The 1,114,989-nt window shown below is 34.5% G+C and overlaps 15 protein-coding genes and 7 long non-coding RNA genes across 54 annotated transcripts; 10 read left to right on the forward strand and 12 right to left on the reverse strand.

Moving 5' to 3' along the window:
* Window positions 1–337: 337 nt before the first annotated feature.
* LOC111506175 (glycoprotein-N-acetylgalactosamine 3-beta-galactosyltransferase 1) lies at window positions 338–28,462 on the forward strand. Its single transcript, XM_023161178.2, has 6 exons — window positions 338–425; window positions 15,156–15,492; window positions 15,950–16,088; window positions 20,117–20,276; window positions 21,660–21,782; window positions 28,232–28,462. Exons 1-6 carry the CDS (start codon window positions 381–383, stop codon window positions 28,397–28,399), a joined length of 972 nt encoding a protein of 323 aa, XP_023016946.2. The 5' UTR covers window positions 338–380; the 3' UTR covers window positions 28,400–28,462.
* LOC111506176 (uncharacterized) lies at window positions 3,782–6,657 on the forward strand. Of its 2 annotated transcripts, XR_002722231.2 has the most exons (4): window positions 3,788–5,174; window positions 5,284–5,585; window positions 5,742–5,855; window positions 6,094–6,657. It is a non-coding gene; the product is annotated as an uncharacterized lncRNA (long non-coding RNA). The 2 variants fall into 2 exon arrangements; XR_012466767.1 differs by having other exon boundaries at window positions 3,782–5,174; window positions 5,284–5,855.
* Window positions 11,908–12,509, reverse strand: LOC141484735 (uncharacterized). Its single transcript, XR_012466768.1, has 2 exons — window positions 12,411–12,509; window positions 11,908–12,345 (listed from the first exon to the last, which is right to left on the reverse strand). It is a non-coding gene; the product is annotated as an uncharacterized lncRNA (long non-coding RNA).
* Window positions 28,463–34,892: 6,430 nt separating the features above from the next.
* On the forward strand, window positions 34,893–198,362 carry LOC111504042 (uncharacterized). 9 transcript variants are annotated; one of them, XM_074180043.1, is made up of 11 exons: window positions 82,704–82,845; window positions 82,928–83,128; window positions 120,780–120,998; window positions 140,452–140,588; window positions 163,812–163,928; window positions 165,451–168,930; window positions 175,879–176,519; window positions 178,931–180,459; window positions 189,157–189,201; window positions 194,357–194,464; window positions 197,554–198,362. In XM_074180043.1, the coding sequence occupies exons 2-11, from the start codon at window positions 83,030–83,032 to the stop codon at window positions 197,632–197,634; spliced, it is 6,456 nt and encodes a 2,151-aa protein (XP_074036144.1). In that variant the 5' UTR covers window positions 82,704–82,845; window positions 82,928–83,029; the 3' UTR covers window positions 197,635–198,362. The 9 variants fall into 9 exon arrangements, 8 of the variants coding, with proteins under 8 accessions (XP_074036149.1, XP_074036144.1, XP_074036147.1 ...); XM_074180044.1 differs by having other exon boundaries at window positions 82,709–82,870; XR_012466769.1 differs by lacking the exon at window positions 197,554–198,362 and adding an exon at window positions 185,756–185,837 and having other exon boundaries at window positions 82,708–83,128; window positions 194,357–194,449.
* An 836-nt stretch (window positions 198,363–199,198) lies between these two features.
* On the reverse strand, window positions 199,199–201,922 carry LOC141484736 (uncharacterized). Its single transcript, XR_012466770.1, has 2 exons — window positions 201,584–201,922; window positions 199,199–201,502 (listed from the first exon to the last, which is right to left on the reverse strand). It is a non-coding gene; the product is annotated as an uncharacterized lncRNA (long non-coding RNA).
* A 1,617-nt stretch (window positions 201,923–203,539) lies between these two features.
* LOC111504040 (uncharacterized) lies at window positions 203,540–253,862 on the reverse strand. Of its 3 annotated transcripts, XM_074180051.1 has the most exons (10): window positions 253,582–253,861; window positions 246,559–246,702; window positions 241,733–241,921; window positions 238,426–238,582; window positions 235,310–235,512; window positions 228,296–228,549; window positions 225,270–225,523; window positions 219,266–219,397; window positions 217,242–217,449; window positions 203,540–203,813 (listed from the first exon to the last, which is right to left on the reverse strand). In XM_074180051.1, exons 1-10 carry the CDS (start codon window positions 253,763–253,765, stop codon window positions 203,598–203,600), a joined length of 1,941 nt encoding a protein of 646 aa, XP_074036152.1. In that variant the 5' UTR covers window positions 253,766–253,861; the 3' UTR covers window positions 203,540–203,597. The 3 variants fall into 3 exon arrangements, with proteins under 3 accessions (XP_074036152.1, XP_074036153.1, XP_074036154.1); XM_074180052.1 differs by lacking the exon at window positions 219,266–219,397 and having other exon boundaries at window positions 253,582–253,862; XM_074180053.1 differs by lacking the exons at window positions 235,310–235,512; window positions 238,426–238,582.
* A 14,785-nt stretch (window positions 253,863–268,647) lies between these two features.
* LOC111507286 (uncharacterized) lies at window positions 268,648–763,651 on the forward strand. The gene is made up of 10 exons (XM_074180055.1): window positions 268,648–268,770; window positions 376,765–376,826; window positions 477,926–478,013; window positions 637,311–637,512; window positions 703,500–703,757; window positions 711,417–711,626; window positions 735,918–736,183; window positions 736,238–736,688; window positions 747,756–748,097; window positions 763,275–763,651. The coding sequence occupies exons 4-10, from the start codon at window positions 637,414–637,416 to the stop codon at window positions 763,581–763,583; spliced, it is 1,935 nt and encodes a 644-aa protein (XP_074036156.1). The 5' UTR covers window positions 268,648–268,770; window positions 376,765–376,826; window positions 477,926–478,013; window positions 637,311–637,413; the 3' UTR covers window positions 763,584–763,651.
* Window positions 350,258–351,787, reverse strand: LOC141484737 (uncharacterized). Its single transcript, XM_074180054.1, has 3 exons — window positions 351,307–351,787; window positions 351,026–351,247; window positions 350,258–350,968 (listed from the first exon to the last, which is right to left on the reverse strand). Exons 1-3 carry the CDS (start codon window positions 351,655–351,657, stop codon window positions 350,321–350,323), a joined length of 1,221 nt encoding a protein of 406 aa, XP_074036155.1. The 5' UTR covers window positions 351,658–351,787; the 3' UTR covers window positions 350,258–350,320.
* On the reverse strand, window positions 447,132–511,988 carry LOC141484738 (uncharacterized). Its single transcript, XR_012466772.1, has 2 exons — window positions 509,531–511,988; window positions 447,132–447,373 (listed from the first exon to the last, which is right to left on the reverse strand). It is a non-coding gene; the product is annotated as an uncharacterized lncRNA (long non-coding RNA).
* Window positions 522,950–784,683, reverse strand: LOC111510262 (uncharacterized). 5 transcript variants are annotated; one of them, XM_074180062.1, is made up of 10 exons: window positions 784,550–784,683; window positions 610,730–610,797; window positions 601,988–602,088; window positions 592,988–593,173; window positions 573,779–573,893; window positions 573,666–573,726; window positions 572,622–572,754; window positions 540,868–541,054; window positions 535,519–535,614; window positions 522,954–523,139 (listed from the first exon to the last, which is right to left on the reverse strand). In XM_074180062.1, the coding sequence occupies exons 2-10, from the start codon at window positions 610,793–610,795 to the stop codon at window positions 522,975–522,977; spliced, it is 1,110 nt and encodes a 369-aa protein (XP_074036163.1). In that variant the 5' UTR covers window positions 610,796–610,797; window positions 784,550–784,683; the 3' UTR covers window positions 522,954–522,974. The 5 variants fall into 5 exon arrangements, with proteins under 5 accessions (XP_074036164.1, XP_074036163.1, XP_074036162.1 ...); XM_074180061.1 differs by lacking the exon at window positions 784,550–784,683 and having other exon boundaries at window positions 610,730–611,134; XM_074180063.1 differs by lacking the exons at window positions 535,519–535,614; window positions 784,550–784,683 and having other exon boundaries at window positions 522,950–523,139; window positions 610,730–611,140.
* On the reverse strand, window positions 661,887–687,434 carry LOC111507283 (uncharacterized). The gene is made up of 2 exons (XM_023162573.2): window positions 686,586–687,434; window positions 661,887–662,440 (listed from the first exon to the last, which is right to left on the reverse strand). Exons 1-2 carry the CDS (start codon window positions 687,357–687,359, stop codon window positions 662,012–662,014), a joined length of 1,203 nt encoding a protein of 400 aa, XP_023018341.2. The 5' UTR covers window positions 687,360–687,434; the 3' UTR covers window positions 661,887–662,011.
* Window positions 775,916–835,313, forward strand: LOC111507287 (glutathione hydrolase 1 proenzyme). Of its 2 annotated transcripts, XM_074180056.1 has the most exons (10): window positions 775,916–776,171; window positions 791,914–792,141; window positions 815,154–815,374; window positions 823,410–823,593; window positions 826,356–826,553; window positions 826,611–826,857; window positions 832,398–832,588; window positions 832,647–832,887; window positions 834,051–834,164; window positions 835,142–835,313. In XM_074180056.1, exons 1-10 carry the CDS (start codon window positions 776,026–776,028, stop codon window positions 835,283–835,285), a joined length of 1,914 nt encoding a protein of 637 aa, XP_074036157.1. In that variant the 5' UTR covers window positions 775,916–776,025; the 3' UTR covers window positions 835,286–835,313. The 2 variants fall into 2 exon arrangements, with proteins under 2 accessions (XP_074036157.1, XP_074036158.1); XM_074180057.1 differs by lacking the exons at window positions 775,916–776,171; window positions 791,914–792,141 and adding an exon at window positions 802,774–802,793.
* Window positions 795,798–801,621, reverse strand: LOC141484739 (uncharacterized). The gene is made up of 2 exons (XR_012466773.1): window positions 800,887–801,621; window positions 795,798–800,739 (listed from the first exon to the last, which is right to left on the reverse strand). It is a non-coding gene; the product is annotated as an uncharacterized lncRNA (long non-coding RNA).
* On the forward strand, window positions 801,906–802,589 carry LOC111507284 (nuclear protein 1). The gene has a single exon (XM_023162574.2). The coding sequence runs from the start codon at window positions 802,045–802,047 to the stop codon at window positions 802,246–802,248; it is 204 nt and encodes a 67-aa protein (XP_023018342.1). The 5' UTR covers window positions 801,906–802,044; the 3' UTR covers window positions 802,249–802,589.
* LOC141484740 (uncharacterized) lies at window positions 821,329–822,379 on the reverse strand. Its single transcript, XR_012466774.1, has 2 exons — window positions 822,088–822,379; window positions 821,329–821,745 (listed from the first exon to the last, which is right to left on the reverse strand). It is a non-coding gene; the product is annotated as an uncharacterized lncRNA (long non-coding RNA).
* A 1,148-nt stretch (window positions 835,314–836,461) lies between the features above and the next one.
* LOC111507285 (ovarian-specific serine/threonine-protein kinase Lok) lies at window positions 836,462–853,843 on the reverse strand. 4 transcript variants are annotated; one of them, XR_012466771.1, is made up of 9 exons: window positions 853,359–853,625; window positions 851,347–851,607; window positions 851,168–851,298; window positions 846,784–846,909; window positions 845,491–845,694; window positions 844,595–844,830; window positions 844,139–844,316; window positions 838,026–838,160; window positions 836,462–837,319 (listed from the first exon to the last, which is right to left on the reverse strand). XR_012466771.1 is itself a non-coding variant. In XM_074180059.1 (8 exons), exons 1-8 carry the CDS (start codon window positions 853,652–853,654, stop codon window positions 838,080–838,082), a joined length of 1,239 nt encoding a protein of 412 aa, XP_074036160.1. In that variant the 5' UTR covers window positions 853,655–853,843; the 3' UTR covers window positions 836,462–838,079. The 4 variants fall into 4 exon arrangements, 3 of the variants coding, with proteins under 3 accessions (XP_074036160.1, XP_074036159.1, XP_074036161.1); XM_074180059.1 differs by lacking the exon at window positions 853,359–853,625 and adding an exon at window positions 853,633–853,843 and having other exon boundaries at window positions 836,462–838,160; XM_074180058.1 differs by having other exon boundaries at window positions 836,462–838,160.
* A 3,758-nt stretch (window positions 853,844–857,601) lies between these two features.
* LOC111503564 (calpain-7) lies at window positions 857,602–902,848 on the reverse strand. 2 transcript variants are annotated; one of them, XM_074180066.1, is made up of 8 exons: window positions 902,200–902,846; window positions 887,671–888,404; window positions 884,198–884,428; window positions 881,003–881,244; window positions 880,740–880,945; window positions 880,479–880,687; window positions 863,949–864,181; window positions 857,602–860,018 (listed from the first exon to the last, which is right to left on the reverse strand). In XM_074180066.1, exons 1-8 carry the CDS (start codon window positions 902,645–902,647, stop codon window positions 859,877–859,879), a joined length of 2,445 nt encoding a protein of 814 aa, XP_074036167.1. In that variant the 5' UTR covers window positions 902,648–902,846; the 3' UTR covers window positions 857,602–859,876. The 2 variants fall into 2 exon arrangements, with proteins under 2 accessions (XP_074036167.1, XP_074036168.1); XM_074180067.1 differs by lacking the exon at window positions 880,479–880,687 and having other exon boundaries at window positions 880,903–880,945; window positions 902,200–902,848.
* Window positions 874,472–875,381, forward strand: LOC141484579 (uncharacterized). Its single transcript, XM_074179544.1, has 2 exons — window positions 874,472–874,768; window positions 874,953–875,381. Exons 1-2 carry the CDS (start codon window positions 874,628–874,630, stop codon window positions 875,379–875,381), a joined length of 570 nt encoding a protein of 189 aa, XP_074035645.1. The 5' UTR covers window positions 874,472–874,627.
* A 3,283-nt stretch (window positions 902,849–906,131) lies between the features above and the next one.
* On the forward strand, window positions 906,132–929,627 carry LOC111503565 (uncharacterized). Of its 13 annotated transcripts, none has more exons than XM_074180078.1 (14): window positions 906,132–906,242; window positions 906,659–906,735; window positions 906,802–907,046; window positions 907,446–907,608; window positions 909,717–909,926; window positions 915,546–916,082; window positions 916,142–916,256; window positions 921,126–921,261; window positions 922,130–923,129; window positions 924,320–924,465; window positions 926,605–926,809; window positions 927,084–927,322; window positions 929,054–929,234; window positions 929,341–929,627. In XM_074180078.1, exons 2-14 carry the CDS (start codon window positions 906,662–906,664, stop codon window positions 929,564–929,566), a joined length of 3,477 nt encoding a protein of 1,158 aa, XP_074036179.1. In that variant the 5' UTR covers window positions 906,132–906,242; window positions 906,659–906,661; the 3' UTR covers window positions 929,567–929,627. The 13 variants fall into 13 exon arrangements, with proteins under 13 accessions (XP_074036179.1, XP_074036183.1, XP_074036184.1 ...); XM_074180082.1 differs by having other exon boundaries at window positions 907,464–907,608; XM_074180079.1 differs by lacking the exon at window positions 906,132–906,242 and adding an exon at window positions 906,534–906,603.
* Window positions 929,628–964,258: 34,631 nt separating this feature from the next.
* LOC141484742 (uncharacterized) lies at window positions 964,259–966,461 on the reverse strand. The gene is made up of 2 exons (XM_074180068.1): window positions 965,264–966,461; window positions 964,259–965,200 (listed from the first exon to the last, which is right to left on the reverse strand). The coding sequence occupies exons 1-2, from the start codon at window positions 965,413–965,415 to the stop codon at window positions 964,462–964,464; spliced, it is 891 nt and encodes a 296-aa protein (XP_074036169.1). The 5' UTR covers window positions 965,416–966,461; the 3' UTR covers window positions 964,259–964,461.
* Window positions 966,462–984,350: 17,889 nt separating this feature from the next.
* On the forward strand, window positions 984,351–986,578 carry LOC141484743 (uncharacterized). Its single transcript, XM_074180069.1, has 3 exons — window positions 984,351–985,443; window positions 985,503–985,724; window positions 985,782–986,578. The coding sequence occupies exons 2-3, from the start codon at window positions 985,545–985,547 to the stop codon at window positions 986,427–986,429; spliced, it is 828 nt and encodes a 275-aa protein (XP_074036170.1). The 5' UTR covers window positions 984,351–985,443; window positions 985,503–985,544; the 3' UTR covers window positions 986,430–986,578.
* Window positions 986,579–1,065,255: 78,677 nt separating this feature from the next.
* On the forward strand, window positions 1,065,256–1,067,963 carry LOC141484744 (uncharacterized). The gene is made up of 2 exons (XR_012466775.1): window positions 1,065,256–1,066,394; window positions 1,067,751–1,067,963. It is a non-coding gene; the product is annotated as an uncharacterized lncRNA (long non-coding RNA).
* Window positions 1,067,964–1,114,989: the final 47,026 nt, after the last annotated feature.

Below are 1,114,989 nucleotides of genomic sequence, written 5' to 3' on the forward strand. Positions count from 1 at the left end.
AGAACACGAGGCTGATGACCAACGTAGTGGATGCCGCTGACAAAAAAATCCATCTGTCAAAAAAAGTCAGAATTTGTGCGAGCTAAGGATAAAGATCTCACATTTCAACGTGCCATTCCATCAATTCATATACAAAATGAAGGTTTTGATTTGAATGATTTTAATCATGCAAATAACAATTTTATTTTAAAACTATTGTTTTACCATCACTTCATTTTATGGGAGTTAACTCATCTCACCCAGTACATTACTTTGGAAATGCTCAGTATTTAAACTATTCGACAATATTTGAAAAGTGATAATGTCTATACCTAAGTGAATACTTGGCAAAATATTTCAGTTGGCCTACTATCGAGGAATGAACCAATGTCTTTTTTGTAATGGTGAATAATGGTATCACAAAACGTTCATATGCAAAACTCAAGGTACGATAAGAATGTTTCAATAGTTTCCGTATTACTTTTTTCACATAATTTTTCAATTTGTCAATCCAATCTATGTTATTTCTGAATGTATTACTGCGGTACAATATATGACTAGTCACTAGCAATTCGGATTCAGTTTGACATTCAGAAAATCAAAGCTCGAGTAAGATGTACTTATTTGAACATATGCAGAAAACTTGAGACTAAAAATGCGAGAAATTACAAAATAGCTATTTATGATATGAGTGTTAAACGTAAGGTTCGTGAAATTGCTCAACTCGCTATGCTCGTTTCGCAAACTTTTTCACTCACAAAATAAAACTTACTTTCAACACAAATATCATACAAAATTTTTTGTACAATTGTCCTGTTTTCATAATGAAATAAATGAATTCAACATTTCTATAAAAACACATTTTGACATCTCTTGTCAGTTAACTATTTTAATGTTGTCGCATTTGCCGTAAAGTGGCCGTGTCAGGTGACGCCGAAGAACTTGGTTACCAACAGACAGTATTGTTAACAGCTCTCGCGTTTTATTTAAAGTCACATTTGAAGTTCTTGCTGATGATTAATGTCTTGCATAATGAGGAACAATAGTGAGTAATTGTGTGTTCCTGACGATATTAAAGAGGATGCAAAAGGAGCCAAAAAGTCGGCTCGGCAGTACGACATCGCAAATTCTAATTTTCTTAGCTGGTGTAGTCTTGAGAAAGCCGAAGGAAATTTCAGCGAAACCATATTCTTAGCCTATCTAGAAGAGAAATCAAAAATATGGAACTCGTCAACTTTGTGGAGCAGGTTTGCGATGATAAAGTCGAGTGCGCTAGTTAATGGAATGGAAGTTATAGGCCCAAAAAATTAAAAACTCTTACATTTGAACAAGTCCAGAGGTTTAAAATGAGGCACCAAATGAAAAATATTTCATGATAAACGTTACCACTATTTTCGGAATATATAGAACCTGCCGGCGCCCTTCTGTTATCAATCATCATTTTTTTTTCCTGAAATACTCACATCATAAATGCAGTTCCAACACAGTTCATATAAACACGTTTGGGAAAATGCCTCAGACCATTGCTGAGTTTCTGAACCTCCTGGAACCAAAGGAACATACAGGTCACTGTATGCTGATTCTGCTGCTTTGCTAGCAGAATCAGGAGCAAATATAACGGATGTTAAGAAGCACCGAGGATGGAAGTTTACAACTGAGGGTTACATCGATTAATCTATATCCTATAAAGAGGCTATTGCTAAAAGAATAATCCCAACAGCTAACTCCCGCATTACAGCATCATCCTCTTTACTTCAAGAATTAAATGTTAATGCCCATGAAATTGTCAACTTAGATAGTTCAAATATTACAAGGCTCTTCACCATCGCGAGGTATTAATAACAGCAGTTGTTCTAATTGTACTGTTCAAATTATTGTTGATGAATGATAATAATAATGTAGTTAATGAATATAATACATTTGTAACAGAATTCAATTGTATCAATATCTATTGTTAATAATAAAAAAATATTGTTAAAAATAATGAAACATTATTTTTATTTTTTAAATAAAGTTTGTGAAGATCAAATAGTAGGGTACAGTTTATGAAAAAGAATGGCTTTTATTCATCTTCTAAAAAAGAAACGAATGACAAGAAATCGATATAGAACTGAAGAAGCACCCAAAGAGCCAGAAAGAAAGGAATGACAATCACAAAGGAAGCCTTGAAATGAGGATCGGAAGTTGGAAAAAGGAAACCAATGGTAGATATATTTTCGTTTTCGAACTGCTGTTGCCATTGCTCAAGAGATGGCAGTAGTGCAACATCTAGATTTTCAATGTCAAAACTAAGTTCAGCACAGACTTTTGAGGACTGGTGGCTGAAGTACTATATAAAAAGATACGTTGTTGAAAAATATAGTAGATGAGTTAAAACAACGATAATAATAAAAAAAACAACAATGAAAATTAATTGGCGTTCCGTGGCGACTTCGTTGATTCCAGTGGCGCATTTGCTTTTTCAGCTGCAGGAAAACCCGGAAAAACCTGCAGCACCACATCATCTGAAGATCTTGATCTAACAATGTCCTCTCTCTTATAAAACAAAATGTAGGGTGTCTCCAGAGGATCCAATAAATTCAATGCATCGCCAGAACACTTCGTGACACGACTATCGTCGAACTTAAACCAGTCCGTTTCGTCTTTGAACAAGGCGTAATAATGACCAAATTCAACGCCAGAACGTCAGTGAACAATGACTGCATGAATATTAAAATATGAGTCATGTTTGAAGATTATCAGTGTTATTATTAGATTGACTGGTGTCTCAGCTATACTTGTTTCCTTATAACAGTCAGTTAGGTTAGCGCATGTTTGGCAATACAGTCGATCATCACCTGTTGAAAATTCCATTATCAGATGATTTAACAATAAGCTTTGCACGGACTGGTTATTAGTCATATCAGGAAAAGCTAGATGAAGTTCCAGAAATTCACATAAGTTTTCGCTACTTCTTGAACATTTACTACAAAGTAAACAAGTGAGGATTTTTCCAGCAAAAGATTTACAAACACAAGACGAGACGGGCTGTACGGAATCATTCAATCCAGAGCGGTCAAGAGTATTGATTTTGCTATTGTTTTGGTCACGAAAAGTATTCAACAAGAATCCCAAGAATTCGGAACAATCATCTTGTTGTCCTAACGAGTATCTAGTGGACTTCAACTGCAGCTGCATGAACAGGTGTTTGAGTTTGATGAATAAGTAGGAAACATTCCCGTTCTCGTTTCGTAGAGGGTTTCGTAGAGAAATCAATTCGGCTCTTGCTTCATGAAGCTCTTCCACTGAAAGGGAACCAGATCTACGAGGACTGCAACTTATATTTGGTGGGCAAGAATGACCTGAGTCCACTGACCGTACTGAAAAAGTAGAAGGTGGATCAATCACTTGTGAATTAACCTTGATAGGAGACTGATGAACGTGAACGTGAAAGTGGTTCTCAAAACTTCTTGTATACTTCAACAAATGTTAAAGACAAGATACGAGAGATGAGAATAGTCAAGGATATATGGAATGTGCTGTTGGGATTGTGACAAAAGTATATTAGTCAAACTATAGAGGCTATTATTCATATTCGTTTCAAAAAACACTAAATACATATCCGATTTCGAAGATCAGAAAAGTATTGTGTAGGTCGGGACCAGAAAAATCGAGTTAACAGCTCAACGTGCTCTGAACACCAGTCTTTTGGATACTCTCGAAGGTCTGAAGATAGCAAAATGTGGCATGAGAACTATGAACAGTTACAAAGGTACTGTTTTAAGCCTCCTATTGTTTTATATGTGGTAGCGCCCGTACACGAGCCACATTTTGCGATCGGATCGACCACACAATTGCAGTCGCGTTTCAGCGAACTCGCGCCGCCCATAAGAAATACTGTACTACACGTACACGGGCGTTCACAAAAGTCAAAACGGACGTCTGCAGTCAACTTGCTGCTGATCTCCGCCGAGATGTCATCGCGGCATTCGCCGTACACTAACCACAAACTTGCAGTCGTACCCAACCGCGTACACCGTGGTGTACTTTTTCTCGTATTGGTCTCACAGCATTCAATTTTTGATGTCAGTTGCCTCAACTGCAAGTGCGGTTTATATGACCGCAAGTCGACCACAAAAATGTGGTTGGCTCAACCGCGAAGTGCAGTCAACGTGACCACAATGTTGTGGTTGCCTCGACTGCAAATATGTGGTCCGTGTACGGCCGGACTAAGATATGAATAGGGGACGTTTAGAGTTAGGAATTAGCCTACTTCATCTCCTGAAAACGACAACCTGATTGGTGAAAGGCGCATTGAGAAGAGAGTTGCAGTTCTGGTGTTTGAGAGCAGTGCTTGTTTAAATGTTGATGAAGTGTGATTGAAGTATTTTGTGAACTAAAATGTTGTTCCTCTTCTGAGAATAGTAACAAATAAAGGAAGTGTATTTCACATAACAAGTGTACTGTCATGTGTACTATTGAACGTTATATATGAAAAAATCATGTTTCCATCCTACCTTGAGTATATAGGCAAAAATAGTTATTTAACTAATATTTCAATATATAACATTGATAACGCTCTAACGTCAGATCAATCACTATTTATGAAAGATATTGTAGTATAAATATTACATAATATTCATTCACGATGCCTTCTTGCATCAAGAATAGATTTCCTGTTGTCAACTGCATCGACTGCAATGGTCTTTCTGTATAAAAACAAAATATATTTATGTTTCTTTGTTTGATATGCCATATTGAATGCCTCCGAAATTGTAAAATCCAGGGAACAATGTCATTTATTCTGTCAGTAGTGCTGACGTTGAGGTGTTTAAAATAGTGTTTCGTTTTTCCCCGTGGGTTGACTAATGATTGACTACACTGAAAAATAATGAAACTCTATTTCATTTCACTTTAGATACAACAAATACTTTAACTAAAGTTACGTATACACTCAGCCACTTTCGCTACTACTCGCGCTACCCACAGTCCTGCTCTAAATACTTCTGTGGAAGCGTCGACGCGAGCGTATGTTTACATTCAGCCTTTACTTCTCTACTGACAGCAAGCAATGGCGGTCAAAGAAGTTACTGCGGCGACAGCTCTATGTTTGATGATTATGTACGATTATTTGAGTGTTTTGAAGAGAATCCAAAAAAAAAAATACCGCGCATAAGGAGATGGTGGATATTATCAATTCATCGTTATAGAACGACGTAAGTAGTACAAATTTTTCTAAACTTTTGTACAATGTTATTTTATAAAAATACTTTAGAATTTATATTAGTAAGTTGATGTTTGTGAATAATGACTTTTTTGTTACAGAAGCATTATGTATAATTTTTTCGAAGAGTTGACTTGTGAGGATTCTGCAGAGTTTTATAACTTTTGCAGAATGTCACCTAGAGATTTCCAATTTTTGCTTAATAAAACCAAAGAAAAACCAAACTAGAATACGATTACCTATACCATCTAAAATACGTTTGGCAATAACTTCAAGATTTTTAGCAACCGGAGATAGTTATCGAAGTCTCCACTACTCATTCAAGGTTTCCGCACCAGCTATTTCAAAAATCGTTTCTGAAGTATACAAGGCTATCAACTCTGTTCATGTGAATCAAATTAAGGTAATAAAAATAGGGATCTAATTAAAAAATATGTTTTATTCAATGTCTAATTTAGAATACACCAATGATCATTAGACAAAAAAACAACATAATACAAATTTTTACTTTGGGAAGCGTCCCAGAATGCATTTTTTATGATATCCATTTCGTTCACAGGCATATATTTGTTACCGGAACAGAAGTATCTGCTACCAATGGTTGCATATATTTAAAGTGAGGTTCTGGAGATTGCGTAATGACAGATGAGTAGGCACTTGATGGCCGTTCTGAGTAGGTATTGTGTGTATGTTGAGACTTGCTTTTTTATTAGTTTTCATTTGTTTGTTTTGTGGTCGTGACGAGACTGATTGTGATGGTGATGACTGTGGAATTACGACAGCCTGTTGAAACTGAATTGGCATTGGTGATCGGGATCGTATGTCTTGTCTGTGTAAAGTCTGAAAAAAATATTTTATTGATGTTTTGTTCATTTATTTTATTTATGTTTGTGATATTTTCTTTGTTTCAGTTACCACAGACACTAGAGGAGTGGTAACGAATAGAACAGGGATTTAAAAATAAGTTTCCACGATGCGTTGGATCTCTAGATGGGAAACACATTGTAATTATTTGCCCAAAACACAGTGGTTCAACATATTATAACTTTAAGGGTACACATAGCATTGTACTAATGGCTTTAGTTGATAGTGATTACCGCTTTATTTTTTCTGATATCGGCGGCCAGGGACGCATTAGTGATGATGGAATTTTTCAAAATTCTTTACTTTTGAAAAAAATTGACACAAATACTATCAATTTGCCAGCAGATGCTCCATTACCCGGAAGAGAAACAGATGTTCCTTATGTATTTCTTGGTGACGGAGCCTTTGCTTCACATAAATATATAATGAAACCTTTTCCAGGTGAATCATAATATTGGTACAATGGAACGTTCTTTCAATTACAAACTTTCAAGTTCTCGTGTCATCGTTGAAAATGTCTCTGGTGTTTTAAGTACTGTTCTTTGAATTTTTAAAAAACCAATCAAAATTTACATCGAAAATGTCCCAGTAGATGGGAGAGTGTGTTTGAAAGAGCCGATGTGATTTTCTACCACTTACCAAAATCTTACCATAATTTGATTTGAATGTTTGTATAGCAACCTGAATAGCTGTCATCCACAAACATTTAACAGTTCTGTAAAAACGAATGGCCTCGGTACACCGCATCAAAGATTTTAGGACCAAAAAGTATTTTTTTTGAGTTCACTCAATTTGTTTTACGAAGAAAAGTACAGCCTGACTTGATAAAATTGATAGGTTGTATTGTTAGGCATATATTTAGCATTATTTTACGATAATATTGATGTCATAATGTTTCGAAAGAGCCACTTGTGGAGGCTTTGAAAGAGTTGGCTCCAGGATGCAGCACTGTTTCAGCTCCTCCTAAATTCATCGCTGAAAAAGGGTAAAAACAAATTGGACAAGTTACTTCTGCTGATATTTCCACCTCATTCTCATTGCAGCCTTAGACTCCAACCTCTGGATATCGCGGTTTACGGGCCTTTCAAAACAAGTTATTGAATAGTTATGAACGAGTAGATTGTGATTTAAGACCAATAAATAACTGATTTTCACAGAAATGAGCAATTTTACAGATTGATAAGATTTATATAACAGATAAATAGGTTATTATTACGTGATTTTATTTGCTGAACGACTGTTTTTTTGTAAAGAGAAATCCGGCTCTATCATAGCACATGTTGCTTTGAAAGAGCTGATTTCTATTTTTTCTTCAAGTTGTCATATTTCTAATTTATGTCATGGTATCTCATTTTATTTCGATTGGATAAGCATGACTATTGAACTAATTATTTAAAAAAAGCAATTTTATTCAATAACTATCACCTGACGTTAACTTGTGGATGGCTCTTGGAGACAAATACAAACCAACCCAGAGACTTGCCGCATCAGGTATTGGCATTAGGCCAATACCTGATGCGGCAAGACGCTCGTCAAGAATTATTTGTGAAATTCGAACAGAATTTGTTCATTATTTTCATAATTTAAATATAGTAAAAAATATTCAATGAATAATATATAAATGAACTTACCATGTCTTCCGTGTTTATGGCCTCCTCAACGTCATAAATAGCAAAAAGCTCTCCATAAATTCGAAAGCAAACCATATTGGCTGGAACACATCATCGACACCTGCCGTAGAATAAATGGAAGCTTTTTTCTTCTTTGATAAAGGTCGAAACGTGGCCATAAGGGATATCTTTTTTGACTTCAAATCATCTATTGGAGTATTCGCCAAGCTATTGCTAATGCGATTCCATGCATCGTGTACTTCATGTTTCAACTTGTGATTTTTATTCACTGGATCCCATTTCACGCGCTCAACTGCGTAAAGTTCCAAAAATTTCATTATTTTCTCATTGTTTCACTAAGGTGGCGGCGGAGAAGCTGGCATTTCACAAAAATCACAACAGGTTACCGAATGTAAACAAACGCTGTTGCATCCACAATTGAACGAGCAAGACGACTGAATATAAACACTCACTCCTATTCGCGCTGCCAGTCCTTTGACTTCCGTCAGAAAAACCGACAATCGAGAAAGCACTGGGCAATGGTACCGTATATAAGTAAACAGAAGTAAATTCACTCCCGGTCGGTATCTTTGATGTTTCGGGTCGAGATTTTATATTTTGCTGGCATCTAGTGGGGCAGGAGGGTGTAGGCTAAGAGCTGTTGTGCACCTCTGCACGAGGTTCGATCAAAAAATATGTGACCATGATCTGACTTCATCATTGCTACGCCAAGCTCCCAATAAATGTCTCATATTCGTTTTGAAATAAAATATCAAACACTTCATCCATTTTTTCAATGAATGTAGCCGTTCCTATTGCTGCTTATGGTATTTGATTGAAACTGGCATACGTATTCATCGCTGTAGCTACCAAATGATTGAAAACTTGAGTGGCTAATTTATACTTCATCCTTTGAAAGTTAGTTGGAAATAAATGAGAATCAGTAAGTTTGGGTGCTAGTCTATATTGCTTTTCCTTATCCAAGTTGTAAAGTTGTTCAAGATGACTTTTGTTAATTGTATATTCATTAAATTTCAAAAAGTCATAAAAAAATGGTTTCTGCTACATTTCAGCAAATGAGGAGTATCAAAAAAGTAAAATATTTTTTTCTCATCAACAAAGAAATATGGCTACTCTACAGTCACTTCGAGATCTTTTCTGGCAAGTTTATAAAAATTAGAACCTGAATCTGAAATGATACCCCTAATTCCCAATCCAATTTTTGATAATTGCCTAACAGTTTCAATCACGATACTTTTTATATCCAGTATTGATGGTATAGGTAAAAAAGATGCAACAGGCTGTTTCCAGTTCGAATTTATACCTTTTGGCATGACTACCAAGGCATATTCTGCTATAGAAACCATTTTCTTGTCAAATAATTCCTTAAAGCCAACTATTCGAACCTTTCCTATATTGTAGAATAAGTGTGACTTCATGCTCATTTCATCGAAAAAAAATATTGCAATCCTTATCTTGATTACTGAAGTAATTGATTTTTAATCACTCCACTATATATGGTCTATAACAATTTATTTTATGATTTTTGTTATATGTTCATTATTTCATTCTAACATAATGAATAATAGAAAAACATACCTTTTTTCATCAATTAGAAATCGAAAAAAATAAATGCCGACATCATCCTGCAAATCACAGCAACCCACAGCTCTACACTTGCTCATTTTGAAATTAGACACAAATTTTTCACAAATACAAAGCCACCACTTACAACGACTCACTTTGTAATAATATTCCATGCCTTAATTTGGCTCGCCTAATAAACGCCACAGATTCAGTCAGTTGCGCTGTAGTTCGGCCGCGCATAAAATTCGAGGTGGGGAATCTTGACCCAAATATGGCGGAGAGCATGAACCAGCATGAACAGTGGCAGCGCGATGGACCCGTTTACATTCTCACTGCCCATTTCACTTCACACTTTCCTTTCCAATTGGGCTGAGTGTAAACCTGGTATAAAACTTCAACTATTCCTCGGAATTCCATCGAAGTCAGTAGCATTATTCTCGCTACACCTACAATGACAGCGAACGTTGAATATTCGCGCGCTCTTAAACTGGAGCCACACTAGCGGCTAACGTCAATGCCCATTATCGCGGTTATTATCAGCTATAATATCCCAAGGACATTGATAACTAACGAAATAATTTTATCACAGTTTTCGAAAGCACGTTATTTGGTAACATCCCGACGCCGAAGGCGGAGGGATGTTACCTAAAATAACGTGCTTGAGGAAGTTGTGATAAAATTATGAGTTATGAGTTCGAGGGATATTCGGTGAGAAAATTTTTTGCAATTCGAACAAAATTATTTATTGAACACACAGTTATTAAAAGAACAATTCGTATAATGATATTCCGTTGATCTTGCTGTATTTGCCTCGGTTACTGCTTTGAACACCAAAGGGAGGAAGTGACATTTTCGAAATAAATTGAATTACTGAAATGTCAAACAACTTTATTGTGTTGGTTGCTTAGCAATGTCATGACATAAGTGATAACTAGTTATCAGTGTAATTATGGTTTCATTGGTTATTTCGACACACATGACTAGAAATAGACAAATTTGATAGGATAATTTTTTTGGCAAAAAATTTTCGCGGTAATTTTTAACGCGCTAAAGTGGTTGGCTACACTTAATACGGTCAACGTGGCGATAAAAACGGCGTTAATTTTACTTGGAAGATGGAGGTTGACAGAGCTCTGTAGTTTATGAGCGTACATTTTTATTATTTGAATTTATTGAATCATTACCGAATGAAGAAAAAAAGGAAACAAAGAAAAAGCAGATGGTGGATGATACAAATGCACAGGAATCGTGCACTGTAAGTCTTTCTATGTTTATAAGCTTAAAGTTTTAAATATTAGAATGACCAGTATTACCATCTTAAACTGTCTATTTTATGCTGTTATGTTGTTTTTATGTTGCTGCCAGTTAAATACAAACATACCATGGACAGGCAATAATATGTAAAGCATAAATATGTTTGTTTTTTTCTCCTGTCTATAATATAGTTTTGAAGTAATACAAATATTTCTTCATTTTTTTATATTTTGAAGGAACAGTATGGAGGAAATATTCTCCGAGCTACTAGCTGAACCAAGCAACCAGTTCGAGGGATTCCTTCGAATGTCAACAACTGATTTCGAATTAATTTTAAGCAGAGTTGGGTCTTTGATAGAAAAACAAAAAACTAAATTTCGTGTAACTATACCTGCCAAAATTCGACTAGAAGTTACTTTACGATATCTAGCTACAGGAGATAGCTATAGAAGCTTACATTATTTGTTCAAGATGTCTCACCAAGTGATTTCCAATATTGCAAGGGAATGTTGCAGTGCTCTCATATCTGTATTGAAAGTTACCTGATAATGAAAACGAATGGCTACAAAAGGAATCTGATTGTGTCACCGATGCACAGTAGGTCTGACTATTTTAATTATAAGCATTCGTTTAGTATTGTGTTGATGGCGTTAGTGGATCGTAATTTTTGTTTTGTGTTCTGCGATATAGGCAGCAAGGGTAGAATCAGTGACGGTGGTTTATTCAGAGTTTGTATTTTATTTGAAAAACTTCAGACAAATTCCTTACATTTACCATGACCTGAACCACTTTCTGATGGCGACGTAAATATGCCTTACGTTTTTGTTGCTGACATTGCACCCCAACATTATGAAACTTTTCCAGGAGACCACCCCCAAGGAAGTATGCAACGAAACTTCAATCGTAAACTTTCTTCTGTTCGTATTATTGTGGAAAACGCATTTGGTTTATGTCAGCACGGTTTCGAGTACTTAGAAAACCTATAGCTTCACAACTAAACGAAGCTCCAAGAGTCGTAATGGCATGTGCTTTATTACATAACTTTTTAAGAAAAAGTTCAAACTCGCGGTCAATTTACACCCCATCGGGCTACACTGACACAATCGTCAACGGAGGAATAACAAATCCTGGAACTTGGGGAAAAGACATTGGAGAAGGCGAAGGCGCTTTCAGGTAAATGAAGAGTATTGCCCGACGTTCAGCTTTAACAGCAATTCAGATTAGGAATAAATTCACAGAACATTTCAGGACCATGAATAATTTGTAAGGTGGCGACAACATAAAATGGGCACTTCCTCGTGCTCCCCCTAGGCGCAGATCAAGGTTTTCAAATATTTCGTTTTGATTAGCTGATTACTTTGGAAAATAAAACAACATACTCTGTATTTATGTCTTTCATTTATTTGTTCCTTTAAGTATTTTTTTAAATCTTTAATTATCTGTATTTCACCGGACTTTGTAATTAATATTTGTGAGGAACGGGTTGGCCGTGGTAATTCTAAGAAATTTTCTTGGAGATTTGAAATAAGAACTGATCTGGAGGTAGACTTTTTGTATCGTGAGGTGGAGGCGGCTGGTATGTTCGAGGATTTGGCGATGGTCTGAATGCTTGATGGTGTGGAGACAGAGATGTGGAGTGGCCTGGAGGCGACTGGTATGTTGAAGAATTTAGCAATGGGCTAAATTCTTGATGGTGTGGAGACAGAGATGTGGAGTGGCCTGGAGGCGACTGGTATGAAAGAGGATTTGGTGATGGGCTGATTCCTTGATGGTGTGGAGACAGGGTTGTAGAAAACTGAGGTACTGCAGACTGCTGCTCAAGTCGATCTGCCATACATCCACGAAATACTGAATTGTGAATATCATTGATTAATATATCACGCGTGTTTGGATTTCTTATTTTTTTAGTTTACTTGCGAGCAGTCTTCCGAACATTTCATATTCATCATCTTTCTTCAATTCAAAAGCTTTATCCATTTGACGTCGCGCTGCTTTGATTTCTTGAGGCAACTGTCTCTGGAGGAAACCAATTCATACAAGAGAAAGATTAGCCATTTGTTTAAGGTAAGTACTAAAAAACATACACTTTATGTGTGATATACAAACTACAGTTTAATTAAATGTTATGAATATTACAATAATAGTTTATAGAGTGTTTAAACTTGGAATGGAACAAAAAAGTAAAACTCAAAATTCAAATTCAAACCGAAAAATAACATTAGGGTAAGTGTATTCATCCCTCGAAAAAGATCGTGAATGGGATGTGGATGCCTTTGGGGCTGATGTTGGGTGTGCTTTTAGCTCCTCAATTTCGTTTTCTGCAAATAATGTGGCAAGCTTTATTTTCATTGTTGCTTGAGTCAATGGATTGAATTTTTTGAAGGTCGCAGCATAACTTAAAATCAAATGATCAATCCCATCAGGGCCCTGTTTGCTTCTTTTATTTGATAAAAAATCAATCACTTTGTCGACATCATCTGGGCAGTTTTCAGTTGATGAGTGACTATACGACTTCCTTTTTTTCTTTTTTTGTCGAGCTGGTAATAGTAAAGTCGCTGAAGAATGTTCGCTAGATGCATTTGTTTGTTGGGTATCGTCAGACATCAACAAATTTTCTGTTTCAGATAACCTGGTTTCTTCAGTTTCTGTTACATCTTCTGGTGGTATATTGCTACTATGCGAACGTCGTTTGAGGGTATAATCAAAAAAATTCATGTGGGTACTCCAATGCCCCTTATGGTACTTCTTGGCCTGACCTGTTTCACCCTTTTTGAACTTCTTGTATTTCATGTAGGAATCACGTAAATTTTTCCACTTTTATTTTGCTGTTTCAGCTGAAACAAAAATAAATTATTTAGATAACGTAATTAGAGACCTCTGAAGGGTTCAAAAATCAGTTTTCAATTTTTTTTTTAATCACATCGCCGTACAGCAAAACTAATTGAACATTTTTCTTTTTCTTTTCAGATATTTGGCGACAGACAGACAGACAGACTATCGCTTTTTCTTATCGAGTGGGACGATCAACTGTTTCCAAAATTGTGAGAAATGCCTGCCAAGAAATTTCGAAAACCCTACAGCCAATTTATTTGCCATCACCCACCAGACAGATGTGGATACAATCTGTTGAGGATTTTTTGGAACTTTGGGGCTTCCCAAACTGCCTTGGAAGCATAGACGGAAAGCATATTAAGTTGAAATGTCCTCGTCGTAGTGGCTCAGCCTATTTTTGTTACAAAAATTATTTCTCCATAGTTCTCCTTGCTATCGTTGACCCATATTACAAATTTATGGTAGTGGATATTGGCAATTATGGGCGTCACAGTGATAGCGCTATCTTTGAAAACTCAGCTTTCTACCAACAGTATATTGAAAATAAAACTATTTTACCCCAGAAACCACTTCCAGGAAGAGAGGACCCAGTACCGAATGTATTTGTAGGAGACGAAGGATTTGCACTGCAAACTTATTTGATGAGACCGTACCCAAAACTGGAGTTATTAATAACACAAGAAAGAAAAAATTTAATTCACAGCTCAGCCGAGCGCGTCGTGTAGTCGAAAATGCATTCGGCATATTGGCCATGAAGTGGCGAGTTTTCCTAAGAGCCATAGAAACTGATGCTCAAACTGCTGACTGGATTGTGAAAGCAGCATGCTGCTTGCACAATTATATCATTACAAAAAATAGGACCAAAGAATATACAGCCATGGAAACGGAAGAACAAGATGAACCAATACAAGCATTATCAAACACAAGACCGACAAACAGAAGATCAAATACTGCCGCCTTTGAAATACGAGAAAAATTTGCAGATTACTTCAGTACATAATGAACCATAACCTTATGTTGAATCTATAATAAAAATACACATATGTACTTACCCGTCATCCCTATCGTTTTTGCTATTTCGTTCCATGCTTCACTTTTTTTTAACATATTCTTATATTATGCATGTGTATGGTCATACAGGAACACATAACTTCTAACAGTTTCTATAAACAATTCAGTATCGCGCCAAAATCTGTAAATTTGTACAAGTGTATCGCTCGTCGTCGCGATCTAAACTAGATTGACCGCCATCAGTGTGACTATTATAATATACTTTTGTGTAATATAGAATTATCGCTTTCCCGCCGCGTTCCAGTATCGCATCCCGCCGCGACAGACCGCGTTCTGTGTGCCAAAGCCTTAAAATGTTACTGCCGTTGTCAAATTATCGCGTTAAGTCGTAGCTACACATACGGTTAACGTCCATTATTGCAATAATTATTGGCATTTCTCGTTAGTGTGGCCCTACATGGCTATGTGGCTATGTCTCAATTGGTTTATGGCTACTGATGGCTGCAGGCGTTATTTTCTTTCGGGCATGATTTACAACAATAGAATCTCTGATGTAAGTGAAAGGGCCCATCTTCCGAACTAGCAAGTACATTCCAGAGCTGCCAAACCGTAAGTTTGACAGCTCTGTCATACCTTAGGTTTGACAGCTCTGGAATGTACATGAATGTCATTGAACATCAGTTGAAGATTCAATCATACAAATAGTTGATTTACGTTATAAATCCACTACTTATCTTTCACTTCGAGAACTCAATTGACCGATATATAAAATTTATCAATCAATATTATTCCTCATTCGATACTAAATGTTGCAGTATCAGGCGCATTTTTGTCTGGTGACTGGAATGGCGATTGGCTTTACTCTAGCATATATTGTCCTAATTCCACCTACTGTCAGACATACTTACTCAAGAATCTTTGGAGAAGAATATCTAGAAGTCTCCGGACCAGTAGGAGAAGTTGGTGATCACAACAGAAATGATACTTTTCATAGAATGATGAATACTGAAATAGCAGACAATCTCTACAAAGAAGTTAAAATTTTGTGCATGGTAATGACTAGCCCCAACAATCATGAAAGCATAGCGGTTCACGTTAAAGCGAGCTGGGGAAAACGTTGTAATATTTTGTTGTTTATGAGCTCAAAAGCAGGTAATTTTGAATTTATCAGTCATTTTAATTCAATCTGAAACCACTTTCAGAAAGTTCAAGGATCATTATATTCGAATGCAAGTTAGTCATAGTTACAGAAACAGATATGTCACAAATTTTATAGCTTAAATGGTTGAAAAAATATCAGTACAAATACATTTCACAGTCAGAATTATATCGAAAGAGCCCCATTGACTCGTATTTTGAATTGCATTGAATTGTGTAGCAAACATTTTTTTTATTACTCAATTCCCTTTAGCTCCCACGACCGATTTTTGACCGTTATCGGTAATTGTAGCCATTTACTTTTCAACTCCTTTTCTAACGAGGATTTCAAAAATATAAACAATTTTGGAATCGGTCGTGACTGCTTAAGTTATTACCCCTCAAATTACAGTGTGAAACAATGTCGACGGTAAAATGTATATTCACATCTCAGGATTCATAACTTTTTTAGATAAAAACCTACCTGCGATTGGGCTATCAGTACGGGAAGGTAGAAAGTTCTCATGGTTGAAAACAAAGGAAGCATTGAAATATGTTTACAAAAACTATTACCATGAGGCTGATTGGTTTATAAAAGCAGATGATGACACGTAAGTCATTAAATAAGCTCTCAAATTGATTATGGTGAATGATTGTAACGACGGAGTTAACATATTTTGAAGCTGTTAATATTTAAATTCAATAATTTCGACACATTTCCTGGTCTTTCTATAGTTTTTTATATGCAAACTGATAAAACTGAACTACATTCATCGTATATTGATTCAGCAACTCTTCAAACTGGTTATGAGCGCTACTTCTTCAGAATGATACCATAGAGAAAAAATTAACAATCGAAACTTCCTTATTACGAGACCATTAAAGAGACTACCCCCCGTGCTTAGTTATATTCGACTTCTCTCTTGACCTCCTAAATGTTGAACCGAAATTTTAACTTTTCTAGACTGAATTCTAGGAAAATGTTAATATCAAGATTTAAGTCGAAATCTCAAGAAAGCATTCAAGATCAATAGAAAAGAATTGAAATAAAACAAAAATAGAGTATGCCTTCTCAATACGCTTGTTCTGATTTTCAATAATATATATACTTTGAGTATCAGCCTTGAATACATACAATAGCTCCATAAAACTCTGAGACGTTAGGACAAAATACAAACACTACAGAAAAATCCTTAAGGCGCTTCAAAAATGGTGCCTGTGCAAAAGTAGGATTTGAATCGCTGGAGATCCATTTGGGAAAACCTTCTCAAGAAGTTCATTCCACATAAAGGCCGTTCTCCAAGTTGAACCTCAAAATTATGAGCAGCTGCAGTCCGTCGCGTATTTCTGATATGCATCGCTCTTGGTGGACTCGAATGAGCCGAGTCACTTGAACACTAAATATAAAAGAATCTATAGAAGAGAGACACATCCCCAACCTTTCTTCGATGTTCCAGACTGTCAAGGTTGCAAGTGATGTTCACGTCCCCAAACAGGCGGATGACTCTTATCTGAATGAAATCCAGCAGCTTCAGGGTATGCTTAGGGGCGGGGATCTATACATGAGAAAAGTACTCCAAAGAAGGTCTAATCAAAGCTTTATAAAGCATCAAAAGTTACTGAGGTGTGTACATTTTTCTGGTTCGGAACAGTGTTTTGAGAAGCGGCATTTGCAATTCCAGCAACATGATTGTGCCAAGACATATCGGTGTCCATTTCAACCCCCAACAAACTTATCCAAACAGGAAGCAAAATTGTCTGTCTTGACATTATTATATCCAGTTCGGAGACATTAATCTTTTTGGAGAAAACCGATGCCTGAGTTTTTGTAGTATTGGATTAAACCTGGTTACTTCCCATTTCAAAATCACCTCTGGATCCTCAACAAGATATTCAACATCCTGCTGTCGGTGGAGATGTGCATCCGCAACCGACATCCTGGAATCCAAATGAAATAACGAGACAAGTGTGCTGTTGTCAAAAAAACAATATTTTGGATTCTTCGTTTATTCCAATATGGATCCGTGGGAACACCAGCGTTGGTGGAAAAAGCATTGGAAAGATATCCATCGACGTCCACTTGCAGGAAACGTTCTTAGAGGAGTCTGGAGAGCCATACACAAAAGTTATTCGACAAGCCCTAGCATCGAAGTTTGGTCAGCAAACCCTCATGCCACACAAGGTCGAATGACTCAGAAATATCAAGCGTAGCAACTCCTGACTCTCCATGCTTCTCGATTAAGTTATTCCAAATATGGGTAATATACGATAGAAGGTCGCCTGTTGATCTTTGTTTCCGAAAGTCATATTGATAATCGCTCAAGATGTTGACGCCTTTCAAATATTCTCCATGATTTTTGATATCACCGATAGCAAAACGACTGGCTTACTGTTATTTGGAAGATTTTTCTTGCCCTTTCTGGCAGTAGGCTGAACGCGAGCAATCTTCCAACAAGAAGTAAAAATCTCTTCCTTGCTAGACAGGTTGAAAAGTGTGCAAAATACTGGTGCGAGTTTATTTGCGCACTTTTTAAGTACGATGACGGGCACTTTATCAGAACCAGACGCCTTGTTGATATTGAGCTGTTTCAAAATTCGCCTTACTAGACGCTGTCGAAAAGTAATTTTCGGCATTGTGGATTCCAGTGTAGGAATGGTGGGTGGTGCCTTTCCCAGAAAATCGACTGTAAAGTGGGACGCAAATTTAGCTACCAACCCAAATGGGGTATTTGTACTGAAGAACAGCTGAAAGTGAAATCACTAATTATTTTTTGAATTCGTCATTCCAGTGAAGATACAGAAGTGATTAGTTATTTGAAAGATAATGGATTGAATGTTTTCGCTTTTCTGGAATGTCAAACGGAGAAATTCACGTCATTTGAAAAATACCAAATCAGCTGTTCAAGTTGTTACTTCAGTACTCTTACACTGAATTGATATAGTGAAAAATATTCCCAAATTTTTTTAAGACAAGAACTGTAGCAATCATTTTTGAAAAAAATCTGTCAGCACAAGTTATCAAATATTTGGATGAAATGAAAGTAAAATTTAGGCAAAAATATTGTATTGATATTGATTTCGGAAGCAGCGATCCATATGGCCCAAACCTTGAATGAATTATATTGCACATTTCATTTCTTTTTTTTGTTGATTACTGCATTGTATTATATCTTCAACGATGAAAGTTATAAAACAGTCGATTTTGGTAAAATCGGTGACACGTGCCAATGTAGGGATGTCTACAGTATTCTGTGTAATGTCTGCTGTAAGAAGATCCACTGAGAATCGAAACTGCATATAGATTATAACGACAAGCAGTCACATTGTCTGCTGCATTAATGCCCATATTTAATTCATCTAGAGAAAATTTGATGTTAACATTCAACTTGCCTTTAAATCTTTCCATTAGAGAGAATCTTTTAATATAAATTACTAAAATATGTGAAAACTCATGGATTAGTAGACTGAATTAGAGCAAAGCATTTTATTTGATGAATCTCATATTGCTGATTGCGAAAACATTATCTTGGAAAACCTGATGCAGCTTAATGTTAGTTTTCATACTTTTGATACGGAAGATAATAAAGAGTTAGGATTTATAATGATTCTATTTTCGGTTTGGAGAAAAATCCTTTGGAATACCCCAAGGTAGCCTTTTGTATAAGACCAGAGAAACAGAAATAAACTAAATGTAGCTTTCGCATCTTGAAACCAAATACCTAGGAGTATTTTTTCACAATAATCTCACATAGATGAGCATGAAAAATCGGAAGTACTTAGAGAGAATTTCACTAGTTCGGACTTCCATTGTCTACTATATAAAATGATTTGAAATCCCTGAAACAACTAAAAAAGAAGAATTAAAAATGAATATCACCCGAAGACGATTGTAGATCGAATAGAACAATCGAAACGTCGTTAACTAACGTGACTTGGAATCTCTCAACTTTTTTTTATTTTCTTTTTTCATTTCTTCATTTTTATTTATTTTTGTTCAATTGTTCTATTTTACTTGTATTTTGTTTCACTATTATTTCATTTCAGGTATATTTTGCTTAATATAATTATTATTTTCAGCTATTCATTTTTAATTCTTCTTTTTTAGTTGTTTCAGGGATTTCATATCATTTTATATAGTAGATAATGAAAGTCCGAACTAGTGAAATTCATCATGAAATATTGTCAATCACCTTCAAACATACTTAGAGAGAATTCTTTTCGCCAATTTCATTTTGGAAGAAAGAATTCAATATAAACTAATATAATGCGAATCGAATCAAAGTATGTAATTTCCATTTTTTGTTTTTTTTTTTCATTTGTGTGACATCTCTAATAATCACATTCAGAGATATTCACTGAAACAAGAACATTATTCATGAACTTCATTAGTTCTGACTTCCATTGTCTAATATTATATAAAATGATTTGAAATCCCTGTGAGAACTGATTGAAAAATTAAAAATGAATAACTGAAAATAATAACTGTGTTAGGAAACCTAACCTGAAATGAAATAATAGGGAAATAAAATACAAGTAAAAGTAGAACAATAGAAGAAGACAATGGAAGTCCAAACAAATGAAATTCATCATGAAATACTGTCAACCACCTTCGAATAACATTATACGTCGTTATTCACAGATACGTAATTATGGAAAATCTGAGGTACATGGTTTCAGACATCAGTCCCCAAACACCAATTTACTTTGGCTTTAGATTCAGTCCATTCGTCAAACAGGTGTACATGAGTCAAGGAAAAGGATATGTTCTCAGTAAAGAAGCTTTGAGGAGATTTGTTGAGGTGAGTAATAATAATAAAAATAATGATTATTATTAATATGAGGGTGGTGGTACAAGCATGTTATCGGTATGAAATTTGGAATAGACAAATGTGCAACGGTCCACCTGAAAAGAGGATGATGCGGGGACTACGGAAAGGATGTGAAGATCGTAGATGAAAAAGCATCCTGCACCATCTGAATGTCGAAGAGACGTATAGTAACGTCGAGATGGAACAGCGCTAGGCAAAAGAGGTAACAACTGTGAAGAACTCTCTCCGCAAGTATCAGCACAAATTCCGACATATCGGGTCATTCTGAACTGTCGGGGTCGAACAAAGTTGTTGCAACAAAGATACTTGCTATTCCAATCTTACCCTACTCATTTGGAGACCTGAAGTGGACTCAAAAGGAGCTGTATCAGCTCGACTTAAAGACCGAAAAAATGATGCACCTTCATGGGAGTTTGAATCCCAAATCGTCCGTTTCACTGTTGTACATGCCCCGGAAACAGGGAGGCCGTAAACTTTGACTTTGGAGTGTCTGCATGAAAGAATGGTATACTGGATGTAGCCTGTGAAGTCCTCAGGATTTCGGATCCCCTTCTCTGCACGGTCCGAACCATAAGAGAGTAGGAAATGGATCATTTCTCTTTAGGGCAGCTGCATGAGCAGCTGGTGAAGTTGTTTTAGTTTTTCACACTCAATGAGGTAATCACAACTCTGTCACCGACTTGGAACCCGTTCAGCAAAAGGCTCATATAAAAGCCACAGAGATCACTTCACTTCTGCGGCAACAGAAAGATAGTCCAATGCTTGGAGTCTTCAACAACATTGAATACTTTGGCTTATTAAACGCCTGACTTTTGCTGGGCTGAAGTCGGAATCTGAGGGATTCATCACGGCTTGCCACGATAGTGTCTTCAACACTTCAGTCTACCATATTCGCGTGATGGGTATAGATGTTCCTGACGTAACGGGCAGGACCTGCCGCGAGGCGACCGAGACCCTAATGCACCTGCTGTCACTATGTCCTGTTTATGCAGTGTCGGCCTATATCCATAGACATAACGCGGAAGAGTGCTTCATTACCACCTACGGCACTCTTATGGTATTGACGAGACACCGGTATTGCCCTACGCTCCGAGTGATATTCGATCCGTTGTAAGCAACGAGAAGTGCCGAATTTTTTGGAACTATTCGTTCTCCACCCTCAGGCTCATACAAGCTAATGACTTATGGTTGATAATGCTGAGGCTTCGAGGAATAAGGCCTGACGGAAAAAAAATAGTATTGCTCACAAATGGTGAAAATACATAACTGACAATCATCTTACCTTTCAGAATCTACGCGAATACATTGACTTTCTCTGTATTCAAAATCAGTTCATGATTTTATTCATTTTAGGAGGCAATTCCAAACAGAGAAATTTGTAACCCACCCGAAAGTGGAGTTGAATATGTAGAAATGGAAATATGCCTGGAAGCAGTTAATGTTGAAGCTGGTGATTCGAAGGATTCCAATCAAAAGGTGAGCTTTTTCTTCCACATTGGAATATGACACTTCCATAAATCTACCTATAAAGCGTTGAATTTTATCTTTGTTGTTGATTCTGATGATAACTTGATGATTAGAAATTAGAGTATCTTGAACTTATGACAAACACACAATGGAAAACCTCTTTTCCAGTTGATTTTTTAATAGTTTTTTATCGCTGAAAAACTCTTCAGAAAAAATACTATTGTTCTAACAAGTCACATTATTCAAGAGACGAATCACAACTCATGTTTATGCGATTGATAATAATTGCGTAAATAAATTATTATTAAGATGTGATGTGAACTGTATATAAAAACTCACCCGCTTTTATCTGTCGGCATCAAGCGTTCTCTCCTTTCGTCTTTCTCTCTCGCTCTGGTGAGGTAGGTGATAAAAGGTATGGAAAAGAAAGGAAAACAAGATGAGATCTTCTTTTCATTACTTGTTGACCGAGAATCAGATGAATAATCGAGCACGATTCAACGCGTTGGAACCAAGTAATTATTACTCTTCGTTGATATTTTGAAAACATCTCAAACACTGATTTTGGTATAATTGTGGGGAAAAAGCCTTCCAGTTTTCTCTTTATAACGTGCGATTGCGATATATATTTTGTTTTACTTTTCACAAACAAATTTTTTATGCCAATTGCCTTGTTTTTTCATTCAAAGTGTAAAGCCTGGTCTACACAATCATAAGGCTTGCGCTTCCAACTCATGATTATTTGTAACTGAATCTCCTCGACTGCTTTGTATCTATATAGCAAGATTGAAGTTCTTTTTCTCTTTTCTCACGCGACTTATCTCCATCAGTTGGTCTAAAAAATCTGATATAAAACTTTTTTCAATTACTACAATATTCTATACACGATAATTCAATTTTCGGTTATGCCTACTTTGAATAAATATAATTTCACCTTAATTTTTTTTTAAACAAAATATCTGACGGGGAAAAAACAGGATTTTTGTTGGAATACTGTCTTTCTTTTCCAATTTAATGATCTGGTTGGGTCTTATTCAATAACTCCGGTACAAATTTTTATTGAAAACTTGTCTTTCATCGTTATAATGATAAAAACAAGAAGTGGTTCGTTTGGATGCAGAGATTCGTGATGGTTTTACAGCAGAGGCTGAAATAGATCAAATTAACACCACCATTCAATCGTTTTCCGGATCGGAAGGGAGGAATACCGGTCTTTCCAAAAACAAAGATTTGTACGTTCCCAAAAACTACATAACGATAACATGCGTGAACTTGAATTGACTTAGTTCATTAGCAGTTCATACACACGAATACTTTCTGCAGCAGACCGAGTATTCATAGTTCCTAGTTGTAAGGAGAACCTGCTCATCGATAGATGTGAAACGCAGAACTCAATACATGATCTTTATGGTCTGGATTGATTGCCCTTAAGCTCATCGTGCCCAAATGCCTTGCGGAAACAACAAAATAGTAATATGCCTGGAAAAAATAATACCAAACTCTTCAACGTAACAGGCTAGGGTCCAAACAGAATTGATCACTGTGTGTATTCCAAGGCTGTATTTCAAGAATATTCCCTCGGCCCCTCTTTTTTGCGTCTCACTATTGCCATTATCCGTTGAGCTCAGAAAATATCTAGGATACAACTGAATGGAACTGGAAACCGGAGTCTTGAGGTCACCCATTTGTTTTATATGGACGACCTCAAACTTCATCACAAAATGCAGGACGAGATACATTACAATCGTATCCTCTATGACCTGGATTGATTATCCAAGCCTTGATGCTTCGCGATTCCCAATAAAATACTGAGATACCTTGAACAACTGATTCCACTCTGGCGGGCTCGTTTCACCATAACATCCAAAAATTAAAAGCAAAAGTCACCCATTTGTTTTATATGGATGCACCTAACTTCGAGCCTCTGGAGAAAAAGGTCTCCATCAGCCCTCAAGGGTATTGGAAAAGTACAGGCATGGTATCCTTATAGAATTGGGAATGGACGAACATGCAACGGTCCATTTCAAAAGAGGATGATGCGAAGATTACTGAGAGTATGTGCAGTAATGTTCAGCTTGTAGACGAAAACATTTTGCAGTATCTGGAAGCCGTAGAGACGTATACTCACGCCTCTCTCAAGAAGTTACTGCAGTGAAAATCTCTCTTCGCGGCAAGTATCGACACAAACTCTGACAGATATGGTTATCAAAACTGTCAAGAAAGAACAAAGTTGCTGCGACAAATGTGCTGAAGGTTTTGATCTCAATTTTTCTTTCGAAGTGAATTCTAGAGGAAATATATCAATCCGACGTTAAGACTTCATATGCCTTTCAAGTCATCAGGAGTTCGGATCATCTTCTCTGTATGGTCCGTAGCCAAGAGACAGCTTCAAGACAGCTATCCGAGCGGATGATGAACTTTTTTTTTTCGAAACTGAACGAGGTTATCACAACTCTGTTACCGAGTTCTTCTAAGAAAAGCATCTGATCTTCAATTTCCTTAGGTCGAGTGGGCTGAAGTCGACGAGGGGTTCGTCATGACCAACTAGGATAGTTTCAAAACAAGCACTTTTTCCAAACTCCAGAATTCCAATACTCTTTTCGACGCGAGTTTCACCAACTAAGTTGGCGTCTTCAGGGGATGAAGAAAATTGGTTAATTTCTTTCATCTCTTAACAAGCACTTTTCCCAAAGGCAGAAAATTCAGTACTCTTCTCGATGCGCGTTCCACCAAGCAGGATGGCGTTTTAAGATGAAGAACACTAGTCAGTTCATTCCACATTAGATGTTCCAGTTTCACCTTTTATTTGGATAGTGTTTTCATCATTTCAGTCTACCTCATTAGACGCGTGATTTCTATAAAGGTGCCAGATAACAAGTGCCAGGCATGTGCATATTGTCGACATGTACAACATATGCTGTCGCTTGGAGGTTGAAATAGACACCAACATGTATTGGCACAATTATGTCGCTGGAATTGCAAAGGCTGCTTCTCAAAGGCTTGGAACAGTGTACCGAACCAGAAAACTGTATTCGCCTCAGCAACTTCTGATGCTTTATTGGCCGCGGTGGTAGTGCGCCCGACTCACGATCGGAAGGATCGAGAGAATTTATCTGGTTGAAGCTGGGATGATTCTGCAAACGTGTTAGGAATCACACGTTGAAGGGTAAGACCTCGTTAGTCCTTAGCTCGCACAAGTTTCTCAACTTCTGAGAGTTGTCGTTCGTATGGGGGCGGAAAAAAGATTTTTAAAAAGATTTTTTTAATAAAGATCAGCTCAGACCTTCTTTGGAGTATTGTTCTCATGTATGGAGCTCCGCCTCCAAACACACCCCGAAGCTGCTGGATTCCATTCAGAAAAGAGTAATCCGCCTGATTGGAGACGCGAACATCACTTACAAGCTTGATAGTCTGGGACATCGAAGAAAGGTTGGAGATTTGACTTCTATACGTACTTCCATGGGAAGTGTTCAAGTGACTTGGCACAATTGTTTCCACCAAGAGCGGTACCAAGAGCGGTCAAAGCACAACCAATGAAAATTTCATATACAATGACATGGAAATTCCACCAAGAGATACATCACAGTATTTCCCAGGGTTCTTTGGCAGTGTGTACGCTACCAACGGGAGCAATTATAAAACAACTTTTAAAAGTTTTCAGGACGTAACTAACGATACCTTCTCAATAACATCTATAACTAATACAGATTTTGATGATGCAGTTAATGAATTTAATCCAAAAAAATCCAGGTGTAGATGGTATACCGTCGTATATAGTGAAGGGTAGCCATAAATGGTTACGTCACCCATTACTTTACATATTTAATATCATAATCAACAATGCTAATTTTCCGACGCAACGGAAAACTTCAATTAGCACACCAGTTCATAAAACAGAAAAAAAAAGTGATATAAAACATTATAGACCGATATCTATTATGTGTGCTCCTTCCAAACTATTTGAATAGATGATCCTTACTAAATTGTACGGCTATGTAGAAGGTGCTTTACTTGAGCAACAGCATGGGTTTATGTCCAACAGATCTGTCAACACAAATTTGCTATCATATACTAACGAAGCAAATAATTCCTTAGAAAATAAGGTTCAAGTGGACACAATATTCATGGATTTTAGCGAAGCCTTCGACAGGGTGGACCATGGTGTTTTGCTGTTTAAGTTATATCGATTTGGACTCTCCGACAATATCATTAATTTTTTTAAAAGCTATCTTCAGGATGGATATTTTGTGGTTAAACATGATGGAAATACCTCCGGCAAATTCCATGTTTCTTCAGGAGTACCCCAAGGTGCAACCTTGGGGCCCTTGTTCTTTTTGTTATTTATTAATGACTTGCCAGATTACATTGAGCACTCCAAATGTCTGCTTTTTGCCGATGATGTGAAAATTTTCAAACAGGTGAGATTTTTCGAATAGTTTGTTGGTTTGGAGTGTTCGGAGTAAGTTAGATTTTAACCTAAAAAATGTCAAGTTATGACAATTACTCGCCAAAAGGATCCCATTTCTTTTGACAATTATTCGCTAAAAAGAGTGCATGAATGCAAATACGGTAAAAAACTAACAAGTAGTTAGTTTGAAAACAAAATCGGACCAATTTTAGGAATATTATTTAGGGTTATAAATTTCATTTCGTTGAAATATCTCAAATGTAATTTTGATTGGTATATTCAAATCTACAATATTTTATTTCAATTTGGGGAACATCTAATTTATCAATAACTAGTTGTTGCCCGCGGTTTCGCCCGCTTCGAATTTGGTAGTTGTAGTAATAATTAGTACAATGTTGATGTATCGCTGCTGTTTTGACAGAATCAGAATCAACGAACTTAAGCGTGCGCAGCGTATAGGACAGTGCTGTCAAAAAATTGTTCAACAGCGCCATCTGGTGGCAAGTTACAGAAAAATTGATAGCCTGAAAATCTTCTCTATGAAAAATTACTCATACATGTCAAGTTTCATTACGATCGGTTGAGCGATGTAGAAGTTTATCACTTACCAACCAACAAACATCCATTTTTATATATTAGATAATTCCTCTCAAGAGGCTGCAAAATAAAATAATAAAAATGTATATTCAAATCACCATATCTTGAACCAACGTCGAATTCATATATACCACGTGATCTTTTAGATATTCAGTCCATTTTTCAATTGAAAATTTTTTGTTTCATTCATTCTTTAAAAAAAAAACATAAATATTCGAATTTGGATTTCAATCTAATAAATAACATCCATGATTATGATACAAGACAAGCCAAAAAACTACTAGTTAAATTATATCGCTCAAAATTTGGGAGAAATCAATAATTCATCCAGGAGTTAAAATATATAATAATATCCCAGAGAAACTAAAATAAAATCAGAAAACAAAATTCGAATCGGAATTGAAAAAGTTTCTGTTTTCTTCCTCTAATTGAAATTTTGATCTCCATTATATTATATTTTTTTCGTTTTCAATTATTATTATAATTATTATACCTATATTTGTATGTATGTATGTATTCATATTCATTATTTAAAGTGTATCCCTGTTATGAACGTTCTTGTTTCTTGGGATTAATAAAGATTATTATTATTAACACGGCAATTTTTAACAAATACCTATAAAAGAAGATGGATAGGAAAAGATGTAAAAATATTTCGACTATATCGGTCACGGAATCTGAACCATGAGCTAGGCTCACGTAAGAGCGTTTCTATTAACAAGAGTATAATAATAAACAGCAATCATGTGAATTATTTTATCGTGTAGTGCAAAAATTCTGTCAACATTTAGAAATCTTCAAAGATATATTATTCTACACTGCAGGTTTTGCATCAAAACCCGAGGAAGACATTTCGTGCATTCATTGTAAATATTTTTCTCAAATTGTATCATGCATTTTCCTTCAGTTTTCATCGAAAGTAGGGTATTCTCATTGAACCAATATTTTTAATGCAAACCTACTGGAATATTTACAAATTAAAATATCATTCAGTAAAAATATGAATTTCAAGATCAGCAATTTTGATACCTACCTACCTACTCCTGATATTTCATCATTTTAATACCTATTCATAAACATCTGATGTTTCTTGGGATAATAAAGACAATAAAAAATTAGAAAACAATACTGAAAATGTCCTTGAGATGTTTAGAATATTTTGTTCGGAACAATCACAAGGTAATTTTTCGAAAAAATTATAAAAATATGAATTAGTCGAAAGCAGTGAGAAAATATGGGACTCTATATTTTATGAACATTTTTATTAGAAGACAAAAAGAAGACAGAAAAGGAGAAGTGAATACCTGTTTCGAAGTTTCCATTTGAAAATATCATTAATATGTGTCCAATATTTATTACGATGTCAATATGTGTGCTTGTATGTCTCTATTGTCGACAAACATATCTGCTGACTATAGATCAAATCCAATGAGTTAATACATTCGTTTTTCAGGGTTTAGGCTGCTGCTTCGACAATGCCGTTTCATTTCAGCACCTGACACCGAATGCAATGTACGTCATGGAATATCTTTTGTATCACCTTCATCCATTTGGTAGAATTATCAAATTCTCAGAAGTCCTACAACAACGTCTCATGAAAAGAAATGAAAGTAGAGTTTGAAAACTTGATTTACTATAGAAAAATGTATTTAGGGATCGAAAAAGAATAGTAATTTACAGTATCTGATCGATACTCTTCAGTCGAATATATTCAAATAGATATTGTAGTTATCTCCTTGTGAATTATTCTTTCGATATCAACATTAACTGTTAGAAGAAGAAAGCATGGAGGTATTAGTTGAAAAGCCCCAGGAGTCTTTGAAAGACATGATGTTGGTAAATAGATACTACAACCAAATATGGCACAAACTATAGTAATGCAAAGTATATTCCTTGATTTTTTTCTGAAAATTTCATACAAGTGTATTTCGATTAATGAAGGCTTTTTATAAACTTTCACAAAAATTACAATGAATAATCAATTTCTACAGTTGAACAATGGAAATAAACTGTTCCTGAATATTACTGGAGTTTTTTCCCAACAACAAACCGTTATTTTAACACTTCGCACGTGTTTCGATCGAAACAGTTTTGATCTTCCATTGAAGATGATCACTTGGTGATGGAAACACGTGTCGAAGTGTTAAAATAACGGTTTGGTGTTGGGAAAATATTCATTACTACACCAAAGGTTTCAAACAGTGCATCACAAATATTAATGAGTGATCAGCCAAACATTTAAATATATTTCGTACAGCCTCTACCCGCGACTTCCATCGCGTGGACTTCAGCTTTTGTATTTTACCAGTTTTGTTCGTTATAATGTCATTTGTTTCTACTGTGCCGCCGTGGTATATATCGATCGATAGAAAATTTTGATGCTGTTCATTTTTTTTCAAATTTCAATTTTTTGCTTCTTTCGTTGACGTTCAGCGATTTTCGGCCAATTTTTGTCTACGTATTGAAATTGAACCAAAGCGTTGCCGAAACAGCCCGAAAAACTACCCGGACATTTGGCAATGTTAGTGTAAATGAACGCAACGACGTTGGTTTGCGAAAATTCGTTCTGGAGATGTTAGCTTCGAAGATAAGACCAGAAGTGGTCGACCTACAGTAATCCAGGACGAGGATCAGAGGACCCTCGTGGAGACTGAACCATCACAAACGGTGCGTGAAATGACGGAAGATCTCGGTGTCAGCTCCCATGTGGTTTTTGATGATTTAATTTTTACATCAAAATGTACAAAATGTGGGTGTCTCGAAATTGTCACGCTTCGAGGTCTGTCTTTCTTTGCTTTTGCGCGACCAAAATGATCCTTTTTTGGATTGTATCGTCGCGTGTGATGAAAAGTGGATGCTATACGACAACAGGAGACGTTCAGGGCAGTGGTTGGACAACGATGAGCCACCCGGCACTTTCCAAAAGCGAAAACACACCAAAAAAAGACCAAAGACCATGGTTACTGTATGGTGGTCAGCAGCTGGTGTGTGGTTTTTTTCAAGGACAAAACACAAGCACTACAGGAACATGCTTAAGACGCTCTCAGATCGGTGCCTGTGTGTGTTCGAAAAAACATTCTCAGGAAGTTTATTCCACATATACGAAGTTCTCCAAATGACAGTGAAGTTCGAGGTGTACTGAGTTGAAAGGATTTGGAAAAGCTGAATACACTTATTTGAATTAATGAATCGAAGAGGTTTTGTATTAAAGTGTATAATATATTAAAATTCTTGACAAAAGTCGAAAGCGCTTTGCAAGAATTTTAATATATTATACACTTTAATACAAAACCTCTTCGATTCATTAATACTGAGTTGAACCTCAAAACGATGAGCAGTAACAGTCCGTCGCGTATTTCTAATACGTACCGCTTTTGGTGGAATCAAATATGTCAAGTCATTTGAACACTTTTCGTGAAAGTATCTATAGAAAAGAGACAAATCTCCAACCTTTCTCTGATGTTCCAGGATATCATGTTATCAAAGTTGCACATGATGTTCGCGTCTCCGATCAGGCGGATGGATCTTTTCTGGATGGAATCCAGCAACTTATGTTATGGGTATGTTTGGGGGTAGAGCCCCATACATGAGGAAAATACTCCAAAGAAGGTCTGATCTGAGCTTTATAATCAAAAGTTGCTGAGGTGTGTACAGATTTCTGATTTGGAACAGTGTTTCAAGCTTTTGAGAAGCAGCCTTTGCAATTTCAGCGACATGATTGTGTTATGATATATTGATGTCTATTTCAGCAGCCCCCAACAAACTTATCGAAGCAGAAAGCGGAATTGTCTGACCTGCCATTATTATATCAGATTCGGAGACATTTATCTTTCTGAAGAAAACCGATGTTTGGGTTTTTGTGGTGAATTGAACCTGGTTACTTTCACTCCAATTCGAAATCACTTCTAGATCCTCATTAAAATTTGCAACCTCCTGCTACCGGTGAAAATGTGCCTTCGTTTGCAAAGGAATTACGAGACGAGTATGCAAAGCAGAATATTGGATTTTTGGTTTTTTCCAATAAGTCAGTGATATGAAATAAAAAATGGCTTGGAGACAATGTGGATCCATGGGAACACCAGATATTCGAAGATATCCATCGGCAGCCATTTGCAAAGAACGTTCTCTCAGGAAGCTGAAGAGCCATATACAAAAATGATCCGACAAGCCATAACATCGAAGTTAGGCCAGCAAACCATCCACACACGGTCAAAGGCTTTAGAAATATCAAGCGCAACAGCTCTTGATTATCCATGTTTCCCGATTGCGTTATTGCAAATGTGGGTGGCATACGATAGAAGGTCGCCTGTTGATCTTTGTTTCCGAAAGCTTTATTGATGATCGCTCAAGATGTTGAAGTCTTCCAAATATTTGAGGATATGATGGTTTACGACTTTCTAAATGATTTTTTATATCACTGATAGCAAAGCGTCTGGTGTATAGTTAATTGTAATATTTTTCTTGCCCTTTTTGGGAATAGGCTGAACTTGAGCAATCTTCCAACAAGAAGTAAAAACCCCTTTTTACACGATTTATATTAGCTTCACCTGAATGTATGTATATTTGTAACTCTCCTTTTCATTTAATATCGGGATCTGTATTTGACAGAATTATCGACATTATTATTTGATCTATTCGCGGGCAGATGTCGCTGTACGTAACCTTGATATATTGACATTATTGCTTGATCCATTCGAGGGCAGATGGCCCTCTACGTAACTTCCTTGACAAAATTCGAACTCACTTTACATGTATTTCTTCATTTGGAAAAAGTAATTTCCGGCATCATGGATTCTAGTGTGCGAATAGTGGAAAGTGCCTCACCCACCATACTCCTCAGACCTCTCGCCAACCGACTACTAACTTTTCAAGCACTTCGATAACTTTCTTACCTGTAGAATCTCCGCCAATCAGGGCCAGGCAAGAACGGCTTTCGTCGACTTCATCGAGCCTTGAGCACACAATTTTTATGCTGATGAAATCAATCAACTTTTGATATATTATAGTTCAAAGTAGTCCCAAAAAACAGAGAAAACTTTTGAAACATCCCAATAATGATATATAGTTTCACAAACGTTAAATATAGTAAACCGATATAGTATTTTGTTCCAACTGATATTTGACGTGATTGTTTGACATTTTTATATATGGACCAATTACAATAAATAAATCACTGATGTTAAGTTATCACGAATCTCAGTATATATTCCAAAGCCATAAAAATATAGGCGATGCAATCTTCTCTTTTATGGAAAATGTATACATTGGTGTAAATAATAACGAATCTATTAGGACAGTATTCTATGATTTCTCAAAAGTGTTCGACTGCGTGAACCATGAAACACTATCATTTAAACTTCAGTGCTATGGCTTCACAGGATTGTCATATAACTGGTTTTACAGTTATCTAACAGGCAGAAAGCAGTTAGTAAAACTCCAAGGAAATACATCGCATCAGGTGTACCACAAGGTTTGATTCTGAGTCCTATCCTTTTTCTGCTTTATCTGAATGATCTGGTAACCATTGACATCAAAGAGAAGTTCAAACTTTTTGCGGATGACACCACGATCCTTTGGCGTGGGACAAATAAAGATAATCTCAGAGACATCATAACTCTGGATCTATATAGTTTGCTTCAAACTCAATTTTGACGACTTACTTATAGAACTTATAGTTAACAAAACTCAAACAAAAGTTTCAGGGTTATTTATAGATGATAAATTGAAATTTGATGAGCACATAACAAATTTATACAAAATCGAGTTGTTTCTAACGAACTCGATCAATCCTCATCCAGAACTGTGTATTTTTCCTTGATAGAGTCGCACTTGAGATATATATATATATATATATATATATATATATATATATATATATATATATATATATATATATATATATAGTATTGTAGTCAGCAGTTACTGAATTCAGTATTCGTTCTACAAAAAAGGGCTGTCAGATACATATGTAGGGCAAAATCACAAGACCACTGCAAACCACTTTTCATCGGTCAGGAAATTCTTACTGTACCTTTGGAAACCCTTTTAGAAACCCTTTTACCCTTTTAGAAACCGTTTGCCTGATCCACAAAAAATACTCCAATTAAGCAGTAAATAATGACAGACGTTACCACACGAGAGGAAGTCGGAATTTACCCTTGCCAATCTCAAAATCAGCAATTACAAAATTTTCTTTGATATATGAGAGCACGAAAATATACAACCATCTTCCAATGTGCTACAGGGCATATATATATATATATATATAACAGAATAATTAGTGACTGGATTAACTATAAATCGATTCAATTCGTGAGGTTGCAGTCAATAGCTGGGCTGTTACAAAGAAAACTCTTTGTTATATGTCAAGCTTTCGGTATATTTCACACCTTCGTCAGGACAACTACAATAATAAGATTATATATCTTGTAAAAAATATATAAATATGGAGAACTTACTAACGTGAGAATAAAATATAAAATGGTTCAAAAACAGATAGAAAAACATCTGAGTTATTGTTATGTTCTTCTGTTACTCAAAGACAGGTCAAAAATAATTATCAAATATAAGTCATAAATAATATTACTGCATGTTTTTCTATCTGTTTTTGAACCATTTTATATTTTATTCTCACGTTAGTAAGTTCTCCATATTTATATATTTTTTACAAGATATATAATCTTATTATTGTAGTTGTCCTGACGAAGGTGTGAAATATACCGAAAGCTTGACATATAACAAAGAGTTTTCTTTGTAACAGCCCAGCTATTGACTGCAACCTCACGAATTGAATCGATATATATATATATATATATATATATATATATATATATATATATATATATATATTATATATATATTATATATATATATATATATATATATATATATATATATATATATATATATATATATATATATATATATATTATGTGTATTCGTATATGTAGATTTTTTAACCCTATAATGAGTGTTCACTGCTTATCATAATCTTAATATTTAAAAAAAAAATTACATTGTTGACTTCATAAAGTTTCACTAGTTTTGTCAATAAGGATTTCTTGGGCAAAAAAGCATGATTGATTGATTGACTTTTGACTGACAGTTCATGTGATCAATATAAAAAAATTTTGAGATACATTATCATTGGCTATTTTCCTAAAGTGTTGTATTGTGCTAAATAAATACAAATTTTTTCTGTTATCTTTTCTGTCCTATTTTGTTACATATACATTTATTAAGTATCTATTTGAAATTGTATATTCTTTTATAGTTTACAGTTTTACATGACTAAGTAGCGATAGCTAATATGTGTAATTTTGTTTGTTTTTTTTTTATATAATTATTTTAACCAAGCTTTGTCGAAAAAATATGAATGGCAACAAATTAGGGAGAACCGCACCAAACTATTGTGCTGTTATACTTTTGTTATATGTATGACTGGCACTATCCTGCAGTAACGTCAGAAAGACTATAGTTGGTATTTCTGAAACAAAAGCGCTTCCCAGCAAACACAAATGTGAGTCTTAATATGACTTATATTTTACTTGTGATGCACTGTTTGGAATCTTTGGTGTAGTAATGAATATTACTGGCGTTTTATACCAACACCAAAACGTTATTTTTAACACCTCGACACGTATTTCGATCACCAAGTGATCATCTTCACGAGGAAGATTGAACTGTTTAATCTACATCTTGAAAATGATCACTTGGTGATCGAAACAAGTGTAGAAGTGTTGAATATAACGGTTTGGTGTTGGCATAAAACTCCAGTAATATTATTTATGACTTATATTTGATAATTATTTTTGACCTGTCTTTGAGTAACAGAAGAACATAACAATAACTCAGACGAATAAAACGTGCTTTTGAATTTACCGAATGGCAAATTCATCACCAATCATAAATTGCTTTCTGCAATAAAATTGTTTTATTTATTTATCAGTTGATTTCAAGTTTGTTAAGCATTTTATTATCGAAAGACACAAATAACAATGACGGACTGTAGGCAAGTTATAATTCAAACATTGAAGAGTTAGTCAAATTTCTGCTGACTCTTTAAGTTGAACGTGCGGGGAGGATGTGAGTTGACATAAAATCGGTCAGTGCAGATACTGGCGCAAGGAGCCACAGTCGGTTTTTGGCAGATGGAGTACGAGTAGTTAAAAATGCAGTTTCCGATGTTTCATACCTCTTATGTGTTTTATAATAATGGTTATGTTCCTTACCAAGAAAACTTTAACGCCACCGACTACCAACAGTATCAGGTAAGTCTTTCATATATTTCCATTTTGAGTTGATCTCATACATTGCAGGTAAGTCTGTCATTAGAGTGTTCTCAATGAATATTTGAAAATTGTGATATGTGTTGAATGTAATGAAATTTATTACACATCAACCTCGAGTTTCATAAAGAAACATTCTCTAGTGTTTGAGTTTTCAGATTTGTATTGACTTGTGTGAAAACTTCTCACCTGAAACGCATAACAATATCATATTTAAGTGAACTTAAATATGATATAATAGTATCTTCAAATGCGTTATATTACAATATTTTATTGAATTATTCAATATATCACTACATAGTCTAGTTCACGAGCTGAAAATGGTGAAAAATAGAGATGATGGTCAGAAAAATACGTGCGATGGCTCATTCGATGTGGATTGATACCTATACAGAGTGTTTCAAATTCGATCCTCACTATTGGGATCTCGGAAACAATTATAGATACGAAGATGAATAAATTGGGACAAAGTTGCGCATTTACCTGACTTACAAAATGCCGTTGAGAAAGTTATGATATTCCGGGTATATCCGGAGATATACGGAAAAAACAGAAATTTCGGAAAATGAATTTTATTTTTTCTGCCTTTGTTTTTCGAAGGATTCGAAAATGAATTGTACTTCAACATTGCCACTTTTTCCCTGCTACATAATGGTGTTTTCAGATTGGCTATCCGACGTTTCGTCTTCCAACCACCATCATCAACTTTATTGTTTTCCTAGAAGATGTTATTTAGACATATGAAAGCACTTTTACGAATTATGGGATATTCAACCGAAATAACGAACACATTTGGAACATAAACAACCCCAGGCAGTTCCGAGAAATTCGAACACAAGTGCGATTTAGTATTAACGTGTGGACAGGAATTTACAAAGATATAATTTTGAGTCCTCATTTATTTGACGGAATTCTGAATGGGGAAACCTATCATCAGTTTTCAATGTCGATTTTCGAAGACTATTGATGATCTCCCTTTGGCTAAGTGAGGTGGCAGCAAGGTCTCCAGACTTAGGTGTTATGGATACATTCTTATGGGGTACACTGAAAAATGGGAATATCAAAATATTGAGGAACTCCAACACAGTATTGTTGGAGAGTTCGAAAGATTGAGGAGGGGGGAAATTAATCGTGCAGTGAATAATATTCGAATAAGGGCACAGTTGTGTTATCATGAACAAGGCCAGCATTTTGAGCATTTGCTGTGATTAACTTTTGTCTTAACATTTTAGTTAATTGTTGTTATTTGTTCAAAGTTCTATTTTCATTGAAAAAGACAGAATGTCTAATTTACCTCATACACACCTCATTTATTAAATTTCGATTGTTGATTCTCCTTATTTTTTTTATTGGCTTCTCATACGAACCAAACTAGGTGAGATTTTGATCCAATAACTTGAACATAGTTCTATGTGGTTATCATCTTTTGAGATACAAGTTTAAATACATTTCTGATGACCTAACACTGTTTCTATCGCATTTGTAATAAATTTGTGTCATATCTCATTTTTCTTCATTCGTGCCAAAAATTCAATGCCTTGTACAATAACAAAATGTCATTGAGTGTAACAAATTGAAAGTCAAATTTAGAAACATCATAGTCAAAGCCTATTGTGATGATAAATATTTTTTTTCAATATCTCCAATTTTTCGACAAAGAATGATAACTTATGATACATCATTGAAAAGCTAAAATCTGGTTCTATTCAAAATAGAAAGAATCTAATGTAGAGCCCATAAGAAAAAATAAAGTTGATGATGGTGGCAGGAAGACGAAACGTCGGATAGCAAATCTAAAAACACCATTATGTAGCAGGGAAAAAGTAGAAATGGGAAAGTGCAATTTATTTTCAAATCCTTCGAAAAAATAAAGCCAAAAAAAAATAAAAATCATTTTCCGATATTTCAGTTTTTTCCGGATCTCCGGATATACTCAAAATTTCAGAACTTTCTCAAGGACATATTGTTAGTCAGGTAAATGTCCAACTTTGCCTTAATTTAACCATCTTCGTATCTCTCATAATTTCCGAGATCCCAATGGTGACCATCGAATTTGAAACACCCTGTATGAAATGTGTAAAAGTTATATTCAAATTAGGATTTAAAAAAAGGTGTTTAGGTTTTTGCAAATATTTCAGAAACTATAAAGAATTAAAAAATTAAAAAAATAAAAAAAAAGATCTTCAAATAGAAGAAAATTTCCGAAAAACAAATTCGACGTCCCGAAAGTCTATCTTTATTATTTATAATTTTAATTTAACGGCAAAAATAGGCCTCCGCGGTAGAGTTTGGGTATGCGGACGCGGCATTTGAAGCGAGTACGTCACAATTTTTTTTCATCTATTGAATATTAATTAAAAAACTGAGGGAGTAACAAAATATAGAAATAAAAAATTCCACTTAAACCAACAAAAAATCGTAAAAAATTCGACTAATAGATTCTTTACAAACCCAGACGTTGGGATTGGAGGGCGTTTTTAGGTCAGTCGTATCGCTACGCCTCGCCTGTTGAACAATAAAAAAGAATCTCGCCTTCTTTGGGGCTTCAGCACGTGTTCACAGGATAGCTAAAACCAAACCAGTAGTATCACTCTTGTGTCACTTTAAAGGTTTGTGTCTCACAGTTTGATTTTTGTAGGACCATTGCTCATCCATAATTACCCATCACGAATGGATTTGTCAGCGTTTGACATTTCATACACTGCTCAACAAGCGATCAATAAATATAAATTGATCGACAGTGAAACGAATTTCACGGAAAATTTTTTGCCAAAAAAATTATCCTATCAAATTTGTCTATTTCTAGTCATGTGTGTCGAAATAACCAATGAAACCATCATTACACTGAAAATTTTTTGCCAAAAAAATTATCCTATCAAATTTGTCTACTTCTAGTCATGTGTGTCGAAATAACCAATGAAACCATCATTACACTGATAACTACCCATGGATAGTTTTCACGGGTAGTTATCACTTATGTCATGACATTGCTAAGCAACCAACACAATAAAGTTGTTTGACATTTCAGTAATTCAATTTATTTCGAAAATGTCACTTCCTCGCTTTGGTGTTCAAAATGATGCGGCAATTGACAGAATCATTGAAGAAAATACACCAAAAAATACTGTCAATAGTAAAAAATACACTTGGAAAATATTTATGGAGTTTTGTGACGCCAGAAAATATGAATTGGATGGAAATCGTACTCTCGAAGAGCTTGCATTAATACTCAAGGATTGGGCGATTAATATGAGAAAAAAGGATAGCACAGAGTTTAAGGAGGCTACTGTTAAAACCGTATGGAATATAACAAGCAAATTATTACAAGAAAAGTATTACAAGGAGTATAATATCATGCTAGACCCCTTTAAAAGTGTTGCATTCAAACAAGCGCGGAATGCACGCGACGCAGCACGAAGAAATTTACAAACAGATCCCACTAAACGCAAAACAAGCTCAGTACCATTAACTTCAAATGAAATGAGTAAAATTATAAACTTTTGGGATGAAAATACCCCTATAGGACTCCTACGCAAATTTTATCACATAGCAGCAGTGAAATTGGCTTGGAGAGGTGGTGAAGGTGCTGCTTGCTTAGTTGATTATTTTCATATCGAAAAGGACAACAATGGATCTCCAACTAATAGGATAGAATATAATCCAATTTTCAGTAAAACCTGCCAAGGGGGTTCAAAGAACTGCGCCTCTAGCAAATGGTTAGTTCAAAATAGTGATTACAATGCTTGTCCTGTCAGATTATTCATTAAATTATTATCAAAACGAGGCACAAATATCAAGACAAATAGACTATTTTTAAGGCCAAATCGTCACTGGAAGACAGGAAGCGATAACTTGTATGACAATATGCCTCTGGGTAGAAATATAATCAACGGATGGACGAAATCTGCTGAAGCAATTGGCTTGGATACGAAACAGAGGAAAATAACCAATCACTCTAATAGAGCAACTGCAGTCAGTCAACTAGCTAAGAGTGGAGTTCAAGAACAGCAATTGTTGAAAATTACTGGGCACAATAATGGAAATTCCATAAAACCTTGTTTGAATATTGATCAGGAACATCATAACCAAATAATCAATAGTATGCGTGGAAACACCTATGCAGTAACCGAGGCAAATACAGCAAGATCAACGGAATATCATTATACGAATTGTTCTTTTAATAACTGTGTGTTTAATAAATAATTTTGTTCGAATTGCAAAAAATTTTCTCACCGAATATCCTTCGAACATTGATAAATAACTCATAATTTTATCACAACTTCCTCAAGCACGTTATTTTTGGTAACATCCCTCCGCCTTCGGCGTCGGGATGTTACCAAATAACGTGCTTTCGAAAACTGTGATAAAATTATTTCGTTAGTTATCAATGTCCTTGGGATATTATAGCTGAAAATTCAATGGGTATTTTGTAGTAATGTAGAATATTGTGAAACGCTTTGCATTTTTCATTTAAACGTTTTTACTCTCTCCTTGTCTGCTTGTCTGTCAGGTTCAAATTTTGCAATCAATTTGAAAATAAGTTATCGAGGAGTTAAAGGGATTTGCAACTTCAAGCATAGCTCAGAACTCGATAATATGCAATATTTTTGCATACTGTATGAATAAAATAAAACGTATAAAATCGAACAAAGTTGGATAGCGTGTCGTAGAGTTTCTAACGAATGAAAAGAATTGATTTGCTTATCCAACCCAGCCGGCCCTCTTGCGATGCGACAACATTGAAACATACGCAGGTGGTTATTCTCAATTAAGTAGAGAATAATACTTATTGCTTTTTCACAAGTACCACTGCAAAAGTGTCCTACAGGTGGTCACTTTGCCCTTGTCACTCGATTCCTGTTCTCTGAGAAACATTGCACAATATTTTCTTGATATAATCCAATACCCGTCCTGGCAATAGAAAGGGAAGTAATTGATCAGACAGGTGTTTGCCATAACAGTCTACATAGGGATTAGAAATGGGTAAAACATTGGACGGCAACAACTATCGTTTTAAACGATTTCCCAAAAGATATCTGAGCTTGTTGTCAGAGTATGAATATAATAATAATAATCAAAATACACATAAAAAAAATTAACTGATGAAATCTGATAATCTGATTATTGTTGGAAATGAGTATTGGCATATATTTTGTTTGAATAGTGACATGCAGAAAATGTGCTACAAATAAGAACAAAACAATTCATTGAATAAATCATACATTTATTCATTCATCAAGCCCTGGATGAAAATATATAATTTGTATCTGCTACAAATAGGCCACAAAATTGGCCACAAACTGAGGAATGCTGAAGTCGTTAATTGCCGTCCCTATGCAAACTAAATCATATTAGTAACATCTTCGTGGTTTTCTTTCAAAACATCCATTTCTTTGAACATTGTTTTCATATCTTTCAGAATACAAAACAAAAAATGAAATAAAATACAATTGTGAACAGAAATAGTCCAAGTTCTCAGGAATATTTCTTTTAATATATCGATTATATTTTATCATAAAAGCCAGGGGTTACCAACCTCTTTGCACTTGCGCTTGCGTACCAATTGACGTTTTGAGAACTTTTGGCGTACCAGAGCTAAACATTTCAATGAACGTACGATATTTACTTTTCTGAAAGTGTTCAAAGGCATTTTGAATTAAATTCCTGAGAAAACTTCATATTTAATGTTCAGACATTTGCTAATTTATAACATACCTATAATAAAGGAAAAATTAAAATATCAAATTGGTAATTATTTACAGTGGTCTAAAAACATACAAATAAAAAATTAGTACAAACTCAGCAAAAAATTAATCACCATAAAACATATACTTCTACAGTCTTTAGTTTGAAACTTTTTGCTTGTCTGTGATTAAAATATCGATATTAGGATTAATAGAAGTTATCTTTACAACACGTATTTTTCTTCTGTTTATTTTTTTATGCACAAGAGTTCAAAAAATCCCCTCTCACACAAGTAACTCATAACAAATGGCATCGAAGGAGAGCTTGCCAGAACATACATAATCTTTCATGGAACTGTCTTCTGTGAAATGGATGAAATTTTCTTTTGGTTCTAATTCATTTGGTGACGTTCCCGATAAAGGATTATTTGATCTGGTCCTCTTTTGAATAATTTTCAGAGAAATACGTCTTAAAGTTGAGAAGTATTTCTCTGAAAATAGGAGAAAATAATTTTTGTGAAAAATTTTTTTGACTTTCTACTTCTCCATTTTGATACGAAAAATGTGGGAATCTTCCAAAGAATAGAAGGAAGCAATGAATTTTAAAAATTTATCAAAGATCCGTAAATCATGCAAAGAGGTAACTTTCAGACACAAATCTGGAAGAAAAAGCCCTCTCGAAACAGTTATTTTCATATAAACATTGAATTACACGAAAACGAAATTGAAAGAAAAGCTTTTTTGAAGGCCTTCCAAGTGAACAATAATATCTGCAACCACATCTGGCATTGGAAATATTTCGTTTTCTACAAAAAATGATAGTGGGGTGGGAAATGCTGAGAAATTCTTTTCCTGTATTTGTGAACAAAACAGGACCAACTTTCTCTTGGAGGAGTTCATTTCGTCACTGGCTGTGAAAACTGATGTGTTTGGTCCCTGAAGTCCCAAGTTCAGTGTGTTGAGTTCGTCAAAAAAATCGGCTAGGTGAGCAAATAGTGACAACCATTCTTTATTAGCAATAAAACATAAAAACTTCTGATCTCAGTTCAAAGAGATGGTTCAAAATTTTCCTCCGAGATAACCACTTTATTTCTGTGTGCAGGAATACAGTCTTGAACTGCCAGCAATTTCTTCAGACATCAAGGAGAATAATCCTGTGGGTAGAGCCCTAGACTTTATGAAGTTGATACATTTTACAGTGTTTTGACGTTCGATTGTTTTATCGTCCGTATTTGAGTTACACACAAGGCTTGTACTAAGTCTTGTGTCAAATTAAAGAAATGCGAAGATAGCACAGATAAATATTTATTGCAACTGTTCTATACAAAAGTTCAACTTATGCTACTTCATTTCTAAAATTACAATATCAACTTGAGATTTGAGTAACTTTATATGTTGGGAGAAAAATTCGAGGGTGAAGGCACGTCATTGGTCAGACATTTGAGTAGGCCCACCCCATAGATCAGAAGATTCACAAATACCAACCTTGAGTTTCTACAGCTAGATGTAAATATTCTTGAAAAGAATTAGTACCAAACCAGATTTTATCCTTTGGGTAATCTCAGGAAAACCCAAGAGGACAGATACAAAAGGGTGGTTTAATATTTCTATTAATTTCAAATATTTCTTGAGATCTGTGATGGATTACAGAGCAATAAGGTGAACTGACCATTTATAATTCTTCAAGGATTTTGAGGAACACCATATTGGTAAATATTTTTCGGTATACCTTAAGCAGCTAATACTTTTCGATGAATGACACAATGCATACTTTTGCACTCATTATTTTTGCTGCTAGCCGTGTCAATCTACCTGACACACGCCAATACATTTGGACCAAGGAAAACCTACTTTGACCACATATCCACCAATTATCTTAAAAATGAGTTCCGCTGTGGCATTTGATTCAACAAAAACTCTTCTATCACCTTTTCATCATAATCAAATCGCACGAAAACAAGTAGCTGCGCCATGTTTGTAACATCGATGCTTTCTTCAACTTACAGTGCCAAATAAGTGACTTCTTGGAGTTTTTAAGCCAGTTGTTCTTCAATAGTATTAGACATATACACAGTTCATCTCTTTGCTGAAATATTCGACAGTAATATTTTTTGAACTTCTTTGGCTGCCTTTTCTCGCAACACGGCTTGGGCCAAATCCACAGCGGCCGGCAGTAAGAGCGTGTGAGGCTTTCCATCTTCTGCAATTCTTGAACTAGCTAGGTATGACGCCTTCATCAAGTTAGTATCAGTATTGACAAACTTCGTCAAACATTGGGTTCATTTCTTGAAAAAATTGTGATTGTGAGCCGGAAGAATATAGGCGTAAGGGGAAGAGGGGAAAGACAACTCTCGTTGCCCCACCCCAGGGCCGTCACTCCCCACGCGTACCACCTGAAACGTTCCTGCGTACCACCGGTTGGGAACCCCTGCATAACCTTCCACTCGTTACTTAAATCATTGTCGATAGCAGATTCAACAAGAAGTTTTCCCTCTTCAGTGTAATATGTAACAAATCCAATTACTCTTACATTCCTGAATACTATAATGAAATGATTGGCATCGAATGATCGACGTATTGTTAAATTTTTTTATATCTAATATCATATTCCCGATTTTGTATGATATAAATACATTCGGTAAGGTGAAAAGAAAATGTTGAGCGCCATTGGTTCATGAATTGTTTATCAACAAACAGATTATGTAAGTATTTTAAAAAATGTTTTACAAATGTGTTGTCTTTATATTATTTTTGTAAAAAACTGTTTTTTACAACGAGTTTCAATTGTGCATAATCGTTTTTATATGTTTCAAATGTTATAAACAAATTCCCTACCATGATAAATTTTTTTCTTAAACTGCTTAAAATCATAAAAACAATCATATATTTTAAACTTTTAAAAATTTTTTTTTTCATTGTACTTTTGAAAATTATGTGCTACAAAAGTTGCACAAAACACTCGATTTGTAAACTGAAAAATGTATATAACTTTTGAACTGTTGTAAATTGGATATTGGATATATTTTTTTAAAGAATTGGTAGATCGTTCGAATGAGTGTTCCAACAAATTGGTAACTAAGATGAATCGATTGTTATTTGTTTATAAAAACAACCGGCAAATAATATCATGATGAATAACGCAAATATGATAACATACCTTTCAGGAAATGTCATTCATTCTTTCGATCTGCAACCGATGCAGTTGTTTATTTAAAAATAACTTGGTTTTTATCTATTGATTCATTTTATCGCAATTTTTTCAAATTCTCATGTTTGCAACTGATTATTCATTATTACTTGGCTATATTCGTGATAATTTCATTCACAATTGATTTGAACTGCGAATTATTGTTATATAAATCATTTCAATTCGTTTATTAATAGTGTAAGGTTTGAATAGTAATGTTTAATATACTTTGAAGTATGAATAATAATGAAATGTATTTAACCTGAATTACAAAAATCGAATTCAATAAATAATAATTCACAGTTGAATATTACACATTAATAAAATAAGTTGTGATAAGTTGAAACAAGGCAACGGACGAAAAGATATTTCCAAAGAAAATGGTTTTTCAATTTGTAGAGACAATGTACTTAAATAAATTCATTATCCAACAATTACCAAAATTGTCCCTACATACAAGTTTCGGAGGTAGAAAAGAAGTTCAGCAAGATATTCTCAAATATCCTTTCTTTGAGTTTAGACAGGATCAAGTTGATAAAATTAAGTCATTCATACATGAAAGAATTGATATTTTTATGGATCATTATATTGATTCGTTTGAAGGTGGTTGACAATGTTTCGTGGTGTATTTCATCAGTTCGGACTTCCATTGTCTAATATACCTACCTAATATAAATTGATTTGAAAAAATTAAAAAGTTTAACTGAAAATAACAATTTTATTAAACGAAAAACTGAAATTACAAAGAAATAACATACAAGCAACAAAAAAATTTAAATATTATAGAAGCTGAAAATTAAAAAATTAAAAAAACACCACGTATAATGTGTGTAGACGATTTTTAAGAAAAACTCGAGTTGGATCGAATTCGACCAAGTTGAAATCGAACGAATGAAATAGAAATTTGTGTATTGTGTAAACTTGAGAAATCAAATAACATTTCTCCCTCACATTTTGAATATGAGCATAATTGACATTTTTAGTACCAATTAGGGAACCATCCATGAATTACAGCACATGAATTTCAGGATTTTTTGACCCCCTTCGTCCTCGTCACAGCTGGTCACATTTGTGAGACCCCCTTCCTAGTGCAACGTCACATATTTTACAATTTTACATCTATAAATAATTACTAAATTGAAACAGCAGTTCCGAAATTTGTTTTATTTTCATGTAAATTATTTTTAATAAAATTAATATCAAATTAAAAAATTCAAGAGATCAACAAAAAACGAAATATTTATTAAACATCGAACTTAATCATCTTGAGTCCATGGACTTATAACTCACTTATTTATAACATTATAACAACATTATAACATCTTTATCATCTAACCGTACATCATCATCGTCATCATTCAAACAAAGAATTTCCTTGGCACGTCTAGCAGCAATTTTTCGCAATAGGGCAAACATTCTTGTTGTTCCTTATGTAATTGCTTGTGTAGATTAGTGGCCTTGTTTAATGCAAAATATAGATCACAGATGCCACACGATCGCTTAAACAACAACACGGGTTGGTTGTCAGAGCGGCCATATTGGCAAATTGAACGAACGAAAGAGTTTGTCGCGAGACCAATTCCTCCATTCTAACGTCACTTCAGTTCACCATGATACTCTGTACATTGATTTTTTTTGGACCGCAAAATAAATTTTTGTGCGCTTGTTTTGAGTCTCTTAAGTATACTATACTTTTCCGTAGATACATATTATTTTATGTATTTTCAATCTGTGGTTCATGATATAATAATAATAATAATGTCTTTTATTTACCAAGGTAAAAAAGAAAGTACATAAAGGAAAATTCAATGGGTTTGGTAAAATCCTGGAGCGGAATTCAGGAGACAAGCGTGTGCAACACGCCGAATCTTGCTCTTCCATTCAATTCCTTTACAATATACAAAACTCAAAAGTATTCATCGAACATATGATGTACAAAAAATTATAGTACCTATGTAGTGAGAGAGAGAAAAAAATGAAATGAATAAAAGAAGGGTAATTCATAATGCTTACAGAATGACTTGAATTTTGCATTTTATACGAGACTTCAGTTGCACGATAGCTGTTTTTCATATAGCCAGTTACGAGCCTGAAACTTGAAGTGTGGTAATTTTAATTTTTTCAGATGTGTGGGAAGACTATTGTAATGAGTGTAGATAGAAAAACTGAACGATCTCTCGAACAGTGCTGTGCTGTCACTATGAACAAATATTGATTCAGAGTTATTTAGGGGGTTATGTTCTGTAATGTGATTTGGGGCTGGTGGTCTCAACTTGACGGGGGCTGGTAGTCACATGTAACAACCAACACCATATATTTGTGCTGCATTTTTTGTTGGCTTTTCGAGCTTGAGTTATATATAATTTTGTTTGTTTTGGAGCAGATCATAGAAATGCCAAGGCTTGTTTTATACGAGTGAAGCTGCGTATTGCAAGAGAAGTGAGAAACCATGGCAAATTATTTCGAAGGATTTCGGGATCAATTATTATCGCATTCTGACGCGATTTTGTGAAAAATACACTATCTGAATAAGAAACACCATCAACAAAAATTGGTTATCAAAGAAATGCAAATATTCACCGACGAACAAAAGGAAGAATTGGAAAAATACATACCTATGGCTTCAAGCATTGATTTTGGATTGTCTTCCGAAGTTATTTGAAGAAAAGCGTTCGAATTTGATGATGATTCCAATAATTTGGAATTCCAAAGTGTTGGGAATTGAATAAGCTAGCTGGCCCTGATTGGTATACGTCATTTATGAAGAGACGTCCTTCTCTGAAACTACCAGCTTGACCCGAGCCACGAGTTTCAACCCAATCAAGATTAAAAGATATAATTTGAACCACCCGAGATATAGAATATAAACAACGGTGCAGAAATCAAGGTTGTTGCAAGAAAATGATTTGTTGAAAAGTTGGTGCTGTTACATCATTCGAAAAGGGCACACTAGTCACCCTTGCTGTTGCTGTTTCAGGTACTGGCACTAGTGCTCTTCGGAAACAATTTCATCAAAGATGGACCAATTGGCTGCAAATAAGGAAGTAATCCTATTTATCGTTTTTTTCAAACATTTTCATAACCACGTGAAATCAACTAAGGAAAATCCATCTCTTTTGCTGTTATACAATCACAGCTCACTCTTCCATTGAAGGACTGAACTTTACGAGAAAATAGCATTGTACTGCTCTCTTTCCCACCACATTGTACTCACAGCTCACCAACGATTATGGACATACAGGATTGCTTACTTACATATATCGCCACGTTAAATAAGCGCCGAGCAGATGTGACGTAACACTGGTGATACTTTTAGTACCTGCCATAAGAATGTGTGTTATTCTAACATTTTTTGAGGATTATTTTCAGACAGTATTACATTGTTTTTGTTGATTCTGATTATATTTTTATTCAACTATACCAATTAGGTTTCTGAAACATTGTTATTGTGAAAGTTGTATTTTTTGTGCTTTTGGGCATTTTTTAAACTGGTGTAACGAGTGAACGCCATATAACACTCTGAAGCTCATTTTCATCTAGTAGTTTTGATATTTCTACTAACATTCCTTCAACTTCAAACACAAATATTCCAGAAATAACAGAGAACTTTTTAGAATATATCGCTGGATATATAAAAATAAAAATGATCTACCTGGTTTGAGCAATTATACTTAGAAAATAAAAGCAGAAGATCATAATTATAATAAACCTTCTTCGGTCCAGCAACTTTTGTTGGTAGGTCTCATTGAACCAATCAATAATAATTGATTAGAAAAAATTAAAAAGTAGAACAAGCTTTTCGAAAAACATCATTCAAATGGATTAAGAAAAGAGCCAGGAGCTGTTAAAACTCTTAAAAAAATTACGAAAACGGAAGATTCCCCTTTAAATATTATTTTTCAATTTTGCAAACTGAGAACAATTATCAGAATGAAATATGATAACTTAAAGGCCGACGATAATAGGTTACTTAAAAAAAATTAAACAATTCTGATAATAGAAAAAAAATAATATATTAAATTGTAGATTTATCATGTATGATGTTTAAGTTAAATTATTCTATCTAACTTTCTCATTTTCTCAATACAAAATAAAAACCGTATCGTGTATTTTCTGTCAGATGAATAAAAAAATGTTACACCTATAAACAATTTATCAGTAATATAGATGGAACAAAAAGTTATGAAAAAAATGTTTAGGTAATGCTATTATCTAAAACAAAGTTTATTACAAAATTTTTGTGGAAGTTACAGTTTTCACGAAAAAAATAAAAAACTGATAAAACCTCTTACTTTTAAAAAGGGCAAAATAGCTCACCCTATCATTCACAGAAGAAAGATGTTTACTTAGTATTTATCCATTTATATTAAGTATTTAATCTTATATAAAAATTATATTTTAATCAGGGATTTACATGAAATTTGTTTATTTTATTTAAAAGTGCAGTACCGAATCAATCCAGAGTCACCAATGTTACGTCACGAGATCACGTGACGTGTCCAACAAAATCGCAAAAGTAAGCAATCCTGTATGTCCATAATCGTTGCTGCTCATAACCTCTGAATAAGTCAGTTTGAGGACTTTTCAAAAAATACACCAACAACGCAATGAATCAGTGGATGCTAAATTATCGAGAAAACAAATGGCGATATATGGAATACCAAAATTTATTGCATAGGCTCTTCCATCAGTAGCAACTTCATAATCTTGAAGGGTTCGAAAACTGTGTGATTTGTCACAATTCAGACATTTGAAGCTAGCTAAATTCCCACCAAGCTGATTCTTTTTAACCTTTGACATTGAATACATTTTTTCCATAGAGGAGAAAGATGGGGAACTTTCAAATTTTATTTATTATCATATTTTAAATAATCTTACTGATTTTCAGCTTGGTGGAAATTCAGGTAGCGTTACTTTTATTTTTTGGTCTAATTTGACCGGACCAACTGATAAGTTACATGCATGAACGCCATTGCATCGCCGGAACATAATTTCTACCGAACCACATGGCTGGGCTGTGCCTGGAGTGCCCACCGAAGAAATCTCGCTGACGGTGTTTTTGCCGATGAACCCACTTCGTGTAGAATTATAGTTTCTAACCGAACTTTATCATAAACAATAATTTTGCTGACTCTTCATTCATATAAATAGTTGTTAATGAGATGAAGTATTAATTGGTGAGGAACTATTCTTTGCTATTGTTGTTACTATATGAAATTAACAATATATCTTTTTCATAAAAATTGTTATAAGTATTTCCTTCATGAATGATGTTGAAGAGAAAAATATGTTATCTGAGTCTTAAAAGACTACCTGTTAATGTAAAAATGTCATCGATAAACTATGAAAAAGGACATCAAAAATGCAAAAGACAAAATATGGGACTTCCAACTCATATCTCCCCTATGCCTCGACACTGAGGCAATAGCTATCATATGCAACTCGCTTGAGATCCAAAGCTAGCAAAAGTAATAGTGGAGCGATTTTACTTTCGGAGACATCTTTTTCTCTGGTTACAATACTCGCTTGACGTCTGATTGATTGAAACAGGTGGTGGTAAAAATTCACTCGTAATAGTCGCAGAAGGCTAGATCGTCGCACATCACAACATGAGACAATCTCGCTTTAAGTATTTGCGATAAATTTTGATGATTTGCGCACCAGGTCGCAACATTTTTCCATTCCTCATCCTGTTTAATATTCAGTCTAGTATGTGTTGGCCCAGTGTATTCGGCAACCAAAGAAAAATAATCAATGACCAATTGGCTTCAAATATTAGCCAGAACAATGAGTACACTCCAAATAAGTAGTTCCATTACTGCAAATGTTTTTCAGTTTTTCGTTAATAGTTTAAAGTCCCTGTTTTAACACACAGATCAAAATAGATTTTGAAATATAATGTCACGAAATTTAGAACCCATCCCACCCCCTTGTCACACAATGTCACACTTCGTTGACCCCCTCTCTCCCTCCTAACGTGTGACGTAATTGATGGATGGGTTCTAGTACAACAAACAAAAGACTGAATATTACTGGAATTTTATCCCAACACCAAACCGTCATTTTTACACCTCGATACGTGTTTCGATCACCAAATGATCATCTTCAAAAGGAAAATTAAACTTCCTCTTGAAGATGATGGAAACACGTGTCGAGGTGTTAAAATAACGATTTGGTGTTGGAATAAAACTCCAGTAATATTCATTACTACACCAAAGGTTCCAGACAGTGCATCACATCTTATTGGAATACAATTTTTCATGAATTGAATTTTTTGATGGAACATGATGAAATGGCTATTGGCCTATCAACAGTGTTAGATTAGGTCTAAAGTAAGTGGGTTTATTCGACCCTTCACCGCAACCTGCAAGGGTTTATTGTGGCTCACACCTATTCACACTCAACCAATTAAACCAATATCAGCAGAGTACGAAAGGATGTAATTTTTTTCTTCATACGGACAATGCATTTTTGGGATTGCTGGAGTAATTCTGTGAACGGTCCTGTCTTATTCTGTATCATGAGATGATCATATCAGCCTATAAACTTTACTTCTCAAATAACGCCTTGAACTAAGCAGTTTTTTTTCAAGGACAAAACACAAGCACTACAGGAAAATTCTTGTGGCGCTCTAAGAGCGGTGCCTGTGCGAAAGTAGCGATTCACATTGGATTTGAATCGCTGGAGATTGAATACATTTGGAAAAACCTTCTCTGGAAGTTTATTTCACATGAACGCAGTTCTCTAAATGAAAAAGTTTTTGAACAGTGAAGTTCGAGATGTTCTGAGTTGAATCTCAAAACGATGAGCAGCCACAGTCCGTCGCGTATTTCTGATATGTACCGCTCTTGGTGGAATCAAATGTGCCAAGTCACTTGAACACTTCCCGTGAAAGTATCTATAGAAGAGAGTTAAATCTAACCTTTCCATATTAAAGTTGCAAGTGATGTTCGCGTCTTCATTCAGATGACTCATTTCTGGATAGAATCTGATCTGATCTTTATAAAGCATCAAAAGTTGCTGAGGTTTGTACAGTTTTTTAGTTCGGAACAGTGTTCCAAGCTTTCGAGAAGAGGCTTTTGCAATTCCATTTCAACCCCCAACAAACTTATCAAAGCAGAAAGAGGAATTGTCTGAACTGACATTATTATATCCGGTTTGGAGACATTTATCTTCTTGGAGAACACCGATGCTTGGGATTTAGTGGTATAGAATTTAACCAGTTTACTTTCACCCCAATTCGAAATCACTTCTAGATCCTCATTAAGATATGCAACCTCCTGCTGCTGCTCCAAATGGAATAACGAAACAAGTATGCTGTCGTCAGCAAAGCAAAGGAGTCACATGAATTGAAAATGCTATATGGAATCAGAATTAACTGAAGAAAAAATTGTTTAGGTGGAATTTGAACCTCTGGTGTAAAACATTTTTCCAAAATAATGAGAGACCGTATTTTTGTTCAGGTGTAGAAAAACTCGAACTTTGAAATATTCTTCATACTATTTATTTGTTCATTTTTACTCTATTTTTTTGCAGAAATAGATAGTAAATATTTTAATTTCATTCAAGTTTATATATAAGGTTATTGAAAATGGCAAGAGAAAGAAAGTGAATTAAATTAATTATGGCAGAGTATGCTTAATAATGAAATGTATTCAACGTAAGTTACAAAAATCGAAATGAATAAAAATATTATTCACAGTTGAACATTATAGAAAAATGAAATGTCTGTGATAAGTTGAAACAACAGACGAATAGGGACTAATTACTTTCCGATGAATCAGAATTAATTGATGAAAAAGTTGATAGAATTAGAGACAGTATTTTTGTTCTGGCTTAGAGAAAGTTGAACCTTGAACTATTTTTCATATTTTTTTTGTTGACTTTCGCTGTATTTTTTTGCAGAAATATATTATACTGATTCTAATTTCCTTAATTACTTTTCAATTCAAGTTTATGTATGAGGTTATTGCAAACGGCAACAGAAAGAAATTGAGTTGAATTCATTATGGCAAAGTTGCCTATTCACGGGCACTGTTGAATAATATTGAACAACCGAAACCAGCTTTTATGACATCCGAAATATACGAAAAGAACAGAAAATTCCGAAATTCTTATCTTTGCAGTATCTTCTTTATTAGCAGGAATATTAGACATCTGTTGATACTTTGCCATAGCAACTGCCGTTGTACGGTGTTGAAATAAAAATGCTTTGTTTTTGGACTCCTGTTTCAAACATTGAATAACAAACTATTTGAGAAAAATGAGCTGGTAGAAATTTCGTCACATAAATGGATATATTTTTCCAATTTCAAGCTTGTACATAGTTCTTGAGAAACTTGGGATATTATCGGAACATTCACCAAAATGAAAAATATCAGCAAGTGATGCAGTTTGTCAAATCTAGGAAAAGGGTTGGGAATTATTCTTACAATTAATTACAATTAGTGATCCAATGATTTAATTGGAAAGTGGTTTCCTTGTGTTGAATAGTCAGACATATTAGATACATAATAAAAATAAAAAACACTGAAATTTTCGAAACAACAAAGACATGAAACAAACAAGTTCTTACAGTTTGCGTATATAGAAAATTAGAAAGCTCTACTCAAGATTACTTTTCCAGTATCATCAAAACTAAGAACTTATATGAATTTTTATTACTGCATGGTTTCCAGAATATGCAACTGCTCTCAGGTAGATGAGAACGAGATATTGGGAAATATTAATTCATTCACAGTTCGAATTTAATATTAGCTAATTTTTCTTAAACAATGGCTTCAAGTTTTTCCTAAATTTCTTGAAATTATACGACGCGCGACGCGATGTGGAAAATCTAAAGGTAGTTGATGAAGTTTTTAAGAATCAGCTGTAGTACAATAAATATAGTTTGAAAAAGTAAAAATCACGCTTTTAAAGAACATCGAACTAAAAAGTTGAAAATATTTTTTTAATAAGCTTAAAACAATAACGAAAGAGAAATACTAGTATTATTGTGAAAAAAGCGTGGGCGCTTTGTGCTATATTTTTTGTTTATCAAGCGCCCGTGTCAGTGACTTTGACTGGGGTTTCATTACGGCCACCTAGACATGATGTTTTGTTTTACTTTTGAGTCGTTTTTTTATGTTTCATTTTGTTATTTATTGTTTCTAAAAAGTACCTTATTAAAAATTTTAGAAAGTGTTTCTCAATGGATAAAAAAATGTTTAATTTCAAGTATTTTTATATTTCATACAGCCTTCTTTTTGCACTATAGGAGGGTCTCGCGAAATGTAGATTGCCCACATTAAATTCAGGTCTTGCACCGCCACTGAACATAACCTATATGAACATAACCCATAACTATAAATCGAGTGAAATATTCATTAAGAAAGGTGACACTTTCCAAACTGTTTGAAAGATGTTTGTTACAGACTATCCTGTCAAATAAATTAATTTTATCAAGAGGGTATATCGGTTCAGGTCACTAGTCGGTAGATAAGGAGGGTCTGGGACTGAACGGTTCATAGTAACTACGTTTAATTATGTTGAGCTTTTGGTTGATTCAATGTGAAGAATATTTCTCGACCTGTGGTCTTTCCACAAATAGAAATTTCAGACAAATAAATTGTAATTTTTTCATTTTCACTTTGGTTTCAAAAACCCTCGTTCTCATTCTGAAATTTGAAACAAACTTTCTTTGGTATTGTTGAAAATAGATCGAGATTTTTTTTTAAAGAGCTGGGTAATTTTTGCGGAATGGATATTGTATCCTTTCCTGATTTGAGGGTGATGTAATAATATGGTCTGTTTCTGAGGACAATGAAAGGGGAAAGAAGAAACTGGAGGTTTCAAAGTTTCGAGTATAGGAGCTTTCTAGCTCGTTTCTCCTTCATTTATTTTCTGAAATGAATTTTAGCAGGGCTGTCACTAGATGCAGATTTCTCCGCATCAAATTTTGAATATTAAGGCAAGTCCAAAAAAGCTGTAGAGTTCGTGCCGATCGCACGAAGGCCGGTCTTTTTTTTAAATCTGATCATTTGGTATACTTACTTATATTCTCTCTCTCTTTGTGTGGTTCCAGAACTGAATTTTAATCTTAATTGAAATGCTTTTCACTCACTATTCTCTTCTCGATAGATTGACAAAAGGTCTCTTATTTGTTTGTGTTCTCTTAACTTCACATTACTCTACTAGGATGGTATTTTTCTCAGTCCAAGAGAAAATGAAAGTCCAAAGGTTTCAAATATAAAGTATAATAGTAGAAAAATGACTCCATGGATAAAATAAAAACAACGTGTAAAATATTATATAAAAGAAAACTGTTAACTTCTATAAAATGAAAGAATTAGAACAAAAGAAATGCCGCCAATTTTACCATACTATTTACTATTAATCTAACCTATTTAATAATTACAAATGTGCCAACTCGGTACAAAAATACTCTTAGTTTTACTTTTACTTCAGGGAGAGTGGTGTATAACTCTAAATTTTCACCCCTTTTGTAATTGTATTAACAACTTTATCTTTAACAACAACAATTAGCGCTAGGAACCCCACAATATGCAACTTTCTGCAAATAGGAAGTGGACTCAGATAAAATATTATGTGAACTCTCTCTAAATATCAACTGGTTAGTAGAAAAAAAAAATAACAAACACTTACATAACGCCTCTTTGTGTGGTTTGTGGTCAACCATAGGTTTCGTTGACCCGGTGTGTCTTCTACACCAACACTTTTAATTTAAACTCCCCTGTACCCCATACCGGCTTAAGATTTCACTATCGTTTTCACTTAAATTTCGCCCCACGCGCTTACAAACAAAATATCTCCCCTATTTAGGCCACCTCCCTCAGCCTCAAAGGCTGAGGGATGAGACCCCCGATCTCGTCCCGACGAGATCCGGTGACCGACCTTTTCTGTCTCCCCCAAGCAACTCCCAAGCCCTCGCGTCAGCTACGCAAAAACCTCATATCAGCGTTTTTTCAACCTTCCCAAGTGTATGATCATCGGCAGGATGCAATACATTTAGTTGTTTAGTCTAAGTAAATTTTAACATGACCACAACGACGCTCGAAGGTTCGACAGTCATAAAGTAATTCAGCGCTTTTTCAACTGGAAAAATATCGACACCGAAGAAACGGGTGATCGACCTCGATCTCAATGAATAAAATGATATTTTATGTTACTCTCGCAATGGCCGTTATTACACTACTCCCCCCTTCGTAAAAGTTCTGGGCACACAGTGCCATAACTTTTCAATCAAATAAAACAACAATATGATACCAAAATGAAAATTCGTAATGTATACTAATGCTGACAAAAATTCTGTCACTTTTCGGCGAACAAAGATTTCGCGTCTGATCCGCGCACTGCACTCGCGAATACTCGCGTTTGTGCGTGATTCACTTCTGCAGTCAGCGAGGCTCCCTTGCCTGCTGTAACCTGATGTGGTGTGGTGTGATGCGGGAAGTAACCTTTCTCACGAGTCCGGGAAGTCCCAGGACTTTCCGCAACTCTGCTACTCTGGAACGCTGCTACTACTAGACTCGAGAGTTAGCGATTATAAGTTTCGCAACCCTCACCAAATGATGCTTACATTAATATTCACATGATTCTCGCTAAAAGTTCTCTCGCGCACTGGCGACAAATTCAGTCCATCGTACTGTGACTAACTATGGCTTGGGCACTACAGCTCGCGATAACTGGTCCTCTATACTTGGCCGAATGCGTTGGCCACGGTTCATACATATTTTCGATGAGCCTACTTGCTCTTCTGGATTCCTTCGCAATATATTGATTCGGGGTTGACCTGACTTTTTCTACAATGGTGCAATTATACCAGCACCTCTATAGTGGGGTATGTCCCTGAACAGTCAAGACGTTACTACTACACCTCAATCAAATTTGAGTGTACGCCACTCCTGCTTCCTGATACAACGTCAGCGACGCTACTGGTTCATTATATATAAAGGATCCCTGACCTTTTTGCCTTCATCCTGGGTTGGGTATACCACTGTTCAAATACCCTCGTGGCACTCATACTGCAATTTATCTGCCGCTCGCGGTTCACACTGCAATTCATTAAAAGTCTAAAGTCTATTCACCGCGAACTATTATTTGTCGCACTCCGATACTGTCGTGGTCTTCACCTGGGTGATGAAGCCAGACATCATAAGCAAGGTTACTTCCACAATCTGCTAGGTTGGCAGCTCCCTGTTGCCTTCTCCCATAAGCAAGGCGATTGCCTCACTCCGGTTGCTCCTTCTCCACCATAATTGTTCATATTATCCACAAAAGTCCAAATAAAATGTTCACAATTATTCAAAATAGTGCAGAACATCATATGTCAACCATATAATCAATTCTATCGAATCAAATTCCTATCAAATCAATTATCCAACAAAACATAGAAAAATTCAATCATACTACGCATGGTTTCAATCCACAACTCAAGTCGCTAACTAATCCTACTCTTATACAATCTAATATAAGCGGCTCAGGCAGACTTCATGACCAACAAAAAATGTCTTTATAGGAATATGATCCTGCCTACCCATATCTACGGTAGATCATTTTCTCGCGATATCCAATATCGGGAGTTCAGACCCTTTCGCTACCTTTCCCTTATTATAACCTTTCCCTCTACTCTCGCGCCCTCCTTTTTCGGTATTCCCTACTTCTAATCTCATGTCCTATTGACATGATCATCCATTTTCGCTATGAAACTAGCGGTTTATAAATCGTGGGACACGATTTCCTGCACTTCTCAGGGTCGCTCATAGATGAGCACAAGTACTTCATCCGTAAATCTCCTCTAATAGACACTATGTGCCTTTTCCTAGCAGCACGTCTCCGAGCCATAATCTCATTACACTTGACTCTGAGGTCTATACTTCGTTGTAGCAATGGGTTACCAATCACCCGTTTCTGAGGCTCCCAGCCACAATCTCTTTCTAGGATGGAGGGAATATAGCGTCCTCACATCATATTCCTCTAAGGTCAATGCCTCGCTGTAGTCCGAGACTACTATTTACTCAATTCCATCTCTCTGCACGTCTCCTAGCCATAATTTCATTCCATTTGGCTCTGAGGAGTATACTTCGCTGTAGCAATAGGCTACCAAACACCTGCTTCTGTGGCTCCTAGCCATAATCTCTCTATGACGGAGGGGATACAGCGTCCTCGCATCATATTCCTCTGAGGCCAATGCCTCGCTATAGCAATGGGCTATCAATCACCAGCTTCTGTGGCTTCTAGCCACACTCTCTCTATGACGGAGGGGATACAGCGTCCTCGCATCATACTCCTCTGAGGCCAATGCCTCGCTTTAGCAATGAGCTACCAATCATCCACTTCTATGACGGAGGAGATACAGCGTCCTTGCATCATACTCCTCTGAGGCCAATGCCTCGCTGTAGCAATGGGCTATCAATCACCTGCCTTTGTGGCGCCTAGCCACAATCTCTCTCTCTATGACGGAGGGGATACAGCGTCCTCGCATCATATTCCTCCAAGGCCAATGCCTCGTTGTAGCCCTCGGCTACCAATCACCCGCTTCTGTGGCTTCTAGCCACACTCTCTCTATGACAGGGAATACAGCGTCCTCGCATCATACTCCTCTGAGGCCAATGCCTCGCTGTAGCAACAAGCTACCAATCAGCTGCCTTTGTGGCGCCTAGCCACAATCTCTCTCTCTCTATGACGGAGGGGATACAGCGTCCTCGCATCATATTCCTCCAAGGCCAATGCCTCGTAGTAGCCCTAGGCTACCAATCACCTGCTTATGTGGCTCCCAGCCACAATCTCTCTCTATGATGGAGGAGATACAGCGTCCTCACATCATATTCCTCTGAGGCCACTGCCTCGTGTAGCAACGGACTACCAATTTCCTGCCTTTGTGGCGACTAGCCACAATCTCTCTCTCTCTATGACGGAGGGGATACAGCGTCCTCGCATCATATTCCTCTGAGGCCAATGCCTCCATTTTGTTCTCTATCGTCGCCCCTGTCTGCAGAGCGTCATTCCTTCAGAGCTCCAACAACCTCTACCACCGTATCGTGTGCGATGAAAACAAACGATACGACGGGAGGAATAGTATCCGTTTATTGGGACTCCTACCCCCACGGTCGATACTTACCGGCAGTAGTATTCGAGCGCCCCTATCTGCAGAGCGTCTAAGCGCCTGCTACAAATATAAGCGCCTGCTACAAATATAAGCGCCTGCTACAAATAAATCTACCCCAAAATTCCTGGCTATATACCAAAAAAAATACTTTCCTCCAGAAATATAATTGACCCAAATACGCCTAGCTATTAGGCTTTCAACCAAATAAACATAAAATGTCCAAAATCGATAAGCTTAGCAAAAATAAAACTTTTCCCGTTATTTGAAATTTAAATTACTTCAACCTCTGATCAACTGACCACCCGTCTAATTACGTGTCTATCCACTGTTCAGAATATTTTTTCACATTTTCCTTTGAAAACCTTCCTATATAGCTTTTGTGGATACGTCACTGGTCCCCACACATTATGGTGGAATTTCTAACGTCACGTCCGTGCCACCTCTCAGTCACTGGTCTTTTTCATTACTTGGAGCGTTAGTAAAACCATTGGAGAGAGTTCAGCATTTTGCAAAACATTACATAAAAATACCAAAAAAAAACAAAAAACCTACCTTTATTGGCTTCTTTAATGACCTGAAATGCAGCCTGAAGCATATTTTTTCTTTTCAAACCAAACAAAAACCTACTTTTTCTTTTAATTATTTTCCAGGCAGCAATGGCTTTTTCCTACCCCTTAAAAATTGTACAACTATTCAAAGAACTACCTAGCTTATTTTATTCACTCTAGCTTCTACCCAAGGCTCACTTATTATCTCGTTTATTGCTTTATCCCATGAATAGTAGCTCAAGACATATGAAAGAATAATTCTCTCAGTTGACAAAAATTTACTCTAATCACCCTGTATATGTATTCCTCTACACTAATTTGAAAAACACAAGAATTTCCTCTCTATATACATCCCGCTAAAACAATGAAATCACATAAAAATACGAAGCAAAAACCGCTTTTATTCGTACCACCCTCTTCTTTAATAACACTATAGAACCGACTGTCTGGGTTCTAAAATAAGATAAAAAAATTATCTAATCCTCTGGTCCCTTTTTCTCTTTGTCCCTATACTAAATCAATTAGCATACTAAAACGAATAGGCAAAATAAAATTCACCCTGAACTTTTCCTAACAGAATGTCATGAATTTTGAAGTTATTTGCCAATGCTGCTGGGACACACAAATGTTATCAAAAATTAACTGTTCAAAGCCACAGAGAACTCTTTTGCTTTCTAACTTTTCAGTATTTTAAAATAGTTTAAAAGTAGACTTTCAAACCCAAAGTGGTTTAACATGACACTAAGACACTCAATGTCATTTACAAATGTATAGTCAACTTATTTAACGCACCCTGTATGCGCTACGCAACTCAATAAAATCATTTCTCCCTTTGAGACCTATCGGACACACCCAGTATGTGTCGCTCACACAAAGTTATTTATATCTTTATAAATTATTACCTCTTGCAAGTATTAACTTTACACTTGCACCCATCTCAACGAAAAACTCAGGTTAGGCGAAGCGAACTTCGCTTGCTTAAGCTCCTACTTTGCCATTACTATTTTCCGTCGGCAAACGCTACAATTGAATTTACCTTATTTCTCCCTAACACCAACTTTAGAAAATAAACTCCCTGTGGCTACTTTAAGTTTCAATTTCTTCAGACTGCCTACACTCCAAAAATTCCTTTTCTTTCTATAAAACCTAGCTATGAATCATATTTTAATCCACTTCCCAAACTAATAAGAATGCAGATACTTCCAAAATACAAAACGGAAATACAGTGTGTTACTTAATTAACCACTGCTTCTTCACTAACTACATTGTCCACTATCTATTCAACACAGAATCATAGTTATTTCAAAAAAAATTATTTCACCTCTCAGTTAACCAATGTGATCAGATTTATAGACAAAATAAATCATCTATTTATCCCACCGCTAGGTCACCAGTGTAATAATATGGTCTGTTTCTGAGGACAATGAAAGGGGAAAGAAGAAACTGGAGGTTTCAAAGTTTCGAGTATAGGAGCTTTCTAGCTCGTTTCTCCTTCATTTATTTTCTGAAATGAATTTTAGCAGCGCTGTCACCAGATGCAGATTTCTCCGCATCAAATTTTGAATATTAAGGCAAGTCCAAAAAAGCTGTAGAGTTCGTGCCGATCGCACGAAGGCCGGTCTTTTTTTTAAATCTGATCATTTGGTATACTTACTTATATTCTCTCTCTCTTTGTGTGGTTCCAGAACTGAATTTTAATCTTAATTGAAATGCTTTTCACTCACTATTCTCTTCTCGATAGATTGACAAAAGGTCTCTTATTTGTTTGTGTTCTCTTAACTTCACATTACTCTACTAGGATGGTATTTTTCTCAGTCCAAGAGAAAATGAAAGTCCAAAGGTTTCAAATATAAAGTATAATAGTAGAAAAATGACTCCATGGATAAAATAAAAACAACATGTAAAATATTATATAAAAGAAAACTGTTAACTTCTATAAAATGAAAGAATTAGAACAAAAGAAATGCCGCCAATTTTACCATACTATTTACTATTAATCTAACCTATTTAATAATTACAAATGTGCCAACTCGGTACAAAAATACTCTTAGTTTTACTTTTACTTCAGGGAGAGTGGTGTATAACTCTAAATTTTCACCCCTTTTGTAATTGTATTAACAACTTTATCTTTAACAACAACAATTAGCGCTAGGAACCCCACAATATGCAACTTTCTGCAAATAGGAAGTGGACTCAGATAAAATATTATGTGAACTCTCTCTAAATATCAACTGGTTAGTAGAAAAAAAAAATAACAAACACTTACATAACGCCTCTTTGTGTGGTTTGTGGTCAACCATAGGTTTCGTTGACCCGGTGTGTCTTCTACACCAACACTTTTAATTTAAACTCCCCTGTACCCCATACCGGCTTAAGATTTCACTATCGTTTTCACTTAAATTTCGCCCCACGCGCTTACAAACAAAATATCTCCCCTATTTAGGCCACCTCCCTCAGCCTCAAAGGCTGAGGGATGAGACCCCCGATCTCGTCCCGACGAGATCCGGTGACCGACCTTTTCTGTCTCCCCCAAGCAACTCCCAAGCCCTCGCGTCAGCTACGCTATCCACAAAAACCTCATATCAGCGTTTTTTCAACCTTCCCAAGTGTATGATCATCGGCAGGATGCAATACATTTAGTTGTTTAGTCTAAGTAAATTTTAACATGACCACAACGACGCTCGAAGGTTCGACAGTCATAAAGTAATTCAGCGCTTTTTCAACTGGAAAAATATCGACACCGAAGAAACGGGTGATCGACCTCGATCTCAATGAATAAAATGATATTTTATGTTACTCTCGCAATGGCCGTTATTACAGTGATGTCATTACTCAAAATTACACACAATTGTTTCTGCTTTTACGTTTATTTTCCAACTGCCATATTAAACAATCCGTTGCTCTTTGAGTCTTCTGTACATAAAAAATACATCAGTATATAAAAACTAAAACTATTTCTTATTGACACACAGGATGATTCACACTAATATCCTATATTTCCCCCTTTAAATAAACAAGTATAATATATTTGAAAGCCTTGAATGTTATGCATAACTGAGCCGATCTATGACAATTCTTTTAGGTCTTGTAGGTATAGCTTCATCGACCGAAGTAGTAGAAACGTCATATGAATCCTTTTTTATATTTTCTGAGCTATTGACTAGAGATGGCAACTCAGAATTTCCTACATGAAACTTTTTAATCTGCTTCAAATGTCTTTTCCACTCAATGTTACCCAATTCTGGAATTTTCACTACATAAATAACATTGGCTATTTTTTTACTATTGCTCTGATCCATTCAACGACACCTTTCCTTCTGTAATCACGAACGATCACATGTTCACCTAATTCAAAAACTAAAAATATCTCACCTCTAGAATACGTTTTTTCTCTTGAATAATAATAATAATACCCTTCTCTGCATGGTCCGTGACCATGAGAGATCAGGAATTGGAGCATTTCTCTTTAGGGCAGCTGCCCGACCTGCCCGAGCAGCTGCCCTAAAGAGAAATGCTCAAATGCTCCAGCTCGGTATAGTTTTCGACTCTGAACGAGGTGACCACAACTCTGTCACCGAGTTGGAACCTGTTTAGCAGAAAGCTCAGATAAAAGCAGCAGAAATCACCTTACTTCTGCGGAAACATAAGGATAAGCCAAAGCATGGGGTCTTTTTCAATAACATTGGAGACCTTGGCTTATCAAAGCGCCTGACGTTCGCTTTTCTCAGGTCGAGTGGGCTGAAGTCGAAAACTGAGGGGTTCATCATGGCTTGCCAGGATGATGTCTTCAACACCTCAGTCTATCGCAATTGCGTGATGGGTATAGAGGTTTCTGACACACGGTCCAGAGCCTGCCGCGAGGCGCCCGAGACCCTAATGCACTCGCTATCAGCATGTCCAGCATATGCGGTCTAGGCCTACATCCATCGACATAACGCGGCCCTAAGAGTGCTATATTACCATCTACGGCACTCTTACAGTATTGACGAGACACCGGTGTTGCCCTATGCCCCGGGGGATATTGAATCCGTTGTGGGGAACGAGAAGTGTCGAATTTATTGGAACTATTCTTTCCCCACCCTCAGGCTCATACAAGCTAATAAGCCTGATGTAGTCCTTCTCGACCACCAGAGCACAACGATATTTGTCGTGGAGTTTTCAGCTCCTTGCGAGACGAATATCGTCAGAAAAGAGGAGAAAAAACGGATAAAATATCGAGATTTCCTCTTCGAACTCCGCAGACTCTATCCAGATCACTCTGTCAAGATGGTTGTTCTGATTATTAGAGTCTTTGGTGGAATGATGTCCTCTCTATTCTCAAATCTTAAAATCATACCAGTTGGCTGCACTAAGGCAGAAATCTTAGCCGCACAGTTGCAGAAGGCTGTCATTTTTGGCTCACTGCGCTTGCTCAGGGCACATGATTCTCGGACCCAATGATCACTCACCCCACGGTGTGGGGAGTGGTCATTGGTTGATAATGCTGGCGCGCCCTCTCGAATGTATCGGGGCTTCGGGGGATAGGGACTGACCAGCGCACACTACTGTGGAAAATAATAATAATAATAATAATTTTGCTGGGCTCATCTTGGTAGTTGAGTGCTGTGTGGAATGATAATCAAATGAAAAAATTATTCAAAATCAAATTTAACTTTTTTATTTTTTCCCAATGCATTTTTTAACGCATTCTTGTCTGCTTTCACCGCGTTTTCCGCCGGTCCATTAGATGATGGGTGAAAGGGTGGAGAAGTGATATGCAAGATTTTTCAAAAATGTGTCGAATTCGTTAGAACAGGAAGAAGTATCATTGCCTGTAACAATTTGCAGAGGTAAACCAAATCGTGCAAAACATGATCTCAAAATCTCTATTGTGAAACTTGATGTAATTGATTTGATAGAAAATACCTGTAACCATTTACTGTGCGCATCTAAAATTATAAGAAAATATCTATCATGGAATGGACCCATAAAATCCGAATGAAGTCTACTCTATGGTTGTTCTGACCAAGGCCATGGGTGTGAAATCGATGTGTCTGGAAATATTTCATTCCTAAGACAATTTGGGCATTCTCTACAAATTTCCTCTATTTGTGTTTCCAAGCCAGGCCAGCAAAAATAAGAATGCGATAAACTTTTTATTCAAACTACTTCCATGTGTGTCGAATGTAACTCTGTCAAAATTGCTTCTCTTAAAACTTGAGGAATAATGACGGTTATTCCAAATTAAACAATAGGATTCAATCGATAAGTCATGTTTAATTTTATAGGAATGTTTTAAATTTCTATCTCTGTGAAAGTTTTTCAAATTTGGTAAACCTTTTTCAACAAAATTCAACATTCTATTCAAAATTCTAACGTTAGCTGTGTCCTGTCTAATTAATTCAAAATTTACTGAAAAGTGTTCAGCATTCGCTAAATATTCAATAAAATTGAAATCAACATTTTCCTCTGAATTGTCCTATTGCGGAAATTTAGACAAAGAATCTGCTGGGTTATCTTCTGATTTCACAACTTCTATGTCATATTGATAACTCGACAAAATAATTGGCCATTTTCGCAATCTATTCGTAGCATATTCAGAGATATTTTATTAGGGTGGAATATATATGATGAAGGTTTATTATCGTTCACCAATTAAAATTTTTTTCCGATCAAGTAATAATGAAATTTGTTCAAACAGAAAATAACTGCTAGAGCTTCTTCTAAAATACAAAACTCTCTCTCTCTCTTTCTGAAAGTGTATGTGAAGCATAAGCTATAACCCTTCCTATGTCATTAGGCAATGTATGAGATATCAACGCCCCAATTCCATAATTACAAGCATCAATAACTAACTTTACAGGTAGTTCTGGGTTAAAATGAACTGAAACAGGAGGAGAAATTAATTTTTCTTCAACTTCCTCGAACGCTTTTTGACAACAATTTGTCCATTTCCATACCGTATTTTCCTTCAGTAAATTGTAAAGAGGTTGTAACAAAATGGAAAGATTTATTATAAATTTTCCATACTAGTTCACTAAACCCAAAAAAGATTGTAATGAAGTTACACTGAATGAAATTGGTGCATTAATAATAGCGGAAATTTTATAATCAAAAGCAGGCATTGGACATGTCTAGTTTAGTAAAGTGAACACCACCAGCTAGTTTACTGAATAAATGTTCAATTTTTGGTAATGGATAAGGGTCAATTTCTATGAAAGGATTTATCATAACTTCGAAGTCCCCGAAAATGCGTACTTTATAACTTGTGATTTTTTAAGCCGATCTAACTTCTTTTCCACCTTCTCTTTCGGACTCACCTCCATACCTGATTTCAGTTTGATTGATATTTTCCCTTTGTTAAATTTACCTATGCCTGGAACAAACAGATTCTTATATTTATCTCCCAAATAACTCAAATCTCAAGGTAATTTTGATGGATTCTCCATACTAAAAATTGCCAGATCGAACGAATTGAAAAAATCACGTACCAGTAAAGGAGTTCCGCCATTTTCAATAACATAAAAATTCAAGTTGCCCAGTTTTTCCTTATAGTCAATTTCACAATTAATAAATCCCAAAGGTATAATCTTATCGCCATTATATAAACTAAGAATTTTGTTTGTTGTCTGCAAAATTCAATTATGAAATGATTTCGACATTACAGAAAAACTAGCTGCCGTATCCAAAGTAAAAGTGTAATTTTTTTATCCACAGATGAATTTATTGAAACCGAATTGGTTTCATTAATCCAGGTAAATAATGAATATTCCCAGACTCTACAAAATTGTTTTTATGAATATTCCTATTTTTACTACCTGAATATTTATTTGGGCTCATTGGCGTCAAATGACCCATTTTATTGCAAGAATGGCAAAAACAGTCACGATATGAATATTCATCTACCTTGTGTTTTTTCTTCCGCAAACTGAACATTGGGTTTGGTTTTTGCCTCCAACATTGTTTCTTCTGGAAAAGCTGCTTCGTGACGCCGATGCCGCAGATTGTGGCTGGTTACCTACTCTGGATTTAGGTGAATTTGCGCCGACGAAATGAATCCCCGGTTTTTGCTTAACTTCGGCTGAAAGAAAGGTGCGGTTGGTCGATTTGGTGAATGAGATGTCAATCACTTTGGAAAAATTGACTCCTGCAGTCTCTTCATGAAGTTGGTCTTTTACTGCACCCTTGTCATAACCGATAATGAATTGATTGACTAATGCTTTTTCAATTTCAAAGAACCCTCCAACTGACAAACGGCCACTAAACTGTGTAACCGTGCTCCCCAGTCTTTCGGACTTTCATTCGCTATTTTTCTTGATTCAAAAAAATTTTCTCGGTTGAAAAACACTGATTTTATTGGTTTGAAATGTTCATTCATTAGGGAAATTATATCCCAATATTTAACTGTATCCGGTTCATTCGGTAAACACACGGTATACTCACTAATTCATATGCAGGTTCATTCAATAAGCTTACCAGTGTTGCTCGTTTCCTACTTTCATCGCCAATGCTGTTAGGCATAAAATAATTGCCAATACGTTTTACATACACTGATCAGCTCGAACACATATAATCAAATTCCTGGATTTCTACAAAATCTCAGCAATATGGAAACATTAACTGAAGTTAACTATTTGACACTTGAAATTAACTTGTCGCCACTTGTAATGTATCCTTCCCTACTTTGAGGGTGATGTGAATACTCAAAATTACACACACTTGTTCCTGCTTTTACGTTTAATTTCTTTTCCAACTGCAATATAGAACAATCCGTTGCTCTTTGAGCCTTCTGTACATAAAAAAAACATCATTACATAAAAACTAAAACTATTCCTTCTTGACTTACAGGATAATTCACACTAATATCCTGCAGGTATCAAATATTCGAATAATTTACTAAGAATGCATACTCTTACTAGAAAAAAGGATACAAATATTAAATGAGAAAAAATGTACAGAACAGAGATAATTAGGTAAAAAATTGGAAATATTGACATTTTTGTAAATAATAGCAATAATTGTCTAACCATTAAATAGTTAAAATGCCTGGTCGTATATTTGGCAGTGTCAACTTGCAAAAGCAATCAGTTGACTTTAAAGGAAAGTGGTGTTACTGATGTAATATTTCACTCTTTTCCTATTGCTAAGGATGTGGTTTCCACAACTTTGCAAAAAGAATGGATTCACCGCTGCAAAAGAAGGGATAAATTCACTCTCAAAAATGAATTTTCTCAAATTAGAAGCCGTGGTCCAAATGAAATTGAAATTAACGCAAACACGATTTTAGAGCAGACAACAGGATCAAATTGCAGTAGCTCATTTCCATCTAGTAGTTCTGATATTTCTACTAACATTCACTTCAACTTCAAAAACAAATATTCCAGAAATAACAGAGGACTCTTTAGAATATGTTGCTGGATACTTTGCTAAAAAGCATAAAAATGATCTACCTGGTTTGGGCGATTATACTTATAAAATAAAAGCAGAAGATCATAATTATAATATCTCTCTTGGGTCCAGAAACTTTTATTGGGAGGTCTTATTGAACCCACAGATAATTGGTTAAAAAAAATTAAAAAGTGAAACAAGCTTATGGGAAAACATTTAGAAAAGGGCCAGGAGTTGTAAAAACTCTTTCAGAAAGAATTGCAAATATTATTTTTGAATTTTGCAAACTGAGAACAATTATCAGAATGAAATATAATAAATACTAACTTAATGGCCGACGAAAATAGGTCACTTGAAAGAAAAAATTTAAAAAATTCTGATAATAGAAAAAAAATCGAAAATTGAATAAAGTAATACATTAGTCCTATACATTAATTTTTTTACATTCATGAAAAAAAATTATATCAAATAAATTTAGTGAATAAACTAGTTAAATTTTGCTCTAATGTAGTATTATAATTAATTGAATTGTAGATTTATCAATTTCATCATTTATGGAACAAAGTTTAAGTTAAATTATTCTATCTAAATTTCTCATTTTCTTGATGAAAAATAAAAATGTTATCATATATTTTCTGTCAGATAAATAAAAAAAGTTGTTACACCTATGAACAATTCATTACTTATATATTTTTGATTATCAAGCGTTTATTATAAAAGATGGAACAAAAAGTTATAAAATTTTTTTTAGATAATACTATTATCTAAAACAAAGTTCATTACAAAATTTTTGGCGCAGTTACAGTTTTCACAAAAACAATAAAAAACTGAAAACCTCTTACTTTTTAAAAGGGCAAAATAGCTCGCCCTATAATCCACAAAAGAAAACATTTTACTTAGTAATAATCCATTTATATTGAGTACTTGATCCTATATAAAAATAATATTCTAATAAGGGATTTACATGAAATTTGTTTATTTTAATTCAAAAGTGCAGTACCGAATCAATCCAGAGTCACCACTGTTATGTCACGAGATTACGTGACGTGTCTAACAAAATCGCAAAAGTAAGCAATCTTGTAGGTCCATAATCGTTGACCTAACCTAACCTGTCATTCACTCTTGTATTCCTTCACTTTTATTTTGAATATTTAACAGGTGTTAAATATTCAAATTCTCGTCTGAAAAGACATATTCTTCAAAAAAATAGAGATATTGTATGTGAAAAATATTTGATCCCCATAACACTTCCACTTTACTGTTGTCATTCTACTTTTTCCTATTTTTGCGGAGTGGGTGCTAAATACTCAGTTTCTGGCATGCCTATTCTGACTAGAGAATGGATATATTCTATAGAGATAGATGTTCTATGTTTCATCTTGTAATTTTTTTAAAATTTCTGCCCAATGAGAGTTCAATTTTCTAATTATTTTTCCCTTTTTCAAATAACTTTTTGAGAATTTTAGAGGAATATTTGGGAGTATTGAATATTCAAATTATTTTCTAACAATATGACGATAGAGATATTCTGTAGGGAAAAAATGTATTCAATCCTTCACTCCCCCTTTAATCTTTTCTTAATATTGGTGTTCCTTTGTTATTACATTTTACTTCGTTATTTGTTATTGTTTCAACTTGGATATTGGAATTGAATGTTTTTTCAAAAATCGTTCCACAATAAATGGGTCAGTAATTTCTACATATGTACAAAATGTTGGTTGAGAAAAAAATGAGAAGAAAGCTGATCTAGAAACTTATTGCGCACATATTGCTGATCTCATTGATATTTAGGATATTTCAGATTTTGAAAAAAAGTGATTTAATAGCTATTCATCATCAGATCTATTGTTTCGGATGAAGTTTAGATGCTGCTGGAGATTCTAAAATGAAACAGATCGGAAGCAAAGAAGAAGGAACTACACTTTTAATTCCGACTGTAACAGCGGGTCGCCGCTGTATCACCATTTGATTGAGAATAATTCCGTAACATCAAATCCTAAATCAAGCAAATCTGGTTAATAATATAATACTTTTTTACATTACATAGATGTATAGAGATAATATTTATGATTCTAAGATCGACATAGCACAGTCAGTCAGTCAGTCCATGTTGAATCATTCATTGTGAATAATATCTCGTTGAAGAAAGCGAATAATGAGGTAATCTAATATATAAAAATGAATGTTTGTTGGTTGGTTGGTTGGTTGGTTGGTAAGTGATAAACTTCTACATCGTTCAACTGATCGTGATGAAACTTGACATGTATAAGTAATTTTTCATAGAGAAGGTTTTTAGGCTATCAATTTTTCTGTAACTCGCCACTAGATGGCGCTGTAGAACAATTTTTTGAAAGCACTGTTCTATAACGCTGCGCACGCCTAAGTTCGTTGATTCTGATTCTGTCACAACATTGGAACAGCAGCGATACAGCAACATAGTACTAGTATAATATATTTTTTTCAATATTCAGTCTTTGATGAAGGCATTATTTTGTTTCCGCTCATCACAATTGATCACTGAAGGTTCGTTATAGTCTCAAAAAATCAAAAGAATCTTGATAATCCAATTGGGTTCAGTACTCCACGTACTCCAGTACTAGTACACTTCAAGTTAGCAGATGAATGGCTTCAACGTCAGTTACAGGCTCGTCTTTGTTTACATTTGAAGATATTCCACGTTAAGCAAATGGTTGTGACTGTATAGTATATGTTTCTTTTTTCGGTGAAATAATCATCAATGGAAACAAAGGCATAATTAGATATCATAGTAGTAGCAACAACATATCAACAATAGCAACAGTACGGACAAATTTGTACTATACTAGAAAATGAAATGGAGAGTGATAAAGTTTTCTCACCAAGTACAAAGAGAAAATTTCTTAAGAAACTTAGAAACAACAATTTCCAAGCGGATGAATGATGTATTATACACAACGTTACATTTCCTTAGTGAGGTGGAATATTTAGTATATTCAATAAACACCTATTGGAATGAAAAACTATTTCCGTATGTGCACTTGGCAAATTGTTTGTTTGATCAAACAAATCGCGGTTAACAACGGTTATAAGGTAGATATTATAGACTATATTCTTTCAAAAAATCTACAAAAGCAAGCCATGGACCTGGTCTACCCAAATTCAAGATCCAATAACATCAATTATAGGACATTGTCATATTTGGGTGAACCAACCAATAATATTGCCCGTTTTTTGAATAAAGAATGCGTAAACGTAGCTCACAGAACGAGTAATAGTTCAAGTAAATCTATTAAAAACAATGAAGACAAAACTTTGGAGCCAGATAGATCAGGAGTGTATCAGCTGACCTGTTGCTGTTGTCCAAAACTGTATATTGGCCAAACAGTGAGAACATTACCCCAAAGAATTGAAGAGAATTGAAGTAGTTTTGTAAATAGAAAGGCCAATTTCACATTTGCAAACCACCTTTAAGCAGAAGGACATGAGTTCAATCATGAATACGATGTATTACATTTAGAAGAGAAGAGTTTGAAACTCAATCTTCTAAAATGTTTAGAAATCAATAGATTCAAGAATTCGGGTAAATTACTGAATGATCAATCAGAATTGAATAACTCCACGTTACTAAATATTTTTTCAAATGTGGAAACTGGGACATAAGCTCAGGTAATTTAATTCTTTACACACGTGTATGATGAAACCCATTAGAAAAGGAGAGAGAGAATATCATAAAAATGAAATTTGTATTCACAGTTTTTTCACATAACCCCAAAATGTATGTGTTGAGTTCAAATACCCAAGTTTTTGGTTTTTTATTTTTATCTTTTTCAAAAAAAAAATTCCTAAGATATTTGGTGAAAACTTACCTTTTCATGTCCCAATTACACTGTAATTTATTTGCTTTAAAATACTTTCACCTTATTTTGACGTAATATCATAAAAGCACCCTAATTTTCAATCGAAAAATTCTCGCGTTAAAGTACCAGTTTTTTTCAAAAAATCGGTGTGCTTTTTATTCGTTATAATCTCTACTTTCTGATGGTGTTAAAAAATATACATTACTATAGTCAGTCAGAAAATGCAAATAATCGAAAAAAATTCGAATTCAAAATTTGTTTTTAATCATTATGTACAATTTTGAGCTATTTATTAAAATTCACACTGTATTTACTCAAAAAACGTAAGAGATAGGCGAAATTGGATTTGTGAAATTGAAACGTTTTGAGAACCAAAATTCCGATGGATTGAAAACAGTTCAGACTGAAGAATTTTTTATGTCATATTTCATAGTTGTCCGTACAACTATGAAATTTCTTCGGCAGATTTCACATGGCCTTATTCCAAATTTGTTAACAACAAATCCGATGGTTGGAATGGGTTCATGGAAAAGGTTCACACTAATTTAACTTATCATACTCGAAAAGTATTCCTGTGACGTTCATAAAAAAATCCACCGAGTGATTATGATACCATTTCTACATCGTTAGTAGAAGCGGCTGAACAATGCCAATAACAAGAGTAAACGTGTTCGTAACGTTCGACCAACCACTATACCCCAAAGCTCGTGAAATCTTTGCCAGTATTGATTTAAATAATGATCCATCCCTACAATTTACCCTCAATCCAAGTAAGACTTGGGGGATTTCACTTATTGATGTCGTTTCTCGGAGCAATTGGATTCATCATGAATGGTAGTGGGCTTGAGGGGGCTTATTGTGAAATACAGGGTGTAACATAAGTACATTAAAATATTCAAGTGACGTATTCCTAAGGCAATTTTAAGGAAAAAAGTCTATATGAACTTGTGTCCGAAATTGCTTCGTTTCGGAGATAAGAGGTGTTGAAATTGAATATTTTTGTTCGCTTTTTGAAAATAACTCTTTCAAAAAATAAGTTATTTGCACGAAATTCGGTACCCGGGTTTTTTGAGGTGGGAAATAATAATTTCTTATTAATTTTCATGTAACATCTAGAAGGCGCTACGTACGCTGTCATTATTTATTTCAAATTGCCCTTACTTTTTTGACAGTAAACTTTTGCTGAATGTGATCGTTTTCGAGATATTTACAATTTTCTATATCGATGCATATTACTTTATAGCCAAATTTGATTTCAATAATTTTTGTCACTCTCCGCTTGCAAATTGAGTTAATTGAATCGAGTAGGCTATGAAAGTTTGTTTATAAAAATAGAAGTTCGCTGTCACATTTTTAAGTATTATTTGACAAATTCGCACAGTTCGAAGTTTATAAAGTGATTTTTTAGTACCATGCTCGACTTTGCGAATGCTGAAATGGCCTATATGGCTTTTGCATACGGCTTGACTGACGGAAATTCAAGCTAGGCCAGACGCATCTATCAGGAAAGGTATCCCCAACGCGTGACTCCTTGTGCAGCGAAATTTGCGAATCTTTTCCGGCGACTTTCCGAATCTGGAAGCTTTGAAACAAATTCTGCAGTAGGACGGCCACGGACTACAAGAACTGTAGAATTGGAGCAAGCGGTTCTCGAAGAAATTAGTCCGGAGACAAGTAGAAGAAAAATTAGTCAAACTTTAAATGTGACTCACATGACAGTTTTGAAGGAACAGCAATTATATCCTTATCATATTCAGCGTGTCCAGGCACTTAAGCTACGTGATTTCCAACCACGTATTGAATTTGCTTAATGGCTCCAAAGAAAAGTCGAACAACATCCGCAAATTTAATCGAAAATCCTTTTCACAGATGAGGCAAATTTTTCAAGAAATGGTATCATGAACTTCCATAACAACCACATCTGGGCGGAAGATAACCAACATGCGATAACGCAAACTCATTTCCAAGACAGATTCTCTTTTAATGCATGGGTAGGCATAATTGTGGATTATTCAATTGGGCCCTATTTTCTCCCCTTACGTTTGAATGGAGATGACCATCACTAGTTTATGCTAGCCCCATTGAAAACGAGGAAATATTGAGGGATCGCATCATAGCTCGCTGCGAAACAATAAGAAACATTCCGGGCATTTTTCAACGGGTGCGGAATTCTTTGATGAGGAGAGCAGAAGCTTGTTTGACTGTTGGGGGTCGTCACTTTGAAGAGTTGTTGTAACAGTTGTAATAGTTGAGAACATTTTCTAGAACAGCTCGCCTTGTCTGAATTAATTTTATCATCGATGGAGTTATTGGACACAGAAAATAGGCTAATGAATACATTTTGGTTGGATTTAGGAACAGAAACAGATTGCATCACGAAGATTTTGAGGTCATAAAAGAAAATTTTATTGAGCATCTTAAATAGGTACAAAAAATAGGTCCTACCGCAAAACTTTGGATGCAATACTGGCAAATGATCTCATTGGTTGAAGATTTCATACGGGCTGAACGTACAGGTAATTGGGAATTACATTTAAAATGCATGGAAAGAATGCTTCCCTATTTTCATGCAAGTTGGCACTTTTTATACGCAAAATCTGCTCATCTTCATCTCCAAGATATGCGTAAGCTTAAAGACACAATAAATGATGATTATGAATTTATTATGTTTTTCAAGTGAATCTTAATTTTTTTGGATTAAGCCTAGCTCTAGAATTTGTACAACAAAACAGATTGTTTTGTGGCATTATTTTTATTTTATGTATTGTTAACTAATCTTGTTCAAGGGTTTCCCAATCGGAGTTTTCCAGTTGGTCTTTCAATGCACGGGTCATTTCTAATCCACTTATTCTCATGAAATTCAATATATTCTCAAATATCTTTTCCCAAGCAACCCGTATATTCAAGTCTATTTCACGTAAACATAAACTACAAATTGCTAGATTTTTAATTCCTCAACTTTTTCTTGTATCCCTTATCTTGGAAATGATCCGCTATTATGACCTCTCCTACCTATGTTATTCCAAACCTCTGCTATGACTATAATGACGAGTCTGAAAGCCCTTCTCTGACTACCGATGTGGAACATTGCAATTTTGTAAATTCATTCATTACGTTCCAGACCTTGTAAGAGTACACTAAGAATTAAATCTTGTCTTGTCTACAGTACATCTTGCCAGTTATTTTTCTTATCCTATCTTCTCACAAGAGTTATTGTAATTCTTGTGTGCATTGAGCATTCATACTCACGATAAAATAATCGTAGGTAAAAACATTGGTCCTTCGAGCTGGATATTTTTCTCATCCTATCTTTTCATGAGCGTTATTGTAATTCTTGTGTGCATTAAACATTCATACTCACGATAAAATAATCGTGGGTCAAAACATTGGTCCTTCGAGCTGGATATTTTCTCATCCTATTTTTTCACGAGCCTTATTGTAATTCTTGTGTGCATTGAGCATTCATACTTACGATAAAATAATCGTGGGTCGGAACAGATATTCACCGAAGGATTCTTTACAATTTATATTTAATGAAATTTTGTATGACATATTAGAATAAAATAAATAAACTTCTTAAGTGAATAAAATTGCAGTAATCACATTTTTTTGATGGAATTGTACATAATGATAAAAACAAATTTCGATGATTTTTTGCATTTTCTGAGAACTTTTACTGAAGTAATGTATATTTTTTTACACTTTTTAAGCTGATATTTTGATGCGAGAATTTTCGATTGAAAATTAGGGTGCATTTATTGATATTGAGTCAAAATAAGGTGAAAAAATAAATATTTCAAATCAAATAAATTACAGTGAATTTGGTACATAAAAAGGCTATTTTTCACCAAATTATGTAGAATTTTTTTTCTTAAGATAAAAATAAAAAACAAAAACTTGGTTATTTGAATTTTTCACATGAATTTTGAGGTTATGTGAAAAAAATTTGAATACAAAAGTTGTATATCTTTTTATCACCTACAACTTTGCTCTCAACTGTTTTTCCATAGGACTTGTAGTTTTTCCGGAAATCGAGATAAACCATTTTTTACCTTTAAAAAGTTAAATAAATTAGCCCTCCCACTTTCCGAACTCAGATTGCTCGTAATTCATTTTTCCTTTAATTTTTATCATTTTTTTCTCCTTTTCCAATGGGTTTAAACGTACTGTTATTTTTTTTGTTTCAAAAATGATTGACCCTGGTCTACTAATAAAAACGTTCAGGATATAAGAACATGGTCAATAAAATGAATCAATTTCAATCAAATCGAATCAAATCAATAAAATACCTTAGATATTACAGTTAGTCATACTCAATTAAAATTTTCATCGTAGAATTCTGTCAAGCTGTAATACGGTCTCACAAAAAGCAAGTCTTTCAACTCTTTCTTAAAAGCGCAATAGTCATTTATGGTTCTTATAGCTTGAGGAAGGTAATTGACCATTTTGACCGTTGTAAATAATGGGATCTTCACCTAATAGGGTCGAAGAAGGCAGCGGTAATATAAAGCTGAATCTTTGCCTGGTTTGATATATTTTCTCGTCCAAGTTGTTGAAAAAGTTCCTATTTTCAAAAAGAAGGCAGATTGTTTTATATAAGGAAACCACAGTTAGGATTCTGTTAGAGGCAAAAAGAGGCCTAAAAGAGTCCCTAGCCTTGGCATTATACAGGGTGTAACTAAATAAGTGTAAAACATTCAAGGTGGTGATTCCTCATCGATAAAAATATAGGATCTTTCATAAAAAGGAATTTCATTGAAGCATCCCTTGTTAAGATACAGCCCCTTATATATAATATATATATATATATATATATATATATATATATATATATATATATATATATATATATATATATATATATATATATATAACAATTTTTTTCACAAGCACTAAAGAAGTAACAATATTGAAATTAACTTGACGTTTTCTACTACCAAAAAGACATTTAGCCAGAAATTTATTTATTTGGTTTACACCAGGGTTGTAAGGGGTGGAAAACGCATCCCCTAAAATTTATTTCCAATGTAACTTTTTGTATTATTATTTGTTTACCATTTGAAAATTTATTTCCGATAGCCTGTTTCATTCTAAACAAAAATGTCTCTTGGGTTTTTTGCCGAAAATATAACAGTTCGAAGCAAAAAATTATTTTACGAACAACTACAGAGAAACATCGTCATAAATGCGAAAATACCAGACTAATCTATCTAGTAGGTCGCTATTAGCGATAGTGACAATTGAATTGGTATGACGCTGTCAGTTTGTGAATTTTCGAAATTCAATTAATACTAATTGTGTGTTGCTGTTCTGTTCTTGATTTGTTACTTTAATAATTCACTTGTTATTGAAATGGCATACACAAATGAGGAAATGGCTGATATGCATTACGTTTACGTTCTGTCGCAGGGTAATGGGTTAGAAGCTTCTAGAAGATATGCTGAAATGTATCCTCAACGGCAGCATCCTTCACATAGAATATTTGCTCGACTTCATCAACGATTACGAGAATACGGTTCATTCGACGAAAGAACGTAGGATTGTGGTCGCCATTGAGAAGTACGAACACCACAGCTTGAGGAAGCAGTACTTAATTTGATTGAAGAACAACCTACTACCAGTACTAGAAAGATTGCTTTCCACCTAAATGTTGATCATATGACGGTATTTCGAATTTCAAAGGAACAACTCTTATACCCTTACCATCTGCAACGGAGGAGGAGGACCACATAACTGGCCCGCTCGATCCCCGGATCTCAATCCTCTAGACGCATGCGTAATGTCTTAAGGTAGACATATTGAACATATACTATGATTTCTACATGTTGTTTTTTCATTAATAAATTAGTTTTGTGTATTACTCTTCAATCGTTTAATGCAGGTACTGACTACAAAATAACAATAAATCCAGTTCGCATTTATGACGATGTATCTCTGTAGTTGTTCGTGAAATAATTTTTTGCTGCGAACTGGTTTATTTTGGGCAAGAAAACCCAAGAGACATTTTTTGTTTAGAATGAAACAGGCTATCGGAAATGAATTTTCAAATGGTAAACAAATAATAAGACAAAAAGTTACATTGGAAATAAATTTTAGGGGTTGCGTTTTCCACCCCTTACAACCATGGGGTGAACCAAATAAATTACTTGCTGAGTGTCTTTTTGGTAGTACAAAACGTCAGGTTAATTTCAATATTGTAACTATTTCAGTGCTTGTGAAAAAAATTGTTATACAAATTGTATGTACCCCCTTTAAGGGGCTGTATCTTAACAAAGGATGCTCCACTGAAGTTTCTTTATATGAAATATCCTATCTTTTTTTCGATGAGGAATCACCTCCTTAAATATATACACTTATTCAGTTACATCCTGTATATGCATCGTATTGCACGTTTTTGTATCAGTAATACTGATTGAAGACATGTGGTAGAACACACACCCTAAAAGCAAATACCATAACGAAGATGGGATTCAAAAAACTACTGCGGATCTGAGCCCTAATGCAGTTACTCGTATTGCATATCATCTAAAGGGAAGGGAACAAGCCAAGGAATTTAGAATATTATTTAGATGTACAGCTGGAATCTGGAAACGATAGGACACTACTTTCGTTTTCAATAAATTCAAGCTCAAGAGATTTGAGTCAAACCAGTATTTCTCTTTCGTGATGTCACTCTCAATAACTTTATACAACGTATGGTTGTTAGGGGTATGCCATAAAATTGTGATTTCATCAGCAAAATTTTCGTTGGCTTTTAATAGACGATAGATCATTAATGTAAATTAAGAATAAAAGTGGGCCCAGAACCGAATCTTGTGGGACACCGCAAGTAAGTTTACCTTCATTTGAGTATGAAGTGGTTTCGATCATTTGAGTGCGATCATTTGAGTGCGACATTGTAAAGAAATGAAAGTATGGCATCGAAAGTGTTTTTTTGGTTTTAGAAACCCAACTGGCAATCACGTCCAATTTTGTTTTCATTCAGAAAGCAAACAAGTCTTGTTTCAACTATTTTTTCTATCAATTTAGCCATTGCAGAGATTAGGGAAATTAGACGAATACTTGATGGACCATTGATATGTGTTTTGTTGATTTAAATTATTTATAAAAACTAAATTCACTAAAACTTTTTTTCACGTACAAGGACAGTAACAATGATAAGAGAAATTCATTCACAAGCAATGTTTCCAAAATTCTTGGTTACGATTTCCTACGGTGAACTCTATGCACTCCATACCCATGCCATAGTATACCATATACTATATATGCAATACATAATCATTTGTTGAAAAATGTACCTGAAATAAACCCACATAAATGTCTGAACATTCATAGTAGCCGCCCTGGGCTTCCAATTTATTAAGTCCTTCACTGTGAGAAGTGGATTTGAACCATTCCCCCATCCTTCAACAAAACAATCCTGGATTGTTGTCGTATCATGGGTACCTATAAGTCGAAGTGAAATAGTCATGAATTCCGTAGACATTTCCACTTCATGTTTATGTGTCCTTCTAGCATGAGTTTATGTATTGGCATTATTGTTGAATGGCCAAAATAATAACAATAATAATAAAAAATGTACAAAAAGTAAAATTATTCATTAAGGTTTTTGAAAGTAAAAATAAATTATAAAACAACATTTTGGAAATGAAATCATATGACAGATTGGAAATAGAAATTTCGAAACATTCATCTCTCCCGACATATCTACACAGTAAATTCTAGTAGTTGCCTGTTGGAAAACATTATAGGGTCTTCAATTAAGTACTTCCTATCTTAAAATTTGAACAAAACAAAGTTTGTGTGAGATATCGAAATTTCTCATTCGTTCGGAAGACCTATTGATGCCATTATGTACCACGACTTTTCTGGGTGGTGCGCATCTGAAACGTCCAATTTTTCATGGCTCTGGCGCATAAATCAGGCTGAATTTGACCGATGGCATTGATTATGGTAGCTTTGGGGACCGCTGTGGTATGTGGCTTATTCGCATACACCTCCGACTTGAGAAAATCCCACAAGAAAAAACTAAAGGGGTCAAATCGTACGATCTTGGTGGCCAGTTCACATCACCTCCACATGAGATGACCATGCTTTTAAATTGCTCGACCAGAATATCCAAACTGGAATGAGCTTTGTGGCATGTTTAGCCGTCCTGTTGAAACTACATGTCGTTGGTGTTCAGATCATCTAATTCAGGCCAAAAGAAGTTGGTAGTCATCGACCTATAGTGCTCGCCATTGACATGGTCTGGCCAAAGTCGTTCTCAAAGCAATATGGATCGATGACGCCGCCAGCCCAATATCCACACGCATTCATCCAGAAATTGCCAACTGCTCTCGCGCCCATTCAGCGAACACACGTCGTTGTCTATGGTCGTTTACCTTCAGTTCCTGGATCAGCTGAATTTTGTACGAATGCAAGCCCAAGTCACGACGCAAAAGTCTCCAAATTGTGGTCTGCGAAAGGCCGAGTTCTTGTGAGTGATGCAAAATCGACTGTCTTGGATCATTCTGCTTACTCTCACGGGCAGCGGCAATGTTTTCGGCAGATCTTGCATTTCGTCGAGGTATGAGTGTTGGTTGAACTTTTACTGAACCAGTGGACTCAACAGAATACCCATTTTGATGGAACAATTTTACTTTCTGAACGTGTTATTGACTGCTATATCCATCCATGGTGATTTGGCAAAACAAAATGAATGAAAGACAATCAATTCACAAATCAATTGTCAAAGTTTGGAAGTCCTTGTTGGAAGACCCTATAGTTTCCTGGCTAATACCACGTTGAACATCTAATTATATCCGACAGACATGTATGCAAGATACCGCACAGAGGTTAGTGTTGCAGATGTTTCTTGTTCATTCAATAGCAGGATCATCTTGAAATCAATCGAGTGGATCACCTACAGACCGGTTTCGAGATATTACATATCGTCAGTGCAGGAAAGATCCAACCGAAACAACCTGGATTCATTTCAACGATTCATTTCAACGCGGCTCGACTGCATGTATGAAACCTTCTTCTGAGAGATTGTTATCTAGTTACAGCTCCATCTCGTGAACAAAGCCCCAAGCAGGGAAGAAATATCCCATCTCTACACAGAAATCAAAATAATTTCGAAGACAGTATCAAGGAGAGATAAATACATAAAAGAAAATAAAATATTTCTTTTATTTGTGAAATTATAAAACAACGATGAAAATAAAAACAACAATAAAAATTAATTGGCACTCCGGGGCGACTTCATTGATTCCAGTGGCGCATTTGCTTTTTCAGCTGCAGGAAAACCCGGAAAAACCTGCAGCACCACATTATCTGAAGATTTTGATCTGCCAATGTCCTCTCTCTCTCTCATAAAACAAATGTGGGGTGTCTCCAGAGGCTCCAATAAATTCAATGCATCGCCAGAAAACTTCGTGACATGACTAAAGTCAAACCTAAAGCAGTCCGTTTCTTCTTTGACCAAGGCGTAATAATGACCAAATTCAAAGCCAGAACCACAGTGGACAATGACTGCATGAATATTATAACAGTGGTTTGCTAGATTGAAATGTTCACCTTTTTCGAACCTTCGAAAGAGTTTCTTGCTTCCATCAGAGGTTGAGTCTTATTTGAAAATCATCAGTGTTGTTATTAGATTGACTGGTGCCTCAGCTATACTTGTTTCCTTATAACAGTCAGTTAGTTTGGTGCACCTGTAAAAATTCCATTTTCAGATGATTCAACAATAACCTTTGCACGGACTGGTTATTAGTCATATTAGGAAACGCTAGATGAAGTTCCAAAAATTCACATAAATTTTCGCTACCTCTTGAACATTTACTACAAAGTAAACAAGTGAGGATTTTTTCAGAAAAAGATTTACAAACACAAGACGAGATGGCCTGTACTGAATCATTCCATCTAGTGCGGTCAGGAGTATTGATTTTGCTAAGGAGTATCTAGTAGACTTCAAAGACTCCAGGAAATCGGTTGGAGAGAAAGATGATACATTCTTACGAAATTGCAGCTGCATGAAGAGGTGTTTGAGTTTGATGAATAAGTAGGAAAAGTTCCCGTTCTCATTCATCATTAAAACCTCGTTCTTGAAATTCTTCGTTATGAACAACACTTGTAAAATGCTATTCATGCTATTCAATCCAATTTCCTTCTCTAGATTTTCAGGACAACTTTCTACTGATTCATAAGGAAGAACATGTTTCACAGAATCTCTATAAGAGCCATTTCTCAAGCTGCGATCGATCCGTCTAAGTGAAGAAGGGTTTCGTAAAGGGATCGATTCGGCTCTTGCTTCATGAAGCTCTTCCGCTGAAAGGGAACCAGAACTACGGGGACTGCAACTCATATTTGGGGGGCAAGAATGACCTAAGTCCATTGACTGCACTGAAAAAGAAGAAGGTGGATCAATCACTTGTGGATTAACCTTGATAGGAGACTGATGAATATTCACATATCTCGGCTTGTTTCGAAGAGATTTCAGTTCCGTACTGAAATTAGGGCAATGCATGATCTCGTCAAAATTATGTGAAGGAGGAATAGTTCCAAGGACCGAAGCAGCATTGCCACGTTGAATAGCAATAATAATTCTTTTCATCAAAAAAGAAGTAGAACGGTGATTTTCCGTTGCTTGGCCTATTCTCCTTCCCAGTTCATGAACGATTAACAGCGACTCCGGGCCATAAATACCAGTTGTTACCAAGATTTTGCTATGTTTTTTCTTTTCTCGCCAGACAATGCTGTAGTTCCGGCAGACTTCGAACTTCTGGCTGGATGGGAAGCCGCGACCGTGTCAACGCAAGTGAAGTGCCATACCACAGGTTTACCGTATTCCCATGGTATGAGAGAAAATAAATATTTCGAAATAGAAATCTCGAAAAATTCATATCTCCCATCGTACCTAATATACACAGAAGGTTCTGGTGAAACAAAAAACTGACACACCTCAGCATATTTTGATGTTTCATAAAGCTCAAATCAGACCTTCTTTGGAGTATTGTTCTCATGTATGGAGCTCTACCCCCAAACATTCCCTGAAGTTGCTGGATTCCATTCAGAAGAGAGCCATCCACCTGATTGGAGATGCGAACATCACTTGCAACCTTGATAGCCTGGAACATCGAAGAGAGGTTGGAGATTTGTCTCTCTTCTATAGATAATTCCATGGGAAGTGTTCAAATGACTTGGCACATTTGATTCCACCAAGAGCGGTACATATTAGAAATACTCTACGAACTGTGGCTGCTCATCGTTTTAAGGTTCAACTCAGTACACCTTGAAGGACTCTTTAAACTGGTGAACTACGTTAATGTGGAATAAACTTTCTGAGAACGTTTTTCCAGCTATTCAAATTCAATGTTAATCGCTGCTTTCGCACAGGCACCGCTCTGAGAGCGCCTTAAGGATTTTTCAGTAGTGTTTGTGTTTTCTCTTAAAATAAATCCTGCAAGACTTAACTCTGTAAGGTACCTTGCATGCATGTCTGTCGGATTTAATTCAATGTTCAGCGTGGTATTAGCCGGGGAAGTAGTTGTTTTCCAGCAGGCATTTACCAGAACTTACTGTGTATGTACGATATTTAATTTCGAAATATTAATTCTCTTATATGATTGTATCTCCCATCGATACAGTCTTCGGAATCATTTTGATTGCAGTTATATATGATATTGTTTGCAATATCAAGTTGGATTGTATCAAAATACTTTTTCAGATTTTAGATACCTATCTGAACAGTACCTACTAGAATCTTCTCGTAGATGAAGAACCAAGAATATTTCAAATGTATTCATTTCCCATTTACTTATTCTCAGAAAGGTACCAAGTTTTCAGTCTGAATCCTACCCTGTGTGGTAATAAAAACCAAATAACGTTTTTTCCAACAATGCTAACATTCTGCCGATCTTCCCTTCGCCTATCTAAAAACATGTGTCCAAAAAGAAAGAACGAATATTTGACATGTTTTGTTAGTTACTCTGATTTCATTTCAGTCTTGTGTTATTTGTGCCGGTGTTCTATGATTCAATATTCATAAGTGCCATTGTTTTGCCATGGTTAGCCAAACAACTTTGTTTAGTAGTACATTTTGAACGTGCAGTAACAATTGTCAATATCATCATCTTATGAAATTTATAGGAGGTACAATACAATTCCGAGAGAAATCACTTGGAAGATTCGAAAAACAGCGACAAGCTGCAGTTATAATTTCAATAGTGTTTGGTCAGAAGAATATTGACAATGAGTCCATGGAATATTTGGCAAGGTGTTAACCAATTTCCATTTTTACCTTTACAAGTTATTGGCTCTTCCTCTCATGGAATATGGAACAGATTGCAGGTGAGTTTAATGATTTTACTTTTATTATTTCTCTCAGCGGAGAGTGGTGAAACAGTATCATAAAATTGTTAGATGTTCAAAACAAAACTGAAAACAGAATATTTGACATTCCAAATATTGGAGCGATCTGATATATTGACGTGATAAAAATTAATTACTTATAAATATATACTTCATTGCACTGTCATGAAACTGCTGGTTACAGTGTTGCCAGACTGTTGTGGATTTCTCTGAATAGAAAGTTTCCTGAATGCTTATCCGAATATTCGCATTTTTGTTGTGAACCGCAAAATAAAAATCCAATGAGCAGTCATACTTGTACGGCACTTGTAGGCAAGTCTGAAAAAATTACTGAAAAATGATTCGGAATGTTAGAGCCAGCCTTTTTGTTGGAGGTATGGGTTTTGTAATATTAAAGGATTATACCATTAATAACAGTTGTACGATAATTGAACACAAAAAAGAAATTGCTGAATCAACAGTGATCTAAACATAAATTTCAATATTTGTTCTGGTCCTAAAAGTAAGGAAATTTGACGTTTAGACCATTGACAGCGAGCTGAAGGAGAATATCCGTACACAGTTGCCAAGTTGCACAGAACTCCTAGCTTAGAATTTCTATTTTGGTGATATTTCGCTTAATAGTTAATGATCATTGATGAGTTTCACCAAAATGTTGCAAATGATTCATAGATAACATACGCAAGCTCAAATTGATTTGTAGTGTCGTAGTAGAGGGAGGGAAAAATAATTGAATTGTTTTCGCTCAATAGTAGATGATCTTCAATGAATGTTTTACCAGATGTATTTGAAGAAGTTGGAATAAATTATTCCAGGCATCTATAAGTATCTGAAACCAGTATTAATAAAAAATTACTTATATTCTATGATTCCATGAATTTTCCTATTCGCAAGTTGAAATATTTCAACTTTTTTGCGGTACTTGAGGCAACGGTTTCAGTCGAAAAACTTTACAAAATTCGGACAAACATACTATACCTTTCACTATGATCTCAATCCCACATTACGGAATATCAATGTTGAATATATACCTTAAATATAAAATATATTCCCAAAAAAATGGAACCATCAGATTTTTGGGTACTCACCAATCACAAATATTTATCGACAGGATTAGTGTATAGAAGGGGTTGCGAAATTAAAACGGACTTTGAAAAAGTAGGTGGAGAATTCCGTGGCGGCATTTGAAGTTAATTTAGACATTCTTGAAAAATATTTTATTGAGTCATTTATGCGTTATCTGGCAGAGAAATAGTTCAGTTATTTGTTATTTTTTCATTATTGAGAAGTTTTTGGCCGTTTTCTATTTGAGTCGGTAGTTTTATTTGGAAAGTGTTAACCATCCTCATTTGTGTGAGCTTGATAAATTGTAAATATGTAGAGGTTGTATGAAGGCTATTTTCCGGGTTTTCTGGCACTCAACCCCCGGGGGGGGGGCTATTTGACCGGAACCTTTTTAAAGAAAATTATAGAATTACTCACTATTTGCTTATCTCAAAATGATTTCCAACTACTTAGATGTTGAGTTTTATTGTAGATAATTTTGTCACAGACAAATAGTGAATCCAAAATTTTCTGATCTACTACAGAATTTACACAATTCAATTGATGGAATACATTGAGCTGGTTGGTTATTTATAAATATAGTGATAATAAAAACGAAAAATCAAACGATCATCTTATCGTTCCTGATCGTTTTTTCCTCCTTCTCTGAAAACTTTCACGATGGAACTGGTGAACATTAATTCATTATTTTCGACTATAAATTGTCTCATATTTTGTAGGTAGAAATTGTTTGCTGAAATGATAATATCCATGAATCTAAAAATTGCGATTTTTGTGATTTTTCTACTTTAATCGCGTTCAATCGCTATTCAAATTCGTTTCTGTACATGGGGATCTCGTAAACGATAAGAGATAGAGTGTCGGTTAAATTGTGGAAAAGTTGCGTATTTTAGAGACCTATTAAATTATGTGAAAAAATAGAATATAGCTTTTTTGGTCCTGGAGATATACAGAAAAAACCAAAAAATCCCAAATTATTTGATTGCCTATATTTTCTTTATTCGCAGACATATTGAAAATCTGTCCACATTTTGCTTTTGGCACTCGATATGGGCAATAAGAATATGTCTATGAAGCTTTAATACAGGGTGTCATCTGACTTGGGCCACCCCCATCTTTGAATTTTTAAATACGGACCTGTATTTTTTGTTGTAGTTTTTGGATCGTAGACGTTCACCAAATACTGAGAAATCAAATTTTATTTTATATTTCGAGATTTTTCAGTAATATTTGATTGTAATTGGTTGAATTATTCCCTTTTAAATTACGGCCCTGGAAATTGACTGAGTTAAATAAAATCACAATAGCAACTTTCACGTCTCCCTATGTACCGTAGAGTTTTTCAAATTTTTTTTTTTCATTTTCAGCTACCTATTCATATCTTCTCCATTGCTCCCAGCGTTTTCTACAATGAACTTCGAATAAGAAAACCTTTTATGATTATCTGAAACATCTCTACATATATGTGTTTCGATGAGCAGAAAAATAAATGATAGCAATGATAACATCCCAAACGAACATTATAATTGTAATGAAAAATGAAATGAAGTAATTTATATACACAAAAAAATTAATGGCGCAATAAATGTTCGAATTGGAGTCCTTCCATTTCGAGACAAATAATGGGCCAATAAGATGGCCTGCAAGATCACCAGATCTTATCATTTTGGACTATTGTTTATGGAAGACATTGAAAAATAGGATTTACGCTCGCAGAGAGATAGAAAATGTGGAAGACTCGAGATTGAGGATTTTGAATGATTTCGCAACAATGCAGCAAATAAGTGTGTTAAGGGCAATAAATAATATGAACAACCGAGTTCAAAAATGACTCGAAAAGGAAGGACTCCAATTAGAACATTTATTATGCCATTATTTTTTTTTCATTGTAGAAAACGCTCGGAGCAATGGAAAAGATATGAATAGGTAGCTAAAAATGAAAAAAATCTTGAGAAACTCTACGGTACATAGGGAGACGTGAAAGTTGCTATTGTATTTTTATTCAACTCGGTCAACCAACTTCCAGGGCCGTAATTTGAAAGGGAATAATTCACACAATTATAATCAAATATTACCGAAACATCCCGAAATATAAAATTTAATTTAATTTCTCAGTAGGAAGTGAAAGTCGAGGATACAAAAACTACAACAAAATATACAGGTCCGTATTTAAAATATCAAAGATGGGGGTGGCCAAAGTCAGATGACACCCTTTATAAAAAATTAATGGGCATATTCTGATAGTCCACATCAAGTGACAATAGCAAAATATGGAAAGATTTTCAATATGTCTGCGAGTAAAGAAGATATGGGCAAAAAAATAATTTGGAATTTTTTAGTTTTTCCGGTATATCTCCAGAACCAAGAGAGCTATATTCGATTTTTGTACATCATTGAATAGGTCTCTTAAATACGCAACTTTGCCACAATTTAACCGACACTCTACCTCTTATCGTTTACGAGATCCTCATGTACAGAAACGAAATTGAATAGCCCTGTATATGATGAATAATGACCTCCGTCTTTTGAATACTGATAGTCCCAGAATTTGTAGATCGTAAACTTCTTGTTGAAACAATGAAACAAAAATCTAACGATCATTTTATTTGTGTTTCTGGTAGATTTTACTCCGCTTATGAAAAAATGGTGAAAACTGATCCTCTTCTTTCGATTACGGGTAGTCTCCAATATTTTGTGGGTCACAAATTTTCTGCTGAAATAATGATAATGATGAGCAAAAACCTTAAGTTCATCATTTTCTTGTTTCTTATACAATTATTCCGTTTTGGAAAACAAATCTATTCTATGACTGTGATTATGAATGATCTTCTTTCGAATGCCGTATTTCTCATATTTTGCAGGTCGTAAACTACTTGTCAAAATAATAATAATAAATCTGCCCATCATTATAATTGCGTTTCTGGTATTTTATATTGCTTATTCAAAACTTTTCATGATGAAAATGGAGCATATTCATTCTCTTTTTTTATTACACGCTTTATATTAGCTTCACCTGTATATATGTTTGTAACTCTCTTTTTTATTTCATATTGGGATCTGTATTTGACAGAATTATCGACATTATTCCTTGATCTATTCGCGGGTAGATGGCGCTGTACGTAACCTCCTTGATATAATTCGAACAAACTTTACATGTATTTCTTCATTTAAAAAAAGTATTTTTTTATTAACACGCGCTTGCCGCCTTACTTGTAACCCTCCTTCCTTTCTGGAATCTGAAAATATCAACGGTCATTTTTCTAAACAATATACGGCTGATCGACCCTAAAGTTAAGATAAAATAAATATAGTTTAAAAAGACTAAAAACACGCTTTTATAGCATACGAAACTAAAAAATGAAAAATAAAAAAAAAACACGCTTTTAAAGAACATCGAACTAAAAAGTTAAAAATATTTTTTTAATAAGCTTGAAACAATAACGAACGAAAAATACTAGTATTATTGTGAAAAAAGCGTGGGCGCTTTCTGCCCACGCGCCCGTCGCTTTCTTTACAATAATACTAGTATTTTTCGTTCGTTATTACTTTTAGCTTACTTAAAAAAATATTTTCAACTTTTCAGTTCGATGTTCTTTAAAAGCGCGTTTTTTAGTTTTTTAAACTATATTTATTCCATAACAGGTTGTCCCTCCACCTTGTAAATCACAAATTGTCTGCTAAAATAATGGTAAAAATGACCATAAACTCAACTTTCATCATTATTGTGTTTCTGGTACAATTAATGCGTTTCTGAAAAAAAATCCAATCTTCTTTCGAATGGCGACTTTCTCATTTTTTTATAACGCAAACTAGTTGTCAAAACAATAATAATTTTTCATATTTTATAGTTCATAAATTGCCTGCTGAAATAATGATAGTAATGACCATACAATTTACGTTCATTATTTTTAAGCATTTGGTAGCATTATTACCTGTTCGAAAATAAGTCTCAAGAGTATGATGAATAACATTTTTTTCTTTCGAATATGTGTACTAAATTTTGCGCGTCATGAACTTCTTGTTGAAATAATGATAATGAACACCAAAAGTCTATGAGTCATTATATTGACGTTTCTGGTATTTTTTATTCCGTGTCTGAAATTCATCATAATGAGAATGGTGGATATATATTGATTCTCTGTTTTCTATTACACTTTTCCCATATTTAGTAGGTAATTTTTTATGGAATAATGATAATAATAACCATAAATTCAAAGATAACAATTTATGTGTTTTTTTACTATTGAATTTAGCAACCTTCATGAAGCATTCAAGTGGGTATTCCTACTTCGATAAAACGCAATGCTACTACGAAACCAAGGACTGAAAACATTCTGAAAGGCTGAATTATAATTTATAGTTATTAAGTCGATGGTTTATAAAACGCTTATTATTTTCTATACATCAGATATCTTCAAAAAAATATGTCAGATGTTCTACTCATGTCAGTAACAATATTATGTACTGAGTAAACTTCAATCAAAATATATATGCGTGTTGGTGGAATTATATTTTTTTCTAAAGGTAGATTTTCTCAAAGACAAAAACAAGCACCACAGAGAAATCCTTAAGGCGCTCTAAGAGTGGTGCCTGTGCGAAAGTAGTGATTCACATTGGATTTGAATTGCTGGAGATTAAATCTATTTAGAAAAACTTTCTCAGGAATTTCATTTGACATAAACGCACTTTTTCTAATGAAAGAGTTCTTGAACAGTGAAGTTCGAGGTGTAGTGAGTTGAACTTCATAACGATGAGCAGGCACAGTCCGTCGCGTATTTCTGGTATGTACCGCTCTTGGTGGAATCAAATGTGTCAAGTCACTTGAACACTTTCCGTGAAAGTATCTATAGAAGAGAGACAAGTCTCCAACCTTTCTTCCATTATCAAGGTTGCCCGTGATGTTCGCGACCCCAATAACGCGAATAGCTTTTTTCTGGAGGGAATCCAGCAGCAACTTCAGGGTATGTTTGGGGGCGGTGCTCCATACATGAGAACAATACTCCAAAGAAGATCTGATCTGAGCTCTATAAAGCATCGAAACGTGCTGAGGTGTGTACAGTTTTCTGGTTCGGAACAGTGTTACAAGCATTTGAGAAGCGGCTTTTGTAATTCCAGCGACATGATTGTGTCAAGACATGTTGGTGTCCATTTTAATTCCCCAACAAACTTATCGAAGCAGAAAGTGTAATTGTCTGACCTGACATTATTATATCCGGTTCGTAGACATTTATCTTTTTGGAGAAAACCGATGTCTGGGTTTTTGTGGCATTGAATTGAATCTACATACTTTCATCCCAATTCGAAATTACTTCTAGATCCTCAATAAGATATGCATACTCCTGCTGTTGGTGAAGATATGCATCCGCCGCCGATGTCCTGGGAAACTCCAGCGAGCAATCTTCCAAACCCCCTTCCTTGTATCGTCTATCCATTGCCAATTGGAACGGCAATAAAAATAAGAGTACAGTCATAAACATTTCTAGCCTGTGGCCCCTAGTCGCCCAGATAGTTAGTTAACGTGCTGAAAATGTAGTTGAGGAGTAAAGGCTCGACTAGCTGGACTGACTGAATACTAATTATTTGTCCGTTTCACAATATTTCTTTATCAGTGCCTTGTGTTCGTGGGGTTAGGTGAGATATTGAGAGGTTTTGTAAACCGATTTTTGAAAACTTCTTCTAGAGATCAATTACCCTAACACCAAACTGATATTTTTGCACTCGACGCGCGTTTCGCTAACAAGGTTACCATCTTCAGGAGGAGCAAATTGATACTGAATCTGAAGACAAGGGTTAGCTGTTTATATACCTGATGTTTTTTGGTCCGATGTGGACTTTGTTTGTTGAATGATGATTATTCTAATTGATTTTTCGGTAACTAACTAGTGAAACCACTACCTGCAAATTAATATATCAGCAATAGATTGAAAAGCGAACAAATTAATTTGCAGGTAGTGGTTCCACTAGTTAATTACCGAAAAATCAATTAGGATAATCATCATTTAACAAACAAAGTCCACATCGGACCAAAACACTTTAGGTATATAAACAGCTAACCCTTTACTTTAGATTCAGTATCAATTTGCTTCTGCTGAAGATGCTTACCTTGTTAGCGAAACGCGCGTTTTTTCGTTTAAACCATTCAAAATCGTTTTTGGGTACTTTCATCAATATGGGTTTCTGGAGACATTTTGAAACAAATGATAACATTATGTGTGAGGAATCTGTGTCAATCGACAGGGACCCGGAGTTTGAAAATAAGGACTTACATGTTCAAGTTCAGCGAGTAATTTTAAATATTCATGAATGCTTGAAGAAAGAAAACTGTCAAACTTCACAGAATGCTATTGTGAAAAGAATATGCGAGTTTACGAAACTATCTCGATCGACAATTCTTCGAGTCATTAAAATAGGGGATGTCATTGACCATGCAATGAAACGAAAACAAAGGAATAATAATGATGGTGCTACAAAAGATGTGATTCGGCGAACAATTTATGGTATATACCAAAAAAATTAAGTACCAACCTCGGAAATTATTTGCTATAAATTGCTCGACTATCCCACAAATCTTTAGAAACTCTACGATGTGTCTTATTGTCTTGTGGTTTCAAATATAAAAAATTGAATAATCGGATGGTCATAATGGAATCGACACGCATTGTTCAACTCCGACAAGAATATTTGAGGCGAATGAAAGCTACCGAGAATCCAGCAGACATATAATCTACCTCGACGAAACTTGGTTTGATACCCATGATGTTGTCAAATATGGCTGTGTAGACGAAACCAAGTATTGTGCTTTGAAAACACCTTCTTCAATGGGACAACGTGTTATAATTTTACATACCGGAAATGAAAGTGGTTTTGTACCTAACGCTTTGCTTCTGTCGGCCAAGAATATAAAAGATTCGTCTGCTGATTACCGCGAAGATATGACTGCGGGATCAGGATCAGACGCCTTGTTGATATTCAGCTGTTTCAGAATTTGTCTGACTAGACGTTGTCGAAGAGTAATTTCCGGCATTGTGGATTCTTGTGTGAGAATAGTGGGTGGTACCTTTCCCAGAAAATCGATTGTGGAGTGGGACGCAAATTATTCAGCTATCAGATTTAATTTTTCTATGGCTGTTGTTGCAATTGAAGCATCCGCTTGTGTCAGTGGTGGAATTGTGGATTTTGTAAAGTTTTGATCATCAGCTTTAGCTACCGACCAGAAGGATCAACACCCGTTGGGATTGGTAAAGGGTTTATTCCTAATTCTGTTAAGTTCTTTGCTTTCATTCATCCTAAGTTTGCAAGAATTGACAAACCTAGTTCGGTTTTCGGAAATGGTCTTGAAGATCCTCCCACTCAGTAGATCTGTAATGTAAAATTTTCCGCGGCTTAGATTGTTCGCCAACATTTATCGGCTGAAGTGAGTTTCTGATCAGAAGATCCCAATGTAGACCTTACAGTGACCGTGTGAATTTCAGGATTGGTTGTTAGATATAGATTCAGAAGACTAGCATATTCTCCATCACGGTCAGGAATCTTAGTCGACTCATTTATGATCTGAGTAAGTCCGCTGCTTATTGCAAAAGCCTCAGCTTCGCGACTTTGTTCGTCGTTGATATTTGTGAATATTGAAGTCACCGAAAATGGAAATTTCGGCGTTGGGATAATTGGTTTGCAGAAAGTCAATGGTGTTTGGAAGTGAAGAGAATAGTGTCCTATATTGTGTATCGCTTGGTTGTCGATAAACGCAGCATATGAATTTAGTTATCTCCTGTGATATCATTTTCAACCGTATAACATCAAAGTTTTGGGATTCCAGCATTTCTTTTCGTTGACAGGAGAGATCGCTTCTGATAAAAAGATATATATCAAAGTTACGTCTGAATCGAGAGTAGAAATCATAGGGATATAGATAATTGACAGGGTTTGTTGAAGCTCTGACTTTGGTTTCTGTGACTGCAAGAATATGAGGATTTGCAGATGTCGGTGCACTGAGTTTGTATTTGAGTTGAGTCCTCTGATGTTGCAGAAATCGATTTTGAAGTGATTAGTGGGCCTCTTAGCAATTGCATTTACCATTAGCTGATGTTAGGAAGATCCTGTTGACTGTCAGAAATAGTGGTTATCGAATAACTTATGCAGGGTGATGCCCTCAAATCATCCCCCACCCGGAGATCCGATCAGGGGGCTATTCTACCTCCGGAATATTCTGACACTAAGAGCACTATCATGCAATTTTTCCTTATATCCTCACCTTTGAAACCGAAAACAGCGGCACATTAAAGAAACGTTATCCCAAAAGAAACTTCACGCTGCCCAAGCCGCTGTGATGGTATCAAACCGGGCGATGCCGGGTGAGACCAGCATCCACCATTTATAGATTTGAAAAAACTTGAATCCATATGAAACTGTCACAGTTATATATTTTTATTATAACCTTATATTCAGGCTCAGCAAAATTTCGGTCAAATATCTTCAATTATCGTTTTAAAAATTTCACATATTCCAATTTTACATAAAATGTTAATATCAATTCATATACGTTAAAAATTTTGAATCTTTGTAATATTTATTTTCTCGATGTACCTATGTATCTTCCCGTGATATACAGTCATCAGACTGATTTGATTTCTATTGGACAGATAGCTGCCTCTTTTGAAACAGAATTAATCTACATCTGATCTCGATTCATATAGACTTATTTCCCTTATCTCCGCCATGTGTAAGGTTGTGTAAGATTCTGAACGCCAGACTATAGTTTTTCCTAGAGCAGAATTACCAAATAATTATTCAACAAAGTGGATTTCGAAACAACCGGTCAATAACAGACAATCTGGTTATCTTACAGTCAGTCACCCACATAGCAATAGATATTCCAGGTATATTTCATGAATATACATTTAAGGATATTGTATTATGCTATGAATATGCCATGGATATATATATATATATATATAATATATATATATATATATATATATATATATATATATATATATATATATATATATATATATATATATATATATATATATATATATTCCAGGGAGAATATTCCCTGGAAGTGCTTCTGGCGAACCTTTGATATATTTTAAGAATATTCTTGGAATATCTTATAATATTCTCAGAATATCTAAGGTATATTCTATTAAGAATATTCCAGGAATAGAACCCGAGGAATATTCATAAAATATTCAGGATATTCTTAGTTTATTGTAGGAATATACAATAGAGAAACACCATAGAATATTCTTTAAATATATTTTATGAATATTCTAGGAATATTTGGAATATTCCAAGAATGTGACGAGTAACCGCTATTAGGCATGATACAAGATTCACACAAGTAATAAAACACATAATATTCATAAACAAATATATTTTAAAAACAATATACACTGAAATATTTGACGTTTCAACCAATATTAAAAATAAAAAATCTAGTTCAAAATATTTATTCACTGAATAAAATATTCCTGAATACTGTCATATTACAAATATTAGAAATGTATTCAAATTAGGATGTTCCTACTCTCAAACAAATGTATACTAAAAAATATACCAAAATAACAACTCTGTGAATTCATCAGCACTAATTAAAAAATAATAAATATATCATTTCATTGAAAAAGAAAAAGTGTATTACATCAAGAAATAGATTAGGTTTCTCACTTGAAAAAATAAATCCACAAATGAAGTATTTAAAATGAGTGGTATGATGGGTTCTCCAATGAATTTCACTTACTTAAAGTTATCCAAACTTTGCTCACCAGAATAGTTTTCCTTATATTTGTCCAACAATGCATCAGCCAGTGTTTCAATAGTAATACCTGGAACAAAATGTACATTAACGTTCATTATCACTATTTGAAAGTGGCACAATAAAACTGGAATAAAAATCAAATAGATATTTTTCGCATAGGTTACTCATGAACATTTACAACATTTTATGACTTGGAGAGCAACTTGCATTGTCTTGTTGAAAAGTACTCATTACGTTTTCAGTTCCTTGGCGCACCTGCCTGTACCAGGTACCACTCTGTTTCCTTTTGGGCAAATTGATACTATCTTGAAAAGAGTGATAAAAATTATGAAAACAAATGATACAAAAGAATGTGTCATTCACTTACTTTTCTCTATTGAAGATACACAACTGAAATCACTCTTGTTCAAACATGTACTTAATCAAACCAACAAATCCCACATACCAACTCTCCTCGAACCTAAAATGAGGTAGAGTAGGTTAATCACCATGATTTTACTATCGATACTATTGCATTTTAATTACTTTTCTTGAAGACTGAATCTATGCAATTCTCCTGTTTGAAGATCCAAAATCAAACTATTCGCTGTACTGCAAATTGGACAACCCCAAATTATAAATGGTACACTGAACGTGACAGAATTATACTTTGATAATAACACCAACACACCATGCATTACACACGCGAACCTGCCACGTCAACCGCCATGTTGAATCAAATGTCGAATTTAACGCAAATGTACCATGCATTAAGGGACAGCCGCTTTCACAGAGCTTATTCGACTGTCGCGCGCTACACTTCAATTGACCAATGAGAAACGTTTACTCCAATTCTTCACTTCCCCATTTCTCTGTTTCCAGCATTTTTCGCTTTGTAATTAAATAATTTCAAATACAAAAAGGCAAATAGGATGAGAATTAACCAATTCATTGAGGCAATTGGTTCATTTATTGGCCCATTCAAATTTTTTTGTCGTTTCCAACAGTTGCTGTTGGAGCAATTCATCCAGAATCTTCGCGTTGAGTTCAAAAATTGGTTAACACTATCAGGGTTATATACATTAGGTTATGCATTCGATTGAGATCTTCAAATATTTTAGTTTTTAATAATATTGAATTATTTGAATACGTTATCATAAGATAATTCGAAATTCCATTGTATAGAATATTCCAAAATATACCGTGGGGATATATTCTAAGAATATACCATATGGTATATTCGATCGACAATATTCTTAGAATATTCAAGGGAGAATAATCCATTTATAGACATTCTATGCACATTCTTTCGGGAATAATCCTGCCATATTCATTCAAGCATATTCTATGAATATTCCAAAGGCATGTATATATTCCAAGAATATTCTATGAATATTTGGAATATATACGTTCGTTTTATGATATACAGGGAATATTCCATGAATATCTAGTGCTGTGTGGGTCCACGAGTCTTTCGCAAATCGACACAATGTTATATACATCTTTTTTATATGTCGAGCATTTGAATCGCAACGTATTGGAACAGATGAAAAAGTGTAGCAAGTAGGAAACCTACTTGCTTTTATGGAATATTTCTTAAAAAACAGATCCTTTTCTGTGAGAGCTAGTGGCATAGACTCGGAGCGAAGAAACCTCAAAAACGGAAAGCCTCAGGGATCATCATTGAGCGACACCCTCTTCCTTATAGCCTGTTTTAAAAAATCTGGTTGAAATAAGTTTTTCCGTTAACCAGCTGTCGCACCCCTATGAATGACAACCCTCAGAAGTCGAAACTTGTGCGAACTAAGGACCAACGAGATCTTACCTTTTAACGTGTGATTTCTAAGACATCTTGAAGAATATCAAATTCCCCTGTCAACGGATTTGTATACACGAATGATCTAGTCCTATTTGTCAGTAGCAGGACTGTCAACACATTGGAGTCATTTTTTCCGGAGGCGATTTCAAGTCTTCAATTATGGGATTCCAGTTTTCATCAACGAAAACCAAATGCCTCCAATTTTCCAAACAGCAAGCAACTACTTTATCAAACTTTACGCTTAATAGCCAACAAATAGAATTCGTTGAGGAAACTAAATATCTTGGCATGACATTTGACCATAAACTGAACTGGAAGACCCATATTTGTAATATTGAGAAATCTTGTCAGAATTGTATGAATCTGATGAAGGTTTTGTCCAATCACACCTGCAATACCTTGTTAACCATCTATGATCCAAATTAGACTATGTGTGTATTTCCTACTCTACTGCAAAAAAGTCAGCTCTTAAACACCTTGATGTTATTCAGCATGTCGCCATTAGGATAGCCTTAAGAGCATTTCATAGTAGTCCAGTGGAAAGTTTACTTATTGAAGCAGGAGAACAGCCCCTTAATCTTCGCCGTGAATACATGACCATAACTTATGCTGCAAGAATTTCCGCTGATAAAAACAACCCCGCGCATCACTATACCTTCAATAACAGATTCCCCCATCTTTTTGCATTACCACTCTACGCAAAAATGTCAAAAATTCTTAAAAACGTCATGTCATCTGGTGTCTGCTCTTCACCACCATCATGGACCATAAAGATCTCATCCTGTAACACCCAACTCTTCGCTCACAGGAAAAATGATACCCCATCAATTCTTATTCAGAAAGCTTTCTCCGAATTAATCTCCAACTACAAGGAATACAATCACTTATACATAGATGCCTCGAAATCTTCAAAGTGTGTGGGAGCAGACGTCGTCATAAGAGATACGGAGAATGCTTTTCGTCTGCCGCGAATCTGTAGTGTTTATAAATTTGAATTGTACACCACAGTCCAAGCCGTAGCACACTGTTAAAGACTGTAAGATAACTCTGTTATTTTAATTGATTCTCTCAGCTCAATCTACGGAATCGTATAACCAAGCAATGCACTGCTTGTTCGTATTAAGGAAGAGTTAACCAAGCTAATGCAGGATCAAAAATGTATTGAACTAGTCTGAATACCTTCCCATACTGGAATCAAATGCAACGAGAAAGCCGATGCAATATCACCGTTACTCCTTCCGTAACTCTGTTTGAACAAATTCCCCACAAAGATAACTTCAATACAATAAGGAAACTACTAACAAACACTTGGAAAGAAAGATGAATGGCCACGAAAACAAATAAATTACGAGGGATACATCCAGACATGCGCTCCCAGAAGTACCAATCGACCCAAAGAAGACATCAAGTCATTCTTAGTCGTCTCAGAATCAGACACATAGGACTAACCATCAACACCTTATGAGGAAAGAATATGCTGCGGAATGTGATGCCCGTGGTATGATCAACAGTGTGAAGCACTATTCGTGAAGTGCCCATTTTTTGAATATGAAAAGACAAGAGACAGGACTTTCCAGTGATCTCAGTTCTGCATTAGAAGTAGGGAACTTGAACTCTTTATTATCTTTTTTGAAATATATTCGTATAGATTAGGAATCACACGTTAAATGGTAAGACCTTGTTAGTCCTTAGCTCGCACAAGTTTTTCAACCTCTGAGAGTCGTTCGTATGGGTGCAACAGCTGATTAACGGAAAAACAGATTTAAAACAGATAAATAGATTGGATAGAATATAATTATATCTTATTGTTCCTCCGCTAATAACCCCTCGCGGTTGATGCGGTTGTTTAAAAAAAAAAACTATGTGCTATGTGCTGACAGCTGACATTGTCAATTGTTTTGTGTCTCTCTCTTTGTTCTTCAACCACATGGCTTTTACCGGTAATCCATAATTTTAAAACAAATAACGATTTTTAGTAAATTTCAATTCAATATTATTCTTTGTATCCTGTGAGGAGTCAACATCTTTGAATTTAATGATTTGTTTATTGTATTGACATGTTTCAATTGTTCAAATGTAACATTCTTTTCGACACGGCCTACCTCACTGAAAGTAAGTTGTGACCTTTCATATTAATAATTTTTATATTGTATCACCATCATACAAATTTTGTAGCTTTTTCCTGAAGATGATAATAAATATTGGAATAACTTGTGTTATAAGAGTACACTTTCGTTCTGCTGATCACCCAAAGATAATTCCCAAGTTTTGTTCTTAACTACTCAGCAAAGACTGAGATATATATATATATATATATATATATATATATATATATATATATATATATATATATATATATGTATATAATTTTATTTTTACATCTTTATACAGTGTGTAAAAGAAAATGGAATAAATTCATTATTTCGGTTACTGTACATATTTAAAAGAAATTCCGAAACACTTCGAATGTAAATTATAATTTTATATTCTTCTACGCAAAAATGTCACCCCTGCCTTCAACCCCCTTTGAATGACAGGTACAACCCACAATTTTTTAAATGGGAAGTATAGGTTTGTGATATATCGTTTGAAAGGTATCTTCATCCTGTATTCAAAAATGTTATCGCTTTTGAATTTATTGCAACAATTAAGATGAAATAAATTAAAATCATGTGGATACCGAAATTCGATAAAATACACTCAAAAACTGAAATGTAATGCAACATCCTATTCTCAAATAAAACTGTCTTCCAACATTATTTAACATATCAGACGTGACCGACCTAATCGTGAATCATTTAAATCTGAAAGTTCAGTTTTGTACATATTGCTCTTTACATATCCCCATAAAAAGAAATCTAATGATGAAAGATCAGGTGATAGCGCTGGCCATTCAATCGATCTTCGCCTCCCTATCCACCGATTGGGAAATGTTGTATGGAGGTATTGCCGGACATTAACTTGGTAATGTGGTGGTACTCCATCCTGATGAAACCATATCGTATTCACTGGAACTTGAGGGTTTCCTGGATCAGTATATAAATTTGTTAAATTTGGAATGACATCATTTTGAAGTAGTGCCAAATAATTATCGCTATTCAAGTTGCCCTGGGACCAATGATATGGTTTTCTACAATCCCTGCCCAAACATTAACCTTTTGAAAGTATTGCGTGTGTTCTTTTCTCATCCAGTGAGGATTTTCCGTTGACCAGTAGCGGAAAATTTGCCGATTAGCATGACCGTTAAGAGACAAAGTACACTCATCAGAAAACATAACTTCTTCTAATTGGATGATATTGTTATCCAACATCTCCATCATTTGCTCACAAAAATAAGTTCTTCTATCGTAATCGTCTTCCATGAGCTTCTGAGTAGGTATCATTTTATACTGATGCATTTTATTTTATTTTAATATGGTTACTATCGATGTATTGCTAATATTGAATGTAGTGGATGCCTGTCCACTCGATGTATGTGGGTTTTCCTCAAACTCCAGTACACATCTAATTTGAGTTAACCACTCATTGCATTGGCAGCTGCTTTTTTTATCTGCCCCACATGACCAAGCTCGCGAAACTGCTTCTCTGTTTTGCTTATTGTTCCTTGAGATATGGGCAGTAAATTAGGAAATTTCTCATGAAATAGGCGAGCTAATTCCTGTTGTGTTTGGGTTTTATTTCCGTAACCAATCATTTTTAAAACTGTTATTTTATGCATTTCCTTTAATCTAACCATTTTTCAAACTTGAAGTTAACAAACTCTAAACTTAAATTAAAATAATGACAACTGATGTTCTAACATATAAAACAAGTTGACAAAGGCTATTTAAACTAACGTTGCTACGGAAATTATTTGCAGTTTTTTACAGGATTCCATCTAAAAAGAACATTGTTATGGTTTTTGCTCACTTTCTTATTATCAATACCTCAACATGAAATAAGTTTTGAGTATATTGCAATAAGTTTTGAGTGTACTTTATCGAATTTCGGTAACCACATGATTTTTATTTATTTTATCTCTATTGTTGCAATTAACTCAAAAGCGATAACATTTTTGAATACAGAATGAAGAGACCTTTTAAACGATATATCACAAGCCTATACTTCCCGTTTAAAAAATTGGAGGTTGTACCTGTCATTCGACGGGGGTTGAAGGTAGGGGTAGCATTTTTCCGTTAAAGTATGTCAAATTATAATTTAAATTTGACGTGTTTCGGGATTTTGTTGAATTATGTACCGTAACCGAAATAATGAAATTATTCAATTTGGCTTTTACACACTGTATAATTCAACTGTTTACTTTATATTTTATGTTTTGTTCAAGTATGTTTGATATTCACATATTTACATCTGTTTTCCCTACCACAACCTCCTCAACATAAAACCTCAAAATAGTTTTCAAAGTTGAGAAACAAGATGGCCCATGCGCAACCGTAAATTAAATAATTAGTCTATATTAAGGTTAAAAACCAAGCGAGTAAAATAAATGTGAATAAACGGTATTATTATTATCATTACCCCAAAGAATCTTGTTCGTTATATGACCAGGCCATCGTATAGAAGACTTCTATATGATGACCAGGCGTATGTCTGAACCTACCGAATAGAAGAGTGGGGGGAGGATATTCTCGAGTTAGTCCATTCCATACTCCGCCATCTGTGTAAGATTATTTATAAATATACCTGCTTTATCCAGTTTCCGCTCAGACTGAATGAATGTGAGCAACGATGTATAGTAGTTGCGTATAAGCACTACTTGTTATTGAAAGTGATTGTTTAGTGAAAAAGAGGGGATCGAGAGTCGAAAGATTCTCTCCTCGTTGAAGTGTTATGGCATATTATACCTACGACTATTATTCATGTGGTGTATACTATCAGTATCAGGTATTTCATTCAATTTTCCCAATTTATTTGTGTTTATAGTCAGTGCTAAGGTGCGTTGTTATTGAATGTGGGTTGGGAGATGAAACGATTTTATTATTCGCGCCTTTTTTATTGTAATCTCACACGTGTTTGTGGTTTCGATGTAATGTTGCCATTGCATTTGATGTTGAAACAAAGCATGTTCTGTTTGTCGGCTCCTATACGAAATAATTAATGGAATAATTAAATTATATTAGCTGAAACAAATGAATAAGTGAAAGCAATACAAACGTATACAGAAGTGACATGACTTTCTTTTATTTTTTATATACGGAAAAGGATGTAATTACTTCCGTATACAGTTATATCTGACTTGCTCAGCAATGATAGAGGAGAGATACATATGTATAAGAAAATGAATATTTCGAAATTAAATCTCAAAATATTCATGTGTTCCATGTGTCATGTAGGTAGTTACCTACACTATAGGTTCTGGATATCCGGAAAACAATTTCCCTGGCTAATACCACGCTGGATATTGAATTATTATCGACGAGACTGAACTCTGTGAGGTATCTTGCATTAATGTCTGTCGGATACAATTCAATATCCAGCGTGGTTTTAGCCGGAGGAGTAGTTGATATCCGGCAGTCATTTACCAGAACCTACGGTTTCTACTTTCATTTATTGTTTCAGAGTTTTATTCAAATAATTGCATTACTTTCTAATAGTTTTGTTTGTTTCCAACAAAAGTCCTTATAGGACTAGCCAGATAAGTAGTTATAATTTCTAATATAGGTGCTATTTTGAATTATTTCCTCTTTAGACACTTATACATTTGATAGTAATTTATTTTTATTGTCTTTGTGATAGTTATGAGCGTAGTGTAGATTTATTATACACTTTATCTTTGAGATCCTGAGGAATGTTATGAGTTTTACTACTAAAGTACCTTATTGCAGAGAAGTTTGTTTCAATTGTATGATTCAATAATATAAAAACTAATTGTATTTTTTAAGAAACTAATTTTTTTCAATTGAGTACATCATCTCAGTACACTTTAGCAACAGCTTGTTTTTGCAATAATTTTTGTTATGTTATACTATACTAAATATACTGAAGAATGTTTTTATTTACAACGTTCACAGCTTTTTGTCAATAGACAATAAAAACACGTTTTCTCTAGAAGTTACTCTTGAATAAGCGACATACAATTGGCCCGGTACCGCCGCAACCGCTATGTCCTTACATTTTGAATCTGTAAATATTTTCAAAAATATTTAATTACATGCTATATATCGATCACATGGACAGACAAGATAAAGGATACCTATAATACTATTTATTCAATGCATAGATAAAGTAATTATTTAGTGATTATTATAGAATAGGAAATATTAATGATTCCCAGAGAACTTTATTTTGCTCATTAGGATTTCGTTTGTATTCTTGGTAGATAAAAAGGGCGGAATAGAGACGTCTAAGACATTAATTGATTCATTATCCATACTTCAACATCATTTCGTTCATATACTACAAAATTACCAGTTCCTGATTGTATATAATCGCAAAATATATACATAGTTGTAAGAAGATTCAGTGTTTTCCTGCAGTCCATTACAGCACATCTGAAACATGAAACTTACTTACATACAAAAATTCAGTCACCAAAAATTAAAGGGTATGGAGAAAGAGTGATGAAAAAGTATTTTTCATATGCAAACACGCCCCTTCTACCCCTGCGGGAGGCGCCACAGTTGGAATATTCGAAAATACTTTCTTAGTGCGCATCTAATAATCCGGTTAATCTAGACATTGGAAGGTACATAAATTTACAACAAGCTGCAAACGCGTGTTATTGTTCAAAACAGTTAAAAATAAGATTTTAAAATTACGAATGATTGCGATGCCTGGAAAAAAATTTATTCGAGGTCAAAGGTCAAAATTTTCGAAAAAAATTGGTTTTTCCCGATTTTAAGGAAAACGGTAAGTTTTATCACAAAATAACGTCTAATCAAAATTGTAGATCATAAAATTCTCTACAGAAAATGTATCAATACTTTTTTTCTTAGAGCCACCGTTTCTGAGATACGACGAGTCAAAAAGTTGTAATTGTCATTAAATGCACACGTTTCCATGCCACCTATGAGGTAGTGTATGTACTTAGCGCGTTTTTTTTAACGTGGTTTCTCCAGTAGGCCTATTTCACATGTCTGTTGTGATTCTGTCAAATTGAACACTTGCATAATAAAATATATTAGGAAGGGTTGGAAATTATAAAAGCGATTGAAATTAAAAAAATTGTAAAAATGTATTCATCTGAGTCATAACCTTCTTCTTGTCGTTCTTCTTCTTGGTCTTCTTCTTCTTGATCTTCTTCTTCTTCTTGATGTTCATCCTGGGTGTAGGTAAACTGCGTCAAGAGTGATGTATCGCATGTTTCCTTGTTGGTATCAAATTAATCCTCCACTATTGGTGATTCAGCATTAGAACATGACTGGCCTTGACAATGTGTACATGCCAGAGAACATAACAGTCCAACTTTTTTTCAACCACATTTAGCGCTGCATCCCTTTTTACAGTTGCAAAAAATTGTGTTCAGCAGTTTTTCCGGCACAGGTGGGAGTAAAGTCTGAATAGGTTCTAATGTATTGTCGACCAACTTCCAACCCCAGTCTTTTGGGTCTAGCTGATAACCAAGCCACACTAGAACTTGGTAATATACCCGAAAAAGATGTTGATGAGCAGCAACTGAGGTTGGAGGAAGACAAGCTAATTGCACCTGTTTTTTATTTTTAGTGTTTTTTACGAAACATGCATATCGATACTTATCTAAGCAGGTGTTTTTTTTCCGGAGCTTTGTAAATAGAAAGAAGAAACTGAATCCCGTTGGTGATAATTTCTTGTCGAGTCGAATTACTTTTTTTGAAAACTTCAGCACATTGAACTGAATATTGTTTACTTATGATGCACTATTTGAAACCTTTGGTGTAGTAATGAATATTACTGAAGTTCTTTCCCAACACCAAATCGTTATTTGTAACACCTCGACACGTGTTTCGATCACCAAGTGATCATCTTCAAGAGAAAGATTAAACTGGAAACTATCCTAAGCTAACGCTATTTTTGCTATAGAGGTATACTATACAGGTAAACCATGCAGGTATACCACCCATAAAGGTATACCTGTATGGGTGTCTTGTATGGGTTTCAGTTCAATCTTTCTCTTGAACACGATCACTTGGTGACCGAAACACGTGACGAGGTGTAAAAAATAACGATTTGGTGTTGGGAAAGAACTCCAGTAATATTTATTTAAATCTTGTTATTCAAACATTTAAACAACTGCTGCTTTACCCCTCCTGTGAAATGCAAACGTCGTATCACAGCCAGTTATTGCGTGTATAAATAGTACATGATTTTGACTCTTTGCAAAAGTAGATAAACTTTTTGACGAATATATTTCAGTTTGACTTTGGGCTTTTTCTGGCTTTAGAAAGAAAATAGTTTGTTTTCAGGTGGAGTTCGAATAGTAAGAAGTACGAGTAAGTCTACATCTTCACCAACAACAATAGTATTTTGACACAATAGTATTTTGTCAACAACAATAGTATTTTGACAAATTGAATTGCTCTATAGCTGTTTCAATAATCAGTACGTCGGCATCGTTATTAGCCTGTTTAACCAATATATTTTCGCCAATAAACTTATTCTTCAACATTGAAATGAACCGAGATTTGTTGTGAGTATTTGTAAGAAATTTCTGTGGACTGGTAGGAACTGTCATAAGTTCATCAAATGGAATATCGGAAGATGAAGATGTTGCTAAAGTTCGATGACGTTGTTCTGCAGCTATATTTCTCGTGCAATCATCATAGCCATCAAATACAACCGTAATTCTGGCACCAAAACGTCTACGTACATACTGAACGTATTCATCTAAAATGATGCTGAATATTTCTTCACTATCCCACACCACACGATGTAGTAAGTATCCACCGTCAATGATGTATGTCGTATTAGTATTGTTAATTTCAATATTGACCTGTTGGAAACAATCGTAAATGGCAGACTTCTGTGTTTTACGCATCCCGAGGTTATCAAACAACGATAAAGGGTAGGGAGCCAATTCATATTCAAAATATTTCTCAATATATTTCAATTTTACAACTTTTTGACTCGTGTATCTCAGAAACGGTGGCTCTAAGAAAAAAAAGTATCGATACATTTTTTGTAGAGAATTTTATGTTCTACAATTTTTGTCTGAGGTTATTTTATGATAAAACTTACCGTTTTCCTGAAAATCGCGAAAAACCAATTTTTTTCGAGATTTTTGACCTTTGACCTCGAATACATTTTTTTCCAGGCATCGCAATTACAAAATCTCATTTCCAACTATGTTTTGAACAATTACACGCATTTGCAGCTTGTTATAAATTTATGTACCTTCACTCTTATTTTTAATCTAATTTGACCGGACTATAAAACCTAAAAAGCACCTATTTATCAAATTTCAGCTTCTTAGAACTTATCAGTACGGTGAAACAGAGATGAATGAGTGAGTGTCAAGTCGGAGACTTTCGCTTTTGTAAGTATAGATTTTAATGAGTATTTTTCATTAAATCAAATCTAACATAACCTTATCGAAGCAGTAAATTTGATTGAAACTAGAGGAAACAATAGGTATATGGTACTTTGTTCAAAAGTGTAATTTTCAATGAAACCTAATCTAACTTGCCAATACTGGATGAAATAAATGCCCGTAGACATCCAGAATAAACATATATTGCATTCGGAATATAGTTTGCTAGGAAATTTTCAAACCAAACCTAACATCTAACCCTAGATATTCGAGAATCTGAAAAACAAAATATTAATATTATCCAAAGAAAAGGTGCATTTTGCAAGGCAGAGCTGTTATTATTCATATTGAAAAACTTTTGAGTAAGTAAACGTAAATAAATAAATTTTTTGTTGTTACAACAGTTACTAAAACTCGGTATGCTTTGTAAAAAGTTCAATTATGCCTGTTTGAAAATGAATGAAACTTGATCCGTTTTACCGAGCACCCTATATATTATTTCCGAAAGTTGAGATCCCAGAAATTATCGTAGTTATGTTGACCAACTGTTCCTAAGAAAAATCCACTTAATTACTGTAGACATGCGGGTGGTGAATTAAAAAAATATTATCTGCAAAATAGGGTTTTCTGGAATAACTTGGCAATGTCGCAATGGAAATTCGAAAACAAAAATTCCTTAGAGAGCTAAAAAAATATGGAATCGAATGACTTATTCATATACTGGGTATTCTAGTAAAAAAAAACATTGGTTGGCTACGCACGGCTGAATCACCCAATATGCGAGAAAATAATTTCAAAAGATGATATTTATCGATATGACTGCAAAAAAATTGAGCAGTTCGAAAAATTGTGTCCTCTGATAGCAATGGACCGAGGGAATCTTGTTGACTCATCCTATATATGTCTTTTCATACTGTGAATCTACAAAATTCAAAATAAAATATAATAAAGGGATATAGCATAGTGTGAGTCATTTAGGAAGCAGCAGAATAGGTATCTGGCGTATCAGGCAAAAAAATAGGCTGAAGGTAGGTCAAATTCCTTGCCTTCGAAATTATTTCTATCTGTAATAAGTTATTAAATTTGAAAAATATATTTATGGTTTGCCAGATGTGAACCTGAATACAGGCAAGGCTAAAATAACGAGTGTACGTTGACTGGATTGGAAAAACAATTTACAAAAATTAATATTCTTTCAGAAGAATCTGAACACATTCAAGAAAAATGAGACGAGTTGAGTTGAGAGAGATAGTTCGATCAAAGAAACTGAACTTTCATAACATAATATTATTCGGTTGTTTTCTCAGCCAAAAATATTGTAGTGGTCAATAAAACAAAAACTCTCACTTCGAGTGCAAAATGAGGATCACGCTCAAGGTGTGGGTTTAATAAGCAACGTTAAATTACCTGTTATGAATGGACTGACCCACTACTAGATGAAAATCGATAACATAATTCATGATACCCAAACAATTTTCACATTTTTTTTAAATTCTAGACGCGTTTTGCCAACACCGTAGCTTCATCAGTAGTAATAAATAATACAACCCCCATGCCCCCTCCCGGGTTGAGTGCCCTGAGTTGAAGTCTTCCCCACCCGGTTAATGTGTGCAGAACATTCCACCTCGTCCATCCACTCCGCTCCTCCGGTGCGGTCCTCAACTTACTGATGGGCAACTTCAGCAAGATTGGCATCTGACCTCTTTTAGTCGAATGTCAGCCTTTAGGTGCTTTTGCTTTCTGATCTGTTATTTGCTTTTATCTTGGCTTTCCTAACTGAATTTTTAAATAATACACACTGGACTACAATTCTTATATACAACAGCAGGTAAATTTTGAGATCTCGGGTAGAATTTCTGAAAACAATTATACAATCTCAGTTCTCAGATACTAGGTAAATATGAATATGAATAAAATGTTTGGCCTTTCATAAGGCCAATTACCTGATGTCTTTGAAGAAATTTTGGGGATCTATAAATGCATGGGAAGAATTTAGGGACTCCTTTGTTTTCGTCATTAACGAAAACAATAAATCATCAAATATTTGGAAATTTCGATAGCCAAGCGTTACCTACGTGCCATTTACAACAGATCAGAAAGTAAAAGCATCTAGAGGCTGACTTTTGACCAATCAATGTCAATCTTGCTGAAGTGCCCATCAGTAAGTTTGAGGACCGCTCTGGAGGAGCGGGGGTGGATGGATGAGATGGGATTTTTGCACACATTAACCGTGTGGGGAAGATTTCAACTCAGGGCACTCATCCCGGGAGAGGGCATGGGGGGGGGGGTGCCATTTTATCAATTGAATTGGGTACGGCTACTTACAATCAAGCGTGGAAACATGTATGTGACCGGGACAACAATATCAAATTGCTGGTCAATTATCAAAATAATGCATCGTAAAATTTGGGTGGGTAACACATAGTCTATTCAAAAGTGTACTTGAAAACTGCAAGAGAATGGGAAATTTCAACTATAAACCACAATTATTCATATTCGACTGATTTTAATGAATTTCTCGTGAACAGGGCTGATTTCATCAGTTCGATCTTCCATTGTCTAATTGATATAAACTGATTTGAAATCCCTGAAAGAATCTTTAAAAAAATTAAAAAGTTAGCTGAAAAAACAATTTTAATAAGCAAAAATCTGAAATTGCAATGAAATAACATACAAGCAACAACCAAAAAAAACGAAAAAATTTAACTAATAACAAGAGCTGAAAAAATTAAAAATCCAAACCAAGTAACTTGGTTTTTGGAATATTTTCATTTCTATATTTTTAATTTTCATTTCTTTTTAATATTTTTTTTTTATTTTTTCAGCTCCTGTTAATATTTCATTTTTTTTGTTGCTTGTAAGTTATTTCATTGTAATTTCGTGTTTTTGCTCAATATAATTGTTTTTTGAGCTAACTTTTTAATTTTTTTACAGATTCTTCCAGGGATTTCAAATCATGTTAATTTTTTATTAGACAATGGTAGTCCTAACTGATGAAACGCACCACGAAACATTGTCAAACACCTTCAAACAAAGGGTTGATTTACTAGAAAGAATTGAAGTCGAGAGCGATAAGCGAGGTCATCATAACTCGAAACAGAAAGTAAATCAATTTTCACGAACAGTTAGGACATAAAAATAGTCGGGACGTGGGTAAATCGTTGGCGTGCGTATATTGTAATAGAATAAGTAAAAAAATGTTAAACGGTTTTATTGAAAAAAAAAAAAGATAATCATGTAGATAATGTACTAAAAACTATAAAATAATTCGGAGTCTTAGGTAGCAGTCATCACACCACTCTCCTCAGCAATCTACGGTATTTCTCAGATAAAATATTAATGAAATTGCTGGGCGTAGCGTAACCTGAGTAAATATGTAGGTACTACGCCCAACGATATTATTATTTTTTATCTGATCAATGCCGTAGATTGCAGAGGAGGGTGGTGTGATGACTGCTACTTAGGACTTTTCGAATTATTTAGTTTTTAGTACATTATCTATATCACTTTCATTTTTGTTTTTCAATAAAACCGTTCGACATGAAATTTGTTTTTACTTATTTCATTTTCAAGTTTTTAGTTTATAATGTTGTTACTCAATTCTTCAGTTTTTTATTACAAGATAATATGTAATCCGCTATATTTAGCTGGCTGCGGCCATCTTGGATTTACAATGATACAGAATTCATCGAATTGTATTGTCATCAGAACTAAATGTGTGTACTTCCCAAATTTCAGATCAATCTATCAATAGAAAGGGGGTCAATCTTCAATTATTTTTGACCCAGTGTCATGAATTTCAAAATTTGCTTTCATCTCAACGATGGGATCAGGTTGAAACATTGAAATAATGCCAAAATTTTCTGAGAGGCGGTCACCGACGTAACACCGATTTGGACCATGTTATGTGTGTGAATAAAATGCATAATAAATTGAATAGAATAAAATTAAACAGAATAGAATAAGATTAAATAAGACCAGAACTGATCTATCAGTTTCCGGGTTGAATAATTCCGTATCAAAATTGAAAGGTAATTGTAATATCACTTTAAAGTGACGCTATAATGATTCTGAAACGGTGGTCACATGCTATTTCGTGCCTTACATTTCAGGATATCTTCCTCATGTGAAAATAAATGAAAAAACAGCAAGGAACTTCCATACTCCAAAATTATCAGATCCAGAATTTAGCGATCCTGGTAAGATAGTTATTTTATTGGGCGTCGACGAGTTTCGGTTATTATTATGCGAAGGGCATATGCGAACTGGGGAAAATAAACAATGATATAAGAAACCGTTTTAGACTCTTAATCCCCTCGCAACAAAAAACAAGTTAATTTTAACTCCTTTTTTCCCAAATTCATTTGATAGGTCGCATTTCGGATTACAAACCCATGCAGTATACTAGACTTATTGTTCTTGGACATTTTATTCTTCATATCAGTGAATACTAACAACCATAAAAAATTGAACTTTCACACCGCTCACACAGAAATGCTAAACTAATGGCGATTCCTAGACGGCTCCGCACTTCGTATATCTGGTGACGTCACGCCTCATTTCACCGTACCACTTCTCTGAGAAAATTACATGTCAGTTTCATTTTGAGAGCAAACAAAAATTCAAAATGAGCCTATTTCACCAACAGAATAAATATTGATTCTGAAGAAAATAGGCCTATGAACTGCAGGATTCAGTGATAAAACTGTTATTTTGCGTGAAAAAAATGAAATGTTTCTCTAGCAAACGCTTTATTAAAAAGTATTAGTAAAAAATTACAAATCTAGCAAGTGAGTTCAATTAAAATGTGTGAGCCCAAACTCAAAGCGTAGGAGATAAATACAGAGGATATATAACAGTAGGGGAGCCCACGATGCAACATGGGGATTTACTCGAGCGTCATAGAGACATATTAGGTTGCAAAGCTTAGTTGATAAGAAGAAAAAAATGTTATATAATATATACCTTTTCATCGGTTGGGGAAGCGGCTATACATTTTTAAATATGTAAAAAAATACTGTTGCATAGACATACTCGAGCGCGTCAGATATTGATAGCATCAATGTCCTACGTATTTTTAATAATGTTCGTATGTTTGCATGATGCGGGTGGTTGTACGTAAGGGTTGAAAGATTTCATAAGGGGGTGTTAAGTGCAACAAAAAAAAAGCTATCATTCAATAATCTGACGCAAACTCGCGGCCATTATTATAATGGACAAAAAAAATCGCCATTTTGAAATACTCAAGCGCGTCAGATTAAGATATATATCGTTCATCTTTATATTCTAGACGTGCTGTCTCATAATCTGATGATTATCTAGAGGGATTCGCCTAATCTGACAAAAAAAAAATATTTTTTTCAACCATTGAACTTAATTAATTGAAAAGCTCCAAAAATAGTATGCAAATAAATAAGTGAATGTTTTTTAAGTTGAATACTTGTTGTTATGAGAAAATAATTTTAAAAAAATGCTCACAAAAATTAAACTTTTTATAATCAATTGATTAATTAATCATCATCTTCATCAAGAACGAATCTCTGTGATCAGCTGTGATGCCGTTATGGCAACAGAATTCAGAGTGGGGACGGAGTGAGAGAGTAATAGATAGAGAGAAAGTGAAAGAGGAACAGGAACTCGGAGAGGAAAATATAGGTATCACACAACTGCTCGCATTAAACTTCATCGACGAAATTTTGTTACGTCGGATTGCGGAAAATCGTCAGATTATATATTTTTCGTTATCCTTGAATTATATCCTTCAAAATGAAATAAAATTAGCTACGCTCGAGAATGTCGAAATGACGTTATTTTTTTACAACTTTGCTGCCCTCCCCTTTCTTTACGTCACTCTCAAACTGTCAGATTACTGGAATATACACTTTTTAGCATGTAATTAACTCACCCTACCTTAATCTGACGCGCTCGAGAATTTCTGATAATTCTATTTTTTTACTAATCTGATCCTTCATTCTTCACGGACGGCCTTATATATGGGGCTCATATTTGGTGGAGGTACTTAACTGGGTGCAAGGTATATATATTATATAATTAATATATTATTAATCTGCCGCGCTTTAGTAAATTCCGAAATCCCCGCTTGGGCTCCCCTATTATAAATGTCCCACAACAAAGTGCATTCATTGGGAAATGGCATAATTCAACATCCTGTAATGCAGGAAATAATGAGATGTCTTTATCTTTCTCGCTTGAAATATCACATGGAGTAAGCATGCAGCCCACATAATCTTTCAGGAAAAATGCAGCCCATATAATCTTTCGGGAAAAATTAATTGAAAATCAAATAAGGAAAATAAAATTTTATGTTGAACGGTTTTATTGAAAAAATTGATGATAATAATGATGAAGATAATGTACTACAAATCAAAAAATAATTCGGAAGGTCCTAGGTAGCAGTCATCACACTATTCGCCTCAGCAATCTACGGTATTGATCGGATGAAAAAATAATAAAATCGTTGAGCGTAGCGTAACCTGAGGAAATATACATATAAATACTACGCATGACATGGTGTCATGCGTGGTAAAAATGAAAATGTTCTTACAATTTTACAGGAACTGATCGTAAGAATGTGAATATTCACATATAATTTTCTGTTTAATCGGAAAGTGATGTATATACCGGATGTGTTGATTAATCGGTCAAAGTACGTTCCTACAGAAGTTTTGTTATCTTTTTTTCTGGTCAGTTCTCATACATTTCCTTCGATTTTTCATAAATTGAATTCGATTATAGTTTCAGTTTATTTCTCAGTGTTTCACAATTACGGTTTTGGAAGTCTATAGGCCTTGGGGCAAGAAAGTAGTGGTGACCCCTAATTATTGATTATTTTCCAAACAACAAACAAAAGATATATTTTTTTCTATCAAGTCTTCCAAAAATGTATTGTCAGCAAATAAAATCAATTCAACAAAGAAAGTAGTAACCTGTTAAAATCAAAACTAAATTACCGCGTTAACGAATGAAACTTCGCGAGCTTTTTTGACGAAAAGTTCGCTGAAATTGAGCTCACGGAGCTGCAGGATGATAATGATAATTCAAGTCCAAACGAGGCAAAAATGAAAAACTCTCATGACGAAAATTAAACTGTCGATATTTCAGAATAATATTGACATAAACATCAACCACGGTTTTTAGAAACATTGCAAGGTTAGTATAATTCCATTTCTCAATATTTTGGAAAGAAATCATTATATCACTTAAAAATTTTTTTTTCAAAGACTAATGAATCAAATTAAATAGTATCAGGATCATATTCACACACCTGATCATTTGGATATTCATTGAATTTTATATCGATTACTCAGCCTAAATTTGATTAGTTTTTTAGTCTAAATCTTTTTATTTATTGATTTCCTCATTGCTCCCATACTCACTAAAAACTAGTTCACATCAGTTCCAAGTATGAAGAACCGATATTCATAGTCTTTTGAATTTTTCTGGCAACAATTTCTTCTGGTTCAAAATTAGTTATGATTTTGATATTGAAGGAATAGTATATTTTTCAACAAACGAAACATGTTGCCATTACTCGTGAGAATGGAGTCGTAAATCGAGCAAATAATGGCAGGTTTTCGCTGGTATGACTACGACTTGACTTGAAATATTTTCAAATGAGATTCATTTGGGAAAAATATATTGAGAAAAAAAATTGAATTTCTGTTTTTCTGTTTTTGTTAGTTTATTCAATTTTCGTAGTTTGAATATTGACTGTTTGAAAAAATGGTAAGATACTGAGGTAGGTGAGACTTAAATTGAAACCTGAATCACTATCACTCTACTCCGGTGTTTGTACGAAATACTCTAAGAAGAAGCTTACAAATGGCTGAGATATATAGCTATTTGAGTTCATTGTAACTTTCATTTTGTTTGTTTGCAGGTGATTGACAATGTTTCATGATTAATTTCATGAGTTCGGACTCCCATTGTCTGATATTATATAAAATTATTTGAAATCCCTGAAAGAACTAATAAAAAAGAATTAAAGATGAATAGCTGAAAATAACAATTATATTAAGCAAAAAAAAAACAGAATTGAAATAATAGTGAAATAAAATACAAGTAAAAATAGAACAATTGAACAATCGTCTTCATGTGATGACAGTCATCACCCGAAGACTTTTGTGGATAATAACAATCGAAACGTCGTGAAGTAACTTGGCTTGGAATCTCCTAACTTTTTATTTTCATTTTTTGATCAATTGTTCTATTTTTACTTGTATTTTATTTCACCATCATTTCATTTCAAAGTTTTTTTGCTTAATATAATTGTTATTTTCAGATATTCATTTTTATTTCTTTATTTTTCTTTATTAGTTCTTTCAGGGATTTCAAATAATTTTATATAATATCAGATAATGGAAGTCCGAACTAATGGAATTCTCATTTTGTTACCAAGTGAAAAACTATTCAAAAAACATCAATCTTTTGGCTACATTACAAATTTCTGTTGGTTATTTTGTGTATTTGAGTTCATTTCTGTTATTTCCATTAGTGTCATTCAGTAGTACTCTTTTTGAAAATGAAATAAGAATTTCACAGAGTTGGGTTGAAACTTAAAGACCCCCAAATGAAGTGCACAATAGGAAATATGCATAAAAAATAAAATGGTCTGTTTTTTTTCTCCTGAGCTTTTAAGGTCCTAGTATTACATTCAATTCGTTATTTTCTAATTTAATATGTATTCAATTATCTAAAACATAAATCAAAAAGTGAAAAATTTACGAGCGAAATTTAAATTTGTAAAATGCCCCACCATTGGTCGAAATGAAACGTGACGTCATACGGCATGTCCTGTCAGTCGCCTGTGATTTATTTTAATACATTCAGGTTGTGTTGGAGAGAAAAATTGGTTGTATTGCTATTCTAGCTTAGTTTTCTAATATTTCAATGTCAAGAAATACTAAGCGTCATCAACAGCAATGACGGACAACGGTTTTGTGAAAGCAGTCGGATAATCTTTCAAAAATAGATGCATTCATGATGACCACATATTTTGCGTCAAACCCGGATTTTATATCTGCTGAGGTTAAGGAAGTAAAAGCTGCAAGGTAATTATTGTAAAACATGGTATTTTCAATCTAGTAAATCTGTTTTTATGCATACATGCACCTATAACATTATTTCCCTCAATATAACCTCAAATGTTGTTTACATTCATTGTATGACATACGTAAATAAGGTTATGAACTTTAAGGTTATGAAACTTTATCTGGTGTACTTTTTATAGTGTTCGGACACATTGGTACCATGCAATATCTATAAAATGGCTTTTTTTCTTCTTCCATGATTATTACGCGATATTCAAACTAAAACACCTTGTTAACTATCAAACTAAGTTCGGCCGTACATGGACCACATATTTGCAGTTGAAGCAACCACAACATTGTGGTCACGTTGACTGCACTTCGCGGTTGACCCAACCCCATTTTTGTGGTCGACTTGCAGTCATATAAACCGCACTTGCAGTTGACGCAACTGACATCAAAAATTGAATGCTGTGAGACCAATATGAGAAAAAGTACACGACGGTGTACGCGGTTGGGTACGACTGCAAGTTTGTGGTTAGTGTACGGCGGATGCCGCGATGACATCTCGGCGGAGATCAGCAGCAAGTTGACTGCAGATGTCCGTTTTGACTTTTGTGGACGCCCGTGTAAGTGTAGTACAGTATTTCTTATGGGCGGCTTGAGTTCGCTGGAACGCGACTGCAATTGTGTGGTCGATCCGACCGCAAAATGTGGCTCGTGTACGGGCGCTCTAACTCTCAATGTAAACAATAAATTGACAGGACGTGCCCTATGACGTCACGCCTCAAGCGCGCGAGAAATAGTAGCGTTTGAACTTGTCAAATTAAACCAATATATTTAAGACTTTATGAAAAAATAATTATTACTCTTACAGCTATGTTTATTTTTTTTCTATATCAAAATGAAGTGAATATTGAATAAAAAAAATTAAAAAATTGTCTGCATGTTCCCTATTATACTAATTCTGACACGTTACTCTAGGAAGAATAATAACACTATCCATTATAAAAATTATATAATTTTCACTATAAATTTTATTTGAAATGCTTTTTGCTATATGGCAGCTTCTACAGTCGTAATTACGAAACTTATTAGATGAATGAATTATTCCAGTAAAACAGGTAGATCTTGAAAATAACTATCAGTGCAATATCACTTCTACGAAAATAGTTAATATATTGTCATTTTATGTTGAAACGTTTTTTCTCTAATTCTGGCTTCCCAGGTAGATTTTGAAAGAACAAAAAAAATGTTTAAAATATGTTTTTTCGTTAACCAGCTGTCTCACCCCCACGAACGACAAGCCTCATAAGTCGAAACTTGTGCGAGCTAAGGACTAAAGAGGTCTTACCTTTTAACGTGTGATTCCTAACACAATTACAATACAATATTACTTCTACGAAAACAGATGATTTACAAATATGTTATTGAAATATTATCAAAAAAAGTTGAATAATGGGAAACGAATAACTTCTTTTTTTCATCCTTCAGTTTCTGTGTGCAATATGTCGTAGTCCATGTTGAACAATCACGGGTTTGCAGAACCTCCATTGCCTGCAAGAAATGTTTTATTGCCTCACAAAATTTTATTATGATCAGGCAAGATGGACACCAGGTCAGATAACAGGGACTGTACATTAAGAAAACTGCTGACAATTCATTGGTTGTTGCATTATACATCATCGGCACTTTTATATCTCGAGCCAATACATTTTTTCTTCGAGTATCACCTGACAAAAACATGATAATTTTATTTATAAATATCTTGCTATGTCATTCTAATGAAAGTGATACATTGGGTTATCCTTAAATGACAATACAAAAAGTGTGCTTTAATCAGTTTTGAGAACATTTCATCCACCATACATCAAATGATTCGTACGTACATGCAATTTCAAATTAAACTTGTATTTTCGTTTTCCGGGACTGTTTGTTGATTGTCTTCCGTTAAAGTAAAGGTTGTCATCTTAAGTACACAGAGTTATTTCCTTTCTTCAAACTTATTCCGTATTACGTTTTCGTGAGGAACTAGAAGAAAAAGCCCTTTCGAAAAAACAAATTTTATATGAGTTAATTATGCAAAATACATTTTTCCTATTCAGTTCTTCTATGCATGATCTAAACATATTTGTGAAGAGTTTATTATGAAATTGTTTCATCCCGTCTTTTGGATATCACTAACTTTTTGGAGAAAGACGAAGAATTAGAAATCCAAAACCTTTCTTTCCCAGAAGCTGATCTCTCCTATAAATATACTCCTTTCAATTCTTGTACTTTATTATTCCATTGACTGTTTGCCCTCTATCTGACCTTTCATATATCATTTACATATTTTTTGAATACATGGTAGTTTTTACAGGATTTACTATGAAAAATTCAACAAAAACCATTCGATTTTCAGAGTGCTCTTACATCGCGAACTAGTGTATGATCTGTTTAAAAAAATATGTTTTTCCGTTACCAGCTGTCGCCCCCATACGAATGACAACTTTCAGAAGTTGAGAAACTTGTGCAAGCTAAGGACTAAAGAGGTCTTACCTTTGAACGTGTGATTCCTAACACGGATCGGTGATAAACTCCATCGTTTCTATATTCTGGGGATCGTACGTTGAAGGAAAAGACCTTGATACATTGTCAGAACATTTTTATCGAACAGACGTAACATTATTTTGTGGGTGGAATCGTAACTGAATCCAGTTACTAGCCGTGTTTAGACAATTGACAACCGAACAGAAGTGAATCAGTAGTCCTGCATTGTCAAATGAGGAGCTAAAAATTGTTATTTTCCAGTTTATTTGAATGCTCTCGACGAAATCACAAGAAATCAACGTCGTAGAATAAATAACAAGAAATAATGCACTGATTGAAAAATTTTTGCTAATCCATTGAGGTAAAAAATAATGATTTGTTTGACAGGAAAAACACTTGACGAATTTGGTTTTTGACATAGCTCCCCAGCTTTCGCTAAAACAGATAAAATAAAACGTGTAGATGATCCCTGAATTCGTTTCAGTCTCAATTTCAAGTTGCAATTATAAAAAAGAGTTATGCATAAATCAGGTAGCCAAAGCAAGCACTTCTCCCAATCACCAGAAATGCAATACTATTTTCGATGCGCGTTTCACAAGCTGAGTGAATGTATGAAGAAAACTAATGAATTCGTTCTCAAATAGGATGAAAATAAAAAAAATCGTGTCATCAGAAGTTCAATTTGTACACGTACAATATTGAGGTATAACTTCATTTCCATGGGTGTAAAAAATAATTTCTTAATGAGTGTGTTTTTTGATTCTTCATCCCAATTTCACCCTGGGAAACACTAACATGATGTTTTTTCGGTTGAATCAGTCACCAGAAATAACTCAATTTTATAAGATCATAAATTCAATTGTCAATGATATATATATTTTTTTGAATTCCTCCCCATTTCGACCCCCTCAGACACTGGAAAATACTGACGCGATGTTCGCCATGTTGAATCGAGGGTCAGAAATAGCATATCTCAGAATTTCTTGTGGATGCACAAATTCAACTTTTGATACATCTTCATTTTAATTTCTCTTTCCTTTTCTACTCCCTCGAACATGATATTCATCTTGTTGAATCGGTAATCAGGAGTAACATAGTATGATTTTGAAGTTGTACAAATTTTATTTTGAATTGAGTATATATGATTTGTCGGAGGTACAGTTTATTTTGTTCACTTTATCAATAGGAATAACATATCTCAAACTTTCAGATGTACAAAGTCAATTTTTCATGGCACAAATTCTTCTTCAGAAGACCTGGAAAATTAGTACATTTCAGTTAATTCCCTGAGCCAATCAATAAGTGTATGATATAACTGACCGATTTCACAACACAACAAAAATGAATGTTTCCTGCACTAAATTAGTCAATTTCTACTAATTTTGGGGTGATAAAAACGAAAATAACAATGGAAAATTTTTATTAGCTCTGGTTTTTGAGATACACAGTACTTAATCTTAAAGAGTAGTTATACTATACGTGAAAAGTGAAAGTACATAAAACAATATTGTTATGTTTCTTTTAGAATATTTTAAGTACAAAATTAATAAAAAAAAAATATTATTCTTAGTGGTTTGACAAATGAAAGAAGTTTGTACCACCAAATCTCAATTAAGTCCATCCGATTCATTGTAAGATCGGTGTCGTTTAGCTTGTCTTTTATAAAACACTTCTGGAGCATCCCTACACACAGACCAGCAGTAGTCTGCAAGCATTGCTTCATTCCAACGGCCCTGATATCTCTGTTCCATTAAGGCAATGTCTTGATGGAATCTTTCTCTATGTTCGTCACTCACAGCTCCACAGTTTTGTGGGAAGAAATTAAGATGAGAGTGAAGAAAATGAATTTTTAAGGACATGTTGCATCCAAGTTGGTGGTAAGCTTGAAGAAGCTCTTTAACCAATGCTGTGAAGTTATCATCTCTTTTGTTACCTAAAAACCCATGTACAACCCCCTTAAAGGCTTCCCAGGCTCTTTTTTCATTTCCTGTTAAAATCATGTCAAAAGCAGGATCATTTACGATTTCACGGATTTGAGGCCCAATAAAGATGCCTTCCTTGACTTTAGCATCACTCAACCTGGGAAACTTTGCTCTCAAGTACTCAAAAGCTTGTCCTTCCTGGTCCATGGCCTTCACAAAGTTTTTCATTAGTCCCAACTTAATATGTAATGGGGGAAGGAGAACATCCTTAGGATCTACAAGAGGCTCGTAAACTACATTTTTCTCATCAGGGTTTAGGTCTCGTGTAGGCCAGTTCATTTTTTTATAGTGAGATTTTCTATCCCGACTGTCCCACAGACACAAAAAACAACAGTACTTGGTGAACCCTAATTGCATTCCTAGGAGTATAGCAATGACTTTCAGATCACCACAGATGTGCCACTTGTGTTGTTCATATTTGATTGATTGGAGAAGTGTTTTCATATTTATATACGTTTCCTTCATGTGAACTGCATGACCTATAGGAATAGAGGGTAGCTGATTTCCATTATGCAGAAGTACAGCTTTTAAGCTTAGTTTTGAAGAGTCTATAAACAGTCTCCATTCAGATGGAGTGTGATCCAAATTCAAACAGTCCATCAAACCATTAACATCAGAACAAACTACGAGGTTTTCTTTTTTCTCAAAAAAAGGAAGCAAATCTTTTTGACGCTGTCTGTACTGAGATATTTTCACATCATGTTTTAGAAGATTCCACTGTTGTAGTCTTGACCCTAACAGCTCAGCCTTTTCCTTAGACAAGCGAAGATCTCTTATAAGGTCACTCAACTCTGCTTGACTAATTCTGTGCGGATCACTAGACCTATCGCTTACCTCAAAATCAGGGTCATAGGATGTAGAAGGATGGGTTGCTCCTTCTAAACAGTCTTCATCACCTTCCTCTAAAATTTCATAGTTTTGGGGTGGAGAAGGGACTGGCAAATTGTCTGAGTGTGGTACAGGCCGAAGAGCAGATGGTAGATTAGGGTATTTAACCGTTCCTCTTTTCTTCATAGATAAACCTTGCTTAATGGGAGGAGTTAAGCAGAAATAACAGTCGTCTGTATGATTGGTAGGCTCACGCCAAACCATAGGTACTGCAAAAGCCATTGCCCGGTTTTTATTTTTCAGCCACTCTCGCAATATGACGGAACAAGAATTACAACATATATGAGGAGCCCATGATTTATCTTGGTCCCCAACTTTCACACCAAAATAATGTTCATAGGCTGTCTTAACGATAGGTGTCATTTTACGTTTCTGAGCCTTAAATGTTATTTCACCACATATATAGCAAAAGCTATCGACAGAATTCACACACTTTCGAGGCATTTCAGATCAGCACTTAAATTAATTTAAAAATCAACTTCACACGATAATTTCAATAGCAACCACGTGCGTACAATTGACAAAGTCACATAGGTTATGTTTACTACTTAAGAACAGCTGATGAGAGGGGTGTTATGTAAACAAACATGTGTACCAACTGTTGGTGATGAAATATTTCATTTGTTGAAAACTCAATATACATATATATAATATAATGATACTATATCTTGAAAACAAGAGCTAATATATAATTTTTATGGTCACTTTCGGTTTTAACACGTGGAAATACATTAAAATCATCTAATTTCAACCCCGAAACAAAAACTTTGTTGTGTTGTGATTTTCTCTAAAACATTGCAAAAACAAGCTCTGAACCAGGTCTATTCAGTTTCTTTCTCCAGTGACTCTAACTTACTTTTGAGATCCTACAAATAATATCGTTTTTACAAAAACAAAGAATTGAACGTAGCCTACAGAACAAATAATTCATTAAAAACAATAAAGACGAAACTTCAGTTTCGGACTGATCTGGAGTATATAAGTTGACTTGTGGTTCTTGTCCTAAATATTATATTGGCCAAATCGGAAGAACTTTCTCCTCAAGAATAAAAGACCATAGAAGTAGTTTTTTTAATGGAAACACCAATTCAACTTTTGCGAACCATCTTTTGACAGGATTTCAAGTTAGAAAGTGAATCGGAAGAGGAAAGACTTCGCGAACACGTGATACGTCGTAGCCAGCCAAAAAAGGTGACCATGGAAATAGCCACTCGAATTCATGTGAAGGAGAAACGGAGAAAAAAGCGAGTGCGTAAAAAGAGACATAGTGATAGCGCAATTTTCAGAAGGAAACAAAAAAGGCAACTTCAGGCTGCCCTCAAGGCCATAAGAGAGGTCAGTGTATGGTGGATGATTGGTGTGGGTGTCAACAATAAATTTTAAGTGCATGTCGCTAGTAACACTTTTTCCTTAAAGGTTGAAGCTTTTAGTTTGAATAACAAAATTCGAGAAAGAAATACTACAGATTCACAACACGGGTTGAGGATTTTCAGTATTTATAAAAAATTAGAGAACACTATAGCTATTACCATTGAAATAACTTCATCATTTTAATATATATTTTATGGTTCAGCAAGTGAAATAAATATAAGAACACATCCGTGTGCGAAAAAACAAACCTTTATAATTTCACAAAGTGAAATCTCTCTTAAAGGTTGTTTCGTTACGTTGAAAGAATATATAAAAAAATCAAAAGTGAACACTATCGAAGCCCCAAAGCACAAAGCCCCGCTTGGGGCTTCGTTCACGAGTTGGAGTAGTTACAAGTTTTTCTCAGACGAGGGTTTCATATATGTAGCGGAGCCGTATTGAAATTAATCGAGTTCTAGACACTTTGCTGTCTGGGTAGGACCATTCCTGCACTGACGAGAGGTATTAATTCGAAAGCGCGGTCTGCAGGTGATCTACTTGAATAATTTCAGCATGTTCCTGCTGCTGGATGAACGAGAAACATCTGTGAGACTAGCCTCTGTGAGAAATCTTGCATAAATGTCTATCGGTTATAATTCAATATCCAGCGTCGTAGTCGTCGGGGAAGTAGCTGCTTTTCGACAGACGTTTACCACACCCTTCTGTGTAGGTAGTTGGGAGAAATTGATATTTTGAAATTTATTTCGAAATATTAATTTCCTTGAAAATATAATAATTAATAACAAAATTAATCAAATCATTCATTTATTCAAATAAGTTTTTTAATATACATACTAAGTTAACATGGTTGTGTTGATGGCTGTCTTGTAAATAATTTGAGTTATTACTAGACAGACCTATACATTTTTGGATCTCTATTGCTCTGCCAGTACACATGTTTGGATTTTTTTTAAAAAAGTAATTAGATAGGCCAGCTAGGTTTGAATGACCCGTTCAGGTATTTATATATTGAGGATATCATTGCGCCCACTTTACCCACTGCACTTGAGATAATATTATAATTATATAGATTCTAATGATAGCGAAGTTTATTATCAATTCATTAGATTAATCAGGTCACAGTTTGATAGTCATTTTGTGTCTCAAATATTCAAAATTGATTATGAAGTAACTGTTTCAATGAGGTTTTCGAAACTTTTTGATAATCTTTCCACTCTAATTTTGCTGACTTTTTCTTCCGCTTTTTATATCTTTCAGTAAATCGAGTTTTGAATAATGTTCATTAAATTTTTTAATTTTCTGTTTATTTTTCCATATTTTTTCATAAACTACACATCACGATTTGATATCTACAAACTTTATTCGAAAAATATATCACGACATGTTTCACTAATGTATCCTTAGGTGTATATTGGTCGAACTGGCTGAACATTTAGGAATCGAATCCAGGAACATCATATGAGCTATGTTAATTAAAAAAAAAGTTCGACTTATTCAAATCATCTTTTAGAAGAAAATCATATCTTTAACGAAGAATTTGAAATGTCACAGATAGAAAACAAAGGTTTGAAACTGAATCATGTTGAAGCAATGTAAATTTAAACATTTAAACTTAAAAACTTAAACATTCTAATAGGGGAACCCAAGCGGGGATTTCGGGATTTACTAAAGCGCGGCAGATTAATATACAGGGGGATACCTTGTACCCGGTTAAGTACCTCCACCAAATATGAGCCCCATATATAAGGCCGTCTGTGAGGGATAAGGGATCAGATTAGTAAGAAAAAATTGATCATCAGATATTCTCGAGCGCATCAGATTAAGGTAGGGTGAGTTAATTACCTGCTAAAAAGTGTATATTCCAGTAATCCGACAACTTGAGAGTGACGTAAAGAAAGGGGAGGGCAGCAAAGTTGTAACAAAATAACGTCATTTCGACATTCTCGAGCGTAGCTAATTTTTTTTTATTTTGAAGGAAATAATTCGAGGATAACGAAGAATATATGATCTGACGATTCAAAAATTCGTCGATAAAGTTTTATGCGTGCAGCTGTATGATACCTGTATTTCCCTCTCCGAGTTTCTATTCCTCTTTTACTCTTCTCTATTTATTACTCTCTAACTCCGTCCCCACTCTGAATTCTGTTGCCATGACGCCATCACAGCTGATCACAGAGACTCGTTCGTGATGAAGATGATGATTAATTAATCAATTAATTGATGGATGTAGCCGCTACGTGGTAGGAAATCATTATGAAGAAAAGAGAAATTAAACTTTCTATGTTTGTACCACTTTTATTTGTAACTAACGTTACTGCAGTTTCGTCCTATAAGGACATTTGTCCTTATATATAAGTAACGTTAGTTACAAATGAAAGTGGTAAAAAAAAGTTTCATTTCTTGCTTATTCATTAATTAATCAATTCATCATAAAAAATTGAATTTTTTTGAGCATTATTTAAAAACTATTTTCTTATAAATACAAGTATTCTACTTAAAAAACATACACTTATTTATTTGCATGCTATTTCCTGAGTTTTCCATATGATGAAGTTCAATGATTTAAAAAAAAATTAATATTTTTGTCAGATTAGGCGAATCCCTCTAGATAATCGTCAGATTATGAGACAGCGCGTCTTAAACATAAAGATGAACCACATATATTTCAATCTGACGCGCTTGAGTATTTCAAAATGGTGAATTTTCTTGCACATTATAATAATGGCCGCGAGTTTGCGTCAGATCGAAATCGTCAGATTATTGAATAAGAGCTTTTTTTGTTGCACTTAACACCGCCTTTTAAAATCTGAGGCGCTCGGTTAAATTTTTTTTCTTTTCACTTTTAACCCTTACGTACAACCACCCACATCATGCAAACGATCAGATTAACATACCAACATTATTGAAAATACGTATGACATTGATGCTATCAATATCTGACGGGCTGTCCATGCAACAGTATTTTTTTACATATCAAAAATCTATAGCCTCTTCCCCCACCGATGAAAAGGTATATATTATATAATATTTTTTTCTTCTTATCATCTAAGCTTTGCAACCTGATATGTCTCTATGACGCTCGAGTAAATCTCCATTTTGCATCGTGGGCCCCCCTGCTATTCTGATGAATGACCAACTGGATTTGAATAGATCACCATTATTGAACTTGTTTTCTCAAAAAACCGAGGAAGTTTTATTACTAATGTAGAAGTGAAGTAATATGCTTCAGGTAATCATAATTGAAGAGGTACCTCAGGTATTCAAAGGTTGTAAAAGTTCAGGTAATTTGATGGAAGTAGTCCCAATTGTAGTTACCTGTGGTATATAAATATTAGCGTAAGAAGCAACTTGTAGTATTCAAATCACTGTTGAAGAAGTTATTGTGTTAGCGAAACTTGTCGTGATATATTATTCAAATGAAGTTTGTGGAGATCAAATCGTGATGTGTAGTTTATGAAATTACTTTAGATCTTCATCAAGTAACGGCCGAATCAGAAAATATTTTTCCATATTGTAAATTCACGATACGCTCTGGATAACTCCTATAAATTTTTGCAGTGAACTTCATTTAGACACCTGGTTACATATTGCTTTCAAAATGAGCTTTCCGAAATGATGATAATCCAGATATCATTTAGATGTTGGATTATTTTCTGAAGTTCCAATTTTTATTACACATGGAGGAGCATAAATAGAATTCAATTTTCTGATTGTTCAACTTGTTATGATTTTTTTTTATTGGTTATCACATAATTGAAGTTATTCTGTAATCACCGGGATTATGAGTCTTTAGAAAAAAACATTTTTACCTGAAGTAGTATTATTTCGTGGGTGATTACACTAGCCTTTAACAAAATTTTCGAAAAATACCTCATTAAAAAATCAATCTGCAACCAACAGCTTCCTAACAAGTCAACCAAAAACAATTTTATAAGCTATTTCAGTATATGTACGAGTACTTCAAAAAATACTTGGGAAATGAAAAAATCAGACTCTCATAGACACTTGTTCGCCAATAAATCAGATAAAATTATTGTCAACTTTTCATATTCTGAGTTGAAATAGTAGAATTGAGAATGAAAAAATTAGAAAAATTCTTCTTACCTTATATCACTTAGATATCAGCATGTTTTTATATCACAATATTCCACAGGAATATCTTTGAAACCAAAGTTGATCGTCGTTTATAGATATTTGAAACTGCTTAAAATAATGTTCATATCAAATATAATTTTTACTCACTAATTTTATTTTAAAAATTTACTAAAAATATGATCCAAATTAAAAAAAATTGTTATTTTGTTCAGCTAAAATTTACACTGCCCATATTCTTTTTGGGATGGTTTATTGATAAATACGACCAGGATAAATTTCCATTGTTCATTTTTTTCCCATGTCACATTTTTTATTTCCAGGAGAATAGGACTTACTCTAATTTCAGGTATATTTTTTCAAAATAACTTGTCCCTTTCATGTTCGTTACCTAAGATGGACATTCACTTCCAGTTGATCCTACAGGGACCAGGCGCGACAGTATAATTCCGAAAAAAAAACATCAACCCGATACATAATGAAGTCATTGTTGTCTGGGAGACAGACTCCTGATGGCGTGGCAGTAAGTTACCGAAGAACAAAAACCCTTTTGCTTTCTGCTTTTCCTTAATAAAATAATGTGGTCCATTAATTGGGAAACACTTTTTCAATAGTTGCACAATTGAAACTGTAATACCCCCAAAAGTTAGAACATGTTCGATGATCTTATTAGATGAACTTAAAATGGCTTCAGGAAAGATTAAACAAATGGCCATCTGGAACAGTTATTCATAATCAAAAGTTGTGCTCAGTTAGAAAGTTTCCATCTTCCATTATTATGGAGAGATTTTTCAAAATATACTTGTATTTTTTACATTTTATTTTAGACCAAGGTCGATAACTTTTGAAACCAAATAAAAAATAACAGTGGAATGAAGCCCATTAGAAAAGGTGGGGAATATGATGAAAATGAAAGGAAAAATAAATTACGGGCGATCTGAGTTTGGAAGTGGGAAGGGGTGAGATTTGAAGAGTAAAAAATGGGTTATCTCGATTTCCGGCAAAGCTACAAGTCCTATGGAAAAAAGTTAAATGGCAAAGGTGTAGGTAATGAAAAGATCTACAACTTTTGTATTCACAATTTCTTCACGTAATCTCAAAATTTATGTGAAAAATTCAAATACCAAGTTTTTGGTTTTACATTTTTCTTAAAAAAAAAATTCTACGAAATTTGGTGAAAACTCACCTTCTCATGTCCCAAATACACTGTAATTTATTTGATTTGAAATATCCATTTTATCACCTTATTTTGACTTCATATCAAAAAAGCACCCTAATTTTCAATCGAAAATTCTCGCGTGGAAATATCAGTTTTTTTCAAGAAGTCGATGCGCTTTTTGTTAGTTGAAATCTCTACTTTCTGATGATGTAAAAATATATGCATTACTGTAGTATATGTTCTCAAAAAATACAAAAAATCGAAAAAAACTCGAATTCTTGTTTTTTTCATTATGTAAAATTTCATAAAAAAATGTGGTTGCGGCAATTTTATTCAGTGAAATTTTTTATCATATTCTAATTACACTCGTGTCATAGAAAATCTCATAAAATTTAAATATACATGTAAATCGTACTATTGAATTTAGATACTACATTCTGATTATGTTATTAATTCTATTTTTCAAAAACGTAAATCGTGTTAGTTATAAATACCTTATCTTGAATTTCAATAACTTATCCATTAGTTTGCGTTGGTCTATTCACACTAACAAATAATTCGTGGAGTTGAGATTTTACATTTTTCCTGATGTTATTTTCTGTAAAAGTGGCTGTGGAAATGGTGCACACTCGTATTGTAAATAAGTTTCCATATCTTTTTTACTGTCGATAGTTAACGATATCCTTTGAAATAACAGTAATGGATTGATGGCTATAATATCTCCGTTTACTTTACGGAAGATTGAAAAGTTTATAGAGATAAGACTTTGTTTTTCCTTTCAAATTCTACACTGCCAAATTTCATTCCAACAATAGCTTGCAAAGATTTTTTCCCTTCCATACGCTTCGTGGTAATTTACAGAATTACTGCCAATGATAATAATTTTTACAGCTACTACGAAATAACAGGTATGTAGTAAGGCCCAAACCCTCCCAGCTCCTTACTCACTTCTTTAAGAAATACCTTTCAATGGGCTAAAATTTTCCGAAGGTCACTCAGGAATATACATTTTTTCAAAACAGCAATGAATAGGTATCTACAAATATTATTTTAGGAAGATTCAATAACCTCTCGAAATATTATTGTTTTATTAAATATTAACTTTATTAACTATTTGTTTGTTAATTATAGTAGTATATTTTGATTTGCAACTTTTTCGTTTATCAATGTAATATGAAATCTTATGTTTGTTGAGTAATTGGAGTGTAAATTTTAATAAATAGTTCAAAATTGTATATAATGATTAAAAAAAAATCCCAAATTCAAGTTTATTTTCCATTTTTTGCATTTTCTGAGAACATTTACATTTAGTATTTTTTTCACACCATCAGAAAGTAGATATTTCAACGAACAAAAAGCACACCGGCTTTTTGAAAAAAAGCTGATATTTTGATGCGAGTATTTTCGATTTAAAATTAGGGTGCTTTCTTGAGATTGAGTCAAAATGAGGTGAAAAAATAGATATTGCAAATTGAGTAAATTATAGTGTATTTGGGACATGAAGAGATGAAAATAAAATACCAATAAACTAGAATTTTGAATTTTTCACATAAATTTTAAGGTTATGTGAGAAATTCTAGATACAAAAGTTATAGATCCTATTCTGACCTTCAACATTGCCATTCATTTTTTTTTCATAGGACTTGTAGTTTTGCCGGAAATCGAGATAAACCATTTTTTACCCTTAAAAACTTATCCCCTCTCATTTCCCGAACTCAGATCGCCCGTAATTTATTTTTTCATCCGTTTTTATCACATCCCCCTTTTTTCTGATGAGTTTCATTCTATTATTATTTTTTTTCACTTTTTACCACTTTTGAAAACTTAAGCCCTGATCTATTTTGCAAACTACCAACTTCGTGTTGCAGCAATAAAAAACAGCATTCTGAAATTTCGCATATATTTTTTTAAGGCTTGTGCTTTCAATACTCTGAGTACAGAAAAACTTTGAATGAAGTATTTTCATTTTTCAAATTCTTATGAAGATGCTTTAAATACTCACAAAATATACCACAATTTTTGTGAATAGCAGTGAGGGAAATTGATGTGGGCTTGGAAAATCTACATTTTGACATTCAAGCTTTTTGGAACTTTTCTGAAAAGAGTTCTTGTTCATTAAATGTCTGTAATTATAAATGCCCCCTCTAGTAATAATAATAATAAAGTTTATAAACCATACCAGCACCGGATATTTACAAGAACAGTAGAAAATATGTGACATCAATGGATAAAACTACAGAAGTTCTCGAAGAGCTTATTTTTGATATCGAAGAACTTGTTAGTTATATGTTGACGTTATCTAAAGGGCAGGTCAAATATTTTCAATGAATGACAGCCAGAAAAGCGGTATCATTCTAATTTCAATGTCTTCAGCATCGATGAATATTTGAGGAGGAAGGTAAATTCGACGTCTTCTCCATGCAAAAAGAGGAATATATTTAATTACTCAACCGGAAAAACATACATGTTTCGATTACAGCTGTGATCGAAACATGTACAAAGTACGAACAAATTATAGGTTAGCAAAGACAAATGGAATCAAAGGCAGCAATAATTATAAGTACATTTTTAAATTTCGGAAAAATGCCTGACAGTAGGTACAAAGAATAATAACATCGAAACAAGTAGTTTGTTACTATCAATTTGTATTGATGGACGCTGATGGCAACGAGAGAAACTATACAAGATGGAGATGTCATTCCGTTTCTCTTGTTTTGATGATGTTATTATTCTTTGTACTGTGGGATATTTTCCAGAAATTTACAAATGTACTTACTTATAAATAAAACGATGACTTTGATTCCATTTGTTTTTGCTAACCTATAATTTGTTCATGCTTTTGTTACAGTGAAGATGATCACAGCTGTGATCGAAACATGTATGTTTTGCCGATTGAATAATTGAACATATTTCCCTTTTTTGTGTCGAGGACAGTTCGAGTTTACCTTCCTCTCAGAATTTTTATACTTCACTTTGAGTTATGGACTGTATCCGTCGATCGATAAATATGAACATTAGCCACGTGTTTTGGGTATGTTTTGTTAATTATAGTCTGGATCACAAGATCATTTTTCTGGAACTTCTGTCCAGAGGCACCGAAAATTATGATCCAGGGCTCATTCGATTCGGAATGACCTCTAGCAACTTTTTGAAAAATTTCAAGAGGGGCTCGCAAAAATTGCAAAAGTTATAAACAATTCAGTAAAAAAAAGGAGGGGTTTGGTTTTTTGCAAATATCTCAGAAAATATTGAAGATATCCGAAATTTGAAAAAAATCCTTGAAGAGAAGGAAATTTACTAAAAAAAAAAGTCTCACACGCTGACCGATACGAACCTCTGAACAAAATAAAAATTATTTCAACCCATTAAATATCATAAAAAAAATCAAATATGTTTTAGACACTTGAATGAACGAAAATCCATGAAAGAAAATTCATTAGATATACATTAGATATACAGTTAAATAACAAATTTTTACAAGTTACATAAAAACCCTGATAATTTTTAAATTGAAAATCTCAAATGTTGTTCAATTCTTGAAGCTCTTCTTGCCTTCAAAAAAGATTCCCGGCGGGAAAATTGAAAACTTTTGATTTTTCACTTTGTTATTAATAATCAAAGTGAAAAATTCAACTAATGCAATGAAACATTTTTTTGCAATAGATAATTCGAAGTTACATAGAAATGATTTTTCATAATTTTTAGCTGTATTTGTTTAAATATTTGTTATAAACAAATGTATTGTTTATAATATATTCATGATTTTTTTGGGGAGATTTTTATTAGTGATGAATATTATGATTTTCAGAAATGAAATCGTTTCTTGAAAAAATGTATTGCTCAAAAATGCATTTGTTGAATAACAATTATTTTTGTTACTAAATATGAATATTAAAGAAACGATTTTTTTTTTAATTATAATTTTTATTTCTCTTGAAAAAACTTTGAAAAAAAACTTATTTTCAATTTGTATTTTCTTTATTTATTTGATGAACTATTTGTTTCAAACAAATTAATTTTTACGATAACATTTTTTTAAAAAACCGAAAAAATCAAAAACAAACATGAGTCAATTTTTGTGTGATAAAAAATGTTTCTTTATTTTCTACAATTTTTTTTTATTTTTCTTTTTTATACAAAAAGAAAATATGATTTGAAAATGATTTTTTTTTCAGGATATCAAAGAGAAATAGAAATTATGAATAAAAAAAATCGTTTCTTGATATTCATAATTGGTACCAATAAAATGTTAATCAGCAAATACGTTTTTAAGCAATAAATGTTTTTTTTAACGATTTTGTTTTTATAAATCATAATATTCATCACTGATTGATATAATTCCCCCCAAAAGATTGCAAATATCTAATAGACAATACATTCGTTTATAGCGATTTTTCAAACAAATAAATCTTAAAGTTATGAAAAATCATATTTATGTAACTTCAAATAAAAAAAAAAATACGAATAGGTTTGAATAAAAAAAAAATTTTGTTCTTTGCTTCGATTGAATTTTTCAATTTTTAACGTTTTTGCTTAATAATAACTAAGTGGAAAAATCGATATTTTTTAATTTTTCCAACGGGAATCTTTTTTGAATGCTTTCAAGAAAAGCTTCAAGAAGTGAACAAAATTTGAGGTTTTCAGTTTAAAAAATTATCAGGGTTTAAATGTAAATTTACAACTTCTAAAAATGAGTTAATTAACTAACTACCGGTCACTCGCTACCGTCCAACCCCTGTTAGGAATCACACGTTGAAAGATAAGACCTCGTTAGTCCTCAGCTCACACAAGTTCAGACTTCTGAGGGTTGTCGTTCGTTGGGGTGAGATAGCAGCTGGTTAACGGAAAAAATATATTTTAAACATTTTCAAATATATCCAATAAAATGATCACGCTAAAATTTTTTTCCATGGATTTTCGTTTATTCAAGTGTCCAGAAGGCAAGTGAATTTTCTTTCTCAATAATAATATTTAATGGGTTAAAATAATTTTTATTGTTCAAAGGTCCGTATCGGTCAGCGCGTGCGGGACGCGCATTGCCCGCTTTTAGCGCTATTTTCGCCTCTAAATTAAAATTATAAATATTGGTGATAGAGTTCCGGAAGGTGGGACTTTTTTTAGTAAATTTCCTTCTCTTTGAGGATCTTTTTTCAAATTTCAGATATTTTCAAGATTTTTCGAGATATTTGCAAAAAAACAAACCCCCTTTTCCTTACTAAATTGTTTATAACTTCTGCAATTTTTTCGAGCCCCTCTTGAAATTTTCCAAAATGTTGCTAAATGTCATTCCGAATAGAATGAGCCCTGATCATAATTTTCGGTGCCCTTGGACAGAGATTCCAAAAAAAGGATCTTGCGACTCAGACTGTAAGTCCTCGAATTACTTAAGGACGAATATAGCTATTCCCAGTCTTCTCAAGCACTTTCAACAAGATTTGACTGTGAATTGGGTACACTACTATTCTACAACACTCTGTCCATCTAAGCAATAGAGTGCTGCAAAACATCATGCATAGTGCACGTGATCTTCCCGACAAGGCTGTTTGTACAGAGTCGCACTAAGGAACAGCAGGGTATAGGAATATTTTTAGGTGGAGTGTGGGGACACAAATCAGCAGTTTCTTCAGGCGTATCAGTACTTGACATTCGAAAAATTTAAAACTTCAAATACATTACCGTATATGTACACATCATATGCGTTAAAACTTGAGTAACCACTCCGACACTGTAACAATGAATTCCGCCAGCCGATTGCAGTTAAATCTGTTTGGCCAGCGTAAGGAGGCTTGTTTATTTCACCCACTAGATCACTAGATGCAAATGTGCGTGGAGATTATGCTTTGATCACGCGTTTGTTTGGGTTACTTTGTTGAATGGATATAGGTTAGTTCGCCGGTCATTGAATGGACAAATATCACTCGATTAAAAATGATACAGTTTTCACCTGTAGTGATTGTGTGTAATTTCACAGAGTTCTATCGGTAATTTACTGAATCATCAGTGGCAAATTCATCAGTTCAGTGTCGAACACAGAGAGGATGTTTATGTTTCAGCAGATCAATTATTTTTGATAGAATAACATTTGACTTATCATTTGTAAACAAACTCGTGTATAAGCAAATAAACTGGATATCTTGTTCAAACCTCTTTAGCCAATAATACCAGACGACTGACGTACCTATTGATTTATTTTGCATGAAGGAAGTTGATTCAATTGAAAATTTTACAGTAATCAGAATTGGTATTTATCTTATAACATACCAACATTAAGTGAGAAAAAGGGAAGAAATTTGTTGTTCAATATGTCTTGTCTGTAGCAATGTCCCAAAAACTGTATAGTTGGGGACATCGCTACAGACAAGGCATATTAAACAAAGGATGGGTTTTTTCAATTTATTGTTTGAGTTTTGTGACATTGAATTTGTGACATTATTACCTGAAAAACATATGAATATTGTTTTCTATCCTCGTATTTGTGTTAACTGAAGTAGTTATGTCATATTTCGATTTTCCACAGATAAAATTGAGCTGAAGAATTTCAGAACATTAGTCGAAGTTAATGATTTATATGAAGACCTACTTATTCATAGTTAGTTTTTTTTATGTTATGAGACATTGAATCAATCAAATGACATTTTATTATGAAACCGTAGAAACGACTCGTCAAACAAAATAATTCCACTCTATTATCGCTCACGGTTTATATCTTAGTCAAAAATATAGAAAGTAACTAGAGTATCGTGTTTATATTTATTGTCATTTGTCATATGTTTATGTTTTTTGATGAAAATAATAAATTCTGGAATTTTTTCATTATTATAAAAAACTATTTCAATTATGTATTTTTTCAATGGCTACAGTTGAAATACTATTACGGCGTATTTTTATATGGAGCAATCAAAATACATTAGTTTTGACCCACGATTATTTTATTGTGAGTATGAATAGCTAGTTAGACATATACTTCATTGTCCAAGAAGATACGATCTTATTGAAACAGCTTGATAAAAAATCTGGTATGTATAGCACAAAGAATAAAAGAAAAGAAACAATTCAAAAACACAAATACCCAGAATCACAATTTGAGCAAAACTAAGTTCACATATCTAATAGATAAAATATAACAATGAAAAATAAAATTTAACAAAGTTTGTAGACAAAATAGTTTGTATAGTCCCTTTCAAAAAATGTAAAAAACAAATATACACAGTTTGAAGATAAGTTCACATGTCATGGCAATAAAATAAGATATATCCCAGTATAAAATATAATTTGAAGTATAGGTGTCAATATAAACAACAAAAAAACACATATATTGAATCACAACAGAGTTCTATTGTATATTCATCAAAATTGTAGTACGCTCTTATTGCAAGAACATCTTTAACAATATTTCTAAACTTTTTATAGCTTTTCTCCTGCCTAATTTCGTAAAGTATGTCATTATACAGCTTTTTTCTTTCATACATTAAAGAATACTTTGTCTGACTTGCTTTTGGAACAGGAAGATGTTTTTTATTTCCTGTTACTTGCAAGGTTATGCAATTTATATGTTCGGGAGTTCCAACCATATTATGATTTTTGTAAATCAAGCAAACAGTTTCCAATATGAAAATACAAGTAACAGTGAGAATTTTTCTCTCAATAATAATGGTCTGTCTACATGACTCACGCACTCCCATCTTGCATAAGTATCTAACCGCTCGCTTTCGCAAAACAAACACTGAATAAAAAAGTTGTTGACTGCAAAATCCCCAGAAGGCAACACTATATCTCAGGTGGGACTCAATCAGGAAATGATATACCATTTTTGTTGTTGTTGTTGATATCAATTTTTATTCAATTGTTTTATCAAATATTAATTTGTTATCCATGAAGATTCACAGGAATTTGGATTGATTTTTATCCTCAAGAATTTGTCCGTTCAAGTATAAATTGTCAATATTACAGCTGAAGGTGGGTAGGTTTCTTTTTTGTTAAAGCACAAGTGGTTTGCGTCACACCATTTTTCACAACTTCTGAATCACTATAGTTTCTTTCATATTACAAGTATTTTTTCCATGCCAAAGGAGCGTGGTGTCATCTGCAAAGATCGTAAAAATTCCTTGAATTGAGAGAGTAACAAGGTTATTCACATATATAAGGAAAAGAACCGGGCCTGAACCACACATTCCTCTGAAGCCATAGTAGTTCAACTTTTGTAAAAGAAGTACATGATTTACACAATCAAAAACTTTGGGGAAATCGCAGAATACTGCAGCTACGACCTCACCATTGTTGAGATGTGTGTAGACATGTTCAAGAAATAATTAATACACACAAAAATTATATTAACTCTTGTGGAAAGGTAAGATGGGATAAATAACTGGCGAGATGTACTGTAGAAAAGACAAGGTTTATTTGACAGTACTCTTACAAGTTTCAAAATGTAACGATCGATGAATCGATAACCCCCATTTTCAATGAAAACCTTTTTGAAAAGTTTGCTCTGTAATGACGATATTCAGAAAATCTAGCGTTTCCTTCATCGAATAATAATTTAATCACAATATTTTTTCTAATACCTGGTGATTCAACACTTCAAAACATTTTTTCTTGATTTTTTCGAATTGACCACTACTCTATATTTCATTCAAGATGTAATTTTCCTTTAAAAAGTTTTTTTTAAGAATATGGGGTATGAGATCGTGTATGTAAATACCTATTAGCGGTTCGAAAGTCATATAAAAATAATTTCAAAGAATATATTATTTTGCACAATGAACTTTTTCAGAAAAAAACTTCAAAAACCAAATTTCGGAGTGAAATAAAAGTTTTCGAACATTGAATTCCAAGGTTTAATTAAAATTATTTCTCAATAATGAAGAACGTATAGTGTTCATTCTCAGGAAACTTGAAAGGTAAATATCCACATAAATTATAGGTTTTTGCAGAGAGAGTGCAGAATTCAGGCAACTGTAAATTCCTAGAATTTATACTTCAAACTTTCTGAGAATTTATGCCGACCATGTTGGTTATCACATTATTTCACTACATTTCTGATTCTGGGTTTGCGGTTTGTTAGTAAATCTTCAATAGGTTTGAAAAAGAAGTCATTCCATAACTGTCTAGGCAATAATTCAACGATTGTTTTAATTTTCTACAGGCCAGGCATTATTTGCAACAATTGTTAGAATTTTCTGATAAAGTTATGCAATATGAAAACAGAAGTATATCTAATGAGAAGTACGAGGATGTATTGAAAAAATCTCAACCCACTATCAAAAAAGTCAGGCCTCCATACTTGTTTTAGCACTATTTTGTTTTTCAATTGAGAAAAGACTCGATATTTGGACGAAACTAGTGGTGAATTGTTTAAGAAATATCCTCTGTAAACATGATAATTATTTCAAATATAGGAAAGGTCATGTTCAACTTTTTTATGTGATTCTTTCAATTTCTTTTTGCTTGTGTTTAATGATTTCATTTTTATCCAGAAAAACCCAACTTTCAGTAATGGTCTACTACCTTGAAAATGTAAAAAAGGAAATAGAATTACCTGTGTGATTATATTGTGATAATTTTTTCATTTTCAAAAAAAATATTTCTTGAAAATTACCCAAGAAAAAGGAAATTTTCATATGAAAAAATATTGAATTGATTGAATAAAATTACCCAATCTACATTTCGATCAAATATTTTTTTTTCACCTGGGATATCCCAGGTGCACATTTAAAAAACAATGATATCTGGTTGGTTACTGATAATATCGACTGAACACCGACATCGAGTTTGGTGTTTGTGAGTGAATCATTGGTCGATTTATGAAATAGGTTTGCGATGAACTCATATGACTTGTTATCTTGAACGCATCTGGCTATGGTTATTCATTACACCGTTTTAACAGAAACAACGTTTGCATTGTACTACATCACTACATATGAAACACGAAATCGCTCGCGATACACTAGAAAGCTACTGAACGAATTTTCATAAGGTTTTCACCAATGGACATAGTAACGCAAGAGTTTTTTGTCTGTTATTCATTAATGTTCCGTATAAATTCGTTGAAAATTGACTAATTTCAATAATTTTTTTGAAAGGTTTACCAGGTTTTCGGTAGAACCTTGTTCTTTGTCTACAACTTCGTAAAAAGAAAAAGAACAACCTTGACGTAACGAATGTAACGTAACAATGGAAAATGGATGCAAATACAACTAATAGAGGGTTTAATTTCGAAGTTAAATTTCCTGCTGTTACTCACTTGATAATAAAAACTGTTTAATTCCTCTTACAACTTTATTTTTCACTTCTGACCTTCAATTTGCCTAAATATATATTCATTGAGTCAATTGTAATGAATACCAATATTCAATTAAATTGAAAAGGTAATATTTTTTCAGGAGTGATCAGTTTTTTCCCAAAAACTAAGTTTCAAAACATATTCTCACTGATTTTATTATGATTTCAATAGGCTTTTTATATTCATTTGTTAATATATATCCTAAAGCATATTTATATTTTGAATTCAGTTCTGCATTTTTATCTTTGTGGTGCTAGTTCATCACACGAGTTTCTCGAGCTATAATTACAGATTTGTGGTAGCTCTTAGAATATATATTTTTTGTACAACTGTCAAAAAAACTTGATATTTCTTATTTCTCTATCGATGCTTACATGTTCACTTTTTTCATCGTAAAAATTTTTCACTGCCAAAATAATTTTATTTATTTATTTTCAACAGAGTCCATTATTAATTGCTTATTCATCATAAAACAATTCCATTTATTGAAATAATAATTGATAGTGAAGTTTGAACAAATATTTCATACATATTTTCCAGAAGATGTTCCATATTGCTGCCGATCAGAAACGTTGGATTTTCATGAAGAGTTGATCCCAAGATTTTATCAGATATTTTTATTTGTTTGGAAGAAGATGGAAAATTCAGTATTTTGTTAGAAATCTCAATTTTGTTATTTTGAACTTATTTTTTTCAGACACGAAAAACAGCGATAACTTATCGAGACGAAAAACCACGTCAAGATGTATTGGAAGTATTCATTTCTAATATATTGTCACATTTGTAGAGACATTCATTCCTTTTCAGAGTTATTACCTCAATTTGGACCTGGTTGACCCCTAAGATCACATAATATTATGTTATAAGAACCAAAATGGTTATGAAAACCTTTAATACTTTCTGATATAAAATAGGAAAACCACAACTAACATTGATGGTCATCTTCTGCTGACTTCACCTTTGTTGCTGAAATAGGCCTTCAGAAAATGACCGCAGTTCGTGTGCGGGGAAAAGAGTTTATGTTGGATTCGCAATATATAAGCCACATAGAAGCGAAAAAGTTATCTGAACTTGATTTCAATCTTTGGCTGTATTATCGTCTGTTTTTTGACGAGACCTTATAAGAAGAAGTGAAATTGATGTTTTCTTTCAGAAAATGTGCTGAAGTTACATTCTAACTACAGAATGGAACATATTCGAAAGTCAAATCCTTTAAGAAGAATGTTTTCCATCTACTCTGAAATGTTTTCTGATATACTGATATTGTTTATCAGCCCTTAAAACTTTCAACAAGCTTTCCTAATACTTCCAATTAATTGATTCTGATGTAAAAACCGTCGATATCAAAAATAAAAGGTTGTTTGTGTTCATACCAGGCGGTTCGTGAGTAATGGTGAGGTTTATGTCACAAAATGGGTTCAAGCAACACTTGAAATCTTCTACCAGATCGAATAGAACGGGACATTTTTTCAACAAAATAATGTATTCTCATTCCCTTTTCCTAATTTCACCGAGTAGATCTTTTTATATAGGGCAGTCAGATCTCGGAATAACTTTTTTTCAAATTTTTCACATGGTATACCACGTCCATACCAGAATACTTAATAATATTGATATTTATTTTCCACAAGACATATAAATGGTCGATATATAATGCAAAAGCACTAAAACAGAGTACAGTCATTCAAGAATAAAGATATATGAAGTCAACAAAAAAATACATTTACACACATACACTTACACTTATATACACATATGATATAACTAGCTACTAAAGTATTCTTCCAACGAAAAGAAATATTTTTCAGTCAGGAATTGTTTGAGGGAGCTACTGAATTTTTTTTAAATATTTGGCTTCTTTTATACTTTTAGGTAAATGATTGTATATAGACAGACCCATAATTGTAGGTGCATTGTCAGAGACCTTATATTTTATGAAAGGAATGTACTAATTTTTTCTTTGGCGTGTATTTACGGAGTGAAAATCTCGCGTCGAAACAAATTTTCGTCTATGTTTATAAATAAAGACGGATAATTCATAAATATAGACAGATATGAGGGTCAAAATTCTAAAATGTTTGAAAAGGTCCCTACAGAAATGTGTACTAGGAACTCCAGCTATTTGTATAGAAAAAACATTTTTTGCCAAAGTGGTATTTCCGCACAAACATATTCCATACCTAATTCGTGACACTCAGCCACTAGCTGAGGTATTTCAAGTATATGTTTGAGATTCCTGAACATGAAACATACAGAATTTAATCTTTTTATTGAGTCTGTACAGTGACCTTAACAGCTTACATTTTCATCCACAAAAAGTCAAAGGAAATTGGTTTCATCTGTCAATGGATACATCAATACTCATCTTAATTCTGAGAGGATCGCATTTTCTTTGATAGTTATGAAATCGAATATATTGGGTTTTATAAGCGCTCAAATTCAAAAAATTTGTATTGCACTAGTCCTGCATCAGTTCTTTTTGCATATCAAATTCGTTTTTTTGTGTAATTATCAATGACGTGTCGTCTGCATACATTGTTACATGAACGCCTTTCAAGAGTTTATTCAGATTGTTAGAGTACACCAATATTAATGGCTTTACTTTTAGAATTGACGTAACCAACCCTTTCAGATTGGATATTTTGAATACATAGGTACTGATGACGGTGTTTCAGAAAAGGGGAAATTCATTCTAATGTTACACCCCGTAATTCATAATTATACTATGAACTTATTCTATCTTCAGTTTCTTTTCAAACGTATGTCAATGCTTATCTTGTAATAGAGCGATGGTTATGTTTTAAAAACAGCTTGCATCACTCTCTAAAACTTTAGTATGAAATATTTTCACTAGAAAAGCATTTATTGTCCACCCACACATCATTTATTGGAATTCTAGTCTTTTCTATCAGATCGTTGACAGTATAAAAAATAGTTCAAGCCCTAAAAAACACTAACGTTGGTGATTCAGGTATCTGACGAATTAATCGATGGCTACTCTTAGGGAATGAAATGGTTGTGACAATATTAATACCGCCAAAATAGCAAGTTTTTTGACCATTGTGATTCCTTTTTTAAAAGAACGAATAATGGCTAAGGAACACTCATAAAGGCGAACATTTATCAGAAAAACTGAATAATCAAAATGTACATATGTAATTTGTCACATTTTCAATGAAAAGTAATTCTTATTCGGCAGATGGATAATCAATCGTTAAGAAACAAATAAACAAAGTCATAAACTAGATAAATTCGAAATCATGAATCACTTTTAGCCAATTACTGGTTGATGAGTAATTCGCCGATTACATAAGGCGTAGTTAGCTCCAATTTTGATTAGTCTTGATTCAATTGTTTTGAAAAACATATACGTAGACAAATCCAATTTCGATAGTAATGCCAATACGCAGAATATTGTGCACCAACGTCAATTCATTAGTCAAGTTTTCAAATCTGGTCGTGAAAAAAGTAGGGTCCTAAGGGTTGGATCCTAAGAGAAGGAAACCCTCGTCTTCTCTCCCGTTCATTGTAGCACATCAATGGGCAACCTTCCTGGGAAATTTATATAAAATATGTATTATATATATCATATATACATACGCACCCATTATATTAGGCTAGTTGACACATTGAAGAATGCTCATTTTACGATGATTGAATAGCTCTACATTTCTGATGAAGATTTACCTACATGAGTGACTTTCATAGGTTAATCAGTTTCAAACACAAAATCACGCAATCACATAAAATGTTTCGCAAACTCACATCATGCATGGACTAATATTCTCATGGAGTTGGTATCATTCTAATCTCTTATAAATTTTGTCTACAATTTCGATCAACTCATTTGTGTTAATTTATTAATGCTCCATTTTTTCTTGCAGTATCAAAGTGGAGTTTATGCTGGGCAACCAAATCAAAATGTCGGATCGATGCTGCACCAGCACCAACCGAATAGTTTTCCCAACAGGGTTCCACCAACAAATGCACATTTGGACTTTCGGGATAGACGAACATCATGGTAAATGATAATTTTAGATTCTCCATATACTACTTACTTCCATACTGTTCACCAAAATCCCCTCCAGTCAGAGATTGTGAATTTTCCTACGGATGATAATGGAATATTCAAATATTTTTGAAGTCCAGCAGTTGATAGATCAAAGTGAAAAAAATGTTCTTTTGATGTTAAAGAGGTGAGTGAGGTGACTGCAAAATTAGAGCAACTTTAGGAAAGGAACACGGCGTTGGTATGAACCTGCTGCAGTGGAAATTGGATAAACTGGGCTCAAAGACAATACGAGAAATGAGTACGGGGTTTGAAAGCACCTCTGAGCACTATTGACTTGAGCTGCCTAAAAAATTTGGGAAGACCATAAATGCTAATTGATCGCTCAAAAACGACTTGGAGGGGAGTTGTTGATGAGTACTGCTTATATTTTTCAAACCTTTTTCTACAACTTTTCAGAATAATTGAACCTCAGTTGAAATTTGTTCATGAAGGGAAATTTTCAAAATAATTTCAGTGATGACGTCATCACTGGTGTATCAATAGAACCCATACTCACTATCCATTTTCGGGGCACTGGATGTGAAACAGATCAAAAGGTGTTTTGAAGATTTAATTGGAATGTTATCAGTTGCTGTAATTTTTACAGAATAATACGCCAGGAATGAACGTAATGAAGGTTTCTGATGATTATGAAACTACACTATCAAACATAAACAATGACCTACTCGGGAATAAACTCGTCTCTAACATTTTGTAGCGAAGCGGAGTTTATGTTTTGGATTTTTTGCCTGATTCGGTCTCCTAGGTCATTGACATTACCAGGTCGATAATATTTCAATTCACGCCTTGAAATAAGTATAGTGGGATAAGATCAGGTGATTAAACGGATCATTCCACTGTTTCCGTTTCTTCTGTTCATCGATATTTGAAAGTTCTGCTTACAAACTCGAACACAGTTGCAGCAGAATGTGGCGGTGCACCATCCTGATGAATCCAGCTCTTATGGTCTGAAATATTGGATATTTGAATATCTTAAAAACGCTAGTTGAATCAAGAATACGTACATTTCAAACTCAAATACAATATGGACCAACAATTGTATTTCGTACAGCACTATTCCATACATTCACGCTTTGTAGACGTTGTGTAAGTATTCTTGCATCAGTGTATTGTGAATTTTCATAAGATCGTTAACAAATGTTTTGTCGATTATTTTGCCCGTTTCAATAAAATTTTGCCACGTCTGAAAATAAAATGCAAGCAATGAAATTGTTATTTCTGTCACTTTGGAGCGTCATGTACTGGCAGAATACAGTTCCTGTGTCAAAGTTTCCAATATTCGAAACCCTAGATAGTCTTGGTACTGTACGTTTGAATTTTCAGATGTTGAAAGAATTGTGGCCTGTTGAATATTTTCAGGAATTCCAAAGTTGAAATTTTAATCTTTCTTTTTGATGATTTAATAATCACACGCCGTTTATAGAATCGACAGAAAACTTCGAACACGCAAGTTAGAGATGAACGTGGATCCAACGGCGATCTGTTGCAAACACAAGCACCCCTACGACATCACCCCAGTATGAGAAATCGATGTTTGCCTCTTTGTAGCCGTACTGTAACCAGGCAACTAAATGATAACAGAGTTCAAAACGTTGTATTTCTGATATTTCGATCTGACATATCATCATTGGTTCTAAATCTGGTAGTGGATGAAACATTCCAGATAGTTCTGTTCTAAAAAAATAACACCAATCACGAATAGAAGGTCAACGATTGAATTAAAAGCTGCAGAAAGAAAGGAATAAGAATACAAAAAGTGATTTCATTTGGCGGTCGATTGTAACACTCCTCGAACTTAGTGAAAAAGTGTGTTACATTCTTGAAGCTGGAATTTGAATGCCGGAGCTCATCGGAGAGGAATGCTGGGTAAAATAATTTTCAACTGAGAATTGTATAACATATTCCCTTCGACAATGTAAACATATGTGAAGGTGATCACAACAAGCTTGTGGCTCAGAAGTATACTTTTGCTCTACAGTGATAAGGTAGGTAACCTAAGTTGGTCGCAAACTAATGAATTATTCACGGTTTTTCCTTCAGCATCCAAGTTGCTTCCTTTATTGACGGTGACAGATTCAGTTTGGTTCCTGGGTTCTATGTCTAGTATGAATATATGAGAAAAGATCTTACTTGTGTACTGTCGAACTGCCAGCAATACGATATAGGTTTTTCGTAAATGGTTTGGCCAAACAGTAGCACTAAATGCCAATCATACCCTGCTCCTGGAGTGGCATAGATGTCACCCATTCCGCAATGTTGACATCAGAGGATGATTGAGGGTGTAAATAAAAAAAAAATCTGAGATACCCTGTACAAAATTGTATCTATGTGAAAATCAGTCGGGGACAATTAAGAGAGTTTGACCATGACTGAGTTCGTGGTTGAACTGATTCCAGACGGATTTGGGAGCTCAACCCTTGAAATAGATTGCGATATTCCTTCTGCTAGGTTGGCCGTCTCGAAACAATTGGTTCTTCCATGGAAGTCAACTGTTTACTCAGCGATGAACTGACCTATGAACTTTATGTAAGGGGTATGTCTATTGGGAATACTGTTGCCGAGAAACGGTTGATTCTTCGTGATGCATTGAAGGATGCGTTGATGGCTTGGCAAAAGTCTTTTGTGCATCCTTATTCTACTGGACGTTCATGAAGAGTCGGTAAGAGGGGGAGCATCTCTTTCTGATATTCCTAATCCAACCTTAGCACATTCTCCTATTGAACAGCATGAAAACACCCCGGTAGTAAATGACCTGATATCATTCGAAGATATTCCAGCTCATCGTCCACAAAAATTATTACTGGAAAATTACAATCTATTTCCAAGATTCAGCTCGCAAATTTGTCTGGATCCAGTTAATCCGCAAACTCAGTAATGGTCAAATATCTCTCGAATCACCGCTCTACTCTGTGCATTGTCCTCGACTGATTTTCGCATAGATAACATTTTGTACAGAGTAGCTCATATTTTTTTCATTTCTACCCTCTATCTTCCTTATTCTGCCTCCGGCAGCCTACAACAGAAATAATGTCAATATTATTGGGAGAGTGACATTTATACCCCTGCAGGAGCAGGCTATCTTTGGGAATTAGTGCTACTGTTTAGCTGAAACACTCACGATGTACCTAAATATATCGTATTGCTGGCAGCTAGACTTTGTTCACTCTCTCAAATCGACCGCCGTGTTAGTCGGTGGTTCAAGCCCCAGGCTGAACGATCGATTTTCACTTGTTATCGTCCAACCCGTGTTAGGAATCACACGTTTAAAGGTAAGATCTCGTTAGCAAGATGACTTCCTTTACTCACAGAATTTTCGGCTTATCAGGGTTGTCGTTCGTAGGGGTGCGACAGCTGGTTAACGGAAAAACAGATTTTAATAACAGTTTTAAAAAAACAGATATTCGTACGCCTGTGCTGCAGCACAAAAGCACAAAAGAATTAACCAAGAAAGGAATTTCTCCCAAAAACATAAGAATCTGCACTGACAGCAGACAAGCCCTATTAGCCTTGAACAGGCAACGTATAACCTCAGGGCTGGTACTAGAGTGTCACCAAGATTTAGCCGGTAGATGATAACATTATCCTGAGGTGGGTTAAAGGGCACGACAGGAGTAAAGGTAATCGCAATCTTTATCCACGGAAGCGGCTGGACTAAGAATTTTAGGACCAGTGGCACCTACAGCCTGATGACTTCCACAATTGCGGAACTAGTTAAATGTTACCCCCATGCTCAATCCTTAAAGAGATGGGACGAAACCAAATGATGTAATCTTGCCAGGATCACCTTGGGTGAAGGGGAAGCTGGCGCCAAAGAAATATTTGGCAATGACCAGGAAAAATCTACGCCTAACAGTAGGATTTCTAATTGGCCACTGTCAACTGAGGAAACACCTCCATAATATGGGGATGGTGGACACATCTCTATGCAAAATGTCCTGTGCGAGTGCCCAGAGTTATCGTCAATAAGATAGTGTGTGTTCGGAGATGCTTGGCCTACACCTGCCGATACAAAGGAGATGTCTCCCAGTGACCTGTCCACCTTTCTCGAAAGGACAGGATGGACGATGACCTGTGTTCTAAAGAAAACAAGGTAAAATTTGTCTACGTGCTTCGAAGCTATGTTTCGAGATAGTAACAAAACCATTACAATATGCCCTGGGTACAAATAAATCATTCAGATTCATATTCAAGAGACAATTGCTGTTTATGAGAGCTCTTCACAAAGTAATCAATTCAATATACGTTAATCATAAACATTCGCTTCCAATCAGCACTTGAGAATGTTCACCGACGCCATAAATCAATGATAATAATAACGCAATCGCGTCAATTGACCTCAAAACTTGAAAAATAAAACTACTTTGAATGCCTAATAGCATCCATTGCTTTTTGATACTAGAACAGAAGATTGGAAAATGAGATAAACATATGGCAGCACGCTATAACAATTTCATTTTAAATTCGGTAGTCATTTCAGTCAATGGAATCGTCAAACTTCAATCATTATAGATCGGGTACTAGATTCAGAAGTCAAAGTCATAATTACAATTTCAGTCATCATATACAATGTATCCCAGGTGAAAATTGTCACCCCCCAATCTGCTATCTCATGAAAAAAATTGAAAATCGCTCAGACCCGTTGATTTTTATTTCAAGGTGGAACACACCAAATACATCATCATTGTGTTGTCAACCCCCACATCCACAGCACCCCCTACTTCAGAATTTTCAATGGGACTACTATACTTGTGATACATCATTTTGAAGGAAATTCAATCTCAAATACATCGGTGTACCGAAATTTAGGATCGATGAAGTGTTGTTGAAGTTTCAATGGAAACTGAGTTTTATCAAGGTATTTCAATTTTTTATCACCTAAAATGTTATCATCGTAGGAAAGGTTCACTGTGGGTACGCCACTGACTTAAAAAATAATATGCTTTGAAAAATAATTGTTTGGAAGGTGAGACAGACGTTTTCATGAAAAAAAATTGTCGCCATGTGTTTTTGTATACGGATATCTTTTTTAAGCCTTGGTATATTGATGTATTCGATTGACTTCATTCAACAATTTGAAAACTTCCAAAAATGGTTTATACCATACAAGAGAGAATATCCATTGTAGCTGCGTATTCAGAAAATGAAAGATGTGTTAGAGCTACGGCTCGAATTTTCAGATTTTCTTCCAGAAAAAACCACATCATATCAGTACGTAATTCAATTGATGAATAAGTTCATGGAGTTGGAATCAGTGCTGAATAAAAAACATGAACGAGAGAAGCCTATGAGAAATGAAGGTGTCGCTATTGCAGTTGTAGGACATGCAATGATGGACAACATTCAATATTTAAGACAACTTGAGATTGGTGATAGTAATTATCTCTACAATATGTGCTTTTCTGACGAATCTTCTTTTAATTAAAATGGACATGTGAACAGGCACAACTGCAGATACTGAAGTGATGTAAATCCCTATTGGTACAGGGGAACTCGATTCACAAACTCCACGAAAATTGAATAGTTGGGCTGGTATTCTGGGAGACCATATTGTAGGTCCATATTTCATTGATGATAACCTCAACGAACAAATGTATCTTGAACTTCTTAATACAACTGTGAACCCCAGATCCACTCAGTTACTTGAAGACGATGATAGTCTACTTGAAGATCAGCTCACCTTTCAACAAGATGGAGCTACTTCACATTTTGTTGCACCTGTACGTCAATTTTTAGATGATAATTTGGAGGACGAGGACCAATAGAATGGCCGGCTAGATCTCCTTGTCATTTGAAATCCATGGTTTATATTACTCAGCCAAATTCTTTTGATGATCTACGCAGGAGAATTGGTGTGGAGTGTCGTGCTGTGACGCCAGAAATGTTGAGAAATGTGCGAAAATCGCTTATAGTTCTGTATGGTTCACAAATTGAAACTTTCATATGATGATTACATTTTAGGTGATGAAAAATGAAAATATCTTGATAAAAATTAGTCTTCATTAAAACTTCAATAACACTTGATCGATCGTCAATTTCAGTACGCCGATGTATTTGGGATTGAATTCTCTTCAAAATGATGTATCACAATTATAGTAGCCCCTTAGAAAATTCTGAAGTACGGGTGCTGGGAATGAAAGGGTTGATAACACAATGATGATGTATTTGGTGAAAGTGTCCCTCTTGAAATAAAAATAGACGGGTCTGAGGGATTTTCACGAGATCGCAGATTAGGGGGGTGACAAGTTTTAGTTGTGACACACTGTAGTATCCATTCAGTCGTCGATAATATTCAAAAGTAAATGATCATTTTGATATGTTGAATGAGTTGATGTTATCACGTACCAAGGTAAACTGGGCGCAATATCATTGAGGAAATTTGCAAAACACGTAATAGGTCACACATCTATGAGTGCAGGTTAAATGCATGTACATCCTAACAACTAATCAAGATACCCACATGAATAGTAAGATACGTTCATTCATCCTAGTAACTATCAAGAAACCAAATCAACGATAATACAACTGAATAGTATTAGAGCTCAGTTGTATTTGTAATTCAGTTCCAGACACAGCTGTTAGTATCTGGTATAAAGTTCATGCAACGTAAAGTTCATGGCACATTTGGACTCATACTGTCAATAACAACCTTGAGTAGGTATGACGATGAAGGACCATCAATAAACTCTTCGGCTACCAAAGAACAGAAATATGACAGGTACCTATATAGATCGCATTACCATTCGTAAGCTCCTCTAAGTCAATTGTTTACACACCATAAAAATGGGATAGCTGCTGACTACATGCAAGTACTATTCAGAAAAAAGACCCGTCGACTTTTATTTTGAGGAGAGAGGAATTTTTTGCGCATATTTTCAACTTTGTCACTTCCATCTTCTAGGTGGGGTGAAATCAAACCCTCAAACAATAAATGTGGTTGGAGATCAAGCGATTCTCCCTTTCAACTCTCCAAATTAGTTATATCTTCAACGCTTCCTACTTTTTTTACACGCTTTATATTAGCTTCACCTGTATGTATGTATGTATGTATGATTGTTTGTGTGTAACTCTCAAGATCGGGATCTGTATTGACAGTATTATCGGCATTATTGCTTGATCTATTCGCGGGCAGATGGCGCTGTTCGTAACCTAATTGATATTTCATGATCTATTCGCAGGCAGATGACGCTGTACGTAACTATCAATTATTGCTTGATCTATTTGCGAACAGATGGCGTTGTACGTAACTATCAATTATTGCAATCAAATCAAATCAAAATGTATTTTATTGTTGAAGATGAAATCTCATTGACAAAGTGTTACTATTCTAAGAAATATAAGATATACAACTTGAAAGATATTGTCGAAGATAAAATATTATTGTCAAAGTGTTATTATTTAAAGAATATAAGTTATACAAAATGAAAGTAATATTTGAACATTTGGTGATTTCAGCATTTTGGGATGAAAAAGTAGTCAGAAAGTCATAATATTCATGCTACATATTGAAATAAATAATAATAATAATAATAATGAATATTCTCATGCAACACATAAATGTAAGTATGAGAATATAAAAACTATAAAGCATAAAAATATAAAAGTGAATGGATAGAAAATAGCAGTAAGAATCAACTTCGCTTGAGCCATTCGCGGGCAGATGGCGCTATACGTAACCTCCTTGATTGGTTGTTCAAAAGAAAATCAAAATAAAAAACATATTTTAAAAATTAGCGTGTTAGCAAAATTTTGTACTACAGATGAAATATTTAAATATTTTCAATTACCCGTGATTCAGTATAGAAAAAAGTTTTGAACGAAACGGAAGATACATTTTAAAATCTAATTCGATTATTTGAAAGCAAACCAGAATATGGATTTCAACAATGAAAACTATCGTAAATTGTACACCTAAAAAATTCAGTTACTTAAATATTTCAAAAAATCGAAAAATTAGAATTAAGGTGCTTGACATACATATCAAATGATTCAAGAAATAAAATTATTCACTGAAAAAATATTTTTAGCCCATTAATATTTTGAATGAAATTTCAAATCAAAACATCAAGACTGAATTGTTTTTTGAAATTATTACTGCAAATTTTCTCTTTACTTCGAAACAAATTTTACAATTGTCCGCCCTCTGTTGGAGACTTACTGCATCTCATTATTACTATAGAATTTAAGACCTCAAACCAATGCTCAAACTCTGTTATGTTGTTTGAGAGGAATTTTACGCCTCTTCATGCGCCGTCTGTTGAAGATTTATAATACTAGTGACTAGAACTTAAAAAAAAGTATTTTGACAATAAATCGGACTAAAAAGTGAAAAATAAATATAGTTTAAAAAAACTAAAAAACACGCTTTCGAAGAACATCGAACTAAAAAGTTACAAATATTTTTTTTAATACGCTTAAAACAATAACTAACGAAAAATACTAGTATTATTGTGAAAAAGCGTGGGCGCTTTGTGCCATATTTTTATATATCAAGCGCACGTCGCTTTTTTCACAATAATACTAGTATTTTTCGTTTGTTATTGTTTAAAGCTTATTTAAAAAATTTTTTTTAACTCTTTAGTTCGATGTTCTTCAAAAGCGTGTTTTTTAGTTTTTTTAGACAATAAAGGTTATGAAGAAAATCTGGCAGAATCTGTAGCTAGCACGATTTTCATCAAGACTTGCTTGTTTACTATCCACTGCTTCGTTAATAGTAAATGTGTTCATTTAGTATGTATCTGCTTCGGCTTACTATTTTTTTCAATGATTTATTCAACTGCGGAACGAGTATCGATAACTAACTGAACTTTATTATGAAAACAGTACATCAGTTCATATTACACCAGATTCATTTTCGTTGTAGGTATTTTTGATTTTGATGGCAAACCTGGTTTTGTTATACAGTGGATTCCATTCAAAACGAGCCACCCTGAATAACTTTTGGTACAATGATTTGCAGGACAAATAAAATAAACACGTCAACCATAGTATACAGGAGGAAGGACACATTTTGACATATTCACATTTGATGTTACTTCCCCTATCGCACCCCCAGAGCATGTCATCAATTTTTTTTTAATGGATCACCCTATATTGTTTCGCCTTATCAGATGTTCCATGATGAGCAGATTTCAACAAAGTATAAAACATATGGTCTGAAGCTTATGGTTCGGGAGCTGCAAATTATTTGAGTTGAAAACAAGCCACCCTGAATAACTTTTGGAACAATGATTTCCAGGAAAAATAAAAAAACACTTCAAAAATAGTATACAGGGGGACACATTTTGACATATTCACATTCGATTTAACTTTCCCTATCGTACCCCTAGAGCATGTCACCACTTTTATTTTAAATGAATCAATTGTTTTGCAACATCAGATGTTCCCTGATGAACATATTTCAACAAAGTAGGATACATTATGGTCTGAAGATCATAGTTTGGAAGCTGAAAATTATTTGAGTTGGAAACGAGCCACCCTGAATGAACTTACAATCTGTCACCTAGGTTTCATAGGTGTTTTTGTGAAGTATACATCAAAAAAGTCTTATTTTGCCTAGCCGAGTTTGAATTTGATATTCTCCTCATTTCGTATTTGTCTCTTTCTACAATAACGATTACCTACCAGGTGAAATAGTGAGTGTACTACCAGATTGGAAATAGTGCCAGACCTACACAAATACGTTTCGGAATTATTAAACAAATTTATGGAAACTGGATCTGTTAACAATAAAAAGCATAACCGTTCAGGAATTGTCAACGATGAAGCTATTTATACTACAGTTTTAGGGCACGTTGGACTAATGGAAAATTCGCATTCTCTTACTAAGTTATCTCGAGAATCAGGAATCAGTCGTACAAATGTTTTTAGGATCCTACATAAGTACAAATGTCATACATATAAGATTAGACTAGTTCATGAATTGAACGAAGCTGATTTCGATAGACGTATCAAGTTTTGTGAAAGTCTCACTGAACGGATCAACTTGCATCAGAATGTCTTCTATAAAATTTGTTTTTTGGATGAATGTACGTTTAGTTTGAAGGGAGAGGTGAATCGGCAAAATTGTCGATATTGGAGTCGTTCATACCCAACGACCTCAAAAAATGAATGTTCGGGTAGGAATTTTAGGTGACCACATCATAGGACTTTTTTTATCGATGATAATTTGACTAGTGATAAATATTTGGATATGTTGGAGAATCGAATAATATCGTGCATCAATAGGACAATTGAGGATATAAATTTATTCGAAAACGAAAGAGTTTTCCAGCAGGATTGTGCACCTTCCCAGTATGCAGCTCCAGTGCGACAATTTTTCGATGATCATTTTCCTGGTCGCTGGATTGACAGAATATGTACTACAGAATGGTCACCAAGGTCTCCGGATCTCACACCTGCAGATTTCTTTCTATTGAATCATTTGAATTCTAAAGTATATGAGATCGAATCCAAATTATAAGAAGGTTTGATTGATGTGTGGGCGGCAATGGGTTCGTTTGTACCATTGTATGGAAGTTGGCAGAAACGTTTTTGAACGTTTACTATAAAAACTTTTTTTCTTCTCATTGTTCAGTCATTAGATTTTGATTCAAAAATTGATAAAAATTTTTTTTTCTGATTTATTGCTTTCATATGCGACAGCTGGTTAACGGAAAAACAGATTTTAAACAGATTTTAAACAGAAACAGATATTTGTCTCTAGAACGAATATTTCAAAATGTGACCTCCTGTATACTATTGTTGAGGTGTGTTTTTTATTTTTCCTGTAAATAATTGTTTCAAAAGTTATTCAGAGTGGCTCGTTTTGAAGTCAAATAATTTGTAGCTTCCGAACCATAAGCTTCAGACCATATGTTTTATACTTTGTTGAAATCTGCTCATCATGAAGCATCTAATAATGCGAAACAATACAGGGTGATGCATTTAAAAAAAAATGGTGACATGCTCTGGGGGTGCGATAGGGGAAGTAACATCAAATGTGAATATGTCAAAATGTGTCCCCCTGTATACTATTGTTGACGTGTTTTTTAATTCTTCCTGAAAATCACTGTACCAAAAGTTATTTAGGGAGGCTAGTTTTAAATGGAATGATAAATGTGTATCCTACTTGAAAATATATGTCAGTAGAAATGTAGAGGTTCAGTTGACACTGGAAGGGTTGTTTTATTATTTTTAACAGGGTGTTCTTTTTAACATTGGAAAAATATATTTCTAAAATAATGTTTTCGACAAAGAGAAAAATCTCACGTGCTCTTCTAACTCACCTTCTCATATCAGTTATGTTGTGAAAACAAGTGGAAAAATACAACACAGATTCTAATAGTCTTTAGATTATTTCCTAATTAACAGTATTAATTTACAAATTGAGTAATAAATCACAGTAACACTCAACAAACATAAACAAAATATCAATTGATCTTTGAATACTTGATATTCACTTTTTGATAACTGTACTCGTTCAAAACACTGATCTTAAAACCAGATGTATGGAAAATTACGTGGAAGTATTTAGAAAATCTGAAATGGGAAGGCGTATCAAAAACAAGCCTTTAATCAGATAGTCTAGCTAGAATCAGTAGCGATTCTTTAAGAAAGTGTGAAGGACCGAGGCGTCCATAACAGCTGACCATATCCCATAACTGGACGGACATATGTACCGAAATTTAACTGTCGATTTGGAATTTGAGAGCCGTTAGATTATCAGCTTACCATACAACAGTTGAGATTCAGATGTACTTCATGAGTTAATGATTCAACTTTGATAACACACTAAAGGTCACATATCGTATGGTTCAGTGTTTTTCAACCTGTAGATGTTGATGCACATTGAATTAAAAAATGGCGAGTGACATAAAACTAGCGTCCTTTGACAAATTTTAATAGTCTGATCTTCTCAACATTCAAAATCGCATTTTATTTTTCCGTATTGCAGTAAAACTTCTTTACGCGCGCTTGACTTGGGGAGTAAGCTGGTGAATGCGTGACGAGCGCGTTACGAAAAGTGTGATCGGGCGAGGCGAACGGAAGTTGAGAGGGAAGTATGAGTTAGTGAAGATAGAAAGTTAGAGAGAGTAACATTTCGTATATTACTGTAGGAGCAACGGTGAAGAGAAATTTCGTAACTATTGGTTTCTTTGAGTAAATCATTTGAGAAATACGTGTTTCTACTTCATTTGATTTGTTTCAACAATAACTAATTACTTACACGACATTTACATTATTATATATAACCTTTTAAGAAATGGTAAATGATATTTCCGAGATCTTTAATGGTTATGAATGTTGACTAACCTGCATGCACCAAATTTTTCTCCGTAGAAGTGGACTCTTGGTTCCTGTGACTCAGGACATGTCTCATGGAAATAGGGGTCGGAAACATGGTGGTGTTTTCCAAACCTTTATTCTCTCATGATTCCATTCCTATGTATTCCTATTCATGTTTTGGTATAATTTTAATCATGTATTGGTACATCATACTAATAAATATAAATATATCATACGGCCTATACATAAACAATCTCTGGCTAGTTCACCATATGAGGTGAACGATAAATGATAGATCAATGAAACACATTTCTCAAATTGTGTTATGCAACAATAACATAGGAGCAATATCGACTATTTCATGTCTGATGAGTCATTCGAGACATTATTTATGTAATCGTTTTTAAAACCCTTTCTACTATAATATGTGGTGACATGCTGTTCAAAATTACCTCCATGATTGCATTGTGAGAGGATACAGGTCTGCCGATAAATTCTCAATCCACCAGAATCTAAGTAAAGAGTAGTTGTTACAGTAATGATTATACGATTGATGTTAGCCTCATTTAGAGACGATCAGAAGGTATGCCAGATAGTTTAAGTTATACCAGAAGTCACCTTGTGTTGTAACCAACTGATTGCTGATCGCGAGAAATGCTTGCATTACCTCCATTCTATACTTACTTCCTCCTTGACTTCAATGAAATGAATGAAAACACTTTTGTCCACTAGTTATTTTATTTTTACGACCGTTAGTTATTTTATTTTTTTATTTTGGGTTTTATCCCATTATGAAGTATAAAAACTAACTGTGAAAATTAGTTAGTTTTTATACTTGACTATGTGATAAAACCCGAAACAGGTCGTAAAAATAAAATAACTAGTGGAAATTATACAGAAGTGTTTTCATTCATTTGAATAAATTGATCATGAATTTCCACAAAAATAGACAAGTCATCAATTACACAAACTTCATCTTGATTCAGAGCAAGAAAGTAGTATTTGTGCCTAGTTAGAATGACTTGCTTTGATTTGCGGAGGCAAGAGCCCAGGTCAGTTCTTGATTTTTTTTAAATTCAATTATGAGTGCTGGGGCACTAACACAGAATCAACAACATATCATACACAGCGAATCAGTCGAACCAGTTCAGCGAAAGAATCATCAACTTGACCAAAGTAGAATTTAACAAAGAGGAAATTTCAACAATGTCCAAGAGGCCGAAATATGTCCGAAATATACACCAGCAATAATTAATAAAAATAGTTTGGATACTTTTATAACAGATACAAGATAAATGAAGTTATTCAGAATCATCCATTCTCTTTATCAAACAGTAGAGAAACCGGCATAATGAAAACTATACAACAAAAAATAAGAAATAATGATCTTGTTTTTACGAAAGCTGATAAATCGAATGCCATAGTTATCTTTGAACGAGAAGCATAGGTTCAGAAAATTGAGTCAGTCATTCGATATGAAAACCTTACTGTCATCAAGAAAGACCCGATGAAAAATAGTCAGAATGAACTGAAAAATTTCCTCTTAGATACTAAAATCATTTTCACGGAATCAGAGAAACGGAGAATCACCAACATGAACCCCTCTTGCCCTAAACTGTATGGCCTAATAAAAACACATAAAGAGGATAACCCCATAAGACCGGTAGTTTCGTATATAAATAGTCCGGTAAGAGAACTAGGAATACGTCTCAACAAGTTGTTCAAAAATATTACCAATTTCGTCCCACCTCACACCATTAAAAATTCACTGACTTCAGTAGAAAACATAAGGAACCAAACCACTCCACATAATTCAATTTCAGTTTCATTCGATGTAAAGAGTATGTTCTCCAACATACCGTACAACGAGTATAAGCTCCTCATTTTAGACATATTAGATCAAGCCAAAGTAGACCATATCACTTCCTTTGAAGTTTCAACAGCTTTCGATGTGTGCCTGAATCAGAGTTACCTACAGTTCAACAACAAATTCTATAAACAGGATTCAGGTTTACCAATGGGCTCACCCCTTAGTCCACTTTTAGCAGACATATTTATGAACATCTTGGACACTATAGTAAATTCCGACCTGGGTAAAAAACATATTCATTTTTGGTATAGATATGTAGACGATATTCTTGCCTGTTTCAGAGGTACTACACGACAGCTGAACCAATTTGACATTCATGAACAATCTCAATAGCAACATTCAGTTCACACTCGAAACAGAGATAGAGAAACAAATAAATTTCTTAGACCTGGCCATTACACACAATCAGAATAAATTCGAGTTCAATGTTTTCAGAAAACCTAGCTATACAGACATCACCATCCCAAGCGATTCTTTCCATCCAGACAGTCATAAATTAGCAGCCTATAATTCAATGCTGCACAGAGCATTCTCACTGCCTTTGTCTGCAGACAATCTAGCTAGGGAAATTGATACAATTACACAGATTGGTCATAATAATGGTTTCAACGCAGATACTATCCAGAAATTAGTCAGGAAACAAAGCCGGAAATTCACTTGCAGATTAATATATCCTCAGGTCAAACAACCAGAAATCAAGAAATGGGTAACACTAACATATTTTGGAAAAAGAACAGAAATTATCGCAGGTTTCTTCAGAAAAAACAATGTGGAAGTAGCATTCAGACCACATGCCAGGTTATCTCATTTTCTTTTCAATGCCAAAGATAAGGTCGACAAGTTGGAAAAATCTGGAGTCTATAAGCTTAAGTGTCCGGAGTGTAATAGTGTTTATGTGGGACAATGTGAACGAAATTTCCAAAAACGGTATGCTGAACATGAAAGGTCTTCCAGACTGGGAAAAAATTATTCGACGTTTTCAAACCATTCCTTGGCATGCAACCACAAGTTTCCGAATCTAAACGATACGGAAATTCTGCACTATGCAAGGAAGGGTTGCAAATTCAATTATTTAGAATCCTTGGAAATTCACAAGCATAAACATTGAGGGTGCAACCTGTTAAATGACCAAATCGATTTAATTTACTCTCCGGTTTTTAAATTGGCACATGCGCATTGTGAACTGTAAATTCAGGTACTCAATCAAGTACCTGAATGGTATATATTAGCGAATGTAATGAACATTAGTTTATTGTTTAAGTTTGAAAATGTCCATATAGGACGAAACTGCAGTAACGTTAGTTACAAATAAAAGTGGTAAAAAACATAGAAATTTCCATTTCTCTTTTCATCATGATCTCCTACCACGTAGTAACGGCTACATCCATCAATTTATCAAACCTCTATATATTCAATGTACTTCACATTCGTCGAGTTTTCTTTCTCAGTAGCACTTGTGCTAAGTGAGGTGAACTTCACCTTTTGATATATCAGCTACTAGCTCTGTAATTTATGTAAATATTTGTATGTAACTACAGCTGGGAAACAATAAAAACTATTATAATTCTTATTATTATCTTTATATACCTCAAAAGTTGAAATTTATCCTGATGAATGATTCTTACAAATTTCAACCTAAATCGCCAGTGTGTTCTCAGACGATGCCAAGCACAAAAATATTCTGTTAAAAATATATCCTTCACACATGGTATCGGTTGAAAGTTCCGGCAATGCTACCACCTGTTGTATCCGTCCCGTCAAGCATGTACACAGATGACGCCCATATATTTCAAGTATGGCATTACTGCTGCAGATTGCTCGGAATCCCAGATCTGTAAAAAAACAGGGTGAATCTCCAGGAACTGCATCGATTGAGTGAGAAAACTATAATTAGGAAAAATCTGAAAATTTGACAATATATTAAAGTCGATGGGGGAAATCGTGTCGCAAATATATTACATGTCCTTGAAATAATTTTATCACCTTCTCCTTAAATAATGAATAAATTTAAATAATCTTCGTTTGTGTAATTTAATCGTCCAGGCTTGCTTTATTATTGAGAATTTGCAAATGACAAGCAGTAACATCATCATATCAATTGATTAGTTTCTAACGTGCATCGTCATGCCCAACTGACATGATTTAGAAACCGTATAGTAAGTATTATGTCGATAGAAAAATATTAAATTGCAAATATTTCAAAAACTACTAACATTCGGAATAAGTATCCATATACAAAGTTACCCTTATTTTTGATGCTTTATGCGAATAAATCATAAAAATGGGGGGTTTCCTTTTGAAAAAAGTCACTTTAGACGGTTTATTAAATTTCATTTATATTTCTCTTTTTTGACCATCCTGCATTAATAATTATCGAAAATTCATATGAAGTCTTATGAATTTGGTTCTACTCTATAAGGAACCCGACTAAAACATAATGATGAAGGTTTTCTTTTAGGAAAAACTGATGATTATTGTTAGGGTCGGCAAACATCATTTTTGACATAAAAACATAAATATATCAAAAACGGTTTGACTTAGATATTGGATTTTATGCGCAAAATGTATTTAGATTCTGATGTAGAATTCAGAAATGTTATAATATATAGGGTGTTTCATTTGAAATAACGAAGTTGACAGCAAATTCTGGTATAACCGGAAGTGCCGCTATTATAGTTTTTTTACAATCGATCGATGCAGTTCCTGAAAATTCATCCTGTATAATGTAATGCAGATTGATAATACTGAAGCTTTCTGAACTAAAACTATACTGAAGATGTAGCACAGTGCTTTAGAGATGAACATCGCCCCTCCCAAAAGATTACCGAAAAAAACTTGCTGCAAAATCAGCTGAAGTAACGAAATGTATTCGGAAGAAGGTCGCTGCCAGTGTGGCATATCTTTTCAGGGTCCATTACTAAGTTTAACAAAAAATATACCTGTTCGTATTGAGGATTTCAACTGAAATAAAAACCATACCACATATAGCAACACTGAAAGTTCGATTCTCTTCAGCTCAAGGTCCACAATGAAAATCTGCAGAAGACACTACACTTATACTGCTAAATAAACCAAATAGCTCTGCTCATAAAGCAATTGAATCTTCAACTTTCATAGATAAAGTGAACCTTTTACTGAGGATACAAACATGATTATTGAATTCAAAACTTCTACCTATGAAGTGCCCGATATTATTTCGCACCATATTGCAATATTTTGCACACATTCCAAATAATATTCATCAATATGCACCCATGCATCAATATGCATGAGCACCCGTAGTATTAAATATATTTCCATTACCCTTTTCTCATTGTAGCCAATGAATATAACGTAGTTCTCATGTCAAAGGTAAGGCATATGTAGCACTGATCATTAGTGTGAAGTTATCCATGAATTTTCATCCACAAGTTCTGATGTAGAGACAACCAATGGTGGGATAGAACTACATTATTGCGCAGTGTTACCAAGTCTCTAAGAGTTCTACAGAAGTCCGTAAAAATTGAAATAGTTGATGATATTATGATTGGTGGTCCTATATTCACAAGTGTCTCATGCTGTTTTTTCTCGACATCTAGTGCAAAATAATAATCAATATATACGTAGTTGATAAAACAAAAATATGTTTAAGAACACAAATTTTTAGAAAACGCTTTTTAATGATCGATAATTCATGAAAATAATTTTTCCCACAGGAGACTTAGAGTGCTCTGTCTTAAATTATAATTCATTATAAATACTCATATACGAGGTTGAAACGAAAATTTATGGAAAACGATTTCTGATGGAAGATAATGGAAAATACTGGATCGTAAATTATAGAAAATAATTGTTTCTCAGTGAACTTAGACACGTTGACAGTAAGTGCTTCAATGTCATTACTTCTTAGAGTGGCGTTGAGGTGATTATACGTCTCTTTGACATCCAGAGAGTGCGGGATGCTTCCATCTATGAGTAGCACATCCGCTTCTTAGTCCCCGCTTCGTTTTTCCTTGAGATAGACCATTGCACATGGTCTTCATACCGATAGCATGCGTGTACTCTGCCACCACCCTCAAAGACTGATGGAGGTCCTTTTCTCCAGAGGCACAAAGTTTGAAACCATATAAAACAAATGGTCGAAGCGAGTCTGCCAGAATGGAATGAGTTGTTCAAGGCATCTCAATACCTTGTCGGGTACCGCAAGGTATCTAGGCAAATGAAAGATGAGCCCAAGAGATGTTATATTAAGTGCCTTGCGATAATGGATCCAGCCCATAGAGAGGCTACGATTATACTGTATCGAGTCCCACGTTTTGTTTCAAATGATAATGCCTTTCCACTATAACGCCACAGTTACTATTTTTCCAACAGAATTTATGCTTTCATTTGTATTTGGTATTTCATTCAACGCTTCCCATCTTCAAATTCAAATGAAGCAAAGTGTGTGTGTGAGATATCATAACATCGTTAAAATGTCTACCACGGCTTCTCTGGGTGGAGCGAATCCGAAGCGTCTAATTTTTCATGACTCTGGCGCATAAATCATGCTGAATTTGACCAATGTCAAATTATGTTGGCTTTGAGGACCATTCTGGTTTGTGGTTTATTCACATACCTACACCTGCAACTTGAGAAATTCAGATAGTAATCATCGATCTATAGTGCTTGCTGTTGGCAGTGATGACCTGGCCAACGTCGTTCTCAAATATCAAACCCTTATTAAATTGCACAGCAATAGGGGAAATCTGAAGTTGAACTCAGACTTCCACAACTATCCCACCCGAAATAATAGTCAGGTGAAGCCAAACAGGTTCAGACTGAAAATGTCTTCTTCTCTCCCAACTTGAATTTGTACAATAAACTTAATCAAGGCCTAACAAAGCTCAGCATGTATCTTAAAAAAACATTGACTGAACATTGCTTCTATTCAGTAGAGGAATACATGAACTCCACAATTCACTAGTCCATTGCTATACATTCACCTTCTTTTTATATATATTTTTCATTAATTTTACATTTATATGTGTATTTACTAACCTACTACTCGTGTAAGTTATTCACAATGTATTCAATAAAGTTTTCTTATTCTTAGTTTTATTCTCATTATTATTCTCATTCTCATTCTCATTCTCTTTCCTATTCCTATTCCTATTTCTATTCCTATTCCTATTCCTTTTCCTATTCCTATTCCTATTCCTATTCCTATTCCTTTTCCTATTCCTATTCCTATTCCTATTCCTATTCCTATTCCTATTCCTATTCCTATTCCTATTCCTATTCCTATTCCTATTCCTATTCCTATTCCTATTCCTATTCCTATTCCTATTCCTATTCTTATTCCTATTCCTATTTCCATTCCCATTCCCATTCCCATTCCCATTCTCATCCTCATCCTCATCCTCATCCTAATCCTTATCCTTATCCGCATTCTTATTTATAGACCGATGATGCCGCCAGCCCAAAATCCACACCAAACAGTGACTTTATCGGGATACATTGGACGCTCTTGGATCTCATGTCGATTGATATCGTCTGTTTGTTCAGTCGCCAACTGCTCCAGAGCCCATTCAGCAAACATCCGTCGTTGTTTTTAGTCGTTCATCTTTAGTTCTTGGGTCACTTGAATTCTAAACGGACGCAGGCCTGTGAAAGGTCGAGTTCTTGTGAGCGACGCGAAGTCGACGCAGCGACGATGTTTTCGGCAGATCTTGCGTTTCGTCGTCGTACGGGTGTTGATTGATCGTTTACCGAACCAGTGGACAAAAATTTATCCATAACATTGCGAATAGTCCTCTCGGTAAGACGATTATGGCGACCGTAAAATTGGCAAAAGCGCGCGGTACGTCCCTGTTGGAAGCCCTATACAACTATATGTTTTAATCAGTTGAAAATTTCAACTTCCCTGAAGATTACATGAGTTGATTTCCGTGATAATTATTCTTTTAATCCTAGTGTTGTAAATGGAAATATTGGAAATTTATGAACGTACCTTGGAAATATTGGAAACATTGAAAATATTTGATAAAATATTGAATTTATGTCATGAATAATTCAAATTTGATGTTTATTAAGCCATAAACTCACAATAGAAGTATTTATAAATATGAAAGATTCATTAGTTTTGAAAATATATTGAGCGCCGATCTTTCTTGACATCTTGACTCTTCATCACAACACGCAACAGTCGAATTTGTATGGCTGGCGCCGCTGCCGCCTGGGAAGTCCCGCGATCGTCGGGAATTCTGGGCGACATAAATATTGTATTATATATTATACTTCTCACTTCGTTTTCGTTTGGTGATTAGTTTATGTAGCAAGTAGCAAGTGTTTCAGTTTCCAGTACGATATTAGAAGATATTATTTTATACAGTGTAGTGTATAAATGTACGTAAAGGTAAATTATGTTAGTAAGATTTATACGTTTATTTTTTATTTGTATTATGGTGTGAACCGTAAGTGAGCTTAAAAATAGGGAAAACAATAGACATTGTTCGGAAGTATTGCATTTCTAAAGTTAACAATATTTACCAGTACATGTATTGCAGTAAAACCTTTCTCAAAAATGCGTCCAGGATCAAAACTTATTTGAGTAAAGTTTCTAAAAATACTCGTAAGCAAATTAAAAGCAAATTTATGCAATCTGGCGACGACAAAAATGCGTCATCAAGCGACGATGAGAACGAATGTGTGTTAGTAAATTAAACCATTTTGGGTGATAACTCCACTATTAATGCTCCTGAATCTGAACGGTTAGTGCCAGAAATATCACCGCAACAGTCAACCTCAAGTTTCACAGCTACTTGTAGTACTAGTTCTATAGGCAATTCCAGTTTTGCATTGATTCTGAAATATCGCATCCTTCTACTTGCAATGTTTCGAAAAAACCCATTAAGCCTGCGACTTGTTCAATGAAACCCGCGACTTCTATCAGAGTTTTTGAGTTGGCCGAATTGCCAAAAAAGATCAAGTAAGTATAGCGTGGATTTTCGATACAAAATATAAATTTGGATTAGAAATTGCACTTAACCCTAAACCTATGCTTTTTTTTGCATGAAAAAAATCGAAAAGCAGCTAGCTCGTGCAATATATGCTAGTTACTGTCCATTGTCCATCTTTGAGAACCCCGAATGGATTAAATTCTTCAAGATGATTCATCCAAGCTTTGTACCACCAAGTAGATATAAACTGTCGAATACAAATTTGGATGCAGAGTTCAATCGAGTCAAGGAGAAGATTGAAACTACAATCAATGAAAGCGAAATTCTAGGTCTTCAGAGTGATGCTAGAGAGAGCAACATACGAAACCAAGGAATAATAAATTGTATAGTAACTACACCATCACCTCTACTGAAGGCTTCTATTGAAACTAAGTTGCAAAGACAAAGTGCACAGTATATAGCTGAAGAAATGCGTAAGATGATTGAAAAATACGGATCAAACAAATTTTTAGGATACATATCAGATAATTCAAAAAATATGCAACTTGCTGGAATTAAACTAAGGGAAAAATATGGTATTATCACATATGATTGTGATAATATTTGTGATAATTTGTTATGTAATGATTTGCTTAAAATTATTACTATATCGACTCTGATTTATAAAGTTACAGATATTGCAAAAGAGATTAAGAATAAACAAGTTTTGTATGAACTTTTGCGGATTAAACAAGAAGAAAATAAAAATGTAGAGCCAAATGCAGGTGCCGTACAATTGCCCGTAAAAACTCGTTGGTCTTCAATTTTTGAAAGTTTAAAAAGTGTATACAATACTAAGCTCAGTTTACAAGTAGTTGCAGTTAGCCAAGAAGCAACACAAATTTTTAATAAAAATGTTGAACAGTGGATATTAGATGATGAAGTATTTTGGAGTCAAATTTCCAGCCTGATTAACATCTTTGAACCTATTGGCAAATGACTGATAGTTGTAGAAGAAGAATATGGCACTATTCACTTTGTTGTAAAAGCATTTAGCGATATTGAAAAGGTAATTCAGAACAACCTTTAATTTTCTCCACTCAATGATAAAGAGAAATTTAAATTGCTAGAGTTTCTTGACAAAAGAGAAAAGTTTGTTATTGAGCCTATACATTATGCTGCAGAATTACTTAGTCCAAAATCACAAGGTTCTGAACTTGATGAAACACAAATTCTTCTAGCCATAGAGTGCATAACTAATATAACAAAAACTAAGCTCAGTATAAACGAGCAAGACAGAATAGATGACATAGCAAATTACCGTTGTGAGACTGGCAAATTATTTGGAGATAATTTTATATGGAAAAGTACCTTTGATAACCCAGTCTCCTGGTGGAAAGGACTTTGTTCTCCATCTTTACTATCACAAATAGCGACACGCATCTTCGGCAGCAACGAAACGCAGTTTTAGCGTTTACAGTCACATTTATTCGAAATAAACAGACTTACTAATGACAGAGCTGCCAAACTAGTATGTATCCCATAATCAAAATTTGCTGAAGAAAAAGGAAAAAGGCGTTAGGTCAATTTTCATTTCGGAATCTATTGAAGATTTTGAGGCAATAGACGTGCACGATGAAGATGTTGAGTGTGATAATAGCGATGGAGATATGCCTCTGGCTCAACTTCTTCATCAAAAATAAGATTTTTTTTCAACAAGTTTAGTATTATTTTTCTTTGTTTGTGTTTAAGTATGAAGCATTCTGTTTCGTTTTGTTTTTTCGTTTTGTTTTTTTGAGAAAGTTTGACATTATTTTATTTTGTTTGTGTTCAGGTATAAGCATTCTGTTTATTGTTTTGTTTTTTTATGAATAAACATTCCATTTTCTTATATTTTTTAAAGTTTTTTTAATGTTTTCAATATTTTCATATATTTCCAATATTTCAGGAAATATTTTACAACACTACTCAATCCTGGTATATTTCAATTTGACAGTGGCCCTAGTAATTCCAACGGTGAATCACCTTCTTCAATCATAACTGAATATTGAATGTATGATTGTATTCCGTCTTCATTTTGTGAAATTGACTCATTGCAAACTCTCATCAAGAAGACATTAATTGAATTTTTTTTTATAGGCATACCGAATCACACCAAGAGCCATTTTCTCACAGAAGTTTGAAAAATCAACGCCGAAGGAAATCCCATCTTGATGATATTTATGGTCCAAACTTTGAAGAATTCCAGAAAAAAGAGTGAGTAGTAACAAAAACCTGAAAAGTAATAATCGCTTTCCTCAGTTGAATTTTTTAAGGCTTTCGCCAGTTAGTTTGTCATACTATTTTCATATTACATTATTTTGTAGATATTTTGCCCGAACTGCCCAAACATACATATTACCGTTTAGTTTCATGATAGTGAATATCATGAACAGATGATATGTTTTTTGAAAATGGTGTAATTTGTTAACACTTAGACTTCTCTAATCTGTTAATAGGGGTATACTCATCACAATTGAGAGTTGGCACTAGTAATGAATAATGTTTACATGTGATACATTTTCAAATGGCTACTATTTTGTTATTAATAACCATGTGAATAACACATATTCCAATTTCAATTCTGAAAATAACTCCAGTAACTTGAGAAACTTCCATATTCGAATTGATGAAATCAAACATAGTTTTTATTAAAGGAAGCATATTATAACTGTGTTGAAAAGAATATATAATACAATTTGTATAACCATTAAAATCTCTATGGTGTCTGTATCTGTAGAGTAGGGAGTGTGAGTGTAGGCCCACATCCCTTAGGCCACATGTGATCCATTGTACATCCTTCCGAGGAGTTGTCCACCTAGGTCATCGTCCATCCTGCCCTTTCCAGGAAGGTGTACAGGTTACTAGGAGACATCTCCTTTATATCGGCAGGTGTAGGCCAAGACTCACCGAACACACACCCTCTTATTGACGATAATTCGGGACACTCGCATGGGACAATGCTGACAGTTTCATTTTCCTGTTCACACATCCTGTATAGAGGTGTGTCCACTAGCTCCATATCATGAAGGTGTTTCCTTAGTTGCCAGTAGCCAGTCAGAAATCCTACTGTTAAGCGTAGATTTTTTCCTGGTCATCGCCCTATATTTCTTCGACGCCAGCTTCCCAGGGTCACCCAGGGTGATCCTGGCAATTCCTACTTCGAGGTTAGTCGTGCGCAATCGTAACATTAACACAGCTCCCTTGAACTACAGGTTCAGAGGGGTCAGACCAGTAATTAATTCCATTGCCGCGGTTGGTGTTGTTCTCATGGCTCCGTACGTTAACATAGGTCTTATTATTGCAGTGTAGATCCAGGTGACCACACGGGGTGAGAGACCCCATGCGCGTCCCACTGTCCTGCGACATTGCTCATTAGCCACATATGCTATCTTTGCTCTACTACGTAGGTGAGACTTACATGTTATTTTCGGGAGTAGTACCAAGGTATTTCACCTCTTCAAATGAGTTTAGTTTGCTTTTGAAGATTTCGGGAGGTTTTAAGCCCGATAAACTCATTTTCCTGGTGAAAAGGACCATCTCACTCTTTTTGGGATTGGTTAAAATATACACAGCCATTGTTTCATTTTATGACACAGATGAATTGTACAATGTATACATTATTAATATACCAATTTTTCGAATTGGATATTATTTTAAAATATGTGAGAGATAGGTTGCGATTCATATTCAAGAGAAATCGATATTTTTGAAAAGTAATCAATTCCGTTTCTTTCAGATACCACAGAAGAAGGTATTCTAAATGGGACCAATCGGACCACAGAAGTTCAGTTCTGCGATCAATCAAACAAAGCTCTTCGCAGAAATCTGAAAGTGATAGTAGGGATTGTCACTCTAAGAATGATAATAAAAAGCAATTCACTGATGAAATTGACAATAATAAAAAGGTGGGCTGTGATAATGACAATAGTCGGGTATCGGGCTTTTCAGAAAAATCCACTTTACCAAATGCAAACGTTCCAAATGAGACAATACCCAAAAAAGTAAGTGAGGATCTAAAAAGCACTACAAAATGTGTTAACTTCGAAGATAACACGGACCAAGTCAAACAGTTTCGTGAAAGTACGAATAAAATGATTAACATTATCAGTGATGAGAAAATTACAAATTCTACAGAAACAGTCAACATAGTTGACCGAAAAAAATCAATTGAGGTCGATGATGAAAACATGTCTGAAGAAAAATCTGCCTTAACAAATACTTCTAACTTCCATCTACGAGAGAATTCATTGGAAAAAACTTTTTCCTCTGATAGAAAAATTGAATCTGATGAGGAAACTGTATATCACAGTGATTTGATAGACATTGACAAAATTGATAAAACCAAATCATTTTTACCGACACTGAAAAATATTGATGAAGATGGCTCATGTCGTGATAAAAGAAGGAACATTGACAACTCAAATAATATGGTTCAAATGCCATCAAATAATTTTCCGGATATAAATTCTGATCGATTGTTAAGTGAATTGACTGAAGCAATACAAGATAACACCGATAAAAAAACGGTAGAGGATGTTACGAATGATCGAGCTTTATCTACCGAGAACGAGCTCGTTATTCATTCCGGTATACATAATGAAAATAATAAGCCCTCAAAAACAACAATAAATGGAAATAAATCCTCTACAGAAAGCTCTTCGCCAGTTGACCGCTTAAAACAATCGAAAAACTGCAGTGAACATACCAAAACAAAATTCAAAAAACAATGTTCTGAACAGAAGAAAATTATCGAAAAGAAAAAGTCTTCTAACGGGAAAATGTCGTCATTATATTATCCCGCGTTGGCTAATTATACCATCCCTAAACTGACAGAAAAGCCAAATAAGTTCTCAGGGATCGACGAACCATACATGAAAAAAATGGAATCTCTATTTGGAATTGATGAGGATGATGAAAACAACCAAAGGAAGGTGAAGCCAGTGAAAACTAATATTGATTCTGAAAACAAGTCTAAAAAAAGGCTCAGTGCTATAAACGAACATTCAGATTCAAAAAAGAGACGTACAGATGGTGGTGCTACAAAATTTCTTAAGGAGCCTATGGGGGATAAAATTGGAATAAGCAAAACAGCAACCGAAGAAGAAAATAGAAAAAATAAACATACTTCCAATATCTCGAAGACCTTGAAATCGACTAATGGTTCAAAATATAACGTTCACAAATTGAGCCGACATAAAACTAATCACAGACATGAATCAGTACAACCGTCTACCAAAGTGTATAAGAAAGTTATCGAATCAGAAACTCAAGATATGAAACCATCGGCTGCAAGTAATTCAGAAGTAGTTAACAAAGACAATACAGCAAACTTTAAAAACCGTGACAGAAAACATATGAAGATAATTGATAATAAAAGACGTAATTCAGAAACTGTTACTTCAAATAAAAAATTGATTACAGAGAGGCGACATTCTTTGCAACTGTTCAATTCTGATGGAGTCAAACGAAATAATAATGGAGCGAAAGAAAACAGTGAGTTACAAGTAATATTACAACAGAAAAATATTTCGAATGAGATTTCTATGAATAAATCAGTTACCGAAAAACACAACTCATACCGAAAAGGTGTTATAGAAAATGATACCAAGTTTAACATTCCTGAGAAAAAAAAGATGCAAATTGAAAATTCTAAAGATTTTGATGAAATATCGAGTGCATTATCAAAGATCTTCGAATGCGAAACACCTATTACAGAAAAGTATTCAGAATCAACAAAAACTTCAGATGAAGTAACTATAACTGAAATGGATATTGTTTCTGAGTCTGTTTCAAATTCAAACAGAATATCTGAGTCTGAAATAAAAACTTCTGTTGGACCAATAACTTCAAACAAAATATCAGGCTTTGAAATCAATCCTCATGAAAACTCGTCTGCGTTGCCTTCGTTAGAGTCGCTGACAGAATTCAATTCAGAAACGGAAACGACTATATCTGATTTTCCACAGGAATCTTCTGAAAAGGAAACATCTCTCCAAGTTGACATCTCTGATGAAGTAGCAACCAAATCTTCAGGTGTAGAGGAAAACACTTCCAATTGTTTGGAGTCTGATAGCTGCAAAAAATCTCTTTTCCAGTTACCCCAAGATATCACATTTGAAAAATCAAATTCAGATACGCCTATGACAAAAGTAACTGAAAAAGATCAACTTGAAGTGAATGGAATAAAAAATGAACTGAACTCGTTAGTTGAAGATGATAAAAGTGCATCGAAAGCGCAGAAAAGTTTATTCTTAGTAAATACTGCCATTAAATGTGAATTGTCCCTTCCTAGCGAAAACTGCAGTCCTCTTGATGGTATATTCATTCCTGAATGTCACCGAATTCACAGTTTTATAGTTCTCAATGATTGCAGCGAAATTGCATCTATTATGGATAGTCCCGAAGTTGAAAAAGACATTATAGTTATTAAAAATTGTTCAATAAATTCTGAAGTGATGGAAAGTGAAGTGACAGAAAAAAGCACTGATAACGATTCTTTCGATGATGTCATTGAAATTAAGCCAAATATACCAGTTATTGATTTAACTAAAGATTCTTCTGATGCCAATATAACACAAATAGACTCAAAAGAAGATTTATTGGAATTATTACACCAGGTTGACACAAGTGGTGAAAAAATTACAATCTATCGAAGTGATGAGACTTCGAACGATTTGGCAGAAGTTCAAACAGTGTCTGTCTCAATATCACCAGCAGTACTAGGAGTGAATGTGCAGAAAGAAATCAAAACTGATGATGAATCTGCTGAACCCATTTCAATTGTTGGAACAAATGGATCAAATGAACAAACTGTTTCTCCAATGGAATACGATGAAATCACAACTTCAATTGATCCGATATCCGAAAATATAGAAACTACATCAACATTATCCACACAAGTGGAAAATGGTGGAATAGCCGAGAGGCTCCTTATGGAAAAAGAACAACCTGCCACAGATAATCTCCATATAGCTTCACCAACCCCTGTTGAATCCAATGAAGTAGAGTTTCTACATCCAAAAACTTTGGACCAAAATTCAGTCAGAAAAGTAACACCGAGAACAAAGAGCCAACTGAATAATACTTCATTGGACGAAACGCCTCTTCACTCAACACCACAAACAATAGGACAAAACTCAGATCACTGCGATAATATTGCAAAACTTACAAGATTCGTTTTTCCACATTACCTACAAAGAATTCCACAGGGAAATAGGTATGTATACTTTTCGAAAATTTGTTTTGACTTGATAGGGAAACTTTTAGGAAATCGTAGGTGGTTTTGAATATTATAAAAGACTAGTTGTTGCCCGCGGATTCGCCCGCATAGAATTTGGTTCATCACATCAAGTTTCGTGACCGACCCCTTTGAACGAATAGTTACGATATTATTTTATCAACTCGAAACTTCAGGTTTCCAACTTCAAAACTGACTATTTTTTTCCATGGGGGTTAAAATTCCTGATTTCTCTCTTGACTCTTATTTACGCTGTACAAAGAGCCTACCTGCATATTTCAAGATTCTAGGTTCAGTAGTTTCGGCTGTATACGTTAATATGAGAGTGGGCAACAGTAGTAGTTTATAATTTCACTTTAAAAATACAGTAACTGAAAAAATATGCTGTACTGAGTAATGAATAGCTTCGAGAATCGAATTACGTTACCTATAAAGAAATTCGCAAATCTAACACAACCGTCTGCCCTCACGCGTCTGCCCACGTTCGGCTCACGTTCTGTGCGATGGCGCTTTATTACTAAGACCGCCCATCTACCTCGGCGCATCGTCCCATGTTGTCCTACAGTGGACGCGACCCGTAATGGCTTACTGTGTTGCGTCAAGTTATTCTTATCATGATAACTTTTGAACGATTCGTCCAAATTACTTAGTGTGAAAAACAAACTGAATCTATATCAAAAAAGTATATATTAAAAAAAGTATCTTAATTTGCTGAAAATTTTGTGATGAACAATAAACGCCATATAATTGAAATACACTATCTAACAGGTAACTTTAAACGTTCAAGCCAGCCTCGAATATACCTACATATCCCACAGTAGGTTGAGTGGACTAACGCCTATCAGAAAAAATTGGCTTGAACGTTTAATGTTCATTTCTTTAGATTTGTTTACTGTCAGTCTTCAAGCATAGCCCACTGACTAATAAGAATGTTTTTCTTCCTCATTCAGAGGAATCGGGCAAATTTCGGATATGCAGTTGGTTAGTACCTCGTCCACTAGATGGAGTGACATTTTGTTGTTCGCTCCAACTTAGGAAGAGGAATGAAATACTCTGAAAGAATTCCGATTTTCAATTATGGAATATCATTGACTTTAGGTCGATGATGACAACTATCTTGCACTGATGAGTGGCTAATGAGCCCGAAACCGGTCTTCAACTGTGCCCGTTCCAAAATTGAAGGTCGACTCTTTCAGTTGTATAGTAATTACATATGCAGAATTTTTTTGTGAGATTCCTGCACTGACGCCTGTCGGATATAATCCAACGCCCTTCGTGGTATTAGCCAGGGAAGTAGTTGTTTTCTGATAGGCGCCAGTTCATTCAACGTACTGTGTAAGTATACTCGAGACTGGCTTGAACGTTTAAAGTTCATTTCTATAGATTTGTCAATATTCATAATGATATGAATTGATTCGTTTGATTATAAACGACTTCTTTTTGTTCTGATATAGGAAGAGTCCCTGGAAAAATTAGCTCAACCCAAAAGTTATTCACTTACCCATCGTTCTGAATTATAAACTCGATAGGTATTCAAGAATCAAAATATATTATTGTAAATACTTGCGGTTCTGCAAATGATCTGGGAAATTACTTTAAAAATATTCCTTAACCTGCGTATTCATTAAAGTTGATATATATATATATATATATATATATATATATATATATATATATATATATATATATATATATATATACTGCAACAGTGGCGCGGTGTTCCATATCTCTATATAGGAAGCAGATAGGAATCTAATTTTCTATAATATTACCTTATTGCTCGAGCTCGACAAAATAAAAATATTGGCGGTCACACAGGGTGTTCGATTTTTTCTGGGCGGATCCCAACTGTGTCTTTTTAAATGGCAACCTATATTTTTTATCGCTTTTTCGGTTTCTTCATAGAAAATAAAATAAACTTTATGTATATCTGCACTTCGAAAATATTGACGGTTTTCGAGATATCTAGCCTGACAGGTTTTTTTTTTCCAATATTCGTCACTCAGAATATTTGAAATTATAAAGTGGTGCCAAGTCCAGTTGAAATTTTTTTTTGGTCGAATATTCTACATTGGTAACTCTCTCAAACGATATATCTGAAATCGACCTGTGATATACAGGGTATGAAAAACCGCTTGCCAAATATTGTAAATAAAAATTTGCAAAATCTTCCTTATATTAAATGGAACACCCTGTATATTATTGATTCATAAGAAGCGCCAACGAAACCTCTACAAATTTCATAAGGTATTCCCTATGGTTAAGTTCAATAGTTTTTCTTAAATGAGCATTTCTTTCGAAAAATGGTCATTTTTTCAAAGCGAAATCCATTTGACGACTGATAAAAATATACGGAAGATATCTTGTTTCAATTTTGTACATTAGAAGGTGTCCAAACAAATATTTTTTAACGAAATAAATGTATGTACCTATCACTTTTTGCTAAATGGAAAATTATTTTTTCATTGGATGCAGAATTTCACTCATAAATCGTGCAATATCAAACCAAACAAGTTAAAAGAAAGAAACATTATAAATAACTATTTTTTTCATGTTATTATATTCATTCAGAGCTTGAGTTCTAGATATTCAAATTTGTCAACTGGCAAATTACAAAACTACAAAAGGGAGAGTTTAATTAAGGTTGATAATGAAACTTTTATAAAATATGTTCAACATGTCTTCCATTTTCTTGAATGCAGAGCTGAAGTCTATGTTTGAAAGACCCTGCGCAAGACAGCTGGTGTAATGCTGCGAAAAGCATTCGTTATTCTAAGTCGCATATTTTCGGGAGAAGTTGGTGGCTCAACGTAAACCATATTTTTTATGTATCCCCATAAAAAAAATCTAGTTTCGTCAAATCTGGTGATCTAGCGGGCCACCGTACAGGCCCATTCCGTCCTATCCATTTATTGGGAAATACTTCATTTAGATGATCTCTCACTTCTGCCGAATAGTGAGCAGGTGCACCATCATGTTGTAACCACATTCTATTGCGGAGGTCAAGAGGAATATCATCTAACAAACCTGGTAAATCATTTCGTAAGAAATTGAGATACATTGCACCATTCATATGTCCCTCAAAAAAGTATGGACCAATTACATATTCTCCAATGATGCCTCCCCAGACATTTATCGACCACCTATGTTGATAATCCACCTGTCTCAATAAGTGAGGATTTTCTGTCGCATAATAATGGTAATTATGTCGATTTACAAATCCATTTTTATGGAATGTCGATTCATCCGACCATAAAATATTATTGAAAAAATATTCGTTTCGACGAATTTTGTTCATGGCCCAATTGCAAAATCTCACTCTTTTCTCGAAATCAGCATACAGTAGTTCTTGATGTAACTGAACGTGGTATGGATGCAAGCGATGTTTCTTCAATACTCGTTGCACTGATCTCTCACTTATATCCACTATTTCCCCAATTTGTCGTTGACTCCTACTAGGATCTTCTTCAACAGCAAGAAGAACTTGCAATTCATTATCTCCATTAGTAGCTGGCTTGATGCGCTCATGTTTGGAATAATGAATAGATCCAGTTTCAACGAATCGTCCCAAGACCTTTCGGAAAGATCTTTCATCTGGATGCCTTCTATCTGGATACCGTTGAGAATAAATTCTACTTGCCAATAAACAATTCCTGTCTGATTCATCTAATATGAAAATCATATCAATCAAATCACTTTTTGATAACAGCATTCTGATGAAATTATACCGACAGTTCAACTTCACGATTGACTAAAAATTTCAATATTCATTTGCAGCCAAATATTTTGTTCTGTCATTTGCCAGACTACTTGATTTCCAATAAATATTTCATTCGCTGAAAGGTTGTTTTAGACCGAAAGAATATGGCACAAATTCCGAGATTTTTGAAATTATTGTAACTATTCAAGAACGTCCATTTTGTGGTGTAATTCGCAACTTGTTTATCTAGCAACAGGTAATTTTAGGAATGGGCGATATTTTAAGGAAAGGGTATTTTTTGTATATTCTTATCAGTCGTCAAATGGATTTCGCTTTGAAAAAATGACCATTTTTCGAAAGAAATGCTCATTTAAGAAAAACTATTGAACTTAGCCATAGGGAAAACTTAATGAAATTTGTAGAGGTTTCGTTGGCGCTTCTTATGGATCAATAATATACAGGGTGTTCCATTTAATATAAGGAAGATTTTGCAAATTTTCATTTACAATATTTGGCAAGCGGTTTTTCATACCCTGTATATCACAGGTCGATTTCAGATATATCGTTTGAGAGAGTTACCAATGTAGAATATTCGACCAAAAAAAATTTCAACTGGACTTGGCACCACTTTATAATTTCAAATATTCTGAGTGACGAATATTGGAAAAAAAAACCTGTCATGCTAGATATCTCGAAAACCGTCAATATTTTCGAAGTGCAGATATACATAAAGTTTATTTTATTTTCTATGAAGAAACCGAAAAAGCGATAAAAAATATAGGTTGCCATTTAAAAAGACACAGTTGGGATCCGCCCAGAAAAAATCGAACACCCTGTGTGACCGCCAATATTTTTATTTTGTCGAGCTCGAGCAATAAGGTAATATTATAGAAAATTAGATTCCTATCTGCTTCCTATATAGAGATATGGAACACCGCGCCACTGTTGCAGGACCCTGTATATATATATATATTTGTTTCAATTTGCCATGCCTAACTAAAAATCTGTAATGTTTCTGTTCATGCGGTTATGTAACGAGACATTTATCACAAATGGATACGCGCCTTACGGGTAACGTATTGGCGGTAACGTTACGCGTCATTTGTTACAAACGGATATGCCCCTTGGAAAGAGATGATCAATAAATACTAAACTCACTCACCAGGCTCTGGTGTTACAGACACCATTCTGACAGGCCCCTTCAGTTCCCGACTTCAGCTCACTTGACCTGAGCAAAGGTAAGGTGCTTTAGTTAACCATCAACAATGTTGTTGAAGAATACCCCATGCATTGGCTCCTGCTTGTGTAGCTTCAGGAGTAAAGTGATCTCTGTGACTTTTTCTGAAGGGGTTCCAACTCGGTAACATAGTTGTGATCACCTCGATCAGTGCGAACACAAAATCAAGGTCAACAGCCGCTCAGACAGCTGCTTTGAAGAGAAATTCTTCAATTCTTGCTCTTTTATGGTCGCAGATCATGAAGAGAAGGGATTTCCTGATGACTTTACAGGCTTTATCTAGTACAATTCCGCCATGTAGACATTAAGAATCCACCGCTTTCTTGTTGACGGGGGAAGTATGAGTGTGAAACGGTGCAAACTCCTATGGAGATGCGTCGTTTCTCGGGTCATTACGGTGAGTATATAAAACAAATATGTCCACTCCACAAAAGAAGTACAATGAGACGAAACGGCAAACATATTTGTAGCAGAAACTAGCATTCCAGACAGTGCTGCTTGGTGGTCAAAAGCACCCCTTAACTCGAAGTGTAATGGATACGTTGTAGTTTGGCAGCTATTCGCCGTAGAAGTGCATCACACATTGATACAAGTGGCGTGTTGTCTCTCTGAATTGATCTAAGTTTCTATCTAGTGCACTCATCATTCAATCTTTCGAAGCACAAGTTCGGTATTTCGATCTTCCGATTCGAAAAACGACTGAATGGCGTTGTACATCGCGGTGTTGATTTGTCAGAACATCATTAAACTTCGCATCTGTTGTAGCTTCAGGGACCTAATTTTGTGGAGCGCGGAGGGTGTATCGATTGTCTTCACTGGTGGCATGATGCGTGGTGAATGGAGATAGATCTGCCAATTCGTCAGCAGGTTGAAAGGAGTTACATAGCACTGCCGCCGAAGATAAGATTCATCAAAGATTTTCGGCGAAAAAGGCGGCATGCTCCTAATGTCTTTCACATCATAGAACGTCAATTATTGCCACTATTCTCTAGCAACGCACAAGGCTACTCCTGAACTCAGAGCTTGTATTGGGATAACGTTCGTCGGTTGTCGGCAAATCGTGGTGTAAACCACCACGTCAGTAGAAGCAAGCTGGCTAACTCAGTCGAATACTTCTGGTTAAAGTATCTTTAGAAAAGGGGAAAATTCCCAATCTCCCTTCGAAGAAATGGAAATGGATCGGATCGAAATTCATGCAGTGGTGAGATATTCGTATGGAAAACTGAGATTTTCTGGAAATCTCAGCCACTGCTATCTCGACATGCCTGAAGATTAACTCATTGATGTCTGCCCTCTTTGATAATGACAAATTACAAATAAAAGAGAACTCAAAGAAGTCATTTTGATGACATATATCACGACATTCATAAAAAGTGGGCTAGTAAAAGGGCTAGTGGGATCGATAGAAGACTCCTTATATGAATATCAGATGTGAACGAATATTACAACGGTCCAAAGTTAAACTCCGACATAGGCCGCTGAACAAGATTCACTATAAGGCAACTTATTGAAACCAGAACCCAAAACAAAGTATTCGTGAGCAAATACAGACAGCACTGTTTGGTCATTGGCACACAGTTAGATGGTGAGATATCTGAACTCTATTTCGATGTGCCCGAAAAACAACTCGCATGGGTGGTAGCACAAGCTCTACCGTATTGTGCTTCAGCAGATTTTTGGGAACAGAAACTAATAAAAAAGAGAGAGAGAAAATTCGAAATGTTTCCGAATGCCTTATGTACCATTTTCAACTTGATCGAAAATTTTCTTTCAAACATAATATACATTTATATGTATGAAATTACATGTTTTATTATATTTCAAGGCATGAATTGTTGAATTGGTTCAATTGATCCATAACATTACCTCTCTTAAATGAAGTAGAAGAAAATTTCATGGCGGAATCACCTTCATTTTATATTTTGTTAATAACTTCAATAAAACTTTATTTTTCTTGTGATGTGAAAGCTAATCTATCATTGTATTACAGATTGAATCGAGCCCAAGTGATGCAGCCTTCTGTGCCTTGTGGGGAAACTGTTTTATTATCCCAAACTAGTGAGGAAGGAACAAACGTACCAGAAGTGGTCATTGGAAACATATCTTCAAATAGTAATGTGTCGCAGGTTCCATGTCGCGCAGAAATGAATAGAAATTTTCTTTTTTCCAATCTGACTCAACAAGAATATTCAATGGCAACTGTTCTCATACCATACATTCACCTCATGGTATGCGTCAGAAAGGATCTGACAGTTCACACGAATATTTTAAAGAATAATCTACATTTTCTACCAGCATTAGTGAAACAAGAGATTAAACTGAGCGAATATGCCTACTCATCTAAGTTGGAAGTTTATTCAGAACAAATTACGAATGAATTGAAGACACTGAATTTAATGGGCTCCATGAATATCGTTACTGCTCATGCCATGATAGAATTGATTTTTCAAAATGTCTCAAATGTTAATAAGAATTTCACTAAAACCAGTATAATTCTCTTTCTAGAACATTTGATGGAGCCACGTAACTCGTTTTACAAACGCTTTCGTTACCTACAGGCATTTTATGATTACATTAAATTTCTTAGCAACGAAATTCAACGACGTGGCCAACAAATAGGATTGACTTTAGGTAAGTAACAGTGGCTTTGGGGTAATTTGTAATGACAATGTTACGATTGTCACTTTTATATTTCAATTTGATTCATAAGACCTTTTAAAGATCAACTCATTTTAGATGAAAGTATATAGTTTATATAGCATTATGCAATCTTTCCGGTTATTTATCTCTGTTGCACAGTGACTCTATCACTTGTTTTTCATTCATCTAAGAGGGAAAGATGAATTGGTCGATCTTTAAGCCGCATTTACACGATGCCAGTTGAGGAGACAATTGTCGGGGACAGTTGCGTTAATGTCTGAGGCCAGAATTCAATGAGAACTTGTTCACACGGTGAAACTATTGTTACGGCAGTTGGTGACGAAAAATGGCGGAGTCCTCATCGTCTGTTGTGTCTCGTGGTGAATTGAGACTCCACTTACAAAGGCAAACTGGTCCAAAACGAGATATCTACTGCCCTACGACATTCACACGGCGCCAATTGTCAAGATAACTGCCGTGATAGAGTGTTAGGGGATGTCACTGCGCCCAGTCAATTGTCCTCTGCCTACTCCTGGAGACAGTTGAATTTCAGGACAACTGGTAGGTCAGTTAGCACGCCATTTGGCCAGAGGTGTTTACACGTAGCTAATAATTGTATATCAGTTAGCTGTCCTCTGTCAATTGTCTCCTAAACTGGCTTTACTGAATTCAATAATACCATATAATAATACTTGTATTTGTATAAAAGTATAATAGTATAATAGTACTTGTATGAAAAAAATGAAGCCTGAAATTGATGAAAGTTGTCAAAGGGATGTGATAGTTCAAATAAGACATATGATTGGAGAAAATTCTGCTCCAATTTGCTTTTTCAAATGTACCTACATCAAAACATTTCACCGCATTCGCGAAGTTATTAGAAAGTTATTAGGAAAAATACATAGGAAATACATAGCAGTCTATTGTTCCTTATTGGTTTTCGGTTCATTCATATCCAATTTTCGTAACTAGTAACAACGTAACACTAATCCACACGAACCTTTTTTTTTTGAGCTGATGCAAAATCGAATTCATTGCCTGTGACATGCGAAGGGAATCTTTCATGTCACATTATGTCATGTTACATTATTCTTCAATCATTATGCTTATGGCATAGATGACTTTTATAATCTCAATCAATCAGCGAATTGTAAACAGTTTTTTCAGATGGTACCGTATCAATAAGATGTATATGGGGCAGTTTTGTACATTCCTGTCTACTCAGACATTTTTCAAATTATAAAAAACCATTCAACAAAAACCTTGACGAGTGATATCCCTCTCCATTTTTACCCTACTCCAATCCAGCTTCTGCTGATTTGAAGCTAATGAAAGACTAGTTACTTCAACGTGATGTCACATTTCCGGTCGTTTGTAAAAACATAAAAGGAAACCTTCGAATATACTATCAAACGAATATTACTGGAATTTTATATCAACATTTTACCGTTATTTTAACACCTCGACACGTGTTTCGATCACCAAGTTATCATCTTCAAGAGAAAGATTGAACTGAGTTTAGTCTTCCTCTTGAAGATTATTACTTTGTGATCGAAACACGTCTTGAGGTGTTGAAATAACGCTTTAGTATTGGGATAAAACTTCAGTAATATTCATTACTACAAGGTTTCAAACAGTACATCGCAAGTATACTGTCAAACAATAACATGTTGGTTGTTAATTAATGTATGTTGAATGAATACTTCATTTGAATAGTTTGAGAACACTCAAACTTTGTAACCTAATAAATGAATCAATATGATATTAGGGCAGAAACATAATAAAGTTGAATCACGTCAAGAGGATAATACAAATTGACTTTAGTTGATGACTGCAGCAAAGAGACACAAAGAGTGGCTCAAGAAAAAATATTGGACCTAGATGGTAAAATACATACAACTGTATGTAGTGTTTTCAGCGTAGGTGACAATTCCAATAATTCAATTGAACAAAAAAAATATTGACACAGTAAGATATGAGTATGTTTCAATTCACGTTTCTTATTATTTCCAAAGAGATACCTATAAAATAAATAGACTGAACAAGTATTTCTTCAGATAGTTAGAACGGTATAGAGAACAGGAGAGCCAGGTTCGAATCCCAGTCAGGTCACATTTTTTCAATTGAGTTTCTCATTCATATATTTTCGTACCGCAAATTTAATATTTCATGTCTTATATTCAGTACAATTTCTCACTTGGATATTATACTTACACTTAACTTTTGAGTAAACTCCAATTTACACCAATTTGATATATGTGAAATGAACAACTATAAAAAAATTGTACGAAAAAAAGTATTTTTTGCGGACTAGTATATCTTGATGTATAAATTCAAGATGGAGTTCACATTTTTAAAAGCCACATTTTCAATGAATAATAACTCGACTTATTCTTTCCCAGGACAAAGAAAGATTCTAGAGAACCAGATTCGACAATATCAGCTTATACTCGAAACCGAAAGAAATCAACTCCGTAGTGCAGTGAATCAGAAAACTACCCTCTACAATTCTCGAATAATTCAAACATATTCATCAAATAATCGAGAAGCTGAAAAGATTAGTTTATCGAAACCAGCCGGCTCTGGTTCCGTTGATGCCACAGAGTTACCAGCCAGTCTTAGATCACCTGCTCACAGACCTGCAGGTTTCACAGATTCCTTGAGACAGATTTTCGGTCAACCAAACCATAACCAAATGAATTGTGCTATACCCAATTCTCCAGCAATAGTCCAGTCTCCCGCTTACAGATTTGAAAAAACACCTCAAAATCAGTCTTCAGTGATGCCAAATCAAAGTAAAATAAACGATACTACACATATGCAACCAATAGCGACTTCCAGATTACCAGCTCACAGACCTGAAGAGATGCAGTCACCTACAATTCCCTACACTACTTCTAACATAAGTAACGCTAGTGCGTTGACTCCCAGCCGTTTCACAGCACCTTTGAGATACCAAGGTCGCTCACGAGGAGAGATGCAAAAGCAACCACCGACATATTCTAGTAATGCCAATTTCAGCAATAGTAATACTCCCATCACATCTCCTGCTCGTGTGGGAATACCCGCTTTCAGATCCGAAGGACCTCAATCCAGTCAATTACCAGCACCAATGACGTCGCTACTTCATACTTCATCTGAGAGCCCACCATCACTGCCATATTCCAATAGAGGTCAACCCAACAATTCATACCAAAGTTCACTAGTTCAGACACCTGAAGGTCTGCATAATGCATCAATGCAGTCCAATTCTAATATGGCCTGTTATTTGACACATGCTGAAAAATCACCAAATCACAGATCTAACAGTTCTCCGGCTAGTTTTTCACCAGTTTTGGCATCCATGAGTACTCCAGTACACCCTTCTGATGTTGCCAATGGACGCCAACTCAGGTTTGTGGTACCAAATCAATCTACCATCAGATCTACTATCACGAGTTCTCCGGCGAGAAATTCACCAATTATCTCATCTCCTTCTCAAGTGGCGAATCAAACTTCGCCATATAATGCACCCATCATTAATAGTCCTTCAACGAGACCAGAGCAAGATTCTTCAACAAATGATACAGTTAATATTTCCCATATTGAGTCTTCACCGAGGAGTACTAATATTGAAAATTCTCCACATGTAACACCTTGCCGTGCATCAATGCCGAATCTCATCAATATAAAACCTCCTGTGTATGCCCCAATGCCATTCAGTCCTACGAATTACATCCAAGATAAACCTGATAACTCAAATGATGTAAATGAGGAAAGTACCCAAAATCATTGTGAAAAGGAATCTGATACTGAGGCTCAAGTTATTGACTTGACCTGGCTAGATGAAGTTGATGAGGAGCAAATTCAAAAAGAACTTGATTTTATTGTTGTGAAAAAAGAAGAACTGGAGGATGAAGAAGTTATAGTCAATCGAGAACAGTTTCCTGTGGTGAGTGTTAATGTAATTAATACTTTTTATTCTTAAGTTTGGGTGATGGGAGTTGTGATTGCATAATTCCATTGAAATTTGAATAACTCTCATTTGCACAATTCTAACATTCAGTAGAGTCAATCACTATCAATAGAATCAATAGAAACTTTATACCATATTATGTACATATTTGAGTTCAATACAATACAATGCCTCCATTTCATTTTATCACAAAATTTAATTATTCATATAAGTAATACTTTACATAAAACACAGACCTAGTGATTTTCTTCTCCAAAAAATTTGATCTATTATAATTGTCTACTCTTCACGACGAATGGTTCAAGGTACACAAAAATGCTTATTTAAATGCTGATCATATCATTAGTCGACTCCAAGGCTGTTTCGACCCGGGATGTACAAACCCCAATGTTTCGAAAAAATGCTTGAAATATATGCTCTTGAAGAAACACATATTTTATGCTCTTGATGAAACACATCTGATTGATATCTTCTCGATAAACCTTTGCTGACTTCTGTTTTTCATTGGTTCTTTGTCTGAAATAGTCTTCAATGGATTATAAAATTTCACAGAAATGTTTAAATTGGTGAATATATAGTATATTTTCTTTTCTTCTTGCACTTCATGGATTGATATCAATATGTATATTTCAACGCCAGAATTTAACTATAAAGGAGCTAATAGTTTTAGAAGTGATTAGTTTTAGGAAAAGTTGTTTGGATTTCTACTTTCCCATCATTAAACAAAAAATATTGGAAATACTCCAAAAAAGAAAGAAAGAAAATGAATACATCAAAACTGTTATACAAATGTGTAGAATGTGTAAACTCGTACACGTTAGTTTATTTCCAATTCAAACTAGAAAAAACCCTCTCAATACAACTTTCTTCACATGAAAATTGACTTACACGAAAGAAAATGGTTCTTTCTACTTTTATATGAAAATTTAAATGAAAGAAAATCACTTATTTCCACTAAAACATTCGTTATGGAGTCGAAACAATTATAAATCATTGGAATGCTATAAAACGTAATATATGAAAGAATATTGATTCAAAATTTCACTTACACGGAACACTACCATCCTCAATTATGTAATGCAAAGTTTCGGGACAAGACCGGGACAATTCCCAAACTCGTGGCGAATTTCTGTAGTTTCACTTGAACTCTCATGACATAATTTTGTTTTCACTCGACCTAAAACTTTTACGCCTATTGACTACAACTCATAGACATCTGATATATGAAATTCAGAAAAACTAGGAAGTATAGCAATGTTTCCATTGCCCCATTGTACTGCCCTCTCGAACATTTTCAAAATCTTATTTCAAAAATATTAATTTTCCTGATTAGTACACATATTTATCAATGGGTTTTCAGTTCCATCTGTTGAAATTACCTTTAATTTGAACTTCTACATAATAGTTTGTTAAAATGTCTTTGTGGTAACGCAAGTGATAATATACCTACAACACTATCGGTGTAATGCTAACTTTGTTGGTTTATTTCGATCACTAACTTGAAATGATGTTTTACCGCTCTAATGTTATATAATTCCTATTATTAATCACCATAAATTTGATTTCATATTTTCCCAATGCCACAAATCAGATCCTTGAACCCCATTATTTTTACGAATACCTATGTTAGTTTGATTTGAAAAAATATCAAAATGAAATGGAGACTATGGACTTGTACACATTCATTTTTGTTTTTTTCCAATTGGACAATAGGAAGTTATTATAAAGTTCGGAAGTACCTAATACATTCAAACTAATTGAGACATTTGAATATTGTCTAAATATCTAATAGCTCTGAAGGAAGGTTTGGTTACAGGATCAATTTTTTTTAAAAAAAATTTTTTTTTCTTACAAAAAAAAGAGCATGTTACCCAACCAACTTCTCTTCAGAAAAATTATTAGATCACTAAACTAGATCACTGATATCTAATAGCGTTTTTCTTTGTGAAACTAGTGTACATTTAGTGTACTTATTTCCTTTATTAATTTATTAGGAAATTTAAGATTGAGATACGCTATAAAACAACTACGATTTCAAAATTACCCTTTTAGCAAGTCAAGGATTTTAAATCATCATTACCAAAAACAAGCAAAAGTATCCATTAATTTGCTGAAATTTCTTTAAACGTCCTCTCTTATTCTCTTCAAACAAACCACTTTTTGTCTTCTGTCTAAAATTCATACATGTGAAAAACAACATAATCAATGAATATCCTTCCTTTAAATATTTGATAGTTACATCGAATATAATAGACGTAGATCCCATATAACCAGGGTTTCCATATCGATCTCTGCATTGCTAGTTTCACTTATTCACATACTCATTAGAAATTATTTGCATAGTTCAAGTAAATGATTTAGTGCAACCTATCTCTCAACAGCTCCCCTATAATAATATAATATAATTTATTAATATTTAATAATATAATTTAATAATAATATTTAATAATAAAATTTAATAATAAAATAAAAATATTTATATATATATATATATATATATATATATATATATATATATATATATAATCGAAAGCTTCTGATAATTTCTCTTCTTTATTCTCAGTTTCACTATAACTGTCGTCATTTAAATCAATAATGAATTTATTTCCACCATTAATATGGAAGTGTCCAATCTCCATATAGTCTTTTCCAACTAAAATTACTTTTTCAATCCTTTTCTGCCAGTCTCATTCGGTAATATTAGATACTTCTTCTTCAATTAGCCCTATTACCCTCTAATCGAATTTTGGAAAATAATTTTTACGCCTGATGCTTTATTTCAATTTTCCCCAAATCAACTATATGGGATTAAAAACACAAAAATACGGGTGAAGTCTCAATATGGTGTGTGCATACTTTTCAGCAATACTCTCAAGGGCATACACTTTTTCAAATATTTTTGTCTGTAAAACTTCATATAATCGGTTTTTGGTATAGTAATCTTCAAAATACAAATTGTTATCCATTGAAAAACTTTGTATTTCATATTTCCTCGAATTCATATGCGGTACTTTGACGAGCTGTCGCGAATGAAAGGAAGTGTTGTCAAGAACTATTATCTATAACCATCCAAATTTGGGATCAATGTATTTTGAAACCATTCCTCGAAAATGTTACCTTCCATGTCCTTATGATAGTGAACATTGCAGTCGTCAAGTTTCTTACCACATAATTTCAAAGAATTCAGAACCCATCCTCTATTTCCTCCGCAATGCACAATGATTAGTCCCGATTCTTTGTTTGCAGGCATGTTAGGCGTATACATTCTCGAATTATCAGTCCCCCCTTACGTAACTGTGTCATAAGTGTCATACCACGATTCGTCCAAATATAAAATTTGTTGTTGTTCTTGTCTATATTTAGGTATTTGTTCTAAGTATTTGTTACGCCATTCCACTATTCTTCTGCTTTCCTTAACTGATTGACCTTTGTTTATTATTTTAAATATAAATCCTAGTTTCTTCATCCAATTTTGAAGAGTTTTGTCACAGCAGCTCACAGAAGTATTCAATTTCTTTATTATGATTTCAGTTGTAGGATCTCATCGCTTTTGTAACAGATGTATATTGTTTTTTTCAATGATTTTATTAGATAAACATCTAAAGGTTTTGGTAATCCTATTTCACATCGGGTCTGGCGTTTATAAGGTTTGTTTTTGACTATTTTACGTACAGTTGAGAAAGGAATTTCGATCAAATCTGATGTTGCTTGTAATAGTTTTTTTCCTTCGAAACCAAACTTGATATATAGATTCTTATATACATTGTAATAGTTTGTTTCCCTCGAAACTAAAATCAATATGTAGATTCTTATATATATGGAAACATACTCGCTGTGTTTCAATATTCAAATGCATCCGCATTGTTCACCATCCCTATTGGAATCACTACTCTGGAAAAAGTATGTGTTATCACACTCGTTATTACTATTAGTACTTGTCCAAGGACGCCACACTTTAAACAAATAAAAAAATGTTAAGTAATTATAACTGCACTAATATCGAATTTCATTACTCCGCGATCAGTTCCTGAACTGAACATTGATGAGACGACAGCGATAACCATTCCCGAATTCCCCGATTTCTATTCGTCACCGTACCATGAATTCAAATTCAATTTTATGACTCTTTAGCCAATCATAAAATTCGGTTAGTACATAAAAATAATTCAATACGAACCGCCAATTCTACAGTCCAAGTGGACTTGTTCGCAGCCGGTTTATTTTCATGTATTGGTTTTTTGGCCTTTGAGAGTACCGCAAACCTTGAGTGTGCAGTTTATCGTTTACTTCGAATATACATATTCGAAAATTATTCTAGTTCACGTTGGTTCCAGGGATATAGCCAAAACATGAATATTTTCAAGAAATACTTTCTTCATAAATTTCAAGTTGTTTTTATTGATCATGAAAAGATATACAGTTTGAAGTTCAGTTTTTCTCTAGTAATATTAAAAAGTTCGGCTCTGCTATATCTTTTCTTTCAATGATATTGTAAGAAAAATTAGTCAACATTTATTCATTCTTCAGTCGAACATGGGAATTGTTGCAATTTTTTATTATAACAATGATTCATTTTCTCATTTTTTGTACAGTTTGAAAAATTTTTCATTGCTTTGGTTGAGGTTTCATGAATGTTCATTTAATATATTATTGTATTGTTTCTGTTGATTAGAATTCTATTCAGCGTATGTACGTTTTTGTAGTGGAAATAATTTTTTTAAGACGTATTCAGATGGTCAACTACACTTCACATAAAAGTAATGTTTGAAGCTCATCATTTAAGGACTCCATAGAGGAGATAGATAGGTACATTTTCTTTTGAAGCACCCTATTTTACAGTTATGATTTACCCACTCAATAAATATTCAAGCACTGTATAATTAAGAACAGCATATAATTTGTGATGAGTAATGATTTAATGAATATTTGAAATTTTTTTTGAAAGGTTTTCAGTGTTATGTTATAATCCTAAGAAAGTTTCTTTCAGATATCATTAACAATCTTCAAGAATATTCATTGAATATATGAACTACTTCACCCCATATACACTTCTTCATATTTCATGTCAATAGACTGAGTCGGAAATCAAATAATCGAAAATTGATAAAATACAGATTAAAACCCACCACTGAAAATATTCAAGACACCAAAGATTTGAGTTTTATCAACAGAAACTAATGCAAACTCATATATTATGTGTCTATGGCTGTTGTTTAATCACGAATTAAATATTTATGAATTTGATGACAATCATGTGTCTATGTCTGTATAGGCTTACATCAGTGGACCAACTGGATCAATATGGGACTCTTCATAATGGTTGTCTGAAACTACCACTTTATCTTCAAAAGAAGGTTTGATTTATTTTTGAATGAAAACAAATTATTTACAGAATGCTGTTATATTTGGACATCAGAATGTTTGAATTACTGAATTTTAACAAAATGCGGTACAAAAAATTAACGATTGAAGAAAGAATCATTATTCAGCTCCTTACAAACATTTTATAGTTGAATAATTTCAGGACATCCTAATTTAATCACTTTTCAATTCACTAAAATTATTTTCACTTATGGTTAACTTTTTATTTGAATCGAAATAATTTCGGTAATTGTCATGAATATCAAATAATTTTAATTCAAAATTTGGTTTTATGCTTTATTGCCCAAAGAACATTGGGTCTTATTGACAAAGCTGCAAATTTTCATTTGTCATCATAAATATAAACATATATACATACATACACATATATATGTATATAGGTATATATATATATATATATATATATATATACAGATACATATATTCATATCTATATACACGCATACACATATATAGGGTACACATAATATTGAAATAGTCAAACACATATAAATTAATTGATATCAAACAATGAAAATAATACCAAAATATTTGAAATGTTGAAATGCAGTATACCATACTTTGTCTATTCATTCAAAATACAGTTGGTGAAATAAAACAGAGAACGCTGCCCTCATAGAACTCTTCTTAACTATAATAGGGTTTACCACACAATAAGTCTCTTACTGATTTTCGAAATACACAGTAATTCCCTGAAATTTTAATATGATCAGGTAAATGATTAAACATCTTGATACCATTTTAATATATAGAGTCTTTGACTAGAGTGGAGGCTGGTAATCTTAGGTCGTTAGTTTGACGAAGGGCATAATAATTGGAGTAACCGCTAAATATCAATTTATGTTTGTCGAATAGACATACTGTTTTTAAACATAGGAGACTATGAAAAAAAATATGTTATCGGTCCTTTGAGTTCAATCAATAGCTTAAGAGATGATGACGAATCTGAAGATGGTATTTTAGGCAAGTTGATATAAAAAAAAATTATTATTGTTAGTAGACCTGAAGTCATAAGTGAGGGTGAGTGGTTTTGGATAGAGTGAATTATGAAAAAAAAATCAGGTACAATAACTCAGAATTCTCTAAACGCGCTTCTTGATGAGATACGCCTCGTGGCGTATGATGAGCGTTTGCTTGCTAAAGCGTGAATAGTTGTTTCAAGTTTGATAAGATATATCACAAAAGTACGAAAAAATAATTATCAAGAACTGGTGGTAGAGGAGTCAACGACAAAATATAAAATATTCATACACTTCTATAGAAGTATTCTGGGCAGGTGCGGATCTAGAGGAGTTAATGGAATATTTACTCCTTCCTCAGATGCTGAAACTCTCAGGAACAATCTAAAAGGCATCACAAAACAGCTAATGTCAATGGATAGAGTCTGAGATAAAGGAAGTGTCGAAAGTCGAAATGATAATTACTGTTGGTACATTTGACATACCAATTATTCAAAGGTTACCTGTCCCTACAGGTAGACAATTTTTTCAGTTATAAAATGATTTCATGAATTGTAAAATTACAGTAGATTCTGAAAAAATTATTATCATTATTAATTTCACCTAAAACAACCAGGAAACCATTGCCAGAGTTGCTGTTTCGCATTTCTTTTCGCCGATAGAACGCAATATGAACATGTGATTAGAAATACATTAACAAGTACCTGTTACTCTGAGTATCCTGAAGTACTTTTATGAACAATTCAAAGTAAGATCATCATTTCTGAGTAAGCTTATTGAAGCAACCTGAATTGTTTTCACTATAGTGGCAGATTATCCTACTCTGGAAAGCTAGTAACTTATTGAGAGAGGGCTAAGTATTCCCATTTTCAAGGTAAAATTCTTACCTATGATAATTTCTATTCACTTTAGTTCAGATTATTCGTGCTTCAAAATTTATAGATTTCCTACTTCAGTATTGATATTTGATTGAGTTCATTTAAGGAGAGAAGAAACATCAAACATTGATTTACTAGACAGCATGGACTCGTAAATGCTGCATTCATAAACTTACTTCTGTGCTAGTAGAGTAGACTATATTCACTTTCCGATATTTGCCATCTAATACTCATATTGACCCAAAAACCAGTTTAAATCTGTTTGAAATCTGGTTTTCCGTTAATCAGCTGTCGCCCCCATACGAACGACAACTCTCAGAAGTTGACAAACTTGTGCGAGCTGAGAACTAACGATGTCTTATCTTTCAACGTGTGATTCCTAACACGGTTTGCACACAATCAATTCATGATACCGAGCTTAGCAATTATATGGGTAGATAGGTACGTCCAAAGTGAGTGTATGGATGTTTTCGGCCATCCACTCCTCATTCAAACTCGACCAAATAACTCCAGCATCTTAAGAAGCGGGTTACTACATTTGGTGACTGATATTTCATGTCAGCTGGCAAAAGTTAGGACACTGCCAAACATTAACAACTCAATCCGGTCCGCGGCAGGATAGACATATAGTATGTGCTCTACTATATTATGGCCAGAATTTCCTTATAGTGAAAAATAATTCACACTAAGGTGGACAGACCATGGTCCATTTTCCTCAGTCTGGTGAGGCTTGTAACTGAATCTCCTGCATTCAGAGAGACACCCTCCCATCACTGCAAGATATAGTATGGGGCATATTTCATTGAGATCAATGGGTTATTATTGAACGTTAAGCAAAAATGAATTCCACATAAAAAAACAATCTGATATAGGAATTTTTTGTGCTACATATATTTAACATCAAAAATGAGAAATAAAACTTTTATTTGTAACTTTCGTTACTGCAGTTTCGTCCTATGGGTATAGACTTGTTCAGACTAATACAATAAAACTGTTTAAAACTGTTCATGGAGAACGAAACTGCAGTAACGATAGCTTAAAATAAAAATGGTAAAAAACATAGAAAGTTTCGTTTCCCATTTTTCATGATAATCTTCTACCACGTAGTAACGGCTACATCAATTAATATATGTTTAACATAATCATCCTTCTGTTGGTCGCAATTTAAAGTACCTAGTTGTACAGAAGGGTACATCTTTATTTTTTCTCTTTGAATATATCATTTCATGGCTTCGCCTATTATTTGATAACGTTACACGTAATTTTTTTAGAGATTCTGCAGTTTCGTTCATTAATCTCACGGTACGTTCTGATCCCTAAATGCAAGTTCACTTTTTTTCCATTTGGGACTGTTTAATGATGGAAACACATTTTTTAAATTACATTTGTATCGTAATTATGTTTTTCATGAAACATAATAGATGTGTTTGCTTAATTTTTTCTCATTTTTTTAGGTTTCTTCTCCAGCAGATAGTGGAATTGCTAGTCCAAGTCTTCAGGTATATAATATAGTTTTAGTTCTTGTAATGAGGGTTGAAACATTAATTTCATTCTCAATCTAATGAAAACATTTGCTAGATATTCCAATCCTACCGTCAAGCAGACGAAACTATCCGTTCAGTTTTCAAAATATAGAATCAAACAATTTTGATTTTGAATAAGATAAGGGGCGAAACCTCTAAAATAACTGATGAGTACCAATATCTGAATATGAAATTTGGAAAAAATTTAAATTCTTAAGCTGGGTTTTTTGTCACCATTCAACTCATACACAAATAAGAGAAATATATTCATTGGAGATTTCAGGGTTCTTCAGTTATCTTGGCTCACGTTTCTGAATGAAACAGGATAACATATTCTCTCTAGTAGAAGGATCAGCCTTCACTTACTCTTTGGATCAGCTCCTAAATTTATTTGTAATCATGCCAAGTAACGTATTACAATCATGCAATTGCAAAATAATATTTAATTTACATTTTTGTGGATAGACATTCAAACTGGAACTGAAAAATATCTAAAAAAAAATGCATACTAGCAGTATTGTATACTCTACATTTTTCCAATTCAAACAATTGTATTTTTGAATGATTGTGATGTTGCTCCTGATCTATGACAGGGATGTTTATATGTGAGTTCGGTTCACCGCAGCATGGAAAGTATAATTTCCACAGAAATACTCAACCCAAACTCTTCTTCAAGTTCAGCAGTATTGATGTTGAATTTTTTTAAGAATACTGAGGTCGAGTCTCCGTTTTTTAAGTGATAGTTGTGACAATATGCTTTATACTTCATGAAGTTATTCTGAACCATTTCAAAATTCTGGATCTGACAGAGAAAGCGACCGATCTATGGAGGTACTAATCTTTCCTATAAAAATTTCTCTCCAATCAAATAAATAGAAATAATAAGAAAGGAGTATTGTTAAAGATATATTCGAAGTCAGAGATAAATAATTCAAAGGGGATCCCTGAAGAATTCCAGAAGTGACCGTTACTGTTACTGGGAAATCAATTTACTATTTATAAAACCACCAATATGATTTGAAGAATAGCTCTCAAACCAATTTTCAGTGACTCCATGTACGCATGCAGTTCAGCAGGAATCGATTAGCTGAACGAAATGATTTGAAATAATTTTTGTGTATATAGAATCAACTTATAATTTGTCATCTAATGCTTAGCAATGTCATTTTGATAATTTAATAGCAATGTGATTAATTCAATTTGATTAATTTTTTTGAAATCCCAAGTTCATGTCTGTGTAACTAACGACAAGTTTAGAAATTCAGATAGGATGCTAATTCTTCTAGTATTAAATATCTTCCTCTTATAATAGGGGAGCCCAAGCGGGGATTTCGGGATTTACTAAAGCGCAGCAGATTAATATACAGGGGGATAACTTGTACCCGGTTAAGTACCTCCACCAAATATGAGCCCCATATATAAGGCCACCTGTAAGGGATAAAGGATCAGATTAGTAAATGAAAATTGATCATCAGAAATTCTCGAGCGCGTCAGATTAAGGTAGGGTGAGGTAATTACCTGCTAAAAAGTGCATATTCCAGTAATCTGACAATTTGAGAGTGACGTAATGGAAAGGGAGGGCAGCAAAGTTGTAAAACAATTGAAGGAAATAATTTAAGGATAACAAAAAATATATAATCTGACGATTTCCGCAAGCCGAAATAACAAAAATTCGTCGATAAAGTTCAATGCGTGCAGCTGTGTGATACCTATATTTTCCTCTCCGAGTTTCTATTCCTCTTTCACTTTTTCTCTATCTATTACTCTCTCACTCCATCCCCACTCTGAATTCTGTTGCCATGACGCCATCACAGCTGATCACAGAGACTCGTTCGTGATAAAGATGATGATCAATTATTCAATTGATTAAAAAAAATTTAAAATTTTCGAGCATTTAAAAAAAATTATTTTCTTATAAATACAATTATTCTACTTAAAAAACATACACTTATTTATTTGCATGCTATTTCCTGAGCTTTTCAATAGATTGAGTTCAATGATTCAAAAAAATTATTTTTTTTTTGTCAGATCAGGCAAATCCCTCTAGATAATCGTCAGATTATGAGACAGCACGTCCAGAACATAAAGATGAACGATATATATCTTAATCTGACGAGGTTGAGTATTTCAAAATGGTGAATTTTTTTTGCACATTATAATAACGGCCGCGAGTTTTCGTTAAATCGAAATCGTCAGATTATTGGATGAGAGCTTTTTTTTGTTGCACTTAACACTTCCTTAGAAAATCTGATGCGCTCGATTAATTTTTTTTCTTTTCACTTTCAACCCTTATGTACAACCACCTGCATCATGCAAACGATCAGATTAACATACGAACATTATTAAAAATACGTAGGACATTGATGCCATCAATATCTGACGCGCTCGAGTATGTCGATGCAACAGTATTTTTTTACATATTCAAAAATCTATAGCCGCTTGCCCCACCGATGAAAAGGTATATATTATATACATTTTTTTTTCTTCTTATCATCTAAGCTTTGCAATCTGATATGTCTCTATGACGCTCGAGTAAATCCCCATTTTGCATCGTGGGCTCCCCTACTACTTGTAATACATTATACAGCTTTGTTGGATGAAATAGTTTGATCAACAGTAAGTTCGATTATCATAACTCCTTGTTTAATTGGAACCGATTTTCCAATTCTTTCTGAGTTATCATTTTGTAGCTGCCCCCTGAATCACTGATCCTGTTTTGAAGACATGGAATGTTTTCAATATGCTCAGGACACAATGACAACAAAAAAGTAGCATTACAATTCGGATGACTTGGATAGTGTTCGGCTGTACTTTCATGACTTTTCTCCTCGAAAAAAATAGAATTGAGTCATTATGATCGGAGTGGAGACCTAGAATACCAAAAGTGACAAAATAGACCAAGAAAAATTTCAACATAACCGTGAATTTTTCGGCTTTTTCACAAATGTTTTTGTATACTTCGACAAGAAATTCTGGAAATATCTGGGACATTTGTGAAACATTTGACCATTCGTGGAACTAGAGACTTCTCTGGAAATTTCTTGGCTAAGGCTCATTCGTACTGGGTTGGTTATTGTTCAACTCTCTTTCAGGCAAGTGTTGAATTATCTTGTGATACATGTATCATCTCGCAGCCTTGTTCAGATTCAATTCTTGCACATACTCTGTTTCTGCCTCACACAAATAGCACCTTCAACGATACCAAGCGAAGCAATGAGGGTTTCATATTTGAAATTTCAAATTTTATATTATTAGAATCAGGTATAAAATTCATTCGAGAACTTAAAAAATAACGAATGAATTCAGACATCGTAGCTTGATTGGTAGAATTGGAATCTCTAGCGTAAAATGAATTCTTTAAAAACACTTTCCTAACAAAACTACAAAGTATATCTCATAATCATCATTATTTGTTTGAATTGGAAGGGGTATATTATCAGGGGACATTAGGTTTTGAATTTCTATACAGTCATTCTCACACTTCCAAATGGAAGAAGAAAGCAATTGATTTCAAAACAAACTCTTCAAAAAGATGTGTAGATCATGCAAAAAAGATACTTTCAGATACATACTGAAAGAAAATGCCCTCCCGAAACAATTGCCTCAAATGATTATTGAATGATACAAAACCACTTCTTCCTTTTCTGTTTGTATTCCAAACATTCGTTTAGAAATTGAATAATGTATCTTTATATACTATACTATAATTAAAATAAAATGTTCAAGGGACGTACTCCTGAGACAATTTCAAAAAAGTCTATGTAAACTTGTGTCTAGAAATACTCCATTTCGGATATACAGGGTGTTGAAACTGAATTTTTTTGTTCGTTTTTTAAAAATAATTTTTGCAAAAAACATGCACGAAATGTGGTACTCGGGTTTTTTTGACGTGAGAAATCATAAGTTTTCATTAATTTCCATGAAACATCTAGAGGGCGCTACGCACGCTGTCATTATTTATTTCAAATTGCCTTAATTTTTTTGACAGTAAACTCTTGGTATTTTGCATGAAAAAACCTAATTGTCACACCTTTTTCAAGTAAAAAAGGTACACCTTCCCATTAACTTCGTTTTCGATATATTTACAATTTTCTGTATCGATGTATATTACTTAGCTTCTTGGGCGCTAAGTGAAGTTGCTGAGAACATCACAAAAATTAAGAACAAATACAGATACAAATACAAATTTTTGAAAGTTTTCAAACATGGTTGGTTTTTGTCATAAGTTTCTTTGTAATTTTAGTCATTTGTATCTCGAAAACCAATTTTTTCGACAAACATCTTGTAGAGATCCACCACATACGTAGTTTTTGTAATGTTCAAAAAAGTTAGGGCAATTTGAAATGAATGATGACATCGTACGCAGCGCTCTCTAGACATTACATAAAAATTGATACGAAATTATGATTTCCCACCTCAAAAAACCCCAGGTACCAAATTTCGTGCAAAAAATAAGTTATTTTTAGAAAACGAACAAAAAAATTAAATTTCAACACCCTGTATCTCCGAAACGAAACATTTCCTGACATATATTTAAATACTTTTTCTTAAAATTGTCTCAGGAATACGTCAGTTGAATATTTTAACGTATTTATGTTATACCCTGTATAGTATTTACTATATTATGTAGCGTTCAATTCCATAACAAACGTTTGTGGAATACAAACTGGATAGAAAAAACTGTTTTTTGTATAATTCAATATTCATATGAAAGTGATTGTTTTGAGAGGGCTTTTTCCAGTTTGGCTTTGTTGATATATTTTCATTGCGCCTGTTATTCATAAACAAGCCTGCATCTTTTGCAATCATTATGGATGGACTGACCCGTAACTTGATGAAAATTAATAACAATATCCGTGATAATAACTACACAATTTTCAAAAACTTCTGAGAGTTGTCGTTCGTAGGTGTGCCACACTTGGTTAATGGAAAAACAGATTTTGAACAGATTTTTCTAGATGTGTTTCGCTAATAGCGTAACTTCCTCAGTAGAAAAAATAATGAAAAAAAAAAGAAATATAGGGAACATATACATATATTTCAATTCTGTGTTCTACATCAGTGATTCACTTATTATTTGATTGTCTATGCTAATTCAATATTATTAATTATCAATTTTATGTAATTTCAGGAAGAGTGCAGTGAACTTGTTTATGTAGATAGACTGTGCATTTGTGAAAAGCCAGCAGAATATCTCTGTAAGTGCAGAATGGTCATGTACTGCAGTGCATCATGCCAAGTAAGTTAAAAACATAATTTTACTTATTACATGCAGGTATATTGAATAACAAACGTTTTTATATGAACCATTTGTTAAATGAAAACCATTTGAGAAGCGATTTAAATGATGTTTATGTATGAATGTAGAGGACATCAGTTACAGATAAAAAATTGATGATGGTTCCGTTAATAATACCATAAAATAGAGATTGTTCCAAAAGTTTTGTCTGTTTTTATGAGTTTATTTCAAACTGTAATATATCAGTGAATTCTCATTCAATTTAATCGAACTCATTCAGAACTTCGACGCTCAATTCGTTTGAGTTTTGTACGGTGATTTGTAAAACGTGCGGACAGGCGTTGTTGTAAAGCAGGATCGGACCTCTTCCGTTGATAAGTGCCGACTTTCGCTGACGCAATTTTCGTTACATCTCGTTGATTTCCCCACAATAGGACTCTTCTGTGATGGTATAGCCTGGTTACATACAGAAAGTTATAATGAATCACATCAGTCGCTGATCACCATTCAGTAACCATGGTTTTTTTTGCTGGTTTTCTGTCTTTGGGAAGTGCTTTATCGGTGTTCAATCACTCTCCTGAATCACTTCTGTTGTCGTAGAGGATTCACTTTTTATCATACGTGGTGATCACATCCAAAAAAGGATCGGATGACCTTTCCAATACGTTTCAAACCATCAAAAACCGCATAGGAATTGACCCACACTTTTTTCGCCATCCCACGCACCGTTGGTAATGGGTCAGTCTCCACCAGGTTACCCAAATTGTCGTCCTGGATTACTGTAGGTCGACCACTTCGGGACTCATCTTCAAGGCGAACGGAACGAAATTTCGCAAACCAAATTCGAACAGTGCATTCATTAACACTATCATCATATAACTTTAGAATGTGGTTCTGAAGAAATTAGTGAATCGGGTAAAATTGCTGAATCATTCGGGAACTACTTCTCCACGATTGGTTTAAACAGTACTCCCAAATATATGGGCAACATATGGCTTGCACCAACATCCCCTTTGCTAATATTACTGGTCCTTTCAATAATGATCCAATTACTGAAAATGAAATCTGTCACACCCTAAGCTCAATGAAAAATAAATTGTCAACAGGTATAGATGATGTATCTATAGTAAATATTTAAATATTTCATCTGTAGTACAAAATTTCGCTAACACTTATAATTCTTAAAATATGTTTTTTTATTTTGATTTTCTTTTGAACAACCTATCAAGGAGATTACGTATAGCGCCATCTGCCCGCGAATAGCTCAAGCGAAGTTGATTCTTACTGTTATTTTCTATTCATTCACTATTATATTTTTATGCTTTATAGTTTTTATATTTTCATACTTACATTTATGTGTTGCATGAGAATATTCATTATTATTATTATTCATTTCAATATGTAGCATATATATTATCACTTTCTGACTACTTTTTCACCCCAAAATGCTGAAATCACCAAATGTTCAAATATTACTTTCAATTTGTATAACTTATTTAAAATAATAACATTTTGACAATAATATTTTATCTTCGACAATATCTTTCGAGTTGTGTATCTTATATTTCTTAGAAAAGTAACACTTTGTCAATGAGATTTCATCTTCAACAATGAAGTACATTTTGATTTGATTGCAATAATTGATTGTTACGTACAGCGCCACCTGCCCGCGAATAGATCAAGAAATATCAATTAGGTTACGAACAGCGTCATCTGCCCGCGAATAGATCAAGCAATAATGCCGATAATTCTGTCAATACAGATTCCGATCTTGAGAGTTACACACAAACATGCATACAAATAATCATACATACATACAGGTGAAGCTAATATAAAGCGTGTAAAAAGGGAATAGTAGTGATATCGATAACTACAGGCAAATCTCACAGATTAACGGATAACTTGGAAAATAATATTTTTCTCTGCACAAATCAGCATGGTTTTAGGAGAAACCGTTCAGTAGAAACATCATATCAAAATCTGATCAATTATATCTACACAGAAGTCGAGTCTAGCCATTTTGTATTCGCGACTCAACCATGGCTTTCCATATGGTCTCATAGAAATTGCTAATGGAGAAGTTGACGGTGTTTCAACTTCCACAAAACCTAGTCAAGTGGATAGAGTCCTACATGAAAAATCGCAACATGATTCTGAAGTATCATGATGTTTTATCCAAATCTTTCAACTTAAACTCAGGTGTTCCCCAGGAATCGGTATTCGAACCCCTATTGTTTCTTATTTTTATCAATGATTTGCCGGCACACTTATCAAATTGTCAAATCACAATGTTTGCTGATGTTACGACTATCACTGTATCAGGAAGAGATCTCAAAATATTGATAGAAGAAATCAATTGTTTGATTGAAAAATTCTCAGAATGGTGTCAACTCAACCACCTCATCGTAAACACTACCAAATCTGTTTCTATACGATTCTATAACAGAAGGAGCATCACTTACTTGATGTTGATGTTGTAACTGATGCTAAATTTCTGGGTACACTTTTGGATGAACAACTCACTTGGGATTTACATATCAGTAGTGTACGTTGTAAATTAAACAAGGCATATTTTGTAATAAAACAGATGAAGAAATAAGTATAAGCAGGTCAAGTCTTCCGTGTGTCTACTATGCAATGGCGTATTCACACATTTCTTGTCTTGGGGAAGTGCAAAAAACTTCACCAGGATCTTTGTATTACAGAAACGACTAGTGAGACTGATATTTGACATGAACTACTTAGAAAGTTGTAGGCCAGTATTCATTAGAGAAAGGCTTCTGTCAGCTCCCTGCATATACATATATAAATATGTGAACTACACCAGAAAAAACGCGTCACTGCTTGAAAAAACCTCATCATGTCATGAATATCCAGGAAAACTATCGAGTCGCCGCATGTGTATGTACGAAAGAAGTTCATACAATTTCATTTTCTGACAGTTCTTCAATGATTTGTTTCAAGTAATTTAATATTCAGTCATTTCAGTTTTTGATTCCAACTTCTTTATATTGCAGAAATAATTTGAACATTTTTTCTATTGTGAAAGGGAATAAATTAATTAGCTAAACCAAATTTTTTTTTTTCAGGCCAGGGATTGGAAGGATCATAGATCTATTTGTCTAAAATACAGCATCAGATTCAAGGACAATAATCAAATTGTGCAATAAGCCTGCCTTGGTCAGTTTTGTTATGAATAATAAGTATTATTAGTTAGTATTATGTTTGAAGGAAACTTGAGAACATGTACAGTTTGTTAGGAATTTTATCCACATGTGATATTTTCTCATATTGTTGTATTATAAAATTGTATCTATGAAGTATAGATATAGGTTTTTTTGTTACATTTATATTTATATATATTAATACAGAATCCGATTTCTTATGACTGATTCAATATCATTTTATGTTGAAATTTGTTTCAGAATTGTAGATGAATATTCAATTTCTTTGGAACTTAAAACTGAGGAATTAACATTAATTTTGAGTTTTATTCGAAAGTTATACTGAGAAAATGCAATATTTGCAAAAATTTTGTTATTCTAATAAAAAAATTATATGTAATACACACAGTATTGAAATCATGTTATTCATGTACATGAAGTTTATTGTTGTTTATGAGAGTGATGATTATATGCAATATTATTAGAATATAAGTACTTAATTTCATTTGTACTAGAATTATTACCAAAAATGTTTTTTATCATCCAGACTTCTTATTTGCAAGAGATATTATATGCCTCAGAAGTTTTTCTAGTTGGTTCCAAACTTCTCAACTTGAAGTTTTTTGGTTGGTATCAAATTTGTGAATCGGTAACACTAAAAATAGAGCACAATTCAAAAGAAATACATATTATTCTAATTGTTGGTTCCCAAAGAGTAAATTTATTCTGAGGTGTATGTTGTTTTATTTATTTCATCTTCCACTTTTATTTCCCAGAATATTTCGTTTTACGTTCGAACTTCAATTTTTCACCCCCTTAATTTTTTCATTAAATTTTCAATATTTAATTCATTATGGATGTACCTGAACATTTACAATTACTTTGTTTTCTCATGAAACTTCATTTTTGTTTTGTAACTAGAAGAAATTAACAGAATATAATTGAATTTATAGAATCGATGAAAACAATTTGAATAATATATCTTGTCACTGGATTTTACTGTACCTAGAGTTTTAGGAAATATATTACCTCCACGAATGCCCTACCAGCTTTTCAACAGTGGAGACGGAAGTGGTTACAAAGAAAGAAGAAAGGAGTAAATTAATTTGCCAATCTTTTGTTGAAAGTTATGGGAAAGAGAGCGTCGGTCAAATACAGGGTGTAACTGAATAAGTGTAAAACATTTGAGGAGGTGACTCCTCATCGAAAAAAATACAGGATCTTTCATATAAAGAAATTTCATCTCTTGTTAAAATACAGCCCCTTGAAGGGTGTACATAAAATTTGTATAACAATTTTTTTCATAAGCACTGAAAATATTGAAAATAGTGAAATCAACCTGACGTTTTGTACTACCAAAAAGACACTCAGCCAGTAATTTATTTGGTTTACCCCATGGTTGTAAGGGGTGGAAAACGCAACCCCTAAAATTTATTTCCATTGTAACTTTTTGTCTTATTATGTGTTTACCATTAAAAAATTATAATTCTAAACAAAAAATGTCTCTTGGGTTTTTTGCCCAAAATAAACCAGTTCGCAGCAAAAAGTTATTTTACGAACAACTACAGAGATACATCGTCATAAATGCGAACTGGATTTATTTTTATTTTGTAGTTAGTACCTGCATTAAACGATTAAAGGGTAATAAACAAAACTAATTTATCAACAACAAAACACACAATATGTAGAAATCATAGTAAATGTTCAATATGTCTTCCTTCAGATATTACGCATGCGTCTAGACGTCTGGGCATTGAGCCACGTATTCGCTCAAATATTCCTGGAGTCTCTCTGATGACCCTGCACGCATCGAGATGCGGTTTCTTAAGTCCTCTACATCGCGAACAGGAGTACGATAAATCAAATGCTGTAAATGGCCCCAAATTTTTGCATATGTTTCAGTTAATTGCTGACATAAAATGGGCGGGAGCCCCATCATGCATAAAAAAATATCCCTTCTGACGCCCAAAGGAACTTCCTCCAGCAGTACTGGATGCACTTCTCTTAAAAATTGAACGTATGCCTCACCATTTAATCGAGGAGGTAGAAAATTAGGCCCAATTAAATCATCCCCAATAACTCCGAGCCACACGTTAAGAGAAAACTGTTCTTGATGGTTAGTTTCGACAATAGCGTGAGGGTTTTCATCAGCCCATATGTGGTAATTATGAAAATCAATAATCTTGTCCCGAGAAAAACAACATTCGTCTGTGAATTCTATCGTCTTCAGAAAGTCACAAAGTCACAATTTTTTTCTAATAATTTCCAGCATCCAATTGCAAAATTCAAGACGGTTCGGAAAGTCTCGCGGTAACAGTACCTGTACTCGTTGCAGATGGTAAGGGTGTAAGAGTTGTTCCTTTAAAATTCGAAATACCGTCATATGATCAACATTTAGCTGGAAAGCAATCTTTCTAGTACTGGTAGTAGGTTGTTCTTCAATCAAATTAGGTACTGCTTCCTCAAGCTGTGGTGTTCGTACTTCTCGATGGCGACCACAATCCTGCGTTCTTTTGTCGAATGAACTATTTTCTCGTAATCGTTGATGAAGTCAAGTAAATATTCTAGGTGAAGGATGCTGCCGTTGAGAATATATTTCAGCATATCTTCTAGAAGCTTCTAATCCATTCCCCTGCGACAGACCGTAAACGTAATGCATATCAGCCATTTCCTCATTTGTGTATGCCATTTTAATAACAAGTGAATTATTAAAGTAACAAATTAAGAACAGAACAACAACACACAATTAGTATTAATTCAATTTCGAAAATTCACGAACTGACAGCGTCATATCAATTTGTCACTATCGCTAATAACGACATACTAGATAGATTAGTTTCGGATTTTCGCATTTATGACGATGTATCTCTGTAGTTGTTCCTAAAATATTTTTTTGCTGCGAGCTGGTTTATTTTTGGCAAAATATCCAGGAGACATTTTTTGTTTAGAATGAAATAGGCTATTGGAAATAAATTTTTTGATGGTAAACAAATAATAAGACAAAAAGTTACATTGGAAATAAATTTTAGGGGTTGCGTTTTCCACCCCTTACAACCATGGGGTAAACCAAATCAATTTCTGGCTAAGTGTCTTTTTGGCAGTAGAAAACGCTAGGTTAATTTCAATATTGTAACTTTTTCAGTGCTTGTGAAAAAAATTGTTAAACACATTTCATGAACCCCCTTCAAGGGGCTTTATCTTAACAAGGGATGCTTTAATGAAATTTCTTTATATGAAAGATCCTATCTATTTTTCGATGAGGAATCACCTCTTTAAATGTTTTACACTTATTCAGTTACACCCTGTTTAAAGAAAGACAGTTATTTTTTTTACAGTAATAGAAGGTAAAGAAAAATTGTAACGAAGATTGTCAGATCTAACTTCCGTGACCAATCTACAAAATTTGATTTCTTCACAAGGAAAAATAAATTATATCAAGATGAACGATTTTGTCACAATAATTTTCTTGTTGTCTAATTCGATGGATAAATTATCTACCCTTAAGTATTCACCATCGGTTTACAGCTGTTTAAAGGTAGCAAAGGTTTTAAAATTCCAATTACAACACACTAAAATAAGTAAAAGTACTTTATAGCTAGGTGAAGTGGGTAACGCCGTAGCACTGACAGTTTTGGTAGTGCTATTCCTGTGATGCCAATGCGTCCAGTTCAGACCCAAATGAACGATAAAAAGGAACAATATTACCTTCTTTGAAACATGAGGCTTACGATCATCCGCTTTTATGTCGCTACAAACAGTGGTGAGTCATCCAGGAGTCCAAGAAGTGGAGATTCGCCAACCGATATTCTCAAAGTTGGGGAGATTTTAAGGGCGTTATCAATTAACAACGAACATGCAAATGGAAAAGGGAGGCCTAAAAATTCATACATGTCTAAACATAATTTCTTGCAAGCAAGAAGGTCGTATCAATAAAACACAAAATGTTTGTTCATACCTGAGATGGAGTGTGGGCCTTTTGAGATGTCCGAGTTCTTCGACAAGGTAAACTTCAATTTGAAAGTTTCAAGTAATTCCTACATAAATCCTACGACAGTAGGATTTATGTAGGAATTACTTGTAGGAATTATTCAGGAATACTTTGAAACCTCCTTTAAAATCCGCAAAATTGCAATGTTCTTTCCGTGTCGGGTCCAAAACCAAGAAAAGAAGGAAGAGACGTTTTCTTTCTGAAGTTTCGAAATGTCGAAATGACATGAACTGTCATAAAAGACAAATGAATTATTTAGAAAAAAAACGATATCTTATAAATAAACTTTGTGAATCTGCCGATTCCAGCAAATACGAAGACTCGTTTCATATTCCTGTCATATACAGGGTCATAATAAATCGTAATACGAAATGAGTTATTTTTGTTATATCTCAAGTAAACTATGAACTATGTGGAATTTTATATACTTTCCTTATCTCCATTATAAAATCTACTGGGGGTTCACTAACAATTGAGGTAGTGATTTCTAAACCGTAACAAATAGTTTTGATGTACATGAAGCTATCAACTTTGATGAAGGAACTTTTGTTAAAAGAGACGTCACAGTCAGTGCACGGATGACTGCATTTTGCACTGTAAGACAATCTACTAATCTTTCAATTTCCCCAGGGGTCCATATTGTCTTCAACCCTCTTTTCATTGTATATCAACGACTCATTGGAAAATACCAAGAATCCAATATATTGTTCTGCTGACGACAGCATACTCGTCTCGTCGTTACATTTGGATTCCAGGACATCGGCTGCAGATGCACATCTTCACCAGCAGCAGGAGGTTGATTATCTTAAGAAGGATCTAGAAGTAATTTCGAATTGGGGTGAAAGTAACCTTGATAGTCTAGAACATCGAAGAAAGGTTGGATATTTGTCTTTTTCTACAGATACTTCCATCAAATTACAGGGCTTAACTAATAGACTAGTAGCATACTTTGAAAAAGATGCAAATTCAAGATGGCCGCAGGTACAAAATTATAGTCAGTCAGTACTGAATGAACTAGACAGAATGAGAAGAATTGAGTAACAAAATTAGAAACTAAAAACCTGAAAATAAAATGAGTAAAAAAATATGTTGAACGGTTTTATTGAGAAAAAAAATGTTGTAGGTACATAATGTACTAAAAACTAAAAAAGTGATTCGGAAGGTCCTAGGTGTATTTGCCTATATTCGATGTATAAGAAAAACATTTTGCAAACTACAAATCCGGTTAACCAAATTTCCAGACGAATCAACTGAAGAGTATTTTTTAGTATATTTTTATCCAACAAATGTTTGACGTGATTCTTGGAGTCGACATAAAGATCCCATAGATGGCGTCTTTGTGGGGTTATATGTCATCGATCGGGCTTACTTACTCGGGCTTGTTCTTCAAGGACAGTTGAGTCCAGTAACACATTTGGGGTTCAGTATGGCACCACTATGGCAGGTCTAAACAGCGCTATTTTGTGTTAATCATAAATGCGTTGTGTTTGGTCTCTGGTTTTCAAATAGGTGCCTTGCAGTGAAAGACAGAGAATGAATCTTGTCGGAGGTCGATGCCGAAGCCTTGCTCGGCATCTGCTCGCCTATTTTATCTTTGGTACAACCAGACAAATTCTCAAAATCAATGTTACGGTTCCTATTGCGTTAACAAAAACGCCCAATAATAGTTTTTTCAAATATCTTTCATATATGAACAGCGAATAGTTCAGTTTCATTATAAAATTTGTTGATATTTAAGATTGATGTTCAAATATATCAATATTGTATGGTTCCAACTTATTTTCTTGAGTTATCACAAAATAGCGAAGTAATTAACTGCCCGCTTTTATTTTCATTCCTGACAATGATATCTTGGGAGAATTATTTTGTATTTTTCTTGTAAGAACGATGTTTTGTCCATGAAATTAATCATTCAACAACGAATTCAGTGTACTCCTTTTTTATTATCAATATTTACACTCTCTGAGGAGTTTTTATGCTATTAGACCACTATACTTTTGCGATGAGCGGTTTTTTTCTTGGTCCTGAAGCATTTCCACAAACCATACCGTGCTTCCCAGTCTTCAAAAAACAATTCAGGCTTGTTCCACAGTACATGATGTTGGGCATATTCATAGTGGGCTTTCAAGGGTGGATTCAAATGTGGAGCCCATTCTGCTCTGCGTTCCATGATAGTGTTGACGTAATCGTAGAAAACCTGAAAAATACTCATTTAAGTATATACGTGTGGTACTCAGTTTCATATTGCTGCATCAAAAAGTTGAATGACTCCCAACATTTTGAGAGTAATGAAGTTCAAGTTTTTCACAATTTCAAGGTACACGGGGTACAGTGTAACGTTCGGTTCTGCAAATGTGTACGATGTAGCAAGGCACTGGAATAGAACTCACTTTCGGCTGAGCTTATGACCTGTTAGGTACTGTACGGACACTTTTTGTTTTGTGAAGTGCCGAATACGTTGAAAGTAGGTTTTTATATTTTTTCAAGTCGAAAGTAATTTTTATGGTTGATTTGAAAATTGTATTTTACTGCTTTCATAATAAAATATCATGAAAATTTGAGTTTATAGCTTAAAAGGCATGTTCGTGGGTTAGTGTTACTTATGAAACATAACCTGTATCTGTAGAGTAGGGAGGGTGAGTGTAGGCCTACAGCACTTAGGCCACATGTGACCCCATTGTACTTCCTCCCGAGGAGTTGTCCTCCTAGGTCATCGTCCATCCTGTCTTTTCCAGGAAGGTGGACAGGTCACTGGGAGACATCTCCTTTATATCGGCAGATGTGGGCCAAGACTTGCCGAACACACACTCTCTTATTGACGATAACTCCGGACACTCTCATAGGACATGCCTGACAGTTTCATTTTCCTGTTCACACATCCTGCATAGAGGTGTGCCCACTAGCCCCATACTATGGAGGTGTTTCCTTAGTTGACAGTGGCCAGTCAGAAATCCTACTGTTAGGCGTATATTTTTCCTGATTATCGCCGGATATTTCTTTGGCGACAGCTTCCCAGGGTCGCCCAGGGTGATCCTGACAAGATTGAATGCTTTGATTTCATTCCATCTCTTTAGGGATTGAACATGAGTGTGACGTTTGGCTAGTTCCGCAATTGTCGAAGTCATCAGGCCGTAGGTGCCACTGGGTCCTGAAATTCTTCTCCAGCCGCTTCCTTGGCTGCGGCAATACGATTACCTTCATCCCTGTCGTGCCCTTTAACCCACCTCAGGATAATGGTTCTCTATCGAGGCTCTGGCAAAATCTTGGTGGCACTTTAGTACTAGTCCTGAGGTAGCTCGGTGTCTGTTCAAGGCAAATAGGGCTTGTCTGCTATCAGTGCAGATTGTTATGTTTTTGCCAGAAATTCCTTTCCCCTGGTTATTTCTTTGGTAGCGATTGAGATGCCAGCCAGTTCTGTTTGAACCACACTGGTATTTTTCCCATTCTACACCCAATCCTTAAGCTTAGTAATCGGGAGTACACTCCATATCCTGAGCCTTCTTTGGTTTTTGAGCCGTTTGTATAAATGCGTATTGCATTTGTAGCATCTGACTATATGTTCTGTTTTATTTGTATTTTGTAGGGTTTATAAAACACAAATCTGGGTTCAATTGCATCACTGGTTGCCTACAGCAGAGGTGGCGCAGTAAGCGCTTCTCGCCATAGGCTCAGCCTCAATTGACCTACTTCGAGGTTTACATCAGTCGTGCGCAATCGTCACATGGCCATCAACGCAACCCTCTTAACGTACAGGTTCAGAGGGTTCAGACCATGAAACATAACCTAAAACATTTTTGAAATCGGCATTTGATGACGAAAATTCGACTGGGGTACAGTGTTACACTTTACTAGGGGACACAGTATTACATGTAACACTGTAACGTTCTTTCAGAAATGGTACGAAATAGAGAAGAAAATAGAAAAATTTCCAATTTCCATAGGAAATCTATGGCATGGGCTGTGTTAAACGTCATTAATAATGGAATTTCTATCCGATCAGCAATACGGAACGAAAGATTAGTACACATGACACTAAAAAGGTACGTTGATGAATACAAAAAATGTTTTCGATGCAGACCATGCCAACTCACGTTTTAAGCCTAATTACGAGATGAATAAAATATTTTGTAATCAACTCGAACAACAATAATGAGAGTATCTTTTTGCTGCCTGTCGCATGCACCAGGGTTTAACTGGAAAAAAATGTGATATCTTTGGCTAATGACTTTGTCAAGAAAAATAATTTAAAATATCCGGCTAACTGGGACAGAAATCAGGAAGCTGGTGTTGATTGGTTAAACGGATTTATGAAGCGGAATTCAACTTCAGCTATACGAAATCCAGAAGCTACCAGCCTAGGGCGCGCAACAAGTTACAACCGTCATTCGTCAAGATAATATTTTTTTATAAAGAAAATATAAATATTTCAAGAAACAAACATTCACGAAGTACCATGCCCCTGTTCAAGGACTAGATACAAAATGGAATCGTTATTTTGTGTAACACTGTGCCCCTACTTTCCCTATTCTATGTTTGAATAAGTTCAAAATATGATTTTCCGTTAACCAGCTGTCGCACCCTTACGAACGACAACCCTCAGAAGTCGAAAGTTGTTTGAGCTAAGGATTAACGAGGTCTTACCTTTTAACGTGTGATTCCTAACACGGGTTGGATGATAGAAAGTGAAACTCGATCGTTCAGACTAGGGCTTGAACCACCGACCAACACGGCAGTCAATTCGAGTGAGTGAACAAAGCACCCCCATCGAACCGCCTGGCTACCGACCGTCCAAAATATGAATATTAATTTATGAAAACTGCTACTCAACGTAATTTAGTTAGTTTGAAATTGTTTGAAAATGTTTTATGGTGAATTTCATTAGTTCAGACTTCCATTGTCTAATATGATATAACATGATTTGAAATCCCTGAAAGAACAAATAAAATTGAAACGTGAATTGAATAGCTGAAAATAACAATTACTTACATAAAAACCCTGAATATAATCACAATAAAAGAACAAATAAGCAAAATTGAACAATTAAAATGTAATATAAGTTAGAAGATTTCAAGCCAAATTACCTCACACAAGTCACTCCACACAAGTAACAAATTTTATTTTTATTTCATTATAATTGAGCAATTTTGAATTTTTTGCTCATTTTTTATTTTATTGTATTTACATTTCAGAGTTTCTGCTCAATATAATTGTTATTTTCAGATATTTATTTCAATTTTTAATTTTATTTGTTCTTTCGGGTTCTATCAGGATGATATAATATGAATATCATATTAGATAATGGAAATCTGTCCTAATGAAAATTCGTTAGTTAGTTAACATACGAAATATTAGTTTGCAGAAGGATCAATGACCCTGTGGTCAGAAGACAGCGTTCATGTTCTGATGAGTAGAAAGTGTTTTTGAGTGGATTCATTTCACACCCGAGGTTTCAAATTCTACTCAACGAGCAACGTATTATTATGCTCATAGGTTTTTTGTGGACCATTTGTTAAAGAATATGTTCCATTGAGTATTGAAAAATATACAACATATGTTCTTAGTTTAATAACACATTACTCATTCACTATTATTATTTCATTGGAACGTTTTCGAAAAATTCGAAGTAAAATATAGTCTTGTACAGTAATCAATTTTTCTGGTCTGTTCCATCATAATTCGAACAATCCATATGTGTGGTTCATCCTTTCCAGAAAGATTTCGAAACATGAAACACGCGTTTTTTGTCAACTTTCTGGTCCACCTGGAAAACACATCCAATTGATTCTGACGTTCACAAACATTTTTAGCATTACATGTGTTCGTTTTTTGCAATTGCATAACTTATTGTTTGCATCATGGAATTAGTTGAATATACGATAGAATAAGTTTTATTTTTATTGATTGAAACTCTTTTCTACTGAGTAAATCCAGGAAAGTATGTCGTATGTTTACATATAATCAGGTATTTTCCTGTATTCTTTGGAATTACTTTAGTTTACTTCTCAGAGTAGTTTTTCATATATCATAGTGACCCATGAAAGAATGTCGATTTATTATCAATTCTCAAATCAGCATGTCACTTGCTATATTTATTCTAGTTATGAACCCGAGTTTGCTGACCCAGTATCGCCCACGGATAGAGTTACATCCGCTGTTCCAGACGCGACTTCATGTTAAGTCGACAAAATAAAGATTATAACCCGTGGGTTGGGCTACCTATCGGGCGCGTCCCCAGGTGGCGGATAGGGGAACGGCCAGGGGACTGGAGGTCCTATCCGGGAAGCCAATGTGGCCTAACGGACGGGGTTGACGGACTCCTGGTCAGTGGCAGAAATAAGTAGGGTGAGGGGAACTGAAACCCCCCAAAAGCCCTGCAAAACATGCCACCGCGGACCAGCCTACCCAAGCTAAGATGTAAGGAATCGTGTCGACAGCTGAATGGCCGCAGGGTTATATGCGGTTACGAACGATCCCCTTGAGGAACCGGGCGAAACCTCATTGTAACTAGCCTTCCTCTGGTAATGCGGGGCTCTGCTAGAGGTGACCAACCCTTCCCTTGCTACTCGTGGGAACATACATGGACACTAAAGGAAAAAACAAAAAACCAACCAATCCCGAGGCTGGACAGCAATGCTCACCTCAATTTAGGACGGGGCTGGGGATGAACAGAAATGCTCACCCCAAGCTACCGCTCAGAAAGAGGCTGGACATAGCAGACCACCTCGCGATGCAATGCAAAGGACAAGGCGTAAGCGAATCAGCGGCGCCGAGGCCAAGAGGAGGAAGAGAGCGAAAGAGGCAGAAGTGGCAGCAACTATGAGTGCACCCTCCACCTCCTCCACTCCATCCTCAACAACAAGGGCACCTCTTGCGGAGGGCGCCAAGAGCTCCGCCTTGAAAAAAGGCAAGGAACCGGCTGCCACCGCAGGAAAGCGCCCTCACGCGAGTACCTCCACGGAGGGAACCCCAAGAAGGTTGAAGAAGCTGCGCAGCGACAGAAATGTCGCTGCACCTTCCAAAACCTTCGTGGAGGCCGCCTTGAGACACCTCAAGGTAGCCATCATAGATGAGACTAACCCGTACGGTAAGGTTACCGCAGAACGAGAGAGTCTCATCAAAAAACAACTGTTGGAGGAGCTGGACAAGATCATCTTCTCCGCCTCCAGCAACAACAGAAAACCGCCCACGTTCAAGTCGTGGACATACTCCGGTGAAATCATCAGAGTGGTCTGCGATGACGACGTGACGTTAGAGTGGCTGAAGAAAGCCACAATGAATATCAAGCCATGGGAGGAGGCATCACTTGCGGTCGTCAGTGTGGATAAGCTCCCGAAGCTTACCAAAGCCTCACTCTGGATCCCGGAGGACGTCCACAAGACGACATCCGGTGAAAAGGAGAGGGTGCTGGGTCGGCTAAAGGCGCAGAATCCTGACCTGAAGGTAGCAAGATGGTGCACCTTCCATCATGAGGTTAAGATGAACCCACAAGGACACCTCTTCGTCTTCGGGATCGGAGAAGATGATATGGCTGTCCTGAAGAAGAAGTCGATGAGGTTAAGCTACGCGTTTACCTCACTGACTATTAGGGCAACAGTAAAAGAAACAGAGGGTACCTCGGAAGACCCTAGGTCCTTGGGAGTTGAACCACCTAAAGTGGATATTGACCCCAAGGCCACCATGGGTCCCGAAAAGGAAATCGAAGCATCTGAACAGATGACATTCGATGACCTGACGGAGGAGGCACCCAAAAACAGCGAGGCCACCTCCCCCTTAGCAGGGGAGCAGATGGACCTCTAAAGGTAACTTTGTATCCAACAACTGTCTCATGGGCAAGGACGTTGGAAAAAAAGTAAAAATAATACAATGCAACCTCCAACACAAAAAGGCGGCAACGGCAACACTATGTCGCCACCTTGATGTATTGGAGGAGGCAATAGCTTTGATCCAGGAGCCCTGGATAATAAAGACCAAAATTACTGGTTTCAGTAGTTTAACTGGTCAAATTTTCAGCTTACCAAGCAACCAGCAACCTAGGACGGCTGTCTACGTTCCTAGGAAATACAGAGCGTTTCCGATTGCACAATTCAGCACCTCAGATCTCACTGCGGTCAAAGTTGAATGTCCAGTTGGGAAAGGCAAATATATGGCGTTGATAATCGCATCGGTGTACCTCCCTTCAGATGCAGCCACCCTACCACCGACCAGAGAAATGGAAGTACTAGTGGACCACTGCCTCAACCAGAGAGTGGAGCTCATATTGGGTTGCGACTCAAACTCTCACCACGTGCGCTGGGGCAGCAAGGATATCAACGCCCGAGGTAAGTCACTATACGAATATATAATACAGAAAGATCTAAAAATCTTGAACAGAGGCACGGAGCCAACATTTATTAATGCCCGTAGCCAAACGTTAATAGATATCACGCTCACGACAGCCGAAATATCAAACAAAATCCAAGACTGGCAAGTCTCGGACCATATCTCTATGTCAGACCACCGCTGGCTGACCTATACGATAAACCAGCATCTCAGGACTACTGTAAAATCCCGTGACCCGAAGAGGACGGATGTAGCTCTCTACAATCGACTCTTAAGAGGAGCTCTGCGGGAAACAGAGGTCCTGACTCCTGGCAACAATGAAGAACTGGAAAGGTACACAGTATCTATCCACAACAAAATAGACACTGCCTATAAGGAATCCTGTCCAATGAGGATGGTTCAAACGCATGGCACAACCAACACATGGTGGTGCCCTGAATTGGAACACCTCAGGAGGACATCGAGAACGACCTTTAACAAGGCAAAACGTACAAGACTCGAAGAGGACTGGGTTATATATCAAGCCAACCTCAGAGAGTTTAAAAAAGTCTGTAGGCGAAAACAAAGAGAAGCCTGGAGAGCCTATTGTGAGGCAGTCGAAGATTTTCCACTAGCTTCTAGGCTACAGAAGGCACTCTCAAATGACCACCATAAGACTATTGGCATCCTGACGAGGGAAAATGGCGACAAAGCCGCCAACCTCCAGGAGAGTGCTGAGATTCTTATGGAAACTCACTTCCCAGGTTCTGTCTTTCCTGGAACGGCGAACTGGACGGATGTATCAATAACAGCCTCACAATATGACTGGCAATATGCTAGTACAGTAATTGATGAGGACAAAATAAGATGGGCTATATCGAGCTTTTCCCCCTTCAAGTCACCAGGGCCTGACGGTATAAGACCAGCCCTACTTCAGTGGGGACTGGACACTCTTATGCCACACCTGGTTGGAATATTCAGAGCCTCTCTAGCTCTGAGGTATATTCCCAGTAAGTGGAGAGAAGTAAGAGTAGTATTTATACCCAAACCAGGTAGGATGGACTACACCCTACCAAAAGCATTCCGACCAATTAGTCTCACATCGTTTTTCTTAAAAACCATGGAGAGGCTATGTGAGCGGTACATAAGAGATGAAGTACTTGTTAACAACCCACTTCATCCGAATCAGCATGCATATACCCCGGAAGGTCTACTGATTCGGCCCTTCACCATGTGGTTGGCAGAATCGAGAGATCATTGGACAACAAAGAATCCACCCTAGGTATATTCATAGATATTGAGGGAGCGTTTGATAAAACAACCTTTCCAACAATTACCCAGCAACTACACTCCAGGAATGTACCCCTGGTAGTAGGAGAATGGATACTCCAGATGCTCTCTAGCAGAGCAATAAGTATTAATGTAGAAGACATCACAGTTAAAGGACTGGTCATGAGGGGATGTCCACAGGGAGGGGTCTTATCACCCCTTCTCTGGAACATAGTTCTGGATACCCTAATTAATTAACTTAACAAAAATGGATTCTACACAATTGCATACGCAGATGACATAGTTATCTTGCAGACTGGCAAATTTGTAAACACACTGTGCGATAGAGCGCAGGATGGGCTCAAATTGATAGAAACATGGTGTAAGGAACACTCACTGTCGATCAATCCCAAGAAGACTGAGATGGTCCTTTTCACCAGGAAAAGAAGTTTAACGGGCTTAAAACCTCCCGAAATCTTCAAAAGCCAACTAAACTTCTCTGAAGAGGTGAAATACCTTGGTATTATCCTCGACAAGAAGCTAACATGGAACTCTCATCTACAGAGTAGAGAAAAAAGAGCATACGTGGCTTATGAGCAATGTCGGAGGACAGTGGGACGCGCATGGGGTCTTTCACCCCGTGTAGTCGCCTGGATCTACACTGCAATAATAAGACCTATGTTAACGTATGGAGCCATTGCATGGGGACCGAAAGTTCTACAAGCAACGGCCATCCAAAAATTATATCAAATACAGCGACTGGCTTGTTTAAACATCACAGGAGCCATGAGAACAACACCAACCGCGGCAATGGAAGTAATCACGGGTCTGACCCCTCTGGATCTGTTCGTTAAGGAGGTTGCGTTAATGGCCATGTTACGATTGCACACGGCTGGTGTAAACCTAGAAGTAGGAATGGGTCAATTGAGGCTGGGCCTGTGGCGGGAAGCGCTTGCTGCGCAACCTCTGCTGCAGGCAACAAGTGATGCAATTGAACCCAGGTTTGTGTTTAATAAACCCTACAAAATACAAATTAAGCAGAACACAGAGTCAGATGCTACAAATGCAATACGGATTTATACAGATGGCTCAAAAACCAAAGAAGGTTCAGGATGTGGAGTGTACTCCAGATCACTAAGCCTAAGGATCAAATGGGGAATGGGAAGAAATACCAGCGTGGTCCAAACAGAACTGGCTGGTATCTCAATCGCCACAAAAGAAATAACCAAGAAAAGAATTTCGGGCAAAAACATAACAATCTGCACTGATAGCAGACAAGCACTATTAGCCTTGAACAGACACCGTGTTACTTCAGGGCTAGCACTAGAGTGCCACCAAGATTTAGCCAAAGTCTCGGTAGATAATAACATTATCCTGAGGTGGATTAAAGGGCACGAAAGGAGTAAAGGTAATCGCATTGCCGACGCTTTAGCCAAGGAAGCGGCTGGACTAAGAATTTTAGGACCAAGTGGCACCCACGGCCTGATGACTTCGACAATTGCGGAACTAGTCAAATGTTACACCCATGCTCAATCTTTAAAGAGATGGGATGAAATCAAAGGATGTAATCTTGCCAGGATCACCTTGGGCGACCCTGGGAAGCTGGCGCCGAAGAAATATCTGGCGATGACCAGGAAAAATCTACGCCTTACAGTAGGATTTCTGACTGGCCACTGTCAGCTAAGGAAACACCTACATAATATGGGGCTAGTGGACACACCTCTATGCAGGATGTGTGAACAGGAAGATGAGACTGTCAGGCATGTCCTGTGTGAGTGCCCGGAGTTATCGTCAATAAGAGAGTGTGTGTTCGGCGAGTCTTGGCCTACACCTGCCGATATAAAGGAGATGTCTCCCAGCGACCTGTCCACCTTCCTGGAAAGGACAGGATGGACGACGACCTAGGAGGACAACTCCTTGGGAGGATGTACAATGGGTCACATGTGGCCTAAGTGCGTGGGCTTACACTCACCCTCCCTACTCTACAGATACAGATAAAGATTATAAATAAGTGTTAATTTGATAATCAGGTATATTTGATGAACTGTTGATGTTATATTAGTCAAAAATGAAGCCTTTTTATAAAAGTATTTTCGTATATCGCATATGTAACATGCTATACTATTTTTCACAAAAATTCCAAATTTTCTAACTTTTTTTGTTGTAATGAAGAAAAGAGAATTGAAACTTCCTATCTTTTTTACCACTTTCATTTGTAACTAACCTTACTGCAGTTTCGTCCTATAAGGACATTTTCAAACTTATACATTAAACTAACAATGATTTATTACATTAGCCGTTATATGCCCCTGTTTACAATCTGTTTTTTCGTTATTCAGCTGTCGCCCCCATACGAACAACAACTCTCATAAGTTGAGAAACTTGTGCGAGCTAAGGACTAACGAGGTCTTACCTTTTAACGTGTGATTCCTAACACGGGTGCAGAATCATCCCAGCTTCAACCAGATAAATTTTCTCGAAGAAAATATCTGGTCGAGGCGGGAATCGAACCCACGGTCTTCCGATCGTGAGTCGGGCGCACTACCACCGCGGCCAATTACACAACCTATAGGTAATTATACAGGTACTTTACTTGATTTAGTACCTGAATTTACAATTTACAATGCGGATGTGCCAATTTGAAAACCGATGACTAAACTAAATCGATTTGATCATTTAACAGGTTGCATCCGCAATAATTATGCTTGTGAATTTCCAAGGATTCTAAATATTTGAGTTTGTAACCTTTTCTTGCATAGTGCAAAATTTCCATATCGTTTAGATTCGGAAAGTTGTGGTTGCATGCCAAGGAATGGTTGAAAACGTCGAATCATTTTTTCCCAGTCTGAAGGACCTTTCATGTTCAGCATACCGTTTTTGGAAATTTTGACCACATTGTCCCACATAAACACTATCACACTCCGGACACTTAAGCCCCAGATTTCTCCAACTCGTCCACTTTATCTTTGGCATTGGAAAGGAAATCATATAATCTGGCATGTGGTCTGAAGGCCACTTCCACATTGTTTCTTCTGAAGAAACCCGCAATTATCTCTCTTCTTTTTCCGAAATATGTTAGAGTTACCCATTTCTTGATTTACTGTTGTTTGACCTGAGAGTATATTATTCTGTGAGTGAATTTACGGTTTTGTTTTCTGACTAACTTCTGGATAATATCTGCGTTGAAAGTATTATTATGACCTATCTGTGTAATTACGTCAACTTCCCTAGCTAGATTGTTAGCAGACAAAAGCAGTGAGAATGCTCTGTGCAACATTGGATTGTAGGCTGCTAATTTATGACTGTTATGAATTTATGACTGATGGATGGAAAGAATCGCTTGGGATGGTAATGTCTGTATAGCTAGGTTTTCTGACAACATGACCAAGAAACTGAAGGTGAACGACTATAGACAACGATGTGTGCTCGCTGAATGAGCTCTGAAGCAGTTGACAACTGACCCCCTAATTTTCATCGAAAAATCATCTTTATGCATTTTGGGATAAAGTCACTGGTTGGTGTGGATTTTGGGCTGGCGGCGTCATTGATCCATATCTCCTTGAGAAGACGGTGGCCAGGATATCACTGTCGAAGGTGAGCAGTATAGGTCGATTATTACCAACTTACCTTGCCCTGAATTGGATGCTGTCAACACCAACGATATGTGGTTTCAACAGGACGGCGCTACGTGCCACATAGTTCTTGCCACATTGGATATTCTGCACGAGCGATTCCAGGGAATGGTCATCTCACGTGTGAAGGTGATTTGAACTGGCCAACTAGATCGTGCGATTTGACCTCGTTAGAGTTTTTCTTATGAGGTTTTCGTAATGCGAAGGTTTATGCGAATAAGCCACAAACCACAGTAGTCCTCAAAGTCAACATAACCTATGCCATCGGCCAAATCCAGCCTGATTTATGCGCCAGAGTAGGTTCTTGAGGTTCGGAAATAGGGAGGGCATCATTCCACTAAAGACTCCATTAATTAGCCAATCAAACAGAGACAATGGTATTCAGTCAGTATTTAGTAATTAATAAATACCCGATAGGAATATGAGCATGTAACCACAATTCCTCCCAAATGCTTCAGATCCATCATAATTACATATATTAAACAGAAATTAAAGATCAATGTCATACTTATTAAGTAAATATGTGATGTTCAATACTGAGTGAATTGGATTTTTTTATTATTAATATGATATATGTTGTTGTTAAAAGTTTCTAATTTCGTATAATATAAAAAAAACATCTGAATTGAACTTGTTTTTAAGGAGTTTCGAGGAAATGATTCTACTAGGTGTCTACTGTCAGGAACCTCTACACCCATTACGTAACTACAGTAGATCAAGTTATTGAAGACTTTCCGAATTCAGAACCCACTTGACCCAAGGAAGAGAAATATATGTTCTTGAATAGTTTGTTTTTGAGGGCGACCAAGTACATCGGCTCATGTTAATGTTGTCTTATGAGTGAATTCATATTTGTTGATTTTATTCCGGCTTTCTGCTGAACGAGTTACCACTTGGTAACGGAGTTCTGATCACATCGTTCAGTCTCGGAAACCAATCCTAAATTCATCAGCCACCGAGCACCTGTCTTCATTGAAAGTGTGCTTTGGTGGCTCTAATCTTATTCTTGATTGAGTTGTTTTCGCCAAAAGTTTGGAAGATCGATTTTTACTGCCCATCGTCCAACCCGTGTAATGAATCACACGTTGAAATATCAGACCTCGTTAATTATAAGCTCGCATTAGTTTCGACTTTTGAGGAAAACGGAAAACAGATTTTTACACACATGTTTCACTTATGATTTTTTTCCATGAGTGAATTCCTTCTACGATTTTTTAATGATGTTAGCAAGGTTTTCAGAGAGGAGTGTTTGTAAACAGGATAATTCATATTTGGAATAAAGCTAGTATGATCTGTAAAAAATTTAAAAGATAACCGAAAAATGACAATTTTATCAAATAAAGAACTGAAATTACAAAGAAATAACATATAAGCAACAACCAAAAAAATAAAAAAAATGAAATATTAATACGTGCTGAAAATAAAAAAAAATGGAAAAAAATTATTAAGAAGAAATGAAAATTAAAAAGATTACAAACCAAGTTATGTAACGACGTTTCGATTGTCAGTATCCAGAATCGTCTTCGCGTGATAACTGAACTTATTCCTCCGAGATCTGACTATTTATAGGTTCTCTCCGCTTCATGGTTTCAGCGGGAGATGACCGTTTGGCGGTCGTTTTCCGCTTGATTAGAGGATTCCATATGATACGTATATCTACGCTAGCTTGGCTTAATGTGAACAACATTTACGCGGCTTTTTTGAATTTTCTGCTAAACCAGTGTTCCTCCTTGTGGATGATTCAAGCTTGAGCCCAGTTGATGTTATGTTGATGAGTCCAAACATGCTCTGCTATTCCGGATTTGTTGTTTTCTCCTCGCTGTGTGTGTTTCTTGTGCCCAGCAATGCGAACTTTCAATGGCCTCTTAGTTTCACCGAATTATGATTCTCCGCACTCGCAAATATCCGGTGAATGCAATTCTTGGAACTGCAGTCCGCGTTTGGTGGCCTGGTTTTCGTGAGGCTGCTACGGATAGTGTTCCCAGATCCTGATGTTATATATACATGGACCCAATCATTCATATCCTATTCGATAATCCTCTGATGTAGGGATGTACACGTACAAGTACAAGTACTGGTTGTGGAGCTCTTGCTGTCTTCTAGCTGTTTTTTTATTTTTCAGCTTGAATTATTATTTCGTTTTTTTTTTGTTGTTGCTTGTATGTTATTTCTTTGTAATTTCAGTTTTTTGTTTAATGAAATTGTTATTTTTTGGTTGATCTTTATAATTTTTTACAGATTCTTTCAGGGATTTCAAGTCAATTTATATTATATTAGACAATGGAAGTCCGAACTGATGAAATACACCACGAAACATTGTCAACCACCTTCAAACAATCATTCACGTTACATATAAATAAATAATAATCTTTTAATTTAAAATACAGAATATGTAACGAATCATAATTGAACGGTAGTATACTTACAGTGGCATTGTGGATATAGCAAACCAGTGTCAATAGAGATAAAATTGTGGCATGCAGGTGATGAGAAGTCACTAAATTTTCTTGACTGATACTGAATGCATATTCCTGCAAACTCATCGCTACCGTTATAAAACATGATGCTGTATAACCACATGGAATTTCTATCAGTGTCAAAGCTACGACTTGATACATGTTCTCCAAACCTAGTCTGAAATTAAAGTGTATTCAGAGAATAATTATTACTTCGTATCCAACAGATAAAGGTCAATGTACAATTTTAGTTCTTTTAGACTTCAATAGAGCATTTGACACTATAAATATAGACTTGCTACTTAACATTTTGGGCTATATAGGTTTTTCTGATATGGATTTTCTTTTACGAAATTATTTAAGTAAGAGGGAGCAGTGTGTAGAAATTGAAATGGTTCAATCTGAATATTTGACACTGAAATCAGGGGTACCTCCGGGCTCGTTACTTTTTTCCAGATACACTATCAATTTGATCAAATCTCTGAAGTTATGTAAGATTCACGTCTATGCAGATGACACCCAAATAATCTATTACAGTTCCCCCCCCCCTAGTGGATAATGCTTATGAAATTATAAATTAGGAATTAGCGACCTTCATTGATTCAGCTGCTGATCACTGCTTATTGATCAACTCTACTAAATCAAAATTATTGTTGTTTGGTTCTGCATATAATCGTGCTATAACACAGCAAATAAACGTTAAAATCAAAGATAATTTGTTAACTGTAGTAAATGAATCCTAAAAATTAGGAATTATTATATTAGAATCAGATCTAAGATGCGAAAAACATATCAATAAGTTGATACAACGTGCATATAGCTCATTAAAATTGATTTATTGGAACCGGCAATTTTTCCAAGAAGTGTTAAAATAAAATTATGTGAAACATTAGTTTTATCAAACTTCAATTATGCGGATTCGTTATATGGTCCAAATCTGACTACTGTTTACAGTAAAAAAATCCAGAAAGTACAAAACTCTTGTTTGAGATTGATATATGGCATAAGAAAGTTTCAAAGAATATCACACAAATTGCTTGAAATCGGATAGTTGGATATGGAATTTTCAATGCAAATTAATTATATCATCAAATTATCCTTACAAAAATTTCTTTATATCTCTATAGAAAAATAAAATTTAGAACGGATGTGCACAACTTGAATTTGAGGTTTGTTATCTCCACCGACATTTAAAACAGAAACATTCAGACGTTCCTTTACATATCAAATTTATAAGTTGCGCAACTCCGTTCCTAAATCCTTGCAAAATCCCAGTGTTACAAGTTTTAAATCAAATTATGAAAATTTCTTACTTAAAAAATAAAAGTCAGTTATGTCATAACTTGCTCTTCTGTGTTCTCTTGTAACCTTACTATAGCTATTTATTAAAGTAATTTATGTATTCTATATATATTGTCTATACTCACTACCCTATCATTATTGAGGAAAAGTTTGCTTAGTTGTTACAGGGATTTCAAATCATTTTATATAGTAGACAATGAAAGTCCGTATACTAGTGAAATTCATCATGACACATTGTCAATCACCTTCAAACATAGGTGTTTGAGTTGTACCAGACTTTTATGAGTTTTCATTCCCTTCAAGAAATTAGAATTTGAACAATGATTTACAACAAATTACAAAATTGAACAATTTTGAAGTGCAATCTGCAAAGTTTTCAGGGATTTGAGAAGGAAGTACTTATATTCAATTCTAAAATTTATATGGAAGATGTTGGCGACATTTCTTTTCGAATTGGTTTTGTTAGAACGCGAATATTCAGGCAAGATGGTTTTCCTAATTTCATGGAAGTGAAAATTGATAATTGTCGAAGACAACTCGAGGTATCTTTTCAAAATGTTCTCGTCACCATTCTAAAACAGGTTTTAATGAATCTCTCATATCTTATGTCAAAGTTTGGCGAAGCAAAATCTAATTACTCAATATAGGTACATTTTTTGTTTCATAGAAAACATTTTTTCATCTGTACTTACCGAGAGGTGGCTCTGATGAATGTATTCAGTGTTATTTCATAAACGAGATGACGCATTGATTTGAAAAAAGCTTTATCCCCTTCCCGACAATGTGTTATTGTCAAACCGTAGTTGCAGTCCCGGAGAAATATCCTGCGAACAAAATTTATTTGAAAACTTTTTGTATAAGTTACGAAGAAAAAATTGTTATTGGTATGAAGATGTGTCAAACATTTGAATCAAAAGTATAGTTTTATTGATAAAAAGTATAGCAATATATGACCATTCTTGATCATACTTTCAAAATTTTTACGAACATTTTTATTTGTAGACGCATTCCGCTGACACCGTAGCTTCTTTGGTAGAAATGGATATGAACCACGAAATGAATGGGCTAAAAACAGGTGAAATTGTTTTTCGGCTTATTCACATCTTGAAGACAATATTTGAATAAAAAATAGTGAAGCATCAGTGAAATAGTAAATTATTATTATAAACTAAAGCGGAGCACGAGAGTCGGTGCAGAAATAGGGAACTTGCAGATTTTTTTTACATCGTAAATGTGTTCTGCTATGATAACTATCAACTAGGTACTGCAAAATATGAGCAATGAAATATCAATAGTCAGTTTATGAAAAATATAAAAAGGTTCTTGCGTTGAAAACCCAATTCGAACAAGCATTTGAAGGCGCGAACTGTCATTACGCCATACTGTATCATTCCATGTGATGAGGTACTGTTTTTTTATAGATTAACAATAATATAGTTATGAGAGTACCTGAAGACGATCATAATCGTCGAACAAAATGGTTAAAAGCATGCGTACTTCACCAAGAGAAAAATGTTCAGCTCCTTTAATGAATTTCGCTACCATAAACTTATCAACAACTGGCAGATTATCGGATTGATCTTTTGTAAATCTGTCGTCGAGCATGTTTCTTTGAATTTACACACTAAGTAGTAAATAATACTGTGTAAAATTAACTAAATGAAGTAAAACCCACATATTTGGACATAAATATCACGATAAAGAACAGAAACTCCGAACCAGCAAACGCAAAAAGTTCAACATAAATGGAATGGCGACTGGCAAAATACAGTATGACGTCACATCCAATGGCTGGGCGTTTTTAGTCACGTGACAAAATTCAAATTTTTGGTAAACTTTGATTGTTTCTCTAGAACGAATAGCATTTTTTTTTTGTTTGTAATAAAGGCATTATTACAATGATATCTTCTGATTCTTAATGTAATTTTCGTGACTAAATTTTTATGCATGTTCCCTATTGATGAACATATGTTCTTGAATTTTATCTGGTATAGCGACATTCGCAGAGTTTCTTAATGAACCGATGAGAGACCCACAATATCATCGATGAGCCTACGATATCACGCTTGTGATAATTGAATGAAAAATGGTTGACAATGGATATGAAGGTTACTAGACAAGAACTATCAATGGAACAGAAAGAACAAGCAGAGAGATGCCCAAAAGGCGAATCAAGAATAGGCAAATACTCATGGACAACCTCATATGGAATGCTGTGCGGAAACCATAATTGGAGGTGAGTTTACTGTCAATAATATTGGTGTCAATAATACTGTTATTCAAAATGATACTGATAACTCACTTTTTGATAACATCAATTCTGAAATGAAGGTATTGCGTCAAAGTATTCCTAATTCAATCCTAAATGGTGACCCTCTCAGTCAAATTCGAATAAGATGATAGAAATACCGGCATTCGAAAACTGAAATGCTCATACCCAAAAGGCGAATCGAAAAGGTGCAAATACTTATAAACAATCTCATATGGATAGCTGAGCGAAAATCATAACTGGAGGTGTATTTACTGTCAGTAATATTGGTACTTGCGATGCACTATGCAATGGATCTCGTTATCTCAGGGTTGTAGGAGCAAATGAAACAACTGTGCATCCGGTCGACTTGGCCAATTTATTTGAGTGGTCAAAGGTGTTCATCAGATATGATACCAACGGGAGTACTAGAGTATGACAGAAGTGAAACTATATAAATTGGTAATGTCCAGAAATACATTTTGGAAAATAAGTTACATTTTCCTGTACCAACTAATTAAAACCTTCCTACATAAATGCATCAGATACCCTAAGGAAATATAAGTTTGTCTCATATTTCTGGATTACTCCCAAAGTCATTCAAAATAACTTTAGCTTTTACGAAATGTAATAATTGGAAACGTGTCGATAGCAACGACTTGTTTCCCACTGCATACCTGAGTTTCATTTCGCATAAAATAAACGATATTACAAAAAAGGGTAGATAATATTTTTATAGTCCTGCCAGTGGAATGCTCCGGATCCACGTGAAACGTAGTTTCTTTGCCAATACTGGCCTTTTGGATATGCAGCCAACAATATTGAATGCAATAAAGCACAAAATAAAATATTGGTTGCTGAACAACAACGGCGTTCCAACCGACAAAAATGAACACTTATACCACAACAAATAATTCTTGTAAATACGAACGACGTGAAAGAAAGGAGAATGGTTTTGTTACAGTTGATTGGAAACTTTGATGTAGTAAAGTGACTATCACTGAAGTTTTATCCTAACATCAAACCGTTATTTTTAACTCCGTGACACGTGTTTCAATTACCAAGCATAATTTAGCCTCTCAAAGTTACTATTAATTCACAGATTATTGAAAGTGACTGTCAAATATTTCGAAATAATGATTGATAGACATCTAGAAGGAGACCATCAAAAGAAATATTTTGACAAAATAAGAACCCTTCTTCCAGAAATCAAATTTTGTAACAATGTTGTAAAGGAACATTTAAAAGTTTACGAATACTTTTTAGAATAATAAATGATGAAAACTGGAAATTAACTAAATTGTTTGAAGAAAGTGTAAAAATCTACGTAAATTCATTTTATATTTATAGAGATAGAACAATGACACACGATATAAAACTGTATATTTGTAAAAATTAAATTAATGAAACTTCAATATATTACCCTATCTTGATGATGGAATACTAGATAAACTTATAAAGATAACGTTTGTTTGAAGGTGATTATCAATGTTTCATGATGAATTTCATCAGTTCGAACTTCCATTGTCTGATATTATATAAAATGATTTGAAATCCCTGAAATAACTAAAGAAGAAGAATTGAAAATTAAAGAAGAAAAATAAAAATGAATAGCTGAGAAAAACAATTATATTAAGCAAAAAACCTGAAATGAAATAATAGTGAAATGAAATAGAGGTAAAATTTAACCAATTGAACAAAAATGAATAAAATAAAATTAAAAATTCGAAAGATTCCAAGCCAAGTTAATTCACTGGCTTTGCTTTCGGACTTTGTAATACGAAGAAAGGTCTCAAAAAGGAACTAGACATCATCAAAAATTATCTTCAACAAATTGGCTACTCCAAAACGATAGTGGAACAGACTTTTGCTAAAAGACAGAAGGAGCCCCGAAAGGAAGAGAAGCCGTCACAACTAGTGTTCGCACTTCCCTACATCAGAGGATTATCGGAAAAGATACGAAGAATTGGATCCAAGTAAAACATCAGAACCTGCTTCAGATCCGGAACCACTATCCGTAGAAGCCTCACAAAAGCCAGGCCACCAAACGAGAAGTGCGATTCCAAGAATTGCATTTACCGGATACCCTGTGAGTGCGAAAAAACCTATATCGGTGAAACTAAGAGGCCATTGAATATATTTTTTCCTTTCTCACATTGCCGAGCACAAGAAACACACACAGCGAGGGGAAACCAGCAAATCAGGAATAGCAGAGCATGTTTGGACCCACCCATCAACATAACATCGAATGGTCCCAAGCTGAGATCATACACAAAGAGGAACATTGGTTTAGGAGGAAAGTCAAAGAAGCCGGATACATGTTTTCCAACGATGTATTCAGTCAAGCTAGCTTACAGATACACAACATATGGAAACCCATAATCAAGCGAAAAATGTCCAACTCCCGCCAAACGGTCATCTCCCACTGAACCAGTGAAGCGGAAAAAGGAAAGTCAGCTCACGGAGAAATAGGTTCATTTTTCACCCGAAGACGATTGTGGATACTAATAATCGAAACGTCGTGAATTAACTTGACTTGGAATCTCCTAACTTTTGAATTTTTTTTTTGTTTAATATAATCGTTTTTTCTCAGCTATTCATTTTTTACTTTGTTCTTTAATCTTTAATTCTTTTTTTTTTAGTTAGAATACATAATATGTGAATTCTGGGTTTGCAAATGTTTATGAATTGGAGAATGTATTGTTCTATTCGTAATGTTCATACCTTAGTCTATCCATAATAATGTAGGTATATCAAAAAAATATTGTAACATAACATATTCAAAAAGCAGACTTTAATGTGAGATTTTCACGACACGTGTTTGTCTATCTCTATACGATAGCGTCTTATGGCGTCACAATAATCCAGATGCGCCAGAAAATGATATCGCATAGCGAAACACGTATGGTGGTTTTGTAAATTTTCAATTATTAATCTCATATTGGGTTTTCTGAATACACTATTGTATTCATCCATGGATGAGCTTATATCATTTTTATCGACCTATTTTGGGTATTTTCACCTTCCACAACTTGAAAAGTTTGGAAATTTTGTGTAGCGAAAAACTCGTTTCACATCTGTCAAAAAAGTTGTGAAATAAAAATACTCAGCAAAGGAAAAACTAAGAACAGACTTGAATTTCGTACATTTCTGAAGACGGGGAAAATTTTGGCTTCCGAAACGTTAAGATAAGTATTGTTCGATTTCTTAGCTCTTTTTTGATACCTAGGCAAAATTATTGAACACGATGAGTTACTGCTAAATAGCGTTTTAATTACGCAGTAACTTATCGGGGTGAACTAAAAAGTTTGTCCTTTCTACACGTGTGGAAGGTGGAAATATCCAAAAAAGGTCGTTAAAAAACTGATTTTCCTCCACAAAAAACGACTTCCGTTCAATACTTATTATATTATTATTATATTTGCTGAAAGTTGTTATTCCAAAATTACTTCATACGAAAAGGGTGATTTGAGAAAATTCCCAGCTTGATATCTTCCACACTTTGCCAGCATCAATCCGAACAAAATCAGAATGACATTAAATGCGGCAGCAGAAGCTAATGAAACGAGAATAAAGTAATCTCTTTCCAGGATCGGATTTGTTGAAATCACTAGTTTTTATATTATTAAAATTCAGGAAAAGGATGATTGGATTCTGTGAAGATACTTGTGAAATGATTTACCAGTTCGCGAAGGTCAACATCTACTTTGGAGGAATCTGATCCCTGACGTGTGTACGAAATAAATGTGATGACATTTGAAAAGTCACCTGCTTGACATCCCGAATAAAATAAAGGGATAAATGAGAGGTGCAATGAGATGAGAGAGCATTATTGAGAGAGTTCTTCAAAGACGACTACCAGAACTAAACAAAAAAAGAGGCCTTGGAACGATTTTAGAAGTTGTACGAGTTTAATGCTTCGGCGGATTAGAGGTGGTGAGTTGGTCATGAATCTCTTCAAGGATCATGTATTGAAAACAAATTTGGTAGATGAAAAATTTTCTTCAAATTCATATCCAACAAGTTCTTGGAATGTAGTAGGACTTCGACAATTGCAAATTTCGATCCGACGTTGAAGATGAATATTTCCCAGCTGAAAAAGCAACGGAAGAACGGATATTGAAGTTGTTGATGATAAAATTTGACTCATTTGGAGAATTTCAGTATAGTTGCAATGATATTTCTGAATTATACTAGAAGGAAGTATTTCAAGAATTTCAAAAGAATTTCAAAGTTTTTCGACATAGTATCAAGATTGAATGATAAATCAGAAGTGAAAAATAGTTTTATTGGGATAAAGCAAAACAAATGATATGAGGAAAGCAATAATTACAAAGATTACAAATGAAAGTGAAAATCCGCCTGCTTATATCATATATCAAATGAGACAACTTTTGACCGTTAACGGGAAATTTCTCATCTCCTACTTGATAAAGCCGTGAACTTACCTTGGCGAGAGAAAATTAAGGGCATTATTATTTCTGTCTATGAGACTCTGCCATATCCTCATAGAATACAATATTAGAATTGTATTATTTATCTGAAATAGTCTGAGAATGTATGGCAACGGTCCATCCAAGATTGAACTTTTCGGAGATTTGAGCTTGAATTTTTTTGCTCCATATGCGGCTAGGTTTCCGAAACACATTATCGTTTCTTCATCAAGATCTTTGTCGTGCATTTTTTTCAGAATGAAGAATAACTAGAAACAAGTAGTGCAATTAGAGTATGTTTTTATCGAATTCATTATCTAACTTGAACGAGTGATGGAAACTCACTCAGTATGGTCAAACGTAATATTACTGACCATATCTGTCGATAGTCATTGGTACAGATCTTGAAATCAATCTCGTCTAAGATCATCAACCACGAATCCTTCTTATGATAGTTGCTAATCAACGAGGTTTGTTTGATTGAGAAATAAATTAGGTGGTGAATAAATAATGATTTTTGAATTTCAATAACATTTTATTGTATTGGGATGGAGTAGTATATATATATATATATATATATATATATATATATATATATATATATATATATATATATATATATATATATATACAGTGTCACCATTAAAGTGCGCACCATATGGGATACTTTTTTTTCGAAAAGTTTCAATGAACTTCAACTTCGGCACTTATTTATGCTTTAAATTTAACTTGAAATGATGCGGCCAACTGCGACCCAGTTTTTGTCAAATTCAACTTTTTTTTTGAAAAAATTGAAAAAGTGCATTTCTTGAATTCAAACAGGCAGTTTGAGGAGTGCCTAGAAGATGACAGTACTACCAACTGTCGAAAGCGCTCGCAGATAATTAATAGAAGATGTAAAGCTTCGAATCCTCTTTGTGAAATTCAATATTAAAATACTGAAAATAAAGGAAAATTAGTTGCATCATTCAATATATATATATATATATATATATATATATATATATATATATATATAAAGGAAATTCAACGCTGTAACTCAACTTCAAGTGAAAAACTTACATCTTCAAGAATTCTCCGAAAGCAAATATAAAATTAAGAAATGTTGATACTTTACACTCCAGTTCAAAATAGAGTTGGAATTTGAATTTATTATAAAAGTATTTAGGTATCATGAAAAAAAATTGATCAGTATTTGCAACACTTCGACTTTCCGGAATATAAAACCACCGAGATGAATGGTGATAATGAATTAGATTCAGTTTTAAAAACAATATAATATTATTATTATTAGGATGTGAAGTAGGCACTCCTATAACAAGAGTTTTCTTTATGGGTACTGTTAATTAAGTTCCCATTGCATATACGTTATACTTGAAAAGATTATGATCAGGATAAGCTTTAATCGCTTGTTTTTTAAATATATCAGTGATTTTCTGCGCGCAGGATTATATTATATTAAGGGTCAATATCACATACAAGCTACAGGATTCAGTGATCTTGATGATTAGTTCCAAATTTTGTTTTTGTAATTTAGTTTTTGTACAATTTATGAAAAGTAACATTATTATTTCATTATTCCCTCTCTGAATTAAATTAATTCAATTTAAGGACTCGATAGTTTTGAAGATATAATATGGTGTGTTGAAATTTGTGAAAATCTACATTCTTCTTGATATATAGAAAGCTTTATTCACATATTTATTTCATTTATTTATTTATTTATTCACATCCAACAGGCCAAGGCCCAATAAAAGGAGTATACAATAATAGAGCAGGTAACTATTTCTAGATAAATGTAAGTATAAGTGAACATTTTGATATTCAGCTAGGAACTAATCTATACAAACTATTTCTAAATTTATTCATGTCTTTGAATCGATGAGGATATATGTATGTTAGCAGTATAACGTTGGCAAAAATAAATTTCAAAAATATTTCAACAAGCGATTATCTTCTTTTCTTTATATTTCTAATTCTACAGAGAATATTCTCATTTGACATCACGGATTTGATTCCCAAAACATCATTGTGTCTTTGTGTGAAGATGAGTTTGTCACATTGTTTTATTTGTTTTGTCGTAGCTTGATTTTATCAAAAGTAGTTCAGTATTATTAAACTCATTAGACGAAACCGTTCTCATTTAAACAGCAACTTTTCTGGGCAGACTCAAAATTCTTTCACTAAATTGATGAATGTAGCCGCTACGTGGTAGGAAATCATAATGGAAAGAGAAATGAAAATTTCTGTTTTCAAAATATAGAAATTTTCATTTCTGTTTTCATCAAAATTTTTTCTTTTCTTTATAGACTTTGAAGGAAGTGAATACTTCAAACCAGAACTACAATACTCTTCACGACGAACTAGAGTTATTCTCAATTCTAACTCATTCATATCTAAGGAGGCGAAAATAGATTTTTCCTTTTAATGAATTGAGTACTTTATCTTGTAATATTATCCATATCAGTACTGAAAAGACAATAAAGCAAGTGCCTTATTCCGAAATATCGATGACCGCCATTTGTGTGAGTGAAATTTTACCTCTTTCGTATATCTACTATATTGTGTAGCAATTATGTGAATGAAATCTGATTCAATTCCACAAAGGATATTTTGAGTACAAACTGAATAGCAAAAAGTATTTTTTGTGTAATCCAATATTCATATGGAAGTGATTTTTTTTTCGTGTAATTCAATATTTATAGTATGAAAGTAGCTGTTTCGAATGGGCTTTTTTTCCAGTTTGTGCCTGAAAGTTACTTCTTTGCATGATCTACACATATTTGTGAAGAGTCTCTTCTGAAATTAATTGCTATCTTTCTTTGTTAGATTCCTACACTACACTTTTGTGTATAAGGAGAAGTATAAAGCCAAAACTTTTCTTTTTCAAAATTTAATTTTTTTACTTTATATACGACTTTTCATAGTTTGTTCCGATTCTGTGTGGATACAGCAAATACAATTTCAAAATTCTGATATTCTCATATCAGGGAATCGGTATCATTAAACGAAAAACTCATGATATGCAATAAAACACTCACCAGTTTTATAAGATCCTTGTTACCTAAATTACCAATTGTGTTCCTCATGCAAATTTCTAAACCTTTTCTCAATGGAACATAGTTGTAATTGTCTGTTGATTTTGGTACGATGCTACTTTCAAGCATTGACAAAATCTTTTTCATGAGATATTCCGACATTCTTCTCCAACGTACTTTTTTCATAATTTCATATAATATTTGTGTTAAACATTTGGCCTCATGAACGTTTAGGAGGGTAGACGTTTCTAGAGTATCTGTAAAATAAACTTCAACTTACACATTTTTTATCACAATCAAAAATAAAATTCCATATTGAATATAACAAAACTCGTTCTCACTACTGGTTGGTTCCTTTTGTATTTCACAAACTCTTATTTAACTTGCAATGATTGAATATTACTTCTGGTCGAATCTTTCAACTGAATTTTGGATCTCTTACTTGCATGACAATACACGTTTAGTTTGTATGACAATACTTGTTCGACTGTGAGGCCATTCTACATCCAACATGGTAGAAACCCAAGAAGGCAGACTAATTTTTCAAACACCCCCATGATATTAGTATAAAATGAAAGGGTTCGCCAAGAGAATATGAGAAATAACATGAAGTCACTCCAAATCTAAATTGTGAACCGCTCAAGATGACTCTCTATGATATGTGTATGAAATGAATAAATTTACTTAAGAACACATATACGGAAAATGAAGTAACATCACTTTAAATCCAATATGGCGAACTTCCAAAAATGGTGGATAATGTTTTTGTGCACGCTTATGTTATAGATATCGAATATAATGGTTCGAAGAGAAACATCAAAATGGGGAAAACAAGATGTTCACCATGTCGCAAAGTTTTGGGAAAGTCGGTCGGTAGCCGGTCGGTTCGACGTGGGTGCATTGTTCACTCACTCGAATTGACCGCCGTGTTGGTCGGTGGTTTAAGCCCCAGTCTGAACGATCGATTTCCACTTGCTATCATCCAACTCGTGTTAGGAATCACATGTTAAAAGGTAAGACCCCGTTAATTCTTAGCTCGTACAAGTTTAGACTTCTGAGGGTTGTCGTTCGTAGGGATGCGACAGCTAGTTAACGGAAAAACATATTTTAAACAGAAGTGGTGGTGTTCGAACAGATTCCGTTAGAACCAGCCATGCAACATTGACGAATTGAATGAAAGCAGGAAGGTGTCAAACGATAACTGAAAAATGAATAAATAAAAATCATTTTTGAGAAACGCACTAATTCACATGTACTGAGAAGAAAAATTATCTTGAGATTAAATCAAACTTTGAAATTCATTACTTTACACAATTTATATGAAATAAAAACTTGTCGCGAGGATCACCAAGATTATGATGATGATCAAATATACTTCATTATCTAATATAACTAATCAAAAAAGTAAATAAGTATTACAATTAAAAATGAATTAAAAGTTTTTGGCTTTCCACTACTGCGTAAGTGAAATGTTTACGTTTCATTTGGTATATTGTGTAGAAATCCTGTGACTGATATCTGATTCGGTTCCATAACGGATGTTTGGAACAGAAACTGAGTATAGAAAAGTGTTTTTTGTATAATTCAGTGTTCATATTTGTTTCGAAAGAATTTTTCTTTATTGTAATCCAATGTTTACATGAAAGTAGCTGTTTCAGGATGGTTTTTTCTTCCAGTTCGTGTGAAAGTTACTTCTTTGCATGATCTACACATCTATATAGAGGGTTACTTCTTTCGAAATTGATTGCTTCCTTCCTTGCTTTGGAAATTCCCACATTTTTTGTGTCGAGATGGAGTAGTAGAAAGCCAAAAACTTTCTTTTCCAAAAATTAATCACTTCTAAAATATAACATTTTCAATTTTAATTATATAACCACTAAAATACAATGAAGAATTCAATTTGAAATGTCGAAATAAATAACAAACACAAATGAATGTGAACACAATAATGATGAATTTCAAAAAGAAAATTGAAATATAGCCAGTAAATTATGAAAATTATAAATGATGAAATATCAAAAATATAAAATGGATTCACCAAAAAATTCAAAAACTGATCACACATAACTGAGCTTAGTACTTGACAAATTTTAACGCCACACTGAATTAAAATAGATAAGTTAACTTGAAAGTTAATTTAGATTTTGTGACAGTTAAATTCATTGAGGCTGCAGTATGATTTGTTCAAGAATAACTATTTTACCAATTCTCTAAATTCAATCAAATTTCTCAAATTTTTCAGACCATTTGCAGACCCAATGCAGGTTCTGTCAAGAAGAGGATGAAACCATTCTGCATGTACCCTGTGAATGCGAAGCAATAACAAGGATGATACACGCACGATGCGGAAAAGAAAAACCAGAGGCTGCTAGCTATATGAAGGGTTCAGTGTCAAGTCTATGGGGTCTCATCAAAGAGATCAAGCTAGACAATGAGTTCTAACAACCAAAGAGCATCAAAATAGATCTGAAAAGGTTGCAGTGAATCAGGCCATGGGCCAGCTTCCCGACAATCTAATCTAATGTAAATACTTGTGATGCACTGTTTGGAACCTATGGTGTAGTAATGAATATTACTGGAGTTTAGTTCCAATACTAAACCGTTTTTTTCATACCTCGATACGTGTTTCAATCACCACGTGATCATCTTCAAGAGATTAATCTTACCCTTGGAAATGATCACTTGGCGATCGAACAGGTGCCGAAGTATTAAAAATAACTCCAGTAATATTCACTTGATGAATGATCATACATATTTGTATTTCAAATTATTGTTTGTCGAGTGTTGGAAATCGGTTATTGGCTTCATGATAAGATTTGCAACAAACAGTATCTGAAATAAATAAACCGAAAACAGTTTAAATGCGGTGACTAATGAACAAAAGTTCGCAATATGCAATTTAATCTCAACAAGCTACTTTGGGAAAAAAATTAAATATTTTGTAAAATATGTGAATCTCACGACAAGCATCTACATATATCATATGAAATGTATAATATGATGAATTGATGGGTACAATCAAACTTGAAAATGGTTTCATTATTTCCAGTATGTGTAAATAAAAGTTTGTGCTTCAGAATATTTTCTTAATATTAATTTATTCAGATCAAGATCTTCAGATGATGTGGTGCTGCAGGTTTTCTTGGGTTTTCCTGCAGCTGAAAAAGCAAATGCGCTACTGGAATCAATGAAGTCGCCCCGCAGTGCCAATTGATTTTTATTGTTGTTTCAATTTTTATGGTCGTTTTATAATTTCACAAATGAAGTCCAACTATTTATTCAATATATCATTGTTCCATATTATTTCAATATTACACACCTCACACCACACCTCGACATGTATTTCGATCACCAAGTGATCATCTTCAAAGAGGAAGATCAAAACTAGAAACTAATGCGAGCTAACCCTATTTAACTATCTAGGTATCCCATACAGGTAAACCATCCAGGCGTACCACCCATACAGGTATACCAACCTAAATTAATTTTACAATTTTGCCTTATCTATTATTTTACAATATATGTTTATATAAAACAATTTTCAGCTATATAAAAATTAATTTCACAATATTGCCTATCCAAATTTATTTGTGCAATGTGTCCTTATGTAGTAATCAGTAAAACCCAACATTATTTTATTATAACAAAAGACAAACTCGAGAATTCGGAAAAGTCTGGAATTTACGAAATTGAATGTAGGGACTGCGATGCAAAATATTATGGACAGACAAAGAGATCTATTAAAGTAAGATACAAGGAACACATAGCACACTTAAAATATGGAAGACCTGAAAAATCAGCAGTCGCCCATCATATTTTGCAACAAAACCATTCCATAGACTTGAGATTAGTTAAACAAGTTAACAACAACAGGCAACTAGATGCCTATGAGAGTAACGATGACGGACGTATACCAAAGAGCATATTATATAGCTTGTTATGTTGTTGTTGTGCATATTCTGCACAATCTTACTGATTGCTAATTCGAGTAATTGATTGTGTACAAAACAGTCTAGAGCTTACAAAAACGCAACACGTGTTTCTCAATACAATAGCTTCCTCAAGCGTGTTTATACTCATGTTTCCACTTGACTTGATGTCAATCATCACGTGATGTTTCGTTATTTGGTTAAGAACAAATCTTTGTTGCTATTTATTTGATATTATTGAAACTGTTTTGAAAAGCATATCATACTGGAGTCTTCCCGCTGTTATGTACTGGGCAATTCACATCAAGTTATACTCGTGGTCATGAAAAGGAAGAGAGTTTTCTCATGGGGCTGATAAAAACTGTCCACTTCCAACTAAAATCGTTTTCAAGTGGTAATGAGGCCAACTCAACAAGAAACAGCTTCATCTATACAGGGTGTAACTAAATAAGTGTAAAATATTCAAGGAGGTGATTCCTCATCGATAAAAAGATAGGATCTTTCATATAAAGAAATTTCATTGGAGCATCCCTTGTTAAGATACAGCCCCTTGAAGGGGGTACATAAAATTAGTAAAACATTTTTTTCACAAGCACTAAAATAGTTACAATATTGAAATTAACCTGATGTTTCGTACTACCAAAAAGACACTAAGCCAGAAATTTATTTGATTCACCCCATGGTTGTGAGGGGTGGAAAACGCAACCCCTAAAATTTATTTCCAATGTAACTTTTTGTCTTATCATTTGTTCACCATTTAAAAATTCATTTCCGATAGCCTGTTTTATTCTAAACAAAAAATGTCTTTGGGGTTTTTTGACCAAAATAAATCAGTTCCCAGCAAAAAATTATTTTAAGAACAACTACAGAGATACATCGTCATAAATGCGAAAATACGAAACTAATCTATCTAGTAGGTCGCTATTAGCGATAGTGACAATTAAATGTGTATAACGCTGTCAGTTTGTGAATTTTTGAAATTGAATTAATACTAATTGTGTGTTGTTGTCCTGTTCTCAATTTGTTACTTTAATAATTCACTTGTTATTAGAATGGCATACACAAATGAGGAAATGGCTGATATGCATTACGTTTACGGTCTGTCGCAGGGGAATGGGTTAGAAGCTTCTAGAAGATATGCTGAAATGTATCCTCAACGACAGCATCCTTCACATTGAATATTTGCTAGACTTCATCAACGATTACGAGAATATGGTTCATTTGACAAAAGAACGCAGGATTGTGGTCGCCATCGAGAAGTACGAACACCACAGCTTGAGGAAGCAGCACTTAACTTGATTGAAGAACAACCTACTACCAGTACTAGAAAGATTGCTTTCCAGATAAATGTTGATCATATGACGGTATTTCGAATTTTAAAGGAACAACTCTTATACCCTTACCATCTGCAACGAGTACAGGCATTGTTACCGCGAGACTTTCCGAATCGTCTTGAATTTTGCAATTGGATGCTGGAAATGATCAGAAGAAATTGTGACTTTCTGAAGACGATAGAATTCACAGACGAATGTAGTTTTTCTCGGGACAAGATTATTAATTTTCATGATTATCACATATGGGTAGATGAAAACCCTCACGCTATTGTTGAAACTAACCATCAAGAGCAGTTTACTCTTAACGTGTGGCTCGGATGATTTAAGTGGGCCTCATTTTTTACCTCTTCGATTAAATGGTGAGGCATACGTTCAATTTTTAAGAGGAGTGTATCCAGTACTGCTGGAGGAAGTTCCTTTGGGCGTCAGAAGATATATGTTTTCTATGCATGATGGGGCTCCCGCCCATTTTAGTCAAGTAGCACGTTAGCATTCAACTGAAACATATGCAAATCAGTGGAAAGGTCGAGGAGGACCACAGAACTGGCCCGCTTGATCCCCGGATCTCAATCCTCTCGATTTCTCTATTTGGGGTCATTTACAGCATTTGGTTTATCGTACTCCTGTTCGCGATGTAGAGGACTTCAGAAACCGCATCATCGATGCGATGCGGTACAGGGTAATCAGAGAGACTCCAGGAATATTTGAGCGAATACGTGGCTCAATGCGCCGACGTCCAGACGCATGCGTAATGTCTGAAGATAGACATATTGAACATTCACTATGATTTCTACATGTTGTGTGTTTTGTTATTAATAAATTAGTTTTGTTTATTACCCTTTAAGCGTTCAATGCAGGTACTAACTATGAAATAACAATAAATCCAGTTCGCATTTATGACGATGTATCTCTGTAGTTGTTCGTAAATTAATTTTTTGCTGCGAACTGGTTTATTTTGGGCAAAAACCTAAGAGACATTTTTTGTTTAGCATGAAACAGGCTATGGGAAATGAATGCTTAAATGGTAAACAAATAATAAGACAAAAAGTTACATTGGAAATAAATTTTAGGGGTTGCGTTTTCCACCCCTTACAACCATGGGGTAAACCAAATAAATTACTGACTAAGTGTCTTTTTGGTAATACAAAACGCCAGGTTAATTTCAATATTGTAACTTTTTCAGTGCTTGTGAAAAAAATTGTTATACAAATTTTATGTACCCCTTTTAACAAGGGATGTATCTTAACAAGGGATGCTCCAATGAAGTTTCTTTATATGAAAGATCCTATCTTTTTTCGATGAGGAATCACCTTCTTAAATGTTTTACAATTATTCAGTTACACCCTGTATTATAATGCGGTTTCCCAAAATTTCTTTCATGATTTTTATCTCATGATTTCCACCATTTTCAATACAGTTAGCGGTTCTGAGATCAGGGATTTTACATCATTTTATATCATATTAGACAATGGAAGTTCGAACTAATGAAATACACCATGAAACATTGTCAGCCACCTTCAAACAAATCAGAAACAAATTTCCATGTTTGTTTGAAGTTTCAATGAATACCGGTTGCAACTCAAAAACAGATGAACTTTTTGGTGTGAATTCATAATCTGTTAACTATTGTGTATTCTCGTTCGTTATCAATGCAACGTTGGCTTTCAAAATAAGTTTATATGCGATATTCTAAATTCATGATGTCAATGTCGAGTTCAAAAAATAAACAGTTGCTTACTTGATATATTACTTACATAAAAGGTCTTCTATTCCTTCTTCAGCATCTTGATAAATTTGCAGTAGTTGAACTATTAAATCGGTGCACGCGAATTCAATTTCCCACAGTTTCCCTTCTCTGTAGAATGTGATTATTGCATTCAGAATAATACGATGCATTTCTGGTCTGAACAATCTAATTAACTGTGAGTAAGACTTCATACACTCTTCAGCTTTTTTTCTGTGAACAATCGAAATTTTAATTATTTACTCATTCAGTACCTTTCAGTAACTTTCAGACAAAAACTAGAAGAGAAAGCCTTCTCGAAACACTTACTTCCATATAAACATTGAATTACACGAAAGAAAAATTCTTTCGAAACAAATACTTTCATATGAACACTGAATTATCTAAAAAACTTTTCCTCATTCAGTTTGTATTCCATTCATTCGATACGGAATTGAATCAGATATCATTCACAGGATTCCTAGACAATATAGTGGAATAAAAGAAGACACTTTCCTTATTAGCTCTCTTATACCAATCTGGATAGCTTTTCAAGAAAAAACACACAATTCATTCATGAAATAATGATGTCATCATAATGGCATTCATTCGTTTATTTGATTGAATCCCAGCCAAAGGAATTTTGTTTAAATTGAAAGGGGCATATTTTTAGGAGAGGTTGATTTTTTGGGAAAGGAAAGTTTTGTCTTTCTACTTCTTCATCTTGTCCATAAATATCAATATGAAGAATCATTTTTTTTGCAAATGAAATACTATCATCTACTATTCATTCGAAAAAAATGAATTGCGGAAATTTTTCTGTTGGAGAGAAATACTATGCTGAATTATTAAAGGAAGTTCGGAAGTTCGAAGTCTGTTGGAACTGCAGCGTTGTTTGGCAAAAAATTGAAAAGAAGAAAATACCAAAATCTTGATAACAACTATATGTTCCATCCAATAGCGGTTGAAACTTTTGGTGTTTATGGCCGTTCATTTACTCGGAAGGAGAGTAGGCCAAGCAACGGAAGATCACCGTTCTACCTCTTTTTCTATAGAAAGAATTAGTATTGCTATTCAACGTGGCAATGCTGCTTCGGTCCTTGGAACTATTCCTCCTTCACATAAGTTTGATGAGATCATGCACTGCCCTAACTTCAGTACGGAACTGAAATCTCTTCAAAACAAGCTGAGATATGTGGATATTCATCAGTCTCCTATCAAGGTTGATTCACAAGTCATTGATCCACCTTTTTTTTTCAGTGCGGTCAGTGGACTCAGGTCATTCATGCCACCCAAATATGAGTTGCAGTCCTCGTAGTTCTGGTTCCCTTTCAGTGGAAGAGCTTCATGAAGCAAGAGCCGAATCGATCCCTCTACGAAACCCTTCTTCACTTGGAAGGATCGATTGCAGCTTGAGAAATGGTTCTTATGGAGATTCTGTGAAACGTGTTCTTCCTTACGAATAATCAGTAGAGAGTTGTCCTGAAAATCTAGAGTAGAAAATTGGATTGGATTATTTAGGAAACACTTGCTACATAAATATGGCATTTTACAAGTGTTGTTCATGACGAAGAATTTCAAGAACGAGGTTTTGATGGCGAACGAGAATGGGAATGTTTTCTACTTATTCATCAAACTCAAACACCTGTTCATGCAGCGACAGTTTCCTAAGAATTTATCATCGTTCCCCCAACCAATTTCCTGTAGTCTCTGAAGTCCACTAGATACTCTTTGGGACAACAAGAGGATTGTTCCGAATTCTTTGGGTTCTTGTTGAATACTCTTCGTGAGCAAAACACTAGCAAAATCAATACTCTTGACCGCTCTGGATTGAATGATTCCGTACAGTCCATCTCGTTTTGTGTTTGTAAATCTTTTGCTGGAAAAATCCTCTCTTGTTCACTTTGTAGTAAATGTTCAAGAGGTAGCGAAAACTTATGTGAATTTCTGGAACTTCATCTAGCTTTTCCTAATATGACTAATAACCAGTCCGTGCAAAGCTTATTGTTGAATCATCTGAAAATGGAATTTTCAACAGATGATGATCGACTGTATTACCAAACATGCGGCAAACTAACTGACTGTTATAAGGAAACAAGTATAGCTGAGGCACCAGTCAATCTATTAATAACATTCAAACAAGACTCAACCTCTGACGCAAGCAAGAAACTCTTCGAAATGTTCGAAATAGACGAACATTTCAATCTAGCAGACCACTATTATAATATTCATGCAGTCATTGTTCACTGTGGTTCTGGCGTTGAATTTGGTCATTATTACGCCTTGGTCAAAGACAAAACGGACTGGTTTAAGTTTGACGATAGTCGTGTCACGATGTGTTCTGGCGATGCATTGAATCTATTGGAGCCTCTGGAGACACCCTACATTTTGTTTTAGGTTGCACCTAATCATTATCCGTTGTTTTTTCTGGACCTTGTTAAAACTTTCACACAGTATCCGACCCCACCCAAGACTACTTGGCGACCCCTTCTGTAGGTTAATGGACATCAACCTCCCCACTCTGTAGGTTAATGGACATTAACCTATAGTGTAGGGAGTTGAGACTGGCCTGAACGAATTGTTCCTTTAGATGATTTGAAACCAAACAGTTGTTGAACTACAGTGGGGATGAACTACGATGTCTAACAGGCATCCTTTAAGGTCACCGTCCTCTGAATCATCATATGCAGAGTCTCGGACTGTCGGAAGACAGTGTGTGTCACCTGTGTTTGGAAAATAATGGAACAGCAGAGCATGAACTTTGTGTCTGCCCCGCTGCGGACCGAATCAGGTTTTCAGTGTTTGGTACAACCACAATTCTACCATCTGATCTGAAGGATCACTCACAATATAAACTAATCGGCTTCGTCAAGAAGCAGGGTTTATTTGGTCGAGTTTGAATATGTGTGAGCCACAATATACCCTTGCGGGATGCAGTGGAGAGTCGAATAGGCCCACTCACTTCTGACCTAACCTAATCTACCTCATGACGTTGCCGGATCATTCTTACCAGTAGAAACTTTATCTCTTCTGACTTTTTTGACATATCCAGAAAAAATTACAACCTCTCGATTACGTCTAGTTATTCAAGACATAAAAGTCGCCGACAAAACTCTGAGTAAAAAGTATAAATATGAGTATAAATACCTCCTAGCATAAGATATCAAACTTATGGAAACAGTTCGCAGCCGAAGTTGAAAGTGGTGTATGCAGCTCATTATACTCCAAGTTATATGAATGACGTGAGACATAGATACGGAAGCTGATTTGGCTCTCGCAATTATATCATTAATGATTTCCATACCTAAAAAAAATGTTGTATATGATATGCGATAAGAACATAATATTTTGTTAGTATTTTCGGAAGAAATACTAGAAAACTGAAAATCTGTTTGAAATCTGTTTTTTCGTTAATCAGCTGTCGCCCCCATACGAACGACAACTCTCAGAAGTTGAGAAAATTGTGCGAGCTAAGGAGTAACGAGGTCTTACCTTTTAACGTGTGATTCCTAACACGGTATGTAATGTAATGAAAACTCTAATAATAAATGAAATGATGACAATTTATTTTCCCTAGAAACATATATGTTTGTAGTAGGGAAAAAATCAATAATTCAAAACTATAATATAACTAAGTGAAAAGAACAATATCCCTTTCTGTTTCATCATTTGTTATCTGTTTAGTGCGGGGGGCTAGTTGTAACAGGGGCAAGTAGCTACAAGCATTTTGACGAACATAATAGAATAATATTTCTTTGATTTTCAACCCAACCTACTATTTAATTTGCAATGTATCATATAAGCGCGGTCAGTATCCCGCCGGACGGCGCAGGAAACGTTGTTGTGCAGGTGCTCCGATAAAACCAGGTAACGGACTTTTTTTGTTTATACAAAATTGTTTAGCGTGGATTACAAATTGTTCAGCAGCTATTGATTCATACAAATACATTTAGCATTTGTTTAGTTTGGTTATAATTAACTGTAATTTTACATCAAGCAATTTTTCTTAAAGAAGATATTTCAAAAAATCTCGCTGTGGTGTATGTTGTAACACTAGTTGTAACTTGTTATAACTTACACCTTATTTATTTATTACTTCTATAAAATTAAACAGGACGCACTTAAATTCCTTCCAGATATACCTGGAGGTAAATCTAACTTTATAAATTTGACAAATCCGCTGAACATGACATCAAAGACAATTCAAATGAATTCTGAGCATATATAAATAACAAAAAAGGTTCTATCAGCATTTCAGACAGATTGTCCAAGGCAGAACAATCTTTAGATACCCCTTTAGATATTCTTGATAGCTTTGCTGATTTTTACTCAAAATCATATATCACCAGCTCTCCAACCGAATTGAGCGATTACCATCCATATTCACAAGTCTCGAACATTCATTACATTGAAGAAAATTAAGTGTTGGCTGCTTTGAAATAGATTAAACCGAAAATGACAACAGCTCCCGACAGCATCCCTGCACTGATTGTCAGAGATCATCCACATGTTTTGGCTCGTCCTTTGACAATATTGATAAATATCTGCATCAAAACTAGTACCATCCCAGATCTATGGAAATTATCTAAAGTTCGGCCAATTTATAAATAAGGGACAAGTTTGATGTCGGTAATTATAGACCCAAATAAGTGATATGTAACTTCGCCAAAGTGTTATATCCTCATTCGAACAATCAAATTACACCACTTCAACATAGTTTCATGAAAGGTTGCTCGACAATCACTAACCTTTTCAATGTTACCCAATATAACCAGTGATAGGAAATCCCAAACTGATGTCACATGTACGGGCTTCTCTAAGGCGTTTGACAGACTTGATCCCGGCTTACTGCTATGTTCAGGTACGGCTTTCTCTGCCACGATCTAACTTTTCGTATCATACTTCACTGACAGGTGTTAGTATGTTATATTCAATGGCTTCAAGTCCGTGGAATATGCAGCTACCTCGGATGTTCTACAAGGAAGCAACCTAGCTCCACTTCTCTTTAACGCCTTCGTAAACAACATAGTTGAGGTCATTGACATCAACTGTTTGATATACGCGGATGACCCAATATTATATTCTGAGATCAGTGGCATCGAGGACTGTCTTCAACTCTCCCTCAATCTGAAACGTGTTGAGCAATGGTGTTTTCGCAATAATCTTCCTTTGAACGCGAGCGTACGCGTACACACTGAAAAATCGTTCACTTTCATATCAATATTCAATAAAAGATATTCCACTTCAACGGCCTCACACATTCATGAATCTGGGTGTTACTTTCGACACGAAACTTTCCATCGTACCATACATTGAAGCCATTCTGTCTGCTGCAAACTGAATGTATGGATTTATTGCACGGATCTGCAGAGATTTCGCGGATCCATCTACATCGAAAACCTTATACTATGCTTTTGTTAGATCAAAATTAGAATATGCTTCCATAATCTGGAATCCATCTCATCAATTGTATACAGAGAAAGTTGAGTTACTACAATGTCATTTCCTAAAACTTCTCTTCTATAGATCAGACAATATCTATTCACCCTATGGATTTCCCCATGATGCATTGTTAGCTAGATATGCTATGAGTAGCTTGAGTTGCCGTCGTGATTGTAACTCTACAATTTTTTTTAACTGATTAATAGTTTAATTATTGACCCACATATTCTGCAAAAACTTTATTTCAATGTACCTAGACCAACCTCTAGAGTGATTATTCTTTTTTATCTGCCAACACCACGTACAAATATTCTGAAACGTTCACCTTTGCATAACATGTGTGTCAAAAGCAATTCACCAAGTTGTCAGCTCGACATTTTTTACCGTTCCATCTTTGAGCTAATTCTATATGTGTTATTTTTATCTTATAACTAATTGTAATTGTAATTGTATTGTATTGTGATTTGACTTATATCTAACTGGGTTAAACCTGTAGAACAGTGAATAAATAAATAAAATAGAATGAAATGAATGTATGATGGAATTTAGATATCCTGGAAAAACTGTGTGAATGCTTTTTTGAGCATCAACTGTAATGCCATCAATCATTTCACTCGGGCTGACAGTCATCTCTTCAATTATAAAAAATATATATTCTCTTATGTGATGACATTGGCCGATATTTCATGAAAGTTCATAAAGTATTCCAATGCCAGTTCATTGTGGGATTTTCCCTAGACAATTTACAAAACTGCTGACAATACTTGTTCTGCTTTACAATACATACGTATAATATTGAAACGCTTGAGAAAGATATTTTAAATATAAATGTTTTTCCTTTCCTTGAATTTTACAAAATGAAAAAAATATTACTATGCCAATTTAGAACATTAGGCATCTCCGTTAAAATGAAATTATCAATTTTCACGACTCTGAAAAATCATACTTCTTGCATAGATATATAAATCTTCTATTTATTTATGAAGTTTTATTTACTAAGAAAAATACATACCCATCATTCTCCTGAGATGAAGTTCATGCAAATCTCTCACACTCTTCAGACAACATTTGTAGAGAATCCTTATTTTATTGTCAAACTCCTTTTGAGTCATAGTTATGTGAACCCCAAATAATTTTTGTAGTCTCTGTTTGATAGTAAGCTTCTCTTTCAGATCTTGTAGTCTACTGTCCGAGATGCAAACTGAAATGACGTGTTGAGAATAGTAAAAATCCATTCATGAAGTGGCAAATGTAGATGTGTCAAACTAGTGATTTGTTCATCAATAATTCGATTTGATGAATTTTAGGTTCTGTATAATTTCCCTTTTTCATATCTCAGAGTGTATTTGAAATCCGTGCAAAATTTTTGTAAGTATGTTGAGTGAAAAACTCATAACCATTAATTTATAAGTCCAGTGAAACTTCTAAGCGATACACACTTGTTTAATTACTTATCCCTGGGCAACCGAGAGTCCCCCTAGTCAATTATTTTAAATGAACTAAAATGTAATTAAAATGGGTACACTCCTGGATGATTGTATAAAAATTTCATTGCTAAAAAAAGCAGCTAAATATCAGCCAAAAAAATTTACCAAGAATATGGCAATAATAATGTTAAAGAAAGAACTATTCGAGGTTGATTTGCGAAATTTCGATCCAAAGATTTCCCCCTCGAAGATGAGCCCCGAAGTGGTCGACCTACAGTAATTCAGAATGAGGATTCAAAAACCCCGATGGTGACTGATCCACCACAAATGGTACGTGGGATGGTGGAGAACCAGTAGAAATTGTCAGGTTTCGAGGTCTGGTCTTCTTTGCTTTCGCTTCACACAACCAAAACGATACTTTTTTCAATCGGATCGTTACGTGTGATGAAAAGTAGATCATCTAAGACAATAGAAGACTTTCAGTACAGTGGTTAGACAGCGACGAGCCACCCAGGAACTTCCCAAAGGCGAAAACCCACCAAAAAAGACCTTGGTTACTGTATGGTGGTCAGCGGCTGGTGTGATTCACTATAACTTTCTGCAAACTTTTCAAACTATCACAACAGTGTGCTATTTTGGATAAATCGACGAAATGCACCAAAAATTGCGTCAGCAGCTGTCAAATTGCTGGACTATTCCACCCTCTGAAATGCAAGAAAGAAACATAAAATGAGTGTAGCAATTTTGACTTTTGGTCCTGATATTTGTTATGAATGAAGTGAAGGAATTATTAGGGTGAATATAAAATGAACTTCATTTTTAATATTTTCCCCAGTACATTTTTGTTACTGTTGTTTAACTGCTCGAACAGTACGTGAAAAATAAGCCCGATCCAGTAGGCTTGAAAAATTTTGTTTTGGCTACTCCTCAGGGACTAGTCTTGGATTTCTTCGTTTACCAAGTTGCTAGCACATGGCCTGCCGGTAAACCCGAACCCGAATTAGATATTGGTGGAAGTGTTGTGAAACGATTGACTCAAAATGTAAATCCTGAACATATAATTTTCATGAATAGATATTTCACTTCGTGTCCTCTCTTCGAGTAATTGGATGACAGAGACATTCATGCAGTTGGAACTATCATGAATAAGAGAGAGCCTGCTTCGGCAAAAATATAATTCGGTCTGACAAGGATCTAAGGAAAGAGGGTAGAGGTGCTTTTCAAGAAATAGTAAGGCGTGATGGACGACTTTCACTTACCAAATGGATAGACAACAGAGCAGTGTTGATGTTGTCTTCGTCAGAAGGAAGCTCGCCAATTATCGATATTCAACGTAGGGACAAGATAAACAAACGATACATAACAACATCTCGCCAATAGGGCAATGGGAGGGGTCGATCTGAATGACAGGATGATATCTTACTACAGAATATCACAAAGAACAAAAAAAACGGCCAATCCGTTTCATTTTTGACTGTATCGATTTGGTAATTGTTAATTCCTGGTTTTAGAATACCTAATAGATAAAAAATCTCTGGATGTTTCCAATCGCAACATCATGGATTTGCTGGCATTTAAAATTTAAATAGATGAATGTCTGGCCATGGATGCAGATTCTCCAATAAGCAATCAAATTGACACTGATTACGTATCACCGGGATATCTCCAATCAAAAAACGCATCTGAGCCTAAACCTATTCATCCAGTTGACGTTAGGAAGTAGTCGAACAAGCATTTACCAATATGTGCTGTAGAAGACAAAAATAAATTTAAGAGATGTCGCAACGAAAACTGCAAAGAAAAAACTTGATATCAATGTAGTACATGTAATGTGTTTCTTTGTATTCAACCACAACGTCAATGTTTTTATGAATTTCATTTTCAAGATGTTTTGTATTCCTGATTTCTCACATAGAAAACTATAATAATTGTCAAACTGGACCCTGGTGTCCAGCTAGCTGGACTTTGTTTATTTTTGTAAAAAATAACATTTGATTTTTTTCTTCATATTTTCCAATGGACAAATATTATTTTTTGATAGAATAAAAAAAATTGAAAGTTTTTTCTGTGGGACCGAGGAGGATACACTAGAATCTCCGACAAGGTCTTATTTGAAATTTCCAAAGTAGGCTTCAAAATAGCCCAAAGCAAAAATTTCTGTAGTCTTGTGTCATTTTTCTAATGTGTTATAGCAAAATAACATTTCTGCTTACGAAATCAGCCTCCAGAATTGTTGATATTCATTTTATTATTGTTAAAAGTGAGGTTTTATTTTGTAAGTGAAACGAGCGTAGAGAGTTGGGCAATCACAACTCGAAATGAAACTCACTTTTAATACAAATATCATATAAAGTTTTTTGTACAACTGTCCTGTCTTCATAAAAAATTCATAAATTTGATATTTCTATGAAAACACATTTTGACATATCTTGTCAGTTAACTATTTTCATGTTATCGCATTTGCTGTGAAGTGGCCGTGTCAAGTAACGCCGAATCACCTGGTTACCAACAAACAGTATTGTTTTCAGCTCATGCGTTTTATTTAGTCACATTTGAAGTTCTTGCTGGTGTCAAACGCTTGCATAATGAAGAACAATAGTGAGGAATTGTGTGTTCCTGACGATATTAAAGAGGCTGCAAAACAAGCTTCAATTGAATTGTTACCAACAAAATTGGCTCAGCAGAACGACACCTCTTATTCTAATTTCCTTAGCTGGTGTAGACTCAAAAGACGGAAATTTCAGCGAAGCCGTCTTCTTAGCCTATCTAGTAGAGAAATAAAAAATACGGAAATACGGAAAAACTATATTAACGTCAACTGCAGAATGAAGTTCAATCAATTTATTACGCCAAAATGTCCGCTCTCATGGTAATCAGACCTCCAAATCACTAAACCAAAATCTACGAAAAATCGAACACAAACCACTAAAAAGCAATTAATAACTTTCTCAATAATAGTAATGATGATTAAGACTCCATTAATGTCAACTGCAGAATAAAGTTTAATCAGTTTATTACGCCAAAATGTCTGTTCTTATGGCACGTCAGATCTCCAAACACTGAACCAAAATTTATGAAATATCAAACATAAACTACTGAAAAGCAATTTATAACTTTCACAATAATAGTGATGGCAAATCAGACCTCCGAAACACAACCAAAACCTACGAAATATCAAAAACGAACTACTGAAAAGCAATTAATAACTTTCTCAATAATAGTAATGATGATTTAGACTTCATTAATGTAAACTGCAGAATGAAGTTTAATCAGTTTATTACGCCAAAATGTCTGTTCTTATGACAAAATAGATCTCCAAACACTGAACCAAAATCTACGAAATATCAAACATAAACTACTGAAAAGCAATGTATAACTTTCACAATAATAGTGATGATGATTTAAACTTCATTAACGTCAACTGCAGAATGAAGTTCAATCAGTTTATTACGCCCAAATGTCCGCTCTCATAGTACATCAGACCTCCAAAACACTAAACCAAAATCTACGAAATATCAAACACGAACTACTGAATTTTACTAAGGAAAGGAAGGGTTTTTCGCTGCTTGATAGTTGTTTATCGCGCTGACTTCTTCTAAACCTCCATTGATCTAGTATTTCACACTGCCATAGGGCATAATTAGCTACGAGTCTTTCTACTTCAAATTACTAGATGAAATTCAGTGGATTAGTTATCGAAACTTCCGAAATACTACAGTATTCGAATGATAGTGTTCTCACCACACCAAAACAAAAGTACCGACCTTCAACACACGATTCATTAACAAAGTTGGCATCATCAGGAGAAGACTAAAACATTGTCCAGTTGTACTTAAAGAGTTCAACCTTAGTTTGTTCTATTTAGTTTCAAGTCAACTTCTGACCTAATTAGCGAAACGCACGTCAAGAGGCTTTCATCAGATTCATTTTACGTCAAAGGTTCGAATTCTACCTATTAACTGAAGTATGTGAGGAGAACAAGAACATAGATTCAGGTACTTGGCAGAAGTCATGATTAGAGAGCGAAATCCGAAGTCTAAGTAGTGAAAATTCGTTACTGAGACTTCCCGATATAACTTTTATCGTCACACTTTTATCGGCCTACTAGCCTGGATTTTGTTCTTTTTTATTATGGTTCATAACAATACATTGATTTGAAAAAACGGTATCGCTCCAAATCTTCAAACAATTCAGTTTCATACGTCACTTTAGCATATTAAAAATATTCGTTTTTGATAACATATTCAGGATTTATAAAATGTATGTTTTCATGTATCTCAATAATTTATAGCATTCTATCAAAAATAACAGTTCTATAATCTCGTCTCTGATTTTGTCAACTGAATTTTGTATTGTGGTTACATAATCAAAAATTGTACCCTTAGTTATTGAGAGACTCCTGTATACTCACTATTGATGTCCGATTCTACAGATCCTCTTTCTTTATCGGACCAACTTCGATTTACGGAAGAACTGCTTATGATCGTTTCCAAACCTCCTTCTTCTATGGTATCTTGGAGAGACTTCTGAACAGAACCATTAATATGGATATTTTCTTCACCGGTAACATAAAATACACATTTTATATGAGAAGGTAATGTTGAAATCTCAATGTCTTTGAAATTCAAATAATGAACTCATGAGAATTTGATATCTTTCAACATAGCTTTTAAGATTTCCACAAAACTACTGACTAAACCCATACGCATCCTCTCTGTAACATAAATATGACTACTCAGTATTTATTGTAAAGTACTGAATGAAATGATACTGATAACCTGGTGGAAATTTGATCAAGTGGTTGAAAAAGGTATTCTGTTTTTTCAGGAAAGCATTATGTAATACAGGGATGTACCCCACTGCTATACTCCATAGCAAAACTGTGATAATCCCCTTCACCGGGAGAAGAAAATTGGACGATCTAACGCCACTTTCCCTCAATGGTGAGGTCATTCCATTTGGAACTGAGGTGAAATATCTCGGCATTGTCCTTGATAAAAGACTCACCTGGAACGCTCACTTGGAAAAAGTTTTACACAAAGCCAGACTGTCTTTATGGACATGTCGAAGGATTTGTGGTAAAACTTGGGGTTCGGTTCCCAAACAAATCCGTTGGATGTATGTGATGGTTGTCAGACCAATGATCATTTATGGTGCAATTGCCTGGTGACCGAAGGCTTCACAGAAAATGCGGCACAGAGGCGAAGCTCTCTGGCTTACAGATACAGGCTTGTCTGGCTATCAGTGGTGCCATCAGTACCACACCATCAGCGGCCATGAAGATCCTTCTAGATTTACCTCCTCTCCACATTTTTTTGGAGAGAGAAGCTAGATGGACTGCATACAGACTTGTGCACATTGCCAATTACACAAATCAATTTAATGCAAAGTGCAACAGACTGCTGGCTGACACAGCATTCTGGAAATGACCTCTGACCTTATGCCTCCAACTGTCAACTACGAACTATCTTATAAAGTACTGTCACCGAGTAGAGAGGACTGGATCCTCCGGGAGAAGGAAATATTAAGACCAGATAGTTGTTGGTTCACAGATGGATCAAAAACACCTTTCGGTTCTGGTGCAGGTGTTTTCAGTCGCAGACCCAGGACAGAGATTTATACCTGCCTAGGAACCTATGCGACTGTATTTCAAGCGGAAATTTACACTATTGAATTGTGTTCAGAGAGACTGGAAAAATCCAACCTTATATACAACTCAATAAAAATATTTTCGGACAGTCATGCGGCGTTGGAACTCTTGGCTCCTACCGAGCAACGTCTACATTGATAGCAAATTGCCAAAAGCGACTCTCCTCGATAGGAAGACTTAAAAGATTGTGTCTGGTCCGGATTTCTGGCCATACTGGCCTGAAAGGCAATGAGGCTGCTGACTCCCTTGCAAAGGAGGGTGCTGCAAGCAGCTTCATCGGACCAGAACTTGTCATTGGCATCGCTTTTGGCTTTGCCAAACAAACATTGAACACCTGGATGGCAAGAAGATTTATGGACTTCTGGGAGAACCTTCCAGGATTGGCTCACTCCAAGGCGTTTATTCACTCTTCCAAGCTTGATACCAAACAATTGTTTGACTACAGTAGATATGAACTACGTTGCCTAACAGGCCTTCTTACAGGTCACTGTCATTTGAATCATCGTATACAATACCAAACAGTTGGACTACAGTGTGGATGAACTACGATGTCTAACAGGCCTTCTTACAGGTCACTGTCATTTGAAACATCATATGCAGAGACTCGGAGTGTCGGAAGACAGTGTGTGTCGCCTCTGTTTGGAAAATGACAAAACAACAGAGTATATACTTTGTGCCTGCCCCGCTGGGGACCGAATCAGGTTTTTAGAGTTCGGCAGAGCCGTACTTTTAACATCTGACCTGAAAGACCACTCACCATACAAACTAATCGGCTTCGTTAAGAAGCTGAGTTTATTTGGTCGAGTGTGAATAGGTCTGAGCCACAATAAACCCTTGCGGTGGAGGGTCGATTATATCCACTTACTTTAGACCTAATCTAACCATACATAACCATAATTCATTTAACTACGATACTAATTTTTGTAGCAGGTCATATAAATGAACAGTCTTATTTCCAACACTAGGTTGTAAACATCTACACATACTCATGAGTAAACGAAAACTCAAACAATTGAAAGAGAAAACAGGATAACAAAAATAAATATAGCACAAACAAGTCATATCACAAAGAAGCTAACAATATCGTAAAAATTAAACAAGAATTCTTCAATAGCAAGATTAACAAGTAACATTCTCTTCTCATATAATTATATACAACTATAATACCAAAAATTATTTTATAAATATTTTCCTACACTGTAAAACATCAAAATTTGAAATTTTGTTTCATTCTGATTTTGAACTGATTAAAATTATGACTTCTTAAGTTTGACGGAATTTTATTACACTACATGGGCTGAAAAGTCTCAGGCCTAACAAATAGATGACGCTAATCTAATCGCATTCACTGATTTTTCAGTTAGTACTCACTTTCAGAAGAAATCTGTTGAAATTTCATGATATTCTACTCATAATTTTGTGAGATATTGTGCTGAGAGTGACACTACTGTTTTTATTTTCAAAACAATGGGCCAAAAACAATTTCGAATTTCAATTTTAAACTGCTTCTCGATGGGAAAAAATACCGTTCAAGAGAAGCAATGGTTGGAAAATATAAAAAAACTCCGGTCTATCAGAAAAACAATTAAACGTTGGTTTGTTGACTTCAAACGTGGTCGTGGAGACACCGATGATGCAGAACGCAGTGGACGTTCAAATGAGGCAGTAACACCAGAGAACATAAAAAATCCACAAAATCGTTTTGAATGATCGAAAAATGAAGTTGCCTGAGTTAGTTGACATTGTAAGGATAACAAAAGGACGTGTTCACTCCGGAATCAAAACGATCGTCATCTGAGTGAAGAGCAACTTGAGGCAAAAGATAAATCGTTCTACAAAACTGTTATTGAAATGTTAGAGCGGCGATGGAATGATAAACATCTTCGTTAAAAATCTGTTTCATCTGCCTCAGATGAAAAATATGGGACGGTGTCTCCAAAACTATCACTTGGTAATATTTCATCATCTAGGCTTGACTTCAATTAAATTGCTTCGAACAGTTCTCATGCCAAACAACGAAAACTGTGTATCTGGGACACATCTTCTGGAGAGTACAATAATCGCGATGCAAAAAATAAAGCTGGGAAAGAAAGAGCTCAGATATTACTGCGGAATTTCATTAATCTTTATGGCACATCGCAAAGAGAAGCACAGGAGAAATTGATAATTCTATTATAGAGCCCATAAACAGTAGTTATTTCAGTTTGTGTGGATCTTACCGCAAATTTGAATTGAACCTAAGGAAGGCACCTTTAATTGGTCTATCTAATCATAGAGGATGCATATTGAATTGTCTTCAATATCTTAAGAAACATTGAATATTCATGAATAGGGATTAGCTGAATTAACTGAAGATACAAATATAATGGAATACGAAACAAGAAAACACAAATAATCAAAACGGGCAGTTAACATGTATTCAATTATAAATAATTGAATAGGAAAAAATGAGCAGAATAATCATTGAGGGCTATCATTCGAATGTCAAATTATCAATATTTAATTTAAAAATATTTCGATGATTCTAGCTATATGGTAAACATATATTTCTGTATTTTCAATTTAATTCATTGAATACTTTTTCAATTGAATTTTGGATTTCAGAGCAGTTTTAGAATCATTAGTTTCTTTAGAATTTGTTGTATATATATATTATAGATAAATATAGATAGATAAATATACTTCATTGTCCAAAAATAAATTCTCATTTATTGGCTGATCCCCAAATAGAAATACGACAATGCAGTTGTGAGTATATAGGACTAAAATAAATATTTTTCGAAAATTCAAGAGGAATACTAGTGGGGGGTGCTATTTTTTCTTGAATAATTTCAATATGTTGTGCCTACGATAAATTTTCATCAATTTATAATCCTAGGAATTTAATAATAGAAACATTCACATACGGAGCTTTTTATTAATTTAGAGTTTTCTCATTCGCTTGTGGCCAACCAGACATTGTTATTGTCTGTTTTATCATCATGAATTTTGTAAAGATTATCAACAAATGATTCAGCTGATCCCTTCAGAGGTGAATTTGTTATTGTATTTCAAACAAAAGGGGGACCAAGAACTGATCCTTGCGGTACCTACCCCAAAATGAATCTCATTGAACTTTTTTGATTTTTTATGAAAACAAATTGTTGTCTATCACTCATATAATTTACAAACCAATTGAAGATATTTCCTCTAATGCCAAAATTGTTTAGTTCTAATAGTTCTAAGGTCAATATATCATGATTTATAGTATGAAATGCTTCATATAAATCCAAAATCAAGAGCCAAGAATTTCAGTTTCAATTTTTGAAATGACATCCATTGCTGCTGCCTCTGCATGTCTAGACATTCGAAAATCATATTTCCAAATACATTTTTTTCCACCTATCTGATACTAGTTGTTGCTTGCGGCTTCGCCCACGTAGAATTTGTTTTGTCACATTAAGTTTCCTGACAGACCATTTTAAACAAATAGTTACTATAACGAATCTGAAGCCGCCCCTGACCAGTACGCCGGCCGACTCATCGAACAAACACATGACATCACCGCGAAAGAATGCAGTCGAGAATCGCCAGAAAAATTCTAGTACCGAACCTACTACGCAACTCTAGAAAGGACCGTTACCGATATTAGCACGTCTTCCCGACCCAAGAAGGCAGTTCAGAAAATGAATCGAGCGGCTAAACAAGAAATTCAAATAGTGGAAATAAATTAAGCGATAGTTGCTAAGTGTTGTAATGAATAAATTGGTTTGTGTTTAGTGAACTATTTTTGGAAATAAATTTATTTAAAACAGTTAATTTATTAATTTGCTACATTACAATATTTTTTTATTACCCAAAACTTCAGGTTTCCAACTTCAAAACTGACTAAATTCAATATAATCTTTGAACCCCTATTTTCCCTCTTGGGGGTGGACATTCCTGATTTCCTTTCTTGATGCTTATTTACGCTATACAAAGAACCTACCTGAATATTTCAAAATTCTAGGTTCAGTAGCTGCGGCTGAACGTTAATATAAGAGCGGGCAACAGCTAGTAATTTATATTTTTACTCTGAAAATACAGTAAATAAAAATTTGTCAACTGCAATAAGTAATGAATAGCTTCGAGAATCGAATTATATTACCTATAAAGAAATTACGAAAGAAAAACAAACGTCAACGACGTCTGCTCTCACGCGTCTTCCCCCTTTTGTGTCACGTTCTCGGCGATGGCGCTTCATTGTTCAGACCACCCCTTTACTTCCGCGCATCGTCCCCTGTCGTCTTACAGTAGACGCGTCGCGTAATGGCTTACTGCGTTGCGTCAAATTAATCTTATTGTGATAAATTTTGAACGATTCGTCCAAATAACTTAGTGTAATAGACGAAGTTTAACTATATTAAATACTTAAAATGACAATTTTTTCAATTTTGATAAGAAATTGACTGGTATTCTGAAATGTCCATTGTAATTCTATTTATGGCTCAGAATTTTGCATGTAGTGGCTACCACATAAAAGCTAGACATATGATATCGCTGAATTTTATGTAGAACTATTCAAGATAAACAATGGGGAATGTTCTTCAATTTGGGTTATTACAGCAAATGCAAGTTTGAAAAAAATAAAGTTGAGTTTAATTCATGAGTTTTTCAAATTCACTTCGAAAAATATTCAAATTGATGTTTCAAATGTTGGGTTTTATTTTTGAAGGGATTTGTTTCTAATTCACATATTGGCAACATCGCCTAGGTATATCAAGTTGAAATAATTTATACGTACCTAGATATTCTACTTTAAAAAAGGAACATTATCTTTATAAATCAAAATTTGAGGCAAAATATAAATTATAGTTCAATACCACCTCCACAAGCCACATAAACAAGAGTTGTTCTGTTATTTATTTATATAAAGGAAGATAGGTTAGGTGCACAAAATGTCATATGTCACAGAATGTTTCGGAACTCGGAACATAGGTAAACAGAATAGCACGCCTCTGAAATATGTCATCTTTGTTTGTCTCATACAGGTAACCGATTCATTGAACTTTATTAGTTATAACCGATGTTGCCGAATGGTGAAATAGAAACAAATCCCTTTAAATGTTGAATGCATTATTTCATTCCTCTTTCTCAAGAATTTAAATAATTATTTGAAGAAAAAGGTTGAAATGATAAGTTTAAAATGCGTTGTTTTAGAGCTCTTTTATAAACTACTTGATTTTCGTCAGGAGGAACATTCCCCATTTTACGGTACATTATCTGTATGTAACTCCAAAGGTATAGGCAGCATACGTCAAGATAGCTCTGAAGGAGTAAGAATTTTTCCGACTGACTCAATACTCATCGTTATATCATGAACAAAATTTCACGAAACCTTTGCAAATTGTAGCCTATATGTTATTCTGATGTATAAGCTGTATTTATGTAAAGTTTCATCCAAATCTGTTGAGTTGTTTAGGCGTGAAAAAGCCACAAGCATACGCACATACATAATACATACATCCATCCTCACAAACTTTCACATTTATATTAGTGTAGAAGTATAGATTATTTTCACGCTCATTAGAAAACGATCATTGGTCTTTTGTGAAACGGGTCCTGTAGTGGAATACAGATTGGTGAAAAACACAAAATAAAGTGTTGTTGAACACGTTGATCATGGTGTTCATCAAGCATAGGCAAATTCGACTGCTATTGGAATATGCAGCATATGAAGATCGTTGCATTGTTTACACGCATGTTTTTCACCAACAAAACTATATTTTCTCTCCTATACACTTGAATCAAACTACGAATATATACCTGAAAGAACTCTTTCATTCTTTGGCGGTTCATTTCCTTTGGTTTGTGTTTTTCCTTCTTTTTGTTCTGTTTTTTTCAAGTCTTCATCCGAAGGATTTTCATCGGATGATTCTTCTTCATCACTTGCATCACCGTTTTCATACGCATTCAACCCAAATTTTGTTTCTCCTTCTGATCCATCCATTGCTATTATGAATAATATATATTTTGATTCGACTTCATTCAATCATGAAAATTCTGGTTGATACTGACAGAAATGACATTTTGATAATGACACACAAATAATTCATGGCAACATAAAATTTCACTCGTGTGCTCGACTCATATACACTGCGACCTTAAATAGTGCTCTCCTCTCCTAACTTTGGAAATCAAATTAACCGTTTCCGAGTAATAAGCAGTTTCATATTCGATTCAGGAATCCACAAACAAACTATGAATAGCATAATTTCAGGAAAAATGATTCACAACACACTTCAGTTGATTCCATCAGTGATAACATCAGCCCCTGATCTTCCAGAGGATTCTCATCCTCCGAAATTAAAAAAACGCAAAACAATAAAATAAGACAAGTTACTGACAAACAGCGCATTTTCTGTACGAAAAAACATTGGATGTATGTAGTAACATCCGGCTGAAATAAGAGTTTGCCCTTTTCACATACGTGAACAGTTCTCCACTTAAACTTTAATTTTTTTCAGATTGTCAATGGTGACAATCTCCCTAAAAATCCACATAATAGCATTGCGGGCCCACTGAGTTCCGAATACTTCAGATTTTAAGTAATCCCATAGACAAAAAACGGAAGGTGTTAGATCTGGTGATTTTGGAGGCTGTTCCACAAATCTTCGGCTCCGATTCTTCGTCCTTCACAAACAGTATTCAACATATTCCTCACATCAACTGTAAAATGAGCAAGTGTCCCATTTGTTGCAAAATAATCTCCATATCAAATTCGTCCACATTATTTTCGATAGTTTCTGAATGTGAAACTTCGAGACCATTGAAAGTTCGTGAGCATGAACATCGAGAAATTGACAAATAACAGGATCAAAAACGTAAGAACACATTGTGAAATCAGACAGTAAGTATCGAGTTGAATGTAACAGGATGAGAATGATTGCCAATGAACCCCACTCTAAGAGACGTAAACTTAAAGAATCAGCGTATATTATCTTATCTGGAGAGAAGTGTATTTCGAACAGCTCTTTTGAAATGGAAAGTACTTGGCTACCCCTTTTGGAGAAAAATATGGTTATTGGCGGATTAGTAACAGAATAATATCAGAGACTACCTTATATTTCATCGAGTGTTCCAGAAATCGACAGAGATCGACACTGATATAATCCACAATTCAAAAACTCCTTTGATATCTGTCGAAAAAGTTGGTGAATAAAATTAATCAGTAGAGGTAAAACTGCGTTTGAATATGAAATTTGTCCATTTCTGAAGACGAAGGCAAATTTGAGTATTATATAAAGATGAGTATTGAAAAATTTCTTAGCTCTTTTTTTTGATAAACAAAATTATTGAATAGGACAAGTAACTGATGAATAGGAGTTTTTCTTCGTGAAAAAAACTTCAAATTCACGCAGTAACTGAAAAGTTTGCCTTTTCTACACGTGTATAAGGTTCTCCATTAATTACAATTTCCATATTTTTCAGGTTGTGGAAGGTGAAAATACCCAAAGAAGGTCGTTAAAAATGTTTTTCCACCACAAAAGTAATTTATGTGAACCTAACATTTTGTAGGTACGTGTGGAAGATACCCGACGGAAAAACAGCAACTAACCCAGCTAATTCAGCGCAGAAAGCTGAAGTTAAACAATCAGGCAACTTTGCATTTGAAAGATTCGTGGCAAGTAACATACAGAGTGGTCCAACGAAAAGTATGCACCTTGCTTTTCTCCTTTTTTTGTAACTTAACGCAAAAATTCTCGGACAGGTCAATTTTGCTTTTGAGAGGGACACATTCTAGATGTATTTTTCTACCTGCGCCTTCAACCCCCTAGCGAGGGTGAGTAACAACTCTAAAATTTTAAATGGAAAGTGGGGTCGAGTGATATATCATTTGAAAGGGCACAAAATTATCTTTCCAATGATGCCAAATTTGTTGTATTCACTCAACCATGTAGGTATTATGAAGAAAAACAACTACAACCCAGTACTTTGAAAGGTGTAATTGACTTAGTAGAATCCTATTTCAGCAAGTGCTGAAAATGTGACCCATTTGCTTCCATACAATAATACAGATTTTGTTCAAATTTATTCCTAACATTCTGTAGCATGTCAGGTGTTATACTTCTGCACTCTGCTATAATTCGTTGGCGAAGTTCTTCTATGGACTCGGGCTGCGTAGCAAAACATTGATTTTTCAAGTGTCCCCAAAGAAAAAAGTCTAAAGGCGATAAATCAGGTGACCTGGCAGGCCATTCGATGGGGCCTCTCCTTCCAATCCACCGTCCAGGAAACCGGTCATCTAAAAACTCTCTTACCGGAGCAACATAATGAGGAGGTGCTCTATCTTGCTGGAAATGAAACCGATCATCATTATGATTTTGGTAATTTTCAATTATTTCTGTTATGAGAGGATCAATTGTATCTTCAAGAATGTTCTGGTAGACCTCACCAGTTAATGAATCGAAGAGGTTTTTGTATTGAAGTGTATAATTTTCAAAATTCTTGCAAAGCGCTTTCGACTTTCGTCATCATCAGTGCCAGTGAGCTTGGCAAGAATTTTAAAAATTATACACTTTAATACAAAAACCTCTTCGATTCATTAATTCAAATAAGTGTATTCAGCTTTTCCTAATCTTCTCACCAGTTAAATCCCCAGGAATAAAAAGTGGCCCTACGATATGAATGCCACACCAGACATTGATTTTTTTTTTCATTAACACCAAAAATATCGAGTAAATGTTCTTGCTTTTTTTATAACTATTCAAGTAAATACAACAAATTAGGTCATTGAAAAGAGAATTTTGTGCCCTTTCAAATGATATATCACTCGACCCCACTTTCCATTTGAAATTTTAGGGTTGTTACTTACCCTCGCTAGGGGTTGAACGCACAGATAGAAAAATACATCTAAAATGTGTCCCCCTCAAAAGCAAAATTGACCTATCCGAGCATTTTTGCGTTGAGTTACAGAAAAAGGAGAAAAGCAAGGTGCATACTTTTCGTTGGACCACTCGGTATATAACATATATTGGTATCGTATCGGTGAAATGTACTCTATACTGATATTATAAATGTGAAACTTTGTGAGTCTAAGCAATGAAGCGTCATCACCAAAAACGCGACCCGAACGGGCAGACGCGTGAGGGCAGACTACGTTGACGGTTGTGTTAGTTTGACGAAATTTCTCCATAGGTACCATAATTCGGTTCTCGAAGCTATTCATTACTTAGTGTAGTTGGCCTATTTTTTCGGTTATGTAAAATATAAATTAGTAGCTGTTGCCCGCGGCTTCGCCCGCATAGAATTTGGTTTGTCACATCGAGTTATGTGACAGACCATTTTGAACAAATCTGCCTGTTCTGTTTTTCCGTTAACCAGCTGTCGCACCCTTACGAACGACAACCCTCAGAAGTCGAAACTTGTGCAAGCTAAGGATTAACGAGGTCTTACTTTTTAACGTGTGATTCCTAACACTCACTTCCTAATACTTACAATATTTTTTTATCAATCCAAAACTTCAGGTTTCCAACTTCAAAACTGACGAAATTCAATACAATCTCTGAACCCTTATTTTTTCCTCTTGGGGTGGAAATTTTCCCTTTCTTGATGCTTATTTACGCTATTCAAAAAACCTACCTGCATATTTCAACATTCTAGGTTCAGTAGCTTCGGCTGTACGTTAATATAGTGTCAGTCAATCGATGCGTACCCACTTATACAATAGTAGCTGCTCTCCGCTGTTTTACCCGCGTTACCGGTGGAACCTACCCTATGTGTTATTCCAGGTCATGTTCTATCTATATACTAACTTACATTGCAATCCGTTGAGCTGTTTAGGCGTCGCATTTATAAGATACTATCATAGAACCATTAACCTTTTTGGTGAATCCATCATTTCAAACGGCATCTTCCCATCGCAGCTGAAGGTGGGTAAAGTAACTTCTATTCAGAAAAATAAAAATTATCAACATTAGAAAATTTCAGACCAGTTACTATTCCTCCAACTCTCTTGAAGATTTTTGAGTATGACTCCATGTGTGTGAAATCAACTCAAAGTGCCCTACTATCTTTCTACGAAGACTTTATTGAATTTATTGACAACTGCTGTTATTCTATGTGACTTGAGCAGGGCTTTTGGCTGTGTAAATCATACCAAGGCTATTAGATATTCTGGATCGTTATGGAATAAGAGGAAATTCACATTCATGGGTTTCATCTTTTCTCAGCAACATAATGCAGTGTATCTCTCTCAAAGATGACAAAGGTGATGTATATTCTTTTTCAACATCAGAAATGAGGTCGGTCCAGTTGAGAGTACCCCAGGGATCTATACTTGGGCCACTCTTATTTCTATTATATATCAATAATATAGACAGGAAAATACTATATTCTCCAGTAACTCTATATGCAGATGATATTAGTTTGGTGATATCTACCAAAATAACGAATGAATTAACATAAAATGTGAATATACTCTGGATGTAGTTTCAAGTTATTTCAATAGTCACGACCTGATTTTCAATGTGAAAATAACACAGTTAATCCGCTTTCACAACTATCAGAATAAAACTGATGATATTCAGGTGATTGTTAATGACTCTATTTTGAGAAACACCCATGATGCTGTTGAATTCCTAGGCATTCAAATGGATGAGAGTCCTTCTTGGAATGAGCACTGTGATCAACTAGTTTCAAAATTGAGCACTATAACCTATCTTTTCATTAACTTGAGAAATGTTCTCAATATAAACCAACTTATGGCTGCAACTTATGGGCAACTCTGCAAAGAGTAAAAATGTATTTATCCAACAAAAAACTATCCTACGCTGTTTGTGTAACATTCCTCGACAGTATTCATGCAGAAACGTTTTTGTTACACACGAAATTTTAACTCTGGTTTGATAATATTTATGAGTTGTCATTTTATGTTTTCACTGACAGGAATGACTTCATTCTCAATAGCGATATTCATGATAAAAACACTCGGCAGAAGCAAATGATACACGTTAGTGCGGATGAGTATAAAATAACTCAAAGTGCACCAAAACGTATAGGACCTAGAATTTACAACTGTTTACCAAATGAATTGAAGTCAATAAGCAGCCTCTCATTGTTTGAAAAAATATTAAATAATTTCTGTTAGAAAGATGTTTTTATACTCTTGAAGAATTTTTAAATACAAAATTGTGATTTGCTACTCTATGTATTATTCTTGTTCATATATATATATATATATATATATATATATATATACAGTGTGACCCATTTAAAATGGAACCACCCCTGTAGAATGTGCATTTTTCAATCAATCTCAATTTTTTTTTATTGAAATATTAAGCATGAAAAACTGTATCTTGACACTAACTTTCACAATTTTAGTTTCATTTCCAAGGCACTCTATGTTTTTTTTTGTTTGTCAAAAACGGCAAAAGTTTATTAGGCAATTTTTGTTTTCAAATTTGACTACACCACTGGATTCGTAGTCGTTATAAATCAAAACTGTCAAATTTTCATTAAAAAATATTTGTTAACAACGAAGTTACAACAACTTCAATTTTGGAAACAAAGTATTTGTTTGTAATTTTTATTCAGATTATTGACATATTTGAGATCTGACAACACTGTCATCACCAAGTAGAACACCAGTGAATTTGTACAGTGAAAATCCGAAGTCAACAGCTCAATGCGTTCTACAGTTATAACTCCTGAAAATATGGTAATGTGAGAGATTTGTGGTGCAAGCGTTTTGTAATAAAAATCTGACTACGCCACTGGATTTGTGGATAATATTCCCTTAAAATCATTCATTTGAGTGTAGGTTACGAGAAGTGTATTCTAGAATAACAGAAAATTAAAAATTCATTTTCAAGTTATGCAGTACTTAGTAGATTCTTCCGCATAGCCGCTAAAATCAAATTGATTTAAAGCATGGAAATCATTTATTCAATAATAAAACAGAGAGCAGGACAAAAATTGTTCCCTGTAAATTCTTCATAACTCAGCTAAAATAATCTTTTAGAGGAGATATAATTTGAGGAAGCTGAACTCATTATGCAAAGGTTTTATAATAAATCAACAGTAGGCTGTGATTTTTACAGTTAATCATAAATAAAATAATAGTTGTTAGTTACGTGCATTTAATAATGGCTTTGCAATTATCATTAGAAGAAAGAATTGAAATTGTGAGAATTTCTGGGGACAATTTTCATAGTGAAAGAGAAGCAGCTAGGATATTTAATCACAGACATCCAAATCGACTTCCCATTGACAGAAGCACCGTCAGTAAAATTAACAAAACATTTAAAGAAACCGGTGCAGTCAGCAAACATATTTTAAAAAATAATCACCGAAGAAGAAATTTAAACGAAGGTGCTGTTTTAGATTATTTTAGAAACCACCCAAACAGAAGTTTACGAGTCGCCAGTTTGGATTTAAACTTACCGAGAGAGACTATTCGACGATGTCTCAAACAAAACAAAATGAGAGCATTTAAACCTAAATTTCTTCACTCTTTAAAGGCAGGTGATGAAGTGAAACGTATGGAATTTTGTTTGTGGGCACAAGGCGAGTACCTGAATACAAGAAATTTTTTAAACTGCATAATGTTTAGTGATGAAGCTTCTTTCAGCACCAATGGGATAGTTTCATCGCAAAATGCTCGGTATTAGGCTACGGAAATTCCGCACTGGATCATAAATTGTAAAAGTCAATATTCCGAAAAAGTTAACGTTTGGTGTGGTATAGTACAAAATAGAATAATAGGTCCATATTTTTTTGATGGAAACATAAACGGGCAAAATTTTTTGGAATTTCTAAATAACCAATTTTATCGGACGAAATAGATGAAATGCCTCTTGCGGAACAAGTAAATTTATATTTTCAGCTCGACGGCTGTTCCGTGCATAATTCGAGGATTGTTAAAGAGTGGCTAAATAACCAGTTTCCAAATCATTGGATAGGACGAGGTAGTGACTTAATTGAATGGCCACCTAGATCGCCTAATCTAACAATATTAGACTTTTTTCTGTGGGGTATTCTGACAAAAAAGTATACAGAACAAGACCAACGAATCGAGCTAAACTCATGCAAAGGATACGACAAGCTTGTGCCGAAATTACAGTTCAACAAATAAGAAATAGTGTAAACAATATTCGGAAGAGATACGATAAATATATTGAACTTAATGGAGGTTTGGTAGAAGCCACAAAAATTTGAATGTTTAGTTTTAAATCAATGTTTATTTTAGTATCACTTTTTTCTTAATGGCAATTAATTGTTGAATAAATACTTTGAAACTTGTTTGTATACATTTTGTTTTCATCAGCTGTAGAAGAAGGTGGAGTAAGTTCAGAATCTCATAAAATGTGATTTTCCAGGTGCGCTGTTACAAAAGTACTATTATTTATTATTGGGAAACTTCCAAAAAGCTTACAAGTATGACCATTAATACTTCAAGATTCTATCAAGATTTGGTAAAAGCGCAATTGGGAGATCCCATGACATGAGATTCTGAACTTGGTCTACTACTGCGTAACTTGAAAATGAACTTTTAATTTTCTGTTATTCAATTATTCAATTTTTATTTTAATTGTCACTTATTTTAATTGAGATTGATTGAAAAATGCACATTCTACAGGGGTGGTTCCATTTTAAATGGGTCACACTGTATATATATATATATATATATATATATATATATATATATATATATATATATATATATATGTTGAAATAATTCTTCGGGTTTGTTCCGTGTGGTGTATTGTCATCCTCGGTGGGAATGAATTTCGCAACGTTTCGACAAAGTCTCATTTGTCATCCTGTATGTACCTGTATGTTTTGGTACCTGAGTTCTTTTTCTTCTCGATGTGACCTCTTCTCCCCGTTAAGGTTTGAACTGTTAGATCGGAGGTTTTCACGGACAGGAATATGTTGAAATAATTCTTCGGGTTTGTTCCGTGTGGTGTATTGTCATCCTCGGTGGGAATGAATTTCGCAACGTTTCGACAAAGTCTCATTTGTCATCCTCTGGCGATATTTGCTAAGTGTTCGAAAGTCGTCTGACCCTACTCAGATGACTTTTTACTATGTGGGTATAATGATGCTGTTACATATATACCGTTGGTGATTACCTGAATTTGGTACCTGAGTTCTTCTTCTTCTCGATGTGACCTCTTCTCCCCGTTAAGGTTTGAAATGTTAGATCGGAGGTTTTCACGGACAGGAATATGTTGAAATAATTCTTCGGGTTTGTTCCGTGTGGTGTATTGTCATCCTCGGTGGGAATGAATTTCGCAACGTTTCGACAAAGTCTCATTTGTCATCCTCTGGCGATATTTGCTAAGTGTTCGAAAGTCGTCTGACCCTACTCAGATGACTTTTTACTATGTGGGTATAATGATGCTGTTACATATATACCGTTGGTAATTACCTGAATTTGGTACCTGTATGTTTTGGTACCTGAGTTCTTCTTCTTCTCGATGTGACCTCTTCTCCCCTTAACGGGTAAAATATCTTAATACATATCCAGAAAGAAAACAGCCATGTAAGTCCATTTTCCTAGAGTTGGCTCGAAATTTAAAGGAATATGGTTCATTTAAAAAGCCTGTTTTATCTCGAAAAAAGGAATCTTCAGAAGAAGCCCAAAATAATGTTTTACAAGCAGTTGTTGAGAACCCTGAAATATCAACTAGGCAAATCGAAAATAATGTAGGAGTAGCCAAATCCACAGCTCAATTTATTTTGCGTAAAAATAGATATCACCCCTATAAATTTAGGATTTACCAAGGTCTTAAACCAGGGGATTTCGAACGGCGCCGAAATTTTTGCGAATGGTATACACGCGCGTGTGAAGAAGATTATAATTTCCCTTCAAAAATAATATGGTCCGACGAAAGTATGGTCACTAATAATGGTATCTTCAACCGCCGCAATACGCATTACTGGGCTCAGCAAAATCCGCGTGTTGAGAAAATATCAAGACATCAAGAACGTTTTGGGTTTAATATGTGGTGTGCAATTTTAGGAACTAAAATACTAGGTCCGCTTTTTTACTATAATTCTTTGACCGCCGAACGATACCATCATTTATTGCAAAACTATGTAGAAGACTGTTTAGATAATTCACCTCTGGCACAGGTCAATGACTGTTGGTTTCAACAAGACGGTGCTCCTGCACATAATTCTAGACAAGTTCGAGAGTATCTTTCGCAGCGATTTCCTGGAAGGTGGATTGGAACCTTTAGTGAAGTGTCTTGGCCAGCGCGATCCCCTGACTTAACTCCTCTGGACTTCTTCATATGGGGTTTTGTTAAAAACCGGGTTTACCAACATTCTTTTGAAACTGAACAGCAGTTACGAGAATGTGTAACTGTCGCATTTAACAGTATTACACCAGAGATGTTACGTGATGTTTTAAGTTCTACAGTTAGAAGATCATACTTATGTTTGGAAAATAACGGAAACCTGTTTGAACACCTCCTTTGAATTGAATAAAAAATGCGTTAATTTCTTTGTTGTTTTCATTACTTTAAAAAAATCATTATTAACCTACTCAAAAATACATTTTAAAAATAGAAAAAATGCAATTTTCCCTTAAACTAAAAAGAAAACAATGGCATGTGTTACATCGTTGAATTCGTAATAAAAAATGGAATCAGATACAGGGTGTACTTTTTTTTCGGGCTATTTAAAAAAATAAAGTTGATGATGGTTTTTTGAAAACGAAACGTCGGATATAAAAACTAAAAATACCATCGTGTAGTACCTCGAAAGTGCCAATGAAAAAGTGTTATTCGTTTTTTGATATCTTTTCAAATAAAGTCAGAAAAAAATAAAATTGATATTGTCAAATTCTCGTTTTTCCCAAATATCTCCGCAGGCCATGAAAATTCTTCAAGTTTCTAAACGGCATGTAAATAAGCTTTAAAGAACACAACTTTTTCCTAATTTAACCTAAGCTGTATCTCCAACAGGTACTGAGATTCCCATGCTTAGGATCCTTATCTTGGACATACTGTATATATATATATATATATATATATATATATATATATATATATATATATATATATATATATATATATATAAAATAAATAGATAAGTACTCTTTGATCATTCCCATATTGATTTCAATTGATTGGTTGATTGGTCAAACCACCAACACTGACATAAAAACTTGGCAAGTTGACTTGGGTGTCACACCAATAGGTGGTTCCACTTATGTTTCGCTTGCGTTTACGCAGCTATTTTTATCAAGTACTTTCTTGGTTTTTTCTCATTTTGTCTTCAATCGAGGACCGCCTGCCCGGTACTGACGATGCCCAATAGGCTGAAACAGCTGTATACCGGTGGCTCTTAAATTGAAATCAATATGGGAATGATCAAAGTGTTAAAATAGAAAGCTGAAATAATAATTTCTGAATCATACTGTCGTTATCTACTGATTGTAGTTTAGTTTTGTATTGTATAGTTGGTAAAATTGTATGGTTGGTAAAAAGTCAGTTGTATGACAGATAATAAAAAGTAGTAATTTTGATAATTGCTCCGCAGTATTATTTTATATTATTCAAAACAGTAAAAATAATATAGAGGCAATATAGTAAAATCTATCAGGTTATGGGCCCAGATGCTCCAAAAGTAAATAGTGGAAGCGATCTGAAAAACTAAAACGTAAAAAACGACAAAAAGTAAGAACTATAATATCGAAAAATGGCCGCCAACAACACGACAATGGAAGAGTTGTCATCGATTGAAAAACTGAGTGATGGTGAATCATTTCAATTATGGAAATTTCAAACTACAGTAATCTTCAAGTCACAAGGCATTTGGGAAATAGTTAATGGAGAATTATTGGCAGAAAATATTACCGATGCAGAAAAAAAAGCTGATTGGATGAAAAAGGACGCCAAAGGTCAAAGAGTAATAATCACAACAGTCGATAAAAAAATATTAATGCATATATTAAACTGCAAAACATCATATGAAATGTATCAAAAACTACACAACATCTATGAAAAGGACTCAGAAGATCAGAAATGCACCCTTCTACGAGAATTCTTCAACTTCTCCTATACAAAAGGTTCAGACATTTCACTTCATATAAGCAAAATTGAAAACTTGGCATACCGACTCAAGAATTTGAAACAAAACATTGACGATGAAATGATAATGTCTAAAATTTTATCAACGCTACCAGAACGTTTCAAATACTTCAACACTGCTTGGGACTCTTCTCCGAGCTCAGATAGAACACTCACAAAACTAACATCAAGACTGATTGCTGAAGAAGCCAGAAGTAAAAATAACGAAGAAGAAGGGGCAGTTGCGTTCAAAACCTATGAAGAAAAGAAAGGAGGATATAAATCACACAATTCCAGAACAAGAACCACAGAAAAGGTGAAATGTGGTATCTACAATCGTCTTCGGGTGATGACTGGTCCAGTCATCACCCGAAGACGATTGTAGATACCAACAATCGAAACGTCGTGAACTAACGTGACTTGGAATCTCTACACTTTTTTATTTTTATTATTTTCTTTTTGCATTCCTTTAATTTTTATTTATTCAATTATTATATTTTTACTTGGATTTCAAATCATTTTATCTAATAGACAATGGAAGTCCGAACTAGTGAAATTCATACATAGAGATGTTATTTTTGAAGACAAGATTGATAGCAACTTACTGGATAAAAAGGATGTATCAAAAATAAATATAGAATGGGTAGATGATGAATGTAAGAAACTGACAGATCCAGAAATACCAGTAAATGAGAATAACGATTTGGAATCAGAAAACGAATCGCACCCAGAAAATAGAGAAGAAACAAAGACTGAAGAAGAATTTTATGAAAACAATGAAATGTTAAGATTCAGAGAAGGCCAAACAACTGTCAGAGGAAGAGATGTAAGAGCACCAAAAAAATACGATGATTATGTACTTTTAACTTATGAAGAAGCAATAAATAGTGAAGAAAAAGACAAATGGTTGAAAGCAATAGAAGACGAAAAAGAATCACTAAAGAAAAACAACACATGGGTGTTCGTGAATGAACATGAAGTGAAAGATAAGAAGATTTTGTCGAGTAAATGGGTTTTCAAAGTGAAAGAAAATGGAAGATACAAAGCGAGACTTATTGTACGAGGCTGTGAGCAAAAATATGGTCTGGATTACAAAGAAACATTCAGTCCCGTGGTAAATATGAGCTCTTTGAGAATTTTATTTGCATTAGCAGCTCACAACAACTATATTATCAAAAAATTTGATGTAAAAACTGCATTTCTCTATGGAGAATTGTCTGAAGAGATCTATATGAAGATACCAGAAGGCTATTCCGAAGAAAACAAGGTATGCAAACTCAAAAAATCCCTTTATGGCCTAAAACAGGCCCCCTTAGAGTGGAATAAAACTTTTACCAATTTTTTGAGACTAAACGGGCTTCGCATTCTCAAAAGTGAGAACTGCATATTTTTAAATGATACCGGTTCACTTATGCTTGCCATATACGTGGACGATGGAATATTGTTCGGACAGAATGAAGAAGAAATGAATGATCTCTTGAAAAACTTAGACAAAAAATTCGAAACTGTTTCAGAAGATAATCCGAAATTCTTTCTTGGTCTAGAAATTGAAAAGAAAGCAGATTCAATAATCATAAGTCAAGAAAATTATGTAAATAATGTTTTGAAATCATTTGATATGGAAAATGCGAAACCGGCTAAAACACCTCTAGCGACTGATACAAAAGACGAAAGTGTATTTAACACAAACTTTCCCTACCGAAACTTAATAGGAAGTTTGCTTTACCTTTCAAACAAAACTCGCCCTGACATCTCATATGCTGTGGGATATGGAAGTAGAAGAATGGAAAATCCAACAAATAAAGATATATCCAATATGAAGAGAGTGCTCCGATACCTGAAAGGAACAAAAAGTCTAGGTATTGCATATTGCGCAACATATGGAATAAATGAAATGACTGCTTACAGTGACAGTGACTTTGCGGGTGACACTGAAACACGAAAAAGCACCTCAGGCTATGTAATCATGTTTTGTGGTGGCCCTATTTCTTGGTGTTCAAGAAAACAGCCAATAGTATCACTATCCAGTACTGAAGCAGAATACATTGCTGCTGCAGAGTGTGTCAAGGAACTGGTATATTTGAAACATTTAATTGAAGAACTCACAAATGTTGAAGTGAGAATAAAATTGAACGTGGATAATCAAAGTGCTATAAAAATAATTGAAAATAATCAGTGCAATAAACGTTCTAAGCACATAGACGTTAGGTTCCATTTCATAAATGAGAAAATCAAAGAAGGTTTAATAAGTATTTTGTATTGTTCAACTGACATGCAAACTGCTGATATATTCACAAAACCTTTGGATGTAAACAAATTTCAAAGATTCAGGAATACATTGATGTGTGGTATTCCGGAATAACTTTATGTATTTGTCCTTTTGTTGAATTACTTTTATATTGTTAATTTGACCCAATGATTCAGTAATTATTAAGAGAAGGTGTTAAAATAGAAAGCTGAAATAATAATTTCTGAATCATACTGTCGTTATCTACTGATTGTAGTTTAGTTTTGTATTGTATAGTTGGTAAAATTGTATGGTTGGTAAAAAGTCAGTTGTATGACAGATAATAAAAAGTAGTAATTTTGATAATTGCTCCGCAGTATCATTTTATATTATTCAAAACAGTAAAAATAATATAGAGGCAATATAGTAAAATCTATCACAAAGAGTACTTATCTATTTATTTTTTGATTTTCATGGAATTATTTTCCAGCAGCTTGACTGCATTAACCTTTCTAGATTTCATATATATATATATATATATATATATATATATATATATATATATATATATATATATATATATATATACTATACTGACTATACTATACACTGTACTATACACTATATACACTATACACTATATACTATATACTATACACTATATACTATACACTATATACACTATACTGACTATATCCTATACATTTTGAGGAAATAAATAATTTGAATTTGAACTTGAAGAGTAGGATCACCTCATCCTTTCAGTTTATTATTAGCAACTATCTCTTTTACATTCTTCAACCGTTAGCAATATGAACTAATAACTTCGACTATTTTAAGTGTTTCTCCAATTTGTAGCATTATTATTATATTAGTTGAATTTCGTGAGTTGATAAAAATACAAATTTTCATCAAATCACAGAAAATGGTCTCATATAAAATATACTTATGATACAATTTGTATTACTTAATATTTGAGAATGTGCCTAACTTCTGAAAACTATTTCTGGATAACAGTTAAGAACATATAGGCAATATTAAGCCGTCTCATGAGGAATCAAAATATTGCGTCTTCTTTGCGTTTTCAAAATTCGACATTTATCATCTTCGCAAATTTGTTTTTCTAGTCGTGAACGAAAATAAAAAAATCTTTCACTAACGTTTGGAATATTATCAATAATGAATTACTTTTATCATACCATTACAAACGTGATTGTTTGGAACTATTTTAGTCTTACGGAAACCATCATATGACAGACATTTTGCTAATATAAATTTTATTGGGAAGATATACTACAAAACGCTCGAATTTTCTTTTTCGTCAAAGAATTCTTTGAATTCTTCAACAAGGTGACCTGTGTATTATTAGAAACGTATTAGATTAAAAAAAGTAAAGAAACGTAAACGCTCAATGAACTCAAGAAGGTTTCTGTCTTTAGGTCATCGGTACTATTTCATTATCCAGAAACGATTGAGACCGTTATTAGAGTCGTAAAAAGTGCACGAGTGCGCGTGCCAGAATCGTCGCGACGCTTCATAACTTCTATCCAGCCAGCGCGACGCTTCTTCAGTCGCCGCCGTGGGACACAACGTTTCGGTCGCACGAGGATCAAAAACACTTGTTGAGGGCCGGTGACGCGAAAAACTTAAATTGTTGTTGAGTGGTTCGGTTTACAGCTTTCAGAAGAGCCGCTGCTTTATGTGAGTTCGTAGCTTCGTACCACTTACTTTGAATGTTTACTCAACTTGGGAGAAGTGTGATATTTTTTGGCTGCAATGTCAACATGTATTTTTAAGAACTCATATTTCTCATCGGGATGGGCATTCTTCCAACTTGAAATGAATGTTCATTTATTTGATGAAAATGCTTCGATTTGATCACAAGAAATCTGAAATACAATTTGACTAGTACAAAATGAATTAAGTTATTGAACCTGAAAGTAAGATTTTATGAGAATTTGGATTTCATCAGAGTACACATTATTATACAATGGTACTCAATTGGTCAGTCTTGAGGAATTGAAATGAGCAGAAAAACTATTAATCATCACCTTTATACGCTCAAACAATTTTTTGTATATAGGATTACATGTTCCGTTATGCAGAAATTTGTCTTTTTCATGAAAAATATTCATTCATGTATTGTTAACAACTTGAAATTTGTTTTTTCTCATTATTTCACCATTTTCAGCAATGACCGAAAAAATCGAAAATTTGAAGTCTTTTCAGTTCTCAACTACTGCTCTCAGTTACGGGCCATTTTCATATTAGTTCCTGATCTCAAAACCATGTTCAAAGTTTTTGATTGTTGCTATGAGTAGGTAAAATTCGTACAGAATACTTTTAAGAAATATTTTTCCTTCAAGCCAACAGAAAAAACTTTTTCACAATCCATTTTTGCCAAGAAGTTGTCATTATAAGGAAATGATCTATACCTATTTCCCAAAGATAACTAAGTGTGTTCATAGCTAGAGAAATAGCCCTGCACTTTCACAAAAAAGTTTAAAAAAAATCGTTCGTTTTGGTAATTCAATAAACAATTAATCGAAGTTATTATCCAAGAGTCTAAACACAACTTCTGAAGTTCATCATGTCAATAATTTTTATAACTTTATATGTTAGAATCTACAGATCTAGATGTTCTAACATAACAGAAGTTGTGGAGGAGCAACACTCTGTTTTGGTATTGAAAATGTTACGTTCTCATTTTCATTTCATTTTTCACTGACTCAAATTGAAACCATAAAAAGCATTTACTTTCAACAATTAATCGAATTCGAATAATTTCCTTTCAAAAATCTCTTTGTCGTCTGACTGATATCTTCACGTACTGTATGGGTATATTCATTTAATTTTGCACTTCATTATATGAATGGCATTATTACTGTTACTCTCTGCCATTATGCAGATAGTACTCAAACGTTTCAATGGTTTCCACGTGATTAATTCTAATTCCATTCATTGAAACCTCCAGTTTTGATTATTTAGATAAAAAAGGATGATGGGGACCATTTCCGATTTCCTTTTTGTCACCCACGTTTATATGAGACATGACTTTATACCAGACTGTCCCAGTTTACACCCAACTGAACCATCCTACAAATTCTACCGCTGATTATGGGTAATCAATCCCAATTGCCCAAAAAAGTCAAGAAGTCGAAAAAATCAAATCATCTAAAAGAACAATTCGTTCAACTCCCTAAACTGTAGGTTAAGAGACTGACACCTTTCAGAAAACAACTACTTCCCTGACTAATATCACGAAGGGCGTTGGATTATATCCGACAGGTATCACTGCAGGCTGACCTGAACGAATTGTATTTTTAGATGATTTGATTTATAGCCAGTCTTTAAGTATGCCCACTGACTATATGTGAAAAGTGTTCTTTCCCTATAAGAGGAATTGGGCAAATTTTGGATATACAGTTGGTTACCTCGTTCACAGGCAGATGGGGCGACGACAAACCTGTTGTTTGTTGTATGCTTCAGCTTAGTTCGAGGAATGATACTCTGAAGAAATTTGATTTTCAATTATGATATACACCACCTTGCACTGACGAGTGGCCAAACAGCGCGAAACCGGTCTGCAAGTGTGTTCCAATAATTGAAAATATATTACTGCAGTTGTAACGCCAACAGCATATTCAGGAATAACTTCAGTGAAGTTCTTTTAGATGATTTGATTTATAGCCAGTCTTCAAGTATGCCCACCGACTATATGTGAAAAGTCGAAAAAAATACAAACCTGATCAACCAAAATGTAAATAGTGAATTGTATACACGCGTATGCTTCATAGCGAACTGAAGCACGCAATAATTTACCAACTGGGATGAAAAGTATAACCAAAACACAATGTGCCACTATCAAAACTACCCTCTCTTCATTATTACTTGATATCCAATCAGTAAGAAACAAAACTTATGAACTCTTGATATTTCTTGAATCACAGAATATTCCAGATTTCCTTCTTCTAACTGAACGCTGGCTAAGAGAGGATGTACCAGGTTATATTCCAAGTTATGTCATTGTATCTTATGATCTTATATTAGCGAACATTGATGATAATGGCTTTCTTTTTGCAGAACATGAATTATCCATATAATTTGCATTTACCGATGGCCTAATTCCGATGTTGAAAACTTCAAATAAACTTGAAATTCTCTTATCAATCTTACCAATTAACTCGAAGATTGTACTCACAGGTGAATTTAATATAAATTTCGACGATGGAGAGTGTATGGTGAAGCAGGACGTACATAACTTCCTGACCTCTCTAAACTTGACCATGCATGTTAGTGAATTATAAGAATAACCATGTATTCAGCCACTATCATTGACTATTGACATTGGCTCATTGACATTGGCTCAAATTTGGAAAAACAGAATATTAGTAGTAAGACTGTTCCCGCAGGCCTTTCAGACCATCAAGCTCTCATCTTCGAATTGTCACTTCAAACAGTGAATAAAAGAAGTGAATACAGATTTGAATTGAAGGGGTTATATTTTTAGGAGTGATCAATTTTTAGGAAAGAAAGTTTTTGGCCAAAGTAGAAAGCCAGAAACTTTCTTTCCTAATGAATATAGATGGAATATAACACCATGAGCAAACGTTTTGAACTTTGACGATTCAAAAACCGTGTTCCAAAACTACCTGAAAGATATATTCGAAAAATGTTATCCAAAAAAAAAGATCAAAATCAAAAATAAAGAAAAAAAGCCCTGAATAACCCAAAGTATAAAAAAATTGGCAATAAACTTGAGATCACTACTATTAAAAAATTCATAACTGATGAAATTTTCATATCATATTTCAATACATAGAGAACGATGTATAGATCACTAATGAATCTTGCCAAATAACGATATTTTGAAGACAAACTATACATTGCTGAAAATAAAGCAAAAGATAACTGGGACAATTAATAAATTACGTGGAAAAGGTAATATATAGCCTACTAATGCGGATATAGATCCTAACGTGTTAAACAACTTCTACTGTATTATAGCACAAAAAATAACATCAGAATTACAATCTATCCAACTGAGTTTATGAAAAATATAAATATTCTAGATAACTTTCACCTATTTGATACAGACACATACGAAATGAAGAAAACTATAAATAGAATAAAGAACAAAATACATCTGATTACGATGAAATATCAGTTAAAATTTCAGAAAATCTCCGAGAATACGCTTTGAATATTCTTGTTGAGGCCATTAATAAATCATTTCATTTTGGCAGATATCCTACATATCTGAAACTAGCAAAAGTCATTCCGCTCCATAAAGGTGGTGAAAGGAATGAATCGTCAAACTTCCGGCCTATATAATTGCTTCCGACAAACTCAAAAATAATTGAGAAACTGGTTAAAAAGAGAATGATCCACTTCTTAAGTAATCATAACATACTATGTGAATCTCAGTATAGATTCCAAAGCCATGAAAACACAGGCGAAGCAGTCTTCTCTTTTTTGGAAGATGCATCCATTGGTTCAAATAATAACGAATCTGATGTGGCAGTATTCTGTGATTTCTCAAAAGCGTTCGACTGCGTGAACCACTATTATTCTAACTTTAGTGATATGGCTTCAGAGGATTGTCATATAACTGGCTTCACAGTTATCTTACAGGCAGGAAGCAATTAGTAAAACTCCAAGGAAATAAATCGCATATTGAGAATAATTCATCAAGGGTACCACAAGGTTCGGTTCTGGGTCCTATCCCTTTTCTGCTTTATCTGAATCATCTGGTAACCATTGACATTAGAAAGAAGTTCACTCTTTTTGCGGATGACAACACGATCCTTTGGCTTGGGATGAATGAAGATAATCTCAGAGTCATTATAACTCTTGATCTCTATAGGGTTGAACAGTCGTGCGATTTAAACTCCTTATGTTTCAATACAAATAAAACAAACATAGTTTGCTTCAAACTCAATTTCGAAGACTTAGATACTGATAGAAAATCAAGCTATAGTTAACAAAACTCACACAAAATATTTAGGGGTATTTATAGATGATACATTAAAATCTGATAAGCATATAACAAATTTATATAAAAAATTGCATCTGGCTGTTATGCAGTTCGAGTTGTTTGTACTGAATTCAGTGTTCGTTCTACAAAAAAGAGCTGTTAGATATATATGTAAGGTAAAATCACAAGACTACTGCAAACCACTTTTCATTAGTCAGAAAAATCTAACTGTACCTTGTTTGTTCCTTTTAGAAACCGTTTGCCTAATCCACAGAAAATACTCCAACACATCAGCAAATAATGACAGACGTTACCACACGAGACAAAGTCCGAATTTACCCTTGCCAACCCCAAAATTTTCTTCGATATATGAGAGTAAGAAAATATACAACCACCTTCCAATGTGCTATAGGGCAATAACAAATTTTTAAAAAATCAGAAAATTATTTAAAAGAATACATCTGCAAAAGGCCTACTATGAATAGGAATAGAAATATTACGATGATGTATTTTAACTCTTATTATTTCAGATGTTTACATATCTGTAATGATTTATTCATTTATTATCTGTAATGGTTTATAAATTGTTTTATTTATGTGTATTCGTATATGTACATTTTTTACCCTATAATTATTGTTCATTGTATATCATAATTTCAATATTTTTTAAAAAACTTTAACATTTTTGACTCCATAAAGTTTCACTAACTTTGTCAATAAGGATTTCTTGTAAAATGAAGAATGATTGATTCATTAAAGTATAAAAGAACTGAATCGTAATGCTCTTCTTCTAAGGGATCTCAAATTTTACGCTAATTAAATATTGAAGATCTTCGACAGAACTAACTGCAATAATATTGAATGAAATCAACAGAAAATGATTTCTAAATACATTTTGGAAGTTGTCAAACAATCTCAGTGAGATGTTTGAAAAATGGAAATATTTTTCAAAGAAATTTTATACAGGATTTTGTCAGACTTGATCACCCTCAACTGTTAACAGTAAATACAAAAAAATTTATCACTCCTAAAAATATAACCCCTTGAATTCAAATACATATAGACTTGTGTATTTGTAGCCTATTTTTGTAATAACCTTCAATATTAAAAATATTTATTCTCTTCGATATTTCTGGGAGTTTCAATAATTCGATAGTGAAAAAATAAATTATTTATTTATGATTTGCCGATCTCAGTATTGCTAGTCGAGAAATGCTTATACTAATGAAGTTCGTTGCCTATCTAGATCGCTGCCTTCAATGGCCGTTTTTAGGTGTTTGCAAAAAACTAAAATGGACAAAATTCGTTTCTTGGTTCTACCATCTCCATTTCAAATGTCATGAAAATGATGTAAATTAACTTTTTGTGCTGTTTCATGTTTGTTATGATTTGATATGAGACAATATTGTCGATTCCACGGTAATTTACCAATTAAACCCGTCAACAATAGTAAACAGCTTGGTTTTTACTACTTTTATGTATCCCACTTTAAATATTGTTGTCGAGTAGATGACTTGTTTCGAAGTCCTAAATAATCACCATCAGATTTTGTTTTATTTGTGATAACTAGATTTTATCTCATTTACGTATATACAGCTGCCGGACTGAATCGTGGCCGTTGAGATAAGTATGTATGTACGATTTCTGTTTAAAAATCTGTTTAAAATGTATTTAAAATCTGTTTTTCCGTTAACCAGCTGTCGCACCCCTACGAACGACAACCCTCAGAAGTCGAAACTTGTGCGAGCTAAGGATTAACGAGGTCTTACTTTTTAACGTGTGATTCCTAACATGGGTTGGACGGTAGTAAGTGAAGATCGATCGTTCAGACTAAGGCTTGAACCACCGACCAACACGGCAGTCAATTCGAGTGAGTGAACAAAGCACCCACGCCGAACCGCTTGGCTACCGACTGACCACTAGCCATGATTCACTAGCCATGATTCACTCCGGTAGCTGTAATTGAAATCTTTCATGTTGTTTTTCCATCCATTTGAATATTCTTCTCGAAAGAAATGTAACTTGAAGACCTTCAGATTCGAATTTATCGAAAATCCAATAAACACTATAGCTTGCATTTCATTACTTCGGACTTTCATTGTTTAATATGATATAAATTGATTTGAAATCCCTGGAAGAATCTGTAAAAAATCAAAAAAATTATCTGAAAAATAACAATTAAATTAACAATATTAAACTGAAATTACAAATAAATAAAATACAAGCAGCAACCAAAAAATAAAAAAAAAATATTAACAAGAGATAAAAATTAAACATTGACAGATTCCAAACCAAGTTACTTCACGACGTTTCGATTGTATCCACAATCGTCTTCGGGTGATAACTGGGACGACTGGGGTAACTTGGTTTGAAATCTATTAATTTTTAATTTTCATTTTTTTATTTTGATGTAGTGTTAATAGTTCTTTTTTTGGTTGTTGCATGTATTTTATTCCATTGTAATTTCAGTTTTTTGCTTAGTATAATTTTCATTTTTCAGCTAATCTTTTTAATTTTTAGGAAGTCCGAACTGATGAAATGCACTAAGAAACATTGTCAACCACCTTCAAATAAACTATAGCTAGCCTTATAGACATTGATGAATTTACCAAAATCTGTGTGGATTTTGTCAAAGCTCTTAGCTGAATAATTTTTTTGTTCATTACCTGTTCTTCTGTCCAATTGAATAATGTAGGTGCCATCTTCAATGGCTCTTTTTGATCTGTCAACTGAAACTGACACTTCAAGAAGAGTACTTTAACCACGCTACTGAAGATGACTGTCGCAATTGCAGTTGAAACGTTTCTAGATCATAACCAAAGAAGATCACGGCAACTCTCAGAAGCCAATCAAAACTTTATTCTGTTAAATGTATTCATTTGTAAATGTCTTTATAGACGAAACTGCAGTAACGTTAGTTACAAATACAAGTAGTATAAAAACATACGAAGTTTTAATTCTCAATTTTCATGATGATCTCGCACTCGCACACGTAGTAATTGCATCGCCATTGCATTCACCAGTTTTTCAGTTAGTACTAATCTTCAAAAGATAACTGTTGGAACTTCATGATATTCAACTTCAACAGTGAGTATTATATTATATATAGCGTTATTGGAGCGTTTGAAGGCCGAAATTCCGGAAAAATGAACCCATTTAAAGAGAAAGAAAGTGTTGTTTCTTTAAGACAATGCACAGTGTCACAAATGGATGAAAACGATGACGAAATTGCTCCCGTATATACCCTATATTACTTTTCGGTATATACCTGTATATACCGGAAAGTAATTTTCATTCAATAACGGGTCAGTGTATTAATACATTATTTTTCTATTCAATCAGTGTTGAAATATTTCATTTGTCTAGTTATTTATAGTGAAAAAATATTTCAAAAAAGCGTCCAGCACAATTTTTCTCACCGAAAGCCGTTTTTATCTACCAAGTTTTTTCATTTTCTTTCCACCAGATGAAGTTCGTCACTCGTTTCATTGTTTTTTCTCTAGAAATTGTCTTCAGTATCCGGGTTTGATTTATTTCAGTATTTCGAATGAAGAATTTGATATTAATTCGTTAGTATTGATCAGAAACGGAGAAAATTTATTATTAGAAGGAAAGCGTATTCTGAAATTAGTTTCCTACATTAATTTTCTTCGAATTCAAGAATAAAAGTGAAAGAATAAATCTCTGAATTGAAGGGGTTATATTTTTAGGAGTGATTAATATTTTGGGAAAGTTTTTGGCTTTCTACTACTCCATCTTTATACAAAAAAAGGATGTGGAAATTTTACAAAGAAAGGAAGGAAGTAATCAATTTGAAAATGAGTAACTCTATACATGGATGTGTAGATCATGCAAAGAAGTAACTTCCAGACACAAACTGAAAAAAAGTCCTCCTGAAACAGCTACTTTCATATAAACATTGAATAACACGAAAGAAAAAAAAATTCTTTCGAAACAAACAAAAGATACTTTTCTCTACTCAGTTTGAATTTCAAACATTCGTTGTGGAATAAAAATCAAATGTCATTCAAATGAGTTCTACTTTAAATGACTGGTAACAAATTGCACTTACATGGAACACTGTCATCCTCACTGGTATACATCGATGTTTCGCCTTAAGGCACTTGCCGTAAGGCTCTTCAGTACCAAATTGGATAACATTATAGAAAATTCACACAATTCATTCATGAATTACGATTTTTCAATGTCATGGCTTGATCTGCTTATGTCATCGATGATATCGTAATGACATTCATTCACCTATTTGATTTAATCCCAGCCAAGAGGAATCTTATTTGAATTGAAGGGGTTTTATTTTTAGGAGTGAATACTATTTTGGGTTAATTGATATTTTTATATAGAATTACTCATTTCTTTCTTTGAAAGATTTTCTCATCCTTTTTTTGTATCAAGATGGAGTAGTAGAAAGCCAAAAACCTTCTTTCCCAAAAGTCAGTAAAATGACATCAACGCAGTGCGAAATGACCAAAACGATATTTGTCGTGGAGTTTTCAGATTCTGGCGAGACGAATATCGTCAGAAAAGAGGAGGAAAAACGGATAAAATATCGAGATTTTCTCTTCAAACTTTGCAGACTTTATCTAGATCACTCTGTCAAGATGGTTGTTCTGATTATTGGAGTCCTTGGTGGAATGATGTGCTCTCTACTCTCGAATCTTAGAATCATACCGGCTTGCCGCACTAAGGCAGAAATCTCAGCCGCACAGATGCAAAAGGTTGTCATTCTTGGCTCACTGCGCTTATTCAGGGCACATGATTCTCGGATCCAATGATCACTTACCCCACGGTGTTGGAAGTGGTCATTTGTTGATAATGCTTGCGCGCCCTCCCGAATATGTCGGGGCTTCGGGGGATAGGGTCTGACCAGCGCACACTACGGTGAAAATAATAATAATGATAATAATGATACCACTTTGGCGAACTCGCTTCACCGTAACATCCGGTCAAGCCAGAGTCCAAACAGGGTGGGTCACTTTCAGAAGGGGTATATTTCAGGGCGATTCCCTTAGTCCCCTTCTCTTCTGCATCTCACTTTCGCCATTATCCGTTGCGCTCAGAAATACTCGAGGATATAGCTGTGGCACCCCCCGAAACGGAGGCACAAGGTCACCCATTGATTTTATATGGATGATCTTGAACTCTATGCCTCTGGAGAGAAAGATATCCATCAATCTTTGAGGGTGGTGGAAGAGTACACGCATGCCATCGGTATGAAATTCGGGATAGACAAATGTGCAAGGGTCCATCTCAAAAGAGGACGATGCGGGGACTACGAAGAAACAGCAGTGGTGATTTCTCTTCGCGGCAAGTATCAGCACAAACTTTTACATATCTGGTCGGGGGAGAATAAAGTTTCTGCGAAAAATATGCTTGTCATTCCAATCTTGATCTACTCGTTTGGAGTAGTAAAGTGGACTCAGGAGGAGCTGTATCAACTCGACGTAAATACCTGAAAAAATGATGCATCTCTATAGGAGTTTGCATCCCAAATCGTCCGTTCCAAGGTTGTACTTCCCCCGGCAACAGAGAGTTTGGAGCGTCTACATGACAGAATGGTACTGGATGTAGCCTGTAGAGTCGTCAGGAGTTTGAAACCCCTTCTGTGCATGATCAACGACAGCTGCCCTAGCAGCTGAAGAACTTGGTTTAGTTTTCGACACTGAACGAGGTGATCACAACTCTTGTCTTCGAGTTGGAACCCGTTCAGCAAAAAGCTCATATAAAAGCCGCAGAGATCACCTTACCTCTGCGGAAACACAAGGATAGGCCAATACATGGCGGTCTTCTTCAATAACATTGAATACCTTGTCTTATCAAAGAGCCTGACTTTCACTTTCCTCAGTTCGTGTGGGCTGAAGTCGGAAACTGAAGGGTTCATCATGGCTTGCCAGGATGGTGTCTTCAACACTTCAGTCTACCGCAGTCGCGTAATGGGTATAGAGGTTCCTGTATAATGTGCAGGGCCTGCCGCGAGGCGTCCAAAACCCTAATGCACTTGCTATCAGCATGACCAGCATATGCGGCTCCGGCCTATATTCCACTCTGTTAAGATGGAGTTTAAAGAGATGGAGAATGTTCAACCAATCGAATAAATTGACTTGACTGCTTGAATGAAATATATTTTTGAATATTCTTTTCAGACAACCGTGTAACAGATATCATCGGCCAAAGAATTGATTTGTGTTTCATCGTTTCGAAATAAAATAAAAATTTGTTCATCTGAAATCACAGACCATCTACAATTTCTATCTGAAAGTGAAGATTATATATGCACTAACACCCTCAACTGAATTTCCATTACAGTCATTAAATTTCCACTTAGAGGCGTTAAACGGGTATGTTAATAATCACATTAATGGTGTTAACAACGATGAAATGTGGTAGTGGATCTGTACAGGAACTTTCAAAATTAACTGGTACGTCAGCTTTGTGTGTACTAATTTAGGGAAGTAGCTTAGAACTAGCTCAATTTCCATTACGTTTTTTATATATAAATGATGTTTCACGAAAGAAAATCTCAACAATCATTAAATTTTTTAGATCCAGATATAGAACATTCAAATTCATCAAGGGTTGTGGATTTTTTATCTAATCTGAACAAATATTACAACAAAATAAGGATTTATTTGTTTTTCTGATATGAATAAACTCAACAACTACTCAACTAATTTTGAAAATAATTCTTGCTATAGCTACATCATTAGCGACTTACATGGGCTGCATGATATTTTTGAAAAATCAGATCCCCATGAAAATTCCAATTATATAACCCGAAATATCAGGAATTTGACTATGAAAAGTCAACTCTTCAGCTAGCGCGGCTCGAAAAGCGCCTATATGATGTTCAATACTGATATGATAATTTATTGATGAGAAAATATCCAGTAGCAATCACTAGGAGGCAGATTTATGAATATGGATGAGACGAGAGAAAAGCAAAGAGTATGAGAAAGAGCTAGATGAAACAAACATGCCTTCATAACCTCAAAATTTACCTAGACAATGAATATCGTAGAATAGCAACAAAAGAAATAAAAAAATAGAAGATGAAAGATGACAAAACTTCACAGTTGAGGAGCAAGAACTGACTCAAAAAATAAGAAATGAAGAAAATTTGAGGATATATTGGGTTGATACAAAAGTTTTGTCCGTTTTGATGTCATATGCTTTTGTAGCTCCAATAAATAATAATTGTTCTGTGGCATGGTATATATTGATCGAAATATAATTCTATACAATGATGCTTTTAGTTTTTTTCCAAATTTCAATTTCTTGACTCATTTCAGCTAATTTACTCTATGACGTTAAGCAATTTTCGTCCTATTTTTCTTTACGAATTCAAATTGGACCAAAGTGCTGCCATAACAACCCGATAAATTAACTAGGAATTTGGCAATGGTAGTATTATCAAACGCGTTCGTCTGCGAAATTTCGTTTCGGAGATTTTAGCCTCGAAGATGAGCCCCGAAGCGGGTGACCTACAGTAATCCAGGACGATAATTTGAGGATACTGGAGATAAGAGATGTTCAGGACAATGGTTGGACACCGATGAGCTACCCAGGCACTTCCCAAAGGAAAAAATTCACCAAAATAGACAATGGTTACTGAATGGTGGCTACTATAACTTTCTTCAACCGGGCCAAACCATAACAGCAGATTTCTATGGTGAGAAAACCGACAAAATGTACCGAAAATTGCGTCAGCAGCAGCTGACACTGAACAACAGAAGAGGTCTATGGTGAGGAAATCGGCAAAATGTACCGAAAATTGCGTCAGCAGCAGCTGGCACTGAACTACAGAAGAGGTCCGACCCTACCGTACGAGAACGCCTGTCCGCACCTTTCAAAATCACTGTCCAAAAATTAAACATATTGAGCGTCGAAATTCTGCCTCACCCACCAAACTCCCCATACCTTTCGTCAATTGACCACCATCTTTTCACCATCTTCGATAACTCAGCAGTAGAAACTTCGCCAATCAAGACCAAGCAAAAGACCTTCGTTGACTGTATCGAATCTCGAGCACCCAATTTTCATGCGGACGAAATGAAACGACGTGTGTTACGTTGGCAAATTTGCACTGATTCGAATGACCCAACTTCACGACACTGTTTTTTCTCGAGTGTGAGCAAACTCGGCATTCATGTTGCACACAGCTTTCTGGTGTCCAAACTTTTAGATAATATACGATCCACTGAACTTTTTCAAATGTTCTAAGTATAGTAATGAAACTGTTGTATGAATTATTACATATTTCGTAGCCGATACAACCACCTGTTTAGCAACTACTTAGTTTTATTAAGTAACAATACTTCTGTGTTTATTTTTCACTACCTTCATATGGGGTTTCAGAGAGATTTCGAATACTTCAATAGTTCAACAAATTTAGAGGAAACATGATATGAATGATAATTTACTTCCTTCAACCTGACTTCACAAGGGTGTTGTCATCATATTTCGTATTTCAAATCAATGCTGAATTTCACACATAAACTTGCTTTTCGAAGCACTTCGTTCATTGTCAGAAATCGTTTCAAATCCGTTTGGTAGGTTTAAAAATAATCGAGTTCTGACAGGCCGACAGACAGAAAAATATACAGTGCACTCCATTTAAAACGAGCCACCCTCAATAACTTTTGGAACAATAATGTTCAGAAAAAATGAAAAAACTTTTCAACAATAGTATACAGGGGGACACATTTTGACATATTGACATTTGATCTAACTTTCCCTATCGCACCCCCAGAGCATGTCACAATTTTTTTTCAAATGAATCAATTGTTTTGCATTATCAGATATTCCGTGATGAACAGATTTCAACACAGTAGAATATATTATGGTTTCAAGCTCATAGTTTGGAAGCTAAAAATTATATGAGTTGAATACGAATGAACTTCTGTACGATCTATTACCTAGGATTCATAGGTGTTTTTTTTTGAAGTATACTTCAGAAAAGTCTTATTTTGCCTAGTTAAGTTTGAATTTGATATTGTCTTTATTTTGTATTTGTCTCTATCTACAATAACGATTATCTACCAGGTGAAGTTACAATTGGTGTTTCTGTTTTTGCGAATTCTTGAGAAGCAATGGTTTATACGCTTTGAGAACGGATTGAAATAGTGAGTTTGTACTACCAGAACGGAAATGATGCTATGTTCAATGATAATCTTCCAGGAATAAATGTACGACACATTTCGGAATTATTGAACAAATGTATGGAAACTAGATACGGAGGTTGGTGAAAACGTTTTTTGGAAATTTACTACAGATTTTTTTTTTCTTCTCATTGTCCAGTCATCAGATTTTGATTCAAGAATTAATAAAAAATATCTTTTTCTGATTCATTGCTTCCATATTTGTCTCTAGAACGAATATTTCAAAATATGACCTGTATAATTGTTGATCTGTTTTTATGTTTTTCCTGCAAATCATTGTTTCAAAAGTTATTCAGGGTGGCTCATTTTCAAATAAAATAATTTGTAGCTCCCGAACCATGAGCTTCAGACCATATTATTTATACTTTGTTGAAATCTGATCATCATGGAGCATCTGATAATGCGAAACAATATAGGGTGATCCATTGAAAAAAATTGTTAACATGCTCTGTTGACGTGTTTCTTTATTTTTCCTGAAAATCATTGTTGCAAAAGTTATTCAGAGTGGCTCGTTTTGAATGGAATGCACTATATACACGTGGCGGCAAAAACATTGCTTTATTTTGATGGTGTGAGCAAATACAACTACAGCTCTCTACTAATGCACCATAAGTAAATTTTTATTATAAGAATATATTGCAAAGCTCTGATGTGAACGGCTCATTGATTCTCTTGTAGTTGAACAATACACATATTGGAGAAAAATACTGCCTAAAAAATTAATAAGAGTCCGATTAGGATCAAAGTTATGTATTGCGTATAACGATTATCACAGGTCATTCTATAATCAGATTCAGATGGCTAAATTCCTCTGCATGATTTTCTCATACGTGTTCATATTTTTATGATTGGTTCTGACTTTACCTATATGACGTTATGTGAAGTTCTGGTGCTGAAACTGAAGACGCATGTCTCGAAAAGAATTATGATGAAAATTTCTTTCTGAAACTATTTCACGGACGGTTTTCTCGGACATAACGGAAGAGACAATTCAATTTGTACGAAGGTAAAAGTGGAGAGTAACGTTCCGGAAATATCATGCCAATGAACCGTGTGTTTGAGAATATGACATTCGAAGGACTGAAAGATAAAGAGAAGCTATATGACCAAAACAAACTTCGGGATGAAAGCTGATTATAGTAGTTTATAATGATGATAGTGAAGATGAGAATGTTTGTCGACCCGTTCATGTGTGTATCAATTTTTTTCAATTTTCTCCGGATTGAGTTGGATATCGATTCGAAATCTCACAAGTTTATTGCCTCACGACCTTGAGATCGCTCGATTTTGAGTGAAATGGAAAAATGGGAAATCTGGCAATTTCTTTTTTTTTCTGAAATTCGACTGATGCGTTCATAGATTTTTAAAGCTGGGGATAGAAGTGATGTGGCAAATCACAGACCAATATCACTTGTAACAAGCCTGGCTAAAGTATTACAAAAGATGGTGAAAGCGAGAGTTTACAAATTCCTGGAAAAACATCATTCACTTTCGAACTCAAATCACGAAAAATATAGCAAATTGGATTAAAGAATCATTTCGAATATTCAATTTATTCTTCAATCCTCAATCTGTACAACTGCAATTTATTATTAAAAAAAAAACGATTCCTACATAAATACATCTTTCTAATATTGCTACTGAATTCAAACGTTATAGGCAGGCTTGGGTGATCTGTTGAATCTTCCAAAACTTGAGAGGAAAGTTCAATGAGGTCAAGTATAGACAGAATTGATTGTTCTTGAACTGATCCAACAAAAGCTTCTGAGATAATACCATTAACCATATGATAAAATTTAATGAAATAAAATGAAAAGCATTTGATTTTTTCGCAAAAATATTAATTCATTTTGTTTGATACTTTCAGCAACAGTATTAACTCCAGATAATAGTTTCTGTGAAGAATACTTGAAGTTGAAATGAAAAACTGTGTCATCAAATTCAATATTTTCGTTCCCATTTCATTTATAGTCACTTTTTAAATGATTTCTATAAAGTCTTGAAAGAGTAGATGGATTGTAGTTCTTTCTTTTCAATACCTCCACCCATTTTTTTCTCAACATTTTATCATTTCGGAACCTAAACTCATTATATGAAATAACTCACCTATAAACCAATGCGCTTTCTATTTTCTTGTGCCTTTTCACACAATTGAAATCAGCACAAGAATGAACCATATTAATATTCAAATATTATCTCCAAAACACTTTTAAAACACACACAAACTAAACTCGATGAAAAAACGAATTTTTCCAACGCAAGCTATCAGTACAAAAAAAGGAGAAACTCAATGTTGCAAAAACAAGCAGAATGGATCCGATATGACATACATTTTTAATTCCAAATAAACCGATAAATTGCGATGTGGGTAGGTACTCCATTTTCCTGAGAATATAAACGATCAATGAATTTTTCATTCATTTTTTTAAGCCAGCAAACAAATAAACATACAATAATAAGATTGCTCGAATCCACGGATTAAGCATGAAAATGAACAATAATATTTCCCTTGATAACTAATATAGTACAAGTTATATCTGAATATGATTCTAAATAGAATTTAACGAGCTGTATTTTCAAATGGTTTTTAAATGCTCATGAACCCTAATAAAATAAATCAATAATGTATTCATGCCACCCACCAAAAATAAGAAATTCAACGTTACTGGTATATTAGCCATATTGTCATCCAGTCAACCAGCGCACTCTGTACTGTATGCGACAAATAATTTCAAAATGAATGTTGAGTCTAGTTTTGTTAAAGCTGACTCCATCAACTTACCAAGAGTTGATTTTGAAATGATCGATGAATTTGACTTCAAAAATTTGCAATACTTTGGTATCGAAATGAAGAATGTAAAATTGAAACGGTAGGTGGTACACTCAGGAGGTCCCTTTTATTTATATGACATTCATTTCAACTTTGTCTTTTATCGAAGGATGGAAAGTTTTTATTTAATTTTTATTATAGATCTCTCAGAATTTCGATTTTTGGATCACTGAAAAACGTTTTGTCTGGTATGGATCATCTGTTTATACAACTAAGTATAAAACATTATTCAACCATTTTGGTGGTAGTAATGGTAAAATTCAATCCAAAAATAACCTGAAAAAATATTTTTCGGAATGTAAACTGATGACACGGAATATGCCACAATATAGGCACCCGCCTGGACCTACCTTTTACAAAAAAACCTTCTTTAATTAGATAATTGTAACAGTTGTATCCACACTGAGCTGAAAACAATAACATATTAAATATTATTAATATTAAAAACCAATACACTTGGCAACTCCGCTCTAGACACGATCAATTTTATTGGTCAACAGACCCGCGGCCAATTTAAATTCTCACTTTTCGAATTGTTGTTTTTTCTGCAAATATAAAGAGATATTTTGACTGATTAGGCTTGAAAAGTATAATATACCCCCAACTCGATTGGTGTATAGGCAAACCAGTATCATTTTCCATACCATGAAACAAACCCATTGATTCGCAATAACACCAGCAAATTGAATTAAATATTTGGGTATAATGTTGGATCGTTCTTTCAGATGGAAAACTCATGTGGACTACTCAACAAATATATGGAGGTGTATTTTATATAGGTTTAAAAAAATTGTTGAATTCTTGAATAGAAATGAGAGAGTAAAAGTCTATCACAGTTTGGTAAAAATAAAAAAAAAGTATGTTACACCAATTATGAACAAAAGCATCGGACAGAGAAGTTATTTGTACTTAGGGACTAAATTATACACCTTTCCAGATAAAGTGAAAAATGAAAATACACTCAAAAGGTTTAAGACTGAAGTTGAAAGTTATGATATGAGCAAGCCAAAAGGGAAGATAGGTACATGAACTAATTGACAATCCTTGATTGATAATTAACTGATTACATACATTGGTTGTGATGTCATATTTGTGCAATGATGTTTCTTATCTTATGTGATATATTTTTTTTTCTGTTACATATTGAATCATTATATATAACATTCACTGAAATCTTCCAATGTGCTTTCGTTCGTTAGATATGTTAAGATATAATTATTGATTAACATCTTATATATTTCAACTATAGATTTTATTTCATTCTTTAATTGCCTCACCACGTATAAACTATCGTCCAGATAGTTCAACTATATATTTCAACTATAGATTTTATTTCATTCTTTAATTGCGTCACCACGTATAAACTATCGTCCAGATGGTTTCTGTGGTTTCATATGTGTTTATTGAAGTGTTTTCTATTTTAACTTGTACCCGTACCATATTTATCTATTTGAAAAATCTGCGGTCGCCCTTATACGAACGACAACTCTCAGAAGTTGAGAAACTTGTGCGAGCTGAGGACTAACGAGGTCTTACCTTTTAACGTGTGATTCCTAACATGGTTATGTTATTGAACATTGATTCATCCATTCATTCTTTCATTTCTCATGTACTCATGTATAGTATTGAGAAGACCTTGGTCCCAACCGTAGCAGCTCCAGAAGTAGTGGATATTCTATAACTTCCTGGATCAACGAAACTTACCAAACTATCCCGATTGGGAATATTATCATATTTTATCTTTTTCCAGGTGTTTAACAATAAAATCTATTAGTTTTAATACTATTCATTCTCGACTCACAATATTTCCTGCAGACTATTAGATATACGATTAAAATGAACTGTCGTAATCCATCTATCTAAAAATAATCACCAAGCGCAACTTTATGTGAATAAAAAGCAGTAATATAATCTGAAATATCATTCATGAATCTGATTATCCTCGATACAGTTGTCTATTTTGAGCTGCACGAAATTTTTGGAGTTTAGAATTGGGTTAACTCAATACAGCTTGCATGCCAAGCAATCTCCTGAGAACTCCAAATGGACTATTTGCGGAAAATATTCAAACAGAAATGTCCCTTTTCATCTAGATAAATAGATATTTTGGAATATGTGTATGTTTCGGTATTTCTCGGTTATGAGGGCCGTGTCCGATTCACAAACTTCCATTTTTTTGGAAGTTAATATGCACATCCAAAGTATGTTATGATAATCATAATCTGTAATAATAGAAAAGTTGCATGCTATTTTATTGTGAATATTTATTGAAGGAGACAAAGCTGAAAAAGCCTTGCAGCGTGTTGGAGATGCTTGTCCAAAAATGAATTTATTCCGTCAATCGGAAATTGATATCATGTTTTTTTTATATTTGTGAAATGTTATCTTTCGGTATATACCAAATCGGATGGTAACAGGCAACTGGTAGGTTGATCCTTTTTGATTCAATGTCTTCCGATATTTCGATCTGTTGATCTCATATATAGCGTCTTCTTTGAGTACAGTTTCAATTACAATTTTGATTCAGACCTAACCACTGATAAAATCTATAAAAGATCTGGTGTTGAATCACAAATGCTTCATTTTTGGGCTCTGGTTTCATCTGGTTGCCTTACCGTGAAAGCTGCAGTAGAAGACAGAAGATGAATCTCATTCGGCAGTCGATATCGTAGTTTGGCTAGTATACCTTCATTGAGTCTTCTGGCCTTTCTATAGATGGCGTCTTTGTACGGAAAGATATAATCATCGTCAACTACTTTTGTATCATTGCAAATCCAAGATGGCCATAGCCACAATATGGTGGATTACAAATATTTTCACAACTATCTCAATATGTATCAAATGGCACGGCTTGATTAGTAAAACAGAAGTACACTTTGAAAACGATGCAAATTCAAGACTGCTGCAGCTACAAAATGGCAAATTACATATTTCTCCACAACTACCTCAATATTGGTATCAAATTACACAGTCTGACTAGTGGAATAGTAGTACACTTTGGAAAAGATACTAATTCAAGATGGCTGCAACTACAAAATGGCGGAATATATATTTTTCCTCAACTACCTTAATATGATTATGAAGTGACAGGGCTTGGTCAGTCGAATAGAAGTACACTGAAAACTGGCAGATTATACATTTCTACACAACTATCTCAATATGGATAATGAATTACACAGCTTGACTAGTAAAATATTGGTACACTTTGGAAAAAAAGCAAATTCAAGATGGTCGCAACTACAAAATGGTGGAAATCCACAACTGCCTCAATATGAATATGAAATAATAGGGCTTGGTTAGTAGAATATAAGTACACTTCGAAAAAGATGCAAATTAAAGATGGCTGCAGCTAAAAAATGGCAGATCATATATTTATCCATAACTATCTCAATATGGGTATTAAAATACACAGCTTGACTAGTAGAATATTGGAACACTTTGGAAAAAATGCAAATTCAAGATGGCCGCAACTACAAAATGGCGGAATACATATTTTTCACAACTATATCAATATGAATATTAAATTAGGAGGACTGTACTTGTAGAATAGTAGTACACTTTGGAAAAGATGAAAATTCAAGATGGCCGCAGCTACAAAATGACGGAAATTCAAGTTTTTTCACAACTAGCTCAATTTGGATATCGAATGATAGGGCTTGACTAGTAGAATACAAATACACTTTTCAAAAGATGCAAATTCAAGATGGCTGCAGCTACAAAATGGCAGATTACATATATCTACACAACAACCTCAATATAAATACCAAATGACAGGTTTCGACTAGTAGAACAGTAGTACACTTTGAAAAAGATGCAAATTCAAGGTGGCTGCAGCTACAAAATGGCGGATTACATATCACCTTGTAATACTGAGGCACTACATGAACTATACAGAAGAAGAAGAATTGACTGAAAAAATTAGAAATTGATGAATTGAGAATAAAATAAGTAAAGAAAACATTTTTATTGAACCGTTTTATTGAAAAAAAAAGATAATGATGATGTAGATGATGTACTAAAAATTGAAAAATAATTCGGAAGGTCCTAAATCGCAGTCATCACACCACTTTCCTCAATAATCTACGGTACTGATCAGATACAAAATTGATGAAATTGTTGGGCGTAGTATTTACATATTTACTCAGGTTACACCACGCCCAACGATTTTATTATTTTATTATCTGATCAGTACCGTAGATTGCTGAGGAAAGTGTTATAATGACTGCTACCTAGAGCCTTTCGAGTTATTTTGTAGTGTATTTTGTAGTACATTATTGACTATTACCTTTTTTTTCACACATATAATCATTCATCATTTTTTTTTCACCTATATTATTCACAATCAGAAAAAAAATAAATCAACTTTCGTAGCTTTATACACCTGATGGAAATGTGATATTCTTCGCGTTCATTTCAAGCGTGCCTGATTGCAATCACTTCATTGTGCGATATGGATGGAAACTATAATTGAAAATGTTCGGTGTTGATATTCTCAGTCATTTCACTCGTTAATTGAGTAACTATTTCTGCTGGGTAACATGATAGTTATTTTTACCATTCATATCTCATTATCCCAATGTGATCATTTTACGATATCAAAGAGATGAGTTTTTCTTCAATCACTAGTTCATAGATCATAGATCATGAGATGTGAACTTTTTAATACGTTCTTACTGCCTATTTGCATATGGCATTACTCTTACCAAACAAATACCCTCAGTGGAAGCCATTAAAAACAATCTCTTTACTTCACTGTACTCCACTTCACTCGATTCTATTTTGTAGTATTCAGTGCCTTCGATAGCTCATTCTCGACATTTTGAACTTTTTTGTCAAGATGTTGATATTCCAAAATTTTCCAGATATTTTTCAGTAACCATAGCTCCAGAAGTTCTTGGAATGATCATCTACTGTGGTTATTTGGATCAGTTTTCTTTTCGTCTAATGTGCCTTCAGTTGTTGCCATTCATTCATTGTTTATTCAATTTGTCTTCTTTAACAATTCCTTGTTTTTTACTTTCGTTTTTCTTTCAGCTCCCAACTTAGCTTCTGGTCCTTGAATCATAATACATTGTTCTTCTATTAGGAATTCAATCTTCGATCTGCTTTCTCATTTTGTTGTTATATATGGGTTCTTTATAACAGTGGATTCACCCAATAATACAGTATTGTCTGACCTGGCTTTGTTTGTATGGTGAATGCGCTAGTTCAGGTATACATGTATACCGACTAGTGTTACCAGATTATATTTTCAGAATTCTTCAGACAGCTTGATCAGAACTCTTTATATTTCTTCAGACCCACATTTGTTCAATTACGCTAACTTGAAATGAACTTATTGCCTTTTAGAACTAGGCTAGAAGGCACAAATGCGATTGGGTTTATATAGAGGGTGGTTACGAAATGACATTTAGGACCACTCATCTCGTTTGAGTACCTAGTGATCTTCGAATGAAAATGACAACTACAGTATTTTCATTTCATAGACGTATGTATATTGAAATTTTATAATAATACACGAACATCATTTTTTTAATTATCAAAAATTAAATGAACTATTCGTTTTCACACGTGAATTCAGAATCAGCTGAATGTTCACTTATCATAAGCTCAATGTCTTCAAAGGTACACAACTGAAATATCCAAGAATAACGATTGACCGGATCTGTTGGACTTGACGCACCTAGTCGAAGGTTATTCTTCAGAAACAATTTTTTCGGCAATTTCATTTTAGAGACAGAACATCTTCATTTCCTACAGTTCTTCAAATGTGAAGAAGTTTTTTGCATCTGACAACGTTGATACTGCCTGGGTCATTTCCAGTACTTCACTAGTATTCATTGATGGTTTACAAGTAAATACCTATTTAGTGGGTTATACTGGATTGCACTAGTGCATTCAGCAGGACCTTCATGTTTTGGTACTTATTTGAGCTGTTCCTGTCTATCAATTCTCGAAAAAACATGGAAACGTATGTCAATAGTCAGTGAATGGAGAAATATGAAATTTAATGCCCAGTTATGTATCGAGCTGATACCACTTCCATATTTGAAAGAGGTCGGATTTCACTTGTCCAAGAAATGTCAACATATTTGAAATATTCAGAAGAGTTAGTTGTAAGGTAAGTAATATATAAACAATAATTAATTAGAGGTTATGAACAATGAGTATGACATTTAGAAATACAACCACACTGTTCTTTCTGGGTCACTAATCTTCCACAATCTGAAAAATTAATGAATATAGACAAAAAGTGAACTATCAATAATTTTTTTTTCAATTCATTTACTTATATTCTTTTAAATTTCAAATTCGGCAATACATTTTTGAATGAATAGTACTGGATTTTTTTCCCAACAAACTAACTGTTAGTTTGATCTTCCTCTTGAAGATGATAATATGGTGATCGAAACATGTGTTAAAATAACGGTTTGGTTCCATCCACCAAAGATTCCAAACAGTGCATCACTAGCATATTTTCAGATAACGAAAAACTGAGTCTCCAACATACACACCACCAGCTCTTCCACGTGTCCGATTTTTTTTGGAACATGTAGATTGTGTCAGTGAATGAAACAACCAAATTTTTATGAGTGGAGAATTAATGAAATGATTGTTTTATAATTGGATCGAAGATAAAAAACATTCATCAAATCGAAAAAAAAAATAGTTAAGAAAATTATTTTGTAATCTTACAAACTTCCTCTCGTTCATTGGTGTTAAATTCAGGATACATTTGGTTGAATTTTCTAGAAGTTCTGGCAATGATTTGACCACACTGTCCGTGTATAATAAATAATTTCATAAGAACTTCGTTTGAATAATCAATATTTGCATTCAATTTTGTCAATTTTTTGAAACACCGTCAATAACCATTTATCAATTACTTATAAAAGTCACCAAACTGTCATAAGCTTGATATTTCCACGGCTACCTAAAAATCACATTCTTTAAAAATTATTTTTTGTACAACTGTTATTGAAAATCTCTTTGATAGAAACACTTCAATCAGAACACCTACCAAAAAATCATTTAGAAAAGTTCACACATGCAGTTCCTGCTATTGGTAATATTAAATCCCTGTGAAGTTACTGACGATGACGAAGTAGTATTCAGTCCAACTGTAGAAAGTCCTTCATGACTAACCAATAATCCTCCTTGAAATATCGTGAGTTGACGTATGTAATTGTAACATATGCCTTGTAATCCAAAGATCGTGTGCAAATCCCATGGACCCTACAATTTTTTTTATTATCAGCAGTAACGTTATACAAGAAAATTTGTATGATACATTTGTTAAAAGTGATTTTATTTTGCTCCTGAGTTTGCTCCACTTGCTGACGCTCGTTTTGTAATAATCCCCACTCACAAAATAAAATGCCACTTTCAGGTAAAACGTAGGTAAAACGTGAAAAACTATTTTTCTACAAAAACGGCTTTATTAAGAAAACTTGACAATTTAGGTATAGGAACATGATATACCATCTTGAAGCATTTTTCAACATATTTCAATTTACCAAGTAATATACAGGGGGTTTCATTTCAAAAAATGAACTTTCGACTACTTTTATGCACAATGGAAATAATAGTAATTTCAGCACGCCCTGTATGATATGGAGTCGATTTCTTGGTGTTATTTGAATATATCAAGTTTGTCTAAATTATCTTTAAAATATCAACTTTTCATGAATTGAGAGTACTGATGTACTTAATTTCAATTAAGGCTATGTTTTGGACCATATTTAGCACAATTTATTTTTTATCTCGAAAACAGATAGAGATAGGTATAAGACATTATTAACAAAAAAGTATTAAAATACTAGAGCGATTCTAAAAATTTTAATAATATACGGAGTGTTCCATTTAAAAAAATATAATTGCTAGAACTTTTTGGTAGAAGTGGCAACGCCGCAATGCTGAAAATATTTTAGATCGATAGAACAGGTAAGGAAATGTGAGAGGTGAAATTTACAGAAAAATCGTGCTTCGCGTTTTCCAGAAACGTCTAACCTACCATCGACCGTGAGTCACGCTGTATACCAAGAATAGAAAATCGAAAGATTTTGACAAAACAATCTAGGCAAGAAAAGATGAAAAGATAAAATAGTAAACTGAATAACTGAAAACGAGAAGGAAAGGACGAAGTGATTTTGTTATGTGGAATTAATAAGTTTATGACAGAGGACTATTTTCTAATGAATTCATCAAACTACCACCAAAAACCAAACACCCTGAAGCCTTAGAATTTTGATGGAGACTCTTCATAGGCCTTGCCAATAACAATTAAAGACATCAGATAACACGACGGTTGATAGAAAAAGAAAAGAATTTCAGATATCTTCTGATGAACAAACACAACAAAAGTTCAGATTAAACTAATAAAGAATCGTAAAAAACCAAAAAGAGACAATATATTTTTGATACCACTGCGTTTTTATGTCGGTTGTCCATAAGCAATTCATGCGATATTTCCAAAGTTTTTAGTTCAAAAAATCCCTCAATACAGTTCTTGTTCAAACTAATTTTCGATTTCATTCGTCGTTCGAGAGAAAAGTCGTCAAATTTCACTTACGTCCAAACCGTAACAGTCAGTAAAAATAAGTTGTCGTAGTCTACCCCATCTTTTCATTTCTTAAGCAATCTCGTAGCGCAATTTAACGTGACTCAGATTATATTTCAATCAAATGCTCCAACAAACTCCCAAAGAAATTCACTGCAAGAGAAGCAGAATGCTTTCGCTCGACAAGTTTCGATTCGACAAGTGTAGGTACCCTTTGAAGTTAAAAGAGCGAAATGAATGTAATCGTCAATTTTAGTGACACTCTGAAACAATTATTAGATCATTCATGGGTGAACTATTTTCTGGAAGTATCATTTTGTAACATTACAAATTTCCAGGAAATTGTCACTTGAAATATCATTAGTGCTTGAATTATTTCTGAAAATTTTCTCGAGGACACAAATGTTTTTAAAACATATTTTACAAACATATTCGTGGGGAAGATAATTATACAGCGGTAATTTAGGCAAGTGTGTTATTCAGAAAATTTCATGCCATATTGAATTTAAACGAATTCTTTGAAAATACAGTGTGTTAAAGCCAAATGGAAATAATTCATTATTTCGGTTACGGTACATATTTTAACAAAATCCCGACACACGTCGAATTTCAAAAAATTAATTTCATGTTGAGATATTGATAATGAGAAAGTAAGCAAAAACCATAGCGATGTTCTTTTTAGATGGTATCCTTTGAAAAACTGTAAATAATTTCCGTGGCAACGTTAGTTTAAAACGCCTTGTCAACTTGTTTTGTATGTTACAACATTAGTTGTCAGTATTTCAATTCAAGCTGAAAGTTAGTTTACTTCAAGTCTGATGAATGGTTAGATTAACAGTTTTACAAATGATTGGTTACGGAGATAAAACCCGAACACAACAGGAAGTAGCTCGCATATTTCATGAGAAATATCCTAATTTACCGTCCATATCTCAAGGAACAATAAGCATGATAGAGAAGCAGTTTCACAAGCTTGTTCATGTGGGGTAGATGAAAAAAGCAGCTGCCAATGCAATAAGTGATGAACTCAAATTAGATGTGATGCTTGAGTTTGAGAAAAACCCACATACATCGAGTAGACAGGCATCAACTACATTCAATGTTAGCCAAACATATCGAAAGGAAATAAAAAGCATCCCTATAAAATGATACCTACTCATGAGCTCATGGAAGACGATATTGATAAAAGTACTTATTTTTGTGATCAAATGATTGACATGTTGGATAACAATAGCATCCAATCAGAAGACGTTATGTTTTCTGATGAGTGTACTTCGTCTCTTAATGGTCATGCTAATCGGCAAAATTGCCGCTACTGGTCAACGGAAAATACACACTGAATGAGAGAAAAACAATACCTTCAAAAGGTTAATGTTTGGGACTTTTCAAATAAAGTTTGTGGAGATCAAGGGAACTGTGGAGGAATTGGTTGCAGTCTTATGGTTCTTTTTTTGTTTACCTATATTGGATATTTTTGTATTGAGAAATTATTCTGTATCATTTCATATATTGGTGAATAACATTGTTAAACACACCAGATTTGCTCCATCAGATCTTTTTCAGAAAATACGACAATAGATCACATTTCTAACATATAGGGTAATTTAACGCAGCACTACCTATATATATGTAGTGCTGCTACCCATCAAATAAACGAAACACGGATAAAAAGTGAAATATTTATTGTACAACAATATACTTACAAAAATCATCACACATATCTGCCAAAAAAACTTAACTTTTCATGTAACCTAACCAGCATCGCAGCACAAATCTGTTATTCGGCGTCACCTAAAAGCTTCCTTTCATATGATTTCCTAGCAAAGGCTATAAAAGGACGGTCCCTTTGAAGGCTCCAGCAGGAATCCGTATCATGTGAGTGTCCCATCTCCCCAGATCGCCCACTGATGTTGGTCATAATTGATGTTTTTCAGCACCATCGATATTGTTTTATATTCTTCTTTCAGTTTTGTAGAATGCCCAATTGGTATACTTCCATATTTGTTACCATTATGTAGAAGGACACACTTTAAACTTCGTTTGGAACTGTCGATAAAAAGACGCTAGTGATCTGGTGTATACTCTGATACACTCATTTTCTCTAACAGTCCTTTAGTATTGTTACAAAAAACCATATCATCTTGCTGAGAAAAAAAAAAGGCAAACGATCTTTTTCTCTATTACGGTAGTATGTAATTTTGGTGTCTGGATGAAGAAGTTTCTTTTCCTTCAGTCTGGAGGCAAGCAACTCGGAAGAATTTTTTGGAAGGTTCACATCTCTAATAAGATCGCTTACCTCTTCCTGAGTGAACCGCTCAAAACGTGTTGAATCCCCTTCAAAATCACTGTCGTCTTCCTCAACTCTATTAGTCTGTAGTTCGTCAGATAACGTCTCGACATTATCCTACATTATCCTCTGGTAACGTAGGTAGGCTGCTAAATATTGGAATGAGTATCTGCTCAAGCTGATGTGGAATTGGTTTTATTGCTGAATCCAGGTTAGGATATGTCAACGTATGTCGATTGTTATGATTAATGCCCTTCTGGAATGGTTAGAATCATTTATTTGATGTCGCTCTCAGTATGTGAGTCTGAAACATCATCAAAATAATATAATTCGGAATGTTACATCTGCCATTACCGATATTAATATAAGTGTTTCACAAGGATCTATTTTGGGCCCAGTTCATTTCATTTTGTACATAAATGGAATCTCAGATTCCTTTCCGGATATTGAGATGAATATTTATGCAGACGACACTTCTCTACTGACTTCCAACAAAAATCAAATAGAACTAAAAGAAATTTGTGAAACTGCTCTATGCCAACTAACTTCTTGTTTCAATCAAATCACTCTTTATTTTAAAGCAGACGAAACTAACCTTGTTAAATTCCATAGTCATCAGAGGGAATTAGTAGATGTAGATATAATTTTAAATAACACACATCTGCTTATAAATAACAGCTGTAAATTCTTAGGACTATTCGTTGACTCACATTTAGATTGGAAAGAACATTGCAAGGTCCTGATTTCCAAACTTTCATCTCTCCACTATATGTTCAGAAATCTGAATGTTGTTTTGACACAGCAACAATTAATAAACTTATACTATGCACAAGTGGAAAGTCGACTGAGGTATGGTATTTGCCTATGGGGAGACTCTACACTGTCGAATAACGTCCTCGTATATCACAGAAAAAAATCATTAGGTGTATTGCTGGAGTGAAAAAAGACTATTCCTGTCGAGAAATCTTCAAAAGATTTGAAATTCTGACCTGTACAGGCCTCTACGTATTTGAAGTCTGTATTTTTGTGTTGAAAAATAAGGATTTTTTTCTCATAAATAACGATTTCCACGAATACAACACACGTCGTAAGGATGATTTACGATTTCCACTCTCTAAACGCAATATTTCCCATAAAGCTCCAGCTCAAATCGGCCGGAGCAAAGATTTTCAACAACTTACCTTCCTCCATCAAAACCTTAAAACATGAACGTACTTTTAAAAAAAAACTCAAAGAATACCTGGTTGAGAAATGTCTATACTCTTTAAATGAATACTTTTAACTTGAATTTTTATATAATGTGAATCTGTATTTTTATTGAGTCAATATTCTGTGTATTATGTATACTATGTATATGTGAACATGTCTTCGAAGTGTTATATAATTCTCAATGTACTGTTATTTTCCTTTTGTATATTTCTTCATTCAAATCCCGACCGTACTACCATGCGGTTGTAACCATGACTCTTATACGACTGTATGTTGTCTTGAAGAAATAAAGTGATTTGATTTGATATATTCACAAGACAGAAATAGCAATCGTCAAAATGATTTTTTGGTTTCCCCCATACCATTGGAACACCAAACTTTAAACATTTTCGTTGTCCTTTCGTCTACTGTCGCAAGTTTTCAAGACAAGTTTTGCACACTACATGTGGAGCCCAGGATTTATCTTGATCTCCTAAATGAACACCAAAATAGGCTTGATATGTCCTTTTTATAAAATCACAAACTGGTTTTCTACTCTCCTCTACAATGTACTCGCCACATATGTAGCAAAAAAGTCATTAGTATGCATTTGTCTTTGAATTTGTAACATATTACAATTATAGTGGTGGAATATACAGAAATGTATGAATATTTAAGTATTTGATGAGTATGTTATATCTCGAAAACTGAAGCTGATACAAAGAAAAGATTTGTATTTTTGGAATCAGCATGAATTAACCACAATCAGTTGATTTTTTCTCGGTAGCAAGACAAACATTTTTTTTTGGTGGGCTGTGAATTAATGTATCATTATTAAAATTTGTGAAAGAAACATTGATATCTACCTCATTTTGTTCGATTCACTTCGAATATTTTTACGAAGTCGGTAAGTGGCCTGTTATTTCAAAATAGTATCATCTATTCTTTCTAAAATGGACTGTTTAAAAATTAGGTGAATGTTTGAATCTCGCGTGATAAATACATACTGCAAGCGATCTTTTCATATTACAATGTTGGTACATCTGTTAACAGTTTCAGCTGTTTTTCATGTTCAATTTGTTGAAGAGAAGTATAAAGGTTGGAACTGTTTTGCGTGTTCAGTGTTGGAAGCTCTTGGCTCTTACCGAGCAACGTCTAAATTGGTAGTAAGTTGCTAAAAACGACTCTCCTCGCCAGGAAGACTCAACAGATTGTCTCTGGTTTGTATTCCTGGCCATACTGGCCTGGAGGGCAATGAGGCTGTTGACTACTTTGCAAAAGAGGGTGCTGCAAGCAGCTTCATCGGACCAGAACCTGTCATTGGCATCGCTTTAGGCTTTGCGAAACAAAGATTGAACAAATGAATGGCAAGAAGATTTATGGACTTATGGCAGAATCTTTCAGGATAGGCTCACTCCAAGGCGTTTGGGAAACAGAGGCGACAAACACCGGCCCCGCTTAGGCGAGTTAGGCTGAGCCAGGAAGACCACTCACTATGCTGGGTTTATTTGGTCAAGTGTGAATAGGTGTGAACCACAATAAACCCTTGCGGGTTGTGGTGGAGAGTCGAATATACTCACTCACTTTGGACCTAACCTAACCTATATGGCTATGAGATCGAAACCAAATTCCAATTGTCACAATGGAAGAGCCTGGGAGAACCAAGGCCAAAAAATGCTTGTCAAGTTCGATGATCAATAGTCAAGGTTTTGCCCACTGCTTATCGTAGAGTTTGAATAATCATAATATGTCAACGAACGTCAACTCACTCAATTGAAATATTGACTGATAGAACCATTTTTCAGCAACATCAGAACAAGTTCTGAAACAAAACCACATACCAGCATCTCCACCAGTGTATACGTGTTCTAATTCTCGGTTTATGTAAAAAATTACTATTGATTGTCACTGCGGGAAAAACTCCGATGAATGTCTATGGTATTATGATAAAACAAGATGAAATATACGATAACTGTTAGTAATTTTATGTAATATTTCGTGTTAATGAACAATCATTGATCTGCTTGGAAAGGGACCTTTCTCACTGTTCATAGTTCTCATGCTCTACTGATTTGTTCCTATACCGCAAACTATCTGCGATTCTTCTCAAGATCAATGGTCTGAGGGTTCGGCAATGGAAAACCCAATGTCCCAGTTTTTGTCCAATCTATTCTGAACTGGAGGCATGAGAGAAGTTATTTTATTCTTCACGGACTCTGCTCTGATATTCATCATCTTCAATAATAAGGAGAATGAGTTGATGAACTTTTTATTGACTCTCAACAACAGATCACCGATAATTGAATATATATTCCTGCCATTTCTGTCATTCTCAGATGCCTCAGTTATGAAAAATGCCTCAAATTTATAATTCAATATCTAAGGAGGAATAGTCAGTGCTTTTAAATATTTCTCATTATTTCCAGCATTCTCCACAATGAAAAATGCCAGTTCTGTATGAACTTCATTCTTTGAAAGATATTTTTTTGTGAAGGACCCAATGTTTCTTACTGTTTTTTGGGTATATAACCTTCCACAATCTGAAAAATAAACAAAATCTAAATCAATTGAGTATCTATTGAAGTGAAATAATTGGAAGAAATAAATAATAATATAATAATAATAACTATAATCTTTATTTGCCATTCCATTTGAAATACACAATAATCTTTGTTAACGATAAATAAATATAGTTCTCACAGAAGGATAAACTTGTGTGTGGGCTGTATCATTTTAATATACAATATATTATAATGAATGAAATATAAAAATTAAGTTTTCTTCAGTATGAAAAAAAAGCAATAGAAAAATTGTATACAGATATTACATTAAAATTATATATAGTCAATATAAATAAAAACAATTAGAATGAACCAAAAAAATTGTATAAAGATTTCACATTAAAATCACATATAGTTATGTGATTTTAATGTGTTTATATAAATAAAAACATTTAGGTTATATAATGAAACAATCGCAGTAGGTACATTACATCGAACATCACTCACAAATCAATCAAACAAAACACCCTATATTTTGAAAATGAAACAAACAAACAAACCATGGAGAAGTTGACCTACAGATTACACAACTCTAATCACATACATCTTCGACAGACATTTATACATTGTAGTAATATGTATTTTCTACATCAACATATTGGTGTATCTGTGCTCTATTTTTGAACATATTAATGCCAATGATAGTTTTGATATGTGCTGGAGTAAGATTATACAGGCGAGGAGCTAAGCGAGTATAACACTTTTGTAAAGTATTTTTCTTATATTTTGGTACATAGGTTGAATTCATGTTTATTTTTGTGTTGCCTTATAACAGTTTTGAAGAAGTAAAGTTGCGTTATGTCTAAAGTCAATGTTTTCTTATATAGCGCTTTTGTGGGGTAAGTTCTTTTTTTATTTGTGATTATTTTCAGAGTTAATTTTTGAATTTGTTTTAAGATTTCTATATGAGAATTACTTGCTGCTTCCCAGGCAACTATCCCATAGGCGAGATGAGTTTCAAATAAGGTATAGGTATAGCATTTGAGCTATATCTAGGTAAGGTGTCATGTATTTCAATCTATATTTAACACTACGTAATTTTTTCACCTGATATATATATATATATATATATATATATATATATCTATATATTTATATATATATATATATATTTATATATATATATATATATATATATATATATTTTATATATATATATATATATTTATATATATATATATATATATATATATATATATATATATATATATATATATATATATATATATATATATATATATACCAAGATACTTTATTTTATTTACTGAAGAAATAGTGAGATTCTCATTATCATATTTTATAAGTGATTTGAAACTTGGTAAATGGCTAGCATAAGATGTAGAGGTAATGCAAAACGTTTCGGCCATATTAATACTCAGTAGTTTACTTTCAAACCATTGAATTATAGATTTGAAATTTTCTTCAACTTTTTCTTTCAAACAGCTCCACGTTTCCGATTTGTAAATGACTACTGTGTCATCTGCGAAGCTTATTATGCCCTCTTCTACATCTAGCATGGAAAGATCGTTTAGGTAGATATTGAAGACAATTGGACCTAGAACTGTCCCTTGAGGTACATCATATTGTACTATTCGAAATTCACTGAGAGTGAGAGAAGTTGATGGAATGTTCCTCTGAATCCAATACACTCAAGTACCTCTAGAAGTTGATCATAGTTAACTGTATCAAATGATTCCTTCTAGTCTACAAATACACATAGCGATGGTGATTTTTCGTCTACATATTTACTGATTTTGTTAGTAAGGAGTGTTATTGCATCTTCAGTTGATTTTCTCTTTTGAAATCCGAATTGATTGTTTGATAAGATTTTATATTTTGTTAGGTATTTCAAAGTTTGTAATTACGGATATTGGGCGGTAGTTATCCACTTTGAGTTCATTTCCAGACTTGAATATTGGTGAAATAACAGCACATTTGAATGTAGCTGGCCATATTCCACTACTGAATGACCAGTTTATTATGTATGTCAATGTTATTGCTAGTTCTTTTGCTATTAGTTCAATAGTTTCGGCTCTAAGAGTGTCAATTCCGGAGGATTTTTTGTTCTTCAAGTTCTGAATAACTTGCATTCATTAGTTTTTTTAGGAAAAATTAATTTATAATTTTGGTTTTTCGTTAATTATTTTTCTATAATTTGATCTTACTTGTATATCATCTACCAGGATTTTACCAATTTCGCTATAGTGTTCAACAAATTTGTTAGCAATTTTTTTCTGGTCAGTAATTATAGAACCATCATTAAATTGAATTTTTTTATTGTTTTCTCGTTACTTCCTTCATTTATCATTTCAATAATAGTTTTCCACAGTTTAGAGGATTCTCTTTTATTATTTTTAATTTTGTTTTGATAAAAATACATTTTGGCTTCCTCTATTATTTTTTTAGTCTATTTTTGTACTGTTTATATTTTATTTTATTTGATTCTGTTGGGTTGCCTTTCATTGTTGTATAAAGATTGGTTCTCTCTTCAATGGACTTCAGTTTACTATCACTAATCCACGGATCCTTTTCATGTTTTTCCTACTAACTTTAATTGGGTTTGTACTTTTTCCACGATTTTATTGGTTCTTTAGATTAATATTTGAGTGGCAAGTTCAATATCATCTGTCGAGTATAAATCAAGCCAATTTTCCTCGCATATGCTTTGTTTTAGTTTTTTGTTGTCAATACATTTTTAATATTTCAATAAATCAAATGATTTTTTCTATATTCCAGGTGAGATGATTTGTAGTGCAATAGAGAAGTTATCAGTTATATATGTTTCAAAAATGAATGAATTGTATTTGTAGTTATTTGAGGTATCTTTTACCAAACAATGATCTATACAAGTACCAGAGTTAATCCTTGTTAGCGAATTTATATAAGATATGACTCCATGAGCACTGATAGTATTTAGATAGTTATTTGTGATGTCATCATTCTTCATTATATTAATATTGATATCTCCTATCAGAATATGATTGTTAATATTGTTATCTTCACAAGATTCTAGAAATTCTGGATCGTACCATTACTGAGGGATTAAAAACGGAAATATGAACTTCAACTGAATTATCAAAAAGCATCCAGTATATGTATTCATGTAGGTATGGTATCTGTATGTTTCATTTTTTGACGTATATCAAAAGTATTAGAGCTATTCACAATTTGAGGAAAAACTTTTATAGTGAACTTCATGTCTTGGGAAAGGAAAATGATTTTTTCGAAATCTTAACTAATTTTTTCAATTTTTAGGCAAAATTCATAAATGCAACAAAATTCGCGGTGAACGTTTCAGTTTGGTTTTGTTTCAATTCAGCAGATTCTCTAATGATTTAGCTTTGTTTATCTTTCACATTGTGGAAGGTTATATACCCAAAAAGGAGTAAGAAATAGGCACACTTCCTTGAGTGTCAATCCGGTAACTTTCCTTTCACCAAATGGAATAATGTTGAAAAAAAATAACATACCTGAGAGCAATGAATATGCTCCAAAAACCAATTGATAACATAATTTATCGACGTTCTCAACATTCAAATATTTTATATATTCTTCCGTTTTCAAATTCATGTTATCAGATAATTTGTTTGCTTGATCATGGAGATTCCATTCAAAGCACGATTTGACAATAAGTAAACCATAAAAGTTCCAATCGATCAAACATTTTCTTTAGACAAATTAATCGCGAGTGACTTCGGACTTTAAAGTTCTTTGGCAATCCAGAATACAAATGAAATAGTTGGAGACGTTCTTTCCATATCTATGGGGGTGATCAATTTCAATCAGAAAGTAATTCGAGAAGAATTTTATCTGATAGACTCTAGAGAAGAAATTAATGGTCGTGTAAACGCACCCTATTGAAACGATTAATTAAAGATTTCGTCAGATTTTCAACCTACTGGAGAAGGATTGTGTTTTTTATTGTTACTCTTATTAATCATGAAACCGATAAAGGCTGGACAGTTTCTACATACATAGTGTGTTCAACTCTGTTGGAACGAATATAAACTGGAGCTTACGAGCGTTGTTATTATTAATATATATGACGGAAAAATAATAGGTATGATGACAGTAGGTAAGTAGAAATCACTAAACACCAAACAAACATTTATTGTATTATTATGGGTGAGATCAATATTATTTTGATGGAATAAAACTACAAAATTCGGCAAGCCGCCATGATATCTTGAAGCCAATCGGAGCCAATTACGTCACGTTAGAGTAAACAAACGAACTTGACATTTCATATAATACAACAGTAATACTCAACGTTAATTTTCTTTACGACTCAATATTAGTCTTTTGTTGTGTTGTTGAATCGAAAGTGAGATAACTTGAGTTATGAAACCAGGATTTGCAAAGGCAAACAGCGTTAATGTGCTCAAAATCGACTTGTTTCTGACTGTGACTGGGAGAGTTTCTGGCATCAAACAAACACTTTTGTTCGGCAGAATTTATAGATGTTGAAACTTCCAAGTGAGTAAAATAATAATTTTTGGGAAAGAAAGGTTCTGGATTTCGACTTCTCCATTTTTATACAAAAAACATCCAGAAAATTAATTAGTCCTGAAAATATACCTCTTTCAATATACAGGGTGACTCATATAAAACTCAGCGGACAAATATCTGAAAAATGAAAGAAAATCCATATTTCGTGAAGGCAGATGATTTTGATGTCAGAGGGTCCTCTTATTTGCGAAGAGATACAGCAATAGGCTTCATCCATTAGGGCGTCGCAACACCGACGTCAATTTTTTTATGGTAACCTAGATTTTCCGATTCGTTTTTGAAATCTGCATTAAATTCTGAATTCAGCCATATATCACACTTGTAGTTTTCCTCGAATACTGATGAAAAAAGGCAATTTTATTGCATATTATAAAGAGGGTTATGAATAAGTCAAAATGAATGCAATAATACGAGTTTAATGAAATGAATACATCGGTTATGATTTCATTGTCTGTTCAATTTTATCTAGTTGCGTATTTCTGTACAAATTAAAATAAATGTTTCAAATTACCAAAACATATGTTACTTTGACCATAACTCGACTAACATTACGAAATAGATTAGTGATAACAAGAATCATTTTAATAAGTGTTTGAACTGCCTCCCTTCACGTAGAATACACATATTGCATTTTTTTAAGTAATTCCCGATTCGTGATAGCTAAAAGCGTCAATCGCGTTATGGAAGCACAAACATTGGTGATATTATTTTTCGAATCCTATACATTTTCTGGACGTCGCATATAAACTAAGTGATTTATCCCTACAAAAAGAAATCTAGTGGAGTAATTTCTGGACTTCAAGCTAGCCATGGTATTGGAATATCTGCAAATTCTTGATAAACTAAGGGCAAGGTTGAATAATATTGAAAGGTTTTTTTGCTGAAATACTTACCTGTGTCCGAAAAAACTGTAGTAGAAATTTTTCTGTGAATTAATTTTTTCCGTACAAAAGGATATAATTCTGAATGAAAAATATTTTTAAAAAATATTATTCTGGAATAATTTGCATGAGGTCTAGTGGAATGGAAACTGATCAAGAGCTGTTGCGCTTGATATTTCTAAGGCTATTGACCGTGTGTCCATATGGATTCCAGGGCATCGGCTATGTAGGCACATATTCACCAACAGCAGGAGGTTGCATATTTTAATGAGGATCTAGAGATTTTGAATTGGGGTGAAAGTAATCAGGTTTAATTCAATGCCACAAAAACCCAGGCATCGGTATTCTACAAGAAGATGAATGTCTCCGAACCGGATATAAAAATGTCAGGTCAGACAATTCCACCTTCTGCTTCGATAAGTTTGTTGGGAGTTGAAATGGACACCAATATAACTTGGCACAATCATGTCGCGGGAATTGCAAAGGCTGCTTCTCAAAAGCTTGGGACCCTGTTCTGAACCAGAAAACTGTACACACCCCAGCAACTTTTGATGCTTTATAAAGCTCAGATCAGACCGTCTCATGTTCTCATGTATGGAGCTCTGCCAACAAACATAACCTGAAGTTGCTGCATTCCATACAGAAAAGAGACATCTGCCTGATTGGAGACGCGAACATCACTTTCAACCTTGATATCAAAGAAATGTTGGAGATTTGTCTCTCTTCTATAGATACTTTCACGGGAGGTGTTCAAGTGACTTGGCACATTTGATTCCACCAAGAGCAGTATATATCAGAAATACGCGACGGACTGTGGCTGCTCATCGTTTTGAGGTTCGACTCAGTACACCTGGAACTTCACTGTTCAAGTACTCGTCCATCTAAAGAACTGCGTTTATGTGGAATAAACTTCCTGAGAATGTTTTTCCAAATCCAATATGAATCGCTACTTTCGCAGAGGCATCGCTCTGAGAGCGCGTTAAGGATTTTCCTGTAGGGCTTGTTTTGTCCTATAAAAAAGATCATTTCAGATGAGGAATGAATAACCCGTTGTACATTAATTATTTCAAAATATAAGAGACCACTGAAAGATGTAATACATTTAAAATAGATATTTCCGATCATGAACATTAAATTATACGTGATATATGAAAATAAAAACTTACAAGAATAATTTCACTCTCTTCTAGAAGTAAATTCAGACAAACAACTTTCTATATAGTTCAGTAAACTGTTAATGCCTGTTTCAGCCATACACCCACGTATCTACCTGAGTTTTATTTGAGGTCTCAAGAGAATCTGAAAATTTGATTGATCCCAGTAGCGTTGCCACGTTTCATAGTGACAAATATTTCATTTATTATTTTTCACCAATGAAGAGAGTGATCCAAAATGAAACTTTATGTGTATAATTCATTAATGTTTGCTGTGAAATGGTTGATATATGACGATGCTATCAGTGCGAACTCGTGACAGGTCGCTAGTCTTCTATAATTTCGGTTATACAAGCTAATTGATATAGTCAAAGATGGAGAAGAGTGACACCGAACTTAATTCTCTAAGGTTTATTTTTTTTACTACTACACCATACTGAATTGCGTACGTTTTTCTTGAACAAATGCATTTTCAACATTACATGAAGATGAGAATTGCCATGTTCTGAATTGTAATTGATTTTAACTGATGGCCTGTAATCCAACAGACATTTTTCTATCTCCATATTATTAATGTGGGAGTGAAACAAAAACCATAGTGTCATTTGCCATGTCAGATCTTTCAAGTTTCATTATAAATACTACCTATTCAATTGAACATACCAATTGAATTTTTAGTTCTGTGATATTGCTCATTTCCTATGTATATATCATTCAAATGTCGAAACGTCTAATATAGTGAACATTTTCACTAGTAATACCACTAGAGGAAATTCCACACCGAATTGTGGTGGAAAATCAAATTGGTAATTTCTATTAATTGTAGTTGCATGGGAATACCATTTCAAGATAGAAAATAATACTTATATTCTTCAATTTTACATAAGTTTTGAGTAATTACAAGTTTTTATTAATGTGGGTTATGTGCGCTTTAATGGTATGGAATTCATAACCAGCGTCAGCAAGCATCAATCATATGGGAGGCTGTGATCATTGTATTTTGACAGTTCAAAAAAACTCGTGTTTTGTTGCAATAAAGTATATTGCACAGCCAGTAAAACCAACAAAATTTTTTGTTTGAAAAATGAATCGATTTGAAAATCATACTATATGCAAAATATGCGTGAATTTGTCTGATGTAATGATAAATCATCGTATCATGACTTATTTACTCGCATTAATAGAGGATTGTGGCTCCAACTTGAAGAAAGAAAATTTGTTCCGAATTGTCCTGGAATATTTGCATCTAAACTAAGCAGAATTGAAGTAATGAATGGGAAAAAGGTGAATACATTAGTGTCTAAATATTATATATATTTTATTAGACATAGACACTTCTTCAATCTTTCTCTTGAAGATGATCACTTGGTGATTGAAACACGTGTCGAGGTATTAAAAATAACGATTTGGTGTTGGGAAAAAGTTCAGTAATATTCATAGACACTCAATTGAAAATAATCAAAGTCCTGCATCTTCGCCATTAAGAAGAGAAGATGTGTCTGAAGAATATAGAAAACATCTTAGCTTTGTAATTAAAATGTATCAAACTAAATATTATTTGAACAAATAAAAACCAATTTGTTAAAAGTGGTCTGTTATTGTAATTATCACAAATTTTCCATTATAATTCGCTATTGGGTATCCTACGACAAAACAAATTCCACCAAAATACCTCCTTTGCCATGGTGATTTGTCAAAATAACGTATTTTGATTGGTTCATAGTTACAGGTGTGGAATGTTCTATTATATTTTTTTATACGACATGCCTTGTTTATTTGAAGCATTAATTTTTTGCTTTTCCTTTGATATAATCAAATAAACTATATCAACCACAAATTCTGAGATTGCATAAAATATTTCATTCACGTCATTTATATTTTATTTATTACTCTTAGTTTCAATCTTATCACTTGAAAAACAAATATAAGAGCACCAATTCATGTTGTTTTCTTCATCTTACTATTACAAAAATGTTTTTTCTATCTTTTTGACTTGTATTGAAAAACATATTATTACTGGTAATCATGTATGCTACACTTGAGAAAGCTACAGAAACATGTTGTGATTATATTTTTTCAAATAAAGTTTGTGGAGATCAAATCATGATGTATAGTTTCTGAAATTACTATGGATCTTCATCAAGTAACGACCGAATCAATCAGAAAACTAAACAGAAAAATTGGTGGATATAAAATTGTTCGCATGTATTTAAGAGAGGAAAGGGTAACCCTTGAAACGTTTTATATTCAAAATAGAAAACGCTATAATCTTCTGTGTTTCACGTTCAACGCATTTTTCAACATAAAACAAATGGCTCGACTCAATGGAGAAGAAAATGAGATGAACCAATCATCGCCCTTGGAACACGTTGTATCCGATGCTTTCGATCCACAGAAAAAACAAAGCTTGCAGAATGCGTAGAAGCGATATAAATTTTGTCGTTGATAGTATGTCATCATTGAGTTCTGGTTCAATAATTCATAAAAGCATCAAGTGAATCTAAAGGGTAGATGTCAGATAGTAAATAGATGGAAAATGTTTTCAGCGTAACAGTAAAAAGATATAAGACGTATTTATCTCTAAATTACTCAAGACACATAACAAAAGTTTTAAAAGAGTATTTTTTCAGTGTATCGAGTTCTGCAAATGTAATCCAATAACTGAAAATCGATTCCAGCAGTTGTATCGACAACAGCATTTGCAGGAATCAATTCTGTGAAAAATCCCACTCTGACACCTGTCAGATATAACCCAACGCCCTTCGAGGTATTAGCCAGGGAAGTAGTTGTTTTTTGATAGGTGTCAGTGCATTAACCTACATTGTAGGTGAGTTGAGATTGGTCTGAACGAATTGTTCTTTTAGATAATTTGATATCAAGTCTATTATCCCTGTATCTATATGAGTTCCTTCTCATATGCACTGTGATCCTCAATTACCTAATAAGCTATTTTTGCGTAGTATTAGGCGAGACATATAGAAAAATAAAAAAGTTATTTCCTCCAATTGATAGAATAATGAATTGCATCCGAATATGGTATCTCGAAATCAATTTTCAGCTTCATAGTTCCAGTTTCATTATTGAACATTCTAATCAATATCTAATAAATCAGTAAATTCCAATTTGTGGAGGTTACCTTGAAACAACAGTTGCTTCCTGGGATAATCATCAAATACCTATACAGGTGTAACTGTTCATTGTCGATTTGGAGTGTATTTAGGACCTAAAAAACAAACTAAAAGTGAAGATTGGAGAAGTAAGCGTAAAAAGTTGAGCAGTATGAATGGCATTGAAAAATAATTTCATGTCTCATGATGAACTTCCAATGAAAATATTGAAATGATTAGGATCTGAACTTTTGAAAAGAAACTATTTATAAAATTTTTTTTAGGGGTGATGAAATTAGAAGGAATGAAACTCACAAATAAAGCATCAGAAAACATGACGAATTTTTAATTGATGAATTTTTTCTCTGAATAAATATCAAATCCACAACGCACGTCATAGACAATTTTCTACCTTAGCCGGACTCTCAGTCGATGGCCTACATTGAAGACCTCAGCTCATCAAAGCACCTGAGATTTGCTTTTTTTGAGTCGAGTGAGCTGAATAACGATAATGAGCTCTAGGATATTATCATCAATACATTGGTCTGAGTATTAAAAACTTTACTAGTAGTGATTGATACATTACCATTTTCAGAACTAGTACGATATTGACGAGACACCAATATTGCTTTACATTTTGGAAAATCAACCTGAAGTTTCTATTGACGTTCAAAAATCAGGTTGCAAACGCACCTAATCAAACCCACGACCATATTCGCACATCAATGATATTGTTTCATGAAATATTAAGTGAATCAGAATGAATGTGTGTAATTACCAATTTACTTCACATCCGCTGTTTTGCATTTGTACTTGTTGACAAAATTGGATAATATTAAGGATATAATTGATAAAAACATACTTGAATTCAAATTGTTTATTTTGAAAAAATAATGTTGAGAAATGTTTGCCAATTTTTATCATTATGAAGATTCATAATAAATATTACTGGAGGTTTTTTCTCAACACCAAACCGTTATCTTAACACTTTGACACGTGTTTCGATCATTAAGTGATCATCTTCCTCTTGAAGATCTTCAAGAAGACTAAACTGGTCTTCCTCTTGAAGATGATCACTTGGTGTTCGAAACACGTGTCGAAGTGTTAAAATAACGGTTTGGTGTTGACGAAAAAACTCCAGTGATATTCCTACATTGAAGGTTCCAAACAGTGCATCACAAGTATGATTTATAATCACCAACTCCGTCATCATCGGGTTGGGGTAATTTGTTGTTTTCATTCGAACATGAAACTGTGGTATTTCTTACGAATGGTATAATTTTTGCAGGTGGTTTGTAAGTCTTTCAGCTTTGCTGGAGCTATGGGCATTGGCTTACTACAAGCTTTGAGAGTTTCACAGGTTCACTTGGTCTTCCTTTATTTTCGAGAGTAGCTTCAGTGAAGTCTTGGTCAAATTCTTTCTCACGAAACACTGAGAATGGTTTTCTGTATTCAAAGCAACAAACTTGTCTCCATGGTATTGTTTTTGAAAGAATATAATTGGAAATTAACTCGTTGTATATAATTTTCTTCACCACAAACGAAAATAAATTGTTATTAGTAATCCTGATAATCTAAGTACATCCTTCTGGCACGTGAACCGGAACGTGTTTTGATGTAGGATGGGTTTGTATTGAATACAAGCACAGAGCTGCAAATATACTCTTTTTATTTTGGCCACCGTAGGAGTCTGACATCATGTATACTAATTTTTTATTTGGTTGGTTTATGATGTAGCTGAACAAGTATATCACATTTATGATGCACTCTTTGGAACCGTTGGTGTAGTAATGAATATTACTGGAGTTTTTTGCCAACACCAAATCGTTATTTTCAACACCTCGACACGTGTTTCGATCACCAACTGATCATCTTTAAGTGGAAGATTAAAAGAAAATCTATTTTCTTTTCAAGAGGAAGATTAAACTGTTTAACATTTCTATGTCGAGGTGTTGAAAATAAAGATTTGGTGTTGGGAAAAAACAAGTAACACTTCAAATATGAGATTTTCACTAAACATTTCAAAAAACCGCAGCACGTCTTAAGATTACCAGATTGAAGCCTATTGGTTTATATTCTACAGGATCATTTGGAAACTGAGATTGTTTTCGATCTGCTTCAATCACCCTAGAGTCTCTAAATGATCTTCAATAAGCCTTTATCACTGGAAAGACAATTTTCTTGATGTTATTGCAGATACATTTTTAGTTTTTTCAATATTTTATTTGAATTGATTCTGGTGAATATCGCCCTTGATTATCAACTGAATGTAAAAATTGTTTTACCGTATCGACTATAAAATACTCGTTTTACCCCTCCACATTCTATTCAGGCGTAGACAATATGCCCACTAAAATGTCATTGAGTAGGGAAGATATGGTCTCAACCTGTTTTCATATCCAAATTGTCTTCGGGAATTCTGATTTTGAGGTACTTATGCAATAGTCATTGATAAAATTCGTTCTAGATACATGTATTTATCCTAAAAACCAATGAATTACCCTAACAACTAACCAAAATAGAGGCATTGTCTTTTGAAAACTAATTAGACTGGGATATACTTGAAAATCACTAAATTGTTCCACATTTCATGTATCTCAATAACAGATAGGAAGTTCGCGTTTCGAAGCTGCCGGTCTATCCTGATATTTTTCCGTGTAGGAATTGAACAAATTGGAATAGGTATACATAATTGCCGAGCCTCGGATAGAAATCCAACGAATAATACAGTGACTATCAACTCACTTTGAAATCGATTCTGGAGGAACTACCTGAATTGGTCAACGTAGTTATAATTTCATGGTCAGAGTAGTCATGCAACCCAACAATATAATGGGACTATTATCCACTAATGATTTTCGGTGCGTAATATATTAATAGGGTAAATGTAATTTGATACTGTTATTCATATCATGATATCAAAATCTAAATTAACACACAGGAAACCTGTATATAAATAGATTTATATGGAACATGTTTCATTCACCAAACAGTATGGAATAAACAAAACTTTCCTCATGCAAAATGTATGAAAAAGTTGATTTTCATTTGTTTGTTAAAATATTGAAATATTCCAAAAGTGTATTCACTCTTTTCATTCAAAAAGTATGATCCATTCGAATTGGAAACAACTATAGAATTTCAATTAATTTCACAATTTGAACTGTTTTTCTGTTGATTGTTATGTAATGGAATATTTGCTATGAAACAAAATGAAAAATGTACATTCTGATTTTCATGGTATACTTCGATACAGTTTTTCATCAAAAAAAATCTTTCAATAACATTTTTTTGTTGGAAAAATGCTACACCAACACAACTATAAATCTAGTACCCAACTCTCCAAAATAACAAAAGAAAAAAACACCAAGTATCAACAGGTGGTCATCGAAATCATTATTTTAGTCAATTATAACATAGCACTGTGTGAACAAAATGTTTGAAAGAAGTAAACATTGAATAGAAGTAACTAAAGTACTTTTAACTTCACACTAATAATAACAACTAATATTTCAGTTCAAGTCTTGTGTTTGACACATGACAGTTATTCATTGTCAATGTAGAATGCATAATATCGGCATCAATATTTACTTTTCCAAAAAACAAATCGAAATCAAAAATTAAGATAAAAAGGCCTGAATAACCCAAGGTATAAAAAAATTGGCAATAAACTTGAGATCATCTTTCCTGAAAGATGTATATATTGGTTCAAATAATAACGAATCTATTGGGGCAGTATTCTGTGATTTCTCGAAAGCGTTCGACTGTGTCAACCATGAAACACTATTATTTAGACTTCAGTGCTATGGCTTTAGAGCAGTGGTTGCCAACCTGTCGATCGCGAGCTACCGGTAGCTCGCGGAGGCAATTCTGGTAGCTCCCACAACGATTTCAATTTAAAAAATACAAACTGCAAAAATCAGAGAAGCTTCCGAAAATTCCACAAAAAAATCTAATTGTCATAATATTAAACAGCGGCAACGTTGCGGTGAGCGATCTGCCCCTGACGCCATAGCTAGAATCGGCTAGAACCGACCAGCCGGACCAGCGCGTTAGTATTCGAGAACGATCTGGATTGATTTGAAAGGGATAAATACGCACGGCGCGACGACATTGCGCTTAGTTTAAAACTGAACGCGAAATCAACGTCCAGCGGTTGGTTTAGTAGAGAACAACAAAAATAGTATTATGGCAAGCAGTTGTAAGAAGGTGAAGACATACCACTTCCATTCGGAATGGAAAGAATAATACTTTTTTACAGAATTTAAAGAAAAAAATGTGTGTTTGTTATGAAATACTTCGGTCTCCGTTGCTGAAAAAGGAAATATTGAGAGACATCATAAAACTGTACATTCAAATTTTGAAAAATCATTCCCACTTCATTCTGCCGCCAGAAAGAAGAAACTGAAACAGTTAAAAAAGCAGTTAATTGGACAACAATCAATATTTTTAAGAACAGTCGACAAAAATAAGGCTGCAACTGAAGCATCGTACCGTGTGTCCCAGATAATTGCACAAAAAAAGAAACCTTATGAAGACGGGGAAATGACAAAACAGGCGTTTTTAGAAGCTGCTGATTCGTCATTTGCCAACTTTAGACGAGACGAGATAGTTTCAGCTATAAAATCTATGCAACTTCCTGCTAATACAGTGATGAGACGTGTAGAAGTAATGAGCAATGATATTTTTTTACAGTTAAGAACTGACTTGGATAACTAAGTTCATTTTTCACTTCAACTGGATGAATCAACAGATGTCGTTGACACTGCCCAAATGGCCGTGTTCGTCAGGATGGTTTTTAGTGATTTTACGATTAAAGAAGATCTTTTTAAGTTCATTCCACTGAAAGGGCACACTACTGGACATGAGTTGTTTTCTCATTTGAAAAATATTATTTCTTCCGAGAAAATTCCAATATCGAAAATGGTAGGCTTGACAACCGATGGCGCTCCAGCTATGGTGGGTTGTGATAAGGGTCTGATGGCGTTATGTCGTAAAGCTGAAACTTTCCCGCAATTTCTCTGTTACCACTGCATTATCCATCAGCAAGCATTATGTGGAAATTTCCTGAAACTAAACAACGTTATGAAACTGGTGGTAAAAATTGTGAACAAGATTAGAGCTCAAGCGTTACAAAGAAGATTATTCAGAACCTTGGCCGAGGAAGTTACCTGTCAATACGGGGACCTACTCCTTTACTCTGAAGTCCGATGGTTAAGTAGAGGACGGGTGCTGAAACGTTTTAATCATGTCCTATCTGGTATAGTTCAATTTTTCAAACAACGCGATGAACCGACTCCGGAACTAGAAAATTCAATCTAGCTTAGAGATTTTGGTTTTCTCGTGAGCATTACAAAGAAATTAAACGAAATTAATTTGCAGTTTCAGGGGAGAGACAAAGAACCAGCGGAAATGATTTCTGATATAAAAGCATTTATCAAATAGCTGGAGTTTTGGGAACAAAACCTAATTAACAGCGATGCCAAGCATTCTCCTATTCTTTCAGAAAAATATTACAAAATCCATTAGAACCCTGACAACAAATATCATGTAGAAATGATTTCTACCCTGAAGAATAACTTCAAAAATCGTTTTAATGATTTCGATGAAATGGCTTTAGTAGCGCAGTTTGTTGTTTCACCCTTTATGGAAATTGATATCCAACACTTTGCAACTTGTGTTATGTAGAACTTTGGCAAAGACATCGCTGCAACAGAAATGGTTCAAAATGATTTAGCCTTAAAATCGTTAGTCTCAAGTACTGAATGTATCTGGCCTATTGTAAGTAAAGACAAATATTCAGTTCTATGCCGTGTTGCCTTGAAAGTGAAAGCATTATTCAGTGTGAATAATGTGTGAATCAGTGTGAATCTTCTTTTTCCAATATGAAGTTCATTAAGAACAAATATCGCAATCGACTTACAGATAAACATTTGGATAATTGTATTCGAATGGCTGCATCAAATTATACTGCAAACATTAAAAAAATCATCGATGAGTCTGAGTGTCAGCCTTCTCATTGAACGTGCTTTTTTATTTTTCAATGTTTATGTTCATGATAGTGCGTTACATTTTTTTTGTTATTATTACCTATTTTTGAATCATACGTGACATGCCGTTGTGGCTGGATAAAAGTTTGTGTTTATTTTTCAAACACCTTCGTTTGATAGGTAGGAATGTAGCTATGAACAAGTACGTACTAGTAATATTAGTTGATTTGAGAGGGTTATATTTTTAGGAGTGATTAATTTTTTGGGAAAGAAAGTTTTTGGCTTTCTACTACTCCTTCCTTTCTTTGGAAGATTCTCTCATCCATTTTTTTTTTGTATCAGATGGAGTAGTAGAAAGCCAAAAACTTTCTTTCCAAAAAAAAAATAATATTAGTTATTTTCTTATTAGTTGGGTAGCTCGCTGTTTATTCCAAAATTAACAAAGTAGCTCAACATTGGCTTTACAGTTATCTAACAGTGAGGAAGCAGTTAGTAAAACTCCAAGGAAATATATCGCATATTAGAATAATTCATCAGTTGTACACAATGTTCGGTCCTGGGTCCTATCCTTTTTCTGCTTTATCTAAATGATCTGGTAATTATTGACATCAAAGGGAAGTTCACACTTTTTGCGAATGACACCACGATCCTTTGGCGTGGGGCAAATGAAGACAATCTCAGAGACATCATAACTCTGGATATGTATAGGGTTAAACAGTGGTGCGATTCAAACGCCTTACTCCTTATGTTAATACTCCAAATAAAACAAACAGTTTGCTTCAAACTCAATTTTGACGACTTACTTATAGAAAATCACGCTATAGTTAACCAAACTCACACAAAATTTTTAGGGGTATTTATAAATGATGAAATAAAACTTGATGAGCATATAACAAATTTATGCAAAAAAATAACAACTCCAACTCAGCAAATAATGACAGACGTTACCACACGAGAGGAAGTCGGAATTTAAACTTGCCAAATCCAAAATCAGCAATTACAAAATTTTCTTTGAAATATGAGAGCATGAAAATATACAACCACCCCACAATGGCTATAGGCAGTAGCAAATTTTTAAAAAATCAGGAAAGTAGTTGAAGGAGTAGATATTATTTCAATTATGTGTATTCGTATATGTAAATTTTTTACCCCTATAATGATTGTTCAATATATATCATAATTTCAATATTTTTTTAAAAACTTCAACATTATTGATTTCATAAAGTTTCACTAGCTTTGTCAATAAGGATTTCTTTGACAATAAAGCATGATTGATTGATTGACTTGTGTCTGACTCTCAATACATCTCTCTCAATATTGGAAATTTTCAAAATACATTATTACTGGCTATTTTCCTGAAGTGTTGTATTGTGCTGAGTAAATACAAATTGTTTCTGTTATCTTTTTCTGTCCTATTTTGTTACATATACATATATTCAGTATCTACTTGAAATTGTATATTATTTTATAGTTTTATATGACTAAGTAGCGATAGCTAATATGTGTAATTTTGTTTGTTTATTTTTTCATTTAATCGATTTAACCAAGCTTTATCAATGAGATACGATTCTTCAGACAATAAAGCATTTTTTGACTTTCCTGCGGTGTTAACAACATAGACTACTGCTTGTTCATAATTCCTCGAGCCTCCCATTCCGAATCAACCTATCGCGAGGAAAATATAATAATAATAATAATATTGATAAATGTTTTGCCCATTTAAAATAATAAGACAACTATATTAAAAAAAAATCAAGAGAGAGAAAAAAATTGAGCTGAAGTTGGGTTCGAACTCAGGATCCCAGAATCAATAACCAGGCATCTAGTCAAGTGCCGATAAATTAAAGGAAAAATAATTTACGGGCGATCTGAGGTGGAGAAGTGGAAGGAGGTGAGTTTTTAACGGTAAAAAATAGATCATCGCGATTTCCGGCAAAACCATGGAGAAAAGTTTTTTCACATAACCTCGAAAAAATTGTTTTTTCATTTTCATTTTTTGCAATACTTTTTTATCAAATTTGGTGAAAACTAACCTTTTCATTTCCCAAACATACTGTAATTGTTTTGAATTCAAAACACTCATTTCTTCTCCTTATTTTGATTCAATCGAAAATCATCGCATCGAAATATCTTTTTTTAATGGATATGCTTTTTGTTCTTTGAAATCTTTACATTTTGATGGTTTATAGAAATATAAGTCACTATTACATATCTTCAAAGAAAATGAAAAAAAAAATGAAAAACTCGAATCAGAAAAGTTGTTTTCGTCATATTGTAAAATGAATAGCTATTTATAAAAGTTTTTACTTCAATTACTTGACGATTTTATGTTACATTGATGAAGGAAAAAATTTCAAAACCATGAAACGTAGAGGTTGCAAAATACATGCGAAAATAATTCATTTACTAAATATTAAGGATAGGATTTAAATGGGATTTTATCTGAAAAAATATGACTGTTGCAATTTTTCTTAATAAGAAAGTTAGTTTATTGAATTCTAGTTGTATTTATGTCATAGAAAATCTCATTATACATATATATGGATGTGAATGTTGACCATTATGCTTGAAATTGTACGATTGTATTTAAATATTGACCACTTTATTCATTACAATATTTCCAAATACATTAATTTTGTTATTCATATATATACTTTCCGATTCTAGTAGATCTCCAAAATATTCAAGACCATCATCATCTTCGTCTCCAATATTTTTGCATTGGTTCTTTATCCAAAATTCCATATGGATATTACTGAAGTTTTTCCCAACATCAAACCGTTATTTTAACACCTTGACACATGTTTCGATCAACATGTAATCATCTTCAAGACAGATTATATTAAAAATACTTGCATACCTTATTTATACCATGGACACCTAGGTACATGTGTCTTGAGTGTCTGAAATTAATTTCACAATATTGCCTTATCTACTAGTCTTTAACTAATTATACAATGTGTCATTATGTAATAGTCAAGTAACTCTAATAATTAAAATATTATTTTATATAGTATAATATAGTATATTAGTATACTATAGTATACTAGTATACTATAGATATACTAGATCCCCAATAGCACGTGACAAGTGAAATGGGCCTAAGTTGAAGTCAGTTCTCTAGCAATAAATAACTGTAGATACAAATAAATACCCGTCGACGTAAAACTTCTATATGGTTAGTGCTGTGTCACTGTATACTCTTACTAGAAGTAGATAAAAAAAAACAACATTCAAAATAGATTTTCTCTTCTCGGTAGCAGATAATCTTCAAGAAAATCGGTAATATAAGCAAACAACTTGTTGCTTCACTTTATATGCTTTTTAGTAGAAATTGTGAAACACACCTTCCGTTTTCCATTATTGGAATACTATGAAATAGCCCTGCTAACATTTGCCAAGTTGATTATTACGAATCATTTTGGAATGAGCTGGCACAAATCCCGAGTTCAGTTTATATTTACTTTCCCCAAAATTGAAATCAACACACAAAATAATAAAACACCTGAGAACTACCAATTACACTTTTCAGTTCTAATTTCGATTATGCTGAATGAAATAGATTAATATGTGAGTATCTTGTATTGTTACGTTTCATTTGCATTTGGAAAGAGTTTCGCAGGAATTACTGTCATAGCTATTACAGTTGATTAGCGTTTTTTCAATTTGGCAACACAACAGAATTTTCGGTTTGTTTTTCAATTGAAATCGGCATAATTTCCAGTGTTCCCGACGATTCGGATATCAGTGTCCTACACTGTAATGAAAGTTGTATCTAACATTGAATTTTTAACTGAATCTGTTAAAAAAAATATATGTTTTTCTGTTAACCAGCTGTCGCATCCCTACGAACGACAACCCTCAGAAGTAAAAACTTGTGTGAGCTGAGGATTAACAAGGTCTTACCTTTTAACGTGTGATTCCTAACACGGGTTGGACGACAGCAAGTGAAAATCGATAGTTCAGACTGGGGCTTGAACTACCGACCAACACGACAGTCAATTCGAGTGAGTGAACAAAGCACCCACGTCGAACCGCCTGGCTACCGACCGGTAGCCAGGCGGTTTGTAACGGAATCCGTTACAAAATCACACTTTGGTATCGATTGTCGAACGAGATTTGTTCTCTGTCTGTCACTGTAAGGTGACTAGATGGAGTAAGAGCCCTGAGTCAAAGCATTCGCGATCCAACACCCGAAAGCGATGTTTCGACCCACCATAGGTCTCGTCTCTTATTGAATTATTTGGAAAACACTTCAGCCTCATAGGCTTATTGCGTTTTTACCATCTTTTTCAATACACTCATATCAACAATATTGTTTTCTGGGCAATTTTGTACAGATCCCGTGGATGTTTGTCATATGGAAATTTTTTGGATTCTTCATAAATTGCCCGTCTTCTGTGATCCAAATTCGCAATAGTATTGACGGGCGTCCGAGGAAGCATTCGTATACCGAAACACATGTCGCGGGGTTTCGTAAACTTTCAAGTGGAAATCTCACATTGAAGTGTGCTTTATGAATATGTCATCCTCAGCAATCGAAAATTGTGCTTATCTAAGGATTGACGATGTCTCACTCTTCAACGTGCGATCTCTAGCTTGGATTAGACCAAATCCAAATGAAAATTCATCGACCGGCCGCGGCCGTTAAGCTCGAAGCACATTCCACATAGCGGTCAAATGAAAGAGGCTACCGTTCCATCAAAATCCAATACAACCCTGACACTATTCATAGTTTCTCTATGGCAAATAATCAAATTCAACGAGTTACTGATAAATATCACATACAGGGTGTTAATTAAGTATGTACCATAAATTTAACGGACGATTCTTTAGGTAATTTTAAGACGAAATGGTTAAATAAACATGGTTCCACAAATCTTTCGTTCTCAAGATACAGGGTGTTGAAATAAAAATTAAAAAAAAGTTATTCGTGAATATCATAAATATCCTTCACCTAATTTTGTTGTGATTTGGCAATGGTATTTATACCATTGAGGAGCTGATTTAGCCCGAACGTGATTCAATTCATTAAGTCCAGTGGCGTCTCGAGCGGGATTTGAACGAATATTTTTGACTTAAAAATGTACGCCACTGACTTTTGTGCAATTTTCATTATTTCTTCGGATTCAGTAATCAGAAATACAATTTTTTTGTCTGCTGAATTTTTTCGTATCTTGGTTAGTTTTTAAGAAAAAAAAGTCGACCTAATTTCATATCCCTGGACCTCACAAGTAACAAATGGGGAATTAAATGTTTCTTTTGGAAATTATTATTTTCACAATTTTTCATTACTAATTATGTAACAATAACAACAAATATATAACAATTACATCTAGACTAACGAGTTGAACCAAATTAAGTGTTGGAAATGGCCTCGTTTGGGCTTGAATATAACCGTCTAGCCACCGCATCATTGAATTTCGCACTCTTCTGAAAATACCATAAATAATAATCAAGGGTTGCCTTGGAAAACGATTGCAACATTGAATAAAAAACTTAACAGTTGTTGTCAACTTAATGAGCTTTCAATTTATAATTGTTATTAAAAGTTCAGTGGCTATTTTTCGAACCATTTTTGTAAAACATGGTTCAATTTACTAACAGTGAAATGGCAGATATGCATTTCTGTTATGGAATGGCTCACGGAAATTCGAAAGCTGCAAGATGCATTTACCATGAAATATTTTCTCAGCGTGTAGTGCCTAATACAAGAACTTTTGTGAGTCTCCATGCACGACTCACAGGCAGCTTCAAAAGATCAACGGTTGTCACTGGGAGGCCTGCAACGGTACGAACAGTTCAAATTGAAGAAACTGTTTTAAATGAGTTCGAAGGAAATCCTCATATCAGTAATCGGAAAAAATCTGAAGAACTAAATATTACCCATGTCACAGTGTGGCAGATTTTAAGAGCCCAGCAGCTTTATCCCTATCACATGCAACGTGTGCAAGCTCTATTGCCCAGAGATTTGCCTGTAAGACTAGCTTTTTCTAATTGGTTACGTGGTGAAATAAGAAGGAATCCAGGTTTTCTAAGTCGAATATTGTTTACAGATGAAGCTTGTTTTTCTCGCAATTCAATTATTAACTTCCACAACAATCACATTTGGGCCGAAAACAATCCACACGCCTTGATAGAAAATAATTTTCAAGAACAGTCTTCTTTTAATATTTGGGTTGGAATTGTCGGTGACCATCGCGTTGGGCCTCACTTCCTTGCACCTAGGCTTAATGGAGAAGAATACCGGAGGTGTTTAGAATTTGTTTCAGCAGGACTTTTAGAAGAAATTCCAGTTATGAAAAGATTCCGTATGTGGTACATGCACGATAGTGCTCCACCACATTTCAGTGTAGTGGCACGGCAATTTTTGGATGAAAATTACCATAATCGCCGGATTGGGAGAGCAGGCCCACACCCATGGCCACCTCGCTTGCCGAAATGAATCCCTTAGATTATTTTCTCTGAGGACACCTTAAAGCGTTGGTATAAAAAACTGCTATTCAAAGCGAAGAGGATTTACGGAATTAATTAATTAATTCATGTGACATCATGAAAAATACGCCAGGTATTTTCAGAAGAATGCGAAATTCAATGATGCGGCGGCTAGACGGTTGTATTGAAGCCGAAGGAGGCCATTTCATACAGTTAATTAAGTGCAATTTGTTAGTCTAGATGATAATGTTATTTGATATTTGTTGTTATTGTTACATAATTAGTAATGAAAAATTTTAAAAATAATAATTTCCAAAAGAAACATTCAATTCCCTATATTATTTCTGGTGAGGTCCAGGGATATGTAATTAGGTCGACTTTTTTTTCTTAAAAACTAAGCAAGATACGAAAAAATTCAAGAGACACAAAAATTGTATTTCTGTTTCCTGAATCCAAAGAAATAATGAAAATTGCACAAAAGTCAGTGGCGTTCATTTTTAAGTCAAAAATATTCGTTCAACTCCCGCCCGAGACGCCACTGTACTTAATAAATTAAATCACGTTCGGGCTAAATCAGCTCCTCAACGTTATAAATACCATTGCCAAATTACAACAAAATCAGGTAAAGGATATTCAAGATATTTATGAATAACTTTTTTTATTTTTGTTTCAACACCTTGTATCTTGAGAAAGAAGGATTTGCGGACCCATGTTTATATGAACATTTCGTCTTAAAATTATCTAAAGAATCGTCTGTTGAATTTATGGTACATACTTAATCAACACCCTGTATATCTTTTATTTCTATAGAACGTGGGCATACTTGAAGACTGGCTTCAAATCAAATTATTCAAAAGAACAATTCGTTCAGACCTGTCTTTCCCTACCTACATACTAGGTTTATGGATCGACACCTATTAGAAAACAACTACTCCCCTGGCTAACACCACGAAGGGCGTTGGAGTATATCCGAGAGGTGTCAGTGCAGAATTCTTCATAGAAGTGATTACTGCATATGATGTTGGCGATTCAACTGCCGGAATTGATTTTCAATTATTAGAACACACTTGCAGACTGGTTTCAGTATCATTCTTCGAAGTAGGCTGAAGCGAACGACTAACAACATATTTATCATCGCCTCCTCTACCTGTCGAGGTACCAACCAACTGTATATCCACATGGCCCAAATCCTCATATAAGGACAAAAAACTTTTATTCCTATAGTAACTGGGCATTCTTGAAGACTGGCTTTGAATTGAATCATCTAAAGGAACAATTCATTCAGGCCAGTCTCCGATCACCTACACTGTAGGTTAATTGACTGACCTATCAGAAAACAACTACTTCCTTGACTAATATCACGAAGAGCGTTGAATTATATCCGACAGAGGTCAGTGCAGGATTCTTCACAATATATACTGTTGGCGATACAACTGCTGGATTCGATTTTTAACACATTTGCAGACTGATTTTGGACTATTTGGCCAATCGTTAGAGCAAGGTATATCTTTAAGAAACATATTTTGAAATCACGCTGAAACTTATGAGGATGAACGAGAAATTTGCGAGAAATTTTATTGTAGTATCATTTTGAATTTTTAAAGTTTGTGGAAAGGTAAAATAATATATAATGAATTTATAGTTTACCGGACAAAGGCGAGAAGCAAAAATTTCAAATGAAACTATTCACGAATATGTGTAGACCATGTACAGAATTCAAACCGGAAGAAAACGTCCATTATGAATATTGGATTATGGAAATCACGTGTTAAGTTTCTACACCAAAAATTCACTTTGAAATTGAAACAGGTATAAATACACAACAGCTAAACAACGTATGAAAGGGTACTGATACATAATTTTCCACACAAAGAAACCCTCATATCTCTGAGTGGACTTTAACATGTTTCTCAATGATATTGGCGAACTTCTCCATGACAGTGATAATGGTGAATCACATTACTTCATGTGAACATAACGGTTATCTCATTTTTCATTTTCTTTATCTTTCACACGTATACGAATATTCTAAATGACAACCAGAAGGAGTGATTTTTTTTAAACATGTATATTTAATTCAAACATCCAGTACCACTGAATATATCTACGTATGCTTTGTGCCATAATTATCATCAACTCTCAATACCAAATTCTTCAATTTTTGAAAAACTACATTATTCAGAAGTAACAAAGGAAACTTCTCATTCAGATATAGCAACAGGATAGGCACCTACGCGGGTAAATTCGGTATAATAATAATAATATGCTTTATTATCAAAAGACATAATCTTGTAGACAAAGATTGGGTAGTGAATAACAAAACATACCAAATGAAATTAAAATAAATATGGTACATGGGAACAAACTATGTTGAAATGGAGGATATAAAAGATATGTGTATATAAAAGATTGAAAGTCAAGTTTATAAAAGAGTAGACATAAAAATTAACAACTTAGGAGCTCCTTAATAAGTAAAGATAAAAAATATGAATAAGTCAGTTGAAAGCTATCTTTAAATGTTCATCCAAAGTATAACAGGGAAGTCATTTATATTGGCAGATCTTATGTCCATAGGCAAATGATTCTACATTTTTCCACCGTTGTGAAATATGGAGTCTCTGGTGATGTGTTTAGTTGACACAGTGAGTTTCAATGTGTGTCTGCTGTTTCGGGTGTTATAATGGAAAAAGGATTCAGCAAAATTTAATATATGCTTATTTATTAATCACACAGATTCCAGTATGAATAATGCAGTTACCGTTAGAATATTATATTTTTTGATGAAGGTTCTACAGGAGTCTCTTGGTTTAAGGTTTCCTTTATACTTTAATGCGTTTTTTTGTAAAATTAGTATACTTTTGTTAGACTGCATGCTCACCAAAACGGTATTCCGTAGCGTAAGTGGAAATCTATGAGTTCATAGTACGTCATCTTTGCAGTGCTGAACCCAAATTCTTTATAAATCACTCTGACCGCATAACAGCCAGAGGATACTTTTCTAGTGAGTTGTTCAACATGAACCAAAAACTTTAAATTCTGGTCAATGAACACTCCTAGAAATTCAGTGTTATTTTTAGCTTCCAGTGATCTGTCTTCAAAAAAAAGTTTGTTGATTGAGCATCTAAATGATATTCAATTCATTTTAGTTAAACTGAAAGATGAAATGTTTGAATCACACCAATCTATGACTTTTTTCAAGTCGACAGAGATCATTTTGTGCAACTCACAAGTGTTTTTATCATTCCAAAGAATGGTAGTGTCATCGGCAAATAAGGTGAACTTCCCAGAAATATTAGGCTTGGTGAGGTCATTAATATATTATGAGAAAATAATGGGGCCTAACACAGAACCTTGTGGAACTCCAGAATTAATTTCCCTTTTTTTTGAAAGTTGAGTTGTATTGACCATTTGAGTCCGTCCTATTGAGTAGGAATCGAACCATTTGTGAGTTACTTCTCTACATCCATAACTTTGGAGCTTTCTTAGCAGTATTTTGTGATCAATGTAGTCAAATGCCTTTGACAGGTCACAAAATACTGCGGCAGTTTTTTCACCGACATTTATCTCAGGACAAACTTTATTTATAGCATCGTGAGTATTTTTAGAAGCCGATTTGATTTTCACCAATGATGTTAGTTTTATTTAGGAATTCAAATAGTCGTTTTTTAACTAGTTTCTCAATGATTTTTACGATGGTTGGTATGTGTGATATAGTTCTATAGTTCAGGTGACGGAAGTCGCAGGTAAGAGCTATCGTATGTTGAAACATTCTGTAATTCCTGCAATTCAATCTATAAGCCGTGAACTTGGAGTGCGTGTTGGTAATACCTAATTCAATATACCGAGTGATTTTCTGCACCTATCACCATTTTTTGATATTTTATTGGTTTCAGCGACTGCTCTTGTTATTTCACCCTTCCTGTTACAATCGAAACAACAGTTAGTATTTGAAGTATTTATATGACAATTTTTGTGAAGAAAGATTAAATGATGCAACTTCAATATTTTTTGTCGCGAGCGAAAACACTTTTTCTCTAGTGATATTGTACCATTTTCCGCCATAATATACAGAGAAATATAACATTTTACCTTGATTTGTAACAATTATCTAATTTCAGGTTCATCTTCGTGTTTCTGTTCGAACATTAATTCCGTTTCACTTAACAAGTCTCTTTGTATTTGTAGTAGTGTGGAAAGGCATAAATAATTTACCTCAAGAACAATTAAATTTCATGCCTGATCTCATTTTCGTTTCGGAGTAATTATTGCTGGTTTTAACTTTGGAACTGAATGTTCACGCAAGTAATGATATAATTGATTATTTATCGAGATAGGGGTCTGGATACAAGACTCTATTCTATTTTTCTATCAACAACAGGTTGCAGTTATAAAGAAATCATTATTTGTATCGATGTTATACTCAAAATATCAGAAATTGGTTTCTTTCGGAAATCCACGTAATGAAAGGAACCAGTTTCATTCAGTATGTGTCGTTCACGTTCCAACTCAACATTATATCAGAAAATTGGAAAAATGTGGGTTTTCTATATGGAAATTTCGATTTGAAGTGCCACAAATCACTTCCGAGGTCCTGCTACTACTTCCCAAACCGTTTCAGCAGCGAGGAAATACTCTTGCTTCCTATGTTGAGAGCAGCAGACAACAATTGTTAAGTTTCCTTTGCCAAAGCAAATTCAAGAGTTCTTTGGAAATCAATATGACGGAACTGTATTCGAGAACAAACGTAGCACATTTTCAGGGGTCATACCACCAGATCATGGAATTGATGGGGGCCGTAAAAGACTCTATCTAGTTGAACTGTTGTAGGAGAGATTGAGGACTGAAGCACATCAAGATGAGCAGAAACGTTGCTGTTCCAAATTTGCTGACGATTGTTTCGTACGGGTACACAACTGGATATATGTAGGCTTGTGGGTGTCGGAAATAAAATTTTCTGCTGAGTAACAATAAGATAATGACAGTTGAATCATCTCTGATGAAGAATACGATGCCGATCTGGGTCTAGAATCATGATGAGATGAAAATTAAGACCTCAACTTCAGACATGTGATGGAATTTGCCGATACTATAATCAAAAATCCGAAAATCTCTAACGTATTCAAGTACCAGATTATTGTGTGTCTTCACGAAACCACTGAGGTTTTGTAGTACAAATATCACAATAGTAAATGTTTTATACAGATTTTGGAACCGAATCTAATGTTTTTTATGGTGCTTCATTCCAATCATTTTCGGGCCTCCGAACGAATCTGGTGGTACACCCAATCTAATTCATGATACAGAGTGACCAGTCAATTGAGATGAAAGGAATAAATATCGATTGCGTGGTTGTATTAGATGAAATCGAACTCGGGGATGTGGATTGAATAATAATTATAATGATAAAAAAACATAAAAAACGTTGAGGGTGACGTCGTCGTCGTGGGAGATAGTGGCTTGATGAAAAGTGTGTGATCAATTATAAAAATGAATGATTTGTAACAAAGAAAAAATAGATATGACGATCACAAGGGCCCCAAGCTGTACCTTCGTTAACAAAACTGAAAAGACATGTGTCAAAAGGGCACTAAACCATATAATAGTTGAAGCCATAATAATAGTTGGATCGCCAAATGCGGCACATCAAATTAAAGGAAGAAGAAATGTTGAGTTCATTGACCAAAAAAACAAAGATGGCGCAACATGTGATAAGGCCACTCAGCCGTATCTTTAGTTACATTGACGGATATAACACAACAAATGAACAAAAAAGGATGCAAAATTCATCGACAAAGATAAAACAAAGCTGGTGCCACATGTCAGAAGCGCAATAAGCCGCATCTTCGTTAATAATAGTCGGATCGTCACCAGCAGCACATCAAATGAAAGAGTTTGACTTAACGAATATCGAATGGAAGCAAAAAAATATTGAATTCATTGACGAAGAAAAACAAACATTTCTTCATTAGGTGTGCACGTGGAAAATTTCGAAATTTGTAATTGAATAATATGTCAAGTTGTAGATGAGTATGATGAAAAAAAAAATTGAAATTTGATTTTCCATTTTTGATATATCTTTGCAGAAATAAACACATCCGGTGATTAAAAAATCATCATATACTGAAACGAATGATATATTTAGATTTTTTATGCCAAGAACGTTTCTAATCCATCAGAAACAGATCACTTCCCGTTTTCATTTTCGGTCGTCCGATTCCGATGATTTTGACATGAATATATTTGTTTCGGTGTCGACAAACATAATTGATCATTTTCTGAAGCTGAAATATAGAACTATCGTGGAAAATACAAAGAAGTGTGTTTTTATAGTGTATCCTCACTGCTTCAACTATTACACGGCTCAGTGTCCTTTTGACATTTTACGTCCATTTTGTTTTTTCTTTGTCACACATTCATTTCCACGAATCATCACACATTTCCTATCACGCCACCACCTCCCACGCCAACGGCGATACCCTCATCGTTCATTATGTTTTTATCATTATTATTATTGTTCAACCCTCATCCACTCAACCGATATTGACTCTCACTATCTCGATTTGCTAACGACGTCACACTGTATTATAAATGAAATTGGGTGTTCCACAAGGTTCCCTTCGTAGATCCGAAAATGAAGCACCGTGAGGAAAAGCATGAGATTTGTTCGGAGAATCTGTATATTCACTCACAATAGTGAGTTACTTGAATACCTCTTATTCATTAACCTACACCTTTTGAAATGAGTGAGGCACATGTAAATTTCTTTCCTTTCAATTCATATCGGTTTCGTATGACATTATCACCATTTGTTCCTTCTTTGTTATGATAAAAGCAACAGAACCTGCTTCAGATCCGGAAACACCATCCGTAACAGCCTCACGAAAACCAGGCCACCAAACGAGAACTGCGATTCCAAGAATTTCATTTATCGGATACCCTGTGAGTGCGGAAAATCCTATATCGGTGAAACGAAGAGGCCATGCAAGTTCGCATTGCCGAGCATAAGAAACACACTCAGCGGGGGAAACCAGCAAATCAGGAATAGCAGAGCATGTTTGGACCCATCGACATAACATTAGTCCAAGATCCCAGAGCCCCCAGACCTACGTCATTTCAGCAAAGCTGAAATTTTCAGGATTATCAGTACAATGTCTTGTTAAGAGGTATGCAAACCCTTCAGCTTGAAAGCGGGGCCATTTCCCAAGTAGCGCGAAGTACAGGTAGAGAAAAACATCACGTACCTACGTTAAAGTAGAAACGCTAATATTCAAATATTTTTTAAGAATGTAATTTAAAATTAAAATTCATTACTGCCAGACACTTTCGATGGGGCATCACTTCTGCCAGACGTCTTGGAGGTTATGCAAAAATTAGGTTAACTACGTTATAGTAGCAAACCTAAATTTCATATATATATTATCTTAGGTACTATTTTAAGACCCTTTGTACGCGGCCAGACCAATCCAAAGGGCCAATCACTCCCTCCCCCAGGCACCTTAAAATATTTGAAGTACTTAGGAAGATGGGGAATATCATTTTTGATATTATTTCAAGAATAGCATTGTAAAATATTAAATGTTCAGATATTCACAAATTATTTAAAAAAATTATTTAATATATTCCAAATTATTCATCTTCACCATCATCTTCATTGATACATGACTTCTCTGTGAAAATAAATAATTTAATGATGTTGTGAATAGCTACAAGTATATTGAAATAATTTAAAGTAAAAGTAAAATAACTAATTCGTTTTCAAGTGACTCGCTCACATAACTTGGCAATTGGTCTCCATCAAACCAGTTAAAATCATACTGGCTATCTTTTAAAATCCATCCATTATTTTCAGGTCTCAAATTGCTGGGATGCTTCATATGAGCATTGCTCCAGACACTCGCAATATAATTTGCTCATCTAAACTGTTGAAATAATTCAGTTTTACATGGTAGTAAATTACTTGCGTCAAAATTTCTTACATTTTGCTGGTGGAATTCTTCATTTACATTGGCAACTGTGTTTGTATTTATGAAAAGCTGCAGCCGCGCAGCATCTACATTATTTATTCCCGAGATATTATATGACTCGCAGATGAATTTTTGTATTACATCAAATACAGTTTCTTCCTTATCTTTATCAATGAATAATTCAAGATCACCAAATTCAAGGAACGTTTGCTGATATTCAGGAGATTTTTTTGAGTATTTCAAGAGGTCTTTGCTTGCCTTTCTCAAAGAAAGCAGGATTATAGTAACATCCTGTGATAGCATGAAAGTCTATCAAGCTTCTACATACAGACGACCTCAAGTTGCCGTAGATTTAGGATAAATCTACATATCTTCGATTGTTTCCGGTGCCTGTAAGTACCCAAACGTGAGATATATCGTCTTCAAATAACTCCACAGGCAAAACCTTTTTATACTTACTTCAGGTAACGTTCCTTTCTAGTTAATAACATTTTTTGATACTTTTTTAAGGTATCCTCACAAAATAATATTAAATTTTCATCAGATTTATCACAAAAAACACAATTCAATGAAGTAGTCATTATATCTTCTACTCCAATAATTACTCCAATAATTTTTGAATGTTTATGCCAGTAGCTCGCGTTGTCAACGCTACAGCAGCTGCACGATCATAGACTAAACAGAGAACACGCTGAATACGTCTAAAGCAATGTAGTGCTCTCACTCGCATTCATGCGTATGAATAATGCCCTCACGCTCACACTCACAGGTAAAGTTTCATGGCGTCTTGAAACAGTACCTAAGATAATATATATATATATATATATATATATATATATATATATATATATATATATATATATATATATATATATGGGCTTTTGGCCCATCATCAGTATGGTGCAGCCAAGTGCAAGGATAGGCAACACTTGGTTGTTAAAATAACTACAAATGCACGGAGCCATCAACAGCCGCACATTTGTGATTTCAGCTAATAGATCTTGTGTTCACGGAGGCAGCTATAGCTACCTGCGTGACATCCGGGTCCAGGAAATAATACAGATATGAATATTTTCGAGTGTCTTGATATGAAAACAGTAGTTATTTTGACAACCAAGTGTTGCCTATTCTGGCACTTGGCTGCACCATACTGATGATAGGCCAAAAGCCCGAAACACGAAATACGACATTATACTAATAATCCTGGAAATTTCAGCTTTGCTAAAATGACGTAGGTCTGGGGGCTCTGGGATCTTGCTCTACATCGAATGGTCCCAATCTGAGATCATACACAAAGAGGAACGTTGGTTTAGAGTATATTCAAAGAAGCCGCATACATGTTATCCAACAATGTATTCAGCCAAGCTAGCGTAGAGATACACACCATATGGAAACGCATAATAAAGCGTAAAATGGCCACTAAACCAGTGAAGCGGAAAAAAGAAAGCAGAGATAAGTGAAGGTACTCAAATGATCTATAAATAGTCAGCTCACGGAGAAATGAGTCCAGTCATCACCCGAAGACGATTGTGGATACTAACAATCGAAACGTCGTGAAGTAACATGGCTTGAAATACCTTAAGTCTTCAATTTTATTTTATTTTTTGTTCAATTTGTTCTATTTTTACTTGTATTTCATTTCACTATCATTTCATTTCAGGTTTTTTGCTTAATATAATTGTTTTTTTCAGCTATTCATTTTTATTCTTCTTATTTAATTTTTATTTCTTTTTTTATTAGTTCTTTCAGGGAGTTCAAATAATTTTATATAATATCAGACAATGGAAGTCCGAAATAATGAAAGAGCATCTTTGAAAATGTATCTGATATATTGATAGATTATTCGAAATTAAATATCCTCTCTCACCACCTAGATATCCAAATAATATTGCTTTGTAACAATTGTAACATGTAAAACACCCAAAATCATTTGGATCATATACTTCGAATACAAGTCAAAGCTGGGGAATGCTTATCGTTTTCAGGTTCAACTCAGTACACCTCGAACTTCATTTTTCAAAAACTCTTTCATCTGGAGAACTGCGTTTATGTGGAATACACTTCCTGGGAATGTTTTTCCAAATGATTTCAATCTGTAATGCTTGTGTTTTGTCCTTGAAAAAATGAAATTTTCCCAGATATAATATGGCCTCACAATAGCAGAAAAGCAATATTTTATTTACTCCTCGTATTTAGCGAAATTGTTTGAAAAGTTACTTGGATTCAAGAATTTGAAGTTGGCACTTTGACAAATTTCTTGCGTCACAATAACAAACTGTATTGACATAAATTGTAGAAAATTTCATTATCTCACAGAACTCTTCTATATCTGAAATGAACCAAAAAAAAATGCGAATACGTAGAAAGTTTCGATGAATTTTACAAATTTTTTCAAGATGGCGATTCTGAAATATTTGCTTTCAGTGAAACACTGTGGCGGAATGATGTGGCGGATGTGGTTCTCCTCCGCAAGATTATTTGAAAAAATATCCACGTTCGGGAAGCAATTGAATTCCTAACTGAACTGAACTGAAGTGAAAGATCCTTGAGTTCGAACTTCAACAAATTTCATCGGAGAAACAAAGCATAGGGACATAAATTGCAGGAAATTTCATCATCTACAGTGTCGTGACGGCTCTGTAATTCGAAAATCGACTCCAACCGATTCCAATAACTACAACTTTTATAAAAAGTTACCTGATACCGTGAGAATAATTCCACTCAGTATATGGTGGAAGGTAATACTTTTCAATACGGGACGTGATCCGGTTTCATTTCCAGGATACTTCCTCAATTGTGGATTTCAGACACGATGGACTCAATAATTGCGTCACACCGAATTTTCAAGTTAAAACTGGTTTAATGAATAATTCCAGACGTTTACATGGAAATAACATTAAAATACAGTTCTGCTGCAGGAGAACACCAAAGGGTCTCGAGAGAGGGAATTCCCTAGCAAAGCCGTTACTGATATTCTTTTCAAATCCGGTCTTGTTGATTTATTATTCATGAAAAACTCCTTGAAATATTTCAGAGAGTGAACGATTCGGGAGATTAATCTCAGCACTATTTTCAAAGAGGTTCCTTCAAACACAGAAGTTCGTCTTCAGATAATGACTTCAATCCATTTTTTTCACTTATACTAGCGAAAAAAAATGTTGAAAGGATTATTTAGTGACAACGCATCGGGTGAAATTCATTAGGCTCTGATCGACACACGTTTCCATTCACACAAGAAAATAAATTTCTCAAAAAATTGAATTGTAGAATATAAATCAATAACAGAAAACAAATGAAAGAGGGGTATAAGAGAGAGCATCACTCTCTTCAATTGTGAATTTGTATAGTGTATTTTGCTTGAAAACCATCAGGTCATCTGATGTTACTTGGATGTTCGCAACAATTCAGAAGTCTGAATTGAAGGGATTATATTTTTAGGAGTGATTAATTTTTGAGAAAGAAAGTTTTTGGCTTTTAGGTGAATGAATATCATTACGATGGCATTGATGACATAAGCAGATCAAGCTTATTCCTTGACATTACAAATCGTAATTCATGAATGAATTGTGTGTATTTTCTATAATATTATCCAATTTGGTACTGAAGAGCCTTAGGGCAAGTGTCTTACGGCAAAACATCGATGTATACCAGTGAGGATGACAGTGTTCCATGTAAGTGCAATTTGTTACCATTAATTTAAAGTAGAACTCATGTGAATGACATCTAATTTTATTTCACAACAAATGTATGAAATACAAACTGAGTAAAGAAAAGTATCTTTTGTATAATTCAGTGATCATATAAAAGTATTTGTTTCGAAAGATTTTTTTTATTTCGTGTAATTCAATTTTTTTATGAAAGTAGCTGTTGCTTTCAGTTTGTGTCTGAAAGTTACTTCTTCGCATGATCTACACATCCATGAATAGAGTTACTTATTTTCGAATTGATTACTTCCTTCCTTTCTTTGGAAGATTCCCTCATCTCTTTTTTTGTATCAAGATGGAGTAGTATTCCCTCATCTCTTTTTTTGTATCAAGATGGAGTAGTAGAAACCAAAAACTTTCTTTTCCAAAAATTCAGAAGTTATAATGAAATCCTGGTTCGACGATATACTGAAAGCGATTCACATGCATTTGATACATTTTAGGATGGTTCTAGGAAGTTGTTTCACGGATGTTACACACACACAAACTTGTGACTGAATCTATAGTATACTATAACAGTTCACTGAATATATTTATACAAATCGTATGTATTGATAGCTATCAATCCTGGGTAATCCAAATAACGGATTTTTGCAGTGCTTCAAAATAAACACAATGATCATGCTGACTATCATTCTCCAAAACTATCGTCTAGTCATTACGTCCCTGCGGTGTGTTACAATCCTCCTGTCGGGTGATGTGTCACCTGTAGCGGTGAGAATTCTTCTAAATAACGGCCTCATCCTCAGGTGTGTGTATCCCTGCTGAATAATGTATGACAAACCAATGGAATTGGTGAGTCATACAATGACACTCTCTTGTCGTAGAAAGCCTTGTCATGGTAATGTGAGACTTGCCGCGATAAGGCCTTTTCATGAGATCTTTAATGAATCTTGAAATAATCAAATAATTCGATTCCGAGTCTACACAGGAGATGGACGTCGACTTAACAGTTTATCAGTTCTCTAACTCCTAGTTCTCTTGAACCTAGAGGGTTAGATTGTGTAGCCACGAAGGAACTCATCGATTCCTCAAGAGCAGGATATTTTATAATTCTTCTTTGTGAAATTATTGAGCAGTAGGTGCGGAATCCGTATCACGAGTGAAAAAAATTCCCCTTAGCAAGTCAGGAAACGCTCACGCTCAAACGATACATCCAAGCCAGGAAGTGAATTTAATGCACATTGAGCATCTTATATTCTCAACTCCGGCCATTCGACTAGAATCCCTTCAGTAAGTCATCATGACATGTACGATTCCAGAGCTGAGCATTTTGGTTGGTGTTGCTCAACTACCTGACGAAGGTAGTCGCAGATTAACCGAGGATGAGGTTCTCACCAGCTTAAGAGAAACCCACCATGGTTCATCAACCTTGGGGTGGATTATTTCTCAAAAGGAAATATCGCGCCACGGCAGCAGTCTAAATAGTATATGCCTGTCCCATCGTGGAGCGGATAGGTTTGCTGCATTTAGCAGAATCTTACACTTGCCAGTGGACCTGAAAAATCATTCACCGAAAAAATCCAACGTCTTCAATCTCATGACACCATGACCACCATGACTTCAACACCATGAAGGCGTGAGAATGACAGGACCGAGATTCAAGCTCTATAAATTGAAAGCTGAGATCGTTTACAAGCTGAAGTAAGTTTTAACCGCGGACATTTTTTTCTCTAACAGAAGGAAATCAATTATTCTTGATGTAGCTGCCTGGTAATAAGATAATTGAAGAAAGTGAGAATGCTGGGAAAGAAGGAATATATTACTCTTTCTATATACTGGAATATTTCAATAAACTTGGAGAGCATCGACTTCTAGAACTCATAAGATATAATCGGAATAGGTTTTCTGAACGAAGATAAGAGAAAAAGTAGATATGCTAAGCAACAAATGATGCTGAACAACTAAACATCCTGAAAGGCTAGTTGAAAGAAACTTGACATCGATAACAATTCCTGTTACAGAACAGAACCTATCGAGATATTAGCTCCTGATAATGAGTAGATTGTTCTGTAGGTCTGCCAGTCAGCTGCCACTGAGGTTGTGCTGGAAAATTTTCAGAACAATGGCTTTATTCCTGATTGTATGCTAGGGGATTTGTATACTTTCTCAGACAATTTTCGGCGAAGTTTCGGAGAAGTTTGTGAATCAAGGAGTATTCGAAAAAAAAAATGAAGTTCCTTCACTTCAGAATTTCCAAATAATTGGAGAAAACAAATATATTTGTATAAAAAATAAAGAGATTCATGAACTTTCAGAAAATATTTCAAAGTTCATGTTTAAACAATCATGATAATCTCCACAAACTTGTAATTGCCTTTTACCTTTCAAATATTACATTCAATCGCTTTGACTAGCGATTTCTCACAGCAGTCTGATTTTACGGAATATCTAATGATACATAATACTTCAATATTTAAATGATTGGAAATTTGGAAACTGAATATTCTTTGATGCATCAACTGACACTTTGATGTCTCGAAATAAATTGAAATATACTTAAATCGAAACGATCTGAGGAAATTATATATATTTCCATCAATATTGATGAAGAAATTATTGAGTTTGATTCATCTGAGTGTTTTTGATACACAAGGTTAACCTGAGCAGAATAAATTTGTTCAGTCCTTTTCAGTTGATGAGTGAGACATTCTAGTAATGACGTTGGCGTTGGTTCGATATGCTAAAAGAGTTGGGATGAATTCAGGTTCAGAAAGTTATGTGACATTTAAGAAAGAAACAGATAGTTTGGATATACATATCAAAATTGAAAAACAATAAATATACTAACAAATGTACGAGTCCAAATGTACGGAAAAAGTAACAACCATTCCTTAAATTCAGCATGTACCACCACTGAGTAATCTCTAGCGGAGAATTAATTCAACAGAAAACATCATGAACACGTCTTTCAAACTACCGAACAGTAATATTCATCTCAATGGACGTTAAACCAACAAAGTCATCAAGAGATCATACTACATGATCTCCTGACGATGCTACTTTGGCATTTGGCATGGTACTAGAATTTTTCCGATTGGATATGTTCGTTGATGACAAACAGTTTGTGAATGAATCCATATGCAGTGCTCTTATGAAGTAATGGATGAAGATATATTTTATTTTGGATTTTTTCATGTATCTGAGTAAAATTGATTAAAGCACTCCGAGTGTTCAAAGCTCTTTTAGTTTACTTCATCAATTGCCTTGAATCCCTTAAACCACCCTCTTACAGAGCATGTGGGATCTGGTATCATCAAGTTGCCTGCTTCCATCAAAAGCTGAGTGGATATTCAATTGACAGCCGTTGAGGCCCTCTTTGATACTCATGCTTCTATATTTCATCGATACCATAAATGGTATGATCATAAGGGTAGTAGCAGTGGCGGATTTACAAATTTTCAAGGTGTAGGCTGTACAGTTTTGCCGCCTTCGCCTCTACAATTGTCATGGCCTACCTACATTTTTTAACAATCCATCAATTTCTTTGAAATCGTAGGTAAAATTATTTTTGGGTATATTTTTGAGCTAATGTTTTGGGTAATGTCTTCTACTCACAAAATAAAGTAATCTGGTGAACGTGAATAAATTCTTCATTGCGTTTCCAAACAGTTAAAAAATTAGCTCAGTCATGTTATGAAAGTTCGTTGTTCGTTGGATTGATATCGTATATATCGATGATATCGTATAGACCATTTTTTGTAAGGATTGCATCCGAGATAGATTGCAAATCATTCATCATAGATTAAACCATAACAGATCACTTCCCGATTGGACTATCAATGAACCTGGAAAAAAATCAGGAAGTCAAAAACTACATGGTTAGAAATAAAAAAATTACAAACTTCAGAAAGTTAAAACAAGAATTAGCAGAAAAAATGTGGTTAGATATATATATATATATATATATATATATATATATATATATATATATATATATATATAACCAAGAAGACACAGAAATAATAGCTCATTCATTTATAAAAAAAATCAAATTTTACTTTGAAAGAAATACAATTACCATAAGAATAAAATACGTCCTAGATCCAAATGTATTACATCTGAAATCATCGATATGGCGAATACAAAAAATGAAATATATAGAAAACTCAAAAATTCATATGAAAACACAGAACTCTGCGAAGAATACAAACAACAGAAAAATAAATTGAATAGATTTATAAATATAGCTAAAAAAGCATATGCAAATAAAATCATTGAAGAGAACGAAAACAATACAAACAGTGTCAATGAAATTTGCGAAAGAAAGTAACTACAAATATAACGCAAATTAAAGTAAACGATCAAATAAAACATAAAAAAATGAAATCTCTAACAGTTTTAATTAATACTATAGTGAATTAGGAGAAAAATATGCAATTAAAATCATCGAACCTAAAGAATTTTTCAACAATGAGACATAAATTGAAAACACTCTATATTTATACCCTACTAACGAAACTGAAGTTGAACAAGCAATAATAGACTGAAGGCAAAACAATCTCCAGGTGATGACGATATCCGCGCTGAAACACTAAAACAGATAGTGAATGAAATCAAAATGCCATTAACATATTTAATTAATCGATGCATGAATACAGGATGTTTTCCAAACATTCTCAAAACAGGACTTATTAAACCATTTTATAAAAGCGGGGATAAAACAGAAATGATAAATCACAGACCACTTTCTCTGATCTCAAATGTAGCAAAAATAATAGAAAAGATACTGACTCCTATGGACTACTATGGAGTCCCACAGGGAACAGTACTAGAGCCATTATTATTTACAATTTACATAAACGACCTACTCGAAATAAAAACTAAAGGTAATATATTAAGTTCCGCTGACGACACGGCCATTCTATATGAATCCAATACATGGCAAGAATTGAAAACGCTGGTGGAGTATGATTTCCTGAAAATAGAAACATGGTTCAGATATAATGAGCTGACGATTAATTTTAATAAAACAAAATACTTGCCGTTTTCTTCTTATGCCAGCGGTTTACCGAATATGGGTCCGTTGAAAATAGGAGAGAGCTACGAAATCCCAGAAGACACATCAATAAAATATTTTGGGATCGTAATAGATCGCCATCTGCGGTGGGACCTGCAAATTAAAAATGTTGTAGGGAAGGTAAGGGGATTATTGCATAAATTGAAATATCTGAAGGATTTTCTTTCTATTGGAAATTTGAGAACATTATACCATGCACTAGCAGAGTCTCAATTGCAGTACGGAATAATTGGATGGGGAGGGGTAACTCATACTCATCTAGAAAGTCTGAATATTGTGCAAAAATATATATTTTAAATAATGTATCGAAAAAAACCTACTTACCCTGGTGAAAACTTATATAATGAATGTGGAATACTCGATGTGAGACAACTATTGCTTGAGTATTTTGGAACATATTGAAAAAGGTTCCATAACTTTACAGCCAATGAACCATTGTCATGATACTAGACACACTTCAGTGACCTATTCATGTTTATTCACAAATATATATATATATATATATATATATATATATATATATATATATATATATATATATATATATATATATATATATATATATATATATCAATATTAAATTCTACAAAAAGGATTTGAAGCTTTATATCTTCTAGTAATTATTTGCGAGCGCTTTCGACAGTTGGTAGTACTGTCATCATCTGGCAACTGGTGAACTGAACTGAGTTCAGTTTGAGGAGTGCCAGATGATGACAGTACTACCAACTGTCGAAAGCGCTCGCAGATAATTAATAGAAGATATAAAGCTTCAAATCCTTTTTGTAGAATTTAATATTGAAATACTCAAAATGAAGGAAAATTAGTTGCATCAATCAAATAAAGAAATATATATATATATATATATATATATATATATATATATATATATATATGTGTGTGTACTTCAATTATTGTAAATTCGAGTTTTCATGAGCTTTCATGAATACCTTCTGTTGGCAAAATCATCGATGATATCGTCATAAGTAATCTTGTTCATATTGTGACTCAATGCAACGAAGAGCAAAGGCGTTCCGTTTTCCTTAGCTCAAGGTCGATCTCAGATAATTTTTTAGCCTTTTCAGACAAAAAAGCTTCTCTCGCTCAAACAATTCTTTAGGGGAGGAAAGTCATCGACAAAATCTGTTGCAGAATTCTATCTGTAAGACATCAGAAATTCGTCATGCCAAAATCTTTCAGATTTCCAAGATGTAGGAAAAAAATCGGGCCCCAAATTTGCCGTCTCAGGAATCTGCCGCCCTAGGCTCACGTCTACTCAGCCTGCTGGTAAATCCGCCACTGGGTAGTAGTTATATTTTATGGCGGTTTGTAGCTTTTGAGTTCAAAAGTGCTTGAAAGTTGCAGCCATCAATTTGATGATATATATGATGTGATCTCTGGTAGACTCAAACAGCTTTAATTGGTATTTGATCTGAATCACAATCGTCAATGGTGTTATCAGTTAAATATCAATATGAAAACATTCTGTCCCATGCCTGAGCATTGGGAAGAGTGTACTTGTCTAGGTAGTACCTTCAGAATTATAAAGTGATATTTGATAATGTAGAGAGAATAATAAAAGAAACAGTCTACAATTATTATCAATGAGACTAATATGAATTAAAGCATGTTAAAATATAAAAGAGCGGTAGCAAAATATTCATCAACAGTATGAAATATATACTGATACAGCGACTTTTTTAATTGTAATTTAAACCTATTTCTTGTCAACAGTTTCAACTCATAAGGAAGATAATATAAAAAAATCTGTTTGAAATCTGTTTTTCCGTTAATCAGCTGCCGACCCCATACGAACGACTACTCTCAGAAGTTGAGAAACTTGTGCGAGCTAAGGACTAACGAGGTCTTACCTTTTAACGTGTGATTCCTAACACGGTTGCAGAATCATTCCAGCTTCAACCAGATGAATTATCTCGAGAAAAATATCTGGTCGAGGCGGGAATCGAACACACGACCTTCCGATCGTGAGTCGGACGCACTACCACCGCGGCCAATTCCACAACAAATTCCACAACAAATTCAACAATAAATTCAGATTTTGGTTTCAGTGTGATTATAACTGAAAAGCACAAACTTTTGTTGAATGAAGAATTTTTCAAGGACAAAACATAAGCGAGGTGTGCTGAGTTGAACTCCAATTCGAAATCACTTCTAGATCCTCATTAACATATGCAACCTTCTGCTGCCGGTGAAGATGTGCCTCCGTAGCCGATGTCCTGGAATCCAAATGGAATGACGAGACAAGTGTGATGTCGTCAGCAAAGCAATATATTGGATTCTCAGTTTTTTCCAATAAGTCGTTGATATGCAATATGGAGTCTTCAGAAGATATCGGAATACGGGGTAACTCATTTAAATTATTCGAAAGTTATTTAACAGGAAGGAGCCAAGCAGTAAGAATCGATGATATATTGAGCACTGATAAGGTGATCCACTATGAAGTACCTCAAGATTCCGTGCTGGAACCAATACTATATATATATATATATATATATATATATATATATATATATATATATATATATATATATATATTAACGGAATGTTCGCATTAGGCAACGGAAACAGTCGGATTCGCAGATGACACTGCTATTTTTTACAAAGCAGATAACTGGAATTCTTCAAAAATGGAAGTTGAATCAGAATTCTTCCTCATAAAATATTGGCTGGATGAGAAACTAATGACGGTAAATATAGACAAAACGCATCACCTACCATTTTGTTGTAATGTAGCTGGAGCACCCCCGTTCGATCAATTAACGATAAATACCTACTGATACATATTTCCACATCTTTCCTGAAAAGAACATAAAATTCTAAGGAATAATTCTAGACACCTATTTGAAATGGGACCTCCATATTAAATATACCGTCAATAAATTGAGGACCATTTTATTCAAATTTAGGAAACTTAAAGAACTCCTACCTCTAAAATATCTCAAAACTTTATACTACTCGCTTGAGGAAAGTCGTATCCGCTATTGAATAGTAGTTTGGGAAGGAGCATTGAATAATCATATTTCTCAAATTGAAATTATGCAAAGGCGTTTTCTTAAATTAATATTCTCTAAACATGGTAGGTATCCCTCTAATAGATTATGCTCTAGCAATTAATATCATACAAATAGACATACGGCATCGCTTCCTTCACATCAGTACCACACCCGCCAAAAAGATCAGTACACTACACCCCTAATGGTCAGGGTCGTTACTCAAAGATCATTTACTTACTTTGCGCCTAAACTCTATAACCGAATTCCTGAAAATATAAAATCTATCTCAAATATCAATCGCTTCAAAAAAGAATTTGAAAGAGCATATTCTTCAAAGTAAGAGACTTGAACTTCTACGTCTATTTGAGTAGATGGGAAAAAACTATACGTACCTTTGCTATATTGTCCACTAACAATTCTGTAATACATATGTGTTCATGTATGTATGTATATATGTTTATATATGGGCACTATCGTTTTGTTAATATATATATCACATCCATTTTCAACAACATCCATATCGATTTCAACATGTTTTTATATATTATTACTAGTACGCGTATTTTACAACTGTGATTTTATACTTAATTGTCAATTTAGTTTTATGTTTGTATGATTTTATATTCAAATAATATTATATGTCAAAACTGACAACTTTTTATATTTATACTTATATTTGTGATTTTATATTATCTTGTGTGTTTTTATTTCATACATCAAGTAGTTTATTCTCATATGCAAATCCCTTTTATATACTTTTATATATACTCATACTTTAATATTTATCATATATTGATTTTTTTTCCTTTGGATATCCTTTTCACCACATACAAGCAACATTTGAGACTTCTTTGGTTTCTATGATGTTTATTCATCTGTATGTATTATTTAGTTATTTATTTTTGTAATTTGAATCTGAATAAACATTATTATTATTATTATCAATATGGACCACCGGTGAACACCAGCGTTGATGGTGAAAATATTCGAGAGATATCCATCGATGGCCACTTGCAGGGCACGTTTTTTTAGGAAGCTGAAGAGCCATACACAAAAATGATCCAACAAGTTTATCCAACAAACCCTCATGCCACACACGGTCAAAAGCCTTAAAAATATCAAGCGTAACAGCTCTTGATTCTCCATGTTTCTCGATTGAGTTATTCGCCTATAGAAGGTCGCCTGTTGATCTTTGTTTCCGAAAGCCATATTGATGATCGCTCAAGATGTTGAAGCCTTTGAGGATATGGTGGTTTACGACTTTCTCCATGATTTTTGATATCACTGATAGCAAAGCGACTGGTCTATAGTTATTTGGAAGAACGTGAGCAATTTTCCAACAAGAAGGAAAAATCCTTTTTTTGTGAGACAGGTTGAAAAGTTTGCAAAATATTGGTGCGAGTTTATTTTCGCTCTTTTTGAGTATGATGACGGGCCAGACGCCTTGTTGATATTGAGCTGTTTCAAAATTCGCCTGACAAGACGCTGTGGAAAAGTAGTTTCCGGCATCGTGGATTCTGTGGGAATAGTGGGTGGTGCATTGATACTTAATGAAAATCCATAACTAACGTATTCAAAAAACACTTCTTTGTGAGATTTTCACTGAACAGTTTTACAAAAACGTGTTTTTTGTATGTCTTCTCTGGGTAAAGACACGCCTGAAGAAGCCATTATATGGCGAAACACGTGATGCGTTTTTGTGAAACAGTCCAGTCTCAATCTCACAATGAAGTGTTTTTTGAATTCGTTATACAATATTGTAGGTCGACTTATTTTAAAAATGTGTCTGTCGTCGTAAACATGTTATATTTTTGAAGTAATATCTGCAAGATTCCCTCAGTTTGATATCGAACAGGACGTGAATAATGAATATGTATAGTGCTAAGATGGCTGTACCTCAGAATTCAAAGCCATATCATCAAATACTATGGAAATACGCCAAATTAAACATTTCAGCTAGCAGAAAATGTGTGTTATGTTTCATGACCCGAATAGTGTAAATGAAGTTTTCGATTAATATCTTTTGATCTTTTGATGCTTTTGATCTAATCAATGCCCATATCACCGACGTCTTTATACTATTCAAATTCGTTTCTGTACATGGGGATCTCGTAAACGATGAGAGATAGAGTGTCGGTTGAATTATGGCAAAGTTGCGTATTTTAGAGACCTATTCGAGTGAAGAGTAGAAAATGAATCGAATATAGCTCTTTTGGTTCTGGAGATATACAGGAAAAACCAGAAAATCCCAAATTATTTTTTTGCCAATATATTCTTTATTCACAGACATATTGAAAATCTGTCCACATATTGCTATTAGCACTTGATGTGAAAAAACTGAAAAAACTAATAAGAAAGAAGAATTAAAAAGGAATAGGTGAAAATAACAATGGGCTTGTTTCATGCTATTGAAAATGATACTGGTTTGCTTATAGACTGATCGAGTTAGGGATATATTATACTTATCGAGCCTAATCGGTCTCAATACCTCTGTATATTTGCAGAAAAAAAAAGTCGAGAAGCAAGAGTTCAAATTGGCCGCGTGTCTGTTGACCAATAAAATTGATCGTGTCTACAGGGATGTTGCCAAGTGTCAATTATTTTAGCAAAAATACGAAGTTATAAAACATTAACCGTATAAGGAATCACACGTTAAAAGGTAAGACTTCGTTAGTCCTTAGCTCGCACAAGTTTCTCAACTTCTGAGAGTTGTCGTTCGTATGGGGGCGACAGCTGTTTAACGAAAAAACAGATTTCAAACAGATTAGAAAGAGTACATTGTCTTATACATTCAAGAGAGATAGCTGACTGGGTGGCAATATGGCTAATATATGAATATATAACATTGAATTTCTTATTTTTGGTGGGTGGCATAAATTCATAATTGATTTATTTTATTAGGGTTCATGAGCCTTCGAGAACCATTTAAAAATATAGCTTGTTAAATTATATTCAGAACCATGGTTTTCGAGTACATTTTATTCCATATAGAGAATTTTTTCATGAATTTAAACTTTAACGGGTTCATATACATTTCCATTATTAAAATTCCTGTGATATCAGCATGAAAATGTCTTCTGCCGGAGATATTTCAAAAATAACGTTTTTATTGCGTTTTGTGTTATTTGGACCCCATGTATAATTAATTCTCCCTTCCAATGCATTTCTGACACTTTCTTTTTAGATTTAGTTATCGGAAGAGAGTGTAATTTTACTTTGAATCACGAATTAATCAGAAACTGTTTATACACTCCGTGAATTCCACAATTTGGCAATGTTCATTATTTGTAGTGTTTTCATTGGTCAATCGAACAAGAAGCGGAACTAGACCCGTGAAGTTACGGGCCTAGAAATTCCGAATTTTAATAATTAATTACGGGAAAACAAGGCTATTTAGAGATCTGAAACAAAGTACACTATTTTTCAATTTGAAATTACTACCAAATGAACTGTAAACCAAAAATCATGAAACGAACCCATCATATTGAGCAAAAAAACGGAAATAAAATAACAGTGGAATAAAATACAAGTAAAAATAGACCAATTGAACAAAAAATAAAAAAAATTATTACATTATAAACATTACACGAGGAAAAACAAAGTTATATTTTTATTGTCTAGGTTTGAGACACCCTATAGGAAAAAAAAGTTTTTGGACACTCAAACCTATCTTGAAAGTTTGGTAGCGTTTCGTTTCAAACTCAGGGATTATTGAATAAAGCATTGCATTTTCTCTACCTACTCGTAATAAGCCACGCTCAAGCAAACTCCTCGAATACAAATCTTTTTGATCATGTTTGGTATATGTAGGTATGAGAAGTCACGAAAGACGACGTACGAACAAAAATGAACTTCGTATTTCGCTCATAAAGGAGTAGAATAAGATATCGGAGAATGGAAGCTATTGTGTAAGCCAGAGGAAGCATCACCCAACAGGAGATGGAAGTTTTCGTTTTCAACGGTTCACAACTTATGTTATCGCTGTAACTATTTCACCTAATGATACAAACATAACTTTGTTTTTTCTCGTACAATGTGTATAAATCGGGCCTCAATAGCAAATCTGTTTGATGTTAATTATTCTGTGATAAATTACCCCTCATTAATTGTAAAGTTATTCAAAATCGTGCTATAAATAAAAAAGTTATTCAAGAACAAAATTTGTTAACATTTTTTCCATAACTAGTCACTTGAATAGGTACATATTTTATCACATACAATTTTTTTTCAATCCTGGATAATTTTCAATTTTTTCAAATGAACTTTCCTCACACTATCATTATCTATCACTCTTAAAATACTGGTGATTAGAAAAAGTGTACATACATATTTCATCAATACTCACAAGTTCATTGAGTTCACTCCAGTTTATATCGCTGAATATTCAACGTATTTTTTCATTATCAATTTTTCTGGAATTCAATCGCCTACAATCGGGCTGTAAAAGATTCTTCTTTGGTAATATCTCAAGTGAACTCAACTGATAGTGCAGGATGGTGGTACAAGGTGGTCTGTTTCTTCAGTAACGTATGAGTTAATGTCCGCAAAAGAATTACTAAACAAAAAATGTTATCATTGACATTTCTTTTTATTTTTTTTTTTGGTTTATTTCAAGGTGATTGACAATATTTCATCAGCTACGTCAACCCACTAGGCTACCGTCCCACATTCATATTAATTCATAATATTTGCCTTCGAAACATTTTCTATATACATTCATCTAGTTTTGAACATTTTGTGTTATTGAGTATATTAGTTGGGAATAAAAACTACCTCTTTCTATCGAATATTTTGCGAGAGATTCGTAGAATCAGTCTCAATTCATCACGACAGCGATAGCAATCGAAATAAACCAGTGAAATAAAAAAGGAGTGATGTGAAGTAATCATGTGAATGCGTTTTTTTCAAAGTAATTCAATGTCACAAAAATCCAGGCAGCGGTTTTCTCCAAAAAGATAAATGCATGTCTCCTAACTGAATATAATAATGTCAGGACAGACAATTCCATTCTGCTTCGATAAGTTTGTTGGTAGTTAAAATGGACACCAATATATATTTGCACGGTCATGTCACTGGAATTGCAAAGGCTTCTTCTGTACACACTTTTGACGCTTTATAAAGCTTAGATCAGACCTTCTTGGGAATATTATTCTCATGTATGGACCTCTGTCCCTAAGCATACCCTGAAGCAGCTGGATTCCATTCAGAAAAGAGCCGTCCGCCTGATTGTAGACGCGAACATCATTTGCAACCTTGATAGTCTGGAACATCGAAGAAATGTTGGAGATTTGTCTCTTTTCTATAGATACTTTCACTGGAAGTGTCCAAATGACTTGGCACATTTGATTTCACCAGGTGCGGTACATATCAAAAATACGCGACGACCTGTGGCTGCTTATCGCTTTGAGGTTCAAGTTCAGTACACCTGGAACTTCACTGTTTGGGAGCTCTTTCAGTTGAAGAACTTTGTTCGAGTGAAATAAACTTCCTGAGAACATTTTTCTAAATGTGAATCACTACTTTCGCACAGGCACCGCTCTTAGAGCGTCGCAAGGATTTTCCTGTAGTGTTTGGGTTTTTTCTTTGAAAAAAAAACAACTGAAACTTTCGAAGTATGAACTGCAGGTAAAATAATAATTTCTTTGTAATTCAGTCTCCATATTAATGAAACTGATTTTCACTTTGTTGATATTTGCAAACTGTGCATGATATATACATCTTTGTAAATAATTTTTTCATCGATATGTCTATCAGAAAGCTGATAATATAATTTTTTTTTCAAAACTTATCCCTTATGAAAATAGTATTTTTGTCTCAATGAAACCATGTTTTGAGTCTTTGAATACCTGAAATCGTTAATTTATTGGGTGTGTCTGCCTGATAATAAGGATCCCATAATCGTAACAATAATTAATCATTAGTAAATTTGGACCACTAATTCATGTAACGATTCAAAAACCCCAATTAAGGTTCTAATTTATTTTTTGAATTTGTATTACACTTTCAATAAAATTTACCTGGAAACTAAAAAAAAACTCCATATTATGTGCACGCCCAAAAAAAGAAACTATAAAAAATTAGGGGAAACCTGAGTTCTAAAGAAATTTCTCATTGTGTCTCAAATAATTTATGATAACCGGTATGTCAAATATAATCGAAGTGATTGAAATACTTAACATCTGAAATAGCATATTGATTGATTTGCTAGAGAAAGGTCAAGTTCAATTACCCCTATCATTTCAGAAAATAACCAATGTCAGTCTGTGACTTGAAACCTTGACGGAAATAGTCTTGAAGTAATCAATAAAATGACATATACCTAGTCGTAAGTCTTTCAATAAAATGGGTGGACGGAAAGCAAGCACAGCGTGAGCATAAAGTAAAGAAAGGTATAGCTAGTTTGGATAGGTTTCTCATGTTTATAAACGAGTTTATCTTAAAACTGAATGTATAAAAATTGTTTCCTGGATTCTTTGTGTCTTATTTTTTCTGTGACGGGAGCAAACAATGAATAGCAAATACATTCCATAGTGGGATTTTTCTAACTGCATATTTTGCTCGGCAACTAGTGGATATCAATCAAATATATCTACTTATTACTTCTTTCCCCTCATAAAAGCAATCTACTGGATTGCATTCTCTACTGAAATGTCAGGGTTTGGCGATAAAAAATGTCATCGGATAATTTTGCGTCTCACCTATTGACTGATCGATTGATATACGGATACAAAAAACATTTTGATAATTTTAAACTACCGTATTTGGATTGTATCTATTTGTCGTTGATAAATGTATGGATGTAGCCGTTACTACGTGGTAGGAAATCACAATAAAGAATAGAGAATTGAAACTTTTTATGTTTTCACCACTATTTTACCACTGAAAGTGGTAAAAGACAGAAAGTTTCTATTCTCTTTTCTTTGTTTGTATGAAAACATATATTAATGAATTCATGAAATATTCTAAGAACCCTTAAAATCTACCAAATGTTCGTGAAATGAAGTTAAAAATGAAACTGATATTTTTTTTCATTGGTAATAAAAATTGGAGTTACTATTAGCAGTTGTTAAGTACTTTTTTCCTTTCCAAACTTTGAGATATTATTCGAACCTGGGGTCCCTTTTTATACGCAAATATTTCCACACGTTTTTGATCTTTTGGTGTGAGTAAAGTATACCCTATTGTATATGTGAAAACATATGCGTATAGTATACCCTGATTTTATTCGTTTGCCACGCTCTGGAAAAAATATAAATACTGCGTTACTTACCTTAATTATCAAAAATTCCTCCCAAAATTGTTTTACTTTCACAAATAAAAGAGTAAAAGTTTAGAAAATGAGATCGCTGAATTCTGAATTCACCAACGGAATTTCCAAATCTTTTGAAGATTGTGTTCTGGTTTTGTGAACTGTCCAGTGAAAATCTCTCATTAGCGTGTTAAATACAAAAAGAACGTGTTGATCGTGTTGATATTGTATGATTATCACTATAAAGTGTTTTATAGAAACCGCGATACGTATTTCGCTATACAATAGTTTCCTTAAGCGCAAACTAAAAGTTTCTTTTAAAGTACAACTATATTATACTGCAACATATTATGTACTGGTATGCCTAGTGAAAAGGTCAGATATGAACTCATTAACTAAATGAATGAATTTTTCGATAGTGCCGTAAATATACTCAAATGAGGAATTATTATATTCAGTTTGATCGTTCATAAGATATCGATAGTTGAATTTGTTTATTTCCATACTCTCCAACAGAATGAGTTTCAAACCTTTTTTCTGGAAATGGAGGGGCTTGAATTTATAAAATAAACTGTTTTCATTAGTTTTAGATTGACTAATTCAAGAGGAAGGTTTTTTATGTATATAACATGCGTAATATTGTTGAGAAACACCGATACATTTAGAGGTTTATAATGTGATGTCGTAAACACATTTTTTTTGTTTACAAAAAGTACGCGATGATATATGTCTTTCTCTTAGGGATGACGCACAATAACTATTTTTCATCCTACGAGAAATAGTAGCTCATTTACGAAGCGATTTCAAGTAATACAACATCAATCCTTATCCAATTAAGTACCTTAAATACATTGTCCCTTCAATATAGAATAATATAAATACATATGGCCTCTTACGGCATGTAATTTAAATTATTATTCTTGAAGACATAACAGATTTGAAATGCAGGGACATAGCGGATACGGCGGTACCGGCCGAGGAGAAGGAGTTACTGTATGCAGAAACTAGAATATCGTCAATCCACCCCCACTCATCCCAGAGTAGACGTCAACCTGTTGATAGGCACCTCAGCAAGATTCACATCTGACATTCTGCGGTCGAAAGTCAGCCTTTACGTGCTTTCACTATCGTGATGATTTTATTATATAATGATTTTAATGATTTTATTGTATAATGATTGCATGGGGTCCCCTTAACCTTACCGGAGACAAGTCTTTCGGTCGCGAACTATGTTTGTGTGTGTGTATCTGTAAGAAAGTCATCCTTTGATTGAGAATTTCTTGTATTGGCATAGATATGTGAATGACGTTTTGGTATGTTCTACAGATACTAAGAGACAATTAGATACTTTTCATAGGGATATTAACACAATTCATGAAAACAATAAATTCACTATTGAAATAGAACCATACAACTCAATCAATTTTTTGGTTCATGATTCACAGATTAGTCAATGTTGCTCTTTCAATAGATAATTTCAATAAAGAACTTAATATCATTTATTTCTGACCGGGATATTATAAGCTTATATCGTCATAGTTACGCTATCAATAAAGAGGGACATAACTCCCTTGGGACATTATAGATTTTATAATTCCCTCTTCCTTTCACAAGTAAAAATAAATAGAAATGAAAACTGAACCATATTTTATTTATTCACGTCATTACAAATAATAAATGTACAATTTTGAAATGTTCCCTGAAAATTACTTCCGCCACTGGAAACAATTTCTTCTTTTGTATGGCTGGAGCTTCTGTTCACTACAGTCGAGGTACCTGCCTCTTCTGATGACAAAGTAGACAACATACGCGCCGTTTTATTTCTCAATTCGATGCTATCCTCCAAATATCCCTCCGCCACCGTGGAACTTTTCCAACCTCCGTGTCTTTTTAAGTTAGTCATAGTTGCTCCTGCATTGGCTAGAGCAGTAGCAGAAGTGCGACGAAGGCAATGTCCCGTATAGGAAGATGAGTTTGGCAATCCTAAATACATTGCGATTTTACTGGGGATTTTCCCAAACATGTTTTTTCCAATTGGCTGAGATGTACATTTATTTTGTCGGAAGCTCAAAAAAAATCGTTCAATACCTTTAGGACGCAAAGACATATAAAGTCTTAATAAAGGCAAAGCGGAGAACTCTTTTTCATCCACAACTGTAAATTTCTTCGATACACCAGTTTTACTTTCCGGTACGTTCACTACCATAACGGAATCCCGGTCCTCTATATCCGATATCTTCATATTCAAAAGTTCCTGACTTCTGCATCCTCCAAAATAACCCATAATCAAAACAACCTATAACAAAAAAAAGGAAATAAATACACACAAAAAGGAAAATAAGAAAAAAATTACCTTATGCAATAAATGAATATCATTAGAAGCGTCCTTTAGGAATCTGATAACAAATTTAGGAGATAAAACAGCAAACTTTTTCGGCTTATAACTCTTACTCTTCCGTTTCAAAAAAGCCTGTAGTTCATTGAACTTGGTGATATCTCGTTTCTCATGTATAGTCACCATCGATTTTAGCATTGACCATTTAGTCCATAAAGAATTCGGACTATACGTTTCTGACTGAAACGAATAAACACAATTACTACCAAATCTACCGAAAAACATAGAAAATTCCTTACCAGTTCTTGAAAATATGCCAGAAATACAGTTTCAGTGACATCTTTTGGCATAACATTTTTCCGTGTCAGCCAGTCCAGATATTTAAAGTATTCTTTTTGGTATACGGCTTCACTTTTCGATGGAATTAATGATTCTCTTGCTTGTTCAGCTTTTTTCAAAATATCCTCCATTATATTTGGGGTAGAAAACACGTTTTCACCGCAAACACAGCTTGATAACAAAGTTCTGTTTATAAACAAGTGACATAGCAACAAGAAAACTCTACTATAATCAACGGTACCTGATTCAAATATACCGGGAAGGTAATGAATTGGTACATTTTTCCGTTTCAAAAATGAACAAAATTTCATTGAAATCGGTCAGAAATAAAATTATCTATGTACTACGGGAATTAATGAGCCTCAATAACCTCAGGCAATTGCTGTCCCTCGGGCCAGAGGCCCTCGGGACGCAAACTTTGCCATCGGTAATTAAGGCCCTCCTAATTCCCTTGATACATAAATAACTATAAGCAAATTGCGGTTAACAATGGGTTCAAAGCCGATTTAATAAGCAAAATACTTGTCAAGAAAGTCTAGACAAAAGCGATTCGAGACGTTTTTCTTATTGATAAGGTAGATAATAAAAATTATAGAGGTTTAACGTATTTTGGACAACCAACGGAAAAAGTGGCTTCATTTTTGAGGAAACGAGATATTAAAATTGTATATAGAACAAGTAATACTTTGGGACGGTTAGTTAAAAATTAAAAAAGAAAAGTTCCAAATTTGAGGAATCAGGAGTATATAAATTAAAGTGTGGAACGTGTCCTAAGGTATATATTGGTCAAACTAGCAGAACATTCAGGAATCGAATTCAGGAACATCATACGAGCTATGTAAATAAAAAAACAAATTCATCATAGAAAAAAATCATATATACAACGAAGAGTTTGAAATTTTGCACAATTAGTATTGATGTTATGTGAGGTAATATGCTTCAGGTGATCATAATTGAACAGGTACCTTTGGTAGAAGTTTAGGTAATTTTTTGGAGGTAGTCTCAATTATGATTAACTGTAGTACATAAATATCAGTGTAAGAAACAACTTGAAGTATTCAAATCACTTGATGAAGCTACTGTGCCAGCGACACATGTTGTGAAATATTTTTCAAATTAAAGCTTGTGAAGATCAAATCGTGAGGTGTACTTTTTAAAATGTAAGAAAGTGTGTATTGATCGAAAGTCGTCTTGGTTTAGGTCAGGTTGGAGCCTGGCTCCCTTACCCTTTCAACTGATGTTTGTCAGAGGGACAAACAGGTCATAACTGATAGTGGGATGGCGACATGAATGTCCTCAGACATCAGTGCCTCCCTTCGCCGTGTACCCCCATCTGACTGGGGTAAGATGGACGAAAAAATTGTTCATCTGTTAACGGGGGATCTGGGAGCCTCATTCGACAGAGTGACAAGATCTTCTATATCGGGAGGGGTCGTCTACAGCATAATCTATAGCTTCCCTAACTAACGGGTGTGTATTAGTAATCTGTATATAAGTTTTTATACTTACCAGAGTCGCCTGACATCGACTTTCGCAGGTGGTCGTTATTTATGATTGGCAGCTATCACACGCCTTTATATGTATATTCAGTATCAGCATTGCACCCGTGCCGAGCCGGGGCGCTTTGCTAGTATGATAATATTTAGTTCCAGTTATGGATGGCGAAGCCTCACTGGCTGATCATTCACATTTTCCAATTGAAAAATTCAAAAAGTTCTAAACCGATAACTTAATGACGTAACGCTACGTATCGCCGTCGAATATTGATACAACATTTCATCAATCAAGGATATTATATGAAACAAGCTCTTTCTTGGGCGGTACATAAACGCTTAATAACTCTGTGTCCAAACTAGCCAAGCAAGTCAGAATGAAGTACTATCAGATTCAAAATATTATCAAAGTTCTTATACTGTCAATCTGTAAAAGCTGCTGAAAGTCAGTATAGTTGAATTAGAAAGAAAAATTTTCATGAGAGATCAATTTTTTAGCTTTTTAATTCCGAAACACTAAACAAAAAATGTGGAAAACTTCTGAAGAAAGGATGATATATACGAAACTGCTAGGTACTCCAACATGATCGTTGAATTACACGAAAGGAAACAATCCCTTCGAAACAACTACTTTCATATGAACATTGAATTACACAAAAATAATTTTTTTCCCATTCAGTTTTTACTACATAGTCCGGTCAAATCAGATAAAAAAATAAGAGTAAAGCTACCTAAATTCCCACCAAGCGAAAAATCAGTAAGAATGTTTAAAATATGATTAAAAATATAATTTGAGAGATTCCCATCTTTTTCCTGCATGTAAAAAATTTTATTCAAGGTGTAAAGTCAAAAAAAAAATTAGTTTTTCGTGCGAGTTTCAGCAAAACGGTAAGTTTTATAAGTTTTATCATAGAAATACTTCAGCCAAAAATTGTAGATCATGAAATTATCTACATCAATACTTTTTTTTTCACGAAATATATATATATATATATATATATATATATATATATATATATATATATATATATATATGAGCTTTCATGCAGGAGTCAGTTGTTTTGCTACAAAGTCAGGAATGGACTACCCCCGATGGTTCACACCCCAAAACTTTGAAATGACAGATATTTTTCAATATTTTTCAACAAATTAAGGTTACTTGGACAATTTTATGAATTAAAGTACTCGTGTGGAAAGTCGATTGGAGCAACGAGTCTTGATAAAAATGTAGTTTCACTCGACGACATCAAACCCGCTCGTCCACCATTATTTGAAATGAATAATTATCAAAGCAGAAATAATAATGATAACGTTAATTCAACAACATTTATCCTGAGATTCTATTATTATTCGAAAATATTAGTTTTTAGGGAAAATGGAAATGATAGGTAAAATGTTCATAACGAATTTTTATAATGCAAACACGTTTAACTAACGAAACTCAAGAGCCTCAAGAGCAAACAGAAATGAAAAATCCGCTACAGAAACTGCTCGATATGACCACCTTCTCTCTCTATACATTTTCTTAGTCTGCGAAGACACCCTCTCTGTACTTGAAAGAGCATTCCAGGGTCGTTTCGTATGGCTTCACAATGTAATGTTATTCTATTCAACAATGCATCTCTTGTGTGAATAGGTGTAGCGTAAACAAGGCTTTTTAGATGCCCCCACAGAAAGAAATCCAATGAATTTAAATCCGGAGACCGCGATGGCCATGAATATGGCCCACCTCTACCAATCCATCTATTGTGGAAAATATGGTTCAGATGGTCACGCACAATCAAACTAAAATGAGGAGGAGCGCCATCATGCATAAACCACATATCTCTTCGGGTTTGCAATGGAACATGTTCCAAAAGTCCATTCAAATCGTTCTGAATGAACTCCAAATAACGTTCTCCATTCAATCGGTCCTGTAGAACGAATGGTCCTATAAGATGGTTTCCTATGATACCAGCCCAAACATTCACGTTGAATTTCCGTTGGTGTTTGGTTTGCAATATCCCATGGGGATTTTCTTCAACCCATATATGGAGATTATGAGAGTTGATAACTCCATCTCTACTGAAACCTGCTTCATCAGTGAATAAAACTCGATTAATAAAAGTCATATCCTCTCTTTGCCTATCCATGAACCAATTGGCATATTCCAGTCGTGCTGGAAAATCTTGAGGTGTCAAGGCATGTACCTTCTGGATGTGAAATGGGTGGAGCAGTTGTTCCCTAATTATTCTATGAAGAGTGGACTTGGATGTATGGAACTGTTCTGATAGATTTCTGATACTCATTGAAGGATCATCAGCGACGGCTTCCAAAATATTTCCCTCCAGTCCTAGGAGCGCCCTCACCACCTCGTTTTGGCAAAACTGTACCTACAATAATATCGAAATAAAACAACGTGCTCAAATTAATTATCAATTATTACATACCTGTCTCCCTCAAGCTGCGATCGACACGCTCGAATGTTTCTCTTGACGGTACCGTTCGATTGGGAAAATGCTCGGAATACAGAATACGAGCTTCTGCAGCATTACAAAATGCTCGTCCATAAAATACATGCATATCTGCATATTCATTGAATGTAAACTGTTCGGCCATATCAAAAAAATTCAAAATATCTTATAGAATATTGACAATACAATGATAGTCATATGACAACGCACCACTCAACAAAACAAAATCGCATTCCAGTTTCTCATTTTTTATCAAAACTTTCTAAAAGGTTTTTTTGTCAACATCTGTGAAAGAAATATTATTCCCTGGATATTTTTCACCTGATCATGTGCAGCCGTTTTTGTAGTTCATTCGTTTGCTTTTTATTAGTATAGTAAATATTTTTTCCGATGTGCGTTTTTTCAGCTAAATTTAGATTCGTGTTAAAGAATTTCTCCTATAAAATTATAATTATCAGTGAAACTCCTCAACAGTTTAGCTGTGAAGAAGAATTTAAAACATTCGAATGTTGAGTTTCATGAGATTCAGATAACTGATCAACACGAAACGTGATTATTCCACACGTATTATGTACATACAAAATATGGAATGAATTCGATATTTCATAGTAGAGTAGCTTGTTAGTTTAAAAACACCACGAATCTACAGAACCTGATATTTCTTTTGAAAAAATATCTGCTATCACAATTGTGACTTAAACTTCCATATAGGTACTGTACTTTTTGTTTACGACTTCATTGTAGCATACTTTGTATTATTTCTGTTATAAATGTTGTTGAATTAACGTTATCATTATTATTTCTGCTTTGATAATTATTCATTTCAAATAATGGTGGACGAGCGGGTTTGATGTCGTCGAGTAGAACTACATTTTTATCAAGACTCGTTGCTTCGATCGACTTTCCACAGGAGTACTTTTATTCATAAAATTGTCCAAGTAACCTTATTTTGTTGAAAAATATTGAAAAATATCTGTCATTTCAAAGTTTTGGGGTGTGGACCATCGGGGGTAGTCCGTTCCTGACTTTGTAGCAAAACAACTGACTCCTGCATGAAAGCTCATCGACGGAATTCATTTGTTTAGTCAATTACCAAAATTTGGATAATTTTGAATATTCACTTGAAAAGTTATCAAAGAAAAACATTTTTCATTTTGTAACTTCGAGGGCCCGAAACTTGGTTACGAAGACTTTTAGGAAAAAAAGTTATATGAAGTACTGGTGATATTTTGACCCCATCTATACATTCCCGAGAGGAAAAAAGAAAGTCCAGGGACACCCTGTATATATATATATATATATATATATATATATATATATATATATATATGTATATATATATGTATATATATATATATATATATATATATATATATATATATATATATATATATATCTGATGGAAAATTTGAAAATACCAAAAGCAAAAACAAGTACAGTTACCTTGTCTTCTTCCAACCTCAGTTGCTGCTCATCAACATCTTTTTCGGGTATATTACCAAGTTCAAGTGTGGCTTAGTTATCAGCTAAACCCTACAGACTGGGGTTGGAAGTTGGTTAACAATTCATTAGAACCAGTACAAACTTTACTTCCACTTGCGCTGGAAAAACTGCTGAACACAATTTTATGCAACTGCAAAAAGGGGTGCAGTGCTAAATGTGGTTGCAAAAAAGCCGAACTGATTTGTTCTCTGGCATGTACACATTGTCAAGGCCGGTCGTGCTCTAATATTGAATCACCAACAGTGGAGAATTTGTTTGATTCGAACGAGGCAACATGCGATACATCGCTATCAACGCAGTTAACATGTACTCAGAACGGAGATGAAGAAGAATAAGACGAACAAGACGAACAAAAACAAAAAGATCAATTAGAAGAACAAGAAGAAGAATTTGAAAGTTATGAGTCGAACGATTAAATTTCACTACTTTTTTAACTTAAATTGCTTTTATTTTTCAATCTTTTTGCTTATATCCATTATTGTACAATAGTTTTGAAATAAAAAGGATCAAAGTTGACCCGTGGAACAGGCCTACTTGGAAAACCACGTAAAAAAAACTCGCTCAGTACACTACCTCATAGTTGGCGTGGAAACATGTGCATATTATGACGATTACAACTTTAACGACTTTTTGAATCGTTATATTTCAAAATCGGTGGCTCGAAGGAAAAAAGTATTGATACATTTTTTGTAAATGATTTCATGGTCTACAATTTTGGTTATGAGTATTTTTATGAATAAACTTACCGTTTTGCTGAAAATCACGAAAAACTCATTTTTTGACCTTTGATCTTGAATAAAAATTTTTCCATACAGGGAAAAGATGGGGAACTTTCAAATTTCAGTTTTGATCATATTTCAAACAATCTCATTGATTTTCAGCTTGGTGGCAATTTTAGTAGAATCGAATGTTTAAATTGACCGGACTATACAAACATTTGTTATGTAATTGAAATAGCAATTTATTATGAGGAGTAGAAAGTCAAAAAACTCTATCATAGTCATTATTATTAAATTTGACACCTCGCAATTTTTTACCAATTTCTGTGCGCTCTATTCCAAATTTTCCCGGTTGATAAAATGTCACCTATCCGCTGCTGCTGTCAAAAAGCACATAACTTTTTCTACGTATCCAATTTGTTTCGGTTAGTTTGTAAAAGCTGCTAACCGGTTGCTCATTTCATTAAGATTTCAAGTTTGACTTGTAGATTTCAAATATAGACGAAACGCACACCATAATACGTCTCGCACTATACAATCCCCGATAGAAATTGTAGATGTCTCCACCATATTTTTGAACTTTTGACACATAATTCTTCACGGTATGGGGTCGCTCTTCTCAAATTATTCAAGACGAGTTTTTCATCACAACCAATTAATTTTGACAGATATCTGAAACATCAAGTAGAAAAGTGAAACTAATTATTATTCTTATGATGTTCGCAAGTTGTTTAGACATGAAAGTATAAACAATTTTCGTTAAAGATCGTGAAAAACTACCGCCTGTTCCGAAGAGATAAATTTGCTGGATATTCAAGTAATATTAGACACGGAATTCAAAATGTCAATCAATCAGTTCGGAAATTTTCATGAGGTTTGTTAATGTGAAAATGTTGATTGACAAGAAAATTTAAGGAAGGACTGGTTCTTATATATTTTGATGGGTAATATAAAAGAGATATAACTGTGGAACGCGATTTAATGAAAATACTCTTTTATAGAAAATATTAAAATAAACTCGAGACTTGTTTCTTCTTCCACACACAAAACGGAAAAAAACTCATTGAAATTCAATTTTGTTTGGCCAACAAGTGAAATAAAAATCAAAGGTTTGTGCAAAATATTGAGTCAGCAGTCTAACGCTTATCATCCTCAGTCAGTCTGTTCTCCTCAGCAAATTGACAAAATTGGGACTCTTCAACCAACTGCTTACTCTAATTGAATCATATCTAGTTAACAGAAAACAATTCGTCAAATATGAATCTTTCAAATCGGCCCAGTACGTAGTTATATCTGGGTACCCCAAGGTTCTAATCCTGGACCTCTTTCATTTTTAATTTTTATTAACGACTTGGCAACCTCTTTGAATATTCCTAGACACTACTATTTGCAGACGACCTGAAACTATATTATAAAATCGACGATATTACTGACTGCCGACGTGTACAACATGAATTAGATGTAATCAAACTTTGGTGTAATATTAATAGTCTACAACTGAACGTATCCAAATGTAAAATGATATCATTAACAACAAAAAACGAACTTTAATGTACGATTATTCAATCAACAAAACTACAATCAACCGCGTACATAAGATAAAAGATCTTGGTATAACATACGACAGTAAATTAACATTTACAACACATATAAGGAATATGACTGCTGATGCAAATAGGATGCTTGGATTCATTTATAGAAATATCAAAAACTTTTAAAAGTATGGCCACCTTAAAATTGCTATATTTTGCGTATGCCAGATCTAACTTAGAGTATGGCTCTGTGTTATGGAATTAATTTCACGACTACCAAAAAACATCAAGTGAGAGCGTGCAAAAGAGGTTCCCAAAATACTTATGTCTAAAAGTTGAAGGTAATGCCCCACGAGGGGCATCGATCATAACATTTTGTTGACACGATTTGGAAAATGGGAGAGTTATCCTTGGTATAAAATTCCTGCATAAATTACTGAACACCAATATTGACAGTAGATACGGTTCTTTTACTCGAGATCAATTTCTTGGTACCAAGAAGTGAAGGTCAACACAATCTGAAACTCTATTGCGAAGCATCACGCACAAATGTTATGCTACAGTCACCATTGAATTTTATATGCAGTAGCTTCAAAAAAATCTGTCAACACTGCGATATTCATTTCGACTCTCTGAACGTCTTGGTATCTTGTATCCACAATCACTTTTAATGATACTATAAATAACATTTGTCTTATTACTGCTACATTGCATGATTTGTAACTTTTTGTGTTATATACTCAGTTTTTTTTCCTCTTTTGGAATTCTACTTATACGAATATTTTATATATACTTTGTTTTATCATTTACTTTTATACATTTCTATATTCCATTATTTTTAATATTTATTTGATATGAACTCTGTAATAATAGCATTTCCTGTAACTGGGTACTCCTGTTGGAAATAAATTCCTTTTTATTTTGAGGTACACTCACATTACACTCACGCTCACATTCACACTACACTCACACTCACATTAGGAATCACACGTTAAAAGGTAAGAACTCGTTAATCCTTAGCTCGCACATGTTTCGACTTCTGAGGGTTGTCGTTCGTAGAGGTACGACAGCTGGTTAACGGAAAAACAAAAACGCTTTTTTACTTTCAAGAAAATTCTTGAGATGAAAGTTAATTTAGAGAGACTCATTTTGAGAAATAGATCTCCACGTACAGACTGTCTTTTGCATAATTTCTCGCAAGTATTATAATCGAGCAAAAAGTATATTTAAAGCCTAACATATGTGAATGCAAACTACATTTTTATGTGATACTTCTTCAAAAATTTCACCAACTATTCAAACGGTTCAGTTGAATATCATTTATTTTTTAGAAATCTTACGTTCATGTTCGGCATCACTTGGTGAGATACTATATTGCAACGGTTTAGGAAGCGTAAAGTTGCTTTTGGGTTAACGTTTCGTTGCTGTGCCGCTGTTTTTAGTTTCAAGGGTGGAAATAAACTTCCTGTAAAGGTTTTTCTAAATGCATTTTATCTCCAGCGATTCAAATCCAATATGAATCGCTACTTTCGCATAGGCACCGCTCTGAGAACGCCTCAAAGATTTTTTGTCTGCTTTCTTGTAGTGCTTCTGTATCTTGCATAAATCTTTGTTAGATATAATTCGATGTCAAGCGTGGCATTGGGTTGGGAAGTAGTTATTTTCCGATATGCATTTGCAAGGACATACTGTGTACTCCGAAATTTCATTTTGAAATATTCATTTTGCTGTACTGTATAATGGGCTTGTTTCATGACTTTTTGGTTTACAGTTCACTTGATAGAAATTTCAAATTAAAAAACAGTGCACTTTTTCAGCTCTCTAAGTACCGTAGATTTCCCGTAATTAATCATTACAAATCGAATGTGGTAGGGCGGTGACGTAACGGCGCTATTCCCGCTTCCTGTTCGATTGACCAATAGAAATAATCAACATTGCCAAATCGTAAAATTCACGAAGCCTATAACTATCAATTTGATTATGCAAGTGTATCTTAATCCGTTAACGTTTCAATTGATGAAAAATTTTCCACATGGAATAAAATGTACACGAAAAATTATGTTTGGAAATAAGTTCTACAGTGTGTCAATTTCAAAACTTACAATGGGCTATATCTCACGAACGAAAGCTAATATCGAAAAATGCTTGAAACCGTTTCTAGAATAGTAAGGGGGAACTGAAGTGACATGAAAGAGAACTCACCCCCATCAACTTCCTAGGCCTCACCGACCAAAACTCAAAAAATTCAAATTGCAAACCCCTACTTATGATACATCATTGAAAAGACTATAAAAAATTCTATCCAATGGTATAAATAACAATTGTACAGGGTAAAGCAATAATTGTGAAACTTTGGTTCGAATAGAATATTTAATAAGGATTTTGTTGAACTACAAATTTATCAAAAATGTCAATTGAGTAAATGTTCGAAGTGGGTTCCGTTGTTTTGTAAACAATAATACATCCTATTGTCAAAGTCTGCACGAACTTTAATATCAGCCGGCTTTCTATGACTTTTTTATTTGTAATGCTACATCCCGGACTATTATTTCAAATGATGAGTGTCCGTCGATACTTTCTTTGTTAAATAAAAACTTAATATGCCGTTTTTGCAAAACAAGTTGGAAATATCTGTTTTTTGGATTCTTTCAGAGTCAATAATTTTTGGTTTGTTTGAGACTTCCAAATGTCATTAGTTTTTATCATTTGTACGATCTGTACTGTCATTCAGCTGTAGTTGTCACTATGGTTTACAGTATACCTGAGCGCGTGGAGATAATTTTCATATTTGCCTCACAGAACCAGTGTTATTTAAAAACAGCTCAAATATTCCATGAAAGGCATCCAGACAAAAATGTAAGTCACGTGTACGTCTGCGATTTGGTTGAAAAATTCAGAGAATCGGGAACAGTGCAAAATAAAAAAAGGAATGCCCCAAGATTACTGAATGAAGCAACCCAAATTGAGGTCCTTGGAAATTTTGCAATGGAGCCTACTGCATCAACACGTCAAGTATCTGCAGTGACAGGACTTTCACATGAGTCGGTTAGGAAGGTGTTGAAATTACATAAGTTTCACCCGTACAAAACACAAATTCTTCAAGAACTAGGCGATGATGATCCAGACAGACGAATTGAGTTTTGTGAACTTATGACTGAAAGAATTCGCGTTGAACCGAGAATGTTGAAATATATTTGTTTCAGTGATGAATGTACTTTTATAGTGAATGGTAATTTTACATTACCATTCAGTATAACAAAATTGTCGGTACTGGAGTGAAGCGAACCCGCATCGATTCAGAGAAGGTCACACTCAATATCCTGAAGAACTGAATGTTTGAGCTAGTGTTGCCGCCGAGACAAGAGATTCTCGACTCTTGTCTCGTCTTGTCTTGTCTAATCATGTCTCGATCGAGACAAGAGAAGATTTTCCTTTCGAAAAATTTTGTCTCGTCAAGACAAGACGTAAGGTCCTCTTGGACAAGACAAGACAAGACAAGAGAGGCTTCTCTCGACAAGAGAAGTCAAGAGAGGTCGAGAGAAAAATAGTATTATAGAAATCCAATTATAATATTCTTTTGATGCAAAAATATATGGTTCATTACAATTTTTGTATTTGATAATTTCGAATCCTTACAATTGGAGTGAATGAAGGTAATAATTTGCAAATTAAGTTTAAATTGATGCTTATTTGTTTATTGATACCACCAAAATACATTTATAATGAATTACATATGTTTTGGTTAATCATACCAGCTCAATTTCAGAAGTAGTCAACTGGTAGTAGAGCTGATGTAATATTTCTACATTTTCTAATAGAAAAAACTATAGATTTCCTTCAGCTCAAATGGAAATATACCAGATGCACATGGTGCATTTCATAATTTACATAAAATTTAAGATTTATTAAATTTGTATAAAATATTCTTCAGAACCCAGAAGGATTTAAATAAATAGTTGTAGGGTATTCTATTGAAAATTCAGATTTAGGATTGAGGTTATAATGGGTAATTGTTTTAGTAATAAAGTCTTCTATGGTAACAAACCAGTGGTTCATTTCTTTTGCAGATTTAATCTATAAACACATTTCTATTTATTTTGATTTCTTCAATTATTGTATTGTCAAATCTAGTAGCTTTGTTACGTACGCAATAACTGATATACTGATAATATATTATTCCATATTTGTTTTAGAATCACTACCATCACGAGTGTATTGATCTTCTATAATTTTTTCTCTTGCAAGTTTTTTTTAATTATTGACCTGATTCTTTGTTGATTTATAATTATGCAGAGCATTTTCATCATCAATATGATGTTTTTAGAACAGAAGAAATGGTTATGCATTCCACAATAATTTCAAGATTACTGAAATTACTCAGAATTCAAGAAAATTATCTACTTTTTTCAGCCATGATGTATATTCAAAAGGCGTGAATAATTTGTTGAAATTATATTCACTTGTGATTGAAATAATTCAAAAATCGAAAATGAAATATAGTTTCAAAAATGAGCTTCTTTGGAACATTTTGAAACAGTTTTCTGCAAGTGGCCGAATCAAAATACTTTTGAAACTGATAATAATTATAACAAAGTTGATACCTCAACACGAAAAGGGCATTTTATTTTTTACAATGAACAACAACCAGCTAATAGTCAGTGTATCTGAATTTTACGTTATAACTATGCTACGAGTATACCGTATATCAAAACTGAAAATCTTCTCGAATTTAATTCAATTATTTATTCGGACTGGTAAAAATTTCAGCAAATTTATTACGCGAGAAAACCCTATGAGAAAGTGAAAGCGTGAACTGACATGTAAAATTGCATAGGTATTCTCAGATAGAATGTAAAACGATATTCATAAGAACTGCATGCAATAATTTGTGTTTTGGTTTCAACATATTTTGAATCATTTTCAAGCTTCAGACTGAATAAAAAATAATATCACCTACCCCCTTTTGTTACTTTTCCACCTGGAACATGTTCACAATTGTAGGTTGACGGACTGGATTGGTGAAATTTTGTGTGAATTCATTTTTGTGGCATTTCTTCATGTGCCACTTGAGACCGATAGTATTAGAGTTTTTCATTTTAATTTCTACATTCAATTTATTTTTCACGCACAGTTCGCAACGAGCAACTTTATTTTTATTCTCGATAGTAAATGTGAAGTAGTGATTGTATTTTGAATTTATCTTTGATAAATTATCTGTTGTTTGAATTTGGCTATGAGTGAGGATCCTAGATCCACTAGGAACTTGTGTATTTCTTCTATGAGTTTCAGAGATTTCCATAGCGCCTAACGTGCAAGAAATAATGTAATGCGTGTTAATATTAACCGTTCGACGATAAATGTTCATCAACCTCGAACCTCTACAACCAGTGAAATCTGACTGTCAAGCTATTCGGACGACTGAAATAGACACTAGAAACATTGATGCCAAAACAACAAACACCTTATATGGATACATAATAATTTTCGAATAACTGAAGATGATTAAGAAATGAAATATGTTCATGAGCAGAATACCTGCTGTTTTCGAAGAATAATCAAATATCCAAAACTGTTTTGTCAGAAAGTTTTCGATTAAATAATGCCTGATATACTTATACCAGAATAATTCGAAGTTATTCACAATTAGTATACAACTGACATCACTGTTAAACGGACGAATCCAGTGCAGCGTTCAAGTACCCAAATAACCACTAAGTTTCCGTTTACTGCAAATTCTGAATACCAAGGACGTTCTCTCGCCAAGAGAAGTCGAGACAAGACAAGACAAGACAAGAGAGTGCCTGAAAAACAGGTCTCTTGTCAAGACGAGAGACCATTTTCTCTCGACTTAGTCAAGACAAGACGAGAGAAATCATTTTCTTGTCTTGTCTCGACAAGAGGCATCACTAGTTTGAGCAGGAATATTAGGCGATGCTATAATTGGTCTCTTGTTCATATCAGGCAATTTAAGTGGCGACATTCATCTCGATATGCTGGAAAACACCATCGAACCTTTAGTTGTGCATGCATTAGAGAACCAAAGAGACGACCAAGGCAACCTAGCTGTAGACGAAGATTTGCTGCACTTCCAACAAGATAGAGCACCTCCTCACTATGCAGCTCCAGTTAGGCAATGATTGGATACTAATTATCCGAATAAATGGATTGGAAGGAGAGGTCCCATTGAATGACCACCGAGGTCACCAGACTTGGCGCCACCTGACTTTTTTCTATGGGGTCACCTCAAGTCAGTTGTTTATGAAACTCAACCTGCGTCACTTGGGGAATTGCGAGAAAGAATTACGCAAGCATGTCTAGCCATTACTAAAACAACATTTGCTAAAGTTCCTGCAGAATTCGAAAATATGTTGTAGTATTGTTAACAAAACAGAGGAACCCACTTTGAACATTTACTTGATTGACATTTTTAATAAATTTGCAGTTCAACAAAAACCTCATTAAATATTCCATTTAAGCCAAAGTTTCACCCTGAACAATTATTATGTATACCATTGGATATCATTTCCTATAGTATTTTCAATAATGTATCACAAGTAGGGGTTTGCAATTTAAGCTTTTTGAGTTTTGGTGGGTAGGGTCTAAGGGGTTGATGGGGTGAGTTCTCTTTCATGTCACTTTAGTTCCCCCTTACTATCCTAGAAACGGTTTCAAGCATTTTTCGATATCAGCTTTCGTTCGTGAGATATAGCCCATTGTAAGTTTTAAAACTGACACACTGTATATCTAAAATCAGTACACAAAGTCGAAAGATCACAAAATATTCACCTAAACTATGATTTTATGCATTATTCAATAATATACAGTTATGCAAATAAAAAAATATAGCAAACTGGATTAAAGAATCATTTCAAATATTCAATTTATTCTACAATCCTCAATTCGTAAAACTGCAATCTACTATATAAAAATGGATGTTTGTTGGTTCGTTGGTTGGTTGGTTGGTACGTGATAAACTTCTACATCGCTCAATCGATCGTGATGAAACTTGACATGTATAAGTAATTTTTCACAGAGAAAGTTTTTAGGTTATCAATTTTTCTGTTACTCGCCACTAGATGGCGCTGTAGAACAATTTTTTGAAAGCACTGTTCTATAACGCTGCGCACGCCTAAGTTCGTTGATTCTGATTCTGTCAAAACATTGAAACAGCAGCGATACAGCAATATAGTACTAGTTTATTATAAAAAAAAAAGAACGATTCCTTCATACATACCTCTTTCTAATATTGCTACTAAATTCAAGCATTATTATAGGCTCGCTTGGGTAATCTGTTGAATCTTCCAAAACTTGAGAGGAAGGTTGAATGAGGTCAAGTATAGAAAGAATTGATTGTACTGATCCAACAAAAGCTTTTGAGGTAATACCATTATTCATATGAAAAAATTTAATGAAATGAAATGTATCATACTTTCGCCAACAGTATTTACTCCAGGTAATACTTTCTGTGCAGAATACTTGAAGTTGAAATAAATAACTGTTTCATCAAATTCAATATTTTTGTCTCCCTTTCATTTATAGTCACTTTTTGAAAGATTTCTATAAAGTCTTGGAAGAGTAGAAGGAGTGTAGTTTTTTCTTTTCAATTCTTTTATCCTTTGGGAACCTAAACTCATTATATGAAATAACTCATTTATAAACCAATGCGCTTTCTGTTTTCTTGTGCCTTTCTGCACAATTAAAATCAGCACAAGAATGCACCATGTTAGAATTCAAATATATCTCTAAAACACTTTTAAAACACACACAAACTTAACTCGATGGAAAAACGAGTTGTTCCTACGCGAGCTGTCAGCTAAGAAAAAGTTGAAACTCAATGTTGCAAAAACAAGCAGAATGGATCCGATATGACATACATTTTTAATGCCGAATAAACCAATAAATTGTGATATGGGTACTCCAGTTTCCTGAGGAAATGAACAGTAAATTAACATTTTCTATAATTATTCATTCATTTTTGTTAAGGTGCGTATTCACCAAAAAAGCGAGCACGAGCGAACAAGAGCGAACAAGAGCGAACAAGAGTGAACTAGCATTCTGCATCAATAATCGTCTGAGCGAGCGAACGTATGCTTGTTCGCGTTCAGGAACGATCGATAAGAAGGCGGTACATCAAAGAAAATACTTGATCGCGATCGTTTAGTGAGAACGGGATTCCCGTTCACACTACACTGTCAACTGAGGAAACACCTCCATATTATGGGGCCAGTGGAAACACCTGTATGCAGGATGTGTGAACAGGAAGATGAAACTGCCCGGCATGTCCTATGCGAGTGCCCTGAATTATCGTCAATAAGAGAGTGTGTGTTCGACGTGTCTTGGCCTACACCTGCCGATGTAAAGGAGATGTCTCCTAGTAATCTGACCATCTTCCTGGAAAGGACAGGGTATACGATGATCTAGTAGGACAACTCCTCGGAAGGATGTACAATGGGTCACAGGTGGCCTGAGTGCTGTAGGCTTACACTCACCCTCCCTACTCTATAGATACAGATACAGAATATATTTCTTCCAGAGTTCATATCGTTTCATGATATTAATGTTCACAAAACTGTCGATAATGAAGCTATCTGATTGAATCAGCTCTTGATGTATTCGATTTTTTTTTGAACTATTAGGAGATTTTCACCTTTCAGGATTTCAGAGACATGATAATTGCGACGGAGAACATTACACAGATGTTTCAAAGGAAAAAATTTTCAGTTCATCACCATAATTCACTGCAAAAATCAAGAATTAATATTTTATTTGTCAGTAACTTATCGTATTCAAAAATTTGTCCAATCACAAAAAGAACTCGAATTTGTCTTTGGATTTGAAAAAATCGTTCATTTTTCTTCCGAACTTCAAAAGTTTCAATACTGGAGTGATACAAATCCCAATATCGCACCACTAATTTACATCTGATATCCCCAAAAACTAACTGTTTGAACAGAAATTTCGAATAATTATATTATAGGATCATCTGGAAGCAAACCTGAATTTTGGAGTTGATTCAAATTTCTGAATAATTCAGTTATGATATGCATTGACAACACAATCCTGCATTTCTCAAAGGGGTAGTTTTTCAAAACGAGCTCCGCCTTATTGCGTGGTACTAGTGCCACAGTTACTCGATAAAAACTTTCTGGGTCGATGGAAAAAAGGAGAGGTTTTCCAGAATGGCCATCCAGAACCCAAGATTTGACTCCACTTTTTTCTGTGGGGATGGTTGAAATCAAACGTTTTCGAGACGCAGTCCACTACTGTAGATAAAATTGATGGCAAGAATTTACCAGGGGTTGGAGACTATCAACACTTGATATCCTTCAAATTGAAGACAATCTTCCATGTTATTTCTGACTTTGCTCATCGTTTTAATGTCAAAAATATTAAAGGGTTGGTACAGAATTGGAAGAACTTTCAAATCAGGTGTCACTCTATCATAATATCTAGTGGTGATTTTTTGTAGGTGGGTTTGTATCGGAAGAGGGTGAATAACAAGGGGTTGATTTTCAGAAAGGAATGTGTCCCTGCAAACTGAAGTTTTTTTAGAGTATCAATAATGAACGACTTTTTCAGTGTAGGTTTCAACTGCCACGCACAGTATATTTCAATGAAAATCTGGAGAACATATGGCTCGAGGTATCAGTAACTAAGTCAGATTCAATGCTAAGGGAATATAATGGAACTGAACTCAATGTCAGGACACACAATTCCAATAACTGCGTCGATCAATTTGTTAGGTGTCAAATAATTACTTTAGTACAATCATATTATTGGAATATCAGAGGCAGCTCCCCATTTATTTCGAACAGCAAATTTCAAGGGTTCATGAAGCTGAAAATGAACCTCTTTTGGAGTATTGAGCTACATTCTATCCTGACAAGAAACATTCTGACTGACTAAGTCCGCTATTTACTAAGAGTGGTGTGTATCAGAAGAATGCGGCAAATTACAGCTAGTTTTCGCTTCGAATGAACATTTTATGATGGTTTTCACAAATGAATGTAATTTACAGAGGTTCGAATGAAACACAAATCTTCACCCAAGCATAGGCACTGCTCTCGAAACATTCTGAGGATTTTTTATAGTGCGTGTTCTTCTGCAAGAAAACTACCCGATTGTACAAAAATTTCAGGAGGATTCATAAAATTAATGTGAAGGGTCTTTTCGAATGGAAAAGTTTGCTATCACAATCGCAACCAGAGATCAGTTGTCAGATGTTCCGCCAGTCCGAACGAAATTAATTTCCATTGTCAACGTACTACTGAAAAGTTTCAACCGCTGAAATTTTACCGTTTGAATATAAAAAGACAACGAGAAAAAATAACATCGCTGAACTGAAAAATGTATATTTCAACGATAAAAGAGGAAATGAAAAGAAATCTCCCTTTCACAGAAAAAGGGCAAAATGGAAATATTTCTGGCAAGTTATGAGATCGTGAGTTTCTGTCCACTCAATGAATTCATCTGAAATCATAACGAGAAATAAGAAATATCAAGACGCTCAACAAACATAACAACAATTACGTTATCTCTGTGTTGTCGAATGAATTCTTGATATCGTTTGAAGTTTCATACTCTTTCATTAATATTGATGCAAGACTACACGTTAGGACGGCAGAACAATACACATGCATCATAAATTAAGTACGAGATACAACACATTCTTTTATATAAAAAAAAATTACAAAAATGGTTCCTGACAATCATCGACAGCTCTTGTTTGCTTACACTTAAGGCATCGAAAAGAGATAGCTATACAAACAACAGTCATCGGCAATTCTTTAGATGTTGAAACCAATTCATGACGTATTATCACTGTTTATACTGAACTATAGGCATCTCATAATTCACCGTGAGTACATTTCATATCGTGATTATAAATTTTGACATCTACTTGGAAATGCATATGATTGAAGTTCGGAATACTGAAACACCAGATATCGGAGGTAAACAATTAAATATAAAAAATAAATTTTCATTTCAAGGTTGGGTTGTTGTTGAAGAGGTAGCGAAATCATTTTAAATTGATTACTAATGTGTACTTTTTCATTGTTCCAAGTGTAGTAAACTTCTGCAGCTGATAAAATTGAACACGAATCAATTTATTCTTGGGAAGTCCCAGAAATCACAACTGAAGTTTGTTCATTCATTCAAATATTACTGGAGTATTTTTCCCAACACCAAACCGTTATTTTACCACCTCGACACGTGTTTTGATCACCAAGTGATCATCTTCAAGAGGAAGATCAGTTTGATATCACTCTTGATCAATTTGATCTTCCTCGTGAGGATGATCACTTGATGGTCAAAACACGTGTCGAGGTGTTAAAATAATGGTTTGGTGTTGGGAAAAAAACTCCAGTAATAATCAATACTACACTAAAGGATCCAAACAGTGCATCACAAGTACATTCATTCGAAATCAAAATCTGTTATCACTAGAGTTATTAGGACATTGAGGTTAAATAAGTTTACTAGGAAATTCTGTAGAATGAGGGTTTATCAGCTGAAAACCAGAGCCCAATCACAACGTATTTGTGATTCAACAGCAGACAGCACTGTTTCGACCCGCCATAGGTTCCATCAGTGTAGCTAGGCTGAAACACAAATGCGTTGCGGAGAGAGAGGATGAATCTCGTTGGCAGTAGATGTTGATTCACATGTCTTTTTGATGAGTTGAAATAATTTTGTGAAATGATATTTAAAAACATTAAAAATTAGTTTTTACCCAAGCACTGTTAGAGTAATGGGTCATTATCTAGGTGAAAGGAGACGTGATTAAAATTATTGGTATGCAAAGCACAGATAAAGCACAATTTAGTTAGTATGAAAACGATTGATAAAGCTTCAGTATAGAGAAACACGTGTTCCAGTTTTGTGAACTGTCTAGTGGTAATTTCACAATGAAGTGTTATTTGAAAAAGTTAAGAACTCTCATCAAGAATTGGCCAATTGCATCACATATTTTTGTAGAACAACAATTAGCACCTTGATCACGGGAATTGTTGTATGATGTCACAATTATTGATATGTTTTGTTCTCATTTTCAGCTCCCGAACAGAGTGAAACAAGTTCATTCTGAAAAAATTTTGATAGCAGATGAACCTCATTCTAGATGGACAATATTTATTGAAATATCTAGTTTGAAAACTTGAAATGTAGATGTTTTGTCAATCATAGAACCAGTTTATGTGAAATTAAGGAATGCAGTTCAAGTGGCTTGAAGTTGAATTGAAAACTATCCAAAATTTCTTGAGAAGAATAGATTATATTCTGGGAAAGAAAGTTTTTGGCTTTCTACTTCTCCATCTTGATAAAAAAAAGGATGAGGGAGTCTTCCAAAGAAAGGAAGGAAGTAACTCCATACATGGATGTGTAGATCATGCAAAGAAGTAATTTTCAGACACAAACTGAAAGAAAGTCCTCCTGAAACAGCTACTTTCATATAAACATTGAATTATAGGAAAGAAAAAATTTTTTCGAAACAAATACTTCAAATCAAATCGAAATATACTTTATTGTCCAAGAATAACAATTCTCATGACAAAGCATACAGTCACCATGATAACATCACAAATATACAGTTAGCAAGGAGATCATAAATACACATAAATTCACACTTACAATAAGCGGACATAATTACATATACAAAAGCAACAAGATTTACACCACTGAGCCAAATAACATTGAACAACAAAACTACGATGTGCCAATTAAATGAATAAAGTAACATGCCGGAAAAACAAACATTTTGTACATGAAATTACAAGGACTACCTGTAAATATATAAAGAATTAGGCATACGTTATATGACCGCCGCCAAAGATAGAGATCTCAGCAAAAAGAATCCTGAAAGTATTCTTCCAGGGTATAGTAGGCCCTCCCACTTTCTATATGAACACTGAATTATACAGAAGATAGTTCTCTCTATTCAGTTTGTATTTCAAACATTCGTTGTGAAATAAAATCAGATATCATTCACATGAGTTCTACTTTAAATGAATGGTAACAAATTGCACTTACATAGAATACTGCCATTCTCACTGGTATACACCGATGTTTCGCCTTAAGACACTTGCCCTAAGGCTCTTCAGTACCAAATTGGATAGCATTATGGAAAATACTCACACTTCATTCATGAATTACGATTTTTCAAAAGTTACTTCTTTGCATGATCTACACATCCATGTATGGAGTTACTTCCTTCCTTTCTTTGGAAGACTCTCTCATCCTTTTTTTTTTGTATCAAGATGGAGTAGTAGAAAGCCAAAAACTTTCTTTCCCAAAAATTAATCACTCCTAAAAAATATAACCCCTTCAATTCAGATTATATTCTATAATTGAACAGTTGATGAGATAAGATTTGCAGTTTATGGCAGAAATTTCAGGTAATTGAAAAAACCATCACTTTCTGATGATACTGATAAAACATTCTATAATATTCAACGAATACCATTTTTTGTGGAAGAAAATCAGTTTTTTATCGATCTTTTTTAAGTATTTGTTACCTTCCACAATCTGAAAAATATAAAAATTATAATGAAAAACTTTATACAAGTGTAGAAGGGCAAACTTTTCAGTTCATCCCGATAAGTTAATGCGTAAAATCAAAGTATTCTTCACAAAGAAAAATGTTCTGTTTATCAGTAACTTGTCGTATTTAACAATTTTGCCTATAAAAAAATTGCTAAGAAATAAAACAATACTTATCTTTACATTTCGGAAGCCAAAATCTACCTCCCAGAAATGAACAAAAAATTCTTATCTCAGAAATAGGCATTATTTACATTACATTTCATTCACAATTGCTTTTCAACAAATCAATATCAAACTTCCAACAGGAGTGTGCGTGTTTTTTAATTGCAGCAGATTAAATTTTTGGTTGTCTTTCCGTGCATTGCCATTAAGTTATGCTAATTTCAGCTTAGAACAAATGGCAGCTAACATCTTCTGACCTAGAATCAATCGTCAATATAAAATATTTGTAAAAGCGAATACAATCAATGTCGTCTGGGTCAGATAACGTCAGACGCCAGACGGAATTATTCCTACAAGCGTTACTCCAACTGCCCATAACTTTCTCATTTGAAAAATCGAAATTCCTCAATTATATGAAAACTTTCAATCGGGATGAGATTTCGCAATATTCTGATACTGACTTCAACTGTTCGATATCCGTGAATGACCTGAAATTATATTGTGAGATCAATGACATCGAGAACTGTCTTCAACTCTCCCCCTCAATATGAAACGTGTTGAGCAATGGTGTTTTCGCGTGTTTAAACGCGAGTAAATGTAATGTCACTAAAAAATCGTCCATTTTCATATCAATATTCAATAAACGATATTCCACTTCAACGGCCTGTCACATCTAGGTGTTATCTTCGACACAAAACTTTCCTTCGTACCACACATTGAATCAATCCACTGTGTCTGCTGCAAACAGAATGAATGGAACGAATCTCCAGAGATTTCTCGGATCCATCTACATCGAAAACCTCATACTATGAAGAAAAGGTAATTAAAACTTTCTATATTTTTTACAACATTTTTTTGTAACTAACGTTCAATGTGTCAGTTTGAAAATGTCCTTATAGGACGAAACTGCAGTAACTTTAGTGACAAATAAAAGTGGTAAAAAACATGGAAAGTTTCATTTCTCTTTCCTTCATTATGATTTCCTACCACGTAGTAACGGCTACATCCATCAACTCATCATACTATGCTTTCGTCAGATCAAAATTAGAATATGCTTCCATAATCTGGAATCTATCTCATCAGTTGTATACAGAGAAAGTTGAATCAGTTCAACGTCGTTTCCTAAAACTTCTCTCCTATAGATCAGACAATATCTATCCACCAATTGGATTTCCCCATGATGCATTGTTAGCTAGATATGCTATGGAATAGCTTGAGTTGGCGTCGTGATTGTCACTCCATGATTTTTCTTTTCAAACTGATCAATAATTCAATTATTGACCTACATATTCTGCAAAAACTTAATTTCAATGTATCTAGACCAAACTCTAGAGTGGTTGATCTTTTTTATATATTCTGCACCTCTGCATAACATGTGTGTCAAATGCAATTCAGCAAGTTGTCAGCTCGACATTTTTTACTGTTCCGCCTCTGAGATTAGGTCCTTTCACTTCAGCTGATTCTATATGTATTGTTTTTACCTTATAATCTATTGTAATTGTATTGTATTGTGATTTGACTTATATTCCTGTTCTGTAGTTGGTTGTGTAAATGAATGAATCACATAAAATTAATCCATTCGTAGCTGGTTGGTGGGGTAAATGGTAGAAAATATTCGAATGATGAAAAGAGTTGCTGTAGAGAAAATTGGCCAAGAAAAATATGGATTATGAGGATAATGAGATATTGTTGTGTGATTGTGAAGTGGTACTAATCTCAAGACCACAAATATATTGGCATATATTTCGAAAAATCCGGGAGATATAGACCCCGTTACCCGCCAGAATATAAACCGCACTGTTTTTTAGTAGGATTTCCAAGAAAGTACAGGTTTTAGATCAAAAAGCGTTTCTCGGTGGGGAAGAGGTGTTATGTGTTTTTGTAGCTCCATATCTTGATAGAGAATTTTATACTCTATATTCGTACATTGATGCTGTTGATCTTTTTCCAAATTTAAATTTTTCTCAATCTATTCTCGGCTTATTACTATATTATGTCGTTGAGCAATTTTCGAGTAATTTGTCTCTACGAATTCAAATTGAACCAGAACGCTACCGGAGGTTTCCACCTCAAAGATGAGTGGTTGACCTACAGTTCAACCAAGACGAGAATTTGAGAACCCTGGTGAAGACTGACTCATCACAAATGGTGTGTGGGATGGTGGAAGAACTGGGCGTCAACTCCCGTTCGGTGTTTGATGGTTTGAAACATATTGGAAAGGTCAAGTATGTTTCGAAGTCTGTTCTTCTTTGATTTTGCGCAACCAAAATAATCCTTTTTTCACATGCTTTATATTAGCTTCACCTGTATGTATGTAGGTTTGTTTGTTTGTAACTCTCAAGCTCGGGATCTGTATTTGACAAAATTATCGATATTATTGCTTGATCTATTCGCGGGCAGATAGCGCTGTACATAACCTCCTTGATATAATTCGAACTCACTTTACATGTATTTCTTCACTTGAAAAAAATATTTTTTCATTAACACGCGCGCCTGCTGCCTTATTTGTAACCCTCCTTTGCGCGCCTACTGCCTTGGGCTGAGTAGCTGATTTTCAGACTCCCTCTCCGGAATCGGAAAATATCAATGGTCATTTTTCTAAACAATACACGGCTGATTCATCCCAAAGTTTAGATAAAATAAATATAGTTCAAAAAGACTAATAACACGCTTTTATAGCATACGAAACTGAAAAATGAAAAATAAATATAGTTTAAACAACAAAAAAACGCGCTTTTAAAGACCATCGAACTGAAAAGTTAAAAAAAAAAATTTGAATAAGCTCAAAACAATAACGAAAAAAATACTAATATTATTGTGAAAAAAAGTGTGGACGCTTTGTCCCATATTTTTTGTATATCAAGAGCCCGTCGAATTTTTCACAATAATACTAGTATTTTTCGTTCGTTATTGTTTTAAGCTTATTAAAAAAAATAACTTTTTAATTCGATGTTCTTTTAAAGGATGTTTTTTATTTTTTTTAATTATGTTTATTGGATAAGATCATCACTTGTGATGAAAAGTGGATTCTTTACAACAGGAGATATTTATGACAGTGGTTGGACACCGATAAGTTACCCAGGCACTTCCCAAAGACGAAAACTCATTAAAAAAAGACCATGGTTACTATAAGGTGGTCATAGGCTGGTGTTATTCACTGTAACTTTCTGCAATCGTTCCAAATCATTACAGCACATTTCTATTACCACCGGTCAACAGAAGAGATCAAATTCTTCTCAACGACAACATCCGTACGTTCATTTCACATATCATCGTCCGAAATCAAACGAATTGAGCGAAGTTTTGCCACAACCAGTATACTCCCGAGATATCTCGCCACCAACTATGATACCATCTTTACAAGCACTTTAATAACTTTCTCACCGGACACTTATAAAAACGAACAATCTTCACGAAGATCGAATGCAGAGATGAAAATTGAAAATTCGGGATTTGGAATTATGGACATGGATATTCAATATGGAAATATCTCCAGACTTGTAAATAAAGTAGAGAAAAATTCAATAGAAGATTCAGTTTTGAAGATTGTATTTTTTTGCGACACATAAGGAAATGTGAAAGAAAGGAACATCCTCTAAATTATGGATCATAAAAGAGAGTCAGTGATATTCGTAAAATCTGGACGACCTTATTTCACAATTCATCAATAACTCGAAGACAGTTTTGAGCCTTATATATTTTGTAACTGAAAATTGTGGTGAATCCTGAAAAACCTCATACTACTATGGAAATCCAAAGTGCAAAATTCTAGAGATATTTTTTGACACTCGAAGGAGTTTCACTGTGAGTAATAAAATCTTGAATGATTTCTCCTATTTCAGTTTGGAAAGTTTACTTACTAGGTCAAAGTTGTTTTCCTAATGAAAAAATATATACATTTAATAATTTCCGTTCGTTCTGGTTATGTAATACGGAAGGAAATTTACGGCCTGTATATTTGTTTTATATCCGGTGCACCTTCTTGTATTCTTATCTACGTATATTTGTTTCCAGGATTTCATTGTCAAATCCAAGGATTCGCCTCTGAAATTGGTTTGCCTGCACCTGATGCTTGCGTAAGTAGGTTGTTTTTATTGTTCCCGCGAATTCTTGAATGGATAAGAAGGCATGGAGTGATATTCGTCATGATATATCACTTCCGTTACCCAACCAGTTATATATCATTTCACAGATTGTAGATTACGTTCATTCGACATAAAATGAACAGCCTCCAGGTGAAAATTGATCAATATATATTTTTATGATTCGATCTAAAGAGCAATTTTTAGTTTTCATCTGAGTAGTGAAATTTATTAGTCCAGTCATTATAGTAAGTTCACCTCGGAATTCGAGATACCCAGCTGTAAGTCTGTAAATACTTGTATATTGACACCCTAAAAGTTGTCTCAAAAACTACATATGGTAGGGTGTAAGCAACTATTAAATTTCAAGGTCAAAGGTCACAAAAATCGGTTTTTTTGCGCTTTTTTTGGAAATATCTTATTTCCTATGGGTTTTTTGCTATTTGTATTCATTATCAATATTGTAGAATACAAAATTCTCTACAAATTTTGTTCAAAAAAATGTTTTATACGGTGAACCGTTTTCGAGATAGAGGGCGGAGAGCACGCGGTCACAGCATCACTTCAACTATTATATTATATTTTATCATTTTTTTCCTAACTTATCCACTTTTTATTCAGTATTAATTTATTTAACAACACTTACCTGCCCATGTAATTGCAGAATTGTTAATGAAAATATAGGAATTATATTTGAATTTTAACCTAATTAATATTCATAACTTCTTACATGATGAAAAAAAAACAAATAAATTATGAATTAATCTTTTTATCAAAAAATATCATTGAATACATTTATTTTTATTGAAAGTAAAGAAATGGACTAAAGGGTACAAAAACTACAATTTATAATTTTAATCATCTTCTTCCTCTCCATCGTCGTCTTCTGGCTGCTGGTAAATTTCAAACTGGTCTTCATTATCGTCTTCAACGACATTTGTCTCAAGTTCTTCCATGATTTCGGGGTAAAAGGTTCCATCTTCGTTAATGTCGCTCTGATATGGTAGAGCATTGAGACAAGCTTGCCCATTACATTGGCCACAAGCTAAAGAGCATTGCAAGCCCGCTTTCCTGCATCCGCATCGCGAATCACAACCACTCTTGCAGTTGCAGAAAATTGTATTTAGCAAATCTTCTGGAGCAGGTGGTAAAATTGTCATGATAGGCTCCAGAAAATCGTTTCGCATTGCCCAACCCCATACCTGGGGTTCCAAATCATGTCCTAACCAAGTTTTAACTTGATAATATACACGGTTGAAATGTTGATGAGCAGCTGCACTTGTTGGTGGAATATTTGAAAGCTGCACAGGTTTATTAAGTTTTGTAGACTTGACGTAATGCATATAACGATGATGATCGAGACTTTTCACAGATTTCGAAGCTTTATAGACTGCCAATAAGGTTTGAGTTCCACTCTCTAAAAATCTCTGGGCCGAACAATTTTCTTCCTCAAATGCTGCAGCTAGTTCATCCAAATTTGTCAGTTCCTCAAAAACTTTTAAAAATGATTTTTTTCCCTTTTTAAAAAGCGCAGAAGTTGTGTCACAGCCACTTAATGCGTGCAGAAATAAAATATGTTTTTTAGAATGAGGATAATTATCAAAACTTTTAGTCGAGTATATTTCCGTTTTTACATTACCTTTCCCAACTTTTTTAAAGAAAATTTATTGTTCGTAAGACAGTGTACGCCCATTGATAACCTCATAAATCAAACCTCACAACACACTCCATACAAAACAAACATAACTTCCCCCCACCAGAGAACATAAAACTCACAAAACAAGTCAATAAGGGAAACCGCATGGACATTTGGGAAAACTTAAACATCCATAAATTTAACATTCAAAAATCACTTATCGAGGAACAAGTACAAATCAAAACAACAAGACCTAACATTCAATATATTAAACAAAACAACATACACGCCTAGAAACAATAAACCTAGAGAAGATTTAACACAAAGAATATTACCTGATGTAATCTATATACAGGCAAGTTTAAGTAGAGCCTTGATGATAGGACGACCAGCTGTCGAAAGCACTCGCATATAATTAAATAGGGGTTATAAAGCTTCAAATCATTTTCGTTAAATATATTAATACTAAAAATCTGTTCAAAATCTGTTTTTTCCATTAACCAGCTGTCGCACCCCTACGAACTACAACTCTCAGAAGTCGAAACTTGTGCGAGCTAAGGATTAACGAGGTCTTACCTTTTAACGTGTGATTCCTATATATATATATATATATATATATATATATATATATATATATATATATATATATATATATATATATATATATATATATATATATATATATATATATATATATATATATATATATATATATATATATATATATATATATATAAGAAGGAATGTGTCCAAGTATAACATCAGAACCTGCTTTATATATGAAGCAGGTTCTGATGTTAGTGGGTGATTTGTTCACTCACTCGAATTGACTGCTGTGTTGGTCGGTGGTTCAAGCCCTAGTCTGAACGATCGATCTTCACCTGCTATCGTCCAACCCGTGTTAGGAATCACACGTTAAAAGGTAAGACCTCGTTAATCCTTAGCTCGCACAAGTTCAGACTTCTGAGGGTTGTCGTTCGTATGGGTGCGACATCTGGTTAATGGAAAAACAGATTTTAAACAGATCAGCATATCAAGTGTGCTGAAGCTGAAATCATCCACAAGTAGAAACAATGGTTTGGGAGCAAATTCAAAGAAGCCGCGTTGTCCAACAACGCATTTAGCCAAGCTAGCGTAGAAATACGCAACAAATGGAAACCTCTAATCAAGCAGCACATGACCAACTCTCGCCAAACGGTCAGCCTCCGCTAAAACCGATGAAGAGAGAGGAAAGAGGGGATAGGTAAACGCATTGGAATGATCTTTTTGATTTTCTACAGATTCTTTCAAGGATTTCAAATCACTTTATATCATGTTAGGCAATGGAAGTTCGAAATAATGGGAATGCACCACGAAACAATGTCAACCACCTTCAAACAAATACTATCTTATTTCTCATCAATATGTGTAAGTTAGTCACCTTAATGATTTCGTGAATATTACATTGTCCTTCACAAATCACTATTTGAATCAATGCCTTGAGAGTTATCACAAAATTGAAACTATCGCGTAACAAAATAAATTCGAGGGGCCTCATCACATACTGATACAACACGCTAGATGAAGAAATATTGCAAATGATGAGTTTTGTTTTACGTAGTGTTGTCTTAAACATTTATAATTATAAGCATACTTTTGTTTGAGCAAATTTTTTCATCTTTATCATCACTTACAAGCTAATGCAATATTGTGAAAAAAAGTAGGTACATAAGCTCTGCTAATCGTTCCAAGCCATGGCGGCGTGTTAGTGGTGAAGCCTTTTCCGTTTAACAAGATTTTCATCTAATTTTGGTGATCTTATTCGGAATGAACTTTCTACAAGTATTTTTTCAAATCCTCTGCAATCATACTCGTTTTCCAGCTTGAATATTGTAATCATTAAATTTCTCTACATATAACATAAACTTTCATAGCCAGGGAATAGGGAATTGAATACTGAATTCGTTTTATGTTTGTTGGATTCGGTTCATGGCAGAACTATTTCCTATTTTGTTGTTTCACATTTCACAGTTGTATCCTATGTGCTACCTGGAATACCTTTGCAATTCAATTTGTGTCTTCTAGAGCGATGTTTCTACTCGAAGAGACTTGTTCTGTAACTTGATTCCTGTTTGCGTGTAGATTATATTATTTAGTATATTCAACTGTTGACTTCACGAATGAAGCTATTCTTGAGGTCTGGAAAAAGATGACCCAAAACATTGGCGTGCCATAGATATGTGAAATGAAACGAATTAGTTCACGTTTTATTTCTCTTTCACAGAGACGACGCACATTTCTGCTCTAACATTGGTTCAGATAACGAAACAAGTGATTGGCTTTCAAAATAACAAAAAAAAAACAAAAAGTTGTCGTGAAGTAATTTCATAATTCCATTGTTTTCTACTCTTATGAGAATCTAGTTCACGATTCATATTGCATCATACAATGGCTTGGGTCAGTTTAGAAATGTATGTATTATATTTTTGCTGATAATGTTTTATGTTGTCCATTGTCGTTTATCGCCTCATTTTATTCAGTTTCCGTTGATTATTATCTGAAACGTAAAACAGCAACTAGAGTCTATAATCACGTGGCGAAAAACATGAAAAGCAAGCGTTCTATTGTTTGAAAGGTATTTGAATTTGTACAGACTGCATATAATTTGTTTATCGCAAGTTGTACTTCATTTCATATATTCTGGCAACTTGTTATGTTTTTGTGGTGAATAGAAACGTTTTTTTGTATTGAATTTTTTCATCCCGAACAAAGAACAGGGGTTGAAAATGGAACAAGAATTTGACAATCATTAGCCTGAAGAAAAATGACCAACAATATTCAAAGAGGTGTATCCATTTCACACCCCATTTGCTGAGATTTAATAATAATAATAATAATAATAATACGTCTTTATTCACCATAAAAATACAAATGGAATAGACAAAAATAAAATAGAACAAAATACAGGAACAATAACAAAAACAAAGAAAAAAAACTTCCAGTATATGGTGAATAGGCGGAGTATCAGCCAAGGCTGTTTTTCAACTCAACCTGGGAGAAACTATAGATAAATAATATGAACACAAGTCGAGTTAACAATATCAAAAAAATTTAGTTATTGCTTTACTTTAGAAAATTCATTTTAGAAATGCCAAGGTCGGGAACGGGCAAGAGGCTAATGAGACAAATAAGTCTTCAGTCTTTTTTTAAAGTTTACGATGGTGTATGATCGAAATTCGCAGGGTAGTTGATTGTAATATTTGGGTGCATTATACGAGAAGCAGCGGGTGAAGATGGAAGATTTGTGTTCGGGGATGACTAGAACTGAACTGTTCCTTGTAGTAAAGCTGTTAATCGTGGAGAATGTTTTAAGCTTCTTCAGTAAGTAATCAGGTTGTCGAGTTATCAAAACTTTATGTGTGTTGGTAAGAAGGTGTAGAGTTCTAATTTTCCCAACATTTAACCATACTGATTCTTGCATTGCTGGGGATATATGGTCATATTTCCGAATACCAAACGAGAAACGTAAACAGCTATTCTGAATACGCTGTAGTCGGAGAGTATCCGATTGTTTTAAAGCAGGTCCATAAATACTATCGCAATAGAAAATTTTTGAGATAATCAGAGACTCGCATAGTCTGAGTTTTAAGTTTGTGTTGAGCAAATCACGATTAGGAAAAAGCTGTCTGAGAACGTTATAAGAAGATTGGTTCAGATAGCTGACATGTTTAGTAAAGCGGAGATCCAGATCAAACCACAATCTTAAATTTTTTATCTCGTCCACGGAGGGAAGTATATCGTTTTCGATGCGAACTTGAAAGGTAGAGTTGGTAAGCTCTCTGTTCTTCTTAGCTCCGAACATCATTATTGCGGATTTGTCTGAATTGAGCTTGAGCTTATGGGCAGTAGAAATGTCAAAGATGGCTTGGAGATCGTTATTAATATGCGACAGAGCAGATGTAGACTCGCCTGGCGAAAAAGAGAAATATAACTGCGTGTCGTCTGCATAGTGATGTATACTGCATTTTTTCACGAACAGATAAAAGTCTGTTAAAAAAAAAATCTGTTTTTCCGTTAACCAGCTGTCGCACCCCTACGAACGACAACCCTCAGAAGTCGAAACTTGTGCGAGCTTAGGATTAACGAGGTCTTACCTTTTAACGTGTGATTCCTAACACGGGTTGGACGGTAGCAAGTGAAGATCGATCGTTCAGACTAGGGCTTGAACCACCGACCAACACGGCAGTCAATTCGAGTGAGTGAACAAAGCACCCACGCCGAACCGCTTGGCTACCGACTGACCACAAATATACAAGCTGAAAAGCAAGGGCCCAAGGATAGATCCTTGTGGCACTCCCTTCAATACCGGTAGAGCATCTGAAATAACCTCATCCACAACAACTCTTTGAGTACGATTCTTCAGATAGTTTTCTAAGAGAGACACTGCTTTTCGAGAAAAACCGAAGTAGACAAGTTTGTCACACAATATCACATGATCTAGAGTGTCAAATGCCTTGCTGTAATCTAGGAGTATTGAACAGGTCAAATTTTGTTCATCTGCAGCTTGAAAAATATCGTCAGTAATTGACCGAAGAGCCGTGGTGGTACTATGCTGAGGTCTGAATCCTAATTGTACAGATGTTATAATATGATTTTCATTGACGTACTCAGTAATCTGATTTTTCAGGATCGATTCCACTACTTTAGAGAGATACGGTAGAATTGTAATTGGTCTTAGGTCAGAAAGGACAGTAGGTGAGTTACACTTAGCCAGAGGGATAACCAATCCATCCTTCCAACATTTTGGAAATTGGCAACTGGTAATGATAAAGTTTATCATTCACTTCACTTAAAATATCCTCTCTGATAATACTCGATGCTGTCAATTTCATTTTGGTGAAGTGGCCATCGAAAGATATCCCTCGAATACTTTCACCATCAACGATGGTGTTCCCCAGAGATCCATATTGTCTCCAACCCACCTTTTATTGTATATAAACGAGTTATTGGAGAAATCCGAGAATCCAATATGCAGTGCATTTCATTTAAAAGGAGCCAGCCTGAATAACTTTCGGTACAATGATTTGCAGGAAAAATAAAAAAACACTTCAACCATAGTATACAGAGGGACACGTTGACATATTCACATTTGAACATGTCACCAATTTTTTTAAAATGGATCACTCTATATTGTTTCGAATTATCAGATGCTCTATGATGGGCAGATTTTAACAAAATATAAAACATATGGTCTGAAGCTTATGGTCCGGGGGATACAAATTATTTGAGTTGAAAACGACCCACACTGAATAACTTTTCGAACAATGATTTTCAGGAAAAAAAAACCTCTGCAATAGTATACAGGAGGACACATTTTGACATATTGACATTTGATCTAACTTTCCCTATCGCGCCCCCACAGCATGTCACACTTTTTTTTCAAATGAATCAATTGTTTTGCATTATCAGATATTCCATGTTGAACAGATTTCAACAAAGTAGAATATATTATGGTTTCAAGCTCATAGTTTCCTATATTGGTGAAACTAAGAGACCATTGAATGTTCGCATTGCCGAGCACAAGAAACACACACAGCGAGGGGAAATCAGCAAATCAGGAATAGCAGACCATGTTTGGACCCATCAACACAACATCGAGTGGTCCCAAGCTGAGATCTTGCACAAAGAGGAACATTGGTTTAGGAGAAAATTCAAGGAAGCCGCATACATGTTGTCCAACAACTTATTCAGCCAAGCCAGCGTAGAAATACGCAACATATGGGAACCCATCATCAAGCGAAAAATGGGCAACTCCCGCCAAACGGTCATCTCCCACGGAACCAGTGAAGCGGAAAATGGAAAGCGGGGATGAGTGAAAGTAGACGAACGACCTATAAATAGTCATGTCTCGCAGTCCAGTCATCACCCGAAGACGATTGTAGATACTAACAATCGAAACGTCGTGAACTAACGTGACTTGGAATCTCTCCACTTTTCATTTTTATTTTCTTTTTTCATTTCTTTATTTTTATTTATTCAATTGTTCTATTTTCACTTGTATTTTATTTCACTATTATTTCCTTTCAGGTTTATTTTGGTTAATATAATTGTTATTTTCAGCTATTCATTTTCAATTCTTCTTTTTTAGTTGTTTCAGGGATTTCATATTATTTTAAATAGTAGACAATGGAAGTCCGAACTAGTGAAATTCAGAAAAGAGGTATCCGCCTGATTCGAGAAGCGAACATCACTTGCAACCTTGATAGTCTGGAACATCAACAAAAGGTTGGAAAATTGTCTCTCTTCTATAGATACTTTCACGGGAAGTGTTCAAGTGACTTGGCACATTTGTTTCCACCAAGAGCGATACATATCAGAAATACGGACGCTTCGTGGCTGCTCATCGCTTTGAGGTTCAACTCGGTACACCTTGAACTTATCTGTTCGAGAACTCTTTCATTTGGAGAACGGCGTTTATGTGTAATAAACTTCCTGAAAAAGTTTTTCCAAATGGATTCAATCTCAAGCGATTCAAATCCAATGTGAATCACTACTTTCGCAGAAACCTTGTGTCTTGTCCTCAAAACAAGAAAAAAATATATAATTTAGTTCATTGCGAAATACATTTTTTATTTCCCTTTTCGAGACATCTGAGAAAAAAACGGTACTTACATCAGTTTACTATTACTTACTAACACGAGGTTTGAAGAGAAAATAACAAAATCGCAATACTGATGACTTCTTCAGAAACTCAATTTCACATATCTATTTTAACTGGAACGTGACAATTTTTGACTTGTTGTATGGATGTCTGTACGAACCTTATCATTGTGACAGAGCAGATATATAATAATAATAATAATAATAATAATAATAATAGCTTTATTGTGCATAAATTACACACAGAAGGTAGGGGTTAGCCTATGGCTATCTTCCACCCCTCCTGCTAAGTAATACAAATAACATTGATAAGCAATAAGGTAATTACCTAATATAATTCAATTTTCTTCAGCGGCAAAATTGAAAGAAAGAATATGATAAAGGAAAACACTACACTACAATACATTACTCCATGATGGTCAACAAAGTTGATTTCAAATGATGTTTCACTTCATATAAAGATGAATTCAGGAGAGGAATTATCCTGTTCAAAAATAACGGTGCCAGATAGGAAATGCATCCTTCGTATTTAGATGTGACATGGTTTGGAATGTTGAAATTATTGAACCTGGTATTGATGCTACGGATATTAGAACGACGTACTATAAGCTCTAATAAATATAGGGGTATTTTGTTTTTGATGAGTTTAAAAAGAAATATTGTGATCAGATATTCCATTCTACACTTTATGTTTAATTCTCTCAATCCTATCAGAAAAGGAGTAATGTGCTCTCTATAAGGTACACAGCAACAAGAATTTTGAATGCGTTGCAACTTTTGTCGATTATATTCCGGTAGAAAATGATAATACACTGGAACGCAGTATTCTATATGTGGATATATGTCTTCCTCTTTCAAAGATGAGCAGGAAGAAGTTGAAAACTGATGTTTATATCCGGAATTTCTAAACTACACCTAGAAATTGGAAGCTCTGTTTCTCAGCGGAATATCAATACTTTTTCAAACAGTTTAATTCAGTTTACCCTGTTTGTTCGTTTGTATCAAATGTAGTAATAGAAGTTTGACCCCTTCATGTGGACAGATTGTTTCAATATTTTGTGCACACATTGAATTCTGATGACAATACAATTAAATAAATTATGTATCATAGTAAATCCAAGATGGCCGCAGCTACCGAATGGCGTATACCCCAATATGGGTATCAAATGACAAGGCTTGACTAGTTCTATAGTAGTACACTATGACAAAGATGCATATCCAATATAATCTATGCAAAGAACTTTGTCAACTCAGGTACAATCATGGATCTCGGACCCAACAAGATTTGGTATCGTGTCGAGGACTTAGTGGCATTGGGGTGGCTAAAAATGATACGTCGTTAGATATACACCACCCAAGTTAAGGTAAAACGTTAAAACGTGTCGAGAACTGTGTGGCATTACGGCGGATAAAAATTAGGAACTAAAAACTTGAAAATAGAAAGTGAAAAAAATTGTTATTGAAACGGTTTTATAAAAAAAAAGATGATAATAATGATGTAGATGATGTAATGAAAACAAAAAATAATTCGGAAGGTCCTAGGTAACAGTCATCACACGACCCTCCTCGGCAATCTACAGTATTGATCACATAAAAAAATAATAAAATCCTTGAGCGTATTATTTAATCTGATCATCTGATCAATATCGAAGCGTTTCTGTGCAATATGTCGTAACGTTTCGAAGTTTGGGGCATAAACTGGACTAGGAAAGGTGATATTCGTGTAGTTTAATGTCCATAATTGAAAGTAGTTGTTTCGGATGAAGTTTTTCTTTTTATCTTTTCATCTGAAACTATGTGGAGAGTTCTCATTTGTGTATTTGAAGTTTTCATCTTTCCTTCGGTAATGTATCCATGTCATTTTGTTGGAAAAGTAGAGTACCAAAAATGTTTGTTTCCCATATTCGACCCTAAGGGTGCATCGAGGAGATGGCTGTTGCATCTCCTCGGTGTTCAACTTCTTCCCGAAACACTTTTAGAAGCTGTATGAAGGCTATTTTTTCCGGTTTTCTGGCCGTGAGCTGCAGGTTTTTATGCCTGACGTTTTGTCTACTGCTGCGGTCTGACGTTTTGTCTACTGCTGCGGTAGACATTTTCAAAGGCGATGTGGTAACGCATTAACTACGCATTAACTACTATTTCCGTACTGCGTGCTCTATTTATATCGTTCTTAATTGCATTACCTGCTCGAGTTCGCATACCTCAAAGGACAGGTAGCCAGCTTCTATCAATAATCTTTGTCTCTTCTCTTCTATTGAAATTATCCCTATGCTTTTGAATCTTTATTGCCTCTCCTATTGTTGGCTACGAAAGGAGATATCAAAATGAATTTTGTACAAGTCACGTATAGTTAACAATGAGTGTACCACTGGTTTTCAAACCCCAGAAACGCATTAAAATGGAAGATAGAAAAATAGAAAATATCATATTAACACCAAGTATACCTACACTTGTATCGATAAATAAAACAGAAAATATTCTTTCCCTTTATTGGAACGCAATCCCCACTCGTACTCCATCAGTTTCAATCGAGTAACTATAGAAAGTTTCAATTAAACTCAGGAATTTCCAATAATGGAGAATATGAATTTTCGAAGAAAACATATCAACCCTCTGAGGAGGATCAAGCGATATTGAATTAATCGCCGGAAGGTTATAAGGTTTCCTTTCCTGAGATTACAACGTACAACGAGCAAATCGATTATTGGAGACATAAGATGAGATTAGGGGGGCATTTCGGATTGGGAGGTCTGTTTCGATTGTAATCAAGTGATATTTTCTGCATTGGGTGGGAAAATTTGAAACTACTTTAACCCGCCCGCTCATTTATCTTCAGTATAATCTGGAATATAGTTTTTTTTGAGAGATATATCAAACTGATATTTCAAAATCTTTGCAATTTCAAGCCTTATTGATGAAATATGCTTTTTCAGACATATTAGCTATCTGGTACAGTGAGGGAATAACGTAAATATACACATTCACAATGGAATATGAAAAATCTAATAGAGAACGAATATGATATCGATGGGATTTTTATGACGAAATAGATGACATCTACCCCAATGGAAACGCCATGCACTAAATCGACACAAGACTCAATCTTCGAATATCAAAGATAAACGAGGCTCCCCAAAGCGGTCAGTTGCAAAATCAAGCCTCAACATCGGCCAACGAACAAGATTCGCCTTCTATCTTCCACTCCAGCATTCACTATACAACAACCTTTAGTTTTTTCACTTCTTTAGACTTCCATTGTCAAATATGATTCTAATATGATTTGAAATATCTGAAGGAACAAATAGAATTGAAATGGATCATCAATTATATCAATATCAATATATCAAGGTATAATAAACAATAAAAGGTAAAACCCCGTTAATCCTTAGCTCGCAGAAGTTTCGACTTCCGAGGGTTGTCGTTCGTAGGGGTGCGACAGCTGGTTAACGGAAAAAACATATTTTGAACAGATTATTTAGATTTTTAATATGTTGCGTGATACGCAACATATTCTTCTTTGAACTTTCTGTTGAACCAGTGTTTCTACTTGTGGATGATCTCAGCTTGGGACCACTTGATGTTATATTGATGAGTCAAAACATGTTCTGCTATTCACGATTTTCTGGTTTCTCCTCGCTGTGTGTTTTTCCTTTGCTCGGCAATGCGGACTTCCAATGTTCTCTTGGTTTTAACGATATAGGGTATCCTGTAAATGCAATTTTTGAAATCGCAGTTCGCGTTTGGTTCTCGTGAGGCTGCTACGGATGGTGTTTCCCGATCTGAAGCAGGTTTTGGTGTTGTACTTGGACCAAATTCTTCTTATTCTTTGCGACAATCCTCTGACGTAGGAAAGGACAAGCACTGGTTGTGATCGCTTCTCTTCCTTGTCAGGCTCTTGATGTTTTCCACCCAAAATCTGTTACGTCATCACTTTGGAGTAACCACTCCGTTGAAAATCTTTTTTGATGATGCCTAGTTACTTCTGGAGACCTAGAGTCTTGATGATTCCCCTTTCGATTGATGGTGGTTGAATTCGTGATACAGATACTGTCCCGCGTGGGTGGGTTTCAGTTATACAAATTTTTCTCACTCAGTGTCGGTCCTCTTCACCAATACGTCAAAGAATATCAATTCATCGTAGACTTCTTTCTCCACTGCGAAAGCGATGGAAGATTTTGCGCTATTGGTGTGCTTCAGAAAGATGTTTGTTCTGTATTTCTATGGTTCCATACTATGAAGGTGTCGTCAACGTATCTCAATTAGACTCGTGGCTTCTTGTGGACTTCTTCAATGGCCAGAATTTCGAAATACGCCATATATATGTTGGCTGTAATCTGGTGGAAGTAACGATCTATTGACAATCCCTATTCTTGCGTGAAAAATTCGTCTTTCAGTTGGAAATAGTAGTTCCGTACACAGCATCCTAGTAAGTCCATGATCACTTCTATAGGTGAGTTCGTTTTACCTTACAGGTTCTTGTCTTCGGATAGCTTCCTCGGTATGGTTTGCTTTTTCAACGTTGAAACGCTGGTGTGATGGCTTTCCATGTCGAAACTGATGAGTTGATATTACTCCGTGACTTCGATTGCCTCTAATAATTCGACAAAATGCCATGAATTATCCACAAAAAAAAATGTTTCCTTGTAGCGATTGTATAAGATCCTACCTGCAGATAATCCATCACTACCTTCTGTAGTGATGGATACCAATTTCTACGAACAAAAGATCGAAGATGTGCTTCAGAAGTGGCAATACACGAATAATGTACGGGCGCTACAGCATTAATTGAAGTGAATTTGTACCAGACTCTGAAAAAACACCAAGTCTATTTTTCTATAATGTACGGATCATCGCTAACACCACACCATTGTGAGTACCCTCACCAGTATGGACTACCCAAAATCCACAAGAAGGGTATTATTATATTCTTCACTCATATTTCATAGTTGATGAATTTTATCTCTGATAAGGGATTTCTGTATTTGTGACTTGCCATGAATGTACAACTGTATATAAAATGGTCAAATGAAGTACTCTACTCTACTCTAGTTCCAGAGATTCAGCTACTCAAAATCTGTCCAGATTTTCACTCACAACTATATACCCGCTGCAAAATTTCGTTTCGGAGATTTCAGCCACGAAAATGAGCCCCGAATTGGTAGACCTACAGAAATTCAGGACGAACATTTGATAACTCTGGTGCAGACTGACCCATCACAAACGATGCGTGGGAGGGCGAAAGAACTTGACGTCAGCTCTTATGCAGTTTTTGATGATTCAAAACATATTGGAAAGGTTATGAAACTCGAAAAGTGGGTGCTTCACGATTTGAACGAGCGAAAGAAATTGTTAGAAGAAATTAGAAGTCTATGCTTTTTTGCTTTTGCGCAACCAGAACGATGCTTTTTTTCATCACGTGTGATGAAAAGTGGATCCTTCGCGACAACAGGAGACCTTGATTGGTCAAAACAGCGCTGTCTAGGGTTAGATCACAAGAACATTCAGTCTTTCAACGTTTTCATATTCCTCAATTTCAAAACTGTGAAACAGCATTTTGGTGTCAATAGACAATGATAACAACTGAAGATTCTTTTTGAACAGATCCGCTATCTGATCTGATGTAGAAAAAAGTAATTTTCAGAAAATTCGATCTGAGGTTCCATTACAATAATACACATACTGTATAATAAAAGTATAACTGATCGCTGTCTTTGCATGAAACATATTCGAAAAAAACTATTACTGGAACAATATTCATCCACAAATAAAAACCCAAAACAGTTTCATTTCTCACATTATGGAATATTTTTTGAGTATTATCATTAGTAGCACCTCTTATTCTGCTCTGGAGTTGACTGCGGTTGTATAATATACTTAAGATTTCACAAAATCCATCAAAAAATTCTTAGAGCGTCATATCAGGTGATCTAACGGGCCACTCTGAATGAACACGTTAGCCTATCCAACGGTTTGGATAGGCAAACGTGGTCACGGTGGAACGGTTTGGTCATTTCACCATTTTCAAACCAGCCTGTCGAAATGAAAAGGTGCCACGAATATGTTAAAAACGCGTTTGGTAAAGAGACAGATCTCACGCATATTTGATCTGAAGTTCAAACTACCAAAAACTGCACTGATCAGTAGAGTGCCTAGTTAGTTGAATTCAATATTCAACTTCAAACAATGAACTATTTCAATTTACAACTTTATTTTAACTGTTTTATCAGTGAGATGCTCGAAGAAAAGTTGGGGAATTGTCTCTCTTCTATAGATACTTTCACGGGAAGTAATTCCATCAAGAACGGTTCATATCAGAAATACGCAACGGACTGTGGCTGCTCATCGTTTTGAAGTTCAACTCAGTACACCTCGAACTTCACTCATTGAGAACTCTTTTATTTGGAGAATTTACCAAATGTATTCAAATACAATGTAAATCGCTTCTTTCGCACAGGCACCGCTCTTAGAGCGCCTCAAGATTTTTCCTGTAGTGCGTGTATTCTGCCCTCAAAAATACAAGAAGGTTACAAGACAATTTTTTTTTCGAAAAATCGTATCTCAACAGGACGAGAAATTTGGTCATCATGGTGGAGACAAAACAAAAGAGAACAATTTTATTTTCATTCTCAATACTGCACAAGAAATAATAATATTTTCAATTTTTATTTTCTATACTATCTGCTATTTCTACTTGGCTGGTAGGTAGTAAGATTCTTGAAGATCCAACAGAAACTTGTTTATTACTTTCTTGAATTTGAAATATTTCCATAACTCCTTATGTATTTTTGAGGACAGAATACAAGCACTACAGGAAAAATCTTGAGGCGCTCTGAGAGCGGTGCCTGTGCAAAAGTAGCGATTCACATTGTATTTGAATACATTTGGTAAGTTCTCCAAATAAAAGAGTTCTCAATGAGTGAAGTTCGAGGTGTACTGAGTTGAACTTCAAAACGATGAGCAGCCACAGTCCGTTGCGTATTTCTGATATGAACCGTTCTTGATGGAATAACTTCCCGTGACAGTATCTATAGAAGAGAGACAATTCCCCAACTTTTCTTCGATGTTCCAGATTATCGAGGTTGCTAGTGATATTTCTGTCTCCAATCAGGCGAATAGCTCTTGTCTGGATGGAATCGAGCAGCTTCAGGGTATGCTTAGGGGCGGAGGTCCAAACATGAGAACTAAAATCGGTTTTTTAAAATATGTTTTTCCGTTAATCAGCTGTCGCCCCCATACGAACGACAACTCTCAGGAGTTGAGAAACTTGTGCGAGCTAAGGACAAACGAGGTCTTATCTTTTAACGTGTGATTGACCTGACAAGGTTGCAGAATCATCCCAGCTTCAACCAGATAAATTCTCTCGAGAAAAATATCTGGTCGAGGCAGTAACCTGGTTACTTTCACCCTAATTCGAAATCACTTCTAGATCCTCATTGAGATATGCAACCTCCTGCTGCCGGTGAAGATGTTCATCCGCAGCCGATGTCCTGGAATCCAAATGGAATGACGAAACAAGTGTGCTGTCATCAGCCAACATATTGGATTTTTCTGTTTTTCTAATAAGTCGTTGATATACAATAAAAAGAGAGTTGGAGTCAATATGGATCCCTGAGGAACACCATCGTTGATGGTAAAAGTATTCGAGAGATATCCATCGATGGCCACTCGCACGGAACGTTCTTTCAGGAAGTTGGCGAGCCATACAGAAAAATGATCCGACAAGCTTCAGCATCAAAGTTTGGCCAGCAAACCCTCATGCCACACACGGTCAAATTTCTTAGAGATATCAAGCACAACAGCTCTTGACTCTCCATGTTTCTCGATTGCGTTTTTCCAAATATGGATGACATACGATAGAAGGTCGCCTGTTGATCTTTGTTTCCGAACGCCATATTGATGATCGCTCAAGATGTTAAAGCTTTCCAAATATTCAAGGATATTTTCTCCATGATTTTTGATATCTCTGATAGCAAAGCGACTGGTCTATATTTATTCGGACGATTTTTCTTTCCCTTTTCGGGAATAGGCTGTACGCGAGCAATCTTCCAACAAGAAGGAAAAACAGGTTGGGAAGTGCAGAATTCTGGTGCGAGTTCAATTACGTATTTTTCAAGTACGATGACGGACATTTCATCAGGACCAGACGCTTTGTTGATATTGAGCTGTTTCAAAATTCGCCTGAATAGACGTTGTCGGAAAGTGATTTCTCGCGTTGTGGATTCTAGTATGGATAAATGGATGTTGCCTTTCCCAGAAAATCGACTGTGTACGAAATAATATAATATTCACTTATCGAAGATCCACTTTTGCCTCTTCTTCCTCATATAAACTTTCAGAATAGATAGATTTCTGGATAATCAATCCGTTTGTCGTCATTAATCAGAACATTCAATGCTGGTTCTTTATTATGACTCGATTGAATTAAATTTAACATCGACTATATTTAGAGAATTCGAGGACTTCACCAGTTGATTAAAAGTCGATCATGTTCAAAAGTGGGCTGGTAACTTTATGAACTGGCGACATGTCAGATTATGCTGATTAGTTAAAAAAAAATATGTTTTTCCGTTAACCAGCTGTCGCACCCTTACGAACGACAACCCTCAGAAGTTGAAACTTGTGCGAGCTAAGGATTAACGAGGTCTTACCTTTTAACGTGTAATTCCTAACACGCAGTGTTAACATGCAGTGTTTTCAGTATTCCTATAAACTCAATAATTTCTTGGTCATCGCATTCGAAATGTTTGTCAATAAACAAAAATCACAAAATACGGACTGCTATTCATGGGTACTTCAAGCCCAATAATTCAACGGCTCTGATTCACCAATAACGATTTCAACAAAGACATAAAGTACCGCCCCTTAATCAATTGAGAAGAGGGTGGGCAGCTTAACTGAAATTACAAGTATAATTATTTCTCAACCGAACCTGATAATACACGGCAGGTGGGTAGACACCTTGATTTCGGATGATAATGGGTATATTGTCGCATCTCAGTTCTCGCTTGGCTAGTAACGAGAGGATTTTATTCGCTGTTTCACCCATTCATTCATTCATTCGAATAATGAAAGAACTTATTTGAATACTTAATTGAATATTTATTGTAAAAGAAACGGAAAAAATAAACTCACATTCAAATGTTAATGACGGAAATACATTAAAACAGCAAAAACTTACATTATACTGCCACCCAGCAGGATCCAAGAGAAGGAGATATGCTGCATTGCTGATGATCAATCGATACTCAAATGAAGATCTGAATACTGTCTGTTCGTGACCTCCCTCAATATTTATGAAGAATTATACGCTGACATTGCAACTTCGATCCGGTCACTGTACTAAGGTAAAATGCTCAGCATGCAATCTATGCTAAGTTTGCATATTTGTAGATTGTTTTATATTCTATATCCTGTGATCGGATCAATTTAGATGTCTATGAACTTGAAATATTGAAAGATGGAATTCTGAATACTGAGTGTTTTTGTGTTAAAGTATTGAAGTGAGGTTGGAACATCTTTCAATTCATATATTTACTTAAATGAATCTGAATTATTTCATGATTATTTTCTATATTTGACAATATTTCAGAGCACAAGCATGCTTCCTATATTGTCTACTAGAAGAATAGTCTAGTACATTCAGGAGCGTCACAAGAAGAAACATGTTGTTTTCTCTAACAAGCATGTTTTCTATATTGTCAAATAGAAAATTACCCGAGTGCATTCAGGACCGTTACCTGTAGAAAAATTTTGTTTTCTCTGACGGGTGTGCTAGAACTGTTTGTCCGATTTTACATCAGTTTTTTCCGTTATTAGGGACGCTACTCTACTATATTAGCTCATTTTACCAAGAATAGATTAATAGATATTTGGATTGATTTGTTGACTACAAAAATGTGAGTTTCACTAAAGTGAAACTTACAAAACATATTTATCGGAGAAGTATTGGTTATTTGTAATATGTCAGCTATGGCACTTCAATAGGTGAAACTTTGTTGATGGTTCTGATTCGCAAGGCGACTACAGCTAGTTATCGTAAAAGCCCATTTTGACATTTCGATACACACTATGACAGTTTACAGTTTACTTCAAGTATTGTCATCATTCATTTTTTGTTCTCAAGTTTATATTTCCTCATATAATCGAATTTTACCTATTTATAGGTGTAACTCAATGGGAGTAAACAAGTTATTGAAGATTATTTTTTTAGAATTAAAGAATACCTTTATTTTGATAGTAAAATTTGTTGAAAAATCTGTTGAAGTGATTCTTTGTTGACAAAGATCTATTCAAAGTTTTTCCATAAACTGCTTTTCAACGTCCTCAATAGTTGATCTTTCGAAAAATATTTTGTCGAGGAGTCAATTTTCTCCGGGTTCATAACCCAAAATCTGTAAATTGAACAAATCTAAATAAATAAAGAATACGCTGATGTCCACCTCAAAATATTACTGTGAAATATAAACCACTGAATAGTCCATTTAGTTAATAACTTGTCATATTCATAAATTTTGCCTATCGATGGTTTGCCTTGCAAAAAACTATATCCTTTTTCGTTCTCTAAACTTCATTCATTCATTCATTAGGAATGAATTAAGTTTAGTGTGTTAGGAATCACACGTTAAAAGGTAAGACCTCGTTAATCCTTAGCTCGCACAAGTTTCGACTTCTGAGGGTTGTCGTTCGTAGGGGTGCGACAGCTGGTTAACGGAAAAACAGATTTTTAAACAGATTCGTGAAAAATACCTCAAGTATAAACAAGTATATTTCCCGTGATAAACGTCAAAAGAATGATGACAATTCCAAAAATCAAAATAGCTATGTATCAGTTGAAAAAATCTGTTTTTGTTTGATTTCAGTTGTGTCTTACAAAATGATATATGGCTGTTTTTGTTCATTTGTTTTCACTATGAACAAACCATGGAAATTCAGTCATCATTTCAGATTTTTTCAATTATAATTTTTCTTCATTTCCAGGATATGGAAGATCATCAATAATGATTTTTTTTCAAAAACATGGATCCTCAATCTATCATCACAACAAATGTATCTCTATGCCATAATATTTCCAAACATTTTTTTTGAGAACACAAACAACATTATAAATTCACGAAACTCCTCAATCTTTCGATTCCATTGTCAATGATTTTTTTCATTTTCATATACTTTCACATTCGGCAACTGAAAATCTTGCTATTTACCCTGTACATGGTAACTCTCAACAAAAATGATTGATGTTCATAGCATAAATGCCTTGATCATGTATAATGAAAACAAAGAATAAATTATAGTCGCTTTCGGAATTTCACTGATGAGGAATTGATTGTCTTTCAGAAGGTACAAATTGAGGGCTTATTCGTTCGATATATAGAACGAGTCAAGAGCTCTAAAAACATATAGGAAGACTCTCAAAGGACTTTAATTACTCGAACTTGTGTCGAAGTTCACAAGTACCATGATAACATTTTCTTTTGTGAAACTTTCTGGAAAAGTTTTTCAACAGAAAATGTGGAGAGAAACTGAGAGAATCTAAAGAAGTTTTTTAAGAATGTAGGGAATTTTCATTGATTTTCATTCGCCAAATCTATAGGAAATTGTATATTTTTCAATAAATTTATGGATGTAGCTACTACGTGGTAGAAAATCATAATGAAGAGAAGAGAATTGAAACTTTCTGTTTTCACCTTTTTTAAGTGATAGAAAACAAAGAAAGTTTCAATACCCTTTTCTTCTTGTATATTTTTCAATAATTAAATAGAACTGGCCGATACTTGATGAAGGAGCTATGATATAGCGAAACACGTGTCGCGGTTCTTGCAAAACCCTATAAAGTGAAAATCATACAATAAACTGTACTGATTAGTATACTTTTCTGATAAAAATTGAAGCATAATTTTTGTGATGATTACGTTGAATTTGTAAATCAGCTCGATGACGTAATTGAATATTTACATGATTATTCATTTGATTATCATAAAATTTTCCTATAACTCTTTATCGTAACATGTATTTCACTCTCCATTTATGATATTCTATGTCTAGGGCCCGCCTAACGAGATTATTATAAATTTCTATCATGTATCGACCAATTTCATGACACATGCCAAATTTGGAATGGTATAACCAAAATTTCTTCAAAATTACGACTATTTTCCAGGTTTGTCGGCCGTAGTCTGCAGGTTTTCATCTCTGATATTCCGTCTACGAACTGACATTTCGTCTGAAAGACATTATCAATATCAGTGGAGCAACAAAGTGCTCGAATTTTTACAACACTTATGCCCGTATTCGCCGTATACCAGTAAGCGAAGCTTAAGGGAAAGCAGATGGAAAACCTCCAAAAACAGGAAATGAAAAACATAAAATTAGTGATACCAATGTGACTCTCGTAACAGAAACAAACTCTGTGTTGTATTCTACGTGTGATGAAGACATTTGGTATGTTGATAATGGTGCTACGAATCATATCATCAATCAAAGTGTTTCAAGAATACACACCTTTTGATGGAAATCACAGGATTACAATAGCTATTGGAGATTCAATGCGAGCTCTAGGTCAAGGTACTCTGACAGTGAAAGCTTGTGTAAACGGAAGAAAACAGATTTCCACCATGACAAACGTATGGTATGTTCCAGAAATAAACAAAAATTTTTTCTCTCTTTTATCCGTGCAAGATAAAAACACGGATAGCCTATTTATTTCGAGTGCTGAAAAATGTCAAATAAAACTCTCCGGAGAAACTATTTTAGTTGAAACAAGAAACAGACATGGAGGATTGTACAAACTGAATTTGAAATTCGTCAAACCCGAAGTTGCTGTTAATGTGAATACAGCTGTCAATGAAAACGGCTGTACCACGGGAGACTTGGACACCAAAATGAAAAACATATGAAATCACTACTCGAACGTGAATTTGGTATACATGTCAATTTAGAGAGTGCGTTTTGTGAAGGATGCGTTTACGGAAACGCTCATATACTGAAGTTTGGTACCAGAGACAGAGCTGATGTTTCTGCACAACGAATACATGCTGATATATGTGGACCTTTTTGTCCATCCAAGTCAGGTTACCGGTATTATGTCTAGTTCAAAGATGATTTCAGTAGGTTCCGTTATGTCTTTTTCATCAAAGAAAAATCTGAAATTTCAGAAAAGCTGAAGATTTTACTCGCAGAGATTAAAGCTATGGGATACAATGCTCAGGAATTCTTGTCAGATGGAGGTGGAGAATTCTCAAATAGAGAAATAACCAAAGTTCTCGATGACTATGGAATACGACAAAGAATCATCATGCCCGACACTCCTCAGCAGAATGGTTGCGCAGAGCGCGATAATCGTACAGTAGTTGAAACTGACCAAGCTTTGATGCATGCTAGAGAAGGACGAATAAGTCAAAGCTCGTGAGCTGAAATGATTAATACAGATGTTTATATTTCAAATAGATCCGGTACATCTGGTATTGAAGGCAAATCTCAAAAGAAGCCAAGTTTGAGACATCTCAGAGTAATAGGCAGTTATTGCTATTTACATATACCAAAAAGATGTCAAAAGAGAATGAATAGGAAAGATATAAGAGGAGTACTCATTGGATATGAGAATGATGATGGATATCGTATCTGGTGTGAAGAAACTAAGATGTTAATACGATCTCGTGATGTAATTTTTTACGAAAATGAACCATTAAATTCTGTTATGGCAAGAGTACCTTCTTCTGATGAAAATGAGACGTCAGAAGAAGATATACAGACAGTACTGAAGACACAGAAGATCAATTGCTAGAAAATGAGGACATTGTGATAAAAAGACAGCTGAGAGATAGACATGAAATCAGAAAGCCACTCCGTTTCGATGATTATGCCATGATTGTTGATGGTGAAATAACCGAACCTCAAGAGTCACTGTCCATCTCCTGCCCTGAGGAAAACCATTGTATTCGAGCAATGGAAAATGAAATCGAATCCCTAAATGAAAATCGAACTTGGATTATAGAAGAACTGCCACCTAGTAGGAAACCAATTCCATTTAAATGGGTTTACAAAAGGAAGCTGAATGTAGATGGTTCTGTGATAGATTTAAGGCCAGATTGGTAATCAAAGGTTATTCACAAAGGAAGGGTGGGAAATGTGATGAAACCATCAGCCCTGTAGCAAAAGGTAGTACGATAAGAGCTGTTCTGAGTATTGCTGCTGGTAGAAAAATGACTCTCACCCAGTTTGATATTACTTCTGTATTTCTCTATGTCGAGCTTGAAGAAGAATATAAACTTATATTATATGAAGCAACCTGAATGATATGAAGATGGTACTAATTGAGTATGTCGCGGTTTCAGAAAAGTTTATATGGACTCAAGCAAGATGTTGGAATAAGCGATTTCATGATGTTGTGAAGAAACTTGATTTCCAGCAAATTAATGCAGATCCATGTTTATGCATAAAGAAACATGAAAATGATATGATAATCTCAGTCATATACGTTGATGAAGGGTTGCTTGCAACAACTAAAGATACATTGAAGAATAATTCCTTGCAAAGCTGGCAGAATGATTTCAAAATGACAGTGAAACCTGCTTCCTTTTTTCTAGGATTAAAAATGAAAACTAGAAATGATGGTTCCATTCAATTGAATCAAACAGCTTATACAAGAAAATTATTAGAACGCTTTGGCATGCAAGATTGTAAATCCGTTTCAACACCGATTGTGAAAGATTGTATTCAATCAAAGAACGAATCCGAAATAAATTTGAATACAACTTTTCCATACGGAGAAGCGGTTGGGGCTCTTATGTATCTAATGATAGGTACAAGACCAGACATTGCTTATGCAATCAGTGTTGTTTCCAGATCGTTAGAAGATCCCAGCAATCATAATTCTATCCAAGTAAAACGAATACTTCGATAGCTCAAAGGAACAACAGATTACGGTATAACGTACAAAACAACCAGTATGGATGGCCTGAGAAGTTTTAGTGATGCTGACCATGGCGGAGATGAAACAACAGGACGTTCGAAAACAGGTGTTATTTGTATGTATGCTGGCGGTGCGATATCTTGGCTCAGTCAACGACAAAGCTCAGTAGCTGTTTCCTCAACGGTAGCTGCAAGTGAAGTTTCCCGTGAACTGGTTTGGTTGAAACAGCTATATGAATAATTTTTGGATATGGAATGTAATCCAGTATTGATGGTCGATAACGAAGCCGCAATACGCTTGGCCCAAAATCCGGAATATGACAGGTGTACTAAACATATTCATATAAGACATTTCTTTATAACGGAACTGGTCTTAAATGGTGCTATTTTAATTCAGAAAATAGCATCAGGACACCAAGTAGCAGATGCACTTACCAAACCGCTGTTCAAGCCAAGATTGAATATTTTACGACAAACAATGGGATTGAACAAATTATTCGATGAAAGAGGGTGTTAAAAAACCACCATTTTCATGATTTGTTTTCGTTCACATTGTAGATATTTATAGGTAGTTGAGAGATTAATTTTGACGTTATAATAGTGTGAGTCGAGTTGTCTAAATAAATACATTCATTCAAGAGTTTACTTGAGATATTTCCTCTACTTCAACATGCGCAAGCTTCGCCTCATAGAGAAAACGGCGAATACAGGCCTTACTAGGAACGCCATACAACATATTGAATGAAAGAATTACGATATGAAACTTCAGGTTCATGTAATACTATCATTCTCAACGGCGAACTTAAAATTTTCGGAATAAGATACTTGTCGTATAACCTAATCTGCATCTTTCTGGATGATATTACAAGATGAAGAGCTCAATTCATTCATAACATATCACAGAAGAGGCAAATCTACTCATGTCAGAAATACAGTAGTGTAAAAGGTATCTTTTGATTTTCCTTTTGAACAGATTAAAATTCAATTCAGTCACATTATATGGAAGTTTGTTAAATACACACATCGGAAAAGTCTAGGGATATTTTTAAAAATGGAATTTTTTTTTTAGATCGCTTTAGGGAAAAAAAGTTGACGGGTGATTATTAAACGAATGTAACAACAAAATTTGTTAAATGGTCAAAAATACTGAGTGCGCATATAAGCAAAACTAAAAAAAAATATGGCTCTTCTTTGGCACCCCGAAAAAAAAATCATAATACAAAAAAAATTAGAATCAGTACAAAGTATTGCCTCCACGCTGGTTTATTACGGCCCTACATCTATCGTGCATCGACAAAATGAGATTGTCAATGTCTTGTTGAGGTACATTTGTCCATTCAGCGATTAAAAGCTCTCTCAATTGAAACGTTGTGTGAATGTTCCCCATATGCGGAGTAATTCTTCGTTGAAGCATATCCGTTGAAGCATGTTGAAGCAAACCTACAGTTTGTAAAAAACTTGATAAAAGATTAGTTACCGTTTTTGCAGGCTTTGTTCAACCCATAGAAATCTACAGGGTGGTCGAGTGTATCAATTTAAATAAAATTAAACGACCTCATGCATTTATTTTTATGATATTTAGTATGTTATAAAAATATCTCTAGACTTTTCCAATGTGTGTAATTTAACGTACAGAAAATTTCGTAATGACAATTCAAGTTTAAATCTTGGCTGTCTGAGTTGTTCCGTATTTCTAGTTTCATAATTTTGATGATCTGAGTCTTTGGAGAGTAACATTTTGTTTTTATGTATTTCTAACAGGGAGTAGAAAATCAACATACAGGGCAAATACATTATTCCCAATTTTCTAAAAAGTGGTTGACAGTGTGCGTCGAATGGAGCTCCAACTATAATTCTGATGGCTTTTTTCTGCATGCGAAAAGCTCTGATCGCTTAAGTAGAACCCCAAAGGAGTATGCCATATGAAAGGTGACAGTGAAAAAGGGAATGATACGAAATGAGGAGTGTTTTATGGCTCAATGTTTTTTTCAACTGGCTGAGTAGAAACAACTGTGTCGAGAGTTTTTTACAGAGATGGTCAGTATTCCATTGTTACCCTGGTATTGAAAGATAGTAATTTTTCTAAGTTGTTTCCCTGTAAAGTTTCAGATTGTTGGATGTAAACCAGTATTCTACTTTGTCTTCGGTTTCTTTGGTATTTACAAGTAATTTTGAGATATAAGAATTTGATTGTAACATTGTGGCGTCGTCAGTAAAACAGATTACTGTACTGGGTGAAATGTAATAGAATGTCATTTATATAGATTACAAAAAGACATGGACAAAAGATGGATCCCTGAGATATTCCATTATTCATAGACCTTTCATCTGATAAATTACTATTCATGTATACTGCTTGCTTTCTAGAGAAGAGACTGGAAGAATTTCAAAGAGCTGATCCTCTGATACCATAAAATTCAAGTTTCTCCAGTAGTAAATGATGGTTTACACACTCAAAATCTTTGCTCATATCCCACATTGTTAAAACCGTATGGTCCCCATTTTCCACGTTTCTAATCACTTGTTGGATGACTTCAATCACTGCGTTGGTGTTTATTCAGAACTAGCATCAGTCGCTCTTTCACGATAATTTCAACGATTTTTTCAGAAAAACGTATGATTAAAATAGGTCGCTAATTATCAGATTATGTCATAATCTATAATTTATAATCGACAAAATGGTTATTTTCATCTTTAGTTTGCCTCGCAAACAGTATAAAATAAAAAGTGGAGAAATGAAATATCACACGTTATAAAAATGATATCGGAGTGATTTTCCCTTCAAAGTGGGAAAACCTAAAGTATCAAGCGTTTCGCCTGACACTGCGGCGTACATCATCAGTGGTATGTTCGTTGATTAGAAAGACAAAGGTTATATATCAAAGTCTCAGCAATGTTGATCAGTCGTTAGTGAGACTTCGAGATGTGATCTTCGCCTCTCAGTCAACGTACTTGAGTGTGTTGCTCGAGTGTTCTGGAACCCAGCGTAGACGACTTCAACCCAGAAGACTAATGCATATTCATCGAGCGGTTGATACTTCACCTCCCTGGTCTTTCATAAAGACCAGTTCAACGTCTGTATAGTTTTCAAACCATCAACTCAAAGTAGGCGAATGAGAACCAAAATTCAAAGAATTGTGTTCACAATGTTCCATGTGTTTGTGATTTGGCGTGGTACCAAATCCTAATGACAGAGGCTAATAAAACGAAAGGAATACTAAAAGTAACATCTTGTATAATTATGAATGGTGATGTGTCATCATGCTCAATGAAACCAACATCGATATGTCTTCGGTGAAAAAAGCATGAACTGGAAAAAAATTTCATACCAACCAAAATTGTCAATATCCAGTGTAGTGTGAAAACTATCATTGAATTTCGAAAGATCTCAAATGTGATCTCTATTTAATTGTATACCAGTTTTAGGTGTTTTCTAAAATGATTCGCGGAAAAAAAATCAATTCCCGAAGCATCATCCGGAGAAATTTTATTTCCATTTGAAATTCGTGTGTTTTTTGAAGTATTTAGACAAAATTCATAATAGAAAGTGTAAGATTAGATTAGATTGTTGGGAAGCTACCCCATGGTCTGATTCACTGCAACCTTTTCAGATCTATTGTGATGCTCCTTGGTTGTTAAAGCTCATTGTCTAGCTTGATTTATTCAATGAAACTCCATAGCCTTGTAACTGACCCCTTCATATAGCTGGCAGCCTGTGGTTTCTCTTCCCCACATCTTGCTTGTCTCAGTCTTGCTATCGCTTCGCATTCACAGAGCTCATGCAGTGCGGTTTCTTCCTCTTCTTGACAGAACCTGCATTGGGTTTCTTCTGTCGGACCCATATTGCTCATATGTTTCCGGAGTCGGCTATGCCCCGTAAGTAGACCCACCACTACCCTTACAACCTTACGATTGCGGTTTAGCAGGTCTTCTATGAATATGGGCGATGGTTTATTCATGAACTTTTTCGCCTGCCTCATTCCTGGGAGCTTATTCCACCAATCTATGGATTCGGCTTGCATCCATGAATTTATGGATGTCTTTATACATAATTTCGCTACCCCGCAGAAGGGTTCTGGACCGACCATAGTCTTGGATGCGTCTTCACGGGCTAGAACATCGGCCTTCTCATTGCCCGTGTGACTGGCTGACTGGGGTTTGCCCCTGCATAAGCCTGTGTGTCACCAGTCGAGCTTCTCTTGGTATGAAGATGTGCTACAGTGGAAGTCCGAGTATGACCTCAAGTGCTGCAGTTGGAGTCGTTCTCATGGCTGCCGCGACACTTGGTGTTTCTGATGAGTCCGTTGAATCCATTAGCAATCTTTGTTCAAACGCAGTAAAATTTCTAAACAAATTTTAAAGTTTTCTTTTCTCATTTGATCAACTTGATTTTTTTATAGCAGGGGAGAAAAAAACCATAAATGCCAATAATACCGATACATGAAGGATTTTTTCATTCAAAACTAATTGAAAGTTCCCAAAACCATAAAGCAAATGCAATGATGTTTTTGCAAATTCCATAAATATTTTAAGTGGTTTTCAGTATCTTTTATGATAATAGGCCTATATCTCCCTAAACTTTCAAGTACTATAGAATAAATGACAGATGAAATATCTATTAGCTATCATCAAATCAGGGAATTCGAATGTCATAACTCCATATAGAGAATAATGATCGATGTGAAAATAACAGTTGCATAATGTCTATCTTGGAGTAATATAGTACATTTGGTTTCATATCTGGTGTGGTTAGATTACTACGTCTAATGCATTTCACGTGTTCCCAATATAATTTCAAATATATCAAGAAGGAATTTCGAGTATCTATGTAAATACGTGAATTGCTTTTGAGCTGAAGAACGTGTAAAAAACAATCAATATATATAATAAATATTTCGTTTATATAGAAGAGTGGGAAAGTAGGGATTCAAATAACAGAATGATAATTGAAAATATTTCTGATAACTCACATATATAAACCATCAATCGCTTCAAAAATACTTCACTCTGATAATTCCTTTTCTGTATTCTCTGTCGTTATTTAAATCAATAATGAATTCATTTCCGCCAATAATATGGAAGGGTCCAATCTCCATATAGTATTTTTCAACTAAAATTACTTTTTCAATCCTTTTCTGCCAGTCCTCTTCGTCAGTCAGATAATTCTTTTTCAATTAGCTCTATTACCTTCTTATCAAATTTTGGAAAATCATTTTTACGTCTGATGCTTTGTTTCAATTTTCCCCAAATCAACTCGATGGGATTGAAAACACAAAAATAGGGGGGACGCCTCAGTATGGTGTATCCATATTTTTCAGCAATACTCTCAAGGGCATACACTTTTTCGAATGACTTTGTCCGTAAAACTTCAAGTAGTTCGTTTTTGGTATAGTAGTATAGTAATATTCAAAATACAAATTGTTATCCAAAAAGCCTCTGTATTTCATCTTTCCTCGAATTTTCATTCGGTACTTTGACGAATTGTCACAAATGATAGGAAGCGTTGTGAAAAACTATTACACTATTCACGTTTGAATTTGAGATCAATGTGTTTTCAAACTATTCTCCGAAAATATTAGCTTCTATGTTCTTATGATAGTCAACATTGCAGTCCTCAAGTTTTTTCCACATAATTTCGAAGAATTCGGAACCCATCCTCAAATTCCCCCGAATAATTAGTCGCGATCTTTTGTTTGCAGGCATGCTAGACGTACACATTCTCGAACCATCAGTTCACCCCTAGGTAACTGTGTCGTGAGTGTCATACCAAGATTCGTCCAAATAGAAAATTTACTGGTCTATATTAAGTTATTTGTTTTGAGTATTTGTTACGCAATTTCACTATTTTTCTGTTTTCTATAATTGCATGACGTTTGTTTATTGTTTTAAATCTAAATTCTAGTTTCTTTATCCAATTCTGAAGAGTTTTGTAACAGCAGCTCACGTTATGGCCGGAAGTATTCAATTTCTTCCTTATGATTTCAGTTGTAGGAATCTTATTGCTTTTGTAGCAGTCGTGTAGTTTTTTTTTTTTTCAATGATTTTATAGGATGAACATCTGAAGGTTTTGATAATCCTGTATCATATCACATCGCGTTTTGCGTTCTTTAGGTTTGTTTTTGACTATTTTACGTACAGTTGAGAAAGGAATTTCGGTCAAATCTGATGTTGCTTTTTCGCATTGTTTACGATCGCTTTCGGAATCACTACACTGGATGAAGTTGTTATCACACTTGTTATTACTTTTAGTATTCGCCCAAAGACGCCACATTTTGAAGAGATAAAATGTTTTTTACCCACTTTTAACTGCATCAATATCGATTTTCAACACTCAAATCGCGATCAGTTCATGAACTGAACACGACGGCTATGACTATCCCCGCATTTCCCATTTCTATTCGTCATCGTGATATGACTTCAAATTTAATTTTATGACTCTTCAGCCAATCATAAAACTCAGGAAAAATTATCTAATATGACCGCCAATTCTTCAGCCCACGTGGACTATTTCACAGCCTGTTCATTTCTATGAATTCGTTTTTTTTTTTTGGCCTTTTAGTGTGCCGACAACTTTAAGTGTGCACAATACCGTGTACTCAAACTACACCCACCTCATATTTTTCCAGTAAAATTTTCGAAAATGAATATTATTCATCAGAAGATCATCACAAAGTAGATGATCACTGAACGATTGTCGACTGTTATGATCAACACTGTATATCAGTCGGTTACATTATGACATTCTCATAATTGAAATAAGTAATTCATTCATTTCATCACAGTGGATACAGTATCTGTTGCCAGGACCACAGGTCACTTAGTCCGTTGCTTCATTACTTTTGATAATACTTGCCGCAGACGTTGACTATAACTTCGGGCATTGAAACCTGGAGGTGGCTGACGAACCTGAAAAATTGTTTAGACATATATTATAGTGAAATGATCCCCACACTGGACAAAGCTCCCGCTTCAATAATGAAAATAGAACCAAACCAACAAGTCGAATGAAAAAGTAGTATATGCTCATGAGCATCGAGTGACAGGGTCAGTTTTTAATCAAAGCGCGAATTGGTTTGAAAGCAAAGACCGCGACATTGAAATAGAAGCGAAAATTTCTAAAATCAGAAGGAATGTCAACTTTTAATTTGTAGTATAGTTCGTTACAGTAAAATTAAATATTTTTTAATTTTATCAGTTATTATTCACAGACCAGGTGTAGTAACCGTCTTGTTAGTGATACCTGATAGCGAAACATCGATCTTTCAAGAACACTCAACAGATGAATTACCAAAAAAAACTATCCCATATTTCCTTCTGCTATTCGTGAAAAACATCACTGTATCCAAAAGTTTTCACCATGATGAGATAAAGTAAAATAATATAGTTTCAGTGGTGACTGACGTTCTTTTGAACACTGAAAATTTTTCATTTTCCGATAGACATTTCTGTCACAATTATTCCCAGTACAATAAACATTCATGTAGTTGCTGAAACAATTTCAAAATCATTCCTCTATAGAGAGCTTGCTGAATATATTCTCTAGAGAAATCATATTTTTTTCCAGTCTGAAAGTTTTCAGTAAACAAGTCAGTACAAAGCATTATACAACTCTGAGTTGTTGCAGCCATTACGTGTAAGCTGAATGTTAAATCATAATCGATTATGTCTGTAGGAAAAACTGAAAAGTCGCACATTTCTGTTATGGACAGATCACAAATCTACTTATCATTTTTGTTTACACCTAAGTATACTTCCACGAAATCCTACGGGTTCCACTTCACATCACTTTGAATTATTGTTTGTTATACCAGTATTTATACTAAAGTGAATTTGAATACATGTTGGGATGCATCGCGTGTAGAATTTTCTGGTAGTGTCAAGAGGGAGAGTTCGAACAAAATACCCACAGATGACATGGGGGTTATTTATTGTATCCCACTGATTCTACTGCAGGAAAAGCTTTCGAGTAGATGAAAGAAATGTTGCTAGTTGAAAATTCTCAGACGTTTAACTTCGTCTGAACTAAGCCACTCGGCGCTGAAGAGGAGCCAGAACTTCGAAACCGATCTGACGGTGATCATCCCGAACGAGTTAAATCAATTTCTGCTGATGATTCACAAAAAATGTTTCAATGATTTTTCCAAAAATGAGACTCCGGAACTTTGACACTTTAGTTTTGTTTTCAATAATGTCCGACCGGAGTTTCGTATATATAACTCCAATAGTTTTTTGATTGTATGATTTTGGAAAATTATTTTTCTAGATTCTGCGTTAAAAAATTGATGTTACTTACTAGTGTTCCAAAAGGTACGTCTGTAACAGCTTTGAGGTTAGGTTAGGTCAGGTAAGGTTAGATCAGGCTAGGTTCAAAGTGAGTGGGTCTATTAGACCCTCCGCCGCAACCCGCAAGGGTTTATTGTGGCTCACACTTATTCACACTCGACCAAATAAATCCAGCTTCTTGACGAAGCCGATTATTTTGTATGGTGAATGGTCTTTCAGGTCAGATGGTTAGAGTACGGCCCTGCCGACCTCTAAAAACCTGATTCTGTCCCCATTAGGGCAGGCACAAAGTATGTGCTCTGCTGTTTCATCAATTTCCAAACAGAGGCGGGACGACACACACTGTCTTCCGACAGTCTGAGTCTCTGCATATGATGATTCAAATGACAATGACCTTTGAGAAGGCCTGTTTGACATCGTAGTTCATCCCTACTGTAGTCCAACAACTGTTTTGTATCAAGCTCCATGGTGATAATAAGGTTAGCTTAGGTTAGGTCCAAAGGGAGTAGGACTATTCGACCCTCCACCGCAACTCGCAATGGGCAATTGTGGCTCACACCTATGCACACTAGACCAAATACACCCAGCTTTCCAACGAAGCCGATCAGTTTGTATGGTGAGAGGTCTTCGAAGGATGAATAAACGCCTTGGAGTGAGCCAATCCTGGAAGATTCTGTCAGAGGTCCATGAATGTTATTGCCGTCCAGGTATTCAATATTTGTTTGGCAAAGTCTAAAGCGATGTCAATAACAGGTTCCGATCCGATGAAGCTGTTCGCAGCACCCTCCTTTGCAAGAGAGTTAGCAGCCTCATTGCCTTCCAGGCCAGTATGGCCAGGAATCCAGACCAGAGACAATCTGTCAAGTCTTCCTATATAGGAGAGTCGTTTCTGACAATCAGCTACCAATTTAGGCGTTGCTTGGTAGGAGCCAAGAGCTTATAACGCCGCTTGACTGTCAGAGAATATTTTTATTGACTTGTGTATGAGATAGGATTCTTCCAATCTCTCTGCACACAATTCAATAGCGTACATTTCCGCTTGAAATACAGTCGCATAGGTTCCTAGGCAGGTTGATATGTATGTCTTGTGTCTGCGACTGAAAACACCTGCACCAGAACCGAAAGGTATTTCTGAACCATCTGTGAACCAAGAAGTATGTGCTATTAATATTTCCTCCTCCCGGAGGTGTGCATTTATATTTGGTTTCCTGGCCTGAGTCAAAAGACAATGTGGAAATTTTTGAAACCTAATTCATCAAGGTGAAAAAAAGCTCTATGGAATTCGGAGAAAAAGAAGGATATGATAGTAATACCGGCAGGTAACCTAACGACCTATATATAGAAAATTACTGAAAATAATATCCAGAATTTCAAACACAACAATGAGTAGACTGGTTTGTGACTTACTTGAATAAAATTTAGTTACGCATTCGATTTACAATCAAAATAGAAGGGAACAGACCTACTTATAAAAAGGAAATCAACCGGTAGTCTATCTTATACAGTTTATCGCAAATTCACAATACTAACAAATACTTAGAAGTCTCACAAACCTTCACCTAGATCAGTTACAACCCACTGTTTCCATCTAAAAAAACCAACCAACAGAGTAGCAAAACTGAAGGAGATTACAAAAGCACTACGGATTAGAACTCATTAAAAGAGCCATTGCTGAACAAAGAAATTCCGTAAGATCAACATCCAGCAGTCAGACAAGACCCACCACAAAACAGAGATATCATAATACTTTTTCTCATCAACAATATCGGAACCATCTGAGTGTCTATTTCATGAAAACTCTTGAAGAGATCACCGTTAGAAGCAGCATTTGATGATAAGAAAGTGCAGCTTTGAAATACTATATAATTATACTTTTTGTCAACCTACTAACATAGTTTCAAGTTTGAAGTTCCCACATAGCAATAGATATTCCAGGTATATTTCATGAATATACATTTAAGGATATTGTATTATGCTATGTATATGCCATGGATATATATATCTTCTGGAGAATATTCCCTGGAAGTGCTCCTGGCGAACCTTTGATATATTTTAAGAATATTCCTTGGGAATATCTTATAATATTCTTAGAATATCTAAGGTATATTCTATTAAGAATATTCCAGGAATAGAACCCGAGGAATATTCATAAAATATTCAGGATATTCTTAGTTTATTGTAGGAATATACAATAGAGAAACACCATAGAATATTCTTTAAATATATTTTATGAATATTCTAGGAATATTTGGAATATTCTAAGAATGTGACGAGTAACCGCTATTAGGCATGTATATATTGCATTTTGATACAAGATTCACACAAGTAATAAAACACATAATATTCATAAACAAATATATTTTAAAAACAATATACACTGAAATATTTGACGTTTCAACCAATATTAAAAATAAAAAATCTAATTCAAAATATTTATTCACTGAATAAAATATTCCTGAATACTGTCATATTACAAATATTAGAAATGTATTCAAATTAGGATGTTCCTACTCTCAAACAAATGTATACTAAAAAATATACTAAAATAACAACTCTGTGAATTCATCAGCACTAATTAAAAAATAATAAATATATCATTTCATTGAAAAAGAAAAAGTGTATTGCATCAAGAAATAGGTTAGGTTAGGTTTCTCACTTCGAAAAATAAACCCACAAATGAAGTATTTAAAATGAGTGGTATGATGGGTTCTTCAATGAATTTCACTTACTTAAAGTTATTCAAACTTTGCTCACCAGAATAGTTTTCCTTATATTTGTCCAACAATGCATCAGCCAGTGTTTCAATAGTAATACCTGGAACAAAATGTACATTAACGTTCATTATCACTTTTTGAAAGTGGCACAATAAAACTGGAATAAAAATCAAATAGATATTTTTCGCATAGGTTACTCATTAACATTTACAACATTTTATGACTTGTAGAGCAACTTGTATTGTCTTGTTGAAAAGTAATCATTACGTTTTCAGTTCCTTGGCGCACCTGCCTATACCAGGTACCACTCTGTTTCCTTTTGGGCAAATTGATACTATCTTGAAAACGAGTGATAAAAATTATGAAAACAAATGATACAAAAGAATGTGTCATTCACTTACTTTTCGCTATTGAAGATACACAGCTGAAGTCACTCTAGTTCAAACATGTACTTAGTCAAACCAACAAATCCCACACACCAACTCTCCTCGAACCTAAAATGAGGTATAGTAGGTTAATCACCATGACTTTATTATCGATACTATTGCATTTTACTTACTTTTCTTGAAGACTGAATAGATGCAACTCTCCTGTTTGAAGATCCAAAATCAAACTATTCGCTGTACTGCAAATTGGACAACCCCAAATTATAAATGGTACACTGAACGTGACAGAATTATACTTTGATAATAACACCAACACATCATGCATTACACACGCGAACCTGCCACGTCAACCGCCATGTTGAATCAAATGTCGAATTTAACGCAAACGCAAATGTACCATGCATTAAGGGACAGCCGCTTTCACAGAGCTTATTCGACTGTCGCCCGCTACACTTCAATTGACCAATGAGAAACGTTTACTCTAATTATTCACTTCCCCATTTCTCTGTTTCCAGGATTTTTCGCTTTGTAATTGAATAATTTCAAATACAAAAAGACAAATAGGATGAGAATTAACCAATTTATTGATGCAATTGGTTCATTTATTGGTCCATTCAATTTTTTTTGTCGTTTCCAACAGTTGCTGTTGGAGCAATTCATCCAGAATCTTTGCGTTGAGTTCAAAAACTGGTTAACACTATCAGGGTTATATACATTAGATTATGCATTCGATTAAGATCTTCAAAATATACCGTGTGGATATATTCTAAGAATATACCATATGGTATATTCGATCGACAATATTCTTAGAATATTCAAGGGAGAATAATCCATTTATAGACATTCTATGCACATTCTTTCGGGAATAATCCTGCCATATTCATTCAAGCATATTCTATAAATATTCTAAAGGCATGTATATATTCCCAGAATATTCTATAAATATTTGGTTCGTTCGTTTTATGACATACAGGGAATATTCCATGAATATCTAGTGCTGTGTGGGTTGTCTTCTCGTTCGGCAAGAAAAATCACACCTACTTATATCGAATCCTTCCTTGAATGGCAGTTTTCAAATTTCCCCCTGGTTCGCATTCCTGACATAAGAATATGCTGTTTATTTGAATCACAGGCCAATGTGGAGTTTTTGATAATTTGCAATATTGGTAAAACTAGGGCCTTGAAAACTCTAAATGTTTGACGCAATGCCCGACACGTACCATTCGCCCATGATTCTAAATACATACAGGGTGTTTCAAATTCGATCCTCACCATTGGGATCTCGGAAACTTTGAGAGATACGAAGATTGTTGAATCAGGGAGAAGTTGCGCATTTACCTGACTAACAATATACCGTTGAGAAAGTTCTGAAATTCCGAGTATTCTGAAATTCCGAGTATTTACAGAGATATCCGGAAAAAGCAGAAATTTCGGAAAATGGTTTCAATTTTTTTGGCTTTATTTTTCGAAGGATTCGAAAATAAATTGCACTTTCACATTGCCACTTTTTCTCTGCTATATAATGGTGTTTTCAGCTTTCCTATCTGACGTTTCGTCTTCCGGCCACCATCATCAATTTTATTTTTTCTTGTACGCGCTACATTGAATTCTTTCTGTTTGGAATATAAGCAGATTTTACGTTTTCAATGATGTATCATAAGTTATCATTCTCTATCGAAAAATTGGAGATATTAAAAAAAAATAATTCCCATCATGATAGGCTATGACTTTGATATTTCCAAATTTGACTTTCAATTTATTACACTCAATGACATTTTGTTATAGTTCAAGTCATTCAATTTTTTGGCGAAAAACGGCTTTTAAGAAAAAGATATGATACAAACTTACTACAAATACGATAGAAACAGTGTTACGACATCGGAAATGTATTTAAACTTGTATCCCGACAGACAACCACATCGTTCAAATTATTCCATCAAAAGTTCACCGAATTTGGTTCGTTTGAGAAGCTAATGAAAAATATGGAGACGGAATCAACAATCGAAATTTGATACATGAGGTTTGTATGAGGTAAATTAGACATTGTGTCCTTTTCAATGAAAATAGAACTTTGAACAAATAACAATAATTACATAAAATGTAAAGAGTGAAGTAAATTACAGCAACTGCTCAAAATGCTGGCCTTGTTCATGATAACACAACTGTGCCCTTTGGATAGACATGAAATACCGACGTGTTCAAGTTGCGAAGAAAGAAGAAAATGCACAAAGTGTCTATCGATCCATAAGTTTCCCCATGTTTCAGTTATTCATTTCAAAAGATTTTCTCTAACAGAAAGATTTTGAGGAAAGTTAAATGTTGCCATCAAATTTCCTCTAGATGGATTAGATATGAACAATTATGCAGCAGATAATGTGACTCCTTGTCGCCATAATCTATATGCACTTTCGAATCACAGTGGGTCTACCTACAGGGGACATTATACAGAATTCTGCAGACATCCTCATAATGGCACGTGGCACGAATACAATGATTCACAAGTGTCAGCAATTTCACCAAAATCGCTTGTGGGTGGAGATGCATACATCCTCTTTTATGAAAAGGAGGAAACGAGTTCGCAACTTTGAGCGTTTTGTAAAGTTATTTTTGGAATGTTCATTTCAATATTATGTATTATCTAGTTGAATGTTTATAATTTTGTCGAAATTTGAGAAAACTGTGCTCTTCTTCGAATAATATTCACTGCACGATTAATTTTCCTCCTCCTCAATCTTCCGAACTCTCTAACAATGCTGTGTTGAAGGTCGTCAATATTTTGTACTCCCTCTGACCATAAACTCTATTTTCAGTGGTCCTATATAGGAATGATTCGAGTCTGGAGACTTGAGTCTGGAGACCTTGCTGGCCACTTCACCGGCCCATTATTCTCTATCCATTCATCACCAAACCTTTCAGTCAGGTAATTAGATACTCGTCTGGTAGTGTGTGGTAGAGCACCATCATGTTGAAACCAGATGTTGTTATATATATCCAAGGGTAGATCATCCAAATAGTCTTCGAACATCGACATTAAAAACTGGTGATAAGTTTCTCCATTCAGATTATGATTCAACTGCAATTGAATTCGTACGAACTTCAAAGACACTCAGTTCGATTCTCTTAATTTATCGAGCTTCATTTTCATTTGTCTGAAACAATAGTTGAATCCCCGATATTTAAGCCCTTCGATAACAATGCAAATTCATAATAGTAGGTATTTTTCGATAACGCAAAAAGCGCCGAGGGATAAAAACACCGAATTGAATGAGCGCAATTTCCATTTGATGGGATTTTGGACGAGCTGCAGATGTGTTGTTTGAGCACGAAAAATTGTATTTTACCATCTGTTCAAAATGTTTTTGTAACTCCATAAGCCATCCAAGTTATTGATTTCGTTCATATTCAAATTTGTCTTGTGCTAATAAGTCATTCTAATTTTGAGTGCCATGAAAGAAGTTTGAATTGAATTGCCGTCATGATTTCGGTTCGATTCTTATTTTTTGGAAATATGTCAAACATTTTTTTATTATCTTCAACGAGTTATAATTGTGATGAAAAACTTATTTTTTCATGGTGCACTTGCCACGGTTGTGACAAATAAGCCATTGCTGTATACAGGGCTTTTCATGATGAGCGTTAATTAGCCGTTTCTGACAAACTATTTAACGGATCAACCTGGAAATTTCTCGAAAACGGTTCAAAATAGAAATAGTATTATCTGAACAAAGTTAATCTAAAATTGGATGAAGAGCTCAAAAATGTTGAAATATGTAGGGTGTTCCATTTGAAAAAATTGAGTTCCACTCATTTTTTCATGAGATCAAAGTATCTGCATTTTTTGAAGACCCTGTATGAGGCAAATAAAAATATGACCCGGAGTGAAGATCCTCATAGTATCACACTACTCCATTTCAAATTTGATTGTTTTAGTGCAAGAGAGTTCAAGATTATCAGCATTTATAAAAGTTCAAGTTTGGTAAAAAAAATATCGAAATTAGTTTATATCTTCTAAACGGTAATAGATAGGTATAGGGAAATATAATATGAATTTGTTGACAAAGTGATAATAAATCATAATATGATCTTATATATGGGGTGTTCCATTTGAAAAATCAAAGAAGCCGCAACTTTATGGAAGAAGCGACAACGCCGCTTCGTCTAAAATATTTTAGGCGTGTGATTCCATAGTATGCGTGACTCATGCATACTGTGGAATTTTCAGGTTGATCCGTTGAATAGTTTGCCAGAAACGGCTAATTAACGCTCATCATGAAAATCCCTGTATAGGTTAGGTGAAAAATGGGTGGGTCTATTCGACCCTCTACCGCAACCCGCAAGGGTTTATTACTGCTCACTCCTATTCACAGTCGACCAAATAAAGCCAGATTTTCAACGAAGTTGATCAGTTTGTATGGTGAGTGGTCTTTCAGGTCAGATGGTAAGAGTAGGTACAGCTCTGACAAACTCTGAAAACCTGATTCGATCCCAAGCAGGGCAAACACAAAGTAAAGTATGTGATCTGCTGTTTCATCATTTTCCAAACAAAGGTGACACACACTGTTATCCGACAGTCTGAGTCTCTATATATGATGATTCAAAAGACAGTGACATTTATGAAGGCCTGTTAGACATCGTAGTTCATCCCTACTATAGTCCAACTACTGTTTGGTATCAAGTTGCTCGGTAGGATCCAAGAGCTCCCAATGCCACTTGACTGTCCAAGAATATTTTATTGAATTGTGTATGAGGTTGGATTCTTCCATTCTCCTCGCACACAATTCAATAGCGTGAATTTCCGCTTGGAATACAGTCGCGTAGGTTCCTAGGCAGGTTGATATGTCTGTCCTGGGTCTGCGACTGAAAACACCTGCACCAGAACCTGAAGGTATTTTTGATCCATCTGTGAACCAACAACTATCTTCTCTCAATATTTCCTCTCTTCTCGGGAACAGTACTTTATAAGGCAGTTCGTAGTTGATAGTTGGAGGCCTCAAGTCAGAGGTTATTTCCAGAATGCTGTAACTTCCGGTAATCCGTATTTTGTAAAGCCTTTGGCTACGAGGCAATTGCTTCATAAGTGATCATTTGTCTGACAATCATCACATGAAGCCAATGGATTTGTTTAGGACCTAAACCCCAATTTTAACACAAATCCTTCGACATGTCCATAGGGACAGTCTGGTTTTGTGTGAAACTTTTTCCACGAGAGCGTTCCAGGTGAGTTTTTCATCGAGGACAATGCCAAGATATTTCACCTCCGTTCCAAATGGAATGACCTCGCCGTTGAGAGGAATTTGCTTTGAATCATCCAATGTTCTTCTCCTGGTGAAGGGAATAATCACAATTTTGCTGGTGTTGTCAGACATCTTCTCCCTCAGGCTCCACCTGTGAACAACGTCCATGGTACTTTGGAGGCTATTTCAAGCTACCCTTTCCGATATGGCCAAGATGACAAGTTCATCTGTATAAGCTTGCAGATCTACTTTTCTTATGTCGAGGGCATCAAGCAGACTATCTATCAGGAGCGACCACAGAAGTGGTCGCTCCTGATAGATAGTCTGCTTGACTACATAAAGCTCTATTTGGAAACTTTGGTGTAGTAATGAGTTTACTGGAGTTTTTTCCCAACACCAAATCATTATTTTGAACACCTCGACACGTCTTTCGATCCCCAAGTGAGTTTTAATCTTCCTCTTTGAAGATGATCACTTGGTGATCGAAACACGTGTCGAGGTTTTAAAAATAACGATTTGGTGTTGGGAAAAAACTCCAGTAATATACATAAAGCTCTGTATAATGCTAAATCTGTCGATTTGCCGGTTTGATAAGCATACCGGGGTTATTTAGAGGGGATGCATATAATGCCACCCTCCTTATGTGCCCGTCCAGTATCCTCTCAAGTTCTTTCAACAGAAAGGATGTAATGCTGATTGGTCGTACCGATTTAGGGTGTGGGTTTTTCCGACCCACTGTAAGTATATATACCACCCTTGCTGCCAACCAACTGGGTGGTGTATAGTTCCACACCAGACTAGCACTATAAAATTTTATGGGGGTAGGTCGGAATATTTCCAGTTCTTTTTGAAGAAGAGCTGGAAACATACCATCCTCCCCAGGAGATTTGAAGGGCTGAAACGACTTGAGAGCCCGTTCAACTGCCGATGCTGTGATAACTTTTTTGATGACCTTCCATTCTTTCTTATTGGGGCGTTTAGCGCCCTCAAAGATGAGAAGTGTGTTATCAAGAGACAGATTTCCAGGAAAGTGGTTTTCTATCAAAAGCTCTTACGTTTCTTTAGTAGAGGTCGTGAATGTTCAACCATTGCTGTAACAATGGTGATTAATCACGAGCATAAGAAGTATTCAAGGGTTATAACGAATTATGATTCAATCATAGTGAAATCGCAATGCATGAATGAGAAAGTTGTGGAAAAGTAGAACTGTATCACTCTAAAACAATGTTCAGTTACACAATTATTTTCATAAATGTTATCATGAATTAAATATTATCATAATTATGCATATCGACTGGCAAATATATATTTGTTATAGTAATCAGTCAGAAACATCGACAATATTTTTTAGTTGCAGTAATGATATACTCATTTGAAAAACACAATCAACAAAGTTTCAGGAAATTGGGTGCTTAGATTTCTCACAGAACTTAGATTCCTTCAATAACAGCTAATCAAGTTTTTTTGTGAAAAAGTAAACTATCAACTGGACCAGCATTTATGCGATATTACTTTCAATCATATTTTTTCCTTTCTTCTTTTCTTATAAAGATACGGCTTTTTACGAGGTGACGGAAAAAACAATTTGAAGTACCTACATATCCACATAACTGATTTGATATGTTTGTTTCCAACTGTAGCCAAGTATGAACTGATATTTTCACAACCATAAATAACGATATATGTGACTATCTTGTTTTATATTATCAGCATCTTCTTTTCAGCAAAATTACGCACTACATTTGGCAAAAAGTTGATCGTTCTTCAATAACATCCGAAAATTGATTAAACGTGCAATTATACCTACTTTCCACACAGGAAATAATTTATTACGTAGTGAAACACGTATTACCATGCAATCATGCGTGTAAATTTTCTTCAGAAACATTATTATTGTGATTATTTTTTAACGTTTCTAAGCAATGGAATGGAAACTTGAATGTGGCGTATAATTAATTTGAGCAGGTGATTATGAATTTGATTCACTTGCCTGAAACAATTTTTATTGAAAATAGAAGTAACGCTAATTCTATGATGAAACTTGAACAATAACGGTATAAATGCCACATATTTTCCAAGACATGAAAACATGTTGAATGTTGACTATTTCATTCTGAAAGAGTTCACTGAATACTTTTTGTTTCACATCTAATGACCAATGACCCATCGGAAGGTCCTTTTTGATTCAGTATAACCTCATAAGTAGACGAATATTACTGGAGATTTATCCCAACACCAAACCGTTATTTTCAATAGCTCGACAAGTATTTCAATCACCAAGTGATCATCTTCATGAGAAAGATCATCAGTTTAATCATTTGAAAATAACGGTTTGGTGTTGGGATGAAACTCCAGTAATATTAATTACTACACCAAAAGTTCACAGTGAATCCCAAGTCTAATTTGATGGATAACGTTTCAAAAGTAAACATCATTTCTATACATTGAGAGGTGTATTTTTAGAAGAGATTAGTTTCGGGGGGAAAAAAGTGTTTTAACTTTCACTTCTCATCTTTATACAAACATTCGTGGGAAACTTCCAAAGAAAGGAAGCAGGGTTAGAGGGCTTTTTCTTCCGGTGTGTATCTAAAAGTAAATTCTATGTATGATCAATACATCTTTGTAGAGAGTTTATTTGAACTTTATAGCTTTTTTCTTTCTTTGAAAGTTTTCCAAACTTTTTTGTTCAAAGAGGGAAAAGTGAAATCTTGAAATTTCGCTATTATCATTTTTGCATTCCAATTTCGATATAAACTAGCTACGCAGACTTCTCCAAAAATATGATTTCTAAGATATCCATCTGGAAAATCCAATCGTTATTCAAACTCTAGCAATTGATTGGATATTATGCATATCCAAAATGATCCTATTGAAAATCATGATCATATAATGAATAATGCATTTAGAGTACTACTTCCATATCACATGCATCCCAATACCAAATACTGGATTTCATCAGTAAACAGCGAAACATTTCCGTACAACATCAACTAAGATAACGTATTCAAAAAACACACTTTAATGACGGCCGAAGATATTATTGTATTGCGAAACATGTGTCGTGGTTTTGTGAACTTTCGAGTGAAAACCTCATATTTGCTTGTTTTTTAAATACTTTATAATGGATTCCCATCATGTATCGGCCAGTTATATCATATTTTCACCAAATGAGATGATTTTACCACCATACAAACGCCATGAAAGTTGTTAGAGAAGATTTTGGAGGTCGCGAAGAGAAAACGTATCGTTCATGAATGACAGTTCTCAAAGTACAGAAAGAAATTTGTTTTTATGAAATCTGATTTCAAAAAATTTTTTACATTTGATAATAACGACATTAGAGTGGAAACTAGTAGTTTCCAAATATAGAACTACTTGTTTTCATAAAAACAAGAATCATTTGGTACTTTGTTCTGTATGAATTTGGATGCTGGGCTCCAAAACCATGAATTATTCCACATTTCAGTCGATGTGTCTGAATCTGGACAATTCGGAACATAAATAGAAAAAAATCAAAAATTGATGACTAAGAGGAAATGTCGACGATAAAAGGGGCTTCATCAGAAGATGGGTACAAATTCTGTAAATCCTAAACAATTGGGAAGATTCAGCATTAAAGAATGGGAACCAATCAATGAAGAAAAAAAAAGAATTAAAAACAGTAATTTGAGAACGAATAAATACTCTTATATTTTCGGACATTTCTAAAAACGAAGAACTTCTGGTGAAAATTAAAGCACTGAGTTTTTTAATTGAATTGGTATAAGAAATCTACCGAAAGACCCTGAATGAAATAGAACGGGAGGAGATCAAAAAAAGTTCACAATATTACAAAGATAAAGAATATTCCAATAGGTACCCTAATAATTTTCGAAAAAGGCATCCATGCTTCGACCTCATCATATTGAACTTCTCAATATAAATGCATCGCAGTATCACTACATTGATGTGGAGGAAGCCTTGGTACTACATGCTCCTGTTCTGCAGTTGAATAATAACAAACATAAAATTTCTGAAAATTGAAAGTTATCACTATTTTAAGTAGTTGGTTTGTCTTGTGAATTTCTTCTGCCAACAAAAAAATCCGAATCTCTGTTTTGGTGCATAAAATATACATTTAACTCTGGAAAATATCAACATCTCTACTGATTTGTATTGGTCATGATTTTAGTTTCGAAGAAAAATTCACACGCGTTCAAAATACAAAATTATATTGACTAATTCAACTATTCAGATAGTAAACATTATACCTGACAAAGGAACCATTTTTGAAATTCTGGTAAACAATATGATCATTTGTTTGAAGGTGGTTGACAATGTTTCGTGGTGTATTTCATCAGTTCGGACTACCATTGTCTAATATAATATAAATTGATTTGAAATTCCTGAAAAAATAATAGAGAGATCAACCGAAAATAACAATTTTATTTGAACAAAAAAAACTGAAATTACAAAGAAATAACATAAAACCAAACAACAGCCAAAAAAATGAAAATTGAAATATTAATAGAAGCTGAAAATGAAAAATTATTATTAATAAAAAATGAAAAATAAAAATATAAAATTAAAAAATTCCAAACCAAGTTATGTCACGACGTTTCGATTGTTAGTATCCACAATCGTCTTCGGGTGATAACACGAACTTTGTAATTTCAGTTTTTTTGTTCAATTGAAATTGTTATTTTCGGTTGATCTTTTCAGTATTTTTTCAGGAATTTCAAATCAATTTATATTATATTAGACAATGGAAGTCCGAACTGATGAAATATGATCATATATAACCAAAATTTTAGATCATATGTTATTGTAATTAATGTTTTGACATGTGTATGTGTCAAAAAATATAATATTAACTAACAATATATTTGCTATTTGAATTTTTAATTCTTCATCATTAAATTAAAAATTCAAGAAACTTCCAAAGATAAAAAGTTGTAGTTATTTTCTCTCATCCTTTCTTCGTAAGTTTTCTCATATTCTTGTTCATCGTTGAAGAATGAGAAAGTCAAATTTTTTTCTTAAAAACACTAATCTATCTTGACCAAATACGTACTAACTGAATGAAAAAAGTAATTTTCTTGCAATTACCTGTTTATGTGAATATAGTTTCTTAGAAAGGACTTTTTTCTGTGGTTAGATCCAATCTTCATGAGGAAGTAGTTGTTCTGAAAGGGTTTTTTCTTACAAATCGTATCTGGAAGAATTTATTGTACACGTGATCTGAATATCTTCAAAAGAAGTTTCAGTTGTAATTTCCTTCTTCACGTTGTGAGTTTTTTTACAGTTTTTTGTTCACATTAAACCTGGCTAGAATTCTCGAATGAATCCTGAAATTGAATAATATACAGGGCTTTGCTATAAATAAAAAAAGTTGGTGTTGGTCACTGTAACATGACACACCCTATTTAAAAAAAAAGTATACAAATAAAAATACCAATTGACTAATCTGTGCGTTTTTTAATGTATCTCCATTTATTTTATTATTAGTTTCATCATTATAGTAAAGAACTGAATACCGTTTCTTCTCCAGTTGACATTCACATTTTTCCAGTTCAGTTTTAATGGGCTTTCTCAATGTTTGTTATCTAATATGTATTGTTGTCATATATTTCGACATTTCTTTCATGTTGCTGTGTAAACATTATTATTTATTACTGAATTTACTCCATTTGGCTAACACTGTCCCTATACTTGTATATAAACCGAATAATTCTTTATACATGCATTTGCGACCTTATCGAGAAACAATTTCAGCAGAAAACTTATTTCCCTGAAGTATTTTACATTCCACATGAAGTGTGAATTACTTCTGTTATGGCGCGATGGCACTGTATGGCAAAATGTTTAGTATGAGGTTGAATATTTTCGAGCTCCGGAACGACTATTACTTTTTAATCTTAGCGAAAAAGCTTATGTCTGAATTCGTTTTCTATAGATTCCGTTTCCTTAATGATCGAATGAAAGTAAAAGAAAATTGGTATTGTAAGTGCAAATGAGGTACTATCGTTAAGTTATTTGTAATACTTGGTCGGAACGTTATGTCGCGTTACATCATAAACATGAAAGTGAAGAAAGCAATGAGGATAGAATAAATGAGTTAATTGGTGTAATCAATGAATTTAACCACATCATCTAAAGGAACAACTCGTTCAGGCCAGTCTCAACTCCCTACACTGTAGGTTAATGGACTGACACCTATCAGAAAACAACAACTTCCCTGGATAATACCACGAAGGGCGTTGGATTATATCCGACAAGTGTCAGTGCAGGATTCTTCACTAAAGTTATTCCTGCATATGCTGATGGCGATACAACTGCCGCAATAGATTTTCAATCACTGGATCACACTTGCAGACTCGTTTCGAGCTGTTTGGCCATTCGTCAGTGCAAGGTAGGTGCTATTATCAACATAAAGTCGATGATTTCCGATAATTGAAAATCGAATTCCTTCAGAGTATTATTCCTCAAACTAGGCTGAAGCGGACAACAACAGGTTTGTCATCGCCCCATTTGCCTGTGAACGAGGTAACCAACCGCATATCCGAAATTTGCCCAATTCCTCATATAAAGAAAGAAAACTTCTCACATATAGTCAGTGGGCATACTTGAAGACTGGCTATAAATCAAATTATCTAAAGGAACAATTTATTCAGGCTAGTCTCAACTCCCTACAGTGTAGGTTAATGAATGAGTTAAACGATGAGCAGCCACAGTCCGTCGCGTATTTTTTATATGTACCGCTCTAGGTGGAATTAAATGTGCCAAGTCACTTGAATACTTTCCGTGATAGCGTCTATAGAAGAGAGACAAATCTCCAACCTTTCTCCGAACTTTCAGGCTATCAAGGTCTCCAATCAGGTGGATGGTTCCTTTCTGGATGGAATCCAGCAACTCCAGGGTTTGTTTGGGGACAGAGCTCCATACATAAGTACAATACTCCAAAGAAGGTCTGATCTGATCTTTATAAGGCATCAAAAAATGCTGATGTGTGTACAGTTCTCAGGTTCGGAATAGTGTTCCAAACCTTTGAGAAAGAGCCTTTGCAATTCCAGCGACATGATTTTGCCAAGACAATTTAACCCCAAACAAACGTATCGAAGCAGAAAGCGGAATTGTCTGACCTGACATTATTATATCCGATTCGAAGACATTCATCTTCTTGGAGGAAACCGGGGTTTTCGTGGCATTGAATTGACTCTGGATACTTTCAGCCCAATTCGAAATCACTTCTAGATCCTCATTGAGATATGTAACCTCCTCCTACCGGTAAAGATGTGCATCCGCAGCCGATGTCCTGGAATCCAAATGAAATGACGAGACAACTGTCGTCAGCAAAGCAATATATTGGATTCTTGATATTTTCCAATAAGTCATTGATGTACAATAAAAAAAGGGTTAGAGACAATTTGGGTCCCTGGGGAATACAGCGTTGATGGTGAAATTATTCGAAAGATGTCCATCGACGGCCAATGGCAGTGAATGTTCTTTCAGGAAGCTGAAGAGCCATACACAAAAATGATCCGACAAGCCATAGTATCGAAGTTTGCGCAGGAAACCCTCATGCCACACACGGTCAAAGGCCTTAGAAATATCAAGCGCGTCAGCGCATGATTCTCCATGTTTCTCGATTGCGTTATTCCAAATATGAGTGACATACGATAGAAGGTCGTCTGTTGATCTGTGTTTCAGAAAGCCATATTGATGATGCTCAAAATGTTGAAGGATATGGTATGTCAAGGATATGGTGGTTTATGGCTTCCTCCATAAGTTTTGATATCACCTACTAAAATTGTTTCTCTGTCACTTGGCATATTTTAATCAATATTGCACCAAGTATAATAATTTTTATGAATAAGGAATGTTATTATCCTATTATGTTGGTACAATATCGAAAAGTAATACGTATAGAAACTGTCCATTTAGAGAACACCTACACAAAACAAGTCTGTATAATGGAGGCATCAACTGCAGCTGATACAACTAATGGACAGAAGCAGCTCTTCGTGTTTCATGAGAATGTGAGGCACTTTGTTCAGAAACTATGTCCAGAAGAATTGTTGAAACAGGTGTCATAAAAGAGATAGGGCAGACGGTGTAGAAATATACAAGTCAGACTGCTCCAAAAAATAGCAAAAAATATCCGTCATCTTTATTTTATGAACATGAATTGAATAGAAGAATATAATGTAGTGTAGGTCATCAGGATCATAATGACAACTCAATTGAAACCGTATTCATCAAACCTGGTTAAATAGTACAGTAGAATATAGTTGAATACATATATTTAACTAATATATCAACTTAAGGTCCATATGGCTCTATTTGACGAACACAAATGAAAGAATGGGGTTAACTACGAAAATTCCTAATTCAGTACACATAGACATCCAATCGATGTCCAATGGGAATCCGAAATGTATTTCACAGGTATCCACTGGACGTCATTTGATGACAATACATATTCTATGGATATTCATTCTGAGCCTCGATCCATATAAACATTTTTAGTATTTTTAAATTTATTGGATACAAATTGCGATGCGATGTGATCCTTCCGTCCCCCAACTACTCGTAAGGCTGTCACTGAACCAATTCTCATTGGTATTCCTTTCCATTCTCGTATATTTCTTTTTATTCATATCATCCACAATCCTTTCTCTCTGCGAAACGCATTCGTGAATATTCGAATCATTTTTAGTGCGTTGGCAAGCAAATAAATGCGTATTGATATATTCCTTCCAGATGTTGAAAAGGATGCTGTGAAATATCATAACAGTGCGAATTCCCTGATCTACTATTTTACTCATAACTAATATTTTTGACAAATTAAAAGGGTATACAGTAAACTAAATATACACTGTGGGTTCACAAAATATTTCAACTCTGTCCGAATGTATTAGCTTATTAGTAATTCAGAACTCATTTTTGAAAAAATATCTAGATAAAATTGCAATCATGCATAGGTATCAAAAACATAGAATAACATTTTGGTGATCGAATAAAATTTCAGTCGTAGGAAATGAAGCTTAGATTGTATTGTCGAAAACATACCTCAACTCACTTTCTTTGCTTAAAATTTTGTGAGAAATTATTAGCAAAATGGTGAAATGAAACAAGATGATACCCAGTTAGGTATAAATAAAGATCAGTTTTGGAATTACGAATTAGTCTTCTGCATCTTCTGCGAAGTCGCCAACTTAGTTGCTGAAACGTATCTCGAGAAGAGTATTGAAGTTCTGGTGATTGGAAAAAGTGCTTGTTTTTGAATTCAGAAAGAAAGGGTGGGGCGTAACTAAATAAGTGTAAAACATTCAAATAGGTAATTCCTCAGCGAAAAAAAGATAGGATCTTACATGTTAAGATACAGCCCCTTAAAGGGGGTATATAAAATTTGTATAACAGTTTTTTTCACAAGCACTAAAAAAGTTACAATATTGAAATTGACCTGACGTTTTGTACTACCAAAAAGACACTTAGCCAGAAATTCATTTGGTTTACCCTATGGTTGTAAGGGGCGGGAAACGCAACCTCTGAAATTTATTTCCAATGTAACTTTTTGTCTCATCATTTGTTCACTATTTAAAAATGTATTTCCGATAGCCTGTTCCATTCTAAACAAAAAATGTTTCTTGAGTTTTTTGCCCAAAATAAACCAGTTCGCAACAAAAAATTATTTTAGGAACAACTACAGAGATACATTGTCATCTATCTAGTAGGTCGCTATTAGCGATAGTGACAATTAAATTGGCATGACGCTGTCACTTACTGAATTTTCGAAATTGTTGTTCTGTTCTTGATTTGTTACTTTAATAACAAGTTGTAATCGTCATTATATGCACACGTTTCCACGCCACCTATGAGGTAGTGTAATTATCGCGTTTTTTTTAACGTGATTTCCCCAGTAGGCCTATTCCACATGTCTGTTGAGATTCTGTCAAATTGAAAACTTGCATAATGAAATATATTAGGAAGGGTTGGAAATTATAAAAGCGAATGAAATTAAAAACATGTAAAAATGTATATATCTGAGTCATAACCTTCAAATACTTCTTCTTGTCGTTCTTCTTCTTCTTGATCTTCTTCTTCTTGATGTTCATCCTGGGTGTAGGTAAACTGCGTCAAGAGTGATGTATCGCATGTTTCCTCGTTTCCTCGTATCAAATGAATCCTCCACTATTGGTGATTCAGCATTAGAACATGACTGGCCTTGACAATGTGTACATGCCAGAGAATACAACAGTCCAACTTTTTCACAACCACATTTAACGCTGCATACCTTTTCACAGTTGCAAAATATTGTGTTCAGCACAGGTGGCAGGTGGGAGTAAAGTCTGAATAGGTTCTAATGCATTGTCGACCAACTTCCAACCCCAGCCTTTTGGGTCTAGCTGATAACCAAGCCACACTTGAACTTGGTAATATACCCGGAAAACATGTTGATGAGCAGCAACTAAGATTGGAGGAAGACAAGCTAATTGCATCTGTTTTTTTATTTTCAGTGTTTTTTACGAAAGATGCATATCGATACTTATCTAAGTAGGTGGTTTTTTTCGGAGTTTTGTATATAGAAAGAAGAAACTGAATCCCGTTGGTGATAATTTCTTGTTATTTTTTTTGAAAACTTCAGCACATTGAACTAAATCTTGTTTATCAGACATTTTGAAGACTGTTGCTTTACTCCTCCTCTAAAATGCAGACGTCGTATCACAGCCAGTTATTGCGTGTGAAAATAGAACATGATTTTGACTCTTTGCAGAAGTAGATAAACTTTTTGACGAATACATTTCGGTTTGACTTTGAGCTTTTCCTGGCTTTAGAAAGAAAATAGTTTTTTCAGGTGGAGTTCGAGCAGTAAGAAGTACGAGTAAGTCTACATCTTCACCAACAACAATAGTTGTATTTGTCAAATTAAATTGCTCTATAGACAGTTTGTTAGAAATAGACAATAGACTATAGACAATAGAAAAATATTTCCACTCAAATTACAACTTCAGAGATGTATATACGTGGCATACTTATGCATATAATGACTATTACCACTTTTATAACTTTTTGACTCGTCGTATCTCAGAAACGGTGGCTCTAAGAAAAAAAAAATTGATACAGTTTTTGTAGAAAATTTTATGGTGTACAACTTTTATTTGAAGTTATTTTATGATAAAACTTACCGTTTTCCTGAAAATCGCTAAAAACCAATTTTTTTTCGAGATTTTTGACATTTACCTCGAATAAATTTTTTTCCAGGCATCGCAATCATTAGGAATTTAAAAATCTCATTTTTAACTATGTTTTGAACAATTACACGCATTTGCAGCTTGTTGTAAATTAATGTACCTTCACTCTTATTTTTAAGTCTAATTTGACCGGACTAACATCCCTTTTCATTCTACGCTGAGCAAGAGTGTAAGTTTTGCTTTCTGAAAAAATTTGGTTCCAAACATTCTGAAATGTTGTAAATGGAGTTCATTTTTATTGAAGTTGCCATAAGTTTTTCGCTTTCTTTCTCAAAAATTAGTCACTCCTAAAATTATAACCCTTTCAAATTAACGACAGACATGTGAATTATTTTGTTACATTCTGATCCAGCTTTTAGGCAGATATTTGAAGTGATAACTTCTTATGGAAGAGTAAACCGTTTCGTTACTTAACGTAACGGTGCCAGCTTGTCTGGCTTCCCTTTCTCTCACGCATACGTCAGCGAAAGGCAGCGTGTGCTGAACATGTAGTGTTGACAGTATTATAAAAATCTAACCAGCAAGCACGTAATATTCTTTTATCATGTGAAAAGTGGCTTGAAAATGATGATACTGATTTTGTGTGTTTACATTATTAGTATCTTTATTTATTCTTACAATATGTACATACACAAAATAATCAATGAAATATTTTATTGATAAATAACCTTTCCTTGCATTAACTTACAATCAATTCAAGTGAGAACCTGAGCTTTTCTCAAGTTAAACTATTTCAATATTAAATAGTTCGGTAGCCAGGGGATTCGACGTGGGTGCTTTGTTCTCTCACTCGAATTGACTGCCGTGTTGGTCGTTAGTTCAAGCCCTAGTCTGAACGATCGATTTTCACTTATCGTCCAACCCGTGTTCGGAATCACACGTTAAAATGTAAGACCTCATTGATTCTTAGCTCGCACAAGTTTCGACTTCTGAGGGTTGTCGTTCGTAGGGTTGCGAGAGCTGGTTAACGGAAAAACAGATTTTATAACAGATTTTTTTTACCAGATTAGTTTAACTTATCACTTCTCTCGGGCGTCCCGAGACGCACACGTTTTTAAAATTAACTGATACAGTTTATTATATGATTTTTACAATAAAATGTTTTAAAATCACTGAGCAGTTTTTGTAAAATCTTTTATAGTGAAAATCATACTATAAACTGTATTTATTAGTTTTAATATGGATTTTCATCAAGTATCGACAAGTTCCATTCAATTAGCACAATTTTTTTCATGTAAGAATAACACCAAACCTCGACTTCCTATTGGTAGCATGGTAACATCGTCATATTTCATCCAATTCACACGTATGTGTATGAAAATTCGTTCGGTAGTTTTTGATATGATACCAATTGAACAAAGATAGAAATAGAGTCAATTCACTCCTCAAGGAGTTCAAAATGTCAACATATGAAAGATTACTTCATTGTCATAAAAATAACTAATTTCAACACCACACAACACATTTTTCTCAATATCCGTATAGTACCTACAAATAATTTTTTACATACTAGTGATTCTCAATGAGAGCAATTTCATTATAATTGAAGTAGCAAATTATTTTCTGAAAATTATATCAATGAATTCATTTTTTATGTATTCAAATTTTCTAATTGGAATTTCACACCACTTCAGTATGAAGATTTCACTAGGTGGTTGAAAATCGAGTTATTCGATAATATATTGGGGTGGATATATTATTAGACCTATGGGCCTGCATTGAGAGCTCAGTTACCCATTAATTTCCATTATTCCCGATAAAGCCACAATATGAAACTACATGTTACGGCCAACTAATGGGGAGACAAACAAGCAGTGTGAAGTGAAAATCAAAGTATTACCTTTCAACACTTCATTGTGTATCTTTGGATACTATGTGATTCAATAAGTACCCTTGAGGTATTTCAGCTCTTGACATCTTTTTGACACGAAGTCAACAAATGCGTGAAACATCATTGCAGATATAAAAATCTGTGTATCGCAGGAGATTTCACTATGCACCAAAATATTGATTACTCCATATCAACTATGTATCTTGAAACATTACTGTGAACTGTCAACCGAGATCTTTATTAATTCTGAGTTTTTTTAAGACAAAACACAAGCACTATGAGAAAATCCTTAAGGCGATCTAAGAGCGGTGCCTGTGCGAAAGTAGCGATTCACATTGAATTTGAAACGCTGGAAATTAAATCCATTTGGAAACAAGTTTTCAGGAAGTTTATTCCACAAAAAGGCAGATCTACAAATGAAAGAGTTCTTGAACAGTGAAGTTCAAGGGGTACTGAGTTGAACCTCAATATATATCGTTCAGAGTCTGCTTAGAAGCGGAGCTCCATACAGGAGAACCATACTCCAAAGAGGGTCTGATCTGAGGTTTATGAAGCATCAAAAGTTGCTGAGGTGTGTGCAGTTTTCTGGTTCGGAACAGTATTCCAAGTTTTTGAGAGCGGCTTTTGCAATTCCAGAGACATGATTGTGCTAGGTCATATTTGTGTCCATTTTAACCCTCAATAAACTCATCGAAGCAGAAAGTGAAATTGTCTGACCTGACATTATTATATCCGGTTTGGAGACATTTATCTTTTTATAGAAATCCGATGCCTAGGTTATTGTGGCATTGAATTGAACCTGATTCTTTTCGCCCCAATTCGAAATTACTGCTAAATCCTCATCAAGATATGCAAACTGTTGCTTTAGCCTCTATCGATATAAAAGGAAAATTCACCATGACACCACAATATTGTGGCGTGATGAAACTTTATGTAATCTACACGAGAATATAAGTGCAGATATAAAAAAAAATGAAAAAGTGGTGCGACTCTAATCTGCTGTCTTCCAATGTTTCCAAAACAAATTCAATATCATTCCGCTGCTTTATTGACAGCATTCCTTTACCAACACAGAACGCGGACAGGATAATTGAAAACAGACCTAGTACTGAAGTTTTGGGGGTAATAATCGCCAATAAACTCAAATTCACCGATCACATTTTAACCCTCAATAAAAGGCTAGCTTCTGGGTGTTTTGCAGTGAGAATAACATATAAGGATCTTCTTTGCCGATAAATCGGCTTATTTCTCACTTGTTCAGTCACATTTTAGGTGTGGAATTCCTTTCTAGGAAGTATGTTGCAAAACTCGAATGCAGACGGTGTTCATCATTCAGAAAAGGGCTATAAGATTCATGTGTAATGCCAAAAGTCGAGACTCCTGCAAACCCCTATTTGAATTAGATAAAATCTTGACAGTTTTTGGAATCTTTATTTTAGAAACAGTATGTTTAATTAACAAACATAAATTGATATTTAGCGATTACTCCAATTATTATGCCCTTCGTCAATCTAACGACCTAAGATTACCCATATCATCCTCTACTCTAGTAAAAGACTCTATATATTATAATGATCTCAAGATGTTTAATCATTTACCTGATCATATTAAAATTTTAGAGAATGGCTGGGTATTTCGAAAATCAGTAAAAGACTTATTATGTGGTAGACCCTATTATAGTTTAGAAGAGTTCTATGAGGACCGCTTTCTCTAATTCATTTTATCAACTGTATTTTTTATGGTATACTGCATTTGAACATTTTAAACTTTTTTGGTATTTTTTATTGTATGATATCTTCAATCAATTTTATATGTGTTTGAGTATTTCAACATTATTTGTACCCTATATATGTATGTATGTGTATAGATATGTATGTATATGTGTGTATATGTATATATATTATATGTGTATATATATATATGCTTATGTTTATGATGACTGATGAAAATTTGTAGCTTTGTCAATAAGACCTAATGTTCTTTGGGCAATAAAGCATATTATTATTATTAAACTCTTGCTGCCTGTGAAGATGTGCATTCGCCGCCGATGTCCTGGAATCAAAATGGAATGACAAAACAAGTGAGGAGTCGTCAGCAAGGCAATATATTGGATTCTTGGTTTATTTCAATAAATCATTCATATATAATAGAGAAAAGGTTGGAAATAATAAAGATCCCGGAGAACACCAACGTTGATGGTGAAAGTATTCGGGAGATATCCGTAGACGGATACTTTTTTTTTTCACGAAGCTGAAGAGCTGTACACAAAAATGATCCAACAAGCCATAGCTTTGAAGTTTGGCCAGCAAACCCTCATGCCACACACGGTCAAAGGTCTTGAAAATATCAAGCGCTACAGCTCCTGACTCTCCACGTCTTCCGAATGCCTTATTCCAAATATGATTTTCAAGCCTTCCAAAGGGAGTTTCGTTTCTGACATGGTGGTGGGCGGACGTGCCGATAGCGACCTCTCACAAAGAAGGTACGCGGACGCCATTGTTGGAGGTGGAACTCATGTTGTGTATGTCCGCCGTTTTCTAACGTGCATGCAAAAGTTGAAAGAGTGGTTATAAACATTGTTTTAGTGTATTTGAATAAATACTGCTCCCATTCATGCCGGTTGGAGGCCGGGGTGGACCAGATGTCCACGTGGGAGTGCTAAAGTGGAATAATTATATAATACCTACTCTCATTCACGCCGGTTGGAGGCCGGGGTGGACCGGATATCCACTTGGGAGTAGGATTGCAATTAATAATGAAAAAGACGACCAGTAAACACCAAATCTAATTAAGAAAACAGAAGTCTTGGATTACAGCATGATTCACAATCAGACCAAGCTGTAACCATCCGAATCGAGCTGGCTAAATGCGCCTATCTGGAAGCAAAGGCCAAGAACTTTGAGTGAAGCCTTCCAAATATTTAAGGATATGGTAGTTTACGGCTTTCTCCATAATTTCTGATGTCACTGATAACAAAGCAACTGATATATATTTATTTGGAAGATTTTTCTTGCCCTTTTTGGAATAGGCTGAAATCGACTAGCAAGAAGGAAAAACTCCTTTCTTGTTGAATTGGTTGAACAGTCTGCATAATACTGATGCGAGTTCATTTGGCACCTTCCAAGTACGATGACGGATACTTCATCAGGACCAGATGCCTTGTTGATATCGAACTGTTTCGGAACTCGCCTGACTTGACGTTATCGAAAAGTAATTTCCGGCATTATGGATTCTAGTCTGAGAATAGTTGGTGGTACTTTTCCCAGAAAATCGACTGTGGAGTGGGACGCAAATTGTTCAGCTGGTAGATTTGCTTTTTCTATGGCTGTTGTTGCAATTGAACCATTTTCAACCATTAGCTTTAGCTATCGACCAAAAGGATCTAGACCCATTGGGATTGGCAAGCAGTTTATCCCTGATTGTGAAGTTCTTTGCTTTGATTTATCTTAAGTTTGCAGCTGTTGCAAGCAATAATAAATTTAGTTCGGTTTGCGTCACTGCCGGTAGGCGACATTTTTGGAGGCGACAACTTACCCGCAATTTTCGTTGAACCAAGGTTTGCCATCAAAAGTTCGTTTCACTGAAAAATAAATATATGTAATCATGGATGATAGATTAACTTCAGAAGCACAAATAGGTGGATCTTAAGAGCTGAAACAAACATCTAGCCAGTAGAAATTTCGGAAATGATCTTGAATTTTCTCCCATTCTGCAGATCTGCAATGCCAAACTTTGCGCGGCTTAGAATGTTCTCGAACATTTATGGATAATTCACTGAACACCGAAATGAGTTTGTGATCGGAAGATCCCAATAGAGACCTTACGGCGACTGTGCAAATTTCTGGATTGGTTGGTAGATCCAGAAGACTAACATATTTTCCATCATGGTCAGGAATCCTGGTTAGCTCATTCATAATCTGAGTAAAGTCCGCTGCTTATTGCGAAAGCCACAGCTTCGCGACCTTGTCTGTCGTTGATATTTAAAAATTTCAGCCATTCGATATTGTGAACATTGAAGTTACCGAATATGAAAGTTTCGGCATTGGGATGATTGATTTGTAGAAAGTCAATGGTGTTTGCAAGTGAAGAGAATAGTGCCCTATATTGTGTATCGCTTGGTGGTTGATAAACGCAGCATATGAATTTTGTGATCCCCTGTGATGTTATGTTGAACCACATAACATGAAAGTTTTGGGGTTCCAGCATTTCCTCTAGTTGACAGAAATCGTTTCTGATAAAAAGAGATATTCCTGGAGATCCTATTGGGGAGTTATTTTACCTCCGGTGTTTTTTGACCCTAGGAGCGCCATCATGCAATTTTTCCCAATATTACCACCCTGGAAACCGAAAACAGAGACAAAGCAACGAAACGTTACCCCGAAAGCAACTTCACGCTGCCTAAGCAGTTGCGATAATATTTCACCGGGCGATGCCGGGTGGAACCAACATATACCATCCTTAAAGAGATAACTAGACTTTCGTGAAAGTGAACTTCAGCGTTGATATTGCATTGAATCAGAATAAAATAACATAGAATGACACTATTTTGAAGTTAAAATGCTCTCAGGTTTGACCGTACTTGACTTCATTGAAAATTGAAGTTACAAATCATATTGCCATAGATGAAAATCATACTACAATTTATCAATTTATCTGTAGTGTTTTTTCATTCTAGCGTCCCCTCATTTTGTATGCTCGAATAGAAATTGCATTACATATAAATTGAAAAGCGAGTATATTTCAGAATAGAATAGTTTTCGGGCAAAAACATTTTTGGCCCTTTCAGTTTTCAATTCAAGCCTGATTATATTTATCCATTAGGAAGCCTGTATCACTCTTTAGTATTGAGAAATAATCAGTTACTTAGCACCAGAGGATGGGTGCTTGAAAAACATTGATGCTGAAGGATAGAGAAATGAATTAAATGGTTGCGCTAATCAAAAAAATATATCATTTAGGTACATTATGGGGAAAACCAACACCCTATGCATCTGGACCTATTTTAACTCGTGGCCTTTCAAGTACCGTATACCTTTTATTCTAAAAATTTTCCACGATAATGTGAACTTTACTGACTTTTTCACACTAAACTTTGTATCTATTCGAAGTTTTCAGGTTCTACAATCATGAAGCATACTCAATGAATTTGGGCAATGCTCTTTCATTCTATAATCGTTTTCCAAAGTGTGTTGAATAACATTAGATTCTTCGATCTTCTGTCACAGTCCTCACAGCAAATTCCACCAAACCAAGATTGTTTTCTTCCTTTGAATTTCAGGGTTGAATAACATTTAATGAAGTGAATATATTCTTTTCAAACCGATTATTTCAATATTCAAATCAACCCATCAGTGTATCATTGTTTATATGGGAGAGCAATAAACTCTTATTTGTCTTCATTTTTTGAAAAGTCGAGGATTTGGTTCAAAACCAAAATTAAACAATAGTTCAAGATCAAAGTGGATTTTTTTCATAATAATTTCGTTGAATTCCAAGTTTAAACTACATATTTAGTTTTGCTTCTTTCCAAAACGATGTGTGACCCTTCTTCGCCTTAGTTCTATCACCTTGTATCAAAGATTGCCAATTATCCATGGTCATAAGTTTCACTTTAGGAACCAACAGAGGGATTCCAGTCTTGAAGCGTCTACGTCAATGTCCCTGCAATGAAACAAATAAACATCCGAATCGATGGTGAAGTAACAGGCTTTGTGTTGGGAAATGGGAAGATTATAGAAATACATAAACAAGTTATATAATGCTGAGTGCAGAAAACTGTTAGTCTATCTAGAAAATATTCAAATCGTGGAATATCAGGTAGAGAAAATTGCTTGTATTGAAAAATATGAAATCTACTCACAAACATTTCTTGAAAACTAGTTTTGTTACAACGAAGGCTGTTATTTTCACAACAAATCTTGATTTCATCTGCAAAATCAATGTTTTATAAACGTAGCTCATTATATGAAGTCAACAAAATCAGAAGAGGTTGAGTCGGCTTACAAATGCCTAGTGGTCTCGGGTATCTCACATGAAATTGCAACCAAAGGAAACGCCATACGAGTGAAGTTTACTTAATATTCTAGTCTCGTGATATTTTTTTAATTATTTACAATGTACTAAAAGTGATACTCAGTTTTCATTATGTCTGCCATTTTTCTAGTTCAAATCTAATTTCACCGTTTTCTGATTTTAAATGAGGCAATTATAATAATAATTGGGAAAAAAGTTTTTGGCTTTCTACGTGTCCATCATCAAACAAAAAGTGATGGAAAGAAAAGAAAAAAAGTTACAATGAAAATTATATTTACATATATCTTCATATACACAATAGTTACAGATACCAGGTAAAGAACTACTTCCACTGAACAATGAATTGTACAAAGAAACATTCAGTTTGTGAAAGTTGTTCCAATAGTTTTTTTTTTCAGTTTGTGTATGAAAAAAACTTCTGTGAATGATCTATATATCTCTCCGAAGAGTTCACATTGTAGTTGTTTTCTTTTTTCTTTCTTTTGAAGTTTCTGACATGTTTTGTTCGATAGTGTAGAAATAGAAGACCAAATTTTTTTTCGATTGATCTCTTCCAAAATATTTCGTTTTCAATTCATACTAAAATAATAACTGATCACTAAAATGAAAATACGCGAATGTACAGATATTTATGGTATTAGCAAATAGCTTATTTCAGAATGAAAGCATATAATTTTTCCATCCTCGACGAATAATTTAAAAATTTTGTATTTCTGGAACTGCGAGTTCTGACTATGAAAAAGTTTGTGGATTGTGTTCAGTGCCTCCTGTTCACTTAACTATCTTCAATCACTCTATGAAATCAAACACTCTCATTTATTTCCCACGTCCACTCTCGCTTGCTTTTCTATAACGAATGAATCTTGAATCATCTCCAACAAAGGGAACTTAGTCAGCGTTATAAATCTTAAAGTTCATAGACGTGCATTTATTTCTCACTTATGTTATTGGTATTCTTTTGAATACATCCATCTTTTGATGACAAGTTCACAAAATCATTTGAAAATTCAGAAGAGTACTTCGGTTTTCATTTCGGAATTCAGGCAGTTGGTTAAATTACATACATTTTAGTTGTTAGTTACATTTAGCACGATTTTAGTCATTTCAGTCGAATATTAGATTTCGATATAGATTCTATTCACATACCCTCCCAATATATCAAATAATGTAAACCACAAGCATCTTTCAGATCTGAGGTTCAATCTCATCTAGGCCATTCTCCCCTTTTGGAAACATTCAGCTCGCTAACACTGTTTGGCTTATACAAAATAGTCTATTCGATTCATGTTCGTGTTCCTATTGTTTTTTCTTGCTTTTTCCATTGGCGTGAAGTTATCCACAGATTTCTGGCCACACATGCCGACGTAGAGGAAAATAAAAATCTGTGGTTGGGATACAAAATTATTAGCACCCGTACTAATATCTGTGGCTGGAAATACCTATTCACTATAGGTTGAACGTGAAATTATTAAGACTATTTGGTGTTCAACATTTTTATAGAGTCTTGAGTAGATTAAGGCGTTGATAATCCTTTTCTCATCAACAATACAGATTCAGGGAAAAATAAAATTGAAAATATTAGACTTACTTTCCAATACCCTATATAGAAATGATATCCGATGATGTGCGTCAATCAAAATCACACAACTTCCATAGTTTCTTGAGAAGATCAACTTGGTGATAACAGTTCTCTTGTCATCTAAACAGATTTCGAAAAAGAAATTGTTGAAACAATCAGACTCATTTTTTCGAGATTCCTTGTATTCATGAAAACCACACAACTCTTATAGAATCTTGAATAGATCAACACAGTGAAAACCGTTATCTTGTTACCCATAGAGATTTCGAAAATAAAATTGTTGAAACGATCAGACCAACTTTTTAAACCCCTTGTAGAATTGAAACCAGATAATATGCGTGCATAAAAATCGCATGAGTCTTATGGAATTTTGGGTAGATTGACGTAGTGATAACAATTTCCTTGTCACCCGAACAGATTTCGAAAACAAAAATGTTGAAACAATCAGACTCATTTTTTGAGATTCCTTGTAAAATTGGAACCAGAAGATGTGCGTTCATGAAAATTACACAACTGTTATAGAATCTTAGGTAGAAGATCGATATAGTGAAAACCGTTTTCTTGTCACCCATACAGATTTCGAGAAAAAAATTGTTGCAATAATCAGACTCACTTTTTAAAACACCTTGTAGAATTGGAAACAGAAGATGTGCGTTCATGAAAATCACACAACTGTTATAGAATCTTTGGTAGATCGAAAAAGTGAAAACTGTTTTCTTGTCACCCATACAGATTTCGAGAAAAAAATTGCTGCAATAATCAGACTCACTTTTTAAAACACCTTGTAGAATTGTAAATAGAAGATGTGCGTTCATGAAAATCACACAACTGTTATAGAATCTTGGGTAGATCGATGAAGTGAAAACTCTTTTCTTGTCACCCATACAGATTTCGAGAAAAAAATTGTTGCAACAATCAGACTCACTTTTGAAGCACCTCGTAGAATTGGAAGCAAATGATGTGCGTTCATGAAAATCACACAACTGTTATAGAATTTCCGGTAGATCGATATAGTTTAAACCGTTTTCTTGTCACCCACACAGATTTCCAGAAAAAATATTGAAACAATCAGACTCACTTTTTAATACACCTTGTAGAATTGAAACTAGAAGATGTGCGTTCATGAAAATTACACAACTGTTATTGAATCTTGGGTAGATCCATATAGTGTAAACCGTTTTCTTGTCTCCCATACAGATTTCCAGGAAAGAATTTTGAAACAATCAGACTCATTTTTTAAAACATCTTGTTAAATTGGAACTGGAAGATGTGCGTTCATGAAAATCACACAACTGTTATAGAATCTTGGGTAGATCGATAAAGTATAAACCGTTTTCTTGCCACCCATACAGATTTTCAGGAAAAAAATAATGAAACAATCAGACTCACTTTTTAAAACACCTTGTAGAATTGGAACTAGAAGATGTGCGTTCATGAAAATCACACAACTGTTATAGAATCTTAGGTAGATCGATATAATGGGAACTTTTTTCTTGTCAACCATACAGACTTCCAGGAAAAAATATTGACACAATCAGACTCACTTTTTAAAACACCTTGTAAAATTGGAACTAGAAGATGTGCGTTCATGAAAATTACACAACTGTTATAGAATCTTGGGTAGATCGATATGGTGTAAACCTTTTTCCTGTCACCCATACAGATTTCGAGAAAAAAATTGTTGCAACAATCAGACTCACTTTTTAAAACACCTGATAGAATTGTAAATAGAAGATGTGCGTTCATGAAAACTACACAACTGTTATAGAATCTTGATCAGATCCATATAGTGTAAACCGCTTTCTTGTCACCCATACAGATTTCCAGAAAAAAATATTGAAACAATCAGACTCACTTTTTAAAACACCTTGTAAAATTGGAACTAGAAGATGTGCGTTCATGAAAATTACACAACTTTTATAGAATCTTGGGTAGATCGATATAGTGTAAACCCTTTTCTTGTCACCCATACAGATTTCCAGGAAAAAATATTGACACAATCAGACTCACTTTTTAAAACACCTTGTAAAATTGGAACTAGAAGATGTGCGTTCATGAAAATTACACAACTGTTATAGAATCTTGGGTTGATCGATATGGTGTAAACCGTTTTCTTGACACCCACACAGATTTCCAGAAAAAAAATATTGAAACAATCAGACTCACTTTTTAAAACACCTTGTAAAATTGGAACTAGAAGATGTGCGTTCATGAAAATTACACAACTTTTATAGAATCTTGGGTAGATTGATATAGTGAGAACCGTTTTCTTGTCACCCATACAGATTTCGAGAAAAAAATTGTTGCAACAATCATAGTCACTTTTTGAAACACCTTGTAGAATTGGAACCATATGTTATGTGTTCATGAAAATAACACAGCTCTCATAGAATCTTGGGTAGATCGATATAGTGAAAATCGTTTTCTTGTTACTCACACAGATTTACAGACTCAAAATATGAGTCTGATGTAACAATTTTTTTTTATCGAAATCTGTATGGGTGACAAGAAAACGGTTTTCACTATATCAATCTACCCTAGATTCTATAACAGTTGTGTAATTTTCATGAACGCACATCTTCTGGTTCCAATTCTACAAGGTGTTTTAAAAAGTGAGTCTGATTTTTGCAACAATCTTTCTCTCGAAATCTGTATGAGTGACAAGAAAACGGTTTTCACTATATCAATCTACCCAAGATTCTATAATAGTTGTGTAATTTTCATGAACGCACATCTTCCGGTTCTAATTCTACAAGGTGTTTTCAAAAGTGAGTCTGATTGTTGCAACAATTTTTCTCTCGAAATCTGTATGGGTGACAAGAAAACGGTTTTCACTATATCAATTTACCCAAGATTCTATAACAGTTGTGTGATTTTCATGAGCGCACATCTTCTGGTTCCAATTCTACAAGGAATCTCAAAAAATGAGTCTGATTGTTTCAACATTTTTGTTTTCGAAATCTGTTCGGGTGACAAGAAAATTGTTATCACTACGTCAATCTACCCAAGATTCCATAAGACTCATGCGATTTTTATGCACGCATATTATCTGGTTTCAATTCTACAAGGGGTTTAAAAAGTTGGTCTGATCGTTTCAACAATTTTATTTTCGAAATCTGTATGGGTAACAAGATAACGGTTTTCACTGTGTTGATCTATTCAAGATTCTATAAGAGTTGTGTGGTTTTCATGAATACACTGAATCTCAAAAAATGAGTCTGATTGTTTCAACAATTTCTTTTTCGAAATCTGTTTAGATGACAAGAGAACTGTTATCACCAAGTTGATCTCCTCAAGAAACTATGGAAGTTGTGTGATTTTGATTGACGCACATCATCGGATATCATTTTTATATAGGGTATTGGAAAGTAAGTCTAATATTTTCAATTTTATTTTTCCCTGAATCTGTATTGTTGATGAGAAAAGGATTATCAACGCCTTAATCTACTCAAGACTCTATAAAAATGTTGAACACCAAATAGTCTTAATAATTTCACGTTCAACCTATAGTGAATAGGTATTTCCAGCCACAGATATTAGTACGGGTGCTAATAATTTTGTATCCCAACCACAGATTTTTATTTTCCTTTACGTCGGCATGTGTGGCCAGAAATCTGTGGATAACTTCACGCCAATGCTTTTTCCTCAGATCTCGGACACGTTTGTTATGTGACTCTTTGATAATCGTAGGTTTACAATCCAATACCCAGAATCTCCATCATTATTTCATTCATATCTCAATAATTTCAACCAGTATAACAAAATTTCCTTCAATACATCGGAATTAAACAGATATACAAATAAATTTAGTCGACTATTGGTTTCTTAAGAATGAGTAAATTGAATGAAATTGAAGTAATTGATTTTTTTGAAAATTGTATCAAAACTCACATATGTATTCACATTTCCAAACTGCAATTCCAATTCAGTTAGTGGTGAAGATTCGACTACGTGTTTGAAACTCGAGATTCTCTGTGATTATTTGGGATAGATATATGATTAGATCTTTGCGTCGAGAGCTCCGTTGGCCATTATTTCTGACGAAGCCACAATACGAAATTACATGTACCTAATCAACAAACTAATGGGATGACAATTAAGCAGTATGAAGTGGATATCCGAGGATCGTCTTTTAACACATTCGTGTATTTAATATGATACTATGATGAGTACTTTTGAGGTGTCGGCAGCTCTTGACATCTTCATGACATGGTATCAATGAAATACCATTGAAACATACATGGAAATCACCACTATGACTGAAGAAGAACGGTATACTTATATGTAATTTACCTAGTACTGTAAACCCTTTGGGGAGTCTGGGGTCAACTTGAAACTGATTCAAATGGAAAAAGTCGAATATCTTCGCTTGACTTGCATGGGTACGATTATATTACAAAATATGCAGTTTGGTATCTTACCTTTGGAGGAAACTTTTGTATACAATGCTGCAGCAGCATAGAGTTCAGGCTCACCTTGCAGTAAACGTTTCCCCTTATTCTGGTGAAATTTCTCAGTAGTGAGCATTTTTTTCAGGTTTGCGAACAGCCAGTAGTCACTGGGAGCCAAATCTGGCGAATACCGTGGACGTGATAGATATTCGAATTTTAATTCATGTAGTTTTGCCATTGCTTTGGTTGACTTGTGATACTTTGTCTCACTTTGTCTTATGCGATCGTTTTTTTTGCAGTTTTGGATTTGAAACGCACCAATAATGCAATACAGGGCGTCAATTTGAAAACTTCTCATCCTTAATACCTTTCTTCCAGTAAAAAAAATATGGAGAATTGAAAAAACAAGTCAATTTTATAGTCAACGGGGACACTTTCAAGGACTATTTGTAGCCCTTGTGGTTCAACCCCCTAGAAGGGATAGATGTTACCCTTAGAATTTTCAACGGAAAGGGGTGTCAAACGGCACATCATCTTGATTGGCGTTCAATTCTGCTTCCAATGGTACCTTGACTTATTATTTTCTGATGAGCATTTCACGAAAAATAGCGTTCAATACTAACAAATGTAATTAGAATTTGCCTGTTCTGAGATACACTACTGTATTGACACATTTTGATAAAAATGATCAGAAGAGTGAGTGGCGCCGTTCCAACCCTTGAATGACAGGAATAAATGTTTTACGCGTGGAATTTTTTATGTTGGTTATTGTCTTATTACAAGTCAACTTACCCGTATCTTATAAACTGTTCGAAATGTCGCCGGTTTTGCTTTTAACAGTAATGAAGTATGTTTTCGAATTCTTCTCTAACATTACGGAAAACTTCACAAAGAATTGACTGGCATGCTGCTGTGAATAAATTCTTCAATATCAGAAGGTTGTGTTTCATAAATAACGGATTTAAGATCAAAAAAATATATTTAAGGGTGTTGAGTCCGGTGATCTCGTAGGCCATTCAACTGCTCCCCTTCTGCCAATCTATCCAGAAATCTCTCGTTTAACCACGGTCGGACGGAAAGAAAATAACGAGGTAGAGCACCATCCTGCTGGAAATGTAATACATTTTTCTGCAAAAATTCATTACCTTTTACATCCCTTTGAGTTTCTAGGTCGTGAGTTATAAGAGGATCGATAGTCTTTTCAAGCATTTCAAAGTTCAGATTGCCAGTCAAGTTTTCTTCCAGAAATAATGGACCAATAATGGAATTTCCGAAAATACCAGCCCAAACATTATTTTTTTGTGGGTGTTGTGTATGCCCTTTCTGAAAAGTATGTTGGTTTTCGTCACTACAATAGAGACAATTTTGTCTATTAACATTTTCATTCAGAATGAAATGAAAAGACTCATCACTGAAACCGATGTTCAACAGAAGATTAGGGATGGCATTGACTCGATGAGACATGATTTCACAAAACTGTATTCTTCTATCATAATCATCTCCGTGGAGCTCTTGAAGAATCTGTATTTCATAAGGGTGAAATTCATGCACATTCAATGCTTTTTACAGTCTCGCGTGACATTCCCGTCGGTTATGATACTGATTGCAAGAAGCGTGTGGGCTCTGAAACAAATATTCCCAAAACTTCAATTTGAGCTGCTTCATTTGAACTCTGGGGTTATTTCTTTTTCTATTTGTCACTGAACCAGTTTCGTAAAACTCATTCACCAAATCAAGCACATACCGGTGACTTATGTTAAAATTTGGATGTCTTTCGTTGCGGCCCTTTATGCGTACATTCCAACTTCTCCATAAATTACAATCATTACATTTCTGGCTTAAAAAATGTCATCCATTTTTACAATTGTATACACTCATCGAAGTAATCACTGAACAGCCGAACAGGTACAACTGTATGCACAATACTACCAAATCGTTCAAATTTGCAACCAATTTTTTACCTGAAAACAGAAACTTTTCACAGCAGAAGTAGCAAAACAGGACGACTATCTGTACACTTTCTGCGATGAGAATTAAAAATTGAGCCCTTGTCCCCCCTTCCCATTTAAAATTCTAAGTATAACATCTACCCCTCCTAGGGGTTGAACCACGAGACCTACAAATAGTCCTTGAAAGTGTCCCCCTTGATAATAAAATTGACCTGTTTTTTCGATTCCTCATATTGTTTACTGAAAGGAAGATATTGAAGGTGGGAAGAATTCAAATTGACATCCTATAGTGTTAATTGTATTTCCTTCTTCAATTTGGTCTATGAATATTACACCACGCACATCCCAAAATACCGAGACCATAACCTTTTCAGTCGGTTGTTGTGCTTTCGACCGCTTTGGACGAATTTCACCAGTTGCTCTCCACTCAGATGACAACCGTTTTGATTCCGGAGTGAAGTGATAGATAGATGAATTAATGATGCAATTAACGCTACTTCGATGTTATCTATGTCACATCACCAAATAAAATTCAGATTCTGAGTCTGAATCAGTCATGATGATGAAAAAAGTTATAACTGATCACCAGGACATATTAGTATTGAGTAGGGAACGGAAAGATTATTACGAAGACAAAAAAATACGATGATTTTTCAATTAAAAAAAGTTATAACACCTTGTTATAACTTTCAAGAATATTATCATATATCGGGATTATCGATATATCGAGCAAATACACTATCGTGGCACTCGGTATTAAATCGATGGGGAATCGGTTATATGGGACACTTTGTACGTTTCCCGATTGAAATATTTGATCGATTACTGCAAATAGTTATATCCCTAATGATAGTGTTTGCTTAGGAAATACATAACAAGTCTATGGGTGAAAAAATGTAGTCTACCCATTTTTTGTGGTAAGCAGTGACGGAATCCAGGCAGGGATATATCTGCTGTCGTTTCTATAAGGACATCAGATATAATAGGATATAATAGTTCAAAAATTGATCATGAAACTAATACTTGGCAAGACACGTGACTATTGAAGAGATCTCTTATATAAAGAAGTCCAAATCATGGATGAAGAAAAGAGAATTGAAACTTTCTATGTTTTTTACCACATAGAAGCATAGAGACTTTCAATTCTCTTTTCTTCATTATGATCTACTATCACGTAACGACTACATCCATCAATTCACCAAATCATGGATATCAGACAACTATTGTGTATGAAAATATTATTATTCATTTAAAACTATAATACAAGTTCATGAACATGTTCACAATACGCGAAAATATGTTGCTATATTTCTACCCAGATGTGAGAAAACGATCGGACAGCGATATGCTAATTACCTGGCACCTAGAATATTTGAGTACGTACCTCATGAGACTCAGAATATTGAAAAATATAGAAAATACCAACTGACTGGACTCTCGAAATGGGACGTAATTTGTTTTGCAAAATTATAATTTTCCTAGGAGTATTGAATCTGCCACCTGATAATGTCACTTAACCGAATTGTGAAATTTACCCTACATGTAACTCTCATTAAAAATTCACCTACATGTGATGCTTATTCGGATGCTTATTCGGATGTGTCACTTTATCATATCACGTACAAGCAGCTGAATTGCTTCTTTGATTTTTCTGTTTATTTGTTCTCTTGCATGTGCGTTATATTGTTTGTAATATTCAAAAAAAATATGATAAAACTGACCGATACTTGATGAAAATCTACTATAGCGTATTCCAAAAAACATATTGATGCGAGATTGCCACTCGACGGTTTACAAAACAGCGACGAATGTTTCGCTATACAATAGCATCTTCAGGCGTCACGATACTCTTTTGTGAGTATTGTGACACCTGAAGATGCTATTGTATAGCCAAACACTTGTCGCAGTTTTATAACCTGTCATGTGGATATCCCACATTAGGCGTCACAATAGAGTGTTGTGACGCCTGAAGATGCTTGTAAAGCGAAACACGTATCGCGATTGTGTAAACTGTCAAGTAGAAATCTCACATTGAAGTGGTTTTTTGAATACGTTCATTAAGGAAACTCAATATTCAAGGATCTATTGCCAATAACTGTAATAGAGTCCTCTAGCTTATTTTCCTTTGTGTCAAGTCTATGGAGAGAAATCCAACTCATCTTTTGCTTACTGGTGATAAGCAGATGAGCTACAAATTGAGGTATTAGGGTTTCCAATGTTATATTTTTGTTGATGTTTATTGAAGTAGTTGTTGATTTGGAAGCCATTTCGTAAGATGAGGACAGATTTGTGTTTCCTATATTTCAAATCACTGGTTATTAGAAGAAACCCTGTGTTCGGTCTTAAAATCTCACTATCGAAATTATTATGTGAATCCTAATTTTTAGTATTTAGCCTAGATTTGCCAGCTCTCAAATTTGTACAACGAAACAGAATGTTTTATGGCCTCAAATAAGTACCTTCATGCCGTCAATTCAAATTAATCAATCTCTACTTGACATTCCTAAAAACATTCCCTTAGCTGATCCAGAATTCTTCAAACCTTCTGATTTTGATGTTCTTGTTGGTGTAAAATTATTCTACAAATTACTCAGTATAGGCCAAATCTCATTTGAAGGCCAGCCAGATGCGGTTCTTCAAAAAAATCAACTAGGTTGGATCGTAGCTGGTGATATCAAAAATCCTGTCGCTACTATACGCATAACTTGTCACTTAGGCTTGCATGCAGAACTATTTGATTCTGATCTTACTCGCTTCTGGGAAATCGAAGAAATTCCCTCATCAAAAATTTCATCCCCAGAAGCCATGTGAAGTACATTATTCACTTCACACTACTCGAGATAAATCTGGTCGATATTTCGTTAGGCTTCCGTTTAATGACAAAATTCAAAATCTCGGAGAATCTTATTCAACTGCTTAACGTCGTTCCTACGCCTTATAAAGGCGATTCCAAAAGGATTCAGATCTTCAACGCTGATACTCTGACTTTTTAAGCGAATATCAGAAGCTGGGTCATATGTCTCGTATTTCCGGTCAAGACGATGCTGCCAGGGGTTTTTATCTTCCCCATCATGCGGTTAGAAAGGACGACTACCAAAATTCGAGTTGTATTTGACGGTTCGTCTAAAACATCAACTGGTATTTCATTAAATGATATTTTAATGGTAGGTCCTAAATTACAAGATGATCTGTTTGTAATTTTGCTTCGTTATCGTTCGCATCTAAATGCACTTACTGCCGATATTGAAAAAGTATACCGACAAATGCGTGTACATCCAGATGATGCGATCTATTCTACACTTGTATAAAGTTCTCCATTATAATTTTTATATTTTTCAGATTGTGGAAGGTAACAAATACCGAAAGAAAAAGGTCGATAAAAAACTGATTTTCCTTCACAAAAAAATGACTTTCGTTGAATATCTCATACAACTTCAGAAGCGCATAATAATTGACTCTATAAAAGTAAATGATACCAATATGATGACTCGTAACTATATATCTTATTATTGAAAAAAAAACAGTCAAATCTATCAACAAGAACTCCTCAATCGAAAAGTAACGCCACACAATCCGTTCTGGCGATAGCGTAATCGAAAGCTTCTTTGATATATCTCTCCAACACTGGCAGGGCCTTGTATCGAAGATTGCCAATCACCCATGATTCCACTTTAGGAACCAGCCAACTGAGAGAAGCCAGTCCTGAAGCGTCTACGTCGATGTCCCTGCAATGAAACAAACATGTGAATCGGTGGTGAAGTAACAGGCTTTGTGTTGGGAAATGGGAAAATTATAAGGATGAATATACAAGTCTTCCAACGCTGAGTGGAGAACTGTGTTAGACTGTCTATAAAATATTTAAATTATTGAACCAAAGACAGTCACTTGGGAAAATCAAAACATCAGGGAACACCCAACTAGTTACTTGTGTATTTTTTTGTCAATTCGAATATTATGGGAATTTTTTCAACAGCTTCCATCTCCATGAAATAGGACTGAAATTATTCCTGCCATTACATAATTATAAACGAAGACATATTTCCATCTTCATAAAATTGGGAATGAAATCATCAATGACATAAAACAATCATAAGCTTAAGAGCGGATCAAAGCTATCAGTAATTATTTTTGGGTATGAAAAAATCTTGTAGTGAAATCTTTGATCACATGAAAGTAAAAATAACAAACGTCTAACACTAAATTTGTGACCGTTTCTTGTTGAATAAGTAGCCAAAATGACTCATAACTCTATCTTGGAACCAATCACAGTTTCATAACTCACAACCTCAATCCAATCAATATGTGTATCATTTTTTTTTTGATGGCAGGCATAAATAATTTTCCAGTCCAAAGTATGTTCTCAAATATTTAACTGTATTCATTGAACTGACATTTCATTTTGAAATATAGTTTTTTTCGAAAAAATGGACTGAGGAAGTGGAAACGAGTGTATCCCAAAATGAATGTATAATATTATCCATGACGATAATTAGCTTAGGTTATGTTAGGACCAAAGTTAGAGGGTCTATTCGACCCTCCACCGCAACCAGCAAGGGTTGGTTCTGGTTCCACCAGAACCAGAAGGTGTTTTTGATCCATCTGTGAACCAACAGTCCTCTTTACTCGGAAACAATACTTTATAAGGCAGTTCGTAGTTGACAGTTGGATGCATAAAGTCAAAGGTCACTTCCAGAATGCTGTGACTTCCAGTGTCCAGTGATGATGAGTAAACAATTTTCCCAAACATTTTTTCAAATCCTAGACGCGTACCTTCACCGTACCTTCATCGAACTTTCATCGGTGGTAATGAATACCCCACACTGGACTATAAATAATTCCTATATATAACAGTGAGTATTCTTACTCAATTGGTTATTAGTGAATGAGGTAGCAGGTAGAATGTGTAAAACAATTACAATTATTTTTCAATAGGTGGCACGCATAAGTGGAATTGGTTTTCTTTAGTTAGAAATCACTTGAAGTGATTTGGTTTGAAACCTTTTTTAACTTTTCAATTTCATTGTAACTGTAATTTTACTTTTTTTGTTTATTTTCATTCCATTGTAATTTTATTTCACATTTTTATCCTCAATATGATTGAAATTTTTATTTGTTCTTTCAGATATTTCAAACCACGTTAGATTCATATTAGACAATGATAGTCCGAACTGGTAAAATTTATTGATTATTGATAATCTGGCCTTTGACTGACATTCAACTTTTATGATTATCGAGTTTTGGAATGGACTGAATGCAACGGTAAATCATTCTGGGAGATGGAAAATGGAGATAAAGAACGTTGATACTGAAAGCAGTAATTGAAATCGATAGCACCAAAGGCTTAACATTACAATTCACATTTTCGAAATGAACACGCTACCTACTGATGGAATTGAATAATCTGATGTTTCTGGAATAAATGTATTTTTGGCTTTCTACTTCTCGATGAATATTACTGGAGGTTTTTCCCAACACCAAACCGTTATTTTAACATCTCGACACGTGTTTCGATCACCAAGTGATCATCTTCAAGAGGGAAATCAAACTAATCCTGCGTCTTAAGTATCTTAAATTAATTTCACAATATTGCCTTATCTACTAGTCCTGAATTATTTTAACAATTTACCTGACTTTTACATAAGGACACATTGTAAAATTAATTTAAGACACTTATCTATGGTACGAAGGAGAATAACTTTGTAAGTAGGATTAGTTTAATCTTCCTCTTATAGATGATCAGTTGGTGATCGAAACACTTGTCGAGGTGTTAAAATAACGGTTTGTTGTTGGGAAAAAACTCCAGTAATACTCATTACTACACCAAAGGTTCCAAACAGTGCATCACAAGTAATTCTCGATGTCTATGAAAAAACGTGGACAAATTCCAAAGAGAGAAAGAAATCAATCAAAATCAAATAAACATTCTATAAAGATGTGTAGGAATTTTTTCTACTTCCAAAACAAATACTTCCATATAAACTTCTAATTATGAGAAAATTACAATCAAAATGGGTAGCATATTGTCTAATTCTTCAAATCAATAATCCCATGTATTGAATTCGACAGAATGAATACAACTGAAAAGCTTCTAATTGATTTTTAAACAATAATAGCATCAAATTATGAATGGACTGTCGCGTTACTTGACGAAAATCAATAACACTATCCATGATAATAAGTTTTTTCGAATCTAGCCGCGTTTCGCTAACACTGTAGCTTTTTTCTACCGAGGAATGCGTCTAGAGATGAAAAATATTTTTAAAAATTGTTCAATTATTAAGCGGATAATAAGAGCATCGCTTCCATAACAAGCGACAACATAAATATGCGATAGTCAGCGTCTATTGCAGAAATTTGAAATAAGTATATCTTATAATACGAAGTTCCCCTCCGCGTCCACCTAGGTATATAACAAAAGTAGCAAAAGTAGCTGAAGCCACAAACAAAACATGAAAAAAAATTATTCATTGATAATTTAGATTCATTAATGACTTTGATAGAATGCTGCAGAATCTACCAAATGCTGCATTTCTAATTCATTGTTTTCTCGCCGAACGAAAGAGAAACAATAAATGTCGTTCTTATAATTATAACATTGAATATTTTTAATAACAACGATGCTAGACGCATTATTCTTCACGTTCACCTTGTAAACAACAATATCAATTAAAAAATATCAGTCATTGCAAATGGTTGGTATCAATATTGGTGTATAAATCTATCTTGTGAAGTAACACTGACACTTGTGTCATCACAAATTGTCTACCACTTTTGTTTAAACACGGTCGATTCGTCTGTCAATTGACAGTGTGTCTACTTAATAATTATATATTGCAAGTAAATAATGGCAGAAGGTAAAATGTCGGTAAGAGTTATTATTTTTTTGCAAATTAAAAAATATTTTTCAGTTGCATAAACACGGTATAATCGCCTGCTATTCATTTTTCTCTATAATTTTAATACTAAAGTTCATACCTTACGAAGTTTTATACGGTAAAAAATGGTTCAGAGACACTGTAAAAAAATTGTTAATTAACTTATGCCTAATATAAATCATTATTACACCGACAAACCGTCTGCCTTGTGAAAATTCCTTCATTTCATGCTACGCTGTGCTTGGCAGACAGTAAAAAGTTGATTTTGATTAACCATTTTTTTTGTTAAATAAAAAATGCATGCTTTAGCCAGAACACCAAGTAACCGTCTGCCAATTATTTTTATGTGGGTTGCGTAACCTAGTCTTCTGGTTGCATGAATGGCAGATGATAAAATATTGGTCAAAGTTGCTTTTTTTTTGGAAACTTAAGTTACTGTTTGAGCATGTGTAACATGGGCAAAACATTCGTTTAACGCATAATACTGTTGCTTGTGGCTGTAAATATGTCCCCTGAAAAAGGCAGATGGTAAAAAATGGGGTCAAAATTTCTGTCACGGGCTCCTGGTTTAGTAGGAAAAGAGTCCGCATTCTCTCTTGAAATGACCTGAATAGTAAGAGAGAAGCTCGCGCTCGCTCGTGGAATGACCTGAACATCGTAATCAAAGAAACCTCCTCATGTCTAACCGGCAATGCAACAAACTTGGGAATCATATACTTGATTCATCTTTAAACTTCACTGCCAACGTCAATTTACTTATTAGGCGAGCCTTCTGCCACCTTGAGCTGATTCACGGCAATAGTCACCTACTGGATGAAGTTAGGGAATACACGATATGTGAAACCTTGGTTCTTTCGTATTTCAATTATGAAGACATTATTTACGGCAGTGCCATATCGAAACGCGATACCCAACGGCTTCAACTTGTGCAGAAATGCAATCTGCGCTTGATCTGTGACTAGAGAAAACGTGCTCAACTGAGAAAAAGAGAATCCCATATTTCCGTACTTTGTTTCACAAGATTGGAAGCCAAAATATCTGAAAGTATATATTAGATTTAAATCTAAGATCACACCATCTCAAGATACCACAACTCAGATTCGATGTTATTTTCCGTATATGATCACGCGGCTTCACAACTGGATTTCTGATGAATTTGAAAGATTCAATATTTTAAGTTTCAAGCGAAAAATGTGAAGAAGGCTTCTTGAATATCAGCTGAATTCTATATACTTTAAAAACTTTTCAATTTTAGGTTCTTTCATTATTATATTTAATATGTAAAGGATTTTATCGTTAAGTTTTGCACTCTGACTATAATTATCTTTTTTTTCTATTTGTTTCAATGTTTAGAGAGTAGTAGAGAGTATTTTTGTCTCCCTTGTGGTACCAATAAATGCTGATTCTGCCTTTTGGTACCTTCATCATTTTGTTAATTTACCACTACTAATAAAAACATGAATTATTATTATTATTATTATCTGTTGTTTTTCCTTCAATATTTCGTGAAAACTTGAGTTGTGTTCACATTGATAAGTAATAACTCTCTCAAACAGATCTGTACAAATGAAAAATGTTACTAGTGGGGTACAGAAAGGCTATCGGTCAGCTCAATTGTAAGTTGTTGTATTCTTGTTTAAGGACAAAATATAAACACTACAGAAAAACTCTTAAGGCGCGCTAAGAGAGGTGCCTGTTCGAAAGTAGCTGGAGATTGAATTCGTTTGGAAACGTTTTCTCAGAAAGTTTACTCCACATCCACGCAGTTCTCAAAATGAAAAAGTTTTTGAACAGTGAAGTTCGAGGCGTATTGAGTTAAACCTCAAACATGATGAACAGCCACAGTCCGTCGGGTATTTCTGATGTGTACTGCTCTTAGTGAAAGAAAATGTGCCAAGTCACTTGAACACCTCCCGTGAAAGTATCTACAGAAAGAGAGACGAATCTCCAACGTTTCTTCGATGTTCCAGACTATCAAGGTTGCAAGTGATATTCGTGTCTCCAATCAAGCGAATGGCTCTTTTCTGTAGCAGCTTCAGGTTATGTTTAGAGGCGGAGCCCCATACATGTGAACAATACTCCAAAGAAGGTCTGATCTGAGCTTCATGAAGCATCAAAAGTTGCTGAGGTGTGTACAGTTTTCTGGTTCGAAACAATATTCTTTTGAGGAGCAGCCTTTGCGATTCCAACAACATGATTGTGATAAGACATATTGGTGTTCATTTCAACCCCAAACAAACTTATCGAAGCAGAAAACGGATTTGTCTGTCCTGACATTAATATTTCCGTTTCGGAGATATTTATCTTTTTGGAGGAAACCGATGCCTGGGTTTCTGTATCATTGTATCTAATTCGAAATCACTTCTTGATCCTCATTGATATATGCAACCTCCTGCTGCTGGTGAAGATGTGCATCCTGATATCCAAACGGAATGACGAGTCAAATGTGCTGTCGTTAGCAAAGCAATATATTGTATTCCTGGTTTTTCCCAATAAATTGTTGATATACAATGTCGATGCAGAAAGCGGAATTGTCTGTCCTGACATTTTTATATCCAGTTCGGAGGAATTTATCTTTTTGGAGAACATCGATGTCTGAGTTTTCGTGGAATTGAAGTGAACCTGGTTACTTTTACCCCAATTCAAAATCACCTCTAGAAGATCACAAAGATATGCAACCTCCTGGTGTCGGTGAAGATGGGAATCCTTAGCTGATATCCTGGAATTCAAAGGGAATGTTGAGACAAGTTTGCTGACGTCAGCAAAGCAATATGTTCGACTCTTTTTTTTAATAAGTCGTTGATATACATTAAAAAAAAGGTTCAAGACAAAATGGATCCCTGGGGAATACCACGTCATTGATGGTAAAAGTATTAGAGAGATATCTATCGACGGTCACTTACAGAGAACGTTCTTTCAGGAAGCTGGACCCGATAAGCCATAACATCGAAATTTGGCTAGCAAACCCTCATGCCACACACGGTCAAAGGCTTTGATTTCAATCGTAACTACTCTGGACTCTCCATATTTCTCGATTGCGTTATTCCTAATATGGATGACATACGATAGAAGGTCGCCTGTTGGTATTTGTTTCCGAAATCCATATTGATGATCGCTCAAGATGTTGAAGCCTTCCAAATATTTGAGAATGTGGTGGTTTACGGGTTCTTTCATAATTTTTGATATCACTGATAGCAAACCGATTGGTCTATAGTTATTTAAAAGATTTTTCTTGCCCTTTTTGGGAATAGGATAAACCTGAGCAATCTTCCTTCGTGAATAATACCTTCAGCAAGTTAATGAACATATGAGTTTCAGAATAACATTTCTATTGTTGAATTTTTATTATCTTGTACTTGGTGTTTCTAAAAGAGTTTCACTCAGAAACTATTGGTGAATTCACGACTTTTCAACAGTTGTACCTTTCATGACATGAAAACCTTTAAGATTATAAATTTAATATGAACTGCTTTCCATTCAGTCATAGAATTACTTCAGGTTTTCCTTTCACTGAAACTTTGACAATTAGGTTACGACTTCAAAGTAATTAACGTCTCCCTGACTTTCCCTCGAGGCAGGCCGCCCTTCATTGAATTTTGGTGGAATAACAGTTTTGTGATTAAAATCTGCAAAGAAATCGAAATTAACTGAAGCTATATTGACATTGTCAAAAACGCTGAGGACACTTTCTTTGATGGTGAAAAATGATTACCGGGGCATGATAAAACAGGAAGCTAATGGATGTGTCTTTCAGGAAGAATACATTTTCTGTCATTAGATACCGACTTGTCCCTTTGAATGATTGCGAAATGTAGCCATAATTTATCATTATGTTGTCATGAAAAGTGAATTCAGGAAATGTACTCCTTTCATTACAATCGAATAATACTTTTTTCTGAAACTGGGCGAATCGAAACTTGAAAATTTTTTTTTCATATAGAATCAAAATGTTTTACTCAAAATCAGCTTCAAAAAACTACGGATTGAATACCTAGAAGTTTGAAAGTTTTAATAAAAATAGTTGAAATGAAAGTCAAATTGATAGATTTTGGAGTTATCAACCCTTTTGAAAATATGAAAAGAGAGGCTTTTTGTGAGACAATTTGTTTGTTCCGGAGACTCAATCTTGATATCGTGAAAACAGTTATTGAACACAACAAAATATATTGAAAATCCCCATCGAAAAATAATCAACAAAACAATTCACATTTACATCGTTAGTTAGGTGTATTCGAGACCTCGGTTACATAACCCAGATAACTACAGTTCCTATTTGATTTCGGTCCGTGGGAGCTTAAAACTATACCCACAAAATCTTATATTTTCCAAAAGTATTAAAAAGTACAACATAATGAAAAATGTATCATATTAGGTATCTCTAAACATTGGATAACTAATAATGGACTTATGAATAATTATTTTCATGATAATAGCCTGGCAGCAGCTTATTGTAGGAATAGACCATATACGTGGTGGAGGAGTCTGCATACTAATGAAAAACGGTAAGCAGATCACTAAAATAATGTCAATCAAAGCTATGTCTGTTGAACGTCAGTGTGAAATGTATGGAGTGTCGTGTAGAGTGGCTAACTCGGAAGTAGCCATTATAGTTACATACAGACCACCTAATGGTAATGCTGAAGTCTTCTTTGACTGTATATATAGAGCACTGGAACTCGCCGAAATAGGAACTGATGCTAACATTATGTTCGGAGAATTTAACCTGAACTTCCTAGCGAAAGATATTGATGTTGAACTGCTAACGGATCTATTCGCATCATTCCAGCTTAAAACTAACTTTCTAGGTCCTACCAGAATATTTACTGATATAAACGGTCATACCAGTCGAACATGTATCGATTATATGACTACTACTCTTCCTCACAATGTATTTAGGTGTCACTTAGTTCAACCAAATATTGCTGATCATTCGTCTCATATCTGTATCTGTAGAGTAGGGAGGGTGAGTGTAAGCCCACGCACTTAGGCCACATGTGACCCATTGTACATCCTCCCGAGGAGCTGTCCTCCTAGGTCGTCGTCCATCCTGTCCTTTCCAGGAAGGTAGACAGGTCGCTGGGAGACATCTCCTTTATATCGGCAGGTGTAGGCCAAGACTCGCCGAACACACACTCTCTTATTGACGATAACTCCGGGCACTCGCACAGGACATGCCTGACAGTCTCATCTTCCTGTTCACACATCCTGCATAGAGGTGTGTCCACTAGCCCCATATTATGTAGGTGTTTCCTTAGCTGATAGTGGCCAGTCAGAAATCCTACTGTAAGGCGTAGATTTTTCCTGGTCATCGCCAGATATTTCTTCGTCGCCAGCTTCCCAGGGTCGCCCAAGGTGATCCTGGCAAGATTACATCCTTTGACTTCATCCCATCTCTTTAGAGATTGAGCCGAGGCTTTGGCTAAATCTTGGTGGTACTCTAGTGCTAGCCCTGAAGTAACACGGTGTCTATTCAAGGCTAATAGTGCTTGTCTGCTATCAGTGCAGATTGTTATGTTTTTGTCTTCGTCTCATATACTGACAATTTATAACGGAGTAGGGCCAAAGAACGAGATATCACACAAAATAACTATCAGTAAAAGACAGCCTCACCCTGAACACATTTCCGAGATCAGGAATAGATTGGCCGCTATAAGTTGGTACTCGTCTTTGCATAACTTATGTATCTCTGATGCTTTTGTGTATTTTCACGAAACTGTCTCATGGTGCTTTAAGGTGGCTTGTCCAAAAAAAAATGCACCACTGTTCGCAGTGAAAGTAAAGAAACATGGAAAATAATACGATTGGCTTAAACAGTACTCCCAAACATATTGGGCAACATATGGCCTGTGCCAACAGCCCCATTGCAAATATTACTCATCCCTTCAATAATGACCCAATTACTGAAGATAAAATCTGTCATACCCTAAGCTCAATGAAAAATAAATTGTCAACAGGTATAGATGATAACTGTCTATAGTAACTATCTATAGTAACTGTTAAACAAATTATTGACGTAATAATCCATCCACTTACTTATCTATTCAACCAATACCCCATTCAAGGTTTTTTCCCAGATCTATTCAAAAAAGCTCTAGTGACCCCAATATATAAAAAGGGAAATAGTAGTGATGGCGATAACTATATGCAAATCTCACTGTTATATTCGCTATCTAAACTTCTTGAGAAAGTCGTGGTGAACAGATTAACAGATTACTTGGAAAGTAATGATTCACTCTGCACAAATCAGCATGGTTATAGGAGAAACCCTTCAGTAGAAACAGCATCTCAAAATCTGATCAATTATATTTAAAAAGAAGTCGACTGTAGCCATTTTGTATTCGCGATTTTTTTCGACTTAACCGATATGGTCTCATTAGAATTGCTAATGGAGAAGTTGATGGTGTTCCAACTTCCACAAAACCTAGTCAAGTGGATAGAGTCCAACATGAAAAATCGCAACATGATTGTGGAGTTTCATGATGTTTCATCTAAATCTTTTAGCGTAAACTCAGGTGTTCCCCAGGGATGGGTATTCAGACCCATATTATTCCTCATTTTCATCAATGATTTGCCAGAAAACTTATCAAATAGTCAAATCACAATGTTTGCTGATTATACGACTATCGCTGTATCAGAATGAGATCTCAAAATATTGATAGAACAAATTAATTGTGCGATTGAAACATTTTCCAAATAGTTTCTATGAGATTATATAACAGAAGAAGCAATATTTCAGATCACATATGCGACTCACTTGATACTGATGTTGTAACTGTTGCTAAATTTTGGGTGAGCAACTGACGTGGGATTCACATATTGATAATGTATGCTGTAATATGCATTTCTTACAATATTAATGTCTTGGGATATTGCAAAAAACTTCACCAGGAGATTTGTATTACAGAAACGATTAGTGGGAATGATATTTGACATGAACTACTCAGAGAGTTGTAGGCCAGTATTCATTAGAGAAATGCTTCTGTCAGCTCCCTGCATGTACATATATAAATGTGTGAACTACGCCAGAAAAAACGAGTCACTGCTTGAAAAAACGTCATCATGTCATGAATATCCAACGCGTAATAGAAATTTATCATAATGCAGTCAGTCTGCATTTATATAATGCAGTCAGTCTTTACAATGCGCTGCCATCAACTATTACACAAATTAAAACGGATCAGTTACTCTATAGATGCATTAAAAATCTATTACTAGACAAATATTACTACAGTTGCGAAGAATGATTTTAACTGTTGAATGTCTCTATATTGTGGGTGTGATCCGTATATGTCGGATACATAATTATTCTATTGTTAACTGTAAATAATATGACTTGCCATATGTACAGTTTGTACCAAACTGGTCAATAAAGAATTTGAATTTTTTTGGCTACTTAGTATATTGTAAAATATGTCATTTTCTCTATATCTGGAAATTTCACATGGAACGTTTTTGATAACTTCTCTCCTTCATCTCAAACTTCTAATGGAAGTTGGGAATCTGGTTGGAAAACTAATGTTGGATAATAATAGTTCGAAAGTGCTTCAGAAACCCTTTCATCAAAGTATTAATTCATGCAAAGGAAGAGTGGAAGGTCTGCTTGAAACAAATATTGTCTTCTCTCAGTGTATTTTGCTTATTATATTTTCCTTTGCATATTTTTTTTTTTAATTTGAGAACTGAAATTTTTCGACAGAAGAATCATGAAATACAAATCCATTAACGAATTCAGCTTCTTCCTCCTGCTGTTCATATAAGATGACTTAGGCCTCCTCACTCACAAGCGATTTTGGTGAAATTTGGGACACTGTGAATTGTTGTATTCATTCCACGTACCACTATAAGGGTGTCTGCAATACGCTGTGTAATGCATAATTATAGGCGTTTATGAGTGAGTATTCCAGAGAGACATCCATATTCTGGTAATAGCCTGCCAGATTTTTTGTAACGTAATTCATACGAGTGTTCAATTTCAAGTTGCTATTCAATAAAAGGATGGGACGAATTTACTAATATGTGAAAATATGAACAAAGTGTAATAATTATGAAAACGAGATATCAAAATAATTCAAATGGAAATTTACAAAGTAATCCAGAACGTTATTCTCCAAATGAACTCCTTTTTCAGCTATATGGAAATTCTGTGAGACAAACTATATATAGCCTTGAGTGTCTGCTTCCCAAGTTATTTTGCACATCATATACTCTACTGAAGTATTGATGAATCTATGAATGATACTGAGGAGAATATGATGATGTCGTGAAAATACACAGAGAAACGTACACGGAAACATTTTTATGAAGATACTGTCTGAAAGAGAACTAAGAGAACTGCTTCAACATAGCAAGTATCGGTTCGGAATAATTCCAGAATAAATAGACCATTCAGAGGACATATTACTCAAGTTTTTTCCCAACACCAAACCGTTATTTTAACACCCCAACACGTGTATTAATGGATATTCAATGCGAAAAATATAACAAAGAACAGAAATAGTTCTCTTCGTGTAAATGTGAGGTACTGGATGGCAGGAGGTGAGCATCATAAGCATTCAACAAAGAACCTGTAGAAAGTAGTACAGAGAACGAAATTGTTGGAATTGATGTCATGAAAAGATATACGATAACACGCAGTGCACTCATGAGTATGCAATACTTCCTGGAATCTTTGAATAAATGGACAAGTCAGACGACTCTTGAGTAAAAGAATAAAATTGCCGTAATGAAGCAAATCGAATTGGTTAGAATCTCAGCGTTGTGAACCTATCTGGAACAAAAAAAATTAATTACTCAAAATCATTACGAATATAAAATTCATGAATTGACTATATTGTGTAGTAATCCTGTGAATGATATCTGATTCATTTTCCATAACGGAACACAAACTGAATAGAGAAAAGTGTTTTTTATAGTTCAGTGTTCATATAAAAGTATTTGCTTCGAAATTATTTTTATTTTTTGGGAAAGAAACTTTTTGGCTTTCTACTACTCCATCTCGATACAAAAAAGATGAGGAAATCTTTCAAAGAAAGGAAGGAAGTAATCAACTTGAAAATGAGTAACTCTATACATGGATGTGTAGATTATGCAAAGAAATAACTTTCAGACACAAACTGAAAGAAAGTCTTCCTGAAACAGCTACTTTCATATAAACATTAATTTACACGAAATAAAAAAATTATTTCGAAACAAATACTTCTATATGAACACTGAATTATACAGAAGATACTTTTCTTTACTCAGTTTGTATTTCATACATTCGTTGTGGAATAAAATCAGATATCATTCACATGAGTTCTACTTTAAATGAATGGTAACAAATTGTACTTGGAACATGGAACACTGTCATCCTCACTGGTATACATCGATGTTTCGCCGTAAGACACATGCCCTAAGGCTCTTCGGTACCAAATTGGATAAAATACTAGAAAATACACACAATTCATTCATGAATTACGATTTTTAATGTCAAGGAATAAGCTTGATCTGCTTATGTCATCGATGACATTGTAATGACATTCATTCCCCTATTTGATTCAATCTCAGCCAAGAGGAATCTTATTTGAATTAACTGGGTTATATTTTTAGGAGTGATTAATTTTTGAGAAAGAAAGTTTTTGGCTTTCTACTACTCCATCTTGATACAAAAAAGATGAGAGAATCTTCTAAAGAAAGGAAGGAAGTAATCAAATAAGTAACTTTATACATGGATGTGTAGATCATGCAAAGAAATAACTTTCAGACACTAATTGAAAGAAAGTCCTCTTGAAACAGCTACTTTCATATAAACATTGAATTACACGAAAAAAAAAAAATTTCGAAACAAATACTTCTATATGAACACTGAATTATACAGAAGATACTTTTCTCCACTCAGTTTGTATTTCAAACATTTCAAACAATGTTATTATAAAAGTAGCTGTTTTGAGAGGGCTTTTTTTCCAGTTTGTGTCTGAAAGTTACTTCTTCGCATGATCTACACATCTTTGTATGGAGTTAATTTTTTGAAATTGATTGTTTCCTTCCTTTCCTTGGAAAATTTCTACATTTTTCTGTATAAAGATTGAGAAGCCAAACCTTTTCTTTCCCAAAAATTATTCTTTCCTAAAAATATATCTCTTTCAATTCGAACAATATTTCTATGACTGGGATTCATTCAAATAAGCGAATGAATGTCATTACGTACTGTCATCAATGACATAAGTATATCAAACTCATTCGTGTCAAAATAAAGACAAGTTCAAAGTGTGATATTCAATGCAATGGAACAACGAATGTTAAAGCAAATGGAAATAATGACCATGTCATGCATATAGCAGCTGCGCGAGTTATTCCAATAAATCCCAATTGAAGTCCATGATGAAGACTATTTTCAAGATCGCCATAAAGAAATGATTGTTTATATGTGCATGACAATTGAGAACCTACTTGAAAAACCATAATTTTATGGAACAATATGAACACACATGAAGAAACTTTGTATAACGAAACACGTCCTGCGGTTTTGAAGAACTGTTCATTAAAAATGTCACAATGAAGTAATACTTGAATATATTATTTACTTTATGATTAAAAATTATTTTATCAAATTGTCGCCTTAGGCCACATTTATTTAACATTTATGTAAACAGCTCAATGCCAGTTAGTACTGAAGGGGCTCATAAGTTTTGCAACTTCATTCTACTGACTGTATCACATATTATCATTACATCATCAGAAAAATGCTATACTGCACGAACAATTGACATAGTTGTTAGAAAGTAAAGACACTGTCAATATTATACTCTTGAAGAAATATTCAACTTATCTCCAAGTACTACGTTGATGAATTTTTCAGTTTTCTCAAAAAATATTTATTTATTCATCAATTTCCATTTGCTCTTCTGTTACGATATTTTCTATTTAATTAATTCCTTGCATCGATTCAACTTCAATTGAATATATTTCCTGTATCACGAACACCCTATAAAAGTAGTCACTTCTTCATAATTTTTTTTTCTATGCGACAAAAACTCTTGGGCTCGGTACTGATTGGAAACGACGGAAATGAGATAGCGATTTCTGGAGAAAATCATGAAGATATCTGCCTAGTAAATGTGTTTTTAACTATCATTGATTGATTTTCGCAAAAGTGCGGATATACATTTCAAAGGCTGTTGAGGGTTGAATGTTTGGTTCATTTTTGGGTTATTTGAAAGTGAATTCAACCCTTGTTTCAAACGAGTTTGGATTAAGATAATACATTGATTTCGAAACGTCTCCTGTTGTGCTAGGGATCTCGACACAAGGAGGTAAGCGTTCGACATTTTTTTAGAAACATAAACTTTGAAAATACCTTGAACTGTTCATAATTTCAGACGTTTCATTTCTCACGAACAACGTTCCATATTTATGAGTTTCCTACACTTTTTGTGTATCCAGAAGGAAGTTTTAGCCTGTTTTACTTCCCGAAGTATTGCGACTACTTAAAGTTTGGTATTGCTACACCTTTTTACCTGGTGATTATATGCAACGGACTAGGATAATAGAATCGACGAGGATAAGTACCTCGTAGAGGAGTTTCTTTTTCTTTAAAAAAAAATCGTTAAGGAAGCAATAAACATAAGAATTGAAAGATCATATTTTTGTGAAGAGAATTAATTAAGGACAAACCGATGCCTATATTTTATGTTATACTAGGAACCGTATTCATAGTTAAGAAGAATTCAATGATTGATGTGTTGCCTGTTCACATTCAATTCTTCACACCGAAGTTCTTGCAAGAATCGGCTCATTATATCGTTGAGTAGAACATTAAGACTCAGTGACCTTGAAGTTTTTTTTTATCGTGATTTATCATATCCATATATATATCCATATATATATTAGGTCACACCCTGGGTATTAGTTTAGGATTGAATATTGTAGTTATCTCTTGTATAGTTTAGTGATTTTTGTAATAAAAGCCGGCCAAATCACTTGGCGCCCATTTTGATTAGAAATCTTTTATTTTATTGGTAATAACATCTTTGATCCACGGCCCTGTTGAATGTTTCGAGTTGGTAACTAAACCGACCGTACTTAAACCAAAACAAAAAGTAACTACGTTATATCTGGAAATTAATAAACCTACGGGTAAACGTAATACTTCTTCAAAGTAGTCCCAGATACCATACAGCATTTTCTCCAATCCTCGAAGCAGTTATGATATGTACTTTTTGGTATGTCCTTGAGCTCTCGCAGCGATTCAGTTTTCAGCTCCTCAATCGTCGAAAAACGCCATCCTTTCATGGGACTCTTCAATCTTGGTAACAGCAAAACGTCGCAGGGGACCAAGTCTGACAAATACGGTAGCTGAGGCATGATTACGGTGTTGTTTTTGGCCAAAATATTACGAAAAAGCAACGACAAGTGAGCAGTTGCATTTTCTTGATCCAAAAGCCATGAATTGTTTTTTGACAATACCTGAGGTTTCTTTCGTATTTCTTCTCACAAATGGCGCATAACTTCAAGATAATACTCCTTATTGACCGTACGACCATGTGGCAAGAACTTCTGATGCACTAAGGTAGGTAGGTAGGTCTAAAGTGAGTGGGTTTATTCGAGTTTCCACCGCAACCCACAAGGGTTTATTGTGGCTTACACCTATTCACACTTGGTCAAATAAACCCATCTTCTTAACGAAGCCGATTAGTTTGTATGGTGAGTGGTCTTTCAGGTCGGATGGTGAGAGTTCGTATCTGCCGAACTCTAAGAACCTGATTGGGTCCCCAGCGGGGAAGGAACGAAGAATGCTCTGCTGTTTCATCACTTTCCAGACAGAGGCGACACACACTGTCTTCCGACAGTCCAAGTATTTGCATATGATGATTCAAATGACAGTGACCTGTAAGAAGGCCTGTTAGACATCGTAGTTCATCCCTACTGTAGTCCAACAAATGTTTGGTATCAAGCTTCGAAGGGTGAATAAATGCCTTGGAGTGAGCAATCCTGGAAGATTCTGCCAGAGGTCCATAAATCTTCTTGCCATCCAGGTGTTCAGAATTTGTTTGTCAAAGCCCAAAGCGATACCAATGACAGGTTCTGGTCCGATGAAGCCGCTTGCAGCAGCCTCCTTTGCAAGAGAGTCAGCAGCTCCATTGCCTTCCAGGCCAGTATGGCCAGGAATCCAGACCAGAGACAATCTGTTAAGTCTTCCTATCGAGCAGAGTCGTTTTTGCTACCAATTTAGACGTTGCTCGGTAGGAGCCAAGAGCTTTCAACGCCGCTTGACTGTCCGAGAATAGTTTTATTGACTTGTGAGTGATGTTGGATTTATCCAATCTCTCCGCACACAATTCAATAGCGTAAATTTCCGCTTGAACTACAGTCGCATAAGTTCCTAGGCAGGTAGATAACTCTGTCCTGGGTCTGCGACTAAAAACACCTGCACCAGAACCGAAAGGTGTTTTTGATCCATCTGTAATCTGATCTTAATATTTCTTTTTCCCGAAGATCCAGTCCTCTCTACTCGGGAATAGTACTTTATAAGGCAGTTCGTAGTTGACAGTTGGAGGCATAAAGTCAGAGGTCATTCCCAGAATGCTGTCCCAGAAGTCAGAGGTCATTCCCAGAATGCTGTGACTTCCAATGACAACCAACCAATCAACTTATGCATTATGACACGGTAATCGAAGAACACGTTGAGCAAAACCTTGATATTTGCTTGAGCTTGGCGTACTTTTTGGCCTTGACTCCCTGCACTCGATTACATGACCATATACCCATGATTCGTCACCAGTTATGACCCTTTTAAACAAATCCGCATCGTCCTTGATGTCATTCAACAATTCCCGAGCGATAAACATGCGACGGTTTCTTTGATCAAAATTTAGCAATTTTGGAACACACTTCATGTCCAAAATCTCCAAAAAAATTGGATGACATGAGTCAGCCGATATAATGACATCCTCAGCAACTTCTCTAGTAGTGACTAGATGATTCTCCATAACAATTTCGTCAGTTGTTTATGTACTGGGATGTCCAGGGCGAGCGTCGTCAATCGCATCTTCTCGACCTTCTGTGAATAGCTTGTACCACTTGTAAACATTTTTCTGACTCAGAGTACAATCACCGTATACCACTGTCAACATTTCATGTGTTTTTGATCACTATATTTCATTTTTCTACACAAAATTTTATGCAAATTCTTTCATTTTTCTATATTATTTATTTTTTAGAGTAGAAAATCGCCGAACATGCAAAACACTTCCAACTTTTATGCCTCTCACCAACAAACTGAATATACCAAACAGCTGATCGAATCCACATAGCCCGCGAAATTTGAATATTCACTTCATTTTTTGAACAGTCCAGTAGATCCTGAAATTCAACTAACAGATTTCTTCTGCTAGTTATGAACCAAAATATCATCAGAGAGGTTCGCCAATAATTTCTGGAATATACAGAAACGGAAAATGACTGAATCTATTTAAAAATCTGCTTAAAATCTGTTTTTCCGTTAATCAGTTATCGCCCCCATATGAACGACAACTCTCAGAAGTTGAAAAACTTTTGCGAGCTGAGGACTAACGAGGTCTTACCTTTTAACGTGTGATTCCTAACAAGGTTAATGAAATAAATAAATGTTCAACGATAATTTATTAACAGTTCAACTGAAAAAACTTATTGTGGGTGTGAAGATTGGATTTTTTTAAAATGAAAATATTAGTAGGGGAGCCCACGATGCAAAATGGGGATTACTCGAGTGTCATAGAGACATATTAGGTTGCAAAGCTTAGATGATAAGAAGAAAAAGATGTTATATAATATATACCTTTTCATCGGTGGGGGAAGCGGCTATAGATTTTTAAATATGCAAAAAAATACTGTTGCATGAATATACTCGAGCGCGGCAGATATTGATAGAATCAATGTCCTACGTATGTTTAATAATGTTCGTATGTTATTCTGATGATTTGCATGATGCGGGTGGTTGTAGGTAAGGGTTAGAAGTGGAAAGAAAAAAAAATTAATCGAGCGCGTCAGATTTTCTGAGGGGGTGTTGAGTGCAACAAAAAAAAGCTATCATTCAATAATCTGACGATTTTGATCTGACGCAAACTCGCGGCCATTATTATAATGTGCAAAAAAATTGGCCATTTCGAAATACTCAAGCGCATCAGATTAAGATATATATCGTTCATCTTCATGTTCTAGACGTGCTGTCTCATAATCTGACGATTATCTAGATGTATTCGCCTAATCTGACAAAAAAATATTTTTTTAATTTTTTTCAAATCATTGAACTCAATTAATTGAAAAGCTCAGGAAATAGCATGCAAATGAATAAGTGTATGTTTTATAAGTGGAATACTTGTATTTATAAAAAAATAATTTTGAAAAATTGCTCGAAAAAATTAAATTTTTCATAATCAATTGAATAATTGATCATCATCTTCATCTCGAACGAATCTCTGTGATCAGCTGTGATGGCATCATGGCAACAGAATTCAGAGTGGGGACGGAGTGAGAGAGTAATAGATAGAGAAAAAGTGAAAGGAATAGAAACTCTGAGGGAGAAATATAGGTATCACACAGCTGCAAGCATTAAACTTCATCGACGAATTTTTGTTATTCAGGCTTGCGGAAATCATCAGATTATATATTTTTTGTTTTCCTTGAATTAATCTCTCCAAAATGAAAAAAAAAGCTACGATCGAGAATGTCGAAATGACGTTATTTTTTCACAACCTTGCTGCCCTCCCCTTTATTTACGTCACTGTCAAACTGTCAGATTACTGGAATATACACTTTTTAGCATGTAATTAACTCACCCTACCTCAATCTGATGAGCACGAGAATTTCTGATGATAATTTTTTTTACCAATCTGATCCTTTATTCTTCACGAGCGGCCTTATATATGGGGCTCATATTTGGTGAAGGTACTTAACGAGTACAAGGTATCCCCCGTATATTAATCTGCCGCGCTTTAGTAAATCCCGAAATCCCCGCTTGGGCTCCCTATTATATATACATCAATCATTTTCCCATTCACTTCGTTGAAGATTTCGTTCAAAATTTGTGTTGATGAATCAACAGTCTAATACTCATCGAATCAATAACTATTAAGATATTACGAATTGTATGGTTTCCACACAAATAATGTAATGAAATTTGTTATTTTCGATTAGCAGAATCACGAAACAAAATTATCTTCTCCATAGTTGATTAAAAATAGTTTCAACAAGTATCCGTAAACTTCGTTCACAGCTTGCGGATATTGTCGGAATTGTGGAGTGAATCCGCAGAGCAATACAAATATTGCTCCCGGCATTCTGCTGATCAGTTGTTATAAATACAAGAGCATTAATTCATTTCCCTATAATTCATTTGAACTCGGTATTTCATTATTCTCGAAATTCGTAGTCTTATTGAATATAGTTGAACATATTTGGAATTTCTGCTCCATAATTCATCAACGATTTGTATTCTCATTTCAAGCCGCTTTGAGAACATCTTTTCATCACACAGAAATGTACATCTCTTGAGTAAATCTAACAGTATATATCAGTATATATCAACAAATTACAGGAAGGAAAGTACTAAATATAAATGAGTTTCACACTTCGACCACTTCGACTCGTCAACACAAACTTTTATCAAACAAATCAAAACATGTCAAAACTTTCGAATATTGTTGGAAATGACTGTTTTCTTTGACCTGCATATTTACTGTTTGCTTCTCTCATATATTCATTATTTTTGTTTATATTCAGTGTCACTATTCAGTGTCACTATTTTGCGGGTTTGCAGGCCGTCTATTGTTGCGGCACGAATGGCTAGCTTCTTCAGAGGTTTATATATACATCCTGATGACTGTTATAGTGAAATTTTTCACATGCGTGAATAATTGGCAATTTTTTTTTGATCTGTGAATGATTTTGTCCTGACATAGTAAGTGATATAGAAAGTTTATTGTTGCTTAGTTGTTTCGAAATCGATTTTGACCCTACGAGTACTGAATTTTAACGCAAACTTTGAATTTTGTTTTTTCTTTGTAATTTCCCTATTCAAGTCTCATTTTCAAATAATGGTTCCAAATAAGGAGCTACGAAAATGATAAATTCTTTATAATGTAGAAATAATAATGAAAAACCTAATATTCAATATGAATACATCCATTTCATTCATTTTGACTTTCTTATCATTTCTGTAGCTTCTTATTGAGAACCAGTCATTGAAAAACGGACTTTAATATGAAAATTACAAAAAAATTCAAATATCGAAAATTCCAGGTTGAAATTCGCTATATACAGTCAAACTTGATTTCTTAGCAACTATTTCGAATAAGTTATTTCTGTATTTCGGGAATTCACTATTTTCGCGAGATCGCGGTAGGATGAGTTTAAGGCTGTCACTCAGGCCAAGTATGAAATGCGGCCTATGAAGGTTTACGCCTGTACCAAAAATTAAATCTCTTCTAAATTCTAAATGATTAAAATACAAAAGTGTCTTCATCTTGAGTTTGTCACACTGTATATAATCTGATTTTTTTTCGAAAAAAAAAATACTCAATATAAGTTTTCCTTGGACTACTAGATCATTGCCAATATCAGAGGTTGGTGATGAAGTTTTTGGGATCAGCTATGGTTCATGCTGAGAGTAAGAATAATTGCTTTCAATCGAGTGATTAGCACATCTGTAATCAAATTACCGGACTCCTTGGGAATATCGAAAAATACAGAGGTTAACACATTTTCAATATCTCTGCAAATGAAGAAGAAACAAGACAAAAAAATATAAATATGTAGAACAGACTGCGCAACGAAATCACCAACTGCTGCACGAAATGATGAAATTTCTTTCAGCAATTGATTGATTTAGACTGGTAATGTGATTTAGCATTTTTATCAGATTTTACTGGAAAACTGAGCACATTGAATCTGAAACTACAAGGCAAGAATGAAACTGTACCAGAAATGATGAGTTCTAGTGCAGCAAATAACGTCAAACAGCTTATGTGATAGTTGACATAGAAAAGGAAAAATTCAACAATTTGAAAACATCAAGGATCATTTGAAAAACATACTACCTACAATTTCATTCCTGTCAAGTCCACGCAGAAATTAAGGCAGTTGTATCAGACCCCGAAATTCGCTTTAGTGATTTCAAAAAAACTGAAAAGTTGGTGAAATTAATCAGATTTTCGTTTAATTATTACATTGATCATAGTAATATCTATGAAATGGCTACAAAATTTGCAAATACATTTCAAAACTAAATTATTACTCTGCGCTGCGACATGTTTCTAAAAGCAAGGTCATCCTCGAGTCTAGATTTCTAGACATTGGTTAACAGCGATAAATATCCAAATATGAAGAAATAATTTTCACATATAGTCAGTGGGCTTATTTGAAGACTGTCTATAAATCAAATCATCTGAAGGAACAATTCGTTCAGGCAAGTCTCAACTCCCTACACTGTAGGTTAATAGACTGACACCTATTAGAAAATAACTACTTTCCTGGCTAATACCACGAAGGACATTGGATTATATCGGACAGGTGTCAGTGCAGGAATCAATTCAATTATCGGAACACACGAACACACTTGCAGAGTGGTTTCGGGCTGCTTGGCTACTCGTCAGTGCAAGGTAGTCAAGTATAGTCATTGGCTATACTTGAAGACTGGCTATAAATTAAATCATCCAAAGGAAGAATATTATAATAGTGGTCTGCTAGATTGAATTGTTCATCTATTCCGAACCTTCGAAAGAGTTTGTTGCTTCATTTAGGATTTCAAAAAGAATGTAATTGGAAGATCACACAGGGTTCCGTCAGTAAACAGTAGATCTTGGGTCTAATCTAGTCGGCCACCCCTGCCTTAGCAGATATCGCAAAATAAAAAGGCTCGCGGGACAAAATAAATTCAAACGGCCTTACGAAAACCGATTTGACACGCGTCAAAAGTTATTACTATCAGTTATAAGCCGATGCGATACTTATAGACTCATATGTGATAGGTTTATACGCGCTGCTACCCTCCGCTAAGAAAACAGTAGACTTTCGTAGAAATGAACACGTCTCTGAAAATAATCCCTTAGATTCATTCGATTATGTTGAACAGAGTAGGTATTCAATCTTACTCATTTTCTGAGGTGAAGCGTCTTTTTTGTCATCTATGCAGACCCGTCCAATCTAACCCGACGGCAAGGTGTCGGATATAATTTGAAACATAAGAGGTGCATGCATTAGGGCGACTTGTAATTAGTCTGTGGCATTTGCACTGACACTCTAATTGGCACCCGATCCTGATGAATTCATACGGGCAACCCTACGTGTTAATCTTTAATCTTGTTTCCTCATATTAGAGCGTTAACAGCCAGTTCGGAGTTTAGCGTTACTTGGCAATTTCCTCTCGACAAATTGGAAAAAGTTTGTTCAAACGGCTCGATTAGCCTCTGTTGTGTCAGTAATTCGTGGAGTATGAGGGTGCTTAATTATTTCACCTGAAATTTTGGAATTCAAATCAAGGATGGATCAGACTTCGGATAACTCAATAAAAGTTCATTCTATAATATTGGTACAGTGAAGGTTTCAGTAGTTGTTTATTATACAGGGTGTAACATGAGTACGTTAAAATTTTCAAGTGACATATTCATGAGACAAATTCAAGAAAAAAGTCTATATAAACTTTTGTCCGGAAATGATTCGTTTTGGTGATACAGGGTGTCGTTGTGTTCGTATTTTAAAAATAACTTTTGCAAAAGTTATTTGCTGAAATTTGGTACCCGGTTTTTTTGACGTAGGAAATCATATGACATATGACATCCAGAATGTTCCGAAACTGACAACTTCCCATCCGCTACTAATCAGAATTTTCAACAGCAGTTACCTTAAAAATCTGTTATTGTTAGTTTATTTTGAAATAAGACGGTTGTGTCAGTCACTGAGAAGCCAAAAGTTCTATCATCATCTACTTTATTATGAATTTCACTAGTTCGGACTTCCATTGTCTGATATTATATAATATTATATAATATTTATTAGACATGTCCGACAAGTCCGAACTGATGAAATACATTTTATAAAATGGTTTGAAATCCCTGAAATAATTGAAATAGAGGGATTGAAAAATAAAGAAGAAGAATAAAAATGAATAGCTGAAAAAAACAATTATATTAAGCAATTTCATTTTAAGGATTTCTAATCATTTTATATAATATCAAACCATGGAAGTCCGAACTAGTGAAATTCATCTTGAAACATTGTCAATCACCTTCAAACAAATCTACTTTGCTCGATTAGAACTGTTCAAAAATAACAAAGATTGAGTAAAAAAAACGTTGACATATATCTGAGAAAATGTTTAGGTCGCGTGGTATTCGCAAAGATTATATTCTGAAATATTCCCAGCTGAATAAATAGATATAAGAACAAAATATCAATTCTTGAATCGAATCGAATTTATTACCTGAGTAACAAGGAATACATGGACTGAGTACGTAAATCACTATACAGGGGTGCGCAAAAGTCCGTAATATAATTATTATCTTTTTAACCAGTATTTTAGGAAGAAAACGCTGAAACACGTCAGTTGATTTCACGTTGTACGCATTTTTTGGCGATAAAATGATTTTTTTTTCAACCCCTTAGCTGCAACCCTCCCCAACTTTTTTTTTCAAATGCAAACCTATGTTGTGTATGGGCTCATTGAAAAGCTCATAAAAAATGAATTCTGACCATACCCTTTATTTTTTCTACTCATGCGGTTACATGAAAACAACTGAAGTGTTTCAGAGTTTTTTTTCGAAATACTGGTTAAAAAGATATTATTTTAAACCGGGCTTTTGCGCACCCCTGTATATGATTTCATTGAGACCGCAGAGTCGGCACCAGAGTCACTTGACGCAACTGTACGTCGCGTATTCTTATCGATTTCTTCAGGAAAAAACACAAGCATTACAGTAAAATCCTCAAGTCGCTCTAAGAGCGGTACCTGTATTAAAGATGCGATTCACTGGAGATTAAATCCAATTGAAAAAACGTTGTCAGGAAGTTCATTCCACCTGACGCCGTTCTCCAAATAAAAGAGTTCCCAAACAATGGGGTTCGAGGTATACTGAGTTGAACCTCCGAACGATGAGCAGCCACAGTCCGTTGGGTATTTCTGATATGTACCGCTCTTGGTGGTATCAAATGTGTCAAGTCACTTGAACACTTTCCGTGAAAGTATCTATAGAAGATAAACAAATCTCTAACCCTTCTTCGATGTTCGGGACTATCAAGGTTGCAAGTGATGTTTGCATCTCCAATCAGGCGAATGACTCTTTTCTGGATAGAACTTAGCAGCTTCAGGGTATGCTTAGGGGTGGAACTCCATTCATGAGAACAGTACTCCAGAGAAGGTCTAATCTGGGCTTTATGAAGCATCAAATTTTGCTAAGGTGTGTATAGTTTTCTGTTTCAGAACAGTGTTCAAGTTTTTGATGAGCAGCCTTTGCAATTTCAGCGACATGATTGTGCCAAGACATATTGGTGTCCCTTTCAACCCCCAACAAACTTATCGAAGCAGAAAGCGAAATTGTCGGTCCGATGCCGGGGTTTTTGTGGTATTGAATTAAACCTGTTTACTTTCACCCAATTCCTCATTAAAATATGCAACCTCCTGCTGCCGGTGAAGATGTGCTGTCGTCAATGAAATTGCTACTAATCAAACTAATGTTTCAATTTGAAATAGTATGCTTCGATTAGGATATTGAGACTTCTGAATGTCGTGAATTGACGGTATTTTCGTGAGGTTATGTGAATCAGTGAAGCGTGACAATTTGTTTTTCTTTTCGGTCTATTGTAGTTTTTCGTTACATGGCTGGGTTTCATTTGATTGACATATTTATGTGAGTTGTCTCAGTAACACTAGGGGGCTAGTCACTTTTATAATCATTACATCAAATTAAAACTGTAAAACCAAATTCTTAAAATTTAGTCAATTTTTTATTCAATTGGTTCAATTTGGACAGTGATAGTGATTAAAATTGTGCGAATGTTGCATAACTAGGCCCCAAGTGTAACGTATGATTCAAGAATGGTGACAGATTGTAACTCCATCGCTCCTTAAAGAAGCGTTTTATCGCTGTAAAACTTTGTTTTGGTTTTTGAAGCCTAGCTTTCAATTTTTTTATCATTTCATCAGTTTGAAGAAAATTATCGCTAAAGGACTTTAAAAAAACCTGTTCAATGAAGGAGATACTTTCAACTTCGCCATTTCAGCCTCCAAGTAAGGTTGACATATATCCCAAAAATGGCATGAGAGGTCGAGTGAGCCGTCGTTTTATAGTTATTGCCATTCTCCTCAAAATTACGATCGAACATGTTAATTTGTTTACGTATCCTTCCTATACTATGTAGTTTATGAAATGTTCAAATGAATGACCACCTGCAGTCATAAAGTGATAACGATTTTGCGATAGAATAAGGAGTGAGAGAAGATGTCATCGTCCCTACTTGTGGTATCAATGTTTTCATCTGTTGAAAGAGCGCTGTTATGAATTGTGTTATAGGAGCCCGTTGTTTTTGGGCTGCCTTGTTAAAGCTGCAGTGAAAGACAGAGGACTAATCTTGTTCGGCGGTCGATGTTGAAGCTCAACTTTGAAACTTTAATAAAATTTGGTATTATTATTCAATATAGTTGCCTTCAAAGGTGATACAACGACTATAGCGGCCACACAATGTCTCGATACCATTTTTAGAGCACGATCTATCTTTAGCCTCAAAATAGGCCTCAGCTTTGACAATTACCATTCAATCGGTGATGAATTTATTTCCAGTGAGCATTCTCTTGAGGTGGGCCAGATCTGGAGAATACGGTGGATGCGGAAGCAATTCGAAGACCTATTTAGGCAATTTCGTCATTATTTTTATTGATTTGTGACACGTTGTATTCTCTTGATGAAACAGCACTTTCTTTTTCTTTGAGTGGGGCCGTTTTTTGCAATTTCGTCCTTCAAATGCTCTAATAACGCTATGTTATAGTTTTTATTGATGATTTCTCCCTTTTCAATATAATGGAGGAATATTATATACCATGCGCATCCCATAATACTGATACCATAACCTTATCAGCCGTCTTTGCATGCTTTGGAATTGGTTCACCATGTGCAGTTCACTCAGATAACGATCGTTTTTGATTCTGGTGTGAAATGATAAAGACATGTTTCATTGTCACATATCAATACATGAGTTCGGGTTTTTCATAGGGAAACATCTTCAAACACTGCTCATGATCATCAATTCGTTGTTGTTTTTGATCGAATGTGAGCTCACATGACACCTACTTTGAACAGAGCTTTCCCATACCCAAATATTCATGCATGATATGTCCCACATAGCTGAAGCTATCTCGATTAACTTCAGTTTACGGTCATCCAAAATTATTTTGGGGACTTCTTTGATGTACACGTATCTTTTGAAGGTTAGGGTTAACTGAAAATCATTTTGATTCAATACTAGTAGCGCCCTCTACGTATTAGCCTACGAACTTTTCAGTCCATCGTATACTTAGGTGTGCTCTTTAAAAAACAGTTGTGTTCGGCAATACATTTGTAGTTCAGCCTAGCACCTCTGATGAGACCAGTGGCGGGTTGAAATAGCTCTATCCAGTATTGGATAACAATAGCGTTGTTTTTTTGGTTCTAGTTTCAATTGAAAACGTCTTCTTCGTAGTGATTCCAGAAAGAAAATACGTCATCATCATAATTTTCCGCATAATTGGGCCATTCTGGTGAGCTCCGAAGTATGTTTTCTCAAAGACCGGTACACATGACATTTGACAGCGAAGAGTGGCATGAGAACTTTGAACAGTAACAAAAGTTCCTTCTCCAACATCTCATTGTTCACTTTCAGTTGAATCACTCTGTTGAAAATTAAGGGAGGTCAAGAGTTGAAAATTAGTCAAGTTCATCTCCTAAGGACATCAACTTGGGTGATGAAACTAGCTCCGAGAAAAGTGTTGCGGTTCCATTGTAGTACTGGTTTTAGATTTAATCTACGCTAGAGGTTCCAGTTCTATCGATCGTCAGCTCTCCTCTCATCAACATTTAGCTAAATAGTAAGAGAGCAGAGAAGCTAGATGGACTGCATATAGACTTGTGCACAATGCCAATTGCACACATCAATTTAATGCAGAGTGCAACAGACTATTGGTTGACAATGGAAGTCACAGCAATCTGGAAATGACCTCTGACTTCATGTCTCCAACTATCAACTACGAACTGCCTTATGAAGTACTGTTCTCGAGTAGAGAGGACTGGATCCTCCGGGAGAAGGAAATGTTAAGAGCAGATAGTTGTTGATTCGCAGACCTGTTGGGGGTCTGTCCTGGATCTGCGACCTAGGACCTGCGACCAACCTGCCTTGGAACCTATGCGACTGTATTTCAAGCGGAAATTTACGATATTGAATTGTGTGCGGAGACATTGGAAGAATCCAACTTCATACACAAGTCAATAAAAATATTCTCGGATAGTCAAGCAGCGTTGAAAGCTCTTGGCTCCTACCGAGCAACGTCTGAATTGGTAGTAAATTGCCAAAAACGACTCTACTGAATAGGAAGACTTAACATATTGTATCTGGTCTGGATTCCTGGCCATACTGGCCTGGAAGGCAATGAGGCTGCTGACTTCCTTGCAAAGGAGGGTGCAGCAAGGACATAACCTGTAATTGGCTTTAGGCTTTGCCAAACAAAGATTGAACACCTGGATGACAAGAAGATTTATGGGCATCTGACAGAATCTTCCAGGATTGGCTCATACCTTTCGAAGTTTGATATCAAACATTTGTTGGACTACAGTAGGGATGAACTGCGATGTCTAACAGGCCTTCTTACAGGTCACTGTCATTTGAATCATCATATGCAGAGACTTGGACTGTCGGAAGACAATGTGTGTCGCCTCTGTTTGGAAAATGATGAAACAGCAGAGCACATACTTTGTGCCTGCTCCGCTGGGGACCGAATCAGGTTTTTATAGTTCGGCAGAGCCGTACTCTTACCATCTGACCTTAAAGACCACTAACCATACAAACTAATCGGCATCGTTGAGAAGTTGGGTTTATTTGGTCAAGTGTGAATAGGTGTGAGCCACAATAAACCTTTGCGGGTTGGGGTGGAGGGTCGAATAGACCCATTCACTCTGTACCTAACCTAACCCAACTTAAACAAAATCAATAATTAAAATATATTATTTTCACAAAACTACTAGTGACAATTTCGAAATTCAAAGTCTCCTGTGAAGACGAATTCGAAGACTCACCTTCGCTTTGGGGTTAAAGTTTCGGAGCCACATCTGCTGGAAAAATGTGTCATTCCCATGTGTTTTTCTGAAATTTTGACAGTCCTATAACGGCTCTGATTCCTTTCGATAGGACATTCTATAGAAGAAATAACACAAATACTCTCAACAACTCTGCATTCTTAAAAAGATTTGCTGAACTTCATTGTTGAATTATTGATCTTGAAGCCACGTGAATGACATGAAAATATTTGAAACACAATTATGAAGTGAACATTTCTCACCTAAACAAAACCATTAATTAACTCATAACTTCAAGATATATATCTCAGACGAAAGTTGAGTTCAGAACACGTGTCTCTTGTTCGAAATTAATAAAGCCGTGAGCCGTACTTCCATGACAGCAGCGTTCACTGACAGGGCAAAATGCCGTCTCATGAAGTTGACTCACCGTGGGTGTTGAAAAATCCGCTAGTATACAGGCTGATTCACTGTGGATGGCACATTAGATGTTTCTGGTGAATCAGACAACGGATCACTTTTAAAATCTAACGGAGAGCACATTTGGACATTTCCTACCCAACTGAAAGTTTTTCGACAACGCGGTGTTGCCACTTCCATGAAAAAGTAGTAGAATTTTTTATTTTTCAAATAGATCATCCTGTATATAATATCACTTTTGGAATCTACAAAAATCATCCGACAACGTTTTTTTGATATTTTCCTCTACCTAACTGTTACCGTTATCGGTTATCTTTGACTTAAGGAATACTATGGTACCAAAATTTAGTTTGGAGTTGAGTGATACTTGGAGGCTTTTCACACTTCAGCGTAATCCCGTTTACTTCAATACAGAGTGGTAAAAAAGAAGCATTTATTTTATTTGCTTGAAAAAGTGACTGAAAGTTAATTTTTTCGATTGAAATACTCTATGTGCCATTACAAATTCAAAAAATTGTCAAAATTTGCTTTCTTTCTATGTATCATGCGTATACCTAACTTGTCAAGTTTCGGACTTATGAGCATTTATTTGTGAAAATGTCCCTTCAGAATGGTTCTCTCATTCGGCATTTTGTGAGCAGGTAATGATTACTGTTCGACAGTTACGTTGTAAAATTCTCCTGAAAATACTAACATTTTCGTCACCTTCACCTATTCAATGAGGTCAAATAGAATCGTAGACAAATACAATTCGGTGCATCTTAACTTAAATGCGGAAGTCACTCACTTAACACTCGCTCATTCACCTCTGTTTCTTCGTCCTGGTAAGTCCTAGTAGGCCAAAATTTTGTAAATACGTTCTTCTTAGGTATTGTATGCCCATATAGAAGAATTTTCAATTAGTCCAATTGAGGCTAAAAGGAGGCGGTTACGTATGAAAATTACCTTTTCATCACTGTTTCCCTGTACCACTATGATTTCAGGAGGCTGAAATTTTGTATGTGCAATACGAAAGGATGTTTCAATATGCCAATTGGGGAATCTCCCTGTTGGGGTGAAAGGGGGGTATTTACATATGAAAATTACCTTTTCATCACTGTTTCTTTGTACCGCTATATTTTCAGAGGCTGCAATTTCATATGTAGGTTCGTTTTATGTTGTAGATGTGCGATACGGAAGGATTTTCGAATATTCCCACTGCCCTTTCGTGGGGGTGAAAGGGGCGCAATTACATATTAAAATTACCTTTTCATTACTGTTTCTCTGTACCGCTATGATTTCAGAAGGCTGAAATTTTGTATGTGCAATACGAAAGGATGTTTCAATATGCCAATTGGGAAATCCCCCTGTGGGGGTGAAAGGGGGATGTTTGCATATGAAAATTACTTTTTCATCACTGTTTCTCTGTACTGCTTTATATCGCAGTCTGAAATGTTTTATGTAGGTTCGTTTTTTGTTGTAGATGTTCCGCGGGGGAAGAAGGCGCGCCTATAAAACAACATCATATTTTCATCGCTGTTTCTTCTTGCCCTTAAATTTCCGGTGGGTGAATTTATATTTAGTATCAGCATGACACCCGTGCGGAGCCGGGGTAGCTCGCTCCTTTTTCATATAATCTTAATAGTACTTGTTTTCCAGAATGAATTGCAAAATTTATTTTTATATATTTCATACAAAATTTTTCTTCAGTTACCTAATTATTTTTTTTTCACAGATATCATCAAGATGTTGCAAGCGTCATCTACCTGAAATCTCAAAAACCCCGACATTGAATAACTATCTATTTGGAAAACAACTCTCATGTAAGTATGAAGTTATAGTTTGAATAATTTAAACTTTTTTTCCAATACAGGTGGTCCGGAAAGTTTAAACTTTCAGATTTTTCATTCAATTACCCCACAACTCACGACCACACCTAACACGAGTGAGATAAAAAAATTGTTTACAGTCGCAATGGATCGAAATGAAAAAAAGCAGAGATGAAATTGATACAAATCAATGCCTTTTAGCTTTCTACTTTTTTATCATGATGAAAAGATTTGGGAAACTTTTACAAAGATGTGTAGAGCATACACAAAAGTTATTTTCAAACATATGTAAAAAAATACACTAAAATTACGTTGTTAATATTCCAAACTTTCGTAATGAATCTGAAACGTTATTCGCAGTTATAGCTTGTCAAATGTAGGAAGCGACTTTAAAGACTTGGCTTAGGATCTCTGCACGTGGCAGAAAACCCTTAAAGACGATCTAAGCTCAGTCTTGACAATCTTGTAGTGCCCACTTCGGTGAAGTATAGTACCAGTCAAAAGTCTGTGTTCTAAAAAAATGGCATTCGAATCGAAATTGAAACGAAAATTTTTGTGTGGTTAAGCGAGAGAAGCGAGAAAAAAAATTCCCACTTCACGCCGCATACATAAAAAATTCGTTGACGAAAATGGTTACAAGGGATCTTGTGAGTCTCTGAAGGAAGTCATGAAAGGAAAAAGAAAAAAAAAGAAAATTTCTTGTGCAAAAACCGCTGATTCAGCAGTTGCGAAGATATTTTCTTTCAAACATAAAGAAATACCGTGAAGACGGTCGAACAATAATTTATATGGATGAAACATATATCCATGCTCCACATGCACATAAGAAGAGTTGAAATTATGATTTGAATGTAGAGTTGCCTGCACCTATTTCAAAAGAGCAGGGACTTATAATTGTGAATGCAGGAGGAGAAAATGGATTTGTGAAAAATTCATATCTAAAATTGAAATCCAATACAAAATCGGACGACTATCATAGCGAAATGAATTGCGACAGTCACAGAAAGTAGTTTCAAGAAATATCGGTTATATTACCAATCTTTCAGAAAATAGCTTTTGGTTATAGACAATGCCCCATACCATAAAGTTCAGTATGAGAATTGCCCAAACGTGTCCTCGAGGAAAGATGAGAGTAAAGAATGGTTGAGATGACGGATTATACATTTTTACAGCTGATAAGCTAGAATTTGATCTCTATATCATCATTAAAATCCATAAATCACGATTCAAGTTGTATAAAATTGATCGGATTATGGAAAATCATGTACACACTGTACTCAGATTTCCTCCGTATCATCCAGATTTAAAACCAATATAATTAGTATGGACATCACTGAAACAATATGCGGCTGATAAAAATGTAGACTTCCATTTCGAATCCGTTGAAAGTTTATGTGACGAATTCTTCACTTCGTTTTCTCAAGAGCAATGGAAAAAACGTCTCGAAGAATTTTATGCTTCGAAGGAACATGCTCTTGATTTTGCAATAATCAAATTCATCATGAATGTTCAAGGCGATAGTGACAACGATAGTATCAGTGAGGATAGTGATAACTACAAGCGATTCCGATCTGTCCAGAGTCGAGTCTTCGTAGTTTTTCGATCATAACTTCAATTACTTATACTTTTGTTTGGATTCATTCATATTGATAAATATAATGTATCCCAATAGATTTTCATTTTGAAATTTAATCTTCAACCCAAATAAATTAAATTTTAATTCTACTTTCCTTAATAAACTCGAAATTGAATGCAATACAGACTGCTGAAAAACAAACCCATCTGAATTCAATTACGTGAATACCACATAACCATACTACGGAAATAGTTTTATTGTTGATTGTTGTAGTATAAACAGTTCAGATTTATTATATATTGAATATAATGAAATACGAAGATTTAGAGTTGGAAAATACACCTCCAGAAATTGTTCAGAAAGTAATAGATGTTTGCAATAAGCACATCCAGAGAAAAATATGAAATCGCTTACAGAAACTTTATGGACTGGAAAATGAAAGCCAAAGTAAATTCCTGTTCCGAAAATACCTTGTTAGTTTATTTTGAAGAGTTGTCAAGAAGATTGAGATCATCAACATTTCTCAGTACTCGATGCTGAGGAGTACCTGAATTATTGAAAACTGTTTTGATATATCACGATACGTAAAATTACGTTCATTTTTAAAACGCAAATCTGAAAAATATGCTACCCATGAAAAGTATTTGCTGATGAAGATATGAATTGGAAATGTTTGAATTGTTATCGAACAATGAATGTTTGGTTTTGATTTCAGGCTGCTTTAGCTATTGGCCTTATAGGGGCATGCCGTTGTGATGAATTTCGAAAAGTAAAAATCTATGACATGGAAGATCTTAACTCTGCCCTTTTAATAAAATTACCCGATACTAAAACCAAGGTTCCTAGAAATTTCACAATCCCAGAAGAATTCTACCACATTTACAAAAAATATATGAAGCTTCGACCATGCACAAATGAAACACGTTTTTTTTAATTACAAAAATAGCAAATGTACGAAACAGTCTGTGGGGATGAATAAATTTGGCACCATGGCGAAAAGAATAGAAAAATTTTTGCAATTACCGAACCCTGAATCATATACTGACCACTGTTTCCGAAGGTCATCTGCGACTATTTTAGTTAATGCAGGGGAAGATCTTTCAACTTTAAAACGCCATGGGGGTTGGAAATCCAGCAATGCTGCTGAATCTTATATCGACAACTCCATAGCTAACAAAATGAAAATTTCAAAAATTACCTATAGTAGAATCCATTCAGCCTCCAGCGCCATTAGAACCTGAACACAACAATGCTTTGGAAGCTCAGTACGTTTCCCTATCAACTTCAAACGCAGCTAATATTTCAATTACCGAAAACATGTTGAAACAAAACGACATACCAGGAATTACTTTACAAAATTGTCCAAATATAACTGTTAATTACTATTTTGAATAAAATATAAAAATGAATTAATGACATACAAGTATTATTATATATGTACAGTGTACAATGCGTAAGAAATATGTCGTTTTTCTCATTTGTTGTAAAATATACTATTTATTTCTTTTTTCAAAACAGCCAATATTTTGGCTGTTTTGAAACGGCCAGAATGCTGGGGTGCTTTTTACAAGTGGTTTCATTTTACAGGCGTCAAAAAATATATAGTCAATTGACTTTTTGGCATGGATTTTTTATTTTCCGTTAATTATACTCCAGCAGATTCTATTTCACTTCAGCTTTGTTTATTTTTCAGATCAGGAGAGGCTAAATACTCGAAGAAGAGCAAAAAATATTGAATTTTTCTCAAATGATGTCTTTCAAAAATAGTACATTTGATACGTACATAATAACTATGATACTAATGTTAAAGTTGTTTCTGATTCATATAAAAATAAATGGAACAGGAGGGACTGAGACAAAACGTAGATATAATATACTGCAACTGATCAATTAATTGCAGTAAACACGCCTTAAAAGAAAAATTCTTTGAAAGCAGCTGCAAGTTTTTGACAGTACGGAATAGTTTCTGTAGTTCTTCAATCATGAAAGTTTCAACAGATCTCTGACAAAAATTTCTTATGATTTTGTTTTTATTATGAAAAGCGGGTGTGGTATCACATTCAGTAAAATCATGAATGAAAAAGAGATGTTTTGCTGAAATACTACTTTCATATTACTTTGGAAAGACAGTAGCCTGATGGGTTGATGTGTCTACTTCGCTCCACTCACTCAATCGGCCGTTGTGTGAACCGGTGGTTCGAGCCGCAAGGCCGGACGATCGATTTTCACTTTCTATCGTCCAACCCGTGTTGGGAATCATACGTTGAAAGATAAGACCTCGTTAGTCTTGAACTCGCACAAGTTTCGAATTTTGAGAGTTGTTGTTCGTAGGGGCGACAGCTGATTAACAGAAAAACACATTTTTTTTTGGAAGATTTTTGGAAATACAGTCATCGTGACAGGAGCAAAACTGTCTTCACGGTGACCTAAATCAGCAATTTTGGTTTCGTGTTTACATTTTCAAAATGGTGCTGATAAGGAGATGAGTGTTGTCGCACGAAATTTTGAAGTACACCAGGAGTTCGATATTTTGCATATGGGTGAAATTTGTTTCAAACTGTTTTCTTGCATTATATTTGAAAGTAGTTCGAAAACAGTTGTTGTAGATGAACTTTTTCGGACGAACTTTTCCTTTCGTTTTATATCTGAGAGGAATGTGTAATTCAAGTTCACTAGTTTTATACTTTCTTTGGAAGTTCCCAGGCTTTTTTAAAATGAAGAAGAACTATAAAACCAAAAAACTTTGTTTCAAGAACTAATCTCTTTTAAAAAATGTATCTCTTTCACAATCAGAATGAAAGATAATAGTGAACTGGTTGATTAAACCTACGAACAGAATGATTCATTTCCTTGCAAATTCCTATAACTGGAATCCTATTGTCACTCACAAGTTTGACCTTCACGGAAATTATAAATGTATGATTCCAAGATTAAAATCTTGATACAAAAAAAAGTGGGAATCTTCTAAAGAAAGGAGGGAAGCAATTAATTTCAAAAAATTAACTCTATACAAAGATGTGTAGATCACGCAAATAAGTAACTTTCAGACACAAACTGAAAGAAAAAAGCCCTCTCTAAAAAACTATTTTTATATAAACATTGAATCAAACCAAAGAAAAATACTTTCGAAACAAATACTTTTATATAAACGTTGGATTATACGAAAAACACTTTTCTATATTCCGTTTGTATTCCAAATATTCGTATAGAATCGAATCAGATATCATTCACAGGATTTCTACACAATATAATTATTGAAAGAAGTAAAATTTCACTTACATGGAATACTGTCATCCTCACTGCTAGACATACGATGTTTCGCCGTAAGAAATGCCGTAGCAAATGCGGATAACATTATGAGAAAAAACATGAATCACTCCTAAAAATATAACCCTTTCAATTTATCCATAATTAAACTCGACAAAGTTCAACAATAAAAACTTTTAGAGACAAATTTTAAATCCACCGACATGAATGTCCTGAAGTTTTGGAATTCTTTAGTGAGATTAGAATATGCCAGCGACGATAAAGGGATGTTGTAAGACGAAGAGGCGTTATTATGGAGAAAATTAAATTCTAGGTATTCTTGTCAAGCGTTCGCATCTAATAGTCATTGTGTCAAACTGGAGGAAAATAGATATTTCACTGCATTCATCACTCTCTGTGAATTATGTGATTGTGGTGCATGTATAATTGAAGCTTTTGTATTGCATCTCCTGTGGATATTTGATAACTGTTTATTTCCACCGAACTTACTTTCAATGACGTAGCAAGTACTGGAAATGTGCTGATACGATAAACTAAAATTTCAGAATAGCAGGCTTTGCTGACAACAGCACAATTGTCTCGTTATTCCATTCGGATTTCATGATATCGTCTGCAAATTCAACTGCAGATACAAATCTTTACTGGTAGCGGGAGGTTGCAAATCTTAATGAGGGTCCAAAGTGATTTGGGGTGAAACTAACCCGGTTCAACGGATTTCTCCAAAAAGATAAATGTTTCCAAATCGGATATAATAATTTCAGGACAGACAATTCCACGTTCTGCTTCGATAAATTTGTTGGAGGTTAAAATGGACACCAATGTATCTTGGCACAATCATGTCGCTGGAATTGCAAAGGCTGCTTCTCAAAAGCTCGGAACACTGTTCCTAACCAGAAAACGGTACACAGCTCAGCAACGTTTGATGCTTTATAAAGCTCAGATCAGACCTTCTTTGGAGTATTGCTCTTATGTATGGAGCTCCACCCCTAATACTCTAAAACTGCTGGATTCCATTCAGAAATGTGTCACTCGCCTGATTGGAGACACGAACATCATTTGCAACTTTAGGTTGCAGACATGAAATACGTTAGATATGAAATACGACTAAATTGGGTGAGACTCTGGTAATAATTCTCATCTAAATCAAAAAAATCATTATTCATCAATCCCCCCACTCTCCCTAAAAGTATCCCTCACATAGACAACTTCAACTTTTCAAGATTTTACGCCACTACCATCACACGAATGAAAATGAATCATGGTAAGTTTCCTGCACATCTGGCAAAAATAGGCATTGATGTGAATCCATTATGCTCATGTGACAAATTTTCTTTAGCGGATATAAATCACATCCTATTCACATGTCCCAACTCCGAACTGTACCAGACGGATTTCTTAAATAATTTGCTTTCCTCGAATGTTTTGTTTCCAACCAATAGTCCTTTTAGCTACACTTGATGACTCAATGAAAAAATATACAATATAATTCTAACAAAATCAAATCTAAAATATCAATGATGCCCGGAGGGGAAGGGGGTTACAAAATACTCATGTAGTTTTTTGATTCAAGAAACTTCCTGCTAATGGAATGTAGCCAAGAGCATTGATTTTTATTGAATAAATATAAAGAATTGCAATTATATTCTGCGACTCAAATTTATAAATGGCAACGTTGTATACAGAGAGATGTTTGTGGGGAGATATGAATATTGGCAACATTCGTTGAATAATATCTAGAGTGAATCTAGATAAACAAAAGAAGAATAACTAATACACTTTCTATAAATTCAATACATTCCTAAGAAGTTAAAATATAGTCGACGTCACAATATTATGTATCTGCATTTCTAGGAAAAGGATTAACGGTGAATAAAAAAAATATATCAGGTTGAACCCAAGGGATTTGTTCAATTACTGAAACAAAATAAATATCATTATAAATCAATTTAGTTTTGTGCTCTGAACTGTGAGAAATATGGAAAGTGGAAGCAGTCAAAGCAAACGCAGACGTCCAAATTCATCTGAAAGAAATAACTATTACATATAATATGTATCTTGGGCTCATGAACAGAATGGAAATATGTTGCATAATGACGTAGTTAATCTGTGTAGGGATTTAAATGAAATGTCAATGAGAAGTGTTCACAGAATTCTCGAAACCTTTAAAGAAAATGAAGGTAAATGTGATAATGTATTGAACTTAGAGGAAGAAAATAAATTCAGCTTGATGATTGCACCACATACGTTATTCGTAGGAAAAAAATTCGATTCGTTGTCATTCCGAAATGAAATACCAAACTTGAAAAAGTCTCAGCGGAAATGAGTTCCGATGAAGCGATGCCCAAAATATCACGTGTTTCATTGCGCACATTAAGGCAAATGAACATTGAATTCATTAAAAGAGGTAGGAAAGAAAAAAAATTGTAGCGGCGGAGAAATTACTTGAAAAAAATCCGAGAGTTTCGTCTTGAAGGTAGGAAGATTCATAATTCAGATGAGACTTGGTTTAATCAAGGCTATACTGTCCCAAAGGTATGGCAATATTTTAAAATGAAAAGTTGTCGACAAGCTTTTATTGAAGGCTTCTCAACAGGAGTGGAAGCGCCAGCTGACAAAGGACGGTGACTCATAATAACTCATATAGGCAGCGATTCGTGTTTTTTGAAAAGTGGCTTGTTATGCTTCGAGTCCAAAAAAACTAGCGACTAACACGAGAAAATGGACGCCAAAAGTTGGAAATTTGATTTTAAAAAAATGTATCAAACTTTGAACCGAACTTTGTCGTCGTCATAGACAATGCCTCCTACTACAGCAAACAATTGAAGCAGTCACCAACAACTGCCTGGCGAAAAACTAATATCATCAGCTGGCGACAATGATATGTTAAAAGTCCAATTACTTAATATTGCAAGGAAACATATACTTCAGTTGAAGAAATATGCTGTCGACGAAATGGCTAGTGACAGGAACATAATTGTACACCGCCTCTTTTCTTACCATTTATAGTAAGATTCAACCTACATGTTCCTTTAGATAAAATCATTACTAATAATATACTGGAAATCGCCAGTTGAAAGGTAAGACCTCATTGGCTACTAATTAGCAAAAATTTCTACTTTTTAGGGTTGTCGTTCGTAAGGGGGCCTCGGCTGGTTATTGGTAAAACATATTGTTTTGAACAGAATGTGTTGAAATAGTTTGCATTTCAAATTATGGGAACATTAATGAAATATGAAAAACATTTCTGTTTATAGCAAAAGAGAAGATTTTTTATGTTGTTTCGGCTCTATTTTAGATTACTGTACTAAGAATTCCAGATTTGTAGAATTGCCAACTTTGCAGGATTCCAAATCTAAATCTGACCAAAACATGTGAAACGGAAGTTTCAAATACTTTTCACTTCGGCAAAATCGCATCTTTGAGGCTGTAATTTGACATGACCTTCAGCGCCCTTCATTTACAAAATAAAATTTGTGCAAAACAATATATATTTTTTTTTTTAATAACGAGCAAAATGCGTCGTTGAAACTGACATTTGTATCAATAAATTTCTCTTATCGGGAGCTACATTTAACAATTTTCGAAACGAAACATCGATTTCTTAATTTTTCTCCTCCTCCTAAAATAACCCCGCGAATTTTGAAAAATGGAGAATAATCTATATACTGATGATTCAACTATTTGTAATACCAAAATTCTTTGTAAATTACCTCTGATCATATTCAATCTATCATCTATGATAGTGCCAGGTGGGGTGGAGAAATGAATTGGGATAAAACGTATCATATGTAAAAAGTACTTTTTGCACTACATTTCATTCAACACATGACGTTCCTGGCGGTACGTTATATAAATTTCATATTATTTTTTGTATCAGTCTGAGAATATTCAGCGTTATGAGATGATCCTGTACCCCTTCATACCGAATAGATGCAATAGTGTAGATAACGTTGATGAATTAAATGAACTGATGGATGTAGCCACTACGTGGTAGGAAATCATCATGGAAAATGATAATTGAAACTGTCTATGGTTTTTACCACTTTCATTTGTATTGCTTCAAACTTATACATTGATGTATAACATTCATATACATTATACATATATATCAATGTATAACTTTAAAAATGTCCTTAGAGGACGAAACTGCAGTAACATTAGTTAAAAATAAAAGTGGTGAAAAACATAGAAAGTTTCAATTCCCATTTTTCTTGAATTCAATTACCAGTCTGTAGTCACGGTTATTTCAATACAACTAATTACTTGAAACAACTCAATATGAATTTGCTATTCACATGAAAAATGATTTATAAATTGAAATATGTAGATCACAAAATGACATACATCACAATGTGTCAATTTACCTAGAGTACTCACATTTATTCACAAAGTACAAGTATTCCACTAATTTACGTGAAAATTTCAGCCCTTGACATGTTGGAGTTACATTTTTGAGGAGAAAAGTTTTTGGATCCTAATTGAGCTATTATATTTTTTTGTTGGTGTGTATTTCCATATACATACTCTTAAAATAACTTACTCCTTGGGTGCCATTTTGGGGCTGCAAAAAAAACGATATTTTGTTTCGAGGGTTTTGGAATACAGGTCTCAATAAAGAAAATTCATTGATACTAACCGCTCCTGGGATGCATCCAGGATATCAATTACAACGATACATTTTGCTCGTTATTTGCGATCACAAAATAATAATAATAATAATAATAATATTTATTTCAGAATATCAATACAAAGAATGATACAAAATTTCGATATATAATGAAATAAATATGGTTGAACTCCACGAGGGTTTCCCCTGTATGTGGAGGGGGTAGGAATAATTTAATAACTACGGATATATTAGCAAATTATTACATATTGACACAATAACACAGTCTGCACAGTCACACACACATATTCACGATAATTATACTCACTTATATGAAGACTATTCACAATACAACATTAATAAAATCCGAGGAGGATTACATTAAAATTTATTATGAGATTTCATTTAATAGCTTTCCGAGTACACATTTACACTCAAAGGGACAGTCTATCTAGTAATGATTTTTCAGGTCAATGTACTGGTGGATTTTTTTCCGTGGTTGGGCGTTTATCCAGGCAATCAATTGCTTGTGAAATGAATATATAGAATTTACTAATTTCAGTTCATTAGGTATCATATTGTAGCATCGAGGCGCCAAATAGGTGTAATTTCTCATTAGGGTGTTTTTTTCGGGTCTAGGTATTGTGAGTATATAGTTCCTATTTCGAGTATCATGTACATGGCTACTACTAGTCGCCGTTGTTTTGTTTTTGTGTAGATTAAGAACTATTTTCAAGAAGAATAGCTGTCTGACATCCATTACTTTGGTTTCATTGTATAACATTTCCGTTGGATGGTCTTGTGGCTTACGGAAAATAACTTTGAGAATTCTCTTTTGTATCATTTCCAGCGGAGACAGATGATTGGAATATGCTGCTCCCCATGCAATTATACCGTAATTAATGAGGCTTTGTACAAAGGCATAGTATAGTGTTCTCATTTGTTGGATGTTGAGAATATTATTGTAATACCTCATTCTATAAAGCACATACCGGAGTTTCTTTACAGTGGCATTTATATGGTCCTTCCATTTCAAGTGTGGATCTACAATGATACCTAAGTATTTTATATTATCTGCTGTGGATATTTTCACTACTTCCTTATCACTCAAAGTAATACTGAGGGATTTATATGTTGGAAGAAATTTGGGGTATGAGGTGAAGGGAATGAAAATGGTTTTGTCAAAATTTATTGTTAGTAGACGACTACTGAACCATTGGGTAACTTGTTTGAAATCTGTTTCTGCAATACTCTTTAACTCTATACAGTTCTCTGCAGTATATAGTATAGCGGTGTCGTCTGCGTAGCTGATAATATCTCCTTTGACTAGCTGCATATATAAGTCGTTGAGGTAAATGTTGAAATCTCTGAAGTATTGGTGAAGCTAAAAAGGGGCCGAAACAGCATTGAATCAACTAGACTATTTTCGACATTTCAGAATGTTCCCGTATGTTATAGTATGTAGTGGAACGTTGTCGAGTACTCTTGAAAGACCTGGATTGTTCTAGAGATTTCTAGAAAGCTAAAGTCTCAGCTTTCATGTCTTCGAAGGCTTACCATTCAGGTAAAATTCAGAACATTCTTCTCAGAAGGAGGATAGAGGGCTATAATACAATATAACTCCACATATATTCAGTGGGCATAATTGAAAACTGGCTCTAAATCAAAGTAACCAAAAGAACAATTTGTTCAGGCGAGTATCGACTCACCTACACTGTAGGTCAATGGACTGTAACCTATCAGAAAACTACTACTCTCCTGGCTAACACCACGAAGGGCGTTAAACTTTAATGTATAAGTTTGAAAATGTCCTTAAAGGACGAAAATGCAGTAACGTTAGTTACAAATAAAAGTGGTTGAAACATATAAAGTTTCAATTTTCTTCTCTTCATTATGATTTCGTACCACGTAGTAACGGTATAACGCCCTTCGTGGTAATATCACGAAGGGCGTTGGATTATAATCGACACACTGGCCTGAACAAATTATTCTTTAAGTTTATTTCGATACGATTCCCTTGATTATTCAATCTGTGATGTTCCAGGATATTATCGAACGTTCCAGACTGTTGAAAAAAAGTTCTGTTGAAATCTGTTTTTTCCGTTAACCAGCTGTCGCATCCCTACAATCGACGACAACCCTGAAAATTCGAAACTTGTCCGAACTTGAGATTGACAAGGTCTTACCTTTCAATGTATGATTCCCACCACGGGTTACAGGATTGGCAGTGAAATCGTCGATCGTGTGAAACCACTGTTTCACCTTACGTCGGTTGAATGAGTTGAACAAAGAACTAACCGCAACGCAACCGGCTATCGTCAAGCCAGACTATTACCGAACATTGCAGAATTTTTCAAGATATCATAGAATCTCGTGGAATGCTTTTGAATATTCTCGAAGGTTCTGGAATGTTCTAGGGATTTCTGAAGATGAACGAAACTGCTATCCTTTAATTCTCTAGGAGTACGCCGTTCAGGTAAGAAGTAGATTCTTGTTGGGTGAGAGATAGAAGGCTACTACACCATATAAGTCCACTGGACGTTCCATATTGGTCTGTGATGTTACTAGATGTTTCATTCAAGACATTCCTGATTACAAGAAATTTTCGGATGTTCTGGAATATAGTGGAGATAGTTCTGGACTGTTCTAGGAATATCTAGAAGACAAAATTAATAGCCCAAATTTTTTTTCAAGGACTGAATACACGCACTACAAGAAAATCCTTAAGGCACTCTAAGCGATTCATATTGGATTAGAATCGCTAAAGAATAAATTAATTCGAAAAAACGTTTTTAGGAAGTTTATTCCACATAATCGTAGTTCTCTGAATAAAATGGTTCTAAACCAGTGAAGTTCGAAGTGTACTGAGTTGAACCTCAAAACGATGAGCACCAAGTATTTCTGGTATCTATCGCTCTTGGTGAAATAAAATGTGCCGAGTATCTATAGAAGTGAGACAAATCCCCAACCTTTCTTCGATGTTTCAGACTATCGAGTTGCACGTGAGGTCTCCAATCAGGCGGATAGCTCTTTTTTGGATGAAATCTAGCAGCTTCAAGGTATGCTGAGGGGCGGGGCTCCAAAGACAGTCCGATCTGAGTTTTATAAAGCATCAAAAGTTGCTGAGGTGTGTACAGTTTTCTGGTTCGGAACAGTGTTCTGTGCACAAATAATGAGCCTCACAGTCAATTTAATGGAAGCAGATAACACCACCTGTTTCAGATTTTTCAACAAATAGAATAAAATTAACTTCACTAACAGACTAAAGGAACAAAATTGGGTTGAAGCATACAGTCATAGCATAGTATCAGTTGACTTGCACTGGAATTCTTTCATTAGCAATTTTATGAATATCTCTAATGAATGTTTCAAAAAGGTGCGAGTAAAACAAAACAATAAGAAAACCATGGTAAATGATGACGTACGCAAGTATAAACATAGATTAGATATTTTACTAATTCTCTCGAGAAATGTCCCAATTTTTAAAGAGCAGTATAATGAAGCAAAAATTGAAAATAACGATCTTTTAATAAAAGCAAAAAAGACTTGAATCACAAAAAAATTCAGGAGTCTGATAACAAAACAAAGTGCATGTGGAGTATATGTAAAGAATTGACAGGGAAAAACAACATTTCAGAATGTAAAATTAAAGGGAAACCTGAAGTAATCACAGTTGAATACGATAAATATTCATTGAACATTGTACCCCAAATGATGAAAGATATTCCTGATGTTCCATCTTTCAATAATATTACAGAAAATGATAAGTCGCTATACTTAAAAAAGTTACACCAAATGATATCATAGAATTAGGACATAAAATAAAAAATAAACAAAGTGGTAATGAGAGAGAATATGGTTTACATAAAAGAAGTTCTAGATCTAGCTTATATTTCCTAAACAACTGAAGCTGTCTTTGTTGAAACCTATTTACAAAAAGGGTGATGTGTAAGTGATGGAAAATTACAGACCCATAAGTATACCACCAAGTTTTGCGAAAATATTTGAATTGGCATATTATACACAATTAATTGACTTCTTCAATCAATACAACATGTTTAGTAAAAATCAACATGGGTATATCCAAGGAAAGTCAACAATGTCGGCCATTTTTCAGTTTACCCAAAATATATTATATTTCATGGAAAGAAGTCACTAGCCTTGGGAATGTTTTTGGACCTTTCCAAGGCTTATGATTGTTTGGATAGAAACCTGTTGACTAGAGAGATATGGTGTTAAAGGGACTACTCTGAAATGGGCTAAATCTTATCTCACTGAACGAACTCAAAGAGTGTGCATTAAGAATCAAGGAAAAATGTATAAATCTGAAATATCATCATCAAATATCGGAATACTACAAGGTAGTATTATCGGTCCAATATTTTTCATAATTTTCATGAATGATCTATGTGCAACCAGTATTGAAGAAGATCAGTTTATTACAAATTATGCTGATGACACAAACCTTTTATGCGGGGATTATAATTTTCCTGATCTTATGCGAAATGCAATTAATCTATTTGGCGGTACCAAACATTGGTTTGAAAGTAATAAATTGTTTCTTAATGAATTAAAAACTAATACGATACTGTTTTGTCCAAGACAGCTACAGATAGAACGTCCACCAAGCATAGATATGAATAATAGAAAGAGAGAGATAGCTCCTTGTACTAAATTCTTAGGTGTTTACATTGATGAATATTTGGGCTGTTCTGAGCAAATAACAAAATAAATGAAACTGAATTCAGTCGTGTTTGCCATGAGAACTCTCAATACATCTCTAAATTTCAGTTCAATGAAAATTATGTATCATGCAAACTTTGAAGCAGCTGCTGAATATGGCATCATGTTTTGGGGACGCAGTTCTGATATGGAAAAAGTGTTTATCATTCAGAAGAGAACGTTTCAGGAGGACTTTCTTTCAGTTTGTGTCTGAAAGTTACTTCTTTGCATGATCTACACATCCATGTATAGAGTTATTTATTTTCAAATTGATTACTTCTTCCTTTCTTTGGAAGATTCTCTCATCCCTTTTTTGTATCAGATGGAGTAGTAGAAAGCCAAAAACTTCCTTTCCCAAAAATTAATCACTCTTAAAAATATAACCCCTTCAATTCAAATAAGATTCCTCTTGGCTGGGATTAAATCAAATAGGTGAATGAATGTCATTACGATGTCATCGATGACATAAGCAGATCAAGCTTTTTCCGTGACATTCAAAATCGTAATTCATGAATGAAGTATGTGTATTTTCTATAATGTTATCTAATTTGGTACTGAAGAGCCTTAGGGCAAGTGTCTTAAGGCCAAACATCGGTGTATACCAGTGAGGGTGACAGTGTTCTATGTGAGTACAATTTATTACCATCCATTCAAAGTAGAACTCATGTGAATGATATCTGATTCTTATTCCACAACAAATGTTCGATATACAAACTGAGTAGAGAAAAGTATCTTCTGTATAATTCAGTGTTCATATAGAAGTATTTGTTTCGAAAGATTTTTTTTTTCGTGTAATTAAGTGTTTATATGAAAGTAGCTGTTTCAGGAGGACTTTCTTTCAGTTTGTGTCTGAAAGTTACTTCTCTGCATGATCTACACATCCATGTATAGAGTTACTTATTTTCAAATTGATTACTTCCTTCCTTTCTTTGGAAGATTCTCTCATCCCTTTTTTTGTATCAGATGGAGTAGTGAAAAGCCAAAAACTTCCTTTCCCAAAAATTAATCACTCCTAAAAATATAACCCCTTCAATTCAGAACGTTAAGAATAATCTTAAATATGCCATATAAGGAATCATGCAGAAGTATTTTCCGATCAAACAATATATCGACCATTTATGCAATTTATATTTATGAATGTTCAATGTTCTTTTTTTAAAATAAATCTTTGTTTATTATAAATTACATCCCTCACAAATATGAAACTAGGACTAGAAATATCAACTACCCTGTTCACAGACTCACGGTAACTGAAAATAGCCTACAATACATGTGCATTAGATTGTTCAATAAATTACTAGATGGAATAAAAGCATTGGTCAGCATTAATAAATTCAAAAGAGAAATAAAAAAGTACTCATACATCTGGAACCTTGCGGAGTATTTCAATCATAATTTTTAAAATTATCTTCATTTGTGCATCTTATATTCCTATTTACACAAGATTATTGTGTCTTGTAACCCTCAATGACGTCATTTCATTATATGTTCTCATTATATGTTTATTGTATTGTTGACATATTCTGAAATAAAGATGATTTGTATTATTAATAAATTGATGGATGTAGCCGTTACTACGTGGTGGGAAATCATAATGAAAAAAATAAAAATGAAACTTTCTATGTTTTTTACCACTTTCATCAATGAATAATAGAAATAATAGTAATGATAAAAGTAGTAAAAACCATAAAAAGCTTCATTTTTCTTTTCTTCATCAGTGTTCTAAGCTTTTGAGAAGCAGCCTTTGCAATTCCAGTGACATGATTGTGCCAAGACATATTGGCGTCCATTTCAACCAACAAACTTGTCGAAGCAGAAAGCCGAATTGTTTGTCCAGACATTATTACATCCGGTTCGGAGATATTCATCTTTTTGAAGAAAATCGATGCCTCGGTTTTTGCGGCATTGAATTGAACTTGGTTAGTTTCACCACAATGCAAAATCACTTCTACATCCTCATTAAGATATACAACCTCCTGCTGCCCGTGAATATGTACATCCGCAGCAGATATCCTTGAATTCAAATGGAATAACAACACAAGTATGCTGTCGTCAGCAAAGCAATATATTTGATTCTTCGTTTCTTCCAATGAGTCGTTGATATAAGATAAAAAGAATGATGAAGACAACATGGATCCCTAGGAAACACCAGTGATGGTAAAATTATTCGAGAGATATCCAACGATGGCCACTTGCACGGAACGTTCTGTCAGGAAACTGAAAAACCATACACAAAAATGAAATGACAAGTCATATCATCGAAATTTGTCCAGCAAATCCTCATGTCACATAAGGTCAATGGACTTGGAAATATCAAGAGCAACAGCTCACGACTTTCCATATCTCTCGATTGCGTTATTCCAAATATGGGTAACATACGATATAAGATCGCCTGTTGATTTTTGTTTGCGAAAGTTATATTGATGATCGCTCAAGATAATGAAGCCTTTCAAATATTCAAAGATATGGTAGTTTACTGTTTCCTTAATGATTTTTTATATCACTGATAGCAAAGCGAGTGGTCTATAGTTATTTTTAAGATTTATTTTGCCTGAACGCGAGAGATCTTTCAATAAGAAGGAAAAACCCCTTCCTTGTAAGACAGTTTAAAAAGTCTGCAAAATACTGGTGCGAGTTCTTTTGCACATATGATTAAAAGCACGCTATTTAAATGAAAATGAAAACCTTTTTCAAGAATAGAGGATAAACGGTAACAAAATATAACTACTTTCATCGCTTCACAATGATCTGAGATGTTTCTTAATGTTTCTGGTCGTTACAGATTATTTCGGAATGTTCTCGAATACTTTAGAATGTTCTGAAATGTTCCAGAACATTTCAGAAGACAAAACCTCCAGATCTTTTTCTTCATGGACAAGCTGATGTGACACTATGCCAGAAAAAAAGAAATCATATATGTCCGAGGCCGGTATGAATATTATTATTATCAATGAATTGATGGATGTAGCCGTTACTACATAGTAGGAGATCATCATGGAAAAAAAGCATTAAAACTTCCTATGTCTTCATACCAGTTGCATTTGTAACTAACGTTACTGCAGTTTCGTACTATGATGACATTTTCAAACGAATACAATAAACAGTTCATTGTAGAACGAAACTGCAGAAACGTGAGTAACAATTACAAATAGTATAAAAACGTAGGAAGTTCAATTTCTCATATTTCAATATTATTATCATTACGAGTGGTTGGTACTTCAAGAAATACTGTCACAACTTAATACAATTATTTATCGAATCTGGTGATGAATTAAGCGATATGTTCATTATCATCTTCAATATTGTTACTTCAAATTGTGTTATTCTTATCCGAATTACTTACAGTTATGAAATAAACGACAAATTTAATTTTAAACTCGACTTCCAATTAATTTCGAGCGAACCGAACGGGAAACATTTCTCGGTAGTAAATGACCCATTTTATCGACCTTTATAGTGTGAAAGCAACACGTGTTCCATTTGACACTGCTTTTCATTTTCGCTTGACCTGCCACTTCGTCTCCAATTCATGCGACATAATCTTAGTCCTGAAAAGACGATTCGAAGCCTGTAAAACCTTCATCAATGCCACATCAAAAAGGGCCATCGTGCTCATTGGCGTGGCCAATGGAATTACGAAAAGACCCCTTCAATTCTTCGACATGACGTCAGGAAAGGTGGAATGACATTTATTGAAATAGATATCCAAGAGCATCTGAATCAACTGAGCACTGTAAACATTATAAGTAGGTATTCGCGAAACATCTGTCATATAATCAGTAAAACTTCTGCTGATAGACTGAAATAGTAATGAAAATTTGGTTTATAAATGAGAAGACCATTCACATATTATCTTCATGTAGAATATCTTGGGTATTAGATTATCAAGTAAAATAACTCAAGCGAGAATTCAATTAAAAGACGTTTCGCTCCTGGCCAGGAGGATTTGAGCATTTGCATTCATAAACAAGAAAAGGGAGGTTGACGTAGACATACCTGAGCATCAACCTTCATTTTCTTGTTCATAAATGTCAATGATACTACTATTGTAATCGTTCACAACTCGTTTTCAATTAAAGAGTCAACAAGGACGATATAAAAACTTGGCAAGCAAATTTGGATGTCACACCACTGGGTGGTTCCACTTATGTCTCTCGTGATTTATGAAGTGATTCTGCTTCATTACCACTCGTTTTGGTTTTTACGCAATTTGTTTTTAAGCGTTAAGAGTTTCTGAAGAAGAGCCCATAAAATCTCGAAAGCTTGAACAGAAAAAAAAAGTTTTAATTTTTCTTGTCTATATATGCTCAACTGTAGCTGAAAGCACCTTACCCTTGCGTTTCATGTGAACCTATGACTTTCTAGGTACCGAAACCGGTCTATCAATGGTCGCCTTGACCAAATGAAATTAATTCTCAACGTTTCGGCTCCTGCTTTGAAGCCATTTTCAAGAATCACTTGGAATTGTAAATACATGACTCGAGGAAGAAATCGTAATCTCCCTTGCCCCCAAGTCTCGTTATTATTCACACCACCACTCAAAACAAATTCACGCGGTGGCAAAAAGACTGATTACACGTTCGAGGAGGCTGGCAGATAACGATCATAGACAACAAGAGTTGAACACCATCGAAGCAACTCTACAAATGAATAACTTGAATAACTACTCAGAAAAAAGTATAAATGCGGCTTCCAAGACAACACGAAACCAACAGAAAACTCGAGATACACCGGTCATAACAACCACACTACCAAATATTGCAGGAACAACAGACAAAATCAGCAGAATTTTTCGCCGACACAACATATCAACTCAATTCGTATCAGAACGAACAATAAGGTCCATGCTCCATAATCCCAATGATCAGATACCACTGGAGTCACAAGGAGTGTATGAAGTATCATGTCACGATTGTGACAGGACTTACATCGGCCAGACAAACAGACGAATCAACACACGCAAAGATGAACACAAACTAGCAGTGAAAGGAAAACTCACCACGTCTTCTCTCTTCCAACACGTACTGCATACAGAACATCACATCAATTTCGATAACACAAAAATACTAGCAAGCAATGAAAACTTCTACTCGCGAACAATCAGAGAGGCTATCGAAATTGAAAAACGACCTAATAATATGAACAAGAGGGATGATGCACAATGATTACCATCAACATGGAGATCCCTTTTATCCCTTTGATACATATATATATATATATATATATATATATATATATATATATATATATATATATATATATATATATATATATGTATCAAAGTTGCAGATATTCCGAATAGCCAGGTGATTCAACCTGATCGATGAAAAGGTGTATTAGAAACTTCCAAACTCCCGTATTCGGAATGAAATAACTTAAAAGCTCTGATGAATTCGGCAGCTTTTGGGTCCAACTTTTTCAATAGATAAGCTCTGAAAATTCCGGTTCAATTAAGTTGGATTAAAACGTAGTTGTGTTTATATTCTTCAAACGACATTTTTTCTTTGTGGAGGACTCAGTATTCCATGCTGTTTTTTTGGGTTTACAACCTTTTACATCCTGAAAAAATAAATGAAAAATCAATAGAATATTTGCTGAGGTGTAGTTAGGAACAAAATGAAAAGTTCACCCCGAAAAGTAACTGAACTCCAGCAGATTCTCTATTGATTTATGTTTCATTTTTTCAGATTGTGGAAATTTATAAACCCAAAAAAATAGTATAAAATAGTTGTGTATATGTGATTCTGACATCGGCTTGGGTGAAGTTCAACAAACATTGAACGATGCACCAGTAGAATTTTTTTGCCAAAAACACTGTCTTCATTGTTTAGTCAAAATGATCTTTCCGAAAAGAATTCAACAGATTTCCATTCAATGAAGAGGCCATCAGGAAAAAACTAACACCTGTTCCTAATATCAAGAGATTTTTGTTATTCCAGTATTCAGTATTGATGATATTATCTATCTTATAATTATTAAGGCAGCAGCCAAAAGAATAACTCACACGCAAGAGATTTGAAATTTGTTTTTGCAAATTAATGAAAATAAAAAATGAAACTGTAACCTCTGGCGTAGAAAAAATCGAAAACAAGCACGACACGCATTTCACCAACCAAGTTGGCGTCTTCAGGAGTTGAAGAAAACTAATTCCTTAGTCTAAAACTGGTGTCTATATCTAACAGGGTACACGAACCATTTTACGTTTTGATACATATCAATGATTTCGGGTAAAAATTAACGGGAAATATTCTGTCTTCATAACTGTCCTGAATGGATAGCTCGAGTTTAAGTTGGCATGGATTTCCTTACGAGAACTCCATCAATGAGATTGAAAGAAATCTCAGTATAAATAATAATTTCCACATTGGTCTGTTGCAAAATGAAGTTTCGAAATCGACCGCCGAATGGAAAATCGCTCTATCGTTCTCTGCAATCTTCACTGTAAGGCAACTATATGAAGCAGGAGCTCAAAAATTGTCGATGTCGAAGCTTGACTTTGAGGTGGAGGTGTTGTCTATGATAATTTATACTCAAGGTCGCCCACATTCATGGTTCGGTCTACCACTGATGACACTTTAGCGCGTAAAAACAGCGTTGCTTAGTGTTGTGTCGTGAATGCTTCAGAAATGAGTTCTGCAAAGTTCAAATTTCGAGGGAGATAATTCCTGAATTTCGTGAGTGGGTAATTTTCAGGGAAAATGATTCATACATGAAAGTATATTCGTGAATATATTACAATATTCATTTGAAATATATGAAATGTTCAAAACAAACACTGCTCCCAAACACCAGAACTGCAACACTTTTCGCCACGGGCATTTCACCAACCAGGTTCGGGTCTTCAGGAAATGCAGTATATTAATTCATAACTCTGAAACTCCTAAACCTCGAGAACGAGACTTTAATGATGAACAAGAACGAGAATGTTTCCTAATTATTCCCAAACTCAAACACCTGTTCATGTAGCTGCAGTTTCGTAAGAATGTATCATCTTTTCCTCCAACTGATTTCATGAAGTCTTTGAAGTTCACTAGATATTCGTTAGGACAACAAGAGGATTGATTTGAATTCTTGGGGTTCTTGTAAAATACTCTTCGTGGGTAAAACAATAGCAGAATCAATAATCCTGGATTGATTAATTCCGTACAGTCTATCTCGTCTTGTGTTTGTAAATCTTTTGCTGAAAAAATCCTCACTTGTTTACTTTGTAGTAAATCTGCAAGGAGTAGCAAAAACGTATATGAATTTCTGGAACTTCAACTAGCGTTTTCTAATACGACTAATAATCAGTCCGTGCAAAGCTTATTGTTGAATCATCTGAAAATGTAACTTTCGACAGATGATGATCTAATGTATTGCCAAACATGCGCCAAACTAACTGACTGCTATAAGAAAACAAGTATAGTTGAGACACCAGTCAATCTAATAATAACACTGATGATCTTCAAACATGACTCAACCTCTGATTGAAACACCAAACTGTTACGAAAGTTCAAAATAGATGAACACTCAAATCTAGCAGACTACTATTAAAATCTTCATGCAGTCATTGCTCACTGTGGTTCTGGCGTTGAATATTCGTGTCACTAAGTGTTCTGGCGGTGTATTGAATTAATTGGAGCCTCTGAAGACACCCTACATTTTGTTTTTATGAAAAAGAGGACATTGGCAGATCAAGATCTTCAGATGATGTGGTGCTGCAGGTTTTCCTGCAGCTGAAAAAGCAAATGCGCCACTGGAATCAATGGAGTCGCCCCGGAGCGCCAATTCATTTTTGTTGTTATTTTATAATTTTATGATTTGTATTTTGGAAGCTCAAAACATAATTATCAATGAAAATAAATTGTTTTTTATTTATATTCATAGTACCTGAATAAATCAGAAAACTATGAGAGAATAGATAATTCGATTGAGAACTGTCTCTATAATAAATTATCATGGAACCATCTGCTTGATATGGTTTCAGAAGTGAAAAACAATCTCAAGTTGTGTCAAAATTTGATCGCATCGACTTTGAACATGAGTCTACAGGTGTCTTATCCAAAAGTTCCTAAAATATATGGTCTACCAAAAAATCGCAAATCAGGTAAGTCGGTGAGACCAATTGTCTCCGCGATAAATTTCTCTACTCATAAAATTTTTGAATAGCTAACCAAACAGTCTGAAACTATCTCAATCGGATTCAAGTTTTTGTAATTCACATAAAATTAGGGATGTATAGTTGCCAAAGAAGAAGATTTCAAAATCATTTGATGAATTTGCGTTGTTTCAAGTCTCCCTATACCAGAAACTATTGATTCTTTGAGATATCTTCTGAGGGTCAATGGTCTCAGTGGAGAAGTAATCAAAGATTACATATAACTAACAAAAATCTGCACGAAGGCATGACAATGAAAAAATCACTGATGAGCTGATTTGAATTGAAAGAAAAAGAGTAATTGGATTACTTTCCACAAACTTGGATCTGGATCATATGGAGTTGAGAACTATTACCATTCATAAATGTCTCGTAGAAGTAACCAGGGTCTGGAATTTGATGTTCATAGGAAGAATACCCGTACTTCCAGATATATTCCTGATAGCTCTCACCATTGTCCACGACACAAAATGTCAGGACTCAACTTTTCCGTTTATAGACTTTTTACGTTCCTTCTGATTTAAAAAAGATACGATATTGTGAAAAAAGTTTTCAGGGGGTCAGCTGAAAGCAACGGTTATCATTCAAATATAGTAGATAAGTAGGTAATATGAATATAATAATAATATAAGTTCATTCATATATTTTCATACAAACATCGGATTACACAAAAGAAAAATACTTTCGAGACAAAAACTTTCATATGAACGCTGAATTATACGTTCGTATTTCAAACATTCGATCGAATCAGATATCATTCACAGGATTCCCGCACAATATATTTAATGGAAGAAGTAAAATTTCACTTATATGTCATCCTCACTGCTAGACATCCGATGTTTTGCAGTAAGACACTTGCCTTATCGGCACTTCAGTAGCAAATACGATATTATAAGAAAAAACACGGAATGGGTTGAATCCACCCATCAATGACAGTAAGTAAATAACATTTATTAGCTTATTCGATTAAATTCCAGCCATAGGAATCTAGTTCGAATTGAAAGGGTATATTTTTAGGAGAGATCAATTTTTGGAAAGAAAGGTTTTGGCCTTCTACTTCTATTTTTTTTTCAGTTTGTGTCTGAAAGTTACTTCTTTGCATGATCTACACATCTTTGTATAGATTTCCTGATTGATTCATCGTTACTTGATGAAGATCCATAGTAATTTCAAAAACAACACCTCACGATTTGATCTCTACAAACTTTATATGAAAAATATATCACAACATGTTTCGCTAGCACTGTAGCTTTCTGTTAGTATCATCATAGTATCATGTAGCTGCATGTTAGTATCATTATAGTTGGTGTTGATTTTCATCACATATATTAAAAATTTTACACACTTGAACCTACTCTATTGTCGTTTACGATACCGCCATGCATAGTCTCAAGTTTCAATAGTCCTGTACATTGCTTTTAGATACAAAACAACTTGAATGGGTTATAAGACCGTTGGTGTCGAAATTAAATGTGTTCCAATAAATAACATGTCTAATTCCCATATAAACTCCTAACTGAAGTTTTGTTTTATTGCTTCACGCACCACAGGAGACTGAAGTTGTTCCATTTATCATCACGAGTAATAAAGGCCTGTTACTATTTGGCAATATTGAGACATTCTATGTGGAAAATACTATAACAGAAGTATTGAAACATTTAGGAAGAAATACTAGACAGCTGGGTTGAAATTCAATGGTATCTTAATCAGTAACTGGTATCATAATCGCACAGGCACCGATCTAAGAGCGCCTTGAGGATTTTCCTGTAGTGCTTACAAAAAAGTCAAACAATCTATATTGTTTTCAAACCGTATAAAATGTAGCAAGAATTTGACAAAACAACAACTATTGCATTGAAATTGATTAATTTTTATAATGATAGTATTACTATAATATCAAGCTAACATGTTAGCAGTATCAGATGTACTACTAGATCTAATGTTAAAAGCGGTTCCAGAAAAAATTAGACAAACTTCTGGCGAAACATTGGAAAAAACTCTGTACCACGACGGCAAAACCTCAACTACATACTCGTACTTCTATCAGATAATTACTCCCACGGCATATTTTCAATAATTTTTTAAATTCTGATGTGTTTTGTTACACAATACTTTCATTTGTCAGAGAGTTTGAAGGACGCATCATAATTTATATGCAACCATTTGCATATAAATGGCTCTTAAGTTGAAACCAATATGGGAATGATCAAAAAAGTACTTATCTATGTATTTTTTGATTTTCATGAAATTATTTTCCAGCAGCTTGACTGCATTAACCTTTCTAGATTTCACATCATTTCTAGAAACATGTGGATTCGTTTTCCGATAGCATTTCAGGTTAGCTTCCCAAATTTCTGCTACCGCAGTTGTCAGTTGATAGGTGGATCCACTTACGTTTCGCTTGCGTTTACGCAGCTATTTTCATTAGGTGCTTTCTTGGTTTTTCTCATTTTGTCTTCAATCGAGAACCGCCTGCCCGGTACTGACGATGCCCAAATCGTCATACCTTCACAAAAATGTCATTTTTCAATAGGTATGATGATTTGATAATTTTTTACTGTAATAAAAGAGTTATTGATTGATACATCTTTCATTATTATTATGTTTTTGATGTAGTTCTAGTAAATTTACAAATTGACATTTGTCAAACCCACAAAAAAAATCGTATACATGTTAAATTTTACGTCAATTTATATCTTCAATTTATTGTTTTTCACTCATTTTTACTGTAAGTATGATTTGTAATGTTATTCAAAGGCGAAAATATTCAAAAATCATTAAATTATAGGTCCTGAAGAAGCTTCCCATTAGAAGCGAAAGCTTAGGAAAGTAAAGCAGAGTTTGATTTTTGATTTTTTGACTGAGAGACCCTGTTAATCCATTTTACCATACATTTCTCCAGTCGCTAACATTATTCAATTTATATATATATATATATATATATATATATATATATATATATATATATATATATATATATATAATATTTTTTTCATGAGCTTCACATAGATCAGTAATTGTCAATCTATTTGATGCATAATCAAGCTGAAATTTGTTTAGAAATACATTTTGATAAGGGTGAATTGTATGATTTGTAGAAAACGGGCATCTAGATGTTTTTTTTTTGTTTTGTTGAACTTCATTTCATTACTACTTTGGAGAGAAATGAAAATTTCATATTTTCACACCGTGCACAACCCAAGTTACACAGAATACCAATGTAGTCAACATTATACGTTTCCACCATCAACAACATCCTGAAACCATTCTTACCGCATCACAATATGCTGACGAAAATTGAGTTTGCTCATCCACAAAGACCCTCACTCTGAAATATATCTCGTCAACGATTGAGCGAGCTAGGGAAAAAAGGTTTATGCGAACACTATATAGAAAATATGCGTAACTGGATATTTTTCGGAAGGATTCGCAACTTAGTTCGGTATGTTGACAAACTTCCAGACGATAAAATATTGTAGGATACAAATAGGGCTATCAACCTCAAATCCTGAAAGTTATCCAGTAAATCAAATATCGGACTTCTCATAATATTTATTCTTACTTCGTGTTCAAGCTTATTTCTCAAATTGGTCATCAAGAAGTTTCACAGTATCCATTCTGAATGCTTTAGAATAAGAGGAATGCTACTTTCAAATTCAAAGAAGATAAAAAATCACGTTGTTTCTTCATCAGAAGAATGCATAATTTCAATTCGTTGCGATTTCTGAATTCATAATTGACTCTGACAAGCAAGTACAATGGTTTGATAAATAGAATTGAAACTTCTGGCGTGAAATGAATATAAAGAAAACACTTTTCCCGCACAATGAAGAGGACTTCTTCAGTGTTTTTGTTCTGGTGTAGAAAAAGTTTTCTCGTAAGATCATTATGGATTCGAAATGAAAACGCTTTGGAGTCATCAGAAGAGTTCAAAGCATCGAAACAATTTAACAATGATAACGAGGTTAGCGCCATGTACTCGAATTTTTTTAAGGACGAAATAGAAGCACTACAGGAAAATCCTTAAGGCGCTCTCAGAGCGGTGCCTGTGCGAAAGTAGCGATTCATATTGGATTTGAATCGCTGGAGAATAACTTCATTTGGAAAAACGTTCTCAGGAAGTTTATTCCACAGTTTTCCAGATGGAAGAGTTGTCAAACAGTGGAGTTCAAAGAGTACTGAGTTGAACCTCAAAACCATCAGCCACAGTCCGTCGTGTATTTCTGATATGTATCGTTTTTGGTGGAACCAAATGTGTCAAGTCAGTTGAACACTTCCCGTGAAACTATCTTTAGAAGAGAGACAAATCTCCAATTTTTCTTCGATATTCCAGACTATCAAGGTTGCACGTAATGTTCGCGTCTTCAATCAGGCGGATTGCTCTTTCCTGGATGGAATCCAGCAACATCAGCAACCGAATTAGGTTTGTTCGCAACAGCTGTAAAATTAGGATAAATGAAAGCAATGAACTTCACAATGAGAGAATTAGGGATAAACTACTTGATAATCCCACTGGGTCTAGATCTTTCTGGTCGGTAACTAAAGCTGTTAATCAGAACTTTACAAAATCCACAATTCCACCACTAACACAAGCGGATGGTTCAATTGCAGCAGTGCCATAGAGAAAGCAAATCTACTAGCTGAACAATTTTCGTTCCACTTCACAGTCGATTTTTTGGGAAAAGCACCACCTTACTATTCCCACACTAGAATCCACAATGCCGGAAATTATTTTTCGATAACATTCAGTCAGGCGAATTTTTAAACAGCTCAATCATCATCGTACAAAAGAAGGGTTTTTTCTTCTTGTTGAAAGAGTGCTCGGGTTCAGCCTATTCCATAAAAAGAGCAAGAAAAATCTTGCAAATAACTATAGACCAGTCGCTTTGCCATCAGTGATATCAAAAATCGTGGAGAAAGTCGTAAACCACCATATCCTCAAATATTTGGGAGGCATCAACATCTTGAGCGATCATCAATATGACTTTCGAAAACAAAGATCATCAGGCGACCTTCTATCGTATGTCACCCATATTTGGAACAACGCAATCGAGAAACATGGAGAATCAAGAACTGTTGCGCTTAATATTTCTAAGGCCTTTGGCCGTGTGTAGCATATGGCATCATTTTTGTGTATGACTCTCCAGCTTCCTGAAAGAACGTTTTCTGCAAGTGGCCGTCGATGGATATCTCTCGAATATTTTCACCATCAACGCTGGTGTTCCCCAGAGATCTATATTGTCTCCAACCCTCTTTTGATTGTATATCAACGATTTATTGGAAAAAACCCGAAATCCAATATATGGCTTTGCTGAGGACAGCACACTTGTCTCGTCATTCCATTTGGATTCCATGACATCGGGTACGGCGGCACATCTTCACCGGCATCAGGAGGCTGCATATCTCAATGGGGATCTAGAAGTGATTTCCAATTGGGGTGAAAGTAACCAGATTCAATTCAATGCCACAAAAACCCAGGCATACGTTTTCTACAAGAAGATAAATGTCTCAGAATTGGATATAATAATGTCAGGTCACACAATTCCGCTCTCTGCTTCGATGAGTTTTTTTGGGGGTTGAAATGGACACCAATATGTCTTGGCACAATCATGTCGCTGGAATTGCAAAGGCTGCTTCTCAAAAGCTCGGTCGGTCGGTAGCCAAGCGGTTCGGCGTGGGTGCTTTGTTCACTCACTCGAATTGACTGCCGTGTTGGTCGGTGGTTCAAGCCCTAGTCTGAACGTTAGAACTTCACTTGCTATCGTCCAACCCGTGTTAGGAATCACACGTTAAAAGGTAAGACCTCGTTAATCCTTAGCTCGCAAAAGTTTCGGATTCTGAGGTTTGTCGTTCGTAGGGGTGCGACAGCTGGTTAACAGAAAAACAGATTTTAAACAGGTTTTTTTTAATGTTCCGGAGCAGAAAACTGTACACACCTCAGCAACTTTTGATGCTTTATAAAGCTCAGATCAGACCTTCTTTGAGTATTGTTCTCATGTATGGAGCTCTGCCTCCAAACATACCCTGAAGTTGCTGGATTCCATCTAGAAAATAGCCATCCGCCTAATTAGAGACACGAATATCACGTACAATCTTGATAGCCTGGAACATCGAAAAAAGGTTGGAGATTTTTCTCTCTTCTATAGGTTCTTTCACGGGAAATGCTCAAGTGACTTGGCACATTTGATTCCACCAAGAGCGGTACATATCAGAAATACGCGTCGAACTGTGGCTGCTCATCGTTTTGGGGTTCAACTCATTACACCTCGAACCCCTATGTTTGAAAACTCTTTCATTTGGAGAACTGCGTTTATGTGGAATAAACTTCCTGAGAAGGTTTTTCCAAATGGATTCGATCTCGAGCGATTCAAATCAAATGTTAATCCCTACTTTCGCACAGGCACCGCTGTGAGAGCGCCTTGAGGATTTTCCTGTTTCGTTCTTGAAAAAACAGACAAATATGTGATAACAATAATGACTTGTTTCGTTTACTTATTACAGTTAATAAATATTACTAAGTTTTATACCAACTCCAAACCGTTTTTTCAACACCTCGACCCGTGTTTCAATCATCTTCAAGACGAAGATTGAAACACGGGTCAGAGTTTCAAAAATAATGGTTTGTTGTTGGGATATAACTCCAGTAATATTCATTGCTACACCACAGATTCCAAACAGTGCATCACAGTTACAATTATTGTTTCACTAACATAATTAATCGACAACCGACAAAGTCAATTATGTAGCTTTTGTATGTATTTAGGAAATAGTTCAAATTACTTGATGAGTTCGATTTCATGAATCGACGCACATATGGAATGTTGGGTGATCTGGAAATAATTTTGCTTGAATTAGTTCAGTTTATGTGATGCTGGGCAGTCAAGCATAAAACCAATGGAGTATTTGGTTTTGAATAGTGTGGGTTGCAGCGTTCATAGTTCTCGTGATCAGGAAACATTTTACTATCCATGATAACCACCATAGAATTTTCCCAATAAAATATTTAAAATGCGTTTTGCTACACTTCTCATGAGTTACTGGTTCATCAAACTATTATACAATATCTTTTATATAACACTAGATAATGACAAATAATGATTAAATCTGGTGAAACAGGTAGATGTGCAAGAGACAATTAGGAACACTATAATATTACTTCTGGGAAACAGGTAAAATATTGGCATTCAATGTAAAAACTCAATTGGGTTCTCCTAAATCTGTATTATACAACTATTGGGTGCCACTTGCGCTATGGAATTTTGAATTGGGGTATGAGCTCCTCTGCTGGAAGAGTATTCATTTATCGAAAGCGCACCGTCAGAATAATTGCTAATTTAGGATGGCGACACTCATTCAAAGAGCTGGAAATACAGTTGCTGGTCTGAGATGACCGTTTGGCGGGAGTTGATTGGAGGTTATTCATTTTTTCAGGAATTTCAAATCAATTTATATTATATTAGACAATGGAAATCCGAACTGATGAAATGAAGATCTCTTCGTTGAATGCACATAAGTTGTTGGTCCAGACAATGTCTCTGTCAATTTAAGGTATAATAGTTGTAATACAAATACATGCATCTCTTATTTTTTGTTTGAGATGGTCGATATCTGTACTAGGTATTGAAAAAGCTGTATCCTTTATGTATCCCCAGACAAAAAATCTAAAGTAGTTAGATCTGAGGATCGAGCTGGCCAGTTAATTGGTCCATTGTTTCCAATCTATTTTCTTGGGAAAATTGCATCTAAATGTTCTCTTATTATTGCTGCATTATTGGGTTGTCTGAATTATATTTTGGAGAAATCGAAACAATTTACAGAAGAAGTAACGACAGGACAATTTAAAATTGTTGTCACTGATGATGGTAGTTATTTCAAATGGAACGCTATAAAAATATCAAATGTGATATACCATTGGATTATGAATTTATTGCTTTATCAATATTTGTAATAAAAAGACAGGTCCGTATTAAAAAAAAATATTGTGGCCATGTTGACACGAAACGTTTTATCGAATATTCATAAATAGAAGATTGTCATAGTACAGTTCGAATACAATAACATTTTCTTCTTCCATTTTTTGATAATCCTCCAAATAGCAATTCCATTCGAAAATAACGAAAAACAACATTTTTGGTTTTCCCCGTATAACTTGAAAAGGGCTAGAAACCACGTGAATTTTCTTCGACCATTGTATTGTTCTCGATGACAGTTGCCTCTTTTCCCATTTAACCGTATTTGTATCTGTTACGGTTTACATGTTTACAATACAGCAATGTTACCACATGATAAAAGAAACGGCCTGTATACACAAAAGGTATACATACACAACACGATCATTTTCCGACAGACCTAATAAAAATATATTCCATTGTAGTTTTCATGGATGGTAGATTATACAAAAAAATTAGGGTTGACGGATGTTTATCGAATGTTGAGGTTTTTTATTTTAGTTCAGTTGGTATTTTCAGTGCGAGTGGGCCATGGAAGGGGCAACATCTAAATTTCGAAAGTCAGTAAGCACTGATAGAAGAACTTTTCTATTCGAGGTTGTGTGCTGATTGAGGAGGATCTTATATCACAAAAGATATATCATCCACAAGAGTATGAGAAAGCAGACGATGAAGAAACTGTAGACGATTGTCCTGAAGTTCGTCTGAAAAATGACGATAATGACAATTTTCAATCTTTTATAGATGTTTAGAAAAATTCTGTACTCATTACAAATTACAGAATATTTCGTCCAGTTTGAAAGTATGTATCATATCTATTCACGTGAGTACTTTGTCAAAAGATAATACATTCATTTATGATATTTCCATTTATTCGAACAATTATTGTTCTTATTATGAATATGTATGTAAAAAGTAAGGAACAATCCTCGGAACTACCGAGAAAAATATTTATAGGCGCTGCTTGTTTGCTTCGGAATGAGTAAATGATTGTTTCTAAATTCTCCAGATCTTGATAAAAAAATAATACCGTTCAACGATCATACTTTTCAACTTATTTATGGTTTTCATCGTAACATCAACATCATTATAATTTTGCGCCCTTGACCTGAGTATTGTGAGTAGTTGTTGTCAAGCTATAGTTTATTATCCTCTATTCAACAGTGATTTTCATTTCTCCGGACTAGGAAAGAAATATGACGACTATTTACATACACCTAAAAGAACGGAAAAACTAACATAAAAATAACTCACTTCACTGTGCTCACTTGGACATTTTCCAATTGGGTTTTGCAGTATTCTCCTCCTTTCTGTACAGACAATTTGATGAATATTTTGTTTTCATAAACGGTCGTCCTAACACTTCCACTAATTTGAGTGTCTTCGAAATAACTGGTGTAGTGTTCATAACCATGCTGAAAAAAATCAAACGCTCAGAATGTTTGAGATGAGAACAGTGTCATAACAATTCAATTGATCAATATATCCAGTTCCAGCGAGATATTACACTGGAATATAATAACCATTTGTAATGCAGTCATCAAATGAGATAATCCAAATTTAATACAAGTAGCACAAAATGTTATATGAATGAAAAACTTTGAAGATCTGATCCTAATTCAACTTTACAAGATAGAGAAAAATGTGAAGAAATTGGTTGGGACGGATTGTAAAAGACAGTTAGATAAGATTAAAGTAATCAGAAAAAGCACCCTTTGAGAGAATGCATCTTTCTTTCTCATTAGTTCGTTCTCTTATTTTTGTGAAGGGCAAAACACAAGCACTACAGAAAAATCGCTAAGGCGTTCTAAGATCGGTGCCTGTGTGGAAGTAGCGATTCACGTTGGATTTGAATCGTTGGAGAATAAATTCATTTGGAAAAACGTTCTCAGGAAGTTCATTCCACATCAACGCAGTTCTCCAAATAAAAGAGTTTTTGAACAATGAAATCCGAGGTGTACTGAGTTAAACCTCAAAACGATGAGCAGCCACAATTTGTCAAGTATTTTTGATATGTACCACTCTTGATGGAATGAAATATGCCAAGTTACTTGAACACGTCCCTTGAAAGTATCTATGAAAGAGAGACAAATCTCCAATCTTTCTTCCATGTTACAGACTATCAAGTTAGCAAGTGATGTTCGTGTCTACATTCAGGCGGATGAATCTTTTTTGGATGGAATCCAGTAGCTCCAGGACATGTTTAGGGGGCGGAGCTCCACACATGAGAACAATACTCCAAAGAAGGTCAGACCTGAGCTTTATGAAGCATCAAAAGTTGCTGACGTATGTACAGTTTTCTGGTTTGGACCAGTGTTCCAAGCTTTTGAGTAGCAACCAATGACATGATTGTGCCAAGACTCATTGGTGTCCATTTTGAATAATATATAGATTTTTGTATTCATTAGGTATTGATGATTATTCAGTTCTATTTCAATGTGATTCCTATTTGAATATTTTTCATGAACTCCTACATATGTATGTAATATTCTGTTATATGTCGTCTTCTTTTTTTTGTCATCGCTCAGGTTTTATATGAATTCTTCTTTAGAAAATTCAGTAAAGCTTCTCCGGCTTAATCCCAAGCGGATCACATAAAAATTTTTATTTAGGTAATTCAACTGCTCATCTTGGAGCTTCAATAACGGAAAATTTCCCCCTTAAAATGATGAACGTCATTATCTCGTTATCCAGCATGGATTTATTTTGAGGTCCCGACTTTTTCAAAACCTAAATAATTGTTGTCTCGGAAAGTTGCGATGAAATAAAACTGAATTATATGAAAAATAATGAAAATTTGTTGAAAATGGAAAATCGTCAGTTAAAACTTCACACACACAATAAAAAAGTAAAACTCAACTTTTTGGATCAATTGGAAAGAAAGTATTCAATCAAGGTTAGGTGCGGTATGAGTTGTTTTGGGGCCATAAAATTCAATGGGAGGGTTGCATATAAAATGTGGTGATTTGTGACGTGATGTATGGAACAGTATATAAAATGATACTGGAAAAGAAACTGACTACGCAGTATATTGGGAAAACCTAAAGTGAAGCAACAAGTAAACAATTGAAATAGTGAAATGATCAAATTGTTGTTGAATGGAGTTCTGTATGAATTATTGAATGAAGGAGGAATGGTAGTAAGTTGGGTCACCGTGAGTGGTTCATTCTATGCGTTCAATAGACCATTATGTGGACGATGGTTCGAACGTCGAACTACGACCGAACGAAGAAACGATCGATTTTAACTGGGTTTCGTCCAACCCGAACCCGGGACTCGAACGGTTAAACATAATGCCTCGTTCATCCGTAGAAGGTTCTTCTTCTGAGGGTTATCGTTCATGAAAGGGCGAGAGCTAGTTAATGGAAAAACATATTTTGAACCGTCAGAATCCACAAAAGATGGTGACAGCGGTAGGATGTGATTTGGATGACAAAATAAATAGTGAAACAGGAGGAGTGGATTCAGTTATGTGAGGTGAATAAATGTGCAGGTAATCATTACGATATGACGGCAGGATATAATTTGGATGATAAAATAAATAGTGAAACGGAAGAAGTGAATTTAGTAGTGTGAGGTGAATACGTGTGCAGATAATCATGACAATATGATGGCAAATGGAGATATAAAGGATCTTTTGAAGCGATTCACTCAAGAACAAGAATACAAAGGAAAATATCGGGATATAAAAACAAAAAATCAAAGAATGAGAATACAAGAATGAAGAAAAGAAACATAGTGGTGAAGGATATGATCAAATATCGAATATTAAAAAAAATGCGAGAAAAAAAGTGACTTGATGAAAGTTCTTTCGCGACAAAAAATACAGAGAAGACATGAACAAGAGAAGCCGGAAACGAATATAGAGACGTCCGAACGAAATAGGCCAAGTATTTCATCTACCATATCTGTTGCCTCTACCCACTCCCTTGCGACTCATCTTTATAGATAAGCTATTTCGGTGATATGAGAACGCACGAGACTCGGAAATAGTTTGAATCGAAAGGGCAGAAACGACAGTGTGATAAAAACGAACTAGTTGAAGTCACCCTCATTGTAAATTTTTGCTTTTTTGTTTTCTCTATCATTGTGACCGAAATGCTATACACTTTCGATGTATTTGCATTTCCATAATCCTAATTAATTCTATACAAAAACGTGGAAACCCTGCAAAATTCATACACCCTACTCAAACCGCCAACTTTGGTCGACAATTCAAGGACTGGTCGAAGGGAAAAGCCACTGCATTGGTGTTAGCACAACTATAAATCGCAAGTTGTTACAGAAACTGCTACTAATTGTCAGTTCAGAAATTAGTTTTTTATGTGCTCTACAGCTGCTCTGAAAAAAATTCTCGAGGTTTCTGCATCTTATTCATCTGGAATCCATGTGAAAACTCATGAATGTTATACTAGAAAGGCACGATTTCACGAAGAAATTGAAGAGTTCTATCCAAGCAGACGCATCGTACATTGGTATTTTTTTAAGGGCAAGACACAAGCACTACAGAAAAATTCTTAAGGCGCTCTAAGAACGGTGCCTGTGCGAAAGTAGCGATTCACATTGGATTTGAATATATGGAGATTAGATCCATTTGGATAAGCGTTATCAGGAAGTTTATTCCCCCTAAACGCAGTTCTCCAAATTGAATAGTTTTTAGGAAGGGAAGTTATAGGTATACCGAGTTGAACCTCAAAACGATGAGCAGCTACAGTCCGTCGCGTATTTCTGATATGTACCGCTCTTGGTGGAATCAAATGTGCCAATTTACTTGAAGACTTTCCGTGAAAGTATCTATAGAAGAGAGACAAATCCCCAACCTATTAAGGTTGCAAGTGATGTTCGCATCTCTAATCAGGCGGACGGCTCTTTTCTGGATGGAATTCAACAGCTTCAGGGTATGTTTAGAGGCGAAGCTCCATACATGAGAACAATACTCCAAAGGAAGTCTTATCTTCTGAGCTTCATGAAGCATCAACAGTTGCTGAGGTTTGGACAGTTTTCTGCTTCGGAACAGAGTTCGGAACAGTGCCATGACATATTGCTGTCCATTTTAACCCCCAACAAACTTATCGAAGTAGAAAACGGAATTGTCTGTCCTGACATTATTATATCCGGTTCGACGACATGGTATGGTTCACTGATAGGTCCACAATGGATGAAAAGGTTGGTATAGGAGTAACACGATCCAGATTTAAATTCTCCAAATCTCTTAAGAGCACTCCATCATCTTTCAAGCAAAATTGCAAACTATAGAGGCACGCATAATAATATAAAAACATACGTGAAAACTATTGTAGGTTGGCTTCAAAAAAATAAGTCAACTCCAAATTGCCGAAAATCTTCGTATATAAATATTTTTGAAAAATTATTGAACAGTTGTACAAGTCCCATAATTATTGATAACGATTCAAGTTATATCAATTCTATCAAATTCCTAGGATTATATATTAATGAAAATGTATCATGAAAAAGACATATTGAAAATCAGGAACTATATTTCTCTTAAATTTATGAAAAATATGCATTTCAGCGTCATATACTCACAGCTGCGTTATTTAATTTCTATTTGGAGATCAGCTTTATTAAATCCACGATAGAATCTTTGAAAACTATCAAATGCATGTATAAATTATCGTACTCAGAACCAACAGTGAATTTTGTATGAACTAAAAAAAATGATTAGATTTGAACACACTATACAAACAAAAAATTTATTCTTCCATTCATTCAATGATAAACCAAAAATTTCAATCATAAATTTCATAGTAATCAATAATATTCATAGTCATAACACTTGACAAATAAAATTATTATTGGTTAGTAATTTTGAATCTAATTTTGGACTGAAATCATATTATCATGATGGAATTATGATATATAATACAATTCCTGAAGAAATAAAGAAATCTAAACTGCTCTTATATTCAAAAATCAATTCAAAATGTATTTAATGATTTAAATCAAAAATGAAGGATTTATATAGCCAGAATCCTCTGAATATTTTTATATGAATCATGGAGAATTTTATATTTGACTTTTTGGCTATATAGATTGTTCAATTATTTGTAATTTTTTTATGTTTCAGTTTTTAATATTCATTGTTCACTGCTCACATTAATTACTCGTGTTCCCTTATTTGATATTTCATTGTTTCGTTGAATTTGTATCTTTATTTAAGTCAGTTAATCCCTATTCATGAACATCTAATGTTTCTTGAGATAATAAAGACAAAAATGATTTCAATTCCTCGAGATATTAAAAACTTCACTCTGCTAAATTGTATTTTATTCAATTCTCCACTTACTACCGTTTTCTTGACTACATCCATGTCTCCATTAAGTTTTCATACTTTATTTATCGGCACTTCAGTAGCAAATACGATATTATAAGAAAAAACACGGAATGGGTTGAATCCACCCATCAATGACAGTAAGTAAATAACATTTATTAGCTTATTCGATTAAATTCCAGCCATAGGAATCTAGTTCGAATTGAAAGGGTATATTTTTAGGAGAGATCAATTTTTGGAAAGAAAGGTTTTGGCCTTCTACTTCTATTTTTTTTTCAGTTTGTGTCTGAAAGTTACTTCTTTGCATGATCTACACATCTTTGTATAGATTTCCTGATTGATTCATCGTTACTTGATGAAGATCCATAGTAATTTCAAAAACAACACCTCACGATTTGATCTCTACAAACTTTATATGAAAAATATATCACAACATGTTTCGCTAGCACTGTAGCTTTCTGTTAGTATCATCATAGTATCATGTAGCTGCATGTTAGTATCATTATAGTTGGTGTTGATTTTCATCACATATATTAAAAATTTTACACACTTGAACCTACTCTATTGTCGTTTACGATACCGCCATGCATAGTCTCAAGTTTCAATAGTCCTGTACATTGCTTTTAGATACAAAACAACTTGAATGGGTTATAAGACCGTTGGTGTCGAAATTAAATGTGTTCCAATAAATAACATGTCTAATTCCCATATAAACTCCTAACTGAAGTTTTGTTTTATTGCTTCACGCACCACAGGAGACTGAAGTTGTTCCATTTATCATCACGAGTAATAAAGGCCTGTTACTATTTGGCAATATTGAGACATTCTATGTGGAAAATACTATAACAGAAGTATTGAAACATTTAGGAAGAAATACTAGACAGCTGGGTTGAAATTCAATGGTATCTTAATCAGTAACTGGTATCATAATCGCACAGGCACCGATCTAAGAGCGCCTTGAGGATTTTCCTGTAGTGCTTACAAAAAAGTCAAACAATCTATATTGTTTTCAAACCGTATAAAATGTAGCAAGAATTTGACAAAACAACAACTATTGCATTGAAATTGATTAATTTTTATAATGATAGTATTACTATAATATCAAGCTAACATGTTAGCAGTATCAGATGTACTACTAGATCTAATGTTAAAAGCGGTTCCAGAAAAAATTAGACAAACTTCTGGCGAAACATTGGAAAAAACTCTGTACCACGACGGCAAAACCTCAACTACATACTCGTACTTCTATCAGATAATTACTCCCACGGCATATTTTCAATAATTTTTTAAATTCTGATGTGTTTTGTTACACAATACTTTCATTTGTCAGAGAGTTTGAAGGACGCATCATAATTTATATGCAACCATTTGCATATAAATGGCTCTTAAGTTGAAACCAATATGGGAATGATCAAAAAAGTACTTATCTATGTATTTTTTGATTTTCATGAAATTATTTTCCAGCAGCTTGACTGCATTAACCTTTCTAGATTTCACATCATTTCTAGAAACATGTGGATTCGTTTTCCGATAGCATTTCAGGTTAGCTTCCCAAATTTCTGCTACCGCAGTTGTCAGTTGATAGGTGGATCCACTTACGTTTCGCTTGCGTTTACGCAGCTATTTTCATTAGGTGCTTTCTTGGTTTTTCTCATTTTGTCTTCAATCGAGAACCGCCTGCCCGGTACTGACGATGCCCAAATCGTCATACCTTCACAAAAATGTCATTTTTCAATAGGTATGATGATTTGATAATTTTTTACTGTAATAAAAGAGTTATTGATTGATACATCTTTCATTATTATTATGTTTTTGATGTAGTTCTAGTAAATTTACAAATTGACATTTGTCAAACCCACAAAAAAAATCGTATACATGTTAAATTTTACGTCAATTTATATCTTCAATTTATTGTTTTTCACTCATTTTTACTGTAAGTATGATTTGTAATGTTATTCAAAGGCGAAAATATTCAAAAATCATTAAATTATAGGTCCTGAAGAAGCTTCCCATTAGAAGCGAAAGCTTAGGAAAGTAAAGCAGAGTTTGATTTTTGATTTTTTGACTGAGAGACCCTGTTAATCCATTTTACCATACATTTCTCCAGTCGCTAACATTATTCAATTTATATATATATATATATATATATATATATATATATATATATATATATATATATATATATATATAATATTTTTTTCATGAGCTTCACATAGATCAGTAATTGTCAATCTATTTGATGCATAATCAAGCTGAAATTTGTTTAGAAATACATTTTGATAAGGGTGAATTGTATGATTTGTAGAAAACGGGCATCTAGATGTTTTTTTTTTGTTTTGTTGAACTTCATTTCATTACTACTTTGGAGAGAAATGAAAATTTCATATTTTCACACCGTGCACAACCCAAGTTACACAGAATACCAATGTAGTCAACATTATACGTTTCCACCATCAACAACATCCTGAAACCATTCTTACCGCATCACAATATGCTGACGAAAATTGAGTTTGCTCATCCACAAAGACCCTCACTCTGAAATATATCTCGTCAACGATTGAGCGAGCTAGGGAAAAAAGGTTTATGCGAACACTATATAGAAAATATGCGTAACTGGATATTTTTCGGAAGGATTCGCAACTTAGTTCGGTATGTTGACAAACTTCCAGACGATAAAATATTGTAGGATACAAATAGGGCTATCAACCTCAAATCCTGAAAGTTATCCAGTAAATCAAATATCGGACTTCTCATAATATTTATTCTTACTTCGTGTTCAAGCTTATTTCTCAAATTGGTCATCAAGAAGTTTCACAGTATCCATTCTGAATGCTTTAGAATAAGAGGAATGCTACTTTCAAATTCAAAGAAGATAAAAAATCACGTTGTTTCTTCATCAGAAGAATGCATAATTTCAATTCGTTGCGATTTCTGAATTCATAATTGACTCTGACAAGCAAGTACAATGGTTTGATAAATAGAATTGAAACTTCTGGCGTGAAATGAATATAAAGAAAACACTTTTCCCGCACAATGAAGAGGACTTCTTCAGTGTTTTTGTTCTGGTGTAGAAAAAGTTTTCTCGTAAGATCATTATGGATTCGAAATGAAAACGCTTTGGAGTCATCAGAAGAGTTCAAAGCATCGAAACAATTTAACAATGATAACGAGGTTAGCGCCATGTACTCGAATTTTTTTAAGGACGAAATAGAAGCACTACAGGAAAATCCTTAAGGCGCTCTCAGAGCGGTGCCTGTGCGAAAGTAGCGATTCATATTGGATTTGAATCGCTGGAGAATAACTTCATTTGGAAAAACGTTCTCAGGAAGTTTATTCCACAGTTTTCCAGATGGAAGAGTTGTCAAACAGTGGAGTTCAAAGAGTACTGAGTTGAACCTCAAAACCATCAGCCACAGTCCGTCGTGTATTTCTGATATGTATCGTTTTTGGTGGAACCAAATGTGTCAAGTCAGTTGAACACTTCCCGTGAAACTATCTTTAGAAGAGAGACAAATCTCCAATTTTTCTTCGATATTCCAGACTATCAAGGTTGCACGTAATGTTCGCGTCTTCAATCAGGCGGATTGCTCTTTCCTGGATGGAATCCAGCAACATCAGCAACCGAATTAGGTTTGTTCGCAACAGCTGTAAAATTAGGATAAATGAAAGCAATGAACTTCACAATGAGAGAATTAGGGATAAACTACTTGATAATCCCACTGGGTCTAGATCTTTCTGGTCGGTAACTAAAGCTGTTAATCAGAACTTTACAAAATCCACAATTCCACCACTAACACAAGCGGATGGTTCAATTGCAGCAGTGCCATAGAGAAAGCAAATCTACTAGCTGAACAATTTTCGTTCCACTTCACAGTCGATTTTTTGGGAAAAGCACCACCTTACTATTCCCACACTAGAATCCACAATGCCGGAAATTATTTTTCGATAACATTCAGTCAGGCGAATTTTTAAACAGCTCAATCATCATCGTACAAAAGAAGGGTTTTTTCTTCTTGTTGAAAGAGTGCTCGGGTTCAGCCTATTCCATAAAAAGAGCAAGAAAAATCTTGCAAATAACTATAGACCAGTCGCTTTGCCATCAGTGATATCAAAAATCGTGGAGAAAGTCGTAAACCACCATATCCTCAAATATTTGGGAGGCATCAACATCTTGAGCGATCATCAATATGACTTTCGAAAACAAAGATCATCAGGCGACCTTCTATCGTATGTCACCCATATTTGGAACAACGCAATCGAGAAACATGGAGAATCAAGAACTGTTGCGCTTAATATTTCTAAGGCCTTTGGCCGTGTGTAGCATATGGCATCATTTTTGTGTATGACTCTCCAGCTTCCTGAAAGAACGTTTTCTGCAAGTGGCCGTCGATGGATATCTCTCGAATATTTTCACCATCAACGCTGGTGTTCCCCAGAGATCTATATTGTCTCCAACCCTCTTTTGATTGTATATCAACGATTTATTGGAAAAAACCCGAAATCCAATATATGGCTTTGCTGAGGACAGCACACTTGTCTCGTCATTCCATTTGGATTCCATGACATCGGGTACGGCGGCACATCTTCACCGGCATCAGGAGGCTGCATATCTCAATGGGGATCTAGAAGTGATTTCCAATTGGGGTGAAAGTAACCAGATTCAATTCAATGCCACAAAAACCCAGGCATACGTTTTCTACAAGAAGATAAATGTCTCAGAATTGGATATAATAATGTCAGGTCACACAATTCCGCTCTCTGCTTCGATGAGTTTTTTTGGGGGTTGAAATGGACACCAATATGTCTTGGCACAATCATGTCGCTGGAATTGCAAAGGCTGCTTCTCAAAAGCTCGGTCGGTCGGTAGCCAAGCGGTTCGGCGTGGGTGCTTTGTTCACTCACTCGAATTGACTGCCGTGTTGGTCGGTGGTTCAAGCCCTAGTCTGAACGTTAGAACTTCACTTGCTATCGTCCAACCCGTGTTAGGAATCACACGTTAAAAGGTAAGACCTCGTTAATCCTTAGCTCGCAAAAGTTTCGGATTCTGAGGTTTGTCGTTCGTAGGGGTGCGACAGCTGGTTAACAGAAAAACAGATTTTAAACAGGTTTTTTTTAATGTTCCGGAGCAGAAAACTGTACACACCTCAGCAACTTTTGATGCTTTATAAAGCTCAGATCAGACCTTCTTTGAGTATTGTTCTCATGTATGGAGCTCTGCCTCCAAACATACCCTGAAGTTGCTGGATTCCATCTAGAAAATAGCCATCCGCCTAATTAGAGACACGAATATCACGTACAATCTTGATAGCCTGGAACATCGAAAAAAGGTTGGAGATTTTTCTCTCTTCTATAGGTTCTTTCACGGGAAATGCTCAAGTGACTTGGCACATTTGATTCCACCAAGAGCGGTACATATCAGAAATACGCGTCGAACTGTGGCTGCTCATCGTTTTGGGGTTCAACTCATTACACCTCGAACCCCTATGTTTGAAAACTCTTTCATTTGGAGAACTGCGTTTATGTGGAATAAACTTCCTGAGAAGGTTTTTCCAAATGGATTCGATCTCGAGCGATTCAAATCAAATGTTAATCCCTACTTTCGCACAGGCACCGCTGTGAGAGCGCCTTGAGGATTTTCCTGTTTCGTTCTTGAAAAAACAGACAAATATGTGATAACAATAATGACTTGTTTCGTTTACTTATTACAGTTAATAAATATTACTAAGTTTTATACCAACTCCAAACCGTTTTTTCAACACCTCGACCCGTGTTTCAATCATCTTCAAGACGAAGATTGAAACACGGGTCAGAGTTTCAAAAATAATGGTTTGTTGTTGGGATATAACTCCAGTAATATTCATTGCTACACCACAGATTCCAAACAGTGCATCACAGTTACAATTATTGTTTCACTAACATAATTAATCGACAACCGACAAAGTCAATTATGTAGCTTTTGTATGTATTTAGGAAATAGTTCAAATTACTTGATGAGTTCGATTTCATGAATCGACGCACATATGGAATGTTGGGTGATCTGGAAATAATTTTGCTTGAATTAGTTCAGTTTATGTGATGCTGGGCAGTCAAGCATAAAACCAATGGAGTATTTGGTTTTGAATAGTGTGGGTTGCAGCGTTCATAGTTCTCGTGATCAGGAAACATTTTACTATCCATGATAACCACCATAGAATTTTCCCAATAAAATATTTAAAATGCGTTTTGCTACACTTCTCATGAGTTACTGGTTCATCAAACTATTATACAATATCTTTTATATAACACTAGATAATGACAAATAATGATTAAATCTGGTGAAACAGGTAGATGTGCAAGAGACAATTAGGAACACTATAATATTACTTCTGGGAAACAGGTAAAATATTGGCATTCAATGTAAAAACTCAATTGGGTTCTCCTAAATCTGTATTATACAACTATTGGGTGCCACTTGCGCTATGGAATTTTGAATTGGGGTATGAGCTCCTCTGCTGGAAGAGTATTCATTTATCGAAAGCGCACCGTCAGAATAATTGCTAATTTAGGATGGCGACACTCATTCAAAGAGCTGGAAATACAGTTGCTGGTCTGAGATGACCGTTTGGCGGGAGTTGATTGGAGGTTATTCATTTTTTCAGGAATTTCAAATCAATTTATATTATATTAGACAATGGAAATCCGAACTGATGAAATGAAGATCTCTTCGTTGAATGCACATAAGTTGTTGGTCCAGACAATGTCTCTGTCAATTTAAGGTATAATAGTTGTAATACAAATACATGCATCTCTTATTTTTTGTTTGAGATGGTCGATATCTGTACTAGGTATTGAAAAAGCTGTATCCTTTATGTATCCCCAGACAAAAAATCTAAAGTAGTTAGATCTGAGGATCGAGCTGGCCAGTTAATTGGTCCATTGTTTCCAATCTATTTTCTTGGGAAAATTGCATCTAAATGTTCTCTTATTATTGCTGCATTATTGGGTTGTCTGAATTATATTTTGGAGAAATCGAAACAATTTACAGAAGAAGTAACGACAGGACAATTTAAAATTGTTGTCACTGATGATGGTAGTTATTTCAAATGGAACGCTATAAAAATATCAAATGTGATATACCATTGGATTATGAATTTATTGCTTTATCAATATTTGTAATAAAAAGACAGGTCCGTATTAAAAAAAAATATTGTGGCCATGTTGACACGAAACGTTTTATCGAATATTCATAAATAGAAGATTGTCATAGTACAGTTCGAATACAATAACATTTTCTTCTTCCATTTTTTGATAATCCTCCAAATAGCAATTCCATTCGAAAATAACGAAAAACAACATTTTTGGTTTTCCCCGTATAACTTGAAAAGGGCTAGAAACCACGTGAATTTTCTTCGACCATTGTATTGTTCTCGATGACAGTTGCCTCTTTTCCCATTTAACCGTATTTGTATCTGTTACGGTTTACATGTTTACAATACAGCAATGTTACCACATGATAAAAGAAACGGCCTGTATACACAAAAGGTATACATACACAACACGATCATTTTCCGACAGACCTAATAAAAATATATTCCATTGTAGTTTTCATGGATGGTAGATTATACAAAAAAATTAGGGTTGACGGATGTTTATCGAATGTTGAGGTTTTTTATTTTAGTTCAGTTGGTATTTTCAGTGCGAGTGGGCCATGGAAGGGGCAACATCTAAATTTCGAAAGTCAGTAAGCACTGATAGAAGAACTTTTCTATTCGAGGTTGTGTGCTGATTGAGGAGGATCTTATATCACAAAAGATATATCATCCACAAGAGTATGAGAAAGCAGACGATGAAGAAACTGTAGACGATTGTCCTGAAGTTCGTCTGAAAAATGACGATAATGACAATTTTCAATCTTTTATAGATGTTTAGAAAAATTCTGTACTCATTACAAATTACAGAATATTTCGTCCAGTTTGAAAGTATGTATCATATCTATTCACGTGAGTACTTTGTCAAAAGATAATACATTCATTTATGATATTTCCATTTATTCGAACAATTATTGTTCTTATTATGAATATGTATGTAAAAAGTAAGGAACAATCCTCGGAACTACCGAGAAAAATATTTATAGGCGCTGCTTGTTTGCTTCGGAATGAGTAAATGATTGTTTCTAAATTCTCCAGATCTTGATAAAAAAATAATACCGTTCAACGATCATACTTTTCAACTTATTTATGGTTTTCATCGTAACATCAACATCATTATAATTTTGCGCCCTTGACCTGAGTATTGTGAGTAGTTGTTGTCAAGCTATAGTTTATTATCCTCTATTCAACAGTGATTTTCATTTCTCCGGACTAGGAAAGAAATATGACGACTATTTACATACACCTAAAAGAACGGAAAAACTAACATAAAAATAACTCACTTCACTGTGCTCACTTGGACATTTTCCAATTGGGTTTTGCAGTATTCTCCTCCTTTCTGTACAGACAATTTGATGAATATTTTGTTTTCATAAACGGTCGTCCTAACACTTCCACTAATTTGAGTGTCTTCGAAATAACTGGTGTAGTGTTCATAACCATGCTGAAAAAAATCAAACGCTCAGAATGTTTGAGATGAGAACAGTGTCATAACAATTCAATTGATCAATATATCCAGTTCCAGCGAGATATTACACTGGAATATAATAACCATTTGTAATGCAGTCATCAAATGAGATAATCCAAATTTAATACAAGTAGCACAAAATGTTATATGAATGAAAAACTTTGAAGATCTGATCCTAATTCAACTTTACAAGATAGAGAAAAATGTGAAGAAATTGGTTGGGACGGATTGTAAAAGACAGTTAGATAAGATTAAAGTAATCAGAAAAAGCACCCTTTGAGAGAATGCATCTTTCTTTCTCATTAGTTCGTTCTCTTATTTTTGTGAAGGGCAAAACACAAGCACTACAGAAAAATCGCTAAGGCGTTCTAAGATCGGTGCCTGTGTGGAAGTAGCGATTCACGTTGGATTTGAATCGTTGGAGAATAAATTCATTTGGAAAAACGTTCTCAGGAAGTTCATTCCACATCAACGCAGTTCTCCAAATAAAAGAGTTTTTGAACAATGAAATCCGAGGTGTACTGAGTTAAACCTCAAAACGATGAGCAGCCACAATTTGTCAAGTATTTTTGATATGTACCACTCTTGATGGAATGAAATATGCCAAGTTACTTGAACACGTCCCTTGAAAGTATCTATGAAAGAGAGACAAATCTCCAATCTTTCTTCCATGTTACAGACTATCAAGTTAGCAAGTGATGTTCGTGTCTACATTCAGGCGGATGAATCTTTTTTGGATGGAATCCAGTAGCTCCAGGACATGTTTAGGGGGCGGAGCTCCACACATGAGAACAATACTCCAAAGAAGGTCAGACCTGAGCTTTATGAAGCATCAAAAGTTGCTGACGTATGTACAGTTTTCTGGTTTGGACCAGTGTTCCAAGCTTTTGAGTAGCAACCAATGACATGATTGTGCCAAGACTCATTGGTGTCCATTTTGAATAATATATAGATTTTTGTATTCATTAGGTATTGATGATTATTCAGTTCTATTTCAATGTGATTCCTATTTGAATATTTTTCATGAACTCCTACATATGTATGTAATATTCTGTTATATGTCGTCTTCTTTTTTTTGTCATCGCTCAGGTTTTATATGAATTCTTCTTTAGAAAATTCAGTAAAGCTTCTCCGGCTTAATCCCAAGCGGATCACATAAAAATTTTTATTTAGGTAATTCAACTGCTCATCTTGGAGCTTCAATAACGGAAAATTTCCCCCTTAAAATGATGAACGTCATTATCTCGTTATCCAGCATGGATTTATTTTGAGGTCCCGACTTTTTCAAAACCTAAATAATTGTTGTCTCGGAAAGTTGCGATGAAATAAAACTGAATTATATGAAAAATAATGAAAATTTGTTGAAAATGGAAAATCGTCAGTTAAAACTTCACACACACAATAAAAAAGTAAAACTCAACTTTTTGGATCAATTGGAAAGAAAGTATTCAATCAAGGTTAGGTGCGGTATGAGTTGTTTTGGGGCCATAAAATTCAATGGGAGGGTTGCATATAAAATGTGGTGATTTGTGACGTGATGTATGGAACAGTATATAAAATGATACTGGAAAAGAAACTGACTACGCAGTATATTGGGAAAACCTAAAGTGAAGCAACAAGTAAACAATTGAAATAGTGAAATGATCAAATTGTTGTTGAATGGAGTTCTGTATGAATTATTGAATGAAGGAGGAATGGTAGTAAGTTGGGTCACCGTGAGTGGTTCATTCTATGCGTTCAATAGACCATTATGTGGACGATGGTTCGAACGTCGAACTACGACCGAACGAAGAAACGATCGATTTTAACTGGGTTTCGTCCAACCCGAACCCGGGACTCGAACGGTTAAACATAATGCCTCGTTCATCCGTAGAAGGTTCTTCTTCTGAGGGTTATCGTTCATGAAAGGGCGAGAGCTAGTTAATGGAAAAACATATTTTGAACCGTCAGAATCCACAAAAGATGGTGACAGCGGTAGGATGTGATTTGGATGACAAAATAAATAGTGAAACAGGAGGAGTGGATTCAGTTATGTGAGGTGAATAAATGTGCAGGTAATCATTACGATATGACGGCAGGATATAATTTGGATGATAAAATAAATAGTGAAACGGAAGAAGTGAATTTAGTAGTGTGAGGTGAATACGTGTGCAGATAATCATGACAATATGATGGCAAATGGAGATATAAAGGATCTTTTGAAGCGATTCACTCAAGAACAAGAATACAAAGGAAAATATCGGGATATAAAAACAAAAAATCAAAGAATGAGAATACAAGAATGAAGAAAAGAAACATAGTGGTGAAGGATATGATCAAGAGACGTTTGAAGCAATTAAAATATCGAATATTAAAAAAAATGCGAGAAAAAAAGTGACTTGATGAAAGTTCTTTCGCGACAAAAAATACAGAGAAGACATGAACAAGAGAAGCCGGAAACGAATATAGAGACGTCCGAACGAAATAGGCCAAGTATTTCATCTACCATATCTGTTGCCTCTACCCACTCCCTTGCGACTCATCTTTATAGATAAGCTATTTCGGTGATATGAGAACGCACGAGACTCGGAAATAGTTTGAATCGAAAGGGCAGAAACGACAGTGTGATAAAAACGAACTAGTTGAAGTCACCCTCATTGTAAATTTTTGCTTTTTTGTTTTCTCTATCATTGTGACCGAAATGCTATACACTTTCGATGTATTTGCATTTCCATAATCCTAATTAATTCTATACAAAAACGTGGAAACCCTGCAAAATTCATACACCCTACTCAAACCGCCAACTTTGGTCGACAATTCAAGGACTGGTCGAAGGGAAAAGCCACTGCATTGGTGTTAGCACAACTATAAATCGCAAGTTGTTACAGAAACTGCTACTAATTGTCAGTTCAGAAATTAGTTTTTTATGTGCTCTACAGCTGCTCTGAAAAAAATTCTCGAGGTTTCTGCATCTTATTCATCTGGAATCCATGTGAAAACTCATGAATGTTATACTAGAAAGGCACGATTTCACGAAGAAATTGAAGAGTTCTATCCAAGCAGACGCATCGTACATTGGTATTTTTTTAAGGGCAAGACACAAGCACTACAGAAAAATTCTTAAGGCGCTCTAAGAACGGTGCCTGTGCGAAAGTAGCGATTCACATTGGATTTGAATATATGGAGATTAGATCCATTTGGATAAGCGTTATCAGGAAGTTTATTCCCCCTAAACGCAGTTCTCCAAATTGAATAGTTTTTAGGAAGGGAAGTTATAGGTATACCGAGTTGAACCTCAAAACGATGAGCAGCTACAGTCCGTCGCGTATTTCTGATATGTACCGCTCTTGGTGGAATCAAATGTGCCAATTTACTTGAAGACTTTCCGTGAAAGTATCTATAGAAGAGAGACAAATCCCCAACCTATTAAGGTTGCAAGTGATGTTCGCATCTCTAATCAGGCGGACGGCTCTTTTCTGGATGGAATTCAACAGCTTCAGGGTATGTTTAGAGGCGAAGCTCCATACATGAGAACAATACTCCAAAGGAAGTCTTATCTTCTGAGCTTCATGAAGCATCAACAGTTGCTGAGGTTTGGACAGTTTTCTGCTTCGGAACAGAGTTCGGAACAGTGCCATGACATATTGCTGTCCATTTTAACCCCCAACAAACTTATCGAAGTAGAAAACGGAATTGTCTGTCCTGACATTATTATATCCGGTTCGACGACATGGTATGGTTCACTGATAGGTCCACAATGGATGAAAAGGTTGGTATAGGAGTAACACGATCCAGATTTAAATTCTCCAAATCTCTTAAGAGCACTCCATCATCTTTCAAGCAAAATTGCAAACTATAGAGGCACGCATAATAATATAAAAACATACGTGAAAACTATTGTAGGTTGGCTTCAAAAAAATAAGTCAACTCCAAATTGCCGAAAATCTTCGTATATAAATATTTTTGAAAAATTATTGAACAGTTGTACAAGTCCCATAATTATTGATAACGATTCAAGTTATATCAATTCTATCAAATTCCTAGGATTATATATTAATGAAAATGTATCATGAAAAAGACATATTGAAAATCAGGAACTATATTTCTCTTAAATTTATGAAAAATATGCATTTCAGCGTCATATACTCACAGCTGCGTTATTTAATTTCTATTTGGAGATCAGCTTTATTAAATCCACGATAGAATCTTTGAAAACTATCAAATGCATGTATAAATTATCGTACTCAGAACCAACAGTGAATTTTGTATGAACTAAAAAAAATGATTAGATTTGAACACACTATACAAACAAAAAATTTATTCTTCCATTCATTCAATGATAAACCAAAAATTTCAATCATAAATTTCATAGTAATCAATAATATTCATAGTCATAACACTTGACAAATAAAATTATTATTGGTTAGTAATTTTGAATCTAATTTTGGACTGAAATCATATTATCATGATGGAATTATGATATATAATACAATTCCTGAAGAAATAAAGAAATCTAAACTGCTCTTATATTCAAAAATCAATTCAAAATGTATTTAATGATTTAAATCAAAAATGAAGGATTTATATAGCCAGAATCCTCTGAATATTTTTATATGAATCATGGAGAATTTTATATTTGACTTTTTGGCTATATAGATTGTTCAATTATTTGTAATTTTTTTATGTTTCAGTTTTTAATATTCATTGTTCACTGCTCACATTAATTACTCGTGTTCCCTTATTTGATATTTCATTGTTTCGTTGAATTTGTATCTTTATTTAAGTCAGTTAATCCCTATTCATGAACATCTAATGTTTCTTGAGATAATAAAGACAAAAATGATTTCAATTCCTCGAGATATTAAAAACTTCACTCTGCTAAATTGTATTTTATTCAATTCTCCACTTACTACCGTTTTCTTGACTACATCCATGTCTCCATTAAGTTTTCATACTTTATTTAGCATCTTATCACAGAAAAACGGAAGGATAGATAATCCATATGTTTGCAATGACATTTCAAATTGGGTAGTTTTTTTTTATTGACCTGTTAATGATTATATACCATTTATATACCATTTTATACAACTTAATTCGATATTACTCATATCGACAAGAGCCAATTACAAATGATTACTTGCAAATTCGTTGAAGGTATTTTTATGAAAAATGCAACGAATTTTCAGGAATAAAAAATAATTTGGTAATCCTACAACTATGTAGATTTCATGAAGTTGATATTCTACTTTTAGATTTGTTCAAAGTGAAATTCAAAAATATCAACGTGAATAATCAGGAGACGATACTCAATTACGATACAAATCATAATAATAATCACACCGTTATGCTCTGCATAACTATCCAAATGGAAAGTTCCAAATTACTTTGTCTCTATTGTCTTTCAAGTATTTGTTGAGTTTTATCTATTTTATTTTCACCATTTCATGGTATTCAATCATTTCTATTACAGTTCTTTTTTTTGGTACCTGATATTGGACAGTATGAATACCCAATATTCCTACATCAAAATACAGCAAGCGCCAAACGTGATGGCGAGCACGCCCTTATGCCCACAAACTAATTTTCGATGTAACCCTTACCACATCCCTTGCAAAACATACAAATGCTCTGTACAGAGGCGTATACTTGTTCTCCAATGCTCTTAGCGTTTGGCATTATCTGAATGATTTGTGTTGTTTCTGAAAACATATTATCGCCTAACACATAACCAGTCATCCAGAGGCAGGCGTTTTAATGAAATGTACTACTACCTATAATACTAAATAGAATATGAAAACAAATTACAAAGAAGTCATGTTCCATTTGCTATCCCAATTAAAACTAATTATAGGTACGACACTGGCCGGCAAGAGGCTATCCTATGGCACAGTATCTAAACACAAGTAAGTTCACTATCCGCCATATTCGGGTCAAGATTCCCCACCACGAATTTTATGCTCAGCCGACCTACAGCACAACCGACTGAATCTGATACATTTACCAAGTGAGTCAAGTTGAGGCATGTAAGTGTCGAGCTGTGGGTTGCTGTAATTTGCAGGGTTATGTCGGCATAATTTTTTTCGATTTTCAATTGACGAAAAACTGTATGTTTTTCTAGTATTCATTATGTAAGATTGAAGGAATGAACATATGAATCTAAAATACATTGTTATAGACTTTATAGACCATATACAGTGGGGTCATTAATATGCAGACGTTTTTTTATGAAATGAATTTGATGAAATTGAACTCTACGAATAGTATATGCCTTACAAGTAATGATTCAAAATGACAAAAACAATCGGAGTTCGAACCACATCATGTTTTTGATTTGACTAGTATGTATCTATAGGAAAAATATAACTTCCACTGGAATCTCTGTAAAACCAAAGTATCAAATGTATATTCAATACATCTGTTTTGGAGCCTACTTTCCATTTATATGCTCCAAATAATCTTCAATAAATAGAATTTCATTCAATTAACACACTTCATGATTAGCAAAATTTTGATTGACAAGTTTCACAACCAATCCAATAAGATAAAAAAGTTATTTCAGAAAAATGATTAAAAAATGAATGAAATAAACGTTTGTCAAACTACTTCTTTATGTTTCTCATCAAATTCTGATTCAATCTATTCAATACCATTTGTTTCGATGAAATGAGTATCAAGTCACACTTATTCAACAATATAGGAAAGGATAGAATAGTTGGTTTTGAGGAATTATTGAACAAGAAAACGGCTTTCATAGCCGAATATGTCTTGGTAGTCATGGCAAAAGGCTTACATTCGAATTGGAAACATCCTGTTGCATATTTTTTTATCAATTCATCCACATCAATACTGGATATGAAAAGTATTGTGATTTAAGCTGTTAGGCAATTATCAAAAATTATTAAGAGTTATGGGTATCATTTCAGATTTAGGTTCTAATACTCATAAACTTCGAAATGACTTTAGAGCAGCCATATTTCTTTATTGATAAGAAAAAAATATTTCACTTTTTATATACTCGTCATCTGCTGAAATGTAGCAGAAACCGTTTTCTCGATGACTTCTTGAAATTTGAAATATACAACGAACAGAAGTCATCTTGAACAACTTTACAACTTGGATAAGGAAAAGTAATATAGACTAGCGCCCAAACTTACTGATTCCCATTTATTTCCAACTAACTTTCGAAGGATGAAGTTTAAATTAGCCAGTCAAGTTTTCAGTCATTCGGTAGCTACAGCAATGAATACTTATGCCAGTTTCAATCAGATACCACCAGCAGCAATAGGGACGGCTACATTCATTGAAAAAATGGATAAACTGTTTGATATTTTGAATTCAAATCTATTTGACGATGTCAAACATTTCGATAAACCTTTTTTCGTAACATCAATACGAATTGATTTTCTGAAAAAAATCAAAATATTTTTCAGCAAATCAACTGTAATATCAAAAATGGAAAAAACACGACTGGACAAATGATATTCATTGAGGGGTAGCAAATAACAATTTTGACATTTCTGCAACTTTAAGAAAACCTACATAGTGAAGAACACTCCTACATATTGATGAGGAATATAAATCAGGACTGTGTGAAACATTATTTTGGTCAACAGAGAAATACTCGTAGAAATGCCAGAAACCCAACTCCTGTTCAAATTATCAGAGCTTCCAAAACACATTTACTCTTTGGTATTTCACACAGGCAGAAGTAAATAACTGCTAGTGTTTACTAGCAGATACTAGTGAGATTCTATCAAGTATTACAGATGCTGACATAAATAGAATGAAACTTCTAGTGGACTTTCCAAAAAATCCCTATAACTCTTTGAGCGTAGAAACTAATGAAAATAGAACTCTAGCCATTCCCAAAGGCGACAGCTTGGGCTAAATTTGTGGATATCTTCTGAGAAAATGTTTAAGGAAACATTGATGTAAAGTATGTACAAATTTTGCCACGGCGGCTAGTATCACACTGCATAAAACAACTGTGTATAGTTATTTCAAGACATACAGTAATACAGAAACCAAACAGTTTGGAAGTTTTTATATGCCTCCAGATTCATTTTTACAAAGTATCATTCATCTAGAGGTAGAATTTCCTCATCATTTTTATAATTTATGTGCCACTGATTGCATAGGCAACCAGCAAAAAATGTTTTCAAAAATCAACATTTCTCACCCTTGTGATAATTTTCCTTGGGATTATTTGTTTTCTCTTTACATGGGTAACAATTTATGATACTTTGAAATTTGCCAATAGAAATTTGAAAACAAATGTTAAAAAAACTCTTCATTCTGAAGAACCTTCAGAATAGATCACCATAAGTTGTTGACCTAAATTGTATAATCTTACTTACAAAATATACGTTCATTTCACCACCTTGTCTTATCAATTCCTAAACAGTTCACAATTATATGAGACATTAATTGTGAGCTCCTCGTAGCAATAATGAAGTCAGATCATGGTCACATATTTTTTGATCGAACCTCGTGCAGAGGTGCACACTGCCCCGACACACGCCAGCAAAAAATAAAATCTCGACCCGATACATCAAAGACGCCGACCGGGAGTGAATTAACTTGTGTTTACTTCCATACGGTACCTATAGTGAATTAGTTGGGAGAGTCTATATCTGCACGATTGCTCACCATCACGTTTTTCACTTGCTATAATATACTCCATTAAACATTTATTTTGAGAAACGGTTCATCCGGAACATCTACTATTTGTGATCAATAACTCTATTCTCTATCATTCTTCGGAGCCTTTGATGATTTCCAACGCATTTTCATTGAACTCAATTTGCAATATTCATTCGTATAATATCCTTTAATATCTATTCATCCATTTGCATTTGTTCAAATTCGAAATGTAATTCAAATCTAAAATTCAAATGAACATTGAATTTTCGTCAACGACGAAATTTGAATATTGCCCATGAATACGATTGAAAGTAAGTTGGGATTCCAACGTGTTACCTTTTAAGAATGAAATTTTCGAATTAGTATCAATATTTTGTGAATGATTTGAATATATATCTGTGAAACATTCGTAACACTGAAACGATAAAACTTCTATAAAATTGACATTTATGTTATTTTGAGACAATGTAGAATGAAATTCTATTGTGGTACACTGAGTGTAGGTTCAAGAGAAAATTTTCACACAGAGTGAGAAAGTGTTATAAAGGCAACCTTTACTTCTCTTCTTCTTTGGATAACCTGAAGATCTCACTGAACAGAGATGAAAGTCAAATTCAGAAAATTTTTCTTCTAATTATTTTCTGAAAATGAACTCACAATAAGGTTGAGAGAGAATTCGAAACCTCAAAATTCAAGTTTGGAACTGAACGACTCATCTTCTAATAATTTATCGATTTGAAAAATTTAATGAGGTTGTTTTATGATATTCAAATAATCTCATTAACGAGAAGTCCCTGAAACAAAACATGCGAACGTTCAAAACAATAAAAGAACTCGAAACCGACCTTCTAATTATATTCATCCTCAGTTTCCGCAGTTAGAAAGTTATTCTCTTCGTGAAACCCAATTACATTCAAAAACATCCCTCTAAGAGTTCATGATTAAAAATGGCGCCGGTCTTAAATAATTAACTTTCGTGAACTGGGTGTAAAGAGTGAAATGAGCGCCTACTTTTCACGGAATACGATCTTTGTTTAATGCTATTTGAACAGGTAATTGTGTTTGTTTTCACCTCTGTTAGTTAACCCTTCTGTATAATGACATTAAATATTTCATTCAAGGACTCGTAGGCCATTTCAATTGATACGGAAATACCGAAGTCTCCACCTTATCTTGTTACATAAATTGAAAAGGATTATACCACCAAGGAGTCGGAACTTGGGAGTTTCAATTAAACTAATGACACCAGTCAGATTGAACAATACACTTAGTCTAATAGAGAAAGTGTATTTGAATCTCATGTTCGGGTCTGAGTTTCTCGAAATGAAAATTAATTCTGTTCATGATACTTTTTTCCTGAGATATCTAAAGGTCATTCCCGTTGAGAATTCGCAAATTCCAGTCAATACACTCCTGGGACTTGGTAATTGAATTTATCCTGAAGATAAGAAATCGGAGTAGGGTGTAGCCCATCGTAGCTTCCTCGGTAGAAAAAAATTACCGAAGAATCTACGCTGTTAGCGCCTAGAAATAAAAAATGTTTGATACATTTATTTCAAAAATAAAATAAAAACAACAATAAAAATTTATTGGCGATCCGGGGCGACTTCATTGATTCCAGTGGCGCATTTGCTTTTTCAGCTGCAGGAAAACCCGGAAAAACCTGCAGCACCACATCATCTGAAGATCTTGATCTAACAATGTCTTCTCTCTTCAAAACAAAATGTAGAGTGTCTCCAGAGGCTCCAATAAATTCAATGCATCGCCAGAACACTTCGTGGCACGACTATCGTCAAACTTAAACCAGTCCGTTTCGTCTTTGACCAAGGCGTAATAATGACCAAATTCAACGCCAGAACCACAGTTAACAATGACTGCATGAACATTATAATAGTGGTCTGCTAGGTTGAATGTTATTGATTATGTTATTAATTTCCATCAAGTAACGGGTCAGTCCATTAGAGTTCCAATAATGATAATAATGAAACGTTTGTTTCAATAACATAAGAATAAAATAGATACAAGTAAGTAAAAAAAAGTAACGAAGTGAACGTAATACATCACGACAGACGTGTGTGACAGATATAGCTATAATGAATAATTAGAAAAATACAATAATTAAAAAAACACAATTGAGTAAAAAAATGTAATTGAAATAAGCAACAATAGATAATCCTAAAACCAACAGACAATAGATATACAATAATTTAATTTATTTTCAATAATTTCCTAACGAATACATTTTTCACATACTTACTTGAAGACTGGCTATTAATCAAATCATCTAAAGAAACAATCCCTCCTTTTGTGAAAAGTTTTCTTTCTTTATACAAGGAATTGGGCAAATTTCGGATATGCGGTTGGTTACCTCGTTCCCAGGCAGATGGGGCGATGACAAACTTATTGTTTGTTGTCCGCTTCAGCCTAGTTCGAGGAATGATACCCTGAAGGAATTCGGTTTCAATTATCGGAAATCATCGACTATATGTTGATAATAGACACTACCTTACACTGACGAGTGGCCAAACAGCCCGAAACTGATCTGCAAGTGTGTTCCAAAAATTGAAAATCTATTGCGGCAGTTGTATCGCCAAAAGCATTAGCAGGAATACCCACCAACCTACAGTGTAGGGAGTTGGTACTGGCTTGAACGAATTGTTCCTTTAGATGATCTAATAAATAGAAATGTATGATTTCTTCTGTTTCCTGGTCCATTCAGTCTCCGTATTTTTTCTTCGGCTTTTCAAATGAACCAAACTCGGTGAGATTTTGATCCAATAACTTCAACATAGTTCGATGTAGTTGTCGTCTCTCGGGATACAAGTTTAAATACATTTTCATACATTATGATAAGAATTAATTTTATTCAATATTTCCAATTTTTCATAAATGAATGATAACTTATGATCTTTGAAAAGGTAAAATCTGGTTTTATTCAAAACAGAAAGAATCCAACATACCGCTCATAAGAAAAAATATGAAATATGAAAAATATAAAAAATATGAAACGTTGGATACCAAATCTGAAAACATCATTATGTAGCAGGGAAAAAGTGGCAATGTGGAAGTCCAATTAAGTTTTGAAACCTTTGAAAAATAAAGCCAGGAAAAAAAAAACCATTTTCCAAAATTTCTGTTTTTCTGTGTAGTTTTTTCCGGATATACTCGGAATTTCAGAACTTTCTCAACGGCATATTGTAAGTCAGGTAAATGCGTAACTTTGACATAATTTAATCATCTTCGTATCCCTCATAGTTTCCGAGATCCCAATGGTGAGGATCGAATTTGAAGCAACCTGTATTTACACTCTGCGAAGCGACTCTCTCATGAATAAATAGGTACATGGAATTATGTTGATGTCAGAGAATCTGAGAAAAAGAAATACTCGTGAATGAAGTTGCAGGCAATCACCTGTGTGGTATGTAATATATATTCATAATATGAATTTTGGGATATATTCTTCAATAGTTTCGTTATATATGGTGTTTTTAGGAATGCGAATATTTTTTAAGTTATAGTTCGGTAAGAATTGAACTACATTTGTTAATTTTTTGTTACATTAATTTTTCTGTCAAAATCAACAAAAACTGTGTAACAAGCACCGACACTGTTGCCTGAAAAAATACTACTTCCAATATTTGATATTGAATATTATCGATAATAAAAATACAAATGAGTTCAGTGAAATGAAATAGTAACGAGCGACCAAAAAAAGAATCAAACATATGTTTACCTTCATTTCTCTCAGACTCAAACTTCCGTAAACAACAAGCTTCTGTGTGTCTTCAAACAAACTCAAATCCTGGGGTCTGCTCAAGGTGGAAAGGTCCTGTAACGATGAGGAAATATTTGTTGTTGATAGAGAGAAAGACAAAGTCAACACTAGTTGCAGTATTATATTCAAAGCATGATGAACAAAGGTATGCTCGGCGTAAATTGAATTAGCACCAGCACATGTGTTATCCAACTATACGTACAATGGAAATACAGTAAGTGGTTGTGAGGGGTTCTATACAAAACAATTTATTCAAGTAATGGAGGAATATTGAGGGAAATGTGAAATTTTTTGCTGTGTTCCACAATTGATGATATCCAAACGACTCACAATGATTCACACGTGTCACCAATTTCATCAAAATCACTTACGAATGGAATTTCTGTTGCATGAAATATAATGAATAATATTATACATTTTCGGGATACTGATTCAAGAACTGAAGTCAGATTTTTTGTAACAGTTTAAGTTTTTGAGATATTAAAAAAACGTGATTTCCAGATGTTTTTATTGATAGCAATCATAAAAAAACAAGTAGTATTTATCAGAAAATTTTCTTTTACAGGACTTTCTTGTTCGACTTGATTCACAATTACTATTTACGATGCTATAACAGTAGTCCGCTATCATGTGGGCATCCCAAGGACCCTGATTCCAATCCTCCATAGTTCGAATAGGTTGATGGACTTGATGAGACCGTTTTCCTTGTTCTTCACTCACATCACCAAGATTTTCAGGGAAATGGCTGTGTAGAAAGTATACCTTGATACTCATATCAATTAAGCTGCTGGAAGTACGACAATATATTTGTGTGCAATGCAAACAAATTCATTCAACCTTCTGATTTGTGCACTATCGAACTTTAATGAGTCTTGTTTGATATGCAGATATTACTAGTTCATTTTCACATTCAGTTTCTCTGGAACCATATCTTGCCTGAAAGGCTGAGACTCAGCTCTGTTGTCCCACAGACAAATAAAACAAGGATGTTTTGTATTTGGATCTACATATATGAGCCACATGTGTACATGGTATTTGATTTCTTTCCTAACAGAAGCCACAGTAGCATATTCTTCTTTGACTCCAGTTGAATGTGCTATCGAAAACGAACCCAGTTTGTTGTCGTTATGTATAAGCACATATCTCAGGCAACGTTTAGAGGAGTCGAAAAATGAACGCCATTCATTCGGGACATATTTGTCTTTCTCATTGCTTTCAATAAAGCCAGAATATCTGAACAATAAACAAAGACATCATCTTCAGAAAAAAATGTAAGTATATATATAGCGAAACACGTGTCGAGGTGTTGAAAATAACGATTTGGTGTTGGGAAAAAACTCCAGTAATATTTATCAATATAAAGTCGATGATTTCCCATAATTGAAAATCGAATTCCTTTCTGAGTATCATTCCTCAAACTAGGCAGCAGCTAACAACAAACAACATATTTGTCAACGCCACATCTGCCCGTGAACAAGGTAACCAATCTGCAATCCGTCTTTGCTTCAATGATAGAGCAAAGACAGTTTTGGAGCAAAAAACATTTCTGAAGCAGTTTGTGAAAAAAAACTCTCAATGGAGTTGGTGAAAGCAATTTACAACATACATATACAGATCTCACAATCACCACAAATCCAACAAAAATACACATACCTCACAACTAACATCAAACCTTATGTTCCCGGTTTGTTTGAGAAATCACATCGGTTATACGTATAATGTAAGAAGAACTTTCAGAACCACCAATACATTGAGATCAATTATTTTGACACAAACTCAACCCGAAAATAAGGTTGAAAAAAGGGAAAAAAATATAGGTGAAACGTCAGGGCCCCTAGATGTGAGAAAAAAAAATAAAATCGTGAATATATAAGAAGAAGACAGATGGCAGAATCGGCGTTTACGAAGTATTGTAATGATTCTAAAATTATCTGCCATTGAAGACTCAAAGAATCCGCATGAAAGTTTACTGACCAAACTTCGATGCTATGACTCGTCGGATCATTTTTGTGTGTGGCTCTTCAGCTTCCTGAAAGAATGTTCCCTGCAAGTGGCCGTCGATGGATATCTCTCAAATACTTTCACCATCAACACTGGTGTTCTCCAGGTATCCGTATTGTCTCCAATCCTCTTTTTATTGTATATCAACGACTTATTGGACAAAACCAAGAATCCATATATTGCTTTGCTGACGACAGCACACTTGTCTCATCATCACACTTGTCTCATCATGTCTTGTTCCAAGACATTGGCTTCGGAGGCACATCTTCACCGGCAGCAGGAGGTTGCATATCTTAATGAGGATCTTGAAGTTATTTCGAATTGGGATGAAAGTAGCCAGGTTCAATTCAATGCCACAAAAACCCAGGCATCAGTTTTCTCCAAAAAAATAAATATCTTTGAACTGGATATAATAATGTCTGGACAGACAATTCCGCTTTCTGCTCGATTTGTTTGTTGTGGGGTTGAAATGGACACCAATATGTCTTGGCGCAATCATTTCGTTGAAATTGCAAAGGCTGGTTCCCAAAAGCTTGGAACACTGTTCCGAACCGGAAAACTGTACAGACTTTAGCAACTTTTGATGCTTTTCAAAGCTCAGATCAGACCTTCTTTGGGGTAGGAGCTCCGCCCCTAAACATACCCTGAAGCTGCTGGATTCCATTTAGATACTTTCTCGGAAGGTGTTCAAGTGAGTTGGCACATTTGATTCCATCAAGATCGATAAATATCACAAATAAGCGACACACTGTGGCTGATCATCGTTTTTGAGGTTCAACTCAGTAAACCTCGAACTTCACTCTCAAGAACTCTTTATTTTGAGAATAACTGCATTGCATTTGACATTTTTGACACCAAAGTTAGGAAAGAAGTTGAAATCATCTATCATAAGAAATGTATTACTCAGAAACACAAATTAAATACATTAAACCTCATTAAAGCTACATTAAATTAACTTAACCGACACGCATTTCTCCGAAATCCAGTTGCCAAATGAAGGTTTCAAACAGAATATGAAAATAGTGGACTCAACAAAGAACCTGGAAAATTTAGGAATCGAAAACAAAATTAGAATTAAAAAATGTTTGTCAAAATTGTTTAATTTTCATCATGGATAGTGCTATTAATTTTCAGTCCAGTTCAGTAACGGATCAGTCCATTCATACTGTTTAGATCAGGCACAGATGAATCTTTCCGATACGAATCAAGAAGCTAAACATATGGACATTAAATTACTCCAAGACCAAACATTTACGTAACAACAAAACTGATCAGGAAGTCAAATTTATATTTATTTAATTATCCATCTTTTGGTTGCGATGACCGAAGATCAAATGGCTCTTCGAAAGATATCAAATAAGGGTATTTAGATGTAGAACGGTCCAGAAAGTTTCGAAAAAAATATTTTCGTCTGAGGTACAGAGTGGTTAGAACATAAAAAATGGATTTATGATTCAACACCAGACACCATTGTTGTGTCTTACCAGGTCTCATAAGTGGTGTTAGGCTGAACCAGTGAACTGTCAAAGCCTAAAAGTAGAGGCAATGGCATCTCCCCCTACGAAGATGGGATCGACAGGAGACTCCCCAATATTGTATCACAAATCCATTGAGTTGCCTTGCAGTGAACGTTGCAGTAGAAGACACAGGACGAACCTTATTCCGCGGTCAATTTCAAAGCTTGTCTTTGCAGCGAAAGGCCTTGGGAAGATATCCTAGATATCCTAGATATTCAAAGAATGAGTCTTCTATTGATCTCACAGATGGTATCTTCGTAGAGGGATATTTCATGACCCAGTGCCTCTGATGAGACCTGGTGGGTCGAAACAGAGCTGTAAAATGTTGGAAATTCAAGAAATGTTGGATGATTTTCTCATACAATGGCTGCTTGATATTTCTTTGTTCCAACAATAGGGATATAGTCCCAAAAATACTGGCCTCCTATAATGAAGAAGCAAGCTTCACAAATGAATACCAAATCATCATTTCTGTGCAGTCCAATCTCAGACTTGAACACAGCATGACCACCGCTGCACTTTTCATCACCATTGAAAGTGACGAAAGTGAATTAACTTGTTCAATCCTTTTGTACTACAATAAAACCTGCAATAGTCTTGACATTGATATCCTGTGCAGCAAACTCAGCTTCTTCGATTATTTTGTGAATTGCGTTGTCCTTGGTTTGAAATTAATCACCTGTGGAACCGAACTCTAAGAGTTGTAGTGGATAATATCAGCTCAGAGGCTCTATCCGTGATGGAGGTATTCCTCAAGGATCCATCTTTGGTCATTTACTATTCAACTTTGGTCATTTACTATTCAATTCATAAATCTGTGACTTACATCAGTCAGTAGAAAATGCAACGTTCATCACTACGCAGATGTTACTCAACTTTACTTCACTATTCAGTTTCCTGACTTTGATTCTGCTCAAAACCTCATCAATAGTGATCTACAGATTATCGTTGGTATTTTAGCAGCTCATAAAATGGAGTCGGCAGTGATGGGATGACAGAAGATCGAATGACCCTTCGAAAGACATCAAATGAGGCTATTCAGATGTAGAACGGTCCATAAAGTTTCGAAAATATGTTTTTTGTCTGAGATAAAGAGTGGTAAGAACTTAAAAAAAAACAAAAACCAGTAACTTCGGACTACATTCAAAACATTATTTTGTCACCAGAAATGATTTCTTCAAAAACGGTTTTTCGCAATTTTCACTTTCAGGAACATGCTGATCTTTAAAAATAATCTGATTTTGAGATTCCCATCCAGATCAAATTGACAAAATCAATTACACTGAGGTCAGTTGGATATTCTGTTAAAAAAATTCAACAGTAATTCTGTCATGGAATTGGCCAATACTTAATGAAAATCCATAACGTATTCAAGAAACACTTTATTGTTAGATTTTCACTGGTCACCTATGAAAATCTCACAATGAAGTGTTCCTAGAATAAAAAGAAAGTTCGTTTATCTGTGTTCATGAATCATTACTTCACAGAATCATTGTATTTAGGTACTTAATTCACTTTCGTAACCATCTTAAAATTTCCATATCCTCCAGTGTAAATAGGCCCTTTTTTATTATTATGAGAGAATGTATTATTTATTATATTTCCAATATCAGATTGTGCAGATGTTATCATCCAATGATTTTTTATCATAATTAGTGAACAAGATTTTACTCAGTTACGAGTATTACTTTATGTGGAATACTTCTATGAGGAAACTAGTATTACTTCTGAAGTCTCGTTCAATAATTAACGTGTCAGATATTTCCAAGCAATATTCACAAATAATTACCTGTATGTAACCTGTTCCAGTTCGCATCACCCCCTGACATACTCCAGAAAGTTTTCCTCGATACACAACATCGAAACATGGAGTTTCAATAGATCTAAAGTTTCTTGCCACCAAATAGTCTTTAGCGGTACACAATAGAGAATCCACCAGTTTGTTGGCACGAGAAGAATGCTCTTTAGCTTTCGCACTGTAAATAAACATAGATGTTATGATGGGAGGCTATGAGGACATCAGTTAAAAAGGTTGCAAAAATTTCATTTGTCATATTTGAAAAAATATAAGAGTGATATAATCTTTTCTGAGATATAACGAATTGGCATTCTGAATGTCAATGATGGAACCAGCAGGTACCTATAGGTATAGTCGAAGTAAACGATATTGTGCACTCTTAAAGTTGCCGGCACTCTCAAAGGCCAAAAAAAACCAATATATGGAAATGAATTGTTAGCAAACTAGTCCACGTGGACATTAGAGTTGGCGGTTCGTATTGGATGATTTTTACTAACCGAATTTTATGATTGGCTGAAGAGTCACAAAATTAAATTTTAAGTCATGTTACGGTGACGACAAGAAATTGGGGAATGTGGGGATGGTTATCGCCGTCGTGTTCAGTTCAGGAACTGATCGCGATTTGAGTGTTGAAATTCGATATTGATGCAGTTATAATAACTCAAAAGTAATAACGTGTGATAAAACGCAGACTTTTTCCAGTATAGTGATTTCCATAGCGATGGTGAACAATGCGAAAAATAGATACCAGTGAATGAGATTCGGATGCATTTGAATATTGAAACACAGAGAGTATGTTTCATTGTATATACATCTCAAGTTTGGTTTCGAGGGAAACAAACTATTACAAGCAACAGCAGATTTGACTGAAATTTCTTTCTCAACTGTACGTAAAATAGTCAAAAACGAACCTTATGGACGCAAGACGCAATGTGATACAGGATTACCAAAACCTTTATAGATGTTCATCTAATGAAATCATTGAAAAGAATAATATACGACTGTTACAAAAGCAATGAGATTCCTACAACTGAAATCAGGAAAAAATTTAATACTTCCGGCCATAACGTGAGCTGCTGTGACAAAACTCTTCAGAATTGGATGAAACCTTAAGATATAACATAATAAACAAACGTCAAGCAGTTATGGAAACCAGAAGAATAGTGGAATTGCGTAACAAATACTTCGAACGAATAACTAAATATAGACAAGAACCACGGCAAATTTTCTATTTGATACGACACTCATGACACAGTTACGAATGGGTGGACTAATGGTTCGAGAATGTGTACGCCTAACATGCCTGCAAACAAAGAATCGCGACTAATCATTGCGCATTGCGGAGGAAGTAGAGGATGGGTTCCAAATTCTTTGAAATGACGTGGACAAATTTTTTCCACAATTTGATAAGGTAACAGAGCTAATCAAAGAAGTATCTAATATTACCGGAGAAAACTAACAGAAAATGATTACAAAAATTATTTTAGTTGGTGTTAAGTTTTGAAATACTCTGTATTAGATATTATTATGTTGTTATGTGAAATTTATATCAAGTTTGGGTTTTTGTTATTTCACATGAAGATAAGTTGTTGATAACAAGAAAGTGTTAAGCGAAAATAAAAGTTCCTTGAAAAAAGTTAAAAATATCATTTTTCCCAATTTCTCCATTAGAAAAAAAGCTAAACATTGTGCTGGCCTTTCGAACGAATAACTGACTACGTATTTACAGGTAGAACTAAACATTGTGCTGGTCCTTCGAGCCGGATAACTGACTACGTATTTACATGTAAAACTAAACATGGTGCTGGCCCTTGAGCCTACGGGGTAAGCAATATGAAAACAAGAAGTGAAAGTCGAGCTCTGAAATCCAAGACCGAAGTTCCTATTAACGATTCTAAGCGAGGTGACGAGGAAAACAAGATGTCTTCTACCAAGCTGGGTCAATCAAGCAGGAAATCAAATGTACAGTCCACTAACAGTCATCGTGAGTCAGTCAGTAGTATCCAAAGCAAGTACTAAGAATTGAAGAAAAAGGTTGGAAGCGCAATTGAAAGCTGATGAAGAGTTGGCGAGATTATTGAATAAGCAGATGGAAATGGAAAAAAAGCTGATAGAGGATAGGTTGGCTTTAGAACAGGCAAAATTAGAAGAACAATATGACGCAGTAAGTGATGATATGCAGTTTAAATACAGAAAAAAATTGTCTTCTCAAAATTCTTATGAAAAGGTAGGTGATTCGCTTAGAAACAAAGTGAGAGTTGATCGATTTTCTGATGAAAAATCAGATAAAAAGTCTTCAAAAATGTCACATTCATGTCATAGTCAATGTCAGTGTCACATAGTTCAACCGAAAAATTATGTTAATTTAGATATTTCAAGTAATAAAAGTGTTTCAGGTCATGATATTAAAATGCTTTTAGCAAGGCAGGCAATTGAAAATGATTTACCTATATTCAGCAGTGAAATAACAGAGTGACCAAGTTTCTACCAACAGTATATTTCCACGACAAAAATGTTAGGTTTGTCAAGTGAAGAAAATATGTGTAGACTACGTAAGGCATTGAAAGGTGATGCTCGTAGGTGTGTTGAAGGTTTACTGTTGTTCGCTTCATCGGTGAGTACAGTTATTGACATTTTGATAAGTAATTTTGGTAGATCAGACCTAATAGTTAGAAGTTTAGTCAATAAAGCGAAGAATCAAAAACAACGACTATTAGAGTTTGAATCATTTTGCAGATGAGGTTTCCAATTTGATTGTTACACTTGAACCCATGGAAATGACGAATTATTTGAGCTGTCCGCAATTACTTGATGAAATGATACAGAAGTAACCATTTTCAATGCAAATGTCCTGGGGAGAAAAAGTAGCAAAGGCAAGAGGTCAAAGCACATTGGTGGTCTTCAAGAATTGGATTTGAGAAAAGGCAGAAGCTGCCAGCTATGTTCAATCAATTGTGAATGTAGGTAAGACTTCCAATCAAATCCTAAATGAAGATAGATATAAATCCACTTTAGTAACTTCTCAGAATTCTCGAATTTTCTCAGTAAAGTGTTTATTTTGCAAAGAAGAACATACATCAGAAAAGTGTTAGAAATTTTTGAACTTGCCAGTTTATGAAAAATGGAGTTTTGTTGAAACAAATGATATATGCTTTTCTTGCTTGAAAAATAACCACAGAATCAAAAATTGTCGGTTCAAAAGGAAATGTAGAATCAACAATTGCAAAAAATTGCATCATAAAATACTTCATAATGAATCTTTAGAGAAAAATGTTGAATCAAGTGATATCGTTTCTCAGGAAATAGCTCCCGTTATAATAAGGACTCAAGAAAAAGAGATGGGAATTTATGTCTTATTTGATGAAGCTTCTACAGTAACTCTGATAGATGACGATTTAGCAAATGACTTGAATATACAGGGTGAAGAAACAACTTCAGGCTTAAAATCGACAGATATAGAATCATGCAAAAAAGTAAATTCTAGTAAAGTTAGTTTCGAAATTTCTGACAAGGATGAAAGTAATTTTTTCAATGTAGAAAATGTATATACTTTGAAAAATATGGATTAGCCTCTACAAACAATTGATGGTAGGAAAATGAAAAACAAATGGGCTCACCTCAGGAGGGTAGATTTTGAAAATATGCATAATGTACAGCCAAGACTGCTTATTGGTCAGGGAATTGCAAGTCGTGAAATAATTGAGGGTCCTAAGAATTCTCCAGCTTTATCTAAAACTGAATTGGGTTGAGTTGTGCATGGGAATCTACGTCATACGTAATACTATAGTATTACATATTCGTCATCAAGAGAGTTTTGATAAGCAATTGCATGAAGAAGTTCAAAGTTTCTTTTCCACAGAGTTTTTTGGTGTGAAAGTCTTCAATAGAAAGTACAAAGCTAGGAAGATTTAAGAGCAGAAGAAATAATCAAGCAAGTAACAAGGAAAATTCCAGGTCAGAACCGTTGGGAAACAGGATTACTTTGGAAAGAAGGGGTGATCATGTTACCTGACAGTAAATGTATGGCTTTCAAGAGGTTACAGTATATTGAACGTCGTATAGAAAAAGATTTCAGTTTTGCAGAATCTTAGAGAAGGAAAATAGAAGAGTATGTTGAAAAAGGATAGGCGAAGGAAATAGAAGAATATCCTTCAGAGAAGATATGATATTTACCACATTATGGGGTTGGTAATGAAACTAAGCCAGACAAAATGAGATTTGTATTTGACGCAGCCGTTAAAATGGAAGGTAAAAGTCTAAATGATTTTCTTCTGAAAGGACCGGATTTATTCCACTCTCTAGTAGGGATAATATGGAAATTCAGAGAAAAACCCATAGCATTTTCAGCAGACGTGAAGGAAATGTTCCATCAGGTGGTTATAAGAAAAGAAGATAGACCTGCTCAGAGATTTTTATGAAGGGAAGATCCAAATGAAGATGTAACTATGTTTGAAATGCAAGTGATGATTTTTGGTGCCATTTCATCTTCATTCTCTGCACAATACATCAAGAACAGAAATGCATTGGAATTTGAAGAAGTATACCCTGAAGCTGCTGATAGCATTATAAATCGTCACTATATGGATGATTACCTAGAGAGTGTTTCTACAAGCGCTGAAGCAACAAAACTCATTGAAGAGGTGATAAAAATACATGAGTCAGGTGGTTTTCAGTTGAGAGGATGGATTTGCAATTCAAAAGAAGTTTTGGAAAAAAATCCAGAGTCACTTAGGGGGAAAGATAAAATACTGGATGACAACGGTTCACAGAGAGTTTTAGGAATGAAGTGGATGCCTAAAGAAGATGTTTTAATTTTTTCATTAAATTTCCACAAAGTCAATAAAGATATTTTGACTGGTAAGATTCATCCTACAAAAAGAGATATGTTGAAAGTAGTGATGTCACTTTATGATTCTATAGGTTTAGTGGGACATTACGTAATTAAGGGGAAAATATTAAAACAAGAATTATGGAAAAGCGGTTTAAATTGGTTAGAATGGATCAGTGATTTGAAACAAATTGAACAATTGAAAATACCAAGATGTTATAGCTTTGAAATAATTCAAAATACTTCATTGCATCCACATATATTTTGTGATGCCAGTGAGCAGGCATTTTGTGCAGTAGGATATTTCAGAATTCACATTGCAGGTATCACAAAAGTGTCCTTGGTACTGTCGAGAACACAAAATTCCCCAATAAAGCCATTGATGGGTTCTCGTTTAGCAAGACATATCAAGAAGGAACACTCACTTGAAATCAATAAAACATTTTTCTGGTCAGATTCAAGAATAGTTCTCTGTTGGTTGAGATCAGAGACCAAACGTTTCAAAACTTTCGTTGCACATAGAGTGGGAGAAATTCAGGAAAATTCTAACATCTCTGATTGGCATTGGGTACGTTCCAGTATGAATGTAGCAGACGAAGCCACCAGGAGCATAAGGAAAACAAATTTGAATATAGAAGATAGTTGGTTTCAGGGTCCAAAGTTCTTGTATCTTAATGAAGAACTCTGGCCAAAATCAGACAAAAATGTATCATGCATTTCTACTGAAGAAATTAAGAAATCAGAGTTAAAGCAAGATTTCATTTTATTGCACACTTCTCAAGTTAAAATTGATTATTTACCTGATTTTACTAAATTTTCAGATTATAAAAAGTTGCTTCGAGTTACAGTTACAGAGGTTTGGAGAAACAGAAACTCACATGGCAAGAACTTCAGAAAGCGGAGAGAGTTTGGTGCATGAAGGTTCAGGAGAATTGCTTCTTAGAGGAAGTGAAATCATTAAAAAAGGCAAACGAGGTACTCAAAAGTAGTAAGTTATTTAAATTATCACCTTGCATTGAAGATGAGGTCATTTGCTTAAGGGGTAGGATTGATTATTCACCTGAACTTTCTTATGAAACAAAACGTCCAATGATTTTGTGCAATTGCCATCATTTTACCAAACTTTTAGTTGCCTATTATATAGGAAAAATGGTCATGCTGGACTACAATTTACATTAAATAAATTGAGACAGAAATTTTGGATTTTGCAAGCTAGGAAATTAACCTCAAGAATTTTAAAATTATGTAATTTGTGTGAAATTAAACGTGCAAAATCGCAAATACCGGAGATGGGACAGATTCCAAAAATAAGATTAACAAGACCACCAAGACCATTTAGTTTTGTAGGTATGGATTATTTTGGTCCCATGATGGTTACCATTGGTCGGAAAAGAGAAAAGCGATATGGGGTTATTTTTACGTGCCTGTCGATTCGAGCAATTCATCTCGAATAAGCAGATTCTTTATCCACCGATTCAGCAATCTTGTCAATAAGAAGATTCATTTCGAGAAGAGGACAGCCCGAAGTTATATGGAGTGACAATGGTACTAATTTAACCTCAGCACACGAGGAATTGAAAGAAGCTATAAAGAATTTGAATGAAGATTTAATAAACAAAAGTTTAGTAGCACAAGAAATTAATTGGAAATTTATTCCTCCAGCAAGTCCTTACTTTGGAGGAGCCTGGGAACGGATGGTAAGGTCCGTTAAAAACGCACTACGAGTCACTTTAAAGGAAAAGGCTCCACGACAAGAAGTACTCCAAACTTTACTAGCCGAAGCTGAGCATACAGTCAATAGACCTCTCACATATGTTTCCTCCCATCAAGAAGATAATGAAAGCCTCACACCTAATCATTTTCTGATAGGATCATCAAGTATTGCCAAGCCACCTATCGTTGTTGATTTTACCAACAAAAATTTGGGAAAGCAATGGTACTTTGCACAGCAATTGTTCGAATGTTTCTGGAGCAGATGGGTTCGAGAATATCTGCCAACTCTCATCAAGAGGTCCAAATGGTTTGAAGAGAAAGCCAACCTGAAGAAAAATGACATAGTGGTGGTGATGGATAATAGACTTCCGACAAATAACTGGCCTGTAGGTAAAATAGTGGAAGGTTATCCAGGAAGAGACGGAAGAGTACGAGTTGTGGACGTACAGGTTCAGAGGAGTATTTATCGCAGACCTGTAGCTGAATTATGTCTTTTAAATTTATTAGAAATGTAAGAAAATAGATAGAGTATTTATGTCTCATCCTTTCGCATAAATACGGGGGGAGAATGTTGAGTTTTGAAATACTCTGTATTAGATATTATTATGTTGTTATGTGAAATTTATATCAAGTTTGGGTTTTTGTTATTTCACATGGAGATAAGTTGTTGGTAACAAGAAAGTGTCAATCGAAAATAAAAGTTCCTCGAAAAAGTTAAAAATATCATTTTCCCCAATTTCTCCATCAGAAAAAAAGCTAAACATTGTGCTGGCCTTTCGACCGGATAACTGACTACGTATTTACAGGTAAAACTAAACATAAATTATTAAATTGAATTAAATAAATTAAACATAAATCCATTCATGTATATATGTATATATGTATATATATATATATATATATATATATATATATATATATATATATATATATATATATATATATATATATATATATATATATATATATTTATATATATATATATATATATATATATATATATATATATATATATATATATATATATATATATATATATATATATATATGATGAGCTGTTTTTTCTCGGGTTTCGCTCCGTGTTCTGTGTATTTTCTCCCCATAAGGATTATTTTATTATTTTCACAACGTTTCGGCAAAGTCTCATTTGCCATCTTCTGGTGTTGTCTGGAAAAAAAAAGGGGAGATGAGGTCAACTAAGAAGAAGAAGAACACAGGTAAAACTCAACAACATTTAAGTAGTAGGTAGTAGAGAGTTTATGGACACTCTATCTCTGAACACGTAACGAATACCATTTTACCAGTATAGTAAGAAGTGAGTTGAGCAGGGTCAAAAAACTTCTGAACACGTAACAGCACACCTAGATAATGACAAATGAGATTTTGTCGAAACGTCAGTGAAATTAGAGATAATATCACATACACGGATCAAATACCCGGAAATACCAGTTTAGCATATATATATATATATATATATATATATATATATATATATATATATATGCCATTCTTCGGAAGTGATTTGATCAAACTCGTGCTCCGCCAGTTTCCTCACATCTTCCAACTTGAAGGTTACATTTTTTTGGGACACGTCCTTTTTGACAGTAGTCCAAACGAGTTCAATGGGATTAAAATTCGGATGGTAGTCACAAAACGGTATGTCCATGTTCAAGCAGAACCTGATCAAATTTGTATCTAATTTGATGCTTTTTATTTACTGAGGATACACTAAAAACACACTTTTGTCTATTTTTCACTATATTTCTTTATTGTTGACCGGTTTCGGCTATGACACCATTTTCAAAACATTAGGAAGTGGAAGTGTGTTTTTAGTGTATCCTCAGTGAACATGAATTTCCACAAAATAAACAAGTCGTCAATCGGAGAAGCTTTTTATTTACCTGGATCAACTCGTATAATTCGAGTTTGAGCATGTTAGGTGACGACATTTTTTCAGAAACAACACAAATTATTCAGTCAGTGCCAAACGCCACTAGCATTAGAGGACAAGTAATGTTACGCCTCTGTACAGAGCATTCGTATGTCTTGCAAGAGCTGTAGTGAGGGTTAAGTTGAAAATGAGGGCGAATGGGGGCAAGCTCGCCATCACGTTTGGCGCTTGCTGTACTTTCATTTAGAAAAGTTTTCAATTTGTTCATTGAATGATGTGGCATTTCGGTATTCAAGACTTTGTAGGTGTTTGTGAGTAGATGCAGTGTTCTCTAGAGTTTCTCTAGTCCCAGGCAACCTGATTCCTCAACGACCGGTGATATCTTGTCGTATTTCCGAATTCCGAAAGAAAAACTAAAGCAACTGCTTTAGATCTGTTGAAAACGTATGAAAACGAATTGAAGTAATGCAGGAACATGAGCGTTGTCGCAATCTGACACTTTGAAAATAATTAGCGCGTCTTATAGTTTTTTATTTTACTTTTTGGTGAGCGAGTCCCGATTTGGATACAGTTGCCTTAAGATATTGAAGAAAGTTGAAATCGAATTGACGACGTATTTTGTGAAGCGCAATTCAGGCCTAAATTTTTCATCTTAGTTGAAAAAGGCATAACTTCACCAATAATATGAATGAATTTGAAGAGTGTTGTTAGCTATATATCGCAATCTTTTCGATCCAAAAATAATCACTGCCACCTTTTTGGATATCACATTCAATTTATGAGCTGATGAAATGTCCAGTATAGTATGTACCCGTAGATCACGATTGATTTTAAGCAAAATCAATGTTAGGAAACTAAAAAGTGAAGTGAAATGATTATTATTTGCGTAGTGATGAAGGTGGCATTTTTGCTTTTTTGTTTCACTGGCTGTTGAAATTCAACAATATATAAAATGAATTGTAAAGGACCAAGGAATACCTTCATTATGGGTAGAGCCTCTGAGCTGATACTGTCCACTACAACTCTTGGAGTTCGGATCGATGAGATTTGGTATTCATTTATGAAGCTACAAATTTGGTCCTCCATTGCAGGAGGTCATTCTACTGGACTTCTTGTTTCCTATTGAGAATATATTGTCCAAATTACCTCTGAATTTTCTAGAATTATTGGACCACATCCTAATGTTGAAACCAAGAAATATCAAGCCGACACTGTATCAGAGAATTATAGAATAGCCCTGTTTCGACCCACCAACTTTCATCAGTGATGCTAGGCTGAACCACTGAACTATCTCACAAAGAACAAGCCTGAGAGTGAAAGCGATGGAATATCTCCTTACGAAGATGTCATCTATGGGAACAACATGAGACCCATTCTTTGAATATTGAAGATAAAGGAGGCTTTCCAAGGCCTTTCGTTGCAAAGCCAAGCTTTGATATAAACTGCCGAATGAGGTTCGTTCTATGTCTATCACTGCAATTTCCACTGTAAGGTAACTCGGTGGCTTCGTGATACACTGGGGAGTCTCTTGTAGGGGGAAATGTTAACACGTGTCGAGGTGTTAAATATCTCTACAATATCTCGAGGGGTATTGTAGATAACATAATAAGGAAGAAGAAGTTTAGGTTGAGAATGAACGAAATCTCGACTTTCAGAAAGGACAAAAACCGAGATAAATACATCTCAGTTCCATACCATCACTATACGAAGAACTTTAAAAAGATTTTCGAAGAACTAGGTATGAAGGTGGTTTTTAAAACAAGTCATACACTACAGAGCCTTTTGGGAACTCCAAAAGACAAAGTCGAGAATTCAGAAAAGTCTGGAATTTACGAAATTGCATGTAAGGACTGCGAGGCGAAATGTTATGGACAGATAAAAAGATCTGTTAAAGTAAGATATAAGGAACACATAGCACACTTAAAATATGGAAGACCTGAAAAATCAGCAGTCATCCATCATATTTTGCAACAAAACCATTCCATAGACTTCAGTTCATTAAGATTAGTTAGACAAGTTAACAACAGCAGGCAACTAGACGCCTATGAGAGTATGTAAATAAGTAAACACGATAATATTATGAATAACGATGACGGACCTATACCAAATAGCATACTATATAACTTGTTAAAATAATATTGTTGGGTTTACTGATTACTACATAAGGACACATTGCAAAAATAAATTTAGATAGGCAATATTGTGAAATTAATTTTTATATAGCTGAAAATTGTTTTATATACAGATATAACATTAAAAAATATATTGTAAAATAATAGATAAGGAAAACTTGTAAAATCAATTTAGGGTGGTATACCTGTATGGGTGGTACGCCTGTATGGTTTACCTGTATGACATACCTATATAGCATAAATAGCGTTAGCTTCGCGTTATTTTCTAGTTTAATCTTCCTTTTGAAGATGATCACTTGGTGATCGAAACACGTGTCGAGGTGTTAAAAATAACGATTTGGTCTTGGGAAAGAAACTCCAGTAATAAACATTTTTTCCATTGAAATACTATACTTTGCATTGGTTACATCAGTGATTGAGTATTCCATTTGTATCTGGTCTTCAACTTTCTTCAAGCACATTTATGATACTGAGAAAGTTCAGAATACATTTCTTAGATATGTTGCCTACGAAATGAACATGCCAGCTAGAAGTCATTCGCTGTTTGAAATTCGTTCTACTATTGGATTGCTCAAACTCAGTACGAGACGGGCACATGCAGACATAATATTCCTACATGAATTGTTAAACGACGAAATTAAATGCCCAACTCTTCTCTGTTGAGTCAATCTGCATGTTCCCCCGAGGAGGACACGTAACACCCAAACTTTCAGTCTCGACTTTCATCGGTGAAATTATGGAAACATTCTACTTTGTCCAGAATTCTATCGAATGCCTATGGGACCCATATTGATTTTTTTTCACATCTCTCAGAGCACTCTTTGATATACTCTACGTGGTATAGATTTATAAGACTATTTTTTTTATCACAATTTTGTTTCAATTTTCTCTATGCAGGTTGATTTATTAGACATATAGATACTAGGAGAGTTAAATTTCTAAGGTTAATATATTGTATGTGTCATATATACAGTAAGTACGGTCCTGTTCATGATATCGATGGTATGCGTTTTTCTGTACTTGATGTTTTGCATTCCTCTATTGAAGGCAAAAATAAAGACAGTTTATGATCAATGGCGTTTTAATAAACATTACATGGCGCTGCGAACAGGATATCTGTTGATGTATTGATCATTTCTAGACAATAAACTACCATTATCAAACATAACATTGTAAGATCGTGGTCTAATTTCTGATTTAGAAACTATAACACCTTTTTCCCATTTTTTGTCCTCTAGTCTCCTCTTAACTAAAACAGTTTCGTTATTTTTGAGACTATGTCCATTAGGTTCAGTTTTTCTATTGTAAAATTGCTTCTTTTGATTTTGCCGTCTTTTCAGAGTTTGTTTTATTTCTGCAAAGTTACTTTTGGCTGGCCTGAGACAGGTGGTTTCAACCGGTAGTATACCTCTGAGTTGCCTGGACATCAGAATTTTTGCAGGAGACTCCAAATTACTTTCAATTGGAGTGTTTCTATAAATTAATAAAGTTAAATATATATCTCTATTTTCGTATTTAGCTTTACGCAGCATATTTTTCAATGTGGCCACATGTCGTTCGACTAGCCCATTTGATTGGGGATACCTAGGGCTGGACGTGATATGAGTGAACTGCCATGCCTTTGAAAATTGTTTGAAATATAAACTAGAGAATTGTGGTCCCCCGTCGCTGACTAATATATTTGGAATGCCGTGGCGCGCGAATATGGATTTCAAATGCGTTATTACTCCTTTAGATGAGGTAGAATCTACAAGTTTTGCTATTTCAATGTATTTAGAGAAATAATCTACTACTAGTGAGTATGTTTCGTTGTCCAAAAAAAATAAGTCGCACGCTACTTTTTCCCAGGGACGTTCAGGAACCTCATGACCTATCATTGGTTTTTTTTTAATATTATTTCTTTGAAAGACCTTACATGTGATACAATTAGAAACTAAGTCCTCAATTTCTTTAGACATATTTGGCCAGAAAAAACATTCCCTAGCTCTATTTTTACATCTAGTAATTCCAAAGTGGCCATAATGAATTTTATTTAGAATTTCCTTATACATTTGGTTTGGTATTATGAGTTTATTACCTTTATATAATAGTCCATTTGCTTCAGTAATCTCATCTTTGAATTTGTAATACCTTTTTACAAGTGGATCAGTTTTTTTTATTGTTTTTGGCCAACCATTGTGAACATATTTCATTACAATACGTAATTCCGGATCGGTTAATGTATGTTTTTTGATCTGTGCGATTTTTTCATTTGTAGCATTCAAATTAAACCTGAGTAAATAAATCTGATAATCAATCTCATCATCAATATCAGATTTGGGAGATTCGCCCATTATGTAGGCTCGTGACAACGTATCAGCAAAAAAAAGGTTTCTACCTGGTTTATAAATAAGTTTAATATCATATATCTGCAGTCTCATGAACATTCGTTGAAGACGGGGTGGGCAATTATATAGCGGTTTATTGAAAATTTGTACCAACAGTTTCCATTGTTATGGTTTTTCCAAAAATAAATTGATGAAACCGTTCACAAGCGAATAGCAGTGCATATAATTCTTTTTCAATCTGTGTATAATTTTTTTGGGTATCGGTTAATGATTTGGATGCAGTTGAGGATTCCAATGATTTGGATGCAGTTGAGGATTCCAATGATACTGAAATTTCAAGTGAATCTAATAATGATGATTCAATCTCTAAAGAGCAAATGCAAGATACGAATGAAAGCAATCAAGAGATTGTGTTTGTACCCACCACTACAAGAAGTGGTAGGGAAGTGAAAATTCCTCGTAGGCTGCATTATAACAGCTAGGGTATTAACGTATTACCTGTTCCCGTGTATTTATGTTACTTTATTTATTATTGCTTGTATATATTCATTACGTTCATTTAATATTACAGCCAGCTCTTCACATATCTATAGTTATATTAGTTTCGGTATTACAGGTTATATTTTGTTCGTTATATTTCGTATAGGGGAGTTTGTTTAACAAGGGGAATGTCATATATACAGTAAGTACGGTCCTGTTCATGATATCGATGGTATGCGTTTTTCTGTACTTGATGTTTTGCATTCCTCTATTGAAGGCAAAAATAAAGACAGTTTATGATCAATTTGGGGGGTTACCCGTTGAATAAATGAATAAATATTAACATAAATCAAAATTTGTTATGGTACCACTAGCAGTCACACAGACAGTTCACTCCATTTCATCAATAGGTTACACTGCTTCTGAATTGATGAAATATTTTTAATATAATTATTTACCTGATTTTATTTACATTTCAATTTTGTATTCAGAGAGTAATTTCAATCAAAATACTCCATCACACTGTGAATATAAATATATTCCTTCAGCTGAAATTATTTTCAATTCACTGCAAAATTCTACTTCCTCGATTACCTTTGATGTTCCTGATCTTGTTCGATCCTCCCCGATTTCATATTCATTGTTCGTGTGCTTGTTGAATGAAGTGCTCTTCAGTGAACATTCTCATCTATCCACCGATACTTTTCAATTTGGAACAAGGACACGAGTCCTTCCACTACACAATATTGGCTATTTGTATTCTGGCAATTAATCGACAAACGAAAATTCTACTTTATAGATCCATTTCCCAGCAACTCGTTGTAATACCATCGGTGAAATGCAAATTATAATACATGAAAGTTGAAAACAAAATCTTATAACAAAGTTGAACATTCCATGAAATGATATAGTTTTTTTTGTTTACTTATTTTTACACACAAAATAGAAGCAATAAAACGTAAAATGAAATTACAATACATTGAAATTTAAGAAATTGAAAAAGATTCCAAACCAAGTTACTTCACGACGTTTCGATTGTTAGTATTCACAATCGTCTTCGGGTGATGACTGGACTAATCCTCCGAGAGTGACTATTTACTCATTCGAACGCTTTCACCTATCTTCTCTTTCCTATTTCTGCTTCACCCGTTTAGCGAGAGCTACCGATCTCTACGAACACAAAATCGAAGATGTTCTTCAGAAATCTTTACGCAAGATGAGGGACTGCCAAACATAAATAGAGTGATTTGAAACACTGACCATTGAAGAAGCCCACAAGAAGCTCTGGCTCTGGTTGAGATACGTTGACGACACTTTCATAATGTAGAACCATGGGAATAAAGAACCAAACATTTTTCTGAAGCACATTGATAGCGTAGAACCTTCCACCACCTTCACAATAGAGAAGAAAGTCCACAACGAATTGTCATTCTTTGACGTATTCGTGAAGAAGACCAACACTATGTAAGAAACATCTGTATACCGAAAACTCAGCCACACGGGAGAGTATCTGAATCAGGAATTCAATCACAATCAATCTAGCAAAAGAGGGAGTATCAAGACTCAAGTTTCTAGTGGATCATGCGTTCGGGCTCTGTAATATGAACGAAGGTCTCGACAAGGAACTTCAATGAAATGGTTACTCCAAAGTGATGGGGAAACAGATTTTAGCTGAAGACAGCAAGAGCCTCACGAGGCAGATAAGTCGTCACAACCCAGTGCTTGCCCTTTTCTAAGTCAGAGATATGTCGAAAGAATTGGGTCCAAATACAACAATAGGACCAAATTCAGATTCGGAAATACTATCCGCAGCAGCCTCACGAAAACCAGGCCACCAAACGCGGACTGCAATTCCAAGAATTGCATTTACCGGATACTCTGTGAGTACGGCATATTCTATATCGGTGAAATCAAGAGGACACTGAAAGTCCGCATTGCCGAGTACAAACACATAGCGAGGAGAAACCAGCAAACCGGGAATAGCAGAGCAACAACATAATATCAAGTAATCCCAAGCTGAGATCATCCACGAAAAGAAACATCATTTCAAGAGTAACTTCAAAGAAGCTGCATATATATATTGTCCAAAGACGCATTCAACCAAACTAGCGTAGAGATACGCAACATATAGAAACCTGTAATCAAGCGATTACAGGTCAACTCCCGCCAAATTGATGAAGCGAAAAAAGAAAAGAGGAGATGAGTGAAAGCGTTCCAATGACCTATAAATAGTCATCACTAGAAGACGATTGTGGATACCAACAATCGAAATTTCGAGAAGTAATTTGATATGAAATCTTTTTTAATTTTTCAAATTTTTTGTCAATTTGTTTTCAATTGTTCAATTTTTGATTTTTTGTTCATTTTCGTTGTTTTGTAATATCAATTCATGTTTTATTTCTTAATGTAACTGCTGTTTTTTGCTATTCATTTTGATTTTTATTTGTTTTTTCAGAAATTTCGAATCATATTGGTAAAATTCACCATGAAACATCGTCAACCACTTTCAAACATGTACTCAGCTGTTTCATTAATTTTCTCCAAACAAATATGACATGTATTGACTTCCGATAAACCGAGTCTCCTCATACGATAACTACCGTCGTACCTGGAAATAATAAGTAGACCTGTTAATCCTTACAGCACCGGGGGTTAGAAAAAGTCCCCGGTAAATCTTACCTGTTGTGAGAGGCAACTGAAGAGTGGGTTCAATCCAGTGGTGTTATGCGACTCGTTCCAAAGGAATAATGGTATCAGGTATCACCAACGAAGCCTCTAAGATACAAGGCGACCTTTCAGAATATTGAGCCTTACATCCTTGTACACATGAATGTGTACAATCAATATCAATTTACTCGCCATACTCGTGGAAAGTCAATGGAACACATACATAAACAAAAGTAGGACTCTTTGAGCGACTCCTCTGATTCGCAATGAGATAAGTTCATGCCAATCAACCTACAATACCTCTGTGGGGGTGTTAGTACCCGAAAGTTGATAAGCATGAGCCACAAGGCGTCACATCCGGCATCTTCCTGATTACACGTTGTACAGGGTATGGAGGACTATCGTTCTCAAGATGGTAAAACCGATGTCTGTCAACCCCAGCAAAACTGTCTTAATCCCCTTCACCAAGAGAAGGAAATTGGACGATGTAACGCCACTTTCCCTCAATGGTGTGGTCATTCCATTTGGAACGGAGGTGAAATATCTTGGCATTGTCCTTGATAAAAGACTCACCTAGAACGCTCACTTGGAAAAAGTTTTACACAAAGCCAGACGGTCTCTATGGACATGTCGAAGGATTCGTGGTAAAACTTGGGGTTTAGGTCCCAAACAAATCCATTGGATTTATGTGATGATTGTCAGACCAATGATCACGTATGGTGCGATTGCTTGATGGCCGAAGGCTTTACAGAAAACGGCCCAAGCGAAGCCCTCTGGCTTACAAAGACAGGCTTGTCTGGCTATCAGTGGTGCCATCAGTACCACACCATCAGCGGCCATGGAGATCCTTCTAGATCCACCTCTTCTCCACATTTTTCTGGAAAGAGAGGCTAGATGGACTGCATACAGCCTTGTGCACATTGCCCATTGCACAAATCAATTCAATGCAGAGTGCAACAGACTGTTGGTTGACATTGGAAGTCACAGCATTCTGGAAATGACCTCTGACTTTATGCCTCCAACTGTCAACTACGAACTGCCTCAGAAACTATTATTCCCGAGTAGAGAGGATTGGATCCTGTGAGAGAAGGAAGTATTACGAGCAGATAGTTGTTGGTTCACATATGGATCAAAAACTCCTTCCGGTTCTGGTACAGGTGTTTTCAGTCGCAGACCCAGGACAGAGTTATTTACCTGCCTACGAACTTATGCAACTGTATTTCAAGCGGAAATTTACGCTATTGAATTGTGTGCGGAGAGATTGGATAAATCCAACCTCACTCACAAGTCAATAAAAATATTCTCGGACAGTCAAGCGGTGATGGAAGCTCTTGGCTCCCACCGAGCAACGTCTAAATAGGTAGCAAACTGCCAAAAAAGACTCTCCTCGATAGGAAGACTAAACAGATTGTCTCTGGTCTGGATTCCTGGCCATACTGGCCTGGAAGGCAATGGAGCTGCTGACTCTCTTGCAAAGGAGGGTGCTGCAAGCGGCTTCATTGGACCCGAACCTGTCATTTGCATCGCTTTGGGCTTTGCCAAACAAACACTTAACACCTGGATGGCAAGAAGAGTTATGGACTACGGGCAGAATCTTTCAGGATCGGCTCACTCCAAGACGTTTATTCACCCTTCGAAGCTTTATTCCAAACAGTTGTTGGACTACAGTAATGATGAACTACGATGTCTAACAGGCCTTCTTACAGGTCACTACAGTCACTACAGGTCATTTGAATCATCACATGCAGAGACTTGGACTGCCGGAAGAGAGTGTATGTCGCCTCTGTCTAGAAAATGATGAAACTGCAGAGCATATACTTTGTGCCTGCCCCGCTGGGGACAGAATCAGTTTGTTTGAGTTCGACAGATCCGTACTCTCACCATCTGACCTGAAAGACCACTCACCATACAAATTAATCGGCTTCGTTAAAAAGCTGGGTTTATTTGGCCGAGTGTGAATAGGCGTGAACCACAATAAACACTTGCGATGGAGGGTTGCGATGGAGGGTCAAACAGACCCACTCACTTTAGACCTATCTACCTACCTAGCTACATAAACAAAAGTAGGACTCTGAGCGACTCTTCTGATTCGCAATAAAATAAGTGCATGCCAACCAATACCTATGTGTGGTTGTTAGTACCCTAAGGTTGGTAAGCATGAGCCACAAGACGTCACATCCGGCATCTTCCTGATTACACGTTGTACAGGATATGGAGGACTATCGTTCTCAAGATGGTAAAACCGATGCGAATTTTCTTCGAAAATGCTGCTTAATCCCTTTGAAATATAACAAAAAAATTCACTACATATTGTTGTGAAATCTTCTCTAATACTCTCTAATGTTTGAAACTGTTCGAGGAATTTCTAGAAAGCAACGATTAGCCTATATATAATCAAAAGAGCATGTTTTTGGTAAAAACTGGAAAACAACATTCTGAAAAAAAACTGAATCGATTTTCATGATTTTTGACTTTGTCATCGCCCGAAATAACAGAATAATCATGGAAAGAGAAAGAAAAGTCTTCAAAAGGAAGATTATTCTTCCGCTTGAAGATGATCACTTGGTGATTGAAACACCTGTTGAGGTGTTGAAAATAACGGTTTGATATTGGGATTGAACTCCAGTAATATTCAATAACTGATACAAAATTCACTGGTAAACATAAAAATTACTTGGCAAAATTGGTCATGTTAGTATGGCCCGACTTCAAACTTCAAAAACATAGTATGAAAAAATAAAAACTTCTCAGCTAATAATTTAACGCAACTAAGGCGGTATGAAGTTCGCTAGGTCAGATAGTAGATAAGTATAAAATATTTACATAAATAAAATATAACTCAGTACATACTAAAATGGTACACAAACTACCAACTCTAAGTAATAAATAGAATGAAAGCATAAAATATAAATGTTGACAGTCACATCTGGTAAAAGTTAATTATCTAACAACGAATTAATATCAATTCACAATATGCATTTGTTAAAAGCATCTTGAATCTTATTGGGTCTGTGAGAATATGAATTGTCACACACTGAATAACTTCACAAACATTGATGAATACTTATTTCCATCACAATTTGTTCAAGTACGTTGTTTTCGGCTGTAGGGATAAGTCAACCAAGTGTAGCTGCCTCTCGAAATATGGCTAAAATTTATGAAACAGCAATCTCTTCTGGATTCCTTATTTCGAAAACACATCTATAAATTGTCTTAATTACATAAAATGAAATGCTTGCTTTCACGAACCACACTACTCATAACCTCGTGTTCTGTTATTTATAGACATCAAACTCAAAAGTTTGCCGCCTCTCTGATGCCGGGAAAATACAGTTTCGTATGTAAGTTCTCATGGAGAGTTAGTTATGTTGACTCAAAGAAACTTTTTCTGAGATTGTTTCATCACTTCAATGACATGTAAGGAATTGGGGCGGTACAAATGCAATAGCATCAACTTCATTCATTCCCTTCTAGTTCTATCCATTATTGCAAACGTTGGTTTGCATTCTCATGAAGTAAATCATCAATGGTGATATCGTTTGGAAGCTAAGTTATTTTACTCCGGAATAAGTTGGCATGCTCGAACTTGTTGGGCTGATGTCTCATGATATGAATCAGTTACAAACAATGATAATAATAACAGAATGGTACTGAATGTAGCCTGTAAAGTCGTCAGGAGTTCGGATCCCCTTCTCTGCATGGTCCGCGGCCATGAGATATCAGGGATTGAAGCATTTCTCTTTAGGGCAGCTGCACGAGCAGCTGATGAACTCAGTTTAGTTTTCGACACTGAACAAGGTGGTCACAACACTGTCACAGAGTTGAAACCCGTTCAACAGAAAGCTCATATTAAAGCCGCAGAGATCACCTCTTTCTGCGAAAACACAAGGATACGCAAATACATGGGGTTTTCTTCAATAACATTGGAAACCTTGGCTCATCAAAGCGGCTGACTTTCGCTTTCCTCTGGTCGAGTGGGCTGAAGTCGGAAACTGAGGGGTTCATCATGGCTTGCCAGGATAGTTTATTCAACACCTTAGTCTACCGCAGTCGCATGATGGGTATAGAGGTTCCTGACACAAGGCGTAGGGCCTGCCACGAAGCGTCCAAAACCCTAATGCAGTTGCTGTCCAGCATATGCGGTCACGGTCTATATCCATCGACATAACACAGCCCTGAGAGTGCTTCATTATCATATATGGCACTCTTACGGTATTGACAAGACACCGGTGTTGCCCTACGCTCCGGGGAATATTGAATTCGTTGTGGGAAAAGAGAGGTGCCGAATTTATTGACACTATTCGTTTCCCACCCTCACGCTAATACAAGCTAATGAGCCTGATGTAGTCCTTCTCGACCAGCAGAGCAAGACGACATTTGTCGTGGAGTTTTCAGCTCCTGGCGAGACGAATATCAACCGAAAAGAGGGGGAAAAAGGGATAAATATCGAGATTTTCTCGTCGAACTTCGCAGAGTCTATCCAGACCACTCTGTAAAGATGGTTGATCTGATTATTGGCGTCATTGATGAAATGATGCCCTCTCTACTCTCGAATCTCAAAATGATACCGGCTTGCCGCACTAAGGCAGAAAGAAATCTTAGCCGGACAGATGCAGACGGCTGTCATTCTTGGCTCACTGCGCTTGCTCAGGGCACATGCTTCTCGGACCTAATGATCACTCACCCCACGGTGTGGGGAGCGGTCGTTGGTTGAAGGAGGTGGCGCGCCCCCAGAATGTATCAGGGCTTCAGAGAATAGGATCTCATCAGCGGAAACTAAGGTTAAAATGAATGGTAATAATAATGATCATAATAATAACAGCCTCATAGGAGTTTGCATCCCAAATCGTCTGTTCTACAGTTGTATTTCCCTCGACAAACCGGAGATCGTTGACATTTAAGTTTGGAGTGTCTACATGACAGAAAGGTACTAGATGAAGCCTTTAAAGTCATTAGGAGATTTTTTTCCATCTTGTTTGAGTTTTATCAAGCAGCTTCATCAAATATTGTCTGTGATCCGAAGAGCATAAGATTCGGTCATTTTCATGATCCGTATTAGAGTGTGTACAATGTTCATTGAATATGTTATCGTTGAGAGTTTTTCATCAATATATTCAATTTCATATATCATAATGAAAGAAAAATATATGTCATTATACAATTCACTTGATTCGAAAGTTCTGCAGGAGATTTTTATCTCGCCGTTTGGTTCGTTGCTCCTCGCCTCATAATTTGGTATACAAGTGGTATACACATTAAACGATGTATGTGTATAATGAGTACACCCTCTTTCTTGCCGTTCCACTATAGTTTTTTTAATAATAGTTGTATATACTTATATAAGTTTGCGGTTTATTCACCTGCTTATTGTAATATATTTTATATTTTCAATATCGGTCTTGATTTTCAGAAAAAACACCTTCCTCTTGAAGTGAAAAAACGGAAAGTAAAGAAATGAGAAGTTGATAAAAATTAAAATGAAGTGATCAAATTGGACATGAAACCAGTTTCTTCTGGTGAGTACTGGTGAGAGTGGATCTGGAGACTGATCTACGACTAATAAAAAATCAGTTCTTTTTCCACACGTGTCTCAAGATGTTCATCTTAACAAAATTTTTCATCAAACTAGTAATGAATTTAGGTATATACTTTACATACTATATAAGATGAATATATATTTATTTATTCAGTTGATGCAATTTTACATTTAACAAGTGTTTGCCAGATATTGTGGGACCGCATCATTATGTTACTTGTTTTCGAAACCTGCTGAATGAACCTTGAGCTTCAACGATTATTTTTTTAAGCTCCGTTATAGAGTTTCGTCCTCGTCGACCGCAGCTTAATATTCAGGGCTGTGATTTCATAAAAGCTTTAGTAATAATAGCTTCTAACCGTGAGATTCAACTAACTACTACCGGTTGGAGATTTTCGTGCCTCACTTTGCAGTTAAATGGTATCTTGAACGTCCACATTCTGGAATCATTTCATTGGACTATTTCAATGGCCTCAGAGAAATTATTGTGTACTTCGAAGCACGTTTCATTGCAAATAATTACAGCAGCCTGTCTTTTATGAGATAACTACGCGAATAAAGTCATCAACTTATATGTTCCTCATTATTTTGGAGTTTTTATTATTTCATACCTCAACAAATAATTTGAGGATCGAAGAAAACTTCAATTCTGTAGGTTCTTACGAATTTGCTCATTATTTTCGGACAGTGTGATATAATTGTCAGCAGAACATGTAGAAAGTTCAACGAAAGGTATCTGAATCTACCACTAATGAACCTCAAGAGATTTATGCGAGTCTAAATGTAGACATCCTACATTTTGTTTTATGAGAGAGGACATTGGCAGGTCTTCAGGCAAGATCTTCAGATGATGTGGTGCTGCAGGTTTTTCCGGGTTTTCCTGCAGCTGAAAAAGCAAATGGGCCATTGGAATCAATGAAGTCGCCCCGGAGCGCCAAATAATTTTCATTGTTGTTTTACAATTTCATGATTTATATCTTGATAAAATGTTTGTTTTTAGTGTAGTATCTACATCAATATCAGTGACAAATAAATGTCACGAATAGGGTATGGTGGGTTGTTTTTCTGGTTTCATTCCGTGCTCTGTGTTTCTGATCCTCACAAGGATAACTTTTACGACGTTTCGGCATTTGTGCCATCTTCTGGTGATATCTGGAGAATGGATGGATGGACAGAAACCATTTGAATATTCCAAACAGGATATTTACACCACCCCACTTTTCTACAAAACTGAATTTGGCAAATGTCCACCAGAAAACTAGAAATAACAATAACTGCTAACAGACATTTTTTGTGAGAGTAAGTGATCACCCCATTGATTTCAGAGAAGTCCTGCTGCTGATTGAAAAATAAGGATCCATGATCGTCTGGTACAAATGTCTATAGATTGCAGTTCTTCTTGTTATTTCTCGCATCCTATTGAGTGGAAAACCTGGAAGAAATAAAATACTTCTTCTTTGGCAACTGGTTGCAAGGTACAATCCAAAGGGTTTAATGATGAAATTCGAATGGGTAATCAACTATTGGGGTGACACTGAATATAAAATAAGGGAACATTGAGACTATTGATTTATATTACTTCAATTTAGAATGTGAATAGTGAATAGAACTGACCGATACTTGATGGAAATCCATATTAAAAAAACTCATCAATACAATTAGTTTTTTTTTTCAATTTATAAGTGCATATTCATGAAATGGAAAACATCTGCAATTGAAAAGAAAAGTAGAAGTTTCTTTTCCAAGCATATATTTTTATTGAAGTCTTTGGACATGACCAATTAAATCCATCTCTTTTATAAAACTGATTACTTTATTTGATGAGGTGTCAAGAATAGAAACCTGAAAAATACTGAAGACCTGCTCCGGCACAGTTTATGTGATCTTTTCCCAAAATGATAATCAACGTCACATAAGAAGGAATCGCCATGATCCGCTAGAGAGGACACTATTTTGAGGCCAACATAACCAATCATAACATCAAGGAATATGCTAGAGGATTAGATATACTTGGCTGTATATCACTTTCTAAGCATTTACAAATTGATGAGTGCATTATAAGGAGCTAAGGCAAACCTTTGGTTTGTTTGATTCAAAATAGATAATACTGATGTTCACCATCAAAACAAATCTGGCCAAATCTGCAAAAAACATGTATGGCAACTCTGAAACGGCGGCATCGCGAACTGTATTTACGCTCGATGCATAAACAATAAAGCTTGTCGCCCACTTGTCTGGCACAGCACAGCACGGCCCGTCCCGTCGAAATACTGATAGAATTGAAACAATAAAAATGAATTGACAACCGCTCACTAGCCCCGCACGGGACAGCTAAGAGCGTTCGTCGCCGGAAAGGATTCCAGCAATTTACGGTACGTGCTGTGACGGACTGTCCAAGTGACCGCGTCGCCGGCCAGCGCTTACCAGCATCAACTTGTCCAAACATACCTGAGAACAAACAGCACCTTTAGTATGCTGGTTGTAGCTAGACAAGTGGGCGATGCTACTACTCGTTGACATCAGTAGGCGACAAGTAAGCGACAAGCTTTAAGCTTGTCGCTTGTCCGGCTCAGCACAGCACGGCGCTGTCCTTCGCCTGATGGCAAAGGGTAATAGCATCGCCCACTTTGTCCAATTTCAAGAGAATTCCACTTGAAATCGAGCGGTGACAGAAACATTTCTATCACTAGCAGTTCTGACGAAGAAGTCGTCATTATAGTGGCTGCATTATTGAATGTAGAAGAAAATAGTCACGACAAAGAATGTTGTGGGTCCATCCCATTGATCAAAAGATGGCAAATCTGGGAGAGTTTCATCATCTTTTCAAAGATCTAGAGAAGGGAAAGAGGAGACATTTTTCCAGTATTTCCGAATGACTCCAGGCAAATTTTCAGAACTTCTGGATATTCTAAAGCCTGCCTTCACAAGCAAGTCAATTTCTTCTCGTCCATTTTCATAAGTACCGTCTGACACTGTGCTGTCAACTGTTGGAATAGCCAAACAGAGAGACAGAAACTTCCCAGGCATGTTTGGACAAATTGATGCTGGCAAGCGCTGGCCGGCAAGAGATGTTCTTGGCTGTGCCGTGCCGGGCTAGTGGGCGGTTGTCCATTCATTTTCATTGTTCCAATCCTATCCGTATTTTTGACGAGACGTGCCGTGCGGTGCTGTGCCGGACAAGTGGGCGATAAGCTTTATTGTGTTAGAGAAAAGAAAATGGCTTCGTTCGCATTCCTACTCCGTATTGTTTACTGAGTGAAGTTACAGTTTCACGTAAGGAAAGAACTGAAAAAAGAACTGCCGGCTTGATTCGGAAATAATCATCCACATATCACTTGACTGGGTAGTTTTGTCGCCAATTGAAATAAATCCAACATTTGGAGCAGGAAGTTTTAACGGATTTCAGTTAACATGAAATGGAATCATAAAAAAAATCAATTACCCACTCAAAAATAGTACAAATATCAAGATATTGATATTAGTTGAGAAAATCAATACTTGCCTAAACCAATATAAGAGTAACCTAGCAGTAAGTCGGTATACATTAAATCACGACATACGGTTGCTGCATCTTTTCATAACTTCCGTGCCGCTTTCAGAAAGCTTTACTTACGCCTCGGATAACTCAATTTCGTTTACGAAAATCGAATAAATTTGAATATCAGAAAAATTTCAAAATATTCGGTGTTCAGTTTAACATGACAATATATGCCTTTTCTGTGACAATATTCTGGATCAATGATTAAAAAAAAGCATTCACTCTGTGGTACAGTTGAGAAAAATGTATTTGCAGAAGGAAACCATATTGAATATTCAATAATATTCAAAGAATGTATGAGGGGTGAATGTTTTCTCAAGTACGTAAAAAATATGGATTGAAGATCTATCTTTCTTGTTGAATAATTCATGAGATGGAAAATGAAACTTTCTATGTCTTTTACTACATTTATTTTTGACTATCGTTACTGCAGTTTCGGCCTTTATGAACATCTTCAAACTGATATAATGAAACTTTCTATATTTTTACCACTTTTATTTGAAACTGTCGTTCTGCAGTTTCGTCCTATATGGACATTTTCAAACTACAATAATATAGTTTTATTGTATTAATTTCATAAACTATACCTTACGATTTGATCTCCACAAACTTTAATTGAGAAATATATCACGACTTGTTTTGCTAACATAGTAGCTTCTTCAACAGTGATTTGAATACTACAAGTTGCTTCTTACGCTAATATTTATACAACACAGGTAACTACAATTAAGACTACCTCCATCAAATAACCTAAACCTCTACAATTTTTATATACCTGAGGTACCTCTTCATTTATGATAACCTGAAACATATTACTTCACTTCTACATCAATAATAATACTTCCTCGGTTTTTAAGAAAACAAGTTCAATAATGGTGATTTATTCAAATCCAGTTGGCCATTCATAAGAATGTTTGAATTTTGAAGTTTATTTTCCATTGTTTCCGAATGATTCAGTTTCAAACCTTTATTATCTATGTGCAAAATTTCGAACTCTTCTTTAAAGATATGATTTTTTCTAGGAGATGATTTGAATATGTTTGATTTCTTTTCTTATTTACATTGCTTTTGAATATGTTTAATTTGTTTCCTTATTTACATTGCTCATACGATGTTCCTGGATTCGAGTCCTAAATGTTCTGCCAGTTTGACCAATATATACCTCAGGACACGTTCCACACTCCAATTTATATACTCCTGAATCCTGGAATTTGGACCTAACAAATATTAGAGTGAATAACAAACATGATTTTTCAATTTATCACAAACCGTCCTATACGGATATTACTAAACATTACGATTCTACCCATCCATATCAACCCAAAGTATCAGCTTATAATAGTATGATTCACAGATCAGTCAATATTCCTCTTTCAATAGATAATTTCAATAAAGAACCTAATATCATCAAGCAAATTGCAGTAAACAATGGGTTCAAAGCTGAATCAATAAACAGAATACTTTCCAAAAAAGTATTGATGAGTTAGATAATCAAAATCATAATTATAGAGCTTCAACGTATTTTGAACAAACAACAGAAAAATTGGCTTAATTTTTGACGATACGAGATAATGAAATTGCATATAGAACAAGTAATACGTTGGGAAAGTCAGATAAAACTAATAAAGATAAAACATGCATATTCTAGAAATTAGGAGTATATAAATTGAAATGTGGAACGTGTCCTAAGGTATATATTGGTAAAACTGGCAGTCACTTTTATTATAGAGAATATCTTTCATGAAATTTAAGATGACTCCATTACCTAAATCATACATATTTGTAGTTTTGATTGAAATTCACAAAAAATCGAGTTCCTCGATCAGACACTCTTATGTACATAACTATAACACACGAAATGTCAATTCAGTTCGAACAGAACGATGTCCTCTTGAGTTTTAAGTTCTCAGTCAATCTACGTTTGAAAAAAACCGTGAAAACAGTCAATGGATATTTGGAAAATATGTTTCTACAACCTCATTTTGGCAATAATTTATGTGTTATCTCTTCTTCTTTTTTCATGTAGGTCGGTTAAGCTTTGTGATCTTCAATATTTATGACTCATTTCGATTGTAAATGACATGCTACAAACATATTTGAGTATGTGTAACGTAGTCAAACTCACTTCACTTTATTTTACTTTACAACTCATAAAACCAAACAGCAATCACAATTTTTTCTCAACAACTCCAACATTGCCATACACCACAGTAGCAACTTTCTTCGAATGTAATACATCTCTTCCCAGGTTTTTCTGAAGAGGTGATACCAATCGATTCAAAGTCTATGTGATTTTCAGAACTCGAAATCATCTGAGGTCCTCATTAAGTGAAACGAAACCGGCAAATGAAGACCAATAATAAAACAAGTGTGTTTACTTTTTTTTTCTGATTGACTCGATGAAGATCCATAGCTACTGTATTAGCGAAACATGTTGTGATATATATTTCTCAAACAGAGTTTGTGGAGATCAAATCATCATGAGATATAGTTTATGAAGTGTGTTTACGATGTCCCGTGTGTTAGTGGCCAGAATAATGAAGAACTGACACATAAAGGAGTCTAAATTAACAAAGCATATTTCAACAAGATGATCAAGATAACGCCAAAATTTCAATTACAAAGCCCAACGAAACGAGAAGAGAACTGAAAGAAATAGCTTGGATATGTTCAATGAAAATGGAATATGACATTATGTTCAAGATATTGCGAAAAAACTTGACAATTATGTTTCGAATGTTTTCTGTAAAGATTTGCGATTCTAGATTCAAGAAGAAACGTCCAAGCGAATTGTTTTTTAAACGATGACTGTAACTTGAAGTCACTGTCATGAACATTTTTTTCATGAAAACCTGGATCTCATTAACTTTTCGACTGAATGTATACTTTTGAAAAAAGACAATCGCAATGTGCCACCCTGGTGATAAAGAAAAATGAAGAAAAACTAATCGAAAAGTTGTATCGTAATATTACGAATAAGAACTATTGGAGAAGAGTTTTGAAAAACATTTTCAGTACTCTACATATGAAGTGACGTTGAATATTTCAATAATTCTATAACAAATGCAAGATACTCCTTTTCTAGAGAATGCAGAAAGGAAATTTTAAAATATTCAAGAGACACTTAAGGATAAGATTTTCACTAAACAGTTTTTAAAAAAAGTTATTTCATAATAACATAAATTAGAACTTTTGAAGAATACATTTGAAAAAATGCCTTCAATACTCTACATATGTAGTCACGTTGAATACTTTGAAGTGACGTTGAATATTTCAATAATTCTATAATAAATTCAAGATACACATTTTCTTGAGAATGCAGAAAGAAAATTTTAAAATATTTGAGACACTTAAGTTTTTAATAGGTTATTTCATAATAACATAAATTAGAACTTTTGAAGAATACATTTGGAAAAATGCTTCCAATACTCTACATATGTAGTCACGTTGAATACTTTGTATCGTAATATTACGAATAAGAACTGTCGGAGTAGAGTTTTGAAAAACATTTTCATTACTCTACATATGAAGTGACATTGAATATTTCAATAATTCTATAATAAATTCAAGATACTCCTTTTCTAGAGAATGCAGAAAGGAAATTTTTAAATATTCAAGAAACACTTAAGGATACGATCTTCTCTGAATAGTTTTTAAAAGGCTATTTCATAATAACATAAATTAGAACTTTTGAAGAAAACATTTAGAAAAATACCTTCAATACTCTACATATGTAGTCACGTCAAATACTTCAATAATTCTAGAGAAAAATGCAAGATACATCTTTCGTAAAGAATGAAGAAAGGAGGTTTTATATCATCATAACGTTGACAGTTTCGGAGATATGCCAATGATGTTCAAATGTTTTACATCATTTATATATTTATATCATAAAATCATTTTCATTCCTTGACTATAATTCATAATTTCATTGAATGAAAAATGACTGAAACTTACATTCTTTCTGATCGATTCGAGGGTTTGGAAATTCCCAAGTGACTTCCTCAATGTTAAGCTAGGTTATGTTCCATTTCCCATTCATGCAAACTACCGAAGGCAGCACAAATCGGTACATATTTGATTGATTTATGCCACAACGAATCGAAGTACATTTCGCGATATAAAAATTGAATGAGAACAGCGAATGTAGAGAGTGTGCATACATGAAACATTTCCAGATCAAATTGTTAAAAATATTCATGAGTGAGATATTTGAATAATGATATTTTCAACTCAGCGGTGACGTAGCGGCGCAATCTGGATGTTTCAGATCACTCAAAAATAGTTTTTGATTTTATCCTAAGCTATTTGAATATTTGACATCCAATACATTTATAAACCTGAAAAAGTTTTGTTGCCTTGACATGAAGAACATTTACATAGTGATTCACACATATTCGCACGTTAAAAGGTAAGACCTCGTTAGTCCTTAGCTCGCACAAGTTTCTCAACTTTTGAGAGTTGTCGTTCGTATAAGGGCGACAGCTGATTAACGGAAAAACAGATTTTGTACAGATTTTTTATAATTCACTGTTCTTTGTTTCTAACTCTTGCTGGCAATTGCTTTCCATTTCCAAAATATTTCATGTATGGATCTGATTTTTACATTCAACTACTGATTCAAACGATTCTGAACAACATACGAGTAATCGATGAAATCACATCAGAGAAGCAACACCATTACCGAGACATATCTTAGGTAATATCAGTGATGCTAGGCTGGACTCAACTATCATTAAAGGATGAGCTCAGTATAAGTAAGCATTGACATTCAGGTTAAATTGTGAAATATTCTGTATTAATATGAATTAACTCTTGCTGGTTGGATGAAAGAGCAATATCTACCTTCATTTGACATGTGCAGATGTGGAATTCTAATATTTGTTAGGTTAGATTAGTATCTCTTGTACTGGGTAACATTTCAATAAAAGCTGATGGATGTTGCCGTTACTACGTGATAGGAAATCATTATGAACAGGATTCAGGTTTACCAATAAGCTCACCACTCAGTCCACTTTCAGCAGACATATTTATGAACAGCTTGGAGAACACTATAGTAAATTCCGGTCTGAGTAAAAACATCCATTTTTGGTACAGATATGTAAACGATATTCTCTCCTGTTTCAGGGAAACTACACGACAGCTGAACCAATTAATGACATTCATGAATAATCATAGAAACATTCACTTCACACTCGAAAGAGATAAAAAAACAGATAGGTACATTTCTTAGACCTGACCATTACACACGATTAATATCGTTTCAATTTTACAAGAACAAATAAGTTTCTGATTAAATTACTAACCGAAAATTAGTTTCTTCCTGTTAATATTACTATTTTGAAAAACATTAGAAAATTAGAAAGGTACATCTGAAAAAATAAAAAATGTGTATTTTCAACTGAAGGACATATTCTTTACACAAGATGAGGGACTGCCAATGGGATCGCCACTTTCACCATATATATGGAGTGGTTTGAAACTCTGGTCATTGAAGAAGCCCACAAGAAACCCCAAGACTGGTTGACATCTTCATAATATGAAACCATGGGAGTACTGAACTAGACGCCTTCCTGAAACACATCAACAGCGTAAGACTTTTCATCACTTTCACAATGGAGAAGAAAGTCCATAACGAATTGCCATTCTTAGACGTATTGGTGAAGAGAACTTACACTAAGTGGGAAACATCTGTATACCGAAAACCCACTCACACGGAACAATATCTGACCCACGAATTCAACCACCATCAATCGACTAAAAGAGGAATCATCATTATTCTATTAGACAGTGTTTTAGGGCTCTGCGATATGAAGGAAGGTCTCGAGAAAGAACAATGAACACACACAGCGAGAGGAAACCAATAAATCAGGAATATCAGAGCAAATTTGGACCCATCAACATAACATCGAGTGGTTTTAGGCTGAGATCATACAAAGGGAGGAACACTGGTTCGGAAGAAAATTCAAAGAAGCCGCCCGCATACATGTTGTCCAATAATGTAATCGGCCAAGCTGGCGTAGAGATGTGCAACATATGAAAACCTATAATCAAGCGAAAAATGGCCCACTCCTGCGAAACTGTCATCTTCCGCTAAACCGGTGAAACGGAAAGACGAGTGAAAGTACTCGAATGACCCATAAATAATCATCTCTCGGAGGAAATAGTCCAGTTATCACCCGAAGACGATTGTGGATACTACCATTCGAAACGTAACTTGGCTTGGAATCTCTTAATTTTATATTTTTGGCTCAATTGTTTTATTTTTTACTTGTATTTTATTTCACTGCTATTTCATTCCAGGATTTTTTTTGCTTAATATAGTTGTTACTTTCAGTTATTCTGTTTGATTTGTATTGGTTCTTTTAGGGATTCCAAATCATTTTATATATTATTAGACAATTAGTTCGGACTAATGAAATTTACATTTGATACTGTTTCCCATTCTGTTTGCCATTTCGAAATAACTCCTGGAAATAATGAACAAATAGGAGTTGTTTCATTTAAAGAGATATGTGATAACGTCAATAATTGAAAAGGATAAAAAATCGACCTGCTGATGATGTGTTATTTTAAGAACATACTGTAGAACGTATCTCATTGGAAAGATGAAATAGAATTCAAAAAACTTACCGTAAGTCTTCGTCCTTGTTTTTCATCAACTCCGTAACAGAAAACTGGGACACTGCTTCGGCTAATTGTCTATGAAGCATATTTGTGAGAATGGTATTCAGTTGCATTCTTATTGTGTTTCCAATAACATCATCTGAAATTTCAAATAAAGTATTTCAATATTCTTTCACTTATCATTCCAATTCCATTATCAAAACAATTGATGGAATATCGAATTTTATAATTCACTTTTTTGCATATAATAATATTTATTTTGGCGATTCTCCGTTTCCCTTAGATTTTTTTTATATTCATCATAAAAATAATATCCAATTTCTGTTGAGTAGGTATTTGTAAAAATTCCTCTCCTCTAATTGGAAAAAAATGTTCAAGTTTCGATATTCCATTATAAGACATTATTTTTCATGAAATCTAATACATTCTCGCGTAGTTATTTAAAAATCAGTCATCACGCAATACTGCAATTTAATACAATTCACTATAAACGATTCTATTGGGAATGGATAATTAATTTTCATTGTTGTTTTCATTTTATTTTTATCGTTGTTCAATTTCTCTGAACTATATCAATAAATTTTAAATATGAAAAAAAATGTATATAATTATTAATAAAAAAACATTGATGAAAATAGTGTTTCATATAATATATCCAATAGTTATATAGAAACGTTATTCAATTGTCATGTAGTATTTTATAGAATGTAACGTGTAACTAATTGAATTTTCAAAAATCTTCCGTACTATTGCCCCTTCTGTATGTCATCCCAAAGTAACTCCGGAAAATAATGAATTTGAAATTTTTTTCTGGAGTTATCCGGGATTCTTTATAGTTTCTGAAATATTGGCAAAATCCTAAATACTTTTTTACATCTTGATTTTTTATAACTTGCAATTTTCCATGTGCATAGCGAAAAAAATAACCCAAAAATATTTCAAAATAAATTTATATTGAAAAAAATAAATTGGCATGAAATATATCTGATACAAGAAAATAAAATTCACAACTTAACGTCATTATATATCACACAAGATTGAACCACCTACCTCCATTTGGTCTAACTACTTTGTTTTCAACTTCATTTTCCTGGCTAATGTAATACTTGACCTAAAATTCCAATTGAGCATTGATCATCTTGAATTATTCGACTCATACTCACACTCAACGACGTTTCAGATGGTTCATAGTGAATATCATAGTTTTCAGGTATCAAAGAATCACCCTTTATCAGTAGTCCCACTTTACCTTTTGCGAAGACGTCCCCAAAAGTAATCCTGTAATAAAAAAAAAACTTAATTGTAAGTATTGAATGAATCTTCCAAAAAGTTCATTGAATGGTCATTGAAATTAAAAAAGTTGTTTTTCTTAAGGCGGATTTCCACCAAACGGACTCGCTTGCGACTAGTTCGTTTTCAAGAACAAAAACAATTTGTTTCAGTTTTGAAAACAAACTCGTTTTCTTTCACTACACCAACATCATGCCTTCTCTAGAAAATGTTTTATAATGGCCTACGATTTCATTTGTAATCGAATCATTTGAGTGAAAGAAGCGAAAGACAAAAAGTCAAGATACTGGATGAGATTATTGTTAAGAAGACGAAAAGATTATGGAACTGATAAAATTGTGGTAGATTTGATAAATGATGATATAAGAAGGACTGAATGACTGAAGAACTCAGATCACCGAAATTCATACCCACCACAGATTAACACTTCAAATATAATAATAATAATGCCACATGAAGTCATACGTTCAAACAAAATAGTGAAGTGAAAAGTTGCTTGTTGTTGACGCCGACCATTTCCACATAGTGAATTCTGTTAACAAAAACACAGACAAAATACCTTTCTGATCTTTCCGCCTACCGACGCACACACTTCAAAATCACCAATTTAGGTGGACAAAAGTCAAGGTGGAGACACCCTACATTTTGTTTTATTAGAGAGAGGACATTGTTAGATCAAGATCTTCAGATGATGTGATGCTGCAGGTTTTTCCGGGTTTTCCTGCAGCTGAAAAAGCAAATGCGCCACTGGAATCAATAAAGTCGCCCCGGAGCGCCAATTTTGTTGTTTTCATTTTATTTTTATCGTTGTTTTAATAAAATGTTGAAAATTTAAAAGTTCGGAATTTCTGACTACTTGACCTTTTCATTATCAGTTGGTGAGACGCTCAATACTAATATTTCCCGCCATAACGTCTTTACAAATAAATAGTAAATGAGTGAATCATTTCTGTTTACTTGTAATGCACTGTTTGAAACCTTTGGTGTAGTAATGAATATCATTGGAGTTTTTTTCCAACACCAAACCGTTATTTTAACACCTTGACACGTGTTTCGATCATCAAGTGATCATCTTCAAAAGAAAGAAGGTGATCAAAACACGTGTCGAGGTGTTAAAATAACGGTTTGTTGTTGGGAAAAAACTCCCGTAATATTCATTCCTGTTTAAACAAGTTCCTAACAACCGGCAGTGGGAATATCTTTACTCGATGACCATTTATTATGTTCAAGGTGTGTGTAGCGCAAAGTATTTTTGCTTTTATTCAACAATGAACATTGCTGAGATAGGTAATACATTATATTTCTACACTCGTTATTCAATATACACTGCTATCTACCTGTAGAGTTAATTGTGCAATGTGTAAATGTATGCCCCTATTCAATAACGAAAAACTACATAACCCCCAAGTCACCCCAAGGATTTGTTTGTAGGATTTGTTTCATAAATCCTTCTAATTTTCAAATGCTGCAAAGAACACTTGCGATTTTTTGCGTTTTGGGTGATACATAATTTCTTTCAGACACAACACTACGAATCACGGGGAGCAGGGGAGAAGAGAGGGTTAAGTTTTCCAAAAAAACTCGCCTAGACTACTTGCTGAAATTCATTCTTACTTCCGCTCGAATTAATAATGGGCTTTTGAAAATTTGAATTCATCGTCTATACGAGAAAATTTCGACCCTACTGTTGCTTCACTATGGAAACCTGTCAAAAAAATTATCTTATATATGCAGATGTGCTATATTTACTGAAGTGCACAATTATTCTTATCAAACTTAAATCTTGAGAAACCAAACGATGACATGTCAAAGCTAGAGTTATCAGATCGATCTGGATCATCATATTATAATACAAATGAAGAAGATAATTAGTTGTTAGATATTCATAATTTTTTTATTTTTATCTACCTGTGTTCAATTACGTTAATGTACATTGATTATTGAAAAATAAAATTAAAAAAAATCAAGTATCACAATCTATAATTTCGATAATTTCCTGAATGATTTAAAATCCATCTATTAGCAGGTTCACGCCACTTCGAGTCAATAATTAGATTTTTTGTATTATTTTTCCCGTATACTGGCACTTCAAACGTTAAATGTGGGAAAGTTTAAGATTTTAGCAACTAAATTTGATTTTTGAACACTGTACGCTCGCCAGTCGTGTCAAACAATTAATTAGATTTCTAATTATATTTTCCGGAATCTGGGACCCAAAGACTAAATATGGCCAAGTTTCAGAATTTTGTCCACCAAGATCGATCATAGTTTCCACTATGCGACGTTCCAATTGTCACTATTTTTTCATGAACATGACAGCAGCGGATACTTTTGGAACGAATAACCAAGATTTTGGTTAGTTTTGGACTACACCCCTAATGAACTTTGATACGAATAAAGATACATAGGAACCCTGGTGTTTACATATATTCGTTTTTTTCTACGGATGCTATACAATGTACCACTTCTCTCATCGATGACATACGTTCAAAACGAAAGATTTTTCACGCAGCGAGAAATATCCGCTATTACAGTGAGAAATAATTTCTCACTGTTATCACGATAACCCAAGTCAGTCATGAACTGTCACATGTCAGATTGATATAACACGTTCTCCATGTTGACAACGCTACGCAGACAATTCTCGTGCAATATCCAAGTAGCCCATTGTCGGCGTTTATACAACACTGCATAATTATTGCTGATTAGTGGAAAAACTGATTTTTTTCAACTTACCCAACGTTAATAGTTTTATTGTTGATTGTTATAATACAGGGCTTTTCATGATGAGCGTTAATTAGCCGTTTCTGGCAAACTATTCAACGGATCAACCTAAAAATTCCACAGTATGCATAGGTCAATATGACCTACACGCCTAAAATATTTTAGACGAAGCGGCGTTGTCGCTTCTACTATAAATTAGCGGCTTCTTTGATTTTCCAAATAGAACACTCCGTATATAATATCATTCTATGATTCATTATCACTTCGTCAACAAATTCATATACTATTTCCCTATACCTATCTATTACCGTTTGGAAGATATAAATTAATTTCGATATTTTTTTTGCCAAACATGAACTTTTATAAATGCTAAATGCTCTCTTGCACTAAAACGATCAAATTCGAAATGGAGTGAAGAGATACTATGAGGATCTTCACTCCGAGTCATATTTTCATTTGCCTCATACAGGGTCTTCAAAAAATGCAGATACTTTGATCTTGTGGGCTACTTCAATGGCTAGAGTTTCCAACCATTCCATATATATGTTGCTATTCATTTTTAATTGTTCTTCTTTATTAGTTCTTTCAGGGATTTCATATCATTTTATATAATATCAGACAATGGAAGTCCGAACTAATGAAATTCATCATGAAACATTGTCAATCACCTTCAAACAAGCGAAGAAACATTCTAGTATTATTCATATGACATTCTGGCAATTGATGATATTTAATGGATTCAATGTGTTTGAAATGCAAATTATTTTTGAATGACTTCTGTTGAAGTCAGAAAGAGAAGGTAAAGTCTTCGTTTCATATTAATTGATTGACTAATTGAACTTTCCAGTAGGTTGAATTATGCAGATACTTATCAGGATGAACTTTTCAGTTTGCCCTTAACTGCACTACAGCAGATTCTTTATTAACTCAGCTTTTATTTTTTCAGATTGTATACGGTTATGAACCTAAAATATAAATGTTTTTGAATCTGGGCAATAATTGTGCTGTAGCAGCAGCAGATGCTTTTGATAGTTTATTGTGAATTGCAAACTTCCAAAAATCAAAATGTGAACTGATTTCATGTCAAATAGATGTAGGTCATTATTTCGCTGTTATGGTAATGACCAACTGCATTCATCAAAACCATACCTACCAAAATTTTCATATATACAATGACAACAACAATGTGATTCTTTCTGGTCTAGTCCGAAAAAATGCTCCTTTGTCAAAGAAAAAAAGGTCCAGGAAGTGGGTACTATTGCATTGAGAAAAAGTGCCCTCTGTCACTGTTCAATTTTTAACTGTTTGACAAAATCTCGCATGTACATATTTTCAAAACAACCATTCTGATCAGATCTTGTTTAGTTTCCTCACTGATACACTATATTGGCAAAAGCCGTTTTTTCAACTCGGTGTTATACCGATGAATAAGAGAAGGCACTACAATGACATTAATATTTCAGAGTTTCTTGGATACTCTCAGTTGCACCCTCGCATTTGACTTCGTTAAATATTTTACTTCTACTATCTACGTACATTGAAATTTATCGGCAAAAAACAAAAGCAGTCGTTCTGAATTTATTTCTTAGGAAATTACATTTGGGTTTGAAAACGACAAATAAATTCAAAATTTTTCATTATACTATAAAATCGATTTTTTATGTATATCTGCAAAACGCGATATGAAACAGAATACTTGTATAAATGAATATACTGAGTTGATGTGCTTGGCATCTTGTTCGTCTGGGCAAAAATGAAATTTTTAAACTCACGAGTTTTTTTGTTGTTTTGGAAAGTTTAGTTAGTATTCGCAATTGGGTACGAATAGAGAAAATTTGAATGAAATGAATGTTTCATCGAAACTAAAAATAATTTCTATGAATCAACTCAAATTGACATTCGAAAAGCAGACATCTATAGTACAACACTCTTAGGAATCTTTCATTCGGGGAGCTCCACGTCGCTCGCTCCTATACTAGAGTGTTAATCACTCCTACCTACCGCCCATTCGCACCGAGATCCTTTTTAGCTCCTAGCTCCTTGAGGTCAGTCGTAGAATGGATCGCACGCGAGCTATTGCCATATACCTTCTCTACCGTCGACACAAACCTCGACGACAAAAACGTCAACGATCAAGTTGCAAAATCTACGTTGAGCACCTTGCAGACTTCTATCCAACTTTTTACGACTTCATTTCGGTCCTTATAATCCCAAAGAGCAGATCACTAATTAACAGCTCCACATGATCTACCGTGATGAATAGTGTGAAGCGTCAACAAGGAAGAGCCATGTTCACTCCTCGTGTGGAAGCTCCCACTCATCCTTTTGCATTTTGAGGAGGAGACGTGGCTCCCCAACTGGAGGTTCAGGAGACGTGAGAGCTCTCGTCTCCCGAGACGTGGCGGCTCCCGCTCTTCGTCTGAAAGCTATATTGGACTCGTTGAATTTTGGCGCATAGAGCCTTCTTTTCTCCCAGGAGCGAGAGACGTGAAGCTCCCCGTGTGAAAGGACGCTTAGAGTAAAATCAGAAGTATGATTGACGTTGAGTACACTGTTGTATTCTTTTGTGATTTTAGCAAGAGCGGTAGCCGCCACGTCTGGAGAGATGAGAGCTCTCACGGCTCCTGCACCTCAAGCCGTCTCCTCCTCAAAATGCAAAAGGAAGAGTGGAGGCTTCCACACGAGGAGTGATAACGGCCCTCCCTAGTTGTCGCTTCACACTAGTTATCATGGCAAATTACGATGTAAAGCTGTTAATTAGTGCTGTCTGCAACCGACCCGCTCTTTGGGTTAAAGTGTCGACATTTATAAGAACCTAAATGAAGTCTGCAAGGTGCGCAACGTAGATTTTGCAACTTTATCCATCCTATTCTTGATCGTTGACGTTTCTGTCGTCGAGGTTTGTGTTGATGGTAGGAAGGTATATGACAACAGCTCGCGTGTGATCCATTCTACGAGTGACCTCAAAGAACCAGAAACTAAAAAGGCTCCCGATGTGAAAGGGCGGTAAATAGGTGGGATGAACGCTCCCGTATAGCAGCGGGAGACGTGTAGCTCCCCGTGTGAAAGAGTCCTCATTCATCATCGAAAACGTATACACAGAGCATAACTGATATGGAAAACATATGTAAAGTTTGTTGTTGAGGGCACAAGTTCCAATCTCCAAATCTCTAATGCGTTTTCCAGCGCAGTTTCCGAGCGGTTTTTTATTTTTATGCCAATACCTGCATTTGAATGGAATAAGACAGTGTTTGCGATTTTCAACAGCGGCGATTTTGTACAGCCGACCGGTCGCTAGATTCCGAGTGACAATCAAAGGGCAAGGGCGACCAAGTAGGGGGACAACCCAGGTAAACGAATTGAACAATGATGGCTATTTTCGAGCGGTTTTTCAATCGTAATTCGATCATGGAAGTGAAAACTTCAATTCGTGGCGTAGAAATTCACCCTTGTTTGTGGGACAAAAGCGACTATGTACTACAAATATATATTTATTTCAACTATTTTCAAGTTTCCCATAAGATATGTGTCGGTCATGTCTTCCGCTAAAAGAAATATGTGATCAATGTAGTATTTTATGAACTTGAACTAACCTCAATGCAACAGTAAGCCTCCCTTCAATGCTGATGAGTAGTCTTCTGGTGCAATATTTCTGTAGCGAAGGTCGAACAATTGTAACATGTTCATCGAACGACTTTATGGACATTCGGTAATAGGTGAAAAACTCGTCTGCATATTCTCATATTTGTTTTGTATGAAACAGAAAATATCTTGTCCTGGTTCCTCTTTTGGTGGTACAGGTGCACGTCGTACCTCCTTGGACGGCGTCTTCCAGCACGATTGCCTTCTGCTTCCAAAGGGATACCACCATTTAATGGTGAAATATCGTGGAAAAACCGCTAGCAAATCGCGAAGTATGTCACCGGGCTAAGGTGGAAATTGAAAGAACAAAGGATTTGTCACTTATTATTTTGGATTTACCTATCCCCTACATTTTCTACTGGTTGAAGTTGGTGACATTCAAGCTGGTGTTATTGCTTTGTATGAGAAATGCTCATTTTTCATTAATTTATTCATTATCGCCTGATTAATATTACTCAGTGAGTAATTCTGTGATTCTGGTTCATTAAGTTTTGTTTTCACAGTTCATGATTCAGAAGTCACTTCGAAATAATGATATAGAATAATTTGTAGTTGATTTTTGTAAATGACTGAAGTTCATATAGTATTACTACTGCCTTATTAATTTCAATCTTGTTGGCATTGGGATCGAATTTTTTATCTGTTATTTGTTGCGGATTGCTGATTAACTTTTTCAAATCGTCAGGTGAAATCATAACGAACCCCCCTTCTCCACGGCAGATACACATTCGTCATCTGACGGCAGTTAACGGTTGCAGATTGTCTTTTTATTGGATCCCTGTCAATCACCCATGATATACTGGTTACAAAGAGTCTGAACAGTATTCCAACCTCATTTCCAAGACTCGTAAATACCCTTGGCAAGTCCTACAGATTTGATGGTAAATAGTAATTTATGGGATTATGTTTTCTGGTCGTAATTTAGCGGAAGTGGTGCTCACGAGGGAATATACGCTTTTTGCGCCGTGCCTTGAATTTTCAAGGGGGTTTTCGATCGATTTGAGTGGATATTCGACATAATTTTTTTTGTGTTCAGGGAGAAAAAAGTTATGACATACCATGACTCCATTGAAATCGAAGAGGTCCGTTATAAATTGAACAAAAGATGTACCCATGAATACGATATACTATTTCTGGTCAGCTTCATGATTCATAACTATAAATATTCATAATTTTATTTGAAAACTGAAACACAAATTAAAATTACATGATTCTGTTTTCTTTTTCTGCTGATGAATTTTTTCGTTTCATCTATCTACAACATCTTTTCATAATTTCGAGCGTCAAAATCATTTCATTATTTTACCTGTACAGTAGCGGTCAGTTACCTTGTAATTACCTAAGAAGAGGTAGGAAAGAACGGCTTAACTTTTGTCGAGTGGGTTTGACAACAAGAAAAATTATTTAACTCACACTGAAATTCCTAAAAGAACGTTCCCTGCAAGTGGCCGTCGACGGATATCTTTCGAATACTTTCACCGTCAACGCTGGTGTTCTCCAGGGATCCATATTATCTCCAACATTCTTTATTGTATATCAACGACTTATTGGAAAAAAACAAGAATCCAATATATTGCTTTGCTAATTACAGCACACTTGTCTCTTTGGATTTCAGAACATCGTCTATGGAGGCACATCTTCATCGGCAGCAGAAGGTTGCATATCTCAATGTGGATCTAGAATTGATTTCGATTCAATGCTACAAAAACCCAAGCATCGGTTTTCTCCAAGAAAATAAATGTCTTAGAATTGGATATAGTAATGTCAAGTCAGACAATGCCGCTTCCTGCTTCGATGAGTTTGTTGGGGGTTAAAATGGACACCAATATGTCTTGGCACAATCAATGGAATTGTAAAGACTGCTTCTCAAAATCTTGGAATACTGTTCCGAACTAGAAAACTGTACACACCTCAGCAACTTTTGATCCTTCATAAAGCTCAGATCAGACCTTCTTTGGAGTATTGTTCTCATGTATGGAGCTCTGCCCCCAAATATACCTTGGAGTTTCTGGATTCCATCTAGAAAAAAGCCACCCGCCTGATTGGAGACACGAACATCACGTGCAAGCTTGATAGCCTGGAACATCGAAGAAATGTTGGATATTCGTCTTTCTTCTATAGATACTATAGAAACACGGGAGGTATTCAAGTACCTTGGCACATTTGATTCCACCAAGAGCGGTACATATCAGAAATACGCGACGAAAGGTGGCTGCTCATCGTTTTGAGGTTCAACTCAGTACATCTCGAACTCCACTGTTTGAGAACTCTCTCATATGGATAACTGCGTTTAGTTGGACTCAACTTCCTGAGAACGTTTATCCAAATGTATATAATCTTCAGCGATTCAAATCCAATGTGAATCGCTAATTTGGCATAGGCACCGCTCTGAGAGCGCCTTGAGGGTTTTCCTGTAGTACTTTTGATTCGTCCTTGAAAAACTCTCTACGTTCAAGTTGATCAAAACAAGTGATAGTGTTTAGGTTTGCTCATATGGTATTTTTGTTCTTTCGACATCGTTGTTACGAAACAAATTTGGGTATTTGGGTTACAGTTTGTGCTGATACTTGAACAAAACATTCATGTTCCAATACCAGACAATGCTGTTTTCGACCTGCCAAAGGTCTCATCAGCGATTCTAGGTTGAACCACGAATGCATTGCCACCCTCATTTCATTTATCTTTGTCAATCCCATAGTTGACGCCTTTGAAAGGCGAGATGTCATCGACTTCACTTAATCAGGCTTGTTCCCTATGAATAGTTGAATCGAGTGAAGCATTCGTGGTTCAGCCTAGCATCACTGACCTTTAACGAGCCGAAACAACACTGTCTGGTAGTGAATCATCAATGTTTTGAATAAACTCTATCAGATCTGAAATACCCGTATGATTTGTTTATGGGCTCTAGTTTCAACTAGTTTCGTCTATTTTCATCAGACCGATTTGGGGAGCCTGCTTCATGTTGGATATTCTCTGTATGGCTTGTCTTTCAGTTTCAGGCATAACGACATTATCGGTTCGCCACAGATTTGTTCCTAAAGGACATTTGAGTCCAACAACGGCTTCAACTACTGATTAGAAAGATTTATAGCCATTGGGATTGTTAAGAAATCTATTCTCATTTTTCTGGTTATGCTTTTCTTGATTTATATTATTCATGAACTGCGTTTGTTACAAGCATTGAAAAATGTCATAGAATTTTCGGTACTGTGATTTTTGCGATACTGCAACAGGCGACAGCTTGCTCGAAACCTTTGTTGAACCATGATTTGTCGTTAGAAAATCGTTCACGTTATTTGGCACTGAAACATGCGAATCGAAATCCAACATTTCACATTTAGCAATGAAATATGTACCATAATGACATATTTTAAGGAATGTAAATGGTATTTTATCGATTGAATCAAATTGAAAAAGTTTTTCAAAAGGAATGTCTCCTGGAAATGTTCTACTTTCAATCAATTTTTTTATATTTTCGTTTTTTGTAATTTTTGTTATATGATTTATTCTTTAATTATCATAGAGGAAAGGAAATTTCATATTATTGGGTTGTTTTAAAAGTTTTGTCCGTTTCATTATCATGTGTTTTTGTACCTTCACATCTCAATAAATATGCATTCTACTGTGTCACTGTATATCCTAATCGATAGGGAATTTTGTAATCTATACATTGATGACGTTAATTTTTTTCAAATTTCAATTCTAATTGGCATCGTTAAGAAGCTGGGTTTATTTGGCCGAGTGTGAATAGGTGTGAGCCACAATAAACCTTTGCGGGTTGCGGCGGAGGGGAATAGACCCACTCACTTTGAACCTAACCTAGCCATAAAGACCCGAGCAATTGAATTTGTAGCAATGCTTGGATTCGTTCACGAGAGAAAAAGCTTTGGATGGAAATGAAAAACCGACGTGATTGAAATGCAAGAAAACGAGAAAATGCACAAAATCTCTATCAATCCACAAGTATCCCCATATTTTAGTAATTGAAAATATTCTCTCCAACGGAAAGATTTAGAGTCAAATTGAATGATGTCGAATTTCCTCTAAAAGAATTGGATATGGACAATTTTGCAGCATAAAATGTGGCTACTTGTCTTATAAACTATATGCACTTTCAAATCACAGTGGGACTACTTAAAGAGGGCATTATACAGAATACTGTAGACACCCGTATACTGGCACGTGGCACAAATACAACGATTCACACGTGTCACCAATTTCACCAAAATCGCTTGTCAGTGGAGAAGCATACGTCCTCTTTCATGAAAAGGAGGGAACAAAATCGCACCTTTGAGATAACTGAGGGAAAGTTTCTTTGTGCAATTATCACTTATTTTTTGTTAAGTTCAAATGTTAAATTGAATTTGACGAAACAAAAATTTTGAATTTTCAACAAGAAAAAAAAAAAAGAACAAAATCATAAAACAACACTCTAAAGTAAAAGGAAATTCTCAACAGAAAATTAGTTCGTTCTAGAAGCTGTCGTTCTATAGATATGTATCAACGTCAGATGTATATTCTCGAAAAAGTTTCACATTCATTTTCATACTAGATTTCCGTAAAGTCTACCAAAGTGAATTATTCAAAGCACAAATGAAACTACTCACCCGTTTCCAGGTTATGTTCAAATATTAACGCATCGGGCTATTTATATGTGAAGGGCAACCTTCAAGTAGAAGTAGTACAAAAACCAGTCTGGTGAATTTAATGAATATTTCGTGTCATTGCGCAAAGTACTGAAACGTAACAGAAATAATAAAATAAGTTGAAAGGAAGGGATGTTGCAAACAGAATTATTTGAGTGGTAACTTTTCGAATTCAATTTAAGTGGGTGGCTTTTGAAACATAATACAGGGTGTTTCAAATACGATCCTCACCATTGGGATCTCGGAAACTATGAAAGATACGAAGATGGTCAAATTAGTATAAAGTTGCGCATTTTCCTGACTAGCAATATGCTGTTGAGAAAGTCTGAAATTACGAGTATATCCGGAGATATCCGAAAATAAATTGCACTTCCTCATTACCACTTTTTTCTTGCTACATAATGGTGTTTTCAGATTTTCTATCCGACGTTTCGTCTTCCGGCCACCATCATCAACTTTATTTTTTCTTATAGGTGCTATATTGGATTCTTTCTGTTTTGAATAGAAGCAGATTTTTCCTTTTCAATGATGTCTCATAAGTTATCATTCTTTTTGAAAAATTGGAGATATTGATAAAAATTACATCTTGTCATAATAGACTTTGACTTTGATGTTTTTAAATTTGACTTCCAATCTGTTACACTCAATGACATTTTGCTATTGTACAAGTCATTGATTTTTTACGATAGAAACAGTGTTAGGATATCAAAAATGAATGTATTTAAACTTGTATCCCGACAGACGACAACCACATCGAACTATGTTGAAGTTATTGGATCAAAATATCACCAAGTTTGGTTCATTTGAAAAGCCGAGAAAAAATACGGAGACAGAATGGACCAGGAAACTAAAGAAAATTTGATAAATGAGATATGTATGAGGTAAGTTAGACATTGTGTCCTTTTCAATGAAAATTAACCCGGGGAAATCTACACGTCAAATTTCCTCTGTAATGAATACTTGTCATACACGTGCTTGAAGCGGTTTAAATTATTACCAAATACACATATCTCAAAAATCGCATCCAGGTGATCCAGAAAGGCGATTAGAATTTTGTAATTGGTTGATAAGAAGACCTGATTTTCCTGTTTTCCTGGAAAATGGGGAATTGTGGGATATTCAACCGAAATAACGAACGCATTTGGAGCATAAACAACCCCAGGCAGTTCCGAGAAATTCGTCCTCAAGTGCGAATTAGTATTAACATATGGGCAGAAATTTACAAAGATAAAATTATGGATCCTCATTTATCTGACGTAATTCTGAATGTAGAAACCTGTCACCAGTTTTAATGTCGATTTTCGAAGACTATTTGGATGATCTACTTTTGGCTAACTATAACAAAATCTGATTTCAACATGATGATGCTCCACCGCACACTACCAGACAAGTATCTAATTACCTGACTGGAAGGTTTGGTGATGGATGGATGGGAAATAATGGGCCAGTGAGTTGGCCAGCAAGGTCTCCAGACTTGAGTGTTATGGATACATTTTTATGGGATGCACTGGTTTATGGTCAGAGGGAATATCAAAATATTGAGGACCTTCAACACAGCATTGTTAGAGAGTTTGGAAGATTGAGGAGAAGAAAAATTAATCATGCAATGAATAATTTTCGAAGAAGAGCTCAGTTGTGTTATCATGAACAAGTCCAGTAGTTTGAGCTTTTGCTATGATTTACTTTAGTCTTCATATTTCAGTTAATTATGGTTATTTGTTCAAGGTCCTATTTTCATTGGAAAGAACACAATGTCTAATTCACCTCATACACACCTCATTTATCAAATTTTGATTGTTGATTTTGTCTCCATATTTTTTCATTGGCTTTTCAAACGAACCAAACTCGGTGAGATTTTGATCCAATAACTTGAACATAGTTCGATATAGTTGTCGTCTTTCGGAATTCAAGTTTAACTACATTTCCGATGTCCTAATACTGTTTCTATCGTATTTGTGAAAAATTTGTATCATATTTCTTTTTTCATCATTCCTGAAAGCCATTTTTCACCAAAAATTCAATGACTTGTACAATAACAAAATATAATTTAGGGTAACGGATTGAAAGTCAAATTAAGAAACATCAAAGTCAAAGCCTATTATGATAAGAAAAATTTTTTTTCAATATCTAATATTTTTCTAAAAAGAATGATAATTTATGATACATCATTGAAAAGGTAAAATCTGGTTCAATTCAGAACAGAAAGAATCCAATGTAGTGCCCTGACTAAGATAAAATAAGGTTGACGATGGTGACCGGAAGTCGAAACGTCGGATCGCAAATCTGAAAACACCATTATGTAGCAGGGAAACATTGGAAATATAAAAATGCAATTTATTTTCGAATCCTTCATAAAATAGATTTCTGTTTTTTCTAGATATCTCTGGATATAATCGTAAATTCTGAACTTTCTCAACGGCATATTGTTAGTCAGGTGAATGCACAACTTAGCTCCAATTTAACCATCTTCGTATCTCTCATAGTTTCCGATATCCCAATGGTGATCGAATTTTAAACACCCTATATATTATCATTTCCTATAACAGAGTTACTGTTTTTTATCTACTGTGTCTGCATAATTTCGTATCAAGAAGTAATTTAATGGAATTGAAAGTAGAATCAAAACATTAAAAAAATATTCCTGAAGTTGTCTTCTTGAAATTAGACAATTTTCTGCAAATGAAAGTATGTGCACAACTATCAAACCAGTTTAGAAATATGTAAAATATGTATCTACCTATCTACCCATAGACAACTCAAAACAAAAATGCATGGGTTTGTTAGGCCACCGAATTTATTTCCACGCGCACAGTTTTCGTTTTGCGAACTTTTCGAGATATTAATTTCAATTGTATGGTGTAGAGGGCAATCATAATGAGCATAAAATGGGTATATGATTTCATAATGTACTGAAAACTAAAAAATAATTCGGAAGGTCTTGGTAGCAGTCATCACAACACTCTCCTCATCAATATACGGTATTGATCAAATAAAAAGTAATGAAATTGTTGGACGTAGTATTTACATATTTACTCAGGTTACGCTACGCTCAACGATTTTATTATTTTTTATCTGATCAATATCGAAGATTGATGAGGAGAGTGGTGACATGACTGCTACCTAGGACCTTCCAAATTAGTTTATAGTTTTCAGTACAGTATAAGTACATCATTATCTTTTTTTTTTTTCAGTAAAAGCGCCTACCATACTTATTTTTTACTTATTTCATTGACAATTTGAATTCGTAGATTGTAAACATACTAATTATTCAAAACTTCCATTTTTTATTTTTACATATCTGTGTTTTTTTAAGGACAAAACACAAACACTAGAGGAAAATCCTTAAGGAGCTCTCAGAGCCATGCCTGTGCGAAAGTAGCCATTCATATTGGATTCGAATCGCTGAAGATTAAATCCATTTGGAAAAACTTTCTCAAAAAATTTATTCCTCATAAACGGAGTTCTCCAGATGAAAGAGTCCTCAAACAGTGAAGTTTAAGGTGTACTGAGTTGAACCTTAAAACGATGAGCAGCCACATCCGGTCACGAATTTCTGATACGTATCGCTCTTGGAGGAATCAAATGTGCCAAGTCAGTTGAACACTTCCCGAGAAAGTATCTATAGAAGAGAGACAAATCTCCAACCTTTCTTCGATGTTCCAGACTATCAAGGTTGCACGTGATGTTCGTGTCTTCAATCAGACGGATGACTCTTTTCTGGATGAAATCCAGCAACTCCAAGGTATGTTTGGGGGCAGAGCTTTATACATGAGAACAATACTCCAAAGAAGGACTGATCTGAGCCTTATAAAGTATTAAAAGTTGCTGAGGTGTGTACAGTTTTCTAGTTCGGAACAATGTTCCAAGCTTTTGAGAAGCAGCTTTTGCTATTCCAGAGACATGATTATGTCGAAACATATTGGTGTCCATTTCAACCCCCAACAAACTTATCGAAGCAGAAAGCGGAACTGTCTCACCTGACATCATTATATCCAGTTCAGGGACATTTTTCTTCTTGCAGAAAACCGATGCCTGGGTTTTTGCGGCATTGAATTGAACCTGGTTACTTTCACCACAATTCGAAATCACTTCTAGATCCTCATTGATATATGCAACCTCCTACTGCCGATGAAGATGTGCCTCCGTAGCCGATGTCCTGGAATTCAAATAGAATGACGAGACAAGTGTGCTGTCGTCAGCAAAGCAATATATTGGATTCTTGGTTTTTTCTAATAAGTCGTTGATATACAGAAAAAAGGGGGTTGGAGACAATGTGGAAAACCCCTTTCTTGTAATATAAGTTGAAAAGTCTGCAAAATACTGGTGCGAATTCATTTGCGAATTCGACGTTGTCGAAAAGTAATTTCCGGCATTGTGAATTCTACTGTGAGAATAGTGAGTGGTGCCTTTCCCAGAAAATCGAATGTATAGTGGGGCGCAAATTGTTCAGCTAGTAGTAACCAATGTTTGCCGTTGGAATGTCGTTTAATGAAAAAGGAATATTTGCATCCATAGATGATAGAATCACTTCCGTAAGTTTTGAAGCACAACAAAAGACGTCAAAGCCAAAGGTTGAACAACCAAAATTAATTTCGCCAATTTTCAAGATGAAATGAAGCTTTGTGTGCCTCCTCTCTCATATAACACTCAACGTACCCGACACCTATTGTTATAACAAATTCCGCAATAAAGTAGTCGAGAAAATCAAGATTTGGGTTAGGGAATAAAAGGGTTGTCAATTTTTTTTTAACATCACATCTGAAGATCCCAAATAACACATTTAACGTAACTAAATGTGTTATTTGTGATCTTCAGATGGAAATGAAATACAGTGTGTCAATTTTAAAAGTAACAATGGGCTATATCTCACGAACGAAAGCTGATATCGAAAAATGCTTGAAACAGTTTCTAGGATGGTGAGGGGGAACTGAAGTGACATGGAAGAGAACTCACCCCCATCAAACCCCTAGGCCCCACCCACCAAAACACAAAAAGTTTAAATTGCAAACCCCTACTTGTGATACATCATTGAAATGGAATATTTAATGAGGTTTTTGTTGAACTGCAAATTTATCAAAAATGTCAATTAAGTAAATGTTCAAAGTGGGTTCCGTTGTTTTGTAAACAACAATACATCCTATTTTCAAGTTCAGCACCAACTTTGGCAAATGTTCTTCTAGTAATGGCGCGACATGCTTGCATAATTCTTTCTCACAATTATTGTGGAATTGGCCGCGGTGGCAGTGAGTCCGACTCACGATCGGAAGACCGTGGGTTCGATTCCTGCCTCGATCAGATATTTTTCTCGAGAGAATTTATCTGGTTGAAGCTAGGATGACTCTGCAACCGTGTTAGGAATCACACGTTAAAAGGTAAGACCTCGTTAGTCCTTAGCTCGCACAAGTTTATCAACTCCTGAGAAAACAGATTTTAAACAGATTTTTTTAATTCCCCAAGTGACGCAAGTTGAGTTTTATGAATAACTGACTTGAGGTGACCCCACAGAAAAAAGTCAGGTGGCGCCAAGTCTCCTTCCAATCCATTTGTTCGGATAATTAATATCCAAACAGTGCCTACCTGGAGCTGCATAGTGAGAAGGTGCTCCATCTTGTTAGAAATGCAGCAAATCTTCGTCTACAGCTAGGTTGCCTTGGTCGTCCCTTTGGTTCTCTAATTCATGCACAATTAAAGGTTCGATGGTGTTTTCCAGCATATCGAGATAAATATCGCCACTTAAATTGCCTGGTATGAACAATGGACCAATTATAGCATCGCCTAATATTCTTGCCCAAACATTCAGTTTTTCAGGATATTGAGTGTGACCTTCTCTGAATCGATCGGGTTCGCATCACTTCAGTACCGACAGTTTTGTTCATTTACATTATCATTCAGCATAAAAGTTCATTCATCACTGAAACAAATATTTTTCAACATTCTCGGTTCAATGCGAATTCTTCCAGTCATGAGTTCACAAAACTCAATTCGTCGGTCTAGATCATCATTGCCTCGTTCTTGGAGAATTTGTGTTTTGTTAGGGGGGAAACTTATGTAATTCAACACCTTTCTAACCGACTCATGTGAAAGTCCTGTCACTGCAAATACTTGACGTGTTGATGCAGTAGGCTCCATTGCAAAATTCCATTCCTTTTTTATTTTGCACTAATCCCGTTTCTCTAAACTGTTCAAATAAATCGCGGGCGAACATGTGACTTACATTTTTGTCGGATGCCTTTCATGAAATATTTGAGCTGTTTTTTCATATTTGCGGAAGCAAATATGAAAATTATCTCCACGCGCTTAGGTATACTGTAAACCATCGTGACAACTACAGCTGAATGACAGTACAGATCGTACAAATGGTGAAAACTAATGACATTTAACAGTCTCAAACAAACCAAAAATTATTGACTTTGGCAGAACCAAAAAAAAAACAGATCTCCAAACTTGATTTGCAAAAACGGCAAATTGAGTTTTTATTTAACAAAAAAAGTATCGACGGACACTTTTCATTTGAAATAATAGTCCGGGAGGTGGCATTACGAATAAAAAAGTCATAGTAAGCTGGCTGATATCAAAGTGCAGACTTTGACAATAGGCTGTATTATTGTTCACAAACCAATGGAAACCACTTTGAACATTCACTTAATTAACATTTTCAATAAATTTGTAGTTCAACAGAAACCTCATTAAATATTCCATTCAAGCCAAAGTTTCACAATTATTGATTCACCCTGTACAATTATCATTTATACCATTGGATAGCATTTTTCATAGTCTTTTCAATGATGTATCACAAGTAGGGGTTTGCAGTTTAAACTTTTTGAGTTTTGGTGGGTGGGGCCTAGGGGGTTGATGGGGGTGAGTTCTCTTTCATGTCACTTCAGTTCCCTCTTACTATTCTAGAAACAATTTCAAGCATTTTTCGATATCAGCTTTCGTTCGTGTGATATAGCCCATTGTAAGTTTTAAAATTGACACACTGTATATTCCAGATCAATCTTATATAACAGGTGAGACCAGGAATCTTAAAATTCATATTATTTCAATCCTATTAATTAAAATGTACCTATAAATAAACTTGTTTTGATGAGAATATAAATATTATCCAACCTCACATTACTGATGAGCCTTTTTCCTGAGAATAGTACAGCGAATGTGTCACAAGAGGCAGCACTAGTAGTAGGGACAAACAAACTATTCAGATGTAAAACAGTGTTATTAATGTAATATTAATTTATTATTTAAAAATATAAATCTGATATAAAAAAGTATTTTGAGCTAGTATAATGCCAACAAAGCATTGCTGTTTTGCGAATTGTACGTCGGATGATCGATATCCGGAAGAAAACGTGTTTTTATACCATTTATAAAACCTCATATTGATGAGGTTAGATGTAAGAAATGGATACATGCTTCGAGGAGAGTGGATTTAACAGTGCAAAAAATAAATAAATATTCATATGTATGCTCTAAACATACATAGTTAATTACCATTGATTAGAATGAGATATAACCTCAATCGTTCATTGAATAATATTCATTCATTATATTTAATTAAATTTATTTCATTACCATGATTCATATTCCACTCGGAAATGAGTCTGAAATTCATAATTATTTTTAATTTTATTTATTACAGTTTGAATCTACCGCTACTCTTTTACTAGAGTCTGTATACTAACCTGTCTATTAATTCACTTTTTTTCCAGTTACTTTCAAATTATGGCATGCAAGCCAACGTTTTAATGTTACAACATTGTTATCCTTCACAGTTGCAAATTTTAGTTTTGCTCCAGGAACATCTTCTTGTGTTAAAAACTTTCTTTTTTAATTGTACTTTACCATATGTTTCTATTGTTTGTCCCTACCCAACTAACAGCGCTGCTAGTGAGTGATTTTTCGTACTTCAGGAAAAAGGTTCATTGAGTTGCAATGAATCGTACGTTATTGGAATAAAAGAATGTTATGTATTTTTTGTAGTATTGAAATAAACAAACTGTGGAAAGGGAATTGAAAATCGAACAAATCACCACAAAATAGATGTACCAAATTAATAATTTAGGTACTCACTCTATTTTTCCATTATTAGTTATTGGCAGCAATCGCTGTAACGTCATGTTTGTTGCCTCGTATTCGCCTTCTACTCTCAAATCGCCTATTTTGAATGTAACATCTAGACATAACATCTTCAAATCGACAGCCATGGTAACTATCCGGAAGTCAGGTATCCATGGAAATTTGAGATTACTCAATTCTCTAGAACAAAAATTCAATTGTGGTTTTACTGTGCGAGCTAGAGTAAATCATTCATAGTATTTTAAAAGGGAAAATGACATGATCAATTTACTCCGCCAATTCATTGAAAAATTACCAATTGAGGTGAATTATCGAATGAACTCTTAATATTTGATGAATTTCAAGATTGAGTAAACCATTGGAAAATATTTTTTCTCACTCACAAAATCCGTGAAACTCTCTTTTTTCCGAACATTCTACTAACCAAGCAATATGAATTACTGAAAAATAATTTAGTTCCTTTATTTTTCGCCCTGTGAAAATTCCCCGACTACTGAAATTTATAATGATTTCTTCAGAAAATTTCTTGAATTTTCTCACCTATAATTTTGAATAAGGTTGTTATTTTCAGATTATCTGAAGTTTCAAGAAGTCTATTGTCGTTTACAGTTCTAAGAAATTTCAATCAGCTTTCCTCTGTTATACATATGACCGAGTATCAATAGTTTTTTAGTTTGACTGGATAAAAGTTACAACAAATTTCTAAAATTTCACCACACATGATTGTGACTCTGTATTACAGAAGACTTGCGTGCACAAAGAGCCCACATTCTTCGAATGGTCAACAATTGTGTATTCCTTACTTACAGTTAGTTTGACCAGATGACTCACAATACCAAAATTCAAAATCACTTCGACTGTCGCATTGATTTTGTAGAAATGTCAGATAATTTTCAACGTTCAAATTCCCTTCAAAGACAAACGAACATTGAAGTAGATATTTAAACATTCCACACCATATATTCAATTCCTCGTATTGTAGGGCAAGATCCTAGGGCCCTCAGACGTTTCTTATTTCCTCAGAAATAAAATGTATAGAATAACGTATAGACCAGGGTCGATAATTTTTCAAACCAAAAAATAACAGTAGGATGAAACCCATTAGAAAAGGGGGAATATGATGATCTGAGTTCGGGAAGTGGAAGTGGGTGAGTAAAATGGTTTTTCTCGATATCCGCCAAAATTACAAGTCCTATGGAAAAATGTTAAATGGCAAAGTTTTTTATTTTCTTAATTTTTTTCACACATAAACTCAAAATTTATGTGAAAAATTTGTTTTTCTACGAAATTTGGTGGAAACTTACCTTTTTATGTCCCAAATACACTGTGATTTATTTGATTCGAAATATTTATTTTTTCACCTCATTTTGACCCAATATCAAAAAGCACCGAAATTTTCAATCGAAAATTCTCCCGTCGAAATATCAGCTCTTTTCAAAAAGTCGGTTTGCTTTTTGTTCGTTGAAATTCCTACTTTCTGAAGTTGTAAAAAAATGTATATATTTCTATAATAAATGTTCTCAGAAAATGCAAAAAATCGAGAAAAAAAAACTCGAATTTTGATTTTTTTTTTATCATTATATACAATTTCATCAGAAAAATGTGATTGCTGCAATTTTAGTCAGTTGAAAAGTTTATTCATTTAATTCTAATAACATTCATTTCATAGACAATCTCATTAAATAATAATGTAAATCGTACTGTTGAATTCAGATACTTCATTCTGATTACGTTATCAATTATAATATTTTCAAAAACGTCAATCTTGTTATTTATAAATACCTTATCTTAAATTTTAATCACTTATCCATTAGTTTTTGTATCATGGATGGCATTTCTTCGTCGTTAGATTCGACAAACGTTTCCAATTCTAGTTGATTTACGAAATCTTCAAAACCAGCACCTTCTTCATCTCCAATATTATTTCCAGTCTGCATTGGTTCTTCATCCACAATTTCATCTGAATCATTAACTTCCTCGTAGTTTTTTCTTCCATATTGGAGCAATTTTCAGAACCATGGCAATTTGAGCATGAATTTGTGCATTTTAAACCATGTTTTCGACAGCCACATTTAAAACTGTCACATCCAGTTCCACAGCTGCAGAAAATAGTTTTGAGCAATACTTCCGGAATCAATTCCTTTTATGTAAATTTGGACATAATGCCACGTTGATGTTGCTTCCAGCCTCAATCTGTTGTCAATTCGTTACCCAACCAAGTTTGAAGCTGATAATATGCCCTGTAACAATATTGTTCTGCTGCTCCATCTGTGGATGGGTGGTTTGCCGAAATGAAAGATGATTTAATTTTTGCCAATTTATATTTTTGAAATCTTAATTCATTCAGTGTTATTTTTACATTTACAAATTGATTTGATTCTCTGAATGAAATACTCTGAAAGAATTCCGATTTTCAATTGTGGAATATCATTGACTTAAGGTCGATGATGGTCACTATCTTGCACTGATGAGTGGCTAATAAGCCCGAAACCGGTCTGCAAGTGTGCCCGTTCCATAATTGAAGGTCGACTCTTTCAGTTGTATTGCCAATTGCATATGCAGGACATTTTCTGTGAAGATTCCTGCACTGACGCCTGTCTGATATAATCCAACGCCCTTCGTGGTATTAGCCAGGGGAGTAGTTGTTTTCTGATAGGCGTCAGTCCATTAAACCTACTGTGTAGGTATATAGAGACTGGCTTGAACGTTTGAAGTTCCATTTGCTTTAGATTTGTTTATTGCCAGTCTTCAAGCATAGCCCATTGACTAATAAGAAAGTTTTTATTCCTTATTTAGAGGAATCGGGCAAATTACGGATGTGCAGTTGGTTAGTTCCTCGTCCACTAGATGGAGTGACATTTTTGATGTTCGCTCCAACTTAGGAAGAGGAATGAAATACTCTGAAAGAATTCCGATTTTCAATTGTGGAATATCATTGACTTAAGGTCGATGATGGTCACTATCTTGCACTGATGAGTGGCTAATAAGCCCGAAACCGGTCTGCAAGTGTGCCCGTTCCATAATTGAAGGTCGACTCTTTCAGTTGTATTGCCAATTGCATATGCAGGACATTTTCTGTGAAGATTCCTGCACTGACGCCTGTCTGATATAATCCAACGCCCTTCGTGGTATTAGCCAGGGGAGTAGTTGTTTTCTGATTGGCGTCAGTCCATTAAACCTACTGTGTAGGTATATAGAGACTGGCTTGAACGTTTGAAGTTCCATTTGCTTTAGATTTGTTTATTGTCAGTCTTCAAGCATAGCCCATTGACTAATAAGAAAGTTTTTATTCCTTATTTAGAGGAATCGGGCAAATTACGGATGTGCAGTTGGTTAGTTCCTCGTCCACTAGATGGAGTGACATTTTTGATGTTCGCTCCAACTTAGGAAGAGGAATGAAATACTCTGAAAGAATTCCGATTTTCAATTGTGGAATATCATTGACTTAAGGTCGATGATGGTCACTATCTTGCACTGATGAGTGGCTAATAAGCCCGAAACCGGTCTGCAAGTGTGCCCGTTCCATAATTGAAGGTCGACTCTTTCAGTTGTATTGCCAATTGCATATGCAGGACATTTTCTATGAAGATTCCTGCACTGACGCCTGTCTGATATAATCCAACGCCCTTCGTGGTATTAGCCAGGGGAGTAGTTGTTTTCTGATAGGCGTCAGTCCATTAAACCTACTGTGTAGGTATATAGAGACTGGCTTGAACGTTTGAAGTTCCATTTGCTTTAGATTTGTTTATTGCCAGTCTTCAAGCATAGCCCATTGACTAATAAGAAAAAAAAATGATTTGATTCTTATTCATTTGCATCTTTCTTATAAAAAACATTGTCCAAATTTGACCAATTTTTAGTGTCTACTAATGAATTAACAATACTTTTCTTTCCTTTTTCGGCAAATCCAGATATTGTATCTCAACCGGAAAAAGAATGCAGCTATGATATACTTTTCAATGGGCTAAAACTTTCCGTAGGTTACCCAGGTATATAAATTATTTTCAAACAGCAATAAATAGGCATCAACAGCCTTCTTGAAATATTGTAGATGTATTCAACGAAAGTCATTTTTTGTGAAGGAAAAAATCAGTTTTTTTATCGACCTTTTTTTTGGTAATTGTTACCTTCCACAATCTGAAAAAATATAAAAATTATAATAAAGAACTTTATACAAGTGTAGAAGGGCAAACTTTTTAGTTTACCCCGATAAGTTACTGCGTAAAAATCAAAGTATTTTTCACAAAGAAAAATCTTCTATTTATCAGTAACTTGTCGTATTTAACAATTTTGCCTATCAAAAAAATTATTAAGAAATAATACTTATCTTTTAAGTTTCGGAGGCCAAAATCTGCCTCCGTCTTCAGAAATGGATAAAAATTCGAATATATACGCAGTTATTCCTTTTTTGAGAGCTTATTTCTTTACTTCTCAGACAGATGTCAAAGAAGTTTTGAAATATGAAATTATGTCAATGTTATTGATTGACAACTGAAACATTCGATGTAATACAAGGTACTCTCCGATATCAGTTTGTTGCCATTTCGCCACTATCCAAAGTTTTCTTCAAGATGGGTAGCCAATTACGGTCTATTTCTAAGGAGCTATTCGAGATACAGTTCTCTCCAGACATGAGAATATACGCTGATTCTTTTAGCTTACATCTCTTAGAATGAGGCTCATTGGTAATCTTTCTTGTCCTATTCCATTCCACCCGATGTTCACCGTCTGATTTTAAAATGTGTTCTGATAATTTTGATCCTGTCAATTGTCTATTTTATATATAATCTTGATGTTCATTCTCACGTACTTTCAATGGTCTTGAGGTTTCACCAATGTAACTTTTACCACAAGAACAAGGTATTTTATAAATACAATTTTTTGTTTTTGCTTCAGTGTTGTTGGGTTTTGTATGTGAGAGTATAGATCTCAGTGTATTTTTTGTTTTGAAACTAGTTCTAACATCATATCTATTTCCAATTCGTCTTATTTTTTCAGATAGTCTTGGAATCTAAGGTATAACATTAGTTGTAAAAGATGTCGTTGGATGTTGAGTCGGTAATTGTTTAGTTGGATGTTGTTGAATTTGTGAAGCTGTTTGTATGTTCGTTTGGTTTTTAATTGACTCTTTATTTTCTATTGAATTTATCGTTGAATTTATGAAAGAATCTGGATAAGCGATATCTTTCAAAACAGATTTAATTATTGATATTTCTTTATTGAGATTTTCAGTTGAATTGCATATCATTTTAGCTCTTTTGTAAAGGCAATTTATTATACCTTTTTCAACACTCGCATGATGATTTGATGTATAGTGGAGATATCTATTCGTATGTGTTTTCTTCCGATAAACATTTGTATCAAATTGATCTGATGACTTCTCCAACATTACATCAAGGAAAGGGAGTCGACCATTTTGTTCAATCTCTATTGTGAATTTTATTGTCGGCTCCCGCTCGTTGATATAATTCAAAAAAGTATTCAGGTCATCGTTGTTTCTATTCCAAATAGCAAAAATATCGTCAACGTATCTCCACCAAACTTTGGTACCATTCTGATAAGTTTCAACAAAAGATTCTTCAAAATACTCCATTATAATTTTTATATTTTTTCAGATTGTGGAAGGTAACAATTACCCAAAAAAAGGTCGATAAAAAAATTTTAGATGTCTTATTAAATAATAACTTTATTAACTTTTTCGTTTGTTAATTATAGTAGTATATTTCGATTTGAAATTTTTTGTTTATCAATGTAACATGGAATAATACGTTATTTGAGTAGTTTGCATTTTCTGAGAACATTCACTATAGTAACAGACTTTTTGAAAAAAGCTGATATTTTGACGCGAGAATTTTCGATTGAAAATTAGGGTGCTTTTTTGATATTGAATCAAAATAAGGTGGAAAAAATAAATATTTCGAATGAAATAAATTACAGTGTATTTGGGACATAAAAAGGTAATGTTTCACCAATATTCGTAGAATTATTTTCAAAGATGAAAATAAAATTTCAAAAATTTGGTTATTTGAATTTTTCACATAAATTTTGAGGTTATGTGGAAAAATTGTAGATACATAAGTTATAGATCTTTTCATTACCTACAATTTTGTCATTCAAAGTTTTTCCATAAGACTTTTAGTTTTGCCGAACATCGAGATAAACCCCTTTTTACCCTTATAAACTCACCACCTTCCACTTACCGAACTCAGATCGCCCGTAATTCCTTTTTCCTTCCATTCATCATCATATTCACCTCATTTCCTAGTGGGTTTCACTCTACTATTTTTTTTTTCAATTTTTATCATTTCTGAAGGCTTCAGCCCTCTAGTAGTGTTAGTACATAGTATTATTGTATGCATCTTCATCTTGTATGTATCTTCCGAAATAACCAAATATTCCCTTTTCTTTTATGAAAGTCCGATTTAAAAAAAAACCAAATCAGTTTCAAAACAGGGTGAAAGTGAAAGCTATAAATTACGAACTCACAAATGTATAACAGGTATAATTTACCCTCCAGAAAAGAAAACATATCAAACGAAATTAATTCCAAATAAAAAATCCATCAGTAGTTAAATGAAAAGATAACAATCCGATGTTTTTCTGGGAACAGGTATCATCGAAAGAGAGCGTGTTTTTTCAATATATACTGAAAAGTTCGACGAGGTAGACTGAAGAAGTTTTTCATTCTAGAGAAACATATAAAAGAGGATTAAGACACAAGAGAAAAAATACAATTTCATTTCGATCATTTGCTTTAGTAATCAAATTTGAAACTCTTTGATCTTGACGCATCGATTGATGATCAGTTAGAAACAAGTCTTTGCACGGGGAGGGGGAGGTGTATGGTTACGTCACTCATCCGAAACATGAAAAATTCAGTTATATTCAAGAAACACTCCATTGTGGTATTTTCACCTGAACAGTTTCAAAAAAACGCAACATGTGTTTCGCTATACAATAGCGTCTTCAGGCGCCTAAAAAGTCGAAACTTGTGCTAGCTGGGTAATAACGAGGTCTTACCTCTCAACGTGCGATTCCTAGCATGGGTTAGACGACATGTAGTGAAAATCGATCGTCTGGCCTCACGACTTGTATCGGCTACCTCCCATCAAACATCAGAGAAATGAGAAAAATATGGCCCGCAAACAACATATTTGTCATAAACCTGCTGAACAGATAGGTTTCCGTGAAAAGAGGGTTTTATTCCATCAATCCTAGGTTGGTAAATGTCCGGCTCGTTTTTAGGAGAGCGGTCGGTTTCTTTGACTATTTGTGTCGGTGCAGTTTTTACCACAACACTTTCTTCGGGATTTTAATCGTGTTTCATTTCAATTCCACTTAATGATTAACTCAACACATGAACTGGATCCTAGGCAGCAAATATTCAGGGAGATGAAATAAATAAACTAGATTCAACGGAACTTCAAACCAAATCACATGTTGAACTGTTAAACATGCTCCATCAAATGTGTCACAATTTCTGGCAACTGACCGATTGACCTGTCATCTAAATAGCACTCAAGGAAACAAAATATAGGTATAGCAGCGTCTGGTTTAACAATCTAAATTTTTATTGCTGTTATCTGTGCTTAAATCCAATTTCTATGGTTGGAACTGAGTGACATTTAGATTGACAGTAGTTTGAATGATTTTCATTATGGAACTATCACTTTTTTGAATTGTCATTGTAACGAAACAGAGATGTTTCCGTATTGGGTAAATTTTCGTTTTGTGGACACCCGGCGATTTTGAAAAAATGTTTGACTATATTACGTATTCTGATGCGTAGATTACGAATCCGAAAGAAAAAAGCGGCGCTCTCCCTTATTTAAAAAGTTACGATCCTTCAAAGTTCAGAAAAAGGCAACTTTTCAGCCTTCTTTTTCACCAAATAAACTATTTAAAAATACAAACATTTATTCACTAGGTCACCTTTACACCATATTCCTCCTTCTTTAATACTTTTCACTTCAATAATCAACATTTTTCTTATAAAAATGTTAAAAAATGTACGGAGCTGCTTTTTGGTTACATAGGTATCACTATATTTTACTTTTTTAAGGTTAATGATATGGTTGGTACGACTGATGCAGTCAATAATCCTAAAGTGATTCGAATGTTTTTTTTTGCCTTCATTCTTAAGCTCGTGAATTGGTTTTTGGCACTTTTTTTAAAATTACAACAAATGTACTGAGCTTTTTTCTTCGGTATTTTCATAATCTATACCATAAAGTGTCATAATTTAATTTGCACTTTTCATTGCAATTAGTACAACGTATTGTTGCTGCAAACACTCCTACTTGAACCAAATATAGAATTAAATTATTTCTAACTTCCACTAAATTATGAATTTCGTTCAAATTCATTTTGTATTTTTCTCTCACGTCGAACTAAAAATTCAAATCTACGAATTTAAAATAGTAAGTGACGACAAATACCAACCGCTTTTTTCTGAAATGTCACTAGTATCTAACCTACAAATTTAAGAGTGTCACCAGAAGAAGCATTCGTTTTTAAATTAAGTTTTTTATAAGAAAAATGTTGATTATTGAAGTGAAAAGTGTCAAAGAATGAGGAATAAGGTGTAAAGGTGACCTAGTGAATAAATGCTTGTGTTTTTGAATAGTTTATTTGGTGAAAAAGAAGGCTGAAAAGTTGCCCTTTTCTGAACTTCAAAGGGCCGTAACTTTTTAAATAAGGAAGAGCACCACTTTTTTCTTTCGGATTCGTAATCTTCGCATCAAAATACGTAAGTACAGTCAAAAAATTTTTCAAAATCGCCGAGTGTCCACAAAACGAAAATTTACCGAAAAAATCTCATAGTAGTTTCCTTAGAAAAGAAAAACATATCCAGTTTTCTGACTTTTCTAGATCAATTGATTTCTCGATGAATATCCGATAAAGTTTTGGCTATAGTAGCATTTTTTCATACACTCAAATTATACCATATCATTTCTGAAACATAATACTGGATCTGGTGAATACTTTACTTACATTTTAGAATCATCCAGAGCAAGCAGAATGTTATCCATTCTATGAATATATGAATTATTGTTGATTATCTGTTGATTTCGTACTGCCTCATTTTTGAACGCCTGAAAAAAAATAGTAATTCACAAAAAGTTTTATTCAACGGTAAATTTAAAATAGGGTTGGAACAAGAAATATTATTCTGTAACAATCAACAGTTGTGAGAATTTAATTGAGTGACTTTTAAAAAATCTCGATATGGAAATTTCTAATTTAAATATCCAAAAGTCCGGAGCATTTGAAAGTGCACTAGAGCATTCCACAAAATTCTGGAAAATGGTAGATGGTTCAGTAATGATCCGGAATATTCGAGAACATTGTTGTGAAAATATTAAAGAAGTAGTTATATGTTTTAATAGCCGTTTTATCTCCTCTCCATGGAGAATGTTTTCATTTCCACCTGAAAAGGGTTCTTTTGAAGATATAAGAACAAAAATTTCTAACATTCTTGAAAATTGTTGAACAGTTTAGAACCATTGAGAGTATTTAAGAGCATTCCACAGAATTCTAGAACATTCCCGAACATTCTGGAATAATCTGAACTGTTCGGGGACATCCTAAAACATGCCATATCATTATAGAACGATCAACGGAGGTATAGTCTAAGTAAACTCTATTGTGCATATTTAAAGTTGTCAGCACTCTCTAAGGCCAAAAAAATCAATACATAGAAAGCCGAACTAGTCCACGTGTACGTGCGAAAAAGAGATACCAGTGAATACGATTCGGATGAATTTGAATATTGAAACACAGAGAATATGTTTCAATGTATATAAGTATCTACATCTCAAGTTTGGTTTCGAGGGAAACAAACTATTACAAGAAACATCAGATTTGACCGACTTTCTCAACTGTAGGTAAAATAGTCAAAAATAAACCATATGAACGCAAGATGCGATGTGATACAGGATTACCAAAACCTTCAGATGTCCATCTGATAAAATCATTGAGAAAACAAACATACAACTGTTACAAAAGCAATGAGATTCCTACAACTGAACTCATAAGGAAGAAATTGAATTCTTCCGGCCATAACGTGAGCTGCTGTGACAAAACTCTTCAGAATTGGATGAAGAAACTAGAATTTAGATTTAAAATAAGAAACTACCGTCAAGCGGTTATGGAAAGCAGAAAAATAGTTGAATTGTGTAACAAAAACTTGAAACAAATAACCAAATATAGACAAGAACAACAGCAAAATTTTATTCTTGGACGAAACTTCGTATGACACTAACGACACAAATACGTAAGGGTGGACTGACGGTTCGAAAATATGTACGCCAAACATACCTGCAAACAAAGGATCGCGACTAATCATTGTGCATTGCGGAGGAAGTTAAGAATGGGTTCCGAATTCTTTGAAATTAGGTGGAAAAAAAAATGAGGACTGTAATGTTGACTATCATAAGAACACGGAAACTAATATTTTCAAAGAATGGTTTGAAAACACATTGATCTCAAATTTGGATGCGAATAGTGTAATAGTTCGTGACAATAAATAAAATTCGAGGAAAGATGAAATACAAAGTTTTTTATTACATAACAATACGTAATTTGAACATTACTATCCCAAAAACCAACTACTTTAAGTTTTACAGACGAAAACATTACAAAAAGTGTATACCCTTGAGAGTATTGCTCAAAAGTATGGAATCATCATCACCCTATTTTTGTGTTTTCAATACCATCGGGTTGATTTGAGGAAAATTGAAACAAAATACAGGCGTAAAAATAATTTTCCAAAATTTGATAAGAAAGTAATAGAGCTTATTAAAGAAGAAGTATCCAATATTATCAAAGAAAACTGGCAGAAATGGATTAAAAATGTAATTGAAAAGAGCATTCAAGAATATACAGGATTCTGTCAAAAGTGCAAAGTATGCTAAATAATGAATTTGGTTACACTTTTCTTTCTGAACGAAATATTTAAAATGAAAACTGTATTCAGGGTTTCGATTGTAAGTTTTCAATCCCTCATCACCAGTATTTTCAGACATGTTTCGTCACAACGATGATTCGAAAATATCTGACATTAACGAGTGAATAACAAAAAAAAGTAGAAAAACAGCAAGGATACAATTTGATCGAAAGTGACTGACAATGTTCCATGGTGAATTTTACTAGTTCGGACTTTCATTGTCTAATATCATTCAAATATGATTTGAAATCTATGAAAGAATAATACCAATAAAACGAATGAAATGAAAGGAAGAAGATGAAAATGATCACAGAATGAAAAATGAAAAATAAAAATAAGCAAAAAATCAAAAATGAAACGATTTCAAATCAAGTTTTGTTACTGTTTATTATTCGTACTATTTTCTACCTTCTCGATCTTCCATTACACTTTCAATTTCTCGGCATTATGCAATAGAGGATCCAAGGTAGATGACTAGTCGAAGAAAATCTCTCAAGAAGTGGTTAGATTGAGATTCAAACACTATGATGAGTGATTGTAGGGAGTTGTATAATTTCCAACGATAAAAACAACTACACTTCGGTTATGTTTCGGTGTGAAAATAGGACCACAAAATAAATCGAGCTCTAGCTCTCTATTTCAACGTTATTCCAACAAATAACCAGGGGTAACCGATATCGTTTATATGAAGTGAGGAGTCCCCTTCAGGTATCGATACCAAAAGTTTACAAAAGTAAGTATATAATAGGAGGACAAGATATATGTGGTAGAAAAAATCTTGATTTAGTTTTAGCCAGAAAAACAGTATGAATAACGATACAGCTCACTTGTGATAGTTATTGTTTTCAACCCTGGGTACAGCTTCGTAGGGGGATGTTGTCTTGTCGAGAGTGACCGTGTAGCAGGGTAAGCCTAGGCGTTCAAACGAAGCATCCAAAATACTCGCTACGTAATCACTTCGACTGAATGTCCAAGTTGGGTGAACTTATTTTTCAACCAATGACCCAGGCTTGGGTGATGAATACTACCCCGGGCTATCTTCAACTAGATATTCGAGCCTTATCTTCAATGGTAAGTAAAACCAAGCTAAACTGAACCATTACGTAAAGGCCAATTGATGTAGAGTAGGGTAGTTGATAAGCCCACGTAACGTAAAATAACAAGTAGCAAAAGTGAAAAACAAAAGGCCAAAAAAAGAACATATTCATGAATAGTTTGACCGGGTTCACATAAATGTGAATGTAATACATGCAAATGCTGATAAAACCTACCTCGATGATGGGTGGCCTTGAGTAGTAGTTATTCAATGTGAATTTAGCAAACTTGTGTATTTCGGGAACAAATCTTCTTGAAATAGTCAGAGGACCTTCCTTTGACTAACTTTTACGCAAAATTACAAGAGTTTCAAAGAAAAATCCGCAAACACCGAAACACCGAAAAACAATCATTCTCCTCAACTATCCTTTTTTTCATCTTTAACGAAAAAAACCGCTTATTTTCAATTTTTTTCATTAATGTCGTTCTTTGTATTTTAGGTTGGGAACCCTGATATTCATAATGAAGTGACCTGGTAGTTCTAATGAACCTTCTGATGACAAGCAGAAGTGAGGTTATGTTATTTTGTTATGAATTTCGAAAATGATGAAAACAATTAGTAAACGGTCATTATTTTGGTTATCTACTCAAAAGCAGATCAACATACCTGACGATGAACCCTACCCGTACTATCGACCTCGCTGGACTCGTCTTTGGTGAGTATTGAACGAAAAATTGTTATAACATTCGTAGTTAATAGATCTTTCTGTTTTAGGCATGGAAATATCAGCTTATCCCTGTTCTGAATGTACTTATTTTATAAAAAGTAGAAGTTGAATAATAAAGTTCAGTGAGTAGAAATTAAAAAAAACTGTATCCTTTTTCTTATTTTTACTGCTATAACCTCTGGAACTAACCCGTAACAGTTTCTTCAGGACGTTTCTATTGTTAGTATCCACAATCGTCTTTGGATGATGATGATTGTGGATACTAACAATCGAAACGTTGTGAAGTAACTTAGTTTGAGATATTTTTTATTTGCATTCTCCAGCGGAGAAAACAAATCTTCCCAACTTGTTTTGCAAAAACGGCAAATTAACTTTTTATTTAACAAAAAAGTATCGACGAACACTTATCTTCTGAAATAATAGTTCGGGAAGTAGCATTACAAATAAATAAGTCATAGTAAGCCGGCTGATATTAAAGTTCGTGCAGACTTTGACAATAAGCTGTATTATTGTTTACAAAACAACGGAACCCATTTGAATATTTAGTTAATTGACATTTTTTTTAAATTTGTAGTTCAACAAAAACCTCATGAAATATTCCATTCTAGCCAAAGTTTCACAATTATTACTTCAACCTGTACAATTATTATTTATACCATTGGATATAGTCTTTTCAATGATATATCACAAGTAGGAGTTTGCAATTTAAACTTTTTGAGTTTTGGTGGGTGGGGCCTAGGGGGTTGATAGGGGTCAGTTCTCTTTCATGTCATTTTAGTTCCCCCTTACTATGCTAGAAACGGTTTCAAACATTTTTCGATATCAGCTTTCGTTCGTGAGATATAACCCATTGTAAGTTTTAAAATTGATACACTGTAGAAATTATAGTCGAAACTCTCTAGTAATATTTTAGTTTTCAATTCGCAGAAAAACCTATTACTTTAATTTCAGGATATACGTGGATAGCTCAAATAGTGAGGTGATAGTTCAAATTTCGCGGGCTATGTAAATTGGATTAGCGATTTTTATTTTCCAATGTTGGTACCCTCGTCTGGAACATTTGTGAGAAGCATAGAAATTGGAAGTTTTTTTGTTTATTTGAAATTAACCGCATCAACCTTATGGTTATTAGCGGCGAAAAAGATATTTACAAGTAGTAACTATATTGATTACAATACTATATTTTGTTAGATAAGTTCAGAGCACTTCAATAATTTAAAATCTTGCTAGCACTAAAATAACTCAAGGTTTCCTGCGATTCCGTCGATATTTTGCACATTTCCCTTACTAATTGAAACACTGGACACTGCACTATGATGTGATGTATTAGTGTTTTGCGTGTTTGGTGATTTTCTGCTATCGAAAAAATAGATCAGAGAATTTGCATTAAATTTTGTGTAAGAAATGGAATTGAGTGCTCAAAAACTCTTGAAATGTTGACAGTGGCTTCGGTGGTTCTACTATGAGTCGGAAAAATATGGTATAGCTATCCACAGAAGGTCGAGAAGATCTGAATGACGACGCTCATCCTGGAGGCTCCAGCACACAACAACCGATGAAAATGTTGAAAAAATTGTTATGGAGAATTGTCTAATCACTATTAGAGGAGTTGCCGAGGATATCGGCATATGAGTTGGCTCATACCATGCAATTTTTTTGGAAATTTTTGGCATGAAGCATGTAGCGGCTAAGTTTCTTACAAAATTACTTAATTTTGACAAACAAAACCGTCAAATGAGAATCGCTCAGGAGTTGTGAAATTACGTCAACGGCGATCCATATTTGCTTAAAAGGTCATAACTGGTGACGAATCTTGGGTATGTGGTTATATGACATCGGAACCAAAGTCCAATCGTCCCAATGGAAGAGCCAGGAGATCCCAGACCAAAAAAAGCTCAGTTTCCCTCGATTACCGTGGCGTAGTGCCTCAGGAGTTCTTACGACGGTCAATAAGAAGTATTATCTTGAAGTTTTGCGCCGCTTGCGAGAAGCAAGCAAAGAAAACGACAGGTATTGTGGAAAAAATTAATGCATCACGATGATGCACCTGCTAATTGCATGGTAGTGATATTTTGGCCAAAAACAACAGACATGCCTCAGACATCGTATTCACCAGATTTGGCCCCCTGCGACTGTTTTCTGTTCCCAATATCGAAGGGACCCATGAAAGGACGGTGTTTTGTAACGATTGAGGAGATAAAAATCGAATCGCTAAGAGAGCTCAAGGACTTACCAAAGAGTGCATGTCATAACTGCTTCGAGGATTGAAAAAAACAATGGCCGAGGGGGACTACTTTGGAGGGAACAAAATAAAAATTGATTAACGAATAATGAAGAAAAGAGAATTGACATTTTTTATGTTTTTTACCACTTTTATTTGTAACTAACATTACTGCTGTTTCGTCCTATAAGGACATTTTCAAACTTATACTTAAACTAACAATGATTGATTATATTAGCCCTTATACAGGCTGTATTTTTTAGCTGATACCACTATTGCTATCTCGGAAACGGTAGATCCTACAAGGACCTGGTATTTTCAGATCTATAAAATCATCAACGGTTTCTGAGATATTTGCAAAAAACTGAAAATTATTTATATTATTGGAAATGAAGGCAGTAGAGCAAAAAAATAAAATCTGTCATTTTCAGTTTTGTTGATGATTTAATGGATCTGAAAATACCATTGTATTGCATCCCTAAAAAGGTAACTTTTGTTCTATTTAACCGCCCTTGTACGACCTACCGTTTCAGAGATAGCAATGGTAGTATCAACTAAAACAACGGCCTGTATAATTAACACCACTGTAGGTAATGATAAAGGTACTCAACTTAATTGAGTACCTGAATTTTGACAACGTGGATATGCTAATTTGAAAACTGGTGAGTAAACTAAATCGATTCGATCATTTAAAAATTCAAAGGTTGCACCCGCAATGTTTATGCTTGTGAATTTCCAAGGATTCCAAATAATTGAGTTTGCAACCCTTATTGTATAGTGCAAAATTTCCGTATCGTTTGGATTCGGGAACTTGTGGTTGCATGCCAAGGAATGGTTTGAAAACATCGAATCATTTTTACCTAGTCTGAAAGACCTTTCATGTTCAACATACCGTTTTTGGAAATTTCGACCACATTGTCCCACATGAACACTGTTACACTCCTGACCCTTACGCTTATTAACTCCAAATTCCTCCAACTTGTCCACTTTATCTTTGGCATTGAAAAGGGAATCAGATAACCTGATGGCATGTGGTCAGAAAAAAACAATATGGAAGTGGCATTTAGACCACCTGCCAGGTTATCTGATTTCCAAACGTCATGGCAACATCCTAGTCTCAAATAAAACTATTTTCTTACATTATACAACATATCAGGCGTGACCGACCAAATCGCAAGCGTTATTCGTTTTTTCAAGTCATTCAAATCAGAAGGTTCAGTTTTGTACACATTGCTCTTTACATATCTCCATGAAAAGAAATCTAATGATGAAAGGTCAGGTGATAGCGCTGGCCATTCAATCGATCCTCGCCTCCCTATCCACCGATTGGGACATGTTATATCGAGATATTGCCGGACAATAACTTTGTAATGTGGTGGTGCTCCATCCTGGTGAAACCATATCGTATTCACTGGAATTTGAAGGTTTCCTGGATCAGAATATAAATTTGCTGAACTTGGAATGACATCATTTTGAATTAGTGCCAAATAATTATGGCCATTCAAGTTGCCCTCAATGAAAAAGGGACCAATGATATGGTTTTCTACAATCCCTGCCCAAACACTAACCTTTTGAGAGTATTGCGTGTGTTCTCTCATCCAGTGAGGATTTTCCGTTGACCAGTAACGGCAACTTTTCCATTAAGAGACAAAGTAGAATCATCAGAAAACATAATGTTTTCTAATTGGATGATATTATTATACAACATGTCCATCATTTGCCCACAAAAGAAGTTCTTCTATCAAAATCGTCTTCTATGAGCTCCTAAGTAGATACCATTTTATAGGGATGCATTTTTTTTATAATTACTATTGGCATCTGCTTTTTTTATCTGCCCCACAAGACCAAGCTCGCGAAACTACTTCTCTATTTTGCTTATTGTTTTTCGATATATAGGCGGTGAAATAGGCGAGCTACTTGCTGTTGTGTTCGGGTTTTATCTCCGTAACCAATCATTTGTGAAACTGTTATTTTATGCATGTCCATTAATCTATCCATTTGTCAGACTTGAAGTTGATGAACTTCAAACTTAAATTAAAATACTGACAACTAACATACAAAATTAACTGACAAGGCGATTTAAACTAACATTGCCACGGGAAATCATTTACAGTTTTTAAAAGATACCATCTAAAAAAACATTGTTATGCTCACTTTCTTATTATCAATAGCTCAACATGAAAGAATTTTGAGGGTATTCTATCGAATTTCGGTACCCACATGATTTTAATTTATTTTATTTCAATTGTTGCAATGAACTTGAAAGCGATAACATTTTTGAATAGAGAATGAAGAGACCTTTCCAACGATGTATCACAAGCATATACTTCCTATTTAAAAAATTGGGGGTTGTACCTGTCATTCTACGGGGGTTGAACGGAGGGGTAGCATTTTTCCGTTGAAGTATGTCAACTTATAATTTAAATTTGACGTGTTTCGGGATTTTGTTAAAATATGTACCGTAACCGAATTTATTCTATTTAGCTTTTACACACTGTATAGATGGAGCGAGTTTCGCCTGGCAATAAATGCTCCTGCTCATGTGCTCATGTGTTGTCTCTAGACGACATTCATTGCCAGCGAATAAAAAGTTCAAAACTAATTCACTGAATTTTTTGACGCATCTCATTTGAGGAATTTTTATTTCGACATTTTCTCAACAAAATCATTACCATAAGTATGGCGGCGTGTACTTCAATTCAATGAACGTTTACTTTGATATGAACGCCAACAGAGAGAAGTAAATGAGGTTAGAAACAATCTATATTTACATTAAGATAAGATAAATATTTTGAAATACTCACTCTTGCCAAGTTTTCCTCCAACGCCGGTCTTATGTCCCTTATCAACTCTTTGAACTCACTTGACATTTCTGTGGAAAACATTTCGATTAGACGAAACTACTCAACACATTCAACTTTTTAATTATTTCAAACCGAACACGTTAAGGTTAACATTTCTCCAGTCCCCACAAATGAAATCAATGAAATGTCCGTACTATGTTACTCATTAAAATATATTTGAGATAAGATAAACATTAAGACGGTAGAACAGGTACGTAAATACGATGGCAAGTATATCGTGCGATGTTATTCATTTTTGTGTCCATGGAGAAAGCAGTAAACTATAGATATCTGTGCATATCGCTGACGATTCGAAAACAAATAATGTAGCGATCGAATGCCTTCAAAATAAATGAATTATTCCACTGTAGACATGATACTTTCACCGGCACTGGTGATTCGAATGTTTCGTGATTCTCTACGCTTGAGAGCTGCAGTTCAGAAAAGTATACAGTATGGACTATTCAGTTTGTAATAGATGGAACATATTTTTATCGAAGTTTCAATACCGTCAAAAGCTAATGCAATATTCGATAACCATATTATATCTAGTAAAAATGGCTTCAAGGCAAACAGAATCCAGGGCATATTGAAAAATAATACAAGATATTATCCAAAAAAGTCATGGCTTCCCATTCTCATTTTAAAGAAAAGAATTACCGCAGTATGATATACAGGGTGTTAATTAAGTATGTACCATAAATTCAACAGACGATTCTTTAGGCAATTTCAAGACGAAATGTTCATATAAACATGGGTCCTTTGTTCTCAAGATAAAGGGTGTTAAAATAAAAATAAAAAAAAGTTATTCGTAAATATCTTGAATATCCTTCACCTAATTTTGTTGTAATTTGGCAATGGTATTTACAACATTAAGGAGCTGATTTAGCCCGAACGTGATTCAATTTATTAAGTCCAGTAGCGTCTCGAGCGGGATTTGAACGAATATTTTTGACTTAAAAATGTACGCCACTGACTTTTGTGTGATTTTCATTATTTTTTTGAATTGAGCAATCAAAAATACAACTTTTTTGTCTCCTGATTTTTTTTCGTATCTTACTTGGTTTTTAAGAAAAAAAAGTCGTCCTAATTGCATATCCCTGGACCTCACAAGGACTAATATGAGAAATTAACTGTTTCTTTCGGAAATTATTATTTTTACAATTTTTCATTACTAATTGTATAACAATAACAACAAATATTAGATAACATTAACATCTAGACTAACGAATTGCACTAAATGGACTCCTTCGGCTTCAATACAACCGTCTAGCCGCCGCATCATTGAATTTCGCACTCTTCTTAAAATACCTGGCGTATTTTTTATTATGTCACATGAATTAATGATTTCATTCCGTAAATCCTCTTCACTTTAAATAGCAGTTTTGTATACCAACGCTTTAAGATGTCCCAGAGAAAATAATCTAAGGGATTCATTTCGGGCGAGCGAGGTGACCATGGGTGTGGGCCTGCTCTCCCAATCAAGCGATTATGGTAATTTTCATCCAAAAATTGCCGTGCCACTACACTAAAGTGTGGTGGAGCATCATCGTGCATGTAACACATACGGAATCTTTCCATGACTGGAATTTCTTCTAAAAGTCCAGGTAAAACAAATTCTAAAAACCTTCGGTATTCTTCTCCATTAAGTCTAGGTGGAAGGAAGTGAGGCCCAATGAGACGGTCACCGACAATTCCAACCCTAATATTGAAAGAAAATTATTTTCTATCAAGGCGTGTGGATTGTTTTCGGCCCAAATGTAATTGTTGTGGAAGTTAATAATTGAATTGCGAGAAAAACAAACTTCATCTGTAAACAATATTCGACTGAGGAAACCTGGATTTCTTCTTATTTCTCCGCGTAACCAATTAGAAAAAGCTAGTCTTACAGGCAAATCTCTGAGCAATAGAGTTTGCACACGTTGTCCATAAATTAAAAGGGGTATTTTATTAATAAACTGACCCGTTATTCGATGAAAATCAATAGCACTCTGATAATAATTATAAATGTTCACAATATTCATTCAATTTCCAATACGCGTTTCACTACATAGTAATATCCTCAGTTGGATTACAAGGACAACAAATCAGGCGTCTACAAGGTAGAATGTGGCTCGTGTCCAAAGGTTTATAATATAAGAATATCTAGAAATTTTGAAAACCAGAATATCTGAGGACAAAAAAGTTTTGAATTGAAGAAAACCAATTCAACCTATGCGCGCCATCTGTTGGAAAACAATCACGATTCCGACGTACTACATATAGAAAATACAGAACAAAAATTGAACCTGCTGTAATCCCTATCTCCCCCCCCCCCCCCAAACCAATGGTGTTTCTTCGAAGGTCCTGAATAGGATACCCATTATTTCATCACCTGAAGAGAAATCGGTGAAATATCTAGGAATAATTATTGATAAGCACCTAAGATGGGACTTACAAGCAAAACATATTTGTAACAAGTTAAGAGGTTTCCTTTCACGTTTCAAATACTTGAGAGAAATACTGGACATAGCTCATTTGAAAACCGTTTATTTTGCTCTGATACAGTCTCAAATTTCGTACGGAATACTAGGTTGGGGAGGTATAAATAACTCACACAAATAATATTGTCACTTTACAAAAATGGATAATTAGAATTATATACAATAAATAATTACCTATTGGATCGACGCACTGTATAGAGAAAGTCAACTATTCGACCCGGAACAACTCGTCTGTCTCAAAATCATAAATAGCATCCACCAAAAAAAAATTAAAATTGATCCCATCAAACATGGTTACTGTACTCGAAGCAGAGAAAATAAATTTTCAGTGCCAAAATGTGAAAAAAGCGTGAAGCAATTTTTGAGTCCAAAGTTGTATAACATCCTACCAGGTCACTTGAAATACATCAAAAACTTCAACTCATTCATAACGCATATAAAGAGATGGTTACAACATACGGAACGATATATATTACACGATATAGTTAACAATAAATTTCCTATAAGAAATCACTCTCATGTACTGAATAAGCTCAACAGTTTTCTGGACTTTGTATGTTAAATGTTACTAGTGCGTATCTACATTTATAATTATCCTTATTCGTATTCATATATGTTATTATGAATTATGCAGATATTATTTCCATTTAACTTTTCCTATACTTTATATTATTAATTTATCTTATATTCTTTCAACTTCTACATTTACATTCTCATATTGTCGTTTCTATCAGCTTTTGTATTCTATACTCACGTTTTCTGACGTTTGTGTTTTACTAGTAATTATTATATGATATTTTTTCAAAGTGCTTATCTACATTTATAAATATCGTTACTCGTAATTTTACATTATGTTATTATATATATATATATATATATATATATATAATATGTAGATTTTATTTCCATTTAACTTTTACAATATTTCATATTATTATTTTATTTTATTCTCGTTCAACTTCTACTACCAAGTCTATTTACCTCTCGAAATATTTCTTCACACATTACATTAATATCTGCGATTATACATGTTTAATATAAAAAAAATTCTACCCATAATCATCACGCAAAAGCTGTACCCAATTCAGCTTCAGTGATTACCCTGTTTATTCATTCATATGTATATGTATATTATATGTGAGAAATATGTATAACTTCTATTTGTATTTGGTGAATAAACATTACATTACATTACATTAGCACGTTTTGGATAACTTCACAAGACGAAGATTCTCCCTTAATAGTACGACTTTATGCTACCAAAGTAACATATCTACTCATTTTTCGACAGGTGTCTCGTTCCAAAACTTCGAAGTACGCCATGGAAGATAATAGTATTTCATCTAAGTTGAATTTCATATCAATACTTTTTCATATGATGTGTAGCGTCCCTATGAATCATATATGTTTCAATATCATGACATGTTTATTGTAACATCAGTTACAAAACGTAAAACTTGTAACTGGTTTCACTGCTTAGACGTTTCAACATCTGGAAAGTGTCACTTCATATGTCAAAATTATTACAATAACTCAAAAAATGAAACCGAAATGTGATTTGATTCTTTGTGTAATTACTGTCTTCACAAGATTAGGCAGTAAGTAGTAAAATCATTAGTATTCTGTAATATTAGAGACTTCTGTTCAGCTGTCAGTTTGAATCACTTGCTGTACTTCTTAGTTTTTCTATAGGTTAGCACTTGATAACTACTACATAGAAACCAAAACAACGGTATGCATCACAAACATTTAATTATTTAGATGTGCTCTTGATGACCTGTCGTTTGGTGATAACTCAGTGATCAAGAACGAGACTCAATCTAAATTTCTAGGTATTCACATTGACAACAAGCTCAAATTTATTGAGTATATCAAACAACTCGAAAGTCAAATTTGTTCTGAATGTTATGCAGTGAGAGTAACTTCAATAAATTTGGGAATCAAAACTGCCAGAACGGTATTTTACGTCCTCGTTAAATCTCATCTACGTTATGGAATACCGTTTTGGGAAGTATGCAATTCATCAGCACTTCTGCCTGTATTAGTACTGCAGAAAGGGGCTATCAGGTATATGTGTAAAAGTAAACCTCGTGATTCATGCAGACACAAATTCGCTGAGCAAAACATTTTAACAGTGATTGCATTGTTCATTTTGGAAACGATTTGCCTCATTTACAAAAATATGTCCCTATTTGAGGCTTCATGCCATTCTTATAGCACCCGTTCCACCGCCTTGAAATTGCCAATTCCTCTAACAAATTTGGTCAGGAATTCTATTTATTACAATGAGGTCAAGATTGTTTGATCAATTGCCCTCAGATATAAGACAGGCAAATTTAACCAACAAAATGTTTATAATAAGACTAAAAACATGTTTGGCCCTATTATAATTTGTAAGAGTTTTATAATGATAAATTCACGTGACAAAATGTGCATATTTGAATTTAGTTTATATGAGATTTTTGTTTATATTCTTGTTTGGATATAAATGTTTGTCTGGTGCAATGGGTGTGTTTATTTATGTTATATTATATATAAGTATATATGTTTATAAGTCTGCTTATATAAGTGTTGATGAAACTTTTAAACAAGTCTGTACACAACCATGTTGAGACAAAATTTCGATGTTGAACTATAATGTATGTTCTAACTTCACTTTGTAGGTGTTTTTATATTCACATTTTATATTTCTAGACTTACATTTGTATGTACTTTTCACAAGCTTTGTCCACAAGATTTATTCTCAATGACAATAAAGTTTATTATTATTAAACCTCTTCGGTAGTAATACCGACTAAAAGACAAAAGTTACGATTGAATGCTAGATAAATAAAAAATCATAAATGTTGGTAAAAGAACAGATACAATTGCTGTTTTTTCAGAAAAAAACCTAGATCAAACAATCAGAAATCAAGAAATTTGTACCTCTAACATATGTTGGTAAAATAACAGACACAATTGCTGGTTTTTTCCAGAAAAAACAATTTCTATTTTAATGATGAAGATGAGGTGGACAAGATTGAGAAATCTGATGTTTATAAGCTTAAGTGTCCGGAGTATAATGGTGTTTATGTGGAAAAATGTGGCCAAAATTTCTCGAACGATATGCTGAATATGAAAGGTCCTAGACAGATAAAAATGATTCGACGTTTGCAAATCATTTCTTGGAATGTTACCACAAGTTTTCGAATCTAAACGATACGGAAATTTGGCACTATACAGGGAAGGGTTGGAAACTCAATTATTTGGAGTCCTTGAAAATTCACAAGCATTCCGAAAATAACAGGTAAAAAAAATTCAGATACTCAATTAAGTTAAGTACCTCTGTTATTGTTATTATCTATAGTGGTGTTTAGGTATATAAGGGCTAATCTTATCAATTATATCCAGTTCACTGTATTGGTTTGAAAATGTCCTCATTGGACGAAACTGCAGTAATGTTAGTTACAAATACAAGTGGTAAAAAACATAGAAAGATTTATTTCTCATTTTTCATGTTGATCTTCTACCACGTAGTAACGGCTACATCCATCAATTCACTGCTGAATAAATGTTATTGTCGAATAAATGGAAAACAATAATATACGCGAAACAAACCACAACCGTTTCATCTCGAAAAAAAATCTTCTGGATCAAATTTGAAAAATATTAATAAAGTTGAATAAATAAAAAAAATGAATTGAATTACTTGCGTTATGGTGGAGGTGATGAGCGTGTTCTAATTAGAGAAAAATGAATTGAATAGTTATCCATCTATGACATCATTACGGTAATTCCTTGTCAGTAATCTATAAGTGATGGAAGAACCCAAATAATCCTCAATCATCAATCAAAAGGATCATTATAATATGAAGTTCACATGTTATATCAAACTACATTTATTTTATCTACTTTAATTCGTTTGACCCAATTTAACTCTAGGTACTATAGTTTGGTAAGGCCGCCAGGCGGTTCTACGTGGGTGCTTTGTTCACTCACTAGACTTCTGAGGATTGTCGTTCGTAGGGGTGCGACAGCTGATTAACGGAAAAACAGATTTTCAACAGTTAAAATTGTAAAAAAAATAAAATTGTAAAAAAGATACAATATCAAAAATTCACAAAAAGAACAATTTTTATCCATATAAATCACAATACATCCATATGTTGAAACCTGGAGACTACGATAGATGACTAGACCAAGGAAAGCTAGAAGACAATTCTTTTCGGCTAGGAAAATAATTTATTGACGAAGCTACATTCACGTTTGATGAAACAGTGTCTTCGAAAATTTGTCGATGGTGAACTGACTCCAATCCCCACTTTAAGATTGAATTCTGCGATTATTTCAAAACTAACTTTTGGTGCTGCATTTGCGAGGATAAAATAATTGCCTTTTTTGTTCAACAATCTATAACTTGTTAAAATCAGTTGCATGATTCTCTTCGTTACATGAACAGAAATGGGTATGGTACTAGCAGCACGGCGCAACATAGTACAATGGAAGTATGACAATACCTTGAAAGTATCCTCAATGAAAGGATAATTCATAAATATTCCGATATTTTTTGGCCACCTAGATCGCCAGATTCAACCTCATTAGATTTTTCCTTCTAGGATTATTTGAAAGAAAAGGTATATCAACACAGGCCATTCGGAAACGTAGAACATTTGGAAAACATTGTTATGGAAACAATTCAGGGTGTAACTCCAAATGTTCACCTTTTCACCGTATTTTCACCTTCCACAATCTGAAAAATATGAAAATCATAATGTAGAACTTTATACAAGTGCAGAAAGAGCAAACTTTTCAGTTTACTTCGATAAGTTACTGCGTAAAATCAAAGTATTTTTCACACAGAAAAATGTTCTATTTATCAGTAACTTATCGTATTTAACAATTTTGCCAATCAAAAAACTGCTAAGGAATAATACAATACTTATCTCGACGTTTCGGAGGCCAAAATCTGCGTTCGTCTTCAGAAATGGACAAAATAGTGAAAGTTATTTGCAGTTATTCCTTTGCTGATTACTTATTCCTCAACTTCTTCCACAGATGTCAAAACGTTATACCTTACATTCCAGGACTATCCGAAAAGATAAGACGAATTGGAAATAGGCATGATGTTAGAACTTCTTTCAAAGCAAAAAATGCACTGAGATCTATACTCACACATACAAAACCCAAGAAAACTGAGATACCTTGTTCTTGTGGTAAAAGTTATATTGGTGAAACTTCGAGACCATTGAACGTGGTGAGAATGAACATCGAGACTACATAAAAAATAGACAATTGACAGGATCTAAATTGTCAGAACACATTTTACAATCAGACGGTGAACAACGAGTTGAATGGAACAAGACAAGAATGATTACTAATGATCCTCACTCTAGAGACGTAAACCAAAAGAACAGCTCCTTAGGAATAGATCCTACTTGGCTACCCGTCTTGAAGAAAAATTTGGATAGTGGCGAAATGGCAACACACTGATATCGAAGAGCACCTCGTTTTACATTGAATATTTCAGTAGTCAATCAACAACATTGACTTAATTCACATTTCAAAACTCCTTTGACATCTGTCGAAGAAGTTGAGAAATTAATAATCAGAAAAGGAATAACTGCAAATATCTTTGAATGTTTTGTCCATTTCTAAAGACGGAGGCAGATTTTGGTCTCCGAAACGTTAAGATAAGTATCGTATTATTTCTTAATAATTTTTTTGATAGGCAAAATTGTTAAATACGACAAGTCACTGATAAATAGAATATTTTTCTTTGTGGAAAATACTCCATTATAATTTTCATATTTTCCAGATTATAGAAGGTGGAAATACCTAAAAATGTCGATAATTAGAATTGTATTGAGGGAATTTTCTTCTAGGAAGGAAACCTGTATTTTAATCGAACGCGGATACGTTGAAGCAATAGTAAAATAATGATAAACTGTTACACGCTTATTTTATTAAGGCGTGTCTTTACATACCTGAAGAAGCCAATGTATAGCAAAACACGTGTTGCGTTTTTGTAAAACTGTTTAGGAAAAATATCACAATGAAGTATCTGCCGATTCCATCAAATATATTACACGCTTGTTACGCAACATGATTGGCACTATATTTATGTAGTTGATATTTATTGTAAAATACATTATTTTGTTATATATCATTTATTTTGATGCATCATCAAAATAATGCAAAATAGAGCTTAGGAGAAGTAAAAGTTATCAAATTTTTAACAAATAAAGAGATAACAGATATTTTCCGATATTATCAAAAATTTATTCACTTTACTTGGATAAAATTATTATTTTGTGACAAACCTTGTATACGACTTAAAAAAAATGGTATCTGATGGTTCGATTTTTTGAAGAATTGATAACAATATCTCATGACACAATTACATTACCACAATAGAGCAAACATATTTATAGAGTCTACCTCCAGCATACCATGAAACTATTAGATTCAATCTAGCGAGCCGTTCGCTTGAATAGAGATGAAATCACAAGTATAGTGCAAGTAAACGATATAGTACGACCTACCTTCCAACAGCTTCCCTGTAATAATATAGTTAGGGAGCTAACTAATTTCGTTAATCAATAATAATTTCTGATTATATAATAAGAATCACAATATATAAATATTAACGAGTGTGTATGATATAAATCAAGAGGGGAAAATTCGTGGACAGAACACTCAAAAAATAGGGGCAAACCGCGGACACGCGCCCCTGGCCACTGGCCTCATCAGCGCGGCGCAGCCAATTGCAAAGATGGTAACCAGTTGTTGTCCATTTATACTGTGTTAATATTACAGGATGTATTCAGATTTATATTTTTTGTTATTAAAAATGAATAAATTTTGCTGAGGTTGTCGATGTCTGCCTTTTTGTTGATATTGTTTTCTTTAATTTTGATCTCAGCCATTTCCAGAAATTGCCTTTTATTTGAATCTGAATCGAAATGGAGAATTTTGGTGTTAGTATAATTGACTGAATGATCATTATCTAGAACATGTTGTGTGAGTGCACAAGAATTTCGTTTTAAATTTTTACAATTACTTTTATGAAGAGCTATGCGGGTTTTTGAATTGTTTTTTGTTTGACCTATATATATCTTATCACAATTGTTGCAGGGAATTTCGTAAACTACATGTGACTTTTTAAATAACGGATCTTCATCTTTCAATTTTGAATGTAGTTTAGTTAAGGGTTTAACTTTCCTTTGTGAAATTTTTATATTCTGTTCTTGTTTAAATACGTTTATGATTTTGCTGGACAATTCAGGGACATAAGGAATGGAAAAGTATTTGAAATTTGGCTTTTCAGCTTTATTGTTCTCTCTGATGTTGATGATATTAGATGAAGTATTATATAACAATTTATTTAAAAATTTTGGAGGATAAGAATTAGTTAATAAAATATTGAATAATCGTTTTAAATTTTTTTCTACATTAGCGAAAGCTCGGGCAGCTAAAAAGAGTAAATATTTATTCTAATCAGACCGAATCCCCGAAAAACTACTATTCTATACATATATATATATATATATATATATATATATATATATATATATATATATATATATATATATATATATTATATATATATATATATATATATATATATATATATATATATATATATATATATATATATATTATATATATATATATAATCGATCGCTTTAAAAAGCTTCTGCTTCTGATAATTTATCTTTCATATTTTCTGATTCACTATCACTGTCGCCATTAAAAAACAATAATGAATTTATTTCCACCCTTAATATGGAAGTGTCCAATCTCCATATAGTCTTTTTCAACTAAAACTACTTTTTTAATCCTTTCCTGCCAGTTTTTTTCGATAATATTGGATACTTCTTCTTTAATTAGCTCTATTACCTTTTCATCAAATTTTGTTTCAATTTTCCCCAAATCAACTCGATGGGATTCAAAACACAAAAATAGGGGGGGAAGTCTCAGTATGGTTTGTCCATACTTTTCAGCGATACTCTCAAGAGCATACACTTTTTCAAATGTTTTTGTCTGTAAAACTTTAAATAGTTGGTTTTTGGTATAGTAATCTTCATCTTTCCTCGAATATTTATTCGGTACTTTGATAAGCTGTCGTGAATGATAGAAAATTTGGAATCAATGTGTTTTCAAACCATTCCTCGAAAATATTAGCTTTCATGTTCTTATGATAATTTCAAAGAATTCGGAACCCATCTTTTACTTCCTCCGTAATGCACAATGATCAGTAGCGATCCTTTGTTTGCAGGCATGTTAGGCGTACACATTCTCGAATCTGATGTTGCTTGTAATAGTTTGTTTCCCTCAAAACCAAACTTAAGATGTAGATTCTTATATACATTGAAACCTACTCTCTGTGTTTCAATATTCAAATGCATCCGAATCTTATTTACTGTTATCTCTTTTTCGCATTGTTCACCATCGCTATTGAAATCACTACACTGGAAACAGTCTGTGTTGTTATCACACTCGTTATTACTATTAGTACTTGTCCAAGGACGCCACATTTTAAACAGATAACAAACATTTTAAGTAATTATAACTGCACCAATATCGAATTTCAACACTCAGATCGCGATCAGTTTCTGAACTGAACACGACGCCGATAACCAAGGCCCCATTCCCCGATTTCTATTCGTCACCGTAACATGACTTGAAATTTGATTGTATGACTCTTCAGCCAATCATAAAACTCGGTTAGTAAAATTTATCCAATACGAACCTCCAAGTCTACAGTCCAGGTGGACTAGTTTGCTACCGGTTCATTTATATGTATTGGTTTTTTTGACCTTTGAGAGTGCCGACAACTTTAAGAGTGCACAATATTGTTTTCTTCGACTATACCCCTGCTAGCCTGGAGCATCGAAAGAATGTTGCGGACTCGTCTCTATGGATGCTTTCACGGTAACTGTTCGATTGACTTGATTCCGCTGAGGGCGAACAACACTTTTATGAAAACTTTTCAATTTGTAGAACGGAGCCCATACGGGATAAATTTTCTGAGATGAGTAACTTCACAAATTCATAATAAATTAATTGATTAGTTCATAAAATTGCTAGTGGTCATGACAAGGGGTATCATTTCATTTTCATGGCACATTTCAGCTACGATGTGATTCGATTATTGATCAACCACCGTTCTGTCAACTAGAACATATTTAACGCGTGGATGATTCGATTTGGTACAATTTACAGTCAATAAAGCATATCCATACGTGATATGAATAATTTCTCATTTGCATGTGGAAGTTATTTGAATAATTGATGATATTTCCAACAACCCTAATTGCATTCATATGGGTTGTATTGAAGTAATATACATTTATTTTTGACAGCATTAGTGAAAGTAAGTGTCGAATATATCAGATGGTGATTGGTTTTTCCAAATGCATAGTGAATTTTCCATATCGAATTGTGTAAAAGTTGTAATGGAAGAAGGTCAACTAATTCAGTATAGAATGCGACCCTGTATTTCCCAAATTTTCATTCTTTCGAAATAAATTTTGTGAGAACTTGTTGTACTTGTGCCGGAAGAGGAAAATGTTTGTTGTTTATTCGTGTTCATGGTGTTTCAATTTGGAACAACGCCAGAACTGTAATACTCTAGTAGAGTATCGTTTCGAATTCATTCTAGGCCAGAGATCCCGTTTTACACATAATTCTTTAGTATTTCAATTTGAAGAAATCTGTTTTAAAATCTGTTTTTTCATTAACCAGCTGTCGCACCCCTACGAACGACAACCTTCAGAAGCCGTAACTTGTGCGAGCTAAAGATTAATGAGGTCTTACCTTTTAACGTGTGTGTCCTAACACGGAAAATGATATATCATAATATTGGTTATAGTCAGAGTAAACGGTATTGTGCATAGTTAAAGGTGTCGGCGATCTCAAAGGCCAAAAAAACCAATACAGAGAAATAAAGCCGCTGCCAACTTATTCACGTGGACTGTAGACTTGGCGGTTCGTATTGGATGAATTTTACTAACCGAGTTTTATGATTGGCTAAAGAGTCATAAAATTGAATTTGAAGTCATGTTACGGTGATGAATAGAATGCGAGGATGGTTATAAGAGTCGTGTTGTCAATGTTCAGTTCAGGAAGTGATCGTGATTTGAGTATTGAAATTTGCTATTGGTGCAGTTATAATTATTAAAAATGTTTGTTATCTGTTCAGAATGTGGCGTTCTTGAACAAGTACTAATAGTAATAACGAGTTTGATAACAACGCAGATGTTTTCCTGTGTAGTGATTCCAATAACGATGGTGAACAATGCGAAAAAGAGATACCACTGAATAAGATTCGGATCCATTTGAATATTGAAACACATAGAGTATGTTTCAATGTATATAAGAGTCTACATCTCAAGTTTGGTTTCGAAGGAAACAAACTATCACAAGTAACATCAGATTTGACCGAAATTCCTTTCTCAACTGTACGTAAAATAGTCAAAAACAAACCTTATGAACGCAAGACGCGATGTTATACGGTATTACCAAAACTTTAGATGTTCATCTAATAAAATCATTGAAAAAAGCAAAATACGACTGTTACTTACAAAAAATGAGATACCTACAATTGAAATCATAAGGAAGAAATTGACTACTTCCGGCCATAACGTAAGCTGCTGTGACAAAACTCTTCAGAATTGGATAAAGAAACTATGATTTAGATTTAAAATAATAAACAAACGTCAAGCAGTTATGGAAAGCAGAAGAATACTGGAATTGCGTAATAAATACTCAGAACTAAATATAGACAAGAACAACGGCAAATTTTCTACTTGGACGAAGCTTGGTATGACACTCACGACACAGTTACGAAAGGGTAAACTGATGGTTCGATGGTTCGTGTGCGCCTAACATGCCTGCAAACAAAGGATCGCAACTAATTATTGTGTATTACGGGGAAAGTAAAGGATGGAACGAAATGTCTCATCGACAGGCTGAAAGATCAAACAATTTCGGTGTTCTGTTTGTGTTTTTGTGAACAGAGTTCAATATGTGAAAACGGTTGGAGACAAAAACAAGAAACTATTCAAATATAACATATTATCTTTAATTTGTAATCTATTTGAAAGATGTTGGTGCCAGTACATTTAACAAGTAATTGAACATTCTTAGAAAATCACGAATCAATGATCTCAGTTTCATTCATTCCTGTCATCATTTATCAAATCTGCCATAATCTATTCATCTTCATAACAATGATCTCATCTTATATGATGGAACCGGTCGATACTTGATGGAAATCCATAAAGTATTCAAGAAACACTTTATAGCAAGATTTTCACTGAACATGTGATCTATCGCTCAAAATATTCGATTAGGTATGAACAAATCGCAGCTCATTATAAAAATATTTAATCTAGAGAATACATGATGAAAACTGTCGGTTTGGTATCAACGACAGAAAACATTACACAACAAAACACGCGACTCATACTAGTTTTCATCTCAATGAATAGTACTGGAGATCTATCTAAGATCAGTTCAATCTTTCTCTTGAAGATGATCACTTGGTGATTGAAACACGTGTCGAGGTGTTAAAAATAACGGTTTGGTGTTAGGATAGAACTCCAGTAATATCAATTACTGCACCAGAGGCTTTAAACAGTGCATCACAAATAGTTTTTATCTGTTTAGTGGAATTGGAGTTTCGAGTTTGTTTTCTAAACTAAAACCAGTTTTTTGTTTTTGTTTTTGAAAACGAAACTAGCCGCAAGCGAGTTTGTTTGATGGAAATCAGCCTTCAAACGCTACCATTTCATCATTATATTCATCTATTAAATTGCTGGAAGCTGGTGGAAGGGTACAAATTTGCTATCGGTCTAGAATTCGGGATATACGACAACTCGAATGTCCTTCTCAGATAGTACTATGCGGAAAACATTAAGATATGAAGCTTGCAAATGGGAGTATGCTATACTGTCTTTGTACTACGACATTCCCAAGAATTAATCACAATAGAGAACTCCCATCGCCGCAAACTCTGACAGATTTGGTCATCGAAACTGTTAGATGTAAAAATATTGCTGAAGGAATTATAATTTTCAATACTATCACCCGTTACTTGAAAATCAATAACAATATTCGTGATAATAATTACAAATTTTAACAATATAGAATTTATATCCAATGAGCGTTTCACTACAATTGTAGCTTCCTCAATTGGACTCGTACTCTACATAATTTATAATTTATAATGCGATATATACCTTAATTATTAGAGATAACTGATTGGTAATCAGGTGAAAATTATCGAGAGATCGGCGAAAGATCAAATTCTTGTCGGTCGTTCAATGGAAAATTTGAATATGTCGGAGTCGTGCTTACAGATGTCACGCTCAGGTTGAATTGGTTTTTGGGTACATTTCAATTTGTAGACATGCACCTAATGTGTTATCACTTTTGTATGCTCTATTGATTTTCTGTTCAGTTAGTAGTTTACTTATCTTTACCACCATATCCACCACCGTAAACCACCATATCCTCAAATATTTGGAAGCCTTCAACATCTTAAACGATCATCAATACGGCTCTCGGAAACAAAGATCAACAAGCGACCTTCTATCGTATATCACCAATATTTGTATCGACGGAATCAAGAAACATGGAGAGTCAAGAGCTGTTGCGTTTGATATTTCTAAGGCCTTTCACCGTGTTTGCTGGCCAAACTTCGATGCTATGGCTTTTCGGATCACTTTTATGTATGACTCTTCAGCTTCCTGAAAGATCGTTCTCTGCAAGTGGCTGTCGATGTATATCTCTCGAATACACAAAAAAACCAAGAATTCAATATATTGCTTTGCTGACGACAGCACACTTGTCTCGTCATTACATTTGGATTCCAGGACATGGGCTGCGGATGCACATCTTCACCGGCAGCAGGAGATTGAATATCTTAATGAGGATCTAAAAGTAATTTTGAATTAAGCTGGAATTAACCAAGTTCAATTCAATGCCACAAATACCCAGGCATCGTTTTTCTTCAAAAAGATAAATATTTTCGAATTGGATATAATAATGTCAGGTCAGACAATTCCGCTTTCTGTTTCGATAAGTTTGTTGGGGCTTAAAATGGACACCAATATGTCTTGGCACAATATGTTTCTGGAATTGCAAAGGCTGCTTCTCAAAAGCTTGGAACACTGTTTCGAACCAGAAAACTGTACACACCTCAGCTTTATAAAGCAGATCGGACCTTCTTTGGAGTATTGTTCTCATGTACGGAGCTCCGCCCCCAATCATACACAGTAAAAATAAAAATTTCAGAGTGAAGAACATTATCTCGATTTAAAGAAATCTTGCTCTCCTATATTCATGAAGAAATATTTTTTAAACTGAGAAACATATTCTCTCAAATTGAATTTGAATAATTATTTCAAATGGACTGAATAAACGCTTCTTTTAAGTAAAAAAAAATATTCCACCAAGATTGTGTACATTTCAATAGAAATAATCATATCAGCTCAAGAGAAGTAAGTATGCATTCTTCTGAGCAAAATTCAATCTCGAAGCAAAACTGTTTTGGGTTTTGAAAGAATGATATGTTTACTTGGAACATTATTTAAATGTCTCCGTATGAGTAATTAATTGTTTTTCTTTGAAGAGGAGCATTTTTCATTGAAACGCTTCTATTTGTATAAATCAAATAAACTCATTTACTTCATTAGTGAGTTTAAGTGGGTTTATTTCGTTAACAACCCAATTGTGTTCGCATGCACTGACAACCCTCAAAATTTTAAACTTGTCTGAGGTCTTATTATTTAACATACGATTCCTAGCAAGTTAAAAGGTGCTTGAACATTATTTGATCAGAAATGAATAATCAATTCAAAAGACGTACCTCAAATCCCTCTGAAGTGGACAGAAGTCTATACAGAAAAATTGATTTTCAAAATAATCATTAGAGGATCAATGATAAATATAAAATGTTTCAATAAAAAAATGTAACTCATGATCATACAAACATACTTAAAAGAATATGATTCGCTATTTAAATAACAGCATTCACTGTTTTCACGTTTTTGGAAATTCATATTTCATCTCTAGTGAGTTTGGTAATATTTCTACCTATTTCTTACATTCCTAATAATTTCAAGCTGAGTAAGGTACATTCAATTTGTTCCCAAAGAATAACATAATAATATTTCTGAAGTGATTACAGAAAGCAAAGACGTTTCGGAATTCAACAGATATTTACATGTTGAAATCAGAAAGTGGCTGTCACATATAGAAGTGCCTATTTCGGTATATTTTGTATTATAATTTATTGTCGAAACTATAAGTACCTCTATCTTACAATAAAAAATGAATTCGGTTCAAGAGAAAATAAAATTTTATTCAGAGAAAATGCTCTTATTTGAAACAAGATAAAATGTATGTTCAAAACAAGAGATTGGCAAATTTGAATCAACGTGGAGGATTTTTCAGTTTAAATTTTTCAATGAAATAAATATATTGCAGATATTTCCTAATAAATTATAAACATTTAACTAGATAATACATAACATTAAAATGAACAGTTCAGAAATAACTTTACAAAATGCTCAAAGGTGCGAACTCGTTTCCTCCTTTACATAAAAGAGGATGTATTCATCTCCACTCACAAGCGATTTTGGTGAAATTGGTGACACTTGTAAATCATTGTATTCGTGCCATTAAAAGAATGTCTGCAGAATGCTGTATAATGTCTGCTGTAGGTAGACCCACTGTGACTCGAAAGTGCATATAGATTATATCGACAAGGAGTCACATTATCTGCTGCATAATTGTTCATATCTAATCCATCTAGAGGAAATTCGATGGCAACATTCAACTTGCCTCTAAATCTTTCTGTTAGAGAAAATCTTTTGAAATGAATAACTAAAATATGGGGAAACTTATGGATCGATAGTGCATGTTCTTCTTTCTTTGCAACTTGAACACGTCGGTTTTTTATGTCCATCCAAAGTTTCCTCTCTTGTGAAGAAATCCAAGCACTGTAATAAACTCAATTGGTTAGTTCTTTCTGGTATGGGGAGTGACAAATCCCAGAAAGGATCGAAGGTTACATATGGGTGTCCACAATGTGTGCACTTCATCGTGGATTTTAATTGACCAACGAAATTATCTACAATCTTGAAGTTATATGTACTCAAATAAATCAGCCATGACTTTTGTGCTTTTTCACTGTCGCTCAATTTTTCGTCAATCTCCGATAACGTCGGTTTGGGTTTCTCAATAATTCTAATAACGTCATCATGTAAACCTTCTAAAAGATAACGAAGATAACGCATGACCCATGAATCAAGGGGCAAAACTCTGAATCTGACTTTTTAAGGAGACTGAGTTCACTGCTCTATCAGATGCATTTTCTGACCACAATTCCTTGATAACTTCTGCAAAAGCTTTGATTAAAGCACCCTCCGAACTAGAAATATTGATATTGATATCTTTCATGTACTCATCTTTTTTCAAATATTCCAGTAGCCATCTCGTATTGGATAAACATTGGATTACACTGTTCATAAAACAGGTGTTGCCAATATTTTTCAACCCATTAAGCCCATGGGTTGACTGAGGAACGTATCACTGATCCAATTGTGTTGTAGCTATTGGTGATACGTTCGCCACCGCTGTTTTCTTTCCAGTAATCACGAATGCAATGATTCTTCCCATCATTGGAACGACGGTATGAGGAATTTGAAGTTAAATTTCTTGAAACTGAATCAGATATTTTCATGGTGGTTTTTTCGAATTTGGGAGAGAAAGATAATTCCACAACTTGTTTATTTTCCTCTGCATCTTCTGAGACAATTGGGAAGTGATCAATCTGCTTACTCCATTTTGCGATGTTCATAGGAAATTTTGATTTGATTTGTGGGTTCAGAAATATTTCATCTAATTTTTGAGTAGACGGAAGAAGTAAGATTACCCAATATCGATGTGGCATTATCCCTTTGAATGGCGATACTGATTTTTTGAATTAAAAATGAATAGGCTTGGTTGTCACTGGTAGAATTAATCATTCTTCTACCAATATAAATTAATATACACTTGCAGAGCTCGGTAAATGTAATAATGCATGTGTGAAAAATTATGGAGCATTGGTATAATTTTCGTAAAATGAGGGCAAAATTAAGAGTTGTCGTCAAAGTTTACCACTTTCTCTTCGTTACTACGTATACAACGCGGCACTTACTGATATAGCGGAGTTTTATCCAATTATAATACTTACCCATGAAAAAATCTTTCAATTGTGCAAGTCTCCAGTCTTGTAAAATCTGTTCCATTATGGTAGATACAAAATAATCGGAAAGAAATTGCACTGCATACAGACACATAAAACACTTCTTCCTCAAAATCGCAACACACCAACATCACTTTCCAACACATACTGGCGCGTACGCGATGCTTACAAGGAATTCCCCGCTCCGCTCTCACTTAAGAGCGTCACAGAAAGACCAGAGCACCACAGTTTTTTTTTTCAAATTGAAATTCCTGTTATTTTCAGTCGATCATAATATAGTTTTGTATGAGATTCACAAAACTCTTGTTATAAACGAATTGAGGTATTTGAAGGGATACAGTATTAAATTCAAATAAACACTATGTGTTCAGATCAAGTTGATATTGCTCTACATTTGAATCAGTTTATTTTTTCCTTCAAATAGGTGGTGGATTTTGAGATGATATTATATTTTCTTGATTCAACATAGTTCATTTTCGCAATGATATAATCAAACGAATGATGTCGTTGAAAGGCCAAGAAATTTGATTTTTTTGTTGAAAAAAGTGTGATTTTCTGGTGGAACATGGCGATGTTGGCATAAAGTTATAGTTTTTCCAATAGAGATACAAATTTCAAAGCAACCTATGATCTTCTTTTAAAGAAATACCTTTTACTGTGTACCCTGAAACTGCTGAATTCCATCCAGAAAGAGCCATCCGCCTGATTGGAGACGCGAACTCTACTTGCAACCTTAATAGTCTGGAATATCGAAGAAAGGTTGGGGATTTGTCTCTCTTCTATAGATACTTTCAAGTAACTTGGGACCTTTGATTCCACCAAGAGCGGTACATATCAGAAATACGCGACAGACTGTGGCTGCTCATAGTTTTGAGGTTCAACTGAGTACACCTCGAACTTTACTGTTTAAGAACTCTTTCTTCTGCAGAACTGCGTTTATGTAGAACAAATTTTCTGAGAACGTTTTTCCAAATGGATTCAATCTCCAGCTATTCAAATACAACCTGGATCACTACTTTCGCACTGGCACCGCTCTAAGAGTGCCTTAAGGATTTTTCTGTGGTACTTGTGTTTTTGTCCTCGAAAATGTTTTGTGATGTCTTTCCCGTACATGTTATTGTTTTTTTAGTGTTCACGTTCTTCTTTCATTTGAGTTTATCTGTTTGACGGCTTGTTTGGATATATTTGATATAGATAGCAAAAGCATATATTCTCAGTTATTCCATACTAGTTGTTGCCCGCGGCTTCGCCCGAGTAGAATTTGATAGATGTAGTACTAATCAGTACTATGTTGTTGTATCGCTGCTGTTCCAATGTTTTGACAGAATCAGAATCAACTAACTTAGGCGTGCGCAGCGTTATAGAACAGTGCTTTCAAAAAATTGTTCTACAGCGCCATCTGGTGGCAAGTTACAGAAAAATTGATAGCCTAAAAACCTTCTCTATGGAAAATTACTTATACATGTCAAGTTTCATCACGATCGGTTGAGAGATATAGAAGTTTATCACTTACCAACCAACCAACCAACAAACATCCATTTTTATATATATATTAGATACCTTAAATGAATCACTGTAGGTAACCTCTTTCACTGCCATATGTATACATCCTGTTTTTCATATTATCGTTCCTCTTTTCCAATAAATGCCTCCATATTTTTTACAATTCCTCTCATTAACTAATCTTGATTTTGCAGTTTCTATCTGATTCCTTTTATTTTATGAGATTCTTAGTTTGATGAACTGTTGAGGAAGTTCACTAGCTTTTCTTGTGACATATTTTGAAACAGCTTTGTATGACTATTGAAAAAAGCATCAATTATGTGACCGTTTCTTGTTGTGTAAGTATTAGGCGAATACTCTCTAACTCACACCTTGAAATTAATCACAACACGAGCAAATTCATTACTTTACAGTTGTGTACAATGATTTTCATTCACAACTAGGCCTTGAAAATTCATCTTCTTCAAAAATATCCCTTGCCTTCAAAAAACTCCCAAACATCAGTTTAATTTCAGTTCTTTGAAAGCTGCATTCCATCAGTGTCTCTAGCGGATATACTAGAAAACAGAAGTTAACTTTTTCATAAGTGAACTTTGAATTCATCTGATATTCATGATTTTCAATATGGTTTCAAAAGGTGGATTATATTGAGAGCTGGATGATAAGTTTCCTTACTAACGATCATGTGATCATATTTGCCAAGTCTATAATGACCATTTACCTCCGCATTCACTAGAGCTAATTGTTGCAATTGTTGCGATACAAAAGTATATTTTTTCCCATGTTTCCTTTTCATTATCGATCAATTAGCCGGTATACTTGAAGAATAAATAATTTGCGGCATTCTTAAAAGGAAAATCATCGGTTTGGGCCCCATCACCATTATTCGAGTAGAAAATGACCCCTAGTTTTCAACTATCATCGGACCAGATCCTGTCATTGGCATCGCTTTAGGCTTTGCCAAACAAAGATTGAACACCTGGACGGCAAAAAGATTTATGGACTTCTGGCAGAATCTTCCAGGATTAGCTCACTCCAAGGCGTTCATCCACCAAACAATCGTTGGACTACAGTAGGGATAAGCTACGATGTCTAACAGGCCGTCTTACAGGTCACTGTCATTTGAATCATCATCAGAGACTCTGACTGTTGGAAGACCGTGTGTGTCGCCTCTGTTTGTAAAAAGATGAAACAGCAGAGCACATACTTTGTGCTTACCCCGCTGGAGACCGAATCAGGTTTTTAGAGTTCGACAGAGCCGTACTCTTACTATCCGACCTGAAAGACCTCTCACCATACAAACTAATCGGCTTTGTTAAGAAGCTGGGTTTATTTGATCGAGTGTGAATGGGTGTGAGCCACAATAACCCTTGCGGGTTGCGGTGGAGGGTCGAATAGACCCAGTTACTTTGGACCTAACTTTTCGAATGTAAAGAGATCAGTAATCAGGCCCTTCACGTGATACATCCGGAAGTATCAACCAATGGTCATTCATAACGCCATCAAGTTAGCAACCTCTTAAACAATTTCAAATTGATGAATTCTGCATGTTTTTGAGTGAAGATGTGTACACAATGGCCAAAAAATGTTTCTACTGCTAAAAAATGTTTCAGCACCAGTATCTATTGCATAAATTCTTGTCAAATATCAAATATGCATCAAGATTTCAGGTGAAGCATTCTCATCGAGTGAAAAATCACTAACATGATTGCAAAAGTACCTACTAAAAAACAGGTTGCAAAATCTTGACAATATCAGTGAAAAATATTCATATCAAAGGTATTAGCCTTTTATAGTCTTCTGTCTGAGGTTCTGTATCTGTATCTGTAAAGTAGGAAGGGTAAGTGTAGGCCCACACCACTTAGGCCACATGTGACCCATTGTACATCCTCTCGAGAAGTTGTCCTCTTAGGTCATCGTCTATCCTGTCTTTTCCAGGAAGGTGGCAGGTCACTAAGAGACATCTCCTTTATATCGGCAGGTGTAGGCTGAGACTCGCCGAACACACACTCTTTCAATTGAATAGAACTGGCTGAAAATCCATATCAAAAACTGATCAATATAGTTTATTGTATGATTCTCACCATGAAAGGGTTTTTAAAAACCGCGACACGTAAAACCCTTTTATAGTGAAAACCATAAAATAAAAATATTGATTAGTTTTTTTACACACTCTTTTATTGACGATAATTCCTGATACTCGCATAGGACATGCCTGACAGTTTCATCTTCCTGTTCACACATCCTGCATAGAGATGTGTTCACCAGCCCCATATTATGGAGGTGTTTCTTCAGTTGACAGTGGCCAGTCAGAAAGTCTGTTGAGCGTAGATTTTTCCTGAACATCGCCAGAAATTTCTTCGGCGCCAGCTTCCCAGAGTCGCCCAAGATGATCTTGGCATCCTTTGATTCCAGACCATCTCTTTAGGGATTGGGCATGAGTGTGACGTTTTGCTAGTTCCGCAATTGTCGAAGTCATCAGGCCGTAGGTGTCACTGGGTCCTAAAATTCTTAGTCCAGACGCTTCCTTGGCTTCCGAGGCTTTGGCTAAATCTTGGTGGCACTCTACTCTAGCCCTGAGGTAAGACGTTGTCTGTTCAAGACTAATAGGGCTTGTCTACTATTAGTCCAGATTGTTATGTTTTTACCACAAATTCCTTTCCTGGTTATTTATTTTGTGGCGATTGAGATACCAGCCAGTTCTGTTTGAACCATGCTGGTATTTTTTCCATTCCCCACTTAATCCTTAGGCTTAGTGATCTGGAATACACTCCACATCCTGAGCTATCTTTGGTTTTTGAGCGGTCTGTATATATGCGTATGCATCTGACCCTGTGTTCTGTTTTATTTGTATTTTATAGGGTTTATCAAACATAAAGCTGGGTTCAATTGCATCACTGGCTGCCTGCAGCAGAGGTTGCGCAGTAAGCACTTCTCGCCATAGGCTCAGCCTCAACTGACCCATTCCTATTTCGCGGTCTGATGTTATTCTCTATCAGCTGTCACCCTCCTGCTACCACAGGAAGCAAGCTAAAGATTAAAGAGGCCTCAAATTTTAATGTACAACTTTCATAAATAATAATTGATTGCATGATAGGAGTATATCATGAAATATAAACAGTAACATAATCAAAAATATATTCAATAGTATTTACACATATTATTCAGTAATGATATTTTTCATATGTTTTAATAAAACTCTTTATTTTTTCACAGAGAGATCTCTTGAATGTTTCCAATATTGAAATATGAAGACGTAATATTCGGATATGTTAGTGGAAAAACTGATATCAAATATATCTATTTATACGAGTATACATATTTATACAGGCTGGCCTTTTGAAGAATGCCACTATTAGGATCTTGAAAACCCCCAAAGTTAGAGGATTGATTGTATTACATAATAGTTGAGAATACCAAACGTCAATAAAACGGTGTTTTGAAATGGATAACCAGAATAAAACCAGACGACTATTTCGAGGCTATTCAGAGAAATCATAGAAAGAAATACATCAACAAAAAAATAATTCCAACCGTAAGGAGGAGAGCTTACACATCAACAAAACATACACAACAAGAGACATATCCTCCCAATAATTGAAAAAGGGTGGAACCAATCAAGTACAAGAGTAGCCAGCCGTTTGACACCTAGTCCTATTAGGTTTGTTCCGGTTCTTACATCCGAAACCGTACAAACAAAAAATCTCAAACAATCCGAAATAGTCTCGCACACTCAGTTAAACGAGAATGCATTTTGAGGAGACCACTGTGTCACCTATAGTATATATGAAGAGATGAAGACGTGAAAATACTGTTGATCATGTCCATTTTGTTATGTAGCGTATCCTTGTCAGTTCAAATATTAACTAACTTAAATTATCAATGATTTAAATGAAATAAATAAAAAAACATCCTAGTAAACAGCCCAAATAAATTTTTACATGAATGCGCATGAGCAACGGGAACAATTCTCATCAGTTCAGAGAGCAAGAACGATTCGGGACGGTTCAAGAGAGTTTAGGATCATTTCGCAGTCGAAATCAGAACAGAGAATTCATCAATTTGAACTCATTTTCAATAAACCAGAACACTCTATATCAACTCGGCAAGATTTTGACGTCCTAGAACCTGAATTTCGTAGAACCAAAACAAACCTATTATAAATACAAACCCGGACCATTTTTAGTTTCCGCGTCGCAGCAAGGTAGATCACTTCGACTGTTACCGCATGGCCTTTGATAATGTCTGCCGCAGTAGCAGACAAAACGCCAGGTATAAAAACCTGCAGGTCACGACTAATCAACCCAGAAACATCGAACAATTCATTAGACACCGGCGATGAAAGCCTAAACAACATGTGTGAAGCGTTTTCAAAACATTTATTCGAAAAAAATCAAAATTGTCGATTTTTGTTTTCTTTTTATAGAAATTCATAATTAAATGAAAAAAGCAATACGGATATTCCACGGTCTTTGGGTTTATACATTATCCGGTAAATGCAGTTGTATGCGTTTGGAAGCTTGATTTTCATAAGGCTTCTATGGATTGTGTGTTCGGATCTGACGCAGGTTTTGATATTGCACTCACGATTCGGTTCTTCGAATCCTTTTCCGTAGTCATTGGACATAAAGAAGCTGCAACTCCTTTTTGTATGGATCTTGTCCTATGGACAATAAATGTTCTATAAACTTCTTGGAATGTCCATTATGTTGAAGATTCCTCTTAGCTTTGCCCAGTTTTTTGTCGAGACTCCATTATCAAGATCCAAATATTTTCGAAGAAAAAAATCTATCCTATCGAACAAAAGAGAAAGTTTCCTCAAGATTTCCATGTAAAAGAAAACGCCTAAAAAATTTGAACAGTGAAACACGTGAGGCAGTTTTGTAAACTGTCCAGTGAAAATCTCTCAATGAAGTGAAAGTTGAAAAGAGAAGTCTCGTGAGTTCCAAGACAAAATACAATAATTCTGACTGAATGGAGTTCCCCAAGGATTTCATTTGACTGTAACTTGAGAAACTTGATTTAGGTAATCACCTTCATGCTACATTATTCATGAACATTAGTTTCAGTTGAATGTTCTGTTCAACAAGATAGTCAACAGCTTTTTTACCAAATTTTTAGATACCTTAATGAGTTGTGTGCGAATCAATGAAAACGGTTTGAATGTACTGTAGAAACCAATGAATGGTTGCAGCAACCCAACAGAATTGATCAAACCACTGTCTTTCCCGAAATAACTTTCGTAATGTCGATCTAAAAATTTAATTTGGTTTCAGTTTTTGAGTATCAAACGAGCTAATCGAAACATGTATAAGATGAGAAAAACGACAGTTTCCTTCTACTTGCTCTATGAAGATATGAGGTAGATATCGGGATGATATCTTTATTCCTCTCTATACCGCTCACATTGATGCGATGTTGAAAAGCCTTGTAATATATTTGAACTATCTGAGTTGGCAATTTCATGGGTATTAACATTTCATTATTGAAGTGGAGAGGACGATGCTGTAACACTGGAGCTAGCGGTTGAGATTATTCTTTCAACAATAGCCTTTTTATAAGAAATAGATTGATCGATATAACACTCAGCTACTGTTGTGTAGACTTCCATCCTCCGTGCTTCTTATTATCCGTTATATTTAATCCTGATTCTGCTAGCAAAGAAGCAAAAGACCTTCTGAAACAGTTACCTAGTTCCGGGAGGTTCAGAAATTCAGCAATGGTAGGGGGCATTTTCCCAAACGTGTTTATACCAACTGGGTTAGCACTGCATTTATAATTTGAGTATTCATGAAAAAACGTTGATGATTGATAACAGAAGGGCGTAATTCAACGTATTCAAAGTAGTGAATGTTTGTTCCAACAATGCAAAAAGAACGACATATTTTCGTTTTTGCAATTTGAACAATCAATGATTCATCCATTAATTTAATGTCTTCTATCAATAAATGGCACAGCTCTTCACGCCGGCAGGCTCCATATATTCCGAAAATAGTAGTAACTTTTATCACCTCATTTATAAGCCTCTGGACTTGTTCAAACGTAAAAGTTTTTGATTTTTTCTCCATTTTTCCGCTTCAAGAATGCTCTGTTACCTTGAAATAATTGCTTGTATTAACACCATTTTTAACGAGCGCACTCGACTTTATCATTGAAAACTTGCTCCACAAAGTTGACAAGTTCCATATTTTTGATTTCTCTTCTAGATAGGCTAAGTAGACGGTTTCCCTGAAATTTCCTCCGACGTTGTTTCCACCCTTTAAATGCCTAAGCTTTGTTTGCGTTATTCTCAAATAAACACATATGTATTTTTCAGGTATCCCACGAGCTGATCGAAAAATGTATAAGATAAGAAAAACGACAGTTTCCTTCTACTTGCTCTATGAAGATATGAGGTAGACAGGCGAGAGCCTACCGGGATGATATCTTTATTCCTCTCTATACCCCTCACATTGATTTCAGTGCTTGGTCTCTTGATCAATGGATGCATTCTGATGGTGGTTATCTTGACGAGACAGGTAAGTTGTTCATTTATTTGAGTGTAGTGAATTTGTAGTACTTTCATAAAAGTTGTGTTTATTTGTGCGAACCTAATCTTCACAGTCGTAAGGAGTTGGGCGGATACTAGTGAAAAAATAGTAAGTTCCTATTCAACTATGGGTTCTTCCAACAGTGACTTCCAAACTTTGACAATTGATAACGGCCATCTTGTTGAAGTTACATCTGTCAAATTAGTTGTAATTTGCTTTGTCAAATCACCATGGACGGATATAGCATTCTACAATAAGTGCAAATAATAAAATTGTTTTATCAAAATGAGTGTTCTGTTCAGGCAACGAGCTGGTATCACATGAAATAAATTGCAAAAAAAGTAACTGTTACGCAGATAATGAACTCTTCTCGCTTATGTTCATTAATCTATATCTGCCTGAGAATGGAAGATGAGTGGTTCAAAAAAATTGAATTTTTTATCATTCACAGCAACGAACTTGGTATCCCCAGGAAGTAAGACAACACCGGATTATTATAGGTACCTTAAGGAATCAGCAAATGGTGCTATACGTCATTTGTCGCAATAGATATACAATCTATGAAAGAATTCAAAATATCAAAATGAAGTCGTAAGTGAAACATGAGGTGTTGAATACACAGTCGTGAAATAGTGTTAGGTTAGGTTACGTCCAAAGTGAGTGGGTCTATTTCACCCTCCACCGCAACCCGCAAGGGTTTATTGTGGCTCACACCTATTCACACTCGACCAAATAAACCCAGTTACTTAACGAAGCCGATTAGTTTGTATGGTGAGTGGTCTTTCAGGTCAGATGGTAAGAGTACGGCTCTGCCGAACTTTAAAAACCTGACTCGGTCTCCAGCAGGCACAAAGTATATGCTCTGCTGTTTCATCGTTAATGAGGTAGTCGGATAGTCAAGGTGAAAAATTCCCACCTTGATACCCTTGACAACCTTCCCATATGAGGGTTTTTGCACGTCAGCTACACCTGACGATGCTTTAGATTTAACCGTGCAGGGCTTTTTTGCCTCTGGTTTTGGTGAATCATCACTTGAACGCAGACGTTTGCTAACCTGCTCCACCTGAAACAGATTTTGCGTACGCCGCTCAAGAATTTGGTGCAAGGCGGTTTCATAAGGTACACCGCTCTTGAGGAGACTACTCAGTAATTTCCTGGCTGCACTACCTTTTTTTGAGTTCAATTATTGGATCAGTAGTTTGAGAGTTGAGAAGCTCTCGCTCCTGATTTGAATTTACAGGGAGGTCAGTTGGAGTCGTAAACTCGACATCCATTTCCTCTGTAGACTCGCTCCTGATCTAAATTTACAGGGAGGACTGTTGGAGTCGTAAGCTGCATCCATCTACTCTGTAGACTCAGCGTCAGAAAGAATTTTTTTAGTCTACTCTGTCCATAAACATCCCACGAGTAGCTAGGGAAAGAATGTGTGCACTTTTTCTTCTTCGTACATCTCACAAAGCAAAATTGACCAGACTGTTCAACAAATATTACAAAATATAATTATTCAAAAGTTCTTTTTCAAGCTTTTGGAAAAGCTGATGGTGGAATTTTGGGTGATCCCAAAATTGCACCATCAGGTTTTCCATATTTTAAAAAATCTATCAAAATGAGCATCAAAATCCATTGTGACGATTGAACATTAGATAAAAAATCTTTAGACCATTCTGCTAAGAAGATGTGACCGGGCACATTGATTATATTGAAAATAAAGCAACTTTTACAAATTTTCATCGCACCACGGATCCGAATCACGAATAAATGCGTGTCTGTTGAACAATATATTTGCAAATTATCGCTCATGTGATGGTTTTCGTAAAACGTCTGTAAGTCTGTAAGTCAAAATAGTTCTAAATAATTATATTCGTAATGAGATGATCTGAAATAATTCATGAATTATATTCACAAGATTGTCACTTTCATGACGTTCGTTATTGGATGTCATGAAAGTATACAATTTATCCATGATTGAAATATTTGTTGAAACAAATTATTTTCTTTGAATCGATCAGAATATGTATTTTCCTGATCGATAAAAATATGTATTTCTGCTGACAGATCAAAAAAGTAAGAGACATAATCTTTCAGTTTTCGATTAAAACAAACTGAAAAATTAACAAATATTTGTAGACAAAAGTTACAACTGATTCAAAATGATGTTATTTCAAGTTCATCTTGAAAACATCATTTCAGAAATGTAAAAAAAACTATATTTTGATCCTCTTTGATCTTTATATATTCACGACCGTCATTTGGCGTGTTAGATTGAACTTTTTTCAGAATGGAAATAATGGTTGAGACACAAAACATTATAAATATACGAAATGTAAAAAAAACAGAATGTTTCAAATGATACTAACTCACCACGACATATATTACACATTATGTCGCGTTTCTTAATTGATATCTCTAATATTATAATATTCAAGGATGTGGTTACCGTTTTCTATATAATCAAGCTTTGATTGGGACATGCTTGTCCCATTAATCAAAAGGCAAGACTTTTTCGCATCTATCAGATATACCTGGTTAGGAGATGGCTTGGTAATAGGTAGGCCGTGGTTTGAGATAATATCTGTTCGCATAGCAAGTTGTATAATGTTGTGTATAAAACGAAGTGAGTATTTCTTTGCATATTTTTTATGATGTTATAATGACGCTCTTCACCATTTTCAAAATTTCCATCATATCTTGAACGTACTTTCTAAAACGGAACTATGATTCAGGTTATTCTACGTTCGTACAACCCTGAAATTGAAAGTCATCGGCCCATCGGTAATTACGGTGATGTTCATCATTTTCAAAACGGAAGACCGACGTTGCTTCGAAGAACACAGAAAAAATGTTCGCCGGGTAGTCTCTAACCGGCCTTGAATCGAATGTTTCATTGATGTTCTATCTATGCACTATCCATGCTTTTTACTAAACTATAAAAACCCGCTCAGAAGTCGCAACAATAAGGAATTGAGCGACATAACCTGACGATACGCAACCCTTCATACGACATTAAGGACAGTTAGGTGCTGCCATATTAGAAGACTTTTCTTTGACACCTTGGCCCACCCTCAAATGAGCCGAAATATTTGTTAAATGAACAGTCCGCATATTTACTTCACTACATGCTCATACTCACTGTTAGTAACTCAAGCTCAATATCATACCAAAAACTAAAAGCAATTCGACCAAGAAATAGTTTGCATAAAGTGCAGCAGCGGTCCTTTGAAAGAATTTCAGAATACATTTAGTATCTAATTATTTGGATACGTGTTTCTGTGACATCATCTACTTGTTTCAATCAATATTTTCAACAAAAATTATTGATTTATTGTTTTTTTTTGGTGACCCAGTCAAAACTGTTTCAACTCAACCAGACATTTCGGTTCATTATTCAACGATAATGATGGGTGCTGATATTCAGCATCCGTTAATATTCAGTTTGCACATATAAACATTTTACGGTAAATCTAAGTATGATGAAAGTTAAAAATTTGGATAATATAGAAACTACATTACACTGAAATTGCAATATAATATACAATATAACATATCATAATCGTGATGCAACCCACATAGGCCAAACAAAGCATTATCTCAAGAAACGAATTGTCGAACATAAAATAGATGCACCACCAACCAATTTGTTTTTATTGACCTTTTTTGGGTATTTGTTAGCTTCCACAATCTGAAAAATATTAAAATTTGATAATGAAAAATGATCATGACTCCAACAACTTACATCAATTCAATTTTGAAAATAACAGTATTACTGCCAAAAATCCAACCTAAGAAAAGACTCTCACGTGAAATGATTGATATGAAACAACAACTCCAATCCAGTGTTAAATAAAAGATCATACATAGTGAATCTGAAAGAATATTTCTGGAAATTAATATCAAGCATTTCTCATAAATAAATTCCAATCAAGTTGTACCTACCTTCTTCTATAATAACAAATTCAACAGTACATATCGCAAGACAGTTGATGCATGAAATTGGGACTGAAAATATCTAGTGTGCATAAAATATTATTTTTTGGCAACAGCGAAAGCGGGCGAAGGTAATTTCCATCACAGAATTTCACAAGTTTCGGTATTATCCAAATCATATATATTGAGATTTTAACATATTATGATTTATGGTACAGTTTAGACTGAGGGTAGAAAGAGGTTCAGACTCTCTTCATAAGTTTCATTCTATAAAATATGGGTTTTTTACAATTGTCATTGAAAGTGACATTTTTATTGGTTATCAAGAGTATTAAAAGATTATGTTTACGAAGTAGCGTGTTAAAAATATTTATAACACTATAGTAAAACCAATAATGATTGAGAGTAAAGCGCGTTGTCATATCTAAATTTTACGTTACCGGTTTATAGCAGAATCAAAATATAGTAAGCAGTAGAGTTGTAGTTTGTGGCAAATTATAGATGATACACAATACTAGTACGATTAAAAGGTATTATTTGTGACAAAAATCAGGAATGAGCTTGTAATGAGTAATACTTATACATTTCCTGATTACTGATCAGTTAAAATTCATTATTTTCTGTATAGTGTTAGATATTTATTACAACTAGTGGCAACGCTGTACGCAACGATATTTCTGTCTTTGTCACTTTACCGTAACTTCCATCTCATCGTTGCAGTCCTCACTAATGTACTTGCAGCCATGAGCGTATCATTGGTTTGTGAATTATACAGCGTGAATTGTACGTTTTACAGTTAACTTAGTCAGCAATCGACGTGTTGTGATAACAATTGGTGAAAATAATAGTGCTAATAAGTGTTTAAGCGTTACATAATTATATTTCTACACCGTTCTCAAACTACTCAAAAAATGGGAGACATGGTCGGGCCTTCCACGTCAAAAAAGGTAAAACGGTCGGAGTCTCGGTCAGTAAGGGAAAAACAAATTGTACTGCGAGTATTTCACTGTCTTGAAAGAGATCATCAGCCACCAAAAGATGACTTTGTGCATATGTGCTGTAATTCTGCGTGTGTACCTCCGAATAACCAACCGGGCATTTCTACATCATTAAGTTACACAATTACAAAAGATAAATCAGTTGATATGTGCTCTGATTATATCGGTGTACCAAAATCATCGATTTACAAAATAGTAAGAGAAGCAGAAATTCATGGGGACGTACAAACGCCAAAAACTAGTAGCGGACGGAAAAAAATCACAGTTGATGAAGAAGCCAAAACCAGTATAAGCAGAACTATTCACAGTTTCGTTTTCAGAAATGAGCTGCCCACACTACAAACAGTTTTGGAGGCACTTAGCGATCATGAATTGGTCCCAAAAATGGGTAAAGAAACTTTTAGGAAACTTGTACACGAAATGAAATTTACGTACGGAAAAGTTGACAGGAAAAGCATTCTCATTGAACATCAAGAAATAATAGCATGGAGAAGAAACTATCTACAAAAAATTGACGAATTTCGGAAGCTCAAAAAAAATTGTACTTCATGGACGAGACATGGGTTAACCAAGGACATACGGTCAAAAAAGTATGGCAGGATGGTAATATAATAAGTGCACGACAAGCCTTTATTGAAAGTTTGTCAGTTGGGTTAAAACAGCCATCTGGAAAAGGTAGTCGTCTGATAGTTACGCATATAGGAAGCGACAGTGGATTTTTACCAAATGGTGAATTAATATTTAAATCTAAGAAAACAGGCGACTATCATGAAGAGATGAATGCGGAGGTTTTTGAAAAATGGTTTGAAGGCATCATTCAACTTGTGGAACCTGGGTCTATCATCGTCATGGACAATGCCCCATACCATAGTCGACATTTAGAACCATTACCGAAACAATCATGGAAAAAAACAGCAATTCAAGAATGGTTAATTAATAAGAACATCCAATATAACAAAGATAGTTTAAAGGCAGAACTACTTCAGCTAACAAAATTACACACAGACAAATATAAAAAATTCGCAGTGGATGAAATGGCGTTAAGTCGTGGAATTACAGTTTGAAGGTTACCACCATACCACTGCGAATTAAACCCAATAGAATTAATCTGGGCGCAAGTAAAAGGATATGTGGCACGAGAAAACAGAACACGTGCACGTGGACGTTGCACGTGGACGTGCAACATCACCTACAAGAAGCTATTCGAACTGTTTCTGCAGAAGACTGGAAGAAATGCATGCAGCATGTTTTAAAAGAGGAGCAAAAAATGTGGGACGTAGACAACCGTATTGAACACAATATTGAACTAATCATAATTCACTTTGATGATAGCGGTAGCAACAGTGACGAATCTGAAGTTGAAGATTAGACGAAAATTTGTACATTCACATTTATATTATATTCTATTATCAAAAATTTGTAATTTGTATTTTCTAGTACCCCTGACGATGAGTTTGTTACTCGAAAGCTTGAGAATAGTTATAAAGAGTTCACTTATCAATTGCTGCAACCCAATAGTGAAAAAAAGTTATATATATATATATATATATATATATATATATATATATATATATATATATATATATATATATATATATATATATATATATATATATATATATATATATATATATATATATATATATATATATATATATATATATATATATATATATATATATTGTGTTTTTTATTGATATTTTTAATTTATTTGGTACCTACTATACTTACCACCTAATGACTATAAAGATTAGGTAAATTACGATATTGCAAAGTTTTAATGAAATAAATAAAAAATGTGTATGAATATTTTAACTAATTCTACTAAGAATTTTTCTTTCATTCTTAACCCTCTCAAAAATTAATAAGCACGCCCCCGATTTGCTGTCAACTCTCTCTGTCAACTAATCTCAATCATTATTGGTTTCAGTATAGTGTTGGAAGTATCTTTAACACGATTTTTTAGACCAAAAAGCAATGAACAAAAGATAATTATTCAATTTTCAAGGAAGTTTTATTATGAATAATAGATATAGATACAATTAAATTCCGTTACAAATGTATTATTTACATTAATTGCAATTCGGAAAACTGCTGACATTAATACCTTACGATGTTGATGAGCCTTGTTTGAACTAGCTGAGTTGACAATTTCAAGGGCATTAACATTTCATTCTTGAAGCGAAGAGGACGATTCTGTAACGCTAGAGATAGCTGTTGAGATTATTCTTTCAGCAATAGCCTTTTCATAAGAAATAGATTGATCGATGTAACCCTCAGCTACTGTTGTAGACTTCCATTCTCCGTTCTTCCCAATATCCGTTATATTTGCTTCTGATTCTGCTAGCAAAGAAACAGAAGACGTGAAACAGTGACCTGTATATTCTTTTGGTTTCAGGAGACTCAAAAACTCAGCGATGGTAGGGGGCATTACCCCAAACATGTTTATACCAACTGGGTTGGCACTGCACTTATAATTTGAGTCTTAAAAAAATGTTGATGATTGATAATTAACAGAAGGGTTTAATGCAACTTATTTATTAAAATAGTCATTGTTTTTCCAACAATGCAAAAAGAAAGACTTATTTTTGTTTTTGTATTTGGAATTTGAACAATCAATGGTTTATCCATTAATTTAATGCCTTCTATTAATGAATGGCACAGCGCTTCACGCCGGCAGGCTCCATATATTCCGAAAATATTTTTCATCTGGCGCCTCATCTGGCGCCTCATCTGGGCCTATAACTTTCATCTTTCCGCTTCAAGTATGCTATTACCTTGAAATGTTTGCTTGTATCAACACTATTTTTAACGAGCGCACTCGACTTATCATTGATAACTTGGTCCACAAATTTAACGAGTTCCTTATTTTTTATTTCTCTTCTGGATAGGCTAAGAAGACGGTTTCGCTGAAATTTCCTTCGACGTTTTTAAGTCTAGACCAGCTAAGAAAATCAGAATATGCGATGTCGTACAGCCGAGGCGATTGTTTTAGTAACAATTCAATTGAAGCTCTTTTTGCAGCATAATAAATGTATCTATTTTATTATGAAAACAAGACAGTTGTACAAAAAACTTTTTATGAAGTTTTTGTTAAAAGTGAGTTTTATTTTGTTCTTGAAACTGCTCAACTCGCTACGCTCGTTTCGCAAAATTTTTCACTCACAAAATAAAATAAAACCTTATTTTTAACACTAGTATCATAAATAGCTATTATGTACTAATAACATGTTTTAGATAATCATGCGTTACTTATCATCGTCAAAACTCTCAATTGCCACAAAGGATATCCCGAACATTCCCCTAATTACTAAGTTTTGATGGCTAGGTATTTGCTACTGGACCCGCAAATGACTTCCCATCCAAACTAAAAGCCCGATTGTTGCAAACCATCGGAGGCATAAAGCGAGTTCCAAGACATTTCATGCATCAATAGGGTAATGGAACCCGCATCCCGAAAGTTTGGTTTGTCGGGTTGCCATTTAACACTCCAACGAATCATTTCCAATCAGTCCAAGGCCAGCTTGACTGAAAGCTCTCTAATTGCTCTCCCACAGATTGCAGGGATATGATGAAATGTGAATGAGAATGTGGATTCCTCGCATCACAAGATGCGATATCTTGATCAACGAAAATATTATTATTCAGAACAGGAATTCATTTATTGATTTATTGGAAACTGCTTTCAGAAGGTGAAGTATCGATAAGATGAAGTTAAAGTCTCAAAATATGAACATCTTGTGAAAAGAATAAATAACAAATGCCACTTCAAATCTGTCGTCATTTGATAATAAAACAGAATAATATTATCCGATATCTAATTTGAGGAAAAAATCTATAATTTGGCTAAAATTTATTCGATTACCTTATCCATCATTCGAAAAATATCAATAATAAATCAATGCTATTTGACCAAATCTTTATTATTTTATTAGTCAATTTTTATTGATTATAGATAGAATCTAGAAGAAACAAGTAAGTTTGCAGGGTAACAACTATTTCAACACATGTTGTAACCAAAAAGCACATTTCATTATATCTTATATAATTGTACAGTTCGTCACAAAATGAGAAGAAAATTATTTGTAAGTGATTATTCATCTTTTTTGGGAAACGGCTTCTGTCTTTCCACATTTTTACAAAAAACGTTGGAAAATCCTAAGGAAAGAAAGCAAAAAAGTAACTAACTTCAAAATCAATAAAAAAAAATGTTTAGATCGAGATTCTTTTAGAAACAAACTGTAAGAAAACCACCATTCGAAACAACTTCTTTCAAGCATATAAACATTACAGAAAAATTACATTTTACTATTCGGGTTTGAACTCCAAATATTTGTTATGAAGATGTACTACCTCTATATGGACAAAAAACAATGAATTCAAACTTAAAATAATATGAAATGTTATTGGTATTATGAATCCCTCGTCGGCCATGTCTGTTTAAGGTTTTCCAAAAACTTATTTTAACTTCTCGATTTCAAATCATTCAACTCCACAACTTCAAAATCAAATTCTCTTTTCAAAACTTTTTGAGCAGCACCGCTAGAGGGACATAAAGTTTGGGATCACTGCCAAAAACGCCAATGCTTCGAAGGAACCTAGTTACATCGTCCTGTTTGGCTTTCATTCTGGATGCTGCTGGTTTCGCATATTTGTGAGGTTTCATTTCATTCATGATAAAACAAATTGGATCTATATCTGGTTGTGGAATTAAAGCAAATACTTTGCTCTGTTGTTAGTCATGTATTCGCGTTCTTTGATTCCGTATTTATTTTGACTGGCTAAAACATCGACCAAATTGTGAAACGCCTCACTACTAGTCTAGTGGTTCGAGCCAAAAACACTTGTTTTCATCAGCATAGTTTTAAATAAGTTGACCAAACATTCATTCCTCACATAAAATTGAGATCCATATCAGAAAAAAAGACAATTTTATTCTTGTCACGATGACAATTCGTAAAAACAGTCAATCACACGGTCTAGAAAAAATCTATTTCAAATCTGATTTTTTGTTAACCAGCTGTCGCACCCCTACAAACAACAACCCTCAGAAGCAGGAACTTGTGCGAACGAAGGATTAATGAGGTCTTACCTTTTAACGTGTGATTCCCAACACGGTTTGGACGATAGCAAGTGAAAATCTATCATTCAGATTGGGGCTTTGACCACCGACCAGTACAGCAGTCAATTGGAGTTAGTGAACCAAGCACCCAAGTCGAACCGCCTGGCCACCGACCGTTAAATTAATCCCAGCCGCATACATTCCATTTGAAGTGGATACGAAATATATCTCAGAAGAGATACGTTTTTGGAACAACTTTTTGGCTTTCTACCTTTCCATCTTCACACAAAAAATGTGGGAAAACCTTCGAAAAAATTAAAAAGTACTTAACTTTACAATAAAATGTTCAGCAAGATGTGTATATCATGCACAGACATTTCTTTCAGATACAAACTAGGAGAATCGACAAACATGTTATATGTTTTCTTATTAGTCAGTGGGCTATGCTTGAAGACAGGCAGTAAGCAAATCTAAAGAAATGAACTTTAAATGTTCAAGCCAGTCTCGGATATACCTACAGAGGTTGAACGGACTGGAGCCTGTCAGAAAACAACTACTCCACTGGCTAATACCACGGATGGCGTTGGGTTATAAGCGACAGGCGTCAATGCAGGAATTTTCACAGAAAATTTTGTGCATATGCAATTGGCAATACAACTGAAAGAATCGACCTTCAATTTTGAAACGGGCACACTTGCAGGCCGGTTTCGGGCTCCTTAGCCACTCATCAGAAAGATAGTGACCATCATCGACCTACAGTCAATGATATTCCATAATTGAAAATCGAAATATTTTCAGAGTATTTCATTCCTCGTCTTAAGTTGGAGCGAACATCAAAACTTTCTTATGGAATATCATTGACGTTAGGTCGATGATGATCACTATCTTGCTCTGACGAGCAAGATAGTGACTATCTTGCGTGCCCGTTCCAAAATTGAAGGTGGATTTTTTCAGTTGTATTGCCAATTGAATATGCAGGAAATTTTCTGTAAAGATTCCTGCACTGACGCCTGTCGGATTTAATCCAACGCCATTCGTGGTATTAGCCAGTGGAGTAGTTGTTTTGTGATAGGAATCAGTCCATTCAACCTACTGTGTAGGTATATCCGAAACGAATTTGAACATTTGAAATTCATTTCTTTAGATATGTTATATGTTGTTTGTTGGCCTCCTCATCAATTCATAACACAAGTGACATGGTCAAAGACTGTTCATGTCAATGCTGACTTACACTTGAATCAACTTTAGGTGATGAACAGTTCTCCAAATAATGACATACATTTTTTTTCTCTTTGTTCCATTTTAGACTATGTAACCATTTATTTTTCTGTAAATACTTCCTGCGTTGCGAAATTAGTTATATTTACAGTTAGTTTCTATCAACTTATAGTCAATCGTAACCCAGAGGAATTCAATGTTGATATTTTTCAAAAACTTATTTTCCGAAAAAACATACAACAAACCTATATAGGATTGATAGGACCAAGACAAAAGTGCTGTAAAAAATCGTTCCAACCATTAGAAATATTTCAGAACATCACCATGACCCCTCTTTTTCTCAAATTAGAATAACTATCTCTGATTCATAACAAGCCTTAGAAAGTTTCGATACCTTCATGTGAAAAAGTGTGTTTCTATGCAAATTTTTTCAGCCCAATGAGCAGAAGCAGAACATATGACCACTGACATAAAAAACTACACATACACACACACGGATAACGTGTTTGATGTTTTAAAAAGGGCATTTCGCGCAAAAGCAGGCAGAGTGAATCATACAAACCCATATTAACTAATGCTCTGTAACGTAACAAGGAATATGTGCGGATCTTTGTGAGATGGTCTATTCACTTCCGAAAGCATTTTGACTTTTGGCTGTGTCCATTATGCCGTAACCCAGGTAACTAAGGTTACAAAACAACGCCGCCTACAACAGAACAAATTTGTTGTCTTGCATAACGGAACAGTCCTTTGCTGTGACGGCTGAAAACCAACAGAAAGTTATTTGGCATATACCAGTTATGCGTGTCGAAGTGATTATAACAGTACTCGTCCTAGCTAACCGTGCCGTAACGTAACATGTCTACTGTTAGATTACAGGCCATTTGTTACAGATTGATACATTGTCGTAACGTAACCGTGAATATATTACGCTACGGGCAGTGTATAGTAGTTTGAAGTGTTGCATGTTGACCGTAAACACTTTGAAACGCGTAACCTTTACAAAACGAACCAATCTAAAAAACCATTTCGGAACACAATTACGAAGGGCTATCATTCAAATTTCATGTACGAAGTTGCTATTCATATTGTGGGGTTTTATAACGTGTATATAATGTGTGTTTTATAATGTGTATAGATGTGTTCGTACTATAGGTAATAGTATATTATGCAACGATCATGTAATGATGGTTATTAAGACACGAGCATTAACCGGGATACGAAACGAGCCGAAGGCGAGTTTTGTATGGTATATACGAGTGTATTAATAATCATTACATGAGAGTTGCATACGCAATTTTTCCTAAACCCGATAAATAATGAAAAACTATAAATATTATATTTGTATTGAACACATTTACAGTAATTAACTCATATTTTTTCAAAAAAACACAAACTTAATGGTATTATTATGGATATATGAAAACTATAAAGATTCTAATTATATTTATATTGAATATAACAACAGTAATTAATCTGATCTTTTAAAAATATTGGAGTCGATGGTATTCGTTCTATATCGCTGTTTTCAGACATTTTGATAATATAGGTAGGTAATATGAAAACTGATTTTGACAAATAAAGCAATTAGTTACTTAGGTTAGAATCTAGGACAAACAAAGGAACAGGATTCTTGATTAAAAAATTATGGGTTTCTATTGGTTGATAATCTGTATCGTTATGAAAAATCTGTATCATAATGGATATCATTATGAAACGGATTATGGTCATATAAGTGTAATTGTTAGAGTACGGGTGTAGAAAAAATATTTTATAGTAACTTCTAGAACATGCTGTTCTTTTTATATGTCGGAAACTTTACAGTTGATCTTGAAATATTGATTTTTCATTCGTCTTCAGATGGACTAATTATATATATTCATGATTAACATGGAATTCGACTTATCAAAACACCACAGTGTGATATCAATCAACAAAGTTTACATTCTATTCTATTTTAACGAACACTTCGTCATTGTATTAAAAAATATCATAGGAATTTATTGGAGGCCACTTATGTGCGTGAATCATGTGGAAATTAACGTCAGATGTAGTTTGTTATCATTTTTTCAAGTGTTTATTATATCTAATCGACCCCTAATAATCCAAGACAGACACGAGAGAGAAAGGTTATTTTTTTTCATCAGGTACAATTTCAGCACTTAAAACAAGTAATAAATGGAAGCGTTAGTGAAAACGACATTTAACTTCAATTAATCAAATCTTGAATTATTCAATTCCTTCTCTGAGAATTCAGAGCGAGAATTTTAAATCGTTATTCAGTTATTCATTCTCTAAGAAGCAATCATGTCATCCGGCCACATGATATAATATGTTGTTTTCGACAGATTGTAACAAAACGGCGTGAACTCACAGAAAGCGAAAAAAACAACTGAATGACTGATGTTTTTGAGCCAAACGGTTGTTGTCAGTAAAATAATATTTTCTGTGCAAACTGAGGTGAAAATTCCGAATTCAATAAAGAAAAAGGAAATGTTTATATTTCTTAAACATTTCGGTATATTTATTCAATTAAACAGGCTTCACCCACTGAGATATTTTCCATCTCAGTGATTCATCGGCAACTACCAAGTTTTATATATTTTGGAATGTAGAAGAACGAATGAAAATGAACCCAACCAAAACTTTTTATTATATCAATTGTTTACAAAACATCTATTACCGATTAGTCTGCTTTGCTCAACGGCTAAGTTGGCTGAACGTGTTATGCTGCAAAGGCTAACAGAGGGCACAGGAGGGCACATTCCACCAAGCTGCAGGCCCTCAGGGCTCAACAACAGAAATACAGTCCATCTCGTCCTTCTGGATATTTCAAAGGTCTTCGACCTAGTCTGGCACGAATGCCTGCTACACAAAATGCTCGATCACGTGAGCGACCTTCCGAGGTTCGATCACGAGAAGGTTTCCTTTTACGACGATAATACGGCTCTCCTCGCTTCTTCCATGGATCGGGCGTTGGCGGTCGTTTACATGCAACATGCATTCGATGACCTCGAACGCTGGTACCTCGACTGAAAGATTCGGGTGAACCCGGACAAAACTCAAGTGATAGATTTGGGGAGACGTAACATTTCTCCAGACACAAGGCAGGGAAATCAAATGGCAACCGCGAGGGAAATACCTAGGTCTTTGGATAGATCGCCGACTCACCTGGGAAAGTTCAGTCGAGGATAGCTAAACTCTATCCTCTGGTCAACAGGCATTCGAAGCTCAACCTTAGAAATAAGGTTTTACTATATAAGACGATGTTCAAGCCTGTCATTATGTATGCTTCAGGCGCTTGGAGACAAACCGCCCCATCAAATCTTTCCATTCTGGAAATACTACAAAACAAAGTTCTTAGGATGCTGGTAAATGCTCCATGGTTCGTGCGGAATGATGCCATCCGCAGATATTTGAAGCTGTTAACTATACAGCAGTCAATTCAGTCGAGGAATCAGAGAGTTTTCGAGTCAGCGGAAACTCATATTAACCCATTAGTTGGGGAAGCTATAGATTGTACTATATATGACCCCACTCGATTCAGAAGGCCCTGTCGCTTGGTTGAGTGGAGGCCCCACGACGTCTGTTAAAATGAACAGTTTCTGCATCAGATACCGCAGTCAGGGATGGGTACACAAGGCCAGAGCGGCATAGAGGTCATTGACCTTTATGTCGCCACTCAACACCTCCAGTTATGAACCATTCGTCCTCCTGACGAACCTTAGTTGAAAAGGTAAGTGAAAAATTTTCAATCTGATGAAAAATGAAGATGACTTTGGTCCACTCTGACTCCTTCATCAACTCAAAAATAAAACCATACAGTCAGCTACTTTGGTGAATTGATTCTGGCAACATATGAAGGTCAACCATAAATGCTTGGCCTTGATATTGACTAACCATTTGTTTTGAACATCATCTCAAAAAGTCTCAAGATTCAGCAAGAAAACCGTATTGCTAAAAACTTTGATGTACTTGCCTCGAAAGTTTTTTCAGTTTTTATGAGTCTTCTCAAACTGTAGTTTAATCCAAATAGGCACCATTTGAATCAGTGCACTCTTGTCAACGTAACAGAAGTCGAATAATTCCATCAGCTAAAACATTGTCTTCTCGAGATTCGATGAAGTCGACGAAGGCTATTTTAGCCTGTTGCTGATGCGAAGGTTTTATTATACGATAATTTGTGAAACGTGTGGACGGGCGTTGTCGTGGAGCAGAATCGGACCTCTCCTGTTGATCAGTACTGGATCTCTTCTGTTTATCAGTGCTGGCTGCTACTGATGCAATTTTCTTTCGTCGATTTCCTCGTAATAGGTTTAGGTTAGGTGGAGTCTGAAGTGAGTGAGTCTATTTGACCCTCCACCCCAACCCGTGAGGGTTTATTATGGCTCACACCTATTCATACGCGGCCAAATAAACCCAGTTTCTTGACGAAGTCGATTAGTGTGTATGGTGAGTGGTCTTTCAGGTCAGATGGTAAGAGAACGGCTCTGCCGAACTCTAACAAGCTGATTTGGTCCCCAGCGGGGCAGGCACAAAGTATATGCTCTGCTGTTTCATCATTTTCCAAACAGAGGCGACACACACTGTCTTCTGACAGTCCGAATCTCTGCATATGATGGTTCAAATGACAGTGACCTGTAAGAAGGCTCGTTAGACATCGTAGTTCATGCCTACAACAACTCCAACAACTCCTACAACAACCCCAACAACTGTTTGGTATCAAGCTTCGCAGGGAGTGAGCCAATCCTGGATGATTCTGCCATAAATCCATAAATCTTCTTGCCATCCAGGGGTTCAAAGTTTCTTTGGCGAAACCTAAAGCGATGCCAATGATAGGTTCTGGTCAGATGAAACTGCTTGCAGCACCCTCCTTTGCAAGGAAGTCAGCAGCTTCGTTGCCATTCACGCCAGTACCACCAGGAATCCAGACCAGTGACAATCTGTTAAGTCTTCCTATCGAGGAGAGTCAGTTTTGTCAATTTGCTACCAATTTAGAGCCAATAGCCAAGGTAGGAGGTAGGATCCAAGAGCTACCAACGCCGCTTGACTATCCAAGAATATTTTTATTGACTTGTGTGAGGTTGGATTCATCCAATCTCTCCGCACATAATTCAATGGCGTAAATTTCCGCTTGAAATACAGTCGTAGACAGGTAGATATTTCTGTCCTAGGTCTGCGCCTAAAAACACCTGCACCAGAAATGGAAGGTGTTTTTGATCCATCTGTGAACCAACAACTATCTGCTCTTAATATTTTCTTCTCCTGGAGGATCCAGTCCTCTATAATCGAGAATAGTACTTTGTAAGGCAGTTCGTAGTTGACATTTGGAGGCATAAAGTCAGAGGTCATTTCCATTATGAGGTGACTTCCAGTGTCAAGCAATAGTCTGTTGCACTCTGCATTAAATTGATTTGTGCAATTGCCAATGTGTACAAGTCTGTATGCAGTCCATCTAGCCTCTCTCTCCAGAAGAATATGGAGAGGAGGTAAATCTAGAAGGATCTCCATGGCCGCTGACGGTGTGGTACTAATGGCAACACTGATAGCCAGACAAGCCTGTCTCTTTAGCCAGAGAACTTCGCTTGGGCCGTTTTCTGTAAAGCCTTCGCCAACCAGGCAATTGCACCATAAATGATAATTGATCTAACAATCATCAGATAAATTCAGTGTATATGTTTGGGACCTAAACCCCAAGTTTTACCACAAATCCTTTGACATGTCAATAGCGACAGTCTGGCTTTGTGTGAAACTCCATTCAAGTAAGCTTTGCAGGTGAGTCTTTTATCAAGGATAATGCCAAGATATTTCGCCTCCTCGAATAGGACTCTCGAATAGGACTCTGTTGTGATGGTTTGGCCCGGTTGCAGGAACTTATAGTGAATCACACCAGTAATGATACAGTAACCACCATATAGTAACCATGATATTTTTTGGTGAGTTTTCGCCTTTGGTAAATGCCTAGGTGGCTTATTGGTGTCCAACTACTGTCCTGAACGTCTCCTGTTGTCGCAGATGATCCAATTTTCATCACAGGTGGCGACAAGATCCAAAAAATGATCGTTTTGGTTGCGCAAAGGCAAAGAACTACAGACCTCGGAACGTGAAAAATTCTGTCGATCGTTCAAATCGTGAGGCATCAACTTTTCGTATGGGAGCTGACGCCAAGTTTATTCGCCATTTCACGCATCGTTCGTGATGGGTTAGTCTCCACCAAGGTCATCTTCGAGGCTACAATCTCCGAAACTAAATTTCGAAAACCAACACTATCATTGCCAAAAGACTGGTTAATTTTTTGGACTGTTTCGCCAATGATTTGGTTCTATTTGAATTGGTAGAGAAAAATTTACAAAAAATCACGTATCGACATCATATATCAATAAGCAAGAAGAGGGGTGAAAAATTAAAATTAGAAAAAAATGAACAGCATCAATATACAGATCAGTATGTACCACGACAAAGTAGAATAAATAAACTACTCAAAATGAATATTGGGACACCTCCTTAAAATCCAATAAGTGAAAAAATATGTATTATTTCACGATAAAAACTTCCGGTGTGTACTCCATAATAACTCTTATCATGTTCCAATCGGTTGTTATTTACTTTTTCTACTTTTTTTACTCCTTTTTGCACTTTTAGCTACAAAATCATTCATATGAAAATTTCTGTATTCAGTTTCACTTTACTTCAGTTCGTGATAGATATTAAATTTCAAAATTTAAACAATGGATGTTGATGTATTGGGTAGAAGAAGGATACGTTGGGTGTATCTCAACGAATTTCAAGTTGCTAGAGCAGTGGCATTGATCGAAGTAGAGTATTCAAGGCGTCGTGTAGCCCAAATGCTTAATGTGAGTCATTCTGCTGTTTCCAGAGCTTGGAATCGCTACCAAATTTACGGAATAGTAAAAAGAGCCCCTTATCCCAATCGACAAAGGGCAACAACCCGCAGAGAAGATCGTTTGTTACGACTTTGGGCAATTAGGGGTCGCACCGATTCTGCTAGAACACTGCAAAATCGTCTTATAGAAGCTACGAGAATGCGAATTTAGAACCAAACGATACGAAACCGACTTCACGAAGTACAACTCCATGCAAGATGACCTGCTAGAGCCCCTAGATTAACTCTAGCTCATCGAAGAAATCAAAGAAACTTTTGTCAAGAACATCGTAATTGGAATTTAGAGCATTGGGCCACTGTAATGTTCACAGATGAAAAAGAAATCATGTTATTCAATATTGACGGACGTGTTCGGTTATGGAGACGTCCCGGTGAACGCTATTTGGATGACTGTGTGCAAGAAATTGTTCCATTTGGATGTGGATCGATAATGGTATGGGCTGGTATAACTTTGACAGGACACACGAACCTTGTGGTATTTCGGGAAGGGACTTTGATGGCTGTCCGTTACATAGAGAAGATATTGGAACCTCATGTCGTCCCATTTGCCCAAAATATGGGCGCTGGGTTCATTTTACAACAAGATAATGCCATGCCACACGTAGCTAGGGTCGTGAGAAATTTCCTCACAATATTAATGTCATGAGATGGCCAGCTAATAGTCCGGATTTGAATCCCATTGATCATCTCTAGAATTAACTGGAAAGACGTTTGAAGGATCATCAACCCTTCCAAAATCTGAACCAAGTTTCAGATGGTCTTTTGGCGATTAACGAGCAGTTACCACAACAAATAATTAGATATTTGGTGGAAAGCATGCCTCGTTGTTGTGCCGAACTTCTTAGAGCCAGGGATAGACGTACTCACTATTAATGTACATTTTTCTTAATTTTTTTTAAAATAAATTTTATGTGTTTTTGACACTAATTTGTATTTATTTTCAATCGTATTACCAAACAGCATTTTGAAAACAATGTAAGTTAAATTTAATAAAGGCACCTATAAACTATTTTATAAATATAAATGTTTGACAAAATAATACATATTTTTTTACTTATTGCATTTTAAGGACATGTCTCTATATTCATTTTGAGTAGTTTATTTATTGAGATATGGAGTTATAAAAACCAATGACATTAAAATGGACAAAACTTTTAAAACAACCCAATTTACTGGTTGAAGTATTGAAGATAATCAACAATTATGTATACACAGTCTTGATATATCATCTCTAGTTTTGTTTTTCAATATTATAGGTTATCTCTACTGGGAATATGGTCTCCAACTAAACCCACATACAAAACGAAATGAGAAATACACTAATTCTGAATCAGAGCAAGACTACAAAGCTGTATTTTGTTACGTAAATCACCATTAAGTTAAGTCGACGATCACATATTTTCAACATTCATAGCTCAAAATTAATTTATTTGGTAGTGTACAATGATGAATAAAAACACAGGTAAGCTCCACACCATTTGAAATAATACCGTTAATACTTGGTAGGTTTTACAGCCTGCTTCGTTTACAATTCGGTATACAGGGTGTCCCTGGACTTCCTCTTTTCCTCTCGGGAATGTATAGATGGGGTCAAAATATCACCAGTACTTCATATAACTTTTTTTCCTAAAATCCTTCGTTACCAAGTAACGGGCCCTCGAAGTTACAAAATGAAAAATGTTTTTCTTTGATAACTTTTCAAGTGAATATTCAAAATCATCCAAATTTTGGTAATTGACTAAACAAATGAATTCCTTCGATGAGCTCTCATGCAGGAGTCAGTTGTTTTGCTACAAAGTCAGGAACGGACTACCCCCGATGGTCCACACCCCAAAACTTTGAAATGACAGATACTTTTCAATATTTTTCAACAAATTAAGGTTACTTGGACAATTTTATGAATAAAAGTACTCGTGTGGAAAGTCGATCGGAGCAACGAGTCTTGATAAAAATGTAGTTTCACTCGACGACATCAAACCCGCTCGTCCACCATTATTTGAAATGAATAATTATCAAAGCAGAAATAATAATGATAACGTTAATTCAACAACATTTATCCTGAGATGTTTACCATTATTCGAAAATATTAGTTTTTAAGGAAAATGGAAATGATAGGTAAAATGTTCATAACGAATTTTCATAATGCAAACACGTTTAACTAACGAAACTCAAGAGCCTCAAGAGCAAACAGAAATGAAAAATCCGCTACAGAAACTGCTCGATATGAACACCTTCTCTCTCTATACATTTTCTTAGTCTGCGAAGACACCCTCTCTGTATTTGAAATAGCATTCCAGGGTCGTTTCGTATGGCTTCACAATGTAATGTTATTCTTTTCAACAATGCATCTCTTGTGTGAATAGGTGTAGCGTGAACAAGGCTTTTTAGATGCCCCCACAGAAAGAAATCCAATGGATTTAAATCCGGAGACCGCGATGGCCATGAATATGGCCCACCTCTACCAATCCATCTATTGTGGAAAATATGGTTCAGATGGTCACGCACAATCAAACTAAAATGAGGAGGAGCGCCATCATGCATAAACCACATATCTCTTCGGGTTTGCAATGGAACATGTTCCAAAAGTCCATTCAAATCGTTCTGAATGAACTCCAAATAACGTTCTCCATTCAATCGGTCCTGTAGAACGAATGGTCCTATAAGATGGTTTCCTATGATACCAGCCCAAACATTAACGTTGAATTTCCGTTGGTGTTTGGTTTGCAATATCCCATGGGGATTTTCTTCGGCCCATATATGGAGATTATGAGAGTTGATAACTCCATCTCTACTGAAACCTGCTTCATCAGTGAATAAAACTCGATTAATAAAAGTCATATCCTCTCTTTGCCTATCCATGAACCAATTGGCATATTCCAGTCGTGCTGGAAAATCTTGAGGTGTCATGGCATGTACCTTCTGGATGTGAAATGGGTGGAGCAGTTGTTCCCTAATTATTCTATGAATAGTGGACTTGGATGTATGGAACTGTTCTGATAGATTTCTGATGCTCATTGAAGGATCATCAGCGACGGCTTCCAAAATATTTTCCTCCATTACAACGGTACGTACAGTCCTAGGAGCGCCCTCACCACCTCGTTTTGGCAAAACTGTACCTACAATAATATCGAAATAAAACAATGTGCTCAAATTAATTATCAATTATTACATACCTGTCTCCCTCAAGCTGCGATCGACACGCTCGAATGTTTCTCTTGACGGTACCGTTCGATTGGGAAAATGCTCGGAATACAGACGACGAGCTTCTGCAGCATTACAAAATGCTCGTCCATAAAATACATGCATATCTGCATATTCATTGAATGTAAACTGTTCGGCCATATCAAAAAAATTCAAAATATCCTATAGAATATTGACAATACAATGATAGTCATATGACAACTCACCACTCAACAAAACAAAATCGCATTCCAGTTTCTCATTTTTTATCAAAACTTTCTAAAAGGTTTTTTTGTCAACATCTGTGAAAGAAATGGAACATAATTATTCCCTGGATATTTTTCACCTGATCATGTGCAGCCGTTTTTGTAGTTCATTCGTTTGCTTTTTATTAGTATAGTAAATATTTTTTCCGATGTGTGATAATTATTCATTTCAAATAATGGTGGACGAGCGGGTTTGATGTCGTCGAGTGAAACTACATTTTTATCAAGACTCGTTGCTCCGATCGACTTTCCACACGAGTACTTTTATTCATAAAATTGTCCAAGTAACCTTATTTTGTTGAAAAATATTGAAAAATATCTGTCATTTCAAAGTTTTGGGGTGTGGACCATCGGGGGTAGTCCGTTCCTGACTTTGTAGCAAAACAACTGACTCCTGCATGAAAGCTCATCGACGGGATTCATTTGTTTAGTCAATTACCAAAATTTGGATGATTTTGAATATTCACTTGAAAAGTTATCAAAGAAAAACATTTTTCATTTTGTAACTTCGAGGGCCCGTAACTTGGTTACGAAGACTTTTAGGAAAAAAAGTTATATGAAGTACTGGGGATATTTTGACCCCATCTATACATTCCCGAGAGGAAAAGAGGAAGTCCAGGGACACCCTGTATATCTGAAAAAACTACACCCAAACGTTGCATCTAATTACTTTATTCGGGTATGAGTATACAAGACACTATACAGTGTTTACTTACAGATGAAGGAATGAAGTTAATAAAAAGTGTTTACTATAAAAGTTTTAGACAGCAAATCATTGCGCTTTTTTTAAATAATCTCCGATATACAAGGTATCATGCTTTCCATGTCATGGGAGAAAATAACTGGGCAAATATAGGATTGTAACACTGTAGATAATATACCGGGCTATTCATCAGGTATTTCAAAATTGATGCCGAAATTTGTCAGAGTTATCGATCCCGAATGAACCTAGTTAATGATAATAATAATAATAATAACAATAAATCATCTTTATTACCTTCAAATACATTTCAAGCAAACTAATCAGGTACAATTTAACTGTTATATGAAGATAAAAAGGGGTAGATCAATTTGCATGATGGCAAATCATCATTTAATTGCTCTCCCACTAAACCTCAAAAATGTCGCCTATTACGCAATGAAACGACAAAAAAATACCTTAAAATACTGTGATTATTTGTTATAGGTGAGTAGCTATTGAATCGTTAATAGTTTAAAGATGGTAGAATCATTTGAAATTGGTATTAAAATGGTTGAAATCATCGCGTTTCATGGGCTCTGGAATGTTTTTATAAATTGCACAGATCTAGTAGCTGAAACTACTTTTATAAAACTCTGTGCCGAAGGGTGGTGGAGTTAGTCGGCCTTTATACCTCACAGTTATGTTATGCACATCAGTTCTAAAAGTAATTTTCTGATTTAAAGCGGTACTTGACTGACAATTCTCTTGTGAAAGAAAGTTGCAGCATGTAACATTCTCTTATCGTTCATATTCAACCAGCCAGTATTCTTCAATTTATGTGATATTCTCTCTCTTCTTCTGATTGAAAAAATCAACCGTAAGCAGAATTTTGAACTTTCTATATATTTTCCTTGAATTGGTCGATTAAACGTGATCATGATCAAACATCAGCATAATTGAATATAGATAAAACTAAGGATTCAAACAAATTTACCTACACCTTCATGAGTAGGAAAATTTTATGTCCATATATAATTTTTAGCGACCAATATGCACGCCTAATGAATTGATCGACGTGACTTTTGAATTTCAAGTCCATATCTGAAATGACGTCCAAATGACGTTCAGGCTTTTGGTTTCATTGGCAACCTCAAGTGCATGATCATTTACTACTACTTTCACAGATTTGCAATTATCGTTTCTAGAGATTTTCGATTCGAAAATAATGACATTGGATTTACTAAATCTATCATTTCCGACGAGAAACTATAGTACAACTGGGTGTCGTCTGCATACAAATGTATATTACAAAATTCCAAACACTTAGCAAGTTGAGATGTGTAGATGGCAAACAAAAGGAGTCCCAAAATAGAACTTTGTGGCACCCGTATAAGGGTTTTCATGACTTTTTGTGTCCAATGACAGTGTGTACGTTATCAAGATCCTAGCCAAACTATTATTACGAAAAATATTTTTATGACTCTCGAACCGCTAGGTACCTATTTACCCTACAGAAACTCATATTTTTTAAATTCAAAAAGGAATCATGTTTGGAATAAGATATTGAGTTGTTCTATCATACAAAATATTTTCGAGTTTCGATTCAATCAATATTAAAAAAAGATTACTCAATAATTAATAAATCACATTTTCAAAACATCTCCAAAGCAATAAGACTCTTCAAATGAGTTTTCATTGAAAATGTGGACAGTTGAATAATAGTTCAACTTTTTGTTGAAGTTCATATGAACATACCTGAGAAAACTATTCTTTAATGAAAAAAAGGTTAATTGTTCACTAAAAATCTCACAATAAAGTGTACCTAGAATACGACTGATATCATCTGATCGAGATTCAAGGTGACCTGACCTACAAAAGAATTTTTCGACAAGCAAAGTTCATTTTCAATTCACTGAGAAATGTGAAATTTTTTCACACTCGAAGAATTGGGGTTGGAATATTTTTATGTAAAATGAATAATCTGGTCGAGAGTCATATCTGGAAGCCCCGACCTGCAATTATTTCAGCTTATCTGCGAAATTACAAAAGAAATGTTCAACGAGAACAATTTGCTGACCTGCAGACCTGCAAAATATTTACACCCATGTCGAGAAATTAACAAAAATATTTTAAAAAGTTGTTTTTTATTTTTCTCAATAGCAATTCTTCGTGAAAATACAATATTTTCAAATATCATGTTCATGTTCAGATTATAGTAACATAATGACCACATAATGTTGCTCAGAAATGTGTTTATATGAATCCATTATCAGTCATAAATTCGAGAAGGTCCTTGATCCGTTGTTTGTATTCCTTTGACTTTCTAATATCACGAGAAATTGTTTGCAAATAATCCTGATCCATTTCCACTATTTCGTCAGAATCACGATACATAACCTTTATACCCAACATGGAAAACAAAAAACCAAATTTCACAAACACTTTCCAGTGGCGCTCCAGGAGGCTGAAAGGAAATATTTCTTCCGGGTCACAAGCGAAATCTCTTAAATATTTTCTGACCGTGTCGTGGTACAGATTCAGGTATTTTTTGTAGTCATATAGAATTTCTTTTGGACTGTGCATCAAAAAGAAACACGCGAGGTCAGCGGCTGGGGAATCTTTTTTCGATAGTTGCCAGTCTAGAATACAAACTCCTGAAGGTACTTCGGTGTTGGTTGTTTTCTGAAATTATAGAATATAGTGATTAGCAATTGATAATTTTACTGAAATGGAATCTGGATGTCAATTGCTATGAGACTTGATAACTGTATTTTGGAACTTCTGGGGTGGTACCTCTAGATGACTTTTTTGTATTCATCTCCTGATGATGCTAACTAGGTTAGCGAAACGCACGTCGAGAGACAGCATTTTTGTTCTAGTGGCGAAAAAGTGTTTTTAATAGATACTCTACTTCACATTTTATAAGATTTTTTATCAATATTGGCTACAAATGAAATTTATATTGCAATTTTTGAAAAAGGGATAGACTTCAGTTACACGTGCTGTTCTGATCCTGACAAATTTGACATTATTCAAACAAATTTTCAAAAAACAGTCATTTCTAGAAGTGCTGATGAATAAAAAGAGTGACCCAGTTCAATTCAATACTTGTGATGCACTTTTTGGAACTTTTGGTGTAATAATGAATATTACTGGAGTTTTATCCCAACACGAAACCGTTATTTTAACACCTCGACACGTGTTTCGATCACCTAGTGATCATCTTCAAGAGGAATATTAAACTAAAAAACGGACAATGTTATCCTTTTTTATACCATAGATACCTCTCCTAGGTACCTGCATTTTTTTAAGTGTCTTAAATTAATTTCACAATATTGCTTCATCTACTAGTCCTAAATTAATTTTACAATGTATACTCATATAATAGTCAGGCAAATCTGATAACTATTTTAACAAGCTACATAATATTCTGTTCCATCCAGTAGCGCTTGAAACTTTTGGTGTTTATGGCCCGGAGTCTCTATCATTCGTTCATGAACTCGGAAGGAGAATAGGCCAAGCAATGAAAGATCACCGTTCTACCTCTTTTCTGATAGAAATAATTAGTATTGCCTTTCAACGTGGTAATCCTTGGAACTATTCCTCCTTCACATAATGTTGATGAGATCATGCATTGGCATTATTCCAGTACGGAACTTATTCATCAGTCTCCTATCACGGTTAATTCGCAAGTGATTCATCCACCTTCTTTTTTTTCAGTGCGGTCAATGGACTTAGGTCATTCTCGCCCCCCCAAATATGAGTTGCAGTCCTCGTGGTTTTGGTTCCCTTTCAGTGAAAGAGCTTCATGAAGCAAAAGCTGAATCGATCCCTCTACGAAACCCTTCATCATTTGCAAGGATCGATTGCAGCTTGAGAAGTGGTTCTTATGCAGATTCTGTGAAACATGTTCTTCTTTACGAATCAGTAGAAAGTTGTCCCAAAAATCTTGAGAATAAAATTGGATTAACAAATTGATAGATATAGCCGTTAGTACGTGGTAGAAAATCATAATGAAGAAAAGGGAATTGAAACTTCATATGTTTTTTACCACTTTTATTTGTAACTAACGTTACTGCAGTTTCGTTTAATGTATAAGTTTGAAAATTTCTTCATAGGACGAAACAGCAGTAACGTTAGTTACTAATAAAAGTGGTAAAAAACATAGAAAGTTTGAAATTTGGATTAGATAATTTAGGAAAGACTTGCTACATGCATAGAATTTCACAAGTGTTGTTCATAACGAAGATTTTCAAGAAAGGTTTCGATGATGAACGAGAACGATAATGTTTCCTACTTATTCACCAAACTCAAACACCTGTTCATGCGGCTGCGGTTTCGTAAGAATCTGTTTAAAAAAATCAGTTTTTCCGTTAATCAGCTGTATCATCTTTTTCTCCAACCGATTTCCTGGAGTTTTTGAAGTCCACTAGATACTCGTTAGGACAAGAGGATTATTCCGAATTCTTTGGGTTCTTGTTGAATACTCTTCGTGAGCAAAACAATAGCAGAATCAATACTCCTGAACGCTCTGGATTGAATGATTCCGTACAGTCTATCCGACTTGTGTTTGTAAATCTTTTGCTGGAAAAATCCTCACTCGTTTACTGAAAATGGAACTTTTCACATGTCTTGATCGAATGTATTGCCAAACATGCGCCAAAATAACTGACTGTTATAAGAAAACAAGTGGATCTGAGGCACCAGTCAACCTAATAATAACACTGATAATCTTCAAACATTACTCAACCTCTGACGGAAGCACCAAACTCTTACGAAGGTTCAAAATTGATGACCACTTCAATCTAGCAGACCACTATTATAATCTTCATGCAGTCATTGTTTACTCTGGTTCTGGCGTTGGATCTGGTCATTATTACTCCTTGGCTAAAGACGAAACAGACTGGTTCAAGTTTGATAATAGTTATGTCACTAAGTGTTCCGGCGATGTATTGAATTTATTGGATCCTCTGGAGACACCCTACATTTTGCTTTATGAGACAGAGAGAGGACATTGGCAGATCAAGATCTTTAGAAGATGTGGTGAGGTTTTTACCGGTTTTCTTGCAGCTGAAAGAGTACTGTAATCAATGAAGTTGCCCCGGAACGCCAATTAATATGATATCTGATTCTATGATTCGTCTTTGTTAGTGTTATATTTTTGAAGATTCAATAATTCAAAGTGAAACTGTAACTGTACTCTAAGTTACATCGTTGTAGCGATGAAAATATTCTACCCCTCTTGAGTATGAGAAAAAACTGAACTAGTAAGTCTTTGAAACAAAATTTAACTGAAGAATAATGATCATGTATTTGATGTATCAAGTCAATGGTTTGGATCTAATGTTTTTTACCCTTATGGCTTCTATGAGTATAAAAAAATTTTGATATTCCGAAATAATTTTTTATATGTTTACAACTCTCAGAAAGAAAAGTATTCTATTGGAAAGAAGTTATAATAATAACTAGCCTCATTGAGGAATTCAATATTCGTAATTAAATTGTAGCTTGATATATCACTTTTTGACTTCTTATAATCTGTTGAACAGTTTCACGTAATTTTCCAAATATCCAAAGAATGATTGTCCAATGACTATTAACTTCATTACCTCTCAACCAATATTTTTTTTTGTTAATAATTGAGTGGGAACCGAACTGTGATGAATTATCTCATCTATTTAAACATGTTCTGGATAATGGCCTCATCAGCGCGGTGTAGCCAAATGCAGAGATGGACAACACTTGGTTGCTAAAAACAGGAAAATAGCACAAATGAACGGAGTCACCAAATGGAGCCTACCGCACATTTATGGTTCCAGTTAGAAGACCTAGAATTTCTGGGATATCCTAATATCACTACGGAGGCACCACCTCCGCACTTTGAACTACCGCACTGATGAGGCCAATAGCCAGAAACACGTGTCCGCCGTTTGCCAATAATGTTTCTGGTCATTTCCATATTGATTTCAATTTAAGAGCCACCGGTATACAGCTGTTTCAGCCTATTGGACATCGTCAGTACCGAGCAGGCGGTCCTTGACTAAAGACAACAAACAACTGGCACTGACAACTGTCATGTGGTTCAGTTTGAAAAAAGTGTGTTTGTTTGTCTATGTTAAAACTATGGAACAAATGAGAACTGTTATGGTGCAAATTTGATCAGAGACACCTGCTGTTGATTGCTTATACAGCAGCAGATGTCTCTGATCAATATTGCTGTTATGGTGCAAGTGTGATTAGAGACATCTGCTGATGTCAGTTTGCTAACGATTTTTAGTAAATTAATTCAATTATCTTCTTTAAATCAGTGAGATTGAGATGTTTCAATTGTTTAAATGTAACATTCTTTTCGACACGGCCATCCTCACTAACAGTAATTTTTCATTGTACTATCATCCTTCAAATTTTGTAGCTCTTTCTTGAAGATAATAATACATTTTAACTCGTGCTATAAGAGTACACTTTCGTTCTGTTGATCACCCAAACATATTTTCCAAGTAGAAATGATGGTTTTCAAAATATAAATAACTGCTGATTAACGGGAAAACAGATTTTAAACAGAATTTTTTTCAGATTTGATTTGAAATCACTCACATTTTTGCTGAAGAACTATAAAAATTGTATTTTTTTAATCCATAGTCAGTTTTTCCACGTAATTTTCAAGGTTTGTCTGGGAATCAAACTGATAAATCTCATGAAGAATATACGAGTATACACCGGTTTATTTTCTCTATGAATAGTATATGGAATATACATTCACATCGAATTAATTCCAGGTTTTTTTAATCAATTATGAGAACTGAATTTTTTGAATAATGGTCAAACTTAAAGTCTATTTTTTTCGTTTCGGTAGTACACAAGTCATACAATATTGTCTGCAAAGGAGAACAAGAGAAATATTTATAAATCAGAAATTGATAGTGCATGACACAAATTCGATTAGAAGAGGAGCCAAAATCGAAGACATAAATTTTCATCACTTCAAAAATTATCGACAATCACGTATTGATTACTATTTAGAATATATTTGTTTGAGTATCTCTGAAAATCAAACTCATTTTTACTCAAATATGTTATTACAAATGAAATCACTTTGAGAAAGGATTCGAATATCAAAAAAAATATGCAAAATATTAAAATATGTTTGACTGATGAATGAAATGAATAAAACCACTGTTGTCTAATTTCCACTAGTTAATTTAATCTATACGATCGGTTTCGGGTTTAACCCATTACCAAGTAGGTTCAAAACTAAAATGTGAAATTTGAAAACTCGGTTATATCAGGAGTTTTTAGGAAAGATAGAAAGACAAGTAGTTACACGAACCAACTATAAAATTCAACACTGAAGATTATAAGGGTTGTTAAACTTATAAATTCTAGAGTGGAGACCTTCATAAATCGAGTTGCCCGTTTAGGGGTATATACTTCATTGTAGATTTATATATATATATATATATATATATATATATATATATATATATATATATATATATATATGTATATATATATATATATGATGAGCTGTTTTCTCGGGTTTCGCTCCGTGTTCTGTGTATTTTCTCCCCATAAGGATTATTTGAAAAAACCAGACATCACCAGAAGATGGCAAATGAGACTTTGCCGAAACGTTGTGAAAATAATCCTTATGGGGAGAAAATACACAGAACACGGAGCGAAACCCGAGAAAACAGCTCATCATACTTTATCCGTGAGAATATATATATATATATATATATATATATATATATATATATATATATATATATATATATATATATATATATATATATATATATATATATATATATATATATAGCTGATATCGAAAAATGCTTGAAACCGTTTCTAGGATAGTAAGGGGGAACTAAAGTGACAATAAAAGAGAACTCACCCCCACCCACCAAAACACAAAAAGTTTAAATTGCAAACCCCTACTTGTGATACATCTTTGGAAAGACCATGAAAATGATATCCAACGGTATTAATAATAATTGTACAGAGCGAAGCAATAATTGTGAAACTTTGGCTCAAATGGAATATTCAATGAGGTTTTGGTTGAACAACAAATTCATTAAAAATTTCAATTAAATAAATGTTCAAAGTGGGTTCCGTACTATGACTTTTTCATTTGTAATGCTACCTCCGTCGATATTATTTTTTTTAATAAAAACTTATTTTCCCGTGTTTGCATAGCAAGTTAAAAAGATCTATTTTTTGGGTTCTGTCAGAGCCAATAATTTTTGGTTTGTTTGAGACTTTTAAATGTCATTAGTTTTCATCATTTGTACGATCTGTACTGTCATTCAGCTGTAGTTGCTCAGTATACCTGAGCGCGTGGAGATAATTTTCATATTTGCCTTCTAGAATCAGTGTTATTTAAACACAGCTCAAATATTTCATGAAAGGCATCCGGGCAAAAAATGTAAGTCACGTGTAAGTCCGCCATTTAGTTGAAAAGTTTGGAGAAATTTGATCAGTGAAAAATAAAAAAAGGAATGCCCTAAGATTACTGAATGAAGCAACCAAAATTGAGGTCCTTGAAAATTTTTGGAATGGAGTCTACTGCATCAACACGTCAAGTATCTGCAGTGACAGGACTTTCACACGAGTCGGTTAGAAAGGTGTTGAAATTCCGCATCGATTCAGAGAAAGTCACACTCAATACCCTGAAAAACTGAATGTTTGGGCAGGAATATTAGGCGATGCTTTAATTGGTCCCTTGTTCATACCAGATAATTGAAGTGGCGACATTCATCTCGATATGCTGGAAAACACCATCGAACCTTTAATTGTGCATGAATTAGAGAACCAAAGGGACGACCAAGGCAACCTAGCTATAGACGAAGATTTGCTGCACTTTCAACAAGATGGAGCACCTCCTCACTATGCAGCTCCAGTTAGGCACTGGTTGGATACTAATTATTCGAACAAATGGATTTGAAGGAGAGGTCCCATTGAGTGGCCACCGAGGTCACCAGACTTGGCGCCACCTGACTTTTTCCTGTGGGGTCACCTTAAGTCAGTTGTTTATAAAACTCAACCTGCGTCACTTGGGAAATTGCGAGAAAGAATTACGCAAGCTTTCAGCTTTCGTTCGTGAGATATAGCCCATTGTAAGTTTTGAAATTGACACACTGTATATTGTGTTCTCTGCAGTTTTGGTATAATGTGTTTTAAGAGTTTTTCCTCATATTATCTTTTCTATTAGAGAAACTGGTACCTGATTGTTAACTGCAATTTACCAATTATTTTTAGTTCATCTTGGAAATTCTTTTCAGTTAAAGGGATTGCGAAAGCTCTGTGTACCATTGACCTAAACGCGGATAACTTATGTGAGAGTGGACTGAAAGAGTCGAAGAGAATTTACAGTCTGTGAATTGGTTTTTCCGGTAGATATTGAATTGAAAACCATTACTGACTATTGAAATATTCAAATATAAGAATTTAAGCCCCTTGTTTTGTTAGATCTCTACTGTGAATTTAATTTTGTTATGTTTGAGAAAGTTTAAAAATTCACTAGTTGAACCATCAAAACCAACCACTACGACATCAACATATCTGAACCAAAACACAATAGGTTTCTGAGAAAGGGGGTTATTGAGGATGCGGATATTTTCAATAGTGTCCAATAATGGGGTTAAGCCCGAAACAGGTCGCATAAATAAAATTAAGTAGTGGAAATTAGACAAAAATGTTTTATTCATTTCATTACAGCAAAATATTCAATTCTTTCAATCCCTTACATGATATTTTCAAATTATTATTTTTAAACTATCAGGCATACTGCAATAATATTAGACTTTTCCGTTTTGATTAACATACTTTTTGTGGTCTGCAGGTTTTTGTGCATGACGTTTCGTCTACTACTGCAGTAGATATTATCAGAAGCGATGTGGTCGCAGTGCCCGAATTGTTGTCTCCGTCGTTTCGACCGCGTTAACTACGATGCTCGTATTTGATTACTTGATTGGATTATCAATTAAAAAAAACAACTCACGCCCGCTACTAATAATATAAAACCAGAGTCAAATACCAACATCCTATTCAAAGCGGTCGAAATGGCGGGAACAACAACTCGAGCAACTCGGGAACTGCGACCGTTACCACATTGCCTTTGGTAGTGTCTACCGCAGTAGTAGACGAAAATTCAGGTATAAAAACCTGCAGATCTCGGCTAAAAATATCGAAAAATAGCTTTCACAAAGTTTCTCTGGCCGTCAAAGTTTACATTCTTTGATCAGCATACTTTTTGTCTCTAGCCTCGAATGTCTATAATCCATGAATTTTACCTCGAGATCTGCGACGGAAAGCATATTAGTCAGAGTAGAAGAAGCTATTGAAACTTTTTTCAGAGAATACGCTACACATTTTCTATTTCGTAGGCAAGAAAATTCTTGTGTTACTCAACGAGCCTTGGAGAAAATTCATAGAATAAATGAACATTGCTCAATATAATTGAGGCAGACAAATACGTGACACTAGACTGTTGGATGCTTTCGAAAATTTGGAAATATTGTAGTCTGCTTCATATCATATTAGAAAAAAGTATACTTGGTAATTATATTTAACCGTACTTTGGGCTGGTCAGGCTCTATCTCCCGAAGCCCCGATACATTCGGGAGGGCGCGCCAGCATTATCAACCAACGACCACTCCCCATACCGTGTGGTAAGTGATCATTGGGTCCGAGAATCATGTGCCCTGAGCAAGCGCAGTGAGTCAAGAATGACAGCCTTCTGCATTTGTCCGGCTAAGATTTCTGCCTAACTGCGGCAAGCCGGTATGATTTTAAGATTTGAGAGTAGAGAAGTCATCATTCCACCAAGGACTCCAATTATCAGAACAACCATCTTGACAGAGTAGTCTGGTTGAGTCTGCGGAGTTCTAAAAGAAAATCCCGATATTTTATCCGTTTCTCCTCCTCTTTTCGGACGATATTCGTCTCGCCAGAAAACTCCACGACAAATATCGTCTTGCTCTGGTGGTCGAGAAGGACTACATCAGGCTTATTAGCTTGTACGAGCCTGAGGGTGGGGAACGAATAGTTCCAATAATTTCGGCGCTTCTCGTTCCCCACAACAGGTTCAATATCCCCCGGAGCGTAGGGCAACACCGATGTCTCGTCAATACCGTAAGATTGCCGTAGATGGTAATATAGCACCCTTAGGGCCGCATTATGTCGATGGATATAGACCGAGACCGCATATGCTGGACATGCTGATAGCAAGTGCGTTACGGTTTTGAGCGCCTCGCGGCAAGCCCTGCACCTTGCGTCAGGAACCTCTATACCCATCACGCGACTGCGGTAGACTAAGGTGTTGAAGACATCATCCTAGCAAGCCATGATGAACCCCTCAGTTTCCGACTTCAGTCCACTCGACCTGAGGAAAGCGAAAGTCAGGCGCTTTGATGAGCCAAGGTCTCCTATGTTATTGAAGAAAACCCCATGCATTGGCTTATCCTTGTGTTTCTGCAAAAGTGAGGTGATCTCTGCGGATTTTATATGAGCTGTCGAAAACTAAACCGAGTTCATCAGCTATTATTATTATTATTATATTCTCGAATATTGCAAGTAACTTTGGCATATATCGAATACACCAATGGCGTAATTCAACTTAATTTCTGTAAATATTCTCAGTTTTGGAGAAATTTTTCAAATAGTTTCCGAGCTGAAGTAATTTGAATCATTCAATGCCAGATTTGAATTGAATAATTTCTCTTAGTTATCAAATTAGTTAAAGCATGTTTCTACGTTAAAAAATATTGCAAATTGTGGAACCGAACAGTAAATTCTCCAAACATTCCTGAACCTTATGAACATAACAATATTGATCCTAATATACGTAATTCGTGGTGATTAATTTCCGAACATATTTCATGGCAGCTTATTGAAACTTTGTTGGATATTTCTTCAAAGTACCTATAAAAGCGGTCCAAACTGATCAGTCAATTATTTTTGTTCATCGTTTTTTATGTTCCAATAATAGCATATCAGGTTTCCTGGATGCTGCTTGTTATTAAAAAATATGGGCAGTTTTACGTTACATTAAATGAAAGGGTGAAATATTTGGTATTAAAATTTGATGCGATGTAGTTATATCTTTTAATGAGAACCCAATCATTTTCAGAAAAAGGGGGATGATGAATTTTCAAATTATAAATGAAAAATAGAGTTAATTATTGGTAGAAGCATTCAACGTATCTCCAAAAAAGAGGGGATGGAAATACGTAATCAAAGAATATTGAAAATACAAAAGCTTTTCATAGTTCAACAACAGTTGTGTGGACAATTTGTCATAAAGATATGAAAATCGAATCAAATCAAACAATAAGAATATAAAAGGAAAGATAAAATGAAGGATACTAATATAATAAACAAATAATTATAGAAGACAATAATAATAACCCGTTCAGAAAAAAGCTCACATAAAAGCCGCAGAGATCACTCACTTCTGCGGAAACACAAGGATAAGCCAATGCATGGGGTCTTCACTAACATTGGAGATCTTGGCTTATCAAAGCGTCTGACTTTCGCTTTCCTCAGGTCGAGTGGGTTGAAGTCGGAAACTGAGAGGTTCATCAAGACTTGCCAGGATGGTGTCTACAACACCTCATTCTACCGAAGTCACGTGATGTGTATAGTATAGAGGTTCCTGACACAAGGTGCAAAGCCACTTCAACACTCCTTGAGAATACAGTCGAAAAATGTTCTACATTCTTCAAAAAGACAGATATAATACCAATTCATAAAAATGGTAGCAATGAATTAGTTATTTCATCAGTTCGGACTTCCATTGTCTAATATAATATAAATTGATTTGATAACCCTGAAAAAAATCAACAAGATTAACCGAAAATAATAATTTTATTAAACAAAAAACTGAAATTACAAAGAAATAACATACAAAAACAATAACAGTTATCACCCGAAGACGATTGTGTATACTGACAATCGAAACGTTGTGACACAGCTTGGCTTCAAATCTTTTAATTTTCATTTTTTTCATTTTTTGTTAGTAATATTTTTAATTTTTTCAGCTTTCATTAATAGTTCAATTTTTATTTGTTTGGTTGTTGTTGTATGTTATTTCTTTGTAATTTCAGTTTTTTGTTTAATAAAATTGTTATTTTCGATTAATCTTTTTGATTTTTTTCAGGGTTATCAAATCAATTTATATTATATTAGACAATGGAAGTCCGAACTGATGAAATACACTACGAAACATTGTCAACCATTCAAACAATGAATTAGTTTCTGATTATCGATTGGTATTGCTTGTCAATACTTTCGCAGAAATACAGGGTGAGTCAACAAGATTCCCTCGGTCCACTGCTATCAGGGAAAACAATTTTTCGAATTGCTCAATTTTTTTCGCAGTTATATCCATAAATTTTAATGAAACACCTAGCATATGAATACGTTATTCGATCCCATATTTTTTCAACTCTCTGAGGAATTTTCGTTTTCGAATTTCCATTGCGAAATTGCCAAGTTATACCAGAATAACCTATTTTGCGGATAATATTTTTTTTAATTCACCATCTGCATGTCTACAGCAATTAAGTGGATTTTTTTAGAGTCAACATTATTATGATAATTTCTGGGATCTCAACTTTCAGAAATAATATATAGGGTGTGGATATATATAACCGGTCAAGTTTCAGTCATTTTTGAACAGACATAATTCAATTATTTCAAATTATCTACACGTTCCAGCATATCCTCTGGGATTTCCCTGAAAACTCTTCGTTTCATGTCTTCTATATCTTGAAGGAGTTTGGTAGATAGCCCATAAAAAATCCATTTTGGTCAGGTCAGGTGATTCGGATGGCCACGCCACAAGCCCCCCCTTACCTATCCATTTTTGATTGAAATGATCGTTGAGGTATTCCCGTACCTGAGTTTTGAAATGTGGTAGTTCACCGTTTTGTTGTAGCCACATTTTGAGGCTTATACTATATGGAACATCGTCCAATAAATTCGAAAACTCATGCCCATATATTTTCATATTTTCTTTCAGTGAGATGCCCATCCAAAAAATACGGACCGATAAATTTTTTTCCGAAAATTTCACCCCAAACATTCAGTGACCCACGGTGTTGAAGGTTCAGGCAACGAACAAAATGGGGGTTTTCCGTTGCATAATAATGCATGTAATGCCGATTCACAGTTCTATTTTTATGAAAAGTCGCTTCTCAGAAAATAAGACGAAATCGAAAAAATCATTTTCCTGATTGATCTTTTCTAAGCTCCAGGGGCAAAATTGAACACGTTTATCAAAATCTCTTCCTATTAACTCTTGCATCAAGTGCATGTGGTGAGGATGAAATTTGCTTGCTCGTATCATTCGAGACACGCTGGTTTGAGAAAATTCTAATTCGCTGCCCAGGTCTCGGGTACTCACATAGGAAATTTCAACAAGGTGAAGAGCAATTTGAAATGTATTCTCTTCATTTATTACAGGGCAGACATGTTCGAACTTCTCTTGGTTGACGTTACCAGTTCTATCAAATCTTGTTTTTAGAGCCTGAAATGCCCTTCCATGTGGTTGCCTTCTTTCGGGAAACTTCTCTTTGTAAATCCTAGATGCAAGGAGGCGTTTCCATCACTTTCCCCCGAAGTATAGACTATTGCAATATATCTTCAATACAAAATTCATAATAAGAATGATTCAATCTACACGCGAAAGAAACTTCAGCACATGGCGTTATTGACGAATTCCGAGATTAATTTTTTGATGTCAGTCATGGATAACTGTATAGCAGTATAAATATTCTTCAGGTTTTTTACACATGTCTTACCGTTGAAACTGCTGATAACTATCACTAGGTGGTATGAAAAGTGCTAATGTACTAGCGATTAGTTTGAATATTCGAAAAACAAATTTGAGTAAATGAACGTAAGAAAATACATTTTTTGTGGTAACAATTACTAAAACTTGGTGTAATTTGTAAAATATCTGATGTTCATATAGTATACCACTGACGAAAAATGTTGTGAAATGTTGAAACATTTCAAACAAATGAAAAATTACAGGGTGTTCCATTTGAAAAAGTTGAAGTATGTCTGTTTGAAAATGAATGAAACTTGACCGGTTTTTCCCTATATATTGTTTCCGAAAGGTGAGATTCCACAAATTATCATAGTAATGTTACATGCGGGTGGTGAATTAAAAAAATATTGTCTGCAAAATAGGTTTTTCTGGAATAACTTGGCAATGTCGCAATGAAAATTCGAAAACAAAAATTTCTCAGAGAACTAAATAAATATGAAATCGAATGTTGTAATCATATACTGGGTGTTCTATTCAGAAAAAATATAACTTTGGTCGGCCACGTTCGGCTGAATCACCCAATATGCAAGAAAAAACTTTTGAAAGACAGTATATATCGATATAACTGCAAAAAAAATTGAGCATTTCGAAAAGTTGTTTCCTCTGATAGCAATAGACCGAGGGAATCTTGTGGACTCACCCTATAGTTGAGAAAGTACCAAAAACCCAAATTATAAATTGATTTCTTGAACACAATTTCGATATAACACTGAATACAATGATCTATGGAAAATTCGAATATAGGAAACCTGCCATTAGTATTTTCTAGATTTTGCCAAAACTTTCGACACTATTGACCACAAACACTCTTCCGTAGCAAAATGTAGTTAGTAATCAGGCACAAATCAAACTTTGCCAGACATATTTCAATTTTAGTAACTCAGTGGATGAAAATCGTTTCGCCTTTTTCCGGAAATTAAAGTTTTCGAAAAGTAATTTATCGAAAGTGGAATACAACATAATGAAACTTACTATGTTTTATACGACTTTTGTAACTGTAACTAATGTTATTGCAGTTCCGTCCTACAAGCACATTTTCAAACGATTACAATAAACTCTCAATTTTCATGATTATCTCCTACCACATAGTAACGGCTACATCCATTAATCTATTGAAATATGATGTACCCAACTGAAACTAATCAACCCAGATAAACTGGAAAATCCACATAATCAGTTCTAATAATATGGGTGACAGGCACTGCGGCAGAAATTGTTACGATTATATCAGATTAATAAAAATTCGCCATTACTTTGTCTCAAAACATGTTATTTACGATGGATGTGAAAAGGTAATTTCAACCGAGAAATCACCAAGGACTATAGCAACAAAGACCAGTGAACGATATAAAACAAGACATTTGACAAAACAACAATAATTCTTTGTTGACTAAATGAAACTTCATCAGTCTGAATTATACCGGATCATAATGGATTGGTATTTGTGGTAGATACGGGATCAACAGTGAACATCAATAGTTCAGAAAAATTTAAGTTTCAAGAACACATTCATATTCTATCTAAAGGAGAAAATATATTTTCTAACAACTGGTACATCAATATTGGTGAATGGTAGAAACACTAAAATTAACTTCAAAATACTACAAACAAACGAGTGGATCGAACCAGTTAACCATTAGATGTAGAACAGAGATGTTGAATATAGAAATTAAGTTCTGATAGCAGAACAATAGCAAAATGAATGGCAACTGAAGGAATCTTTACAAAGATTTATGAATTATTTAGTGGCAGAGAGTAAGAAGCACTGTTTGAAGAGTGTCCTGCATTTGATGAAATTTGTAAAAAATACAAGTTGGAGCCTGATCTGAAAACACCATTAGAAAACCGTTATGACATTTCTTGTCTGATAGCATTTTTGACTCAATTCTGCCTTATAAAAATAACGTAAAATAAAATTACTGATATGTAATGTTGAAGTAAATATTTTATCATTACTCGTTGGTCATATTAGTTAGCCAAAATTGTTATATTATTTCTAATGGCCCTGCATGGGCCACTCAATTTTTTTATCTAAATAGAAAGTTAACGCTTGAACAAGCTCGTTTTTATCTGTTTACAAAGAAAAGGTTCTTTTCAACCGATTTATTTTTGCTCAGTGGGACTGATGATTCTACCTTGTAGCGAAACGTATCCTAAATGAAACTTTTGAAAATTCTACACTTATTATCGTTTTTAAACATCTCAAAATATTATCGATCTCAAATGATGAAAAAAATTTCTTCCATCTGGGCCAAAAAAAACATAAATTCTCTAAAAGTTTTCGTTTTCGTTATTATATGACAGTATTCTTCAGAACCACTTGAGACTTCTGTCTCGACATAGACTTTTATAAGATAAGATAACTCATGATGCTCCAGCATCATATTAAATTCAACTTGAAACGTTTCGTATCAAAAAATGTCTCCATAGAGAATATAGAGTCTACCAAAACAGATAAAATTTATCAAAAACCGTTAAGTGAACAAAACTAAATGACCACACTATCGGAACTTGATTCTACGAATCACAATCATATGATTATTGAGGTAGCAGCAAATGTCAACGGCTGGACGGAGAGAAAAGTGCAGCATTGGAAGTTTGTTGAAAATTATGGTTTTTTGTTACCAAACGTCGCTTCCTTATGAATGACAACTTCCAACTTGTGCGAACTATGGTTTACCAAGGTATTAATAACTGTGCACGGGTTGAACGATACCCCACCGTAGGGCTTGAGCCACCGTTCCATATAGCGATTGGTTGAATGAGTGGTACAGCCACTCACAACAACCCAACCGGTTACTGTACCACCACAGCGAGAAGAGTATGAGGCATATATCGAAAAACTGATTGATTTTTGTCTATTCTCAAACCTCAAAAGGATTTTTAGAACAGTTTAAAGTACAAAACTCGACCAACGGTTTGAAAGACTATAAAAAGCAAGTCTTGGGACTCGGTTGACGATATATGACGTATATATTCGCTGTGCTCTATCGACTTTTTCGAAGAAAAAATCAACAAAATAATGTAATTTGCCTAAAAATTGAACAAGTCTTGGCCTAAATGAAAGAAAAGGTATCTGCAGATGGACTGTTGAAAACGACCAAGGCGCCACGACAGACGAGGTAGCCAATTGAGAAGAAACCACCACGTTTCGAAAAGGTACCAAAGATTGCTAACTTTCGCACTAAGAAAAGGCAGCAATTACCGATTCGCAAATGACAAATTGGAGCTCTGCATATATTCTAGAGAACATAAACCTAATTCAGAGCCTACAACCTCAGTGAAATAGTTAATTTGGCAACCGAGATATGTGATAACATTGGGCGAGAACAAGCTAAAAGAAAGATCTGAAGATGACTTGAATTTGACTCATTGGCAATATTCGACTTGATTGACAGCGAGTGTCCAAGTACGGTGCAGTGGTCAAAAGGGACTGATGAAATTCCTATTTTTCCTCCACTCCTCGTAAGTGGAGGAGTGGAGACAATATTTCAAATGATCACACGGTACAAGCTGTACTCAAAGTGATAATCTATAAAAGAATGCAAACTTTCACAATCACAGATAATTTAGTCAAAACTATTTGGATGCAACGCTCTAGTTGTCCTCAAAGCATGTACTAGTTGTAGAGGTTTGGCACAAAAACCTGCATAACACAGCCAACAAATCCGAAAAATAGCTTGATCAAAATCTGATATCATTTGGCTTCCAATATTTTTGAAGGATATTTGGAACAGTCCTGTCAAAATTTGTTGATTAAAAAAAACCATAGGAATTTGATTATTTCGATTATTCAAAGAAATAAAAAAAAATTACGAATACATGGAAACAATAAAAAACTGTCAAATAACTTCAGACTTTATCGTAATTACTTGAATAGACTGATAAAAAAGACAAAAGAATAGTATTATAAGAATAAACTGAAAGAGGTCGAGGGAGATATAAAAAAAGTATAGAAAGTAGTCAATGAAGCAACTGGGAAAGTTAAAAATGAGGAAAACGTAAATGAAGTATATGATAATTGGCATACTCTCACAAAAGATCCTTAGCTAACATTTCCAATAATTATTTTTGTGATATCGGACCTGAGTTATCTAATAACATTGAAAAAGTTGATGGATAACTGATTTCAAATCAAATAACAAAAGTTTATATTGGTCGCCTATTACAGAAACTGAAGTGATTGAAATGATAAATGATTTTAAAAATGAATCTGCTGCAGGCCCTTTAGCAGGCACTTTACTTAAATCTGTTGAGTATTCCATAGCGAAACCCTTGACTCATATCTTCAATAATTGTTTAACATCTGCTATTTTTCCATCAATTCTCAAAATTTGTAATGTCATACCAGTGTACAAGAATGAAGATAAAAAATGTATTGATAATTATAGACCAATATCATTGACAAGTAATATTAGAAAAGTTTTCGAAAAATGTATAAAAAAAGAGTAGGTAGTTACCTTTCTTGCAAATGAAAAAATTTTGTCAACTGAACAATTTGGTTTCAGGGAAGGAATGTCAACAGAAGATGCAATTTTCAGTATAACTCGAAAAATATATAATAGTCTGAATACTAAAAAAAAGTGATTGGAATATTTTAAGATATGAAGAAAGCTTTTGATACCGTATCTCATATCTAAACTCCTGGAGAAACTAACACAATACGGAATAAGAGGCGTTTGCCTCTTATTCCGTATTGTAACCAAGAGATAACCAAGAGTAACCAACAAATAAGAAAGTGTGGTGTTTCTCAAGACACGGTTTTAAGACCTGTCCTTCTTTGATTCACATTAATTATTTACTAAATACAAAATGGTGATGTATATTCGTAAGCAGATGACACTGTATATGTATACAGTGGATGGAGATAACCGAGATGAGACCATATCGAAGGCTCAGGTTGGCATGTCAATTTTGAAACATATCTTGAGTTATGAGTTGCTCACACTTAATATCGTGAAAACTAAATTCATTTTCACTACATGGAAATGTCACTACATTTTCATGTAGTGAAAAATATCAACCAAAATTTGATGAAATAATAATTCATAGTTCAAAATGTTTACAGAAACATTTTCAAAAATGCAGTTGCACTCTTAAATTAAACAGAACCTCACAAATAAAATATTTAGGAATTTATATAGATTGTTGCCTGAAGTGGAAAAAACATTTACTTGAATCAACAAAAAAATTAAGAAAATGCCTTTATAAGTTCAGACTTCTGAGAAATATATCTGAAGTAAAAACAGTATTGATGTTTCATCATGCATTATTTTCTAATATTATGACCTACGGAATCATAGCCTGGGGTGGTGCACATGAAAATTCGTTCAAATATGTCAAGTCTATTCATAAATAATTTTTAAAAAACCTTTCAGATTTCCATCGAAAGTTTTATTCAGAAAATATTCCATTTTAAATATCAGACGAATATTTTACAAAATCAGTACCAACTATATGAAAAAACATTTTGCAAATACTGACATAATAGAACATCAGTATGATACAAGATCAAAGACCAATAAATGCTAAGTATCGTCTACATTTAATGCAACAACACTGCATATGTATTGGTTGTAAAATTTACAGAATAATTCCACGAGAAATTAATAAGTTGAGAACAACAGCATTTAAAAAAACATTACACAATTGGATATTAGATAATAGTAATTGAAAATGTGCTCACATTGAAATAGTTCAGTTCAACAGATAATTTATTTTACCCTCATTCATAATAAAATACTATTATTAATACATTTTTCATTTTCTATAAATTGTTTCAAGAACAATATCTATTAACAGTTATTTTATTTTTCAACTAACCCAGTCGAACACAAGTATTTACACTTAGCAGACTGTGTTAAAATATTATACATGTAATTACATTTTTTTAATATTCATAGACATTCATTTGATATTGTACATCTGTTAATAAATTTGAATTTGAGTTTGAATATGAAATTCAGTCTTTAATTCTTATTAGAATTGTAACCCATACCAAAGGCTTTCCTAACGAGATGAAGTACAAAAACTTTTTTACTCTAGAGAGACAGTCACAGATGCGTTCCAAAATGAATATGAAGAGTTCAAGAAAAACTATTTTTTTTGGGAAAGCCCCTTTAACAGATTTCGACAAAACTTCTGAGATGAACAAGGTTTATATGTATTTTTCACAAACTACACCCAACGATTTGATCTTCACAAATTTCATTTTCAAAAATACCACAACACATTTTGCTATTACAAAAAAGCTACTGTGATATTTTTGTAAATGAAGTTGGTGAAGATCAAATCGTTAAATATGGTTTGTGAAATTACTACGCATCTTCATCAAGTAACGGCCGAGCAAATCAGAAAAAAAGGTTATAAAAATTTTCTCGCAATGTTTTATAAGGAAACTGAGGATCAAGATTTCAAAAAACACACTTTGAAGTGAGATATCCATTCGAAAGTTTACAAAACCGCGACACGTGTTTCGCTATACGATAGCACCCTTCCGGCGTCACGATACTGTTTGTACAAATTCTGTCAAATGCCTATATGATAAGTTAATTACCGAAACTATTCACCTATCTAGGAACAACCCATAAGACTAGAGAATAATAAATAACAATTTTTATCTGACCTATAATTTTACCTACTTTTAATATCTGTCCTATTTATCAATTTTCTCGTAGCAAACTAAATGCAATAAAGGGGAACAATTCAAATATATTTGATTATCGAGCCATAATCCCGAATTTTCACATTTATCGAGTTTCAAACGTTTCTCTTCCAAATGAAATACGTCATAATCGTGATTAAACTAACTCGTGTCCCTCTGTCAAATGATGATTCGCAAATGTTGAATTGGTCTTTCTATTCAAAAAACTACTTCTATGTTCTTTCATACTCTTGGAAAAACTTCTTTAGGTTTGTCCGATATGAAATTTTGGACAAGAACCACAAGTCGATTTGTATACTCCTGATCTATCCGACATCTTTATTGTTTTAAATGAATACTTTATTATGAAGTGAAATTGACAGATGAAACTTTCAAGATGGCGACTGGGAGAAAATTAAATAGAAAAGGGAGTCTTGTGACACATCATTTTAAAATTCCTGACGAATACTTTACAACCCTAAAATATGAAGTCAATATCTTCATCTACTACAAAATGGCGGAACATTTGATAATTTCCTGAAGACAAACACATTAATATCTAGAAATATTCCTTTTTATCTGCAATTCCAACAACCCGATAAGGTTTGTTAAGTTATTGTTTGTTGATAAAAACGACAAAAAATGTCATTACGACAATGAACATCATTGTTCAGTTAGAATGTTCTCATTTAGTTTTCGGTTTTTTTCAATATCCAGAAAAAATTAACGTTTGGGTAGGAATATCGGGAAACCATTTTGTAGAACCTCTATTTATTAATCAAAATTTAACAGTGGAACCGTATTTGAATATGCTAGAAACTACTGATGACCTCTCATCACTGAAATCGTCGAAGCGAATCCTAAAACTTCGATATGGATATTGTATTCCAACAAGATGAAGCACCACCATATTACTCCAGACAAGTAAGAAACTATTTGGATACTATTTTTCCCGCTCGTTGGATTGGCCGTCGAGGTCCTACAGAATGGTCAGTCCGCTTGCCAGATTTGACACCTTTGGGCTTTTTTTATGGGGTTATTTGAAGCAAAAGGTGTACAAAACTGAACCTGCTTCAATATTGGATATACGGCAGAGAATAGTAAATATTTGTAGAGATATTGACGTTACTATGTTTGAAAATGTTTGGCGTGAAATATGTCATGTCACATGTTAAGAAATTCAAGGCAACCATTTCGAGCATCTTCTGAACTAACCTCAAGCTCATTACCTCATATTATTTAGTCAAATGTCAATGTATTCAGGCAATTATTATATGTTCAGCCATTTTGTAGTAGGTGAAGATATTGACTTCATATTCTAGGGTTGTGACGTATTCATCAGGAACTTCAAAATGATGTATCACAAGACCCCCTTTTCCATTCATGTATGTATTCATGCATTAATTTCATTATCCCAAATTTCAATTTTTTGAGTTGACCCGTTCAACAAATAGAAGGGTGGATGATTAAAGAAATGCACTGTATAGTAGAATCACCAAAGTGAGTTAGCGTTTCATAGTTTAGTATCATTCCTCGAAACTGGACAGACCTACTTCAGAGCTTGTTTCTGTATTTTTTTAGAAAGAATTGAGTCAATAATATCCATCTCGTAACCGTTGTTGACAGCAACATGTTTTATGAAAATCGTTTTTTTTTTATAATGGCTTTCTAAAAGTGGAATATTCAATAGTCTCTGAATCATACTATTGAATAATGTTACTTTATGTTGATATGGATATATAGATGAATTGTGTATAATGATCTCCGTGTGGGATAGTTTGTGAAAAATTGAAAATCGTGTTTATTATTGATTCTAGTGATGGTCGAGTATGGAAAATTCAACAAGTTATCAACTCTCAACTCAGTCGTGATAATCTAGCAAAATCAAACTACTGATGATGATAAAATTGGATCAATTTGACCACTGCGAATGATTCCTCGAAACTACGAGCAAATCCAAATGATGTCAATAGTACAATACCATTAAAACACTTGCAAAAGACGCCTCACGATCATTTTATTTTAGAAATTACCTTTTCCCAAAAATTCCTCCTACAAAATTCGTATGAATTTCAATATAGAGATGTGTAGATCATGCATAGTTTATTTTGAACATGACTTTTTCCTTCCTTCCCTTGGAAGATTCCCACAACTAGATAGAGAAGTAAAAACCAGAAAAATTAAGAAAAGAGGAATGAAACTTTCTATGTTTTTGAATACTTTTATTTGTAACTATCGTTACTGCAGTTTCATCCTATACGAACATTTGAGAATTTTTGAGAATTATCGCAGCTACAACAAAATTATTACCTTATCATTTGCGATGATATTCTTTAAAAAAAATCGATCTTTTTATCGAACAAATCACCGTTTCTGATTAATCGATATACCTATAATTTGTGTTTTCAGGTGATCCCATCAGCCCGAAAACTCTTAAATTCACAAAGCTGAATAAATTAGACGAAAGATTCATAACCTCCTATGTTTCAGAGAAAACTTTGATTGGGTTTTGGGAGTATTTTCGGAGACTATAGTTGGGAGTTGGGATATTTAGAGAATGTTCAAGAAATATTTATTATATTCAACATAAATAATCTTCCTCCTGAAGATGATCACTTGGTGAAACACGTGTCGAGGTGTTGAAAATAACGGTTTGAAAATAACAGTAATATCCATTACTACACCAAAGATTCCAAACAATAATGGTTCTATTGAATAACCGCCAAGTTCACCTGACCTAACTCGTTTGATTTTTTCATTGTGGTGCTTCAACAAAAATAAAGTAGTCAATTCAACTTCCGTAAATATTGGTGAATTGAAGAATATAATTTAATAATATAATTTATATACATATATATATTTTTGCTGACTAGTCAGAAAATAAGTGAAACAATATTTGGGTATGCAGCAGGCCAAAAAATTTTTTTGTGTACTCTTATAACACAGATTCCAAGCTTTCGATAATCTTTATTATCATCATCATCAGGGATGCTACAATAAGGATAAAAAACAGTCATATTTATAAAATAATAATTCAAGTCAACTTACAGTGTATGTGAGGTTATGTGGCAGGTTGAAAGAAATATGGACGTAACATATATGAAAAATTACTAAGATGTCACTTAGGACGTTACAGACAAACAATATATAGTAGATTTGATGATATATCATTATATTATCAAATTTAAAAAACCACCTGTTCCTTAAAGAGGAAACCACGTGCATGATTCAAAAAAATGGGATATGACATGTAATCCAAAATTAGCATGCGCTGTATACGCCAATTACGGGGCTCAAAACGAATTGACATTCGACATCAAACAAATTGTTTGATCTGTGGCATAAAACCTTAACATTGTTGCAAATTGATTTTCGGGCAATGTCTGGCTGTAGACATCGAATGTTTAAATTCCATTACATTTTAAAACTAAGTAATTTTGTATTTAAACAATATCTGGAACAATTTTTGAGTAAAACTTATCCTAATGGATTTTATATTAAACAGTAATAATGAGAAAGGATGATGATGTATTGAATCTTCCATATACGCTGGACGCTGATTTGAACATTCAATGAGATTTTGTAACCGACGTTGATGGTTAGATACTGTGTTATAACATGTTCTATGTTGATATCAATTTCCTTGTATTTATAAATACAGGGTGTTTTAAATTCGATCCTCACCATTAGGATCTCGGAAACTATGATAATACGAAGATGGTTAAATTGAGGCAAAGTTGCGAATTTACCTGACTAACAATATGCCGTTGAGAAAGTTATGAAATTCCGAGTATTTCGGAAAATGGTTTTTATTTTTTTCTGGCTTTATTTTTCGAAGTATTGACTTTCACATTGCCACTTTTTCCCTACTACATAATGGTGTTTTCAGATTTGCTATCCGACGTTTCATCTTCCGGCTACCATCAACTTTATTTTTTCTTATGGGCGCTACATTGGATTTTTTCTGTTTTGGATAGAACCAGATTTTACCTTTCAAATGATGTATCATTAGAATTGAAAGTATTGAAAAAAATTAATTCTTATCGTAATAGGCTTTGACTTTGATATTTCTAAATTTGACTTTCAAGTTGTTACACTCAATGACATTTTGTTATTGTACAAGTCATTGAATTTTTGGCAAAACATGGCTTTCACCAATGAAGAAAGAAGAGATATGAAACAAATTTATTACAAATACGATAGAAACAGTGTTAGGACATCGGAAATGTATTTAAACTTGTATCCCGAAAAACGACAACCACATCGAACTATGTTCAAGTTATTGGATCGAAATCTCACCGAGTTTGGTTCATTTGAAAAGCCGAGAAAAAATACGGAGACAGAATTAACAATCAAAATTTGATAAATGAGGTGTGTATGAGGTAAATTAGACATTGTGTTCTTTTCAATGAAAAATAGAACTTTGAACAAATAACAATAATTAACTAAAATATAAAGACAAAAGTAAATCACAACAAATGCTCAAAATGCTGGCCTTGTTCATGATTACACAACTGTGCCCTTCTTCGAATATTATTCACTGCACGATTTATTTCTCTCCTCCTCAATCTTCCGAACTGTCTAACAATGCTGTGCTGAAGGTCCTCCAATTTTCCGAGAAAGAATGATAACTTATTATACATCATTGACAAAGTAAAATCTGGGTATATTCAAAACAGAAAGAATCCAATGTAGCGCCCTTAAGAAAAAATAATGCTGATGATGGTGGCCGTACGACGAAACGTCGGATATCAAATCTGAAATCACCATTGTATAGCACAGTTAAAGAATGGCAATGTGAAAGTGCCATTTATTTTTGAATCCTTTGAAAAATAAAGCCAGAATAAAATAAAAACCATTTTCAGAAATTTCTGTTTTTCCCGTATATCTCCGGATATACTCGGAATTTGAGAACTTTCTCAATGGCATATTGTTAGTCAGGCAAATGCGCAACTTTGCCCCAGTTCAATCACCTTCGTCTTTCTCATAGTTTCCGAAATCCCAATGGTGAGGATCGAATTTGAAACACCCTTCATAATCAGAAGAACTAAAAGCATTTTCATTTTCTTCAATACACCTAATTCATAAAATTACGTCGTATAAAATTATTTTTTCCACTATGATACTACTCATATTCTCTTTTATATTTTTCAGAAAAAAATTGTATTTGTTAACTGTAAACAAATGATAAAATGCCACTCGAATCTGCTCAGTTTTCGGAGGTTTTCTCCACGATCAAATCTAGGGTCTACTAAAAAATTCAGCCTGCTGCAATTTTAATATTCCTGAATCATGGATGACATTGTAAAGTTTGCATGACAAATGAAATTTGTGAAAAATTTAATTACCTCATACTTGAACATCAAATTGGTACACCAATTATCACCATGAGTTATCACGATTGCCAAATTGGGATCCCTCATATCCTTCATTATGTAATTTGGCATGAGATTCTCAAAACTTCTGAGTTTCTTCACAGCCTCAGTATCATCTGCAAGAGCTTTACATCCACAATCGATAATTGACTTTACAAATTGTTCTGTTTTCTCTCTATTCTCTAAATTTGACACAGATATAGGAGTTTCAACTTCTTTCGTGAGCTCTTCATAGAAGTATGAATTCTTATATTGCAGTGCTAAAGAAATAGCATGGAACTTGGCATATTCTACGAGAACTGCAGAGATGTGCCCAGCATTCATTGGTTTTTTTCTATCCCACATTTTATAACCCTCTTCTACGATATTTTCTAACACCACACATTCGTTTCCTATTCTGTCGCACTTTCCATAAAACCTGGGATATCCTAGAAAAGGTGAGGATATTCTATATACGTTCTGAAACTTTTTGAATTCCTTGAACAATTTCTCATACACATAAATTTCTCTAAGGAAGATTTTATGAATAGGAACCGCATTTTTTTGGTTCCTTGAGCTCGCTGGTGTCTTCAGGATCAGATCAAATTTACGCTCGTGGCTTTTGATTGTTAATTTTCTTATAAGTCCAAGGTAGTTATCACCTTTTGCCGATCCCGGTTTGATGTCTATGGCAAAATTAGTAAAGCCGTTTTGATGACCAATTTCTTCTATAAGATCACTATGTATTCCACTCAACTGTTTCCACATATTTATACCTTTTTATCAGTGCACCGAACGAATCTTGATGAATGTATTGTGTGATTGGGAGATTTGAAAGAAAAATATTTTGTAGACTCACTGATTTTAAATGCTGTTTATGCCGATTATACTATCAGCTGTTATCATTTTTACGCATCTTTCATCTGATCCATGTAAAAATTAACTACAGAATTGTGACATACTGGATGGCCAAACGAAAACGAAACAAAGCTGTTATGAAAAACTGCGTCAACATTTTAGAGAACGGTTGGCTCGTCGACTTTGGTTGAAGGGGACACTCTTTGTCGATATTCATGCATCCCCAAGAGAAGGGAGTCTTTGAAATTTCAACTTGAGCATTCAGTAATAATAATTTGGTTAAAAACGTGCTCAAATATTACGAAGCATTTCTGGCACATTTCGACTCTTTGATACAAATTAAAGACGCTGGATGTGTTCTGCAGTTTCTATGTTTTCAGTCATCACTACAAAAATAAATCTATAGGCCGCATATCTATTGGGTGAACTCGCAAATGCCTCAAACGAGCGAACACCATCAAAGAATTATTATTGGAATTGGACCGGAATATACAGGGCTTTTCATGATGAGTGTTAATCAGCCGTTTCTGGCAAACTATTCAACGGATCAACCTGAAAATTCCACAGTAAGTCAATATGACCTACACGCCTAAAATATTTTAGACGAAGCGGCGTTGTCGCTTCTGCTATAAAGTAGCGGCTTCTTTGATTTTTCAAATGGAACATCCCGTATATAATATCATATTATGATTCATTATCACTTTGTCAACAAATTCATATACTATTTTTCTATACCTATCTATTACTGTTTAGAAGATATAAATTAATTTCGATATTTTTTTTACCAAACATGAACTTTTATAAATGCTGATAATCTTGAACTCTCTTGCATTGAAACGATCAAATTTGAAATGGAGTGGAGTGATACTATGAGGATCTTCACTCCGAGTCATATTTTCATTTTCAAAAAATGCAGATACTTTGATCTCATGAAAAAATGAGTGGAACTCATTTTTTTCAAATGGAACACCCTGTATATTTCAACATTTTTGAGCTCTACATCCAATTTTAGATTAACTTTGTTCAGATAATACTATTTCTATCTTGAACCGTTTTCGAGATAAACTGTTTCAAACGGAAATTGACATGGTTTCCTTGTTCATCACTCATTTTTGTAAAACAGATTTCGTTTGATGTTTCTCAATTAGTCACAGATGATACAATGGAAAGATAATTATTAAAATACTCCTCAATAATCGAATGAAACTTCTCTTCAAACAACGCTGAAACACGAACTGAAAATAATAAACCCATAAATTAATGAGTTAATTTAATCGTCAGTGTATTTCAGTATATGTTCAAACACATCTTCACCTCTACTTAAATAAACATGTAATCTCTTCAAAAGATTGTTATGTGTAGCGCTTCTGATCAAGTCTGGAGTCAAACTATTGAAAGCAGTTGTAACTCTCGATTTCATATCTTCCATTGTTGTTATTGGAGTAGAGTAAACCATATTTTTAATGAAACCCCACACGAAATAATCTAATGGATTGCCATCTGGTGTTGTAGGAGGCCAACAAAAAGGTCCATTATTACCAACCCATCTGTCTTCGAAGATTTCGGTTGAAGCTTCGGTGACTGAATGAGAATTATGGGGTGGAGCACTATCCATTTGGTACCATACACGTTCTCTTCCTGGTCTATTATTCAAAATCATTTGAATTCCATTCCTCAGTAAATCTCCATATTTTGATGTATTCAAATTATCATCATAAAACTCGATATAAAAAATTGACTCATTCTTTATGGCACAAAATACATTGAATTGCCATCTTTCTTGAAAACCCCTTTGGCGGACAACATGGGGATTTTCTGGCGCCCAATAATGACTGCAATAATGACTCCATTTTTTGTGAACTTGGCCTCATCTGTCCATATGATATTGTCAAGGAAATGTTCATCCTCTTGAATCTTGACAAGTTATCATTCAAAGAATTCCACTCTACGAGGTAAATCAGTCTCTTTCAAATGTTGGACACAGTAGAACTTATAGGCCTCATCTGTCCATATGATATTGTCAAGGAAATGTTCATCCTCTTGAGTCTTGACAAGTAACCATTCGAAGAATTCCACTCTATGAGGTAAATCAGTCTCTTTCAAATGTTGGACACAGTAGAACTTATAGGGATCCCATTTATGCTTATTAAGAATTCGACAAATTGTCACGAATTGTCCAAATGTCCAATGCTTCTCGTGCAGAGAAGCATTTGGAAATGCATGAAAGTATCCCAAAACTGTTATACCATTGTCATCATCATCCACTTTAGTCTTTTTACGAATGATTTTTGGACGGAAGGTTCCATTCAACCTACAGTTTTTTAGTAGTCGATTTATCACATTATTATTCGGCTTCGGAAGTGGATATCTTTCATGAAATACTCGGCATGTTCTACTTGCAATTCTATTGCACTCACCATAAATTATTAATAAATTCAAGAAATCTTCATTACTGTAACCTAATCTTGACATTATTCTATTTTAATTGATAGCTATCATAATCAGTCAAAACCACCAACGAAAGTCTGACGTTAAATAATTGGTTTATTTGTTTTTCCAAAGCACACTATTAAAAAATATTAATGTGCACTGTTGTACGTTAGAGACCAATACCTCAATGTATACAAATTGTAACTTTTTCAAAGGTAGGTACATACCAATTTCGAATTGACTGATCTGAGGCAGTTAAAAAACTGGATCAAAAAGAAATATTACTAACTATAAAAAAAATGTTGAATATCCAAAATAAGTGATGAATTCAAAAAAACGAGCAAGAAAACCACGTCAGTTTCCGTTTGAAACAAATTATCTCGAAAACGGTTAAAAATAGAAATAGTATTATCTGAACGAAGTTAATCTAAAATTGGATGTAGAGCTCAAGAATGTTGAAATATACAGGGTGTTCCATTTGAAAAAATTGAGTTCCACTCATTTTTTATGAGATCAAAGTATCTGCATTTTTCAAAGACCCTGTATGAGGCAAATGAAAATATGACTCGGAGTGAAGATCTTCATAGTATCACTCCACTCCATTTCAAATTTGATCGTTTTAGTGCAAGAGAGTTCCAGATCAGCATTTATAAAAGTTCATGTTTGGTAAAAAAAATATCGAAATTAATTTATATCTTCTCAACGGTAATAGATAGGTATAGGAAAATAGTATATGAATTTGTTGAAAAAGTGATAATGAATCATAATATGATATTATATACGGGGTGTTCTATTTGAAAAATCGAAGAAGCCGCCACTTTATAGTAGAAGCGACAACGCCGCTTCGTCTGAAATATTTTAGGCGTGTAGGTCATATTGATTTATGCATACTGTGAAATTTCCAGGTTGATCCGTTGAATAGTTTGTCAGAAACGGCTAATTAACGCTCATCATGAAAAGCCCTGTAGAAACTTCTACTACTTTGAGAACCAGCAGTCATATTAACAAGGGATATAAATGTACTGCTACTATCCTAAGAAGTCCAAATGAAGTTGATGGAGCTGTATCTACTGGAATCGCGTCTAAAACTAAAGCAGTCATCAGGACAGATGATGAAAATTGTCCATCATATGAAGAATGTTCAGAAAGTAATAATTGAAATTCCTTCTGCTGAATATCCAGTCAATCCGCAACAATGACCGATGAATAATTTATTTTCATAGAAAGCCAGAATCAGTCCCTTTGACTGAACACTGGCTCAAAGCGAGTGACTGTTTTTCACGTACCAGTTCAGTTGATGAAAAAATACAGAGAAAAAAACTTCGACAGAACCTTCAAAAAATCACAAAGAAAATTCTCAAAATGCTATTCAAATCGATTTCATAAAGGAGAAGAATGATTCCAAAACTTTAACAAGTTGGGAAAGAGACCTCAGTAATTCATAAATATTTACAATGTATAATTCTCCCAAATATCCCATCAATTCATTCACAAAAGGCCAGAAGGAATTCCTAAAAACATTTGATATTTGTAACCAAGACAGAAACGAGTGTGGTTTGTCTTCAACTATAAATGTTTCCTTTACAATATGGGTTAGCGCTCTTGAAAAGGAAAACTCCCTATTGAAAGTAGTTATAAAAAATAAAGGGACAAATATATTAAAAACAAAAAACAATTATGTCCTACCCGAGCAAATTCAATTAATTGAAGAGAAACTAAGCAATTTTAAGTGCCAAATATGTGTATGAAAGTTATCGAGAACAGCATTAAGATAATCGAATAAAAATTACTTCATTGTTAAATCAAGAGTTCCAGAGAAACATGACGCCATCACATTCTGATGTTGTTTCCTATAATATCCACTCCAAATAATCCTCCAACTACTCAACTTAATTAAATCAAATATTTTATGGTCACTGATACAAATAGTTATCAGTGACCATAAAATGTATATTTCTTGTATTGAAATGAATGACTCAAGTAGACATTACGATACAAAGTTAAAAAATACTAGGGTGAAAGAGGGAACTCGAAAGCGAGAACTCGAATAAAAGTGTAATCATAAACAAACTATTTATTGCAACCGCCTTTAAACATCATATACTTAATTAACTATCATTAGAAATAATTATCAGCCACTCTGGCAATCAACTTTGGATATTATAAAATTAATAAAAGAAACAGTTTTGACTCCCATTCCACCAACGTGAAGGTAATGGTGGTCACCCTGGGGGCAATCGGAGTCAAAGAAAACCTAGCACGTATCGCAGACATAACCTTCAGCTGAGTTACACCCAGTGCATTTCGCGTGAGCCCATAGCACACATGAGGTGCATCTGAACCACATCTCGTTATTCTTTCCAAAATCGTTGCATACCAGGCATCTGTTTCCAGCATCTTCTGCGGCAGTGTCAACATCTGATACAGAAGTTTCATTTGCTTCTTGTAGTACTTGGCGCTTTGCATTTTCAGGACCCCTCTTCTGTATTGTAGTCCTTTTTCCCTGACCTTCACCTTTCCATCTCTTTTCTTTTTCTTTATCCCTTGATTCTTTCATTTTCTCATTTTCTTTTTCTAACAGCTTTCCTTTCATTGGCTTTGAAGTTAAAATTGTAGCGTGGTACTTCTTTCGGCCTTTTCTTGTATTCATAACAGGTGTTTTATCTGGCAACTTGATCAAATCATGCAAATTAGCACTAAAATGATTTGACGTGCCAGCTGCTGGTGATATAATATCTGGTTCAGAATCAAGTGGGCATACTCGTTCAGACATCCCAAGGACCGGTGGATCAATTTGTTTTAAGTACTCGGAACTGGTGAGTGAAATTATTTTGATGTGCTGGGAATCATGCTGGTAGCTGCGAGAGTTTCATTGCAGTCTTGAATTACAACAGTCTCAGATTGTAGAGTTTCTGCAGCGGAGAAATCTTCTTCTGTGAATACTTCCGAATTTAGTGGAAATATTCCAGTAGCTCCAAAACCCGATTCTCCTTAACTAATAGTCGCAACATTATTAAATGCTTTTCTCACCAACGATGCTACGTCATAAGGTGTTATCTTTTCTGCAAGATGGCTATTCAAAAATAAGTCACATTCTTTTTTATAGGCCATTTTGAGCGGACCAAAAAAGAAACGTCCAGAGGTTGCATTCTGTGTGACGTGTGTGGTGGCAGAGACAACATATGAATATGATTGGACTTGCAATATTTGTAGATGGAAAGAGAAATGTGACTAGCATGGTTGTCTAGTATTAAAAGGATGGGTTCATCTGCAGACGGCTTACCGTGCTACCGTGTTTAAAGTGCACCAACCATTCAAGAAAGAGATTCTCATTAATCCAACCGTTGTGGAATGTAATCGCCAGCAGCGCTCATAGCACACATCAAAGTGATGTTTTTTCCTCTTTCCCAACTGGTTATCGATCCCACTCTCTTCTGTCCTTTGGTAGCCAGAATTTTTCCAGGAGTTTGAACTGTTGAAATACCCGTTTCGCCGCTATTATAAATATTTTTTGGAACAAATCTATGTTTTTCCATCAGCTGGCCAAGTAGCTCGAAGAACAGACTTATTTCGGTTTTATTAAAAGCTGTTATTCTGTTTATGCTGGTCGCCTCAGGTTTCCTAATAGAAATGTTATGTCTGGTCATAAATGCATGCAACCAATCGCGTCCAGCCATTTTTGAAGACTGATTAAAATTGTGCTTCAAATTCAATTTTTCAGCATATTCGAAAGCCACTTTTCTAATTTGTTTAGCAGTGCAACCATAAAAAATATTTGTATTCAGTCATAACACTAGACAAACGAAATCATTATCAGTTAGTAATTTCAAATCTAATTTTGAACAGAAATCATGATGGAATTTCAATATATAATACAATTCCTGAAGAAATGAAACAATCTAAAATTGCTCTCAAATTTTAAAATCTATGACAGAGAGGACATTGGCAGATCAAGATATTCAGATGATGTGATGCTGCAGGTTTTTCCGGGTTTTTCTGCAGCTGCATAAGCAAATGCGCCACTGGTATCAATCAAGTCACCCGGAGCGCCAATAAATTGTTATTTCGGTTTTATAATTTCATAATTTGTATTACTTTTTTATATATTGAAAATTTATTTAATGAATTAAAGTGAAATACAGGATTATATGATTTTCATATATCCAGAAACATCTCAATATTTTTATATTGATTATGGAAATTTTACATTTGACTGTTTGCCCGTATTGATAATTCTACTCGTTTTTTTATTCAATTATTCATAATGTTTTACATTTTTATTTTCAATACTCATTCACAAATTTAATGTTGACTACCCATATTAATTACTTGTGTTTTCTTGTTCAATATTTCATTATTTTGCTAAATTTTTATCTTTAGTTAATTCAGTTATTACCTTTTCATAAACATTTGATGTTTCTTGGGAACGTGTTAGTAATCACACGTTGAAAGGTAAGACCTCGTTAGTCCTTAGCTCGCACAAGTTTCTCAACTTCTGAGAGTTGTCGTTCGTATGGGGGCGACAGCTGATTAACGGAAAAACAGATTTTAAACAGATAATAAGGATAATAATAACAACATAATAAGGACAATACAATACAACTAATCTCCTGACATCTTTCAATCTAATCATGCATGTAAAAACTGTCACACTCATACCTCTTAATATTTGGCTTCAATAATTGACTATATTTGCAGTGATTTAAATATCATAAATATTGATTGTTCTGAGCTATCAGATCATGAAGCTATAGATCTTACATCGCAATTCTCCTTTAAAAATGTGAGCAAACGAACTTGGTTTTCTTCTTAGATATTTCCTACTCCACCGAGACGTTCTAAAAAAAATTCAATGGATCAATCCCTCTATAAAAAATCAAAATAAAAAATTAAAAAACCCTGGTTAACAAATGGAATTGAAATATCTGCCAGGAACCTGAGTGCATTTCATTACATAACAAAATCCTACCCAAACTTCATTTATCAATTACTTTTCATAAATACAGGTCAATTTACAGAAGAACTTTGAAGCATTCTGAGCAGATCTACAACAAACAGCGACTTGATAGAGCAAGAAATAAATCGAAGGAAAGCTGGTACATTATCAACGATCTCGGCTAAAAGGCCAGTAAACATTAAGCTGATGTTTGCTTTAGACCCCGATTCGTTAGATAAATTTCTAATGCACCATAGCGGACAAACTCACAGAGAATGTATCATCAAAACTAGTAAATCCCCTTTATTTTCTTTCCTATGTTGACATATCCGGAAGTTTCCCCCTCTATGAAACAAACCCCGATGAATCAATATCGGTTATTGAAGATATCAAAAACAAGAATATCAAGGGTATAGACGGCATTTCTGTTGAAATATTTGAAAATCTATTTGATATATTTGAAACTCAACATCAGTTGTTTTATCAGCCTTTTGAATCTGGTGAATTCCCATCGTTTCTGAACACGACTTTCATAATCCATAAGGTTGGGCCTGATGATATCTCTTCTAACTACAGGCCTTCAATACTCATTCTTACCTTTGCTGAAATCATATCTATTCGTAATAATAATAACATTCTCACTTCTCGCCAATTCGGATTCCAATAAAATAAGGTTACTAGTGATGTTATGTTCTCAATCAGAAAAGATATATTCTCGATATGCTAAATCAGTTGCTGCTATTCTATGTGACCTATCGAAAGTATTCGACTGTGTCAATCATGAGATCCTTCTGAATAAGTTGCAACAGTATGGCTTCAGAGGCAACACCATTCACTGGTTCCATTTATATCCATTGGGCCGCAAACAGATAGTTGAAACAATCGAGTGTTTTTCTGATCAGAACATCAAATGTGGTATTCTGGTAACCCAAGGATCGATCCTTGCTCCAATTTTGTTTCTAATTCACATAAATTATTTAGCTTTTATAGATATAACGGCCACGACCACCCTCTTTGCTGATGACATCATGTTATGGCACACCAAGGACATTCCTACTCTTCATGAGGTCATCTTCGAAAATATCAACAAAATCAAAGAACAGTGCGACTGCAATATTAATGATACTTCCACTGCAACTCACCTGTGATCTATCTTGGCAACGAAATCACAGAAAGGGTATATAATTATAGATTTCTATGGTTAAATATTAATGATGAACTAAAGTTTGAAAAAACCTATGCAAGAAGCTTGCCTCAGGTTGCTATGCATCAAGAGTCATCTCGACAGAATTAGGCTACTCCCATTCAAGAACAGCTTATTTTGCTTTCATAGATCCCCATATTAGATATTGAATTGCCGTCCAGGAGTTTGCTCTAGGGATTTATTTCAAATGATTTTCGTGATCCAAAAAGGGTAGTCCAATACATGTGCAAAGCAGCTCCCAGGCATCCATGCAATTCTCATTTTCTAGCTCGCGGCATTTTAACGGTATCCTTATTCATTTAGGAAACTATGTGTTCAATGAAGAAAGATTATTCGTTTTATGAGACCCCTCTTTCTTCATATTTATAATACTCGTAGACCGGCCTATTCCTGCGACTCAATTATATTCAGCGGGATCAAACTATTTTCTTTATGTACATTTCCATTCCTATAACAATATTTATAAGACTTTATCTACAAAATGTATTTGTCTTCAGACAAGAAAGTGTATTAAAATCAAAAACCGACGGATCCTTCCATATAAACGATTGTACTTGTGAATATTAGATTTGGATGGGAATATCGATGTGTGGGTATTGCGGTCTTTAAAACACATCTATAATTTGCCACTTGTTGTTTGCCAATTGTTAACACTATAATTGTTAGTGGTTGTATATAACCTAAAAATGATACTGATTATTTGCCTGTGCAAAAGTAGCGATTGATATTGGATTTGAATCGCTGGATATTTATTCCACATAAACGCAGTTATGCAGATCAAACAGTGCTTAAACAGTGAGATTCGAGGTGTACTGAGTTGAACCTCAAAACGATGAGTAGCTACAGTCCGTTGCGTATTTCTGATATGTACCGCTCATGGTGGAATCAAATTTGCCAAGTCACTTGAACACTTCCCGTGAAAGTATCTATAGAAGAGAGACAAATATCCAACCTTTCTTCGATGCTCCAGGCTGCACGTGATGTTCGCGTCTTCAATCAGGCGGGTGGCTCTTCTCTGGATGGAATCCAGCAAGTTCAGGGTATGTTTGGGGGCAGAGCTCCATACATGAGAACAATATTTTGAAGAAGGTCTGATCTGAGCTTAATGAAGCATCAAAAGTTGCTGAAGTGTGTACAGTTTTCTGGTTCGGAACAGTGTTTCAAGCTTTTGAGAAGCAGCTTTTGCAAATCTAGCGACATGATTGTACCAAGACATATTGGTGTCCATTTTAACTACCAACAAACTTATCAAAGCAGAAAGCGGAATTGCTTGACCTAACTTTATTATATCCGGTTCCGAGACATTTTTCTTCTTGGAGAAAACCGATGCCTGGATTTTTGTGGCATTGAATTGAATCTGGATACTTTCACCCCAATTCAAAATCACTTCTAGATCCTCATTAAGATATGCAACCTCCTGCTGTCGGTGAAGATGTGCCTCCGTAGCTGATGTCATGGTATCCAAATGGAATGACGAGACAAGTGTGCTGTCGTCAGCAAACCAATATATTGGATTCTTGTTTTTTTCCAAATAAGTCGTTGATTTACAATAAAAAGATGGTTAGAGACAATATGAATCCCTGGGGAAAACCAGCGTTGATGGTGATAGTATTCGAGAAATATCCATCGACGGCCACTAGCAGGGAACGTTCTCTCAGGAAGCTGAAGAGCCATACACAAAAATGATATGACAAGCCACAGCATCGAAGTTTAGCCAGCGAACACTCATGCTACACATGGTCAAAGGCCTTAGAAATATCAAGCGCAATAGCTCTTGATTCTCCATGTTTCTAGATTGAGTTATTCCAAATGTGGGTGATATACGATGGAAGGTCGCCTGTTGAACCTTATTTTCGAAAGCCACATTGATGATCGCTTAAAATATTGAAGCCTTTCAAATATTTGAAAATATGGTGGTTTTCTCCATGATTTTTGATGTCACTGATAGCAAAGCGAATGGTCTATAGTTATTTGGAAGATGTTTCTTGCCCTTTCTGGGAATAGGCTGACCGCAAACAATCTTCCAATAAGAAGAAAATATCCCTTTCTTATAAGACAGGTTGAAAAGTGTGCAAAATACTGGTGCGAGTTCATTTGCGCAGTTGTCAAGTACGATGACGGGTACTTCATCAGGGCCACAGCATTATGGATTCTAGTGTCAGAATAGTGGGTGGTGCCTTTCCCAGAAAATTGACTGTGGATTAGGACGCGAATTGTTCAGCTAGTAGATTTGCTTTTTCTATGGCTGTTGTTGCAATTGAACCATCCGCTTGTATTAATGGGAGAATTGTGGATTTTTTAAAGTTCTGATTAACAGCTTTAGCTACTGACCAGAGGGATCCAGACCGGTTCGGATTGACAAGCAGTTTATCCCTAATTGAACCAATGTTTGTCGTTTCATTGAAGAAGGAATATATACATCCATGAATGATAGAATAACTGACGTGACTTCAGAAGCACAAGTTTATGGATCTTGATGTGCTCGTAGTATTCACTTCATTGGTATCTTATCATGGTTCATAGAATATTTTGATGTAAAATTCTTTTAACCGGTCCACTTCCGGAAGTAGTATCCACATAACTCGTTAGCAATAAAAATTTACAAAAACTTCAAGGTATAAAGTTGAAATCTCTTCCATAAATCTAGACACAATGAAATTCCTGAAGCCAAGTATCATCACAAGGGTAGCATTAAAGGCAAGAGCTTTGACTTTCTTACGAAAGAACGATGATTAACAGACATATATCGCAAAAGAACACAAACGGAGCTCGAAAGACGAAAGCCAGTCAAAGAAAAAAATATAATTATATCAAAGAAAATGACCATCAAGAGTGTGGATTCTCGTTCTAAATTCGGAACAAATAAAGGCTCCAGACAATTAATATCAGATCATTCAGTTTTCAATAATGAAATATCTAAAAATATTGGTTGTTTACGAGTATACTCTTACTTTCTCCTTGTATACAGTGTTTATTACTGGCTCGTCTCCAATATTTCATAAGTTGAAAATAATATGCAACATCAAAAAAACAGGTTTAATTTTGAAAGAGAATATAGATCTCAATATAATGATTGAAGTTTCAATATTATATTGAGTTGTGAAAGATATATCATTGGTTATTGAATCGGTGATTGTTAATTTGGTGGTTATAGGATTGATGATGGTTCTTTAGTGCAATTTTCAAAACAAAATGTATCAATTAATTTCGTCCATTGTCTTATATGATTCTGCTATGATTTGATGAAATAACAAATAAAATTGGAATGAATAGCTAAAATATCAATTATCTCAAACAATATAACGTGAAATGAAAATATAACAAAACAAATAAAATTGTTATGTACACTATCGAAACGTCGTGAAGTAACTTGGTTTGAAATCTTTTTTAATTTATTTTTTATTTTTTTTATTGTTTTCATTCTTTTTATTTTTCTTTCCTTTTTATCTCTGTGGTCATTTTCATTTTATATCTTGATTATTTTATTCGCTTTATTGTATTTTCATTTCTTGTTTTATTGTTTGATATAATGGATATTTTAGCTATTCATTTTAATTTTCTTTGTTCTTTCATAGTAGAATCATATTAGACAATGGAATGTTTAATGGAAGTATCGGCCAGTTCTATTCAATTTTAAAAAAAGATTCATCAATGTTGCATTTCATTAGTTCGGACTTCCATTGTCTGATATGATATATAGTGATTTGAAATCCCTGAAAACATTTATAAAAATTAAAAAGATTAACTGAAAAATAACAGAAAAACTGAAATTACAAGGAAATAAAATACAAGCAACAATAAAAAAAATCAAAAAATTGAACTATTAACACGAGATGAAAATTAAAAATTATTAACAAGAAATGAAAATTAAAAATTGAAAGATTTCAAGCCAAGTTACTTCACGACGTTTCGATTGTTAGTATCCACAAGCGTGTTCGGGTAATATTGTTATTAGTTCATCAAAATTTTGCGCAAAATTTCCATATTAATTTCGCTTAGTCATAGGGACAATTTATTATCCACTATTCAATACTTATATGATGTTTTGATGTGTAGGGGAGGTTTTAATCAGTACTCATTTTCTTCCATTGTATCTATTCAATGCGTTTACGCAGTTATTTTTATCAAGTACTTTTCTGATTTTTCACATTTTGTCTTCAATCGAGGACCGCCTACCCGGTACTAACGATGCCCAATAGGCTGAAACAGCTGTCTACCGGTGGCTCTTAAATTGAAATCAATATGGGGATGATCAGAAAGTACTTATCTATTTATCTTATTATATATATATATATATATATATATATATATATATATATATATATATATATATATATATATATATATTCGTGTTCTGTGTATTTTATCCCCATAAGGATTATTTCCACAACGTTTCGGCAAAGTCTCATTTGCCATCTTCTGGTATATATATATATATATATATATATATATATATATATATATATATATATATATATATATATATAAAACTTAGGAACTATCTTTGGGTGATCAGTAGAACGGAAGTGTACTCTTATAATACAAGTCATCCCAATATTTCAAGTTTATTATCATTATCAAGGAAAAGCTACAAAAAAATTATGCAATAATATAAATTTTGTTACAAAAAGGCTCAACTTACTGTTGGTGAGGATGGCTGTGTCGAAAAGAATGTTACATTTAAACAGTTGAAACATGTCATGTTTTGACTCCACACCTGAACATAAACTCACAAACGAACGATTTTCAAATTGAATCACAGGACAACTGTCAGTGTCAATTGTTTTTTATCTCTCTCTCTGTGGTCTGCAGCCACATGGCTTTTACCAGTAAATTATAATTTCAAACCATATAACGATTTTATTATGTTAATTTAAGTAATCTTACTAGTATCAGTGAGGAGTCAAAACTTTCTTTTAATGAGGTTTTATTCAATTGACATGTTTCAACTGTTTGAATGAAACATTCTTTTCGACACGGCCATCCTGACCAGTTTTGTTTCTAACTAGTCAGCAAAGACTGTTTGTTTACTGGAAATGTTATCCATTAGAAGTCAGGGCGGCGGTGATAGAAAACCGATGCTACACGCTGAAGAAAGGTTGCGATTGCGATGGTTTTGTTTTACTTAGTGAATCACTTTGAAGATTAAGCTCTCAATTTTATTTCACGTTGTACTCAGGTATTTGAGTGATTTGAAATTGAAATTGATAGTTGAGAACATTATCTTGTTAAAGTGAATTTTATTATATTTATATTATTATTATAATATCAGTTACGCGCTGATGCGACACTATGACACAAAAAGAAAACTATAGGCATATTTTATGTTACCCATGGGAAGCCGGTGGGGTCACTAGTGCGATATAAATTGTGGAGAACTCGCTAAAAATTACGCATTTGGTATAGTGGACTGTTGAAAAAATAAGGTGAATGTTCAAATTTTGCGGGCTACACGTAAATTCGTTCCGCAATTCTTTTTTATTTTCTACTGCTGGCACACTCGTCTCAGAAATATGTTCACAGTTTCAGCTATTTAGCATGTTTACTTTGTTGGTGAGAGACATAAAAGTTACAAGTGTTTTGCGTGTTTTCTGCTATATTCTGCTATGGAAAAAATGAATCAAAGAATTTGATGTGCTCAAAAATACTCGAAATGTTGACAGTGGCATACGTTGAAAGTACTCTGAGTCAGAAAAATGTTTACAAGTGGTATAAGCTTTTCACAGAAGGTCGAAGAAATGAAATAACGACGCTCGCCCTGGACGCCCCAGCACATCAACAACAAAATGAAAATTGATGAATAAGTAACTACCATGGTACTCTTGGACTACAGTAAAGCATTCGATACATAAGACCACAATATTCTTTGTGGGAAAATGTCATTTTTCGGATTTAGGGAAGGATCTGTAGATCTATTGATATATATATATATATATATATATATATATATATATATATATATATATATATATATATATATATATATATATATATATATATATATATTTCTCCCAAGTTACTGGCAGGTGGCAAAATGAAAAAAAATTAACAGCGATCTACAAAAGTTACTGGATCTATCTTCAGCCCATAACCTGAAATTGAATTCTAAAAAATCCCAGCTGATACTTTTTGGCCCGAAACACAAAAGGTGGGATATTGAAGGAAGAATTGAAATCAATCTTGAACAAGACTTACTACAAATAATTATAGAAAGTAAGAAATTGAGTTTGTGGCTAGATGCTAATGAGATTTCACCAACATATAAATTCACTTTGTCGTAGCGTGCAGTATCTAACGTCAACTCTATCAAAGTAGAGACATTATCACTTCCAAATTGAAGTTGAAACTTTGCGAAACGCTTATACTGTCTAGATTAGCATATTGCGATATAATCTACGGGCCTACTTTGATATAATTTGATGTAAATCGTTTACAAAAAATACAAAACAATTGCATTCGTCTTTCTTATGGTGTGAGAAAATTCGACCATATATCCCCCAAGTTCGAGGAGTTACACTGGTTACCGATTGCTAAAACCTGGCAGTTCCACTTACTCGTCAATACACATAAATTCCTCATTTACAAAGAGCCAAATTATATTTATGAAAGATATAAATCTTTCAAATATCAAAAGAATTCGAGAACACGAAACCGTCACACCTATTTTATTCCAAAGACAGCCTGCTTTTCTCGTAGTTTTATTTACAACTCTATAAAACAATATAACGCTCCGCCAAGTGAATATAGACACTACTCCATATATAATTTCAAGAAAAAGTTGAAAACATATGTGAAGTCTTCTAGATAGATAATATAGTCATGTTACGCCTTGCTCATATGGTTTTCCCTTTGTCTCACTTTTGAGTGTTTTGCTATATATTTTACCTTATTCAAACTAAATAGATTTATAACCATTGTTATTTTCTTAGTTTAATAAAGATTAAAGAATACATGCTATTCCCTAGGTTATGTTATAAAACAGCCTCGGCTGAACTTAGCCCTGATATTTGTATATACTCCTTCTTTATATAGAATGTATGTCAATGAATTAAGTTCATTTATTATTATTTTTTTTCTTTACCGTAGTGAGCGCTGGTCAGGCCCTATCCCCCGAAGCTCCAAAACGGGAAAGCGCGCCAGCATTATCAACCAATGACCACTCCCCATACCGTGGGGTAAGTGATCATTGGGTCCGACAATCATGTGCCCTGAGCAAGCGCAGTAAGCCAAAAATGAAAGCCTTCTGCATCTGTGTGGCTAAGATTTCTGCCTTAATGTGCAAACCGGTATGATTTTAAGATTCGAGAGTGGAGAGGGCATCATTCCACCAAGGACTCCAATAGTTATTTTTATTATTATTATATAAATATTTTTTGAGAAAAATGAAAATTCACCTTATTTTTTGAACAGACAACCTATACCTATAAACACATTCGCCCACCTAGGAGTAAGTGAATATTGAAATTCCTTTTTTTTACAGATCAGAACAGCTAACAACATCCTTCTGTTTCATCTGGGAACAATCGACATACTCTTAGGAGTTCTCTTTCTCATTTTTTCAATACCCGGAATAAAAGGCACAGAATGGTCAACTGCTGGAACGCCTTGTGTTTTTCACGGATTCCTCTTCACGCTCCTCCATCCCCTTGCTTTGTGGACAATATGTGGGCTCAACTGTGACAGATTCTATATTATTGCTGCTCCACTGCATTATAGTCATATCGTCAGTCCAAAGAAGGTAAAATATAAAATTTTAATATGAATATTGAAGACAAATTGCTATTCATCTTTCAAACAAATGAGTACAGTATTCTGCATTTTCAAAGCTTCAATTCACCGATTCACATTGATTATGGAAGTTTTTCCGAATAATTAACGTAAAGACGTTCGCCACATCGGTCGGTCGGTAGCCAAGCGGTTCGGCGTGAGTGATTTGTTCACTTACTCGAATTGACTGCCGTGTTGGTCGGTGGTTCAAGCCCTAGTCTGAACGATCGATCTTCACTTGCTATCGTTCAACCCGTGTTAGGAATCACACGTTAAAAGGTAAGGCCTCGTTAATCCTTAGCTCGCACAAGTTTCGACTTCTGAGGGTTGTCGTTCGTAGGGGTGCGACAGCTGGTTAACGGAAAACAGATTTTAAACAGATTTTAAACAGATTTTTTTGAACACGCGGGACGTTCAACTGCTGTCGAAAAGTAAACGTACATAGTCCGGTCAATTTAGACATTCGAAGCTACCTAAATTCCCACCAAGATGAAAATCAGTAAGATTCTTCAAAATATGAATAAAAATAAAATTTGAAAGTTTCCCATCTTTCCCCAATATGGAAAAAATTGTAGATCACAAAATTATCTACAAAAAATCTATCAATACTTTTTTTTCTACGAGCCACCATTTTTGAGATATAACGATTCAAAGAGTTGTAAAAGTAGTAATCGTCATAATATGCACACGTTTCCACGCCACCTATGAGATAGTGTACTTAGCGCGTTTTTTTTAACGTGGTTTTCCCAGTAAGCCTATTCCACGGATCAGTAGTGATCCTGTTTAATTTGAAACTATTGCAAGATAACAGATATTAGCAGAGATTGAAAAAATGAAAGCAATTCAAGTTTTAAAAAAATTGTGAAATTTAACCGTCCGAGTCGTAACTTTCAAATTCTTCTTCTTGTTCTTCTTCTGATTCTTCTTCCTGATCTTGTTCTTGTTCGTCTTGTTCTTCTATTTCTTGTTCTTGTTCCTTCTTGTTCTTCTTCATCTTCATCCTGAGTACATGTAAACTGCGTTAATAGTGATGTATTGCATGTCGCCTCGTTAGAATCAAACTGATCCTCCGCTGTTGGTGATTCAATATTAGAGCACGACCGGCCTTGACAATGTATACATGCCAGAGAACGAAACAGTCCGGATTTTTTGTAACCACATTTAGCACTGCACTCCTTTTTGCAGTTGCAAAAAATTGTGTTCTGCAATTTTTCCGGCGCTGGTGGAAGTAAAGTTTAGACTGATTCTAATGAATTGTTGACCAACTTCCAACCCCAGTCTGTAGGGTCTAGCTGATAACCAAACCAAACTTGAACTTGGTAATATACCTGAAAAAGATGTTGATGAGCAAGAACTGAGGTTGGAGGAAGACAAGGTAGTTTTTTAGGAGCTCCGTACATAGAAAGAAGAAAGCGAATGCTGTTAGTGATAATTTCTTGTCGAGTTGAATTACTATTTTTAAAAACTTCAGCAAATTAAACTAAATGTTATTCAAACATTTTGAAAACTGTTATTTTACCCCTCCTGTAAAATGCAGATGTCATATCACAGCCAGTTATTGCGTGTAAAAATAGTACATGATTTTGACACTTTGCAAAAGTAGATACACTTTTTGATGAATATATTTCCGATTGATGTTGAGCTTTTCCTGGTTTTAATAAGAAAATAGTTTTTTCAATTAGAGTTCGAGCAGTGAGTAATACGAGTAAGTCTACATCTTCACCAACAACAATAGTTGTATTTGTCAAATTGAATTGCTCTGTTGCTGTTTCAATTATCAATACATCAGCATGATTATTAGCTTGTTTCACCAATATATTTTCAGCAGTGAATTTTTCTTTCAACACTGAAATGAACCGAGACTTGTTGTGAGTATTTGTAAGAAATTTTTGTTGACTGGTTGAAACTGTCATATTTTCATCAAATAACATATGATGTAAATGTTGCAAATCTTTGACGACTTTTTTCTGCATCTTTGGTATTTCTCGTGCAATTATTATAGCCATCAAATATGACAGTAACTCTGGAACCAAAATGTCGACGTACATACTGTACGTATTTATCTATGATAACGTTAAATGTTTCTTCGCTATCCCACCCAACGCGATGTAGTAAGTATCCTCCGTCAATGATGTATATCGCATTTGTGTTGTTAATATCAAAATCTACCTTTTCGAAACAAACGAAAATGGCAGACTTCTGTGTTTTACGCATACGTGAATAATTTTGTCATCTACAATTTTTGTCTGAAATATCTTTATGATAAAACTCACCGTTTTGCTGAAAATCACAAAAAACTCACTCAGTTTTTTGACCTTCGACCTTGAATAAAATGTTTTCTATATAGGGGAAAGATGAGGAACTTTCAAATTTGATTTTTAATCATATTGTAAATAAACTCACTGATTTTCAGCTTGGGGGAATTTAGGTAGCTTCACTCTTATTTTTTGGTCTAATTTGACCAGACTATACAAGAGTGTTTGAATGTAAAATGTATTCGATACATGGTCATCCTGAAAATATATGAACGAACGCTGAAGAAAAGATGTTATGAAAAGACATGATCGCAAAAGAAAAGAATGAGAGGAATAAAGAAAGGAATGCGAGGAAAACAAGAACTGAAATATGAAAAGAACAACAGGAAGAACAGGAGCAGAAACGAAAAAAAAAGGTAAAACAAAAAAGAAGAAGGAAAACGATCCGGAAGAACAAGAAAAGTGCGAATTCCAAAAGATATTGCAAAAAAGAATCTGGTTCGTGAATAAAATACCAACTGTATCATATTCATATGAGCATCCAACCACTTAGGCAGATTCTAGCCATTTCCACGAGGAAAGTCTTCAACTTTTGATTGCTAATTATCAAAAGCTGTGTACCATTGACAAGTCGAGTTAGTAGCCAACGGCAACGGCTAAAAGAAGAGCAACGGGCTACTGCCCAGGAAGCAGCTATAATGATTATCAAAGGATTGTGGAAGCTCTGGAAATGTGATATGGATAACAGTGCTCAAAGCAAGTATGCCAAAGCCAATAACGACAGACGACTTTGTAGGTTTGTCGTGTGGATATCGCAATACCAATCAGTTGAAGGATTGAAGGTTACAGAATTGGAGCAACTCTTGAAGATTATTAGACACCTATCGATGCATGCTGAATTGATAGCGGCACTATATAGGTTGATACTGACAAAATTGCTTTCAAAAGAACGGAAATGCAGTTGACAAATACCTAAGTGACGTTGAAATTGTAATGCAAAAAGTTCATGAAAAACATATTTGAATCAAAGGACTTCACCAACACCAGAGTGGAGACACAAGTCACCAAGAACAGAGAAACGACCCAAATCTCCAAGCCCTGAAAAAAGACGAAGTCCTTCTATGATGAATAGATAGCCAATCGATCAAAGAAGTCTTGAAGCAATCCTGGTATCAATACTTTAGGATGTGTGGCAGGTCTGCAACTCCGAAGGAAGAAACATTCAGCAACCAATACGTGCTTGAACTGAAAAATCAGATTCAGAGGCCAGTCCCATGAGATAATAGATACCTGAAAGAATGAGAATAATCTTGAGCTGATTCGTAGCTGGCCTAATGGAAAATTAACGAAGGAGTTGGCTCTGATTTTCAGCGATCCTCCAAGCATGGTGCAATTGCTAGGGTTCACTAAGCTCGGAGGAATTGTCTATTCCTCCGCGATGGCGGAGAGTGATGTAAACGATGTGACCTCTGGACCTCTGTGAAATATGCCCGCAGTGGGTTCATCGAAAAGACCAGAGAACGAGGGGAAATGGATAACTGCTCACCGAGCTTCCCACGATAACGCTTACAGATTATTAGTGACTTGAAAAAGCTGCGCTAGAAATTTAAGAATGGTAAGTTCCAGCAAAGAAGCCCATGTATGGTAATACCCACCTCAGAGAAGATGAAAAGGACTTTTTCCTGTAGAAAGGCTGACCCCATATAAATTACTATTATTGTGATGATTTGTATTCTCAAACAAAGTTAGTCTGGATATGCGTAATCGTAACATTGGTGGCGACGGATAGATGTAACAGTGCCTATACTGCTATAAAAATATTAAATCATGAATACTCTCTATAACCTCCTTTACTAACTTACTGAAATAGATAATCCTTTCTAGGCCATCTGAAGGGGTTAAAATAAGGTAGAAATAGTGAATAATCTACTGTGTACACCTTCTGTGTGACAAGATGAAAGTGTATATTTTTTTAGACCGTCTGCAAAGACGGAAGTAGCGAGGGAAAGAAGTTTTATTGAAAATCGCCATTGTACACTGGCAAAATTTGTGCTGTAGATTTATTCAAAGTAATAAACGTATGCAAGAGTTTTCCTAACAGTTTGAAGGAGGATAGGAAGCAAACAGTGTTAAAATGTATCGTTAAAAATCGAATTTGAACACCATATTGAGGCTTATTTTCCTTGGAGAACGATTCAACAAGATGAACGTCATTTTAGAGTTCTCCATGTCAACTAATGAGATGAAAATAGCATAGAAATTGTAAAAGAAGTATCTTAACAAATTGACTTTGTGTAATATATCAGATGTGTACATGTGTTTCCTTGAGGTCGATTCCTATCTGTCAGAAGGGCAAAAATTGTATCTTTTGAAATTAACTTCATACAGCAACCAAATTGGTAATCTATTTTCTGATGATAGATTCAAGCATTTCCTCCTAGTTCAACACGGGTGAAAAAAAATCGTATATTGAAATTCTACTTAGTTGTTATTCTTGAAGGAAGATTTATAACAAAATGATCAATCACAACGTTCAAACTTTGGATTCCGACTAGAGAAAGAAAGTAGGCAAGATGGAAAAGTTCAAAATTCAAATAATCGAAGATCGACCCTTCAGAATAAGACATGGTCGATCTAAAGGTCGATTCAAGGAGATAGACAAGGAACTTTTCAGACCGCCCTGAAAGTGAAAATACAAGAAAATTTCGTTTCGTAGTTCTTTGTAGACTTATGTCTTATTTTTGATGGTAAAATCAACAAAATGAATCTTCGAATTCTTCAAACCGAATGGGTAAGTGAAAAATCAGGAAGAAAAAGTAAGAATTCACATCTTGTACACGATAGGTGTTTGAGTTTCAGACTCCCATTTTCCACAAAATCAAATCTAAAAAAAGATATATAAACAAAAATAATACAGAGCGAAATATTTTGATGTGTTTATCAAAAACTATGCAGTAATGTGATTATTACAACATAAAGGATATAAAATATGAAACGATATTCGCGATAAAAACCCTTGATAACGTTCAAAATTAGGTTAATGAACAATACTTAAATCTTTCTCAATTACAGAGTTTGCACGAATGTTAACGTATAGGTAGTGAATTCCTGTGACAAATCTTTTTTATCAAAGAGTTTGCAAAAAATTGTAGTGCACAAGTAACGAACACTTTAAACAAAAAAAATGTGACTACCTAATTACTCTCCAATTCAGGAAGAGTATTAGTAGACCATTCAGTTCATGCAAAAATTTGTCAGTTATATTGTAGGTATATGTTTGTTAAACTATCAACTAGTATATGAAGATAAACACATATTTTTTTGTAAGTACACAAGTACACACATTGCGTTCTACACAACTTTTTTATAACTTTCGAAAAATATTCATATACCCCTAGATAGCCATGAAAGAATAATTTTCATCTCGACGAGTTCAAATAGTACACTAAAACTAAAGTTTGTCTATTGATCATTCTGAGAATTCTAACCATCCACAATCTCAAGAACTCTGATTTTCTTCACAAAAAAAGACTTTTATTCAAATTATCTACAGAAACAATTCGTTCAGGCCAGTATTCACTTACCTACACAGTAGGTTTATGGACGGATACCTATCAGAGAACAATTAGTCTTTCTATTGATCTTTCTGAAAATTCTAACCTTTCACAATCTTGAGAACTCTGATTTTCTTCAGAAAAAATACTTTTTTTCAAATTATCTAAAAAAACAATTCATTCAGGCCAATATTCACTTACTTACACAGTAGGTTTATGAACGGATAGCTATCTGAGAACAACTACTCTTTCTATTGATATTTCTGAAAATTTTAACCTTCCACAATCTTGAAAACTCTGATTTTCTTCACAAAAAAGACTTTTATTTCAATTACCTGAAGAAACAATTCGTTCAGGCCAGTATTCACTTACCTACACAGTAGGTTTATGGAAGGATAGCTATCAGAGAACAACTACTCTTTCTATTGATCTTTCTGAAAATTTTAACCTTTCACAATCTTGAGAACTCTGATTTTCTTCACAAAAAAGACTTTAATTCCAATTATCTAAAGAAACAATTGTTTCAGGCCAGTATTCAGTTACCTACACAGTAGGTTTATGGACGGATAGCTATCAGAGAACAACTACTCTTTGAATTGAAGGGGTTATATATTATTTTTTCTTAAAGTTACTTCTTTGCATGATCTACACATCCATGTATAGAGTTACTTATTTTCAAATTGATTACTTTCTTCCTTTCTTTGGAAGATTCTCTCATCCCTTTTTTTGTATCAGATGGAGTAGTAGAAAGCTAAAAACTTTCTCTCCCAAAAACTACTCTTTCTTTTGATCTTTCTGAAAATTCTAACCTTCCACAATCTTGAGAACTCTGATTTTCTTCAGAAAAAAATACTTTTATTCAAATTATCTAAAGAAACAATTCGTTCCGGCTAGTATTCACTTACCGACACAGTAGTTTTATGGACGGATACCTATCAAAAAACAATTACTCCTTTGACTAATACCACTAAGGGCGTAGGATTATATCCGACAGAATTTTTTTATATTTTTTCATTTTTCGTTCTTATTTTTATTATTTTTTTTTTCAAAAATATTTCGAAATTAGTGAACAAATTTCTTTCATTCCTGAATGAATAAATAAAGAAACACTATAGAACGGTACAAGTGTTCTAGTCGAAATTATGAAATGATTTCAGAAATCACAGATGGGGGTGCATGAAACTCTTTCGCCAATCAAATTGGCATCATCCTAATGGCTGTTATTGTCGTTTCAATATTATTCCATACAAAATGAATTAGGCTTTCACCGCTGAGGTTTTCAGTGTCATTTCTTTTCGAGTTTAAAAGCCGTGGAGTTTTGGAATTTCTTCCATAGTTTTTTCCATAGTTGTTCAAGTCATTGAAAAATTATTTCGCCAAATTCATTTTTTATATCGGAGGTTCAATTTTATTAGTGGTATAGTATATACGAAGTCAATTCGAATGGTATAAAAACTAAATAGTTAGGTACCGAACGTCGGCAGTTTCTTCATATGGCATGGGCGGCGTGGTATTCATACGAGGACTAATCATTATTTTTATGCTGAAGGTTTTATAAGGTATTAACTAGTAAATTTATTATACCGGTACATTAATCTTTTATTCAGCTGTTCGACTGGACTTCGTATAGATTATAAAGACTGTGTTTCTACTATTGTGATGATCTAACAATATAATTTTGTATCTATGATCAGTAGATAATTCAAAACGTAATTGATCCAAAAATATAACAAGAGTATCCTCATTTTTGCAAAAGCGTATTTTCTTTGATAACTATATAATATAATTGTTTGATGGGATAAACTGACTTTTCAATTTTAGGTCTTAGTAGGATTAGGAGCAGGTTGGGCCATATCGCTATTACTTTGCATTCCACCACTTTTCGCCATTGCTCCTTACAGTTACATCCCCGGATTAGGAGCTTGTGGTCCCGACTTTTCTAGCGGCCCTGGAACTCTGTGGTATTCCACCTTATACACGGCATTTACACTACTTCTTCCGGCTACAGTCATCATATGCTGCAATTTGAAGGTAACCCACACACTTTTATTACCCTTTCCAAGTATTAAAATATAGAATTTGATAGCTCACATTTGTTTTTGAGTTTGTTATGAACACGTTCTTATCTTTAACAGCCTTTTTTGTGAAGCACACAATACTTCTTACTATTTTTTGGGTATAAAGGTTGGTCTGGAAAATTTCCGACCTATTAAAGATACAAGAGATTATTCAGATTCGTTTTTTTTTTTCAACATAGTCTTTTTCAACTCTACACACTTCTCCCAACGATGCTCCCATCTCTGTCACCCATCCAAATAATACACGGTGTTTTTCTCTGCGAAATAATTGTTCACGAAGGTGATTGCCTCTTCATTTTGCGAAAATGTCTGTCCTCCAAGTGCAATTTTCAGATGAGGGAACAAAAAGAAGTCGCTTGGGGCTAGATCTGGTGAGTAAGGCGGATGACTAAGTAGTTCAAACAGTAATTCGTGGATTTTTCCATGGCAACCGATGAGGTGTGAAACGGTGCGTTGTCTTGGTGAAACAGGGTCTTCTTTTTCTGCAAATGTGGCTGTTTATCCGCAAGTTCTGCCTTCAACTTGTCAAGTAATAATGTGTATTATGCTCCTGTAATGATTTTTCCTTTTTGAAAATAATCGAGCCGGTTCCCCCTTTGCAGTCCACTGTTTGGACAGTACTTTTATTTCGGGCGTATAATGGTGTTTCCAAGTTTCATCAACAGTAATCATTCGACGCCAAAACTCCAATTTATTTCGCCTAAATTGCACGAACAGAGCGTTGGAAATGTTCGTTTTAACACGTTTTTGATCTAACATGATCAAACGCGGCACCCAACGCCCAGCTTTCTCATGTCTAAATGTGGATTTAATATGTGACAAACACGTTCTTTCGGCATGTTTATAACTTTGGCTATGTTTTCGTCGGCTGTTGCAGTTTTTGGACGTCCCGAACATTCACCGTCTCCCAAGCTCTTAGGTTAGATTAGGCTAAGTCCAAACCGAGAGATTCTATTCGAGCCTCCACCGTAACCCGCAAGGGTTTATTGTAGCTCACACCTACTCACACTCAACCAAATGAACCCAGCTTCTTAACGAAGCCGATTAGTTCGTATGGTGAGTGGTCTTTCAGGTCAGATGGTAGGAGTACGGCTCTGCCGAACTCCAAAAACCTGATTCGATCCCCAGCCGGGACCGAATCAGGTTCTATCATTTCCCAAACAGAGGCTACGCACACTGTTTTCCGACACTCTGAGTCTCTGCATATGTAGATTTAAATGACAGTGACCTGTAAGGAGGCCTGTTGGACATCGTAGTTCATCCCTATTGCAGTCCAACAACTGTTTGGTATCAAGCTTCGAAGGGTGAATGAACGCCTTGGAGTGAGCCACTCCTGGAAGATTCTGCCAGAAGTCCATGAATGTTATTGCCATCCAGCTGTTCAATATTTGTTTGGCAAAGCCTGAAGCGATGTCAATAACAGGTTCTGATCCGATGAATCTGCTTGCAGCACCCTCCTTTGTAAGAGAGTCAGCAGCCTCATTGCCTTCCAGGCCGGTATGGCCAGGAATCCAGACAGAGACAATCTGTTGAGTCTTCCTATTGAGGAGAGTCGTTTGTGGCAATTTGGTACCAATGTAGACGTTGCTCGGTAGGAGCCAAGGGCTTTCAACGCCGCTTGACTGTTCGAGAATATTTTCATTGACTTGAGTATGTGGTTGGATTCTTCCAATCTCTCCGTACACAATTCAATATCGTGAATTTTCGCTCGAAATAAATCGCATAGGTTTCTAGGCATGTTCTCCCAAGCTCTTACGACCACTTTTAAATTCAACTGCCCAAAATGTCACTATGGTAAATAATGGTGTAGAGTCCCCATACACAGAATTCAACTCATTTTTGAATTGCGTAGGCGCATTGCCTTTCAAAAACAAATATTTAATGCCAGCTTGATACTCGATTTTGTCCATTTTCATAAAAATACTCACATCAACTCACTGAAACAACTGTTACATAAAAACTGCGCCTCCAAAATGACTGGAACTTTGATGAGTAACTGTCAATAGATGAAAAACAAAATTCACTATCTTTTATTTAGGAGTTGGAAACTTTGACACCATTCTCGCGTATACCCAAAAAACAGTAAGAAACACTTATCTGTTGATAGCTTATTTCCAGAGGATTTTCCAAATACGTGCATGACACTTTTAATAAACCTCTCTGGAAAATTTCATTTCCCACGATTAGAAAAAATAAAAAAATTTATGTGTATGAATGTATTGAACTTTCGTTGTTCAATACATATATACACTTTTCATATTGCCTGCATGTATCTACTCAGTATCTGTTTTTGAATATTGGTAAACTTTCTTCATTTGATGATTTATGATATGAGTAACACGTGAATTCAGATATATTCAACTTTTTGGGGAAACATGTGTTAGCAGAATACATTTTTTCAGTCATATAATGAACAAATCACCTATAAATGGCACTATTAAAATAATCGGTTTAAATTTTGATTTTTTGAAATTTTACCTTTATCTACTATCGAAAGTTTCTTCAGATTCACTCCTGAGCCGTTCGGTGTCAGATGCAAAAACTATCGAAATCGTCACAATAAGTGCCCTAAAAATTGTCCATTTTCAAATCAAATGTTATAGAATCAATCAGTTATTATTCATGATATTTTACAAAATGAATATTTATTCATCAATACCTTGAAGTTTCAATCCTTCCAAAATGTGGTCCTCTGATTGACAATGTACAATTTTTTAAATTTTATATCAGTTTGTCATTATCTTTTCGAAGATTAAAATAAAGGCAGCATTATATATAAAATGAAGTTTGATCATTGGCGATTGTTTTTCTCAGTTATTCAATCTTTGTACTCTCGATTAAAAATCGAATCTAAAATATGAACACTGTCAACTCATCTTGGAATTTCAATAATTTCACGAAAATTGTTAAGTTCTTATTCAATATATTTGTCAACCTACATGTTGTTTGCTTTTTTCGCTGCCAAGATAAGAGTGACTTCTTTGAATACATAAACCCAAGAATTCAATAAGCACACTTTATCATTTCCATTAGATAAATTCCCAGTAACTTGTACTCCATCAAATTTGCTGAATACTGGAATCTCATTCGCATTCCTGATTATTTACTTGAATAATCTTCGCCTGACTCTCATATTTGTTATTGACTATATTTATCTCGACAACTTTGATCTGCTCCAAAAAAGGGATTAAAAGTTTATCTGAATTTCAATCAAACTATCTTAAATTCACAAAAATACTAGCTCAACAGGATGCCTTAAATTAGTTAACACAATAGATTATGGCTTAGCAGAGTGTTTCAACTTGTAAATCATAAATAAAGAGAATTCTAGCTTGGCGGTTGTTCCAAGTTCTTAGTGACAAAAGTACTTGTCCATCTCAAATGGCTGACACACAAATAGTTTTTTGTACAACTGCCATTAAAAGTGACATTTTTAATCGTTGTTAAGAGTTTTAAAAGATGATGTTTACAAAGTAGCGTGTTAAAAGTATTTTCAACACGATTTTTTCGACCAAATAGCAATAAACAAAACATAATTATTCAATTTTCAAGAAAGTTTTATTATTAACAATAGATATAGATACAAATAAATTATGTAACAAATGTATTATATACATAAATTACATTATTATTATTTATGAACATCAATATGAAAAGTACAATTTAACGCCTAATGAAAGTCCCTATAATAGTACAATTAGAACAACTGCTGATATTAATACCTTGGGATGTTAAAGAGCCTTGTAATATATTTGAACTATCTGAATTGACAATTTCATGGGCATTTACATTTAATTTTTGGACGATTATGTAACTCTGGAGCTAGCTGTTGGGATTTTTCTTTCAGCAATAGCCTTTATATAAGAAATAGATTGATCGATGTAACCCTCGGCTACTGTTGTAGACTTCCATCACCCGTGCTTCTTAATATCTGTTATATTTGCTCCTGACTCTGCTAGCAAAGAAGCAGAAAACCTTCTGAAACAGTGACCAATATATTCCTTTGGTTTCGGGAGGTTCAGAAACTTAGCAATTGTATAGAGCATTTTCCCAAACGTGTTTATACCACCTGGGTTGACACTGCTTTAAGAATGCTATCACCTTGAAATATTTGCTTGTATTAACACCATTTTCAAAACGAGCGCACTCGACTTTGTCATTGAAAACTTGCTCCACAAAGTTGACAAGTTCCATATTGAACACCAGAAAGAACTTCAAATGTGACTTTAAATAAAACGCGTTAGCTGTAAGCAATGTTGGTAACCTGGTGATTCGGCGTCACCTGACACGATTACTTCACAGCAAATGCGATAACATGAGAATAGTTAACTGACAAGAGATGTCAAATTGTGTTTATATAGAAATATTAAATTCATCTATTTCGTTATTAAAACAGGACAGTTGCCCAAAAAACTTTGTATGATAATTGTATTGAAAGTAAGTTTGATTTTGTTCGTGAAATTGCTCAACTCACTACGCTTGTATCGCAAACTTTTTCACTCACAAAATAAAACCTTACATTTAACAATTATATCATAAATAGCTATTCTAGCTCAGATAACTACCTTAATTTGTTAACACAAAACTATTTTGAATGAAAGTCACTTTTTAGGGGGAAATCAGAGTTTATTATCGACCTTTTTCATAAAGTTCTTCATTACAATAATTTTTTTTTCAGATTGTAGGTGTCTGTTCAAAATATTAGGGGAATTTTCATTTTTGTCAAAAAATATTTATTTATATTCCTCAGATATAATACACTCGTGCCTGTGTTTTCTCCAAACCTCGAAGCAGCTCTGATATGCATCCTTTTGGTATATCCTTGAGCTCTCTCAACGATTCGGTTTTTATCTCCTCAATATTCGCAAAACGCCGTCCATTCATGGGTCTCCTCAATCATGGGAAGTCGCAGGGGGGCAAATCTGGTGAATACGATGGCTTAGGCATGATAACAATGCTGTTGTTGGCTTAAAAAGTATGAACAAGCAAAGACGAGTGAGAAGGTGCATAATCGTGATGCAAAAGTCATGAATTGTTTTTGGACAATATGGGACGTTTTATTAGTATTTCTTCTAACAAGCGGCGCATAACTCCAAGGTAATACTCCTTATTGACTGTAAGACCATGTGGCAAACACGCCTGATGCAGTACGCCACGATAATCGAAGAAAACAATGAGGAAAACTTTGACATTTGATCGAGCTTGGCATGCTTTTTGGTATTGAGGCGTGCTTTTTGGTATTGACTCTCGTGGGCTTTTCCATTGGGACGATTGGACTGTGGTTTCGATATGTTATAACTATATACCCATGATGCTTGCTTACGCTACGGTTTTTTGATCAAAATTCAGCACTTTTGGAAAAAACTTCGCTGCCATACGCTTCATGCCCAAAATTTCCGAAAAAATTGCATGACATGAACCAACCGATATGCCGACATCTTCAGCAACTCCTCAACATTTTCGTCGGTTGTTGATGTGCTGGGACGTCCAGGGCGAGCAGCATCTCCTCGACCTTCTGTGAAAAGCTTATACCTAAACATTCTTCTGACTCGGAGAACAATCACCGTATGGCACTGTCAACATTTCAAGTTCTCGAATGAACTGATGGGTCAATCAGTTTGTTATCAGTTCATTCGTGATCAAGGTCATGTACTGAACTGTAGCCAAACTGACCGTGTAACACCATCTATCCCCTTCATCAACAAACTAAACATACTGGAACAGCTGAAACTGTGAACATATGTTCGAGACGAGTGTACCAACATATAAAAATATAAAAATCGCTTATCGACTGTACGTAGCCCGCGAAATTTGAACATTCACCTTATTTTTTCAAAGTCTATGTACATAACGATAAAAAACGTATAACTATGATTTTTGTTATTCCTCTCACAGTACCCTGACATACCCTGAATAAGGCTATTTTGGTTTCTACTTCTCAATTTTTATACAAAAAATGTAAGAAACTTTCGAAGAAAGAAAAAAGCAATCAAGTTAAAAATAAACTCTTTACAAAGATGTGTAGATCATGTCCATGAGTTTCTTTGAGATACAAACAAAGAGAATAAGTAATTTCGAAACAATTTGTTTCATAAGAACATTGAATTACATAAATATAATTTTTTTCGATTCAGTTTGTACTCCAAACGTTCGTTATGGAATCGAAACAAATATTCACAATAACGCTACACAACGAAATATATGAAATAGCATTATTATAAGTTTCAATTACACTTGTTTTCAACTCCTCACCAACACATTCAACTTTCCACAAAACAGACGCATTTTTCGGATGTCTCCGGAAAAGACAAATCTACTTTTGACACGATGACAGTACGTAAAGACATTCATACGACTATTCAATTAAATCCCAGCCATTGGAAATTTGTTTGAATGGGAAAGGAAACATTGTGAGAAAAAACTAATCTCCTCCAAAATACCTCCCATTCACTTTTAATATATCAAGTATTGAAAAATTCAAAATCATTTCCAAATTTCATCACCATTGAAAACGATGGCAATCGATGGGGAAATTGACTACATTCCGAGAATAGAACATTTCAAATCTTTCCAGTAACATTTTGCACTTCTGATGGCCTATGCACGTTTTTATCTATTAATAATACTGATTTCATATATAAATTTTCCTTCATAATAAAGCGCAGCAGTTTAATATACAGGGGGATACCTTGTACCTGGTTAAGTACCTCCACCAAATATGAACCCCATATATAAGGCCGCCTGTGAGGGATAAAGGATTAGATTAGTAGAAAAAAATTGATTATTAGGAATTCTCGAGCGCGTCAGATTAAGGTAGGGTGAGTTAATTACCTGCTAAAAAGTTTATATTCCAGTAATCTGACAATTTGAGAGTGACGTAAAGTTTCGATAAAGTTTAATGCGTGCAGCTGTGTGAGACCTATATTTCCTTCTCCAAGTTTCTATTTCTCTATTCTATATTAATTTTTTCCCTATCTATTACTCTCTCACTCCGTCCCCACTCTGAATTATGTTGCCATGACGCCATCACAGCTGATCACAGAGACTCGTTCGTGATGAAGATGATGATTAATTAATCAATTAATTAATGGATGTAGCCGTTACTATGTTTCTAAGTTTTTTACCACTTTTATTCGTAACTAACATTGCTGCAGTTTCGTCCTATAAGGACATTTATACAATACATAAGTTTGAAAATGTCTTTATAGGACGAAACTGCAGTGACGTTAGTTACAAATGAAAGTGGTAAAAAACATAGAGAGTTTCATTTCTCTTTTCTTCACTAATTAATCGATTGATTATAAAAAATTGAATTTTTTGAGCATTTTTTCACAATTATTTTCTTGTAAATACAAGTATTTCACTAAAAAAACATACACTTATTTATTTGCATGCTATTTCTGAGCTTTCCAATTAAGTAAGTTCAATGAATTAAAAAAAAAATTTAAAAATATTGTTTTTGCCAGATTAAGCGAATCCCCCTAGATAATCGTCAGATTATGAGACAGCACGTCTAAAACATAAAGATGAACCATATATATCTCAATCTGACGCGCTTGAGTATTTCAAAATGCCGAATTTTTTTTGCAGAGTATAATAATGGCCGCGAGTTTGCGTCAGATCGGATTCGTCAGATTATTGAACGAGAGCTTTTTTTGTTGAACTTAGCACCCCCTCAGAAAATCTGATGCGCTTGATTACATTTTTTTTCTTTTCACTTTCAACCCTTACGTACAACCACCCACATTATGCAAACGATCAGATTAACATACCAACATTATTGAAAATACGTAAGACATTGATGCTATCAATATCTGACGCGCTCGAGTATGTCCATGCAACAGTATTTTTTTACATATTTAAAAATCTATAGCCGCTGTTCCCACCGATGAAAAGGTATATATTATATAACATTTTTTTCTTATCATCTGAGCTTTGCAACCTAATACGTCTCAATGATGCTCGACTAAATCCTCATTTTGCATCGTGGGCTCCCCTGCTATTAAATGAAGGAATGTAGACTTTCACGGCTGACGTCAATGTTTTGGTTGGTTTCCTGGATTTGCCGTGGTCTTCTTTGGTCATAATCTCCAAACATTTCAACTGCAACTGCGGCAGTCATCTTCAGTGGCGTGGTCGAAGTACTCTTCTTTACGTATCAACTGAAACTGTTCCAGTTTCAAAAAATGTTTCAGGATTAGTTTCAGTTGACACGTTGTAATATAACCGATGTATGGTTTTTCTATTATTATTGAATATACCGACTGTTTTCAGTGTAATAAATTCTCATTTCTGATTCATTTATTTTTTGAAATTAATTTGGCAGCGGCTGTCACCAGATGCAGATTTCTCCACATCAAATTTTGAATATCAATAAAAATAATAAACGGGTATGTTTATAGACCATAACAAATAACCGTGTGAAAATATAACATGAGAATAAAACAAAAACATTGATGAAAAATGTTCGAAAGGTAAGATCGAAATTTAACAAGAAAGCACGTCTAAAATAGCTGATTCTCAAATGAAAAATGTTATATATTCTCTCATAATGTAGAATTTCAACTTGCCCGAAAACCTAAGTTACTCTATTCAAGTTTGGCGGAAATTCTGAAGTGATTATTTGCCTGGCAGCCGTACTATTTTTTAGCTTCAAACCCACGTGTACTACTGCTATGATATTTACGCATATAGAAAACAACAATTATTCCAAAATTAAAGTGGCATCTTCTCTCTCTAAACCGATATGGGGGTTAGTAAAAAAAAACTAAATTGACTCACGATACTATACTGGGTTCTGGTCTCCCTTTCTGGTACGGTATCCGTGTGAAATACAAATCCGTTTTAAGTGCCACCAAACGAAACACAACAATTAACCCACTGACCGCAATTTACCGTAATTCCACTATAATCAATTTCCTCTGAGAACGCTAGATTAATTATCACCGAATCGCCTGATGATCAGATCGCGACGACCCTCTTATTCCAAATTAACTTCTTGGTTCAATTCGCGGAACTGTCTCGATCGCGACACCCTTTCGCAACTGTCCGATTTCCAATTAACTGCCTAATTAGTATTCCCAAGTCCGTAAAACACTCCTCCCTTGTACCGTCCCCTGATTGGTCTGATCTCTGTTTAATATTCCCAAATTTTTCCATAACCTTTCCTACTCAAGACCTAAATCTTCTTTCCATCGAAGTCATTGGTCAGTTTTTATTTACAAAAAAAATTTCGGGCCCACTCATTCAAATATGGTCAAACTTTCTGTCCGGGAAGCTAATTACAAAAAACTTGTAGCTTGCATTTTCGCGTTCCCAGTATTATAACTTATCAACAGGATAAGGTTGTTTAGTCTAACCTGAACATAACATAACCTCTATGATTCCGCCAAGGTTCAACAATCATAAATTAAATTCAATGCTTACTCTGTTGGAAAAGTATCGATACCGAAAAACCGGGTGACCGACCTCTATCTTTATGAATAAAATTATATTTTACGTCAACCATCGCAATGGCAGTTAATACAACGTCCAGAAGAGTACTTCGACCACACCACTGAAGATGAGTGCCGCAGTTGCAGTCGAAACGTTTGGAGATCATAACCAAAGAAGACCACGGCAAAACCCGGAAAACAACCAAAACTTCCTTCAAATGGTTTGTATACATACTACTTGTGTTTTCGCTTGTCGCTCTACAAGGTAGAAACCTTTCTTTTCAGAGATATTTCGATGATGTCTATTAGTAACTTCAATGAACATGTTATTCATGACCCTACGAATGTTTGTGTTGTTACTTTCGATTGTAAAGTACTGCAAACTACTCACCGTTTATGGAAAAAGAAGATTCCACGTCATTATTCAACCTTTTCTCTTACCAATAACGCCGACGAATATAACCTGAAACTCTCTATAGCCTTCAAAGAAATTTGAGATGGACTGTCGCATTAATTGAACATCGAAACTACGGTTCAATATATTTATAAAATCCTCAAAATTGAGAAATTGGATGCTTCTCTGAATCGAACTGATTGGTAACCTGAGTATTTTCGTTTCCCTACGAAGTTCACAGTAAGTTTTATATTGTTGGTGGCCATTCTGATCCAAATTAGAATTGGGTATTGTAGAATATATTTCATTCTGTATATGAGGCGAATAAATTGATTTTTGACATCTCGCCTAGTGCCACATTATTTTATAATAAATTTTTATGTAAATATCACATGGCGTAGTCGATCAATTTTTAAACCATAATCGTATTCTGAACATATAAAAGAGAAATATCACTATGATGTAAAGCAGGGGAGTAAGTTCAATGTGCATGACAAGGTAAAACTGCAGAGAATTGGAGAACTTGGGAAGTTTAAAAATGATATGGTGACATCGGTGATCACAACAAGAAGAAAGCAAAAGCGACTCAATGTACAAAACTTCTACACTTCATTGGCGAAGAATTTCGTTTCATTTCCACTTTAAAAATCTCAGAGGACGATAGAAATAAAATGTCATAACGTTCATAAAAATCAGAAGAGTATTTCCTGCCGAAAGGTATATGCAGGATTAAATGCAAATAGGGCGAATTACAAGACGAACTGATTAAAACTATGATTATATGTGGTGTAACTAATTCTGCAATTGATGGGAAATTGGGTACTTCAGGAAGATTCTAAGATACTAGAACGAACAATGTAAATTTGTCACATTATATGCAAACATAAAAAGAGAGTTAGTTGTCAGGTCAAATTACTCTGTTGGAATTCATAGCATCAAGATGGATTCGAAACCAAAACAGTTCTTGAAAAGTGAAAGGGGTATATTTTTAGGAGAGATTAATTTTTGGGAAAGACAGGTTTTGGTTTTCTACTTCCCCATCTGTATCTGAAAGTTACTTTTTTGCATGATCTACACATCTTTTTCTGGAAAGAGTTCAAAGCGTCATTTGATTGACAAGTGTCTTGTGTTTGGCAAACTTGATAATAATTTCTCTAGTATGTGTTCTAAGAAGAATATTGTTACGTTTTTCCCCGTGAGTTGACCAATACTTGACTACACCGAATAATCAAACTCAACTTTATTTCACTTTAAATACAACAAACACTTTAACTAAAATTTCAACTATTAATTGAATGTCTATCGCCTTACTAGATCACTTCGCGTACCGCACTGTAGCTTCCAATATCGATAATAATCAGTCGCGTTTGTTATGTTTTTGTCTTGCCACATCTTTCCAACAGTGTATACTTCTTCAAGTCAAGTTTCATACAGATAATAAATATTTTTATTCTCACATCGAAACTCTCATCTGTGCTTTAGGTAACGACTACTCCAGGCAAATTATGTCATCAGTTTCATTTGAGAGCAATGCTCTGTTTTCCCAGTTTAAATTTAACTCTTTGAAAGTTTTGTACAATTTCCTATTGGCGACAAGGCTTCCATTATTTTGTGGAGAGTCGGTATTTCTTCCTTAAAATGGAATGAATGTATTCATTACCTGACCTGTATTCATACAGGTACAGTTTTTTTTACTAAAAATGGTTTTGGTAATTCCACGCCTTTATCTTTCATTTGCGAACACATTTCCATCAGAGTATCAACGGTATACGAGAAATTTGGTGAATAAGAGCGTCATGTACATTGAGAATAATAATCTTTTCGTTACCAGAAAGAACGCATTTGCTCATTCGTTTTACTTGAGAAAAAGTCATTATATGTTTTTGTTTGCAGCCCTGAGAACCGGGCTCCTTTGATCCGGGGATCAAAGGAGACTTTTAGTAACAAAAGCGATTAAGTATATTTTATAGAGTTCAGTTGTTAAATATTTTGAATGAAGTTGTAAAAGTTATTGTAGCCTCATAGTTACACTCGTCTTTTATGAAAATAAAAGTTTTGATTAAGCAGTTTCATCAAGCAGTATGTCTTTAGGAAAAGTATAACTGTTGAAACTGACCACTAACCTTTAAAAAAAAGTAAATGTCCCGCCAGGTTACTACGTATTTTGTGACAATCTCAAAAATATTTAAAAAGAAAATCAGGAATGTAGGCGTTCACGGCTAACGTCAATGTTTTAGTTGGTTTTCGGATTTTGCCGTGAAAAAAAATTAAATGGAAAGGGGGTCTTGTGACACATCATTTCGAAGCTCCATACGAATACTTCACAACCCTAGAATATGAAATCAATATCTTCATCTACTACAGAATGGCGGAACATTCAATTATGTCCTGAAGACAAACACATTAGGATATTTCTAAAAATATTCTTTTTTATCTGCCATACGGCAATTCTAACAATCCGATAAGGTTTGTTGAGTTATTTTTTGTTTATAAAAACGTCAAAAAATGTCAGTACGACAATGAACATCATTGTTCCATTACAATATTCTCATTTAGTTTTCGGTTTGACTACTATCTCTAAAAAGGTCAATTCTCGTCTATTGGAAAAAAAAATTTAAGCGATTTTTATTTACGGTGCGACGCGTAACTTTCACGAGACCGAAAGGATTTTCAATGACCGTTTTTCGAATCGTCCTATCGGTAGAAAATATTTGAGGGAACTTGTATCCAAATTCACAACTACCGGTAGTGTACATAACAAAAGGCCCCCAGGTCATCCGTCCATTCCGGAAGAACAGCAAGTGCAAATAATTGGTGAGATGGTAGTAAATCTTGAACAGTCTACTTATTCCGTCGCGAATGTTGTGAGGTGTCTCCTTCTACTGTGTGGAGACTTTTGAAGAGGAATAGGTATCATCCATACAGAATTAAAATGGTACACCAATCAACTGAAGATGACCCTGATCGAAGAACAAAATTCTGCGAAATCAAATTGCCGTTATTGGAGTGACACCAACCCTCACGTTTTCCGGGAAACACATACCCAAAATCCAGAAAAAATTAACGTTTGGGCAGAAATATTGGGAAACCATATTGTAGGACCTCTATTTATTGATCAAAATTTAACAGGGAAACTGTATTTGAATTTGACCCACCATCACTAAAATCATCGAAGTGAATCCTAATGAATTCGATATGGATATTGTAATCCAACAAGATGGAGCACCACCACATTACTCCAGACAAGTAAGAAACTATTTGGAAACTACTTTTTCCGGTCGTTGGATTGGACGTCGAGGTCCTACAGACTGGATAGCTAGCTCGCCTGAATTTGACACATTTGGATTTTTTTCTGGAGCTATTTGAAGCTTACGTACGGAACTTAACCCGCTTCAATATTGGATACACGGCAGAGAATAATGAATATTTGTAGAAATATTGACGTTACTGTATTCGAAAATGTTTGGCGTGAAATATTGGATAGGCTATTAATATGTCAAGAAGTTCAAGGCAACCATTTCTAGCATCTTCTGAACTGACCTCAAGCTCATATTATTCAGGCAATGTATTCAGGCAATTATTAAAATTTTCATCATTTTGTAGGAGTTAAAGATATTCTAGAGTTGTGTATATTCTAGAGTTGTGAAGCATTTGTCAGGAGCTTCAAAAAGATGTATCACAAGACCCCCCTTTCCAATTAATTTTTTTCCGATGGCGCCCAGTCGCCATCTTGAAAGTTTCACTTCAAAATAAAGTATTCATGCATTAATTTCATTATACCAAATTTCGATTTTTTGAGTCGACCCGTTCAAAAAATAAAAGGAGGGACATTAAAGAAATACATTGGGGATCAAGAAATGCACAACATACATATCATAAAAAGGTGTGCTCTTTTCGGCATTCCCCTTATACTTGTAATAGTTTCTGACGGAGGACCTCAATGTACCTCGACACAGTTTATGAATTCTGCAAAAGAATGGCACTTCAATCATGTAATAACTTTTCTTAATCATGCGCAGTGGAACAGTATAGCAGTATGGCAACTGTAAAGAATTTTTTAAAAAGGTAATCGTAGAAAAGAAAGATATTCACCTTGCTTCATTACATACAATGCTCCCATTGACGAAAATATATCACCAGCACCACTTCTCATCTCTAGATAACTCCGATCAATTCACCTTGCACATCTGATTCACTGAATCCAACTTTTTGATGATAATTATAAGAAAGTGATAAACCATAAGCAAGTTCACCAACAAGAAAATTACAATAGAAGAGGGGCAAGATAGTACCTGCATTAAATAAGAAACAAGAGGTTACATTGAATGGAAACCAAATAGTAGATACCTTGGACCCCAGGTGTGGTTTCAAATAAGTTGAGAGATAGAACATATCAACTGAGGCTGGATAGTGGTTCGAAGATTTATCATAATAGAAAATTCATTGAATCTATTAGTGATAATGATTTAAACTATTTTTCTTAACCACGTTTCGCTAACCAAGTTAGCACCATCAGGAGTTTTGATCATCTCTCGAATATGCACCAACATGTAGATCATTCTAAAATTTTCATTATGGAAAGAGAAAAAACAACTGCTTATAAACCCTTTTTAGATTTACTCACCACAAAGCAGAATAAATATTTAAACTTTTATATCCACAAAAAATCTTCTAATACGGATACAGTGATTCCTTTTGATTGTTATCCAAACATACACAAATGTATAGATTTCAACTACTAATTTTCTAGATTTTTCTATCCTTATGAATTTTCAAAGATCTCACAAAAATATAATATTATCAGATGGATAGGGTTCAGCAACTGTTTCGCAGATCACGTCATGGAGAAACAGTATCATCAATTTTTATCAAAATCCCGCAATAGAAACATCACATCCCTAAATCCATTCTTACGGTTTGGATTGATTTTTTCTCAATATCTAATGATCTTAAAAATATTCTCAACAGATTCAATAGCAACCTCACGATTTCTTTCTCCAGCGATAATTATATGGAAGACAGATTTGTCATAAACGCGGACAAAATTCATTTCCTAGAGAAATCTGAAGTTAATCAACTTATATGCTATCCCCCAATTGTTCTGCAGTCTACGTGGGCCAGACCAGTAGATCCTTGAAAAAAAGAATCCGTGATCACTTTAATTTGGTCGACAACTATAAAAACTTTGACGGGTAATGCTCTTGATTTTTTTACATACCACATCATCAATTGGTATGAAGTCGTCTCCTGCTTGGTAGACCTTTTGGTTTTTTTTCTACATATACAGCCCCCTTTACGTGGTTATCCGAACCACCCGGCCTGGATACCGGCGTGAATAAAGGGGGCCCTTTATTGGTCACTTTAAAAAAAACAGTTACACATTTCAGTTATTAACACAATGGACTAACACAACACAAAGGGGAGCCCCACGATAGCACATGACATCCGCGTACCTTCTTTGTGGGCGGACGTTATCAGCACATCCTCCCTCTACCACTGCCGCCACGGAACTCCAAGATGGACTACTTCTTCAAAACGTAAGGATTTATGTTAGCAAATCATACAATCGTATAACGTATAAGCGACAGGTGGAAAAATCCGTCATCGGGTACAGCTAGTCCAACTCAAAAGGAACATGGTGTGCAGAAACTGGAATGAAATCCAGTTTCGACAAAAAAGAAATATATCATTGAGAACTAATGTATATTGTCACAGGAATTATATCGCCCGTTCCCATGTGAACCGCTGACCATGCTGAAGCAGAATCTCGCGATTCTGGGAAACTGATGTACAAACATTCTTATCTTCATGGGAAGAATACTTTTGTAATTCAGTTATAATTTTGCTCTCATACTGTTAACATCATTTTCTGTTAATAAAATTAATTTTTAAAAAAGGACTTTGACATCCGAAAGTTATATTTGGCGCAGTCGGTAGGATACTCGAAATTGAACGTATCGAACGTGCAGTTTTCGTTTCAACGATTTATCGGGTATCGAACTTGTTGTTTTGTCTTGTGGAGGTGTTTGTGAAGGAGTGGCTCTTCAAACCTCAAGAAACCCAATCCATCGTGGACCTTTAGCTACCCTCAACAGGCAGATCATCGGGGAGTGGAACAGAATCGTCCAGTCTCGCAAGGAAGTCTTTCTGGAAATCAAAAATCGAGGAACCAGTCGTCTACCTTATAAAGGATGCTCAAAGTTCTTACAATTTCAATGTAAGTCGTAATTTTTAAATGTCTATTGATAACTTATCTCAAATTCTTGGAAAATTAAATTTGAATAACGAAAACCCTTCAGCTGACTCTTCAGTTTCTTTGCCTAATTATTCTAGTAGTTCGAATATAATAATGGCTAATCAATTCAAATCAGAATACCTTAGGTGTGTGCCTGAATTCGACGGCAACCCTAATGATTTAAATAGATATCTAGCAGTTTGTGATTCAATAATTAATACTTTTTATAATGTGGCTGAGCCGACAAGTTTTCAAAATGTTTATTTGCTGAACTGTCTCATTTCAAAATTATCAGGCAATGCTAAAGTAGTAGCCAATATACAGAATGTTTCAAATTGGAGAGAACTCAAAGATACATTAACCAGAAACTTTGCCGATCAAAGGGATGAAACTTGCCTAAACAGAGACATGGTTATGCTCAGGCAATCCCCTAATAAAAAGCCTCAACAGTTCTATGATAGGTGTTTAAATATATTGAACCTATTGTGCAATTATATCGACGTTCACGAAATCACACAAGAATCTAAAAGGTGTAAAAGAGATTTATATAGCAATTTGGCATTGAAAACCTTTCTTTCTGGGCTCAAGGAACCCTTGGGTACTACAATACGTTGTATGCAACCCAAATCTCTCAGTGAAGCATTGCAGTTTGTTTTACAGGAAGACAATGTACATTACTGCCAAAATTTCTCAAATAAGAATACATTTAGACCAAACTTTCAACCTTCTAGAACACCAATTCAGATCAGACAGCCAAATTCTTCTCCTGCCAATAATTATAGTACACCAAATAACTTTTTCAGACAGCAAAATCAATTTCCTTCACAACCAATACCAATTCAGCCACGAGCACCAAGCCAACCCCAAAAATTCTTTACCAACGCGCAAGTTTTTAGACAACCATTTCAAAACAGAAATGTTTTCAGGCCCAATCAGAATCAGAACCTCACAAAACCTACACCCATGAGTGTATCCACCAGAAATACATATCAAACAAATAAACCAGTACCAATGAGTGTTTCGACAAGAAACGCCCCTAATTATCGATCAGGTCCCTCAAACTCATTTCAAAACCAACCCCAAAGAAATTTTATATCAGAAGAAGATTATAACGAACATTATGACGAATTTCTATACTGCGAAAATGAAAATCAGGAAAGTAACTTTGACAATTCCGAGGTAAATTTTCAGGAAATGCCAACCACGAACAATCAAACCTAGTTCCGCAAATCATTTCTTTCAATAATTCTAGTTCTAGCGAATTATCATATATAACATTTCCGGATTATGACGCAAAATTTCTCATTGATTCAGGCTCCACGAAATCTTTTATAGATCCAGGAATTGCTCAAAAACTGTTTCCAAATCTAATTAAATACGACCCGTTTATTGTTTCCACAGTTTTCCAAAAATCAGCTCATAAATATAGCGCATCTATGCCCGCTTCAAAATTATTCAATTTGCCACAACAAAAACATTTAAAATTTTTCCTTTTCAAATTTCATGACATTTTCAAAGGATTAATTGGTCTTGACAATTTAAAACTTTTACAAGCTAACCTAGATTTTGGTAATGGCTATCTTATCACTCCTTATGCGAAAATAAAACTGAAGTTTCAAAAAACAAAAAGCGATCTCAATTTAATTACGATTGCTCCAAGATCTGAGCAAGTGATACAGGTCAAAACATCAATTCAGAATGGTGAAATAATAATACCTCACCAACGCTTCCATAATTGTGAATTGCCAGAGTGTCTTACTGTTGCAAATAAAGGTAGAGCTCTCACTACAATTTTGAACAACACCACCAAACCAGTAACCCTGAATTTTTCAGAACCAATCGCTGTTGAAAAATTTGATAAGAATGAAATTCAAAAAATCGATTTTCATAATTTTGATGATTCCCCTAAGCGAAATTTAGATTTTTCAAAAATTCGATGTGACCATTTGAATGACGAGGAAAGATCTAAGATACTTTCGCTGTGCAAAGAATTCTCTGACATATTTTATTATGAAAATACCCCGCTGACTTTTACGAGCCGTGTAAAGCACCAAATTAAAACATCTGATGAAATACCGGTGTATACAAAATCATACCGGTACCCATTCATACACAAGCAAGAAGTCGAAAATCAGATCAAAAAAATGCTCGACCAGAAAATTATTCGGCCAAGCAATTCTCCTTGGTCATCGCCTATTTGGATGGTACCCAAAAAGGTCGATGCTTCTGGGAAGCAAAAATGGAGGGTTGTTGTTGACTATCGCAAGCTCAATGAGAAAACGATAGATGACAAATACCCTTTACCTAACATCACAGATCTTCTGGACAAACTGGGAAAATGCCAGTATTTCACAACACTCGACCTGGCCAGTGGCTTCCATCAAATTGAAATGGAAGAGGACGATATTGAAAAAACACCTTTCAATACGGAACATGGCCATTATGAGTACCTGAGAATGCCATTTGGTTTGAAAAACGCGCCAGCTACCTTTCAGCGCGTAATGGATAATATCCTTCGTGGTATCCAGAACGAAAAGTGCTTGGTATACCTCGACGATATTATTATCTTCTCGACTTCCCTCCAAGAACACCTTGAGAGCCTTAAATCTGTCTTCAACAGGCTGAGAAGCTCAAACTTCAAAATTCAGCTGGATAAATCGGAATTCCTACGAAAGGAAGTAGCCTATCTGGGACACGTCGTGACTCCCGAAGGTGTCAAGCCGAATCCAGATAAAATCACAGCCATCAAAAATTTCCCCGTCCCAAAAACCACCAAACAGATCAAAGGATTCTTGGGTTTGTTAGGTTACTATCGACGCTTTATCAATAATTTCGCTAGACTAACGAAACCATTAACCAAATGCCTGAAGAAAGGCGCAAAAATTGAACATAATGCAGAGTTTTTGGAATGTTTCAATACCTGCAAAAACCTGTTAATCAATGATCCGATTTTGCAGTACCCCGACTTTTCTAAACCTTTTAATCTCACCACGGACGCAAGTAAATTCGCCCTAGGAGCTGTCCTTTCTCAAGGCCCTATAGGCCAAGACCTTCCAGTTGCATACGCATCTCGGACCCTGAATGACTCTGAGCAAAATTACTCAGTCATTGAGAAAGAGCTTCTCGCGATCGTATGGGCTAAATACTTCCGCCCATATCTCTTTGGACGAAAGTTCAATATAGTCACTGACCACAAACCCCTTCAGTGGTTATTCTCTCTGAAGGACCCCAACTCAAAATTGCTGAGATGGCGGATCAAACTAGAGGAATACGATTATACCATAATCTACAAAAAAGGCAAGTTGAACACCAACGCCGATGCTTTATCCCGTGTCGAAATCCACACTAAGGACACCAAAACCTTTTGGGAGGAATTGGATGACATACTAGACGAATCACAACGTCTAACAAATCAAGGTGTCACTTTCAGTGGTCAAGGAAACCCAGTAAGTCGTTGCCTTGAAACCCCGGATTATCAACCCTCTTCCGATATTTTGATTATTGGAGAACCCAATCTGGACACTGAATATTCCCCCATCATGATTCCTCCTAACGAAATGCATGTAAATAATACGGACAACGAGTTACCTCCGAAAAGTCACACAGAAAATGACAATCTCTCTTTACAAGTTCAACCTGATACCGAACGTACAGGAGATGAACCCCTACCAGAACTCAGAATACACGAAGACAATGAATTACCTTCCACAGGCAATGGAAGAAATGACATTTCTTCACCATTGCAACCTAATACCGAACAAATAGAAGATGACACCATTCACTCAAATGCTGAACAGAACCCTGTTGTAACAATTCCAATAGCGCAGTGTGCCGTGAACCTAGGGCTCAATCAGTTGATTATAAGCTCAGTTCTCCATTCTCCGGCCAAACCTAAAACTACCATTCTGTTCGAGAAAAAGATGAGAATTCATGTACAAATATCGCAAAATAATACAGAAAACGATATTTTGAATTTTATCAAAGAATATGTCGCCCCAGGAGTGCAGTACCATGTCTATTTTGAAAACCCCGAACTTTATGAACCATACATTACAAAAAAAGAAGACGTTCAAGAAATTATCAAAAACCACCATGAAGGTAAGTCAAACCACCGCGGTGTTGACGAAACTTTCGCAAGAATTAAGGAAAAACATTACTGGCCGAACATAAAAGAAACCATTCAAACATATATTAATCAATGCCTTATTTGCCAACAAAGCAAATATGAGCGAAACCCCATCAAAATGAAGCTCAACATCACCCCTACATCAACCAAACCTTTCGAAATCGTACATATGGATACATTCACTATCGAAAGTAGAAAATTCCTCACAATCATAGACAGTTTTTCAAAGTACGCACAGGCATACCTACTCAACTCCTTGACAGGTACGGAAATAGCCGACAACCTCATTCAATTTTTTTCCCATCATGGTATCCCCAAACGAATTATCGTTGACAACGGTACCGAATTCAATAACTTTCTCATTTCGGAACTCCTGGCTTTACACAAAGTCGAAGTTCATTTCACATCACCACACCATCCTCAATCCAATGGATTGATAGAACGGTTCCATTCTACCATTCTAGAACACATTCGTCTACTCAACACTAGAGGATTTTTGAAAACCCCTCCAAAAATGAAAATGTTGTACGCAATTTTGGCATACAACCACTCTATACATTCGGTCACAAAACTCAAGCCAATTGACATCATAAGTGGTCACATTTCAACCAATGATCCTTTCAATATTAATATTGTTCGGAAATTACTAAATGATTACACCAATGATCACAAGGAACGATCGAAACTCTTCTATTCCAAAATAAACTCGGATCTAATAAAGCAAAAGGAAAAGATAGTAGAACGAGAAAATAAAAAACGTGATGATTCCATTGTATTCAAAACCAAACAAAAAGTTTACGTGAAAAAACATATTAGGCAGAAGGATGCAAATAAATTTCAAAAACCAACTCAAATCAAAACGGTCGATCATACAATGAAAACAGTTTCTACAGAAAACCAACAAAAAATTCACATGGACAATTTAAAACGTCCCCTCAAAAAATACCCATCTCCCATTAAAAATTGATTAATTTTTCAGATTATCTGGAACTCTCGGACTCCAAGAAAATATATCTAAACAAAACCTAAAGAACAATCCAGGACTTATTCCTCTCAAACTTGGAACAGCCAAAGTCGAAACGCACGCATATTCACTTATTCATTATTATGATTTAAATCCAATAATCGTGGAGGTAAATAAACTGAAATTCCATTCAAAAAATGTAAGGACACTTGTAGGCGGTCACAAAGACTACTCATGGGACACATCTAACTATTTAAAAATATTAGAATTTTCGGAAAAGGAGGTGACTGATAGACTCAACAATATTTTACCACATCCACTTAGAACAAAGCGCGGTCTTATAAACGGAATTGGATCCATTTTCAAGTCGATCACAGGAAATTTAGATTCCAACGATGGTGAAAAATATGACCACCTGATCAAAGAATTACAAGATAATCAAAATAATCTAGTAACGAATATCAAGAAGCAAAACTCACTCTCAATCTCATTAATTGATCAGTTCAATAGTACAGTTCAGCAAGTGAAACATAACGAAAGGCTTTTGGAATCAAAAATTAATCAAATAGTAAAAATTGTTGAAAATCAAACGTATAAAGAAAACTCTATGTTTATTAAAGACATCTTGAATCAGATAATCAATACATTTGAAATCATAAATTCAATTTTGCAAGATGTTGAAAACTCAATACAATTTTCTAGACTGAACATTCTTCATCCTAGTATTATAAAAACAAAAGATTTGTTCAAAGAACTGCAAAAATTGAATGAAATTGTTGAGAAAGACCAACTACCAATTGAAATAAGTTTCGAGAATACTTTGCTTTATGAAAAAATTATTAGCCCCAAAAGCTATATATCAAATTTCAGAATAACCTATATCTTGCATATTCCAATTACCCATCCATCAAATTTCGATTACTATCACCTATTTTCTATTCCGATATTAACTAAGGGTCAGTTTAAGGCTGTTATACCTCAAAACAAATATTTGTCAAAAAACGAAAAATTGTATGCATTCTTGAGCGATCCTTGTTTGGAGATCTCCCATCGAACCTATATCTGCCCATCCACCAACATCAGAGAGCTGACAGAAGACAATCCATGCGAAATCCAGCTACTCAATGTCCAGAGCACCTCCACTTGTAAGCAGACTGTCATACATTTATCGAGACCAGCCATTAGACAACTAGACAACTCAAACAAATGGGTTGTCCTCCTACCGGCTCAACAAACTACCAAACTCAAGTGCCAGAACCAGAACGAAATCGAGAACCTACTACCTGGAAGTTATCTATTCGACATTCCAATTGGATGCCAGTTATCCTGTGGCAACCAAATCATAACCAACGATCACCAAGTTACCAATAGTGAACCAATCATCTTACCAGACTTGGAAGAAGGGAAGCCAGAGCCACCCAAATCAATAGGGATCCAACTTGATGACCTGAACCTGGACGAACTTCATTCAATAAAAACCGCAATAATGGAAAACGAACCGATTATATCTTTCAAAGACGTAGCACATATCCCAAGTTTTTGGACGATGTTTATCTACTTGGTCCTAGTATCAATCTGTTTGTACCTACTGCACAAGAAGATTGGCTTCAGAGGGTGCAAAACCAATGGACCATCCAAACCAAGTCAAGATATCGAGATGTCTAGGGTTCAACTTCCTCGCTGACCCTCCTACGTTGAATCTTCGGGGGGAGGAATTATATCGCCCGTTCCCATGTGAACCGCTGACCATGCTGAAGCAGAATCTCGCGATTCTGAGAAACTGATGTGCAAGCATTCTTATCTTCATGGGAAGAATACTTTTGTAATTCAGTTATAATTTTGCTCTCATACTGTTAACATCAATTTCTGTTAATAAAATTAATTTTTAAAAAAGGACTTTGACATCCGAAAGTTATATTTCAGGTCTCGGGAAAAACAAAAAATTCACTCAAAATTTATACCTATCGAAATTATACTAACACATATTTCAATGGAAGAGTTGCATTCCAAACATCATTTTTTCATTATATAATAGAAATGGGTTAAACTGAGAGTTTTTTGTTTCAGAGATTTCTTATTACATGACTCATCTAAGGTGTCATAGTGAAAATATTTCCCCACGCGTCTGGATCAGAGTTTTTCGAAATGAGGCCCTATCATTAGATTAATGTATCCATACCGAAAAGATGTATTATTTTGAGCTAATAGGTGTGATTGATGACTAGTTTACTTTATGGTAATTATGATCACTTAAATGAAATGAATAAAAAACTTTTGTCTAAACTTTTGTCTAAATACCACTGGTAAATTTTATGTATACGACCGGTTTCGGGTTTGACCCCTTTATCAAGTATAAAACTCAAACCGGTCCCGAACCCGAACCCGAAACCGGTCGTATAAATGAAATTTACCAGACAAAAGTTTTTTAATCACATCATTCAAGTGATTTTGAGGTAATGGAACCTTCGAGATACCTAACGCCTAATAGAACGCCTTGTTACCAGGAAGTAATCTAAGAATCTAACGCCGGCTTCGTTAAGAAGCCGGATTTATTTGGTCAAGTTTGAATATGTACGAGTAGACTTACCTACCTAAGATATTCGTTGACTCTCGTTATTCGAACCCTTTTGTTAAAAATCATTCAATTTTCATAAACCAAAATCATTTAATTCAAATGTATCCCAATTAAGAAAATGTGAATTGAAAGGGGTATTTTTATTGAAGAGATAAATTTTTGGGTAAGAAAACTCTTAGCTTTCTGCTTCTCTATCTTTAAGCAAAAAATGTGTCCAAAATTAACTTCTATGCGTGATTTACACATCTTTTTGAGGCGTTTATTTTCAAATCAATTTTTTTTTTCCTTCCTTGGGCAGATTCCCAAATGTTTTGTATACAAAGATTATGAAGTGGAAAGCCAAAAGTTTTCCCGAGTAGTGTGGTTGTTCAAAAACTGATGTTTCACCATTGTATTGAATAGTATCATTTTTAGCATTTTATCGTGAAATTCAAGCCGAATATTCCCATATTTCTCCAATCAGAAATAACTTAAAGTGCCTAGTCTCAAAATGAAAGCTTTTTTTTACTTTTGCAGATTTTCATGATAGCCCGTTACCATAGACATCGGATCGCATCAGCCATTTACGAGGTCACTCTTTCAGCTCAAGTAACCATCACCCACCAAAGGAATCCATTTTTCGTCCCCACCGTTACGGCGCCATCTTCAGGTGGTCCGAAATTTCGCGGACGTAGCGCCATCTACTCCGTTTTTCAGTTAGTAGGTTCCTTTCTGTTGCTTTACCTACCATATTATATCATTATATTGTGGGAGGCAACTATCGGTGCAATTCACAATAACAGGTAACGATATTTTCATTCGAAGATCACAAAACATTCAAAGCGGTTTTTTTTCAGTCTAAGTATGAAAATGACTGATGGAAAACTGCATTCAAACTTCTACACGTTAGCTTCTTTTTTACTCATTTCAACACTGCCAGTTAATGGGTTTCTATACGGAATCAAGAGTAGAGCACTCAGGAAAACATTCCAAAATTACTGGAGAAAGAAACAGACGAAGAGTGAAGTCAATCAAGAGATTCAAGCGAGAACGCCTTCTACTTGTGGTAGCAGGCGTCCGTCATTAACTCCCTTGGGATTTTTCACAAGACCTGCGATTCAGAGAAGACTTTCGGAAACAATAATCGACGTCAATAAGGCGATCAGAAGCCCAAGCAAAAATAACAAGATCAAAAGGATAGCATCTGAAATCACTTGGAGGCCACCTTCATCCAACAGTTTGAGCCATTCTCCAAGAGAGGAATACGAAAAACAGATGAAGCAGACAACTAGTTGTAATACTCTTCAGGTGAGAAAAAAATATGTTTTTTTTTTCTCCTATAACATTATAACAATGTCATTCCATTTGAAACGAGCCTCCTTGAATAACTTCTGGTACAATGATTTTCAGGAAAATAAAAAACATGTCAACAATAGTATACAGGGGGACACATTTTCATATTCACATTTCATCCACATTTTTATTAATTCTTGAGTCAAAATCTGATGACTGGATATTGAGAAGAAAAAAATGTCTTCAGTAAATGTTCAAAAACGTTTCCACCAACTACCATACAATGGTACAAACGAGCTTTCGTTGCCGCCCTCACATGGTTGAGAATCTCAGGTGTTATTTCTCTGCAATTCCTCTCTCTAATCTTCTAACGCTGTTGATTCTATCTCATACACTTCAACTTCAGACATCAAATGACCTCATAGAAAGAAATCTATAGGAGTGAGACCCGGAGACCTTGGTGGCTATTCTGTAGGACCTCTTCTGCCAATCCAGCGACCAGGAAAATGATCATCCAAAAATTGACGCAATCAAGCTGCATAATGAAGAGGTGCACCAACCTGCTGAAAAATTATTTCGTTTTCGAATCCTCCTCAATTCCCTATAGATGCACGGTATTATTCGATTCTCCGACATACCCAAAAATTTATAACTAGTCAAATTATCATCGTTAAAAAAAGGGTCCTATGATGCAGTCACCTAAAATCCCTGCCCAATTATTCAGTTTTCAAGGACGTTGGGTATGAACTTGACGGTATAAATGAGGATACGTATCACTTCACTATCGACAATTTTGCCGATTCACCTCTCCATTCAAACTAACTGTACATTCATCCGAAAAAAATATTTATAGAAGAAATTGTGATGCAAGTTGATCCGTTCAGACTTTCACAAAACTCAATACGTCTATCGAAATCACCTTCGTTCAATGCATGAAATAGTCTAATTTTATATAGATGAAATTTGTACTTTTGAAGGACCCTGAAAACATCTGTACGACTGATTCCTGATTCTCGAGATAACTTAGTAAGAGATTGCGAATTTTCCATTAGTCATACGTGCCCTAAAACTGCAGTACAAATAGCTTCATCGTTGACAACTCCTGAACTGTTATGCTTTTTATTGTTGACAGATCCAGTTTCCGTAAATTTGTTCAACAATTCCGAAACGTATTTGTGTCGTACATTTCTACCTGGATGATTATCATTGAACATACGGGCAGCAGCTCTAGCACTATTTCCATTCTGGTAGTACAAACTGACTATTTCAATCCGTTCTCGAAGCGTATAAACCATTGCTTCCCAAGAATTCACAGAAGCACCAATAGTAACTTCACCTGGTAGGTAAAGGTTATTGTAGAATGAGACAAATACAAAATGAAGAAAATATCGAACTCAAACTTAACTAGGCAAAATAAAACTTTTTTGAAGTATACTTCACAAAAACACCTATGAAAAACATATAGGAAACATATTGTAAAGAAGTTCATTCAGGGTGGCTCGTTTTCAACTCAAATAATTTTGTTGAAATCTGTTCATCATGGAACATCTGATAATGCAAAACAATTGATCTATTAAAAAAAAAAGGAAACATGCTCTGGGGGGCGATAGGGAAAGTTAGATCAAATGTGAATATGTCAAAATGTGTCCCCCCGTATACTATTGATTAGGTGTTTTTTTATTTTTCCTGGAAATCATTGTTCCAAAAATTATTCAAGGTGGCTCGTTTTCAACTCAAGTAAATGTTTAGCTCCCGAACCATGAGCTTCAGACCATATGTTTTATACTATGTTGAAATCTGCTCATCATGGAGCATCTGATAATGCAAAATAATATAAGGTGATCCATTTTTAAAAAAATTAGTGACATGCTCTCGAGGTGCGATATGGGAAGTAACATCAAATGTGAATATGTCAAAATGTGTCCCCCTGTATACTATGGTTGACGTAATTTTTATTTTTCCTGCAAATCATTGTACCAATAGTTATTCAGGATGGCTCGTTTTGAATAGAATGCACTGTATATATAATAATATCATTTCATTATCATCCACATCAATGCCGCTCTTGCCATGAATGTTTTTCAGTATACAACAATTTACAGTTTTTTTTTTCAAATTATTTAATTCGTTGGTGATGAAATGGACTTTAGGTCTCTTAACCCACTCTGAAACTTCTTATAGCTTTATATTCATTGATAATGAAACCTTCTGTTTCCAATTTTTTTGTCTTCAAAGAGCTCTACAAAAAAATATGAAACTAATTGTTAATACTGCAATACTTTTAGGAAATTTTGGATTTTGAATATTTTGAATATTTCTTTGGCGAATAATTGCCTAAACTAGCTGAGAGGAGATAGAATGACTTTCAAAAAACTGAAACTTCCTAAAATTCATCAACTTTTTCTAGTAGAGCCATCTCTGTCAGCAATTTATAAAAAATGCCTACTCTCCAGATGAATTATAATAATGATTTTATCTCTTTCCATGTATTCTTTGTAGTTCGGATTTGTTTTCTTTTTCACGTAAATTTTCTGACCAATATTTTTCTGTCAGTTGAATGGTTACAAAAGTAGGTAATTGAAAAAATTAAAAATCATGACTATTTTACCATATTAATGAAAAGTTCGAATATTATCACGTTTTGAGAGCTAACTATATGAATTTCAGAGTCAGAGCTATATTGTTATTACTTTATTGATATACAATACTAATTTCAAATAAAGTTTCAACTCAAGAGACTTGTATTTTTTTCAAGTTTGTTTCAAAATATGCAGACGACTGTTGGTCTTTCAGATTTAAAAAAAATTGAAGGGCATGCTTGTTTGTCAACTAAGCTTAGATAAGCTGTGGGACACCTGGCTCTCATATAAAAAAAATTCCATCTTCGCAAGGTTGAATTGAATATATCTGATAAAACATTCAATCTATTAAAGTCGGTTCACCCACTTGAAACAGGCAACATACAATACTGTGTTTTGTATGGTTGGTTGCATATGTCTAGGGTTTTGTACAAGAACGTTTTCTTTCACACAGAGTTGAACTGGTATTCATACTCTCATTTAAATTCACAACTGACGTTTCTTGATAAACTTGAATGTTTATAACAGTGACCTTAACTCAATATACACTAATGATTAACAGAGAATTAATTATATCTAAACACAAAAAAAACCTTAATGTGAAAAACTATATTGTTTCGGAATGGTTAGCCGTTTATTATAAATATTGACCCATTATACAATTTTTTTTATTAATTTGTAATCAGTTTACTGGTTATTACACTTTTGACCTGTTTAATATTCATGGATTCATTAGATATAAATTAGAAGATGCTAAGATATCAGGGGATATGTTACAGTTGAAGCATTAGTAGCATCCATAATGATCCTAAATTGATTCAAAATACCAATTTAAGATTTTAAGGAAAATTTTATCAAGATTTTGAATAAATCACCGATAAGTGGTTGTTGGTTCGAATGAAACAGCAACAAACTATGAGACACCTTTTTTGAAAGTCGAGAATTTATGAAAACACTCTCGTGTTTCCTTATTAACACATTGGCTAGATTCAAATCATCGTTTCCTTATTAACACATTGGCTAGATTCAAAACCTTTCATTGATACGATGTTTCTCAATGTCGAGCCTTTCTTTGTTTCAATAAAAAGTTGCAAACCTGCGGACAGGAAATTGTTTTGTACCCAGTCCATTAATTTTACTTTTTACGTCAGATTAAGTCTAACTCATTTCGATAATTCTATCACTATCAGAAAATTACATCATTTTGAAGTAGCATAGACTACTTTTATTCAGATAAACTCATGAATATACCCTCAAAATCGGGCCCTACGCAGGTGAATTAATTATACTTATTCTGTCACGCGAACGGAGCAACTGATAAAAACCATTTTACCTATACAGTGTGTAAAAGCCAAATGGAATAAATTCATTATTTCGGTTACTGTACATATTGAAAAAAAATATCGATAGACGTCAAATGTAAATTATAATTTGGCAGCGGTAAAAGACCAAGAAGTGTGATTCGAAAATAAAATAGAGTAAAGATAGAAACTAAGTTGAATAAATTATTTGAGTAAAGTCAAAATGACAGAAGGTTTCAATAAGTCTCCACTATTGAAATTGAAAGGAAATACCGGCACCGAATGACCAAAATGGAAAAGTTGTTTTGAAATGTATATGAGTGCAGCTGGATTGGATGGCGCAACAGATAAAAGGAAGATCAATATACTTCTAAATTTGATTGGAGAAGATGCTATAGAAGTGAAACAGACATTTAAATATGAGAAAAAGGAAGACGAAACTAACTTTGATGTGATCTTGGGTGAATTTGAACAAGAAGAACCTGACGATTGAAAGATTCAATTTTTTTGCAGTTCAGCAACATAACGGTAAGCCGTTTGAATCTTTCTTGTTGAAATTGAAAATACGAGCTGCAACTTGCGAATTTGGCAGTTTGAGAGACAGAGAGAGATAACAGATAGGATTGTTTGCGGAATTTTCGACAAAAAGACGCAAAAGGCTTCATTGAAGACAAATGACATTTCATTATCAGAAGCAATAGACCTTTGTGTAATACAGGAGCTTAGTGAAGAACAGGCAAGGGTTTTGCAGGATTTGCCAAAGGTAGAACAAATCCAGTTAACCACAAAAACTAAATCAATGGCTGTCAATTCATCGAATGGTTGTCATACTGCGCATGAATATAAGTACAGAACAAATCATTGTTCAAAATGTAACAGGTATCATAGTTTTAGAAGTTGTCCTGCATTTGTAAAATTTTGTAATTGTTGTAAAGGTAAAAATCACTTTGAGAATTGTTGTTTTTTTAAAATTTCTCACAATCAGACTGATAATTAAAAAAAAAATTAAAGAAATTTGAATCGAGGATTACAATGATGAATTTTTCCTTTCCGAGATTGTAATTAATGAAATAACCAAAGCCTGGTATTCAAATGTTCAAATTGGAAAACATAATATTAATTTCAAACTAGATTCGGGAAGTGAGGTGAATTTATTGCCACAAAGTGTGTTAGAACAGTTGAAACAGTTGAAACAAGATGATTTAAAGCTTAATGTACAGTCAGCAAATGCGATTTTAGTTAGTTATGGTGATTTCAAAACTAAGGCTCTGGAAGGCTGTATTAAACTGAATATTCTTGAACGAGTGGATAATGTAACTGAAAACTGTGAAATTGATAAATTGATAGAAAATTATACGTCTATTTTTACATGTCTGTGAAAAATAGAAGGTGAATATCATATTGAATTAGATACAAATGTGACTCCGGTAGTTCATGCTTATAGAAAAGTACCATTCACTTTAAGGTCCAAACTAAAAGAAGAATTAAATGAACTTGAAAATATAGGTGTTGTGTCGAAGGTTGATTAAGCAACAGACTGGGTTAATAGTTTGGTAATAGTAGAAAAAAAGAATGGATCTTTTAGATTATGCCTTGATCCAAAAGATCTCAATAAAGCTATGAAAAGGGAACATTATTTAATACCTACTCAGGAAGATGTAATTGCAACTATGAATGGTAAAAAATATTGTTCTGTTATTGACATGAGTTCAGGATTTTGGCAAATAGCATTAGACAAACCTAGTTCTGATTGTGTGTTCAATACTCCATTCGGGAGGCACAAATTTTTGAGAATGCCTTTTGGTATCAAATCAGCTCCAGAGGTATTTCAAAAAAAGATTAAACAAATATTTGTGGGAATTCAGGGAGTAATGAACATTTTTGATGACTTAATAATATCTGGGGAAACAAAAGATGAACATGATCGAAATCTTCATGAGGTTTTTGAAACGGCCAGTCGTCACAATATTACTTTCAATAAAGAAAAGTTTCAATATTGTGTCAGTAAAATACATCGGGAATATTATTAGCGAAAACGGTTTCAAAGTAGATCCAGATAAAGTGAGAGCCATAACTGAAATGGAATCGCCTAAAAATAAAGAAGATTTGAAAAGGTTTTTAGGAACTTTAAATTACGGGGGTGAGTGGCGTGGGATCACTGTCTCTCTCTTATGGGCGTTTGACAGTCCCCCGGTGCAGACCACACGGCACTCACCCAGTAAAGTTATCGGTCAACCACCCTATCCCGCATCTGCGGGCAACAGGCGTTGACCGATTTCAAGCTAGATGTGTGGGAGAGGTGTCTCGCAAGAGCCCTCGGCGGTTACTCATCCAACGCTGGAAAGGTAGCTTTCCTAACATGAGTGCCCCTTGGGGTAACGTAAGGGTATGCGGTGCAGACCACACGGCGTACACCCAAAAGTTGTTGATGAACCGCCCTATCCCGCACCTATACGGGTAATGGGCGCGACATCTTCGACATATGATGTGTGGTAGAGGATGCTCGTGGGAGTCCTCGACGGTTACTCATCAAACGTTGAAAAGGGAACTTTCCTAACATGAGTTCTAGGGGGGAGGTGAGTGCCCGCTCGCGGCTGGAGGCTAGTGAGCCTCATCTCCAACTGGCGTTGGCCTCTTAGGGGCAGCGGCTCCGCTAGCGGGTAAAGGGATACAGGGCTGCGGTAATCCATTCATGGGTGCATTGCAGCCCATTATGAGGCACTGCACGGCTTATGCTGTTCCGTGATCCTCGCCTGCTTCTATACGGATCCAAGCGTTCGAGGTGTCGGGGCTTGCGGTCCTTCCGGGCTCTAGTATCCGAGTCTAGCCTTGGAGGGCACCAAGGCAGACGCTTGAGGTGTCGGAACCCGGTTGGACGGAGCTACTAGTATCCGAGCTTAGGACCCCGGCCGGCCACTTCCGGGACCATATTCCCAACTGATTTGGCATGGTTGGCGGGGGGAGGTGTGCGACGCGAGCACTCTCTGGCGAAAGAGGAGCTTAGTTAACTTGTACGAACGTTCGGTCGAACGCTGCCGATGGTCCTGTCTCTTGGTTAGCCACACTAAGTAGATGTAAGGAAGCAATTCCAGGTTCGGTGAGCGGGAGGAAGCCCTGCGAAATCCTGTTGGTGTGGGGTGAGGGGCGGTACCCGCAAGGATTTCCCGAAAATCCACCCCTCCACGCCCGATCGCATCCAACGCCAGGGTACGTCTGGGGGGCCTAACCGGCCCCCAGGCCCCCCGGTGCGGTCTTAACTATGACTCTCTTAATGGACCACCCCAAAATTCATTCTACATTATTCCGAAATCAATGCACCTTTACGAAATTTACTGAAATGTGATGTTGAATGGTGTTGGTTACCTTTACACAGTAATACATTTGAAAATCATAAAAATATACTCTGTAATGCCCCAGTATTGAGCTATTATGATATAAATTTGCCTCTTGTAATTCAATGTGATGCAAGTAAAAATGGATTGGGAATCTGTTCATTACAAAATTCTCATCCAATATCTTATTGCTCTAGTCTAGATCGTTAACAACATTTGAACAAAATTTTGCACAAATTGAAAAAGAGTTATTGGAGTATAAAAATTTCATCAATATGTGTATGGAACAGACCACAAACCTCTTGAAACTATTCTCAAAAAAGAAATTGGTAGTGTCACAAGTAGATTACAGAGAATGATGTTGAAGTTATTAAAATATGATTTGAAAATAAAATACATTCCTGGGAAATGCATGTGTATTGCTGATACGTTGTCAAGGGCTTATTTAAAGGATCCAGTAAGGGATGATCCTGAACTTCAAAATGTTTTACATTCTATTGCTAAAAATTTAGCAATTACAGAAGAGAGAAAACTGGATTTTCAAAAACAGACCAATGACGATTCTGTTCTGCAACAGGTAATATCTTATCACCACGTGGATGGCCACGTTATAGACATGATATCAAGGGACCTGTTAGTTCGTATTGGAACATGAAGGAATCAATATCAGTGGCGGACAATCTTTTGTTTGTTGATCACAAATTAGTGGTACCTTCGAATCTGAGAACTAAAATGTTGAAGGATTTACATGAAGGACAAGTGGGAATGTCAAAAATGAAAATGTGAGCAAGGCAATGCATGTTTTGGTCAGGAATAACTAAGAGCATAGAAAATGAAGTAGTAAGTTGTGAAATTTGTAACAAATTTCGAAATAATAGAAAAGAAACACTCATTTCACACGAAGTTCCTAATAGAGCTTGGAAGAAAGTTGCAACTGATATATTGGAATTTAGAGGTGTGCATTATTTAGTAGTAATAGATTACTTCTCCAACTGGTTGGAAATCTAGGAATTAAAAGGTAAAACTGCGTTGTGTGTAATAATCCAACTGAAAGAATCATTTGCGAGAAACGGTATACCAGAAGAGCTGGTATCAGATAATGTTTCTTTCAATAGTTATCAGTTTCATTTATTTGACAAAGAATGGGATATAAAATTAACAACAAGTTCCCCAACATACCCGCAATCAAATGGGTTAGCGGAACGAGCCGTCCAGATTGCGAAAAACATAGTGAGGAAGGCTAAGGAACAGTTACGGATATTTATGTAATGCTAATGGAATACCGAAATACACCCCTCAAATAATTACAAAAATCTTCAGAACAAATTATGCCCAATAAAACACTAAGAACAAAACTGCCCATTTTAGAAAGTGAGCTGATGCCAAATATCACTGAAGGGATTCAAGGAAAGAGAATATTAGCACATGAAAAACAAAAATTCTATTGCAATAGACGAGCAAAAGACCTGCGGCCTTTAAATGAAGGGGATAATGTGTATTACAGAAAAGGAAAAGTTTTGGAGAGAGGTAAAATAAAGGGAATTCATTCATCTCCTCTTGGCTGGGATTGAATCGAATAGGTGAATGAATGTGAACGATGTCATCGATGACATAAGCAGATCAAGCTTATTCCGTGACATTAAAAAATCGTAATTCATGAATGAATTGCGTGTATTTTCTATAATGTTATCCAATTTGGTACTGAAGAGCCTCAGGGCAAGTGTCTTAAGGCGAAACATTGGTGTATACCAGTGAGGGTGACAGTGTTCCATGTAAGTGCAATTTGTTACCATTCATTTAAAGTAGAACTCATGTGAATGATATCTGAATTTTATTCCACAACGAATGTTTGAAATACAAACTGAGTAGAGAAAAGTATCTTCTGTATAATTCAGTGTTCATATAGAAGTATTTGTTTCGAAAGAATTTTTTTCTTCCATGTAATTCAATGTTTATATGAAAGAAGCTGTTTCTGGAGGACTTTCTTTCAGTTTGTGTCTGAAAGTTACTTTTTTGCATGATCTACACATCCATGTATAGAGTTACTTATTTTCAAATTGATTACTTCTTTCCTTTCTTTGGAAGATTCCCTCATCCTTTTTTTTGTATCAAGATGGAGTAGTAGAAAGCCAAAAACTTTCTTTCCCAAAAATTTGGTATTCTTCAACGCAAAAATGCCACCCCTACCTTCAACCCTCTTCGAATGACACGCACAACCCCCAATTTTTTAAATGGGAAGTATAGGTTTATGATATATAGTTTGAAAGGTCTCTTCATTCTCTATTCAAAAATGTTATCGCTTTCAAATGTATTGCAACAATCAAGATGAAAGAAATTAAAATCATGTAATTACCGAAATTCGATAAAATAGACTCAAAAACTAAAATGTAATGCCAAACGTAAAGAAATGTAGAATACGAAAAAAAACTATGGATGTTAACGAAGTAGATGTTCAAAATCCTCACCGCGAACGTCTTGGCAACATCCTAATCTCAAATAAAACTGTCTTGTAACATTATTTAACATATCAGACGTGACCGACCTACGGAAGCGTTATTCGTTCTTTTGAGTCATTCAAATCTGAAGGTTTAGTTTTGTACACATGGCTTTTCCCCGTAAAAAGAAATCGTATGATGAAAGAACAGGTGATGATCGCGCTGGCCATTCAATCGATCCTCGCCTCCCTATCCACCGATTAGGAAATGCTGTATCGAGGTATTTAGGACAATAACTTTGTAATGTGGTGGTGCTCCATCCTGCTGAAACCATATCGTATTCACTGGAACTTAAGGGGTTTCCTGGTTCAGGATATACATTTTCTGAACTAGGAATAACCTCATTTTGAAGTAGTGCCGATTAGCATGACCGTACACTCATCCAAAAACATAACGTCTTCTAATTGGATGATATTGTTATCCATATCCATCATATCCATCATTTCATCACAAAAATACGTTCTTTCATCAAAATCGTCTTCCATGAGCTCCTGAGGAAGTATCATTTTATAGAGATGCATTTTATTTTCTTTTAACATGTTTACTATCGATGAATGGCTAACATTGAATGTAGTGGATGTCAGTCTACTCGATGTATGTGGGTTTTCCTCAAACTCAAGTATCTCATCTAATTTGAATTCATCACTCATTGTATTGTCAGACTTGGAGTTAACCAACTTTAAACTCGAATTAAAATACTGACAACAAATGTTGTAACATACAAAACAAGTTGAGAAGGGGTTTTTCACTAACGTTGCCACGCAAATTATTTACAGTTTTCAAAGGGATACTATCTAATAACTCATATCAATACCTCAACATGAAATAAGTATTGAGTATATCATAATAAGTTTTGAGTGTATTTTATCGAATTTGGGTAATGATTTTAATTTACTTTATCTTAATTGTTGCGATGAACTTGAAAGCGATAATATTTTTGAATAAAGAATGAAGAGACCTTTCAAACGATGTATCACAAGCCTATACTTCTCATTTAAAAAATTGGGGATTGTACGTGTCATTGTACATGTATTCTATTTGGCTTTTACACACTGAATAAAGAAACTACAGTTAGGTTTGTGAGCCGTAAACTTGAACTATTTTTGAATTCTGAATGGCAGATGACATTCAAATGACTTTCAGTTGACTTTATAAATATACAATCATATCTCAAGAGACGATTTAAAGTCTCAAAGGAGCCATTTATGCAAAAAAAATTATTCATGTGAAGGAGAACCTATTTCAATCAGAACAGCTTGTACTGATTTTAAGTATTTTTTGTATGAGGATTGAAAAGTAGAAAGCCAAAACCTTTCTTTCACATTGAACTGATATTCAAGTCTATACACTTTACTCATTTCATGATTTTTTCTAGGTTCCCAACAATGAACAAGACGTTTCAATGATAACAGAAGAAGAAATATATTTGAAATTTAAACTCAAGACTTTACCAGTGAAACCAAGCTCGACCAACATGCTTTTACAAAAATTTTTTGGAGTAGATCAGCGAGAAAAATACTCAAGAAAATCAGAAATATCAAAAAATGTTTTGGAAAAAACTACGGAAAGGTCTCCGAGGATACTCATAACTCGAGCATTTTCTGAGGAAAGTGATAAAACTTCACATCCCAACACACCTAGTCGAGAAATCTCTAAGACGTATAGTTCTTCAGCAAGCACACTCATTGAAAGAAATTGGCGGTATCTCAGATATAAGGTAAATAAATATTGAATATTCTTTGAAATCAAAATGACGATTGGAACTATTCACTGACATTCAAATCAAAGAAGCACTCAGGATTTTACTTTAAGGAGAGCTAGGGTTAGAACAGTGATATTCGATAATTTTTCGAAATTTTTATGAACTAAAATAAAAAATCTAGGTTGAAAATCAACCTATTATCACAAGTCAGGTAAATACCTGAAAGCCACTTATTCTGGAAATGAATACCTTTTTTGAAACTATGAAAAATTATTCTACATAAGATTTTTATCTTCTGTTGAAGTGAAAATTTTCCTACAAAAATCGTTCCTATCTATGTGCTTATGATTTTTCTTGGTTTGTAGACGTCATTTCCTACAAGACTTCAATTTTTTTTGTTATTCAAATGTTCTCACCCAATATTGTAATATTACTGTTGAAAAACTGAAGTGTGCAACTGGCCAGCTTGGACAGCCTCGTTTATCTTTGTTATTCCTGAAATACTCCGACAGATGGCGTCTTTGTGAGAAGTGTTACTAATTCTACTTGCTCACTTTTTTCATTCAAGGAGTCCAGCAATTCATTCTTGGTACAAATTAACAACATTGCTGAGACCTTGGCGGGTCGAAAACTTCCTTGTATAGCCTCGTTTATTTTTGATATCCGAGGATTGCTTTTACTATCGATCCAATTGATGGTGTCTTTGTTGACATCGCCCCTACCTCCTCAGGTATGTCTTTTAAGGACACTCCAAGCTGGAGTGTTCTTAAAAGGACATACTGGAGGAAACTGGAGGAAACCATCTGCAGAGATTTGCAGCGGCCTTTCATTCAGCAGTCCATTCATTCAGCAGTCCATTCAGTCGAAAAATCGGTGAGTTGTCGATGGTGCGGAAACTCGCGATAATCCGTTAGTTAGGGAAGCTATAGATTATGCTGTAGTCGACCCCTCCCGAAATAGAAGGCCCCGACGGATGAACAATCTCACCCCAGCCAGATAGGGGTTCACCGTGAAGGGCGGTACTGATGTCTGAGGACTTTCATGCCGTCATCTCAAATTCAGTTATGTCCCATTTATCCCTCTGACAAACGCCAGCCACAAGGGTAAGGGAGCTAGGCTCCAACCTGACTTGAACGAAGACGATCGAACAATACATTCGTGGTTCAGCCTAACGCTACTGATAAAACCCATGGTGAGTCGAAACAGCGCTATCTATTGTCAAATCACGAATACTGATTACCTAATACTCATCCAAGTTTATTTTCGCAAATTTGTTTATATTATCATGAACAACTACTAAAACTATACCACATATTAATACTGTCAGGAATTATACGTATTTCGTTAGTTATTTATTATACAAGGAAAAAAAGTATTAGATTTTAGCTCGAGAGTCAAACTCTAATATTTTTCCCGTGTATAATACACATTTTTTTTTCTGTGACGGAAAAAACGACGATTTAATATTGAAAAATTAAATTTCTACCTTTACTTATGTGTATATGTATATACAGGGTGTCCCATAAAAACTCCTCTTTATAGTATGCAATAAAATTGCCTTTTTTCATCAGTATTCAAGGAAAACTACAAGTGTGCAATATGGCTGAATTCAGAATTCAATGCAGAATCCAAAGCCGAATCGGAAAAAAGTACTAACTTTTTATCAGAGATAAAATGTCAAACTTTTTCCCGTCACAGAAATTACTTATCAAAACCAGTTCCAGTCGTAACCATAACAATGTGGAGTGAAATATTCATTATAAATAAGTTGTGATATTCAATTCAAACGTTTCCCTAATAGTATCTGGGCTCACATATCACCAGTAGGTATACTACGTTCGTTCTGCCTCATTCACTTCCGGTGTAGTCGGATGGCGAGTCGGATGGCGATTGTCAGTTGGATGGAGGGTCGGTGGTGGTGGTAGGAAGAGCAAGAACAACCCCAGCGAGGTTTATTAGGGTGCGGCGGCGCAAAGAGCAACCCTTGCGTGTGTGTGTTAAGGGTTGTTGGTCTTTGCCGGTGGTGTGGGTGTGGAAAAGAATGACAAGTGACAGGGACGCTGTTACAGGTGTTTGGTTGGAGTGCAAGTTTTCAGTATGGGTCCTTGATTTGGAGGTGGGTCCTTGATTTGGAGGTGGGTCCTTGACTTAGACCTCGTTTTGGACCTCGATTTGGGCCCTCGATTTGGACCCTCGATTTGGTCCTTGATTTGGTCCTTGATTTGGGCCCTCGATTTGGACCTCGATTTGGTCCTCGATTTGGATCCTCGATTTGAGCCCTTCGTTTGGCCCTCAATTGAGGCATAAGAACAATTTTGGGTATACAAGGTGTTGTTACAAAACACATCAAATACATTATTTTGATACTTCTCCAATGTGAATCACCAAATGTTCTGTCATGAAAAATTAGTCTTAATTTCCAAAATTTCGAGGTTTTTGGTATTTCAACACCCAAAACTGGCAAATGACTATCATTGATTATAGATGAAATCATTTTTACCCAATTTTAGGGCCAAGATTCATTTTTATGTCCACCATTATCGAATGTAACAAATACTTCTCTCAAGTTATAGGGTTGATTGATATGCAGTGTGTCAGTGTGTGTGTGTGTGTGTGTGTGTGTGTCAAATCGAGGTCCATGCAGCCACACAGCCTTCAACACCCAATGAAACGTGAGTTTCATTGGGTGTTGGACGTCATGTTTTTTTCTTTAAAGCTGCACGCTGTATATTTTGATATCAGCAATGTTTTTTTCTTTAACGCTGTACACACTCTGTATTTCATATATTTTCCTTCTGTTACGTTGGCAGCTTTTTTTTTTCAACGCTGTACACACCCTGTATTTGGTGTGTTTTGAAACAATACCTTGTATACCCAATTATTATTGTTCTTATGCCTCAATCGAGGTCCAAATCGAGGGTCCAAATCAAGGACCAAATCGAGGTCCAAATCGAGGGCCCACATCCGGAAGTGAATGAGACAGAACGAACATAGTATACCTGCTATCACCTGTATTGATCTCCAAAATCATTATTATCACTGCTTGTGTCGGTTAGGCCACTTTCAATATACATTCTTCCATTCATTTAATTTTTTTCAATGGCGTATTCTGAAATATGCAAAATCCTACTTCATTTTGTAAACAGAATAATGCACTCTGTTTCATTCTCAATTATTACCATAATCACATAATAAATTATGTTATTGAATGACTGAAGTTACATAATAAAATTTGCCTACGAACGTTCCCATAAAGTGAATACGGAATTGCTACTTGAGTATGTGAAATTAAAAGCAAAATAAAATGTATTTTGAATTTCGGAGTCAAAACTGCTGTAATGAAGAACATCTTCATACTAATCGACACACTAATGGCACAGAAAGGCTATGTTAGATCATCTGTTAGCATGGAGTTGAAGAATGGTGGATAAAAGACCCTTACACCAAGAGATCGGAAACAAGATTTTAAAATTCCGAATGATTGCGATGCCTGGAAAAAAATTTATTCGAGGTCAAAAGTCAAAAATCTCGAAAAAAATTGGTTTTTTGCGATTTTCGGGAAAATGGTCAGTTTTATCATAAAATAACCCCAGATAGAAATTGTAGATCATAAAATTCTCTACAAAAAAGGTATCAATACTTTTTTTTCTTAGAGGCACCATTTCTAAACGAGTATCTCAATGTCTAGATTGACCGGATTAATATGTTTGTTGATGGTTTCTTATGGCCAGCTTATTTTGATTTCAAACCCTACGTCATAGTATATATGACGTAACCAGGCTGCTTTTTTCGTTGGATGGATATAGTTTATAATAGTAGGCACTAAATTCCCAGAACTATTATTGCATTGAAAAGAAAACATTATTGTTGAGGTTGTGATTCTATATATTTTATCATCATGTTTCCTCATCTGTTCAATATAATTTTCGTACGCCACTACGAGAGACATATTAAGGCAAAACGTCAGTCATTTCTGAGAATTTAGTGCCCTACTATTTGGGAGTTATGGAAGAGTATTTTGAAGGCATACATTATAATACAGGAACATAAGTATAACTTTAATTTATGGAACTAGCAATGTAATGTTATCTTTTATAGAATGTTAGACGGTATTACCTGTTAGGTAGTAAATCCTAATTATGAACTAAACAATATCCATCCAAAAAACAAAGTAACCCAATAAAAGTAGATGCGTGATCAAAGCCACCACACACATTTGCATCTATTAGGTAAAATTAACAAGCCTCTTTAGACTGGCCTATCCAATTTAACTGCAATCGCTTGGCGAAATTCGTGGTTACAGTGTTCTGATATGGCTAAAGAAACTGATAATTCCAAAATCCATATACAATTTTATTTTTGATAGCAAAAGGCCAAACAAAAGTTTACATTATTAAAGGTAGGTTTTAATAATGCCCTTGGTGAAATCAAATGTGTCAAGTAACTTGAAAACTTTCCGGTATAGTATCTATAGAAGAGAGAAAAATCCCCAACCTTTCTTCGATGTTCCAGACTATCAAGGTTGCTAGTGATGTTCGCGTCTTTAATTAGGCAAGCGGCTCTTTTCTGTATGGAATCCAGCAGCTCCAGGGTATGCTTAATGACGGGACATAGATAGATTCTCTGATTCAATATTATATTGGTCATTATGCAAAATTTTAATAAGATCTTGCGAGATAACCATGCCGTGTACTTCGACTTCAACTCTATCGATCTTTCAAAATATCTTATTCTGGGTTGTTGAGTTAACGATTAATTTAAAATCGATCACCTTCATCTAGTAGACGACCAAATTCTTACAATGAAAATGAATTCTCCAATTCATTTGGGGCTATGACACCTACCCGTTTTTTCAGAAATGTCTATAATCCAACCAAGAGCTTGGCTGATCATCTCATTTGACAACGTTATTTCAAATTAGTTTTTGTATATTTCCTTATTATTACCCACCATGTGATAAATCTGACAAAAAGTCGATTAGGTTTTTATAAATAAGTTAATGGTTTCCGGACAAGAAGGCGATGCCAACCGCACTTTCAAACGATGTGAAGACAGTGCCAGAAAAAGCACAAACTATACCATCTCGTTTATTTCCATAGCATAGTCGTCTTCATGTAAATCAGTTTGGAATTTTTTCCCTTACCCTGTCAACTGAAGTTTGTCAGAAGGAAGAGTGATTCAAAACTGAGAGTGTTTGATTACAGTATAACGATCCATGCCTTTATGCCGTCCTGTCTCTGTGCAGCCCTTCCTGACTGGGGTATTTAGTGAACAAACTGATCATTTCTTCCGGATGTCATGGGGGCCTTCACTCAAATGAGCGACGGGTAGGGGGTCGTCAATAGTGTAATCTACACCTTCCCTAACTAGTGCGTTTTCATGATTTTCCATTGACTCGAAAATTCTCTGATTCCTCGACTGGATGAACTGCTATATAGTCAACAGCTTCAAATCTCTGTGAATGGCTTCATTCCGCACGAACCATGGAGCATTCACCAGCATCCGTAAGATCTTATTTTGCGATCTTTCCAGAGAGGTTGCTCGGAGCGGTTTGTCCCCAAGCGCCTGAAGCGCCTGACAGGCTTGAACATCGAATTGGTTGAGATTTGGCTTTCCATTAATCAGAGGATAGAATCTGGCTATCTTCGCTTGAACTTTGCTGTTGATGTTCTCAATGTGGTGTAACCAGGTGATTCGACGGTCTATCAGGACTGCTATTCCATTTCCCTGCCTGAGATCATTACCCTCGTGTCAGGGGAAATGTTACGTATCCCCAAGTCTATCGCCTGAGTTTTATCTGGATTTACTCGGATCTTCCAGCGTTCGAGGTCATCCAATGCACGTTGCATGTAGACGACCCCTAACACACGACCCATGGAAAAGGCAAGAAGAGCCGTATCATCGGCGCGGCGTGAAGGGAAACCTTTACGGGATTGAATCTGGGAAGGTCACTCACGTAGAGACTGTAAAGTAGTGGAGACAGTACAACTCCCTGAGGCACTCCAGGGTTCCTTCAACTCGGACTCCAAAAGTTCTGCCTTTCATAAATGACCTAATCCACCGGACCAGGTCCCGTCCCGAGGCAGATCGAAATCAAGCAATTTGTGCAGAAGGACTTCGTGCCAGACTCCGTCGAAGGCCTTTGAAATGTCTAGGAGGACAAGATGTACTGTCTTTCTGTCATTCAGCTCAGAAACAGTTCGATAGAGTGTGTCTTCCTGATGCCGAATTCTTCATCAGGCACAACATCTCGGTCTTCAACTTATTCTGTCAGCCTTTACCCTGGCCCGGACTCCTTTAAACCAGGCAAGATGTACAGAAACCCATCGGCAATATCAGATATGATAACCGACCCGGTCCCACGAGCTAGGCCGATAAAGGTTTGCGCGAAGTTGGGGCATCACAAATGTACGGTCAGTGAATCTCCATACACCATCGAACATGGTTTGCCGCGCAAGGCCCCAACCTCGTACGTCAAATATTTGTTCAACAAAAGTCTGGTGCGTCGCATTTCCACACACCATCGTACCAGTACCGTACCAACCTTTGTAGAATCACATACACTTGATAACGTTGTCTGTTTCAATTTGTGAGTAACAAATTGTATTGATTGCTATTGGTTTATGAACTGAAGTGATGAATGCGAAGAAACGTTTGACTACGGCATAAAAAGAAAACTTCGAAAGTGCTGGGTTGAAAGTTGGCAACAAAATGAACTTAATATTAGAACTGAGAGAAAACAACAACTGAAGTGAGTTAGTCGACTGTCAGCCACAATGAACCCTTGTGGGTTGCGGTGGGTCGAATAGACCGACCCACTCACTTTGGACCTAACCTAGTCGACTGTTTGCGCGCTCCAGGTCCAGCTCAAACCAGTCTGATGCGCACACACACTGTCCAACTTGATGCGCCGAATATTTGTAGCTTCGCGTTTGGCGCGTTTTTTACGGCCGAGGTGGAAAACTTGAGGTTCGTCCAACCTGGTCTGCCATCCGACCAAGTTGGAAGAACTGACGTACGGGGTTGAATAGTGTATGGGAGGCTTATAAAACCTTCAAACTTTTCATTTCGAGTTCGTCAAAAATGATAGAAACGTGCTTTTCATCTTCAGTATGTTCAATAAAATTACTGATATCCTGTCTTCTACGTTGGTAACCAAAGTATACTCACAAGTTGTTGTATGTTTTTCAAAACAACTCTGTTGAGTAAAAACATCTCATTCGTGGCCTCATGAATAAACTTCAAGACATCTCTGGACAGATTTTTTGGCAGGTATATCTTTTTGACACTTGTTTTAAGTATTTCCTCAACTTATCGTAATTAACGATGTTATTAATCCCATTTACCAGTGAAGTTTTTTTCACCAATGAATATTTGGACCATTAGGAGCTCGTGGAATATATTTAGCAATATCATAAAATTCTATGAAGTTGTTTTGCCATACACTTTAGAAATTAGTCATATTTTCTGTCATAGAAATTTCTTGATTTCTTTGGTAACAAGTATTTTGTTGTTTTTTCCGCTCTTTTGCAATTTCTTCAGCAATTTTTGAACTTTCCTGTAAGCTGTCAAAATCAGTTTTTCCAACAAGTAAATACGCCATTTCCTTCCGAACTATTTCTTTTAACTTTACTATTATTCTGATATAACCCAGGAAAATACTTCAAATGTCCTATCGAATAGTGAAAATACACGAAAATTGATAAATATGTAATGTATTCATTATATCGAATTTGAAAATGTTTATTTTCCTATAAAACTGATTCAGCCGTTATGGAAATATTGATTTTCAAAAAAGCATAATTCAAATCATCTATAACCCGTAATGAATGGCTGAATGCAAATGCGACCATCTATTATTTATCATATCAATAATATACTTCAGAGCCACATTGATTTTCGTTTCCGATGGAGTTTACGTGACCTCGCCATTATACTCATTAACTAATGCAAATGTGGCAGATTTAGATACGCGTTTCTCTGTGATGGGATGTCTGAATGCATATGAAAGAATAGTAAAGAAAAAAATTAAATTTCTCTAGAGAAATCGACATTTGTTGATCTTATTGTTCCATTTTGACAGTACCATCAGAAAGGCGTTGATTCGATTTCTATTTAACTTAAATTGTTCTGTCATTGACCTATAAGCACATTCTAATAATGACGCACATCTAATCTATGCATGAGAATCTCATAAAAGAATAAATTAATGTACAGTTTACTATTTCATAGTATTATGGAGTGACATTATGAAATCGACCGTAGCTTTTTTGGTTGCGAAAATATAGGGAAAAAACCAAAAACCTGAATTATATTTTTGTATAACTTCTTCATTTGCAAATGATTTTTTTTCGATCTGTTTAAATTTTTCCATGGAAACTTTCAATACTTCACTGCTTCAACTTTCCCAAGAACCATTGGCTATTCAAAATATCGAAATTCAAAGTCGAATTTTTGGTTTATATTTCACTTAATAGAAATTTCAAATTGAAAAACAGTGCACTTTGTTTCAGCTCTCTGAGTTTTGTAGTTTTCCCGTAATTAATTATCAAAAATCGAATGTGATAGGTTGGTGACGTCACGGGCCTATTCCCGCTTCTTGTTCGATTGACCAATAGGAACAAAATGAAATAATCAACATTGCCAAATCGTAAAATTCACGGAGCCTTCACTTATCAATTTAAATTTGAAAGTGTATATGAACCCGTTAACGTTTCAATGAATGAAAAATTCTCCACATGGAATGAAATGTACACGAAAAATCATGTTTGGAAATAAGTTCTATAAAAATTAGTACACAAAGTCAAAAGATCACAAAATATTTACCTAAACTATGATTTTATGCATTATTTGATAATATACAGTTATGAAAATCGAAAAATATAGCAAACTGGATTAAAGAATCATTTCAAATATTCAATTTATTATAGAATCCTCAATCTGTACAACTGCAATTTATTATATAAAAAAACGATTCCTACATACATACCTCTTTCTAATATTGCTACTAAATTCAAGCGTTATAAGTTCGCTTGGGTAATCTGTTAAATCTTCCAAAACTTGAGAGAAAGGTTGAAGGAAGTCAAGTATAGACAGAATTCATTGTACTCGAACTGATCCAAAAAAAGCTTTTGAGGTAATTCCATTAATTATATGATAAAATTTAATGAAGTGAAATAAGAAGCATTTGATTTTTTTGCAAAACTATTAATTCATTTCGTTTCATACTTTCAGCAACAGTATCAACTTCAGATAATACTTTCTGTGGAGAATACTTGAAGTTGAAATAAAAAACTGTGTCATCAAATTCAATATTTTCGTTCCCCTTTCATTTATAGTCACTTTTTAAATGATTTTTATAAAGTCTTGGAAGAGTAAAAGAATTGTAGTTCTTTCTTTTCAATACTTTCACCCATTTTTTCTCTCATTTTATCCTTTGGGAACCTAAACTCATCATATGAAATAACTTACTTATAAACCAATGCGCTTTCTGTTTTCTTGTGTCTTTCCGCACAATTAAATTCAGCACATGAATGTTCCATATTAATGATAATAATAATAATAATAATATTATTATTTATTTACCAAAAAATTATTATATACACTTTCAATTCATTATTGAAGAATGCGAGTAAACGAACACAGAGAAAATCCACAAAGGCTAACCTGCGCGTGGATCACTAAGGTTATTATACAATGTAAATATATAGTAAATTTATAAAATATTGGATTAAATATCGGAAAGCAATTAAATAAATAAATGAAATATATGAAATAATTTCACGCTAGTCAACAACCACAAACACAATCACATAATATCAAAATACTAATGAGGAAAAAATGAAGAAAATCGATATGACTAATTGAAGCACAGTCACATATTGAAGGGAATTTATAATTTTACAAATGATACACAAGTAGATGCGATTTTAGAACATGGATACATTTCAATTTGCATTTTTGAGGTCTATCAAACATTGTATCTCATTATTGGTTTCATATTGATCCATTTCTTGGCTTCCCGCTTGAATAGGGACAGTGAATTGAGATTCTTAATTTCAGTTGGAATTTTATTGAATAGTTTGGGAGCAAGAAAAATATAACATCGCTGTCCAATAGTTTTAGCCATCTTAGGTACTTTCAAGGCTTCTTTCTTATATCGAGTGTTGTATGTATGATGTACGTGTTTGCTTGATGAAATATATTTTCTTTGGTATACTAAGAGTGTGAGTAAAAAAGTTTGGCGTATATCAAGAAACCCTGATTCCCTATAAAGATCATTACTAGAATAGTCACGTTTTTTACCGAGTATAATTTTTATGTTTGTTTTTAATGTTCAAATGTATCTCTAAAACACTTTCGAAACACACAAACAAACACGGTGAACAAACGAATGTTCCTACGCGAGCTGTCAGCTAAGAAAAAGTTGAAAATCAATGTTGAAAAAACAAGCAGACAATGGATCCGATATGACATACATTTTCAATGCCAAACAAAACAAATCCATTGTGATATGGGTACTCCATTTTCCTGAGAAAATGAGCGGTCAATTAAAATTTTCTGTAATTATTCATTCATCATTTTTAAGAATAAAGCCAGCAAACAAATAAATATACAATAATAAGATCGCTCAAATCCACGAATTAAGCATAAAAAAGACAATAATATTTGCTTTGATAACTGATATAGTACAAGTTATATCTAAACATGATTCTGAATAGAATTGAACGAGCTGTATTTTCAAATGGTTTTCGAATGCTCATGAACCCTAATAAAATAAATCAATTATGCATTCATGCCACCCACCAAAAATAAGAAATTCAACGTTACTAGTATATAAGCCATATTGTTATCCAATCAGCCAGCGCCCTCTGTAGTGTATGCGACAATGTGCTCTTTATAATGTCAATGGTTCCCACACATAACTTTGTATTTTTGTTAAAATAATTTCAAAATCAATGTTGAGTCTAGTTTTGTTAAAGCTGACTCTGACAACTTACCAAGAGTCGATTTTGAAATGATCGATGAATTTTACTTGAAAAATTTGCAATACTTTGGTACCAAAATGAAGAATGGAAAATTGAAACGGCATGTGGTATATTTAGTAGATCCCTTTTATTTATATGACATTCATTTCAGACTTTGTCTTTTATTGAAGGATGGACAGTTTTGATTTAATTTTTAATTCAGCTCGGCCAACTGAAGAAAACCATAGATCTCTTAGAGTTTCGTTTTTTGGAACACTGAAAAACTGTTTGTCTGGTATGGATGATCTGGTTTTACAACCCGGTATAAAACATATTTCAACCATTTTGGTAGTAGTAATGGCAAAATTCAATCCAAAAATAACCTGAAAAAATATTTTTCGGAATGTAAACTAACGACACGGAATTTGCAGCAAAATAGGCACCCGCCGAGAACTACCTTTTACAAAAAAAAAAAAAAAACGTTCTTTAATTTGATAATTGTAACAGTTGTATTCACACCGAGTTGACAACAATAACAACAAAAATGGCGTCTGTCAAAAAATTGGATCATCAAATCTGTGATTGAATAATTAAAACCAATACACTTGGCAACTCCGCTCTAGACACGATAAATTTAATTGGTCAACAGACACGCGGCCAATTTAAATTCTTGCCTTGCGATTTGTATTTTTTTCTGCAAATATAAAGAGATCTTGGGACCGATTAGGTTTGATAAGTATAATATACCCCTAACTCGATCAGTCTATAAGCAAACCAGTATCATTTTCCATAGCACGAAACAAGGCCATTTCAAACTGCTGTATTTTCCATTTATAATTCTGAGGTGAATGAAGGAACGAATTGCCAATTTATAAAGTGAATCCAAATTAAATTACCTATTTGGTTTATATACATTTTTAGTTGAATCCAAGTGTGGAAGTTCATGAATACATTTGATGGATTGATTCTTAAGTTTTTCAACAGTTCAAGAATTGTAGTATTTGCAGATCTCTATATGGAAACTAAAATTTCAATCCAGAATATGTTGAACTAAAATATACATTCATCAATATCTTTATTCCAACTAAGATTTTCATCAATATGGAGTCCTAGAAATTTTGTGCTGCTTCAGTATATGGTCTCGTTAGTTTCAAATCGATAAGTCTGAAAAAATTCTATCCTTAAATAATTTTCATCAATCTATCTAACAGTGAGTTCAATAGGTTGAGTACAGCGTCCAATACTGCTCCCCAGACAGATACATTTTTTTTAATGTTTCAGTCATAAAAAATTATTCAGCCTTCAATTTCTGAATTCTGGATTCCTTTTGCTCTATTCTAGGTTTCTTAAACATATTTTTTATTTGTTTTATCAGCTCTCTGAATAGTCGTGAATAGTATTCGATATTCCTCATTTTTGTTTTCATATTCTCAAATTCATTTTTTCAATGGCAACCTGTTTTGATAAATTAGAATAGTCTTCGTCAGACATCGTAATGCTAGTTCTAGTAAAACAAGACTGAAGTTATATCCACAGACTTGTAAATGATTTTACTGAAAGAGTGAGTAAACTCAATAAAAGAAAATAAAAGTAAGATTCAACCGTTGAACAGGAGACCAGACGGTTTTATTGTTATTCTGGTCTGAGCTTTCCTACAAAGATGAAGAGAAAGAGTAACTAGAGCTGATAGAAAATTCCTCAATGGCCAATTCTTAAGATCAGTTTGATGTGTGAAAAAAATGAAGTTTCATTTCAGAAATATCTAACTGTTTAGTGCAATGGATTGAATCTTCTATGTTTGAAGAACTAAAATAGGTTACTTTGCCTTTTCTTCTACAATTCAAATTTTTTTTCCACATAATCAATTCAGAATTGTAATGTAATCACTAAATCACTGCCAATGAAGTAAATCCTCCACATTCAAGTGGAATAGTTAAATGGCATCCGATTAACAGCATTATTCATTCACAAATGTCCCTTAGGATTCCAGCCAATACCATAAAAGGAAACAGACTGGGATGAATGGAAATATTTTTACTGTTGGATATTCTCAATGAGTTTCACTTCTTTCATAGAATGAGGCCGAAGCCAGCTCTTCTTAGTCCATTCTGAAGGAAGGTAGGCTTTCGATGCTGATGTTACCCTCTGCTTCAGTTCGGTTCATTTAAGAATATACACGGTACTCATTCCTGATCTAGCTAATAGCAAAATAGAGTTATGTACTGCTGGTAATAATTTGTAATCCAACTAGGCTTCTTAGCACGCTTTCCCATCCACCCAGAAGTAGTGTAAAATTATCATGAATTGCCTAGATTACAATTTTTTTGTTTTCTCAAAATAATTCTAATATTTGTTTTCATATTTCACTACGTATGAAGTTGAAAATTTATTTCATTTTTGAATATCATTTTCATTATTTTAACTTGATTAATAAATTGGCTGGAAATTTTAATGGTAACTGATGAGTTTCATTAAATTATTGTTTGATATTATGTTTAGAATATGTAGTTAGAAAGTGTGGCACGTAAATAAAATATGACTCCAATATTTAATGAAATGATCAGTTCTCCAACATATGAACTTCCATAGTACAGGAAACTCTTTGTTTGAACTTAACTCGACCTTCTGTATTCAACTTTCACCTTATCTCCTTCGATATTATTCTCTTCAGTATCTCTACAATCTTCCACTGTATCGAACTTGATTCCTTTCAATGCCTTCTTCACTTTTGGGAACATGAAAGTCATACGTAGCTATATCTGGTGAATAGGGTGTGTTCCAATCCAGAGATGCCATACTCTGCCAAAAATAATGCAATAATAAGTGCAATGTGGCCCGTGGGTTGGGCTACCCAGGGCGCGTCCCCAGGTGGCGGATAGGGGAACGGCCAGGGGACTGGATACCCTGTCCAGGAAGCCAATGTGGCCTTACGGACGGGGTCGCCGGACTCCTGGTCAGTGGCAGAAATAATTAGGGTGAAGAGAACTAAAACCCCCCCAAAAGCCTTTGCAAAATATGCTGCCGTGGACCAGCCTACCCAAACTAAGCTGTAAGGAATCGTGCCGACAGCTGAATGGCCGCAGGCTGATATGCGATTACGAAAGATCCCTTTGGGGAACTAGGCGAAACGTCATTGTAATCAGCCTACCTCTGGTGATACGGAACTCTGTCAGAAGTGACCAACTCTTCCCTTGCTACTCGGGGGAACACACATGAATGAAACAACAGAAACAACAAAAATAAAAACCAATCCCGAGGCTGGACAGAAGTGCTCACCCCAATCTAAGGCGGTGGCTGGGAGTGAACAGAAATGTCCACCCCCAATCTACCGCTTGGAATGAGGCTGGACATAGCAGATCACCTCCAACAGCAAAGGCACTTCCTGCGGCGGGCGCCAAGAGCTCCGCCTTGAATAAAGGAACCGGTTGCCCCTGCAGAAAAGCTCCCTCACTTGTGCACCTCCACGGAGGGAACCCCAAGAAGGTTGAAAAAACCGCGCAACGACAGTACTATCGCTGCACCTTCCGAAACCTTCGCGGAGGCCACCGTGAGACACCTCAAGGTTGCCAAAGAGAGTGTGTGTTCGGCGAGTCTTGACCTACACCTGCCAATATTAGGGAAAGGTCTCCCAGTGACCTGTTCACCTTCCTGGAAAGGACAGGATGGACGATGACCTAGGAGGACCTCTGGTCAGGAGGATGTACAATGGGTAACATGTGGCCTAAGTGCTGTGAGTCTACACTCACTCTCCCTACTGTACAGATACCAGATACCATTAGTACAATGTGGGCTAGAGCTTCGACTTGTTTTTCCACATTTTTGATCAATTTCTTCTCAGTCGTTCACGGAGGATGGCAATAACTGCAAGATGATAATCTTTAATTACTGTTTGTTCTACAAGAACCTAATAATATAACGGTTTTCTAGAGAATAAACTCCATATCAAGTCAGTATTCCCACTATCTTAGATACTTTGATTGATTTCATTGAACAATACATTTCTAGGTGTATTTTTCCTGCACTCTTGATGTTTCTCATCGACCCATTTCCCGATCTGACCTCGTACTAATTTTGGTTTCTGGAAGATACTAATGAGAAACTATTTTTATAATGCCTATAATTTCGAACTCAAAGTACAGAACTTGCACTATTATGATTCCATTATATGCTTCTATTTCACCACATATTAATTCCAATCGAATAATTCATTTCCATCCAATTTCAGGAAGAAGATCGTGATAGCGAAAATATAAAATGTGGCAGTTCCACAACGAAACCTTTCCTGGACAGTTTTTCAACAACTCACCAATCCAGTGATTCTTCCGACACTTCGGAAACATTCGGAGGCCGACTATATATGACTTTAGATCATAGAGATGTAGCAGATGGAGAAAGTGAAGCAGGGGAGGATCAGTTGCTCTTATCCTGGAATACCCATAAAAAATATGGAAAATCGGAAAATTTACGAAAATCGAGACCTAATTTAATAAGACAAACAATGGTCAACGTTCAATCGCAAGAAGTAGTTCTTTAGTAATAGTAGGCATATATGGAGAATTTTTTAGGTTTTGAATGTACCTAATGTTAAATGTGATAGACTTTTTTAGTTTTATTATTTTCAGCTCACGCAACCTCTCGTCCCTTTTTGTTTGAAGGTGTTTCATGATGAATTTCATCAGTTCGGACTTCCATTGTCTGATATTATATAAAATGATTTGAAATCCCTCAAATAACTAAAAAAGAAGAATTAAAAATTAAAGAAGAAGAATAAAAATGAATAGCTGAAAAAAACAAATATATTAAGCAAAACACCTCAAATGAAATAATAGTGAAATAAAATACAAGTAAAAATTTAACAAATTGAACAAAAAATAAAGAAAATTAAATCAAAAAGTTAAGAGATTCCAAGCCAAGTTAATTCACGACGTTTCGATTGTTAGTATCCACAATCGTCTTCGGGTGATGACTGGACCGATTCCTCCGTGAAGAGTACGTGATTCCTTCGTATAAATAGTCAGCTCACGGAGGAATCGGTCTAGTCATCACCTGAAGACGATTGTGGATACTAACAATCGAAACGTCGTGAATTAACTTGGCTTGGAATCTCTTACCTTTTTATTTAATTTTCTTTATTTTTTGTTCAATTTGTTAAATTTTTACTTGTATTTTATTTCACTATTATTTCATTTCAGGTGTTTTGCTTAATATAATTGTTTTTTCAGCTATTCATTTTTATTCTTCTTCTTTAATTTTTAATTCTTCTTTATTTGTTATTCCAAAAATTTCAAATCATTTTACATAATACCAGACAATGGAAGTCCGAACTAATGAAACTCTCATACTTTATTAGACTTTCAATATAGTTGAAATACCCTTTTTTGTGGAGGGGTCACTGCCTTTTGGGTAATCAAACCTCCACAATCTAAGTATTGAAAATTAATTTTCTCAATAATTGTTTTCATTTGTTGTCAAAATTTATGAATACTACAAGTTTCTGACTAATTGGATTTTTCAGTGGTAACTTTTCAGTTGCCGCTTCAGCAGATTTTTTTTTTGTTTCGGCCTTGTTCATTTTTCCGATTGTGGAAAGTTGAATACCCAAAAACTAGCAAAAAAACATTAATTCAGTTTTTAATAATAGTTATATGAGGCGTCTTTTGGTGATAATTAACTGAAATATCAATCGGCAAATTGATATTCTTCAAAAAAATTAAAAGTTTTTTCAGTTTTTTGAATTGGCTGGATTCTGCAGCCTACAAAGATGATAAATTGAAGAAGTATAATTGACCGATAACGTATCGAATTGGAAAATTTCAACGGTCGGAGGAAAATATAATTAGCTAGAAAATGATTTCGAAAATTTGGATGCTTGAATCTCTTGTTGTTTTTGAAACCCTCATTCAGAATGTTTGAAATTTTTATTTCAGGAAATATAAATGAAATAATCACAAATATCCTAATTGGATTGTCACAATGTAACTATTTGAAAATAGAGATACATCTTTTCAAAATAGACAAATGCATGCATTCAATTTTTTCAATTCTTATATCAGCTGTAAACAACCAATATTAGTGAAGTCTATAATTTGCTTTTTTGTATTATTTGATAACGATTTCAGTTTCATTCGGATGCTAATTCGAGGCAGAATTTCCACAAGCTGTAAAGGCCATTAGACAGCAACACTACGTCGATGACTACCTCGATATGTAGATACCATTGAAGAAGCAAAGAAAATAAATATCATTGGAAGTGATCAAGTTTATAGTCGAGGAGGTTTTGTCATACAAAACTGGTCTAGTAATTCCAAAGATGTGTTGAAGTACATACCAGAAGAGCTTCGAAATTCCAGAGAAAAAATATATGGACCTAGAAAAGGAGTTGCTTTCACCCACTTTGAGGATTTTAGGACTATTTTGGAACCAAAATCAAGCTGTTATTTCCTTTTCAATAAAGTGGGACTCCGAAGACTTCAAAATGTTACTCGCCAAAAACGTATAAAACAAAATGGAAAGTACTAAAAACAGTCATCTTTTGATCCTTTTGGCTTCCTAAATACTTTCACAGTAGCTGCTTTAGGATATTTGGCGTTTAAAAATTGGATGGTATGATGAACTGAATGAAGAAATGAAGAAAACATGGAGAATATGGGTTGGAAATATTGAAAAAATCTCTACTTTGTCCATTCCTCGTTATGTTTCCAATATTTTTGAAGCCGAAGAAATTCAGAATCATATTTTCTGTGATGCAAGTGCCCAGGCATACACAGCTATTGCCTACCTTCGAATTAAGAAGAAAGATTCCATTCAAACAAGTTTCGTTATGACAAAGTCCAGAGTAGCCTCCATCCGACAAAAGATGTCTATTCCCAGGCTTGAACTTCAGGCTGCGGTTTTGGAAATATTAAAATTTACTCATTCTATTTTTGGTCGGATTCAAAAACCGTCTTCGGATGGATCCAGGCCGATACCGTGATTTTCAAGCCATTTGTAGCACCAGTTGTAGGAAAGTTTGAAGAAAATGACTTGTTCACTAGGAAACAATGGCGAAAATCTCAATTGCTCGCTAATCATTTCTGGCGCCGTTGAATCAAAGAATATTTGCCGGTAATAACCAGAAGAACAAAATGGTGCACATCACCCACAACGAATATCAAGGTTGGAGACATGGTGTAGTTACTGCAACATTTCCAGGTGCAGATGGTAATGCACGAGTGGTCGATGTTAAAACAAATATGGGTACATACAGAAGACCTGTTACCAAACTTTGTCATTATTCATCACATTAATAATAGTGATGAATGAGATTTCATTTCGTTACCCATTTCTTGATTTCTGTTTGTTTGAAAAAGAACAGAAATACTTGCAGTTTTCTTCAGAAAAAACAATGTGGAAGTAGCATTCAGACCACATGCCAGGTTATCTCGTTTCCTTTTCAATGCCAAAGATAAGGTCGACAAGTTGGAAAAATCTGGAGTTTATAAGCTTAAGTGTCCGGAGTGTAATAGTGTTTATATGGGACAATGTGGCCGAAATTTACAAAAACGGTATGCTGAACATGAAAGGTCCTTCAGACTAGGGACTAATGATTCGACGTTTTCAAACCATTCCTTGGCATGCAACCACAAGTTTCCGAATCTAAACGACACGGAAATTCGGCACTATGCAAGGAAGGGTTGCAAACTCAATTATTCAGAATCCTTGGAAATTCACAAGAATGAACATTGCGGGTGCAACCTATTAAATGATCAAATCAATTTAATTTACCCTCCGGTTTTTAAATTGGCACATCCGTTTTGAAACTGTAAATTCAGGTACTCAATCAAGTCAAGTACCTCTATTTCTATTAGTACCTACATGGGTAGTACATAATGGCGAATGTAATGAATCATTGTTAGTTTATTATATAAGTTTGAAAATGTCCGTATAGGACGAAACTGCAGTAACGTTAGTTACAAATAAGAGTTGTAAAAAACAGAAATTTTCATTTCTCTTTTCATAATCGATTTTATTGCTAGAATTAACAAACAGATTATATATAGATACAAAATGATAACTCCTGACAGAAGGCAGAGTTCGTGGTTTCTCAAAAGTAATTGAGAAACAGCGCTCACGACAATACTTAATTGAAAACAATATAAACACAGAAAGAAAATACCTTAGGAAATTGAGTTTTTGTTTTCTAAGCCCCGTTGCGCAATAGTTTCGTGTTGGCTTTCTATTGGTTGTTTCTATTGTTCATTCATTATTTATTGAATACGTATTATAAAATGAAAACTTTAAATTAACCATATTGATAATTGTTCTGCAAATACACAAGATGATATCAAAAACAAAATAACAAATGTCTACGGAAGTAAGGTGAACTGGTTTTTATCGAAAAAATCATGTCATATATATTAGCATGCACGTGTGAACCAAATTGCGCCTCATATAAACTTTTTCCTAAAAATAAATATAGCATTTCCGAGTCTGAATGTGAAATATTGACGGAACTTTTTTACATAACTGAATATATGATTAAAAGGTGATATTGTTCTGCTTGTCGGTACACCTGTTATTGTGCAAGAATTAAAATATTTAAAGAATGTTAGATATGCAAATTTTACTGTAATTTTAAGCATATGATATATTGAGTGAGTATTCATTAGAAAATATGGCATTGTTTTAAAAACAAACATTCCAATAATCAGTTCTGCGATAAGTGAACTATATGAAGTAGAATTTCAATCAAGTACCTACATTATTTCAATGAGTCCAGAATTACAGTGAATTCTTTTTAAGTTTCAATTAGTGACTTGATTCAACAATGAAAATGCTCACCCATCTCATTGATTTCATTTCAGAGGTTATTTATCAACTGTCAAGTCATTAACAGCCTACAGCTGTAGTATACATTTTTCAGATGATTCTAAATGATCAACAATGTACATGATACAAAATTTTGTAAATCATATTTCAAACATTCTCTTGTAAATCACTATTTAAATAGTATTCATTCCTCGTGGAACACTTTTGGGTTCCCGTTAGGTAATTTTTTGTATTTTTTTCAGCTCGCTCTCATGAATTAAAATATCGCACAGGGTACAAAATAAAAAATACAATCTTTTATAATTAAAATTAACATATCCAGAATTTGAAAAAAAACAATCAGTATTAGTGTTGCTTCAGGATAGTTGTTATGTAATAATTAATTTATAGATGTATATGATTATTACAAATGAACATTGTGAATGGTGAATTTAAAAAAAAATTGAGATATCTTTATTTCAGCATACTGATTGATAATAATAAGAAAATCACATGGCTTCCTGTTAATACTTTACTTAGTCTGAATATTGTATAGTACAAGTAAACGATATAGTGCAACCTACTTTCAACAGTTCCCCTTTAATAATTCAGTTAGGGAGCTAACTAATTTCGTTATTCAATAATAATCATTTCTGATTATATGAGAATCACAATAACTATGTTATATTATATATTATATCTGAAGCTTTATATCTTCTATTAGAATTTAATATTGAAATACTCAAAATAAAGAAAAATTAGTTGCATCAATCAGACAGGGCAGCTGTCTGAGCAGCTAATGAACTCGGTTTAGTTATCGACACTCAACGAGGTGACCACAACTCTGTCACCGAGTTGGAATCCGTTCAACAAAAAGCTCATATAAAAGCCGCAGAGATCACCTCACTTCTGCAGAAACACAAGGATAATCCAATGCATGGGGTCTTCTTCAATAACATTGAAGAACTTGGCATATCAAAGCGCCTGACTTTCGCTTTCCTCAGGTCGAGTGGACTGATGTCGGAAACTGAGGGGTCATCATGGCTTGCCAGGATGGTGTCGAGAGGTGTAACACCTCTCGAAGCGAAGCAGTAACTCGTCTTGATAATGCCACCTGAGATGATGGCGAAACGTCGACTATCGAATAGTACACAACGGATGAACACCCGGAAAAACAACACATCATACATCATCATTCATATATATATATATATATATATATATATATATATATATATATATATATATATATATATATATATATATATATATATATATATATATATATATATATATATATATATATATATATATATATATATATATATATATATATATATATATATATATATATATATACAATTGATCGCTTCAAAAACACTGCACTAACTTTCTTCGAAAACTTCTGATAATTGCTCTTCCATATTCTCTGTTTCACTATCTTCGTTCATTTAAATCAATAGTGAATTCATTTCCACCATTAATATGGAAGTGTCCAATCTCCATACAGTCTTTTTCAACTAAAATTACTTTTTCAATCCTTTTTTTGCCAGTTCTTCGATAATATTAGATACTTCTTCCTCAATCAGCTCTATTACCTTCTTATCAAATTTTGGAAAATTATTTTCACGCCTGATGCCTTGTTTCAATTTTCCCCAAATCAACTCGATGAGATTGAAAACACAAAAACAGGGAGGAAGTCTCATTATGGTGTGTACATACTTTTTAGCAATACTCTCAAGGGCATACAAGTTTTCAAATGTGTTTATCTGTAAAACTTCTAGTAGTTGGTTTTTGGTATAGTAATCTTCAAAATACAAATTGTTATCCATCAGAAGACATTGTATTTCATCTTTCCTCGAATTTCTATTCGGTACTTTGATGAGCTGTCGCGAATGATAGGAAGCTTGTCAAGAACCATTACACTAATCGCATCCAAATTTGGAATCAATGTGTTTTCAAACCACTTCTCGAAAATATTAGCTTCCATGTTCTTATGATAGTCAACATTGCATTCTTCAAGTTTTTTTCCACATTATTTCAAAGAATTCGGAACCCGTCATTTACTTCCTTCGCAATGCACAATGATTAGTCGCGATCCTTTGTTTGCAGGCATGTTAGGCGTACACTTTCTCGAACCATCAGTTCACCCTTTGATAATTGTGTCGTGAGTGTCATACCAAGTTTCGTTCGAATAATAAATTTGCCGTTGTTCTTGTCTACATTCAGTTATTTATTCTAAGTAGGTATTTATTACGCAATTCCTCTATTTTTCTACTTTCCATAACTGTTTGACGTTTGTTTATTATTTTGAATCCAAATCCTAGTATCTTTATCCAATTCTGAAGAGTTTTGTCACAGCAGCTCACGTTATAGCCGGATGCATTTAATTTCAGTTATAGGAATCTCATTGCTTTTGTAACAGTCGTATACTGTTTTTTTCAATGATTTTATTAGATGAACATCTAGAGGTTTTGATAATCCTGTATCCTGTATCACATCGCGTTTTGTGTTCATAAGGTTTGTTTATGACTATTTTTCGTACAGTTGAGAAAGGAATTTCGGTCAAATCTGATGTTGCTTGTAATAGTTTGTTTCTCTCGAAACCAAACTTGAGATGTAGATTCTTATATACATTGAAATATACTCTGTGTTTTAATATTCAAATGCATCCGAATCTTATTCACTGGTATCTCTGAACACGACGGCGATAACCAAGGCCACATTCCGTGATTTCTATTCGTCACCGTAACATGACGTCAAATTTAATTTATGACTCTTCAGCCAATTATAAAACTTGGTTAGTGGAAATTATCCAATATAAACCGCCAAGTCTACAGTCCACGTGGACTAGTTGCTGCCGGTTCATTTCTATGTATTGGTTTTTTTACCTTTGAGAGTGCCGACAACTTTAAGAGTGCACAATATCGTTTACTTCTACTAAACCAGGCAGGTTTCTTGATTCAATATAATCAATACAGTTGGAATTATGAACGATTACATTTTGATCAGGGACTGTTTTTATTTTTGAAATTATTAGTGTTACAAATTTGGGTCAATTCAATAAAATTCGTCAGCACTCCATCGAAAATTCTGTAAAAACTTTATATTTTATATTCCTCTCAACTCTGATTTCTTGCAATTCATATATCCAAGTATGCAAAGCCACTCCCAATTCACTTACTTTGAAATATGAAATGCACACAGTGAATTAGTTGTCAAAACAACTATTTGTAGCGTTTAAAGGAATTGAAACCATAGAAACTTCTCAATAAGCTGCCGAATGGTAGTGGTCTCAAGCAAGTGGCACTGCAATTCACCCACAAAGTCACTGAGATATTTCTACCCGATATGCCCATTGACGCCGCCGCTAAGAAGCCATTTAAATATGGACCAACAGCAAACAGCAAATCAGAAGAGGCGGCCGACAGTGTTTATCATATTGCGTTAAATATAATATTGATAGGCGACGGACTGGGGATATTAACATACATTTTCCAATGATATATTTTGTATGTATATATATATATATATATATATATATATATATATATATATATATATATATATATATATATATATATATATATATGTATATATATATATACATATATATATATATATATATATATATATATATATATATATATATATAGTACTTTTTGATCATTCCCATATTGATTTCAATTTGAGAGCCACCGGTAGACAGCTGTTTCAGCCTATTGGGCATCGTCAGTACCGGACAGGCGGTCCTCGATTGAAGACAAAATGAGAAAAACCAAGAAAGCACCTAATAAAAATAGCTGCGTAAACGCAAGTGAAACGTAAGTGGAACCACCTATTGGTGTGACACCCAAGTCAACTTGCCAAGTTTTTTATGTCAGTGTTGGTGGTTTGACCAATCAACCGACAACTGCGGTGGCAGAAATTTGGGAAGCTAACCTGAAATGCCATCGGAAAACGAATCCACATGTTTCTAGAAATGCTATGAAATCTAGAAAGTTAATGCAGTCAAGCTGCTGGAAAATAATTTAATGAAAATCAAAAAATAAATAGATGAGTACTTTTTGATCATTCCCATATTGATTTCAATTTAAGAGCCACCGGTAGACAGCTGTTTCAGCCTATTGGGCATCATCATTACCGGGCAGGCGGTCCTCGATTGAAGACAAAATGAGGAAAACCAAGAAAGTACTTGATAAAAATAGCTGCGTAAACGCAAGCGAAACGTATATTTATATATATATATATATATATATATATATATATATATATATATATATATATATATATATATATATATATATATATATATATATATATATATATATATAAGAATCTACATCTCAAGTTTGGCTTCGAGGGAAACAAACTATTATGGTGATGGATAGTCCAACAACGGAAGTGATGTAAATGTAAAAATGGATTATAATTATTTGAAAAATTAAGAAAACTTTGTAAGTAACAACATTGGACAGACACTATAGTGAAAATGCAGAATTCAAAAATGATATAATATATAGGGTTTTCCATTTTAAATTTCCAAGTTGGTGTCTGTTACATGTAGATGTGGCAACATTGCGGTGATGAAAATATTTTCAAACGATAGATCACAATCATTTACATTGGTAACCAAAATTTAAAACTGTCATCTTTTTTTCTTGTCTAGATACGTCTAATAGATCATCGAATATGGAATAACCTGTATAAACTATTATTTTGTTCGAATTATTATTCTATTCATAGATTTTGTCTTGAATTACGTTCTCGCTGTTTACGTTAAATCAAAAATGAATTGAGAAATTAATGTTTTATACCTCTTTCATTCTTAATAACTAAATTTTGTTGCTTATCATTCAATTCGATATCTCCTCGTCTTCGTAATTTTCATTCATTTTTTTCAATCGCACTGCATTAACGGTAATGTTAAAAATGAGAAAAAATAGGAAAGCTGGTATTTGTGAAAACCCAGGTATCCAATTAGTAATTGTACAAAAGGAAACGCCATCACGCGATTTTCACTTACAGATCACGGTCACTCAGTATGTTGAAATACCACTCTATGATTCAATGTGTAAAGAACAATACACTTAATAAGAAGTGAACTATGATGAACATCACCATGGTTACAGTTGTGAATAATGCACAATCTTTGGCTGGGGACAAGTATTCTATAATTTGCAACTGCAATCGTTCATAGTGGTAGGTGATTTTGAAACACCAACTAGTATTTTCAGAATAATCTATAAGTATTATTCGAAGGTTATCTAATGCAATTAAGATATATGTTCAGTAGGTTAATTTGAATTGGTTTTCACATGAAAATTGTAGTATATTCAATATGTGTCAAACTGTAATTTTGGTAAATAAATGTTATGAGCAACATTAGTTATTTCAGTGTTTTGTTTCTTCTGAACCACAAAATTACGAACTATCTACCAACCATACAGATACTGGTTGAGATTGCATGTAGTTTTTCCAAAGAAAATTTCTCATTAAAGGTGTACCCCTAAGCCTGTTACGGCTATAGATAAGCTTAACATAACATATAAGACTTTTTTTCTGATTGATTCAACCGTTACTTGATAAGATCCATAGTATTTTCAAAAACTACACCTCAACGATTTGATCTCCACAAACAAAGTTTGTTTGTGGAGATCAAATCGTTATATGTCTACCCAAAACTCCTTGGATAGACATATAAAACAACATGTTGTCGTAGACAAGGATAACAGATCAGTACTTCACGAAATTTCAAAACAAGAATCTCCGAACATGAAAAAAACGAGTGTTTCTCGGGACACGGGATATAAGTGATAACTTGAACTAATCTAAGTTGAACTGAAGCAAGCGCCAAACATGATAGCGGGCGACCGCGCAACTATAGTTTAGGTCAGGTTAGGTCTGGTGAAAAGTGATTGCAACCCGGAAGGGTTTATTGTGGCTCACACATATTCAAACTCGACCAAATGAACACAGCTTTTTGACGAAGCCGATTAGTTTATATAGTGAGTGAACTTTCAGGTCAGATGGTGGAAGTGTGTATTTCATCAGTTCGGACTTCCATTGTCTAATTTATTATAAATTGATTTGAAATCCCTGAAAGAAACTGTAAAAAATTGGAAACATCAACCGAAAAACAAAAAACTGACAATTACAAATCAAAAAAATAAAAAATATTGAAATAATAATACAAGCTAAAAATTAAAAAAAATAAAAAATATCATTAACAAGAAATGAAAATTGAAAATTAAAAGATTCCAAACCAAGTTATGTCACGACGTTTCGGTTGTTAGTATCCACAATCGTCTTCGGGTAATAACTGGACTTATTCCTCCAAGATCTGACTATTTATAGGTCATTCGACTGCTTTCACCTATACCCTCTTCCCTCTCTCATTCTTTCTCTTATTTCTTCCATCTCTTCCCTCTTCATTGGTTTTAGCGGAAGATCACCGTTTGGCGGGAGTTGGTCGTTTTCCGCTTGATTAGATGTTTCCATATGTTACGTATTTCTACACTAGCTTGGCTAAATGCATTGCTGGACAACATGAAATTTTCTCCTAAACCAGTGTTCCTCCTTGTGGATGATTCCAGCTTGAGCCCACTTGATGTTATGTTGATGAGTCCAAACATTCTCTGCTATTCCGGATTTGCTGGTTTCTCCTCGCAGTGTGTGTTTCTTGTGCTCAGCAATGCGAACTTTCAATGACCTCTCAGTTTCACCGATGTATGATCCTCCGCACCCGCAGGGTATCCGGTAAATGCAATTCTTGGAATCGCAGTCTGCGTTTGGTGGCCTGGTTCTCGTGAGGCTGCTACGGATAGTGTTTCCAGATCCGAAACAGTTCCTTATGTTATACTGCAAAACCTTCGGCTACCAGACAATTGCCCCATAAGTGATCATTGGTCTGACGATCATCACATGAATCCAATGGATTTGTTTGGAACCTAAACTCCAAGTTTTACCACAAATCCTTTGACATGTTCATAGGGACAGTCTGGATTTGTATAAAACTTTTTCCAAATGAGTGTTCCAGGTGAGTTTTCTATCAAGGACAATGCCAAGATATTTCACCTCCATTCCAAATGGAATGACGTCACCATTGAGGGTAAGTGGCATTGAATCGTCCAATTTTCTCCTCCTGGTAAAGGGGATTATCACAGTTTTGCTGGGGTGGACAGACATCTGCTCCCTCCTGCACCAACTGTGAACCACGTCCATCGTACTTTGGAGAATGTTACACGCTACCCTTGTGGACTTTGTCAAGAAAACAAGGTCATCTGCATAAGCTTGCTGACCTACTTCTCTTCTAACGGGGGCATCAAGCAGACTATCCATCAGGAGAGATCACAGAAGTGGAGATAGTACCCCACCTTGAGGGCAGTTCCTGGTGACCCTGAACCTAATGGCTTCGTTTTGAAGAGTCGTACGTATAGTTCTGTTTACCAGCATGGCATAGAAACATCCAGTTACGGTCGATTATATGCCTTTTCCAGCCAGATTTAGATAGTGTATTGTCAAATGCTCTTTCAATATTGAGAAATACAAGAACCGCAATCTCCTTGTTGTCAAAGGATTCGGAAATTTTCTCTAGAAGGTTGTTTAATGCTAAATATGTCTATTTGCTGGTTTGATATGCATACTGGTGGTTATTCAGGAGGCTACATATAAAGCAACCTTCCTGATGTCCAGTATCCTCTCAAGTGCTTTCAACAGAAAGGATTTAAGGCTGATTGGCCCAAGGGCCGAAAGGGCTCAAGAATGAGAGCATGGATTTAACATTGTCATATTATCTGGAACATCAGAAAATAGGTACACGGTATATTGAATTTTTGTTAACTTTTCATCAATGAACTCGAAGCGTAACACAAAAGAGTCCATTCTATTTTCAAATCAAAATATTTCCATTCAATTCTTCATTAGCTTTCTTTCGGTACAAAGTTCCCTTCCCTTCGGAGTTCAACAACTCAACTCATCCCCAGCTTCCATTCTTGTTATAAGAACTACCGAGTATCCCCCTGTATAGCAAGTATCTCGACTACGCAAGCGCAAATTCACTGAATCGATTTTTTTACTACGTTATTGACAGCTGTCAAAGAATACCACTCTTTACAACTGTTGTCAAACACGCTGTTAAATTTTCTGTTACTATGTGTATTTGAAAAGTACCGCAATTAATAAGTTTAATGTTTAATTTAAAATGGTTTTACTCGCTATTATCTCCTGTAGATACGGGATACGGAGAGTGCATGCAGGAAGAGATGCAATTATCAGATTATCCTGGCGAAGTGACTGATCCGGAGGATATAAATGACTGCGGATGGGATCTAGAGTAAGTACCTTTTATAAATGGAAAAATCAACTCGTGAAATAATATTAGGATATTTATTTATGTCTAGTCGAACGGTAACAGCCAGGACTATTTTTGAAGATACCACCCTTCAAAGATCTGAAGAATCTTCTTTTCATTCAGCAATAGAAGTCATAAAATGCTTCTTTTTTTCACGATTGCATGTTCTGAACATTGTTACAATTGCTATCCAAAAATTATAACTAATTTCTTCAATATAAAAAATACCAACGAAATTATTTTTCAGACCAAGGGTGGTTTATTGGATTCAAAAACATAATTCAATTATGTTTGCACATGACAAGACGAATTTTTTTTTCCATGAAACTACATTCATAAATAAACGTAATTCAGTTGAAAATGAACATTTTTTGACATTTTTGACATCATATTGAAACTGAGTAATATTTTCTTTTCTATTTCTTTACTTGATGGTAGAATCTATTGAAGAGAGTCGTCGAAATGTATCTGAAAAAATAGCATTCATATTTTTGAAATGACACGAATCCATGTAAATGCAGAAAAAAATTCAACACAAACAACTGTCTTCAATTTTGAGGTTCAGGAGAAGTTAAACTGTTAATCGTCGTACAGACGATTTTTTTTTGTACTCGAAGATAATGAAATCACTGCACTAGTGCCCAGTTTTTTTACTGAAAAATGACCTTCGTGAGTTATACTTGGAAAATGCTTCAAACTGAAGTTTTTCCTATGTGACAATTGAATTTTTTGTACTCCAACCATCTCAACAAGGAAACCCCAAAAACCGAAAACTTGCTTTTCCCGATTCTCGTCTATTTCTCACAATTTTCTTCGAATGTGAATACTTTTCTTGTCCCCATTTCATCAACTGTGTTGACATCATCAGAAAATGCTATATGTATTCCTAAAAAATTACTCGGTGTATTATATCTACCAAAATAACCTTGCAAATTCACAATGAAAGTATTACTTAAAAAAAATGAATAGTACAAAACATTTTCAAAAAGTCTAGAATGGCAAATCGGAATGGCCATTGGAAAGAGAAAAGATGCATAAAAACCCTGACGTTTGAACATATCCGCTTTTGTTTTGTTAAAAACTCTCGACGCGAAATATGAGATTGACCCAACTTCAAGGAACGACCGTGGTTTTTCGGGGATTTGAATATATATATATATATATATATATATATATATATATATATATATATATATATATATATATATATATATATATATATATATATATATGTATATATATATATATATATATATATATGTGTATATATATATATATATATATATATATATATATATATATATATATATAAAGTGGATAATCTTAGCGACTGGAGAAATGTATGGTATAATGGATTAACAGAGTCTCTCAATCAAAAATTCAAAAATCAAACTCTGCCTTACTTTGTCAAGCTTTCGCTTCTAATAGGAAGCTTCTGCAGGGCCTATAATTTAATGATTTTTGAATATTTTCTCCTTTGAATATCATTACAAATCATACTCACAGTAAAAATGTTTTTCACTCATTTTTACTGTAAGTATGATTTGTAATGTTATTCAAAGGTAAAAATGTTTTTCACTCTTTTTTACTGTAAGTATGATTTGTAATGTTATTCAAAGGCGAAAATATTCAAAAATCATTAAATTATAGGACCTGAAGAAGCTTCCCATTAGAAGCGAAAGCTTGGCAAAGTAAAGCAGAGTTTGATTTTTGAATTTTTGACTGAGAGACCCTGTTAATCCATTTTACTATATATATATATATATATATATATATATATATATATATATATATATATATATATATATATATATATATATATATATATATATATATATATATATAATATATGTTAAATATAAAGTTCTCACGTACAGGAATATGCTGAAGTGGTTTCCGGGTATTTGATCCGTGTATGTGATATTATCATCAATCTCGACGTTTCGACAAAGTCTCATTTGTCATCATCTGGATATAACTGTTAAGTGTTCAACCCTAATCGTTCTATCCCTAATCGATCCACTTCCTACTATAATGGTAAAAATGGTGTTTGTAACGTATTCGGAAGTAGAATGTCCTTAAACGCTCTATTGCATACTATTCTAACGTTAACCTTATAGAGTAAGATCCCAGAGCGATCAGACATAACTAATTTTCACATAGATGAAACTTCAAGTTCTCAGTAGCGTCTCATGTTCTTTGAATACCTGCGTGCTTGTGGAGCTCGCCTTGTGACACCTAGGCAGGTACCAGGTAAGAAAGGTAACTAAAAATTAACTTAAATTTGTATGGCTGATTTTTCTATGTGTCCCGTAGAATAGTATTCTAAAATAGTGTTAGGAACCACACGTAAAAAGGTAAGACCTCGTTAGTTCTTAGCTCGCACAAGTTTCTCAACTTCTGAGAGTTGTCGTTCGTATGGGGGCGACAGCTGATTAACTGAAAAGCATATTTTAAACAGATTTTTTAAACAGACAGTATCATAAGTGTCGAACACTTTCCATGGACCAAAACTATTACCAGACGCTTTAAAGCTCCACAAAAAATTAATGAATTCTACTTATTTTTACATGTTTGATTTTTCAATATGTTATTGTGGTAACTATTACAAAGTTATATTTCATTAGTTAGACAAATTGTAGTGACCAAACATCCCAGTATGTGTGAATAGTAAGTAAAAAAAGTAATGGCGCGAGATTAGATCCTTGAGGGACTTCACTAGTGGTAAAATAAATATTTGAAGAGAAACCATTATAATAGACATAGTGCTTCATTTGAAAAAGATATGATTTCGAAAGATGAATATAAATTTTTCATTGAATAACCCATACCAGAATGTTTGCTGTTTTGAAGAAATATCATTTCAATATTCCGGGGTCAGAGTCGAAGTTTCAAAGAATTGCGATATTATATATGGAATTCAATGAATAAAATAATAAAACTAATTGAATTTCAAACGATTCGTTTGAAAATGTCCTGATAAGACGAAACTGCAGTAACGATAGTGGTATAAAAACATAGGAATTTTTTTCCCCTTTTTCATTATAATCTCCTACCACGTAGTAACGGTTACACCTATAAATTTTACAAAACTAACAGATACTTTTTGAATTTCGACTTTAAATTCGATTCTTTGTACAATCCCGACTTAGTACTCGAAATTCGGTTAAATTTCTTTTTCAAATATGAAATTCATGGAATTTTATTTTGAAAATAGCTATTATATGCCGTCAGTTTCCATGGATGGAAAAAATCTTCCAATGTCTCGAGGTCAGGCCCCAGAAATCGTTGGGACTTTAGATAGTTATAATAACAAATAATGTCTAATGTTCATTCAATATTAATAAACATGAACTGAGGATGCAAAATACTGATCAAAGTTTCTTCGTGTTGATTTCGTGTTGATTATTGCAAATTGAAGCTTTAAATTTGAAACACACGTTTTCACCCTACATTCAAATTCAAACCTGTCGACACCTTTTGAGACCCACAGAACTTTTGATCCTCTCAAAAAAAGAAAAGGTTATGTATGGTATTGAAATTGCTTTTGGATTTAGATTTCTGCTTTTTCCTGCTTATTTTCAAGAGTACCTAATCTTTTTTTTTCAATGAATATTTTATTCTTCTTCTCAATAATGACCTGAATCGGTGAATTTTTGTAACTACATTGTTTGATAATAAGGAAATTTTCATTATGAAATGTAAACAACATGTTGCCTCACTAATCGATACGTTTTGAGGTTCAATGTCAACATTTATTAGACCCACTTAATAATATTCATTATTCATCACGAAATAATCATGCCTTATCAACTAAAAGATTGTTTTTCATGATTTCATCAAAACAAACTTAGAATAGTAGATCGTTTTGGTGTTCTCGATAAGAACCTTTACATTGAGACTAAATACATTTATGTTATTCTTACTAGGGAAAGGATTGTTTTCATAGATTACCGGTAAAGATCAAGGTAAACTCCAAAAGTATAAGTCGCGATATTTTGTTTATTCGTCCCACTAACTCTTCTTGGTGATATCAATAGAATCTACAGTAGTGAGATCCGGAGACTTTGATCATCCAAAAATCATCGCACTGGAGCTGCATAATGAGAAGGTGCACCATCCTGCTGAAAAACTATTTCGTTTTCGAATAAACTTTAATCCATCCCAATTGCCCTATTGATGCATGGTATTATTCCATTTCCCAACATATCCAAATATTTATAACTAGTCAAATTATCATCGATGAAAAAAAAGCTAATGATGTGGTCACCTAAAACTCTGCCCAAACATTCAGTTTTTGAGGTTGTTGGGTATGCACTTGATATTGTGAATGAGGATTTGTGTCACTTCAATATCGACAATTTAACCGATTCAACTATCCATTCAAACTAAACTTACATTCATCCGAAAAACAAATTTCATGGAAGAAATTATGATACAAGTTCATCCGTTCAGTGATACTTTCACAAAACTCGATACATCTTCGTTCAATTCATGAACTAGTCTAATCTTATACGGATGAAATTCGTACTTATGAAGGATTCTGAAAATATTTGTACGACTGATTCCTGATTTTCGATATAATTAGTAAGAGATTGCGAATTTCACATTAGTCCAACGTGCCCTAAACCTGCAGTACAAATAGCTACATCGTTGACAACTCCTGAACGGTTATGCTTTTTATTGTTAACAGATCCAGTTTCAATTGATTTGTTCAATAATTCCGAAACATATTTGTTTCGAATATTTCTTTCTGGAGTATTATCGTTGAACATACGGGCAGCAGCTCTAGCACTATTTCCATTCTGGTAGTACAAACTCACTATTTCTCGAAGCGTATAAACCATTGCTTCTCAAGAATTCACAAACACAGAAACACCAATCGTAACTTCACCTGGTAGAGGTGTAAATGGTGTAAAATGAGACAAATACAAAATGAGGAGAATATCGAATTCAACCCTAACTAGGAGAACATTAAAAAAAAATGGTGACATGATCTGGAGGTGCGATAGAGAAAGTTAGATCAAATGTGAATATGTCAAATTGTGTTTCCCTGTATACTATTGTTGACGTATTTTTTTATTTTTCCTGAAAATCATTGTTCCAAAAGTTATTCAGGCTAGTTTTCAACTCGAATAATTTGTATCTCCCGAACCATAAGCTTCAGACCATGTTTTATACTTTGTTGAAACCTGCTCATCATGGGGCATCTGATAATGCGAAACAATATAGGGTGATCCATTAACAAAAATTGGTGACATGCTCTGGAGTTGCAATAGGGGAAGTAACATCAAATGTGAATATACTATGGTTGAAGTGTTTTTAATTTTTCCTGCAAATCATTGTAGCAAAAGTTATTCAGGCTCGTTTTAAATGGAATTCACTGTATAAATTCACATAAACATTTTGGAGCTCTCCCTGAAATATAGTGTGATAAGAGTACACATTTCTCGCTTGCTGCTTACCTAAAAAGTGTCGTTAGGGAATGATCTACACATCTTTGTGAAGAAATATAAAGCCATAACCTTTCTTTCCTAAAAATATGAATATATTTTGACGTGAACAAATGTTTCAATACCATTTTTGAGCAAAAATATTTAATGTTAGCTTCGTTTCAGGGTGTTCTAAAGCTCCCTTTAAAAAAATCAGTTTTCCATCAACCAGCTGTCACACCCCTACGAACGACAACCCTCAGAAGTCGAAACTTGAGCGAGATAAGGATTAACGAGGTCTTACCTTTTAACGTGTGATTCCTAACACGTCTAGTGCCTCATAAAATCTACATTTAACTCAACTTTGTAGCATACATCTTTTGATTTTTCTCGAGACACTTTTTACAGGAACACTAGTTTTTTTCAGCTTTTCCTAAATAAAATTTGATTGAATAATCCTAATATTTCATCATTAAATAAAAAAGTATTCTCAATCCGAAAAACCAATCTTTTGCGAGAAATATGTTTGTTTTCGTCTTCAGAAGTTCAAATAGGTGCTGACACGGAGTTGATAACGAAAGTTTTCATCCCGAAACTTCGACGAAGTACGTACAACTTAGGATAATCGAGTTCCATGTAAACGAAATTTTATATCAATACTACTCGTATTTCACATATTACGTTATATGGTGTTCCTGTAAATGCTCTCTTAATTCCGTGAACGTTTGGAGTAGAAGCTGAATGGAAACAGTTTTATTCAATGTTCCTATGAAAGAAGTTGTTCGTAGAATTCAATAAAAATTTCATTCCTATGGTAAGCTATTCTTACTGGATCCTGTTGGAAAACACATTGAATTGAAAATATGTGGAATCATTCAGTCTGCTTCATTGCTGTTAACATAATCATAATCCGTCCATTCTGAACATTTATATTTATTTATTTATTCATTATCCAAACAGGCTATTATAGTCTAATTACATAAATAAAAAAAAAGAAAGTTCATATTATCCTTGAAATATTTAAAAATGTATAAAAATAGTAAAATATGTACCAGAACTGTAGAGGATAATACTGCTTAAATTGGTAAATTCATCATAGCTCTAAACTTTTTTGCAGGATACTAATTGGAAAAGTGTCCAGTCAAGATCTATAGATATATTCAAACGGTTGACTAACTTGAGTAAAGATATTAGGGCCAGTTGTATAGGTCTCGTTTATAGTTTAGTTTAAACTTGGGTTTAAGCTTATATTTGAATTAAGGTTGAAACCGATAAAATGCTCAAATATCTTTTGTATATCTTTCAGTTAAAGACTCGTAGACACGACAACACTGACAAGTGACAAGTGAATTGAAATTGACCTGCCGTCGAATATTGACGTAAATGTCGTAAATGCCATATGCAATTTGTCGATAAGTTCATAATCTGACTCTGTAATAAAATGGTGAAAATACATAAGGACATTCTGGAATCCAAGAAAAGTGACGCCGTGACATGGAGGGAAAAGGAGGAATGATGGCAGAAATTGTACCTGGAATTTAACTCAAGCAAGAACACGAAAGAACCCCGTACCTCCAAAGTCCTCAAGGCAAAGTGGGAAAATGTAAAAAAAGAACACCAAGAAACAATTTGCAGCAGAGAAAGAGGAAATTCACAAAACAGGTGGAGGAAATTACCAGAATTGAAATAAAAATAATCATACCAGAAAGGGTGTTTTCGTTATTTTCGGTACTTATGGTTGGAATATTGAACATGAGCGAAAATCGGGTGTGACGAGGGGGTACGTGAAATGGCAACATATTGACAATTTCTGAAGAATCAATGTTGTTATTCAAGAGTTTATGCCATGAATATCGTTGCAGATAATTGGCGTCGCTTTTCCAAGGATGATATTTTAAGTTCATGTCGTAGATCCAAAGACTTTGTTGAGTTATAGTTTGGTCACTTGTGATATCGCTTAAAAAATGAGAACCTCTGGTTCTTTCTTATAAGTCTGGTACTCCACAAACCAAATAATAGAAGCAAACTCCAATTTCGGTCTTATCAACGAAAAATAAAGTTATTTAATAATATCTATATTAGAGAATTAAGAAGTGTATCTGATTACAAAACTCAACATCAAAATATCTTGTATATAATTAACAAATGAAAATTGTGCGTTATACCTCTATCCAAGATCTTTGGTTTCAGTTTTTCTTTCAAGAACCTCACCATCCATCTCATAACTTAATATGATTGGCTCCTTTATGCGAGTTATTAAGATGACTGAACATTTATTCAGTATACTTTGTTCTTCAAACTCCAATCTAAGACGTTATTTATATCTGTTTGCAGATATATACAGTCTCGGACTGTTTGGACTGATTTGAAGAGTTTCAAATCATTAGCAAAAAGAAGACAATCTGAATATTTCAGAGTTGACGGTAAATCATTGATGAAAATTGTGAACAGAAGTGGACCTATTCCCGGATTTATAAATAGGTGTCGTAATTGAAGTTTTCCATACACCAGGATAAATATTTGATGATTGAATTAAATATGTGGAGGAGAGGAGTTCTCAACCAATCACCACATGCTTTCAAAATATAAGGAGCAATCCCATCAGTACTCGCTGCCTTCTCGGGTTTTTATCTTTTCAATGCCTCATCAAAATCAATATTAGTTATCGAATGTACTATAAAATAGTCGTTACAAATCCCAACAACATTCAAAGTATCATGATTATATGTAGCAGAATCAGCACAAAAAACGGAATGAAAGAAGTTTGCAAATACATCTGCTGTTTTTTCCTCTCGACCTCATTATATATGTAGTAACTACCTAAATTTGTTCCGTTTCTTCTTTTAGTATTTATACTGCACCACATATGTATTCAAAGTCAAAGCTACTTATATTTTACTCTCAAGTAAGGTGAAAATTTTCACTCACCTATTTATATCCCAAATGCCGAGTCAACACAACACACACGAAAATAATATTATGCCGCGAGTTTACGTAGCCTACCTATGATTTGTAAATATAAATATCTCCTCAAGCCTGTCAACTTAGTTCAATGACCGACGTCTAGATTAATGATAAACCATTTTTTGTTTCTGTTTGGAACAAATAGGGAAGGTCTGCCTTGAAGCGTAAATGAGGATGTTACAAAAAGTTTAATTGTACTTAGAATAAAAACACGGTTCAATGATGTGAAAATCTTGAAGGTATTTTAATTATGGTAGCAAAATTAACAAAAAAAGTTTAGTCTGCGAGATTGAATGCTCACTTTAGATTTCGTCGATAAGTATGTGACGAGAATATTTTGTGAACTGAAAGAAATAGGTCAGGTTACCTTGGAATTTTGATATTCGCAAATATAATTTGATTTACAATTCTAGGATTCTATTTATATTTTCGATTAGAAAATTGAACACAACTGAACAAAACCATTCAAGACGCATATGTCAACTCATAAACAAATCATAGTTTTAGGTTGTTCAGAAGTTTTGTACGTTTCAATGTCATGTGTTTTTGTAGCTTTTGATGCTGTTCATGTTTTCCCAAATTTTAATTTTTTGACTCTTTCCAGCTTATTATGTCTTTTTACTGTTTTTTGAGTATATAATCTTTCAAAATCTGAAAAATAAACAAAGCTTACTCAATAGAAGATCCGTATAATAAAGGGCAAACTGAAAAGTTCCCCTACTGCGTAGAATAAACCACTGAAGAGTCCAATTAGTCATTATTCATAAAAATTTTGCCTACAAATTGAAAAAATCAATTGAAAAAAATTAAAGATTCATACTCAGGTTTCTTTGGTGGTCGACGTTTCGCAAAACGGAAAAACATTGTTTTCCGAAACCACTAAAGAAACCTAAGTATGAATATTCAATTTTTGTTTAACTTGTATGCAGGATTTATGAATACGACAAGTTATAGTCGAAGTAAACGATATGTGCATATTTAAAGTTCGCAGCACTCTCAAACGCCAAAAAACCAACACATAGAAAGCCGAACTAGTCCACGTGGACTGTAGACTTGGCGGTTCGTATTGGATAGTTTTTATTACCGAGTATTATCATTGGCTGAAGAGTCATAAAATTAAATTTGAAGTCATGTTACGGTGACGAATAGAAATCGGGGAATGTTATCGCTGTCGTGTTCAGTTCAGGAACTGATCGCGATTTGAGTGTTGAAATTCTATATTGATGCAGTTATAATGACTTAAAATTTTTGTTATCTGTTTAAAATGTGGCGTCCTTGGACAATTACTAATAGTAATAACGAGTGTGATAACACAGATAGTATGTGATAGTATAAGAATCTATATCTCAAGTTTGGTTTCAACGGCAACAAACTATTACAAGCAACATCATATTTGACCGAAATTCCTTTCTCAACTGTACGTTAAATAGTCAAAAACAAACCTTATGAACGCAAGACGCAATGCGATACAGGATTACCTAAACCTTCAGATGTTCATCTAATAAAATCATTGAAAAAAATAATATACGACTGTTACAAAAGCAATGAGATTCCCACAACTGAAATCATAAGGAAGAAATTGAATACTTCCAGCCATAACGTGAGTTGATGTGACAAATCTCTTCAGAATTGGATAAAGAAACTAGGATTCAGATTTAAAATGATGAACAAACGTCAAGCAGTTATGGAAATCATAAAAATAGTGGAATTGCGTAACAAATACTTAGAAGAAATAACTCAATATAGACAAGAACAACAACAAATTTTCTAGTTGGACGAATCTTCGTATAACACTCAGTTACGAAAGGGTGGACTGATGGTTCGAGAATGTGTACGCTTAACATGCCTGCAAACAAAGGATCGCGACTGATCATTGTGCATTACGAAGGAAGTAAAGGATGGGTTCCAAATTCTTTGAAATTATATGGAAAAAAAACTTGAGGACTGCAATGTTGACTATCATAAGAATATGGAAGCTGATATTTTCGAGGAATGGTTTGAAAACACATTGATTCCAAATTTTGATGCCGAAAGTGTGATAGTTCCTGAAATCGCTTCCTGTCATTCGCGACAGCTCATCAAAATTCCGAATAAAAATTCGAGGAAAGATGAAAAACAAAGTTTTATAATGGATAAAAATTTGTATTTTGAAGATTATTATACCAAAAACCAATCACTTAAAGTATGGGCACACCATACTGAGACTCCCCCCCTATTTTTGTGATTTCAATCCCATCGAGTGGATTTTGAGATAATTGAAACAAAGCATCAGGCGTAAAAATAATTTTTAGAAATTTAATACGGAGGTAATAGAGCTAATAAAAGAAGACGTAATTAATATTACCAAAGAAGACTGAAAAGGATTGAAAAAGTAATATTAGTTGAAAAAGACTATGACTATATATGGAGATTGGACACTTCCATATTAATGGTGGAAATAAATTCACTATGGAGTATATTACTGGAGTTTTTTTCCAACACCAAATCGTTATTTTCAAAACCTCAACACGTGTTTCGATCACCAAGTTATCATCTTCAAAGAGGAAGATTAAAAATAGAAACTGATGCGAGCTAACCCTATTTATGCTATATAGGTATCCCATTCAGGTAAACCATCCAGGCCTACCACCTATACATGTATACCAACCTAAATTAATTTTACAATTTTGCCTTATCTATTATTTTACAATATATGTTTATATAAAACAATTTTCAGCTATATAAAAATTTATTTCACAATATTTGCCTATCCAAATTTATTTTTGGAATGTGTCCTTATGTAGTAATCAGTAAACACAACAACATTATTTTATTTCAACAAGCTATATAGTATGCTCTTTGGTATAGGTCCGTCATCGTTATTCATAATATTATTGTGTTCACTTATTTCTACACTCTCATAGGCATCTATCTGCCTGTTGTTGTTAACTTGTCTAACTGATCTTAATAAACTGAAGTCTATGGAATGGTTTTGTTGCAAAATATGATGGGCGACTGCTGATTTTTCAGATCTTCCATATTTTAAGTGTGCTATGTGTTCCTTATATCTCACTTTAATATATATTTTTGTCTGTCCATAATATTTTGCATCGCAGTCCTTACATTCAATTTCGTAAATTCCAGACTTTTCCGAATTCTCGACTTTGTCTTTTGGACTTCCCAAAAGGTTCTGTAGTGTATGACTTGTTTTAAAAAACCACCTTCATACCTAGTTCCTTGAAATTGGGTTGAATTTTTTACTGCATTGTCTTTTGACTTTCCCTCTAACACATGATAGGTTCACAAAAGAAAGACGTACAATACAGAAAATAGCAGCCACTAACGGTTTCTCGAGGGGTATTGTAGATGAGAAGGAAGAAGAAGTTTAGGTTAAGAATGAACGAAATCTCGACTTTCAGAAAGGACAAAAACCAAGATAAATACATCTCAGTTCCATACCACCAATATACGATGAACTTTGAAAAGATTTTCAAGGAACTAGGTATGAAGGTGGTTTTTAAAACAAGTCATACACTTCAGAGCCTTTTGGAAAGTCCAAAAGACAAGGTCGAGAATTCGGAAAAGTCTGGAATTTACGAAATTGAATGTAAGGACTGCGATGCAAAATATTATGGACAGACAAAAAGATCTATCAAAGTGAGATATAAGGAACACATAGCACACTTAAAATATGGAAGACCTGAAAAATCAGCAGTCGCCCATCATATTTTGCAACAAAACCATTCCATAGACTTCAGTTCATTAAGATTAGTTAGACAAGTTAACAACAACAGGCAACTAGATGCCTATGATAGTGTAGAAATAAGTAAACACAATAATATTATGAATAACGATGACGGACCTATACCAAAGAGCATACTATATAGCTTGTTAAAATAAAATAATGTTGTTGGGTTTACTGATTACTACATAAGGACACATTGCAAAAATAAATTCGGATAGGCAATATTGTGAAATTAATTTTTATATAGCTGAAAATTGTATTATATAAACATATATTGTAAAATAATAGATAAGACAAAATTGTAAAATTAATTTAGGTTGGTACGCCTGGATGGTTTAGGTACCTGTATGGGATACCTACATAGCATAAATAGGGTTAGCTCGCTTTGAAGATGATCACTTGGTGATCGAAACACGTGTCGAGGTGTTAAAAATAACGATTTGGTGTTGGAAAAAACTCCAGTAATATTAAATAAACGAACGCTACATGACATTAAAACCGACAAAAATTTTGAAACAACCTTATACTATGGTTTGTCTATGAGTTGACATAAGCGTCTTCGATGGTTTTGTTCAGTGGTCGTGTTTTATCATATAATTAAAAATATAAATAGAACCACAAATTTTTAATTCAAATTCTATTTGCCAATCTCAAAATATCAAAGTAACCTCTGACCTATTTTTTTCTGTTCAAAATATTTACGTTGTTAACTTTTAGACGAAATCTGAAGTGAACATTGAATCTCGCAGTTTTTCAGTGGACTTCCTTTGTATTAACCAGAAATGGTATTATACAACCATAAACTTTGGTATACCGCAAGGTTCTGTTCTTAGGTCCCTTCTTTTTGAAATTTATATCAGCGACTTTCATGAATTTGTCAATCGCAATAAAATACATCACTACGCCGACGATACACAATTGTATTGTTAATTCAATTCCACAGATCTCACACAATTTGTTGATAATACTAATAAAAATCACTTTATGACGTATCTTGTGCACATAATTCAACCATTAACAAATGCTATTTGGCATAGAAGTTTCTTCCAGGCACAAAATTGAAAAAATAGCCCTCTCGAAACGACTACTTTCACATGTACATTGAATTACAAGAAAGAAAACAAATTTCTGAACGACTACCGTTATATGAACATTGAATTCAACGTAAAAAAGTTTTTTCCATTCAATTTCTACTCCAAATATTCGTCACGGAATTCGAAAAGAGCACTTACAGGAATGCTACACAACGTGATACATGAAAGGGCACTGATATTAAATCACATGGAACTGAAGACAAAAGTCGTCAACCCGAAATTTTGATGAAATACAACTTGAGGATGCTCGAATTGCATGTGAATGAAATTTCACTTCGTTTTACGTTCCTGTGAGTGCTATCTGTTTCCATCCCAAATCGAACGTTTGAAGGATAAACTGAATGGAAAAACGCTTGTTTTGAGATATTGATCCATGCTGGCTCTATTAGTATACCCTTCTCCATTATCACTCCTGAACATTTTGATTCTATTCAAAGTATGGTTTTTCACTAAAGCTTTGAATTCCTTTTCTGATATAGTAGTACTATGCAGGAAATAAACAAAAGATTTTCTCGCTCAATTATCAATGGAATCGAAGAAATATCGAGCCCCACCAATTTATTCTTTTTCAATCTGGCCACAAAAGTCAGTGTAGATGATGAACTCTAATATTTCAACTGCCCTCTTTCCTCTTTTTTTGTGAAAATAGATTTTGGTTGTCTTTCAAAAATATCAGGCCGCCTGGTATAACCAGTTTTGACTTCTTCAGGTCTCCATCACTAATATGATCTAGACAGTGATGCCAGACCCATTATCCACTTTTTGTGAACCAAACTGTGTTTGGAGGTTCAATGTGTACGGATCATTATGATTTCTTGAGCCAGTAATAATAATTTCTATTGTAGATTTGTCATCATAAATTTTCGGTCAGTGAAGAGTAACTTATTTTCTTTTTCAGCTAGTTTGCTTACTGAATTGAAGAAAGAGAATTTTTTCATCTTCTGAAGACGCTAATTTGGATGGTGAAATCTTGTGATGATCTTGTGTTCAGACAGACGGGTACTAAGATTTTTATTCGTGGTTTCAATGTAGACCGACCCACAGCTACAAGGAATCCGGTATACCCCGGGTGTTGCTAAAGGTTATCTGGGGTCCTTAGCTGCTGATCTTAGACTTTGTCTGATAGTTTTTCTTAACCCAAATATTGGTTTCGCGGGGTGTATCTCGAAGATTATCCCAATCCGGTTGTAACCTTTTCAACTTAGGGAAGGATAGCTTCTCCCTTGCCCAGCTTAGCTGTGGTTATTTTGGCTTTCTCTCTCATGGGTCGTATGGCCCGCTCAAATTCTTCTTCGCTGTATCCATTCCCTTTGATGGCATCTGTCAGGTGACTTAGTTCCCCTCAGGTTCACAATTACGTCGTGCTCTCTAAACCAATGTTTCAATTACCTCTCACTTTTGTTGTGGCTGGTGTTGGAGTTTTTGTTCAGGTACCTGTCTGTGTGTGTTGGTTTCCTGTGTTTGTGTGTGTTTGTATGAATTACTTGTTTTCCTAAAAGTAATACTGAATTGTAATTGATTTTTCAGAATATACCTCTTTAACTAGAATTAATCATTTGTGATTACCTACTGTTATATAAAAAACATGGAATAGTTTGATATACAGTCCAACTGATGAAGTAACGCGTCCTCAATAAAATTTATTGTGAAAATTGTATAATTATCATTATGAATACTTTCATTAATTTTTATCAATTAACGAGGCAGTGAATTCATAATTCTATAACTTTTTCTTGATCAACAGTATTTTCATTGCATATTCCCAAGTATAGTAGTTTTTGTTTCTTTTGCATCTTTCTACTCTGTACACAGCTAGTGAAGATATCTTTCAAATTTGATCCCTCAACCTGTTATCAGTTAACGCAGCAATGCTGAATACTTGTGAAACTACTTTGAACAACTTTTAATACATAATACAATATCGAAATACAAGGAAAAATATGAAAAGTAAAACTGGAACATCTGGCGTAGAATAAATACAAAACAAACACTGTTCTTTGGAGTCTTCAGGAGATAGAAACACATTTCTGGTGATTGGAAAAAATGCTCATTTTCCAAGGAAAAATATATGATCATTGTTGTTTTTTCAACGATATTTAATAGAGTGGAATAGATCTTACTCCGGTTAGATGTTGACTTCGAAACTATTGTTACCGGAAAAACAGATTGAAATTACTTGAGTTCTATCCCAACATCAAAGAGGAAGAATAATGAGTGTATTCTTCCTTTTGACGATGATCACTTGGTGATTAAAACACGTGTCGAGGTGTTAAAAATAACGGTTTGGTGTTGGGATAAAACTCCAGTCATATTCATTACACCACAGGTTCCAAACAGTGCATCACAAGGAAAAGCAGATTTTCACAGATTGCGAATCGAATAACACCCACCTACTTGCCAAATAGGATAGTTCAATTTTTTACTTTTTTTTTTATAAAATCTTCAAATGATTTTGTTATTGAATAATTAATAATGTTTGTCACCGAAAACTTTCATTATCTCATTTTCAGGTATCAGTCTACCAGAATTCCCAAAGGAGCCATTATCATTGTTCTGGTTTCAATCATCGCTCTGATGTATTATGCTGGCACTGTTGAGGAATATAAGGACAAAGAGGATGAAAATCAACTGGTTCCTCCAAATCCAACCAGGCCCTTACCTCCGTCTGGATCGATCATGCATTTTTTCCAGAAAGCAGCAGTGTGCGCAGATGGACCACTCTGTGCTAAAATTGGCAAGTGAGTTGAAACCTAAATTTAAAATACACGGTGTACATGTGATCTTCACGCATATATACAAAGTTGATATTGGGAAAAGGTTTTCAGCTTTCTACTCCTCCATCTTCTTACAACAAATGTGGAAAATTTCGGATAGAAGAAAAACGTTCTCAGAAAGTTTATCTAACATAAACACAGTTTTCTCTAAATGAAAGAGTTATTGAACAATGAAGTTCGTCGCGTATTTTTCTTATGTATTGCTCTTGGTAGAATAAAATGTGCCAAGTCACTTGAATACCTCTCGTGGAAGTATCTATAAAAGAGAGACAAATTTACAACCTTTCTTCGATGTTCCAGACTATCAAGATTGCAAGTGAAGTTTGTGTCTCCAATGAGGCAGATGGAATCCAGCAACTTCAGGGTATGCTTAGGGACGGAGCTCTATACCTGAAAAAATACTTCAAAGAAGGTCAGATCTGAGCTCTATAAAGCATCAAAAGTTGCTGAGGTGTGTACAGTTTTCTTATTCGAAACAGCATTCCAAGCTTATACCCTGACATTATTATATCCGGTTCGGAGACATTTAATTTTACCTGGTTACTTCCACCCCAATTCCAAATCACCTTTAGGTACTCATCAAGATATGCATCCTCCTGCTGTCGGTGAAGATGTGCATCCACAGCCGATGTCCTGGAATCCAACTGAAATGACGAGACAAGTGTGCTGTCTTCAGCAAAGCAATATATTGAATTTTTGTTTTTTACCAATAAGTCGTTGATATACAATGGAAAAAAAATGTAGACAAAATGGATATCTGGAAAATATCTGCGTTGATGGTAAAAGTATTCGAGAGATATCCATTGACGGCCACTTGTGACCGTCAATGTGTGATCCGACAAGCCTTAGTATCGACGTTTGGCCAGCAAACCCTCATGCCACACGCGGTCAAACGCCTTAGAAATACCAAGCGCAACAGCTCTTGACTCTCCATGTTTCTTGATTGCGTTATTCCAAATATGGGTGAAATACGATAGAAGGTCGCCTGGTGATCTTTGTTTCCGAAACCCACATTGATGATCGCTCAAAAAGTTGAAGTCTTCCAAATATTCAAGGATATGGTGGTTAATGGTTTTATCCATGATTGTTGATATCACTGATAGCAAAGCGACTGGTCTATAGTTATTTGGAAGATTTTTTTGCCCTTTATGGGAATATATCATGCAAAGAAGGCTCTTTCAGCTACAAACTGGAAGAAAAAGCTCTTTCCGAAACAACTACTTTCACATGAACATTGAATTATACGAAAGAAAAAATACTTTAGAAACAACTACTTTCAAATGAACTTTCAATTATCCGAAAATTACTTTTTCCCATTCAGTTTCTCTTCCAAACATTCGTTATAAAATTGAATCAGATATTATTCACAAGACTGCTACACAAAATCTTGATATATGGAAGATTTATGATATAAAATTTCACTTACATGGAACACTAACTATCATCGTCAATGGCGAACTTCGAGGCTTGAAAAAAAGACATATGCCTTATCGTCGTCAAGGAATTTTGTTAATAGCTAACAGTATAGTTCAAATTTTTTTTCAAACTCACAGCAGTACGAATGTGGCAGATTCAATGAATTCGAACACATCAAATATAAAAGGCTATGAGATCATGACGATCATGAAAGAATACATGTGTAAAACTCAACGGTTTTCATGAATTTTATCAGTTCTGATAGTTGTTATATTTTGAATGAAACTACTTGATACATTCTAGTCGCATGTCGATGAGCAACTGCCTTTATTCATCTCTCTAGACTTACAATATGACAGGTAGGTTCCGACAGTCACTGTAGCCAATCTAACAATGTTGATATACATAACTTGTGTCACAAAACACATCACAATAGTTCACAATATTTTCACGCGAAAAAATAATCGAATTACAAATTAATAAACATACAAAAAACAGTACCAATATGGATATATATATATATATATATATATATATATATATATATATATATATATATATATATATATATATATATATATATATCATGGTGTAATCCTCCCTATGTAAAAAACTTTGACGAAAACGCTTAATCAACGGTACTCTCGATTCTTCATGAAATTGAAGAGATCAACGTACTTCGGCATTCCATTCACAGAGGCGCCAAGCGCACACCAATGTTTACATTTGGAAACTATTCTTGTTCCATCTATTAACATGTATACAAAGTTGGGTTAATCTAATTCCTCGCATCGAGAAATTTTGACAAAACAAAAGCGGATCGGTTTGAAGAACGTGACATTTCTAACCATGTTGCTTCAAACTGTATGAATCTGAATATGTCAAAAAAAAATATGAACAATTTCGTTATATTATTCCAATACTCTGTCAAATTCAAGTTTAACCAGTTCTCCTAGGTTCTTCTAGGCACTCCTCAAACTCCACAGTTTGAGGAGTGCCTATAGAAGATGACAGTACTACCAACTGTCGAAAGCGCTCGCAGATAATAGAAGATATAAAGCTTCAAATCCTTTTTGTAAAATTTAATATTGACCAAAAATATGCAAAATAAGTCAGTAATATTCTCCATTGGACTTCTAATCGAATATTTCATCAATGAATCTGACCCCATTGATAAATCCTATTTATAAATACCTAATTATGATTTCCAACAAAGTGCATACACTTTATTATAATTTACTTGGCCTGAATTAACACATTTATATGAATTGTCAGCATTTTCTAAATCAGTCGTAATAAAATAAATAACTACAATGTATTTTGATGATCCATACACAAGTGTTGTTTGTCTTCAGTAAGGAAAAACACTGTAAACAAGTGATAGATATGATTCGTGATATGATAAATCTAAAAATAAGTTATCAATCGGAGGTATACTTGAAATTAAATGAAACAACGTAGAAGAATATTTGATCTATGAAACAGATGAATTTCTTTTTATTTTACATCTCAAACCAGTTTTCAATTGTTTCATATATTCGCAGATTGTGCCGATAAAACAAAAAAGTATCTTCGTTTTTCATAATATATTTAAGTCTTCACTAGCTTATACCATATTTTTCAACCATGAAATATTTTGAATCATTTTCTTTGTTGCTTCGAAACTAATTTAATGATAATTTAAAATGAAACAAAGTAGAAGAATATTTGATGCATGAATTTCTTTTTATTTCACATCTTAAACCAGTTTTCAACTGTTTCATATACGAATGTGGTGGCATTCCGCAGATTGTTACGATAAAACAAAAAATTATCTTCTTTTTCAATAATATATCTCTTCTCTAGCTTAAACTAGCTATACCATAAACTAGCTTATACCATATTTTTCAACCATGAAACGAAAACGTCAATTCCTCCTCTAGTGACAAAAATCTCATAGCATTATCTTTCGAAGAAAATAAGTGGCACCGGGACCAACTGCTTCACTTGTCTTTCAATGTATTTCAGTTAAATCGAGCCACCCTGAATAAGTCGTTCGATTTTGAGACTGTAAAAAACACTTCAACTTCAGTTTTCAGGGAAGTATATTTCTACGTAAAAAATCAATTTCTTGTCGATCGCCCTGCCCTCTCCCAAAACAGTCCTCATTGAGATTGTCACTACAAAAACGCAACACGTGTTTCGCTATACCATAATAATAATAATAATAATAATAACTTTATTAATTCCTTTAGGATCACAATGTGATATAGGACAAGTCAGTGAAAAATATAGATAAATAAACTTCAAAATACAGATATGACGAAACAATAAACATAGAAATTTTTGATTTAAAATTTTGAACAAACTTTTAAAACTTTTAAAATGCTTAAACAATACACATAAGCAATACACATATGAGCATTTCAATCACTTCTGTTCACATATTCGACGACACTGTAGAAACATCTGGAAATCAAAAACTCTTTCAGTTTTGCTTTAAAAATACCTGGGGTTTCTTCCGTCCGTACCTCAACCGGAAGTTTGTTATAAAATTTTGTCCCTGCATAGGAAGGGCAATTTTCGAAAAATGCAGTCGAGTGCTTTTTTAATCTGATTTTATTCTTTTGTCTAGTAGGATAGGTATGAAAATCTGAGTTTTGAAGGTGCGTGTCATATTTCTTCATAAACAAACAAACGCATTTATAAATATATATACAAGGTAAACTCATGATTCTATTTTCAATAAAAATTTGTTTGCACGAATCTCTATAGGCAAGATTGAATATCAAATGAATAACTTTTTTTGGGAGACAAAAATTCTGTTTATATCAGAAGAACAGCCCCACACTGCTATATTGTTGGAAATATGAGGATAGAATATGGCATAATAAACATTTAACAGCTGAGATTTATTAAAAATTGAAGTTAACTGTCTTAGGGCATAGTATGCGCTGTTAAGTTTATTATTCACTTGATTAATGCTAGATTGAAATGACATATCACTATCTATGCATATGCCAAGAAATTTAGTTTTTTCTGATGAGTTGATGAGATCATTATTGACTTTGACCTGTAAATTTTTTATTTTTCTCTGGTTTCTGTAATGGAACTGCAACAAAACAGTTTTCTTCGAATTTACAATTAAAGAATTCCTGCGACACCAGCTTGTGAATTCTACAGATAATTTGTTGAGTTTGTCCTGGAGTTCCTCAGGACTATTTGCATCAGTGGCAAGTGTCGAGTCGTCAGCATATAAGACTACAGAATCTGTACTAATATGGTTTGGCATATCATTCACATACAATAAAAAAATTAGTGGGCCCAAAATGGATCCTTGCGGAACACCTAAATCCATATTATGTGACAAAGACTGCTTTTTTTCTACTTTCACATGTATTCTTCTGAAAGTTAAATACGATTTTAACCACAGGAGAAAATTACCCCTGAAGCCAAGTGAATGCAACTTGCTTAGAATTATATTCAAATCAATGACATCAAATGCTTTCGATAGATCAAAAAAAAGTGCCCCAACATATTTTCTCTGGTCCAGTGCATCATAAACGTACTTGAAAAAAATATATGCAGCACTTTCAGTTGACCTACCTGGGCAAAACCCATGCTGATGTTTGGAAATAATATCAAATTTTTCTATAAATGACAGCATTTTAGAATGAACACATTTCTCAAAAACTTTACACAGTGCTGTTTGTACTGTTATTGGTCTGTAGTTTTCAATTATATAAATTTCATTATTTTTGTGTAGAGGAGTAACCAATTTTCATCTTATCAGGAAATTCTCCAATTTCAATTGATCGGTTTATTATAAAAGAAAGAGGTTGACTCACAGAAATTCTCATATTTTTCACAAGTTTTGTTGATATGCAGTCAATACCTACCGAGTTTGTATTTTTGAGTGACAGAATAATTTCACAAATGTCACTTGGTAGAACGGGTGAAAAGAAAAATGTATGATGCACGGACATGGTTGTAACTTCTTCAGGCGTATCTATACTCCACGTGTCCGAAATAAACTATTGTATAGCGAAACACGTGTTGCGTTTTTGTAAAACTGTTTAATAAAAATCTCACAGTAAAGTGTTTCTTGGATAAGTAATGGATTTTCATCAAGTATCGGCCGATTGCATCACATATCTGAAAACAATTCATTGTTAACTGTTAACTCCTGTTAATTGTTAACTCCTTTCGTCAACTAACTCTTAAATGAAGGTATTTAAGTACTAGTAATTCCCTTTTAGATACAAGTGATTCCCCCTAGATTGTTTGTGATTACTTTCCATAACATATCGTGAGTGACTCCCCGAAACTATCAAGAAGTCGGTTTGTGAATCACAGAAATAGCTAGTGAAAATTGAAAACATGGGGTCTAAACTCTGAATTATACTTTGAAACATTCTGGCTAATGAAAATTCACAAACCAGTCGTCATGTTGAAAGAAATTCTATACATCGAGTCGTATTTCAATGAAAAATACAACACCTAATGTAAGCCTAGAATTCATGAAAGGCCATAAAAAATGACTGTGGGGGTGAACCTAACATAATCTTTAATATGTATAAAAATAACTACAATATGCGTGCCGCTAAAATGGGGAAAGGAGTCCTGGTACGATCAACTTGACCATGAAGAAGGTTCCCGTTTTTTACCTGAAATGCATGCATTTGAAGACATTAGGTTTGGAAGTTGTGCCCTCTAGAAATTTCTGGACTGGTACAAGACACTCGACAACACCCCACAACATTCCAGGACATCCCGAAATACTCTGGAATGTTAAGTCTGCAACTGATAGTAGAGCAACTGTTCTATAGTTGGCTGGAAAATTTTTCTTACTCTTTTGGGTACAGGTTAAATTCGAGCAGTCTTTCAACAACAAGGAGTACTGTTGCAACTTCAATGACTCATTTTTCGAGTAGGATTCCAAATGATTCATAAGTACCAGGAACTTCATTGATGTCGAGCTGCTGTTTCAGAATTCGTGCAATAGAACGAAGTGGAAAAATAATACAGGGCTTCATAATTCTGCATCATTATACAGAAAGCGCCAAACTTACGAAGAAAGAAAGTAGGTGAACTATTACAGAAATGATTTGATTATGCACAGAAGTTTCTTTCAGGTACAGACTGGAAAAAAATCCATCCGAAACAACTACTTTCAAATTTCGGAACAATGAGTTACCCAGAAAATTATTTTTTCCATTGCAATTTTCTTCAATGTTTCCGAAAATAAAATACAACCATTGTTACTAGCGGATAATGTTAGGGGAGAGTTGGATAATACTGATCCCCTAAGGACTTGGACCTATAATTAGGACACTGTTTGATATTATAGAATCAAAAACGCAGTAATTAGTAGAAAGTTTATTCAGGTACGCATACCTCAAAACAAAAAAATGTCAAGTTTCAACAGAAAGTAATTATTGTGAAATTACAAAAATGGAAGAGGCGTGGAATCGTCAAACTGGTCGGATAAAATCATGCCTAGGTTTGATAAAATCGTACCCACATTAATTACATACAAATTGATGAATAACTATATTAATAATAAAAAAACGAATAGAATTTTAAGTTTTCACAAATTAGTGCGTGAAAATAAGAAGACCCAAATTCTTTTCATCTCTAGAAAAATAATCACTATATAAAGTAGGTATTACCGTATTATTAAGTTAAAAAAAACTTTCATTCTTTATGGAAACAAAACGTGGCTAACTTTCTGCATGTATATAGTTCTCTCAATAACTAGATTCTTCAGCGGCGGCTCGTCAGAGGAGGCAAGGAAGGCTCAGCCTCCCCGTAAAATTTGAGGCCATTTAGCGCAATAAGTTAAAAGATATTGACAAATAATTATGATTATTTTTTTGAATGCTTGGGTATCTTTACTTCACCATTAATTTTTAATATAAATACATATTATGCCCGAAAAAACACTATCACCCACTACGACGTACAACACTTTATCCTGCATCAACAAACCTCAAACGCACCGCCCACGAACGAATGACGAAGAAACCATCAACCCGAAATAATAAATGACATACGTTGATACGTTGCAAGGGAGCCAAGCCTCCGACCGCTTTAAAAAAACACAAGCTCCGCGAGACCGATCCAGCCAGCGACAAACGTCCCGATTTGTAAATTTAGTTGCAGAAATTATAGCGTGAGAGGAGGCTATCCTCCAGTTGGTCTTCGTTAGTGTACGACTGCGTTTGTTTTTGATTTAATTAAATACTTGTGCTTATAAAATATTTGTAGCAATTTTTAACAAAATTTTTATTATTATTAGAAGGGAAAAGTATTATTTATTGACTGGGAAGAGTTGATTTATATTGAATAACTCAAAGATAACCCTTTTTCCTTGTTTTTGTTTTTTTAATGGTCAGTTTTATACGTATAATTTTCGGCAATACACAATTTTTGTTTGCATCTATGCAAATATTACGTATTATGCATTAAATAGGTGCGGTACTCCAAAAAAATTTCGCGCGTCCGGCGGGCTTTTCTGTGTGAATATAGTCTTTATGACTTTAGCCTTCCTTGTTCTCCAATGCACGAGCCGTCACTGGAATTCTTAGTAACTCTTTGAATTAAATATAAGTAGACTAGTCAGTCTCAAAAATATATAAAATCAATTTTACATCAGACTTAAAGTTGTATTAATTTGCGGAAAAATTATGCTTTGTCATGAGTGTCTCTAGGTTAGCAAAAAAATGGCAATTTCTAGGAAATAAAGGTTTTGGCTTTCTACTTCCCCATGTTGATACAAAAATAAATCTCTCCTGAAGATATACCCTTCCACACTGTTTCTAATTTATTAAATAGTAAAACTCCTTGAGCTTGTTGGATTGGGAAGCCTTATAAGTTCCGGTATTTCTTAAAAAAATTACCCAACATTTTCCAGTCATTATTTTCTCGTACGAAAAATTGCGTTTGATACTTTTTGCAATTCAAAAGTCGTAAGCCAATTTATGCAACTGTTGCTGAATTTTCCCGTGTTTTTCCAAAGTAAGTCGATCTCCAATTGTTGATTTAGGCATATTCAAGTATTCAGCAACTGTTTTTATTTTAATTCCGTTTCGTATAGCCCCTAGTGCAGCTTTCATATTTTCTGGAGTTCACGTCTTTTTTTGGCACAAATGCATCCATCTAAAACTAAAATACATTCATCTCAAAATAGGTCAATTTGTCAAGGAGCTACAATGCCACGGACAGACACACAAACAAACATATAGAAAAGTAAATTATTTGTTAAAAATTATTCTGGCATTACTTCGAGAGTATATTGGCATTAAAACTTACCTCTTTTCGATAGTACACACAAAATTATAAGGTAAGGTCTCTCCGTTGTCGCGCTGGTCAAACTGGCATGGCGCGGGGGAAGGTGTGGGCATATCGGACTTCGATATTTGCGGACTGTATCGCACAACTAGTGGATAGTTTTTGAAATATGCCGATGCGCGGAATCATTGGCCGCGCGGAAATTAGACCGCGCGGTATTATCCAACTCTCCCCTACTTTTAAGAGTCACCTTTCTGAGTTGAAATCATGGTTGAGTTATATTTATTCTTGAACATTACTAGCCTATATTTAACTATTGGATAGTTTTTGAAATATGCTGATACGGGGAATTATCGGCCGCGCGTAATTATACAACTCTCCCCTACTTTTAAGAGTCACCTTTCTGAGTTAAAACCATGGTTGAATTATATTTCTTCTTGAACATTACTGGCCTATATTCAACTGGTGGATAGTTTTTGAAATATGCCGATGCGCGGAATTATCGGCCGCGCGGAATTATACAACTCTCCCCTACTTTTAAAAGTCACCTTTCTGAGTTAAAATCATGGTTGAATTATATTTCTTCGTGAACAATACTGGCCTATATTCAAAATTGATTTTTGAAATTCTACATTCATCTCATCTTTCATGCAGCATTTGAAATTCTTGAAAATTAAGGTAGTTTTTACAGAAATTGTCATCAAAAATTGAACAAAATCGCTCTACTTATTTTGAAAGTGCGTTTACACTCTCAACCTAAATATTACTTCTATCAAAAACATTTTCTCTATAGTAATTGTAGATGAATCATTATTGCCAGCGTGGTTTATATAGTCGTGAATAAAATTTTTTTTTCTTCAGAATTTTGTGATACCGACATTAAAAACATTGAGAAATTTTATCCAGCAAAATAATATACGAGAACGGTGATTCATTCATCCGACCGTGTCAACAAACACAGAAATAATATACACATTCGTCCTCCATTTCATTTCAGACACGTCGCGTCGTTGACTGGAACGTATAAATAGCCATGACCAACGCGATAACGCTACAGTTTCGAATCGACATTACGTTTGCGTTGAGTTGTTGTGGTTACGCAGAAGCGAGCGGTGTAAAAGTCAATATTCTTCAGTTTGAAGCCAAATTTTGAAGTGATTGTTAATAAATCTAGTGAAGATGTCTGAAAGTCATTTCGACGAATACGAGCACTACAATTTCGCCTACGACAAACACATTTTCTGCGGAAACAGCGGTAAACAACGAACAAAGAGAGAAGCCGGAGAGCATACCAATCACTTCGATCCCTCCGGGCATTCTAGAAAAATCCTGACCAAGCTCCAGAACACGGAAACGAACAAGAAGAAGCAGCCAGTCGAGTGAGAAAACTGAAAAGTGAGTGGAAAAACGGTTCTACGTTTTTTCTTCAAAGACGATGCATGTCTATGGACTGTGATTTTTTACGACTTTGATATGGAATTAATTTTCAATAACCTCTTCTCAAGGCCTTATTCTACCATCGTAGTTCTTCAATTGAACTCTTGAAGGCCGAATAAAGAATTCATTGGTTCTTTTGTTTCATTTCGAATGGTTATTATTGCTGTGTTATCAACTATAAGTATCTAGCTATGTAGTATATATTTAATTAGTTGTGAGAAATTGCTCATATCAGAATGTTTCTGTTTGTGAGAAAATGGTTAACTACTAATAAATGTGGTTTTTTATCTTTTGTTTTATTCTGTTCTATATTTATCAACATTAAACTAGACCTAACTGGTTTTCATGGTCATGATTACATTAGTGTTACGACTGGTTCAAAAAATAATAAAGTAAATTCCATATTCTCAATTGAAGGTCATCATTGTTTTTACCAGGTTGTTATTCTTCAAATATTTAGTCCCAACTACTACATATAGTGGGATCATGAGGTAGGTAGGTAAAAAAGTTCTTATAATCTTGCTGAATTCGTTAATATTTTACTATTAAAATTAAAAAATAAAATTGTGACGTGTCCCGTCACCACTGATCTCAAAAAAATCAGAAGTATCATGAAATGCAAATCAAATAACAGAATTTAGCTATTCAATTATATTATTTCTTTGTAACTACAGAAAACTATTTTTCAAATGTTAATGGAAAGATTATAGGTAAACTTGAATTTTTAATCTATTTCAATCATGATAGCCAGCTTAGAAACCAACAATTAAATGGAATTGAAAAAACATTTATATTATATTGAATACAGAATATAACTTTCTAATTAGCTGCCACATGACCCTTTTAAGAGAAAGAATATCATATGGTACCTTATCTGAAAGGAATTTTAATTATCTATTCAATTAGAACATGTTTTTAAATTGATATTACTTATCGGAAGGCATTCTGTAAGAAAGAAATGATATATTAACTGAAAATAATCATTGGTGTTGCCCTAGTTATCCACTAAATGTGACAAAAAGTCATTTTTGAACAAAAGATATTACTTGACATCTTTGGGCAATGAAACTTCTTGACCTTTCTGGATCTAAAAGACAAATAGTAAACACCAATAAATATACTATCTACATTAAACGTTTGAAGCGAAATCATCAAAAATGTTTTGTTTAAAAAAGGTTTAGCTAATAATGCATTGAACTCTTTCAAATTATTCACCAACATAATTTCCACTAGAATTGTGACGAATCAAAGCTAGTTTCTTTAACATCATAAATTACTTTCCATATTCAGATTTTTTTAGAAAAGTAGGTACTTTCAAAAATACCGCTCTTTATGGGAATATCTAATGGGGAAATCTCATATTCAACGGTCCCTATTCTCAATAAAAGCTCAGTTGAAGAGTTTGTTTTATTATTGATATTTTATTCAAGATATTGTTTTTTCATTATCTTATAATATAAGTACGGGGTAAATCGAGACTAGAAAACATTACTTAATCTCTATTATTTCGAATGTGTAAAACCCTTTTTTTTATATTATTAATGCCCTTGAAGATCAGTTTCTGAGATTTTGGGCATATGCCCGTTACGTTAGTTATAACAAAAAGTGTGCCAGAAATGTATTACTTTTAACACAAACTAGTCAAACAAAAATTCAAATAGAAATTTCTGGCTGATATAACTTCGAATCAAATTATTAGATTTTCGAGTAATGTTGTTCATAAGGCTTAATTAATCTCGATGGATAAAAATGTGAAGACTGTCATTGAACACAAAAAAGTTTTTTGAAAATTACTGAACCTGCTCAAGGAAAATAATCTAGGTTTATTCGGCATGGTGGAATACTGAGAAAATTATACTTATTTTGAAGAGAAGAAAATTGAAACTTTCTATATTTTTTACTACTTTTATTTGTAACTAACGTTACTGCAGTTATGTTACTACATTATGTTTAATGTATAAGTTTGAAAATGTCCTTATAGGACGAAACCACAGTAACGTTAGTTACAAATAAAGTGATAAAAAACATAGAAAGTTCGAATTATCTTTTCTCCATTATGATCTATCACATAGTAACGGCTACATTCATCAATTTATTATACTCATTTTCTTTAAAAAAAATAAAATCTTTCAATCACCCAATATCTCCGTCGAATTGCCAGTATAAAAACTATTTCAATTAAATCATTTGGGAAATTGTGAATAGGTATTTAATCATGCAACTTCATATTTTCACAAAATGGTTTACAAGGGGAAACCACTATAAAATAAGTGTTTCCATTCGAAAAAAATCAATAAAGAAAACGTGCTTTCGAGTTTTGATCCACCCTGTAGTGCACTCATACTTTTACAACCCAATATTTGAAGAAAATGGTCAGCAATGGGAAACTAAAATGAAATACAGATTTTTCCATTCGAAAAACTTAAGGAAAAATTCATTTGAACTTTGATTCAACCAGTTCTGCAAAAACAAGAAAAATTCAGATTTTAATTGAAATGAAAATGCAGGCGATTGAATGGAGTCCGATATGTGACGCACACTATATAATAATAATAATATTTATTGGCAAATATACATATTTCAATGCCACAAGTTGTACGAGGCAATTTCCGAATAAATATAGAAATCCAACAGGAGGATATATATACATAACATAAATGTAGTACCATTGTTAAAAAAATAGTTAATCAGTAAACAGGTGAGTATTGTCGATACAATGAAGGACATATATAATGGTATCATATCAAGGGCAGATTTATGGAGAGAAAATTACACCATCGACATTCAGTACTGATGTGAAAGGTGGAATAAATCCAAAACGAGCACTGTTCCAAAGCACTAGATCTGCAATACTCTTCTTGACGCACGTTTCACCAACCACGTTGGCATCTTCAGGAGATAAAGATCGCTAATACCTATTTCTGAAACTGATCTCTATTCATTTTTTAAAAGTTACACTTTCAGTTTCAGACACACCTCAATGATTTCGGGTGGAAAAAGAAAGAAAGATTATCAAATGATTGAAAGGAGCAGATGTTTTATATATGAATGCAGACAAAGGTAATGAGATTGTGATATTGGATAAATCAGAGTACCTACTACTAGAGAATTGATAATTTAATTGATAACGCTTCCTACGAGTAAAATAAAATAATATTTCCATATTTTCGAAAGCATCCAAAACTCTAGTTTCTTGTACCGATCTCAACAATTTCAAACAGTTTTCATTCATTATATGGTTGCTCTCCTTGTCATCGGATATGAGCTATGAATCGAGTTTTAATAGCTCGCTCAGTCTGACCGATATATTTTTTCCCATAGTCCTCACAGTTTATCCCATATATCCCCGACTTTTCATTTTCCAACATCTTGTCTTTAGGGTCACCTGACATTTGCTAACTTTTTGATAATTCGATCCAATCCGTTGGTATATTTTGGTTCATACGGAAGGACAATGAACTCTCAATTAATGTCAGTACAGGTATTCTTCCTATGTACCTACATCAAATCCTAGTACCCTGGTTACTACCAATCACTAAAACATTCAAGAATGGTAATTCCTTGTTATTTTCAAATTCATATGTAAACTCAATGGTCGGAGATCGATTGTTGAGAGTTGAAACAAAATCCTTCAGATACCTCAGATTCCATTGTGTCAAAAATCGGAAAAATATCACATACATATCGGATCCAAGTCCATGGGAATAACAATGTCACAACTGTATTGCCTTTGTCTGATTTCAGATATAAAACATCTGTCTCTTTCAATCATTTGATAATTTTCCTGTCTTTTTCTACCCGAAATCATTGATATATGTCTGAAAGTGAAAGTATCCCTTGTTAGATATAGATTGAGACTAATTATAGAGTTAGGAATCAATGTATTTCATCTCCTGATGACGCCAACTTGGTTGATGAAACGCGCGTCAAGAAGGTTGTTGCATTTCTGTTGTTTGAGAACAGTGTTTGTTTCGAACATTGAATACATTTTAAATGAGTATTGTGATATATACACGCACATACTTTCATTAAAAAATTATTCCTCTTTCTTTCACAATAACCGACCAGTAGTTCGCCATGAATACAACAAATAATTGACTTGCATTTACCAGAATTATTCATGTATAAATTCACCACTGTACTGGCACAGCTTATTGAGGAGGCGAAGGCAATGACTTAAAAGTGGGCGAATATAAATATAGTAAAAATATGTTTTTTTAAACAAGGAAAAAATACATTGACTCGACCTTTGTTCACCAACCAGCGCCAGTGAACAGTTCTTAGGTTAGACAACCAGCCTTACCAATATATCCTCTGTTCGTAGCATGAAGTGTTTTCAAATAGAATAGATCATTGAGATAAATATCCGATAGAGAAAGGGTAGAACCAGAAATTCCAACTCATAGTGTAATAAACTTCACAAACAATAGTTTTTAAATCGTCATCTTGAAAATTCTTCAGGGCAATAAACAATCCAATTTGAAAACTAGACTGATTTTCCGTTTGCGAAATAATCTATCTTCAATACTGAATAATATATTCGTTATAACGAACCACAATGAATAAGTCATTTGATATCAAGAATGTAAAAAAATTGTAAAACATGTCAACTTTGCTTTTCAGGGAAATACATTTCTACGTGTCAAATATTTCAAATGCAAATAGTCGAGTGAGACTTCATTTGATATGTCTTTCGATATATCAAGAAGTCGAAGTGTTGTAAATATCACCTATATGCAGATGACTCTCAAATATATTTATCTTTCAAATCTTCAGATTTAGGTCAAGCAGTAACCAATATAAATTTCGATCTAAACACGATTTTAAAAGTGTCCCCTGACCAAATGTTGAAAATCAATCCAAACAAATTAGTAGCTATTACCTTTGGAAGTATTGGCATCAGGGAAGAAGTAAAAAACTACAGCATGAAAATGGGAGACTCTGAGATACAACTTAGACCGTATTCAAAAAATTTGAAGTTAATTTTTGATCATAAACTAACATTTCATGAACATGTAACCTTCAAACTTGGAATTGCTATTCATCATTGATACTCATATATCCCCATAGAAAATATTTGGATGTAGATGTCAAGAAAATGCTATGTGATTCATTAGTTTCATTTCATATCAACCACTGTAATGCTGTTTATCAATAATGTTTAGACAAGAACGACAGGTGTCGCATACAATAAGTTCAAAACTCTTGCATCAGGTTAATATGTGATATCAGAAGAAGGTCTAGAATTCCACAAAAATTAGCAAATTTGAAGTTGGTGAATATGTTTAATCGTAAACGTTTTCTTTACAATCATCATATGCAGGAGTCCTCCCTACTTATATGAACATTTGTCTTTTGGAACATGAATTTGCTTGAAAAGGTAGTTTTGAACATTCCTGTATATAAAAAGGAAAACGATATTTTCTCTATAATATCGCCTCCACAATAAATTATCTCCATGAATGGAAAAACAATTGTTTTAATGTATCAGAAACTGTTTTTAAAAGTATGTTCAGCATTCAGAATAACTAGGTTAGCAGCGAGAATCCTAAAAAAAGTTTAGCTGTTCATATATCTCTATATCTATATATTACCTTCTCATTCTTTCCTTTTCTTTTTTTTTCCTTCGAACCCTAATATAATATTTTATTTTTACACATTTTTGGCATTGGTGGAAGAGCAGATTCGCGATCTGAACCAAAAGTCATTTGCACATCAAATACAAAGTGTTTTTTTCTCTCTCTCTTGTAATTTTTTTTTATTGTTATCTTGTTGTTTTTGATGGGCAATAAATTTATTATTATTATTATCCAACTCTGTAACACTTTTGACATTACAACGATAGTCGGTTTCGGTTTCTGAAAAAAATAAAATACTCTGCTACTGATTGAAATAGAAAACTTTATGCGTTTTTTTTTTAATTTAGATGGCTTTGTATCTCTGACAGTTTCCGATTTTTCCATGCTGGTCCTCTTATCTTACAGTAGGTAATAAATATCATTGAAGTCGGCAACATATGATATTTTTTTACTAACAGGCTTACGTAAAATTGGACTAGGTTTCTGTTTTAAATTGTACCAATAGTAACATGGACAATCATACACTAGTAATTTTTATGTAGTCTAATGACCATATAACAAAATTTCATATAATCAAGACCAAATTGATTTTGGCTATATTCGACAAATTAATATGATAGAATTGACTGACACTTGATGAGAATCCATTATAACATATTCGAAAAACAAACTTCAATGTGGGATTTCCACTTGAAATTTTACAAAACCGCGATACGTGTTTCGCTATACGATAGCATCTTCTTGTGTCACAATACACAATATTGTGACGCCCGTAAACTTTGAAGTGGAAATCTCACATTGAAGTGTGTTTTTTGAATACGTCCTCATTTGGTAATGAAAATAAAAAAAAAGTTCTATTTTACTTTTATGAGCTAAGTGCTTCAACTAATCCCATTATTAAAATTATAGATAATCTGACATGTTACTTGATGAAAATTAATAAGTCCATACATGATAATAATTATCGAATTTTCACAATGAATTTCATTTAAAACACGTTTCGCTACACGGTAGCTTCATCAGTTCCCGGTAATAAAACTATTCTGTTTTTTTATGAAAGACATTGTAGCTAACGTGCAGCAAAATACGTTTTAAATAAAATTTATTGTGAAAATTCTGTAATTATTATCATGAATACCACTATTTAAAGGCACACGGCGTTGAATCAGGTGTTCAATATGGCCAATAATATTCGCAGTAGTTACCTATCGTTCTATAACTTTGCTTCTGAACATTTGATTGATGAACTGCTTTGCTGCAACAGTTTGGTTCATTGATGGGCCACCAAGTTGATAACATAAATTGTGTCTGGTATGTTGGTGGACATTATCCAAAACTTCAATTAAATCGTTAACTTCAAAATCGACAGCTGAGTGTTACCCCATCTGTCAAATTTTTCCTAAAAAATATTATTATCTATTTGATTTTCAAATATATCGAACTGCACATAGATTTGTACCGATCCCGACATTCGATTACATAACAAGATGAGCAATTTGGTAACTTGCCATTGTCTATGAAAAAACGGTTATCTCATCTGATCACAAAATTTCACAAGGAAATCGAAAATCTCATTCTCTGAAAGCACAAAGCTTATTTTTCAACTAAAAAATTTTACTTTCGAACCAAAATCATAGAACTGTTATAAATTAACAAAAATTATAAACCAAAATGTTTCTCTCGTAACCAGTTATTGTTGTAATCTTACCAATACTGGTTTTTCACACGAGACTATTTCGAGAATTACATCCGAGCAGACCAAAAACCAAAAATGGAAATTGGGAAACGCTGTACCTTGCATAATGGAGTAATTATTTATAATAATCTGCCAGTCAGGTTTAAAAACATTTGTTTTAAAATTCAAAGTACTTTTAAAAAAATATTCATTTAATAAATATTATTTACACATTTGACAATTAATCTTTGAACAAGATTATACAGGGTGTCCCTGGACTTCCTCTTTTCCTCTCGGTAATGTATAGATGGGGTCAAAATATCACCAGTACTTCATATAACTTTTTTTCCTAAAAGTCTTCGTAACCAAGTTACGGGCCCTCGAAGTTACAAAATGAAAAATGTTTTTCTTTGATAACTTTTCAAGTGAATATTCAAAATCATCCAAATTTTGGTAATTGACTAAACAAATGAATTCCGTCGATGAGCTTTCATGCAGGAGTCAGTTGTTTTGCTACAAAGTCAGGAACGGACTACCCCCGATGGTCCACACCCCAAAACTTTGAAATGACAGATATTTTTCAATATTTTTCAACAAAATAAGGTTACTTGGACAATTTTATGAATAAAAGTACTCATGTGGAAAGTCGATCGGAGCAACGAGTCTTGATAAAAATGTAGTTCTACTCGACGACATCAAACCCGCTCGTCCACCATTATTTGAAATGAATAATTATCAAAGCAGAAATAATAATGATAACGTTAATTCAACAACATTTATAACAGGAATAATACAAAGTATGCTAAAATGAAGTCGTAAACAAAAAGTACAGTACCTATATGGAAGTTTAAGTCACAATTGTGATAGAAGATATTTTTTCAAAAGAAATATCAAGTTCTGTAGATTCGTGGTGTTTTTAAACTAACAAACTACTCTACTATGAAATATCGAATTCATTCCATATTTTGTATGTACATAATACGTGTGGAATAAACACGTTTCGTGTTGATCAGTTATCTGAATCTCATGAAACTCAACATTCGAATGTTTCAAATTCTTCTTCACAGCTAAACTGTTGAGGAGTTTCACTGATAATTATAATTTTATGGGAGAAATTCTTTAACACGAATCTAAATTTAGCTGAAAAAACGCACATCGGAAAAAATATTTACTATACTAATAAAAAGCAAACGAATGAACTACAAAAACGGCTGCACATGATCAGGTGAAAAATATCCAGGGAATAATTATGTTCCATTTCTTTCACAGATGTTGACAAAAAAACCTTTTAGAAATTTTTGATAAAAAATGAGAAACTGGAATGCGATTTTGTTTTGTTGAGTGGTGCGTTGTCATATGACTATCATTGTATTGTCAATATTCCATAGGATATTTTGATTTTTTTTTATATGGCCGAACAGTTTACATTCAATGAATATGCAGATATGCATGTATTTTATGGACGAGCATTTTGTAATGCTGCAGAAGCTCGTCGTCTGTATTCCGAGCATTTTCCCAATCGAACGGTACCGTCAAGAGAAACATTCGAGCGTGTCGATCGCAGCTTGAGGGAGACAGGTATGTAATAATTGATAATTAATTTGAGCACGTTGTTTTATTTCGATATTATTGTAGGTACAGTTTTGCCAAAACGAGGTGGTGAGGGCGCTCCTAGGACTGTACGTACCGTTGTATTGGAGGAAAATATTTTGGAAGCCGTCGCTGATGATCCTTCAATGAGCATCAGAAATCTATCAGAACAGTTCCATACATCCAAGTCCACTATTCATAGAATAATTAGGGAACAACTGCTCCACCCATTTCACATCCAGAAGGTACATGCCATGACACCTCAAGATTTTCCAGCACGACTGGAATATGCCAATTGGTTCATGGATAGGCAAAGAGAGGATATGACTTTTATTAATCGAGTTTTATTCACTGATGAAGCAGGTTTCAGTAGAGATGGAGTCATCAACTCTCATAATCTCCATATATGGGCCGAAGAAAATCCCCATGGGATATTGCAAACCAAACACCAACGGAAATTCAACGTGAATGTTTGGGCTGGTATTATAGGAAATCATCTTATAGGACCATTCGTTCTACAGGACCGATTGAATGGAGAACGTTATTATGAGTTCATTCAGAACGATTTGAATGGACTTTTGGAACATGTTCCATTGCAAACCCGAAGAGATATGTGGTTTATGCATGATGGCGCTCCTTCTCATTTTAGTTTGATTGTGCGTGACCATCTGAACCATATTTTCCACAATAGATGGATTGGTAGAGGTGGGCCATATTCATGGCCATCGCGGTCTCCGGATTTAAATCCATTGGATTTCATTCTGTGGGGGCATCTAAAAAGCCTTGTTTACGCTACACCTATTCACACAAGAGATGCATTGTTGAATAGAATAACATTACATTGTGAAGCCATACGAAACGACCCTGGAATGCTATTTCAAGTACAGAGAGGGTGTCTTCGCAGACTAAGAAAATGTATAGAGAGAGAAGGTGATCATATCGAGCAGTTTCTGTAGCGGATTTTTCATTTCTGTTTGCTCTTGAGGCTCTTGAGTTTCGTTAGTTAAACGTGTTTGCATTATAAAAATTCGTTATGAACATTTTACCTATCATTTCCATTTTCCTTAAAAACTAATATTTTCGAATAATGGTAGACATCTCAGGATAAATGTTGTTGAATTAACGTTATCATTATTATTTCTGCTTTGATAATTATTCATTTCAAATAATGGTGGACGAGCGGGTTTGATGTCGTCGAGTGAAACTACAATTTTATCAAGACTCGTTGCTCCGATCGACTTTCCACACGAGTACTTTTATTCATAAAATTGTCCAAGTAACCTTAATTTGTTGAAAAATATTGAAAAATATCTGTCATTTCAAAGTTTTGGGGTGTGGACCATCGGGGGTAGTCCGTTCCTGACTTTGTAGCAAAACAACTGACTCCTGCATGAAAGCTCATCGAAGGAATTCATTTGTTTAGTCAATTACCAAAATTTGGATGATTTTGAATATTCACTTGAAAAGTTATCAAAGAAAAACATTTTTCATTTTGTAACTTCGAGGGCCCGTTACTTGGTAACGAAGGATTTTAGGAAAAAAAGTTATATGAAGTACTGGTGATATTTTGACCCCATCTATATATTCCCGAGAGGAAAAGAGGAAGTCCAGGGACACTCTGTATATTTTTATACACATTATGAATTTGAATTTTCCTATTATAAACATACATTGTTTCTTGGGAAAGTTGAAAAAATAAAGTTGAATCATTTTTTAACGTAACTATACATTCCAATAACACCTGTTCCTTAAAGGATTTTGAATCAATCAAAATATTCTTCATTGTCCAAGATGTAATCTTATTGACGAAGCTCGTCATGTTAGATAAAAAATAATTATATATTAATATAAACATAGTCATACATGCGTATAAAGTATAAAAATCATATCAGATAAACTAAAACAACAAAACATGAACGGATCAACATTAACCAGATGAAATCCACCCTGAATACAATACTTAACCAAAACTATTTCGAATCCGTAGGAAAAATTTATAAACAAACAGTTGGACTAGCGATGGGATTCCCACTATCTTGCATTATTTCGGAAATATACCTGCAAACCATAGATGAGAAAATTTTAACAATAATCAAAACACACGATGAAAAAGGAGAATTGTTCAGATACGTTGACAATGGTCTGTACATATCACAAAACAAAGGAAAATAACAGAGGAAACTAAAAAATAAACCAAAAACTGATTTTCAGCATAGAGGAAGAAAACGACTCGAAACTCAACTACCTGGACATAACTATCGGATATAACCACAACAAAACAAAATTTCAAATGGCAATATACAGGAAACCTACACAAACAAGCTCTACCATACCCGCAACTTTGAACCACCCATCATCACATGAAATGGCTGCATATAACGCAGTCATACACAGAATGCTGAGGATACCACTTTGCAATGAAGCCCGAAACAAGGAAAGGAAAATCATATACCAAATCGCAAACGATAACGGATATACCCAAAAGACAATAGATAAATTAGAAAATAGAAATTAAACAAAAAATAAAGAACAAGGATGAAAGTACTCCAACAGATAAAACAACACAACGATGGACTGCATTCATATACATTGGTCACCAAACCAAAAAATTAACAAACATCTTCAAACACCTGAACATCAACATCACTTACACGCCAAACACGAAAATAACACAAAAAATAAACAGTTATGAAAAAGAAGAAGACAACAACCTAAACGGAGTGTACAGCGTACAATGCTCGGATTGCAACAAATTCTATATCGGCCAAACCAAGAAAAAACTGATCCAAAAGTACGACGAGCACAAAAAGGCATACATAAACCCAATAACATATAAATAAAACCTCGCAACATATATGCTATACAAAAGAAACATAACTTTCCACCACCAGATAACATAAAACTCATAAAACAAGTCAATAAAGGAAACCGTATGGATATCTGGGAAAACCTAAACATCCATAAATTCAAAAGCAATCATAACACAAGACCTAACAATCAACATAGTCCACAAAACAATACACATTCCTAGAAACAATCAACCTAGACAAACACCAACACAAAGGACATTACCTGATGTAACCCAAGTACAGGCAAATTTAAGGAGACATACGGATGAAAGGAGAGGACAAATACATATTCAATGAAAGTCATTTTTGTGGAAGAAAAAATCAGTTTATCATCGACCTTTTTTGGGTATTTGTTACCTTCCACAATCTGAAAAATATAAAAATTAGAATGGAGAACTTCATACAAGTGTAGGAGGGCAAACTTTTAAGTTTACCCCGATAAGTTACTGCGTAAAAATCATAGTATTTTTCACAAAGAAAAATCTTCTATTTATCTGTAACTTGTCGTATTTAACAATTTTGCCTATTAAGAAATAATACTTATCTTTTACGTTTCGGAGAAAACTTTGGATAGTGGCGAAATGGCAACAAACTGATTTTGGAGAGTACCTTGTATTACATCGAATGTTTCAGTTGTCAATAATTTCATAATTGACATAATTTCATATTTCAAAACTTCTTTGACATCTGTCGGAGAAGTAAAGAAATAAGTTATCAAAAAAGGAATAACTGCGAATATATTCGAATTTTTTATCCATTTCTGAAGACAGAGGCAGATTTTGGCCTCCGAGTATTGAATAATTTTTAGGAAAAACTGTTAAACTACATATTTAGGTTTTGCAAAACTCGTGCTTAAGACTCCAAACTGCAATTTAAATTTTGTTTTGAATTACATTTCAAATAAAAAATGATAATATAAAAACTGTACATCACGGCATGTTATTCAGAAAGAACTAAATTTTAATCAGCTGAACGTTTTGTTTTGTTTTAACATTTTTTAAACATTTATAGTTTTCCTCAACTGTTTTGTATAATATCCGCACGCCACTACAAGAGACAGATTAAGGCAAAAAGTCAATCATTGCTGAGAATTTAGTGCTTACTATTCTGGAATTATAGTATAAATAAAAATATTTGTGAAAACCATTTCTTTTTCAGGGACATTCTACTGAAGAATGGATCAGCGGTGGATTCAATAATAGCTGCAATGTTCTGTAACGGCATCATCAATATGCAAAGTATGGGTCTTGGTGGAGGATTTCTAATGACAATTTATATAAGGAAAGAAAAAAAAGCTTATTTCTTGAATGCAAGAGAAGTTGCACCGATGAAATCCAAAAATCGAATCTACAAGAATCAAATGTACAAATCAGCCAGCGGTAAAATTATTTATAACTTCATAATTTTATTTACTTTACTTCGTTGAAAACCCAAACAACACCACAGCCTGGCAAAAAGATTTTTTGTTTAATTTTTTTGGTGTCATTAAAAATGCAGGTCACTTGATTCGACAATATGAATACTAGAGTCCGATTTTGATTTACCTTTATCCGTCGGGGTTTAACTGGTTTCTAAATCACTATATCACATCGACTGGCACAACAGTGAACTGGAAATAACGTATTCGTTTGAACAATTTGAGAGGACATTCGCTAAATATACTGTGCCTAATTCAATGATCAACGTGGCATTAGCCGGGAAAGTAGTTTTTTTCTGGTAGGCATTCACAAAAACCTTCTGTGTATAGGTACGTTGGGAAAGATTAATGTTTCGAGAATAATTTCTTCAAGCTTATTTTGATTGCTGTCAAAGTATTGATACAGAGGATGTTTCTTTCGCGCTTGGGGCATTGTTCACGAGATGGAGCTGTTGCTAGTTAACAATCTTTCTCTTAGACGAAGGTTTCATGCATGCAGTCGAGCCGCGTTGAAATTAATCAAATCCCAAGCACACTGCTGTTTGGGTCGGATCTTTCCTGCACTGATGAGGGGCAATGCCTCGAAATCGGTCTGTAGGTTATCTACTCGACTGGCGTGGTCCTGCTGCTGGATGAACGAAAAACATCTGGAAGACTAACCTCTGTGAGGTATCTTGCATAAATGTCTGTCGGATATTGTTCAATGTCCAACGTGGTATTAGCCGGTGAAGTAGTTGTTTTCCGGTAGACATTTACCAAAACCTACTGTGTAGGTACGTTGGGAGAGATGATTGTTTTAATATTTGATTTCGAGATATTTATTTTCTTATACTTATGTACCTAATCACTTATCGAATAAGTTTCAAGAATACTCATTGCTTTCAGATGATTTTATAGCAAAATTTTTCAAAATACTGTGTATTTCCTTGTTTAGAAGTCATTTTTTGGGCATTGTAGAGGAACATCTGGAATATTTCTGATGAAAGCAGTAGTTGTCCCATATTTATCAAATTCTGTTATGGCCATTTCTTACAAGTAAAAACAGAAATAGAACAATTTATCTTAATTTTGGTATTCAAAAATTTTATCGATCCTTTATAGGCATATTCACCTTCCACAATCTGAAAAATATAAAAATTAGAGAAATGTTTTATTCATCAGTAACTTCGTATTTAAAAAGTTTGTCTATCAAAATTAAATTCAAAAAATACATATACGTATATAAATATCGGAAGCTAAAATCTACCCCCGTCTTCAGAATTTAAAAAATATGTTGATATTAGCAGTTTTTCATTCGCTAGTTCACTTTATTTTTAAAGATCCTCCTCAGATGTCATGGGCAAAATTATTAAATGCGAAAAGTTGCTGATGAATAGAAGTTTTTCCTATTCAGGTTGTGGAAGGTTAACATACTCAAAAAAGATGTCAATAGTAACTTTAATTTTTCTTTATCCTTTATGATTTATCTTAACTCTTCCTTGCTATCACAGCAACAATGGAAAACACATATTTTGATAAACATTTATATAGAACTCGATAAGATAAAACAAGTTGTTTTGTATGTAATAATTTACTGGGCATCACGCATATAGATTTATATCAAGTAACTGATAAAATATTTTGTTGCTTTGTTTTTCATATATTCAAATGCCTTTCAAGTCATCACTCGAGTAAATATAGAATGTTATTGCCAATTGATCGGATAAGAGACCCATCAAGAGTATTTTTGACTTAATTCCAAATTAATAAATTGTGTTTCAATATAAAAGTTTCAATATTTCAGAATATACATGTGAAAAAAATATGTCAATGAATGTTACAAATTGTATATTACTTATCAGTCAATTTGGTACACTGTTGTTCATGAATCTTTTCAACTTACCCACGTACTTTAATAATGAACTTAAACAGTTTACTGTGAAAATGATTTAAATCTGGCTTCTTTATTGTTGAAACGGAGTCATTTGAGAAGTCAACTGTAAGTACCCAGTACTCTGAACTCGAAAGAAATTGTCGCCTGGGGCATACCAATGAATCAGCTACAGCAAAACATGCAGTCAGAGAAGGTACCCATATCATTGCCTTTGACGAAACGAAAATGCTTGATAGAATTCGAAATAACTATAGGGAGGTGATAGAAACAAATTCAACAGAAAGGAAAAGAAGAGGAAATTAACATTTGAAAAGTCTGACTACCTGCTCTTAATTGCATACGTATCAGGTCATTTAAATCAACTAATAGAAACGAAACCACGTGCCCACCACCAGTGGAATAAAACCAGAATACCAACCCAATACTAGGTGTATTTTATTGACATCTTATTCAAGATTGGGCTGCTCGCCAAAAGAAATTCACTCTCTTTGCTTGATCAAAATACATCGAGCGGGGATATCCAATATCTTTTGGGGAAAATGACTCAACCCGGGTGGCAATAAAACATAACTATTGTGTTCTAGTTGTTATGAAGACAACTAGAACACTTCGTCCGTCGCCTTTAATAATTTCTATCGCAGTCATAGACGAAACTTCAAGCATAAAAACCTGCAAACCTCTGGCATCAAGCTCAGAAAATAGTTACGACGCTATCTGTATGTATAAATGTGGACTTTTCAAAAAATTTAGTAAATGTTCAAACTTCGCGGGCTACGTACGTTCGATTAAAGATTTTTTTTATTTTTTTATGTTGGTCCACTCGTCTTGAACATGTTTTTTTTATTACCCCTCCTTGGCATCAAAACTGGAGTTTATTTTGCCACAGAAATTTCGAAATAAAACGAGTTACTACACTTTATATTGATATTTTAGTTTCAATTATGAATGTGAGAATCATGATATATATTGTTTCACCTAAAAGGACCATTATATTAGTTGGCAACGAAATATTCGAGGAAAGCAAATTATCTAAGATCCGGCCGATACAGTTCGATGAACGAATTAAAGAATTAACTGTCTTGAACAAATTTATTTTTAACAATATTTCACTATCACAACTAATTTATATTCAACACTTAGCAACTAACGCTTAATTTATCTTCACTGTTCGAATTCTTTGTTTACCGCTCGATTCGCTTTCTGAATTCATACTCCCTCTCTGGACGGGAAGCCGACCTTTTATATCGGTAACGATCGCTCTAGATTCCTCTAGTGGTTTCGGTACTCATCTATACTTTTCGTGGCGGTTCGCGGTGAATCATGTGTTTGCTGGCTGAGATATCGGTCAGGGCCGGCTTCAGATTCGTTACAATATGTTCACAGTTTCAGCTGTTGAGCATGTTTTGTTTGTTTGTGAGAGGTATCAAAGTTAGAAGTAATTTGTGTGTTCGGCGATTTTTTGCTTTAAAAAAATGGATCAAAGAATTTGTATAAAATTTCGTGTAAAAATGGAATTAACTACTCAAAACACTTGAAAATATTGACAGTGACATACGTTGATTGCACTCTCAGTCAGAAAAATGTTTGCAGGTGGTACAAGCTTTTCACAAAAGGTCGAGAAGATGTGAATGACGACGCTCGTCTTGCTGAATTTTGACTATGCGTGAGCATAGCTCAGAAATAGTTGAATGACGTCAAAAGGGTCATAACCGGTGACGAATCATGTATATGGTTATAACATCGAAACCAAAGTCCAATCGTCCTAATGGGAGAGCCCAGAAGACCCAAATCAAAAAAAGTACGCCAAGTTCGATCAAATGCCAACGTTTTGCTTACTGTTTTCTTCGATTACCGTGGCGTAGCGTATCAGAGTTCTTACACGTGGTCGTACGGTTAATAAGAAGTATTATTTTGAAGTTATGGAAACGTCCGGTATGGTGGAAAAACAATTCATGATTTTTGCTTCATAAAAACGCTGGCACAGCGGGACTGAGTGGGACTACTTTGAAGGGAATAAAATACAAATTGATGATTAAACAAATATTTTTTGGAAAAAAACGAAAATTCACCTTATTTTTTGAAAAGACAGCGTACTTTTGTATACAGGGTGGGGCACCGAAATCGAAACAGATCGAATATCTTCAATACACATGTGTTCTGAAAAAAATGCAAAAACACGTCGATTTGTAATCCAGGGAGGACATCTTCCTATCATAACCTTAACTGTCATACCTCTTCCCCCACCCTTCGGTGACTATCACCCAAACAATTTGAATAAAAAAAGTAGTAAGTGTGACACATCGTTAAAAAGATAATTTCATAAGGAATTCAGCCATGTCAATTTTAGCTACCTAACTTTCAATTTTGGCGCCTTTTTTCGGGAAAAAAAACTGTTCCGTATTCCAAATTATGATACTTCATTCGCAAGCTAATTTGACATAAATTCGGTGACAATGCATGATGGAGTTTTTCTAGGGAAAAAACAAGATAGCGGCTTCACAATGGCGGACAAGATTTACAATTATGGTCCGATTTAATTTAAAATTGATAAGTGATGGTTTTCAGGGTCGGAAATTATGAATTGTTTTTCAATGCGAAAAATCAAGATGGTGGCTCCAAAATTTGTAATTATGGTTCGATTTAACCCGATACCGACAACGAATTTTTCAAAACACATGTGTTGTGAACATAATGCAAAAACACGCCAATTTTAAATCTAAAGGGGACAAATCTTAGCGTTACCTCAAATGTCATACTTCTCTCCCCACCCCTTGTTCACTAATACAATTTGATTGTGGAAAGTACTAAGGGTTACACAGCATTGAAAAGGTAATTCCATAAGGAATTCAGACATGTAAGTGTTCGCTACTTAACTTTTCATTTTGGCGCTCTATTGCAGGAAAAACAATTGTTTCGTTTTTCAATTCACATTTTATTTGAAAGATAATGTGAAAAATTCACCAAAAAAGAACAAAAATTGAAAAAATGACATAACTTGAAAATTGGAAAATTGATAAATTTAACTGAGATAATTCCAAACTACATTGATTCATAGTAGATGCTCGAAATGTTCTCCACTGACTGCCATACATGAGTATAAGTTCGTCTCAAAACGTTGTCTGGCATTTTGGAGCATGTCTGGGGTTATTTGATGACATTCGGTAATAATACGTTGACGTAACTCTGCTAACAAACATGGCTGAGTGGCGTATATTCTACTTTTTGAATGGCCCCACAAAAGTTAATCTAGAGGGATAAATCTGAAGATCGGGGGACCATTCAATGCATCCTCTTCTTCCAATCCAGTGTTTGTGAAATCTTTCATCCAGGTACTGACGAACCGCTACAGCAAAATGTGGAGGAGATCCGTCCTGTTGGAACATTAGGTGATCCTCAAGGTATCGATTATCGTTTTCTATTATGTCCATTAACGTTGGATCAACGGTATCTTAGAGTAATTCCAAATACATATCCCCAGTCAAATTACCTGGTAGAAAAAATGGACCAATAATACGATCGCCAAATATTCCAGCCCAAACATTCAATTTTTGTGGGGATTGCGTATGTATTTGGTGAAATACTCTTAGATTGCAATCTAACATGTACTGACAATTATATCGATTGACAATCCAGTTGATATAAAAACTGCATTCATCCGAAAAACAAATATTGAAAACGAAATTTGGATCTTGTATAGCACATTCACTCATGATTTCACAAAATTGTATTCGACGATCAAAGTCGTCATCGTTAAGTTCCTGAACCAGTTTAATTTTGTATCGATGGAATTTGTGAACTTTCAAAATTCGCCCGACGGTACGTCGACCTACTCCAAATAATTCGGCAAGCTTTCGGGTAACAAGAGTTGAATCCGCAGCAACCTGTCCTAAAACTACTAACTCCACTGCTTCGTTTCTTACTGGGTTTTCAATTTGACGTGTTTTATTTGCCAAAACGTATTTACTATATACGTTTCTGTTTGGGTGTTGCTCATTGAAAATTCTACTGGCTTTATTGGCACATTCATTATTTTTGAAATAATATTCAATTAATTTTTTATTTTATTCTAAAACAACGATAAAAATAAAATAAAAACAACAATAAAAATTAATTGGCGCTCCGGGGCGACTTCATTGATTCCAGTGGCGCATTTGCTTTTTCAGCTGCAGGAAAACCCGGAAAAACCTGCAGCACCACATCATCTGAAGATCTTGATCTAACAATGTCCTCTCTCTTATAAAACAAAATGTAGGGTGTCTCCAGAGGCTCCAATAAATTCAATGCATCGCCAGAACACTTCGTGACACGACTATCGTCAAACTTAAACCAGTCCGTTTCTTCTTTGACCAAGGCGTAATAATGACCAAATTCAACCCTTTCCTGAATAGAATAAACCATTTTTTATTTCACTCGTTAATGTACCTGACGTACTACTGTCTGGAAACTGACACAAATAAGCACTGAAACAAAAGGTTTTTTATTATACCAATACATAGGCAGTAGGTCAATTGTTATTCCAAAGGTACAAATGTCATCGAATAACTTCAGAAATGCTCAAAAACGTCAGACGGCGTTTCAAGAATAACTTATACTCATTTATGGCAGTTCATGGCGAACACTTTGAGCATCTATTGCGAAGTTAAGTAGTTTGCGATGATTGAATTATGTAATTTTTTCAATTGTTGTTTTTTTTCCATGAATTGTTCACATTACCTTTCAAATAAAATGTGAATTGAAAAACGAAACAGATCTTTTTTCTGCAATAGAGCGCCAAAATGAAAAGTTAAGTATCGAACACTCACATGTCTGAATTCCTTATGGAATTACCTTTTCAATGATGTGTCACACTTAGTACTTTCCATAATCAAATTGTATTAGTGAACAAAGGGTGGGGAGATAAGTATAACAGTTGAGATAACGATAAGATTTGTCTCCCTTGGATTTAAAATTGACGTGTTTTTGCATTATGTTCATAATACATGTGTTTTGAAGAATTCGTTTTCGGTGTCGGGTTAAATCGAACCATAATCACAAATTTTGGAGCCACCATCTTAATTTTTTGCATTGAAAAACAATTCATAATTTCCGACCCTGAAAACCACCACTTATCAGTTTTGAATCAAATCCGACCATAATTGCAAATCTTGTCCGCCATAGTGAAGCCGCCATCTTGTTTTTCCCCTAGAAAAACAAGAAGCTAAATTTGACATGGCTAAATTCCTTAAGAAATTACCTTTTTAACGATGTGTCATACTTACTACTTTCCCTATTCAAATTGTTTGGGTGATAGTCACCGAGGGGTGGGGGAAGAGGTATGACAGTTAAGGTTATGATAGGAAGATGTCCCTCTTGAATTACAAATCGTCGTGTTTTTGCATTTTTTTCAGAACACATGTGTATTGAAGATATTCGATCTGTTTCGTTTTCGGTGCCCCACCCTGTATGTAACTTTCCCGTGGAATATTAAGTTTCAATTACCTTGAAGTTGGGACATATTTGTTCACTAAATTTTCCCCCATATACATTAAAAGACCCAAATTTCATCTTTTGTGATAAACGTGGTTTCAATAGATTAATTCTTCATCGAGGTTTGATGAGAAATTGATGATTAAATAAATATTTTTTTGGGAAAAAATTAAAATTCACCTTATTTTTTGAACAGACAGCGTATATGTAACTTTCCCATGGAACATTAAGTTTCAATTACCTTGAAGTTGGGCCATATTTTTTCAATTCATTTTCCCTCATATACGTTAAAAGCCTCAAATTTCATCTTTTGTGATAAACGTGGTTACAATAGATTCATTCTTCACCGAGGTTTGATGAGAAATTGATGATTAAATAAATATTTTTTTGGGGAAATAAAATTTACCTTATTTTTTGAACAGATAGTGTAAGTTTCCTGTGGAATATTAAGTTCCAATTACCTTGAAGTTGGACCATATTTTTTCAATCCATTTCTCCCTCATACACGTTAAAAGCCTCAAATTTCATCTTTTGTGATAAACGTGGTTTCAATAGTGGTTCTTCACCGAGGTTTCCAATTCTACCTTTTAATAAACATATCTTGTCAAGGCGAATCTCACTCTTAAGTTTTTTTGTTTTCAGTCACTTCTGTCGACAGGTCCTCTCGCCGTCGGAGTTCCGGGAGAGTTGAAAGGCTACTGGGAAGCTCACCAAAAATTTGGAAAATTACCATGGAACGAACTGATTGAGCCTTCGATAAAACTTTGTGAAAGCGGATACATTATGAGCAAACACCAGCATTTGTCTTTAATGAAACACGACATAACTGATTATAATTTTCGGTATGTTCAAAAGTATGTTTACGAGGGTTGTTCCAGAAATACCTGATCTGAAGTACTTACATATGGCATATACAGTGTTTCATTAAGTTTGTAACGGGACGACTAATATTAAATTCCGTCAAGAATAAAGTACCTTTACTTCCAAAAATACAAAGAAATGTTATTAACAAAAATTGTTAATAATTAAAAGTTATATTCAAATTCGAAGTCATGACCTAGCTCCTATTCCACTTTATTTTAATTTTTTGGAAGCATTTGAGTTACCCCTGTATGATGTATACTTTCAGTATTTCGAATCATTTCATATCCAAAGTAGCAACAATCAAATCAATTTGAAATGCATTTAGAAGAATTGACTTGGATTCATATTATATTATATTAAGTAACCGTCAACTTTACCTTTCTTGCAATGATTTTCAACAGCATTCGAAAATTTCACAAATATGTTTCGATATATACATACTTATAATGATGTCCATACTTATAATGTCATGAAAAATTTTGAATTAAAGTGGGTATGAAATTTTTATTTTAAATTCTCATGAAGATGCTTCAAATGGATTTTTTTTAAATAAGTTGGTATACCGAAACTGTCACAAAATCTAGTAAACATACCAGTAATAAAAAAAAGGAAGAAAGTTAGTATATGGCATCGCAAACTGAATAAAAATTAGAGATGAGAAAACCGAGCTTAATTGAGAATGCTTTACTAAAGTATCCGTGGATACTTTAGTAAAACATGTTCTTGTAGGATGAAACTGCAGTAACGTTAGTTACAAATACAAGTGGTATAAAAACATAGGAGGTAATAATTTTCATTTTTGAAGAGGTGAAACTTACAGTGGATTACTATTTTGGGATGTCGGTTTTCCTTGTAAATGGAGTTTCAAACCTTTTTAAAATCGCCAAGAAAAATAAATCCAAAAGGGGAGAGAAATAAAATTATTGTTTAAATTGACAGGGGTATATTTTTGGGAGGGATCAATTTTTGGGAAAGGTTTTTGCTTTCTACTTCTCCATCTTGATACAAAAAATGTGTGAATCCTCAAAGAAAAGAAGAAAGCAATCATATTTGATAATCTGCCTCATTGTATAAAAAGTTCCATATTTTTTCATATAAAAATAAAATTGAAGAATGGATAGTAGGAACTTCACGAAAAAATCTTCATGATATTACAAATTTCAATAAATCATTATATACATTTCATCAAATACATTTCTGAATAATTTTATTTAATTCATAATTACAGATCGGCTATACAAGGAATGTTCTGTTATGGATCTCCGGCAGCTATATAACTTTTGTACAAATGTAAAATATCACTTCAGTAAAAATAAAGCACTAGTCCGAAATCATAAGTATAACACTCGACATCATAAAATACTCACCCAGTTATCGTGAAAAAATTAATATCACAAAGAGCATACTCTTTCACTACTGTAAAACTTTATAATACATATAATACCGGAAGCGATAAGAAATATATTTCATTAGTCATTGTTCAAAAAAGAACGAAAAAAATTCACTATAGAAAATAACAGAAATTTCGTAATAAATATTCTAGATTAATGTTTATAAAACTGGTTCAGCACAAATATTTACTCATCTTGGTTTTTATCTATTCATCTTCAATACTTGATCGTGTTATTTCTCCTGCAATATCATCACCTATACTGTTAATCTTAACTATTTAATTTCAACTTTTTTTATTACATTATTATTATATTATTTCAACCATTTTATTAAATTTCAATCATCATTTATATTTTTCATGATGCAATATTATTGTCTCATATTGTTTTATTTTTTGTATTATTTTTAATACATTATACTAATTAATTGTTTGCAAAACAAGTGCAGTAGCACTTATCGCCTAGACACTTTATTCAACTTGTTCCCTTGAAAAAAATGAACTCTTACTCTTGTGAATAAAGTTATTATTATAATAATTATTATCATATATTATTATTCAAGCACATATTGTGAATCTATGTATTCAATTGTTATTTTCTTTTTCTTTACTATCAATATTTACTTTTTGATTCACCCGTAGTAAATATTTCTATATGAATATTTGTGAGATTGTATTTATAAGGATGTATCCTTTTTTTATGACTTACCTTGGCACAAGTTTCACTTTTCAAGGTTATTATCAGTTTATTTAGTAGTTTGCAAATTATTTCATCGATGGCTTGAGTAGATTTAACTCATTCGTGGCATAAAGTCATAATTTTATGAAGAAATTGAGTGCCTAATCACATTGATTCTGAAGAGGCAATCGAAACATCGGATTTCCAACATTGAGATTGACAGTGTTCCATTCAAGTGAAATGTTATCTCTTTAATATACTTTCATATACTCGATATTGTGTAGCAATCCTGTGAATGATATCTGATTCACTAACATAACGAATGTTTGGAGTAAAAACTGAATAAGAAAAAGTTTTCATGTAAAAGTAGTTGTTTCTAGAGGGGTTTTTCTTCTAGTTTATGCCTGAAAGGCTCTGCATAATCTGCACATCTTTGTAATGAGTTGATTTTGAAATTAATAGCTTTCTTCCTTTTTTGGAAGATTCTCGCATTTTTTTGAAGAAAAAGTGTGTCCTGAAATGTTTGTTATCTTTGACAGGTCAGATAATTTTGTGAATACCCTCGTATTTCATTTCCTTATATGTAAGTTTTAAATAATTAAATGATCCTAGTAGCAAGTGCAAATTGAATATGAGGCTTAATTTCTTAAAGTAGTCATTTTATGTTTAAGGGAATGGTTTCGTTACAAAAATGGAAGCATTAAAAAACCCGGGTCGACAGTTATCCCTAAGAGATTGTGTAACACTTTGCGAATTCTAGCCCGCAATGGAGCTAACGATATGTACAACGGTGCTTTGTCAAAAATGTTTCGGGAAGATATCGAGGAAGCTGGCGGTATTATCACTGATGAAGATTTAAGAGAATATCAGTAAGTGTGGATGTATATTCAACATGAGAATCGCATATATTCCATATTTTTCTTCAGGGTTGAATGGCAAGAACCTGTTTCCTTCAATTATGGAAACAAGATTTTATTTTCGTCTCCACCTCCAGGATCAGGATTACTTGTAGGTTTTATATTAAATATATTAGAAGGTTATAGTTTCACTAGAAATAATCTGATGAGCACGCAGGACACCGTCATTACCTACCATAGGATAATCGAAGCATTTAAATATGCCTTCGCCAAGAGAGGCGAATTAGGAGATCCAAATTTTGTAAACGTGACGAAGGTAAATTGACTACAGTTAAACTTAATTTTTTCAACCTGTATTCTGAATACATAAAAAATGTCAGAAACAAATGTTATTAATCATTTCAGATGTAACCTGTTCAATTCATCCACTTCAATCCTTTATTTTTACCGTTGATATCGTTGGAACAACGGTATCAAGTAAACTGAACTGATTTGCCATTTATTCACCATGAATGAACATTTTAGCCGATGTATGAAATCTCATGTCCTCATTACCTCAATTTATTTAGTATTTTTTATTACATCGACATATCTTTTTAAAATTATTGAAATAATTTTAAAATAACTTATGGATTTGACCCAAATCATAATCCATGAGTTCTAGAACTGCCACAATTGGCAGTTCTAGAACTCATTTCCAGGCAAAGTTTCCAGGGAACAACTGTACCAAAAATCAGTCATTTCTAGGTAAAAAGTAAGATTTGGTGGGCTAAAACATGTGAAAGTACAAATAATAACAGAATAGGATGATTCAAAATAACAAAATTGTAAACAAAATATCACATTTTCACAATGCTGAAAATGTTGTCCATTACATTCTAAACACTTTAAAATGTTTTTTTGTACGCGACTTGTGGTTGCTTTTTCAATTTCCTGGGGATCCAGATCTTCAATACTCCGCACTATTCGCTGTCGCAATTCTTCTTTGGTGGGCACTGGAGTACTGTATACCCTTTCTTTTAAAACACCCCATAAAAAAAGTCAAGTGGCGTGAGATCGGGTGATCTCGGTGGCCAATCCCACGGCCCTAAACGCCTAAACCAACGATCGTCGAAGAGTTCGTCAAGTTTCCTGGAAACTTCCTGGGTGGAATGAGCTGGCGCTCTGTCCTGCTGAAACCACGAATTCCTATATTCCTCTAAAGGCAAATTATCAAAAAAATTTGTTACAGTCGTCCTTAATATTTGGAAATATCTCTCTGCATTCAGTGTGTCTTCATAAATAAAAAAGCTAATTTTATTGTTCTTCAGAATACAGAAAACATTCAGGTCATTTTTTTCTTGAAAACCCATTTCTTTTGTAGCATGAGGATTATGACCAGCCCAAAAATGTTTATTCCTTCTATTGAAAATACCATCCCTCGTAAATTTTCATTCGTCGCTCCAAATTATTTTTGACAAAAATTCCCGATCTTCCTGTGTATGAATCAAAAGTGATTCACAAAAATGCATTCTATGTTCGAAGTCTTCTGCTTTTAGAGCTTGAACTTTGGTAAATTTGTACGGATGCATTCCGTGATTTTTCAAAATTCGTTGTACTTGAAGCATGTAATATACCTAAATATTTTTCTGCACTGCGAATGGAAGCTTCTGGATATGCATAAAAATATGCCAAAACGTTAACAGTATTGTCCTCATTTGAAGTAACAGGTTATGGTAATGTTGAAGGCGCTTTTAACATGGAGCCATAGTTAAGGAAATTATTTTGTAATCTTACAAACTTCCTCTCGTTCATTAATGTTAATTCAGGATACATTTAGTTGAATTTTCTACAAGTTCTGGCAATGATTTGATCACACTGTCCGTGTATAATAAATAATTTCATAAGAACTTCGTTTGAATAATCAATATTTGCATTCATTTTTGGCGATTTTTTGAAACACCGTCAATAACCATTTATCAATTACTTATAAAAGTCACCAAACTGTCATAAGCTTGATATTTCCACGGCTACCTAGAAATCAAATTCTTTAAAAATTATTTTTTGTACAACTGTTATTGAAAATCTCTTTGATAGAAACACTTCAATCAGAACACCTACCAAAAAATCGTTTAGAAAAGTTCACACATGCAGTTCGTACTATTAGTAATATTAAATCCCTGTGAAGTTACTGACGATGACGAAGTAGTATTCAGTCCAACTGTAGAAAGTCCTTCATGACTAACCAATAATCCTCCTTAAAATAACGTAAGTTGGCGTATGTAGTTGTAACATATGCCTTGTAATCCAAAGATCGTGTGTTCAAATCCCATGGAGCCTATAATTTTTTTTATTATCAGCAGTAACGTTATACAAAAAAATTTGTATGATACATTTGTTAAAAGTGATTTTATTTTGCTCGTGAGTTTGCTCCACTTGCTGACGCTCGTTTTGCAATAATCCCCACTCACAAAATAAAATGCCACTTTCAACACTTGTAGGAAAAACGTGAATAACTATTTTTCCACAAAAACGGCTTTATTAAGAAAACTTGACGATTTAGGTATAGGGACATGTATACCATCTTGAAGCATTTTTCACCATCTTTCAATTTATCGAGTAATATACAGGGGGTTTCATTTGAAAAAATGATCTTTCGACTACTTTTATACACAATGGAAATAATAGTAATTTTAGCATGCCCTGTATGATATGGAGTCGATTTCTTGGTGTCATTTGAATATTTTGAGTTTGTCCAAACTATCATCAGAATATCAACTTTTCATAAATTGAAAGTACTGATGTACTTAATTTCAATTGAGGCTATGTTCTGGACCATATTTAGCACAATTTATTTTTTATCTCGAAAACAGATAGAGATAGGTATAGGAGATTATTAACAAAAAAGTATTAAAATACTAGAGCGATTCCAAAAATGTATTAATATACGAGGTGTTCCATTTAAAAAAATATAATTGCAAGGACTTTTTGATAGAAGTGGCAACTCCGCAATGCTGAAAATATTTTAGATCGATAGGACAGGTAAGGAAATATGAGAGGTGAAGTTTTCAGAAAAATCATGCTTTGCGTTTTCCAGAAACGTCTAACCTACCATCGACCGTGAGTCACGCTGTATATGCAAACCCAATCATTGTTTAATACTATTAATGCCAATTTTCTCTTTGTAGATCCAAAAAAAAAACTGAATTCATTATTTTTCATCAAAAAAAACAAACATAATATTACGTTAGATCTCAGTATAGAGAGTGACCACTCTGAGCAGATAAAACAAACTTCTCAAATAAAATATCTTGGCATTATATATTCAAGAAACAGTTTATTGTGAGATTTTCACTGAACAGTTTCACAAAAACACAACACGTGTTTCGCCACACAATGGCTTCTTCAGGCGTGCCTTTATTGAAGAAACTATTGTACAGCGAAATACGTGTTGCGTTTTTGTAAAACTGTTTAGTGAAAATCTGACAATGAAGTAATAATAATAATAATAATAATAATAATAAAAACGTTTATTTCAATGACATGTAGATGAATATTGATACAATTAGGTGAAAAAAGTGAGAAGTAATACGTCACGAAAGCATCGCTTGTGTGTGTTCTTGAATACATTGCTGAAATGGTATATATCTACATACTGAATCACTCATTAAAAATATCTGCAATCATTGGAGTATTGCGAAGACGTCCTAAATTTAAACAAGTGGTATTTTTTTATTCATACATTCTTAGTCGAATTAAATGTTTATTAAATATGTAACAATAAAAAGTTTGTATCGTCTTCCACATATACACGTATCCGTCTATACTCAGGTAAAAACTAAGTTTTTTGGAGAACATTTCTCAGCGGACAGGCTCAAAATTGCATATTCGTTGATCAATTAAATAAAATCTAATTTTACGTTAACAAGGAATTCAGAGGTACGTACTCATGAAACTAGGCAACAAAATCTGTTTCATCTCGATGCTGTGATACTGTGATACTTTAGTTGACCAGAAAAGATTCAAACTTTTCGCTTTAAAAAAATTGCCTGACCAAATAATAAATATAGTTTAAAAAACTAAAGAGCACGCTTTTAAAGAACATCGAACTAAAAAGTTGAAAATTTTTTTTAATACTAGTATTATTGTGAAAAAGGTAACGGGCGCTTGATATACAGTGTCATCCCCAAAGTATGCACCATATGGAAAACTTATTTATTAAGGGTTTTTCGACAAAAATTTATTCCTGATAAAAGTTTGTGCATTCCCTAAAACTAAACATGCACCAACAAAATACGGTAAAACACACGTAATATAGGAGGAGCCTTCAAATATTTGATTTTGAGGCACTAGTAAAGTACCCATATTTTGGAAAATCTCGGAAAATGTTATTTGGAAAAGTTGTTCAGTATTAAAAAATACATCTAGATTTGAAGTCATGGCCATCTAATTGAAGTCTTATTTTTTTACCTATCTTTTTTTAATGGGGACTACGAAAAAAAAAATTGCTAAAACGATAAATACGATGGTTTATTTTAAAAGCCTGTAATAATACGAATTACACAACTATGGTGTTAACCACGATCAATTATTTTTAAGAGTAAAAGAATTTTCCAAAGTATTTGGTGCAAAGTAATTTTTGTTTTTTGTCAACACCGAAAATTACACAAAATTATACTGTATTGTAACAAGAACTTGATATTCAATATCAAATCACAAAACATCAAAATAAAGTAGGTATGTCGGAACAAACTCATTGATTTTCTGGAGATTTTCGTGTCCAAAATAATTCTCCAAAATAATCTCCAGAAAATCAATGAGTTTGTTCCAAAACACCAATTTTATTTTGATGTTTCATGATTTGATATTATTGAATATTAAGTTCTTGTTACAATACTGTATAATTTTGAGTAATTTTCGGTGTTGAAAAAAATAAAAATAACTTTGCACCAAAAACTTTGAAAATGATTTTACTCTTCAAAAAATTGACCGTGGTTAACACCATACTTGTGTAATTCTTATATTAAAGGCTTTTACAATAAACCATCGTATACAGGATGCTGTCTTTTTATCGTTTTAGCAAATGTTTTTTCGTAGTCCCCATTAAAAAAAATGGGTAAAAAAATAAAACTTCACTTAGATGGCCATGACTTCAAATCTAGATGAATTTTTTAATGCTGAACAAGTTTTCTAAATAACATTTCACGAGATTTTCCAAAATAAGGGTCTCAAAATCAAATATTTGAAGGCTCCTCGTATATATATTATTACAATAATATATATTATTATATATATTACTGTATTTCGTTAGTGCATGTTTAGTTTCAGTGGATGCACAAACTTTTATCAAGAATAACTTTTTGTCGAAAAACCCTCAACAAATAAGTTTCCGATATGGTGCATACTTTGGGGATGACACTGTACAAAAAATATGGCACAAAGCGCCCACGCTTTTTTCACAATAATACTAGTATTTTTCGTTCTTTATTGTCTTGAGTTTATTTTAAAAATTATTATTTTTAACTTTCTAGTTCGATGTTTTTCAAAAGCGTGTTTTTTAGTTTCGTAAACTAGATTTATTTTTCATTTTTTATAAGTTTTTTAAGTTTCATGAATGTTGCCGTTACTAAGGAGACCATCATGAGAAATGAGAATTGAAACTTTCTATGTTTTTATGACACTTGTATGTGTAACCAACGTTACTGCAGTTTCGTCCTACAAGGACATTTTCAAAGGAATTCAATAAACTCCTTATTCGTGAGCGCCAGGCTACAAAACATACATTAAATTTTTAAAATAACATTTCATAATATGAATAGTAGAACAACACTCAGACAGATAAATTAGAAAAAATATTGATATATTCAACATTTTCAGATATTGGATCTTTTGAATTCAAAAGAATATGCTAGAATCATAAGATCGAGAATAAAAGATGACGTGACAAATTCGGATCCTTTATATTACGGAGCAGAATCATATTCCAAAATAAATCACGGTACAGCTCATCTCGCAGTATTAGCACCAAATGGAGATGCCGTTTCGGTTACCAGTACAATTAATATTTAGTGGGTATATTAGTTCAGCCAAAGATCATTTTTGAACTGACACATTCACTATTTGCAGTTTTGGGGCTGGTATCACTTCCAAGCAAACTGGAATAGTACTCAACAGTGTTATGAATGATTTTTCTTTCCCAAACTCTACAAACTATTATGGTTTAGTTGGATCGCCTAAAAACAAAATGGAACCAGGAAAAAGGCCGCTTTCTTCCATGGCACCATCTATTTTGATAGACGAGAAAGGCAATGTGAAAATGGTTGTTGGGGCAGCAGGAGGACCTAAAATAGTAACCGCCGTCGCACAGGTATTTCACAAGACCACTCAACACTTATTCTTAATGATGGCTTAATATATTTCAACAAAAATGTCATCTACAAATGAGAAATATAAGAACATTTTTCACTCAATGACATATGCAGAAATTTCACAAAGGGGTATTAACATTTACTAACTGGTGAAATCAAAGCCCATAAACAATACCTTCGTGTGATATGCCGAACAACACGAATTAATTGCTGGACTCAACTGTCCCCAAAAGACAAGCCTAAGTAGGTAAAAGCAATGAGATGAGATCCTCCCTCGCGAAGGCTCTATCTATGAGAACAAAAGACTCAATACACGAATATTAAAAATAAAGGAGGATACCAAAGGAGGCATGTTGCAAAAGCAAGCTTAGTCATCGAGACAAACTAGTGACCATGAAATAAAAATGTAATTATATTTAAAGAATTAAATGCATGTTTTTTCGAAAAAAGATTCAATAAATAGCACTAGTTTACTTTTCAATAACTTCTTCAGGCTTGCCTAATACAAAAGTAGTTTGGCTACTAGAAACACCTAAAATACTGTATTATTGAATGGGCGACAAATGTGGTCATTACTCGTGAGAATGAAGTTTGTCGTAAATTATACCTTTTTTCATGACTTGTGACAAAATGACTCCGATGACTGGATATTACAGCTGCGTAACGAGTATTTATGTTAATTTCTTAGATAGTTTACTGTACTAATACCTGGCCTGGCTTAGGTAAAAAAGGCAGGTAGAAAAGGGTCAACGAACATTACTGGCAATTTACCAAATCCAGGTTCAGGCAAACCAAAAAAAATTGTTTTCTTCATCTCTTGAAGACGCCAATTCGGTCGGTGAAATGCGCGTCGAGAAGAGTACTGCAGTTCTGTTAATTGAGAAAAATGCTTGTTTTGGAAAAACCACAATTGACGGCTTTTCAATAATCATAGAAAAAGATAATTACTCTTCTTCGCCTATAATTCCATAATTCACTTGATCCTCAAAATTTCACAACATTCAGTCCAATCGTTACATAAACATCTATAAGCCGTCATAACAGAAATGCTCTCCCAATGATATTATCGTAGGTAGAATTTATCATTGAGGACATCATTCAAAGACTCGAATTTGAAGAGTTCTGACACATTACTTTGTGAATAACAAGTTATAATTTCTAGGTTATAATGAGAAACCTATGGTTTGGAGATAACCTTAAAGAATCTGTAGATGCCCCCAGAATACATAATCAGTTATTTCCTATGCAAATTGAATATGATTATGGAACCATACAGGTAATTTTTTTTTCAAATTACAAAATGGAAATGTTTGGTCACTACTCAAAGAATAAACTTTTAAACTATTCATAAATGTTTCATTACATTCAAAATATAAATTTACATGTACCTTCGTACAATAAATTGTTAACCAATCAGTAATTGAAAAAATGAGAAAAAGAAATAAATTATTCGTGAAATATGTAAAGAAATCAAGGAAAAAATCGATATGTAACTAATAATAGAAAATTTACATATTCTATGTTTTTTAATATCCAGGTAATATTACATAAATTCCCTTAATAAAAATTTATTTAAAAAAATCAAGTATTGGAACATAATAATCTCTTTCCATTCAGTAAGCACTTCTAATTTCAAAAGTGAACTATAGAATGTAGTGCTAATTACCATGTCTGGAACTGAATTCAAATTTTATTCACAGCTTATTACTTTCTGGATACAAGAATTGCAATCCAACTGATTTTTTTTTGTTTGTCATAACCTTCAACAGAATCTGATAACATTTCATAAAAGAAACCAAAATTACAATTGAGTTGTCATTCAGGTCATAATTTCACCCTGAGTATTTTACAATTTGAGCAAAAAATGTACTTGAAAAATTAACCTCCCAAATGTTTATAGTTTTATGAGCCGTAAAAAAAAGGATTCCTTTTATTGCAATAAAATTGCATTTGTTTATCAACTATTTGTGCAGTATTAAAAATTATATTTTGAATAGTCATTTCCACTGTTTTTTTGCATTCTGGAAAACAATGTTTTCACTTGTAAATTCATACTTATTTTGTATAGTAATAAAATATTCAAACTATTTGAATTTGCGCAACTTGCGTCAAATTGTAAATTACTCTGAATGGATTCACGAATCGAGTCACACTTCAATCATAATTTTCTGAGAAGGTGAACTCATTTTGTATAATGGCACTTGTGAACTATACCAAAACTTAAGAATATTCTCACATTTCATTTTTTTCCAGCAAGTTATAGATGGTCTGAGATCTCTAGGACACAAACTGTTCAGAAAACAAGGAGCCATAATTTGTGCACTTTTAAAAAAGGGAGCTTATATTATTGGAAATGCAGACTACCGAAAACAAGGAGAAGTGTTTGGAATTACATAAAATTGTAAAATAAAAAATTTCAACATGTCGCAGTCAATTTTATCCTCCATCATATTTTTTTCAGCAATTTTTTTATGTCCAGTCTCAATGTGAACCATACCTTGACACCTAATAATCAAATAACGGAAAAACAGATTTCAACAGATGATGGATTTATTTGTTGTTGATCTAAATTGTTGTCCTATAAGAAATAAATCCAAAAAGAATGGTTTGAGATGATAACATATTACCAGAATCAATCATACAAAACGATCACTAACCTCTGGTAGAAGTCTATTATTATATCTCAAAGTGGAGGGCAGTAGATTTGCGAAGAATAAAAACTCAAAGTCGTCTCCACAATTCAATGTCACCATCAGATGTTAGAGCAGTAGAACCATCAATCAGTACATGTTTCGAACCTATATAGGTTCATCATCAGGTAATGTTTAAAATTCCACAATAAATTGTAGAATTCTAAATATTAGCTGATGATATATAGGTTCGAAACATGTACTGATTGATGGTTTAACCGCTCTAACATCTAATGGGACATTAAATTGTGGAGACGACTTTGAGTTTTTATTCTTCCAAAACGAGCACTGCTCCTAAACACCAGTTCTAACTAAATGACTTCTCGACATGTGTTTCAACAGCAAAGTTTTAGATGTCACATTCGTGGAAAATATAGAGTAATCTAAGAACATCATAAGTTTAGAGAATCCCTTATTATCAACTAAAATTTGACCCCCAAAGAAAAATCTAAACTTTATTATTATGGATTTTGGAAAGAAATATCCTATCTTGCCTTAAATTACTTTAATAATGCTTTCTTGGACTACCTGTAATTGTGTAGCTCATTCACACGGGGATAATGTGAGGTTTTTAACGACTGCACTAGGTTTGGGACGGTAGTAGGTTGGGTTGGCGTGGGTTGTTTGCTCCACTCACTCAATCAGCCACTGTATATACTGGTGGTTCAACCTGTGAGGCCAGAAATCAATTTTTACTGCCTATCGTCTAACCCGTGTTAGGGATCGCACGTTAAAAGGTAATACCTCGTTAATCCTTAGCTCGCATAAGTTTCGACTTCTGAGAGTTGTCGTTCGTAGAGAGGCAAGACAATGATTGTTACTCAGGTATTCCTGTTTGTTATTGTTTAGTATTCAGATTGGGATTCAACAGAAAAAATCATACTTTCAAGTCATTGCTTTATTTCAACAATAACACTACTGTTTCAAAGCAGTGCCGTCTAAACTATTAAATTTAAATATTAGAAATACAAAATAAAAGTTTCCCACTAAACTAAAAATGCTATGGGCCCTGGCCAAATCAGTCTATCTCTAAAATAAATTATACTTAAAAATATATCACAAATAATGTATAAACTTAATATGATAAAAGCTACAGTTGTACTTCTGTACAATGTTTGTTTGAAAATATCAAATATCTCGAAAGTGTAGTTTTATATAATTAAAATCAAGAAATTAAAATCTTAGCTACAATTTTTATATGGTAAAAATTTTGAAGAATTCCAAATGTACTTATATGAAAAATAAAATATATTTGAAAGTGGTTGAAAAGACAATTGACAAGTCAAAACAGGAAAAAATTCATTCATAACAAAAACATATATCAATTCAAATCATGAATTGGGAATTTGAATCCATAACTTAAAATTTAAAAAATATAAATGTTGATTTGAATGATATCCTGTTATGGAAAAATACTGTTTTGGATGTAAAAATACCTACTTCACCATGAAATCAACAAAAAAATGATGCACCCTAGAAAACTTTGAAATATAAATAGTAAAATCGAAACATTGTAAGATATTTGACAATGAGATAAATCATTCAAATGATTCTTTGACAGAGAATATATATTATCCAACACATAGTTCATAGAGATTTAATTTGTTTAGAAAACTGAGTAGTACACTGGAAATAACACAGACGAATTTCATACCTAAATACTACAAAGATATGACCTTCTACACTGCCTCTACAAAACTATAGACCCGAACATGATGTGAAGTAACGGCCAGCTCTGAAACTAACATCAACATCATTGAATTTTGAATCTACCATTTGGGGTAGGTGTAACCTCACATTCTCAATTTGAATGTTATTGTCCATGAAACAGAGTGTTTCTTGCAAAGACGAAGTTGATATTTTGAATAATCTACTAACAGGAAGATTAATATTTCTATCATACTGACAAAAACCCAAACACTGACAAAAAATATAAAACTTCAACTACTCAGTTATAAGTACTGAATAGGGAAAGGCTCTGGAAGAGTTTAAAGAATATTATTAAAAAACTTATCATTGAAAAAGTGTTGAAATAGCCAGGAAAACTAAGTTAAAACATTTCCCTAATTTTATTTCCTAGTTGTAGAAACATTACCCTAATAATATTTACTAAATGATTCCACACAGAATATTAGTTCTCAGAGGAGACCAACTAGTCAGAAAATATTCAAAATCCGAAAATAGAAGAAAAAACTGGATCCATCAAATAACTCTTCCAACTTTTTATTGTGTAGGAAGTTTCAACAACAATAAGTCATTGGAATAAATTGTTTTTTCAAGTTATTTATGAAAGATAGTTACTCTAAAGGAAATGAACCTCTTACTCAATAATAGTCTGAACATAAAGCTTTTGTTTCTCACAATTAACAACTAATTATTAATTTTGAACTTGTGGCTGATTTATTCGCCAAGCTTTTCTTGTATTATTTACAATTTATAGCACTCACCGTTGTAGGAACATCAATATCACAGTTTTACCAAATCACATTCAACAGCTGAAGTCAATTGGTCATAGAAGTTTGCTGATTCCTTTCAACTTCTTTTTTCAGCATATTCTCTACCGTATAACGCAAGAGGTGATCCTGCAATCAAACAAAAACATGAAAACAAACAAAAACGCACATCCGAAACAACAATATTGAAATAAATAGACATTTTCGATATCTAATCCATATGAGCCAATGGTCAGTAACTTAATACTGTACATGTTTACGACTCAATGCAAGGTGACACGATTTGCTTCTAGAAACAATGCTGCAAGCAACATACAAAGATATACGATACATATATAGTGGCCCCAACTTATCGCCTGAATAACTAAAAATCGATTAATGTGTTAGCTAAAAACCTGTTCGCATATCCATCACAAATTGATATTTTCCTTGTGTAAACATGATGAGTGTAAAGCATCAAGAAAATTTCTTTCTTTCTTTCTTCAGACTTTCCTGGAAAGTTCAATACTTTTTACATTTTTTCAAACATAGGTAATGATTCATTCATTTGAGCTCACATTCAATTTTTTTTACGAATTTCAGAAGAATTGCTTTGTTAAAAAAGCGATTCTGAATGTTTTACAAAGAATCTATTGATTTTCCTATCCTCAACTGTATCTTCTAACGTGTGTTCAAAAAGTTGTCTAAATGAGAGACGAAACTTGTGCGAGGTAAGGATTAACGAAGTCTCAATTTTTAACATGTGACTCCTAGTACCAAGGCCTGGCATCTCCATCAATATGATAGTGATTTCATGAGTAAAACTCGATGAGCTAGGTAGGGCAAGATGTTTGATAGTTAAGCACCTCATAAGTCATTTATTCAAATCTGGCTAGCGGCAACCAAAGATTCACTTCTCGGTGCAACTTCAGATTCAACCCAAAATAGACACTTTTCCCAATAACCTGAACTGCAATACTCTTTTTGACAAGCGTTTCACCAACCAAATTGGCACCTTGTGTATAAAAACTTTTTTAAATTGATATTGTAAAAAAACAAAAAACATATCTTAAAAAAAAATTGGTGGTATACTGGGGCCATTGATTTTTTCTCGTTCATTTCCAGCACGGACGTGCAACATTTATGTATGTATGTATATGTATATATTTATGTTAATTACTGACATACATTTTTCAATATTGGTAAACTGAACAAAAACAGTTAGTAACACAAATAGTGTTCGGACTAGTCACTCCTACTGTGATTTCCTTTAATTCAAAGTCGAAATAAACCAGGAATCAAACGTTTCAAGTCAATATCTTTATTTAATATCTTTCAAATTATTGTCAATGTCAAATCGTCTTTTTTTATAAACAAACCATGATCAATTATTTTAGCATACAAAGTGAACAAAAGTGAACAAAACTAATTAAAAGCAACAACATTCTCCCCCTCGTGATGAAATCACTGCATTTGACATAGTCTTCAATTCATTTTCGTTAAGAACCTGTACCACTCATTAATTTACAGATCTTTGTAACTGGCCGTTTATAGATTCCTGATTTTGTTTTTTGTGTTTTTTATGTTTCTTCGAGTGTTTCTTCTTCTTCTTATGCTTCTTGTCTTTTTTCCTTTTCTTTGTATCCCCTTTGCCTTTTTTTATGCCTCTTCTTTTTTGAAACATCTTCATCGTTATCCGAAGAGCTATTGTCCTTCTTATGTTTTTTTTTTATTTTTCTCTATCTGTTTCATCAGAACCGTCTTGTTTCTTCTTTTTCTTAGCGGGAACGTCACTGTCACTAGAATCCTTCTTTGACTTTTTTCCTTTTTCTGAACTGACTGACCTGCGCTTCTTCTTCACTCTCTTCTCTTCTTCAAAGTCGGAGCTCTGATGTCTTTTTTTTGCTACCTTCTTCTCACTACTGTCACGTTTCTTCTTTTCCTTATTCTTTTTCATCTCCAGCTCTCTAGAAGATCGGTCATCATCATTCTTCCACAGTAGACCTATCTATTTCCAAGTGATTTCCAACTCGATTATTGGTACTTATGATGCACTGTTTGGAACCTTTGGTGTAGTAATGAATATTACTGGAGTTTTTTCCCAACACCAAATCGTTATTTTCAACACCTCGACATGTGTTTCGATCACCAAGTGATCATCTTCAAAGAGGAAGATTGAAACTGTTTTTTCTTCTTCCTCTTTGAAGATGATCACTTGGTGATCGAAACACGTGTCGAGGTGTTGAAAATAACGATTTGGTGTTGGGGAAAAAAATCCAGTAATATTCGATTAATGGTATTTTCCATTTTTTTCAACGCCCTATCATCTTCTTTAGACCTTTCATTTTCTTCCGAGCTTCTTATGCGAAAATTGTCAATTTTGAACGAGTATGTCACTAGATCGTGAATATCATCATCAATTTGTTCTTGAGATTTACAACAAACGTGAAATATTAAAGACGATTTATCAGCAACTTCTCCTTGGGGGTATCTGCCATGTACTACTCATACCAGTAATGTTTTTGATACAAACGGTGCATTTCAGTAACTTTGATATATTTTCCTTGCTATAGTCAAAGCACATTGATCCTGACCAATAAGAATTGTTGGTTGTGCATCATAAAAGGAAAGTACAGGTGCTTCTTTGATATATGGATAGATTCTACTCAGGTATTCGACATCAATAGTTTGTCTTGGAAGTGAGATTCCACTTACAGTTCGAACTCCATTCATTTTGTGTGTTTTTGAGTTCTCTTCCATTGAAGATACCTCTACTGTCACTCTTTTGGAGTTTTCTTCATTTTTAGTAACATTGTTAAGCCACTGGTAGCAGAGTGACTCAACCGGTCCATCCAGTCCTAATTCATGGGCAATTTTGCTGTCTATCATTGTTGTCGTAGCTGCCTTGTCTAGTAGAGCAAAGGTAGAAATTTCTTTTTTAGGTCCTCGAAGTTTCACCGGTATTATTCGAAGAAGGATTGTGGGGTTATCTCGTTGGAAAAAATGTATTTTTTCAACTTGACTTTCCGGTCCAACATCTTCATTTGGGTTTGAACAATAACTTAAGGCTTCGTTTTCCTTTTTTGTAAAATCAAGGTTATGTAATATGTTGTTGTGGAATTTTGGGCAATTTTCAATTCCACACTTTTGTTTCAATCTACTTGAGTAGATATCATGACCTGGTTTCAAACAGTAAAAACAGAGTTTCTTCAAAGTCACAATTTTCCATTTTTCGTCGATATCTAGTTTTTTGAAAATTTGGCACTTCGTCAAATTTTGATTTTTTTGACATTTGGGACATTTCTCATATTTTTTGGTCAAAAATATATTAGCATTTTTCCTGGAGTGGAATTTTTCATTTTCGTTCATTTTTCTTTCGGAGAAATGGTAATTACTGAAGTCAGCATAACTTGATGCAGCTATTGCGATTTTTCTCATCCATACAGAAAAGGTTTTCATAGCAATTTCATTTTGTATAGAAAATTCCTCGGCCCATTTGAGTCTCAGGAATGGGGGTAATTTAGTAACTATTTCATTCAAGATTGATGGATTTTTCATATGTCCCGTATTTTCAAAGAGTTTTATAGTAGTTACTAAGTTTTCGATAACTTTATTAGATTTGAAATGATAAATTCAGGTCGTCCAAATGTAACTTTCTAAGTTTCTATTATGCTCATAACATTATTTGGTGAAACAAGAAGAGGTTGTATTGCATCTCTAGCCCTTCCTTTTAAACATATTTGTAGACGGTTTATATTTTCATCTTCGCATATATCAAAAAGTTTGGTGGAACATTCGAACTGACTGTAGAACAAAGGCCAGTCTGGATTTTCATCGAAAATCGGCAAATTTGTTTCAACATTGTCTGTTTTTTCCGAACATTTTGATTTATTCATCTTCAGAACGTCTAAAATCTGGTTGAAATTATCAGTAGTCAACGTAATAAAATTGTTTGTCGGTACGAAATCAGTTATATTTTCTGTTTCTTCGATTTTACACTTAGCAACTTTTTCTTGTAGCTTCATTTCTTCCAAATCAATGATGTTTTTGCCACTAGAGATTGTAGACTTTATATATGAAGAATCTTGAATCAGTTCACGTTGTAGTTGTGCTTCTTTCCTTATTAGTTCAGCATCAATTTCGGCTCTCCTTCTCTCAATTTCGACTCTCCTCTCAATTTCGGCTCTTCTTTCCTCTACTTCGGACAATTTTCTCGTTTCTTTTCCAACATTCGTCGTCTAGAGCTTGAAGATTTCGTAATTTTTGATTTGCCTTCGGCATTAGATGGGTCTTCTAATAAAGAACGTTTCTGCAACTCCGAAACTTGTTTTGAGTCATAACATACGTCGCTATATCTTTCAGGAGGAACTCCTTTAGTTTTCCTCTCACTCCTCCTCAGGTTAGGCATGGACATATTGTAGTTGACTACTTTTGGTTCTTTTTCTTTTGCTTGAAGGATCAATGTTCGGACTAGTCAGTCCTACTGTGAATTCCTTTGATTTAAAGTCGAAATAAACCAGGAATCAAACGTTTCAAGTCAATATTTTTATTTTATATCTTTCAAATTATTGTCAATGTCAAATCGTTTTTTTTTATAAACAAACCATGATCAATTACTTTAACATACAAAGTGAACAAAACTAATTAAAAGCAAAAACAAATAGGTTAACAGATAAAAAATACTTCCACTTTCTCCCCATACTCAGATCACAACAAAAAAAAATCACGTTTGTATGCTGGGGCGTACTTATTCAACTTGTTACCTGAAAACATTAAATACGAGACAAATCTGCAAACTTCTATAAAAAATTGAAAAAATACTCAATCCAAGGAGCATTTTATACCTTTAGAGGGTTATATCTAAAAGCGAGATTAGTTGTCCCTTTATGTACTCGTATGTTGCATGTATTATGTGTATAGCTTTACATATGTATTCATTTTCATATGTTTTAACTCTTACATTCAAAACTGACTATTGTTGATGTGTTTTTGGCTTTTTGACATATCTAATGTTGATTTTTAAAACATATATCACGTTTCATGTCGTCATGAATCATGTCACGTTTTTTTCATGTCACAGTTTAATGCTGGTCTTGAATATTTTATTTGTTACAGTGTTCTCTTTTTGATATGTATCTAACACATCTGATGTTTCTTAAATTTATAGTTTTAAAATGGAAAACTCCTTTTTGGGCCCTGAAGAATTTCATTAATTTCAAAACGCTGGCAAAAAACAATTGATTTTTCAAGATAATGTGATCTTGTTGCCCAACAAGTAGTAAGTAAATCGTAGTGATATGTAAGTTACATGTGTAAATAGAATTGTTCGATTATTAGAACTTTCTATTAATAAATCTCATTAATAAATTCTTAACAGAAATGAGAAAACTCTTTTTAGATGAAAAGACCAGGGTACATAATCTAGATCGTGACAGATGCTCTGTTATGAATCATCCTTCAATGTTTTTGCATATTCAGCTCATTTTTTTTACTGGAACGGATTTGGTCTCCTATTAGTCCTTTCAGTATTTCTCAAACTACTTTGTTGTGTTTAGAATTTGGGGGGTTTAATTTTATGTTGAAACCAGAGTCCAAAAACATCAATGTTATGTTGTTTTTTCCATTAAAAAAAAACTTACTTAGTAATACTGAAACTTCTAGTGATAGATTCAGTTATCTACACTTACACTTATAGAAACTTTGAAAAATGAGAAATAAAACTTTCTATGTTTTTTTACCACTTTTATTTGTAACTATTGTTGTTACTGCAAATTCATCCTATAGACATTTTCAAACAATTATAATAAACTCTTACCACTTTTATTCTTAACTACTGTTGTTACTGCAGCTTCGTCGTATATTAAGGACATTTTCAAACAATTACAATAAACATAGAAAGTTTTATTTCTCATTTTTCATGATGATCTACCATCTAGTAACGGCTACATCCATCAAATTATTATAAGAATTTTCTAATAAGTTTTTATTTTTTCTGATGGTTGACAATAATAATGAAAAAAATGTAGAAAATTCTATTCACTAACTGTACACATTTTTCCAAAAATAAATTGGCTATTTTTTAGATCGGTTCTAAATGCAAAAATTTTTAACATTAGAAAATATATTACCTTCTCAATCCATGAATGACTTAAAATGTCGTGGATGTTGATTCTCTCCTTTGAATTGACTTTCAGCATTTTTGCAATCAAGTCTTTAGCTTGAAATGATATTTCATACCAGATGGGTTCTTTCATGCTATACTTTCCATTAATTATAAGCCTAGCTAAACTAGCTCTGTCATTTGACCTGAAATGAATCATAAACTTCTAAAAAAAAATACGAACTTGTTCAATTTAGAAAGTTTGATCTATAGTAGGAGTATTCAATTCACCATGAATAAAGTACATAGTACAAATGGCAAGTCTTATACTATGCTAAAAACAATATAATACACAGTATAGTACATGAATACACATAGTTTCAGATGGGAATTCATTTGCTTTCTCACTTTATTAGTTTTGCCATGGGCATAAAATTCAATCAATATGTTTTAAACTTAAAATATATTCCAGGTTTCTACTTACTGAAATGGTAGTTGTTTGGAAAGCATATAAAACAAAATCACTCCCAAACTCCAAATATCCACCTGACTATTGTATTCCTTAATGGTAGGATTCAAAATTTCTGGGGCTATGTAGAATAATGTACCGCACACGGTTTTCATCACTTCTTCATAGCCCATCAGCAGAAAACTCAAACCAAAGTCGGTAATTTTCAAAAGTGTTTTGGTGTCTGTCGTTGAAAGAAGGATATTTCCAGGCTAAAAAATGTATTACATTATAAATTCAATATATTGAATATTTTTGAATATATTTTTCAAAACCATTTTACATACAAACATCAATATCAAAAACAATCAATGATGTGGAAATAAACAAAATAATGGATATTGGATAGTTGTATGAGTTTTTTTTAAATGACTCACTGAAATACTCACGCTAGGGAAATATAGCTTGTTTTGTGATGTCTAAATCAACAAGGCATTTGTACAATTGTATACCTTATGTAATTGTAATCAAATGGTAAGTGAAGCTTTCTTACATTTTTTTATGAATATAGAAAGAGGATAAGAGAGAGAATTTAAAATTAGGGTTCAAATGAGATTGGATAAATTGAAGTGTAACATTAAATTCATTCGTATTATGTCCCATTTGTGATTTAACCTCTTCAAACATCAATTAATATTTCTGATTATAAAAATACCCAAGCCAAGATATTCATTTTGAACAAATCATAACCTAGGCTTAAAAGGACTGAGATGCATCATTACAATGTTGAATGAATGAGCATTCCCATATTCTTTGAAAGAAAATTAAGATGGAGACCTTTCTTTCAAGGTTTCAAATAGTAAAACGATATTTTCAAAGAACATTCTAATATTTGACATACTGTAAAAATAAATATCCATAATCAAATATACCTTGAGATCTCTATGAGTTATTCCAACAGAATGTAGATATTGCACTGCTAGAACCATTTGATAAAAAAAGAATTTAGCAGTAGATTCTGAAAATGTTGGCCCACAACTGATTCTTGTGCTCAATTCTCCTCCTTTCATATATTCAAGTACTATATAAACATCTGAACCATCTTCCAAAATTTCTTTTGTTCGAACTATCAGAGGCTTGAAAAAATAAAGTTACATTATTTCCAATATTAAAAAGAGTGGATTAATTCCAAAACATGTAGTTATGTTAAACATTTCCAAGACTTTTCAGTTTAAAGAAACAACAAGAGTGAAAGCAGAATATCGATTGAAAGTGGTATGTATATTTTCGGAGAGATTAATTTTTGTGAAAGAAAGGTTGTGGCTTTCTAATTCTAATGAATTAAGAGAATCGTTCCAGAGACTGTCAATTTAGATAATGTTAATTGTACATTTACGTGAGAAAAGAGAATTAGCAGGAGTTTTTAGTGTTGGAGGTTCCAATTACGATTTTTTTAGATGAGACATTAAATCATGAACAATGTTTGATATTAGATAATGTATGTAACTTTGGTGGGCTCTGGTATCGTCTAATTGCCAATTTGCAGTGAAAGCTATAGAATTCTTATCCGCTTAGCTTTGAAACAAGCTGTTGTTTAGACCCTCATTTATCTTTGATATTTGTGGTTTGAGTTTTATGCCAATCTCATAAATAGTATCTTCCTAAGCCACTTCTCATTTTTAGTTATTCAAATAAATATGAGAGTCAACCAAAAAACCTCAAGCAGGCAAATTTTTGCTGAATTATCTATCGTAAGAGTGCCGGTATTGTACACATTCCCAACTACTTTAAATGTAAAAAACAATTACAGAAGTTCCTTAAAAAAGCTCTTATCATAATTACAATACGAGAGAAGCAGAAAACTTGAGGCAAACCATAGGACATAAAGGCATCTTATTTTTTAACCACATAAAAAACGAACTAGATGATGAAATAAATTTTGAAGACACAAAATACTTCAAATTTCTTTCTTATACATTTTTAATAAAAAGTGTATTTTATTCTGTGGAAGAATTTCTGCATAGGTGAAAAATATTCATTTTCATTTTAAATGTACATATGTTTCAATATATAAATATAAATATTTTAAATGTGTTGTTAAATGTAAATTTATGATTTCTTCTCAATCAAATTATGGTCTTCAGTTTAAAATTTCATGCAAATCAATATAAGTATGACGAGTCATATTAAACAATTTACAAAAGTAAATCTTGAAATGAACTTACATGTGATAATCCTTCAAGAATTGTTATTTCCGTCTCAACTCTTTTAGGATGATTGATGTTGTGAATTTGTGAAGGTGAATCTCTACTTTTGGTAATTTTTTTGAGTGCATACTGCTGACACGTTACCTACAAAAATAATAAATGTCTGTAAATTGATGGATATAGCCGTTACTACGTGGTAGGAAATCATAATGAAGAAAAGAGAATTGAAACTTTCTTGAATTGAAACAAATTTCTATGAAATTTGAAAATCTCTCATGGTCATATAAAAAGCACATTTTTTTGAATCAGTGAAAAACTCTTAAAAACACACTTTTCCTATACCAAAACTCTTAGTTCTAGAGTGGGAAAAATATTGTCATTAAATTCATTTTACACCAGAGGTTATAAATCTATCTGGCAAGAAAAAAACTACTTCAAATTTTGATGTATTTTGGCACATTGATGTCTAAACTATTCTGAAGGAATTTATAACTAATAAAAAAAATTAATGAAACTTGGAAACAAAAAATGAGCATTACTGAAGATGAGCTGAAATCAACAAAAAAGGGAAAAAATTATATTTTGGTTATTCTTACCTTGTCATTGCCCTAGTAAACTAATAATGACAAAACATAATTGTTACCTTTGATGATTACGAGTTGAGTAGTTAATAAAATTTTCAATTTCTACATGTGACTATTGAAGTTTTTTTTTAATCAATTTAAGAGTGAATTGGTTTACAAACTATAATAATAATTATGATCTCTATTAATCCCGAGAAATAAGATTGTTTATAACAGGGATAAAATTTCAAATAGTAATTAAATGAAATATTCAAATACTTATTCATCAATTGAGTGTACATCACATATATACGTACATACATATATACACAATTGAATTATAATAGCAATCAAAAACAAAAAAATGTGATACCTATTTATTTCATTGAAATTCAAATGTTTGTGATATTTTACAACATAATGAATGAAACAACAAAGTTTCAATTGAAAAATGGATTGAATACTCAAGATCATGTGAAATATATAAATTTGATGTATATTCAAGATATGATAATAGGAATATACATTTTATTATTTTATTGTGCAGTCTCCTGAGAGAATTTATCATTAATAAATTAGCTGTTCCCCAAACTGACATCAAATATTGTAGATTCGAATATACCAAACAGAAATATATACATAAGACATTCTAACTAGCCAACTGTATTCAATAACAGACACATTTTCTATAGAAGAACATTTTATAATATACCCAAAATTGCTTATTTAGTGATCAATAAAAAAATTTAATCTAACCTCATTTCGATAAAAAATTCAGAAATCAATGATCATGATACAAGGCAACATAATCTGTTTCATATCAATGCTACAAGCTCTGTAATGAGCAAAAAACCATTTAAATATGATTCCCTTTCTACTTTCAATAAATTGCCTGATCACATAAAGAACTGAAAATATTGGAAAATTCAAAAAATCATCAAAAGAATGTATACTTCAGGACAGAATGTAGGATAAATAAAATATATTATTTTTGTGAATGATTGACCAATCGGTTGATTGGTCAAACCACCAACACTGACATAAAAACTTGGCAAGTTGACTCGGGTGTCACACCAATAGGTGGTTCCACTTATGTTTCTCTTGCGTTTACGCAGCTATTTTTATCAAGTACTTTCTTGGTTTTTTTCTCATTTTGTCTTCAATCGAGGACCGCCTGCCCGGTACTGACGATGCCCAATAGGCTGAAACAGCTGTATACCGGTGGCTCTTGAATTTAAATCAATATGAGAATGATCAAAGAGTACTTATCTAATTATTTTTTGATTTTCATGTAATTATTTTCCAGCAGCTTGACTGCATTAATCTTTCTAGATTTCATATCATTTCTAAAAACATGTGGATTCGTTTTCCGATGGCATTTCAGGTTAGTTTCCCAAATTTCTGCTAGCGCAGTTGTCGGTTGATTGGTCAAACCACCAACACTGACATAAAAACTTGGCAAATTGACTTGGGTGTCACACCAATAGGTGGTTCCACTTATGTTTTGCTTGCGTTTACGCAGCTATTTTTATCAAGTTTTCTTGGTTTTTCTCATTTTGTCTTCAATCGAGGACCGCCTGCCCGGTACTGACGATGCCCAATAGGCTGAAACAGCTGTATACCGGTGGCTCTTGAATTGAAATCAATATGGGAATGATCAAAGAGTACTGTTGAATTGTTTTATGAGTTTTATGTTCTCTGGTGGGGGGAAATTATGTATGGCGTGTATTGCGAGGTTTGATTTATATACTATCAGATTTATGTATGCCTCTTTGTGCTCATTGTACCTTTGGATTAGTTTTTTCTTGGTTTGGCCGATATAGACTCATAAAACTAGTCAACAAAGAAAACCGCATGGACATTTGGGAAAACTTGAACATCCATAAATTTAACAGTCATAAATCACTTATCGAGGAACAAGTGCAAATCAAAACACAACAAAACCTCACATTCAATATATTAAACAAAACCATAAACATTCCTAGAGAAGATCTAACACAAAGAAGAGTACCTGATGCAGTACAAATACAGGCAAATTTACCCAAAGTACCTGAAATACCTGAGTTGAGACGCTCTGACCGTATAAAGAGGCAGACGACAGGATGACAAGTTCAGTATGAGGAGTGCCTAGAAGATGACAGTACTACCAACTGTCGAAAGCGCTCGCAGATAATTAATAGAAGATATAAAACTTCAAATCCTTTTTGTAAAACTTAATATTGATATAAATATATATATATATATATATATATATATATATATATATATATATATATATATATATATATATATATATATATATATATATATATAAATAAATATATATTGCAGTTGGCCCCTGATGATGAATCCGCTTGCTTGTTTGACCCCTTTCTTGCAACCAAGTGTTGTCTATCCTTTGCACTTGGCTGTACCGTACTGACGAAGGCTAAATAGCCAGAAACACGTGTCTGCGGTTTGCCCACCTTCTTATGTGTGCTTTGTCCAATAACCTTTTTTCCATCGATAATACCATCACACTCAATATCTCTCTATCTTTTTTTATTTATCTTGGACCCGGATGTCACGCAGGTTGCTATAGCTATACCCGTGACGAAGTTGGGAGTTAGTCCTTGTAATCACAAGGTCTTCCAACGATGACACGAAATTGCAGTTGGCCCCTGATGATGAATCCGCTTGCTTGTTTGACCCCTTTCTTGCAACCAAGTGTTGTCTATCCTTTACACTTGGCTGTACCGTACTGACGAAGGCTAAATAGCCAGAAACACGTGTCTGCGGTTTGCCCACCTTCTTATGAGTGCTTTGTCCAATAACCTTTTTTCCATCGATAATACCATCACACTCAATATCTCTCTATCTTTTTTTATTTATCTTGGACCCGGATGTCACGCAGGTTGCTATAGCTATACCCGTGACGAAGTTGGGAGTTAGTCCTTGTAATCACAAGGTCTTCCAACGATGACACGAAATTGCAGTTGGCCCCTGATGATGAATCCGCTTGCTTGTTTGACCCCTTTCTTGCAACCAAGTGTTGTCTATCCTTTACACTTGGCTGTACCGTACTGACGAAGGCTAAATAGCCAGAAACACGTGTCTGCGGTTTGCCCACCTTCTTATGAGTGCTTTGTCCAATAACCTTTTTTCCATCGATAATACCATCACACTCAATATCTCTCTCTCTCTCTCTATATATATATATATATATATATATATATATATATATATATATATATATATATATATATATATATATATATATTATTGTGAATTTCTTCAGTATCACTAGAAAGATAAATTATTGTTGTGTCATCTGCACACTTAATATTTCCTTTCAACAATAATTTTGAAACAGAATTTATGTAAATCAAAAATAAAACTGGACCCAAAATAGACCTATTTGGATGAATAGGATAAATTTTCAAAAAGAAACAAACGTTTGCTGAATACTTCATTATCTTTACTGAAAATGGTGAATATCATATTATTAATAACGTTTCCCCAATCCCACATTGATGAACATTAACATGTATTCATAACTTGATTTGCTATTCTTCTTTCTACATTACGAGTTTCAATTGTTCATTTAAGTTTTTTAAAATTTCACCACATCGTATACATAAATGATTTTTCATCAATTATTTTTAAAACTTCTTTGAAAATTATTTTATAGACCTTCATAAGCAACTAGAATATAAAGAAAGAATATGAAATTGAATAGGCAAATTTTGAGACAAATGTTGCCATAATGATAAAAATTTAATAGGAATATTAATATTTTGTGTAAATACATTTAATAACTGAAAAATTTTCAAAATTTCCATAATTGACTGGAGAATTACCTTATCATAAACTAATCTAACTTGTCCACAACCACCTACACCTAATAACCGTGAGGTTACATATTTTTTTCTCAGTTCTGCTGGAATAAAACTCTCTTCCACTGGATGATTCATTGACTTATAAATATACACTGAAAAATAATTTTTAGAGAAATTACTGACAGAATTGATTAATATACCTTTGAGTTTATTGCCGATGGCAATGGAATCATTATTCTGTATAATAATTCTTTTATGCCTTCCTACCAAAGCATCATTCACATAAGTCCCATTTTTGCTCAAGTCGTGTAAGTAGACAATAAATTCGTCTTCAAAATCCCTTTGAATTATAAAGTGTTCTTTGCTCACAAAAACTAATTCTTTCTCTAAAAATTTAGACTTGTGAATGACTATATCACATTCTTCAGATCTTCCCAAAATGAGTTCTGGAGCCACTAAATCTGAAATAAAAATATGCTTGTTTATCTATCATTTCAGTTTAAAATTGTCATAACAATTGATATCATTAAATATCGATACATTTTTTCACTAACACAAGAATACAACTTGTAATACTTCAAATATTTCTACTCGAATATATGCGTTTATGTTTAAAATATGTTTTTGTTTTGTTAACCAGCTATCGCACCCTTACGAACGACAACCCCCAGAAGTCGAAACTTGTGCAAGTGAATAAAACTTTAGACTCAACTGTTGCCAATTACTTCCCCAAACTACCTCACTATTAACTTGTTATACTTCAGCATCCGTCATTAATCTGATTCCCCCCACCTATTATTATTTTTATTATTATAGCAACATTATATAACCAGGTAGAAGCCACTAGAATATGGCTTTCTTCAGACAAAAAAATGTGAGAATGTTCCGTTTTATCAAAATTACAACTTGTAATACTTCAAATATTTCTACTCGGATGTATGTGTTTAAATATGTTTAAAATATGTTTTTTTTGTTAACCAGCTATCGCACCCTTACAAAAAAATGTGAGAATCTTCCGAAAAAAAAAAAGAAAGCAATCAATTTCAAATCAACCTCTTTACAAAGACGTGTAGATCATGCAAAGAAGCAACTGTCATACACAAACTGGAAGAAAAAACCCTCTTGAAACAACTACTTTCATATAAACATTGAACTACACGAAAGAAAAAATACTTTTGAAACAACTACTTTTATATGAACATTGGATTATATAAAAAACACGTTTTCCTATTCAGAATCAGATATCGTGGTGGATATCCAATGTTTCGGAATAAAACACCTGCCTTATCGCCTCTTCAGCACTAATCTGGATAACATTACTAGATGAAGCACTCAACTCATTCATAAAATTACAAATTTGTCATGAATGAGTTGAATCTACTCGTGTTATCGATCACAGTATGTAATGACATTCATTGGCTAATTTGATTCAATTCCAGCCATTAAAATCTTGTTTAAATTGAGAATGGTATATTTTTATGGGAGACTAATTCTTGGAAAAGAAAGATGTTGGCGTTCCACTTCTCCTCCTTTATACAAAAAAAATATGGAAATCTGCCAAAAAAAAAAGAAAGCAATTAATTTTAAATAACTGCTCCCCATCGAATCGCTCAATATGGACCCAAAATATTCAAAAAATTTAATAAGAGATTTAATCAATATATCACTTTTCAAATCAAGGTTGAAAGCTTACCCACTCCAAAAAAATTGCTATACTATTGAAGAATTTTTCAACTTATAATTAATAAATTTATTCTGCTCTAAATGACATCATTTAATTTCAAGAATAGTATAATTTTTGTGTTGTATTTTAATTTGTTCTTATATCTATATTTTACCCCCAAGTGACGTTTTCCTTTTTACTGTATTTTTTGTAAAGATATTGTATACTTTTTAATGTGAGAAACAAATATTATTATTGTAACTGTGTCATCACAAATATTTCTTTGCTCTAGGGCTGTCTCTGTATATCTTTCATCCGAATGGACCATTTTCATTCAACTTCACACTTGTGAAAAAAATATTTTTAATTTTTCAAGCACCCTATTAGATGATGAAAGATTGTATTTTTCAGCAAACAATAATTTTTATGAAGAATGACTTCGTTGAAAAATGAAATGAATTGGTCCATTTCTCTTCTTTTCTACCACATCGCTGAACGTAGGGTTGAATAAATATTCTAGGAAACATTTGATTGTGACTTAATACATACCCACAGAATCCAGCTGAGGTAAACATGAAATTAATCTGCCCCATTGCGTTTTAGAGCTGAACATTTTTTCAAATTCAACTTCTCTTTGAGGTACATCTAGTGGCACACTCGATTAGCAAGCAGCAAGTAAGAATTACGAAGTGACAATTTATCAATTATAAGCTGATCTCACTTTCCAATGGACACTTTTATGCAGAAAAATTAACAATTTTCTGATAAAAAGTGACGAGAAACAGTTGGCAAATTTTAACTTTCTTAACTTAATTGTACTTACCAAATTTTTTACTAGTACGCATGTAGTACGCAAATGATAGCTGATTGGCCCATTTCAGAACACAGACAGTAAAAATAAGGAATAAAATAAAATGTGACCTAACCTAATAGGTAATTGTCAAATTTGTTTTCTGTTTAGTTTCATCGTTTGTTAAACGATTTATTCGCTGAAATTGAAATTTATGATGCTGTGTTGAAAAATTACTAAATAATATATTTGTATATAGACTTAATACATATACAACAGTCGATATTACAGATTTCTTTTTTCCGATGAAAGCTTAGGGCTTACGTTCTATTTTATTAATATATTAATTGGGGAGTGTGCGTAAATTCACCTCAAGATGCCTTGTACATCATTTGTTATTTCACGTATTCAAAAAACACTTTATTGTGAGATTTTCAATAAACAGTTTTACAAAAACGCAACACGTGTTTCGCCATACAATGGCTTCTTCTATGTAGTGGTAGTAAAGACACGCCCGAAGAGTCCAGTGTATGGCGAAACATGTGTTGCATTTTTGTAAAATTGCTTAGTGAAAATCTTACAATAAAATGTTTTTTGAATACGTTAGTTAGTTATCATATATTTGTTATTTTAATTTTTTTTTCACATGTTCTATAACTTCTAAACCATCTGTTTCAAATATTTTCTCATAATACTAAAAGTGTTTTTGATGTATTGCACAAACTAGGTGGTTTCTGATGTATTGTTAATTAGTAGACTATAAGCAAAACCAAAGTAAACACAAACACAAAGTTGACCTTGACTAGTACATGTGAAGTGAAAAGAGCGTATAAACACATCTGCTTCGAGTTGACAATCGATGTAGGCGGCCACAGACCATATTATGGTACATGGTCTGTGTAGGCGGCGGGGCTCGTCTTTCGACGTTTGTCACAGGTGCAGTGGATACTTTTACCAGATATTAACTCTAATCTTTGTCTTTATTATGTGACCTTGAAATAAAAGAGTAAACTTCTCAATTATTGCACCCTTGTTATTAACCAATCAAACATTTAGTGGAAAAGATAAAAGCCCAAAAAAATTAAGAATATTCAAAATGTATGTGAGTTAAATATACATACCTATACTTTGGGAGCATTTAAATTGTTTTATTTTTTTGTGAAAATCACTTGGAGAGTATTTTACAAAATGATTGTATCTTCAGAAAATTACAAAAATTCGACATGTTTTAAAACAGCCCTGAATAAATATATCGCATATAGCACAGGATGAAAACATTAAATACTAATACCAAAACTAATACTGAAGATCTAATTCAGTTTCATGAGAAATAATCCACAGCATGAAATATCAGTCATCAAAATGAATTCTAAAATGTCTTTGGATAACTTCTAATTTCATCAAAGTCCAGAAAGTACCTATATAGACAGTGACTGAAAACAATAATAAATATTAAGCACCTACAACAGCCCTCTTTTGGATGCTAAGATACCTTGTATAAAAGTATAAATAAATTTGTCTCTTTAACATATTCAAATGCATTAGCGATTATGTTTTCAAAATAATCTCTATTGATAAATATCAAATATTTTGTTTTACTGTCTGTAAACATTATTGGGGCAAAAACATGTAGTAATTCATTAATATGGATTATGAAAAGACGAGGGTATAATGAAAAATAATAATTGTATTCATAAGTAACATGGCAAAGATGAAACTTCACCTACATGAACATTAAGGTGATGTCAGTCATACATTATGGTGGATGTGCCACTTCAAAAGAGTTTTTTTGGTAACAGACTGATCTTAATCACAGAAGGGAATTCATGGTTCATGAGCCGTTGAAGGTCAAACTGTTGCTAGATTATGGTGGACTGATAATTGTAAACCAGGATTATTGCTTGATTTAAAGTTGAAATGCTTCAAATATGACTGTACCGGGCTTCGTTCAAGTTATGAAGCATATTGATATTGACAAAAATATTTTGTATGGTCATCAATCAGAATTGTATGCAGTGGTTTTCATTCCAGTTCAAGTTCTGATTTGGGTAATTACTATACCTACTTTGGCTTTGGACTGCTTATCATTTGATGATGCCTTGGAAAACACAGCTTTGATAGGACAGTTGCAGAAGTAAGGTTCATCTGATTATATTCTTCTTTATAAAATGGGAAAACTCAATCAGGGAAAACCCTCTTATTGAAGTGGAGTCTTAAGTTCTTTCACAGTGTTTTTCCTTCATTTGAAAAGCGAATGTGACATCTGGATTCTTTACATTGCTTTTTTCTATTTTCTTGTTATTTTCACAATTTTTATTGTTGTAAAATGTTTCCATGAACATTACTCAAAATTTGAAGCAATTATAATGAATTTTGAAATTTATACCAGAAACAGTAAAAATTTTAGATTTGCTTTCCTGAGAAAGGGTGGAGTCATGAACTTTTTTCTTCTTTTCAAGGTAATAGCGAAGTCAGATATCTCCATTAGAGAAAGGTTTAGTGGATGGAGTCAAGAATGAAATAGGATTTTATGACTTTCTCATTTATAATGCATGTAGTATAGTAGATTGTTCAGAAGGGTTTAAAGTATGTTTTTTTACATAACTAAGCAAAGTCATTTTCAAATTCAATTTATTTTTGGTCGTGAACAGGTACGACAAAAATATGATTATAGTTTTCGGTCAAAGGGACCGAAAATCGGTAAAAAATAAATTCTGTATGTTTCAGTAGAATTACCAAAACGGGTCTTGGCATTTCTTTTTTACTATAAGTAGTATACCTACTTCCGTGAGCTCTTTCCACGAACAATTGGTTTCTATAATTCAATTTATTTTGATTACAAACAATTTTGAAAATCTACTGGCTAAGAACGACCTTTTTCATCCCCTTTGAAAAATTATGAACCGAAAACTAAAATATATAGTGATTTTTGCTCTGGGCAGTGTATATAGTATAGTGAAAAGGAATCCAGAGATGCTTCTCAGGAAATCCGAAGGATGCTGCTCAAGCAGCAGTAATAGAATGTTCTGCAAGATGGTGGTTTGACTAACTCGAACAATTTCAAAAAGACAATGAATTCTCCCATATACTAAAAGATACCAAAAGGATTTTCAATGGAGATGAATCAGGTTTCACCTCAAATTCGTTTAGTAGTAAAATTTTAGACCCAAAAGCTTCTAGAAGTCTCCTTGCCGTTAATGAAAAAGATCCATATAACAGTTTTGATTGTGTTCAGTGCATAAGAAAAATTTACACCTCCCTTTATTTCCTTATGTAAGGTCTTCACGATCTGTTATGGATAAATTATCAGATGGCTTGATTTTTGGAAAGTCAGAGAAAGGATGGATGATTTCTAGTGTGCTCTTGAGTCCCTCAGTAATGACTCCAATACCGGGTTGATAAGAGAAAATATCCCTAGACCTGTTACTCTCTTTGTAGATGGAACCTAATCTGATATAACTATGGCGAAAAGTGAGAGAGGTGTCAAGATAATAATAATCGACCTATTTCTCACATATGGTGCAGAAATGCATTCTTAATTCATCCTAGCACCACTGATGTGACCTTGGCGATTCGAAACAATAGTGCCTGGTGTTGGAACATGAATGCTTCGTTTTTGAGCTCTGGTCTTGTCTAGTTACCTTGCAGTGTAAGATAGAGACAAATCTCGTTCAACAGTCGCTATTGAAACTTAGCTTTACATCGAACCCCCTTGGGAAATCTCATTCATCTTTTATATTCTGTATATGCCATAGATGACCTCTTCATAATGGGATATACCATCGCCATCGCCGCTAAGGCAGTACGTCACTAGCAGTTGTGATTTACCATTAGTATACTGAAGGTGGCTGATGGAATGAATTTTTAATAGTCCAATTAAATTATGAAGTGTTCAAAACCTTATGGTTTCAAGAATCAGCCAAGACTTGCTAAACAGTTTTCAGGTTGATAGGTAATAAAAATGCCTTTTCAATGTTCTGCTAATTGAAAATCATACAACTGTTGAAAATACAATCTTTAATAACATAACGAAAATCGGTAACCATCATAAAGCATCTATAACTTGTTGAACAATTCTATTAAACATGTAAATACAATGAAAAAAATAATAAAACATAACTACAAGAATAAATATTACTTTTGAAATAAATTAGTTACAAGTACAAAATGATTCAAACCTTAGAGACTATGATTTAAAAATGGTATAATTGTATTTTATACATTAAAGCAAAAACTTCATTACATATTGCACCAAGTACTCTAGTTTAAAAAAATCTGGCATATTTTTTGCAAATCTGAACACATTTCCCCTTCATAAAATGTTTGAACAAACTCAAGTAGATTGCAAAAAAAAGTTTTATACAACTATTTTCTCTCTAATAAATTATTCATTCATATTTTAAAATTATTCACTAATGAAATTATTAACTGTCCAGTGAGAATTCCATCACGAATAAATCAATAACACAGGAAATAATACAGGTGATTTCAAGTAATATATGGTAAATTCTATTTGCTTGTACTGAACAAACCAAATATACAATGGCGTAATGGTTCTAGCCAAACAGTAAAAAGTATCAATCGATCAATTTCAAGCAATTACAGTGATGTAAAAATAAAATTGGGAATTGACACTTTCAAATCTGTCAGCTGATACTCTTCAAATGTGTAATTTGACCCTTTTTTAATCTACACTGTGACCAATAAAGTCTGCATTATATGGATTTTTTTATTGCTAGCTTTATTCGAAATTTGAGTTCAGAATCAATCTCTGCTTCGTCTGGGATAAAAAATGACACAAAAAATGTCACAAGATTCGCATTATCTGTCAAAATTAAACTTAAGTGGGGTTTTTTCTAGAAATATCGAAAAAAGTTGTTAGAAAACTTTTCTAAATACAATTTTTAGTCCATATGCAAAATTTTAGCTACGATGAATTTAATTTCTTCCTTTTTTTTAAATTGTACCACTATTGAAAAATTTCGACAGTTTTATTCCATACACTTTCTTTCAAAGTAGCGCTATATTAAATGTATGTTTTTCTACAAAATTGAAATAAGGATATTGAAATTTTGGTTACGGGCGAGGTAAATTTAATTTGTTTTTGACCCTGTCCAGGATAACTTCATGAAACATCCATTTTAGAAAAGGTAGTTTGTGTCTGAAAGAAAGCAATATCAAGAAACTGGTTCAAATGAGCACACAGTCAAACTAGTTTGTTATTAATGAAAAAAAATTCAAATGTGTTAAATTTTTATACATGATTTTTTGAAAAAGTAATTCTATTCAGTTGAACTATTATCTTAATATTGATATGCATTTGATTTTACAGAAAAACACACATTTGATACAGCATTTCTTAAAAAAAAAACGTGTCTGGAATAAAGCACTGCTTTATGTATGTAGATTGTGCTGAGAATTATTTGCAACAGTACAGTGATTCAATTTACAAGAAATGGAAAAAAATTTAAAACACCTTGTCCTGCTGATATGTTACATACAAAATGAAAATTTAGTTTGAAAAAAAATTGAAAATTAAATTCGATAGATATTGACAATCACGTAACTATATTTTTTTCAATATTTTTCATCTTATTTGGAGCAGAGATTAATGGCGAAGTCAATTTTGTATAAAGCTCTTAATGAACAAAATTCTTAAATTATGCAAACTCTTCTGGTCACACTGTATCAATTGATAGCTTTGTGTTAATCAACAGATTTTCTTATTTTTCTACATTGGTATCATTACACTATTGTACAATTGGTCAATCTAAACATTTATTGAACTTCAACTTAAACTCAAATAATTTTGACTTCCTGCATGTAGCAAGTGTATCACAGTGAACAATAAAGTGTTATGATTATTAATTAGTTGTTTTGAAAAAAGGGAGTATATGTTTGTTGTGAGGCGTAAAATGTTAGCTTGATGATTTTTATATATTTCAGTCCGTTTCACTTTGTTAAAGTATATGTATGTATTTATCAATTTTCAACATCTAAATTGTCACCCACTGTACTGACTAAATGAATGTTATATCGTGAGTGAATTTATATATACCATAAACATTTTGAATTGTGCTTATCAATAAAAAAGTTAGTTGAGCGGTATTAAAAAAATATACTTGATCATTTATATAGTTATCCAAATTGTAATTAAAGGACAGAATTATTTCATATAAAATCTTACATAATACTACAAATGCCCCCAAAAAACAACAATCACAGATAGATAATCACTTAAAAAATATACTATAGAATTTATTAAAGTTGAAAGGATTCAAATCGTGAAGAGATGTATCATAGCTGATGATTTGATTTGTAGTATGAAGGGTCCCTCCTGATTTGGCATAAATGTGGAAGGCATCACTTTCAGTGTGCCTGCCGGAATGTTTTCCAGTTCTAAAACCACGTATCCATATCTGTAACATAAAAACTATATTTTTTTCTGAATTCAGCTATTAAAATTTTTTTGAATGTGATAATCAGATAACTAATAAGGACGATTGGAACACCACCAAAATATGATAGGCGAGTGGGTCTTACTACCATTCAAACTCGACCAAATGAATCCAGGTTCTTAACGAAGTCGATTGATTACTTTTTATTTTTTGGGGTGATCTTTAATAACAGCAGGCAAGAGTGGGTCTCTGTAAAATGCACAGAACATTTGCTCTGTCAACAGCGGCAGTCAGCCACTATAAAGCAACAGAAATTTGTGGCTTGGGAAATAGGTTTCCTGTGTCGCATTTCAGGGGGACTCCTTCCCATGGAGGCAGACCCACCAGCCAGGAGACGCTCTCACGATCCTCCCAGATAACCTGTAGGCATACCCTGGCCGGAATGTGGAACTTTGTAATCGTACCTGTAGATTATCTTGTGGAATATCCTTTATGTCTGCCATAATGGCATATTAAAGAGATTCCAGTTGATTGGTCTATATTAAGGTCGACGGATATTCAAGGTGTTCAGCATGCATCAATATAAACAGGTTCTGAAAAAACCATTGGTGATGCAAAAGCTTTGTATTTTGGCAATATGATAAACTCACCAGAAAATGAGTTAGAAATCACCTGAAAATTAATCAATCACTTCCCAGGAATATCAGAATAATCAATATGGGCAAACAGTAAAATGTGAAATTATCCATATTTAATAAGAAAATTTTTAGATGTTTCTGACTATATAAAAATCATATAATTCTGTATTTTTTATTTAATTCATTGAATTTCTGGAACTTCATCTAGCTTTTCCTAATATGACTAATAACCAGTCCGGGCAAAGCTTATTGTTAAATCATCTGAAAATAGAATTTTCAACAGGTGATGATCGACTGTATTGCCAAACATACGCCAAACTAAATGACTGTTATAAGGAAACAAGTATAGCTGAGGCACCAGTCAATCTAATAATAACACTGATGATCTTCAAACAAGACTCAACCTCTAACGGAAGCAAGAAACTCTTTGGAAGGTTCGAAATAGATGAACATTTCAACCTAGCAGACCACTATTATAATATTCATGCAGTCATTGTTCACTGTGGTTCTGGCGTTGAATTTGGTCATTATTACGCCTTGGTCAAAGACGAAATGGACTGGTTTATGTTAGTGGATCACGCTTTATTGCTGATCAAATTACAGTATATGTGGCGTCCCGCTGGAATGCTTCAAAAACTATCTTTTCGAACGTAAGATGTTACTTAGCATTGAAGAGACACACAACGACTTGGTTCATTATCATAACTCAGAAAGCAGTGTTGTGAGAGCAGGTGTACCACAATATTCCATCCTAGGATCCTCCCTTTTTTTGATTTATGTTAATGAAATCATTTGCAATTTTCCGGCAGTCTCGTTTACATTCTTCGCAGATGCTACTGGTATCATAATCTAAAATAATGAATTTGAGCATGTAGCACCTACTGCACAAAGCATGACAAAGCGTGATGAATGGTTCGCATCAAATAAAATGACACCTAACTCAAACAAAACACACCTTTACCGCGACGTATTGGATGTGGAACTCGTTATTAATAATAATCAAATGAGCCCATCTGAGTCATCAAAGTTTTTGGGACTTGTCGTCGATAATAAATCAAAATCAACAAGTCCATTGAGCATATAAGTCACTTCAAATATTTAAGTGTAATCATCGATCAAAAACTAACATGGGAAGTACAAATAGAAAATATAGTAACAAAACTAAGCAGCATATGTTTTATAAAAGACAATTACATGGAACTGTCTCGATGGAAGTGATAAAATTAATATATTAAGGACTTGTGCAGTCTATTTTATCTTAGGGATTGCCCTTCTGGGGAAACTCAGTTCATGCCATGAAACCATTTGAACTCCAAAAAAAAGTGATAAGATACCTAGCTGGACTTCAGTATAAAGAATCATGTAAGAAAACATTCACTCAGCTGTTCATACTTACTCTTCCCTGCCTATACATATATGTAGTAGCTGTAAGTATTAAAAAAAATTAATCTCACTACACAAAAAATAATATGTGCCATAACTACAACACACGAAGGGGTAACGAATTGAGACTACCCTACTCACGTTTGGCGGTGGGGCAGTTATCTGCGAGTTATCAAGGCATCATTTACTATAACCATGCAGTCAAACTATTTGGAAATAAATGCAGTCTGCCAACATTTAAAACGAGACTATACAGTCACCTAGCAAAGAATGCATTTTCTTCTGTGCAAGAATTTTTAATCTCTTAATATAAGTCAATAAAATGCTTTTCTTTTATTTTTGTAATGTACATGTATGTATCTATTTATATTATAGCCTAGCGCTCACGTTTGACTAGCCTGATAAAATTTTATAAGTGTTATGTAATGCAATGCAATTGTAAAATTTTTAATGACGAATAAATTCTAGTCTATTCTATGAATATATTAAACAATTCAACTCAAAATTGTGTAAAGCAATTTATGCAATATGCACCACTACAATAAACATCAATGTGGGAGCAGCCATATCAGTGTATTATGCCTACTGTCACAGTTTGTCACAGTACAGCATTTAATTCTGGGGTGTGTCAACTCATGTGCATACCACATAATTAATTAAAAAACAAGTTATTTGTATATTGTTTGGTTTCAGTTATAGAATGTCTTTCAGAAATTATTTCAAAGTACATAAGATACTTACACTTACTAATGTGTACATTCACAAAATATCAATATTGACACATAATGAAAGGAATAACCTACAGACTCCTAGATCCAGATATCAGTATTCTATAAAACCGATATAGACTATTGACAGATAGAAATCTGTCAATGAACCTCTTTGTACAGGAATCAAAATTTATAATCATCCACCACATGAAATGAAACGAATTTTATTGAATAATCAAATAAGATCTGCAAAAATTATTGCACCATCATCCGTTATATAATATTGAAAAAATTTTTGTAGTAAATTTTAATTTGGATTTCCCCTCTTTTTTCATAATGCATCTTAGACCCCAGTCGACTTTTTTCTCTTTCTGCAAGCCTCGAACGATTGATATCTATACAAATAATATAACTAATATTATCATATTATTAGAGCAATGATGTATCGAATTGAAAATTAAATCTAATCTAATCAAGACTCCTCTCAATGGCCGCAGAAAATAACGCCGGCCGCTACTGGTAGCCATAAACCAATGGTGACGTGGCGAAGAGCGCGCGCAATTTGACCGACATTTCGCAGCTGTTCCTACCGAATCGATGGAATTTTCGGCGAATATTCCACTGACTTCGATATAATTTCGGATAATTTTTTACTTCCTTCGATTTTCAAATATAAGCGCCATCCACTCACCCATCGAGACAGTCAAGTGGAAGTTGCAGTGCAGTACATTATTCAAATGTCTCTCACCTTATTAGATCGCGGAGCGATTAGATTAGATTATTATTCAAATGTCATATTATTCAAATATACATTTGAATAATAGTTGAAGTTTTAGTGTTGAGTGTTTGTTGTATTTGAAGTAAAATAAAGTTGAGTTTGATAATTGTTCAGTGTAGTCAATTAATAGTAAACCCACGGGGGAAAACGTAACAATACTCTCATATGCAACCTAATACTGCTGAAAATTCCGTTCAGATTTGAAATGATCATAATCCACAGCTTGATTCCGAGTCCAATTCTGTAATTTTTTTTCCTGACAGAACACTGAGCTAGATATTCGGAAAGGCAGTTCAAAAATGATAGAAATATCATGGAGGTATTAATTACGAGCTTCCAATTCTCTCTTGGGTGTCTTTAAACTAATGATAATGATATTTAGCCCCTGAAGGGCAGTCACAAAACCCTTTTTTAAACAATTCTATCTAATCTGAACACTTACCTGTATGAGCCAGATGATATTGTTTTGAAAGGAGCAGTGATTTGTGGGTCGTTAACGTGGACGAAAATCACTTCAAATCCAATTTGATACTGCTTTGGTCCTTTCAATTCAATGAGCAATTGATTACTGTGCCAAACCGATTCAATTTCAATCCTATATTTTGGGTTATATGGATATGACAAAGGATGATTTGGGCATCCTCCCGCGGTAATTCCTCTCCATTCTCCAATCGCCTAAAAATTATATAAAGGAATTGGCCGATACTTCATGAAAATTCTTGAGGAAGCTATTGCTAACATGTGTTAGAGTTGTGTCCGGTTTGGTAGCTGTAAAGTGGAAATCTCACAATAAAGTGTTATTTAATTCCTAACAAATAATCAACTTTATAACGAAGTTTTTTTTAGGATTCATTAGACGCCTCTGAGTATAAGTGACGACTTTATGTTACTTTGGGTTCCGAAGTCCACAACCTCAACCTACTTGACCTGAGGAAATTAAAAGTGAATTTTGATAAATGTTAATCTGATGCTGTAGAAAAATAAAATTACTTGGGAAAAACCATTTGATATGTTTCCAGCATGGGCAGGTTTTCAGGAAAAGATAGATTGGTCTTCTAATGAGCCTTTTTCCTGAGAATAGTACAGCGAACGTGTCACGAGAGGCAGCACTAGTAGTAGGGACAAACATAAACTATTCACATCTAAAACAATGCTATCTACGTAATATTAATTTATTATTTAAAAATATTAATCGGATAAAATTATTTTGTGCTAGTATAATGCCAACAAAGCATTGCTGTTTTGCGAATTGTACGTCGGATAATCGATACCCGGATGAAAACGTGTTTTTTATACCATTTATAAAACCTCATATTAACGAGGTTAGATGTAAGAAATGGATACATGCTTCGAGGAGAGTGGATTTAACAGTGCAAAAAATAAATAAATAATAATATGTATGCTCTAAACATGAAATGAATAGTAAATTTTTCATAGTTAATTATCATTGATTAGAATGAGATATAACCTCAATCGTTTATTAAATTATATTCATTTATTATATTTATTTAAATTTATTTCATTACTATCTAAGTATATTTGATTCATATTTCACTCATAAATCTGAAATTCATTATTATTTCAAATTTCGTTTATTACAGTTTGAATCTACCGCTACTCTTTTACTAGAGTCTGTATAGTAACCTGTCTATTATTTAACTTTTTTCAGTTACTTTTAAATTACGGCATGCAAGCCAACGTTTTAATGTTACAAGTTACAGCACTGTTATCCTTTACAGTTGCAAATTTTAGTTTTGTCCAGGAACATCTTCTGTTAAAAACATTCTTTTTTAATTGTACTTTACCATATGAGGATTAGGCAGTGTTTGTCCCTACCGAACTACTAGCGCTGCTAGTGAGTGATTTTTCGTACTTCAGGAAAAAGGCTTCTTGAAACCACAAATGTGCGGTTAGCTCTTGTTGGTGATACCGTGCATATGTAATGTTCTTCATTTTTGGTAACCAATTGTTGTCCATCTTTGCAATTGGCTGCACCGCGCTGATGAGGCCAATAGCCAGAAATACGTGTCCACGGTTTGTCTCCATTTATGGAGTGTTCTTTCCACGAATTTCGTTGAGTTCGGGTAACGGACGTGTAATCGAAAGTTCCAAAGATCACTTCAATTTTAATTTCTAGAGGGACTAATTTTGATATGGAAATCATACCCGAAACTTCACACCCCTGCGGTCAGCAACTAACCCCCCTATTTTTTTCAAAGGCATGCGGGGTCGAGTGATACATCATTTGAAAGGACTTTTGTCCCTCTATTACTTCTGTAATTTTTTTCGAAATTGATTCATTCGTTATTGAGAAATTAAATGTTGAAAGTTTGATCAAAGAAAATACAGAAAATTCGCTGTTGTTCATTTTTTTGAGGAAATCAACAAAAGTAATATCAATGGCAACACAATCAGCGGATGAAGTGTTCAAAATAACCTCCATCTAGTTCCATACAATAATACAGTATACTTTCGAAAGCGTTCCTTACATTATTGAAGATGTCCGGAGTCAGAAATCGGCATTCCCGAACAATTCTCTGTAGCAGGCCTTCTAGATTTGTAGAATTTATTTAATTAGTAGTAAACGTTTTGAAATGGACGAAACTGTTAGTTTTTCTACACTGGTAGTTTTTATTGAATCTAGTTGTCGCAGAACAAAAAGTAGATAGTTGGCCACTGTCACTTCTTCACGAATTATTATTCAGTCACCTTTGTTCACTGGTTCCAATATGGTTTATTCTACTGAAGAATATAAATTGTTGCAACCTATTATCGAAATTTTCTTATTGGTCAGTGGGCTATGCTTGAAGACTGTCAGTAAACAAATCTGAAGAAGTTAACTTTAAACGTTCAAGCCAGTCTCGAATATACCTACACAGTAGGCTGAATGGACTGACGCCTATCGAAAACAACTACTCCCCTGGCTAATATCACGAAGGGCGTTGGATTATATTCGACAGGCGTCTTCAGGAATCTTCACAGTCTGCAGGAATCTTCACAGAAAATTTCCTGCATATGCAATTGACAATACAACTGAAAGAGTCGACCTTCAATTTTGGAACTGGCATATTTGCAGACCGGTTTCGGGCTCATTAGCCACTCATCAGTGCAAGATAGTGGCCATCATTGACCTAAAGTCAATGATATTCCATATTTGAAATTCGGAATTTTTTCAGATTATTTCATTCCTCTTGCTAAGTTGGACTACAGAACGCTTTCCGAGAGTAGACTGTATTATTGTATGGAACTAGGTGGAGGTCATTTTGAACAATTTATCCGTTGATTTTGTTTCCACTGATATTATTATTTGTTATTGATTTCCTCATTAAAATGAACGACAGCGAATTTTCTGTTTTTTCTTAAATGAAACGTTCAACATTCAATTTCTCAATAACGAATTAACCAATTTCGAAAAAAAAATCACAAAAGTAATAAAGGGACAAAAGACCTTTCAAATGATGTACCACTCGACCCCCCATGCCATTGAAAAAAATAGAGGGAGTAGTTGCTGACCGCAGGGGGGGATTTCGGGTATGATTTCCATATCATTGATGTAAAGCTTCAAATCCTTTTTGTAGAATTTAATATTATAATATAATAATATATAATATATATATATATATATATATACATAGAAATATATATATATATAGAAATATATATATATATATATATATATATATATATATATATATATATATATATTTGTTGTTTTTCCGTCTGCCGCAGGTACCTACAAAATCGTGGGTTGCACGTGAGAGGCAAGGGCTTGGTATTTTCAGCAGAGCTTGGGCATATCATATGCACCTCTCCGGAGGCATATTATATATAATATTATATGTCATGAAACTTCAGTTTCAAATGGTTCTTGAAAATGGCTTCGAAGTAGAAGCCGAAACGTTAAACAGATGAAAACTACAGACGCGGTTCAACCCAGACTACAGTACACCATATAGAGTCCTTGCATTAGATCATGCTGATGTAAGTAGTATAAATGCTATTTATATTTTGGCTGTAACTTTGAAGAGTGCTGGAATCAACCTTCAAAGTGTTGACCTGAACAATAGTACTACTCATCGTGTGGAGAATAATAACTACTTGAAGTACCAAAAATGAATTCTAGAATTGGAATGAATCAATATTGGCTGTGCACTCAACTCTTAACCAACGGGGTGTTAGTCGCTATATAAAAGCAATGTGTTTTGATGCTGCACCTCCAAACAGTGGTATAGCAAGCGCCAAACGTGATGGCGTGCCCGCCCCCATGCGTACAAACTCATTTTCAATATAACCCCCACTACAGCTTTTGTAAGACATACAAATGCTCTGTGCATAGGCGTATCATTACTTGTCCTCTAAAGCTGTTGGCATATGGCAGTCTGAATAATTTGAGTTGTTTCTGAAAAAATGTCGTCGCCTAACAAAAAACCAGTCATCAAGAGTGTATGATTATATACCATTTTAATGAACTGTACTACTAGCTATAATACTGAATAAAATAGGAAAATAAATTACAAAGAAGTCAAGTTCCATTTGCTACCCTAATTAAAACTAACTATAGATACGACACTGGCCGGCATGGGGCTTATAGTAATCCAATAGGAATTTAGTTGGGAGAGTGTATACCTGCGCGATCGCTCGCCATCATGTTAAGCGCTTGATATATCATTTATATTACAATTCAGAGAGAAAAGAATCTGCGTTAAATAACAATTTTTTTTTAACTTGAGAAAATATTTAGGAAGTAACAATTTTTCTGTTCAAAGAAATTTTTTCTTGCTCCAAAACATTAAATCGTCGTTACAGTTTTTCAGTTAAACTTTTTTTTTATGAAGTTGGTAAAACATAATAAAAGTTAAATTTGTAGTTAGCCTGAATTGGATTTTCAGTTTCTTATTTAAATTTTTTGATAAAATTTCCATCCATCATGGTGCTGGTATTGACTAAAAAAAGCATTGTCAAAAACTCATTTGGTTGCCATGCCGGCATCATGTGTTTGAAAGTATTTTTGAAGTTCATTGGTCCAAACAAATGGGTCCGAATGTGCCAATCTTCAACAGATTCGAAAGTTTGTGGAATAAGATTGGTAAATTAAAATATAAAGCGGGTACAGACGATACTGCTATTGCTAATGGTTTGTCTAGTGTCCGACCGAAAGTTCGGTTTCGTTCGAGTTTCGGCAAAAAAACGGGTTTAGGTTTAGTTTCGGTGGCAAACCTTCCGAAACTCCGAAACCGCATTTGGAAGTTCCCGCGCTGTGATCGATCATGTTCGGCGCGTTGAATTAAATACAAGCGACGAAGACATTTTGCCGCTTCCACGTGCCTAATCATGTCGTGACTATTGTGATATTAGGTAACAACTAATATGTAAAAATGTCGAAGAGTGCATAACGTTGTGATTTAAAGATAAAATAATAACGTTTTCTTTATTTTTCCCTCAAAACATAATCCTTGAAAGGAAGTTTCGGTTTCGATTTTGGCCGAAACTGAGACCGTTGCCGAAATTCGTTTTCAGTTTTGGTCGTAAAAACTGGTTTCGGTCAGACACTAGGTTTGTCAGATAAAATTGCGGAGATATGAGCTTTCATAGAAAATTATATGCAGGTAAAGTTTACGTTTAGTAGAATATCTGAACAAATTCTTTGAAAAGTTTTTATGCAAAGAAAACCCTCGATATTTCTTCAATAAATGTATAGTTCTAAATTATTTTTGCAGGAATTTCATGCAAGTGATTACTGAGCATTTTTGGAACTGTCGTCCATATTTCTGGGAATTATTCCCAGAAAATTATTTTTCTTTCAAATGCCCAGGGGCTATGGGTCATGTTTGTTGGATTTCAAAGGCAATTTACGGCCGATTTCATAATCAGCATCTAAAGTCCACTTTACCGAAAGGAGACTTTAAACTAAAGACCCCTTCAAAGTATCTGTTTCCGTCATTTGGTTTCATAATTAATGAATAATACTAGAGTTTTTTCCCAACACCAAATCGTTATTTTTAACACCTCGATACGTCTTTCGATCACCAAGTGATCATCTTCAAGAGGAAGATAAAACTGGAAACTTCGCGAAACTGAAGCTATTTATACTATACAGATATATCATACAGGTAAACCATACAGGTATATCAACCATACAGGTACACCACCCTAAATTAATTTTACAATAAGCCTTATCTATTATTTTACAATATGTCCTTATGTAATGTTTAAATGTTATAGCTATACAGGCTGATTCACGGTGGATGGCACATTAGACGTTTCTGGTGAACCAGACAACGGATCACTTTGAAAATTTAATGGAGGGCATATTCGGACATTCTCTAGCCAACTAAAATATTTTCGATAATGCGGTGTTGCCGCTTCTATTAGAAAGCAGTAGCAACTTTGATTTTTCAAATGGAACACTCTGTATATAATATTATTTTTGGAATCTCCAACAATTGCCCGACAACTTTTCTTGATATTTCCCTATACCTATCTGTTGCCGTTTTCGAAATAAAAATTAATTTCAATTTTTTTCTTCGAAAATCATGACTTCTAAAAATGCCGATATCTTTTAGTTAAGAAGTACTATGATATCGAAATTTGGTTTGGAGTTAGGTGATACTTGGACACTTCCCACACGTCAGCCTAATCTCCGTTACTTCAATACAGGGTGGTAAAAAAATACAGTTTTTTCGTTTGCTTGAAAAAGTTGCTGAAATTTGATTATTTTAAATGGAACACCCTGTATATTATTGAAAATTCGGAAAGCTGCTGAAATTTGCTTTCTTTCTATGTATATCATACCTATACCTAACTAGTCAAGTTTCGGACTTATGAACATTTATTTGTGAAAATGTCCCTTCAGAATGGTATTTCCATTAGGTATTTGGTAAGCAGGCCATGATTACTATTTGACAGTAGCGTTGTGACATTCTCCTAATAATATCGACATTTTCGTCACTTCAGAAGTTGCAAATACCTTCAAAACGATGGAACAAAACTATTCAAACGAAGTTCTTATGAATTTGTTTATTATTTTTGGACAGTGTGACAAAATTATCAGCAGAACATATAGAAAGTTCAATGAAATGTATCCGAATCTACCGTCAATGAACCTCAAGAAATTTATACGAATTCAGAACAATTTCAATGCATTTGGATCAACTTTAAAAGCACCAAGAAACTTGCCTCGACCCGTAACTTTCGAAGACAACCAGATTAATGGCTTAGCATATTTTCACGCATTTCCCGAGTCATCGATAAGAAGTGCTGAAGAAAATTTGGGTATAAAATATTCATCGGTTCAAAGAATCTTGCGAAGACATAAAATGCATGATTATAAATTCACCAAAATTCAAGCAATGAAGCCTCAAGATCCTCAACAGAGAGTAGAATTTTGTGAAATATTGTTGACACGCATTCAAGAAGATCTACTTTTTTTAAATAAAATTATTTGGACTGATGAATCGAAATTTTCGAGAGAAGGGATTTTCAATAGAAAAAATCGTCATTATTGGTCCAGTGAAAATCCTTACGTCACAAAAGAAGCCGGATTTCAAGAAAAATTTAGTTTTAATGTCTTCTGCATGTTGATGGACAACAAATTGAGATACGTGATATACGAGGAGTCATTAACATCCAGAAAGCTACCTGAATATTTTGGAGGATACTGTAGACAGTTTCGTGGATAATCTGCCACTCGAAGATTATCGAAACTGTTGGTATCAACTAGACGGAGCTCCTGCACATTGCACAAGAGAAGTGAGCGCAGAACTGGATAGACTATTTGACGCGCTTGGGACCATGGAATTGGCCAGCGAGATCACCCGATCTTAATCCATTAGATTTTCATTTGTGGGGAACGTTTAAAGAAAAAGTTTACAAAATACCCGTGCGTTCGAAAGATGAATTGTTAGAAAGGATTGTCCAAACATTTGAAGATTTGGATCCCAATGAAATCAGATCTGCCACCACGAAAGCAGTCAACACCCGCATTTTAAAGTGCTTGGAAGTGAACGGCCAGCGATTCGAACATATTTTGAAATATTCCACATGATTGTTTTACTTTTTTATAATTATTCATATCAATATTTCCAATTTCAAGTTTCTTGGTGCTTTTTTAAAGTTTATCCAAACATATTGAAATTGTTCTGAATTCGTATAAATTTCTTGAGGTTCATTGGCGGTAGATTCGGATACATTTCATTGAACTTTCTACATGTTCTGCTGATAATTTTGTCACACTGTCCAAAAATAATAAACAAATTCATAAGAACCTCGTTTGAATAGTTTTGTTCCATTGTTTTGAAGGTATTTGCAACTTCTGAAGTGACGAAAATGTCGATATTATTAGGAGAATGTCACAACGCTACTGTCAAATAGTAATCATGGCCTGCTTACCAAATACCGAATGGAAATACCATTCTGAAGGGACATTTTCACAAATAAATGTTCATAAGTCCGAAACTTGACTAGTTAGGTATAGGTATGATATACATAGAAAGAAAGCAAATTTCAGCAGCTTTCCGAATTTTCAATAATATACAGGGTGTTCCATTCAAAATAATCAAATTTCAGCAACTTTTTCAAGCAAACGAAAAAACTGTATTTTTTTACCACCCTGTATTGAAGTAACGGAGATTAGGCTGACGTGTGGGAAGTGTCCAAGTATTACCTAACTCCAAACCAAATTTCGATATCATAGTACTTCTTAACTAAAAGATATCGGCATTTTTAGAAGTCATGATTTTCGAAGAAAAAAATTGAAATTAATTTTTATTTCGAAAACGGTAACAGATAGGTATAGGGAAATATCAAGAAAAGTTGTCGGGCAATTGTTGGAGATTCCAAAAATAATATTATATACAGAGTGTTCCATTTGAAAAATCAAAGTTGCTACTGCTTTCTAATAGAAGCGGCAACACCGCATTGTCGAAAATATTTTAGTTGGCTAGAGAATGTCCGAATATGCCCTTCATTAAATTTTCAAAGTGATCCGTTGTTTGGTTCACCAGAAACGTCTAATGTGCCATCCACCGTGAATCAGCCTGTATATAAAACAATTTTCAGCTATATAAAAATTTATTTCACAATATTGCCTATCTAAATATATTTACAATGTGTCCTAATGTAGTAATCAGTAAACCCAACAATATTATTTTAACAAGCTATATAGTATGCTATTTGGTATTGGTCCCTCATCGTTATTCATAATATTATTATGTTTACTTATTTCTACACTCTCATAGGCATCTAGTTGCCTGTTGTTAACTTGTCTAACTAATCTTAATGAACTGAAGTCTATGGAATGGTTTTGTTGCAAAATATGATGGGCGACTGCTGATTTTTCAGGTCTTCCCAATTTTAAGTGTGCTATGTGTTCCTTATATCTCACTTTAATAGATCTTTTTGTCTGTCCATAATAATTTGCATCGCAGTCCTTACATTCAATTTCGTGAATTCCAGACTTTTTCGAATTCTCGACTTTGTCTTTTGGACTTCCCAAAAGGCTCTGTAGTGTATGACTTGTTTTAAATACCACCTTCATACCTAGTTCCTTGAAAATCTTTCCCAAGTTCTTCGTATATTGATGGTATGGAACCGAGATGTATTTATCTTGATTTTTATCCTTTCTGAAAGTCGAGATTTCGTTCATTCTTAAGCTAAACTTCTTCTTCCTTATTATGTCATCTACAATACCCCTCGAGAAACCGTTAGTGGCTGCTATTTCCTGTATTGTACGTTTTTCTTTGTGAACCTATCATGTGTTAGAGGGAAAGTCAAAAGACGATGCACCAAAAAATTCAACCCAGCCCGTTTGTGCTGTCCACAGTGATGTGAACTATCATGAATATACCTGTACGGGCTTGTTTCTTTTCTACATATATCGTATAACCCTCCATATTGGCTCCTCATTACCAAAACGTCAAGAAATGGTAGTTGTCCCTTATTTTCTAACTCAAACGTGAATTTTTTTGATGAACATCTATTATTTAAAAAGGAAACAAAGTCCTCAATATTTTATTTTTTGGTATCGAATATCGCGAAAATATTATCCAGATAGCTTAGCCAAATCCTAGTAAAATACTTTGACTTTTCTTTGGTTTCCATTTTGAATCTGCTCATGAACAGGTCTGCCAGGTAGGGGGACAAGGGATTTCCCATGGCCGTTCCTTCCTGTTGGTTCATAAAAGCAACCTTCTACCTGGAACCGATTTTGTTTCATACACAAATTAGTAAGAGAAACGAATTCATCGATTTCGTTATTATTGAAATTATTTTTCTCTAGTAATTCCCTGAGCTATTGCAAGGTCTGTGGAATTGGGACGCTAGGAAATAAGGAACTAACATCAAAAGAAACCATATTTTGCAACAAAACCATTCCATAGACTTACTTCAGTTCATTAAGATTAGTTAGACAAGTTAACAACAACAGGCAACTAGATGCCTATGAGAGTGTGGAAATAAGTAAACATAATAGTATTATGAATAACGATGACGGACCAATACCAAATAGCATACTATATACTATATAGCTTGTTAAAATAATATTGTTGGGTTTACTGATTACTACATAAGGACACATTGTAAATATATTTGGATAGGCAATATTGTGAAATTAATTTTTATATAGCTGAAAATTGTTTTATATATAGCTAGGTATAACATTTAAACATTACATAAGGATATATTGTAAAATAATAGATAAGGCTAATTGTAAAATTAATTTAGGGTGGTATACCTGTATGATATAATCTGTATAGCATAAATAGCTTTAGTTTCGCGAAGTTTCCAGTTTTATCTTCTTCTTGAAAATGATCACTTGGGGATTGAAACACGTGTCGAGGTGTTAAAAATAACGCTTTGGTGTTGGGAAAAAACTCCAGTAATATTCATTACTACACCAAAGGTTCCAAACAGTACATCATAAGTTCATAATTAATCATCAAAGTGCTCTTTCCATAAAGTATCTTTTAAGTAATTTTTAAGATGTTGGTTAACCTGGAATTCATGGATTTTGACACGATTTGTCATATTTGGCGAGTATTTCCGTTCCGTGTTTGAATGAATAAGGTTAAGAGTTGTGGTGTTTGGTATTTTTGTTATTTGTGAGGACGATTTATTTGGACAGAAATGAAAATGTTGAAAAATAATAAGAAAGTTCGCTCGTCAAATTTTTCTCGAGAGGAAGAAATGAATTTAATACAAGAAATTGAAAAATTCAAGCATATTTTAGAATGCAAAATTACTAATAAAGTAACTAATGCAGAAAAGGTATGTATTACAACTACAACCAATTTTTTGTGTGTATTTTATTTATTGTAGAATACACGCTTATATAATCATAACCCTAATTTTACTTCATCAAGAGTGAAGGGTGTGAACTTGTAATAATAAATTAAAACTATATATATTTATGTAGTTAGATACCTCAATATAAATTTAAATATGGTTTTAGGAAGAGGCTTGGCGCAAAGTACTTTCCAGCTTTAACTCTAGAAATCTACAAGTAAGAAGTATATCTCAGATTAAATCAAAATTTGATAATCTAAAAACAAAAGCCAAAAAGGAAATGGCAAAACAAAAATCATACATGAGGGGAACAGGGGGTGGTCCCGCAATAAAAATTGAATTAGATCATGTTACAGAAGCAACCCTAAATGTAATAAATATGAAAACGGTGGTGGGTTTAAATAACAGCTTGGATAGCGATTTCATAAATGTAAAAGTAGAATATTATAAAAAGAAGAAGGAGCTTCTTGAAAAAAGAGTAGAAGCAGAGGAGAAGGAGAGATCAAGGAGAAGGGAGAGAGAAGAAGAAGAACATTTAAAAAAAATGATTTTATTGGATTTGGAAATAAAATTAAAAGAAAAACAATTGAAATAATTAAATGTTTCATAAAACTGTGACTTTTTTAATTATTATTAGTATTTACAATCTAGCAAAATGTTCATTAATTATCAAATTCCTTGTTTTCTGCAATATTTGGATTATTTTCCATGGAGGGTAATACATCCTCATTGTTTTCCTCTATTTCATCCTCTTCAGTAAAGTTATCATTCATATCAATGGCAATGTTATGATGAACTGCAGTTGCGACTATTTCAGCCATTGTGATTTCTAGTTTTAATCTCATACCAAATCTCAAAACGGGAAATCATCTTTTCCATAAACCGTATTGACGTTCTACTACATTTCGAGTCCTTATTACAGATTCATTGTATAAATTTTCAGCAGGTGTCCTAGTTTGTTGTTAATTAGTCATATGGCTATAGAGAATATCCACTGTCACCAAGTAGCATATACTGACCAAATACACCATTCAAATTTTTGCTTTAAACTGTTAGTATTAAAAATTGTTTGGTCGTGCACCGATCCTAGCCATCTCACAACAATATCTCTTATTTTGAATTTAGCATCACTTACTGTCTAAACATTTAATGCAAAATAAGATTTTCTACATCTGAATATTTCTGCATCATGTCCACCAGGAGAATCAATTTTAACTATCATTTGCTCCAATGGTTTTGGTAAATGAAGCTATTTCATAAAATTTTTCAACTGCTTCTTCCATTTCTCGATTATTTTCATACATGCGAATGTGTTGTCACGCTAGTGAGACAATAGCAATAGACACCTTTTTGATAATCCTGCTAGCTGAACTTCAAGAAACTCCCATAAAATCTGATACTATTATTTGCACATTTCCTGATGCGTAGAATCTTAAGTCAACAATAATTGTTGTAATGGTGTAATACACCCACCTCATTATTACGCCTTGGTCAAAGAAGAAACGGACTGGTTTAAGTTTGACGATAGTCGTGTCACGAACTGTTCTGGCGATGCATTGAATTTATTGGAGCCTCTGGAGACACCCTACATTTTGTTTTATGAGAGAGAGGACATTGTTGGATCAAGATCTTCAGATGATGTGGTGCTGCAGGTTTTTCCAGGTTTTCTTGCAGCTGAAAAAGCAAATGCGCCACTGAAATCAATGAAGTCGCCCCGGAGCGCCAATTAATTTTTATTGTTGTATTTATTTTATTTTTAATGTCATAAATTATAAACCTCTAAAAATTAAATAAAAGTTTTTGATAATTCTATTATTGATAAAAATTTTACAACTTACTTATTAGTAGGTAATTCAATTTGCTCTTTTATTTCACCTAGTAGATGCAAAGCAGTTTGTTTTTTCAAGTGAAAACGTTGGTAAAAGGCAAGATCATCATATACTATACACTTTTGGTCTTCATATTATTATGATCAACGGCTAAACCATTGATTCCGTGGTCTATATCGACCCCTAGGGGTCTATGACAACCTGCAAGGTGTCTACGTCAGCGAAAAAAAAATTTGGGGTCCATGAAATGAAAATGGGGGTCTACGATAGTGGATCTCAACACGTATAGTACCTATTTACTTACATCAATACTATCTTATAATATCAAAACATATACATTATTTATAAAAGTACCTATGAAGTAAAAAATTTATTATATATGTTTATAAAATTGTGTAAGTTGTAGGATGTTGGTATTCGCTTTGTGGTCGCAATACATTTTGAACTTGTATAAACCTGAGAGTCGCAGTCTCAGAGCTTCGCTACCTTGCACTGACTCGTTCAATTCGTCACTCTATAAATACGAATGTGGGACAAATACGTTTATTCGTTTCCTGAATCTTGAAAAGGAAAGTGCTAAGAAAATATTTAAAAAAATATAAACAGATAGTATATCACACAAATTATAGTGAGTCAGTGTTATTTTGTTTGAGAGTGCTGGAGAAAAGTAAGTACATTATTTTTTATTAAATTTTAGTTTTGTACTCGTAGTTAGCAAAGATAGATAAATTACGCCAATCATGACTTTAGTTATTAGTAGTTTAATATTCAATCATGCAAAATTACACGACTACTCCTCAATAGTTTCTTTTTGAAAGTTTTAGCAATCGGTATTATAATTACAGTGCAATCTCCGTAATTCGAGAAAATTGTTGCAAGAAGATGTTCGAATTATGGAATGTTTTCGGAAAAATCAAAAAATATTTTTAATATACAGCTGCTGGATTTTCTGTCTTATTTAAATAATTTAATTTTGCCCACAGATGACTGATGCCATGTCCGAATCTAAAAAGAAATGTAGACAGTACAGTGTTGATTATTCGAAATTTGGCTTCATTCCATCATTGCCGGACAAACAATCGCCTTTGTGCCTTTTATGCAACAAAGTTTTGGGCAATGACGCTATGAAACCATCTAAACTGCAAGATCATCTGAGAAGATGCCACCCTGATAAAACAGAGAAAGATTTGAAATACTTTCAAACACTCAAAGATAAATTTCAGAAGAGACCTACACTGGACAGAATGTTCGCTTCGACGTCACAAAGAAATGATGATGGTTTGCGGGCGTCTTACAATATCTCGTTACTTATAGCAAAATCCGGAAAACCGCATACTATCGGAGAGAAGTTAATTTTGCCAGCCGTTGAAGAGGTTTTAAAAATTGTTTTACACAAACCTGCATCTGATATCATTAAAAGAATTCCCTTAAGCAGCAATACTGTTGAAAGACGTATTGATGAAATGAGTTCTGATATTGAAAGCTTCTTATGTAATTATTTGCAAACGACCCATTTCTCTATACAACTGGACTAGTCAACTTTACCTGATAATGCAGCATTATTATGTTCGTTTTATTATGAATCAAGAAATCTACGAAGAACTGCTCTTCGCAAGAACTTTGATAACCGACACTAAAGGTGAATCAATATTTCATGTTTTGAAGGATTACTTCATTGAAAAAGTAATTCCTTTATCAAATATAATATCAGTAGCTACAGATGGAGCACCTGCCATGGTTGGACGTTATCGTGGATTTATAAGCTATTTAAAACAAAATGTGTCAGGGGTGTTAGCAATACATTGTGTCATCCATCGACAACATTTAGTTGCTAAAAATTTGAGTGTTTGATTGCATGAATCACTTCATTTAGTCATTGATGCAGTAAACCGAATCCGAAGCAACGCGTTGAATACGCGGTTATTTGCGCAGTTGTGTGAAGAAAATGAGGAACACTTTCATCAATTACTCCTTCACACTGAAGTACGCTGGCTGTCGAAAGGCTTATGTTTGACAAGATTTTTTGCACTTATAGAGACTATTTTAGAATTTCTAGATACTAAAGATACAATTTTAAAAGAAAATTTAATGAAGAGGAAAACAGACATCGCCTATTCAACAGATTTGTTTACAAAATTTAATATGGTTAATTTGCAGTTACAAGGCGACAGTTTAAATTTGATTAAAACAAAGTCCATCTTATCAGCGTTTCTTGCCAGAGTTGAACTAATGAAGCAAAATATTGGACGAGACGAATTTTCTCAGTTCCCCAATTTGTCACAGACAAGCTGCCAGGAAGACGACGTTTCAACTTACGTTCAACATTTAAATGCCCTCTATTCAGATTTTGGAATTAGGTTTGAGGATATTTTGACTATGGTAATACCACCGTGGATAATTAATCCATATGGTGACATAGAAGAAACGAATGTCATAATACAAAAGGAACTGACTGAACTAAGTACAAACGAAGAACTTAACGTTCAGTTTAAAAACGGATATCAGCAATTCTGGCTGCAAACGTATTATGGAATATAGCGAGGAAATTTTTAATTTCCTTTCCATCTTCATACCTAGTGGAAAGGGGGTTCAGCGCTGTTACCAATCTTCTAACGAAAAAAAGAAACAGACTGGACATCATTAGCCGAGGAGATTTAAGATTAACCCTTACAAAATTAACGCCAAATATTGATAATTTATTATTATTATTAGGTTCATCCTTCTCACTAAAAATATTGACTTATTGCTTATGTTATTTTATTTAAAGTTTATTTTATGTTTATTAAATGTTACGTATATTTTACATTACAGATACAACATTTTATTTTGAGTAGTTTTAATTTAAATTCAATTAATAAATGTATGAATTAATATGTGTTTTTACTTTAAGTTTTTAACACTAAACTTCACTACAGTTAGAAATTTACAGGAAATCAATATCAGGTAAGTAGGGGGTCTACCCAACACGGAAAAACATGGCAAGGGGTCTACGATACAAAAAAGTTTGGGAAACTCTGGGCTAAACGAACACAAAATTAGCAAACGTAGCGAGTAGCACAATAAATCAAAATTATAAAAATTGAGGTTACGTTGTAGTTAAATGACACTTTAACGAGTTAAAGTAGAGAAATCGACACTTTAAGCTTGAAGGACGTTTTTGGCTTAGAGAATACTTTAACTTGGTTATGAAATCAAAAATATTTATTAAAGTATCCTTTAAAGTTGAAGTAACCTTTATGTTTCTTTATGAAATCGGCCGTTTTATTGCCTAAAAGTCTGAAAAGTAACCGACAATGTATATAACCACATAGTTCTCTATGCGGTTAGGTACAAAGCAGTTATTCGATTAATATCAGAAGCTACAAATTAAAAAATTATAAACCACCTGTGGTACTTGATTGAAAAATTTGATGTTATTGCTTCATTTAACGATAATGTAAAAATGGAAGTTACATAAAAAATTTCAATAATATAAACAGTATGCAAAAGCCAGAAAATTTGAAATTGAAACAGAAGACTTTGAAGAACTCTTAAAAAAAGATATGTGTGGCTTTCGATATATTTTTTGTAGTAATTTCCCAAGCTGAAATCAAATATTGAAGTATAGGGTATAACATAAGTCGGGTTATTCTAACGATTCTGGTTGGAAACAAAAAAAAAGTTACTTATGAACTACTGACTATTAAATTATTTCATTATATTTCGCAAGTGAATATTGCATTGTAATTCAGTTTCATGTTTAAAAAATTAGGTCTTAACTAATTGCGAAATTAATTTAATTTGAAGTATTTTGCAAAATTTGTACCAAACAAACAGGCAGACAAGAAAACCAGTTCATAAAAATGTGACGAAATAAACCATACCTTCATTTCAAATTTGTAAGGATCCTCAATTTTTCTTAAATCAAATGGACATGTTGAATATGCTCTCAGTGTATAATAAATTGTAGTGGTCTTTTCGTACTGTGAAACAACGATGGTATATGATCTTTCAGATTTTGGGCCAAGAATTATTTTACACAGGTAATGGGGACTATTAATTTTCACCCCATCAATATAAGGAGGGGGATCATCTAGAAGAAATTTTCTTAATTTGCTTATTTGTATGTATTCATCATAACTTACAGGGATAGTAAACTTTCTTTCCATTCTTATATACAAATAATGTTATATATTCCTTATTTTCTCTGAAATCTTCAATATCAACAATATGCCTGGTCAAAAGTAACCAAACTGCCCCAGGTGCATTTCCACTAACAAATAATGAATACTGTGGGTTGGAACCTACCGAATAAAGATCTTTAGCAGGACCAGTGCCAGCATTCCATGACCTGAAATATCGCGAAATTAATTGCTGTAAATTAAAATTTGTTTATTTTTTGACTTACTGATGTAAGCAATAAGTGAAATTAAACAGCTCAGGGTTCCAATTCATATAAAAAACCTCAAAAAATTTGCAAACTGATTCATAATCTATCCAAAATACACCATTATCAAAGTGGGCTGCACTGTTGGGATCATAGTTCAAAATACTCTGTAATTCAGGAGTCCAATTTTTCGCATCTAGTTCTGAAAAGTTGCCTCTCCACCTCATATGGGACCATGGATTCTTCAATTTCAGTAAGCGTACCTAAACAGTTAATAGTTCATCAATATATATCATTTCACAAGTTTGACTAAGGGTGGCATATAACAATTGCAAAAATAAACAAATGAACACTTATAATGTAATATACAATGTATCCACAACAAGCACTTTTTTCAACTCCTGAAAACGCCAACTTGGTGAAACGCGCGTCTGGGTGAGTACTGCAGTTCTGGTGATTGGGAAAAGTGTTTCTTTTGGATTTATTATATGCCATAGGTACCAGTGTCACCTTTTGTTAGCATATAATGTGTCCAAGATAAGGAGGGCTAGCATGGGAAAAACGGAAACTGTAAGAGATACAAAATCTGTAAAATTAAGAGAAAGTTGTCTATTTTAGCTTATCAAATGACGTTTTGAAATTTACTAATTAAACGATTATGGTGATACATCAGTGAAGTTTTCGCCAAAAAGACTCGCTTACATTGGTTGATTCTTTTTATGGTCCATTCAAGAAATGAAATTGGTAATGGTTTCTCAGAGACAAAACGTCGAATTGAAAATTTGTAAACCACTTTTGACATTTCAAAAAAATGTTCTTTATTTTTTAATATCTTCTTGATATCTCCAAAGTAATAAACTTTTTTCGAATTTCACAGAATTTGTATCCCTTATGGTTTCTGATTTTATCCTTATCTTGGTAGTAGGTATACCTTATCTCGGTAATAAGCAGTTTCGATAAATGTTTCTGTGATGGCAGAAATAATTCATTTATGTTGGCAAGAACTAGTTTGTGATTAAATGAAGAACTTGAATAGATATTTCACTATCACTGGCATCTGAAAATTTAAAGTTTGTATTTACATCTGATGAATACTTTTGGAAGTGACAGCTCAATAAAATCATTTTTGAAAAGAAACATCATTTTAAAAAAGTCAAAAGCTTAGGCAAACTTTCATGTATAGATTGGAATGGGCAAATTTAAAAATTATGACATTGAATATTTTCTCAACAAATGTATGAAATCTCTCGTTACTCCTACCTACAAACATAAAAATTAAAAGTAAATGGAAAAATATTGCAACTCCATTTATGATAAAGAATTGGAAACTTCCAAAAACTGAAAAAAAAAGTTGTCTCTCTTCTATACATATTTTGAAGGCAAATGTTTGACTGTCTCAGTATGTCCGAAGTGCTACCAATAGCAAACACTTCGAGGCTTAACTCAATACACCTCGAACTACATTTTTATGAAATCTTTCATTTGGATAACAGTTTCGGCATGGAATAAGCTTTTCGCCAACGTTTTCCCAAATGAATATAATTTACAGAAGATCAACTCCAATGCAAACCACAACTTTCAGACGTTCATCATTGTCAGAGTTGTCTTGAAATTTTCCTGCAGTGTGTATCTTAAAAAACATTAAATCTGCATTCGAGTCATCGCCCGATCGAGCAGGCGGTGTTTCTTTCGTCACTGACATTGTATCTGAATCATTGTTGGACGTTGGAGTTGGACGATAGCAAGTGAAAATCGAGCGTTCAGCCTGGGGCTTGAACCATCGACTCACATATCGGCCGATTGACTGAGTGAACAAAGCACCCACGTCGAACCGCCCGGTTACCGAACGAGCAACATTTTTCATGGCACTGAGTTAGGAGAAGAAGAAGTATTAACAGTCTATAGAACATAAAAAGCATTTTGATGGAATGTCGTGTGGTGGCGAATCACTTCAGATATTCTTTGGAATGTGGGAAAACATTCATTATTGTATGGCCTTTGGTGGTCATCAGTTCGTACATTAATAAGTAAACAGTCAAAGAAACTCGAATTTAAAAATGTAATTTTTTACAAAACTGCGGAATTTTGAAATTCGAAGAGGATTTCAAGGGCTTTTAAATGACATCTCACTTAACACCCACTGCCATTGAAACTTTTTGGGATATTCTCAAAGGTCCATTTCCATTACAGATGTTTAGTGTACAAGTAGGAATAAAAAGTGACTTATATATAAAACTGTTCAGATGAGATTTTTCTTTGAGTTTATATCTGAAAGCAATAAACATTCCAAAAGAGTTTAAACTGAAATTTTTCACCTTTCTTTGAAAGTTTTCAATTCTTCGTAAATTAATGGAAAATTATAAATCTAAAAATGTTTATTCACAAAAATTAATTTCATTTGGCGCAATACGGCGCAATCAGAGCAAGAGCAAGTGTTTCAAAGACCAGTTATCCAAGAATACTGTACGCTTCGAAATATGTTTATAAAAAAGATTATGATAAGTTCATGAAATAGATTGGAGAGTACAGACGAATGAGTTGTGTTTACTTTCCTACAGAACAAAGCGTCAAAGGGGTGAATAAACAGTTGGGTGGTTTTCACTTACGTATTATATGAAGGTAATGCGGTACCGTATGTGTGAATGTTAGCAGTATTAATTTAGAACATTTTCTCTGATTAGAATTATTATTTGAATTGTACTGTTCATATACGTTTAAGAATATAAGATTTTTGAATATCTGAATAAAGTTTTCGAAATATTTGTCAGTACATCATTAATTCAAAAGTTGACATCTGGTGTTCACGTTTATCAGGTTGATGATGTTGAAATGATAAATTTAAAACATGGGCGTACTTGATAGTTCGATTAAACATGCGGAAGCCTACTTTAAATAAACAAAATAAGGTACTTATTAAAGCTTTTTCATTCTGTATAGAAACTTTTTTCTTGTTTTCATCCAGAGAACCTTATATTATTTTGCAATATCAGCAAAGAAGCTGTATAACTTTTAGATAATAATATGCACGTTCAATAAAAGTAATACAAATGTATTATATAACTGTATTTATTTTGAAAATTTTTCGATTTCCGCATAACAGATCCGAGAATTGTATATGCCTTCATAGTAATACATTGTAGGTGTTCATTGAACTTTAAATTTGTTAATCAAAAACTAAATTAAAATCTATCAATATTTGAAGACAATTTTACTCACTCCTTTGAGTTTTTTAGCGTCTATAACAGCATATGCATGAGTTGGTACCAAGCCGCTTCTTTCAACATCATATTCAACTAGTTCTCCTGTTGCCACAGTTGCTAGTACTTCACCTTGTTCTAAACGAGCTTCTAAAGTATCAAAAAAGGTATACTTATTGAATTCTGGATTTTTGCTTTTTATGGCAAATCTTTCGGGTATCCATCCAGTTAACGCATGTAAATCAATATTCTGCAAAAAAATTAATTTTCATCAATTTTATTTTTGACTATCATTTTTAAAATTTTCACTCTGCTTGATATATCGTTTCAATGTTTTATTTGATTGCTATCAAGGTAGATATATGAAAGCAAAAGCAAGTCACAGTAAATTTTAATAATCTCTGTAAGCTTCATAAAAGGGAGGGTGTTTCAGAGTAGGATACTGGTTTTTGAGGGTGTGAACCCTAAGGTGATTAAAAAAAGTTCGAATGAACTTATGTTCTAAACCTCTCAACTTTTGAGCTATAGGGTGTTGAAGTATAACATATTTGTGGAGCACACGCCCTCTAAGAATCAACAGCCATTTTTTGATCTAAAAGATTTAAGTTTTTAACCGTCTGTACAGGAATATAGACAAGATTTTTGGAAAAATATTATGTACGCCTTAAAATAAAAACTGAAAAAATAATGAATATATGTTTATCAGGTGATTCAATTTTTTACTGATAAATTACAAAAAAATGTAGTCTACATTCCTCTGAGGCCGTCACTGGATAAAACCTTCAAAAATCTGGATAGAAAAATTGCTGTTGATGCTTTAAGGGTTTGTGCTACATTTCATAAACAATCATTTATTCATTTGTTTATTGAGAAAAAAACTGGTGGAAATAACCAATTTCACAAACTACACCTAAACAATTTGATCTCCTCAAACTTTATTGAAAAATATATCACAACATGTTTCGCTAAACATTAGCTTTTTCAAGTTATTAATACATCAAATTATCCTTACATTCATAATTTTATATATTACAGGTAACCATAACTGAGACTACCTGTAAGAAATTACCTGAACCTCTACATCTTGTACCTGCTCAATTGTGATTACCTAAAGCATATTGCCTCACATCTACATCAATAATAATTCTTTCTCGGTTTTTAAGAAAACAAGTTCAATAATGGTGATCTATTCAAATCTAGTTGGTCATTCATTAGAATGTTTGAATTTTTAAGTTTATTGATTTCCATTGCTTCCAAATGATTCAGTTTCAAACCTTTATTTTCAATGTGCAAAATTTCGAACTCTTCATTAAAGATGTGATTTTCTTCTAGAAGATTATTTGAATATGTTGAATTTGTTTTCTTATTTACATAGCTCTTATGATGTTCCTGGATTCGATTCCTAAATGTCCTGCCAGTTTGACCAATATACACCTGATTTACACCATGGTAAGGCCGCCAACGAAATGATTGAATGTCGGCTCCAAAAACTAACCCAAGTTTTTGTATCATTCAACCACACTGTGATACACCGCTAAACTTTTCTTCTAAATTGATGAATTACTGGTTGCCTGACTAATCAACGAACAAGGAAATTTCATGATTTGTTACATGTTTAATTAATAGTTTTTGTATAGAATGCCTCACAACTGATGCATATTCCAGCCTACTTCGAACAAGAGGAAAAAATTAATATTTTATGACACCTGTATTAATGAACTGGGATGTTGAAAGTTTGCTAAGTAGTTTACTAGATTCCTTGGATATATTGTGAACATGTTGATCACATTTGGAATTACTCAGGAAAAAAAACATTTATTATAGTTTTGTTATTTAGTCTTTGAAAAATTATCAATAAATGAAAATGTTAATTATTCATGATGAATTTGATATTTTTTCACGACGTCAAACCATCAGGAAATCGTCTGAAGTAAGACTCCATTTGTGGAAAAATTATCATTAATTCAACGTTACATAATAAATAATTTTTTGGGAAAAAAAGTATTGTTTTTCTACTTCTCCATCTTGAAACAAAAAATGTGGGAATCTTCCAAGGAAAGGAAGGAAGCAATCAATTTCAAAGAAGTAATACTATACAAAGATATGTAGATCATGCAAAGAAGTATCTTTCCGAAACAATATGTAAAAAAATTCTCGAAACAGCTACTTTCATATAAACCTTGAATTATATGAAAGAAAAATACTTTTATATGAACCCTGAATTATACAAAAAACGTTTTTCTCTATTTAGATTGCATTCCACACATTCATTATGGAATTGAATCAGATATCATTCACAGGATTCCTACACAATATTTAAGTGAAAGAGATAAAATTTCAGTCACATGGAACACTGTCATCCTCACTGGTAGACATCCGCTTGCCTTGTTGGCTCTTCAGTACAAAATATAGATAATATTTAAAGAAAAAACACACAATTCATTCATGAAATTACGACTTTCGTTTAGTTATCAAATTCCAGCTAAAGGAATCTTTTTTAAACTGAAAGGGGTATATTTCTAGGAGAGGTTATTAATTTTTTGGGAAAGAAAGGTTTTGGCAAAGAAAGAAAGCAATTAGTTTTAAAACATGTAAATCATGCATAGAAGTAATTTTCTAACAAACTGGAAGAAAAGCCTTCTCGAAACAGCTACTTTCATATAAACATTGAATTACACGAAAGAAAAATACTTTTGAAACAAATACTTTTATATGAATGCTGAATTATAAAAAAAAACTTCTTTTGCTAAATTAGTTTGTACTCCACGCATTCATTATGGAATCGAATCAGATATCATTCACAGAGTTCCTACACAATATATTAAATGAAAGAGGTAAAATGGAAGAAATGAACAGGTCAGGCGACTTCCATGAAAAGAATGAAAACCCGTATTCCTTCCCTTAGAAACATCCCCTAAAATTTGAATGCACTCCCAATTAAATAAAAAAAATCGTGCTATTGTATGGCTGCCGAGGAATTTAATCCTTACTCGCAGGTACTCAAGAACTTGGAAGAATCGAATGCCTTCATTTTTTTGGGAAAGAAAGGTTTCGACTTTCTACTTCTCCATCTTCATATAAAAAAATGTGGGAACCTTCTAAGGAAAGGAAAGAAGCAATCAAAAAATCAACTCTGTATTATTTGATTCAGCATATCACTACATGTTATTTATATTTTAATTCCCAATCTACATTCCTAATGCACAACTTTTTCTTTTTGATCTAAAAAATAAATGCTATTAGTTATCAACTAATAGCATTTATAAGACTTTATCAAGAAGATATGAACATTTTCGAAGATACATCTTTCTTTTTTTCTGATTGATTCGGCAGTTACTTAATGAAGATCCATAGTAATTTCAAAAACTACACCTCATGATTTGATCTTCACGAAAACATGTGATAGATTTTTCAAATAAAGTTTGTGGAGATCAAATCGTGAGGTGTAGTTTTTCAAATTACATCATATTTGATTGATTATAGAACACTCACACTATTACTTCCTGGAAAATCATATCCGCCCATGACTTTCATGTATGCCTTTTCTAACAAAGAAATCCAGAATTCATTCTTGTTACTGGAATACGAACACAACAATCTTCCTTTTTCGTCAACTGGCAAAGTGTCATCTATTATAATCTTTCTTGGTATACCATTGATATGCAGCTTTATCATATATTTGCCGAAAGGATTGTATAAGGGCCTTTGATCTTTTGATTGTGGATAAATGATAGAAGTTACCAACTTTTTACCGAAACGTTTCTCATAAGAAGCACTAACAGCTAAACTCGCCACAAAAGAACAATCCGATATCACAGTTTGTTTTATAGTTAAATAATTTGGGGCAGGACCATGCACTATGCAAGGGTCTCTGCTTATATCTTCGGGACGTATGAACTGCTTGAAGTCTTTCTTTTGTTTGGGAGATAATTTGATATTTCCATTTTTATCGGAAAATGGTATGGAGTACTGAAACCTCTCTGACAAATCAATACTCATGAAAGGTACATAGTCTATGTTGTTGATTTTGGAGGTATGTAAGAGTACCCTTTTCTCTTCTTCAGTATAATTATCTCCACCCGAAACTTTCAAGTGAGCACTTGTTCCTCTGTGTAGATCTGGTTTCTTTACTGATTCTGAATATGTTGAAGGCTGTTGTTGAACGGTAGAAGTTGTCGGAGTAGAAGAATTAGTTGAAGATGTTGAAGGCTGAGCTCTCAGGATTCCTGAAAAAATTATAGGTTTCAGATTGTGACGGTAATGGATCATAATTCTACCACGCATAAGATCTTATGTATACAATCATGAACTAGATAAATCCGAGAATGCTAAGAATTCTGGTGATATTAATAAGTTTTGTTGGTGTTTGTTTCTTGATGTCTTTCAATGAACTCAAGTCTGTTGCATATAATACTCAATAAGGGATAGATAGATAAGTATTTATTCATCACTAAAGTTTCACGAGATGTATGTAAACCTACATTTATAAAACTTATCGAACTAGTCAGATATACAAACAAAAAATATAAAAAAAATATAAACATAACCCAATATCCAGAGACTGTACATAATTTATAAAAAAATAAGCAATTAAAAAAATAATATTAAGCCAAAGTTCATCCATTGAATTTAAATCTCTTTATTTCACCTATTAATATAACTGTGCGATTAAAGCAATTATAACCTGATAAATATATGAATTCATTCCCAGTCCTAAGAAAATGTCAAATGATTACGACGTATCCATCACACTTTAAGTCAAGGCTTGCTGCTGACCACCAAACAGTACTGCCTTGATAGGATACGAATGCTAGTGGCTGCTAAGAAGTCACTAGTGAGGCGAGAAAGAAATATCGCGGAAAACCTTAGGTTACGCGAGAAACCTTCTCGCTTATTCCAAGAGCCTACACGTGTTGTGGATAATCAGCCGACCGCTTTCAACAGAGAGCTTTGACAGCCTGAGCTCAATGAACTGCGCAACCCGATAACCCCGGATGACGTTCGAAGAGCCATTGTGGGTTTCAAGAACTTTGCTGCTCCAGGCCCAGATGGGCTGAACACTTATTGTTGGAAAAAACTACCAAGCATCCACCGCCATCTGGCCAGAGTATTCAACTCAAGGCTGGACGGAGATCAGCCGGTTCCGGATTGGTTTGTCGAGGAGCGGACCGTTCTTATCCCCAAAAGCGGAGATTTGTCGATTCCTAAGAATTACAGACCTATAACATGCTTGAATTCGAGTTATAAGTTGTTTACAAGCATTTTATACACACGAATACTCACCGCAGTTGTCCGAGTGTTCGAACGGATATATGAGCAGAGAGGGTCGAAGAGAGGAGTCGCTGGATGTAAAGAGAACCTGCTCATCGATAGATGTGAATCGAGTACCGTAAGGCATTTGATACAATATCGCATGAGCTCATCTTGCATTTGCTCAGATGCCTTGCGGTACCCGACAAAATAGTGAGATGCATTGAACAACTGATACCACTCCGGCGAACTCGCTTCACCATAATATCTGGTTCAAGACAGAGTCGAAACAGGGTGGGTCACTTTCAGAAGGGGTGTATTTCAGGGTGATTCCCTCAGTCCCTCTTCTCTTCTGCATCTCACTATTGCCATTATCCGTTGCGCTCAGAAATACTCGAGGGTATAACTATGGCACCCCCGGAAACCGGAGGCACAAGATCACCCATTTGTTTTATTTGGATGATCTTAAACTTTATGCCTCTGGAGAGAAGGATCTCCATCAGTCCTTGAGGGTGGTGGAAGAGTATACGCATGCTATCGGTATGAAATTCAGGATAGACAAATTTGCAATGGTCCATCTCAAAAGAGGACGATGCGGGGACTACGGAGAGGATGTGCAGCTCGTAGATAGAAGCATCATCCTACACCATCTGGATGCCGGAGAGACCTATACTTACCTCGGAGTGGAACAACGCCACTCACAAGAGGTAACAGCAGTGAAGAACTCTCTCCACGGCAAGTATCAGCACAAACTTCGACAGATCTGGTCATCGGAACTGTCGGGGAAGAACAAAGTTGCTGCAACAAATATGCTTGCCGTTCCAATCTTACTCTACTCGTTTAGAGTAGTGAAGTGGACTCGGGAGGAGCTGTATCAACTCGACGTAAAGACCCGAAAAAGGATGCATCTCTATAGAAGTTTGCATCCCAAATCGTCCGTTCCAAGGTTGTACTTTCCCCGATAACAGGGAGGCCGTGTACTTTTGAGTTTGGAGTGTCTACATGACAGAATGGGACTGGATATAGCCTGTAAAGTCGTCAGGAGTTCAGATCCCCTTCTCTGCATGGTCCGTGACCATGAGAGAGCAGGAATTGGGAGTATTTCTCTTTAGGGCAGCTGTCTGAGCAGCTAATGAACTCGGTTTAGTTATCGACACTCAACGAGGTGACCACAACTCTGTCACCGAGTTGGCATCCGTTCAACAAAAAGCTCATATAAAAGCCGCAGAGATCACCTCACTTCTGCAGAAACACAAGGATAATCCAATGCATGGGGTCTTCTTCATTAACATTGAAGACCTTGGCATATCAAAGCGCCTGACTTTCGCTTTCCTCAGGTCGAGTGGACTGATGTCGGAAACTGAGGGGTCATCATGGCTTGCCAGGATGGTGTCGAGAGGTGTAACACCTCTCGAAGCGAAGCAGTAACTCGTCTTGATAATGCCACCTGAGATGATGGCGAAACGTCGACTATCGAATAGTACACAACGGATGTACTATATATATATATATATATATATATATATATATATATATATATAATGAATTACCAGACTTACATAGTCTGGTAATTCATTATATAATAAAGGACCTAGTGAGTTAGGAGAGTCTTTGAATATTTGAATCCTAGAAAAGAATATGTTCAACTGGTTTTTTTAATTCTTGTGTCATGTTTATGAATGCTAGATCTAGTTGAAAAACTGCTATAGTTACTAAATACATTTACGCCAGGTCGTGCATAAAGTTACATTTGGTACTCAAGGTAAGTATAATTTCTGAAGTATTCAAGCAATAATACAAATAATAATGACAGAGCAATTTAGGTTTATAAATCATTACATGAAAACAAAGAAATGGTACAATTTTCCAAAGAATTTAACATAATTCCTGCCTCACGATTAGCCAATATGATGTTAATATCATAAAAAATGGGTTTTTACCCTATTTTGAGAATTTGCTTGACAGGTAATATAAGTTGTTTCAGAACAATTTCACTTTGTAATAAATTGGGTTTAACATTTTAATTGAAATTAGTGGATAGTCCTGTCTGATTGTTCGAATTACAGTTTGAACTTACTCTGCCACTGACGTATAGTTTTATATGGCGAAGTCTCCAAAAATAAAGTTTGTTCACAACACACCCAAACTGATAAACGAAGACATGACGATAACAACCTTTGAATCACTACCCGCACATATGTACACCAATTGGGTTGAATTTCTATAGAAATAGTTGGGACAACTATGTCCAGTCCTAGTTTCTAGAGTTTTGTAAACGATATATAGGCTACCTGAAAAAACTGGCCAAGTGTCTTCCATTTTCATGCAGTATTGATTAAATGTTCTGTAATATATTTTTTATTTTGGATGAACTTCAAAGTTCCCTTACATTTTTATCAGTATATGTATACCCAAAGCGTAATCAATTGTATTCAATGAAAACCAGGAAACAAAATATTGCTTCATCCACCCCATACTTAATTTTCAATTGGATATGGATCTGGTAATATATTGGAAGGTGAGTTAAGCTCACTGTACCTAGATATCAATTATTTTTCAGTATCAGTTATCCTTAAAAAGTAATTCCTTTACTCGCTGAGTCAAGTTGGTACACAATAATTGTTTATTGAAACCCTTCGTTTGATCTTGTAACAAGAATACGAGTGATACAAAACAATATAGTAATTCACCTATATAATCACTTTCACCTAGTGAGTCTGATAATTGGCCATGACTGAATTTATAAAAATTATTTCTAAAACATATCAATTCCTCAGTTTGAAGTAGTGCTACAACACGATTAGTTGAGTTATACTCTCAAACATTCAATTATTATTTTTATTAGTCCTGCTTCATATTAAAACAAACAATGAAAAAAATCGAAAAACTTTGTTTCTGTGTGTACCTACTCAAATAGTAATTGAAAAATTTTTTCAGAATTCACTTCTTTCCATACCAAGCAGCAACTCAATTTTCGTTAGAGGCCCATGCTCAATTTTTTCGATAATTTGGCCCTCGAAATTTTTCTGCAATAAATTAGTATCTGAGAATTGTTGGAATGATTGTCTTTTCAAATAAAGATGAAATGTGATCATAATGAAATGTTTGATATTTCATAATAGTTATAAGTGAGTTTAATCTGAGTTGAAGACCACACACACAAAAATATTCTTATTCTGCATGTTCCAGCATTACTCCTGGAATTTCACTGAAAGCTGTGGCAATTCTTGCTTTCATATTTTCTATAGATGTGGGAGTATTTTGGTAGACAATCCATTTGACATAACCCCATGGAAAATCCATTTCAGTTATTTCAGGTGATCCTGGTGGCCACGTCAGTGACCCACCGTTCATATTCATTTTTTATTAATATGATCATTGAGATATTCTATTACCTCGTTTTTGAAATATAATGGTGCACCTTCTTGTTATAGCCACATACTGAGACTTGTTTCAAGTTGAACTTCATCCAATAAATTTGAAAGCTTATGCCCAATAAATTTGATTTTTTTTTTCTGATTGATTCGGCCGTTACTGGATGAAGATCCATAGTAATTTCAAAAACTACACCTGACGATTTGATCTCCACAAACTTTATTTGAAAAAATATATCACGTTTCGCTAAAATATTAGCTTTTTCTAGTAATAAATAAATCACTTGAAAAAGCTAGTGTTTTAGCGAAACATGTTGTGATATATTTTTTCAATAATAAACAATAAAGTTTGTGGAGATCAAATCGTCAGGTGTAGTTTTTGAAAATAAATCTGATGTATTTTCTTCCAGTGACATGCCCATAAAAAATATGGACCGATAACTCATTTCCTGATGACAAAATGGTTTAGACTTTCACGGCTGAGGTTTTCAGTGTCAATATTTTTCAAGTTTGAAAGCCGTGGATTATTGGAATTTCTTCCTAACGTTTCGCTGGCGCGAGTGGCTAGCTTCTTCAGAGGTTTAACCATCATGGCTTGCTGTCAGATAACTAACTTTTAGGCTTCGTAAAGCGTATTTATGCCTTGTCAGGTAATCAGTTTTATTTGTATCTGTACCTGCAGTTGAACCTGGAACATTACCATTCTTGCTGCCTGTTGTCATTCTGTTCGTTATTCTCGAATTCCTTAAAATGGGGTTCCATATTCGATTGAGGTTCACCGCTTCTTCTTTTCTGTTGAAATTCTCCGTGTGTTTGTGGATCTCTATTGCCTCCCGTACCAGTCGGTTATAGTATCCCTGGTTGGGGGCAATTAGTTCTGTGTTTTCAAACAAGATTATGTGGTCTCCTTCATTAAGTGTGATTTGTCCGCTTGGCCTAGTCTGCAGTTCCTTTTATGCTCTTTTAGTCTTGTTCCCATGGATCGTTTCCTGATAATTGCCCCACACATTTAGTAACCAAAGCTGGTGATGATTCATACAATGAACAAAATGGGGATGTTCCGATGAATAATGATGCATATTATGCCAATTAAAAGTTCCGTTTTTTTTTGTAATGTTGCCTCATCAGAGAATTAGACATAAAAAAAACTGGTTTTCGGACTAGTTTTCTTATACACTCCCATGATAGGGGTATCAAAAACAGGGTTTACTGAAATGAAGATGAAAAAAAAATGGCGTACTAGTTTTTTTATGCATCACATGATATTGGTAGCAAATGAAAGGGTTTTCTAAAATCAATACGAAAATAACATGACGTCACTCCAATACTGCAGGCGATTTTTTATGTATTCCCGTGATATGGACATCAAATGACTGGGTTCAATGGGAAAAATCAAAATAGAAAACAATATGGTCGCCATATCAAAGGTTGGGTATTGTTTGGTGAACAGGCTAGACAGTAATTAAAAATCAATTGATAGTAAAAAACAAGTTCAAGTTTTACCTGGGTAGAAATGTAGAATGTAACTTGATCTTGACAAGTAATTCCAAGAATAAAAATTATGATTTTTTATAAAATAAGTATATCACATAAATTGTGAAATGAAATAAGTGGATGAATTTGATGTAATGAAAAGTTAAATTTTTTCTTTTTAGAACTGGTAAATAAAAGCTTGTACTCAATATTTTTTACTATTAATTTATTTACATTTAATCATCATCGAGGAATAAGGATTTGAATACAGATGAAACTCATTTTTTTCAAAACCAAGTAAATTTTCATGACTCCTTCATCCACTAACTCTTTTGATTCACATCTACCTTTCAAATTACATCATTACTTTATAGAATGTGCAACACTGTAACCCTACATGAACAATGATATTATTGGTATCTAACGGTAATCAAGTCATACTGGTCGACAAATTTGCATGAGTCGCTACACATGCGAAAGAACCATAGAAATGAAATGTCAAGATTACTCCAAAACAATACAACAAATATGATTATTGTATATCTTTTTAGATAAATGCCAGCAGTATGCCAAAAATATTCTTTGAATTTTAAAAGTTTTAGTTAGATCAACTATCAAAAAATGATTACCTAAATACAGATTATATTCAACCGAATTGCATATTTATGTAGTTGGACTATGTATAACCTAGTATTCATTATTTATAATCATATCTCATGTTTACAGAATTGGTCAAAATTATGTTATGCTGATCATTTTAATATGGGTATATTTGTTTTTATTTCCTCTGTCCTACAGGAAAGTGTTTACATCATTTGCTAAGTTTTTAATGCTGTAAAATGCCTGATTTGATATAAAATTGCCAATAAATTATCCTACTTTACTTTTACTCTACTCAACATTAAGGTCATGAATATTTAAAAGTCTGTGTAATGTATATCTTAATATACAGATAGCATTTTACTATTCATATGGAAACATGTATTTTTTGTATCTTTTAATCAGTTGCAATAAAGTCTTCAAACTAAAGAAAAATGTATCACTATTTGTTAAATAAGTAAAATTTCATGAAACCAAATCCATTCAATTACTTAACTTTCCAAAACAAATACTTTTACCAAACACCAGAACTGCAATACTATTCTCGACGCTCTTCAGGAGATGAAGAAAATGAATTTCCTCAATCTTCTTTAATAATAATAATAATAATAGCTTTATTGTGCATAAATTAGACACAAAAGGTAGGGTTAGCCTATGGCTATCTTCCACCCCTCCTGCTAAGTAATACAAATAACATTTATGAGCAATAAGGTAATTACCTAATATAATTCAATTTTCTTCAGCGGCAAAATTAAAAGAAAGAATATGATAAATACATCTCAGTTTGCAGATTAGTAAAGGAAAACACTACACTACAATACATTACTCCATGCTGGTCAACAAAGTTGATTTCAAATGATGTTTCACTTCAAATAAAGATGAATTCAGGAGAGGAATTATCCTGTTCAAAAATAACGGTGCCAGATAGGAAATGCATCCTTCGTATTTAGATGTAACATGGTCATGTAACATTTTCTTGTCTCCAAGAAAATGAGTTTTCCTCATCTTTGTTGGAAAATAGAGAACAAATAGTCAGAAATGACAATTCCTCATCTGAAAAAACATATTAAGTGGATTTCCACATCGTTCTGTGTTGGGACAGTCCTATTCCTAACTGCCCGTTGTTTACGCCCATACAGGTAGAAAACTGGTAAAAGATTAGGTATCACAACAGGTAGCTATTAACATTAGGAACAATAACAATAAGAGTTATTCAAGAAATTAAATTAATTTAGTAAAGGTGTTGTTCATTCAGATGTAGATAAAAAATTTAGGTAGCCTTAAAATCTAGTTCTAGTCATCGCCTAATGACGCTAACTTGGTTAGCAAAACACATCAAGAGAAGTATTTTGTTTTCTTGTGGGTAAAGTATTTTTAATAGTGTATAAATACGTGTTCATCAAAATTTATCAAGAATCCAGAGCATCATGAATATTATTTATTTATTTATATACACTGGCAGACTCAATTCAAATAAAAGTATTACAGTGCTATATAGTAGTAAAAAAAGTAAATTATAAGAATAATAGTAAAAAAATAGTAACATAGATCAATAAAGAAAGAATTCACAAGATATAACAATATAAACTAATCTAATTCTTGCAGGCAAGTAATACTTAACACAATACTACGGCCCGAACTGAAAATTTGGGTGATGTGTTCGATCAAAGCGAAGCATATGGCATTTTGATGTGTTCAAATTCAAACAGTTTTGCAGACACCAGTTAGATAGGAAATCAATATCATTTTGAAAAATCAATGTATCAGCCTCACTTTTAATTATTTTTAAATATTTTAAATCGTCAGCAAATAGCAAAACTTTACTTTCGTGGAAGCAACGAATTAGATTGTTGATGAAAAAGTTAAACAACAGTGGTCCCAAGTATGATCTTTGTGAATCTCCTGATGTAACTACGATTGTATGAAAATAGTAATGATTAACCCTGTAAAACTTGAACTGGACAAAATATATTCATATTTTCTCAAAACTTGTTTGTGTACTATCTCGTTTATTTTGCTATTTGAGTAACGCATGACCTTTTTAATTCCTTTATCATGATTGAGGAATTCATCATTTCATCAAATAATCTGCAGTTTGCATATTTTTTTGAGTGCTTTTCCGACTACTAATCAAAACAAAAGCCCTAACACTCAATATACTCCATAAAACAATATACATTTCTAATTTCACTAGTTCGGACTTCCATTGTCTATTATATAAAATGATTTGAAATCCCTGAAACAAGTAAAAAAGAATAATTAAAAAGAATAGTTGAAAATAACAATTATATTCTCTGTATCTGTAGAGTAGGGAGGGTGAGTGTAAGCCCACGCACTTAGGCCACATGTGACCCATTGTACATCCTCCCGAGGAGTTGTCCTCCTAGGTCGTCGTCCATCCTGTCCTTTCCAGGAAGGTGGACAGGTCGCTGGGAGACATCTCCTTTATATCGGCAGGTGTAGGCCAAGACTCGCCGAACACACACTCTCTTATTGACGATAACTCCGGGCACTCGCACAGGACATGCCTGACAGTCTCATCTTCCTGTTCACACATCCTGCATAGAGGTGTGTCCACTAGCCCCATATTATGTAGGTGTTTCCTTAGCTGACAGTGGCCAGTCAGAAATCCTACTGTAAGGCGTAGATTTTTCCTGGTCATCGCCAGATATTTCTTCGGCGCCAGCTTCCCAGGGTCGCCCAAGGTGATCCTGGCAAGATTACATCCTTTGATTTCATCCCATCTCTTTAGAGATTGAGCATGGGTGTAACTTTTGACTAGTTCCGCAATTGTCGAAGTCATCAGGCCGTGGGTGCCACTTGGTCCTAAAATTCTTAGTCCAGCCGCTTCCTTGGCTAAAGAGTCGGCAATGCGATTACCTTTACTCCTGTTGTGCCCTTTAACCCACCTCAGGATAATGTTATTATCTATCGAGGCTTTGGCTAAATCTTCGTGGCACTCTAGTGCTAGCCCTGAAGTAACACGGTGTCTGTTCAAGGCTAATAGTGCTTGTCTGCTATCAGTGCAGATTGTAATGTTTTTGCCAGAAATTCTTTTCTTGGTTATTTCTTTTGTGGCGATTGAGATACCAGCCAGTTCTGTTTGGACCACGCTGGTATTTCTTCCCATTCCCCACTTAATCCTTAGGCTTAGTGATCTGGAGTACACTCCACATCCTGAGCCTTCTTTGGTTTTTGAGCCATCTGTATAAATCCGTATTGCATTTGTAACATCTGACTCTGTGTTCTGCTTGATTTGTATTTTGTAGGGTTTATTAAACACAAACCTGGGTTCAATTTAACAATTATATTAAGCAACAATAAACCTGAAATGAAATGATAGTGAAATAACCTACAAGTAAAAAATATAATAATTGAATAAATAAAAATTAAAGGAATGCAAAAAGAAAATAATAAAATAAAAAAATAAAAAAGTGTAGAGATTCCAAGTCACGTTAGTTCACTGTGAACTAACGTGACTTGGAATCTCTACACTTTTTTATTTTTTTATTTTATTATTTTCTTTTTGCATTCCTTTAATTTTTATTTATTCAATTATTATATTTTTTACTTGTAGGTTATTTCACTATCATTTCATTTCAGGTTTATTGTTGCTTAATATAATTGTTATTTTCAACTATTCTTTTTAATTATTCTTTTTTACTTGTTTCAGGGATTTCAAATCATTTTATATAATAGACAATGGAAGTCCGAACTAGTGAAATTCATCACGAAACATTGTCAATCACCTTCAAACATACATTTCTAGAAATAATCAACCTAGAGAAACACAAACACAAAGGATATTACCTGATGTAACCCACCAAGTACAGGCAAATTTTAAGAGACATCCGAATGAAAAGAGAGGACAAATACCTGCACCAAGGCAGTCTAACCGTATAAAAGAACAAGAAGATAAAACGATCAGTTTGAGTAGAGCCATGAAGATGATAGCACAGCGCTCGCATATAATAATGATGAATGATGCAACTAATTTTCCTTTATTTTCAGTATTTTGATATTAATATATGTCACAAAAAGGATTTGAAGTTTTATAACTCCAATTTATTACCTATATGCGAGCGCTTTCGATAGCTGGTTGTGCTTTCATCTTCAAGGCTCTACTCAACTACCAACTTTATTTTTTTTAATGGAACACCCCGTATATTAATACATTTTTGGAATTGCTCTGGTATTGTAATACTTTTTTGTTAATAATGTGATTATTTTGTATTATTTTGTAATCTTACAAACTTCCTCTCGTTCATTAATGTTAATTTAGGATACATTTAGTTGAATTTTCTACAAGTTCTGGCAATGATTTGATCTCACTGTCCGTGTATAATAAATAATTTCATAAGAACTTCGTTTGAATAATCATTATTTGCATTCATTTTTGGCGATTTTTTGAAATACCATCAATAACCATTTATCAATTACTTATAAAAGTCACCAAACTGTCATAAGCTTGATATTTCCACAACTACCTAGAAATCAAATTCTTTAAAAATTATTTTTTGTACAACTGTTATTGAAAATCTCTTTGATAGAAACACTTCAATCAGAACACCTACCAAAAAATCATTTAGAAAAGTTCACACATGCAGTTTGTACTATTGGTAATATCAAATTCCTGTGAAGTTACTGACGATGACGAAGTAGTATTCAGTCCAACTGTAGAAAGTCCTTCATGACTAACCAATAATCCTCCTTAAAATAACGTGAGTTGACGTATGTAGTTGTAAAATATACCTTGTAATCCAAAGATTGTGTGTTCAAATCCCATGGACCCTATAATTTTTTTTATTATCAACAGTAACGTTATACAAAAAAAATTGTATGATACATTTGTTAAAAGTGATTTTATTTTGCTCGTGAGTTTGCTCCACTTGCTGACGCTCGTTTTGCAATAATCCCCACTCACAAAATAAAATGCCACTTTCAACACTTGTAGGTAAAACGCGAATAACTATTTTTCCACAAAAACGGCTTTATTAAGAAAACTTGACGATTTAGGTATAGGGACATGTATATCATCTTGAAGCATTTTTCACCATCTTTCAATTCATCGAGTAATATACAGGGGATTTCATTTGAAAAAATGAACTTTCGACTACTTTTATGCACAATGGAAATAATAGTAATTTTAGCATGCCCTGTATGATATGGAGTCGATTTCTTGGTGTTATTTGAATATTTCTTTCCAAACTATCATCAAAATATCAACTTTTCATGAATTGAGAGTACTGATGTACTTAATTTCAATTAAGGCCATGTTTTGGACCATATTTAGCACAATTTATTTTTTATCTCGAAAACCGATAGAGTTAGGTATAGGACATTATTAACAAAAAAGTATTAAAATACTAGAGCGATTCCAAAAATGTATTAATATACGGGGTGTTCCATTTAAAAAAATATAATTGCTAGGACTTTTTGATAGAAGTGGCAACGCCGCAATGCTGAAAATATTTTAGATCGATAGAACAGGTAAGGAAATGTGAGAGGTGAAATTTTCAGAAAAATCATGCTTTGCGTTTTCCAGACACGTCTAACCTACCATCGACCGTGAGTCACGCTGTATATAGGCTGAAACAGCTGTCTACCGGTAGCTCTTAAAATGAAATCAATATGCATTCAAAAAAATTAAGTGTATGCCATCTTATTGAAAGAAATTACTGACGAAAAATCAGTTTCATTCATGTTCGACGATAAACATACAGAAACAATTGAGAATGACAAAATTCAGTGATGGACTTTGGAACTATCAAGTTACCGATACGATATCATATACCGATCTGGAAAGGACAATGACTTAGCAGATACATTATCAAGAATCTCTGTCAGCGCTAGCAGAGATATGTCGGAGTTGTTCAATATCCATCAATCGCTTTATCACTCAAGTGTTATTCGAATGGCCCACTGGATACGTTTGAAGAATCTGTCATATTCTATGGAGGAAATAAAGATAATGACGTTCTGTTTGTGCTGTAGTCAAGCCCTGTTTCTACAAAGCACAATGTCAATTCATTAAAGCAACTGTACTATTCAAACGTTTGGTTCTCGATTTCAAAGGACCATTACCGACATCAAAAAATCGATATCTGTTGACAGTAATAGACAAATATTCAAGATTTCCATTTGCTTTTCCGAATCCTGACTTATCCGCAGTTATATCCATTCTAATCAAGGTTCTTCATTTATGGCCTCAGAAATCAAAGGATTTTTTCAATTGAAAGGCATTGCCACAAGTCGAATTACAGCATATAATCCTCAAGGCAATGGCCAGTGTGAACGAGAGAATAGAAATATTTGGAAAACAATTGAGTTGGCTCTTCATTCCAGAGGATTGAAATATCCCAGTGGTAATCAGTTTTACAAGAAGCACTACATTCCACACGATCCCTCCTTTGCACATCTACAAATGCTAATAAACCACATGAACGGGTGTTTTTACATAATCAAAAATCTGCTAATGGAAAATCAATGCCTTCTTGGCTAACAACTCCTGGGACTGTCCTCATGAAAAGACATATACAAACTAACAAATATAAGCCCCTAGTAGAAGAGGACGAATTCCTTGAATCAAATCCAGATTATTCGCATGTTAAATTAGCTGACGCCAGACAAACAACTGTTTCGAACAAACATTTAGCACCACGAGGAGAAGGCGGATATCTGGAACGAACTGGCTCTAACTATCCTTCTACTCCAATCAGCATATATCAAGAGTCTTCATCAAATGAAAATGATACTGAAGATTGTTGGGACATATATAGCCCTGTAGATGAATATATATATATATATATATATATATATATATATATATATATATATATATATATATATATATAACAATTCAAGGTCAATAATATCATCTTTCGAGACACATTTTAGACATACAACAGAAGACCTCCAAAAGTGAAGGAAAATGTGATGAAAATCATATACATTTATTCCATCTGGCATCTATACTAATTCTACAAATCAAAGTTGTCATTGTCTGTGATACCGTCATGTTGTATTTTGTTGATTAAAGCCAATTTCTAGTTTAATATATTCATAACATGGGGACGTTGAATCAAATAATTACCGAATATAAACTTTCAACATGAAAAAATCTATACACATTTAAAAATATCTATTGAAAAAAACCCACAGTACCATCACATGTTGATAAATAAAATACTTTAATGGATGACATGTTTTTAACTAAACACCTAATTTTCTTCAAAGTTATTATACCAAATCTACAGTTAGTTCAAATAATAATTACATCTACCTAATCAAAATACTACACACAATGTTTTTAAATAGATATTACCTTTGAGTTCCTCGGCTCTATCCAAAGCCTGCAGAGTTACTTTGTTGAGTACAGTATTCCTTAGTTCTGGAAACTGAGAAATATATCCCACAGCTTTGGCATATAACTGTATTGCATCAGCTTTATCACCTTTCTCATCTTCCTCGATAGCTTGCTGTAATAAAAAATGGCACTGTTTTAGCTTACTTCTAGTTTCATCTTTTTGAATAGGATTGACTTTCGACATATTGTTCCTCAATACAACGCATCTGTTTTTATACTCATAAGCTCTCCTTTTCAATTCATCAGAATCGCTTATTCCCTGAGCAGCAAGTTCTAATAGATACGCAGTTGCCTCATAATAATGAGCAGAAATATTTATATCTCCATGAAAATCAAAGTGAACGGCTTTTTTGGATGCTTCAATACCATTACGCACTAAGTGATCCAGGCTAATTGCTTCGCTCATAATAGGTAATCGCTATATTTAACTTCATAAGCTTGACAGAAATTGAACAGAAATAAAAGCGATAGGAATTTTTTTGAGAAAAATGTTTTCTTTGTTTATAATAGTTTTTTATTCATCGTGAACATTGTTCCTCAGTAAAAAATCGTGGATGTACATATTTCTTCTACTTCCAGTAATTCCTGTCCCCCGAATGACGGGTATGTAGTATGTATGGGCACAGTATTTTGTATACAGAAATACTGTGGTATGGGTATATTTTTATTTCACGAGTTGAACTTCAGTGTTCTGTGGCTGAACAACGTCATGGTCACAGAATAATGAACAACAAACTTATGCGACCTCTGTCAAAAAGTCAAAAGTATCGTGACTATAAGGAAAATTTTTATATCTATTTTGTTAACTGTTACTACAACAACTTTCGAAAAACACTTTTTATTCAATCGATGTTAAAAACAATTGTATTGTATATTTTAAAGGTAATTTCTGAAATAAGTTTCGATTGAATTATATTATCTCTATGTATTTGTAAACACACATTTCTTCATATTGTATACTAACAGGATGTTTTAAATGTCAATGAATGTGTGTACATTAGAGTGACCTTAATAAATAATACACTAACTATTCATCAACTGTATTTACTCTAAACGACAATATTGTTCATTGATAGCAGATAACCGATGTTGAAATATAATGATTATGACACGATTACAATAACTACGAAGAGTCAAAAACAAGTTCACCAAAGAGCTTTAGTTTATGGGCCATTAGTAACCACTCAACCTATTATGAGGAAGACCATTTTAGCAAGGTGGCTGTACATTCTTCAAGGTGTATACTATTAGGTGTGTAAGTGTCGTGTTATGTTGATGGATATATGCTGACATTGTATATGCTGGACTTGCTGAAATCAAGTGCATTAGCCTGACCAGATATTATGGTGAAGCGAGTCTGTCAGAGCGATATATGTAGAGGATTCAACATGAAAGTGTTCTCGGACCCCATGACATAAACTTTACGGTTGAAGTTTTGAACTGCGAAGAGTGGAGAATGAACAGTCACCCTAAGAACATGCTCGGCAGAAACACCAGAAGTAAAGACGGGTAGAAAACTGAATATGGAACGGAAGCTTGAATTTACTGTGTCGAGAGAAATCTTCATTTCAGTTAGTTACCCATTCGGTCAGTACACGTCAGTCTTCTTGGCTGAAGTGTATGCAATGTTGCAATTCGCATGGAACATTAATTTGAGGCCTCAACGAAATGAGCGGATCAATATTTTCACAGACAGCTGGGACACATTTGGGACAGTGACGAACCCAAAAGTTACATCAAGTCTCGTACGGGAATGTCGTGAAAAACTGAGGAAACTGGTGAACAGTTGCCTGCAGGCATCGCAGGCAACGAAAGAGCTGATGAGTATGCCAGACACGAATTATCAAGACATCCTGAATCAGCTATGAGGTATCCAATTATTTGGTACTGAACCAGATTATTAAATGTGTCCACAAGAAACATGTAAAGTACTGGAAAAAGTCACGAGTGAATACTTTCGGAAAAACCTTCATAAAGGGAAGGTCCGAGAAAAGAGGCGAAGACCTGCTTGAACAAAGTAAGGATCGCCTTAGAACAATCGCAGGGTTATTCACTGGACAGTGTACATTGAGAGGACGCTTGCAAAAATAGGTCTGTACAACGGATATGGGAGAAAAATGCAATAAGCTCATGATGCTGTAGTATTTTTCGAAGACTAGGGAGAAATGGATAAGTCAGCTAGGTAGCTCCAAAGTAGAAGAGAGATAAACAGTTGATATATTCATTGGTATTTTAACGTCGAGACGCCTACGGATGCCAAGCGTTCTTTGATTCATTACCTTGATTTTGAGTTTTTTTAAGACCTCCTCATTAATTTGAAGAAATTTTTCGCGTCTCAACGCTTACCGATGGCATGCGTATGCTTGATTTTTGATTTATTTCTATTCCCTGATTGCTTCTTCGCCATTTAGTTTTCTTTTGGACATTTTTTGATAACAATCTTGTCTGGGAGGTTATTTTAGCATTCCGATAACTATTGTCTATATCATTACAATTATTTTACTATGACAACCAAAAATCAAAATTCACCAAAATCGACTTTCAAAGAAAGAACTGTTATGGGATATGTGATGAAATTGGCGCTACTTGATGAAAATCCGTAACGTATTCAAGTAACACTTTCAGTGCGTTCCACTAAGCGTTCACAACGCCTAAAATACTCATTCAGGCGTTCCACATGGCGACCGCGATCGTTGTGGTCGCTGCGAAAACGTCATTAATGACGTCATTACCTACGCTCACGCCTAGCTCACGACGACCCATCTCTTTATGTTCAATGAACATCTCACAACAAAGTATTAATAGTCCTTTTTATCACAATTTTTTTTGTGAGCATGCGTCAGTATCAGCATCAGCCATCTTTTTCGTACTGTAAACAACTATGTTAAAGAGCCCGCAACTCACGTTTTAAAAATTATAATATAAATTGAAGTTTATTAATTGTAAAAAAAGTGGAAAAAAATGTAGTAGGTCAAAATAATCAGAAAAAAACTTTTATAATCCATTTTATTTATGTTATCTGTACGAAAAGGAAAACAAAACGGCGTTGTTATGGAGTATGTAAAAGTGATACATGATTCAAATCATTCAAAACCAACACATACTATTTTATAAATTTTCCAAAGCCTTATTGTCTTGAATATCGCAAAAAATCATCAAGCAAATTACATATTAAAGCATGTGCGAAATGTGAATTATGGGTGAAAAAATGTGGCAGGAGTGACCGAGGCTTTAAATCTATTGATGCTGTTACCAAGAATAATTATATTTGCTCACTACATTTCATTGGAGAAAGTGGTCCAACTGAACAAAACCCTCATCCTTTAAACTATCAGGAAATTCAACATACGTACATTATTCTTTATTGCATTTTTGACTGTAAATTTCATATATATTATGTTGTATTAAATATTTCCCTCTGATAAAAATTACTAAACATATTCAATCCAGTATTTATATATTTGTCTAATTAATAATGTCATATGTACAGCCTCAAAATATTATTGGCTTGATTTATTTATTAGTTTCATAAGTAATATTCTTGTCAGCTGAAATATATTTTCAATTACATCAAATAAATTGACATAATTAATAAGAATAAAACTGTAAATACTATTTTTTGTGTTTTCAGATAGTAAACAAATGCTGATACCTAACCTCTCAATCAGCTCACTTTTTTTCCTTTTTCGGACGCCCATGACGTTTTAACCACCTTTTTAATTGTTCACAATTATGAGCTTCAACTGAATTATAAACAAGTGAAGCACCATCAATGGTTTTTTCCAATAATTTATTTGTTTGTAGAGATAATATTCCTTGCCCAGCCATTGTTGATTAAAACAGTACGAATGTTTTGAATTACCGCCATTTCAATATGACAGCTACGCTTGCGCTCATCTTACGATAAAAAGGCCTATTGGAAAGTTCATCGTTCAGCAGATCTGACGATCTGACATCTACCAGACATATAATTAATATTGTTATGGTTTCATGTGCTTCGAGTGAGTGAAAATAATTTATTTTACCTACTCAACAGTTTCTCATATCTATAATAAAAGCACTAAAAATCAATACTCTCCAAAATTCACATTCAACTGACTCAAAACAATAACTAAACAACTAAAAAAACGACGGACATATCAACATTTTGGTGCTGATATTCTGTGGTTTTGGCATTACTTCAATCATTCTATGTTTTACGTGTTGCATACTTTCATTATAAAAACGTTGAGATTTTGATTTATTTATACTACTGTTAGTTTTCTTCAATTTCCTAATCTTTTTGATTGTGTCGATTTTTTTTAATTATTACTTTGTACGGATTGTTTGGGTAACGGAGTTTTGAATAAACGTTCTTTTCAAGTAGTTTAGACTATTTTGATTAACTCTTCAATATTTTCTTTCCTGATTTCTTTAGGTAATGACGATTTCATGTGCTGCTTTCAACTGTACAGTTAGGTACAAAGAAAAGAAAAGTGGTGTATCATTTCATAGGTGAGATGAACTTCCAAGATTTCATATAAGGAGAACCACTAATCAATTAATTTGTTATATTTTCAGATTCCCAAAAGACAAAACTATTAGAAGAAAGTGGGTAGCTGCTTTAAGAAGAAAAAATTACATACCATCAAATTATGCTACCGTTTGTAGCAATCACTTTAGAGATGAAGACTATTATTTAAGTGGTAAAGGAACCAAACTTTTGAAAAAAGGAGTAGTTCCATCAGTTTTCAATTTTCACGAGGATTCCGAACATCTGAAATGTGGCCCAAAAAAAATATTAGCAAGCAATTTTATTTTCAAAGGTGAGTTCATCATTAAATTTACAATAATTTCTAATAAGACTGGTAGAATAGTTTTACTCTCATGTTTTGTCATTAATAATTGGATAGAATTGGCCAATACTTGATAAAAATCCATATTAAAAAACTAATCAATATAGTTTATTGCATTATTTTCAAGCATAAACTGTTTGAGGAAGCTATTGTATAGCGAAACACGGTGTCACGGTTTTTTGTAAAATCCTTTATAGTGAAAATTATACAATAAACTGTATTGATTAGTTTTTTTATGTCATTACCATAACAGCTTCAATGGATCTCCTTGAAGAGTAGATTGAAACTATTTCTATCATTTCATGATTATATTACATATAAAAAAAAAAACAAATTCTTCTAAGGATAGAGCTTTCAAAATAAAAATAGTTTGGGTCATTGTTATAGAAAATACTCCCTGTTCTTCTCAAGCAGTATATATTAATAAGGAACTACAAGGAGTCAATGTTTCCAATATACCAACAGAAGTTCCAAAAGGATCCACTGTATTTGAAAGGGATTGTACTCCAAACAAATTCATTATCAGGAAGAGGTATGACCAATTCATGATTATGTGGTTGATATTCATACTATAAAAAGGTTTAGTAGGTATGGTGAATTATATAATACTTTCCAGAATGATTGTAATTGAATAACTGTTTTTTATAACTGAAACTTTGTGAATTTTGTCATGTTTCAGAAGGCATCATCAATGAATTGAATAGTGTTGAGTCACTTAATGTACATCTTACCTCACTGTTGAAATTATCACTTCAGATAGACATATACTTTATTGTCCAAGAAAATACAATCTTATTGACAAAGCTTGTTGAAAAAATCAGGTATATATATATATATATATATATATATATATATATATATATATATATATATATATATATATATATATATATATATATATATTTATATATAGCACTTCAAAGAATAAAAGAAAAGAAACAATTCAAAAACACAAATATACAGAAACACAATTTGAGCAAAACTAAGTTCACATATTTAATAGATAAAATGTAACAACAGAAAATAAAATTTAACAAAATGTAGACAAAATAGAGGAATGTTAATGTTATGTCTACAAAATACTTTTTGAATGAAAATTCCAAAATAGAATTATGTTTACAAGTGATATATTTCATTTATATAGGCAAAAACTATGGTAAATATGACTGAAATGATTTATTGTGCTTTATTTCAGTATTGTTTGATTAGGCACGACTACCCAGTATGCAACCCATATTACTGGTGACGTATCACGTTCTTTTGTGCAATGACGTCATTTCCAAAACTTTGCGAAATGTATATGGACATGACGTAACACTCGTTTTAACCAATAATAGGTTCGTTCCAACCTTGAGTCACAAACAGATTTCCAACTGTTTGTAAATCGTTGTCAACGCGCATGTCTGGTAAATATTGGTTTCTGATTAATTTGAAATTTCTGATTGGAACAGCTGATAGTTCAACTGAAGTTTGGCATGGAATTTCAACATAACCTTTAAAAATAATTTGGGAAAGAAAGTTTTTGGCTTTCTACTACTCCATCTTGATACAAAAAAGGGGATGAGGGAATCTTCCAAAGAAAGGAAGGAAGCAATCAATTTGAAAATAAGTACTTCTATACATGGATGTGTAGATCATGCAAAGAAGTAACTTTCAGACACAAACTGAAAGAATGTCCTCCTGAAACGGCTACTTTCATATAAACATTGAATTACATGAAAGAAAAAAAATCTTTCGAAACAAATACTTCTATATGAACACTGAATTATACAGAAGATACTTTTCTCTACTCAGTTTGTATTTCAAACATTCCACAACGAATGTCACTCCTAAAAATATAACCCCTTCGATTCTTTAATAATAAATCTAATCAAGTGTATTTCTGGAGAGTAAAAGAAGGATGCAGTATTTTATATCTCTATTCTATTCACTAATCAACATGGAACTGGGAGGTCACCGCAATAATTTGTGTAATTAAAGATGTTCATATTTTAGGTTCACTTAAAGAATTCCTAATTTTTCCTGCGCCAGCAAATACATAATTCATTTTATAACAATTTTTGCAGGTAATGTTGTTTGTAAGTTGCATGAACATAAAACAGAAATAGTAATACGGAATACGCATGCGTCAGATTGATCGTTAGAAGGTAATCCTCAAACCATTCTGATAGATTTCGAACAGGTTTGAATCTTGGATGGAACAGAAAACTGATAGTTTACTAATGGTTGGAAACTCATGTTGGAACACAATCACATTACTGCGCAGAATCCTGACTGTCAGAAACTGTTTCTGACGCTGGTTGGAACGAACCTAATATTATATTTTTATTTGTGTTAGTTTATTTCATTTTTCATTTCTATATACATATTGAATGTAATAAAAAAAATTAGGAAAACATCTCAAATTATTATAATCCGTTCCGTTAATATGGTGAAAGGTTGTGAGGTTTGTGGTGTAATAAAATCTTCAAACTCCAAACAATCTTTCCATAGGTAGGTAAACAAACAATATTAATTTATTAAAGATTGGTTCTGAGAAAATAAGAACTGATAAAATGGCAAAAGTTGCAGCCTCCTATTTCTCACTATGTTATTTTTCTGTTTTGAAATTATGCACTAAATATCCCTTATAATTTTTAGGTTTCCATCAAATTTGAACATCGCCCAGTTATGGTGTGAATCCCTTCAACTGGAAGTGGACAATTTGAGAAAATGCCTAATCTGTTCAGATCATTTTTCACCTGACGATGTTTATAAATTAGGTTCTAAAAATTTTATCAGAAAAGGTGCTATCCCATGTTTGAGGGTTCAGGATCCAGTACCTTCTGCAAATGGAAAGGTGATGAAAAGGTAATTTTCATTTGGTATTGTTAATATGTGAAAGTGGATATGAAAACAGTGAAAACATATTGTGCTGTGGAAAACTTTTAATTTCACTAAAATAATTTTTTAGGTTATGTTCTAGTTGCCATTATTATTCTCTGGAGTTTCAGTTATTATTCAATTGAAGCTTTGATAGAACCACAGACCTGATATTATGGACTGACATACACTTGCTGATATTGATGTAATACGTGATCCACCCTTGCTGACGTTTTATTTGTTGTTGATGTGGTTTCAGAACCAAGTTATAGATTATTATAATCTGATTTTGTGGTAGTGCTAATAGTTTGATAGTGTTAATAGTGTGATAGTGCTAATGTTTTCGTTCAAGAGAATGATGCCATCTGGAACTGGATGTGATCTTACAATTAGTATTGTGTTAGTAACAAGTAACTTGGTGGGTTCATTGGAAAAAGTGATATATAAACATTTTCAATTCTGAGAAATAAGAATCCTTTTATATATGGTGAATATATCATTTCCATAGTTTCCCTTATCTAGCCATCATTGTAGAATAATAATTTCTCGAAGCTTCTGTTGTACCATGTGAGAGGCTATTTCCAGAAACTGGAAGGATCTTATCAAACTAAAGAAATTATTGAAGTAGTAACAGGGTCAAGAAAATACTATTTGACAATTAGGTATAATAAGGACTACTAGATATTTCTGTTACAAGTTATCTAAATGATAGCTCTAAGAGTTTTGGTGGTAGGTACACAGCCTCGCACCTGTGAAGAATTTTATTTAGACTTCAAAAACGCTGACCATCCTAGCTTAAATGATTATTTTGGTGGATAACATTATTCGAATTGCAGGATTTTGACCAAGCAATCAGTTTGCCTAACAGTTCTTCTCTCAGGTCACTGTCATTCGAATCATCATATGCAGAGACTCAGACTGTTGGAAGACACTGTGTGTCGCCACTGTTTGGAAAATGATGAAACAGCAGAGCACATAATTTGTGCCTGCTCCGCTGGGGACTGAACCAGGTTTTCTGAGTTTGGCAGAGCTGTACTCTTAACATCTGATCTGAAAGACCATTCACCATACAAACTAATCGGCTTCGTCAAGAAGCTGTGTTCATTTTGTCGAGTGTGAAAGGTATGAGCCACAATAAATCCTTGCGGGTTGCGGTGGGGGCCGAATAGACCCACTCACTTTTGACCTAACCTAACCTATACTCTCAGTGATTCCCAAACTTGAATTGTTACTAACACCCATACTTACTTGGCATTGATCAGCAACATGGTTTCACAGCTGGGAGATGTACAGTTACCAACCTCCTAGTGTATCAAACTGAAATAATCAAAAGTTTCGAATCAGGCCTACAAATTGATAATCTATTCTAATTTTAGTAAAGCGTTTTGATCATCTTAATCATAATCTATTGGTGCAGAAGTTGTTTTCTTAGATTTTCCCAATTTTATTACTCATTGCATAGGCGATTTGCTCAAGAACAGGTCACAGTCAAAATAAAAAAAAATTGAAAAGGAGCGAATCTTGGTATCTTCTGAAATGCCACAGGGCTCTCATTTGGGACCTCTGCTGTTTACCCTATTCATAAATGATGTTGCCAATATTCATTACTGTAAATTCTTGCTGTATTGCTGTAATTTGCCTATTGAATGTATTGAAGATGGTCGTAAGTTACAGGATGATATCAATTCTCTATATGTTTGGTCTGAAAACAATGGGATGTCGTTAAGTCAAGGGAAATACGTATGTATAATGTTTACTAGAATAAATAACAAAATCGATTTCAACTATGTTCTTGACAATGTCAATCTAAAACGGCTCAATGAAATAGGAGATTTGATTATAATCTTTGATGTGAACCTTTCATTCATCACCCACATCAACACCACCATCAATAAAGCTCTTAAACTTCTTGGTTTTGTCTTCCGAAATTGCAAGGATCTAACAGTGGATGCCACCAGAATTGTTTTCCTAGTCTATACGAGATCTATTTTGGAGTATGCGTCACCAGTCTGATCTCCTCATTATACTGTACATATAAATAGTATTGAAGCAGTGCAAATTAGATTCCTCGGAATTGTTTCCTTCAAATCTGGCCTCACAGATAGAGAATATGATTATTTGTATATACTTGATATTGTGAATCTACACACCCTTTCTTTTCGTAAAACGAATAACGATATCATTACCTTATTCAAAATTAATTGTAATGATCTATTACATGAAGTCTCATTCCGAGTACATGATCATTCAACTAGGAACAATGATCTTTTTGCTGCCCCTAATCACTATACTAACTATGAATACTTCTCACCCATGTCATGGTTTATTTGAGAAGCCAACCGTTTTAACTGTGACATTAGGAATTTCAATACTTTTGGAAAACAGTGTGGCAACACTGTAGCAACAGTTTAGCAAATATACACATAATAAATGTATATTACACATGATAAATGTATATATTTTACATCGCCATTATGAAATAATAAAATTTTCCATGAAGAAGTGTTATTTTTTAATATTATTTTACTTGAATAGTTTTTACATCAGAACAATTACATATGTTCCTCTATATTTCAGAATTATTCATTTGAATGCATTTTATTTTGAAACACACATTTTTATTATTTTGATATAGTATTCAGTCGTATCTCAATCTGAACTCACTCATATTGACAAGCTCCGCCTAGTCACAGGTGGTACATCTCTGCTAGGCTGTTTTTCAAAAAGTATGGAAATGGCAGTCTATAATCAAATAATATCATACCTAACTAAACATAATTTATTAACCCCACGACAGTTCGGACTCTGACCTGGCTATTCTGTCGAAACAGCCTCAGCAGATCTTGTACAATATATACAAGATAGCATCAATGAAAATATGCTTCTGGTTGGACTATTCTTTGATCTGTCTCGTGCATTTGACACATCTACAAATAAAACTGAAAGTTCTAGGCATCCGAGGTCCAATTCAAAAATGGATCAAGTCATATATGTCTGGTAAATCTATATATTATATTATTACTCTTTATTAGCAAATAATGCTCTTCATAGTACAGTCAGTCACTTATAAAATACAAAACAAAAAAAAATATAAAAAAAGAAACAAGTCCCATTTTGAAAACAAGAAACTAAAAAAAGAAGACGAATTATTGATGACTATTACTTGAAATATAGTCACTACATTTTCTTTTGAATGAATTTAATGAATCACAGCTTTTTATATGACTTGGCAAATTATTAAATGCAGTCAGACCAGAACTATAAAACGAGTCACAACCTATATGTTCTCTGTTGATATACAAATTTCCTATTCTATTTCTAGCGGAGTGTGTATGAATACTACTTGTGTAGGTTAACTAATCACTCAGATAATTTGGCAACATATTGTGTTCAATTTTAAACATAAATATTAGCATATTCAGTGTTATCCTTTGTTTAGCAGACATAAGAGACAGTGTTTCCAACATGTATTCCACAGATATGCGTTTATTACAACTTAATATTGCCCTCATGGATCTGTTTTGTAGCTTCTGTAGTCTGTTTAGATTTTCATTGCTCACAAAATAGAGTAATGTACTGCAATAGTCATAGTGGGGTGATATTATTGATTTATGAATTGTTAATTTTGCTGTTCACTTATTTTATTTTTCAGTCTATATAAAAGATGAATTTTTGTTGCTATTTTCTTCTGAATATAACTACAGTGCGCATTTAGGTTCAATTCTTGATCTAATACCACTCCCAGATATTTAAAAGTTGTTACCCTTTCAATGATGACATTATCAATATAAAGATTCAATGACAGCTTATTATCTTGCAGTTGTCTTAAACAATATTTGCTACCTATTAACATGCATTTTGTTTTATTAACATTTAACTTGAGGCCGTTGTCACATAACCATTCGTTTATATTTGATAGTTCCTCATTCAAACATTCTGAGATTTCATTAGTTGTCCCAGAACAGTACAACATAGTGTCGTGCAGGTTGAGAAGAAGTTCTCCAAAAATTTTGATATGAAGATTGGCACACCCCAAGGTGGGGTTCTTGGGCCACTGCTATTTCTGCTGTATGTCAACAACCTTCCTTAGTAAAGGACATACTCTCGTATATGCAGACGACACAACAATTGTTGTTACAGCTGAAACTATCAATCAGGTACAGGCTAAAATAGATACTGTAATAAAAGAATAATTTACATACTGGTGTGAAGTAAATCACCTCATCAATAATGCAAAGAAAATGGTCTCCATTGTATTCACTAGTACCTTAAAGCACAGTAATAAATTATCAATAAATGTTGGTAACACAGAAGTTCACAACTCAGAATCAACGAGATTTCCAGCCCTCGAACTAGACCAAAAACTTTCTTTCAATAGACAAGTAGATTCTGTGTAAAAAACTCAACAAGCTGTACTTTGCATTTATTACTCTGAAATCGAGTTTTCATAGGCACCACTTAGTAAAACTATATTATTCTTAATATGCAGTATCATTAGTAGTAACATCATTGTGCGGGGAAGAGCTACAGACACATGCAGAATTTTCGTATCACAAAAAAAATTCATAAGGTCAATATATGATTTGGACTATAGAGAAACGTGCAGAAACACGTTCATTGAAAACAATATCCTAACACTAACATCTATCTATCTCTACAAATTATTAATATATACCCATCAGAATGCTAAAAATATGAACAGAAACTACCATGAATGTGATACCAGACAGAAGAATGACTTCCATTTGCACCACTTGCAAAGAAAGCAACATATAAAGAGCCCTTTATATGCTGGATCACATTTGTTCAATCTTTTACCTGAAGACTTGAAACTCATTACCAATATGAAACATTTCAAACTATCTTTGAAAACGTTTCTCATCCGCTATGCCTTTTATTCATTAGACGAGTATAAACAACTTAGCGACTAGGCAGTTATGTTTCAATGTATTTTAACATGTGTTTATTTTCAAATATTTTATTTTATTCTTATTATTCTTAATTAATTTGTAATGACTAGGATGTTTGTGATGTTTTTTTTTCCTAATGTTTATATCCAATGAGAATTTTTTCTCTATGTACTGTGACTTATCTCATGTTGTTAAGCAACCATAAGAAATTAAATAAATATCTATCTGAATCTATATATCTACCCTAGCTAACTAATCACTTTGAACGGGAGTAACAGAGTTGCTTGGTTATCTAATGATAAAGGTATGCGACGTGACAATTATTATGAAATACTGCTGAAAAATCGTGGTATAAAAGTACGGGCCCATCATTACCTGCGGATCATACAAACTGAAGCACAGCACTAAAGAATGTGCCTCAGTGGTCTATGATATGTTTATAATGAAATGAACCACATTACATTTTTTTTAACTATTTCTTTGTTAAAAACTTTTATTTGCTGCATTTGTCATAATAGATTATGTTTGTAGATAATTTCGATAATAAATTTGTTGTTTTTCGAAACATTACTCTGTTTAGTCAGTGATACATATTGCGATAAAAATAGCATTCAAAAGTACATACATATACAAATAAGGAAGAGTGGTATTAGCTTTGGTTGCATAAAAATGAAAATAATAAGTTTCATATTTTCAGGTCTATGGATTCGAAGCCTTTAGACCAAACCAAATTAATTCATGATGTAGAAGAGAGTCAACAGCAGTTTGTCAAATCAAGTTCTGCAAACCCTAGACTCATTCATGTTTTACCAACACAAGATCCACGAAGTGCAAAACTATTGGAAGAATCTTCAGATGCACTGGTGTCCTCACAAGGTGCCCATCAGACTTTTGTCATTCCTTCAACTGCAGACAATTCTGTGACGACTCCTATCATCATTATTCCACAGGTTTCAGGAGCTATTTCCAGTGATACATTGGTGCTACCACAAAATTTTGGAAAAAATAATTTAATATTGACTCCGCTGAGTTCGGTTGCTTCAAATTCAAATCAACAAGCAAGTATTCAGCAATTTGGAATTGGTACCACCTCTCAACTTGTTAAATTAGCATCTGCTACCACTACACCAGTTCGGTATGTTGATACAAGCATGCTGGGTCAACTTGATAATTCATATACCGATAGTGTTAGTAATAATATTTCAGAGAAGACCAATAAAGGAATGGAAATGAGGTTACTTCAACAATTGCAGCTCTTATCCTAAAAATTATTGTATTTTTATTTTACTTTAGGTGTCGCACATGCTTGCATCCTGTCCCGAATCATCTAGAACAAGCTTCCATGTCAATGACCTGCTTTGAAGGGAAATCTGTTAAAGAAAGTTTAGTGCAGCTTTTACCTAAGATGGTAAGAAACTATTCTAATATGTCTGTGTCAGACAGCTTATTTAGACAATTAACTAAGAGAGATTGTTGATTTGCAATAAACAAAGCTTTCAGCTGTCTCTCATAAATTTTTAACTTTTTCAAAGGTGTTGAGGTTTATTAGAAATGAAGATTTTTTATGAAGATGTAAAAGTTTACAGGAAAATCATCAAGACGCTCTGAGATCGTTGTTTGTACGAAATACAGTCCTGGGAAGTTTATTCTACAGGTACCTTGATTCTTAAATAGAAGAGTGTTTTGTTCGAGGTATATTGACTTGAACCTCAAAGCGATAATAAGCTAACTTTAAATAAATTTATAACAAAAACAAGCTTCTATTAACATGCTCTAAAAAGAAAAAAATAAATTTTAAATTGAATGAAACTCAATTTTAAATTGAATGAAACTCATCAATTTATTCCATTACATAATGTATATAATATAAAAACGTGTCCCAAGATTTACCTATTTCTTAAAAAAATTATAATTTTTATCACATAAGACCATTGTACACTGTTTTTGGTAGTCCGATATATTAAATTTAGAGTAATGTCATATTATTTTTCATATTCATTGTGGACTCGCCAGAATATGCAACAAAAATTACTAAACATTTAAAGAGTCCAAAAGATACGCAAGAGATGACTCTTAAATTTACAAAAACAGAAGTTACCCGAATTTTAAAAAATGAGATTACAATAACTATCAGAATCTGGCATAACTTTCCTTACGTCACCATGAATGCCATAACTTGACTGCAGTTCTTTCCCCTGGAGTGGAAGGTCACAAATTGTAATGCTGATGAAGCCAGAGAAACAAACTGAAGAAACAAAACCGTATAGGCCCATAAGTCTGTTACCTATTCCATCCAAAATGTATGAATATCTAGTGCTGCAATTATTCTCAAAGGGAAGGAGGTAATTCCTGATTACCAGTTTGGATTTGGCAGTAAGCATGCCACTATCGACCAAGTGCACAGATTAACAAAACATATCATGGAATCACTAGAAGGTAAATCTTACTGGGACAGTACATTCTTGGACATATCCCAAGCATTTGACCGCTTGTGGCACAAGGGATTGTTATTTAAATTGAAAAAGTGGCTGTCAGGTCACCTTTGCGGAATATTAAAATTATAGTTGTAAATCATACCCGAAAGAAAATAACTCCGGCCGCCATTGGTAACCATAAACCAAACGAGACGTAGCTGAGAGCGCGTGAATGTACGATGATTCCCCGCCACTCTAGAAGCAGCAAGAATAATGCTACCGAACTTCGGTGAAATTTCTACAGCATTCGATTACGATATTCAAAGGCTAGCCACGAGGTTATCGGCACAGTCAAGTGGACGTTACAGTGCGATACACGAAGTGATTTAGTAAGGCGATAGACATTCAAATAATAGTTGAAGTTTTAGTTGAAGTGTTTGTTGTATTTAAAGTGAAATAAAGTTAAGTTTGATTATTCAGTGTAGTCAATTATTGGTCAACCCACGGGAAAAACGTAACATTATTTCTCCAGCAGCGCCATGTTATAGTACAACAAGGGGAAGTCTGATCTCTGCCCTATAAAAGCAGAAGTTCCGAAGGGCAACGTACTAGGTCCCATACTCTACTTACTCTTCACTGCGGATCTGCCGATATCTGAATCTTTAATTACTGGAATATTTGCTGACGATACCGCTATACTAGCTACACAAAGCGACCCAAAAATAGTTTCACAAATACTCCAAAAAGGGCTAAATGACATATCCCACTGGCTCAAAAAGTGGCGGACTAAAGCAAAATCAGTCGATGTAACATTGACCTTAAGAAAAAACTCTTGTCCTCCAGTAACACTTAACAAAATTGCAATTCCACAGTCAGATTATGTGAGATACCTTGGATTGCACTCGGACAAAAGACTTACCTGGCAAAAACATATTTTCACTAAGAGAAACCAGCTTGGTATTCAAACGCGAAAATTTTACTGGCTCATTGTACGAAAGTTTGAAGTGTCTCTCGAAAATAATTTACTTCTGTACAAGGCATCAAGGCAATACCAAAACCCTTTTGGACATATGGAATCCAACTGTGGGGTTCTGCATCCCTTTCAGACATAGAAATCATACAAAGGTCTACCCATGCCCACTGTGAAACAGGAAATTATATTTCCCTTACCTGAACCTATAAAGAGCGCATTGAACGACACCTAAATACTCTGTCCCGGCCACTTATGGCAAACCCCAACAAAGCGCGACGTTTGAAGCATTAAATACCTCATGTTTTATTATAATCACAGTAAACACAGCTACTGTTTTAACAATGAGGATGTGACACATCCCACATACTACTGAATGTCCCACAAAGGAGACATATTGTAGTAAATAAAGAAAAAATAATGAATTATATTTTCAGAATTTCAAACTCACTTGCCAAATGTATGAAAAGTTTTCTAAATTTTGAAATGGACCTGCCCACCAGATGGGGAATATATAGGTTGTGAGAATTCTGAAGTGTCTTTCTATATTTGAAAAGTCCCCAACTTTCTATGTTCCAGAACAGGGTTGCTTCTGATGATCTTGACTTCAATCAGATGGCTTCTTTCTTGTTATAGTTGAAATTTAGGAGCTTCATTGCATGTTTGAAGACAAGATTCCAATATTTTAAGTCTGATTTGATATGTGATGGAATTAACCGATACTTGATGAATATCCATATTCAAGTAACACTTTATTGTGATAAATTTATGGATGTAGCCGTTACTATGTGGTAGGAGAACATCATGAAAAGTGAGAGATAAAACTTCCTATAAGTTTCGTCCTATAAGGACATTTTCAAACGTATACAACAAACTCATTATTGTATATGTTTGAAAATGTCTTCATAGGACGAAACTGCAGTAACGTTAGTTACAAATACAAGTGGTAAAAAACATAGGTCGTTTTATTTCAATAAATTGATGGATGTAGCCGTTACTACGTGGTAGGAGATCATGAAAAATGAGAAATGGAAATTTCTGTTTTTTATCACTTCTATGTGTAACTAAGGTTATTGCAGTTTCGTCCTATAAGGATACATTAATGTATAAATTTGAAAATGTCCTTATAGGACGAAATTGCAGTAACTTAATCACAAATAAAAGTGGTATAAAAATAGAAATTTTCATTTCTCATGAAGTTTTATTTCTCATTTTTCTTTATTGTTATATTCTCACTGAACAGTGTTCATAGGATGAACATGTCTGATGAAGTTATTGTATAGTGAAACACTTTTTGTAGTTTTCTAAACTGTTCAGTGAAAATCTCACAATTAATTAGTCTACCAACTAGGAGGTCACAACGCATTGCTGCCAATCACCTCTGCCCGTCGTAGTTATGGGCAAAACGTTTGGAGTTAATCTCTCCATTCGACCACTTCTACCCAGCCTGGATAACCATATCTAGAATTTCACTTTCAGCCATGAAAGTTTGAAACTTGAATTAAGGGTTACTTGAATATGATCTAATTTGAGCTCTATAAAACTTTTCAGTTCAAAATGGTATTCCAAGCTCTTGAGAAGCAAACCTTTGTTATTTCATCAAAGTAATTGTGCCAAAACAAACACCTTGACCCTCTGCCAATTCAGCTGATTTTTGGGTATCCAAATGGAAAGAAGAAACACATTTGTTGTCTTGGTGAATGTTACAAGTTTGGACTCCCATTGTCTATAAAGTTGTTAGCAGATTTGATTTCTATGGAAGAACAAATAAAATAAAAATGAATGAAATGTTAAAAATTATAGAAAATTCTGAGGATAATCGAACATTAATATTTAGTTGAGTTAGTTACAACGGAAATAATGTCAAAGAAAGGGAAAAAATGAATACCAATGAAAAGCACAAATGTAAGAATGCTAATTTGTACAGAAAAAAAAAGTTGTTATCTGAAATGAAAATGAATTAATGAATAGGCTAAACAATAAATAAAATGTCAATTATAAAGAAAAATAAAATGAAATTAATAAAATCAAACGAATTTATCAAGATAAATGATGAAAAAAAAAGTGCAAAATATGAAAGTTATCCAGGTAATTGAGTATTTATATGTCACTTGGGCGTTTTCAGCTCTTCACAATTTCCCCTCTCAGCTCCTCTGAAGTTCCTTCCTTTGGGTGATCTGGGCTGTGGACCTCTTGGTATTTTGTTGATGAGTTCATATATGCTTTACTATTACCGATTTGTTGGTTTCTCCTTGCTGTACAAAAATTTCAATGGCACTTAGGTTTTTAGATAAACGAAAACTTAATCTTTTTCAAAAGGTTCTTATTATTTTTTATGATATGAAGGGATTTATGATCACTCAAAATTTTTGTCATATACACTCTTATTTACACAGTTTAATGTGTTCAGATCACTTGGGAATTTATGTTTTTTATTGAATACCTATTTTCATCGAAAATTAATCCATTTTCTATATCAGCAATGTAGCCAATAAGTAGAAGGTACATCTTATATTTGAGAACGTAAAGTGTATTTGTAAAGTGTATTTGTAGACAGGTTGGTTGGGTAACGGGATCCATTTTTTCTTAAAAAAACAATTGTTTTTTTGCCAACGGTTTTCTTGCCAGGGCTCAAAAAGTAGTTTCTTCGAGCCCTGAAGAAGAATTTAATGAAACTCGAAACGTTGGCAAGAAAACAATTGTTAAAAAAAAATGATCATGTTACCCAACCAACGTTTCTTCAGAAAAATTATTGGATCACTAAAATAGTAAAGTCTATCTTTAAGTACTTTTTTCTCTGAATACCTATAAATTTTAACAGAGTCTAGTATATGGAGAAGTATTTTTGCACACAGAATTTACTTTTTGTCTTGATGAATATATTTTTTTTCAGACTTCTTCCCTTGTTGATGACCATTTTGTTTGTGCCAATTGTTTTATATCATTGAGAAATGCTTTGGGATTTGTGAAGAAATGTTTAGAAACTGAAAGTGTGATAGCAGAGGAATTGAAAATTAATTCTGGAAACGGTGAGTTCCAATGCCTGTTTTAATGTTATCAAAAAATATACATTGTTTTCATATAAATACTGTTGTTTGCCTCAAAATAGAGTAGTTGATTATTATTTCATTTATTTTCATAGGAAATATATTCCTTGTAACTTTTGTTAATTTCAAGTCAAAAAATCTATAATTGTCTGAAAGTTTAAATTGATTTTGGAAGTACATTCATGCTCATGAACTATGCACCATCGAATTATTTGTATACACAATGTGTGCAATAGAATTCAGACCATAAACTGATAACTTTAAAAATTTTACTCAAAAATAGTGAGAATTGGACTTGATGTTATATAAACATTTTTTTAAACGACCTGAGATTAAATTATGACTTATAAAATAACGTGCATATATTTTTTTGATAAATTTTGTATAATACAATAATTTTTAGTGATACCTATTCAACAGCCTTCAAGATTGAAATCATCAAGACGATATTCAATAAAAACCATCATCCTACATACTTCCATGTCACTTTAATTATTTTACTCATTTCTCTTGCTAGTGCTGAGAGCCTCTTTGCAACTGCTCATAATTTGTACAGCAATGGAAGGATCTCTAATAGTCTTTTTCTCTGTCAAGTCTAGTATGACGATTCTTTGAATTCACCCATGAACAATATATTAAGGTTTTTGGTATTGAGGTAATAGGTTTTTGTTTCATAAATAACTCATTATTATTCGAAGTATAGATGTACCAAAAATGAAATTAATGTAATAATAAAAGATCAGTAAAAAAGACAAAAACACACATGTAATTTTGAAAATAATGAAATGTTTCAAAAATGTGATGAAATTGAGTTTGTATTGAACATGCCTGATTTCTTCTAATTTTTCAGATTCTTTGGAAAAGGATGTGAAGCAGCAATTCACAAATACTGAACTACTTCTATCTGATACAACAGTTAATGAAAGAAATGAATTTCAAGACAACGAATATGAAATTGAAGAAGATATTAATTTTGATGAAGATATTAGCTTTGATGAAAAAGAGGAAGATGATGATGATGATGACCATGAAGAAGAAGACTCGTCATTTGAGTGTGATATTGATGTGGAGGAGCATGATTATGTTTTGAATGGTATTACTAATTTGATAAAGGCAAATGAAGGAAATAAATACAAAAAATTCGACAAAAAACAATCAGATCTCTGCAACAATGTAATAAAGCATTTGAAGTTTTTACCTTTGGAATATGCTAAAGTTGGTGACCATGATAGAATTGTATCTATTCCAAATTTGGAACCCGAATTTGTGTACAGTCTGCAAAAGAATAAAATCAACTTTTTACAGAATTGTGCCAAATTCGATGAGAATGTATTCAAAAACAAACGTGTGCTTTTGATTGGCAGCCACACGAAAATAAAGTGCCTCTTGTGTGAAGAACATTTCAATACAGAAGAAGAAATGCGAGTCCATATATCAGATGTTCATGGATTTACCCGAGCTTTTATTTTGGACACTCATTATTATCAGTACTTGCCTGGCTCTTCTATTTATTGTGAAGCATGCGGAAAAAACTGCAGGACAGTAGCAAGTAAAAAAGTTCATTTGAAGAATTGTTATGTACTTCCTTGTCCATACTGCGATAAAATGTTTGCTCCATTTCAAATGCGGAAACATACTTTAGAACAACATAATGATCCAAAACCCTTCAAATGTTTTTACTGCAAACAAGAGAAAAACAGCTTCATGAGTTTCAAGTCTCATTTATGTGAAATTCTTAATTGCGAAACATGTGGTAAAGATTTCGAAAATAAGAATAGTTTGAGAATTCACAAGAAAAAATGTTGTCCAGAAGATGTTACCACCAAAAGATGTAGTGAGTGTAAATTGAGGTAGGACTTTTTTTAATACACTTTCAAGAAATCATATTTCCAACAATGCACTAAGTATTGAATTTTGAACTTCATTTCTGTCCAATTGCAAAACGTATTTTTCAACTGCAAAACATATTTTTCAAATGCAAAAAGCATATTTTCCCTAAACATGTCTATGTAGATTTTGATAAAATTTTTAGGCAGTAATGGATGAAGTCTGTAATAACTATATAACTGTAGTGCAGATACATATTTTTCACATTTCACAGTTATAACTGTAAATAACTCAAAATTTAACTGACAGTTCTTGTTTGTCTTCGAAAAACACATACCCAGTGATTGAAAGCATCTAACAGGAGGTGAAATAACTACAAAATAAGTCTATGATCAATTCAAACATTCAGATATGATGAATCAATATTTACGAATATGGTAAATGATTATTTCAATAAAAATATGCAAGACTAGTTGTTGCCCGCGTAGAATTTGGTTTGTCAAATTAGATTTTGTGACAGACCATTTTAAAACATAGTTACAATCTTCAAAGTATTACTGATAGATTAACAAGAATTTTCTGAAACAGATATCAAATTTGAATGATGTCAGTGTTTTCATATTTTCTTACTCCTCAAAATATCAAAAACAGCTAAAGCTTGTACAAATAGTAGAAGTGTAAAATGTTTCCAAGTGTCTCAAACAAATTATTCATCAAGTAGATTATACAATAGTTAAAAAGCGTTCATAAACCAATAGCTGGTATTGGACCTGAGTATTAGGTTAAACTTCCACAATATTGAAGTCAGTAATTTTTAGTTTGTATTCATAAGTAGGCGAATTTAGTAGCCCATTTTTTTAAACAATAATAGTCTTGATTTTTTATCCAAGCCACCATTACAGGTTATGTTAGGTAAAGTCATATCCTAAACTAGAAAAAAATATATTTATATTTTTTTTAACGCAATCAGTAAATGGTTGGAAAAAATATGTATTGTTTTGATATTGAAGTCAAAAAATATGTTTCCATATATTTCTCTATTATGAGTTTTCAGGAAGTGAATTCCATTAAAAAGAATACATTTTTGTTCAAAACTTGTTTTTAGATTGAGGGATATTGAGTGGAAAAAGTATCATTTCTATCTTTTGATACTATCTCAAATGGTGGAAAAGTTTATATTTCAATTCTTTTTGTTAATTTAATTTCCTTGCAGGTTCAGCTTGAGTTCTTTTCAAAGCCACGTGAAAACTCATGAATTTCCATGCTCAATTTGTGGAAAAATAATGCCCAATAGAAGGGTACTGTATAAGCATGAATACCATCATAGCGTGAAAAAAGGTTCACTGTGTCCTTTCTGTGGTAAGTGTTAGAATTTAAAAAGAGAGTAGATTAGAAAAATGTCTAGAAAATTTTTCAGTTTTTTAAAGGATTGAATTAGTATTTAGCAGTACTGTGGAATGTTGAAAAACTTAGATGAATGTTCAAATTTCGCGGGCTACGATTTTTCATTTTTTTATGTTGGAACATCCATCTAGAACATATGTCTACAGTTTCAGCTATTTAGAATGTTTAATTTGTTGGTAATAGTCATAAAAGTTAGAAGTGTTTTGCGTGTTCAGCGCTTCTCTGCTATCAAAAAAAAATTGATCAAAGAATTTGCATAAAATTTAGAGTAAAAAATGAAAGAGCTTAAAATACTTGAAATGTTGACAGTGGTAGGTATACGGTGATTGTACTCTGGGTCAGAAAAATGTTAACGGGTGGTACACGCTTTTCACAGAAGGTCGAGAAGATTTGAATGAGGATGCCCCAGCATATCAACTACCGATGAAAATGATGAGAAAGTGAAAAAAAATTGCCATTGAGAACTGTCAAATTGCTATCAGAGAAGTTGCTGAGGATGTTGGCATGTCTGGCAGCAAAGTTCATTAAAAAATTGCTGAATTTTTATCGAAAAAAACCGTCGCAGTGTTGCCATTATTATCTGTTTCACCGTTATGAAGTAGTTCATATGACTCATTCAACATTGAACTGTATTTTCATAATGAGCTACATTCGTACTGTCTCTGCACTCATTAAGTTTGAGTCCTTTCGTAATCAGCTACATTCGTACTGTCTCTGCACTCATTACGTTTGAGTCCAGGTTTGCCACACATATAACATTTGCAGGGAAATTTTGATACATATTGTACTCGACCTCTCCTATTTGACGTAAATTGTCCTCTTCCTCTACCATTTGTCCCTGCTTTTTCCACGAAAAGAACCTCTGTAGCTACTGATAAAAAAGCAACCTATTTGATTGTTTTCTTGTCGTATTTCTTCCTGCAGTAACTTGCTTTTAACAAATTACAGTAACATTTTTGGGATTTGTATTAAACATTAAATCAGTTGAAGTTGTTAATGCTCGATAACTGTCTGGCATTGCTGCTAGCAATTGACATATTATTTTGGATTCTTTTAAATTACCTCCACTAGTTTTCAGATCTAGGACAGTTTTTTCAAAATCTCCAATTGAATTACTTAAGCGGCATTCGTTATATTTCATATTTCTTAGTTTCTTTGGTAGATCAACTTGGATTGACAATTCCTTACGTGTATACGTATTTTACAATGCTCATACATTTTTTAACTGTTTTCTTGTTCTTCACTGTTTCAAAGATATCATCAGTTAGCCACTGTACTATAATGTTCCTAGACTTTGCATCTTTCTTTCCAAATTGTACCAGTTTCTCTTGGTCCCCTGTGTATTCAGTGTCAGTGTCTCCATGCTTTTTCTATTTCGAGGTACTTCCAGAGATGAATGTCTCCAATGCCTTTGTGCCAAATAACTTCCAGTTAATTCCACTCAGATATATCAAGATCTGAGCCCAAAACCTCTTAAAAACAAAGTTTTTGCATTCCACTTTTACTTCATATAATACTGATTACTTAATATTTCATAGATATTTATTCAAGTAATATTCTTCTACCATATTACATTTCACTTAACAACGACATACATATCATAGAACAACAACACTGACAATTGATATAGAATTGTACTCTAACAAAATGAACTCTTACTAATAATTTTTTTTGTTACTAATTAGTTTTCGACCATCTGAAAAAAAATTGTTAGGACTTGTTGAGCTTTTATACGAATATATATTATTAATTCTGTTGAAATCTCTTATGTAAACAGATTTGGCCACTCTGTATGTCATTATCACTGCACCATTGCAGATTGCAGAATTTAAAACTATAGATAACTTGAATGAAAGCGGTTATATATAAAGTCAGTATATACAAATGTTATTTTGATTATATTTGCCAATTCAGTTTTCTCGAGTTCTTTCCAAAGTCATGTCAAAACTCATGAACTTCCACGTTCATTTTGAGGAAAAATAATGCCCCAATAGAACTATCATGTATATACGAATATAATCTGGTTCATCTCAATGCATTGTTTTTCAATACTTGATCACACTTTTAGTATTAGTAATGACTGTTTTTTTTTAGGCAAACTTGTCTCATATTTACCCAAACATATAAAAATGCATAAAGATGAGCAGCTACAAGGTTTCACGTGCTCTCTGTGTTCCAAGACATTTATAAGCAAGTCTAATCTTAATAGACATGTAAAACTGTATCATATGACCACCAGAATTGTTTGTGAAAAGTGTGGCAAAATATTCTCCGAATATTATTTAGAAAATCATTATAAGTAAGTACTGATTATCTTCAACACCAATTTATATTTTTCAAATCTTTTAATAGTCTTAGAATGTATTTTTTTCTTCTGTGGGAGTATCAACCTACAGAATTCTCTTAGCCCTGCGAGGGCCAAAATCGGGATGGGTCATGAAAATTTGAGCTTTTCTTGAATTTATGCACAATTTAACTGACTCTTAACGTTTATGAGGTCCTCATACAGAGATTCTAATTCGAATGGTCCTGTAAATGTTTACTATTTATTAACCACTAACATTTTTTTTCAGATCAGAACATCCAAATGAAAAAGTATTCAAATGCGCAAAATGTGAATCTAGTTTCACAATGATAGCTTATCTCAAGCAGCATGCTAAATCTCATGCCATTGAGGTGAAGAAAGAACATGACATGAATAAAAAAAATGAAAAGCCAAAACGGAACAGAGAATTTCGGTCGAAAGAGAGAAGAGTATATCGTCATACAGACCTTTTCAAGAAAGTTAAATCGAAAATGAAAGGACTTGATGGTTAGTATGTTAAAAAAAGCAAAGTTTGTTAAATACTGGACGACACCAGGGTTCTATAATTCGAGAGTCTAACCATATTCTGAAACATTCAAATATTTGTTGTTGCATTCATCTATTGTGAAATGAGTGTATAGAACATTTAAACAAAGACAATTCTACTCCAAGTATATAGAATATTTCTGTAGGAGGGTAGTCCCTTATGACCAGTTAAGACACAAATGTTGAAAAACTTTTTGTGAGAGCAGCAAGCGAGAAACGTATACTCTTATCACACCATATTTTTAATATTTCAATTGTTATTACTGTATAATCGTCAGGGAGAGTTAGAAAATGTTCATGAGATTATTATATATGATTAATAGTCTAAAAATGTTTTACAGTGTCAGTGAGAATGATCTCAATACAGAGTGTTTTCTAACTACGGTACGGATTTTGAACCACATCAACTTCTTACACCCCGACCTGAAGTTCACAATGGAACTTGAAAATAATAACCCACTCCTTCCTGGACGTTCTCATCACAAAGTCCAATAATTCCTTCTCACACACAGTCTACCGAAAACCTACCCATACTATCCGCTATCTCAATGCCAAGTCCCATCATCATCCTGCCCAGCTGAATTCCGTTCTGAATTCCCTCTTACATCGTTCTATAAGATTCACTGACAACCACAATAGACCCAGGGAACTATACGAACTCATAGCCGCCCTTCACCAATTCGACTATTGCGTCTCCCAAATACAAAGATCCATCCAACGACAGCAAACACAAACCTCACCCCACGAGTCACTGACAAAGTGAGCCGAATTCTGAGGAAACATAACGTAAAGACAGTATTCACAACCAACAACCAAATCTCCACTATGTTAAGAACACCCAAGGACACGATACCCAATGAAGCCATGAAATACCATGCTCAAACTGCCCCAGAACTTACATCGGTCAGACCAATAGAAGAATTTCCAACAGAGCCTATGAACATGAGCTAGCTGTTCGCAAATCAGATCCAGCATCATCTCTCTTCAAACACCACCAGGAAAAAGGTCACACAATAAGCTTCGAAAACACCACGACCATTGCTACCGAAAAAAATCTTCAGGCCACGATAATTCGGGAAGCAATCGAAATTGAAAAACGCCCCAACTGCCTTAACAACCCTCGGGAACTCTGACGTTCACTGATATGACAACACTATCACTGGCAGCTGGTCTCCAAAGCGGGTATTCATGATATTCACTGAACCTAATAATTTCAATCTAATTTTTAGGGTTAAATAAGCGTTTCATTACTTCAAATAATCTTAGCGAATTTCAACCAAATCTGTCTAAGGATATTTATGATATTTTATAAATACTGTTTTTTTTTTAACTTCAACGCGTTGTATCTCAGAAAAGAAGCAACTTCGGACTGAAGAATCCCTTTTTTCATAAAATGCAGTTATTACTTGATACAATCTATACCAGGGTCTTTTTTAAATATTTCACATTCAGGAATATACGACATTTCTCAGGAAAGCCCAACTAATACGTTAATCTATTAACGACATGGCAATAATGATTGATTTTTCAATTCAATTTCAAATGAATCCATTTCAGTAAAATTATTATTCTTAATACTCAGACAAGGACATCTTCATGAGAAAATAGTACATGACATAAAAATTTAAAGTTATAGAAAAAATCTCAACCCCTGCACAACCAAAACTAAAATTGTGGATAATTTTTTTATAGCACCAATAACATGCAAACATTGTTTGAAGACACTGAAAGACTTATATCAATATAGGAATCATCTTGAAACACATGTGGCTTTGTATCGCTTCAAATGCAGATTTTGTGAAATGACCTATTCTTCAGCTAGAAATAAAGATAGACATGAAAAATTACACGAGGATCCAAACTATAAGTTCAGGTATGTTTTTGCTATTTTGAAACCTATTCTAATTCACCTCGCAAGTCCTTTCAGTTTTATTCATGATTACAAATCAGAACGTCTGCAAATTTTCAAATTGTTTTAGATGTGGTGAATGTTGGAAAGTGATGAAGAGTCAAGAGGAATTAGATGATCATATGGAACATCATACTTCGAAACCAAAGAGGTATCAATGTGGTGATTGCTTTGAGTTATTTAGTCGGGAATATCAGCTTAGGTCTCATATAGTAAATAAGCATACTGTAGAAGGCGAAGTCGAGGAAGCCAAGGAAGATGTAATCATAGATGCCTTGATGGATTTTGCTGTGTGAATCAATCATTCATCTGTTGTAAAATTTATTCGTCTACATTCAATAAATTAATTTTCTGTAAGTCCTGTTTTCATTTTCATACCGTTTGGTATAATAACACTTAGAGTGGGAGAATGGAGAAAATAACTAGTACTTATAAAAAATAATACAATACAGTTATTTATTGTTACTTATTATTACTTATACACTCACAAGCAAGTAGAAACATTTTGTAATATAAAAATATCTATGCCTAAATCAGAGCTACCTGTAATTCAACAACAAATTTTATAAACAGGATTCAGGTTTACCAATGGGCTCAGCCCTTAGTCCACTTTTAGCAGACATATTTATGAACATCTTGGACACTATAGTAAATTCCGACCTGGGTAAAAAACATATTCATTTTTGGTACAGATATGTAGACGATATTCTCGCCTGTTTCAGAGGTACTATACGACAGCTCCAATTTATGACATTCATTGATAATCTCAATAGTAACATTCAGTTCACACTCGAAACAGATATAGAGAAACAGATAAATTTCTTAGACCTGACCATTACACACAATCAGAATAAATTTGAGTTCAATGTTGTCAGAAAACCTAGCTATACAGACATTACCATCCCCAGCGATTCTTTCCAGACAGTCATAAATTAGCAGCCTACAATTCAAGGTTGTACAGAGCATTCTCACTGCCTTTGTCTGCTAATAATCTAGCTAGGGAAATTTATATAATTACACAGATAGGTCATAATAATTGTTTCAATGCAGATACTATCCAGAAGTTAGTCAAAAAACAAAGCCGTAAATTCACTTACATATTAATATTCCCTCAGGTCAAACGACCAGAAATCAAGAAATGGGTAACTCTAACATATTTTGGAAAAAGAAGAGCGATAATTGCGGGTTTCTTCAGAAAAAACAATGTGGAAGTGGCATTCAGACCACATGCCAGGTTATCTGATTTCCTTTTCAATGCGAAAGATAAGGTGGATAAGTTGGAGAAATCTGGAGTTTATAAGCTTAAGTATCCGGAGTGTAATAGTGTTTATGTGGGACAATGTGATCGAAATTTCCAAAAACGGTATGCTGAACATGAAAGGTCCTTCAGACTAGGAAAAAATGATTCGACGTTTTCAAACCATTCCTTGGTATGCAACCACAAGGTCCTGAATCTAAACAATATGGAAATTTTGCACTATGTAAGGAAGGGTTACAAACTCAATAATTTAGAATCCTTGGAAAATCACAAGCATAAACATTGCGGGTGCAACCTGTTAAATGATCAAATCGATTTAGTTTACTCACCGGTTTTCAAATTAGCACATCCGCATTGTAAATTCAGGTACTCAATCAAGCCAAGTACCTCTATTATTACCTGAAGGAGTGCTGTATAAGGGCATGATAAACCATTGTTAGTTTAATGTATCAGTTTGAAAATGTCCTTATAGGACGACACTGCAGTAACGTTACTTACAAATAAAAGTGGTAAAAAACATAGAAAGTTTCAATTGCCTTTTCTTCACCATGTATAGATATTTTAAATTTTTTTCAAATTGATATTTTCAGTTGGTAGGCAAAATGTATGAATACGACAGGTTACGGACCAGATTTTTCTATACCCTTTATTACACTCTACAAGATTTTCTATTGATTTGGCTTTATTTTTCAGATGTTGGAAGGTATATATATATATATATATATATATATATATATATATATATATATATATATATATACACCCATAAACTGTAAGACATATTGAGCTCTCCGCAAAAATGCCATTCAAAAAATAAATCTACATTTATATTAGTTTTACAAATAAATAGAATTCAATCAATTTAGAATCAATAGCTAGAACACGTACATAACACAAACACAGTAACAATGAGAACTTCAAAAGCTTTCCATACTTCAGTCTTTACATATTTTTGACAGATATCAGTTACAAAAAGTTATTGAAATCATCCAATTTCTTGAAAAATGTTTTAATTGTATTGCCCATTCACATTACATAGAAATTTTCACATTTCTTTTGGGGTAAATGAAATATTATTATATATTTTATGAATATCACTGGAGTTTTTCCAACACCAAACCGTTATTTTAACACCCCGACACGTGTTTCGATCACCATGTGATCATCTTCAAGAGAAAGATCAAAACTAATCATACACACTTATTTCAAGGACGTAGCCAGAAAATAATTTCGGGGGGGAGTTTGGATTAGTGGAACAGTAGAAAAACATGAAATATAAAATTAAACAAAAGAAAGAAAATGGTGTTACGTGATCATATATATTTATTAGAAAACCATTAAAGAAATATTAACATTTTATACAAAATCAAATTTAGTTTTCTAGCTTTCTTTGCAGCGAACAAATCAATTACCTCCTCGGTGTCGATGTCAATTCTACGGTGAATTGACATTAACGCCAAACCATTTAGTCGTTCCTGGCTTGTGGAGTTTCTTAAATAAGTTTTGAGTCGTTTCATGGAAGAGAAAGTCCTCTCGGGGGTTCATGTGGAAACAGGCAGTGTCGTCAAGATCTTTAAAAGTTTGTGAATGTTTGGAAATAAGGACTGGTTGCATTCTCCGAGAGCTTCTATAGCACATGTTGGTCGATCTAGTTCAGATTCTTCCAGTCATTTTATCCGCCACATGTCTGATTCAGCATTCACAAAGTTCCATTCTAAATATTTTTTATAGAACTCAAAGGAATATTCTTGATATTCATTATTGATTTGTTCTTTGCACAGAAGGAATCAAAAAGTTGAGAGATGATGATAATTAATGTGGCTTTATGATTTTGGAATCTCGACTGAAGCTGATCAATGAAATCATCCAAAAGTGGAATCATTATAGTAATTCTAAAATAAGTTTCAGGATATTTTAATCTCTTCGTTTACAGTATTGAGCAAATTCTGTGCATTCTGGAAAAGTTTAGCAAATTTTGAAACAATATTTTGGCGAATATCTTCAATAGGCTTCATGATTAAATCGACACGTTGTAAAGCTGCTGCCAAATCGCAAATGGGAGATTAAATTATTTTGCACAGTGTTAGTGTGTATTGGAACAACATTCCTAAGCAACATAAGCTTATAACAAAATCACTTCAAATGACTGATATCAGAAAATAATTAGCCTTTGACGAAGTTTCCCAATCCATGTCAGTGCTTAAGTCGTCTAGTCTATCAACAATAGCTTTATAGTTTTCCTTGAACCCTAACAACCCATCATGATTTTCAATCCAACGGGACTCGCACATTGCCGTAAGGTTTTTCCAGTGTGTTTTGGGGAAGTTTTTTTCTATATTCTCTTTCAAGCACTTGTTTCGTTTTGCCGAGGACTCGATGAAATTTCCAACGGATTTCATAATTCCAATAGTATTCCGAATAGGCTGAACTTGGCAAGAATGAGCCAGAGCTAAATTCAATGAATGTGAGCTGCAATGGACGTATAAGGCTTCTGGATGTGACTCACGAATTACTGCCTGCACACCTTTAAAACTTCCTTTCATCGGAGAAGCTCCATCATATCATTGTCCGATTAAGTATTCGCAATCTACTCCCAAAGATTTCAATTCAGATAAAATTGCATTAGCTAAATACTTTCCTTTTGTATTCTCAACTGTTACAAAAGTTCTAAAATCTTCACGCAAGATAAACACATTATCTTTTGGCTCGGCATATCCCACACAAATAAACATTTGTTCTTGTTGTGAAACATCAGTAGTTTCGTCAACAAGGATTGAAAAAAATTTGGCAGTATTCAATTCTTGCACAATTTTTTTGGACTTTTTCACCACAAATTGCAATAAGTTCATTTTGTATGGTCGGGCTTAGGTAGGAAGCGTCATATTTTCCATGTGCTTAATAAGATTTGAGTCTCCACATCTGCTTCTCATCCGTATGATAGCACGAAAGTTTCCATCATTTGTTTCTGGCTCAGGATCATTGATTTTTATAGGACCTGAGTCGCACGTACCTCTCAAAGCCAATTCCTGACGTCCACATAATTTAATTGTTTTAATAATCGGAATGAGCCGTTTCCGGTTATTTGCGCTAAGTATCCGGTATCAATCTGAAATAGTTGGGTGAGATTTATTATACACCTTCATAAAATTATCAGCCAATAATACAGAAGATTTGTGATACTGGCTTTTACTGTGATGCTTGAAATCATGATGAGAGCCTTTTCCTGCGCAATCTCTGGCAAATAATACACATTATATGCATAAAGCACCTTGTTGCCCTGTACTCGTGTAAACTAACCACGAGAAGCGTTCAATCCATTGAATTTGAAATTTTAGCTTTCTTTTATCGTCACTTACTGGAAACTTTAATATCTTTTCTGGCATCCAAGGATATTTCAACAATCTGTACTTCAAACCATCATCATTTTTTATGATTGATCCCATATAGTATCCCACATCTAAAAAATGCCGAGAAACATTATCCACAGTCCTAGGAACGGCACCGGAAGCACTAGAACTACTACAAGTAGTTCTAGTGCTTCTACTTGTAGTAGTTCTAGTGCTTCTGGTTCTGGGAACACTAATATGTGAATCATGCGTTAGCCCAGTAGATTCATTGATTTATCATATTTTGTGCTCTTTTCTGATTGCGCCAATGTTGTGAAATTTCTTCCAATTTATTCTTTTCAGGATATTCCTATATAAAATAAAAGCTATCCAACCGTTTCAAATACAGATATTTTGTCAATACTTTAATATAATATAATATAAAATATATAACATAAAATGTAATGTAAAATATATAATATAAAATTAAATATAAAATAAAAGCTATCCAACCATGTTTCAAATACAGATATTTCGTCAATACTTGTAATATAATGCAATCGCTATGGAAGTCCGGTAAAATGATGGAGGACTTGATTTTTCTCTTTTTTCTCCACATATGATTCACATTCACAGAAGCGAAACACATGAACATCCAGCATCATATCGCACTAGTATTTCTAAAGGGACACAACTCAAAAATCAATATGAAAAAAATCGATAAATATTTCTTTATCGATCATATAAACTGTATCAAGTTGATACAGTATCATCTGAACTATATCAAGTTGACACAGTTTGGATGTTAATACAACTTGATACAATTTGATACAGAAATATTTACCAATTTTTTCATAGTCTCAACTCAAATATACCGATTTTTGAGTTGTGGCATTTTAGAAATACTAGTGCGATATGTATAAACATATGATGCTGAATCCCAACCAGCAAAAATGTTTTATAATTTCTTGGTGCTGCAACAGTTTTATTTGATTTGTATTTTCTAATTACCTACTTCCAAAATGCTTATTGATTACCTATATTAGACGACCAGTGAACACAATACAGTTTGTCATAGATACGTTTATAAAATAAAATTAAAAAACCTTTATAAAATAGTCACGAAATTATCACAGAAACGTTTTTACAACTAACTTATGAAACATATTTTCCTGTAAAAATAAATTGTTTTGTAGCAGTTTCATAGCATTTTCCTCGAGGTTTTTATGATCTTTATAAAACTATTTCAAGCTTATTTTATAACTGCTTCCTGCAGCATTAATGAAATTATTCTATTGAAAAGCTTTTAAACACAATTTTGTTTTCAATTAAGATTTAATTTTTTATTGACGTACTGCCGAAACTCTTCCTTCACAGGAAAATATGTGTATATTTTCCAAAATATTGAATACACAGTTTTGGATAATTTACCACTTGCACAGCACCAGAAGTTTTTCATCAAGTATGAAATATCAGATTTTTCAATACCCATTCAAAATGGAAGCATTTTCATATTTTTTCTTAATTTTTTTGAAATATCTATCAATGCAGTTTCCTCAAAATCACATTGTGTGTCAATTCAATAAAAATATTTACTCGAAGGAGAATTCTCATTATATTCTCATTATTCCAAAGTAGCAGAAGACCAATTTTGGAAAAATAGGAACTAGTATATTATTGGTTTTGAACACAAATAAACATTATCAGTACCACGAAGTAATAAATCTGTGTTTGAGATGGCTAATTGAATCAATCACGTTTTTGTATAACCATTTTGGGAGGTCACTCGAAACAGCGGCCACCAAAAAAGAAGTCTATTTCAAGGATTATTGGCAAATAATTATGATATCATTTTCCAACAGTCAAATTTACTTATGTAATATTTATTTGAATTCAAACCAAAAGTTCCAGTCATGCTTTTGTTTAAAAGGAAGTGTTCCCCGAAACAAATGTACTAATTGATTGATTAGTTCAATGCCCTCTAGATAATTGAATCAACCTTTAACGTTTTTTTTTTATTGAGATGATACATAATGATATGGAAGAAATTGATTTCTGTTTCTGAAAATACGTTTTAAACGTATGTTGAATTATACGTGAAACCTAGAAGAGACACCATATCTTTTGGAGTGAAAAATCAAAAAATTGTTTTGAAATCGGAATTTGGTAAAGTTTTGCGTTTGAAATACATTGAAATTTGGAATTGAATACAAGAATTCAACAAAATGCTGAGTTTAAACTCTGACTGAAGTGACCAACGACTGTCAAGAGCGTCTCCTGTTGTCACTACACGTGACGATCCGATAAAAAAAAGTGTCGTTTTGGTTGCGCAAAAGCAAACAGAACAGACCTCGAAACGTGACAATTCCTCACCGTTTGTGATGGGTGATGGGTTACAAAGAAAAGTATATAGAAATAAAAACCCCACTTAAACAACGTTGATACATTAACTATAGATTATGCACAAAAGCAATAACTGTTTTTTCTGAATGGAATACAGTAGCTTCAGGTTATGTTTAGGGGCAGAGCTCCAAGAGTATTCATTCTGAAACTCAGCTAGTGAGTAAAATCACTTTTCTAATTAAATATTCTCCAGATTTTTTTGAACTTAACTGTGTTTTAAATCACAGAGAAGTTTATTAAATAGTTTGAGGCCTAGGTGTGAAGGAGCATTGGTTGTCACTTTGTATTTACAAAAGGGCTTATAGATTACCTAGTTTTTTATGAGTGTATATCTCTGATTTTCATGAAAGTAATCTTGTTATTGAATATGTATAAACATAATTCCAAGATAAGTAGACATGTCAGAGTGGGAACACCTAATTTTTGAAAATTGGTCTGCGTGATACATTTCTTTTCTTTTCAGCAATTATTCTAATCACCATCTTCTGTGCCTAGAATACATCATTGAACATTGTTGAGTTGCTCCACAAACATATACCACATCTCTTTGTAGAAGTTGCTAAGCTGTGATACAACATTAATATTTGAGGACTTTTGAGAACCGGTCTTTTAGTTCTAAACATATATCCAAGAGAATTTTGAATTTTGCTTATGATGCTTGACTTGTATCTCAATTCGGGAGCAAATTTTTTTCCGATGATGGGAACGAATTATTTGTGTTTTTTCATTATTGAAGAACAGATCATTGGACCCACACCAACCTGATATGGCTTCCACAACATTGGCACGTTTCGAAGTGAGAATATAATCGTTCTTTCCAGAAATTATTAAGGATGTGTCATCGGCGTAAGCGACAAATATGCTTCAAACTTACTTTATCGATTTCATTGATATATAACATAAATAAAACTAGACCCAACGCCGACCCTTGGGCTACGCCAGTGATACAGTTCAATGGATGCGAATTGATATTATTCATTTTATCGTTCTCTTCAAATCGAATGTTCACATATTGTTGCATATTTTTTATGAATGTCGAAATCTATAAGCTTTGTCTCGAATTACATGGTTGTAAATCTTTTGTAGTAGTTTTTCATGATCGACACAATTGAATGCCCTGCTGAGATCACAAAAAATCCCAACAGGGCACACCCCTGCCTCAATCATTTCGATTAATTTTTCATAATATGATATGACAGCCGTATCTGTGGATCTTTTCGCACGAAATCCATGTTGACTATATGTTAAAAATTGTTTCTCTATTGAAAATTCCATAAGGCGGTTTAAAAAAATGATTTTGAATATCTTCGAGAAACTGGAGGGAACCGTCACAGAATTATAATTTTCCAATATTTTTCTATAGAATTTTTTATGAAGTGGTACAACCTTGCCTGTCTTGAGTGAGTTTGGAAACATTCCAGTCTCGAAAGTACCATTCAGGAGGTTTGTTATGGGTTCAATGATAACATCGATAGCCTTTTTCAATAAAAATGCAGAAATTTCATCAAAGCCTGATGATTTTTTATTTTTTTATTTTTGTTTCAATAACAAATGCATCTCTGATTTCAGAAATTGTTTCAGAAAAATGGTCTCTACATGGTATTTTGATTGTGTAAGTATTTGTTTCTGTGTGACATCTATTTTTTTTTTTCGTTTCAGATGCAGCGTTCACAAAAAAATGATTGAATACATCTTCAATGCCCCTATCATTTCTTGATAAAATAATGCTTTTATGTTGTTTATTGATTTTTATTGATTTTTTTTATTGAACAGTCTTAGGAGTTCCTTTTCGTATCACATATGAGATTGTTTCCTTAAATTTACTTAATACTTTAGAATGGAAGTCTGAGTTGATGATGTTTATTCAACATTTATAGGTCCTATCTATTTATCAGTGTGAGCCTTGCGTCGCAGTATCTTCCACCAGTTTAGCATAATCTGGTTTGTAGTTGGAAATTGCCAACCTTAAAGAATCCAATGTATGAGCGTCTGTCAAGCGAAAACGGTGTTTATTTTTTGTTTGTTTCAAGTTGTTTATTGGATTTAGGGTGACATCATGCTAATTCTCGGATTCTTTTTAGCAGACCCTTTCATTCGACACACATGTCATGGGAGTGCATAAAAAAAACTAGTGTACCATCTTGGGTCGTAAACCATATTGGATTTGGAGTGACGCCATTATATTTTTCGTATTCTTCAGTCTTCATATCAATTCTTTTCATTCGATACATCCTCAGCAGCTTCTCTGATAGTGATTCGACGATTCTCCATAACAATTTTCTTCATTTTCTCAACATTTTCATCGGTTGTTGATGTGCTGGGGCGTCTAGGGCAAGCGTCGCCATTCACATTTTCTCGACCTCATGTTTATATAGACTTTTTTCTTTAAATTGTCTCAGGAATACGTCACTTGCATATATATATATATATATATATATATATATATATATATATATATATATATATATATATATATATATATATATATATATATATATATATAATTTTTTTTTTTGAATGATGCAACTAATTTTCCTTCATTTTCAGTATTTCAATATTAAATTTTACAAAAAGGATTTGAAGCCTTATATCTTCTATTAATTATCTGCGAGCGCTTTCGACAGTTGGTAGTACTGTTATCTTCTAGGCACTCCTCAAACTGAACTTGTCATCCTGTCGTCTGCCTCTTTATACGGTCAGAGCGTCTCAACTCAGGTATTTCAGGTACTTTAGGTAAATTTGCCTGTATTTGTACTGCATCAGGTACTCTTCTTTGTGTTAGATCTTCTCTAGGAATGTGTATGGTTTTGTTTAATATATTGAATGTGAGATCTTGTTGTGTTTTGATTTGTACTTGTTCCTCGATAAGTGATTTATGACTGTTAAATTTATGGATGTTCAATTTTTCCCAAATGTCCATGCGATTTCCCTTGTTGACTTGTTTTATGAGTTTTATGTTCTCTGGTGGGGGGAAATTATGTTTGTTTTGTATGGCGTATGTTGCGAGGTTTGATTTATATACTATTGGATTTATGTATGCCTTTTTGTGCTCATTGTACCTTTGGATTAGTTTTTTCCTGGTTTTGCCGATATAGAATTTGTTGCAGTCCGAGCATTGGTGTCCATTTTACATTTACGCATTTACGTACGTAGGACACCAAACCAAAAAACTAACAAACATCTTCAAACCACTGAACATCAACATCACATACAAGCCGAACACGAAGATAACACAAAAAATAAACAACTATGAAAAAGAAGAAGACAAAGACCAAAACGGGATATACAGTATACAATGTTCGGACTGCAACAAATTCTATATCGGCCAAACCAAGAAAAAACGGTTTTTATTTACAATATTTGCCAAGCTTTCGCTTTATTTTAAAGCTTCTTCAAGGCTATCTAAAATACAATTTGGTTTAATTTTAACAGAAAAAGGTTAATATTGATACTTACAGTAAATATAAAAAAATATATAAGAACACTGTATAAAATAATTGTAGAAAGTTTGTAAAAAATTTGTGTCAAAAGATTAAATTTAAATTGACTTAATAGTTGTCAAAATTGATATAACAAGACTTATTAGCTGAAAATCGGATGTCTTGACGTAGTGTCTCTTTTCACTTATATACCTCTAGAGTTCATAATAGCCAGTATCAAGAAAATATGGCCTAGGATAGAAAGCAAATGCAATATATCGCAACCAAAATTTATTGAAATTATATCTTTTATATTCGATTCTTGCTATTTTTCATTCAATGGTAAATTTTACAAACAAATTCTCGGAACCCCAATGGGTGCCACAATATCACCTATTATTGCACAGTATATTATGGATGATCTTTTGATGGATTGTTTATCTAAACTAGATTTTCAAGTAGCTTTTATAAAAAAATATGTTAACGATATTATTTGTGCTATTCCTCATAATAAATCAAATGATATTTTACTGATATTTAATAATTACAACGAAAAATTACAATTCACTCTAGAAGAAGAATACAATAACAATATACCTTTTCTTGACGTGAGAGTTATCAGAACAGAAACTAACAAATTAATAACTGATTGGTATATAAAACCCACCAATTCTGGGAGAAATTTAAATTATCATTCTTTTCATAATCAAAAAACAAAAAATCAATTTGGTATTAGGATTAAAAAATAGGATTAAAAAATTGGTACATCCTATTTTAAAAGAAAAAAATTTCAAAATTTTATATAATATTCTCATTGATAATTGTAATCCATTTGAATCATTGAAAAAACTAATCCATAATACTGCCTCCAGATGAATTAATAATCCTAACTATGAAATACAAAATTCCAATAATAATACAAACAATCAATCTCAATCTTCGGATATGTTAGCACAAAATGAAACAACTATATATTTTTCATTGATTCATATTCCCATTTTATCAAAACAAATTAAAAGCATATTCTCAAAATTCAATCAAAATGTCAATATTAAAATTACAAACAAAAATATCAAAACCGTTGGAAATCTATATACTAAACTGAAAGATAAAACAGAACCAATGAAGCAAACTGGTATAGTATATTACATACCTTGCAATGATTGTGATTTTACAGTACATTGAAACTTCTTCTAGATCATTTAGAGATCGAATTGTTTCCCACAAAAGTGACATAAGACTCAATGAAAAATCTTGTGCTTTGGCTGAGCATTGTATTACAAAAAATCATTTTCCAAATTACGAACAAAGTATGATTTTACAAATTGAAAACAATTACAAAAAAGACTTTTTCTTGAAATGGTAGAAATTATGAAAGAGCCCAATACTATGAACAAACAAATAGATATCGATCATCTTAGTACAATATATACTTATTTATTACATTTAGACATAAACAAAAGTAAGTAACATAGCAAGTAGATTTGAACATACAATAGTTTCGAAACTTCTCTCGTTGCCTGGAGTAATTAACAGACGAATTATTAATGAGTTGTATTTCAGTTGTGAATTCTACACGTATGTGATTATGTCTGAAATTTCAAATGCTGATCTTCTGGAAAAATTGCAAAAACGAATTAATGATAAGTTCGATTACATAAGAGATGAAATCAAACAAGAGATACGTAACGAAAATATTAAAATATAAAAAAAACTAAAGGAGACCGAAAACAAAACAGAAGAACTTGAAGCTAAAATTATACTAGTACAAAAATCTGTTGAAATATATAGTATTAGTATAATTGTTATACATATTCATAATTTTTTTTTAATATATTTTTAAGGAAACATTAGTTAATGAACATGGGTGTTAAAATTTGTCATATTAATGCACGCTCGCTTATGTCAGATTTTGGTAGCTTTAAAGACATAGTTTATAATAAATATGATATCATCACAGTTTCAGAATCATGGCTTAATAGCAACATAACAGATGACATAATTTCATTGCCGGGATATTCAATTTACCGGAGTGATAGAAATAAACTCAACAAAAGAGGTGGTGGGTTATTAGTTTATATCAGTTCGTCAATGAATTCCCATGCAATAAAAAACCTAGAGATAGTGAACACCGAGCAATTATGGTTAAGTTTTTCTTATGAGGACAAAACAATTGGTTTGGGTACAGTTTACCGACCTCCGGACACCGATGAGCATTTATTTTTAATGGAATTTGATCAGATACTCGGTGATTTAGCTCCCAAATACGATTATTTAATTTGCGCTGGAGATTTCAACCTTGATTTTTTGGATGTAAGTAGGAATGGTGTAAAACAACTTTGTTGCATTTCAGAGTCATTTGAATTGAAACAAATCGTAAATCAACCTACAAGAAATACTCAAACAACGAGTAAAATACTTGATTTGATAATTTGTAATGAAAATTTGGATATTTCAAAACATAAGGTGAAGGATTGCTCGTTAATCTCAGATCATTGCTTAGTATCTTGTGAAATTAAAAATATAAAAACTAAAGTTATACCTTTCATGTATAATTTTAGAGATTTTCGGAACTTGGACGAGGTACAATTTCGAAACGATCTCTTGTCTACTGACTTCTCTCCAATTCTATTGGCACCAAACGTGGATCAAAAAGTAAATATTTTGAATAATTGCATTATAAATTTGTTTAATATTCATGCACCCATAAAATCTGTGAAAATTTCAAAAAAGAAAGCACCTTGGCTCACTTATAACTTAAAGGAAATGATGAAACTGCGTGATAGGGCACAAGTAAAGTTCAAAAGTTTGAGGGAGTGGAACTATTATAAATTGTTGAGAAATGAGGTTAACCACGCTCTGAGAGCCGAAAAAAAGAGTTATCTAGAGTATAAGATAAAAAACAATAATAACATGTGGAAAGAATTAAATAACATAGGCGTCTATGGCAAAAAATCAAATGTTATACCAAATCACTTATGCAACCCAGATGAAATAAATAATTTCTTTGTAAATCAAGAAACTAAACACTTTCCTGATGAACAAATTATGCAATTCTTAAAAACCAGTATTTTACCAAATGTTGAACAGTTCAACTTTTCCAACGTTGATTAATCACATATTTAAAACATTTGCTGTCAATTAAGTCCAATGCTGTGGGTGTTGACCACATTAGCATCAAAATGTTGCTTTACTGTTGTCCTGATATTCTGCCATATTTTCAATTACATTATTGAAAATAGCGTTCATCCATCGGTATGGAAACGTGCTGTCGTCAGGCCTTTCGCTAAAATCGTCCATCCTCAAGGTTTTAATGATTTGAAACCAATTAATATTCTGTGTGTTTTATCGAAGTGCTTGTAAAAAATCCTAAATGAACAATTACGTGTACATCTAACTGATTTTAACATTATCCCGGAACATCAGTCAGGGTTCCGGCAAGGACATAGCTGCACAACCGCGATGCTAAGAGTGACAGATGATATTTATCATTCAATTGGTAACAATCAACTTTGTGTTTTAGTCTTATTGGATTACTCTAAGGCGTTTGATAGAGTGAATCATCAATTATTATTATCTTTGCTTCATTATATTGGACTCGCTTATAACTCCGTAAGTCTTATAGCAAATTACTTTTCATACCGGTCTCAAGTTGTAAGGATAGATAATGAGACATAACTACCAACTCCTGTAAATACAGGGGTCCCACAAGGGTCTATCCTGGGACCTCTACTTTTCACGGTCTATACATCACAATTTCATACGTATCTAGCATATTGTAAAAGTCATTTTTACGCTGACGACACTCAATTATACAAGGAATTTTCTGAGAACGATGCGCAATATGCATGTGGAAAGATAAATGAGGACCTCCAAAGAATACAAGAAATTTCCCAAAAATATTGTCTTGGCATTAACCCTCTAAAATCTAAGGCCATGCTATTTGGGAAAAAAACGGTGCGAACTAGGATTTCAGGTCAAATTTCGCTGCAAATTGATGGAAACCCACTACTGTTCAGCGATTCGGAGAAAAGTCTTGGGGTAACTTTAGACACGGATATGAGATTTAATAAACACGTTTCTAAACTTATAAGAAATGCCTTTTGCAGTTTGAAATTAATTTATACCAATAGAAATATGCGAACCAAAAAGAGTAAAATCACCTTATGCGAGTCCCTAGTCATTTCAAAATTAAATTTTGCTGATTGTATTTACGGCCCTACTATTCTACGTTCTGACAGTCGACGTATTCAATTAATTCAAAACTCGTGTGTGCGTCTAATATGTGGGTTACGAAGACGGGAACATATATCAACTCATCTTTCTAAACTTGGATGGCTACCAATGGATAAACGCAGGATTTTACATTGCTGCAGCCTTTATCATAAAATCCTAGCACTGAAGAAACCTTCATATTTGTATAATAAGGTAAAATTCAGACTTGACCAGCACAATATCAATGTACGTAATAAAAATAACATTACAATTCCGAAACATAAAACCTTGTTGTTCAAATCATCATTTTCGTATAATATAGCTATCCTTTATAATGCTATCCCCAATGAAATAAAACATATGTCAATCTATTCTTTTCGGAAAAAACTGAAACTGATTCTACTAGATGGTTTAGACCTCCAATTTCTTGAATAATTATTACTGTGCTGATATCATCCATCTAACTTTGAACAATATAATTATCATTACTTGTCTGTGTCGATATATATTTGCAAGTGCCACAAAAAATTTAAATATTTCCAATAGGATAGTTAGAAAAATTATTTATTTTTCATATTTTCATTTTCTTTTTTTTCCATTAGTTAATTATCCAGGGATTAATTTTCGTATAGTTTTTACCTAACGTAGAAATCTGATTAGATGTCATCATTATAACCGTCTGTTGGAAGTAATTTGCAGGTTGAGTGGAAGAGGGCTGCTTCCCAACTCCTGTTGAGAAAGCACGAACTCTGCCTTTTGTCAGAAATGTTAATGTTATATATATGTATGTATATATATCTACTTTTCTTTCACTTTATCATGTGTATAGGTATCTATATGTATATGTTGTGATTTTCTGGCAATAAAATCGATTATTATTATTATTATTATCATTGGGAATTTTCCATCATGTATTTCTTTTTTCAATTCGTTAAGTCAAACACGAATTTTCTCTGACATTTTGTTATAAATCAAACATAACTATATATTTCCATGATTATCAACTATTTGTTTTTCAAAATTGTTAAACAAAGTTATATCAATTTTGACAGCTATCAAGTCAATTTAAATTCAATCTTTTGACAAAAATTGTTTACAAACTTTCTACAATTATTTTATACAGTGTTCATATAAATTGTTTTTAAATTTACTGTAAGTATCAATATTAACCTTTTTCTGTTAAAATTAAACCAAATTGTTTTTAGATAGTCCTGAAGAAGCTTTAAAATAAAGCGAAAGCTTGGCAAATATTGTAAATAAAAACAGTTTTTTCGAAAGTTTTTTCATATTATTTGACTACTGAACCCATATATATATATATATATATATATATATATATATATATGTATATATATATATATATATGTATATATATATATATATATATATATATATATATATATATATATATATATATATATATATATATATATATATATATATATATATGTATATATATATATATGTATATATATATATATGTATATATATATGTATATATATATATATATATATATATATATATATATATATATATATACAATATATATGTTATAAAAAAAATATGGCACAAAGCGCCCATGCTTTTTCCACAATAATACTGGTATTTTTTGTTGTTTTAAGCTTATTAAAATAAAATATTTTAAACTTTTTAGTTCGATGTTCTTTAAAAGTGTATTTTTTAGTCTTTTCTAACTATATTTATTTTATCCAAGCTTTGGGATCAATCAGCCGTATATTGTTCAGAAAAAAAAATGACCATTGATATTTTCCGATTCCGGAAAGGGAGCCTGAAAATCAGTTACCAAGCCCAAGGGAGGTGCGTAAGGGAGGGTTACAAATAAGGCAGTAGGCGCGCGTGTTAATAAAAAAAATACTTTTTTCAAATGAAGAAATACATGTAAAGGGAGTTCGAATTATATCAAGGATGTTACGTATAGAGCCTTCTGCCCGCGAATAGACCAAGCAATAATGTCGATAATTCTGTCAAATACAGATCCCGAGCTTGAGAGTTACAAATAAAAATCAACTATGTTTTGAATAATTTTTATAAAAATAAAAATCATCATTTTTATTATTTTTATTAATGACCTTTTTTCATAGTACATTTATTTACTCCGTCGAAAATAAATACCTAAGTAATCCATTGTGTTTTTACGGATTGTTACCCATGTTACGAGGCTATAACATCTACGTAACATTTTTGAATATGAAGTAGGTCAAGTTGAAATGAACATTTAGGTGAGGGTGTACTAACGCGTGATACGCGAAAGTGAAAGTGCTTTCTCTTTCTTGAGAAATTGCCAGCCACATCGTGTGACCTAACCAGTCATGTGGAGTGTATCTTTTTACTTTCTTGGACAATAAATGTCTTCAGAGATTTGGGAGTGAGGTAAAAGTCATGACGTGACTATATTTCATTTAATTGATTGAAATAAATCCTAAACAGCGAACAATTGATTTTTCAGAGTGGAAGAGGCCTGTCTCTCTTAATGAACTGTACACTACATTCAATAGTGGAGAGATGAGAGCTGCAATATTTTGTGACTTCTCAAAAGCCTTTGCGCAAACCATTCTGTTACGAAAACTGAAACTTTATGGTTTCAGAAAATATAATTTTACCTGAAACAGTAAACTCAGATTGTAAGAATACATAAGTTCTCAGACGATATTTCCGTCAAATGTGGGGTTCCTCAAGGCTCAGTGCTTGGATCAATTTTGTTCTTACTGTATTTTTGTGATTTGGAAATTGGTTCTTTCACAATCTTTGCAGATGATGTTAACTTATCAACATTCTTTGGTATTATAAAGATGTTGGGAGTTTACACTCAAATACGCTAGCAGAGATCAAAGAGTGGTCTGTTTCTAAGTAATTTTCCTTCAATTGAAAAAAAATAACCGTATAATTTCAAATACTCTGGGTAGTCGCTCATTAAAAAATACTATATATAATAAGTATACATGGATAACAAACTGAATTTCCAGCAACATGTTGGACAATTGGGATCAAATATTGCTTCGGATTGTTATGCACTATGTACATTTGCAAACGAATTAGGTGCAGCGACAGTTATACAATTAAAGGGTTTTCCCTATCATATTGAAAATTCCAGAGTAATCAGCAGTTTTATATTATTTGTGAGAATCTGCAAAGGAACGATTATTATTACAATTTCAGTAAACATTTTATTGAAGACTCGTTCAACTCCCACCCAATAAATGTTTATTTCCTGATGATAATGTTTATGCATTTCTTACATTTGTTTCGCAAATTTTTTTCACAGTACATATTCACACTCTGCAGTTGATGAAAATACTTTGCATCCATGCTTATCAAATTCAAATTGTTTTTGTAATAATATAAACTTTGAAAACATCAGCGAACAGGAAATCTTGATTGCAGCACGTAAACTAAAAAATAAGTTCACTTCAGGTCTTGATAAGATACCATCCTTTACTGACACTTTTCAATCTTGCAGTTAAAAAAAATAATTTTCCTGAATTATGGAAGATATCACGAGTTTGTCCCATTTTTAAGTCTGGAGATCCATCTGATATTCTGAATGATCGTCCTATCTCAATCCTATCGAACTTTGCTAAACTTTTTGAAATTGTCATCTATTATCGCGTACATTCTTCAGTTCGTATATCATATCTCCGCAACAATATGGATTTATGTCAAACAGATCCACCATAACAAATTTGATTGTATTGAACCAAAATGTTAGTGATGTCTTGAATAATCGTGGTCTAGCTGATGTGATATATACTGATTTTGCTAAAACCTATGATCGACTTGATCACACGATCCTTCTACAAAAACTCCACCAATTTAGTTTCCATATTTCAGCAGCACTTTTCATTAAATCCTACTTACTTCAACGCGAACAGTTTGTATCTTGTGACGGCTACGATTTTTATTTATTACAATCCTTCATCTGGAGTACCTTGGGGGTCTGTTCTTATTATTTATTAATGACCTCAGTAATTATGTCGATTGTAATAAGTTATCCTTTGTAGATGATTTAAAAATATATTCACCTGTCGAAACTATCGAAGACTGTAATACATTGCAACGATAGTTAGAAAATATACATACTTGGTGTGAAGTTAATAAACTGTATCTCAATGCATCCAAATGTAAATTAGTGTTAGTATTAAAATATCAGTCATCGAGTACAATTATCGAGTAGATACCATTTCACTGTCACGAAGTAACTCAATTAAAGATCTTGTTGTATATTTTGATCGAAATTTGTCTTTTTCCAACCACTTTAGTTCGAAAGTAAGTGAAGCATTGAGCGTTTATGGCTTTATAGTTCGCAATTGTTGATCTTTTTCAAACATATCTGCTCTATTTACTCTGTCCCTCTATTTCTATTCATGCTGGAATGTTGCGAGTGTGTAACGTATAAGTATATAATTGTACGAGTCCTCATAAAAATATAGGGGCATCATATCAGGTGCCCCAAGGATGCATTCTGAGAGACCACGTCTCTATCCACCAGTTTAGATAATTATCATTCAGTCACTCTCGAACCAGCCTGTCATAATAAGAAGAGACCCCATCTTACAGAAACCAAATATCATTACATCATTTGTACCCATTGTACAAATAATTTTATTTATAAATGATCCTACAGTATGTCGAATTATTCTCAGATACTATCCTACTCAGTCCACGAATAAACGGTTCCATTATATAACTTGAGAAATTACCTTAGAGACAGACTTCCTTGTTTTCAGGAAGTGGATGGTGAACACTTTGAACATAAATTGGGATGAAATGGAGAGAGTTCAGAATGAAATTTTTATTAAAATTATGATATTTATCGTTTGTTTGCAGATTTTCAAAAATAATATAGAACCGCTAATCAGTCAGGAACGACTGGTCCGATTTCCTAACCTTATTAGCATCGGATGAACAATTGTAAGATCCATAGATCAATCAAACGAGATGTAACAGCCCTTCTGTTGCAAAGAAGTTGATTGTATTCCCTCGGTGGTGAGAGACCCACCAGACTACCGTCCCACATTCCAGCAGGATCGGACCTTTTATGTTGACCAGTGTCGGCTGCTATTGATGCAATTTTGGATACGTTTCGTCGATTTCCTCACATCATGATGGTTTGGCCCGTTTGCAAAAATTTATAGTGAATCACACCAGCCTCTCACCACCATACAGTAACCATGGTCTTGTTTTGGTATGTTTTCGCCTTTGGGAAGTGCCGGTAGCTCATCGGTGTCCATCTACTGTCCCGAACGTCATCTGTTGTCGTAGAGGCAGTGCTGCTCCAAGGCAAAAAAAATTGTATGAAAATGACAGATGAAAATGTATGATTTTCGCTATAATTGTATAGCATCAATGGTCGCCAACACTGTCATCAGAATAATTGTCAAGTGACAGCTTCTCGCATGATGCAGAGATGGAATAAAGCGATTAGCGCATGCGCAGACACTCCATCGTATGTGAAATGTGAATATTTTGAAGTGGTTATTACGAATATATTGATTTGATTACTATTCGCATTATTATTAATTAAAAATTCTGCATTCACTAATTTAGCTTCAGCTTATATTATGTATGAAATCAAATAACAACACAAATTATCCTAAAACAAATATCAAGAGGGGTGAGGTGAACTACCAATTACCATTCATAAATATTTATTTAAAATTCGTCTTTTCTCATTGGATTTATTTTTCTTTTAGCGTCAGCGGTTTTCGACAGATTTGACAGATCTGAAAATTAAGTGCTCTGTGATCGACGTGATCATGATCTATGACTTCTATGACAGACGGACACGCGGGACACGCCTATCATAATGAGACGGAAGACAGAGATAGGAAGGAAGGAAGGAAGATAGGGTAGGAAGGCAGATTACTTGATTATCGAAGGACAAAGTGATGAAATTTGTAAATATATAACCGTGGCCTCGTTCGAATCAATGACGTAATTCAAAACCAAATGAAGTCGAAATGTATGATTTTCGTTAATGTGGTATGCAGGTACGAAAAAATATGGAATTGTATAGCAATTCGTACAATTGTATAGCAGCAGCCCTGCGTAGAGGGTCTAGTTTTCATCACACGTGACGATCACATCAAAAAAAGATCGTTTTGGCTGCGCAGAAACAAAGAACAGACCTCGAAACGTGACAATTTCAAATCCTCGTCCTGGATTATTGTAGGTCGACTACTTCGGGACTGAAATCTCCGGAACGAAATTTCGAACCAACGTCGAAGAGTGCGTTCATTAACCCTATCATTGCCAAATGCCCGGCTGTTTCGGCAGCGTTGGTTTAATTTGAATTCTACATGAAAATTTGATGACATACATTTCGTGGCATCTAAATATTTACTTGTACCTGCCACAAATTCATTAGCTTGAATGAGGGATATCCGGAATGGTCAAAATTTTGGGACTTCAGTACAGATTGAGCACCATTAGCTTCTGCTTGCTTCGTTAAGTTCTGAAGAATTTCGGGTGTAGCCTACGGCATCTTGCATTCGTTATTTACTATTTCCGAACAGTCGTGCTGTCTGTTATTACCGTTACCAGTTTCAATGAATTTATGTAACAATTCTAATACATATTTGTCTAACATTTCTGCCCTGACGATTTTCGTTGAAAACACGAGCAGTGGCCCTTGCAGATTTTCAATGTTCACAGTACGTAAACACACTATTTCCATCCGCACTTGAAATTTTCATGAAACAAAAGTTAATGAACGAAATAAAGACTCGAATTCTAATAGTGCGAAAAAGTTGAGCTGACAGTCACTATTTCATAACAATTTTGTAAATCTTTTGTTGGAAAAATCCTCAATTGTTTATTTTGTAGTAAATGTTCAAGAGGAAGCCAAAACGTATGTGAATTTCTGGAACTTTAACTAGCGTTTTCTAATATGACGGCCTGAACCACTGTACATGCTGTTTTTGGCAAGTGCATTGGCTTGGGATGTGGGGGTTGAGCAAACCGGCCATCGGATGCCTGCTTCCACGTAGCCCCGCTGGATACGGGAATGATAGAATCACTTGTGGTTCTGTTATTCCCTAACTGAATGGCATCCCAACGATGGCTTAATCCTAAGGTGTGTGTATCCGTGCGAAAGGATGAATGACACTGAGCCTATCAGCTGTCTCTACGGAACCTTCGAGATACCGGGCGCCCTCTCGTCGTAGCCATCGCCTTGTCACGGTAATGCGGGGATCTGCCGTGATTGACCTTAGTAGGAGATTTGAGCCGGTTCTAAGCCTCCCCCCACCACTATGACGTATTAATTGCTTTTTTATTGGTTGTTGTTTGGTGAAGTTAATGTGATGTAACCTTGAAGGGTGTGGTGTATGGATCGTTCAGAAATTTTTTCCCGGTTCTAATCCTCCCCCCACCAATATGACGTGTTATTTGCTTTTTTTTTGTTGTGCAGTGAAGTTAAGGCGTTGTGACCTTGAAGTGTCTGGTGCATGGATCGTTCAGATTTTTTTTTTTCATATGAGATTTTGTGTGTGTATGTGTGTGTGTGTGTGTGTGTGTGTGTAAGAGAATGCACGGTACAGGGTTTCATCATGTGCTTGTTTGTCTATGTACAAACATACGTCTGCATACTTCGAAGATCCTCCAAGTAATGAATGCTCCATCGGTGTGAGGGCACCAAGTTAGTAGTGGAGTGACCTCACAGCAATAACCGTTCAACGGCTAGAGAGCGACATGTTCACTCCACGACGTGTGGCAGAGTAATGCGTATTCATCGGTCTGCTCTCACCTCCCTCGATGTAGTGAAGGATGTGACGTAACGCCCCAGACTCGCCATCAATGGTGACACGCAGGCGGGCGAGGACTGTGCTAACGTCTGTCCTCTCCGAGAGCGCAACGACAATTGCTTGTTCGTATCGCTCTCGAAGCAGTGAATGATGTGACGTAACGCATCACCCCACCCTCGCTATTGATGGTGACACGCAGGCGGGCGAGGACTGTGCAAACGTCTGCCCTCTCTGAGAGCGCAACGACCACTGCTTGCTCGTGCCGGCAACTGTTATCGCATCAAATTGGGAGATGGGCTTGGCTGTGACGTCAGGCATCTCTAGTGGATAGCAACTAGCAATGTGAACCTTTCACAGTTTCATGGTGGGGGTGACTCGCACTGTTTAATATAAAAGAAATGCCTGGCACACTATGAAATCAGTAGACGAATATATCTGCAGCAGTTAGCAATTGGTAGAGTGTTATTCAGTTCGTAATAGAAGGAAGACGGTGAGTGTATTTATCTGTTGGAAATTGTTTATATTTTCATATATATTATCATCATGTCCGTTTCAAAAGTAGACTTGAATAAAATTAATAATTTGATTGTACAGGAGGTTGAAATACTAGAGCAAAAGGCCTTATCATCATTGCCAATTGATGAAGTGTACATAATTAAAAATATGTCAACTTATTCTACACGATTTGGTAAATCAATTTTATTAACTTTGCAAGATGTGAGCAATGATAAATTATTTAAAACATGGCTACCAAAACGTATTTCGTTGCAATTCAGTGATGACGATATATCTTGTATCAACTCATCAGGTGGTAAATATACGATGGTGTATTTAGGACAGAGCCAACAAAGTTTTGCTGGCATGAAAACGCGATCTCTAGTTAAATTCAATATGATTGAATAATAATTGTAATAATTTATAGCGAATTTCTTTAGGTCATAGCTTACAAAGTTTTTTGGTGTGAAAACGCTAACTCTAGTCAAATTCAATATGATTGAATAATAATAGTAATTATAATGAATTTCTTATTGTTTTATTAATATTCATATATTAGATGATAATTATATGGAAATATAAACATTACTAACTTAGTTGAATACACCCACTTTGTAACTACAAGTAAAATGGGAATGTGAGTATTATATCACTGAAAAATTGGAGGTTGCTTATTGTTTTTTTTATTCGATTTCAGTTCCACCATTTAAAGATGTGGATGCAGTACGCAAGTCAAGATTGGGTCGATGTTGTAGATCTCAAATCATCGGTTCAACATTTGTCGTCTAAATTGAAGGTGTTGGGTGATGGAGCCGAACATGCAAGCAATTATGATATGAGTGTATGCTATGATGAAAAACAAATCGAATTATGCCTTCGTGATGCTGAGAAGTATTGGAGTGGTGCAGAAGTTTGTAACAAATTTTTGGATAATGAATTGGAATTGTGGCAACTTTGTGAGGTTATGATTGAACTGAACCTAAGAAGATTCCTGTATAGCCTCCAACCATACTTGCCAGAATGGATTATTCATCACTTTGAATTGAATGATGAAAATCGAGAGGAAATTGAAGATGGTCGCGAAAATGATGATTATGAGGAAGAAGTTATTTTAGATAGTCTGTATGTTCCTGTAAATCATAAATAATGTCAAATAAAAATTTTGTATTATTTTCATGTTTTATTTATTTAAATCTCATGAAATACAATAGAAAATGATTACAAAACAATACATGATATAAGTCAGTTACAAATAAAAAAAAGATCATAAAAACAGTATATGATAGAGTGAAAAAAAGTGTCAATATCTGCTAAGAACTGAACCATCCAATGCATTGTATGTTAAAACTGTATCATGCAAAATTAATGCATATACTTTAGTGTTGTCTGGAAACTTGGTCTTCCTCGTCTCAAACTCAATCTTTATATCAATAGTTGATGATTTTGTTGCATTCGGTTGATGGGAACAATCGATGACGAATAGTGGATTCTCTCTAAATTGCCCAATGTCCATCAGAGGTTCACTCATATCTTTATCATAATAACTTCGCTGGAAACTCTCAAAAGCATAATAAGCAGGAGCATCAAGTTTTTTATCGAAATTCAAATTCCAACGCTCATATGGATAAACTTCAGAATTCAAGTATACTCGAATACTATTGATATCAGCAGTTGTGAATTTTGTAATATCCTGTGTTCTATCTTCAGATGTGGTAGTACTTTGGAATGCGATGATGACAAAACGAGGAGTTTCCAATGCATTAGTTGTTTTGATGGCCCATATGTCTGAAGAAGTCCCACGTAATGATGGTAGTTCATAGAGGTCCCACATACGATACGCCAACTTGATTTTGGCATTCAGACCGCTTTTGTTTATTCTACTCAAAAGTTTGAGCTTGTGTTTATCATCTGGTACAATATGTCTTATTTTCCATTCGATTTTATTTATTTCCAAATCAGCATCAACCTCACCTATATACGAGTTTTTGAATGATCGAGCGATAATCAAAATCAATTCCTGTTTGGCATTCAAGATACTTTTGTTGTAATCTTCAGCAAAACCCATCAAATATTTCAGTGGTAGTTTTCCACTAAAAACATGACTGTTTGTATCCAAGATATCTTGCTTCAATTGTGAAAGTCCCCAACCAGATGTCAATAATGTGTTAGCATGAGATTGTCCAAATGATATCATGGTTTTCATTGTAGATGTTATCCCAGGTTTTCTAACAACAGCCACTTGTTCACCACCCATTTCATAACGAATTTCGTCAAAGAGAAATGCAATTGCATTATTCGAGAGATAGCATGTTTTCGCTACATCTTTGGGGTGAATTTACCTTCTATGTAAATGAAGCTGTCGGCAATATCTAGTATAACATCTTGATTATTGATTGCAATTCTGATTTCATCCGAATTCCTGAATAGCGGTGATCCATAGGGCTTATATGTGTGCTCATGTAAACTTATGAGAGAATGATCGAGCACTGGTTCATTGAATATATTCAACTTTTCACTGTTTGTTTCGAGCACCATTGTTATTTTCTCACTTTCAATCCAATTGATTTCAAAAATTTAAGATCACTCACAGACAGAGCGTTATGTGCTAACTGTTTAGCATACACTTGTGGAATGAGCTTCTTTTTATGCACACTTTTCTTTTTATGCACACCTTTCTTTTTGATAGTGCAACTCGTTCGGGATTGTTCAATGCGATTTTGTCTATTGTAAATGAAACCCATAACAACAGTTATTCGATTTTCTTCAATTCCAAAATAATGAAAATCTCTTCTTCACTTCCAAAATCGATAAGGTTATTTTTTTCATCCAAAATACGCACTGTAATGTTGTGAATCAATTGACGACCTTCTGGACTGACAGGCATATATATAATACTGTGTGGTTCTTTAGTAAGATTGTAGCCAGGTTCAACATCAATATCGAATGAGAAAAGAATGTGAGATTCTTCACCATTTATATATGAACCAGATATTATATTGCAATCTAAGCGGATAAGTCTCACAGTTGTAATGTTTATTGGTAATGATGATTCATGTATCTGATTTGGTGGAAATATTCCATGAGCGAACCCCATCATTTCTGCTATAGAATTTGGATGTGTTAAATCAATTTCATATTTGGATCGCATTTCACATTTGAATGTATTATTATTGGCGTGTAGATAGAAAATATCATCTGCAACGACATAATTTGGTTTTTTATCATGAAACAATCTGAACATGATATGTTTCTGTATGACGGCATTGATCTCTTCTATTTCGTAAGCACCACATGGAATTTCAATTGTCAACTTTTGGGGTATCGATGAGTTGTCATTACTGATTCTAAAACTAACTAAGTTATTAGCTTCAGTTATATTATTGATTGTATTGCATCCATAGAATCCCAAAAGTCCTAATCCATAACGACTGTTCCTATCCAATTCAATTGGTGGGAAAAAATCCGCACTCAAGACACTTGTCCCGACAGCTTGTAGCTCGAACTTTCGTGACATGACTGATGAATATTTTGAAACACATTTCAATTTATTATTGTACACAGCAACAGCACATTTGAGATAATTTACACTTTTTGGAAGGTGTTGTATTGTAATAAGTATCATTTTTATTGAAACCAATATTCACATCCTCTATAAACACCACGAAAATGTGGAATTTTCATTTTTTGTGCATAATAACTGAGATCGAGATCAGTAAGAGGCCTCTGAGGTAGGGGTTCAATCAGTTTTTTGTTTTGTTTGTGGCTTTGTATGGTTTTAAATATAGTCCTAAACCTTTACGGTATGGTTTGAGATATATTCCACTTCCGCGTTTGCCTAATGCTACAGCCTCCATGGTTTTATTGTGACGATTGGCTTCCATTAAAGCCGCTCTGCTGGCTTTTGCCGAATTTACGGCCTTGGCAATACCAGCAGCGGCTCCCGCCAAACTTCCTAGTGCGGATAGTCCAGCAAAAATTGGTATCAATGGTAAAAGTCCACCGATCTTGGGAACAGGAATTATGCGTGGTGTGCGGATTTTCTTCTTTCCACCGGCAGCTTTAAGGTATTTACGTGCCGCCTGCAATGCCACAGTGATAGCTTTTTTGCTATTATTCGTCACAAATTGATTCCCACCAGCTTTCTTCAATACATTTCGCACTTTATGGACTATCCCAGCACCAAATGCAACTTTTTTAATATTATTTTTCTTCGATTGTTTCCTCTTACATTTTTTCTTATTGGTACTACAACCCATGCCCATATGTCTTTTCGCTTTCATAATGTTGGTGACAAGTAATGCAGCTGCTCTTTCACCAATACTCGCGTCCTTTGATTTAACCCTATCCCAAGCGCTGTATTCAAGTTCTTTGTCGGCTAAATGTCTTGCTGCAAGATTAGATGGATGCTTAGAATATTGAATATCGTGTTTTTTGCATTCAATATCTAATTTATTGATTCCAGGATCGTTACGAGCTAAACGTTGTTTCAATTTTGTACCCGGTCCACAGTATTGATATCCTCCGGGTAGATGTAATTCGAAAGGAAGTTTGTTTATTAAATCATTAACAAAACCACAACCTCTTTTAATTTTACGATCACTTTCAATACGTCCGTATCGTTTGATGGTACACATTGAAATGAATAAGCTAATAACATTTATATAGTCTCCAACCACGGCACGATGCGCATTGTAAAACAGAAAGAAAAGTTTGCTGTAGATAATCTAGATGAGAAATTTGGGTGTGGATTGAATGGACAAAGAGTATTCAGACATGGTCCACTACTTCCATCATCAGTTCGAGGACTCATTATAGGACCTTCAAATTGTGGAAAGACGAATGCAATGATATCACTATTAACACATCCACAAGGATTGAGATTTAGAAATGTGTATCTCTATTCGAAATCACTCAATCAACCTAAATATCAGTACTTGCGAAGTGTTTTGGAACCTATAAAAGGATTAGGTTTTTATACATTCAGCAATAATGCAGAAATAGTGGAACCCTCCGACGCTAAGCCTAATTCTGTTTTCATTTTCGATGATGTGATATGTGAAAAGCAAGATATTATTAGATCATATTTCTGTATGGGACGTCATAAGGATGTTGATTGTTTTTATCTAGCACAGACATATTCACGGGTACCCAAACAGTTAGTGCGTGACAATACCAATTTCATTATAATGTTCAAACAAGATGAGACGAATTTACATCACATTTATTCAGATCATGTTTCACCCGATGTAACATTCAAACAATTCCAATTGATGTGTGTTAAATGCTGGGAGGATCAATATGGATTTCTAGTAATTGATAAGGATAGAAAAATAGATGAAGGTAGATATCGCAAAGGATTCGATAGTTTTATATACCCATGATCTTGTTTTTGAAACTTATTCGATCACTGAATATTGTAGAGGTCACTTCATCAACGAATTGAGCTATAATTTAAAAAGGGCATTATGAATACAAAAAACGATTCTGAACATAAAAACAATGAAATGAATTTGAAACGTCAACTAGTAGAGACAACAGAAGCTGTCAGACAGAAATTCAACTCTATCAAGAATGATAATATTGAAAATCGTTCGACACTTGAAAGATTGTATGAGCCCATAATGAAACCATTGAATGTTTTATCATCAAACGCTACTTCTAAATCAGCAGTGTTATCACCAAATCGTGGATCTGTTCAATCTACTTCAAATTATCCCATGAGTACTCCAATAGGAAGAAAACAATCTTTTGATGGTGTATCATCTGCGAATAGTGACACGAGCACACTTCAAGATGATATGAGAACAACTCTATTCGAAACACCATCATCGTCCCACATCGATTCCTCGCATCCTGACATCTCACCTGTTATGAATGAAAGTGGTGAAGATGTTTTGATGAAACATTTGAATAATGTAAAATCTAGAAATCCAGCATATGATGGAACATTTGGCGTACGTATGGATCCAATTACACAAAAGCTGAAAATGGGAAGTCTAGTGGTACATTTCAAAGATGGAAACATTTCATTTTGGGATGCTAATAAAGTGAAAAAATATGAATGCGCAGGTAGTCCAGAATTATATGATATGATTTTTTTGAAGAATCCACAAGATGTTGATAATGAAGAAACTCGTCAAGTATATTCCAAAATATTGAAAATAACGAATGCTCCATATAAACAATATCATCTGAAGAATGGTTTTAAAAATACAAATTCTAAAAAATTTCGTGAAGTTATCAAACCACTATTAGACTCACGACAATATCCAATAAGAAGTAGAAGTAAAATTGGTGGAGCACTCAAACGAGTGAAAATGGAGAAAACATATAATTCTAAACCTGCGAATTATGTGTACTGGAATTCACCGAAAGAGTTAGTTGCTCGCCTACGACTATTGGTAGCTTCAAAGTCAGCTGGACATACCGGACATGATAATGAAATAATTTCAATAATTGAAGAATTACGTGAAGAAGGTATAATATATTAATATATATCCACAAGTAATGATCACTGTCACATCATCATTCAATGCAGTAACATTATCACTTTTTTTCTCTTTAATCATATTGAAATAGAATGACTAATGAAGTAAGTGATATCAAACGACAAGTTGTTAATGAATTACATAGACCTGCAAGACGTAATTTTCGTAGAAGAATAACTACCATCAAAGGTTTTGCAGATCTATGGCAAATAGATCTAGCTGAACTACAACCTTATGCAAAAAGTAATGAAGGATACAGATATATACTTGTAGTAATTGATTGTTACTCAAAATATCTATGGACTGTGCCAGTTAAAGATAAAACAGGTAGTATAATAACTAATGCAATGAAATATGTACTGAAGAAAGCCAAATTTTCCCCTAAACATATACAAAGTGATCAAGGGAGAGAATTTTTTAATAGAAGCTTCTCATCTCTCATGCGAGAATATAATATCAATCATTATTCAACATTCAGCACAAAGAAGGCAGCTATAGCAGAAAGAGTGATTCGTACAATAAAGGCATGGCTCTACAAGGAATTTTCGATGAGAGGTCACCACAAATGGCTTGATATTCTTCCAATTATAACTAGTAGATATAATAATAAAGTTCATCGTACAATAGGTATGGCACCCATCAATGTTGATTCAACAACAAAATTGAAATTCAAGGGTATCAATGGAATTGGAGGAAGACAAAGTAAACCCAAATTCCAATTGAATGATATTGTACGTATAAGTAAATATAAAAATATTTTTGAAAAGTCTTACACTGCGAATTTTACCACGGAGCTATTCAAGATTGTTAAAATTAATAAAACCATCCCAACGACTTATAATCTTGAAGATATGAATGAACAGCCGATTAGAGGATGTTTTTACGAAGAAGAGTTATTACGAACCGAGAATCCTGACGTATATCTGATTGAGAAGGTGTTGAAGAGAAGAAAAAATAAAGTATATGTAAAGTGGTTAGGTCTTCCTAGCGAACAAAATTCTTGGATTGATGAATCAAATATGGTTTAAATGTATCTAATAGTGACTTTTATGAATAAAGTAATATTAAAGTTCATTATTGTTTTCATTTCAATTATAAGTATGTGAATTGAAAAATATTGCAGCGGTAAACATTGCCCCAGCCATTCGCAATGTTCTGTGTATACCAAACCAAATTAATTGTATACTCCATTCCCGCTTATATTTTTCAACTCACGATATTGAAAACACATTATCATTCCCAAAACTAATCGCCGTCACTTTGAAATGCAGTATCCAACTCTTTTTGCCAATTATCTCTCACTGATAATGCCGTCTCATAAAGCTTAGTCGACTCCTCAAGCTCAGCCTGAGCTTGCATTCTCGAACGTTGATGGAATTGCTTATCTTTACCAATTTTTGAACGGAGTTCATCAGCATCTTTAGACATTCTAGCCAATTCAACCTTCGCTAATGCAATCTTGGCATCTAATGCTTCAAGAGTTTTATTATCTGCATTAATAGCTCGCTCACTCTTTTCAAGTTCAGCAATAGTCATCTGTGCCTTTACAAGACGGCATTTTGCTTTCCTTTTCATTTCCCCAAACCGATGGAGGGGACTGAAAGAAGATAGCGGTTCAGCTTTCAAATCACTCTTCATTTCTTTAGGAGTACCTTTTGGCTTCCTCTTCGATCTGTCACTTTTCGTTGCGGGTTTTTTCTGTCGCACAACACTTTTGGATTCTTTCTTTTCTTTAAAGTCAGTGACAATCGATGAAGATGCCTTAGTAACCTTCCTCTTGATTGTTCTAGATTTCTTATCAACACCAAGAGGAAGGGTAGATGAAGAGTGTTTGAGTGATGATAATTGCGAAACGATCGGATTTTCAATAATAATTTGCTCATTTGGTTCTGGCACATCTGCAAAGTTAACGAAGTCGTTAATATCAAAATCATTTATCGAATCTTGACTCGATAAATGTAATACTGGAATATTTTCAAAATCAGTCTGATCGATATCAACAAGTGGTGAACCATCTTCAGCAATCAATAGCGGCATAGAGCTCATGATTATTAAGGTCTGGGGAATGATATGTGATAGCAATAGAATGTGGATAGGAAAGGTGATGATGTTACTGAGACCTCACCATTTATAGAAGAAAATAAACTAGCGCATGCGCTCTTTCATCAACTGGCACATGCGCTCTCTCACTAAACTATTCACGCATGTAACAATCTTTGTCATTTAAGAGGAAAACTTTGTGTTGCATGCATGTATTTTTAAATGTTAGAAAATAATACAAATAAATTCAATATATATATATATATATATATATATATATATATATATATATATATATTTATTAATAATAGAGGACAATAACGATAATAAAAAATATAAAATGAAAAATGTTAATATGTCTCTGTGGATGTGGAACGTTCTTTGACTCTATTCCTCAATAGTTGTTGCTCGTGCGTCAAACACCAACATTGAAAAAAATGGATTCTCCTATTGGGGTAGAGTTGACCAATCTTCTCACACAGATCCCAAGTACTTCTACATGCATTGCATACATGATTCCAACAATTCATGGAATAAGTATCACAACGCAAACAACGTTGCAGTGGAGCTGGAACGGCAGCACAGGTACCACAAATATTTCTACAGATACCTATATTGTTAAATATTATAGGTTCGGAACACTTCAGACACTTTAACTGTTGTTGACGATAATCCGATTTTGTTCGCTTCGGTGGATGAGAAGAAGGCGATAGTTGAATCCGCAACACGCAATCACTACACATACCAGTACATGGATTGATTGAATCCTCAGGTCTACTTATTTGACAAAAGTAGCACACAATAGCCCCTGCAATCATCATTGGGTAGACACACACTTTTGGTTTTTCATTCCACTCTTTTGGAAACGGCATTTTACTAATTCGATTAGAAATATTAAGAGATGACTTACAGAAACTCTGAATGCTCTCTCCTATACCTACGATCTCTATTTATACAAATCAACATCATGTGAAAGTATAGTGGGATAACTTCTCTTCCACCCTAAACGAGTCAAGTGGGAGTCGCATCACTACCTATATAAGTCGACTTGCAAACCTAGAGTTCATTCATTCACTCTGCAACTGTGAGAAAACGTTAAGATGAATACTCAAAAAATAGTTGCTGCATTAAACAGAATATCTGCTATTGATACAAATAATTGGATAGAAGAGACAGATGATGAGGATGTCAACATTCCGCTAGAGGAAGTGATACTTGAAGAAGGTGTTGGAGTTGAAGAAGGTGTTGGAGTCGATGAAGTGGAGATTGACCTTGAAGTCAACGAAGTTGAAATTGAGGCTGAGAGCGATGAAGATGAAGACATGGTCGTTGAGCTAGTCGTAGATGGTGAAGGTGAAGATGAAGGGGTTGTAGCAGACTCATCTGAAGGTGATAGCGCTTTGAGAATCGGTCACCGAATGCTCAACATCACCGATACCTTAGAAGATCCTGCCGATTTATATTGCGTGATGAATGCGCATGTGCAGATCGAAACGATTGATGGCAGCATAAAAAAGTTATGTTGGTGCTGTTTCCGATTTTATTCAATAAGGAACAATAACGGTGGCTGGTATCAACACGTTAATATCCACGATACGGTCTCTATGATGGAGATGGGTCAATATTGGTGTGAGGCATGTGAAAGACCGCTTACGAATTTCACGAGAGTATCAGCTTGCGTAATATGCAATAATGTGAAACCTGTGGCAGAATAACCCTGGACCTATTGGTCAAAAAAAAACAACAGCCCTTTTCAGGGCTACATTATTCACACAAACAGTAGTTAGTTGTATTAGTATTCATAGATTATATGACAAATGAATACTTTGACTAATAAAAAGTGTAAGTTGGAAATTTGTTAGTCTTTGAATATCTATACATTATATGACAAATAAACTACTACTTTGACTGAAAAGTCGATATTTGGAATTTGATAGTCATTGAATATCTATGCATATGATGAGTACTACTTTAAATGAAAGTTGAAGTTGGCATTTTGTCAATCATTGTATGCATATAATGATGAATACTTATACATACATACATTTTGTTTGAGACTATAATGTTAACAATGGTATGAACCTGTTTCTGTTTGAAAGTATAATGATAGCTCTGAAAAGAGCTATTTTTTTTATTGTTTCAGTCTTCAATTGTAGCCCTGAAAAGGGCTGTTTTTTTTATTAATCCATGCAATGGTATGGACTAACGCTCCTCATCATCATCAGAAACAATGATGATTGTATCATCATCTGTATCTGATGATATACTGATGATGTCATCCTCATAATCATCTGAATCAGACGATATACTAATGGCATCATCATTAGCATAATTATCTAGCTCGTTATCCTCTAGATCGTCTAACTCATTGACATCCATCTCTAACTCTGCCTCTACTTCCTCTTGCATACCTTCTTCCATACGTGCCGGGAAATCATCAGGTAGATCATAGATACGTTGCAGCATTTGTGCAAAATTTGTACTGAAATGATCGAACGTTGAATCAATTCCATGTACCTGGATGGGGCCTGTACTCGTCATAGAATACTCTGGTACACTCATCGGTTCGGTGGTGGAATCAGCACTCGACATTGTGGAAGAATGATATAGAACTGGGATTGATGCTTTATTTATATTGGAAAAAAAAAGGAGGGGGTGAAGTGTAAATGTAGAACAATTCAGTGTTTGAAATTCGAAAGCAATAAAAATGACAATTTTCTTGAAATTCTAAGTGATTATTATTATGAGAAACTCTGAGTGATTATTATAAAAAAAACTAATAAGGGAGAGGGAAAAAGACACTGCCCCAACCTCGCAGTGCCTCGTGTACACCAACCAAAAAGCGTGTACTCCGTGGAAGGAAAGGAAAGGAATAGAAAGGATGGGAGAAACGAGGAAACGATTACATATCATCGTCTGAATTCAGGACTTCATCAATCAGGATAGGAGATGGTGGAGGACTATCATCGGACTCATTGTCAGCGTCACCGTCATCATCGTCATCGCTGTCGTCGTCGTCTGTGTTTCCGGACTGTGTATCCCATTCGTAATCATTCCGCCAATCATAGGGATCTGGATAATCCCCATCAGACAGGTCCGCTTGATCGGTTCCAGTAACGTGAAGCACTTGTATCCGATCATCATAAATTATGTTATCATAATTCATCGAGTGAGGTGCCGTCGTGGAGGTAACGAAACCTTCATGGATAGAAGCCCAGTAAGAATGTTGATGCGCTGGGTCACTGTACGGCTCAGTAGTTGAATCAGGTTCCATGTTGAAGGTGGCTGATCAACTGAATATTCCAACAGATAATTCCTACTTTTATACTTTTGAAAGGGAGTGGGGGAGGAGTGGGGAGGAGAGGGGATTAAGTGGGAATGAATTTCAAAAATGACATGAGCTATATTCCATGAAAGAGAAAATTGAAAATACTATATGAATTATATGAAATATACTTATTGATTTCATTATGAAACATATTTTCTTCCCAAGAGATTATTTACAATAGATTAGAGAACACAAAAATTGGTGTGAGGTATTTGCATAGAAGAACTTGTAATTGAAATAAAAAAAGGAAATAATAATAAGACGAAGTGAAGAAAAATGCTCCAACCATCGCATTGTTCAATGTGTACCAAACCAAAACAATGTACACCCTTAATTTCACTTCTTTTTTTTTTATTTTATTTTTATTTCCTAAAATTACAAACATAAACTTAAAACTATCTTAATTAAATATTCCTAACTAACCTAAAACTAATCTTACTACACTTACACTTAATCTATGGGAAAGTTTTTATAAAAGTCACTAACTTTTTATAAGTCTCTATCGAAGAGGTATCTGCTTCACACTTTTTCTCCAGAGATGCATACTTCCGATCTAGTTCGGCCAGTTCTTTTTCTACTTCCCTCCGTCGGTTAACAATTTCAGCCATTTCGCGCTTCCTTTTAACCAACGCGGCCTCACTAGATCGAGAAGCATGTTCTGCTTCCTTACATCTCTGTAGAAAACTGTACAACATTTCACTAACCTCTCCGATAGGCTGTCGCACTTGTGGCACTAACACTTCAGGATTCGTCACCGGTGTTGCCAGCATCGGCGAAAGCGGCACCACCGACGGAGTGAATACGATGGGAGCCTCCTCCGATGGGGACAATACAACTGGTGGCTCCTCCGGAGAAGGCGCCCTAGGTTGTTCCACTACTGCTGCGGGTGGTGTGGAGGGCCTTAAGCTGTTTGGAGCGGTCGACCAACTACCTGCATAAGGATTAGTCCTATTGCAAGTAGCTCGGTACTTAGAAATAGGACCAACCTTCGCTGCAGGTCGTTGGCAAACCTTTTTCACAGGCCTGACTTCCTCCTCCTCCTCGAATAAGTCAGGGCTAGCCGATCTGCACCTAACTCGCGAACGTGAAGTGGTTGCCTGGTCACCCGGCACCGCTCCCGAAGATGCGGTGTCAGCGGACACCGGCAGAATAGACGCCACAGCATTATTCACCTCCTGTGTATTGGTTGCCATTCTGAAAAAGAAGAAATAATACAAAGTTAGTTGATATAAAAAATAACATTCTTAATTTACTTACTCAAATATCAAGTTGGTCGTTGGAAGGTACTGCCTTGTTGTGGAGTGGACTGCTCTCGATGAGATGACTTCTCGAACTGAATGTTGTGGAGTGCTCTCCGGAGGGTATCGACTTCGATGCGTGAGTGGTGGGAAAATGGTGGGAGCGCACATGCGCGTTGAGGGTAGGGGTGTACATGCGCAAATGTTGGGAGTCGGGGGGGGCGGGGCTTCGGGGAGGGGCGGGGCGGGGCTTCGGAAAGGGGGCGGGGCTTCGAGAAGGGGCAAAAAACGCGCCCCGGATGCAAGTGGTGGATGTTGAACGCCCCAGGCCGCGAAGCGGCCTGCTGAGCGATCGCTTCACGATCGTGAAGCGATCGCGAAGCGATCGCTTCGCGATCGCCTATTAACCTAACGTAAGTATGCAGCTAACCTAACGTAACTGTTAACCTAACCTAACGAGGGAATACTAACCTAACACCTAACCTAACGTAACTATGCAGCTAACCTAACGTAACTATTAACCTAACCTAACGAGGGAATACATTCACCATGTTGGTTCCATTAATACATCATCAGTTGGTTTTGGTTTTGGTTGTATTATTCTATGATTTGGATTAATGTTCAGTCCTGGATATCCCAGTCCACCTGATGATGATGGCCTGACTTTATAGTTTCTCTCCAAAACTTCTTTATGGTTTTTCTCCAATACTTCAACTCTCTGTTCCAGTACATCATACTTTTTCATTGTAGTCCCTGTTATGTTTGACATAGCATCAAATTTTTTATTTGTAGACGCTGTTATGTCAGACATTTTTATGTCTACATCACTTGTAAGTTTGTCAAATTTACGAGTGAAAGTTATCCGAGCCTCTGCAATTTTATCGTCAAATGCTTGCAGGGCGTCCCGAGCAATATTGCCTATTGTGGATTGTATTGCAGCTTGTAGGGCTAGAGGTATAACCTCCTTTGTTCCGTTAATTTCCCCCTCAAGATATGATACAGTTACACAATCACTCTTGTCAATTGGTTCGCTTATATTTTTCAATATTTTTCTTTGCATGTCATAATGACCATCTTTTGTTAATTTAAAACCAATCCCGGGAGGACCTCGAATGACATTACCACCCAATTTTCTTTTTCTACCAAACTTATCGATTGTTTTAGACATTGTGCACTCTACGATGATTCTTTTCAAACTGATATTTCTTTCATTTACATTATGCTATATACTTTACAGTAATTGGTTGGGAAAATAGAAATGAAACAAATAATATTTTTATCATTTTTTATTCATCTAAGTAACTTGGTAAAAGTGATACATATACAATACATAATACAATAATCACAAATAATCACAAATAAGAATGTTCCGGTTTGAAGGAATAAGCAATAATACTTCGAATTATAATTCAATTATTCATCTCTACAGTCAACAAATTGATTAGTTGGTCTAAGGCGCTCTCTTGAGAAAAAGAATGAACGATTTCAGACACCCAACGAATGTTATCATTAGGATCATTTCGATAAAATTCTATATCGCTATGACCCCATGGAAGAGTTCGAGTGGTATTCGGAATGATGAATCTCTTGTCGTCATGATACGATAAAGCGACTTTATTTTTCAATTCAGTGTAAATATCATGCAATACGCTTCTGAACGAGTTCATCTTCCTGAATATCATACCTCCCTCTTCAATGATTTTTTCATAGTCTTCACATGTCAATTCATTCTTTATAACAGATCGTTTCACACCTTTGGCCTTCTTCAGTTCACCATCAACAGATTTCACGTAATACGCTTTAGCACCTGTACCGTAAAAGCTGATTATTGGATCATTTGGGAATTCATCTTTGAAATTACCCAGAACTGACTTTGTCACTGGAATATTGAATTGGTTTCCTATTTTATAATTAGATGTATCGAACTTATTTATATTATTTTTGATAAATTCATAGAAATTGTCTGTATTTACTTTGAGAATAAGGGAGTCGGTATCAGTGTAGAGTAAGGACGCATCTTCTCCAAACTGTTGTTTGATACATCCATAGAAAAAATCATACATAACTGTTTTAGATAATTCTAGAATGGAAAATCCTAAATATAGTGGTTTATCATAATGAACTTTTACTCTAGCCAATTGAATGGCAACAAAATTTTCTGTGAAAATAGAGCATTTTTTAAAATTTGGTCGCGATATGAGACAACTAGCACCTATAGTTCTTTTTATATTTTCCCAATGTGTAATGAGTCTAACATCAATTCTATTGTCTACGTTTTCCATTGTTTTTCCATAGACTGCATTATTCATTAGTTTGTAGAAATCTTTTTCAGATTTGTTATTAGACCTATTACGCATTTCAGTATTCAAATCTATATAAGGCTTCATCCAACATGTTTGCTTAAACCTCAATACTCTATGTGTGTTCATCACTATCAAACCATGATTGACAGCTTGCTGTAAGTTTCTATAGTGAACAATATATTTTCTTTTGTCGTTTAAATTTGGAATTAATTTGGGAACTTTCGATTTTGCATATGGAGGTATCAAACGTTCAACTAAGAATGGTAAATCGGAATGTTTATCATGAAGTTCTTGGGGATAATGTATATCCACTTCCAATACATATCCATAAGGACTATCAATATCCACATTCATTATATCAAGATTGAGAATTTCATGAGGTGCTAACCATGAAAATTCACCTGTTGGTAATGGTTGCGACATGCTATGACCATATAGATTTGTTGCATCCAAATATGAAATGAATGAAGATGGTTCATTTGGATTATAATCCGGTAAAAATTTATTGTTTGCTTTATGTTTCCTTTCACTACATTGACTTATTCCACCACGAATACCTTTTTGAAAGAAGTGAACCATATCAATATCAGTTAGTAATTCCAATTCAATATTAGTATATTTCAACATGGCATCCCACGATAATCCGGGTGCAGTGAAGTATTGTGCCGGATCCAATTTATATTTATCAACAGATATATTTCTAAAGTTTTCAAAAATGTCACATAATAGTAACACATCTGACTTTAAATATAAATCAGAGTATTCACCCAAATCCTGACATTCGAATAAATTCCAAACAAGTTGAGCTCTCCCATAATCATTATCTGATATATGTTCACAATTGAGTTTATCATAAAATTGATTTTTGGTTGGAAGTCTTGGATGATTCAGTTTTTCGATGTCATCAACAAAACTATAGGGAAATACACCTTTCTTTCTCATCAAATTGAAATTTTCAATTTGTGGGGAATGTTTGCGCATCTCGATACACTGATCAGATGTTGAATTTGCACCTAAATTCTCCAAAGAACTAGGCATGAATCTGAAACTATCAATGAATCTCATTTTCAAATAATTCTTCTTCACCCTACCATCTTTATCCGTATAGGAGTGTGTAAAGAGATGTTTTGTGAAAGATATATATTTCTCATTAGTTTGTGGGATGACATCCACTTTATCTTTGTTTTTATACAATTCCTTTATGAATAAATGACAATCATATCCACTGAGATTGTGAAAAATTATAGGAATGAAATTTGGCAATTTAAAATTCAAATTACAAGATGAATGAGCAGCAGTGGACCTTTTTTTTCCTGTGAGGTGACAATGATCCCTCACTTTGACTTCGCCATCATTAAATTGTTTGGAACAAATGCCACAATTTGTGGCAGAAGCAAACTGTTCCTCTTCCTCAGGAGTTTGTACATCCATAGGAATAGGAAACCTGAGATGATTTTTATAAATATTTTTCAAATCATCTTCGATTTTGCTAACGAATTTCTGGGCTGCATCCACACCCCTATACGAAACAAATTTTGATAAATCATCATTGTATGAACATTTAATCAAATAAGCAAAAGAATAAGGCTCATGTTTGAATGTCTTGATCGAATACGAGTATTCAGGATTTGGTTTAGTGGTTTGAATCGGCTTCAGTACTGATTCAAAATCGGCATACACTACAAATGGTACCTTCATTTGTTTCTCAAAGTTTTCAAAAGTTAGTATATTTTCAGGTACCGTTTTCCCATATTTATTGACTTTGAAATTGGTTGATGGTGTTGTAGTACTCAAGTGATTACAATCATTTATCTTATGACGTAATAGTAATTGCTCATTAGAAAAATATAATAAACAGCCATCACAAAAATATTTCTTATGTTCATGAGCCGATAATTGGCTTGAAACTAATCTTGAAAGATCTTTGATCCAACAATAATGATTATTACCGAAATCATCTGTGATAAGTAACAAATTGACATGTCTTCTAAGTCTTCTCTGAGAGTAACGTAATGGTCCAGTTATTTCATACATTATTTTACCCTTCTCGAATTTACTTTCTAAACCATACACATTAACTGAAATATCATTCTTGTCTTCAAATTTCACAATATCTTTCAACTTTACCGGAAAATTCATACCTGTTACATCTATGACTGTACTGAAATGTGGATACGATGAAACTTCTGATGTTCTATCGATTGCAGGATGTAGTGCTGAAGTGATAGCCCATGCAAAACAATGCTGATCTTCATTACGGACATTAACCACGGCCTTCCTACGCTCGATACATTCAGGCAGCTTCACATATGAACATCCACTGAGCGGGCTGTATTTATTAATGTTCAACTCCAGAAACATGATTTTTTCACAAGTCCAACCTTAAATACAGAACAATATTACTAATCCATCCAATTAAAACTTGGTAGAAATGTTTACCTGAATCACGTTCCTGGAATTCTGTAGTTTGAGCGATAATCCCATTTCGAAATCCATCAAATAAGGAATTCAAATCAGTAGATTGATCAACTGTTCTATTCTGTGAATTAAATGATTTGGTTTCCTTCAGGTCTTGTGTTTGTAGAATATAACTCCCAAATACTTCCATATTCACTTTGATGATTTTGTGAACCCTGATGGCCGATTCCAATAATTCTATAACTTTCTGCCTGATTTCATTAAAGAATAACATGTAATCGGTGGAAACAATGGAACTCTGCACCCTGTATGTCGCAATCCGACGTTTGAAGGCGCTCTTTATAATTTGAACACCATCACTGAATTGAACACATGTATTATTCTTATGTTGTAGAGTCCTATTGTGAGAATTCACTTGAGTCAATGGAATCATCACATTACAACAATTACATGTGTACATTGGTGCTGCAGCGTCATCTAATCTCACTCGTTTCACTGATGGACCTCCTTGGCAACTCTGGAGCTGATGACGACGAAGGTTGTCACTACGGGTAAAAGATTTACCACATTCACAAGAATACATTTTCTATGATATGTTCTCACTAACTCACTCGATGGAAACTGACATAACCAACACTCGCCCGCTTCTTAAATACCATAATCCATGTCGCCTGCGCATCACCGTAGAGAGTGAGGGTAGGTAAGGACACATCGATGCATCCACTAAAGATGCCTGACGTCACAGCCAAGCCCATCTCCCAATTTGATGCGATAACAGTTGCCGGCACGAGCAAGCAGTGGTCGTTGCGCTCTCAGAGAGGGCAGACGTTTGCACAGTCCTCGCCCGCCTGCGTGTCACCATCAATAGCGAGGGTAGGGTGATGCGTTACGTCACATCATTCACTGCTTCGAGAGCGATACGAACAAGCAATTGTCGTTGCGCTCTCGGAGAGGACAGACGTTAGCACAGTCCTCGCCCACCTGCGTGTCACCATTGATGGCGAGTCTGGGGCGTTACGTCACATCCTTCACTACATCGAGAGAGGTGAGAGCAGACCGATGAATACGCATTACTCTGCCACACGTCGTGGAGTGAACATGTCGCTCTCTAGCCGTTGAACGGTTATTGCTGTGAGGTCACTCCACTACTAACTTGGTGCCCTCACACCGATGGAGCATTCATTACTTGGAGGATCTTCGAAGTATGCAGACGTATGTTTGTACATAGACAAACAAGCACATGATGAAACCCTGTACCGTGCATTCTCTTACACACACACACACACACATACACACACAAAATCTCATATGAAAAAAAAAAATCTGAACGATCCATGCACCAGACACTTCAAGGTCACAACGCCTTAACTTCACTGCACAACAAAAAAAAAGCAAATAACACGTCATATTGGTGGGGGGAGGATTAGAACCGGGAAAAAATTTCTGAACGATCCATACACCACACCCTTCAAGGTTACATCACATTAACTTCACCAAACAACAACCAATAAAAAAGCAATTAATACGTCATAGTGGTGGGGGGAGGCTTAGAACCGGCTCAAATCTCCTACTGACCTTCTTTCCCTAGCTACTCGTGGGACCCTTATGGACAGAGTAAACTTAAAAATTCTTTCTGACGCTGAGTCTATAGAGGAGATGGATGTCGAGCTTACGACTCCAAGTGACGTCCCTGTGAATTTAGATCACGAGCTAGTCTACAGAGGAAATGGATGTCGAGTTTACGACTTCAACCGACCTCCCTGTAAATTTAGTTCAGGAGCGAGTCTACAGAGGAGATGGATGCCGAGTTCAAGATTCCAACTGACCTCCCTGTAAATTAAGTTCAGGAGCGAGAGCTTCTCAACTCCCCAACTCCTGATCCAATAACTGACTCAGATATTTTCATTTGAAATTTTATACATATGGGTCGTTATGTACAGAGGTGATTTTCAGGAAAAAAAAAACCAAAAAACCAGAGTTTCAAGATTTTTTCATAGTCTCAATAGGAACTGACGTATTCAGAGTGGTTTGTTTTAACTGGAATGCACTGTATACTATAGACCTCAAAAAAATATAACATCAATTTAGCGACTGGAACCATAAAAAAATTCAGTAACAAGAGTCCTGCAACTTTAATCACTTACATAATCTTTTGGGAAATTTCCTTGAAACCCAAGGCATATTTGAACCAATTTCTTTCTGTATCTTTCTCTCGAAAAAAGTATAAATTTTCACCTTCCATGAGATTGTCATACAAGTATGCTGTGACTTACAATATTTTTCTTTTTTGATCTAATGCAAAACCAAGGAAGACGATTTCCATTACAATTTGAGTTGAGTTATTCACCTACGAACTTTTACTAGCTTTCATTTCCGGTTTTTTTCTAACAACTGGCTGCCGGTTTTTTGAATAGTGGAAGATACGATACTGTTAGAGATAAAGTCGCGACGGTCGTTGATCTGAACGAAGTCTCGACGAGTTGTGACGACTATAGTAGTTTGTATTGAACCGTTAGATTGAAATCTATTCGCAGTTAATTGCTCTTTTGGCACCTACAAAAAATGTTGAAGATTGGTTTAGTTTTTTGGTAGGTGAAGTCTGATATACGTTGGCTGTTGGACAAGTTTTTTCAGAAAAGTACAAGTTTTCACAAATGACCAGATTGAAACGTATTTTTTCTCTCTTAACGAGCTTTGAGACTAGACGAATACTTTTAACGACACAAACTGTGTACTGAATATTATAGGTGGCTTTGCAATCACCACATTGGTGGTATTCGCCTTCTGTTGATTCTATTCGTGGATGAAGCATATTTATTTTGAAATCAATAAAGATGATAAAGACAGCCTACATGTAGAATAAAAATTACCCCAGCTCCAAAATAATAAAGCACCTGCGCCAGAAAAACATATTTCCTGTTGCATAATTATTTATTTCTCGGTAACTCATTTTTCCACAACATTATCTGCATAAAACATAAAGTATGTGTGAAATTAAATAAGTATCATCTGTTTAAAATCTGCTTTTCCGTTAATCAGCTGTCGTCCCCATACAAACGACAACTCTCAGAAGTTGAGAAACTTGTGCGAGCTAAGGACTAACGAGGTCTTACCTTTTAACCTGTGATTCCTAACACGGTTGCAGAATCATTCCAGCTTTAACCAGATGAATTATTTCGAGAAGAATATCTGGTCGAGGCGGGAATCGAACCCACGATCTTCCGATCGTGAGTCGGGCGCACTACAACCGCGGCCAATTCCACAACATGATTTATGATATGATTTCAAACAACTCATAACCTCATATTCTGGCAGTGAATTATTTTTACTTTTTTTAACATTTGCCTTGAAAGGAAATAAATACTTCGAATCAAAATTTGGCATTGAATTATATCCGATAGTCATTCGTGCAAGTTTCTTCACAGTGGAAATTCTTGTGAATGCATCGCTGGAATCAAACGAATGATTACCTGTATGGAGCTCCGCCCCTAAGCATACCCTGAATCTGCTGGATTTCATTCAGAGAAGAGCCATCCGCCTGATTGGAGACCCGAACATCACTTGCAACATCACTTGTATGATAGTCTGGAACATCGAAGAAAGGTTGGAGATTTGTCTCTCTTCTATAGATACTTCCACGGGAAGTGTTCAAGTGACTTGACACATTTGATTCAACCAAGAGCGGTACATACCAGAAAAACGTGATGGACTGTGGCTGCTCATCGTTTTGAGGTTCAACTCAATAAACCTCGAAGTTCACTGTTCAAGAACTCTTTCATTTGGAGAACTGCGTTTATGTGGAATAATCTTCCTGAGAACGTTTTTCCAAATGGATTTAATCTCCAGTTATTCAAATCCAATGTGAATCACTACTTTCGCACAGGCATCACTCTTAGAGCGCCTCAAGGATTTTTCTGTAGTGCTTGTGTTTTGTCCTTAAAAAACGGTTTGAGAGTCTTACTCATCGTCAGTACAGAACAGACTTAACCGAAATAGCAGTCCAAGCTCGACCGCATACTTATACGAAGCCTGCATCTGAGACATAATCTGTTTCAACTACAATGAAGTAGTAGTAACAGTTTCATATCGTGAACAAAGTTCGAAGCGGGGAACACTCATCCCGTGTATCAAAACTCAAACAGAAATTCCGTCCCTACACAGTAGGATATGCGTCAGACATTTTTGCAAGTTTTTTCAAAATGAAAATTGTTGTAATTGTTTCTCGTTCGATCTGCAGAAATTGACATTAACCTTTATTCCAGAAAAACACCTTCACTTCTCTCAATAACCTCACAAGATTTTGAAACAAATGTAGATTTTATGAAAATAACCTAAACTATTCTGACACAATTCATTTCAGCACTGAAACTCCCAATGTACTTGTAACTTCGACATACTGTATATATATAGGCAATATTCTGTGATTATTAGCACAATATATCTAAATAAATAGTTTGACATCACGTGTAGATACTTAGCAATCAAATAAGTTTTGGTTGCATAACGTCAAACAATCTAATGCGTTAAGACTAAAATGGAAGAGGCGGTATCATCATAAATGTTAAGTACTCACATTGCGAAGTATCTCTGAGCTGAATAACTAAAAGAATTACAAAGAATTGTCTCTTACCTCTTCCGAGGAAATGTGTAATTCCCCTAGGTTTTAGTTGATACCCGTCTGATTCCTTGCGATGGATGGATTGTCGACAAGGGTTTGAAAGACAAAGTGAAGAAAGTAAATGTATTTCGGAATTTTTAAAATTCATATTGTTTATCGCTAAAATCCAACAATTTCGTTGAAATTGCACGTAAAATAATTTTTGGGGCTATTTGTGAGCTAATCAAAGCTCCATCATGTACGAGCGGGGTTATGTGTGCTACACACACAAACACAATAATGTATGTTGGTGGCGCTGGTGACTTGCAGCAAAAGATTATTGAGAAAAAAGTATTCTTGAAATATCCGCACATCTGCGATTTGATTGTTACCCGCAGAACGAGTGGGCTGAGGCTGACATTTGAATCTCTGATTAATATTAAAAAATTACCTATGAGTGAGCTTATTACGAACCCAATAATACAGGGGCTCTTCATATACGCTCCTCAGCGTAGGTATATGTAGTTCTGCGAATCGTTCATGCGAACGATTTCATAAATCGTTTTTCGGTTTTTTGCAGGCATTTCATACATATCAATCGCATAGATCCAACCCCTTGAATATCATTTCTGCGAATGTTTGAAGAATACCGAATTTTCGGGAATCTTTTGCTGTGATGTCATACTGCATTCAGATTATTTACTCTCAACGAATTGAATAACTGTCCAGTAGTAACCAAGACATTCTCTAACAAATAAGTATTTAGTTGAAGGAGATTGAAGAAACACTGTTTTCTCTGAAGGCGGTATAAACGATATTTCTTTGAATTATACCGTCAGCAGACACACTGCACCCATCAATAGGACCGACTGGGCTTTTTCCATAGAAAGAAAATATTACATTATTTTCTGTTGGGAGTTTAAAGGCAATGGTAGAGGGGTTGGTCTTAGCCCTAGTGATATTCTTCATTTTACTTCGAGAGCTCGTTGAATAGAAAGTTATATAACATGGAATCTTGTTGTTCGGAAACCGTGGAGGGTCCGAAACTGTCAGCATCAAATATAAATAAAAAAACAATTGTTATCAACGTTTATAATTCTTCAAGAATACCACATCCGCCCGAAATGAAAAGTAAGGAGGAAGTAGTGCAAAAATGCGAGAGTATGACTGGTGTCAGTAGATCGACAATTTTTAGAATTCTTAAGGAACTCAAGGAAAATAACAGATTTTTGGAGGCGAAAGTCCCCACTAGCAGAAAGTGTTTGGTTATCGACGAAGAGGTCGAAGATTCTATTATAGGAGAACAGTATACTCTTTTTACGTAAAAAATGAAATACCTACATTGAATAAAGTTTTGTCAGTTATTCCTGAAGACAGTTTTTTTTCTGATATAAGAAAAACTAGATTATGGAAAATATTACAAAAGCTGAACTTCACTTTTGGAAAACAATGTAGAAATACCATGTTAATAGAAAAATCAGAGATTGTAGAAACTATTTAAGAGTATAAAGGGAAGCCAGAACACTGGGTAAATTTATTTGTATTTGGATGAGGGTCATACCGTCTCGAAGGTTTGGCAAGACCAGAACATCAAAACCCTAAAGTGTGTTTCTCAGTACAGTTACACTTTTCTGCTTCTTGAAAATGGCTTCATAGTTGAAGCCCAAACGTCGAACAATTCAAAACTTTGAGCGCGGTTCAACCCGAAATTCAGATGTTAATATTTCTAACCGCGGAAACCTATTTATTCTATTTGTATACTTATCCGATTATGTTTCGAAGACTTTATCCATTTTCATTATCAAACGAACGATCAGTTTGATATTATCAGTGTCAATAATAATATTATCAAATTGACATCAAAAGACGAATTATATCTACAAATTATAATTTTTTTATTTAAATAGTTTGGATAAAGAAATGAATAATCTTTAAAACGTCAGTAGATGCTACATATTTATTTTCATATGCATATATAAATTCAAGTCACTGACAAATTAGATTAATTTTTTCAAAAAGCTAATTTATCAAATGGGGAAAGTTTTTGCCCTTTCTACATTTGTATTTGGTTTTAAATTTAATATTCTGATTATTTCATAGATCTGTCGAATAAAATCTGTCTGAATAAAAAACTATTTCAAATATAAATTGTCCTTCTCAAAATTAAATATTTAAAACAAAATTAGTTTTTACGATATTTCTATTATCTTCGCATCATACATAATATATCATCGGAACATTTATATTAATATCCCCAGTCCGACGCCTATTAATACTATTTTTAATGCAATATGATGAACAGCGTCGGCCACCTCTTTTGAAGTTGTTTGTCAGGAGTCACTATTTTAATGGCTCGTTAGCGGCGTCCTCAGGGGGTATAGCAGGTATAAATATCTCAGTGACTTTGTGGATGAAATGCAGTGCCACTTGCTTGCGCCGACTACGTCGCTTTCTTTGATATACCGGCATGTTTGCATTTTTGAAATTCTTTCACTTTCAGACAATAGCGAATGTACTATAGTGACTCAAAAACAGATCACTAGTTACATAAAATGTTAAAATATCATTGTGAAGAATAATGTATAATAAAATGTTTACAAATAAACTTCATTTAGGTCGACAGTTACGATGTAGTACTTGTGAAGTGGATTGAAATTATTTTTGTCAGGAGTAAATTTCTTTTTTGAATTCCAAAAAAGTTTTTCATTACCCAATAGATTTGGGTAATGTTGTGGAAACATTTGAAATATTGAAACGTGATATGATCGGCAGTCAAACATATGGCAAATGGACTGTATACTGGCTGTTGGATTTCTACTGGTACGCACATACAAGATATATGTACCTAGTGATGAATAATAATGAATAGGGTGATCATTCTTATACAAAAAATTGATAGTAATAACTAACATGAATAACGGGAAATGAAAAAAAATGTATAATTCCAGTATAATTATAATCATTGAACAGATCACTTTAAAAAGTCTACATTCATTGTAATTAAAAATGTTATGGAATGTTTTGCTGGTCCTAATAACTATTTATTCCGAATTTCTTTTACATTCTCAAGTGACTCCTATTCGAAAGAAAGTTTCACATATATAAACAAAAATAATGAATCTTTACTGAAGCAGAATTATTCGAAGTTTATAAACATTTGTCGACACGTGGTGTTATTTTTGTAAGACCGAAACTCTTGAAACCTTCAAGGATATTTCACAAGGCATTATGACATATCTTGAGCAGTTAGAGTTAAATCATCTGAAATAGAATTGACTGTTATGTACTCGTATATATGCGCAATTTACTTCTACCTTATTTGAGAAATAAGTATTTCCCAAACCAGAATTTCCTCTAACTCGTCGTCTAATAATATAAAGAAAGAAAATCTACGTACTCGTATATATGCGCAATTTACTTCTACCTTATTTTTTAAATGATTACCTAACTCTATGAACGACCCAGATGCCAAAGCATTCGCTGTTGCTAATTTTGTTATTATCAATTCCGATGACACTTTTCAAGAAATCAGTGTTTGCTGTTGGATTTTCTGCGAATATAAAATTGCAGAAAGTTTTCCAAAGATTCCGAACAAGTTCGAATCGAGGAACTGAGGAAAATTTTGTTGTGTCATAGAAAATACAAATGAAATGTTCATTCACTACATATGAAAAATCACTTCCTGAAATATGATTCAATCGGTAACTTACTAACGTACATAGGAAAAATCTAACTTCGAAAACAGAGTGAGATGAAATATTAACTTGGTCAAATATTTGAACTTGAAACTCATTATTTGAAGTTTGATAAATACATTGGATAAAAATCAATTCGAATTAGGAAAGGCCGACTTCAAAAGTGATGACCATTCATTAACTTTCTTTAGAACGTCTGTTATCACAATCACTATGATATAAAATGTGTTTATTTGAATAACGAAATGGATTCACTTTTCGAGTGAATAATTGATCTAACAATTCCTATATTTGCAAGCTCTACATTTTTTAAAACATACGTGATCCAAAGTGACTTTTTCTCCTTTGTTTTTTTTTCAATATTGAAGATGCACCGGGTTGGAGGAGAGCATGTTTATTCAATTTCAAATTCATATTAACATAGAGAAACATTTTCGGATGCCGTTTGAGAAACTAATTTAGATTTCTCCCTTTTGTTATTGACCTATTGACCTGAGACCTTCCTGACTTGACTTTAATAGAAAATGTTTATACAACCGGAAATGTTTTCCTAGAGAGAAACGATTTGTCGTTCAAATAATATCCAAAGAAAAAGTACGATAATTATCGTCTATGCTCTTTTAAATATATATAAAGGATTTAATACTTGAAGCCTCATATTTGAATATGAAATATTTCAAAATTAAATTAACTAAAAGAATAATTTGTTCAGGCCAATCTCGAATTACCTGAAGTGAAGGTTAATGGACTGACACCTATCAGAAATCAACCATTCCCCTGGCTAATACCACGAAGGGCGTTGGATTATATCCAACAGGTGTCAGTGCAGAAGTCTCCACAGAAGTATTACCTGCATATGCTGTTGGCGATACAAGTGCTGGAATCGCTGATGCAGGAAATACTTCTGTGAAGATTCCTGTGCTGACACCTGTTGGATATAGTTCAATGCCCTTCGTGATATTAGCCAGGGGAATAGTTGTTGTCTGATAGGTTTCAGTCCATTAACCTACAGTGTGAGTGAGTCGAGACTGGCCTGAACAAATTGTTCTTTTAATTAATTTGATTTTCAGCCAGTCTTCAAGTATGCCCACTGAATATATGTGAATATTTTAAAATTGTTGAGTTACTTTTTCAACATTCGAACTAGAACTCATACAAGGTGGTTCTCTGATGTCAGTTTATTTCCATTCTGATATATAATTTAAATTTCTTCAAGATGGAAAGTAAAATATAATAAATAACTACACCGAAACAGTTATGATAAACTGTGTTTACAATAGACAGAAAACGGTTTGTAATACTGTGAGACAAATTTTTTTGAAACAATTTCATTGATAAGATCTCAAAATGAAAAAAAAGTAAACAGTAATATAACAAATAGATGGCTCTACAAGCAGTAATGCCGATTCAACAACCGTCAACACAACTAACGCCATACCTTAGCTTCCAAAACAATATAAAGAAATTAAAAGGATGTCAGAAATTCATACACAACGAAAAATTCTTTGAGATCTTGAAGACCTATGCTCATCAAAGCACCTGCTCGTCGCTTTCCCCTGGTCGAGTAGGCTGGAGTCGGAAACTGTGGGGTTCATCATGGCCTGTCAGGATGGTGTCTAGCATATGTGGTCTCGTTTGCATTCATCGAGATAAAGCGGCCCTGAAACGAAATCCCCCTTCTCTACATGGTTCATGACCATGAGACAGTAGGAATTAGAGAATTTCTTTGTAATGCAGGTGCTGGCTCAGTTTTGCATGAGGTTATCGTCCGAAAAGGAGAAACAAAATGGATAAACTATGGAGATCTTCTCTTCGAGTTTTACAGACTCTTTCACAGATACTTTCACGGGAAGTGACTATCCAAATGACGAATGCAGAAGGCTTTTACTTTTGCCTCATTGTATCCGCTTGAGGCACACAATTCTCGAATCACCTTATGGTGTGGGGAACGATGATGGTGCAAAGACTGCTTCTCAAAAGCTTGGAACACTGTTCCGAAGTTGCTGAAGTTGCTGGATTCCATCCAGAAAAGAGCCATCCGCCTGATTGGAGAGGCGAACACTACGTGCAGCCTTGATAGTCTGGAACATCGAAGAAAGGTTGGAGATTTGTCTCTCTTCTATAGATACTTTCACGGGAAGTGTTCAAGTGACTTTGCACATTTGATTCCACCTAGAGCGGGACATGTCAGAAATACGCGACGGACTGTTGTTGCTTGTCGTTTTGAGGTTAATCTCTTTCATTTGGAGAACCGCGTTTATGTGTAATAAATTTCCTAATAACGTTTTTCTAAATGGATATAATCTTCAGCGATTCAAATGCAATGTGAATCGCTACTTTCGCACAACCACCGCTCTGAGAGCGCCTAAAGGATTTTCCTGTAGTGCTTGTGGTTTGTCCTTAAAAAAATGTCGAGGCTTTGAAGACAGCACCCGACCAGCGCAAGAATTTCAGATAATAATAATGATAATAAGTAGTTTATTGACCATCCAGTACATCTAGTACAATGGCAGAAGGCAGGGTTTGCACTTCATTGTTTCGAAAGAAGCCGCCTCTTAAACTCCTGGCAAAAACTAAGTATCAGCAAGATCTTCAGAAATTGATTGCATTCAGCTTCCTATCTATGAGAATGAAATGAAATAGGTAGAATGGCAATACACTGATATCAGAGGACACTTTGTATAAAAGTTGTTCTTACATTTTAGAACCACAAACACATTGAGATATCTTTTGACACAAACCTAACCCGAAAATACGGTTGAAAGAACGAAAGATTATATTTACAATATACCTTATTGCTGTGGAAAAGGTTTTATAGGTGAAACCTCAAGACCCCTAGATGGAGAAACAACGAACATCGTGAATATACAGGGTCGCTGATATGTATGGAAACGGTCGATTATTTACTAAAGTAAGATAGCTAACGAAAAATGTTAAATTACAATTTTTTTTATGGTTTTCCAAAATCTATCACACTAAATAAAAATTAAGTATACAGGATCAGTCAAAAAATCTTAAAGAAATGAAGTTGCTTTTACTTTAATAGAACACCCCATATATTTTTCCATTCTTCAGTTCTGCTCGAAATTTTGAGAGAAATTGATATAGCACATCATTTCCTTAATTCAATCGTTTTCGGGATATCAAATTTTGAAAATAACTTTCTAATACATTATCCAAAATTGTTTTAGTCCATTAAGTTCCAGCTCCAGAGTTTCCAGCTCCATAACAACACCGCGACGTTCTTTTGTCTAACAGTGATGATCTTGACAACACATGCCAAAAATACATTTGGTGTAAATAATTTTTGCGCAAAAATGGCACATTTAACTGATACTAAGGGTATTGAAATTGTAATGATCATAGGATATGGTGATAGAAGACGAAGTTGTAACCAAGTAGTGGATATTTTGAATGAAATGCATCCCATTCAGGAACTCACATCTAAATCTAAATCCATTTGGATTTGAGTGAAGACGATTCAGATTATAGAAAAGAGTTCTGTGAAGTTATTATGGATGAATCAAATGAAAATGTCAACTTTGTCAACCACATATTGTTTTCAGACGAATCTACATTTTGTTTAAACAGGCAGGTAAATCGACACAACTGTAGGTATTGGTCAGACCAAAGTAAATACCTGGTGTGACATTATTGGTGGACACGTCATAAAACCCTATTTTAAAACGGAAATTTGACTTCTGAATAATATTTATTACTTTCACAACAGCATATTATTCCAGAGCTTAGACGATTATTCCCGAATAATAACAGTCCCAATTTGCCGGCAGAACAAAATGGTTTCAATAAGATGAGGCTCCTTCACACTTTGGACGTGTGGTACGGGCATATATAGATTAATTTTTTTCTGATAAATGGATTGGACATAGGGAAGCAATTGAATGGCCAGCTAGGTCTCTCTATATGATCCCAATTGACTTTTTTCTAAGGGGCCACATAAAAAAATGTAGTCTACAAAAGTAGGCCGCCAAATATCGAAGAGTTGCAAGAAAGAATAAGGCATAAAATGTCTTCCATTGCTCCTTACATGATTCTAGATTCACTACAGAATTTTGTTTGTTGTTTATATGAAATAATATATAGGGTATTCTATTAAAGAAAAAGCAACTTTATTTTTTCAATACTTTTTGACTGATCCTGTATACTAAATTTTTATTTGATGTAATAGATTTTGAAAAACCCCAAAACTTCTGTATCCTAACATTTTTCGCTACCTCTCTTACTTTGAAGGATATAATCGACCGTTTCCATGCATATCAGCGACCCTGTATAAAAATAGATGACAGGATCAGGGTTAGCGGAATAAATTCTAGAAACTTCTGGTGATCACGCCATAGAATGGAGTGATACAAAAATCATCACCAAAGAAACTCATGGAAAAATATCACAATTTGAGGCGAGATTTTCATAGTGAATACAGGTTTTGAAAACGGAAAAGGATTGTTTTCCGAAACGTTAACTACTTAAGAAAGCTTGGTATCAATATTTGATTTTTTTAATATATTTTTTTTTCAATTTGTAGGTAAAATTTATGAATACGACAAGTTACTGACTAATTTGACTTTCTATAGTTTATATTAAGCAGTAACTTTTCGGGGTGAACTTTACGGTTTGCCCTCTATTACACTTCAGCAGATTCTCTGTTGATTTAGCTTTTGTTTTTTCAGGTTGTGGAAGGTTATAAACCCAAAAAAACAATATAAAAATTATTGAATACAAATTGATGAATAGAATTGATGAATAGAATAATAAGTATATTAATTTCATGCTGTAACTCCATTACACATTTTTATTCCTTCAGATTGTGGAAGCTGAAACGTCCCAGAAAAGGTCTTTAAAAACTTCTTTCACATAAAATGATTTTGTTGAATATTTCACGGGATCCGTATATTGATATTCTCTTAACAATTAGTACTCTATAATATCTTGTCAAATTTACTCAGGAAACCATAGATTTCACTTCTACTATACGGTTGAACACTTTTAAAAAACAAACCTCATACCTTGAAGTGAGTGAATTGCGTTTTAGCGATCTGATAAGTAGCAAACAACATTGACCATTTTATTTATTCATGGAAGTAATGAAGACCGTCATTATCGCATAACAAGGTTATGATCAAATATTGAAGGTAAATATTATAAATAAAAAATGGCGAAGTCGCCAAAGTAAATAATTGAATTTGATTCTATTACGGAATTGTTCACAAGTATGTGTGAGTGTGTGTGTTTTTGTGTAGCAATTCTATTATTTTAACGTTTTATTGAAGAACAAGGCATTTCCTTGAATGATTATACTTATTCCATCGCTTGCAAAAATAATAATTTGGGAAAGGATGGGAAATTTTCTCTCTCTTGCAATTTTTGCAGATAAACGAGTCTATCACATCGGCAACAAAAAGGTATTATATTCCGTAGACAACTTTACAACGTCATATGAAATCTGGAATCTGACAGAAGAAGTTGGGAAGGTTCACTTCTGTTTTCACAGAATTTGGATAGTTTATTCTTCGGCTAAACTGGGATTCATTTCCTACAGCTAGTTCATGACTTTGCAACACAAAATAACATAGAAAACCCATTCAAAAATGGAAAGGCAGGCGAAGATTGATTTGCTGGGTTCAAGCGGAGACATCCTGATATTGTGCTAAGGTCCCCTGAGCTCACTCCTATCGCCAGAACGAGATGTTTTAATAGAAAACAGGTAGAAATAATGTATTCAGTATTAAGGGGCAGATTGAGAAGTTTAATTTTGATGCAATAACTATTTTAACGAGACTAGTGTAAGAACTTCGTCTTCAAAACCACCAAAAATTTTGAGCACAAAAGGAAAGAAACAAGTCGGAGTTAAGCTTGTCGCCCATTTGTCCGGCACAGCACAGCACGGCCCGTCCCGTCAAAATACGGATAGGATTGGAACATTGAAAATGAATGGACAACCGCCCAGTTGCCCGGCACGGCATAGCCAAGAGCGTCCGCCGCGGGAAAGGATTCCAGCTCTCCGATCCTGACCGGCGAATAACGGAACGTGCTGTGACGGACTGGCCAAGTGAGCGCGTTCTCTGGCCAGCGCTTGCCAGCATCAACTTGTCCAAAAGTGCCTGGGAAGTTTCTGTCTTTCTGTTTTACTATTCCATCAGTTGACAGCACAGTGTCAGACGGTACCTATGAAAATGGACGACTAAAAACTGAGTTGCTTCTTAAGGCAGGCTCTAGACTAGAATATTCAGAAGTTCCGAAAATTTGCCTGGAGTAATTCGGAAATACTGGAAAAATGTCTCCTTGTCTTCTTTCTCTCCCAGATTTGCCCTCTTTTGATTAATGGGATGGACCCAAAACATTTTTTTGAGACTATTTCCTTCTACATTCAATAATGCGGACACTATAATGACGACTTTTTCGCCAGAACTGCTAGAGATAGACATGTTTCTGTCATCGCTCGATGTCAACTGAAATTTCCTTGAAATCGAACAAACACCTTCAGTATGCTGGTTGGAGCTGGACAAGTGGGCGATGCTTCTACCCGTCGCCATCAGGCGATGAACAGCGCCGTGCTGTGCTCTGCCGGACAAGTGGGCGACAAGCTTTATTAGTAGTGCTGAAAGAGGTTAGTTGAAAACTGTCATATGTTGTTGTTATGCTGCTGAATAGTTATTTATGTATCAAGGGAATTAGGAGGGCCTTAATTACCGATGGCAAAGTTTGCGTCCCGAGGGCCTCTGGCCCGAGGGACAGCAATTGCCTGAGGTTATTAAGGCTCATTAATTCCCGTGGTACATAGATAATTTTATTTCTGACCGATTTCAATAAAATTTTGTTCATTTTTGAAACGGAAAAATGTACCAATTCATTACCTTCCCGATATATTTGAATCAGGTACCGTTGATTATAGTAGAGTTTTCTTGTTGCTAGGTTTTTGCTATGTTACTTGTTTATAAACAGAACTTTGTTATCAAGCTGTGTTTTCGGTGAAAACGTGTTTTCTATCCCAAATATAATGGAGGATATTTTGAAAAAAGCTGAACAAGCAAGAGAATCATTAATTCCATCGAAAAGTGAAGCCGTATACCAAAAAGAATACAAGATATATCTGGACTGGCTGACACGGAAAAATGTTATGCCAAAAGATGTCACTGAAACTGTATTTCTGGCATATTTTCAAGAACTGGTAAGGAATTTTCTATGTTTTTCGGTAGATTTGGTAGTAATTGTGTTTATTCGTTTCAGTCAGAAACGTATAGTCCGAATTCTTTATGGACTAAATAGTCAATGCTAAAATCGATGGTGACTATACATGAGAAACGAGATATCACCAAGTTCAATGAACTACAGGCTTTTTTGAAACGGGAGAGTAAGAGTTATAAGCCGAAAAAGTCTGCTGTTTTATCTCCTAAAGATGTTATCAGATTCCTAAAGGACGCTCCTAATGATATTCATTTATTGCATAAGGTAATTTTTTTCTTATTTTCCTTTTTGTGTGTATTTATTTCCTTTTTTTTGTTATAGGTTGTTTTGATTATGGGTTATTTTGGTGGATGCAGAAGTCAGGAACTTTTGAATATGAAGATATCGGATATAGAGGACCGGGATTCCGTTATGGTAGTGAACGTACCGGAAAGTAAAACTGGTGTATCGAAGAAATTTACAGTTGTGGATGAAAAAGAGTTCTCCGCTTTGCCTTTATTAAGACTTTATATGTCTTTGTGTCCTAAAGGTATTGAACGATTTTTTTTGAGCTTCCGACAAAATAAATGTACATCACAGCCAATTGGAAAAAACATGTTTGGGAAAATCCCCAGCAAAATCGCAATGTATTTAGGATTGCCGAACTCATCTTCCTATACGGGACATTGCCTTCGTCGCACTTCTGCTACTGCTCTAGCCAATGCAGGAGCAACTATGACTAACTTAAAAAGACACGGAGGTTGGAAAAGTTCCACGGTGGCGGAGGGGTATTTGGAGGATAGCATCGAATTGAGAAATAAAACGGCGAGTATGTTGTCTACTTTGTCATCAGAAGAGGCAGGTACCTCGACTGTAGTGAACAGAAGCTCCAGCTATACAAAAGAAGAAATTGTTTCCAGTGGCGGAAGTAATTTTCAGGGAACATTTCAAAATTGTACATTTATTATCTGTAATGACGTGAATAAATAAAATATGGTTCAGTTTTCATTTCTATTAATTTTTACTTGTGAAAGGTAGAGGGAATTATAAAATCTATAATGTCCCAAGGGAGTTATGACCCTCTTTATTGATAGCGTAACTATGACGATATAAGCTTATAATATCCCGGTCAGAAATAAACATATGTTTTGCAATGTTCGTCTATTAAGGCAGATTTAGACGTATACAGTAGCTGGCGACAGTCTCACTGTCACGCCAGCTATGACACGGCCAGCGCTGAACCAGGTCGTTTACATGAGTCCAGTGTTTCGTGAATATTTGCTTGTGAACAGGTGCGTTACGAAAATAAAGAAAATGTGTTAGGAAAATGTCCGCCCTATTATTACAGGAGCTTACTGATATGTTGGAGGAAGAAATATTAAAGAAAAAAAGAATATGGGTAAGAAACTGGATCTGCCATAGAACTATAACGGGAGGTTCGACTTCGTTACAGCAACTAAGAGTAGAAGATCCCTCTGAGTACAGGTTGGCGTTACGACTTATGTCAGAAAATTTCGACGAGTTGCTATCACTGATAGAAAGCTCGATTCAACATCAAGATACTGTGATGAGAGAGGCATTACCGGCAAAAATAAAACTAGAAGTAACGTTGTCATACCTAGCTACTGGTATGTCTTACCGAAGCCTGAGTCATATGTACCGTGTTTCCAAATCCTCTATGTCACAATTTATACCCGAAGTTTGTCGAGAAATTTATGCAGCATTAAACCGATTTATTAAGATGAGTTTTTATTTCATTTCAAGTTGCAGTTTTGAAAGCAAGTTGTATTATATTAGCAGATGTTGTGTGGTCATCGGAGCTACCTTGAGGAGACTGAGCAAACTGACTGTTCTCGTCGTGGTGGAAACTGAAAGTAGACGAAGTTGAAGTGTTAGGTGGACTCACTTCTGGCGGTGGACAAGTTAGAGTTGGCTGGAAGCTTGATTAGTAATACTGGTCAGTTGTATTAGATTGTGTTGGAATCCATTGGGAGAATTGAGTATTTTGTAATTGGTGCATCGATAGAGAACGTTAAGGATTTTGGGTAGCCGCTGTATTGAACGTATTGGCTCTCAGATGAGCAAGTCTGCATTGCGTTAATATGCTCTGTATCTTTTCCTGGGCAATAATGGCCTGTTCCTCTGACAGCTTTTTCAGTTGTGATGAAACACTCTTTCCAAAGATATCGTATACAGTTTCTTCAGTTATCGCCTTCGGCACATAAATATTGCCTCCAGCACCAGACCTTGTTGATTTTTCAATTTTATTGATTTCTAAGTAGTACGTACTCCGGATATTCTTGAATTTAGTTTTTACTTCTGCAATAGTAAGTCCTTCTATCTGCATATCTTCTGTAATTTGTTTTAGCGCTGATGTGCACTTTTCTTTGTTTTTATACGCATCACAACGCAGATTCCATGAACATTCGTGTTCTCTATAGAGTTGAACCAACTTTAACGTTTCTAATTCACTTAGTTTTTGAGTCATTTTTCACCCCAGCCACTGTTCACTCTACAGAGGTGCGCCAACGACTGTCACCAAGTGTTTAGACGTTTCCGTAACACTGGCTCGGGTGTTCGGGGGGACGCGGGTGAGGGATGCTGGCAGCAAAAATAGACGGGTTCTCTATTCGAGACAGTGCTGTCGGACATCGCTGGACTGGCACGGAAAATTGTTTACATGGAGCCAATTACTACGCGTCTAAATCTGCCTTTATACAGTGCCTCTTCTGATTCTCAGGCAACTGTGAGTGACAAGGGGTGGGTAAATGGGCCAATTTTCAAGTCATGGCTTCAATTTTCATTGAAATTGAAAATTAGTTAGTGCTCGATAACCATGAATCTTATAAATTTCACCCAGCCTTAGAATTAGCATCAGCAAACAATATTGTCTTCATCTCGTTCACCCCGTACACAACAAACAAAATACTGCCACTATCTGTTGCAGTTTATGGACTCATATAGAAGTACTTTGAACAAGAGATTAGTAGTTTTCAGAGAAGGCACCCGGGAAGAATGATAAATCAAAAAGATATCGCCAAACTTTTTGGAGCGGCTGACGGCAAAGGTGTTTCTGTCCAAAATGCTGTTAAAGAATTCAAAAAGGCAAGGAATTTGGTGGTCCTATTATCTCCATGTTTTTAATAATGAATATTATGCTCCATCGTCGATGACAGATCGTCTACTAAAGCAAATTTCGACACTGCACGATAATGTTTCTCCTTCGCCTCGATGTCATACCCCCTTGCATCAATGTTCCACCAGTTGATGGCGACATGTCAGCGCCTTGCACCAACACTATAATGCAAGAGACTGAAAAAAATCTTGCAATGAGACCAGAAGCAAATGTAGGAGCTGGTAACGTTTCACTGTTTCAAATGAGACCAATACCCACTGCAATTAAAACAGTTCGCAAAAATTAAAGGCAAAAGGCGAAAGTGTTGACGTCCACTCTCATAAAGAACCAGCAAGCTTGCAAGTTTCAAAAGGTTAACGACACGAAGACAGAGATTGCTGAAATAGTGACTGGTCCAGAACATTGGCTGCATTAGAGTATCAACCCAAATGAAGTATTGAAGAATATTGAAAATAGTAATGTTCCAGAAAACCATCATTGGACCCTAATATTTGGTACGCCTATATTATAAGAGTTGGAACATAAAAAAACTTTACATTATTCAGGTAACTTTCGATCGAAGAACGATAAATTTCCTATGAAATATTAAAAAACCAACATAATTCTTGGATGATTATCAAAATATTTGAAAAAAGATTCTGAAATATATTCTTTTCAAGTTATTTTTCTATAGGTACTATCTTCAATGAAACACTCAGAACGATAAACAAAAAGCCAAAGAATCAATCACCTATACGTTGGATCTCATCCAAAATACATTCAGCCATATTTATATAACAGCAAAAGACTTTTTTCTGGCAATGAAAAAAGTTTGACTCCGTATTCATGAAACCGTTGAAAAGTATGGAGGTTGATCTCCAAAAAGTTCCAATTGACGATTTCATTGCTACATAAATGTGGATGCACGAATTGATAAACAATAATTGTATCCGAGCAAGTTTGGGAATATGTCAAAAAATCCAACTTTGACTCTCTGTAGATATATTTTTTGGTTTTGAAACGAGAATGTTTCAATGTAAAAGTTTTATGATTGTTCTAAAGACCTCATCACCTCTATATGAAAACTTCTCCATCTTTATACAAAAAAATGTGGGAATCTGATAAAGAAACGACGAAATCAATCAATTAAAAAAAATCAACTCTATACAAAGATGTGTAGACCATACAAAGTGTCTCATTCCGGAACATCGGATGTTCACTAGTGAGGATGAAAGTGGTCCATGGAAGTGAAATTTTATCTCTTTCATTCACCTACTATATTGTGTAGCGATCCTGTGAATGATATCTGATTCAATTCCATAACGAATGTTTGGAATACAAAATGAATAGAGAAAAGTGATTTTTTCATAATTCAGTGTTCATATAAAAGTATTTAATTCGAAAGTATTCATCTTTTGTGTTTTTTAATGTTTATATGAAAGTAGCTGTTTCGAGAGGCCTTTATCTTCCGGTTTGTGTCTGAAAGTTACTTCTTTGCATGATCTACACGTCTTTGTATAATGTTAATTTTTTGAAATTGTTTCTAAATTGTTTCTTCATTTGGAAGATTCTCACATTTTTTTGTATAAAGATGAAGAAGTAGAAAACCAAAACCGTTTTTTTTTCCAAAAATTAACCTTTCCTAAAAATATACTCCTTCCAATTGAAATCAGCATGACGAAATACTATTCTGTATTATACACTTCTTCTTGTTTTTCACTGTCTTGTAAAGTCTTATGAGATGATTGAGCTTTTCTTTTCATCTTTCCATGAGACATATTCCAATTATCTTGTTTCCTGTACTAGTTTATACAGCCATTTCTCAGATATTTGTCCGGAGTCACGATTAGAAAAAAAAACTGGACTAGTAGGCCATGGCCGAATGGAACTCAAATTACCAAAAGTTTCCTCTGCTAATTCGGCAGATATCATCAGTAGTGTTGTAACGTTTATAAAAACCTACTGTACTCTTCATTTAATTTTTATTTTTTCTCTCCAATAGCACCGATTCATTCGGATCCCTTCGAAGTAGATTTTCTATTTCCGTTAAACCGAAAGTCAGGTGTTGCCAAAATTATTTGGGTGAATTCCTTGCGCTGTTGGTGATCCTTGATCATGAGAACGGCAAGAAGTGGTGCCATTTTTTTGAAAAGAGAGGGATGAACGAGAATCTCGAGAGGGGATTTGTTTAGTGGTGAGCCGTGTGGTCCATTTTCAAGAATTTGAACGATATCGTTTCGGATATAGTTTCATGTATAGATTTTGAGAGTTCCATAAAAGGTTGCACTTCCTGAGGATTCTACTGGGTCACAATCACTTTTCCAGAACGAGCGACGCCATTTCCTTGAATACGTTATGTTCAGTATTTATAATGGTGGAACCCCAAAAAAGATATCTTTCAATTCAAAACAAAATTCCATAAAATTGACAAAAATTTATTGGAAGGTAACAGAAGACCGACAAAACGAGAAGTACTCAAGATCGTCATGTCAGTCTTCGATCCCCTCGGATTTCTCGCAAACTTTTTGATACAAGGTAAAATCATATTACAGAAAACATGGAGAAGTCAGATAGGATGGGACGACGAAATACCAGACAGTTTGATTATCAAATGGGAGAAATTCATACAAGATTTGAGGAAAGTTGATGATTTTAAATTGCCAAGACAATATTGTGAAATGAATAGGTCCGATTCTGAAATTCAGCTTCATATCTTCTGTGATGCCTCTGAGAATGCGTATGCAAGTGTCGCATATTTGAGATGGTCTGGAAAAGATGGCATTAAAGTTTGTTTTTTGAACGCACGAACCAGAGTATCACCAATAAAACCACTATCTATACCAAGACTTGAACTACAGGCAGCATTAATTGGATCACGGCTGGGTTCAAGCTTAAAAAGCGTTTTGAACTTAAAAATTGATGATACAATATATTGGACTGACTCGAAAACAGTATTATATTGGATTCGATCGGAAGCTCGACGCTTCAAAATGTTCGTAGCGCAACGTTTGGGAGAAATTCAAGAGCTCACGAATACTTGTGATTGGAGATATGTTGGAACAAAAGAAAACGTGGCAGATGAAGCAACAAAGCAGTACTCGAAGATGGATTTTTCTCCTGACTGTAGGTGGTTAAAGGGACCAGAATTTTTGTACATGACCGCAGAATTTTGGCCTGTTGAAGAAAAATTCAGAACAAATAATAATGGACAAGAAGTAGACTTAGAAGAAAATAATGTACTGGTTCATGTAAATATGAACGATAAAGGAAATGTAGTTACGACTGATCCAAATAAATTCTCTAAATGGCAAAAATTATTGAGATCAACCGCTTGGATATATAGATTCATACAAAATTGTAAAACAAGAGCAAAAACTTCAGGTGAATTAGAAGTATCAGAATTAAATCAAGCTGAAAAAAATCTACTTAGCAGATGTCAAGAGGAAACATTTAGTGAAGAAATGAAATCTTTGAGAATTCATGGCATTGTGAAAAATACGAGTCGCCTGTATACATTGGATTGTTTCCTTGATGAAGAAGGCTTGATCAGATTGGGTGGAAGATTAGATAACTCCAAACTTTTAGATGAATATGTGAAAAGACCGATAATTTTAGACCCGAAACACAAAATTACGAAACTGCTTATATTTTATTATCACGAGAAGTTCAATCACCATGGACAAGACACTGTATTCAATAGCATGAGACAAAAGTTTTGGATACTACGTATGCGACAAGCTATCCGCAGTTGCTGGACAAACTGCCAAAAGTGTAAGAACAGGAAATCCTTGCCGAAACCTCCGATTATGGGACAGCTTCCAACATGTAGAATAGAACGGACAGTGAGACCTTTTATAAAAACTGGAGTTGATTATTTTGGACCTCTTTTAGTTTCAGTCAAGAGAAGTCGGGAGAAGCGATATGGGGTGATATTCACTTGTATGGTTACACGAGCAATTCACTTAGAGATTGCACACGACCTGAGCACGGATGGTTTCATTCATGTTTTTCGACAATTTGGTAGTAGACGAGGTTTTCCGCAAGAGATGTATAGTGACAATGGAGGGAATTTTAAAGGAAGTGACAGAGAACTTCAAAAAAGTTTGGAATCGTTTGACCAAAATAAAATAAAGGAATTTTGTACGCTGAAAAATGTGAAATGGTTTTTCAACCCGCCATTAGCTCCTTTCATGGGTGGATCATGGGAGAGTTTGATAAAATCTATCAAGAAAAATGTGTCGGAAGTTCTTACAACAAGATACCCCCAGGAATATGTTTTAAGGACAGTATTTGCAGAAGTTGAGAATATTTTGAACTCGAGACCACTTACCCATGTACCCAATGATCCAGATGATATGGAGGCTCTAACTCCAAATCATTTTTTGATTGGAACTTGTTATTCAGCGTTACCTTGTGCTGAAACTGATGAAAGGGATTTGTGTTTATTGAACAAATGGAAGGCAGCACAAAAGCTCACAGATTTATTTTGGCAAAGGTGGGCTAAAGAATATCTACCATCTCTAGCAAAACGAGATAAATGGCACCAGCAGAGAAGAAATGTCAAAATAGGGGATATTGTTCTATTTTATGACTCCAATAGTCCACGAAACATTTGGCTGAAAGGAAGAATTACAAATGTTCACCCTGGGAAGGATGGCAAAATCAGAGTGGTTGATGTTGTTACAGCTTCTGGAACAACATTCAAGCGAGCTGTATCTACACTTTGCATACTTGATGTATTCAAAGAGAAGTCTCCCGAGAATAATCAGATTTGAAGTAATTTCTTTCATTCGAATCAATTACTGCGGGAGAGAATGTTCAGTATTTATATTCATTATTATTTGTTTACTCTCTCATTTACCCTGTATATAATTATATTTAGTTTGATGTTCAGTTGTTGTAACTAAAACAAAGAGAATATAAAAAAAACTTTTTTGACTGACATTGAATTTCAATATTTCGTTCTTCGAGACCGGATTTAACTTAGATATTCCAGGTAAAATACAACACGTTATTCGTGATTTTTTTGGTTAATGGAACCCTTCGTTTAAGAAGGTATGAAGGTTTTAGTATTGGAGACTTTTTACAATAGTTTTTCTGCTGAAGAGCTTCTACAGAACTTGTTTGGAATCATTAAAGAGGGAAAAACAAGGACTTTTATCTCTGATTGCCTTACGGAATAGATTTTCAGTTAATATACCGAATGGTGGGTTTTTCATTCATCCAGTTCGATAAATGTTATTGTCTACGTCCACAAGATAGTCTAAGTCCATTTTAAAAATTAGAAAAGTACGTGCTCCAAGTCTGTCCCGTTCCTGGTCGAAGAAAACTGCAGCTACAGCTCGACGAGAAACTAACAGGCAAATATTACTTACACTTGACTCATTTTTCCGAAAATAACTACTTTTTGCATTAGAAATACTGTTTTATTAACATGATACAATTATTGAATTTTGAGTTAATCCATTCATAATGTAAACCTGAACTGAGTATACTCTGGTGAGGTAATTTTTAATACCATTCTTAATAATTATTTTTTTATGACATGAATCTTATAAGTAATAGTTTTCCTGATATTTTTACCTGGGTAAATGAAAGCGTGTAGTGCAACCTGCAGCTTGTATCTTTCTTACTTCTTCTCAATGGCTGGAAGATTGATACTAAGGACACAGTATTGCTTGATTGATGCCATCTGGTCTCGGTGATTGTTTTTACGGTTAATTAAATTTTCTCCACATATTCAACTTTTTTTGCTTCTAGCCAATGAGAAAATAATTCTTGATGAAAGATAGTTCAATTAAAGGAAGTATGTATGAAATTTAAAAGACTAACTTCTCTTATGGAATGATAATTAACTCATTTTGAATTTGTTTGATTGAAAAAAAACAAATAATTAATCTTGAATGACATATATATTTTTGAAGACTACAAATTGATATATATTCTCTGAACTATAAATAGTCTTAGTCTTATTATATGCGTCATTGCGACAACAATTCTGAAACAATTATTTCCATCAAGTACCTATCTGATAAGTCCATCAAAAAAATCAACGTTTTCACAAGTCAGTTGGGTCGACGAAAGAATACATCACAATAGGACACGCGATAAGACACATATTTTCATGTAGAATTATTTTCTTCTTAGAATGAAAAAAAGAAAAGTAAACATCCCACGTTTGTGTTCAATTGTTTGTATAATCGCTTCACTCAGTACATCGAAGAGAGATGGCTTGTACAAACGTGAAACGTCGACAATTTTTTAGATTTTTATACCAATTATTGTGTAGGTATCACTATTGTTTGAAAGATGTTTATATTTTTTTATTGAAAAGTTTCTACGGTTTCAATTCTTTTATAATACGAAAATAGTTATTTTTTCAACAAATAACTTGTGGGCATTTCATATTTCACAGTAAGTAGATTTTATATCGTAATTATAAATTTTAACCTTAAATTGGAAGTGGCCTGCCTTATATTCTGCATAGTGGAATATTTGAGTTACTAAATATCGGAGTAAAATGGATATGAAATATGTCATACAGAATCAATAATAAGATACCTTCGAATTTTATTGGGTTTTCACTACGAGTGAATTTCAAAAATAAATGCAATTCTTCATTGAAAGGTTAGGATATTTGAAGAGATAGCCACAACTTTGTTTAAGGATAAAACACAAGCACTACAGGAACATCCTCAAGACGCTCTTTGTACGGTGTTTGTACGAAAGTAGTGATTCCCATTGGATTTGAATCGCTGAAGATTAACTCCATTCGGAAAAACTTTCCCAGGAAGTTTATTCTAAATAAATACAGTTTTCCAAATGAAAGAGTTCTTAAACAGTGAAGTTCGAGGTGTACTGAGTTGAACCTCAAAACGATGAGCAGCCACAGTCCGACGCATATTTCAGATATCTACCGCTCTTGGTGCAATCAAATGTGTCAAGTCACTTGAACACTTCCCGTGATAGTATCTATAGAAGAGAGACAAATCTCCAACCTTTCTTCGATGTTCCAGACTATCAATATTGCAAGTGATGTTCGCGTCTCCAATCAGGCGGATAGCTTTTTTCTTGATTGAATCGAGCAGTTTGGAATCCATTAGTTTGTCGACTAATATCGGATGCACAAATTGAAGAGACGCATGTGTATTCTTTCGTCGAACCAACTGTACCGTTATTCATTAGGTTAGTATTCAAGGCTCCTATCTAGTCAGTAAAAAAAAATCAGATATAGAAGCGTTACCTACCTGTATTTTTGACTGTTTTCATTCTAAATTATTCTGAATTTCTTGAATGAACTTTCGACAGTAACATCTATTTGATTTTTAGATAGGTCTTTCGATTGAGATAATCTTTTTTTAATTATTTTTAATCATGGTCTTTTCGAATAAGATTTATATTTCCTTGAGTTTTTACCACATTATTCATGGTTTATGATTATCTTGACGAATAGGTATACCTTGAACAAAAAATACTTTTTATCATTCATGTAATTAGAAATTAACTTTGTATTCAAGCCGAAACGAATTCATTGTACGGTAATGCGCCAGATTCCACGATATTTATAATAATTGGCAGAAATAGTCTATGTTTCAGAGATAATTCAAAATGGAAGATTCATTCGATGACTATTATTTTATTTCTGAAGACGGTCAGAGGTTCAGATTTTCAGATTCTAGTTGAACTAAGCTGACTTTTTATTGATAAGTTGTAGGTTTATAGAAAAATCAAAATTAATTGACATACTTTAGTGTACCTAGTTAATATTATATTGTTTAACTATATCGACTATTGTTTTCATCAACATCGTATCTTGTGTAAGTTTTGTCTTTCTTTTTGGATTTCATTCAAAGTAACCAACTAATAAATAATGTGGAGTTAATTTGAAACAGACAAATTCCTGAAAGAAGCCACACCATGAAAATTTCTCAAATGCAAACGTACAATTTTCTAGCTTTTCTAGCTCTTGCACAGGAACATTAAAGTATCTATGAATAGCCATTGAAGCCAAATCATTCAGTCTGCCCTATTTAGCGAAGTTTCTTGATTTAATTTTCATTTCTCAGAAGTAGAAAAAAAAACTATTTCGCTGTAAGTTAGTGTCAGGCAGTGTGGACAGTATTTTAACAGCGAATGTAAGTTGCGAAATATATCAGCATTGAATTCACTTCAGCATCTATTGCACAGCTTGGTCTATTAGTTTCTACTTCATTTTTCTAGTCCAAGTCCGCATTTTTTCGTACGTAACGAAAGCATCAACATTATATTACCCTCCACTGAAAAAAGAGGTGGTAGGAAACAAATGGGTAATATTTGACAAAGTTGACTTATGATTTTTAAATCTCAAATTACGGAACACATTTCCATAGACAACAAAGTGTCTGGAACTCGAATAATTTTAACGCTGCTCGACTGCATGCGTTTAAAAGAAAGATTGCTAACTAGTAATAGATCCATCTCGTTCACAAAGCCACAAGCGGAAAAGAAACATCCCATGTATAGTTCAAGAAAACGATATAGTGTAACCTACCTTCCAACAGCTCCCCTTTGATAATATAGTTAAGGAGCTAAATAATTTCGTTATTCAATAATATATATATATATATATATATATATATATATATATATATATATATATATATATATATATATAAAGGTTAATGCAGTCAAGCTGCTGGAAAATAATTTCATGAAAATCAAAAAATAAATAGATAAGTACTCTTTAATGATTCCCATATTGATTTCAATTTAAGAGCCACCGGTAGACAGCTGTTTCAGCCTATTGGGCATCGTCAGTACCGGGCAGGCGGTCCTCGATTGAAGACAAAATGACGTTAACATCTTGATTTTATTCAGGTTGAAGCCTGGCCTCCTTCCCCTTTTAACTGAAGTTTGTCAGAGAGACAAATGGGTCACAACTGATGTTTGATGGTGGCATGAAAGTCCTTAGACATCCATACCGCCCTTCGCGTTATACCCCTACCTGGCTGGGGTGAGATAGATGAAGATATTATTCATCTGTTAACGGAGGACATAGGGGCCTCATACGACAGAGTGTCGGGGCCTTCTATATCGGGAGGGGTCGTCTACAGCGTAATCTATAGCTTCCCTGACTAAAAAGACAAAATGAGAAAAACCAAGAGAGTACTTGATAAAAATAGCTACGTAAACGCAAGCGAAACATAAGTGGAACCACCTATTGGTGTGACACCCAAGTCAACTTGCCAAGTTTTTATGTCAGTGTAGGTGATTTGACCAATCAACCGATTTCATATCATTTCTAGAAACATGTGGATTCGTTTTCCGATGGCATTTCAGGTTATCTTCCCAAATTTCTGCTACCGCAGTTGTCGGTTGATTGGTCAAACCACCAACACTGACATAAAAACTTGGCAAGTTGACTTGGGTGTCACACCACCAAAGCCCCAAGCGGGAAAGAAACATCCCATTTATCAAAACTCTAACAGAAATCAAAAGTGAAAACTATCGAGGAGAGATACATACGTATAAGGAAATACATTTCGAAATATTAATCTCTCCCTGGGAGAGATTGGGGCTTCGTTCACGAGATGGAGTTGTTACTAGTTAACAATAGTCCTCTTAGACGAAAGTTTCATATATGTAGCGGAGCCGTGTTGAAATTAATCGAGTCTCAGACACTCTGCTGTCTAGGTAGGATCTTTCCTGTACTGACGAGAGGTAATACCTCGAAACCGCGGTCTGCAGGTGATCTACTTGAATGACAGGATGGTCCAGCTGCTGGACTAGACTGTGAGGAAATTGTTGTGTTGAAATTAATCGAGTCCCAGACACTTTGCTGTCTAGGTAGGATCTTTCCTGTACTGACGAGAGGTAATACCTCGAAACCGCGGTCTGCAGGTGATCTACTTGAATGATAGGATGGTCCAGCTGCTGGACTAGACTCTGTGAGGAATCTTGCATAAATGTCTGTCGGATATAACTCAATATCCAGAAAGGTATTATCCGGGGAAGTAGTTGTTTTTCGCCAGACATTTACCACACTTTACTGTGTAGGTAGTTGGAAGAGATTGATATTTCGAAATTTATTTCGAAATATTCATTTCCTTATACGTATGCATCTCTCCTCGGTAGTTTTCACTTTTGATTCATATAAAAAAGGCAGATGAACTTTCAATACTAATTCATATCACCTTAATGAAATGAATGAAAACAGTTTTGCCTAATTTCCACTAGTTATTTTATTTTTACGACAGGTTTCGGGTTTTATCCCATTATTATGTATAAAAACTAACTAATAGGTACAATCGAAATGAAAAAAAAACGTGGTTATATAGGGAGTTTGTAGGTGAGCTGGATGGGGAGGTAATCAAATGAGCAGGGGTGCAAACTATAAAAATTCAACACTAGAGATTATAGGGTGTAACTAAATAAGTGTCAAACATTTAAGGAGGTGATTCCTCATCGAAAAACAAATAGGATCTTTCATATAAAGAAATTTCATTGGAGCATCCCTTGTTAAGATACAGCGCCTTAAAGGAGGTACATAAAATTTGTATAACAAGCACTAAAAAAGTTACAATATTGAAATTAACCTGACGTTTTGTACTACCAAAAAGACAATTAGCCAGAAATTTATTTGGTTTACCCCATGGTTGTAAGGGGTGGAAAACACAGCCCCTAAAATTTATTTCCAATGTAACTTTTTGTCTTATTATTTGTTTACCATTTGAAAATTTATTTCCGATAGCCTGTTTCATTCTAAACAAAAAATGTCTCTTCGGTTTTTTGCCCAAAATAAATCAGTTCGAAGCAAAAAATTATTTTACGAACACTAACAGAGATACATCGTCATAAATGCGAAAATACGAAACTAATCTATCTATAGGTCGCTATTAGCGATAGTGACAATTAAATTGGTATGACGCTGCCAGTTTGTGAATTTTCGAAATTGAATTAATACTAATTTTGTGTTGTTGTTCTGTTCTTAATTTGTTACTTTAATAATTCACTTGTTATTAAAATGGCATACACAAATGAGGAAATGGCTGATATGCATTACGTTTACGGTCTGTCGCAGGGGAATGGACTAGAAGCTTCTAGAAGTTATGCTGAAATGTATCCTCAACGGCAGCATCCTTCACATAGCATATTTGCTCGACTTCATCAACGATTACGAGAATATGGTTCATTCGACAAAAGAACGCAGGATTGTGGTCGCCATCGAGAAGTACGAACACTACAGCTTGAGGAAGCAATACTTAATTTGATTACTACTACTAGTACTAGAAAGATTGCTTTCCAGCTAAATGTTGATCATATGACGGTATTTCAAATTTTAAAGGAACAACTCTTATACCCTTACCATCTGCAATGAGTACACGCACTGTTATCGCGAGACTTTCTGAACCGTCTTGAATTTTGCAATTGGATGCTGGAAATGATTAGAAGAAATTGTGACTTTCTGAAGACGATAGAATTCACAGACGAATGTAGTTTTTCTCGGGACAAGATTATTAATTTTCATAATTACCACATATGGGCTGATGAAAACCCTCACGCTATTGTAGAAACTAACATCAAGAACAGTTTTCTCTTAACGTGTGGATCGAAGTTATTGGGAATGATTTATTTGGGCCTCATTTTCTACTTCCTTGATTAAATGGTGGGGCATACGTTCAATTTTTAAGAGAAGAGCATCCAGTACTGCTGGAGGAAGTTCCTTCGGGCGTCAGAAGGGATATGTTTTTCATGCATGATGTGGCTCACGCCCATTTCAGTCAAGTAGCATGCCAGCATTTAACTGAAACATATGCAAATCAGTGGATAGGTCGAGGAGGACCACAGAACTGGCCCGCTCGACCCCCGGATCTCAATCCTCTCGATTTCTCTATTTGACGCCATTCACAGCATTTGGTTTATCGTACTTCTGTTCGTGATGTAGAGGACTTAAGAAACCGCATCATCGATGCGTGCAGGGTAATCAGAGATACTCCAGGAATATTTGAGCGAATACGTGGATCAATGCGCCGACGTCTAGACGCATGCGTGATGTCTGAAGGTAGACATATTGAACATTTACTATGATTTCTACATGTTGTGTGTTTTGTCATTAATAAATTAGTTTTGTTTATTATCCTTTAATCGTTTAATGCAGGTACTAACTACAAAATATCAATAAATCCAGTTCGCATTTATGACGATGTATCTCTGTAGTTGTTCGTATAATAATTTTTTGCTGCGAACTGGTTTATTTTGGGCAAGAAACCCAAGAGATATTTTTTGTTTAGAATGAAACAGGCTATCGGAAATAAATTTTTAAATTGTAAACAAATAATAAGACAAAAAGTTACATTGGAAATAAATTCTAGGGGTTGCGTTTTCAACCCCTTACAACCATGAGGTAAACCAAATAAATTACTGGCTAAGTGTCTTTTTGGTAGTACAAAACGTCAGGATAATTTCAATATTGTAACTTTTTCAGTGCTTGTGAAAAAAATGGTTATACAAATTTTATGTACCCCCTTTAAGGGGCTGTATCTTAACAAGGAATGATCCAATGAAGTTTCTTTAAATGAAAGATCCTATCTGTTTTTCGATGAGGACTCACCTCCTTGAATGTTTTACACTTATTCAGTTACATCCTGTATAGAAATTACCGGGGTTGTCAAACTCATAAATTCAAGTGTGGAGACCTACATAAATTGAGTTGCTCGTTAAAAGATATATATTTCGAGTTTTCAATTGGTTTTCAACAAATTCATTTTTTTCATTTATTACACGTGCGTAAGATTTTGAGATTATCTGACTCCGTGAGCACGTCTGTTTGGACAATCTACAATGTATGAACATCTGCAAGAATCAAAACACAAGATAAGTAAAGATAATCTCAAAATTCTACACACCTGTAATAAAGGGAAGAAAATGAACTTTTTGGAAGCCACGGAAATTAATAAATCAAATGAAAACTCGAAATATAAATAACCCTAAATGAGCAACTTGATTTATGTAGGTTATTGTTTCCTTTGATATCAATGGACCGAGGGAATCTTGTTGACTCACCATGTATTCAATATTATCAAGTGGAGTGAATAAGGATTGACCATGAAGTTCATTGCATCGTACTTTATATATCCACAACTGTTTCCGTTACACTTAAGTAAGCCAATCTTATGGAATATCGACAAATAAGGAATTCAAGAAATTCTTCGAATTCAATCTCGCATTACAGTTAGAGGTTCGTGACCTTCAATAACGGAGAAAGAAATCAAGGAACGTAATAAAACGGCGCATCGGATTTTTCTGTGATGGCTGGCAAAACGAAACTATTGTTACAGAGTGTGAATGAGATGGAAGTTGCAGGGCTATGATTTGTTCCACTCGATTATGAATATGTGAATGAACTAGTTTTTGGTGATACAGTAGAAAATCATTTAATGCCCCAATAAAAAACGTACGCATAACTGAACGCAAGGTTCCGTGGTTAACTGATGACCCCAAACTCTCTGCTGAGATTCAAAAAGAGTAATTTAACAGCACAATGGGACTACTACAAACAACTCAGAAATCTTATCATATGTACAATAAAACCTTCGAAAAGAAAGCTTACTTGAAGTTCCGCCTGAGCAATAGTGAAATCTCTGAGAAGAACTCTCTGAACTCGATCTGCGTGGTAAAAAATCCGAAAACACAATTCTCATCTTAGCAATTAATGACTTCTTTTGTAATATAAGTGGTGTCAGTGATTTGCTCGATAATGATCTTCTATCATTTTTCTCTGACAACGTGTTGAATACCAAGTCCACTTTCCGTTACCAGGGAACCATTGAACCTGATTTTTTTAAGTCATGCTTTCGATAAAATCTGACGCAGTTGGTTCAGATGATATCAGTTTTAAAATTCTCTTCCATTCTTGTTCAGCAAATGAAACGTTAATGCATGGCGAATTGAATGAACACGTCAATATGAAGGATCATAGAATGAATTTTTAAAACAGAAATTTAGGAAAGGGAAACCAAGATTTGAGCCCCCTCCTTACAACTCAAAAATATTGTTTCACTTTATTTCTTCGAAAACAGTTTTAATGCTTTTTGTTTGAGCAGCTATGAGAAAAAGATGTGAAAATAGTATTATCCAGTTCGATAGACAATTTTTTTTCTGACATCGTTTCAAAATCCAGCGTGGTTCAAACAGAACTGTCCGGTATCTCAATCGCCACAAAATAAATAACCAGAAAAGGAATTTCTGGCAAAACACTGATAGTAGACAAGCCCTATTAGCCTTGAATAGACAACGTGTTACCTCAGGGCTATTACGAGAGTGCCACCAAGATTTAGCCAAAGCCTCAGTAGATAATAACAATATTCTGAGGTGGGTTGAAGGGCACGACAGGAGTGAAGGTAAAGGCTGGACTAAGAATTTTAGGACCCAGTAACACCTATGGCCTGATGACTTCGACAATTGCTGAACTAGCCAAACGTCACACCCATGGTCAATCCCTAAAGAGATGGGATGGAATCAAAGGATGAAGTGTTGCCACCCTGGGCGACCTTGGGAAGCTGGTGCCGACGAAATATCTGGCGATGGCCAGGAAAAACCTACCTGTCAACTAAGGAAACACCTCCATATTATGGGGCTAGTGGACACACCTTTATGCAGGATGTGTGAACAGGAAGATGAAACTGTCAGGCATGTCTTATGTGAGTGTCCGGAGTAATCGTCAATAAGAGAGTGTGTGTTCGGCGACTCTTGGCCTACACCTGCCGATATATAGGAGATGTCTCCTAGTGACCTGTCCACCTTCCTGGAAAGGGCATGTTGGATGATGATCTAGGAGGACAACTCATCGGGAGGATATAAAATGTGTCACATGTGGCCCTGCCTCACCCTGCCTACTCTACAGTTAGAGAACCTTGGTTTGATCTTAGATCAATCTTCAAGATTCACTGTTCATGTCAGCCAAATCCTCAAACGTGCGTTTTCCAACATTAACTCAGTTTATTCGAAGAGACATATTTCAAGTCAACAGTCTAAGAAAATAATGTGTTATCATATGCTAACCAATGCTGTTTATGGTACTGCTCTTATTCAGTCTGATAAAAAATATTACAGGTCTTATAGGAACCAGAAGGAGTGAACATATATCATATCATATGGTGGCTAAATATGGAGATGCGGCGTATTTATACGTTAGCTAGTATCCATCAGAACTCCAGCATATCTTTATAATGAAATGAATTTTAGAACCGATGTCCATAAATTGAACCTTACATTCAAATATCAACTGTCCAAAACACTCCATAAAACGTCGTTGTATCGTGGCTCTTTTTCTTACATCGCCCGGCTCTACAACCGACTTCTCTTTCATCTCCTTCAAAAAACTTAACTGAACTGAAAGCTGATTTACTTGATAACAATTTGACCGAATAACTTTTGTAATTTCATTATTACTATATCTTATTTCAAAAACTGGGATTATTCAGCCTTCAATCAATAATGTTTTATTTTGATATATCTAATGTAATCTTCAAAATAGTAGACGTTCAAATTTTCATGATACGAATTTTTTTTTGGATGAATTCTGTCATTTGTTGTGTTATTGAGATACTTTGTTTGTTCGTTTTTTTGTATTTATTTATATATTAACTCACTTCTGGCGACAAAAACTATTATTAGCATTATCGTTGTTATTATTTTTCAACCTAAGTTTGCGTTGGTCAGGCCCTATTCCCCGAAGCCCCTATACATTCAAGAGGGGTCACCAGCGTTATCAACCAACGACAACTCCCCATAGCGAGTGGTAAGTGGTCATTGGATCCGAGAATCATGTGCCTTGAGCAAGCGCAGTCAGCCAAGAATGATAGCCTTCTGCGTTTGTTCGGCTAAGATTTCCGCCTGATTTTAAAATTCGACAGTAGAAAGAGGATTACTTTACCAAGGAATCCAAAAATCAAAACAACCATCTTGACATGGTTATGAGGGGATGTCCACAGGGAGGGGTCTTATCACCCCTTCTTTGGAACATAGTTCTGGATACCCTGATTATTCACCTCAACAATAATGGATTCTACACAATTACATATGCATATGACATAGTTATCATGCAGACCTACAAATTTGTGAACACACTGTGCGATAGAGCGCAGGATGGGCTCAAATTAAAAAAAAACATGGTGTAAGGAACACTCACTGTCGATCAATTCCAAGAAGACTGAGATGGTCCTTTTCACCAGGAAAAAAATTATCGGGCTCAAAACCTCTCGAGATCTTCAAAAGCAAACTAAACTTCTCTGAAGAGGTGAAATACCTCGGTACTATCCTCGACAGGAAGCTAACATGGAACTCTCACCTACAGAGTAGAGCAAAAAGAGCATATGTGACCTATGAGCAATGTCGAAGGACACTGGGACGCGCATGGGGTCTTCCACCACGTGTGGTCACCTGGATCTACACTGCAATAATAAGATCTATGTTAACGTACGGAGCCAATGCATGGGGACCGAAAGTTCTACAAGCAACGGCCATCCAAAAATTATATCAAATACAGCGATTGGCTTATTTAAAAATCACAGGAGCCATGAGAACAACACCAACGCGGCAATTGAATTAATTACTGGTCTGATACCTCTGGACCTGTACGTTAAGGAGGTTGCGTTAATGGCCATAGTACGATTGCGCACGGCTGGTGTAAACCTCGAAGTAGGAATGGGTCAATTGAGGCTGGGCCTATGGCGGGAAGCGCTTACTGCGCAACCTCTGCTGCAGGCAACCGGTGATGCAATTGAACCTAGGTTTGTGTTTAATAAACCCTACAAAATACAAATAAAACAGAACACAGAGTCAAATGCTACAAATGCAATACGCATATACCGGGTGTCCCACATTTTATGTGACAGGCAATATCTGGTTTGTTGAAGGAGATACACAAAAATGTTTCATACAAAAGTTTTAGGAGTTCATGAGAGCTATATTTTGATATAATTTTCAAATATACAGGGTGTTTGGTGTAGGTGCTACAGACCAAAATTACATTTTTTTAAATAAAACGCCCTGTATATCATTACATATTCAGATGCTACGTTGAATTCTGATATCATTTCATGTTTGGTTTTTGAAATTCGGTTACGGCGTTGTTGAGTTATTGCTTAAAATGTAAAGTCTTGAGAACAACTATTATTTTTAAAAATATCTCATACAATTATTCTCTCTGCATCAGATCAAATGAAAATTAGTCAAAATTTTGGGTGTTCGAAGTAATGGTTTCAATTTTGAGTTGTGGAATTCAGTCAGGAATCATTTTGAATATGAAACAATTGCGAAATTGAAAGAGGTGTATTCGAAAACATTGATCTCTAAATCTTCAGTTCTAACAGATCTCGTATGATGACGATGCTTTATAGTAGAAGTAAATGACCCAGTTCGCAATTTTTCTACAACTCTCGAAAAAGTTATTCGTGACGGAATGGATCTGTCTGGAAAACGTTCTTGGTATAGACGTTGTGCTTGACGGCAGTTTTTCTGACATTCCCCAAAAATTAATAACATATCAATGCAATCACTTGGACTAAACGCGAAAGGCATACTGGAGTTTTCGCACAAAGAACACAGTTACTGTTTTGCAAAGAATCACTGAATCGAACTGACAAGTAGATACAATTCAACAACATTTGTTACTATGGCATCAACAAGCATAAGCTACTTGATGAAATTGTGCAATATAAAGCAATTCACCCTCAAGTTAGTCACATTCTCAAGAATTTCAATATTATATTCAACTGATATCGATATCGTATCGTAAAGGTGAGAATAATGGTTTGTATTCAGTAGTAGTCTAGTTCAATTTAATAAAAGATATAGACTGGATTCGTGTACGAGTAAATAAGTTTTTTTGAAACTTTATATTTAAGGAAAAGTGCAATAACTCAACAACGCCGTAACCGAATTTTAAAAACCAAACATGAAATGATATCAGAATTTAACGTAGCATTTGAATATGTAATGATATACAGGGCGCTCTATTTTAAAAAATGGAATTTTGGTCTGTAGCACCTACACCAAACACCCTGTATATTTAAAAATTATATCAAAATATAGCTCTCATGAACTCCTAAAACTTTTGTATGAAACATTTTTGTGTATCTCCTTCAACAAACCAGATATTGCCTGTCACATAAAGTGTGGGACACCCGGTATACAGAACCATCTTGACAGAGTGGTCTGGATAGGGTCTGCGGAGTTCAAAGAGAAAATCTCGATATTTTTTCCGTTTTTTCTCCTCTTTTTGGATGATATTTGTCTCAACAGAAGATGAAAACTCCACGGCAAATATCGTTCTGCTCTGGTGGTGGAGAAGGACATCAGACTCGTTAGCTTGTATGAACCTGAGGATGGGGAACGAATAGTTCCAATATATTCGGCACTTCTTGTTCCCCACAATAAATTGAATATCCTTCGGAACGTATTACGGCAACACTGGTGTCTCGTCAATTCCATTAGAGTGCTAACAGCAAGTGCAGTAGCGTCTCAGACACCTCGCGGCAGGCCCTGCACCTTGTGTCTGGAACCTGTATACCCATCACGCGACGCGACTGCTATAAAAATGACCTCATTACACTGAAAAATTGAAATTGGAGTGTAAGTTCAAAGATTATAAGTTAAGCTTTTATGAAATTGAATAAATTCCTGATATGATAAGTGTATCACTAATATTAAAAACTAGTAACCGCCCCGACTCCGCACGGGTGTAATGCTGATACTTAATATAAATTCACTTACCATAAATTTCAGGGCATGGAGAAACAGTGATGAAAAGGTTACTTTATTTTATGAACGCGCCTATTCACCCGCGGCTGGCACCCCAGTTGAAATATTTAAAAATCCTTTCTTATTGCACATCTACAACATAGAAAGTACTAAGAAACAGTGATGAAAAGGTAATTTTCATATGTAAAAGCCCCTCTTTTATCCCCATGGGAGGCGTCTCAGTTGGAATATTTGAAAATTCTTTCTTAGTGCGCATCTAAGACCTAAGATGCACCTATATACCAAATTTTAGCTTCCTAGGACTCACCAGTACGGAGAAACAGAGATGTTCGAGTGTTAAGTGACTTTTGCATTTATAAGTATAAATTGTAACAATATTTTTAGTTACTTGAGTAACCGCTGTAACTTATGTGATGGTATGAAAAATACATGTCATATTTTCACATATCAAAAAGTGTCATTTATATTCTCACATATCAAAAACTGACATTTTGTCGATACTCGTTTCACCAACTGAGTTGGTGCTAACTTAATTACTGTCACCCCCAGTATTGGGTATGTCTGACTTACGGGATAGCAGATCAGACTAAAACAGTGATGGCGAACTTTTTAAGTTCGGTGTGTCACAATTTGAAAAATCGAAATATAATCATTGTGGAGTGTCACACATCACAAAAGTGAAGAATTAAAAAAGAAATATCTACATTTTTTTAAGTTAATTAATTGAACAAAAGCAATATAACATCAGTGACTTTTTTTGATGCAGAAGCTTGTCTGCTAAATCTGCCAAGGACGAAATACTGACTTCATCTGTTAACCGATTCTGTTTAAATATTATTTAATGCTGTCCCACAAAAATATGTGAATGAGAAAATTGTTGGCAAAGCTATTGCTAAATCTTTAAAGTTCAAGTTGATATAGGTCTCACGTAATCTGTTCCAAGATTTCAAAATTTCTTCTTCATTGTTTTACTCATTTTCCTCAAACAGAAGACACTCTTTTAGAATTGTTAGTGTCATGAATGTATTCTTGGGCGTAGTTGTTATTGTTCTTGCATATATTTCTTTAAAATTTAGTTTGTACATATTCACAAACCATTTTCAATGATCTCACGACAAATTAATTGTATAAGTGAGCTGAATACAATTTTTTTATAATCCAGAAATCATAATTTCTAGTCTAATGACGGAAGTAGGTTCGATAATTGAATTTATTGACTAGATATTTATTTGTTCGTTGATTAATGAGAGACTTAATGGTTAGTTTTCAAACCAATAATTAAATGATAAAAAAATAATAGGACTGGGACCGATTCAGATTCTACATAACTATCTAACGATCTAATGAAATTGTAATGAAACTAAGCTTACTGTAACATAATTAGTTGAAGGTTGACAAGGCAGATAATCATACAAAAAAAAACTGACAATTGACTGAAATTGAACCTTGAGCGGCTGTATGGCAATGGAGCATAGACAACACAGTGCTGGAACCTAGATCTTATAAATAAATTGAAATATAAAATAAATTGAAAAAAAATTGTTACGCACTAAGATTATGCGAAATCACTGCAGCATGGAAGTTTTGCTCAGCCTGTACTATGCGACCATCAATTCTCATATAAGATACGGAATTCTAAATTGGGGAACGGGATCTTTTGCACAAAGAGTTTTTATACTCCAAAAATATGCAATCCGAATAAATGATGATCTAGAATGGCGACAGTCATGAAGAGGTTCCTTCAAGAAATTGAGAATTCTTACTCTTGTTGGTTTGTATATAAATGAATCATGTATTTATGTATTCAAAAATATATCTTCATTTGAAGCGAATCGACAAAATCATGGCTACTCAACTCGATCAAAAAATTCATTGGTAACTGCAGCACATCGAACCGCACTTTTTCAAAAAAGTCATCTATACCTTGGCCCAAAATTTTTCAATAAGTTGGACAGCACAATAAGAGACTCGCCTAATATATCGATTTTTAAAGTACGATTGAAAGCCTATCTCATCAAAAAAAAACTCCTATACCATTAATTAATTTTTTCAAATCAATAATTCTTCACTCTAGCCGGACAGCTATTATAAAACAATCTACCCTTTCATATGTATGTTAGACTATAAATGTTTTAAATTTGTATTGTAATATATTTATCATGTTTTACACTTCATGTGTATGTTTGACTGTGCATGTTTATTAATTTGTATTGTATTATTTTTTAATTTATATTGAATTATTTTTGATTTGTATTGTATTATGTTTATTTGTGTTTTACATTCTATGGACGTCTTCCTTGTTACTGTGTACTATTTTGTGTCTTTCAGAAAACGCGGAAAATTAATCACTCAAACCGGTATTTGACCCACATGTTGATTTTCTGGAAACTGTAGTCTGGTAGTTTTTCTGATCATTGTAAAATCGATCTTTGGAAAATTTCAGAAATTAACTTGATTCATTTGAATATTTCAGCTAGTATCAAGTTCCATCCTAACTTTAGTTTGCAATTTTACTTAAAACAAAATTTGTTTGTCCGTTAACCAGCATCGAAAATCCATCATTCGGGCTCGCGGCTTGAACCACTGTTTTACCTGATGGTCGATTAAATGAGTGGAACAAACCTCTCAAGCCATCCCAACCGTCTACCGGCTTTTAGGAAAGAAAGTTTTTAGCTTTCTACTACTCCATCTTGATACAAAAAAATGTGGGAATCTTCCAGAAAAAGGAAGGAAGCAATCAATTTCAAAAGTAGTAACTCTATACATTGATGTGTAGATCATGCAAAGAAGTAACTTTCAGACACAAACTGGAAGAAAAAACCCTTCTGAAACAGCTACTTTCATATAAACATCGGATTACACGAAAAACAATTTCTTTCGGAACAAATACTTTCATATGAACACTGAATTATACAAAAAACAATTTTCTCTGTTCAGTTTGTATTCCAAACATTCGTTACGAAATTAAATCAGATATGATTCGCAGGATTTCTACACAATATTCTGAATGAATGGTGAAATTTCACTTACATGGAACACTGTCATCATCACTGGTAGATATCGATGTTTCGTCATAAGACACTAGCCTTAGGGCTCTTCAATCTGGATAATATCATTAGAAAAGATGGAGTAGTAGAAAGCCAAAAACTTTTTTCCCAAAAGTTAATGACTCCTAAAAGTATAATTCCTTTCAATAAGCCATCAACTTATTTTGATAATACCCAGTTTGATAGAACTTTCAGTTCTCTATCCACGAATGGGTTATTTCAGGAAAATCGGACCAGCCTTTTTTCAGTAATTTGCAGTTTTACATTCGTTTTTAGATTTTCCCGACAAACAATGAGTATAATAATGATAATAATAATAATAATAATAATAATCGGTATCGGTATGAAATTCGGGAAAGACAAATGTGCAATGGTTCATCTCAAAAGAGGACGATGCGGGGACTACGGAGAGGATATGCAGCTCGTAGATGGAAGCATCCTACACCATCTGGATGCCGGAGAGACGTATACTTACCTCGGGGTGGAACAACGCCACTCACAAGAGGTAACCGCAGTGAAAAACTCTCTCCGCGGCAAGTATCAGCACAAACTTCGACAGATCTGGTCATTGGAGCTGTCGGGGAAGAACAAAGTTGCTGCAACAAATATGTTTGCCGTTCCAATCTTACTCTACTCGTTTGGAGTAGTGAAGTGGACTCGGGAGGAGCTGTATCAACTCGACGTAAGGACCCGAAAAATGATGCATCTCTATAGGAGTTTGCATCCCAAATCGTCCGTTCCAAGGTTGTACTTCCCTCGACAACAGGGAGGTCGTGGACTTTTGAGTTTGGAGTGTCTACATGACAGAATGGTACTGGATACAGCCTGTAAAGTCGTCAGGAGTTCGGATCCCCTTCTCTGCATGGTCCGTGACCATGAGAGAGCAGGAATTGGAGCATTTCTCCTTAGGGCAGCTGCTCGAGCAGCTGATGAACTCGGTATAGTTTTCGACTCTGAACGAGGTGACTACAACTCTGTCACCGAGTTGGAACCCGTTCAGCAAAAAGCTCAGATAAAAGCCGCAGAGATCACCTTACTTCTGCGGAGACACAGGGATAAGCCAATGCATGGGGTCTTCTTCAATAATATTGAAGACCTTGGCTTATCAAAGCGCCTGACGTTCGCTTTTCTCAGGTCGAGTGGGCTGAAGTCGGAAACTGAGGGGTTCATCATGGCTTGCCAGGATGGTGTCTTCAACACCTTAGTCTACCGCAGTCGCGTGATGGGTATAGAGATTCCTGACACAAGGTGCAGGGCCTGCCGCGAGGTGCCCGAGACCCTAATGCACTTGCTATCAGCATGTCCAGCATATGCGGTCTCGGCCTATATCCATCGACATAACGCGGCCCTAAGAGTGCTATATTACCATCTACGGCACTCTTACGGTATTGACGAGACACCGGTGTTGCCCTACGCTCCGGGGAATATTGAATCCGTTGTGGGGAACGAGAAGTGCCGAATTTATTGGAACTATTCGTTCCCCACCCTCAGGCTCATACAAGCTAATAAGCCTGATGTAGTCCTTCTCGACCACCAGACCAAAACGATATTTGTCGTGGAGTTTTCAGCTCCTGGTGAGACGAATATCGTCAGAAAAGAGGAGGAAAAACGGATAAAATATCGAGATTTTCTCTTCGAACTCCGCAGACTCTATCCAGATCACTCTGTCAAGATGGTCGTTCTGATTATTGGAGTCCTTGGTGGACTGATGTCTTCTCTACTCTCGAATCTCAAAATCATACCGGCTTGCCGTACTAAGGCAGAAATCTTAGCCGCACAGATGCAGAAGGCTGTCATTCTTGGCTCACTGCGTTTGCTCAGGGCACATGATTCTCGGACCCAATGATCACTTACCCCACGGTGTGGGGAGTGGTCATTGGTCGATTATGCTGGCGCGCCCTCCCGAATGTATCGGGGATTCGGGGGATAGAGCCTGACCAACGCACACTACGGTGAAAATAATAATAATAATAATAATAATGATGATAAATTGTTTATTGTTTGCCGGTAAAATAATTACAGAACTGTGAAATTTATCCTAAAGAACACAGCAAAACAAAAGGAGTAGTGTTAGGTCAGTTGACCGATTCTTCCACACTCCCCTAAAAAAACAAAATATATAATAAATCATTAATGAAAATCTACCTAGTTATAATAAAGTGAGTACCAATAACCTATAAAGATAATTAATACTTATATATACATATGAATAATACTGGAGTTTTTTCCCAACACCAAATCGTTATTTTTAACACCTCGACACGTGTTTCGATCACCAAGTGATCATCTTCAAAGAGGAAGATTAAAACTGTTTTAATCTTCCTCTTTGAAGATGATCACCGATTTGGTTTTGGGAAAAAACTCCAGTAATATTCATTACTACACCAAAGGTTCCAAACAGTGCATCATAACTTATATATACCACTAGTTAAACAAATATAAAATAAAATAACTAATACTCAAAATATACCACTGATTAAGAAAATATAAACTTAAAAGATGTATTTTATTCACTAAGTTATATCATTGGTGATTCAACAAAAATTTTTTTGTTTTTTTTTAAGGAATTCAGAGACAATGCAAATTCGGGAATATCCAGTAAAGAGGAAATTATAGCAATCTGAAAAGAAAAGGACGATTCAAATATTTCTTTATTATGCATTGGTATATCAATAAGATTCTTTCTCCTCAAGTTGAGATTATGAACATCTGTCCTGTATGTGACTCTCCTGTACAGATATTCAGGTGTATCAGTTTTAAGGATTTTATAAAAAAAACAACGTGAATGTAGTAAACGACGATTAGACATATTTAACCAGCCCATTTTCTTAAGCTTATGTGAAATCCTATCTCTTCTTTTGAGATCATAAATTAAACGTAGACATTAATTTTGTACCTTTTGGATACGAAAGGCATCAGATTTCCAAAGAAATGTACCATAAACTGTATCACAATGGTTGAAATGTGATAAAACCATCGAGTCAGATAACATTTTTTTTGTTTATAAATTCATTTCATTTCGATGAGGATATAACAATTTCAGAGCTGCGTATGCTGTTTTCAGTTTAGAAGTAACATGTTTGTTGAATCGCAATTTTGAGTCCTGATGTAAACCAAGATTTTTCACATGATCGCTGGAATTGATAACATCATTATTGATACAGATTCGTAATCTATTCGTAGCTTCTATTTTTTGAATTTCATTTCCGAATAAAATGGCGAAAGAATTCGAAGAATTGATTTTTAGAAAATGTTTTTTTCGATAATGTCACGAGTCGCGACAAGTCTGCATTAATTATAACAATAGCTTTTTCAATTCCGTTCACAATGAAAGAAAAATACACTTGAGTATCATCGGCATATAAATGATAATTACAATCGGAAAAATGATGATGAAAGTTTGAAGTATATAGTGCATATAAAAGAGGACCAAGAATACTACCTTGTGGTGTACCTCGTTGAATGGTTAGACTATCTGAAATTTCATCATCAATCTTCACATGTTGTTGACGATCTGTTAAATATGATTTGAGGAGTTCCACTGACGTCTTGCTGAATACAAGGTGATGTATAATTGATAATAGTATCTCATGGTTAATCGTATCAAAGGCACGGGAATAATCTATCATAATGAGTACGCACATTTTGTTGTCATCTATCGACTTTACTATATCATCAGTAACAACACTCAAGGCCGAAGAACAACTGTATCCGCTCCTAAAGCCAGACTGATGTTCAGGAAGTAGTTTTCCATTTGAAACATATGTACGGATTTGTTTTTCTAAAATTTTTTCTAAAATTTTGGACAGAGTTGGAAGAATATTTATACTTCTCAACTGGCTAAAATCGATTGCATTAGAAACTTTAGGCAAAGGTAAAACGAATGCTCTTTTCCAGGCGATAGGAAAATACTTTTCATATATACAGGCATTGAAAATATCCGTCAAAAAGGGTATAATAAATGGACAACAAAGAATAATGATTTGACTGTTTATATTATCATAACCAAAATCTTTTGTTTTGATGTTTTCAATAATTTGCATTACTTCATCTTCAGTTGTATGTTCAAAGAAAAATTGTTCCGATTCATCCACCTCACTATTATTATAATAATAATTTACTGTATCATTATCAGGCATTCGATCATCTCCGAGTTCATTGATTGAAAAGTTGTTATAATCTTGAGGATGTTTTAATGATTCCGGTATCACAGTATCTTGTTTACGCGATTTATTCAGTTTTTTCATTTCTTTCCATTTTTCTTTCAGGGTACAGTTAGACAGTTTGCAATCTAAATGCAGATGTAAAATTCCCAATGGTTTCAATAAAAGTATCATACAAAATTCACCACAGTTGAAATGTTCATCATTCACCTCTTGATAATAAAGTCTGTTTAGATATTGATTTCTCATATTGCTAAATATTTCTGGGGTAATTTCGTTGCTAGCACCTCTGGTTCTATTTATGAGTTATGGAATGGACTGCATTTTTGTAACGTATGGTGGAGATTGAAATAATCTGAAGTAGTCATATTTGGTAATCCATTCAGGTATTATAAGGAACCACGTCTGCCTATTCAACAATTTGTATGATTTTCGTCAATGGGAGTCAGCCTAGCATATAAATTACTGAAACACAACATCACTTAAAAATTCAGTTAGGTTTGTCTGAAAAAGGTTTCGGGTATTAGGTTGTTTCAAAAGTTTTATCCGTTTTTATGAGTCTACTTCAAACTGTAATATCTCAACTGTGAAATTCTCAACATCCTCGTACGTGATTTATTAAAAAATTAGGTGAATGTTCAAATTTTGCGGGCTACGTATACTCGACTAGCGATTTTTAAATTTTTGATGTTGATACACTCCCGAAAATATGTTCACAGTTTCAGCTGTTTGTTGGAGAGAGGCATAAAAGTTAGAAGTATCTGCATGTTTGGCTAATTTCTGATATCGAAACGAAATGGATCGAAGAATTTGCATCAAATTTCATGTGAAAAATGAAATTACGTGCACAAAAACACTTGAAATGTTGACAGTGGCATACGGTGATTGTACTCTGAGTCTGAAAAATGTTTACAAATGGTACAAGCTTTCAACAGAAGGTCGAGAAGATATCGTTTGCCATGCAACGTTCCAAAATTGCTGAATTTCAATTAAAAAACCCATTGCATCAGCATCGCTCAGGAATTGTTGAATGACGTCAACGGTGATCCAAATTTGGTTATGACATCGAAACCAAAGTCTAATCGTTCCAATGGAAGAGCATAGAAGAGCCAAGATCAAAGGAAGCATACTTGTGATGCACTGTCTGGAACCTTTGGTGCTGTAATGAATATTACTGGAGTTTAATATCAACACCAAACCGTTATTTTTAACACCTCGACACGTGTTCCAATCACCAAGTGATCCTCTTCAAGGAGAAGATTAAATTTTCCACCTCGACACGTGTATTAGTCACCAAGTGATCGTCTTCAAGAGGAAAATTCAATCTTCCGCCCCAACCTAACTGAGAAGTAAACAAATTTGGAATCCGGAAAATCCGAAAAATCACATTTTCCGACTAATCGTTTGGAATACGATTCGGATCTTGAATCGCAAAAATTCACCATTTTACCGAGTGTATCTCGAGAACGGATAACTTGTCTAGAAAACGGTTATCGCTATCGTACTGTACGCCTCTTGAATAGCCTATTGCAACTCTCAAATCGAAATACCCTGCTCCTATCAACCTAACCTAACCTAACCTAACTTAACCTTTTTTTTTGGTGGAGGTGAAAACTCATGTTTTCTTTACGCTTCTGCTATCTATCGCGCTACGGATATGTCGGACTCAAAACGGGTCTCGCCTCCTTTCATTCCTCCCCTGTGCCTAAAACCGCCTTTGGCAGGTATAACATCGGGCAGCAGGTGGAATATTCAGTTTCATATTCCTTGCATGGCTCTCTCTACCTGTTCATTGGCCTACATCAATTTCTATATATATATTTTCTGATTATACCAAAATTGTTTCTACCTAGCACCATTTGTCCGATGAGGTTTTCTGCTGTCAATGCAGTGCCTATTTCCAGTTCGGCCTCGTCTGTATTCTAACCATCTGTTGCAAATAAACAAAATGTGTGTTCCAGCTAGTCTTGTCCATCGCAGTACATGCATTGGTCGTCCGTGGATTTGCCGATCGTGTGTGTGTATGACCTGAAGGAGCCGTGACCTGTTAATGAATGTGTCAACCAATAGTCAGTTTCACAGAAGGCGCACCCAACCCATATGTTGATGTTGGGGATTAGTAATTTTGTCCACATAGATGTGATCCTCTCTTCGTCCCATCGCTGCAGCCATTCCTCAATTATGCTTTCTCTCATCCTTGTTTTTTCTTGGGCTCTCCCTGTGGGCACTGTTCTGTGCAGAAGGGTTCTCTCTTCAACTAATAGATCTATGGGAGGTGTGTCTGTAATCACTTACAGGGATCTGGTTTGAGCGGTAGGCCATGGCCGATCTCAGCATGCACTTCCTCTGTACTTTCGTCAGCATGTCGTGATACTTTCTTATTTTGAGTGCAATTTCCCATGTCGGGGCAGCATATAGTATAGCGAAGTAGACATATGCATTTATCACCGCTCATTTCCTCGAGAAGGATCCTCCGATATTGGGCATAATCTTTGTAAGCGCCTCTGCTTTCTTAGTCGCTATTTCTTTTATATATTTAACGTGCTCGCCGAAGTTCAGATGGGTGTCTAATATTATCTCCAGGTATTTTAGTGTTTTTTCTGTTACGATTTTCTGTTACCTGTTTTCCCTCCTTTCCCTCGAGCCATTCATGGTAATTGTTTCTTATTGTTTCTTATATTGATATTGATGTATTGAAGTACAGTTTATATATTTACATGTAACATATCGTGTTTTTCAAAAGTCTCAGATCCAGTAACTTGGCCTAGATATGTTTATCTGTTCTGCCATGTACTAGATCTATAGACTTTCTAAAAAAGTGTATATTTTATGATTATAACTAAGCAGTGAGCAGAGAAAAAATTTAGTAGACAAATTAACATGATAGATTCAATGAATTTTTTCTTTTTTTAAAAAATAACAAATACTTATATAATATAAGTTGCAAATGGTGAGGATTCCAAACCGTTTCAAGCAGGGTCAGTTACAGAGGAGAACAGATATTTTTTAAAGGTAAGGTTCATCTTAAATTATTATTCATTATATTATAAAATTTGTTTGAAAATTGTAGAATATGTTTCTTTGTTTCTTTTTTGAATTGTTCTAGTTTTCGAATACATTTCAATTCAATCGAAATGCAGTTGAAGAATTTAGGGCCGAAAAAAAAGAAAGATCTTTGCGTTATAGATTTTCTGAAAAGTTGTATACTGAGATTCAAATTAGTAGTGGACTGGTTATTTCAGTTTTTCTCTGGTTAGATGTTTCGTGTCTGATGTACATTCTTTTTAAACACTGGTGAGTAAATAACAGTTTTATATTCAAGACCTGTGATTCTTGGTATAGCATGTCAGCGGAATAGCGTTTATTTTTTTTCAGAATAATTCTTAGAAGAATATTTTGTGTTTTTTGTAGAGAATCAAGTGTAGTATCGAAGGCCCCACCCCATGCTGTAAAACAGTAGGTCATTACAGATTCAGCTAGGGAATTGTAAAGTAAAAGGAGATTTCTTCTGGTAAGTACGTCTCTCAGGATATAAAAACTTAAACGGTTATTAACATTTGTGATGTGATCTGACCAGCACTCCTAAATATTTGATTTTTTCCACTTTTTTTTACTATGGAACATGTGCAATCGATCTTATGACAGTTTGTGATTTGTAATTGTATCAGAATATTTTTTGGTTGGGTAGTGACTGTTGGCGTAAATGTGAGAAATTTTGTTTTTTCAATATTCAGGGTGAGTTTGTTTAAGTTTAGCCAGTCGTGTATTTTTTGCAAGTCAGTCTCAGTAGTTTCTTTTACTTCCTCCCAAGTTTCTCCTGTGAAGATCAGAGCCCTGTGAAGATCAGAGCTGTATCATCTGCATAACAAAAATAGTGTCCTTTAAATCCATTAATTCTTGTAATATCATTCATGTACACAAGGAACAGTATCGGTCCTAATACTGTCCCCTGTGGTACACCGATTTTTACTTTTGAAACGTTACTTATTTCTTGTCCAACTTTTACCTGTTGTACTCTACTTGTTAGGTAATCAGTCATAAGGTCAGCCGACAGACCACGTATACGGCAATGGTGCAGCTTATTGAGTAAAATTTCGTGAGAAACTGTGTCGAAGGCCTTGGCAAGGTCGAGGAATACTGCAACGCATTTCATCGATTTGTCCAAGGCCCCGACTGTCTCCTCCAGGAAATCCACTACAGCATTCTCAGTGTTTGAGTTCTGCACAAAACCATATTGCCTATCAGTGATGACATTATGTTTGTGAAAAAAATCCAACAGTCTTTTTTTTACCACCTGTTCAAATATTTTTGCTAAGTTGTTTATAACAGATATTGGTCTATAATTACTTGGTTCACGACGGTCACCTGATTTGAAAATTGGAGTGATGAGAGACTCTTTCCATTTCTGTGGAATTTTTCCACTTAATAAGCATAGATTAATTATGTGTACTAGTGGGGATAGGATAAATTCATGAATGTATTTTATGGTTTCAACTGAGAGTTTGTCTGGACCTGAAGAACAATTATTTTTCAGTTTAGATATCTGAATAATGATTTAATTTTTTGTTGCAGGTTCTAAATATATGGTTGAATCATTTCTTGCTAAGGAGTGTCTGGCTGAATTCATTTTGGGAATTTTTTCTGACATATTGATACCGATATTGGTGCGGAGCTAGCTGCAGATCCTTTTGTACCATCCATTTGGCCACTCTGCACAATATTATATTTCTTTTGTGTATGAGATCTTCTGTATCATCTGCTCTGATCAAGACACAAAGGTCATCGGAGTATGCGATAAGTTCAACCCTGTATGGGTGAGCGATATGGAGGACACCGTCATATAACACGTTCCACAACAGTGGTCCAAGTATGGTACCCTGGGGAGTGCCTAGTGTTTGTGGGCGGCTGAGGTTATTCGTAACTCAGCTTAACCTAACCTAACCTAACCTATGTAGGTGAGTCACTCGAATGATTTTAGCATGACCCTGCTGCTGGATGAACAAGAAACAGTGCGAGACTAACCTCTGTGAGGTATCTTGTAGGGAGTTGGGAGAGAGGAATATTTCGAAATTGTATTTCAAAATATTTATTTTCTAGTACGTATGTATCTCCTTGATACAGTCTTCGGACACATTTATTATGTTCACAGATTATTCAATAGAACCCGTCTTGTCATTATATCCATTTTATTAATATACACTATTGTTAAACACACTCATTGTTTTCATATAATGACAGCTTCTCAACCAAATTGCTGTATGTAATTACAACTAATAGATAATAATTAGTTACTTCAAAGTTATTCCACAGTTAATGAATGAATATTATTTCCAGTTCAACAGTTGTTTTAAGATCATCATAATTCTGCATTGATACTCAAGTACTGTCCATAAAAAATATACCCCTCAAATTTTGCGACAGCAGCAGCCGCCACTGGTCAACAAAAGAGGTCCGATCGAACCCCACGACAACGCCCGTTCGCACGTTTTACAAATCACCGTCCGAAAATTAAACGAATTGATCGTTGAAGTTCTGCTTCATCCACTATACTGCCCAGACCTCTCGCTAACCGACTACTATCTTTTCGAACACTGAGTAAATTTCTCACCGGTTGAACCTTCGCCAAATCAGGACTGAGCAAAAACGGTCTTTGTCGATTTCATCGAATCCCGAGCACACAACGTGCTGACGGAATTATTCAAAAGTGCACTGATTCGAATGGCGCTCATTTCCATCGAATTGAATAAGTATTATCAATGGAAATAAGGCATTATGACAAACAGTAGCATCTCAATGAATTTGAATTAAAAGGGGTATATTTTTAGGACAAATGCATTTTTGGGAAAGAAAGGATTTGTATCAAGATAGAGGAGTAGAAAGTCTAAACTATTTTTCCATGAAATTGTTGGATTTTCTTCTATTATGTAATTGCTAGACTGTAATAATCAATAAAACGTTAACCTTTCTCTTGAATACGCCCATGCTCGTTCTGGTTATATTTCAGTATGTTTTACCACAGACGACCAATAATTTCTAATTTTCCCAACAGAAGTATAAATCATCATATGAATTAGATGAAGATGAACTTAATAGATGATACTGAAATTACACTATAGATTCCTATCTCGGAGCACGAAAGATAAGGAAATCCATTGGCCAGGTCTTCCTTCATCATTACCTTTCACTGGATTCTATTTAGATATTCATCACAAAATTCAAATGAGTACCTAACAATAAACTTTGGCTTCGATGAAATGTGAAATTGGCTGTAGATAAAACAAATTGATCGCAGGAAATAATAACTTTGCTTTCGGTCTGAATATAGAAATATCAAAAAGGAATCAGGAAGAGTTTGATCATTTACATTCCATAATTATATGTATCAATTTCATGTGGAGTGATTCAATAATTTCAATTCTTGAATAAAACAAAACAAATGATCAGACTCAGACTTATTTTCAATTCTATTGGAATTTTAGAATACGTTATACTTGTTATCCTTTTGAGGATTTGAGGAAATGAAGATCAAACTCAAGTTTAATCTTCCTCTTGAAGATGATCAATTGATAATTGAAACACGTGTCGAGGTATTAAAAATTACGGTTTGGTATTGATACAGAACTCCAGTAATATTAAGTAAACTTTATTCTATATTTAGACATAACTGGTGACGAATCATGGGTATATAGTTGTGACATCGAAACCAAAGTCAAATCGTACCACTGGAAGAGTTCACGAGGGCCAACACCAAAAGAAGCATGCCCAATTCGATCAAATACATAGGTTTTGCTCACTATTTTCTTCGATTATCGTGGCGTAGTGCATCAGGAGTTCCTGCCACATGGTCGCACGGTCAATAAAGAGTACTGACTTGAAGTTATGCGCCTCTTTCGAAAAGCAATACGAAGAAAACGTCCGGTATTGTAGAAAAACAATTCAATGAATATTCATTACTATAAACACCTGCTCACTTGTCATTGCTTGTTCATAATTTTTTGGCTAAAAACAACAGAACAATAATAATAATAATAATAATAATAAGGATCCCCTTCTCTGCATGGTCCGTGACCATGAGAGAGCAGGAATTGGAGCATTTCTCCTTAGGGCAGTTGCTCGAGCAGCTGATGAACTCGGTATAGTTTTCAACTCTGAACGAGGTGACTACAACTCTGTCACCGAGTTGGAACCCGTTCAGCAAAAAGCTCAGATAAAAGCCGCAGAGATCACCTTACTTCTGCGGAGACACAGGGATAAGCCAATGCATGGGGTCTTCTTCGATAATATTGAAGACCTTGGCTTATCAAAGCGCCTGACGTTCGCTTTTCTCAGGTCGAGTGGGCTGAAGTCGGAAACTGAGGGGTTCATCATGGCTTGCCAGGATGATGTCTTCAACACCTTAGTCTACCGCAGTCGCGTGATGGGTATAGAGGTTCCTGACACAAGGTGCAGGGCCTGCCGCGAGGCGCCCGAGACCCTAATGCACTTGCTATCAGCATGTCCAGCATATGCGGTCTCGGCCTATATCCATCGACATAACGCGGCCCTAAGAGTGCTATATTACCATCTAAGGCACTCTTACGGTATTGACGAGACACCGGTGTTGCCCTACGCTCCGGGGGATATTGAATCCGTTGTGGGGAACGAGAAGTGCCGAATTTATTGGAACTATTCGTTCCCTACCCTCAGGATCATACAAGCTAATAAGCCTGATGTAGTCCTTCTCGACCACCAGACCAAAACGATATTTGTCGTGGAGTTTTCAGCTCCTGGCGAGACGAATATCGTCAGAAAAGAGGAGGAAAAACGGATAAAATATCGAGATTTTCTCTTCGAACTCCGCAGACTCTATCCAGATCACTCTGTCAAGATGGTCGTTCTGATTGTTGGAGTCCTTGGTGGAATGATGTCTTCTCTACTCTCGAATCTCAAAATCATACCGGCTTGCCGCACTGAGGCAGAAATCTTAGCCGCATAGATGCAGAAGGCTGTCATTCTTGGCTCACTGCGTTTGCTCAGGGCACATGATTCTCGGACCCAATGATCACTTACCCCACGGTGTGGGGAGTGGTCATTGGTTGATTATGCTGGCGCGCCCTCCCGAATGTATCGGGGCTTCGGGGGATAGGGCCTGACCAGCGCACACTACGGTGAAAAAAAAATAATATCGTCTTCATTATCTTCTAATACATTTAAAGCAAATCAATCATGTACAGTTCCTTCATTATATGAAGACAAAAGGCGAAGTTCAATTTACATGATGAAAGTCATCATTCACTTACCTTAATAATGCCTTAGCCAGCGTAATTACCAGATTTGGCCCCCTGCGACTTTTTCCTGTTGACAAGATTGTAGAGATCCATGAAAGTACAACGTTTTGTGACGATTGAGGAGAACCGAATCGAAAAGAGAGCTCGAAGACATACCAAAAAGTGCATATCAGAACTGCTTCTAGAGTTGGGAAAAACGCGGGCATAAGTGTATTATATTTAAAGGGGAAATAGTATTATTTTGTCTGGTAGGATAATCGTGTGTTTCGTGAGATATAGTGAACAATGACAAATTCGAATGGATCTAAATAGAAATTTAAAAAGATAGGTACCAAATAACGTCAGAATGTTTTGTTGTAAAATGCTTCACCCGTCACCCCTAATATATTCGCACATAGGTAATATACTGCACGCAAAGAGATGAAATAGCCCAATTAACACAAAACTGTCCTCGAACGAATCAGATCACATCAGGGATCAATATTGGGCCCGTTTCTCTTCACTATCTACACCTCTCAATTCTGTAAACATTTGAAACATGTAACATCACATTTCTATATGTCGATATATCAGAAAAATTCTGTTTATCCATTAACCCAACTAAATTCAAAGACATACTTATGCTAGAAAATCGACCAAAAATAGATCCCGACCCCTGATTTCCGTTCATATTCGCAATGTATTGTAAATTAACATTTACAATACAAGGAATGTGACTGCTAAGGCAAATAGGATTCTTGGATTTATTTACAGAAATGGCAAAAACTTCAAAAGTATTTCCACCTTAAAATTGCTATATTTTGCGTATGCCAGATCTGAAATAGAATATGGCTCTGTGTTATGAAATCCAATTTACGACTACCAAAAAACATCAATTTAATAATAATATAATTTCCTGTAACTGTGTTAGGTTAGGTTTAAAGTCAGTGGATCTATTCACCTATTCACATTCGATCAAATAAACCCAGCTTCTTAACGAAGCCGATTAGTTTGTATGGTGAGTGGTCTTTCAGGTCAGATGGTGAGAGTACGGCTCTGCCGAACTCTAAAAACCTGATTCGGTCCCGGGGCAGGGACAAAGTATATGCTCTGCTGTTTCATAATTTTCCAAATAGGTGCGATACACACTGTCTTCCGACAGTCCGAGTCTCTGTATATGATGATTCAAATGACAGTGACATGTAAGAAGGCCTGTTAGACATCGTAGTTCATTCCTACGGTAGTCCAACAACTGTTTGGTAACAAGTTTCGAAGGGTGAATAAACGCCTTGGAATGAGCCAATCTTATTGCCATCCAGGTGTTCAATGTATGTTTGACAAAGCTCAAAACGATGCCGATGAAGCTGCTTGCAGCACCCTCCTTTGCAATGGAGTCAGTCAGCAGCCTCATTGCCTTTCAGGCGAGTATGGTCCGGAATTCAGACCAGAGACAATCTGTTAAGTCTTCCTATCAAAGAGATTCGTTTTTGGCAATTCGCTACCAACAGCGTAAATTTCCGTTTGAAATACAGTCGCATAGGTTCCTAGGCAGGAATATATCTTTGTCCTGGGTCTGCGACTAAAAACACCTGCACCAGAACCGGAAGGTGTTTTTGATCCCTCTATTAACCTACAACTATCTGCTCTTAATATTTCTTCCTCTCTGTTACTGGGTACTCCTGTTGGAAATAAATCGCTTTTTTATGAAACACTCAGTTGTCAAACTGCGAAAAAAATTAGGCCTGTTTCTTAAGTACACCCTTAAGTTTTCCACGCACATATCATATATAATCAAAAAAATTGTAAACATAAAACTGATCTATTCCAACGAGAGATTCTAAATAAATCATGCAAAACTACCCTATGCCAGCCACTCGTGTCATCTCAGCTAAACTACTGCGATGTCGTTTATAGACCGGCTATCAATAACTCCGATAGAACTCGTCTACAGACTCCAAAACTCGACTGATATGCGGTATTAAAAGACGGACTCCGACTTCGAGTTACATTACTGGACTGCTGGACTGGGCTGGTTGTCTATGAACAAGCAACGTATTTTGCATTGCTGTGTATCATATCACAAAATTCTACTCACAAAAAACCTTCATATCTGATAAATCTATTTTTCCGTTAACCAGCTGTCGCTCCTCTACGAACGACTACTCTCAAAAGTCGAAACTTGTGCGATCTAAGCACTTACGAGGTCTTACCTTTTAACTTGTGATTCCTAACACGGATTGGGCGATAGGAAGTAGAAACCGGTCATCCGGCCTCGCGGTTTGCACAGCGGTTGATAGAATGAGTAAAGCAAACCACCCACGTCAACTCACCTGGCTACCTTCCCTACCCAAAAATTCAGAGGCAATCTGAACTCACAATGTAAATGTCAAGTTTCGACAAAAATTATCTGTACCCAACACAAAACCTCGCTTTACCGATCTTGCTTCTCCTATGGCATATGCTGTGTAGACACGCCTGAAGAAGCCATTTCATAGCAAAATACGTGTTGTGTTTTAGTAAAACTATTTAGTGAAAATTTCACAATAAAGTGCTTCTTGAATACGTTTACGTATCTCCTAATTAACGATGATTACGTATGACAATAAATCATCATCTTTCCCTATGCATTTGACATTGGCAGGTAGGTAGGATATGCCGCAGTGCAGTCCAGTTTTATTATTCAGTATAGGAATTGGATAAGGTCGGTATACCGTGAAAATTTCGGGTTTGATAGTAGTTAGTTTTTGAAACATATACTTTTTGATCTGTTTGAAAAGTTCTATCATTTCAAGGTATTTATATAGCTTCTGGGTGAACATTTCGTTGTGAAAGTGAATAGTTATTCTGTGAAGATGTCTAGACTTGTTGAAATGATCAAGTCTTCACATTTCATAATTGAGGGATGGATTATACTCAATCTTGTAATAGTGTTCAATCTAAATTTGAAGTGATTTGATTCAGCGTGAGACCAGGAAGTTATAGCAGTTTCCAGGAAATAGAAAAGCAATTTTTGATCAATTGGACTCAGTTGGATCAGATGGACTAGTGAGTAAATTGTACAAATATCATCATGGATAGTTTCATTAATTTTCATCAAGTGAAGGGTCACTGTATTAGTTCTTGTTTTTATTCAAAGGATGTACAGAAATTATCCATTGTTTAACGTTTGAAGATGGTTCTTGCCCAGTTTACCTTTTATTGAAATCTCTAAATGGCTTCAACAACTAAAGAGAATATTTCATTAGTTCGGACTTCTATTGTCTGATTTGATACAAATTGATTTGGAATCCCTGAAAGAATCTATAAAAAATTAAAAAGATGAGCTGAAAAATAACAATTTAAGCAAAAAAACTGAAATTACAATGAAATGAAATATTAACTATTAACACGAGATGAAAATAAAAAAATAATTAACAAGAGATGAAAATAAAAAAATAATTTCATAAAAGAGATGAAAATTAAAAATTAAAATATTTCAAGCCAAGTTACTTCACGATTTTCAATTGTTAGTATCCACAATCATCTTCGGGTGATAACTGGACATATTCACTGCACGTCGTCTTGAGTTCAATCAGGATGGAGCCCAGCTCCCTTACCCTTTCGGCTGGCTTTTAATCTCCGAGATCTGACTATTTATAGGTCATTCGAGTGCTTTCACTTATCCCCCTTCCCATCATCGGTTTTAGCGGGAGCTGACCGTTTGGCGAGAGTTGGATTATAGGTTTCCATATGTTGCGTATCTCCACGCTAGCTTGGCTAAATGCGTTGTTGGACATCATATATGGGGCTTTTTTGAATTTTCTCCTAAACCAGTGTTCCTCCTTGTGGATGATTTCAGCTTGAGTTCATGTTGAGCCCAAACATGCTCGGCTATTCCTGATTTGCTGGTTTCTCCTTGCTGTGTGTGTTTCTTGTGCTCGGCAATGCGAGCTTTCAATGGCCTCTTAGTTTCACCGATGTATGATTCTCCGCACTCGCAGGGTATCCGGTAAATGCAATTCTTGGAATCGCAGTCCGCGTTTGGTGGCCAGGTTTCCTTGAGGCTGCTACGGATAGTGTTCCCAGATCTGAAGCAAGTTCTGATGTAATACTTGGACCCAATTCTTCTGTTTCTTTTCGACAATCCTCTGATGTAGAGAAGTGCAAGCACTGGCTGTGACAGATTCTCTTCCTTGTGAGGCTCTTGCTATCTTTCAGCCAAAGTCTGTTCCACCATCGCCTTGGAGTAGCCATTTCGTTAAAGATCATTTTTGATGATGTCTAGTTCCTTCTCGAGACCTTTCTTTATATTACAGAGCCCTAAAGCACGGTCTAATAGAATTTTGATGATTCCTCTTTCAGTCGATTGATGGTTGAATTCGTCGTTCAGATACTGTCCCGTGTGAGTGGGTTTTCGGTATACAGATGTTTCCCACTTAGTGTAGGTTCTCCTCATCAATACGTCTAAGAATGGCAATTCGTTGTGGACTTCCTTCTCCATTGTGAAGGTGATGAAAGATCTTACGCTGTTGATGTGTTTCAGAAGGGCGTCTAGTTCAGTACTCCCATGGTTCCATGTTATGAAGGTGTCGTCAACGTATCTCAACCAGACTTGGGGTTTCTTGTGGGCTTCTTCAATGGCCAGAGTTTCAAACCACTCCATATATATGTTGGCTATAATTGGCAGTCCCTTATCTTATGTAAAGAATTCATCCTGCACCACGAAACATTGTCAACCATTTTCAAACCAACTAAAGAGAATATGGGATATAAACTTCGATACGGGATTATGTGACCTTCTAAAGCATTTGGAAGTGGAACCGTATCTACTTCATGAGAAATCAGGGTGATATCTTCATTGTAATTGTTCATGTATAAGGTTTTTTGTTTCATAATACTACAAATCAAACGATAATAGCAAAAATTGAAAAAAATCATATCTGCTTTTTGAAAACATTCTTATCACCATCCGGTATATGCCTGAAGGCCGACATTATTTTTATCCAGAATAGTATCTAATAAGCCTATTATGCCTAATTATGCTATTGATAGTTTTTTTTGCGCTATTACAACCATGTCTGTAACGAATGGAGGAGTAGGTATTTAACATTTTCCAAGGTCATGCCGTTTGATATATTAATTTTATCTATATGATTTCAATGTGGCTACGTGATGACCTACTTGAATTAGCTTTTTGTTGTAGGTTAGTAGTTGAAGAATTTGACCCAAAGTTATTTAAATTCTCCACCTCTGTGAAATAGAAGATATACAGTTAATTGAATTACTTTACTGAAGATTTAACATTCAGTCCGGACATGTTTCCTTTGTTTATAAACCAGACGCCACACAAAAATATATTTGGTTTTTATAAAGAAACATGATTCACAAATTACGCCACCTCTCAGTTTCGTTTTAAACCGCACAAAAGCTCCAACATAAGAGCATTGTCTCGCAAGCCATTCTTATTACTCATCTGCATTCTTTTCCTATGATATATATATATTCGGAATTTTTCAACACATACCTGCTGATAATTTGGATAGTCAAGGAGCTCACTTTACTCTCCAAAATGCTTTTGTTTTCATTCTATATTTTTGTTTATTAACAAAGTATATATAAATATATAAAATAAATATTTCGTTTATATAGGTGAGTGGGAAAGTAAGAATTAAAATAACAGGGTGGTAATTGCAAATACTTCTGAATACTACTTACTCACATGTATATCTATATAAAATCGATCGCTTCAAAATTCATATAGTCTTTTTGAACTAAAATTACTTTTTCAATCCTTTTCTATCAGTCTTCTTCGGTAATATTAGATACTTCTTTTTTAATTAGCTCTATTACTACCTTATCAAATTTTGGAATTTGTTTTTCCCTGATGCTTTCGTTCGTATTCGTTCCCATAACATGACTTCAAATTTTATTTCATGACTCTTCACCCAATCATTTCCATGTACTGGATTTTTTGGCCTTTGAGAGTGCCGCCAACTTTGAGAGTGCATAATATCATTTACTTCGACTATACTAAAAATAATTTTGATATCCTGCCCCGTTCAAAAGGTAGGCAGGTTATGTCCGCACTATACATATGTAGTGATGATGGAGAGCAATATTCACACACTTGTTTTTGAAATTATTTGATACGTAAATGTATTCTCCATGAAATTATCCTAATTATCCATAACCACATCCCTAATAATGTATTTAGCTTGTAATAATCAAACTTCACTTTTTGCTTGTATATTGTAGACGGTTGATCAACATGGATTTTTAGCAAAATGCTTATCTTCAATATATTGTTGGAACAACAAATGAAACATTTCAAAATATCCGAAGAATTTCAAAAAAAAGGAAAAATACTGTTTGAAAAAACTGTTTGAGCAAATGGTATCAAGTATCTATTTACTTTCTTCATTTCCAAACAATAATGACTCAATTATGCTCTTCACTTTATAATTATTCGGTTACAAAAAAATTCATAATAAATAATTTTCAATTACAGCTATCGGACTGAGTCATGGCCGGTGGGAGAAATCGTATCTGCGTAAAGTTTGGGTCGGTGTATGACAAAGATAGTATTAGGAGAAAACGAAAAGAAACTTTTTTGTTTGCAATTTTACGTTCACGGATTGAATAATCTAACAGACTGATAACAGATTTCTACACATTTACTGCGCATCTTGAGGGAGGAGCTTTTCACCGGCCATGACTAAATCCGGTAGCTGTATGTCAGTAGCTAATAGAGTATCACTGTCAGAATCTGAATAAATTCTGGAACTTATATTTACAAATTTTCTAATTTTTAAGGTACCTACATGAGCCACGAACACCCCAAAAACCTTATAACTTAACAATAAAATTTCATTTCGAATTGCAGATTTTAGGGCAGAGTAACAGTCCTCGAGTGAAAAGTAAATAATAATACTCGTAACAGAGTTCTATGAGCGTAACTCTAAGGGCGGGTTCATTTTCATTTCACTGTCTTCAATAGCTTTGTAAAATTGTAAAAATTCAAACCCCATTTTGAAATCTTCAATGATTTATATTTCCTGCAATTTTTTAGGCGTGGGTTTGAGAGATTTTATTTCGCAGTCAGACGAATTATCACGTTTTTCAACTTGTTCACCAGTCTAGAAAGTAAGTGAGAATAGGATTATTTAAGATTACCTGCCAACAAGATTGATTGCAGTTTTGTTCCTATTGAATGTAATTTATGATACTTTGTGGGTAGGTAGGGTTTAATGCCTTGTATTCAGCGCTAATAAATATTTTTTATAACATCTTGATGGATACAATACATGAAAACATTCCGTATTGCCATTTATATGCTCACCGGCTGATTTTATGTATTCAATGAAGTAGACGCGGATTAAATCTAGCAGTAAATCTATGGTAGGATTGCCATAGTAATAGCTCGAATACCCGTCACACGACCAAAATGTACCGACTGCTTGTTGTGATTCAAAAACTACACTGAAACATTTCTGACAAATTTCGAATTCAATAAGTAACTTAAATAGTTATGGTTTGATACTGATCTTTGTATTTCTCAAGGTAATGTTCCGGGATCGAAGTTTTTTTGCTATTCATTCATGACTCTCCTACTTTGGTAACGGAATAACTAGAAACGCAACTCTTGTATCGGTTTTCTCCAAAAAGATAAATATTTCCGAACCGGATATAATCATGTCAGGACAGACAATTTCGCTTTCTGCTTCGATAAGTTTGTTGGGGGTTAAAATGGACACTAACATGTCTTCACATAATTATGTCGCTGAAATTGCACAGGTTGCTTCTCAAAAGCTTGGAACACTGTTCTGAACTAAAAAAGTATACACACTCCAGCAACTTTCGATGCTTTATAAAGCTTAGATCAGACCTTCTTTGGAGTATTGTTCTCATGAATGGAGCTCCGCCCCTAAGCATACCCTGAAGCTGCTAGATTCCATTCAGAAGAGAGCTATTCGCCTCATTGGAGATGTGAACATCAATTGCAATCTTGATAGTCTTCTATAGATACTTTCACGAGAAGTGTTCAAGTGACTTGACACATTTGATTCCACCAAGAGCGGTATACCGTGTGACACAGACTTTTGGTACATCCCCTTTTTTTCTTTCTTCTTTTACCTGTTTTTACGGAACTATTGATATTGATTATGCTTACAAAGAGGCACTTTTTGACGTAATTTGAAATTTTTTTCAACTTCCGGTTTTTCCGGAAATCTTATCAACGTTCAATTTTCAAATAGAACACCCTGTATATTATTACATTTTTGAAATCTACACAATTTTCTGAATCCAATGATACCCCAAGTGTTAAGACGCTCTGTTTATTTTTCGATCTAGAGAGCCATGAAAATTATTAAGTATTTTCGCAATTCAATAAAGGTAAGTTAATGAGGTGGCTATGAATTACGAACAACTTTTGACATTTCTATAAACTGACATTGTTTGGTAGTTACTGAACACATTGTTGTCAATCGGATTTCTAACAGAAATAAGTTAAAAATGCCACAATTATACAGGCTGATTCACGGTGGATGGCACATTAGACGTTTCTGGTGAACCAGACAACGGATCACTTTGAAAATTTAATGGAGGGCATATTCGGATATTCTCTAGTCAACTAAAATATTTTCGACAATGCGGTGTTGCCGCTTCTATTAGAAAGCAGTAGCAACTTTGATTTTTCAAATAGAACACTCTGTATATAATTTTATTTTTGGAATCTCCAACAATTGCCCGACAACTTTTCTTGATATTTCCCTATACCTATCTGTTACCGTTTTCGAAATAAAAATTAATTTCAATTTTTTTCTTCGAAAATCATGACTTCTAAAAATGCCGATATCTTTTAGTTAAGAAGTACTATGATATCGAAATTTGATTTGGAGTTAGGTGATACTTGGACACTTCCCACACGTCAGCCTAATCTCCGTTACTTCAATACAGTGTGGTAAAAAAATACAGTTTTTTCGTTTGCTTGAAAAAGTTGCTGAAATTTGATTATTTTAAATGGAACACCCTGTATATTATTGAAAATTCGGAAAGCTGCTGAAATTTGCTTTCTTTCTATGCATATCATACCTATACCTAACTAGTCAAGTTTCGGACTTATGAACATTTATTTGTGAAAATGTCCCTTCAGAATGGTATTTCCATTCGGTATTTGGTAAGCAGGCCATGATTACTATTTGACAGTAGCGTTGTGACATTCTCCTAATAATATCGACATTTTCGTCACTTCAGAAGTTGCAAATACCTTCAAAACGATGGAACAAAACTATTCAAACGAAGTTCTTATGAATTTGTTTATTATTTTTGGACAGTGTGACAAAATTATCAGCAGAACATGTAGAAAGTTCAATGAAATGTATCCGAATCTACCGCCAATGAACCTCAAGAAATTTATACGAATTCAGAACAATTTCAATGCATTTGGATCAACTTTAAAAGCACCAAGAAACTTGCATCGACCCGTAACTTTCGAAAACAACCAGATTAATGTCTTAGCATATTTTCACGCATTTCCCTAGTCATCGATAAGAAGTGCTGAAGAAGATTTGGGTATAAAATATTCATCGGTTCAAAGAATCTTGCGAAGACATAAAATGCATGATTATAAATTCACCAAAATTCAAGCAATGAAGCCTCAAAATCCTCAACAGAGAGTAGAATTTTGTGAAATGTTGTTGACACGCATTCAAGAAGATCCACTTTTTTTAAATAAAATTATTTGGACTGATGAATCGAAATTTTCGAGAGAAGGGATTTTCAATAGAAAAAGAAGCTACCTGAATATTTTGGAGAATACTGTAGACAGTTTCGTGGATAATCTGCCACTCGAAGATTATCGAAACTGTTGGTACCAACTAGACGGAGCTCCTGCACATTGCACAAGAGAAGTGAGCGCAGAACTGGATAGACTATTTGACGATCGGTGGATGAGGCGCTTGGGACCATGGAATTGGCCAGCGAGATCACCCGATCTTAATCCATTAGATTTTTATTTGTGGGGAATGTTTAAAGAAAAAGTTTACAAAATACCCGTGCGTTCGAGAGATGAATTGTTAGAAAGGATTGCCCAAACATTTGAAGATTTGGATCCCAATGAAATCAGATCTGCCACCACGAAAGCAGTCAACACCCGAATTTTAAAGTGCTTGGAAGTGAACGGCCAGCGATTCGAACATATTTTGAAATATGCCACATGATTGTTTTCCTTTTTTAAAATTATTCATATCAATATTTCCAATTTCAAGTTTCTTGGTGCTTTTTTAAAGTTTATCCAAACATATTGAAATTGTTCTGAATTCGTATAAATTTCTTGAGGTTCATTGGCGGTAGATTCGGATACATTTCATTGAACTTTCTACATGTTCTGCTGATAATTTTGTCACACTGTCCAAAAATAATAAACAAATTCATAAGAACTTCGTTTGAATAGTTTTGTTCCATCGTTTTGAAGGTATTTGCAACTTCTGAAGTGACGAAAATGTCGATATTATTAGGAGAATGTCACAACGCTACTGTCAAATAGTAATCATGGCCTGCTTACCAAATACCGAAGGGAAATACCATTCTGAAGGGACATTTTCACAAATAAATGTTCATAAAACTTTTTGGTGATCAGCCATCATCTATCAGTGATACTTGTCGTTATTTTGATAGACATTGCACGAATATTGTTTCTGGAAGGTTAAAAGTTTCGACGATTTTGATTACGACATCTCGTTTCAACAAATCTGTCAGGAGAAAAAAAAAAGGAATGAAGTGTTTCATTGAAAAAATATTTCTTGAAACGTTTATAGTGTAGAAATTGAAATATTGCAAACAATTCACAACACTCAAAAATAATTTTTGTTATGAAAAAACATTGTTCATATCGTAACTAGCCTGTTTCCAAACTAGACGCTTATTTGCAATAGCAGATGTTTTGTTTTTGAATGAAAAAAAGACATGTTATTCATTCTCATTGGCGACAATTCTCCTCCATGATTGATCATGATCGATACCAAGTGCTCTCTTGGTTCGTTAAAAAATAATAAAGTAAAATGGAAATAGGTACTGAATTGTGGCGGTGAAAAAAATTACTTACTTACTATCCAGGGATAATTTTCATTGTATTTTCATTGAACTGAATACAGTTGACATTCAACAATGTATTCAGCACAACTTCAATAACTGAACAATTCTTGTGTTAACAATCAACTATATAAAACTATAAAGGAAACTAGAAAATAAAGAAGAATCGTCACAAGCTTTAACATACAATCATTGCAAGAATTTCATGCCAACAACATTGAAAGGAGAGCACATCTGTTGACTATGGTCGACTTATACCACAGCCATCTGTAATAGTAATTTTGAGTATGATTTCCAGGAAACGTAAAAAAACTCAAAACTGCTGCCACTTCATCAGTAGAAAACCATAACTTGGTAGTTTTGTCATGAGTATTGGTTGACCAGGATTATATCGAGAACTCCTTAGAAATTACACAGTATATCATTTGAATTTATCGTGATTTTGTTGTGACTAATGAATTTTTGTTCAATTATCTACCTTCTTTTTTGTTGTTTATTTGTCTAGTTATAATAGATTAAGGTAATGCAAAAAAAACTAATGAATATACATATTATATTTCCATTGTAACTTTATCTACTGGTAAAAGGAAGTTGAATATTACAAAAAGGATTATAGGTTCTGATTGATAACGTAATGCGTGTTAATAACCACATAAGGCCAACGTGTGATAAACTGCAAAAGCCAACGACTCGAGAGACAACCTTGGCTAATAATTATCTTTGTCTTACTAACCAAGTACCATCGGATGGATATGAAGTAATGAATTAGTTATCCGAGTTCACACGTGAAACTGATAATCAATTTACGACGTTAAATGACCGATAAAAACTCTCACGGAGTGTGAACTCGTAAGTGTTTATGATAATGATTGAAAATAGCATGAGGGTCAGCAGTAATGTAGTCAGTCAACCGAATTCATGGTCGTGTCAATTAATGATCATTCAAGCGGATACTCGACTAAAAAGATAATATAATCAATTGTTTTTTTCCAGCACAGGTTCACCAGTTTTTCGTGACATGAATATTCACGATGCATCTTTCCAGTAACTATTGAGCGAGCTGATACAATACTTCATGGCGAAGCATCACTCGAACAATTTTTGGTGTTTTATATACACATAGATTCAAAAGTTTTGCATTGAATTTGTAAAAAAAAATGTCTCTAAAAATGTACTACGTCCTAATTGGTTAATCTGTTTTGATGAATGAAACAAGTAGAAGTTTTCAACATTTTTCATAATTCACTAATAACAATTCAATTGAGAAACATAAGGACTTTACGTCAGCCACTGCCCATGCTATTTACCAAATTGATAATATGCTGAGCGGCAAAAACAAGCTCTTAAATTTTCGCGAGCTGCCACTGCCCTTGCAAGCATGTCTCAAATATGCTCTATAGAATTCATATCGTGTGATACTGCTGGTCAACCCTTCAGTTTCGAAATACTAATTTACAACCCTGATACGTGAGGTCGGGCGTTATCGCCATAAAAACGAAAGGCTCTCCAACAGCTGCTCGCCACAGTCTTCCAGTCATTGTTTCCTCAATATGAATCAATTATGTATGATCATTGGCCATAATATCAGATGAAAACATAGCACTTCCTGCAGCAGACAAATTCTTGTCATGTCCAAAAAACAACGAATTCCAAAATTCTACTTGTAACGCCTTGTGTCTTAGTGCTCATTGCAGTCGTTGAACTTCATGCTCAGGCTATAGTCGGATTACTCTTATTAGTCGACGGCATCTCAAACCTGTCCATTTTCTAATAGGATTTGAAATTCCTGAAAGAATCAATAAAATAAAGAGAATATAATAATAATAATAATAATAATGACGTTTATTCGTGATAAAATAAAATCCATACAATAATATAAGAGTTGTGTATAAAAATGAATAAACATAATAATATCCACAGAAGTATCAAACATACTTGTTTGTGGAATTACAAAAGAGACAGTCACGAAAGATAAAATATAAAACTAAGTGTAAAATAAATATACATCAATTAAAATTATACCTGATTAATTCATATTATAATAGTATAGATAAACTTGAGTATACATACATGCATTTCAATCTCTGCAGAAATCTTATATCTAATGAATAATGGATATACACATATATACATACATATACAAGCATACATACGCACACACATATACATACATATATACACACACATACCACATACATACACGCATATACACATACATACATACATATATAAATAAGCTATTGATAATCATAATAACAATATATTTGGACAGTGGTTCAACCATCGATTAGTTTATGAATATCCGTTCTTGCATAGAAGTTTCATATGTAATTTCTTTTGGTAAATAATTTAATAGTTTGGGAGCTAGATAACGATAGCTTCTCTGTCCTATAGATTTGGAAACCAGTGGTATACAATGGTGATGCCTTTTTCTCGTTGCGTATGGGTGGTTTGGAGTGTCATGTTCAGCTTTGTTCTTGTATAGCTGGCATCCTATCTGAACGATGAATAATTGTCTCAAATCTAAAATTTGTGTCTCTTTATACAGCAAATTACTTTCATACCTTGCAGGTTTATTGAGTAGTATTCGAAGAAATCGTCTTTGAGAGACTTCAAGAGGATGTAGGTGAGTTTTTGATACTCCTCCCCAACCAATGATGCCATAATTCAAGTGTGATTCTACTAAACTGTGGTATAGAATTTTTCTGTATTTGTAATTCACGAACTTTCCGACTTGTTTCAGTCTATATGAAATACAACGTAGTTTTTTTGTTAAGTACTGTATATGGTGGTCCCATCTAAGATGATTATCTATATATATACCCAGATATTTGATTTTTTTCGCAGGTTTAATTACAAGATTTTGTTGAATATTCAGAGTGTATTCTGGCAAGGATGTTGAGAGACTGCTGAATGGTAAGTATACTGTTTTGTCAAAATTAATTGAAAGTAATCTACTGTCAAACCAGTCTTTGAGATTTCTTAGGTCTTTTTCAATGTTCAGTTTCAGATTGTACCAGTCTTCATCTTTATAGTATATTATAGAATAGCTACAGATAACAATTATATTAAGCAAAACACCCTGAATTGAAATCACAATGAAATGAATACCAGCAACAATTGAAAATTGAACAATTAACAAGAAATAAAAAATTCAAATAATAAAATTGAAAGATTTCAAGCCAAATTACTTCACGACGTTTCGATTGTTAGTATCCACAATCGTCTTCGGGCGATGACTCTGAGAGATTACTATTTATAGGACATTCGAGTGATCTCACCTATCCCCTCTTCCCTCCCTCCGCTTCACCGGTTTAGCTGAAGCTGATCGTTTGACGAAAGTTGTCCGTTTTCCGCTTGATTATGAGTTTCCATATGTTGCGTATCTCTCCTAAACCTGCGTTTCTCTTTGTGGATGTTTTCAGCTTGGGACCACTTGATATCATGTTGATGAGCCCAAATATGCTCTGCTAGCTTTCTAGTTTCACCGATGTAGGATTCTTTGCACTCGCAGGGTATCCGGTAAATGCAATTCTTGGAATCGCAGTCCGCGTTTGGTGGCCTGATTTTTGTGAGGCTGCTACGGATGGTGTTTCCGGATCTGAAGCAGGTTTTGATATTGTACTAACAAGCAATGACGAGTGAGCTGGTGCATTTTATCGTGATGTTGAAGCCATGAATTGTTTTTCTATAATTCCATATGTTTTCTTCGAATTGCTTCTCGCAAGCGACGCATAACTTCAAGATAATACTTTGAACGACCATGTGGCAAAAACTCCTAATGCACCACGTCACGTAAATCGAAGAAAGTAGTGAGCAAAGTCTTGACATTTGATTGAACCTGGCATATTTTATCTCCCGGGCTTTTCCATTGGGACGATTTTGGAAAATCATTTTTACGGCTGATGCTTTGTTTCAATTTTCCCCAAATCAACTCGATGGAATTGAAAACACAAAAATAGGGGGGAAGTCTCAGTATGGTGTGTTCATATATTTCAGCAATACTCTCAACGGCATACACTTTTTTAAATATTTTTGTCTGTAAAACTTCAAGTAATTGGGTTTTGGTATAGTTATCTTCAAAATACAAATTGTTATCCATTGAAAAACGTTTTATTTCATCTTTCCTCGAAGTTTTATTCGGTACTTTGATGAGCTGTCGCGAATGATGGAAAGCATTGTCATGATTTATTACACTATTCACATCCAAATTTGGGATCAATGTGTTTTCAAACCATTCATCAAAAATATTAGCTTCCATGTTCTTATGATAGTCAACATTACAGTCCTCAAGGTTTTTTCCACATAATTTCAAAGAATTCGGAACCCATCCTTTACTTCCTCAGCAATGCACATTGATTGGTCATGATCCTTTGTTTGCAGGCATGTTAGGCGTACACATTCTCGAACCATCAGTCCACCTTTTCGTAACTGTGTTGTGAGTACCATACCAAGTTTAATCCAAATAGAAAATTTTCCGTTATTCTTGTCTATATTCAGTTATTTGTTCTAAGTATTTGTTACGCATTTCCACTATTCTTCTGCTTTCCATAAATGCTTGACGTTTATTTATTATTTTAAATCTAAATCCTAGTTTTTTTATCCAATTCTGAAGAGTTTTATCGCAGCAGCTCACGTTATGACTGGAAGTATTCAATTTCTTCCTTATGATTTCAGTAATAGAAATCTCATTGCTTTTGCAACAGTCGTATTTTGTTTTTTCAATTATTTGATTGAATGATCCCGTATCACATCGCGTCTTATGTTCATAAGGTTTGTTTTTGACTATTTTACGTATAGTTGGGAAAGAAAATTTGGTCAAATCTGATGTTGCTTGTAATAGTTTGACTCCCTCGAAACCGAACTTGAGATGTAGATTCTTATATACATTGAAACATACTCTCTGTGTTTCAATATTCAAATGCATCTGAATCATTATTCACTGGTACTTTTTTTTTTCGCATTGTTCACCATCGCCATTGGAATCACTTATACAGGAAAAAGTCTGCGTTGTTATCGCACTCGTTATTACTATTAGTATTTGTCCAAGGACGCCACATTTTAAACAGATAACAGAAATTTCAAGTTATTATAACTGCACCAATATCGAATTTCCACACTCAAATCGCGATCAGTTCCTGAATTGAACATTCTATTCGTCCCCGTAACATAACTTCAAATTTAATTTTATGACTCTTCAGCCAATCATAAAATTCGGTTAGTGAAAATTATCCAATACAAACCGCCAATTCTTAAGTCCACGTGGACTAGTTGGCAGCGGCTTTATTTCTATGTATTGATTCTTTGACCTTTAAGAGAGCCGCCACCTTTGACTATGCAAAATACAGTTTACTTCGACTATACCTATATAAGCTCAACACGCTTCCATAAAAGCTTTTTTTCAAATATATTTTCACTTCTTATTATTTCACTTGGTTCATTTAATTTATATTAGCACGGTAAGTATTCAAATGTTAATTTAATACCTTCGACATCAACATTCAAGGATTAAGAATATCATGGGATATGAGTATGCATGTCAGTTACATAATTATTACCACTTTTTGCTGAATCATTTTCAGAAAAAAACTCGGAACAATAAGAGGAGAATCCATTGTAACCTTGTTTCATATTCATATCTTAGAATGATTCAGTTTATTGACCAGTTCGCCTCGTGATTAGAAACTTAAAATTGATAAGCATATAATTTGAAGTTGAACCGTTTTCATGATCTCGTATGAAAGAATCTTCACAAAAATATTTGAACTAGAAACAAGTTTCGAAATCAATTAATTCCAACGTCAATTATTTTGAATAAGAAAATCAGGTTTGATTAGCCAATTTATTTTTTCTAAGCTACCGAATCGAAGTTTGAAACTTGAAACGTGATTTGATTGTGAATGGTGAATGGTGGCTGTGCAAAATCTGTTACTTTAAAGCAATCGTTTTTTCATTGCTGGCTCCAGAATTCCTACTCAAAGAGTGATATCTGAGTAGATGTATAAAACATATGTAATCAAGACTTGCCTAGATCCAAAGAAACACACAAAATCAAAGTAAGATCTAAGATAACTGAATTGCCGTAGGAAATGCATTAATTCTGATCTTTGTCAACTGCAATAACTGGAAACTTTATATACAGATCAATTGTGTTATCGGATCTGAATATTGGGAAAATAATTTCAGCATGAATCAGTTTTCTGCAAAAATTTTTCCACATTTTTTGTTAATCGATGGAGAAGTAGAGGCCAAAAGTTTTTTTCCTGGAGGTACCCTAGTTTACGATCCTCTTGCTGAATCCTCAGGCCAATGTTTGCTCTTCCAGCCTATTTGTGAGCATGCATAGATTTTTTTTGATATATCACAGTTCCTTATTAATGTTGTTACTTGGACTAACTGATCGGTCAAACAGCGTTTTGATGCCTTTCTTAAATAGTTGCATTCAAAATTCTCGTACTGTCCCGTGTGAATTAGTGTTCGTTGAACTAATTTTTTCCACTTATTGTACTGAGTTGAATCTCAAAACAATGAACAGCCACAGTCCGCCGTGTATTTATGATATGTACCGCTCTTGGTGGAACCAAATGTGCCAAGTCACTTGAACATCTACAGTGAAAGTATCTCCAAAAGAGAAACAGATCTCCAATCTTTCTTCGATGTTCCAGACTATCAAGGTTGCAAGGGATGTTCGTGTCTCCAATCAGCCGGATGGCTCTTACCTGGATGAAATCCAGCAGCTTTAGGGTATGCTTAGGGGCGGAGCCCCATACACGAGAATAATATTTTGAAAAAGATCTGATCTGAGCTCTGTTGCTGATATGTGTACAGTTTTCTGGTTCGGAGCAGTTTTCCAAGCTCTTGAGAAGCAGCCTTTGCAATTCCAAGACATATTGGTATCCATTTCATCCCTCTAACAAACTTTTCGAAGCAGAAAGTGAAATTGTCTGTCCTGACATTATTATATCCGGTGCGAAGACATTCATCTTTTTGGAGAAAACCGATGCCTGAGTTTTCGTGGCATTGAATCACTACTAGAACCTCATCAAGATATGCAACCTTCTGCTGTCGTTAAAGCCTATGTCCCTGGAAATCAAATGGAGTGTCGAGACAAAGGTGCTGTCGTCAGCAAAGCAATATATTGGGTCCTTGGTTTTTTCCAATAAGTCGTTGATGCACAATAAAAAGAGTTGTTGATGAAAGAAAGAAATCTTTTTTCGCTTCTCCATGGTCCCATACTATGAATATCTCGTAGATGTATCTCATTCAGAGGCACGGGATTTTCATTTGGTTTTTTGATTTTTCACAAACTCCATGTATTGGCTGTGACAGGTGACAGTGTCCATCCCTTTGTTAGTCTAACGTCTTTTGTGAAAAAGTTGTTCAGTTGAAAATAGAAGTTTTGAACCCAGTACTTCAGTAAAACCATAATTCCTCCCACTTGTACCTTCGTCACGATATTGGTCACCGTTGAAGAGGGGTTGACACTAGCATCTAGCACTTGCGTAGGAATTTTTTGTATCAAACTAGCTAATTCAGACACTGAAATGTGTGAAAATCGCACTCGCAAGAAGAATTTGTATGCACATTTAATTTACGTAAGTAATATCAGTTTCAACAGATATTAGTGTCGTCGGTAACTTCACAAAAGTTTCACATCAGACTTTTGATTGATATTATAAGTCTAAAAACAGCCAGGCAGAAGAAAAAACAAACTAGCTCCTTATAAAAACACTTTCATGACCGGAGTTAGGATTACTCGTAAAGATTACAAAGTGTAGGCTGATAGGCCATAATCAAAAGGAGCTTCAAAGCCCAAACGTCTTCTTCTGTTACAAACAGTTTCAGTGATGTATGCGTCGAAACCGAAGATAAAGGTAGTATCTAGAGGTCCCAACAACCATCAGTACAACATAGCGGTAGTACGGACCAATCAGGAGTGAGCATTTTCTTGGATATCTGACTTTCACCGTTCTCTACTAGTATAAATACGAGTAAACAGCTCCTCAGTCAGTCGTTTGCGACAGAAGGCTTCAACCTTGGCAAAGGATACATCACCGGAGCTATCTTCTTAGACGTCTCCAAGGCGTTTGACAGAGTTTGGCATGACGGGCTACTGGTCAAGATGAGCGATTTTGGATACTCAAAACCAATGGTAAGATTAATTCAGTCTTTTCTAGCTGACAGGCGATGCCGCTGCAAAGTAGGAGACGAATTATCAACAGTTCGACTACTGGAGGCAGGAGTCCCGCAAGGTGCAGTCCTTTCGCCACACCTCTACTCCGTATACACGGCAGACGTGCCCAAGCCAGAGAACAACTTTAACAAGTTGGCGCTCTACGCGGATGACACGGCCCTGCTGGCGAGATCTAGGAGTTAAGCACTCGTTACGAGATACCTACAACAACAGGCAAACAGATTGGAGGAGTGGGCTAACCCGTGGAAGATCAGTATCAACCCTGACAAGAGTCAGGCGATACTGTTCACTCGCAGGTTCGTACAACCGGAAGGCAACGTCATCTTCAACGGACAAGAGATTCCGTGGACAAACAAAGCGACATATCTCGGGGTCATCCTAGACAAGAAACTAACATTCCAGGACCACGTAGAGCAGAGAATAGGAACAGCCAAACAGGCCAGAAGACGCCTGGCGCCGATCATAGGAAGAAATAGTAACATGGCACTGAAAGTCAAGTTACTAATGATCAGAACGATTCTAATGCCAATAATACTGTATGCATGCACTGCCTGGGGCCAGTGTGCGTAGACATACAGAAAGAAGATCCAATCATTTATGATTGCGAGCGTAAGGGCCGCCGTAAATGCACCTTACTATATACCAAACAGATTCATATACAGAGATCTAGACCTGGACACGCAATATGTGGACGTGTATATGAGAGAACATGCAGAAAGCACGTTCGATATAATCAGATCGCACTTAAATCCAGCGTTCCGCGATCTACACGATGCGTTGAACATGGATGACCCCAGGTTCCGAGAAAGGGACAAACATCCAAGGCCGACGAAAAAGAATCAGAGACCGCCCCCACGAGTCGCCGAAAGGCGACTCCGGTAAGCACATTGAACAGACTTTCTTTCAGCAAGTTCACCGCTGAACAACTCGACCGCGATTCTAGTATTCTATTAAGGAACGTCCGACATAAAAGTAAAGCCGCCGGTTAGTTTTTGGGGCCCCCCATGCTTAAATTCAGTTAGGAATAGAGAGATAAAATAATAATTCGATTAGAAGGTAAAAGCACCTAAAGGCTGACTTTCTACCAAAATGGGAATAAATGTCAATCTTGCTGAAGTGCCCAGCAGTAAGTTGAGGACCGCTCGGAGAGCGGGGGTGGAAGGAGTGGGGAAGTAGCTTCTCCTCGCTAACAAATGAGGGGGGAAGCTCCTACTTCAGGGCACTCAACCCGGGGGGGGTATGGGGGGGTCAGTCAGTCGTTGCTAAGACTTGCTAAGACCTTCGTTCTTGCAGAAAATACATTCACTACTTGGTATTATAAGTTTATGTCAACCACCGTATACCAACCCGAATCTTGATCTCTCCCATCGTTTTTTTTTTCACGAAAAATTTTCCGATAAGTGTATGAGAACTTGGTTGTCGTTATTATTACTTAGAAAATCATTGATGCATGACTGGAAGCGTATATAGGAGTTCCCCTTTTTGAATTAGAATGAACTAAGTAAGATTCGGGAATACTTACTCCACTTCATCTCCTGATAAGGCAACAGTGTTGGTGAAATAGACGACAAAAAGAGTGTTGCAGTTTTCGTATGTGGGAGTATTCTATGTCATCCCAGATTGCAATTTAATGTATAAGTTTGAAAATGTCCTTGTAGGACGAAACTGCAGTAACGTTAGTTACATAAAAGTGGTAAAAAACATACAAAGTTTCAATTCTCTCTTCTTCATTATGATTTTCTACCACGTAGTAACGGCTACATCCATCAATTAATCAATTTTCAGTAAATAGAATACGTTTTAATGAATAAACGGATTGAAACTTAGGCATACAATTTTCAGGCAAATGCCAATAAAACTAATTATTCAAATTTGACAATATTCAGTTGGACTGGCACCAGTATAATTAGATTGAAATTTGTAGTGTGAAAATTGTATAATTATTATCATGCATAGTGTTATTAATTTTCAAGTATCGGGTTGGTGTATTCATAATTTGAAAATAGTATTTTAAATTGAATCTATTGAATATAAAAATATCAATATGTCCTGTACGCTTGACCAACGGTTCTGGGATGTATCATAAATGACATTTCATCTAATATAAAAAGCATTATAAATTTTCAACTATCGGCCAGCGAAAATGATATCTTCAGCTGTAGAAAATCCTCCAAATCTGAATATACCACACGTTATTTTGTTTTTATATATTTGAAGAATTCAAAATAGCTATAATATTTCGAAATACTACCTCTCTCTCAAGGATCATTTTGATGAGCTGATGAATGTGAAAAATTTCATGATTTTTTCAAATCTGAATTCTCATTCACGTTCATTTAAATCAAAGGACCACAAGGTTCAATAATTATATTTGATAACAACAGATTCAGACAAATGTTTGATGTCGCAGGCATTTTTTTTAATAGAATATAGCCTATGTTACTCGCTGACGATGTAGCTTTTGAGTATATCCACTAAAAACAAACGAACAAAAAACTAATATTTTCTCTTCATATTATTTATTTTATTTTATTTTATTTTATTTTTATTATAAAGTAGATTTACTTAATATACACTACTTTTGAAATTTTTATAATAATCGAAGCAGAAGAATCATGAAATATAAATCAATTAACAGAATTTAGTTTATAAAAAAAGTGAAAAAACAAAAAACACCTCAAAAGTGCTGCTTCGTGCCCTCCTGTTCATAAAAGAAGACATATGCCTCCTCACTCACAAGCGATTTTGGTGAAATTGGGGACACGTGTGAATCGTTATATTCATGACACTATAAGGGTACCTGCAATATGCTGTGTAATACCCGTTGTAAGTAGCCCCACTGTAATTCGAAAATGCATATAGATTATAACGACAAGGAGTCACATTGTCTGATGCATATTTGTTCATAACTAATCCTTCTAAAGAAAAGTCAATGCCAACATACAATTAACCTCTGAATCTTTCCGTTTTAGAGAATCTTTTTGAATGAATCACTAAAATACGGAAAACTTCTGGATTGATAGGGACTTTGTGCACCTCGAACACGATGGTTTTTCATTTCTATCTAGAATTTCCTCTCTTGTGAAGGAATCCAAGCATTGTGGTAAACTCATTTGGCCAGTTTTTTATGGTATGGGGAGGGACAAATTCCAGAAAGGATCGAAGGTTACTGATCAATGTCCACAGTGTGTGCACTTCATAGTCGATTTTAATTGACCAACGAAATTGTCTACAATCTTAGAGTTGTTCATGTATTATTGTTTTGATTACTATTATCTAATATTAAATTCACATGAATGGGTAGCGAATTATACTATTTTGCATCAAAGGTTCTCAAAACATAAAATAGTTTTCGAGACTTTTGGTACTATTAATTTTGTAGGGCACTAGTTTCTTCATGATTGTTTTTTGCGTTCTATCATTTTGAAGAAAGCCTTGGAAAAACATAATTTGTCATCATTACTATATTCAGGCTGCAAATTGAAATGTATCGTCTAATCACATATACCGCTTAATATGGACGTCATAGTACCATCAGTTACCATTTCATACACAGACCTCGTTCTGAACAATAATATATAGTGGTCATTTCACCCCCTTATATTATATATGTACTTTGACTTTAAGCGTACAAAAGAAACATCTTATAATACTTGTATTGGTTAAAATTGTCTTTATTCAAGGAATTGGAGTTCGAATCCACTACGTCATATTCCTAACTTTGATTTTTCCAAAATAAGTGACACTATCAAAATTACTATGGAAATGTGTTTTACTTAAATTATAAGTAAGATCTATTATGACAAGTTATGACAACAATTAAATACTTATATTGATTATAAAACTCATTCAGATTAATCGACAATTATGTTGTAGGTACGTGTCTTTATACCTGTACATTATTTTGTCATCATTCATGGCGACTGACATTCCTCAATATTTACGCAGAACAAATTTAGTTGATTGAAGTGAATAATTTATTGGATAGTTGGTCGATGTTTATATTTTCCATAGTGACGTGTCCTACCGCTTAGTTGAACCAATAAATGCATCGGCATGTTACAAAAATAAAACAATACTCAAGGAAATTGATGAAGGGAATGTCAAAACTGTAGATTATTAACTGAATAATGGTTCCTACGTCTGTAGATCAATAGGTATTCGGTTGTAGATTGCTGGAAAACTTGATTTCTTAATCGATCTCAAAGTATTTGTCCTATTTATATAATTGGATATTCTATTGAAGTTTATGTGAAGTGTAGGAAACGAAACAATGGATAATAATACAGCTATTTCATTTCAATTAATTCGAAGGATCAAAAGTTACACATCTTTGAATGAAATAGTAATTATTTATTTAGTTCAGTCTATGGAATTTTTTTTTCGAAGAAGCCCTTACGTGAATTTGTGCACTGAAACTTTCAGAATATTATAACTATAGTTTCAGGTACTTTAGAAAATGGGATTAAAAATATATGTACAGTTACATGCTACTTCAGTTTATAATTTATTGGTCTAACCTAGGGGACATTAGGAACTGTTATATTTTCGATCAGTCAGTAGCTTGAATAGTTCTAGCTATGGAACCACTTTCTGAAAATAACTCCAAACATATTCAGCATATAACAATGTAAGAAAATGAATGTTTCAAAATAAAATCATGAAATATTCATGACTCCCAACATACCTACACACTAGGTTTTGGTAGAAAACAACTACTCGCATGAAACCTTTGTCTAAGAGAAAAATTGTTAACTAGTAACAGCTCTATCTCGTAAACAAAGCCCCAAGTGGATTTTTACTAACCGAGAGTCATGTTGTCAATGTTCACTTTAGGAACTGATCGCGATATGAGTGTTGAAATTCGATATTGGTGCAGTTATAATTGCTTAAATTGTTTATTATCTGTTTAAAATGTGGCGTCTTCGAATAGTAAGTACTAAAAGTAATAAGGAGTGTGATAACAACGTAGACATTTTCCAGTGTAGTGATTCCAATAGCGATGGTGAACAATGCGAAAAAGAGATACTAGTGAATATGATTCGGATGCATTTGAATATTGAAACACAGAGAGTTTGTTTCAATGTATATAAGAATCTATATCTCAAGTTTGGTTTCGAAGGGAAACAAACTATTACAAGCAACATCAGATTTGATTGTAAAATAGTCAACAACAAATCTTATGAACGCAAGATACGATGTGATACGGGATTATTTAAACCTTTAGATGTTCATCTAATAAAATCATTGAAAAAAACAATGTACGACTGTTACAAAAGCAATGAGATTTCTACTACTGAAATCATTAAGGAAGAAATTGAATACTTCCGGCCATAACGTGAGCTGCTGTGACAAAACTCTTCAGAATTGGAAAAAGAAACTAGGGTTTAGATTTAAAATAATAAACAAACGTCAAGCAGTTATGGAAAGCAGAAGAATATTGGAATTGCGTAAAAAATATTTAGAAAAAAATAACTAAATATAGACAAGAACAACGGAAAATTTTCTATTCAGACAAAACTTAGTATGAGACTCACGACACAGTTACGAAAAGGTGGACTGATGGTTCAAGTATGTGTATGCCTAACATGCCTGCAAACAAAGGATCGCGACTAATCATTGTGCATTGCGAAGGAAGTAAATGATGTTGGCAATTTTATCCCATATTTACCCTCTTAGAGCTTAGGAAATGACATGTAAACAATAAATTTTCCTTTTTTCATATATTTCTTTGTTGAAAAACAATAGCGAGGTGAAAACTAATAATACGTCGTACTTAGAATAATTTTTTATTGCAATATTATTATAATAAAAAAAGGGCATAAGTAGCTAGGAACGTAAAATGAACAATAACAAGTTATACAAAATTTGCTTGTGAAAAAATAATTTTTAAATAAGTGATATAGTAAAAAAAGTTAAAAATATTTGTTGCTTTCCTAAATATTATCGACTTCTTCATCTTGGGCATCGATGTACACATCAGATACATTGCCCGAATACAGGTCCTCATAAAATTTCCTGTATGTTGGACTTATAAAAGAAAGTAAATCCAAGAGATCCTTTTTTTTCAATTGGTATTATTGGTGATACCTAAGAGGTGGCAAAAGTTTTCCAACCTTCCCTTTTTTTCTTGAAAGAAACTGTTTTAAATTCTTCATTGCCGAGTGTTAATTTATAGAAAAAAAATTCCAGAATTGACTTTGCGTAAGTTAGCCATCTAACCTTTATGATAAGTCTGAAATGAGCTGTATGATTTCAGGTAAATGTAAAACATCAAATATATTACAATTGGTAAGTATATTTGAAAAATATACAAAAATGGGTATGGGAAACCAAACCACAAATTGATGTATCATTTGTGACCTCTAGGTACAATTTTAGAAGTCATTACAGTCAATACCGTATGAATGAGTCATGGAGTACGACAAAACGAATCATTTTTAAACAAAACAACTGTTGTTTGTTTCGTCTCGAAATATGCACCTCAGCATTGTTTGTTCACCCGAGGTAACGGCTGTTCTCCATAGCCTACTTTCCCAAATGTCTTTGATAACCCAGTTCAGCGAAAGTAACTGAGATGTCTGAAAAAGTGCCAACAGAATGGCGTCAGTTTACAACCTTGCTGAACTTTATATGGTAGAATTATGTTGATTTGTTCGTGCATATGTGATGAACGTGACATATATTTTTTTCATGTAACAAGAGATAATCGATATTCTTATCCATCAAATTGGTGGGGTGAGTTGAGTTGATGGTGAGTTTTAAGAACTCTCAAGTAAAAAACAAAGTCGAGAAGAGTGCCTTTCAATTTCAATCGGAACAAAACCATTTATTTGCGTAATTGACTTTTAGAATGCTAGGAACGATTTTTGAATTTCTGAGTTTTTACATGTTATAGGTTTTTCCACATCTATATGGTAAAATATGATATCTTTAATATTCAATCAGTTATCAATTCACAGAACAATAGGTGGGTATAACCGACATTTGTATGAAAAAGAAATAACATATAAATTATCCTGAGAGAGTTCCAATTGCTATGACCTTCATTCGACAAAACTCAGAATATTTATTTACCCGATGAAAAAGGATTACTATACCATAGAAAACTTTGGTAAGGTTCTTCAATTTGTGTTAGTCATAAATGCAGATGTGGATCCACTGTAGAAGAAAATGGTTACCATGGCCTAAGCTGTAAATTTAATTCTGGCAGATTTTCAAGACATCATTAATGATCTTTCAAAAAGAGCTCTAGCCACTGCAGAGGTTCCTTCAGTTCTTGAACCCCTTGGTGCTAGTCGAGATGATGGAAAGCGTCCAGACGGGATGAGTCTAATGCCTTGGAAATTGGAAAACCTCTGGTTTGGGACTTCACTTGCGTGGAAACAGTTGCAGCTTCACATCTTGCCGCTACGTTTAATTCCAGTAGTGCAGCTGCTATGATCGCAGAAAAATAAAAATTTCGAAAATACTCCACTTTGCTAAGTTCCTATTGTTTCTTTCCTGTTGCAATTGAAAAATTTGGTATTTTTGGATCTCATGCTTCTGAATTGTTGAAAGAAATTGATAGAAGAATGATGAATTCTACCAATGACAACCGAGCTTATTCATTTTCAATTTAAAGAATCAGTATCGTGATTCAACGGGGTAATGCCACATCGATATTGGGTAATCTTCCGTCTACTCAAAAATTAGATGAAATATTCCTGAATCCACAAATCAAATCAAAATTTCCTATGAACATCGCAAAAGTGAGTAAGCAGATTGATCACTTCCCAATTGTCTCAGAAGATGCAGAGGAAAATAAACAAGTTCTGGAATTATCTTTCTCGCACAAATTTGAAAAAACCACCATGAATATATCTAATTCAGTTTCAAGCAATTCAATTTCAAATTCCATAATCTGTTGGTCCAATGATGGGGAGAATCATCGCATTCGTGATTACTGGAAAGAGAACAGCGGTGGCGAACGTATCACCAACAGCTACAACACAATTATATCAGTGATACATTCCTCAATCAAAACCCTTGGGCTTGATGGGTTGAAAAATATTGGCAACATCTGTTTCATGAATAGTGTAATCCAATGTTTATCAAATACGAGATGGTAACTGGAATATTTGAAAGAGGATGAGTACATGAAAGATATTATCAATACTAATATTTTCATTACGGAGGGTGCTTTAATCAAAGCTTTCGCAGAAGTTATCAAGGAATTGTAGTCAGAAGATTCATCTGATAGAGCAGTGAACACAGTCTCCTCAAAAAGTCAGATTCAGAGTTTTTCCCCTCGATTCATGGGTCATGCGTATCAAGACGCCCAGGAGTTCCTTCGTTATCTTTTAGAAGGTTTACATGATGACGTTAATAGAATTATTGAGAAACCTAAACCGACCTTAACGAAAAATTAAGCGACAGCGGAGAAGCAAAAGAGTCATTGCTGATTTATTTGAGTACATATAACTCTAAGATTGTAGACAATTTCGTTGGTCAATTGAAATTCACGATGAAGTGCACACATCTGTAACCTTCGGTCCTTTCTGGGATTTGTCACTAGCCATGCCACAAAGAACTGGCCAATTGAGTTTATTACAATGCTTGAATTTCTTCACAAGAGAGGAGTTGGAAAGAAAGAACAAAATGCACACAGTCTCTATCGATCCATAAGTTTCCCTGTATTTTAGTAATTAATTTTAAATGATTCTCTCTAACAGAAAGATTTAGAGGCAAGTTAAATATTGCCATCGAATTTTCTCTGGATGGATTAGATATGAACAATCAAGCAGCAGACAATGTGACTCCTTGTCTTGATAATCTATATGCACTTTCGAATCACAGTGGGTCTACCTACAACGGACATTATACAGCAATGTGCAGTCATCTCTATATTGGCACGTGGTACGAATATAATGATTTACACGTGTCACCAATTTCACCAAAATCGCTTGTGAGTGGAGATGCATACATCCTCTTTTATGAAATGGAGGAAACGAGTTCGCACCTTTGAGCGTTTTGAAAAGTTATTTTTGAACTGGTGATTTCAATTTTATAATGTATTTGAAATAAATTCGATATATAATTTATTGTACCTATACAAGATCCATTTTTGACATATTGAAGTTCTATAATTGGACAATGAAAATTTCATAACTTTTGTATTGTAACAATTATGAACAAAAACAATTGATGTTGGAGATTTTCTTAAAGAATATCTTCCAAATAAAATGATCAACTATTGCAAATAGGACAATTCAAACCCCGCCAAGTTTTGCAATAAATGAAATAATGTTGAGTTGAGTTAGGTTCATAGTGAGTAGGTCACGAGGGTTTTATTGTGGGTCATATCAATTTAAACTTCATCAAATAAATCCAGCTTCATAGCGAAACTGATTAATTTATTTGGTGAATGTATTTCAGGTTAGTCAGTCGGTAATAATCTTGATATCGCAATTATAGCAATTGGTGTCGGTCATTCACGAAAAAAACCTATGCATTCGAAATATTTACCGAAAAGTTGTAAATTTAAAATTCATTCAAATCTTTAAAACTAATATACGGTTTAAGGAGAAAGTACAGCTGATAAATACCGGTCGAGAAGTTTCAGATATGGAACCGCTTTACTTACAACCAAAAGGTCGATAATTCGTGTTCCAAATTTAAAATAGTTTTTCATTTCGAAAATTTCTGTAGTATTACGTTTTATAGTTACCGAAATTCTGCTCCTGGGTCGAGCAAAGAAATATAGATTTTTTTTAATTTGTATCAACTTGTGTATTAGAATTAGTTAGCTATTACCCAGCTATCGAGCCTAAAAAAAGATTTGTTACAAACTTTATGGCTCCACTTTCGCCCGCTACTATCCCGAAAATTATATGAGGTCCCCGCCTTGATACGTTCCTGTATATCCCTTGTTTCTTTCATCTCCTATACTGTTACAAATATGGAATCAAATCTTGATGTGATGATTCTGAACTTTCTGAATATTAGTTGTCAGATATAAAACGATTGGGATGTCACAAAGAACGGCAGTTTAATGGGTAATTAAATCATTTCAATGGCTCAAATCTACTGGAGAGGATGGTATATTCTTAGCTCTGTTTCGAAATGGACTGAAAATATTTTTGTCCATTCCCTGTATGCAAGTCTATCTGTCTGTTTTTCCGTTAAGCAGCTGTCGCACCCCTACGAACGACAATCCTCAGAAGTCGAAACTTGTACGAGCTAAGGACTAACTGAGTCTTACCTTTTAACCTGTGATTCCACATCGTTGGTTTATATACCACACAGTAGGTTGGATACTGGACGAACACATCAGAAGGGTCGCTCCATATGCATCTCCTTTGAGGAGCCTCCAGTATGTTAATTAAACTGGCAAATTGAGTGATGTCAAATCGGATTTAGCATTACATAATTTTGTAGAGAAAATTACATAATCCTCAACAATTAAGAGGTTGTGGTGACCATCTTCTCGATAGGAATATTCTATGGGCACTACCTAATAAATCTACCGAATTAGCTTTGGTTAGAAAAGGCATAGGATCGACCATAACTGAATAGATATATGCCATGTTCCTAAACAGAACAGCAACTACGACTTTTCAAGAAGATGATATCAGGTGCATGATCACCATGGGCTAATCTGTGGTCACAGCTGATTAACGGAAAAACAGATTTTAAGATTTTAAGACAGTGTGCTTGATATCTTTAACAGAAAAGAGGTATATCTGCAAGTTTATGTACAGACCTCAACATCCTGGCAAGGACCGCGCCAAAAAGGGTAGCTTGTAATATCCTCCAAAGAACGATGAACAATGTTCCAGCATGGTAGAACAATCTGGATGATTTAACTCCATTTTCCCTCAATGGCACGGTTAATCAATTTGCAGCAGAGGTGAAATATCCAGGTCTTATCACTGATCAAAAACTAAAAACTTTAGAGCTTTAGAAAAAATCCATTGGATTTACGTGATGAATTCCATACCAATGATCACGTATGGAGCTTTGGTCACCAGGCAATTGCTTCACAGCATACAGTTCAAGTGGAGCCCGGCTGTCTTAGCTATCTCTGGTCCATGACACTGTTATCGGCCAGGCCATGGAAATCATCCTCTACATATCTTTCTGAGTAGGGATGGATAACATAATGAACTATGCATATTGTGAAATGAATAAAATAGGTTCATGCGGAGAGCATCACACTACTATCTGACATTGAAAGTCAACTCAACCTCTCCAATAGAAGAGGTTTGAATCCTCTGGTGGATGAAATGCCGAGATCAGATAGATTTCAATTCACAGATGGATCGACGACCACCTTCAAGTTCTGGTGCAGGCGAGTCGCAGACTCAGAGCCGAGATATAAACTCGCCGGTGGAACTATGCGACTATATTTCAAGTTGAAATTCACGCCATTAAGTAAGGTATGGTGGGGAGTCTCAAACCAACCTCATACATGAAGAAAACAAATTATTGGATAGTCAAGCGGCTTTGAAAGCAATCGGCGCTCACCGAATAACGTCCAACTGCAAGAAAACTAGCTTATAACAGAAAGAGTCAACAAATCGTATATGGTCTGGATTCCTGACCAAACTGGTTTGGAAAGTGATGAAGCTGCTGACTTATTCGCGAAGAAAAGTAGTCCGAACGGTTTTACCGGACCGGAACCTTTCATTGTCAATACTTTAGGCTTTGTCAAACGAATACTGAACATCTGTAGCACAAGAAGAGTTTCCACACAAAACTATCAGGATTGGCCCATTTCTCGGCATTTATGCATCTTTATAAGATTGATACCAAACAATTGTTAGGCTACAGCAGGGATGACCTACGTTGTCTAGAAGGCTGTCACCCGAATCATCATATGCAGAGACTTGGACTGTAAGAAGATAGTCTCTGTTTGAGAGTTTTCTACCTCATGTGTCAATGAGCCAAACGCTTTCAATATATCTAAGAACATATCTATCTCGGTTTATATTGAAGATTTTATCACTTTTGTTAACTGAAAAATTGCACTGTGGGTAGATCGATCTACCTTGTAGATATTCGTTATTATATAGAAAACTTGTAATTATACTAGACTATGTGATGGAATCGGCTGATATATAATGAAAATCCATAAGGTATTCAAAAGACACTTTATTGTATTGACACACCTGAAGAAGCTATTGTATAGCAAAACACGTGTTGAGTTTTTGTAAATCTGTTTAGTGAAAATTTCACAATGAAGTGTATCTTGAACACACATGACTAGTTAAGAAAATTTGGCGAAACTTGATAGAATGTGAAAACATGCTAGCATGTTTATAATCCGTTAACTAGTTCAGTGATCCAATAATTTTTCTAAAGAATTTAATCAAATTCGAAACGTTGGCAAGAAAACAATTGTTTTTTTCGAGATAAATTGATCATTTTTTCACAAATGAGTTTCACGAGGGAACCATTATTTTCATCTTTACCCCATTGAGTAGCCTAGTAATTACATTTAGTTCGGCTACACCCCTAATTCAGGCTCGTTATAGATTTTTTTTCATGGATTTCTTTAATTCTATCATATCACTGGGGATTTTCAACAAATAATAATGCAACAATTTTGTTCTTTCAGTACAAGATTCAGTACGTCATAGTAATACCCACATTCTCAATGAAAGAAAAGATTTACAAGTTTACTGACATCAAATACACATTCGCGGAAGAAGTCTACACACCGTACCTTGAATATTGCTTTATTAATGAATTCCGACAGAGTAGGTAGTAGACTGTGACAGTAATAATTAAGTATTTCACATTTGAATAAGTACTTGAATATGACCAGACCTATCAGTGATATGTAAATTGACTACAACAAAAACTTGGAGAAGAAAAGTCAAGTGGCCACCTTGTTAATATTATTTTCCTCAGACACAGAATATATAGTTTTATCTCCGTACTGGAATTTGAAAACCTTTTAGAAAAACTTTACTATGAATCACTGAATATGTAAAATGGTATATTATTCAACGAGCGAGTTATGGTCCTTTCTCGCTACTCTAATGCTATACTTTATCTATGACTTTTAACAAAAATATTTTGAAATATGATTCATTTGTGTAGCCACTGTTTCGAAGAAATAGAATCGATAAATTTCATGATGAGAAGCAACCTGAAATGAAATTTAGGTTGCTTTCAAAATAGTTTGAATACTGAGTGGCTGGTTGATGAAACACAAAAAATGATGTGGATGTGATTTGAACCCACCATCACTGAAACTCAAGCTCAGAAATAAAGTTATTTAAGTTTCGAACAACTCTCATTTTGTTATTGAGTGACAAACTTTTGAAAATTATCGATTTCTTTGCTACATTACAAATTTTTTGTGGGTACACTCGTTTTCACTCTCCAAAAATTAATCTCTCCTGAAATTATATCCCTTTCAATTTAAACAAGATTCTTTAGCTGGGATTTAATCAATTGAATAAGGGAATGAATGTAATTACGTACTGTCATCGATGACATGAGTAGATTGAACTCATTCGTAATATAAAGTCGTAATTTAATGAATGAATTTGCAATGAGGCAAGTGTCTTACGTCAAAACATCGGATGCTCACCAGTGGGGACGACAGTGTTCCATGCGAGTGAAATTTCACCTCTTTCATTTACTATATTGTGTAGCAATCCTGTGAATGATATCTGATTCAATTCCATAACGAATGTTTGCAGTACAAACTGAATAGAGAAAAGTGGGTTTTGTTTAATTCGGTTTCCATATAGAAAAATATTTGTTTCGAAACAAACAACATAGCATATTTGGGTATTCTCGTACTCTTATTGAATGTGCCTAGAAAACAGTGTACCAGAGAAAGGAGTTTCATTGTTATTATTATTAGTATCAGTTTCGAAAATAGTTCATTTCCATTATTGAACTGAAGAATTTAAAACCTCTATTCAAGTTGTCATAAACTTTTCTGGTTAATTGTATTGTGCGATATTCCAATTACCTACACATATTTCATTAAAAAAACATTTCAGTATGATTCCTTTGCATGCATCGCATTGAATGTGATGGGTGATATAATTATTGAATGAATGCATGAAACCAATCCCATCGGTTAGAATCACTACATATTTATTTCTTTATCCTTCAAATGGAACACGGAACTGTTCGATTTTATAAAGTTCATGTCTTTTACTGACTTCCAGTGGCGTGTGAAGTTTTATGAAATAGTTACATTTCCTTTTCTGAAAAATATATTTAATTCAAATTACAAATATATATGATATTTCTTCATTCAAGTAGAATTTCAGACTTTTCACAATTTTGAAATAGGTCACAACTGGCATCTCAAATAATTAACTTTTTTTGGTTAGCATACGATCGCTTATGAGACAATCTCTCTGGAAAAAAAGAAACTTTCATTCACAGTAATATGTTGCAAAATGCAAGTGATTGAATAGAAGTGGCTGATACTTGATGAAAATCCATATTAAATAACTAATTAATACAGTTTATTGTATGATTTTCACTATAAATGGTTTTACAAAAACCGCGACATGTGTTTCACTATACAATAGCTACCTCAAGCATAAACTGCTTGATATACAATAACTTTCTCAAGCATAAACTGCTTGCATAAACTGCTTACAATAGCTTCCTCAAGCATAAACTGCTTGTTTATGCTTGAGGAAGCTATTGTATAGCGAAACACGTGTCGCGGTTTTTGTAAAACCCTTTATAGTGGAAATCACACAATAAACTCTATCAATTAGTTTTTTAAAATTCAAGTGATTGTAAGTTGAAGAAACATAAAGGATAAATAAATAATAATAATAATAATAATAATAATAATAATATGGTTTATTTTGCATAAAAATACATTTATACATTAAAGGAAAAGGGATATCCAAAGGCTATCTTCCATCCCTTCCAATAACTATACACTGAGTGTAAGAAAATAATGATAAAAATACTTATTTACTTACTATCATAACAATGATAGAGAAGAGAAAAAAATAATAGATCATATAGTTGCTCATAGCTCTTGATATACTTAACATTATTTTGGTCAATTTAACAATTTCCTTTCTACTGATAACTAATACTTGAATTTATATAGTGATTTGAGTTTGAAGAATGATACTTCGAAAATGTTTGTCACATGTTCATGGAAAAACAAAGACCTATCTATGTTTACGCCAAGATTTTTAGCACTGTCTACCCAGTCAATGTCTGCGTTATCGAAACAAATACTATATTTTTTTAAAAAACAATCACTTTTTATGAGTACTACTATTAAGGGTATTATACTATTCCAAAATGGTAGGCACTTAATTCTCAGAAATGGCTGACGCTTTTGCCTTAATCTGTTTCTTGCAGTGACGTACGGAAATTATACCAAGCAGATGAGGAAAAAATATGATAAAAAAACAATCACTTTTTTGGCAGTACTACTATTAAGAGTATTACACTATAATTCCAAAATAGCAGGCACTAAATTCTCTGAAATAACTGACAGTTTTGCCTCAAACTGTCTCTTTCAGTGGCGTACGGAAATTATACCAAGCAGATGAGGAAAAAATATGAAAAAATATACAGGGTGTTAATTGAACATGCGGTAAAAATTTAAGGAACTATTCCTTGGATTATTCTAAGGATATTTTGTCCTTTGATGAATTTTGGATAGGGCGCTTTGTTTCGAAGATACGGAGCAAAAAAAATTTCGACAATAACAATTTATTACCAAAAATTAAATGTAATGTTTCTTCATCTACAAGAACTGTTGAAAATGACTACCCGCTCGGATGAAAAAATCCAATCTTTTCCTCATCGACTCCCAAACTCTTTCCAAAACACAGGATCACTTGAGAGACATACTATTCGAATTGAATGTCTGCAGCCGTTTGTAGTAATTGGAATATTGTTGTTAGGTACCAACGGAATTGTTAGATGTTTTATTACTTGGTAGGTCTAGTGTAGTATGCTATACTTTAATTTTGGCTACGTTAATAATTTTAAAATTAACAAAATTGTTATTGTCGAAATTCTTTTTCTTTCGCTCCGTCGTACCTTCGAAACAAAGCGCTCTATCAAAAATCATCAAAGGACAAAATATCCTCAGATAAGTTCAAGAAATATTAGTCCCTCAATTTTTTGCCGCATGTTTAATGAACACCCCGTATAGAATCACACCCTTGAAAACAATTTCTCGTTTTAATGCAATAATATTTCTGAGAATTTAGTGCCTACTATTATGGATAATGAATAATTAATCACAAATAATTAAAAAGGTAACAGTTGATGGTGAAAAAAAATTTAGACATGTTCTTACGATTATATACATATCTAGAAATTTCAGCAGCAAGATTCGAAATTTTAATTCCAGAGGCGTCGCAGGGGGTTACTTGATTGATATTTATGTCGCTAAGTTTAATATTACTTGAAATAGCTGAACTTTATCGTGCCGTAGACATGGGGATTATGCATCATTCGAGTTCAAAAATGATTATTGATATTCGTCCCATTCAAACAAACTTTGAACTGAAAATCTGTTTGGATAGTGAATGGAAGACGTATTCAAGCTATTAGCTAATTTGTATTTTTTTCGGAGGACAGCGTAGGTGATTATGAAAAATGATCAGATCAGATGATCAAAATGAGAACCTTGACTTGTACTACAAGCATCAAGTTTTCTCCTCATCGAATACCGCATACGTTCAAAAATCCCTGGGGTACTACATATCACATTAGAATTATGCATAATTCTATTCCTCGAGTAATTTTCATTAACAACTGGTGTCACATTAACAAGTGATTTGAGATATCCGCCAAAGGAAAAATCCACATATTTCGTCCCACTTGCAAAGATACATCTTCTAACAGTTTTAACCATCTATCTTCTAGGAATTGCCTATACATCACAACAGGGTGTCGAGGAGAAAGAAACTGCGGACCTATGAGATGATCACCAAAAATTCCCGCCCAAATGTTCACCGGAAGTTTCTGCAATAGTATGGGGATTCTGTCCTGGAAACCTGACTCTTGATAAAAACAGACTTTCCATCTTCGAGGAAGCTAAATGCCCAAAAAAGAACGATTGGGAGGTCGTCAAGAAGGTTGTCAGAGCACCGGCAGTTGAATGGGCTATCAAGTCGTTTCAGCCGTTTAAATCTACTGGAGAGGCTGGTATGTTTCCAGATTTTCTTTAAAAAGGACTGGAAATGATTATACCTATTCTCATAAAATTGTATAGAGCCAATCGACATATTCAACATTAAATAACCGTGTAGAGAAAATTTCCCAATTACTTGACAACAAGGAGATTGCGGTTGCTGTATTTCTCGATAATGAAGGAGCATTCGACAATGCACTACCTGAATCTAGAGGATCATCTCTGACTACGAAAGATATAAAATCGACCATAACTGGCTGGATCTATCCCATGCTGGTAAACAAAACTGCAACTACAACTCTTTGAGGCGAGGCCATTACGTTCAGTGTCACCAGAGGCTGCCCTCAAGGTGAGGTACTATCTCCCCTTCTGTGGTCACTCCTGGTTTTTAGAGTTTTTTTAGTTTGGCAGAGCGTACTTGCACGCTAAAACAATTTGACGATACTACTTGTCACCTACTGTCAAAAAAGTTGACGATACTAGTGACTTGTACCTACTATGGTTAACAATCAATATTCTCTCGTCTTTTGTATTATTTTCAAATTCTACAAAAAACCCAGAAAAAAAACCTATAAATATCTTGAAGAAATCAAGAATGTCGTACAAGCAATGTCGTGATTAATTGAATTGAAAGTAAATGATTTGTATACCTTAAATTAATACATATAGTTTTTTCTTCGATTCGAAAATGTCAAGAAGTGAAAATTATAATTTTTAAACGGAAGTTTTTATACAAATGCTCAAAAATAATAAAATAATTTATTTCATTATTTTATCTAGGTTATTCTGTGAGTCAGAGGCTTGCCGCGGATATAAAATGGGAAGATTTTGAATATGTTACGGAATAACCTAGATCAAACAATTGAAGAAATTATTCCTTTAATTCAGTGCATTTGTATAAAAGCTCGTTTTCAAATACGTGTTTTTGAAGTAATTGTTCAATCTGATGGAAAAAATCAAACTTGAACAAAAACAGTGGCGTACAATGACTTTTTACCATAAATATAATTCAGCTAACCATCTGTGACGTCATTGGAATTATTATCCGTAATCCAATTCCATGAAAAGAAGACCCTTATTTCTGCCAACAAACACACCATGTTTCAATGAAACAGGCGAAAAAACTTTTGAGTTATTAATAAAGAACAATATTTTTACTAAAATTTTGACACCTCGTTACTCGGAAACGAAGTAAATTAAGAACACGTGAATTTTTTTTCATAAAATATGACAAGTAATCATCACCTGAAATCAATGAAATCATTTAAGATACACCCTGTATAATCATTTTATCTTCTTCTCTCTATGCCTCCTGTAACATGTTCTCTTTCACTAGGCCATGAATATTTCTAAGAGTTTTCTCTCGATAGCTATAAACATAAACTTAAACGAGTCGTTCATTACCATTTTACTTTAGAATGTTTTCAGGTCAACTCTTCAGCACGCTTTGATGCAGTTAGCGGATTTGTATTGAATTATTCATTTCCACAACTAAATGTAACTCATAGGCGCACCCGCTGAAGCGAGAAATAAGAGATGAAAATCCACTACTTCAAATGAGTTCTCTGAAGAATCAGATAGTGTCATTGTTCATTTTTATATTCTAGGGAATAGATTCAAAATTTTTATAGAAACTAATACCTAGAGTATTTAAGTCAGAAAGTTGATTAAGGTAAGTAGGGGCAAGTGCACCCCCAAAATTGAATAGTGACACTTCGAAAACTCGTGCTTATTGAATTTGATAGGAAAACCAGTCAACAAATTTTCTGAGCAGTCATTGAAATGTTTAGCTTCAATAATGCGAATATCCAAGTATTTTATTGAAATCTGAAATGTTTGTGATTTTTTCAATTTTATTGGGTTTAAAAACGTTCTCAGATGTGATACAGGTGTATGTTCGTATATTGACATATTCCGGGGTAAGAGCGTCTTATTGCAAATTTATTTTTGCCCCTCGATTTCGCAGAACTGTAATATCACCACCCGTTCAGAAGTAATGAACTTTTCTCTCAGAAGAAATGAATTGGTCATATTATCAGAAAAACTTTATTTCATAAAAACATTAACGAATAGGTTCTAGAATGAACAATTGACTGGTTTATTGAATATTGAACATATGGAAAGAAATCTCGAAGCGTATTTCACCTCTGCGACCAATCTTTGGTGGGGGTAGAAGTGAAACTATATAACTTTCCAAAACTACCGATGAATCTTCAACTGAAGGGAATGTGAAAATGGAATTTTCCTTGAGAAAAGTATTTTCCTTGTAAATTTCACAATAATAACATCATTAGTGATTTTGGCGATTTGGCCCACGTAATGCTTGATGCTTTTTTTTCCTGGAAATTTCACCAACACCCAATCATCAATATTCATGTCACCAACATTTTTTACGAAGTGTTGCCAGTCATCCTCACTTTGAATATCTTCGGCGATATCATTGCTGAATTCTTCTTCGCTTTCAGTCAATATTGTATTGACTTCTTCTGATGATGATGACCATTCATCAGTTGTTTTTCTCTTTCTATTCACTCGTTTTCGGGATGAATCGTCATTTTCTATGAGACCAAGATCTTTAACGACCCCATGAACATTAGGATTTCTCATTTTAGTTTTTGATTTGTTTAATGATTCATCTTTTTCTTTCAATCGCTGTATCACATCATTGCTTGTTACCACCTCTGCGCCATTACAAACTTTTCTTTTGGGCTTCTTGATTTGCTGGGCTGAATTTGTGGAATTTTTTACAGTTCTGAGAAGGAGTGCCTCAAATGAAATATCATTTGCATCGTTTGGCTTACTTCTAGAAGGTTCTGCTGTTTTTTCAACTTCCGAAGAAGAACCTGCTGATATGTCTCTAGAAGTTCTTGCTTGGATGTCTCTATCACTATTTGTTAATGGACAGTTTGAACGATCAATTTCCATATGTTTGTTTGGCGGATCTGTATGCATCTGAATAGGAGGATCGACATTGTTTTGACCGGAGACATTTTGACGTACAGTAACAATATTTTGTGATGTTTTCCACCTTCTGAGAGCTTCCGAATCGTAGATTTCTTCTGGTATGACTTTATCATCGAATGGCAAAATCCCTCCTTTTTTGAACCCGCTTTTGATGATATCTGCACTTGTTTCCAGCCAAACTCGACCTATCAATGAAGAAAACTGTTTCTTAGGAATTTTCATTCCATGGTGTTCCCTTTGCCACTTCACTAATTTAGCATCCCAAGAAGATTTTAAGGAACGAAACACAGCTAGGTCAAGTGGTTGGAGTAAGTGAGAAGAGTGTGGAGGTAACTTTAATATAGTGATCTGCTGTTCAATTGCTGATTGAATCACCCCAACAGTTATGTGGGTTGAATGTCCATCATAAATAAGGAGGATTGGTCGATCTGTACCAATATATGGAATTAGGGTTCGCTTAAAGTAATTTTCAAAAACCTCAGTTTCCATCCAACCCTTCTTTGTAGCTGCGTACGCTGTTCCTGGATATTCTGATCCCTCTGATCCTACCCATTCATTCCATATGCTCTTTCCTTTGAATACGATCAATGGGGGTAGTTTATTCCCAGCAGCACTACAATCCATCAACACAGTAGTGTTTTCACGGCCCGGCCCGCTTGTTGTTCTTGTGAATGAAGCACCGATTTTCCCAACTACTTTAGTCTTCGAGGGATCTGAAGAAAAACTGGATTCGTCTAAATTCCAAATCTGGCTCGGTTTATCATTCAATCCCAAGTCATCCAAGTTTTTTTTCAGTAGCTTGAAGTATTCTTGTATAATGAAAGGGTCTACGGATTTCTTCCGAGCCACTTCTACACTTTGAGGCTTCTTTATGGAAAGCCTATGTCTCTTTCTGAAACTGATAAACCAGTCTGAACCTGGCCTACCATTTCTGAATTGGGTGTTTATTTTATTTTCCAACATAAATCTCTCAACTAGGTCCAGTACTTCTGTACGAGACAGGCCAAAACCCCACTTCTCCATACAGCAGAGGCCATCAGCTAATTGCCTTTCCAGTTCTATTGGAATGTCGGGTTTTCTACCAAAACTTGAATTTTTGTCCCCCCTTCTTCCTTTGACATGGTCCTTCAGTGTAGTCACTGGGATATCATGAAGTTCACTGGCTCTCTTGACTGTTAATACTCCTGCTATTATATCATTTACGGCTCGTTGTAGAGTCACTTGTTTGTATTTTTTCGCGCGATCACTCTTTCTCTTATGATTTCGAACCATGTTTCGAAATGTTCCTACAAAAAATAACATTTGTAAGTATTTATATTGTATCACCAAATTGCTTACGATATAAGGGGGCAAGTGCGCCTTCCGAACGCACTTGCCCCAGTCTTAGGGAACGCACTTGCCCCTAGATGCTAATTTTGTGGGGCAAGAGCGACCCCCACGCTAACAAAAAATTTAAGATAAATCTCAAAATACCAAAATTCGGTGATGGTTTGATTATATAAAAGAGGAACATTAAACATGCAAACTTCGAAAGAACGCAAAAATACACAACGAACGGATTAAATGAAAATGTACTTACGTATTCGTCTTACTAGCGAAATGACAGTGCTTGTCTGAACACGACTAACGTACGCAACAAAGGCAATCATGCGCCATATATTCTTTCGCGCACTGTTGCCAAGAGTTGTACCACCGTATTAATTCCGTAAAAATCCGAAAATTATTGTATTTGAAGTTTTTGCAAGCCAAGGACGCTCTAGCCCCAAAGTCGCACTTACCCCAACTTACCTTACATTATGGAAATATGAGATATAATTGGCCGATACTTGATGAAAATCTATAACATGAACACGAATGAGGGAGCTGTTATACAGCGAAACACGTGTTGCGGTTTTGTGAACTGTTCAGCGAAAATCTCACAATGAAGTATAAGAAAATGAACATTTCAAAATAAAATCTTGAAACATTCATCTCTCCAAACTACCCACACCGTAGGTTCCGGTTAATGTCTGCCGAAAAACAACTACTTCCCCGGCTAATTTCACGCTGGGTATTTATGCAAAATACCTCACAGAAGTTAGTCTCGCAGATATTTCTCGTTCATCCAGCAGCAGGATCATGCTGAAATTATTCGAGTAGATCACCTACAGACCGGTTTCGAGGTATTACCTCTTATCAGTGCAGCAAATATCCGACCCAAGTGTCTGGGCCTCGAATAATTTCAACGCTTGTGGCTTTGTACACGAGATAAAGCTGTTACTAGTTAACAGTCTTCCTCTTAGACGAAAGTTTCATTCATGCAATCGAGCCGCATAGGAATTATTCGAGTCCCACTACCCTGTCTGGGTAGTATCTTTCCTGAAGGTAATACCTCGAAACCGTGGTCTGTAGGTGATCTTCTTGAATAATTTCAGAATGATCCTGCTGCTGGATGAACGGGAAACATATGCGAGACTAACTGTGAGGTATCATAATTGGCTGTCGGATATAATTCAATATCCAGCGTGGTATTAGCAAGAGAAATAGTTATTTTTCGGCGGGCACTTACCAGAACCAACGGTGTAAGTAACTGGCAGGCATGAATGTTTCGAACTTTTATCTTTCTCCTCGATACAGTCTTCAGATACGATTTTCGATCACAATAAAGTGTCACTTGGATATATTGAAAAAAAATTTGCCAAATAAATTACAGTATATTTGGGATATGAAAAGGTGAATTTTCATGAAATTTTGTAAAAAAAAGTTGTAGAAGATAAAAATAAAAAACCAAAAAATCAGTTATTTGAAGTTTTCGCGTAAATTTTGAGGTTATGTGGAAAAGTGTGAATATAGAAGTTTTGAGTCTTTTTTTCACTTCTCTTTTCAACTTTTTTCCATAACACTTTGTTTTCCATAGTTTGGCGGGAAATCGCGATAAACCGTTTTTCACCCTTGAAAACTCACCCCCTTCCACTTCCCGACCTCAGATCGCTTGTAAATTATTTATCTTCCCTTTTCGAAGGGTTTTATCCTACTATTTTTTTTTTTGTTTCAAAAATTATTGGCACTGGACTATCTTGCTTGTACTCCTTTATAATTTTGTAAAAATACTCCTTTTCGAAATATTTAGCATTTAACATAAAGTTCCAAAGTATAATAATAATAATAATAATGACGTTTATTCGTGATAAAATAAAATCCATACAATAATATAAGAGTTGTGTATAAAAATGAATAAACATAATAATATCCACAGAAGTATCAAACATACTTGTTTGTGGAATTACAAAAGAGACAGTCACGAAAGATAAAATATAAAACTAAGTGTAAAATTAATATACATCAATTAAAATTATACCTGATTAATTCATATTATAATAGTATAGATAAACTTGAGTATACATACATGCATTTCAATCTCTGCAGAAATCTTATATCTAATGAACAATGGATATACACATATATACATACATATACACGCATACATACGCACACACATATACATACATATATACACATACATACACAATACATACACATATACACATACATACATACATATATAAATAAGCTATTGATAATCATAATAACAATATATTTGGACAGTGGTTCAACCTTCAATTAGTTTATGAATATCCGTTCTTGCATTTTCCTTTACAAATGATACTAATTGTTTTTTGAAGCGTTTCATAGAAGTTTCATATGTAATTTCTTTTGGTAAATAATTTAATAGTTTGGGAGCTAGATAACGATAGCTTCTCTGTCCTATAGATTTGGAAACCAGTGGTATACAATGGTGATGCCTTTTTCTCGTTGCGTATGGGTGGTTTGGAGTGTCATGTTCAGCTTTGTTCTTGTATAGCTGGCATCCTATCTGAACGATGAATAATTGTCTCAAATCTAAAATTTGTGTCTCTTTATACAGCAAATTACTTTCATACCTTGCAGGTTTATTGAGTAGTATTCGAAGAAATCGTCTTTGAGAGACTTCAAGAGGATGTAGGTGAGTTTTTGATACTCCTCCCCAACCAATGATGCCATAATTCAAGTGTGATTCTACTAAACTGTGGTATAGAATTTTTCTGTATTTGTAATTCACGAACTTTCCGACTTGTTTCAGTCTATATGAAATACAACGTAGTTTTTTTGTTAAGTACTGTATATGGTGGTCCCATCTAAGATGATTATCTATATATATACCCAGATATTTGATTTTTTTCGCAGGTTTAATTACAAGATTTTGTTGAATATTCAGAGTGTATTCTGGCAAGGATGTTGAGAGACTGCTGAATGGTAAGTATACTGTTTTGTCAAAATTAATTGAAAGTAATCTACTGTCAAACCAGTCTTTGAGATTTCTTAGGTCTTTTTCAATGTTCAGTTTCAGATTGTACCAGTCTTCATCTTTATAGTATATTACCGTGTCGTCCGCAAAACTTATAATTTTCCAGATTGTTTTTTGTATGAATAAGTCATTCAAATAGATCACGAATAGCACCGGCCCCAGTACTGTCCCTTGAGGTACACCGCATGTTATTTCCATTTCTGCACTGATTTGGCTTCCAATTTTCACTCTTTGCTTTCTATTTGTTAAGTAGCTTTTAAGTAATTTGTGTGCAGTACCTCTTACGCCCATATTTTCTAAGGTATCTAGAAGTATAGAGTGGTCGACCGTATCGAATGCCTTTTTCAGATCTATGAAAACACCTATTGAAGGGGTACTTGAGTCCAGAGATTCATAGATGGTTTTTGTTAGGGAATGAATTGCATCAGTAGTAGATTTATTATCTCTAAAGCCAAACTGAGATGTTGACAGAAGATTATATTTGGTTAGAAATGTACATAATCTGGCTTTTAGAATTTTTTCGAAAATTTTGCTGATCGATGATAAAAGGGATATGGGCCTATAATTTGTGACATTATCTGTTTCGCCGCATTTGAAAATTGGAGTTACTATTGAGTTCTTCAGAACTGAGGGAAATGTCCCAGATTCAAATGATCTATTTATGATGTCCACTAAAGGTTTGCTAATGAAGTCAATGATGATTTTGAGAATTTCGGCTTTGATTCCATCGTGTCCAGGAGATTTATTATTCTTCAATTCATTTATAGTGTTCCTTATCTCATTCATACTTGTAGGTGTGAGAAAAATTGAATTATTCGTTATATTTTTCTTATTTTTGTGAATAGGATTTTTTTTAATGTTTTTCGCTAGGTTTCTTCCTACATTCACGAAAAAACTGTTGAACATGTCAGCGATTATTTTTTGATCGGTGACGATTTCTCCTTTCTCGTTTTTGATGTTATTTATTTGTTTTTTTGTTTCGATTTTCAGAATTTCATTAACCGTTTTCCATAGTTTTTTGCTTGTATTCTGTTCATTTTCCATCAGCTTTCCATAATACTTTTCTTTTGCATCTCGTATTTTTTTCTCAGTTATTTTTTTGGTTGTGAGATAATCATTTTTCATGTTCTCATTGGTTGGGTCTTGTTTCCAAAGGCGATACAATAGGTTTTTTTCGTTGATATGTGTTATCAAGGACTTCGTAATCCAGTTTTTTCGTCTGCGCTCACTATTTTTCATTTTTATGTGTCTTGTTGATTTACGAATACAGGTATTTATTATATTTATGAATTTTTCTGTTACAGTTTCAAGATTATGCATCGGGTATAATTCATCCTCCCAATTTATGTGGCTTATGGATTCAAGCAGTTCTTTTTTGTCTAATCTTTGAAAGTATTTTTTTGAATTGTTATTTATTTCATTTTTTGTTTTATTATTTAGTACGATTTGTAGTAGCGTTATGTAATGATCTGTGATTGTGGTGGAGATAGTTATAGGCAATAGATTGTTGAAGTTTTGCTGTTTCGTTTTAATAAATATATGATCTAGACATGATTCCGATCCATTCCTTGCTCTGGTAGTGGTGTTTATGGTTGAGTGAAACCCATATTCACTCATAATGTCGAGATATGTTTTCGAATCTTCAGTTTCCTTCAATAGATCAATGTTTATATCACCAACGAATAAACTGTAATGTGGGTTCTTATTCTCTTTGTTTAGCAATTCGTTAAGTTGATATAGGAAGTCATCAATTTTACTCGCTGGAGATCTATAGAACGCGTAGATGCAGATGGTCTGTTCGTCTACCGTCATATTGATTTTCAGTAATACACTTCCGTTTAGTTCGATATGATTATAGGAATGATATAGGTTTGCTTTTACAAACACAACGACACCGTCATTTTGGTTGTAGTTGCTGTCATTGTATAGAGTAACATAATCGGTCATATTAAGGGTGGAAGTATCAGGCACGTGCCAAGTTTCTGTTAAGACTATGCAGTCGAAAGACGCTTTAAGCTCTTCAAGATTGATTTTAAGTTCATCTATATTTTTTGAAATACTGCAAATATTAGTATTGAGGACTTTTATATCACTGAATTTATTATTTATCGCTAAGACTTCTTTCGCTTCATTGCAATTATTCAGGGGGTATGTTCTTATTTTTTCTACTATAAAATCTCTTATATAAGGATCCATACTGATAAGATTTACAAATATTACTATATTAATACAAAGGAATAGAATGTTTTATACTATAAATTCTGAAAGAGTTCACAATAACGAAAAATGGTGAGATTATATAAATATATCTAAGGTATGTAAAGATTGCTATTTCTGGAATACCTATAGAATCGTAAGAATATGTATGTAGTTAATTTACAGCTTGCCGTTGCTTATTTATTTATTTGCCGATCGTAGTCTGTTCTTTCCGTTGGAAGGTTGTTCTCCTGTTTTCTTCTTAATTATACTAGAGTTCGTAGTGATAACTGATTTTTCGGTAGTCTTATTTTTTTGATGGGATTCCGTTCCTTGCGTAGCTGTGCCTTGGCTGAGTGAATCGTTGAAAAATTCTGGTAGACTGGATTCTATTTCTAAAGTATATTCTTTATTCCTTATGTTTGGTGTGGGAGGTGCGCTATTATGTTTTTCGTAGAGGGGATATTCTTCAGCGTTTTCAAGTTGTTCCAGTGTATGCTTTATTATTGATGTACAGTTTGTTTCCTTTTATATACGTTATATTATCCTTGTTTAGTCTTGCTCTGTTCAGGTTTTCACGTAATATTCTATTTTCTGCCCTTTGTTCAAATGTCAAGTCCTGTAGGATTGATATATTTGTTCCCTTCAGCTTCTTGCAATTTCTTAGTATCTCTTGTTTTTTCATATAAGATATCAGCTCCACTTTCAATGGGTTTCTTTTCATATTTCTCAATGGATAAATGTTATTTATATCATCTTCAGTGATATTGATACCAAGAGAATTTTTTAATTTTGTGCAAACATTGACCGTAGTATTCTCTGTTGTTTGGTCCAAACCAAGTATCAAGATATTATTTTTTTTTGATGTCCTTTCGAGTAGCTCAACCTTCTTCTTCAAGTCTTGATTTTCCCTTTCCAATTTATTCACTTTGTTATTCAATTCCTCTAATGTCAGTAATACTCTGGCTTCGCTTGCTTCTATTGCACTTTTTATTTCTTTTCTATTTCTAATGACTTCTTGACGAAGTTCTTCCATTTCAATAGCTTGGCAATTAGATTTTAACGTGTATGGACACTCTTAGCCAAATGCTTATCTTCAACTGATAAGGGCATTTGTTGATAGTTTTTATTCTGGGAGTCTCTTATTACTTCGGTAGTCTTTTTTAATTTGTTTTCACTATTTATTTACAGTTTGCTAATATACTTCTTTTTTAGTTTTTCAGAACGTCATATACTATATGCTTCACCGCTTTTTATAATTTTCAATGCAGTTGTTTACATACCATGAGTGACTTTCTGATGGAGCTCTTTAGTTCGACCACTTCACTATATTAGGCTACACATACACATATCGTCCGTACAATTTTAAATAAGTCTCTTCATTCACAGAAAAAGCACCAGGTTTTGGAAGTTGTCAATACATTTTCCATATTCAAACGTTCACTGTATGCACTGTATTCAACTATGATTCAACTTGTCAACTGCCAGACATTAATGCTATTACATTGGAATGTTGGTTTGTATTCAAAAGAACGAATAACACAGTTTATTATCTACATTACAGGTTGGTTAATTTAAAACCACATCTATTGTATGTTTATGATTATCACAGATTCAAACACAGATATAAACAAAAGCAATGCAGTTCGACTATTTAATTTCTGTATAATAAGGGATTCCAAGATATAAAAGTTGAATTACCAGCGTCATACTTGGGAAAAACTTAACAATAATAAGACATGTTTTTATTTTTACGATGCAGGAAAAGTCAAAGCCATCTCCACAATTTTTTATCACCCTCTGATGTTAAAACGGTAAAACCCTCAATCAGTACATGTTTCGTACCTACATAGGTTCATCATCAGCTAATTATTTGAAAATTCTACAATAAAAGAAGAACAACATAACAATAGTTAACAAAATTAAGTATAAAAATACTTGCCTGAAGAAGAAAATTTTATAACGAAGAAAAGAAAATTATCACATGTTACCAATGAATAATAGGTCACGATGACATGTTAATAGTAATGAAATTTTCACTTTCAGTAAAATGAAGGAGGTTTATAACATCCTAGCTGTAAATGACTGAAGGATGTGCGGCTTAGAGCCTTTATAGTTAATATCAAAATCAAAAAACCCCACATGGAAACGAATTCTAATGAAAGTTATCCGAACTGAATTGGATGAGAAAGGAGAATGAATCAACTTCAAAAACATATAAAGAAATGAAGTCGAGATGACATGGAACAGTGACAAGAGACCTGCAAACACAGAACACAATAGAAGAAGGAACACCACATACATATCAACTCGTCACTGTTCCATGTTCCATGTCATCTTGACTTCATTTCTTTATATATATTTGACAGTTGATTCTCCTTTTCTATCCAATTCAATTCGGATATCATTCATTAGAATTCGTTTTCATGTGGGTTTTTTTTTATTTTGATGTAATTCTGTTCTGTTTAAAATCTGTTTTTCCGTTAACCAGCTGTCGCACTCCTACGAACGACAACTTTCAGAAGTCGAAACTTGTGCGAGCTAAGGACTAACGAAGTCTTACCTTTCAACATCAAAATAGTATTTTACTGGACGTAATTCTGAATGTGATAGAAAAAATGATATCCGTATCATCAACCAGGACTTCATTCATCTTAGATACTTATTTTATGTATCATATTTTCTAGGATTAAGGTAATTTGCACGAAAGATAGTTCACAATGCAACATATTGAATATTACCCTCACACCATAAATACTCTGTAGAGAAAGTAACAGGAATAGGAAATTATATTTGGAACTAATGAGCACGAATTGAATCTAACCAAAAGTCTTTTTGGTGAGTAAAAGTTGAAATGAGCGGCTAATAACATCAACAGTTACTGTCGCTTGAATTATAATAAAGAAAGAGCTAAGGAATTAATTTTTTGTCAAAGATGGAAACGGAATAAAATGTCAGTTCTAGGAAGTGGGAACACAATATAATATTATATTATCATAATCATGCATTACTAACCACTATTGCATGTTCGTTCGTTACATAATGAAATCATTTCAGAAATTATAACTTTTACTACAAATAATAAATAACATGAAGTGTATATCATTTTCACTACAATTACTACTTATAGGTATAGAATTAAATGCAGAAATCTTTCAACAAACACATCTCGAATGAACAAAAACTACGGAAAAGTTACATTTTTCAATTCGTATCTTACAATAATTTGAAATTCTAAATTTTCAATTCATGTTTGTATCTTCAATTGTAACCGAAACAATATTTGGCTTGTTATCCGTGATGGGATGGTCTTTTTGCCGACAGTTCTTCTATAACTGCGGTATACATTATCAGCAACAAACGAGATGATCTAGTTGTACTGACAGTACATATTCTTTCATCAGGACCTGGGTGTACGGTTGAATTCCATCGGGGTTCCTGGTTTCAATCATATTAATTAGGTGAATAATTTATCTGATTCGTGTACAATTTGTTGCAGTCAGTCCAAGGTTATCTATACGTTAATTCACTCTTCATTTCGGCTGAAATTATCTCTGTATTTCTATCATCTGTCTTGGATAGTTGTTTTGTCGATTGTTTGGGTTCCTGTGTGCTCAATAACGTAAATGTAGTTAAATTGAAAAAGGTATATTTTTAGGAAAGATTAATTTTTAGGAAAGAAATGTTTTGAATTTCTACTTCTCTATCTTTATACAAAAAAAATGTGGAAATCTCCAAAGAAAGAAATGAAGCAATCAATTTCAAAAAAGGTAACTGTATACAAAGATGTGTAGATCATGCAAAGAAGTAACTTTCAGATACAAACTGGAAGAAAAGCCCTTTCCAAACATTTACTTTTATATAAACACTGAATTAGGTGAAAGAAAAATACTTTCGAAACGAATTTTTCTCTATTCAGATTGTATTTCAAACATTCCATTTGTTATGGAATTGAATCAGATATCATTCACCAGATTGCTACAGACTATATTAAATGAAGGAGGTGAAATTTCACACGAATTCATTGGTTTAATCTCTCCCAAAAATATACCTCTTTCATTTGAACAAGATTTCCATGGTTGGGATTTAATTAAATAAGCGAATGGATATCAATACCTACTGTCATCGATGACATGAGTAGATTAAACTCTTTCGTGACATAAAGTCGTAATTTTATGAATGAAATGAATAATTTTTCTTATAATGTGATCAAGATCTGGTACTGAAGAGCCGATAAGGCAAGTGTTTTACGCTGAAACATCGGATGTTCACCAGTGAGGATGACAGTGCTCCATGTTAGTGAAATTTTACCTGTTTCATTTACTATATTTTGTAGCAATCCTGTGAATGATATCTGATTCAATTTCATAACGAATGGTATGTTTGAAATACAAACTGAATAGAGAAAAGTGATTTCGGTATCATTCAGTGTTCATATGAAAGTATTTGTTTTAAAATTATTTTTCTTTCATGTAATTCAGTGTTTATATGAAAGTCTCGAGAGGGCTTGTGTTTGTGTTTGAAAGTTCTTCTTTGCATGATCTACACATCTTTGTTTAAAGTTACTTTTCCGAAACGGATTGCTTCCTTCCTTCCTTTGGGAGATTCCCACATTAATTTTTTTGTATAAACATGGAGGATTATACAATCAACTCCTCCGATGACATCCGACGTTCATTGAAAGGCTACTAAGCAATTTGTTGGTAGAAACTACCTGAATTTTTCTCAGTCCTCAGAACTACAAAAAATATTTCTTCTCAGAACTGCTTGTATTCTCAGGAACACAATTTCTTCTTTTTCTTTCATGTTCTTGATAGAGCAACATTGTAAAAATAGGAAACGAACTAAAAAAACCGAGGAAAGAATACGAACAATTGAAGAAGATCAATGCAGAGTTGAAAAGCAATGTTTTTAAACTCATGGACGCGTAGAAACCACCTGAATTCTTCTCAGTGCTTAGAACTACGAAAATTATTTCTTCTCAGAACTATTTGTATTCTCAGGAACACAATTTCTACTTTTTCTTTTATGTTCTTTATAGGGCATCATTGTAAAAATGGAAAACGAACTAAAAAAAACTGGGGAAAGAATACGAACAATTGAAGAAGATCAACGCAGAGTTGAAAAGCAATGTTCTTAAACTCATGGACGCGTAGAAACTATCTGAATTCTTCTCAGTCCTCAGAACTACGAAAATTATTTCTTCTCAGAACTATTTGTTTCCTCAGGAACACAATTTCTCCTTTTTCTTTCATGTTCTTGATAGAGCAACATTGTAAAAATGGAAAACGAACTAAAAAAACCGAGGAAAGAATACGAACAATTGAAAAAGATCAAAGCAGAGTTGAAAAGCAATGTTCTTAAACTCATGGACGCATAGAAACCACCTGAATTCTTTTCAGTCCTCAGAACTACGAAAATTATTTCTTCTCAGAACTATTTGTTTTCTCAGGAACACAATTTCTCCTTTTTCTTTCATGTTCTTGATAGAGCAACATTGTAAAAATGGAAAACGAACTAAAAAAACCGAGGAAAGAATACGAACAATTGAAGAAGATCAACGCAGAGTGGAAAAGCAATGTTCTTAAACTCATGGACGCATAGAAACCACCTGAATTCTTTTCATTCCTTAGAACTACGAAAATTATTTCTTCTCAGAACTATTTGTATTCTCAGGAACACAATTTCTACTTTTTCTTTTATGTTCTTTATAGGGCATCATTGTAAAAATGGAAAACGAACTAAAAAAAAACTGGGAAAGAATACGAACAATTGAAGAAGATCAACGCAGAGTTGGAAAGCAATGTTCTTGAATTCATGGACGCGTAGAAACTACCTGTATTTTTCTTAGTCTTCAGAACTACGAAAATTATTTCTTCTCATAACTATTTGTATTCTCAGGAACACAATTTCTCCTTTTTCTCTCATTTTCTTCATAGGGCAACATTGTGAAAATGGAAAACGAACTAAAAAACTGAGGAAAGGATACGAACAATTGAAGATCAACGCAGATGTGAAGAGCAATGTTCTTACGCGCGGTAAAAGAGCTGCTCAAAGAAATGCAAGCCTTCGAACAAGCCGCCAAGAAAAGCAAAGTTGGAAGATATAGCGACCAACAACAAATGACGACCAACCAAATAAATAAACATCAGAGATGAGATCAACCAAGCGGCCTTTAGAGAAAGGGACTGGAGACGATGACGAAGACGGTTTCACCACGACTGGAACAGCCAGCAGGGGAACAACCGCACGAGGCAGCGTGAGGCATGTTTTCTGGACTCCCAAAAAGCAGCAGAAGTTTCGGATCAGTAGACGAACGAATTTCAAGATGAGAAGGAGATGGACTCACAGGAGTGAAGAAGAGAGTAGAAAATTTCAATAAGTGAGAAAAGTTTTTCCATTATTCAGATTTTTTAAAAACTTCTATAACAATTAAAATAATTCATAAACTTTCACAGTTGGAATAAGAAAATAAAATCTCCATTGATGATTCACCAAACTTTCTATTTTATTTCTGTTTTATTTTGCTTGCGACTCCCATCGTATGAACATCAGCGTCTATAACGAGGTAATTTTTTCAGGTTGCTCTTCATAACACTTGAGCAGATTTTTTAATAATTTAGCTTCATTTATTCTTCAGATTGTGTAAGTTTAAAAAAGTCAGAAGTATTGTTTTTCTTACAAAAACTGCCTTTCAAAGAATAGTTCATCGAAAATTATTGCTCAAAAATATTTTAAGTCATCTAGTATACATTGCTTGAATATTACTGGAGTTTCATTCCAACACCAAACCGCTAATTCGACACCTCTACACGTATTTCGATCAACAACTTCAAGATCAAGATCATCTTCAAGAGGAACATCAAACTCTTAATCTTTATCTTGAAGATGATCACTTGTTATTCGAAACACGTGTTGAGGTGTTAAAATAACGGCTTGGTATTGGGATAAAACTCAAGTAATATTCATTATTACACCAAAGGTTCCAAACAGTGCATCACAAGTATAGACTGATTATATATCAGTGTCTGTTATATTGAAAATTGCAGCAATCACTTGCCTCTGCATCGAATTCTTGGGGATATTCAATCTATATCTTGTATGTTTCACAACTAGCGAATCGCTCCGGCTCTGCACGGGTGCAATGGTGATACTGAATATAAATTCAGCCACCGAAAATTTGAGGGCATAGGGAAACTGTGATGGAAGGAAGATAATTTTGTTTTATGGACGTGTCTTTTCTCCCGCGGCTGGCAACCCAGTTGGAATATTTAAATGTTCTTTCTTATTGCACATCTACAACATAAAACGAAACTACATACAAAATTTCAGCCTTCGAAAATATAGCGGTACGGAGAAACAATGATGAAAATGTAATTTTCATATGTGAAAGCTCCCTTTATCCCCAGTGGGGGCGCCTCAGTTGAAATATTTGAAAATTATCTCTTATTGCACATTTTCTACATGAAACAAACCCACATAAAAAATTTCAGCCTCCGAAAATATAGCGGTACGGGGAAACAGTATTGAAAACGTTATTTCATTTTATGAACGCGGCTGGCGCCCCAGCTGAAATATTTAAAAATCCTTTCTTATTGCACGTCATCATCATAAAACGAACATACAAAATTTCGGCCCCCGAAAACAGTGATGAAAAAATCATGTTTATATGTGAACGCTCCCCTTTAAACCTAGAGGAGAAAGCCTAGTTAGAATATTGAAATATCTTTTTTTATATCGCACATCTACACGAGACGAAACTATACCGGGTGTCCCACATTTTATGTGACAGGCAATATCTGGTTTGTTGAAGGAGATGCACAAAAATGTTTCATACAAAATTTTTAGGAGTTCATGAGAGCTATATTTTGATATAATTTTTAAATATACAGGGTGTTTGGTGTAGGTGCTACAGAACAAAATTCCATTTTTTAAAATAGAACGCCCTGTATATCATTACATATTCAGATGCTACGTTAAATTCTGATATCATTTCATGTTTGGTTTTTGAAATTCGGTTACGGCGTTGTTGAGTTATTGCTTAAAATGTAAAGTCTTGAGAAGGACTATTATTTTTAAAAATATCTCATACAATTATTCTCTCTGCATCAGATCACATGAAAATTAGTCAAAATTTTGGGTGTTCGAAGTAATGGTTTCAATTTTGAGTTGTGGAATTCAGTCAGGAATCATTTTGAATATGAAACAATTGCGAAATTGAAGGAGGTGTATTTGAAAACAAATCTTTAATTAATAACAATGTAAATAATATAACTTGATAAATCATTTCATAAGAATGGTAGGTACCTAGAAATAAGTCATTAAAATTGTTCAAAGTGATGCCCATTAGATATTATACAGGCTTCGAAACGTCGAATCACTTCTCTCGTACAAGTCGCTCTTATAACATCAGGCGTAATATCACTGCACGCTAGTCGAATTTTCATTTTCAGATCATCCACATTCAAAGGGGGAGTAGTGAAAACAATATCTTTTAAATAACCCCATTACCCTTATTACCAATCCATCTATTTGGGTACGTTCTATCCAGATATTCAGTAACAACCTGTGAATTGTGAGGAGGAGCACCATCTTGTTGCCACCAAATTCCTTGTAGTTCTGCTATGGGAATATCTTCCATCAACTGGATCAAATCATTTTCTAGAAAATGTAAATATCGCAATCCATTGAGATTTTCATTGAAAAAGTAAGGTCCTATGATGCGGCCATTGAACTATCCACACCATACATTAATACCCCAAGTAGTTTGAAAATTACTTTCGCGGACCCAGTGGGGATTTTCTTGAGACCAATAGTGACTGTTATGTCGATTCACAACTCCATTATTGTGGAATCGCGATTCATCGCTCCACAAAATTTGACTGAATATGTTAGGACTTTCATGTAATATTACCTGAATACAAGCAATGAATTCAAGTCGTCGTTCAAAGTCCGTGGGTTTCAAACCTTGTACCAACTGAATTTTGAATGGGTGGTATTTATTTTCTTTCAGAATTCTCTGTACATTAGATTTACTCACACCGACTTTTTCTGCAAGAGTACGGATAGAAACATGTGGATGAATAATAATATAAGCCAACACATTGATCTCTAAATCTTCAGTTCTAACAGATCTCGTATGATGACGATGCTTTATAGTAGAAGGAAATGACCCAGTTCGCAATTTTTCTACAACTCTCGAAAAAGTCATTCGTGACGGAATGGGTCTGTCTGGAAAACGTTCTTGGTATAGACGTTGTGCTTGACGGCAGTTTTTCTGACATTCCCCAAAAATTAATTACATAACAATGCAATCACTTGGACTAAAACGCGAAAGGCATACTGGAGTTTTCGCACAAAGAACACAGTTACTGTTTTGCAAAGAATCACTGAATCGAACTGACAAGTAGATACAATTCAACAACATTTGTTACTATGGCATCAACAAGCATGAACTACTTGATGAAATTGTGCAATATAAAGCAACTCACCCTCAAGTTAGTCACATTCTCAAGAATTTCAATATTATATTCAACTGATATCGATATCGTATCGTAGAGGTGAGAATAATTGTTTGTATTCAGTAGTAGTCTAGTTCAATTTAATAAAAGATATAGACTGGATTCGTGTACGAGTAAATAAGTTTTTTTGAAACTTTATATTTAAGGAAAAGTGCAATAACTCAACAACGCCGTAACCGAATTTCAAAAACCAAACATGAAATGACATCAGAATTCAATGTAGCATCTGAATATGTAATGATGTACAGGGCGTTCTATTTTAAAAAATGGAATTTTGGTCTGTAGCACCTACACCAAACACCCTGTATATTTAGAAATTATATCAAAATATAGCTCTCATGAACTCCTAAAACTTTTGTATGAAACATTTTTGTGTATCTCCTTCAACAAACCAGATATTGCCTGTCACATAAAATGTGGGACACCCGGTATACAAAATACAGTAATAAAACAGTGATAAAACGGTAATTATCACATGTAAACGCGCCCCTTTCACCCCATGGGACGAAATATTTCTAAATCCTACCTCATTGCGCATCTAAGACCTAAGAAGCATCTATATACCAAAATTTAGCTTCCTAAGACTCACCAATACGGGGAAACAGATATGAATGAGTGAGTGTTGAGTGAGTGACTTTGTCGTCCATTACATTCACCTGCATTTTATTTTCACCGTTTCCATACAAGGATTAGTTTTTTTATATTATTCATCGAAAAAGTATCATATATCAGATTTTTATAAAGTTGAAATTTTCCATTGAATTGAAACCGATTTTATTACAGTAATTTTGGTGAAAAAGTTAATTGACTATAAGCAAATTTGATTAAAAAAAGCATATCCATGACCTGGCTATTCTACTCGTTGACAACAAACATTGAGAACTAAATCCTATGAAACCTTGAATTGGAACAAAATCTGGTAACTCGCTTGGTGATCAATTAAATTTGTCTACGTTCTCAACATTGAATCTGTTTGATTAGGTTCTTATGAATATTCACTATTTAAACAAAGATAAATGATTAATATTTGGGAATAATTACTAGTAAAGCACTCCTGATTATATATCACAATATGGTATCTAGGAAACGTAATGCCCAATAGAAGTTTTGAGGAACGTAGCATCTGAAAACAGAATATGTTTCACTGAAAAAATCACGTTTGGTATAGTTCAAGTAAATGATATAGTGCAAGCTACCTTCTAACAGCTCCCCTGTAATAATATAATTAGGGAGCTAACTGATTTCGTTATTCAATAATCATTTATAATTATATAAGAATCACAATAAATATATAATATATATATATATATATATATATATATATATATATATATATATATATATATATATGATGTGTAACTGATGTTAGGTTCTTCTTGTGGTGTTTTTATATGGTTTCGCTTGCGTAAATTGTATGGATTTTTTACCTCCACCCTCACCCCCACCCTCCACCCTCAGGTGGAAAAACAGGTAACAAAGCCATACAACTTACGCGAACGAAACCATATAAAAACACCACAAGAAGAACCTAACATCAGTTACACCTCTCGAAGCGAAGCAGTAACTCGTCTTGATAATGCAATCTGGGATGATGGCGAAACGTCGACTATCGAATAGTACACAACGGATGACCACCCGGAAAAACAATAAATAGATACCTAAGTACTCTTTGATCATTCCCATATTGATTTCAATTTAAGAGCCACCGGTATACAGCTGTTTCAGCCTATTGGGCATCGTCAGTACCGGGCAGGCGGTCCTCGATTGAAGATAAAATGAGAAAAAACCAAGAAAGTACTTGATAAAAATAGCTGCGTAAACGCAAGCGAAACATGAGTGGAACCTATTGGTGTGACACCCAAGTCAACTTGCCAAGTTTTTATGTCAGTGTTGGTGGTTTGACCAATCAACCGACAGCTGCGGTAGCAGAAATTTGGGAAGCTAACCTGAAATGCCATCGGAAAACGAATCCACATGTTTCTAGAAATGATATGAAATCTAGAAAGGTTAATGCAGTCAAGCTGCTGGAAAATAATTTCATGAAAATCAAAAAATGAATAGATAAGTACTCTTTGATCATTCCCATATTGATTTCAATTTGAGAGCCACCAATATACAGAGTATACAGATCAAAGAGTACTTATCTATGTATTTTTTGGTTTTCATGGAATTATTTTCCAGGATGATAATTGAAAATACTTCTGTATACTACTTACTCACATATACATACAATCCATCGCTTCACAAACACTTTACTATCTTCGAAAGCTTCTGATAATTCCTCAATTTTTCAACTAAAATTACTTTTTCAATCCTTTTCTGCGTCTTCTTTGGTAATACTACATACTTCTTCTTTAATTAGCTCTATTACCTTCTCATCAAATTTTGGAAAATTATTTTTGAGCCTGATGCTTTGTTTCAATTCTCCCCAAACTAACTGGATGGGATTGAAAACACAAAAATAGGTAGGCAGTCTCAGTATGGTGTGTCCATACTTTTTAGCAATCCTCTCAAGGGCATACACTTTTCGTCTGTAAAACTTCAAGTAGTTGGTTTTTGGTATAGTAATCTTCAAAATATGAATTGTTACCCATTAGAAAACTTTGTGTTTCATCTTTTCTCGAATTTTTATTCGGTACTTTGATGAGCTGTCGCGAATTATAGGAAGGATCCAAATTTGGAATGAATGTGTTTTCGAACCATTTCTCGAAAATATAACCTTCCATGTTTTTTTTGTTTACCGGCATGTTAGGCGTACACATTCTCGAACTATCAGTCCACCCTCTCGTAACTGTGTCGTGAGTGTCATACCAAGTTTCGTCCAAATAGAAAATTTGCCGTCGTTCTTGTCTATATTTAGTTATTTGTTACGCAATTCCACTATTCTTCTGCTTTCCATAACTGATTGACATTTGTTTATTATTTTGAATCTAAATCTGAAGAGTTTTGTCTCAGCAGCTCACGGTATGGCCCAATATACTCAATTATTTCCTTATGATTTCAGTTGTAGGAATCTCATTGCTATTGTAACAGTAGTATAATGTTTTTTTCAATGATTTTATTTGATGATCATCTAAAGGTTTTGGTATTCCTGTATCACATCGCGTCTTACGATAAGATTTGTTTTTGACTATTTTACGTACAGTTTGGGAAGAAATTTCGGTCAAATCTGATGTTGCCTGTAATAGTTTGTTTCCCTCGAAACCAAACTTGAGATGCAGATTCTTATGTACATTGAAGTATACTCCCTCTGTTTCAATATTCAAATGCATCCGAATCTTACTCACTGGTATGTATTTTTCGTATTTTTCACCATCACTACACTGGAAAAAGTCTGCGTTGTTATCACACTCGTTATTACTATTAGTACTTGTCCAAGGACGCTACATATTGAAGAGATAACAAAAATTTCAAGTATTCATAACTGCACCTATATCGAATTTCAACACTCAAATCGCTATCAGTTCCTGAATTGAATACGACGGCGATAACCATCCCCGCATTCCCCAATTTCTATTCGTCATCGTAACATAACTCCAAATTTGATTTTATGACTCTTAATGAAATATTTTATCGATCATTTTGCGTATGTACATATATTATAGCTACCATAAGCCAATTGTTACTTTTGTAGGATTAAATAATGATACTAATAATGTACATATCCAAAATCAGTACAATCATTTGATGTTTTAGTTATCAACTAGGTCATAAGGTGTACAGAAAGAACACACACATAGATCGATACCTACATAATGGATCCAACCATCATCCAAAACAGAAACGAACCGTCATCAACACCCCAGTGAACAGGGCTTTAAGAATATGTGAAGAAAGGTAGGTCGACGATGAAATAAAATACCTAACAACTGTGTTACAAGCGAATGGCTACGACATAAAAGACATAATCCGAGTTACACTTCCAAAGGAAAGAAGAGAAACACCAGTGAAGATCAACCCCAAGGCACCGTATATATGTCATACATAGAAGGTGGCACCAATGGAATCGGGAAAATTCTAAAGAAGGAGAAAATTAACACCGTCTTCAAACCAACTAAGGAAATATCTGAGTATCTGAGATCAGCAAGAGACAGCAGAGATCCACTCAAATTGGCGGGAGTTTATTGAATTCCATGTAACTGTGGTAAAGTCTATATCGGTCAGATGAAAAGAAGCATTGGTACCCGTCTAGTCGAGCACAAGTGGAGTTGCCGATTGGGACAAACCGAGAAGTCTGCAGTTGGTGAACATGTACTGTCCGACGGGGAACACAGGATCCTGTTCGAAAATACCGAGAGGCTAGCAACTTCGAATCATTATCCAACAGGATCACCCTAGGCGACAGGAAAAGTCTAGGCTTAACAGTAGGGTTTCTGACCAGGCAATGTCAACTAAGAAAACAACTCCATAATATGGGGCTAATGGACACACTTCTATGAAGGATGTGTGAACAGAAAGATGAAACTGTCAGGCATGTCATATGCGAGTGTCTGGAGTTATCGTCAATAAGAGAATGTGTGTTCGGCGAGTCTTGGCCTACACCTGCCGATATAAAGGATATGTCTCTCAGTGACCTGTCCACCTTTCTGGAAAGGACAGGATGGACGATGATCTAGTAGGACAACTCCTCGGGAGGATGTACAATGGGTCACATGTGGTCTAAGTGCTGTGAGTCTACACTCACCCTCCCTACTCTACAGATACAGATATTCAACAAGAATGCATTTACAAGCCATAGAAAGATCTGGCACACAGCTTTGAAAAACGCTAAAAGAAGCCAAGTCAACCAAATCGCGCGGAAAGTACTTGCGAAACCGCCATTACAGAAAGCAAAAAACCAGCACTATAAATGACATGGCTGAAATGGGAGCTTCGGTTTCAGTTGACATGTCAAGAAGAGTACTTCGACCACGCCACTGAAGATGACTGCCGCAGTTGCAGTCGAAATCATAACCATAAAACACTTCGGTGAAACCCAGAAACCATCCAGAACACTGACGCCAGCCGTGGAAGCCTACATTCCTATATTAACCATTTTCAAGTCACGTTTCACATTATAAAAGAATATTTATAATACTGTCAACATTATATGTCTATCGCACACTAAATACTGAACGTCTGTCCGACGAGAGAGGAGGAGCCTGCCTTCCGCTGATGTATGTATGAGAGAGAGGGAACCCAGCCAGACTAGTGCTGTAACGCGTTAGGTAACAAAGCGGTTTACTCTCCCATAATTGATTCTTATTCTGCTCAGAAACAATCAGAATCGACTTCAGATTATCATTCTTTATATCGTAAAAAGTACAATTGTTGAATATTTCACATACTGACTGATCGGAGACTTGACTCATAAATTTGTTCAAAAATATGTTATATGAAACTTGATTTATTGCCGCTAATCTAGAATCGGTACATGAAAATTGATAGGGACAATCTATTCCTCTGTTATTTATATTGTACTGGATACTTAGAGGCAAGCAATCACGTCTTTGTTTTAGTGGTTGCTAATCAAAAGTATCTGAAAGTTTTTTGATAGTATTTCCCCTACTGAGATAGTGGTCATTACACTTGTACAACATATACTTAAAACATTTGCCAGATGTCAGTGTTTTCTATGAATGTGAATGTAGCGAAATCTCACGTAATAATACCATTGTACGAAATACAACCAACTAAAGTATCTATTATTATTGGGAAATATCTGTATATCGAAAACCCACTCACACAGGACAGTATCTGAACCAGAAATCCAACCACCATCAATCGACTAAGACAGGAATCACCAATACTCTACTAGACCGTGCTTTCGGGCTCTGTAATACAAAAGAAGGTCTCAAAAAAGGAACTAGGCATCATCAAAAATTACCTTCAACGGAATGGTTACTCCAGAGTGATGGTAGAACAGGCTTTAGCTAAAAGACAACAAGAGCTCTACAAGGAAGAGAAGCCGCCACAACCAGTACCTACTTGTACTTCCCTATATCAGAGGATTATCGGAAAGGATAGGAAGGAATAGTTCCAAGTATAACATCAGGACCAAACGCGGTCTGCGATTCCAAGAACTGCATTTACCGGATACCCTGCGAGTGCGGATAATCATACATCGGTAAAACTAAGAGACCATTGGAAGTTCGCATTGCTGTGCACAAGAAACACACACAGCGAGGAGAAACCAGCAAATCCGGAATAGCGACTCATCAACATAATATCAAGAGGGCTCAAGCTGAAATCATCCACAAAAAGGAACACTGGTTTATGAGAAAATTGAAAGAAGCAGCGTATATGTTGTCCAACAACGCATTTAGCCAAGCTAGCGTAAAGATACGTATCAAATTTGAATTTTTTATTTTTTTGGTTGTTGCTTGCATGTTATTTCTTCATAATTTCAGTTTTTTGTTTAATAAAATTGTTATTTTCGGTTAATCTTTTAAATTTTTTTCAGGGATTTCAAATAAATGTATATTATATTAAACAATGGAAGTCCGAATTGATGAAATAATACATACCCTTTATTTGCACAATACAGAATTTGTTCACCTTGTGAATATTTCACATACATAATTGGGTTTGCCACTATCGAACAGACTATAGTTTTTCAGGTCTGTATCATTTGAGTCGAATTAAAATAATTCTTCATTTACATAGGAACGAAGTGTTGAATAATTAGAAAAGAGCTCCAATTTGTTCCAGAATACAAAAAGTGAAACATATATCGTAAATTTCTATGACGTACAAGGGTGGTCTGAAAAGTTTCCGACCTCAACATGAAGATAGCAGCACTCGTAAATAAAAGCAAGTGTATTTAGTTGTTCATTTGTTGACAGTGACTCACTAAAGTTTCAGCCATTAAGGATACGCAGTTATGTAACAGTCGCTTGAATGAGTTGATGTGAGTGTTTTTATGAAAATGGACAAAATCGAGTATCGAGCTCTCATCAAATATTTGTTTTTGAAAGGCAATACTCCTATACAAATCAAAAATGAGTTGGATTCTGCGTATGGAGACTCTTCACCATCATTTACCAAAGTGAAATTTTAGCCAGCTGAATTTAAACGTGGCCGTAAGAGCTTGGGAGAAGATGAACGTTCGGGACGTACATAAACTGCAACTACCGACGAAAAAGTTGCCAAAGTTCACCAAATAATACTAGACGACCGCCGAATTGAAGTGAAAGAGATATGAACATATTATAAGAACGCGTTCGTCAAATATTAAATGAACATTCAGGCATGAAAAAGCTGCCGACTCACGTTACACCAAAAACATTTTCAAAAGAACATTTCCAACAATCCGAGTTTTGGCGCCGATTTAACTTTGAAGATGAAACTTGGATACATCATGATACGCCCGAAATGAAGATACAGTCCAAACAGTGGACTGAAAAGGGGGCACCGGCTCCAAAAAAATATGAACTGTTTTTTCGGCTGGAAAAGTGATGGTGACTGTTTTTTTATGGGACAGTCATGGATTTATTTCAATCGATTATCTTCAAAAACAAAAAAACGTCACAGGAGCATACTACGCATCATTATTTGACGGCCACATTTGCAGAAGAAGGAAATCTTGTTCCACCAAGACAACGCACCGTCCCACACCTCAGCGGTTGCCATGACGAAAATCCACGAATCACGGTCACCTCAACTGAATGAAGAGGCAATCACCTTCGTGAACAATTATTTTGCAGAGAAAACCGCCTTGTACTATTTGGACAGGTTACAAAGATGGGATCATCTTTGGGAGAAGTATGTAGAGTTAAAGGGAAACTACGTTGTATCTTTCTCAGGTCGAAAATTTTTCAAATCACCCTCGTATATGTAATAATTAATGCTTATTGAAAATAAAATGTATTCAGAATTTGAAAAATTGTTGAAACTTTGGTAAATATCGGTGTTAAATTGGAGTCGAACAGTTAGGTGCATGAGAAAGTAAAATACGTCAATAACCCGTAATGAATCGGTAATCAAAACCTTTATATAAAGGGTGTCCCATATAAAACTCCGCGGCCAAACATTAAAAAAATGAAAAAAAATATCCATTTTTCGTGAAAGCAGATAATTTTGGTGCCAAAGGATTCTCTTATTTACGTAGAGATCCAGTATTAGGCGTCATCCGTTAGGACGTCGCGACACCGACGCCAATTTTTTTAAATGGTAACTCAGTATTTTCAATAGGTTTTTGAATTCTGCATTAAATTCTGAATTCAGTTACATAGCACACTTGTAGTTTTCCTTGAGTACTGGCAATTTATTGCGTATTATAAAGAGGGCCATGAATAAGTCAAAATAAATGCAATAATATATTTATCGATCTGTCAGAATACCTGTCAGATTTAACGAAAGTGTATTCAGTTTCATGTTGGTTTTTCGTAAAATTGAAAAATGGTTCAATTTTCAAATGCAGAAAAGTTGGATATGATAAGTATTTATGGCGAAGCAAGAAGGAATTCAAAAGAAGCAGTGAGAATATACGCTAATCGGTATCCTGACAGAAAATTACCGTCAGACAAAACATTCGCTGGCTTAGCCAAATATTTGGCACAAAATGGATGTTTTAATGAACGGAAGCGAAAAAAACCAAAAACGACTACTGACGAGAATCACAGTGTTGCAGTGCTAGGTCAAATGGTGTTGGAACCATATAGTTCTACCAAGTAGCAATGCATTGTAACATTTCGAAATTGTCAATATAACAAATTAATATGTCTTATTATTGGTATTTATTCCTGTTTAGACATTGATCAATTTTTTTATTTATTTTTATTTTGTCAAAAACAAAATCCAACCATACAAAATACATATGGTTCAAGGACTACATCCAGGTAATAATCTTCATGTTTCATTTTTAATAACTAAAATATATTCCCATGTTCAGGAGATGCTGATAGAAGATTGAATTTCATAGCATGGTGGTCCACCCGTATTAATGATGATGATCAGTTTCTGAAAAAAAGATTATGAAGTGATGAAACGAGATTTCATTCTGTGTGGGGGTTAATGTTTGGTGCGGAATCATTGATAGTTATTTGATAGGAACTCATTTTTTCGAAGAAATTCTCAATGGGGAGATGTACTTGGTTTTTCTACAACATGTGTTGTCGAATCTCTTGGAGAATTTACCAATACAAACTCGACTGAATATGTGGTTTCAACAAGATGGGACACCTCCACATAATGATAGAATTGTATACCCAATATTTGGATGATACTTTTAATGACAAATAGATTGGAAATAAGGGTCCAATACCATGGCCAGTTGGAAGTCCTGATATTACTCCACTAGATTTCTTCTTGTGAAGATATATCAAATACTTAGTTTATAGGCGACGTCCACAAAATGTAGAGGATTTGAAAAATAATATCACAAATGTTTGTGCTTCCATAACGCGAGAGACGCCTTTAACTGTCACGAATCGGGAAGCACTAAAAAGATGCAATATGTGTATTCTACGTGAAGGGAGACAGTCCGAACACTCACTAAAATGATTCTTGTCGAGTTTTGGTCAAAGTAACATATTTTTGGTAATTTGAAACATTTATTTTAAATTTGTACAGAAATACGCAACTAGATAAAATTGAACAGACAATAAAATCATAACTGGTATATTCATTTTGACTTATTCGTGGCCCTCTTTATAATATGCAATAAAATTGCCTTTTTTCATCAGTATTCAAGGAAAACTACAAGTGTGTTATATGGCTGAATTCGGAATTTAATGCAGAATCCAAAAACGAATCGGAAAATCTAGATTACCATTAAACAAAATTGGCGTCGGTGTCACGACGCCCTAATGGATGACGCCTATTGCTGGATCTCTTCGCAAATGAGAGTACCCTTTGACATCAAAATCATCTGCTTTCACGAATTATGGATATTCTCTCTCATTTTTCAGATATTTGCCCGCGGAGTTATATGGGACACCCTGTATAACGGATCTGTCAGGATAATTTCACAGGAATTCACATCTCATTGGCCTCCCATTACCAATTAATACATTTTTTTGCCAGTCTGTTCTGGACTGATTTTTAAGACAAATCCATGTGATCATTTTCATTAATTGACCATATCTGGAATAACATATCCGTACTTACTTGTTATTTCCGAACTAATAACATGTTTATGTACTTTCTTATTCTTATCTTTTACTACTAGTCTTGCGTCGAATTGATGGTGTATGAAAAAGGAACAAGTGAAAGTGGTTACGTCACGTAGTTAGGTATACGTTTTGGTTTGTTTGATGTGTTGTGTCGGTATGGTTATGTCGAGGACAAATTATTTAATTATGATGACGACGTGCTAACGAGATACCCATAAAAACGAATGAATAAGGAGGAATGATACGAGTAACGTAGCACCCACTAGATTTTTCTTACATCACGTCGCGGTACCATAAATGGTATCCAAGGAGGCTTTTGGTTGCGGGTGAATATTTTTGTTTGAATGTAGGTATTGTTTATGGTAGATTCTATTTCAAGTTGTTCAGAAAATGGTTTATAAAAAATAAAAATTATACAATTATTTGCCGATGAGTTGAAACCCCGATAAGGTTTTATTATTCAAAAAGAAAAAACTTTTTGATTGCGTTTTTCAATTTTTATCCATTGGTATGAATATTCAGTCTATCTTCACAAAGTGGAAATTATACACATTTATGGGACTACACCAGAAGTGTCCAATGTACAGAAGTTGTTGATGTTAAAGATTGAGCATGAGATTTAACAAATAGTCAAGTGATGATAATCAAAAACCTTTCAATATATAATACACCAATACCGATGTATGAAAATTTCAAAATTATAAAACAAAAAATCTTTTAATTGAAATAGATATTTGTTATACCATTCAAATGAAATAGAAAAATTTGTTATTTCATGATATACACATTTTTTCCTTACAACCCTTTTCTGTGTCAGACTTCACTATTACTCTTTGCTGTTTGTATACGTCAAATGATTTTTTCCTTTCGAATGAAAATATTTTCGTTTCTTCAGATTTACCCCATTTTTTTACACTCTTTATATTAGCTTCACCTGTATGTATGTTTGTTTGTAACTCTCCTTTTCATTTCATATCGGGGTTTGTATTTGACAGAATTATCGACATTATTGCTTGATCTATTGACGGGTACGTAACTTCCTTGATATAATTCGAACTCACTTTACATGTATTTCTTCATTTGGGAAAAACATTTTTTTATCAACACGCGCGGTTGCTGCCTTGGGCTTGGTAGCTGATTTTCAGACTCCTTCTCCGGAATCGAAAAATATCAATGGTCATTTTTCTAAACAATATACGGCTGATTGATCCCAAAGTTAAGATGAAATAAATATAGTTCAGAAAGACTGAAAAACACGCTTTTAAAAAACGTCGAACTAAAAAGTTAAAAATATTTTTTTTAAATAAGCGCTTGAATATCAAGCGCCCGTCGCTTTTTTCACAATAATATTAGTATTTTTTTTTCGTTATTGTTTTGCGTTTATTTAAAAAATATTTCTAACTTTTTAGTTAGATATTCTTTAAAAGCGTGTTTTTTTAGTTTTTCAAACTACATTTCTTATGTTTATATAACACCACACCAATTGTTTTCTCCCTCTTTCAATACTCGATATCCGTACAACATCTTATCAATAACATCTCTACAAGGATGAGTCGTACTTTTTCATATATATATATATATATATATATATATATATATATATATATATATATATATATATATATATATATATATATATATATATATATATATCATAGAAATCATGCCTAGATTGGCCAGAATATTCAAACCGTTTGATAATATACAAATAATGAATAGAACAACAGTCTTGAGTATTTATCCAAAATAAAAAATAAAATTTCTACATTTCAACATTCAGATTTATTTTATTGTATAGGTACCATTGTATATAAATCTGGCTACAGAACATATTCAATACAAAGTACTCTTTTTAAAGATTACCTTCATCTCACAATCACACCCTCATGTTTGAACAAGAAAACTGATATCAACCATTCAAGCGAAATATAGTCTTATCTTTTTTATTTGGATCAAAGAAATTATAGATTGTCGAATCAAAATTAAACAATCAACGTTTCACTTCTTTGATATTATGATTTTATACATTTAAAAATGTATAATTTGAAAATTAATCTACATCAATTAACATATCAATTATGGAATTCATTAACATAATAATACGTTTATATAAAATATAATGGGTAAAAACGTAACATAGTAATTTTGAACATCAAAAAGTAACATTTTGTAAAGTATCGCCAGGAACAGCAGCACTGCATAAAACACCTCAAAATGGTATAAAAAAAACTAATATCCCGCACAAACTGAAGTAGAATTTGTCCGAGTACGTTTTGTTATTCTATATATCATATGTACTTGAGTTTAAACACTTCCCTATATCTCGTATGTGCGAATTTCGTTGTTCCAATAAAAGAAGGAAGAGATTGTCAATGACATATTTTCACATTGAGAGATACATCTCTTCTCCATTTTTATTCTATGCTGTTTCGTAAGTTATGAGAGACATCGTTGCATATTAATTCCAGTATTATATTTTCGGTATTTTTCGTCCTTGTTTCGAGGATCCCTACTACTATGTCTAGCTCAGCATTATTAAATTCTTTACTTTTTGATTATTTCTTAATTTCATTGAGCAGTCGGATGTTTATCATTCTACCAATCATTGGTTTTCTTGTAATAATTGATATAGTTCTTATTTTGGTTTCCTGATACTTTTTTGGCGAGTTTTTACGAATGATCTATTTACAACTGTATTCAGCAATATCCTCTTATTCTGTAATCATTTCATTAGTATCCGGTCCTCTCAGTATTCTACTGATTTATCAAATTGTAGAACACGTATGCCTAAATTTTTTGACAGTGTGTTTTGTAAGTGTGTTTGTGTTGTGGGTTATCTATTGGAAGAATGATTGAAGGGCGATGATAAAAAAAATAACCTAGTAGCGTTTTGGTCAATAGTCAACTATAAGTAGATATTGGTTTTGAACACCATTCTACCAGATCAAATGAATGGATTAATCGATTTGAAACAATAAAAACACACTCAGGTGAACCATGGTCACATGTTTTTTGTTTGAGCAGACTACACGGAAAAACTTTCAATTTGTTACATACTTTTATGGAAATATTTCAGGAGAACTTCAAGGTTCATTTCTGTTTCAAATTTCGAATCCGTATCTGAATGGGCTTGTTTCATGATCTTTGGTTTATAGTTCACTTGATAGAAATATTTAATTGAAAAGCAGTGCCTCATCTCTCTGAGTACCGTAGTTTTCCTGTGATTAATTATTAAAAATCGAATGTTGTAGGGTGAGACGTCACGCCCCTATTCCTGCTTCTTGTTCGATTGACCAATAGGAACAATAGAAATAATTAACATTACCAAATCGTAAAATTTATGGAGTCTATAATTATCAATTTAATTATGGAAGTGTATATGAACCCGTTAACGTTTCAATTAATGAAAAATTCTCCACATGAAATGAAATGTACACGAAAATTCAGTACAGTAAAATCAGTCGATAGATCACAAAATATTTACCTAAACTATAATTTTATGCATCATTTAATAATATACAGTGTTGAGAATCAAAAAATATGGCAAAATGGATTAAAGAATCATTTCAAATATTCAATTTATTCTACAGTCCTCAATCTGTACAACTGCAATTTATTATTAAAAAAACGATTCCTACATACACTCCTCTTTCTAATATAGCTACTAAATTCAAGCGTTATATGCTCGCTTGGGAAATGTGTTGAATCTTCCAAAACTTGAGAGGAAGGTTGAATAAGGTCAAGTATAGACAGAATTGATTGCACTCGAACTGATCCAATAAAAGCTTCTGAGGTAATAATACCATTAGTTATATAAAATTCAATTAATGTTGTTTCATACTTTCAGTAACAGGATTAACTCCAGATAATACTTTCTGTGGAGAATACTTGAAGTTGAAATAAATAACTCTGTCATCAAATTCAATATTTTCGTTCCCCTTCCATTTATAGTCACTTTTTAAATGATTTCTATAAAGTCTTGGAAGAGTAGAAGGATTGTAGTTCTTTCTTTTCAATACTTTCACCCATTTTTTTCTCTCATCATTTTATCCTTTGTGAACCTAAACTCATTATATGAAATAACTCACTTATAAACCAATGCGCTTTCTGTTTTCTTGTGCCTTTCCGCACAATTAAAATCAGCACAAGAATGCACCATATTAATATTCAAATATATCTCTAGAACGCTTTCAAAACATACACAAACTAAACTCGATGAAAAAATGAATTGTTCCTACGCGAGCTGTCAGCTAAGAAAAAGTTGAAACTCAATGTTGTAAAAGCAAGCAGAATGGATCCGACATGACATACAATTTCAATGCCGAATAAACCAATAAATTGCAATATGGGTACTCCATATTCCTGAGAAAATGAACGATCAATTGAAATTTTCTGTAATTATTCATTCATTTTTTTCAAGAATAAAGCCAGCAAACAAATATACAATAATAAGATCGCTCGAATCCACGAATTGAGCATAAAAATGGACAATAATATTTGCCTTGATATCTGATATAGTACAAGTTATATCTAAATATAATTCTGAATAGAATTAAACCAGCTGTATTTTCAAATGGTTTTCGAATGCTCATGAACCCTAATAAAATAAATCAATTATGCATTCATGTCAACCACCAAAAAATAAGAAATTCAACGTTACTGCTATATTAGCCATATTGTCATCCAGTCAGCCAGCGCCCTCTGTAGTGTATGCGACAATGTGCTCTTTCTAATGAATGTTGAGCCTAGTTTTGTTAAAGCTGACTCCCGACAACTTACGAAGAGTCGATTTTAAAATGAATTTCACTTGAAAAATTTACAATACTTTGGTACCGAAATGAAGAATGAGAAATTGAAACGGTAGGTGGTATATTTAGTAGGTCCCTTTTATTTATATGACTTTCATTTCAGACTTTGTCTTTTATCGAAGGATGGAAAGTTTTGATTTACTTAATTTTTATTTTATCTCAGCCAAGGCAAAAATATGTACAGTGAAATGTAGAATTACTCCAGAACATATCAATCCAAAAATAACCTGAAAAAATATTTTTCGGAATATAAACTAGTGACACGGAATATGCAGCAAAATAGGTACTCGCCGAGACCCACCTTTAAAAAAAAAAATCTGTAATTATATAATTGTAACAGTTGTATTCACACCGAGTTGACAACAATAACAACAAAAATAGCGTCTGTCAAATTGGATCATCAGATCTGTGATTGGATATTAAAAACCAATACACTTGGCAACTCCGCTTTAGACACGATCAATTTTATTGGTCAACAGACATGCGGCCAATTTGAATCCTTACTTTTCGAATTATTCTTTTTTCTGCGAATATAAAGAGATTTTGGGAACGATTAGGCTTGATAAGTATAATATACCCCTAACTCGATCAGTCTATAAGCAAACCAGTATCATTTTCCATAGCATGAAACAAGCCCATTCACGTAGATTACCCAGAAGTCAGACAACTAGAAATATAAATAGACAGACGGCGACAAAATAAAGCACACAATTTTCAATTTCGGTTCAGAACACTTTCTATTTTGACGAAAACGATTCATTTTCTCGACGTACAAATAAGAAACATCCATTCCACAAATGCAAAGATTAGAATCATATTTGAATGAGCCCTCGTAAAATTATTCAAAACCAAAAACCTGTATAATAACGCTTATTTAAAACCCAATGTAGATCTTTGAACAAATTTACGATTGGTAATTGGAATGAATATTTAATCTCATCGACCTTGATACTGATGACTTACGTTTTGAGTAATTCACGTGATTCCTACGTTACTACGATTATCTAGAAGTTCCCATTGTGAAACGGAGAACACGTTGTTATCTGTCTCTGATAACTATTAATAGAAATTATGTGATGCATCAGTTATGAACTAGTGGAAATGTTTTCCCGTTGCAGATGCTTTCTAGTATTGTCCGCATCTGAACTAAATTTCCTGCAACTGATATCCTGAGAATAAATACGACAACATTCTCATAAATCTTTTCGTTTCTCGAAATGGTTTTCGTATGTGAAAGAATTCGAATTGGGATTTAAAAAATACACGTGAATAGCGAATGTCGCCATTTTTTAAAAACCGTTTAAACGGTTTTATTCAGCTCGCCCTGTTTGTTTCTTTATTCGTTTGTTTTGAATTTAGTGATTGGAGTTGGACCCTCTTTCTGTTGATAGATTGATCTGAAAGTTGGTACACACATTAAGTTTCGATGCCAATACAATTTAATACATTCCGTATCATTGTATATACAATATGGCCGCAGCTACAAGATGGCCGCGGCTACAAAATGGCGAATTACATATTTTTTCAGAACTACCTCAATATGGGTATCAAATGAATAGTAGTATACTTTGAAAAATATGCAAATTCAAGATGGTCGAGTTACAAAATGGCGGATTACATATTACATAAACAGAATAAGAAGAATTAAGTAACAGAATCAACATTGAAAAGTTGAGAATAAAATAAGTAACAAAAAAATATTTTCAACAGTTTTATTGAAAAAATAATAATAAATGATAAAAAAGATAATAATGATGTAGATAATGTACTAAAACCTGGAAAACAATACAAATTATCTAAAAGAACAATTCGTTCAGGCCAGTCTCCAATTACCTACACTGTATTCGAGGAATTGGGCAAATTCAGATATGCGATTGGTTACCTCGTTCACAGGCAGATGAGGCGATGACAAATATGTTGTTTGTTGTTCGCTTCAGCCTAGTTCGAAGCATGATACCCTGAAGGAATTCGATTTTCAATTATCGGAAATCATCTACTTTATGTTGATGATAGATAATACTTTGGACTGACGAGTGGCCAAACAGGCCGAAACCGGTCTGCAAGTGTTTTCCACTAATTGAATATCAATTGCCGCATTTGTATCGCCAACAGCATATATAATAATAATAATAATATAATAACTTTATTTCACATTTTGACATTTGGACTTATCTTCTAATTACAACTTTTGACACAGAAATTAAGAAAGAAAGCCCTACTGAAATCATTCACAGATTCGTGCGTAGGGATTTTTAAATTTCTCTACTCTCGATTAAAAAAAATGAATTTACGATAACAAGACATTTTTAATGAACAATGGATAATATTATTATCCATTGTTCATATATATACACATTCATATATATACACATATATACACATACATATGTAATTAATTTATGATACTTTCACTGTTTTGTGAATTTCTTAACCAGGATTTATTAAGTTTTTTGAATTGATGAATGTTATGACTCATTTTTATATTTCTAGGTAAACAACAGTATGAGTGTGAGGCAATGTATAATTGAAGGATCTTTGACCCATTCTTTTCTGCGCGCGAAATGTTTTGGTGTTGTGCTCCTTTTTGTAACGTGTTTCATATATATGAGAAATATTTTTTAAATTACTTTTCAGTTTACGCTGGAAAATCAGTACCTTTTATATATATATATATATATATATATATATATATATATATATATATATATATATATATATATATAAATATTTGTCACGGAAAATATTCCAGATTCTTCGTACAACAAATGACTTGGGTAAGTTCGATTTCTATTGATTATCAGTTTTAGATTTTTTTTGTGTAGTCTCGAGTGTTTTCAAATGATTTTTGACTAAGCCACCCCACCCTATTATGCCATATTGAATTAGTGATTTCACTAATGCAAAGTATAACATTTTAAGATGACATAAATTTTATATATTTTTTAGTTGCTTGAATTTGTAGATCATCGACCGCAGTTTTTCCACAAGGTTTTGTATATGTTTGTCCCACTTGAGGAATCTATCGATTCCTCAAGTTTTTCGGTTTTGTGATTTTATTAGGCATTTTTATACCTATATGTGCAAAGTATTCATTGATTTCATTAGATATTTCTTGTTTGTCACCAATAAGTTGATCATGGATTATTTCTTTGATTTTGGTTTTTGGACGTTGTTTATTAGTGAATTTATTCACGACCTCCCAAATTGTTTTGCTATCGTTAATGTTTTTTGTTTAGTTTGCAAAATATTCATTTTCATATCTTTTTATTAGACCTCGAAGATATTGTCGATACTTTTTATATTTCTGTTCAACAAACATATTTTCATTACATTTTTTTTATTGTTTTTCTTTCTTTTTAGGTTCTTCAGTACATTCTGAATCATATAAGTTATTTTTAACAACGAAAGATTTGGTGTCATTATAATAATATGCAGGAATAACTTCAGTGAAGAATCCTGCACTGACACCTGTCGGGTATAATCCAACGTCCTTCGTGGTATTAGCCAGGGGAGTAGTTGTTTTCTGATAGGCGTCAGTCCATCAACCTACAGTGTTGGTAATTGGAGACTGGTCTAAACGAATTGTTCTTTTAGATAATTTGATTTACAGCCGGTCTCCACATATGCCCAGTCAAGTATAGTATTGATCAGATGAAAAAATAATAAAATCGTTGGGCGTAGCGTAACCTGAGTTACGCTAATGCTAATGCTGTACCCAACGATTTCATCATTTTTTCATCTCATCAGTACCGTAGATTTCTGAGAATAGTGGTGTGATGAATGCTGCCTAGGACCTTCCGAGTTATTTTTTAGTTTTTAGTAAATTATTTATATAATTTTTTTTTCGAAGAAAGCGTTTAACATAAAAATGGATATCCTTCATATCTTTTCCTAATTTAGCTGCTCCTTATAAATTGATCTCGCATTTTTCATGAGTCCGAATGCAAACATCAATCAAATCCAACATCTTATGTGGCGTCCTTCAGGTGCCTTGAAATAGGTGCCGAAAATTGTAGGTGCCATATACGAGTATTAATCCAATCTTCGTCATCGTCATTACCAGAAGATTTAATTTATCGCAAGCTGTATAGATTACGTTATCCAATTAGATCAATGATTCAGAATTATATAAATAATTACTCTTCGTGATATCATATAATGATTATAACTGGATATCCGAGATGGAATCATCACGATACCACAATACATCGAAACACAACGAATGAGATGTACAAAATCCGTTAGAAACACAAAACGAGAAAATTCAAGATGACAAATCCGTTAGGAATGTTACCAGTCCATCAACTACAAGGTAACGAAGTTAGTAGCGGCGAAATCTCCTACTGCATAGGAAGTATTCAATTCTCATTTTTCTATCAGAAGAAAACATTTTTATATCAAGTTACTTCATATCTACAATAAACTTCGGGTGATGAATATGTTATTTCTGACGTTTCGAAACTAGCTATAGGACAATTCGAAGTCCATCCTTCTCTTTTCTTTCAGATAGCAGAATTTTCCGTTTCAGTTAACCTCAGCAAAATTACCCGAATGAATTAAACTTGCTACAGGGTCTATGTATTATTATTCTGAGAAATGAAACTTTATATGTTTTTACCACTTCCATTTGTAACAATCGTTACTGCAGTTACGCCCTATATGGAAATTTTCAAAGTAATACAATAAAACTGAAAATAAAAATTGGATTAGTTTCAAAATGTCCATATAGGATAAAACTACAATAACGATAGTTACAAATAAAAGTGGTAAAAAACTTAGAAAGTTTCATTTCTCATAATAATCTCCTACCACGTAGTAACGGCTACATCAATCAATGTATTATCTTTCCATATATACACAACTTCTTTCAACTTCCTGTATAAACCACATGTCGTTGGTGTCCAGAGTCCAGATCATCCAATTTAGGCCAAAATAAGTTGTTAATTATCGACCTATAGTGTTCGCCGTTGACAGTGATGGCCTGGTCAACATCGTTTCCAAAGAAATATGGACCGTGGACACCGCCAGCCCAAAATCCACACCAAACAACGACTATTTTGGGATGCATTGAAGGCTCTTACTTCTCATGTGGATTGGCATCTTCCAAAATTCGACAATTTTGTTTGTTCACGTACCCATTCATCCAGCCCATTCAGCGAACACACGTCGTTGTCTATGGTCGTTTGCCTTCAGCTCCTGGGTCAGTAGAATTTTGTACATGCGCAGGCCCAACTCAGGAAGTAAAATTCGAAAAGTTGTATTCTGCGAAAGGCGGATCTTGAGTTTCGTCGACGTATTGGTATTAGTCGATCGTTTACTGAACCAAATCAAAATAAAAAATCAAAAAATTCTTTAATGCCTATTTCTTTATAGTAAATTTAAGGTCCAATGTACAGAGTGTATATACAATATTTACATCTCTCCCACAAACAGGAGTGGGTGAGGGGCAGGAAAAAGGTTGGTAAAGGAAAGGGGAGGATCAGCAGGATGAGACTTCATTATTGAGCCCCAGGACGTCCACAGAGTGAAGCGCCACCTCATGAACCCACGACAGGCCGATGGAAGGCGCTCTCGCTGGCGTTAACGGGTGGCTCTCTGCCCAACAGAGCATCATTTCAGCATTCAGTCTAAGCCTTCCTGTTTCCTGTCTAGGCTTACTCGAGATTTATCGAGATGTTGCGATATCGATACCTCATAAGTGAGTGTTAAAGGATTGTCACTAGCCCCTGGAAAAAGTTCATGACAAATCCAGGTAAGAGTAATTCTGACATCACGAGAATACGTGAAATACCTTAGCCAGCTTTTCCATGAACTAAGCGCGATTGCATTTGCGCCGTTCATGGAAGATATCTAGCATTTCACAAATCATCCCGTGTTTACGGGGCTGATTATGATAACTCCTAAGCGCCGTGACGTCCCTCGTCAGCGGGCTTTTCGGCAGAAAGAACTTGAAGAATTTATATGACAGCCTCCTGATATAATCAGTGACCGTCTCGACTCCTGTCAGATCTAACAGATCATTCAATGAAATGTATCTGTCAATGTTCGTGCAGATACGGATCACCTTATTCTGCATCGTCACGAGTCTCCGCAGAGGAGTCCTCTTGAGGGGACAAGCGTACAACATAGCTGGTCTGATTACTTATTTGTGAATTAGCAGCTTGTTGTCAACACTAAGCTTCGAGTTCCGTGCAATGAGCGAGTACGTGCGTTTAACCGCAGCACCAGCTTGTTGGATCGTCAAGCTCAAATGTTCCTGAAAACTCAGGCGCCTATCCAGGATAACTCCCAGATATCGTGGGCTTCTCTGGTCGTCAATGCAATTACCCTTCACTCGCAACTTACCAAAGATCTTCACGTTAGTAAATTTCTTCATGAAGTTGACGAGTTCTGTTTTGTTAGGGTTTTTTTCGATTTTGTTACGCTCAAATTACGGCACGACCAACCTGTCGAGGTGGATCTGAAGCTGTTGCTTCGCCACCTCGCTCGAGAATGAATGTGTGTATATTGCAGTCTCATCTGCGTATATACCCTCATTCGTTCTCGGAAACATCGGAAAGTCGTGCGTGTACAGGAAGTACAAGTGCGATGACGGGCAGGATCCCTGCGGGAGACCTGCTTTTATTGGATAATTCGCAGATGTGATTTGGTCCACTCTCACACGAAAAGTTCGGTTGCTCAGGTAGAATTGAAGAATCCTAATTACAAATATAGGCATGCCTGCCGACCACATCTTGACGACAAATCCCTCTGTCCAAACTTTATCGAAAGCTTTTTGGATGTCCAATAGGACCATACCTGTATTCCTCCCCTGGTTCCTTCACCCCGTGAACAACCCGGATGAATTGGGAAGTTGTATTCCGACTTTGCCAGAACCCGAATTGCTCCTCGGGGATGAGTTTCATTCTATCTTCCAGGCGAAAAAGTCTACCAAAGAGAATCTCATCAATGACCTTCGCCACCGTACTGAGCTGCGAGATCGGGCGATAACTATCGATAAGATTTTGTCGTTATCCAGACTTATAGATGGGAACTACCTCCGCATGCTTCAGACAATCTGGGTAGTGTAGGTGTTTGATTATAGCATTGACTATATGTACTAGTTGTACAACACTTTTTCGCGGCAGATTGCGGAGTAGAACTGGTTCAATTTCATCGACGCCTGTTGCTTTGTTTTTCCCTAGGCGCTTAATGGTTGCGATCACCTCCTCGACGTATGTGATCCACTTCAGCAATGTCGACTCCGGTGTCGTCGGAGCTGGTCTGATCATGATGTTATTTGCAGTATTAGTGGATGCTCTGTGTTCATCACATACGTCGGGCTAAACTCGGTGGACATTGGCAAAGTATTCTTCGAACAATTGAGCCTTCTGGTGATCCGTCACTGCGTGCACATCACCGTTCTCTATGATCGAGATGGTCTCAAACCGGTTACCCAGTCTTCTGGTCCTTCTCCACTGAGAGTGGTCGTGCACATTGAGACGTTTACTGAACCAGTGGACTCAAATTTATCCATCACGTTGTGAATAGTCTTCTCGATAGGACGAAGCGCGCGGTACGTTGGCCGAACAGAACATCCATTTTGATAAAACAATTTCATTATTTGTACTTGTCGTTGAATACTACATCAGTCCAAACAGACTGAATAATTGACAACTTATTCGACATATGTAGCTTCAACAAGATTGCCGTTATCAATTGTCAAAGTTCGAAAGTCTCTGTTGGAAGATTCTATATTATAATATCTGAGGGAAAAAGAGACAGAGTTGTCTACCCGAAATATATTTTCCATAAATAGGCAAGGAATGTTTATGTTTGAATCACCTATACGACCGCCTACCATTGATTCAACCTGTATATTCCAAGGATGTCTCACAGTTTGTTAAACATTTCATGGGTTCATGGTCATTTTGCATTGTGACTCAGCATCAATGGCCATCATATTTATAATCAGACGTTATTAATATCAATACGGTTGGGATCCTTTGTCGATTATTTCCAAGAACGGTGACCTCATACCTAGTTCATTGTATCTTCGAAAAAATATAAACCATGTTATCCTATTGTATGGCATTTTTATTGAATCCTACAGTGATTATTATTCATTGTGTATATGTACACAATGCTCCTATCGCAGACACGGAAGATATTAGCATATGTGTCATTATGGTATGTTTTATTTATAATATTATAACAATTCCACACACTTAACGTCAAGGCCGTAAAACAATACTCCGCACGATAAAAAACGAACTTTTAGTTCATTGAAGGTCTTAACTTTGAAGTACGATTAACGATATCATTGAAGTCAATGAATCAAATATTCATGACTTACATCAATACTTTATTTAATATTCGTATTCGACAATTCATGTAAGGGGTACTCGTATTGAAGTATTTTTGAATGATATTAGGTATTGGGAAAAAACAAATGAATCCACTATGAATCAAAATTTAAATATTTTTCAACATAGAAAAAGGCCACAATGACCTGTCGTTCAGACTAAATTATTGTGCTGTGAAAAGTTCACAGCACAAAGAAAATTAGTTTATGAAATTATTTAGATGAACATATTTTCCTACTTTCTGCTTTTATGAGACAGAGATTTTTGAAAAAAAAAATCAAAAATACCTATATTTAATTCTCATTTATTTATAAATTCAGTATGTGTCACATCTACCTTTCACTAAAAGATTGAGATGAAAGAGTGAAGTTTTCAAAAAATTTTTCATATAAAAGTTTAAAGTAGATATCAATGAATTGCACTTTTTTATGATATATTTCCATATACAGGGTACCCAGTAAAAGTGTGGCATATTAAAGTTTGGTTTATTCAATGAAATAAGGTAAATTGCTTTCCATATTCGGATTCTGTCAGGGAAGTACTTTTGAAATATTGTATTATTCAGGTAAATACTGCGTCGTGAAGAGGTTATGCTAAAAATACCGAAAAAATTTGATGTATTCAGTCGTCTTTACTTTTTCAATAAGAGATATTTCAAAAGGATATGTTTTCTTCTAGAGATATAGGTTTCAATTATTGAATGATAATTTGATCACGTTTCTTTTAATTGGTGAATCGAAACTGGAAAACATTGTTTTCATTGGAATACTGAATTTGTTATCCAAGTGTTTTCTGTTTGGAGTTCTTTTTTTTAAATTGCATTGTATTGGTGAATACCAAGTGGCCTGAAAAGTTATGATGCAAATAATTTCAAAACATATATTATTTTCGACATTGAAATTCTCTAGCAAAAATTTGGAAAACGATATTTCAGAACGAAATAAATTCTAGACTCTGTTATTGAACGAAAACTTATAAAATCATTGAAAATCCTGATATGAAAATGATGTACATACGAGTTCACATTGTCAACATTGTCCAACATTGTCGGAATCGGTAATACCGAAAAATGTTGGACTTAAGTTTTCCATGTAGTTATAGCATGAAATAACGTAACGTTTCTTTGAAAAAAAAACATTGAATCTTCCAGTATCTCAATCAAATTACTTTTCGACAATGAAAATCAGTATCATTCAAAATTTTCTTTTGAGAAAAATGACTTTCTCAATAATGTGTTGTTTTGACTTTTTTTACAATAAAACTCACTCGAACCGCCGAGTATGTTCTTATGCAACTCCATATCTTCAAAAAGTGCTTCCCACGAGGGAATCAAAAGGGAAAAAATTTGAAAAAATCAAGAAAGAAATATTTTCTAGTTCTGATTCACCAGTATCAGAAAAATTATTTTTTGTGAAATTGGAACAGCTTGGTATACACATATAATCTAACATTTTTTCAGAGTACTTTTCTGATGGAATCCAATATACCTCATTACATTCAAAAAACCTGACTTTGATATGCCACGCTTCTACGGGCTACCCTGTATAATGGAAAACAATAATATCTGAAACTTTTATATGGAACATTTTTGATTCAGGCCTTCATCTCGCCTTCTGATAGAAACTTGCTGTGTAAATATCGCTAACTCTATGCATTTTCCATTCCATGTAATACTTGGGCTGAAAAGTCTCGGGTCTCACACAAAGATGGCGTTAGTCTCATCGCATTCGCCGCTTTTTCAAGTGGTACTAACCTTCAAAAGAAAGTTGTTGAAATTTCATGATATTCTACTCATAAGTTTGTGAGTTATTGTGCTAAAAGTGACACTAGTTTTGTTATTTCCAAAACAATGGATCAAAAATAATTTCGTGTTTTAATTTCACACTGCTTCTTGATGGAAAAAATATTGTTTGAGCGAAGCAATGGCTTGAAAAGTGTTATAAGGACTCTGCTCCATCAGAAACAACAATAAAACGTTGGTTTGCTGACTTCAAACATGGTCGTAGAAACACCGACGATGCAGAACGCAGTGGACGTCCAAATGAAGCAGTACCACCAGAACACAAAAAAAAAACACAAAATCATTTTGAATGATCGAGAAGTGAAGTTGTGTGAGTAAGCTGATATTGCAAAAATATCAAAAGAATGTGTTGGCTTCATTTTGCATGAGCATCTGACTATGAGAAAGCTCTGTTCAAAGTGGGTGCCGCGCAAGCTCACTGTGAACCAGAAAAAAGAACGTCTTGATGATAATGAGCAGTGTTTGGCCATGTTTAAACATAACAAACCGGAATTTTTGCATCGATATGTGACAATTGATGAAACATGGATCTATCACTTCACTTCGGAATCGAAACGACCGTCATCTGAGCGGAAAGCAACTGGTGAACCTCGTCCAAAGGGCCCGAAAGCACAACAATCGGCTGGAAAGGTTGTGGCTTCGGTATTTTGGAATGAGCGTGGTGTAATATCCATCGACCATCTTTAGAAGAAACATACCATCAACAGTGAATATTAAATAGCGTTAGTGGAGCGTTTGAAGGTCGAAATTGCAAAGAAACGGCCGCATATGGCAAAGAGAAAAATTGTGCTCCACCAAGAGAGCGCACCGTGTCACAAGTCAATCAAAACTATGGCAAAACTACATAAATTGAACTTCGAATTGGTTCCACATCCATCGTATCCGCCAGATTTGGCTCCCAGCGACTACTGGCTGTTTGTAGCAAAAAATGCTCACCGGTAAGAAATTTTGCTCAGATGAGAAGAGTTTATTGCTGAAACTGAGGTCTATATTGAGGCAAAAGATAAATCTTTTCACACGAGTGGTATTGAAATGAGCGGCGCTGAAATGATTGTGTGGCTCTGGATGGAGATTACGTTGATGAATAAAGCCAATGTTGAACAGAAAAAAGCGTTTTTTTCTTTAGGCCCGGGACTTTTCAGCTTATTATACTTCAAAATATCATCCGCGAATGACACTTGACTTAATTTTTATCGTGATGCTCGTAATCGATAAATTCCAGTTATCTCCTAATTCTAATTGATTTCCTGAGGCTCGATTTGACGGAAAACCATTTGATTTTAGTTGTTCTCCTGTGATGATCCAATCAACTCACAATATTGCATTGATAATAAGAAGTATTTTTGAAGATACATTTTTTTTGAAAAACATTTTTCGACTTTCCACTTCTCTATACAAAGATTGGGAATATCCTACTTTCTCTTTAGAATAATGCTAATTTATTATTATTATTATTGAAAGTAATATTTAGAAAATAGGTATATGAACCGACTTCTTAGTATGAGTCATAAAAGTAGTATTAATAAGCATCGCAGTCAATCAAACTTTCGAAACAATGTTTTCAAAAATGATATAACAGATGTAACGGACCCACCCTCAACTCTTCTATTTCGAACAAAAAATCTTTCTGAGGCAGTTGATCACAAATATATTATGAAAAGAAGATGAATTCAAGAAACATTTTATTGTGAGACTAGTCGTTGCTGACGGCTTTTCCCGCGTAGAATTTGGTTTGTTATAATAAGTTTCGTGATAGACCATTTTAAACAAATAGTCACAATATTTTCTTATTAACTCAACTAGGTATCCAACTTCAAAACTGACAACATTCAATACATTCTTTGAACCCCTATTTTCCCCCTTCGGATGGAAATTCCTGCTTCCTGATTCTAAATCCTCATGTATATACTATACAAAGAACCTACCTGCATATCTCAAAATTCTAGGTTCATTAGCTTCGACTGTACGTTAAAATAAAAGTGGACAACAGCTAGCTTTATATTTTTACTTTAAACATACAATAATTAAAAAAATATGGCAACTGCACTAAGTAATGAATAACTTCGAGAATCGAATTGTTACCTATAAAGAAATTCGCAAAATTAACACAACCGTCAACGACGTCTGTCCTCACGCGTCTGCCTGCGTTTGGGTCGCGTTCTCGGCGATAGCACTTCATAGCTTAGATCGCCCTCCTAAACCCGCGCATCGTCCCCTGTTGTCTTACAATAGACACGACGTGTAAAGCCGGCTTCCAACGGCGCGGGACTTGGCGAGTGACTTGCCGAGTTCATCGGTTTGGCAAACAGTTTGCCAAGTGGCAAGTCGACGAGCCGTGACTATTCCCACGGCTCGTTGAACAGCTTGCAACGTCACTCGCCAAATTCTAAATTGCGCTCGACGCACCCACTGGATTGTTATTCTGGTGAAAACAATGGAGTAGTTTGCATCAAGGAAAATGATGAGACGCCAACAAGAATAAAATCAGCGTATTGCAATTTGTGCTGCAGCTTTTATAGTAATGAGCGGTGAATATTTAAAAGCAAACAAAAAAAAAGAAATAAGAAAAAGACGATGGTGGATGACGTCTTTGTATAAAAGTCGAAGTAGGTAAGTAAATCTGGCTTATAAACGTCGTCAGCTGGAGCCAGTTCCACTGCTTCTTTTAACTTTTTGCAACAGTTGCCATCAGCGTTTCTTTCTTCTTTTTGAGATCTGCAACAGAACATTTCATAGTCAAATTGCTTTCAGTCCGTTTCCAGCTATCGTGCACCAAATTTCTGTTTTTATGCTTCGGATCCTTTGGGTTCCATATAGCTGGTTCCCCTTCATATAGTTCCAAAAATTCTAGAATCAAATCGTTAGACCACTCCATTATGAAAGTAAAATTAAAGTGAAAATAGAAAAATTTAAAAACATTTGATGCACTAGCTACCTTTTGACAACACAACGCCACTGAGGGAAAACTGCAAATGCAAGCATTCTGTGTGGGAACGGATTCACAAGCTCGGACAAGCCGAGCCTGCGATGCTCGTTCATCCTTTGACTCGTGCCAAATTTACCGACAACCGACGGGAACGCCAAGCCGCTTGGCGAACGGGCGAGCCTTCGCATTTCCACGGCGCATGACTCGCCAATTCGCGAGCCAGACTCGCCAAGTCCCGCGCCGTTGGAAGCCGGCTTAATGGCTTACTGCGTTGTGTCAAGTTAATCTTATCGTGATAACTTTTGAACGATTCGTCCAAATTACTTAGTTGGAAAGACAAAATTTATCTATACTAAAATACTTAAAACGACTATTGTATCAATTTTTATAAGAATTTTAGAGATATTCTAAAATGTGTCTGTTAAAGAAGTATCCAATTCAATTGTATTTATGGCTTAGTATTTTGCATATAGTGGCTACCACATAAGAGGTAGATATACAGGCTGATTCACGGTGGATGGCACATTAGACGTTTCTGGTGAACCAGACAACGGATCACTTTGAAAATTTAATGGAGGGCATATTCGGACATTCTCTAGCCAACTAAAATATTTTCGATAATGCGATGTTGCCGCTTCTATTAGAAAGCAGTAGCAACTTTGATTTTTCAAATGGAACACTCTGTATATAATATTACTTTTGGAATCTCCAACAATTGCCCGACAACTTTTCTTGATATTTCCCTATACCTATCTGTTACCGTTTTCGAAATAAAAATTAATTTCAATTTTTTTCTTCGAAAATCATGACTTCTAAAAATGCCGATATCTTTTAGTTAAGAAGTACTATCATATCGAAATTTGGTTTGGAGTTAGGTGATACTTGGACACTTCCCACACGTCAGCCTAATCTCCGTTACTTCAATACAGGGTGGTAAAAAAATACAGTTTTTTCGTTTGCTTGAAAAGTTGCTGAAATTTGATTATTTTAAATGGAACACCCTGTATATTATTGAAAATTCGGAAAGCTGCTGAAATTTGCTATCTTTCTATGTATATCATACCTATACCTAACTAGTCAAGTTTCGGACTTATGAACATTTATTTGTGAAAATGTCCCTTCAGAATGGTATTTCCATTCGGTATTTGGTAAGCAGGCCATGATTACTATTTGACAGTAGCGTTATGACATTCTCCTAATAATATCGACATTTTCGTCACTTCAGAAGTTGCAAATACCTTCAAAACGATGGAACAAAACTATTCAAACGAAGTTCTTATGAATTTGTTTATTATTTTTGGACAGTGTGACAAAATTATCAGCAGAACATGTAGAAAGTTCAATGAAATGTATCCGAATCTACCGCCAATGAACCTCAAGAAATTTATACGAATTCAGAACAATTTCAATGCATTTGGATATTTGGATCAACTTTAAAAGCACCAAGAAACTTGCCTCGACCCGTAACTTTCGAAGACAACCAGATTAATGTCTTAGCATATTTTCACGCATTTCCCGAGTCATCGATAATAAGTGCTGAAGAAGATTTGGGTATAAAATATTCATCGGTTCAAAGAATCTTGCGAAGACATAAAATGCATGATTATAAATTCACCAAAATTCAAGCAATGAAGCCTCAAGATCCTCAACAGAGAGTAGAATTTTGTGAAATGTTGTTGACACGCATTCAAGAAGATCCACTTTTTTTAAATAAAATTATTTGGACTGATGAATCGAAATTTTCGAGAGAAGGGATTTTCAATAGAAAAAATCGTCATTATTGGTCCAGTGAAAATCCTCACGTCACAAAAGAAGCCGGATTTCAAGAAAAATTTAGTTTTAATGTCTTCTGCATGTTGATGGACAACAAATTGAGGTACGTGATATACGGGGAGTCATTAACATCCAGAAGCTACCTGAATATTTTGGAGAATACTGTAGACAGTTTCGTGGATAATCTGCCACTCGAAGATTATCGAAACTGTTGGTACCAACTAGACGGAGCTCCTGCACATTGCACAAGAGAAGTGAGCGCAGAACTGGATAGACTATTTGACGATCGGTGGATGAGGCGCTTGGGACCATGGAATTGGCCAGCGGGATCACCCAATCTTAATCCATTAGATTTTTATTTGTGGGGAATGTTTAAAGAGAAGTTTACAAAATACCCGTGCGTTCGAGAGATGAATTGTTAGAAAGGATTGCCCAAACATTTGAAGATTTGGATCCCAATGAAATCAGATCTGCCACCACGAACGCAGTCAACACCCGCATTTTAAAGTGCTTGGAAGTAAACGGCCATCGATTCGAACATATTTTGAAATAGTCCACGTGATTGTTTTACTTTTTTATAATTATTCATATCAATATTTCCAATTTCAAGTTTCTTGGTGCTTTTTTAAAGTTTATCCAAACATATTGAAATTGTTCTGAATTCGTATAAATTTCTTTCTTGGCGGTAGATTCGGATACATTTCATTGAACTTTCTACATGTTCTGCTGATAATTTTGTCACACTGTCCAAAAATAATAAACAAATTCATAAGAACTTCGTTTGAATAGTTTTGTTCCATCGTTTTGAAGGTATTTGCAACTTCTGAAGTGACGAAAATGTCGATATTATTAGGAGAATGTCACAACGCTACTGTCAAATAGTAATCATGGCCTGCTTACCAAATACCGAATGGAAATACCATTCTGAAGGGACATTTTCACAAATAAATGTTCATAAGTCCGAAACTTGACTAGTTAGGTATAGGTATGATATACATAGAAAGATAGCAAATTTCAGCAGCTTTCCGAATTTTCAATAATATACAGGGTGTTCCATTCAAAATAATCAAATTTCAGCAACTTTTTCAAGCAAACGAATAAACTGTATTTTTTTACCACCCTGTATTGAAGTAACGGAGATTAGGCTGACGTGTGGGAAGTATCCAAGTATCACCTAACTCCAAACCAAATTTCGATATCATAGTACTTCTTAACTAAAAGATATCGGCATTTTTAGAAGTCATGATTTTCGAAGAAAAAATTGAGATTGATTTTTATTTCGAAAACGGTAACAGATAGGTATAGGGAAATATCAAGAAAAGTTGTCGGGCAATTGTTGGAGATTCCAAAAATAATATTATATACAGAGTGTTCCATTTGAAAAATCAAAGTTGCTACTGCTTTCTAATAGAAGCGGCAACACCGCATTGTCGAAAATATTTTAGTTGGCTAGAGAATGTCCGAATATGCCCTCCATTAAATTTTCAAAGTGATCCGTTGTCTGGTTCACCAGAAACGTCTAATGTGCCATCCACCGTGAATCAGCCTGTATGATATCGCAGACTTTCATTTACAACTATTTAGGATAAACAATATTACGGTACATTATCTGCATTTGACTTCAACGGTATAGGCAGTGCACGCCAAGATAGCTTTCAGGGAGCAACAATTTTTCCGACTAATTCAATACTCATCGTTATATTATGACCAGAATTACACAAAACCTTTACGAATTGTAGCCTAGATATTATTCTGATGTGTAAGCTGTATTTATGTAAAGTTTAGTAGTTGAGTAGTTTAGGCGTGAAAGAGCCACAAATATATATACATACGTACATACCCACAAACTCATTCATATTAGTATAGAATAGATATTATCACTACACATGTTTACAAATACGCACCACGTGTTTCGCCATACAATGGCTTTTTCAGGCATGTCTTTACTAACTGAATGTACTTATTCAATACTTTAGATATATTTTTACAATTCGAAGTACTCAAATTTCAAATGCCTGAGTTTTACCTAGCCAATTATTGTTAAATGTGTACCTGAGTTTCGAATGAAGGTGCTTATGTACCAGTTTTCACATTTAAAAAAATATTCAGTAACAGGATTTGATTCTTTTTGGCCATTCAGTAAAGTACCCGAATTTATTTCTAAACATTCTAATATATTGAGTTTCAAAATTTTCTCTTCTAAATGAAACACGTCATATTCATGATTGAACTCATTTCCTTCTGCTGAAAGCTGGTTAGCAAATGTGGAATTGGTCTTTCCATCTAAGAAACTACGTCTATTCTTAAATTCTTTGGGAAAAAGTTATTCCTGTTCGGGCAATATAAAGTTTTGGGCAAGAGCCACAAGCCAACTTATATATACTCCTGATCTAGGAGATAAAATGAACTGCCAAGACCGAAAAATGTAACAGGTCAATGATATGCAAAATACCTTGGACCTCAAATTCATAACATGACACCTTAGTCACAGAACTCAAAAATTGAAACTTATTAAAATATATATGTTCCAAAATAATATCAGGTTTCGAATTCGCTGTAATTTCAGCAGTGGTTTCGGGGAAATGAGAAGCAGAGGAAAAGTGAATAATTCTCTTTTCTATATGAATGTTTCTATATAAATGTTCTGGTGTCATTCCTATTGCGAATCGAAATTCCTGCTCAGTGATGAAGACATTATTTGATGACATGTGGTCAAATACATGCGATGTATGTATGACAAAGTTTGATCGAATGATAAAAAACTATAACGAATGGGTTGATAGAAATCTGTCTTTGCTTCTTTCGGCAAATCAGAGAGATTGAAACTAGCTGGTGCCCTTATTTTTGTGGCATAAAGGAGTACTAAGTTAATAGACTTTCTGTCTGTAGTCTTGAAGAAAAAAACATAAAGGTTCCATCTGATCTTCTAGTTAATTTATTTAATTTGGGTATAAGACAGATACATATTCGTCTATGACAGAAGAAAAAGTATATACCGGGTGTCCCTCATTTTATGTGACAGGCAATATCTGTTTTGTTGAAGGAGATACACAAAAATATTTCATACAAAAGTTTTAGGAGTTCATGAGAGCTATATTTTGATATAATTTTTAAATATACAGGGTGTTTGGTGTAGGTGCTACAGACCAAAATTCATTTTTTTAAAATAGAACGCCCTGTATATCATTACATATTCAGATGTTACGTTAAATTCTGATATCATTTCATGTTTGGTTTTTGAAATTCGGTTACGGCGTTGTTGAGTTATTGCTTAAAATGTAAAGTCTTGAGAACGACTATTATTTTTAAAAATATCTCATACAATTATTCTCTCTGCATCAGATTACATGAATATTAGTCAAAATTTTGGGTGTTCGAAGTAATGGTTTCAATTTTGAGTTGTGGAATTCAGTCAGGAATCATTTTGAATATGAAACAATTGCGAAATTGAAAGAGGTGTATTCGAAAACAAATCTTTAATTAATAACAATGTAAATAATATAACTTGATAAATCATTTCATAAGAATGGTAGGTACCTAGAAATAAGTCATAAAAATTGTTCAAAGTGATGCCCATTAGATATTATACAGGCTTCAAAACGTCGAATCACTTCTCTCGTACAAGTCGCTCTTATAATATCAGGCGTAATATCACTGCACGCTTGTCGAATTTTCATTTTCAGATCATCCACATTCAAAGGGGGAGTAGTGAAAACAATATCTTTTAAATAACCCCATAGAAAAAATCAAGCGGTGATAAATCTGGGGAACGAGCCGGCCACCGAATTGGACCCTTATTACCAATCCATCTATTTGGGTACGTTCTATCCAGATATTCAGTAACAACCTGTGAATTGTGAGGAGGAGCACCATCTTGTTGCCACCAAATTCCTTGTCGTTCTGCTATGGGAATATCTTCCATCAACTGGATCAAATCATTTTCTAGAAAATGTAAATATCGCAATCCATTGAGATTTTCATTGAAAAAGTAAGGTCCTATGATGCGGCCATTGAACAATCCACACCATACATTAATACCCCAAGTAGTTTGAAAATTACTTTCGCGGACCCAGTGGGGATTTTCTTGAGACCAATAGTGACTGTTATGTCGATTCACAACTCCATTATTGTGGAATCGCGATTCATCGCTCCACAAAATTTGACTGAATATGTTAGGACTTTCATGTAATATTACCTGAATACAAGCAATGAATTCAAATCGTCGTTCAAAGTCCGTGGGTTTCAAACTTTGTACCAACTGAATTTTGAATGGGTGGTATTTATTTCCTTTCAGAATTCTCTGTACATTAAATTTACTCACACCGACTTCTTCTGCAAGAGTACGGATAGAAACATGTGGATGAATAATAATATAAGCCAACACATTGATCTCTAAATCTTCAGTTCTAACAGATCTCGTATGATGACGATGCTTTATAGTAGAAGGAAATGACCCAGTTCGCAATTTTTCTACAACTCTCGAAAAAGTCATTCGTGACGGAATGGGTCTGTCTGGAAAACGTTCTTGGTATAGACGTTGTGCTTGACGGCAGTTTTTCTGATATTCCCCAAAAATTAATAACATAACAATGCAATCACTTGGACTAAACGCGAAAGGCATACTGGAGTTTTCGCACAAAGAACACAGTTACTGTTTTGCAAAGAATCACTGAATCGAACTGACAAGTAGATACAATTCAACAACATTTGTTACTATGGCATCAACAAGCATGAGCTACTTGATGAAATTGTGCAATATAAAGCAATTCACCCTCAAGTTAGTCACATTCTCAAGAATTTCAATATTATATTCAACTGATATCGGTATCGTATCGTAGAGGTGAGAATAATGGTTTGTATTCAGTGGTAGTCTAGTTCAATTTAATAAAAGATATAGACTGGATTCGTGTACGAGTAAATAAGTTTTTTTGAAACTTTATATTTAAGGAAAAGTGCAATAACTCAACAACGCCGTAACCGAATTTCAAAAACCAAACATGAAATGATATCAGAATTTAACGTAGCATCTGAATATGTAATGATATACAGGGCATTTTTTTTTAAAAAATGGAATTTTGGTCTGTAGCACCTACAACAAACACCATGTATATTTAAAAATTATATCAAAATATAGCTCTCATGAACTCCTAAAACTTTTGTTTGAAACATTTTTGTGTATCTCCTTCAACAAACCAGATATTGCCTGTCACATAAAATGTGGGACACCCGATATAGATACATAAAATTCAGAGATAACATGTTCTCAGGAGAACTAATGAAAATTACGGCTATCTGAGCAAGCATGTATTGTAGCCAGCAAACAAAGTTTTTGTAAAACTGTTCAGTTAAAACCTCACAATAAGGTGTTCTTTGAATACGTTAGAGAGTGATCTGTTTGTGATGCGCTCTGGAAGATGTTACTTCCTTATTCAAGTATCAGTAGAAGCATATTATGATTGATGCCAACAAATTGTTTCAACTCCCTTTTCAATTTGAGTTTTTTCTCATGCCTTTCAATGATACAGATAAAGTGTTGTAAAGTTCATGTCCAAGATACATCTAAGATACGAGCTTAAAACAAACAATTTTACGCTCGAGAAACACGTGTCGCGGTTTTTGTAAAACTCTTTATAGTGAAAGTCATACAATACAGTGTACTAGTTAGTTTTTTTCTATGAGATAGATCAAAAATATATGCAGTATTGTAAACCTCCAAAAGGTCTACAAAAAAGTTCATCTATTTTTCAAAATAACTGATTTTAGCAAGTTTAACTTCAAAATTGGATTCCTTTTAGATGAAAAAATGGCGAACCTCAATATTTCAGAAACGCCACTAATCATTTTTCACATTCACATTTTCAATCATTTCATTTTGAAAATGAAATGATTGAAATGATCACCTATAATATAATTATCCTTGCTGATGAAATTACAAGAATTACAAGTCAATGTATTTTGCTATGGAAAAATAGAATTTACTTTCTCTATGAATATAATATTACTTGATTATGCGAATATTCATCTTGCATTAAGGTCTGTCTATTACATATTTTTAACACTCTACGTTTTGAATTTATAATCAAATAACTGATTTTTATTGATATGAATATTAGTGCTTTTCAGCAACTTTTCGATCGTCCACTAAATTGAACTGAATGTTTATAATTAAGATTTGCCATTGACCTAAACCGGCAGACCGTGGAGTTGTTGCACTTTGCGAATGAGTCATTGCTTTGTCTCCAACCTTAACATTACCATGTACAACAATAATAAAGGTTATTTTTTCTGAAATCTAAAGAATAGAAAAGAAACATATTGAAAAAAACCGAAACATGTTCGATACACTTTTTTATAAAAATATTTTGTAATGATTTATCATTATATTTTAAAAAGTAGGCTATAAAAAATGGAACTCTTACCAAAATTACTTAAGGTGGGATTACTTTTCTTGCTGGGGGTTGCCTCATTTACAAAAATTATAAAACTTTCTTAATTTTTTCCAGGTGAAATTATATTAAGGGAAACTTTTTTATTCATTTGCATACTAAACAGTGGCATATGAGCCTTCAATGGGATGGGTACAAATAGTTGAAATCAAAGCGAATGTTTTGAGTGCCCATTTTCTTGAAAACACTCTCTTTTCACAACACAAATGCGTTGAACTTTCATCAATGCTCAAGCTGAAACGGAAACGTTCATTCACGTAGAGTTCGAAAGGGGTAAGAGGATTCAGAAAAAAATAACGAAATACGATATGGTCGAGAAGACGTGTAGTGAGATCACGAGTAATAGATATTTCATTCAACGCGCGATTTCAAAACCGAAAAGCGGCGCGAGACGTTGACTTGAAGATACAACGCAACTGTTTTTTCGTTTCATTATTTTTTGCCAGTCAGAAATAACTTGCAAGCTGCCTAATAACATTAGACTGTACCTACCTGTATTTGAAGATAATATTTTGAAAATTTTTGAGATACTTCATTTCACAGCAGAACGCACATGATTTGGGGGAGGGGAGCTAGTCGAGAAGCTCATTGCGTATCACCAGGGAGTTGGGAGGTTATAGTTGGTATAAACAT

The sequence above is a fragment of the Leptinotarsa decemlineata genome, unplaced genomic scaffold (genome assembly GCF_025532065.1).
Source record: "Leptinotarsa decemlineata unplaced genomic scaffold, Ldec_3_MD MMD2_tig00026282_RagTag_RagTag, whole genome shotgun sequence".
In the NCBI taxonomy this organism is placed as follows: Eukaryota; Metazoa; Arthropoda; class Insecta; order Coleoptera; family Chrysomelidae; genus Leptinotarsa; species Leptinotarsa decemlineata.

Excerpts from the sequence above, each read along its gene's own strand:
- LOC111503564 (XM_074180066.1), bottom strand. The coding sequence starts at position 902,647 with ATGAGCGAAGCAATTAGCCTGGATCACTTAGTGCGTAATGGTATTGAA. Across the intron at positions 881,245-884,197 it reads ACGCTAAAAAACTCAAAGGA|GTACGCTTACTGAAATTGAA; the intron begins GTGAGTAAAATT and ends TTAACTGTTTAG. Across the intron at positions 880,946-881,002 it reads TTCACTTATTGCTTACATCA|GTCATGGAATGCTGGCACTG; the intron begins GTAAGTCAAAAA and ends GCGATATTTCAG.
- LOC111504042 (XM_074180043.1), top strand. The coding sequence starts at position 83,030 with ATGAGTCCATGGAATATTTGGCAAGGTGTTAACCAATTTCCATTTTTA. Across the intron at positions 140,589-163,811 it reads CGGGATAGACGAACATCATG|GCATACCGAATCACACCAAG; the intron begins GTAAATGATAAT and ends TTTTTTTTATAG. Across the intron at positions 168,931-175,878 it reads AGAATTCCACAGGGAAATAG|ATTGAATCGAGCCCAAGTGA; the intron begins GTATGTATACTT and ends ATTGTATTACAG.
- LOC111503565 (XM_074180078.1), top strand. The coding sequence starts at position 906,662 with ATGACGATTTCATGTGCTGCTTTCAACTGTACAGTTAGGTACAAAGAA. Across the intron at positions 909,927-915,545 it reads AATGGAAAGGTGATGAAAAG|GTCTATGGATTCGAAGCCTT; the intron begins GTAATTTTCATT and ends TCATATTTTCAG. Across the intron at positions 927,323-929,053 it reads GAAAATGAAAGGACTTGATG|CACCAATAACATGCAAACAT; the intron begins GTTAGTATGTTA and ends ATTTTTTTATAG.
- LOC111507284 (XM_023162574.2), top strand. The coding sequence starts at position 802,045 with ATGTCTGAAAGTCATTTCGACGAATACGAGCACTACAATTTCGCCTAC.
- LOC111507285 (XM_074180058.1), bottom strand. The coding sequence starts at position 853,422 with ATGTTCAGCTCTAAAACGCAATGGGGCAGATTAATTTCATGTTTACCT. Across the intron at positions 851,608-853,358 it reads ACCTCAGCTGGATTCTGTGG|ATTTAGTGGCTCCAGAACTC; the intron begins GTATGTATTAAG and ends TTTTTATTTCAG. Across the intron at positions 846,910-851,167 it reads TTAGATTAGTTTATGATAAG|GTAACGTGTCAGCAGTATGC; the intron begins GTAATTCTCCAG and ends TTATTTTTGTAG.
- LOC141484743 (XM_074180069.1), top strand. The coding sequence starts at position 985,545 with ATGCTAAAATCGATGGTGACTATACATGAGAAACGAGATATCACCAAG. Across the intron at positions 985,725-985,781 it reads ATATTCATTTATTGCATAAG|GTTGTTTTGATTATGGGTTA; the intron begins GTAATTTTTTTC and ends TTTTTGTTATAG.
- LOC111504040 (XM_074180051.1), bottom strand. The coding sequence starts at position 253,765 with ATGGATGGATCAGAAGGAGAAACAAAATTTGGGTTGAATGCGTATGAA. Across the intron at positions 246,703-253,581 it reads GAATGAAAGAGTTCTTTCAG|AAAATATCCATATTAATGGT; the intron begins GTATATATTCGT and ends TTACCGGTGAAG. Across the intron at positions 228,550-235,309 it reads AGGAATAGAAGACCTTTTAT|ATACTCTAGAAACGTCTACC; the intron begins GTAAGTAATATA and ends TTTATTTTACAG.
- LOC111506175 (XM_023161178.2), top strand. The coding sequence starts at position 381 with ATGGTGAATAATGGTATCACAAAACGTTCATATGCAAAACTCAAG. Across the intron at positions 426-15,155 it reads GTTCATATGCAAAACTCAAG|TATCAGGCGCATTTTTGTCT; the intron begins GTACGATAAGAA and ends TAAATGTTGCAG. Across the intron at positions 15,493-15,949 it reads GTTTATGAGCTCAAAAGCAG|ATAAAAACCTACCTGCGATT; the intron begins GTAATTTTGAAT and ends TAACTTTTTTAG.
- LOC111510262 (XM_074180061.1), bottom strand. The coding sequence starts at position 610,810 with ATGTTTTCCACAGAAATGTCAAGTGAGTTCAAAGAGTTGATAAGGGAC. Across the intron at positions 602,089-610,729 it reads TGGAGGAAAACTTGGCAAGA|GCGTTCAAAAATGAGGCAGT; the intron begins GTGAGTATTTCA and ends ATTTTTTTTCAG. Across the intron at positions 593,174-601,987 it reads GCTCTGGATGATTCTAAAAT|AGAATTGAGTAATCTCAAAT; the intron begins GTAAGTAAAGTA and ends TTTTTGTTCTAG.
- LOC141484737 (XM_074180054.1), bottom strand. The coding sequence starts at position 351,657 with ATGAAATTTTGTTCATTTTTGAAACGGAAAAATGTACCAATTCATTAC. Across the intron at positions 351,248-351,306 it reads TGGCATATTTTCAAGAACTG|TCAGAAACGTATAGTCCGAA; the intron begins GTAAGGAATTTT and ends TATTCGTTTCAG. Across the intron at positions 350,969-351,025 it reads ATATTCATTTATTGCATAAG|GTTGTTTTGATTATGGGTTA; the intron begins GTAATTTTTTTC and ends TTTTTGTTATAG.
- LOC141484742 (XM_074180068.1), bottom strand. The coding sequence starts at position 965,415 with ATGTGCGCTCCCACCATTTTCCCACCACTCACGCATCGAAGTCGATAC. Across the intron at positions 965,201-965,263 it reads ACGACCAACTTGATATTTGA|AATGGCAACCAATACACAGG; the intron begins GTAAGTAAATTA and ends CTTCTTTTTCAG.
- LOC111507286 (XM_074180055.1), top strand. The coding sequence starts at position 637,414 with ATGATATCTTTATTCCTCTCTATACCCCTCACATTGATTTCAGTGCTT. Across the intron at positions 703,758-711,416 it reads ATATCGTCAGTCCAAAGAAG|GTCTTAGTAGGATTAGGAGC; the intron begins GTAAAATATAAA and ends TTTCAATTTTAG. Across the intron at positions 748,098-763,274 it reads GGCGGTATCTCAGATATAAG|GAAGAAGATCGTGATAGCGA; the intron begins GTAAATAAATAT and ends ATCCAATTTCAG.
- LOC141484579 (XM_074179544.1), top strand. The coding sequence starts at position 874,628 with ATGAAAATGTTGAAAAATAATAAGAAAGTTCGCTCGTCAAATTTTTCT. Across the intron at positions 874,769-874,952 it reads AAGTAACTAATGCAGAAAAG|GAAGAGGCTTGGCGCAAAGT; the intron begins GTATGTATTACA and ends ATATGGTTTTAG.
- LOC111507283 (XM_023162573.2), bottom strand. The coding sequence starts at position 687,359 with ATGTGGAAACAGTTGAGTGGAATACATAGTGATCTTATAGAAGAAATT. Across the intron at positions 662,441-686,585 it reads ATTTGATGTTCAAGTATGAG|AAAACAACCAACACCGAAGT; the intron begins GTAATTAAATTT and ends CTATAATTTCAG.
- LOC111507287 (XM_074180056.1), top strand. The coding sequence starts at position 776,026 with ATGTTTAATTTAAAATGGTTTTACTCGCTATTATCTCCTGTAGATACG. Across the intron at positions 776,172-791,913 it reads GACTGCGGATGGGATCTAGA|GTATCAGTCTACCAGAATTC; the intron begins GTAAGTACCTTT and ends TCTCATTTTCAG. Across the intron at positions 815,375-823,409 it reads AATGTACAAATCAGCCAGCG|GTCCTCTCGCCGTCGGAGTT; the intron begins GTAAAATTATTT and ends TTCTGTCGACAG.